The sequence below is a fragment of the Aythya fuligula genome, chromosome 14 (genome assembly GCF_009819795.1).
Source record: "Aythya fuligula isolate bAytFul2 chromosome 14, bAytFul2.pri, whole genome shotgun sequence".
NCBI lineage: Eukaryota > Metazoa > Chordata > Aves > Anseriformes > Anatidae > Aythya > Aythya fuligula.
Genome location: NC_045572.1, coordinates 4,618,424 through 5,642,762, shown reverse-complemented (window position 1 = coordinate 5,642,762; position 1,024,339 = coordinate 4,618,424). Strand labels below are relative to the sequence as shown.

Here is a 1,024,339-nt window from a genome sequence, read left to right as displayed (position 1 = left end):
CAGCAGGGCTGCACCCAGCAGAAGTCTCTTTCCATCGTACCAGTGTGAATGCTGCTCAGGTGGCTGCTCGCCCAGCAGCGGGGCTGGGCCACTTGGCCCCCAGGACCCTCACTTCGTGCACACCACCTCGGGTACCAGGTACGGGTGTCTGATGCTCGCAGGGCTCCTGCTGCCCGTGCAGGGAGCTCAGCCCCGAGCAGCAGCCGCAGTCCAGCTGCTTTCTGCCTGTTTGGAGTAAATAATTCCGGAGCGGGGACCTGACGGGTACAGCAGCCAGAGCGCAGCTGAGGGGGCTCAGATCAGCTGTCCCCCTCAGTCAGGCGTCTCTAGGCTGTAATTCGTGCTGAATTCCTCTCAGATGCCTAAAAGCAACCCCAAAACACAACGGATGCATGTCCCGGGGCGGGTTACGAGGCAGGTCGCCTCAAGGTTGTGCTCACTCCCCCCTCCCGATGACTTTAACAAAGCCACCTGGCGCCAGCTGGCACCTGTGGGCAGCAGCACCTGCACGCCGCGTCTTTCCCGAGAAAAAAAAAAAAAAAAAAAGAAAAAGAAAAAAAAAAAAAGCGCGAACGAACAGCTTTCCTCCTCAGGGAGCACACAGCTCCCAGCTCCAGGGATCGAACGGGATCTCCTTCGCCGGTCGGTGTCGCTGCCAGCCCCGGGGCAGAGCTCTGCCACCCCGGCCACCCGCTGTGAGGAGCCGGCCCCTGCCCGCCCAACGCCCGGCCCGGCCGTGCCCGCCCCCCCCCCCACCCCAGGCTTCGTGCCGCCCGATTTACCTCAGGAAAGCGGCCCGGGGGGCCGAGAAATGCGATTACAGAGCGAGTGACTTCGGTAACCGGCATCCCTGAGCCGACCCCTCATGCACAGGCTGCTTTGGCACCCGCTGACTTCCACGCAGTTGGCTCTAGTATTGACAAAAACACAACTTCGTTTATTTATTTGTTTAAGATTTAGCAGACCCAAGCCAAAATCTTCCACATGAACATCAAAGGAGGTTTCTGTGGAGAGTTGCCACAAGCTCACAAAGACATTTGACCCTTGCCCAGCTGGTGACATTGCCCACAGCTATGGACTCTGAGGGTTTTCCCCATGCACAAAGTTTCAGGTATTTTTTTATGTACTTTTCAAAAAAGGTCTTTCCTTTTTCCTTTATTATGCTCCGCAAGGTAAAAGCCAAAGGCAGCTGAGCACCCAGAGCTACGATTTGGAGACAGCGTGGAGAGCAGGTGCTTTCCCCAGGTGTTCCATGAGCAGAGCAGAGGAGCCCCCTCCCTGCTTCCTGCATAGCCCCAGCACCTCTGTCAGCTCGTCTGGTTCCTGCCACCATCACCTCCACACCATCCAAAGTCTTTATTATATAGAATATGGCTTCCTAGTTTCATAGTTACATACATGTGGGTCTCCAGCCCCAGGTCTCATAGTGGAAGCTGGGGCAGAGATAAAATACCTTCCTGAACACTGTTAGAAACATATCGTTAAATAGAGTAGCGCATAAGTTTCTAGTGTAAAAAAATAATCCTGCCCTCTACGCTGCAGATTTCCAAACAGTAATGTAAGCGGCACAGAGGAACACAAGGATAGAGGATGGGACAGAAGAATTAAAGTAAAAGGCAGCAGTAGCATGGGCTGAGTGAGAAAAGCTGAATGCCACTTCTCTGGACCTTGCTTGTCTCAATAACCTCAGCTGACTGCACAAAATGTGTGGTAGACTTGAGGAAAATAGAGAGCTAGATGGCTTCATGAAGCCATCTCCAAGCCTGCCCTTAATTCCCAGAAATCTAATTCAGAATTGGAAATGTGATTGTTCAAAAGAGAAAAAAAAAAAAAAAAAGACATTAAAAGTCAACTGGGAAATCAAGCAATCAGCAGGTTGTTAATTATTATATCTCTATTAAAGTTTTGCTACATGTTTAATTGCATTTATATATATGCAAAATAACTTGGGAGGGGAAAGTACAGCATAATGGACACATAGAAGCTATAGAAACAGAGTTCTTACATAGTGGGAGATGGGGGAAAGGAAAAGGTGTCATAACCCAGACAGCACTTTCAGCCTATCTGGCATCATAATTTACCACAAAGAAATGGATTTCATCTTAGAGATCTGTTTGCCACCTTTGGCCATACTACACAGGAAAATGGGTCAAAAGAAAACAAAACGTACATTAATAGGAGTGGGCCAACCTTAACCACAAGGTTGCATAAAAGCTGCTGCAGGTTCAGTAGGGTGGTAGAGTTTAGCAGCCCTATAGAGCTTAGGGAAAGCGGAGAGTTAACCACGCTTCCAGCAGAAGTTTCACTTGTTGAAAGGCCCTCTAAAAGTAGTTCCCAAAGCTGACAATCCTAAAAAATTCTCAAAGATATGCTGGACACATTACTCTCTGCCATAGACAGAATGGGTGAATGGGAATTCAAGGGCACCGAACTGCTCTGTCCAAACTGTAGTGTTTATTTCTGAAAGAAGTTAGTATTTTTAATACAGTGACTCCTGAAGTCCTAACAGACTTTCATGCTAGGTGCAGCACAAACATAAAGCAACAGGGATAGTCCTTTTTTAAAAATATTAGAGACAAAGCAGAAGAAAACAGATGCAGCCAGATGGATGAGGAAGGACAGGAAAATAAGACAAAGAGCTCATTATGTCCATGGTTAGCAGTGACACTTGCTACCTGCATTGTCCTGTGCCCAAAACAGAGAACAGTCTTGAAGACAGGAGGATAATGATGGGTTTTGATGTCTCAACTGCAAGGGCCAGTATAAGAGAAAGCACAGTTTACTTAAAAGTCAGTGTGTTAGAAAATGAAGTCTGGCTATAGTTGTTGTTTTGGAGCAGGAATCAAGGCATAATGAGTGCAAGGGAATGATCATGAAGGGCCTCAAATTCCTCACTGGTGTTTTGTGTGGGAGATCACAAAGACAGCTGATTCTGGTTCAAGGCAAATATAACAGCCTTTAGTGACTGGCTGAGAACTTGCATTTGAAACAAGGTGTTACATCCCTGATCAAGCTTTTTTTATAAGGGCTATTTCAGACTACAAATGGAATAGACAGATACCGCACATTTCTATATTTGACTAGGAGTCCACGGAGATTAAAGCTGGAAAAGCACAAAAAAGTAAGGTTACACAAAAGGAACATTGTATTGTAGGGGAAAGTATTTTTCCTTGAAGGCTTTCATGTAATCAGCCCCCAAATAACAGAGCATATATCCTCTAGATTATTTTATGTGGATTTTCAGCATGCCTAACAAGGAACGATGGTAGGTACAGAGTATTCAGGAATTTAACTGTAACTCACGCACTAGCTTAATTTTCTGTATGTAACTTCTAAGAGCACTGTATAAGTTAATTGTCATCCCAAAGGGATGCAAAAGCAAGTGCATTGTAGGAAGTTGTACTTTCCTAATTTGCTATTCAGGATCACAGCGTGGGTGGGTGAGAGGTGAAAGTATTCTGTGGATATATAAGACTCCCATGAACTCCATTCAACCAGGGGTTCAACCAATACAGTTTCTGCTATCAGAGGCAGTTAAACCTATTTACTTTAGGAGGTAGTTTGATCCATTAACTTGAAACCACACAGCACACACTTGAAAATAATTTCCAGGGTGGGTACAAACAAACGGTGAACTTGGATGCACTGATTTCTTACAGCCTTTCCCACAGAGGAAGTATCCCCATTTTTCTGTCAGTGCATGAGATTTGAAAAGAGCTGTTCCATGGCTATCTATTGCCAAGGGTGTCAGTGCAACGCATTCATATTACCCAGTTTATGCCACAGACACTCATCATGTCATGAAGGCCAAAAACAAAAAAGGGATGATGACTGGGATCCATCATAGATCCTGAGTACTGTCAGAGAATAAGGAGTTTTGCACTGAAGATAGAAAGCTCCCACCCTGAAAAGGAAAATCCAAGTCATTCATTTTCTCTACCTCCTTCCCATATTTTTTCTCCTCAAGTTTCTCCAAATGGATATGACACACTATTACATTAATCAGGTATAAAAGAGTAGAATCATGAGGCTGGTAGGTCCTGATGTGCAAATAAATGCTGGAGACTTGGCTGGAGCATGCCACAAACTCCTGACCACCTGTGCAGCCTTCACAGAAAAGAGGCTTGAGAACAGACTGTATGCACTGGGTCTCACCCAGGCATAGAAGTAGACAAGTGGCTGGGTGTGCTCTTAGTTCCAGAAACATCAGCACAAGAAGTACTGTATCACCTTCATTACACTCCCAAAGGCACAGCTGTCTCAGGATAGACCATGAATAATATTTTATTGATCTGCTTGGAAGCAAATCTAACAATTACAGGCAATTGTTTCTGCTAGCTACATCCTCGATTACCTCAAATCTAGAGGTAATTAGCAAAACAAGAATTTGAGTTTTATTGGCTCCTCAAACAGGGTGTTACAGCTTCAAGGAGTAGCTTGGAAAATTGATCTACTTGAAACGAGGAATTGACACTGTACTATAATTGTGTGTGGCCTGTGTGGGTAGAGCTCTCAGCATGCCTTCTTCAGTGTCATTGTGTGAGGAATGTTTTAACAATTCGTGTCCATAAAGAACAATTTTGTTTGAATCCTGTCTGCCTCTGGGCCCTGCACTGGCAATTCAATTCTTGAACCACAGCTGCAGTGTGTCCCAGTCTCCCCTTCATTCTAGTCAATTTATCACTCCTTAAATTTATGAACCTGTTTGCTTTTGTTATTCCGGACTTCTATTTCTAACACTGCTATAGATGTGTCTGTGAATGGCTGGGGAAGAATGTTTTAATTACTCGTGAAGCTGTTTGTGTTTGATGTCTGGGAGTTTCAGAACAACTGATAACAACTAGTGACTATTATGGGATACTATGCGGATCTTTGGTATCTGGTTAGGGGGGCCGAGAGATAAAGAGGAAGGAGAAAGAAACTTGAAGGACGGCTGGGAGACAAGACTTGAAGAGAATGTTCTATAAACTTGGTATGGTGCCAAGTAAGTACAAAGGGGGAGAGGAAGACTATGAGCCTTCAGCATGAAAGACCCCTAGAGACCCCCAGAAGAGACCCCCGGAGGAGACTGCACATGCTCCAGTAGGAGGGACTGGACCCCGGAAGCTAATTATAATAATCTATTTTTTTAGAAGTAGTAATGAATATGTATTAGTCTAGGAGCATAAAAATCAGCTGCTTGATGTAACTGGTGTGCGTCCTGGTGGAGCGGAGACTCCCGGTGCACCCAGCGCTGTTTCATACCTCTATTCCTTTATATTCTTTTAATAAATCCTATTTTTTTATTTAATCCTAATTTGAATCCTGAGCCATTTATAACAATTGTTTGCAACAATACCACCATTAATAGTGAAGTTTCACGTACAGAAATCCAAATACATTGGACTGCCAAGGAAGTTTGTACTACTACTATTATTACTACTACTACTACCTGTTTTTAGAATGTGGTAAGCTGACATACAACCAAATTAACTCACTTCCCTATTATTACCAAGAACAAAGCAGCAGCAAGATTAGAATCAACATCTCATTTGTACCAGTCTAGCACCACAGCAGCCACAGCCCAGCCCTGATATTATCTTCTCCACTGGTCTCTAGCATTGCTGCCAAGCAGATAATGGCCACACTGCATTTTCATTCACTCTATAATTCCAGTCAGTATTATCAACCAGGGCCTCAGGAACATTGCATGGAGATTTCCTCATCATTACAGAACTTTTTTTTTTTTTTTTTTTTTTTTTTTTTATGGCACAATAGTTATCTCTGGACTCGGGGAGCATTCTTCACTGGAGTGTATGCATAGCTACACATCAGTATTTTCCACACACTGTTCGCTCAATTGGATCATCTGTTTATTTAATATCCCGTCTGTCAGACCTGACTAATTTATACAAAAGTCTAGACAAAGAAACGGTGCTTATGAAAGAGCATGTACACTAAAATGGGCTTTTAAATGTTCATATAAGAAATTAAGAGAATGAAGATTTGGGTACAAAACCTTTTTTCTGAAGCACAGGCATACACATACAAAGTGCACATAAATTGAACTAACAATTCTGATTTTTCCAGGAGCAGCCTGGTATCTTGTTGGCCTCGGAAGGCACTTCAAGAAGGTAGTCTCCTCTGCCTGTGGAAAACCACACGGATTTCATTCAAGTTTCATGCAGACAGAGCTTTTTCCCTACAGAAGAGGCTGAGGCCAATGCCTAGATCTCTCTTTTCAAGCCAAGTTCAGTACTTGCCATGCACGCTTCCTGCAAAGAAATTGGCCAAAGTTCAAGTGTCCAGCACTATTGATATTCCAGTCCTGGACTTTCCTTGAGGTAAGCTTGTGAATCATACTAAAATGTTGATGGTAACATAACTTAGACTGGGATGAGACTAGGTACTTTTTCAGACATGTGAATAGATTTAAACACATACATGCTGAATGCAACTAAAAAGGTTACTACAGTATGCTTCTGAAAATTACAGAGCTTCTATCAAAAAAAAAAAAAAAAAAAAAAAAGCCAAACACTACTCAAAGCATCACAGCTTTTGGCTATGGGAGCTCAGAAAATACTCTAATAATTACTGTAGTAATGTCTTAGCTTTCGTTATGTCTGGCCTTAACACATGCATGTTTGTCAGTAGGAAATGAAAGACAGTAGGGCAAGCAGAACCATACAGACTAAATAAATATTCCACACAGAACTGAATTCTGCCTCGGTAGACAGAAACTCAGCTGTTTAACATATGAAATGTTAAACATGTTTCTATTGGTGAGGTGATGCCAGTATTTTTTGAGGTCCTGCTGAACTTTCACCTTAGCCCCATATTTTCAGAATAGTTGTTCTATGGAGAGGGTTTAGACACATTCTTCCTTTGTTCTGTTATTCAAACAAATCACATTTTGCTTAAATATAGTTAAGGACAGAGATGCTACTTGGCAAATACAAAGCTCTTCAGAAAGCAAATAATATACTGAACACACCTTTGGTCCATAGATAAGTCAGTCTTGGCAGAGATGACTACAGAGAACCAAGGTAGACAAAACAACAGCAAATAAACCCACAAAGCTATGCTTCCCTTCACTTCAGTGGCAATAGTTTGTCAAAGGGGTCTCCAGACTTGTGGACTGGGAGTATTTGTGCTGAATAAATGTTTGCTGTTAAGCCTCCTGGCTCCAATGATATGGAAGTATGCACACATTTTTAATTTATATCAACAGAACATGCATGACAGCTTAGCTGTCCCTGAGTGAAGGAGGAGGAAGGCTAATACATTAGCTGCGCTTCAATGGCTCAGTAGAATAGGTCAGAAAAATGAAAAAACTGAATATCAACTGTAAGAGCAACTGCAGCTATAAGGAGAGCATAGAGCCTTTCAGAGGCACTGTCATGGCATTTCCAAAATGAAAATTCCTCAACATTGCAATTCTAGGGAAAATGAGAACTGCTGTATCTACACCCCACCCTCTTCACTCCTCACACACTAGATATTCACTCAGCCTTTAGCTCACTGACACATTCATTGATCCAGACTCGGTATATACCTTGACTAGACAAAGCATTTTCTTCCCTTACATTGCAGTAAATATCGCAGACAATTGATTGAAAAGATTCTTTCCATTTCTTTTATCTTGTTATGAAATAGATCTAACAGCATTTACATATGTCATACTTATTCTTGCCATGTCAGGGATCTACTTGCCTCAAAATAAGTTTTAATGACTTGGTGAGTGGCTATTTTATGACAAGCTGTCTTTAGCTTGGTGCAGACATTATGATGAAGCAAAGCACCTCCAATCATCTGCTCTCTAAAGTCAATCTTGTCCTACTTTTGCATCCTCTCCATTCTTGAGGTGTAGGTAAATTAATTTATGGAGCATAGATTGAACTTCTCAAATAGGAGCAAGAGGGATTATGTACTTATTCATTTTTGAAAAGCTGTAATAACTTGTTCCAGTTCAGGAAAAAAAAAAAAAAAAAAAAAAAAAAAAGGTGAAGGCATTAAGACATAATTAAGATAGGGAGGCACGGGACATACTTGCTGACTGATGTCCTTTTGCTTTCACTTTTTTTTTTTTTTTTTAATCCTTTAGGCACAAAATAGAAGCTGAAACTTTTGAGCAAATAGTTAACTCATTTCCCGATCAAAGCACAGTTACCTACAATTTTGAAGTTATCATTCTTCAGTTAAATGCAGGGAATAGCTATGTAGCATTAATGTTCCAATTAGTTGGCTAAAAAAAAAAAAAAAAAAAAAAGCACAAATGAAGAAAGACTGTTAGACTGTTTACATCAACACAGAACAATTAACCCCAAATATTTGTTCCAACTCTTAAGCTTTCATTATTGTTTTCCTTTAAGAAACAACTTATTTTGGCAATTTAGCAAATAGTTTCAGAGTAAGAAATTGAAACATTTGATTTGAGCTAAAGAAGGATATCTGAACTCCTACAGAAATATTTTTTTCTATTTGAAAACTGCAGTATCCATGTTTTTGTGAATAGGTTTATACCCCTCTCAGTTTATTTTTAGCAGGTAAGCGTATGCACATGCACAAACATGTTTGTTAGCTGCCCGATTCTGAGACAGACTAAGGACAAATCTCTAATAAATGGAAAGCTATAAATGGCTTTCCAAAAACTTCATATTAATAGCCTGCCATTTGAAGAAGTGTCATAGATGTCCTGTGAAAAAGACTTATGAGATTTATGTTACAGTGTAATAAAATACAATATAAGATATAATAATTTGATTATAACATTGAATTTTTACATACCTGTAAGGTTTATTTTTTATTTTATTTTTAAGTTCCATTAGACTTGAAAATTCCACTAAAAATTACCTATATTCATGTTCAAAATCAATCAGTAGAACAGCGTAGACAAAATATTCCGGAATCAGCAGGTTAACCGTATGTGTACAACCACAGTACAATCAAAACGAAGTCTGTGTACTACTCTCAGGTGAAATCTCATCAGAAACATTCACAAGTGCTTACAGATAGTCAGCATTTGGAAGTTGAGAGACATTCTAAAATACAATCAAATTTAAAGTGTAGATTGATAATAAATATTAATTAATCTGCTTTACCCATGGTACTTTTGAACTATATGTTCTTAACTACATTTTCTAGGAAAATACAGCATCAAGGCAAGAAACCCCAGCTCAGCTAATGAAAAGGTAATCTGTTGTCTTGAGTGAACTTAAGGTTTTCTTTTTGGTATGTAAATAGTAAAATAGTAAGTGTGCTCTTTTCTACTTACTGAAATTCATTTTTCCACCTACATGATACAAAAGACCATCTAACCATCAGTAGCCTTCATTTATAAAGCCCACATAACAGGCACCCTGTGCTCATCTGACTTAGTTCATCAGCATTGCCACCTTTTTATTAAAAAAAAAAAAAAAAAAGTTGTTTTTTAAACCCATGAACTCTGATCATTGAATTGCAGACTAGTCTGGAAACAATAAGTGCCAGAAGAGATGGTGTGTTTTGCTAGTTGACAGATGAAGAGCACTGGTGCCAACAGGCTGCCTGACATGCTGTTTCTTGCAGCAGCAAGTGACAAGAACCTGTATCAGTCTGCTGCTCTATCTGCTAGATCTAGAAACTGGAAAACTGGTCAGGCAGTAGAAACAACTGGCTGAGATCCGGCATCCCTTCCACACAGCCCTGTAATGTGCTATGTCAGTTGGAGAATAATTTTCCTCCACTTATCTTTGTGCTACTTTGTTTTACATGTGCACTTTCAGGTACTCTAGCACATGTAGGTAGTTGGTAAGAGGTTGAAATTCATCTATACAGGAAAGTAACTACTTACTTCCATGAACTCCTGCATAATCTGCAAAATAGTTCTCCCCCAGTGGGAGCTAAAGCAAGAAAGGGAGAAGGATGCTTGGCTAGGTTTCTCTGAGGATGCTCAGCAAAAGTGATCTGAGTTAAGAGCTGTGCTCCTCCTCATAATTTGAATTTTGCACACTTGACCAAAGACAACTAAATTAGATTATAGTGGGTCAGGAATCAGAACAAGACAGCTTTTTTGCTTAAGGACATTGTGAATCAGAGCAGCATGCTGAGGAAAAGCTGTTAAGAATTCTGAACGTTGCTGTTCCTTGTGTGGATTTTTTTTTCTGCTGTTTTATTCGGTCTCAAAGCTAATCAAGGGAAGTTGTCTGAAATGAGGTATAAACTATGTTGCACAGGCTTATCAGCACTGTTTTGAACTACACCAGCAAAAGAGAGTTTAGCCAAAATAGTGAAAATACTTGGGGACCCGAAATAATACCTGTATCTCCCAGGATGTCCCAGATTTCTTCATTATTTTATTTATACAAAAGCTTGTGGTAATTTGGAAAAACAGGGAAAGTTTTCTGCAGAGTTTTACATTTCCGAGCCTTTACCAGGCCCCCAAAGTATACATGGAAAGTGAGGAATGTTTTCCTGAAGATTATTTCCATCTAATAACACATGACAGATACACTTTAATCATCCTCCATTTCTCACATATTACACTCGAAGTATTTATTTGCTGACATCTCAAGCAGGACTGTCCATCAGGTTAGATTTACTATGGGGCAAGACAAAGGTATAAGAAGTTAAGAAAAATGACTAGAAGGAGAGGGGGGGTACCTAAACTTAAAAGTGGTAGACCAGCAAACCAGAAATTTGTACCTGAGGCTGCTTTAACAATTGGGTCTCTTACCTCTCAGTCTAGTATCCTCTGCAGAAGACCACCTCATCTCATGAGTACTTGAGTCTTTTCCAACCCCACATTTGTTATTTGCAAGGCTTTCTGAGGCTAGTAAATTTAACATAATCTCTACTGATTCTCCTAGTTAATCATCACCTAAGAGAACGTGTTGGTCCAAGGTTATTTCTCAACACACCCAAAGCAGCAATTACCAGAGCAATAAAACACATCCTCCTGTGCCTAAGTGTTTTATTGATAAGCACAGCAACTTACCTAGACAATTAAAAGTGACATGACCAATGTTTTTCTTTGGCCTTCTTCCATTAAGACAAACTCAATCTTTCAGATTTGTTTATAGGTATTATGTGCTGCTCCCGTTGTGTCTCATGCCATCAAATCCAGTGTCCTGCAGTACCACTTCTCACGATGCATGTACCATCCAAGTGACCCATGCTAGAGAAAGGCTAGAAAGCCATTTATCAGCCATTTCTTTTGCTGATAGCAAAAAGGCTGTCCAATCTTAACCCTTAACCACGATTTTACATCACTTTTGGCTAGGGAACTCTGAAATTTAAAGTCCACCCACAGCCCCCTCAGACTAAAACACACTGATTTGTAAGGACTGCAGTAGTTTCAGCAGTTAAAAGAAGAAATGAAAATTGATCTTCCAGACCTTACCAACTGCAAACCTGTTTTCCTCACCAGGTCAAGCTCTTTGTGACTGAATAACAAAGAGCATCTCACCCCTTAGTAAACTGCTCATGCTGCAGAAGTGGGCTCCAACACAGAATGTGTTCTTGGAACTGCTTCTATCATCATTGGTGCTGGCTGCTCTGAAAGTCAATTATGATATGCTATACAGGAACAGTCATGGGGAATATGTTTGTTTTTATCCTATTTTTGTCACTTCTATTTTTAAAAATCAATTAAAGTTGTTAAGATTCATCAAAGAGGCAATAAAATGACACACTCTCTAGCAGCAGGAGAAGACTGATAGAAAACCTACTGCTATTACAGCTGTGCAATCAGCTTCAACATAGGCTAAAAGAACTGCCAGAGAACAGACCTGCTCGGCAGAACTTCTCTTACGCAATATGAAAAGAGCTCAGAAAGTTTTAGACACTGATGAAAAGGACAGGTTGAAAACAGGAAGGAAGTGGTTTTCTTTTTTTTGGTTCTAAAATGGGTGAACGAGCCTCTGCAGGTCTACTTATTTTAGTATCATCAGTCATCTGTAGTATTATCTTGTTATATTGTGTGTATTATTATTATTATTATTTTTAATTGTTCTCATTTGATTTTCTGTATCCTTTACAAATCCTTTCATGCCTTTGCACACTTTCTGAGTCTGCATTTACATCCTGGAGCTGGTCAGACTGCTGCTTCACAAAAGCATCTGTTTTCCCAGTTTGGCATTCTAATAGTGTCAATAAGGAGCATCTTCCACCTTCTTATGTCCTCTGTGCATGCAGCAGGTCCTTAGGCCCTGTTTGTTTCAGTATTGTCACTGCTACAGAATAGCACGGATGCATTCCCAGACAAGACCAGTAGAAGTAACTACAGCATAGTTTGCTATATAATGCATAACATTGTATGCAAATATACAACAGATCACTCCTTGCTCTTACACCTAACAGGATTAAGGAAAGTTTGATGGTTTATGGAGCCATTACATGCAAAAAAAAAAAAAAAAGTAATAGTGCTTTTCAAAATTCAGCAATGGGTGAAGCTCATGAATCACTGGGTGACTTTCAAACTCCAAAGCAAAAAGAAACCATAAAAAATCTCACCACTCAAAGATTTGCTTTGGTCTTTCTCACTAGCTAGTCAAAAATCCCATTGTATTATTTATACAGGTGACTGTGCAATGACAAATCAAAGGGTTTGCCTTAGTATTAATGACTTCTAGTATCTATACTGAGCCTGAGGCATCATACTGTCAGGAGCATACTTGAACAATGCATATGCTTACTATAAATTATATAGCAACCTGACTCTGATCTGTGTTGAGTCAGACAGATGTCTGCTATCCTTTCATTAAAAGGTATGGAAAATACATTAAGATGTCAATATTTCACTATAAAACCAAATTAGTTTGGATCCACAGACATTTGCATTTGTGGTCATCTTAATCCAATAACAAAGCTTTCAGGTCAGATGAATTTCTGACTGAATTTCCATGCAAGATTACAAGTTTACCAAGGCAGAGAAAGTGAGACTAGTGTGGGGAAGCTTAGTGTTTGTTAGCTCTAGCAAACCAGTTGACTATTGAGCAGAAAAACAGATGGCTGTATATTTGAAGAGCATTTTTGGTAGAAATCAAGCCATAAAAATACCATTCTGCAAGGGCAAGAGAGAAGAGTCAGAGAGTATAAACAGAGGAAGTCCTGCTCTTTTGTGATCCTGATATATTTTGAAATAAGGAAGCTAGCCAAAATATGTCATTTTAATCTGATGCAGGACAAACTTCTGTCCCAGAAATGGATGATTTTGAGCAAGCCTGATACAGGATATGGTACAAATACTTGTAAGAAAGGATTACGAATCAACTGTATGCTCTGGAACAGATTTTGAAGTATTCCTGAACACTCTCTCCTGTACATTCATAGAGTAGACAAGACCTTGAATTATATTTCTTCAGCCTGTGTGCCTACCTCATTAATCCTGTACTTACAGCAGCTAATTGCTTCACTTTCCCTATCCTATGGATCTCTCCATGATGTTTAAACCAAGACTGTAGTTTTCAAACTTCTTTACATACCTGCTTGAGCTCAGTAAAACATACCGGCCTGAAGTTGTTTTTTTTTTTTTTTTTCTTTGCCTTTTACTTTTTTTTTAATTAATTTTTTTTTTATTAAAAAAAAAACAACACACAACCAACTTCATGAAACAGAGCCTCCCGCTGTCAAGTCACTCCAACATTTCTTTTTTCATCCTTAAGTATATCTTTTGCCCAAAACCTGTTAGAACTCTACAAATCAGGCAAAGTATTTAATTTCAGAAAGGATTCTTATTTGTACACCAACAATACCCAGAAATACCATCCACTTCTCTGTACTGATACAAGTCAAAACCCAGCAATTCTTACCAGTTTCTGCTTCTGAAGCCTGTGTGAGACTCCCAGTGTGTACCAACACAAGGACTGCAATTAACTGCAGCTGCCAGGACTTCCAATTGGAAAATTCAGGTCAAATGATTAAAAAAGTAAAATTGTTTCCAATAGAATCAGAAGGAAATTTCCAATTAGCTTTAAATGCTCTAGTATTTAACTTCAGTTTTGCTACTTCAATTATTACAATACAATTACAGTGGCCGAGTGCGCTTAAGTGAAAGCACTGTATCCCAAGAAAACTTTACGAGTAAAGGAATTATTCATACCAGTGTAAATATATCAAATTATTCTAACTATCATCATTTGTTAAATATAAATGTCACCACAAATTAAATTGTCTGTAGTAATGAAACTCCTGTACTTTTATCCTGCTTCAGATCTCTTCAGAAGGAAAAATACCTCCTACATGATTAGTGTGCTAATCATGTAGGACGTTTTCATTTCTACTTAAAGAGCTCCTATTCTGATATATTATCTTCTGTATAGTCAGTACGTCAGCTTGTGAAGTCCTCTGCAGTCCTCTTGGATCGACATTATGCCTTAGACATACTAACTGCATTGGACATGCTTTGAAATACTTTGCTTTTTCCTAGCTGAAAATTGCAGGGAATGAGTGGCCTCCATGGCTGAACATGCAGTGCACTGTTAACTACAGCCTTAGATTTCAATGTGTCTGTAGCTGAACGTTTTTTGCATGGCACCTCACGAGTACTCCGTCCCAATGAAACACTGATGTGTTTGCTGACCCGCATCACTGAAACCCCATACTGAAGAGTAAGCACTAGCACAAGGACCTAAGAAAGTAACATCATAAACTTAGTGTATTACAGCTTGCAACTAACCAAACAGTCTAAAATAAAGATTTTGATGTGGGTATGTTGTTCGGACAGTTGTGGTTTAGGACATCTTGCAAATACAGCCTATATTACTTATCAGCTAAAACTGCTCTTGTTCAGGAAATGCATCTCATTGCCAACTGACAACACATAATATCGAGGCTGTAGGAACCACCTAATCTAGAACAAAATTTTAGAAGTACAGTCTAGAACAAAGGAATTATAAGTACAGTAAACACAGTGCAAGTCTCCTTAGAGTATAGTAGAAAACATTGCAGCATTCTGGTGTAAGCATGAAATAGTAGGAGTATCAACGTCAATGTATAGATACGGTTGTCTCTAAGGAAGGCTGTATTATTTCTTCCAAAATACCTATTGATTTCTAAACTTCAGATTACAAGGTTCTAACATGAATCTTGCACTGAAGCCAATAAAAGTATGTTTTTGTGCAAGCGATCTTATCAGAATTAAGTTTTAGAAGCTTCTGTTATTGCTAGGCTCCCCACTTGTGGCAGCAGGCAGTTTTCTGTAAGAGGACTCTTCTGCGTCAGGTTTTCCTCGGGATGAATCAGGACAGCTCAAAGCCCACAGACCTCCCTCTGCTTTCTGTACCACGATAAGGGACTGCCTGAACAATTCCAGGGCCTCCGTCCTCCACACAGAAAAATCAGTGGCAGATACTGGCATCAAATCCAAAGGTCTGAGAAAAGAATAATTTTCTCAGATAAATTTCTCAGATAAAAGAACAGATAAATTGCCAAAAAAACTGCAATGAAAGCATTAGAGAACTTGTCCCTAGGTTCGTGCCTGGTACACCACACCAATAAGCACACAGTTTGCCAGCTTTGGGACTACAGAACTATATTTTGGTCACCATTCCAGGTCTTAGGTCCTTTATAAAAGTGCAAGAATGGTCAAGTATTTTGGTCTGATTCACGTGTTCATTCTCAGAGTACAGCTCCATAACTGGAAGTTTCCCAAGAGTCTACCACGTCATTCTTTCTAATTTCAAAAGATCACTAGAAAATAGTGCTTGCAAAGCACAATATCACATTGGGATGTTATGCAAGAATTCTTGTCATTAGAGCAGTAGTCAGTACATCTGTGCTTCTCAGCCTTGCTCGCATCTTTCCAGTATGGCACTCAGCCGTGCATGGGGGCCTGTGAACTACACAAAACTGTCCCTGCCACAAGGAGCAAGGAATCTAAATAGGCAAGGCTACAACAGGATAAGAGAAAATTGTAAGAAAAGCAATCCCGATATCCTGTCTTTAAAAAATATACATTTCTTCAGTTACCTCTTCTGTTAATACAGACTGGAATCTGTAAATCCAGGACGATCTCTTGTTTATATTAGAAATAAGACAACATAGTCTCAATTTCAGGGGAAACTAAATGCTGCCCTTCTACAGAGTATGAAGTATTTAGAAACAAATGAAAAACATGAGGTGACTTTTACCCCTGTTATGTTCTTCCATACCCTCAGAAATGAATGTTTACTTACACTTACTGACAGCAAGTTCCTTATCTAAGGCTTCTGGTAAATCTGCTTTAAGCTTATTGCTTTACCCATTGAACCTGATTATATTTTCACTCAAGGCATTAAGATGTAGTTCCAGTTAAAAGTAAGTCACCTTTAGGTCAGGCTCACCAAACATTGAGTTTAAATTTCAAAACCTGGCAATATTTTTCAAACACTCATAACCCGATTTTGCAGTTCTTAGCACCTACCCTAGCGGGCAGATTTCACAAGTTCAGCTGTGATACATTAAGCATTACCTGTAAAGGCTTATCAATACAGCAGACATATCTAAATTATCACCCTAATCCTATACATTTAAATAAATGGGAGCTGCAGCATTTGAGTACATCACCCTATCTAATGCTGTATTTTTTAAATATTGAACTTCAGTTGTCTAAGAGAAGAGCTGTTCTTGGTTTTTCTTCTATAAATTGAAGCCTTTCATTAAAATGGATCACCTCTTCTACCATGATAGCTCTTAGACTATGTTATTAGAGCTGTATCTCATCATCATATATTGCAGTTTCTGCACTGAATTTTTATCCTCAACACTTCAAAGGATATACTCAGCTCTAAACACACTTTAGGCTGAAGTAGGCACAGCAATGACAATCTGCAAATGAATTCAGCTTTTCAAACCAAGTCAGCGGTTCCCTTCTGAGCTGTGGTTTAGAACAGCCTGTGTTTAGTCTGTGTTTATATGCATCTTAATACAAGCGGTGTTTGCAGATAATCCTGTGACAATCCTGTAAGAACCTAGAGCAGAACCCTAATACCAATGTCTTTATTAGAGGTCATGTAGGCAATTCACTTGTGTCAAATGCAATCCTTCTTTGTGGTGGTTTTACCTTGCTGGGCCACTAAACACTACAACCACTCTCTCGCTCATCCTCCTCCATCAAAGAGGGGAAGAAAAGAGTACTCTGGAAATAATAAAGGCTCACAGGTTGAGATAAGGATAATTTAATTAAAGGGAAAAAGGAAAGGCCATAAGGAAGCACAGAAAATAATTCTCTACTTCCCATCAACAACCAATGTTTGGCCACCTCCTAAGAAGCAGGGCCTCAATATGCATAGCAGTTTGGGAGGACAGATTCTTCCCAAAGAGATTCCTCTTCCTCCCCATCTTTTATTGTGGAGTGTGACACCACACAGCATGGGATATCCCTTTGGTTGATTTAGGTTAGCTGCCCTGATGATGTACCCTCCCCACCTATTGTCCATGCCCAGTCTGCTGGCTCTGAAGAGGATTAGAGGGGGGCTTGGTGCTGTGCCAGTACTGATACCACTGCTGTTCCACCTGCAAGTGCAGAGCACAGCGCTGTACGGGCTGCTGCAGGGAAAGTTCACTCCATTCCAGACAGACCATGTACATTATTGCACTCAATGTAGAAAATGTATCCTCTGTGTATGTTACAATGCATAGTCTGCTACAGCAAGGAACTGCAATGGAGAAAAGTGGATACATTTAGGATTTCTAATGCTGCTGGGTGATTTTCTTTCAAAGAGCTCATGTGCATCAGGAAAACATTGCATCTAAGAATTCTAGTAGATAGGGTTCTGATGCTTTCCTGCTGACATCCAATGGAAGACTATTCTCTGAGGAAGCCTTTTGAATTCAACCACAGCACTGAAAATATTCCTTGTGTTTTCAGATGATGCAGGAAAGGAGATAAGTACTGCCTTGAACTCATTGTCAGTCTCCTGTTCCAATGAAGAACTTTCTGCCCTTTTAAGCACTGCCAAGCATCCCCTTGTTTTGATACTAGAGCACATTCAACTTCAATTCACTACAGATAAGGTGATTTTCCATGTAAAGATAAGCATACCCATATCAAGTGTTGTAAACTTCAGATTTTCTCATTTTGTTTTCAGCTGTATATGCTTATGCAGGAGGTATAGAAGGGATTTGTCAAGTCTGTCCAAATGCATCTGGTTTTGTTTAACCTATGTATGAATTTATAATCTATCATTGTTTTCCAAGTGTCATGAATAAAATCAGAGTAACAGAAAAGCTACAAAGGCTTTTTAATAGTTCTACAGAGATTTATAAAAAGACAATTATTTCCTTTGTTCCATCTCCCATTTGGCTCTTAGACAACACAGCTCAATCACAACAGATCTGAGGGGGAAAATGTTTGAGGATGAACAGCGTATTTATATTCAAGAATCCAGTGCATATTCTGGAAATACCATGATATTGTCGTAAGAAGATTTCAAGCAATGCTAAAGTACTGGTATGATAAGTCCCAGAGGGTTGTCTAGAAAGAATTGATCTGCAGAGACAAAAACAGTTTTGGAATGTTATCACTTTGTTATGTGTCTCACCTTGATTTGTAGGTGTCACGAATAAATATAAAACTAAATCTAGCAGCTGTGATACCAGCTGGTCTTTACATACTCTGCTGCACATTCCCAAGTCATAACAATAATATGCACCAGTATTCAGGCAATCCCACATTCAGCTCACATGATCTGATTTTCTATTTATTCAGTTAAAAAGATAACACTGCATGAAAGAAGTTTCCCAGAACTAAGTGCAATATAAATCAAAAAGAATCAAATATATGAATGTTAGAATTTATATTAAAATAGTAAACAAAAAACTAAATGCCTTTGAAGGTTTCAGTAGTATGTACAGAGACAATAGAATTAGTGGCCAGGACAACTGAGACCAAACTATTTTACACTGTAAAATGTAGTAGTCCTATATGAAGGTTCTTCCAGCAATTCTTGAAAGTCGCATAATTTTAAAAAAAAATTGAAGCTAGACAGAAAAGTAAGCAGGGCATTGCTTTTCTTCCAGAATTTAACTGAGTTCTCAGCACATTTTGTGATGTTAATAAAAAAAAAAAAAAAAAAAAAAAAAAAAAAAAAAAAAAAGAGAGAGAGAGACCAGTGTGAGATAACTTACATTCTTTATGCAATTTCATTTGTAAACTATAACTGGCACTAATAAAAACAGGCAATGCGGTTAGAATTATCAATGTAAACGCTGTCTTATATTTTGGCTGTTACCTGCAGGAAAGAATTACACATCTCCACAAAATGGCATAGCAGAAACAGAAGGAAACCTAAGCATGGGTAAACGTGCCTGCCTTAGGCAAAAGGTACACAAGATGCTGGTTGTATTTAGAAGTTTGAATAAAGCTTGTCAGAAGTTGCAAGAGAGCCTCAAGAAGATAATGTATTACACGTGGTGTCACTCATCCTTAGAAGAGCAAAAGGGAAGGATCTCAAAGCAAAGTGCCAACTGCAGAGGGAGTATGGGAACGAGCACAGGGACATCATCTACTGCTGTCTGAGTCCTACAGTGTACCAGGAATTAAGTGTATCATAAAAATAATTGAGATTGCATCAGGGAACTGGTTCTAAAGCCAACTCTTCTGAAGTAGAGCAGTTTTTGCCAATTGGCAACAAAAAATAAATATCAGCATTGCAATTGGGAGCTGCAGGGAAGCTCACTCCCTAACCTGATAGAAAAGCAAGACTAATAATAATCTAATTAATCCTAATAATCACCAGATGTTTTGTAGGCATTAACAAATCCATTTTAACTACCAGATAAACTGAGCCAGAGAGTATCAGTTTGCTTGGAATTACAGTACATACTAAGCTTGAGAGGACTCTTGCCTAAACTTTCATGTCTGGTAAGGAAAACTACAACAGAAAATATGGGAATGCTTCAAGAGAATGGAAGGAAACTATTACAATTCTAGAGAAAGTCTTGGATGGTCCCTGTCAGCACAATCCTCTGCAATCACTGCAGGGCCAATCCTACTGTACTGTAAGAATCCCATGACTAACGGCTACGCAAAGCCCTTTGTCAGCAGTAATGAGAATACAAGAGATAGACTTGAACTCTTTCTCTGCTCTCTTTTGCTGACCCAGTCATGCTCTGGAATAACTTATCACATTTAATTCAGATCAAGGTGATCTAGACTACAGCTAAGAAGCGCAGGAAGCCAGGAAAACAGTAAGCAATGTGTCAATACAGTGGTGTAATAGCATCTGTGCTCATTCTTCACCCTCAAGTTACCTACACACCAGACCTGGAAAACTGAACTGCTGCTTTGCACCAGCCAGGACTCTTTCTTCCTGACTATTAATTAGGCAACTTGCACTATAAATAGGGTGCACGGATTCACCCCACAATACAAAACCAGTTCTGGATTTATCCATTAGTCAGAAAGAATTACCAATGAACCTATTGCCCCCAAACTCCCTTGAGAAGTTATATATTCACATGTATCATTGTAAGAGATATAACAGGGGGAGTTATACATTTCAATTGCTTTTGTCCTGTTTCTTTCATAAACAGGGCATGTGCATCTGTCAAGTACTACCATCCCTTAACTCACAGGCTCCCTAAAATCTATAGGGATTGTAGTTTGAAATATTTATTCTGAAGATCATCACCTTTTCATCAATTTTTGCCTTAGCAAGACTTTCCCTTGGCCTTCCTACTTCTTTCATAACTTTTATCCCTAGCTGTTTGAAATAGTGCCTTCCTTATAGGAGTACAACGTTTGATTTCTCTCCACTCCATGTTAGGATTCTATTCCTTAGTCATAACAATAACTACTATTTAAACAAATGGGTTCAGCACTGTAGTCTAAAATAAATGTTTGCCTACTCCCTCTTCTGTTTCCTTTACTCAGCAGTTGCTGTAGAATAAACAAGCAAAGATTATCACTACACACCACAACGCGTCATGCATTTGCATTCATAATGTCAAGGGAAAATGAACTTAGCTGTAAGCGGTACATAGCTGTCTTTTTACTATGGTATTACTGGCCAGAGACAGCCATAAGTCAGTCAGATAGGCTGACTTAACATATTTGTTTCAGAACCCCTTTGAAATTAATTGCAGTTTTACAGCTGACTTAAAAACCGAACCATACCTCTAAGTTAGAAGCAATTAAAATATTCACCTGTGATAATTGGGATCATTTCATGCAATAGAAAACATTATATTGTATAACAGACATTTAGATAATGCTAGATAATTCCTGGAAAAAGAGCCATTATATTTCAACCCTACTTTTAATACAAGTAATGGCTTATTCCAATAAAAGTGCAATTTGGACAAACTTGCCGACCATTTTCAAGTGCCAAAATGTACTTAACTACTTAATTTTGTTAGCAATATTTGAGTGAATAAAAAGCTTGTACAATTTTACCTTATATTCTATGTGAAATATAAATATTAAGTATTATTAAAGAAAAATATACAGGCTCAGTCCAGTTCTGAATTAAAGGTTCTCAGTATTTTCTGGTGACATGTAAGAACCAGGACAAAGGCAGAATTGTTCATTAATCAAAGACATACACTAGATGACAGATATTGTAATCAGCATTTTCAGCTTCAAAATAGCTGAAAATGAATTGAACAGTGATAAGAAATGCCTGGTACATATAAATTCAGAATCTCGCTAACATTAATTGTGATACTCACTATCTAATTAGTGGACTAATGGTGAACAAAAGAACAACCGTGGTATGATTGTTCTAATCCCCATTCAAAACACTGAGAGCCCTTGTACTGGATTCATTACAAGATAAATCATCCCCTGTTTATATTGCTTCCAGATCCTGGTAACAAGAAGGTATGTCCAAAAGTTATCTAGTGGGAGGATGAAGAACTAAGATGATATAGCATCATAATAGAGCTTACCTGCAGGAGGATTCAGTATTCTAATCCAGGAAAATGCACTGAAACTTGTTGCAATAATGAAAAGCCTTGAATCTTAGATAGATTTGTTAACTTTTTTTTTTGCTACCTGTAATTGCTCTACAAAAATATTACAATGGTAACAAATATTATTGAATAACGGAATCAAATATATATTTGAGTAGTAGTGTGCAAAGCCACTATGGAAGGCCAGTTTTTACATCTGACATCTTGAACCATGAAAACCAATTTCAAACACCTCCTTCACATATCCATTTTTTAATGTTTATAGATTGGTAGCTGCAGTAATCAAATAGATACTGAAGCAGCAAGCTTTGGGTTTTGTTTGAGTTGATATCACTACAATACATAGTACAACCCTAGAGAGGTTATTTCCTTTTTTACAAAAAGGTTAATATGCATATAAATGAAAGTCAACTGTGAGTTGCTCAGCATGTCTCCCATAGGCTATACAGGTAACACACATTGTAATTACCTCCACTACTGATATCAGACATATTAGTGATCTGAAGGATCAGCATATAAATCAAAAAATAGAAAAAAAAGTCCTGTAAAATCATGCAGTCCCACTGAGTCCTAGAACAAACAAATGAAAAAACAGGATTAGATAAATGCTTTGCCTATCTTAATTTGGAAAGACAAATTGCAAAGATTCACCTTCAGGAGAGACATTTAAAGATTGGCAGAAAAATACACACCATTGAAGTCAAGATTGGCTGACATATATTCACTTTTTTAGACTACATACTTGATAGAGTAGGTGATTTTTGATGATACTGTTACTGCTGGTAAATGTTTTAAATTCTTTTTCTATGATAGCTGGCATTTGTAACAAAACATACTTTGCACACTGCAAGTAATGTTTGGCATTGTCTCCAATTAAAAATCAAAAGCCTGAGCATTGTTAGTCGTCTCCCTATAGTCTATAGAGATTTACATGTATTTTTATCTCAATTTGATTTTTACTGAGTCTTTAATGACACAATAAACAACGATATTCAAGGCCTGAGCAGGAATAACAGAAGTAAACTGAGCAAGGATCCAAGGTCTAGTAATCATTTCTTTCTTAGAAAGAGCTTCAGTGTTAACAGTACAAAATATCTAATTTTTATAACTAGAGATTCTCTTAGTCTTAAACTAAGAAAATATTTAGCTCATCACAATCGGTTTGCAAGTAGCTAAGGATGAAGTGAATATAAACTTCTGCAAGTGACAAACTGCAGGGTTCACATTTCAGAAACCTCTAGCTATTATTCATAATTTGCTTCCACTGTTCTGAATGTCTCCATTGAAATGATTGTTATAAAATGTTCCATAGCTTTCAACAGCTTCAGTTCATACCTCCCAATAAAAGAGACACTGTAATAACTGAGGAAAACACTAAACATAGCATTTTTGGTGTTTTAAGCCAGAGGTTTTACACAGAAACAAGAGACTTTCCTGTTCTAAACACTAAGCACTCTGCACTTGCAAGCTCAATGTGGATTATACATACCATGACAGATTTTTGGCCTCAAGTCCCAAGTCCTGTAAGTGACTCTGCATTACTGGTACGATTTTAGTCCATCACAGTGTTAGCTACAAAAGTGTACTTATAAATGTAAAAACTCATTTCAAGTGTGCGCTCAGGTTCTGTCACGCAAGACCTTGCATCTCTACTGCAAAGAGTAGAAATTAATTTCTTATAAATAATTTAAACACTCCAAATAGTCCAAATAGTAGAGCTTTAAAGGATAAAACTTACCACAGTAAGGTTCATTAGAAAATTGCAACATTTTGACCATACAGTTTTTACCTCTTCAGGATACAACCCTATACACTGAGAGTTTAACCTTGATTTAGTGTTGACGGGAGGATGGAAAATAAACTTCCTACATTTAATTTATGAAAACTCCAAAGTTAGGAACATAGGTTCTACTGATGCATATTTGAAATCATCGTGTTCTTCTCTATGTGCAAAAACTGAACTTCTAATACAATACAACCAGCCATATTTCAGGGAATTCATAAATTAACTCATCCATAAATATAGTCATGGCCTATAGTTGCAGCAAACACATGTATGTTAATGTTTGCAAAATACCGGATAGGAACAGCGTGTTCTGTACATGCCTTCCTGGTGAAGATTGACTGAGGTCCTAGGCATCTCCCTTGAGTACTGTGTGCGGTTTTGGGCCCCTCGCTACAAGGACATCGAGGTGCTCGAGCGAGTCCAGAGAAGGGCGATGAAGCTGGTGAGGGGTCTGGAGAACAAGTCCTACGAGGAGCGGCTGAGGGAGCTGGGCTTGTTCAGCCTGGAGAAGAGGAGGCTCAGGGGCGACCTTATTGCTCTCTACAGGTACCTTAAAGGAGGCTGTAGCGAGGTGGGGGTTGGCCTGTTCTCCCACGTGCCTGGTGACAGGACGAGGGGGAATGGGCTTAAGTTGCGCCAGGGGAGGTTTAGGTTGGATGTTAGGAAGAACTTCTTTACCGAAAGGGTTGTTAGACATTGGAACAGGGAAGTGGTGGAGTCACCATCCCTGGAGGTCTTTAAAAGACGTTTAGATATAGAGCTTAGTGACATGGTTTAGTGGAGGATTGCTTCGTGTTAGGTCAGAGGTTGGACTAGGTGATCTTGGAGGTCTCCCAACCTAGGTGATTCTGTGATTCCTTGAGCAACCAAGTGTTTCAGAGTGAGGAAACTCAGCAGGAGCTGAAGAACTCAAGACCTGGCAGGGTCAGTCCTGGAAACTCCATCCTTCCATGATGAGGACACAGAAACCGTTTCACAGATCAGAGGCTCAACACATCTGTCTGATTTCATCCAAGATCCATAACAGCCCCTAGAAACTGTTTAATCTGCTGTTCTTATCACTAGAGTACCCAGCTTCCTGCTACAGTAAGTCTTCACACTTTTTTTGTAATAAGCCTGTGGCAGGCTTGAACAACAGACACTAATATGAGAAAACAATGATATCACTGCAAACATGAGATCACCATTGAAGTATTTGTTTCTTTAAAAATAACCCAATGTTTGAATTAAGAAAATGAGCAGGAAATCAAGCTTATAACTGCATACAGTTTGTGTCTGTATTGTATATACATCCACATTTTTAGAACTGTACTTAATTCTAATAGTTATTGAAAAATCTTTACTAGTGCAGGAGTGAGGAAAGTAGAGCTAGGCACAAGTCTTGTATGAAAACAAATGTGGTGTTTGCAACAGCAAGCATATGAATAGATAAAAAGCAAATGCTGGACCAAGTACAAAGCATAGACTGAAGCAACTCATTGCCTCTAGCGATCATATCAAATTCTTCTAAAAATACTGAAGAAAATAGGGAAGAATCAGAGTGGGCAAAGACTATTCTTCACTGCAATACATAATGAACTAAGAGAGGTTTCATCTAGGGCCCAGATAACAGCTAGCACATACTATGGATCTTCAGCAATTTTCAGCCTCTAGTAATCACAGCGTCAGTGCTCACCAGCTCCTTACAGAACTTACTAACAGCAGTATTAAAATTCTGTGATGCAAACCATCCATATGGCAGTCCATACTAAGCCTTTCAAATCTGTCTCAAAAATGAGTGTGGCAGCACAGCTGAAGCAGCACAGACAGGGAAAAGGCTCCCAAAGGTAACTGTATCCATTAGCTCACCTCCCAGCACAATCCATGACCTGTTCCCAGAGCTACGCACCTCAGCACTACTAGTGAAGTTATAACCAGTCAATGCAACCTCTGCAATCACTGAGGCTCAAAAACATTTAGAAGTCCCAACTTTTAGACATCTTTAAGAATTTCATGCCTGCAACCACTGATCACCCCAGAACATAATTCCTAAAAACTAAAGAATCTGGCACCTCACTGAGATTTTAGGGCCAAATCCCTCTACACATTTCATGCAGAACAAGAATGCCACTTGTCTCACAAGGGACACATTAAGATGACTAAATACAGGTAATTCATAAAGAAGCGTGATCTCCAAAAAATGGAGAAGACAAAACATTAGCATTACCTTTTTCTTCCGAATATTTTAAAGCGTAGGTTCCAGTAGCAACAAAGTAGTGCCTAGAACACAAATAAGCCCTCTTTGCAAGGGTAACTGCTTTTCAAAATAGAGAGTGCACTAGCTTATTTGACTACACTTCCAAGGAGACTTAACCTTTACACAGAACAACTGGATGATTAACAGCATTATTATGCTTGTTGCAAAAGTGACCATGTGTTATGCTAATAAGAAAAATGTTCAGCAGCATGAAAATAACCTCCCTCCTGAGATTATTCCATTAAAGTTTAATGCTTGCTCTATGCCTTCTTTTGAATACAGATCATTTGTTTGCAACACGAGCTGTCTCCGAATCATCTGTTTTTCCCCTTTAATGTCAAGGCCTCACTAACACCACACTCCATCCTCATTATCAGGCTTACTGCATTAGGCTGCTCTTCATAAGCTTTCAACAGTGGGAAACCTAATTCAATTTCTTAGCATCTTTTCAGGATAGTTCTTTTGTGAGAGGTGAAGTTAAATTTAGATCAACTATGTGTCATTTGCAGCTCTTTTTAGACACAGCTCAGATGATTTTGAACCTATAAAACAGGTCCAAAATACACCTGAAGCAGGCCTATCCTACTGCATTTAGCCTAACAAAGACTACTGGCTCAGAACCACCTAAGCTGACACTGAATTCACATCCACTCAAAGCAAGCTCTCCTTTGCAGATCTTAACAAAGTGCAAAACATAAGAATAGGAGTTAGAGGAAGATAAAGGTTCTCTCTTAAGCAAAAGAAAATCATGGCTATGCAAAGCTGGCTTTGAGTCATATTCATATTATCCAACTCCACTAGTTGCTCTGGGCACAACAGTACCTTCACACAAAGCAAAAGAGCCACTGTTGTTACTTGTGCCCTCATAAGTCAGGCACTAGAGGGGGCTAAAAGGATGCACAGCAACCATACAAGGAATTCTTCCTACTAAAGCATAAGCAAAAGGACTTTCTGATTTAATATGCTTTGGACAATATCACAGTGCAGGAAATAATAGGCTTAACTAAGTAACACCTCTGCATTGCAGAACAACTTCTGGGCTAATGTAAAGATAAAAAGATTGTTCAGATTTATGCCAAGGGATGACTAATATTGGACAACATTCAACAAAAACAGAGAAATTAACCTCGCTTCTCTTACTGTTGTACATAACAGTTTATTTTAATAATGAGTATAAGAGAAGGCCCAGAAAGCTGTGAAGCAGTGCTGAACCACATACCAGAATCAAGCAAATATCAGATGTCATTGTTCCGTGTTCTTATCCCTTCTTTAGTCCTGTATACATATGATCTTTAGGTATGGTAGGTATGGTGTTTTTTTGTTGTTTTTTTTTTTTTTAATTTCTTTTTAATTTTGACTCCACAAGCACTGGGATGTGCCTAGTCTCTCACAGAAGAGTTCAGCATATGTTAGAATGACAATTTCAAAACAAAATCAAAACAAAGTCAAAATTCCCATAAGGAATAACATGTTACCAGATGAAATTTCTTGCTAGTTGCAGATAAAAACAGTTTATGCTGTGCATCACTGCAGCACAGTAGAAGTAGTGACACTATACTAAAGCAATTTAGCTCTGTGGTAGAGCAATATACATTAATTTGGGCACAAAGCCATGATAAGGCATCTATTTCTGCCTAGCATGGATGTATTTGACTACAGAGCTTATTTGTTCCCTGAGAGAATGATGCTTTGCAGTCAATGCACAGGACTGGTACTCAGACTACATGGATTAAAGGTTCTGCCCTGCTATATACTGTGTGACCTTGGTGATACTCTGTGCTATACAGAGGCTCTTATGCCATGCTCATCCCTCTAGCATCCAAGTTCCTTCCAGCTCATCCACACCTGCACATTTCCATCAGCAAAGTGGAAAGGTCACAGGAGCAGATCTTGCACTCATACAGAAAGGTAGGATGAGGTGGTGGTTACACCCTGCTGGGCAGCTAAACTCCACCACAACTGCTCTCACTCCTCCTACTCAAAGGAAGAGGGGGAAAAATATGATGGAAAAGGGCTCAATGGCTGAGATAAGGACAGGGAGATCCCTCACTAATTACTATCATTGGCAAAACAGACTCAACATGGGGAGATTAATATAATTTATTGCCCATTACAAACAGACTAGAGCAGTGAGAAACTGAACAAGCTAAACACCTTCTTCCCATTCACTCTTTTCTACCTCCTCCCCTCAAGCAGCACAGGGTAGAGAAGGCTGCAGTCAGTCCATAACACTGCATCCCTGCTGCTCCTTCACAGTCACTGCTTTCCCCTGCTTCAGCGTGGGGTCCCTCCCATGCTGATCCTATGCAGGCTTCCCACAGGCTGCAGCAGTTCAGGAACTGCTCCCATATGGGTCCATCCTTAAGGAGCACATGGGTCCCCCACAGGTGACAGCTCCCACCAGATCACTTACTCCACTAGGGGCTCCTCCACAGGCTGCACCATGGAGATCTGCTCCTCTGTGGTACCCCACAGGCAGCAGGGGAACTTCTGCTCCAGTGCCTGGAGAACCTCCTGCCTCCCTTCTGCACTGACCTTGGGGGCTGCAGGGCTGGTTCCACCCCTCCAGCTGCTGTTGCACAGCGGTTCTCTCAAATATGCTCCCAGATGCACAGCCAGCATCACTCGCTGGCTCAGCTCCAGGCAGTGGCAGGTCCCTTTTGGAGCCAGCTGGAACTGGCTCTTCTCTAACATGGGGCAGTTTCTGAACTCGTCTCACAAAAGCCACCCCTGCAGGCGCTACCAAAACTTAGCCATGTATACCTCATACAGATGATAGCCAGTCATTCTTTGAAAGTTAATTTTTGGTGAAGTTTTGTCCCCTCATTTGTGAGGTATAAAGCCTCCTTTCTCTTCTCACTCTACATACTCATAATTATTACAAGGACTATCAAATGTAAGCCTGGCTAAGCAGGCTGAAACACCTAAATATTAGGTAGTAGCCTTTGTAGATCTTTGGATCCTGAGAAGATTCTATTGCTCTTGAACAATCTTTCCACAAGTTCCATGAGTGTAAGAACCATACCTTTAGGAAGTAGTTGGTACAATAATGCCCACATCTCAGTAGCAGCAAAACAGCACTGTCAGAAAAAGTTGTAAGGAAGATTCAAATGGTCATTGTGGTCTAGGTGGAAATATGCAGTTTTCTTTGCTGCTGCAGTTCAGACATCTGGCCTCCTCACGCACAGTTTGGAGGGGCAAAGTATAATGAAGAACATCAGTTAGACTGGCATTTACATTCCCCATGCAAAATTCCCCATCACCTGATCTCTGACCAGTAGCTTATTCAGTAAATTAGCTTTCTTCATTATAAACACCAGAGAATGTGACTTACTGCTTCTCAGAAAACAATCTTTAGAAATAATTAAGTTATGAAATGCTATACTACATATGCTTTATTTCCAACAGTTTGGTTTGGAAAATGGTGATATGACTAGTTGGGAGAGGGAGAACAATGATTCTGTCAAAAAAACTGTGTTCAGACCTGATCTAAACTCATGAATAATTCTGTTATAATAAACACTGGGAAATAGAAATACCACAGCTCATGACATGAATATAACTAACTCTGCCTCAGAAAGCACTGTGCTTAAAGCATGATTTGAATTCTTTCCCAGCCCTACCCACGGTTTTAGCTTGCCTACTATTTTTTCATAAATAAAAATATTTACCTTAAAACACATTGTAACCATGGTAAAATTGCTCCCATAGCTGAAATTACAGGATTAACAGCTACCAGTTGGGCTTTCTTTCCGGAAAAATCACAGGTTGTGTCTCATTGTAAGCAATACCTTCTCCCAGAGCCTGAACCCATTTGAAATATAACAAAATTGCCTTGCATCTCATCCAACAAGTACTGCAGTAAAATGAATGCCTATAATCTTTTTTTCCCTTCCCCTCCAGCCTTCCCTTTCTAGATTCCCACCTGGGACTGATTTGCACCACCTGAGAAAACAGTTAATGCTCATTTTTCTTTCTGCTCATGATTCTGCAGACATTTGTCTCAGAATTGCTTTGATTTTCTTATCCTTGCAACCTGTGACTCTGGCTACACTTCTGAATTTTTTCTGTTTTTATATTACCTTTAAGAAGCTTGCATGTAAAGTTTCACAGTGCTTTCTAAATCCAGTATTCCCAATGTTATCAAGGTTCCAACAAATTGCATTTTTCTGGACTTCACCCAACCTGCTGCTTTGCACTTGACTTTAGGCTGGACCATCTCATCCCACAGTAGATCTGAGGGGCAGACAAGAGAAGCCTTTCATGCCCCCATTTTTATTTAAGCCCAAATCTTAAATAACTAGAGAGCACTGATTTTTATTAATATATAATACATACTTTTCTCCAAACCAAATACAATTTTATGTGCAGCTTCATCAAAAAAGATGTAGTATTGATACAGCTCCAATTGGTGTTGAGCACCCAACAGGAACCTAAGGTACCTTTGTAGAAATTGCTTTTCTGGTTAACCAATCTAGCCACTAACACAAGCAGCCAAAGCTCGTTCTGGAGCTACACTGTCCATGAGATTCTCAACATCATCCAAAAGCAGGCAGCAACTGGCTGCTGCTTATTTGAGCAGTACAGTCACATAGCCTAACAAGTTGTTTACATGGGATACATGCCAGGGAAGTTATCCCCTCTTTCCTCCTATTTATAGATACATATCTCCACATAAATAGTAACAATTTTATTTTAGAAACGACATCTGAGCCAGATAAATTCAAGATTCCTATCCAGATCACCTCCAGGAGGCTTAGCAAAATGTTACTCTCCTTACAGAACTTGATGGTGATCAATAGCAATTTTACCTCACTTGGATTAGGATAAAAACTATCAGTTCACCAGATAACCTCTGGAGGGCTGCACCCATACCTCAGAATACATTAAAGCATAAAAGCAAGTCTGATGCCATGGAAGCACACAACGATGGGAAAAAAATAATCTCTATTAGCTACATAGAAAGTCAGAGAGGGCCCCAAATGCAGTCCGAGTTACACTTAACAGGACAGATGCACTTCAGAAGCTTTACTTATGTTTAAGGAAAGATTTTAGATTTATCCTTGGAGTACCACTGCCAGCATGTACCTGCACACAGCTAACTACATAAGATGCACAGTTCAACTTTGTTGTTGCTCTCCCATATAGTTTTTATGCATTTTGCACTGCAAAGAACCAAATTTATATGGCTTTGTAGCTATCTTCCCTCCATCTTCTTACCATATCTTATTTCCAAAGGAATTCATCACACCATTAAATTTTCTTCTGGAAAGAGTCTGGCAGAGGGCCACAAAGATGATACATGGCCTGGAGCATCTCCCCTGTGAGGAAAGGCTGAGAGACCTAGGTCTGTTCAGCCACGAGAAAAGAAGACTGAGAGGGGATCTCATCAATGTTTACAAATAGCTTAAGTGTAGGAGACAGCAGGACTTGTCCAACCTCTTCAGTGGTTTGTGGGGACAGGACAAGGGACAATGGCCACAAGATAAGGCCCAGGAAGTTCCACACCAACATGCAAAAGAACTTCTTCACGGTGAGGGTGACGGAGCACTAGGACAGGCTGCCCAGGGAGGCTGTGGAGCCTCCTTCTCTGGAGACATTCAAGATCTGTCTGGATGCCTACCTGGGTAGCCTGCCCTAGAGAACCTGCTTTGGCAGGGGGGCTGGACCCAATGATCTCTTGAGGTCCCTTCTAACCCCTACAATTCTGTGAAACAGAGCAAATTCTGAGGAAGAACAAGCACATGGTAGTCCCACATACAGTTAATAACAGCATCAGGGAACTTACCCTCAAGTTCATCCCCCAGAAGCCACCATTATTGGGAAAAGTCATTACTATTCAAGACTATCCTAAAGTAAAATGGTGACCTAAATAAGAGCACAGAGCACACTTTGTCTTTAAATGAAAATAAGTAAAGCAATCTCTGCATTCATCAACCCCACTTAAGCACCGTATTAAGCCTCTGACTTGGTACAATACAGAACAGAAAGCACAAATTGAATCTCAAAAACAAAATTTCCCTAAAAAGCAAAAATTACCTTATATAAAAAGACCTCTTTGAAGAGATCTTTAGAGAGACCCTTAGAAGCTTCAGTAACAAAAAACTTGAAAGGTTCCTGAGATGAGCTTAAATACAATCCCCAGCCATGGGCAGGGCATGAGTGGAGGCCCCAGGTGAAGCTGGTCAGGGCCAATAGTGCCTGTTACTGCCTGTCAGTGCCCTCAGCGCTCTGACACACGGGGACGTATGATGCAGACAACCATTTTTAAGTGATACCAGGACAGAACTTCTCTAAGTGAGAATCAGTTGAAAAGTAGGGCCAAGCCTTTTGTATAAAGTATACAAGAGAGATTTCTGCTAGCAGAGCAGGTGCTTGCAGTCTCCTGATATACTGATATACTCTACTTCCTCATCCAGACACGCTACCTCACAAGCAAGGTCAATTTGTGAGCGATATAATGGTCTGGAAGATCTACGTGCTCATGTATACTGTATCATAACAGCAGCTCCCTGTACAGAAGACTGCAAGCACATGGGGTTTGTTTGCCTTCTCTTTAACTTTTGTGCTAGTGGACAGTCTGAATACAGTAGCACAGAGTGAAAGCAGAAGACAATCAAACCTATATGATATAACCAGTAAGAAGGGCTTAGGATGAAGAGCTGCTACCACTGAAGGCAAAACAGCTTCTTGTGTCTGAACTCCTGCAAGCCAAGAGCACATAGGCCAGAAATAAATATGAGACTTTTGGAATCACAAGAACTTAATCACAGTCCATTTTGGTGAGCAGAATACCCAGCAGGATGGCAATATGGACACTAAGAAAGCAAATCTGTTCACATAATCTAAGATCAGTGACAAATTGCCTTTCTATAGCAAACAACGATAATAACAAATATATGTATAATAACGAGCAGTTCTAATATTTCATAGGCTTAGTATCATAGAGACAGTTCCAGCAGTCATGCAGAATGTTCTCTACTGAGTAGAATATTCTCTACTGAACCTGAATAACTTAAGAGTAAAAGTGATATGGAATGAGAAACACATGGGAGCTTGTTGAATAGTTAAAAATAGACAGTTGTATGAAACTTTCAGCACTTACTGTTAAAGTAGCAGACAGTTCAAACACTTTGGTGTCTGCCTTCAGCTCTCTTTCACTTTCACAGATCATATTATTTATAAGTCATTTATGATAAAACTACCTGAAAATAAAGTCTAAATTCTGCAACCTGTTAAACAGTGTTAAACAAAGGCTAACAGTGAAATAGTAAAACACACCTAAATAAGTGCTCAACTTTCTATGGAAAACAGGATTTTAATTCTGTAATTTTAAGCCCTACACAATAAATAGAGCTTGCCCCATCAGCCAGATGAAGATAGTGAAATGAGATTAACTATACAATTAAAATGAAGAAGTTTTCAATTTTTTTTTTTATTATTATTATTTTTTTCTGGATGATATGCTTTACTTATGTTGTAATTTAATGTACAGTTTGAACTGGCATTACTGCCTAAAGTTTCAGTCCAGACAACCCAAAGATCCACACCAAGCATTTTTCCTGCTATGCTACCCCTCCTACTCTGTGCAGGCATGAGTTGCATAGCCGTACAGCCAAGCCATATCAGAGAAGAGCTACAGTCTGAAACTAACCATTTAATGACTATTTTTGTTAGATTAGCTGACACAACCGAATCCTTGATCCTACTTCCACATGAGGTTGCAACAATGCTTATGCCAGCAAAAACAGAAGCAGCACAAATACGGAACCCAGAGGCCTGGGAGTGGACCATGTCTTGCAGCTGTAGCACCAGCTAATGCTGTCCTGAAGGGTGTGTGAAAGTTCAGCAGTCATGGGTCTTCCTTCTGAGGTTTAGAGCTTTACTTCAATGTAGCCTCAAAGTTTCAGTGAAAGAAACCCAAATCCCATCCCTATGCTGGTCTGGGCAATGGACAGTCCTGACCCCAGTGACAGTATGTATTTGCCTTGCACCAAAAAGCAGCAAGGTGAGATCTGAAAGAAACATTGCTGTTTCTTTATCCTGTATTTGGGATGAGAGACCTAACTGAGCAGGATTGCCCCAAATAATTACTTTTGATCTGTGCTGATTCTCCATCATAATGAGCCAGAGGATTATAAAGGACAGCTTCTAAGTCAATTCATAGTAACATATGTATTAGTACAGATTAGAATACATGCAAAATGATTCATCAGGAAAAAAAAAAAATCTCTTATTTTGAACATATCTTATTTTGAATATAAGGTGACACTCAAAAGCTGAAAAGCAAGGGGTGTTCAAGAATTCAGCTGTTTGGAAAGTCTGAGCCACTCATAGAAATGAATATTAATACTGAAAACGAAAGTAACACTAAATCCAAAATTATACACAAGACTATATTGGTTAGCAGCAGCTCTTTGTTTCTCCTAGGCATCTGTGCCTCCAGACCATGCTGGTCTAGATGCATCTAAACTTCTGGTTCAAAAGCCTTCAGGAAATCTGTAGAGGAAGAAATGTTCTGGCATCCATGGAATGGTGTCTTCTCAGCCTTGCAAGGAAAAAATGTGTGCAGCAAAGACCAGAATGATACACATCTCTTGTGAGTCCCAGCTTATTGCTCTGTCTGCTCAGGACACTGCAGGGGTGAAGGAATGTCTGAACAGCCCCATTGCATTGCAGATGTAACCAAGAAGCTGAAATATCATTTTCATCAAAATGGTCTCACAAGTACAGGTATGAAATCAACTTTCAGGAAACTTTTAGGTTTCACAAAAATGTTCCCTTAACAGTCTGAAATAAACACATACCAGCATATCAGCATGTGAATATTTTTTTTTTCAGCATTGCAAAATCACTACTTCAGTGAGCTGCTTCAATATTTATAGGATTTTACATATTCCAGGATTGCAATATACAGTTTTGAGTCTGTGTATGGACAGGATGTTCTGCAATTGCAACATTCACTTCAGATTTTGACTTTGACTGCAGTTCTTTGCTTCTTAATTGGGTTGTCAAGCCTTTCTTGTGATGGGTACAATGGCTGGGATTCAATACTAAATTGAGCTGAGCTGAGCTGAAAACAGTGGAAACTGCATGTTCTGTAAAGTTAGTTTTGTTTAGGGCAAGAAAATAACTTCTTGTCTGGAGCCAGTAATCTCTATTGGTGTCAATAGTTTATCTTATATAAATACCAAATAGGCCGAGTTAATCATCATATATTTAGCTGTTAGAATAATTGGATAAATTTAAATATATTTTAAAAAGTATTTGAGAAAATAAAATTTTTTTTTATACTGTACAGTCATCGTTGACAGAAAAGGTTTTTTCTATTTTTGAAAACAAGCATGTAATAAAAAGAAAGAAAGAAAGAAAGAAAGAAAGAAAGAAAGAAAGAAAGAAAGAAAGAAAGAAAGAAAGAAAGAAAGAAGACGAAGAAGAAAGAAAAAGAAAAAAAAAAAAAAGAAAAAAAGAAAAAGGAAGAAGGAAAGGAAAGGAGGAAGGATGGAAGAGTCTCCTACACAAGCGCTGAATGTGAATATCTCGGGCTTCGGCGCCACCTAAGGATAACCCCTGGATACAGATTTCCAGTCCCAGACAAATGTGAGTACCGCAGACAAACCCTTGTCGGGGTTTGTACAGGTCTTTTCCATTGCATTTGCACTGCTGGAATTTCTTCTCAAAGCCATAAACTAAAAAAAAAAAAAAAAAAAAAGCAATTGTGTAAGTGCAGTAGTAGGCAAAACTAAACTATCATCCTATAAGGCATGCTTTAGGAACTCATTTTTCCACCATTCTGAGTAGCTTCTGAGGTGGACACTTTTCATTCGCCATTCCACTGGTGGCCACTGCAACATCTTCTGTACACTGCTGCTCATGTCACAGCACCTTCCACTTTGCTTCAGCTCTGCAGGGGCATGCTGGCAAGTAACTCCAATGTCAATGTCAAACCTGCATCTTCAATTAGAAAACCTGTCTGTTTGCTGGTACAGGTCTGTACCCAAAAGACACATTGCTAAACTCATTTCCATTTATTCTACTGACCCACTTAATTTTCTTCTGAGTCCCAGTACAGCTGGTGTTGTTGGGCAGTTTATGAATTGTATTGTACAGTCCAAATACAGCGCAGGAGAGCTCTTCAATCTAGAACACCTACTTTTCAAGCTTACAAATGGTTTTCTTGTTAGCAGAACCTTTCATGTCCAAAGGTCATGAGGACAGCTGATTGCTATTGGCCAAAGTCCCTATGTTTGCCCCCTTTTCCTCCCCTTTTATCCAACTTTCCTTTCCCAGACTAAGTAAAAAATTATTTTTTTTTCCATCTTTTTTTTTTTTTTTTTTTCAATAGATATTTCCTAAGGTCTGTTAGTTGTTCTCCTCTGCATCTTTTTTTTTTTTTTTTTTAAATTAGATACATTATGCCACTTATGACCCTAACATAGTGGAACACAATATTTACCTGGAAAAAAAAAATAAAAAATGAAACAAAACACAGATTATTGCTGCCATATCTCAAATTACTTTTTTTTTTTTTTTTTTTTTTTTTCTTCCAGTACCTTAGTATGCATTTGTATGTATCTTTCTGTTTTCTGAATAGAGTTTAGCTGCACTCTAGTGGTTGTATTTTAGGATTTCAGGCATTTCTAAATTGCCTGAATGCAAATTTCCACCTACTCAAATTAACACAATTCACTGGCAATCTCAGACATTGTTTTATTCAAACCTTACACTTTCGATGCAAGCAGGTGGGTTAGTATGCCCCTAGACTGCCATCCCCACTGAGGTGTCATATTTATAACGCAAACATCACATTTGTACAGTGTCAGCAGTTCACTGTGCTTGAGAACTGCAGTCACTACTTACTCGTGTTTTGTGTTGGTCTGAGACTTAACCACTAGGTGGGGAGGAAGGCTCATCGTTCCATTCCTACAAAAGAAACGGGTTTTGTTAATTTGGAAAGACTTGGGTTGGGTCTCCTATTAATGCACAGATAGAGGGAACTCAAGGTTAAAACTTGACTCTAATATTTAAGGAAATAACGGATGAGGAGATTTGAGGAGTAAAAAGTGAAACTCGGTGATCATTAAGACAGCAGGGAATATATAGCAATACATGTACAGTGGTGAATTTTAAAGGGTATAAAACCAAAGCATTTTTACATGTTACAGCTTGGGTGTATGATTTTGCAATGTTAAAGAGGAAATTTAGGCTGGCAATGGTAAATATTCTTAGGATAAAAGAATGTAGTTTACAGAAAAGCTTTTTTTTTTTCTTTCTTTCTTTTTTTTTTCTTTTTTTTTTTTTTTCTTTTTAAGAAAGTATACTTTTAAAATCAAGATTGGGCAGGACAAAAGCAAAATGTTATAAAATCCACTTTGCTTTGGGAACATGAGGACCAAATCCATATGAAATTTTGCTTGATGAAAAATTTTATTTTGCTTGATGCTAGGAAGATTGACAAGTAAACTGAGTTTTTCTAGAAAAATAAACCATTCTGAAACCTGTTCAAAGTAAGCCCTTGATTCCACTTAAAGCAAGCTGCTGTGGGACAGAACACCACCAGAGATGAGAGAAATGGAAAATATTTAAGCTCTTTGAAGGCAGCAGAATGTGGGCAGTGTAAATTTCCCTCCTGCGCTGCCTGCAATGGTTAGATTCTCACATTTTCAAATGTAAGTTACCAGACTATCGCTACATCTGAAAGAAGTGTTCCATTGACAGCTCTTATTTGAAGAGGCACATTTTTTTTATGTGAAGGTTGTGTCACCGCAGGCGTTAACTATAAAAGACCTTATTCTTTAAAAAGAGTGAAAAAAGGTCAAAATGGAATAGGTATGCACCTGATAACAGCTGTAACAACAGTGTTTCTCAGCATTTGAAAATCTAAGAGCTTAAAATCCATTTCATGTAAGATTGCCATCTGAAACATACAACAAAGTATACAAATTATGGAACAGATGTATCTTTTGCTACCACTTAATTGTGTTTTCATTTCTGTCTTCGATTGCAATATAAGATTTAATGACTAAGATTCAAAAGTGATCATTTCCAGCAGACAGTGAAGATTGTGACCTCTGAAATGTAGTTAGTTATCAATCAAATTTCTGCATGTAGCCTGTAAAACATGAGATACTTTCCTAGGAGCTCTCTGTGGCCTTGCCTCTTGGTTATATGCTCAACAACCCTTATGCTATCTTTGCAGTCATTCTGTCTTCCTCTATAAAAATCAGATGTGGCTGCTTCCCTGACATCCTCCCTTGCACTCCTGCCCAGATCTGACTAGAGATTCTAGCATGTGCACTTCTACAAATGTGGACATTCAACTTTTTCTTTAAGTTTCCCCTCTTAGTGGCCACCAGTTTTGGAATTGCCTCCCTCTGTGCAGAGGACAATGGAGGCAACAGGGGCACTCTTAGAAAGTCCCAATTCTAAAGGTAACAGCTGTGACTCTGAAGAGAGAAAGAGAAATAATAAACAAGTGGAGAAATAGTAGAAAAGTAAATACAGGAAGAAATGAAAGGGTGAAGAAATGAAATATTTTTTTTCCAGGATCAAGATTTCACTTTGTGAAATGTGGGATTTGCTACGTTGCATTTCTGGGCCAAAGAGAAAGGCAATTAAGAGCATCCTTTAAAACAGCAACTCTCAGGCTCTTGGTTGGGATAGGGGGCCATGACTTACCCATGCTTATCTGGGAGTTGGGCAACGTTTTCCATTGAAATGTTCAAATACATACAAGCTGGAAATACAATTTAAAATTGTTACAGTAATCTAGCAATATATCTGAAAATTCAAATGCAAAAAATTCAAAGTTGTTTCCTCAGCAAGCCTGACATGGCCACCACATCCTATGTTTTTATCACGTTACAAAAAGAAGTTCTAGACAAAGAGAAAGCTCAGTTACGTGTACAGTTGGGTTTTGCAAAATGCATGAAATATGCATGCATAATGTACATACAACGACATACAAGCGATCCGAGCAAATAACAATGATGAGATAAATGTGGCTCTCTAAACTAGGAGTTTGACCTTAAAGACAACTGATTTTCTCTTCTCTCAGCATCGGAATAAATGATGCTGTGTTTCTTCAACAACATGAAATAAATTTTGACTGGGCTAGTTAGTTTTATAATAGTACAAATAAGGTATAACATAATTGATATTAGCTATTATGCTGGGTTTGGGATGGAAACTGGATTCCAGAACCACATGGAAGATAACAAAAAGCTGTAATAGAACAAATGGTTAGAAATTGTAACACTGTCTTCTTCCTGTCTCTGCAGTAAAAGAAACTTGTTTCTCTGTTAAAAGACATGGTGTGTGATACGGAGTCTGAGATGTATACTATTTAATCTTATCTTTACAACTGTTGAAGATACACCATCAAAACTACTTTTAGTTTGCAGATCTTTTGTCACATGTTAATTTAATCCTATTTCTTCCCCAGATCTAGATTTAAAATGAAGCGATGACGATATTTCTGTGACAATGTATGCATATGCCTCAGATGATTTATAATGGTCAGTTACTAAAGTAAGAATCAACAGAACAGAGTGGTTTACTTGTGGAGAATTTTAAATAACTTGCTTCCATAATTTCCCAAAATAATTGTCCTGAAAAAGGTAAGCTACTTTAAAGACAGACTATGAATTTCATACGAAAAAAAGCACTTAGTATAATACTGTAGAGACTTGAAGCTGTATGTAATGAACTTGCAAATTTTGGGTGCAATATTAGAAGGACTAGAAATAGCAGGAGTCATAATTTCATTAGAAAGAGAAATTTCCCTTTCCAGTGCTTATGAACTTCAGAACTATAAACATATTCTTTCCAATACAGAAAGTTCACTAAATACCATCTTTTGTCCAGTCTACTGGAGCAGCTGTGAATAGTGATCCCAAGCATTCACATCAGCACAACATTGGTAGGAAGCTCCACATCAAGAAAACGGGGAATGGACAGGCTGCTTTTTTTTTAAACAAACAAACAAACAAAAAGTACCACCTCAAACAAACAGGTACATTGGGAATTACTAAGTGAAGTCTCACCAACTTACTGAATAGATAATACATGAATTGGCTACACATTCAGTGTATATAATGTCCCTCTGGTGATTACGGTTTTGTGGATTCTTTTTCAGACACAAAGTACTCATCAGAGGTAGCTGAAAAACAGAGCTGGAGGGAGAAATGACGACAATGTAATAATTTTTCATCTAATTTTGTCCAATCTTTAGTTTCAATTAGAAATAATCATCCCAAATTTGAGGGACTGAAAAATGCTGACTCTAATTCCACTTCCAATTCATGGTCAACTCCAACAATAACCTTTTATGGTTGTACAAATCAGACAAAGCCAACAGAACACTTCAGGTACTGAGATACATTGAAGAAGTGAACATTTCCTTGTTTTGGGGGTCTTGCCAGGGCTAGGCTTGCACAGAAGCAGTGATGATCTGTGCAGCTATTTTGCCAACATTTTTATACTGTATAGAGTGTGTAAATATGCAAATATTTATGTATGCAATTACAAGCAAATAGGGTCTGTAGGAGCTTACTTATATGTAGGAGGCAAAGCATTTTCAACGTGTTGCTGCGCTTCCTTATTTACTTATTTATATTCAGACAAAGGAAGTGGTAAGGCTGTCTAGCTGACAACTTTTCTGAGAAGAGACCATTTTGTACTAGAGGAAGCAGTATCTCTCTTGGATGTGCTAGCAACATTGTTCTGAAATTAAAAAAAAAAAAAATAAGGAGAAAAATTAAAAACAGAACTTGGAAAGAGTTGGATATTAGGCAAGGACTTACTCGGCTTGCTGGAGGTGGTCACCCACACGGAATATATGGCTGCTTCATCGATAGCACTGGCATGAGCATTCTCTAACTGCCCGGAGGAGCACATTTACCATGGATCCACGAAACATTCCCTACCGTTCAGAGGTGGCCACGTGGAACCCAGATGAATTAGCAGAATATTTTAAGACGGTAAGTTTAACTGTGTTTCATCTGTGTATAATGGGGGAACAAACTACTGTGACAATGTTTGTTCAAAATTGACATGGCTTATGTTGGGCAAAGCTTGATGCAAAAATAAAAGCAAAACCACTGACAGTTAAAAAGCTGAGTGGGTGAAACTTGCAGATGAATCTTGAAAGTATATTTTAAATTGGGTATAAGAGAAAATGGTGGCTTTTCAGTGATAACATACACTTTACTACAACAATTGCTGATATAACATCTACTAAGAGCAGTGAAAAACAGTATTGTATAAAAACTACAAGCTTCCTAGGTTGTCTTCACTGATTTTTCAGAAACGAGATTTTTTTCAAATTCATCATTGTTTTCAAATGATCTTCTGAATGTCTTTGCTGATCAAGGCGTTCAAGAGAACCCATCCAGGAATATAACAGTAGTAGATAAATATGCTCCTAATTTTTTTAGGCTCTGTTGAAAAACCTTTTGCCTTCCCTGCTCTAAAACTTCCTGGACAAAGCTCTTGGCTCAAGATTATTAGACATCCCTTTCGTCCTGTCACTATTACTTTTTCCAAAGTTATTTTGTGTGACTAGCTAGGAACTACTGTTTATTTTGAAATCTCTTTCACTGGTGACCATCTATAAACTTCATTTTACAATGTGGAGAATTTTCCTCACTGATGAAATAGTTTGCAAGGCGTTACAGCAATTCCCTGATGATGTATAACCTCTGCACAGCGATGCTGACACGTTTATAATTGCCCAAGAATGTGTAACTGAGTCATTTTTAATGAAATTTCATTTCTATGTTTTCTCTGCAAATTCCTCATTTTTCAGTTCACCTGAGATAATGTAACATTCAGATCGAGCAAATGGAAAAATTTCAAGCAGTAGGAAACATAGCTTGAAAATGTTCAACCTTGGGAACATTTTCAAGCTATAGGAGCATACCTGGTTCATTTTCAAGTGTTCTGTCAGACCAGTCTTGTAAAAAGCTGGAGCAGTTTGGGGCTTGATTTTGAAATCATTCTTTGTTTCAGAACTTTTCATGTTTTTTTTTTTTTTTTTTTTTTTTTTTTTGAGGAGTTGAGGCAAGTTTGAAACTAGATTGCAAAACTAGCTAATAAAGACAAGCAGATCAAAAGCAAAGTCCATGTCTACAAAATCTCCAGAGAAGTGAAACTGCCAACTACCTGCAAACCTCTACTGCTAGGGTGCAGGGCTTGGTGGCACAGTCAAGTGAAACAGAATTGGAGACGAGCAGATGCGATCATTATCAATAGTCAGCTTCAGACAAGTAAGAAAAAGATTATGACACTGGTGCGTGGTGGTTTGGGACACCATTTCCAAGAGACTCAACAAGGGAAATGGCTTCCTGAAAGAGCTGATAATTTCTGAGTACCTCCCCTCTACTGATCCGGTTGTGTGTTGTGTCCCTCCTCCCCCCCCGACCCAGGACAGAGATAACGTTGGCATTCTGCTTTTGGAGAGGTGAGTCAGGGCAAATAGAGCTGCTTAAATTTGTCGAGCAAGTCTGTGTCAGACAGTGGTGTCAGCTAGCTCTGGGCTACTGCTATAAGTGACCAGATCCTTCTCCCGAAATTAACCCAAACAACTTCCCTTACACATATAATTGAAGGATCTAATGTTAGGAATGCTTTATTTTCATCCAAATATACTTGGTTTGCAGCCTTGTGTTAAAGTCCAAGTTCAAGTCCAAGAGGAATAAGCAATTTTTTTCTAATTAATCTGAGATAATTGAGGGATGGTTTTCAAAGGTGACAATCACATTCAAATTTCTCTCACCTGAAGTGATTGGTCATGACATAGGGCAATGCTAAAATTTTAGCCAATTCATTGTCAGCTTACATGTTTGTATTAGCAAAAGCTAGCCAGCACAAGTCAGTGATTTACGTATCAATACTACAATGTATTCCTGGTATGAAGGCCTCAGTTTCTGTCAAATAAGAATTTTTCATCCTTAATGGTAATAACATCTAATTTATGATTCTAGATGTGTTAACTTAGAGCAGATGTTAATGTAAATCGTGCATTCAAATTAGGAAGGGAACAGTAAAGAAACAAAACTTCAAATAATTTCTAAATACTTTTTTTTTTTTTTTTTGAGCAAAAGCAAAGACGTTCAAATTTGGAATATCCTGGGGGTTATATTTAACAGCTAAATGATGTCTTTCATCAGTTATTTTAAGAAAAAGAGATTAGGCTTCAAGCACACTGAATTGTACTACCAAGTGTAGCAGTTGCTCTCTACTGCATGCAAACTTTTTGTTAAAACAAAAACAAAAACAAAAACAACAAAAAAAAAAACCAAACAAAAACAAACAAAAACAACTTAAGGCCTTCACTGGAAATATTTAAGAATCATGTCTTATTAATAATGTCCATCCCCCTGTCCCTCACCTCGTGTCCCTCAGTTTACTGGAGGGGGTTATTTATCTTATATATAATCCTTATTTATCCTTAGTTATCAGGAGCTTTCTTGGGTATGTGATCAGCTTCTGAAATGCATGTCCTTGCCCCAGATGCTACTATAAAACATAATATCATAGAAAAGCTTTCCAAATATTATGGGTAATTTGCACGATTAACAAGCAATGTTTTAATCCACAAGAAGCAGCTTTTCAATAATGGGGACTGGGACTGGGATCAGGGCTTCATGATTCCAAGATATTAAGGCTTTGGTGTTTTTCACAACAGTTTTTCATTTCCGTTTTTTTTTTTTTTTTTTTTTTTTTTTCCCCACAACTGTTCATCCTAGCCAGTACCACTGTTATGCATTTTCCAAATATTTCTTTGGACCAGGAAACTGCAAGGTGGCTTTTCAATGTGAGGAACTGACTATTCCTAAAGGAATGAAAATACTCAAGTCCACTGAATGATCTTTGTCCAAAACAAAACAAAACAAAACAAAAAAACCACAGTAGTTACAGAAGAAAATGAGCCATTTGTACAGTACAGTACAGTTTTGAAAAAAAATAATTAAATCTAAGCAGGATCATGAGCTGCAGATTTTTTTTAATGGCTTTATACTGATAAAGAGTAAAAAGTATACTGTTAGCTACTGGGATTTCTAGGGCAGACAAGACATAATAGGCTGTAGCATACAAAAGGGTAACTTGAAGCATCTGTTCAAAGCTATTTGTATGTCTAAGTACCTTAATCCATTCTTATAATTAAGGGTGCAATAATCATCTTCTTTTTATTGACAGTTAAAGTATAAGGACTGTGAGAAAGTTGTGAGAAAGCACAGCATAAGTGGACAAAGGTTTTTGGTAAGTAGAGTTGTAAAATTCCTTGAATAAAATGATTGTTGGGACTCCTCCTTACTTTGCACTGACAATTAGCTTGCTTAGGTGTAAATATGAGAAGTAGACACCTTTGGTAAAATCAGCCAGACATTTTGTATTAAATATGGAACATTGGGAACCCAAACACGTTGTTTAATACGCAAGTACTTTAGCATATTTTAAACAGACAAGAAAGTTATAAAGCCACAATCTTGTCTTGAATTCATCTCTTCCTTTATAGGAAATGCTTGTTTTCAAATACTAACTACAGAAAACTCACAAGTATTAACTGTCTTTTCCTACTAAAGATGTGGACTCTACAGTCAAGATTTTTTTTCTTTTTCTTCTTTTTTTTCCTGCAGCAATATGGATAATCAATGAACTATAAGAGTGTCAAAACTAATAAGCAAAGTCCCACTGGGTCTATATCAGCATTGGTCCAGGCCGTACCAATGACTTGGCCCAACATTAGAAAAGCTGACAACTCCCACTTACATAGCTGTTGTTTTTCTGGTCTTAAATACACATCCATGAAGACGTGTAACAGCTTTTTATCATTCCTTCATTTCTATTTTATTTCCAAATATTATTTATTCTATTTTTCCCAAAGGTAGGCATTTTGATCACCTGTAGTCATAGTGAAGAAATCAATGTAGATTTATTTTAAAACCTTCTTATTTTTTATTTTCTTGTACTAACGTATCGACCTTTCTGACACTGCATTGAAATACAACATAAAAAATGTCAAACACCTCTTGTAGGAACAGGATATTACACCTCCCTCCTACTGGGTGGAGTCAGAATTATTCAGATGTATGGCAAAGGATTTATTCTACCAACCCCTAAGAGATTCTCCTTAGCTCAAGCACTGGAAAGGGAGTTCTTGCTCAAGAAACATTCTGAAATACTGGAAGTTTGAGTCAAAAATAACAAGAATTGTGCAGTTCCTAAAGTAGTTTTTGTAATGATGTATTATTTCCAAGGTGCTTCTGTAAGTAAATAGCTCAGACTGCAGCATTTCTTCAGAAGCTCCTCGTAGATTCAAGGGGTGTTTTTCTATTAAGTATCTACTGGTTACCACAAGAAAATTCCAGTTGAGATGTAGTAGGAATAAAACCACAGGGATTCCACATAACTCACTTTAATAAAATTCTCTAAGATTTAGAAGGGCAACGTGGCCCTTTATGAGATTTTTACCCCACAACATTTGTCAGGTTTATTGCCAGAAAAGAGTTCCAGAGAGAAACTTAAAAAGTCTTCAGAAAAATGAAGATGCTTCAGTAAATCCTGCAGGACATTTCCATAAAGGGAGTACATTTTTCCTGTGTTTTACTCCTGTGAATACACCCAGAGGCAAAATAGTTCTGGAAAGCACAGCTAGGATTTGTTGTGTCCTGTGAAGTGCAGATAGCATTGTAAACCAATGTGTAATTAGAAACCACTTATTGCCGCCAGTAAGAAAGAGAGAAAGAAGCAGTCTATCATCTATGTTCCAAAGAGGGTTTGCAAAGCTTTTCATTAATTAAGCAAAACACTTCCTCAAAAATTTTCATAGCGCACTGATCTGTCCTACACTTGGAGTGGCACAACATGATGAAAGAAGAGAGGGGCTAACTCTCTCTGCAGGAGCATCAGTAAAGCTGGCAGCACTTGGCACATCTCAGTTCAGGTCAGGAGTAACCTGCAATCTAATTGCTTCATTACAGCAGAAGGATGAATGCCCTCCACCACCCCACAGTTTTTAGAAAGACTTGATAAAAAGTAAATGTATGTGAGCTTTGTTAGGCTGTTAAGGCTGCTCTTAATTCCAAGCAGTCCTCCAGCTACGTCTCCACTACGATGTGATTTTATCTCCACTACAGCATGTGACTTTATATACACTGTGATGTTACAGATAGCTTCATAGCTCAAAGTTCTCATTTACTCTAGCAAATCATGCTCAATTTTAAAATGTAGAGTTTTACCCTCAAATTTTGCAATCATGCACAATTTTGTCTGATTTTACCATGCAGACATGAAGAAATTCAATGTCTAGCTTATGAAGTCACTTAAATTTCTCTGTATTATTTCAACATATTTTAGCTATACTAAAAAGATGTGAAGCAAAAGAGCCTAAAATCAGAATCTATGTTAGGAGTCTGCCTTCGCTATCAGAAACTGTTCTTCCTAAAGGTCAGTTTACTTGCATGTTGCTTTCAAACTACAAGTGTTTGAAGCCTTTGAAATGTGCTATGCTGAGGAATGTTTTAGTTCCAGTTCTTTTCAGAAGCAAAGAAAGGATGGATTTTAACCTGGCCTGTGAGTCAATGTTACCACAGAACACCCATAAAGGACTGGATCAGAACCCAAATCAGAAAAGCAAATTACTTGATTTTTAACTTTGGACAGTCCCCTTAATTTGAGATTGATCCCTAATAGAACAGCTCATCTGATAAGCACTGTTTTAAGATATTACTTCTCATTAGGAATATCTTTATTTCTTCTTCTTTTCCAGCTACCTTTAAAACATTCTAGATACAGAAACACTTCTTACTAGATATGTGATGAATTAGTTTATTGAAGTCATTTGTGTGCAAACAAATACATGTGGTGTTTATTAAATTCCTATCTAGTTTGATACAAGTGATAGCAACATAAAATAAAAAACAATATCCAGCAAAACTAAGAAAAAATATAGAGGGGAATTTTGATTAAAATGAATTCACTTTTCTTATTTAAACTTAATAGTGAGCTGTTGGGTTGGCAGACTGTTATCTTGCATTACTTTCCTATGTACTTTATTTATATATCAGTTGAAAATTCATGCCACATTTTTGAATATGCTAGCTTCTCTAAGTCACAGGGTGTTCTGCGGACAAGTTTGTGATATATACCATATGTTTCCTTTGCAGAACATGTCTGAAAATGATATTCAGAAATTTCCCAAACTCAGAGTGCCGTAAGTAAAACTACCATTTAACATTAAAAACCATCTTAACTGATGTGCAGTGAAAACACATAGCAAACATCAGGAAAGTGATTTGAAGTGATTAGTTAGAGCCTTGTAAATGTACTGTATGAGGAGAAAAAGAAGAATGTTCCAACATAAAAATAAAGGAGTGTTGTCATGATAGCTCAAGTGCAATGAAACAATATAAAAATTGTCTGTGGGATGTTCAAAAGAACTCATCCATTAATTATTTTTTTTTTGATAGCAGTTACACAGAATCTTTTTTTTTTTTTTTGAGTATTACCTTGAAAGTATGATTTAACTGTTCACTACTTAACTGTTGACTCTTAATCAAAGAAAAATAAAAAAGTCAGATATGTACACAAGATCTGAGGAGTTAAAGTATTTTTCATCACATCCTTTTTCCTTTTAGGTAGACATTAAAAATAAATCAGACTGGAACATTTAATTTAGTGTTATATAGTTTTCCTTTGCTCATGTGAAAAAAGTTTTGAAAAAGTTTGAAAAAAGTTTTTTTTTTTTTTTTTTTTGAAAAAGTTTGAAAAAGGCCTTGAAAAAGTTTTGAACTCATCTCAATAGCTTTCATAATTTCATAGAAGTTACTAAAGAACAATATTCCCGTTAAGTCAATACTGAGTAACAGAGATACTAACTTTTAGTATTTCATGATGGATGAAGGACATTATTTTGCTGTGAGTTCTCAAGCACGTATTTAATCTGGAAATTAGAAGGTTCCTAACAATGAGCTCGTCCTAACATGGAGCTCTTCATGGTGTTCTAAACAAAGAGAAAAGAAACCAAAGTCGTTCCAAAATGGCTATTTGTGCTTTGCTTATTTCCCAGACTCCCTCCCCTCTCTGCATATTTTAATCTTGTTAGGGGAGGCACAGCCTACTTCACTTTTTTCTGATGCATGACAGCTTGTGTAAAATGTTTTGGTGAAGCTAAAAATACTGAAATAATTTGAAAACCAATGTGGTCTGTCACATTCATGTGCTCACAGTTAATCTGGTTGCCAGATCTGACAGCAAAAAGTTACCTCTGTTCAGATCAGATATGCAAGGACTTGAACTTGAAAGCCTCCAACATGATGTGTTTCTTAAGACGGTATCTATGTTTTCACAGAATTAATTTCCTGATAATAGGGACTGGTGGGGCATGATGTGCTAGTAAGTGAGCCCTGATGTTATAAAAAAGATGCCCAGATGTTTTGGCATTTCTGAACTAACTGTCAACTCAGCAATATTTAACTATGGCTGGTGAGACTGAGGGAACAGAGTTAAACCAGATTGTCTGTGGGAAAACTCCCATCACTATACTGTAAAATACGTTGCATGTAATTCCCTGATAATTTCCCCCTCTTTCACAGTCCTTTGACAAAATATCCTTGTGTTCTCCTTGTTATAGCTTCTAATTTCGACAACTTTTGGTGATCTCCTTTCAAATTCATAAGTCTAAAGTGGTCAATGCATGTCTTACAAGGACGTGAGATATTTTAATGTCATGGATGAATAGTCAAATTTTAATAATATGGAGTTGCTCATAGCTCCTTTTCTAATCACTGATATATCAAAAGTGCTCCGCAAATTCTATTTTCACAGTCCTCATACTATGTAACACTCTAGCAGAAAGCCAACAGCCTTTCTAGTCAGATCTTTTGGGTTTCTCAACAAGAAGAGAACCTGAAACCAAGAGCTTTAGAAGAGCAGTGAAGCTCAGTTCACAACCTGAAAAAATGAATAAATAAGTAAAGTAATAAATCTGAACACACTTGTTCTCAGCTTTTTCCACACTTACCAACAGAGAAACAATTCACTAGAACATTGTGAATATACATGGAGAAAGGATAATTTGATATGCGATTCTCCATGTATGCCACTGTTTAAAACAAGAATTTAGAGCTTCAACAGGGAAAAGAAATGGTTGTAATTTGAAAGAAAGAAACAAACAAATAAACAAATAAAATTGATGTGTAGAAGATCTGGTTATTTCTTTTAATTCATTTCAGTACTTCAGAACATTAATTTAATTACTTCAGAACCTCCTTATTATTCTCACCAAAATGGAAAGTGCTTCCTATTGACTTCTAGACAACATTCACTCCTTACATTTAAACCATAATGGAAAAATCATCTAGTAGGAAAAGTTTTTATACAACCTGAAATGCAAATGAGCATATTTTAATTCCAGAACCTGATCTACTTAATGGCAGTGCTGAAATCCAAGCAAATTCTGCAGAAATGTCTCAATATAAATAGCAAGAGTTGAACTTACAGCTTGGGCCAGAGGTATAAATAAACAGCACGTATAAAAGAGAGATCGATCTCCGGTAACTTTACCAGTGTTATGCTGACCTACATGTACTGAGAATACAACAGCACTTGCAACTGTACAAGGTTTGCAAACCACAGCATATATTGATGCAGACCTCCTGAGCTGAGTATGTGGTTTTACAAAATAGATACATGTGATCAACTCTACTGATCAAGTTCTGAATGTAACTGTGCTATTACCTGGGGATGATTCTGTGACGTTTAGAGGAATCTTTCAGTGTCTAGGTAGATAACAATTGTCATTACAAACAAAGTATGATGGGCCATTTTCAGAAACTAATAAACTCCTCCACTATTTTTTCTTATTATTTAAAGAATTGTTATTTTAAACATTAAACTTCAGCAGTCACGTTACAGGCTTCTGTCTTATTTTTAAATACCAAAAAAAATGTAAATATTATTTTGAAAATTAAAATACTTCATAAAATCTTTAGAACTCTCCATTAAAAGGCCTGAACTCTTTGTTTAAAACTCTGCTAAATATATATATGCATTTAAATATACATGTACAGGCACATGTGTATGTGATGCATCCAGACAATTATGGTGGTTTAGCCAGGTTTTATTCTGGCTATTGTTTTGCAGGGAGAAAATTTTAATGGACAGTAAGTCTGCATGGGATTCTCTGCCCCTGTATAGGTCACACATGGATTTTTTGAGGGATCTTAACCAACTCCACAGTCCTTTTACCATAGTAATGATTCCCATTCTCATCTGTGGTCACCACCAAGCTTTTTGTATGTCTGCCAGAGATACTGAAGACTCCTGCACAAAGTGATCTTGACTGGCCTGGATAAGGAAACTATGCCAAGTGTCTATTTAAGTGTATTGGGGCATTAAATCTTGTGGAGGATGGAAAATTAAAACTGAAGACTGATTTTGTCAGAGACAAAACTTAGAGTTGTCCTCACATTTGAATGATGCATCCAGTTATGCCAAACAGAGCTTTATGCAACTGGAAACCTAAATGTGCTTCGTTCCTTGCAGTATCTGGGCCCTAAAAACAAAACAAAGCAAAACAAAACAGAACACACAAATCTGAAACTATTATTCCATTTGTGGCTTTTCTGATAAATATTGAGTTTTCACTCCCATTCAGAATATATAAAATGATGATGCTGTCACTGTTTGAACACTGTTGAAGTTCAGAAAATTAACTTTGCTTAATGGTATATTTTGATTTCATGTGCAAATCTATCTTTCATTCTCACTTACACAGTAGACCCAAAGGTCTAGCTCAGGCACAAGGTCCCTAGGTCCACAGCCAGAGTTCAGCTTCACTCATCATTTTATGTTTACCCTTTCCCTTAGGAGAGGGAGGTGGATAAAGCCACACGGTTCTTCCCAACTCAACGTTGTCATTGAATTGCTCTGAGTGGACATAGGGAAGAGGGAGTAAAGGGAGGTTCTTGGACTGGCTTAAGGCTCCAGTTCAAAAGGCAGCACTTGGACACATGCTGATCTTCAGGTGTCTGCTTCAAGTAGCTTGATGAGGTGGAGCCATAATGAAGATCTCATATGATCAGTTTGATACTGTAATTGCATAAACATTTGAAAAATCTCATGCAAAGAAATAGAATAAACAGTGACACTGTATATTGATAATATTTGTAACAGTGGTGTACAGACAAAAGGGTGATAAACGTGTTGTTTTTGTTGTTCTGTTTTAAATAATTAACCATTCTATTAACTTGATGTTCAGTTTTAAGAATTAATATAAACAAATCAGAAACCACATATTCAGATACGAAGTAGCCAGTTACAGCATCCAAGTGACCTTGATTGTACCTGAAATGATTTAACCCAAAGTCATGTTAGGATTATAAATTTTTAGGTACCTGATAAATGCTTTGAACTGATTTTAAGAAAAGCTTATGGTTTTCTACATGTCCCTTCCAGAGCAGGTGATACAAGAGAAATTAAAGGCTGTCTGGTAACTTTTCTATAGCTAATTGCTTATTTATAACAGTAATTCAGTTTTAAGATTCAGTTGACTTTTTTTTTTTTTTTTTTTTAATCATACTCAGTATTTAATCTCGATTTTGTAAATCTTTGTACAAAACTATACCATCATCCTTAAGGCTATCATAAGACATATTCTGTATGCAAATTATTTTAATTAAAAAAAAAAAAAGTTAATAAGAAAGTAGTGCTTGAACTCTAGCTCAGTAGAAAATGTCACCCCAGACTATTTCTATTTGAATATATATGTTTCTATTTTAAGATGCAGAATATCAGCTTTAAATTGCTTGGTAACCAAAAACAAACAAACAAAATAAAAACACAAAAACCTTTTAAGAAAGCCTAGAGGGGAAGACGCATGAGGAGCGGCTGAGGTCGCTTGGTTTGTTCAGCCTGGAAAAGAGGAGGCTGAGGGGAGACCTCACTGTGGTCTACAGTTTCCTCATGAGGGGGAGCGGAGTGGTAGGCACCAATCTATTCTCTTTAGTGACCAGTGATAGGACCCGAGGGAACGGTGTCAAGCTGCGATAGGGGAGGTTCAGGTTGGATATCAGGAAGAGGTTCTTCACCGAGAGGGTGGTCACACACTGGAACAGGCTCCCCAGTGAAGTAGTCACTGCACCAAGCCTGTCAGAGTTTAAGAAGCGTTTGGACTGTGCACTTAGGCACGTGGTCTGAAATTTTGGGTAGACCTGTGCTGTGCCAGGAGTTGGACACGATGATCCTTGTGGGTCCCTTCCAACTCAGGATATTCTGTGATTCTATTCTATGATTCTATGAATACAGGCCATATCATAACTGTTTAGGAGTAGTTGCTATTCTATCAAAAGACCTATGTATATCTATTCAGGGGATCTACGCAGATATGCAATAGCACTGATGAACTATCCTTAAAGACCTGATAGTGCATGATTACACATGGTAGAACCCAGTTTGCAGGTTCCAGACCACAGAGGATTTTCCCTATTTCAGTTCTCCACAGAACAGATTTAGTGGAAATCTATGCCCCAGGGTATGTCCATCCATTATCCCCAAAGCTGCCACACTGCTGCGAACATTTAAGCAGCAGCAAAATCTGGGCCAAGTAACTTACTGGTAAGAACACCTAACATACTTTTCTCTCCCTTTTCCCACTCAGAATCTGAAATAAATAATCATGACACGATCATTAGCTTTAGGAATTGGGTTATCATGAACGTAGCTGTCATCCTAAATAAGAAATAGCACAGCAATTAACCTAACAATTACTTAGGTTATTAGCATCTCAGCTCATTTGCAACCCATTTTCTTCAAATATACAGTATGATTAACAGTTGGCATTTTTGTAAACTGTAGTGTTGTTTCTTCTCGAGCTCATTCATACTACTCTTGTACTTTCTACATTTTACAAAAGACCCATTTAACTTAATTTTAATAGCGCTATGAACACCTGAAGCTTCACAAACAACACATTGCATCCTGAAAGAGTAAGTGGTACACTAGTAAAACAGGAAAGGGATATATTTCACATGGAGCAGACATTGACTAGCTGTCTTAAGCAATAAATGAAACTCAGACACTAAGTGAAACTCAGACCTAATTATGAGGGTGTAATCAACATTTTGATAATAAATCTAATGAAACAAAGGGCCAATATACAACTTAAGGGACACATGGAGCTTTCTTATTGCTTACTATCACTATTGGCAGTCACAGAAGGTCATTAAGTTTATAGTTTTGGATAACAAATATGACTCTTGACCGATATTTGAGCCTGATATTTTAGAGACAGAACATGCCTTACTTGATGTGATCACAATTAATAAGCAAGGAAAAGCAAAGATCTCACTCAAAGTAATGTTGGTGGTTGTTCAATACCTGAACCATGATCTATATACTGAAGTTAATCTTTGTCACTCTTATTGTTTACTACCTTGAGACAAAACACTTACAAATTTTCAGTAAGTCAAGGTATTCATGCAGGCTATTGGTCCATTTGGCTATTCACAGTGGCAGGCTGATGACAAACCTGGGATTGGAGATTTTTCAGCCTTGGTCAGAAAGCTTATGACATATCCTGTAGTACTTGTGGAAATGTCCAGTAACAAAAAAGAGCACCACTGCACTAAAGCATGTATTTGCATCTGCCAGTGCAAACATGGTAAGTGTGTGGAGTTCTGAATGAGACATATTCAGAGCCTACAAGTATGGCGCAGTCTGAAGGTTACACTGCTTTCAGGAGAGTAAAAGTTGCAATCCTAAACATTAAGAAATCTACACAATACTCTTTTAAAAAGGTACACCTGGTACACCTAGAGTAGAGGTGAATGTTTGTGCACACGCTCTCTCGGGCAGGACACTAAAGGCAGTTGAACGGTTTGCAAGTTAACTGGCACTCAGTCTGTTTGGAAGCCAACATAATAGTGCTGTATCTGCCCAACACACTTCACTCAAAGGCCAAAACAAAGACTTAATCACAAGCTACACTCTTGAGAGTGTTCGGTACATGCAACTTCCTGGTCTCAGAGGACTTTGCCCTCCTTCTGTCTCATCTGTCCTAAGTCACCGTCTTAATATAGGTAGGATGGTTTCTGCTCAGGGCAACAACATCTACACTATACAAACAAAAGCCTTTTTCGGAGTACTGTTATTTATTTATTTATTTAAATTTTATTTAATTTTTTTTAAACTTCCTGCCAGTTTTAAGCTAAGTGCCTGTTGGAGGAGGTAAAAAGAGAAAGAGAAGTCTGAGTAACATTTTCTGCAAGTACTGTTGCCTTATCCTGTCTTATCATCCACTCCCACAACTCAGAAAGCAGTGTGGTTTTGGTACTTCCTTCCTCACATGGCTACAGACTCAGCTGCTCAGTGCACGTATCTTCTGTAATAAAGCTGCTTTTAAAAAGTTACCATTCTAAACTTTTCTTTCTTTTCTTCTAGTAACCTCTCTGAGACATTGGTTTGAACTATTTTAAATAAACTTGAATTGAATACTACACGCTGTACTTTAAGTAGCAAATTATTTTAACAAGCAACTTTCCCTTTCAGTTCTTCCTCAGAACTGGTTGGTGTAAATCCTCATAGCAGCCAGCCTGGGTTCAGTCCAGAAAGCTTTCAAACATTCAAGTCTCATTCATACCTGTGGAAGTCTGAGCTAAAAGAACTACGAGTTCTAAAACCTGTAGTCTTTACTTCTTTAGCAGAAACTAAGCACTATATTATGAAAGATCCTTCCTCAACCTATCCTACAATAGCAAATTAGCCACACACAAGTTCTGTAATCCACTTCTCTACAAAAGTAGACGTCCACATAGCGCACAGTTCACACCAAAACATTTCCTGATGTTTCACCCGGAATCTATTATTCACATAGCAACTTCCTTATCATCTGCAGCAGCAGGAGATTACTTGTACAGAAGAGTGAGGACTGCATCTGCATAAGGAAAAAAAAAAAAAAAAAAAAAAAAAAAAGAGAGAGAGAGGAGCCTTGGCATAGGACTCGGCAATTTTAGTCCTCTATACAATTTGTTTGGGTATGAGATTAATAACCAATTTTTTTGGGTATCATATTTAGAAAGCTGTAATACTGTAATCATTCTTAGATTGTTAACATTTGTACATGTATTTATTTCAAAAGGAGCAAGTACGACAAATTTTGTTTAAAATCAGAAAACTGCAAAGTACTGTCTTAGAAAACCAAAAAATATTCTTCCTCTGCCTTCCTATTTTCATACTTATCCCCAAGTCCCTATCCCTAACATTGAATTGCTGATTTTTATTGTTTTCAGACAGTATAGTCATAATTATTGGAATTTGCTTGTTACCTGATACTTGTTGGCAGCTAGATCTGCCTTCACAGCACTTTCCACAACCTGAATTTCAGTAAGGTGCATATCAGGAAAGCAACAAAGGCAAGAGCACAGATATTCGAAATAAAAGAAAGAATTTTTGCATGGTTGAGGTTTAAAAGAATAGTATGTTTTTGCTGGCTTTTTAAAAAATCATTAGAGTGCTTGAAAGCTTGTTTTACTTAAGTGTCACTACAGAAAAGCAGTTAGACATGAGAGATGCACAAACGAGCTCATTTGGAAAAATGTAGGGGTCAAAGTTGGTAAGTAGCAGAAAAAAAAGATATGAAACAAGAAGAAAAACAAAATAGACTGTTAACTGCCTGGCAGTTGCAAACAAACAACAATTTTATAATACTAATATAAAGTTTGATCGTCAAGATCTAAGATCTACAGAAAAAAAAAAAATCTGTACTAGCAAACAATAAAGTTATGGTTTTACAGAATGTAGAATCTAACATAAACGGATACGTTTGTTTCCTGATTTTTTCACAATCTGATAGACTTGAATAATATCAGCTAGAAGTAAAATGGGGTATTTTCAACCAGATGTGTGTAACCCTTTTGCTTTGGCTGTGACAGGACTTTCTGAGTGGGACTTTCCTAAAAAAAATAATAATGAGATTACTATGACTCATTGTAAGCTTTCTTTGAAATAAAAACTTTCTTTGAAACAAAGTAATCAGCAAGGTAAACTTCATTACTAACAGAGCAGGGTTGTATTGCTCTCAGTGGCCTTGATTCTCTTTCTCATTAATGACAGAATCCTGTAACCCCAGAGTTGTTCTCAGGGACTCAGTGAGTACAAAAACCTTCGCTCCCAAGTGAAGGGATTGATGCCAGCAATAAGAGTGCATGTTCCTGACCAAAACGTCTTTGCAGACTGTATTTCACTGGTTGTTATTCACCTCACTGCTGTACACAAACTGTGCATGAGTTTCACACAAACACATCAACTTGGAAAAATCTCCCTAGACATAAAGCTGTACCCTTTATACGCTTCATAAATATTTCTGCCCTGCCCTGCAAATGTGTTATAACATGAAACTGAATCAGCCTTTTCACCTCCTTTCTTGAAGGGATTCCTTCTTAGGTACATCCTGGCTGTGCAGGGAGGGAGACGAAAAGAATAGTCACAGAACTGCATTTTATTTCTGCTTATGCAACCATAGGCTTAGAAGAAGCTGTTTCCTCAAACATTATCTACTTTTTCCATGCAAAATAATACAAATGCAATCACTACTATTTAAAGCAGTGTTCTAGTGTGTGATGTCTGCCACACCCAATGTTTCTATGGCTTGCTGAGTTTAATGTTGATTTTTAAATGTGACCCAACAACATGTGATTTTTTTTTTCTCTGTAAAAAAAGTTCAGCTTTTAGGTGGATCTGCTATAGCAAAACTTTGCAATAAGGAGAGAAATTAAGTATTCTTACCACATTCTAAATAATACGCAGGAATTAAAAGATTTCATTTTGTAAAAAATAAGGGGAAATGGGAGGAAAGCAGCCAAGAAAGTGACTGACAAGTTTCAAGGATTTTAAAACAAACAAACAAACAAACAAAAACAAACAAACAAACAAAAACACTGTTTTTGTGTCTCTTTTAAACAGAATTGTAAGTAAATTAAGTCAAGAAATAAACAGAAATGAAGGAAGGATGTCTTTCTTTCCAAAATGGTAAGTGAAAAGTCATAGGACTTTCTTTTTCAAAGTTTTCAGCCGTATCTTTTCTGTACTGTTTTCTGTTCAATCAATCATACCTGTGTGTTGGAGGAACCACCTGGAAAGTAGCAAAATAAAACTCAGTTTTGTTAATGTTATTTGTTAAAATTAACAAAGCCTGAGCTCACGAACAGTGTAGATACTTCTGCAATGTCTGAAACCAAGTAACATATAAATTTAATATAATTTTACATCTGAGTAAATTAATCTTTAGGAATCTATAAAGCTTGGGCACATATCATTACATTAATGAGTCATCATTAACACATGTCAAAGAATCATATATCATTGTACTGTAAAATGCTTTATGATTTACTGAATATGATATTCTGGCAATAGGAAAAGAGCAAAAAAAATGCAATGATGTTGATTCTTTGGGTGGAGGAGTCATGAGAAAAGAAGAATTTAATACCACGAAAATCTAAGTCTGGTCTGGTCTACGTGACATGGCTTTCAGTCATCTGATGGCATGACTTTGTACCTTTGCATTAGCTAGAGTTTAAAACTTGAATTGAAAACCATAAAAATACTTATCAGTGCTACAAGGATTTATGAACTTGACTTTCAGCAGCTCCAGTGGAATTATTTAAGTTTACATTTCAAGGACTGATGCCTCTAGTAAATTTATTTACTAAGTCCACTTCTTTCCAAACACTCCACCTCACTGACTTAAAACTTTTTCAAGACAGTTTAGCCAACACTAGGATCCTGTGTGTGAAACAGGTATTTTGTGCAGAGTTAAACTCACATATCTAAATTTAATTTTACTGTTAAACCTAACCATTAGCTTTATTAGGATATATTTCTGTATACTTAAAACATTTAAGAATTGCAATTGGAAAGAACTTATTTGTTTGCATCTTCGTTATAGGGGCCAAACACAAAAGTGTCCTGAAAATCCAGGTAAGTGTGATAACAGGTAGTCTGTCTACAAATATTGTATAAAAATATTGAAATATTAAGATAATCCTCGCAGAGCAGAATAAGTGAAACAAAACAGTACAAAACAAAAAAAAAGGAAAAGAGAGCATGAAGAAGCAGAAAATTGTTGGTGCACTCTGCCAACAAGGATAGCAATTGTAGAACAACTAAGAAAATATTTTTTAAGAGAAAAGGTGGTGATGAAAGAAGAGAGCAGAAAAATTTAGATGAACACTCCCAAATTGCCTTTCTGTAACCCAATGCATAACATCAGTGCTTATATATACATTTGTTCCAACACTTCTGTCCCCTGCACCCACTCCTAGAAGCATCCTACAGAAAAGGGGCAAGCTTTCAGATGTCTGCCATGCCATGCTCTGAATTTTCATTTAAATTATTTTCTTATAAACCAAAAGCACTTAATACTTCTGCAAGATACCATGCTCTCTAGTCCTACTGAAATTAAAACCAAAACCAAAACAAACAAACAAACAAAACTACCACACAACTTTTGATATGAAAGCTATAATGGTATTAAAGAGATAAGAAGTTTATGCTCATTCTGAAAGCATTCTACTTCAAAGAATGTTTACAGCAAGAAGAGTTCTACAAACTTGAAATGAAAGCACATATATCATCTCATACAAGGAAAACTGTACTCTTAGTTTTGAGTAAGAATGTTATCTGTAGTATCTTTCATGACATATGAGCTACACATGTATGCCTGCCTGCCCTTAAAATGTCTACCTTGTTCCTGTGACATAATATGTTATAATATGTTCAGAATGTATGTGGGATCTGTTGTGTCCTTTTTGTCAAGTTATGTCTTGATATTTTAAAATGGTACATGCTAAAAATCTGTGGTTATACTTACTTATGCAGGATACGGTCAAGAAGATGGTGGCTGGTCTTCATTTGTGAGTATCACACTAACAAAACCTACTGGTTCAACAGATTTCTATCTAACAGATTTCTATGTTCTATCATTCCTCGCATTACGTACTTCAGACAGCACGGATGGAGAGGATAATGGCAGGCTGGTATTATGCTAAGGAAGAAGGGAAGCAGGAACATGAATGATTGGAGGAGCTGCAAATTTCTTGACTGAGAAAAGGGCCTTTGACCAGTAATATAGGGCAGAGCTTCAGAACAGCAGACTTGTACCAGTCATTCAAGTAAAAGCTCACAGACTATGACCAGCTCCCCATAGAACCTTAGCTGCAGTTTATATTCCTCTTTCAAGCTCTTTACAGAGGTGGCTAGTAAGGGAAAGGTTGTTGTATTATTCAGTGGCAAAATCTTGCCATTTTGTTCTCTACAAAGTTTCCTTTTTGAAAAATCCAATTTTTTGCAGCCATCTGACTGCAAGAATATTTTTTGCCATTCAACATAGAAAATGCTTTGCTAAGTGTCTTTAGATGAAGCATATACAAACCAGCAAGCAAAATTAATAAGCTGACTGATCTACAGTCCATGTCTATGAAGACTGCTCATAAACCAGTGCCAACGTTTTTTTCTGGTAAACAGGAGATTTACTGATATTTTAGGAACATGAGAGATAAAACTAGCCACCTGTAATGCATTTGGGCTAAGCTGATGCGAGCTAGTCTGGAAATTTCAGCCTAGATATCAGCGAAAATTTAAATAAACGTTTTCTTGTAAGTCAGGGTAGATTGCACAGATGTGTGCAGTGACCACTACTATGTTTTCACTGTGATCTTGCTAGGTCTGGTCAGAGGAGAGGAGCAAGATCTGTATCATAGACCTCACTTTTTTCTGGTGTTTTTCAAGTTGAGTTCCAGGTTGTCGAATACATACTATTAAGTAAGAATGAGTATCAACAGACAAGAACTGCTGCTCCAGTGTTCCTCTAGGAAGCACTGAATTGTTTGCTGCTGCCTTAACTTGTATGCTATCTAAAACAAAGACATTCAAAATGGCTTTAAAAACTTGATATCTTCCTGGGTGAAAAGTATCTTACTGCAATTTCCTTGTGGCTTTTCACAGAAGTAATAATATACATCTTTTATATGCATTTTTCAGGAAGAAGATGATGACTATGAAAGCCCTGATGATGATCAGGAAAAGGAAGATGAGGCTGACTATGAATCACCAACAGAAGAGCCCGAGGACGCAGAACATGACAGTGATGGCTATGAGCCACCTCCATCCAATAATGATGAAGCACACCACAATGTCATATTTCCTGCCAAATCCCTAGCGAACAACACAGATTATATAGGTAATTACTAAAAAATAAGTGCTAATAATAAATCATAAGTGATGTTTCCACATATTATCAACCGCATTTTAAGTGGCTGGTAATGGAATACAGAAGGTTTTACATTAAAGTGGTACAGACTTACTGCAGGTTGGTGTCTTTCTGACTTTGGCCTATGGTTTGGAAGCTGCCTGAAGTTAAAAATAAATGCATACCAATTTAGCTTTAGTAGCAGTCCCTTGAATACAGCAAGCTATGATAATAGCAGCAAAAAAAATAGAGAGAAAATTGGGAAAAGAAAGAGATCAGCTTTCTTTGCTTGTCATTTTTTTTTTGTACCTGATTATTCAGTAGCCTGCAGCTGTGGAGTAAAATACAGGAGTACAAATCACTGTCATTTAGATGGGCTGGTGTTTCACATAGACACTGTATGCATGCAGGAAATACAAATAAACAGTGTGAGCCAACAGCCCAGCAGATGCAGTCACCACCACCAAAGGGCCAGATGAGCCTCTAACTCCCAAATGAACACTGATCATAAAGCAACTATTTTGCACTAAATTAATGGTTTTATGACATATTAACTTAAAGTATGCAAATTATTGCAAGGGTTCTTTTTCGTAAAGATCCAATAAGAATAAAATAACAGAACTGTTTGCATAGTTGTTCAGTTTGGGATTTTTTCTTTAGACAGACCTTCAACAGCCAGATCATCACATCAGCCTCCAGTACCACCCCAGCGACCTGGCCCGTCCACAGTACCAGCCTCATTTGGGGGAAGAGGTGCTTCTGTATGTTTCTCTCTTGGTATTTCATAGAAAATGAAATATTTCATATATTTTCTTTGCCGGTACCTAAGTAGAAATTTAAGTGTAATGCTATTGTTATTCAGAGAGTGTACGGAGAGGAAGAAGAAAGTCTTTTAGCTGTTAAAAAAGTTGAACTCTTACAGGGTCTTTTTTTTCAGGAAACAATAAAATTTGGTGGGTTAAATATTAAATTGATCCACATTACTTTGCTGTTTCTTACACTGGAAATTTGTATCAACTTGTGAATGCCTCTCCCATTTACATTGGAGATTCTTAATAGATCCTACTTTGTTTTTTAATGATATTTGTTAAAAAAAAAAAAAAAAAAAAAAAAGGATAACTCTTTCCAAATCTTTCTAATTGAATTAAGACTACATATAAGGGACTGTATATTGAGAACTCTGATGACATACATATATTTTTCCATTTTTTCTTCCTTTTAAACCCTTGAAATTGGAAGCTATTGTGCTGTTCAAAACATGCATTGCAGGGACAATGTATGCCAGCACAGATGTACATAACATCTACCGATGTACACATGTAAAGGTAATTTTAGGATGCGGTAGAGAGATCTTTGGTCTGACCCAGTGTTACAGTTCACGTATATGGCACACACAGGACTCATCTAAATGTCATGAATTCTCAAGACTGGTGTCCTAAATTGCTGCATTATTCATCAGAATAAGAAAGAAGATAGGCAGGTGTTTGTCTGAAGAAATCTAAGTTTAGATATCAAAACATCCTCACCATTTTTGCTGCTTCTGGCAACATAATTCTATTTGACCCAGATCTCACAATAAGAAAGCATAGTCCTTTCTGCCCTGCTTCACTCAGCAACAATCATTATCACAGGGTTCATACATACTTCTCAACTTCGAGTTTACATCCAGTAATTTCAACACCAGATTTCAAAATTAAAAACCTGCTGCACCAAGGGGGAAAGCTACAACAGCATCATTGAATCTCTCGTTTCCTTCCTTTGACATATCCATGTCCTCCCCAAAGTCAGCATCCCACTAAAATATTCTCTGTGAGACTAAACAGAAGTAATTCTGCATCTGGAAAACATACACACATGCAAAACACCACCATGCATGTAGGTAACTCTTCAGGACTATTAATGACTCCTATCCTTCCTATATTGTGCAGAGACCTATTCTTTGTGCTGCATCATATACAAAGATTGGCAGATGTGGTGTTGTGGGTTTAATACACTAAAATTAAAATAGAAAGAAGATGGTGACTTTAACCACATGTAAAATATTTTTCAGCTGCCACCTTTTCCTCCTCTTCCAAGCAACAATGACTTGACTAGAGACAGAAATATCAAACCTTCAAAACGTAAGTACAGCTGTTTTTCTCTTTGTAAAGCTTTTACCACTTCACTTTTGCCTGTATCTCCTATCACCCCAGCTCCACCTTCTACTATTTAGACAGAAGGCTCACTTGTTATTCTCAGAAGTAAAACAAATTCATGGCTATGCAAAATAAAATTATATTGACCTGTACCAGCACATTGTCTTACACAGTTTTTGTGTTTAGCCCCAGCTCCTTCTATAGACAGAAGCACGAAACCCCCGCTGGATCGCCTTGCTCCACCATTTGAAAGAGAAGCCCCAGTATCAGGTCAGTATTTCCTTATGGTAACACTGATGGCTGTTTTTTTTTATTATTCAAAATTATGAGATTGAATATTATTCATGCAAAAGAGCAAGGCTCAAGCAAACACCTCAATCCAGTCACGTATAAGGTAATTTGTTTAGAAAAAAATAACGTGGCCAGTACTTACAAAGAGAGAGAAATCGTATCTAGAAAGTAGATCAGGACTAACTGAACAGAAAGACATTATGAAATCATCATGGAAAAAAAAATAAATACAAAATTACAAAATTTAAGTGAGCAAACAAAGGAATATTTAGCAGGTTAAAAGAGGAAACAACTTTTGCATACTAAGCTAATGAAACTCTGCATACGCTATTGTATGTAATTTATTATCCAGACTTAAAAGAATGCTGAGAACTGAAAAAAAAAACAAAAAACCACAGAAAACAAAATGGCATTTCAGACCTGAAAACTGTATTTTACAACGAAGCTAAGGAGACTATGTGATTACTCTGATTTTTATTTACTAACTAACCTCTTTTATTTAGCACATACTGGCATAGATTTTTTTAGTAATTCAAAGCTGAATCATAGAAAATATTTTTGTAAAATGTGCCACTTTGAAAAAATTGCAATTTTGCCACCTCTTATACAGCCAAAATCTACTTCTGGCTTATATCTCAGGAGACCTAGTGATTCAATCTGCAAAATTTTCTTTCAGTAATATTCAAAACTGCATGTTTTATAGAAAGTTTAATTATCTACAGTTACATTTTTTGTACATGTATTTTCAGGGAGGAAGCCAAGCTATCCTGATAAGGTAAGGCCTTTCTGTTTTGGTGCTTATGAATGTTTTTCACCTGTTTTGATACCCTTAGCTCTTAACTATTCCTTCTTGTTTTACAGCCTCTGACTCCACAGCTAAGGTAAGAGTTTTGCCTCTTGAAATGGGATTCTTGATGCCAATATTAGTCAGTTATTTCACATTAAGCCATTTTTTGTCTTTATTTCGTCATCTTGCTCCTCCCTTAGATCCCTGGGAGAACAGCTAGCAATGATGCCAAAACCTCCTGTCCCACCAAGCGACAGATATGAAAGAGGCAATCCAACTCCTCTAAGGAAGCAAACTCCTGTCAAGTAAGAGTTCATTTAACTGAAATTTAGTAAAAGCATATAGTAAATTTAACAAAAATACGGATAAGCTACATGGGATGGGAAAATTATTGTGAACAGTGCCAACAGTAGCTGAAGACATCAAAGTTTTGTTTCAACAATATTTATGGAATGTGCTGCATGCTACAGAAAAGTGTGAATGTGGTAGAAACTGTCTATCAATTCCTATCTGAAAGGGACATTACATTTGGCACAGCTCACTTCTTAGTAGCACAAAGAAACCTATGATCCATGTTTTTTCCACCAGACCAAGTTCTCGCTCTAAGAAACATTCATTTATGAATCCCATATCTATTTCGTGTAGGACATAAGAAAAAGAAAGGCCTACTTTCCTATTACTGATTTTACTAGTCTGGAAAACTCACAGCAAATATTATCTATAGCATAAACAGTGTTTTCTAGACAACTTACAGGCTGAACAGTGTGACTGAATTTAAAACAAAATAAGGAAGTAATTGAGATCTGGTAGTCAGCCAAGATAATTCGTCAGAGAAAAAGACTGGAATGCTCTTGATATGCTCCAGCAATGTTGTTGAGTACTATAAAATGTGTTTCAGACTTGAAACACATTTCATCAGTGTAGCTTTAATCTTATTCATTCAGAATATCGCTTGTTCATATAATCAAGATTGGCTAAGGACTAGTATACCATCTTAGATTATGTCTGAAAATCAGAATTTTAGGTACTGTTACAAGGAGAAAAAATTGCTTCCGCAGTCATATAGGACTGTAGAATTTAGTACAAATTCATGTCTTAGTTGAATATATAGCCCTATGCACACCAAATGAATGGTTAATATTCTATCTGTGATTAATGCTTTGTCGTCTCTGTTTCATTTCAGGCAGGGTTGGCCACAACAAAAGAGACCTGAAGTAAGTATAGTATCAAAACAAATTTGTAAATTATATGTACTACAATAAAATGAAGTACCTGTATAAGCTAATAATTCTGGAAAAAGTAAACTTGTTTCTTCATGCTTTGTAGTGAATGAGGATGGATCTTTCATTGCACACAGTTTCTATTTAATAATTTCCTCTAGTTCAAGCTCAGCTTATTCCCTAAGTACTTTATCTTAGATGATAGGAAGAATAAGGCCAGCATTTTTTTAATGACGCGGGAGGAGTGATTTTGTTTACCTCAGGTTTGAGTTTTTGATTTGGGATTTTTTAATACATTATTATTTTTTATTTAGCATATGCTGACCTAAGAATTTGGGATTTTTACTTAATTGTAAATAATGGTTGTACCTTAACACAAAAACTGTAAACGTTATTTGGTGTTGCATGAAGACAGAAACCCCAGCATTTTAGATGAAAGTGACAGTCTACATATTAGATTCTTAGGATCCTTAGTATGCTCAAAATTCACAAACTTCCAGGTCTTTGTATTGTAAAAGATAAATATTACGAAGAACTCTGCTATAAGTTGCTAACATTTGTTTTCTCTTGGTTCCCCAGGAAGAAGAAGATGGTAAGTATTTCTACTGTGAAGTCTTTCTTTGTTTTAGCACTACAAAAATAGTTTCCAGAGCTCTTTCTTTAGAGCCATGTAAAAAACTTGGGTGGTATCTTGACAGGCTGTGGAATGCTTACAATGTACCTTGTGCAGATTTATATAGCAAAGCCACAAAACACAGGAAATCAATAGCTAATAGCTTTCCCCGGTCAGTCAGTTACAAGACAGCAGAATTTCTTACTTTGAAACATCGTATATTTGAGACTTGTAATCTGCACACAGCATCAAACAGCTAGGCATGTTTTCAGTTTTCAACAAAATGTTCAGTAAAACCCTGCTAGTACTAGTCTTCTGTGTAACGGTACTTACTCTAAGGAACAGAACCAGAACTTGTTTCATTTAATAGTACTATTCATGAATTTCTTAACAAGCCTGGTTCCTAAAATAAAATTTGTAAAGTGAATTCATAGCAGAAGCAGAACATTCGGCCAAGTCTTTACAGCCTACCATTTCCTCTAAGACTCCATTAAGAATAGGGCGAAGAGCACAGTTAACCTGTTCTCTTTTTACCAGTAGTGAAGATCTGAAGTGTAAAAAAATGTTTCAGTTTGATGATGTTATGATTATATGGGAGAAATGTTCATTAATATGGGAGAAATGTTCATTCATAAAGGAATGAAGTTTAAAGAGATGACCTCAAATCTGCTATTCAGAAGCAGCACAACAGAGAGGACACACTGTCACGCTTCACCTTCAGTTTTATTGCAGTTAAGCTGTTTGACTTGTAGCTTTAAAAAATAGAACTTAAAAAAACTAAATGCTTATGTCTACTCCAAATTATTTTCATTTAATTTTAAGCTCTCAGTTGACCATATGACGTTGCAACCCGTAACTAACATATCAAAGACTTTTTAGAAAACATTTTCCTCCATTATGTTTATCTAACTAGACAGCAGTAATGTGCCAGGATTTCTTTAACTCATTTAAGAATGTCTCAGATAGGTCTTAAGTTTTCTTCTCCTCTTCTCCACAGCTGCACCCCAAAGAGCAGTGCCACAGCTATCTTTGCCCCCATACAGCTCCAATACATTCCCATCAAAATCTATCAAGCCTCCACCTAAGCCAGGATCCAACAGCATGCCTGGTGCAGAAAGGTGTGTATCACTCATTGTATCATTCCTTTGGAATTTTAATCTATTTATATATATATATATATATATATATATATATATACATACATATATATGGCTACAGGGTGCTCTGGGGAACGCAAGGTAACTACTGTAAGAAGTCATTTTTGAAGCTGCCCCCTTGCCTCAACTACACGCTAATTTGTGGTGTTCCTACTACCAAGAAGAATCCTGAATAGAATTGAAGTTCTGTGTTCAGCAGAACAGTTTATACCAGACAACCAAGACATAACGCACACTCCCATTTTTAAGTCAAGGAATATTTCAGGGCCTACATAGTTTCCATTTGTAAGACATCACTCCTGCTACCTGCAGGACCCTTTCATTAAATGTTAGTTTAATTGTTAATTAAACTAACTTATTTAAAACTGTGGTCTTTGCTGCAAATACAACTTTTCCTACCTACAACATCCATGTATTAGACTATGTCTTCATTTCCAGAATGGAAGTTCCCTTAATTAAATTTTGATTTCTGATGAAGTATGCAACAGCCTTTGATGACTAAGAGTGGGCTCCTTGAGTCTAAGTGTGAAGTACATAGTTTAATCTCTGTTTTTTTTTGTAATGGTTCTTTGATGAATCCCTCCCATTTACCAACATCATCTGGAACTGCTGACACCCAAGTAGAAATAATATTGCAGTAGCAATAGCAAGGTCATATGAACTGTTTCCACAATGAACACTTCTGCTTATATTCAAACAGTGTTGTGTAGTTTTCTATAGCAGAAGCTCACATTCGGCTGATTCTTTCCCATGAATCACAAGTTGTGATAGGGTGCCCCTGTTCTGCAGCATTAATTAATATATTAATCCCAGAGCTTTTTGTGCAGTTCACTAAAACAGAATAGAAATATGGTTCGTAAAGGAAAAAACTACAGGTGATTTATAACCAGTTGGGTGAAGCAATTAAAAATAAAAATAAAGACCTCTGGATCATAAAAAAGGCCATAAAAAGGAATTGTAGGTTTTCTAACCAATAGCAGAAAAATGAAGCAGAAGAAGGAAAGTAAACCAAACACAGGCACATGGAAGTGTTATGATGCTCTGGGTATGAGCTCAGTGCCACTGTCAGATAATATCTTACACATTCACAGAGAGGCTGCAGTGGCCATCTGGAGCCCCTGGTCAAGCATGGCCACCTAGAGCTGGTTGCCCCCAACCATGCCCATCCAGCTTTTGAATATCTCCAAGGAGAGAGACCTCGCAAGCTCTTTGGACAACTTATTCCAGTGCCCAGCCACCCTCAGATTAAAGATGTGTTTCCTGATGCTCAGATGGAACCTCCTGTGTTTCAGTTTGTGCCCACTGCCTCTTGTCCTGTCTCTGGGCACTACTGAAAAGAGCCCAGCTCCATCCTCTTTGCATCCTCCCTTCAGGTTTTTATATGCATGGAGAAGATCCCCCCGAGCCTTCTCTTCTCTAGACAAACCAATCCCAGTTCCAACAGCCCTTCCTCACACGTGAGATGCTCCAGTTCCTTACCATGTTAGTGTGAAGGGTCCTTCACTGGACTCTCCAGTAGCTCCATACCCACAGCTGCAACATTAATGATGAGAAACTGCTCTTTCCTCCATAATGTTAAAAAACCTACAAAGTTACTCTGTAACTGGGACTCCAAAGAAACAAACATCTATCAAGCTGTTGCCTCTGCTTCCTGCTTTAGGGGAATAATGTAGCCAGTTCCTGTGAAAAGTCAACAAGATGAAGTAGTTTTCTTCATTAATCCTGACACAGAAATCTTGATAGCCTGCTAGTGACTCTGGCTACTTCATTCCCGGATACTGAGCTCCAAGTAATTTTAATGGTGGATATACTTACAAAAAAAAGAATGAAAGAAAAATGCAAAGAAGGAAGAGAAAGTTGTCCTCATCCTTCATAGGACTCAAGAGGATATCACATTCTGTAAAACAGGCTCACAGTTCAGATCAGTATTTTACAACACAGCAATCTTGTATATCCGTGTCATATTGTACTTACTATTTTTGTTGTTGTTTCTACACCAGTGCTAGAAGCCTGTCTGCAAGTGGCTCTCTACCACCTCGCTTCCCTCTAGGTTTGTATCCTGCATTCCTTGATTTTATGTACAATGACTGAAGGTTGCAAGGCAGTTTGAGTGCATTAATCTGAATCTAGGATGATCTTCTCCCATGAAGTTTGAGCTTACAGTCTAGTTAAATCATTGCCAAAACTTCATATAAGTACCTTTTTAAATATAACTAACACTGTTGAAAGCCAAATAACACTGCCTAGAAATCATCATAGTATACTAACAGTCTCGAAAAAGGGAGAAAATGCTTTCCATGTAAAATATACTGCATCTTGTAAAAGTAAGCCAAAAATAAAGGAAGCTTAGAAAGCAATTTTTTTTAGAAAAAATGATTTTTGCATATGGTAACACCTGCCAATGTCTTACAGTGACATTTTTTAGTTTCTTGCTAAGAAGGCAAGGAATCTGAAGAGGCAATATTAAATTTGTCCCTAAAGAAATTGGAGATGCTCTCAACTAAGTAACTAGTACAGAAGCTAAAAAGATGCAACCTATATCTCAAGTTCATCTGAGTTTAAGGTACTATGAACTACGAGAGTTCAGTTAGTGTCCCTGTGCACCAAGGAACAATTTATATAAGGAACTTAGATTTCATACATCAGCCTAAATCTGATTTCAAATCAATTCAAAATGCCTCAGTATCAGAGTGATACAAATTCTTCATGCCTCACAAAATCAAGATTCTATACCATATACCATTTCCCAGATGAAATTATTTCCTCATTTCAATATTTTTTCTATTCTTATCTGACAACTTCAAAGGCAACAACAGCAGATCTCCGTCAAGAGGGACAGCTGATATAAGACCTCCATTGCCCATTCCTAGCAGACAGACTGCTCAGCACACAAACACGGAGGAAGATGAGGTACAGAAACATCAGAAGTATTAACCATAACTGCTAAATACATCAAATAATCTGATTTCAAAAGCAAACTGTTTTCAAAGTAGTTTTTCTAGTTAGTAGCCATTGTCAGGATGTTAGTAGGTGTTTGCAGTTTCCTCTTCTGTGTCAATATTTAGTGCCTTTTTTTTCTGTCTCTGCCAAGTAAAACAATAGTAAAATGCAGTAGAACAAACTAAGAGAAATACTTGTTTGCTGGATAACTTGGTTTTAAACAATTGTCTTCAAATAGCATTACATATTAATTTCTCTTTCCACAAAACCTTGGTAAGTAGACAATTCATATACTTTAACCACTTTATGTGCATTTTTGTTTCACATTTCTTTAAACATGGCAAGTACAGCGCAAACCACTCCTGATGTGGCCACGTATGGTTGCCCAGTACTGTTAAGTTCACAGGAAGTCTGTGCTATTGTCTCAGATGATTGTTAAAAAAAAAAAAAAGGGGGGGGGGGGGGAAGGTGACAGGAGTGGGGGGAGAGAGAGAAAGACAGGATGTCAGCGCAGTAGCGTCCCAGGCAGAGGGGTTGTAACTAGATGATCTTTAATGTCCCTTCCAACTCACAACCATTCTATGATGCCATGATTTAAAATCTATTTTTTACTGAAAATATCTGGAAATACCAGTTTTCCTACCTTACTTGCAGATATTTAACAGGTAGGTCTGTAATACTTCCATAATTTTCGAAGTGATTAAATCACTTTAAAATCTTTCAGTGTCACTTACCATATACTACTATATGCTAGTATGATCCCTAAAGCTCATACATTCTGCACATAAGTTCCAATATCCCTCACATTCAATTTTCTCTCTACTTATTAGAATGTTGTTAACATCATAAATTAGTCCATTGACAGTTGACTTTCTGCTTTCTTCTCTCCCACAAAAAATACAGGATTCATTAAATGATGAATGGTATGTTGCTTATATTAGCCGGCCAGAAGCAGAAGCAGCTCTTCGAAAAATAAACAAGGTACTCTTTAAACTGTTGCGGGTTCTCAGCACCTCCTTAATAGCCTAGCTAGATGTCCCTGCAGTCATATAAGAAGAGTGAAAGTAAACTGCACCATAAGGTTAAGCTCCATTTAGACATAGACTTTTATACTGGGGGGTTCATCCTGCATATCTTTACCCACATAAAAGTTAGGCAGCTAGATTAAACCAGGCTGTTGTTGTTTTTCATAGCCCAAGGGAGCAGTTTCATCTTGCCTATCTTAGGAGGAATGACGTTCTCTGGAAAGAGTTCTTTGTCACTATTACAGAGTTTGTCACAAATTCCAATTTTAAGCTTGAATTAGATGAGTTGAGTCCTACCCTTTTCTAGGCCATATTTACCAGCAAAATGAAGTACAGATTCAAGCACGTGAAACCCAGGCTTAAGCAGAGATAAAACAAATGATATCTCATCTACAATTATGAGAAATCTGTTTAATCTGTGATGCCTCACAGCACATGCAATGGTTTGAAGTTGCCATGTACAGCATTTCAATGACTTGTGCTAAGGTCTAGCTTATAAGACCACATCCAGTGCCTTTCAGACAGGTTATTTTAAGGGAAGATTTTTAAAATCTGAAACCAAGAAAAGCAGAAGGAGAAAAAGAAAATATCCTTGGCTCTACCAAAATGACACAGCCACAATCACTATTTTAGGCTGCCTTTAAACAGATCACAGAGGAATCTTGATTTAAATTTACCAGGAGCTAAATTGTCTTCTGGCTGAAGCGGAGTTAGGCCTTTCATATTTTACGTCCTCCATTAGTGGCATCTCTCCCTCATACGACACTAGCCCTCTCTAAATATCTGCACTTTGCATCAGACAGTGAATATTTTAAATAGCAGATTTCACAAAGAAAAAATCCTTAAAAGCATGAGTGATCTATTTAAGGCTGTTGTGCAGATCAAAACCAGAAGCAGCATTTATTTGTCATCTTCCATTTTTTCATCTTTCAGGATGGAACCTTCTTGGTAAGAGACAGCTCAAGAAAAACTGCTACTCATCCATATGTACTGATGGTGTTGTACAGAGATAAAGTATACAACATCCAGATTCGTTACCAGGAGCAAAATCAGATATATTTGTTAGGAACTGGCTTAAAAGGAAAAGAGGTACTGTGCGTTTTTTCACACTACTTCCCTTCATCTTGAAGTGCCTCCTGTCTCATTCTCTAAGTGTCAGGCTACTTAATCTAGCAGCTATTTTAATCCATTGAAATTCTGCTTATTGTTTTACAGATATACCTACAATTGTTACTTCTGAAAGGAAAATCAGATTCTCCTGTTTGTACTCATGGAGTGAATTCATAGCCTTAGCATACAGCTATTAGAAATCAATACAATTTGTTAGGGAGTGTTTTCTTACCACTAAGACACCAGATAATGGAAATACACGACTGAGAGCAAATCCATATCTGCCAACTTGACTGCCTTGCTTCAGATGGTTAGCTTACTCACATCCTGTACTACTGCACGGGATTTGCTGGTGTCAGACACACTGGTCAGCACATATACTGATTGAGTCCAAACTCTCTGAATTTATGAGTCAACTTCATCATGTCAAATACACCACCACCGTGTATTAAACATGCTGAATCTGCATAAATTCATTATACAACACATCTTCAGTAGATCATACACATACATCAACATAACTACATATTAGGTCAGGAAGAAAGACAGCTGACCTGATGATATTTACTGGACCTTATAAGATACCTCTTGTAAAGAAAAAAGGTTTCTAAACTGAGTTAACTAATCGCTAAGAATTCTGACACTTTATCCATTACCTTCTTATTTTTCCATCCCACAGGATTTTTCATCGGTAGCAGACATCATTGATTACTTCCAAAGAACACCTCTTCTTCTGATTGACGGAAAAGACAGGGGTTCAAGGAACCAGTGCATGTTAACATATGCTGCAGGACATATTTAAACGAGACCCTAATGAAGATCACATGAAGGATCAAAGTCTACTAAAGTCTGTAAACCTAAGGATACTTCCTTTTTCAGTGAACTAAAACCATGAAGAAATCATTAAAAATACTTTTAATTTTAATGAAAAGGGACAATGTTGTTATTTTTAAGTCATGCTTTAAATGTAGTACTCTATAAATATGATTTTCCTACAATATATTTATTTCTGTCCAGCAACCATAGAGTACACAAGAATTCATTCAGTGAGGAAAACTATCTTCCAACAAATGTGTATCTTCCTGAAACGATTTCCAAACCACATTAGAGGACTCATGAAAGATACACCAATACAAGTCTCTGGTTTCAGAGGAGAAAAAAAAAAAGTAACCTATTTTTCAGATTAGAATTGCAGCAGCAATTCTATTATTTAAAGTGGTACATACCACAGAAGCAATAACCAAAACAAAGTTGAGAAGTAAACCAAAAGCAATAGTTTTTTGCTGTTGTTGTTTTTTTGTTTTGTTTTGTTTTGTTTTTCTTCCCCTGCAATCCACCTCCAAATAAATCAATAAATCATCCAACTATGGGCATTTCTGTGAAAACACTTGGACTCCAACCTGCCAACCTGGACCTTAAAGACAACTATCTTTCAGCAAGACACAAAAATTTTGTGTGTTGCTCGATTTTTCTCCTCAATTTTTCCCCTTGAATCCCCCTGCCTGTCAAGATCTGTGTTTGTGTTATTCAGCTATGAAACTGTACTTGTTCACAGTTTTCTAGAAAAATAAAATATCTACAGATAACATCTTCCACCTGCCATACAACTGATGATTCATGAATGGCACCTTAACCCATGAAGTGGAGTTATCTCCTACGATCATCTAAACTCAGCAACAAGATTTTCTCTACTAGCACAGACATCTCTTTAACTGTATCTCTTTGACTCTAAAATAAGCCACCATTCTTTTATAGGAGACACATCAACAAGATTATCATCATGTGATTATTAATTGCAAGACCACACCCAAGGCCCTTAGCATACAGATATAATTTGGATGAAGTTGGTTTCTCCTATACAAATGCTTTCTGTTTTTACTGTGTTCTTTCAAGAAAAAACAATATTCTCAGTTCTAAAATACAAGCTGCAGCTGAGAACCACTGAAGAATCATGATTTTTTTCCCTCTCCTTTGTTAAGTGGGATTTATCCTTTTTTTTTTTTTTAGGAACTTCTGTTTTATTAAAAAAAATTACCTTGGACATTGTCACATTTTCTCCTCTAAAGCCATTTCTGCGTTGAATCATAATTCAAGGGAGGATATCGTCCATATCATTTATATAGCTTCTATGATAAGAAAATCAGATTTCATAAAGAGTTTTACAACTTCAAATATGTATGTTGTAAATGTTATTTTTATTTACATTATATTTGTCTAGGAGCTGGAATTCGAAATTAGAGAATTTCATTTCCATGCAACTATGAGTAAATAAATATATAAATAAATAAAATCACTTCAGCTGACAAAGCCTATCTTTATTACTGTATTTTTTTAAAAAACCTGCCACAAGTCTTGTGAAAGAAAAGTCAGTTTTAATATGTCTTTCCAAAAATGCTAAAATTAAGATAAATCCCACAATGTTACCATTGAGTGTGTAAACTGGAGGTTGTAATTTTATTACACTGTCTTGAAAATTCTGACAACCCTGAAATGCCTCCTATGAAATTGTTTCATTTGTTTTTAAATCACCATTTTTTCCCACTTATGGAAAGAGCAATAAAATGTAAACCTACATAACAAATTATAGCTCTACATATTCTTTTTCTACAAAGTAAATCTGGATTTGATTATTCAGATAAACACATGTTTTGTATGACTAAAAACATATTTCAACATTCAAACATTTTCACAAGTGATGATAATTTTTACAAGTAAAGTATGATTGAATAGGAATTCTGCTTAAATATGAATTCTACTTATATGAATACACTGGCTACACAAATTTTTGGCTGAGAAAATTTCATAGTGGAGTATTTGAACTGCTAACTTTTGCTTTCTTTTGAATCTAAATGCATTAGAAAGTCACTATAGAAATACTTCTGGTTTTCCAGAAGTAATTTGCTCTGTGGCCTCCTTCCACAGCAACATTTTTAGAATAAGGAAGGCATATCAAATGATGACTTGCAGTTCCTCTTTTATTGAATATTTCTCGTCCCATTTTCCGGAACACAACTGAGACAAGAGCAATAACTTGACGTGAAGTAATTTTAAATCTTTTTGTTACTCTTCCACTATGTCTTCATTTTAAAGGAGACAAGCACGTGTGAAGAACTTCATGCCCCATTTCTTGACCTTTCTAGTTTATTTTGCTACTCTTTCCAAACCTAGTATATTTGAGAAATTTAGGTTAAAATCTCTGCCAAAATCAAAAACGTTTTCCAATTAAAAATAAAAATAATCCAAGTGCAGAAAACCATATTGTCACTTTTCAATTGAAACTCAATTGCTATTAATAGAAGACAATGTATGAAAATGGATGGTATTACTTAATCTGTCAAACTCCGAGTTTTTTCTTCAGCTTCTTTTAAATCTTTGGCCTTCAGGGGATGGTTGAAATTCAAAATAAGGTCACAAAGCAGCAGCTGGCTTTCCACTGAAAGACAAAGGGCAATGTAATTTCACAGCACTTACTGAATAGTAAATGCAAAGTGAAAGACAATTGAGCCAGATGCATGTTTTTGAAGTACAATTGTGAACTCTTTCAAAAAATGCAAAGGATTGCCTTGTTTTGTTTACCTCAAAGCAGTTAAATAAAGTTTGATATTAGCGTATTTGTAATATTTTCATTATCAAACTATTATTGTCCCTAAAAAGGAAAGCATTTGACTAAGTTTTTTTTCCATGCTTAGCTAACATAGTTCCATTTCTATGTAACCACTGTTATAAAGAGTAGTTCAAAACAAAACATTTTTTTCATTAGATTAAAAAAAAACAATTGTATGATACAGAAAACATGAGCCATTTTCAAACATGCTATCTAAAACAATGCCTTCAACAGCTTTCTGTATAGCTAGATGATGAACTCAGAATTACCATTTAGTTTCTTTAGCTCGTCGGACATTTTGTCAACATTTTTAATTGCAGCTTCAAGGTTAAACTGCTGATCAGCTGCATCATTTCTGAATACCTGTATGAAATAGAAACAAAACTCTAAGCGTATACATTACTACAAATGTGGTAATAGAGTTAATCATAATCTTTATGATTTTTTTTTATTTTTCTAAATAATAATTTCCCCCATCAGTATTTTATATATATATATATATATTTATGTACTTCTGTTTTCAAGCCTACTGTTCCTATGAAACATATACTGAAAGTTCATATACTCAGGTAATATTTAGTCAACCACGAGATGGAGCTATTGTGAAGTTAACATGCATGAAAGAAATTAGGGCTTAATTAAGCACTGAATGTTAATACTTGAACATAAAAACTTACATCTATAGGAGCAATTGTTTTATTATCAATATCTCAGAGCTTATTTTGGAGACTACAGTCCCTTCCTTTAAAACATAATTTAAAAAATCAGAAGTCTAGAGACAATTAAGACTATAAACTAATAGAAATGAAATATATTTTCAATTTCAAAATGTATACTATATTCTGCATATAGTTACACTTTTTTTTTAAGGAAAAATATAAAATAAATTGCATACATCTTTTATTTGGGATAGTTATCATCTCTAATTATTATTCAGAAATTCTAAAAAAAAAATATCTGGAAGAACTCTGAGCAATTCAAAATTAATATTCACTTCGTAGAACAACTCAACACATTGAGAAGTATGACAAAAAATGGAACATACATTTGACATAGATTCTTTAGATTCGTCTCTCTTCCCTTCAGATAGTGGCTTTGAATGAAGGTCGTCAGTCTGGGCCAAGGATCCTACAAAGACAAAACTAAAATTATTATGGAGTTATATCCATATTATATGTTGCTGTGTGCATGTATCTATTATGCATCAAATATACACATTTGACAAAAAATGACTAGACTGTTTTAAAGTAATATCATTTGAAAACAGAGTTTAATGAGTTAAGTGGTTTTATTTGTTACTGAGGAAATAATCTTTTTTGTTTAAATCATAGATTTTTAATATTTATATTATTTTAGAGGCATTTCATATTTTGAGTTACATGAGCGTATTTATAATAGTGACCAAAAAAAATCCACACACATACAAAAAAAAATCTAAAGCAGTGTCTTTGACTGAGACTTAATCAAAAATCTAATAAGGCATTGCAAACAATTTCTATGATGAAATTAAGGAAGGGAAATCTAAAGTACACGCATGCAAAACTTAAGTATCTGTTTGTCAGTAAAAGAGATGAGATTAAATACCAGATCCCTGGACTTTTTCTTCCCCCATTCCCTCTGCTCGTGTCTCTCTAGACATTAGGAAACACTCAGGAAAGTGTCATTGTATGACATCACTGGAAAGCTGTTTCAACACTGGGGGGCAAAAAAAAAAAAAAAAAAAAAAAAAAAAGAGAGGGAGAGAGAAGAAAAATAATAATGCTTATTTCACCCTAGTACTGCATGTGTTCAGAAGGAGTGCTATCAAAGGAAAAGAACCCTACCCTTACCTAAAATGGCAGCCAGAAAAAAGCATGCCCCTTTTAGTCTTCCCCCCCCCCCCCCCCCCCCCCCCAAACATCCCTTAGTGATAGCTAAACCTTTTCCTGAGCTGGCAAGTCTGAAGTGGCACCCATGGGTGCCTCACCTCTCATGTTCACATGGGCCACCATGAAATATGTGGTGAGGGGGCCCCACAAGGATTTCGCTGTCAGCAGAGGCTGCCCTGAAGGAGCAGAAGTACAGAAGGGGCCTGGTTTCCTCACAGAAAGGCAAAACCAAAGAAGCACAGTGCTGGCATCTCCCCCACTGAGAGGCTGTGGAAATGGCCATGGTGCCAGCACCTCCCTGTGCCAGGGGCACCTCAGGTTTTCATACTGACAGTCAGAAAGTTGCAAGACCTGTCCCTGGTTGAAACCTCCCAACTCCCAGAGTGCTGGTGCCCAAGGCCCAGCCTCCAGGTGGAGCCTCTGCTCTTAAAGGGCTGTGTGGCAGCACAGCCAGGCCTGCTGAACACCTCTTCCTTCAGCATGCGTCCTGTGGCTGCTAGTCACAAAACCCCCGCCTGCCAGACACCACAGGGTGATTTTTCTCTTCCTCCCCTGCTGCCACAAAGACAAGCAGGGCAGTTCCTGAGGAAACCATAGCCTGTCTGTGCCCCAGCACTGAAGGCAGGCCACAACATGGCCCTCTCCTCCAAGGGCAAGGAGCCAGCCATTACCATGGCCTGGCTGGGCCATGCCTTCCTCCCCACGCACGGCAGGGCGGCAAGCTGGGTCCTCTGAGCAGCCATGGGAGGCTGTGATCCCAGGGGCACTGCCAGCAGCTCCCTGCTGGGTGCAGGCAGCAGTGCCCATGCAGGCAGGACAGAGCTCAGCTGCCCTGTGCGCAGGCAGCCATTGGTAATTCGCTGCCGTCTGCTTTGCTCAGTAAGGAAAGCCCCAGCGTGTGAAATGTTGGTAGGTTGCAGCCCCAGGATTTGTGGTTTTGGGACTATGAGTTAAAAGCTAACCACAAATGGTGCAAGAGATGAAGAAGAAATGGGGAAGAGAGGCTGAGGTGGCATGGGGAGAATGGTGAATGGCGATTTCCTGTCAGCTTTTGCAGCCTTGCCTGTGGAGTGCTGAATCTTACTGCATGGTGCTGCAACTTGTTTATAAGCAATCCGTTTCGTTTTGTCATCAACTGTAATTCAGATAGACTAAAAATATTGTGAGTGCAGATCAAATAATGAACCTCAAGGAGAACAAGAAAGGCACTTTGCTATACCAATTCATCAATTTAGACTACAACAAATGGTCACTGCCCTTAGAGGTACATATCTGACTTTTGTTGAAATCAACAAAAACTGCTAAATAATGACCAGGAGTAGGGAACTGTTCATTTCTTCCTCAGTCTGTGCCCTGCAGTCCCTAAAGCCAGGGACACCAAGCAAGGCAATGGCCGTCAGCACCTTCATTTAATTTATTGTAACCACTTCTGCTGCATAGTGCCCAGGCTGTATTTCAGACTTCCTGTCTGGCACCACTGGAGGAGGGTGGCTGGTACCTCAGGGGAGGGTAGAATTGCTTCGATGTGCTGTAGAGGACATATGGACAGAGATGGCAGCTGCCTCACGTTTACTCTCTTCCATTCTCTGTCTCTTTCAGTGGTGTGCCTTCACAAAAATGTTCCTTAAAATAAAGCATTCAAAATTTATTCTTTTGTGACTGCAGGTAAAGCTAAAATGAAATTCAGAACAGCATATTCTGCTAAGGAGCAATTAAACTATGATTCAAAGAGAAAACATGATTTGCTGCTTAGATTGTGGGGCTTTCTGAAGATGAGAAATGCAGAGCAGGAAACACTTTACACCTGCACTAATTCCTGTACTACAGTCTTTCAGCTTACAAGGTCTTGCAAAGACCCCAGCGTAAACAAGTTAGCTGTACACCTCTAAGGAAAAGGTCCTCTGTGGTTTGCAGAAGCTGGTGGTTTTGCTGGCAGAATACTGGAGTGTGTTTGTGTACAGAGACGACGAACAACATGGTGTTTTTAGATATCTACTAACTATAAAAGAATATATAAAAGTGTATATAGAAATATACGTACAAAAATGTACTATAGTAGCTGAGCAAGTTCCTGAAAGCATGTGTGATAGTATAAGCAGAAGTTTTCTTCTTCAATAAAGGAGAACGCTCAAACTGCTGCAAGGAATGGGTTAGCAGATGAAGCTATAATAAACGTAAAAGCTACTTGCTTCACTGTAGAAACTGCTAGGAAAAACAGGTGTAGTATCCTAGTGCAGTAGCAGGGAAAGGGAGTGAGACAGCTGACCTCAGAAGAAGCGAACCATTGAGTAACAGGAAATTTTTTGAGATATGTTGTAGGCAGTTCCACACTGACTTCTGTTCAAAGAGTTTATTTTAATTTACTTTCTGAATCTGGTAAGAGTTCTCTTTTTCACATCATATAAATAAATAGTCACATTATACTTAAATTATTCTGTACTAACTGTAGAAAGAAAAATAAATACTGTAACCACCAGAAAACTTGGGTTCAAAACAAGAACAATATAGCAAGTTGACAGAACTAATTGGACAAATGAAGTAGAGTGATTCCTAAAGTCAAGGCTTTTTTAAAAGTAATCTTAAATAATTTGAGATGTTAACAAACAAGATGACCAACACTGCAGGAAGTTGAAGCATTTTCTTTTAAGAAGAAAAAGAGAGAGTAAGAAATAGTGAATTTGTGCAATTACATTTACTTAGAACTTTACTGAAATACTTTCTGGATTTCTTTTTAAGGTAATATTTCAAAGTGAAATTTTTAAATTAATAATTTGAATTATCAATTTCTGTTACACGTCTGTATAAGGAGTGTTTGCTCAAGTATTGCTAACAATTGAATATCAGCATGCCAGTTTATGAGCCACAGTTTCAATTTTGCCTGGAATAAACCTATAGATTTATGGGCAGAGATACAGGCAGTTGAAACTGACAGAAACTCTTTTTAATTATGGGTTGATTGGGCTGTGGATGCTACTTTAACACATGAAACAGCTGTTTCCCTGGAGTCTTTCTGAGAACATGTTCAGTTATAGAAGCTGAAAGCACTCAGCCAATCTCAGGTAAAGAGAGAATCACTGCCAAACCACTTTTCTAAGGAAGAAAAAAGATCAGGAAGACTAGAAATCTCTTTCAGGGAATGAATTTAGGATTATGATGTGAATCAGCAAGCAGTGCAGGCAAATAAAATATTGCAGATTACTTTACAGAATCACTGCCTTCCTCACCTCTGGAGTAAAATTACCTTGATTATCATTTCAGGAAGAAATGAAATAATTAAATACACAACCACTGAACAGGAGGATTTCAGAATAAAGGGTATGCAAAATTATTTTCCTGTATAATCATAGATTAAGGAGAAATAAAGAAAGAAACCAAGATCTCATGTTTTGTCTCATGGTTACAAAAAATATTTTAAATAAATTGTTCTAGTGTGGAGTAGAAGAAATCTATTCACTTCAACAACAATATTTTAGTGAGTGGCTTAGCAAACATTAACAGCATCTGTCTCTTAACGAAATATATTTCCAAACACTGCAATGCATAGGAGGTAAGATGCAAGGAGATAAACTTTTACTAAGAATACAACCATATTCTGTTACATTGAAAGCCTTAGTTCTCATACAAATTTCCTAGTGGATCTAATCAGGAAGCTGAAATTTAAATGTATGTCATTAAACTTTCACACAAAAAGCTCTAACAAAAGAGGAACTGCATTTTTTTACCACTGCATGAATATAAGAAATGTTGATCAAGATTTCATGGGAAGTCAAATAGAAACCAAACCAACACACACAGACCGAAAAAATCACGCCACCTGAACACATGACAGTTGTTTCTGATGAAATAATATGTTATTTCATAACGTTTAGAGCACGTGTGATTTTCACTGATGAAAACTGGTAAATGCTGAAGGCAAAAAATGCCTGACTAGATCATGGTACAAGACAGTGAAGCAAAAGCCAGGCTGTGTCCTGAAAAGTTTACAATTCAATTAGATGAAGCAGAGTGGCAGATAGAAGAATGCAAAGTGAACTGACTTGCCTTAATACATGCTCATGAACTGGGAGGAACTAAGGCCTGAGTTAAAATATACATTTGTGACAAAATATACTGAATTGTGAAACTTCTTTGCTTGTGGAGTTTTGGGCCAGAAAACTTCAACCAATTATATAACACATAATACAATTTTCTGAGAATGTTTTAAGATTCAGTTAAGAAAATACTAAAAATATTAAAAAAAAACACAGAACAAAAAACATTACAGCATTTCTTACAGCACTATAATTAAGTTTCTCTAAGAAATTGATTATATTAAATGCCATCATTTAAAACAACCAAAAAAAAAACCCCAAAAACCTCTCTGTTCAGTCCATACAAAATCCTGCATGAATTGGAAATGCATGTCTGCATTCTTAAGTCTGCTGACTGCTGTATGCATATCATTACCAGACTTAGAGGCATATGTCATTCCCTTGCATTTAAGATCTTAATTTTCATTTAAGGATACCCTGAATGGCAACAGATTATTGGAGGCAGTACATGAGGACGCCTACCTGAGCATCTACTTTATTACCTTCTTGACAGCAGGCAAGGCATTAATAAAATACACTTTGGCAGCCTGGTAAAAGATGGACATGACTATAGAGAGCCCTGTATCCTTCTATTGCTTGACCAGTACATTGTTGTTGTTGTTGTTATTATTATTATTATTATTATTTTGGCAAGTGCTATTTTATCTATTTATTTTTTAAAGCTTGTAGCATATCAGGTTTTAATATCTCAGAAATCCTTATCTTCAGTTTGCTTGCACAGACAGTTTATAACATAAAATCTACGAGGTGCTGCCTGTTGCTTCTTTTCGTGAAAACAAAAACAAACACACAAAAAAATAAACAGCATAAGGGTATGCTTTTTAGATATGCTGGAAGGTCCTGACTTGGTGTTTCGGACAGCTCATTATCTGGTAGTAATTTTTAAACAGTAGCTTATAAGTAGTTCATAAATTTAGTATTAAATTAATGATATGGAATGCTAAAGATGTAAATATTCAATGACTGAAGACAAGTCCATGTATGATGCTAATGCAGACAGAATCGTCTGCTGAAACATCTTAGTTGGTTTGAATAACTAATGTAAAAACAAAGGTGTATTTCCTGCCACTCTTTATATATAACAATTGTCCTATTCAGATTTTTATTAAAGTCAGAGAATTATTTGGTGAATGTTTCAACATATAAATGGTAAATATAAATTAAGGTCTGGAGGAATACTTTGGGGATTAATCATGCATGTTAATCATAAATGTTATGTTTAATGGAACTTTGGGAGATTCAAAAATACTATTGCTTTTCATGGACAATATAGTCCCCATATATAAAGAGACTAGACTTTGAAGCTATGGGTTGTATCAACTCAAGAAGTGTGTGGATCAGGCACAAGGAGATGGGCTTATCAAAATTCTCTGCCAAGTTTACAATGATTTCTATAAACACCAAATAGTTTTGCATATACAAATTAAAGCTGTAAGCCTCACTGTTGGTCATACTTAGGGTTCTGATTGTGAAATTACAACAAAAGTAACAGTTGTTGGCAGTTTCTCTGAATTCTTGTTCAGAGAATGACAATACTTTTTAAAGTTACAACCCTGCCTTGTCCCTTTTCTGTTACAAGCTGTAGCAGTAGACTTCTGAAAACAGAGCCTGAGCCAATAGAATCTGAAAGCAAAACTGTGGGGCTTTATAAAATAAAACTCAAGATATATTTGGGAGTTGGTTGGATGATAAACATTCTGAAGACGCATTAAGAAATTCATCATGTTTTTTTTCAATTTGGAAGTGATTTCTGATGTTGTCATGTATTTCTGTCATCTATAGTGAGATTTGAAATTGAAATGATGCAGGACTTTCCAGCAACTGTGAGTCTTTACTTATTATATGTAGCTATCAAGAAGTAGATCTGCTTCTAGTTCTCAAAAACACTCAACATGCATTTCTGTATATCCTTTCACATAACAAAATGCTGTTCAAGAAGATTTTCCCATCTACATGGTGAAATAAGTTTATATAGCAAGGAACTGTGAAAAAAACAATGATCCTGTGTTTTCTGTTGGAAAATGCTGAGCCCTTTTGACTGAGATGACTTCTCAAAGGCATAGTGCATTGCTTAATAGCTCAGTTGTTACAGATATCTTACCACAGTGCTATTTTACCTTCCCAGTTTGTTTGTTTTTTTTTTTTTTTTTTTTTGTAACAATAACAGCATTATGCCTGAAATAGTGCAGAGAAAAGCAAGCAACTGTGACAGTATCATCAAAAGAGATTTATTATTTGGTACATTGCAGATGATCCCTTTTTCACTTAAATGCATTTAATACTATAAATTGTAAAGGTTAGTGACATAAGGTAGATATTGCAGTTTCTGTTAGTTGTTTCTATTGTAATTCTCTTTTTTTTTCCTTTGCCAACCTGCATACATTTACTACCTGAAATCCTCTATAAGCATTAGAAGTATGAAAACAAGTATTAAGATGAACAAAAGCATAATAATCTGCTATGGGAGATTCTGGATTAATTTGAAATTACAGATTTGATTGCTTTAGTTCCTTTATCAGTTTTTTTGTTTGTTTGTTTGTTTTTTAAATTAACTTATGAAATGGCCAGTAGAAAGTACAGCAAAAGATCCTGAAACAACTCTTGCCTCACCTAGTTGACCATGACATCTCCCTTTAACTAAGGCTTTTCATAAAATGTCTTTCTGAAATAATAATGAAAACAAAACAAAACATGGGGGACTTAATTTTTTCACTGATGTCTGTGTTGTATAAACATAAATATGTCACAAAATCCACATAATGCACTCTTAGTAATACAACATCTGAACATTGGAATGGTAGAACTGCAGAGCAACAGAAGAGAAGCCACTAGAGGCCCTTCTTCCCACAGCTAAAATGCATTAAACAGTAAATTGAAAACAGCAATATGCTTGTCTGAATATTTCAGTGAAAATGTGAAATGACAAGTATGTAATAGATGTCAGATAATTAATAGCACTGTCTTAATAGTGTTATTGTATTGGCTTCCTACTCAGTGATTGTGATCCTAGGGGGAAGAATATACCAGGAGGAAGGAAGACACTCAAGGAAGCTACTCACTCTCCTTGAACCAACCAAGTAATTATCTTCCATGGTGCCATCTGGATTAGCTAATTCAGTCTTCTTCTAACAATCTGAAAGGGATTCTTTTTTCTATTGACTACAGTAGCAGTTGAGAGGGTCCGACATTCCCCTGCTGAACTTAGCTTCTACTGGAGAATAACTCTTCAAGGTCTAATCTCACATGCAAGTGTGGTTTGCTGTGGTTTACCTGCCGTTACACAGTAAAATAAATAAATAAATCATTGAGATTACTTTCTATATTGAACCCAGGAAATAGTACCAAATTTAGAAACAGAAGTGGTATTGAGGGGTGCAGATTCTAAAAAATTGTAAATTGACTTTGGCATTTGTCTTTATCTTGTGGAAAATCTCATATTTAAATATGCTGGCTGTGTCTGTCTGCATAGAAATCTACCCTTGGAGACAGACAACAATGTTGTTAAGCTTCATGAAGATTTAAATTCATTTGTAGGAGCCTTGGTGAGGTATATGTACATTGTGTGTCTCCTTGGATGAGCTGCCTGGTTCATGCTATACATGGAGACATGAGTGAGGCTGTATTATCTTCTGAAACAAATAACTAAACTGAAATACTAGTATTTTGTTCATGTCTTGAACTGGAGCAGATTAACAGTCTTTCAAATATGAACAAGACTGGTCTGAAATAAGTGTGACTGTAACTTAATAACTTGTTAACCATGGTCATTTTGTGACAACTACGTAGCATCAAGGGCTAAGACCTCATCTCACCACACTGTCTTGGATTTCTCACAGCATGCTAACAGCCACATTGTGTTAAATGATTTAGAACAGGTACAAATGTGAATGATAACTTGAAAACAGATACGCAAAACAGAGCATAAATAATAGAACTTATTAACAGAAATAAAAGTCAATATTTATGTTAAAAAAAAAAATCAGTGAGACAGAGGAATTGGATATGTGACAAGTGACGAAAAAAGTGTACAAATGCAGTACGTATAACTATCAACATTTTTCTGACCCAGTAAGGATCTGAAACTATAAGGTGAATCACATACTGCGGGGGTTGCACCTGCGCATCGGGTCATTTAGTAGAGGAAGGGACATGGAAAAGAAATACAACAATGGCCTCTGCCTCCCTCTTGCATTTGGCAGCTAGGATCATTAAGCAATAGAGAGATTGTGATTAATATTAGTGAGCTGCAGTTGCCACAGCAAGGGAGTGTGAGGTGGGGACCAACCAAGCGAACTTCACACAAAATGTGAAAGACTTGGCAAATCCAAATGGGAGTAAGGATGAACAACTTGACTTCTCTGCTGTACATATCATGAACAATGAAAGACGTCATACAGTTGTTTGGGTTCACAAGGAATTCAACGTGAAAATAAGATGAAATAAGACACAAAATAAACCTTTAAATATATGTCTAATCAAACATCAAGTCTGCAAAGGGTGAGTGGACTTGTTAACATCTCAGAATTAGCTGGCTCATAGGCCAACTAAGTGATGATAATACCATCCTCCAAGTATGCTAGACTCCACTGATGAGCACTAATTAACGGATAGTGTTTAACAAATAATTCTACATGTCAAAGTTAAGGTTTCTCTTGAGATTCCTGTGCAAACTGAACTGTAAAGACAACAATTACAGTACCTCTCTGCAATATTATTGATCGTGTTACCAAAAGTAGGTAATGAGGTCTTTCTCTCCATTTCTTCATGACACTTAGTTTATTACTAAGAAATAATTAGGTAAAAAAATAATGCTAGAGTTATGCTTTACTTCAGGGCTTTTTCTTTCAGATCATTATTACATAAATACTGTTGCTTTCATTTTTTTTTTTCTCTAACAAAGTAATTTCAAATGTACCAACAAAGTACATAAGAAGACAAAACAAAACAAAAAACAGCAACAACAATGAAAAAACATACATACAAGGTTTTGGAAGACCATTCCAGGAACCAGTCTGACAGTTGATAATTCTTCTTGTAAACTATAAATGGGTGCAATCTCTTACATTACTGGATTCTTTCAGAACCACAGACAAAGTATTTTATGATGAATCAGACATTTAATCACAGCACAGTATCTATAATTATACCTAATACCCTTTTCTGTGTGTTCTGATATGTTAGTGCTGACATTTAACTACAGAAACATCTCACAAACATTCTTTATTATGCTGATTTCTCAAGAATGTTGGAAGCTAGATAAATCATAAAAAGGATTAGTGTAATTTAGTACTGGATTGATGCATGCTAGACTCACACTTCAACAGCATTGCAGTCTAAAGAAGTGGTAGGTGCTTCCACTTCCTAGAAGTAACGCAGGAGCTGACTTTAGCTATAAATAAAAGAAGTCAGTCCTAACATTTGAAAATTGTATGAAAAAGAAATAGCACCATATATAAAGTGAGCGAAGTAGAATATGGAATGAGGCTGTCAAGAGCTACTGACAGGTGACTTGTCCTATAAATCCAGGCACACTGAGAGAGCTCTCACCTTAGTCTTTCCCTGCACCTGATAATGTGCACTGGATGATACACTTTTCCAGTAACACATCTGCCAAGATATAAGATTCATCAACAGTTAGAAATTTGATCGTTATTGTCTAAGCCTTAATGGTATAAGCAGCAAGTGGAAGCACTGTGGACTGAACTGTTTAAATGTTAACTTCCCTGCATCCGAAAGTGTATGCTCTAATATTCCAATGTGGGTAGCAATGCAAGCAATGAAATTTTGGGACAGAAACAGTAAGTATGGCAGTCTAGCTGTGCCATACTGCCACTGTGACCCTCACAGAGGAATGAAAGAGGGTTAATTTGGTTTTGGATTTAAACTATTTTCAGGGATTATACTCCTATGTAAGAAAGGGAATTCATTTATTCTAGTAGCCTGTATTTCTCAAAGCATGCTCACAATAGTGATTATTCCCTCCATGTCTTCAAGAAAGAAGACATCAGTGAATCCAAGCTACCAAAGCCAAAATGAAAGCTCTTTTAAAGCACGGCTACCATCCGAAAAGGAAATAAATAAATAGCACCCCTTCCTACCCAACAGTTTGTTCCTTGCCTTAAATTCAGAATTGTCAGACCACTTTATTCATTAATGTAGATTTTTTCCTACTTTTTCCTCTGCAAAACCAGCATGTAAACTGGATTCTGTCCCAGCTTGTGCATCATTAATAGGATTAATTACTTAAAGAAAACATTTGTACTGTAGTATCTCTGTTATTCATGTTTTATGAACTGAGAGGAACTCAGTCTAGCCCTTGTCTCAAACTGTCATGCACATGATGGTCTTCTTGTTTGAGAACTGGTGAAGCAAGCAGTCCAGATCCCCAGTGCACAGCTGAGGATACCCATACTGCTATTTGAGTATTAGTTTTACAGATGTACACTTTGAGAGATCTAACATACACATTTGTGAATAACAAAACCTCACGGGAAATGTTATTTCTTTTCATTCCCAATCTTATCCACCTCTTTCTTTAGCCAGTACTAAAGGTAATTCAGGACAAAAGGAGGACACTTTTTATTCTTAGGGGTAACGTATTAAATATTCCCTCCAGGAATGAACTCATTAAAAAGGGAAACTGAAATAAAATTTCTGCATGTGAGCTTTCAAAACCAATATAATCAGGAAAAAAAGCACAAAACTCCCTGCAAAGGGCACTGTTTTTCTAAGCATCCCTCACCATTTACATTATACTAATTGAAAATGTTTTTGTACAACTCATTCATTTAATATGAAACGTAATCACTCATACATCACAAAAAGGTCGACTGTTTTGTCGCTTTTATATGAAGGCAATTATTTTCATTAAAGTGTCTTCTATTCCTCAGTCACCACCTTACCAAGTTTAGGACTTAAAGTTTGACTAAATTAAGATACACTTTAAAAAAAAAAAAAAAAAAAGAGATGGAATTTACTTTTTATGTAAATGCTTGGATGCTTCAGAGAGAAATAGAAGCATATGCAAAGGAAGATCTGTAGAAAAGATTAACTGTCAAGAAATTTGCTGGGAACATTTGGAGGTGTTTAGAGACAAGATTCAATTTAAAGTAGAAGTGCAAGGAAATAAACTCTTTGTAAACTGAACAAAAATTAGGAGGTATTCATCTGCTTTGGGCAGTCAAAAAACAAGAGTAAGCACACTTCTGAAGCAGTATGCTGAAAAAAAAAAAAAAAAAGATTGATTTGAGGATTTTGGTGTTTTCCAGCACTGAGACTGGAAGAAGAAGGAAAACTCTGGTCATTAAAGTGACATATTACCCAAGCAAGCAGTTAAAGCAGTTACAAAGATGAGAAGCAAGACATATTTCAATCCAATCCATTCTCAAATACCATTACACGATTTGGTATGATTTGTCTAAAAAGTATATGACTACCAACACTCTTCAAACCTGTAAACATTATTTTCGAATTAGAATATATGATTCAAGGAGGACAACATAATTGAATTAAACAATATTACAGGTAGAAGAAAGTTGTTATCAGAAGCAAGCAATGAAAATGCTGTTGAGGAACTGAAGTCTTATGTCACATTTTGCTTACTTTATATTGTCTCTAGTGTTGTGGCTAGTACAGTCAGATCCAGCCCATTCTCCTTTACAGCAGTATTTGTTTCCAGATAAACATCCTCCAGAGGACTTGAGAAGTTTCTGGAAAATATGTTTGTCTTATTTTTATACTACGATTTCTTCTTTTCTTTATGATGTTTCATGGCTATTTTTCATATATTTTATTTTTCATATATTTTTATGAAGAAATTTGTAATATATCACTATATAAAGGCCTACTTCTCTATGGTTTTTTGTTTGTTTGTTTTTTAACGAATGAATTTGAGAAGTTGGGGTTTACTCTGAAGAAGAATAAATGAACATGTTAAACTAATCAGAGCGCTTCTTCAGTAGGCAAAGCAGACTTCAGAGGTACTTGCCCAGGCAGGAGTAGGGAAATGAACCCTGACCTTAGTTTGTGTTTCAAAATATTTTAGTATTTCTAAGCATTTTTACTTTAGAAACAAGAAAGGTGCAATAAGTAAAGCCATTGTCCTCTTACCTCTGCTAGTCTGAGCAGTCAACCAGGATCCTGCAGACCGTTTTGTTCTGGAAGACAAGAATGATGGAATCATTTAATCCTTTGCAAAGACATAATGCAGAAGCAATGTTAGATAGTTTCTTTGCTAACCAGTTATAATCTACCTCATAGTGTGCTCTAGAGCACTCTCTTCTCTAATCTGCTTTTGTTTTTACGTAGGGCCATACCACTACAGTTATCCCGCTGACTTTAAGACCTTTCCTGCTTCCTACGACCACTTTGTCCTACTGTTGGACAAACAAGATTGGCTAGGAAAGAAGGCCAAGTCTTAGATAGGTATGAAGCATAATGGTTCGTTTACTTCTGTCTAATGTTGTATTGTGTGCACAGGTGAAGTGACAACTCAGCAGTCTGGAGGGGCTACAAGAGGAAGTGGCTTTTAAAGCTTCTCGAATGGCCAGAATTTGGTCTGGTCTGGGCCTGAAAGACCTAGATCTGGGTGAGGAAACAAGACTGTGGCTATTTACACAAGAGAGAATTACATTTGTAAGAGGTTCTTTCTCTCTCTCTCTCTCTCTTTTTTTTTTTTTTCCTTTCTTTCCTTTCCCTTCCTTCCTTCTCTTCTTTCCTGTACATTTTTAGCATAATGGGAGAAGCAGTCTGGATTTCTCACATCCTCACAATTTAGGATGTTCAGACCAGAAGTTTCATCCACTTTAACAAGAAGCCTCCACAACATATGCAGTCAGAGAGTACTGTCCTGGTTTCAAAGTTATGGCAACCCATACAAACCTATTTGTGAGGTGTGTTCTAACGTAGAGTACGTTGCAGAAGTACTGCCACAAACCAGCATGACGGCATGCTATTAATGCAGTTAAGGCACACTACAGTGAGTGGTTGTTAAACTGAGGATTTTTATTCAGCTATGTCTACTTGAATGAACAAATGAAATAATATTATTTTTTGTTTGTTTATATAGCTCTATTTTCTACATAAATTCAGAAGAAAATATGCCATATATATATATATATATATATATATATATATTATTTAACGCTTAGCGACATCCAAATTCCAGAGTACATTCAAAAGACAACCTCAAAACTTGCAGGAGAAAATCTGTTGTTTCTCAATGCTTTCCTTACCTAATATGCTTAGAGACATGCCATGATGTTAATGTGTGACACACCAACTGAGCAATTGCTTTTCATCAGGACTTCTCATTGTACCTCAGTTTCTGTATGCATGTCTGTACCTTTTCAGGAAGAGTGTAATTTCTTTTTCATTGCAAACAGTTTGCCTGGAACAAATACGTGACTTTTACTTTGTAGGCAAAGAATTCTGAGAAGGTCAGTAACAGACAGAATCTCTCTATAAAATGTGACAATCAATAACAGTTTAACCTCTAATCTATATTAACAGACAACCTTTATTTACTGTTTGACTTGTGTAAAGACAAAGGCAGGTAATCCAAAAGGAGTAGTCACAATAGAGACGAATGACCTTCTTTTACAAGAATGTAGATACCACTGAGTGAAAACCATTTCAGCTTCAGCATCATGCAAAGGGCTATTTTGCAAAGAAACACTGTGTGTTAGTTGTTGAAACTTTTTTGTGCATTCCCCGAAACAAATGACACTATTCTGAATATATTTTTTTTCTGGGCAGTAAATAACGTCTTACATGTTGACAATGCTAATATTATATTTTAAAATATATTTGCATTTGCATTTTTTGTCATTTTTTATTGCATTGTATAAATCCCAGAGCAGGGATCCACTAAGCTCTCTTTGAGAAAGCCCTCTTTCTTGGGATAGCATCATGCAATGACACAGGTGATCATATAGCATTTCATTATGGTATACTGGCTGAATCTATGGGAAAGTATTTTCAAAAAGGTTTGTGGATATGTGTTGGGAGTAAAAGTCAGGAAGGTTAATTTTAAGTGACTTTTTAAGTGACTTTTAAAATTTGGATTATTCCATACAAATAGTTTTCAAGGGTGAATATTCCTAATGCAAAGTAATCTTAGGATATTCAGCCTAATTAGTGCTTTAAATCTACTAGATAAGCGGATCAATGGGAAGATCAATGGGAAAATAATTCTGTTGCTACTTGTAACTGTGGGATTTAGCAACCCCACTGTGGCATTGGAGGGACAGAATAAGAAATGATTAGGAAGCATTTATTTTTAGGAAGATTGTTGCACATCTTGTGCTCTAGCTAATCAATGTTTCCTAATGCATGAAGAGATGCATGTAATTAATTTTTTTTTTTACTGATGTTTAGATTTTAGTGATGCATAAGATAGATAGCTGGAAATTTGCTTTAATCTTAAGCCATGTATCTTTAATTGATAAGTTAATCATTACTTGCAGAAATACTGAACCATGTCTGCTGCAGTTATTTGAATTGTTGATAAAAGTACATTCCTTTAAGAATACCTTATGAGCTCATTCGCTTCATTCTTAGTCTCCTTCTCTAAATGAAAGAATCAATTTCTAGATAATTTTAAAATATTTTTCTTGCTCTTCATACTTCGTAAAGTCTATTTATAACACCAAAAGGCAAAAATCTTTTATACATGTAAGCAATTGTAAAGGCAGTCCCATCAGGTTTATTACAGCTGTATTTATGTGGGGGGCATTCCAAATGGTGATGGTACCAAAACATAAGTTCTAAGACACTTTGTCTTATCTTGGTGGAGACGGTATGAAAAGAAAACCACCACATTTCTGAGAATGGAAGATTTTCACTTTCTTTTCAACTAGGCAAGGAGGATGACACCACCTTTGTAAATGTACAATGCTATGTGTTTTTCAGAGTTAGCCTGCTTAGCAAGAAGTGATCATACATCTTCTTGGCACTGTGTGAAACTTTCTGAAAACAAGGCCTTGCATACACATTGGTCATCCAAAATTGAATCACCCCAAATTGCTGGTCTTTTACCTCCAATCTTGGATTTCCAATTTAACTTTGTCTCTCACTTTTTTATTACGTCCAGTATTGTGCATATCCATCCTAATCAACTCTTATTACTTGGAACAATGAGGTTGAGTGTAACTCAAAACCTGAATTAAATACAAATCTAGCATGAGAATATCATTAAGTATCATAGGATTTAGAATGCAAATACTGTGTCCTTAAAGTTAAAACTGACCATAAAGTTTAGTTAAGTAATGGTAATGCATACTTAGAAGGACAGAAAAATTCAAGATAGCATTTGTAGCTGAAGCAAGAGATTAATAGGGCATGTACACCATGAACACAACACAGAGTTCAAACACTTGTACCTTTGTAATCATTTTAACTCACTTTTGGCTAAACAGCATTTTGGAGGAAACTTATGAGAAGTGTGTCCTTTTCACAGGTCCAGTAGAGCTTTTAGTTTTTAAAATACATCAACACAAATACTCAAATGTTGTTTGTGACTCTAAAAATAGTGAAGCATAGATATGCCTAGATATCTGCTCATCAATTACTTTTAATTGTAGGGGGAAAAAATGGTTGTGCTGTTTTCATATTATGTTAATAGGAAGAGGGCTTATGGCAGAAAACACGGCTTTGTACCCAGACATGAGGATTGTACATACATCTCATAAATATGGAAAATGTATGCCAGGGAAATAAGTGTTCTATTTCAGTTATGCCAAACAACTGTCTCATTTATGAAGATGTTGGTAACATAATGCTGCATATAATCTTTATCAGGAAGCACAATATGAAGTAGTTACTTCTCTTAAATGAACCATTTCTAGCAACTAGGAAGTAAGAGAACATGAGGCAACGTGTCTCTTCTGTATTAATCCACATGCTTCATTGAAGGTAAATTAATGTAATTGGAAGCAGACAAGTTGGCTGTGAATGCATTCCTACAGCACAGATTTTGTCACAGTCTCATAACAATTGCAGACAAAAATTTAATTGTTCAGCATATTCAGAATACTCAGTAACAGGTCATGACTGAATTCTGCTCTCCTCCAACCTGAAGAGAACCACATATTTGCATTTAAGTGCAAATTCAATGACATTTTGTTTTGCTAAGAAAACTTCCAAGTTATGAAACAAAACTGAGTCAAAGGCATACTGAAAGTGCCGCTTGTGTTAATGCAAAAGTGTCTGAGGTACAGAGCACAGAAAGCAAAGCTAATTTTATCTTGCATTCTCAGCAAAGTAAAGTAGTCCTTACTTCCTTAGTGGGTTTTCAAGTAAGTTTCAGATAGTAAGAGCATTTAAGTTGTGTGCTATTTTCTCTGTCAAAAGCATAGGGGTCACTTTTCTTCATACCAAATATTCATCCTTTTTTGTTCCACCACTAGAAAAACTTTTGTAGCATGCTTGCTGGTTTGTTTTTTTTTCTGCCTGGCTATGTTAGTTCCCACAGACTCATCATTGGTCTAGACAGGGTCATGACAATACAATCTGACTTTACAGTCCATTGAAAATTAGCCTGAAGAGCTAAGGAATAATTTTAATACTTATGAACTTTTATGAGAATATCATTACCAATTCAAGTTACTTCTTTCTGAAAATGCAGGCAAGTGCTCTTGCCTAGTTTTATGTATTTAATTTTTCACATTCTTTTTACCCCTGCCTTCCTAATTAAGTGGACTCTTTCACTGCTTTCTCTAGTTTTTGCAAGCTTCCAAAACTTCGTGAAGCAATCTCTGAGAAGATGATGAACAGGACACAGAAAAACCCGAACAAGCTTCTACCTTATTTCTTGGAGTACTAAATCTACTATGTTTTTAGCTTCCAAAATTCAAGAAGATGCATCCTGTGCCATAACAAGAGAACCTATCTAAATATCAAAGCCCAGTTTTGCTGAATTCAAAATATACACATTATGTTGTCTGAAAAGACTGAAAGGTATGAATTTTGCACTTGTCAATATAATATTTCCTTAATAATAGATGAATTTTAAATGTCTTTATCATTAGCATACTGGTATTTTCCATTATTTGCATTTGCTAGCAACCTTTTTTGTCCTTCCAGCAGAGAATGCTAGTACTTATTTACACAAAATAAAGACAGCCTCACTTCATAAGTTCAATATTTTGGGCAAGCAGTAGTTTACCAGTCCACTATCCAGTCTTAGCAGGAAATAGTCCTAGTGCTGATCACAAGGAGATGACTTGTGGTATCAGCTCATTTTGAGAAGTTTAGCAAACATGTTATCTCTAGCAACAGGTCTGATGCAATGTTTATAAGTTCAATCTGTCCTGTTTTGCCATTGTTAGTGATATGCTTGATACCAAAACAACCTAAAAGTCTTTTTTTCACTGTGACCTTCAGAAGGTCACCTACAAATTATATTTCATCATAATCTAATATTTGAAAAATGTGTTTAAAATGTAAAAACATTATCCTAGATTTAAGACTTTAAATATTACTTACAGTGAAGCTTGAATGACTTTACACTGCAGAAAGCTTTTAACTGATAATCTGGTATTAATTTAAACAGGCTCTGTATTGTCCAAATAATGAATATGCCAAGTTGCATGGTGGATTATCTATGTGACTGCAAAGGCTTATTTAAAATTAAGATTAGATAGACATCTTTACTTGTTTACTTAAGGAAAATCTTACTCCAGCAAACCTGAGCCGAGGCTTACTCAAACAGAGAGGGAACATTATATGGACAGGCAATTAGAAGAAAAGAGGAAAAAAAAATACAAAATTTCCAAGACAGTTTTTCTGAGTTGTGCAGATATTTTTTTTGGTTCTTACTATTTTTGCTTGTGGTTAAGGCATGGTGTTAAAGTCCTTGGGTACTTCCTTCCTTACTTTACTATCAATATGTCCATAAACAATTAAGGGAGAACATAAGACAATTTCTATTCCCTATATATGTCATCTTTCATCATTTTTGTCTCAGCTATCTAAAAAGTAGATGGTCCAGGTCAATGTATAAACCAACAGAACTAAACGCCATATCTGGTATCTGAAGGAGTTGTGCCACTTCAGAAGAAAAAATATACAGCAGCAGAATGAAACCAAGATAAACAAAATGACCCACCGCCATAAAAAAGAATTTGAGATGACAAATTGTATACCTTAATATTCTTATTAATTACAGTTATCCAAGGATTGCTGTAGCACTGTAAAATATGTTATCTTAAAGCCATAAAAACATTTGCATAATAAATTTTACTGAAGTAATACTGGCTGCAAAAAAGCCCGTAATGTCTATGGACACCTGCTATTACTAAGACCTCCAAAACCTGTGACAAGCCCAAGTAATCTTTGTTAAATCTGCTTACTATGTTTCCATTTCAGCTGCACACAGCTTTGTAAATGTACACTTTTACAGGAACTGGTGCTGAAAGTGAATTTTGTTCTCAAAGAATCTCTGTAAAAGATTTCATCAAAAAATGTATTTGGCTCTGTTGAGATCAAATTTCTTCTCTCTAATTTTGAGACAGAAAAAAATTACTACTAGTTAATAATACAGTAATGCTTTATAATTGATTTGTTTCATATGCTGATCCATGTATCTAGTTTGGACATAAAGTGTGCAAAGATAGAAAGATATTATTTATAAAATATAACAAGAGAGAATATGCAAGTCTTGGATGAAATTTCACTTTGGCCATCATCTTTAATAATAAAACTGTGCCTCTCATCATATTCAGTACCAACTCAGGAGAAAGCGTGTCCTTACTGAATGATCATGTGTCCTCTCTGAACCACCTGCAAGTGTCCTTACTGAATCACCAAAGTCATTTCCCGTTTCTTTGCAATCTTCTAGACCTACCTTGTTTAGCCTGAAATCAGACAGTGTCAGAGTTCAAGGTCATGTGGCTTCAGGCAAAATAAACTTGAGCTAGTTGTTAAGCTGCATGTTATGTATAATTTCATTTTATTTTTTTTTTAAGAGTAGTATATTAAACAGGCTAGATTATAGATGCAGAGTTTACAGCTGCTGCTTTTATTTACTGATGCATATTTGTACCACATACAAAAGCTTGAGTGTTCCTGATAATAGTTAAGGCTATAACATGGTAGTCCGGGGAAATAAGACACTGACAGAGGTCAGCAGAAGATAATGGATGAAATGTAACACAAAAAAACACAGTTCCTCATTAAATACATGCAGGTGCTTAGGTTTCAGAACTCAGATGTTTTACGAGGATAACAGCAGAAATTAAAAACAAGCATCTACGAGCATTATCCCCATTTAATGTTAATTTCACAGCAATGAATGGAAAACTAGGAAATGTATGGTAGGATTTTCCATTTACTTCTAGAAGCTAAAAAAAAAAGAATGAAAAGTACTTGAATCTCAACATCAGCTCTACGATGTTTTTTGCATGTGAGATGTGTTAGCAAATTTACACTTGGAATATCTTGTGATCTGCAGAAAGGCCAAAAAACTCTGCTCTAGAGGTTATAAGAAAAATGTAATCAGGGGTATACTTGGTTTATAAAGTTATGCATTGATCTGTCTGTGTATACATTATCTCAAATAAACAAATTTATGAAGCACCAATCTGCGAAAGAGACAACCTATAAGATATTTTTGAAAAAAATGTCTACCCATTTCTTATCAGTTCTTATCATGTCCCTAGTTCTGAGAGTTCTTTCAGAAATTTTGCTCATAATGTAGCTATGTATGTTTGCAATAGCATTAAAATTTATCCCAGAACCGTGCATGTGTCACAGTCTATTCCTTTGAAAATAACTCATATATCTGTATTATGAAAAGCAGAATATTGCAGCTGGAAAGATCTCTGGCTCCTGAGTATTTACCTTAGATGTTAGGTATGTTTGTACAGTCTGGGCTGTGACAGCTATATTCTTCTAGATACCATATTTGCATACAAGGAGTGATGCTGTCCACATTTGTTTCTAATATAATTTAGAATAAAAAATAATGAAAATAAATAAGTAAAACATCATGTCCTCCTGCAGGACAGAAAGGAGTAAGCCCTAAAATCAGGTATAAAGACAAAGGGATCCAATTTTGTATCTTTGGTTTAAATGCTCCCTGTCAGGCACAGACCCTTACCACAACATTCCTACTACTTCTGCTCATAGTGTCTCACCAGCCCTATCCCTTTCCCCACCCACCTTTTTTTTTTTTTTAAGTGGCAGTTTCTACTGAAATTGTTTCAGATGATAGATATTATCCTATGAAAAGTACAATATTCTTTTTTGATAATTAGCAGCACAAATGTCATTGTGTTTGGATAAACTATGGTAGTACACAGTCTCTTTTGAGCTTTTTCTCTTCTGACAGACACTGAGGTCTCCAGGCCTGAAAGAGACTCTAATAATGGGTCAAGGAGTCCAGCTTCTGTGATATTATGCAACACCATTTTTTGTTTCAGGGAAGGACCTTTCATGAAAAATAGGTAACTATGTAGCTGTGATTCCAGTCATCCTCAGTCAATGTTGGGACAACAATAGAGAAGCACCACTAGGGAAAATTCTAATGAGCTGGAAGATATTTCCATGTTTAACCTGGCAAGCAAAGGTTGAAACAAACAGAAGTACATTTATATATCCAGCAGGCAGGAGGAAGAGACATATAAACCTAAGGAGAATGTTTGCTTAAAAGTAATAGGGCATAATAAGGTCATGCATTTAAACTGGAAATTAGAACAAGGTATGTGAAATTCAAACAAAGGGCTAAGGACATAAGGTGGGTGAAGACCTTACCAGCTTTAAGACGGAGCCTGAGCATGACATGGCTAGCTGCTGTAGACTGGGGCTAGACAGGGCCCATTAAAGTGATCTGACCCTGCTTGAATCTCAGAGGTAGGCAAGCTGTCCACCTGGAACTTCAGGACTGCAGGATGGCCTGTTAGGGCCTGGGACACCTCCTCTGCACCCCCATTTAACAGTTTGGGGCTTCTTTCCAGAACCCCCTCTGCTCAATTTGGCATCCTCATACAGGTACACAGCCTCACAGGTGCACTTTGGCCAGATGACTCAGCACCATTCACCACCATGCATTTGAATTTTCCATCTGTATCTAGACGAAAGCTGTGTGACATGCACAGTGTTTTACAACTCCTCATTGCCTTGGTCTTAAAGCATGCCAACACACACTTTATGAGCAATATTGTTACCTATCTAAGGTACCACTTGGTGCTCTACGTACCTCAGTACTGCTCCGTGCTCACAACTATGAATGCCCATCAGAAGACATGGAGGGTTTGTTTCTTGGTTTCTGTGTGACATTTTGCTTTTTGCCTTTTACTTATGTAGCAGTGGGAATTTAGTTGCAGGTTTTGATGTATCCTGTTGAGTATATTTTTAATAATATGTAGCAAGATGTGTTGAACATAATTTATGTAGCCCTAGTCTTATATTAAATGCTGCAGAATCAGACAAAGTCAAATCCTACTCCCAAAACTTCTGCAATTTACAGTGGGACAGATGTAGCCCAAATGTAATGGAGAAGGGTAGACCGTCCTGCTAAAATTATGCAACAGAAGTGGGACTAATAAAAGGTTCAGGGTGCATTTTTATGCCCACTGTGTCCCGTATTCTCCTCTGTTAAAGTGATGTCAGTGGTATAAAGAAAAAGGGACTAACAGCTCTAAAGCCCCTTAACTTCCTTTCCTTTTTATCTATTATTTCCCTCTCCAGCAAACAGACCTTTAAAAAGGGAACACAAGAAAACAACATCACAAAAGAGAATGTGAGGCAGCTGAACATAAGTCTTTTCCCTATTTAGTATTTTTTGGCTGTACTTGTGCATTGATATCCTAGGGCATGAGGACATGACAGTATTTTCAGTTTGTAAGTCTCTATGAAATAACATACAACACAAATGAAAAGGAATACTATATCAGGCAGGACAGAAGCTGAAGAGGCATAATGCCTTGAGGAAGAAAGTATATCTATTCTTCCTTACAGAAAGGAAAGGGATTATACTCAGTTAAGCTCTCTCCACATGAAGAAAGTTTCATTTGTCAGAAATGACAGTGTCAGTAAATAGGTTTCTTTTTGAAAATGAATCATCATCAGTCCTACTTCTCAAATTATTTCTAATTACATTATTCCATACATGAAATAAAACTTTTTTTTTCTTTTTTTTTTCCCCCTTTCATGGTTGCTAGCCATGGTATTCATGTATTTCCTGATCTGGAAGTACGTACTTAATCATTGGAAAAAGTGAATGTAAATGTTTGACTTTCAACCAGGCAAACTGTGAAAAAGGAACTTCTTTTTCATGGTCAACTGCAAACACTTCCAGCTCACTTTTTATTCAGATTCTTCTAATTTGTAGTGATGTTTATTCATTAAATGTGCCAATCATTACAGAGAGAATACAAGAATACTTGAAAATATGTATGAGGAAGCCTGGAAATTTTGCATATAAAAATACTGGCTTTGAAGTATCTGTATCTATCCTTGAACAAATAAGTACATTGACCGTTACCTATTTTCAGGGATTTTAGAAGAGACCAGAGAAGGACATTGGTTTTCCCATGTAAGACAGCAAAAGGAGCTTTATATGATATGAAGAATAAGTAGTTCTCCAATGTTTAGTAGCACTAGTGTCTGGGATGGTCATGGTTCTGAGGTGCACTGGCATTAGGCAAATACATATGGGTATTTGCTCAGTGAAGTACAACTACTAATTTCTAGGCAACACAGGTAGAATGGTGATGGAGTACAGGAATCTATGATTCCTTTTTGAGGAGCTGGAATGGAAATTTTATAATGCAAATTCATTTTGGCATGCTCTTACAACTGCCAGTAATTCCCACCCTCATTGCCAACAAATTGTCTGCCAGGCACGTCAGCCAGTCTGAAACAAGTTTCACCACACATTGCACTGACCAAGTCTCAGTCATATTAACTCAACTAAAGCTTGAAACGAACCTTTAGGGAGAGGCAGAAAATATTCTAAAACTTGATGGACAGAAGGAAACCTTTGCCTTCAGTTAAGGCAGTAGGAGTTCTATGAAATGTTCTGCCACTAGAAATTGCTGCCTACTTGCTTCTGCTTCTTCTAGCTGCTATCATTCATTTTCACTGGGAACCCCTTGGAATGGCATAGGCACTGTGGAGCAGAAGGAGAGAAGACAGATGGCTAAAACATCTCCTCATATCCTGCCAAATCCAAGCCTTTCAGTTGTGTAGGAACACGTGGGACCTTTTGTTCCAATCTGTTTGTCTCTGCTGAACACACTGTACTATAAATCGATTCTGAGAGCAATAAATGAAAAACAAGCAATTAGGCAACCTACTTCACTGCATGGCATTCCCGCCATTGTCCATCTAGTCTCACATTATGCAATTAAAGAGAGACTATTACATATTACACAGAACATCTGTAGCAGCTTTCCTTTTTTTGAAGTGTTAAAAAAGCCAACTATCAAAAGTGATTTCTGTCATAGTCTTCCCTCCTCTGTGCTTATACCTTGCAAATGCATTATAATGTTTCTTGTAACCATTTGCAGTCCTTATTCAGCCAATCTAGGCACATTTAGTTCTCTTTAGCAAAAATTTCTAATGAGACAACACAGTTGGAAGAAACTGTGGAAAAAAAAATAAATCAGGGTGCAAAACCTCTGCAGTAGTGGACGTTAGTCACTGTATGACAGTAACAAGACCAAATTCTTGCAGGAGTGCTGGACAATGCCAGAGTACTAGAAACATGATTCCTCCCATTTGTTGTTAATTCACTGTGTTCAAATCTAAATAGAAAAAAGTTTCTAACTGAACAACCCTATCAGGCTTTACTCCCAACCACTAGCACTTCTGCTCATGATCCTCTAAATATTCAAAGTTAGGGTGGAGAAATTAAGACAGACTTCTGCAAGGACTTTCATGCCCAGCTCATTTTGGACATCCAAAACACAGAAATGGCTTTGAAGTGGACATGTCTAATCTACTTATTTCCATAAGAAACAGATTTTCATTAAAATGTCTTTTTCTCCCCAGTAACAGAGTAAAACAAACAAACAAACAAAAAATTCAAAACATATATTATACAACCTCAAGAGGGCAGCATGGTATTTCAAGAATCATCTTAACACAAAGGTAGTGATGCCTTAATAGCAGGCTGTAATGACAGCATTGAATTAAGATTATTGTAAACTGTAATTATAAATAAATAAATAGGCACGAAAAGAGAGAAGCCCATGTATGATGTCCATGCATGATTCTCAGTAGCAGATGACACAGGGTTGCAGTTTGCAGATGTTTGTCCTCTATGCTGTACCAGATACAACAGCATAGCCTTCCCTGCCTCTCCTTGCTTAACCAATACCCTCTATAAGCAACCTGTTAAAAACTGTGATAGCACTGGTTTTAGTGCAAAGGATAGCCTGGTTCTGTGGTAATGAGATTCTTGTCCACAATTGGTAATAATTCTGCTCAGACTTTCAAATGGTACGTAAGAGTTTAGGATTATAGCAACACTGAGTGCAAGGTGATCTCATGATTATTTGAATACAGTTGCCTTTTATGGTACTGCATTATATCATCCTTTCCTAAAAGTATTATATTCCAACTTGAAATTAGATAGTCTTCTAAGAGAAGTAGTAAAAGGGAAGAAATATTTCAGAATTTCTAAGCTCTAATGAACCTTACGTGAAATTGCACTGCAGATTTATTCTTAGCCAATTTATGTTTTGGTTCCTGTGCCAACACTATCTGCTAGCTGCAACATTGCCTCTGTTTTGCTTAATTAAACATGTTTTTGTCTTTTTTGCTATGAGAAAAGCCTAAAATTCCTTGATCATCTTAGTAGCACTTTTCTCTGCCTGTTCACCTTTTAATGCCCCTCCTTGAACACTGATGTTACATAATAATTACAGTCCAAATGAAAAATCCCCAGATCACTGGCCTTAAAACTTCCACATGCCTACTGGAAATCCATCATGGCACCATGTGCCTTTTATTCACCGATGGGTTATGTATGGCATCATTAATGTGTATTTTGGAAACTTGGAGAAAGAATAAACTGAGCAGTTAGGTGCAAGTACAATCTCCAATTCTGTCATTGCAGTGCGACAATGGCCAAATCAAAAAGGACTCTGTCTTAGGTACCCCATTTTAGAATAAAATTATGGGTTATAATATTCACCCATGCAACTATATAATCCATACTTCAGCTACAAAATGATATAGAAGAGAAACCACATGCCATAATAGCATATTCTCCCGCTCACTGAAGTAGTCTCTCTGCTGTAAGTCTCACAGTGACACGTCCAAGGTTAACTAAGAGGTTTGGTTAAGAAAAATTACTTGAACAGACATTACTGGCAATATATTACCTGCTGCCAGGCAGATACTGCATTTTGACTTATCACAACTGTGAATACAAATGTATTATTAGAAAGAAAAATAAAAATAAATTATATATATATATATAAACAAACAAACAAACAAAAAAAAAAACAATAAAAAAGGTACGACTAACCTTGATCATCACTTATTTCATGCAACAAAGACTACCATCATCTCTGATCTTGACTTGGATTTTACATATTAAAAACACTGGGCTGTCCTAGAAACCACTGCATCATTTCCTTCATTTTCATTTTATGAAGTAACATTACTTTGCCACATCAAGTTCTACCTCCCTGTTTGGCCTCATTGGTGATATTGGTGATATTTCCATTCCAACTAATACTGTGTATATTAAATACCCATATTAATTATAAAACCAAACTGGGGTAAAAATAATAAATCATGAAGTTCCTATGAAATTCATTTTTCATAGAATGTGATTTTCAGAACATGCTTCTATTAGGAAGCATAAACTTCTTTCAACAATTAATGAATTTTAATGGTGATATTCTTATTGTGTTTTAACCATTTCCTTATATATTACTGGTATCACAGAATGGTTTAGGTTGGAAGGGAGCTCTGGAGGTCATCTAGTCCAGCTCCCCTGCTCAAGCAGGGCAACCTAGAGCAGGTTGCCAAGACCTGTATCCAGACAACTTCTGAATAGCTCCAGGGACAGAGATTCCATATACGTGTATACTGCTGTATAAATGTGCTTCATGTATTATGATAATTTATTCTTTCTATTACATTTTCTAAAATAAAACCTCTCTCAGTCCTGTCCTGGTTTTGGTTAAACCACAACAACTCCAAAAGAATTCCTTCTGGAACTGTTCTTGAAATCAGTATAATACATTTCATCATAAATCCTGTTTACTGAAGAGAACCTTTTCTAACAGCACGTTTATGACCTCTGCTTCTCAACCTCTTTCTCACAATCATAGTATATTGCAAAATAAAAACTCTTTTCTAACACCAATGTTGTTCTCAAAACAAAGAACACTTTCTTGCACCATCTAACATACGATACTTTAACCTGTCAAGTTGCTGTACCTGCAAAAATCAGAACTTCAAACAACTAAAAAGCTGAATTTCTACTCAGGTAAAAAACAAAAACACTATGTTTTAAAAAACAACCAAGCCCTTCATAATAATAATATAGCCGTCAATTTGGCCAAAATGCATAATTAGCTCTCTCACAATTAGGTATTACCAGCATCTGCAGGAGAAATGTAGAAAGAAACCACATGAGACATGCTGGATGGCTCTGTTCTGCAGGAATTAAATGCATTGTAAAGGCAGTATCTGCTCCTACATCCTTTTTGTTAATACAAGATTCACACTTCAGATGTGTTTTTAAATGTGGCCCAGGTGGGTTAACTGTGGATTCCTCATCCTGTTTCTGCTTCTTTTAATCTTGCCCTGGCACTCATTTAACACCACAGTGAGCCAGTTTGTGGAGTTAATCTGGCAAAAAATAATTTTGCCAGTTGGTTAAATAACCAGCTAGCTAGTTGGTGGGCTTTCTAAAGCTTCAGCTGTCTGGCTATACGTGGACTTAGACAAGCACTTTGCCAATGTGAGGAGGGAAGCATCTGGAGTGCTCAGCAGGAGGGCAGACACCTTCTTGCAGTGCATTAAAACTCCCCTCCCTCTGCGGGTGGTGCAAACAGCCATTGCAGGCTGCAGGCCTGAGGAATTCAGAAACATGTGGCTCCTATTGAACCCAACAGGTGTAGTGAATGAATACCCTTCACTTTAAACATGGCAGTCATAGACTACAGATTTTTATTTTTTAATTTTTTAATTATTTTTTTTTTGATCTGTAAGAATTCTAGCAAGACTATGTACTCAAGTAATCCAGCAAAAATTTAATAATGTTCCCCAGAATCAAAGGTGGGGAAAAGTATTGAACAGGTTTAAAATTCTTTTCACAAATTGCCTTCAGTGAGCAAGTAGAATGATAAATAGTATACACAAAAAACATTCTGCATTTATCTAACTCCTAATAATTTAGGATGTTTACCCCTGTGCCACTGCTGCATCATGTAAACCGATCAGTCAATGATTCAATGGATGAACAAATGCTGAAAACAACAGAAGACTTGTGGGATAGAAGAAAGTAGTGCCCTGTTATCCTCCTCAAGACTTGAGCAATTTGTCTTGCAAATAGAGTTAATTTTCATCTAATCCATTACGTACGCTTCAAATATGCCAGTTTTCAAGTGGTGAATGGGCAACTGGTGAATGGGCCACTTACTAGAGTTTTTGTTTATTTGTTTGTTTGTTTATATATATATTGCTTGTTTGTTTGTCTTGCTTTTTTGTTTGTTTGTTTTGTTTTGTTTTGTTTTGTTTTGTTTTGTTTTCTAGAGCCAATTTAATTGGGAAAATGTATTTCCCTTCAAACGAAAGGCAAGTCTGTGGATCTGGGTTCTGCCATTTGTCTTTCATTCTACCAGCTTGGAGAACAAGACAGCAAGCAAATAATAGATGATATTCTGTGATTATTTTGTTAAGGAACAATACAAAGGATTCTGTAGCCAGTTCTAGAACAGTCTCTGCTTAATCAGACTTCTTATTTGCTCTTTTCTTTTACTCTCATCATCTTCTGTGCACATAAACCAAATGCATATTTGTATATTGCACTGGCTGAAAAACGGTTTGAAATGGTACAATCTCAAAGAGATCATCTGAAAACCTTCACTATTCCTATCTTCACAGACATTTTTAAACCACATTTAAAAGTGATGTGGTTGTCACTATTTTTAAATATCCTTGTTTACATAACATAATGATCTTTAAAATCATCTAAATGAAAAAAGAAAAAGATTGTTTTCTTTGAGTTTCTGAAAGGAGAGAGATACTAGTCTGACTAAACTGGGTAAATTCTATATAACTTTGATTTTCCACACTGCTGCATGTGTATATATTTCAGAATAATGTGCATTACTCATTCAGAGCCATTTTGTGGCTGGGTTGGGGATGAGCTTTGCTCCAGGGGTAGGAGAGCTGCCACATTTGTTGGCCATATGCTCAGATCTAGCATTCAGTTTTCCTGCTGCCTGTGAACATGAAATAATACTTTGTGAAACAACACATTGTCAAGGTTATCTGGGATTGCACAGCATCCTAAACACAGTAAGTTTCATTCAGTCCTTGACCTTGGCACAGTGAAGCTGGATACCAATTCCATCAATAGTGAAACACAGGGAGTTCCACAAATGACAGAATATGAAAAAGGGTTCAATAAACTGGTGGCAGATACAATATCTCCTTCATCCTATATAATATAGCAGCTAGCCACAGTTAACCCAAAAGAAAATGGAATAGCAAGGGACTCTTCTGATGTACTTTGCTGAACAGATAGATGGATTGCAAACTCATTTTTTCTATCAGAACCTATCACTACCTCTTCCCTTTCTAAGTAGGAATTTGTCCTGCTTTCCTAAGGTTTATCGGGGGAATCTGTTATATGACTTCAGCATTTACAGTAACAGTCCTGATTAGATGCTCCTGATTTTACAAGGTTTCTACATTTAATAGATTGTTTGATGTGAAATTAAGCAAAGACAAAAACCAAACAAACAAACAAACAAAACCCTTCTAGACTGAATCACCTTGCAGGCAAAAAGAGAAAACATACCAATGACTGAAAATAGGAACTATACTTCAATGACTGACCTACACTGCTCTGTAATCTAAGGGGGCTCTGCAATGGCATAATTTCTATGAATTTAAAAGTAGGAAGTCTAGATGCTTGGATCACTGATTCTTTCTGATAATGTTTAATGTACTGCTTTTTCTAATGGGTGGCCTGTACATAAGCAACCTATAGCCTTGTAGTCATTTAGCACCCTGTCTTCTCAGAGTTCTGATTCAAAGATCCATTCTCTTTCAAAGACGACTGCAATTGCATCTAAGGATTAGCCCTGGCAACTTTTTTTCTTGTTGAGAAAGGAAAAGAGAAAAAGCAACAGACTGTGACTCTTGCGAATAAATCACTAGATCACACATTCAGTGCTAGAACAGCTCCTCTGGTATGACTACATGAAGCTGGGGAAGCTTCAACTGTAAAGAATGTTTCCACTAGCTTTTTTTTTTTCTTTTTTTTTTTTCTCTTTTCTTCTTTTGTCTGATTTGTGTATTTTGTTGTGGTGGTTTCACCCTGATAGACAGTTAAACTCCGCAACAATCACACTCTCACTCCCCTCTCCCAGCTGTTGTTGCATTTTTCCTTTCTTAAATGTGCTCTCCCAGAGGCCCAGTCAGTGTCACTCACCAGCTTGGCTCTGGCCAGTGGCAGGTCCCTTTGGAGCAGCTGGAGCTGGCTCTGCTCTGACATGGGGCTGTTGCTTGGCTCTGCTCACAGAGGCTACCCCTGCAGTCCCCCTGCTCCCAAAACCTTGCCACATAAACCCAATACATTCATCTGCTCAGGTACCTGACAATAGTCAATAACAAAAAGAAAGGACACAGACAGGATGCCTTTTGCACACATGCAATTATAAAAAATAGGTAGTAAAAAATTATAAAAAATAGGTAGTAAAGAGGCATAGGGGTGAGACACCCAGTACTGGATACTGTTTATATTTATCCTGTTGGGAAGTCTGCATACCGTGAGCTTAGTCCTGCTATTCTTTCACTCCCCCATCTCCTCTTCAGTCAGATTTAGGGTATATATCCACCTTCTGTTTGATGAGGCAGGGTTAGTGAGGTTCTCAAGAGGCAGGTTTTGGCTCCCTGAATTGCTTCCCTAAGACCCAACCTTAGAGAATGCTAAAGAAGATGGAGATCTGCTTTGACATTTGCCAGATGGCAAAGCTTATAACTGCATCCTCTGAAAAGAAATAGCAGAAAGACACAGCTCTAGTTACATTCTTCTCCATCCCCAATACATATGCTGCACCATGATTAGTTTTCTGGGGACTGGATACACATTGAGCCATCTCAGCTCCCTAAGTGAGAGCCCTAAGTGTTGTATGGTCAACTCGTACTGTTTCTAACCCACACTGGGAGCAGCGCAAAGCAAAATCAGCACCTTGTATTCATGCTTCATTCCAAGTGCCTGGAACGTACATCCCTCCCCCTAATCCCCTAACCCTGAGCTTTACATAACTGGAGTGTTCACTTTGTTAGCATTTAGTGGGTTTTCCGCTAAATCATTTATTACCTTCAGAAAAAGAAAAGGAGCATCACTGGGTCTTAAATTCACTGGAAAAGCATTATATAATTGACCCAATGAGAAAAAAATTTTTGCACTTACGTAGATATTACATTTCTTCCTTAATATATCCAAATATGCTCTGATCTGAGGGTTCAGCTTAGCCATTCCCTGGTGTCCACTAACTTCTGTTAAAATCCTTGTGGTAGAATTGGGTAAAATTAAGTCATGAACAGAAGATATATATGATGAACAACATATTTGTCTGGAAAAGATACCAAACAGCATTTGCACCCTGTCCTCCAAGGTCTGAAAATAATATCTCAGCCCCAAGCACTCAGGTTGTGAGAACACGTTGGAAAGGGAGATGGAGAAAGGTAGGCTGCAAAACAAAGATCACAGGGCAAAATAATAGAGTAAGAAAAATGATGTAGGAGTCCAGTTTCTTAACATGTGTTAAGATTTCTATCATCATTCTGATGTTAATAATTGACATGAAATCCAGTGAGAGTTAGATAACAGCAGAAATGCTCATGCCAGGAACCCATTTCATTTTCCAGTGGTGTGAGGCACTGGGTAATGGGGAAATGCATAACCGCATTTCAGAGATGATCTCGCTTCACTGCATTACATCTTGAGGAATTCTATACTGTCTAGAAAGAGATTTCTGTTTGTGGCAGGTAATAGGAGGCATTCTTTTTAAAGCAGAGAGTGGAAAAAGAACAGGATGTAAATTTTGTTTGTGGAAGTGAGGAATTAATAGCAAAGCATTGAGTCAGGTATAAGCTGGGTGGTTATTGTGCAAGCCTCATCACACAGTGCTGCCATCTCACCCCAATTTATGACCTGGAACATAGCAAATTTTACTGCTTTTAGCTGGGACTGCAAGTTGTACCAATGCGTACAACAATTTTATAAATCCAAGGGAAAGAGGTAAAAGCTCCAAATTTCTTTTGCTCTTTAAGCTAGCTCAGGTGTAAGCTGGACAAAATCTGATGACACACAGCACCACCTAAGCCTGCAAATCACATTGCCAACATTTGAGTACACGGTTTAAATCCAGTCATTCCATATTGCCTGAACTCAGAATGCACATGCAAGCCAAGTTCTCTACCACAAGCAAGTACAAGTAAGTGAGTAGGAACAGCTTTAGCATGGTTACAGTTTGTGCTTTCATGCGGATAGGCCACATTTTAATTTTTCACCATCACACCCGATAGGGATAGCATTTGTAATGACTCACAGAGAAACAGAAAGTCTCAGCCAGCACAGGCAGCTGAGATCAGTGGCCTCTATGTCCAGCTTCCCAACCCCAAGAATTCACGAGAGAGGGGGCATTCAGGCTTTCACTTCTCTTTACACTGCCAGAGTCCATGCTTTCTGGTTCATACCACCAAAAGCCAGCTTAAACCAGAGGTGAATCTACTACATGATATAACAAACGGCTGTTGCTCTTATTTGCCCTGTATGTTCTTATCTCACAGTTCACAATTAATCACCACCCTGGAAATCAAACACTAAAGTATTTGTACATTCTCTTTTAAAATACATTTCAATTTCCTTTTAGTTGAACTGCCCTGTCCTTCGCCACACCTGCTCAATGCATCATTCTGCACAGCACACTCTGTACATACCTGAGGAGTCTGATGACTCATGCTAGACAGGGAACATAATCACCATAGAAAGAATACAAGTTCAAAAGCTGTGATGCAATTGAAGTATAGAGGGGTGTCTGTTCATTAGCAAGTAATCACATTTGCATATCGATGATACGTTACGTCACGTAAGGACTAGATCCTGTGCTCGGTAACGTGAAATCCTCTTCAGTATGTGATCAAACGAGTAATATGAGTAATAAATTTGTACTAAGCACTAAAGTCCTGGGCTGGAAAACTGTAAAACCAATCCCAAGTATTTGGTAAGTATTTTTTTTGATGCATGTCAGCTTAGCCTTTGTGAAATCTAGCTTATTCTGTTCTATCTGGAGACATACTGCTCTTTGCAGAGAGAATAATTGGGAGAGGCTGATTTTATGGGAACAGCAATACAGATGAATTGGTCTCCTATCTAACATTTATAGGGAAGGTTTCCTTGGTTTCAGCATAGATCACAGGTACAGTTGAAGGTACAGCTAGTTTCTCTGAATTGTCATTAAGCTCAGAGTACTCACTAGTTTTTAGAACCAATACATTAATTCCCAAGCCATTGCTGTTCCTCATCACATAAGCTGCAACGGATTGCTCTATTACCTACTACTATCACTGTCAGTTTGTGACAGTTATGCATCTTTTGTTTGTAGTACTGAAATATTATTGCAACTCTGTGGTGTATTTTCTCTATGAATTAATAAGTCATATGTTTACGAATATGCAAGCACTTTTCTCTGGAGATTGTTAGCCTTCCATGTGTCTGAAGTATATTATTGCGGGAAATATTCCCTGCGTATTTTTTTTAAAAGAACACAACTTCATTAAAAAGGAGCCTAAAACTCTCTGGAAATGCTGGAAGCAATAATCCAATTGCTACAGATCTTGAGACTGATTCAGTTTAGATCTTGTCATAGATGCAAAGCCAGGCCCAGTCTGATATCCCCTTGAGTGACATCAAACTTCCAAGAAGGAAGACAGTTTGAGCGATATCAGAGCTGAGACAGATCAGCTTCTTACAGTTTCACAAAATGACCTCAGTCAGCAGCTATTGATCAAAACTTCCATGGGAATGGTGTCCTCACAAGGGTTCTGTGATGTCTCTTTGGAGGCACTGCGACCTTCCCCTATGTTGAGACACGGTTCCTTCTCCTGCTGGAGGTGGAACTGACCAATATGGTTAAAAAGTCATAAAGATAAAAGGTAGAAGAGAAAGACACCATGATCAAATAAACCCCATTTCCATAGGAAACAAGGCTAAAAATAAAGTGACACATTGTTTTTGGTTGTGAGGAAGCTAAAAAAGCAGACATTTTCAGCCTGATGTTTGTGTATTACCTGTAGTAATGTGGTGTGGAATACCGCATTTCCCCTGAACCAATATAGGGACTGAGCTCTGAGTCTGCTGAACTTGTATTATGAAGGAAGGAAAATGAACTAACTAATAACTTTATTCAAAGTTTTACTGGCAACTTGTCTGTCTGATGATTTAACTGTTATTTACACTGAAACCGACATGCAAGAAGATTATAGCCTGCGACTCCCAGGGGAGCAAGCTGTGGAATTTTTGCATTCTGCACAATGTTATGGGTTGGCAACCACTCCTGTGTGCTAACACAGATCGCTTCAATCCCTTGTGTTTATCCTATAAACAAGAAAGTGCTCCACACTGTTGTCCTAAAGAAAATAGCTGAAATCTAAAGCAGCTCAGTCCTGTTTAAGCTGTCCCCAGACACACTGCCTACCACGCGGGTTTGTTTTTCATTTATTTGTTAATGAAAACTGGCAGCAGATGCTACACTTTTATTGAGTACATTAATCATTGAAAGAAAACAATATTTCTGCTGCTCTGCAACTCCTGTACTACAAGTAATCAGGCCTGCTCTTTCCTGTTAACCCTGTACATAATGTAGAATCCCCTTGAGCATGGGGATTTTTTTGCTACAGTACATTTCTGCTGTGAGATTGGATGCTTAAGTGTGGATTGAAGTAAGATCTGAAACCATCCATTTGGCTTCTGATTCGAAATTCAACTTGTGGCAATAAGTACAAGAAATATGTGACAGGTGCTTGGATGCTTTTAAGAAATAAGAATGCAGTCTTGATCTGGTTGCTGGCTTTCAGAGAACAGTAGTAAGAACAGCAACACTATGAATTACTGTCACTCATAGCTCTATCACAGCACCAATGTAAACAGTATGCACTGAATGCCTGTAAGGCATTAGGGAATTCCAGGTGCATATGCTGTATATACTCTTCATAAATTTGTGGCCACTAGCACAAATATTTGCTCATCTTATTATAAGGTAACAATGGGTGTGTGTAAGTGCACAAGCTACCAGTGATATAATCAGCCCTTAAGCAGGCCTTTTCTTTTCCCCACTACTCATCTATGGGTTATATTATTAGTGGCTATCAGGGGGTAGCTTTCTCTCTTGAGAATAAGCAACCCTGCACATGCTGCTCTGATAAATATCTTACAGCTCAAGACTGAACCTACAGTTCCAAACATCTGGATTCGTTACCTTACCTTTTCTCTACCTTGTGCCATGCAGCGGTTACAGGACCCTGCCTGTGAGGACCTGTCCAGAAGGTAGGATGGCAAGAGTGGCACTATTTAGATGGGCTAACAGGTCTTAAACTGTTAACAAATATGGTTTGTTCTGTTTAGCAAAGCTGCACAACTGTAGATGACAATCATTACCTCCATATTCTCTCAACCTCCCATATAAAGCTTCAACCTGATTTTGAGGAAGGAAAGTAAATCAGAGAAGTGCAGTTCATACAGCTGTGGAGGTAACAATCCAAGACCAAATGAGCCTTAAAGTACAAGCTACTTCAAAAATATTTTACTGATAAAAATAAATACATAAAAACTATTCATATATAGTTTCTTTATCTCCTGGATTGGAGAAAAAAATAACCCCTGAGGTTGATCAGTGGAGGCACCAATGAAATATGTGATCATCCTTGTGCCACTCTTATTGTATACTCGGTTATACAGAAGCATCTACCCTTCTGTTGACCAAATCATTTGTGGTTCAGAATTACGGAAAATTATTCTAAGAGATGAGTATAACAAAAGAGATGACAAGTTGTCCCTGGGGTGGTCTGCGTGTACTCGTCTACAGAGAACAAATTGCCATGGAAAACACTGTAATACAGGATACTTTACAGAATACTTTATATGATTCACTCTAATGAATTAAGCATTACTTTTTCCTCTAAGCCTAGCTTCTGAATTCTTTTGTTAAATCAGCCCAAGGAGAGATGTACATGTCTCCATTTGTCTCTGTAATCAATTCAGTACAAGTTATAAATACACCAGGTACATGTAAATTCATTTTACTCTGCTCTATTTGGGAACAGGTCACTTTGCTATATGTAGTTTTGTTTGCATATCCTCCTATCCATGTCCACAGGTGAATACAGTAGCAGAGAATAGTATGGGCTGGAAAACCATGGTGGGATGTCACCGAAACAGAACAGTGCTAACAGGCACCCTGCAGTTCCTGCAGCACTTAGAGTGACGACATATTTCAGTTTCTCATTTTAGACATCCTGGCAACAGATTTCCTGATATATGGTAAATTCTTCAGGACTTGGTAATTGAGCCTGGTAAATAAGTTGGTATCTCTCCAGTGACTACTGCATTCTCCAGCCTGAAACAGGAGATTTCTAGGGAGAACTGGACTAGTCCAGCTTGGACAGGTGTTAACATGAATTTGTGTGCAGTCTCTACATTCATTATCCTTCCCGTTACATCTTTCAGCTTTTCTCCATCCTGCAGGTTCACCCAAAGGGTGTAAGTTTATTGTCAACAGTATTTACTAAATTAAAGACAGTGACAGCTGCAGCTGTTAGAATACTAGTAAATATTTTTTTATTTTTTTTTCTTCTTTCTATATGAATGAGTTAAGATCTGTATGGTTGCAAACAAAATATACCAGATGAATACAAATGACAGAACATGAATTCTCTTTGTTTTTCAGTTCTTACAGTCTCTAGCACAGGACAATAGTTGAGTGATTAGAAAGCAATCCCTTAACAATTTTAAAACTAATTTTGTGGCATTTCCCACTGAAACCGAACTATTCCAGGTGGATTTTTACCAAATAAATTCCTTCATATGAAGTCACAAAAATTCTACTATTCTGTTCCCAGTTTGTAACCTAAAAAAAAAAAAGCTTTAATATGCCTGTGGAAAAGGGTCAGTGAATTAGATCTTAGACTAACAAAAACATTGCAAAGCCCTAATGCAATTATATCACTATGCCTGCTGTAGCTTCAATTTGCTTGTCTAAAGGAGGTAAATCTATTTTCTCTGGTACTAGTGAATATTAGTGTACCTCTAAGTAGTAAAACTTAAAAATATTGGATTATTCTGCCCACATAAAGAATTTTGATGCACAATTTGACATGCTTTATGAGTTTGATAGTTGGAAAATCAATCACCAAATGCCTTAAGCAAGAAGTTAAAAATCATGGCATTTATCTTTCTCTGTAGTAATGTTGTATTTTTCAATATTCAAAGTTCTGACCTCAGTATTTTGCTGATTCTCACAATGTTTCTATACTATTGCCATAGCTCCTTGGGTAATTTGAGTTTTAAATTTTTATTTCTGTTTTTCAGATATCTGCAAAGACCATGAAATTCAGAATGGAGCTGAAAAGTATGTGATAAATAGGTAAACACTAAGTCCAGCTCACCTCCAAGCACTGCATCTTTAAATAATATTTTCTGAAGTAATAACTTGTTTTTCTCACCTAAATAGATATGAATTGTTGACACTGAAGAAGAAGAAATGTCAAATAAGAAGATAATGCTTTTTACAGCTGCTTTGTTTTTTAGTGCAAACTATTAACTTTTGGTTTTCCATCTACATTTTCTGGATACATCCCTGGAAAAACACACACTCATATATTGGGTGTATATAAAGGGGATACAAGATTCTTCTAAAACTTTACAATCTTTCAGAAAAAAAAACTTTTATCCAGAGAGGATGTGAATTATTTTATAACACAGCACTTCAACACAGTGGCGTGTATTTCCAATTGTATCTACCTATTACCACATATATTTAATATTACTACCTGTCTATATGGGAGCAATAGCGTTGCAGTACTTTTTAGTGTAAATGTTTCAATTCCAGTGATTTTGCAAGACATTAAACACCTGGTAGAGCAAAAGAACAACAGCAAACTATAGGGAAAGACGACAGAATGGAAACGATCATGATCAGACCAAAGGCCTGAATTTGCTGCCATTTACACTCACAGAAGTAGTCTCACTGTTTCTGGATATTTCCCTAAATATGGATGGTGGCAAGCACATCAGAGACTGTCTGTATGCGGATGGATTAAGAACAATGAGTCAGCCTCTCTGCTTTAATAAAAGGGAAAAAAAAAAAAGAAACAAACTTGTAAAAACACCCCAGTGATTTTTAGTAAATCAGGCAAGGTTATACAAATAAAATGCAATAGCCATGTGATCTCAGTAAAGCCAATTATATCTAAATAACCACAGTGCAGAGGTGTGAACTGTTCTTTGCTAGTTACTCATTAACTAATCTTCATTAATCATATAAAATGTTGTGTGTTTTTTTTTCACGATTCTGGATTCTATAACCATAATCTCCCAATCACTGTTTTGCTCAGGTGGCCTCATTCCACCTGCTATCCTTTCCTTCCTTGCTAAGGTATTTTGCAATAGCAGCCGATGAGTAGGAGTTACAAAAAGGGGCTCCAGGTTTACAGCACAGATGAAATCTCTTCCAGGCAAATATGGATTATTATTATTATTTTTTTAATCTTATATTTTATAATCAGTGAAAACAAATGAAAAAGCAATTAAGTATCTTTCATTTGTTTCATGGGCTGACAAACAAAACTGAGCAAATGCAAAAACCAAACACTACATAAAGCTTTTCCCCCACTTTTAAGATCTAGATAAAAGTCCTGTAGAACATACCCAGGAATACAGGGAAAACATGTTAAAAGAATGCAGGAATCAAAACTCAGTTAATCCCGTGACTGAAATACCCTTGTACGTGTAGCAGCTAACACTCCATCTCTGTGGTATGTTTTATGCCTCTTGGATGGATAATGCTATTCAAACCTCATTATACCTATGTTTCTTTGCAGAAACATATAAAAGCAAAAATCAAATGCAAAGAATAATTATAAGAGCATCTGCCAGATCTTCTTTCCTCAGTTTTATGTTCCTCCACCCACATAAATTAAGAGGATTCAGCCCCAGGAAAATAGAGATCTCAAGAGCACTGCTGAAGACAATCAGCATCAGGAACTTCATGTATCTGAACTACTTCCTTGCAGCTCCTTGGAAAAGTCATTCAAGTCACCATGACACCTGAAGAAACACTCTCTCAACGTGTTTCATCTTGAGACGAAACCATCTCAAAAATTATGTAGTCTAAACTTTGTCCTGCTACACAGATGAAAGATCTATGTAGGATAACTTATTAAGATTTTCACCAGTTTCTTTCAGAGGAGAACTTGAATCATTGACACAAACAACTTGCATCAGTCACTAATTACCTATCATTAACACTTTTAATCCAGTCATATTCAAGTATAGTTCAGGTGGTGGTTTACATTATAGTTTGAGGCACATAGTTATGACAACTATAACGGACAGGTAAAAGGTCTTCCTCAAATCCAACATCTTAGTATAAAAAAATTAAGGTGATTTTTCCCCCCAAACATCCACCCTCTTTTTTGTCCAAAGCAGGAATGCCAGCCTCAAATGCTGCTTTTTCCTCCATGGCCACAGCTTTTTGTCTGCTGCTCTTATTCTTGCAGACAGATAGGCAGACATAAAATGATGCCAATCTCATAGGGAGGAGGTCTGGCAATCTGCTTTCCAAAGCCCAAAACAAACAGTCCTCTGAGGACTAGCCAGCAGGGCACTGTGAAGCAGAAAGCTAGGTTGTCCCTTCCATGTGTCCCAGTATATCAAGGTTCAAGCTTCATTGACTCCAGTATAGAGACCTTAATCAAGATTTTTCATGCCTCAGAGAACAGTACAGCTGCTAAACTTTCTTTAATAAGCGTTTTATACCTGGGGAAGCTGAACTGGAATTAGCTGAAAAGAGATGAGTTATTTCTGCCTTTGTTAAGCAGCAATTTATTATAACACAAGTACTAACATTGTTTTGCTCTAACATGAAAGAGATACTGCTGTACATGATTTAGCTAAGTCATTGATTCTGTTCCAGTTGCTGCCTGCATTTTTTCTTGCAGTATGAGTTTGCTTAAAATTCAAGCCAAACGCACTGTGTTATGTCTGAGGAGAGACTTCCCTGTTTTTTTATTTCCCATCAAGTAAAGCAGATACAGTCATCTTCCCAGGACGTACTGACAATACTGTCTTTATAAAGCTCACCTTGAGGTTTCATAACAATTTCATTTTAAATGAAATTAATCTCCTCTTACCTTAATGAGCCAGTGTTGGCAATGTCAATGGAATATTCTTTTAAAGAAGACACAGGGACACAGGTATAAGGTAGGTCATCAAAAGTGGCCACACTGTAGAATTTCAGTGAAATAATACTGCAGATACTTTGCCTGAATATGTTTTGCATTGCAGACCAGTTTTTACCTCCTTAACTTACCACTGGAATATAGAATATAGAGGGAAACTACTGTTTCTTCTGGGGATTAGGTTTGTGGGGAGGTTCTAACTATAAAAGGAGCCCTTTCTTGATGAGAGATGGTAATATCATAGATAATCAGGGATTTGTTAAAGATTATGAAGAAACAGGATGACAGCCAAGCCAGACAGAAACATTGTTCAGTTTGAAGTACAGTAAACTCCTGAGAACCTGAAAGATAGAGACGCATCTAACAATACTTATTAGAAACTTGACTGTCTGACAACAGCAAGACACAAGCCAATAATTTTATAAATTTCTTATCCTTCCTGATTTCAGTCAATTCTTAGCTAGAATTCTGGGGAATTCAAGTATAAACACAAGCCTTATAGCTTCTTAGATACAGTACTGTGTCTTTGAGTGATCTGAAGCACAGCTGCTTCAAACTGGAAACTGTAGAGCACTGTGGCAGCCTTTGAAGAATTTAATGGGATCCTAGTTCCTGTCCTGCCTATCTCTGCATGCATTGCATGGCAAATAATCTGTTACTCCTCCCACTAGCAAGGACAATGAGTAGTCCCCACTGATCCACTGATGTAAAACAGAAAATGTATTCATCTGAACAAGATACCCACTCCATTATCATGTGATAAAGTTAAGCAGAGGAGGCATACCAATGTGTTAAATCACAGATAGCTATATACAAACATATTACCTGATGGCTGATGGAGGAGGACTTCCAAGCATGTTAACTTGATGTGGCTTGATGCTCTCAGCTTTTGTCCTTGGAGATTAGGACTCTGTAGAAGGTGTGCTCCATGAGAGCAGCAGAGCATTATGCCTTCTTTACATTCCCCTTCCTCCTTTTCCTATACAAAGACAGAACAGGGATCAAGCTAATTAGATGATTTCAAGCTGACACCCAGAGAAAGGGAAAAAACAAAAACAACAACAACAACAACAACACAAATAAATAAACAAACAGAAAAAGAAAAAAACAATGTACAATAAAAAAGTGTTTTGTAGCTTGGGACTGTGGAACTATGAAGATGAGTTAGAATATGTTGATTAGATATGATTGCCTGAATTTACAGCTTGCATGCAAGAACAACATGATAAGCCATTCAGAAGAAACTCAAAATTGAGACCTAGAATACAATCTTCATTCCTCTATGGTGAAATTCTTGCATACTGTAGCCTCTCTATTTTCTTAGTAACTTGCTCAAAGCTTCTATTCATACCACAAAATCTCATGTTATGAAATCTGCATATGATGAATGCATATAAATCTTTCTCTTGCAAACTTCTCATAAACACAATTCCCACAGTTAGTAGAATCTGTTATTGGTCAATACTGGGTTGAAAAGCTAATTCACTTATAGTCTTTGTACTACATTTAATAATTATTTAGAGTCTAGAAATGAGAATAAAAATGTTTTATTCTTTATTCAACATGAAATCACCTTCATTTATGTTCCTGGAAAATGAGTAAGAGACTGAGAAAGACTATTTATGTTGCCAGGCTTTCATAATGTACCAACTTAATATGCTGACCTGAGCAGAAATGTATTACAGAACAGTATTTTTGATTTCAGTGCTGCATTTACTGTAAATTTACATTCTTCCAGGAAAATTCTGACAGATATATATATAACATCACAGACCTGACTTCAACAGGGTCACTTAGATATTATTGGTTCCACTAATGTTTTTTTTGAAAGAAGACCTAGCAGTTGAATTTGATGCCAGGGCTGAAGAGGCAGAAAGAGAAAGGACCTATGCAAAACACTGGAAAAGCAGGAAAAAGATTTTCTTCCCTTAAACTGTAGAAGTTATCACCCTGCCATAGCTATTAAGCAGTCCCTGCTTCTGAGCTCACAACAGAAACAGTGCCCAAGATGTTCCTTCCATACCAGGGTTCCTATTTCCATTAATCACATATGTACTAAGTGGCAATAGCCCTTTGTCTCTTCTGCAAAGCTTAATCAAGTGTTGCCAGAATTATTCAATTCTGCCCAACCAACAGCATCTTAATTATCCTGTATTTTATGACATGCCACAAATATTCAATTAAAACTAGCCCAAGTAGTTTGTTATTCTTGCTGCTGATAACATAGATTTCACTGCTAGTCACAGCCTAAAAGGCATAGCTGATAGGGCCCTAACAAAGTTACCAGGAAAAAAAATGTCATTTTCAGACATTACAAATTAATGTAGGCTTTATTAGCAAAATATTCATTTATTGGCTGTTTTATCCTGTTTCCTTATGAACAAACTCTTCTCTCAAAAAGTTTGTCAAATTGTCAAAAATGCCGACATACACACAGTTTAAGAAGTAGATTTACATCTTACATCCAAGGTACTATTAACATGTGAAATCACCATGTTTCTAACAGGGCAGTAACTTAAAAGTATGAGGTTTGGTAGACTGGAGTTACTGCATAAATGAGAAAGCATCTCATGTCACCATCCTAACCACTCCTATCTTACGGATAATTGTGTTTAGATTTAGAGAAAATCTGTTTGCCAACTTTCAAATAACCACTGAATAATTTAATCAGCAGTCAGTAATAAGATACAGATTCCAGAATAAGACACTGACAGTGAAAAAGGAAGTCAAGCACACTATTGAAAATTCATTGCCATTTTCCTGACTTGACTGCTGCACTGTCTTTTGTACCCTTTCCTTTATAAAGTCTTAGACCTCAAAGCTCAAAACGTTACTTATTTGCTTTTTTTTTTTTTTTTTTTTTTTTCCCCCTGTAATGGCTATATTGTTGAATCAGAAACTTTTTTGCTAAGATCTCATTTATCTTCACATGCTGAAAATTGGAAACATAGCCAAAAAAAAAAAGGAAGAAATTCAATGAGCAATGAACTCCTCTTACTTTACTACAGAATTTGTGAAATGCTGTCCTTCCACTTGTTCACAAATCCTCATGAATACACATGCACAATGACACACATAAGTTCAGTCTGTGTTTGCATGTTTGCAAATCAGTTCAATACTACATGATCTTTATCAGTGTTATTACAAAATGTCTTTACAGACTAGTCTGTGACACTTCAGAAGCTGCTGAAATGGATTTCTGGTTGCCAAGAGGCTTATCTTTTATCTTTTACCTCTGAATAACAGAACAGACTGTCTATTGTTGGCATTTTTCACAGTTTGATTTTTTTTAAGTACCAAATTTTACAGCAAAGATATAAATTCAATTCGTCTGCCTTTTTCACCCCTCTAAAATCACTCTCTCCCTGGTGTTCATCTTGAAGCTTAAAATTGAAATAATGTACATCTCAGGGGGAAACACAAACTGTATCATAAAATATATATACAAAAGATCTGAGCATACTCATGTAATACTCATTTCAGACAAAGAAAATGAAATGAAAAGCTTTAACTCTTCCTTGCCTACCTGCACTAATAAACGCTGTACATGCATCAGTATCAGTATACCACGTGCCTGTGCATCAGGTACACCACTCAGATGAACAAATATTTCTCTAAGTAGAGAACTGATTTCAGAAAAAAAAAAAAAAAAAATCCAGCTCTTACACTCTGTAAGTTAGGGGGGGTTGTTACTAAGTGAAGGGGGACAGAAGTAGGGCCTAGCAGGATTCTCCAGGTAGAGTTTGCTACTGCACCTTGACTGGGCCCACACTGAGTGAGCAGCCAGGTGTTGTGTGAGCACCACCACTGTGGGCTTCTGCGTCCCACATGCTATAGGGCTTCAGAAAAGTTTCATTACATGTAGTGATCTCTAATGAGCAAGCATAGACATTTAACATTTCCAATGCCATACAACTTCAACCCTCTCTTACAAATTGCTTTCAACTTCACTCAGTATTTTCCTGTATTTTCATCATCCTACAGCAAATGATTCATGCTCCACTTGAAAAAGAAATACTGAGAGTTAAGTGGAAGATAACCTCATTTCCTGGGATGGTATCTATGATTTCCTGTTCTGAATAACAAGTTTTCTTCATTTCCAAGAAATTGACAGATATAAAGGGCAATGTTCAACAGAGCCAAATCAAAATAACAAATACTGGACCATTTACTCAGTCCATTGATCTTCAGAGGTGTGGGGTAGTTTGAAGGTTGTTCTGCCTGTCATGCTGCAAATTTCTTCTGTCTAAAATAGATGTTGTTCATTACAAGGAGGAAGAAGAAATGGAAGAGAACAGCAAGAAAAGTGAATATTATCAAGGCTGACAAAAAAGCTAAAAGGATTTTCTCCCACTACCTTGTTCAAGATCTAAGCATTTTAGTGATAATCCTATCACTATCTATTTTTTTTTATTATTTATCTATTGAAATCAAGTCTAGAGACTTTGTTCCTCAAGTGAAATACTTAAGTGAATAGCATTTCATCCTTCTAAAGACACTTTGAACAGAAAAGAAAGTAGTTGCCACAAGTTCTTAATTCTGAAAACCCCCTTAGGGAGGTTGAAAAAAACACATCCAAGTTCTTGGCATTTATTACCATATTCCTGTCAACAAAGGAACTAACTATTTAGTTATATTGCACACATTTTTCATGTAATAAACCTCTTTGCAACTGCTTTTGAGTCAAGAGTTTATTTCCAGAGCAGTGATACGATTTTGTAGGTAACTGTTTTAAAATAACTTTTCTCAGTAACACTTCAAAATGCATCTCAGTCAATAGATCGCTACATTAATCTGAGCTTCTTAGTTCTCCTTATACAAATATTGATCAATATTTAATGATTTCATTTGCTCTACGTAAAAGTGCCCATATTCTTGAGTTTCATATCAAGTTTCACTGTTGCTGTCATTCAGATTCCTCACAGCCTTCTGTTAGCACCTATAGCAGAGTATCATTTTTTTCCTTTAGCCATGCAGTAGAGCAGTGTTGTTTATTTTTAACTTTGTTTTGAAAAACATCTAAAAGCTGTGATACTCCCTCACTGAAGCAATGTAGAGCTGAAACCCCAACAAGAAACTAGTCAGTTTTCTAACTACGACCCAAGAAACACGACAAAGAGGAGTAAGGCTGTGACAGCCAGAAAAGAGTTCCATACATTTTAAGGTGTTTTTGTTTGTTTGTTTCTGGAACAAATATTTTTCCTTGTGCTCAATTGCTGACAAGAAAACAAAATGCTAAGAGGAAAATATGTTGTCTCCTAAGATGTTACCAGACAGATTTAGTAGAAAAAACACGTGTACTACCATATGCAAAAATACCCTGCTAGTGCCCAAGCATATTGACACCAGACATTAAACAGGTCTGTACAGCAAAATAGCCTTGGCATTCATGTGTGACTGTGGAGTGACTCCTGTCCACCCTGACTCTTGTGGTTCTTTGTCTCCTTTTGAGACCACTGCTAACCTTTATGCCAAATGAGTAAGTATGAAGTAAGTATGTTGAGTAACTATGTAGCTTATTCAGTAATCTTATTCTGAGAGAATGGAGGTGTATTTGTCTTATTTGACTAAAAAGTCTAACAGCTATCGTGATCTCTAATAAATGATAAATTTCTGGAGACAGGAAACATGCAGAACACAAGATGCAACTTGAAATCTTGTCTTGCTTCCACTGACATGAAAGAGTTCCCACTGGCTCTAACAAGAGTAGAGTAGGTTCCTAAAAGCCCTCTTTTAAAGCATGAATTTTCAGCCTACATTTCACAAGTTGAGAAAAAAAATCATTCCACCTGCTTCCTTTCAACTCCTAGAGAAAAGGGTGGCCAAGTACAGACACATGCTGATGATGGGTGCCAGCTGGGATTTGTCATACCAGCTGATGGTTTAATCATACAGTAAAGAAAAAACAATAATATAGCTCTTCCTGTCCCTAAAATATGACAAGTCTCCTATCAAGTTAAGAAGGATAGGAAGGGGTAGATTGGTTCACAACAAGCTGCAAAGAAGTTTAGAAAAAAATTATTCAAAGTCCCTAATTAACTTGCCATGATCTTGGTTGCCAGGAAACGGGGATAAAACTATTCATTTAAGCAGCACCAGATGGTTTTTACTCCCCAAACTTTAGTGCATGCTTACAGAATCATGAGTGTAAGTGATCACGGAACGTATGGATCTTAACTATAATTAAGCTACGGCAGCAAATACAAGGAAGTTTACATTCCTTATGTGCTTTTTCATTAAAGGTTTGTACATTTCCTAGTACAAAGGACTACAGTAAGAGTTTTTTCCTTTCTGTTCTCCACTATCATTTGTTAGTAACATCAACCTCATAATTATCCCTTATTGTTTTTGACCTTGTTCATTATCTCTTCTCTGCTCTTTTTAGAAACGTTATTTTAAAATGACTAATCTCATTGAAAGCCTTGATCTTGCCCTGTGTTCTCCTATCCTGAATCTATCCTGCAGTGTAACAGTTTAATCTCTAATGAGGATTTCACTTGTGTTAGTTTGCTTTACTGTCTGCCACTTTGACTAGCTGTAAGCACAGTGAACTCTCTGAACCTCACATGGAGCAGCCACGAACCTGTCAGGATTAATGGGCTTACAGGTTGCTGATTTTACTCCCTGTTCTCTCAACGGCAGGAGGAGAGTCCTGCAGCCTGACCTCCACAGCCGTGCTGCCTGCCAGGGAGTGGGAGGGTCGGAGGAGGTATGGCTAAGGGAGCCAGGCACGCTCCTGTGTTTTCAGTAAACACTGCCTGGAAAATGGGCCTGCATTATAGCACAGATTAGAGACCAAGATAGATAGCAGCTGTGTTGGAAAAGCCCTCTGAGGGGAACTGCAGGGTTTGCGTGGGGAAGAACATGCCAGAGAATCAGGCTGCAGTTGACACAGAGTGATGTAAAGCAATACTGGTCATGGTGTGGTAGCTGAGGGGTGTAGTAAGGGTAGAGAATTAAATTAGTGACCTCCTCTGCCACCATCACAGCTGTGGAACTGCCCAGTCACTGCACAAACCCTCCTTATCAATTTGTTGCACAGTTGATAATGCATCTAAGCCTCATTCACTACAGTTTCAGCTCCCTCCCTAAAAATTATTTTTGAGGGCATATACGTTATCATAACTGCAGTTCATTAACACAGGCACTACTAGGGGTGTATTTCAAAGCAGTCTCCATCCATTGGCATTCCATGGTAGTGTGGCTACATGGCTATGGGTGTTAGAACGAGCTAGTTAAAGACAGCTGGAGAAGCCTGCACAAATGGCCGCATGTAATACTTCCTACCTACATGTGGAAACAGCTTGACCTGAGCCAATTTGACTCCAAGGAGCAATGTGAAATACAGTTCCAGGAGGGTCAGTGAAAAGCCAGGGCAGGTCTAAGGCTGCCCTGAAGAGATGACCCAGCCTAAATGGAGACATGGGGGAAAGTGACACTGCAGGTGCAGGACATGTCCTGTACAGCACGTCCTCTTGCTGGAGGATGGTTTCAGATTGCCTGGATCAATTTTTGCCTTAAACCTAGATTTTCCTTCTGACTTCAGTCATTTAGGTCACATACTTTCTTAGTTCATCATTTGCAAAATGGAGATTATATTTTCTTACCTCACAGGAGGGTTGAGAAGATAAAATCAATTAATGTTTCTGAGAAATGCAACTATAGTAGTGCAGAGGGCCTTCTAAATAGCTAGACAGATTAAAAGATGTATGAATCTGGGGTATATTCCAGCAAATACCAATTCATACTTTTTACTGTGGTTATTATAGAACTTCATAAAAGTTATAGCCTCTCAAACCTGAAATAACTAGTGCTGCAATTTATATATTTCCTCTTTTCTTTCATTACCTGATGTTTCTGGTTCATGTACCAGCAAATATCAAGATATCTAAAATGAAGTACCTGCTTAATTCAGCCACAGACTCAGTGTTTTTGTTGCCCTTCTTGTGAAGGTTATTGTAAGTGTTTCAGAGAATAATGGGATATAGTTTTTCCTTTTTTTTTTTTTTTTTTTTTTTTTTCTGGATAAAATTGCCCAGCACTCATATTTTTCCTGCACTGTAAAATTTCTGAGTGAATTGGTTGTTGTATCTTGCAAGACTTGAAATACAAATTGTTTTTAAACTCATTTTCTTTGTATTTCATATGACACTTCAGACACAAGGCACTCTTTTCTTGAGTCTGTATATGTTGTCCCATCATAGTCATTTCCTCCAGGCATAAGGCTTTTGAAAGCAATTGAGTCACTCTGAGTTTAAATTCCTGTACAGCAATAACCCCAAACATGGTCTGATCTCAGTACAGGAGTGGCAAAGACAGGTCAACTTTCTTTTGCTTCATTTTGGCATTCCCATAACAAGAATTTTCTTTCATATCCTTAGATAGAATATACTGGTTAGTCAAGGCATACAAAATGAAATTCAGGTAAGAAATCGCTTAGATGGACACTGATAATTGGTTTTCACTTTGCAATAGCCACAACATTTGCTATAGGTCCTGACTTTCATACTTTTAAGAGTTGAGGCACTACCTACTATGGTTTAAGTCATAGTATTATACTAAGAATTGCCATCTTTTAATATTGTCTGCAGAAAGTATCTTACGTAAGGTTGGTGCTTGGAAGACAGCTGCTAGGTTAAAAAATGAAACGAGAGAGAGACAGAGAGGAAGAGAGAAGGAGAGAGAGATAGACAAAGAAAGGAAGAAAGGGTTTATGTTTTGTCTATAAATAATGAGTGAGATTTTCTGTGAGTGATTTCCAACCATAGCATAGTTCTCATTCTGTAGAACTAGACATTGCATAAAGAACTGCCTTTTTTTTTTTTTTTCTCTAGGAGATTACGGCTATACGTCTCTGGGGCATCATTATCTATCTTTAAGTCTATTTTATAATTACAGATTAAGGCTGTATTTGCACTAAGGAAATAAAGATTTCTGGGTATAATCTATTATGTTTAAGAGTCAGGTATCTCATCAGTTCACAGATCATGGTTAACATTCATTAAACATTCATTCTGTTTTGTGCAGGAAAGAAATGTGAATGTGAAGATTCTTTTGCTTTGAAAACAAAGCTTTGGAAAGCATACAAATGTTAAGCAAATACCATTACTCCATACCATGAAGCAAAACAATTTCCAATGTATTTAGGCACAACTGGACATACAGAGTCACAAAGGATGATGATATTCTTTCTGAATCCATTAAGACTTGACAGTTCACTGCAAAGAAAGGTCTGTCTATAGTGTGATTTGAAAGGAAATAGCCTTGAGCTTGCCCTAGTCCTTCCAAGGAGATTCAACACAATAAGACTCAGACTCTCACCACTTCATAAGATAGCTAAAGCAACTGTTCAGAAGGTTGGATCAGCGTGGAAGATGCAGCCTCCAGTGAACTAATGGCTCAGGTCCTCAGCTACTCTAAACAAATGAGCTCCAGTGCTTTATCTGCAAATATGATCCTTCTTTCCCTGGTTAAGACATTGTAAGTCTGTGAGAGAGCTAGCTATAACAACCCATTTCCCACAGCATTTGATTTCTTCATATTGCTTTTTTTCCCAGAAAGCTTTTTAGCATTTCTTACATCAAATGGTAGATTGAATCTCTGAGATGTCTCATTTTCCTTAATGTCTGTAGTTAACTGAAATATTAAACATACAAAGTGCAAGTCTGCTATTACTTAGAGCCTAAATTAACATAATTATCATAGTTAAGACAACTGCTTTTTTCAGTCTATTCTCATTTCTTGCTGAAAGCAGATTCATTATCTTCAGGGTAGCTTGTACCTATCACTGAATGAATTATTGAAATTGCTACAATTAAAGTTCGTCAAGACAAACACATCATCACTTACCTTAATATTACTATTTGCCCACTGATTGCCTAGGTGACCAGTTTTGTGGCATATTATTAGGACCAAGTGTTAATTAAAACAACTTATGTTCTTAAATGCAGTCATCAAGAGAAAAGGTGAAATAGAAAAGGTTGTACTGGGAACATTAAAAGAAAATTACAAAAATGTTTAACACAGATTGAAAATGCCAGTGACCAAAGTCGCGAAGTCAAAGAACAAATCTCACTAGGTTTCCAACTTGGAATTTACTTACACTATAAAAAAGTAACAAAAAGAACACACAGAGGTGTTTTAAAACTAGCCATGTGGATACCAACAAGAGACTTGCAGCACAGGCTTCCTTCCTGACTGTATTCAAGCCTACCTTGACATCCTCCATTGCCTTGCATCTTGACTAAGTCCCTTTCTAGGCACTTTTTCACCCATCAAGCTAAACAAAACTAATTCAAAGCATGAATTTCTGATGGCTTGCCCTCCACAGCATAGTAACTATGAAGACACATTGCATGTAATTAGAGGAGCTGCAGCACAATGCCTCACACCTACAGCCACTGCTTACTCTCAAGTAATCAGCTACCTGGAATGCCCTTGCAGCTGTCCATACACAACCTGACAGCTTTTATCCTTCAGAAGAAATTAAATCCAGTTAAATCCTTCCTTTTGGTTGTTAACTCATATCACAGCGTTCAATCATAAAAGTAGTGATATTTTATTTAAATATCATGCCTTAGTTATTGTAGCAGCAATATAAATTTTATTGAATGTTTTATTGTTACATAGCATTCCTTGCAATAAAGGCATCTTAGTCACTTCTAACTCTCCTGGAAAGAATTTCTTTCTTTTAAAATCAGTCTGGCAATAAGCATACCTCACTATGCCTTTTTCCTTAATATAAGAAAGTTATTTTATGTTCCACTAAGTATTTTCTTATTTGTAAAAAGCCTGAAGAACTTCTGAGAGGCTAAGGCAATGCATTGTAGTGTAAAGACAACAACAAAAAAACAACACAAAAGTATTTAATTGCAGATGTTAAATGCCTTTATGATCCAAAGCTGTACAGCAGAAACACTAATGGCTCTCTGGCATCACACCTCAGCTCTCCCTTCAATGAAGTCCATAAGAAGTGACTGAGAAGCCCATAAGAAAGCGATTAATTTCCTAAGACCCTCCTACACTTGTCTTTCCCAGTGAGAAAGCAGTACGTAGGAACATACCAACAGAATGAGGATGGATTCACTGCATTCCTTACTTTCTATAAACTGCATATTCTTTCCCCTACAGCATTACTACGAAGAACTCATGGGCATACAAATATTTGTGCAGAACAGAGTATTTCCACAGCAAATGGTGCTATCTACAGAAATTGTATTTTTTTCTGCTACAAATGATCAATCTGTCTGGCAGCCACTTTATTGGTCCTTAGAATTATGGCTGAGGGACAGGCCATTTCTGGAACCTGAAGAATTTGGTAAGTAATATAAAGGTCAGCAACTGTCCTGATGTTCTCTGAGGCAATTGCACTGTCTTGACTGCTGGATTAGCCAAAACCCTTGCATCTTTTCTAGAACATGAGAAACATATATCTTCAACAAAAATCACTACAGATGCAATGCTGGACTTGACAGACTTTATCATAAATTACATTAATTCTATATTGCATTTATATAGAGTCCCATACCCAAGCAGTAAATTGTTTGATTAATCTTTTTCTACTGTAAATGACCAAAACACCAGCTTTCCTAATTACACTACTTACATCAACAGGATCTACTCAGCAACAGCTGTTCAAACATTTGTTAAATCACTTCACAGCAAACAACAATATGGTGCTGCATGCCTGTTCCTCATCTCAATTTAACCATTGCAATATTTAACATACACTAAAAACATATGCTGCCTGCACAAGTATTTTCCAAAAAGATATTTTTTTTAACAACATCCTGCAAGTCTCAGACGATACTGGAAAGTCCCATTGGCAAGTAGAATCTAAAAACCTGAGATAAATGAATAGATTCATTCATCCTGAAACCTAATTCATAAGAGTGTGCACGCAGGAGTCTAAACAGCCTGACTTTATACTTTGGTGCCCAAAGTTTGGCCTGATTCTGGTTCTATTCATTTATTTCATATGTATTCACCATCTATGAAAAATACTAGGATCCTCTTGAGATAGACACTTAGCAAGCAGGTGATGAAAAGAGTGCCCAGCTCTAACAGAGACATGAAGTGACTTGCAGAAAAACATCAGCTAAAAAGTCAAGAAGCAGAGAGCAAATTTTCTGACTTTCCTGCTAATGCCCAAGCCTGTGAACCCTTCTATCTTCCCAAATGTGTTCTGATCTCCTAGAACGTTTTAGTGCTGTACCCCTGAAGTTTAGACAAGCAAATTTGAATTGGTGTCTTAATTACTGAGCTCTGAATAAGGAAAGCTTTCTTTCCCTGCATTTCTTCATTTCTTATAGGAAACTTAGTAAGAACGTTATTAATTAAAGCAACTTTCTGATGTCCATTTCTGTTTTCCTGTTCAAAACATCCAAGCCATAACACACCTTCCGGAATTTGACAAAAGAGCGATGTAATCAGCAGCAAACCGTTCTCAAAGCTGAGACCACAACACACGGGTCCTTCCAGACACATTGTTTTTTGGACATGTTGCTCCTTGAGTCATTAGCCCTCAGCAAAATGTCAGGCATCACAGTTGTTTTACACAGAGGTGAAAACTGAAGAATGCAGTAGCCTGTTTTTCTCGCAAAGCTGTCTTCTGCCTCAGTGAGAAAGATTTAATGCAGCCTTGCTACCAACATAAGGAAAAAGTGCAGAGGCCTTCATCTAGCAGGTGTGTTTCAACTACCCACTCAGTGCCTTTGGAGAGTCCATCCCTCCTCATTTCCCTCTTTAGATAAATTTTGTCTTCTCCTTATTCCCTTACTATCATCAAATTACAGAAGTTTCCAAATCTTCTCACCTTCCTGTTCTCCTCTCTGAGAAAAGCACACTGCACTGTATTCACAAATTTTAACACTGCAATAAATATCCTATACAAGACTGTATTTACTACCTACATTGATTGTATTTGTCATCATCAGAGGCACTCTTTGCAGGTGCTATGGCATACAAACTACATAAGCAGCACTGTCACTTAAGCAATAATAGAACAATAAGTAGCACCTCTAAAACAAGAAACATAATTCCCATAATTCACACAAGACCCCTCCTCTCCAAAAATCCAAAATTTGCATGGAGTTGGCAGTCAGTAGGGAAGGAGTCTAAGGTCTTCAGACAACAGATTCTGTTGAATTAATGCACCAGTCCAAAAGCAAAAATTACATGTGAGAGGGGTATTTTCAGCACCTTAATCATGATTTTGAATTACAGTGAAGAAAAAGAGATTCAAGTGCTACCCAAAGAATGGACAATAGCAAACAATGTTAGTATGAAAGTTACTTTCTCAGTGTTTAATGGCCCTTTAATCTTGCTGATCAGTAACTCTTGCTCTCAAAATCTGCAAGATAATTAGATGACAACATAAACCAAGCAACCAGAACAGACTTTACTCATGGAAGATGAGGTAGCTCAGGAACCCAGACCAGCGTGGGTTCTATTTAGCTACTGTAGCTTTAAATAGAATCAGTAAACTAACAAAACGACTAAAATCAAAAGGAACTCAAGTCTATGTTTTATATCACGATTTACTCACTGCATGCTTTCTCCCTGGCTGCCACACCACACCCATAGAGTTTTTTTAATGCCTTTCTCGTAAAAAAGAAGACTTCTGTAAAACCTCTGAGGTTGAATCACATTTAAAGACAGAGGCACAGGTATAAAGGAAAGCATTAACCCTACTAAGCCAAGGGTCATTCTCGCAGATTTTTACTGATGTGATATTGGAAAATTACTAGCAGAACTCACAAACTGAAACAGTTCCTCAATGGGCCTCATGAATGTAGCATTTTCAGGAGAAAAGCAGTATACCAGAGCTATCCATCCTAAAATACTAGAGAGCCTTGGCTCTCCTAGACAGCCATGTGACAAAAGAGCTCCTTTCATTGTTTGTACTTAGTCTAAATATAAAACCCTGTGCTGGTTTTTCCCCTAACAATGTTTTATTCTTGAGCTGGAGTATTCAGCATTCAGCACATCGTTCAGCATTTCCTGGATATTATCTCAACTTGTATGAAAAAAAAAAAAAAAAAAAAAAAAAAAAAAAAAAAAAAGTTAATGCTTTTGCAGAAGTTTTCTGGTGAAAGCACAACATACCTAAAGCACAGGTGCCTGAAAATAAGTAGCAGAACCATTGGATAGGAAATCAGAGAACATACACAAGACCCTGGAAACAGGGGGTTAACAGCTCCTGAAATGCAGTCATTTCCTGAGGGATGGACAGGACAAGGAAGTACAGTTACTGGGTTAGAGTCTTTCAGGAAGTAGATCTGCTAAGCTAGGTGCTCTGTCCAAAACAAAACAAAATAAAATCCCTTAGAGAAACAAAGGAAGCTAGTGAAACATCTGAGTGTCAGCAGAGGGAACCTTTCCCAGCAGTATTGTGGGAGTACCTTGCTCAAAGTCTAAATGTGTCAGATATTTCTGTGCTCTAAAACAGGAGATATTCATGTAATAGTAAGGAAATATTTTATATTGTGTTGAAAGAGGGCTGCAACAGTCAAATAACAGCTTCTTGGCTTTGCTGAGCTAATGCTCTGCAGTAACTGTTCAACACTTGTAAGTCTAGTCTAACAGTCATAAGGACTAAAAGAAGAAAGCACTTTTTGTTTGTTTGTTTTTGTTTTTGCTGTGTAGTGGTTAGAGCAAGAAATGATAATAAGAGAGCCCCTTCTCCTAAGGAGAGTATTCTGAAAATATCTGCCAGTGAGAATGGACTCTGGGATCAAAGAAAAGACAGATCTTCACACTAACAGTAAATGTATGAATTTACCCTGTTCAGAACTCTGAGTATCTTAAATCTAAAAGCATGTTTCAAATTCAGTCCACAAGAATTTAGACTATTTCAATAGGGTATAAATATCTTTTTAGTTTTCACTTAAAACACAACAATCAGATTTTAAATGTATTGTTTTCACAAAGTGCTATGGATTTTAAATAGTTGATGCATCTAAAATCCCAATTAGCTACAAGTTAGTTACCCCTAGGTCCTCATACAAAGAATCCATCCATAGCACAGAGTTGGCTTGATTTGGGTGTATAGAAGAACAAGATTTATTTGACTACAAGGATAAAGGAATTGTCTTTTTATTATTTATATATTTCATTATTTTGTACCTCCAGTTTTAAGATTCTATATGGATGATAATTAACCCATTGTTAAGTTTAAATAATTTTGTTAATTCACTGCTTTTGTAACTGCAAATATTTAAGGAAGTAGAGAAAGGGAGATGGGCAGTAGGAGAAGAGAGTGCTTATCAGGCTTACCTGTCTAGGTGGGGAGATATAAAGAAGCCTTTAGACATACAAGTTCAATTTATCTCTGTGTTTTTCTCTTTTTTATTTTTGTGTTTATGCTACGTTCCCCAATAGAAAGTACCACAGAGTTTTTCAAGTATTAAAATTCATTTTAAAAGTCTGTTTCTTGGACCAGAGTCCAAAAGGAGTATATTATAGGGACTTCTGACACAGTTGTGACAAACAGCACTGAAGGGGAAAAATGTAACTGTAAAATGGGTATTTTTAAGCATTGGGGCTGTCATGTCTCCCTGTAATTCACTGTGTCTAACTACTTTTGAAATGTCCTGAAATTATAAACTACAGAATATGATATTTATCTAACAAAAACTAACCAAACAAAAAAAACCCAACCATACACAAAACTGTAGACATGACCCCTTTTAAGACTGCAGTGCCATCTGTAACCACTTAGTTTATTATAGAGCTATTTATTCAGTTTACTATGTGTATTTTGAGTGTATACATAACATAAGAACTAGATCTGATGGGTGATACAAGTTTGTTTCTATTTCTGAGGACTACGGGAATGTGTTACTGGAAGTTCTCTTTGAACTGTCAGAAAAGTTTTCCTGATGGAATTATGGAAGCTCTAAACAGAAAAACATACATTTCAGCAAAGACCAAGTCTGTATCACCTTTTATATTTCAAGATCTCTATCTGTTCAGAAACTTGATTTCTCAACTTCTCGTTTGCATGACTTTGACAACCTTCATTCAAACCACATGCAAATACTAAATGTGTTACAGTTAGGGGTAACATGAGATGCTTTGTTATTCATTTAATCAAATTAATCTGTTAATTCCAGAAGACAGAAATTTTGAACCTAATATTGATATTTGCATTCGTGGGAATTGGGAGTAACTTAAGCATGTGGTTGCTTCAGCTTTATGGAGGGCTACCAAAGTGCTTAGTATTTTGCATATTGAATGTAGACTCCTTTAGGATCTCTAAGAAGACTACTGACTTTCTATTTTTCTCTTGGCTGCTTATGGCCACTCTTAGAGTCAGTATACTGAGCTATCTGGGCCACCAGTCTAAGTCACTGTAACTATTATACATTGTACACGTATTTCATGTATAAAGACCCTGCAAGGTATTTACACAATGTAGTAGCAGGTAGCATTCTTCCTTCTCTACAATAAGATTGAGGTCATACAAGTATTGCTAGGTAGCTACATTAGTTGAAAATAGGAGGTTTTCACTGTTGCACAGCACTATTTATGTTGGCTTAGAAGTATCTTCTAGCTATTTATTTGATAAACTCACAAAAGCATGAAGTAGTTCTAGCCAAGATATTTCTGTAAAAAGTACTCTCAGGTCAGCTGGGTACTGTGTGCAGGAGCTGCACCACTGTAACAAAGCTCAAAGCTCAGAGCAATGCTGGTTGCAGCATATCCACAACCTGAGAAGATGAGCTACACCCCTGAATGTGCCACTGCATTTCCATAAACATTCATTGTGTTCTTTCAATTAGCAATGTATTTTAAAGTTGAAAGCCATGAACATGTAGCTTACAACATTCAATTTAGGAAACAGGGAATGTATATTCATCTCCTGTGGCTCCTTTTTTTCCCCCTATGTTCTTCTTTAATAAGGCCTCAGCATTTCATGGCCACTGAAGAATTCAAAGAATGCCATTAACCAAGATACCACCCTGCTAATTAAAACTAAATACTTGTTCTGAAAGAATTCCATAGCAAATTTCAAGTCTTACACACAGAAACTCCTTTTAAAGCCACAATATTAAAGCTTTCTCTTTTCCAGCCTTTCTTTTGCTTTTGCATTCTATGTTGAATAATTACCCCACCAAAATCTTAAGGGTGGCTTCTCATTTATTATTATTCTTTCATAATTTATAAGTTCCAGTTTTCATGATTTCAGTTCTCAAGGATTTGTTCTTTTTTTTCTTGTCTGCTTTTAGTCTGTGGCTTTACCTGTCTTCACTACAGGGGACAGAAAAAGAAAAGGAAAGAAAGAAATAAAGGGTGTAGGGGAGGGAATAAATTGCTCAACTTTACTTTTGCTTGGAGCAAGGAAAGACAAAAGTGTCTGAAAAAATTAGAAAAAGCAGTGAAAAAAAATAAAATCAAACGTAGCCCCCAAACACTTCACCTTCTTGAAGTTTACATATTTTCTATTTCTGTAGTTTTCTATTTCTCTATTTCTATAATTTGCCATTTTTCTGGACAAACAGAGGGAAACTGCCACTCAGATTTGTTTCCCATAAGCTGTGGAAGTCTATCAAGACTCTGAATTCTGCTTAAAGCCCCAGGAGTGGCAGGAAGTTTTAAAAGTCTTTTGGCTATTTAAAATGCTGCTGCATTTTCCCTCAGAAAAAAATCATGGTTATCGCATCTATACTGTGAATATTTCTGGAATCCTGTCTCTTGGCTTCAGAAATGTAAGCCTTGCCTCATTGTTAACTCTGGCAGGAAAAATTTCTGTGTCATAAAGCCCCATTTCCCTGAACACAGAGAAATCAAATAGCTCAGAAGTCCACTGTGCTCATAAGCTGCTGCTTTTCTCATAGTCTACTGTCTCTTCCATCACATACAAATGTAGCTGTAAAGCAGTAAGCTTCAAAGCAACCCCCTAAGATCATGTGCTTTTCTTGTACTGAGTTTTGCTTTGAACATGCTTTTGAACAGCACTGCCTTATTATCTACATAATAGTTCTTCAAAATATTATTTCATAACTCTTACCTTTACACCTAAAGGAAGGAAGCTTGCCCGGCAGATCATCTGGAACTGGGTTTGTAATTGGAAAAGCTTGCCTCACAGCAGCTGTGACCATGCATAGCCTGCTGTCTGTGCGCGGTGTTATGGCAGCTACGCTACACGCCTGGTCCCTGAAAACAAAGAAACTGAGTTTAAAGGCAGGAGTGATTTGACATACGTAGAACATTTCCATCTCACTTCCAATATGCATGCGCAGTCCATTTACCCCCACCCAAATCAAATGAAATGTCAAAGTCCATTGATCTCTAAAACACAAATGTCTCCTGTAGTATTGTTCGGATACATGTATCACTGCCTTTTGGAGCAATACACAAATCTTAGGCCTAACTCAATATAAGGGAGAACTGTAAGGAAAATACAAATTGATGCTTAAGGATACCCCAAGCACGTTTAGCTTTAAGACTTCAGAGAAGGAAAAAACTTGGGAATTAACTAAACCTGCAGCTCAGCAACTGCACCTCATTTAAAAACCAATCTGAAATGAAACAGAGCAGGCTTCCAAGTTTTGGACATCATGTCCTAATTTGCAATGAAAAGATTTACAAAGGTTTGATTTATTTTTTATTTTTTATTTTTTAATCAGGGGATCATCCTTGCAGAGCCTCAGAAACTGCCCCTGGCAACAAATAACTAAGCTGAAATACCACAGTTGTGTTAGATATTATATCTCTGCTTGGTTTAAGACACAGAGGAACACATGAGCACTTGCTGCTTATTGTCACAGTAGAAGATGGTTTGCTGTACTGTCCTTATACAGGCACTGACATGATCTTTCCTATCTAAAAAAACCCTTTACGTTGTGATAGGATAGCATTTCAAGAAAAGTCAGTTGTTTCTCATATCAAACTGAGAAATGGCTAAGTGTAATGTACTAAACTTTTTCCAGTAGGTATAGTAAGATCTAATCACATAGCTGAGATAATGACTCTTATTGGGATGCTAGCAATTAATGTTGAAACAGACAAACTACACAAGAGACAAAAATGAAGTTTAAGATTTTTTACCATATTATAAAATACAAGACTCTATCATTTTCTGATCTTTCCCTTGCCATTACTGACTGTGCAGTTTTGGGACAAGCTACAGCTTCCACAGTGCTGTAGGTGTTGTTGTGGTAAAATATGAGTAATTGCTCCTTTTTTTCAGGGCAGCAAACATTCCTTACTAATATCTACAATATTTCAGAAACCTTAGGTGCAGTCAGATTTCCAACACCAAGTTTTCAAAAGGTCTGGCTTGTGCAGAGCAAGAGCGGTGAGATTCCTGTGTAATAATTGTTCAGTTATTTCTGGTTCCTCAGTGTTGAGAGCTGTCTCTGCAGCCTGTAAATCTAGCGTCACAAGATTTTCAATCTAAATTCAAACCTGGAGCTCTAAAAAGCTATAGATAGGCAGCTTTAAGAAGAGCCCAGCAGCAATAGCCACACCTGCAAAGCACAACTCAGGTCCACTTAAACACCCTTAAAGCCCATGTTTTGCTTGCACTTGCACTGTGAAAGTGAACAAGCAACAATTCAATTGTTCCATTAATTCCAGAAGCACAATGTAAAGTTGAAACAGGACGAGTCCATAGCCTAAAGCACGATGCAGGTGCAATACTGATTGGGCTTGGCTGAGGCTGAATTTCACCTCTCCAGCCTGGTTCCCTAAACCTGGGAGGACAGGAACTGCCAGGGCCCAGTTTTGGGATGGGGACGACAGCACCTGAAGGAAGCCTCCCTCCACCTGGGAGGAAACACCTGCAGCGAAGGCGCAGCCACAGAAGCAGGAAGATACAGCTCAGGGACATTCAGAACAATCTGCCCAGTGTTGTGCCACTCGTCACTCAGCCAGGGGCACAAATCCCATTTTCTTTTCCTTTCCCCAACTCGCGCTGTTCTCCCTCCAGCCAGATCCGCCATGTTACACAACCACACCGTGACACCCTGCACACAAGCTGTGCTCTCCAAGCATGGGCACCATGAGGGGCTCACGCCAGGCCCTGGTGAGGGGGCAGGGCTGGTTCTGTACCTCACCACGCGGAGCTGGCTTCGCTTCTGGACCAAAATGAGTGTTTGTGGGGCACAAAGGGGTTCTGGGGCAGGAGGGGGCATGGATGTGGTGCCTCCTGAAGTGCCGCTTGCATGGGGGCCTCCTGAGGGGACTGGGCACAGGGAACTGGCATAAGTGGACTGGCATGAGGGGAATGGTGTGAGGGGGTGTTGAGAGGCATTAATGCCCCCCCCAGGAGGCTATGGAGCTGTACCCAGAGCGGGCCCTGGCCTGGCCTCAGTTACCTCAGTGAGCCTCCTGCTCTGAGGGCAGGGTACTGTGCCAGGGTCACTACTGACAGACCTTGGTCTAACTTTTCCTGGAAACTACAGTGACAAAGATATTATAACCATCCTAGAAATCCATAATCCATTCTAGGTCTTCTTTCAAGCTAGATTTATTTTATTTTATTTTATTTTATTTTATTTTATTTTATTTTATTTTATTTTATTTTATTTATTTTATTTTATTTTATTTTATTTTATTTAGTGTGTGTGTGTGTGTGTGTGTGTGTGTATTCTTTCCCCTTCTACATCTCACTTTGTGGGTCTTTTTTTTTTTTTTTCTCTTCCCAGAGTTCTCCCACCTTGCAGCTTATGGCCATATATAAGGTCTTCCTGCAGGCTTCTCTTCCCTATTTTAAATATATATATTTTTTCCTTTCTTTCTTCCGTTGAATAAATAAACTTTCATTTTCTCCTTCTAGGTCACATTTTGAGGATTCAGCACTTCCTGTCACTGCTCTCTGCAGAGTAGGGGCTAAAGATTGTCATAGTGTTGAAGGTGAGGTCTTAACTCTCTGCTTTCATCCCCCTGACGATGGTACAGGGTACCCTGTCAAAAACAAACAAAACTGCAGTTAGCTTATTTAGCTCAAAAATGAGCTTTTTCATGGCAAATTCAGGCTGACTGTTATTGTTCTTGGTTGATCGCATGGTCAAGGGATTTTTCCTGGAATTTAGCTTAGCTAATATGAAAGATTTCTCCTTCCCTTCCCTCTTCAAAAATATATATTCAAAAAAAAAAAAAAAAAAAAAAAAGGAAAAATTGTGTACTTTTGAGCCTTTGCAGTGCTTCAGCCATTTTCTGTTGTAGCCTAGAATTAACTGCATCAGGTTTTATTAATTTAATGATTCATCTTAGTTAAACCTTGCTTGCTTTTTATTCAGTTTAGCTTGAGTTTTTCCTTTTCTGTAACCCAGATTTTATTAATGTCTTATGATTTTATTATTATTGGTTCACAATTATGGTATTTTTTACCTAAATAGTGACTGATCCAAAATCCCCTGAGGACTATAGGAAGTCTTATGTTTGAAATCAGCAGCTCTTGGGTCAAGCCGACATCAAGTATTTGGGCCTGTCTTTCTAGTCTTGTATGACTATACTGTTGTTGTGAACCTGTTCTTACCTGTATGGCCCTGGGCCTTTGCAGTGTTGTGCATGTCTGTTTATCTGCAGACTCGCTGATAACTTGCCATTTGCTGAATCTTTGATCTTGTCAGCTGATTCACCATCCTAAGGAAGCCACTTAACACCAAACTGAAAAACATACAGCCTGTATGTGTCCTTGACTTATATAGTAGGTAAACAGAGCTTCACAGTAGAATTTATACTGAAAAATAAAAAGTGTTTTGCCCTAAATTAATCCTTCCAGACCTATGATTTCAGAAGTTGATTAAGAGGTCAATATATTAAATAATTTCATGATGTGGCTTGACAACACAGGTAAGCTTAGATAATAGTGAATTGCTGCCAGAAGTGATGCTGACCCTTATCTCCCACCCCACCACAGGATGCATACTCCTGGTGTGTTCTTGTTTAAATGGCATTCCAGAACCATAGATTTGACTCTGTGCCTTATTGTAAATGGCGGTGGTGTAAATGGGAGTTCTGAAAATTAGCTGTGACAAAACAAATTAGCAGAAAGCAATCAATACTTTGGAAACTTGGATATATATTAGGCTAGTTTGGATTTGCCTTGAAGAAGTCAGCACTGCAGATACACGGTAAATCTAATACAAAAGCATGCATGCTGAACAGGATCAGAAAAAAATCAATCCTACAAACAAAAGCCTAATTTAAAAGAAAAAAAATATATATTTTTTTCACATCAAATTTAACATTATACTAAGCAACTGACATCATGACTTCATTTTAAGTAAAGCCATTGCTTTAAACAGTAAGTTCAGCAAACCTGTTTGTAAACCCAATTTGTGACCTGTTTCTTCTCTTCAGTACTGGTTTTGGGTAGAGGTCCCTTGTGGTATTATTGGAAAAAAAATAATTCTGGGCATAAAAAAAAAAAAAAAAAAAAAAAAAAGGAGACATCTTACATACTTGACAACTCATAGAGCCTTCCTTACACCAGCAAAGAGAGGCTTTAGGTATCTCATATAATTTTTATTTATTTATTTATTTTTTGATAAAGGCATAGGTTACTTTGGCCTGTCAGGTAACTTCTTTCAAAGGGCTAATTTTCACAACAAATATGGACTTTTAATCATAAAATCATAGAATGGCATGGGTTGGAAGGGACCTCAAAGATCATCTGGTTCTAACCCCCTGCCATAGGCAGGGATGCCACCCACTAGATCAGGTTGCTCAGGGACTCATCTAACCTGGTCTTGAACACCTCCAGGGAGGGGACATCCACAGCCTCTCTGGAGAACCTATTCCAGTCCCTCACCACCTTCTGAGTGAAGAAATTCCTTCTAATCTCTAATATAAATCTTCCCTTTTTTAGTTTACCCCCCAGGTAAAAAAAAAAAAAAAAAAAAAAAAAAAAAAAAACAACTTATAATAAGCCCACGTAAAAACTCCTTATAATAAATTTTCTGGGGCTTATTAGGTGCCTCCAGTGTGCAGAGTAAAGTCATAAGCCATTTTAATTTCTGCAGAGAACTAGTCCACTCTGCAAAAAGAATGCAACTTCATAGTTCTCTATTGTTGTGCTCCCTAGTGAAAGAAAGCCATTTTCTTACAGCTTGCTGTGTAGCAAAATTGACACCTGACCAACACGAATCTTAAAATTCATGTCAGAAAAACAGTTTTCTTTCCAGTGAAGACAAAACTGAACATGCTTAGAACTTGACAAGATTTAACAAACTGGCTTTCAAGGAATTGACAATTTGTTTGACTTAGTTTCCTCTGTTTATGGCTTGATGAGCCATATTAAGAAAAGCAGTCTGAATGCCAGTAAACATCTAAATTTCATTATCAAACTCACCAGCTGTGACTGGACGAGGTAACTGGAAGCATTACCTATTGCATTTAAAATGCAGATTGAGGATGCTATGTGCTGTATAAATTGTGTTCCATGTTTAAAGAACGACCTGAAACAATTGCCAGAAGAGTATGAGAAACACTGAACCTTCTACCACCCTCACTTTTCTGTATTATCCAGGAGATCCCAGAGCATTTTTCCTAGGCTAAATTAGCATGCCTGAAGAGGCATACTCTCCCCTAAAGACTGGGAATTGGTGCAAAAAAATCACTAAAAATAGCAAGACACCTGAAGAAGACACGTGGAGCAAGCATTGTTGTGCATTGACATGTTGGTGACAGGTCATGCAAGCATCATGCAGCTCTGCTGAAACAGAGTGCTCATGTAGAAGATTTGGACAAGATCAGATTTCTGCTTTACTTACTCCCTCAGCTCAGGTCTACGCCTACTCAACAGTTTGGTTATGTACATGAACTTTAGCTTTGACTGGAACTTCACCTTCCATTGCCTCCAGGTGGTTTAGACAAATTAACTTTCCCCTGTGCTGGCTGGCTTCTCTAAAGCCAAGGCTATCTCACTGGAGCTTTGTGTGCTATAACATTGCAATGCCCTAAGGCATGATTAGGCGATTTGTTTACATATAAACAGGTGGCACACTCCACCTGTACAAGTGTGTTTGTTTTTGCATAGCTACCAGATAACAGGACTATAAATTTTATTGCTAAATAATATAAACACAGATATATGATTCTTTTCCCCCTCTAATTGGGTTTTGGGCCTGATTCTGATCTTGCTTTTAGGTGGATGTAGCAGAAACTTGTGACTTACATATGCATGAAGTTAGAATAAAATTCTGGTTTGCTTTTCAATAACATTGATACTACTTATGTGTGTTACATATTTTTTTAAAACAAATTCTAAAAAACAGGTAATTTTTCAGCAAGATGAAAACATACATGATTCAAATATTATATTTATTTCTACAATGTTCCATTCAGTGCCTTATTATTTATCCATACTTTATAATGAACATGATATTTGTTTTGACAATGTTATAGGAACAACTTTTTCTGTATTTCTCTATTCTATACTGGTTTGTGTTTGTTTTTTGTTTTTTTTTTTTTTGAAAAAGTCTTTATCTAAATAGCTATCAGTACAGATATTTCTCCCCGTTATTTTTCCTTTTACAGATTCATAATTTATCACTGCAGAAAGCTGCTATTGCTGCATGGATCCTTTACAATGTCTGAAGGAGTCCTGTAATAATCCTCTGCAGCTGTATTTCTTTGGACATTCCTGGTATGTAAAACAGGATTTTATAAGATTATTTCAATATTGTTACATCAGACTTGAAAACTAAATAACCCAGATATGTGACTGTGTTTTCTTATTCATCACATTTTTTATCCATTTACATAATTTCTTAAATTGTAAAATGAAATAAATCATACACTAGAAGTTCTTCTTTTGGAATGAAAACTGAAAGTCTTGGGGGGAAATTTTTGACCTATTTAGCCAGAAAAAAATCATACCTGTTTTAACACAAGTTGGATTAATTGCTCCCAAAGTACCAATGAAGACTTGAATTTGAATGTCTTTGTGGTCTTTCTAGACAAAAAGATAAAAATCATATGCAAATGGAAATAGCAAGCTTACGAGACACATTTGGATTTGATTTCAACTTTAAATTGCATAAGAATCTGAACCATTATTGCACTGTTAAGTTTCATCTCTTTCCTGAGTGGCTTTCAATTTTTGTTTTCAGTTTATCTGCAAAATCTAACAATATTACAGTTGCAGTGGTGGGCAAGGATTTGCTCTTGTGTTTTTATCTCTGGACACTAAGAACCCCCTTTTCCCTTTTCATACATTTCCTTTACATTAATGCTACACAGGAGGATGGGATACTGTGCTTATTCATGTACTATTATGAACAGAAGGTCAGAGGTTTTAAGGCATACAATAATTTCAATTCAAATATGTCTTCTGAAGAATCCATTTCAAGAAAGGAAACAAACAGTAAATCTGAACACTAAAAATACTGACTTCATAATGGTTTTAGGTTGTTCAATCGATATTAAGCTAATAGAAATAATCTAAATAGAAATAAATTATTTCAGAAAACAGCTTTATAGATTTATAAAGACATTTTCATGATGAAAATCTTGCATAACTAAAAGTTTTTATTTCTGCATGCCTCACTAATTTTCTACATTCTAAGATGATTAATATGCACGATCATATCTTTCTGTGTTTTGTTTCTTAGGTTTCATGTGCTGTTTATGCTTATAGTGGCATAAAAAGTTATTTTATCTACTTGTACAGTGTCTTCACTTATTACTTAAGAGATCTTCTATTACAGAAGTGCCAAAAATTGCATGATAACAGAATTAATGCAGTCCACAACTATATGCCATAGGCACTAGGAAACTGCTAATGCATTTCAGTTTGTCTCACAAAGTCAAGCAGTGGAAAGCCTCTTTATAAATGTGCATCAACATGTAAGGAATGTCCTAGCAGCACTGAACTTTTCCATAGTTGTAAGATAAAAGGAAAACAGCTATCACGTGAAACATGCTGAATTAAGGACTACATTTCTTGCAAAATTCTGCATTCTTGAAAGGAAGGGTGGAATATTCTGAATTACATGAGAGATGGAGTGTGCACCTGTTTACCACTGCTAATCAAAAATAAATGCAGAATGATCAGTGCTGTTTAAATTCTGTTCCATTGTAAGACTGTTTTCTAACAAAATCATGACAGATACAGGGGGTTAAAGAAGAGAAAGCTCCTGCTAAATACAAGAATCTGTTTAGTGAGGTTAATATATATGTGTGTGAATATATATATAATTAGAGATCTAAGGTTGTAATTCTTTAAGGAGACAATTCAGTTTAAGTATATCTGTTCACTGGAAGTGTATTGACTCCTTTCTGCGAAAAATGAACGGAGGGATTACTGTTTCTCTAGGGGGCTGCACCAAGAAGATAATTACATGCCCTAAGATATAATAATGTGGATAAGGGGTCTAGGGCAAAGCACGATGATGACGCTTCTACTAGTACCTTTGACTGCAGTATAGGGAACTGCATTGTGTTACAATTTTTAGCTGAGCACGTAATAACCCAGTAAACCCAAACTGTTGATATGCTATGTCCTTCTTGTCCTATTTGTGACTGTCAGCTGTCATGGTAACCACATTGTACAGACTATAAGGGAAGGGATTTCAATGTCCCTAGAACAGGAGAAATAAGCAGGTAGGCCTTGCGAGCAGGAGCCTTTTTCTGATAAGGGAGTCTCACAATGAGACATGGGCATGGGAATGTTGACATCTCTTCAAGATTCCTAGCCACAGCTTTGGTGGCTAAATTGGAAAAATCATTGAGAATTTTTCTTACTTCTGCTTTGTTTGGATTCTGGGTTCCTATTAAAGCTAGTAGGCTTAAATAAATTAAATTATTTTTTTTAGAAGAATATGATTGTGTAAATTAATACATAGCCTCTATTATTCAGAAGTTAATGCTATTATTCCATAGCATTAGTGAATTGTTTTTGTTATATCTTTTGAAATTGAAATAATCCTTCAGAAGGATGTTAGTAAAATCACAGCATGTCTTTGCCTTTCCTATAAGGGAATGCTTACTATTTAGATGACTGATAACATTACACTTCAAATTTAGACATCTCTGTAAATTGCTTTCAGTCTTGTTTTTATTTAACACATATTTTGAGTCATCACGAGCAAAACAGAAACAGTACTTGCATATTAGCACATCATTCTCCTGAGATCCCACTGCTTCCAGTGATGCCTTAGAAAATCTGACATACCACCAATAGAGACCTCACTAAAGAAAATGATTTTGACCCAGAACTGTTCTGTTTTGAATTATGTGATATTCAGAACAAAATCTTGTATTTCGCTCCTCTTTTGCAATGGTTCTTATAACCTAGGCTGATGACTGTACAGCCTTAGCGTTCTGCTGTTGGTGACCCTGAATATTTCTAAAAGGAAAGCAACAGAAAAATGTTTTCCCCTGTGCTTTCCCATGCTGCTCCACTGAAGTGGCAAGAGAAGTTCAATCTGGATCTCTAAAAGGATGCCAATAGCACAAGAAAAAAAAAAAGAAAAAAAGTTAATTCCCACATTAAGTTTCAAAGAACTTCATCCATGCAGGCCTGGCCAACTTACTGTCTCACCTCAATAAGTGCATTCATTCCCAACCTCAGTTTTGGAATCAACGAAATGCAAATAAATGCACAGCTTACAGGAAAGTGATATTTTACGGGGAAGCCTAATGACAAAAATTCTATAAAGCATTTTCTTTCCTTTGGAAATAGACACATACACTGGACACACACAGGAAAATATGACTGCACTTAATACATATATAATTATTCTTTCACAGAAGTGTTCAAACGTAATAATAAACGAGACAAAGCACCAAGAAAGCCAATACAAGTAATTACATAATTGCTGTGAGAAATTGTTTGCATTGAAGTTTTTCAGGCAAATAGACTTCTGTGGATTCACTTACCGTAACTGAGCTGTGCTGCCAAGTTTAGGTCCATCTCCTTCTTCAGTCCCCTTCAATACCAGCTAGGCAGGTACCTCTAGAGAAGAAAAAATACAAAAAAAAAATGTAAGATATTCATGAAAAACTATTCATTTCCAAGCCCTTGCCTATTCAGTCCTTGCTTTCTCCACAAAGTACTGCTCCTGTCATTAAATCCCCAATTTATTATAGGAACCTAAGAAGTACTGTGTGGAGCCAGGGTAAAGTACACGCCAGCCTTGGTTTTTTGTTCTGTTTTGTTTTCCTTCTTCTTACCAGGAAAATACTGAAGTTGCCGTGCACAACTTGGACACAGTATACTGTTGCTTAAAAGTTAACTTTCCTATAATTTCAGGAGTACTTAAAGCTTAGACCTTACTTAACTGTTTTACCTGATGTATTCAAATCCGGCTTGTATATGAGTGTAGAATTTGTTGCATGTAGTTCACTGACCTGTGTATTTTGTATATATAATTGACCATTGAAATCTAATATTAAACCTTTCTATAAATTTTAGGTGAAAAATGTTCTTTTCTAATGTAGTCTGCAAATCTAAACAAATTAGCAGATGAATAATCTCAATAAATATACTGTAAAATGTAGTAATGCAATAAACATCTTTACCATTGATCACAGAGTTAAGAATAATGACACCACCCCCTGAAATCTCCCCAGCCAAACACATATGCATCTGAGAAACTCTACAAGACACTGTAACATTAACATTCAGTAACTACAGGAGGTAGTTAATACCTCTGCTGTCATTCATGTGTCTGTTTTGTGTGTCTGACATCAAACAGAAACTTGGAAAATTCACAAATTGCACGCTTTTTGCTTACAGTGCTCTGAATTCACATCCTAGGGTTTAGGTTGGTCCTTTGACTGTTGTGTTTGTTGCTATTATTTCTCCCCATAGCCGTTATTTGGAATAACAGGCCACTCCATCCATCATCTGTCCCACATGGCAACAAGGACATAACAGCTGTGTTAAAGGATTAATCTGACTGCAACTGACAGCTTCTGTTTCACTTATGTTCCAGAGAGTTTTCATGTGTCTGTCACTGTATTTCTTGCTTTGCTTTTGTTTAAGTAGATCTGGCCTCTGCTATCCACAGCCTGCTTGACTGCTTCATTTTCATATTATCAGTTATCATCAACAGGTTTTTCCACAGCTATGACCTTATTTTTTCCCCTGCTACTTAGGGTTAGGAATGTTAAATACACATTGATGGAGGAAAAAAAGCCTTGATTTAGAGTATTCTGTGGGCTTTCAACCTTTAAGGGCTGTTTAACCTCTTGTCAGGGGATAACAGACCATGCCTCTTTGCATGTTTATTTGCATAAATAAAATCAAAAAAAAATGCATACATTTTCAATAATTGCTTTAAATAACAAGCATTCTGTATGAAAAATAGAAATTGCATACTGCCAGGAAACCTGCAGATGACCTACACTGTCCTATCCTTGCTTAAGGGGTGAAGATTCTTAGGTTGTCATGCTATTTGACTGCATTCAAAATATCAAATATAAAAATATAAAAATGTTAAAAATACTGCAGGATAGATATGGTATAGCAGGAAAACAATGCCTGGTCTGCATACTTCCTTATCTTATCACATACCTCAGAATGGTACACGGAGTCAGAATTAGATAAATACAAATGCGAGAAGTATCTTTCTCTATAACTAGCCAGAGTTAGCTCATTTTTTGTGACCTCCAAGCAAAACAGTGGTTGTGGTCCTGGAAAACAGTGGTTTGTGGTCCTGGAAAAAATTTCAGGCTTTGTAAACTTTGTAAAATTTGGCATCAATAAAACTTAATGCATAGATCAAATAAGTGAAAGGAACATCACCTGTTTAGTTATGAGGTCGTATGTGAGCTGACATTTTAAAATAGTCTCAGTACACACTACTTTCAGAGCTCTAGCTCTGTACACTGTCAGGGAACTATGAACGGAGACAGCTGGCAGTGCAAAGTGAAAAAAATTTCCACAGAAACAGTTAAATAGGCACGCTAGTCTTTTCAAAGATCCTGGGATTTTAGAACATACAAGGTGAACACTTTAGCATCAACTGAGATTACAAAGAAAGTTTCAGATAAATCTTAATCTAAAGGTTTCCTGTTGTAGAGAGGGAGGCAGATTAAATAATTGATAGAGAATATTAAGGATCATGTAGCATCCCAGGAGCTGGTAGTTTTCATTATTTGCATGCAGGATAGGGGTTTGCTCACCATCTTTTACAAGTGTGATTCAGTCCATTTAAAGAGACATTTCTCCTTTAACATGGATGTTTGTAACTGTATTGCCAATTGATAGAATTGAATAAGAAAGAACCCAATAAAATTAAATGAAAAAAGTCTCCAGTATGTAGTACATGAAACACTATAGATGTATATGAATAAGCCAGATGTCAACCAATGTTGCTGATCTTTGTATGAGGAGTGAGACTACAAGTAATTTGGCTTTAAAGTTGAAAACAAAGCACCCTAGTTGCTTTGAAGCTTTACTTTTGAAGCACTGTCAGATAGTGAAGACTGGGCAGTTGAAGTATACTCGCAGTTTGTATACTGATGTATGCTGAAGTACACTAGCACTTTGAGAGAAATGTTATAGAAGCTTAAATGATCTGAGTGGCATACCATCATCCTGCGGATCCTGCAGGGGATCTAATGCCACCTTTTTTTTTTTTTTTTTTTTTGGTCCATTAAAGTAGGTTTACCCATTATACACAAAGTCAGATCTGTGATAAGGCCAGCTTATTAGTATTGATTTTAACTCACCCTAAAGAATTTTGTAGTCAAGATATGGTTTTCTATAACATCATGCGACATCATCTGAATACAAAAAAAAGACCCTAAGAACATTACCATTGTGGAAATATTACCTATTTCCCTGAAGAAGATAAAACATGTTACAACTAAAGGGTTATAGAGGTTTGAGCATCCAAATACATCCTCTATCTGGCTAATGAATGCTTGTTTACAGTGTTAAAATTAAAAATCAGGTCCAGGGAAATTACTCAGACCTGAGCCAAGCAGGGCTATTCACAGTTGTGGCCAGCCTAGGGTAGGGAAAGCTCTCACAACATCCTTGTTTTTAGGTGAAACCACGGTGTCACCAATAGAGCAATAGACAGGGAGCATGAGTAAACATCAAACCCCACATCCTTTCTCCTCTCCTTCCTTGTAAGAACTGTGCTAGATTTTTCTTTTGTTGTTATGATTTCTTAGAGTTGTAATAAAGTCTATAATTTGTGATCTGCCCACTTGTAGGAACAAGTGAAGTGCACATATACCTTATGGGTGAATGATGGTTTGAGTCTAGTTAGATGACGGCACTATTAATACTAAATTACCAGCTTCCCAGCTGACAGGGAAAAAAAAAGATAATGTGCCATTTTCTTTGAACTTCTTGCATTCTTAGCATTCTTTCCATAAATCATGTAGTAGCTGCTCTATTCATAGGAAAATGTATAGCTGAAGCTAAATGTGGTTTTGTTTTCTTTTTTTCCCTCCCTCCACTCTGCCATTGGAGGGAGACATAATAAATTAATCTGATTTGCATGTAAGTTTGCATACACAAAGCTCTTGGCATGAACTAGCAAACAATAGGCTTTTCACATCAGAACACATTGTTCAAACAACAGCATAAAAAATAACTACTGAGATACAAGGCACATCAGTATTACCCACTACCGTCTGGTACTGATCCTGTGCCATAACAAATCCACGCCTCCAAAGGCAACAAAGAAAAATAAACTCATTGGCTTTATACCTTTCATTGAGCTGGAGTCCAAATAACTCCATAGTTCTGTGGGACATCCTGACAAGAGGACAAGTCTGCATCCAAATCAGACTGTATGCAGAATGAATAAAAAGCCTTCCCTGATGATACAAATATTATTCCTCCCCTTCAATGTGCTTCCTGGGAACACACATCATTTCACTTATTATACGTGATATAATTAGCTACTCTCCATGTAATATTGCCATGAAAATGTTGGCAGTACATTGCCAAGCACATTCCTCCTGCATCTGGTGGCATGCAGGAGTACAAATGTATTACAAGTCCAACCAGACACACCGATATCATATGTTACCTAGGCAATATATTAACCATGGAGAAAAACCTCTCCTGACATGGCATGCAGTTACATCAGAGCTTCTGAAAACTTTTCATGGAAACTACCAGCATGCCTCTGTTTACCTCTTGGAACTACACATGCAGAGTTTGATGATAACACCTGAATAATGCTTGCTCACCTTACTTCTGGAATTTGTCAGAGGTCTAGAAGTGAAAGGAAAAAATTACTGGGAAGAGCTAGTAGCTAGGAAGTGGCAGGAGAGATTTGGGGCTGGAAAGGATTAAATGGGAGCAGTAGTAACAGCCTGGGGGCAGATTCCTAACTTAATGATGTCTAACATTTGAAGGATATTGCTGAGAGGCTTTGTCGTGTCTCATGTATTCCACAGTGAAAGCATATTAAAAAACAAACAACAAAATGATGTTAAGTGCAGAAAGTTTCTGTCATCCTAGGGTTAGAATGCTTCCTTCCAGTTGCCTCTAAAATATTTAGCAGGAACAAAGGCCTGCCTGCAGTATTAAGAAACTGCAGCAGACAGACTCCACCGTTTGTTTTGGTAACCATTTCCATATAAAAATGCACCCTGCTTACACTTAAATAAATAACTTATCAATTTTTTTTTTTTTTTTTTTTTTTTGGCTATGAGCAAAACGCACAAATGTAGAATTTCCTAGCCTCCCAGCTCTATGAGCTGAGGTAGCTGATTTTGCATTGTCTCCTCTACCTTCCTTTGTGACTTCCGGCTCTGGCTGCCGTGTGAATGTGCTGCCCACCTAAATGTAGGTCTCATCTGTTTCAGTCTGATCTGTTCAGCCTACTATGGCAATCCTGTGTGCCCATAGCAGCGCATAAATCATTCACACTCATCACTTTATCTGCCACTGGACTGCACTGCATCTGCATTCTGAAATGGCTGCTCAACAGGTGAAGACAATGCCACATTACATATTAAGGACATGATATTAATGAGCATATCTCCCCAGTTTAAATGTGGAAACCTGTCTAGGGAGCTAGAATGCAATTAGGTAAATTAAAATATGGCAAGAACAGTTTAGGGAATACTACTATATGGATTGTGAAGTTTTAACTGAGACCAAAATGGTAAGGATATTAATTACATGGCAGTCTAGTAGTTTAGGATTACACTACTGCCTCCTCACACCAACCTTTTTGACTCAGAAAAGCACAGTACACATAATAGCTCCTTTACTGTGGCTGTCCAAGAGATGTGTATCCATGAGACTGCAAGTAACACGGGTACATCTGTTCTAGCAGTGAAGTTATGACTGTGGTGCAGGACAGAAAGCACTCATTTCCTATATGCCACTTAGGAGCCAGCAACTACTTTGCTGCTTTCAATTAAGATGAGTAGGTTAGCACCTGTCTTCCATCCTATGCTAAACCTTAGACAAAAAATAAACAGTAAGAGAAGGAGAACAATTAGAGGAGGAGATGGGAGGAACATACAAGTTATTTTGGAAAAAGCATAACAATCACTGCATGAACCAGAAAGATTCTAATGTAATTTAGCATGTTGTCAACTGTATTTTTATTTCCTAGTGTGTTTATATTTACTCATGTGCTGATCTTAAAAATTGACTCAGTCTCATGCTATTCAGATGTGTTGTTGATTGTGCCAGTGATGATAACAGGTTAAAGAACTGGGTTTTATATATATATATATACTTTTTTTTTTTTTTTAAAAAGGACAAAAGACCAGATCAACTCTGGCTTGATTTTTGTGCTACTACTTTAAATTACAGCAGTTTATTGCCTGCTTGATTTGTTGGGCATGTTAAGCATATCAAATTCCTAACATCAGCTGTTAGGAAGGCATAAAATAGTGAGCTGAAAAGCTATAAAACTGCTGGTGTAAGAGCAGAAGGAGAGGCAAAAGATGTTGAAAATAAGATCTTAATAACATAAAACAGGATTATGAACACGCTCTGGTACAAATACCCAAACCCTTCAAGTGCTTTAGAGACCCGTAAAGATTCTTCATCTCTCCATTCATTTAGGTATCACCAGTACAAACAGAAAATGAAGTTTCTGTTTTCTGTATACCATTTCCAACTTGATTTTGGTAAGGACTTAGTAGGCAACAGGTTCATTTTTTGCTCATATGAAGGCCATTTCTGACAAAAAAACACTGTTTCTCACTCTGCATAGAGAAGAAAACCAGTGACTGGGGAAGCATCATAGAGTGGTATATAAAAGTGTCCTTGGAAAAGAAAAATCAGGAAAAAAAATAATCCAGTAATTAATCGCTTCCTTAGACCCAAATCCAGCAAACTACTGGGTATGTGCAGAGGCCATCTGAAGCCAAAGAGCATCTAGAGGGGTTTTTGGTTTACTTTGCAGGATGAGGTGTAGCAGTAAGTATTGGTTTAAACCAACAAGGAGCCGAGTTCTCTAGTTTCCATTTCAATGCCTCTGTTTCCATTTTCCTCTGCCTCTGTTTAAGTAGAGGTTCTTGCTACTTTGCAAGGCTACACCATGAGAGAGATCATTTCAGGAACAAATTCAAAGGAACATTTTCAAAGGAACAAATAATAGCTTTTTACAACTAACTTGAATAGGGAATGAGTAACATGCAGGTCAGAAATGAGGACTGCCTACTTCCAGAGTTTGCGTGATTGGCTGTCTTGCTTCCTAAAGAACAACAGATACCACAAGCTGGAAATCTGCACAGGACTATAACCACAGTTTACTGCAAAGAGATTTTGAAAGGAATGTTTTAGGATTTAAAAAGGCTCAAAAACAAGTTGAGGAGTAAAGCATAATTGGTATTGCAGTTCAGCAAGGACAAGACATGGAAAAATTGTTTTTGGAGAGGTATTCTGTAAATTAATAGTATCAGGTGACTGTTTATTGTGCAAATCCACTCAGGAAAGTTTCTTTGGGCAGATGAAAGTCCTTATCACCTTTCAAATAGGTCTACAACATAAATAAGAAAAACTTAAGTGTCTTTCTGCCCAGGTACTCACAGCCCTGCAGGCTTCTAGCACAGGACAAGTACCAGCTGTGACGTACTTAGCAGTAGTACTGCCAGGACTAGAGCAGTACTGTCTTGCAGTTGTCTGCACTTAAATCTGAGGAAGCTAAATGTTACTAGCAGCAAACAGCATGCTCTTGTTCAGACTTTACAGATCTTGAGATGTGGAGACTTAGGCAAAAAATCGCATAGCTCTGGGTCAGCTGCCTCCAAGTTCCATTGGAAAGAGTTGTAAGGATTGCTGTGAAGTGCTATTAGCTGGCAGTGTCATGAATTGGCAATGCTACTGGGAAGAAGTTTTACTCACCTGGGAATGTTTTCTCATGAAGCAACAAAGAAGCTATTGACTAAACTACTAAACAGTGAAGAATTTCATAATGTATCCCACCATGAGAAAACGGTTTGTTCATTGTAATTCGGAATATATCTGGCAAAGTCCCCACTGCTGTTTGCTGGAGAAGTAAATACTGGCAGCACTGGAATTTGACTTTCCTTTACAGATACCCACACATCACCTCTTGGTGTCATCTGGGAACAAGGAGTAGCATTTAATTTCTCTTTTGTTTAGCAATATTGAAATGTCCCAAGTCGTTTCTGAGTCCTAGAGTTATATACAAATCTGTAAGGCTTATGGAAATAGACATTTTCTTAAGCTGGTCTAGCTTTTCTTCTACTTTGTAAGAATAGTACAGTCTTAAATGCTTGTTTCATAAGACAGGCATAAGTGAAACATAAGGTATTTGCAAAAAAAATTAATGATATTTTGTGGAGTGTCCTGCAGTTTCTTTTTCTACTATTTTTGATACATGATCAAAGAACTAGGAAGCCATACTACATTTGGAAAACTAGGTAAACAGTAACCAGACATTTGTCTTGATAATTGTTTACCAAGCATTGAAAGAGTGTTCACTAGGCTGTAGCATTTCAGCTTTTTTTATTTATTATTTTTTTGACGTGTGCTTTAGAAGTCTCCCATTATTTACAGAAAGCAGTCATGGTTAGCAATTGTCATACCAAATTTTTCCCCTCTCGTACAGAATAGGGCAGTGTGAACTGGCTTTCACTTGCCACTGATGAAACAAGAAAGGTTCAATACACAAGCCCTGCAGTCAGTCACAAATATGATGCATCTGCCTGCTAAATTCTCTCATCATAATCACCTCAAACCTATTGCAGCACGAGTTATTTAGGTTAATGGTCCAATTATGGACCTGTTGGAGTGAGTCCAGAGAAGGGTCATGAGGACGACTGGAGGGCTGGAGCACCTCATCTGTGAAGACAGGCTGAGGGAGTTGGGGTCATTCAGGCTGGAGGAGAAAAGGCTCCAGGGAGACCTTACAGTGTCCTTCCAGTACCTGAAGGGGGGCCCTATAGGGGGAGGGACTTTTTACAAGAGCATGTAGTGATGGGACAAGGGGTAGTGACTTTAAACTGAAAGAGGGAAGTATTAGATTAGGTTTAAAGAAGAAATTATTCACTCAGAGGGCAGTGAGGCCTTGGCCCAGGCTGCCCAGAGAAGCAGTGGATGCCCCATCCCTGGCAGTGCACAAGGCCAGGTTGGATGGGGCCTTGGGCAGCCTGGCCTGGGGGAGGTGTCCCTGCCCATGGTGTGTGTGTGTGTAGAACTAGATGATCTTTAGGGTTCCTTCCAACCAAAACCAGCCTATGATTCTACGAATTATTAGTAGTATTCTTCTCAAGCCTGGTTAATTTTGACTGAACCAAAGGAAGGAATAATTACCTAAGCATTTGTGTAGACACAGTTACCAGCAGATGAAAGGCACCTACAGGAAGGGCTGATGAGTGGCTGAAAGTTCACATGCAGCCAGAAGAGCCTGTGTGCTAGCAGTTGCTTCAAACTGAATATTAAACTCCACATTCATCATCTATGCAAAACATTACCATTAATAAAGTAAATGCCAGTATAGAGTGATCTTTTACTATTTTGCCTAATCCAGCTGAAAGTTCCACAATAAACTCAGCCCTTAAAACAAATATGAAGTACAAAATAAATTGCCATGAAGATTAATCACATTTCCTACATGTTGACAGAAACAACAGATTTGGCTGCTCATACCGCTAACAGCTTTCCACTATACCCTCATCATTAGTGCAAACTTGCATCTAATGTTGCTCTTCTGTCCTCAGGAGTCTCCTTCCCTAAGCTGTCCACAGCTACCTGATTATCTGATCAATGACCTGGTTTGGATTTGGCAGATGAGTGAGCCTCTCATTTGCATTACTGTGGCTTGATTTTGCCACACAAAACATTTTGTCTGCTGCATACACTGTGTAGGTGGGGCTCTACCTGGAGTGCTGGGGCATGAAGGACCTCGAGCGCTCCATATTCTCAGCTATGGAAGCATCTTGTATTGCAGGACTTTAGGGTTTGTGGTTGAACCCATGACAAGGTGAAGAATCTGTGCCTGTCTGTGGTAGAGGGGACAGCTGGCTGTCCAGACCTCTGCTGTGAAATCTCAAATCTTTAACGTGATTTGGTCTCAAACCTACAATGAAAAGATAGAAAGTTTAGAACTAGTACTAGAGCCAGTGCTAAAGAGTCACAGATTCACCTGCTGCAGCTGCAGGACACAGAACCAGTAAACTGTGGGATAAGAAACCAGGGAATGTGTTTCTGCTGAGGTCAGTAACAGTGAAGCTGCCCCAGGGATTCAGTAGCTAATCTTTGGTATACCTCAAACATATTAAGGAACTCATTACTCATTTCTCATTACTCAACACATGCTGTCTGCCACTGGAGGCTTCTAATCTTTGCCGAAGATTTATTATGGCAGAGGAAGGGCAAGTAGTAGCCTATTCTAATCACTTTACTGCTGGTCATGTTTTTGGTGAGACGGGAATAGCCTTTAACATCTAACTTTACATGTAAACCCGGAACAAATAACTGCAGAGTCATGGAGCACAGTAACCACAGTGGTGTCTGAAGAAAGCTGCCTCTCAAAACAAAACACACTAAGTGACAATCAATAAGAATCTTCACAGACAGAACTAATGAGAATTGTTGGAGCTCTGATTCTCTTTTCAAGCAGCACTGATCAGTAAACGTTTGTAAACTAGACTATAGTTCTGTAAAGATCAGTAGTGTTTAAAGTACATGTATATAGCAGATTCAGCTCCTAGATTAGTGGTGTTTTTTTTTTTTTTTTTTAATAGCATAGTTAACAACAAAGCCAAAAAACAAAAACAAAAACCAACAAACAAACAAAAAACACTTAATAAACAGACAAACAGACACATCCACCAACAACAGAAAAGATAATTTTCATTCCAACACCCATGTATTTACCACACTGGCAAAGTACATGAATAGGAGCATTACCTACAACAGAGCAGTGGGGCCACTCACAGAAGCATAGTTGATAGTTCCCTTGCAGGTCCTAGACTGATGTGCAGTAGCTGCAGGAATGTATCAGTTATCAATGTCAATTCCCTCTGAAAAGAAAAAATAAAAATAAAGAAACTACTTGTAAATTATCTTGGCTTGTTGCAAAGCATTTCTCTTTATAGGAGCAATTGTTCAAGCATCCTATGCAGACATCTTTATCCTCCTCATTGAACAGCAGGTTCATCGACATAGTTTATGTGTGCCAAGCCAGCTAGAGAGCCACAGGGGAGCTAACTAACCCCTGCGGTCAGGGCACCTGCTGGAAACATACCTGTGCCTATGAAGAACTGGTGTGTTGGAAGCACTTCCTCATTACCTATAGGACAAAAGTGTAATTTGATTAATAGCATGTGGGAAGCAATCAGGCACAAACTCTTGTCCTTTGAGAACAAAAAGTCAAAACTCAGTGACAAAGGAGTTGCTTCCTTCTGTCTGCTATTGTTCAGCAGTGTCATTCTCCTTAGTATAATTATCATTTTATTTTTCCCTCTCTTTCCCTGGAAGTTCACAATGGAACATTTTCCATTTCAGCACTAAGAAATCATTTTCCTCTCAGTTTTGTGAACAGTATACTCCACAGGAGCTACATTTCTAGGTATTTTGTTGTATATTTGCTGAATCATAGACTTTACGAATTTCTGAGTTATCATATGAGCAAATCTCTGCACAACAAATGCTGTCAGCTGCTGACTTGCAGGGCATATTGTGGCCTGCCTTCTGGGCTGGGATTCTTGGAAAGGCTGTAAAATTCTGAGGGTGGAGACTGCAGCTCAGGTCTCCGTACACACCTGACTTCAGAGAAACTTACAACCATAGAAGAAGGACACCACCAGAAGGTCATTTTATTTTTTATTAAGCACCAATGTTAGAAGTGGAAGGAGGTTTCACCTTCTATGAGAACTTATCATACTGAATACAAAAACTGTGAATAGTCATGGCAGCTTCCATAGTAAAAATAAAAAATAAAATAATAATTTAGAATGTAGGAAAGATTGCAGTCATATTTTGGCCAACTAGCATGTGAAAATTTAGCCTGGTTTCTTAAATTTTAAATGACTGGCACCACTTTCCAACAGGGAAATCATAACGGTGATTTTTATTTAGTGATTGTATTTTGCATAATAGCAGCAATTACATTCCTTGGGCATGAAAATTTTGATTGCATAGACATACTATCTCACTCTCTGACCTTATTTGAATATTATACTGTGTTTTCCTCGGGCAAACTGCACAAGAACTATTAAGGAGGTTTTTAAAGGCATACGAAGTATAGTACACACACACACTCTCTTCTATACAAATTCTTTATTAAAAATGCTTCCAAGGTTGCCTGTAACAAAACTGTATCCACGTATAGTTTAAAAAAAAAAAAAAATCAAGACATAACAGTATCTATTACAATGCATTAGTATGTTTTCCATCATTCTGGAAGTCTGGTCAGTGCACAGCTATGAACAGTTAAACCACAGTTAAGCTCAGCGTCTATGCACGCTGCAGGCTCTACATTCTGAGATGTTACTCTACATAAACGTGGAACTTGATTCAACTCTTGGTTTGAAAAAAAAAATACATGTTTTGAAATTTTGTTTGTGGCTACAGTAGAATGTAAAACAAACAAACAAACAACATTATTCCTAATATTTACACAATAACAAGACAATTGCACAGACTTTTACAAAAAGACAAAAAACAAATATAGTACAGGGTCTTTTTTCACTACCTATAGCCAATTCTTCTGAAGATACAGCTTTTGGAATTGAAGCTCCGAGACAGTTAACCTTTCTGTCTCCCATTTCTCCACCCTGCTCCCCGCCCCAACCTTCACACCACATTCAAATTCTTTTCTTAGTAGAAATGATTTATGTAGAACTTGAAAATAGAACAAATATCCTTTCTTATAAGAGAACATGTATTAAAAATACAGGCAGATCCTGATTTCCTTCTGTGAATAGATTTGTATGGGTAAGGCAAACAAAATTTGACCCTGTACTTCTACTTTAAAACATGAATATCTGATTGCACCAGCAGAAGACAACTCCATTATATTTTGTTATGCTTCCCTTCAGTTTCAAAATGAACATTGTGTCCATGACACTAGCCTGCTTCACAGCCATATTCCCCTTGGCAGTGAAAGGGGATGAGAATTTAGCCAATGCATGCACTAGTATTAGAGAAACCCAGAAAGAGCACTCACCCTTCAAGTGTTGGTTGTTACTCACTGTATACTAGTTTTGGCTATAGATCCTTCAGTGTCTCAGAATAGCTTTGTCGAAATAAGAACTTGCCAAATGCATTTAGTACAGATGGACTATATCAGTGAGAAGTAATTTACAGATATAGCTACATTTACGTTAGTGCTTTAAAAGCATCGCAGCATTATTAGTACCATGCCTGAAAATGTTTCCTGCCTAAGGTAAACAGTAACTCCTTTCAAGGATGTCCATAGAGGACCATGGTTGGCAGCAGTGCAAGCATGGTCTCCCATATAACCTCTTCATTATTGCTGCTGTTTGATCCCTGCTTTTTTATGGGAAGCTGCCGAATGTGGAGTGCTTGGGATCTGAATAAGTATGATGGGTAAAAAGTTTGGGGCTGTCAGAAAGTAGGATGCAATATAGAGACAACAGGCTAACACTTATCCACTCACAGATCATTTCCTCTCATAAACAGCTATATTTTGATGTCTTATTTAAACCTCTGTTCCCTCCCTAGGAAACAGCATGTTATTTGTGCTGATACTGCTGTAAAAATGGGTGTTAAACTGGTTGAGCACTGAGTTACTATAGCCAAGGTGACTAGAAGGCATAGAATTGGACCACTCTCCCACACCATGACTGGCTATATTAGAGAGCGGAGAGTAGGAGTTAAAGCCTACCACGTTCTGTCCCATTTTGTCAATGGGTTCAGCGTTAAGTCCCAATGGCACTGAGCGGCCCACTGAGTTAGAGCCATTGACATAGGCAGTCATACTAGAAAGGAAGTTACTAAGGCATGGACTGCTGGAAGATGGAGGTGGAGATCCTTTATCAGGTGAATTGTCAGTCCCAGGTGAGGAGTTTTCCAAGATATCCTGATGCTCTACAGCTTTGGGGCTGCCAGTCAGGGCACTATCCTCAGATTTCTCAGATGCAAGAGAAGCAGCGCTAGCCCCAATGTCAGACTTCCTTTTTCTCTTTCTGCGGAAGTTTCCATTGTCAAACATCTTTTCACAGTTCGGGTCCAGAGTCCAGTAATTCCCTTTTCCTGTCAAGGGGGGACAAATGCACATTTTTAGTTTTAAAATAAACACATAGACAGCAAAGAGCAGTTTTCTTCGACTTCTCAATGTTTCTCTCACAGAAACAGAAAAATTACTTGAACAAAAAATACGCATATGTAACCACAAAAAGCAGAAGTCTCTTAAATTCAGGGGGGAAAAAAATGGTGTAAAGTGTTTCGCCTGTGTCCTGTAGCCCTTTCCCACACAGCAAAAACTACAACTGGAACCACTAAGAGGGCTTTTTTTTTTTTCCCCACTTTTTGTTTGTCTCAGTGTGAGAATGAGGTTTTCAGTGTATAGCTGTCCTCTACATTTACAGTACAGAGTAATCAAATCCCATAATGGGTTGCTCCTCCAGGTTCAGTGTGGTAGACTAAGTCACTAACAAGCTAGAACCAGATCTTTGACTCTCTCAGGCAGCATAATTGAACGACTTTTAAATGTTCCCAGTGGTTCTCAACAGCTATTGATAGAAAACAATAAATAAAGGAACAATCTGACAACATATCAGCCAAGTGTGATTCCAAGCAAAACACTATTTGAAGTGAACAAAACAAAAGCAGGCTGCTCTCCTCAAGAGAATTATTGTTGACTCCCTAAAGCCACTGGATTTCTTTAACCAATCTGAATTTTCTTTATCCTCTTTTCATTAGTTCTCGGTTAAGCTTGATATAAGTCAGATGTGTTACACCAAATGTTTTTTTCTGATGTGACTTGCTCAGTCTGCTCCTATGCTTGCTCAACTGCATGCTCTGCACATTGATCAGTTCTCAGGAGGCTTGGAGAGATAAAGAATCCCCTTCCCTGCAGAGATTTAGTAGCAACATTGATTCAGAATTCAGCTATGCATAGTTGCCTTCTAATACATCCCCATGAAAACAGAGAACTTACTGAATATATACCCCAAATCTAGGCTATTGGGTCTCTTTATGATTTATTTCACATTGTAATTGTAAGTTTTTTTTTTTTTTTTTTTTTTTTTTAAGTGGAAAATTTTCATTTTTAAATTAATCAAGTTTGGAGAGGAAAACGAACAAACAAACAGGGGGAACTGTACCTGGATCATCTTCATCTCTGGGCACCTTCTTGAAGCAATCATTGAGAGACAAGTTGTGCCGAATGGAGTTCTGCCAGCCAGCTTTGCTTTTGTTATAAAATGGGAAGTTGTCAGCCACGTACTGGTAGATTTGGCTGAGAGTCAGCCTCTTTTCTGGTGCTCCATGGATAGCCATGGCAATAAGTGCAGAGTAGGAATAAGGTGGTCTAACCAACTTCATGAGCTCTTCTTGGGATGGGAGAGGAAGCCAGCCGAGGTCGGTTCCTCCCAAGCCGTGCATATTAGGCAAGAGCTGCCGTTGCATCCCGTAAGACTGAGGAATGAAAGGACTGGCATTGGATCCAGGCAGGTATGGTGGTGGAGTAATGGAAGGTCCATTTAGCCAGAGGTAAGGATTGGGAGTTGCGTTGTAGTCCGTTGTCTCAAAAGTGCTTGGTCGCTGTGGACTAGGGATATTCTGTGGATGGAAAAAGTTCTCATAGTAGATATTCATCTCTGGAGGTTCTTGACCAATATTTGGAAATTGTGGGCTGCAGCGCGGTGGAGAGTGCGTCTGGGGATCGAAGGAGCTCATGCTCTAACACAGGCAGCTGATAAGCTATGACACACCTGTGCTAGTTCTCCTTTCCTGACACAGGTGCATCACCTATGCCCTTCCCTACCTACTTATGCACCTGTAAATGTTTTGGCTTGTATTGCAGGCTCCACCCCATGGCCCTGAGTGGCTGCAGATGAGGACGATATCCTTTTGGAATGCTGGCAGTCCCAGCCAGTCATTGATGTCACATCAACTGAACGTGAAAGTTACAACTGTTTATCTTCTTAAATGAATTGAAGGAATTTTCCACTAATATGATGCACGTAAAGACAGCCTAAGGTGCCTTGAAGTTAAAACCCCTCATTGGAGGTCCACCTCTTTCTACCTTTTACAAAGGAGTTTTAGCATGTAGTTTTTCTTTCTTTTAAAATAAAAGCAGTTTTGTTCCGCTGCTGCTTGCACCCCAGAATGCAAAAGCCATTGTCTTTTGTCAATGAAACAGTAGGCATACTTTAACATTAAAAAAAAGAAAAAGAAAGAAAGAAAAGGTCAGACCTCCTTTTCCTTCTGTAACTTTAATTGCAACTTGCTTGTACTTGCCCCTAGGCAATCACAGTACTACAGGCAAATTCTGCAATTGGTTACTCACGTGAGTAGTCTTACTGATGTAAAGGGAATTGCTTATTAAAGTAAGGTTTAATCTTATGAGGAAAAAAAACAAACAAAATAAACCCAACACGCTTAATCATCAAACCTTTCATTAGAGCTTAAGTAGGTGAACTAAAATGGGAAATCATTATTTGCTGCTTCCTCTTTGCTGCAGGATTGGTGCAAAGACGTCATAAAACCTCTTAGCAGAATTTCCAAGCAAGAAAGAGACAGGTTGCAGTACAGCTTTTCTCCAGCTTATTTCCAACTTCATTTGTAGCTATAAATACAAAAAAAAAACAAAAACAAAAAACAAAAACAAAACAAAAAAAACAGGTTCCTTAGAAATAACAACTGAGCAAAAGCTTCTAGCCATTTAATGACTTGCAAAAATACCTTCTGCCTTGCATGATACCCTGCACTTACAGATGTGAAAAAGCAAAGCTGCAACCTCATCAACACCTGTCTCAGGATGAGAAAACCCTTACATTGTACAACTGCATAAAAAACTCCACGGTAGTTAAAAGCATACCTGCAGTACAACAAAAATGATATTTGCAATTTATTTTTTCTTCATCAAAGGTACATACATATATTTGGAATTTCACTCAGCCTTAATAACTCATGCAATTAAAGAAAGTCCTAGTATGACAAGCATTGAAGATGGTGCTAGTCCCATAATTTCTGCAAAAACGTGGGCTTTGATCTGTAGATTTGAATCCCAGGCTGTAACAAACACTTTTCTGCTTTGTCATACGTTGATTAATTCACTTAGTCTTAAGTGCTGCAGCACCACCAAGATTCCCCCCCTCCACAGTATTGGAGTGAATCGCCTGTGTCATATTGTTACTTTGAAAGGTATGAAAAATATCACTAGAAATACAACTGGAATATTGAGTACAGAGTGACAAAGCTAGCTGATTTGCCACCTTGGGAATTCCTTTCTACATCTGTTATATAACAAATACATACTTTCACTGCACATAAAATCATTTGTACTACAAGTACGGATGAACATATGGATATTTTAATTTGAATGACCAGGAGTTCACAGCTTGTAAATGTTAACTAGGCTATGCATATACACGTTAAACAGACAAAAGTTTAGTAGAACATAGCAGGACTGGTTTATTTTTTATGTGGCATCCACTGAGCAAAAAGCATGGCATGACATAAAACCAAATAATGAGCCATTTTTCAGGAAATAATAATGCAAGTATATCCCTTCTCATGGAAACTATCTAAAACCAATTTTCTCTCTATAAGAATCTCAGTTACAAATATGAAAGGCTGAGCAACACTTCTTACAACTTGATAACTTACTAAAATATAGATAGCTTTTAGAAGTATATATGTAGTCCTGAAAATGCTATTATTATAAATATTGCTAATTAAAAACAAAACAACACAGTATTTACAGAGGAGTCGATGAAACAAAATGTTAAAGAAATGCTCAAATTAATAAAAACAGGACTTGCTTTTACAATGAAATAAAACTCATAATATAGTGTAAAAAGAAAACATAATAAATCTTCGGTCCTCTGAACAAATTATCTTTTTACCACCCACTACAGCTTCTCCACCCCCACAAAAAAACACAACCAACCAAAAAAAAAAACAAGACCCCCCCCACACACACACATTCCCACCTTGCTAATGTATTACTGCTTAAGGTTTGTTTATACCAAGAAATAAAATTCAGCTCACTGCAATGTGGACTTTGATGAGCATCATCTAAACACTTACTCCCCAAGGTGTTCTGCATGCTTATTTACAGTTCAAATACACCGAGCTGGGTGCTGGGTGAACACTTGCAGGCTTAACAAAAGAAAAAAATATCACTTCTGCAAACAGATGATGAAGTTTGTAAAGCTTCCTCTGAAAATTAATCTTTATGAAGATTTGATGCTGTGCATTTTAGCAAGGTCAGCCCCTAAATTGTGCTCTACTGCTGCTTGAGAATGCATGTTTCTGCCAGACCTATCTTGATGTGACATTTGAGAAATATATTGGACAGATCTAAGCAAAGCAAGCACTGAGATGAAGAATGGCAAGTACTACTTCTAAAGCAATGAAATACAAAGACAACCGCAAGCTTCTGCTTAGGTAGCTCTCCGAGTGCAAAGGTCTGATCCCTCCCTGGCATGTGCGTGCTGGCACGGCTTCTAGTGTAGACACGAGGTGATCACCAACATTTTTCTTCCAACTGACTGTGCCTGATTTACTCAGAAAGGCATATAAACAATGCCAGTAAAAATGGTACTTTGTCAGTACCATGGGCACACCTTACTGCCTGAGAATCACTGCAGCACTTGTTCCAGTATAGCACTTGAGGTGCAGATGCTCCTCAGGTACAGACAAAAGGCAACAAGGGAAGAATAAACGTTGCTCAAGTTGTGATTGCTCTGAGCAGGGCAACTAAGAAGTGGAGTTAATTGAGTCTGGCCAAGAATACTGCCTCGGGGTCTTCACCACTGAGACTGCTGTTTGTGGCAGGACTAGAAGGAGAAGATAGCAATTCCAGAAGTGGAGAAAGGAGAAGGAAAAATGGTGAGTCTTCAATACGGTGAGTCTGGGGACATGTGAAATGCTGGCAAGGGTGTGCTAACAGATTGTGCTTATGGCTGAAAAACTCTGAAAAGAAAATGGAAGCTGATGCTCGAGTCATAGCTTAGTGATCATGACTTTCAAAGATCACTGTGCATTGGATTTGGTGAGGTCTTTGTAGGCAGGATACATCATGTTTTTAACACTTCATTTACTTAACTTTTTTTTTTTTTTCCCCCCACTACAATACAGTACTGTACAGCCCTGAGTTGCACACGACTATCAATTATCAAGCCTCATCAACCACAGATTTTTGTCAACTTGTGTTATATGAAGATTTGCTCCTCTGGATTTCTTAAATGAAGCTCCAAAAAGCAAAACTTAGGCCAAGCCTCTGTGGAATAGTTCTTTTTGTGTGTGTTTTTAAAGTCAGCTCCTGCATATCCCTCTAGTCCTGCTAACTGTAATGTTTCTTCACACTGGGAAACAGTGCAATCCCTTTTACAAGGGAAACCATAATTGTCTGAAATCTTAGGTTATGAAGAGCTCAAAATACTTTCATTTAAACTGGGATTTCTCAGCATGATCACTTATGCTCCAAAGTAACCTATATATTCAGCATTTCTGAAATGTAGCAACCTGGTAGAAGAATGTACACGCTAGCACACAGTAGAAAGCCAAAGCACAGGGGTCACAAGGTAGAGGAAAGCACGGGGAACTCTGTAGGCTTCTCTGATAATTTTGGCTGCAATACTCCTAACTCTAGCTTCCTAACTGAATCATTTTAAACAATAAAGCCAAATAAAGAATGATGACTGCTAGTATCACAAGCACCTACCAGTCACCATGCTGTTCCACAGCGTGACAGTTTTAGAGAACTTAGATCAAAAGCACCAGGGCTACATGATGCAAAACATGTGCTTGTGCAAACCCACTCTCACTGCCCAATTAGGTTCAATTTTTTGGAGTAGTGACTTCATCCTGGCAAACCTTACAACATACTGTGTAACACTTGTCCCCCATTTTGCCAGTACAAAGCACCCTGTCTTATGTGCTTTTGCTAATCTTCCAGAAAATGTTTATACTTGATTCAGATCATAATACATACATTTGTGGACCACAGGATTATTTGGCTGTATTTTTAATTAATACGAAGCTTTAGGCTGTACTGTTAACATTGTGTATAACGTAATCCAGGTGTATTATCACAGTTTAACACCTTACTGAAGAAAAGTTCATTTAAGTTATTTACGTAGTCACAAAGAAGAGGGAAAACATTTTTTAAAAGAGAGTATATCTACAAGTCAGTAAACCAAGCAATGCAGCTTGTTTCAAACAATTCACACACTGAATTCAGAAATAATTCAGCATCCCTCAGTAAGACATTTTCATGTAAAGGCAAATCACCTATATTCTCAGTTACCTCAAAGTATTTGTAGAAGTCTTCATCCCTTATTCCAATAATCATCAGCACAGAGTATGCATAAAATAAACACCACTACCAGGAGAAATAAGATGTAGCAGACAAAAAGCTACATCAAGGTCACTGCAAAAGCACAGGAAATGTAGAACAGTATCACAAACCAAGGGAACTGAGCTTTATTTGTAGAAATGCAGGTTGAATACTAAATTAAAGGAAAAGGTAATACCATTTGGACCAGTGTCATTGATGTGGCAATGCTGGAATTACCTTAACATTTTTTAATCTTTCAGAGCAAATCCACTGTGGATTTTTCAAGCAATGTTTATAACAGGGATTTTAGAAGACTGTAAAACCTTACAGGTGCTAGTTGATGTTTTCTGACCATAAGAACTGTGATAGTAAGAGTAGTCATAGCTCCTGCTTCAAAAAAGACCTTCCATGATCTTGCCAACACATAATACGGTAGAGGGGATTAGGAGTACCCTGATTTAGGTATTAGTCATGACAAACAGTAGGCAGCAAGAAATTAGAAACTTCCATTTGGCTGCCTCTGGCTTTGCTGCATTTAGATACACAACTATGCTCAGCCCTGGGAGGGAGGGATACCTCAAGTATAAACCAGAGATGGACAGATTCTGCAACTAAATTCCTCTCATTATTATAATCTGTGGTGTTGCTCAGTTCTGGGAAACTGGTACAAATACAGACACTCCAATCAACCATATTTTAACAACCTCACTGCTCCTACCAGCTTCCAAACAGCCAAAATGCTTGCCAGTTTCAGATGATTTGCTTATTCTTCTGTGCCTGCCACTCTAAAAGTTTGCTTATACTAGAGATAAATAGTTCTAAAATCCAGTGAGGTATTGTATGGATATCAGCTGTGTTTATCTAGCAAATTAATCAGTACACTTTTCCAAAGGCCTTCAAAGTTAAAATTCTTGTACATTTCCAATAAGATACACACCAAAGAAAAATTAGTAACAGGCTAATACTTAAATTTGAGTCAGATTTCAGCATCAAGGTATTTGCTTATGCAAACAAATCAGCTTTAGGTCATTGAAAAGACATTTTAGAACAATGGATTTTTCAGAAAACATAATATTTTTTTTCCCCCCACTCTTTTATTCATGGTGCTCTCTATGCCCTTTGGTGCTTGCATAACACACACTTGGGGAAATTAATTAGCAACTAAAAGGGCTGAGTGAACTGGTACAAGTGTAAGTGCAGTGAACTACTCTATGGACACACCCAGTCATAGATAGACTTTAAGTTGTTTTAATTTAACCAAGATTTTACTGTTAATCCTTGCACTTCCAGTTGCTCCACTTTGGTTTTCCTGCTATCTGGGTAGGCACATCAGTAATTTGTTCTCATATATGGGTAAAGTACTGCAACCACTTACCTCCCCCTACTGGCAATTTTTGAAAATGTAAAATGTATTGAATTAAGATCTAGCCTAGTTAGCTTTGTCAGTTTCTAGACTAGCGTAATCACTGTCTGCTTAGCAATATTATATATAGATAATTAATTTCTGAGAACAGTAATTCTGATAGTAAAACTAACAATTGGTATATAGAAACAATTTTTAACTTTTTCCATATTAGAATAATTCATATACTTTAAAATTCTTTGCAGAAACACTGGTATGTTAAGAGACTTAAATCTTTCAAGTTCATTTCCTTTGCTCTTTTCTTTTCAAATACTGATCTCTAAGAGTACTGTTTTCTTGTCTTGTTAAAAGTCTAAAGGCAGTTGTTAAGAAAGACTCTACAAATTGAAGCTTTATGCATTAGTACTATAGCATGTGTCAAAGCACTACTAAGCGTGTCAAAACAACTAAAGTCATGTAGTAAAGACTTCACATTCCTAAATATTTGTAGAACCAGGGTATCCAACCATAACATGATTTATTGTGTGACAGTTTACAACTGTATTTGCAAAAAGAACTGCATCTGGAGCACCTCTATTCAGGGCTACTTTCTTATATATAAAAACATACTAGTGAACATCACAGGGAAAATCTTTCATCAAACTCTGTCATACATGGAGGTTTAAGTCTTATTTTAGTTACAATAAGAATGTAAGATGCCTACTTCATGTAAATAATCTCCTTTGGCTGCAGGCCTACCAGCTTGTGGTGTAGACACCTTAAATGATTGTCTTCTGATACCTGTAAGCTTTCCTGTACCTTTTCAATCAATCACCTCTTAAACCCGTTGTAACACCACCAACAGCCACCTACCTTCAGGTGAACTAGTTAAGTATTCAAGTTAATGGGCACGCCTATGAAGTGTTATCTGTGAATGCAAAAGGTTACTGTTAGAGTCATTAACAATCTGTTAGTAAACACCGGTTGAATACCCACATGCATAATGGGGCTGCAGCATGTACTAAATGTCATGAAAAAAATCTTTAACACAGAAACTATATTTGTTAAAGAATGGACACTCACGGTGACTGTTCAATTCTAGGCTCTGACATATGAAAGATCATTCAAGCCACAGTAGACTTTCTGCTATCCTGGAAGAACAAAACAGCATTGAAAACAGATAATTTGGTCCAATTTGGTCAGATGAAACTGTCCTACTTGCCTGAAAACCACATTCATATTTATATAATATTTTAAAGTTACCAAATCCACAGTCTACCTCAGGTTTGTTTGCAGAATAATTATTCCTTTACAGTGTTAATCTTTAGCACACACAGCATGATGATAGCAAATCAGAACAGAAAATTACAGACTGAGTCAATAAAGAACTACTCTCGTCACCCCATAGCAGTAAACATTGTGAATGCTGAAGTCCTTACATCTTGTGGGCAGCCCTGGGATGTTGCTCAATGTTCTCTCTTAAAAGGACCTTGAACACTCAAAAGCAAGTAGGAACTCAGTTCTGGAAGGAAAATACAAACGAATACTCTAATAATGCCAGTGCAATTTCAAGGCAACAAGGATGGGAGATGGCTGGTAAGCATTTTTAATGGAGGCTTCTCTATCCCTGGGAAAATACATAGTAAGATGGAGATATCCACCTCCAAAAATTAACAAGAGAACAGATCCTTGAACTATTTGTCCTCCTTGATCATTTATTTATTTATTTATTTATTTTATTTATTTATTTATAAAGGGATGACTCAAAAGAGAGTTTGGCTTTAAATTAGCTGAATTCTGTTGATTTCTGCATGGGAAGGACCCTGTGTTTGAATGGTAAGTCATCACTTTTATTCCCCTACAGTATGGAGAATCGATCTGGGATATGATTTTACAACAGAATGTCCTAGGCCTAGATGATTCCTATATTGATGTCAGAATACACAGAACTAGACTCTGGGACATTTTCTTTTTTTTCACCTGGATTATGCTGAAGCTGGAACAACAAGGAAAACAAAATAAATTGTTTTCCTGTTAGGTAAGTCAAAATCCTTAAAATGAAAGAGCAAGAAAATTACATGTTTAGATGGCTTTATGCACAAGTCCTGGACCACAGATGAATTAACAAAATAAATAAATAAATAAATAAATAAATAAATAAATCCATTTAATAAACAAAACTGCTCTCTTCCATCCTACCTTTATATTTTAGTAACATATTTAACAGCTTTTCTCATTTAGATGTGCTCTCATCCCATGATCATGGTGGAACAAACTTACTTGAGAGCTCGACTACCTTTAGATTGATTCAAGTTATATCTTGATTTCAAAGATGCTTCCACTTCTCTGACTGAGGTGGAAGTAAAAATCCATTGATAAGCAGACACGATAAAGCTGCTTCAATATTGTGACCTTAGTGACCAGCTTTGATTCAGATTCTGCAGAGTTGTAAGGATAATAAAATTGTTATATACTATCCCAAACACAATCAACAAGGAAAATGAAAGCAGAGATCCAATGATATCGAATGTATCTTTGGACTCCATAGTGAACAAGCAATGTGGTACCCATTACTTCACCCAAAATTCCACTCTTTTACAGGAAAGATTACAGACTGCAAATTATACAGGAAAAAAAAAAAAAGTCCACTGTCAAGCAGTACCTACAACATATACACAGATGTATCGCACATTAAGTCTTAGTTCAAGACCAAAATGCATTCCTGGGGTAAATAAAATTTTTATGAAAATTCTCCTTCCCACTGTGTTCAGAAACGTGACCCTACTGACTTCAGTCTGAACACTTCCCTCCAGGTTACCCCAGCTGATTTTTACTGAATTTTTAAGAGCACTAAGTTCAAAAGAGCCTGAATAATTGAGTTGTCATTTCATAATGAGAACTTGTACGGTTTGCTGTACATTATGTTGTGCAAACAAGGACAGATTGAACACCCAAGCTAGTGCCAAATCAATTCAAGAATGCTCCAGAATACCTTGATATAGCAGAATGCACACATTTGCCATCTAAGAGCAGACCTCATACTCCATTGACAGCGGCTCTTCTGGAGCTAGACCACTCCATCATAGATAAATCCCAGTGCCTGTGTCTAAAATTCAGACATCTAGTTAACTGAACATTATGGCATGCAGCTTAAATGCATATTACACTGTTGCAGCTTGACAGCTTTCTGCAAGTCAACACATACAACCGTAGCTGCATATGCAGCCTTTTCTATCCCATGCTAAACACAGATTATTACAGACCCAAGTTACTCAGTCCAAATCCTTACTGTCAAGCAATCCTGAAAGCCAGGCTGTTACTGTCCAGTCTATCTGAAATGTCCGTGAGAATTGGAATGAACTCTGTCAGAAAACACACATGAAAACGTTGTCTCCATAAATGTGTTTCTGACCCTGCATGTTGAGAGGTGGTGGAGCCATACAGATTACAGGTGAAGCTACACATGCTTCATTAATTCCCTGGGACAGCAGCCAAAGCCTAACCCTATCCTGAAGTAAATTTCTACCCTTTGTGATTCACTTATATATACCTATTAAAAAAAAAAAAAAAAAAAAAAAGTCAAATAAGGTTGGATGCCACCTGAGAATACCCTCTTCTGCATACATGAGCTAAAGGCCTGTTCAGCTTTTGACAGAAATTACAATAATTAGTGTTGAGATTTATGCTTTAAAATAGATGTTACCAGTTTGGCACACTTGTACTTCATTATTTCAGGGCATCACTTGCTGTTTATTTGGACTAAATGTCAACATGCACAGTTTCTGGAAACTTGTGAGTGGCTGTGGAGTTTGATGTTCAAACAACATCCTTTAAATCTCAGGTCCATGTATGCTTTGTTCTTGACAAATATTTTTTCTGAGTTATTTTTGTTTTTCTGATCAGAGTTGATTTACATGATTTCAAGCTTGAAATAGATCCAAGATCGGGCTGGCAAGAGTTTGAATCTGTGGTACTGGACAAACTAATATGATTTTTGTTGATATTTGGTAAGTTAAATGTGAATCTAAACCGTGCATTGAAAATTACACTAACCAAATCAAAACACAAGCCTGACCCTTGAACCTCAACAACAAAATACTCAACACAAAACTTCCTTTTGATGTTGTTTTCCTGGCATTTGTTTCTGGGCTCTTTTTATTTTTCCACTCTTCATACATTTTTATCTTAAATTTTAGTTCATATAACAGATTGAGCTAAAACTCCTCCATTCCAATCTCATGTAAAAGCATAGCTACAAGACAAAATAAGCAGAAAATGTTTAAGGTATCTTTACAAAATAAACAGATGTTAAATCATTTCTCCTCACTCATTACCCGTAAAACAAAACCTTTTCTTCAGAAAAAAAAAATATTTTGTGATATCAATATTTCTTCAATTAATCTGCAAATAATCGTGAAAGACAGCTTGAGTACTCTCCTCTTTCTTCCCCCAGGTTAGCAAGATGCAAAACATGTCCCCCTCAGCTTTTCACTGAGATACCTACCCAATTAAACTGAGTTGGTTTTTCTAGAAAAGTTTTGTTCTTCGTTTATGCTTCTTCAGAAGCATTTTCAAGTTGCTGTGAAAGGCAAATGAAGAAAGAAAAAAAAAAAAAAAAAGCGCCAATTTTCATGACAAAAATCCTATAGTTAGTGTTAAAACTGGACTTTTTTTCTCTCTCTCTCTCTCTCTCTCTCTCTCTCTCTCTCTACTGTTATTTTAGGCAAAAATTTGTTTTGGTGAAGTATTAGCTTCAATGGCAAATATTTCAAACTTCTCACTTGCTAATTATTTCTGTAGAAAACAGCCTCAAACTGACAACTAGCAATGAGTCTAAGCTAATTAGCTTATTTAAAGTTAAACGTAAGATTGTTTAGAGCAATAGTTAGGCTTAGAACAAACCGAAGTTGCCTTTCTGTTGATTCTATCACTCAGCAAGAATAATGTTAATCTCTTTCTCTTACCCAAACCCATTTAAATGGCAACTTTTAATTTTGGACAATATACTTGCCTTTAGAAATAACTGGCAGGTTTAAAGAAAAATGAGATGCTGACCTGTGCTGTCTATCTTCATGCTGATAAGGCATTATCTTCCAACTCTGCCTCTTAAGTTGTAGGGACACAGAAAACTTATTTGGAAAACAGAAGCCTTGGGCTTTTAGAGTTCATTTGATGACAGTAAGATGCTATTAAACACATATGTGATGACATCTAGAGATTCCAGTGAGAAAGGTTCAAGGCAAATAAAGTTTTATTATTTTATTGATGAACAGTAGAAAAATGCAGCTTGTATCTATCATACTGATGGATATAAAATCAACTTGTACATGTGTAAATAAACTTTTGCATGTGTTCAATACAGTACCCGCTACTCTGAAAATAACTTGGGCATATGGTGTCAGAATCATGGACATCACCCTGAGTAAGATTTGAGGATATAGAGCAGTGCGTTGGGAACAGCAGAGGGACCCAAGGAGTGTAAATCCAACTAGGGCCACAGAGCACACTCGAAGTGACTATTTCGTGCTGAGCCATCAGTTGCCTTGACAACCTTGCCAGCAGTAGTTTAAAGATAAGTGGAGTGTGCCTATACAAGCTGCACAAAAGGATAACTTCTGTGCTCTTTGAAAAGAACAGGATAGGACTTACATTATACGGCAAGCACTGCAGATGGCCTTTTAACATCTTTCTTCCCAGGAGTGAGTTTTATCACCAGGGAGCACACAATGATTTGTATAACCACAGGCTCAATAAACTTTCATTTTATATCCTAGTGAACCCATCCTGGAGTATTTGCTTGAAATATTATTCCTGTATTTATATCACATAACTGATCAGAACCCTGAATACTGTTTATATTCTCCCTCAGTCACCTGTTATCGGTGCCTTTCTTTACAGTAGACAGTTGTCTAAAGTAGGATATATACATACATGTATATATAATTATTTTTGGTTGAAAAGTGGTCATTTAATCATTTAATTACAGGAATTAATTACAGATCTGTAGATGGAGATTTGAAATGGTGCTCCACAGAGTACTTTCCATCTTCTAGAACTTTGGAAATACGCTGAAAAAAAAAAAAAAAAAAAAAAAGAGAGGAACTGAGTGCCATATGTTAATATGATTAATGTTTTTGCTTTCAGTAATATTTATATTAATTACTAGATTTTTTCCTTAACCTCTGACTAAAGAAAAAGGCATTGACCAAATCCTGGATATTTTAAACTTGTTTCCCTACTTTGCAAAACTATAAATCTGTATTTAAACCTGTCCACGTGATTTCAATGATACAGTGGCAGCACTATAGAAGGGAATTAAGTGGATTTATTCAATGCTTTTTCAGACTTCAAAAATGGGACATTTTTTCCATTTTATATTCTGTTTAGGTTTGAATGTGTGTGGATGAGATCATGCTGAAAAGCTGTTACTCCTCAGTCTTAAAAGAGCATTACCTGATAAATCAAACATAAGTGAAACCCTACAGGCTTCAAATTAAGAGTATTCTTGTTCTTACTAGGAAAATACAAGTATGAAAATACCCAAATGCTGATTAACCTTCCTAAAGGTATCTCTTTTTTTTTTTTTTTCTTTAAAGACTCCACTAACTAATTGATGAATATGAAAAGTTTGAAATATGAAATATCAGCACAGAGGTGATGTGTAAAATATTACAAGTGTCACAGAATGCTTAGATACTACACGTAAGTAGATAACAGCATCTGCATTGAATTTCATCCTTCCACTACCTGAAAAAATAGTAAAACTTTTGAATCTTGATAACTCCACTGAATAGTTAGATAGCAATAGATATATAGCTGTATTTTTGTTGTCGTTGTTTAAATTCAATGGTGTTTAATTTTTTTTTTTGAAATTTCCACATAAGCCAAAGAAAAGTTTACTACACAGAAAGAAGGTCAATTGTTTAAAGCAACACGATTTACACTCCAGTGTAAGCCAATTTCTACTTTCTCATGATCATCCCTAACACCAGAAACTAACTCACACTCTGAATGTTTTACTGTATATGCTATCCTTACCTTACTCTGATACTAGTGTAAACTGCCCAATGTAATTAAATTGAACAAGAAATAATTGCTTTCCTCTTTTGCTAATAAGTGTTACATAATTCAGAAAAAATCGGTAGGTCAAATGAGACCTCTTGTGGAACAGATGCAGAACTGCACATCTGTGCCTTTGTTAAACGTATGAAGTACATTCTTATTCCAGAAAGCACAGCCAGGGGCAAATGTTTCTTACGCACAGTTTCCACTCCTCTCTTTGATAAGAGAAGTAAGGAAAAAAAGATAAAAGTTTCACTTACAGTCTTATGGAATTTTAAATCGACTTGATTTTCATAGCTTAAAATATTTGAAGAGGTAACACTCCCCCCCCCCCCCCCCAACACACAGAATTTACCATTGTCAGAACTTACCATTGTTTTAAATAACTGGTTCACTTTCTTTTTTTTGACGGTTCTCTTGTCACCATCTGAGGTGGAAGGAAACACTGGCTGACTCAGCCTATGTGATGCAATTGTTTCATCAGGTGACACAGGGCTGACGGACAGAGTTAATCCTTAGAACAGAAACAGATTGGTTGAAAAGAAAAAAAAAACAACGATAGAGTGCAATACAAAGTAGAATTTGAAATAAACTACTGCAATTACTAGAGAGAAATGAGACTTTTACAATCTAATCTTATTCTCAGAATACAAAAATAAGCAAAAATTTCCCCATTTTAACACTAAACTTCATTACATTGAAAGTGAACAGTGAAAAAAAAATCAATACATTTGTTCAAAGAAGAAAAATACATGTAGATAAAAAGAAGAAGCAGCAGGCTATGACAATCTGGGCAGGAAATTACTGTTGCATTGTACTAAATGTCTGTTATAGGCATCTGGAAAGATAGGAACAATAACAGGGCTAGATGAAGGGCAGGCTGAGAACTGGATGTGCTATGGAAGTAGATGGGGGGAAAGGATACTGAAATCGTGCAACGTTTTCTCTGTATACCTTGACCTAGAAATGAGTTCCACCTTCACTTACAGTTTTCCCTTCTTTATCACACAGTTATCACGCTTTCTAGGGGGCAGTTGTGTTACTTCATTTCCCCTTCCTCTTGCTGTGAGCAAGGCTTACAAGATTCCTCTCTAATATTAACAGCATCAATTGAAATTCCTAATACTGGGCAACCTTTGGGGAAATTCATCTGCCAAAGCAAAAGGATTTGAAACAAAGAAATGCTCTGTATCTAACACACTGAGCTGTAACTGAAGACTACAGAACCCCTTCCTTCTGCAAGCGAGGCCCTTCAGATGAGGGAAGATAAAAAATCCTTGCCTCTTTCAAGGCATGTTGAATGTTCACACTATAAAAGGAAGCAAAATTAAGAGCTCCAGAAATAAGACTTTCAGTATGTTACTACTAGGCAGCACAGAGTTATCAAGCAATAGTAGCAGTCCAGCCTCACGTGTACAGCACACACTTAAATTGTAGTGTTTGTCTTAGAGCCACAGAACCACACAGAGACAGCTACCTGCTTCTGCTTGGAGCAAACACTTCAGTGCTACATTTTCTTAAGTAGCCAAGAAATGAAGAATGCTCATCATCTTACTATAAGCAGCTTACCCGGAATAGTTGGCATAGAACGACTGACAGAGCTCATCTGCTTGAGGACAGATGTCTTCTGAGGTGCCACTACATGCTCTGAGAGGTTGGTGTCACTCATGAACTCATACTTCCTTGACAGCTGTTTAATAACAATAACAATAATAATAAATAATAAGAAAAGCCCTTAATGATGAACTAAGATATGCAAAACAAATATCTAGGCAAAATAATGTTTTGTGAAAAGCATATAAAATAAATAAATAAATGAATGTGCCCAATCCTAGTTCTTTGTGGAATTTCTAGTTAGATTAATACTTCTCATTTGACATAGAAAAAACATTACTCTAAAAAAGGTAGCTAAAAGAGATTATGTAATCTGGAAGTGTAGAATGGTGTTCCTACCATCTTTGGTATGTCATCAGCCAGCTCTGACTGTGTTTTGCAAGGTAAAAATAAGTTTTGAAAATATTTTTCTCTATTAAATTAATGTAGTAGCAAGCTTGGCTGTTACAAGGCTTGTCACTACTTTCCTGAAGCAATAAATAAATAAATAAATAAATAAATCCTGCAACACTATACACAGTTAGGTGGATCTGTACGTAATGTAATCAAAGGGCAAAGATGCTACTTGGTTTTGTATACTACTGCTTCTCAAAACATGCCTGCATGCTTCCTGTCTCTCTTGTATGAGAGCATGAGACAATCACAATCCTCTACAAGTTTCACTACAATTCAAAGCTCAAAGACTAGGGACATGTGGCAGATTGCGGGATCTAGCTCAAAGTAATTCTTCCTTCATTTCTGAAAATGTGTTTGCTTTATTGTAGCTTCTCTCAGCTAAGACACATAAAATATTTCAACTCAAATACTACTTGGAGCACTGCTCTTCCACAAGTAATTAAGGTCTGTGCTCAGTGTTCAAAGATCAGTATTTTCTTCTGACATAGCTTTAAGTTTCTAGTGCTGCCTGTTTTCAGTAGGAGTATGTCACTCTGCTTTGTAGCAGCAAAAAATACGAAAAATTCCAACCTTCCTCGCCTCCTCACTATAGAATGAAAAAATTATGCATGTGTTTATATTACATAAACAAACAATTAAGAACCTAAACCTGTTACATTATATGTATTTACTATCATTTGTGAACATATATTTTGTCTTTTGAAACTAGTGACTACAGTCTGAACAAAATATACTTGCTGAATAGGGAAGCTGTGGGCATATTTAATGCAGGGCATTTTTCCTGCTGTAGTGTGCTTCCCAGAAAATGTCCAGACAGACCAATAAACTAGTTCAGAGGCTTTTCCTTCTCCATTCAAAGTTTTCTCAACTGTGAAATCACACAATTATGCAATGAATCAAATGTTTTTCTGAACTTAAGAAAAGGCAGGTGAACACACCCATTGGATAGTTTCTTTCTTCAATACACCCTCCCTTTATTCTTTTAAGGGTCATTGAAATCTTGGACCAAGAAAAAGAGAAAATACTTTATCAGGCATGAATTTAACTGCTTGCCAGTTTCAAGTTCATATGCAAAGATAAAGCAACATCTCTGGTAAGACTTTACTAGAACAGTTAGAAGAGTTATGACTTAAGATCTCCATCCTTTGAAAGAATCTTAGCTTTCTATTCAATTCACTTTGCCTTTGATGATTCTGCCAAAAATTTTTTGATCAAATGACTTGCACTCTTTTTCCATGTAATTCAGCAGTCTGGTAGTGCCTGACATTTTAATTCATGCAGGGCTTGCCTATCAAAAGTACATCTTTCAGATCGTATTATTTCTTTTTACACTTAAAGAAGAAAAGTCTCCTGAGGACTAAAGCATTAAAATAAATAAATAAATAAATGCACTGTGTAAGTTATGTAAGGCACTCAAGATGATCTACAAAGCAAGAGATGCCCGTGCTTCCAAACTTCATTCTGGCACCATTTAAGGAACTCTGTTTGCAATCTTGCAGTTTCCTAACAGCTGCATGTTCCGTAACAAGGTACAAAAAGTACAGGGCTCATCACTTTTGAAACAGCCCTGACTACAAGGAGCTGCCATGAAATGTCAGCACAGTGAATTGCCTCTCCACAGGAAAGCTACCTTAACCCTCCCAACGTTGTACTCCATTTTAAGTTAAGCAAGCTTCAGAACTGTGCAGCTTCAACACTGTGTTATCTCTCATTCTTAGCACATAGAAATGTTCTGATTTTTCCATTGATTTGTTCCCTTTTTAGTATCCTGCAAATTTCTTTTGTGGCAGGTCAGATCACTTTTGTATCCTGCATAATTCATTTTTTGATAGCTAGAGTTCTATGTGAAATATATATTTTTTGCTAAGTGAGTGATTAATGTCCTCTTTTTATGGATTATAAAATACAAGTCTAAACCAGTAACATACACATTTCATATCAGAGATAGAAATATCAGGTGCTGTCTTCTCATCAGCAAACACCACACTGCTTCTTTTTGTTCTTTTTTTGGACCTCCTCATCTTAACTTCAGGGTGAGGATTAATTTGTAGACCATTCTCCTCTGATTCTGATTTTACTGGCTTTGGTAGCACTACTTCCAGATCAAAGCTGCAGGAGCAAAAGAAAAGAAAAAAAAAAAGTTAAGTTGCTGAATAATATTTTAAAAGCCACTGGTATTCTGACATCATTTCCCCATTTTCCATACTCTTTTTTCTACAGTCTTTTGAACTTCTGATTCACCCTCAATTAATGCAGGTCATCCCTTTTGACTTTCAATGCAACCTTGCACACACTGGCAGAAAGTATATGATATGTTTCAGCTGGCAACTGTAGTTGCTAATAAGATCCCCTCAGGAGGTATTACAATGTCTTAAAATATTACAAAGATTGTTAAATATTAAGTGCAAATTTCTCTTTGAAGATGTGTGCATTAACTCAAGGACTCCTAAACTAAACAGGGTCAGAGCTCATACGGCAGCTTTATGTGGGGTGATGATGGTGCTGAAAGCGAGACATGCTATTTTGGATGTTGAACAGGAATAATACTATTTATACACACATTTTAAGTGCATCCTCTTATTTATTTCACCATATTGGACAGCAATACGCATACCTACTGATAAAACAGAATCTCCCTCCTCCATTCCTCTAATATTTAGGGTTTAAATATTGGGCTACTCTTTAATTAAGAAAAAACAAGTGGGAAATGGATGACAGCTTTACTCCCTCTCTGCTAATGAAATTATCCTATTGCACATAGGGTTCAAATTATTTTACAACTTACAAATCGATAAAACAAGGTAGTATGGTAAATTTGCTGACCCATCCTGGAAAATAATTAATATCATGTGAATTAACAATATGTGCATGATTTAGCTACTTAGATGTCGTTGAATGGTATCACAGGAAGTGCCCTGCTTTGTTAGGGACACGAGGTGGCAGAAATGACAAATCACATTTGTGTGCAACACCCTTGCTGAGTGGAAGTCAAAGGGTAGGAAGAACACCTGGGGAATTTCATAAGGTATTAGAAACCTCAAAACCTATGAGCATTTAAAATGTAATTAAGTAGTGTTAAACACTGAACTGGCAGTCAAATATGCAAGAAGATGGTGGTACCTTAAGCAGATACTCTTCCAAGTTAGCATCATACACCTTTGGACTTTTTACTTCTTAAAAAACAACTACTCGAAAAGATAGAACAGATTTTACAAAAATCATAATCAAGCACTGCTCAGCGGGATTAATTTTATATCTGCTTTGTTTCTGAAAAAGGCTTTATGTGCCCAAAGGATAATTTATTAAGCAGTTAGCTTTTAGATGAAAAAGCTAAATGAACACACCTACAACTGTTCTCTCAGTCTATAAAGCCCTCACCCTAGAGCTGCAGTTAAGAAAGCATATTAGGCAAAACATTTTAATGATGACAGGCTTTACTAAAAAGTTCTACCTCTTCACTTGTAAGCTTGTAAAGGCTTCCCTCTTCTCCAATTTTCACAAAAAGAAGATAGCAAGTTAAAAGCTGTACTGACTCAAAGAGGCAAAAGAACCCAGATATTTGTGTTTTTCAAATTGTCATTATAGAATCATAGAAGGGCTTGGGTTGGAAGGGACCTTAAAGATCACATAGTTCTAACCCCCATTTAAGTTATAAAATATTTGTTTCCTGAAAAAGAAATGTCTTTTTGAGTGAGAATCAAGTGTATTTTGTCTATTAAGGTTGAAATAATGTATCTTTAAAACCGGAGGAAATATTAGCCACAGTTAAATATCATTTTGGCATAGTCAGAAAAGACTACTAGTGGGATTTATACTTGAATGCTTTTTTAATTTTATGTTTCTTGTAAATCTTTTAAGTTTCATCCCCTAAAACTGGCTAAAAAACAGGACTGAAAGAAAAATAGTATTATGTTTGTAACCAACCTTTCTGAAGCAATTTTGTTTGGAGTACTGCAGTCTGAATTCATGGAAGTCAGTGAAATAACTGACAACTGACGATAGGATCTCAGCATTGATCTTGGACGTCCTACTCTCTTGTCATCAAAATCTGGCTATAAAATAGGAAGGATAAACATTTTATCAAACACGTTTGTGTGAACCATGTTCCATCCTTTTTCTCTAGGTTTTAAAGATAGCACAGATGTGTTGCAAACATTTGGCATAGTTGAAGTTATTGCGATTGTGATTATTCCCTCTCTCTGGATAAACTCTTACTCTTAGCCTAAAGACCTCTCAAATGCTATGATAAGTGATAAGCTAAGCTATGGTAAGTGATAAGCTAAATAATAATAAATAAGATATGATAAGCTAAATAAGCTACAATTTACATAATTAACTTTGTGTCTGAAAAAAAGTATTAAACAGTGTCTGCTGATCTACTTCTGAACAGACCTACAGCAAGCATTTGAGAGCACTTTAGAGCACTTGCTTGGCCAAATAGCTTTATTTTGTCCTTGCTTGAAGGACACTAATCATGCCAGAACATATTCTACTGCAATGTACCATGAATTAAAGAATATTCAAAGGGAGTGCAACAGGTACTGCACCCCTAGTGTTGTTCATAGACCACTTCAGGAAAAATCTCCAGGATTAAATTTAAAAGATATATTAAAAGAAAAAAAAAAAAAAAAAGCTAGAATGTTGAAAATGTTGGGGAATAGAAGTAGAGATTTTAATAAAAGAAAGATTCACAAAGAAAGTGTGTTCTCTGCTCCTGCAAAATTCTTTCCTAATTGATGATCCCAAAAAGAGTGATGAAGGGTACAAGCATTAAGCAAGATTGCTAATTGTGGATTACAACCTCTGTTGTTGGTGACATGAGACTGAAAATAACGAGAATGTACAGAAAAAATATTTGCAATTCACATCATATAGGTGTGTAACACAGCACAGTACCCATAATTTAGATTAGAAACTTGCTATTATTCTCCCCTTTAAAAGAATACATACATTCCCTTATGAAATAATCAATGTTAAAGACAACACTAAAATAATTTCCAATGCAAATGGTGTCACAGAAAAACAGCCAAAAATATCCTTTGTGCTAGCCTGCACAAGCTCAGGTAGATTTTTATTCAAAAATTGTCTAAAGGCTCTGTGAAGCTATCCTTCAATTCCCATACATTTCAGCTTGGTCTCAACTAATATTTTTAGTTTTATATACATCATAGATTTTACTTTACAATGCAGCTGGAAGTGGCTAACACAGCAAGACCAATTGCACATCAATGCTCTAAGCTTCTAACAAAAATGACGAAGTGGAGAAACATGAAAATTTGCTTTTATAAGAATTTATATAAGAATTTGCTTCCTTATAAGACAGAAAATAATTGCATTTTTAATGGAAATAATACAATACTCCAAATCTTCCAAACGAGGAATACTTGACAGGTTAGAGAATTAATCAACTCTCTGACTATGAAACTCAGGTCCAATTACTTTCAGATTACAAGTAAACCCACAAGCAACAAAAGTGTATGCGCATTTGGTTAGGAAAGAACAAGATACATATTAAGTAGAGAAAGCACAGGAGTAGGAAAAAATAAAAAATAAAAGGACAGCAATACCAATTCTCTTGCTCCATATTGTTTTTCCACTTTAACTTTTAAATGCTTGAAACATTCCTCCATTCGGTCATGGAAAGGGCGAAGATTATCGGAAACTCTTCTTTCGTGAATTTTAATTCCGGCCCCAAGGAAAGGTATCTTGAAGAGGTGAAAATAGAAGAAAACAAGAGAGAATATTAAACTGGCTCTGACAACCCCTGTAACTGCATTTTAAGTATCTGCTAAATCAACTACCAAACTGTTACTGTTATTGATGGATAGATTCGTCAGCTGAAAATGAGATGATCGGGAGCAAAAACATTCCACAGAATTTTTTACCAGCAAAGAGGCAAATCAGTACGAGCCGAAAAGTGGGCTTGCTCAGCTATAGTGATTGCTTTTTCTCTCCTATGCATTTTGTGTTAATTGTTTGAGATAAACACACCATGTGAATTTTAAAAAAGCAAAAAACCTGTAGACTACCTGCTTATGAAGATGCACGCCATAGTTTACTAGAAATATGGTAAGGATGCAAAATATCCAACTGGACTCCAGGCAAATCATTTCAAATTCTTCTCTTTAGAATAAAAGAGTGACTGGGTAAAATTTGAATCAATTTACTTGGGGCTTAAGCATATGATCACTTCTACAATTACTACAGCAATTTAGCATGTTAATGCATGGTTACTAAGAGATGACCTCTTCCTTTCTCTTTGAATTTACTCTGCAGACTTCCCTTCCATTCCCCACACATAAAGAAAAAAATCATTAAGATAATGCTTCAGTACAAAAAACGAACAACTCAAGCCATGACCAGAGGCAGTCATCACTAACCAAGCTGGCTTTTCTCCACTTTATGCCTGTGCCTTCCTTATTTCCAGGATGGGGTCAGTGAGAGGTCACCAGAGGGGTTAAGATCTCTGGCTCCTCCTACTAGATTCAAAAGAACAACTTACCAACTGCCTTGGAGGAAAATACATGACCAAAGACATTTAGAAAAAGGTATCTTTGTATCAGTTCATCAAATAATTCCTTGCACTTGAATTTCTTAAAAATCCTTCAACTTTGCCAGAAGGAATAGCTTTCTAACCAAATACAAAACAAACAAACAAACAAAAATTTACAATGAAGCAAATATGATAGCAATACTACTTTCTAGCCCCTCTTCCCTACAATTCCTTTCTTTGCTTTTATATTGCTACTATTATATTTGCTATTGTATTAGTGTAATAATATCAATTAAAAACAAACAAAACAAAACTTATCTCCAAAGATGATGACACACTTCTACAGGCTGTTTAAATAATAATGTGTGGTCACAAAGAGAAACTTCATGGTGTTTCTCTTTAAAATATAAAGGCATTTCATTATTCTTCAGTCTTTGAAGATGATGATTTATGAGATTTGTTCAACAGATGTGGCTACCCTTTTCTAACTGCTTTACTACAGACTTTTAGCTATTTCCCAGTAATGCTTTTTTTTTTTTTTTTAATCCACTTAGATTCTATACTTACTTTTTGTGTTCTGACCATATAAATACAATTAATATTGTATACATCACTTTCCATTGACATTATCATATTTTTTGGTAGTTCAATTCAATATACATTTTAAAAACATGGTATTAAAGCAGATCTATTACAGACAGATCTGTTTGTCCCCTTTAAAAGGATTTATGGGGACAGAACCAAATAACTATATTAGTTCTAATGCCACACATGGTACAGCATCCACTTAGTACTTCTGATGGTCAGAAAGTGACACTATACAGAGTCAGAGTTGGGCAACAATACAGAAAAAAGCTGTTAAGGTTGGTGACTCAAAGAAATTTCCAAGCTGAATCAAAATGAGACAGGAAGAAACACCACAAAACAGAAAAAAACTTTCAATTAAAACTATTTGAAAGCTTCATTTCTGAAAGAGGAATAAATTGTTAATTCTTGCTCATTTTGGTCCATGAAAACTGAGATAATGTACCCTTTTATTAAGATGGCATCAGATTAAAACAGCAAGAAGGATTTTTTTAAAATGAGTTTAGATAAGAAAGAGATATGGAAGATAGGTAAGTCCAGATTTAATTAATCTGTTGGACCAGACACTTCTGATAGCAAAATATCATATCAACTCATATTATTTCATTAAATGCCTCATGAAAGAGAGATCACTTTATTATACTTGGATAGAGCAGTTGCTGTACACATTAATTTAAACAGTAAACGATTCTTCTTTCTCATTTAAATCATTTACATTTCAGAAGACCTCATAGAGATTTCTTCACAAACTACAAATGTGCAAAAATTCAAGTCTCTAACAGTCATTTATTTTGCTATATATCGTTGCCAATAATTTCTGTTTGGACTAGATAATGCAAATAGAGCTGATGATTTCTGAGAGCAGGTTTTTCTACCCTGTCTTATCATAACAAATGTTTAGGACAATGAGAAGAGCCTTTTTCCTTTGAATCTCAGCAAAAAAAAAACATTTTTTTCCTGCTACTACCTCCTGTAGGTGCATTTTTCTCTTCAAGGATAAAAGGGCTCTGCAGGTTGGTTGGCTTATTGTATGTACACTAAAAATAAAACAAGAAACAACCTTGGTGCTGCTAGTATAGACAGAATATTCCACTTTCCTCTGGAGATATAGCTTAACAAATATTTACTAATGGTCTTCCATGCTGTGTGTCACATAAAAGATGTGTAGCATGAGTCGTGAACGGTCACTGAGTTTAAGTAAATCCTGTAAGCAACTAGCATTCCTTAAGATTCCTAATGTAAAACAAACAAACAAACTAATCCACAAACAAGCAACAACAACAAAAAACACAAAAGACACAGTCATCTCTAAGAAAGATATATTTACAAAGACAATTTATGATGTTTAAAAATCCTTGTTTTCCCATCAGTTCATGAAGTCCTTTTGACTTCAGTTGAATACACACCTGAGTTTTGAAATGTTGATTATTTTAAATCACTAATGTAGCCTGCTACACATGGCTTTTGGTAAACCGTTCTAAATAGTAAGTTCAAGTACTTTTCTGGCCTACTGCTTTCCCCAGGCCATAAGGAGATGTATGGATAATTTCTCTGATTCAGATGACATTTCAGTTAACTCCTAAAGGACGGTATAATGATAACAATCTTCAGGAAGTAAGATGTAATTTTGAAATTGAGCCATTCCTCCAGTTTAGGCACATATGAAAAAATAAAGATAAAAATAAAAAAAAAATGGGATTGCTTAGATCCCCAAGAACACTTCAGCAAATACATGCTACAGCAGACAGTAAGGAATTATGGTTAATGTTGTTTTGCCAGTGATCTTAGCAGGTTTGTAAAGGAATACACGCTTTCTGTTAGGCACATCAAAACTGATGGTTTAAATCCTTTGTCCTTCTTAAGGGAAATTATTCATACCTAAATAAGATTATAAATAGAAAGTCCTTTTACAACTACATATACTCTAAAAGAAAAGGAATAGAACAGGAAATTTCTAACCAGAATCTTATTTTTCTGTTCCTCCTCACTTTGGGGAAACTGAAAACAAACAAACAAACAAACAAGCAATAGAAAGTTTCCTCTGAGTATAGAAAAACAACACAATAATCTAAATGATGCTACAAGGGAACTGAAAAACAGAAAAGGAAAAAAAAAAAAAAGCTGAGGAAGCTTCAGATAACTGCTGCCAGTAAGATGTTACCTGCCAAGCAATTAGATCTTTAAGTCTATTCAGCTTTTCTTGATCCTCTGGATGGTCTCTGATATATTCTTCTGTAAAGAAAGCCTTAGAAAGAGAAAAAAGAATTCATTCCATCAGATAAAGAGATCAGTGATTGCTCCAGTGACTACAGCTGGTGCCCATAATATTGGTTATTAGATAAAGAGACATATCCATGCTCCTTAGCCCGGTAATGCTACTGATAATTTCATATATTAATTGAGAACTGGAGTGTTCTTTTTTGTTAAGATTTTCAGTCTTTATCCAACATTTCTCAGTCTGAGACACTTAATACAAGAAACCAAATTCTTGTTTGTTTTGTAAGCTTGCACTGAAACTAAAAAGCATAAATTTGGAGTGCCACATTTTACATTATCATTTTATTCAGGTGCCCTACACTAACATCAGCCAGTGTTAATACAATCAAGTATGAACTGTCATACATAAGCAGAGCTAGATGTTGCATACATGTAGTCATTTGTTTGTGTGTTTACAAAAGTGGTACTTTAGGACTAACAGCCTGTCATACTCCTCCAGAGCACATCATTTTTATTGCATATATATATTTGGTGTGTATACATACATACATATATACCATCCACTCAGCAAACCTGCAGTCTGTTTGACATGCCAAGCCTGCTGAACAAAGTGCATACTTTCCATCAAGAAATTAGAGGCAGAAATAATAACACTCTACAGCTTTGGAGTAGCCTTACATTCAAGTTCATCCCAAACCTTAGTAATTTAGAATGCAAACAAAATGAATATGAGTTTTTAAACATTCCTTTTTCTTTATTGTTTTTATATTATTATTATTTTTAAACCAAGTTGGCCTTAGGCACAAACTTGCTACAGTTCAGTTACTCTAGACATTGGCAGAGCAGTTTTTATTTGTGTTCTCATTTTTAACAAAAACTGCTCTGCAGAAAGGCTGCAATTGCTGAGAAACACTGATAACAACATAATAGATAACCTACATCTAAATCCTACAGACCTACTACAGGATGAACTTGATTTATTTACTCCAGAGCAAACCTTTTGATGTCTGATGTTTTTCATTACAAAATGTAATAAAAACCCTATATATATATTTATATATTAAATATATATGAAAGCCCTCATGACTGCTATTTATATTGAGCTTCAGTTACTCTCCCAATACCTTTATTGCATGTATGCTACTTTCTGATTTGAAAGACTACTGATCAGGTGTGATCAGCATAAAAGGGTCTTTGTGGATTTCATATTCCCAGCCTAGCTTCCACGGCCACTTCGGACAGAAGTGTATCATGATCAAGTAGAATTAGGATATAAAACATCTGAATATAACCTTTACATTGACTTAAAAACTCCTACCTTCTCATACTTAGCAAAACCACCCATTACAGCTGGATCAACAATTCCATTCAGAAGCATAGAAAGTGGATTAATAGGAAGGTTCTCATCACTCTGGTATTGGTTAATCATCATCAAAATTTTTTCATTTGTCATGGACATGGTCTCAATAGCATTCTCTAAAGGACTAATTGTAGTCTATAAAGAAATAAAAGATGAAAAATATTTAGTAAATCTTTATTTAAGGTAATAACTTGATCCAGATAAATTCAAATACACATTTAGACTTGTTAAATCATTTTTGAGAAAAAAAATATTTGTATACTTGAAACTTAAAATCTTTCATTTTTAAGAATTCATTTTCTCTGTAGTTTCTGTAACTTGGATTTTACCTGTATTCCATGAATGCATTACACAAAGAAACTTCAAGTCAGAGATTAGTATTTGCTACTTCATTCTGACAGATGATTCAAATCATCTCCTATTGTTTACGCCATTTACGTTGTAAACATTTTGTACACTTCAATGCATAGAAAGAGAACAAAAGCCTAATTCTCTTTATCTCAATGTCCTATGATAGAATTTGCATTAAAGGTATCTTAGCTATATTTATGTAATGATGATTCCTAGGTACTTTCTTAAATGGATCAGAAATCCAGTAATAGCGCTTGGTTTGACACCACCATTATCATATTCCATAATGAGATGTAAACAGTCTTTGTGCACATGGAAGCACACCCTCTCTGTAGTGTCTGTGGCTTGTGAAATGCTGCTTGACACGCAGGAGAGATGTTGTGAAGAGGCAAACCCACAGAATGCACCAGCTGAAGCCAGGGCAAGGAGTAGCAATCCATCCTTGGGTGTATCTGTATGCCATTCCCTGTTCTGATGAGTTAGGCACATTGTAGAACATGCAAATGAAGTGCCTGAGCCTTCGCTCATTCAGTGGCTGATTTAAACTCAGAGAATGATGTTGCATCTATAATGCTACAAGACACAACCCAGGCAAATGACAAAGTCTTTTGATCCAAGCAGCTTATTTGTAACATGCCATGACGTGTAATAACAAGAGGAAAAGAATAAAAGAGTATAATAGGAAAATTAAACTTTTCTTAAAAACAAAACAAAAGAAACCCTAACACTCATACCCTTCAAACTAGAATGGGGGTATGAACCTCTGATGCTAAACATAGCGGGGTTCAAGACCAGACGATGCAAGAGCATGAAATAAAGATAGAAAGCTAACAGTGTTTCAAATAAAAGTTCTGAGGAGAAAAGGGAGATTGTGCCATGCAGCAGATCATTCTGCATGGAAGTAGACAGCAACTGCATTGAAAAGTGCAGGTAAAAGAATAGAGAGAAAATAAGGAAATTAGAAGGAAAAAAAGTCAGCTGGTTAGCTTAAGTGAGAGAAGCAGGATTCTTTCTCTTTTATTTATTTTTTAATGAGGAACTTGGAAGAGGCAGGTCAACAAATTCTATCAGCTTTGTATGTTTAAAAATAAGTAATGTTTACTTTGTGTGATAAACTTGATAACTATTCTGTAGATGAGGATTCATATATATACACGTTTTACAGGTTCTTAGCATGCTAATACATACCTGTGACATGGAGATGACCTCAAACCATCGTAAAATACCAGGAAGTTTGTACGCTATAACAAATGATGTTCTCTCAATCCACATAGACTATTAAAAAAGATATAAAGGAGAAAATGATACTTCAGGATTTAAAACTTCAATCTTTTCTATCTTCTGAAATGTAAGGGTGAAGATGGAAAACATATGCATATTTATTTTTGCATAAAAAGACTGCAAAAATGAATCCAGCATAGGTATTTGAACAAATCATTTTCTGATTTCAGATAAGGTCATCCTCATGCACTACGCCTGCACAAAGCAGAGAAAATAGAAAATTACCCTTGAACATTGAATTTAGTATCCATTCCTTTGCCATTACAGGTTGAATGTCTGCGGCTAAATGACCAAATGACCTACTCTTACATTCTCTACCCAGATACTGTCTCCCTCTACTTTCAAAAAGTATTTCTGCAATTAAAAGCAGAAATTGCCCTATAACAATTTGCCAGCATTCTTACTCCTTACCATTCCTTCTGAACAAGACTACATGTTGGTATTTTAAAATGCCACTAGTTCATTTGTCCTACTGCTTCTTATTGTAGTGGTATCAGCTGATGTAATATATATACTTATATGATGTAATATATATACTTATATTTCAGCTGCCAGTAGTGAGAAGTGTAATAATGAATGCAATGAAAATGTACTCCAATTCCACATATTCTACCCAATTTCCATGTATCTGAAGGAAGTCTGAATACTATTTACCATCATTAACAATGAAGACAGTCACCATTTAATTATTTGTAAAACAATTTCAAGGACTACATATACTTGGTTTCTGAACTCTCCAATCCAGAAACAAAGCCAATGTGCATCATGAATCTTGATAATAAAGTGCAAAGGTCGGATGTCAGTGTAGATCTGGCATTTGAAACACTTAATGGTGCATAAGAAGCTTGTTATGTGAAATTTAGTCATTATTTTGCTGACATTATGGTCAGCATGATTTTTTTTTTCTTTTTTTTTCTTCTTTAAATACTTTTGAAATAAATCGCTGTTCCCATTGAGGACAGCCTTAGCCATGAAGATCAGATGGTATGTTTTCATGATGTAAACTACAAAATATCTGATTTCTTTTAAACACTTGCTAAACTAAAATACAGAAACATACCACATTTTTTATGCATGACACTGAAAAGTAATTTATGGTGTTGCAGAATTCCTAGACTATTTGAACAATAAAGACTATTTCTCAACATTACAACATTATGTGTGGGAATAAAAATGATATAGGCAGCACTCTGGTTTATAAAGATTTCACAGGACTAATGAAAGCAGACAACACACCACTTCGTGTCAAGTTGGGAGCTGACAAGCATTGTAAACTACAAGAGGCAAACCATTTGGTATTTACTTACATGTTATCTTGTTTCATAATGAAAATCAGTACCTGAAAATGTTACTGCTTAATGCAAATATGTTGAATATACATGATGCTTACTTGCACATGAAACAGTGATATACCACCAAGTACATAGGAATAGCACTGAAGCAGAGGAATCTGGTTTTTAATCATTTTTGAACCAGACCGTAAAGATACAGGTTCTGTAATGAGCAATCTCAGACTAAGAGAAGATCTAGATCAGAATTCAGTCAGTCATATCTAACAGAAATGTGTCATTTGCTTACTTACAGCAAATTCATTTTCAGGGTCAACAGATCCTTTTCTGACAGGTCTTGAATAGTGGAACCGGTGGACATTGTTGGACTTATAAAAACTGAAAGATTTAAAAAAGACTATTGTAAAATACAGAATTAATAAGTTTATGTCTCCTGTTATCACAGTGAAACATTTCATCTTGAATCAGTTGAGTTTTTAATTGAAAGGAAATTTAATGCTCCAGAAAATAAAAATAAATAAATAAATAAAACACTACTGAAAATTCAGGAGACACCACTTTGGTCTGTATCTATAAACCAGGGTCAGTACGCACACTTTTAAGTATGTTTCAACTTGTGACTGGGTGCAATTTCCAGGACAAAAAATGCTAAAACTTCCAGATCGGTATTAGACACAGTAGAAGAAGGTCTATAAAAGATTTTTACTTTCTTGTACTATTACTGTGGCAGGCTCACTGCTTGTCTGCTTTACAGTACCACTTAAAAGGAGTATACTTTTTAAAAAATAATTGAGTCAACAGAGACTCACTTGTACTGAAACACATGTTTTTTCAGCCATGTCCCATTTCCAATCAATTTAATCACTTCTAACATTTCAGCTATCAATGCAGAACAATAGCTATTCAATAAACTAAATACCTAAAGCCATAATTAATCATTTCTTGTGACAGATAAGAAAATGTATATAAACACTTGCAGAGGGAGAATCGATATAAAGAAATCTCTTGCAAATTCATGTTATGTTTTTTTCTATTAGTTAATGAATCATCTCAATCACTGTGAGCATCAATGGACTCATAACCACTCACTCTTCAGCACTGATACAGTTTTGACTAAGTATTCTGTTGCCCACATAAAGTAATCTCTCTCTGAATTTATAGTTTTTATGTTCTGTTTAAACCAATGTCAAATAAAAGTTAATTTTGCACAGCAAAAAAAATCTCAGAAACATTTTACAGCACAGCTAAGCCATGTTTTGGAAGCCTAAAGAAACGCATAAATGAAGGGACCCCAAACAGTTGTTATTCCACCTACTAAGACTATCTTTGTCAATGAAGAAACAAAACAAAACAAAACAAAACAAAAACAACAGTTAAATAGTGGCAAAATGGTGCCATATCTAGCTAGATCATTTTATATAGTTCCATCTGAAAGGACAGATGTTTTAAAGCTTTTTGATAGAACAAATGTATTGCCAGCAACTAATGTAACTAACAATTAAGTGCCCAATAAAGTACACTCATAAGAATAAATCCTTCCTCTAACACTAGATTAAATTCACAATTTGGCAGAATACTACAGCTGAGATGAGTAATTACTAAATCTCCTATGTAACAAAAGACTGTACTTTATATGGAGCACTTCCCTAAATAAATCCATTATGAGTCCAAAACGTGGCTGGCACTACACTGAAATCTAGTCTAACAGGACATTTTTACAAGGTGTCTTGTGAAATTCTGATTTTAAAATGAATAAACGTTGAAATTGGGACCACAGTTCATTTATTTATCTTACTGTATAAGATTTGTGTTTGCATCTGCTGTTTTTACTTTGGTGTGTGTGTGGGGAGGCAATTCATATTTTCCTACTCTAAACTTAGTGCAATTTCAGGAAAGATTCTAAAAAGAAGGCTGCACACAGTGGTGAAAGTTGGTTTGAATCGAAGTGTGGACCAGTTATGAATTAATTAATCTCTGCTGATAAAAACTTTCTATCTTCAGTCTCTTTTTGGGAAGTCACAATACAAATGTTATTAAATAAATTATTAATTTTTTTTTCTAACAGTGTAGGCATTGCAAAGCTTCCCTTTCATGAAAAAATGCAGCTGTATAAGATTATTGGGGGAGCATTAAACTCAAGATGCCTGTTTCAGTTCAGAAGATATAATCATAGCTTGCATTTTCACGAGGCAATTAAAAGAATAGAAAGAAAATATATGCTACCTTAAATGATAGTGCTTGTACTTTATGTTGTCCTTAAGGTACAAGCTTACAAATATTCTCTTGATTTTTTTCACTGACATGCTAGTGATAAGCAAAAGCTTTTATTAACCATGTTTGCAAACATAAAAGTCCATAGGTTTCTTCAATTACCCTACTAGGAATCGTCCTCTAGTCTAACAGCTTTTCTATCAAACTGCAAAAAAATCAGGCAGAATGGACTGGGAGTTAAAAATCTCACGTGTATCAGGTCAGCCAATATTCCAATATGTGCTGTGTTTTTGCATGATCTATTAGAAGGAAGCATTATTTTTCATATGTAATCAAAATGCTTAATCAGAATGTAACATGTTGAACCTATTCTGCAGTGGGTTAGGAGTCAGAAAGAGTTAGGCAGTCAGTTCTCCAAAATATTTTGGACAATTCACTTCCCATATTTCTCAACACAATCTTGATTGTGGTAACAGTGGGAACCATTTTGCCACCAAGTGCTTTGCACTTGGCAAGGTAAATTATAACAAGATTATATTGTACAAGAGCCTTCAATTCAAACTTGCTCATACTGCCCAGTAACCTCAAAGGACCCCCCTCTTCACCACTTGTTTCACAAGCTCTGTTGAAAACTGGAGACCTTGGACACAAAGCATGGATACCACCATACCTTGTAACCATGTGTTATTCCTTAAGTGGTAGTTGTTCTTTCATGAAATGTCTAAGGGATGCATAAGTCAATAAACTAAGACAATAGAAGTTCTAAGACTCCTTGGCAAATGTCTGAGTTCACAAAATAACCAGTTGTAAAATCAGGAGTACAGACTGACTTCCATTAGCTTATCTATTGCAGAAATTCACTTACTTTATAATTTGGTCAGGTACTGCCTTATTTTTGAACCTAGGTTGCTCCTCTAGGACTGGTTGCACTGTAAAACACTGTATGTCTTAAATTGTGAATGTTAAGGTTGTACTATTAACTATCATTATGAAATACTAGTTGCTGTGAAAGGAAAAATATATTTCTTGATGAAAAATCTGCAGGCTTTGGAGTTTCATTCGTGGAGCTTTCTTGGCCAAAAAGGGAAACAATGTTAATAGAAATAAGCAAAAATTTACTAACATGAATTTTAAACTGGGCATTTTTATTTTTCACTGAGCTCAAACACCTACAGCATAATTTATCACACCGAATCATCAATTAAGTTTTAAAGCAAAGCCAACTTATAACGTCAGCATCATCTGTTACCAATTTAACTACTTAGCTTTAAGCATTTATAACGTCATGCTGTTTTTTGAAATCTGTACTTGAGTAGCCCATCTACCTGGGAGTTGCTTTTCCTATGAAGTGTTATGATTTAATCTGACTAATACGTTTGTAAATAAATATATAGTATTCTTATGTGTTTCAGTATATTTAAATCTCATACTTTCCAGTTAGATTATATAACTTTTTCTCATTTAATATATCTTTTGAAACTTGCAAATATAACTGAAAAAAATCTACTTTAAGAAAGGATAGAATAATATCCTCAAGATAAAATAAAAATATTTAAGAGACAAAAGAAGTTTATGGAAATGTGGCTCTCAAACAATGTGCTATTGTGGACAAGCCTGTAATACTCTTTTAGTTCAGTCTGCATGTAAAAATAAAGTAGTGTTACTTCTCCAGCAGGTTGCATGAGAACAAACTTAAAAGAACATATGAACCATTATAATATTACCTTGAAAATCTATAAAGGAAAATCAACAAGTGAAAAAAGTTTCTGATATAATGAGGTGGTCTCATAATCTGCTCAGCCAGTAACACTTTAAACCAGAACATGAAGTAAAAATGTGTGCAAGCAGCTGTTACAGTACTTATAAACAACAATAATAATTTAGGGCATTCTGGAAGGTGGTTAATGATTAGCATGCATCAATATTCCTAGGAAATTTCTGAGAGTGACAAAAGACATATTTTATGTGGCCAAGATATACATGTGATATCCAAGTACAGTGCCTGTCAGAACAATATTCTAGGACGAAAAGAATTTAATATCAAGTCACAAAAGGTAGGAATATGAGATAATAAGACAAGTTGCTGCATTAACTTTAGCCAATTTGAATGTTTGTCTGTTTTTGCCTCTCAGAGACAGTAAAGGTAAACTAGACACGAACTTGAACAAAAAATTCTACACCTTAGAATTGTGTAAGAAACAGGAGCAAACACCTTAGAAACAATCCATAAGAGACATGCAGGACATAAGTACAATTGCAAACTGTGCTGCCACTGTAAGAACCTTTCACCCCTCCCAGGATATTATTGTTGCACACAGGTCAACCTCTGATAGAAACAAGTTTCCCCAAACCACTTTGAATCTCTAATCTCCCATATGTTTAAGGATACATTGGCCAGGAGAGTTTTTCACATCCTCTCCAGGTGCTGAAGTGGTGTTCATCTTCTCTGCATTGGGAAACTGACTCATCAGCTGTGCCTGGAAGTCCTCTCTCCTCTCATATTCCTTCCCACGATAGATGAATACTTTGTTCTGCAAGGAATAAAAGGAATAAATACCAGATTCCTTGACGCTGAGGCAGAAGTTGCAGGTGTGTGTTTATCAATACAAAGACACCATAGATGTAAGTAAAGTAAAGAAATTCCTTTTGTTCTTGTCTCTCAAGTAAAGGAGTCTCTCAAGAAAGTCTTTCAAACACATTCTATGTTTCAAGTTTCACAGTTTCTGAATAGTAATATATAAGTTTGTTCTGCATGCTCCTTCTCCTTGGTGTTATGGAATGCCCTCATTTACAGTCAAGTCTATCCTCAAATGTGCTCATTTGTGGTTTAGTTTGCTTCATTTAACAAAATACTTATATAAAACCAGAGCACAAGGTGCAGGCTTCCTTTGGTTAGCACATTTTCACAATTGTTTTCCAATGCTTTCAAGGCATCTTTGGCCTTTAAGACTGGGAAAAAGGGGTCTTTCATTGCTTTTCATGTATGAGAAAAGCTACCATATTCATTGTATTCATTCATTAGTATGTAAGAAAGGATTTTTTTTTTTTTCTAGAAGAAAACATCAAATATTCAGGCTACTTTTACTTGCATCCAAGCAAAAATAAATCCAGGTCAAATATCCCCAGCGACTCATTTGCAACAATATACCTATAATTTTAGAAGCATATGAAAATAGGTTAGAAATAAAAAAAATATTCAGGTTTACCCTTAGAAATGTAGGGAATCCTTGGCCATAATATCCAACAGCAAAATAGTCTGGTTTAGGCCTCAGAATTTTCATGATGTTTTCATAGAACTTCGCTTGTTGAATCTAAGGGCAAAACCAACCACAACAATTACATCTGGTTTGTTTTATTTTTATTTTTTACCCTCTACAATAGTATTATAGCTATCAGCTGATATGCAAGAGCAATCAATTATGAGTTGTTAAGCTACAGCAATAAACAGTTAATGTGCATAGGACACTGCGGTGGTACATTAAATATAATACCTAGCTTAATGAATATGGCTTCTATTTCAATTATTTGACCTCTGAATCAAGTCTACCCTTAATTTACTGGTGTGGAAAGAAAAAAAAAAAAAAGCAATTACTGAAGCCATTCTTTGCATATTTTGTAAGTGTAACAGATAACATCAGTGAAATAATGCATTTAGAAAAAATCCATGCCTCAAATGTTTTCTGAGGTAAGCATCAACTCAAGCTTTTGCTCTAGCATCATGCTATGGTACTAATGATGTAAACATGAATGATAGCTTTCATAAAAAAAATGTAATGTCATGTGATTTTACTGCTTTTATTTCCTGTGCTATACTGATGAGATGTGCAACACTGCAACTTAAATGGAATTGGCAAAAATATTATCACAAATGAAAAGGTAAAGACATAACATTTAGTGGAAGGAAAAAAAGCTTTCATTACACACTACGTTATTCAAGAACATCATGTTTTGACTCCCTTGTTTTTCTTGCAGAAAGATTCAGGGATGTCTACTGAATGAACTCTAAGCATATGGTAAAGATCGTGGAAGTGTGGAATCTTGAAGGTGGAAGAAAAGAAGGTATGTGGGCTGGGGTTTTCTTTTTGGATTATTTCACTTAAATGTTCAACTACTTTCATTAAATCTGCTTAAAAAAAATAAACATCAAAACCTTTCTTCCTTCTAGCCTTTGAACCTAGTTGTAATTCCTTGTGATGTATTTCTTCCCTCATACCTGATTTGGACAGATTTCTTTCCTAAAATTTAAACAAAAATTCCAAGGAAAAATACAGCCAAATGTTTTTTCTAACATAAAGTACCACAAAGGCCTCAAAAGCCTGTCCCATCACATCATCTTTTTGTTGCAGAAAAAGAGAACATGCTCATCTCCTTGATAGGAGTTTCAAAATACTGTAATAAGTACAATAATGTCCATGCAACTTGAATAAATAGTTCTTTATGAATGTCTTCCACTGGAATTTCACAATACAGCAACATGATTCCTTGACAAATTAATTAAAAATCAATGGTAGACTACAAGCTCATAAGCAGCTCTATCTTTCTGATAGCTCTAAACTACTAATTTCTGTGACTAAAATAATTGAAGATCTGTATGGAATCTTACCAGGTTTTGGCTTAGAAGCTCATAGTCAAAAACTTCCTTTTCATACTGCTCTGCAAGTTCTTTGCATAAAGATATGGCTTCTTCCCACATCTGCAACATAACCACATATTCAAAAAGTAAGTTCAGTAATAACAAACAAGTCTTTAACACATCACTGTTTAGCTTCAGTTGTATTGATTATGCTGTCTTTATATTGCAGTCATTTATTAACTGCATATTTAGAATGGAACACCCAAGGCAATCATAAACTTCAGGAAAGCAGATTAATGTAGAGAACGAAAGTATTTTATGGTTCATTATCGGAAGGAATAAGTAAACCTACTTTTTTTTTCTTACAGTGAGGTTACCAAAAGTCACCTGAACTTTCAGATACAATAAACAACAATCATAAATCACTAGGGTACATAATATATAGAATATACTCCAAGCACAGGAGCAGTTTATGAGGGGACCGATACACGCTTCTCTTTAAAACAAACATTGCATTTTACAAGGAATTCTGAGACATACATACTCATAGGTAGCCTGGCATATGACAGCTCCCTTAGGCAGCTAGAAAATTACAAGGTTTACACTTAAATTACCACTTGCTCAGAGCAACAGCTTGTTTCTTTGCACACTATTTAATAGCTACCTCTGAAAATTACTGTAAGGAATTACAGAACTACATGGGAAGACTAGGACAGTTGCTCTCATCTGCTAAAGGTATTTCTGGAATGTAGCACAAAAAATGGTCCTAAAGCAAACTGAAACTCTCTCTCCTGAGGATATTTCTCAAATTCTGCAAATCTTCTATTTGGAGTAAAGGAGACAAAACAGTTTTTCTGAGCCTAATTCTCTACTGATGTAAGGTTGCTGGTGGTCATATGCATTATGACCATTTTTATGTAGGGCTATATACCCCTAGGCAAGATAGTTCTGAGTCCGAGAGGTGCATTCAGCTGCTTGCAAACCTACTCTGGTGTATCTGAGGAGAACAGGAATGCTAGGTAGAATACAAATCGCAAGGATTTGGTTATTCTGACACTGTGGGTGGGGACCACTACATCATAGTTACTTCAGATGCCAGGAAAAAAAATAATGCATTAAATGGTACTAAATTTTCTGCATGTTGCTGAAGCACTGAAAAAATCTCTACCTGCTGAGTTAAAGGAGGGACTTTTGTGGGGGTGTTACAGTTCTATTTTGCAAGAACCAGTGATGAATTGACTACCCCCCTTCATACCCTTGATTACAGCTGAACAAGACATACTGATTTACAGGTTTGTAAGATTGGACTTTGCAGTGGTGCAGCATTTTTCCATGCTTTCTAATCTTTTGCTTTACGTGGTGGGGGTGGGGGACAGGTCCCTCTTCTACCAGTGATTTCACATGTATTAACAGATTTCAGAGAAACTGAACTAAACTCAGGTGTTGAACATCAAACAGATACATTTTAAGTTTGGGATGCAATAAACTGACTTCTCTGGAAAAAAAAAACAACAACCTCTGTCTGGTTTTTTTTTGGGGGGGGGATAATGACTGAGTAGTTTAGAAATGCAACCTGTATAGTCTGTATTCTTTCCCTATTAAAGGAAAGTATATTCAACAGTTACTATTACTGCCTGACAGCACCACTGTCAGGAACACTGACTTCTTTCTTTATAAATATGATTATTGAAAGAACATGTTCATATTGAACAGATGTACCATGTGAATAAGCCTTCAGGACACAACTTTTACTTGACCCACATTTCAAAAAGGATTTCATATGCAATAATGAAACAAACATTTTCTTCAGAGAATACTCATTAAATGTTACAACACAAAATAACACATCAAGAAAAATTTGTGGTGTGAAAGAACTCTACAGCTCTACCTTTCCTTTGTCAAAGTATTCTATGATCTTCTCATACAAATTCTCCTTCAAGTGTCGATAGGTCTGTGAACACTGGAACTCTGTTGACATGACTTGGGGTGCACACTGTTCATCTGACCACTGAGGATAAAAACACATTAAAAAAAAAAAAAAAACAGACAAAAACAAAAGGAAACAAAACAAAACAAAACAAACAAACAAACAAAACCAAACACAGATGTTGGAATTTAACATCTTTCCCCTCAAACCTTCACCAAATCTGGGATACTGCAAGTGCTTTATTTATTTATTTTTTTTTTTCCTGTCTTTTTTTTTTTTACCCTTCCACAAAGATACTGGGAAAGGCACTGACAACATTTTCAGCACCTCTTCAAAAATGCTGTATTTCATGTAATAAACAAGACTAGACATAACATTTTAAAAACCATATTCCTCTCCAGTCCCTGTGCCAATGAGCTGAATAAAAAACTAAGGGAGCAAGTTGGATCATTTTAAGTAATGTCATCTTGACTGATTTTTTTTTTTTTGTATAAAATACATGCACATCATCTTTATCTACACCAATACATTATATACACACCTTGTATTTTTGCATGATCAGAAAAGTCAAAAAGAAGTTTAATTAAAACAGTACTGTGGAATGCAAAATTTAGATGGTTCTGCACAAAAATAAATTCCACAAGAAATCTTAAATTAATGTTCAAAAAACTTTACATTTTGAATTTTCCCTTGAAATGGAAATGCTTCTTACTGATCATCTCTACTGAAAACATCAGTTACAATGAGAATAAATACTAGCTGTAGAGAAAATAATTAGCAACTATGAAAGAAAGGAGGCATAATTTGTCACTGTGGTACATACTATTTAAAATTGCAAGTCAGGTGTCCCCCTGTGATAACTTAAAAAAGTGTTTAATTCTTATAATTGCTATATTTGGAACAGCAAGAAAGTAGTAAAATGAAAAACACAAGGAAGCTAAATAGCTTCAGAACTTGCACACACTCTTTTCACTTTGAAAAATATTTTTGCCATAATATTTAGTTTTACCAACACGTGACATCGAATCATTTATTGAAAGTAAAATTTCAACAATTAACGTTATTTTTTTTTTTTGACCTATGACAGTATTTGAAAGTAGAAACTTGAGCACTCCTGAGGAAAGTAACTAAAATACAGTGTATTGGAAATTAAGACAAACACTTTTTTTATTTGTAAATTTTAAAAATGCAAAAGCTTAATTATATATTGACTTTAGAAAAATCTAACCTTCAAGAGCCATGTATGGAGCAGAAGGGTATAGGCAGCTTCTGTGTAATTCTCACAGTCTAAATGAAGATCTCGTAATTTATACAAATATCTGTTAGAGGAGAGAACAAGAGTTAGTCCAGATAGTAACCTGACTTGAATTCTAAGTATCAAAAATATTCTAGATAACTTCTAGATAATGGAAACCTGAAAGATGTCATGCAGTCACTACCCAAAGGGTCTTCAAGAGTGCTCCGAGAGAGGCTAATGTCTGCACATTTTTTTCAGGCTTTTTTGTCCTCTTTGTATACTGAAACATTGTGAAAAAAAGTAGGGGAAAGAGCTAACCTCTTTGTGAGAACTAAGAACTCCACTTCTGGGGGGAAGAAGTGTGCTTTGGCTTGAGGTCTACATCAGACCTCTGTGCCCATTATTTCTGGACTGTTATTGTTATTGTTAGTTTTGGACTCCTCACTACAAAAGGGCTGCTTTTGTGTATAAATATGTATAATAAAGTGCAAGAGGCTGGTGAAGGGACTAGAAAACAAAGACTTATGAGAAGCAGCTGAGGGAACTGGGGTTATTTAGGCTGGACAAAAGAAGGCTGAGGGAACACCTCACTGCTCTCTACAACCACCTGAAAGGAAGCTGTTGGTCTCTTTTTTGAGGTGACAAGTGATAGGACACGAGGCAACGTTGCCTCAAGCTGTGACAGAGGATGTTTAAACTGGATATCAGGATGAATTTCTTCACAAAAATGGTGATTAATCATTGGGAAAGGCCGCCCAGGGGAGTGGTGGAGACCCTATCCCTGGGGGTATTTAAGTGATGCCTGGATGTGGCACTAAGGGACATAGTTTAGTGATGGGAATTGGTATGTCAGGTTCATGGTTGGGTTTGATGATCTTCAAGGTCTTTTCCAACCTAGATGATTCTATGATTCAATAATAAAAAGAGCTGCCTTTCACTGTAGCAGTTTTTGATTGCATATAAATACATTGCACGTAAATAGATGAAAGCACAATGGTTAAAAAAATGGTAAAGAATAAAAAAGGAAAATGCATGTCGAGAAAGATAAAGCAGGTCCCTGTACAACTTGGCAAGGTGGTAAGGGCAGAATATCTGTTTTATATTGGCAATGTTCTTGATCCCTACAGCAGCATTGCTGCTATCATCCCAACCAATGCCTTCCACGGGACTTAAGACACACCTCTTCCACCAGCCAGATAGGAAAGAAAAAAAAAAAAATAATAATAACCTTCGCAATACAAGGTGTTACTATTCTCAGTTGTTGATGCCACTTAAAATGTGCCCCCCTCAGCAACGTCCCACAGGGAGCATTGTTTCGTTCCCATCCACTCCAGTTCATAGCTCCATATTTAGCACCTTCAATGCTCATCCCAGCTGGGATTCTGGTCTTTGCACTACAGTAGCTAAGGGGGAGGAGATTGTGCAGATTTTGTAGAATGAACAGAGAGGCAGGAAACTGAGCACTTAAACAGCAAGATTTGCTGTAGCTCATGTGCAAAACCCTTGGGGACAGTAAGAGGCTATGTCATGCAAAAAATAATTTGCCAGTATAGCTATAGCTCTTAGAGAAAAACGTTTTACCAGTAATTCTGCATTACATGTGGTGTTGCATATTTAAAGAGACTTGGCAGACTGCACAATTCTAGAGAACTTGTTTTTTCGTGCCATTCTAAATGTATGATACACCTTCCATCAAACCTCAGGTCTAACTACATTTTCTTTATTTAAAACAATAGACAATGAATGTTGAGTGACTTGGATCAGCTAGAAGTTCATGCCTGGAGAAAAAAATGCTGCCAATGAATACATTTAATGAACACCAAATTGCTGAGGGCCAGACAAAAAATAGATTAAAAATATAAATGAGACCAGGGCTACAACAAAGTCATTGTGGATAGTAAACTACCATTAAGTAACAGAAATTCAAGTACAGTGATAAAATAATAATAATAATATATAATAATAGTATAAGATAATATATAAGAGAACATTATTGCCATCTCCAAAGCAGACCAAACAGAGCAGCAACCATACCTGATATACATCCCTTCACGGTTAATGTCCTTGTAGAAGTTCTAGAGACACAAACATTTAAAAGTTATTTCCTAATCTCTTTTATTAAAGCACAAGATATGAATATTTTGCTGAGGTTTTGCTTTTCTTGCTAATATTAGAGTGCAAGAGACACATTACATACAAACTATCTTAAGCTTAAGCCTGGCACTACTGCTGCTTCAATTAATATTATAATTAGTTATTAGTACTTGTTTTTATTACAAATTAATAATATATGTACACTTCTTCCAGTTCATTAATGAAATCATCAGTGAATGTTTTCCTGTTGGAGAAGAAGATAATACCATTATCCAAAAGCATTAATATAACAAACTACATGCTCTGGCTACACTTGGTGGCCATGATAGAAGCTGGTATTTATTGATATTTATGCAAGCAACATTATTGTGCAATGTCTGTAAAGGGGCTCATTACAGGTGTAAGTCCGTTTTTATCAGCATAACACTTTAGCATGTATTTGAGGTGCTTGGCTGTGCAAAACATCACAAAGATTGCCTCCTTAAGAATTGCAGAAATGTATACCACCTTGCACAGTGATTATTAAGGAACTGTGAGTCTGTGCATGTATATATGCATCATGTTCTCTTTTCCACCTTTAAAGCTGATAAATGTTCATTTTCTGCTTAGAGTAAACTTCCTGGTGGAGGAATATCTGTATGTGATGTTCTCACTACGAAATAGTAATAGAACAAAAGATGGGGTGGCCTACAACTAGATAAGAGACTTAAATATCTTCAGCACCTTACTGCAGGTGTATCTTGCATGCTTCTTCCCCAGATTTAAAAAATAGAATTGCTGAGCTGCTAAAGCAGAAAGCAGGTAAATTCCTTGTGCTGTTCCAAAACTTTACTTTGCAAATACCCACTGTTACACTAAGCCTATCAACAGGTAAAGGTGTGTAAGTAGTGGACTTCATTATTTATTCACAGAATAAAAGTGGATAAAACATGCAATATTGAAGAACTGAATGGACATTGCATGTTTATGCATATATCCATGCAAATGAATAAAACAAGTTTGAATCATTATTTGAGCACTGTAGACCAGTCCCTTCTCCACAAAGATTTACTTTCACCTTTGGTGACTGGATTATGAAATTCTCATACAAGAATTACAAGAAAGAACATACCAGCAAGTTTACAGTGCAGCTCATGCGATTGTCCTTGCTTTCATCATTCATCACAGTTCGGTAATCCAGCAGCTTCTCCAGGAGACCTTTAACTAGGTTGACGAAGCTTTCAACCAAGTTAAAAATGCCAGGATACTGACTTGCACACTCTGTAAGACTGCAAACACAAACAAAATGATTTTAGAGTACTGTCAAAATCAGCAGCCCATCAGCTGAAACTATGTTTGGACATGAAGGCAAACATAGAATTAGAGCTACAGCAACTGCAGACTGCATTGTAAATTCCCTTTGCGGGCTGATAATTTAGGCATCCAGAGTCATACAAGATGACATATATGTATTCTTTTTTCCTGTCCAACAATTACTGCAAATTCAAGGCAATACTCACAATTCCAGAATCAAATAAAATTGCACCTGTGGTATAACATGAATTCAGTTCTCTTCAGTGCCATGCTATGGAAATAAACATTAGACTTCACTTTCCTTGGTTATCATGCACAATAAAATACAATCATTTTTTCCTTCTCTTGGTATGGTTATGTGTCAGTAGAAAGTTTGAATCAACAAATTTTAAGTCTAAAAAGACATTCACTAACCAGACCCTACCAAAGCAATTTGCCCTTTAGAAGTAAGCAAAAGCAAACAAAATTTCTGTGGGTTCAAAAATGCAGTTAGTCACCTTTTGATAAAAACTACAGGAAAGTCAGTTTTATACAATATCAGCAGATTCCTACTTACGTTAACAAAATATTAGCATATGCTGTTCCTATTAAGTATTGGACTGATTTAAGAGTATATACAATTACAAGTGTAGCTATTGTCCTATATGTGTGTGTGCATATATATATTTATGTATGCACAAAAGTAATTACTAGTATATCAGGCAAATATAATAATATATCAAAATCACCATGCACCTCATAGGAAAATGGTAGGAACAAGATAGCAATTGTAAAACCCACCCTGAAACTATTCTGTGTGCTAAAGTTGAGCAGTTTCAAGAATATATTATTCATAATTCCTGGCCTCTTAGTTTTTTCTCAATCTGTATGCAAATTCACTTAATAATTTATGATTAATTTTTAAAGAAATACTCAGTTTTTAACTTTCATTATACAATTTTTAGTTTTAATTAATCACAAAAATAAGTTTATACTCCTCAGAATCACATTAACTTTCTTCAGAAACTACATATTCATAATATCTTTGACTGCAAAGAAACCCTCCAAGCTTGGGCCTAGACTGGGGTCTCAGCAAAGTACTCAGTCTCAAAGTTCTCACTCAGAATAAAAACACATCTAATGTTTATTCCTATCCAAAGGAAAAGTCCAAAGGTTGAAAATAGAGTTGTTTTTTTTCCTGAAACAGAGTGTGTGGACATGTGCCTGAAAGAACATTTATATTGTACAAGATGTGAGAGACAACGGCTAACCGCTTGAAGAAATAACTGAAATAATTAAATTACCGAAACATGGCTTTTGATATTAAGCATACAGCAAACTTAACTGTGTTTAACTGGATGTTAAATATTAAATGATCGGAAGACTTGACAACCAATAAAATAGGCTGGAGCATGTTAAATGGTATTTGTGGAAAAGAAAGTAAGAAGGCCTCAGATTTATAGAGAAGACTGGAATACTACACAGGATGAATTATTTTATGTATGTACATATTAGAAATGGGATAAAATGCTAACAAGGGCAAGTACAGTCACCTACATTAGTAACTAAAACATGTCAGGATTCATTATCTGAGCCCGAGAAGAGGTTCAGCACAACTTGCATTCATAAAGCTTGATTTTGATTCTCCTCCATTTCCTGCAATGGGGTAGCCTTGTCTACTGTGCTAATTAACAATGCCTTCTCATCTGTTCCATATTATCCCAGCTCTTCCATGATGTTGTCTGAGACAGCAGAGGACATAATTCTGTCATAGTGCATGCTAGAATTTAGAACTATGTACAACAATAAGGATTGCTGTTTAGATTTCTGCTGACCCTGTTTAATTTGATAGGCACTGGCAAGTTCACAGCAACCAACTAGTGTGGGTAAGTGCTGGTTGCACAGGTAAGCACCAGAATACAGCTATTGGCTCACCTAAATATCTGCATTTAGGTGACAACTGGAACTGTGCACAGTTACAGGAAATTAGTTGATGAAAATGAGACCAAAGGAAAAAATCTGGAGTACAACTTAACTGTGTTAGTTTTAATAGTTAAAATTTTAATAGTTAAAATTTAACTATTCAGTCAGTCCTACAGCAGACAGGTCACCAGCCTCTGTTTCAACTATCCCTCTACATACATCATTAGAGAACTTCAAGGATGAAACAAAAAATCTGAAGATAATATGAAGTGACATCTTTAGAGTTGGAAATCTTTAAGTGTCTTGATGTATTGTAGAGTGTGAGAGAGTACAGAGAAAAAAATACAGTAAAAATGTTAAAAGGTAAGTCAAAGGGAAAGGAAGGTACCCTGGAAAACCAGGAAGATCAAACGTTATGTAGGATATCTGATGAGACAAATCAACTGCATTGCTGCAAGATGGGGTTTATCTGGATAGGTATTCTCTAGAAAAATAATCGAAAGCAAGAGTAAACTGAAAAGATTGCAAACAATGTTACACAGCTCAGAAAAAGGATCTAATTGTCAAATGTGTCTTATATATGAGAATGAAGGAATATTTTTCTCTTAGCGTGTCTTACATCTCAGTTTGAATACATTCTCCAGCTTTAAGGTAGCGTAGTATTTCAAAACAGCTGTAAAGATTGTAGGAATGTGCAGAAAACATGGTATATAATAAATTGAAATATTGGGGCTGTTAACCCTAAAGAGAAGAGTAAAGGAAACTTGACAGCAACCTTCCATTCTTTTAAAATCTTCTATGAAGAAAAACAGAATAAATGATTCGTTATGTGGATAAAACAAGAAATAACTGGCTTAAACTGAGGCAAGGAAGATTTAGTATACATGTTTGGAAGAAAACTTACTAGCTGCAAGGAAACCTAAGCACTGCAATAAATGCCCACTGTGTCTACTGAATCCCCAGTATTAGAGATGATGAATTGTACTGACAGTTTAGGCAGGCAGCATAGTTCAGCCTTTGTAGCAGTGCAACTGAGAAAACTATCTACTTTCAGGTCTCTTCTAGGTCATACCAAGAGCTAGTCTGAATATTTCCTAAGACTGGTAGCCAAACAGTAAACATTCAAAGATGAAACAACAGTTTATTGCTCTCAGTTTACATATGCATTGCATAATAGGAAGTGAAAATGACATTTTTAAGACTTCATCTTTCCTTGCTAACATATAAGTTTCAATGAAGTTTTCTGTAGCTTAAGAAGTGTTAGTACTGTTTTCAATCCTGCCTCTCTATACTTCATCTGTCTCATCATAGGAGGGAAGCTAAACTAATCAATATTTAAATGGTGTTTGACTCAAATGGTATTTGATTTAAATGGGGATTCTAATTAGAATATAATTAAATATTATTTACATAGTATTTACACATTAATTGTTCATATAATAGAGTATTTACAAGATTATGTTTTCCTTAAATACAGATTTTTTCTATTGTGGCATACACAGGGATTTCATGCTTCACATGAACTGGGATGCGATTTGCAAAGACGGCTACGCCCCCACACAAAAATACAATACATACAAAGTAGCAGGCTGTGAGAGCATCAAAAACACACAGTCAATGCTACAACGTCTATGTCTAGTTTCTGATGTAGCAGAAGTGCTATAGCGTTTTTAAACTTAATAACTAGTTAGGTCATTGGTGCTTGAAAAAGCATGTGAGGAGTTATATTTTTCTCACTGCTACAGTCTGTAAGTCACAAAGCCAAGAACAGTCTCAGAGGTAGGCACAAAGGTACCACCACTGTCCAGCAAATTGCACATGCCCCTGCCTCTAATGAAGACGCAGCTACAATGTGTGAGAATAAAAACGTAGATGGCCAAAACAATGAGGAGGTGCTATATCAGCTTTTAGAACTTCTTCAAAACATTTTTATTAAATCATATCCCTTTACAATACCTAGACATTGAGAAAGCAAGACAGACTGTTCAAAATGCTCTTTTCTTATTATTGTGACATAAAAACAAGGAAGGCTACAAGCAAAAATGGGGAAAGTAAAAAGTTTGGATTATCTTTGCTTTGAAGTTGGGTAGAGAAAGTAAAGTTAAGTATAATTTCTTCATAACATTGGTGGAATACAAAATACTGAAAAACAATTATGCAAACAGTTTCAATGGGCAAAACTACAATGCAAACCAGGTTTACTGAAACAGTATGCTATTTCTAGTCCCTTGACGGAAAAAAATCTTCTTAGTTTTGACTTCATTATAAAGAAATTCACCAATTTGAGAAGATAGAACAATAAGATAACAAATCCTGAAGACATTCGCTGTCATCCACTACTTACATTGACTCAAACAACTGCATGTAGTGTTCATCTCCACGTCCTCCTTCCACCTCATGGTCCAACTTCAAAATGATTTCATTTTCAAACTAAGAAAGAAAAAAAAAAAATCAAAACTGAGCAAGTATCTGGAGATGAAACACATTGCAAATTGGTATCAGAAGAATATATTTATGTAGCTATATCAGATATCTGGAAACTAATGGTAACTTGCAAAACTGTTGTTACAAGTATGTATTCAAGTTGTCAGTACTGATGGCTTGGCACCTCTTCAGTGTCATTAACTCCAACAAAATCTCTGGAGAATTTCTAGGTTAGCAATACTCCATTACCTCTTAAATAAACAGAAGTACATGTCAGATTATATTTCAACCCAGCACTTTGCAGGTTCACACTTGAATTACATAAAGGCTTAAAAATGCCATTGTGTTGTTACGATATGAATATAAAATGATGATTTGTCACTTCAAAGCACTTGCAATACTTTACACACAGGAAATTGCCTTACCATTTTGAAAGGGTTAATCCAATCTAACATGTTCAGATGATATTTGTAATTACTTTTTCAGGCTTTACCATATTTTATGCAGACTGTATTCAAGCCCAGGTAATGAAAACCATAGAAACTACATTACATTCATATAGTGTGTGTGTGTGTGTTTGTTTTTTCCCCTCTCCAAGTACATTACTAAAACATTAGGATATGCATGCTCAAAAATGTTATTGCAAAGTTATACAGAGATAAAAAAGATGATTTATTTGTTTATTACATATAAAATGAAAAACACCAAGGTATTTTTTATTTGTTTATTTAAAATAATTTATATCAATTGTCAATGTACTGGGAGATGGTTTCAAGAAAAATATACCCCCATTAATACACTCTGGTGTAGACCCATGCATTTTGGACCAAATTACTGGGTGTACTGGCCCACTGGTGTCCTTCAGACATGATCTAAAACAATTCAGAAAAACATGAAGTGCTCCAAAGAACTGATTTTAAAATAACATGTTAACTGTGGAAAACAGAAGACTAATTAAAAGTGATGTAATATAGAAATACTACATGGCAGAAGATAATTTAGTTCAATAAACTTAGCAAAAAGAAATACTGACATGAAAGTGTTGCAGGCTTTAAAATAATGATAATAAAAATAATGATAATAAAATAATGATAATAAAAATCACTAAAAGGCAGTCAGTCCATTTGCATAATTTCTCCCAAGCTTCAAATATTGTCCTGTAAAGAAACTGATATATTTTTGCACCTTCATGCTGGAAACCCAGCACAAATAATAACTATATCACCAAAGGAAATCCCCTTCAAGGCAGAACCACTCTTCTATTAACCAATTTCTAACTGGCTCTAACTACAAAGGGAATACCTTTTATACTCTCTGGTTACCTAAGTTGGTTTGACCTTGTTCTGTGCTTAGCCTTCACTGAATACCTTCATTGCTTCTAAGCCCCTTTTCTGACTTTTCTTTGACTCTTCATTCTTTGACATCTTTTTGGCTTGTTATATTCAAGCCTGAGAATTTATAAAAACATTTCAAGATTCATCACCTTGATTCATAGGCTGTACTTTCAGCACTGCTGAAAGTCTGCATATACCAATTCACTACACTGCCATTTCATTTGGGTATGCCCTCTGAAAGGAAGTGCAATAGATGGATCTCAACGTCTTACTGCAGCTAAGTCATTCCTTGTTCTTATCCAACTAATTGTATGTTCCGGTATAATATGAGAAATCAACTTGATATAGATTTGTAAAGGAATTGCACAACTGGAGAATAAAAAATTTATAATGTTTTTGAAACACTCCTAAAAACTTGATGTGGCTTTGATTGTCTGTTTTTGATCTTGACACAGTCACCACGTCTCATTCCACATCCCCATATTTTACCTAAAATTTTTGAATATCGTATGAATAGATTACTTAGATCTGGCAAATATTATATTCATTTTTTTGTTTCTAATATTTTGTGTAGGTATTGTACGTGTTGTATTGTTAAATACAGTGTGTTAAGACAGCAGAAAGGAAGACTGCTCATTTACATTGTCTGTTCTATTGCCCTATGAGTCAACTAGAGATAAAAAAACAAAGATAGCTAGTGCTCTGAGAGTAAACATGCAAGCTCAGATGTGAAATTTCTTCTAAAGATGTAGCACAGGAAAGACAAGAATGCAGAAGAGCACAGATTAGAAGATATTTGAGAGAAGCCATGAGCTCATTTGAAGCAGAAAGCACATCTGAAAAAGGCTTCTCTTGGTACTAAAGAAATTTTTGCGTTCTAGTAAAATTTAGCCTCGGATATAAGAAGCCTTTGGTGTCCTTTCACATAGCATTTTCAAGAAAAATGAGAAAAATCTACCACAAAGTTCTAGACAAGACATTAACCCATCAAGACGCACAGAAAAACAGACAAACAAAAAATTACAAAATTAGAGCTATGTTGAAATCAATCTCTATTGCTCTATGTGGATAAAGAGATAAAAAAAAAAGCATTGTGTCAGAGAAGTCACTACTGTGCTGACACAGAAAATTATTCAAGAACAAGATTTTTGGCATATAAATAATTCTGTTTTGTCCCAGTATTTCAGTGTAATTGAAAGCTTTGACAGATGAGGATCCAGATCATCCCTTAAGAGAACTGGCAGCTTTTCATGGTAGAGAGAAATGCTATAATGTTTTACATTTGATGCTATCAGATGACCACAATGCTAGGTATTTTTCCTCACTTAAATATATCATCATCAAAACATTCAATTCTTGCCAAAGTAGCTAAGCCCAAGGCTTAGCAATCATGATGGCCAAGTATTCCCAGTTTTTTCTCCATAATATTATGTGTCCTTCATTTTTTGTGTCCTGAGATTCGGTTGAATGGGACCAGCTAATAGCAAAGATCATTTATTTCAGAAAATAATCCAATCAAGTGATTTTGCCCTTAAAATCAAGATGTAAGAAAATGTTAAAATAACACCTTAAAAAAAGAAAGAGACATATAAGCTACATAATATGTAAAAATCTCTACTGGAACATCCTTAGAACTGCCCCTGAGGGCAACATAAGAAAATCCATTCTATTCACATTTATTTTAAAGCTAATGAAAAAGTATTACATGCTCACTACCTATTTACTGTAAAAAATTCTCAGGTTTCCTTTCCTCACAGTATAATCCCATACTGAGACCGTAGAACTAGCAGGATTACTCAACCTGTATTCATCAAAATGACAGCAAGAAGCCATGCATCCAGCCTGAGATCTGCTGGGTCATCCTGATTCTGCAAACTGCTGTGGGGACAGAAGACTGGTTGTTGCTTCTCTCAAGGAGCTTTGAAAGAATGTCTTGAGTAGCCTGACTTCTACATTCATTACACAAAAAGCAAAAAATGAAGAACAGAAAATTAGGCTACACTCCTTTTTCGCTAAGGGTAGTGTGGGGGAAGGAGCAATTTCAACCACTACATATTTATCAGACCAAAGAAAACCAACAAAGTCACAGCTGCAAACATGTGAATCCAAAATTGTGCATACAGTACCCAATGCAGCAACTGATAGATGTGCTTTAAATAGAAATATTTGAACACTTCACAAGGAGTTGATGTGATAACACAAGAACTTGGATACATGCTGTGTAGTACATGCTATATAATGCCACTGACAGACAACTTTGCCAACTCAGCACCACATGTAGCATATTTTGAGATGACTGAGTACAAAAGTAATGTACTTACAAAAGTAATCATGAAAATATGAATATCATCATTTTAAATGCACTGTTTTATGAAATAGTTAAAATAGTGTGGAAGTCTGAATGAAGAAAGTAGAGGAAGGGGAAAACAGGATATATATTTCTATTTTTTATCAGTGAGATGCTTACATATAAAAAAGGTCATTGCTGAATGTGAATGTATGCAAACCAAACATGCATACTACGCATATGACAAATAGAAATGTTAATAGCAGTATAGAACTAACTCCAGTAGAACTGAGCACCACATAGCCATCCAATATTTCAACAAAGTTTGCAGCAAATATTTAATCTCTGTGGCACACTGAAAAGGAGACAATGCTTCCCAAAATAGTTAATGACTTCAGATCTCAGAGGCTTACTTAAGAGAATTACTTATCATAAGTTTTTCAGAGAAAATTGAAAAATGTTTACTGGAAACAGCAGTATCCTATTCTGATTTTCTGATTTAATCTGATTTAAGTAGAAAAGTATTACTACATTAGTACTCTTTCTGCATTTTTTTTTAAATAGGTGTATCAAATAAGAGGGAATCTTATTTATTCTTGAGAGGCCATAAAGAATTCTGGTTTGCTAGGAGAGCTAATATGTCATGATCCAGAACAATTCTTTGTTCTCTCTGTCATTTGGAGGTTTTGCTACTCTAATAGTAGCTCTTTTCTGTAATTAGAATCCAAATTAAAGATTGCCAGAGAAACAGTACATACCATACCAATACGAGAAAATAAAGAACTATCATTGAAATATAGCAGAGGTATAAAGAAACAGCACAGAAAGAAAATTTGTTTGACTGGTCCAGGCTGAAAAAGTAGTTTAAAGGGCTCAGAATTCATTTGGATGTGCTAGTGCCTATTTGTCTATTAGTATGGGTAATGCAGATACACAGCAGTTTGAGGACAAGGCAGTATTAACACAAAACATCCAATCCCGTCATTTTGTAGAGCTCATGTCTGTGGACTTACTGCAGTAATGCAGAAACCCGTGAATACAGTGCAAGTCAAGCACTGGTTAAAAATTATCCACCTTTAAATCTTTCCTAGTACTTATTCAGCAGGCAGGGTATTGATGACTGCTGTAAGAGGCAATAATTTCACAGATTCGGGACCTGAACAAAAACCTCTTTCTAAGCATTTTTCCTGCAGTTTCTCAACAAGCTGGAGTAAAGGAGAAGAAAAAAAAAAAAAAAAAGCAAAAAAAAAAAAAAAAAAAAGCAAAAAAAGCAGCTTGTTTCTTGAACCAAAATAAATAAAGAAGCTGGCAGAAATGTAGGAGAAAATTTTAATGAACCTGTGCCATAAAGGGATATTTCTCTTCTAACTTAAGTAGTGTGCCTACTTGTAACTGGTATTAACTAGGTTTTAAAACCACCTCTTATCTACCTTGTAGACCAAAGAAATTCCTGCAGCTTTGAACACACTTCCAAATCAACTACACAACATCTCCATTTTTTCTACATAGATCTATCTGAAGCACCAAGCCATCTAAACTTGGTTTCTGATAGTGGAATGATCTCATATCCATCTGAAATCCTTGCATGTAATAAAATATCAAGAAACGAGAATAAGAAATATGGGTATTTAAAGCAATTATAAAGCACACGTCAGAGGAGCTTGTTGAAAACACGTTCACTAATTTATTAACATTTCACAGATTTTATCTCAGAAAATTACATGATTTCAACATGCCATGTTGCTAAGAATAAACACTTATCCAATAAACCTATCAAAAAGTACGTAAGCCCAAGTACACATCATTGGTCAATTGGTCAGCATTATTTGCTCTTTTCAACCAAGATCAGGAAGGAAAGTAATTACAGAATACTTACGCAGATGGCTTCAGCAATTGGTAGAAACCAAGGAAGGTATTAAAGTGAAAATACCAAACACAAACAGAATGATTTATTTGAACAGAAATATAAACACAGATGAATTAATCTTTCCTAAGCCAAGTTAAAATCCGTAACATAACTTGAATCCACATTTATTTCAATGATAATTTCATTTACTCCAAAAAGAGCAATTTTGCCCCCCTGCTTTTTTTTTTTTTTTTTTTTTTTTTTTTTAAGTAAGCTTCTTTTAGCTTCTAGCCTCAAATTATCAGTTAGATAGAATAGATGTAGTTTGCTTTATGATGTGCCTTGCTTTGGGAAGTCTTGATGAGCTGTACAACCTGGTCTATCAAGGAAAGATGGGTAAAAATAATTTGGAGGATGGAATTCTTTTAACATCATGTGTCCAACCAATAGGCAACTAACTTCCCTTTGTACATAAAAGAGATGATGTACCTGAAGGACTAATTCTATCCACTGACACCTAATACAAGCTGAATAAATCACCTTTCTAAGACTCTCTGATCTAATGACAGACAGTGCCTGGATGCCTACAATTAGATATTAATTTCTCCCTCCCTACATCTTTAAAAGTAAAACTGCAAGCTTAAATGATATATTAAATAAATTTGGGTGAACAGAAATTACGAAACCAAGAAGGATTGAGAAGAAAATGCCTTGGCATGCCATACGTCTACACATATGCTTAATTTAATGAAAGAGAGAGAGAGAGGAAGAGAGAGACAGAAGGAGGGAGAGATGGAGGAGGGAGAGAGAGTAGTATGCCATTCTTGAGATAACCAGATGTGGAATTTTGCTTTCTCTGGGATTAATTATTTTCTGAAAAGAGTGAAAATAAATGAAACTACTGATAAGTTTAAATAACTTTATATCTTTACCTCATTTGTTGTGAACTTTTTGGAAAGAGTCTGATCAATAAACACACATATACTGTATACATAAAACAGGACACAGTCTCTTGAGCTAGTACCAACCTGAAACATACATACACACAGAAAAGAGTGCTGCCACACACATCTCAGCACAGTACCACAACTAATGAAATCAATATTTTGGGGAAAGCTTATTAAATGATGTGGCAGATAGCAGACAAACTCTAGTTCCACTGCCAGTATAGACTACGAGTAAAGATGTCTGTGTTTTTTTCTCCTCTCTCTCATCAGCAAAAAAACTTCAACACAATTTTGTTTTAACTGAACTTCATCATACAGCAGAAATTTTAGAGAAATTGATCTTAACTACCTCATCAATATAGTGGAGAGAATTCAATTCTCTCAAACCACAATTCTTGACCAACTAAATCTGAAACAGGTTATAATCCAATGACACTCCACAGTTAAATTATGAAATCATTTTAGTGTCATCTGATAAAACTATTCTTACACTAATAAAATGAATGCTCCTGTTCCTCAGCACTGAAGAATTATCACTTGAAACTTATTTATATTAGCATTAGGAGCGATTTAAGTATCTAGCATCTGCCAGGCTCTTAAACTATTGTTCTTGCTAATCAGTCAGTTTGACTGATAAGTTTCCATGATTTTTGGTCTGTACAAACCTCTACATCCCTCCCAAGAGATGAAGTATAAGGCAAGAAGCAGTAAAATATTTTTGAGAAGTCAAATACAGAACTATTAGGACATGTATGGAACAGATGCAGAAATGCAAAGTAGTTTTTAATCTTGGCCCTGAATCAAAAGCTTTGCACTCTGGAATACAGACCAAAATGCAATTCCATCTGTTGGTTTGTTCCACACTTAACTGACACAGAAATGCCCCACATGATTTAGAGTATTAAACATTAGCTTGGTATAAGTGACATGTTTATATCTACTTTCCTACGAATGTCCAAAATTACGACTTTTTGTTTGTCGCTTACTGTTACACGGATTGTTCTGAATTCATTATTTGTGCAACTACGGAGCCTGAAGCTCCAAGTTAAAATTTACTGTGAAAGGCAGTGTGCAAACTCAGAAAAGAAAAAAAAAAAAAAAAGAAAAAAAAAAAAGAAATCCATGCCCAAAGAGTCTGCAGAGAATGGAAAAGTCAGCTAGGAGAGAAACTGACAGATGCTAACTGTCCAAATGCACATATTAAGCAGTGGAAAGAGATCTAGACCATGCTCCCAAGTGCCCTATTCCACCATCCTATTTCTTTTCTATCAAAAATATGCAATATTTGTGATTTTAAAATATTTTTTAAGTATTCTTTTTTTTTTTTTTTCTCCTAAAACTCCTTTAGAAAACATTTTTGGAATGTCAGATCTTCACAGGGGTTATTTTTCACAAAGTACGTATTTTAAAAAGTTTATTTGAAAATCTATTAATGTGCAATTCATTTAAAACTACTCACTGAAACTTCTGTCAAGACACTCCTTATTAAGAATTTAAAATTTTGTTTTGTAAAGATCTATGTTCCAAACAGGAATCATGAAAAATTTAAACGAGAAGGGACCCCTGGAAATCATTTAATTCTACCTATTATTTAACAACGGACTGACTTCAATGTAATGTCTTGCCACTCAGGACATTCTTCAGTAAAATTTTGAAATTTCTGATGAAGATTCTCTAAACTCTCTGGGCTCTTGTCTAGTGCCTTATTGTTGTCATTATGAAAGAAGTTTTTTTCAATTCAAACTAATCCACTTTGGAAAGCCTAAACTGGCTTGTGCAAGAGCTCTTTCTTTTATTCTCAATATTTTGAATTTTACTTTTTCAAAACAGAGAAACCCACACAACAAATATTTGCCAGATATAAACTGACTACATGACATTTAAAAATATATATATATTAAATTTGTAGTTACCTTTTTGAATTCTCCTGTCCTTTGATATTCACACAGCATCATGTCAAAGAAAATTGGGATCGTGGCTTTTCGTAGTTCAACCTCTGGAATAAGTGTCATTTCCAGGATGGGTCCAACCATCCCCGGAATAAAGCAAATTTTATTCTGGCCTAAAATAAAATTACACATTAGATATTTGAGAGGAGAGGGAAAAAATGTTTAGGAAAAAAACATTTAAGGGCATGCAATCATTTAAAGCATTTTTTTTTTCAACTGCGTATGGTAATAACAGACTCAGAACTTCAGAACTTCATCTGTACCCCTTTTCAAAAGATAAAAAAAAAATTAATAAATATACCCTCATTCCAAGATGCCAGAATTCAATGCCAGAAATATAAACGTATGCCAGCTGAGTTGAGATTTTGTATGAACGTTTTGTTTTTTTACCGGTAAACATCCTCTTTTAAATTATTTGAGTAGAAAGTAATAATAATAATAATAATAATAATAATAATAATAATAATAATAATAATAATAATAATAAACTAGGAATCCTTCAAATTCTCTCAGCAAGAGAGCTTCGAATGGAATGCCACATAGTGTTAAAAAAAAAAGAAAAAAAAAAAAAGAGAGAGAGATGGATTAGACCACCATCAAAATCCAATGACCTGTCTCAGAATATCTGCCTGAAGCTTATAAGGAAATTAAAATATTCAAATATTCTCACAAAAAGATATGACTGGACTTATTCCATAAATAAAAGTAACCTAATTCTTCCCTCACATGGGTGCCATGATGTTGTAACTTTAAGCATAACTGAACAATGATGTTAATAGTTAATAGTTTGCAACATTATTTTTCTTCCAGTCATGTTGATAAAAATTATTACTAATCCTAGTACAATCAGTAATGTCAAGATAGAAAAAAATCTTATGACAACTGAATCACTTTAATAGGGTAGGTATATCTACCCTATAAGACCTATAATAACAGGTATTTTGAAAACCACAGAAATTCATGTATTATGTATCATGTATCCTTCATGTATTATGCATCATGTATCATTCCTTTACCTGTAAAAATAATCTCCAACAAAATCCTCTTATATGAGTAAAAAAAAAAAAAAAAAAAAAGCAGAAATCTTAAGCTAAATTATAGCAATATCCATTGCCTGACCAAGGCTCAAAACCAAAAACCAAAAAAAGACCTTAGCACATGACTGTCTGGACAGGGAAAAAAAAATCTTTTGAAAGACTATGCTGCCATCAGCAACTGTTACTTCCTTTTCAGAGATCAAGAGTAACATCTCAAACATCACAACAACTTAAATGGACAAAGGAAGATCATCTGCCTCAAAGAACAAGACAATTTGTATCAATCTTGCCGTAAACCTCCAGCATGGTTTATACTCAAGACATTGTACTGCTTTTCAGATTGCAGACTCCTTTTTATTAAAGCTATAGAAAAAGCCTTTTTTTTTTTTTTTTTTTTTAATATCCCCTTGTTTTGAAATAACATTTCTTTGCAACAAATATGGTGTATCAGGCAGACAGATATGTGTACTGCCCAATACTGTATTTATGAATAAAATAATAAATTATATGGAAAAGGAAAACATACAATGCACTACCCACACGAATGCCATATGCTGATTTCTTTATGAAATTAGCTGTATACATGCTCCAACCTGAAGAGCTGTCTATCCATGGTAACACTGACACTACTAGACTGGACATTCCATTCTGGTATAAATTTCAGAATAATTTTTTACTCTCTAAAACAGTGTCTTCAAAATATTTTTTCCTTAATGCATCTTGAATATTTCTTGTTAGCACTGCTGTTCTTAGCACAATCAATAACAAACTTATTGCAAGAAAACAGGAAGTTAAATCTCCCCTGCCTGCCTGAGAGAAGATAAAGTTCAAGTTCATCCTAAAAATCAGTCAGAAACAGCATCTTCAACTTCCTATGTAATATCTTCAACTGTTGTGTTATTACCCATTTGGTGGAAATCATAAACTGGATACTTCATCAGCCTAAACCTCTTGCCAAAAGAGAATTTCCTGTTTAATGGAAATCAGGATTATTATTATTATTATTTGCCTAACAACTGAAATGGATGAGCCCTCAATCAATGTGCATACAGAAAGATTACCAGGTAAAAACACAGTTCACCTGTATACAGTTATCTGCTTAGTGGGTCCTTAAGATCTATAAATTAAGTAACACAGTTTTTAACATCCCTCATATTCTGCTTATGGTACTTTGTTCAGGATAAATCATGCCTTCCCTTTCACATCCAGTCAACCAGTTTAAATCTTGCCTTGTATTCATGAAGGTGACCCTTTGATGGGATGTAACAAGAGCTCTAATTGTTTGACATTTTAATTTCAAAGAACTTACTATATATTCAGCAACCAAAAAAGACTTTTGCCATGACTACCTTTAAGATACACACACTTAACATGAATCAGGAGCAACCTACTCTGGGAAAAGTTATTTGGTTCTAAATTTCAGCAAAATAAAGTCCAGCCATCTTTGAAATTTGAGAGAAGTTTGGGAGTTCTTGTAGTAATAAATAATAGATGATACTCAGACAGTATCTCGTGTCAGTACCAAGTTTAGTCACGAGAGTGAAAACATCTTACAGTGTCAAATTCCACAAATATTTACAAAAACATTTCACATCAGATATTTTTCAGCAAAACATGCAATATGTTACGCATTCGGTTGTAATTAAGTTCATTTGCCTACTCACCAAGTTTGTACCACATATCACGGATAGCAAAGCCAATTAAACGTCTCATATCTCCATATCTAGAAAAAAAAAAAAAAAAGTATCTCTACCATGATCTTTATCATCATTTTAATAAAAAAAATAAAGACATATGATGAAGTATATATTTTTGCTTACTTGTTCTGGATTTTGTTGTATTTTGCATGAGAAAAGTTTTCTAGTTGCAGTGAATCTTGGGTAATAAAAGCCACAGCCAAATGAAAATAGTTGTTCCACAGCTGTAAATTAAATATAAGGAAATTATAATGGTTTTGAGCAAAGCCAAGCAATACTAAACTACGCATAATACTGAATAATTTATGAAACCAAATGATGCAAACAATTTGAGATTTTTATATTATGCAAAGTTGTACATCATTAGTATTATGCAATTAGCAGAAATGCAAGAAAGTTGAAATTTAATAACCACTACTACACATTTCCTCTTGATAGTACAGCAGCTGAATGAATACTGCTAAAATACATTTATATGAGATTCATTAGCTAACAACACTAAACCATGAACCACAGCAGAAGTGAAATACATTACAAGCAAGTGAATCTTAACAGCTCGGACCTAAGGGCACCCAATGTAATTACACTTTGTTTGACACCTACTTCAGAAAGTATCTACCCTCTTCTCTGTGAGCTCTAATTCAACAATAATGTGTGTGAAATTCAAGTATATTTTGTTAAGAGCTGTCTACATGAAACAAGGACAAAATACTGCCCTGAATAAATACTGTTAGTACTGCGTCATGTACTGAGAAAGTAAGCCTATATTTCCATTGCAGAGCCTTTCATTTCTGAAGGCAGATTACTTGTTCTCCAGGCAATCAAAATAAAATACTTCTCTCATATGCTAGAGGTGGGAGGGAAAAAAGAAACTGCAGTAGGAAAAACAAATTCAAGGAAGTAAATAATGCTCTAAGAAGCTTCTAAATAGTCAACAATAGTTCTAGATACTAAATACTAATAGATCTAAATATTTCATTTACTTAAAGGTAAAAAGATATTTGCAACTAAAAATATGTGTAATAGGTATCAGGGAGAAAGTAGAAAGAAAACAGTAAGTGCAATCAACAGCAATTTGAAGGATGGAAAAAAAAAAAAAAAAAGAAAAAAAAAAGAAAAAGAAAAAGAAAAAGAAAAAGAAAAAGAAAAAGAAAAAGAAAAAGAAAAAGAAAAAGAAAAAGAAAAAGAAAAAGAAAAAGAAAAAAAAGAAAAAAAAGCCATAACTAAGAGCTTTTAAATGATTTTAAATGGTGAGATACAATCCTATGTTGGGAATCCACATTAAATACTCTAGGAATCTAATGTTTCATCAAAAACTTATGTGACCTTTGTCCTTTATTGCCTGGAAAACCCTCCTGTGCACAAGTAACCATATAGAATAGATACCAGCACACAAAACCACAGATTTTTCCTAAAATAAGTAAAACTTGAAAATATCCTCTCTGTAACATCAAAAAGATCATGTGTTACATTTATTCCTGGGAAGCCCACCTAAAGCTCTACTTAACAGACTTGTTTGTCCAAAAGTCTTTAGCTGTTTCTGTCTGTACATATTTGCAGTTCAGAAGACTTGGTATAGATGAGCAGATTCAAATGGCATTTGATTGGAGACATTTATACAATTCAAAGATGGTCTGAATTCATCCACACCAATCACAGCCTTATTAAAAATTACATTTGAATATTAGCACTAGGTAAAGCTGTAGATCTTTCCCCATTAATAAAAACATTTACATTATGTTCATGTCTAATGTTTGACAGTACACTAACATGCTAATTCAGAGCATTTTCCCCAGGAAAAACATTATTTATGCTCTTAAAAGCCTCTACATCCCCTTATCAAAGTTATTGAAGACTAATTTGATCAATTTAGAGTCTGTCAGATGTATTTATCAATATATAGGGAATACAGTTTGCATGCGTTAATTACACCTGTAAAATGAACATTTCTCCAATCACTCCTGTTTATGGGCAGAAAAACAATGTCTTATCACTGCATTTATTCACATAATAATTCCAAGTTCAATGCTACCTTTGTTAGAAATACACCCTAAAGACACAATATCCTTATTTATAAAATACTTTTAATTTTTTTCACAGAATATTCTGATGACTGAAAAAAAAATGCAGCGTTCTGAATTACAACAGTGTAACTTTCAAACTTTTGAATACCAAAAATAACATGAAAACCCAGCGGGGCAAGGTAATCTTTGAATAATAAAAAGTGGATAGGTGAAAAATGCAAAATGTTTATCTATGATACAAGTTTTGATTTCTCTTAAGCCCACAATAACATTCCAAGATGTTTTGCATTTGAGTATCAAGTTATCTAGCACATGATAGGGCTGAAATAAAGTAGGACAGTGACACAAAACGAGGATCAGAACTCTCTTGCTGAGCATGAATGCTCACACTTTGCTGCTTGTCGACATGAGCTCCAGTGATGAGCTGTTGGCTTGGGGACAGAGCCCTCAGAGACCAAGCTAGAGCTGAGAAGTGACCCTTTCCTATAATTAGTCAGCAGTTATTCACTACAATTCATACTGAGATGCAGTGTCTGACTGGAACAGTACAGAACAATGTGGGTATTTCACCACAAAGGGGACCAGAGCAGGGCCTTTGTTTGAGATAAACAGCTCTGTCAGATGAGTGGGTCAACTGACTGTATCCCAGTTGACTGGATGAACTGGTGGTATAAATGTTTCACCCCAAGTTAATTACAAAAGAGTGAATATCTCTGAGATATTTCTGAGATAGCCAGACCAGCATGGAGGGAATGCATATGTGGCTCAGCTCAACATAGAATATAAAAACTAAGCAATTAACAAAATATTTTTGAAAATAGCAGAAGTTTTGAGCTTCCATCAACCCACTTAATCCTTCCCAGAGACCAGGGACAACCAGCTTCATGACTGTGAGCATATTACAGAGATTGGTAACAGGAATCACATTGGTATTGTAACTGAACAGTGTATTGCAATTGTTAAAATTTACAAAGTCTAAGTTACACTTTTGTTGTGTTTTCTGTAAGACTCTGCTAAGTCAGAAACCTCATGTAACATAAGCTATCTTCATCTAAGTAAATTTGATATTCAACATTACAACCCACATGTGTGGAGCATCTAAAAGAACCTGGTTACAGAGTATCGGACTCTGACAATGACTTTATTAGCTTTACATAAGAAATCAATTTCCTTTGTAGGCTAACTCCCCATGAGCATGCAGCCAATGGCTTTGCATTGAAGAATATTAGTATGCAATACATTACCCAAGAGTTATTACACAGGCTAAAATGAGTGTTTACATCAATCATACAATCCTCTAATGCACTGAAATATGCATTCTAAAATAATAAAGCACAGAAAGAATAGATACTAATACTAATTTTATTTATGATTGAGCCTAATTTACAAGTAACTCCCTAAGAAATCACACCCAATCTTCATGGCACTCCTCTTTGTGGCAGCATGTTTAGTAAATACATAGAAGAAAAGGCAGGTCTGCACAACCAACTTGCCTAGAGTCACATAAAAGAATTTCAAAAGGTCTTTCAAGCATTGGTTTGCTTTCTGTATTGTATCTATTATTTCCAAGGAAAAGAGACACTTGGTAATAAAGCTACTAGACATTTGTCATATCTGATTTCTTAGGTGATTTGCAATTCTCTCTCTCTCTCTCTCAAAAACTGTTCAGCATTTTACTTCTTCAGTACCAATAATTTATTTTCACCAAGCTGGCCAGACATTTGCAAAATCTGACTAAATCCTTATCCACACTTTTAAAACAGTGCTTCAGTGACTGTGTAATAAAAATCAAAACTGCAATACTGAGAGCACATGCAGATAGTGAAGAGGGAAAAGAGAAAATATAAACAATTTATAAACTCACAGATAAGACTTTTAATTAACACAAAATGCAACAAAGAAATCAAAGAAGACACTGAACACCATTAAGACAGACCATCATGGTTTTAGGAAGAATGTCTAAACTTAGACTTGCTTTACTAATTTACTTTTTTTTTTTTTTTTTTTTTTTTTGAATTTTCCTTGTGTGCCATCAATACATCTCCTTACTATATTCATCCTGAATAAAATAGCTTAAACTATTACACTTTCTGTACTTGCAAACCTTCGGTGGTATGGTTTACCCTTCAGTGAATTTATTCTCATTGTAAATACAGAACACATCTGGAAGGAAACCTGACAGGTCACTTAATCCAGATTATGCCCAAAGTAAAATCAGCTAAATCCCTTCAGGCAGATGTCTGATGAGTCAGTTTTTTAGAATGTTTAAGTGAGAAACATTTCACAGACTTCCAGGATAGTCTGATTCAATACTCACAGTCATGGCACCAAGCCTGCCAGATTTCAAAAAGGATTTGGACCATGCTCTCAGACATATGGCTTCATTTTTAGGTAGTCCTGTATCAAGCCAAGAGTTGGACTTGATGATAATTGTTAGGCCCTTCCAACTCAGAATATTCTATGATTCTTTGTGTTTAACTTAAATCCAACAACGTATTTCAAATACAGAGACAAGAAGAGGATATAAACTGCTAAATATGGAAGTTTTTTTTACCTATTCCAGCAACTCCTATTAAACTTCAGATTTGCATGCATTGTCTATATTTTCCAGTTTAATTTCAGTACTGAGTAATGCCCATTAATGTATGATGCAAGATTCCTACCTTGTTTATACATGTACAGTATGCATTTATGAACTTAGAGTACCATGACAATTGCAAGCCTTCTTCCGTCTTTGCTTCATGGTCTATTTTTGGTCAAACACAATAGCAATACACTCTCTTCTCCCCAATAAAATTGTTTCTTCTGCAACTCTCAATTTTCTATTTCAACACAACTGTAAATATTCTGTACCAAATGCCTCTTAGTTATTCCTGTCTTTATTATACTAGGTTATGTTGATTATTACATTGAACAACACCTGCGATTTCTAAATCTGATTTGATTTCCAAGAGTGCCTGAAGCAGATCTGAATACATCTAGAATATAAAGTCTGCATGCAGCACTCAAAAAACAACAACTTCCCACCCTCACCCCCCAAAACAAACAAACAAACAAACAAAAACCAAAACACTAAAACAAACAAACAAACGACTTACTTGCCCTACAGGCATATAAATTCAGACATCATGCAACTTCTTTTAAGTTACCTGTAAGAATCTTTTATAATGACTCTCAAACCAAACAACAGCTATGGCACTTCCTGGCTGACCACTGCCAGTGACAGTCACAATATTCAGACCTATTGTAGATAACTAAGCACTGGAATTTTAAAAAGGGCTTTTCACATAAATGGACTCCATGTGCCCAGTTCATTACAGGCTAAGGCAGAAAATTTATGTAGAATGGCACATCACTGCTGTGCTGTGCAGCTCTGGTATTTGTCTCTGAGGTAAGTATTCATCACTGAACCTATGGCTTTAAGTTTGTGAACAGTTTTAAAGATTGCAGCCACATCCTTTTACAGGTCCTAAATGATACCTCTTCTTCACTGTCTGCCTGAATCACTTTGTGAGTAAAAAAGCAATTCTGCTTTGGAAGCAGGAAAAAGGCCAGGAACCTTTTATCCTCCATTTAACAACCTTCAACAGACTAGCACAAAATTCTGCATTGCTTTTGCTCTAGATGTATTATTTTTTATTTGCTCAATTACTTCACAGTCTACTTGTTTTGTTTGGCTGGGTTGTCTGCTACACAGTCACGTAACCACTCTGCCAAGTGAGAAATGCTCAGATCTACTTCACTGTGCTTTAAATGGCTTTCTTTTAATTACTTTTAATTAGAGTTTTTCTATAATTGTTTGTTAATAACTATTTGTTAATAACCATGCATAAGAAAACATGATCCTAAAACAGTATAAATCATTTGCTCATTTACAAAGAATTCATTCTTTGTAATATAATTTAACATAATTTTTCAACTTTGCCAGTATGCAACTCCAACATTTTCACCATGCTGACATACACTATTCCTATAGAATATAGTATATATTGCTCAATATATATTATAGTATATAATTATATTATATATATAGGATAGTATAGTATATATATTGTTCTATATAGAGAAATTCCAAACTGGTTAGAAGTTTTGAATCTATCTTTCTGATACCAAGCTTCCATCAACTGCCAATTTTTGCCTACTGATACTTTCACTGCATTGTAATATTTATAACGCAAGAGTTTGAACTAAATACTAAAGAGCAATATGCTGGCATTTGTTTCTATCTGCAGACTTTTGGCAATAAATACATTCCGTATGAAATGTAAATGTATTGTTTATTTTCATTAAAGTAAGTATTTATTTAAAAACCCTAAATTTCTTTTGAATACAGACACCTTAAAGACATCCCAAAGACTTGCTCTCCTATGCAGGAAAAGCATCTCAAACTTTGACTTGATTTTCTCATCACTGTTCTGTATCCAGAAAACCCATCAATGAGATAATGGTTAAATAAAAATGAAATTAAGCTTGATTTAGAATTTTCTTTTGCAAAACAGCAGTTAAAACAAAACCTACATTATACTAGACTCTTGGTACCTTAACAGGTAAAATAAAAATATGCAAGTACCACAGCAGCTACACAAAGAAGGATAGCTTGTTTGTTTTGAACTAAAAATACTTGAAAACAACAGTTGAAAGGCAAATATTAAATCTAAAAATAGTAACAGCCTTAGAGAGAAACTGTGAAGGAAACTATTTAATAAACAATGGAAGGAACCCATTTACCTGGAGTTAATGCTCATGCTTGCTTATGAACTTCATTAAACAAATTATATCTGTTTTTTTGTTCTCATTTCCTAGTAATGATTAAAAGTTTTCTTGAACTATATAGCTCAAGACAAAATTGATCCTCAGAAAATGAAGAAGATCGACTAAAGGATCTCTCAGGTTTCTCAATTCAAATATATATATATATATTTATTTTTTTTTTAATTTTTTTTTGCTTTAAGTGCTTTTCTGTACTCAAGTCTACACAGTCTGAGTAGTAGCAAAACTCTTATCTATGTATAGATTTTTTTCAAACCATGTAAACATGAAAAACAATAGCAATATTTAAGACATTAAATTTTGAGCTATGATCTGAATAAGTACAGATAACTGTGGGTGTCCAAATTTAGATTTTTAATTAAGAAAAGATTAGACAATATATTTTGCATTGTTCTGGCATTTTCAGTCCAACAGCAGCTTTTTAAAAAAGGTGTATTTAGGGTGCTGTTATAGATAGGGTGTCTTCAGAACTTTTATTCATGAAGAAAAAATAAATATCTGCTTGACTTCCACTTTTAAGTCTCTTGTGAAAACTACAATTCTTTAATGGCATTATTCATTTACCATAATGTTGTTCAGGTTACTCAAAGCCTTCAGATATTTGACAAGCCATGAGTAAAAGCACAAGCATTAATATATTCCCTTGAACTACAAGGTTCAGTGTTTAACTCCTATGTCCCTGGTTATGTTTGATAACATTCTGGAAAGTGCAGAAACACCACAGGAAGTTTATCTTAAATAAAAGTTCCAAGGTTAGACTGTTTCTTTAAAATTTTAAACAGGTATTGAGTGCCTTGGTAAAATTTTTACATATACACAATCTTTACAGTAGCTAGCATGGTTCTGGTAGCCATACTTATGTCCACCAAATACATTTTATTTGTTTTGTCGTGCATGGCAAAGTAGATATGTTAAAAAGAATGACAGTAAGCACACTAACAAAAGCCCATATTTAAATTATTTTTGAAAGCAAATGCTCAAAAAACAAGCAAGTAAAAAGTGAAGGAGAAAAATAAAGAAAGAAATATCAGGCAAGATAAAAATTAAAAATAAATTCTAACTGGCAAATAATCTAAGCATCAAACAAATTTCAACTCATTCTACCCTATGTACATATATGTGATATTGTAAAAGTTATATGCATTACATCTCAAAGGCTGCCTTTCTGAACACACTTTCCCCCCCCAAAAGAAAAGGGGGATAAAGGGGGGGAAAAGGGAAGGGGTTGTCTGCTTGCCTATTTTAAGTGAATTACAGTGCAAAATTCCTCAGTTTTGTCCCTTATCATGAACAACTGAAGTTAAATTTTCACATCATATCAAAGATAGTCTGATCCCACAGAACTCAAATTAATAGCATTTTTACTACCAACAAAATATCAGAAGGGCTCTGAGAGACCAGAATGACAGACTAGAATATATGTGCTACTTCTACTCAGCTAAAAACCTTAATACTTACTTGGACTTCAAAATTCATATTCTCCAGAAATTTTTGGTTCATCGTCTCTGCAAATTTGTTGATGGCTCTCAAGAACACCCTGAAGAAAAAAAAAAAAAAAAAAGAAAAAAGACACAGATCAATAAATATATTCTTTGGAATTCTACTCTAATCTTTTGTAGAATTCTGATTGATGAAAACACTTTTAAACACTGAAGACACTAAAGAATCCAGGTTCACACATACAAGAACACAACAGGTTCATTCTGTATGTGACATGTTACCTATGCATCACCAATTTTAAGCATAGCTGTCAAAAAGTTTATTGATTTTTCCTGAAAAATTCAGACATCTTTTCTTTCCTCTGCTGCATAAAACATTATATTCTTGAAAAAATATATTGTGTTTTCAGACACAATTTTACCTTCTGTGTGAAAGAGCAGTTCATTTACAAGATGTTATTGCATTATCCTCATAGGTTTGACAGCTGAAAGAGCTCCTGCACTCATTAGTTAGGAGCTGCCACTGCATTTCCCCAATTAAAAGAAAACTTTTTAGTTTTCTCATAGGTGACTGGAGATGAAGATGACACCTCTGTCCATCTTCCTCCTCAGGTGGATTATAAAACCACATTCAAAGCTGAGTTGATACATAGTATTCTCCAAGTAGAAGAGTGTAAATGTGATGCCTCTAGCTTGAAAAGCAACAACTATTTGTACTTATTATTAAAGCAGCAAGATTAAATGACATTTGTACAGCAGATTTCTTTGTTTAACTTTCCAGCACAATGTATTTGTAAAATAAAGATCAAGTGTATTGCAGTAAATTTATAAAGTGTAATAAATAGTTTCATTCAATTTAGAATTTGAAAAGCAAATCATCCTATTCCCTCTACTTCAAAGCTAAAATTATTAGTTTTAAGTTGAAATATTTTTGTTGCAAACACTGTGGGGACAAATGTACTGCAGCCTGAAAGTCCTGAACACAAGGGAAAAACAATCCTACTCAAGCGCAGTCACTCACTATCAACTAGCTATTACCAATCAGGAAAAAGATCTAATAGTTGTAAAAAGCAGGTCCACCAAAACAAAACAAAACAAAACAAACAAACAAACAAAAATAAAAATAACTGTTTAATGGCATCAGGAAAAAAACAAACAAACACAAAAAAAACAACAACAAAAAAAAAAAAAAAAAAACAAGAAACAAAAAAACAATAAATTAATTTGAATTAGTAGCAAATGTTAAGAGAACACAGGGTATCCATATGTTACTGTCAAAGGAAAGTTGCATCCTAGTGTTGGATACTGTGTGCTGTTCTAGGCTCTCATCAAAAGGATAAAGAAATACCAGAGAGAGAGAGAGTAGAAAAGCAAACAAATGTGACAAAAATGATTACATGATTACATTTAATGGACTGTGGCTAATACTTGGTTTCTTCAGTCAAGGGACACAATATGACTACAGAGGGTTATGGTAGAACCTATAAAATTTGAAGTACCACAGAAACAACAGAGACCTACTGTTTGCTGTTTTTCATGCAAGAAGTGCACAACACTGAGCAAAATCATGGTGTATATTCAAAATAAGAAATAAGCTGTGAAAATCATTTCTACAGGATGCTGTGAATACCTGTATTTTATATCAGCTATTAGATGCATCAAAGACAAAAATCAGAGGAGGACTACTAAATGTCATCAGTCACTGGAGGCTGGGAGAACACAGAAATCAGTGTTACTTTACTCCCAGCTCTGTTATACTGTTCCTAGGAATCTTTAACAAGCCACTGTCAGAAAAAAAATACCAGGTGAAATGGATGTAGGTCTTATCACTAAAAAATAAAAAAATAAAAATAAATAAATAAACTGTAAGGGCTAAAGCCTTCTGTCTATCCATCTAACATTACTCTGTAACATTGATGTGATCAAGGAAATGAAATAGTTTGTACACAGTGCTGTGTCTTCCTATTTCCTCTGATTTCTTTCTTATTTCATGTGATCAGATAGACAGTATAATTTGAACTACTACAGTAAGGGTGCCACTGGAAGGTACTGCATTTCTAAGGGTGCTGTGTTTCTCTGCCTCATTATCGCACGCTTTTGGATGAACTTGTGTCCAATGGTCTAGGAAGCAATTTGATCTAATCTTCACTAGCGCTAGTTCAGCTAATTTTGCCAGTTGAATTAAGGGTCTGATCTGTGAAATGCTGAGTGTCTTCAAATCACTTCAAGTTCAAGAGACCTCATTTTGCTCAACACTGTTCTTCCAGGCTATCACCACTCTCTATAAACAACCTCTACATGCTCATGGAACTGCCCTGTCTATCCACCACAATTTCAGCTTATGTTGGTCTGAATAGGCTATCGTACTTCGCTTTTGGCCTCTTCTGTGGCTTAGTCTTATTCTGGGAGATGAGATTTCCTCAGCACGCTGCCCCCCACTACCCACAACAAACTCAACATATTCTTTGCTAATGCTTTACTCTCATGGGTACCTTTATCTCTACAGAACTGCCTGATACTTGATAAAAAGAGTTTAAGATTTTGCTTAAAAAGGAATTCTAAAAAAAAATGGTCCACACACACAACAAAAAAATAAATACATGGTTAGACAGAACACAGACATAGTATCCTGGTCTTCCAGCATAAACAGAACAGTAGAGGTACTATTCCAAGTAGAAAATTTGGGTCAAGGCCCTTTTAGTGTCACATCTTTTCTCTAGAACTATATTGCTCTAGCTTCTCCTTTGATTTACAAAGTAAATTATTGCCAACTCACATAATCAAGTCCTTAAGCTGCAACTGCTCACAGTTTTCCCTTCACTCAAAGTTTTCTGTTGGGGTAGAAGGGAGTGTCCTCAGTCTTTGTGATTATTTTTCCCTTTCCCATCTTCTGTTTTTTTCACATCTTAACCCACCACCTAAATATCCTGTTTGGGCAGAACCTAGTATGGTGCTGATAATATGCCTTACAATTAAAAAAAAAAAAGACTTTGAAGTACTTTGCCTTTTAGCACAGAAATACAGTGCAAAATAGAGTAGAAATAATCATAATGACCCAAATGTGCATGAACTATACTGGTGTGAGTCTGCTTCATAATATGGATGTATTTTGTGTGTACCATATTTTAAAATTTTTGTGAAGAGCTTGCGGTTTAATGTTTGCCATACATAAAAAGCCCCAAGGACACTTTACAAAAAGTATAAGAATGTATTTAATGTCCAGAAAAAATTACTGAGCATATTAAAAATATTGATAGAGTTCTATACAATATAATCCTACGTATGCTATTTTGTGTGAATATCTCTTTCTTTCTCACAGATATCTTTTATCTGATATACTAGAATGACACATTTTCAAAAAGCATGCAATACTTCCATGCTGTCAAGTTCCAAATATTTTCATGCTTTTGTATTTTGCCTGGAGGATGAGTCTATTTCTGTCATTGTAAGGCAGTAGGTTTGAATTCTATTCCTGGCTCCTGCCAATGCCATGCTGTACCTACCTCAGTGACTTTATACATATATGCTTCAGTTTCCCCCTTCAGAAGAAGGGCATATTTATTGACTAGCCACAAGTGTGAAGTGAAACAGGTTCACTTCACATAAACACTGAGATTTTGATGAAAATGCAAAGTATAATTTTAATGAATATTGAAAAAAAATATTCCTCTTTAAAGAACTAAACATTGCTCCAAGAGGAGAAAGATAACTCATTTGATTGGAGAAATCATTCTCATTACATGATTATTCATAATGTTAGTCACATATTATAACTGACATAACAGAGAAGATACAGATAGAAAAAGATCATAAAAAGACTGGACCCTGGAACAGCTCAGGAAAATGTAGCACATACTATCCAACTTCAGAATAAATTATCTTGAAAAATGACTGAAAGTAATTATCTTGTCACAGTGCAACATAACTTACAGAATCACAGAATCATCTAGGTTGGAAGGGACCTCCAAGATCACCTAGTCCAACCTCTGACCTAACACTAACAAGTCCTCCACTAAACCATATCCCTAAGCTCTACATCTAAATATCTTTTAAAGACCTCCAGGGATAGTGATTCAACCACTTCCCTGGGCAGCCTATTACAATGCCTCACAACCCTTTCGGTAAAGAAGTTCTTCCTAGTATCCAACCTAAACCTCCCCTGGTGCAACTTTAGCCCATTCCCCCTTGTCCTGTCACCAGGCACGTGGGAGAACAGACCAACCCCCACCTCGCTACAGCCTCCTTGAGGTACCTGTAGAGAGCGATAAGGTCGCCCCTGAGCCTCCTCTTCTCCAGGCTGAACAAGCCCAGCTCCCTCAGCCGCTCCTCGTAGGACTTGTTCTCCAGGCCCCTCACCAGCTTCGTCGCCCTTCTCTGCACCCGCTCAAGCACCTCGATGTCCTTCTTGTAGCGAGGGGCCCAAAACTGAACACAGTACTCGAGGTGCGGCCTCACCAGAGCTGAGTACAGGGGGACAATCACTTCCCTAGCCCTGCTGGTCACACTGTTTCTTTTGCAAGCCAGGATGCCGTTGGCCTTCTTGGCCACCTGAGCACACTGCCGGCTCATATTCAGCCGACTACCAACCAATACTCCCAGGTCCTTCTCCGCCAGGCAGCTTTCCAATCACTCATCTCCCAGCCTGTAGTGCTGCTGGGGTTGTTGTGCCCCAGGTGCAGGACCCGGCACTTGGCCTTGTTGAACTTCATGCAGTTGACCTCAGCCCATCGGTGCAGCCTATCCAGATCCTCCTGCAGAGCCTTCCTGCCCTCGAGCAGATCGACACACGCACCTAACTTGGTGTCATCTGCGAACTTACTGAGGGTGCACTCGATCCCCTCATCCAGATCATCAATAAAGATGTTAAAGAAAACTGGCCCTAGTATTGAGCCCTGGGGGACTCCACTAGTGACCGGCCTCCAACTGGATTTAACTCCATTCACCACGACTCTTTGGGCCTGGTTACCCAGCTAGTTTCTAACCCAACGAAGCGTACACCAGTCCAAGCCAAGAGCATCCAGTTTCTTGAGGAGAATGCTGTGGGAAACAGTGTCAAAAGCCTTACTGAAGTCAAGGCAGACCACATCCACAGCATTTCCCTCATCCACCAAGCACGTCACTTTGTCCTAGAAGATCAGGTTTGTCAAGCAGGACCTGCCTTTCATAAACCCATGCTGACTGGGCCTGACCACCTGCTTGCCTGCAAGTGCCACGTGATAACACTCAAGATGACCTGCTCCATGAGCTTTCCTGTCACTGAGGCCTATAGTTTCCCAGGTCTACCTTCCAGCCCTTCTTGTAGATGGGCATCACGTTTGCTAGCCACCAGTTGACTGGGACCTCCTCTGATAGCCAGGACTGCTGATAAATTATGGAAAGTGTCTTGGCCAGTTCTTCCAACAGTTCTCTCAACACCCTTGGGTGGATCCCATCCGGCCCCATCGACTTGTGTACATCTAAGTGCTGTAGCAGGTTGCCAACAGTTTCCTCGTGGATTGTGAGGGCCACAATCTGCTCCCCATCCCTTTCCTTCCATAGTAGATCCTTCCTTGGAATGTGGAGAGATCTGCTCAGTTCTGCTTTCCAACTTTAGACTGATTAAAGGACGGGATTTTGGTTTCTCATACATGTAATTCAATTAGATGTTTTTTGTTATTAAACTTCTCTTGTTCACATTTGCCACTAACTTTAATCACTACAAGGGGCTATAAATATATTATTTCAAGTGTTCAATTATGAGAGATCTCTACGGTTACCTGAGTAATATGGAATTTATTTTCTCATTGATTGAAGCAATTTTGATCTAAAATAATTAAAATTCCTTTACCCACAGTCATTTCAATTATAATTTCTGAGTTTATAAGCATTTGTTATTCTCGTTTACCAGCCTCTTAGGCCTGGAGATTTATGGACGATCTTCAAGGCCAAAGTCTCTGCTCTTAATTTAAATATACAAAGGCAAGGCTTTGGCTTAGAAGAGCAAAAGGATCATCATGGTTCAGCTGCTGCTATGTCCTGTACCCTTCTCAGTGTCCTACTGCTTCTACTTTTATTTATTTTACTGGCAGATAAATTGATTTCAAATTCTGACAAGCACTATAAGAAGTCTTCATATTAAAGCCCAAAGAATAGAATCCTACACCACTGGATGTATATTCTAAATATGGCTCAAATAGCACTGTAAAATATACTAACAATCTAAGACCAAAAAAGCTGAAAATGTATGTCATGTTAAGACAAAGATTTTATTTCCAATTTTTTTCCAGACAAATTTAAATAGAGGGAGTGAAAAAGAGAAAAGATGTAGTCATAAGCAGTCATGTAGTCATGATGCTAATCAAAGTAGGGTTCCTAGGTTATTCCTTAGAAGTGATTATTTAATAGTAACATAGGTCTGCACATTGTCTCTGCTTTTGAAGTGCAAATAGGGGATAAACCTAAAAAATAGATCTGGAACTCCAAGTTATTTATAGCAAACAAGTTAGAACTAGTGCACCAGCTCCTTATAGCATAAATCAAAGAGATGATTACAGTTAAAAAATAATAATAATAAAAAAGTGAACTTTAGCAGACTTTATGCATGAAGGTAAAGCCAAAGGAAACTGCATTAAGAAATTATTTTTAAGTAATGGCTCTCCACTGCAATCTATCAACTTAAATAGGCATTGCTGTTCTTCAGTGGCTTTGCCAAAGACATCTTTCTCTGCATCTAGTTTCAGAACACTGTGGCCAAGATAATTACAAACAGTAGTCTAATATCCCTTTGTATTTAAAACCATGAATAGCCATGTAAATAAACGAGCTTGGTGTTGCAAAAAGGCTGAGCACTCAGTAGACTCAGCACTCCTCTTCTGCTCACAGTTCAAACAATGTTCTTCACTTAGCTCTGCACATACAATTTTCTGAGTAGCCAAACTAAATAAAAGAAATAAAATTCTGGGCCCACAAAATTTTATGAAAGACCAAAACCATGAGTGCACCATCCCTCTGACTCTCATACATGAATCCTTCCTAAATCAATAGTCTAAGAGCAGTGAGAGTGACTTGAGAGTCTTCTCAAGTTCACACAATACAGCATAAAATTTGGAAGTTCACGGTTTCAACTTTGATATAAGTAATCCAGATACTGAGGTGAAGACTGAATTCAGTCATCTAGTTATCTGTGAACCCAAACCCATGTTCACTACGTCTTCTAAAGGTATGAAGGTATGACTACACTGCAATATCTGCAAAGATGTAATCGAATATGGACTTTTACTGGATAATTGGAAAAAAGAAAAAAAAAAAAAAAAGCTTGAAAAGAACATTATTTCCCGTGTTGTGAAAAGTCTTACTCCAAGAAATCTTTAAAAATTTGCATTTTTAATACCATATCTGAAAAACAATGAAGACACAAAAACGCTTTAAAATTCAATTCTTCTTCCCAAATGCCCTATGCGCTTTTCCTTCAAAGAACATGGCCCACAATTAAAGACAGGAGGAGCTGCATTAACTTTAGTTTGGCAAGTTTGTGTTTGTAATCCCCAAAGGCCAATCAATCAGCACTTTCATTAGTGAACCCTCTACTTGATCATGAAAGAATATGAGAGTTCTTTCAAAGCCTAGGAGATGCATCAACTATTATTTTGAAGGTCTATACTGAGCTGTGACAGGCATGGTCTTGCTAGTTATGCCAATTAAATGAAGACTAGAGTAGGGAAAACAGAGCCAAAATAATGCTTCCATATCATTTATGTTGACTTGATAGGAGCATCCTCATGCCTTTGCAGAGGACACCTTTTTTTAACATGAAGCAGGCACAAAGGAGAAGCAGCTACTAAAGTCAATTCTCTTGTGGGCCTCTGTCATCTTTCCTCTTCTTTCTTACATGTAGAGCTACAAGACGGCATGTGAAATTAAGGAGACTTGCAAAGCAGGTCAGACACAATCACAAATGCTGATCATTATCAATGGCTGAAACAATAACCAGGAATTATAAACTACACCTGAAGATATTAAGTACACAGAGAGACCAGGCAATCAATCAATGTGACAGGCGAAATCAGAAACATACATTTACTATTTCAGTGACCAAAACAGCAGGGGAAAGACTGAGAAAACAGGTGAAGATAATGGCTAGATAACAAAAAATCTTTACAAGTTAACCACAGAAATAATCTGCTAACAAACTGGCAAACTATCATTAATTTAGAAATGAAGGGCAATGTAAAAAAGAAATACTACTTAAAAACCTTGCAGCCATGTGAAATCTTGTTATTAAGAGCATCATAATGTCAACACTTAAGAAGCAATTCACTTCCATTGTAACTGGAAAAATATGACCACTGGTGCAAAGAAAGTAGTATAATTTAATCATATTTCTTCCTTTGTTTCAATTCAGTATTACTACAGACTGAAGCAGAATTTTTGTACCATTCAGACCGAATGAAAATTGGTTTTTTATTAGAATTTTCCTAAACGCTTATGTCAATGTATGACAAGACTCTATGCAAACAGCATGGTCAGAAAACAACTGCTTAGAAGTAACTATTACCCAGCTTCTCCTGTCTCAGTTAAAACTTGTTTTGTACAATTCAATTTCTTTATTAGTAGAGTGCTTATTATTTGAAAAATTTACCTTGAATAGCTATGCCAAGCATACAAAACCACTACATGCTACAAAATATCAGAGGTATTTTGACAGTAGTACAAAAGCAACACCTAGACAAAGACAAGAATGAGCAATTGTTTTGCTGCTGTACAATCAAATGCAAAACATGACAGTTTCCATTAGAGATGTCTATTTTGCTAGCAATCTGTTTATACGCAGCTCTTAATTCAGCATCTACTTACAGCATGTTTTAAAAACTGCTTATCTCCCATTTTGGATACAAATTAATTTTTTGAAACTGTATATTAGGTACATGCAAATCTCTTTTGAAAATGTGATCTTTAGCATGCTTTCAAGAAACATCAAAGCTGGAGAACCAAGTGGATAAAAAGCTGGCATAATACTTCCTGATACAAGTAACATATTTGGAAAAGCATTCTCAGTAATTTTCTTTATACTATGAGTATCTTTTAACTTGAGTTTGCTCTCCTTTTTCATGTACTTCAGCTAATTGTTTTCAGAGTAGTAATATCTTGATTAAAAATAAAATAAAATAAAAATCACACGTCTTTGGTGCTAGATCAAGACTGGGAATAAAAGATACAAAGTCAGAACCATACGTGACTTAACATAGTTGCTTCAGAATGCCATACACTAATAAATACTGTCATATTTGTTTCCCCTCTGCTAACACTGATTTACCCTTACTGCAATATTTCTATATATCATTTAGTCCTCATTTTTATATATCTAATACTTGTGCAAAGGTGATAGTTTGATAAATAAATTTACAGAAAGAAATACTCCTATTATTCAAACGTCAAATGATTAAAATTGCACTATTACATTAAAGTAATGGATAACGCTGTGGATAGCCAGTGCATAATACTAAGTGGGCTTTTTTTTTTTTTTTTCTTTTTGTTGTCATTTAGTTGGTTTTTAAAGCTCTGCATTCAGGCTCTGTATTTTATTTATGATCTCAACAAAACATTTTAAAGGTTAAAAAAAAAAAAAAGTATTTGGGCTTTGCTTTTTCTTTTCCCCATTTAATAAATTTTCTGTATTTGAAATAAATTCTCTCTACTTGTATTATTTTATAACAGTATATGTACTTTCTATTTTTTCCAGACATTCTTATTGAAAATACTTAGCAAGTAAACACATTCAATATAGATTGTGTATTTTTTATTTTTTTTTAACTTCCAAGGAAGCCTGACTTTTTCTGAAGATAAGAATACAAACTGTAATTACAGACAAATATGCATTTCCCTTTTGTCTAAGTGTTACTTACTTGAGTTTACTACTTCACAACTGAAACTGTATCAATACAGTGGTAGTTGCACCGAACCAAAAGATTAGGTCTTAAAAAGATCATTATGCATTAAATTCATAGTACACCAACAGGGTTATTTTGTGATGTAGCTTTCAAAAATACAAGATAGCTGTTCAAAATAATGTTACATATATGCAGTTGTCTCATTTTTAATTTCCTAGAAATATCTTCAGATATGAAGCATTGATTGAAGTTACTTGTCAGAAAAGAGAGCATGGAAAGATTGCGGTATAGCTTCTACATCTGATGAAAATTATGGGTACTGAATTTTTCAGTACCCATACAACAGGTGTTTTCAGTACACATACAACAGTTTATATCTTGCCGAACTTCTGAAAACACCACATTAACAAGTTCTTCTGAGTTGGGTTGTTCTCCTCACTGAGATTTTCACTTGTAATTGAAGAACTTGTACTCTACGAGCATGAGCATCCTAGGAATCAGCCCCAAGAAAGATGAGCCACTTTGCAGTGGGAGGGGAAAAGGATGACTCACAGCATGTTTTCTCTCTACATTTTAGATGAAAGACTAAATGACTACCATCAAACGTAATACACACCTAATGTGTACTGTGACCATGATATGCAATAGCCTGTCTTGCTGCAGTCAAGATGGCCTTGGATGATCTGCTGCAGTCACCGCATAATTGTTTAGGTGCTCAGTAAGCAGACAATTGCATAACATGGCTAACAACGGGCAACATACAGTTAGTGTGAGTAAACATACTGTAGTACTAAGTATTAGGAAGAAGCGATTGATTGAAATGTAGGGTTACATCAGGCTGAACCAGATTTAATCGCGCATGGTTGTAAGAGATGTTCTGTTTATAAGACAGCAAAGCACTGAATGGCTCAGTCAGACATATCAGCTGCAGCTGGAATTTTAACTCTCCATGGAAGTAAGCTTACAATCCACAATGAAACAACTGCCTCTTCTCTTTATCTGCCTTATTCCATTTCCCAAGGCAAATCTTATTCCATTTGTTCTATTAAAGTACTGACTTTTGTGAGAACTTGGAAAGACAAGTAGGAAACAGAGTTCCCTAGATTTAATGGAAAGGAAATACAAATCCATCAATCTGGGGACACTGTGCACCAAATATCCAATGTAGAAGAACAATAAATTAATAAATAAAATGTTCTACCTCTGAAAGGACCATTACATATGCGTTATATATACACACACACAGAGGGAAATTTCATTTCAGCACATTTTTAGTCTCACAGCAGAAACAAACCCTCTAAGTGCACATCTTATCACTAATGATTAAAATGATGACTGAACAGTACAAGCCATCTGAAGCTGTTATGTTTCATATACCTTCTTGTGCATTCATACACTAAGGGATATTTTCATTAGACATTTACACTTGTTGCTTAGAATACTTTTTCATGTACTTAATTTACAAAGTTATGCTATATGCCATAAGCATGTGTGAAAATGCCTTCTGCCTGACCCCCTGAAAATTCAAGCACTTGATAAAGACAGATGCATTTCTGTCAAGCCTGCTTAGGCCAGCCAAATGTTTCCCAAGGAAAACGAGACCAAAAGAAAGAAGAAAAAAAAACTTGTACACAATAGATCAGCCTTTCAAATTCTGTCTTATTTGCTCAGGATAAACTGCAACGCTGTCATCCATATTTAGTTACATAAACCAATCTTAACTCCTAATGCATGCCTGAAAACAAGAGCAAAAACTAACTTGAAGTGTTTGCATTTTTTTCCTCCTAGGAATAAATAAATAAACACCCCTTTTTATTCTCTGCAAGACAAACAATGAGACAGGCAATGTTTTATGCCAACTGTTGAAACATATCTGTATAGAATAAATCAGAGTTTTCCTCTGAGAATAGAATCACTTCCTATTAATAATCAAGAAAGTAATATTAAGGATTTTTTTTTCCTATTTTGATATGTAATTTGATATTCACTATTTAAAAATCCCATCACAATTGTCAGAGACAGAACCAAGTCTCAGACTGAACTCCAGCACCAGCTGGAGTAAAGAATAAAGCACAGTCTTATTAACTGGATTTGTTTACCTTGTGTAGAGTCAGTTCCACTAGCACTTGTGCATAGTCACAATATCCACTGACATCAATACCAGTAACAGTAGCAAATATTTCTAAAATGTGAAAATAAAAGTTTCCATTTCCACCAACAGATAGATGGAAGACTGTGTTTTCAGCAGCAATATACAGTTTGCAGCATCCCTCCCATCTGTATTTAAATTAAACTTGTTTAAAAAAGGCATGTTCCCATACTTCCTGCAACTGCATTCAGTATCCCTTCTTTCCCAAACCATTCTGTCATTCTTGAAAAACGTTCTTAAATTGTTAATACCAGCCCAAGTTTTTTTATTCTTAATGTCTAAAAGAAAATGCAGTCCAACAGCTACTAAACTTGTTGCATGCACTTGTTAAAGGCTGTGCTTGCAACTTTATAAATGCCATCTCCTCATAAAGCACGAATCAACTTTTTTTTTTCTTTTTTTTTTTTGTAATTCACAGATCAATACTATAACCAGCTACTTGCTCTGAAAAGACTTTTTCTATTCAAAGATACTGTTGATGAGAAATATGCATATGTATAGTGTGGAATTTTATTTTATTTTACTTTTTCAGAAGTCATGTTTAACTAAGCCATTCACCAATGTTACCAAAAAAAAAAAAAAAAAAAAAAAGGTCTGAAATCCCTAAATCCCTACTTTCCATTTCTTCAAATGTTACCCTGTGCTAGGTGAAGAATTGGAACTTTTTCTGCCTCATTCTGCAGGTTGGCCAGGACCTAATGATACAACATACAGTTGCTGGTAGTCTGACGAATGGTGAGATATCTGGGGTTGCAGGTGGCACTGATTTGAAGCCATAATTAGATTTTCCTGAACTAATAGTGCCACTACAACATATGAGCTACATGAGATCTTGAGGTACCAGGTCTTGAGGGTGTTACCAAGCAGTTCATCTGCGAAAAAGCAGCTATTTTTAGTATGTATAATGAAAGAAAATCAGCAATATTTCCAGCTGTTTTGCCAAATACCGTCAGTGCTAAACTCTTCAAGTTAGACTTAAAACGGTCTAGGGATCACTTGACTCTGAATTATGTCTGAAAACAATCACAGACACAGGTAATGAAAACATATTTTATAAAAAGCTTAACTACTGGTGTTAGAAAATACCCTATGCTTATCTCACATGGACTTTTTCAGCAAATAGTGTCCAACCTTAAGATGCACTGGTGAAAAAGTCCTGTAGAATTTTATTTTTAGTTTACCTAAAGTAGACTAAAATACCTAAGTATAATGTTGACAAGATTCAAAAAACAAATCATATGGACACAGAAACAATGGATATGCTTATGAAACCACTTCAGACTGGACTCTAACCAAAACTGATTCAATGCACTAATTATGATATAATCAAGTGTTTTCAAACTCAGTCTGAGCAATTACCATTTCAAAGCCCAGAGGAACAGAAGGGATGTGAATGTTTCAATTGCTAACTGCCATAACCATTTCTTTTACTCAGTGAATCTCAGATCCTATGCAGTTCAGGAAGACAATGAGGTATGGGTATTTCTTGGGAGAAATGATGTGCCTCTAAATTAAAATTATGAATACCTGAGAGATGAAGTGGACCATACAGTTTTACCTAAACCAGAAAAAGCATTTCCCCACAAAGCCATGTACCTAGGAATTACTGCTTTTAATAAGCTGATAGCCAATCATCTATGTACCACAAGTGGAATAAAGTGCACTTACAAGCAGCAGCAACTAGGAAGAAGTGTGCAGTAAGCAACCCTCATTAACAAAAGTTAATTAAATTGACCATGAAGGATCACAAAAATAACTCAGCTATTATATCAGGTATTATGACCTCAGTGAGGATTTTACTATTTCCCAAAGTGTTCTGCCCCATCTAGCATGACATGAAAAAGAACATTCTTCCCAACTTACTGTTAATGGAAGGAAAGAGGAAAAGTAAATAAAAACAAACAAACAAACAAGAAAACATTCTGTTTCCTCTCTGTTAAAGTACTCTGTTGATTCTCAGTTGCTAATAAGAACACTCCCACATCAGTGAGCCTCTGCCTCACTTTGGGAATTGTCTTTGGCCAATTAAGAGGCTTTGGGAATAACGATATGCCTTAAAAGCAAACAGCACATCATCTTATATAATAATAATTTAAATGAATATGCAATAAACCATTCCAATGGGCAATACACAGGATCAAACAACATTCTCATGATCAACCAATGCTTGGCTTATCCCACTATCATTTATGACAACACCAAATCAGACAGATTATAGCCACAGGTTAAAGTGTACAATCTGCACGGTTTAAGATATTTTTCCTTTAGTTAATTTTATTATATTGGAGTTCTCAAAGATACCTTATTAATAGCAATTTCTCATAGAGTAAATAGCAGCAAGTATGATAAACTTGATTATACAAGCTTCTGCTTAGATGACAACTTGATCTACATAGGTAATGTAGATGTTTGAAGTAATCAATCTCAATGAATCCCCAGATGATACATAAGATAGCAATACACTTCCTCAAAAAGCATCCTGGACCCAGACTTCTCCTACAAATACAGAGATGCCCTCAAAGACCTGGTCTTTGTGATCTTTTCAGCAATCCAACAAAGCATATCAGCTTAGGAAAAAAAAAAAAAAAAATTGCTTTCTAGCTCGTGCATCACAGTTAACTCACTGAGGACATGCTGAAATGGTACAATTAAGATTTAACTGGCCTTTTACAGTTTGGCTTCTGTTGACTGTCACCGACCGTACAAACCAACTATCTACTTCCACTTCAATGTTACTTATTCTTTCCTTTGTTGTAACTGGATTTAGAGCACAGGCAGCTAGCTATTTAATGTATCGTCAGTAAATTATTTCAGATGTTGACCTCTTCTTGACATTCACCAAATTGGAATGGTATTATCTTAGTTGGAATGGCAAAACTTCACTTGTTTTCAGAAGATATAAAACAAGTTCACTTTTCAGAAGCACACAAAACACAAGCACTGAACTTCCAGCCCCACTTTACCTGTTCTGCACCATGCTCATTGCTATCCAGTCTGAAGGGTAAACATTTTTTCCAATGAGATCTTTGAACATTATGAATGTTTCCATCAAGAAGTCCTAGAACAGCAAAATACAGTAAATAAACTTTGTGTTACACAGTCACATAAGTGTTCCTGCTGCAATTAAAGAACTAAGAGGGAGGGCTCCACTCTGCTCCTAGTGAAGTTAATGGAAAAAAATCCCGCTGATACCAGTAAACCCAGGGTTGGAACTGAAGTCCTGCAAAAGAGCAGCCCCAGAATCAAAATGAAGAAAGTTGTTACGTTGAGCTCTTAAGAAAAGATATGCCATAAATGAATGGAAATAAAAAGTTTTAGTACTATATATAGGAAAGCTGCTGAATTGCATATTATTTAGCCAGTCTCATAATGCATAACAAATTAACAGATCTGAAAAACAATACACTTTTCTACTTAGTCGATTTAGTCTAATTTTAGTATTCTAAATAAAAAATTTAAGGCACAGACAGAAAATCCTCCAAAAAAATATATATTTTTCCAACAACTATTTAGAGATTCTGGTATACTGAACAAAAATAAAATGAACATCATAATTCAAGCTCTATTTCATGTATAGTGCATATGTGCAGTTTTACCCCTGAATTTCTGAGCAAGTCAGCTAAAAATCTGAGGCTAGCAAGATGAAATGTCATCATCTACATGTATTACCAAAACCTCACAAGCAGTTCTCTGCAACATTTGTACTTTGTCAAATTACTTAGAGAAAAAAGTGAACAATAGCTTTCAACACCATGGTTTGAAAAACAGTCTTTATCTTCACTGACATGCTTATGCTCAAGAAGACAACAAATTGATGCCTTTATAAATGGAGAAAAAAAAAAAAAGAGTTTGGTTTGTTTTGTTTTGTTTTTTAAATGTGCTCTTCAGATCTGTTCAAGCAGATGAAGTATTACTACACCTGATAGTCTTCATTAGAATTTCTAGATATTATCTAGGACCAAGTACCTGAAGTACATAAACTGCTTGGAAGCTGAAGTTATTTTAAAATACTCCTATGTTTTCAGGTAAATTCAGGCACATGAAGAATTGCAAAATTTAGCCATGATTTGATCTGCTAGAATTTCAGTTATGGCACAACACTGACTATAACAAAGAAAGGAAAGCGGACAAATCTTGCCAACTGAACGTATTACTTCCATGGAGAACCCATAGATCATGTAAACAAAACCTTAGCCAATACCTAGACTTATTTTGGACTTATGTCAGGAGTATAAATTAAGGGAAAAAGGTCTCCTGAAACCAGTGACCAATGGTACGAAACAGAAATGCACACCAAATATCATTAATTTATGCCAGGAACAACTGATATAAAAAGTTGCATTTAATTGCATTTAGCACACATTATCTTGACCAACAGTGGAACTAGATCACGATGTGCAAAATGTGGATGAAGGGTTGGAATAGTCAGGGATTGCTTTGCTGCTGTTTTTTGTTGGTGGTGGTGGTATGTTTTTTTGTTGTTGTTTCTCCTCAAAACAGAGTGAAACAAAGATCTCATTACTTAATGCTTGATTATTAAATTACTTCCTAAGTGCTATGGACAACAATAGTGACATTTATATCTTTCCAAATTTCTGATCTTAGTATTGTACAAAGACACCATTAGAAGAGGGAGGCAATAAAATGATGGAGAGGCAGAAAATGTACATAAACGGACTTCATGCTAAGAAGAATCAGGCAAGATAGTTCAAAACAACACTTTATTTTTCATAGCTAATAAAATAATTCTAATTATTTATCATCTATGTGTTTGTTTTGTACTCACCACTAGCTCTGAACTTGTCTGAAAAGTTTCAATGTAAACTGAGTAATGCTGGTTGTTCATCTGGTTTAAGATTGCTGTCATGCATGCAACAAAATGACTCTGAAAGAAAACGAGAAAAAATCAATTGAAACATAACACACATCTAGATTAATTTAGATATTGGACTTTATTCTTTCTAAATCAGACCTATTCCAAATGCCTAATAATTATTTTTAAAGGATATTAAAATAATATCAAATGACAACTTTCACAAGCCCATATGCGAAACATAGTAAGAACTCAGAGAGGGTAATTCAAAAGCTACCTTGGCAATAGGCTCTGGAGAAAAAATCTGCACCATTTATGAAAAGCACATGGAAGCACACAATCTGCAACCAGAAAACTTTATATATAAAATACAACTCAGTATTACTATAAGACTCTTAAAAGGCAAGTGATATTTCCTAGGATTCTTTCATTATGAATTCATAGGAAGAAAAAATATATTTGATCAAAACTTTCTAATCATCCTAGAAACAAAGGCTATGGTATTTTACAGGAAGAAATAGTGCAAGAAAGGATATATTTTACAGATGTTTAAGTAACTACTACAGAACTCTAAAGCTTCTATAAAATACTATTATTTTCATCTCTCAAAACTCCAAACTTCCTCAAAAGGAAATACTTTTTTTCTCAATTCCTTAAGATGAAGTGTTGCAAAATATAAAATTATCTATAAGCCTAGGTTTTCACTGCCTTTGACTGAGACTCAGAAAGATATTCCTCATATCTCAGTGGTAGCAGGCTTAACTATTGTTAGTATACCTGTAAGACAGAAAAGAATCCTCCTTATTGATGCATTCTAATTGCCTGAATTCTTGTTTTAAATTGAACCTGCCTTCACTATATTAAAAGAAGAGATTATGAAGGAGATGATACAAAATAACTTTCTAGCTTGGTTTGAACCTTTTCATCATGCTTGTTTAGGATAGCTAGAGGTGACTCCCCTGTCCCTCTGACCAGAAGCTTATTTCCCCTTGTTACTAACCAGATTCTCAGTTTAACTCAGATTCACTTTACACTTTTGTTACGCCAGAAAGGCAACACAGGCACACATTACCAAAGTATCAGCTGCAGTTTGCCATCCCCGACCATTTTGTGTACCACTTAAAGGGAAGCCCTCTTTAACTTCAGGTTGTGGCCACTAGAGGTCTTTCAGTTTCATATGTTAGCTGCTGTTCAGTTTGTACTGCCTTTTTATTTTTTTTATTTATTCCTACGTGAGCAGACCCACTACACTTCTGGCATACAAACAGTGAAAATTACAATATAAAGGACCTATTATACCTTCTTTTGGAGTGACACTAGTGCTAGTAACAGGCTTGTCTACTTTGTAAGCCTAGGAAGACACATTTTCTGCGGGTAAAGCCAAAGATTTCAGGTAAGGTATCGTGTTCTCGGGTAATGATGCTTTTTTAAAAAGAAATGCTGATTTTCCTGCTGTAGTAGTTCACTTTTACAGTTATGGGTTAGAAAAGTGTTTTCTGTGATGTTAAATATGAAGCTGGAAGTAATAATGAATGAATTTCAAATGATTCAATATTGAAACTGTGTTTTTCCTTCTGATGTCTTGATTTTGAAAAAAATTACTGACAGAAGTTAGAGAATATTATACATGAAAAACAGCTTGTGTTTTTAGTAGTTAAACATATGCCAGAAAATGCCTTTCTGCACTAATATTAAATAATCACTTCTTGAAATAAGTAGCATTTCTTTGCAAGCTTTAAATAGACCTTTTATGTTGCTTAAAGGCATAAAGACTTTAAGAAGGTTTTTTTTGTTGTTGTTGAAACCAACTTCTAAAATGTGTCTAGCTATATCTGTTCTTATTATATTGTCATTTTAAAATTGTATTGTCATTTTAAAATTACCAGATGATTGATTGATTACTGAAAAGAGCCATAAACAAAGATCACATATACCACCTTGCAACAAAACTATCAAATTCATATTAGTGTGACTGAATGATAAGTAGATAAATAAAGCTGTCAGTAAAGCTGGTGTGCTAAAAAAACTTCCTCCATCATTTCCATGCAGCTGTTAAGCAGGGAAATACACAAATACCATTTCATATCTAATAATTTTCTTGTCTGCAATCTCAACTATTAGAAATTAACTGCTAGCTCCTTCATAGGTTAAAAGCTTGCCCCTCCCCTCCTAATCCCCAAACACCAGCAATAAACATTCACTCCTCAAATGCAGCCTCAGATCATTCAAGTACCCATGCTGTCTCAGCATCACCATTATCACTTCTAGAACTTCAGTGTCATTTAGGACTGGGGAGAGCTGTGATCAAATCTGCAAATCTCTATGTATTCATTTAAATTCTCCCATGCTGTTTAATTCTCCTACTAGAATATGCAAAGAACATGAACTGCTTGAAAATACAGTAAGTTCTGCACAAGAACTACTTATTACACTTTGAATGCGGGCTGCATGCTCACTAGACAGACAGAGGAAATTCAGAACCAAGCACTACCTACAAATACAATAGTCTAATGCTTAGGATTCAAAAAAGTATTTCATTTAATCAAGCATTGCATATAGTGATTGAATAGTATGAAAAAGGTTGCAGCAAACAAGATGAACTTCAAGTAGAATCCCAACAAGTCATTTCAGCTGCGTTGAGGATTTATCTCATGAATTAGAACAGAGAGGCTGATTAAAACTAGGTCATATGTATATATATATATATATATATAAAGTATCTAAGTAAACATTCAACTGATGAGAGAATACTCACAGAAGAATTATCAGATATAACTTTGGAATACATTGGATCAATTCGAAGAGATGCAACAAAATGTATGCTTTCCAATTTTAAAACCTTCACACACATTTAAATACAAAAGAATCCAGGAACAGAAGCAGCACTGAATTATACTTCTTGAATTAACTGATTTGCTGATATTCTTTCAAAACTTGGGTAAAGAACAAACAAAATAGATGGTACGAACACTACAATTCTGTCAGGACCAGAAGCACAGAGAAAGTCAAATGAAAGTGAAACAGAAGGAAGTGTCTCAGAAACTATTCAAACTCCCCATCCATTTAAAAAAAAAAAAAAAAAAAAGCCAACCACATAATTTATATAAAATTTTAATGAACTATAATGCTGGCTTCCTTTAGTATAAGCATTGCAAAATATTGGCTAAAGCAAAAAGAAAAAAAAACATCTGTTATTCAAGTGCACATTAGCTGTGGATGCAACATATACAAGAAAAGAAGCAACTGAAAAATATTAGGGTCATATGGGTAAGACAACAAACTTCAACACCTAGCAACTAAATCCCAGCATACTTTATGATAGTAAATGGTGACAGGTTGCTGTAGTAACTTCAAATAATACCAGCACCACAAGAATAAATAAAGCAAATGCACTGGAAAACCAAACAGCAACAGAAATAATGTAGACTGAAGCTACACTTCAGTACTCATATCGTAGAAACATTTCAATGGCTGTTCTTTGAATAATTTTCATGCAGCAGTACTTCTGGAATGACTAAGAAGGATATTTATTTCATATAGTTACTTAAATAACATTTATTCTCATTAACAGAAAGCTTTACCAACACAGAGCCATAGTGTAAATATGTAACACTACGTACATCATTACAAAGGAAACAAAATGCAAACATCAATAATTTCTAATAATTCAAGCATTTCTGATGGCCAAAAACATTGTAATTATATTTAAATCTCCCTTTTTAACACAAAGACAGATGTTCTAAATGCCCATTTAGCTTGTTCTACTGTTTTCTTTTCATTCATATGCTCTAGCCAGAAGCATATGCATCTATATAAGTTAGTAGGTTACCACACTGAAAAACACAGGCCAATTTTGTAACTCAATGAAATCATAATAGCAGCTGCTGTATAAGATTTAAAGATAATCTGCAAGCCAGACAATCAAGGCAATTTCAAAATTATTTCATTTAAGACTTTCTTAAACATAGATAAAAGCGGTAAGACAAAGTTTTATGGTATGACATACAAGCAGCATGATGTTTTTCAGAATGTTTGGTGCCTTTTCTTTTTTTTTTTTTTTTTTTTTTTTTAATAAAATAGAACAAACCTTTATGCTCATTTCCCAACAATATTAAAAATTAAATTCTCTACAGTGCTTTTACTGCTGCTGAATTTTGTTGCCATAAATCCATCCCAGAATTTCTACAGTCCATGGCTAGGATGAAGACTGTGTATGACTGAATCTTTTCATACGTCTGTGCTCGAAAACAGTTGTGCAATTTCCTACTTTTCCCAGAACATTAACATTGTGTTCACCTTTGAGGTGTACATGCAAATAAATCATCAATAATATTATTTGGTACAGAGTGAGAAGTCAATTATTTCTAATGGACAATCATTCCATGAAAACTGTACTAGCTTTCGCAGAACACAAGGTACTAATAACATCAGCTATTTCACCTTCTTGCTTAAACACTACTGTCCACACTCCTAATCTCAGCTCCGCTGCATCAGGTAAAATCTTTCAACCTTACCTTCAGGGATCTATGCAGCTTCATGCTGCTTGTCTTTCCTTCCCTTCTGCTACCTGCTAATTCCTCTATCACAATTACTTCTAGCTAGTTTTCAGATTGCTCTTGCAGGCCAGAAAAACCTTCCTACTCTGGTACATAAGATATCCACTGACAATCCTGAAATTTCCTGTGCTGTCAACATTGCTAATTTCACTAATTTCTTATTCTAAGTGCTATTCTATTTCCTTGATTCCATTACTCCAGATGGTCAGTCAAGTTGGCAAAACAAGGCTTGTCCTGCCAACCATCCCAGTGCACTCATTCCCATGGTAAAGAGAATGCAGTCAGCATTCCACAGAAACATCTAAAGCATAGAGAGTAAGATTAAAAATATGATGCTTCCCCCCCCAATCATAACTTATTTATTTATTGTACTAAAGTTTGGACACTCTCTTACAGGTGAAAGCTCTGTAAACTGATATGGGAACTTTAAGGAAGTAAACCAACGGCTGGGATGAACAGGAGTTAGTCCCCTGATATAATACTTAACAGCAGGAAAAAAAAAAAAAAATGCCAGGTATATAGGACTACAAAACAAAACATACTGACTACAGTAGAGATTGACAACTGTGTCTAAAAGAAATGGCTTGAATTCAGCAATCTATTCCTGTACATATATATAGAGTGTGGTAGCTTCTTTTATTTCTAAGCTGTATATTTTAAATCTACGCATATCGGGAAGACACATGTCTTAACTGCTGATTCACATCTTTAAAACAAAATAGAGCCACCTCCTCTATTCCCAGAACTCAGTCACCCTTTAATTGATTTTGTTCCTTTTCAGCTGCACTTACTGAAGACAAGAACAGAAAAATTAAATTAAAAACTCAAACGCACAATCACAGATGAGTCTAATATAATACATTTCTGGATTGTCAAAACAAAGCTTTATCACAGAAGTTACACACAGAGCTTCAGAAACTTTCCTCTTGTTTAGAATTTGTTTTACAGCGAAAATCAAGCTCAATAAAAAAATTCTGCAACAACCCTCATCCATTAAACTTACAAATCTATCAGGGCCATACGTTTAAGATTAATAAATAGCAAATATCTGAGAAATCCACTAATACATATTTGTGTCATTTATATAAGATTTTTTAACCACCTCTATTTAAGCAACAACACAGCTGCAATTGAGCTTTCAAAACACAATGGGTTTTGTCAAAAGGCCATGAAAATCTCACCAATCCTGAAGACATTCATGGAAAAATCCTTAAGTCTGTTTAGCACCATACATGCCCTTTGAAGAATATTTTTTATTTTATCAAGGTACATGCAAACCAGTAATTAAGCATTTGCAGACACCAATATTCAGCCATCTCTTAGGCTGAGATTAAAACCAGCAACCTTGCCTGGTTGGATAACCCTTTTTCTAGGTCAGAGTCTGCCTTTGTAATGTCTAGTACTGTTATTTATTTACACAGCGCTAAGCCAGCCAATAAGATCCAAGTCATTGAGAAATTTAAATTAATTCTAAAAAATATTTTTTCCTTTTTTTTTCTTCTGTTCTTTTTTTTTTTTTTTTTTAGCAGCTGAAACACTCAGATAAACTCAGACTGTTTTTTGTGAGGAGCCTGGTACTTGTTTCTGATATTTTAAATGCACACTAATGCAAAAGTGATTTTAATTTGGCAGCTGGCAGCACCAATTGTAATTTGTCTCTTTCCAAATTATGAACATTGCACTGGTACTCTGGTAACTGGTTTAATTTTGTTAAATGAATAATAAAACTAGATTATAAATTGAAAGTTATAATACTATTTACAGTTTAATTTAAATAAGAAACATTTGTCTTTATCTCCATATTTAAACTCATTTTGACTGCTGTTCTTGTAGATTGAAAGCTGTCTAACTGTGGCCTATTCCACTTTGTGGTAAACAAAAGGTGAACAGAAGACATACCCAGTACACCCTGCAAATACACATTGACTAAAGACAGAGCTTTTAGTGCCTTTCTTTAAAGCTATCTTAAACATAGTGCCTGCCTTAAAAAATAAAATAAAATAAATCAAACAACCAAAACAAACAAACAAAAATAAACACACAATAGAAAAAAAAATGTTTGTTTTAACCTACACAGTGAATATATAAATGGGTCATATGTATATAACATGTCATATGTATATAAACACATAAAAAGTGCTCTCTTGCAGAAACATAGGACAGAAAACATGTAACATATTGACTGTGCTACACACTAAGTTAACAATGTAAATTTTACCAAGAACACAAACATCATTTTTCTTAAGACAAATGTTACATTTAACAAATGGTTGGAATTTATTTTTAATAAATTACTTTTTTCAACTCTGGTGTTGAGGGACCAAAGCTTAGTTCTCACTTCTAAAACTGTATCTGGGCAGTAAACTTCTAAATTTGCTTCAAAAGCAGCTCTCTGAAGCTGGAACAGAAATTTTGCCAGTAAATTCACAGAAAAGCAGACAGAATTCCAAGAAGCTACAGCTTATTGGTGCTTGGTTTTTTGCAACACATTACTGTACTCAGAGGCAACACCTCTGCTATCTTGGAAGGAAATCCTTCTGACAATAAATGATATCCTCACTCTGAAATTAATCTCTCAGAAAAAAAATATACATGTACAAATCCTAATCAGAATAAACGGTGAGTATAGATAGAGCAGCACTATGTTACAACAGGTCTTCCAAGCAGAAACTAGTTTTCAAACTTTACAGCATTTTAGCAGACATGCATATCAAAATTACTTGTTAGGTATCAAAACCTTGATACCCGACCCGTCTTCACGGAATGACAACTATACACCAGTGACACTTCTTTCTCTGGGTTGCTTTACAGTCAAAATATTCAAGGCTGTTTGTGGTGACTTTTTGATTTTTCCTAATCACTAAACTAGGATTTCACCTAAATAGACTCTCTTGCTGACAAACCAGGGCATTAACACTCCTGAGCCAATCAAAGAGAAAAGCTGGGAGTATAGATGTATACTGGGTAATACCAGCTGGCAAAGCTGATGGAATTGCATTCCCAGCAGAAAGCACAGTTAAAATCACACCCATATATAAGCAGTCTTATCAATGAGTCAGAGTGCCAAAGAAATGGGATATAAGAAAAATATCATTTGTTATGCCTCTGATATTTTCTGTATGTATCTCCTAAGCAGTTTTACAAGGCTCTTATATTTATGATTAGTTGCTGTAATACAGAAGGTGTGGAAACAACAGTGTATATATAACAAAACATACAAAAATAAAAGCATGATGATTTGAACTAATGCGATCTACTCCTCCACTAATGAGGTTTCTATATTAATTACTTATTAATTATTAATACTATTAGCTTTAACAGCAGTTTCAGAACTACAGAACTGAGACTGTTCATTAAAACTTACTAGGTCATGGTATATACAATCAGTATATACAAGTACTTTGAGATGATACAAAGGGACCTGCTTATGAAGCAAGTAATTTTGTGTCATTTTAATTCAGTAATGAATATAGAATACAAAAAACTCTTAGAATTATGAATGACAGAACATGTACTTGACAGATGCTATACCATCACATGTTCAGAAGAATTTGTGAGATACTTTAAGAGAACTTATCTCCTGAGGACATAATTATGGTATGCTTTATGAACTAAACCAGATTCTTTTCTCTTTTAAGTTAGCATAAACTCACTGTGCTGAATGCTACATTATATCTTCCTAAGCCTGTACTTTGTGATCTACTGCATGGCTCCAAGTCACACAAAGCCCTTTCAATTACAGTTGCAACTTTACAATAGGAAGAACTGAGTTTTGAAAGCTAGTGGTGAATCTTATGGTCTTAACTACAAAAGGGACCAGAATCAAATTTCTCATGGATTATCGATTTTCAAGGCATGTTTTATTATGAATAATAATAAAAAAATATTCTTCTGCTTTTATTTTAAAGGATACTGCTAATACTCTACAGCTTAAAACAGAGCTTGCTAGACTGCAAAGGTTAGCATCAGGAATTCAATATTGTAGAGGATTAAAAAAGGGGTGGGAAAAAACAACAAAACAATATGCTAAGGGGCATTTTCAATAGAATGTCCTGCAATTTCCTTCCCTTAACTACTACACCAAAGCCATTTTCTTTTTTCAAATTGTACTCTAGTCATGTGAGCTAATGCAACTTTTTTTGATTTCTTTTGGGTGCGATGTCCTGACATATGAGTGTGCTATATACTGCAAACATTTAAACAGTTATCTAAATTTTGGGCAAATAATTACAAATAATTTATACAAAATATAATGACAAAAAGCAATTTAGAAACAAACAGGAGAAAGAATATCATTTATATTTTGGACACCTAATGGATAAACCAGTAGGGACAAAGCAAATTTGAAACACAGGAACAGCACTGGAGCTCCCTTAGTCCTTCCAGATTATCACAGAATCATGGAATCATTCAGGTTGGAAAAGTCCTCTAAGATCATCTGGTATGGACTTTAGCATAGCACTGCCAAGTCCACCATTAAACCATGTCACTAAGCTCTACATCTACACAATTTCTGAAGACCTTTAGGGATGGTGACTCAACTGCTTCAGGGGCAGCCTGTCCCAACACTTTACAACGTTTTCAGTGAAGAAATTTTTCCTAACAGCCAACATAAACCTCTCCTGGCACAACTTAAGGCCATTTCCTTTTGCCTTATCATTTAGTGCTTGGGAGAAGAGACCAGAAAAAAAAAAATCATAAAATTCCAAATGAAAGTGCTGCAACTAGACAGTTCCAGGACATTAGTTTGGACTGCGTAGTTTGTTCCTCTGAAGTCACAGATGCTCTGGAAAAACAGAGTAATCAAGCATGAAAACAGGAATTCTATGTAATAGTCATCAAAGTTTTGGAGGAGAAAAAAAAAAGAACTTGCATTCTATTGAACTCAAGAACACATTATTCAGGATTTTAAAGAACTGGGTAGGGAAGAGATTCTGTAGTGGAAAGATGACTATGTTCTTGAAAACTGAAGAAAATAAATATGTAGCACACAGACAGTGAGCTAGCAGAGTAGTTTAGAATGGCTATTATTGGCAACTGCCAAAACCCCAAATTGTTTACAAGTGTTTTTCTGTTGCGAGCTCTCCCTCCTTGCTACTGGTGCTCACTGACTGGTTTGGGGCACATCAGCAATTCATGAAAAACTAAGTGAGGAAACAACCTAAATGTACAAGCATATTTAGTAAAATGGGGACATGCAAAATGTATGAGAAGTCTGCATGGTTTGATGACAGATAGATATTAATTATTGCACCAGACACAAATATGGGAATCCTACAGTTTTCTGAGAGCTACCCATGAAACAAATAGCACCTAGGAACACAGACATCTCTATCACGATATGAAATCAGAAAAAAACAAAAATGAGGGAACGTGTGAACACACAATTCCCACTGAACTGCGTCATTACCATTTATAAGGATATACATGCCTCTAGACTGCCAGTTAGACATTCCTACATTTTATATTTTTTCTGGACTTGTAGTTAGGAGAATAATGCAGCAATATTGACAGATTACACACAGCAACATTTTTGTGGGTTCTATCAAAAATTATTTTTTTCAAGTAAGTTTTTATTTTTAGTTTTATGATACATAAAGAACAAACTAAAGAAAACTGAAACGTGTACCTAACTATTTTTGCTAACAGTATAAGATAACCAAAACTTCTTTAACAGATTTTAGGTTGCCTGCCTTACCAAGCTTTGTGGCAATATATTAACTTGGTTTCTTGTTCAACATTGGAAAAACTGCATGCCCATTCATGTCTGAACTAAGACAAAACACACACTATGCACTGTTTCATTTTCTTGTTAATACTGCAGGAATACATTTTCAAAAAAAAATAAAAAATCACTTAATCAGACTTCTACTTATTCAAGTAACACCAGAAGCTATACCCACAGAGCCCTTTTAAAATAAAATTATAGTTTAAAATAAAAAACAGTACAATTTTGTGAAAATAACCTCACCACAGAGTCACTAAGGCAATGTACTGCTTGTAAGGCTGAAGTAAGAAAGGAAATAACTTCTATGAAATTATAGATGTCACAATAACAGGCCCCAGGAAGACATCCCAGGATACAAAATAGAAGAAAGGGTTCTTTGTTCCAGAGTCACCAAAGTAGGGCAGGCCATATTACACATGATGCAGCCACTTATGTGCACAGCCTGCTGTTTTATTTTCGAAATCACTACAGATGCTACAATCATGTAAAACACACATTGCCTGGGTCATTTTGTATTCTTGTGCTTAGAGAAACATTGGAAAGCACAGGGAAATTGGTTTTAAGGCAATTACTTGCGGTGATTAACTTACAGAATACATTTTTAAGGATTTCACACACTTCACAACATACAAGGAACGCATTTTCTGTTTGTTAAGTCTACTAGATCTATACTATCTGTCAGTATCCTTTGAAGTTTACAGCTTTCCCATGTGGAAAACAATCTTCAGGCTACAAGATGTTTTTGAGGATGCTTACTTCTGTATGGTTTTTGAGTATGTTTGTTTCAATTTCCACAACTACTAGACACCTTTAAAATGCCAGCTGAAAAAAGACTGAATTACAAAACAAACAATGAAAGACAAGCAAGTGCCACACAATTCAGGACAGCACAGATGTATTACAGAGATGAGTATCAATAATTAACTACTCCAATAATAACTTTGTTAGCTAAACCCAAAATTTGACTCCATACAAGTTAGAAAGGCTATCTGATAAAAGGCAAAGAAATAGCTTTGCTTTTTTTTTTTTTTTTTTTTCTTCAACATCACTGGGACATTTGCTTATGTTGCCCAGAGAAATGGCATGCTTATTTCTTCAGCAAGGTTCAGAACCCTTGCTGTGTTCATAGGTTTTAATTTTTTCCTGTAGTGACCACAACAGTAGATTATGAAAGGATGACCTATCATCCTTTCTGTTCTGACAACTCTAAATGACATCAAGGTTAACCATAAGCCAGAGGACAATGAAATGCTTATCTACACTTCCATGATTTTTAACCACATTGTTGCAGCTCTCCCTTCTGAAAGCCATTCAAAACAGACTAGGCATAAGGTCTGGTTGATTCCAAATGCCTTCACAAAATACATGCTAAAATATCATCTCACTTTTTTCCCTGTCATTGTACTGTTTTCCTCTTAAATATGATATGGAACTTGTTATCTCATTATATGTACCACAAACACCTCATGCTGCCCTTCATCCTCCTAAGATTATGCAACTGCGTAACATTTTCTTCCTTCTGTTTCTATATACATAGTGTGTGGCAGGCTGAAAAACCCATAGTTACTAAGCCTCTCCCTTTAACTTTACAACACCCAGACATCTCAATAAAATCCTCTAACCTCAGAGTCCCATTTTCTTTACATTGACATTTGAAAGCTAATACTGAGAGACTTAACAAAAACTATCAAGATTCAGAACTGAATGCACTAAAAGAATTAGTTCACAAATAGAAATGCAAAGCAGATAGAAAACCTATAAATTCATCCTCCTAGTATATATTTTAATATATTTTAACTTGGCACCTTCAGCACTTCAGTCCTTATGGGCATTTGGGTACCTATGTAACTTGGACTTTTCCAACAAAAATTTATTCACAAATAAACAAGCTTTGGATAAAGATAAGCTTATACTCCTTCTAAATATCAAGGGGAAAAGTAGTTATTTTTGAGCACTCCTAACATGTTACTACTGAGACAACTTTAAAATCTCATTACCTGAGTCAGCAATAATCAAAAAAAGATAAAAGAATAGTATTTGAATCAAGTATGAAAAACACATCATCCACTGGTTTGTTTTACCCCAGTGGGACCAAACTTGAGTGATTTGCCATCCTACGGCTTTGAAGAAAGAACAATTTTAAGCCTTAAATATATTAAAATAATGCTACAAATGGCAATAATGCTATAATTTAGAATTGCTACCTCTAGCAAACTGAGTTGCAGAGAAGCTTACATTCAGTGCCTGGGGCTCCTAACACTGGGAGAGCTGGAAAGCAAAGAGAGCAATTGTAAGGCTACAGTACTTCCAAGGCTGCAAATAATTAACTCAAGTATTTTATTTTCTAATCATCTCCTCACACATAGTGAAACATCTGGAAAACAACTTATCTCTACTTTTAGAAAAGGTAGCTAGGCAATAACTGCAATTTATTTTTAAATGCTACAATTTATTTTTAAAGGCATGTGCCCTGCATAATCTGTGCACCTCACAAGCAACATTGAACCATACACAGGACATTAAAATACACAGAACAAAAGTCAGTGATAAAATGACAGAATAAAATCACAGAAAACTGAGGATACCAGCTGTACAAAACAGAAAACATGACTGTAAAGCAAACGAACAAGCAAGCCCAAAGACTTTTCTTCATCACACACTTCTCATGTATTCAACTGGAATCTGTCAACATATATGTCACTGAACTTGCCAACATCAGCAGAGTGGTGTATCTTGAGGTAAAATGACTCATAGCAGATAGAAATAATCAACAAAGGTTTCACTCTTTCTCTACTCTTCTCAACAGTCCTTCTCACAAATGGATAATTCTGGTTTATGATAGCTTGGGGATGAAATGAAACAGAATTTATATAAGAATCTCAACTACCAGTCCAATTGACAATTATATCACTGCTTCATTTTGCAAAAATTGAAAGAAAAGGCATGCCAGTTCTTTAGGTTGTCTTAGCAGACTACACTACAGCAAGATAAAACTTGAGAAAAAGGTTGCTCTGGTATTGAAAAGCAGGCATGATTATAAATAACATTTTCTCAGGAGTTCCCAGCTCATTATATCTCAACCTAGATATTTTTCTCCACCTGCAGCTTTTTGCAACAAAACCAGGGAGCTTACAGGAAATGTCTCTTTCTCTGCATATACCCTGCCAAAGCCAATAAGCATAATTTCAATCTCTCCAGCAGTTACTGCCAGCCATTTTCTGGTAATCCAGTCTCTTAACTGCTATAATTCAATTCTCTCACATGGAAAATGTTTGTTGTGTGTTTTTTTTTTTTGTTGTTGTTGTTTGTTTGTTTGTTTTGTTTGTTTGTTTGTTTTTTCAGAACCAGAAGTTAGAAAGAGATAGAGGAAAGTATACTCAGCCTAGTACACACAAAAAAAATGCATTTCTTTAGAGCAAAATATGCTACCACTTGCATTTCTGACGTCATCCACTGGCTGGAAGGAGTACGGGTGACAAAGCTGTAAATTGCAGATTTTAAATTCCAGCCCTGCTACCATGATGAGATTTGGCACAAGCTTTCCATACCAGTTTCTCTATTTCTATAGAAAATCCAGAAGCCATGGAGAATGCATTTCGGCACAGTTTCTTCTCTTACCGTCTCCCAACACATGCTAGAAGGTTTGTGATATGAGAGCAACTGTTGACTCCTCCTTACATTCATTGAATACTCAACATCCTGAAGTGGCCAGAATTTAGTTACTTGTTTGTTTATTTTAAAGTTATGGACATCCTGGAGAATCACAACTGAAAATACAATGCTTGCAAGACTTGAACTAGAAATGCAGAACAGGAGATTGCTAAATATTTTTCTTTACTCGCTTGCCATGTTATTTTGCAAATTATCTGGAAAACAACAACAAACCCCACAGTAATACAGAAACCAACTGAAAGCTAAGGAACTGCACCAAGTTGACTGCCCAGAGTTGGTTTTCTGAAAGTAAGCAAATACTGCAATGATGGAAACAACTCAAGTGTAGAAGTCAGTCTTCAGCAACTTCTCTTTTTAAATGGCTTAGGTTAGAAATAGTCATTTTTCCTGGAATGTAAATCTCTTACATACATTCCACATATGCATAGTTGAAAAGGGAAACGGTGCTTAATGTACAAATACAGCGTTACCTCTGTACTCTTCCTTTTCACTATCCCCCAACAATTCTAATAGGAAGAACGTATCAAACACCCTCCAAATGGAAAGGAACTAAAGAAACATTCTTTCCAGTACTAAGACATGCATGGATATAAGACAATTATAATTAAAATTTCAAAAAGCACCTAATACAGTAACTTCTTACTTGAGGAATTCAGAACAATCTGCCTGGAAAATGAAAGTATGTACACCTAGAATACCCTTTTCTGAATAACAGCATCCCCTCTAATAAGTTTGCATATCCAGTTTAACAAGGAAACACGTCCATGATTTTCCCTTCGTTGCACATATAGCCCTAACATTAGACTTCTCTCTGTTCCTAGTATGTTCCAGTCTTCACTGCACAAAAGAAGACAAGTCACATTTCCTCTAGCTATACTCTCAACAGGTCTGTTAAGAGCCAATTCTGACCTAAAATCATATTATCAGATCCACTGGGAACTCTGCAGGAAGAAGTAAAGCTCAACCTCTCAGCCAGGCTTAACTTGCTTAACTTCACTTGTTCAAGTAGTGGCCCCCATTTTTAAAATTGAATCATAGTATTAAGTATTAGGAGTTAATCCAATATTCCTGTATTCCCATGTAGAGCCCTGTGCTATACCAAACAACCAAATTAAGAGAAAAAGCAGAATTGTCTTCAATTATCAAATGATATGTTATATTGACCAACATTATTCATAAATACACACAATGAAAAATTACACAACTTGGGGCAGAGAGTGTCATGTTACTACGTGATCCCAATATACACAGGTACTACAGATATAAGATAACATTATGACGTTTTCAAAACCCAGAAATACAGCAATGAAAACAGCAGTGTTCTGTAAAACTCCACAGACTTATTTATTTTATTTTATTATTTTTTTTACAGAAGATGGCATATTCTTTTGGTTACATACTTCTTCTTGCATACTGCATATGTTAATTTTCTCAAGGTCACACAAACATCCTCATAACATTTTACTAATTGAAATTTAACAAAGCATGCAATACTCTTTTCAATGCCAGTGTTACAGGAGCATATACATTCATATTTAAGGGTTCTACAGGTCACAAGGAGATAAAAATCATACTCAGTGTATGCAAGTCTAGGCAAAGATCATGTTTCTTTTTCAAAAAAGAAGCTTTATGCACAGGAGGGTAAAATAATGCCAACAGGGGAATAATGGTTTTTTGTTTGTCCAAATCAGTAGGATCAAAAAACAAAATATATCTATTTTCAGTATGCAATGAAATAGAATTGAAATTTGAATAAAACTTTGTCCAAGTTAAACTGAATGGATGGATATACTTCAAAATCACAAACTTAGTCCTTATTGTTAATCTCTATGCAAATGGGGCCTCAGTTGAATGTTTACCTTACCAACTACATCTTGAAAACTGAAATAAAAGCTGAAACCTAATGCTGCATGCTACAGCCAACATATAAAGAATATAGATCTCTGCATAACACAAGATTCTCATATGGAAGAAATCCCTGAAAGCATCCATGTGAGCCAAGCACTCAAAAGAAAAAAAATAGTTTTCTAATGAAAATATTTGTGTAGCATAAGAACAAACTCCATCACTTTTTGTTGCTCTGGTACTAAACAAGATCCAGTGTGATGACAGGAAGAGATTACATTACAAAATCATCATAAGACACTTGAGATAGATTAGGCTTCTTCTCCTGTCTAGAAAAGATGTAGACTACCTTCAGAAATAAACAAGTGTTAAACACTGTAAAGGAAGAAGTTCAGCACAGACATGAAGCAAGTGTAACCTTCCAGAAACTGGAAGGAGTAAATACACACTCCCGGTCTCTTTTTCCTCGCCAGCACTAAGATTTTGAATAAACAAACCCAAAACTTCAGACAAGAACATATAACATTTTATGATGTTGCTATCTTTAGTTTGGTGCTCTGCTAGTTGAACCAACACAGGACATGAAATAAGACTGAAGTATGTGTTATGTCCATCCTGCCCCCCCCCCAAGAATAATAATCAAGAGATATGGAAATAGATAATAATAATCAAGAGATACGGAAAAAGGTAATAATCGTGTAATCAAGAGATATGGAAAAGAATTTTTTGGTAATATACGAACAGCTGACATCTGAAGGAAGAACAGACAGAACTCAAAAGTTTCAGTTAACATATCAGTTATCATACCAGGAGAAGTGTGCCAAAACCATATATTCAACACACAATATAAACTTTCCACAGCAGTCTTAAAGACACACAGAGAAAAAGTAGGGAAAAGAGAAACCGTCACTCCAGAAACCATGTAAATCTAGATTTTAGTTTGCTACTCAGCAAATACATTGTTTGGTTGTTGGCCTACTTGTTATAACTACACAACTAAAGAAAAAAATCAAAAGATAAATTTCATTAACTAGTATGGCTAGAATCAAACAGCAGAGGCCTGCAAAGCAGCGTACTCTCAGAGCTGCATGTCTGCCTATGCACAGACTATCTATATATCTACATCTACCTACAGATATAGATAATGTTAACTTTTTATAAAGGCTGTATGCAAATTTACAATAATTTAAGGTGTAGTATGTATGCACACACTTCTACACTGAAATCAAGTACTTCCAAATATTTTTTTCAATGAACAAGAAAATAGTAGAATACCAGACTTATATGAGAAAGAGCAGTGAAATTTTATGCTATGAGACAGCTATTTGGGCACTTTCCAACCCACCAACCTGTCACATTGGATAACTTCCATTTCCCTTTAAGCACTCACGCATTTTTTCAAGAAAAATTTCTCAGTTATAAGTACACTTATCTTTGCAAACTAACACTGCCAAAAAAGAGTGGGGGAAAAGCCTTTTATGCTATATATGTAGGAAGGAATTTATTCACTTACTATCAGAAAAATGTGTTGTTTCTTATCTCCTCAAAATAAACCTTGAATTAGCATCCCCTAAATACAGTCTCCAAAATAAAATCTCATTTTATCATCTCTTCATTTATCATCTCTATTTTTCAGTGCATCTTCTACACTTTGTGCAGAATGGCACTGCATCATCTCAAGACATATCACATATAGACATATCACAGTCAATTTTCATTCCTAAAAGTTGCCCAGCTTAGATCATTTTTTGCTAAAGTAAATACCACAGTATCTCCTCTACTCAGTCTCACCAACCTGAAGTAATTTTTATATCTTGATGTAACACTAAAACAAAATCCTATAATCTCTTCCTCTGCTGAAATCCTTTTCTTTTTCAAGATAGACGATAACATACTACCCTGTATTACTGATCTATGTTAGATCCTTCTCTCCATTCACCTTCATCCCACCTTCACGTGGGTCACAAAACCTGCTAGAACTACTTGAATATATATATAGTTAAAAAAAATAAATAAATCTTATGCTCTTCTTAGATTCTTCTTTCTTAGGTGCTAAGCAAGGTTCATTCAACATTACCAAAAACCACTGCAGCAGGGAACAAGGGAACATTTGAGCACATACAGGAACACAAACATAGACAGAAATCTTCTGTGGCAATGCTCACAATCAGAACAGAATATTCTATGTACTGGCCAATGAGAATAAATAATCAAAGATACTATCCAAGACAACCTGTTCACTGAAGAAATCTCCAGATACCAGACTATGCTACACAAATTATTCTCTCTCACAAAAATAAATGCACTCACTTTCATAAACAGCATTTTGCTTTACTCTGTGAAACTCAAGGCAGTAAGACATCTTACTAACTGATGATCAGCCCTGTACACGTAGAGGTCATTTAAAAGATTTCTCTCTGCTGTTTCATGTTTCCTTCTTTCTGTCAGCTTTTTCCATTGTATCATTGCAGTCTGCAAATTTGCACTTTGGGAGAATTGTTTTAAGTATGTAGGCTCTGCACCTTACATGCATTTTCAGCTAAAAATATTTCCTTCAAAAGCTTGCTTGCAGCTTATCTATACTTTCAGTTCATTTTCATCCATGCCCTTACACAAGAAACTATGTAAAATACTTCCTAAAACTTCTTCCTTCTCATCTTCAAGATTTCTTTTTTAAGAGAAAATATAAGTATTCTTCAAGAGAATACTTATATTTTTGTATCAAAAAGACACGAAGCAAATTTTGCGAAAACGTCAAGATTTGCATACCGTCACTCACTGTATGACAGACTGCTCTTGCCATATCTCTTTTTTGCCAACAACAAATACTTGTTTGCCATATGTCACCTTTGAATACAAATGTCATGAAGGAGGCACTTGAGTCTCACTTGAGTCTGACATCCTGAGCAAGTTTTGGACATTTGCATGTTGAAAAAAAAAAATTGTGATTGGAAAATAATGAGGTGAGAATATTTCATGTTAACATCAGAGCATAAAGGTGATGATTGCCTCTTTTCAATATATGCTGAAGGAACTCTTTAAATAGGTACTACTTATTTCGTATGTTCAAAAGGTAGGGAAAAAGAAATGCAGATTATTAGAGTGTCTAGCTAAGCTGTAAAAATGATACAAGTCTCCTGAAAGTTAAAAATTTATCATTTCAGAATTTTGCCATTTTGGACTTAAATCTACATCTCAAACAGAATAAATATGCCTACCTATTTAAATATTAAATTAATCGAGATACTGTGCTTAAAATCAGTGCAGAAACGTAAAACTTGAGTGTTATATTTAGAGAGGCTACATCAAGAAAAGCAAAGCTGCTTTTCATCAGATTTTGCAGGGGGGTGGAGGGGAGAGGGAGGATAATTTTTCCATTTCTGAAAAGATGATGTACTGGTTTTTCATGCATAATTTCCAAAGATGAAGCTTTCATGCAGAGCAACACAAAAGGAGGCCAGAAGTGTTCTCTCCAACTTTGCCTGATATTCCTTTTCATACTCTCTTAATATGTTTTACAAGCTCCGAGAAACTCACCCAGTTTGTTAGAGACACCTCCTGGAAACAGAGCTTTCCCAACCATTCCCTCTGTCTTTCAGACTAGAGAGGAATAAATTCAAATCAGGAGTAGTCTGTGGCTGCATCTGCAGACAGGACCCTCAATCATCCAGTGGCAGCTCACCACTGCTTCCTCTTTGACTGGGTGCCAGGCATAAAACCAGGGTACACAGATGAAAAGGGAAGACTGAGATTGTGTCAAAACATTGGACAGTAATGTAGAGGATATTTGGCAGCATATATATAAATAGTGAAATAAAAGATAACCTAAAGGGGAATTAGCTAAAGGGCTCTCAAAATAATCTGTACTTAGAGCGGCATTATTAACAGGGCAACCTACACAACTCAATTTTAACAGTTAATTCTGAGAAGCAAAACAAAGCACATCATAAAAACAGTTGTACTTAAGCAACGTCATTGTGAGTAAAATAAAAGAAATGAGACATCTATGGCTTTTTCAAGATAGTCCTTTGCAGACCCTAATAAAAATTTGGGAGCCAAAGTTCAGTTTGCTTATCACAAGATATAGATGATACTTTTCATATTGTTTTGATGACAGAGACTTGTTGTAAAATAATCTTTCTGGATTTTAGTAAAAAAGGAGCTGTGAAACAGAGGAGCAACCCAAACCATTGGAAGTATAAATTATAAAAGCAAAATAGTGTTAAATCAAACATACTTTGGCTAAAGGAGAGCAGATGGGAAATGCTTGAAAGCTATGACTACTTCAAAGAGAGAAACCCAAAAAGTCAGTATTATGCAAAACAGAAAAACATTAAAGAATGACACGATAGACCTATCTGACAGTCAAGTATTCTAGGAAATTTATTCATGAAAGAATAAATCTCCCTATGGAAGTAATGGAAAAAATCATATTAAGACCCTCTTTGTTCTATGCAATTCCCTTCTGTCAATACACAACAGTAATTAAGTTGCTTCGGATCTGCCTAACTTCTTAAAATGTGTTATATCATGAAGTAAAATACCTTAGATGACCTAACAGTGTCTGTAGGCTACCTTCTGATTGTGCAAACAAATTGTCCTCTTACAGAATGAAATCAGGCAGTTTGTTTAAATAGCATAAAGCTAGAAGATCCTTGAAGCTCCTGAAAGCACCACTGAAGTCTATCAGAAAATTAGACAAAATAATGAAAAGAAGAAACCAAAGATGCTCCTATCTAGAAAGTATTGCTCAGCAATGTAGTATCGCTAAGAATTTCACTGCAGAATGCAAACAAATTAAAGCAGCTGTAATTTGTGACACTTTTAGACTTAACTATGGCCATTAAATTTAATAACCATTAAATATAATTGACTGCCAATTATATCTCTGTCCTAAGGTCCTAATTGGTTAATAGGTAACTGCAAAGTGTGATATGTTTTCATCTCTATTTTGACAAAAAACAATTAAAAAAAAATAATCTTAGATATGACAGAAACTGTCTAATAGTAAATTCCCAGCAAATTCTGGAGTAAAGCTTTCCAACAGAGTTGTTGTACCAGACCTGAACAGCACCCTATGTAGCTCAGAGGCTAAGAGCTTATATCTGAAGATATATCTAAAGATATCTTATATCTTTATATATTTCAGCTTGATTACTGGACCAAGATCCATGAAAAGTCATTTAGGAAAGCAAACAAACAAAAAAACACCTAGTTTAAATTACTAAAATATATTTAATTCGTTAGTAGCAAGAAATCCCAATCAGTTTGCATCCCCTTTTACTACACTGTGTGCAAATTAGGGTACTGCTCTTTGCTTAAAAAGATCAAAAGTCATTATTTGACTATAATCATCATGTAAGCTGTATGATGCAATTGGTTGTATAGGAAACTTAAAACTATTTTTTCCCTGCTTACTTTTCCCCAAGTAAAAGCACTGCATATTTAATGAGAATCAGCACTGTCACATAGTTGCAGCTGCAGCTTTACGTCAGTATCCTAATATGACAGGGTCAATTAAATATTAACAAGCCCCTTAAACAAAGCGTTACATAGAAAAGATTGCCTCTGTGACTTCATACACTTTCAAAAAGTTTTAGTATTCATGTGGGTACATTTTGTACAAAATGCAGTACTATAGACTGTTGATGTGCTACGTCTGTTGTGGTCTGAATTCTGCATGGAACAACTGGATGGAAACATCTCCTTTTTAAACCTTAAATGGGTCTAAGCAGAAACATGACAATGAGGCGCTTACCTGAGCCAACAGGTCCCTTCACCACACCATGTGCAAGTCACAGCTCCAGCTGTATATACACAAGAACTTTCTGACATTTAGCAAATAAGCAAATCTCTAAGTGCTCTGTAAAAACACTATCTCCTCAAAGCCTATACAATGCCTCTTCTAACAGATGATGAGATTCAGACAGGCAGAGAGGATGAAAATGAACACATCAAGCCTAAGCCAAACCACATTTCCCATATTTCCAGAATGCATGTGGTGCAAGGAGGGATACTCCAAACACAGAAAAAATATCAAAAGCATTAGTATTTCTGAGTGCTTGTCCCAGGGACTGAGATAAATGAAATCACACTTCTTTATGGCTACAAAATCTTGTATCATTCATAATTGGGAAAAATTATGCTTAAATATCTGATGATGGTGTCTATTTTCAAATTAATTGCCTTTTTTTTTTTCTCCAGTATGATTTCCAGAGAATGATATAAGAGGCCTACATAATGTCTCTCTATTATTCTATTCCAGACTCTCAAAATCCCCTAGTAACCTCATGCTACTATAAAAGAGGCTGCTATAAACATGAAGGCTACCTTAAATTAAAGGTGAAGCTATCAAAAATAATTCTGCAGGCTGCTGGACTGTGATGAATTTGTTTCTGGCCTTACTGAATACAAAAATGCTGTTAAAAACAAACAGGACTAAAAACTCCATTGGGGTTTCTTATGTTATAAAAAATTAAATTGTTCATTAAAAATCATCCTAGAATGACTTAACAACAATGGTTGCTTTAGATGTTACCTTTGAGAGAACACTGAACAAGGAAAAAATTGAACAACAGTAAGAATTTTGAAAGGTAAATAACCAATAAATTACATTACACTTTTAGATTTTAAAAATTACTTCCTTTTGGATAGAGTATTTTTCATCCAGCCTTAAGTTTTACATTTCAAAAAGAAAAACATGTAGCAAGCTGTCTTGTATTTTTTCCCAACATATATCTTTTAAAACTTACTGTGCACTGAAAAGAAGAGAGAAAAAGCATCTAAACATGACTCAGCTTTGAGGAAGGAGCGGAAAACAAAGTCAACTTCACACCACTGTTAATGATTATGCTTAGGCATAAGGGGAAACCAATGCAGTTCAGCTTAGGATATATTATGACAAAAGGGCAATAAAAGGGGAGAGATTGTTAGAATCATCCAACCCCCAAAATTTTAAATCCATCTCTAGCTCCTCATACTATCTGCTGCTATGTGTTTCAACTTAATCTGCAGAGATTTCAGAAATACTATCTGGCTTATCCTCAACATCTCTCACATCTCTCATGATTTTGGAGAAAAAGACAAACACAAATATATATATATATATATAGAGAGAGAGAGAGAGAGAGAGAGAGACTAAATTAAACCACTTGGCCAATACCTATTGTTGAAGTTCACAAAACAACAAAATGGAAAGTGAGCATGATGCCAACTGACATCCAAATCAATGTACAAAAATTGTGAATTCATATTTGTCACTGAAAAAAATTCCACTTCAGACACTGATTTTTATTTTTTTTTTTCCAAAAAGAAAAAAGACCACAAACCAACAAACCAACAAAGTATCTTTCTTCCAAGATGTGGAACTGTGATAAAGTCAGCACTAGATTATTTTTTTGAAATTTCTTGTGATGGAATACAGCATTAGCATATTTAGAGTTAGGGCCAAGTTTTGCTATGACTAGTAAAATTAGTCATCAGAATTCTCTCTAATCTCTGAGCTCTTCACTATTTTCAGAAATCTCAAAGATGTAAGAAAGTTGCATTTGAAAAAAATCCTCCATCTTGTTGAGTTGTGAATCCAGGTATTAACGAGCAAGTTCGGATCTGGCCAAAACACAAGTACAACAACATTCTGATGCTCAGAAGTAAAAGGTAAACTACACTGATCGTGTTCTTGCTGAAAGCCCTCACAAAATGCTATTAGCCTAGCGTTTTGGTTATTTTTAAGCGCTTGGCCAGAATTATTTTCTGGCACACAGGAAAAGCAGAACACTACAACTACAACACACTGTCACTACAAAGAAAAAACATTTTTTATAAAGCAGACTAGTAAAATGGAAAATCAAGATGTCAAACTACAACTAAATGAATCTGAAAACCAGATCAAATATTCAACTTTTTCATCAAACTGCAGCTGCACTTCAGTCAGAAGAAGGGCAGAACCACCACAAATACACCTATACTCCTACAAAATCACTACTGCCCTTCACTACATGCTTTTTCAATTTACGCAGTTTCCTACAATCTCCACTCATCCTTAAAAACTGCATCCCTCTACACATAGCTTCAGTCATTAACCTAAAATACAAACCAAAATAATGTTTGACTCTTTCAAAGAGAGAGAGGAAAGGAAAGATTGAAGAAAAATTATAAGAAAAATATACTATTTCTTCTGGTCATTCTCTGCCTGGCTGACTAACTAAGCTGTCTGTGCACTTCTAAATACTCAGAAATGATTCTGAGATTAGAAAAGTAGTTTAACAATCACTGTTCAGAAGTACCTGCACAAAGCAGACTTCAAAAATCAAAATTTGCTTTAATGGTATAAAATAACCATAAAGAGTAATTAATGGAATTAATGATATCTATAGTCAGATTCACATACTCGAGTCATGAAGAGCATGAAATATGCACCATATTAGTAGCAGTGTTTAATCATAAGCATTAACCATCAAACAGTTAGTAGGTCACTTGCTTCAGCAACCACTGAATGAAGAGACTGGAACAAATCCACTGTGCTAATTAAGCAAAATAACCATGGCAAAAGGCTCTTCCTCAAGATTGATGAGCAGCTGCCCACAGAAGGAAAGGGAAGGAAGAGGCTGGATGCAAGGTCATGGAACCTTGGCAGAAATTCAAGTCCAGTAAATTTCTCCTACCAAAACTGTTACTAGTATTACAACAGATAAATTTAAGACTGGCATTTTTATATATATGTGTGTGTGTATATATATATATATATATATATATATTCATTTTTAGGAGTGACATAATTAATATATTAGAGGAATTTCTATAAAATAGATCATTAGAATTCTTCATACTTCAGTCAATGCAAAATAATGAGCAAAACAAAACCCATAAATATTTGTACTAGAAAAGTACAAGAGATTATATGCTGGATTTGGGACAATGCTATTTAAACATTTTAACTGGAAATGTTACGTTGACTTAGGAGACAAAGACACCTGTAAATTACTGAATTTCGTGAATTTGGGTTTTAAACACAAATATTTTAGCATTGCTATCTATATATATATATTTCAACTTTTTAATATGAACAACGGCATTGAAACTCTCATTATAACAATCCATACTAACCCCAGATCAGTGGATAATAAAGGTAACAGAAATGGTACAGAATTAAATATGCAATTTACAGATTAAGAAGTCAATAATCTATCTCACTTGCCTTCTATAGCCAAAGTAGAGAGCTCTTATAAAAACCTTACAGGCTTTCTACTTGTATTTAGAGTAGGGTTAGCTCCTATCTGAATTTAATTGGGTAACTATAACTTTAAAGTAGTCCATCTGCCTGGAGCATAGCAGCTGTGATGGGAAGTGGGGAATATTACTGCATTATTTGGATAAATTCTCAAATAAAACTGTAAAAAGCCTCCAGTAATTACTGGACAATATGAGAATTCATAACTTGGCACTGGAACTTAATTTGTAAAAACTATTTGACTTGTTTATTGTGTGCATTTGTTTAGAGTGAACAAGCATTACAGTGATTTAAGCTACTTGACAATTAATGTACATATTTGTTTCCTGTTACTTTATGGAACATTTTTCTCTGCATTGAAATCACATGATATTCTCATTTTTTTCTAAAGCTTAATAATAGAATAGCGTATTATTACTTTGCTAAAATTACTTTGCCAGAAAGTTACATAAGACTATATAAGCTTGCTATACCCCGTAATAAAGTATCTTTCCCACTACACTCATTACATCAATTCCTCTAAGTTAAATATAGTAAAGTTTGTGCAATGCTTAAAAAAAAAAAAAAAAAAAAAAAAAGTATACTAAGGTAATACAAGCAGTCATGGTAATTAAATCAGCAGTTGAACAGTGCCTTAAATTAAGACCATGCTAGGAAATTAGCCCCAATCTTAAGAATCTTTGTAATTCTGTAATCATAAAAGCAAATCCTATCAGATTATTAAAAATCCTAAATATATTTCCCATACTTAGCACAAATTTCTCCTCTTAACCCTATTCTATTCTATCAGACAGTTTTAGATTTAGCAGTCTAGCACTATTTGTTGCATAGTCTGAATGCGGGCCCAAACTATTGTAATGTAGGTAGGAGAAATCACATTTGAAGCGAAATCTATAACAGATTATTTGGGTGAGGAACAGAAACTACATCTGGAGTGAAAAAGTCTTGACTAAAACACATGCAATTTAAATGTACATAACTTGAACAAAACTACATACAGTATATACTCACCTCTGTTCTAACTCAGAAAGTCATGAGTCTAAATGTGTAACAAGGATTGCCAACAAAATTCTATAAAAGTAACAAATTTTAAGATGAAAATCTTAAAATGAAAATCTTAAGATAAAAATCTTGAAGTAACAAGATTACTTTTGGCCTATGTGATTCCTAGTTATATGTGAAGCAGTCTTCTTTTTTTCCTACTCTCTTGCCTTTATATTTTCTTACTTCAACCCTAATACATTGTAAGTGAATTAGTGATGCACTGTGATGCCTTTCCCATGCCATGTTGTGCCACGTATTAGCTGCTCAAGGCTTCATATTCCGAGAAGTAAACAATACTGTGTAACCCTCGAGTCACTGGAACATGCCACTGTTCAGCCTGCTACAGGGTGACTGCCTAGTTTAAAGGAATCTTCTATGTTACACCTAAGCACAAACTTATGAAAAAACCATCATCAACGCAGGAGATTTGGTCATAATCTGCATTTGCAGTGACAATTCACTATCACTTCAAGTTTCACTAATAATACCATTTTTATGTAACAGATACATAGAATTTGAAAGTAGTCAGTGCTCACTACACCTTAACCTATGAATGCTGTGTCTTTGTGGCAAACGAAGCTTCATAATTGAAATGGCAGCTGTGACAATTGGGTCAAAGCTTTATTTTTGGGACACAGAAACAATTAGTGGTTGTATTACAATTGGGAAAGGCTAAAACATTTGCAAGTAAAATTTTGATAACAGTCAGCTCATAATAAAATGTTCAATTTGACTTCTGTGCTTCCTAATTCTATTTTGTATGCAATACATCGTCATTATGAATATATAATTGATCTTATTTTTTTCTCAGAGCCATAAGTCTAAATGGTCACTCAAAATATTTAACATTTGCTTTTTTATGAGCTCTGGAGAAGTGACAAACCACAGTTTTAGAGTCCTGTTTCTTGCATGCAAATTGAGTGAAATGCTTTATATGCCTGTGCAGCCGATTTCAGTCCTGATCACCACAAATTGGATACTGTGAGGAAAAGATTTCATGTCCCAACAGGAAGTTCCATTTGCATTAATCTCATTTTAAAACATCAGAGTAACTTATTTTCTCTTAAGCAAGAATCATGCTCAGATATGAACACAAAAAATTAACAACTAAAAAAAAAAAAATTTAAATGCTGAGTTTAAAACTTGTCACCAAATTAAGTACTCAAATTTTTATTTTGCACTTCTTGTATACTTCATACATAACAAGACTTACTAGCCATTTGTTAAATCTGAAACAAGACTTAAATCTTAAAATCTAGATTTGGCCCCTGATTCAAACCTACACATGAGTACTGTTCACAACAAAATAAAATTATTACTCTGAATGTTTTCTTTCCATTTTTAGTTGTTTTGTGACATTTCATGTGAGGAAAACTTCAGGTGCTCCAAAAATTATAGGAAAAAAACAATCATTTTTTATACCAGGATCTCACTGCCAAAGTTATAAAACCATTGGAAATTAAGTGTTGTTAGAGGTAGCAGAAGAAAATTACATTTGGTAGTTTGTTCATCTACAACTGTTGTCTTCTTACTTTCAGGCAACATTTCGTATTAATGTGCATTTGCTGGTTATTCACACTGGACCACTCTTCAGATGTCAAAGTACTTACAGAACTTGACCAAATGACACAGTCCCTTGGATACAGTTGGCCTCATACTTACATGAATGGAAGTATCAACCACACAAAATAATGTCTCTCAGTGAACCCTACTGGATATTAGTTTTGCCTGCTCAGAAGTGGTTACATTTTGCTTAACTATACGGAAAGATGAGTTGCATCTGCAACATTAACAAATTTTCTGAAGAAAAATTCTTTCTAAAGAAAGCAATTCTGTTTGGTATTAATGGATGTAATTCCATCAGTAAAACTATGCATCAGAAATGAAAGTGCCCCAAAAAGTTATAAAGCCTGTTGTTTAGACAATATGCATGTAAGACATATGTAACAGACATAAAAAAGCTGCATCACTGATGGAGAGCTGACTGTCAAGTAAGAGCCATCAGGAAAGCCATAGACTCAAGCTGACCTTTACATTAGTTACCTATAAGCATAACTGTCTGCTTTGCTTCACAACACAAGGATTTCTGGATTCTCCAGCTACAAAAAAATCTTTCCTTAAATTTGATATTTAATATCTTTTTCTACTGTTTGGATTGATCAGCAATTAAACTTGAAAGAGTATCCCTAAAGAGAACATGTCAGCTAAATGGATATACAATAACAAGAAGAAGAACGAAAGGCTTAGTTTCTTCATTAGTAAGGTATTCGTTTCCATCTAAGGAATACAACCATAAAACAGAGCTCAAATGACAAATGAAATGGGTCGCAAAGAAACACATTATTTGCAGACTTTAAACTGTGATTTGGTGGCCCAGCAAAACATGAAAATGCGTCCAGTGCTGCTGAAGAGAAACAGTCTGGATTCAGTCGATTTTATGAGACAGCCACACCACCGCAGAAGCAAATCTCAGCAAGTTCGTTTCAAAGATGATGGGATGAACATGAAGACAGCAGGTGTCACTGAACTGGGTACTAATCCAGCCCAAGATATTGCATTAGTGACCAGAAATAAAGAAGTAGCTAGGCACCACAATTTTTTGCTACAGTCTCCATCTTTTCCCAAGGCTCAGAAAGGGCTTCAAAATATTGCCATACAAACATCTCCTAGCCTCAGGAAACACTTCCCTGTTTTTAGAAGAAAAAAACTGGCAGTAAGCAAATCATTAACAGAAATGCCAACCGAGGCTGAAAATTGCATCCAAGCAAATGGCAATCTTTCTGAGCAAGACATTATGTCTTCAGACCTCTGTTATTTAAGAATAACTAATCATTTGGAAGATGGATTTAGGAACAGTAAGGTAAATGGTCAGTTAAGTCAAAGACCATCAGAAGCACAAAGAAATGGACCTATCCATACAGATGATTTCTCTGTAACAGAAAAGACAACTGTTTCTACACAGGTGCCTGAATACATTTATGTGAATTTTCCACAAAACAGCAATACTTCCACGGATGCACCAGATACAACCGTGAATTTAAGTAATTCACTACATTCTTCTACTATCATAAATAGCAATGAGAACAACGAAAAGAGCATGCTGTCATCTGATTGTGAAAAAATAAACGCTTGCCTAAACCATTCTGCTAATTACAGTGAATGTAATCCTCATTCTGACTCTTTTGAAGGAGATAAAAGTGACTCTGAGCTGCTTGTAGTCAGCACAGATGCAAGCAGTCAGGAAACTACGCCATTATCACTTCCATCAAATCACAGCATATCTCCTTGTTCCCTCAGAGACCATCAACAAGCAGGAGAGCACAAAACAGGTTCCAGCTGTGTGACACTAACAAATGATGATCACGCAGTAATGTCATTGACCAGCAGTAATGCATCAAAATCTGTTTCTTCATGCAATACTGAAATTGAGAAAAATTCTCCCCCGTCTGACGTTTCCCAGTGTAACAGCTGTTTAGAAGGATTTCACATAAAGTCTTATCTGCCAAGGAATGAAACAGACCCACAAACCAACAAAGAGATTAGTGAAATAAATCAAATTCATCTGGCACATGGTGAACTATGTGCCCTACAAGGCAGGCTACAGTCTGTAGAGGAATCCTTGCTGTCGAACCAGGAGAAGATTAAAGTCCTTCTGAATGTAATTCAAGACCTTGAAAAATCCAGAGCCCTCAGTGAAGGGTACGGTGCATTTTAATATCGGTAATATATCAAAAATCTGAAGTAGATATTATCATTCTTTTAACCTTTTTTACTGAAACATCTTTCCCTGAAATATTCAAAGATGAGTTTACAAAGATGATCTCATTCAGTTTTTCCAATATTTAGGCCCCTACAGAAAAGCAAGTCTCTTTACAGCTTGGCTTTAATTAACACTGCCTTTAGTAAACTCAGTGTGAGAGACAGTTTATTAACTCTCTTTGTTATTTAGATTTATGGTGTCAGATACAATGCTACCTACACATGAAAGCTGGCAGCTTCCATCTAGCTAAACTCTCTACCTTGTGGAACAAAACCCAACAGTCTAATATACTAATGCAATACAACAAAACTACAGCAAGCCAGCTTTCTCTATCAAGGTCAGATATGCATTTAGTGCCAAGAGTCTTATTGCTAAAATAGTTTATATCAGCAAAAACATGTTCTGTTCAATAAATTAGTCCTATCTTCAAGAGCAAGCAAATATACTAGTGGCCAAAGCACAACATCTGCAGCCTGTTTTTGTTGGGGACTGCGTTGTTGGTTACATTTCATGATAGCACACACAAAATAGCTGCTTAAGGGGAATGTCTTTACAAGAAGAAAAGGCACAATGCCAGGTTACTTTCAAGATATTCAACGTGTAAGGAAAGTTTTGCAGGAGGTGGAGATTAGTGCTTAAAAGGGGTTAAAACTATGAATATACAGCATGAAGATTCTGAGCAAGAAATCTTTTAGGAATCTTAGATTTTAGAAAGACCACTTTCTGTACTGTCATTAAGAATGCACAATCTGTATTTATTTTTAGTAAACAGTGCCATGTCTATTAGCCAAAGCTGCAATGATTACATATGTAACTTACTTATGCATTATAAATAATAATCATACTACCCATGTAATTCACATCAGAAGACTGAAGAACTGAACTTTCATATGACAAAGTATAATTTTTGATATTTTTATGCTCAAAAAAGATTTTACAATGTCCTAATAATGCTTTACAAAGCATTACCAGCAGTTCCAACTTGCAATAAATATAGCTTTAAAACGTATCCTAGATATCTTTTATGATAATGTAGTACTTTCATCAAGTACTTTTAATCTTTGGGGAAAACAGCAAATAAACCTTTCAAAGAATCAAGAAAATCAAAGAATTCCTTTTTTTTTCCCCTTTAAAAACAAAACAAGACAAAACACTTTGAGGTCTAGGTTACCACACATTTACTTTCATACACAGCACAACTGGCTGAGTGTACTGGGTCTGGCTGGGAAGGTGTTTACTTTCCCCCCAGCAGCCCCTATACTGCACAAACTACAACACTCAGGCACCCAGATTTAATCATCTATGCATAATTGGTTTGTGCATAAAACAAAAACCTTCATTTTAGCATCAAATCATGTGTATCAATACTATTAACTGACTACAGTTAAGGAATACATGTGGTAATCTTCACTCCATTTTCTTGCACCAAGTTTGTAATAGCCTAGACACAGCTGACAGAATCCACAAACACACTGATAACAGGGAAAAAAAAAAAAAAAAAAAAAAAAAAGTTTACTTTAGAAGAACCACAAAGGGGGAAAAATATTCAAGTAGGTTCAAGTGCAAGCAGTCTAGTTTAAGCAGTCTAAACTACTTTTTTACTACTGCCACACAAATAGAGATCTTCAGGGATCACAGAATCATCTAAGTTGGAAGAGACCTCCAAGATCAGCTAGTCCAACCTCTGCCCTAACACTACCAAGTCCTCCTATTCCTACCCCTATGTATACATGATATATCATGTATGACAGAGTGGACAAGCTTCAATTAAGTTTGTGTGTCTAACCATTAAAAAGAATAGCCTGCTGTAAAGCATACATTCAGCATTCTGTTTTTTTCTGTTACCACATGGCTGAAAACAAATTTTTTGCCAAGTGTCCTGAAGTTTTTCAGAGATTCCATGATCAAGATCCATCCATTTTGCTAGAATCATCTAGCAAATACAGCAGCAAAACTCAACAAAGCAAGTGTTTCTGGAGGTAGCACAACAACCTATGTGAAAAGTCTCCCCTTTAACTCCAGGAAGAACCAGAAAATTATCTTGGTACCACCTCATTTGTTTTAATTCAAATAAAATGTATTTAATATAAACATTATTGCATTCTTGAGATGTAAGGAGACTTCAGATTGTTCCTAATACAAATCTCCCCACCTTACAACTTATTCACCTCTAGTCACTGTTAAGTCACTTACTTGTTTTCTTAACACTCTTCATTTGTTAGCTGTTAATGTTAAAAATCTGAACTGTTTATACTAAAGTGAGATGACATGAAAAGGGGAAAGAATGGAAAGCATATGGGTAGAAATCAAATTAATTCACTAAAAGCATAGATATACAAATATTTCAAAGTGAGTTTATAAGCAGCAACAGTATGATTAAGTGTGGGGGGTGGGTTTTGTAAAGGAACCTTGAATTACAGAATTTGGCACTGAAATTTTTAATAAGAACAATAGAAATGATTAACATAACTTTCTTCATGAGAGAATCATAGAACTATGTTAATATATTTACAAGTACGCATTACATGAAACTACTGTCTATTACAGGCGCAACTTTTTTCACACTGGTCAAGACCTCAACAACTGCAGCACCTGTCAGAACACCGCATGTATCATTTACAGGTACCGCACTTCTCTGCACAATTTCCTGTTGTCCGATTATCTCTCACAAATTTACAATACTGTGTTCTGTTCACAGATATAAAAGGTCTGTTTTTTACTATAAATAGAATTTTTAACCAAAGACCAAGGGGAATATGTGAAGGGTTGTTGTTTTAACCATTTCTCCCCCTCAAATACAGAATAATTAGGATTGGTGTTATCTGAAGTACTATACATCTGAGGCCTCAAATAGGAATTTCCACCAAAGTTTCACAGTGTTACTATTACCACCATGCTTTGAAAACCTTTGAAGCAGCTCCTGATGATGAAATGCCCTGTGTTACATTTTTCAAGCTGAGATTTCTGTAATAAATTTGGATTTTGGAAAAGATTAACACTGAGTTCTACAAATGCCAGTAAGCTACAGCTACAGTTCATGTTTATGTGCAAAATACAATAACCACCCCCACACTTCTCACTTCAGCAGATCAGCAGATGCTTATTTGTTTCTTTCTTCCTCCCTCACAATAAAAACAAAACCAAAAAACTTTGCTATACATACCACATTTTTATATGCTGTATTATTTCAACATTTATTAAAAGGAACAAAACAAACAAACCAAAAAAAAAAAAAAAAGGAGAAAAAAAAATCAAAACCTTAGTGGAAAATGAACTTGACAGAAACAAGTGTTGGAGTCATTAATTATGACCCAGCATAATTAATGAATAAACTTGACTTGAAAGATCTCCTAGAAAATTTGGATCCCTTCAAAGATATTAATATGTTCCTGAGATTTTACATATATACATCTTTACATTTACAAGAATAATAATAAAAAAAAAAGGGTAGGAGACTCTTTTACAGAGAAAAGTTTCTCTTCATTTCGAAGAGTATGGCAGACCATTAGCTTTGCCAGCTTGTAAGTACTATGCCTTTAAAATATTCTTTTAAAAATGGAAATAAGACATAGACTATACCCATAGGAATGTGGTTTTCACACCACATTTTCTACTTATGCCAAATATATTAAACAGATTTATGTACTTGTTCTGTAAAGTCAGGGTTGGACAAAGCATTGGAAATTATCGCCCAACATATAACTCAATTGAGAACTGATGTCCTAAACCTCTCGTAATGAATTGAATATTTATCCTTCTGAAAGCACTTGACATCACAAATTAAATCACACATCTCCTCTGAGATAAAAATTGCTAGTCTTCTCCACAGTACATTGGTTACTGCAGGAAGTTACATGAATTATGCAAAACCATGGACTCAGTCTCTACAAAAAGGAAAACCTGGAACCATAAAGATTTCCTTTACATAGTCACCGCCTCTGAACAACCACTGAACAATCTCTGACCCTTTACCACAGGATATCTTCTCTCTTTGGAAGAAGAAACTAAGATGCTTACCCTCCCTTTCAGTTTACCTAGTTCTAATACAGGAGAGATTGTGAGCAAAAAGCACAAGTATTTGAAATAAAGGACAGAAGAAACAGATAAACATTGATGTGCCTTTTGGTTTACTAGGTAGTTCTCGATGTTAAGGTTGCCTAGAGGTTTACACTGCAATAGTTAGCAGAATACATACAAGAATACAGTTCCTGTTCTGAACAATTACTAGCGTTAAGAGACAAAACAGAAGACAGCAAGGAAACTTAATTGTTTCCACTCTTACAGAGATATCCCACAAGAGGCCATTATAAAAGGACTTCTGAGTAACTAGTATTCATTGTAAGTTCATTACAGATCCATTGGAAAACATTCTGAAGGAAGCAACTGTGCTCGTCAGTTTTTGTTCTAGACAGACCCATGTAATTCCTGTTTCATGTAGCCAAAAAGATCGGTGCATGTATTTTTTCTATCCATGTAGCATCACTATTGTCATTAAATATGGAACTGTTTCACCTTCCTCCCTTTTCCTGCTTTTCAAGAACCTAAGTCAGTAGTGAGTCAAACACAGCAGAGTGATGTGTTAGTGTCACTGAATCATCTTCATCACTTATCCTTTATCACCTAATCAGCAGGGTTATGTGAAGTGACTTGGGAATTGCATTCTAGACTCTATGACACATATTTGTATTATAATAAACAAATAAATATAGCAAATTAAAACAAGTAGTTATATCAGAATACAAGGACTAAGTATTAAATTGAGACCGAATTGATCTCTTGCCTCTAGAGACTTACCCCTCCAACATTAAATTTGAAACTTTGAAGAAGGGAAGAGAAAAGAAACATGAACAGAGGCACTCCTTAAGTATAAAAGGAGTACATCTCCAGTGTTCCTGATTTACGACTGAGGAGTACTAACTTGCAGTTTTAGCCCTAAGAGGATAAAATGGAAGACATGTCAAATTTGTTGTTTACATCACTTTCTTCTATACCTTATATTTATTATGTATTACTCTTTGTCCAAGAGATCCTTAGCCAATTCTGCTAAATTAGAATAATGATATTGCTTTGTTTGACAACTGAGTTACTTTATTTCATTAAAAAGAAAAAAAAAAAAAAAAAGAAAGAAAAAAAAAACCAACAGAAACAAACAAAAAAACATTAATTGTAAGAGCAACAAGCTTCTAGTTAAATTTAACTTACAATTCAGCACTGTTTATACATTTAGATGCACATACACACACTTACAATTAATAGTGTGTTTTAAAAATATGCATGTTAACAAATTTTAGACATTTCTCCTACTCAGTACCCAAAGCAGGATCAGAGCCTACATGTGACATCCCAGCATTCCTCAGATAGTAATTTTTTCCTCAAAAAAATGCTTGTTTTATGGAAAAAAAAAAAGCAAACAGCTTCTTCCTGCACTCCATTCCTCCTGCAAAAGCCTCCACTTCAGATAGTGCCAATACAAATCCCATTTACCTGACAAGAAAAGGTGTTTGAAATAAGGGATAGACATGCAGCATCGCTTCTTCTCATTTCTTTGTTTTTGCTTAACTGTACTGGTTGCATCAGACTCATAATTTTCCACACTGATTCTTTTGAATCTTACCTTTATTTCTGTGCACAGAGTTACTCTTATCATCTTAGCTCTTATTTGACATCAATAAATTATGACATTTCATACAGAAAATGAGAGTTGCCTTCTACTATCTACTTCCCTGTTAACTCATACCACCTATCTCAAAGGCATGTCTTTTCTTTTTTGGTCCCAAGTGGAGAAAAACTTCTCACGTTCAGCAAGTTAATTATATGAGAGTTTTGAATTCATGCCAAATATATGAGTGAATTAGATCACAGAATCAAAATCTAACCATTGAATAAAATGCATTGAAAGGTCATCCAAGTACATTTCACTTCTTCTCCCTTGATTTTTGGCCCATTTTTTTTTCACAATGCTGGAGTTCTTATATCATGTAAAGAAAGGGAATTCCCTTAGAAAAGGTAAATAAATCAACTTATTTTCAAGGCTGCAACCTCTACTGCCTTTTAACCAGGCTCTGATATTGAATAATGCCAAGTTATTCTAACAAAGTAAGCACCTTTTCCACACATTTTTTAAAGAGGGAATTTCTCATCTCTCTTCATTTTCTTATAGCGTAGAATATGACTTCAGACAACAAGAAGGAAGATTTCATCAGATTTTGCAAAGACTGGAACATGAAGAGCAAAATCCAGCTTCAGCTTCACCTCAAAAACTATCATCTGATCATCCAGTTCCCGAGAAAAAGGAGTTAAGAAGAAAAACAAAAAAGGTGAAGAAAAAATGTTTCTGGTGGATTTGACTTCCTTACAGACCTTATATGGAAAAACTATTTTTATTTATTTATTTATTTTTACATTTCAAAAAGCACTAGAACAGAAGGAAGTTTGACAGCACACATCTGAAAACATGGCTTTATGAATTCACAACACTACAGAACATTTGTTTGATAAATAAGAACTGAATTTACTTATTAAACCATCTCGCTGAATAAAGACGCATGAAGAGACTATTTTTTGAAAAGGAATTGTAAGATTTTCTTTTTTTCCCCAATGACACTTTCATATGCTATAACAAAGACTTTTTTTTTTTTAAATAAGGTTTAAATTTCAACTTTAAAAAGACAATGTTAGTCAAACGTACAATCTTCATTTCCTATTTATAAGCAACATGAACTAAATGGAAAGAACTTTATGGATCTTTAAACAAACTGCATAATCAAGAGCAAGTACAGGGGAATTTACATTGTTCAAAAAAAAAAAAATCTTCTCCCCAAAGGGGATAATTATAGTCATTTCACATCCTCACTGACATGTATTTATTGTTTTGTCCTTTTATCGGTTCATTTTAAAGAGCAATCATTTAGAAGTTTGTCATTTAATAGACTTCTCTGGAAAGAATCTTAAAAACATACATTAAAAAAAAGGGGGAATACCTTACTAATTCTAGTCTTAATTCCCTTCTCAAAGGAGGTCTAATTAGATGCATTTAAATTTCAGGTATCGTCAAAGACAGAGAATTCAAAACATCCAAGGGCGACCTTTTCCAAAATTTGACCACCTCCACAATGAAAAAGTTTTCCCTAACATCTGATCAGAATTTGAAATGACTTGTAATTGTTATGTCTTGCCCTATCCCAACACACTTTTACTTCGGCAAGAATTAGACAGACTATAAGACCTTTCTCCTAAGCTTTCACTTCCTGAAGACTGAACAAACCCAATTTTTACAGCCTGTCTCCATGTGCCATACACTGCAGCACTGCAGCCCACAGTCTGGGCACCCTGGTGGTCTCCCTCTGGACCATGCTCCAGTATGTTCATGCTGTACAGCAACACTGACCCTGTGCCACTACACATTTAAGATCTATACCACTATATCAAAATATCTTTTTTTTTTTTTTTTTTTTCCCCTCATTAAGAAGAGTAAATGAGTTCATACTGGCCTACAGAATACAAAATCAGTTATAAAAAATAACATTTAACAAAATAATCTGTACTGCATAAATTTTCTTAAAAGTTACTCCGGTTGATTAGTTCAAATGGTGCCATGATATTGCAAGAGTTGGACTTGATGATCCTTAAGGGTCCCTTCCAACTCAGGATATTCTATGATTCTATGATTCTACGATATTAAATACATTAACCCTTAGATCCTCATTTTTTAAAACAAAATGTATTTGTAATGTATTATTATACTTCTGTGTTCCACCAGTTCTTAGGGTTAGCTATACATCTGAAGACACCTTAAAAACAATTTTGTACTGATGTCAGAAAAGACCAGAAATGACAAAAACTGGTCATCATTTACAAGTCAGTAGGCTATGTTGCTGGTCTTAATTTCCCAAGGTTATAAAGGGTGACAGTTTTAAAAAACATGATACGTACAGTCAGTATGGAAATGACAGGTAGAAAATTATCATTACTTCAAAGGCTTTTAAGAAGAAAAGCTGTACATGAAATTTTACTAGCAACAAGTATTCCTTTAGTGAGCCAGGATAGCTCTTCAATAACAATTTGTGAATATAATAGAGATTAGAATTAAATTACATAAGAGCATGTCCTTACATCACACTCAAATACACATACTGCTTATGCTGGCATTCCAACAGCATTCCTATTTTGCATTAGTGTAATTGATATACTGAAGGATCTATTAGTGTGCAAAGGTTTCTTGTGTATTAAAATATCATCTTAAGATGAATATCATTCTGGGGCAAAGGCATAATAATAAGTAATACCAGCAGGAGTAATACTAACAAAATCAGTACTGTTTTTTTTCTGTAGTGAGCTAATTTTCAATAACATGTTACTGTATGAAACATCTTATTGTCTTTCTCCTTGCCAAATAATAAGCACCAAACAAAGCTCATTTTAAGCTGCCTGATTTTGTTTTGGCTTGCAGAAATATGAGGCCTTTAATAAAGGCATCAAGAAATCCAAATTAGTGAATTTAAACAAACCATGGTATTTTGGTTTGCTACATAACAAAAATCAATTCTTGTAGTCAGTAAAACTATAGAAGTATGAAAATATCCTATTTACTTCGAGAAAGTCTATCCAAAAAAAGTTCTAGTAAGGCTCTACGTCTTTCTTATGATCTGAACAAACATCAATACTTCTAAAAAACTGAAATATACTTATTTAAATGGTTACTACTTTTTGTACTTTAGTGTCTGATCTTGGAATTCAGAACTGTACACAATTGTTAATCCTTAATGAAAAGAATGTGAACAGGACTCCTCCATCATCTGGCTTGCAGAAGCTCTGACTACCAGGAACAAAAAAATACAACTTAACCAAAAATGAAGTAAAAGTATGCCAGAAGTTACTCATACAACAGAATAAGTATCAAATTTTCACAATAAAACCAAACATACCAAATAAATTTTTATAGCCAGTCTTCTCCACAGTATGTTACAAAAACAGGCTTTCTATTTAAAATTTTGAAGACATTGGAGCAAAAGGATATTTGTTATATTAAAAAGTAACAATATAAGACATCAGCCACAGTATGTATCAGCCACTGTAAGAAGGTAAGATTGCTTAGTTGGTTTATGTTTTGTTTAAATTTAACATAGATATGTTTGTCCTAGCCCCACAAAATATGTAAAAAATTATATATTCACAAGACATAACTGGAGCATCTGAACTACGTGAAAATGTAATGTCAATTTTTATTTAAAATATTTCAATAATGAATTATTAATTGATATACATAATAAAGTTAGATACACACTACACAACTGTATGATGTAAGGATTAGAAAACCAATTTAAATGGACAGATAATTAGCAAATAATGGTACCAGCTAAAATAATTTTTCTGAATTAGAAAATTATATTGCAATGCCTGAAACTCCTTAGCTCCCTAAGTAAGAATTAAATGTTAAAAAACACATATGAATGCTCTTAAAAACAGAACAACAACAACAACAAAAAAAACCACCACAGCTACTTGATAGCTCTTACACATAAAATGCTGTAGGCTTCTCTGAAAAACATGTATTTGACAACTACAGTGTGCTATTTATAAAATATTGTACAGCAAATAGGCTGACTCCATTAAAAAGGAATTTCAAATAAAGTAATTTCAGAATATGCTAACTTTCTTTAAAAGTACAGAATGTATGAAAAGAGTAATGATTGCTGTCATGTATCAGCAGGTCATACAAGGTTCACTGTAGCTCTTCTGAAAAAGTCACAATACTTAGCAATTATGCTATCTTAGATACAGATTATCTTCATAAAGAAATGTATATAAAATATAAATTGTATACATTTTAAAGTTATTTAGTTTTTATTTTTCAATAAAATTAGATTTTTCTTAAGTTTCAGAAGTTGATTAACAACGAACAGTATTTAGATTACAATGGAAGTGAATAATTAATTGTTCTTTAGAAAGGAAAAATAACTGTGAAATGAGTGAATGGTTCTTTCGTGAGATCATTCTGCAGTTTTTATGGTAGAGAAAGTTTCTCAATCTAAAAACTGAATAAAAAAAGTTTTTAGCTAGTCTATCTGGACACGATGAATTTTCCAACCATGTCAACTCCTCAGAATGGTTCCTCTAGTCATTATTTCCCCAAATAGTATAGTTTTCGCAAGAGTGTCCTATCTAGAGTAGCTCTGGTTAACAGCTACAGGCTTTTCACTTTTTCCTTTTTCTTTTTTTTTTTTTTTTTTGAAGAGATACTAATTTTCCCTCAAAATATTAGTTGTCCTTTATGTCCAGAAAGATAACTTCTAATCTTGCCTATCACTGAAAAATAATAATTAAGAATCTCCACCTGGTGTCTTTACAGCAAAGTCATGATTTGTAGAATATTTTATACTGATACTGTCAAAAAACTTTTCTATACAGAAAAGTCGTTATACACAGAAAAGTTGTTTGACAGTATCAGTATAGTAAAGTCGTTTTCTACATCCTCTTGACCATGTTAAACTGACAACGTGAACAAAAGTCCAGTTTGGGAGTACCTAAGGAGACCTTTAAAAAGTGTACTGTGCATTTACAGTATTTTTGGTTACATAAACCAAATGGTACAGAAAACAACTAATTTCCTATTCTACATACTACTATACATTTTACTTGCATAATTACTGAAGTAGAACTTGATTGAAACACTATGTCTTTTAACAGCCTAAATCCGTGTAGAGACTCAGATCATGAAGAACTAATCTCACAACAATAATCTTGTCCTTCCTTATTACAAGTTTAGAAGCACTTCAAGAACAAACACTCGAGAGTTTTATTTATTTGTTTGTTTTACTAGTGGAAATAACCAAGACAGTGTTAAGGCCTTTAGTTGCCAAACATCACAATGAAACCTTCAGTGGCATTTGTCTTCTCTGCCATAGCTACAGATAGCCAAATTACTTTTCCATTCCCACCAACTTCTCCTGAAGAGATCTTGTCCTTTTTAGCCTGACCCTTTCCAGTAATTACACCAACAAAGCTTGCAGCATGTTGTTACCAGCTGAGCACAAGGCAGAGTCTTCCCCTAGGTTCAAATGGCATTGTAGCAAGCAAAGATCAAGGCAAGCTCTAAGCCAAAACCCCTTAACTCCCTGTCTGCTAACAACCTAGAAGATTATGAAAACCTTATCCCTGCCAGAAGACAGAACACTCAGGCAAATTGAATCCAGTACTCTAATCAGCTGCAGAGCATTTAAACTCCCGAAGAATCTGAGGTCTTTTATACTGTAACCATTATTCTCAATATTAGCAAGATGGTATTGGCATTGTTTTTCACACAATAAGCGCTATTTTCAAATTGTGGAAAATTACACAGCAGAAAATTAAAACACTTGCAATATTCAGAAACACAGCAACAGATCAAAGAATCTGGAGCAGCCTTCTGTTCCCTAAGAGTTGTAGTCCAATTTGAAACATCACTCTGATCCATAAAACATCAGGTGCAAATTAATACTAAAACCAGAAGACTGACTGCAGCTATCCCACATCCCACCTTTATTTGCAGAGCTCATCATACTTTTAGAAACTTGAGCTCACCTAAGCATTCTGCAGAAAGCCACACTTCCTGACTATTTCATTTAAGTTTTGCCATTTCAAGAGCTTTTAAAGCTTATGTGCAAAATTAAGAGACTGCACTAGAAGTACTACACAGAATATGACATGAGCTTGTTTTGCTCATTTTTGTTTATGAATGTAGAAGAATAATTTGTTCATTACAATTTCTTCATATGTAAAACATTGTCCTGTTGAGAGGTCTTGCCTCAGCTCCAGAAAACTACTTGAAATTTTGCTTCAAAAAATCTCTAAAATGCCCAGTACACACATACACACAGATGATGAGCATTATTAACATTCAGACATCCAAATTTCAAAAGTCACGATTGATTTGATCTTTTTAAATAAAATATATGAACAAATCACAGGAGAAAAAACAACAACAACAACAGCAAAAAAACAGATTTAATCTGACTGTAAGCAGCTTGTTTCCTACTGTTTCATGACAATTAAGATACTTATTATAGGATAATGAGAAGTTTCATTTTACTTCCTCATCTACTATTCACAGTATCCAGAAATACTCCTTAGTAGATTGTTTATATCATCCATATAACTCTTATGACACTTTCTTTGTAAGTACAGAAAGCGTTTTCAAACACTGTAGATAACTGACAAGCTCATTGCGCCTTCATTCAAAACCTCTTCCAGTTATGACCACACATACTTACTAGAGAATTGCACACACACCAGAACAGAAGTCTGATGCACAGGTAATAATATTTCTGAAATTTTCAGATCTACTACTAGAATATTTGAAGCAACCACTGGCAAGACCATTCAAACCATTCAAATTGTCTTCTGAAGAATGAGGTTATTAGGAGGCTGATTATTTGGAGACAACCATGCTCTAACTGGATCAAAAACTTATTTTAATTTTCCAGAACAAGGCAATACAGTACCCTTCCAAAGACATGCAATGTACTTCTTGTGGTTGAAACAATCAAATAAATGTTGTTCATGATTTTACAGAATAATGTAGTTCTCTAAGACTAAAAAATAATACACATTTTCTCTTAAGTGCATAGTCTGAAGGACAAGTTCCATAGTTCCTTCTGAACACAAATGACTTGCATTCTCAGAAAGAGTCCAAGTCCAGAGAAGAGTCTGTGAGATAGCATACTTAAATCTGAATAAATTGCAGAATCTGTCCTTGAATTCAACTTTTAAGCCACAGCATAACCACAAAAATCTTGGGCATGTGCTTGTTTCAAGCATATGCCCAGATATTTCCCCTGTGCGCATAAGGCATCAACTTCCTCCTACAGAAACAGCCAAGAATGGCAATCGTTTCACAAGCAACTCAAGCTCACCAAAAAAGTAAACGATGTGGAAAAACTAGAAGAAACAGAGCAACCAATTAGATTATTTACATAAGACAGCAATTAACTTTAGATGTAGGGGATTTTGTTTGCTTGCATTTTGTTTTTATTAGTTGTTGTTTTAAAAAGCACAAATCTCACTTGCTGTGTTCAACTAAACATTGAAAAACACTATGGCAGCACAGTCGAATGAAATAAAAAGAGTAAAGCTCTTAATTTTCAATCTATAAATGTGCACAAGCAAGGTCTCTGAAAATATTGTATTTGCATTTTTACAGGATAACGATGAAATGAGTTTCAAAGCACTAAAAATACTTTAAAATATTACTCACAATTAAGGGATCATCTCGTCTCATTGTAATAACAGTTCTGTTCACTGTGCGTAATAACTGTACCATTATTTCTTGAATATGGTGATAAGTTGATGCCTGTAAATGAAAAAATGTATATTTTGTATTAAATCTATACCTCTTGTAAAAGACAAAAAAAAAAATTGATTTCCATGTTGAAAACTGTTTAATTTAACCACCCTGTTGAAAGAACAATACTAATTCTTCTTGCTTGCACTGCTCAATTATTCCAGTAATTTCCACTTGGCAGACACCAGTAATAGTTCTATGCATCCCATACCTGTTTTTTTGTTTCAGATCGACACTGCCCATCTCTTAGTCAAGGAACTTGTTTCTTTTCCCAATAAGTAGACTATAATTTAATAGCAACACACTGGCAGCAGATGACTGAGGTGAATTGAATCACAGCTCTCCACATCTGTCAGTGGTCCTCGGCATTGTTTGGACATGAAAAATATTCTTAGCTTAAGGTCAGAAAGTATGTAATTATTAGTGGAAAATGTTATCTTCACTTCACTTTGCAGCTCTGTGAGGACAGAAAGTGGTCTGCTCTTTGTCCCTACTGCCAAATTACTGGTTTAGTTGAGTCAACTGAGAGTACATTAGAGACCCATCAGGTGTCAGCACCATGGTGTGAGTGAACTTTGAAGCCCAATGGCAAATAATCACCGACTTGGTTCAAATGATCAGTACTACCCACATGTTGCTTGGAAAAGGATATTAGGTGATTTACTTTAAAACATTGAGTAGGGGAGTACAGCCTTATACCTACCAACTTCACCGTGCTTACTCTGCTCACTAGACAACTTTAGAAATTAGCATGTGATATAACTGAGGAAAGAAAAGCTCTAAAGAAATTTCTGCTCAGACGAATAAAAAGTTAGTATACACCAAACAAGGCGCCTCTTTTAACATCATGTGTAGCCCAGATGGACAGCCACAGACACCACTGGGGTACAATATGTAAAGTGTCTGAGCTCCAATACCACCCCAGAAGAAGCTGCTTCTGAATTCATGCAATATGACTTTCCTCATACCTGGAAGTAAGACTAAATGGGGACAGTGTGTCCTTTCACTTATATTGTATATTGTATTTTGTGTCCTTTCACTGTGACACATTCAAGCCTGTCACAGCATTTAAAAAGTTTCTAGATAGTACCTACAATGTATTCACATAAAAAAAAAAAAAGTATTATATCATACAGTATGTTGGGGCTATGTATTTTAAAACACTGGAAATATCAGAGTGAAATTAAAACCTGCAGTGTATTTCTCCCCAAATCAACTCTAAAAATTAATCAAACATTGTTCTTGTTTCTGTTGCCTTTAATATTATTATTTACCAGAAGAAAAAAAAAAAAAAGAGATAAAATTGCATTTTTGCCCAGTAAAACATAGCTGCTGGCTGTTAGAGAAAAGAAATGTATATATATATATATATATATATATATATATATATATATATACATAAAAGACTTTGGTTGATATATATATATATAGAGAGAGAGAGACTTTATATATAAACTTTTATATATCAACCGAAGTCTTTTATCCTCCGTGTTGCACAAAAATGGTCTTGGTCATCTCAGAGTCTTGGGCTCATGAGTAATTAGATACTATCAGGTATAAAACCAAGTTATTTACAGTGTTTCCAACATGAAACTACCTTCTTTTTCTGTAAGATCTCACATTGAGGTGTCCCACACTGATCTTGTATAGTTATGTATTACATACACTAAAACAGGAACCAGCATATGTCAACAGATTTTGAAAATGAAGTAGGAGGGTGCTAGGAGCCACAATATTATTTCAAGACAAGCATCTACAACATGCAGTGAGCTCTAACTTAAAATTCACTGAAGCAACATAGCTTAGTCCTCCTGATGAAATGTATCAGCACAATTGATCTCTAAATAGCAAAAGGAAAATCCAGCCTTGAGGCTGGGTTATTGAACAGTTGGAAGCCCTTGGCATCAGAGTATCTTCAAAAGCATTTCACTATTTCACTTTTTGGATTTATTTTTTTTATACAGTTAAAAAGCAGTTTGAAATATTCTCTGTATAACAGTACAAGTTGTATTGGACTAACATGCCACACAAGCTACTTTTACCATCTCAAGTATTTCTGTTTCTGAAGACTGTATTAATGCATTACAAATGCATTTAGCTGGATCACAGATTCTTCACTACCATTTCACATTATGACGATGCAACTGAGAATTAGGGGCAGAGCATAAAGGACAAGAAAAATAAAGGATATCAACTCACGAGAAGCTGGAAAAAGGAAAAAAGCAGACAGACCATAACAAGAGTGAGGAAGAAAAGAAAAAAAAAAAAAAAAGAAAAAAGAAAAAACAGGAAAGAAAAATGCCACCAAGGTGCATGAAATAGTGTAATTTCTTGGACGGGGAAACATATAGATAAGGTTTGACCTTACCGCTGCCTTTAGAGCCTAAACACCACCACCTCATCAAATCCTGCTCTTCCACTGGAAACGTTAATGAAAACTACTGAAAAAAATACCCTATTCCAATCAAGTATGGTCATTATCAGAATTTATACGTTGTCTACTTAACAAATATAACTTACGCTTAGTGAGAAAAATGGAGGAAATTAGCAAAAAAATGGAGGAAACAGCCAACTTTAGTACACAGACATGGAGATGTTTGAGAGCTGTGCAGTGAAAACCATTTTCTTGCTACAAGTACTTGCTGTTTTCAGTGATATTTCATGTTTCTGTCAACAGCATCCTGTTTGTTCTTTGAACTTGAATGCTTTCCATACTCGCTAGCACTGTTGTGATATAAAACATAATTTCCAGGAAATAATTAGGATGTGTTTAACTACACTCTGAATAAGTTTCTGACGCATCATCAAAGCCTACTCCTGATGAATGCAGTTTTACTTACGAAGGTCTAAACAGTTTTTCTGTTTTGTTTTCAAACCTTTTTGTTGTACATTTTTCTTGAACTCTAACAATAATGACAGATTTTGTGTACTTCACTCCAAAAGCAGTTTGCCACCCTTTCTTTCAGTATTGTATTTATTAAATAATTCCAAGGTTTGCTTTGAAGTGTAGAACATTTGTTACCCTTGTGCATGGGGGTACCAGTTAAAAGTTAGCATATTGTTTCAAATGTTCTCAATGGTTGAAGAAAGGCATCCTAGTACAGCGGGAGATTGGGGGGGGGGGGGGGCTATGGCTCGTCACCCGTCATAAAACGTATAACAGTAGAGGAAAGGCAAAGCAACCTGGAGTACAACACAGGTTTATATAATTATACACCCTGCACCTGCATGTTTGTTTCCTAAATCAATTGGAACCCTGCTAAAAATGAAGACATAATGTTAAGACCATATATAACTCAACCTAACTCCCGTACAGTAGTCATCAGGAGCTGCAGGAGGAACCACATCAATCTAGAGGCTCACTCCTCTTGTGAAGCATTCCTTGCTAATGCAGACATCACCTTAATAGCCTACACAGCCAAGTGGCTGGCTGAATATTATCAGTACATAAAAAATATTAATAAAATAAAAATGCAGGCTTGCAAAAATCCTAACTTAAACCACAGCACCTTTTCATGTAAAAAAAAATAACTTCAATGCAAAGATTTTATAATCTAGCTTCACTTTCTTCCACATTTCAGCATATGCTGTACCATTATTATTAATAATAATTCAGAACATTACATAATGGTTTTAACATTTAGCCTTGACTCCATTGTTAAAGATAAGTTCTATTCTGAATTCAGAAGTAGTGTATCACATATCTTTCCTGGAAAGAAAATACAACATATGCTCAAGCATGCAAAAGTCTTTGAATTTTCAGAGAAATGTAAGGACATAAATTAGAATGGTTTCTTTTTGAAACAGAGTATGCCTTTCCTCTTGATCATCTAAGAAACAATTAAGGATTCAATATTGACATTTCATATATTGCCTAAGTGCAAGATTTCAGCTTTTATTTTAACTAAGATTTTCTAGTTTGAGAAGACAGTTTAGTAACTCACTATAGACAACGTGTTTCCACAGATCAGATTTCACTTCACATGGGTGACATACTTTCCAGGGAAACCTGGAAAACTCACCATTTGACTGCAGTCTATTTGGTTAAATCCAAATTCAGAAGCCAAATTAACATACTTGTACCTTACATAAATGTTGCTTTAGAAAACAAGAATTGTATTATTCCATTTAATGGTCATCAAAAACGTGCTTGACTTATGTGTTGAAAAGGATTTGCTGAGTGCCCAAGGAATAAAACAGTCAAAGCTCATTCAGGTTATTCCAGGCAGCAGCAGGAAGTTTTCTTACAGAGTTCAACTACCTTCAGATGCATTGATAGGATGGGTGATGGTACACTCAAGTTGGTTAATAGAAAATCCAAACCAAACAAAATCTCACTTTCTAAAAACATCTGTGCAGGGTAATAACAGTTATTGTTGGAAATAACTTTCATGTTCTATTTAAACTTCCACAGGGTGGGACAAAAATTAGAACAAGTCTGTTGTCTCAGAGTCAACTGTGTACCTTAGAGTACAATAGAGATACCAGTTATTTGGACAGGGAAAAAAATGAACTAACTGAGCAACTCCTCCAGAATTATAAAACTAAACAATCTCTGTTTGAGACACCCACTTGAGTTCTCTCTTTGGTCAATTTGTTTCAGCTGTACCAGCTGCGTCCCCTCCCAAACTGTTGCCCAACCCTAACCTACTCTCCCTTACAATAATGACAAACAGAGAAGGCCTTAACACTGTGCAAGCACTATTAAAGAAAAAAACAACAATGAAAATTTTAGTTATCAACACTGTTTTGGTATCAAATCTAAAACATAGTGCATCATATGAGCTGTCATAAAGAAAATGAACTCTACCCCAGCCAGACCCTATGTACTGTCTTAAGCATCCAGTTCTGTGACGTCTATACAATTCTGAGGTGTTTCCAGACTTGTTTGCTAACATAATCAACAGCTTAAAATGCAGCTGACAATTACTGACTTTGTGAACAAAATAGGAAACAATGATGCATCTCACTTCAACCTGTAGCCTCAACCAAGATTTTACCTCAGATTCCAAGAGAAGTTTACATTTAATCATGTAATCATTAAAAAAAAAAATAAGGTTCTGATGCAGTAAATATTAAACTATAGGATACATGTCAGATTAAAGACAAAGTCACCTTTTGAAAGACTGTCAGACTGCACACATTGAAGTTGTTGGAAAGGGGGAAAATACACTATTTTAATTAAATTAGAAGCAAGAAGTCACAGATTTCACCATGATCTTTAGCAGTGGTTCATGTCCTGCAGTTCTGAGCCACAACTGTATTTTACAGGTGATGAAAGCACTTGCACACTGAAGCTATGAAGCTGATTTTAGAAATGATTCAGTCAAAACAATGTCATCTATGTCCAAAAACTGTTTACTATAGAGACAATTGAAAACCAAACTTAAGTATCTCACCCAGATCCCTAACACTGTCTATTCAGAAAAATATAGATCTTACCATAAACCAATGTTCTTAAAAATGCACTTGTTACCCACAAAACCCAGCAGCTAGACAGCTGATGAGAACAGTGTTTGAAGATAAGGACCTAACAATTCCAACTTACCCATTCCCCTAACTACACAGGGCAAAACAGGAGAGCAGAGCTGCTAATATCACAGAACCCTTAACAAGGGGAAATATATGTTTAAAAACTTATATCAAGTCTAAAGAGCATGTCAAAATATAGATTTTGACTACACAGAACTACTGTGGCTTCTTTGAGACCTTTGTCTGTCTTCTGCTTCTGGTGATTTTCACATTATAAAGATGTTTCCTTCCTTTAGTCATTTTTTTTCCTCCTTCAGATAAGATACCTCAAAATTTTTTTTTATTATATTTTATTTTTTAAATAAAGACAAGTGTTCACCACAGCTTAAGAAAATCATGATCTGTGGATTCTGTCAAGGAAAGGAAAAAGTGCTACTAATAGTCACCCATTTCCTGTTGTAGTTACAAAAAAGCAGTCTCATACTTGGTGACAGTTACCTAAACTCATTCTAACATCCTTGCTGCCTCTGATCAGTAATTACATTGCCAGAAGGCAAGCCAGAGTATGTATTTTCCTCAGCAGAAGAATCTGATTCTTTTGTTGATTTCCCAGCTGTTCTACAATGTTTCTTATAAACTTGAACACAATTCCTCCAGAGGGGTTGTCATATGCTGATAATACTATTAGATTTAAACCCATTCCAAGAGTCTTTTCTCCTTATATTAGAAATTCACGATTATTTATTGCAAACTCAGTCTGTACATAACTTCCACCCAAACATCTCACAGAACATCTCCAGTTATATAGGCTACCTTCCTTAAAAGAAGTGATTGAAGAAATGTGTAAATTTATTTATTTTAAAGATACATACTTCAATTTTGTCATAATAGCTGCAAATTTAGTGACGTTGCCTAAAAAGCTGTTGTTTGTCATAATGCAACAAGCTTGCATGGCTACCTCCTTGAATAGAAATAAAAGGACAGTACTCATATTATGCTTTTAAACAACATCATTCTATACAAATAATTATATAAATTTAATTGGACTGGAGTCCAAATATGTACAGAGTACAATTAGCCACAAAACCTCTGTTGCCCATCTGCTTAAGCATATGTATCATATTGATGGGTTAAAAAAAAAAAATCAACAAAGGAACTATTAGTAAAGTTAATATTCTCCCCAATAACAAAAGTGTATTTGATTTTAAATGCAGCTAAGCATCTGTCTAATATCAAGGGAGAATATCAGCAAGAAAAAAAAGTAAGAGCTTTCAGAAGTTCTCAGCAGTATCACACTAACAAAGCAGTTTTTAACTAAAATGATCACAAATAAAAAATGAATATTTTTCTATTTTTTTTTTTAAATCCTCGAGGCATACGCTGCTTAATTCATTCATGCAATTGTCGTAAACCAGAAGTAACAAACCTCTCAAACACAGAATTTACTAAAACACTTTTATGTGGTACACATGCAGTGAGCACAAATCTATCTCACTTTGTGGCTGTGTTTTACCTGTTCAAGCATAAGGTAAATAACTGGTTTACTTTACATTATAGCCCAATAAACTTAAAACTTCACACTCTACCCTATCGTACTTTCACCTCTTTTGAATTCCATTTGAAATCCAAGCTTTCCAATACCTCTCAAAAATCACCTCATATCAATCCATCCTATGGTACTTAAATGAAAAACAAAAAGTTCATAATATACACTATAAGATCACTCTGTCCAGATTTTCCTGCACAGACAAGCCTCTTGTTATGAATACCCCAAAAATTATGAAATCACGATGCATGTTGTAATGATTTCATTACTAGAAAATGACCCAAGGATCCACAGTGAACACCAGACTAAAAAGACAACTTGCCTTTATCCAAGGCCTGTAAAATTTGGAGATGTATCAGAAAAGTATAGCTCGGGATAAAACAAGCACCTGTTCAAGGGAAGAATTACAGCTTTCCTAATGCAGTTATGAGCTCTTCCTAGAAGAAATTCCTCAAATGATGGTGAAACTTGATTGAATAACCTACTACTCATTAAAAGGCTGGGGACTAAAAAGTCAATGAGATATTCACTCAAATGAGGACAGTAACCACCCAGACCATGATTTCTAAATTGCTCCAAATTACAGGTGCCCAAGTGATAAATGACAGTCTCAAAATGTACAGTAATGTTCTCAGCGCACGTTGCTGAAAGCAGAAAGCATAAGCTACAGTATTTGTGCATTAAAAATGATACCTTTCAGAAACTGAAGATTTTCATAAAATGGTATTAAATTTGAAAATTATTCCAAATACTTAGAAACACATTCTAATTAATTTCAGTAGTTACAACATAGAACTTCAGTGGTCAAAACTAGCCAGAAACTCTGTTAGGATAAAATCAATGCCACCTTAGCACTTTTAATAACACTATGGTGATTTGCAGCAGCTGACTTTCTAAGGAACATAAAACTGAGAAATAAAAGAAAGACACAGCACAGATTTCAGCATTTCACCTTTAAAACATCAACTGCTCTAAATAAAGTTTATGAAAAATAAGAAAAAAGTTCAATTTGACACTAACTCATATTAAAAATTTAAATGAGATTCATCAGCATCAATAATTTATTACTTAATCAGCTCAGGCTTACTACAGACTTGGGCCATCTTCATCATCATCAATACTTACAGGGTCTTGACAGCTCAGAACCTCCAGGATACTGTTGAGTAATTCAACACAGTACTTCTTCTCTTGGACCTGCTGATCATCTTTCTGTTCCAGTAATTCCTTCAGCTCTTTGGTAATCACAGGGAGCAGAATGTCCCTACATTCTGAAAGAAAAAAAAAAATGTCTTAAGAGCAAATATACATGAAACACTATTTGCAAGTAAATACTACTTCAAACAGTGAAACATAACACCCTTTAAAACAGCTACAGTCTCTTCCAATGTGGAATTGTTGATTTTGCAATCATGCCTCAGGGATACGCATAAATTATTACTGTGTAATATTTTTGTAAGTCTACAGTATTTCTCATATATATATAATAACTAAAAATAAAAATAAAAATTAACTCCCTGAAAAAAAAAAATGTTTCAGCTAAATACTGAGTGCTGTTTAATTTGTCTCAAACACCTAGGGAAAAAATATTCAATTTACACACAAAGCATCTAGAAATACTCCCTGTTTAAATAATGAAAGGATTTTAACGTAAGAAGAAATACTCTTAGAAGTAATATTTATAATATTGTAATATTCTATTGTAAACAACAGAATTTTTCTACTTGCATTGTTTTGAAACATACTTTCTAAGAACATATACAAAAATGCAGACAGGAAAAGGACACTAATGAAAACTTTTTAGGCCTCAGACGAGTGAGAGCTACGCATATATCCATTCTTGATTAAATCTAAGGAAGGTGACAGAAACTATAATAAATTACATTAGGGTCTCACATACACATTGACATTTTGGGACAGAGGTGCTTTCTGAAATGCTCTAGGGATAAGATGCACAAATTTGAAATAACTTCAGTGAAAGTACTGACTAAATAGGGATAAAAGGTACAAAAGTTGTGTGTTTTTTTTGTTTTTGTTTTTGTTTTTTGTTTTTTCCTAATTTATTGACACATCACGGAGTGATTTAAGTAGCAACTTACTTGTACAATGCTACATAAACAGAGTACAGTGCCACATTGTGAATAATACTAAGCACATGCTTCAAAGACTTAATATATTAAAATAACCTGGGAAGAAAACGGGAGTAAATGTAGATTCAAAGGTTCTACCTCAGAATAAAAGAAATTTGCAGCAGTCTATAAGACACTAAAGAAACATTCTACTAACTGGAAGAGAGATGAAGTTCTTACTTGTTTCACTTGAGTGAATTCTTATTGCTTATATATTTATATATCATATATTTATATCATCATTTGGAAATATATTTATATCATCATTTGGATACTATTTTCTGTCAATAAGAGATCTCAGTGTTTCTGAAAAAATAATTGAACGTAACTAGAAAATTCAGTTTTTACAAGCAAAAATGAAAATGGGACTTTTTTTTCCTTTTAAGACTTATTTAGAAAACCTTTACCTGTATATAAACTATTCGAACTCAGTGATAAACCCAGTGTGAACCACAGCAAAACTATACTATGTGATCTAAAACCAAGCCAGGGACTAGGAATCCCCCCAGTAAGGCTACTAATACCAGATGGCAGGAGGGGAAGAAAGTAAAGGATGAGAAGAATGGGAAGATTATAAATTCCTGAATTTTACAGATGAAGCAAGAGAGGCCACCAGTGCAGATTATTTTTATTTCAAGTAACAGCTCCTAGTCATATAAGCCAGCAGCTTCTAATCATGTCTTAAGGGCAGAATCATTTTTTTCCTCAGAAAGTACCTCTACTCTTAGTAATGCCACAAAATCTTTTTTTTTTTTTTTTTTGGTAGCCCTTCTTCCAAGTTACAAGAGAAATCTTATTCAGCAACTAAATTACAAACCCAGTAATAAAACCACAATTATAGACTATATACCAACACTGCATTTCCTGTTCAAGGAACAAGACAGAAAGGAATTTCACACAGCTTACGGCTTGTGTACATGCAAACCCACAACTTTCCTGCACTGAATGCAGGGCACAGACTATCCATCTCCAATTCAACAAGAAAATAGCTGTATTTGTAAAGCACTTAGTGGATCATACTGTAGAGCACAGTAACACTCCTAAAGCACTTCAGTGTGGATTTGCATCCAGGGAGACAGAGAACTCCTCTCCAAAAGTTACCAATACTGATAATGTAATCAGCAGCTCCAGACATCAGACATTATACAGCTATCTCAAACAGATTTAATATGCAAATTAGCAAATTCATTCCTTTCTTGATCTCCTCATTTGAAGCACCTCTAATAACCAGTTATAAATGTAACAAATGTAGTCCATTAGCTTCTTGACCAAAATCTAATACAGAAACATCATTAGCAAAGTTAAAAGGTATATGCAATACCTTTAAAACTTTCGAGAATTTCATTCTACATTTTTCTGGATAAATAATATCCAGCTCAACTCTTAAACCACTGAAATCACCCTTGAAATGACTGACAGTAGCAAATATAAAAAACGTCTTTAGATAGTTTTTTAAAGTTACAGGAAGCAATTTCATTATAAATCATAATAAAAATCTGTACTTACTGAACTTCATTTCAAAAGTGAATTAAGAGAGTGTATGAAGTCCTGTATTTTAGTTAATATTTATTATTATTTTAGTTGATGTGCATTTTGTATCTGTAATTATACATAGAAATTGTCAGGACTGCATGGTAGATATTATGGCTGTACTAATCACTAAACTACACCTCACTCCACATGCCAGCAATACCACATGCCAGTGAGACCAATAACTGGAAAGTATAAAGGAGACCATGCACTGCCCACCTTAAGGAAGTATGGAAGTAAAGTTCTTTGTTGGAAGGAATTTAGAACTCCTTAATACCAGTGTTTTCAGAGGCCATTTAAAACTTTTCCAACCAGAATCCAACTGTCCAAATCATCTAAACCAAACATACACACACCTTTTTGTAAAAAAAATAAGTCTTGGGCATAATTCCTCTTACGTATGAAGCCATCCAGACTTGTTAAATGTCAAGAAAGCAGAGCTTCTTGCTAAGGAAAAAAAATCATCTTTAGAGGACAGCTGAAGCAGAAAGTATAATTGATTTCCTCCTGTTTCAAAAGCTAATTTATCTGTGAGCTTCATGACTCCCATTACATTTTCATTATAAATGAAAGAAGTCCATAGCTGATACATATAGAATCCATTAAAAGGACTTAACATATGCAGCCGATCAATTATTTACTGTGAAGTTTCTGATGTGAACAAATTTGAAGGGTTGACCTATAAGGAAATTCAAAATTTGTTGAACTAGCCTTATCTATATTATTTCATTAAAAAAAAAAAAATCAAAAACTGTTCAATACATTTTTAAAAGCAAATTGAATGGATTGTGGTAATTATCTTTGCTTAGATTAAGGTTATATACTTCTGTTTTGTGACTGGTGCCTACATAAACTCAGCTTGTTATTTAACACAATACAGGAAAATTACATCATTTTCTGTGTAGGGAACAATTAAGATAATATACTTTTAATGTATTAAATAGAAATAAAAGACAATATTCTTAGAAAAGGAAAAAAAAAATGAGTGTTGTAAGAGCCTTATAAGTTGAAGTCATCCTATATTAGGATGCAATTCCAAGATACTCATATAATCTAAATAACTGAAAAGGTCTAGTATTTGTAGCAAATGACCCCTGATCTCAATCAGAGCTTGCAAATGGATTAATATTAACAGAAAACTACAGTCATGACTTCTTTTTTTTTTCCCCCTTCCCTCCAACAGGATATTTACATTAAAACTATACCACTATTTCACCAGCCTTTTATATAAAACATGTAGTAATCCTATTACCATGGGACAAAAATTTCTATTGAATGGCTATATAAATTCCAGCTTATAATATTAAGATATGAACACACAAGTTAAGTAGCAAAATGAACAAAGTATTCATTTGAACATCAACAAATCATTGGCTAGAAAAAAGCTGAGTAGGAATTAAGAAACCTATGGAAGGAAAGTTTACAGCTATAAGAAAGAAATAGCCAAAGTAAAGTTTTCTGTTATGGTATTTGATAACTTGTGTTCATCAAGCAATCTTCCCCCACTACACCCACACACCCTTTCAAGAAAGCTCAACACAGATGGGAGGGACACGGAAAGGGGAAGGTACTAGCTGCTTTTTTTGCTTCATAAATTTAAGTGCTAGTTGCTTTTTTTCTGTTTGATAAATGATGTAAGAAGAAAGATGGCCAGCAAAGACATACACACTTTTTAAACTTTAAAATCCATGAAAAAATAACTGATCAATGTTTTACTGGCCTTTCCTGGAAACTAGAATAAAACATATTGCCTCAAACTGTATTTGAACACAGAAAACATTTGTTCCATCAATGTCCCTCAAAAGAAATACTGTTCTTTAGAATACGTTTTAATCAGTCCCAAATTCTAACACTTCTCAGAGCAAAGTTCCCTGGTAATAGCTTCATTAAGGTTCAGATAGATTCATTCTGGTAAAGGATTAAACATAGCTGTGTGTAATTGTGTTACTCCCCTATTTAGAACTCTTTAGAAAATAGCTAATGATTTCTTCTGTACCAGGTAAGTGAAACTCAAACTTAATGTCATTAATGCAATAATGTCATTAGAAAAGACACTTGGGGTCTCCTTCGGCAAAAATCACAGGTGTGCTTCATTCCTGACTGCCTCATATGTGCAGCCAAAACAGTAATAAAGATTTAACACCACTTTTATCTCCCTTAGGAAACACTACCCTTGATTACCTGGCAAGACTGCAGTCAGAGCCATCTGTTAGGATGGTTTCATGCCCACTTGAACTGGCATGCCAAATTAATAAGGACATAGGTGTCATTTGAATACAGATTTAGAGCAAAGCCTTAAAAATAAAATCAGTGAACAACATCCTTTCAACAAGGAGAGACTTCTGATGGCAGTCAGTGCACAATTACAGTGCCATGCTTCTTCACAAAGGACATCTGTTCACAACAGCAGGCATCCTTCTCCTGAAAGTCTTCCCTCTGTTATTTACCATGTAACTCTTTGTTGGGAGCACAAAAGTCATGAAGTTAAAATTAAAGCCAAAGATGGAGAGAGACTGTAGATTACCTATAGACTGACAGCACTGTAAGCAGTGAGTTCTGTGTGTCCCGGAATCCAGTACTGAGGCAGAAAGTCAGCACACAGTGCTGGAGCTGACAATTCCGGGCAAGCATCAGCAAGGTTAGACAGCAGAATAGGTACTGGCCTAACGGTCACAGAACACCACCACCAAGCTTCAAGTACTGCAGAATGCATCCAATTCCCAGCTTTAAGTTTCTTGAACTCTGGCTGGGAGCTGAGTTCTGTCATTTACTGGAAGGCTGCCAAAACAACATCTAATGCCACCTTTGCTATAGCCAAAGCAACACTGAGCATTCAGTGCATTTTCCAGCTTGTCCGCAATCATTGCAGTCCGCCAGCCAGCCACAAATGCTTGTCAGCATGTCCTCTCCAACAGATTTAAAAGTTTGCCTTGTGTTTGGACAATGGAGTATCGATGAATTCCAACTTTCATCTTTCCACATTTTGTTTAATTGATACACTAAACTAAAATAAGCAAGAGATTTGTATCAACTCTTGTAATACAGCTGTTCTCTTTTCCACTTGACAGAGTTATAAGCAGACTGTTTTACATTTAGAAGTTCACTGTTAAAGTTAGTTTACCTAGCTAGATTTGTATTTCCCTCCAAAAAGCAAAGATCTTGATGTATTTATTTAAAAAACTTACCATAATGGGTCAAGACCAAGAAAATGTTACAAGTAGCAGATAATTATCAAAATGTCTAGCATGTTACTTACTTCTCCATAAACACAAGAAAATAATGGCTTTAACCCGCAATGTGTCACTATAAATTCATGAAAACAAATACTTGTAGATATGCATATGCCCTCCATATCCATGTCAAACAACTGCATGAATAAAAGTATGCAATACAGGATTTGAGATGTGATACTTTAAGGATAAAGAAGTGTTTCTTAGAAGAATCTTTTTAAAGCTAAGTACAAAATTCAAGAGCAGATCCACATGAGAGATTATTTTTCAGTGTAGAGATATTTTTAAGGGACTTTATGAACAGTGTTTTGGGGTTTTCCCAGTAGCTAAAAAAGGGAGAGTAAAATTCATTAACAATTTCCTACTTTTAAACGTATTGAAATGCTGGAAAATTGTGTCGAACACAGTGCAGGAAAACAATCCCAGAAAATGAAAAACAAATTACTTCAGCTTAAGTACTCATATCACAACTTATTATGAAACTAGGTTCTTCTTCTTATTATTTTATCTGTAACTCGTTTCTGGCAGTAATAAAATTGAAAGATGCTTCATCAAATTACTAGCATTCATTCAACTTTTTTTTTCAACTTAGTTCTTATCAGTCCTGAAGACAAAAGCAAAACACAGATTTCCACATCTTTAATTGGATGAAACAGCAGAGAAAAATCAAATAATTCTAATTAGGTGTCATAATTTTAACTTTAATATTTCCCTAAGTAGACCCTTACTTGCACTTATCTGAACTTACAGCATTGATTTTTCAGGTAGATGCTTACAAGAAGAAAAGATCAGAAGTTATCTTCCTTGTGCAAGTTAGGCATTATACAGCTATGCAAACCTACATGTATGTTATCTAAGAGGTCATAGTCCATGTATCAAATTCAAATTGTGAGAAACAAGGATTCTAAAGAACATGAAAGTAAGAGTCATTTTCCTTTTTGCTCTAACACAAAAGCGTATGTCGGTATCTAACAGGAAAATCTTAGATTCCTGAGGCTCTACTGTACAAAAACATTATTACCAAACACACTGTACAAAACAAACATTGCCAAACCCACTGGTATTCACTTTGTCCTTTATTACACAAAGCAATGTCTTCTCCTCCTACAAGTTGTCACTAGTTTATTATTAAAAGTCATGAAAATATTTTGATTTCTGGACAAGCTTTACAGAGCATACACTTTGTGGCTTGAATTTCACAACTCGCTTTCATTTACTACAGGAATACATGTATACGTACTGGACAAAGTTTTCTATCACTCAGATTTGTTATTTATAATACATTACATTTTGCTGTTAGCAGTTTCAAGAATCATACTATACAACGAAACAAACTGACTAGGTAAGGTTTTAACAAACATATGTGATTCTAACAAATGTGACAGAGGATATTCATTACACAGAATGAAGAGTGTATAACCTATAAAATGATGCAGGAATTAATGCTTCTGCCAACAGTATTATATGTGAATCAGCTGTTGCATCATTTATTGTGTTAATCCCTGTTACTAAGTTAAAATTACTTTTTATTAGTGGCAATGTAGCTTTTTATAACTCCAATCTACTGAGCTATATTAAATCCAGTCCCCAGTTTCTTCATAAAGAGCTGACCAACAGCTACTGAAGCATAACTTGAAATTAAACAAAAATATAAATCAATATATACTGTGTATTAGATATATGCATAATTTATGGTTCTATCTGCCAATTAAAATTAGAGGCACAGAAATGCACCTCTAATCTAACAAATTTCAGTTTACCTATTTTATATGGGACTGACTAAATTGAATATTATAGAATTGAAAATCATACTGCAATTAAAATGTTATCATTTTAACCTGTAACAACACACAATATACATAGCATAGGACCAACCAACTGCAAACAGACAGACAGTTTCACTCAACTACATCTTAACAATATAGGACATATATAAATATGTACTAAGGGATAAATCTCAGATCTGACCTAAACGTTTGTTCTTCTAGATCACCAACATGGACTATTGATACCTTTCAAGCAGCGAAACTGAAGAATCAGGGCATTCCACAGATACCTGAAGTTGGTAACATATACATGAATATTAGGAAACTAGTCTAATTGCAGACAAATACAAATAAAACTTTTGTTTAAATAAAATTTTGTTTAAATAAAATTTTGTTTAAATAAAATAGGAGTTCTTCCTTTAGAAAAACAATTACTATAGTTTCAGCATTTCTTCTAGCATTTGGCAAATTAACCCCTACTGCTAACATATGTCTCTTGATGCTGCTGCCTCCAGAAATCAGCAAGAGCTTTGCATATGCTGAACATGCAGGAGCTATGTCTGCAGCTAGTGATCAGAGGCTCTGGATTTTGAGCCAAGAGACTGAAGCTCTATTCCCAACCCTGCCAATGACCATCTGTGTGACCTACTTGTACTTTATATTCTTTGAAGCAGATCTCAGTGTTTTGCTACTGCACAAACTCCTAGTCGGGAGTGGACCTTTAGAGAATACCAAGTGAAAAGCAGCAATGTGAACATATACACTTTATTTATATTCACATACATGTACAATTAAGAATTTGATATTCATTTCACACCAATAAAAAACAATTTTCCAAAGGCTAACTTATTTACAAATTTCAATATAATGTCAGTGAATATTCCATGTTCATCTTAAATAAAAATCTAGTTCCAAACACTGTAAGCTTGGAAACAATAACAGCAGCAAAAATTTCATGCAATTGGTAAACACTTATGTCTAAAAACGGTTATTTGTCAAAAACAGAGAGGTAGTTGTGAAATTTTGGCAATAGGTTTCCTAAAAACTAAGTGTGCATCAATACACATGCTTTTTACAGAAATTAAGAAATTCTACCAAAACTTTTTTCAGCAGGTCCAAAAGAGACTTTCCAGAGAGACAGAGATGAATCCATTAAATACAGTTATGCAAAGGGAAAAATATCTTCCAGGAGATCATTCCTTACATCAAATGATACTGAAATCCCAGTAAGGGTGTTTATGAAGGACAAGACAACCATTTCTTTCCCTCAGATATATTTACAAAAGGAATCATCTACAGATCTACAAGGAAAATGTCAAAATTAAGTTCAAGATTTCTTGTCCTTTAATGAGGGACACAACACTATCTGAAGGCAAAAACTGGATAAAGTGTCTGCGTATGTGCTTAAACATCACATAAGAATATTCAAAAACTTAATGGTTAAAGTGCACAAGCAGTTCCCAGTACATTCAGCCCCTGAAACATATTAACCACCATACCCATCTGTAAGAAGTTTTTTTATGTCTTTTTTTTTTTTTTTGAAAACAAACAAACAAACAAAACAACATTTTTTCCTGTTATCTCAACTCTACTTCCTTAGAAAAAGTGGTGAACATTAATGGGTAAAGGAAGAGAACTACCAGTATATGAAATCTAATTATATTGTAGGATCTATAGACAATACCACTGGGTATTGACCTTGCTATTGGTGAATGAGCTCAACTGGTACTCTAATGAACTACTTAGGAAGAGACTAAGTGTTAAAGCTGGAGGAAAAATGGATAATCTGAAAAATGCAAATGAATAGACTTCATCATAATTAGCACTTTAGTTAAGTATATTCCATATTCTCAGCAAAATAAAAAAACACTACCTCTTCTAGATAAACGTGAACTTTAGTTAATGATATTGTAAATTATCATGCTGCATAGTATTTTGTAATACACTACATGTGCTTCCATTCTTGTTAATTACTTCCACCTCATTGCTTCAAGTAATGAATCAGGCATTGTCCACACCCTACAAACACAGTGCTAAATGTGATGTATTTTACAATCAATTGTATTTGATGTAGAACATTAAAAGCTGGGTTTTGGAGTTTTATTTCTATTTTAAACTATGGTCATGTACAATAAGGACTTGTTTTCTCTTCACTGTGCTCAATATTAAAATAGCACAGTACAGATTTTTATTTTTTTTTCATACCACTATAGTATCAGTCAGATAAATAACTGTATATTGTTTTTTTTTTCACATTACACAGTGCCAGAAATTAAACATGTTGTGGACTTTCCCCTGCAATACTTACAACTTCCAGGTTAAATCTAAACAATATGAAAATACAACATAAAAGCAAATTATCTTAAAATATCAGTTACAAGTAAAAACACCCTGTAGTTATCCCAAGACTGATTTTCTGCCATTAGTGATGTAGAGACAGTTTAGGTGAAAGGAAAATACTAAGATCATCACCCAAAAGACAAGCTCTATGATTAAATGGCATAACACATATTAAGGGAATACTACCGAAGCAATAGTAACTTTGTTACGTAGCCACAGTAAGTGTCAGAGGGATGACAACTTCTTCATGGAATGGTCTCATGAAAAGGAAAACATACTTGGAAGAGTCTACTTGACCCTCACTGGGTTGCACTGATGATAGGAAAAGGTAAATTCCCTGCACCCCAGCAAAAAAATGCATCCCAGTGAATGGAAATTGTCAAGTACAGATATGTGTAAGCTTAAAACTCTTAAAAAAAAAAAAAAAAAAAAAAGAAGAAGAAAAAAAAAGACATCATTCCCTCACTTCATCAAAACATTGAAATACAAAATCTTTCAATGAATATTCTCTAGTTAGCATAAATATTCTCTGATGAGCAAGAAAATGACTTACACAGCATACATTTTAGCTTTATTTTAAAAAGATATCCACCTGAATTCTTTGTTTTGGAAAACTGCTTCTTCAGAGGATCATCTTTAATTTTAAACTAATAATTAAAAACATCAGCTGGTATTTCCCCAGGCTCGTCTAAAAACACTATCATCTCAGCATTGTTATATAATTATATATTTCATATTAATAAGATCATCTTAAAGTAGATCTTGTGCATATAATCACCATATACATATAAACACACTGTGATTTGTATATATTAAAAAAGTGCATAGATTTTCACTCTCAGTTACTAGAGCAAGTTTGGATCACAATGACCTATTCAGATAAGCAGGATTTTAATACCCAGTGTGAGACAGCTAGGGCGGTAAAGGTTTTAAATAAGTATTATATTCTGCATTTACAGTCCTCACCGCATGGTTTTGCTGTCAAGTGTTTGATATTAGCCAAAATTGCACAAGGAGGTTTTGTACACTTCTAGAATTTATAACTAAGATTAAATGAATCTACTAACTACTCGTCTGGGAAAAATTAAAACGTGCTGATTATCTGGTCAGCAGTACACAAAAGCTCCACTTTGTTTTTTTACAAAAGCTCCTCAGAATTAAAAATATTTTTAGCAAAACTTTTAACACATTATTACCCTAAAAACTTCAAAATTGAAAATATATACCCTTCATATAACTTGCACCATATTCTGAGGTAGACATTTTCTATGATATACCAGCTACGTATTTCTTGACTTCAGACAACCTGCATTTACAAGCAAGCAGCAATCCATTACTATTATTTATCTGCAAGCAATAAAAGCTTTACAGAGCATTATGCATTAACAGACTGCAGCTAAAGCAAAGGCCTGTTAGAGTAATAAAAGAAAAACCATGCTAAGCAGACTATAATGGTAACTGGATTTGAATCTCACTAACTTTTGATTAATAACCACTGAATAAAGACAACCTTTAGAACTGGGAAAAGACTGCTTTTGCTTCTGGAAAATTTGCAGCAGATCAGCAGCAAAAAGCACTAAAAACAGACAAGCATCAAATTAAGGTACTTGCCATGTCATGGGAAAGCAAACCTCTGACTCCTCCTTTGGGAACCTTATAGAATGGAAGTTGAATAGAAACAAAACCATCTTATACAAAAGTAAGTTCCAGATCTGGAGCTGACAGGGAGAAACCACAAATATAGCTTGGGAAAAGATTAAGACCGCAGGTTTGGGGCGGGAGTTGCAGAGACCAAGAGCAAAGCAACACACTTAAGCTCTGATGACTATTTCTTAACTGTTCTTCTAAACTATAACCCTCTGTTATCTTTGCAAAATCAACTTTGTTTTATTACACACAGCTCCTTTACGGACTGTTATAGATTGTTTAAATATATGACAGCAATGGTTAACTACATGCAAAACCCAACCATTTGCCCAAAGCATGTTGTTAAATATCAGACCAGGAAATTTATGCTTTTAAGTTACGAGTGTTAAATACTCAGAGATCTTAATATGTCTAACAAATATACAGACACATATTCACTAGCAACAAGACATTACCATTGCTTCATTATCATCTGCAGAAGCCTCTTTAAAGTGACCTGATTTTCAGCTAATGTGATGACTTCATACTGTGGACAGTTGCCAAACAACATTTTACACAGAATTTAAACTAAATTCTAAAGAAATACTTACAATGAAATGATTTTCAGATAGCTGTCAAATAGATAAATCCAAAGTAAGCATAGGAAATATGGGAAAAAAATACATGTATTTTAGATAAAACAAAAAGGAAAGAAAGCCTGCCCATCTCTATTCCCTTCTCCTACCAGCAATTAGTTCAATATTTAAGTCACAAATACAGTGGTTGCACAAGACAGAATAAATATAGAAATGACCTTTCATTTACTATTAGAATATCAACTAGGGTGAATGACTCCCATAACATGAAAAATAAAAAATCGAAAGTTTGTAGAATGGCTAGATTCCCCAGAGAAACACATTTGCCACATACGAACATATTCTTCAGTAAAGAGCTGAAAGAAAATATCCTTCAGTGCAATTGGGTAAAAGTTACAGGCTCTTTACAGTGGGATACCATTTCACAACTAAGTAATACATCTAAGAAAGAAGGGCAAGTGCATCTTAGGACAAACTGCAGATTTGAAGGGAGGACACACAACAAGCACACAGACTGATGAGAAAAGCATGATATAAACAATGCAAGCAACAGCAAAAATTGCCAAGGGTGGCTGAAACAAAGTCTCCTACCTAGAAAAGGAACTGTAAGTTGCCCTAAGCATTGATTAAGGGATACTTTAGCCATTATGTACTGCAACAAATAAAGCAAATTGTTTGGTTTTATTTAGCCAAAATTGTGTTTTCCTCTATAATTCTTTCCCTATCTCCCTTACCTTTTATTTGCCTTTCTCCCCCTCCAGCAGATGACCACTGTCTGAACACAGGATTTGAGATGTACTTGTGCACTGGTTCTACAGTTTATTTCTTGTTTAAATCTCATTTTACAAAACCAGTACAGTCAGAAAATGCCATATACCCATATACTCAGTGGATCCTGGATTCAAGGCTTGTTGGCACTAAACTGTACATGAAAACATGGAAGTTATTTATTACTTTAAAAAAGGTGTTTTTTTGTTTTGTTTTGTTTCTTTTTTTCAGCTTTTTTTTCAGCTACATCTAACATAAAGCTCCGGTTGACAACAAGCAGCAAAATACTTGGAAAGCATTAAGTATAGAGCTGTTATTAGGAAAACAGAAATAATATTTATATGGCAGCCTCAAACCTAGTCAATACTGAAGGTGCCTACATTACACTACTGCCCAATGGAAGTAGTCTGTCTCAACAGGCTGATGCCCCAAGAACTTGCCCTCTGACAGTTTGCATCAGCTTACAGAATACTTCAAATTTCACGTAATACTTCAGATATTGTTTTATTTCTATATTTGTCAATAAAACTGTTTCTCAAATACTACATATATATGTTGAGATTACCACTTTACCATGCATTTTTGATGCATTTGGTCATTATTATACACATGCTTGTTACCTGACTCAAATGCCCCACCATAAAAACATTAATTTATTGAAAACAAGTGAATACTTTTGAGCGTGCGACACTATCTTCAAATCTGTAACTTATGCATTTGTGGAGCATTCAGAGAACAACGCCGAAAATCATGTTCTAAATACTGGATCGGACTCTAAGCTTTAGTGCTTTAACAAATATGTAAAATAAATAAATAAATAAATAAAAACTATTATGAGAAAAAATTATGATGCTGCATGATCTCCATAATAAATGTAAATATGATCTTAACATGTTGTAAATGAAGTTAAGACAACATATTCTTCTGGGGTAAATTAAGCATCTTACATTACCATATAACATGAATAATAAAGAGACAGATAACTTCACCCTGCAGAAATCTGTGGGAGCACAAACACTTAAAGAGACTGTATAAGACTAAGGCAAACAGACACATCTGTCTTCAAGTACTATAAAGGAAATCCTAAACTCTCTAATTCAAATCCAGACATCCAGCTTCAAGGGTTAATATTACTTGACATGAACATTACTCTTGCTAGCAAAGTTTGATTTTCAGTAGTTGACTTGTATTGATGCATATGTATAGTTGACACATATTTCTACCAAATGCAAGATATAGGTGTTCCCATATATCAATAAGGAAACTGACTGACCTAAATAACCAAACTAAGAATCATCAGCTCCCACGTTTTCCAGTAAGAGCAGAGTCTGCAGACAAGTAACAGTGTACAGGTCACAATAATTTATGGCATCCTTCAATGTAACTATATATATTGCAGAATTTGGACAGTTTAAGAAAAGCTGTAAAGAACTAACTACACTTGGACAGCTCTGTGTCCCCCAGCAGAAATGCAGCAAAGACAACTACTACGCTGCTGGTGCACTGACGTGCAGTGTTACACTGTTTAGTTCCTTTTACTGAGCCTGCAAGCTCCTCCTATCAAGCTGCTTTTTCTTCTGATTTTGTACAGCACTCAGCACAAAGTCCTACTCCTGAACAGTCATAAACAATGTGGTGAAAAAAACACTTGTTTTCTTCTGGAGCATACATAGATATGGAAAGAAGGAACTAATTGTGTAGTGTACACCAGGAGGAGGAAGGTGCAAGTCAACAGAACTGTGAAGTACACAGCTTATTTTATGTTCAGCTACTTGTTTCTGGATCTTTCTTAGGGATTTATTTCTTATTATAAAGGGTGCTGTTTTTCTGACCAGGACTCCTGATATATGAACCAATAAAAATGCATTTCAATGACAAGCTTCTTTAAAGAAAAATATCCAGCTATTGTTATTCCACAGCAGTACCTGCCCTTATTCTCTGGCTTGTAAGATTCACAGACAGAATGATAAAAATCTGAATTTTTCTTTCAGCAAAACAACTATTTGGCTGGAAGTTAACGTATCAACACTAAAAGCAGAAACTTTAGCAAAATACAGACAAAAACAAGTAGTATCCTCAGTACTATTAGAACTAGAGTTACTCTGCTCCTTTAAATCTGTAACTATTGAGGCAGATAGTTAGTTTACTGGAAATTGAATAAAATTGTCATTATCTGAGGAGCTGAGGCTGGTATCTTACATACATATATGTTGCAAACATCATTAGTATTGTACATGCACACAAAAAGGACATTACTGCTTACAGTTAATTTCTCCATGTTAAACATAGTCAAGGTATCTAGCTGAATTCTAATGAGATAAAGACTTCAAGAGATTGGCTTATTTTCACAGAATCACAGAATCACAGAATTTCTAGGTTGGAAGAGACCTCAAGATCATCGAGTCCAACCTCTGACCTAACGCTAACAGTCCCCACTAAACCATATCCCTAAGCTCTACATCTAAACGTCTTTTGAAGACTTCCAGGGATGGTGACTCCACCACTTCCCTGGGCAGCCTGTTCCAATGCCTCACAACCCTTTCAGTAAAGAAGTTCTTCCTAACATCTAACCTAAACCTCCCCTGGCTCAACTTAAGCCCATTCCCCCTCGTCCTGTCACCAGGCACGTGGGAGAACAGACCAACCCCCACCTCGCTACAGCCTCCCTTGAGGTACCTGTAGAGAGCGATAACGTCGCCCCTGAGCCTCCTCTTCTCCAGGCTGAACAAGCCCAGCTCCCTCAGCCGCTCCTCGTAGGACTTGTTCTCCAGGCCCCTCACCAGCTTCGTCGCCCTTCTCTGCACCCGCTCGAGCACCTCGATGTCCTTCTTGTAGCGAGAGGCCCAAAACTGAACACAGTACTCGAGGTGCGGCCTCACCAGAGCCGAGTACAGGGGGACGATCACCTCCCTAGCCCTGCTGGTCACACTGTTCCTGATACAAGCCAGGTTGCCGTTGGCCTTCTTGGCCACCTGAGCGCACTGCTGGCTCATATTCAGCCGACTATCCACCATCACTCCCAGGTCCTTCTCTGCCTGGCAGCTCTCCAACCATTCCTCTCCCAGCCTGTAGCTCTGCTTGGGGTTATTGCGCCCCAGGTGCAGGACCCGGCACTTGGCCTTGTTGAACTTCATGCAGTTGACCTCAGCCCATCGGTGCAGCCTATCCAGATCCTCCTGCAGAGCTTTCCTACCCTCGAGCAGATCGACACACGCACCTAACTTGGTGTCATCTGCGAACTTACTGAGGGTGCACTCGATGCCCTCATCCAGATCATCGATGAAGATATTAAAGAGGACCAGCCCCAGCACTGAGCCCTGGGAGACAGACTGGCCTCCAACTGGACTTGACTCCATTCACCACGACTCTTTGGGCCCGGCTATCCAGCCAGTTTCTAACCCAACGAAGCATGCGCCAGTCCAAGGCAAGAGCAGTCAGTTTCTTGAGGAGACCCAAATTTAACCCATTTAACCCATTTTAACCCAAATGTCTTTCAGTTTTGGAAGAGGTTGTCTTTCTTTCTGGTCTTAAATGCTACTTCCTACAAGAAGCAGAAACAAAAGCTAAGACTTATACTTCTGATCTTAGCAGATGTAAATGTAACCAGTAGTGCAATAATATCTCAGTAACTACTTGGAAAATAGAAATACAGTAAACTGTCTGAAAAAAAAAATGAATACAGTTTTAGATCTGTTTGAAAGTTAACTTGTTTGATCTGCTCTTAATAGCTGTAAAATAAAGTCAAATTTCCATCTATCCTTGCTAGTTCAAACTGCATCACTCTTCTGGCAATATAGAGCAATGAGAATGAGATGAGCAGAGCTGCCCACCCATGCTCAGTACTACTTGCCACTAACTGCAAAGTTCCCAGAATCATTATCTACAAATTGTCAGAAACAAATTACGAGAGAATGGCCAACCATTTGAGCAGAACTTTTGCCTTTCAAAGCTCTTGTGGTCTTTTTACACACCAGTACAATGCTAAGATAGAAGTAAGCCATCCAGTCCACAAAAGTGGAGGCAGAACCCTTAAATGTCAAGATGAAGTCAACCAGGTAAAATCCAGGCTTCTCTGCTAGGACTCCTTGAGAAAAAATTCCCCATCTGCAGCAGAACAAAGGAAAACTAAGCACAAACTAGGCATAAACATGTTGGTATCATTTTTTACTCCTGTTCTGAGAATGAAAAAAGACACTAAGATCTGATAAAAGTCAAGAAAAATACTGATTCCTATAAACAGAGGAACTGCATTGCAGCTAAGCTATATTACAGCACAGTCAGGATTTTTCTTCGACTGAAGCAAAAGCCTTATATAACATACTATAAGCCGTCTTCACAAGGTTTCATTTCATGTTCCTATTTCAATATAGAGTTTACAAATGGGTTCAAAGGATAGATATAAAGCTCTATCCATCTAACCATTATATCAGAGGAAAAATACAAAACTCTTCCTCTGAGATCTACCTGTTCAGTGTTTTCTGCTAGCAACTATGCTTTGCACAACAGCAATCTGAGAAAGCTTAATCCTCTCCAGAGGTCAGACTTCTAGAATTCACACTTTCTCAGTATCAGTTCTACTCAATTTCAAACATGAATTGCACAAAACAGAAGTCAGTCAACATTTCCACACCTACTTATTTAAAGCCTTAAAGGCATTTTATATTTACCTTGTTTTTTAAAAAGGTTGCTGCGCACTATTTCCTTCATGGACTGCACTTTCTGCTTCTGTAGTTTCACTGGCGGAATGCAAGTGTAAAATTCATATAACAGTTGGCTGCATGTAAAGGGAGAGTGTCATAAATACAGTACAGATTAATTCATCACGTGTTAATAAGAAACACAGCAAAAGCAAAGTACTATATATTTCTAAAAATTTATTTATTTATTTTAAGATTTAGATTTATTTCCTGTATCACAGGTTACAAAGATAATTTTCTCAAGAGTAACAAGATGAGAATGATCTAGATGTTGGCCATGTTTACAAATGTTTATTTCCTTTTTCTTTTAAGGCAGTAAAACTATTCTTGTACAGTGGAGGCAATTCTTCTTTGACAAATAAACATACTTATTTCTAACTGCAAAAATCAGATTTGGTTTTCTTGAATAGCACTTATTCAAGGGGGAAAAAATGATAGCATCCACTTGTTCATTTCATTCATGGAGTTACTGCTTAAGAATTGGGCCTCAATATTCAATTCTGTCAAATCAAATGAGAACAACACATGTCCAGAGTTCTATCACTGTCTCAGTCAGCAGAAACAACCATGGCTTTGTTCACATAAACCAATTAATAATTAATTCCAGGTACAAATTAGTTTTAAATTGTACACATCATGTGATAGATACATCTATAAAATGTTCAAAATCAGCTCACCTCAGTAACTTGGCATCAAAGACCATTTCAACATCATGAAGAACTGATGGTATATACTTCAAAGCAGCAACCTGAATTGAAATACAAATCGTGTTACTTTTGTACGTTTATCTGTGCATATGTCGTACAAACACAACACAGAGCACTGAATACAAACACTGAAACAGAAACATGCAAAACAAAGTGATAAATTTGGGCTTCTTCTCTCAACTAAAACTTCACATGATATTTTAATACCATTTCATCACAAAGCAGTACTTACACAAGGGGTCTTATGCTGAAGATATGCAGAAGAACTTCAATACAATAGCATGAATTGAATCATATTCTGCTTGCAAACCACCGGCACTATGACCATCTTTATTATGCACATATGTAAACTGAGCACTGTTTACAGGAGCAATTTGATCATAACCTATATCAGTCTGTCCCAGACATGTGCCAAGCAGAGGGCAGAAAGGATAACAGTCACCTAACCACCCCAAAGGCTACGCTTTCTGTGGAAGATGAAATGGAGCATCATGTCCCTAACCAATCCTCTGCAGCTAAACTATCTGAAGTTATCATTTTTCCTAGTCATTTCTGAGATGTATTTTGATAATGTTGTGGAATCAGCAAACCTTAAAAGAAGACAAGGATCATGGACAAGAATACTCAAGAGGTAATCCTCAAATTCAAAATCATCACTAACATTTAAACACAAACATTCTCAACGACTAGCTTGCACTACTCACTGTCATAAAATTGTTTTTGAGATGAAAGATTTTAGATTTCACTGAATTTACTATTGAAGAAAACACTTGGAAATCATGAATTACATTAGCATGCTGCTATAAATCCAACTACAATAAAGAGAATAAATTATATAAATTTTTAATTTGACTAACCTCTTCATGGTCCAGATAATGAGAATTACAAAATTAATAGCTGCTTTACCTTATTATGCAACTTTAGGGTGTAACTTGCTACTAACATTTTGCTGGGAACTAAGTTACTGCAAAGTCTTCTATTTCTGATATAGCTCTGATTTTCCATCATAGGTATGTTCCATCTATTATACTTCCTGAGCTACTAAAAGAAATCCCAAAACTACAGGTTACACAAAGACTGTGTCTTTTCTTCTAGGTGATACGATGTACACTGCAGGACTGATTAAGCCCTTTATCCAATAAATGCATGCTGAAATTAGACACTTTTTTTCCACTCATAATAGTGGAGTTTACTGCTCACCTTTCAAATCAGCATAGTTCTTGCTTTATGTCACTTGCTTATATGAATTGTAATAAGTAAAGAATGCACTTCCAGCTTTACAGTGGCAAAACACGAAACGCAAATTAACTTTAAAAAGCCCAAAAAGGAGTTTTGCCATTAGCCCCTGAAGTCCATACATACTTAAATTACAATAAATGACGAACTGGATTAACTATAAGTACTTGTGCTTTTTAATTATGAGCTACTGATACACATCAGGGGAAGTCTCAGAACACTTTATAGTTCCTGTAAACAAGGTAAAACAAATGATTTAAATGTAGAGTAAGTCATTAATTCAAAAAAAAATATTACAAAGGGCTCCACAGCGCTCTCATCTATACAAATTCTTTAATCCTTATGCTTGCCTATACACAGGCCAAGCATTTTCAAGTGGTAACACTGAGTTTTGACAATTATATGCTTCCAAAACAACACTATAAAAGCATGTTCCATCTCTCAATGTGTGTTTCAGAAATGACTGCTGATATCAAATTGCTGTTAAGTGATTTGATAGCTTCTAGGAAGAAACAGCAAAAGTCAATGATTTTAGTATGATGGGGCAAAAAGCTCTGTCTTGCTAATACTTAGAGCTATGTGCCACACGAGATTCTCCCGTCATTTCAATAAAACTCAATACAACCTCTATGTTAACCCACTCAGCTAAAATTCTTCTCTTCTGCAGAAGAGACTGAAAAGGAAATTTTGAAGTAAAATCCCCAAAATGTACTTGAACCATGAGACCCAAGTTTTTGTCCTACATAAACTTACACAACAGAGAAAAAACTAGAAAACAGTCTCAAGCCCACAAAAACTCATGAAGGGAATTCTCCCAACAGCAGAAGCCCTATCAAGAGGTGTAACAACCATAAAACAGGAACTGCAAAAGAATACTGATACTCCATGGATTACTACATAACTTGGTGTCTATCTGATGCAGAGCCACATTGGGTGTACATTCCTATAAAATGGAATAAATGAGGAAAAAAAAAAAATCATACTACTGTATGCATGCTATCCTTTTAAAAAAATTTACAATTTTTTGTACTGCTTATATCACTTTGGTGGCTGAAGAGAAAAGGGTAAGCTGCACTCAAATGATGTCAGAGCAGAAGTAATATCTGATTTTTGGCTACTATGGAGAGAATTCTAACTCATTGAATAAAAAAGTATCAGAATGATATTGCATACAGTCAACAGGTCACAGAATCTCAGCCACAAAACATTTACTTTTCCTGAGTTTCTAGATCTTGGTTTCATATAACCAGAAAAATATTTAAACTATCAGACAAAGATTAGTCCAAACAAGTATTTATGAATGGACCCTTCACATGCATAAACTGAGTGTTTGAAATATACAGCAATCCCACCACTGTATCAATATTTCAGTTTGTTCACAAGAAATTTAGGTACATGAATAAGACAACAGTTATGATAGGTGGACTAAGATGTGCAAAGTAAAAGTAGAGCTTACTGAAATATTCCCAGTGAGCAGCAGGAGTGTAAGTAACAAGGCAATGCCAACAGTAAAGTGAAAAGCACATGAAAACACAATCAGCAGTAGGAGAATGTTAGCAGGAATATCCCATTTTACTGAAAAAGACCAAGGAAAAAGTGTTTTTCTTTCCAGTTATCAATTTGAAATTTTAATATGCCAATAGCTAGACAAGCTTTTTGTTTTGTCACTAAATAAGAACCTGTCTCCTGTTTCCTGATTAGCTATCAACATTACAGTGCTTCTGTACTAAACCTTGCAAAGATGAAAGAGCTGCTCAAAAAAAAGTCTTAAAATCAAACCTATGTAGACTCAGTAAGTCTCTACACTGTAAATTCCTTTTTAAAAACTTAGTCTCTTCTTTATTGGGGATAGGTAGATTAAAATAAATACAATCAGGGTGTTGCTTTCTTTGGCTCCTTTTTAGATATTTTAAAAAGGATAAAGCTATTGTATTAATTTATTCCTATGAGAGTCTACTGCAGTATATTAGCCAGCTCTTACTTGTTTGTTTTGTTTTTGTTTGTTTGTTTGTTGTTTTACATAGAAATAATTCAGGTCTTGATTCAACAAGAAAGAATTTGGGCTGGGGCAAAGATGCATATACAGTACATCAAGCTGGCTTAAAATGCCTTCAGATAAAACCGTTCCTCTGCATACATCATCCCCACTCATACACAACTCCAGGAAGGTCAAAGGAGTATTTCAATGCTGCTGCCACCTGAACAAGATTACATCTTCTTCTGCTACTATCCACTAGTACCTCCTTGAAATAGGTGAACAAAATGTATTCTCTACAGGACTGCGAAATAATGGGGCTATTTAAAACACCTGTACAGATACCTGTAAATTTGTAGACTAGAAACTAGTCCTAGGTCCAGTTTTACTTCAGTAATATGTCGGTGAAAATACTGTACAATTAGGATTTTCTGAATTTTGTTTTATACTAATTCACAGTTGCTCTGAAAAATGTTTGACAAAGGATAGTGCCACCAGTGACCATGAAATAATTCAAGCAATACTGCAGAGACACTAGGAATTATTAAGCTGTTTGCCTTCCCATATAGTACCTATTTTGTATCTGTACAAGGAGGGAAAAGGGAAGGATGTAGCTACCATTATACTCAGATCTGTAGTACCATCTGAAGTACAATAGTAAGTATATCCATTCTTTTAAACTGTTAAGTTTCATTTGCAGTAATTGCTTTAAATGATGCACTATGGACACAACTGAGCACTGCCCTTAATGAAGTCATAAAAATCTCCTAGTAAGCAGTACAAAATGTTCTGCATTGTTCAGACCTCAGAGATTAATTTTTAAGCGGGACACAGAAACTCCACAGCCTTGTAGAGAATTATTTCATATATATATAATATAATGTTAAATTTATTTTAACCTTTACTCCTGACTAAGCTTAATTTTTTAGATGCCCTCATTTACAATGTTACATTATACATATTCAAGTATGCATGAGATGAAAAGAACATTCTCAGAAGCTACTGATGCCTTGCTTCCTAGTCTAATTTTATTTGCTATCAAGGCAACACTGCAACTTACACCTCAACCTAAGCATCACTGTCAGCACCTTTCCAGCCTTCTTCTCTCAAAAATTACCTATGTATTTCTGTACCATTTTAAACTCGTAGTACCTACTGCAGCATCATTCAACAGCAGTATGGATGGATCAAAAACGTGTGGTAAACATTGAGAGTAATAAGATAGCAACTTCATACTACACTGTTTTCAGGCTGTTCAGTGCCATAAACAATTTCGTCTTTTTTTTGATTCTATGACCTTGAGAATGTGTCATATGAGGTTTCTGAAAGCATGCGTGGAATTGAGAGTACTACTTACTAAAATCAGGGCCTAACAGCAAGCTGGGCATGGCCAATATTAGCAAAAGACAAAACTATCTGTAGGTCAAATCTGATGCATCCACCCAAGAGACAGCACAACTTTTGGAAAGAAGCAGGGCTTACACTTGTAATTTCAGGTTCAGAGCATAGGCTTGTCAGAGAAAAGGCATAGGCACAGAGCACAGATCAAATATCAAGAGTTTGACCTTATAAAAACACATCACCTGAAATTCAAAAATACATGTAATTGATCAGATTTTATTCAAAATAAAAAAGATATGATATACACAGAGATACTTTATAGAAATCGTATCTTCAGAAGGGAAAGTTACTGAAAACTTCAGTTTTCATAGTACCTCCTCCCCCCCCCGGCCCCTGAATTCTCCTTTGAACTATTTGCAGGTTCTGGAAATCTATTTCTAGCTTTCCAGATTTCACAAGGTTTATCCTCAGAAGTATAAACTTTCTGAAAAACCCTATCTAAAGAATTCATCAGCAATGGCTACAAAGAGGCAACTGGTAAATGCAAGAGTTGTAATACCATCCTGTTGAGACAAATTTAAAAACAAACAAACAAACAGGTTACATATTGAAGAAGACCTGGACTACTTCTGTATCATCAGCAGTGAACTACTTAAGTTCTGAACTTATCATTTTAAAGAATTACAAGTAAATATGTACTAAGTCTCCTTAAAGGAGAAGTCCTTAATTCTGCACATCCACATAGAATCTCTTACTTGTGAATTAATAGCAATCTCTTTACAAATCAACATTCTAAAAATTGAAAACAGGCCACTTCACACTTCATACAAGTGCTTTCAAACATCAGAAAATGCTCTGCATCAGCAAAGTTAGGATACTGAAATGATGATCCTAATTGTAGTAAATTTGAGAAATGCATTGTCTGCATCTTTAAGCAAAAGAGGTAACTTCATCGATTCCATTAGTATCAAAAAAGGCTAATTTGGATTTACATATGAATTTTTAGTTTACCTACAACAAACTAACAATTTAACCTTTTGGTTGTTCAAAGCTTACATAAATAACACTGGAAAAGATGACCACATATTTTGCTTCTTGAGCTTTGAGAAAGACAGATAAATCAAAGTATCTATTCACTTCAGCTAATTTTAGAACAGAAGATTGAAAAGCTAGATTTTTATTTTTATTTTTAAGCTTTTCATAAATTTATACAGCATGTTACAGATTAGAAAGTAAGATATCACTCTGAAGATAAAATTAGTTAAATTGAAACAATAAAGTGCTTCCGGCACTGACTAGGCTGTTCCATATGACATGTAGTTTTACGAACAATCTTCTCCTGACTGAATTAATATTCGACACAAGTCTGAGTATGACTGGTATCAATAAAAGTGACTCAGAAATTATTACATACTAAAATACTGAGTTCCAAGTTTCTGAGTCTAAAAAAATAAAATAATCAGCAGAGACCAAAAGACACTTTAGGTTTCAGAATAATTCTTTACATCTTCCCAAATAAACTTCACAGGTATTTGGGGAGTTTATAAGGTATAACACCTATGAAATCATGGGCTTTTGCAGTATCTCTGAAAAATAACCTGTCCCTTACCCTGCAAATTTAAATAAGTACTAGTACAATGTTTAAAGTCCCAAAATTAAATGGGAAAAATCAGTATTGGTTTTAGGCAGAGGCAGATTTATAAATTTATTTCCACCCCTTTCCGGTCCATTTCACCCAACGCAGAAATGATCTCCAATTTTCTGGCCAGTTACAGACAATTCTCATCTACCTGCCAAAGGAGAAGGCTCAAGTACCATAACTGAAGTCTCCTCCAAATAGTCACTGAGATATGTATCATCCTTTGTGAAAGCTACTGTGACCAACATGCCTATTGAGTTAACGACAGTTTGTTTGTTTGTTTGTTTGTTTCATTTTGTTTTTCCAAGAAACTTATTTCCAGCAGCAGGTCCTTAACTACAATGGGATACTTCACATTCCATTCATGCACTGACATGACATGCCTCTCCTGAGTAGCATAAAAGCCACCAAGATCTATTTGGTAGATGATTAACATACTAATACAGTATAACTACCATAAGAACAAACATTGTTATAAAAACAATCTCTTCCAGTATTACTTTTGGTTAGAAATCTTTTTTCTTCTGAAGTTTTCTGATTCTGATGCTATGTCTTTCAAATGTATAAAATTTTCCCCGGAACATTTGTACATAAGTGTCAAATAACCACAGATAGAATCTGAATTGTTTTCAAATGCTTTTAAAGCATTACTATAATCATGGTATTATACAATTGAAGTAGTACGGATGTTTAGCTCTTTTGCAGGCATGCATCATTCCAGGCAGTGTCAGAGAATACCAATCTCAAGACCATCAGTCACCTGGGAACATTTATTCAAGATAGAAAATTTATCCAGTCTTCCACTAAACCTCAAAGCAAAAGGAATCAAAACACAGAACCAAAGGAAAACTCAAGCTTAATAAAACAGTGAGTTCAGGGAAAGAATGTATGAAGCATTAATAATGCAGTAATCCAGTAAAATCTTCTGTTTCCTACTTCAAGCACAGAGCACTGGTAACATTCTATTTCAATATGGAACTATATACCAATTGTTTGATATTAATAGCCCTAATAGTTCCTGCTTTTCTAGTTTTCTTAAAGCATGGGGTTCTAAAACATAAGAATGATTAACACTGACACGTATGGGAAACACTGACACTATTTTCAGTTAAGTAACTCACCTCCAAAATGCTGATACTATCAAGTTTACTTTTCAAACTAAGATGGCAGAATACCTGTTTAGCACAACCTGAAGAAACTCAAGAAATGCTCAGCTCTCACTGGAGGCTTCACTTCCCTATATTCCTTGAGAAATTCTAGCATCCATATTTTAGTTCTTTCAGTCACTCATTGCATGTTTGAAGTTATATAAATTTATCTTCTCCTGACCTTTTCTACTTCAACTTTACTAAGCAACATGATCTTGAATAAAGGACAGTTACAAAAGAGAAACAAAAGATGAACTACCTAAGAGTGTCTTACCCTCTATTTCAAAACCAAAATGAAAGAAAACAATAAAATGCCAAAACAAAACCACATACAAGAACAAATTAAAAAATAAAAATAAAATAAAATTTCCAAGAACACACCAACCTGCAACAAAATGGTAGTTTTATGTTGGCTTTTCATCAGGTTGTTGATGGATTCAAAGAGTCTCCTCATAGATTCTTCAAATTCTGTTTGCTCTTTGCCTTCGTATAATCTATTGAGACATGCACTGTGTTATCATTTCAGAATCAGGAAACTTTCATCATTCTAAGTGTACCAAGTTTCAAAAACAATTTAAAAATAGATTTTAAAAGTTGATCCGATATTACATACATAGATATTTCCCCCAATTGTTATATCTGTTATTCACTCTAGTAAGTATTCTTCAGCTTGAGCACAATGTAACAAAGTTTTCAGATTTTTTTTTGAAAAAAGCCTCTAAATAATAAAATCTCATATATTTTAAGTTATTTAAAAAAAAAAAAAAAAAAAAAAAAAAAAAAAAAAAAAGAAAAGAAAGTTCCCTTTCCAAGTGAGGATCTGTCTCAGCTCTATTAATACAAAAGATTCGTCTCAGAGAAGGCTATTTTAAACCTTCAAAAAATAATCCTAAATCCCAACTTCTTTCAAGGGAATAAAATATACAAATCCATTTTTTCCACATTTCCTCCTTTTTCATAGACCAGTCTGACAGTCTTGACTGTGACAAGTTAGATCAGAAAAACTTGAGACAGATATTCAGTATCAGAATATACTGTTGTTAACTGATTCCTTATTTTTTTCAGCAGGTATATTCTTACAAGAACAATTACAGTCTATAATAATAATTGTCCAACTGAATATAGTTTCAGACCTTTGGTTAACTTTGGTTAAGGTCGTTGTAAGGAAAACTAAAACAAATAGATAAGTACAGGTAATCGCTTGAATATGCATCGTATTGCAACAACTCCATTTATAATAGACTGTCAGATGTACACACTTAAACAAACAAGCAACAAAAAATCCCTGGCTTCTCTGACCATCAGCCTTACAACAAATTTTCCATAATGCTCTACACAATGCTTCCTCCAACAAGGCTCACAATATCCCCTTTTGCCATGACACCTATTAAAAAAATTAAAACTAAGCTTTTGCACTGCTAGCTATATTCTATCCCCATGAGTGCCATCCCCTTTGTTTTTACAGCTTCTCATCTTGTTTGTCTGTATCTATCTATAAATAGCAAGTTCTTAGAGACAAAACTATTTCTAAGGGACTATTTACCAGTAGCCAACCACTTCTGAATTTACTCTTATTTCAGTCAGAATTTCATAATTCAACAAATAATATACTTAATTTAACAAAACTATATATCCATGTGGAGTTTTTGAAAAACTGGGCAGAGTAACAGAGAAAAGTTGTATGAGTGCTCTTACTTACCAAAAAGCAGATAAAACCAGAACACTTCCCTGTTCTGTTGGCTGCCAACCCTCAAGTTTTACAGCCAACAATTGGGTGTACCCACAGTCCTGAATCTGTCACTACCTATCTTCTGGCACTGCATCTCCAGGGGAACAACGGAACAAGTACTATGGGGGAAATAGCTGGGGATAAATGAGAGAGCAGGAATGAAGAGCAAAAAGAGGATGTGGATGGGATCGTTGGGATGCAGGGAGAATACTTAAAGGCCAGTGGAGGAAGTGGGGGCCACAGTCATTACAATATAGTTTTCTTCCTTCCAACTCCTTTCTCCTTCTCTCCCTTTTCCCTATACCTGAATACCACTCATAAACAACACACCTCATCTGTTTGGCTGAGCTATACATATCTAGTCCTTTTAGAATTTCTTATAAGCTCCTGCTTGTCTGTAACTCTACATTCAGTTGGACAATGATTACTGAAAATTACCTTGTTCCTTGCAGTCTGAACTTCTGAACACAGCTATCTCAAGGACAAACACACGGCTTCATGCCATCTGTCACAATGTTTGGGCATACACTGGTCTTAGGCCAAGCCATCTGATACAAGAAATAATCATCCTTTGAAATTGGCTGCTATTACTAAATACATCTCTGGAGCCTACACTGTAAATCACATAGCAATTATTTGAGGATTCCCTCTCAAAAAATGTTATCTTAGCACAGTCTGTATTTTAGGCCAGTTGCAGTATAAGAAAATGTTTGTGTTTTATTTACAAAAAATAATTAAAAAAAAAAAAAAGAACAACTGTTCTGGAATCAAATTCTTCTGTTTCACAGGTCTACTACTCTTTGTGGTATTGCACTGATAGTTAAGTGGCTATAGCATGGGCACTTACTGTGAAAATAACGTCCTTGATCTCACAATGAACTTGAAAACATATTCCAGTGCTTTCAGAGTTCTTAGGATAGGTTCACATTGCTCTCCTCGGCTGGAGGTATCCAAGTAAGTCTTCAGAACACTCATTAGCTTCCTGTAGTTAAAAAAGACATTTTTAAAATAACCTTTTCTAAAATTAATTTCTCTAACTCATTTGCCAACTCTAAGAGAATATTTATTCTTAATCAAGTATTCACACAACAAAACATACAGCATTTACTTTTGTGTTAATGCCACACAAACTCTATCAGAATAAAAGAAATGAGCAAATTCTTAACTGCACAAACAAGAAACCAATCTGAAATCTCAAACTAGCAGCATAATTTCACACAATCCTGGAAGTGTTTTAAGAAATGGTTATTAAATATATGTGCAAGCTAGCACAAATGTTATTTCTGCCTACCTACCTGCATTAAGTAGCAATCCAGTGATTCAATAGCACCACATGCTTTAAATTAACTAATTGTAAATGTTTCAACTCTCCTGTACACTGCAATATCTGCTTAAGGTATGTTTTTTTTTTTTTTTAAATACCTCCTGGTTTTGTATCCAAAGGTAGTTTTTGCTAAACCAACACATAGCCTGTTATCAAAGTGCAAAAGCTCATCTATAAATAAATGCCCTATATTTACAGTTTTAGTTTTATCCTAAATGATTGAAGTAATATTAAGGATGTAATCTTAATCATAACAAGGCCATAAAAAAAACTCAAATCAGTGTGTTTTATTTTTTCCCTGCAGATCAATACAACGATAGGAACCTACTATCCCCTACCCCAAACAAACTCAAACTAGTACTTGGTTGTTGATGAAATTTAACAGTTCACCAGCTGGAATGATGAAACATTATGAAGTAATTATTCTATCTGGGACATACTCACACGGAAATAATAGTTCCAAGAACCTCTAGCTACTGCACAAAATATAAACATTGTCAGCCCCACAGCACCAGCCTTCAGATTTCAGAACCAAAATATCATACTTTCAGCCTCTCAGCCTTCTGGGGCACTATATCCTTTTTTTTTTTTTTTTTTAAATTTATCTAACTTATATGCAGTGTCAGTCCACTCAAGGTCCCTCAACTCTCAATGTTAAGTCCTCTCGTAACTCTACATAAGAACTACATACAAATGGATGACTAATCAGAAACTGAGTGAAGACCTCACAGTTTGACCAAAAGACCGTATCATTAAATGGAGTCAAAACATCTATTTAGGAATGACTTTCAACAAATCTTCCTTGCTTGACTGACCTACAAATTCAATTGGCCTAATCAGTGGCACCTGACAATGGGAATCTAGGCATTGCAGTCTAAGTACAGGCTATTACAAAAACTCTTCACATTACACTGGAGCAAGGATAATTAGCAATGCATCATTGCTAGCATCAGAAAATGCTTCTAATAACACAATGACAACTAACTGCAGGAAAGTTACTGACCAAAGTTAATCTGCTGCTGACCTGGCAACTTATTTCCATGTACTATAAATTGTCACGCCTCCAATCCAAAGCTTTTGAGTATCTGCTCAACTCTCCAGAGGTGTATAAGAACTTGTGTTTAACTTGGACACTGGGTATAAAGGAGCAGTGAAGAAAAGAAAAAAGTGAAGAAAAAAAGTGAAGAAAAGAGGCAAGGAGAGGTAATATTTTGCTGATAATACCCAACATTAAAAATATGCTCCTATGAAAAATATCAGACTCATGTTTGATCACAAAACTATTAGTTTAATGTGTCTTACTACTTTATATCAAGTGAAGGAAACAAAAAAAGGTTTTTTTGTTTTGTTTTGTTTTTTTCTTTAAACCTCTCATGTATCATGGATATTGTTTGAAATGTGAATCAGCAGAAGTGATGCATGGAACTCCAAGATCACCCTCCTGTCCACCTCCAAGGAACTGCAGCCATCAAGTATGATGAAATGTCAGAAATGAAAGCAGATGCTACAGTCAATTCTCCTTTTCCACAAACCTAGGGGCACCTTCATGTGAAAGGAAAAGTGGTCGTAGTACGTCTGAGACACAGTATCTCCTTCCTGACTATGAATTAGGCCATATACAGTTATCTGTATTTCATAAATGATTCTTGAAACAGACTGTATCATCCATGGGATGATACATGACTAGGAATGAATGGCTCCAAGAAAATGCAAGATTTTGAGAACAACCTTAACCATGATTTTGCCTCTGTAGCCTTGATTAAATCATTAGAAAATGCTAGTCAGGTAAGTCTTCGAAAGACTTCAAACAAATTAGGCAGTCCTAAGAGGTTCTGTACCAGATCTTCTCTACTTTCACAATACCAATGCATTAAATTGCATGTGCTAATTACATATGGAATGAAGGAGAATTAAAGACCACATAGTTAGTTGCTTGAGGTTTCTGGGCTCAATAAAGCTGACTTCAGCTTCCCTAGAACATGAGAAAGGATTGACTGTGCACTGCAAGCAAGCGTATCTTCTAATACAACATCTGGGGAACTTTTTCTGTTGAACTGGAACTGGTGCATATTCATCACAGAACAGTACAATATATTCTCACCTATTCCAAAATTTCAGCTAAGGTCTTTTATCTATTATTTAAATCTCCAATTAAAGTCTTGTTTCAATCAGTTGAACTGCCAGGACAAGACTGAATGATATATATATATTTACAAAAAAAAATATATATATATACATTTATATATATTTCATACATCAATTATATATATATATATATATATATATAAATGTAAATGAAATATATATATCCTATTGGCACTTCCCAGAGACGTGCAGAAACTGATTAACATCATAGTTCTTCATAAGCCAAAGCAATTTTATCCTATTGTCACCTCCAAAAGTATGTTTAGAATAAGGAACAAATCCAGTATAAAATTTATTGCATAATGTGTCTATGTGTCCCCACAGTTTTTGTTCTTTTCTATTAAAGCATATCTTCCCATTTGGGCATTATATGAAAGATCCAACCACTCTACCTTCCCACTGGAAGGACCATGTAGTAAATAGTAAGATTCCAGTTCACAACAGACCGTGTAACAAAATTGAAAATTTGATTTAAATGCACCTAAACCTTTCAGGTACAGTACCAGATAGTGAACTGCATACAAAGATTATTTTTATTTTTTTTTCCCCCGTGAATTTGTTTGCTCTAAGAGAATATGTGGAAACCTACATAAATAAATGGGTTAATGACATCCTCAGGTCCCCACTTAAAGCATTTCAAATTAAGATCAGGAATGTAAACAAAGAGGATTTATAGCAGATTTTTGACAAATTTGACAGGATACAGATGATGTGTAGACACAGCAACATAATTCAGATGAGAAAAATGAATGTCAAAGAATTGTTTAACCACAAATCAATTACTATTTGTCAGTTAACTCTACCTATGGTCACATCTGTTTCTCACAAGCAGGTCTGTTTCCAGATAAGCAAAAGCAGCGTCAGAACAATTTTAATAACTACATCAGAAAATAACGCTATTTCCTTTATTTAATTTGATTGCAGAGGCTTTAGAATAAAGAAAAAAGAGAAAAAAAAGAAAAAGACTTACTTGTATGCCAAGGTTGCACTAAAATGCTGTTGGATATACGCTTCCAAAACAGTGTTAAAATGCTGAAATTTACGGTCTGCAATGAGTCCTATGATATATATCTGAACAGAGATGGACATAATTAGCCTTTTTTTAAAGTCACACTTCAAATGAAAACATTACTCTCCTGAAACATTTGTGATAAACCACTATTTTTAAAGTGTCTTTTTTTTTTTAATAGTTTTGGAAATAGTAATATCCTATCTTCTCTGCAGAGATTTTGAGTCTACTTTCTTGAGATAAACAATGTGATAGTTCATTCACATTCATAGGATTCTTGACATTGACAGATTAAATCACCCATTGCCCATTCTTACCAGTGCATCAAAGACAAGGATATCATATTCATTACTGTGGGAATGTTCCATCATGATGTTAAACAGGGCATCCAGCGTATCTTGGAGAAACTATACAAAAACATGAAAAGACAAACTGACAACCAATTCAGCTTGAAAACCACACAATTCAATTTTCAGATAGGAGACTTTTTCTCAAGAAGGGATTTTTAGAGGCCTTTACTGAAGTATCAGCCAAATTTAGAACACATTTCTGAGGATTTAGGCTCTAGTTTCTTTAATTTATGAAATTAAATCCTCAGACATCAGCAATCAATAATATATACATAGCTCAAAGCTTATGGAATTAAGCTAAAAATGTTACATAAACTAATGATAGTTATCTAAAAGTGCATTCCTAGTTCCTTAGTGATACATATTGTAGTTGCTATTGTTACCTACATATGGTGATTAAAAACATGCTTCCAACTTCTGTGTTCATATTCAAATCTCTTTAAATCAAAGGATAGCTCCCCAGTGACTTGGAAACCAAGTCACAGAATCATTTAGGTTGGAAAAAAACTCTAAGTTCATCCAGTCCAACCCTTAACCTAGCACTGCCAAGTCCACTATTAAAGCATGTCACAAAGCTATACATCTAAATGAATTTATGAATTTTGACCTCCAGGGATGGTAACTCAACCAATTCCCTTCTTTCATTGAAGAATTCTTCCCTAATATCCAACCTACTTTCCCGCCCTCTCCTCCCCCCCCCCCCCCCCCCCCCCCCCCCCCAACTTAGGGCTCTTTCCTCTTGTCTTAGCACTTGGTACTTATGAGAAGAGACTCATCCCCATTCTGCTATAGACTTCTTTAAGGTAATTGTAGAGTGTGGTAAGGTCTCCCCAAACCTCCTTTTCTCCATGCTAAAAAAAACCATCAACTCCATCAGCCACTCCTCATAAGACCTGAGCCACTCATAAGTCTCTATTGTTTTATTGTTTTTTTGTTTGTTTTTTTTTTTAATAAATTTTCCCTCCTCCAAAAGAAACAGGAGAGGTGTCAAAGAAACAGGAGAGGTGTCTACTGCTTTAGTTTAAAAAAACAACAAAAAATGTAAGAGACTCCTAATCTGAATAATGGAGTCACACTTAATTTGATTAAATCTAACAGCAAGAACCACTTATTTGTTCTTTCATCATTTCAGACTTCACAGCAAAATACTCCTTTCAATCTTATAATTAATTTTGGTCATTTTGGAGACTATTACTTCTACTTCTTTGTGCATCAAAATAGAGAATCTATCTTAAATAAGATTACAAACTCTTACTTCAGAAAGATTTTCCAAAGATATTTAGCATGTGTCACAGCACAATACAACTAAAGATCTCTCACACAAAGTTTAGACTAGTTGACAACCCGTAACAGATGAATCAACTGAATCTTGAAAGACAAAGACAAAATGGAAAGCCTGTTCTCTGGGTAGAATCAGGCACTAAGAAGAAAAAAGTATAGTTCTAGACAGAAAGAGGTGTTCTTGCTTTGTTAATTTCAAGATCAGTTCTATGTATGTCTGTCCTTATCAGCATTATTTTAAACTTGTGATCATGTGTGTTTCTACATACACATCCATATATATTGCATAAAATATTAGTAAAAGGCAAAGTAGAAATCTGATAAAAGCATCCAGAAAGGAATCCAGTATTGCATTCTTATGCACTATTTCCAGAACACCAACAAAAGATATACTTTCACAACTTCCTCTCCATCCACAATCTTCAGTTTTTCCAGGTTTTCCTGTAGCAGCTCTGGCTTCATACGCCACTTCAAGAGACCTAGTAAGCCCACTAATAGAAAATAAATTAAACAAAAATTAGACAAACATTAAAATTTAATATGTGATTTCTCATTTGTGCAGAAGTCTTCCTTCTAAAATGTCTACCTGTTTAAAAGATACATACCATTCTGAGTTAACTTTGTAGAACAAACCAGAGTTGAAATATAAAATGCATCTCGTGAGCTTACTGAAAGGCCGCCTACAATACTTGAGTTCCTGCCTATGGTCGCTCCTTTATTTTCTATGTGTTGACGTGTAGAAGGTAATGTCAAATACGCACTAGAATCCTCCATTTTTTTACTGTCACCCTGAAAAAAATAATGTATTTATCATTTATCACTTACTTCACAACACTGGATTTAAAAGTAGAGTTATTTTGTAAAAGTAAATAAAAAGATATGTTTCTATGGACTTAAATGAATGCAATTAAATTAACACAATAAAAATAATAAAGAAAACAAAAGCCCCAGCAGCAAATGGGCTTCACAAGACTACAATGAACATACTGTGAAAATTCAAAAATTGAAAAGATATGTGTTTTAAGGGTTCAGGAAGGAATTATGATATCACTAGCAGAATAAAAGCAAGATCAGACTTCTCATTAAGATGTGACTAGAGATAGAAGATGAGACTACTGAGCATCACCTTGAAGACTGTACACAGGATACAGGTCATATGGTAATGATGTCTGCACACAATTTAAGAACAGAAAAATTGATTGATAGGGTAAGAATAGCAACTCTATTTTGATATGTTTATTACAGCTTCATACCTGGACCTTCAACATAAAATTTCAGGACAGACAAGGACATGGTGAGATTATATTTTACGTTTGCCAATATGCTGTAGTGAATAAGCAACACAGATGATGGAACTCATGGTTTTCAATAGCAGGAACACCACAAAGACCCAAGATGTATTTCCTGATCTATGTCCCCTCTCTCCCTACTACACCATTTCATCAAGCTGCATGCCATAGCTCTCACTGAGATTTGTTACATCTCAACTTTAGATTCCAACTCAGGACTGGGAGGCAATGAAAACTGCATTCTTAACTGTACAGAGTACATCATTTTTCTTTAACACAATTGGTAAAGAAAGTTCCCCCCATGCATTTATGAACTCTGTCACTTGAAGCTATAACACCTCAACAGATTTGATTCAATCAATTGTATCATATTCTTAGACTACAATTGCATGTATACAAAGATTTGCAAAAAACAATCTAGAATGATTTTCTAATGTTTTAGTTTATATCTGCTTCAATGACTATAGTCATTGTCCTACTAAACAAGAAAGTTTCAAAAAACTGATTATAAATATATGTAAAATGACAAAACACGTAATCCTTAAGCTGCAAAAAAGACAGTATTACTGACTTTCATGGTTGTATCAATCTTGCCAAGTAATTACTTCTCAGAATTTCTGGAACCAGAAGGGTTCTGACTTCCATTTTTTTTGAGACAAGTTAGACGTTTTGAAAAGACCTGAAAACGTGTTCCAAAAGTCAGAAAGATTCCATGTCTGAAGGCAGTGAAAATCAAGTACAACTTGATTTAGTTGTATGTGTATCGCTTGCCATTTGTTATAGCAAACTAGTTTACTGAAAATAACACTAAGAAATAGAAGAAACAAGTAAATATTCTAGTGAATTGGCAATGCTTCCTGGTTCATAGTTCCTACTTGTTCTCCAACATAAGAAATAATACAAGCAAAACAAAAAACAATCTCAAGACATACGTTCCCTGCTTCAAGTCACAAAGTCATAAATCCAACCTATGTCCAATCAGGGTGAGTAAAAACAATGTTCTTTATGTCCAAAATCAAATTCCTGGAACTTTCAGTTTGGTATCTGAGAAACTATAAAATTGAATCAACAACTCTCTAAGATTACATTCTGTGATTGTTCATGTAATAAAGACTCTAAGTGAACAAAAAAACACTTCTCTTCAGCCAGCACAATGGTACATATCCAAGTACTTAGCTCTCACATTACTTCCTTTGTAATAGGAAAAGCCAAAATCACAATACCCAATAAAAATATGAGGAAGAGTAAGTGTCTCTCATTGTTCTTAAATCATCTAACTATAATTAAAATGTAAGATTATGTTTACCAGCCAAGGAAGAAGTTGCACCTTTTTTTTTCCTCAGATGAAAATATAATTCTTGTCTTCAATGTATTAATAAAATTAATTTAGCACAAGGACAATAAACAATGCAGTCAAAGACGATAGTGTGAAACAAAGGTCTCTTAGGGAGGAAAAAAGAAAAAAAAAATCCAATACCTTTAGGACTAACAAATCATGGATGCCATCTTGAAGAGTTGTTCCATCCTCCTTCATAAGCCTTATGTAGGCCATTGCAAAATTCTTCTCTCCTTTATCTTTAGCTGCAAAACAAAAGATTTGCAGTTGGCTACTGATCGAGGAATTAAAATTCACTGAAGTAAAAATTCTCTACTCACACTCTTGAGATGACCTGTGTCTGAACATAAAGCGCAGATGTATCCTTTGCATGTCTTCAATAGGAACTGCTACCTTTAGTAAAATCAGAAAATACATATATTTTTATAATTAAATTCCTCTTCAAATCCTTGAGTAGTATCCAAAAATAATGACTGCTTTATTTTTAAAGTAGCATATGTAATTGTGACACGCATGCAACAGAAGACCAATTGTTAACAAAAAAAAATTAATAGCAACATGTTTATAATTCTAAATTTAGATCTGTATTGCATCAAGTTGACTCACAACTCAACTTTCCTTTAAATTTTTTACTGCATAACACACTTCATAGTAACTACACTTTTATTAACAAAAGGATCTACTGTTAATAATTCTATTAAAATGTTTCCATACAGACATCTGAAATACATATGAATTTTAAAAAACAAAATAGTACACAAACCAAAACACAGGAATAGTCAATGTTTTCCAAACAACAAATACATTTAAAAACACATTAATATTTCAAATGACACAAATGACATTCATTCCCTGCCCTGCGCTATCTTGGGGACACACCACCCCTTACTAACTGTGGGCTTGCCATACATGACAGTAGATGTCTTCATAAAAAATAAATTTAAAAAAAATCACACTATCAAGCCAGAGACATGCTTTATAAGAACTACTTCTAGAAGCTTCTAGGTATTTTTTATTCAAATACATTAAAGCCAGATTTAGTAGTTAGTAGTGTATATCTGAAGTAATTTAGAACAGCTTTTTTCTGTCTAAAAGAATATTTTTTAATGCCTCTTTCTGATTTTTTCAGGCAATTGAAGTTCTTCATCTCTAATATTTCGCAGCAATAAAACAAATGCAGTATATCATCTTTCATGAAGCTTATTAGGACGTGAGGTTTTCTAAGATGATCTCATTTGTTTTGCTAGATAAGATCTTAACATCATTTTTCTAAGCCAAATTTCAAACCTCAGTAAACACATAGTCCTAATAACTGATATCTGACTAAGACACTACCCTTCTTGTTTTATTCGGGGTGAAGGTATTTTAAACCTATTTTATAAAAAGCTGATGCTGTGCAACATTACCTGAGGTACCAACAAGCAATGAGGAAATAGAGCTAGCGAAAAGTTTCTGCAGCCTACCTTTAATGTTTCCATCCAGCGTGGCTGTTTGACCTGGTAGTAGAGAACTGATCTGTATTCACTCACGGGTTTGTCTCCTGCTCCCAGGCAAACAGCATTCTTACAGAAAGGAGGAAAGAAACAGTTCACAGCGGCTCACTCATTTCTGTCAGTTATTGTCACTTGTGTAAAACCAACCAAACCGGCTGACCTGACGATCAAGAGCCTCCTCTGCCATCCCGCCCCCTAGTTTACCTCAGCGCCTGATGGGACGGGTGCAGGACTACATGCCCTCACTGTGCCATGCTGAGGCCATGCTCACTGAGGGCCAAAGTCCCTGGAGCCCACGGCAGCCCTGGACTGAAGGAATGAATGCTTCACAACTCAAGTACCATTCCCTGAGGGCCCAGCAATCAGGGCAACAGGAAGGCAAAGCCACTGCCATGGCCCTCAGGCCTCTCTCAGGCCTGGGAGCCTGGAGATGCAGTCCTGAAATGATACAAGTGTGGGACTGGCACATACCATGGGGCAGGAAGACCTGTCTGATAACAAAAGAACAAACAGAAAGGAAGCTTTGACAGGAGATGCTGTTTCCAACCCTCTGAACACAAGGAAAATGAACATTTTTCCAGAATTATACTGGGCCTAGAAGTAGATGGCCTTTTACAGGCCCACAGCGGGCTGTGAGGAAAGCTAGGTAACCAACAGAGAGGCTCCCTTTCTCTTCCAAATGAGGAACTGAAGTAACAAAGGCATCAATCACCTCAATTAGTGGGAAAGAAACACAATGCAACAATTATTTCACTTTATTATTTCTTTGACTTTTCCCCTGACTTTAAAATACTCTATTTTAGCACAGTCTCATAAGTATTGTTTATGTACCAAAAGTTACTTCTGAACAAAATGATACAGATGCACCAATATAACACTCTCCTGGATTTTTTTCCCAATGAGGATTTCTGATTTTTTCTTGTTTTTACATTTTCTGCCCCTTGTGCTAAATTTAATTTCTGCATTTCTTTTTTCAATAACCTGTACTTACTAATCACTTTAAGGACTTTCTCCCTCTGTGTTTTAACTTGCAATTCACCTGTTTCTCCATGAATTTTAGCTATTTACTTCTTACCTTGTTACACTTGACAGCCTAAGTTACTACACTATGCTGACTGTCAGAACTAGTATGGCTCTAACTTGACTTTTGGTCAAGTTAAATTTGTTGTAACAGAGAAATTCAGTCTTAGTGAATCTGGAAAGAGTCTCAACCTACTTCCCCCATTCCTGTCTGACTGCTGTTGAGGTTTGTACATGCAGGATAACTGCTAACGATGATAGCGGATGAAGCAAAATTGCTGACACCTCATAAAGCATCGATGTGAAACTGCAATGCATGAAAGAAGCAAATATACTAAGTTCTCTACTGATGGCACAGATGAAGCTAGCCTCATAGAAACTGCACTAACTACTACGACTTTCCTGTTAAAAATCCAGTGACAGAAATCTTCTTCAAACACCAGGAAGGACATCTGGTGACAAGTAAGGTATGATGCTGATACCTGATTTCTAAGGCCTGGTCTCTGTGACTTAACTACATAAAGGTATACCCGATTTGCACAAAGGGATTATTTCAAGGTTTGTACACCAACATGTTTGAATGCATTCTGTGACATTTAGTTAGAAAAGAAAAGGCCTTTAATTTGCAACAAAATGTAGTGCCAGCCCTTTCACCTGAAACTAATTTGATACCTCAACAGGAACAGCAAGTTCCATGTTAATAAACATGTGTTTAATCTGAATTATAGGGTACGATAATTAGAAACTTCCAAGTTTTTTAAAAAAATCATAGGTTTAGAAGTTTAGTGATATTTGATTATTTTTGAAAGCTAAAATTGAAAAACATTTGCTTTTGTTATTACTTGTCTTCAACAGTGTTTTAATCAGTTCCTGAAAAATTGTCATTTAAGCATGTGTAAGGCATATTGCCCCCAGAAAGCAGGCATTATTTGAACATCTATGTCAGATCATAGACAAAGGGACAACCCAATTTTCTGCTAGTATTTGGAGAAAAGGTGCATCCATGGAACTGAAAATATATAACATTGGAATGAATGCAAGATTTAATGCATTACACTGGGTTCATTTCTTTAGTGAATACTTTGGCATATATTTTAAGCATATTATCTGTAACTGCAACCAACAGAGTAGAAGCCAGTGAAGTCTATATTACAACAGTTATTTCCTATACACACCAGTCATATGGTCAGGTGTTTTCTGATCAGGGTTATAATTTGTTTTGTGGACCCTAGGCATTACATGAGTTTAGGGTTTTCTTCACTCAAGCTTTAAATCAATATTGTAGGTCAAATATTTAGTTGTAATTCATCAACACACTGACATTGCAGCAACTCATGAAGCACACTGCATTTCTCCAGTTTTATTTTATCTCAGTAATTATCATAATGATTTCACCCTCATGATCACAGTAGAGTTTCAGAGAACAGTATAAAGCTCAAAAAAGGAAAGACCAAAAATCCCACTGAATATTGAACTAATGTTAAGAAATCCAAAGGAAAAGACAAGTATTCATAAAATCATAAATAGACGAGACAAAAGATACTGTAAATATTTGTTGTATAAGTGCAGTGTCCACACTCCACTGTTTTCACTAATAATGTAGTTATTTGCCATGTACTTTATTCACAGAACAGACAGTCCTTCTGGCACAAATCAGAGGCTCACATAAGTGAAAGAAATAGAATGTAAATGCACATTTAAATGCACAAATGTGTTCCTCCAAGAATTCTCCACCTCCCCCTCCGTTCTCTCCCTCCCCCCCCTCCCCCCCCAAAAAAAATGGGGGGGGGGGGGGGATGATAAACAATGTAATAATTGTCAGGAACAGCATTTAATCTTTGTTCCTTAGTCACAGCTAAAATGGGTCAGTGTCATTTCTCTTTTCCAGTAGTTTTACAGTTGTATGCAAGACCTGTGCAAGAATTGAATAGATTTGTCACAGTAAACATAAAATTCATCTGTCAAAAGATGACATAAGTGAGAGAACTGATGTTTTCTATTGTGTTATTTTATAAGAATTTTAAATAAGTTTAAGGGTTACTTCTGTAACATACTTCATTTTTGTATTTCTGTCTTTCTGTTATGCAGTGAAAAAAAACTTACTGGCAGAGTTTTTCCTTCTTCATCACAAACACACATTATTACTTCCACATTTCTTTGAGTTGTTTTATTGTATTTGTCAAAGTCTCCATACAGTAGTGTAATATAAATGTCATTTCTTATATCTCCTAAAAAAGAAATGAAAAGGTTAAAAATGAATGAAAATGCTGTGAGAACAAAGGGTCGGATTACCTTCACAAGAGTTTTTCTACAGTGGAACACATTAACATAGAAAACGTCTCATTTTCCATCTGAACTTAAAATTTTCAGCTCTTTTATTGTTAGCGAAGATCTCAGTGAGCCGTGTGAAACGAACCAAACAAGGTTCCTGAAAGTGCCTTCAACCGATTCTCATCCTGCACTGACACCTGCTGGTGAGGTGACAGCAGGATGCCATTACTGAATTTTGTCCACATTAAGAGCTGCCTTTCTAGAAGGAACTATTTTAATTGTCTTCTGTGAACAAAATTACAGTTCTCCTGTGAATTAAGCTTAAAAGTAGTGAGATTTGAATTGATTTTTATTTTTTTTAAAGAAGAATTGTTGACAGTGAGTGAATTTAGTTGGCAAATACATAATCATAAATCCAAAATCAAGAGAGGGTAAAAACATTTATGTATTTACTATTTATTATTATAATTAAAGGACAATGATAAGTTACAATAAAAATAAGGTTAAGTTAAACTTTTAGTAAGCAACTTAAAATTTTTAGTAAGCATTTCCTTAGCAAGGAAAGAAGCTATGTATCAGGACCTCAGATTATCCCTCACTGTCTTGATTTTATTTTTTCTGTTTTAGTACTATGTAATACTTTCTAGGGACTTCACTATTTTATATAAACCTGTAATTTTGGAACAGAGTTTAACATGAAGAGTAAATTCTAGATTCTCTGAGTTACTCCTTACTGAAATCAGTAATTAAGGTCATAGCTGATGGTCATTAACTCAGGAATGACCACAAAAATCAGCTGCTGATAGAGAACAAAGCACCTCCTACCTGGCATGATTATTTCAGGAAATCCTAGTTTTCTAGCAACAACTGTTGTTCTGTCTACAAGGTGTGGATAGTCCTTCCTAGTTTGAATCACATCTCCAACAAGCATTTTGACAGTTACCCAGAGACCTATTAAAAGGAGGAGGAAAGAAAAAATAAAAGAAAAAAATCACACTTTTTCTAAAGAGAGGAAAGAAAAAAACACACAACAAAAACACACCTCTCTCCTTGGATGGTGTTCTCATTTCCTGACCAAAATAATTACAAGAGTTCATTTCTCCCACTTGCTTTAGTTGGAAATAAATGCTTAACATCCAATACTTTTAAATACTAATTTAAATAGCCTCCTACATTCTGCAACTAAGTCATGATTCTTCGCTTCCAGCTTCAAAGTTGTACACATGTCCATGGTGGTGTTACAGGTATAACATAAAAGTGTTTCTCTAAAATGTAAACAATATGAAATTAAACTCCACTGAAATTCCTTGTTATCTGATTTTAGAAAATAATGTACTTCACCTTGTCCACCACTGTCTCCTTTTGATGCTGTGATTTTGCTTAGGAGACTGTGTAAAAAGTCATTCTCTGCCACTACCCTGCAGGAGAAAAAACAATGACTACTAGGAATTAAGCACTAACTATTTTAAATACCATTCAGAACATAGATAACAAACAGCCTCAGTTCTCTTTGCCATACTTGGACTTATTATAATAAATTGTGTAATTTCATCATCTCTTGCTCTGATTTGCAGACTTTTTGTGCTAAACCCATGTGTAGACTGAAGTGAAGAAAAAGATTAATTCAGCAACTTAAGGAACTGTGCTCTGTAACAGACTGACCACAATGCATAAGCCTGTCATTTTGCACAACCTGAAAGCATTCACCAACATGCCTGTGCAGTCCAGGTTTTCCTGATGAACAGCCTGACTAATGAACTTGAATTTCAGCTCCTCTTGAAATTATGACCAAATTCTCAAATAACAGACAAGTTGGATAAAATTGTAAATAAGTAAAATAGGCCAAAGTCTGATACATTGGTTTATTTCCAGAATTATATTAGTTCTCCATACTACATAATGGTAGTGCTATGTAGAATGCACAAATATATTTCCAGTGAACATTGACATTTGACTTTTGAGTGTTGCATTTTTAGGCAGCTGGTCTGGTTGCCTAAAACCTCTAAAAATTACTTTCAAGATAGTTAACGTGTGACAATTCAACTACTTTCAAACCTAAACCCAGTTCTTACTCAGATTTTTCTCAAGTTCAAAGTAAATTCAAGCACATCAATTACTAGTCATTCATGGCTGTAAAACTTATTGCATTAAAGGTATGATGATTTAACTAGCTTTTTCTTAAATAGGACATGGGACCAGATGACAGAAAGAGAATATTTCTAGACGTATACATTTATGTATACGTCTGTAACCTCTATCAAGTCTTAAATGCCTTTTAAAGTGATAATTAAATAATTAACACTACCACAAAGTAAAAGGATAAAAAGGAAAAAGTATTTTTTCTTGAATCATTTCATGGGTCATTTTGCCACCCAGCAGATGTAGAAACGTGTACAGAAATAGGATACTTATGATTGTCTTACGGATGGAAAGGTATGAAGTGCTGCTTTTCTTCATCACTTTCAGCTTTTCCTTTTATGATATCAGTAATATCCATAACTACAAAAATAAAAGAAAATTATCAAAACATAAAATGGCATTGCTAAATATCTCCTCCTATCCATTAATACTGTGTATTATATATTCTTGTTCCTCGAGGTAAATATAGATTCTCATTAGCAGGCGGCGTAGCCCAGTAGGAGTAAATCTGTGGATGAGAACTTTCAGTGCAAAGAGCGCACAACAGACGTGAGGCTATGTGAGGAGTGAATGGCTTCAGACTAGTTTTGATCTGATCTTGCAAATAACGTGTGTGCACTGGTGGTCTTCCTGGCACATAATCAGTGTTTTTATTTCATCCACAGTGAATTTTGTTATTAATACTGTGGTACTGTGTTTTGGTTTGCACTTTGTAGCAGTAAGCATGAATAATTAGGAAATGGAATTCAAAAGCACATTTCTGACATAACTAAAATGCTAATCTAGGTGCAGTCTTTATGGACTTCAAATGTTAAGTACAAAAGTACTATCAACTATCAAGATAGTTGATATGTCTATTTTAGATTCTGGCATGTCTTCATAGAGATTTTATTGTCCAAGGTTGGCAATTATCACTTAACACCTGCTTCAGATAGAGTACAGGAGACATCAGTTACCTGCCACTCCAAAAGGCCGCCTTAGTCCTTGTGTGTATTTCTTTGAGTTACTGTCTTTGAGATCCATCCTTCCAACTCGGACTATTTGACAAACTAAATAAATTTTGTCTCTGCTAAGGTCTTTATTTCCAAGATCCTAAAAGAAAAAGAAAAAAGATAGTTAAAGTATTATTTGGGGAAGAACTTGGTCATGAAATTTAAGGAGGCTCTCCAGTAAGAAAATAAGCCTCAACAACCAGTGAAAAACTAGTGAAAGGGAAAAAAAAAAAAAAAGTCAACAGAAAATTAGAAATAGTGTAAGACTTTCAAATTTGAGGAAAACATAAGCTAAGATAAAAAGAAGAAAGTAGCAATCAATAGCTACAACAGATAAAATATCAAAGTCATCATTAAACTGATGAAGCAGACATTAGAAAAAAGGTGCAAATTGATTTGAAGAAAGGACATCAAAAGCTCTGTCCTAAAGCATCCAATGACTGATCATCTTGCTGATCACAAGATGACTACTTCTTCCTTCCTCATTCTCAGAAATTCTGATAGCGGCCACAGAAAAGAGAGAATCTGATTTGAAAGATACAAGGAAAACTGAAAACACTTACTGTGAACACTACTTTCAGATTATTGAGCATATCAATTTCCTTTGGAAAGCCTTTACTCCCCCATCTCACCAAGTAGTTCTCACTGTTTTGAAGATAAATTTCTTATTACCATGTGATTTAATAATTCTTCTGTTTCACAGTATATCAAGAAAACATAGAAAACAGGTTGCAAAACAGAAGACAGTCTGTGACTGAAGTTAATACCAGACTAAAAGACAAGCGCTATACAACACACCATCAGTAAACGCTGAAAAGTAACTTACACATTAGACAGAATGGCAATTTTTTGGAGAAAACATTGTTATCATAATAATCTCACAGGAATCGTCAGCAGAACCTTATTCCACCTGTGAGTTTAGAAGTTCCTCACATTTTCTCTCTCCCTCCCCCTCACTTTGCAGCACTTCATTCCAGATCCCACAACACCCACAAAACCCATCAAGAAAGTCATGTAGTCGATCCACTGACATTGCAAGTCATTCTTCCAGGCACCCAATTTTACCAGATGGCAAGAATAAAAATAATGTTAATTACATCTGTACGTATTGCCTGGTAAAACAAATCAAGACTTCAGATTCAGGCCTGGAGCTGACCAAAGATAGATGCAATCTAATACTACTTTTTCCTTATGCAACTAAGAATGATCATACATGGAGCGATTAGAGCACTTGCAAAGTACAGAGAAGATCTTGACTATCTATCCTTGATAATCAGACCATGACTGGACAAGGCTTTGAACTATCTGATTTAACTAAGCCAGCTCTGCTTTGATAGGCAGGTTTGACTATGCAACTTCCAGAGTTCAGTATAATTCATTCTACTTCATAAAGCTGTATAATAGGGAAGACAATGCTTAATTTCCAGTTTTGTATTCTGGCACTCCAGTATCCTCTTCATCTAAAATAAAGTAATAAATGAGCAGTCAAATCATATGAGAGGTATGTTTCCACAAAAGAAGGATCTCCATCAATTTCTGAAGACAATCTCAAGGTTACCTTTGGATAAGCAACAAGAACAGTTACCTCTAGAATTTGCATGTTTCTCTCTTCCTTTTCGTCCTTTTAAAACCCATTTTAACAACTGCCTCAGACTCTACCTAATATGACTGAGTTGATTGGCTGGATTGACAGTCTTATAAACATCAATATATGATGTCTCAGTTACTACCACATGAAGTTTCTTTCTCCTGAAGTCTGTAAAAGCTCTAAAGTTAAAGACAACTATATCGTCTTTATCTAAAACACAAGTCCCTCCAACAGTACTGTCATCTCTAACTTTGAAGTGGTCTTGAGATTCTCCAAAACTCTCAAATGCTCACTCTAGAAGTTATCTGTCAAAATATTCAGGATCCATTATCCAAGAATGCTTTAATAGCCAGCAATTAAATCTATCCACACTTTCCTTTTTTTTGGTTGTCTTCCATTTATTTATATATTCTCTGCATTACTAGCATGTTGGCAACTACTGTAGTTCATTATGGCCAGCTCCTCTCATTAGATTTTTTTCTCTTAAATAAATAAATAAACTTACCTTATAATTGTTAATTTCTGTGGATCATATAGTGACATAAAGAGTTCTGCATCCTCTCCAATTCGGCAAACAAAATTGCGCACAAAGACATATAGGCTATGGGTGGGGGATGAAGACATTCGGGAGTATGATGCATAATCTGGTTGATCCTTTGACTATTCAGAAGAAGGAAAATCATAAGCTACATCCAGGAATTAAAGTGGTAGGATAACAGAAGCAATTTCAATTGTTATTACATATTGTAGTTGATCTTGAAAAATCAGTACATTCTGCTCACTTAAAGAACCATCAAACAGCAAGATTTGTGTTTTTTTGTTGTTGTTGTTTGTTGTGTGTTTTTTTTTTTTTTTTAAAAAAGGCTTGCTTTCTACCAAAAGCTTTTACCCTGTATGTTACTCAGAGAGAGATTGTCTAGCAATACGAAAATGACCAGAGAGTAAGTTTCTGATGCTTCCCGATATGTCTCCAGTGTATCGACATCCTTTTCTATGATGAAGCAAGAAAGCTCGCAGGTTAGTTAGAAGATGCAGAAGTGACATAGGTATGGAAGATCCCTTGCCAGACCCTTCAATGTATGTAAGAAGATTAAAAACTCAGACTGGATTCTTCCAAACACTGTACCTGGCCTCGGGAGCTACCTCACTGTGCAAATAATGAAAAAGCTGATGACAGAGGTGCCTTAAATCCAGCTTTTGCAGGACTTAGGGGACTTATTCAGTATGATCAGTAAGAATTTCCTTTCCATGTGATTCTAAACATATTATCCTTTCCCGATTGGCGTCTCCTTTCAGAAATGGAACAGGGTTTACTTTATTTAACAAATATTTTCAAGGAACACAATAGTTATGCTGTTTCTCTTCCCTTCACCTCCAGAAATCTTCTTGTCTTTAATATCTTATACTTAATTTCACTGGGGAGATAAAAGCCAGGTTAATATCCCCTCCACACATTGAATCAATGTATTCAAAACCTTAACTACCAAGAAAATTGAACTGCTTTCAGTGGAACTGTTCTGACATCCTTTATTAAAATTTTGATAAAGAACCATGCCTAGAAGATTTCAGAATATTTTTCCAGTGGTGTAAGAACCTAAAGCCCTTTAGAAAAAGAGATTAACTTGACTTCCATACTCCAGGCCAGTTCTTTAGCCACAGGACAATTATAATGAAGGGTGAGACATAACTGTCACTTTTAAAGAGCAGAAGAAAAAATGTCAAGCTGCCACTATAGAGCCAAACCTACAAATCTGCACCATATAATTTTTCGAACACAGTAGCATATAGGAGGAAGCCTACTATCTGCATTGTAATGAGGTTTCACCATGCCAGCAACATAAATAAGAAAAATACAACTTTCTGAAGACAAATAACAAAAAAATGGTATGCTGGGGAAAGGACACAGCTGAGCAGAATCACCATCTCAAAAATAGACACCCAAATTCTACCCACATCTTATTTTAAACACCTAGAAACAGCCACTTAACAGATGATGTCCTAAAGTTCTTCTTATCCATTGTTTTGCTGTGTTTTTAAAACAAGCCAATGTAGTCTGTTGCAGACAAACAAGTTTTAGTTTCCTTGTATTGTCAGTTAATTACATGCTGATGTCTGGGAAGCAAGATTTATTTAGTGACACTGATGAGAACAACTCAAAAGGTGTTTTCCAGCAGTTTGACATGGGCATTATTGATGTGTCATGATGGCACTTTTTTTTTTTTTTTTTTGCCAGATATTGTATTTGCTTTATCACTATTTTCTCATGAATGAAGAAAAGAACTAAAGTATCTTCTAAGTCTCTGAACAGACTTAATATGAAGAGATCAAGGAAGTACGAAGTACAGTCACTTGTTTAGTATTTTAGAAGATTAAATGTATATGCCCTCAGTAGCTTTGGTTAGTTGTGGTTAATACTGGTACTGGTCCACAAGATTATTCTGAGTTCACCAAACTCCTTGTTAGCAAGCTTAAATTCTTTAACTCCTTCAGACCAACTAATAAGCAGCAACTTACAGCAAACAACCAGCATTTTCACAAGATTCTTTTAAAAAGAACTTAGATTAGTGAGAAGGTACAACCTAAACTCCAAGTATGTAACTACTCAATACACAAAGCAGCCTACTGAGTAAGCCCACAGATGGATTTAGGAGACCTTTTTGCATTTAGAAAGCAAAGAATGTGTTTAGAACCAGCTTTATGGACAGGCTTTCAGCCCAGCCCACAGACTGAATCCAGTGCACAAATACAACTCAATTTGAGGCTTCTCCATATTTATAAAACATGAATGCGAATCTACTCTAAGGTAAGTTAGAGGCAAGCATTTCTAGCAATTTTAAGGTAGAAGTTTGCACCCTTCAAGCCTTGCACTGAATTTTCATTTTGATTTTTAGTAAAGGAAGCTTTAAGTTTTGCCCATTATTCCTACCATTTCCTCTTTAATTCGCTCAGTGATTTTATTAGTTGCTTCTTCATGTGCATGAAATAGGCTGATGACACTGGTTTTATCTGGATCCAAGATATTTCCATCTTCATCTCTAACTATTAGATCTAGCTCAAGTATCCTGCAAAAACAGACAGATCAATATGGCATTTTCATCAATCATTTCCTTCTATAAAAATAAAGCATGGAAATGCAATGCACAAGGATTTACAACAAATTTTAAAGCAGTAAAATAAGTTTAAATAAATATAACAATATTTTACTGAACTACCATTTCCTTTTCAAGCTGTTGTCCAATATTTATTCTTTTTGGGAACTGATGGTAATGTCAAAGCATTTAAATGCTTAGCATTTAAAATAGATTCACTATGTTCAATGAGTTCAAGCAGTCTTAATCTTTTTTTTTGTTTGTTTTTAATGCATAATTTTGTAATCAATATGCACAGGTTTTTCCTGTTACCTTCTGCTTTTTTGTTGCTCTTTTTCTCATGTTGCCCTGTTGCTTGACTAACAACTACACTCTCTTCTCCTCTGCTCTTATACAAGTCATGCCTTTTTCTTTTCCTTTACTTCATTTTTTTTCAGTGTTCGTAACTTTCAAGTCCAACCTCCCTACGTCCTACGTGTTCTTACCGATGGTGCTATGGTGTCACCTCAGTCGTCAGATATACTTTCTTGTCTATCCAGGATCTTACTCCTCCATCCCTCTCTAAAACTGGTCTACTTCATGTCAGACTGTACTTATCAGTTTCTAAAATGTATTGTCTACCATTATGTTGTTTGAAGAAGTCTGTAACACCTGATGACCCTCTTCATCTTGCATCATTTTCTTTCTGCCACCTCTCCTGACTTGGCGTTCAATCTCCTCTCCCACAATGACCACTCAATTTCCACTTTCATTCCCTTTATTCCTTCTCCAGAGTTCAGCAAGTTTCCTTCACATATCTCAACTTTTAACCCCACACTCTCAGCCACTTGCAAACACTATCCACTTTGCACTCTTGTTCTATCCAATCCCAAGCCATTTTAAACATCACCTTTACTCTTGCTCCTTTCAAGAAAGCAGCTTACTGCCTCCTCGTCTGATGGATGATGATAATAATAATAATAATAATAATAATAATAATAATAATAATAATAATAATAATAATAATAATAGTAATAATAATGTTGATGTTCTCTTGGACAGAAATAAGATTCTTTGATTGGAACATTTCAAAGCAAAAATGTGTCCTGGACTGACCATTCAGCTCCACATAGCATAACAGGATATGTATATTCCCATAGGATGTTCTGTAAAAATACAATTTATCATAAATCTGTAGATCCAAACCTCAGTGAACAAGATAAGAATTTCATAACATCAGGTCATTGCTTGTGTCTAAGCCACAAGTAGCTAAATACTTTCAACTGCATATGGGCTGTCAGGCCACAATAACCACAGTCATTTGCAGTAGCATTTACAGTTTATGAACAGATTCTACTGCCTATGAAATGCCTATTATGCAGTGGTTTACTTTCTTCACCTTTTATCAGATGGTGGATGCTCAACCCCACATAACAAAATTTTTGCCAAAAATATGTTGTGCTACAATGACTTTCCTCAGCGAGTAACATACAAGGCATTTTGTCAAACACTATCCAATCTACAGTAGTTTCACTTCTATTACCAGAACCAGATTTCTGTCTGGAAATTCCCTAGCATATCTGGGGACAGTTGCCTTTAACAAAGGCTCTGTACACTTCAGACTTCTGCTATTTATGTACAACTAAGGTCTCTCGACACCACTGCTCAAGGTGTTGCATAACACTAGCAGAGGTAGGTTGTGTTTGTGAAGGGATAGATGAGTTTGGGGGCTTAGAATACACTGATGTTATATTGATATAAAGGCCAGTCATCTGACCTCAAATGCTTACAACTGACAAGTTCATGTTTCTATAATTAACAAATAAATTAATAGTAAAAAAATTAATAATAATGCATGTGGGATGAGGACCCTCAACATATTATTACCTCAAGAGTAACAGAAGTTTGAAAAGAATGATTTACTAGGTCCACATCTCATATTAATGACCTACAAAACTGCAACCAGGAAAAGTTTATCATCATCATCTCTGTTCTAGCTGGGTACTTTAAAATAAGACATAGTTTTCAGAAGCAATATAGCCCACTTACTTGTTACCGTAGTCAATTTTGGAAGTAACCTTCTGTTTGAGCTCTTTAAGCTCATCTTTTGGCAGAGTCCCGGAGAGAAGCTGTGACCTCCACTCCATTAAGTCATACATCATAGACTGCACCTGCTGGAACCGCTCTTTCTTATTTGTCTAGGACACAGAAGAAAACAATAATTTTCAAGGTTTTTAGAAAGCTGAAGTGACACATTAACCTTGATAATTCAAGGATGCATCATATTTAATACTAAATGATTGCAGGATCAAGAATTAAAATACCCAATTAATCCAAGTCCAGTTTTGCAACTTTACATCTGTTAAGTACTCCACAAATCCTATTAGACAATATGAAATTGTCTGAAGCCTGACTTCCTTCCTCCACAGTTTTTTAAGGACAGAACGTCCCATGGAATTTCTAGTATGTTGTATGAGGATAGACACATTATTTTGTTTTTATTTAACTGTTTGTGGACTGAAAGTCATTAACTAGGTCTCATCCAGGGACACCAGTAGAGAAGCAATTCATTTCTGTATAAGACACTGATAAGTGCATGCTGGAAACATTTGACTGTGATATTAATACATTTAAGACAGAAGTGAGAAAACACTTAGAAGTCGCTAAAGAAGTTCCAATGTCATCCACTGAAACAAGAAGTGTTCTATTTCCCGACTTTAACTAGAGGAAGACTGGGAAGTGACTGGCTTCAGAAAATGAATATATTAATGAGGGAAAACTACAAAGTAATCTATCTATCTATCTATATTTTTTTTTTGTAAGAGCACTACAATGTGGGAATTACAATCACATACAAAAGACAGATGCAAAACTCTGCAAAAAAGATGCAAAAAAGACACATGCAAAAATCATTTTACTTTTTATTTTATGTATTAACCAAAGTGTTCACAAGAAAAAAAAAATGGTTTTCTCCAAGCTGGAAAAAAATAGGTCTCTATCTCTTTAAGAAATGTAAAACTACGATATTGAAAGTGAAAGAGACTGAATTCTAGAAATTGATCATTGTTAATAGCTACATACTACCACTTGAGTTCTAGCACCCCAACATGTTGAAGATTTTTCAAATGCAACTTAGTTATGTTTAACACACTTATCCTGAAACTTGTCAACTCCCCAGAGAACAACTATGAAAAAATCATCAGGTACATGATACTAAAGGTTGAAATTAAAAGCAGGAAGTTACACCAAAGTCATACCACATAGAGCTGTTTCCAGATACTTCCCCATTCCCAGAGTGTAGTGGTAACTTCTTGAACTAAAGGAATTTCAGCAGGTACTACATTTTCTGTGTGTCTATGAAAGGAAAGAAAATTTAGCACAATGAAAAAAAATAAATCATAGTTTAATAAGTTTATTAGAGTTGTGTTTAAGGCATATAAAGTATGTAAAGACTCGTTATTTAGCAGACAAAATACTTAATGTAAAACAATAGTTAAACTCAGTACCTTTTCTTTTCAACATTAACTTCCTTGATGTGGATGAAAGATTTAGGAAATATTCCCTGTTGAGAGAGGGGAAAAATTACAATCCACTTTGTTATCATTCTCCAACATTTAACAAATGAGAGCTTTCCAAAACACACTTCTACCAACTGTTCTTCATAAAACCATGATCATTAGCATAACATGTAGTCTTCAAATTAACTGTTGTCTCTTTGGTTTTCTGCACACGTAGATGCCTGTCTGCTTGACAGACAAATATTAGCAGCATTGTCATATCCTTTTGTACAAAAATAGAATGCATAGGACTACATTTTCTCATTAAGGACATCTTCTGCCATCACCTCACTTCCCCATCTCCTGACATAATCTTCTACTCTCCTAGAAAACAGCACATACACTGTAAATATGGTTAAGAAACATTTTTGTCTATGATCAGCTTGATTATCAAAGGAGAGATGCTGATACAGGATCAGCACATCTAGTAAAAGAAATATTGATAGACTGCAGAAATTGCTCAGGGCAAATAGACAAATGCCCACTGGCAGGAAGGTTAGCTAACTCAGACTCAAAACTTACTTCCAAGCATAATAGTCAAGATCATTCTGCACAGCACTAATATTATTCTAAGAAAAAATAACAGGCTTCATTTGCAATGCACAAATAGAGATATTTAATGAAGCCATAAACTCTCAAGCCCTCCTAGGCATGAATGGCACCAGATCAATCGAGGTCATGGGCTCATTTTGTAATACCTAGGCCATGCAGTAAGATGATCAGCAATATGCAGCAGAAAAGTATTCTCAAAATTGATATGCAATTGACCTGTGTAGAAAAAAGGTGACCAGACAAAATGATCTGATGATTCCTAGCTCTATGACAGTGAAAACATTTTATACAGCCTAAAGGAATGTTTGATCATCAATGCACACATGACAACCTTCATGTTAACTAGCAAATCTAGTCTTGGTAATTGAGCTAGGGATTTGTAAGATTTTTCTGTATGCAATAACTGACATGCATACATGGTACTTGACAAAGCCTGAGATTGCATGTAGCCTTTAATACCTTTAAGGGGGGGGGTGGGAAGGGGTAATATGCAGAAATATTTTGCAGCAAATTAATTCCAGAGAGTTATTTCAACTGATACCTTGATAAGCTTGTTAACCTGAAAGCACAGTAATTTTTTCATTACTTTCCTTCTCCCAGAGCTTACTTTTAATATTTACCAACATTATCCAGAACAAACACTGCTCTTTACATCTTGAAAAGAATGAAGATGGAAATTGCTGGCTTCAGTGATCAGAATAGAATAAGACATTCTAAAAAGAAGTCTCACTTCATCAACTGATTCTTTAAAAATAGCGTCATATAGGAGTGAATAGTGTGATCTTACCTCTGATCCTTTATGTCTCACTAGATAACCCTTGTACCAATCTAAAAGGAAGAAAGAGTGCACTCAGAAGCTTAGAATAAAAACATGTACTTCAAGAAACATACAAAGTTTTCATTGTTGTTTATTTGTTTTCATTTTGTTTTTCCTCCCCTCCATATAAGAACCATCTGGCACAGGATGTTTAAAAAACCAGTTATTTCATAAAAAACGTAGATTAAAGCCAAGTGAGTAGCAGGAAATGGCACTACTTTTACATTGGCAAGTATGATTCTGTGATCTGTTTTCAAGTCTTGCACAGTAAGAACATATCTTATGCAGAATATAACACTCCCACACTTGCATATAAAAGATAGGATAAGCTGTTTCGTTACCTTTTATATACGTATCAACTAAGATCACTCACGATACTGCAAAGCCTGTGAAGCATTTCTGATTGCGTTCTAAGGGTAGTATTGAACTGAGGCAGTATACAGCTTAGACATACAGTTTCCCAGTGTTAGAAGAGAAACCTGTCACTCTGCCATGAGAAACTATAGCTTTTAGACCTTACTCAAGTAAGCAGCTTTAACTGTAAAGTTCAAGGCAGAAAGTCAAAAAATAAATGAAGGGCTATTGTAAGACTCCTGCTCCATTCATCAACTAGAAACCCCTTCTGAAAGAAACAGATGTTCAATACTGCAGCAGTACTAATTAGGACACAAATTCAGACTGTTCTATTTGTGCCCCAGTTAAATTGCAATAAAATTCTACAAAGAACACAGAATCATGTTCAACCTTACTAAATTAAAGCAGAAACCATGTCCACTGTACACACATTCCATCATCATGAAACATTACCTGCACAGCAGCATTACTGGACTTTGCATTGGCTTCTAGTTCATTCCCAAGGAAGCATTTTATGACTTGAAGCTTACTTATTCTGACTGTAATTTCATGAAGAGACATACTTCTTCCCTACCACCTTTTTTCCTCAAAATTTCAAACACAGCACTAGTATGTCAGCCATACAACTAAAGCATTAAAAAACTCAAATGTTAACAAGCAGAATTGTGAGAAAGGCAAAATTAAAAGAGTCAGGGAAATTATTGACCTAGAAGAAAGAAAGAATATTTTTTTTGTGTGTTTTCTTAACACAAGGATCCTTGTGTTTTCTTAACACAAGGATTTTTTTCCCCAGTATCTTCTCAGCAAGAAAAGTTCCAAATCTTTTAAAGCTGAATGATTTTCACATAGCCTCCAATTTACAAAAAAAAATGTTTAAAACCCATTTCATCCTATGTGCTGTGACTACACACACAAGTTGTGCATGCATATTTTGCACATTTAAAACAAACAAAAATAGCACAAAATGTGCACAGAGAAGAAACTGTTACTCTTGGTTACCCTTCAGCTGCAGCTGACAGCATCTTTTTAAGGTATCTGATAGAAGATCTACTTCCTCATGTGCACAACGTGAAAGATGGCACTTCTTCATTGACAAACATATTTCTTAAAAACAAGCTATGACATGGCGTTAGGGCAGAGGATTCAGAACAGATTTTTAGATAAAAAAATAACCCCATAAGATCACCACTTCAGTTGCCAGGCTATCCTCACAAACTTGACTATGAATTTAGCACGTTTCAGGTCAGAAACCTGACATGATTGTTGTTTCTGCCATTAACAGAGGCAATGCAAGTATAAGGAGGTTCTGGTTTGCAAGTATATTTTCTCCCTTCAGCAAAAAAAAATAAAGAATTATGCAGACTTCTTTTCTTCTTCTTCCTTTAGGGGAGGACATGAATTGTTACTCATGGCTTTAAATATGCAATCCGTTGACTAGTAGTCTAATGACTTACATCAATTTTTTTCAGTGATGTTTATAGTGAATATAGTGATTAGTGAATTACTCTTAAGAATACACACACACACACACACAAAAAAAAAAAGCTCTGAAACACTGGAAATGTGGTTTCTCAGATGCTCCTTTCTTAAAGACCTTGCCATTTCCAAACAGCTTAGAGACCTGTGCAGTGGAATAGACTGGGCACAGCTAGCCTCAGATTCTTAGCAGTCTTATGACCAAAGTGGCTTACAACTCTGAACTGTCTCTCAGAATGCACAATGCAGCAATTGCTCTCTAACATGCACTGCATTTAAGATGATACAGATAACAGACACTGGAAGTAGGATGAAGATAATTTATAGTTGTTTTGCAAAGTTTGAAGAACTTTTAAAATCTAATTTTTAATTCTTAACCTGGTCAACTATATCACTGCAGATTGTGAACAACAACAAAAAATCTATTACAGTGACTTTTGCAAAGACACCCAAATGTTGAGTTGATATAATTCTGATGTCTTTGCTTTATACTAATAAAAACTTAAGCACTTTAGTGGACTTGGGAGGTAATTCAGTAAATATATGAAGGTATAAGAAGGAATACACTATCACTCTGGTATCAACAATGAGTTCAGCTTCACACATCTACAAAGTTTTATGCTCTCTTATTATTCTGCTGCTTGTCCTTATTTTACATTTAGGCCAGTTGGTCAGCTGTCTCCACATGCCAACTCCACATACCCAAGCTCGGGTCAGCATATTGAGTATTTGTTATGCATTACTTGATGTGGACTCGTGTTGTTTAGTACATTTAATATGTCAAGTGGTTTTCAGAAGTGTTTTTATCATGCTGACCTACAGAATACTTTAAAAATACTTGTTTTCCTTCTTATAATATAGGAATACTATGGTGCTGAATAGCAACAAATATTTAGCAACAATAAGAAATATCTAGCAACAAATATTTAGTTTAGAGGCAAAAATGTGCTCCATTAATGCTTGCATCAAATCTAATGCATCTTCCGTCAGGTATAGTACAATCTGGCATGAATGTCACGAACTACCTTGATGACTTCCTCATTTGATAATGGCATCCCAAGAAAACCACATGTACTGTAACATTTCTGGTTGTGGCTCTCCAAAAATGATTAAGTCGTTACTCAAAATAGAACACTGGCAGCAATAATACAAATACATACCAACACCATTTGGACAACTACTTATGTAACACAGGCAATTGGTGTGAAATAAAAAGACTAAATTATTTAAATAAAGAAAACTATAGCCTTAAGTCCACTGGCTTACCTTCACAGGACTCCGAGATGTGGACCACATCACCAATTTGTAGAGCTAGCTGTTGTGCTCCTGTCCCTTTGAAATTGTATATAGCTGAAAAATTAGAGGGCAAAAATACTGGTTTTCAATATAGCCATACATTACAATTGAACTGACAAGCACATGTTTATTAAGATTCTGATACTAGCATGAATAGACTAGGATAAATAAATAAGTGGAACTGTAATTCTATCATCAAGCTTCATTTGCTATCATTACTTTTATCTCTTTTCTTCTGAAAATGTAAATGTTACGAAGGTCATTGTTGCAAGAAAACAAAGCCATTTATAGCAACTACTCTATATGCTTTAGAGCACATATTTAGATGCATATCTTCAATATATACATGTTCATTGTGATGCAAATCTATTTGTCTACTGCTCTGACGAAGAATTTAAAGCACAGTTTCAGAAATGTACAGTGATTCTGGGGATAATGGGGACAGAGAAACACATGCAAACTGTCTTCATCTTAACATGAAACTATTTCATTTGGAAGCAGCAGAAAGTTTCTTCATTTTCTGTATTTAATCACTCCAATAGGAACAAAGAAGAGGCAGATTTAAAAAGTCTTCCAATTATAACCTTATCTGCATGGGTTTAAAAAACAACTTAGTTTCAGACAGAATTCAAGAAAAATGAGTTTCTTTGCTAGTTGTTACATTCTAAGACTGCAGGATGTGGGCTGCTATGGTAAGCCTTTTTTTCTGTACGTTTTTTTCTTCAGGGGCTTGTTTATAGACAATAGCATTACAGATTAGAAGTGGTTATTGAATCTAGTATCAACCAGAGAAACTATTTAAAGTACGTGAATCTACAACCACAATTAAACTGTGCAAGTAGTGATAGAACACTAACTGCTAACCATGACGTCTATTGTGCCATAAAGATACTAGTGTGCAGGGCTTTTCTTCCTTTTCTCATGACAGTCTCCCAGTCCATCCATCCATACAGAGAATCCAAACATGCAATATTTTGAACTATTTTGAACCTCATCTAGAAAGATCTGCCTCCATTCAGCCTATTCCAACATATTTTTTGCTTCCCTCTCTCTCTCTGAGGCTTCTGAACAAAGCATGCTGATTTCTCTAGGCCAAAATGTATGTTAGTGACATATTTTACTTAAACATTTTACTTAAAACTATGTTTAAAATATCTAATGAAATTGCCTTTCAAGTAAACACCCAAAGTAGAAACATAGAGCTAAATCAGTTCATTCCTTTCACTTTTATATGTTCCATTAATGATGTTATGATCTGAATTTTTGAGTAGACCTGAGTGGTGCTAGGAGTTGATCCTTATGGGTCCCTTCCAGCTTGGGATATTCTTTTTTTTTTTTTTTTGGCCATGATTTCATTATATTTCTGGAACAAGTTAGAAGGAATTTCATATTTAATTAAGAGCCTTATCTGAACAAAAATAAGTTCTTACTTTTGTCAACACTTCTCCTGGTTGGGTAGAACAGGGATTGAATATAAAATAAAATAAAATAAAATAAAATAAAATAAAATAAAATAAAATAAAATAAAATAAAATAAAATAAAATAAAATAAAATAAAATAAAATAAAATAAAATAAAAACTTGGAGAGGGCCTGCTTTACAGATTACGCCATTTATTCAAGATAATCTTATGATGATTTCTGAGCCATTCTCAGAGAACTGGCGTAGCTCAACACAAAATTAAATTTAGGTAGTAGGTATGTAATTACGTTCAGACTGGCTTTAGTCTTAAAATAGATTTCAGTAAATGAAGATAGTTAACGACCCTTATAAGTACTATTACATTTACAGATATTTGCAACTTGTTTCCAGAGTTTATGTGTAGATTGTGGAGCTGAGGCTGTTACTGTTTTCCTGAAAGGTCCATGTAGATTAAGACTACTGTTGACTAATATACTCTAAATTTCAAAATATGCAACTTCCAGATGCATCTGTCTCAAAATATAGATACAAATTACTGAGTCATATTTACATTGCATATTGGTTTAGCCCTCTGTTAATAACTTCACCTAATAGCAATTGATATATTGAAAAGTGTGGTAACTAACTGACTACGGAAGTGGTTTTACCAACTAAGACTTTTCTAAATGAGTAAGTGGAAACATAATTAGAGAGATATTACTGTAGTATTGGGATTTTTCAGTAGGAAGAGTTTAACTAATTCCTTTAAAACATCTTAACTGTAGACATATCCAGACATTTTATGACAAGAAATCATTTCCCCTATACAGTTGCAAAAAACGCTACAACCAACCAACCTAATGCCATCAGCTACATCCAGATGTATTTTTTACAGCACTGGACAGCTGGACAGTCAATGAAAGGTTGACCATTAAATCCAAATGTATCTTCTGTTAACTGCAACTTCACAAATATATGGATTCATATGTTATCTGATAGGATAATCACAACAGGATTTATAAAAACAAACTCTCCAGACAGTTGAAATAAAGGCCCCTTCAAATTACTGTGAAGAAAGTTGTCAATTTACTTTGAAGAACGCTGTCTCAGGGCATTCACTGATTAGCCTCAGTGCGATCTGTTTGAAGATGCCAATATTCATTCTAAAACCCAATAGCAAGTCTAGAAAACAACAGGTCAAACTGTTGACATAAAAGATTTTCCAAGAAGAACTCCACTAAAGCACAAAAAGGTGTTGAATTGTATGGAAGACGGAAGGGATTCCCATCAGTCCCATGGAGCATGCCCAGCATATCAGTTCTTGTTCGTCTGAAAGTGACACATGCTGACATGCTGTAAAGACAGTCTAAGAAGCTTCAGAATCTAACTCTGCCATCACTCTCAGACATTCAGGCACCTGTAGCATAAGACATCTAACAGTAACCACCCCAGTAGCAAAAAAAAAATAAATAAATAAAAATAAAAGAGTATGAAGGCTAAAAAAAAATAAATCCTGTGCTTCCATCTCATTCCTACATATTGATTACAGTGAGAGCACATACATAGGAGTGTGTAACATATGATCATCCCTCCAACTAGATATATGTAAAACTTATATATGCTACTGGATAGATATATGACTGTGAAGCCTCTTTCATTAAATGTCGTAGGTATGCATATGTTTGCCAAAGCAAAATAATGATGAAAACATGTACAAGATGTTTATAGACTTCCCAAGAAACCAATTGCTTTTTGTTCAGAGTAGGATTCCTGTTAAAATATAGATTTCAAGAACTGCTTATTGGGACAAACACACAATTAACTTATTGTTTGAATTAGATCACATCCTCAATTTAGAAGATGACAAGCCATAAAACAAACAAGCAAACAAACAAACAAACAAACAAATAAATAAATCATACTTTGTAGCTTGTTTGGGAATATTCAAAAGACAAAGCACTCCAGGATCCCTTCACTAATCCAGCCAAAAGTATTCTGTCATGAAAACCAGCTAAATTCCCTCAGGCTTCAAGTACTTAAAAAGCCCAGATTCTCGGTATTTATCAAAAATACCAGACTGTAAACTAATGCAAGACAGGAATGGTGAGCAAGGAAAATCTCACAAACTGGCAACACTGAAGCCATTCATTAACCTAATCTTCCTACCTGTCTTTCCTGCTTATTTTACTTCCTGTGAAGTCCTTGCCCTCCTTATTAAGAAAAGTGTGATCATTACCTTTTTCACTTTTTACTCACAGCTTTCTTACTAGTTGGTTTCCTTGCCTAATTTCCACCGTTCCACTTAAAAAGAATTTGAAAATGACTTCTGAGGTACAGGTTTGCTCAATCAGCTCTTCCTGTGTGACGTGTTGCTGTGTGAGCTGATCTAGGTGTTCCTGCTCTGGCAGGGGGATAGGACTAGATGATCTTTCAAGGTCCCTTCCAATCCCTAACATTCTGTGATTCTGTAGACTCTTAATTTCACTTGACAATGGTAGGATAATTATCTGGCATGATATCCATGTGATAACTCATGGAGCAATATTGAATATTCAAAGAGTCCTAATGAAGAGCTTCAGCAAGAATCCTGTTCTATTTTATTTTGAAACATTATAACTCTACTTTTATGAGTAGTAATATAAAAATTTCACCTTCTCTCTTGACATATCAATTCCTTGTGTTCAGCTACCGTTTTCTTCTCATAAAAAATAGTGTGAAATTACTCAGCAAGGACACTGACATATCTCATCTGAAAATACTATGCAGTCCTAACAGTATTCCTTGATTTCTCAAAAACAAACAAACAAACAAAAACTATAAAATTTGTGGATATCAGTGAACACCAAACTGGAAGGTGTTCGGTACTCCGTTAATTGAAAGCTCACAAATTCAATATGAGAATCATTCATCAGAAACTTGAAGACAAAAACGTAGAAAACAAAATAGTCCAAAGAGGTCAAAGAGCTTCCAGTCTTGAGGAGACTGTCAATTTGAATGCACTTCCTCTCAGTAGACTCAGTTTGCCCATATTGTTTGATTTTACTGAGACAAAAGTGTGCTTTCAGCATAGCTGTTCTATTTTCCAGGCTTCATCATTCCTTGAGTTTCCTACAGGTAAAATTAAGTAGTTACGCTATTTTCCCTCCTATTAATAAGAGCACAAAAATACTGAATTTCCAAAAACCTCTTTGAACACCTTTCCAAAAAAAAACTGTAACTAAATCCTCAGTGTGACTATATCCCTGATTACTTTTTGGTTTGTTATCTGGTTGGTTTTTAAGCCTATTCTGGGTCAAAGATTCTCCTGCTATTCTCACCTAGCTATGTAATTAAAGAACAAATACATTTAGTTTCCAATATAAATTAAGGAAAACAAAACAGGGTGTGAGCCAACTCTTGGCATGGCTAAGAAAAGGAACTCCTGTATATAAGCTGCAGCTTTTCTTTCAGCCTTGCTGACCTTCCTTAAATTTGTAGTTATCTATTAACTTCAAGTGATTATGCAATAGCAGATATTGAATGCTCCCTAGTGAAGAAGGCCTACAAGGAAAGATTACATGTGTGAGTACTCATTTAAGTGGTATTTTATTATTGCTGGAAAGTCCATTTGACTATTGTTATTTTCTCTACTCCCCTTTGTAAAGAATAAGCTTCACACACTGATATCATTGTTTCTGACATACAAGTATGAAGTGACTTTTAATAGAGTTTAATAGAAAAACTTTACATAACCCAGGAAACAGACTTGGGGTGGGTATATAAACTGTGAGTAAAGTCATAGTATTATTACCCTACGTGATGACACAACTTGCACAGATTCTCTTTTACATCAAAATCACCCTAGAACAGCATGGGAGCAAGCATGGGGTGAAGGAAATACCACCAAGTCTGCAGTGTCACAAGCAACCTACTCTAGAGCTTTAATTATAAGATTCTGGTTTGGACTTCCTATTGGAAACCACAGTTATACCTGCCATTCTTTGAGAAACAGTTGGAATGCGTGGAGGAGACATCTAGAACACTTAGTAGAGCATTGCAATAATCAGTTATGGCTGTGGTAACTACATTAGAGGAAATCTATGTTCAATGTGCACACGACCTCAATCTTAAACAGCAGCTATTATTTTCCAGCTTTGAAATGGGTCATGTCATGGATTCTTTAAGATCTGATATCTGCCAGCTGCAAACGTTACAGACTAATGCTAAGCCCCCACAAACATAAAACTTGATTATTTTATTATTTTTTTTAACAGTTCTCATCTGGTTCATTACTAGTCTGGCTCAGCCAAAGTCATAGTCTTTGCTTTAGAGCAAGTTATTCTGTGGCTAACTGGGTTTACTTTTTTCTTGTTGTTTTTAATAAATGCAGAGGAAAAGGTACCGTGTTTGAGAATTATCATAGTGTTAACCATAATTCCATCTGCTCCCTCACAAAGTGGATACATCATTTCCATTACATACATAAAAGAAACTTATCAAAGCTATAAATCCCATCTAGGTTTGAACACAAGTGAATTTCCTTAAGAACACAGATAATCCATTGCACCTTTTCCCATTTTATGCACTTAATCTTATTTCATTATTCAAGCAATTTGCTGATATCTCTTTGTCAAGTGGTGCCTGTTGGCTTCTTTGAACTACTCAACAGTAGTTCAAGTGCTAAGTCACGTCTTAATTCGCAGCAGGAAATGATTTCGAAATAACTTGCAAATAAAAAAGATAAAATTTTAGTTTGCCGCCATCTTCTGTCTTTTTGACACTAAACTACCACTGATGTCCTAAATGCTTGTATGAGAGCAGTTAGTGTTTCCTTAGTTCTGACCCCCAGTCCACAAGGTACAGTTCTCTGTGTTGGCACCTGAAAATTTCCCAAGTGCCAGGCCCCCCTATTCCCCCATGATACAAAAATTGCAATATTCAGTGAAGTGACTGACTTGAGTAACACAAATGTGTCTTTAACACATGAGGAGCTGAAATAGACTTGTTATACTAACAGACCATTTTCAAGACTTCCAGGTTGTCATAAATAACCAGATTTGAGGAGACAAGTCTTATTGGGGAGACGGGTGGAGACGGGTGGGAGGAGGAGCAGCAGTATTCTAGAAGGCCATGTTTCAGGAACTGGTATCTGCACATAATCACAATTGCAATTGTAAGGTCTTATGAGCTACTGTGAAATGAATGCCATAGTCAGAGCTGACAGTGTTTGGGAAAGCAGCAAGAGCACTGTTTCATTGCCAGAAGTAAATCCTACTCCTTTTGAGTTTTTGATAATTCCCCATCGTGTTAACTGTATTGCAGTTTAAACAATGTTAAAACACACCCATCAGATGTTTGCTAGTATTTGATTGCTTCTTATGTGCTAAAATTAAAGTGTTCACGATAAGTGATTCTAGTTAAACTCCTGTTTTTTTGAATTAAATATTCTTAGATCAGAGGTAGACAAAATTACTACTATGTAAAATTGCATGTCCTGAGTAGGCTATTTTAAGTAGAACAGTGAAGTGAACTGTTCAATCAAGATGCATTTTTCGCCTTCATGAAACAAACATCACTGGACTGTATTACCCTTATTTTTGAATATATTTCACAGAATCACAGAATGTTAGGGATTGGAAGTAACCTTTAAAGACCATCTAGACCAATCCCCCTGCCAGAGCAGGGGGATTTCACAAGACTGTTTTTAGTATACATGGTTTGCTGCAGCTTTCAGATACCATAAGGACTACAAGATCATAACAGCCTTTTACTGGCTATGAAGTTACATGTTGTCAAATTCCACTGTCAACAAACCACAGCAGGCCTTCTCAGGGGAAATGCATTGGTCATACCCCCAAGGCTGCTCCACTGGAGGGGTATGCACAAAAATTCACTAGCATGCATCACACGGAACATCAAGTCAGAACACATAATGGTCTCCCATGATAAAAACTAGTGCAGGAGGAATAAGACTTCAGTTGTTATTATGTCCAATACACTCCAATCATAACGTTCCCTGTAAGAAGCCTCTAGAAGTGAAATTTGTTTTTTATTATTCTTGTGAATATGATCTATCACTGGTATGTCAATACAGACACCACATCCAACAAATCCAGTCATAGTCCCCCAGACCAGTAGCTTCCAGGAAAAAAAATATGTTAAAATTAAGTGAAGTACTTTCTACTATTTGTAAAAATGAAAATCTTTACACCTTTCATTTTGTAATATAAACTGCCACCAGAGCAAGGCACTTCCATTTCACAATTCTGTCCCTGCTACACATGGAAGTTGAACAGGAAGACATTCTTTTCCTCTTATTAATTCCCTGATTCATTTTTTCATGAAGCCAGTTTGGTGGTTTTTTAATGTTTTTTTAATATTGCTTTTAGTGTTTTTAATGAAAATGTTACACCCTCCTTAACATAACAGTCATTTAAAATAATTTGGGGATGTCAGATTAATAACTACACACTAGTATGTAAAATAAACTACAAGAAATATAACATTAACTATGTTCTGTACTGGAAGCCCACAGTTAACTTCAGCAGAGTATTTGTTTCAAGTGCTTCAGTGCTGCTTCCTAATTTTAAAATGCTGTTTATTTATTTTAACTGTAATTCAGACCTTTATGGAAATTAACATTATTAATTTTAAGGAAAATTGATGTTGGAAGGTGGCATTCTTTTCAAAAAAGAAATTTACTACCACTACTCATATACAACTTTTTCAGTAACACTAACTTCAAGTGAACATCTTCATGATCTCTCAGAAGCGACTATAGGATTCCCCTTCTCCAGCATTTGTTTCACCATAACTTCTAGCTACTGCTTACTAAACAATATGCTACTTATTCAATGTGTTTCTAAAATACAGAGGTGGGAAAAGCTGTGTTACTGTTAGAGTTCAAGATCCAAGAGGGGTGGGAGCACGGAGGGGTGGAAGGGTTACATCTCCCAAGCTGGCATTCACACACTAGTTGCCATTCTCTTTGAAAAATTAAAACTTTGTATGAAATTGATCATTTCAGTTAAACTACTGTGATAAAGTTGAGGATGTTATCATACTAGAGAAAACACCTGCCCACATCCTGTTCAGAAGTTATGAGGACAAAATTCAAACAGCAGTTTACTGAGTTACATACCCACGCCAGTCTTCTTGTCTGTCTTGCGCCATGTCGCCATCGTACATGAGTCTGCGAGGCTCCAACGGATGCCCACCACTGAGGCAGACAAGATTTAAAGGATGCGAAGTTTGAGATGGGCAACCAGCAAAAGGAGCTGGAAGCAAAATCTGTCTCCCAGCTGTTGTTACTGATGCCTAGGAGGAGCCTGAAGCTGGCTGAGGCAGCTGTGAGGGTTCTGTGAGATTTGCTGCTCTTCTGAGCTGTGAGCTTCCTTCCTCTTTTCTCAGTTCGAGATATTGTACCCAAGTGTCATGGGGGAGGGGAAACCCAAACTGGGTGTTTCTGTTGCATGATACTGGCTGTAACACAACAGCAGGCGAAAAGAAGCAAAACCACTACACTGCTCTCCTGCACTACTCTTCAACTTGCACCTACATGGAAGGCATGTAGCATGTGCAAAGCCCAGCCACTGTGACCACCTCTACACGCTGAACACTTCAGTTTCGAAATGCCCTTCATTTCTTAAACTTACAACATAAACAGATTTTAGATGATTTGGCTTTTTCAAGACATGAACTTGCTTTTAACCTGCCCTGGAAAAGGGATTTGTTTTTCATAATAGAAATTCTCTCAGAGAAATGAGGTGAAGAAAAAGCCACATTTCAAACTCCGCCCATTCCTCTTTATTTCTCTCATGTTACATTTGGAGAGAAAAGGGGAGTTTCTCTTCATTTTCTAAACAAATCAGCACTTAAAAGCTCATTATCTAGACAAAATTTCAAGAACTGGATTACTAAATATTTACAGCCCTTACCTTTACACAGATAGGTGTGTGAGAACTTAAATAGTGATGTTTTGGGTAAGCAAAGATCAAGCAAAGTTGTTCACCGTTTGGATGAAGGACAATGCACGGGATTGAAAACAAGTATGTCACCTGAGTTCACATTCTTTACTTGTGAGTTTAAAACATTAAGAAATAGAAAATATATAGAAAGATTTATTCTTATCTCCAGCTCAGTACAACAAATCCATATAACAGTCCTTTCCTCAGGATATTACTTTCTATCTTAGCAATCATGGCTTCTGAAAACAGTTTAACAGTGCTGTGCTGCATCTGTGAGGATAGACTTTCATGACACGTGACTTGTCAGTTCTTGATTTTAACAAGCAGTTAAGAGAAGTCCAGACTGCCAGTCTTTCTCTTGTTGCACATTGTGTTCCAAAACCTATTCTGGAGGCAAAACAAACAAATAAAACTTTAGCTAACCTTAGTGGAAGGATTTGGTTAATTATTTCATAGGGAAAAATTAACTTGCTTAAAAGTAACACTGTAGCTCCGTATTGTTTATTAACATGAGCTAGATTCAGAGCAACTCAGAACATCTCCATCTAAGGACAACCAATTTCAGCTATGGTGTCCTAACTGTTCTTTTCCATTGAACACCCATTTTATACTCTTCTCAAAAGTAGATTTTGAGACTGAACCAATTCATCTTTCTTTTTACTATGGATTTTGAGTTGTAACTTCCTTTCAATGACTGTTTTCCTTACTCTGAATCCTTACTGCAGCAAATCACCCTTTCCCATAAAATACTTGGCCTAAAGGGCATTCTCACATTTAATGTCTTGTTCTATATTTGTCTTCCTCGTTATGTTTCCCTCTAATACAAAAGTCCTGAAGAAAATTGTTCCAATATAGTACTTACTCACTTAAAAACATGCTTCATCCTTTAAGTCTCATAAGACTACTTTATTTATTTGCTTTAAAGTACCCATCATTTACAGAGCAGGCACAACACAGGACTACTATATTTTGAAAAGAAACGATATACAGAAATTTCATCTCCAAAGACTTAAAAAGCAATACTGTAAGTACGCTGTGGCAACAGAAGCCTCAATTCTGGCCATGTTCTGCCAGGTGGTAAATCAAATTCTTTAAGAGAGTTGTAAACATGCATTTATTATGTGAAACCCACAGACTCAAGAAACTACAGTAATGCAGGCAAAGCAATAGTGGTTTTTTTTTTGTTTGTTTGTTTGTTTTTCCTTCTTTTTTGGGGGGGGCTGAGGGATAAATAGATAACTCTAAGCAGCTTCATTCATTTGTTGAAGTGATATTGTTTTCCTCTAATTCAAACTGTTACGTACTTTAGCAGTGTTAGTTGCATCACCATGTGCAGTAAACAAAATTAACTATTTCACTATTGGTGGAAAATAATAAAAGGGTTTCTTCTAATGTTTTGCCCTATGGAAAGCATTTCTTTCATTTGGTATGTACATGTGAAATCAGTGGCAAGACGAAAAAGAACTAGGCCATGGGTAGTTGCTAGCTTACTCTAATATCGTGGAATATTATAAACCAGAAATGAGAGATTCTCAGTTTACTAAATTCATAAATAAGACTGAAGGATATGGAGAGAGATTAAGTTTCTCATTTTGAGGAAGTGATACAATTGAATTCTATTATATATTCACTTATGATTATGCAAGAGATAGACGTCCTCCAACTTGCAGCAAAAGCTTTTTTTTTTTCCTATACAAACAGTATCTAGAGGTTCTTCTGGGAGTGGTGAAGAAATGGCAGTCAGCATCACTGCTATAGTGCCAGCTACCAAATGGAACAGGAATTTCACCAAAACTAGAATATAACAAACATTACACAGCAAGTTGACTTTTATCAACTCCGTTATCTCCTGATGCTGACCATGAGCATCTGGCATGGGCTTAAAATTACACCTCTGGAGTAAAGAAGGTATGCCAGGGGTCTTAGATTCAGACATACCGACAGAAGTGTTGTGGATCAACCTTTAAAAACTAAAAGCTTTGGGCTGTAAGATTATTCCAATAGATCTTCCTCATAGATCTTCCTCATTTTCTTTAAAAAGAAGAAGAAAAAAAAAGTTTTTTCATCTTAATCTTTTACTTGGAAAATGGCTAAACCATTCACTAGAGGGAGCTTAAACTACAGCATGAAGGCTCAATCTTGTATTGCCAATATAAATACAGGAACTTTAGAGGCACTAGCTTAGATGTGCTCCCCTCAAAATTATTCTGCATGAAATATCAGAAAGGCATGATTAATCTAAGAATAAGACACAGCACATGCATTACAATATCTTAGCTTTTATTGAGTTGTACTTTTTAAACAAAATACTTCCAAGAAAACATCTGTCAATCAAAAAGTGGCAATTTTAAAAAAATGTTTTGTCTCAAACACAACAGACTAATTTTATGAAGGTATAAAAAGCAAAGTTGATTTTATTTATTCATACAAATACAAGACTGTAAAGTTTCAAACGTATACCAACCCACAAAATGCATAAAAAATTGAACATACATCTTGACAATCAGGTCAGCCTGCAAGCTGAACAACTACATATTAGGGGAAAAAATCATTAAGAATTCTGAATCCAGGAATTGAAAGAAATTCAGGAGCAATTGCTCATGACTTAGTTTCCTTCTGCATCAACATTAACCCCTGTTTCTATAGCAAGTACTTATCATTCAGAATAGCACTATGCTTCCAACAAGTGATGACTAACAAGCATGTAGAATCTTAGCTAAGATTCAAGACAAGGCAATGCTTCAGGTCCCATTGCCAGGGTACTTAACAGGTGCTCTCTGGGAAGTTAAGACATCAAAAGTGCAGCTTTCATTAATGTAGTCATACTGTTCAGAAAACAAGGCAGATCAATATTTATTTATTTTTTTTTTTTTTAGCAACCTGTGTATTTACATGCAACATAAGTTTACTCAGCATTTCCTGCTGAAGCAGGACTCCAAACTATCCAGCTTCCTTTCAGGAAATTAGTTTTACTGCTGAGCACATTGTGTTTCAGGAGTTGGTTTAGAAGACACATACAATGTAGTATATTTTTTCTTTTTTGTTTTCTTCTCAGTCGTGATTATATTTTCCTTCTTATCTTCATTTTCCGTAGTTTCAAGTCTGGATTCAGTTGTTAACCTACAGGCAAAGCAACCATTCTAAATACATATTTAGTTATTACAAAACAGAGCTAATATAAAAGTTAAGCAATACTGAGCAAGCCAACTGGCTTAAGAGCATCCATGTGCAAAGAGAGCAAGAAGTATTAAGAATAAATTAAGGTGAAAATTGTCTTTGTATCATTCCTCCTTACATTTCATCACTTCACGTATTGTCTTTTTTTGCCTCTTATCTACTGCAGTCTAGCAAAAAAGCTTACTGAAATTGGTAACTGGTCGGGATCAGCCTTTAAAAAAACCACATTGATTGTGCCATGTATGCAAAGATCACATCACTATAAAGCTCCAAGTGAAGTCTCAGCAACATTATACGGGTGTGATCAAGTTGAGCTTTTGCATTAACAATACAAAAGATGACTAGATAAAACAAGATACTAGTTTCCAACCACATTTTTGCATTATTACTGCTTTATCTTAGTTCCTGAAGATCTGAAAACAAGAAATGGGAAGAACTTGATCTTCAGGCTTGAAATTACGTAATTTGTCCAGTGACAAGTTTTAATTCTGATATGAATGTAAACAGGAATACAGTGTTAGCTACTGCAAAGCTGTTAAAGTGTTAAGTTAAAAAACAATTATTAGACCTCTCAGCACAGTTGGATGCTTTAATTAAGAATCACTTAATAAGCATACAAATGTCATTAAAACTAATTAATAGTAGCATCTCCAGATCTCCTACAAATAATTAACTATTATACATAATTGTTTCAACAGCAAAACAAGTTATGGAAAATGAAGTTGCAAATTACACATTGCTTGACATACCAACACAAGTTTTACACTGACTTATCAACACATCTCCACTAAAACAGTTCTCTAATAACTTGAATAATTTGTAGCAGTCTGAAGAGCCACTAGTGAGCAGTCCACAACAATCTACAGCTGCTTTCAGTAATAATTTTCCAAACAAAAAGGACTGCTAAAGTCATTAGAGATTTATTTGTAATAGAGAAATGCCTAAAGACAAAAAACATGAAAGCAACTGGAATAGGAGTATTTTGGGAGCCTCAACTTAGATGTTCCCCCAATCCTCCTAACTTGATCTTTACACACACATATATCAAATAAAGCACTTAACCATTTTAAGTATTCTGCACATTGTTTTCTATAAGCACTGCCTCAAAACACTAAATAGCAAGTATAGTTTGCTGTGCATCTCCCCTTTGTAGGGCTGTTTGCATTCCAGCATTCATTTGGTAACAAGTCCACACCTGTCATTCTGATGGGTAACCATTTTTTGTCCATAATCTGCTTGCCACCAGGTGCACTCCATTTTAGATGTGCTGCAACTTGCAAGTAATTACACAATTACAACAAGAACCCCTAATTCAGGGAAGAAGAGAATTCTTAGTAATCATTTTCTGGTTAGTGTTTAATCTGCAGTTCACCCTGTGTTTCCCTAGCATCGGTAAGAAAGGACTGCTCGTGCCTAAGCATCTGTTTCTGCGGTCCCTCTCTTCCACCTTAAACAATACCTGTCCAACCCCCCTGCCCATCCAAAGAGTCTAGCGGCCAAAATTTCCAGCAAGTCCCTATTTTAAAAAACAAAAAAAACAACAACAACAACAAAAAAAAAACAAACAGAACCAAGAAAAATTTCAAACAAACCAAAAAGACCAAACAAAAACAGAATTAACTTGAAATATGTTCCAAAGCAGCACGATTTGATTTATACAGAACGCTCTCCTTGAAGGGAATCACCTAATACTATACTGTAGATGTAGCAAAGTAACTCTCGAAATCACATTTTTATAAGAAACATCACACTATCTCAAAGTTAAGAGCTATTAAAACAACTTAATTTTATGCTTCAAAAGTACAGCAAAATGTGTATACAAGTCAACAGAAAGTAACCCAAGTTCCTGAGACTATGTTAACAATATCAGAAGACTGATATTGACTTATGAGAATAAAGTGAGATATTTCATAGTGGTAAACTCCTTAAGTTGGTTACATTTTTTTCTATCTGGGTCAGCAATAGATAACCATAATTTACTTCCACTTACAAAAATTTTGGCTTACAGTAAATACACACTGAGAAGTGACAAAAAAGCTTTAAGGTGATAATGAACAGGTAAGGCTCCCGCTAACCATCCAAACAAATAAATACCAGCAACCCACATCAGGGCTCCACCCACCAGACCTCTTTCACTTCAGTGTATTATAGTTGGCCTGGAAATACTTCAGGGTACTACATGCAACAAGAGAAGGGACAAAATCCATTTTTAGTTAAATTCCAAAATTATTTTGTAACAAAATGCTCACCTGCTCTTTGCTGTCTACAGCAAAGAATAACTATAGCCTCCATGCACCAGCTGAACCATCTTGCCATCTGCTGAACAACTGGAGTTCTAACCCAGAGACCAAGGCCTTAAGTTTTGGAAGACCTAAACAAAGTGGCTTGACCAGTTCCACTCCTGGGTTCACCACAACGCCAATACAACACAAAGCCATTCAAGTGTCTCAAGCAATGACTACCTGGATGGACGAAGTTGGAAAGGGTAGTTTTTCAATCACAAATCAAAGTTGGAGACAATACCACTATGTATCTCGAGCATCCTGGAAAAGCTCTCCTACCTTTTTAATATACTCAGCCATGACTATTACAGAAATAATTTCACTGCTGTTAGTGGGAACCTCAAACATGTTTCAACTCCGCATTTACTACCTCTGCAGCCACCCTATAAATACAATTGTAATTTCAAATGTTCGCATAAATGTTCACATCAATTTAACTCTAAAAAGGATGTACGTGTTAGTACAGTCCACTGCACTTTGATGAGCAGTATTATTAAAAAGTGACATTAGTTTATGCTCACCTGCACTTCTTACCCATACTGCCTTGACGACTGCTTATGTGCATGTTTGATTTTGAGATTCAGCCCCAGAAGTGTCACACTTTAAACTACCTTTTCTGTTTAATCATATAGTCCAATTCATGTGCTTGAGTGCTGAATTCAGCAACACTCACCTCCTCCCATAAGAAAGCTTAAACAATATTCTAAGACAACCCATTTTGCACCACAGAAACCTAGCTGTGAGTTTAGCAACTCTGAATTCATAAAAGTCAAAGGCAAAGTAATTGAGTAAGTATCTATTGACTATTCTAAGTTTAAAGTCAAGGTCTGCTTAAAGTATTTTAGTGTAAAAGTTTGAGAACTGCTATGTGACAGACAGTTCTCTCTGAAGAAGTATTGTTAATTTCAAAATGAATCTATAGTTGACCAGCAAGAGGTAACAGTAATTTTATGGACTCTTCTCTTGACTGTACAGTTTTCCTAAGAAGCTACTAACTTCCTGTTCCTTGACTCCTAACTGTACCTTGCTGTTGTTGCCAGTACAACGCTGCACAGCCACAAAGCAAAACTAACTAATCGATTTTTTTAATTTATTAAAAAAAAAAAAAAAAAGCAAGCTAGCCACCAGCAGTTTTATAAAGACAGATAAGCCATGCATTAGGTTTATGTAGAAAGGTGCTGGTGGGGGAAGTGAGTGCAGTAGTGGCCTCCAAGAAGCACCAGGGTCTGCCCCTGTGCCAGCCAGAGCCATCTCTAGAGACCTGCTGCTGGCCCAGGCTCAGCTCATGGCAACACTGGGGACCACCCCTGTGATAACATATTTAAGAAAGGATTAAAGAAAAAAACTGCACAGCAACAGTGAGGAAAAAACACATGAGCAACAACCCTGTAGACACCCAGGTCAGTAAAGAAGGATGGGCAGATTTTCCTGGCACCCAAGCAGAGACTGCCCTGCACTCCAGCAAGATGACCCCAGTGAAGCAGGTTGTTCTCCTGCAGCCCATGGAGAACCAAATCGGAGCAGATCTCCAGGCCATACCCCATGGAAGGGAACGAAGCTGGAGCAGAGCAAAAGCATGAGGAAGGAGCAGCAGAGCATGCCATGAACCAACTACAAGCTGCCACTCCTCATCTACCTGGTGCTGCTCAGAAGGGACAAGGTAAAAATTGGGATTAAGGAGTAAAGTTGAGCCTGGGAAGCAGTGGCGGGAGTTGTTCACTGTGTTATTTTTTTATTTTTATGATTGTGATTTTTTACATCTTTGTTTTGTCTTCATTTTTCACTATTACTCTATTATTTAATTGGCATTAATCTTCAAGTTGCCTACGGGGCAAATTACTGGGCAAAAATAAACTCGATCTCCGTGTATCTCCACCATGACCTTTTTCATCTTATTCTCTCTCCATCCTGTTGGGAAGGGGGACTGAAGGAATGGCTTGGGGGGCATCTCGCAGCCAGCCCAGGCTATCCCAGCAACCCTCATACCAAGCCAGCTCCTAGAACAAACCCCACACCATCTGGGAATCCCATCCAGTGTCAGCACAGGGAAATAACGCAGAGAGAAGACCATTAAACACTTACTCTGAAATAAATCCTTTTTCAACTATGACATGATTCCACCATGTTTTATCTCTGTACACTCCATAAGCATGACATAGTTCTTCTGCCCACTTAAGGAAGCTTGACTGGTCTCATCAGATGCCACTTTACCTTCTGAGGATGGGTGTCACGCTTAAAACCTTGAAGGGAGTATTAGTTATCTGAATCTCTTGCTCAGCCAAATGGCCACAGGCATTCTGTTAAAAGATTCTTGTTTAACCCAAGTCCAGATGAGGTTAAGTTTGCCATACTCTACCCATCTAAATAACTTATAAGAACAGGTAAGCTTTTAGGCACACGAGTCCTTCCTTAGTTCAAACTGAAACAAACAACCTTTAATAAAGGCAAACTAAACTGAGTAGCAAGGGCTGAAACTTGCTATTTGAGTTTCAGAAGTGAAGAAAAGCATTTTTGTACAGATCTCTATCTTTTTACAGACAGTTGGCCCAAGAAGATATCACTACCTATAACCTCTCAATTATAATAGCAGTAACAATTGAAAATAATCACAAAAATATCTAAGCCTTTAGTCTCAACTACCACATTTTCAGCAATCACAATTCCTATGTTTCATTTGCTACCTTAAAACTTTTCTAAGTCAACACATCTGCAATGTGTACTTATACTAATAGTTCAGTTATCTATTTTTATCTTGCTAAGTATTACATTAGCAAGCAAGACTTCCACAAGCAAAGAAATCTGCCACCATTAAGTACATACAGATCATCTCTGACTACTTCCCAATCACTCCAAAGCTAGAATAACAACACTTATTAATACCATGTGCTAGAAATGAGGTTTGCAACCCACTCACACTTTTTATGGCTCTTTCTAGTGCCACATTTCATGCAACTCTAACAACTTAACTAGACAGATCATTGCACAAATACCACTCCAGTGACAAAAAACACCCTCCAATGACCACATTAGCCTTCTTGGCTCAAGCATCCCATTTTCCTCCACACAAGATAGAGGAAATACTGGCAATACTGGCAATTACCTACCACACCAATGCCAAATATTTTCTTCTTCCCCCAAACTCTCCATTTTCAGGTCCACATTTGTGCTCAACTTGGCCACAATTTTTGTGCCTCTGCATTTAGCAGTATTTCTGTGTAGGGTTTTTACCCATGTCCATCACAGAACAGTCTGTGCTTTGTTTAAAAAGCCAGTTTCTCAAAAGCTCAGATTTTACCAAAACTTCCTACTTCATAATAAGTCATAACAGATTAGGGTTAAGGGAATCCTCAGTGTTACCTTAACAAGATCATTCATTGGGGATTTAATAGACCATTAATGTAACTTCAAATACAAATAGAACCTTCGGTCTGGATTTACCCTTTACTGGTTCTTCACACCATTTTGAACACCTTAAAAGTGGATATGGTGCTGTTATTTGTGTGTCTGTGTGTGGTTTTGTGGGGGTGTCCCTCCTTCCCCTGCTAATGATTTATATTTTATTTTTCTTGTGTACCAAGGGCAATGGGTACAAAGTTACAACACCGAACACCCACCTGAACTACGACTGTTTTCTTTCACTTCTTTTCCCTCTACTTTCAACACATCAATCCCAAAACATATTTTTCCCTCCTCAACCCCTTCAGCTCGCAAGAGGATTACCTCTTCAATTCACATAAACTGTTTCTAATAGCTTTCTCTTTGCAGACATTTTACCTTCTTTTCCAAATAAATAAGAGGAAATGAAGATAAATATTCACACCCAGGTTACATGATAGCTATTCCTTTATGTGCACAGAACACCATCATTAAACAACAACATCACTCCTCTCAACTTTCACCACCCAAGCTTGACTTCCCTGCTCCTTCCTCCTCAGGAACAGTCCCTGCATACACTGACATAGCTATTTAAACAGCTCTTTCTACCAGACCATTTCAGAAGCTTGCACTGTCTGCTTACTTTAAAACTGTTAATTGTATCTAATGCAACCGTGAACAATTGATCTGATAGTCAAAATACCAATCCAATTACATCTGAATGCAGCTTTGGATCTACTGAACAGACTTCCACATAGCTGGGCCTCCTCCAGCCTTGAAGCTTCTGCCATTCTAGATGCAATAAAAACAGTCTGAAAAGTATTTGTTACTGACAGGACTTGAAATACTGTTCTAATTATCATATTCTTTCCTATGCATTAGGTATAGTATTGCCATATTAACTTAGAGTATCTTTAAGCTTTCTTCGTTTTTATTCCAGAACAGGCTGAGACTTGGTTTGAAACACATATGCCCTCTGGGATGTTGGATATCAAGATACAGCATTTCCCCTCAACCAAAGCATTTAAATCCCAGCTCAGGTTACACTGCTAATTTTAACAGTGTCAGTGAACAGTTCCTTGTTGATATCATCAAGAATCTGCACTTCATCCTGTAACAAGTTACATACAAAAAGTTCTGTATACTCAACTAAATTCAAGTTTGTGTTATTTTAGCGCACCCTTTCCTCATTGGATGGTTCATAAAATCTGTTGAATACAAAGCTACTGCTATGGAGAACATAGCAAGTAGCCCTGCAGGCAACAACAAATTAAAGCGGTGTGTGTACTGGACATGGGGAAAAATATGGAAGCTTGATTGTGGGGGGACAGACGAAATAAAACTTTCTAGACAGGGAAGGTTTAAGCTTCAAGTCACTTCAGATCCCCAAGCCATTCTTTTCTCTCCAGCCTTATATCACTACATGAAAAGCCAAAGAGAATGGCTTCCATGTGGGAGGTTTCACAAAATGGAAAAAAAAATTCCCTCAACTTCATTGTATTTCTGACAAATGTTCTGTTGTTTTCTCTTTGAAAGTTATTTGATCATGTGATTGAAACTATCAGACATATGCACAGAATCACACCTTAAATATTGAAGAAAGCTCAGAGGGAAGGGGGGTGGGTGATGGGAAGCTAGGAAGAAGTGGTATTTTTACTAGCAAATATCATTGATATATAAGCTTGTATCATTTAAGCTATCCCCAAAATACTACGTTTATTGTAATAATGAATATGAACAGCAGACAAAAGCACCACCTTGGGGTTGGTGGGTGGAAAACAACATTCCTTTTACCAGGGTGAAAAAAAAGTTATAATTACTGTGCCAAATTACTATCTAACAAAAAGTAACTAAAATTCTCAGTTCTTTTCCTCAGGAAAAGATTGATCTTAATTTTAACAGCTATATTTCAAGTTACCAGGTTAGTGAAGTCAGTGGCCTGCCAATATGAATTCGTGGCATGATTAAACATGATTTTGTATACTGCAAGTGATGCTAACCCAAGTGGGACTAATAATTACTAAAATATTCAGTAATTCTTAGGCTTTTAGCCACATCATTCCTCATTCCAGCTGTCCTCAAATTTCAGAGACTGAAGCATGATACCTACTGACTGTTACCTTAAGATGCAATCCAACTATATAGCAGCTTTGAAGGACCAAGAAACAGTCCTGTTTCTGAAGGAAGAGCAAACTGAGTGAGCTGTCACAGTATCTGCACACCTTAAACTTTTTCAAGTAATGGGAAAGTTATTTCAAAGGTTGTTAGAGTTTCAAGAGTCTTTTCCATGAGCCATGATTTTAGTCTTTCTAAAAGGCTTTAAGAGGTTGAACGCAGGCAGCCGGAGCTGAGGAATTACTCTGCATGCAACACTGAGGAAACAGATAAAGAAGTGGATAGCATAGTTCATGCAGCGAAAGAAAAGAGATGCAGGTCTGTGCTGATTGCCTTGACCATACACAGAAGTTGACACTGACCTGGGGGCAGTCGAAGTCAAAGAATTATTTCCACTGCTGCTATGTGAAGTGTAGTTGTCATGACTCTCATCTTCAGTTTTAACTCTCTTTCTTTCTCTGTCAGGTTCAATTACTTTGTGCATCATTTGAAGAGCTATGTTTATTGGTGGTGCTTCAAGAACTTGTTTTTTGGGAGAAGAGTCACTTTGCTCCAAGTTCTTGCAAGTGACTTTATCTTCCTCCTTACTTGGCAAATGAGTGAGAGCAGCTTCTTTTACTGAAGTATTTTTGCTGTCCAGATATTCACAGGTAGTGTCCACTGGAATCTTCTCCCTCTTCTTTTTAATTTTAGTGACTTTAAGTAACTCTAAGGAAAGAAAGCAATATACTTTTTATACACAAGTAAAAAGCTGGGATTAGCTTTTCCACCGTTCTTAATAGCCATCAAAACTAGTAAAGAGCATTTTACGTGACTAAAGACCTCAGAATAATTCTTAATAGGTTACTTAGATTGCTTAAAGAGCACCCATTCACATAACTAATTATTGGTAACTATGGACCAGATGTACTTCCCTCTATACATTCTACTTTTTTTTTTTTGTTGTTCCTAACAAATCATTTGGGTCTGGACAAGTACCAAAACAAATTTGCCTCAGAACACTATATTTGTATTGTTCAGTCTCCTAAAATTAACGTTACTATACATACTGAAGTAAGATCCTTCAGCAAGGTAGGGTTTTTTTTTTTTGTTACTGTTTCAGTTCAACAGGTTTTGGACCAGGTTATTATCAAAAGACCACCATTTAAACATTAATTTGTATCTTGAACGAAGGCAGTAGCTTAAGTTGAACAGCACTGAACAGGCTGTTTGAGAAATCCATGTATTTTCTTTTTGCATATGGAAAAGCAGTATTTTTACCTTCAGGTTCATATTTCATTTTTAACTCATCCAGCATAACTCGCAAATTCATATTCTCACTCTGACAAGCTTGCAAATGCCTCTCATTTGTGAAAAGCTTCCTTTCAACTTCCAGAACCCTTTGGCTTTCATACAAAGCTTTCATCCTCTGCAAGGACAGTTCATTTTTCAAGGTTTCAGTTTCCTTACTGTTTTGGAAGAAAACAACAGTCAGTTTCTTTTTAAGGCAGTATGTACAAAGTTAACTAAACATTCAACTACTCCACATAAAATTCACATTTATAAAATAGTAGGAAGAGAAAGCCACCTTCCAGCAGAAGGAGAGTTTCCTACTTGAAATTAACAAAGAACAGTGAGTTACCAGAGACACAGTGTGTGTTAAAAACTGCATTAAAAAGCTGTATTACAAGAATGCAGACATGATTATGTAACTGGTTCAAGAAGCTCTCCCTGACTTACAAATTCACTAGGGTTTATTTTTTGTTGTTGTTTTTAAGTCCATGTATGTTTACATAACTACTTCTGTAATTGATAATACAATCTTTACATAAAGAAAAGGTATTACTCTAAGTAACCAACACAAAAAATTATGTTAAGATAGTGCATGTCCTTGCCTCTGTTTCATATGTCACTAATTTCCACATCACAAGTGCAGAACCATCTTTCTTCAGTTACCCTATAGTACTTAGATCATGCTAGTTTCTCATAACAGCAACAATCAGGTAATAAACTTCTCTATGTCCAGATGATAAGACAAGGGCCAATGGGCGTAAGCTGGAACATAGGAGGTTCCACTTAAATATGAGACAAAACTTTTTTACAGTGAGGGTGACAGAACACTGCAACAGGTTGCCCAGGGGGGTCATGGAGTCTCCTCCTCTGGAGACTTTCAAAACCCATCTGGATATGTTCCTGTGCCAGCAGGGGGATTGGACTAGATGGTATTTCAAGGTCCCTTCCAATCCCTAATATTCTGTGATTCTCTAAAATTTCCACAGCAGACCATCGTCTCCTCCAGGAAGCACAAGACTTCCATTTGAAGGCTTCACAACAGTCCTGAATCCAGACGTGATAGAATTTCTAATGAATAGATATGGAATTCACTAACTAAAGAGCACAGCTCAACTAAGTAGAGCCATAAGGCATTTTATGTATTATCTGGCTCTTTTTACAGAGAAATACAGCCTATAGAATTGAAGAAGCTTCATACAGTTGCCACACAGCTTAAAAGACTTGTACTTTTAAGAAATGTGAATACATACATATTTGAGTTATCACCTAAGTAATAGAGTATTAACAATGTTTCTAAAAGGAAGCAGCACTAATACAAACTGGTTCTGCTGCCATTTGTTACAACAATAAGTATAATGGAAAAGAGAGCATCTTGGAGCTCTTGTAACAAACACAGGATGGTTCCACAGCATTAAGCAATGAGCATATTTACATATGCAGTGAACATCACAGAGAACAGAAAACATGGAGAAGGGAAATAGATAGCTAGAAGACATTCACACTGCAACCAACTTCTAGGCCTAGGACCATTAGGTACTTACTTCGAGTTGTCAAGTTTCATTTGCAGCAAATCTGCATAGTAACCATCTTCGGACTCTCCTTTCGAGCTAGTACTAGCTCTGCATTCTTCCACATTCTCATATAAAGTCTGTCGGAAGAAGAAGTGTCAAGCTGTTAACTACTGAACTTTCACAAGCACATAAGCTCAGATGAAGCTTTCACTGTGCTTCTATACAGAAGCTTCACGGTACGCTTAAACATACTAGAGAACTGAGCTGCTCTGAGCACTTCCTGACTTGCTACAAACATGCAAGTGGCCAGTCCTCTGTTATTCAACAGATGGACCTGCAAAGGTAGAGAATAGAAGCCACGTTGGTCAATAGCCCAAATTTAATTGCCAAAAATCTGAAAATCAATTAAATTTAAGATAAGAAAATCGGTTCACATTGAAGATGCCACAGATGTACCAAGTGTTTCATAAAATACTTGAGTCTCATGTGACATTCTGGTCACAATTTTTGGTTTGGAAAAAAAAAAAAAAAAAAAAAAAAATACTACTCAGATTTAAAAAACTGTCAGACAGGTCTCAGAACCTCCTGTCAGTCACTGAATACAGGAAATTTTGATGGCTATTTGAATCTATTATTTCACCTGCTGACACTACAGATTTGGTGCATAGAGACAAGGAAAAAAAAAGTCTCTCTCAAGCTTACATGTGACAAAACTGGTAAAGTAACCAAGCTGTCTTGACTGCTTATTAAAATGGGTTAAGCCTAGCTTTATGCTGCTTCGGTTAAATGCAGAATAGAGGACACTATCCTGGAAAACTTAATCCCACAGCATAAGCTAATAAACCTCAGTTCGCATTCCAAAGCTATGATAAGAAAGTGCTAATTAAGTAAGCAAGGCTACAGTTTTAGACTTTGAATACACACAAACATCAATAACATTGGAATAGTGCATACATGTGTTGTCCTGTATTTCTCCCTTTCCAAAATAGAGAAGATGCTGTCAAGTTGCATAAAAATACTGAAAAAGTTGCTTTGCTAGAATCATTTAGCAATTCAGATATAAAAAAAAAAAAAAAGAGCACTTCAGCTACTGAGTCAAGGTATCATAATATCAGCAAATATCATATATATCAGAACTCTTGGAGAGACTAAAAACTGATGCATTGTCGTGGTTTAACCCGGCTGGCAGCTAAACACCACGCAGCTGTTGGCTCACCCTCCCCCTCCCTCTCTGGGACGGGGGAGAGAAATGGAAAGTGAAGCCCGTGAGTTGAGATAAAGACAGTTTAATAAGACAGGAAAAACAACAACAACAATAATAACAACAACAACAATAATAACAACAACAACAATAATAACAACAACAACAATAATAACAACAATGGTGATAATAGTACTACTACTAATAATATGTACAAACAAGTGATGCACAATGCAATTGCTCACCACCCACAGACCGATGCCCAGCCTAACCCCGAGCAGTCCGGCCCCCTCCCCCCGGCTAGCCACCCCTATATATTGTTTAGCATGACGTCAGATGCTATGGAATACCCCTTTGGCTAGTTTGGGTCACCTGTCCTGGGTCTGTCCCCTCCCAGCTCTTACTGCACCCCCAGCCTGCCCGCTGGCAGGACAGAGTGAAAGGCTGACATGTCCTTGGCTTGGTATAAGCACAGCTCTGCAACAATTAAAACATTGGGGTGTTATCAGCACTCTTCTCATCCCAAGCCAAAACACAGCATTCCACCAGCTACTAGGAAGAAAATTCTGTTCTAACTGAAACCAGGACATGCATACATCTTCCAAAAAAAAAAAAAAAAAAAAAAAAAAAAAAAAAAACCACAAAAAACGTATTGCTCAGTGAACTTTGACCAAGTAATTAAACACTACAGGTAACTATCTAAAATATGAAGACATTAAACAGGAATGGGGAAGGAGGGGAACAGAAAATGGGTTTCTTGCTTATGTGAACTTCAGAACTGTGTGTTCTTCAGTTCTAAAAAAGAACTTCAGTCATATCAAGGAATGAGAAGCCTTTGGATCCCTTTTAAACCTAAGCATAGACCTTAGTTTTAATCGTTCCTTCTCCTCATGCGTTACCTTCTGAGTTTTCCGCTTAGAGATGACATACCTTAAATTTTTCTAATTGTCTCACTTTCATAAGAAGATCTTCTATTTCACCATTCTTTTGCTCCAACATTGACTGTAAGCGTTCCAGCTGCTCAAATTCTGCCTGAGAGCCTTTCATCTGTAGCAGTGTAGCCATTTGCAGCTAGGAAAAAAAAAAAAAAAGGAAAAAACTTTTATAACAAGCACTGAGTTAAGCAACAGAACATGTCTTCCTCTTACTCAGAAAGCTCAGGATACCCAAACCTCTTGCTTCTATTTGTAAATATAGAAAACCACTGGGTGTTTAAACTCAATACTGACAACTAAACATAGTGTCAACTTATAATTGTTAATACTAAAACTCTCCAGAACGGCCAAAACCTTCCTGAACACAACATGGTCCTAAGGTGTCATCTCTCCTCATTGACTAAAGAGCCTATAACCATGCTGTCAAGGAGGTGCACAAAACATTTCGCATTTGAAGCTTAAACACCAAGTTAACTAGAACTCAGCTACATTGCAGGCTCATTCAGAGCTAAAATGCATCTATGAAGAACTTCTCAGTTCAAAAAAAAACAAACAAAAAAAAACCAAACCTAGTTCCCCAACAAGTTTAAAAACCAACCAAACAAAAACACTTTCTTTTGCAGTTCTGATTCAGAGGTATATAGCACTTTAGTTTATGCTCAGTAACACTTATCCAAGAATTTCAGCTTCTTTTACATCTTCCATAGAAGGCACCCTTCCAAGCACAGGAAAATCCTTTTTCATTATAAAAGTAGAAATAAATCAAGATCTAGCATTTAGAGCAGATTTTTCTCACATTTAGCATAACATCATGCTACAAGGTTTTTAACCCATCCATTTACAAGGGACACAACAGATATTCCAACAACTAAAGAAAGAATATGAAATGCAGTTATGTAAACACGTAATGGAGTGTTAAAAATGTCTGGTGAAAGTTTCACAGTTAAGTCAGCATGGATGAAGTAACACCATAAGACACTTGGAGAAGTGGCAGAGAAAGGATCAACTGAAACAAGCTAAGACTACAGATTAACAGAGCAAGCTAGCGAAGAACATTTGCCCTATTTCATCTTGTATATCAAATAGAAGAGATTGATGATTCTGTACCCAAATCAGATCTAAAACAGATTCAGTCATCTCCTCCTCCTCCTCACTTCCAATGGATGTAGGGGGAAATAAAATTTTACCTGCCAATGGCTGACTAAAACTATACTTGCACTCCCCACTGGTGTAGACATATAGCCTTTCTCCCTCACTTAAGAGCCTACTTGCTAACTGTCAAAGTTGCAAAGTGCAGTGCAAGTACATAAAAACAACAGCAACAAAAAAGAAGAAACTGGAAGGGCTACTACAAGCTGCGGTAAATACTCCAGCCATGGCAAAACCTTTAGAGGAGTATTCTTTACACTGTGTCCAGAAGTCAGATGCTCAGAAGTCCTCAGTCAATACCCCAATTCAAATACGCTGACAACTGATGTTGCAACAATGTGAACTACACTACTGGAGTCAGGTGAACTGATGGCTAGTCAGTACTATACACACAGTTTTAGCACAGCTACACAATGCAAGGCAAAACAGAAGAGATCCCACCAGAGACCTAAGATACCAACTTGAACAAAACAGTGGTCATAACAAATGACATCTCCCTAACATTGGTACTAGCAGATATTTTATTAGGATAAAGTAGCACAAACTGGAATTCCAAATACTAACTTTAAAAAAAGGGATACCTACTTGCCTTAGTCCTGAATGACAACTTTAAATGTAACCATTCGGCCAATATAATCACTGACTTGCACTCAATACAAGGAGATAAAAGGAATCTAAGAAACTGATTCTATTCAACCATTTTACTCTCATCTTCAGCTCTCAATGAGAAATTCCAATGAACATTCCTTGGCTATATAGTGCTTCTTCCATTGTCCTTCGTGGTGTTTTAGTTATTTTCAACTTGCTTCTCCACAAAAGCTAAGTCACAGCTCTATATATTCAGTGCTACTCTTTATCACCACTTAAGTTTCAGTACTCGTCTCAGACAAACTGCATGATCCAACTGGAATGATCCCTTCTCATATAAGGCAACCATAAGGCCAACATGAAAACAGTTGACAATCTTGCAGCAGGCCCTTGACATTGTCTTATAGAGCAGCTTCGGCCAACTATGGTTCTCAACAGTATTTTACTAACCTACAAGTTGCCAACCTAAGGAAGTCTAGATGAAATAGTTATGATGAAAGTTATGATCATAGAATGCTTTTGGTTGGAAGGGACCTTAACAACAACCTAATTCCACCGCCCCTGCTAGGGGCAGGGACATACTCCAGTAGAGGTGTTAACTACAGTTCGTTTATAACTTCTATTCTTGCATTAAATATAGGGAGAAGGAAGAAAAATAGGAACAAAAAAAGAAACAACAAAAAAGCAACTCAGAGGAAGAAAAACTGTGATAAAATGACAGAGTGAAAGCTTTCTCTGTTGCTTACAAAGGCATTAACTCCTGAGAACCTCTGTTAAAACACAAGTTATTTATGTAGTATGAGAATTAGAAAAAGAAAAAGCAACTGCCAAAAAAAAATAGTTAGACTGGCAGAAGCTGTTTTACCCATTTAAGAACTACTATCAGCATAAGCAGACAGTGCCTTCAGCTTAACTTAGCATTCTAGAATTAAACAGTAGCATTAGAAAAAGTGTTGATATACTACTGAAGCTAAGTAGCACAATGACATACCACTTGTCTTCTCTCCCATTCCTCCCCACCCACACAACAGCACTAATGTACCACAGTTCAAAGAGAATCAGATCCCCTAGCCTGTGTTTTACAGCATTACTTTATCAGACCCCAAGGAAACCCTGGAGTATTACAATAACGGTCATACCTTCATTCTTTGCAACTGTTCTCTAGTGAATGCATGCTGTTTTTGTAGTGACTGATATTTTATTTTCACACTGATCAGCTGTCGTTCCATTTCTGCCCTACGGTCCTCCACCTATAGAACATTTTTAACAATTATTACTATGAAAATAACACTTGTCACTTGGATTCTGAGTGTTAAAAAAAGTTAACTAGCAATTGCTGTTGGTTCTGAAAACACTGCTTTTCCAACAACAGCGTGCTACTGTCTAAACTTCCAAGATAAATACTGAGTAGACAGTCCTGTAAGCAGCTGAACTCTAGTCAATCAAGTACAAGAGATTTCTTTTGTTCTTTTGATATTGGAATAACTAACAGTTAGACAAAACTATTCTGTACCAGTATTGATTCTTACTATCTGTATCAGAACAAATAGTTTAAAATAGATATGAACTGCGTATCAAATGAAGCCATTCAGTGAGGGTGGTCAGAAAACAAAATGCCAGCATATAGGCCAGCATTTAATACCACCTAAACTCTTATTCAAAAACCCTCCTGAATGTTCAAATATCCAACCATTTTTCAACATGCTCTTTAAAAGTAGCATTTAACATTATCTTTCAAAATTTCATTCATTATCTTCTGCATTAAAGAAAGGTCACCAGCTGAACAAGACTCCTTAGAGCAAAGTTTCAGACAGAACTGTTATTATGAACCCTCAGTTTCATCTTTCATCTTGATAACCAGGCAACTTTAAGTCATTTCATTAAGGTCATTATCTTCCCAGCTTTAGATTGTGCATGCAAATTGTTTTCCTGAGGTGTCCCTTGACAGTTCAACACTGAAGGAATAGAAGAATTTGAGGAATAGAGATTTGTGCCAGATAGATCAGGTACTTTTATGTTTTCAATATAACATAAGTCTGATTTCTTATGGTAAAAGATCTCTTCTCTGCATATTCTCAGACATCTGTTGCATAGTTGTACCTCAGCAAAGAGAGAATTGCCTTTACTTGTAGGGTCCAAAGATTGCTGCACTGCATGATCCAGCTGAACCTGAAGCTCTTGATTAGCTTCACGAGCTTTCTAGATTTAAGCAAAGAGAAAGCTAGTTTAAAAATGTGACGTATTGCATATTCATTTAATCAAACACTTTTATCTTTTTTGTTCCTCATACATTTTGCACAAATTACCTTGTACAGTAGTATTTAACTGTACATACAGTACTAGCCAGAAAGACAATGAAAATCATTTTACTAGGAGGCCCAGTATCCCACTTGCTCTTACAGATAATATCATAACTAAACCCTTTAAAGAAAAATTTGGACATTTATCAGTTGGATTGACAACACTGATGCTATCATCCTTGCTATGGTGGTAGTCACAGGCACTCCACTCCCCAACAGCACTCTGCAAGGCATTCAAAAGGACCTTGAAATAAAAATGGGAATCATGTAAGGTGACCTGTTACAAGTTCCTGCTACAAAACAGGATATTGCAATGCAAAGGATCTCCATGTGCAGCCTTCCACAAGGAAATGCCAATACAGAGACAAACTGTCAACAGCTAACACAGATCTGGAGTTGTGGACTCGAATGAGGGTGGAAAGGCCTTGCACAGGGATCTGGATAGGTTGGAGAGCTGGGCGATCACCAACCGCATGAAGTTCAATAAGAGCAAGTGCCGGGTCCTGCACCTGGGACAGGGAAACCCTGGCTGCACGTACAGACTGGGCGATGAGACGCCGGAGAGCAGCCTAGAAGAGAGGGATCTGGGGGTCGTGGTAGACAGCAAGTTGAATATGAGCCAGCAGTGTGCCCTGGCAGCCAGGAGGGCCAACCGTGTCCTGAGGTGCATCAAGCACGGCATCGCTAGTAGGTCAAGGGAGGTGATTGTCCCGCTCTACTCTGCGCTGGTGCGGCCTCACCTCGAGTACTGTGTGCAGTTCTGGGCACCACAGTGTAAAAAGGACATGAAACTGTTGGAGAGTGTCCAGAGGAGGGCTACGAAGATGGTGAAAGGCCTGGAGGGGAAGACGTACGAAGAACGGCTGAGGTCACTGGGCCTGTTCAGCCTGGAGAAGAGGAGGCTGAGGGGAGACCTCATCACAGTCTACAACTTCCTCGTAAGGGGGTGTCGAGAGGCAGGAGACCTTTTCTCCATTAACACCAGTGACAGGACCTGCGGGAACGGGGTTAAGCTGAGGCAGGGGAAATTTAGGCTTGACATCAGGAGGGGGTTCTTCACAGAGAGGGTGGTTGCACACTGGAACAGGCTCCCCAGGGAAGTGGTCACTGCACCGAGCCTGTCTGAATTTAAGAAGAGATTGGACTGTGCACTTAGCCACATGGTCTGAACTTTTGGGTAGACCTGTGCGGTGTCAAGAGTTGGACTTGATGATCCTTAAGGGTCCCTTCCAACTCAGGATATTCTATGATTCTATGATCTACTAAATATGATTTAGCCTTTATTTCTTCTGCATTCTCTTCCTCCCTCCTGAAAACAAACTCCCCTTAAAGCTCTTCTCCTTACTTCATTGAAAATCTAGCAACAACCACTTGTGGAATTCAGGGATTAGCTAGCACTGTTGCATAAAATTAAGAGAATACCTCTAAAGCGTTACAGTAAGAAACAACTTCTTTTTCCCTCTCTTCTTTCTCTCCCTGTAGACGCTCCAGCTGATTACGTAAGTTGCTGTTTATGAGTTCCAATTGTTCTTTACTGTACTGCAGTTCATTCAGCTTTTCTTCAACATTGGCCTAAATACAGAAGTCAAGTATGAAATAAAAAGCTTATGAAGCAAATTCAAGAAAAGCAGACCCAAATGAGACAAACACGCTTGTTACTGACAAATGACTTTTTAAGACAAAATATAATCTTGAAGAGGTTGAATTAAAATCTAGTTGTTAAGGCTATTGCTATATTTTTTCCTGTGATTATTTTTTCCTACTAAGCCAAACTAGCAAAACACACAAAGCACCTAAAACTGCAGCGAGCAAAAAAAAAACACAATACTCAAGTGCTAACCACACACCTTCACACTTTCTAGTTCAGTGAGCTCCATCTGAAGATTGAGCATTTCTGAAGACATGGTTTCATGTACACGTTCAGACATCATGTGTAGCTCTTCTGATTTAGCAGCAATTATTTCTTTCTGATGATCCACTTTGTGTCTCAATTGTTTTTCTGAGAGTCGGGTTTCATCTAGTTCTGCTTTCAGGTTCTCCAACTTAAAAGACATTTGACAATTAAGTAGTACCACTTTAAAGTAAATTATTAGAAGCACAATATTTCAGCCTCATGTTCAAATCAAAGAAGTGTCTCAGAAATATAAAATAAATTGTAACCTTTTAAAAATAAGCTTTGGAATTGTATGCAATTTACAATGTAGCTATGCAGATTTTTGTTAAACATCAACTAAACAAGCTCGTTCCCTTTTTAACAACAATAATTTAGGCCTGTGACATCTTTTATGATCTCAATAATTCATTTCTTGTTGGCAAGCTGTAGAATATTTACTTGGATTCTTTTAATCAACAAATCCGGCCTTATTGTCTTGACCTTTTTACTCTAGTTCTTGTTTTAATAAAAGCCATCATGATAGTTTTAATACTTCCGTGACAGTAGTTGGAAAAAAAGTGAGCCCAGTTCCAAATCAAACTGCTGAATATGGCAAAGAAAGATAAGGCTACATATTACAACTATTCATTAGATTTGTTTTGGTTACAACTACACAGTTAAAAGTTCAAAACATTTTTAAACGCTATTAGTAACATTTTAGCTGTATATTAGGTGCAAACCTTGTTTTTAAGGTCACTGATTTCTTGTCCATGAACTCTGGCAAGTTGTTCTTTCTGTTTCTCCAGTTGCATATTTTGCTGTTGCTTAAGGGCATCACATTCAAAACTCAAGCTTTCCAGCATTCTATTCTTAAGTTCAATTTCTCTTTGAAGAGAGTATTTATCTTGTTCAAATTTCTGCAAGAAATAACATCGTGATAAATCTAGACATAATGGTCATTGCACTGAATAAAGGCTCTGCACCAAGGCACCAACTGCTTAAAGCCTGTAGCTCACTCAACCTTTGTCGTGGTTTAACCCGGCCGGCAGCTAAACACCACGCAGCCGTTCGCTCACCCTCCCCCCTCCCTCTCTGGGACAGGGGAGAGAAATGGAAAGTGAAGCCCGTGAGTTGAGATAAAGACAGTTTAATAAGACAAGAAAATAATAATAACAAAATAATAATAACAATAATAATAATAATGATACAATGGTGATAATAGGAAAGTAATAATAATATGTACAAACAAGTGATGCACAATGCAATTGCTCACCACCCGCTGACCGATGCCCAGCCTAACCCCGAGCAGTCCGGCCCCCTCCCCCCGGCTAGCCACCCCTATATATTGTTTAGCATGACGTCAGATGGTATGGAATACCCCTTTGGCTAGTTTGGGTCACCTGTCCTGGGTCTGTCCCCTCCCAGCTCTTACTGCACCCCCAGCCTGCCTATTGGCAGGACAGGGCAAAAGGCTGAGATGTCCTTGGCTTGGTATAAGCACTGCTCTGCAACAATTAAAACATCGGGGTGTTATCAGCACTCTTCTCATCCTAAGCCAAAACACAGCATTCCACCAGCTACTAGGAAGAAAATTAATTCTGTGCTAACTGAAACCAGGACAACCTTTTGTTGATGTTCCAAGTAGGGAATTGTCACACCCAAGAACAAAAAAAACCTACATCGTTGCTCTCAATTTTTATGAGTGAGTTGGTTGTGGGTTGTGTAGTATTCTGTCCTCCATGGAAATGGCATTTCCCATTCAAAATAAAGCATTGGCACCTCTTTTTTTTTTTTTTTTTTTTTTTTTGCAAGTTTAACAGTGAGAGTGTATGTGTCATTTCTACCACAGACGGAACTCAATCGTATTAAGAGTTAGTAACAGTGTATTGAGTGTTCCCCTACCACAGAACAGTTGGGTTCTATGCCTGGTAAAGACAAACTTGCCTAGTGTTCTGTTATAAAACCTGTCAGCCTTTCCAGACTTATGAAGGGCTTTTTAATCTGTTTCTCTGTATGCCAGATCATACACATACACTACCAATAGAGAGGAGCATAATTTTACTTTTCCATTCAGCCAGCAATTAAGGAAAAGGAAGAAAATAAACAAGGAAACTAATGCAAAAAAATGCCAAAATGTAGTTACTCTGAAGTTGTAGGAGTATTTTTCTTTAAAATCAATCTTAGAAGACAAACCAGAACGCAAAAGAAACAACAAAATTAAGATCTGTCGAGTAGGAAATCTACCTCTGCTGCCTAGACATCAGCTTATCAGGGACAGGCTTAAGTTAAACATACAGAATGGACTTTAACAATGATGAAGACCTGGCAATGCACTGTCGGCCATACCCACGTAAAGCAAGTCTACCATCAAATATCTACGCGGACTTTCACAAAAGCGCACAGAGACTTCTGTGTTTTGAAAGATTTTGGCAACTACTATTGGAATTAATGTGTCCACAATAACTACTTTGGAAGTCAGATTCCAACGAGAAGTATGGAAATCAAGTTCTTAAGAAGCTGTTGAATAACTGCAGTTTTCACAAAGGATGTTATTCTACTCGATGAAAGCACACAATTCTTTCCCCCAGCTCTTGAACTCTAAGTTGGACTGGTTCACAGAAGTTTAACTCATAACTTTGCTCCAGTCTACAGCAGTGGAACGTAACTTGTGTGTGCAGGTTCACACCACAGGCTGCCTGCAGAGAAGGATGATCCTGCTCTGCCTTCTTCATTACTTGTGCTTTCCAACTGCCCCTCTTGCACTAAGCCTACTAGCGGCACACCAATCAAATAAGTTATTAGTGTTCATTCACAACAGCAGGGTGCTGCCAACACTCCAGCTGGCCACAAGGAAACACATTTTAGCTTTATCACAACGGAATGGATAGCAATGTACTGCCAGGAAAAGACCAGATTAAGAGAAACAGAAAATCTGAAGGATGGGCTGACTGAGAAAAAACAAAGTCAAAATTAAATTGTTTAGGAAAAGTGGAAGGGATGTCCTAGGCTGGAATTTTCTTGTGCAACTATCAAGAAGATGACTGGAAGACTAAATAATATCTCTATACTGTAACACTACACTACTTTCTTTTCTAAACTGTAAAGAAATGTACTAATGATTTCAGAGTGCCTTAGCATTTAAAAATTGTAAAGAGTATACAGCCCAAGAAACCCATTTTGTAGTCTCGCTGGTAACATGTTTTTTTTTTACAGTTTAAGTGATACCAACTTTACAGGCAGAGCATAACAAATTGTTAAACATATTCAATACATATATTCTAAAGCAAATTGACTTAAGCAACTATTATTCATTCCACAATAGAGACAATTAATCCTATGCGGTACTGAGCATTTGATGCAGAATAAAATATGAAACCCTGACCCAGTTAGAAAACAAGAGCGTGCTCAACATCTTACAGAAGTGACAAAAAACCCTCTCAACAAATACTTAAAGTAAAAAAGTTCATTAAAATTAATCTGGACATTTAGGCATTTAAACCTAAATGCCTTTAAAACTTGTGACTTTCAGAAAACAGAAGAAATATCTTGTTTTTTTTTCAAGTTTAAAACATCACCTCAGTTTTCTCCGTCAATTCACGACGTGTTTGATCCAACTGATTTTGAATTTCACTTTGAGACTCCAGTAAATGTAAGCCATATTGCGCTGCCTTCCTTCGCTCATTCTCTGCTTCCTTGAGTTGTTGTCTAAGACTTAACACGGTCTCTGTCTCCATTCTTCCTCCTTTTGTTACTTCAAGATTGAAAACAAATTATTAAAGAAAGTATTGCAGTAAGTTACAGTAATTAATCTTAAAGAAGTTACTGAATTTCCTTGCTTAAACAAAACAGAGGAGTATATCTTTCATCAATACAAGACAGAAAAGAGAGCTCTCTTAAGATGCCACCCTGTGAATAGTTGCTTCTCTACAAATTCAGTCAGCTGATTCCTGACTATATAGCATGCATAGATAGCATGCAGTGGAACAACTACATAGAGCTATCTTGAGATGCGTAACTGAAGGCCAGGAAACAACCTTCTAAAAACACCATTATGCATGTGACGGATGTTTTCTGTGTTATTAAAACAAAACCACACAAACTATATATAACATTACTTGCGCACACAAATTACACTTAATTCATGCAAAGTCATCCAAAGCCAATGTTCCTAATTTATATTACTTCAATATTCAAGTCATTCCTCATTCAATATCTTGGTTTTGTATATACAAATTAATTGTTGCCACTTCTTACTACCACATCTGAACATACCCTTCTGAACATTACCAAGATACTTGTTTTAATCATAAGTAAATTTGACTCTTTGATTCAGAAAAGAGTATTGCTAAGAGTCATGATTTTAAGTGCAATGCCTTAATTTCATTTTTTTTTTTTTTTTTTTTTTTTTTTTTAAGTTTTATGTAACAAAGGTTTTTTCCCCACATCTACCTAGTGAAGTGCTTGAAACACTAGTTTTGCAACTTTAAACTAAAATAAACCAGTGGAAGACACACAGTTGGTATGCCTATAATCTCTAAGAATAATCAGTAACATTATTAGTACTACAAGTACACCTACACTATGAGAATTTAATATTTAAACATTTAATAGCAAGACATAGTAACATAAACAAAACTAAGCTACAACTCCTGGTATGACTTTACATCAAAGGGGATTACTTCCTCCTCACTTCAAAAACACACTAATATTTAAGATACAGTAATTTAATTGCTCCTAACTTACTAAATTAAATTTGAATAGTATTTTTAACTCACCTTCAGAATTCCATTTAAATCTTGCTTGATCTTATTTTCTCACCTCACCTACAAAGAAAGCAACAGTTGTCTAGTCCAGAAGAGTACAAGCTGCTGTCCTTCATGGCAATCCTTTTCTGTACAGCCTCCACGCTGTCTCATGAAAATTCAGATTACCAACTAAAACCCCACAAAAATGCAAGTCTTATTCAAGTCTCTGGAGGCAGCTGTCAGATAGTTGAGGAACCGCCAGACCAGGCAGCGCTGCCAAGGAGGGCTGCAGTGTGGGGGGCCTGGGGAGCAGGGAGGGGGCTGCACCAGCACTGCAGGGGTGCTGAGGGTTGGCTGGGGTCTCACCCTGCTTCTCCAGGCTCTTCTGCGTGCTCTGCTCCAGTTCCACAGACAAGATCTTTTAGCTCTAAACAAATCGTTCACTGGATAAAACCAAGAGAATTTTAGGCTTTCAATTTTATGATAGAAACATAGAAGAAAAAAAAGAAAAAGAAAAGAAATAATTTCCCTATTGACACACTGCTTGTTAGGGAGAAGCTGAAACGTGCCTTTAGGATCACAAAGAAGCGCTGCTCTCCATTGTCCGCTTGGGATCAGCGCACTGAGAGCGGGCAGCTTCGGTCTTAGGGCGACGCTGCTACACGGGGCACAGCCGCCCATGGCCAATCCTACGGGGGCTGATCCTGAGAACAGGGCTTTAAGGGGAACAAACAGCTAACGAGGTGGGCAGATAAGAGGGAATGACAATGAAACAACCCGTCTCCTTTCATCCTACAGCGGAACAGTTTCGCCAGTTACTTACTCGGGGCCAGGCACCCTCCCACACCCGCTGTCAGGCTGCGCGCGGCAGGCTCCAGCCCTCGCCTACCCGCCGCCCAACCGCCGCTCCACGCAGAAAACTTCAGCCGCGCCCAGGCTGCGGCGCCCCCCGTGCAGGAGGGAACCCCCCGAGCCCAGAGGGGCCGCCCCCCGCCCCTCGCCGTGCCGTGAGGGGCGGCGGCTGCCGGCGGCCTCCTCCTGTTGCTGCCACCGCCGCCCCCCCCCCTCCTCCCATTACCTCCGCCCCGCGCCGCTCCCGGGTTCAAACTCGCCTCCGCGCCGCCGCCCCAACTCTCGCGAGAGCCGCCACCGCCTGCCCGCTGAGGTGGGCGGGGCGCGCGCCCGCCGCGACCGTTACGTGAGGCGGGCGGGCGGTGCTGAGGGGGCGTAGAGCAGCCTTGCCCTCAGCCCTGGGGAGGTTCCCTAAAGCCTCTCCAAGGGTCGTGCAGTGCTGGTAACACTGATTCCAGAACTTCTTCCCACCGTTTGGCTGCCTCCCGATGTTGTTTAGTACCTGCTCAGCTTGCTTTTCTCCACCAGGGAGGGATCTCCTGGTGTTAGGTACTCCAAAATGCACAGATGTGAATAACATCCACCCTGAGCAAACCTCATCGACAAGTAACCACTTGTTGATGTCCAGCCCTGAGTGTTTCTTGGGACCCGCACACTGACAGGGAAGCACACTTCTCTCTGCTGTTCTTCCCCACCTTAAAAGGAAGCCTGAGTATTTTTAAATTTAACCTCTACAGGAAAAGGTTAACTTACTCATCTGTGTTTGCACCTTCAATCTGTGACTATAGTAGGCTTATTCTTGCACCTGACATAACATCCACACCAAAAGTCACTGCACAGAAACATACTAATACAAATTCTACCATGACAGAAATAAAACCTTTTTAATGCAAAGTTACATTCAAGCAATGGGCTTTAAGTGGATGCACGGGTAACAATCCTATTTGCAACAACGAGGACAGAAATAGATGTCTTAAGATAACCAGGGCTTGGAAAATGAGCACATGGCATGAAATACTATAGAGGAAGACGACAAGAATAAAACAGCCCAAACCATAGATTATTATATATGCTGCTATTTAATCGAGATGTGTGGGTCTAGCTTTTGTCAACAGAAATGGGATTAATTAATAGTTATACAAAGTGGTCTAGACAGGCAAGAATGCCAAGTTGATTAAAACATGGGCAGGAAACAAGAGAATCCTCTGTTCTAATCCTGATTCTGCTGCATTCCCTGGGTGATTAGCCATGCCAAATACCCACAGCTCAACTCCCTGGTTTAAAAACACAGATAACAGCGACTTAATTAACACATCCATGTAGTTCTCCTGACAGTTACTGAGTACAGCTTCAAAACAAGCAAAATGCATTGTGAATACTTTATATTAACACCATGACTCCACCAGGTCGGTTATCCATCACTTCATGCTAAGCCACAGACTAGTTAAAATAGCTGCTTGCTTCTCCCCCACTTCAGTTCCACCGTTGTGTATCGTAGGTGATATTTAATACGTGAAATGCATTAACAAGCTCCTTGATATTTTCCCCGGCCAGATTTTTCATTTATGCTTTTCAGACTTCAGAGCCTACATACAAAATTACAAATTCATTATTTAAACCATTCCATTATTTTCAGAATTTGTTCTCTTTTCCTTCCTGAATTGGCACCAACAAAGACACTGTTTTACAGATCACATATACTACTTGTGAATATAAAATATGTGCATCTTTTAGTTGCTCATAAGTTACTTGCAATGCACATTTGTCAAGTAGCATGACTGTTTTGTCAGAGTGCTACATGATTATTCAACAGAGTGATAAAAAATTTAATAGCTACATAATAGTAGTATTTGCAGCTCAGCTATATACCAGGATGCATTGAAATGTACTTAGCTTGTAGGAAAGTAGATTTTAATTTAAGTGGTTGCAGACGAGCATAGAAATACAAGGTCATTGAGTTAATCTTCTGTAGTAAATTTGGCTTTACAGAGAAAAATGCTTTTCCCCCACTTAGCTCTGAAAAGACAGTTTCCATGTTTCACATCAGCTTAGGTTGTCTTTAGTTTGCCAGTTAGCTTGCCAGTGGAACTATATATTTGGTTGTAGAAACTTTTCTCCTGCTTATGACTGCAACAGCAGCTATTTTCCCATAGAGATTCTGCAAATCCAGGGGTTACTAATGCATTAATGTTTTGTGAGCAAGGAGCTTATGTGGTTTTGTTCATTGACATTTGGATAGATGAATTTAATTAAATCTGTACACTGGTGACTGTATGAAATGTAAATGCATGCCTTCTAAGTCTTATCTCTGTTAGCAGGCAAGCATTCTGTGTTAAGCAATGGAGTAATTACAACAATTATATGGCTTTATTCTGTAGAGGAGGCTTGTTTTCTTTATCTATGTTAAAACAAATCACATTCAAAACAACTCTTAATCTTTACCTGCTAATTGCTCAGTGGATCTTGACAGTGTAACATGGGAGCTGACGATTGTTTTGCTACTGTACTTACCGTCCCAAATACTACAGGAAGCAAGCGAGTTACAGCAGCCTACCGACAAGCTGATTACTTGCTGCTTAAGTCATTTTGGCTAAACAGATCAAGGGTTAAGTAACTTGTTGGAACACTACAGTTGATTTTTTGTTTATTTGCCGACATTTACCTATACTTCATTGTTTCAGAACTCAATTTTGTACTAAAGCCATGTTAATATACTTGCTGGAGCAACCTTTAAAAGCCAAATTTTATTCCCTTCCACATTTTTTAGTTGGTATATCTGTTCTGCTTTCTTTGACAGGAGGCACTTTCACCTACAACTAAACAGAATTCATGATCTGTAGATTATTACTGTGAATTCCAAGTACACTAATACTTAGGTTCTCTTGCAAAGAACTCACTCAGTTCAGTAATTACAGCAACAGATTGAGGGCCAGTAACATACTGTTTCTAATCCTCTCTAACCTATTAGTGGTTGACCTCATCCAAATCACTTCATCTCACTGTTTCAAGCATGTTAGCTAAACAAAGAGACCTTTTGCATTTTTCTTGCTAATTTCATATTAACTAGCCTTCTGACACTTCACATGATTGCTTAGGGGGAAAAAAAAATCCATTCGGGGTAAGAGTCTCTTCTAAATACAGACTTTCAGCTACTCTGCTATAAAAAAAAGTTTTTTTTGTTTGTTTGTTTGTTTGTTTTTTCCCCTCCATTATAAATTTATCATGTTTTCTGCTATTGCTTAAACGGGCTAGGAGCCTTACCAATAAACTTCTTAGATGTATGTAGTAGATGGGTCCAGTTATAGAAGTGCGTGTACTTCAGTGGATATATACTTCAGTGGACAAATTCAGAGCCAAGCTGTGGTGGAAATTTACATTATAACTAAACTAGTACCTTATATAACTATTTTATATTTTTCATCCTTCCGTAAAAAAACAAGGCCAAATTAGATGTTTATTCAAAGCTTACTAAACATTTATGGTTAAAATAACAGTTGTAAAATATTGAATCACAAAGCTGTTACAATTTGTAAAAGATAACAAAATAAGTTTCGCAATATGGTTGTTTAAACCTAGGAGCTCTAGAAATCAGTCTCATAACAAATTAAATTAATAGAATCATTAAGATTGGAAAAGCCATCCACGATCATCTGGTCCAACTGTCCCTGCCATCAATATCACCCACTAAACTATGTCCTTAAGCACTAGGTCCAACCTTTCCTTTAACACCCCCCAATGATGGGTGCTCTACCACCTCCCTGGGCAAACCCTTCTAACATTTAACTACTCTATCCAAAAATAAATTTCTCCTAATTTCTAACCTGAAATTGTTTTCAAAAACCATGTTTAACAGCACATGGAGTGCATTGCAACTCAAATGAATTTTAAACTTCCTTTTTGAAGTGGTACTTAAAGAGGTCTCTTAAACTTTACATCCAATATCAGTTTAGATACCCATTATGATCGATCCATAATTTAACACTGATCCAAAATTTTCATTATTTTTTCCATGTTATTAACATTAGTTGATGTAATTTAGTGTTTAAATCATTTAAATCATTACAATGATATTTAGCTAACTCAGTATTTAGGTATTATTCTGCTCGTCACCAAAAATGCAGTTTGATAACAGCATCACGCAAGCATCAAAATTCACATTTCACATATAAGAATATACATATATCATCATTAGCATTATTAATAATGTATTTATAAAATAGCCAAAATTATAGTTTACCCGTCTTTGAAATGTCTTCCAGAATTCACAAGAAACAGAAGATGCATATCGCCTTGGCTTGTTACCCAGCTGTTGCGTATCACCAGCACCACCTTGTGGGTATCTCACTTAATTACTGTTTGCTTGTACAACTTGCAGTCCCCGCGCAGGTGGGACAGCACTCAGTTGTTGCTACTTAGAAGCCTTCTTTGTGATAATAAAGACCGAGTATAATGAGAAACAGGTGATACCTATTAATTGTTAAGACAATTTTATTTAATGAAACTTCAATTTCATTAAAATGAGTTTAATTCAAATTAAATTACATGATCACATTTTTTCAATACATTTTGGACAGGATTTATAGCACTGTTACTGTGCATTTCGAATGAAATGGAATATAACATTTAATCAGCTTTCCAAGCTGGAACTCATTAGATTTTTAGCTATCAAAACCAATTTAGCTTTCACCTGAACCCCTTTTCAGGCTTACTATAAAATGCCTTCATTTTTCCCAAATGTATGTCAGATTAGGAGTTTTGTATAAGTGCAGGGAGAGAACAAACATGCACTAACCAACTTGTTGTGGTGTTGTTTTTTTTTTTTTTCCTCCATTTTTGTCTAACTATTGTTGTTAATTATAGGTAATGTTAATTTAGGTTAATCTTCAACTGTAGTTTACTGTTTTAATTTTCTTGTTTCATAAGATTTTTCACTGTTGTTAGGTAGCATTTGAAAATTTTAGAAGACTATGATGAGTTTCCTGTTAAGGAATACTATAATACTATACATCTATTTGCTGTTTAGTGTGTACTTTCTAAAAGTGCTAATTGAGAGATATATGACTGACAAACATGGTAAAAATAAAAAGCTAGTGGTAAGCTTTAAGAGCTATATTTCAATGCTTAAAGGTATTGTTGTGAAAAAGTAAAATTGAGTTGTTTCTTGAAGGAGTTCCTTAAGGTTCAAAACACAACCACATGTTATGCATAAAAGCAATATTATAAACAACATGATATAGGAATAGTTTGTGGTCATTTTACATAGGTATGCACAAACCATAATCAGTAATATTACCGGTGATCGAGTTTCATTGCTCTATAACCAGCTGAAACTTGAAATTCTAGAATCTTAAGTTAGTATCAGCACTGTTCACTATTCCTATTTTGGTAAGCTTAAGTGTGTTTATCCTAGGCTGTAATAAGGAAGACAAATGAATTGAACTGTACTTTATTTCACTTCAATTTTTCCCACTTTTATGATTGCTTTTGATTTAAAGTAATTTCTTGTGATTTTACTTTCAATGCTTATCCCTGTGCCAGCCCCTCTTAAAAAGTAAAAGCAGTTAAACGCTTTTAAGGTGGAACTGATGAATGTGTTTTTATACTATTTAGGATCAAGCGGTCTTGTTCTCAGCGTGGAAGTGTATAATGCTATGTGAGACTGCATGAACTGGATAAAACCCGATGTTCTTAAAGTTAATGAGTCTAATAACATCTGATACCTGACAGCTCCCATTCAGAATTATCAGACTGAAAAGCTACTAGTTTTAAGGGGCTTTAAGGTATGTCATACAATATCTAAATTTCTTTTCAGCTGCCTGCTTCCCTGCCAGTTTACAAGCATGTCATCAACCACAGCAACTCAATAGCTTCATTCTGTGATTGGCAGGCTCAAAATGACTGGACCTGTAAAAGTCTTGACAGCAAACAGCTAAAAGATCTCTTTAAGACTTTAGAAGGTTTGTAAAAAAAAAAAAAAATAATAAAATAAATAAATAAATACATAAAAAAAATTGTGATCCAACACCCCACCCATCCCCACTCACAGAATTGTTTTCTTAGCTTATTTGTTTTTGAAAACAGAGGAGAAGTAGAAGTAGGGGAATGAGTAGTATTGAATAAGATATGATAATTTAGAAAGATAAAATGGAAGGTTCTAATCATTTGAATGTGTCCTTTGTATACATGCTTAGCCCGGCAAAATTCTGGGACTTTTAGTCCTAACTTCTTTACTATGTAATGACAGTAATTGATAGCTTTAATGGAAAATCAGCAGCATAATCCTAGTTCAATTTCAAAATCCTAAGTAATGTTTATGATGTACCTTCATGTACAGAACTGTTTAATCTTGTAAGTTTAGAGTGCAAAAGTTCAAAAAATGTTTCAGTGAACATGGACTGTAGTAATATTTTCTGCTTTGTATTTATGATTATAGTGTCTTTAACAATATAATAGATCTTCTTACCCAAATTCCATGAATAGCTTGAAAGGTTAGCACAAAGGGAAAGACTTCCTGTGTCGTGCAGTGTGAAGCAGTGCATCTGCTTTTATGAAGTTTTACTTCAGCCAAAATTAGTCTAGATGTGCTATTCAGACTCAAGTAAATTCACATTCTTTAGGGCCAAACATACCTCTTCAGAAAACTAATATCACTTTATATAGCAATTACATGCTAAAATACTAATTTATATATATAAATTATATGTAAATTGGTTAATTTATAAATATATACAAATTGGTGCGTGTGTGTGTTTTTGGCACAAGTCACAACTCGGGCTCTGTTTCCTAAAAGTACTAGTTTGAAATTGGGCAGAAGATAGAATATCTCAGCAGTAATAACACATGCTTTCTTCAGCTAAAAGTAGAAATGCAAGCATTTGTCAGCACTGAGACACTTTTTATTCAAACTATGTAGCCTTCCTTTTGGTGATTGCCTCAGTATTAGGAAAGGAGGAAAACAGTCGCATTATTCAGCCCTCAATCAGTACTAAGGAGTCTGCCTCATTGTAGAATGTCGTAAGATATAACTACATAATACAAACTGTGGGGGTGCTATTCTCTTTAAGTTCAGTATGATGGTTAGCAGTTCTACTTGAAAGACTCTCAGTAATGAAGATTAAGGTGGTAGGGAAGCTAAAATGTAACTTAGATCAGCTTTCTTATTTTTTTTTTCCCTATTGCATTCATTTAACTTAGTGATTCACCTGGGTTCTCCTGTACTCTTCATCAGGATATTGTACTTTGTGTAGCTAAACTATATTCATATGCTATTCGTATAATATATACATATACTTAAGATAAAGTATGAATTAGCAGATATTGTTATGTTTGTGTTCATTAAATAGCCATTTCTTCATGATTGTAGCAGTGGAAACAGCTAACCTCTGTTAAGAATTTGAGGTACAGTGATCTGTTGTTAAGTGTTAACAGTTCATGGGTTTTTTGTTTTTTTCACACTGATCATATCAAGGAATAGTAAACCATGTTTGCTTTTTTTTTTTTTTTTTTTTTTCTTAAACCTGTGGTATGTTAAATGTCTGTAATGTCTTGGGACCTTTTAAGTTGTGTGCTGACCTTAGCAGCTGAGATCCAGCTTTGGTGTAAATGATACTATCTAATAGGACTTTAACAAAATCTCCAAAATTAGCTAAAGAAGATGGTCCTGATTAACTAATGTACCACTGGATGTCACTGTCTTTCTCCAAATGCAAAGCTTTTTTTTTTTTTTTTTTTTTTTTTTTTTAAGTACTATGATAAAGTACTAAGGTGGACTTACTTGTTTTGATTCTTTGGGTAAGCCAGGCCCCTGAACTGGAGCTTACCTGTCTCCATTTCTTATATGGGTAATTTAGCTAGAATGCGAGTACCACTTGGTTTCAATGTCTGCTGAAAAATTATTTGTGTTTTATCATGAATGTATTTTTGTGTGTGTTGAGTTCACAATGAGGTTTGCATTCATCCTGTTTACCTAAAATTTTAGTATCTCTTAGTAATCTCTTAGTATCTTCTTATTCATCACCTGTTTTGGACTATTTAAATAAGCTGCTTTTATGGCAGGTCTGCCTCTACCATTAATTTTATTCTGTTATTCAAGGTTGAATGGTGGAAATACTGTCTTCTGCCCATGTGCTGTTGTGCTGTTCAGTTTTCTATTCCTTTAGAGGAAAGTTTCTCTTAGTAAAATCCTGCATAGACAGTTTATAAATAGAAATGAAGTTAAATCTTTCTTGTTCTGCTAATTCAAATACGTAGCTTACTGGGTCATAAGACAGAATTACAATCTGATATCAAGTTTAAATGTTATAGAAACAGCAGTAATCATGAAGGAAGCAGTGAAAATGCCCTTATTTTGCTGCACAGTGTATTATGTGATAGATACCGAAACAGATGTGCTTTCCTCAACTTAGAGTGAAGCTGGGACATGGGACTTCAAGCAGAAGATAGTTTGTCCTCCCATCCTCCTCAGCTATGAAAATACAATGTGAATTAGTAGAACTGGTACCATTTCTTGAACCCCTTTAATTCCATTTGACTCTCTAGTAGGTTTCACAATTGTTTTAGTTGCAGTTTCCCTTCTGTGTAATTCTTTAATCTTGTAAGCTTTCTTGAACCCCCCCTTAGCACCTAACCAGCTTTTAACCTGTGTTTTGAATGCATATATTTAAAAAAAAAAAAAAAAAAAAAAGAGAGAGAAAAAAATGATGAAGGCACTTCAGATGATCACAGAATCACAGAATTTCTAGGTTGGAAGAGACCTCAAGATCATCGAGTCCAACCTCTGATCTAACACTAACAGTCCCCACTAAACCATATCCCTAAGCTCTACATCTAAATGTCTTTTAAAGACCTCCAGGGATGGTGACTCCACCACTTCCCTGGGCAGCCTGTTCCAGTGTCTAACAACCCTTTCAGTAAAGAAGTTCTTCCTAACATCTAACCTAAAACTCCCCTGGCGCAACTTTAGGCCATTCCCCCTCGTCCTGTCACCAGGCACGTGGGAGAACAGACCAACCCCCACCTCGCTACAGCCTCCCTTGAGGTACCTAAAAAGAGCGATAAGGTCGCCCCTGAGCCTCCTCTTCTCCAGGCTGAACAAGCCCAGCTCCCTCAGCCGCTCCTCGTAGGACTTGTTCTCCAGGCCCCTCACCAGCTTCGTCGCCCTTCTCTGCACCCGCTCAAGCACCTCCATGTCCTTCTTGTAGTGAGGGGCCCAAAACTGAACACAGTACTCGAGGTGCGGCCTCACCAGAGCTGAGTACAGGGGGACGATCACCTCCCTAGCCCTGCTGGCCACACTGTTTCTGATACAAGCCAGGATGCCGTTGGCCTCCTTGGCCACCTGAGCACACTGCTGGCTCACATTCAGCTGACTATCCACCATCACTCCCAGGTCCTTCTCTGCCTGGCAGCTCTCCAACCATTCCTCTCCCAGCCTGTAGCTCTGCTTGGGGTTATTGTGCCCCAGGTGCAGGACCCGGCACTTGGCCTTGTTGAACTTCATGCAGTTGACCTCAGCCCATCGGTGCAGCCTATCCATATGATGTTCATATTCTGATGTTCATATTCTCTGGTCTATAGCCAAGATGTTCCATTTGTCCACAGGGTTGGTTTTTGATTTTTCTTTTGGATGCTTTTAAATGCTGACAGCCACAGATGCGAAGTCATGTGACTTACATGTGCAACAAAATTAATCAGTCTGCGTTTCCTCTATCTTTATTTTATGTGTCTTATAAGCTTTCTCTCTTGTTCAGCTCTTGAGCTAACTGCTGGTTTTCTCCAGCAATGCCAGGTGCTTTTTCTTCCAACTCTTGGCTTGTTATCATGGTACATGCAGACTTTTTTCCACTGGTCTGCCAGCTGTGGTTATATACTGTAGTTAGAGTCAATAGATTTGGTGAGGAAAGTACAGATACTAGTGCTGTGGTTGTGAACTATTTAATTGGATGTAAATCAGTGCTGCAATTGAAGAACTTGGTTGTTTTTTTTCCTGTCCCTGATTGCTTGATTCTTTGATAACACTAATAAAAGCATTTCTGTAACTCTTCAGTGAAATGATTTACAATGATTTTAAAACTAATCCAGCCTGAAGTGATAATCTTAAGTGTCATGTTCTGTGCAACTCTGACTTCTGCTTTGTGATTAAATGACTCATTGCAAAGGTTACAGTTTTTCTTGTTAAGGCCTTTTTAAACTCTACCTTCACTGCTCTATCATTTAGACTTAATTGTAGGAATTTAGGACAGCATAGTGAAGGTGGTGGTACTTCACATGACATAATTCCATATTAACTTAATGGACTATTTTCCTTTTGATTTTTTTTATATTCTAATCATGTTTTGAGTGAATTCAGGCTTCAGAAATGGAAGCTTAAAGGTTTTCCATATAGGGTTTGTATTCTCTGTCAATCCATGATGTGTGGAATAACTTCTCTGAGCCATTATGCTGTGTTTTATGAATTGACTTGCAAGTATTTTGTGTGAGCTGAGTAATGTTATATTTAGTGTGGCATAGTAGAAAGCTACTTCATGCTATGACTTTGAAGTTGTTATGAAATCAAACTACATCTTATCAGTTGAGGAGATTTGTTCACCTTTAAGTTTTTGCCATTCCAATATACTTGCTTGCTCATTCAAAGAGCAACAGATGTGGAAGAGGGTTTAACTCAACCAAAGTTGTTTTTTGCATGAGTAAATTTCTCTATAGACCAGATGCTTTAAATTTGTGTGAGATTAATTTGTTGAGCTGTATAGACCTCCATTTTGTTCAGAGTTTTTGGAAGATAAGCCCTTCACTTTTCCTATAAAGGCAGGAATCTGCAGAGTGGGGAGAAAAAAAGAAAAAAAAAAACCAACAGTAAGTGTAGTCATACTCTTAAGCACTTTTCAAATATTATTTGCTCATTAGGAGGCACTTTTATAAGCAAGCCACCTATATTATAACTAAGTTCCATGTCAAATTTGATGTGTCCAACCAATCAAGTAGACTGATTCCACTGGTCTATCTTAAATGTTTGCTTTAGCTGATCAGTATAACACATTATTCAGTGAGATTTTTCCATATCTTCTGGGAGAAGGGTATTAGTCATCTAGTATAATTTGCTTGCCTAAGTCAAACCACTGAATATTGCTTGGATCCATCCAGCAATGTGTTATAGTAGAGATGGAAATAACTACTATAAACTTCGTCAAAAAAAGGAAACGAGTGCTACATTAGTTTTCTCCCATATATAGGATAACAAACTCTACAGTCTTCTCTTTTAAAGCATAATAAGTTGCCCTGGGGCCTTTATCTTGTCTCATAAAAGCTAATAGATTTTTGCTTTAAGCTTTTTTCTGCAAGTATGATTAGTTTTAGAGTGACTATGACAAGGAAGGTACACTTCTACTTTCATGTACATGTAGTACCTTCACTAAATAGTTCATACTTGCACCACGCAGTTGGGCTGGCTTCACCTCATTGAGTGCAGCTTCCTCCAAGATGATCCTGACAGACCTCAGGATGGGTCTTTAGCATGCATCTTCTGTGAAATTTTCTACTGTTTTTAGAGGTTTTCTCAACACAAAATAGTTTTCTCTGAAACCAGACAGCCTGGTGTGGAACTTGAACCAAGTTAATATTGGATGTATTACTTCTTCTGTCCTGTTGTGTCACACAAGTGCAATACACTACCAAATAAAAGAAAAACATTAATTACTTAACTTTTAAGTATCACTTAAGCCCTTAAATTTTACAGATTGCATTATCTCAGGTTACTTCTAAAAAGTACTTTTATATATTTTATATATATAAAATTAAAATCTAGCACAAACTGTTTTGGCAGTCACTTCCCAGTTAGACAATGCAAGTCCCAATTAAGGCTTTTCCTTAGGCAAACTTTAAATGTGATGGGAGGAGTAGGAAGAATCATCCACTGACTCAGTTGTTTACCACAGGTTTTATTTTGAGAGAGCTTATGCTGACTCCTTATGCACCTTTGTAATAGCTTCTTTACTCCTACTTTTCCTTCAGGGGGAATAGAATCAAATGTGTTTAATTTTTAGGCACAAAACTGGCAAAAGGTTGTGTAATTAATACTCCTTCCAATAGAATATGAGTTAAAAGAATTGGAGCACATTTGGTTTAGTATTTTTGGCTGGCATCTTCAAACAAGTAGTGTTTGAGGTACTTAAATGTTGAGCACATGCCTCTCCTCAAGAGTTCTGAAGATGCCTTCAGTGTAGACATTACAGGTCTTCACATATTTTGGCTTCTAGATAATTTGTTCCTTTCTGATCTTTAGCCTGTTACGTGCAAATAATCCAGACCCTAGAACTCATTAGCTGTCAGAGCTGCTTCCTCCTTTTTTAACTTCTTTTTATTTAGGCATCTTGTCTCTGGAATTACAGGTGAGTGAAGAAAATTTAAAAAAAAAAAAAAAAAAAAATACAATGTGGAAAGCAGTCATTTGTAGTAGACTAGCTTTATTAGAAACAGATGTATTTTTTTTTTTCCTTTGGAATAGAACTGTTAAAGAATTATTTTGATTATTTTTAATATAGCAGTCTTGTAAAAGGCATTTTGATTATTAACATAATTTATAGTTGAGAATGAAGGAGAAAATAATTTGTTTTTAAATTACCATTCATAATTTGCTATACTGTTTTTTCAGGTACAGAAATTTTGGTTGCATTATCGCAAGAGAAAGTTGTATGAAATAACCAAGATCTGCTTTATTTTGTAGGCATTTGGGATATTACTCAGAATGATCAGAATGCATATATAGATGTGGTGTAACTTTAATAGAATAGCAAGCTGGAAAACAATGTGTTGAAACAGTGTATAAAACCTGCACTGGCAAATCTAGATCTTAATTATATTTTTAATAATTACATTTTTGTTTGGTATTTGTGTCTTTCCTCTAGCATATTATGGTACCAAAACATAATGGATAGTTGCAGTTAAAAAGGAAAGTGTAGATATTTGCACGGAGCTATTTACCTATGGTGGTGCTATCTGCTTTTCAAACTGGGGTCTGAAGTGTTTGGCTTTAGCATGAATTTCTTAAAGTTTGCTGGAGTCCTCCATTATGTTACTTTTAAACAAGCTATTTATACAACTATCCAAATACTAGGCATCAGTTCGTAGTAGCAGTCTGTATCCAGTCCAGATTTCAGGACAAGAATTGAAATAACCTGAATCAGCAGCCCAACTGCCTTCAGTCAGTCTGTAATTGACTGTCTATTCTGCAGAAAGTGCTATTGTTCTAATAACTAATATTAAATTGAAATGTTTGTGAAACTTCATATTTTGATCAGATGTTCACAAAGATTATTTAAAATCATTTATCAGCATCAAATGTGCAAGCAAGGCAATTTTTCTAAGTAGACAGAAAAAACTATTTTGTCTGGTAGCACTGTGTTACTGTTTTTTGCCTTAGTTTATTGTTTAATTCTTTACCTCTGGTTGACATGTCTGTTGGTTATTTGTGTTCTCTCCTTGCCTTTATTGTGTAGTTAAGGAAAGTAGAAAACTAAATCTTAAAGTGAATATCAGATCTTCTGTTATATGTGATCTCATTTGCTCATCACATACTGAATATGCAGATTGTACTAAAGTATTTTTAGTGTATGAATTATTTTTTCTTGGTAAATGAGCTGAATAAAAAATACAGAAGTTTAAGTTTGTAGCAGTGTGTTGTGGGGTTACTCCAGTGCACTGCACTGAGGGATGTCTTCTCCAGTACTGTCAAAGGTTGATTCACAAATGTTTTGACCTGACATGACTTTTTGGCCTGTGCCTTTTAAACCATGAAAATAATGTAAGCTGAACATTTTCTTATAAATAAACTGCCAACTAACTTTGTTAGCTTTTGGGGTGCACAAGAGCAGTGCTTAGTCCATGGTATTGTTCATACTGTGTCATGAACCAGCTCACTTCTGTGCTGTGAACTCACAGTACCCTTACACACCCTGTGCTCTCATATGCAGCACAGTGGCTGCAGATTTTCACTATTCCACTGAAGTTTTCTTGCTGTTGAGATGTTTTTGTTAAATAGTATAAAATCATTCTTGAATTGCTGCTTTTCAGCCATTCTTTCACAATGCGTTCAACTACTTTGTCCTGTCCCACACGTGTAAACTCACAGATATTTAGAATATGTTATGAAGAATGGATGATCATTAGGGATTTAGGGAACCATCCCATAAAGGTACTGTTTGATATTTTTAACTTTTTTTTCTGAGCTAAACAGGAACAAAATGTTTCACTAGTGAAGTGTTCTAAATATTTCTATGGCTTGATCCTCTCATCCTTTTGGGATGTGCACAGAACGTAGCTAGCTTTGTCAAAGGAAGCTCCTAGGAGGGAGTATTCATTAGGGATGTTAGTCTCTCTAGGTTCCACCTAAGAACAATAGGTAAAAGAGCTCCTCCAGAGACTGATCTAGAGAAATATCCCAAGTTTATGTGAGGGTTTCAGTTTATAAGTAACACTTGTTTTCCAAATAAGTCTCTGGAGGTGTCTTTCTGTCCACTGGTTATGGAAATAACTTTTTTTTTTTTTTTTTTTTTTTTTTTTTTACAGATCATTTCAGTTGATTTTTTTTTTTTTTTTTTTTTTTTTTAAATGTAACTTGGAAGGAGTTAAACCTGTCTTTCATCTTGGACATTGTAATAGTATGGACAGTGTAATAGTATGGAGTTACCTGACAGCATTACCTGACTGCTGTTAGGAGAAATGGGCTACATTGAGTGTAACTGGTATGATTTACAGTATAATTCTTAATCCTTCAGCAATGTACTTCCACTTCTACGTGGAGCAGCTCACTATCAATTAATCCTCTGTTTATTCTTCCACTAATTGCTAATAAATAAGGTCAAATATTCTTCTCAGTAGTTATATATTGGAACCATGCCACTTAAATGTTAAAGCTAAGGCTGTTCATACAAAAAAAACGTAATCTGGCAATGAAGAAAACTACTGAGGTGTTTTATTTATAGTGTGGGTAGATGCATTGTTATTACAGTTGAACTGCTTGAAAAGGACTCTCTTTTTCCCATTTTTTTTAATAGAAGGCCAAGTAAACAAATGGTGATGGATCACATTGGACCAGGGTTTCTTAAACTCCAGTCTATGAAGCCATCTTTGGCTTAAGCTTTAACTCAGAACAGGAACAATGAGGAACTGAATGCATATGGCCTAAGACTGACAGTAGCAGTCTACTGCAAAAATGAGCTCAATACATCTTGCTGGCTTGAAATGAAAATATTTTTAACATTCAGTATCTCTCATGTATATCTAACATTAATTTAGCATTTTGTGAGGAGTTGGACTTGGCTTGGGTATTAAACTTTCTCATGTATATAGGTTTCATCTGCAGCTCATTATGTTTGGACAGCTTTTCTTGAATATCTGCTCAGTTCTAAATATCTCCAAATGTGGTAATCAAGTCTGTTTACCCCAGGCTCATGTTCTGCTTTAACCTTTGTGATCAAGTTAAGGAAAACAAAACCAAAAAAGGCAGTTCACTGATGCTTGTTAGAGTACTGGTGTTTCTCAATGATTTATTATTATTAATACCAGGTGCAAATTAGGTGCATCCTAGTTGAATCTAATTTATAAGGTTATAAGTAATGTAAGCTTGGCTATGTGTAGCTGCCCACTCTGTAAGCCACTTATTTGTACAGTTAATTTCATAGACTTCTCTGCCATCCTCAGCTTGTGGTTTTTCCTCATTGCTTATTTGATGCACTGGAACGTATTAGAAGTGGATACTGTTAAATTTTCTGTGGCAGGTAATGAATGTTAACAATTCATGTTCTGAATGAATGTGTGTCATATAATTCATCTTGAGGATGAACTGGAAATTCTTCCTGTGCTTTGATCCTGGGAAAGAATCAAAACAATCCATCTTAGAGATGCTGGGAATGACAAGCTTAATACAATGATGCATACACGCAAAAGTACTGAGCCCAAGTTTTGTTTTTACTACTTGGAAATTTACTCCTAATTTATTAACTCTTCACACATGTCACAGCTGAATACTTGGTTTATGTATATTCATAATGGCAATCAAAAGAAATCTACTTTTTAAAAAATGAAGGGACATAGAATCTAAGACTTATAATCGCAGTGTTATTTCCTACTCGGAACAAGTTAACAGGAGTTCAGAAGTACATGAGAAAGCAGCCCAAGTCATTTCACTTCAAGTCTTGATAATATCTTAGTAGCCTTGATGCTATCTAGACAAGCCCTGATAGTTCAAGCAGTAGAAGCAAGAAGCTGTATATTAGTCTCTGGCCCAAAGCATCTAAGTAAGAAAGAAACACAAAATACCTTAGGGTCAGATGGTTCATTAAGTAAATACGTTGATTGTAATTTTGACCTAATAAACATACTTTTCAACTCAGAAATAGTTGAATAAGAAGTAACAATTATATCCAATGAAGGAATACTGTCAGGAAAGGAGGTGATGAAACCCAGGGTATGTTGACATATTGCCTATCATTCCACAGTTGACTAGCATGCACTGAGTTTTATGCTGTTGCTAATTTAAATAAACCAATTTAAAGCTGTCTTGGAAATATCTGCATTTGTTTATGTACATGAATACTCTCATTTGATGTATTCTAGTTTTCTCCTGTTGTCTATGGTTAGAAGATACAGGGTTTGATATACTTTGGTGTGATATGGGACAGCTGTAAGCTGTTGCCAGGCCTGAATGAGGCACTTTTTTTTTTTTTTTAATAATAATAAAAACAACACTCTCCTACTCCCCGTGGTTCCATGCTGATATTTCTTTAGCAGCAAGGCTTGCACTCCACTAGTGTGGGATCACTAGAGTTGAGAGAAAAAGCAAGCGGTGTTTTTCATAGATTATGTAAAGTGGCCTGTGTTGGAGTTCTCATCAACCCTAAAAGACTTTCAGTTTTATAAGTCTTGAAGTCTAAAAACTTCAGAGAAAAACACTGTATTTGTCCAGTGAGAGCAGCAAATGCTGTTTTTCTGATGTCCTGATGGATTTGGGGATTTGTGCAACACTGACCAACATCTAGCCTTCCACATTGCAAGAATCCTAGAATGGCTTAAGTTAGATGGTAGCTTAAAGACCACCAACTCCCAATCTGCCCCTGCCGTGGCCCCAACACCTCATCCAGGCTGCCCAAGGCCCCCCCAGCCAGGCCTTGAGCACTTCCAGGGGTGGGGTATCCACAGCTTCCCTGCACAGCCTGGGCCAGGGCCTCACCCCCCTCATAGTAAAGAATTTCTTCTTTGTACCTAATCTAAATCTACCCTTTTTTAGTTAATTACCCCTTGTCAGGGAATGAAGTGGTAGGACAAAGAGTCCCTCTCCAGCTTTCCTGTAGGCCCCATTTAGGTACTGGCAGACCTCTGTAAGCTCTCCCTGGAGCCTTCTCTTCTTCAGGCTGAACAGGCGCAGCTCCCTCATCCTCTCTTCACCGGAGCGTTGCTCCAGCCCCTTGATCATGTTTGTGGTCCTCTTGCGGACTCACTCTAATATGCTCACATCCTTCTTGGGCTGGGGGCCTTAAAGCTGAGCGCAGGCTGCAGGTGCGATCCTACAAGAGAAGGGCAGAATCCCCCTCCCTTGCCTGCTGCTCTGATCTGCTTTTAGTGCAGACCAGGGTATGGTTGGCTTTGTGGGCTGCGAGTACGCACTGCTGGCTTGTGTCGAGCTTCTCATCAACCAACACACTCAGATTCTTTTCCTCAAGGCTGTTCTCGATGTGTTTTTGGCCCAGCCCTTGTTCTTAGGATTGCCCCGGCCCAGCTGCAGGACCTTGCAATTGGCCTTGCTGAACCCTGTGAGGTTTGCACAGCCCCACCACTCAGGCCTGCACAGGCCCCTCTGGATGCCATCCCTTCCCTCCAGTGTGCTGACTGCATTGCTCTGTGTCATTGGCAAATGTGCTGAGCATGTGCTCAGTTTTACTGTCCATGTTATGAATAAAGATGTTAAACAGTGCCAGTACCAGTCACTGAGGAATGCCACTTGTCACTGGTCTCTGACTGTAACTCTTTGAGCACAACTATCCAGCCCGTTCCTTACCCACTGAGCAGTCCATCCATTAAATCCATGTTTCTCCAATTTATAGACAAGTTTATCATGGGGGACAGTGTCAAATGCTTTGCATAATTCCACATAGATGATGTCAGTTGTTCTTCCCTCACTAGTGCTATAATCCCCTCATAGAAGGCTGACAGATTTGCAAGGCATGACTTGCCCTGAGTGAAGAAGCCATCTTGGCTGTCGCCAATTACCAGTGTTTTCCATATGCCTTTGTACAGCTTCTAGGGGGATCTGCACCGTGATCTTGATGGGCACAAAGTGAGACTGACTGGCCTGTATTTCCACGGGTCTGCTACAATATTGGTCTTATATTTATAAAATTCAGGGTAATTAGGTTTCTTCTTAACTCATCACACTTAAATGGCTTTGCAAGTTAATGATGCATTTAGAGAATGGTTACTTTTGTCTGTCAGTGCCTTCTTTTACAGCACAATCTCAAGTTCAGTATCAGTAAAGTGACTTATCTGAATTTCTGATATTGCTGGGTACAGCTGACCTATTGCAGTCCATTTAGACATGAGAATGCACATCAGTAATGTTTATGAATGGGTAACTAGGTGTAGGTGCCTGGAAAAATGTCCTGCTGGTTATGGAGAAATTAGCTATTTTCACTTATATTTTTGAGGAAAAATAAAAATATTCAAACCTGTTGTGTGCATATGTGATACATTATTTTTCAAATGTACCATGTGCTACTTTTTTTTTTTTTTTTTTTCTACCCAAATGGTTATATAATATCACAATTGAGGTATCCAATACATTCATTCACTAGTAGGTTATATCTTCCGAATGCCTGATATAGCAGTGTTAATGTAATTAGCTGGGACTTGTTAATGTTTTATGTTTTTGTCTGGAGGTTAACCCGGGGGAAGGAAAGTGAGAGGAACAAATAATGAATTGGGCCTACCCTGTTAATGGTGGACATGGCTTATGACTTGGCAGCTGTTGGCCACAGGAGAATATGTAGCTATCGAACTTTTTCCAGACATAACTCTTTTAACAGATTTATTTTTTTTTCCTTCATAAAATCATCTTTGGATCAAAAACTCTACAGCTTAGAAGACCACCTCCTTGATTTAAACAGGATGCTGCTTCACGTTCTTGGATGATTTGTTATTTTGGAGCCAGTGTAACCAAAAGCCAGATCTTAATTATTTCACACTTTTTGTAGTATTATATTGATATTCTGACAAAAAATCTTTGGATGAGGGGATGAGGAATTCTGGTTACCAGCATCTGCAATGCAAGCTGCCCTTAACAAGGGATGGGGCAGCCGTAAGGCTTATTGTTCTTACTCGAGTGTTGTAGGTTACTATTATGATTGCTGGTCTTAATTCCCTGTGATAGATCTTCTTACTTACAGTTAGCAGATAACTTTGAATTATGTATTCATTCAAATAAATTCTAAGTGAAAACTATGTTTTCAGAAACTCTGTTCAGTTTAGATTGTTTTCACTTGAACAGTTCTCAACAGGCCATCAATTCTAGTGCTCACTTAAAATAATCATTTTCAAACTGACTTTGCTCATCAACCAATTTGCAATCTAAGTTCCCTCCTCTCCTTCCCCCCCCCCCCCCGAAAAGTTAAATGTAAAGCTGATTTCTTTTCTTTTTAGAATAAAATTTAATGTAGGACATTTATATGTTGACATCATCTTTGTGCATCTGATAAAATATTGACCATAAACCAAGAAGGAAGAGAATATTCTAGATTGTTCCTGACAACATTCTGGTTAAAGTGATTTCTGAGATATGTTTAACTATCACGTATTGAGAAGAAAGTCAGGAGTAGGTGGTAAAGCCATAGATGTGTTCTGTCATAACTGTAGATAAAAATGGGAAAAGCTTTTATTTTGTTTTAGACCATGAGGTAATTATTCCTTGATCACATGATTTGTAGTTTCCAAGGTAAAACATAATTAGAATGTGGACCACCATGTGGTATAATTGAAAAATATGTTTAAAAAATAAATCACTAGCAGCTAGTGTTTTTAGCTGTTGCTTTGAAATTCTGTAATTGAATTATTAGCAGATGGTGCCATTTCTATTGTCTTGCCTCACAGCAGTGACTTCTGAAAAAGAAACAAAAAAACACTCTTTATGTCTAATTAGAGGACTGTTTCATTTGGAAATCCTTGCCTTTAGTAATATGCTGCATAGCTATTGTCAAATAGTTGTAGATGAGTTAATTCCACTGATTCATAGATCTTTCCTAGAGAGCATGGATTGTAACTTTGTTCCAGTGAGAAGTAGAACTGCTACCTTGTTGTATTTTTCCCCCTGATAAGAGGCAACATTAGGAAATTATTATTATTAATAAAAATAATAATTAAAATCCTAAACTAGGAAATTATGTCTATTGAACTTGTATTTGTGTTGAAAACCCTTTGACTTCTTCCTTTGGAAGCTGAAATGTAGTATTCATTTTCTTTAATTTTAGTGGAAATGTATTGTCATTATATGGTTTCTATAACTTATTTTTTTCCTTTTATTTACTTCATTAACAGGCAAAATACTTACTCTTTTGGCTGGGACATAAGCTGTGTGTCAAATCCAGTCAGTAAATAGCTTAAATAATTTCTATTCTATTTTCTGTGCAGGCAAAAACTCTGCTTATTACTGTTAAACTATTTACCTTGTTCAGCTTGTGAATCTTCCTGAATGCTTTATAACTACTCAGTTGTTTCACTATAAATAATAGTTCTAGCAAGTAGATCATAATTTAGCAACAGGACTTGGTTATATCCTGAGGTGTAAAAGAACATAGTTTTGATATGATGGGAGCAAACAAGTGAAAATTTAGTCCTAAAGCAGTTGAGTTAATTTCAACAAATGTGTTGAAATACTACTAACTGATCAACACTGAGTTACTTTGCCCTGTAAAGCTTGATTATTAAATGGGTATTTTAAATCCATCTTTACTGTAAATATTTATACTCCAAGACTCCTGTTAGAGAGAGATCATCTTAAGTGTCAATTCTGAGAAGAAAATTGTCCTCTCCTTGGATAAACCTGTTGTAGAGTTTAGGAGAACATCACATTTGCGAAAAAAAAAACATTCCCTAAAACTTCCTCAGTGTAGTAGGAGACTACTGTTAACTAAGATTTACAAGAGTAAAGAGGGCTCATAGTTGCCACCTAAGGACATAAAGTACAGACTTCAGGTTTCCCCAGATATAAAGCTCTTAAATTACCTAAGTTGTCTAAATATCAACATCTCTAACAGTAAAAATTGCTAGTGGAGTGAGTGTCTGTCTAGTAGCATACATGGATGGGGCCTTTGGAGTCTTGATAGCAGTTAGCAATTTACAATCTGTATTGTCTAAGCCACAGTAGAAATTATCAATTTTGTGTGCCTTTGCCAGCATTGACTATACGCATACAGTATGACCTTACTGTATCCAAAAGTTGTGATTGCTCCTTTTGCTAATTGAAAAGTGTCTTGGAAAATGAATACAGATTTTTAGACAGTTCACCTGTAGTTGTTGCTTACTAATTTGGGGAGATTTAACACAGCTGTTTACTGAAGGGAATTGTTTTTAAGTTTTTCATGTTAAGGCATTGACCACTTCTGATTACATTTACTCACCAAATCGACCAACCCCCAAAACTGTTGTCATTAAATGCAAATACTTGCACCTAGCTCTATTTCTGAAATCTAACCACTTGTAGCTACTCTTGAATGGTTACGCTATACAACGGGTTAAGTGTTTTGCACTAAAACAGATGCACATACAAACTTGTGCATGGCTTGAACTTTCTGTAATAAGACAGGCATCTCTAAATCAAGTATATATTTTTGATATCATCTACTCAAGTAGATGTATTTTGCATTGAAAAAGGCAATACTTCAAGCTGCAGTTTTTTACTGAAGTAATAAGAATATCTGTGATAGATGGAAGAGGTGTAGGAGGAAGAGGAAGAGTTGTGGTAAAATTACCCTAATAGGAACATAAGCAGTTAACCACCATTTGTGGTATTTGACCAATAAGTAATTAAGCAATTAAATGTCTTTTTTTTTTTTTTTTTTTTGGTCTTAGTTATAACTTCACAAAATTTCTGTCTGGGAATGCTCTTAAAAGGAAACATTATTATTCCTTTACCTTTATTTTAATTGATTTCCTGTGGACCATGAATTCTGTAGTTCCAATGTCAGTGATTAAATGATGGTCACTGTCTATATTTTGTTTGGCTTTCATTGTAGAAAGATAGTGCTGCCGTGTAACTTTTCTGATTCGTCTTCTACAGTGAGTTCTAAGAGAAAGTTTCTCATAAACTTTCTTATATCCATTCTTCAGAACTAGCTGCATGGTGGGCCTGATCTGTGCAACATACGCACTATTCTGAATGCTCTTGGTTGCCAGTCAGTTAGCAACAGTACTGAAAGTGAGACAAAGTAGTGCTCAGAATCATCAAGGCTGAGTGATGAAATGACACAATGTTGCTTAAAGAAGGCCACTGGACTTTGAGACCCAAGACTTAGAACTCAGATAAAATTTATTTAGGTGGTTGTACATTTGTGAGGTTTTTACTGTTTGGACTTAAGAGTTACGTTAGTTTTGTGGTATCATCTGGTCACTTCTGAGGGATGCATTTATATTTGCTTTGGACAGCTGTAGTGGTGACATCATTGCTACACCATGTGTTTATAGAAATTGTCAGGCCTGAAACCCTTTATAAGGTTTTTATGCCTCGGTTAACTATGTCTGGTTTTAGATTTCAAGGTATGTGGTGGGTTTTCTCTAAGGGTGATGCTGCTTGAAGCTAGAAAACTGGCTGTGTCTTGGTATTGAATCTGTGTTGTAGATGCTGATGGTTTGGAATGTTTCCTGGTGTAATGGAATAGTAAGCAAAGTATAATGAAATCTTCGACTTCTATTGAGTTTTTAAATACAGGGGCTGCTTAATGCATTTCTTGAGAAAAGGGAAAAAAAAAAAAAAAAGGCAAAACAAAACACCGTTCAATCTCAGGTTTTTCAAGTTATCCAGCAAAACAACAATTAGGAGTTTACAGTTAATCTGTAGGGGGAAAAAAAAAAAAAAAAAAAAAAAAAAAAAAAAAAAAAAAAAAAAAAAAGCTTCATCCTATGTAGTGTATTACCTCCTCCTTGCAAAGCGATCAAAGTTAACTCACCCATAGCTTGTCCTGTTTAGGTAAGTTTTTCTTGAGACTCTCTGCATCTGAGAATTTTATTGTTTCTAAATCTGAGTTTTAGTCAAACATATTTGAGCATGTTACAGCTAATGCTCCTCAACAGACTGTTTAACTTGTATATAAGTGGGTATGTTATATTAAAATACTTCACTCTTAATGAGCTGTCTAGAAATCAATGTATTATGACTAGTAGTCATTATGAAGCATCAATATATATGTGCTGTAAGTTGAAGGCTTCTCATCATCTCAGTTCCTGCTAGTAGAGCTGTATCTCGTAACAAAAACCATTTAAAGAAATAGTTCTATCTTTGTGAAGCCCATTAACTTTATTTTGGCAATGAAGAAGCGCAAACACAAAGACAAAAAAAAAAAAAAAAAATCTTTATGCCCTTCTCAAGTACATTTAATTTTTTATTATTATTTTTTTATTATTTTTTTTTTTTCTGAATAACTACTGGTTTAAGAGCCATCTGCACAATTTTTCCTCTGTGTACAAATAGAATGTTTATTTGTGTTGGCACTTAAAAGCGTATAAGACCTTTTGCCAAAAAAAAAAAAAAAAGAAAAGAACACAGACTGAGTCATTAAAACAATTGGAGGAGTAAAGGTAGTGGTTTGAGATTATCAAACATGGTAGTTTCTAAAGTTTTATCATGAACAGACTGTCTAGGAAGTTTTCAGCTTTTCCTTGAACACCCCCAGGAACAGTGACTTCCCTGGGCAACCCCTTCCAATGCCTGACCACTCTTTCAGAGAATAAATTTCTGCTAATTTTCCACCTAAACCTCCCCTGGCACAACATGAAGCCATTCACTCTAGCCCTATTGCTAGTTACCTGTGAGAAGAGGCCAAAACCCAGCTCCCCACACCTTCGTCTCAGATAGCTGTAGACAGCAATAAGGTCTCCCCTGAGCCTTCTCTTCTCCAGACTAAACAATCCCAGTTCGTTCAGCTGCTCCTTGTAGGACTTGTGTTCCAGGCCCTTCACTAGCTTCATAGCCCTGCTCTGGACACATTCCAGGGCCTCGATTACCCAGGCTAGCCTTAGTACTCCTGTGAAGGGTAATTAGCTAACACACAATGAAGACTGAAGTTACTATGTTTGCATAGCTGTTCATGGGCCAGGTATATGTACCAGTTCATGTGAATCTTCTTTGTAGAATCATTACACATCTTCTAAGGATACAACAGTCCTGATGTGACCCAATAGACTTGCTGTCTATTCCTGACAGTTCACTTTGTTATTTTTGGTATCCTTTTCTGACTCTGATACAGATCTTGTGTAGATCTTAAGGGGTTGAAGTCTTTTCACCTAGGGTTTTTTCAATTATTTGAGTGCTTAATGGGATGGATTTTTTTCAAGCAATCCATACTAGAAAATCTGGTAGGTGAATCACAGACAAGCTGCAATTTCTAAAAAGACAGATAAAGATATGGATATGTGCCTGAATGGAAAACTTTACTGAAAGCTTATCTTTTACCTTCTATACTATGAAATTCTGCCAGTGACTTTTAAACAATGATAGCTTATCTTCCAACAATGAAGTCATAGTATTATCCTCTGGCAAAAATTACCTCTTCCAGGTTCTGAAAGCAATACTCAATAGCATGCTGCTAAGTTACTGGAAAGCTGTCACTGCAAAATTAAGGTGGAATGACTGATCAAGCAGCTTACCACATCCTGAATGGAATATAAATCTTCATGTCAGCTGTTTCAGTTGTCCTCTTTGCAAGCATATGCAATCACAGAGAAGAGGTTAGGGTAGAAAAACATGAAGGCAACTTTGCTATTAGCAAAATTCCTTATAACTGTTCATCTGATGTATTTGTATGGGATACCAAATAAGTAGCTTTATTTTTAAAGAAAAGCTAAGGTTGAATTACGAATCAGTGGTATTTCATCAGCAAACATCCCTACATTTGTCCTGCTTCCATTTTAATTTTTATAAATGGGTCTTTTTTCATTCGAGTGAAATTCAGGGAAAGTAGTATACTAGTTAACAAGTCAGAGTTTATGCTGCTGTTATACTCAAGTATTATTTTTCAGCTGGCAAAGTCAAAGTTCTGCTTTTCACGTAGTTCTGCGTTTCTTTTCACGTAGTGTCCTTGCTTCCTGATCCCTCTGTAAGGCAATCAACTCCAATGTGATTGAAACAATTCTTATGTAGTAGGTTAAGGCAAGCTAGAGACATGGGGTCTTAGGTGCATCTGAACAGTTGTTCTAAAGCAAGGCCTGATACTTATGCTTTTGTGATACTTATGCTTTTGAAGGTTTATCTTTCCTAATTTTATTTTTCCTAATTTTGATTAGGCAAGATAAACATTTTTTTTTTTTTTAATGCCAGAGATACGCTGTCTGGCAGATGCCTCTTCATCCTCCAGGGGCTTAAGAGTCTTTTTTTTATACTTTGTTTTGTTTTCTTTCAGACTCTTTAATCATAGCAAATGAGACTGGGGTCTTGAACATGACGTAGATGTGTTCCAGTGCTTATGAAGTTTTTAAGATCTTATCCATGTTATGAAAACGCAGTTAGGTCTATCATCTCCTGAATTTTAAATCATCCACTTTTCCCTTTACTGTTAGTGGGGGGTCCAAATCCAGTTGTTCTTTAATTTCTGTGGAATGATGCTCCCGTATAGGTTGGTAGCTCCCACTTACGTTGTGTGAGACTGAAGCCTTGACCATGTGCAAAATTAGTGCCATACTTATGGGCAGGACAGTGACATGAAGAAGAGATACCAAGAGATAACAGAATATGGAAAGTTAGCTGCTCTTAACTATGAGGATTAAAAATAACAAGATCATCTGTGTTAACATGATAACAAGTCCTTTGTTTCAGAGCTGTACTAGGAATTTATCTTCAATACTTCAATTTCTGCTGTTCCAAACTGGGTACATGCAACTCTGTCAAAACACTGTGTACCTCAAAGCAATTACTTAAAAAACAAACAACCCCCCCTTATCTTCTGATCATGTTTATTAATGGCAAGCTTTTTATTTTGTGTTCCGTGTTTATCAGGAGTAGATTTGTGTACAGTGAAAGTAGCTCTACAAATAGACAATTGGATGAGGGAATAATTCGGTGCATTGTAGCTGTCCTTATAAGAATGGAAAGCTTTGCTAGTGTGACAAGAGCTTTAAGGATAACTACTTAAGGAAAATATAAAGAGCAACATAATCTGTCAAAGTTCTCTTTTTCCACAGTTCCCCCATTTCAGGCAATGAACTGGATATCTGTAGTTCTTTTGCAAATATTGAACCCCATGAGGGAACAATAACCACTCCTTACCTGTATCATAAGCTTGAAATCTTGCTAGTATTTAATCTGCCAGTTTTGCAAATGTTCAGGCTCTCAGCTACTATGTATAGCTCTTTTAACAGGTGTAGATCATTAGCATGATGGATGAGGTTAATATACATAGGTTGAATTTGTAAAGGCTTACTGTTAAGATAATCAGTTAGAATCTTGTCATGTTGTTAAGAGTCAGTAATTTGAACATAGTGTAGGAATATATTATAAGAAACAGCAGATGATTCAGAAATGAGGGAAAGAAAACAAGGACATTTTGTTTTCCGCTGGATATTATCAAAGATGAATTATTGATATGTATGGTACCATTATGATTAATGCTGATTGCATTGTTCTTACATTTCCTTGCAAAAATTTGTCCTCGTGTTAGGACTAATGAAAACAGCCAATGTATGCAGAGTTCAAGCCAAGTACTTAACAATTCTTCTCTGTTACAGATGTGAAGGCAGTACATAAGTCCTCTCTTTCTTTCAAATTTACATGTTTCACGACCTGTCTGTGACCCAACGGTTATTCATGTTTATTTGTAGTGAGAAAACTGGTGGTGAGGGACTGGAGAAATTAACCTTTTTTGAAGGATGGAAGTGCTAAAACTGTTTGTTTTAATTAACATCTTGCTTCCATTCAAAATCTCCTCTTTAGCTTCACGTGCTCTTTCCCCTTGTACTTTATAGGTGTGTTTTGCAGGCAAGGTAACCCATTGCCACAAAAGCTTGTTACTGTTTTTATAAGCAGAATAAACTGAAGCCTGATCAGTAAGAGCCAAATGCTGCTGTCTACAAGTACTTGAGGGGAATAAAGGAAGAGGTGTATTAATTTTACATCACATGGATATAAACTATCCATAGATAAACCTGGACATAACATTAGGAGAAGATTTGGACTAGTCAATTCTTTGAACATCCTCCAGTGAGACTGTTGGAGGCCAGACAAAGGATGAATGAATTTGAAATAACTCTATGCTTTGTTGGTTATCTTCAGTCTTAGGATAAATGACTGTATATAAAGAAAAATGATGGAATTTCATTTAAACTCAGCTTTGTGGCTAGTTTCTTTACTATGGTTGTTTCACAAAACCTTCTTTCAGCTGTATTGATTAGCTGTTTATAAGTTTGCTTTTATATTTCAAAGGTTTTTTTTCTGGTTCTGCCAACCTTTCCTGCATTGGGTATAGATATAAAATGAGTGTTGTGGCTTAAATACCTATGACTGAATCATGACAAAAGCTCAGTTTATATTTGATGGATTGGACTCTTCTTGCAGCATATCTATACTATGCTCTTGGTGCTGAGGAGGGGATGGGTGAGTCACTGGCAGTGAGTCACATCAGCCAACTGATTAAAACTAAGTTGCTTTGTTAAAATTTGTAGTGTTACTTTGATCTAAAGATAAGCCATATTTCTAAATGGTCATATTTCTGAATGAAATGGCTTTATGCAGACACTTTGTTAAACACAGGCTGATGTATCGTCTTTATTGCTTTTTTTTTTATATATATATATACATATATATATAAAAAGAGGTAGATTTCTCATTTAAAAGAGAAAGTTCAGTCATGGGTGATGGGGAGCAGTGCTTATAGCCTTTTGCCATACATGTTGCTGACATTAATAACTTGAGCTTTCCTCTTATCTTGGCACACTGGTGTGAACATTATTCAAAAGTCATTTAAGAATAAAACTGGGAAATCACACACAAGTCTGGAAAAATTAGAACTGCTTCATGAATTACCATGCAGTGGTTTGACTGAAGGGTAATCAATACATAAGAATGTTCAACTGAACTTAATAGTCAGCTAATAGCTTAGGTTTAAAGAAGGAGACATACACAAAACCAAAATTCCCTCCAGTGATATCCAAGCAAATCAGTTTAATGAACCTGTTCATAACAAATGCCACCACTTAATGATATTTTCAAGTCTGATCATGATCGCTTAAAAATGATCAGGCCTCAAACATTCATATGAAGAGACAAAGAAAAACTTCTTGGTGTGTTGTTGGCTTTTTTACAGAGGAGGCTAATCCCATCACAGCCAAAGTCATTTACAGATTAGGTTCTTATATCACTTTTCTCATTTGAATTTGAATATGTTGTTGCTTTCAAATCACTTGTTTCTTTGTTGCTGTTTTTATTGTTATTTTTTTTCTCATTGAAAGTCAGCAATAATGAGACTCTGAAAGCAGCTTCCCGCTGAAGTTTTGCCTAATAATTTCAAAACAAAATGTGAGGGGAAAAGCAGAGCTCATATCCACCTACAAACATTTCTACAAACTCATCTGCAGGTGATAATCCACCAATTTACCACTTACCAAAAAAGTAGCCTTTGAGCTGATCTTGGGTCTCCTACATCTCATCTTTGCAGTCAACATACTTACTTCCATGATCCTTTTTCTCTGTGCAACTTACATACATTTGGAAAACTTACCAGTGTCACAATGAAAGGCATACTACAGGTATTTGACATACAGCTAGGAAATGCTAGTGCTAGTTCTGGGCACCACAGTATAAAAAGGACATGAAACTGTTGGAAAGTGTCCAGAGGAGGGCTACGAAGATGGTGAAAGGCCTGGAGGGGAAGACGTACGAAGAACGGCTGAGGTCACTGGGCCTGTTCAGCCTGGAGAAGAGGAGGCTGAGGGGAGACCTCATCACAGTCTACAACTTCCTCGTAAGGGGGTGTCGAGAGGCAGGAGACCTTTTCTCCATTAACACCAGTGACAGGACCCGCGGGAACGGGGTTAAGCTGAGGCAGGGGAAATTTAGGCTGGACGTCAGGAGGGGGTTCTTCACAGAGAGGGTGGTTGCACACTGGAACAGGCTCCCCAGGGAAGTGGTCACTGCACCGAGCCTGTCTGAATTTAAGAAGAGATTGGACTGTGCACTTAGTCACATGGTCTGAACTTTTGGGTAGACCTGTGCGGTGTCAAGAGTTGGACTTGATGATCCTTAAGGGTCCCTTCCAACTCAGGATATTCTATGATTCTATGATTCTATAATCTGAATGCAATTTAGATTATATGCTGCAATTGCAGCAAAAATCTGCAAGCAACATGCTGCAATTTCTCTCCAAGATATCTTGTCCTGAGAGGATAATTCTGATGGTGCAAGTTAGTAAGTATCAATATTGTAAGAAGTATCGATAATGTGCAAGATGAGCTTGTCACATATGACGTTCCTACATCTCCATAGCAGTTTGGTGTGCACTGGCTGATATTTCAAAGTGAATGCCTTTGGAATAGTAAAATATGTTTAAGGAGGGCAGTTCCCACCTACTCAAAATGTTAACCTCTTATGACAGCATTGGTTTCATAATGAGAGTCAGGGTCATAATGACATCACATTACTACTGAAGAAACATGTTTTTCAAAATAATGAAGCTGGCATAAAGCCTGTCATCTTTACTGTGCAGAACATGTTGACAATGAATGAGATTTTAAAGCATGGGCTACCTCAGATCGGGATCTGCAAGGAACTGTTTTTGAGTTATCCTTTATGAATTATCCTTTATGAAAGAGTTTTTTTGTTTGTTTGTTTGTTTGTTTTTTCCAAATACCAACTAAATTGAACAATCCAGACTATTTAATAAAAAATAGTAGATATGAGCTTCAAATATGAAGGGCTGAGCTCTTATTTGTTGTTGTTGTTTGTTGTAGTTAACATCTGCAAATCTATATCTGGAAAATAATCATAAAAGTTCATGTACACATTTAGCTAGACTCTGAAGAGTTTTGATATGGATCAATGTTATCTAATATACAAAACTACCTTAGCTGAAACTGTCATATATTTTACTCCCCACTTCATAGGCAAACGTGGTATAGTCAATAGCTAATTGCTTTGGTTCTGCTCTTTTAACTTTAATTTTTAACCACCTGTCACCCCTCCCACTCCATCTGTGTCTCTCCTGCCAAAAAATGTATAGCACTTTAAACTGCTTGTTGGTTATTTCCAGAAGAGGAGGATTGATCCCAAATTATTTGTAAACATGACTTAATCAAAGGTTGAACTTGCTTAAGGTCAAAACAAAACTTAGGGCGTAGTGTTTCATCTGCATTGCTAAGGGGACTTTGCGATTCAGAGGAATGTTTTTCTTTAATCTTTCTTGCCTCAACATGTGCCTCATTCTCTTCGCCCCCATCCCTGCCATCAGTTTTTGTAACCCTGATATACTTTTACATGTAATACAGTAAGCTGTTAATGTGTTGGAGTTCTGATGAAAGGAACTTGTACACGTAACAATTTGTTTTGGCAAGTGTGTGTGCCAGAAGTAGGCCCTCCTTGCTTGATGTGTCAATGCAGAAATAAACACAGGGGTAGGGAAAACACTGAAAAAACAAATACAAATAGAGGTTAGACATAGCAACACTGAGTTTATGAATAGATTCTTACCATTTTCTTGATAGAAACTAAGCTTAAACAAACATGAAGTTCCCCAGATACTTGAAAGCCTTCTCTAATAAAACAGGAGAGAGGGAACTGAAGTGATGAGGTGATTGCTTCTCTTCCCAATCTACTTTCTTGAAAGGCTCTAATGCACATGAGAATTCTTCACACAGCAGTGGCAGCTTCAGGAATCCCATTTAGTTTTCAGCCCCTGTAGTAACTGGAATCACTGCCAGTGATTGTAATTTTTCTGTCTTGACCAGGTACGAAGAAGCCTTTTGCTTTGTGGAGTACTTGGAGGACATGTTTTGGCTACTTCATATCACATGAATGTGTTTGCAAATCAAGCTTTGACCTGATATGTATGTGGTTTCCTAATACTTAGTTTTACTTACTTAGCGGGAGTGTCTGGTCATATAAAGAGAAAGTTTCCAGGAAAGAGAATGTCTCAGATCACATCAGGCTCCCGGCCACCAGAACAATTTGTTTGCCTGTAGCAATCTTAGAGCAGGAGGTTGGCAGAAAGCTGATCGCCGACTGAATTACTCTGCAGTGAGCCAGATTGGACCATGCTCTGAATGGGCTTGTCTGCTTTATGCTTCACAGTTTTCATCTATATGGAGATTTCTCTTCAGAGCTATGAAGCATTCTACAAGCAAAAGCTGTTGCAGAAAACAATGTGTCAGACCATCACCCATCTTGGGTTATAAAGTGCCATATAGAAGCTATCAGGGCAGTTGAGCAGGTGAAATGCTAATAAAAAGTTTTCACTATTTAGGGCAAAAGCAAATGTAAGTGAAATTTTGTGCCTTATCTTCCAGCAATGTTGAAAAACTGTTTGTTCATTAACCTTGCTAGGTGTAGATTCCTTGTATATAGAACTCTTTTGATCTATAAGAATTGTACCATTAAAAATCTGAGTAACTACTCTAGTTCTTTAGGTGCTTACTAATTTGCTGTTCAGTAACGCAAACTGTGAAAAATACAGAAATGACCTGTAACGTAAGCACTATTGATATATGGATTACATCAATAACTAGAAAGTAGGTCTGTTGGATCAACATGTTTTATTGCCTTGTTTATTGGATGGGTAGTCATGGAAAATAGTGTGTGACTGCTTCATGGCCATCATCCATGAGAGCTTAGGTCTCTTCCTTTGCAGATAATTTTTTAGTAACTAATTGCAGATGTCTTGTAGGGATTTCTTCACTTTTTTAGTTTTGGGATTTGACAGAATTGACACAGTTTCTTCCCTTGGACCACCTGTGGTGTTGATGTTTGTTTTTTTGGGGGGAAGAGCGGGTAAGGGGTGGGGTGGAAGGGTAGTGGAAACGCTTTGCCTTTTGTCCTACATATCTATTGTTAAGATCCTATTTAAGTCACCACTCATTTACGCTTGTAAGGAATGTCTAAGATGTTCTCACCTGTATTGCTTCTAGGGTAATTACATTTCTAGGAAATGAATCAGGTTGTTTAGCTAATTTAGATGCGTGGCTCCGCGGGTTACTTCCCTTTGAAAGTGACTGTTGGCTTAGGTGCTGTTTTACAGGAGCAGCACAAGTGAATTTGTTGTCTCCCTTTCCAAAGGGTCTGTAGAACGTGCCGGAAAGTCCAGCAACAAGAGCTTCATCAGTGTATAAATGCGTGCATGTATCTACCCTTCCTCCTCCTCCCCCCCAAAAAAAATAAAAAAGAAACAAAAAAACACCACCACAACAAAACGTGTCCTGTTTTTATCCTGAGTAAGAGGGAAACTGATACTTTATGTTCTTGTATGAATTAATATATAACAAATAAAAAAGCAGTTAGTGTCCTTCTCTCCCTGAAGAAAACAGAGTTAATATGCTTCAATTAGGAGAATGTAACTGCAACAGTGGAGCCCTCAAGGAACTTCCTTCTGGGAGGTAATATGTCAACAAAAGAGATGTGAGATAAACAGGAAGAACTGCTGCAGAAAAGGGCCCCAAGGATGGATCAAGCAACCCAAAATCACACCTCAAGCAAAGCTTTTCAATGTGACCTTCCATCCCCACCCTCTCACCAGTCCTTGCTGCCAAAAATAAAAGTAAGAGTTTTCTGGCCTTATTAGAATTGGTTTGGAACTATAAAGAAAGATTGCCCTTTTGATTTCTGCTCTGTTGAGGGAAATACAATAGTACGCTATAATTATAAAGAAAGAGGGTGGCATCAAAGATGCCAGACTCCATTATCTTCAGAGTTGGAACAATGTGTAGGCCCCACAGTTTTTTGGCTTACTGGATTGAAAGTGTGATGACTCATATGAAATTTTAGCCTTAGGAGGCTTGTTCATTCTGATAATCAGTTATTTAATTAACTCAAATCTCTGAAAACTGATGAAAACCAAAGAGATTTATTTGATTTACCACTCCTGTAACTGACTCTAATTGAATAGGAGCATATTGCAAGTTCCATTGCAAGATGAAACAAGTTGGCTTGGGCTTGTAGAAAGGTGGTCATGATTTTAGATTAATGAGGATCTTTTAGCAGGCTAACTGTCCGAAGATTTATCCAGTGATGACAGTGAGCAAAAGAAATAGTACAGCTGTTAAAGTATCTGTTTTTTCTTTCTCTTTCTTTTCTTTTTATAATCTAGAGTAAATCTGATTCTGGGGCTTTTATTGCATTTAAAATCCCTATTGATCTAAAAACTATCAACAACTGGTTGAATAGATTTATAGCAGAATGGATTTTCCTGTAATGGCTGGCATCTCCAACACACTGGGCGTTGGCTTATTATTAAATGTTGATTTACTCAGTTCCTAGAGTTTTCAGTTACTGATGAAACCTGTTGTGGTAGATAGAGGTATGAGATTTTGGATAGGGAGAGCAGGCTTGAATTACCCCAGTCATCAACTTGCAGAAAAGTCAGGTGGGTTTTTGTTTATTTTTGGTTTTATTTTGAAAGCCACTATAATAAAAGTTCCTGATGCTTCCCTATTCTATACTTGCAAAGTTAGCTTTCAGCCATGGTGGAAAGAATTTGTCACTGATGAGAGAGGATATCTTTGCTTTAAACAGTGCATCTCTTTGCACTGTTAAAAAATTACCTAATCTACAGAATTATAGTGCAGTAAATTTCTGATGTTAACTGCAATAAAAATGGAGCTCTATTGACTACTTCCATTGTGTTCACATCATTGAAGCTTCTGTATGGGAGGCACAGGGAGATATGTCTATCTCTCATAACCTACCTTCTTGACATGTGTGCTGGAAGATGTTCCTTTCCATTTCTTCCTTTCAACCTAAACACTATCTGCATATGTCTTTGTTACACTTTTAGGCGTTGACAAGCTATTTAACACTGGAACTTTGTTTACCTATGTATCCCATAACAAAAAAAAAAAAAAAAATAATAATAATAAAATAAATCTGTGAAAAAGATGCAGACCTAGGAGCATTTTAGGTTTAGTCAATGTGAACTGGAGCTTTAAAAAATGTTATCACAGGAAGTTCTTGTGCGTAACTAGCAGTACAATTTATGAACTACTAAGCCTAGCTTTTCATATTGAAAGGAATGAGAAACTTGAAATCTCAACAGCAGCTGCATTTAAACAGTCATGTGAAATGTAAAAGATAATTTTTAATGCATACTCTGTGGGCAAATTATCACCATATATCCCTCAAATACATTTTCCTGAAATTGATTTTTCTCTCACTGACCAGAACCCAAACAGTTCAGTCAGTTTTCAAAGTATTTATGAACTGTCTACCAAATGTTTTGTAATGGGGATTACAGTGTTGGCAACTCCTGTTTAATAGAAGTTTCTGATAAAGTGATCCTCCAAGGAGTCTGCTGCTGCTGGCTCCTGGCAGCATCCATGAATTCCAGCACTGAGCTCCAGCTATGCTGCTCTGTGGAAGAAGGGTTGTTTTCAGTCCTGTCCTCCTTCATCACCTTTGACAAACTTGTCAGTGTTCCAGAATTCTGGCTGCACTTCATAGTTGTGTCTATTTGTTTTTTTGCAATCTGCCACTTAAATTCATAGAACTTAATGAATTAATGAAATTGTTGGGAAGAAAAATACTGTATGAGGGGTAGGTAGACTTAGAAAAAATTGAAAAACTGACTTGGGTAGATTCTAAAACAAACATATATAATGGCCAGCAGTGAGTTGAACAAATACGGGGGAATCTGGCTATTATTGCTAGCTGAACTTTCTCTTTGGACAATATTTAGAAAGTGTTTTTGAAGCACAGTCACATGAGATAAAAACAGAGGCATTCTCTTTCTCCAGCCCACATGTGGGTGTTGCTGCAACATCAAGGCAATCAAGAAAGCTGCGAAGATCTTAATTTTTAATGACCTCTGTACAAGCTATGGTTCCTTACAGATGAAGGAAGAGATGAATCTTTGCAGATTTGAGTACTTAGCAGAGAGATTTTCACTTAATACACTATTTTTAGCATGTTTAAATCACATTTGCCACATATTGCTTATTGCTCTCTACAGATACCTTAAAGGAGGCTGTAGTGAGGTGGGGGTTGGCCTGTTCTCCCACGTGCCTGGTGACAGGACGAGGGGGAATGGGCTAAAGTTGCACCAGGGGAGTTTTAGGTTGGATGTTAGGAAGAACTTCTTTACCGAAAGGGTTGTTAGGCATTGGAACAGGCTGCCCAGGGAAGTGGTGGAGTCACCATCCCTGGAAGTCTTTAAAAGACGTTTAGATGTAGAGCTTAGGGATATGGTTTAGTGGGGATTGTTAGTGTTAGGTAGAGGTTGGACTCGATGATCTTGAGGTCTCTTCCAACCTAGAAATTCTGTGATTCTGTGATTCTGTGATCTTAAAGCATATGAACAAAACAAAGAAGTGCTTTAAGCAACTTTGCTCTAGTTTAATGTAAAAATTACAGGAATCTTGAAATTTTAAGAAAAACTCAAGACTGTTTCAAATTTAATACAAACCAGAATGAATTCTATCATTCTAATTACAGATCAACAACTTTCAGGGTAAGCTAGTGTTTTCTACAGATCCATGTTTTTTTCCTGGTAGGTTAATTTGTTAGATTTTATACAGGGGTTATACTTCACTGGTGCAATTTGTGCTAATTTGTATCATTATAATTACAAATGAATTTGCAAACTCACTAGGAGGTGCACGTCATTATAGTGTTTATATTATTTTTGTGCAAATAAAGATAATATGCTTCTGCAAAAGTAACCAAATAATTGGGCTAAAGGGTTTAGGAAGTATGATAGCATTTAAGTGTATTACTATTTTATAGTAAATGGGGAAAATAACTTTCAATAATAAACATCAATAAGAAGACTTGGGACTTAGTGACAGAGGATCACTGCTGAGGACAGGTTGAAGCAAACAAGTGTAGCTGTGTTTTTTAAATGTGTGTTAAGATACCAGCTATCACAATGCCTAATCCTTTTTGGTAGCTGAGTTCCTGTTTCTAAGCAACACTTCTGTCATGGGTATTTCTTTTAGTGAGGGACATTCTTAGATTTCTCTCCCACCCTTATAAATACTTGAATAGAAATCTTCATGTTGTTGAGTGAATCCAGCATTTTCAGGCTTTAATCTGTATCAGAGCTCTTAATCATTCTTATATTCATCTGAGCATTGGTACTATTATAAAGGTAAAGGCTCTGTGGTTCTACGTGGTGAGGTTGAAATTCATCTTTATTTTACCCTTTGAGAAATAATATTGCCAGTAAATAGAAAAGCATGGAAACAGTGACTTAAGTGAAACAGAGAAACATAGGTTAAAAAATTAGTGCAAGATAACCTATATGTCAAGAACAGTCCAAAATGTTCATAGGATCAGAAATCATAATCAGGATTATTTATATCAGGATATAAACAGATCTAGTTCAGTTTTGTTGAGGTCTTGCTGTATTATGATAACTGGGAATAGTTGTAGTAACATGATAACATGTTAAATGTGTGTCTGAACACACAGCCAAAGTCTGAAAGAGGAAGGCTGCTGTTCAGACATCATCATAGTTGAGATTTCTTATCATAGCTGTGATTAGCATCTGTTTAAGACCTCAGATGAAGCTATTAATTCCTTGGATTTCCAGCTAGTTGAGTTGGTTAAAAAGGATGTCTGTTTTTGATGCCTTTGAGCAGCAGTACTGTTGAACGTGTGCGGGATTTGCTACTCCACCTGGATCCCTACAAGTCCATGGGTCCGGATGGGATTCATCCCCGGGTGCTGAAAGAGCTGGCGGACATCATCGCGGAACCTCTCTCAATTATTTTTCAACAATCCTGGGAATTTGGAGAGGTCCCAGTAGACTGGAAGCTGGCAAATGTTGTGCCGATTTTCAAGAAGGGTCAGAAAGAAGACCCTAGCAATTACAGGCCTGTCAGTCTCACGTCAGTGCCTGGTAAAATCATGGAGAAGATGGTTCTCGAACTTATTGAGGCGCACCTGGGGGACAAAGCAGTCATTGGTCCCAGCCAGCATGGGTTTGTGAAGGGTAGGTCCTGCCTAACTAACCTGATTTCCTTTTATGATAAGATCACCCGTATGGTGGACCAAGGGAAACCAGCTGCTGTGATCTTTTTGGACTTCAGCAAGGCTTTTGACACGGCTTCCCATAGGATCCTACTGGACAAAATGTCCACCATACAGCTAAATAAAAACATCATACGATGGGTGAGCAATTGGCTAACGGGCAGGGCCCAAAGGGTTATGGTAAATGGGGCTGCGTCAGGCTGGCGGGCGGTCACCAGTGGGGTCCCTCAAGGCTCCATTTTAGGGCCGCTACTTTTCAATATTTTTATAAACAATCTGGATGTAGGAATAGAGGGTATTTTGAGCAAGTTTGCTGATGGCACCAAACTTGGAGGAGTTGTGGACTCGAATGAGGGTGGAAAGGCCTTGCAGAGGGATCTGGATAGGTTGGAGAGCTGGGCGATCACCAACCGCATGAAGTTCAATAAGAGCAAGTGCCGGGTCCTGCACCTGGGACAGGGAAACCCTGGCTGCATGTACAGACTGGGCGATGAGACGCTGGAGAGCAGCCTAGAAGAGAGGGATCTGGGGGTCGTGGTAGACAGCAAGTTGAATATGAGCCAGCAGTGTGCCCTGGCAGCCAGGAGGGCCAACCGTGTCCTGGGGTGCATCAAGCACGGCATCGCTAGTAGGTCAAGGGAGGTGATTGTCCCGCTCTACTCTGCGCTGGTGCGGCCTCACCTCGAGTACTGTGTGCAGTTCTGGGCACCACAGTATAAAAAGGACATGAAACTGTTGGAGAGTGTCCAGAGGAGGGCTATGAAGATGGTGAAAGGCCTGGAGGGGAAGACGTACGAAGAACGGCTGAGGTCACTGGGCCTGTTCAGCCTGGAGAAGAGGAGGCTGAGGGGAGACCTCATCACAGTCTACAACTTCCTCGTAAGGGGGTGTCGAGAGGCAGGAGACCTTTTCTCCATTAACACCAGTGACAGGACCCGCGGGAACGGGGTTAAGCTGAGGCAGGGGAAATTTAGGCTTGACATCAGGAGGGGGTTCTTCACAGAGAGGGTGGTTGCACACTGGAACAGGCTCCCCAGGGAAGTGGTCACTGCACCGAGCCTTTCTGAATTTAAGAAGAGATTGGACTGTGCACTTAGTCACATGGTCTGAACTTTTGGGTAGACCTGTGCGGTGTCAAGAGTTGGACTTGATGATCCTTAAGGGTCCCTTCCAACTCAGGATATTCTATGATTCTATGATTCTATTCTAACTCTCCTTAAATCAATGTCAAATCATCCTGTGTACTGAGAAAAAGGAATTTCAGGTAGCACGTACGTGCTGTCTGCTGCTGCTGCATGTACCTCTGGAACTGCTGGTGCCTGGTTATTACTTAAATAAGGCCATCTAGTGGGGAAATCCGAGCAGTAGCTCTCCTGCAGTGACTAGCCCCGTGTGGATATTTCAGGTCACAAGAAGAAATGTGGGTTTTTACACTGGTTGTTCTTGGATTTCTAGATGAGCAGGTTTAAGTGATTTGGTTCTTGAAAAGTTTCTGTATGTAAATGGCCTTAAGTGTTCAGGCTGAGGGAAAAATGAGTGTTGCAGGTCACTACAGCTTTCAGTAGAGTTCACCTTGAAAAGTCCACATGCAGAAGGCAAAAACTGCCATAAATCATGTCAGACAGAATAACTATGCAATGGGGTGATTGAACCAAAGGAATTTCCTGGAGCAAGGAAGAATGATGTGTTTTTTCCAACTCAAAATAAAATTTAATCATATCAAAGAAAGGAGAATTGAACTGGGGAGAGGGGGAGCTGCAGTTGGTGTGGATTCGGGATTTTGCTCCACCCCATTCCTTCCAACAGTCTCCAGGGAGCACATGTGGGAGATGCTAGTACTCTGTTCTGGGTGACCATCTTGTACTAAACCATCTGGGGCAGTACTGCTGGAAAAGGTTTTTATTAGGCACAGTATGGAGTGCTACTAAGCTTCCCAGCACCCAGGTCACTCTGCAGCTGAGAATTGAAAAGTACCCTTGGTGAATAAACTAAATGAAGCCTACATTACTAAGAGATGTAGGTGATATTTTTTGTGACGATGGTGACATTTTTTAAAATTAACATGAACCGAATTTCCTTAGAAGTACCTGGATATCTTCATGCAGGAACTGAAGGGGAAAAAAAACTGCTTTTCCCTGCATTCCTCATTTTGTTGTTGTTGCTTTTGTTTTTGTCACAAAATTATTTACCTTTTTTTCTTTTAATCTTTTATATACCTAAGTAATTTGGAGTAATTTGTTTGGCTCATGAGTAGCTTATTTCAACTTAAATATTATTTCTTTGAACTCTCAGACCATTGTGCAACAGAATTGTAGAAGTATGAATGCCACCCTAAAGATGAGCAGAAATACCTGAGAGGAATATGATGCCTTTGTAAATGTCATGAAGTTAGAGTGAAAACCAGAGACAGAAACAGAGTTTATTTGGCAGTGCTGTACTATTCTAATGGGTTTTTCATTTCTTCTTATTAAATATCTAAGCCTTATAAACTGCTAAGAAGCCAACATGATTTTTGTAGAATGACAGTTTTTTATGTTTGTTTTTTTTTGTTTGTTTGTTTGTTTGTTTTTTCTGATGTGTATAATTTTCTAGCTTTTATTTTCTCATTTTTGTGGAAAAAAAATCAGTTCTCTAATTTAAATTCACTATTTCATTCTGCTATGTCAGAGTTGCTGCAGTATGTACAGGAAAAAAGCTTTGCTTAACTGCATAATGAAATTTTCTGTACACTTGCCTATAGAAATTGTGCAAAAATCATGGAGAATTGAGTTATGATAGTCTCTTTGTTTGACTGCATTCTCTTTTGGCCCTCTTAATATAACTGCATTTTCTTCTGGCCCTTTTATAAATAGCACTTGATAAAGATACTGAACCTTTTCTTCATGGGTCCAATATTCTGAACAATTATCCTGTTGATAATACCCCTGTGAAAGGCTGTCTGTTCATGGTCTCCTGTTCAACACAGTGGTAGCTATTAATAAAGATATTAATAAAGATTTCTGTACTTGTTTGAGGGGTTGTGTCATTCCATCAAAGATGTAGATATGATACTTGAAATCTATGAGATCAATCCCTTTTGGCAGCACAAAATGACCTCAAGTTAGTTATTAGGGTAATAGAATAGATTACAATGTGTAGTATACATGAAAGTTTCAAAATATTACCAAAATTCTTATATTGGGATTTGGTAGGCAAAGTGAGTAAGCGGCTAGCAATTTCACTGAGTGTAACAAAGTACTTAAAACAAACAAACAAACAAACAAAAAGTTCACTTCTAAAAATACATTAAAATAAGTCTGTATTCTTTATCCAAAGGTTTCACTCATTTACTTATTTTGCTCATGCGAAAAAAAAAGGAAATCTTGCCCCTGGGTGTTGACAGAGCATTATGGTGATACTCTGATATTCCAAGCCTTGAAACTTTGAACGAACAGTGAGCCAAGCTTCCATTTTTTCACTTTCTGTGGGGGATTTTTAAAGTTTATTTATTTTTTCCCTCTGCCCTCCATATCAAAAAGATTTCAGTGTAATTAACATTGATATTAATGGTACACTAAGACTTTGGAATGAATGTTGCAATCAAAAAGTTAAAGCATCTCTAAAGAATAACCAAACCCAACTATTTCTTATGGCAAAACCAGGCCCCACTTAAGAGACAGCAGATGTTTTTTTCATCTACCATAATTTCAATGTATAGTATGACTCCAGGAGGAACAAACTACATGTCTAAGTTGTTGCTATCTGCCAGAGATGAAAAATTACTTTGAAACTGTGCCAAGAAAATTCAAAACTAGTTTGTATAACACATGGATTCTATAGGTAAAAACTACATGGGGCAGCTGTGGTTTTGGATTTTGTTTTATTCAGCTTTGATTCTAATTATTCAGCTGTGCATAAATGCATATGATACCACTTGGGAGGTCTGGTTTCACCTTTTATCTCAAAGAATTGGTAGGTTTTTTTGAACTCAAAACGCAAACACACACACACACAGAGAAATGTTAAAAAAATACTTGGCTACTTCAAATGCCAGCCAATCTTTCTCATTTTCTCTCTTTGATGTTATATTCCGGATGCTAGAGGAGGACAAAGAATGAATTGAACATTAATTACCACATTAATAGTAAATAAAAATGTGTTGTCAAGCTAGGCAAATCAGTATTTCAAATACTAGATAGCCTAAGTAAGCTGAAGTGGGTATGTTTAGAAAATTCTTTAGTAAATTCATATTTATAAGGATTAAACCTTTAAACCTGTGATCTTTAATTTCCAAATAGCTTTTAGTGACTTCATAATATCTAGGAAAAAATAAAGTACATTTTAAAAAAGTATTTAAAGGTGACCATCAGGTAAAGGTAACCACAAGTTAGGATGTTGTCATTGCCATTTTGTGTAAATTAGTCATAAGTAAATTAGATTCATAATTGGTACTATCTAACATTTAATCATTAATTTCATGAGAAAAAAAAAGCCAGCAATCTCTCACAGTAAACATCAAATGGATGGCCTAACACATTTTTAGATCTTCCTGGTGATGAGGATGACAAATAATTTTTAATCTTTTTATCATGCTTAGAGCTTGCTTGTAAGCTTGCTTACAATTTTCCCCCCTTGCTGTATCTGTTTCCCATGACACTGCAGGTTTAGTGCTCTTCTGTTTTTCATTAGCATGACCTTTTCAGCTATATGTTCTTCAAGACAGGGAAAAAAACAGATACTGGGTCTTCAGAATAGCAAATATAGTCCATCGTAAGTAACTGATGCTTTTCTGCAAGCCTGTTCAGAAATGATCTGTTTTCCTACTGCATCTTTTGGCTGCTCTTTGCAACCAGTGCAAAGAGTTGTCCATCTAGGATGCTGTAGTGTTATTTTTGCTATCTAAATCAAACAGGTATAAGCTAATGAGTTCTTTGGTTGAAAGGACAATGCTGTGGTGTTAGCTTTATTAAGCTGCCTACTGTGACTAAAGAAGTGCTGTCTGATGTATCAATCTGACAGTGCAAATCTGATAGGGGCTCCCTAAAGAAAAAGTCTCCAAGTGATTTTGGATAGCTGCAGTTCAGGAAAGGTCTGTGCTTCATGATCACTTTTCTGCATCTTCCTTACGAGATATTAAGCTTGTTTTCATGTGGGCATTTTCATGGTCTGACATGAAATCACTTTCTATGGAGCAAACTGTCAATGCTGGCAACAGTCTAGTTTCTTTGCTGTTTTTTCTAGAGCTGTGGTTCTCCCACAGGGCTATAATATTCCCTGTTGCCTCTAACTATTGTGCCCCTACTTTGCCTAAATAGTTCCTGATAGTTCCTGATTAATGGTCGGCAGGAATCTGGACTAATTTCTGAACAGCTATTATACTTTTCTGGGTTGCATGATTAATTTTGAATTTTAGTTCTATTCTCCAGCATTCTTTTGCCAGCTTTTTTTTTTTTTTTTTTTTTTTTTTTTTTTTTTTTTTTTCCCAGCTGCATTCTTGTGATGTTTGGTTACATAATATTGGAATTATATAAAGCTTTAAAAACAAACAAACAAAAAAAAAAAAAAACAGTTTTGTTCAAGCAATAGGTAGCTAAGTGAGTTTTAGGGACTACAGATTTAATCACAGAAGATCAAATCCTGAAACTGGAAAAAGAATCAGTGTCCCAGAAAAGTATAATGGAGGGATATTTTGTACCTTTGTGGTCTGCAGTCAGAGGTCTGTGCTGCAATGGGGTACATCCTCTCCTACTTTCATTTAATTCCTTTATCTCTAAAATATTCTCTCTAGGGATGAAATAGAAAAGAAAGCTAAATTCTTTGAGTTAGAGTTATGTTTCTGAAGGTCTAGTCCACATAGTCTTGCTAAAGAACGGGTAATAGACATTCCCCAGTATTAAGCAGTGATCTCAGTCTTTTTTTCTAAGTTATCCACAATCTGTGAAAGGTGAATTGTCACCATAAAGTGTAGTAGTTGGAGGGCAGAAGTATGATACACTGACAAGATGATTTGGCAAGACAGACATAAAATAAATATTTTTTAAATTCATCTGTGTTTTGAAACTTTAAACTGTCCCCATTGCATTTTTACTCCAAAATTCTAAGTATCTGAAACAGTCTATGAGAGTAAGCATAAACATCCTGTCAGTTTGGAATTCCTGGGATTTTGATGAACCTGTTTGGAGTGGAATGGAATTGGCTACTGAGGCAATTAGTAACTGCTGAGTTTAGATCAGCTGAGCAAAAAAAAAAATTATGTAGTTCTCACTGCCTTGAACAGAGACCATAAGAGAGAGCTATCTAGGCAAACCTTCAGTTGTTTATTGAAAAAAATAAATTCTGTTAATCTTCATATGTAACTATACCAGTTGATAGAAATCCTATATCCTAAGAGAGCCAATACAGGGAAAGGTAACTCATGACTGCCCTAATCTTATTTATTTATTTTTTTTTTAATTAGTGTCAGTATGTTAATTTAATATTTCCTGGTAAAATTTAATGTTTTCAGATCTCTAAATTATTTCCAAGTCAACCTGTGACTCCATAGGATGGTGTTGCTCAATGCAGTAAAAAGACATCTGGTTATGCTCTGTATATCAAAAGCAAGTAATTTTCAGGATGAAAAGAAGAAGAAATGGCAAAGTTGTAAGTCCATAATGAATGAAAGAATAGAGTAACTAAATAAAATGTAGCTAGATAGTTTTGTCATAGAGTGAGAATATAAGCAAAGCTATGTGTGTGTGTGCATGCATATGTTCATCCCTAAGCAAGTATTAAACTAAAAAGGGGAGGAAGTTAAGAGGAAGCGTTGGGAGACCAAGAAACCTGCTGCAGAAAGCTGTCAGAAGCAAAGGGAACAATTGCCAAGGGATCAAAGGTTCTGAGAAACTGATAGTCAAGCTCACAGAGCCACAGAAGAATTAATGCATGTGAATAGTGTCAGGATTTAATATTTTGTTTTTCTCAACCATGTAAAATTATTATCCTGGAATATGTGTATTCTGTTTGGCAGCTATTTTTGGACTTGCTCTATTTTTGTTACTGGAAGAAGTCTCCCAGAATTGTGAGAATGTCCTGGAATATGGGTGTATATCAGTTAAAATATGCTGTATTCGAGCTGGGTATACCTTAGTAGAAAAATATATTTTGTTAACATCTTATGTTTTAAAAAGTGATTGTTTTTTCATCCCTATGGAACATAAGCTTCCTGCAGGTGGCTTGCAAGTTTATCAGCTTCTCAGTTCAGAGCTGAATGAGAGATGAGTCTCAAAATTAAACTCCCAGTTGTAGTAAAAGATAGGGTAGTACAAACCTTTACAACCTTAGGTGATGGTAACTTTGTGCTTATTATGAAAAACCAAAAGCCTACATCCATTAGAATGAGAAGCTGATTGTTCACAATGCTAGATCCCACACAGAATCAGTACTGGGTGTTATCTAGCTGTGATATAGCGGTTGATTTCTTAATCAATCAACATGGAAACTTCATTTTTTTTTCTCAGTGAAATCTAAGATGCTAACAAAGAAAAAATAAATAACAGCTCAATTCTAGACTTTCTTACTTTGTCTGATATCTTTGTGTTTCAAAATTAGGTACTGACTGTTTTAATCAAGGCTATTTTTGTGATTTCCATAGGAAATTGCTTTCAGTTCTGATATTAAGCTGTCATTGATGTGCTATTTTAGCACTCCATAAAGGAAGTAAACATTTGTCTTGAAACAACTAGTGAGAGTTTGTGAATGCCATCTGGCTCTTCTGGGGGTTCCTCTGAAAGGAAAGGAAACCTAAAAGAAACAAGATGATTTTATTATTATTATTATTATTATTATTATTATTATTATTATTATTATTATTATTATTATTATTATTATTATTATTATTATTATTATTATTATTATTATTATTTAATCCAAGATGTACCAGTAATAAGAGGGATGTAATGATCTGCAAACTGCACTACATCCCATTATCACTGAAGGTGCTGAGAATGCTAGGTATGTTGAAGTTATTTCCTGTTTATGACAGAGGTAGTGTATTGACCAGTTATATTTAAATGTACTTGAGAAACAAGAAACGAAAAACAACAACAAATGGAATACTAACAACACACTGTGAAAGTTGGTGGTCCAAGAAATGCTCAATTGTCTAATGAAAACTCCAGACTTAACTGTTTGGGATTATTGACCAAGCTGTTACCAAATGAGCACACTGAGGAATTAGTGCTAACTGGGGTAGAAGAGGGGTTTGGAGGGGCTATCAATACCTAATGCCACCTATAGCTTCTGAATTCTTACTACCTTCTGCATTTATTTCTGGTAACAAAGTAAAATCAGTTCATCTTTTTTTTTTTTTTTTTTTTTTCATCTTTTCCTTTGTGCAGATTGTTATTTCATACTAAAAATGAGGGAAGTTATACTCTACTGTAAACACCATAAAGCTGATAGGCCACAAAAAGCAGATAAGAGCATGAGTGCACTTAAAACTTATGTCATGAATTATGAGCTAAAACCATGCTTTGCTCTGCCTTGTAAAAACTTGCTTAGGGCATGCATTGTTAAAGAAGGTGCTCCAATTTTCTCTAACAGACTGCATGATGTGAGAGTGACGTACAGTCCCAACATCAAACTGTGATTGTTGGGGGCAATGTAGGGGCAAACCTAAACAGTAATCTGGCAAGTACATCTTAGTCTCTCTTATAGTAGCATTAAAGAGGAATGATCATTCCATGACAGTAAGGATTGGGGTACAGGGAATTTAACTTATTTTTTCTTGGAATTCCTTTTAGGAAATTCAAATGTAGTGCTGCTTCAACTGTAGAAAAAGGGGAGAAGCAGGCAGTGGCTGCTTCTCCATGTTGGTATTAACAGGTGTGAAATACTAGCCTAAGATGTAAGAGCAACACCTATATGGCCGTTGCTTCTAATTCAGGAGCCGTTTTACAAGAGTCATGGTTCTGGGAAGTTAGCCAGTCCATGAAGCTATTTGCAGACCTGTTGGACATGATGTGAAGCAGGAGTTTGTCCCTCTGGCAGCTGCTAAGCTATACAGGCTTAGTCTGGAGACAGAATAAAGTCTGAGTCAAGTGACAAGTGGAGACATACCTCTGAAGTGACTGTGCCAGTCAGCAATCAACTTCACAGGCAGGAGGTTGTTTGGATGTACTTTGTTAACACCAAGTTTGGATTCTGCTGAATAAAACTCATTTTATTATTATTATTATTATTATTATTATTATTATTATTATTATTATTATTACAAATTAAAGACTTCCAGGCATACAGATGCACAGAAATAGGACTTATTTATGAAGCAGGTTGTCAAGTGTCTGAATTAGGTACAGACATAATAAAGATATAAAATACATATATAGATACTTTATATCTTTATAACATGCAAAACATATCAGCACACAGGTTTCATGTTTGTACCACTGTCACCGGCTGCTGTGATCCCCGACTCTTAGTTCCAGCATCTCTGGTGTGAAACCAAATGAAGTTTAGGCCCACAATTCCTGGGGCTTCTTTCACACTGTACTTTCATTACAGGTACATATTTTCAGGCATTGCTTACAGATGGAATAGCTAGTAATTAGTTATGTTACTAGTAAGAGCTGAATGACTGTTCTCAGTCTTGGAGTAATAGCTCTTGCTGTCAATTTCCTCTACAATTTTTGGGGGGATAATTTCTCTTAATCAGATTATTGTATAAATGTTGTTGATGAAAATACCCATAACTGATCACTTATTTAGGTATTACTAGACATTTAGAAAAAAAAAGTAGCTATTTTCACTACTAATTAATTAGAATCTATTTAAATCTTAAAACACTGGAGGTTTATTAAGATCACAGAATCACAGAATTTCTAGGTTGGAAGAGACCTCAAGATAATCGATTCCAACCTCTACCTAACGCTAACAGTCCCCACTAAACCATATCCCTAAGCTCTACGTCTAAACGTCTTTTAAAGACTTCCAGGGATGGTGACTCCACCACTTCCCTGGGCAGCCTTTTCCAGTGCCTCACAACCCTTTCAGTAAAGAAGTTCTTCCTAACATCTAACCTAAAACTCCCCTGGTGCAACTTTAGGCCATTCCCCCTCGTCCTGTCACCAGGCACGTGGGAGAACAGACCAACCCCCACCTCGCTACAGCCTCCTTTGAGGTACCTGTAGAGAGCGATAAGATTGCCCCTGAGCCTCCTTTTCTCCAGGGATGGATGCATGTCCTGCAGTGTGGTTATTACTGACACTGCAAGCATTTTGCAGTCTAGAATAATCCAGTTGCTTTTAATTTGAAGCTGAAATTTCAATATATTAACCCTCGAAAATATAATGAAGGCCTCATAAAGACATACTTCACAGTTCATGTAGGTATATTTCCATAAACAATATATATGTCTCCATGAATATGACATCAGAGATACTATGGGTATGATTGTTAAGCATACCCAGTCTCTTTTTTTGGTGCAGGAAGGGCCAGATTTTCAGTGAGCACCTAGCACAATCTTACATTAAGCATATTCCCAGTGGTGTTTCAGCAAACATTTTGGTATTTTTTTCAGTAACACAAGAAGTGTTGTGTTAACAAGAAAGCATGAGAGTAGCATTGTGTTTTTCTTCAAAATGAGAATGATCAATTACCACTTAAGTGTATGTTGCAAAGAGTTTCAGATAATTATTTTGACTTGGTGTGATTGTAGAAGTAGTTTAAGCCAGGACATGCAAGATAAGAAATTCCTTAGCTCTTTAATAACTAAACCAAAGGCAATGCAAGCACCTTCCTATTTAAACATACTTCATGATGACTAGTTTTGAATGAGCTGTTTTAAGCGATGAAGTCTGATACCTTAGTGGCTTAAGAACTGGCTTCAAAAGGAAAGTCAAAATATTCTGACAAGTTTGTCCTCTCTGTAGCAAATGTGTGTACCCTGTTCTTCCTGTCAATGTATATTTTCTGTCTACTTCATGGGGATGTTCCTGGAATGCTTCCCAGTCTTGTCTTTCTGATATGTCTGTGGGTTGTCAGTAACAATTGTTTTAGATTTCATGTATGTAGTTAAGTCTCATCAGAATTGCAAGTCTTGTTTTGATTATGTCAAACGTTCATTTATGACTACAAAGAAAAAAAAATCACATCTGAAACTAGAGAAAAGAGGAATGGAAAAAATGGTATGTCAGGAAGCTCATGAAGTATAATAATGACAGAACTGATATTTGGCGGCCAGCTGCTGGCCAATATAACAATGATTTAGCAGGTCCAATTTCTGGTTGCCAAAATCTGTGTGAAAGGGTCCTGTGTACCAGAAGAGAAGCAGGACTCTTGCAGCTACAGCTAGCAGCTTTGATCTAAGTCAAAGCCAGAACTGGTATTCCTCCTAATACTGGCTGCTTTAATGGCAATAACACTGTCTCATAAAAAGGTGACAGGTTGCTATAAAGTGTTTTGAAAATACAAAGTTCTTTCCTGTAGAAGTGCACAATCTTACACATTGTTGAACTAAAAAAGCCTCTTGTGGGCTTATCACACCTGCAAGTCTTTCTTCTGCTTGCATAATACAAATTTGAGTTTTGTAGAGATTTGTTAATACAGCGTCCAGAGCAATGCAAAGAATCATAGGAGCTTTCAATGCTTTCTTTGGTTAAATGAACTTGACTCGAAGCCAGGTAGATAGAGGAGTTTTAAAAAAAAAAAAAAAAAAAAAGATCCCCCCCTCCAGATTAATTTTTCTTCCTGTATAAAAATCAGACAGTTTTTAATTCAAGTGCCTGCAAATATTCGGGTTATTTTCCACATTTGCACATTACTGATTTACTGATGGCTCTGTGCAGAAAGGTTCTCGATGGTCTAGCATGTAACTTCTGGTGGAATATTTAGCTGTGCTGTAACTAAAACTAGCTTTGTGCTACCACTTGTACCTCTTGAACTGCACTTGAGTGAGCTATTACATCTGCTCTGAAGGATTCCTCAAATCCAACAATTTGATCAAATTCCTAATAAGTGAACAAAGATGGGGGAGGAGGGCAAAGTCCAACTTTTAAGCTGGTGTTGATGTTCCAGTGATGGTGCAGGAGACCTGCTAATGCCTTTGATCCAAAACAAAGGTGAAATTTTTCCAGGGCAATCAAATGCTCTCCTTTGAATGGAAATCTGTGTGCTTTAGTTGTTGATGCCAAACCATGAACAGCATGCAGTTGAAACTTTCACAGTGGAGAAAAATACATAGTTTTTTTTTATTTTAATATTAAATATTTATTCTGAAATGACCTATATTTTAATTATACTGGGCTTACCAAATTCTGGCAGTAAGATGGAAAGGAATACATGTACAACTTAGTAGACATACAGCTCTGGAAGAACTTGTCACTTCACCGATAGCTCTGCTTTCACAATAATTTCTAGAGGAACACTTAAAAAGTGTTTTTAATAAGCAGTGTTTAACATTTTAAAGGAGAAGCTCAGGAACAGTTATGGCATATATCTGTTTCACTGAGAAATGTAGTCTTGTCTTAGCTTTGTTGTTCTTACACAAAATGTTAAATGTAAACCCAATATTTTCGAAGTTGAAGTAAAGCACTACATGTGTCTGAAAAATGGCTTCCATGCTGTGTAAGTAGGATGTGTTTTTCTCCTTTTCTCTCTAGTTCTTGAAAGGTAAGCAGATAAGCAACTTTTGATATATTTCTATTAGCATTCAACTTTGGCATCTGACTTGTAAGGATCTTCAAGATCCCCACTTCCTATATGTATCGCTTGGCAGCCACTGAAAACAATGGCAGACAGTAAGCTGTTGGGATAGCTTTTTCAGGTGTGATAACCACTGACAAATAAGTACAGGTGGATAAATCCTATGCTTGATATCCTTTCACGCTAGCTAGCTCAAGCTGTCCTATGTCTTTGGAGTTCAGTGTGAGCAACCTTATTATCTTGCAGTTAAATTCAGGGTGACAAGGCCAGTTCTAAATGAAGAAAGCAAAGCTCTATCTGTATGTCTCTGGAGACTTCATTATATATATTCTGAAAGTCATCATAATGCATTTAAGCAAATATTCAAACAATCATGTCTTAGTTTGGCAGGAGTGTAAATGGACTACTAATAATCACAAGATAAAGAGCTTTTGTTACCTTGAAATTTCTAACACCTACTCTGCCAAGTTTAATGTCATTAAATGAAGGTCTGTGAATATCTAGCTACTTCTGGTACACTTTGTCTTGTAGGGATAAGTAAATACGTCTGTAGGCATCAGAGCATAAGCTGAAAGATATGTGTGAATAATGAATGTGTAGCATGTATCTAATATATTTTGAATCAAGCATTTTGGAGAGAAAAAAAACAAAACAAAACCCACCAACCCACACCTTACTGTACATGTTTATTTTGCCTAAGAGAGGTTACCTATCAGCAATAGTCAGCCAGTATGAATGTTCTCTTTCTGAATGATTTTACCATCATTAGATTTTGGTAGAGTTATTAGAAAAGACGCAGTCTTTATTAGTATATGTAGTTAATTTCATTTGGAGTTGAGTTTTAGAGTTAAAGCTGATCCCTTCTGTAACTGTTTTTGGTTATTTACTGTAAGAATCATAGAAACATAGAATATCCCGAGTTAGAAGGGACCCATAAGGATCATCAAGTCCAACTCCTGGCACCGCACAGGTCTGCCCAAAAGCTTAGACCAAGTGCACAGTCCAATAGCTTTCTAAATTCATACAGGCTTGGTGCAGTGACTATGTCCCTGGGGAGTCTGTTCCAGTGTGCAACCATGCCATCCAGGAGATCTTTCCTTGTAGAATGTTTTTTTCTTTCAATGTTAGTCATAGTCATTCAATGGTAGAATCAATGTACAAAATGCCTGCTGTATGTTTCTCTTGATTGTATCATTCCACATGCTATTACTCCACTTCTTTATCTGAAGACGTCTCTGTCCATTCTAGGAGTCTTTAATGTTTTTGGTGTACTACCCAGGTAAGAACTGAATGAGTATTTAGAGATTTCATTTTGGTTTACATGGCATTTACACAGTAAAACAGTTTAGCCTTTCTCTCTCTCTCCCTTTTTTTTTTTTTTTTTTTTACCTGTTCCAGTTGTATCCTGAGCATGAAAGCATGCAAAGCTATTTAAAAGAACTCTGTTATTGAAGCATGTGTTGCTCTTCAAGGAGATGCTGCAGTAATATAACAAGATATCAGCCAAGCAGCTTGTGCTTGTGGAGTTGTAACATTCTTCTGATGATGGGTCAAAGCTTTATGGATGTTCACAGTGGCACAAACAACTCGTCTTTGCTTGGTGATAGTAGGATATTGAGTTGGTTACATCTGAAAGGTACTTTGCCTGTGCATTTCAGCATACTGAGCTGTGATATCTAACTTACATAAATTTTCTCTTCCAGAAGCAGATTTGTAAAATTTGAATTCATGACATTGCCTAAGCACTTTGGGTCCAAAGTGCATTAATGCTTGTGCAGATGTGGATAATCTGCAAATGTTTAATGATTAAAGAGCTTTGAGACACAGACGGGCATATGTGCGCATCCTCACATTCCATGAGCAATAGGAGCATAGTGTATCATGAACTGTTAGTAACAGTGCTTTAGTGGATGATGACTAACCTTGTAATTCCTGAATTCTGAATGGAGAGTCATGTATAGTGAACTGAGTCTCAAAAAGGCTTGTGACAGTAAACTTAAAGCATTAACAAAGTTAGGCAGAGAAGAGAAATACACTTTTAGTAGCATAGCAAATGATACACTTATTCCTGGGGTTTGTGCTAATAAAATGCTAAAAATGGAACAAGACTGAGCTGGGGAAAGGGGGTGGGGGGGCAGGACACCTCTGTGATGGTGAGAACAGCTGTTCATCTCGGGATTTGATAGAGGCTTTGAGGAATTAATTTTTCTTGAGGAATTATTTTTTCAGTTCAGTGTACATTAATAACCTGTAATTGCTGATATCTGTGGAGAAGTATGGTGATGTTAGTCTTGTCATTGCTTTCCATAAGCCCTGAGAAGCCAACTACAATCTGCTTTTAGTCCATCCAATTTACTGAATGTTTTGTGTCTCCTAGTTTGAAGAAGAATTATCCTGATCTTTTTATATTACATTGTTGTTGATGAACAGTACCCATAGTCAGTACTGAACATAACAAAATAGATTAAAATTATCATTGCAGTGAGTGCATATGCTACCTAAATTGAGAAAACAGTCAATACTTTTAGTTTGTTTCCTCATTGTATTGTGCACAACTTGTAAAAAAAAAAAAAAAAAAGTTAGCAAGTTCTTGCTACATTAATGAATTTGCCAGGCCCTTGTGTTCATTTGTTACAGTGGGAGAAAAAGTTGAAACCATATTAATTTCACCCACTGAAGTGAATTCAGTATGTTACCATAAGGGTTTTGTGGTATTAGCTGGAACCAAACATATAAGCACTATAGGTCCTAATATAAAACATTCCGCAATGCAAACAAATATTTGGACTCTTTGTTGGTGGAAGGGACTTGCATTGTCATAGCTCACAACTGCTGTTTTGACTTTCTTTCTGTGGGAACGTGGCCTTACTGGATTTGTTGATATCATCTTGTATCTGACACTTGTCATAATATTTTTTTTCTAAGTTTCTGTTGAACTTGGTTCTATCATGTTACTTATGTGCTTGTGTGCTCAGCTGTTTTGCTCTTGTCCTCTGATGGGGAATGAGGTATCTTCTCAGAATCAGCAGAAAAGATCATTCTTTCCATGTGGCCATGCTCTTCCTTGTAAAACTTAGCAATTCATGCAATGAACACTGATTTGATTTTTCCTTATGGGAATGTTTTGGTGGTTATCTTGTGTCATAAGCCTTCTAAAACCTTTGTATCTGTACTCTATAAATAATAGAAAAAAAAATGGTTTTTGTTTTTTGTTTTTTTTGCCCTGACCTAAATTTGTAAGATATCCATTGTCAGGGCATAGATTTGTTCCTGAAACTGTTTTTTGACCTTAAGATTACTGAGAAATCTGTAGTTTATTTCATTTTTTTTTTTTTCCTGATGAGAAATCGTTCATATAGTTATTAAAGAAAATGAATTAATTCGAGATCATGAATCACTCGGTATTTATTTTTTTCAACAACATAGGGTAAGTCACAGAAGTTACCTTTAGAGGTTGAAGTTGTAGCTTTTCTTTAACATTGAATTCTATCTTGCCTATTATGTCTTGGAAATTGGCATCTCAAGATGGCTATCAGGAAGCTGTTGAAAAAGCTGCACAGATGGGTTCAGAGCAGCAACCCTTATTGATGTTAAAAATTCCTGGTGGTTCTTTGTTCTATTGTGAGTCACTATTTTCAATAAGTTCTCAATCTAGGTTGCAGTTGGCAAAGTGTGAAAATGACTCAGATGTTAAGACATTTAAAGCCTGTTCTGGAGGTCAGATGAAAAGATTACCAACTGTACTATGCTGAATAGCTTAAGGAAAACTGATTTTCAAATATGTAAAAATGGCTTTGGGGTAGCAATGCTGCTTGATTCCTATCAGCATGGAAACATTTTTGAAAATTCTTAATGAAGACAATAGTTCTAGCTAACGTAGAGGTTTAAACAGACATGAGAATTACTGCTGTGAGCTTTCCCTTATTTCTACCTGCATATGTACCTTAAGTACACCAATATTTTGCTCTCTAATTTGAGAGATTTGATGTCTTGAAAGGAAAAGCATGAAGTGGAAAGTGGAGCAGGGCACTATGTTCCTCTCATTTGAGTTTTCAGAAGTATTTTTTTTTCTTTTCCCCACTTAGCCCAGCTTTTTTTTTTTTTTTTTTTAATTTAATTTTTTGTTCTATAATCAATCCAACTGCAAATTATGGAATGAAACAATGCATTGGTGGAAACCCAGAATTAAAGACCAGCTCTTTTTGTCAGGCACTCATAAATGTCTGTTAAGGGAAACTGCAGATGAGCCCTGACTATCTAGGCTGAATCTTTTACTTGATATTGGCTTTAAATATACAGCTTGAAAAGTAGATACTAGCAGTGATAATGCTGGTTGACACAGCTACATGACAGCTGACCAGGTAACTGGTAAATGAGCACTGCTTGGAGTACCCTTCTGAAACAGCACCACAGCAAGCACTTTCCAGCAGCAGTGACGCTATGGGAAACCAGGAGTGAAACCTTCCTGTGAGACTTGCCCGAGCACTGCCTGCAAGGATATGTGCCTACAAAAGGCACGTTTCCTGTTGTCTCTATATGGATGTGGCAAATTTGACACAGCAAAAATATGATAGTATTAAAATATAGTAGTGGATGTTGAGTCCTACAGTAAGGTTTGTTACCTTAATGGATCACAGGTTTGCTTGTGACTAACACCATGCTTAAAAGAATGTTGTTGCCGTAATGCTAATTACCAGATTGTGAAGTGATTTGAACATGTCTAGCCTAAAGCGTATAATTCTGAAATTGTCATGTATTCTGCACATATTTCAGGTGAGAGTTTGTTAGCTGATAACTTGAAAGTAACATGGGATAGGTAAGTGAAGATGATGTTAAGATTTAATAATGGAAGTTGACAACGTGACATGGAAAAATAATAGCCACAGTTCTTGGCCTTTTTTAGTTGGGCACTAATGACTTAAGTTTTAAAGAACAGAGTAAGGTGTATATAGCCAGTAATGTCAATCATAACTACAGTAAAGATAAATATTCTAGCAGGCTAAGTTACTTTGTGGGGAAAAACAAAATAAAACAAAAAACACTTCTGTTCTGTGACTTAGCCTTTTCTCCTGCATGTTTATGCTGATTAAGTATGGTAAAAAATAAAATTCAAATTCAAAATCCAGTGTCAAAAACCACAACAAGAAGCTATTATGTTCATGTGAAAATGCGAAGTGAAAATTTTGACTTCCAACCGATGTTTTAAAAGCCTTTATCTGGCAATTGGCTAGATCTGTCGCTTGCCTGTTTTGATTTATAAAATGCTACTTTAATTAGCTTGTCAGAAAATTTCACAGAAATCAGCTAAAATTACATTTGATGGCCTTGGCAGTCAAAGGTGCATATTTGCAGAAAATGAATTCTGTAATAATTTCTGATACCACTTTTTTGTGGCACAAGAAAGCAGTTGTTTCAGCTAAATGGTGGATAAATCATAAACTCAGTCTGATGAGGATGAGTAGGAATCCAGGCTTCTTATTGCATTTTCTTTTTCCTCAGTTGACCCTATAATTCAGTAGCAGAATAGTTTATTGCTTTCTTTTTGTGGTCTTACACCATCTTTTGATGTTTCGACACAGATGAGATACTAGCTTACTATTTTTTCTCAAATATTAAACTGGTTAATGATGGTTTAGCCACTTGTTATCTTGATCACTGGTCCCTGCTCAACCTACTTCAGATAGTTAAATATCAAGAAAAAGTGGACCAGCTGGTATTTTGTACTCACCACCTGGTACAGAATACAGGCAAAGCTGTTATGGCACAAACAACCCTAAACCTGGAGATGCTTAATATCCTACTTTTTTTTTTTTTTTTAAGAGAACTTTTATTTCGTGGCTGTTTATCAGTGTTGAGCTGTGGCTCTTAGAACATGGAACAGTTGTGAATAACAGTATGGGAGGCACGTGCAATGAATCCTGCAATGTGTAATCAAAATTCCTATTTGCTGAGAGAAAATGAGAAAGAATAATAATTAAAAATCAGACTAACAGTGCAAAAGAAAATAATGGCTGATGATAAAATTGTGAATATTGGCTTACATTTGACAGTGATTATAGAGGAGTAAGGATGTTGCCAGACATTCAGCAATTACAATCAAAAGAAACTATAAATTCAATACCTCACTTACCAGCACAAGAACATATATAGATATGTATATATATAGGATAAAATGCAGTTAATGCTTAAATGATTCCATAGTATCAAGGTTGCCCTCAGTGGAAGTATTGTCTGCAGTGTGATAAACAACCTTATAATGAACCCAGAAAATGACTGGGAATTTACTTGGATTAAATAGATATTTAATCTTCCACTTCAAACGCTTTGTATGGAAGATGTTCAAATCCCTCATTCTTTGACTTGCTGTCCCTTTTCTACTCACTAGGCAGCGTATATACTGAGGAGTGCTGTTACAAATACTGACCTAGATTACTGTAGAATAGTGTACATCCACTATGGAAAATTCAAAATTATTTTCTCTAGTTCTTTGCTTTCAAATACCACACGCACTAAAAACATCCAAAAGGCTGAGAAAAAAAAAAATAAATAAAAAAATAGAATGTCAGAAACAAGATGTCAGAAGGTTCACATTAGGAAAAATACTTCCTATTTACAAAATACTTCTGGTACCTCATATTTAATGTAGACTTAAATGTAGACTGAAAATAATGCTTGAAACATGGTTTGTAAAGCTCAGATTGTGGTATAACCTTGTGTGTGTTATAAATCTTTATGAACGAGTTAAGTGGAGGCCAAAAGGCTGACTTGCCAAGGTCAGAGCCCACAGAAACACAGTAACACAGAAACAAAACTAACAAGAACTAACACGGAAACAAAACTCAGGTTTTCTGGTTCCTGCTTTAAGCACTAGATATTTCCTTTCTGTAGTCAAAAGAATTTTGTCATGTTAGTGTGCTGACATGATGGGGATTTAGCTGTCTAAGCTATGCATTGAACATTATTAAGCTTTGGAAATGTTGTTGAAAACTTTTAATCGTCAAAGGTGGGGAACTACTATGCAATCTATAGATGGAGATGTGACCCATGATGTCAGCATGTGCTAAACGATACTTCACTTCTATGGCAGCATCTTTGAAGGAAAAGGTCTAGGAAGCTATGTAGGCTTCAAAGCAAGAGAGTTCTGTTTTGGTGTGTTGAGCTATGTTAACCATCCAGAACTGAGATAATGAAATGTTTTGCATAGTGGCAATAGCATAATTCATTCAACGTGGCAATCTCAACAGAGCTTAAGCAAAATCTCAAAATCTAAAGATTATTAATAGAAGCTTTGAAAGCTTTATTTTCTCTCTGCTGCAAAGACTTTGAGATTAGCTTCTTCTCCCAAGACAATGTAAGCTAATACATGTTTTTTTTCCATGTGAAAATGCCTTATTTTAGTTAATAGTGTGGAACTAGTCAAAACAAGGAGATTTGAAACATCTCTTTTAGGTTATGAAGTTGATGGTCTCTCCAAAGGATAGCTTTGTCTCAAAGTATGGAGTTGTTACCTCTTGTGCAAGAGAAGTATTCAACTGTGAGCCTATTGCTTTGAAAAACTTTGCATGTCATACTCTCCAAAGGCTGAGTGAAGAAGCCTGTGTTGGATCCTGTTGGATTTTTTTCCCTTTCCCCTTTCCTTTCCTCTTCCCAGCACCTTCTCTTTACTTCTGAAATACTTTCTGGGGTGAGAAAATGGACATGACTTATTTCCAAATGAAAATTTTCAACAGGAGGGTTTTTGTTGTTGTTGTTTTGGTTCTATGTGAAAGTAACCTCTAAATATAAGAAAAGATTTTTTTGTTTGTTTTGTGTTTGTTTGTTTGTTTTTTAATGTGGCGAGCTTTTACTGTTATGAACAGTGAAATTTCAGCTTGTTCATCCAATAATCTCTCCTGTAAATTGTACTGTTTTTTTTTGTTTGTTTTTGTTTTATTCGGTTCCACCACCAACAGTGTGTCATTTCATGTGTGTAGAGACTTAGTTTTCCTGTATGCTTAAGTACAAAGTATGCTTATGCCAGAAACTCGCAATACCTAGTGTATGAAACCAGTTTGTCTAGACTGTCCTACCTCTTGAAGGTAAGGTGTAGCCATGTACCTACTAACTCATGTTTTTAAAATATTTATTTATTTATTCTTTGCAGCACTGTCTGCACTGCTGGTGTAGACAGACATGAATTATGAATGATTATGCTCTGAATAAAAGAAAGCCAAATTTCCTCTAATGCACAATCTCTTAATTTTTTTTTCTGGCTGAAGCAAACCAAATGCAAGCTAAAGAAATATCATTTAATTGTTTTATAAACCAGTGAAGGCCATGGATTATATGTTTTAACACTCTAATCTGTCCTGGCAACCCATGCTGATATCTGCTGTGCCTTGCATCAAAAGTAACACTCTGAAAGGATGCTCTGCTGTTGCTTCCTTAGGTTTTCACATATTATAGAATTTATTTAAATGATTCAGATTTTCTAGCTAGTTCAGGATTCTCACATAAGCATATATACATTGGAAACAGAATGAAATGTATTAAAGATTGCTGCTATGTGCAAGCTGTGTTTGTATTGATTATTGATCTCAATTTAAGAACAAAATGCTCTTTTAGGTAGCTTTTATGCACTAAAAGTATGTAATAATAGGCATTGCTTTGCATTTTCCCCTCCTTTTCTCTAATGTTTACTTAAATACTTAGTGTGAAGCAGAAAAACCTGTAGAAAGCTGTATGTGGATGTGAACTATGTAACACAAAAGTAACTTAATAATTAATGCTTGATACTTGATGGAATATATGGCACAATAGCAGAGTGAATATAATGTGGATGATTTCTAGGTTATTTCTGTTGTATGAAAAAAATCTAATACAGCAGAACCTAATTTGATTTTCAGAGCTTTTAGTGAAACTTTTTTTTTTTTTTTTTTTTTTTTTTTTTTTTTATTAATAAGCTATAATTTAAAATGCTTTAACACATTTAAAATGGTGAAGGGCGTGATCCATTTTCAATGTTAGTCATTTAGCTTGCTCCTATTTCCCAGTTGGACTTCATCTAGCAGAGCGATGGGGTATTAGGAACCAGCCTAAGGATCAGGGAAATTCTATACCGTCCATTATTAGAATTAAATTAACAGAATAAACTAATTCTAAATTTCAAGGACAATTGCAATGCCATCCCTGAATCTTAGCAGGAGAGCAAATATATGGCTTATTAAGTTTCATTCACAATCTTCTGCATAATTACTATGAATGGGAACCCCAATGTAGGTGGTAGAAATCCTGTTTAAGTTCTTTGCTGCTCTTTTTGCATATTTGCAGTGAATTACATTGTGACAGGTGAAATAGTGACATAAGTGTTCTTACATGGAATGATCTTCCTTATTCCCACATCTCAAAACAGGAATAGGTTTGTGAGGGAAGTCATGCAGATTGATAATCTTGAGGTTTTTATTCTGTCTGAGGGGAACACAAGACTGGCTTCAGTTGCTGGACTTCCTAATCCATCTTTTGTTTCATACCTAGTAGTAGTTGGTGTCTATAAACCCAATGGTTGCTTTTATTTTGTAGTTCAGCTTTTTTAAAAGCAGCTAATATTTATTCAACAAGCATGATATTTCAAAATAAAAGCACAGGTGAAAACATGTTTTGCTCAGCCTGACATGTTTTTAACAAGGAAAGTGAAACTTTGTTTTTGTAGTTATTAAAAAAATAATAATAATTAAAAAAAAAAAGTGAATTTACATATGTCTATATCTGTATCTCAAAGCCAATGTTTAGTATTAATTGGTTATGAACTTTTCCACCAAAATGGACATTGAAAGTCCTACTATCTTTACAGAACTTCAGGCATGAAACCCCTCAGGGCTCAGACAACTTATAGTGAAAACCAGTTTGATTTGGCATCAATTGAATCTATCTTCTCTGTGTTGAGATCTTGCTACCGTTTTTGACTGTAGTTTAACATCTTTTGCATATGTGTTTTAAAACATCGCAGGTTCGAAAAGGATTTAACCTCATGAAATGGGCGGCGTGCAGTAGGCAAGGAAGCCTTCAGGTTAAGATTTATTCTGCAGACCTTTACAAGGCGGCAGAATACCTGTTCGGGACCCTGGGGGAGCTCAGCAGCCACAAGAGGGCATCGTGGCACAATTTAGGCTCCGACTTTGGGATAGCAGCGCTCAAGTCCTGCTCTTGCTTTTAAAATAGGCATCTTGTAGTTCGTGCGGTGGTTATGGAAAGCGTAACCGAATGCTTAGATGTTATGTGCTCTGAAATAATGTGGCAGTATTGACATCTGTCATGTTAAACCTATGCTCTATTTCTAGCTTCTAGTAAAAATCAAGTTCAAATTCCTCAGCATTGACAGGGTTGTCAAGTGTTAGCTTTATGTCCTTTTTAGGTAATGTACTGAGATACTTTATATAACTTTGTATATGTCACTGCTTCCCAAATGACTGCATCAGTGACTTGAAAATTAAGTGGAATTTGAACTTAGCATCTTTAAAATGCACACATCAACTCAGTCATGTGGCAAAGCATTAACCTCTGTGGTGGATGTGCTTAAGAGCTCCTCTTAGAGCTGTTCATGGAGCCTTGTCAGTTAAGTGGTAAGGTTCAGGCCTTGATTCTTTGGAAGTGATCAAAATGAGTCATTTCCCCCCCACACCCTTCTAGTTTACTGCTGGTGATGGTAGAGACTCTTCTCTGTCATGCAAACAGTCCTGCAGGATGAGGTTCTGTGATGGTCTCTTGTTGCCTGGACCAGGGCACTGTATATTTGGATTTCTTAATCCAGTCTTTTTTTTTTTTTTACCCATAAATTATCAGATTTCAGGACTTCATCCAGCTGATCAGACCTTGCTACAGTTCCCATCAGACCTCTAGACAACTCACTATTGTCCATGCAAAAAATGGAAGCATTTGGGAGCCGTTGGATTTACTGCACACGTGCAAGCCACATGTACAACATAAGTGAAGTGAGTGCCATGTTTCTCAGAAATGTCACACTTGCTACATAGCGTGTGCACTTGCATATCTACCCAGAAAGTGCCTGACAAGAAATATGGTGACGTTATTCATAGTACACCATGTAATGTGTCTTGAAATTAACTCTAAAACACTTTTAGTGCTTGCGTGTTTTGTGAAGAAGCTGTTGGAAGGTCAAAACTGTTTAGAGAAGTGATTTTAGTTCCTTCTCCCCAAGTCATTGTCATGATCTTCTGTTTTTGTTCACCCCATCTTTCCACTGATTCCTGGACTTGGTGTTCTTCCAGTATTTAGTAAATATTTTTATTGAATCTGTTTGTTTTCTTGTGTTAAATAGACAATTTCCAAATTGATGCAAAGATGTTCTAAATGCACTGAACCAGTCATTTCTAAGAGAGAGGACTGTGTTTCTTATCACAGAAGCAGCAGGCAAGATTTAAATTCCTGCTGGGTAGAGAGTACACCTTTGATAAACTTGTCTGTAAGGAGTGTAACATATTGAAATGTTGGTCACTTCTAATACTTGAGGAGACAATATGGATAAAAGCTGTTCATCTTTAGATACCTTCATAAAATAGCTTATATGTGTTTAACTGAGTATAAATACAAAACACTGTCAAATAAGAAGCCTTTTATAGATTCATATTCCATAGATATTCCATGATCTGTGTCATTTTGTGGTTTTGTGTGACACATGCTCTACCCTGTGCTAACCATATACTATAAGATGAACAGGGACTGGTTTGCCAGCTTCTAGTAAGTGCCAGGAGCAGGAAGCCATAGTGGGTATCTAAAAGGAAAACAGCAGAGCCAATGCTACTTTTCTGTGGTGTGCCTTGATAAAACATAACCAGATCCGTTAAATGCTGTTTTAACTGGAATATAGGACAACATGACTCAGTTTTTATAATGTTGAAGTGTGTTTGAAGGGTAGGCTTGACTTTTGGCTCAGCTTTCTTTCTGCTTTTTTGTCTGATTTACCTGTGCTCTTTTAAACAAATTTTTGGGGAGAGAAACAGGGAAACATGGCATGTGGGGGCTGCTATGGATGATCATATCAAGAGGTTGAGGGAATCTTTTCAGCGTTTCTTAGAATTGGAAGCTCTGCAGAGCTGAATATTAGTAGCTTCAAAAATAATTATAGCATAGGGTGGTCACATATGCATTACCTATAGTTTAATTTACTTAGTATTCAACACTTTCTGTATCTCTGTCCTGAGGGGGGAATATGTGTCTCTCCATAGGGCCATCTTTGAAGTGGGAGGAGGCTTGCTAGTAGACCAGAACCAGAAGAAATCTTTCTTTGGACTGTTGTCGCCTGGCTGCTGAGGCAAGCTAAGTTCTGACAAAAGTATTTTCACTGCTTGAATGGGCTAAGGATGTCTACCTTTGTAGACATCCTTTGTGTGTGGAGGAGACTTCAGAGCTTTCAGAGTACTTTGTCTTGCTAAGCAGTGTAATTTCTGTCATCTGGCTGAACCAGCTGTTCCTTGTTCAAGAGCTGATCTCTTGTAGACTAACACTTGACTGAGGGCGCTTGCCTCAGAATAGATAGTGATGAGTGTCAGTGACATGCTTGGGGCTGGCTGTGCTTTTGCCCTCTCAAGAGGGTAAAGGGGTGGGATATGGATTAGGCTGCTGCAGTTAGCAGTGCTGCCTTGGGTACTGTAAGAGCAGAGTGCGGTTTGTTACGGCTGGCTCTGCCCCTCAGTTTGTTAATGCGGGAGCTTGAAGTGATCTTCCTCGGCCCTTTGCTCCAGAAAAGGAGAGGCTTATCTGGGGATCCAGACAGAATTACGCCCACCTTCTCCAACCTCAGCCTCCTGAAGATTAGGGAGAGGTGGAAGAAAAGTATTTTTTAATCTTTTCTGAAGCAGCTTAAAGTGACTGCTTAAAGGGGTGACAGTTGAGTCTCTCTGTGCACTTTCAGACCTTGTGGGACTTGTCACCGAGCCTTTTTGCATTGGATGCAGTCTAAGGGCCACTTAAATGAGCTTTGAGTCTAGGCAGGTAAGCAGTTCAATCTTAAGCCTTGATCCAAATGGCTTCTATTTAAAAAAGAAAAATTGTCATGGAAATAATTCCCTATAAAATGAGAAAATCTCTTAATGACTTTTTATAACTGCTTTTTTCAAAGACCAGAACAGGAGAGGTGAAGGTTCATCAGCAGTCTTACATATGCTGTTTGGCCAATTCCTTTTCACTGGGAAATGCTCCATAGTGTCAGATCTTTCCTTGCTGGAGAGGGCAGCAGCAAGTGGCTGCACAGATGGCTGTACTGGTGGACATAGCATGGTTTGGGGCAAAGCCAACTCTCAAGGTAGGCAGGAACGCCTTAGATGATTACAAATGTCAGTCATCAAGGTGAGGTAAATGGAGCCAGAAATGAACAGGTATTTAAGGTGTGCTACTGCACAGTGGAATGCCACGTCCATATCTTATAGTGAACATCTTTGCGTTTTTTTCCTAGAAGCCCTCACCTAGAATACTAAACTTCTATGTTCATAGAAAAACACATTTTGAGCAGAGCCTGAGAACTTGAATCCAAACGTAACTGAACCCTGTAACATCTTTGTTGGAGGTGGCTGTGGGAGCTTCAAGGGACTGCTGGTCTGGTTCTTTGTGGGACCGGGGAAATGTGTGCTATCCCTATCTGCATGAGCAAAGCCTTGCTTCCACTGTCATGGGCCACTCCTTGGTGATGTAGAGGCAGAACAACTGTTGTCCATGCAGTATCTTTATTAGCAATGTGTTATGCATAAGTTTGCCTTTGAAACTGTCTTTAGGTGTGCAAAGTAAGGAACTGAGTATTTTGAGAGGGTTTTTGTGACTTGTATACAGCAGCTTTACTTTTTTCATCCTGTTAATGGTCTTACGACTTGGCTTGGGAAAATGCTGATTTGCGTGTCTCCCATGACTCCAGTTCTTCCAATCCATCTCTAAATGTCTATGGACTTTTAGGGCACCCTGTTTTTGCGTGTTTTTTTTTTTAACACACTTTGGCTACAAGGTAATGAGCAGCGCCGTCGGTCAACCCCCTGCCGGACCTATGGGGTGACTGCGTTCCGCCTGCCCTCCTTTCCCAAACCTCGCTTGCCTTCGGCCTCTGATGAAGGGATGAAGGTGTGGAGAGGTGAAGGGGGCCACCTGCGCGGGGGCAGCGCGGGGCCGGGCGGTGAGCGTCCGCCCGCGGCCGCCAGAGGGAACTCGGGGAGTGCGGACGGGGCGAACAAAAGGCGGAGGAAGCCCCGAGCCCCCCGCAGCCCAACTCGGGGCCGCGGCGTGGGGGCGCCGAGGGCCGGCTCGGGGCCGCGGGCTCCGGCCCCAAACACGGAGCTTGTTGGAAGGGGGGGAAAAGAGGCGGGGGGGTGGGGGTCACCCACACACCGGTGGGACCCCCCGGCTCCAGCGCAGCCCCGCACTCCCCCCTCCCTCCTCTCCGAAACTTCAGCCGCCGCCTGACGTCAAGGTCCCCGCAGCCAATGGGCGCCGCGGGTGCGATTTTGGGAGGGGGTGTGTGTGTGTGCAAGGGGGCCCCCCCTCGCCGCGGGCGCTCGCCCGGCTGCCGTCCGTGCCCGGTGCGGGGGAGCGGGCGGGCGGGAGGCAGGCAGCGAGCGCCGCCCCCTCCGCCCCCCGGCCGCCCCTCGCCGCCTCCCGGTCCCGGCTCCGCCAGCGCGGGGCTGCGGGGGAGCGGCGGCGGCAGCAGCGAGCGCTGCAGGCAGCGCCCCGGGGGCTTTTACCTGCTGTGCCCGGCTCTCACCTGCCTGCTGCCCGGCTCGTACCTGCTGCCCCCGGCGATGCGGAGCGGGGGAGGCTGCCCGGCACGCCGCCGCCGCTGAGGGATGGTCGGCGGGTGGGCACCGCCGCTTCCCCTTCATCCGAGGACGCGTCTGGCTCCAGCCGGGTTGAAGTCGCTGCCTTCTGGTACCGCTCGTAAATAACAGGAGGAAACCTGAGCCCGACAGGCGGTTCCCCACCTTCTTCCACCTAACGTAACCCTCGCAGCCGCCTTTGAAGGTTTGCTGGTGCTCCGGCGATGATGGCAGTGGTGGGTTCCCTTGGGCTGTACTAAGAGCCTCTTGTTTTCTTTTCCCTTCCTTCAGAGAGGCATTTCATCTTTAAGGGCCGGGTGTTCGCGCACACTTTTGTACCCGCTGAAGTGCTCAAGAAACCATGTTGGCTGGTGGAAGAAGCGCGTTTTTGTGCCTTGGAACGATCTTGAGCTTTTGGAGCTCCGCAAGTTGGATGCCTGTTGGAGGATGCCCACATAAATGTACGTGCATTGCTTCCAACGTGGATTGCCACGGACTAGGACTCAAAACTGTACCGAGGGATATTCCCAGGAATGCAGAGAGACTGTAAGTAATAAACGTTAGGGGCTCCTCGAGTACTTGTTCAAACACCTGGGATGAATTTCTCAACACCTGCCTATCAGCGCGGAGTACATAGTTACAGCAGTTTAACTAATGAAACACGGATTAATGTTTTCAGGAGGGAAGGGGAGGAGCTTTTCAGAAGTTACAGGTATCCTGCTGCTGCTCTTGCTTTAAAACAAAACCAAACACTAAACCCAGCATTTTTTGGAGCTTCATAGTATTTTTTATTTTATTTTTTTTTTTCTCCTCAGTTTAATAACCGCTGATTGGGATCTTGTTGATTGGGTTTTGCAGTGACTTGCATGTAATGGAGCTTAGACCTCTACCTGGAATGCTCCCAGCAATAATCATTGTCAATGCAAACACCAATTTCATATGCAATTAGAAACCTGGATGTTTTCACCTGGTGGCTGGTAGCAGTTTCTCCTTGCATACTTTCACAGCATGGTGACTTCATCACCATGGAAAAATCGACTACTGCTATAAACTAATTCAAATGGATAAGAGGTCACATTAAAGCAGTCTCTAGTTTCTGTCTTAAACTGCCAAAGTCACTGTTATGAGGAAGCTGGTTATTTACTTTTTAATCTACTTTGGAGTTTATGCTAGCAGTGTAATATTGTGCGGTGCTTCAGACCTCAGCACAGGAGAATGTAATCAGTGTGTGCAGACAAAATTTGTATTATTATTTTATTTTGTTTTTTAGTGGACTGAAAGCAAACTTTTGAGATCCATGATACTGTTCTGGCACTCATTTGGCACAGAGGACAGCATCTCTGGCTTTGCTTAATGCACAGCATATGGCATACTTCAGAGAATGCCCAGTGCTAGATATGAAGATGTCCAAAGTGGAATCTTAAACAGAGCTTCAGCGTGACTCTGCGCTGGGCTCCACTGATGGTCTACGAGAAGTGCAGTTAATCGTGCCTTATGTAGATTAATGGATAACTTAAAATGTTTTAAAACTTGCTGGCAACAACTGCTTATTCTATGGCCTGATTTCCTGTTTTATTTCCTTCTGGGCCATAGACATGGGGGAACTTCAAGCGTATTTTCCTGAAGTAAGAAAGCTAAACTAGGTTACAAAGCTTTCATATATAGATGCCTTTCAAAGGCTAAGTTCTGTTCCAGAGGGAAATTTTATAGCATCCTTGAAGGTTTCTAAATTACTTTTATAGTGCTGAGAGATCTTAAACGATAGCAATGTGCAGATTTCTTCCTAGGTTGTTCTACCATATTTAATGTTTTGTGGCCATATCAGCCTTCTTTTCCACCCCAGCCATGTGAACAACAGCTTTCAGATAACTGTTACAGAAAGCTTAACTTCTATGCACAAAACTCTGTACTTTCTAAAACTGATGGGTAGCAACTTGGCAGTTTGGAGACCAACAAAACCCCAAAGCCAAACAAACACCACCCCTCCCAGGCTGGTAGTATACCAAGCCAGTGAGAGTAAGTGTAGCTGTGTGATAACACAAACATTTTGTATGCTTCATTGGTGGGGTGTGTTTGTTTGGCTTAAGAGTCAAGGGCTGGGATAAAACATTTAGATTTCAGGTTAGAATAATCCACAATACAAGGTTAGTTGGCCACCTGAGAACTATTTAAAGAGCAATACAGTAATTTGTAATTGTCTGTGTTTTACCAAGGCTGAATTCATTGTGTAACTAGGTTTCCTTTGTGAGAACGTACTTAATAGAGATGTTAACTTTCCTTGCCTTTTGTGAGAAGCCAAGCTGAAAGAGGAAGTTTTTTGGCCTTGGCATGTTAAGTGTTAAAAAGAATGAAAGAACGTGTAATTACTGTGCTCTTGGTCCTGATAATTTTTGGTATAGTTTACAGATTTAAGTTTTAGATTAATGTCTGCATGATGAACAATTCTATTTCACAATATTCAGTTTAAATCTTTAACCTCAGAGATAATCTACTGATGAGCGATATATATATATCTATGCTCCGTTTTTTTGGTTTTTTTTTGGTTGGTTGTTTTTTTTTTTTCCCTTTTTTTAGGAAATAGTGTATTATTGGAGCATTCAGTGGCTGAAACCTTGTGGAAATAACATACAGAGGATCATGCAGTATTTAAAAATACAGAACATGTTACTAACTTCACTTTTTATTCTCTTAGCCTGCCATGAGCATTGCACTGTTTTTGTAAAGTTCACTGTCGTCTTCAATACAGCAGTGGTTTAAAGCTTGTATAAATTCTTTTAAATATAGATTGCTGCTAATTGCACTAACTTGAATTTTCTACTGTGATCTTTAGAGGGAAAGACCTTATATTCTCTTGAGTCTAAGTTCTGCTCTTAGGTAAAACATCAGTCAGCCACTGGATATATCCAAGTATCTCATTTTCTCTGTGGTCCATGGACTCCTCTATCTGTGACATGACAGTGGGTTGGTATGCAGTCTTAGCTAGTTTAACTCAAATGAAAACAAATTGATTGCATCTGAAATGGCAAAGATACTTTTGATCTCAGAAAAAGTGTTTGAATGCTGGGAAAATAATTCAGACAAGTTTCTTGAGGGCCACACAGCAAGTGACTTTTTAGACTCATGTTGTCTTCTGTCTGCACTCTTTTGAGGTAAAAAACCCACCTACCAGTTCAAGTTGGAAACTTTTGGCTTTAATTAATAAGAGATCTAACAGCACCACTTAAAATATTTTGCCACCAAACTTTTAGAGTTATGTTTGTACAAATGTTACAGAATGTTTTGGATACAGGAGCCAAGTTAAATATTATTTAAATTTGCATTAATATGAAACCCAAGAAAGCTAAAAGTATAACATGAAAAAAAAATGATAAAAAGTCTTAAGGGGGGAAACGTGTCTTCTTGAGAAGTTCTATTAAATAAATTAGTGAACATCTGATATTGCAAGAAATGAACATCACCAGAGCTTTGATTACTCCTTCTTCATAATAAATGTGATGTGTGTTTTTCTTTTCTTTTTTTTTTTTTTTTTTCAGTGCTTTGAAGATGCAGTTTTTATAAATAGTTGTGCCTGTGATTTATATCTTGAAGGGAATTCACAGATTAACCAGTGATCACAGATCATACAACTAACCTAAAATTTTCTTTATACAGTTTCATCTTTAATAGTAGCTTTACAAATATAGCAAGTAGTATTAGGTTTGTGCTGCAGTTTACCTTGTTATTACGTTCTGTGGCAGTATCCTATTTGTCTGGTGTAGACTGTAGTTTTTAAGAAGTTAAGTCTCATGAAGACCTAAAAAGCGCAATGAATGTTGTATGCTACTGGTTCAGAGATGATTCAGTCTGGAGAAAATAAATGAGTGGGGAAACAAATGTGAGTAAGTTCCAGGAATCCCTGGAATAACCTATGTCTCACACATATGCATCTTGGACCTGCTTTCATGTCTATCTCTTCCTGTGTAAGTGCAAGAGTAATATAGCTGACCTTCCAGTTTGTTAGTAGTTACTGATCCATTCCACATTTGCTGAGTAACTTAAAATCCTACCAACAGGGTTAGAGTTAACTGTTAGGGGTGCATGCAATGATTGTTACATCCAAGTTCTGCAACCGAGAAAATGTTCTGCACAAATAATGGAGGCAGAAATCACAGTTTTGAAATTAAGATTATGTAAATGCATCCATAAACATCTTGAATGTTTTACCTTTCTGAAACGTTCCTTAGGACTGCTTCCTCAGACTTCTGTCATCAGAGTTTGTTTCGCAGTGCTTCAGTTCTTATATGTGCTCTGTATTTGTATAATTTTCTTCTGTAGATGTTTTCTATAGATGTGAAGTATTATACATGTGTGTTTTTATAACACTTAGTGCTGATAGTCAAGTTTAGTTTGAAATGGTGTAAATGTAATGAGCAGATCAAAGCCACTTGATTAATGGTTGCTGTGTTCAACAGCTCTGAAAGGAACAAGTGAAATGGACAAACTGCTTAGGGGTGTTGGGTCAGTGTGTGTTTTCTGGTTGAATATGAAGGATGAGTCTCTGCATTTTTCCTCCCACTCATGTCTAGTTCTCTCTCTATTATAAGCACATTGTGTGTGTGTGTATGTATGTAAGAGTATACATATATACATACATTTCTTTGAAGAATTTAGCCATGTTGAGTTCTTCAATTTATACTTCTGGCTTGGAATCTGTTTTAATTGATAGCTCTTGTATTAATTTTGGTCTTCGTTTTGTCTTTTACTTTGGAGGATTCTTTACCTTTCTAAATTGATAAAGTTTGCAGGACTAATCTGTTCTGTGCTTTGCCTGAGTAGCTAAATTGAGTATGTCCACATTTAGGTGCAATTTAGAAGCTTAGTCATCTGCTTACTCTGGAGTTTTCATGTGGTCTGGGGTTTGTTATACAAATATATTATTATGGTGGTTTTGGCCTAGGTGCATGTAGCTGCTAAAATTGCACTGTCTTATGTCTTCAACTTCCTCATTTTTTCTTTGAATTAAATCTAAACTCCTGTCTTGGATGTTTCCATATTATAGTGGAATACAGTGTTAAACACATGCAAATATTATATTGACTTGTACATTGACTTTCTGTTTTTCTAGGATTCTTCCCACTAGGGAGTAGCACTTGTTTGTGTAGTAATAATCTCCAAAATCCTGCATGGGGCCTTTTTTTCCTCCCTCTAGGGAATGTGTCAATGAGTAGACATGCATGGCTTTGGCTTCGAAGAGCTTGCTGTCAAAGGTAATGATCTTGGGAAAACTTGACTGAGTTGCTTAATTTAATTTGGCTAATTTCCCTTTACTAACTTAATGCTGACTGCTTGTGCTTCACTGAATGTGGAAATGAATTTACAGGGGATCAGAGTCTTGTGCTATTAAATTTGTTACCTTGTTTTGAAGTGATCGAAACAGGAAGAATGATGAAATTAGCTATTATAATTCTGGTAGCTACATAAGGAAATAATGGCCAATGTCATGCTGTCTGTAGTCCCCACAGATTTGGCTAGGATTCTGAAATCCAAGGAATCAGATTTAGTGCACATTTCTTAATGAATGAGGCCACTCACTTTTTTTATGATCTTACCTTTGTGGCTGAGTTATTGATTCATGCAAAAGAATTAGAGGAATGGCAAATAACCCCTCTAAAGAACATCTATCTTGTTTTATGTAGTCCTAAAGTACAGACAAGATGTAATTTTTTCTTTCTGGAATTTGTGTGTGTTCTTGGCAGGGGAGTGTGTACCAAAGTCAGTGTAACTCACCTGTATAAATGGATAATGATACAGAAAATAAATAAATCCTACTCTTGTGTTCTTACAGATATCTGTATAAAAAAATCCTTGATTTTAGTTGATTGTTATGAAGTCATTTAAACTTCATAGGGAGTACTGTCAGTAGTTTTTTGGAACATAACTGCCATGCCTGTTTTATGTATGTTTCTTTATAGCTCAAGCATTGCCATTTAGGTTTAAAACAAAGATAACCTGTTCTTCATGGACATTAACATGTGATATGACTTGCTGTCTGTGTTTTAGTAATATCTATGCTACTCTTTAGCTTCCATAGATCAGAAAGAAGATAGTTTTCCCACATAATCTCACAAGATGATTGGGGTAGCCATGTGGATTTAGCACAACATCCTGGCACAAGATTCTAATAAGGATATGCAGTGAATGAGTTTAGGCAATTTTACAGTAAGAATTGGGCTTTTTTACTGGGAAGACAGTTCAGGAGACTTAAATCAGGATACGCTCTATACCACAAGCTAATAGCTCAAATGACTCAAAACTTCATTGTTATAACACTTTTTGATATTGTTCCTGTGGTGTCCACAGTGCTTGCTTTTTTTCCTTTGTCTGCCTGTTGCTGCAGCTAATCTTTAAAAATGAATAGCTTTTTGCCTGGTGGTGGTCTAGTAGGATCCATTTGTCCTTGATTAGAAGATTGAATCATCCCTGAAGTACTATGGAGAATGGAAGCCATTCCTTAAATATTGCAGTTATGTTGGCTTACACTTGATCCACCAGGAAAACAGTTCTGCTCTGGGTTCAAAGTTAAAAACTGTCAGGATTCTTTCCTATTCACAACTGTACATCTGTTTGTTTTTCTCATGTATCGTCTGCTAAAGTCAGTGTAAATTTCTAATAAGTTTTCTGAAGACTGAGCTTGAAGTGAGCTTTCTTTCACCATGGCTGAGTGCTGCAGAGACCATTCAAGTAATGTTTCAAGCAAAGAAAGTAATTTCATTTGTGTTTAATGTAATTAAAAAGTAAATCACTCTTCCCCCTCAGTAAATTTGAATCTTTTTTTTTTTTTTTTTGTTATTTACCTATTTCTCTAAATTTGAACCTACGAAATCTAAATCTTTCTACTGAAGTAGCATAACTAAATGCAATTCTGAATGAATGTGAACTGCAAGTTGTGCAGCCACTTACCTTCAAAAGTGCCTGCAGCCTCATGAGAAAATAAGTTTTAAGAAACTCTGTGATTAAAGAGATGATCCCTCTTTCCTAAGTAACCCTGAAACACTCAAAGGAGTTAGGAAGAGCACGTCTGATACGGGACTTCAATTCTGACATAAGCTTCACAGTGTCTTGTAATACTGCAACTACTGAATTATCTCAGATGTTGTGTTAACCTTTGGAAGAGGTTGTGGAATGTTCTTCATAAGTAACCTAGTGCCTCTTAGTTCTTTTACCTGTTTGCTCTCTGCAAGTACAGATACTGGATCAGGTCAAGAATTTCTGTGGCACAAAGTTGAAACACCTTTCAGCAGCTGGGGACAAACTGAGCCCGTGTGCCAGTATGCTTCTCCAATGCTAGCAGAGTTTGTATTAAATTTAAGTAGAGGCAACTTTTGTCTTGAAGCTGTAGGAACAAACGTGAATCCTCCGTCTTGCTGTTCAACAGCTCCCTGAAGGGGAGCTCTCTTTTCCTCTTTAGGTTGTTTTTCCACCCCTGCAAAGACAAAACAATGTTTTATACTCATCGAGTAGAGAAAAAGCAAGCTTCTAGCTTCAAGTGAGGAAGGAAGGTGTCAAGATAACTGGGGGAAAAACTCATGTAAACATCAAATGACAAAGCTACCTGAAGAAAAATTATATTGGCAATGGCACTAGAATGAATGTGACATTCATTTAGGTGATTGTCTATCTGTTTGTTCATGTTCCAAGGAGGTGTAGATGAGCAAGCAGTCTTGTTCAGAAAACATTGTATAAAGGTAAATATTGTGCCCCATGGTCTTGTGAAGTCTTTGATAAGTCTGTAGAACATGCCTTGTCTCCTTTCTGCTCCTTGGATAACAGGAAGTTCCTTCTCATTCTTGTTGATTCAGCTATATTATTGTAGTTTAGTATGGATTTAAGTTTAGGGTCTGCTGTTATCATTCCTCTCCCTTTTAAGTTCAGTAACAGTGGTGTTTTTTTTTTTTTTTTTTTTTTTTTTTTTTTTTGACATTGTATGGCTGTATCTATTTGACTGTATTGGTTTATTTTTTTAAGTAATTCTCAGGATAAGGAAGGGCTGGGCTCTAGTAATTTTCTATTTGTGACATGGACCAAGAAGTTTTGTTTTCAATATTTTTCAATTCTTTACTCAAGAGACCCATAATGTTTTATTTTCAGATCTTCTTTTGGTGTTGTCCAGTCAGATGTATCATTTAATATGTTGAATGGCTTTCAGGAATGGAAAGAACTTGTTCTTTTCCACTGGGAAATGGCCTTGTAAGCAACTGGCATTTTTTGTAATGGCACTAAATACATAATAGATCTACTCTCCCCCTATTATAAGGGGGATAGGTCTGTTGTCTTGTACTAGCAGAGTAAGTTTTGGATGAGTTCTGAGATCCATATCTGTAAAAAGCTGATCCATATCAGCTTTATCAGCTTTTTTTTTTTTTTTTTTTTTTTTTTTTTTTTTTTTTTACCCCAACTGAATCAGTTGTCTCTGTCAGAATAAATTTGTCCTGTGTTTCAGTTTTACACCATCTGTTTGGTGGCTGCAATATGTGTTTTTAATCCTGTGATTGATAGATTTCTGGAGCTTTTAATTAGATTTTTACCTTTCTATCTTGGAGTTGCTTCTTTTTCTGAGACCTTAATCTAATTTTGTCCCTCACAGGGGGAAATCATTTGAACTGATGTTTACGTTCTTTCCTTCCCTGTCACTGATGTAGAGAGCATTTTCAATAAAAAACAGTTATATTAAAATGAAGAAAATACCTTGCTGTTTTAAAACTGGTTTTGACTTGATTTTTCCATCACATTTTTATTAAGATAAATCTGCAAAAACTATGTTGAACTTCTAAATTGATTTCAGAATTTGTCTTGCTTGCAAACGCACATTTCCCTGTGTTTTCCTGAAAATTTGTGATACTGTTGCAGAAGCAATTCTTAATTTATGTCAGTAGGACTTTTTTTGGAGAATCCTCAGTGCCTCCTGCAGAGAGAGGTCAGTAAGATTACCTGACTATTGAACTGTATGGTGAATGATCAGCCTTGTGGAAGTAGTATCAGGTTACTAATGAAGTTCCTCAAACACCTAATATATGTATTTAAAGCCTGAGTAATTCAGACAATTTTGGCAGATAGCATTCTCATTAGGCCAATACCTTACTGGCTGCTACATGTACCTCTGCTCACTTGCATTTGAGGTACGAGGCTGTTAGCAGTGATGCTATCTTTAGGAGTTTAACAGATATGCTTCAAGCCTCTTCTGCTGTGTGGGGGTACTCTAGTCACCTTACGGTGTGACTGTATATGTAGGCAATCACCCAAAAGAACAAGACAAATCGGCTGCCTGTAATTTTTTCAGAATGTTTTCTCTGTACTGTCACAATCGTACCTGTCTGTGCAGACAGATCAGCTCTTCTATCTTAATCAAGGCTCCATGTGAGAGGGAGGGAGAAACTTCTCTGGAGATTAACACTTTGAAAATCAGTAACTTATTTTAATAGTCTGTGGATGTGGTTGAAGAGGGTGGTGGGTGTTGTTGGCTGGTGACAAACTCTTTCTAGATGTATTTCTTTATTTGGTTTTCCATTTTCATGTTCTTCCATTAGAGGAACTGCCCCCTTTAAAAAGAGAAAAAAAAAAAAAAAAAAGAAAAATTAAAAGGTAGTTTTGCAATTTTTTCTCTTTTTTGTGATGGCAAATGTAAAATTTTAATGCAAGTTGGGCTACTGTAGAGTTGAGGTCAGTATCTGTACTGATCAATACTGTTTAATTTCTTTGTCTCCATCTCTTTACTTTTTTTTTTTTTTTTTTTTTTGGTCTTTGCTGAAAGGCCTTTGGGGCCACCTTTGTTTGTACAATGCTTGATGTGAAGAAATCTTGAATGGTCATAAGGGTCCTTCTAGGCATGATGAAAATGGCAACAGTAATAAATTTCATACTACTGAATTTAAGGTTCCCATATCCAAAATCACAGTCTGTAAAATGCAGGGTTTAATAGCTGGCTCCAAACTGCTTTTCCAAGAGCTGCATTCTGTTAAGGCTGGTGGCTGCTTGATTTGCAGGGAGGAAAGGGGAAAGTATGCTGTCCTGTGAATGAACATTCTCATGAAATGTTTCAAAAGATAGGCACTTCACTACTATGGAAATAATATGCAGAAAGCAGAGTCATAGGTGCATTCTTGTGCATACTAATAGTTAAGGAAATATTTCTCAATCCCTGTTCTTTCGGTTGGTCTTTTCCTTTGTTCCTGTGGCTGGTAAGGAATGTGTTAGTTAACCTGTATAAAATAAACTGATTACTAGATTGCAAGGTATTACTGCCATATGTTTCTATAGGGACACTATAAATAACCTTAATAGTTACAAAAGATACAAATGGTGATCTTGTGAGCCTTACTGACTTTTGCAGGTTGTAATAAAAATAAATGCTTTAAGGTAGTTGAACCTACTCTATTAATGTTTTCACTGAAATCTTTCTTTTGGTATGCACTGGTGAATGATGAGCACTTTCGGTATTTTAACAGCTTTTAAACTCGGAAGTAAAAAGTTTTGTTTGGCAAAATGGCTATTAGCAGTGATAGAGTAGCTAGTTTTGCATAGTATGTAATATCAGCCTAATGCAAAAAACTTGGAAAGGTCTTTTCCACAAACAACTTTCCCCAAAGTAGAATAGATTCTAATTCCTACTTTCAGTTTTTCTTCAGAGATTCCAAAAAGGTTATTTGAAAGTGGAAGAAATTACCCTGGAATTTAGTAGTTGAGTTCCTTGGAACATGCAGTTCTTTTAAGGATGGATGACCAAAAACCTCCAACTGTTACACAGAGGTGTCTGTAAGAACATAGTTTCACTTTATATTAGTATTTTTCTCTTACAGTAAGGGAATAGTAAAGAACACAGGATACTTTTCTGCCAAAGATTTCATTGCCCAATCTGTTTGCTTTAGAGTATAATCTGCAAAAGAAATCTCATGTAGCAGATGTAGTCACATCAAGCCCATTAAAATTACCACTGCTTTTGCGTTGGTCATCCACAGATATGGAGACACTGAAGTGTAATACAGTTGTGTTGTTCAAGGATCACTTAGATCACTTTTTAGCAAGGAAAAGGTGCACCCTGAAAGCAGTTCAAATGTATTGTATCTTCCTGTTAGTCATGAGACATGCTTTGTGTTGGACTTGAATAGAGTTTTAGGGATTTAGGGATTTTTCCCCTGAAATTTATTTTGTCTGTATAGTGGTATTGTTTTGATTAGAACAGGCATTATATTAAACGTGTTTTGAAATGCTGATTTCAGAAAATGCTGGATGAAACATGTTGTCTTGGTGATGGTGGTAGTGGTTACAACATCACTTAGTGAAGTGAGAACTGGGTTACAGGCTTCACTGAAATAGCTGTAGAGTGACGAGAAGAGGCTAGCAGTCTCCTCTTGAAGTTGTAGAGCTGGTTAGAGATGGTGTTTTAATAATATAGCTGGGGAGGAAAAGAGAATTCATTAGAAGGAAATAGTACAGGGAAGTAATGGTGCATTTCTGAAATGCCTAACTGCAGTAGGGTGGTAAACTGGAGACAAGAATACAGTGGTGACACAAAGCCCAGAAGTCAAGCTCTTGAGCAAAGAAAGTTTGTTTTCCAGAAATGGCAGTGGATATTGTGAAGCAAAGCCATAAGGCAGAGGCTGGTTCTTGAGGCTGAGAAACACATCTGGATATAAGTTTCTCAGATAAGAATGTGAAAGTATAAGAAACAGGCCTGCAATCCTTTGGAGTAGTGATTTTTAATAGCTAACATATGAAAACGCAGCAAAAGATGAGGAGCAATCGTGTGTGTGTATTTTTCCTGGGAAGTTCTCTAGTTTAATTGCTCATGAAGATTGTTAGAAGTTGGAAATGAATTATTCCCAGTTGAAGTTAATTTCATTTTACAAAATAATTGTTTTCCAAGGTTATTCTTTCATTGTTCTTAAGTATGTAAGAGTCTTAGTGCAAAATGGTTTTCATAATCATGAGTAGTTTCAGCAAGTCAAAATGTCAAATACATGTGCTTGGTCTTTTTCAGAAACAAATGAATTTTGTGTCCATTTAGCAAACACGGTAGAATCTATTTAATTTCACTCTAGAAAATATAGTTGGATGAGGATGGGGGATAGGGAAAGGGGGAATATACTTGAAAATGAAGAAAATTGTTTGTGGTTGTAACATCTGAATGCTAACTTTGTCAAGCAAAACATCCTTCAAAATTGCATTTTATTTACTAAAACTGTTCTACATCTTTTACTGCCACTCCTTGGCTTAATCTTCTCCTTAATGGCTACAGGAGATGTGTATATTCGGCATGGTACTTCTTAGAAGGGATAGAGTTGGTGAAACAGGATGTTTCTGAATTTAAAAGTAAAGGAAAAAAAATCCAACCTCTTTTACACTTCCATGAAAAGATCTCCTAAGAAGAGTTTCTGATCTGTGCATATCTGAAAGTGAACAAGGAGTTGAAGTCAGTTCTGTTTTCTTTTCAGACTTCACTAAGATCATTGATGTTTGTTGGTAGAACACTTTTCTCAGGCCATCAAATGTTACAGTAGCCATCATAATAGATGCAGGTGTGAAATATCTGAAGTCCTAAACATCTAATTGTATTGGTGAAGAGCAGCTAAACAGATGATCAGATTGTTTACCAAATTATATTCAGTAATATACAATGTAGTTAAATGAAATACATACTTGTATATAAACATGAGATATTGCCTCTGAAATAAATTAATGTGAGTTTTCCTGAAATTTACATGCAGGTTTTTTTTTGTTGTTGTTGTTTTTTTTTCCCCAAATGAGCATGCAATACTTGACAGTATATAGATTTCAGAATATAAAATGAATGAAAAGGCCAAGAAGTCAGGGAGAAGAACAATCTTGTGAAGAATAGTAACCTTTGTCAATCCTGGTTTCTTGCTTTGTCTACCATTTTTTAAGTCCCTAATTAACATTAAAGTAGCATTAAACAACTGGAGAAATTCTTAAAAAAAAAAAAAAAAAAAAAAAAAATTGGAGAAATATTCAAGTTAGCCATAAGTTGTAGTGAAGATTTTGATGCCAAATGGGATGAAGATTGAAGTGCAGGCACTTATTTATGTTCTGAAAAGACCATTTGGGCCATGCTTTTATTTAACTATCAAATGGGCGAAGTTTGACATTCTCTGGCTTCTACCTGTGTAACTGTTTAGTCTTTGCAATAGCAAAGGACTGATGTAACAGCCTTTCATATCCAACCAGCTGGTATGTTTTGGTTATGAAAGATGAGACAGTTACAGTAGTTAAGTAGGAATGGTTAGTTATACGAATTCAAGAACTGAAAAGAAATAACATGAAAAAATGTTTTTGTGTCTGTGACTGTTAACCTTAATTGTGTGGTATTTTTTTACTTTGGGTGAATGAAAATAATACTTAAACTAAAATGACACAGTACTTGTTGCTCTTTATAACGTATAAACATCCTGTTTTCTGCATATTAAATAACGTTTCTGTACCAACTGTTTTGAAGTATTTTCCATGTTTTATTTTGTGCTTTACTTTTAAAGCTTTCTGCTAAACCCCATCTCACCCCAATGGTAAATCAACAAACCAGTGTTTTAATCCCTTCTGTGTGGAAAAGATAGACTCATAGAATCATTAGGGTTTGAAGGCACTTCAGGAGATCTCTTAGTCCAGCCTCCACTCAAAGCAAGGTCTCCATGAAATTCAGACTAGGCTTCTCAAGGCTTTGCCCAGCTGAGTCTTGAATATCACAGGGCCTTTGTGCAACTCATTCTCCAGCTTAGCTGTCCTTATAGTAACAGATTTTTGTTTATTTTTTTATATAAACAGGTGGAATTTTCCTTGTTCCAGTTTACAGTCATTGTGTCTTCCTCATCCTGTACCTTCATAAAGACCCTTGCTCCATCTTCTGAGAAACCTCTCCTTAGTTATTGGAAGACTGGTATTCAGTCACCCCAATGCCTGCCCTTCTTCAAGATAAACAAATTAAGCTTCCTTAGACTCATTGTGCGTAGTCAAGTCTTGATCATTTCAGTGGTCTTCTGTTGGGCTTGGTGAAGTTTATTAGCATCTTTCTTGGACTGAGGAGTTCCAAAATGGACACAGTATTCCAGATGCACTTAGGACAGACAATATCCACTGTTTTCCCTCAGTCCATAGAAGTTGCTTCAGCATAGAAGGCAGTTAGGTTGTTCAAATCTGATTTAACCTTGGTAAATCTGTTGGCTATTTTCAGTCACCTTCTCTGTGCCCAGAAATTGCTTTCAGTAGTATTTGCTCTATGATTTTTTCAGGGACCAAAGAGAGGCTGATGCTGACCATCCTGTACTTCACCGTACTGTTCTTTTTTTTTTTTCCATTTTTTGAAGACAAATTGAGTATTTGCCTGTATTAAAGATGGCACTTCAAGGTGGCACTTCATGAGACAGATCTCTCTGCACACCCGGATAGAAGCTACCTGTTCCCACTGGTCAGGATTTCTGAGGAGAGACTGAACTCAATCCTCTGCCACTACTGTTTATTCCACTCCTTCTTGAAACTTGTGTTTCACCACTAAGACTTAAGAGTCTGTGTCCATGAAGACTGTCCTCTACCATCTCATTTACACTGGAGCTCAGTTGTGAGATGTGTTAAGCCAAGGTTGGCTTCTGATACACCTGCTCATTTTTCCCCATTAGCTGGATGGAGTGTTGTTGTGCTGTTATTTCAGGTTGTTTTGCACAGCATGTCCCCTGCGATTCCCTTGAATTCTGAAAAATTGATTTCTGCTCTTCTGAATGCCAGTGCCTATGCACTTCTACTTATCTTCCTCACACACCTCACTGTTTTGAACATCATTTTTCTGTGGTCACTCAAGCCAGAGATGCTACAGACTTATCACACCCCCAAACACCTCATCATTTGTGAGTGGTAGATCAGGAAAGCTTCACCCCTGGTTGGCCCATCTAGCATCTATGTTGAGAAATTGTCTGACGCTATCAAGAAAGCATCCTGACTTGTTTGCCTACTCTGTGCTGCCTTTCCAGCACATGTCACAGAGATTCAAGTCCCTTATAAGAACCAAGGTGTGCGACCTGGAGGCTCCCTGTCATTGCTTAAAGAAGAGCGTTCTCTTATTCACCCTGTGTGGGTGGTTGGTAATGAAGTTCCGCCATGATGTGTCTTTCACTACCTGTCCCCTGATCCAGGCTGGCACATCTCAGCGAGCTTCTCAACAAGTCTGTAGAGCACCTCCAGACAATTGAGCTGATCCTCCTCACAAAGAGGAACCTCTCTTTCTGCTCTTCCTTGCTTCTCTTTGAGAACCCTTTATCATCAAACACAGGTGTGACGGCATGAGCTATTCCACCACATGCTGGTTATTCTGATGATGTATATCTGCATCTGTGACAAAAACTTTAGTTCTTCCTGCTTGTTTCACAAGGTTTGTATTTCTGTAGTACTGCTTGAGGTTGGCCCTCTTTCAAGCTGTTTCATCCTTCCTGCAGACTGTCTGTCATGTACAGATGATGTGACCATGTGATGTTTGGACTGGAAAGTAACGACAGAACTTTGGGGGAAAAGCGGAAGGACATGCGAGTATAAAACTTACTCTCAGAATGTTATTCTGCCAGCATAATATTTTCTTTTTATATAATAAAATCTGCAAGCTATTATAATCAGTCAGGAGTTCCTGCAGTGTGGAACAAATGTATTTTCTTGAAGAAACTACTGAACTTAGCCCATTGTGGTGCTTTATGCACGTCTCAGTTATGGCTTTAAATAGTAATCTACTCAATGGGGAATTTAGCCACTGCAGGAGTTTCAAAAAGGAATTATTCCTGAGTGTTTTTTAGCACCTATAGTTTGCCAAGTCCATTTGTTTATTTTTATAAAGATGAGGACAGAAGTGTGTTGCCTGCAAGCAGTTTCAGATCGTTTGGACTCTTAATGTGGGCTTTTAACCAAACACTACTGTAAAGGGCTTGATAATGGATAGTTTATGCCCAAGATCAGAGCACTTAACCTCTAAGATCAGTTTTCTCATTCCTTCAGACAGAAAGAAAACACTGTTTGAGTCATACCTGAGAGCCTTCTCTAATCTGAAGGAATCATCTCTTATTTTTATTTTTTTTGAATTAAAAGCTGTGTTGTGTAGGTGTGTTAAAGTAGGGTGAGCTGCAGCAGAATTTGTACTTCTCAGGTGTTGTGTGGCTATTCAATTAACATTTAAAACTTTGTGGAGACTGAAACTATCCAATATCATACCTGTGGTACTACCCAACAAGAGCAATAAAATTATTAAATGTTGGATTGTAAAATTACAGTTATTCTGACTTTACATGACTATCAAAGTGACTGGACCTCACTACTGCTGTGTTAACATACTCTGCATGATACTGGTAGTACTGAAGCTATGTGGAATGTTTCTGAATCCTTTCAGGAACTGGTGGTTCTGGCAGGACTTGTTTTTTCTCTACTAATGTTCATCCACATATTACCTGCTCTTACTGTGGAGCAGAGAAGAGGGTCTCTATTCTCCTATCCTGTTACTTTCTTTGTAGTTACTTCTGTAAGATCTCCCCATAACCCTTTATTGAAGTTGAACAAGTGCAGCTCCTTTAGCATGTGTTCATATGCCTTTATACTACTACCTCCTGATCATCGCAATGGCCCCTTGCTTTACTCACTCCAACGTGTTATTGCCTTTTTTTGTGCTGGAGAGCCTGCAACTGGATACAGTATGGCAGATTAACTTCCATAAATCCTGAATACAAGAGGTTAGTCAACTATTTCACCCTGCTGGCTATGATCTTACTATGACAGACTGGTGTAGGGTGGCCTTCATTGCTGCAAGGGCACACTGCATACTCTTGTGTGGCCCACTGAGACTTTGAGATGCTTTATTTATTTATTTATTTATTTTTTTGCAAAGCAGTTCCCTGGTCAGTCAGTGACTAGCCTCTAAGTGTTGCAGGGACCAGGGACTTGTTTCCTCCTATGTATGTGACTTTTTTCCCCCTTATGAACTTAATGAGGATTCTGTCAGCCTAACTTTCTGACCTGTACACCTGAATTGAAGGCCTGTCTTTCAGTGCCCTGACTGCTCCCCTTTATTTGATGCTGTCTGTGAACTTGTATGTACTCTGTTCCCCATAACGTCTTTATTAAAGATTACTAAACAACATTGGCCCTACTATTGATTTCAAAGGGACACTACTAGGAACCAGCTGTTAAAAACCTTTTGCCCCAATGGTCTAGCTAATTTACATGCAGTTTATTATTCATTTATCTGATCAATTTAGATCTAAAAAAGAGTATGGGTGGCAGTCTCTCTGAAATCAAGGTAAAAACATCCTCTGTTCAATCATAGTTTGTGGAGCTAGTCATCTCGTCACATGAGGCAATTGAACATGTTTTAGATGGCTCTGAGAATCCGTGCTGGCTCTTGCCCATGACCTTGTTCTTCATGTCTTTGAGTACGAAAAATATGAAGGAAAGAGTTGGTGACATAAAATGGAGTTCTTATGCTTCTTGAATTTGTACAGTGGAAACAACTAGCAAGAGAGCTAGCTATCTCTAGCTATTTCAACTGTGCAGGATGTTTCTCAAGTAAAATGAAAAGTATGTGTATCACGCTTATTTTAGAAGTGTAGAATGCCTTTAAACTTAATTGTAGAGGGAAATATTTAGAGAATATATCAGTCTTCCCAGAAGTCAGTCAATAAATATTTTTCTCATGCACATTTAAGAAGTGAACTGTTTCTGTTTTAGGAAGAAAAAATAGCTTAATTCTATTTATATAGAAGTGGACTGTATTATCTTCTCTTTAGTAACAACAAGAAAAGATAGCAGCTGAATAGGATTTTGATTTTTTTTTTTTTTTTTTTTTGTCTTTCTCTTCACAAGTGAAGTTCATACTTGCCCAAGTGTTTTGGGAATTAATGGATTTTGTAGATTTCATAAAATCTGGTCCTAGGTCTTTATTTCCTGCATTGCATAAGTTGAGATGGAAATATGCTAAATCAGAAGATATGCAGATTTTGCTGCCAGAGGGCTTCAGGGTAATGTTATAATTGAGTCGTTTATCATAGTAACTTTGAAGTTCTTGGACTGAAGGCATGAGAAAATTGCCAAGTGCTTTCCATAGGGAATTGTAGTCATTTAAGGTTAAGAGGCTAGTGGCAGTCCATATGCATTAAAGACAAATTAACTCTATAGCAGGAATTCTGGACACTAGGGTGAAAACAAAACAAACAAACAAAAATCATAACGGGTGTGTAAAGACTGAAAAGGATAGCCAGAAACACATGTAGAAGAAATGGATACATCTACACATGGGAAAGAGTTTTTCTCTTTTTATTGTGTATGGTGCTAGTGTGTTCCCAAATTAAGAACGAAAGTACTCATAGAGAGAGAAGGGCTTTACTAAAGAGCCTTTTGCCTCCAACCCCACAGGTAGCTTTGATTAAAAAATAATAATAATAATAAAAAAAATAATAATCAAGAACTCCTCCTGGTTTTAAGCTTCTAGAATGCAGTAGGCATCCAAGTGAATGGTTAACTTACCTGTGAAACTGCAAGTTTCCTCTACTTCAGGTGGTGTGTGTTTGTGTTCACAGTTACCTTGCAAAGTGAATGGGGGTTGGGAAAACAAATCAAACAGGAAAATTTTCAAGGGATGACTCAGCTGTCATTCTAGCAGGTGTTTTGGATTGACCAATTCCTTTAGCAATGTAATGGCAAAACAATGAAGGCCTTGTTTCCATAGATTGTGTGATGCTTGAGTTATTTGCAAGTATTGGGCTAATGTAAGATATCAGTAACTCTTGAGATTCAGGAATATGGATTGAATTGTTATCACTAGAATTTTACTTTCCACATTTTGAATATCTTATTGCCAAGTTGATTTACCATTTGAAGTGCATCCCTTGGACTACGTTACAAATGGAAAAAAAATAATAAGGACTATGGGCTATACCCTTAATAGTGTCACTCTTAAATTCAAAGATAAATTATTTTTCTTCTGTTAACAGAAGTTCCAGAAGTTCATGAATTATGTTCTAGTTGAAGTTTGTTTTGATGTGAGTGCTAGATGGCATGTTAACTCCTTTCCTTTCTGGTTCTTAGGAAAATTCATTTAATGCTTTTTGGATCACATGGAGAATTGGTTTAATGACTTTTTTTTTTTTGAGAGTATTGGGTTTCTTGGTGATTTGTGTATCACAAATATGACACAAGTATCTATATATTTGAGCTGATATGTGGAAGCCACGTTGAATACTTTTCAGGAACAGAACTAGATTTTGGATTAGAGGTTCTATGAGTAGAAATTACTTACCTATATTTGAAGAAGCTGGATAGCAATGAATCCTAGTGCTGTGTAACTTGGTTGAGAGCAGTCTTCTGAAGTGTGTGGCAATTTTTCTAAAATACAGTATGCAGTATCTCTACTGCTTTTATTGAATTCTTTATTAATATAAACAGGAAAACATCTGAGGGCTTGAATGAAGTTGCAGCTGTTGCTCTAGCTTCCCTTCTCTTTGGATAGCAAGTTATTTTCACTTTGTTGTGTATTTTTATTTTATGCCAAATCTTCCCAGGTTAAAGGCAAATGGATTAATAAATATTTTTCAAAAAAATTCCCATATAGGACTTGTAGTATTTAACACTAAGATGCAAAATCAGGTATTGACGTGAAGTTATCTAATATCAGAGATGATCTTCAGTTTTGTTGTTAAGAATATCACTGTGTTTGCCAGTCTGGTACCTCAGAGTTCTCTGAAAGAGAGGATAACTCTGTTGTGCTGGTAACTTTATGGACAACGAATAGCTTTCACCAAATGAAATAATTGGTTTTCTTCTGGAAAGATAATTAAATTTTAAGCAACTTCTTTTCTGACCAAGAGTGAACAGGATTAGGCCTGGCAACTGGTTGTTTTCTATATCAGAAGAAATAGTACCTTAGAAAAATTCTTTGAGTAGAAGCTAGTCTTAAAGCAAATGTTCCACTTGCAGCAAGACCATCAGGTCAAGAGGCTTTCATGTACCTGTTGTGGTAGTTTTACTCGGTTGGACAGCCGAGTTCCGCCATGGCAGCTCTCACTCCTTGGCTGCAGCCTCTGTCAGTGCAGGTCCACCTGCTCCACCGTGGTACCCCATGGGCTGCAGGGGGACAGCCTGCTTCACCATGGTACTCACCACAGGCCACACGGGACTTCTTCTCCAGCGCCTGGAGCACCTCTCCTCCTTTTTCACTGATCTTGGCACCTGCAAGGCTGTTTCTTACTCCTCTCTCTCTCCCAGCTGCTGTGTAGCAAAGTGTTGTTTTTTTTTTTTTCCCCTATCTTAAATACTCTCTCACAGAGGTGCAAACAACATCACTTATTGGCCTGGCTCTGGTCAGGAGTGGGGCCCTTATTCCTTATTTAACGTGGGACATATCACAGAATTTCTAGGTTGGAAGAGACCTCAAGATCATCGAGTCCAACCTCTGACCTAACGCTAGCAGTTCCCACTAAACCATATTCCTAAGCTCTACATCTAAACATCTTTTAAAGACCTCCAGGGATGGTGACTCCACCACTTCCCTGGGCAGCCTGTTCCAATGTCTAACAACCCTTTCAGTAAAGAAGTTCTTCCTAACATCTAACCTAAAACTCCCCTGACTCAACTTTAGGCCATTCCCCCTCGTCCTGTCACCAGGCACGTGGGAGAACAGACCAACCCCCACCTCGCTACAGCCTCCTTTAAGGTACCTGTAGAGAGCGATAAGGTCGCCCCTGAGCCTCCTCTTCTCCAGGCTGAACAAGCCCAGCTCCCTCAGCTGCTCCTCATAGGACTTGTTCTCCAGACCCTCACCAGCTTCGTCGCCCTTCTCTGCACCCGCTCAAGCACCTCGATGTCCTTCTTGTAGCGAGGGGCCCAAAACTGAACACAGTACTCGAGGTGCGGCCTCACCAGAGCCGAGTACAGGGGGCCGATCACCTCCCTAGCCCTGCTGGTCACACTGTTCCTGATACAAGCCAAGATGCCGTTGGCCTTCTTGGCCACCTGAGCACACTGCTGGCTCATATCCAGCCGACTATCCACCATCACTCCCAGGTCCTTCTCTGCCAGGCAGCTCTTCAACCACTCGTCTCCCAGCCTGTAGCTGTGCTTGGGGTTGTTGTACCCCAGGTGCAGGACCCGGCACTTGGCCTTGTTGAACTTCATGCAGTTGACCTCAGCCCATCGGTGCAGCCTATCCAGATCCTCCTGCAGAGCTTTCCTACCCTTGAGCAGATCGACACACGCACCTAACTTGGTGTCATCTGCGAACTTACTGAGGGTGCACTCGATGCCCTCGTCCAGATCATCGATGAAGATATTAAAGAGGACCGGCCCCAGCACCGAGCCCTGGGAGACACCACTAGTGACCAGCCTCCAGCTGGACTTTACTCCATTTACCACGACTCTTTGGGCCCGGCTATCCAGCCAGTTTCTAACCCAACGAAGCGTGCGCCAGTCCAAGCCAAGAGCAGCCAGTTTCTTGAGGAGAATGCTGTGGGAGATGGTGTCAAAAGCCTTGCTGAAGTCAAAGTAGACCACATCCACAGCCTTTCCCTCATCCACCCAGCGCGTCACTTTGTCATAGAAGGAGATCAGGTTCGTCAAGCAGGACCTGCCTTTCATAAACCCATGCTGACTGGGCCTGATTGCCTGCTTGCCCTGCAAGTGCTGCGTGATGACTCTCAAGAGGGTCTGCTCCATGAGCTTCCCTGGTACTGAGGTCAAACTGACAGGCCTGTAGTTTCCCGGGTCTGCCCTCCGGCCCTTCTTGTAGATGGGCGTCACATTTGCTAGCTGCCAGTCAACTGGGACCTCCCCCGATCGCCAGGACTGCTGATAAATGATGGACAGTGGCTTGGCCAGCTCCTCTGCCAGTTCTCTCAGTACCCTTGGGTGGATCCCATCCGGCCCCATCGACTTGTGCACATCCAAGTGCCGTACCAGGTCACCAAACAGTTCTTCGTGGATAGTGAGGGCCACATTCTGCTCCCCATCCCCTTCCACCAGCTCGGGGTACTGGGTATCCAGAGAACAACCGGTATTGCCGCTAAAGGCTGAGGCAAAGAAGGCATTGAGCACCTCCGCCTTTTCCTCATCTCTTGTAACTAAGTTTCCCCCCGCATCCAGTAAAGGATGGAGATTCTCCTTAGTCCTCCTTTTTGTGTTGATGTATTTATAAAAACATTTTTTTGTTATATTTTTTTATCTCTGAATTCTTGCAGAAGCTACCCCTGTGGCCCCACTGCTACCAAAACCTTGCCACACCTGTGAACTTGTACAGTGCCCATAGCTGTAGCTCACAGGCTTAATAAAAAGAAGAGAAAAACAACAACAACAACAATAAAAAAAAAAGGTTACAAGTTGCACTGAGAACTAACCATTTCTTACCATTTAATAAGACTTGATTTTGGCATTGGGATCTCTGTTTTTTATTCTGTGTACCTAGAAGGCATAGGTCAGCAACCAGAACTAGCTTCAAAATCAACAATTTAATTAAAAATAATAATTATATATATATATATATATATATATATATATATATATATATATATATATGCTACATAAACATAGTCTAGGAAGAAATGAGAAGGAATTAAGTTGGGGATTCACCTGGATATATTCAAGATACACAACTATGATGAGAGATGAAATTTTGGATTACTTCAGAGACTAAAATCAAGAAGCAAATTGACAGTTGAGCAATAGGAACTTGCTAAAATATGCAAGTGTTTATTGAATTTTTGCATCCTTGTGTATATAAGGATTTTGTATGTATAAGGTCAAGGGTAGGTGTTGGGAAGACAAACATCTAGGCATTTTGGAAGTGTTGGGTGGCTCAGAAGAATAATTGTCAATTGAAATTGAAGTGATGTATCAAGAGGAAGTCTGTCTAGCACTTCTAGTGCTGTTGGAAGCCACATAATGGCACGCTCCAGAGAGTTTTGGAGACTCCTGAAAATATTTAAATGTCTGGCTAAATTCATCAGATTGTCTTGAGAGAAGAATGAAAGATGAAGCAATTCAGAGGAATTCCTGCTATGTAGAGGGATGTGCTCCAGTTGCTCCAAACGTCCCTGTTTGTAATAAGTATATACATTGTGTAACTTAGTCGTCATCATCTACAAAATATGTATTGAATTAAATTGTTATTAGAACATAGCAGGACATGTTTATGAGTAAGGCTTCCTTTAATAGTTCAGTCTGAACTCACTTTCAGTAAGTGAAGCCTTGTACAATTCTAGTCCAATTCATATTTCTACTCCCACTGAAATAATTGCTTCCATATCTGTTTTCTTAAAGCTGCCACTACACCTGCATTGTCTTTAGCATACTTTATGCTAAAAGAAAAATAGTTTGACAACAGAGACTTAATATCAAAAGCTCCAGGCTCTTTTCATTTTAATGAGTGCCGTCAACTGATCTGATGCCAGACCAGAAGAGATCTATCTTTCATAATGGTGTTTTCTTAGATTTGTTTGGAACGATATTATATGAATGTGAAATGACAAAGAGTTGCAGCTGGGCTGGTATATGCATGGGGCAAGATCGAGATTTTGAGTAAGATCTAAGATCCACTTGGCCCCACAGAATATTCAAAATTTAGGAATTTTGCACAATAAGCATTTAATTTAGAATGAATGTATCTGCAGATAGGTACTTGTTTAAGCTAAATATAAATCAAATTCACCTTTGCATTATAATTTTTTTCCATGTCTTTGATCCAAACCATTTCTTTTCAAAGCTGGTTGTGTGTTTGCTTCCAACAATTCCTATCAACCATGGTGTATTTGAAAGTCAACCAAGGCTAGATGTTAAGGTTTAGCTTTTTGTAGTTGAAACCCACTAGTGGTCTCATAATCAGCTGGCAAACTTTTATAAAGGAAATATAAAATATTAAGTTGCCCACAAATACCAGCTGTAAACCACTGAAGTCTGCAATAGTTCAATAACTTCATAGTAACAAAGTTTAATTGACTAATACAGTAACTTGTGGCAATGGTCTTTTTTTTTTTTTTTTTTTTTTTTTTTTTTTTTTTTTTCCTCAGCAGTGCTAGACCTACTCTGAACAGGAGGAGGAAGTGTTACATAGTAGTACATCAGGGCTTTAGCCTGTTTTTCCTCAAATGGCGGACAAGCCTCGAGGGAGAGCTTACTGGAACAGGTAAATGCTCAGATGGCAAATACAGCTTTTTAAAGCAGAGGAGGCAGTTATCAATAAAATCCAAATTGGCTTAAGGAAAGTGAACTTAATGAAGAAGCATTCTGTTAAAATTAGAGAATTGTCCAAGTAACTTTACTTACAGAAACGGATACTATATCTTAGCTGCTGATGTTCAGAAGGCTTTAATGGAACGGTTGTTTTTATGTGTATGGTATAGGCTGTGTCAGTCTGAAGGAGTGGAATAAACAGTAATCTCAATATATCTATATTGATCAAAGAATATTTAAGAAAGTCTTTCTCAGCATAGAGGGGTGCAGAACTCACTGGGAGGAGCATGCTGAGTAGCAGGAGTGCTCTTGGGGCTGAAAAAAGAGAGGGATGGATCTCTTGTGGGGTATCAGGCTCAGACTTGAAGGGGAAAAAACTGCTTTGTATGTGTGACAGGAATGACACTCTGCGTACAGGTGTTCAGGCTGAGTAAATGTGCTATGCTGAGAAATGAGGCTTACCAAAATAGGCAAAAAAGTGGGTCGCTGACCTTGTTGATGTGTGTACCTCTTAGCTGGCAATTGGAGAATTCTGAGCAGCTGCATGCTGTGTTTTGGTAGAATGTTTCCGAGACACAGGCAAGGAAAAACTTCTGAGGGAATGACATAAAAAGCAGAGGGGAAACAACATGCAAATAAACCATGAAGCTATTTATGTGTTGCTTACTCCAGAGTTGATTCTTCTCAGTGATTTTTGTTGTCAGGTCACCCTGGTGCACCAGTGAGTAGTTAATGATGCACCAGGGTAGAGGAATTGAGCTGGGAGCCCAGAGGAAATCAAGCTGGAAAATCTGAAAAATGTAGGCAGTGACTGAAAGGTATTACTCATGAAAAGAGTGATTCAGTGGTTCTTACATACAGTGAAAGTGTCCTGTAATTGTGTTTTTTTTTTTTTTTTTTTTTTCCCCCTCCCCAAAACAGGTATTTTCTTAAATATGATCAACCTAGGTCTGTCAAAGGTAATGTTTCTTTTATTTTTTTCTTGCAGTTAAAATATAGGGATTCTCCCCATACCCACATTGGTTTGCATCTGAGATTTAGGGAAAACATGAGGAAAACAATCATGTATGTTTACAAATATGAGGCGTTATTTTCTCTAACAAACAAGTACAATTACCTCTGCTAATCTAAATATTTAAGTTTTTGATAAACGAAGGATAGCATTCATATTAGAAGAAACTTTGTTTTCATGGTTAGGAGGAGTTGGGAAACATGGTAGGTATACTAAGAAATCAGTTCTGTTTCTTCTCTGAATGTTGAAAATGTACCTTTCAATGAGCTTAAATTTATAAATTTGTAACTTGCCTTTTCTTTGAGTTTCACAGCAGAAAAAAATGGCATTAGTTACCATGACAATTACCTTTCATTTAATGGCTTAATGCTTAATGTCAGTGGAGGAAAAAAAAAAAAAAAAAAAAAGATTGATTCAAGGTACATAATTTTATTATTTTTTTCTTGAACACTCACATATTTCTTATTAGTATTGCATCTATCCCACTAATAGGGTCTGATGTGAGGTGAAAGAGGACTGGGTTAGGTAGCAGCCATGTTGGAGGGCTTGTATGGAATTGTATGTGTGCTGGAAAATTACTGGAAGTTGTGCCAGGCAGGAGGCAGGAATTTTTTTTCCTTTTTTTTTTTTTTTTTTTAGTACCTGTAGGAGGGTATATGAAAGATTGCAAATCATTTAGCTCTCCTCAACACTTTGAGAGCTTTCTTATTTTGTCTGTAGTACTACTTGTCAGGCACTTAAAAGCCATCCAAGGACAGCTATCTAGGCAGCCTCTTTCAGAATACAAAGGTGACGGTTGAGGCATTCATGGGAGTTCTGAGTTCTGCCCCTTCCTTGGACTCTTTTTTGTACCTACAGAACTAATAACTTGAAATAGTACTTAAGAACATCTACCTATGTTTCAGAAAATATTTCATGGTCGAGGTTTGAGATGATTGTGAAATGTACTTAAAAATAGTAGTTACCTTCTTGTTGAATCTTATTAGAAATTGAAAAGAAGAAATTTAAATGTAAGAAATTTAAAATTCAAGAAGAAAAATAATGCAAATTAATGCAGGAACTATGGTAAAATTGAATTTCTTAAGACAAGTCCCTACTTCCTGTTGTGAACTTGTGACGTCATTGTCTTTTAACAAATCAACATCTAGCCCCATGACTAGTTTTTCATCTTAGACTATTTTCATGCAGTGGCACTAGACAACAAAATTTGTTGGAATGTTATTGCTTACCATCTCATGGTCTTTAGAAAGCTACCCAGTGCATTATTGGCCTGAGAAGTGTTAACCCAAATGCTTGCTTTTTAAAATATATTTAGCAGCTTTTTACTAGGCATAAAATGTGACTCAGAAGAAGAAAAAAAATACTCCAGTATTAAAAAAAATAATAATACTTTTAAAGAAGGCTTCTTTTATCTAGGAAAATCTGACTATAAATTTGTGTTGTTACGCTGGAGAAGTATACCTGTTTTAGTTCTAAGTTTGCTGAATACTGCTTATTTTAAAATATACATGGTTGAATATGAGGAAAAAAGGCTAGCTGTTTGTCTTGTCCCTGGTGGTTATCACTAGATTGATTTACTCAATCTGTACAGGGGAAAAAAAAAAAGGCAAAACAACTGAAAGTGTTTTTTTGTTGTTGTTGTTTGTTTGTTTGTTTGTTTTTTGGGGGGTGGGAGAAGGGGGTAGGTTCCTGGTCAAGGCAAATCCAAGAGTCAAGACAACATATGATATAGTGCACCAATATCAGCAGGTGCTGTTTTGAAGAAAAAGAAGACACCTAACCAGTCCTCTGAAATGACAGAAAGATTTTATATTGGGAAATGAGGAGTTAGACTCAGTTGTTATGATTGTCAGAAAAAATGGCTGATAGTGTAGTGAGACTTAGCCTTAAGCACAGAACTAATCTTGCAAGAAGGATTGATTTATGAATTCCTTTATCTTCACTTTGATTCAATTTTGATTTAAGTAGAATTTGTCTTAGAAGCAAACACTATTTTATTTGGATATTTAGTCTATCAAGATACAAGTTTAAGTGTGAAATTCTTTTGTATTTTGGGTGTGCTCACTCCAAAGAAAAGCAGACAGCTCAAGGTCTGCTTACAATGGTTTTTCCTGTTGCGGAAAAAATACCGGTTACTTATTAATTTGGAATCTAGAGCATAAATTAGCACACATTGAAACAGTGCAGGAGGTAATACTTGGTTAAGTGACTACATGAGGAAAATGTGTTGTCGCATAGCATGTGTGTCATAAAATTGAAAGTTCAAGTAAAGACAGAAGACACAAATTGGCAAGTTCTGATTAACATAGGAAACAGGTCAGTGTGATTAACGCTTTTTCAAACAGTGATAACATTTCACTGGTTATCTTCTGATAACCAGCATTTCCAAAAAAATGAGGTGAAGAGCTGCCTAATGCTGCGTTTGGCAGGGAGCTATTCTAAAACTTGGCAAATCTTCCAGTCATTTGGGTGACACCACGCCTCCACTAACCAAAGCTGGTAGTTCTGTGCTCAGGCTCTACAGCAGCTTCTGCAGCAGGCTAGACTCAAGCAGGCTTAGTACAACTCCAGAGCCCAATTTTAATTTTTAGGGCAGAGTGCTGCATTTCAGCTGTGTTGTACAGATTGGGTCTTGAATTTTAGCCTCTTAAAAGATTGTAGTCTTGAGGAATAAGTAGATGATGAGCAGATCATATACTTATCATCAGATCATAATGGAAGCATGAGTTTGTACAATTTGAACAGCTGATAGATGGTGCACTGATGGAGATAATTTCTCCTAACAGAATTTGGATGTTGGTTACTGTGTCTGAATGTTGTGTTTGTTTTTTTCCCCCTCCAGTGATCTAGAAAAAAATAATATCACAAGAATCACAAAGATGGACTTCGCAGGGCTGAAGAATCTCCGTGTCTTGTGAGTATAACAGAAAACTTAACTTTCTTGAAAAGACTATTTTGGGTTGCTAGTACTAAGGATGATCATATGTTAGTAATTTCTGTACATTATTCAGTTAGTGGTATTTTAAACCAGGCAACTGGAACAGTTTGTGATGTGAAAAAAAATTTAGTTCCACGTTGAAGTCCAAATGCCATTTCAGAGCTGTTTAATTGTGTTTCTTACTAGCTTTTAACAAGTACTGTGAAGTGGACTAAAATTCTTACCACTTATGTATGAATAAATTGTATTGGAACACCAGCAAGTAGGACTTGCAGATTTTGTTGACTTTAATAGTGCTTTCGCAGAAGATTAAGCATAAAATATTTGATAGCTGTAAAAGTTGTACATGAGGAAACCCATGAATTCTTTTAGTCCAGTATGAAGTAACAAATGCAAAAAAACTAGGTAGTCCTGTCTCTTGTTCTAGAATTATCATTCAAGAGCTCAAGTGTGCTTCTAAATAGGCCTTGAAAATCAAAAGGCAAAAACATGAATCTACATATTGCCCCTTACCTAGTAGTGACTACATTCTGTGCAGTTGTTATCTAGTGCACTGGAAGTATTTTACTAAACTGTTGCAAATTCCAGGTTGTAGTAATCAAGGCAAAAACCTAATCTTGAGTTAGTTCCAGCACTGTGAGTCAGGTTGGTTTTATTGTTCTATTGACCCCTTTACTGAAATAGCTATCAGAAGATCAAGACACAAATCTGTCTGCACTCCCTGAAAATTTCTATTTATGTTTCTTGAGATTGCCTTCTGCAGCTAGTATTTTCCTTTAAGTATCTTTTTGTAAAATAAGTCCTTAAAACTGTAATGATGAATTGTTACATTAATTTAGTGAAAATTCAATTAATAAATTCCCTGAATCCTGTCAGGGATAAGACAAGTCTTTTCTGCTGCTACCTAAGCACTTTTGAACCAAGAAAGCATTTCTAACCTTTTATTCTAATCTTCTGGTCTTGCATCATTCTAATCTATTGGAAGATTCCTCTTTTTCATAACATTTCCCTCACCTCTATCAGTGGAATCATTTAGATTTCTTTGGCTCCAATCCCAGCTGCCAATACCATTTTAGAAGTCTGTATTATAATTCTGTTTAGAAGTACTATCATTATTGTCGGTAGTTGGTTTGGTAGTGTTTTTTTCTACTATCTTTACTGTCAGCCATTGCCTAATGTCACTGCAGTCATTTACCCTGGATGTCCTTAACAAGAAGCGAAATATGCAACTTCAGTTATTTGAATTTTTTGCTCTGTGCTCATTTCAGATTTATGTAGCATGTTCAACCATTATGAATGGTGTCCGGTGTTTGCCACACAGGTCATTAGGAATAAAAGCAGAACTTGCCTATAAGAAAATCTGTATTTGTATTGTTTTTGTCTTGTGATATATGAAGACTACCTGAAACCTAAGATGTGCCGTTTCAGCATTTGTTTGCAGAAATATTTTTGATCATTGTCAATGTATTTTCCTTTTCCATGTTCCCGTTGTATCTGGAACATGTATGTGGGTGTTTTTTGTTTTGTTTTGTTTGTTTGTTTTTCTCCTTGCAGTTTGTGCAGCTTAACATCTGGTCTCTGTAAATCCTTCAGATTTTTAATAATTTTTCTGAACTTTCTCTATGGTCCCCTAGTAACTCTGGCTATTCTACATTACTCACCCCTCCTTTTTCCCCTCCCTATTTTCCCCCCATATGTGATGGGGGGGTAGTGGGAAGAGCAGAAATGTGTGACCTGTCCCAGAGCTCCCAAACAGGTGGTCTGGTCTTGTCTTCAGACATCACAGTGAGGAGAACTATTTATATGATGAATGAACTAGATGCTGGCACAGTGGTCCAACTGAAAAAAGCTTCCCATCTCAAACTGACAACATAAATGCAAAGTACTCCATTGCATACTTTGTTCTTTCATACCTTATAACTGCATATTTTTCCCTCTCTTACTTTGAGGAACACAGTATGTTTGCATGTTTTTTCATTTTTATTTTTTGGTTTTCGTAGTTGTAGATTCTCGCTGTCTGTCCTCACAACTGCAATCCAGTTGAATGACTCTGAGAATCCTCATAGGATTGGATGCAGAGGAGTGGCTGCTGGAGAGGAGTGCTTTTTCACTAGTCATCACTCAAACCAGACTTATTGTATATTGTTATTTATGTGTTTTTAGCTAAAACCACCTAAAAGTGGTCACTGCACCGAGCCTGTCTGAATTTAAGAAGAGATTGGACTGTGAACTTAGGCACATGGTCTGAACTTTTGGGTAGACCTGTGCGGTGTCAAGAGTTGGACTTGATGATCCTTAAGGGTCCCTTCCAACTCAGGATATTCTATGATTCTATGAAAATATTCAGAAGGCTAAGAGATTTAGTCCATTCTGTTATCTGAGTGCTCTCACAGAAGTAGAGAATGGGTGTGTGCTGGAAGGCAGCACTGAGAGAGAAAAAAGTTGGCTTAAATGGAAATATTGGTGTATCTGTGCCCTTTTACTTACGAAGAGCACTTCTGCTGTGTGAATGAGTAGTCATTTCCTCCACAGTGTAAATCAAAGAGAAGTCAGTCGCCATTGTTTATTACTTATCCTTGCCTCAGCCTTAGAGGGTGAAGAAAAGCAGATTTCCACACAGTGGGAGCCTGGGAGCTTTCTGTTACATTATTACACCTGTTGTACAATGGGACTGTATACAGCTGTCACACGTAGCTGGTACGGCTGTATTTCTGGTGAGGCTGAACTGCTTTGGTTTGTTTACAAGTGGTTTACTCTAAAGCAGACCTGAAGTCTTGGCAGAACATAAAGACTGGACAAAAAATATTTACGTTGATTTTTCTGCTATTGACTACCTACAGGTAGTCAGTCATTTCTCCTCAATTACAAAAGCCAAGAGTAGGGGACTGAGGATGTAACAATCAGTCCCTAAACCAACATCTTTCTGAGCATTGTGGTTACAAAAGTTTTTGAACAAAATGCGTATCAAATCTGGGAGTCAGGAGGCAATTTTTAATTAGCTTGCTGTTAGTGACCAAGAGAGTGCTTTTCGGTCTAGAATTTTCACAATCTCTAATTAAAAGTTTTACTATTGCATCCATGAAAACCACCTTTATAACATATGTGTGAAGTGAGAAAACTTTTATTCTTTTGTCTTAAAATTTACTTGTGTTTCTGGAATTGCAGACACTTGGAAGAAAATCAGATCAGTGTGATAGAACGTGGAGCATTTCAAGATTTAAAGCAACTCGAGCGACTGTAAGTATCTCAATTTAAATACTTAAACAAAAATGCCATGTTTTTCTACCTCGCTTTAAATGATTATTATATTTAATGATGAAAAACTGGACTTGCTTAAAAAAAAAAAAGTCAAAAGCAAAAAAAAAAAACAAAAAAAAAACGGAGGGGGTACTTACCTGAATTTGAAAATGCTCTTAAACACAGTTGGCTTTATATTGAATCATAGCTCATGCTTGAAATAAAATGTGCAACTGCTCACCAAGAAAACAGAACCATCATTGATACTAGAATGTTATTTTAATAGCGTTGTTAAGATTATTTGAGCGACTTTTATAACTGATATATAGGTGAAGAAAAGTTTGTTCATAATAATGATTATTTGTACAGTTAATTAAAATATAAAAATCATCACGAATGAAAGTTACAATTGTCCTCAAGGTTTAAGAACCAGAGTATTTGTAGAATTGACTTTGAACTTAATTTTTTTATTATCTTGATTTAATTTCAAGTTGCACAATGCCACTGATACCAGTAGGTTCCAGGATATCATACTAGACTGAGAAAATTAGAGTGTAGATATCTTCTACTTTTGATAGCAATCAAAAGTAAACACTAGTGAATATAAAAGCTCTCTTAATGCAAAATCCAACTCATAGAAAACTACTAGTCTTGTAAGAGTGCAATCATTAATATCAGTAATATCAGCAAAAGTAATGCTATATCAAATTGCTACTCTTTGTCGGAGTATAATGTTCAGCATTGTCATGAAGCTAGGTTAATTTTGCCAGCTTATAGTGAGAGCTGAACAATGTTTCTGTAATGCTGAAATACTTTGGGGAATTACTCTTTGTTAGGTGACTAGAAAGAAATCACATGCTGGTTTGGAATGCTTTTTTGTTAAAACAGAGAACCAGATTTGTTTTTATGCTTGATTATCTGCAAGGCATTTATTGTAGAACTTGGCATTTTTAAACTTTTTTTTTTTTTTTTTTTTTTCCCAAAGTAGCTTTTAAGAGTGAAGTTCCCATTAACAATTGTGCAAGACAACTTTGGGGTATGGAGCATATGTTATACTAAAACTGTTTCAGATGATCTCAAGATTAAACTTGCATTTAAGTTGTTAATCAACTAGTGTTCTGATCTTTTAAAATGGTTTAAAATGGTAAATGGCTTTTAAAATGGTAAAGATCATTTTTAAAATATCTTTAAAATTCAGGATTCTTTTTTTTTTTTTTTTTTCTTAAATTAAAAAGCTCACTTTATACAATAAGGGGGCTGAGTTTTAAATTCTGATTATAAGTTACTCATCCAGTTTCTGATACCTATATTCCATTTAGAAGGCACTTTCAGGTCTAGAGTTATGCCATGGCTGACTTATTTCACAGTTCTTGGGAACAATAAAACAAAACTCATGTTGTAGTTTTCCCAAATTAAGCATTTTGTGATGCTGTAGAAAACATTTTTTTTAATTTTTTTTTTTTCAGATTTAGGTCATCTTAGATAAAGATAGATTTAGTGAAACTAAAAAATGTGTTTTGAAAAATATCTGTGAGACAAACTAGCTATCTGTAACCAGAAATTATGAACACTCAAGACTTCTCTTAATGTGTTGCGTTTCTTTAGAGCCTTCTCTGTTAGCAAATGAGCATAATGTATCTTGTGAAACCAGAAGTTAGGAAATATGATACCTTTAATAGCATCTGCTCAAGTATGTGATGTTTGAAAGTCTCTCTCTCTCTCTCTTTTTTTTTTTCCTCTTTTTTTCCTGTGCAAACTCTTAACTTGGCCAGTTAAACATACTGCATTTCTGCTTCTCTTTTTGGATTGCCTGTCATTAAAATATTTCCTAAATGAATGTTGTATGAAAGGGAGGGCTGGAAACATACAACTTTTTGGTATTTTAGCTTAAATCATTTTTAGGACATAACTATAAATCTGTTTTTTTCTTTCTTTCCTTTTTTTTTTTTTTTTTTTTTTTTTTTTTTTGCTATGAGTCAGTAGGCTTTGGAGAATGAACTGTGGAAAGTTTGGCATAACTTATAACAGCTAAATTGCAACATTTTAGGTAATATTAAAGCTATTTTATTAAGTATTGTCAAACATTACAAAACATTAATGAAGAAAGTATGATGGTTGAATAAAAAACTGGCATTTTTCCATTTAATTTCTTTCAAATAACAAATAAAAATTGCATATATTGCTTCAATTTTGGAATAACATTCGTTTTTGATCTGTTGAAGTGGATGCAAAAGTAATCACTAAGTTTTTTTTAAAACAAAGCAGCTGTATTGGGCCAGACTTTAAAAAACAGGAGTAATTTCTCTTTTTGGCACATATATATATATATATATATATATATATATATATATACACACACACATGTATATATATATATTACTTTTATTCAAAATAACAGTGAAAGTATATTATTCTTCCACTCCCACACAGTAATCCTTCAAAGGGCATGGACCATAACCTTATGTAAATACTATTTTAGCTTACTGTAGTCTCACTTGTGTGGACGTCAAAACAAACTCATCAATATTATCTAAGTGAATTAGCAGAATTTTCATTGTGAAATGTGTTTTTTGGTACTGTCCTGCATAACAGTAAGTAAATTTTGTATAAAATGTCTCTACAGCTGTTTGCTATTGCTCCCCAAAACACCATAATGATGTCTCTCCAGTTATTGGGATTTTACTGTTTACAACTGTTTTTTAAATTATTTTTTATTTTTGTTTCTTTATGGGACATTAATGCTTACAATACCAATGGAGCATCTTAAAGACGTTATTTAAATAAAGGTCAAGGTATTGTCAAAAGCTTAATAAAGTCTGTCAATATCAGTTGAAGGAAGCACATAATGCAGGGTATGACAAAAGGACAGAAAATGCGAAATTGAGAAATAAAGTGATGAGTAGAAGGTGTGCCACTTCATTCTTTGACATGTTTTTTCTTAGCTTTACTAGATAAAACTGAGTAATACATGGGATTTTAACCATTTCTTTTCTTATAATAATTGTTTTATTTATTTATTTATTTATTTTGTCTGTGTGTATGTTTTTCGGTTTAGTCCTAAAATTCAGGGTTCTTGAGAATATCCAATGGTATCAATGCAGTGGGAAACCAGGAATGCTTTATTCAAAGAAGTGTCTATGATTTTACTCCAAAACCCACAGATAAGTAGTGAAGTAGCTGACCACAAAAAGTTGATCAGTTGGGATGAAATATTAATGTTTAATTGGTCCATACAGCTTCTACTACCTTCTACTTGATGTGCTGTTGTCAAATGTCAAGCTGTTCTTCTGCAGTGTAATGCCGATGCAGAGAAACTCTAAAGCTTGTAGATCCTATGTGCCAATGTAAGCCTGCATGTCTGAGGTGCTAGAATGATTTCAGGATGCCTCCTCCCAGACTTGTTAGTTGCTTTTCTAGCTATCAGCTTTTCTTTGGCTCCAAAGTGCTACTTTACAAGAAATACTACTAACTAATATTGACTGATATACTTTGCATATGTTCAATAAGCATTTAAATGATGGAGATAAGTTGTTCAAAATTGGAAGTGCCAGCTGTAGATCTTGAGTGTGCCTTCCTTGCCAGTAGACAGTTTTAGAGCAACACCTGTGTCTGTTGTTGTAGGGAAGGTTTCAGGAATTAATTCTTTTTTCTAGTTCCATTCTGCATTTCTGTTCTAAAAGTTAACTGTTAAAGTTCTGACTTGAATTTTTCTTTCTGTTTTTGTGTTTTAAAGTAGTGAGCATGTGTCTATACACACATGGACAGTGCATTATACACAAATTTATATTGAATTTTGACAATTCAGCTCTATGCTTTGCTGTTAACATGATGTAGGATTTCAAGATAAAATTATTACAAAATTTCGTATACAAAGAAGATCAAGAGTAAAGATGCATACTAGTGGACTGAAAAGATGAACTGAAATTTCTTCCAGAGCCAGATGTCGCACATTTATGTGAAAAATGAGGCAGGATATAAGACACCAGCTGATTCTGACTTTTCCACGTCCAACTGCCAGAAATTGTCATGTAGCTGTATTATCTTCAAAAGGCTGGACTTTGGCTGGTGGCTGGTTCTTTCTAGTCAAATTAGCGTCTTTAGCTAGCATAAAGGCTTTCAACATCTGAAAACACTCAAAATGTGTTTTTGTTGTCTAAAGAAGGGTGGGGGGTGTGTGTGGGGGGAGAGAATGTATAAGCGTGGCCAAATCAAATATCTTTTCAAAGTTGAGAAAAATAATTAGTTTTTCTTTTCTTAAATCCAAAAGTTTAACCCTAGCATATACATGTATGGTTTTGGTTTTCTATGCGTTAAGACAGAGGTCCAAATAGAAATTGGCAGACCCTTAACTGTAGAGATGCTACTGTGCTTTGGATCTTTGTAAGCTGCTTCCTAAATGCTTGATTAAGGTATTAAAGTATATTTATTTGGCATAGTGTACTGTAAAATCTGCATTAGTACCAAGGATGCTAAGGAGAAGAAATTATGACATGCTTCACAATCTGGATTTCATAAATTGAGATTGAGCAGGCTTTAAATAAATCATGTAATACAAAAAGCATCTTCCATAATTAACAGGCTAAGTGGAAGGATTGCTAAGTGCTTCAGAGTAGTGGGCAAAACAATAAAAGCATTGGACAGTTCTCCGCTGTTGTAAACAAAAGCTTATTGAGAATCTTTGGCAGCGTGGACAAATCCATAGTGTTTATACAGGGTTTGCAGTGTGTGCAGTTTAGAGGTATTTCTGGAACTGCGTGTGCTACACTTATTTCATTTATGAAGCCATATGGATTTGCAAATATGGAAGACAGTTTGAATGTAACCTTTCAGAATGAAGCTTTGTTGTTTAATGTCTCCGTTTTCGTATGGCATTATGGATAATATCTAGTTTGAGATCAGTGATCATAAAATGCTCATTTTGAAATGCAGGAGAATAAAGACACTCAAATAAACTTAGCACTGCAGTATGGTATTTCATCAATTTTATTACTTGCATACTTCCCTCTTCCTTCTCAAACTGCTGTGCCTAAGTTGGAGTAGTACCTGGCTCACTAGCGAACTCCTCAGGAGCTTGTGGTGCTTCAGGAGCGAGCCCTTCTGTCTATATCCTGCTCCCAGGACAGCCCTTCATCTGGGCCTTTCCCCTCAGGGGTGGGTGTGAATGGTAAATTGAGGCTAGTAGAGCCATCTGGAACTTAAGGTCTTTGTATTTGGGAGGAATGGATTTTTGTTCTTGTCATGCATATAATGCCTAAGATGGTAGCTTCCCCCTGTTTTGTGAGGGAGTGCATGCAGCAAATGTCAAAACCTGATCTAATCTGTCACACTGGGCAGAACTGCTGCTGCAACAATGCATCATCAATTGGGTGAAATGAAACTATATTGTTTAATCCCAGGCCACAGGCTGTGTATCAGTAAAGTAATCTTTAGTAAATGGCAGAAATCAGTTTCTGAGACCAGTTGCAAGCTTAACCACTGCTTGATGGAGCCAGCGAAGAATACAAAAATGAAATTCAGTTTCTGTTATCTTCAAATATGTTCCTGTTCTCCTGAAGAATATCTAGTACTTAAGTTTTGTGTTGCCTGCATTTAGGAGCTAGTAATGTGTAGCTCCTTGGCTGCATTGGCTCCTGACTGCAGGTTCAAGAAATAGTTTTTGATGTTTGATCATGATTTGGTCCATGCGCTTTGAAAAAAAAAAAAATAATTCTGGTTTGGGAAAGGAAAAAAAGGAATCTTGTAACTGACATCTGAAAAAGCAATCACTTTTACCTCATGTTTTCAAGAGAAGTCTGTAACTGCCTTTTAAAAGAGTGTCATTCTGACAGTTGACACTGTGAACAGTCCAAAGTGATTAGATAGAATGCTTGGGGTACCAGTATCTGAGAGGATGTTGTTGGTCATATTCTTGGATGCCCTTGGCACAGCCATCGAGGCTGCATGCAAGTTCATCAGCGATGTGCTATCTCTTCATGTGGCACCATGAAGTTCTTTGAGCAACTGCAGGTGAGGTGCCTTGGTTTTCTTTTCTGAGCTTGGATTACTACAGGTTTTACTTGTCTTTGTCATTATCTCTCTCTCATTATTCCACCATACTTATTGCACCACACAGTGCTGGTCTGTATGCTACAATCTCCTACCTTGTGCCATCTTTTCTTGTAGTGAAAAAAGAATGATCTGCTTTTCCTCAATCAGTTTGACTTACAGTTCCTCAAAGCTCTTCTGCATCTTTTGTGTGTAGCTAAATCGCATTCGATCTTCAGCAATACTTTTCCTTTCTTCTAAGGGGAAAGAGTTGTTTCTGTGTGCTTGTGGGATGAGTAACACCCTCAGTTTAAACTAGGGATGATTATGACTCATTCTTGGAGCTAATGGTCACTTCTCTAAATGTAATATTGGAGCCTCCATGGAATTTTTCTATATCTACGGGTAGATTTCATCAGTTCCCTAAACCACAGGTATCATTTCCAGCCAGACAAAACTTTCTGGAACTGGCTCGACTAATTTGACTGGCTGAACTAGGAGCCAAGTCCTCGAGTCCTCCCTTCCCTCTTAAACTTGCATCAGTTTACCACTCATACTGTTTACAGTGCAGGTTGTTTTTACCAGTACTTTCAAGAGGAACTTGGTTAGCAGAATTGCTGAGACCCAGTCATATATGTCCATCGCATTTATATAGTCTTCCTGAAAACTGCTTCATGGGCAGTTTTAATCAAGTGCCCACACTGAGGAATTGTAGAAGGACCTTATGAGGTTGACTGACTGTGAAATGATATAGTAGATGTAATTCAGGGTTGAAGAACAAGGAACTGGAGGGAGAAAAAAACAAAACAAACAAACAAAAAAAAAAAAAAACAAACAAAAAAACATCCTGAAATGTTGAAGCTTGTGAAAGAGTAAAATGGAAGTTCACAGATGGTCATCAGAAGGCTGGCTAGGTTTGTGCAACAGAGATCCATTGAGGTGTCCTACATATGCAAAACCTCTATCAGCTAACTGTAGATGAAAAAAGATTGAAAAGCAAAGCTGTTGGGGGATTAGTATAATAGACAACCTCTGTTTATGCCTCTGCATGCATCTACATATTACCACTGCTGGAAACGGGATACAAATCTGGATGGACTATGTCTGACTCAGGCAAGCTGTTCCATTACTGTGTGCTTTCTGATTTTCATCTACTGCAAAAAACTGAACTGGTCATAATCTTTTCCAAATTTAATTTGCTTCTACTCAACTAGCTGCCTACAACTGAGATATTAAGGATGTTCAGTTCTTTCAGTGGTGAGATAGTCCAGAAAGTTCTACTGTTTTTTCATGTCTAGCACAGGGATATTTATCAGCTGCCCCTCATCCCCACCAATAAGTTCGTACTGGATATCTGACTTTAAAGGAATGCTGTAAAGTCACAAGTAAGGAAATCCTGTTTCCTATAAGACTTGCTTAACAAAAACATGGACAGAATTGGTAGTTTCCCGATAAAAGTGTTAGTAGAGGATAAAAATAACAGGTATAAATTTTGTCAATGAGATGACAGGAACTGACTTTCAAGATTTAAGTGGTGAAATACTTAACTGTGTAATTCAGCCTTCACTTACACTTAACATCACAGAAGACAAAAACTTGGTATGGTAGTTATCAATAAATCTATGGAGTGTGTGTATAAATAAAAAAGCAAAATAGGTAGATATTGACAGCTGAAGTGTGATTTGTACACTTCAGTAAATATTTTTGGGGGGGAAATATAAGTACTGTTTTTTTATCAGATGACATCTTGGCTCATGTTGATAACATACCTTTATTAATTCTTGGGATGAAAGAAGGAAATTCATTACTTCTGTATTGCTTTTGATTCAGCATTATGTGCTAGTCTTGGCTCAAATAGACAAAATAAATGTTCCCAAGGTATGGCCCACATACTTCATTTATCTGTCAATGCTGTATGCTGGGTACCCTGGAAGATTTCACTGTGATGTATTCTTCTTACAGTACTCAAGTGATAATTCAGAGAAATGCTAGTCATTTGTGTAAATGAAATACCAGATATGGTCAGGAAAGTTATTATTTTATTTATTTACATTATTTTTATTTTTTAAAAGAACTTTCTCTTTTCTGTTCCCACAATTCAAATATACAGTCAATATTAAAATTATGGTGGGGGCAGGGGAATTTGCAACTGTTAGTCCAAAAGTTGTTCTTGTAGGAAAGGAATGTTATAAGATCTCCAGTACATACATTTCCATATACAGTCAAGTTTCTCACAACAGTTAAATGCTACATAAAATACTTAAGTACAGCCTATTTAATGCAGATACTCAGTTCATATAGTAATAATGTAACATAAACTATTATTTATATTAAGTTTGCAAGCACTTTATTTTGACTAGAGTAGAATGATACTGTCCAGAAATGATAAATAACTTATAATTTGTAACCTGAATAGTAAATAGACATCCCCAAATTAAAAGTATGTAGAGCTTTTTGAAACATCTTAAAAATTTGGAAGTCCAAAACACAATTTCCTTGTTTATGATGACTTCTCATTATTTCCTTTTGAATTTTGATGACTTGATATTTAGCACAACTTCTAGTTTTAGTCTTTCCTTGAGAATCTTCAGCTGTTAATCATGTTTTGAGTCCAGCTGTGCATGGTGTTGGTTACTATGGTCCTATTCCATTAAAGCTTTCTGATAACCAGTAGTTAGCCCCTCTAAATGCCAGTGCCATTCCTTGCAACTCTAAAAAGATATCTGGTCCCAAGTGCAAGACAGGACAATGCACGTTCAAACACATTCATTTGTGTAGCAGCAATGGAGACATAAATTTGTCCGATAGCTGAAGTTTCATAAAAACTCCTTAATTTTCTTCATATGTACTGTAGAGATGAAGTATTGCTAAAACTTAGAAACTGAAGGAATCAAACTGTATTTCCAAAAGGCAAAATAGAAGGCATTTTTGGGGTAAGCTAGTAAAATCCTAGATATACATAAGGGTCAAGGATAGAACTTGATATTACATAATTGTACAACATAGTGAGCACACCATACCTGCACTTTTGTCATGTCTTTTTTTTTTTTTACAGTGACACGATGTAAGCACAGATCTCTAGTGTAGGAAGACTGTGCTGGGGGGGGGGGGGGAACAAACAAACAAACAAACAAAAAACAACAAACAAACAACAACAACAAAACTAAGTATGAAGTAACCTGTAGAAGCCAAACCTGGCAATTCTGATATGTATCCAGTCTCCATCTTGCTTATACAGAAGGTCAGTGTCCTGCTCAGTGTCTTAGTACAGCTGGCAGCATTTGTATTTCAAAGTATTTAAGTAGTTTAAACCACATTCTGAAAAGGTCAGATAATTTTAGAAATGTCACTGGGAAAGCATAAGAAAGTGTAAGAAAGGTTTTAGCATGAAAAAAATCTTTGTCTGGAGCTTTTTTGGAGGCACACTTGAAAAACCACAGTATTTCTTAGCCACATAAAGTACTCTGACCCTGGTGTTACCTAAGGGATAAGGGGCTTCTGCAATTTGGATCTTGATGCTTGTAATATTTTTCTAATTTTAAAGCATATAACTTATATTTGTTTTTCTTGGTATTAGTCAAGCGTAATTTCAACCATTGGTATTTGTAGTTGTCTGTACACAAATGAACAATGTCTGACATGCATACAGGTTATATGTTTGGAAGTAATTTAGATTTCTCATGGTCATTTGAGAGAAGTAAAAATTGCCCTGCCCTTTCCTACTACCCTATCAAAAATATGACAAGATGTTACTTTGCCACAAGATCCTGTGATTGCTGTGCTTAAAGTTCTGGGACTGAAAAAATAGTTGCAGATTAATTGAGGAAAGAAGTCCAGCAAAATCTTGGCAAAACTTGCTCCTATCTATCCATCAATGGTAGGTTTAGTAATGTGTGTTTCCTTGAACATCAGAAAACCATCTTTTTGCTGTTGGTATCTTTTAAATAATATAGTAGGTTTCACTTTCCTACCCTGGACTATTGGTGGGGACTATTCACTGAATAAAATACATTTCTTTGAACCGATAAATCTTACAAGAAACCACTTATTCTTTGAAGAAATGTAGATTTGCCTCCTTAGCAGTTTTCTCTTTTAATTGGGTATATACATTTGGGAAAACGATTGTGCCCAATAACTACATATTGTAGGGTCTTAGAGGGCACTAATATCCTCAAATTTCAGTGTTGTATGTCTGTCTGTAGCATATAATTGCATAATTACATGCTACTCAACCATTACTGGGCAGGCAAACTTTTTGTTGTTATTGCGGATGTGAGGCTGACTTTTTTTTTTTTTTTTTTGTAAACATTAAAAAATATATATCTATTTAAGAAAAAATAAAAGACGCCTCTTCTCTGAAGGAAGCTATTAGCAGCTCTGTCAACAGATCTGCACAGGAGGAATCCAAACATAGGAAGAGTGCAAGAGAGGCAAAGGGCAGCTACCAAGAAAGCAGGATGCATGCTTCAGTGAATTGGGCTTGGTTTGAATTAGTACATCTGACCAGGGTTGCAAAACAAAGAGGTTTATTTTAATAATATGATAATAAACGAGCCTGGTTTCATCAAAAACATTTTCATAGTAGGTCACTGACCCATAAGAACTCATGGAAAAACAAATTTGGGTCTCATTTATGTATACAGGAGGTTCTGTAACCACAGAATTCTTAAGCTTCTGAAAGCAATGGTTAAAAATGTAATGGAATCATGACGTTTCCACTACAGTGTAACCATAATTTGGTTGGAATAGATGATTAGTGTTTAACATTACATCAGAGGTTTTAAACATTGTTTTCTGTGGCTTGTTTGTTTGATTTTAGCACTTTTTTTTTTTTTAAATTCTTGATGACGATTTATGAGAGTATTTGCTTAAGGAAAACACTTAGGGATTTAGAAGTCATTTCTCCAGGGACTGTAGGAAATACTTCAAGGTTTGTGTTACTGTAGGGTAAGAACTGCTGCGTCAGTGGTCTGTAATAATTTGGATGAACTTTGTTTAGCTTAAATAATTTTAGCAGAAAGGTTTTACTTTTGTGAGCTTCCTCATATTTGAATGATGCTACATCAATGCTACAGGCTAAACTTCCTGCTGTCAAGCACAGTAGACATCAAATAGTCCTGTTTGTGAGTGAAATGCTGATGATGAATTCAAAGTACTTAACACACACACACAGACACACAGACACACACACACAGACACACAGACACACACAGACACACAGACACACAGACACACACACACACACAGACACACACACCCACCCACCCACCCACCCACCCACCCCCTTGGAAAATATATGAATATGTAGGTCTTGCAGCCACTCTGTCATCAAACTTGCTTTTCCTCTGGAACTCATCTGAAGCTGCAGCCTTACATATAGAACAGAACAACTTAGTATTGGTTATAGTTAACTATTGTTATCTTTTATGCTCGTGTTATGTGTTCAGTTTTGTAGAGACAATCTCTTCTCCAGATTTTCCTCTTTATCTATAGTTAGAGGATCACATGGAGAAGAGAAAGTTCTGTGGTTCATGCAGATGTTCTGGATATTACGTATACATTTAATTTTTGTCTTTGATCATTGAGTGGGATAGATGTGATGCAATACATTAGGAATACAAGAGATAAACACAAACTTCTCTAGGTACTGAGGCATGTCAGGAAAACTGACCCCCTACATTTGATAACTTGCTGGGAAAATGAAAGGGGATCAGAGGTAATTATCAGAGAAAGGGGGTGTTCTCAGTTTTTAGATAAGAGCTTTGGTAACGATAGCAGATTTTTGTGGTTGGTTACCCCTTGTGGCTTGGTAGTGCTGAAAATGTCCTTTGAATAAATTGTGATAAGTAATTCCCACAGGCTTGTGATAAAGTAGTCAAAAGCTGGTCTTTGGTTCTCAAATTTATGTCTAGTGTACAGTGTGTTCTTTGTTCCACTTAATTATTTCCTTGTCTTCATTCTGTTAGCTTTGGAAAAAGTATCCTTTGTTAAGCATCCAGTTTGATTTGAAGCAAAAGATGATTCTGTTTGTCTTCCTATTTTAATAGTACTGCTTGGCATATAGCCCCAGGGAGGAAGGAGCAACACATTGCCACAGAAGCATTCTTTACTATATATGGAGAGGCGTGGTGAGCTGTGCTGGTATCGAGTTATTAAAACAGATCAATTAGGAACACTGTTCTATTTCTTCTGGTAAAAATTGCAACAGTAGTTCTACTTGCAAGTTTTGCTAATTATTCACAGCTATTTCTGACTTCTGGAAATGGTTAGTTTGATTAATATAAACTTTTAGGACTTGTCAGCAGGGGCAACACAGCTTGGAGATGTTGATGCTAAAATTTACTTTTTGTTTTCTTCATAGAGTTTCAGCCCTGACCTGGAGAGATTACACTCAGATGTAAGAAATAGATTCACCATGTTTATCTTACTGGCCTCACAGAAATTGGTGGACTGTCTACAGTGGTGGATGTTTAGGGATGTTGCAATAGATTCCTTAGGTTCTTTGGATAAAGGCCAATTATCTTCACATAGGCTGTGGAAGAATAATTAGGAAGTAACTACTCTTTTTTATTTTATTTTTTTTTCATTCAGTGTTAGAGATTGGAAGACAAAAATTCAAACGTTCTGTGTGAATTCTCTTTTTTTTTTTTAATTTGAAATAAGAGAGCATTGGTATTAAACTTAAAACATAGCAGAAACTGAAATACATCTTGCTTCAGGGTGTATTGATCAAGTTTTTTTTTGATTTATTTGAATGATAATTAAAATGTGAATTGTTATATGTTAAGGGCTGGGACAGGCAGATATAAACTACCAGCCAGAATGCATGTAGTTGATTGCTTTTATAAATATATGGTAGTGAGTTAAGAGGTTGTGCATAAACTGTTGCCCTTTTTCTGGGTTAAGGGGATTTTCTTGCTGTTGACGTAGTCGTTAGTAAGTGTTCTTTGTTACTTAAGATTCGCTATTCCTTACTTCGGTTCAGTTGGTACTAACACTTCTGTCCCTTTCTGTATGATGTAAATTGTTGACTGAAGTCCTTAATGCACATGTGAAAGGTGTTAGACCTTTTTTGTTTATTCATGTTGGCTTTGTGAAATGTTGAAATTTAAACCTGTTCTTCGTACTTATTTTTGCCTGTGTTACTAGTTTGTTCCCAGTTAGGGGAAGTCTGTATATGATGTTTACACAATGGCTCTATCCTCCATCTTGATAAGAGATTTTTTCATATGCAAAGATCCTGAAGAAAAAGAGAGATTCTTATACTGAGATCTGAAAACTGTTGTGTTGCTACGAGTTTCTATGCTGCTTCTTCATGCGAAGAGAAATGTAGTCTGCTTCCGATAGAGGGTAGATAATCTTTTCCAGTCTAATGAAAAGTTACTAGTAGAGGTTATTACTTCTGACAGCTTTGAAAATGTGAACCAGGACCACCCAGTCTGCTATGTTTGTAATAAGGGATCTCAGACTTGTAACTGTTGTAAACAGTTTTCTTTCAAAAAAATGTTCCTTAGCAGCATACAGTGCTATCTTTCACAGTTTTTGGAAAAGCTTCTGTACTTACATGTCATGTAAATAACATTCATTTATCTCACACCATAACCTTGTAAAATGGTTGCACTGGACTTCCTCATAGCAACCTTATTGAAATTGTGTTATATATCATCTTGCTTTATTTTCTAGTTTAGTAATATAACAAGATGCTGACAGAAAGTGAAGTTGACTTTTTTTTTTCCCCTGTTGAAGCTGCATCCTTACTGTTTTCCCCTATGAGAAGAACTGATACAAAGCAAGGGAAGAAGTTACATTAATGACCACAGCATATTTCTTGATGATGATAGGATTTTCTGATGAAACCATTGAATGAAATTGGCCATGCTCTGACTTTACTGTTTCCTGAGTCAGTACTGCTTGAAAGAGAAAACTTAGTAACTCCTTAGAGTTCAATAACTCCTGTCTTTCTGTCTGAGTCTGCTGTTATGCATTATTTCATTTTTATTGCTTCTTGGTTACACCCAAGCTTGTGATGTAACCGATTCTCTCTTAAAGTAACTCTCAGAAACTACTTCAACTGCATCATGTTCCCTGAGGCTGTTCTCCAAGGACAATGCCATAGAGCTCTTAATAACAAAGGAGAAAAATTTAGCTTGTTTATTACCAAAATGAGATCCAGATGTTTTGAGTGTGAAATAGAATAAATGATCAAGCTGGGGAGTGAACCCAGTTACTTGGATAATTAATGGGTGTTAAAGGCTGGACTACCAAGACTGCTCCCTTGAAAAAATACCCATTTTAAAAATTCAAAAGCACTGTAATTTTGACTTTCTTTTGAAGAATGAATTGTAGAATAGACAGCATTTTGTGTGTAGATGTTGAATCAAGTTTGAAAGGTGTTGAACTTGTGAGGAAAAGAGTGGAGTACCACTAATTTCATGACAAATATGCAGTTGTTTGATTTGGCAGTAAAGCCATCAATGTTCGGTAGAAAAGCAGACGTGTAATTCAGAGGCCAGTAGGTATCATATTTTTCCATAGGTTAAAAATAGGTAATTGTTATATTAAAAAAAAAAAAAAAAAAGTGATCATGCACAAAATATCTAGGCAATTACTGTGTTCAATGAGAAAATAATAAAGCTGACAGTTTATTTCATAGCTTCTGTGTCATCTTCAGTTTCTAAGTAGAACGTATTCAGTAATATCCAAAACAATGGTATTAGTAAAAATAATTCTGCAAGATATTTTGATTGGAAAACAAAGGTATGTATAAGACCTTTATACTATGAGATCTTCTAGGAGAGGGAAACCATAGCCATGTAAGCTTGGTGATTCCTGCTCATATTTTGAGTATTTGCAGTTTGTGTAAAGCATGTTTTACTGACAATATTCTCAATCTTCACAGAATTTCGGTAGCTTAATGAGAAATAAAATTGCCACGGAAAATTGTACAATCTCCTAAATTTGAGTAATACTTGTCTCTTTAACGTCAGGCTTCCATGCAAACAGTATTCTCCATGGGAAGGATGTGAGTGTCTATTGGGTGCTATGGAGAGAGCATGGAGGAAATTTCTCATGTAGATAGTGTACCTCATGAAGGGCGTACCTTCACTGTATATTTACAGAAAAGGCTTTGCTTTTTACTCAGTTCACAGCAGAATAATTTTACTCTGAGCATGAAGCTGAAAGTGCTCCTTCCCAAACTACTGAATACAGTTGTTTGCAGTATGATCTGACTGACGCTGCTCAGACCTACATGAAGTGTATGTTTGTACACCTTGTGAGAAAATAAATGAGGTCACTGTAATGATAGTAAAAGTAAAAACCCATCTTTGTCGAAAATCTGCAGATTTTCGATAGTTTTATCACCTACAGAGAAATAATGGTGCATGAACATTAAATACATAAAATAATCAAGGATTGTCATTCATTTAAACTTGATAGCTGCAGGATATACTCTTTAATAAGAGTCCAACTCTTCTCCTCAAGGATCAACTAGAGCAAGCTGCTCAGGCCTCTGTCCATTTCAAGGATGGAGTTGCCACTCCATCTTGGCAGTGTGTTATTGACAGTACACTAACTTTCTAGTGGTTTGTTCACTGTTAATCAAGAAACTTTTGCTGACTGGCAAAAACCCTTTTAATTTTGAACTTTGCAAATTAATTGTATGTTGTATAATGAATGCACAGCCATCTGAGATTTAAAATGTACTTTTACCCGTTTCTTTGACTTCTGAACCTTGAAATTCTATCTGAACTTTCTGACATCTTTGGTTGTACAGGTTTTGAGAAGGAAAGGATATTCAACAAGCAAATGGCAATAAAAAGAGTGTTGAAATTAGATTCTTCTTCCTAATTTGTAATAGGGAAGGATGTGGTTTAGATTCTTCTTGAAAAAAAAAAAAAGACTGCAATGGTAGCAAACTGAGCAAGTTAAAAGTAGCAATGCGTGGCTGAAGTGGCAGATTAACCTAGTCATTTTACCATGTTGAAAACTGTTTCCCATGATGGAAAGGTTGCAGACCTAGGAATTTGTTAGCTGTCTTGATCAGTATAGGAGTGTTTCTGTATTCAACTTCTTCTCTTCCATTGCCACTATCATGCCTTTCATTTACATTAGATGTAGCTGCTGTTTGCTTTAGTTGTGAAAGTATCTCCAGAAGACAGCAGTGCCTGATCTGGTAGTGACTCTTCCGATTTTGTAAGGATGAGAGATCCAGCTAAGTCAATAGCCTAAAGAAGCCTTCTCCTCCAAGAAACATGACCTCTAGCTTGAAAACAATGGGAAAAATGTCTTATCAAGATTGAGGTTCTGTATTCATTCAGAATTTATCTAGAAGCTAATAAAAGGAATAAAAGAAAAAAAAAAGATAATATAGATTAAAAACAACCCATGTAAAGTGTAGGTCTTTTCTTCTATGCCTATCTCATAGAATGGTCCTGAAAAACATTTTCTATCTTACCTCTGGGCTGGTAGCATTCTCTGTTTCCAAGCTCCACTGGCTATTTCTTTTTTAATAGTCAGGGGAATCTTAATAGTTAAGTTTCTCTCCTATCCCAGCTTCAGACAGAGGAAGAAATATTATTAGCCTGGTTGGAGCCAGGAAGGTGGGAATTTCTCAGTTAATAACTTCTCCTTTGTTTTTTTGAGGGCCCTTGATACTCTGTGATTGACGTTGACACTACCATTGTTTCCCTCCTTTCCATTGCCTTCAGGACAAGGGAACCCCCAAATGGGCAGTAGGCTGAGGGAGGAAGGGGCACTGGCACTTGTTAAGTATATAACCAAAATATTTTTGAGAGGGGAGAGGATGTTTGCCTGTTGTTGAAACACTGTGTTGCTGGATGTGGCCCCTCCAAAAACAAAACAAATAAACACACCGAAGGATAACAGATGTATATGGGTCACTTTTAAAAGTCACAAATTCTGTAAATATTTATTTTAATATATCTGAATCATAAAACAAGAACATGCAGCTTGTAACATAAGCAAGCTGTGAAGTATACACATTTATGTATTTGCATTATTTGAGAACAGAAGTCTGTATCCAGTATGTCTAGGAGGAGCAAAAGTGCTTGCTTGGAGGCATGTGAGGATGTCCATTGTTTGGACAGAAGAAAATTGGCTGAAGTAAATCAAAATGAAAAGAAAATACTGGTCACAGAAATACATGCATAGATAAATGGGTGAACGTACATATGCCTATGTATCCATGTACAGACATAACCCTCTCTCAATTGCACTTTTAGCTATGAATCCTTTACTTCTTGCTGTTCAAAAAGTTTTTAGGTCTCATGTTGGGAACATAGCTCAATTTGTGTAGCAGACGAAGTTTGTCTAAAGAGGCAAACTTTGCCTGGCAGAAGTGCTTTAAATGTAGAGATATAAAACCCACACTTGTAACGCTTAGTATATATTTACAATTTTTTGTGTTGAGTTTTAATTCTTTCCTGATAAACTGAACGGAAAATAGAAAATGTACCAAAAGCCAGAATATAATGACCATACCAGCTCAGACCCAGTGTGCCAGTAGGGCAGTATCATGTCTCCAGTTGAAACATTAAGGAAGAACAAATGGAAGGAAAAGCAAACACATAAATGATACTTGTAGAGAAAACACTCTGAGCCTCAAGTGGTATAGAGAATTATCAGTTGGGCTTGGTTATTAATATTATTTATTATTTTTCTCTTAGTTGTTTGTATAGTCACTTTATACTCACGTAAACTTACAACTAATGATATACAATCAATTGTTAGGCAATTTAACTGCTTGTTGAACAGAAAAAAATAATTCCTTTTGTTTTTTGAAGCTACCATAAACAGTATTGGATACTTCCAAGCATTTTTTTTATTATTACAAAATATGAGGACAACTGTTTATCACCTTCCCTTGATTCATAATTGCACAGATCCTTACCATACTTTACTCCGCTGTTTTCCTTGTGGGAAGTCTCTGTCTTAGGAGTCATTTCACTATGAATCTGCTCTGTCACTGATCATCTTTCTTATCTTTCTCCAAACCTTGTGGGATCTTCTCTGAAGTGGAAATTCCAAAAGTTTTTGGTCTTCAATATGTGGATACACCATGAATTTATACAAAGAATGAATATGTTATCTAGTAGTCTTCTGATAATTTGTAATGTTTACCTTAGGAATTGTGACACAGCAGTAAGTTGATATTTTCATGGGTCTGCTTCCCAAGAAGTGTTTTTTGATTTGGAGACTGTTGTTGTGTGTGTCAACTTAAAAGTGTGCTTCCTTACACGTTTATTAAATTTCACCTGCAATTAATTACATGTTACTTTGCCATTCAGGCATTAAATAGTGCTAGTTCTTTTTAGAGTTTGTAATCAGCCTTCACTTTGTGTCACTAATACATTGTCACACATACAGCCTCCCATTCTCACATTTTTGGGTCACATATGAGTATGCTGAACTGTTTCGGTCCTCATGGAGGTTCTTCTTTGGCTTCAGTGGTGACCTTATTACCTCTACTTTTGCACAGATAAATATTTGGATAAAACAAGGATTATTTCACAGTGGTGTGTTGGATTATTCAATTATTTCACAGTGGTGTATTCATTCTGTGGTGCCTCCAAGTATTTTAACCTTTTAAATACTTTTAATTTTTTTCTTTCAGTTATTCATTGAGGCCTGTTTATCAAAGTTAAAACAATAAATCCAATACAGTTGCGTTTCTATTCTCATAGTCCTGGTTAAAATGTATAATTTGAGAACCAGATCCTTTGCACTTCCTGATAGTTAATTTTTGTGGATTCCTTTCTTATGGCTCTGCAAAGTAGTCATGAGTAGTCATTTTTGGTATCTTTTTGTTCAGTTTTGGCACTATATCTTGATGAAACAAACCATTTTACATCTCAATGGAAGTGGGTTGCAATGCACAAAATACATTATGTTTTTTGTAAATTTATTTTTATGTCGTGCTTACAAGCATGATATAATTTTCTTTTAAATTTAAAGATAAGACAAGTTTTCCATCAGGAATAAACTTCAGCCTTGTGATACCTGACTTTAAAGCATGAGAAGTTTTATTTTAAGAACTTGAGAGCCATCTAAAATTAAGTATGATATTCTGGGAGGAAAGCTGGGGAAAAAACCACTATGGTATTGTTGCTTTCTTTGTGTTTGTTGGTATTGTTTTGCCTTAAGCATCACACCTGTTTTCAATTAACAGTGTAACAGGTGATGGCTCAAGCAGTTGGACCCGAGTTCTTCCCAAATATGCTTTTCTGTTTGTTTGTTTTCTGAGGCGGATACCTTCTTGGTAGCTATGGCTGAATCAGGATCACCAAACTGTTGCCACTGTCAGGCAGTGTTTATGGAGGATAAGCCTATTTTGATACCTATTTGCATGACTGTGTTGACAAGGTCTGTGACTACTTCTGAGGAAAGCCTAACATTTTTAATTTTCGTATACCTACACAACTCAGTGTATCACTATAGCTCTATTTGCAGCTGATCTCTGTAACACAGTCTTTGACATATCTCAGTATTGACTGCGTAACAAGCTCAGATAGCTTCCATCAAGTAGAGTTAAGAAGTTAAAAAGCTGAGGAAGGGTTAAAAATGATTGGTAGTTATATGCCTGAGTGCAACTTGGAGCCCAGCACCTGTAAAAAGCTTGAGTGACTTCAGCTGCAGCAAACGGTCCCTGACAATGCAGTGGACGACTGTCTGTCTGTGGGGGAAGAATAAGCAAGTCTTTCTGAAATTTCTTTATTATTTTATTATGTTTCCTGATTTGTAGCTTGTGCAGCTTTTCTCTCTAAGCATATTATGTTGTTTGGCTATTATTAAGTAACTTAGTACTCTGTGTAAGAAAAGTAGATTTATTTTCTCCACTGCTAAGAGTGAGTCTTTCTCAGAGCATAGCTCACCAGTTTTTTCTAAAGGTTTATTTGGTTATGTCCTTGGAGGTGCACTATCATTGTAATTGGCTTGTTCCTTGCTTGTCTTATTTTATATCTGCCTTGAAAATAATTTCTTGCAATATCCAGAAAAAGTCAACAAGTAACCTGAGGTGTATGTATATTAGGAAGTAATAGCAACATGTCTTGCTGGCTGAAGGAAGGAGTTTTTCTTCTTGTATTAAAAATGCATGGGCACATGTGATAAGAGGCTGAAGTTTTATTATGTAAAGCTATCATCCAAAACTATTGTGGTGGACTGAGATATGCATATATCATGTGCTATGAACATTATTATATGTCAAGTGTTATGCATTTTATATAAATAGGTACTCCTGAAATACCCCAGTACTGCATACACTGAAAGTGTAAGTCTATTCCCATGTAAGGTGATTAGAAGAGTTGATGGCTTATGTGTCTGGCAGTATGTGAGGGATTTTAAGAGAAAAAAAAACACACCCAAGCATAGTTGAACTTCAGGTAGACCGAGTTTTCCAGTTTAGTAACCAATCCTTTTTTGTTTTTCTAATTATTTTTTTCTAATAAAAAAAAAAAAAAAGTGCTGATGCCTTAGAATCATTTCATAAGAAACAATAGATCACTTCTGTAGCAAACAACTGTGTAAAGAAATATAGGTTTAACCTTTACTATTTACAACTCCCCAAACATATTCCAGCAGAAACATAGGTGAACATACTTTTGAGACTAGGGGAGGATGTTGTGCTAATGTGGTGGTCTTAGATGAATGCATTGGAGGTGATGTATGGACTCCTGGAGGCCCAGTGATTACATGTTGAGAACTGTTGTGTGAAGTTGGCGATTGGTTGGCTCTTATGGGGACTTCAGGAGCAGAATAACAGAACAATATGTGCAAAGTTCAATTTCCCATGTGCAGCAGTGGTTAAAGTAACTTGGATGATGGAGGGGGTTGCAGTGTACAGAGATTGCAGACTATACAGTCAGCATGTGTTTAATCAGATTTACGGTTTGACTCAGTGCAGGTATTGCCAGAGCTGGTAAGACTCCTGGAGAGCCTCTCTGCACAGTTCTTCAGTTTTCAGGAGACTTTATTAGTCTGGGCTCCATGCTGTGCACATCCACAAAGTTGTTTCTGGTCCAGCACTGGAGCTAATCTATTCTGTGGCATTAGATGATTATGCACCATTCTCCCCAGTGCTTAGGATTCCCAGAATACTTTTCAGGTCTTACTAGCTCTAAAACATCCAGTTGAAAATACTTCAGAGACTGAGCAGTTGCATTCTCATCCAGCAGTATTAGGTGAAATAAACCGGACCAGATCTTGTCAGGCTTGGAACCCATGATTGCTTCTTCCCTCTGGATATGGTGACAGTTGGTGGCATGTATGCATACATGTGCTAGTTGCGTGGCGGCTGTGTTTCTAACATGAGACAAGAGGACAGATCGAAGATTTTATTTGTAGTGTGCTGTGAGTTGTTCTTGCTTGGAACAATGCAAAGGTGTTGGTGTGACAGTCAGAATTTGACTACTTTTGCTCAGAAAATGTTAATGATTTTTTTGTCAATTCAGATCTACTGAATTGAAAAAAATTCAACTGACAAAGCTGAAATGCCATTACCTCATGATGTAGATAGTTAAGCGCAGCTGCAAAAATGGCTTGGCTTTAAAATCCAAATTCCAGCTATCATATTTTCACATTATTTTTATTTTAAATGAACAGCAGATTAAAAAACAGAATTACCTATGTTTGTTAATAGTGCAGTCCCAAGAACAGTGCCCACAAAATCTTTAAAAATTTTAGCACATTTTCTTCATATCTTTTTTTTTTTCCTATCCATTTTTATTTTGCCATAATAATAAATGGCTTCATGTTTTCCAGTGTATTTGTTACAAAATCAGAAATGCTGTTAAAATTAGAATTAACCATCTCACAGAACTGAGATTTACAGTGACATGGTGATGACAGACTGTCCAAGGTCAAAGGACCAGGTGAACATAGGGAATTTCTGTACTGCTCTTCTGTTTTCTTTTTTTGTGAAGGTGCTGCTGCCCAACTGATTCTTTAAAGTGTGCTCAGCGGTGCTTTGAAGGTCTGCTTAGGAACAGCTACGTTAGAGCTTGCCCTGCTCTGTGCTGGCATTCCTAATGTTTGGTTCACCTTGTGCTTGAAGTTGCTTTCATTGTCATATGGCTTGCTGATAGATGAGGATAAAGTCAAGCTCGCACACAATGGTGTGTTAGGAACTATTCCATTAAATTTCATTCATGTTTGGCACTTCTCTTTCAAACCAGAGGAAACAAGTCTTATTAATGACCATGCAAAGTGTTTGCTATTTTCATCAAATAGTTTTCAAGCACTTCTATTTTTCTTTTATAGGGTTTAGAAACATCCTGTTTTGCAGTTTGATACTTCTCTATTAAGAATAATCTCTCAAGCTCTCTCAGTCTTATACTGAGATGACTATTGCACTAGGAGCTATTTACATACAGTAGGTGTTGTTCAAGAGAAACAATGCCCTGGTAATTCCCTGAGTTCCCCTGAGAATCAAACCATGAATAAAATGACTTTGGGTGGAAATTGCAACTTGAAGTGATGGAAATGTTTGGAGAGTTCCATAGCTTGAACCAAATCATCAGTAACCATGGACTTTGAAAATGTTTGTTGTTACCTCAGGTTCTTTTCATAATCAATTACTTGTGTTGCATTGTCTTACTAACTGCAGACATTCCTGTTTGACAGAATGTTGTACTCTTGCAGTGTGTTGAGGACAGTATCACATGCCATACAGTGCAGAAGCACTAGCACGTACTGATGAGTTATTTCAAAAATTAAGCTTATGCATGAGTTGAGGCAAAAGGGCAATGGCATTGTAGTATTGGTCTAGACAGGAGGATTCAGCTAGCTTACTGGTGCTGTATAAGAAGACTGACACTTAATTTATAACAGTACCATGGTAAAATTTTATGATAAATTTGGACCAATATGCCATGTTTATTGCCAGTGAGCTGTGGATTGTGGATGGAGTGTGGATGTGAGCTTTTAGATTTTTAATTAATTCATTAATTATTTTGTGGACCTCCCTTCATATGATTTTTCTTTTTAAGTAAAATCAATACTAAGACAATATCAGGCTGGAATCTTAAAATGCTTAGGAAGAGGACAACATGCAAAAGCAGCTTAGAACTTAGTGGTTTTGGAAAAACAAGTGGAGAAAAATATTGTTAAATTTTCTAAGTAATTTCTCATTTAGGTATATTTTTCCCTTGTTCAAAAAATCATCATCTGTTCTTTTAACCTTCAATACTCTCAATCTTGCTATTGAATAAATTAATTTCCATTGCTTATCATAAAATCCTGTAGTTCTGGGAGAATACCAGGAGAGCATTCTGGGAGAAAACCAGAACACACAGTACCCTTAACTTTGCATAGGTGTGACAGAAGATGATTTAGGCATATGTGAGAAGTGCAGTATACAAACGAGCATCTTTACAAACTGTTTAGTGCTGCAACCATTCCCCAAGTGAATGTGACAATTTGCAATGCATGCCCTATCTGCTCTGTATCCTCTTTCAGTTCCTCTTCATTGTCTGTTTTTGCTCCTTCAGCCATTGCAGGTAGGGCAGTGTTGGCTTATACAGTGATATTGTTTAACATACTTGATTGTCCAGATTATATTGATAAGGGGAAAAAAAAATCACATTTGACTTCACGGGTTGCAATGACAAAGTGACGCGCTGGGTGGATGAGGGAAAGGCTGTGGATGTGGTCTACCTTGACTTCAGCAAGGCTTTTGACACCGTTTCCCACAGCATTCTCCTCAAGAAACTGGCTGCTCTTGGCTTGGACTGGTGCACGCTTCGTTGGGTTAGAAACTGGCTGGATAGCCGGGCCCAAAGAGTCGTGGTGAATGGAGTCAAGTCCAATTGGAGGCCAGTCACTAGCGGCGTCCCCCAGGGCTCGGTGCTGGGGCCCGTCCTCTTTAATATCTTCATCAATGATCTGGATGAGGGGATCGAGTGCACCCTCAGTAAGTTCGCAGATGACACCAAGTTAGGTGCGTGTGTCGATCTGCTCGAGGGTAGGAAAGCTCTGCAGGAGGATCTGGATAGGCTGCACCGATGGGCTGAGGTCAACTGCATGAAGTTCAACAAGGCCAAGTGCCGGGTCCTGCACCTGGGGTACAACAACCCCAAGCAGAGCTACAGGCTGGGAGAGGAGTGGTTGGAGAGCTGCCAGGCAGAGAAGGACCTGGGAGTGATGGTGGATAGTCAGCTGAATGTGAGCCAGCAGTGTGCTCAGGTGGCCAAGAAGGCCAGCAGCATCCTGGCTTGTATCAGGAACAGTGTGACCAGCAGGGCTAGGGAGGTGATCGTCCCCCTGTACTCAGCTCTGGTGAGGCCGCACCTCGAGTACTGTGTTCAGTTTTGGGCCCCTCGCTACAAGAAGGACATCGAGGTGCTTGAGCGGGTGCAGAGAAGGGCGACGAAGCTGGTGAGGGGCCTGGAGAACAAGTCCTACGAGGAGCGGCTGAGGGAGCTGGGCTTGTTCAGCCTGGAGAAGAGGAGGCTCAGGGGCGACCTTATCGCTCTCTATAGGTACCTCAAGGGAGGCTGTAGCGAGGTGGGGGTTGGTCTGTTCTCCCACGTGCCTGGTGACAGGATGAGGGGGAATGGGCTAAAGTTGCACTAGGGGAGTTTTAGGTTGGATGTTAGGAAGAACTTCTTCACCGAAAGGGTTGTGAGGCATTGGAACAGGCTGCCCAGGGAAGTGGTGGAGTCACCATCCCTGGAGGTCTTTAAAAGACATTTAGATGTAGAGCTTAGGGATATGGTTTAGTGGGGACTGTTAGAGTTAGGTCAGTGGTTGGACTCGATGCTCTTGAGGTCTCTTCCAACCTAGAAATTCTGTGATTCCGTGATATATATTCTTGTGTTTGCTGGTGTAACACATCCTATTCTAGAAATTCAGTCTCATTTTGCTTAGTTTCTGTTGCTGAAAACTGCAAGCACAAGTTCAAATCCTTGCAAATAGAGTTAAGAATATTCAAAAAACATATTCCTTGGACGTGGCTTTGAGAAGTCAGATAACTCAGGATTGACAGAGGATAGTTGTGTACATGATTAGAGCTGAAATAACAATTAGAGTAATAACCATTAGAATGCATCTGTACATTTCTCTGGCAGTCTTTTTTCATTGTGATAGATTAAATAAATTCAACACAATATTAGTCAAGAGCTAGCAATTGTGCTGAGTGCGAGTTAAACTAAGAAATGGTTTAATCCTGGATAGATTGGAGAGATGGGCAGTCACCAACCACATGAAGTTTAACAAAAGCAAGTGCTGGGTCCTGCACCTAGGACAGGGCAACCCTGGCTGTACGTACAGACTGGGCGACAAGATGCTGGCGAGCAGCCCCACAGAGAGGGATCTGGGGGTTGTGGTTGACACCAAGTTGAATATGAGCCAGCTGTGTGCCCTGGTAGCCAGGAGGACCAACCATATCCTAGGGTGCATCAAGCACGGCATTGCTAGTCAGTCGAGGGAGGTGATTGTCCCACTGTACTCTGCGTTGGTGCAGCCTCACCTCAAGTACTGTGTGCAGTTCTGGGCACCACAGCACAAGAAAGACATTGAACTGTTGGAGAGTGTTCAGAGGGGGTGACAAAGATGGTTAGGGGCCTAGAGGGGAAGACGTATGAGGAGCAGCTGAGGCACTGGGCATGTTCAGCCTGGAGAAGAGGAGGCTGAGGGGGGACCTCATCGAGGTCTACAGCTTCCTCGCAAGGGGGAGTGGAGAGGCAGGTGACCTATTCTCTGTAATCACCAGTGATAGGACCAGTGGGAATGATGTTAAGCTGAGGCAGGGGAGGTTTAGGCTGGGCATCAGGAAGAGCTTCTTCACCGAGAGGGTGGTTGCACACTGGAACAGGCTCCCCAGGGACGTAGTCACTGCACCAAGCCTGTCTGAATTTAAGAAGCGATTGGACTGTGCACTTAGTCACATGGTCTAAACTTTTGGGCAGACCTGTGTGGTGCCAGGAGTTGGACTCGATGATCCTTATGTGTCCCTTCCAACTCAGGATATTCTATGATTCTGAATGTAATGAAAATTGTCAGTAATTTTGGGAAGGTTACGTTCTAGACTCATCACACTTTTTTCATTGTATTTCATCCTGTTAAGATTTTTTTTTCTAAAATATATTAATGCTTAACTGAAAATATGAAATTAATGAGGATTAATTAAGTTGTACGCTATCAACCTTAAAAAAAAATGCAATAGTAAGGCTAGCTTAATTCAATATAAAAGTGTGAGATTTCACCTGTGGAAAAAGAATTCAGTTTAAAAGCTCCTATATACTTCCCTAAATGCAAACTAGTGCTTAGTATCTCCCATGTTCTAATTGAGTGTTTCATTTTCTGGTTTGTTCATTAATTTCAGAAATGGAATTGAGTAATTGGTAAAAGTACTGTGAAATAACCAATTTTAATATCTGCTTCTGCTAGCAAGTAGCATGCCTAATGTGTAATATTTAGGCTCTGTAAATAAGGTTGGAAATCCAACCTTTGATCTATTATAGGTGTCAGAAAGAGAAGGAAATATTTCCTTCTCTCCCCTTCTTCCCCCTCCCCTCCCCTTTTTTTCCACAAGACATGTTCATATGGTAGCCATGTGAAAACTCTGCATTTCTCACCCTACAGTCTAAGTGTGATATTTGAAAAGGCTTTTCAATTCAAAAAGAATTTTGAATTCTGGTAGTGATATAACTCAGTGTGTAAGGAAACTGGAAAACAGATATTGAGTGCTAAACACCAGTGGGTTTCTACAAACTCCTGGTGTCTTCTGTGATCTAGATTCTAGGAAATATGCATCCATTATCAAAGTGAAATTTAAGGTAGACTAGAAGAAGGGAGGCAAAAATATGGTCATATATAAGCATACGCAAGAAGTTATCTTCCTATTTAGAGTAATGTAGCTGTATAGATTTAGTTTAGGTTAACTTCAATACGTAAGTAACGTTAATTAGGACTCTGAAAGCTAGTGACATTTTATTGTCAGTGAAAAAGACTTAGAGGGAAAAGAAGTTTCTTATCAATAGCTCTGTTTTTCAATATTGCAGGGCTGTTTTATGCATTTTACCAAGGACTACCAAGTAAAATGGACTAATGTACAAACATGAAGATTCTTGCAGTTTATAGAACATCTTAAAAATAGTATTTCAAAGCACCATGTATTTTGTTATCTGTATTTTCATACGTTCTACAACACTGTGCATATTTTGAAAGCAGAAATTTAAGAAAATTCTTAATATATATAAATATATACATATATATATTGTGTGTGTGTACTGTAGAAATAATAGCTAATCTGGAAATAATCTCAGTTGATCAGGTTATTTAATTTTCTGTGCCTAGATGTTTAGAAAGTGGAAGAGAAAATCCAGATACATACTGGTAACTGTTACTCAGAGCAGTGAAAGCTGGATATGGGGGCCATATGATTCACTGTTAGTAGGCATCCAGAGCAAAATTCAAGATAAATAAATGTGTACTCATCCATATTAAAACATTCAAACTTCCTGGTGACTGTCACTTGACTCCCCTACCTCAAGAATGTGGGCAGGTGGTCTACAGATGGCATGGTCTGTTTGGCTTGTCTATGAGTAATGTACACAATGCAGTCTATGCTGAGTTCATAGGAAGAGGAACTTCACGTGTTGATGCATAATATAATAAGCTTTTTACATTGGAAGATAATCTTATTTATTTATTTATTTATTTATTTATTTTTATTTACCTGTTTAGGCGTCTGAACAAGAATAAATTGCAAGTTCTTCCAGAGCTGCTTTTTCAGAACACCCAGAAGTTAACCAGATTGTAAGTACTATCTGATTTATATTGCTATTGTAAGTTCCTTATTGTTATATGGATTTGCATGTATGTGTTTTGACTGAGGTGAGAGCTTTAATTTTCATGATTTTAGAACTGCTAGATAATAAGGGTTTTTAAGGTGTTGTGTTGTCTTTATGTGTACTGGTAATGCCATAGAGCATAAATAGGAAAGAGAAGAGAAACTGTGAAATGCTCCTGTTGTTTGTATCTTCACCATGATGACTTCAAGGTGAATTACTCTCAACTCTCTAAGTAGGGATACAGAAATCACTAAAAGTGGCAACATCTCATCCCTTATAGTCTAGATGTCCTTAAAGAGATTGCATACTCTCAGTATTGAAAATTTACCATATTGACATAACACAGTTTTTTTTAATTTAATTTTATTTATTTATTTTAAACTAAGCCAAATCATTGCCAGGCAAAGCAATGTGCTTATGGCTGTTGCCCTTCCAGTCAGGAAGATGAAAAATTCTTTTTTTCCCCTTATTTCCTCATTTAATTGAAATGGAAAAAGAAAAACAAACAAAAAGTTACATGTTTAGAAGGCATCCCAACCAGTATGAACACCCAGCTAACATGAGCTTCAAATCATGTTTTTCTTGGTGCGGTGGGAGCTACAAAAAAGCTGGACTCATCAAAAACAAGTTCTGCCAAAGTTTAACTCATGATCCGGCCTGTATTTTTGAAGGATATGGTTGAACTTTTTTTTTTTTTTTTTTTTTTTTTAAGCTTGACTTCATTTCTAGAAGATTTCATATAAGATTTATGATTTGGTTAGAGATACTGAAAAGCTACAGTAGGATGGCTGAAAAGTTGATACAATCCATGTGGAAGTTTTATAATTGTTTTTATACCTATGTATGTAACCAAACAAAGCAGTGACATAGTTTTCTTACTTCCTGTGGAAATGCAAAACACATGGTGATGATGAAGATTAATTTCGGAATTGGTTGAATATTTTAAAAAAATAGTCTTTTTGTTGAGGTTGGTGTCAGAACTTGCCAATGAAAAACTTACTGTGCAAGTAAAGGACCACATTGTTCTGGAGATAATAAATAAACAAAAAATGACAAACCATAGCTGTTCTTTGGTGTCAAAATGCACTTTTGACTACTTCAGCTTTTTCATAGCTTTTAAGTGCACTGGAAAATATTTGCTTAATGGGTTTGTTAGGGCTTAGTGATTTGTTTGTGTTTCCTAATGTTGTTTGCTTATTTCTGAAATTCTGTATCTTGAAACTTCTCTTGAGTATAAAGCTTGAGCAGGTACTTGTGGATACCATTATCTGCTCTCCAGAAGATGCTAGTTGTATTTATTTCTTAGAAGACTTGCTTCATGGAGATTTCCTAAAGTGATGGTGATGCCTTTTAAGACTAAAAATAAAGGAAGAAGAATTATAGAGTTTTTATCTATTCATATTGAGCATGCTGTAGCTTTCTCTGTGTGTGGTAGCACTGTACATGTAGTATTATAGGTTTGAAATAAGCTTTCTGGTCATTTGTGGTTTCACAGGAAGGTTGGTTGTTGATCACTTGTGTGTGTTTATCTTAAAGAACATTGCACAAAGAAGCTATATGAAAGTAATTGAGATTTTTCAATACCAGAGTGGTTTGTTTGTTTTTTTTGTTTTTTTTTTTTTTTAGTAGATCATATAATCATGATGCATTATAGTCCTTAACAGTAAGGGTAATAATTTTGCTTTTAGAATATAAAGATTGTAACAAAATTACATTAAATACACTGATTAATATGAGTGCTGTATTCTCTAATGCCTCCCAATGGATGCTGTCGAAACATTTGTCTTTATTCACTGACATTCATTCAAAGTCTCGTTACCATTTAATAGTGATTTAGATAGATCACTGTAGCACTGTTTATCAGTAAATATGTGCTTTTTCTTTTGAGTATTATACATACTGTATATTTTAAGTGAAATAAATCTTAGCGAAATGAGCAGTTATGGTTCCAAATGCAGTTGGCTTGTTTTTCAATGATGGGGTAAGAATGAGAACTTTGTTACCTATTGGGATATATGTACATATCTGTATATAGTTAAATTTTGAAGAAAAATAGAAGTATATATCAAAGATAATTACTTTGTTTGTATTACTACTTTTGTTCCTACTGTAGCTTTCAGAGTTGTTCTTTCTCACTTCTCTTAAAACTACTTTTAAATATAACAGTACCAGTCTACTTAGTTCACAACTGGCTTTCTGGGTAAATCACATCAATGAAGAAGCATGATGCATGCATTCCTCTACTGCAGCTGCTCTGACCTAGCCTTTCAAGAAGAAAGCATAGCTGAGAAGGTGATGAAAGGGAGTAAAAAGCGAAGCAAAAATGTGTGAGTGAGTGATACATGGGTGATGCAGATCCTGTGGAATTTATGATAAGAGAATTAAAATGGAGATAAAAGGTGTAGCTATTTTTTTTCCCCATAATAGTAGTATATTGCTTTTACAGACATACTTTCAAACTACGTTAACTCTAGGCTAGTAAGTTATGTATCGGTTAGTTTATTCTTTTTAAATGGTTATGCTTCTGATAAGCTTGTAAGTGCAAAATGGAGTTTTTAATAGTTGAACTCAATACAGCTCAAATGGTGCCAGGTGTGAAGAACTAATTATTGCTATACATCATGCCCAGCATGGAAAAATTGATCATATTGGGTGGAAATGAGGAGCTTGTAGCGATGGCCACATAGCAAATGCAAAATCAGCAGTAATTCTTACAGCTGTTCTCTTTAGCAGGCATACAGGGAACCATAGCAAACTACAACTGTCAATAAAAGCCCAGACTTTATTTTTAAAAATATAAAAATAAAAACCTTAATGACATTTTAAGTTTGATAACTTGATAGTAGCATAAAATTTAAGCATATTTATTAGCTTTAATAGATTTTTGTGTAGATGGGGTGAGTGACCTGCTTAAATATGCAGAAATTCTGCTTGCCAGAGAGTTTCAGGAAGAAATGGTTAATTTCTTCCTGAATAATGAATATAAATAATGGTTAATGGTTAAAACTTCTAAAACAAATACTAAGATTTCTCTCACTCTTTTGTCAGCTGGACTGAAATGGGCCTGTGAGTTTACTGAAGGAATAGCCTTGATGTAGTTCCATACCAGCAGTGTATCTTATGTCTTGCTGCTGGAAATGGAGGTACAGATCACGATGTTTCTCGGTCAGTGATGTGCTTGAAAATCTAGAGAAGAAACCTCTTTGGTGACGTGTTCTCCTCTTGTTCTGCGTACACACAGTCTCTGTAGTTTGGGACATCTGTCCAGGTGTCCCACGTGCTTTCCTTGTTTGTCTCCATAGCGTACTTGTGTCAGGGCACTGTGTGTTTTCACTAAAAATTCATCTTTAAGATAACTAAGAAATTTGAGTGAGGAAATAGATACTGTCTGAGAAGCCTTCTAAATGAACCATTTAACTCCAGGTACATTGGCTTTTTTCTCCAACTTTCTCCCAGAGTTCTGAGCTACAGGATATCCTGCATCTTTTACAGCATTGCTTAGACTTCTTTGTCACATCTGGTGAATATTAGAAGCAGGAAAAAAATATCTATAGGGGGAATAAACCTTAAGTGGAATGTGAAACATCCCACCAAATTAGTTTCTCATAAGGTTTTGAGCCTTTTCTTCTAGAAAGAACAGTTATGAGACTTGTGGATTTTGTTTGCTTTAGTTTAAAATGAGACTTTTAAGTTAGTTAGCTGGTGAATGAGCCCTTCAGATTGGATTCTCTGGTGGAAATGTTTACCATTGCTCTGATGCCTTGACTTCCTAGGCTTTCAGCTTCTTGAATGTTTTATCTAGGATAAATAATTGAGTATCTAATAATTCAAACTGCAGGCACTTTTAATGAGAAAACTGAATCATGAAAAATACATTTTTAATATTTCCAGAAATGAAAACTAGAAAAAAATGTTGTATAGTTTCAGATATTTATTAATATTGAGCCATTGAGGAAAAAAGTAATTGACATAATATACATGGTAAAAGTGAAAAAGAATTATAGTAAATGAAAACATGCAAGATAGAAGTTATAAAAACAGGCTTTGATTCTGAGGTTAGTATTTTTAATATTTAAAATAAATTGGGAAATTTATTTATGAAGTTTATAAACATAGCTTTGTGTGTACTGAAATCATGAGTTTCTTCCATATGCACAGCTGGTTTATAAAATGGTCATACTGTATCTGTTTTTTCACTGAAGGCCAGGTGTGCTAATGGTCCATGATGAGATATTTAAATATTTAAAAACAAAACAACAACAGCAAAAAAAAAAACAACTCAAGCCAGCTCCTGAATTGTAAAAGGAAAGCAGCGTTCCTTAGTTCAGATGAAAATAACCTGTAAGTGCTCTGAGTCTTGCTGTGGATCAGCTGCTCTTAGAAGAATGAAAGAGGATATGTGGAACTTCATTAACCTGCGCTCATCCCTTGTCATTTGTAATGAAACTTAAGGTGTTTTATCTGATTGCTTCTGCATGCCATTTACTTTCAAAATGTTTTCTTCCTGAAATAAGAAAAGTGTAATGATCATTGTGTTTACAATTAATTTAAAATAACAGTATGAACCTGATGTGCTACTTACAACCATGATTTTGACAAGTGTAGTGTAAATTAGATTTTACCAATTTCTGCTTTATTTTGAGGGCTTTTATGGCTAAGATGCTTAATGTAGCTTGGAAATTCATATGTTTGCTTCACCAAAAATTTGTTCCTGATTTTTTAGAGCTGTCATTTGTAAACCATCCTTTCCAGTCTGATCCTTAGCAAGCAAAGCATAAAATCATGCTTTCTGATCAAATTCTGAAGCTTTTATCTAACAATTGTCATCAGAAGACCTGTTTGGAAAAGGGACAGTTCATAATTTTTCTTAGTGTCCCCTTAATTTTTCTTTGTGTTCTCTTCCTAGAAAGAGAGATCTTGCAGATATGGCTTACAGCTCCATTATCATTTCATATTAAAGCAGGATCCTGACAATTTAGATACTACACGAGTTTGAGTTATGGTGTTGCCATGACAAAATAGCAAGGGCTGTAAAAGCATGGTTTTGTGGTTTTTCCACATCCAATAACTGTAGTTTTACTGTGCATAGATCGCAGCAGGTCTTTTTAGAAGACAGTAAATAATTATAGTAAGTGTTTGCTGGTCTCCAGGGAGCACTTCTGCTTGAGAAAGATGTGCATTAGGTCAGAGGTTTGTGCTGCAGATAGCTGGATGACATTTACACCGTTTATCAAGCCGAAGTCATTTTATATCTTCTTTTTGTCTCTGGTTGCAAATAATATATTATATTTAGTTTTTTCATATAAATACACCAGTTTTATATGGGAAGTCTAAGGATTCTTTCTCCTGTTTAAATTAGTGCAGAAGATAACTTGAATTTTCAAGAATATGATTTTTTTTTAAAAAGAAAATTAAAAGTATAAAATAAGTGAGGACAAAAGACTTTGGCTTCAGTGTTGCTTTTACCCTTCTGTGAAACTGGTTATTCAAAATGATACTGAGCAAAAGTCTTGTTTGTCTTCCTAGGGCAAATAGACATGACTGGAGTAGAATGGGTGCTCTTGGTAAAAGTTACTTATGGTTTTTAGTGGCTTCTTTCTGCTAAGAAGACATCTATTGCCAACTTCTGTGATCGGTTATTCTATTACGTAGCTATTTAAGGTAGTTTGTGGCAAAGGTACATATATTTCCAGAATAAATATCACACATGCCAATTAAGTACAAGTCTGCATTGGAAATAAGCTGTATTACTGTTATCTGAGTAACTGAAATATTACCTTTCATTTTCAGTATTTACTAGAAATAATGTATTTTCCCATGCTTGTAAAATGAGACATACTATTTTGGTTGGTGTTCAGTCAAAGAATTCAGGAGGTTCACAATTTGTAAGATTATTTTGATACTACCTTATTTGGTAGCTTTAAACATGTTGCTGGGTGTCTGTTTTCCTAAATGTATATTTTTTAAAAGCACTCTTACCAGTGTGTTCTAGTTGCATATCATGTAGACATAAGATAACATTAAGTAAGAGAAATAACATTCAATAGGATTATACTGTTATTGCCCACTTAAGCATTTTACAGTTTAGGATTGTATTAGTTTATTTTACTAACACCCAGAATACCCTTGTGAACTTCCTAAGTCCAACCCCAGAACTTTATGTTAACAGGGCTGTTGTAAATAGTTTCTGATACATTCTAAAATTCTTCTTACTCTTAATATCAAGAAGAAGAAATATCAGTAAAATTTAATATTTAGTCATTTAATTCAATTAGACATTAATTCCCATCAGAATTATTTCTTACCTCCATAATATTTAATATCCTATGTTGTTCAGCCAAACATATCTTTTCTGAACTTCTGCAGGCTATTGATATTTGTTTTCCTTGCTTTGGAGGTCTTTTTTTTTTTTTTTTTTTTTTTTTTTTTTTTAAACAGTTGCAAAGCCATTGTCTTTTTAAGCTCAGGAATTTGATAGATGACTTTTGCTTCTGGAGAGAATGAGACTTCTGTGTTAGCATGGAAATCCTGATGTCAACAACTTCTGGCACTGAGTAACTGCTGATTCAGTTCTGGATCTGTGTGTGAAGGTGGGATTGAATGTCTTTATAGATATGCAGTTGCATGAAATAATATAAAAGTGATTAGTGCCAAAATATGTATATTAGATATAATTCTTTTAAACAGATGAAGAGGGTGCTTGTGTTCACATTTTAATGTGAAATGATCAAACTTTGTGGATAACTAGATTTTGCTTTTAAAGAGAGATCCCTAAGTTTCAATTTCTGTGTCATGAGTGAATTGAATACTGCAACCATGGAAATAGGCTCGTTAGAGGAGTTTCTGAGAAAAATTGCAAATTCAGTCTGTTAATTCAGCTGTTTCTTCTTCTTCTTTTCCCTCTACTTTTTATCCAGTGTATTATTCCACTTTCTTACTCAGTGCATCTCTCAGGGTATGGCTTCTTTGTCAAGTGGTAGAGACCAAAATGTGATCAGCGCAGAAAGCAAGCTACATCACTTTTAAGGCTTTGTAGATGCACCGACTGCATTGAGTTGTTCTGGGTGAATATCCTGCATGATTTGTAAAATGGGGAAATTTATGATTTTTGTATTTTGCTCAGCTAATCAGTATTACAAGGCCCTTTTATAAATGGTGTCAAAGGTGTTGTCTTGCAGTAATTTCACATGAAAATGATAGAATTTGTATCAATAAAATCTTTTAAGATCTGTTGGTGAAACAGACTGTTTTGCTGCTTTTATGTGAGTTGCTACAAAGACAGCTCGATCAGAACTCCTTGGTTACTCATCACCTGGGTAGATGGAGACATGGTTTGTGAAGGTGTTCGTGTATGCTCTGCCAATTTTGAAATGCATCAGCTTCAGCTTCTGGTTTTGGAGTGACAAGTTAGAACTGGGGGGGAAGCACAGTGACTCAGCTGCTTGTTATGATGGTTTCACATGACTAACAGCTATTGCAGAGTTCTTGACATACAGTAGTTGTGGGTGGGCATATTGGCTTACCATTTTCTTACATTAGTGTTTGGAACTTCAGTCTTTTGCTCTTGTTAGCACCAGTTCAAGTGTAGCTCCCTTTGAAGTAGGAGTGAGCTTTGGGAGACAGTTGTCAGAGTGGGTGCTTCTGTTGAAGTCATGGGTGACTTTGCTCAATTCAAGGGGACTGAATAGCTGCGGAGGTTGCTGGGTGGTCAGAGAACAGTTAGGTCCTATCTGCAAGTATATTATCTCTGTAGGTATTCTGACCTGATGGTTTGTAGGCCACTTCTTTTCCAGAAGTTGACTAACCATGTTGGTCTGACTGCATGCTGGAAGAAGTTTGTTGCAGTCAGATTTACTGCATTTGCTTTGGTAACTTGTTGTTTTGGTCCCTTTACTAGAGCTAGCCTGCAAATGTCAGCACATCATGGTATCACAAAATTGTCTAGGTTGGAAGAGACCTCAAGATCATCGAGTCCAACCTCTGACCTAACGCTAACAAGTATCCTTGCATATAATTAACTAACATTGCTTCTCTTGTTTAAAATTTTCCTTTTAGTTAATTCATGCATGAATATCTTTAGTGATTTCCCTATTGATTTTGCATTGAGAGAAGCTGAACTGCATTTTGCTGAATGCTCTACTAGTGGTTCCTGCCCATGGTTTAAATGAACGGTTGCAAATTTCCTTTTAAATTTTCATGATTGCAACTTGGAGAAAGTGCAGAATAGTTACAACTTTGTTGGTTAACAGGAGATTAGAATAGGAGTGCTTAACATTATTTTTGTATTTGAGGCTATTTCCCTGAGGTGAATGTAGGAACAGATTGAATGGGTGACTTGAAACACAGACATCTCATCGGCTTAACAGGGAAAAATATAATAGTGATAATGTAAATATTTCCATTCCTTGCCATAACAGGTTGTCATACTTCAAGATGAATTCATCCTTCAAGATGAATTTATATCCAGTGTCTTGTAAAAGTCCTTTGAAATGCTCTGGAAATACCTTGGAAATAATGAGAGCTGGTTTTGGTGTGCACAGGGATAGTAGAAGCAGGTGATGCAGTCATTGTTGAGGTGGCAAAGAGAGGGTTCTATTCTGCTTCCACAGCAAGTCTGGATTTTAATCAGTGACTTAAAAAGTGAAAGGCCATTTTCTATCACTGGCTTTCTGGCACCCACCTCTGCACTTTGCTGTTTTGTAGCAGTCGAACGCAGCTTTATCTGTGAAGATTCATTGTGTATTCAGAGTGCCCTGAGTGTAAAGGTTATTGTGAGGAAAATGATGCAAGACCAAACACTTCGTTGTTTTAATTCTCATTTTATTCTAGAAAGCTGTAATGTGTACAATAGGAAGCTTAAGTCAGGCTTTCTGGAACTTTTCAATATGTTTCAATATGGGAGCAATAGGCCATGCCTATTTAAAGTATTTCAGACATTTAGAGATCATCAAAATGAATACTGCTATACCTTGTAAATGCACCATAGTTGCATTTGAAATAAAATCATAAATGTTCCAGGATTTCATTACTATTTAGATCTCCGTCAGCTGAGAGAAATGATGGGATTGGAGCCTGAGGCATGTGTCTGTGTGATGTTGCCCTTCACAAGGGTCAGCGTGGAGCTGTGCTGGGAGGGATGGGATCAGGACTGAGGTGATTTCATGTCCCAAATGTAGTCTGCATTGTAAAACTTGTAAGAGTAGCAACTATTTATGAAACAAAATTTAAATAACCTGTGCAAGTCATGCAATGTTATGTTACTACAGAAATAGATCAGCAAGGGAGGTTTATTAACTTCTCAGTCTTATGACTAAGAGGAGGATGTGATACAAGGTGTGCCTTAGAGCTGCTCTTATTTCTTAGCTCCCTGTAACATATTGAAAGCCAAGGCTTATGACACCTTGTGTAAAAAGATTCTAAGAGCTGTTTTTCAGCGTGTTTCTTCTTATATAATGCTTTGGAAAGTAGATAATTCAAAGATGCAGTAATTCCACTGTTGAAGTTTGAGATTTTTACAATAAAAATTCAAATACTATTCAGAAATGTCATTAAGCATTTTTGGAATTAAATATACATCTTTTGATTTGCTTTTTTAAAACTTGCTGGTGGGCTGTTAATAAGGACAGACACATCCATGAAAAGTTGTGTTTTTTTTAGGAAACAGTTGATAAGGATTTACTTAACATCCCTTCATATAACAATAGCAATTAAGTTATATTTTGGAGTGGTTTAAATGAAAAATGCAATGACAGTTCTTACTGAACTCTGAATGGAAAAAATGTTGAAAAATAAGGTAGCCAGTATCACAGCATCTAAATTTTATGTTTCCATGCTTAGTGTCTTGTGTGAAGTGTGTAATCTTGTGCCCTATCATACAGTCATGTGAAGAGAACTCATTATTTTGTCAGTTCTGATAATATCACTGTGCCAGTCCTGCTTGCAACATGGTTCCTGTACCACTGCAAGTGCAGAAGGTCGCTGAGTGCACTAGAACATTATCAGTCTCCAAGAGCTAGGCTGATTTTTCTATGACTGATGTGCATGTACACGGTAACCATATCTTTGAAAGTATTATGAATAGAATATTTGCTTTTTTCCTTGATTCACTTGTATTCACACTTTCCTGTTCCGCTCTTTCCCAATAATTGCTTTATTAATCCCATACTTGACATTCCCTTCCTGGGAGCAGAGTTGACTTAACCTTCTGCTTAGTTTCTGTTAGCACCTGAGCTTTTTCTGCAGAACTGGCAGCTGTTCTGATGTCTGATCTTAGTTTATTTTGGGCTTAGTCTATTTGGGTACTTGGTCAGTAGGAGGTACTTCACTTAACTTGCCTTGCTTTGCTCTAGAGGCCTGATATTTCTTCTGCTATAGAAGAAATATTTTCTTTATTTCTATTGCTGCAAAAGACTACCCTTGAAATACCAGTTCCAGGATTTTGCAATGCGATAATATTAGCTGCCATAAAACATGTCTGTCAGTCATTTTAATATACAGAGGATGTGGTGGCACATCCTCACCTGAGCAAGGGTATTGCTCCAGAAGGCAGTGACTCACATAACGGAGTTATCTACTGAAGCCCCACGCATTTTGTTGTGTTTTCTTCTATTAGCTATGGTAGTGGGAAGTGCTTGGTACAGTGTTGCTATTTCTATCAGTCCTTCATGTAATGAGGACAGAATTAGACTACCATTGCTCAGTTAGTCTGCTTAGTTTTGACTTGCAAGGCAACATTTGTCAAGTATTTTGATAAAGTGTACTTCATATGCATCAATAATTACATGCTCCAGAGGGACCACAGTGAGAGTGGCATTGTTCCTGACATGAGAGCATGAAAATTTTCCATAAGCCTTGGGAATGCAGCATGCCACTTGAGCCAGTTGGTGGTGAACTTCAAAAGAAAACAATTGATGTTGCTTTTTTATTGGCCTTGAGGTTTTCACTGTTTTATCTTCAAAACTTGTATTTCAGTTGCTTGAAAGGAATTATTTTCCTTCACTGCTTGTTAGTTGTTTTTCCAAATGGCATTACTACTTTTTAGAAATGAGGACTACCTCACTCTCTTGCAGCTGCAACTTATTGTGGCTCCTATTTAATTAGATGATCCAATTTCATTGTATTTAAATACGTATGTGTACAGAGAACCCATCATGAGATTGGTCTGTGGATAGTAGTGGCTTACAAAAGACGTGGATCTGATGTCAAACTTTGCAAAATAATAATGTTATTTTAAAAAGGAAATTGGAAAAAGATCATGAGCTAGATTTTTTTTTCAACTTCAGAGTTGAAGCTTCAGATACTCATACTGAAACAAGCTCCTTCAGTTACCAGTGGATATTAAATGCTAGATATATGCTACAAATGCTGGAGGTATTGATGTCTACACTGAATTTCCGCTGAGTTGGATACCCAGTGACACTATTTCTGTGTAACTTTAAACTGCACTTTTTGAATTATGCAACAGTTAGATACTTGAGAAACTAAAGTTGAGTAAATAACTTAGAAACCAGAGTTAGAGTAACTTTCCACCATTTCACTTGTTTCAACTGTTTTCCTCTGTACAGGTTATGTGGGGATTTGTTTTTTCATTTTTTCCCCAACTAATGTGTCTCACTTTTGGGGTATCATATTATGTTGTCAAAGTCATTTGTCCCTTTCTACAGAAGAAAGAGATTCTTCTGGTTTTCTTCCTGTCACTTAAGGAAGAATGGAGCATCGTAACCTCATCTGACTGAGGCTGGCCATGCTTTGAGTGGGAATTTGAACCAGATGGCCTCCACAGGACCCCTACAACCTGAGCTGTTATGTGGTTAAATATATTACTTGCAGTAGTTAATGCAACAGTTTGGAAGCTTTCAGCTAGTTTAAGGTTTGGCACGTTTTGTGGATTGTGCATTTTTTCCTTTTTCTTTTTTCTATTTTTTGAGGATTCCGTATGAAAGATTAGATGTAGTAGACAGGATTTTTGTGGGTGCTGGAAGATGCTGTGCCTAAGAGGTGCAAGATTGTGCTTATCACCAGTATCTTGCTTGAGTGTGAGATGAAGGTTCTCAACTCCCACAAAATTTGAAAGTTAGCAAAGTTTGAGGAGCTGCTGCTAAAGCAAATCATTTTTGTCTGTTTGCTGCCCTAGATTATGCTGTTCAGATCTGCTTGTAATGTTGACTTTAGTATCCTATTCAGAAGTAGATGTGCCTTGGTGCTAAGTGTTTTTACTTTCCATGTTGTTACAACTCATTGTGGGAGAAAGGTACTTGCTCCATCCCTTTCCTGAATGTGACCCAATTCTGCTCTACTTAAAACCATCTTGTGAAAGCCGAATGACTTGCATAGTAGGCCTTGTTAAGATTATTATGTACTTAAAGTTGCTTCCTTGTCTATTCTAGAAAAGAAAATAACAAACGTCCTCTTGGCCTTAGAGGTTTCCTTCCCATAAGCCTTTCCAGAGAGGGCTTCTATCTTTTTATTTTAACCTGTTTTTTTTTTTTTTTTTTCCTGGAAGACCCATGTTTTCCTACATTGGATGAGTCATAAAGATGCTATTTGGGACATGTGCTATGGTCAGTACTGCTCATACAACTTGTAGCCTCTTGTGGGTACTGCAGTAATGATGACAGCTGCGAGTTAGCTACCAGCCCACTTTCATTTTTTGGCCACATGGCAACCATGGCTATATCAATAATGCGAGTATAGAGTTTTTCCAATAAAATAAGATTTTCATTATTCAAAGTGGAATAGTTTCAATATTTCTACACACACGTATTTCTGAGTCTGCCAAAATTTTTATTTCTGCCCTGTGTCGTTTTTGTAAAAGTGTTGAATGGTTAAAATTTGGAAGAAGGGCAAATTAGTCTGAATCTTGCAGTATCAAAGAACATAGCTTTTGAATTTAAATGATGCTACCTTCACTGAACGTTGCAACTATAGAAATGCAGTTGTTCCAATTCTGATTATCAATCTGTTGAATTTGGTTTAATTTTTAAACTTATTTCCAAATGGCCTCTAATATAATTGTATTATCACGTCAGCAATCTGTTTCAATTCCGTAAAATTCCCAGCTATTTTAAAGAATGATTAAAAAAGACTTTAAGGTAAAGTTGACTGGAATGTATACTGAAAGTCAGGCATGGTTTAAGCTACTCCAAAATTGAGCTCATGTCAGAAGTGGAATTGCTAAGTGAAGTGAAAGATGAGCCCAAACAATATATAAAATGGGATGGTGAAGTGGCAGAACTGGTGTGACCCTGTGGAGGCAACTGCTGAGTCTTTATTCTGTTTTATTGCATGCATTTATTTAAAAATATAAGCATGTATTCTTCAGTGTCTTGGAGACATGCACATTATTTCCTGTGTGTCTATGTGTTTTGAGAATCATGGATTTCGTTTCCTTTTTCTAACCTTCTTTCAGATTTCATTGCATTTGTATTTGGATGGTGGATTTTGGGGAGGGGTATACCTATCTTTAATTGTAATATTTTCAATCACTGTAGATTTCACTTCTGTGATAGAAAGTATGAATTTCATGATTGTATATGTGAGAGAATATTCTGTTATTTTCATTTTGTTGGGTTTAGGTTCTGCAATTAATGTAGATTCTTTTACAGATCAAGCAACTTTAAATAGAGACCAAGGAAAAAAAAAAAAAAGTAACTGAGCAGGTGATAGAAAGATTTATCTTGCCAAAGAGAAGATATTTAAAGATGATGCATGACATTGTTATTCGATATGCATCATTTTTGAATACTTGAATGTATTGGAACTATGTTTGTCCAGTTTAATTTTCCTGTGTGCATTTCCTGTGATATATATTTTTCACCACAATCACTGAATTACTTACTTTGACATAGATGTGTACATCGACATAGATGTGTACATCAAAACTTTTTTTTTTCCCGAGAAGTATTGTCTTTTCTCCCCCTCAAGTTCTGGGAGTATATATGGGGGGCTGTGTGTGTAAAATCATCTAATATATTCCAAAATCCTAACATTTTGTTCTGACATGCAGATTAACTAATGAGTTTGGAGTTTTCACATAGCCAGCACAGAAATGGGGTATATTGCTTAGACTGGTATGTCAATAATAGGTGATGCGTGAAGTAACTGTTAATTATGTAAATGCTAGAAGCACTTGAATTCTAGGAGGACTTATCTTTGAAGAAAAGAACATCTGAAATGATGTTCTTTATGTGTGTGCATGTGTGTGTGTATATATATATATATATATATAAAAGAAGTAATAGAAGACTAAGTCAGTTTGAAATTGCTCCCAACAAAGAATAATGGTTAATGGTCGAGATGGTTGAGCACTGTGTTTGTTACTTGGCTTTTCTTCAGGGCATATGTGTGATTTATTTTGTTTAAAAATAATAATGAAGACATTTCATTTGAACTGGTCTACTCCACTGACAAAATTTTTGCCTTGTCCTTGTATCTCCTTGTATTTTGTGTTTCTGTTAAAGGCACGGATTGGAACTTAGGGCAGTGTTTTTAGTCAGTATGTGAGGTGCTAACTATAGAAAATAAACGTTGCTTATTTTAGAAATTTGAGACAATGCTGATTTTATATTAAATAATTCTAGATAATTATTACCTTTAATTCTTAAATTGCTTTTTATTTGGTTACTTTGAAGGTGTTCCAAATAATTCCTGGAGTGTTTATTTTATCAAGCAACTTCTGTTCATGATTCTGTGCATTGCAGTTTTATGCATGTAGCTATGATGCTTATTGGAAATATTATATTTAATTATCACTTAACACGCTAACGAAGGAACTTGTTTACTTGCATTGCAGAGTTAATGCAGCTCATAGGGTCATACTTTTATAATTCTTAAGGGAAAATATAGAAACTGCTTTTGAGGTTCAATGCCTTTCTTTCCTTTGAGTTATTCTCAGTGCTCTTCAGTATGTGAATAGGGAAAAAAAAAAAAACAAACAGGAAATTTATTTTGGCTTACTGTCAGCTGTCATCACTTAATAAAAATACAGCTAGAAACTACTTCTGGGAATTGAAGCTTTTTAAAATTATTTTTATTTTTTAACGCCCCTCCTCATAATTTTATGCTGGTATCAACTAATTGGTTGCTTTTAGTTCACTTGTGCCTGGACATAAAACTCTGAGAGGACGGAAGAAGAGAGGCAGAGGGATCTCTGCACTGTCTGGCAGCGTGGAAGAGACAGTTGTGTAGGAAGCTCTTACAGCAAAGGTTTCATTCCAGTTTTGCTGTTCTAGTGTCTTTAAACTAAATAATAGCTAGCAGGAGCCAGGCCCACTGGGTATTTGTATAGGAGGCTCTCTGTAGTGCGAATTTGCGTGATTACCTCTGGGGTAGTGCCTGCTGATTTACTGCAGTTCCACACATGTGGGTCATGCTGTAAGCTAACATGTAAGCATGCATTACTTAAATACCTGATATCAGAAATAGAAGTAAGTGGTGACACTGTATGACTTCTGAAACTTTTACTATGAGACCACTAAAAAAAAAAAAATTAAATTGTCATATATGTTGTTGTATAGTACAGCCTGCAGTCCACATTCTAAATATCCGTAGTTATAGACTAACTGGGACCTGAAGGCTGCCATTGTGTAGAGGTGCATTTATATGTGCCTATTAGGTTACATGTCACTGCACTGAATATGATTTAGGTGTCTGCACAGTCCTTCTACTGTAAATCTGCACATTGTTCTGCTCAGTATTTCTTACTACACTATGTCATAGCTTGTGAAAACAAAAATCTTACGTGGAAAATCTTTCTTCATAAACTACCTGTGACAGCTGAATGGCTCAGACAAATATTTAGAGTCATGTAGGCAAATATTAATTATTAGGCATGGAGAGGGACAAAAGAATTATGAATGTGGTGAGCAAGACTCAGTGCTGTGATAGGAACTTTTAGCTGCTGAAGAAGTGGAGGATATTTTTAATTGAGCGACTGTGTGTATACTGGTGCTAAGAGGTTTTTTTGTTGTTTGTTTTTCTTAAAGATGACCAAACATCTTTGATGGTTTCACATATGCCAGTATTTTACTGACTTAGTTACTTGTTTTCATCACTGAAGTTGCACTGATTGAGTTGCTCTTAAAAAGGATTTCTTAGTATGGACTTCCTGACTTGCTTGAGAAAATATAGTTCCTTATGAAAATAGTGTGCAGTACAACAGACAAAGCATGTTATAAATATGCACACTACTGTAGATTTTTTGTTTTAAATATTACAATAATGTCACTATTAATTTTGGAATGATTGTATTTTGGGGATGTTACATAAATAGCTAACTGCTGAGATGCAGTTTTTAATGAAAACCTTCACAGGCTTCAGATTTGCTTTTTCTGTTTTTCAATTAAAACATTTAGAAAATCAGACACTTTGAGTTGTCTTAAATTTTTGAAAAATAAGTAAATTTTTTAAAAGATTCATTTCTTACCATTCCTGTTCCTGAAGTACAGATGTATTTTCATTAGTTGTAAATCTTAATTTTATACAGTGCTTAAATACTCTCTTGGTATATAGACAGGAAACTGTGTTTAGCTGTGCCTTGCCTTGAAAGTCACAGAATTTCTTGGCTGAACTTTGTGAACTTAAAATGGTCCAACGTGAATGAGTGCTCTAAGTGACACTCATTTTTGTTGCCATTTTCTTCAAAGCTACTAGTTCTGCTGACTTTTTGCAGTGTAATAGAAAGACATGGACAGATTGGAAATTGGATTGTCTTTCCCATGCTTCCTGATACTAATAGGGAAGAATAAAATAAATCAGAGCTGTTAGTATACACTGCTGAAGAGAATAAGTGTTAGGTGAGCCTGCAGCAGCAACCAGCATGCAGAACAGAAACAGGCCTTTAGTTTGTTGACTTGAGATAGAGATATAAAAAGATAATCAAAGTGTGTGAACCAAGAGTATATTTTCCATATTTAATCTTCAGTATTAAATGTGTAATTTCCTTTTAGAATGTGCATTAGATAGGAGCACCTGCTGCTTCTGCTGTGATGTTGCTGTTTGAGAAGCAGCTCTGTAGAAGGAGCTGCTTCCCTGAGGGAGTTTTGACTTCTCATTGGGGTCAACGAGAAGTGTGAAGGTTCACAGCCGGGCCACTACAGGCTGTAGGAGGCTGAGCTGCAGCGGAGGGTCTGGCCTGTGGATGCTATGACTGACAGCCCAAGGATACAGCAAATAGTTTCAGCATGGCTTGGCGAGTTTTGGAGAATTTCAGCTATGTCATGGGAAATGGCCACAGCCAGACTTGAGATTAGCAGTAGAGTGCAAATCCTCTGGGTCATTGCCAGGGTTCAGGAGGGCAAAACACTGCCGGGCTATCCAATTGTTGCCATACTTCAGTGTGCTTTTCTTTTTTGGTATCAAGCATACTACCAGTTTAACGCTGTGAATGAGCACATCCCAAACAATGCATAGGTACAAATGGGGACTTGAATCAGTGTATTTAAATACTCAAGACATTGAGGAAATCTGAAAAGTCAGTTACTACTCGGCTTTATTTTCTTCATATTAAAAGAATTCTCCCATGGATCTGCCTTGATTGCTGCTTTATAAAATTTACATACAGCAAGGGGACCTTTCATGTGCAAGTGATTCCAGTATGGTTTTAATTATTTTTTTCTGAATCATAAAGTAAAAGAAATGTGGCATCTTGTGGCACAGGCTATAACTAGGTAAAAACAAAATAGAAAAGTGAATGTTAATACACTAAAATGCCTTTTTAAATTTTTTTTTAACCTTTTTCCCCTCCTGTGAAGCAATCTTTTGTAAATACTGGCTGTATTAGTCAGACCTGCTTGTGGATGTGATTTGTGGGTGTACTCAGGTCGAATTTTTCCAAGTCCAACTTCTTTATTCATTCATGTCAGTTAAGTAAAGAGGCATTTTGTTTTGCATGTGTGTGGTTGCTTCCCGGACTGCAGGGCCCTGTGACTTGGCACAGCAAATCACAAGTAGAGTGGGGTTGTGTTACCGATCTCTAAGAGGAGATCCAGCAGCCAGGTCCTTGCTACAATCAAAACATGTTGCTTCTCTGATGCTTCTGAATTCCTCTGGTAGAAGGCTATAGGTTAGATTAATTGTACCAGCCTGTTTCACCATAAGAGCCCCCAGTCTGAGTTAGGCCCTTTCTGGATCACTTTCCTGAAAAATGACAACATGTGGGTCCTTTCTGTTGAGCAGTCCCAAAGTGATGCAGAGCTCTGGACTGGCTGGTGTTCTTTGCTATCCGAAACTGTAGTGTAAATGCCAAGGTTCATGCTGCCCTTGCTCTCAGTGAGCCTGCTGTGTTATGCAGTATCGCAGTGGCTGTGTACTGGGTGTTGTGATGCCAGTGATCTGGTGATGGAACTTGCTCCTCAGCATGGCAACTGGAGGGAATTGACTGGGGTAAAAAATAAATTCAAGAAATAAAAAAATGCGCTTTTACCTGGGTGAGCTGTTAAGTCATCCAGTATTGTTCCTGTTCAAGTACACGTGCACTTCTACTATCACAGCCAAGGCAGGGGCACTTGAAATGGTGAGGGCTGGTCAAGCCAGAACTTCAACTGAAAGACATGGCTATCTAACTGCACAGAGAGCCTGTGCACTGGGCCTTACATAGCACTGGGATTTATTTTCTTTTGGCTGGACTGCTTTTATTTATTTCTTGCTTCTTCCCCTCACAATACTAATGATATTTCCAGTTGATTTTCCTGATTTTTCATTTCCTTACACATTTCAACTTATATGTTTCAGTACATGTAATTCCACATTCTTTACTAATGTGAAAGTTATAGAAAACCTAACCTAAAAGCAAGCCCTTGCAATTTCCCCAATTGTAGTTGTTTTGTTGCATTAATCTGTATGAATTAATCTATCCAGCCTATTCATTTAGTAATTGCAGAGCTCTTACTGTTTCAGGATTAATACTGTAAATTAGCAGGGGTTTGTAGGCTTCTGTGCAAAATGTTGTTTAGATCTTGGAGTTCTTCCCTGTGTGGAGCAGTCCCTCCCTGCTTCTCTGTACGGAGCCATGGGAAGCTGCAGTACGATACCTGACTTGCTACACTGAATTTGATACCTGCTGTGGAAGCTCACAGTTTGTTTGCCACAGGCCCCCTTTTAAACAAGAGAACACTGAACACCTGCTTTCATGAAGCAGGAAGCACTTTCCAGGAGTATCCCCTTGAGAAGTCTACACAGTAATAATACTTTTATACTTGCGTTGCTTGGAAAAAAAATAAATATATATATATATATATGTATATAATGTAAGTAACATATAAAAAAAATACAAAAAGTATTCTGACTAAATCCATGTTGATCATCATTCTATGTTTTTTGCAGGGTTATGATGAAGTAATGGCAGCAGTGTAGTAGTAGTTTGGCCGAGGCAGCTTTGTTAAAGGTTGAAATTGTCTTGTAAAATCTATTTCAAAAAGAAGAATTTTTAAACTAAGAAGTATTTTCTGATGGTCTGCAGCTGTAGAGAAATAAATCTGTTCAGCTGTAGTGACATGTCTCTCTGCTTTGAAGGTGACTTTCCCTTACTTGGATTGAGGGATGTCTCTTTCCTAAAGGATGAGTTAAATTGGTGAGCATAAAATGCTATCTGTTCTGTGCTCTCAGCAGCATTCTCCACTGCAGACTCTGTTTGCATAGAGTGGTGTGTAGCAGGATCTGAAAGATGTTCAGGAGGTATCTTGATATCTCAGTGAAGGGACTAAGAGGTCACCACAAGACCTAGCCACGTGATACTGGAGTCTGCATTTTGTACCAGTGACAAAACATACTGGTGCTTCTGGCAGATGGTTGGGAGGTGAAGGGAAGATCAGGTAGGAACTGCAAGCCAACCTTCAAATGGTAGGGAGGTAACAGAGCCACCTGGAAATATATAGTTATAGCTCCAAGTTTTCTGCATTCTTAAAACAAGATGAAAGCCTAAAAATACCCAGATGTATGCAAGAGATTTATAGTTTAAATGTATGAATACCATAATGATTGGCACATAATGACTTTGAAGTATGTTTTTAATTACACTGTTTTTACAGTGTGTGGAATATTTTGATCTCACATAGGAAGAAGAGTTAGGTCTATAATAGCTGAGTTAATAGTGTGGGAGTGCTTTTTTTTTTTTTTTTTTTATTTCTGTGCCTGGAGAAACTGGCATGTACCCTGTCATCAACTCAGATGAGAAAAGGAAACATACAACTCCTGAAAGTTGTGCGAAGAATATGATAGGAAATCTTCTGTCTTTGAAGACCTCCATATGTAAAATACTCATGTGCATGTTTTGGAGATTACGTAGTTCTCAGGATCCCTGAAGGTATTTAGGAGGAATGAGAAGATGTATGCAGCAGACATGTATTTGGCAGCAGCTTAACAGCACAAAACAATTCACAAAGCAAATGCATAAATATGGTAACTTATTGTCTCTGTCAAAATGTAGTGCAGTTATTAAACTCTGTCCAATTGCATTTTGTGATCTGTGTGGTCTGTCTTCTGGCAACTAACATACTGGAAGTGCAGAAGCTAATGTTCCAGCAACGTATCTGTAAAGAACTGTCTTGAATCCTGATGTGTAAGGCTCATGTTGTCTGCGATCAGATCATGTTTTACCAACAGCAAAGCATGCACGTTTTTACTATTGGCTGCCTTTTTTAAGCAAGACTGAACTTTCAGATTAATTTTTTCAAAGTAATGAGCTTAGTGAAATTCAGTTGCTAGAGGGAGAGGTGTGCTTTAGGAACTATTTGATGTGAAAATGGCTCAAAACCAATGGAAAGTTTAAAAAGGAAGAATCGGAAGAAGAGACTGTTGTTCACAGAGGGAGATGGGCTATAAATTGCACCTTTAATGAAACTGCATGCTGGGATCAGAGCTAGACCTACAGAAAACAGAGAGTGTTCCACTTAAATCTTCAGCATAGCTACCTTGATGTAATTGCAGCTATGCCATGCAGCGCTGCCCAGGCTGTCTTCTCAGCAGGCTTGTTGTGTGTGCATGTTGGAGACTCTTCATGTAAACCCTGCAGTTCTATGGCATATTCATTCCAAATACACCAAGTTTCTAATCTACAGTTCTGGAAATATATGCAGCATCTTCTTGCAGTTCATGATCTACTTCCACATCAGATGTGATAAAGATAAATAATTTTCAATAGCAGCTGCTGCTGCTGCAAACCATGGGAACTTCTTTGTGTGTAGAGCTTCAAGTACATGATCACTGTTAGATGAAATGAAGATGATTCCACAAACCCCACCTCCAAACCAAACCAAAAAAAAAACAACAACGAAAACAAACAAAACAACAACAACATTACAGAAGAGTCTTAAAAAGAGAAACGCTAGAGTCAGCTTCCCTTTTGATATTAGTGGCACAGGACTGTTGAATGAGCATGGAGACCCAAGTAAAGATGACTGTGTTTTGCACTGGGATGTTTTTCTAAAGTTCGGGACAAATTAAATTGTTAGACAAGGAATTGAGTGTGCTTCTTTAAACAAAATAGATATGTTTTTCATACCTTTAATTGTTTTCTAACCTTTTTTTTTTTTTTTTATGGGACTGGTTTGTTGCTGTTTGTATTTTTCACCTTATTCTTTAGGGCACAGTTGTTTTGATTACTATGTATGGTTTCTGCACTGTTACTACAGCAGGGCAGCTAAGGCTGACAAATCTGAGCTGCCAGCCAAGTAAAGCCAGCCCACACACAGGGTGAGCCAATGGTAAGCAGTAAACTTTCTGGCTTTCATATCTAGGTGCATTTGGCCACACCTTTATATCGCAAACTACAAGGTAGTTGTGCTGCTTTTCAGTGGCTGTATTCAACAAGAATGTCAGGTGTTGGTCATGCAGGTTACAGCCAGAATGGTAGTTAATTCAAGTGCTTCCGCTTTATACTCCTAGAATGGCTTGGGTTGGAAAGAACCCTAAAGATTAACTCATACCGACCCCCTGCCATGGACAGGGACACTTCCATGGTTGTCCTGGGCCTCATCCAGCCTGACCTTGAATACCTCTAGGGATGGGGCATCCACAGCTTCTCTGGATAGCCTGTGCTAGTGCCTCTGTGTGAAGAATTTCCTCCTCACTTCTCATCTAAATCTCCCCTCTTTTAATTTTAAAGTGTTCCCCCTTGTTCTGTCATTACCAGCTCATATAAAAAGTTTTACTCCATCTCTTTTATAAGCCCCCTTTACATACTGAAAAGCTGACATAAGGTCTTCCAGAGCATTCTCTCCTCCAGGCTTGAACAATCCCAGCTCTCTCAGCCCATTTCCACAGGAGAGCTGCTCCAGCCCTCTGATCATCTTTGTGGCCACCTCTGGACCTGCTGTAACAGCCCCATGTCCTTCTTGTGCTGGGGGCCCCAGCCCTGGATGCATCGCTGCAGGTTGGGGCTCATGAGAGCAGAGCAGAGGGGCACAATCCCCTCCTTCCCCTGCTGGCCTCACCTCTGGTGATGCAGCCCAGGATGCAGTTGCCCTTCTGGTATTTAAGCATGCTCTGCTGACTCACTCGAGTTTTTGATCTACCATGAAACAGATGGAGCTTTACTCCAAGGTGCTCATAAAAGTTCAGGGAAGACTTTGACAGACAAAATCAGGAGAATTTAGCACTCAGGTGGCTTTAAGCTTTTCCAGTATGTTCTAAGCACAGCTTTCTAGTGATTAAAACCTCTCCCAAGAATGAGGACTGTGAGCGTTGAATTCAGAGAGAAGCCTGCTGCTTTTATAACAAGACATAAACTGAACATAGGAAATACACATGTGAATTCAATACTGAGTGGCACCTGAGCTGGAGAGAGAAGCAGACTGTACTGATCCAAGCAGACATTTTCAGTGGACTAAATTTGAATCTTCCTTTGATGTAAAGCATTACTTAGGCCTCGTGGTGAAAAGTACTTAAGGTTTTAGTCTTGTTTTTAGAGAAGCAGGGAATTTAGTAACAATAATAAGCACTTGCAAAGAACTGAATAGAATAATATTGAATTTCATCAAGTGATCTGGTTTCTGTAGGAAAGGTTTGAAATATATTTTTAATAAGATTGTTGACTTGGTATTGGGAAATAGAGTAGCCTCTCTATTAATTCTAGGTTTGATTTTATTGATGTAGCCTGCTAAATCTTGTGCTGATTTGTTTTAAACGTTTTACTCTTTGAAAATCACATTTGTTTTCAGGCAGGAGTTCAAAGTTATTTTGGTCTTTATGGGGTACATTTCTTGCAGTAGGATGCATACAATTGAAGTACAATTGAACATAAGTTAAGCAACAAAGCAAAAAACATGCTTGGTTTAAAAACAAGTTCATATTATTGCAAGTTAGACTCACTTTCTGAGCCAAACATGCTATACTTGCATCCACATCATACAGACCATAGTACTTTGCACTCCTCCAGGTGGTTGTACGGTGGTCTACTGCTGACATTTGTTACTGAAGTATCTCGCTTCTTGCTTGGGGGGTTTGCAACTTTTATTTTAACTGCTTAATTTTGAGGTAATCTGCAGCCATATGAAATTACCCTTTTCCTTCATATGTGTATAACATGTAAACTCTGTGTTAATTCTACAGAATATATATACATCAGATTCTGATCTATAGATCAGATTCTGATCAGATTCTATATAGAATGTCACTTGCTTTGTCTGATTTTTTTTTTTTTTCAAATGTGTTTTTATTGTATTTGCAACCAACGGAAGACTATGTTGGAAATGACTGCAGTTTTAGGTGCAGACTTCAATGATAAAATTAACTTAGCTTTCTGCAGAAAGACATAATGGAGAGACAAGTAAAACAAACATAAGAAGGAGATGGGGTTACAACTGTCTTATACTTAGTCATTTTAGGTGGAAGACTGCTCGTCAGCTTTACCTCATACCTCAGAATGGATTTGCACTATCAGTGAACTTGTGATGCAGAAAGCTTCATCTGGTCTTGAAATAGAAAGGAGCATATAGCTGTCTGTTTTTCCTTATCCCCAAAAGCAGACAAACTTTAAAGCCTGGTTCTTCATCTTTCTTGTTTGCACAAGTATGAGAGGGATAGATAAGAACTGGTGTTGTCTGTGTGAGCTATCAGTGACTCTCACTTCATTTTTTTTAAATAGGTAATCTAAAATTAAAATTGTAATTATTACAGTAGGGGTATACAAGCTGTATAAAAAGAAATATTTCTGCAAGTGCTTATAGGCAATGAAACCTGTGTAAGCTGAACAAAGAGGACCAATTAGCTTGTCCTATTAAGTATAGAACAAATGCCTACAGTTGTGCAGAAAAATGACTAGTGTTCAAAGCCAGCAAAGTGCAGAGATGAGAGTAAAATAGTGGCATCCAGGGGTAAAGCAGAGCATGGTAAGTTAATGACCATTTCTGAAAGGTGACTAGAGATGTGGAGCCATGTAATGTAAATATTCTGAATACTTGCAGTTGGAAAACCTACGTATGTTTTTCTTCTGGGTTTTTAAAAATCCTGTTAGCCAAATAACCCAAACAGCTTTCTGTACTTATTTAGGCAGGAAGCCATCTGTTACATCTGTCTGTATTAACTATCTGAGAATATAGAAGAATAAATATTCTACATACTTGCCTTTTGAAGTGCAAATTATGTTAAAAACTAATTCTCTGTAACTGCTAAATCGGTCTTTTGTCTACAGATTGACAATTCCTAATTGAAAAACTGCCTCATCACAGGACATTAATTTAGCAGCTTAGAGCAAATCAGTGATAATGATAACCTTAGGACAGAATTGTCTGATTAAATGTAATTATTTTGTGTGTGAAGATGCATAAACTTCTGTTGATAATAGAAAAAAATAGTAGGGCCTAGAGTATTTCTTCAAAGCTGTTAGTTCCATGTATCTTCCTCTCATGTATAAAAGCTCCCACTTCTGCCACCTTTTGACTTTTACACAAATCTTTCCCAAATACAAACATAATTATTTGTTTGGGTGGTCATGTGCTACTCACATTGTTTATTTCTGTGTGCTGCAGAGTCTGCTTAAGGACAGGATCTGTTTTGTTCCTGCCCTTTACATTTCGGAGGGGATGTGAGGGGTGAAGTCTTGAAGCCTGACTCGGCATTTGACAAGGTGTCCTGATGTTTCCATCTTAACACATTTGCTAGAACAACGGTAGCTGATCAGTTGCAGTGAAGTTGTACTTTCGGCTGCCAAATAGCAGGCAGTAACTACTGCTGCCTACTTAATTTCTGTTCCACAGGGTCCTTACCTGTAACCATGTAGTCAAGAATGCTCTGCCACTTATAAACTGCAAATTACAGAAACATCAGAAAAATTGTTTTGAATAGAAGAAATAACAGAATATAGAATAGGTAAATAACAAATGCAATAGATCTTAATTCTCAAAGATGTATTAGGTGAACAGGAATGTAGTTGAAAAGAGTTTGTAAAATAATGCTTGTTAAGCTAAACATTCTTGGCGTAGATATAGCCAAATTCTCCAAATAAAGAGCTGTTTTGGTTGTCAGCAGAAGGTGCAATTATTTAAATAATTAAATCTCTTTTGCTATGGAGGATTCCTCCTGCTGCTTGTTTGGGACTTTAATGGGTATATCACAGTTGTGAGAAAATTGCAAAATTCCTTAATCAATTAGGAGAAACAGCACCAGCTTAGTAGTGTCAGCTCTCCTTTATAGCAAGCAGAGGAGAAGCTGTATGTGACTTCTGACATTCAAGATTTGAGAAGATCGTAAATCGCCTAACAAATGAAATGAATACATGGAGAGGATGGAGTGGGTTGCATGGTGGTCTGCTTGCTTGTTTCCTAATATCAGAGTTAGAAGCTTGTGGTATGTTTAACTGTTCTAATTTTGGGGCTTTCTCTGAATCTTCAAAACTTGCATTACCTGCATAAACAGAGGCAAGTATAGTTTTAATGGTGAATTTTGGGACATCATAATTCATTATATCATTTTCTATAATAAACAGCTAGTTCCTCTGCCTCCTCCCCCTCTCCCCAAGTCTGTGTTTATTTTTTTTGCTTAGAGGAATTCACTTTACTCTTTGCCGTCTTAACAGCTTCTAGCCAGCGTTTTAGTTGCTGGTGCACTTAGCTATGCACCCAAGTCCCATTAAGAAGATTGGGACCTTTCAGTATAACCTCAGAGAAGATGAAATGAAAATCAGCCACTTCAGTTGATTGTGTTCAATTTACATTAGTTCTTGGGATAAATGACACCTGAAGCATTTATGTGTAAACCTCGTTGCCCTTGGATAAATCGCTGGTGCGGGAAGAACAATCTGTAGGGTATAAGTGCTTCAACAAACATTATTTACTATTATCAGGTAATGGGTATATTTTTTTGAATTTACTGTTTGTTACTACTATTATTATTATTATTATTATTATTATTGGCCAGGGTTTTGCAAATATTTCAAGAACTGTTTCTGTGTTACGTGACAGATATGAATTGTAAACTCAGATATAGATTTTAAATAGAACATAATTAATTTTCCCATTTGAAAATGTTGTTAGTATTTATACAAAGCCCACTGTCTTTGTTTCTGTAGGTACAGTTTCATAAATACAATCAGAAAATTAATTTTAATATCTTCCAAAAGATTTTGCAGAGTTAGTTCAGCCGTAGTGAAACATCATCTTTTCATACAAGTTACTAGTGAAATTTAAGAATTGACAATAATTCCAAGAGGAACCCATATATAGGTAAGAGTTGAAAGTCATCTTGCAGTGAGAATTTGGCTGTCAGTGATACTAGTTCTTGCATTTAAGGATGTAGGTAGGACTGGCCACGAGGCTGATGTTATTGTTTGTAATTATTATTTTTTTTTTTTTCACATTTCAGAAATGGAATAATTTGTTAATCCTACCTTTTTTTTTTTCTTATGCTGCCTTACAGAATGCTTATTGAAACTGCCGTGTAAATCAGAAGCTTAGTTTTAACTCTGTAGATAAACCAAATCTTTTTTTTTTTTTTTTTTTTAATATCAGTCATGATTGAATATTTTAGATCTCTAAGATACAGGCTCGCCTTTTCAGGTAATGAAGTATAGAAATACAGCATAAAATTTAGGAAGTTTGGATATGCAGAAGTGGTGCTTTGCTATGACAGCAGATAACGTAATGATATTCAGAATAGGACTTGAATTTAAGTCATTTCTGTGTTTCGAACTATTGCTCAGCTTCTTGCTGAGTTAAGTGATATTCTGCACTTGTGCATGACTAGTTTCAGTAACTTCCTTTTCGTTGCTCAGAGTACTGTCAATATAATACTGTCGCTTGATATCTTTGAAATTTAAATTCTAATGGAATGAATGAAAATGCAGAAGTAGCAGGAACTTTATTCCTGCTCTATAGGTTATATATAAACCTATATATATAAACCTACATATATATATATATATATATATATATATATATGTATATATAGGTTTAGAGTTGTATATAACTCTATAGGTTATGGGTACGAGTACAGGGGAGCAAAAGGAGTAGGAGAAAATGATACATAAATGACTTAGGTTATTTCCATCCTTCTGACATGAGACTAAGTAATTTACAAAAGGCTGTTCTTAAATAATCATTGGAAGTAATGGAATAGGAACAGCAGTGGCTTACAAAATGACTACTCTTACCCAGTTCTGTTTACAACAATCAAATTAAAAACAACAACAAAAAACACCCACAATGGAAAATAAAGTCTGCGTGACTCTCTCATCTAAGCCCCATGCTGCATACTTGTTCCTAATATTTTTCTAATCTATTCTAGTTATGGATGCTGCAATTTATGAACACTTTTAAGAATCTGTGTACTAGTTTGTTTTTAAATATCCAAAAAAACAAGATTTTCAGTGAACTCTGAGCTACAAGAGGATGGTATGCACTGCCAAGTTTAATCTTTCTTTATTCTCCTCCCTTTTCAAAGAGTCACACAATTAACAACAAAGATTCTGATTCTTGATGAGGTTTTAAACTGACTGGAAATTCAGTGTTTATGACTTCTTGTAAACGAATCTCACAGATGTGAAATTTCTGCATGTGGATTTTGCCAAGTGCAAATTCCCGTTAGCAATTTACTTGAACTCAACTACTTAGAACATTATAAACCTATTCTAGTATAAACTTTAAAATAAAATAATGATAATAATAATAAAAAACCACTTTGTAGGAGTCATGGAATTCTTCAAAAGGATGTATTTTTCTTATCTTTTTTTTATGGCTGACTGAAACTTCTGTGATTTTTTTTCTAAGTAGAGGAGAGAGAGAAAAGGGAAGAGCAGCTGGTAACAGTAAGTCAACAGAATGCAGGAATATGATGTCCCTTTTGTATTGCTTAAACATGCGTTGGAATCGGGAAACCTAAGAATACACCAGGCCCTTAATATACCAGTTGTTCTAGAATAAGTTGTCCCTAAAACAAGGTGTTCTATTAACATGTTGACAGTTCTGAGATCTCTCTTGGTCTCTCCTAAGTTGTATTGTACAGTACATGATGGTTCAGCTTTCTTGCCAGGTATTACATGTGATTCTCGAAAGGTACTGTCCTATAGAAAAAGATGAAATAAATAGATAATAGATAAAATAAGAATAAATCAAAAGATAAATACAAAAAGATGGATACTTGAGTAATTAGAATGAATGCAAGGGAGTGAATGCAAGTCTTGCATCTGTATCAGAGACATAGCCAAACTGCAAGAATAATTTCTCTCCTATCCAGAGTTCAGTCTGCTCTTCAAGATGCTGCTATTTGTAATGTTTGCCATAGGAATTACTTCTGACATATCTTTGTCATCCAATTCTAACACTAAAAAGCAGAATAAAAGAACATCTGAAACATGTTAGAAATCATCTTTAAAGTAATAATATCAAACTCCTTAACTTTTAAGTACTTATAACATTTAAATATGAGGTACTGTATTGGGTTCTCCAAAGGAAAAAATGATACTTTCAGGCATTCTAATGTTAATGTGTAATAACAGCTACAGAAGAATAACAGCCCTTCAAGGTTTTACTAACAGCTGTTGTGATTGTCTTGGCATCACCACAACTTGCTTCTAGCCCTGACCTCCTTGATTTCTTCGCTGATGCATTGCTAAGATGTCACTTCAGAGGAGTTCTGATTGTATTTGAAAGTTTTCTTAAAATCTGAATTATTGGAGATGAAATGATTACATTGGCATCACAGTTTGCATTCAGTGAGTAAAGCTGGCATACCCTTGTTCACAGAAAAAGGAATACAAACGGTGTTTTCAAAAATGGACAATGCATCTTTTATTTCTAATCCAGCTGTATTCATAGTATAGGCTAATCAGATTTAATTTGTCAGCTTTTAAAGAAAACATTTGAGTTGGGAAGTAAGATACTACAAAGAATCCCAGAGGCTGCCTGCATATGAGGGTACCATACAGGCTATACATAGAATCCTGTAATGGTTTGGGTTGGAAGGGACCATTAAAGATCATCCACGTTCAACCTCCAGATGACCTAGTCCAGCCCCCAGCAATTGCATGACATTGGCAGAAGGGCATATCTATATTCTTGAAATTATGGTAAGGAAATAATGAAATTATTTATAAATGGTAACATAGTTTTGATATAAAGCTTCATGATATACAAGAAACAAGTCACTTCGTTCAGCGTTGTAAAAATCAGTGGCGTGATGCATTTCATGCACTGAAGCATGACATCAAATAATTACCTGACATGATCAGCTTCTTAGTAATTCTGTAGAGAAGAATTAAAGTCTAAATTCAAGAACATGGAGAAAAAATAGTTAAAATAAAATATAAATAGAATAAAATAAATAAAATAAAATAAATAAATAAAATAAAATAAATAGAATAAAATAAAAAAATAAAAATAAAAAATCCCTGGAGATGAGAAGTAATTGTTGTAAAGTAAATTCAAATGTTTAATTTGTAGATGAGTATTTTCTGTGTATAGTTCAATAAGTTAATGTTTTCTATGTCCTATGTTTATGTTTTCCTTCTTTTTTTTTTTTTTTTTTTTTTTTTAACATGTTCTTAAGCAGTGTCTTGACAAGGGCTAGTCCCGTTTCTGTCATTAACGAAGGATAATATCTGGAGTGGCAAATGTCCAGAAAAAGCAATCCACTATAAAGGCATATTTACTTCAGTCAGAGAATTTGAGCTGTGGTTAAAATATCAATATTAGCTTAAGAAAGTATTTGGCAGAGAGAGGGTCCAAAACACAAATGGTTACTTTACTTTGCTTGTGTGTGTTCAGGCATTTTTCACTGGTCATCACAAAGTCACTTTTAAACATATGGATATATATCTTAACCTCTTCAGCCTGCAAGTATTATGTGCAGCTCTAAAGAAGAGGTCTCTTGACCGTTATTTTTGCATAGCTCTGGTGTTCACAATCCAGATTTTACAGAGCTAGAATGAATAGTTTTGTGCTGTTGCAGCGATTGGTTTACAGGAGAAGCTCGGTGCATGAGGAGGAAGCTGACTCCCATGCATTAACAGTACGTAGTTTACCAGTTCCTTCCTGTAATATGAAGTCATCTGAGCAAGCAGTATTGCTGGTGGTATACAGTTTCAGATCCTGACTATTGGTGTCTCTTTGTATTGCTCCTCTTCAGTGATTGTAGGTTTCTTGTAAATTCAAGGCTGTGACTTCTCTGTGTGAACCCTTGTTTCATTTCTGGAAGAATTCCTTCGGTTTTGTTAAGATGGTGGTGTAACCAGTTTCAAACTACCAATGCTCATCTCCCCTTCCTACCATGTGTATCAATAAAACAAAACAACAGTAGCAGCACCCTCGATCTTGAAGTAGGAAGCTTAAGAAACTTTGAGGGTTATTCAAATAATATATATATGTATGTATATATATGGGACCTAAGTACTTGTCAGATAGAAAGCCTAATTTCAAATGTTACCTTTGGGAATATCATTCTGGAGGGGAACAGGATTCTTCTTGATTCAGCTAAGCCATGTTCACTGTCAGCATTGCTCATTTTTTATAGATGTGTTTTTTGTTGTTCCAATATTTTAACCAGATTTTACGTTGTTAGCTACAACAGTGGTTATGCATCTTCCATCACTGGAAAGTTGAAAAAAATCCTTTGTGATTTGCAATCGAAAACATTTTCTGTCTTAGACACTGTTCTGACAGATCCTTTGATATTTTATAATTAGAAAATCATGAGATACAGGAAATTTCTCTTGTAAATAGTTTATATAGTCTAATACAGATGATGTGAGAATAATTGGAATTGTGCTTTAGCAACACAGGATGCATGAACATCACGTGTCCATCCTCAGAATGTAATTCTCAAGAGTTGATTCTGTGGTGAAAAGTCAAGAAAGGTTAATCTTTGCTTAAATGAGATTAAGACTAGGCGGTAATGTGATTCAGTTTCTGAACATAATTAGTGGTAAATGCACAAAATTCAGGAATACTGGCTTTGAGTGAGAAGAGTAAGACTTTCATGTTAGTTTAAAAAATAAAATAATGCAAATTTTGGAATGTATTCTGATGCAGAAATGTTCTGGGTATAGTTAGGACCAAGTGAGTGCTAACTTGATCACCTTTTGCAATAATTAGCTACATTTTCATTTCCACATGGAAAGGGATGGATCTTCAGTTTTCAGTGTGGGGGTTTACTTCTCTGAATCTTTGCCCCTGAAGACTATTTTTTTCTTGAGTAAGGTATCGACAAATTAGAAGATCGTAATTACTATTATGTGAACATAAAGATGTTTATAGATTTACTTCCCATTAATTGCAGGTATTGGTGTGAAATACTTTAGACTTAGATATTTTAAATATGTTCAGTCCTTGAGTGGCTTGAAGGATCGGATACTTTAATAATGCAGAAGGGCTTTATCTGGAACAATATCAAGACCAACAGACATACCTTATATTTTCCACTCCCATTTACGTTGATACGCAAATCTCATTTCAGCATAGAGCATTGTGATGTAATCTAATTAAATTACTAATTTCAGGATTTTTTTTTTTTTCATACAGTGTTAGCTCTCTTTAAGTGGTCTGTTAACTCCTAATAAGTGGAAACACATTGTAGTGTTATCTTGAAATGATTATTTTTTTTGGTAAACCACTCATACGTTTTCTATATTCTTCCTTCACAAAGTATTTTCAATGATTTCTTTATTCGTAATAAACATTGTATCTCAGAAACTGATGATAAAGGTCTGTTATAAGTAGGAAATAAAATGTCAATTTGTTTGAACAGCTTGTGTTGTTTCAGTACAAATTGTTTGGTGAGTACACAAGGCTCCAGTTCCATCTGAATGGCATTAAATTATGCTTAACTAATTATATTCTTGCTTTTTGTAATCTGACATTTAATTACAGAAATAAAATTCTGTGTGCACACCTTGCCCTGTGATTACATGACATGTAACTCTATTTCCTTTAGCTATTTTTCACCTGCTTTATCTTCTTGCCAATTTCTTATTTGCAGTGAAAATGTGTTTCCATGACAGCTTTTACCTGACATGTTGCCTTCAAGTTGCAGTTGATAAGCAATGTAAACAATTAACATCGATGCCAGGTTTTTATTATTTTTTAAAGTGTGTGTGTGTCAGTCTTGACTGATGCAGAGTTTAATTCTTTTCAATAAATTGTGATTTGACCTTTTTTTTTTCTCCATGGAAACCATAATTTTACTAACACTACTGTTTTCCAGCAGCTATTAACAATGCTTCTTGATCTATGGGGAGATATCAAATTAAAACCATGAAACACTACCTTTCCCTCAAAAGAATATCATTTATATCTTCTGTTCTAAATTGTGTTTTCAAGTTTGAAATATCTGGATAAATCATTTGATGAAATGGTCAATATGTGAGCTGAAGCCCTTGTCTAAAGCATGAACAAGCTATAATAGACTGGAGCAGTCAGCTAGTAAAGGATTGTTGCACCTGTAAAACTTCCCAGGGCTTTGGCATCTAAAGCTGTGAGATGCAGTGTGCTATATTGAATAAAGTAGTTTGAGCACCAACTGCTTGAACTAAACATTGCAAGGCATGGTTTCTTATACCTTGACACTAGTAGCTCTGGTGGTGTTTGCTGGATCTTGACCTGGCACAGGTTCACGTGCAAATAGTGCCTCTTGGCCTGACTGGCACCTGGGGGGAGGCGGTCAAAGAGTGAATTCTGCTGGACATCCCTGCAGTCAGACTTAAGCCACAACTGTGTATACATTGTTTTGATTGTTTTTTTCTAAAGGCTAAAATAGAAGATATTGCTGAGAAATTTGTCATTTGTCCAAGTAGCTGCTGTGTTCAAAGTATCTCTGGGTCTGGTTCGTGACACGTTTGTAGGGTTTACTATCCCTGCAGAGAGCGCAGCTTACCTGGGTCTGCAATGGGAGGCAGGGCAGAGGCTCTGCTGAAAGGCACCTTTATGGAATTCTAACACGTAGATGGGTTTTATTTCTTAGTCATTTTCCTTAAGAGTTAAATACAATATTTTTAAAGCTTCAAATTGGCACCGCATAGAAAAAAAAAAAGTCATTTACAAAATGAAATACATAACACTCTTAAGAGTGCTGAAATATAACCAGATCAGCAGAAGACAAGTTTAGGTGTTCATAATATTACTGGTTACATATAATTTCAACTGTGGTAATCTATCTACTCTAAAATCTCTCAGAAGATTAAAGCTCTTAATCTTTGCTTTAATGCTTCATTTTCCTTTGTGCTATTAAATTATAGATTAAATATTTTAGCTAGAATGAAACTGCAAAGTTTATCTGGAGATCTGTGCAGCATGTGACCATGTCCTCTGTTTCTGCCTGGAAACATTTTACAGTATTATTTTACCCTTGTCTGGGTGGTCTTACCTGACCTCACTTTGTTTTTCTGATTGCTGTGTCCTTCTTGGAGCTGTCACAGACTCTTGCATTCATTCAACTGCTCCCATGTATAGTTATGTGAAAAACATTATTTGTTGTTTTATGATTGTAAAGCTAGTTAGGTTATAAATATGACTTTTACTAGGTACTGATGCTTAAAAACCTACTGATGTTCTCTAGCTTTGTGCTGAAGTTACAAATGACGATTGATGAGCAGGTATATATATTTTCCAATGGAATTCTCCCTTAATGGCTACAGATGAGCTAACTGTTGAAGTGCCATGCAAATCAGGTAAATCAAATGTCTGATTTTCATTTGGTCTGTTACTCTGCCATTTAAAGAGTATATGTTTTCTTCTTTGTTGTGATTATTTTGGATCAATGTCAAAGGAATTCTAAAACAGGCATTCACAAGAAACTAGCACTGCTCTAGGTTTCTGCTGTTTGAGCTTAGGGGGAGAAGAAGAGATTTTTTTTTTTTTTCTAAGTGGTAGTCATTGCAGAGTGAAAAACACAGAATGAGGACCAAGCTGTGGTCTGATTGACCAGCCTGTTCATTTGTGCATAAAGAGGTAGTAAAATTGTCACAGCATCGTGAGCTTTTTGTTTGTCAGTCAACGTATCAGCACATCATTAGTTACAAAATGATGCCCCAAAGCAGAGCTGCTCACACTATAGCTGCTGCTATAGGGCATTAGCTATTGGTTGCAAATAAATGAAAACAGTACCTGCCATTGGGATAAAGGCTGAAGCATTTTAGTCTATTTAAGTGTTCTTTTGGTTTGGAGAGAAGCTTTTGAGACACAAACTATTTTATTCAAAATCATTCTAATTAAGGTTGCTGGTGTAGAGGGTAGGGGGGAACAAGATTTTTTTAAATGGTCCTGTAGGATAACAATTTTTTCTTCAAAGTCCACAGTTAGACAAGAAGAAAATGAAGTATTCCATGACTTCACATATTCTATTGCCAATTAAAAAAAAAAAAAAAAAAAAAAAAAAAAAAAACTCTATATTATGTTACTGAGTACTTAAGACAATCATAGTTTTAAAAGACTGTACCATATTGTGTCAAAACCATGCGTGTATGAAGTAGTTGAGTGGTTTTTAAGCCTTATCTTTTTGTAGACTCAAAATCTTTTACTTTTTGGAAGGAAGATTGTGTTCTCAAAAGCGAGAAGCCTGGAAAGGACTAATGTCAAAACTCTGTTGTCATTAGGCTTTAGTAAGTTAGAGAATAACCTGAAATAGAGAGACAACAAAAAAAGAGTCAAGTAATTATGTGTGTGATGAGTTTAATTTGTAACACTTTGACTACAACATCTCAATGTGATGCACTGTGGTCTTTCAGCTGAGTGGCTCTCTTCATTTTCAATTGATTTGACACAGGTGTAAATGACCATGAAACCTTTTAGTACTTTGACTAGATTGAAGTTCTTTTGACAGTAGTTTGTTGTGCAACACAAAATTTGCAACAGAGAACATCAAGAGGTCCTTGAGGTACTGGGATGTGTCTGTGAAAGTGGAATGTCAAAAGGTGATGATGTTTGAATAGATGTGTTTGCATTATGTATTGAATGTGTTGAGAAAGGCAGCTAAAGCAAGGGAAAGTTTGCAAAGGGGAAACTTGAATATAATTAGCCACCCATCAGAATAACTTGATGGTTACAGAAGGCCAGCTGTAGAGTGCTTTGAGAGTAGTAGACTAACACAGGTTTATTGTGGGTGTATCTTGTTGAACTGAAGGAAAAAATGAAAAAAATGGTGAGGCGTGTTCGTGAGGAGCTTGACTTTAAACTGAAATATACCTTCCTTGAAAAGTATCCATTTGGCTATTAAGGAGTTGGTACAGTCAGCAAGGTACTTGCTGGCATGAAACTTGACTTCATAGCCCAATTTCTTTTAGATGTTACAAAGGCCTGTTTCCTGTGGCTGCTGAAAGGCCAGAGGTCATACCTGCTAAGACTAAGTCAAAGCTTACTATCTATTTAAGTGATATTTCACAGGCAAGTATGCATTGAGTTGCCTGTGTTCTAAGGGTGGCATTTTGATTGTCCTGAGCATCACGCTGGCTGCACAATTTGTAATGGACCTCTTGTGTAAGTAGTGACCATTCTTTACTGAGGTGTAATTGCATCTGGTTTGAAACAGCATGTGCCTTTATAATGCTCTCTACTAAATATTATATGCTTGCTGATTAATCCCCTTTATGGTAACTAGTTAATGTTTAAGTTGAAGCTTAGTGTTCTTTCTTATCATATTGCTAGGAAAACCTTGGTGATGTTGTCTCCAGTTTATTTTCTTCCTGTGCCTGATTCTCAGTATTCCAAGTATGGACCATCTTCTTACATCATAGAGAATGGTAAATAATGAGAGAAATATTAACCAGCAGGGAGATGATAGAAGTTGTTCAGTGAACTAGTATAGTTCTGCTTTGAAGGATTATAAATTTCAGAGGCCTATTAAAAATAAACCACAACAAAACCAAAACCCACAAAATTTGAAAACAATGTGCTGTAACTATAATCAAACTCAGCATCTATGCGGTCCTGTTTCTGTTGTGAGGTCTACCTTTTAATAAGAGACTCTTCCTTTTTTTGGTGGCTCCAATTAGAGGGTTTTCTTGTTCTGAAGATTGGTTGGGCAGAATATAGAAGACTAGAGCTCTTCAGTTCAAGTTACAAAACATACAAGTCTGTTCGATAATTACATTTAGCTGTAGTCTGCAGTGAACGAAGAGGTTGATGTAGAATGAGAAGTACTCTTGAAAACCAATATCCTTAAAACATAGAAATTCTGTGTTTCATGGGGGCTAGCAGAGAATTAAATTTACTGTAGAGATAAGATACTTCCACAGTATTTCTTTTTATAAGAAAAAAAGTACCTATGCAGTTCCCAGCTCTGAATCTTGACCTGTGAGTATCATAACCTTCCTATGTCAGAGACTTCAGTTAACATTACAAAATCATGCAAAATGATGCAAAAAACTGCTCACAAAGATGCTATGGTACTCAAAAGAGAGATTGAAGTTATGGCAGAGCACTGAGGTTGTTGAAGTAGAGGAGAAGGGTTTCTGTTTAATATAATGTAGAACATTCCTTTTATGCAGTGTATCTCAGTTCTGAAGTTAATATTTTTGGAAGGTTCTGCCAGAAGGCCTTATAGGCCTTATTTTAAATATTTCCAGCAATTTCAAAATAAACAAAGTTTTTGAAATTTTAGTGTTTGTGGTTTTTTTTTGTTTGTTTGTTTGTTTGTTTGTTTTTCTGTGACAAGTTTTTCAAGCAATTTGTAGAATTTACAAAGATATTATAGATATGTTTTGGCAATGACTGTTCCCTAATTTAAAAGTGAAATCAAGTTCTTCAGATATGTACCAGTTAATAGGAATCTTTTCATATTTCCAATCATAGTGAGAAATCCCAATTATAGTTTGGATAGAAGAAAAAAAATTAATCTTTTAACAGAAGGATTTTAAGCAAGTATCTATATACGTGATTATAACATCAAGAACGTGTGGGCTAAATATTTTAGTAGAAGAACCTGTTGCTTAAATTTAAAAGTGCGTGATATTATGTAGTACTAGGCATGAATACCAAATCCTGTGCTCAATTTGAATGGCAAGTGAGAGTGAGGCAGAAGTTAAAGGAACCAAGTTCTTGATACTGTAGTCTAGAGAGAAGTTAGTTCGAAGGTCAGAAAAGGTGATGGATGCCTAGGTGTAAATAATTAAGGCCATTGGTAGCAACTGATGGTTAGGGGGGAGGAAAAAAGCATAAGCTGGGGAGGCAGAGGTTGTGTGTCAGCTAAGTCTGTTTAGAACCAAGTAATTCAATTTAAAAACTAAAAGGAAAAAAAAGTCTCTATTAAAGCTATTTTTGTGCTTCACTTGCTTACAGCTTTTTCAAATGTTATGTTCAGTATCTAGAGACTTGCTGTAATCCAAGGCAGAATGGCACACCTTGTTCTCCGTAGCCATTTGTTAGAACACACCTTGTCCAGTGGCTGGATTTAAAGTTAAGTGGTGAGACAAAATAGAAAGCATGCAGTGATACAGAAGCTGAAGATCTCTCTTTTTGTTGTTGTTGTTTAGTTTGGAGATTTGCAATGTAATGTCATCCATCTATTTTTTCTGGCTACAAAATCATTTTTGTGAACCAAATGGTGTTTATTTTTCTGTTAGTTATTTGGAATTGTAAATGACATGCATACAGCTCAGGTTGATTTGGAGAATACATAAACTGCAAGGCACTCTGCTGCTTTTCTAGCTTCCACTTCAAAAAGTCTACAACTCTATCTTTAGTAAACTGAGACTGTCAACTCATTCAATTTGGTATCTTTAAAATATATAATTTCTAAAGTATTTTGACTAAATGCAAGATATGTCCTTTATGTGCGTTTCTTGAGTTTATTATTTCTTGAGTTTCAGAAACTTAAGAATACTGCACTGAATGAGAAAATGCGTTTTCAAATGATGTTGGAAAGAGATGTTAATGATGAAAATAAACAGTGATACTTTGTGCTGAAGTAGATCTTACTTTAGGTGATTAAGATTATGTTATTAATATGTGCCAGAGTGTCTGACAAATGTATTTGACAACTGAAGGTAACATCATCAAAACATAGGTACAGAATTTAAAGGACACCTTTGTGCATAGGCAGTAGCTTGTAAAGAAGAGAGTGCAAGTTTCAGGCTGACTTTTAAGAACTCAGATGATAAAAAGTAGGAGATAAGAAATGTAATGATACAAATCTAACCTTCCATGACAATGGTCATCTCTTAAGAGATATCCTTCTGTGTCTGAATGTTTTGTAGTTTTATGGTTAATAAAACTACAGATACTATTTAACTATAGTCAGATACTATTTAACTATATTTCAATTCATGTGAATGCCATACGTACCATTACAATTCTCTTAGATCGCACTTAACTAAGCCTACATCTTTGTCAGGTTTAGCTAAATGTTTTAGCAACTGGGGAAAGCAGGTTTATGACACTGGCAGAGATGAGCCCACTACCAGTTTGTATGTTTGTGGAGACTTCCATGAAAAGTGCTAAATGGTCCTTGAATCAGTTATGTCTTTAGTTACAGAAAGCTAGAATGAAGAATAGTCCAATCCTTATGTTACAGGCAGTTGTGTTTTACCTTTCCCCAAAACCATGTCTGCTGTCTTCATGGGAGGAAGTTTACTCTGATCACCTGAAAAAAAAAACCAGTATTGCTCACATTATCTCAAAGTAATGATCAATATCATCTGGTATCCTGTCAACAGTGGTGACACAAATCTGTAATTGTTAAGAAAAAAAGAATTTGCATCTAATTGGGCTTCAGAAGGAGGAAAAAAATACCGCTTCTCTTCCAGATGACCCACCAAAGCTTTAGACCATGCAATTTGTTTATAGCCATTATGTGAATGATTGTGAGCAAATGTTGACAATTAACAATAATATTGAGCACTTAATTATATCACGCTTCCCCACAGGGCTGTTTTATGTTAAATAATTGTCTCTGAGTGCTTCAAACAAACTTATATTCATAAGAAGTTCATTAGCAATCTTTTATTGTTTGTATGACCTGTTTCTCTTTTTGGCTAAATGGAAGAATTTACATCAAATCCTTGGCTGATTTTTGCGCTGGGAGAAATCAATGCTACAAGTCCTCCTGGATGCAATTTGCTTGCATGAATCCATCTCAAAGCTCCTTTTTAATTTTTATTATTCCTTGAAAACATGTGTGTTTTTATTGAAATAAGTAACTTTAGATAACACTTCCTGTGCAGTTGTTAAGGAAAAACATAAGAATAAATTCAATTTCTATGTTAAGTTCTTTCATTCTATTCAGAGTCTTTTCCTACTAGATGTATTGGTGCACTGATGAACGTTAACATTCTTCATAATATTTAAGGTCGAGAGGCTTTTTGAGTGTTTTCTCTGGATGCTCGTTCGAGGCTTCTGGGTGTGAAGTGGTGGAAGAAAACATATATATACAAATTCAATTTGTAGGAGGACAGATATTCGGCAGACATTGATAAATATTCTTTCTGTGCCATAGATGTAACTGTGACAATTTTGGGGAATATTTCATCCTTTGTAGCTGTACATCTTTTATTTAATTTAATTTTTTTTTTTTGGCATTTTATATACCAGTCATCAGGTCATATTCTAGATTCTGGTTTTACTTTCATTACATGGCAAAGTGCTTTCTCCATTTATCTTGCTAAGGACTGTTCCAGACTGTGAGGAAAGGTTGCTCATGCAAAAAGTATGTTGAAGTGCAAATCTGGACATATTCAGAAAGCTGCTGGATTCATTTTGCTGAAGCTTTCAATTGATTTTAAGGTATGAAAACCTGGGCTTTTATCCAACTGGCCAGACCTATTACACCATCTGCTTTTGCAGATATTACACCTTTTTTTGAATCTGTTGGTGATATATTTAAGGTATTCACAGACACTGTGGTGATAGGCACAGTTTCAGATGTCATCAGTGATGAGGCGGTGGGAAAGCTGACTTCAGTCAAGTTGCCTCTGGTTAGGTGAGGTGTGACTGACATTTTTCATGAAGCCAAAGCCTAAAGAAAAAGATGGCTTAGTTCCTGTTAAGGGTAAAAAGTGATATTAATACAAACACCTAAATGTGTTTTTGTTTGTTTGTCTTTTTGAAGAATATAAGTATTTTTGTCACATTAGGTAAACTGACGCTGTTTTATAGAAAACAAGCAGTGTTTACCAACAAATATATAGGAATAACGTTTTATGATAAAAACCAGGAAGACGGAACAATTCTTTATTTTATCAGATGGAACAATTCTTTATTTGGGATCTGAGGTGAAAATTAAGTCTGATTTTGGGTGTTTAGGTTTCTTCCTGTAGGGCTTGAGTGTGGTGCCTTCAAATTGTGGATCTGTGTGTACGGCTGTGCCCCTTGTGTGTGACTTGACAAGGAAGTTCTGCTGACTATCACCTCGTTTCTTTTCGTTTGCCACAATCTCTGCACCTAGCTGATGTCTGTTGTCAAGTATTCTTACATTTCAAGGAGTATTCATTCAGACTGAGCTTTCTGTACATGGACATGTGATTCACATCGTTACATAAGAAAATGTTTTCTTCCAGGGAGTTTTACATCCTGTAATATAAAACTACCTTCAAAACAAATCTTTGGCATACTTGCGTGGGAAATCCTTGTGGAATGGGCCCGTGCACAGCGCAGACGGGAAGCACGCAAGCTGTACAGGAGAAGGTCAGAGATTAGATTCTTGAGATTTTAAGTCATTCAGTGAGCAGCAGGAGCAAGAGTACTGATTTCCTTAAGGTTTACTTTGTGACTGACTTATGTCCAAGGATGCTATGATTTCTTGAGATGCTGGCTTAAAATTGAAAAACGTGCTTTCACACATCATCACCCTTCCTTTGATTTCTCATTTCTGGTATGTTGGTGCTTTGTCAATTTTTATAGATATACTTGTATGTGTGCCTCACCAAAGTGATCTCCATTATTGATTTTTTTTTTTTTTTTTTTTTTTTTTTTGGTTCTGGAAATTGGATTTTCTTATCACTGTTTATCTGAATTCAAGCTGGATCTTGCCTTCGTCCCCCAGTCATACCGGTGCAGTGAAGGCAGTGCTGAGTTGTGACACACTGGCAGGAAGAAGGCAAGGAAGGCATCAGGGTTTCCTGAATTGTGTGCTTACGCCATGGTTTTGCTACATAACTTTTTGACAATAGGGCCACTATCCTACCTGTACTGTGCCAGTGCAATATCTGTAGGAGTACATGATGCATTGTAGTGGGAAACTGACTTCATATGTTTTCTTAAAAATAATAAATAATCTACTATACACATGATCTAGTTTGCAGAAGGAGTTCCATGAATGTCCATGCTGGTACAAGAGCTCTGTGCCATCCTACAAGGTCTGAAACAAGCAACAGAACGAGAAAAAAAAGTAAGAACATAGGAGCAACAGCTTCTGTAGTGTTGGCCAATTGAATAAAATACACTGAAGGAATGAATTTGTAGGGAACTTCTAAAATACATTTATGAAAAACTTGACGTGCTGTCTATATGAATTAATATTTCAAGAAATGTGTGTGTTTGTGTTTTTTTTTCCTGAAACTTTAAACAACATACTTTAAAATTAAAGAAGTTGGAAATGCAGACTTCCAGATGTATGAAGGCAAACGCGGTGTTGAGTAGTCTTAGCTGAAGGATCAGTCCTGAGTCAATGTGAAGCAAGTGCTTCATTGGTGAACTCTGACACTAAGCAGTAATATGTAGATGCTTATGAAGAAACAAACATGATCTGTGGCAACTTTGAGACAGATATAAGAGGGATAGGTCTATTAACTGTGCTTAACTGGGCAAACTAAATTCTATATTCTTTTGAGACTAAATAGTAATATCTAAATAGCAGCTAGTATTTAATATAGGCATCAGGACAGGCCCGAGATCACCAATGCTTTGCTCATCTATAGCCTTTAACCTCAAATGTCTGAACAAGTCTTATGCATCTGCAACACCAGCATGCATTTTTGTGTGTATATTATAAAGTATGATATGTTGTCTTCCTTAAGTGCATGAAGACACTAGAAAAAGGGGAGTCAAGACTTCAGACCATGCACATACGCATCTAAATCACTCCCAGATACGACGAGCTGCTTTTGATTTTTGAGAAGAGAGCATGTGGCAAAATGCAGGTCACTTTTAAGCTCAGGCCTCAACTAGATCTGAAAATGACTGCTATGAATGGATGGGTAATAATTGTACCTAGACTAATTTTTCAGATATGACAAAATGAAATATTTGATGAAATGGGTTTTATCTCACCAACATTTTTCTCCTTCAGAAAGGAATGTTGATGGACACTTCAGTATCACCGCATGCCCATGTTTTGACATTCTTATCAGCTAAGTGCTGTTTGGATGGTTGGTTGTTTTTAAATGGTGCTGTTCTTGAAGGGTTGTTTCATTTAAATGTACTAGTGTTTTAAAATTTTGGATTGTAGGGAATTCGGAAGATCTCAAAGTACAGGTTTCACTTACGTTTAAACAGGTTCATTTCAAAATATTGAAATCATTTGCTATCATTGAATTTCCTTTTGCCACAGAATGTTACAATACATTTTTCCCCATATAATATGGTTAGCCACTATGCTTTTCCTCTGTAACTGATAACAGCATACTGCATGTGGTTATGGGTAAAATGTGTCCTAGGATTGTAACTCCTGTCTTTGGGATGCATTTTATTTGTGCACATTTATGCTTTTCAATCTAAATCACTATGAACCCTTTTATAGTTAATGACTTCTAAAAATAAGTTCTTTTAGTATTTTCCATGTGAAATTATCATGGTTTAACATCTACAAAGACTTTAGAACTTGTTTCAAAATAGGAAAAGATTAAAACTTTTTGAGGGAGTGACTGATTAATTAGAAGCATCCACTGTTTCTCATATGTGCAAGTTTCTTTGTATTTTAGTCTATTCTCTAAACTAAAGGGAAAGCAGGTCTGTTAAATGAGATGCAGAAACTGATTCCAGGCCTGATTTCTTCAAGCAAGAGATCGGTATGGAAGGAATGCAGTTATCCTACATTCTGTGGCCTGGAAGACTCATGAGGATTATACAGTCAGAGGATGCTTTCTGTTTTCTTTTCCTTTTTTTTTTTTTTTTTAAAAATCCCACCCCCCTTCCCCCCCCCACACACACTTGTTCCTTTTCCTTTTTTCCCCCTTGCTCCCTTTCCTTTTTTTTTCTCTTGTTCCCTTTCTTTTGTGCTCTTTTCATTTGGCTTTATGATTAATACCCAACAAAGTTATTTACTTGCACTCTATTTATTTATTTATTTACTGGCACAATGACTGTGTTACTTGATGCCTGATGTATGTGGTTTGCTGTATTAACTGCATGCCCATGTGAATTCTAATAGCCTTAACTTTCCTGGTTTGTCTTGTTCATCTTCAGTTACAATAATGAACAAAATTTCATCGTAAGATACAAAATCTAGAGGAATCTCTAGAAATTCTGGTATATTTGTGACAATGAAACATTACTCAGTGCTATAGTATTTTGCAAAGATTACTTATCAAACAAAAGAAGGCGGGGTTTGTGTGCTTGAGATTTGAGTCTGGAAAAAAAAAGTTTCCAAAAATACTGCACTAAATTCCAAAGCAGTCTTGTTTTAATTTCAGTGGTTGGAATAATAACCAAGAGCATAAAATAGGCAGTCTGACTTGAACAGGGACGATTGTGGGGTTAGACCTCCACTTCTGTAATCAAAGCATGTAAAAGAACTCAAGTGTACACAAATTTATATTTATGACAGCCTTCATTTTACATTCTATTGAAGAGAATCTCTATATCTGAAAATGAGTAACAGTCTAGCCCCCCAAAAAGCAAACATCAGATGTAGTGCTGTTTACAGTGAATTCCACAACCGGCCTAATCAGGAACTATAAATCAACAGGAAAACAGGATACGCCACTAATCAGTTAGTCAAAAATTCTACCAATCATCACAGACCTATAACAGAAAATCCCCAAACTTGTTGAAGGCATCTTTTCAACTTCAATGTTTAAGAGAGAGATCCATTTTAAAGAAGAAGATTTATGTAAATGCATGAAATTTGTTTCTAACTTGATTAAACTGACGTATCGCTAACTGAAATCAAATGTTTGTAAAAGTGTCTCTGGGATAAATCTAATCCAGTCTGATTTCTATTAATTGATTTTTTTTGCAATTTAATGGCTGTCACATCAGTTCCCATTGCCAAATCATACTTAGCTCATGTTGTAGCCAAGGCAATCAAACAAGCAGTGTTCTTGGTAAATGATATTTGGCAGAATGTTCACTTATGCATGTCATGGCTTAAACCAACTCCAGTCCACATTTCATGCATATGTGTGAATTCTTTAATGCATATTACCTTTTATGAAGTAACCATATTTTAATTCATGATTACCAAGTTTTATGAGAATTGAAATGCCACCTAGAGTTCAGTTCTGTAGCATTTAGGATGGAGTCCCAAGTACCTGCTTTAATTTTATACCTGAAAGCATTAATGGGCTTATTAGTTGCCAAATATAAATCTAGTATTGAAGAAGCTACAAAGTAAACCTACATTTTATTTCCCAACTAGTATTTAATTTGTCTATTTTTATGGTGTTTTAGTATCTACATCCAGCTGTTAATTAGGACTTTTGACGTTTACTGCTGCAGGGATGATCCCTTGAAGAAAATATTTTCAAGTCTTTTCACTTTCTAAACACAATTTATGTCTTCCCAGTTTAGATATTTGCATATAAACTGCTATTCTGATCTACATTCTTGCTGAGTTGCTTCATAAGTCTTTGAGGTTGTTCCACAAGAACTAATATATGTAAACTAAATAAGGAAAGTGAAAAGAATCAGCTAAATGAATGATTTCTCTGTAAAAAGAGAAAGCCCTATGAGTAGAAGTACAAAGTTCTATGAGGTGTTGTGACTTACGGTGTAGTTCTCTAATTTACTTTTAAGTTCAAGTATGAACATCTCTGATATTCTTCTTTTACACTGTACTGGTGGATTTTTGTGTTTGGAAGAAAGGGGACAATGCATACATACTTGTTTTGGCAAGATAACAACACCATGTGATACAGTGGACTGTCTGAAGCTGAGTTTTTTCTTTACTGATGCTGAGTATCTGGTGTATCACAGTGGAAGATGCATAGGGCAGTTAAGTCCTCCAAGAATTTAGCTGAATAGGTGCATTCATAATTACACAGGTGTTAAAAGCAGTCTAAAGAGTTTCTGATCTGAGAGATGTCAAGTTCAGGCTGCAGTGTAGAAAGCCTTGAGCACAATAATGTTCTAATAAAATACAGAATTTTAACTCTGCCTTTTCAACTAACTGAGCAGAAGTTTCATCTAAAAATCCGTGATTATGCCATTTATTTTCTTTCTGCCTCCCTCATTGAAGGGTGATGAGCCTGAGGTCTTTTGTGAGTGGTGGGTGAAAAGCTTTAGATGAGTATTGGTCTGTTGTAGTTACAGAGTTCCTTTAGTGAGAGAGCATTTTTTTCAATACTGTGTCTGCATGTGCTTAGTGAAAGCACTTGACTTGCTAGAATCTCTGTCCCATGTCTAAGTATGCTGTTACTTCCAGAAGTTTTTTTCTGGCCTGTGTGCTTCAGCAAATAGTGAATGCAGTACTGACTGCCATGGGCAGTTTGGTCAATTTACTGACGCAGAAAATGTTACCTGCCTCTTGGATCAGGGGGGCTTATTCAGGGACAAAGGTGTGATTCAGTAAGTATTGTACATGTATTTTCATGGAATCATAGAATGGCTTAGGTTGGAAGGAACCTTAGAGATTATCTCATTCCAACCCACTGCTATTGGCAGGGATCCCACCCACTAGATCAGGTTGCCCAAAGCCCCATCCAACCTGGCCTTGAACACCTCCAGGGATGGGGTATTCACAACTTCTCTGGGCAACCTGTTCCAGTGCCTCGCCACCCTCTGAGTGAGGAATTTTTTCCTTATATCCAATTTATCTCTCCACACTCAATTTAAAAAACATTCATCCTTTCCCTATCACTTTCTGTGTTAAAAAAAAAAGTCACTTTCCATCTTTATTATAACTCCCCTCCCGCCCCCGCCCCCCTGCTTTAATTATTGAAAGGCCCCAAGGAGTTCTCCTTGAAGCCTTCTCTTCTCCAGGCTGAAAAACCCCCAACCCTCTCAGCCAATCTTCATCGGAGAGCTGTTCCAGCCCTTTGATCATCCTCATGGTCTCCTCTGGACCTGCTCTAACAGACCTATCTTCTTTTGCTGGTGGCCCCAGCCCCAGATGCAGTACTGCAGATGGGGTCTCATGAGGGCAGAGCAGAGGGGCACAATCCCCTCCTTCAACCTGCTGCCCACTCCTCTGTTGATGCAGCCTAGGATGCAGTTGTGCTTTTCTTCCATCAAGAACCCCCCAAGTCCTCTGTAGGGCTGCTCTCAGTGAGTTCTTCTCCCAGTCAGTGCTTCTGTCTGGGATTGCCCTGACAGAGGTGCAGCACCTTGCACTTATTGAACTTTATTAAGTTCACATGGGCCCACTTCAAACTTGTCCAGGTGCATATAGATGGCATCCTTTCCTTCTATTCTATCAAATGCACCACTCAGCATGGTGTCATCTGCAAACTCGCTGAGGGTGCATTTGATCCCATTATCTATTGCATTGATAAGGTTATTAAACATTTTACTTGCACAGAATCATTTTTCCTTGAATTAGACAGATTCTGTTGGTGGACACAAGTGTAGCACTCTAAAGTGTGACATACTAAAATCATGACTTATTTTTGAAAATGGATAGTTCTATGGTCTTTCAACTCTACGAAGAGAAGAAACTGGCTCTTTTAGGCTTTTTACTTGTTCCTTTTTATTCCACTTGTGCTGCGTTCCCTGACATTAGAAGTGAGAGATACTTTCTCTTCTCATGAGTTAGCCACATGATGCTAACTAGCTCATTGTATCCAGTGTTCTGGATTACTTGTGTTATTTTTAGAAGTTTTATTTAAAAGATGTAAAATACCATGTATTATGCATAATATGTTGCCTGAGTCAGTATGTGTTTGTCAAAGTATCCTAGTAGGATGGTGCATGACATCAAGCATGCCATGTAAAATGCCATGGTGGGATATTACAAGATGATGGAGCCCCCAGTGTGCAGTCTGGCTTACTTGTACTGAGCAAGCCTCAGTTCTGTGCCAGCTTGTTAAGTAAAAAGCTTGTGCAAGCTGTGTCAAAACCTGGAATCTTTGTGCTTTTTTCCCTTAATGTAAGGATTCTTTGAGTGTTTCCTCCTTCTGCTTTTGATAAAATGATTCTTCAGTTTGTGTAACCATTATGCGACCCAGGCTTTTGTAAATGGATTTTGTTTATTAAGAGCAAGGAGACAGATGTTTCTTGTAAGAACTTTTCTCAGTGCTATGTAAAGTAAAAACACTAAGTATGTTACTTAGTACTGTAATCCATGAGCAGTCATACTCTTTATAACTTTGTGCTGTGGTAACTTTATCAGTTGCTTGGACTCTTCATTGAGAAAATTAAGAAATAGATCATCTTGCCACTATGAGTGGTGCTCAGGAGTTAGCACAGTGCTGTTAGGAACACCTACAGTGTATCCTGAAGAACATGCCAAAGGATTTTGAAATGCCACCTTGGCTACACTATTGTGTAGCAAAGTAGTACTAACTACTCCCCGTGTGCCCCCTGCACATAATTATATTGTCCTGGAAAATTTAGGAATAGTGAATTATGAGTTGCAAATCAAAAATGAATAAGTTCTGCATCTGATTTTAGGAAGAAGAAGAAACAAAATGGCTCTTATACTTGACACCACTGTCTCCAAGAGAATGATGAGGGTATTTGTAATACAACCTTCAAGTGCTGTTGCAGGCTTCTTATCTACTTCCAATGAACCTGTTCTGCTGTCCAGCCTGTTGCACAGACAGGGAGTAGATAAGTAGCTAAATGTCTACTCGAAGCTGCTTTGGACAGGACTAAGACACTCCTAAGCTAATAATCTCTGCATTTATTTTAGCACTGGTGTTTTAGGGTGGATGAAATTGTCCCAACTGCTTAATTGGGAGAATTGGACTGGAAAATTGCCATATTGCTCTTTAAAAGAGTGCCAGGAGTCATGGTTGCCAGTTGTCATGTCCGTGGCTTAATCAGGGCTTTGCATCTCTATGCATCTGGGAGACATTCGTTTGTTTTTAGTCTTCTTTCCAGGTGGTTAGGCGAGGAACCAAGCTGCCTGTGATCAGAAACCGCACATACAAAAATGGCTGCAAACACTGATAGTTTGTTCCCTATATTGTTCAGTCACCAAGCAAGGGTAGTTAGAGGCAAAGTCTATTTCTGGCATATCAAGGGTATAATTTGGAGGAATAAACTTTCACTGTATGTTCTAGCCATTTTCCTCCCAAAAATTTCTTCTTAGCAAGCCAGTGTACAGAGTAGGAAGTGAAAATAATCTTCCTGTGAAAGATTCCTGATATCCTTTTTGCTACTACTGCAAAAAAAAAAATGAATGATCTTCAGTTGGTGCATTTCTTGCTCATACTGTAGCCAACTTTTAAGTCAGTGATGCTTAAACTTATAGGCATATACATTTAAAAACAAAACAAAAACTTTTATACATTGCCGTGAAAAAAAAGGCCTAAGAAGATAGCATTGCAAGATGAGGCCAGAGATGTATTTGTGACTATGAATATAAATTTAAAATATAAAAATAAATTAAATACTTAAAAGTGAAGTGAGAATACAGATGGTTTCACAGTTTATCAATCTCCTTATTTTTCACTTCTGTAATTGCCCAGAATATAGTGAGTATATTGAAAATATGCTGCAGAACAGATTGATTCATAATGGTAGTTATTTCTAGTTTTATAGTATTAATTTTAGGTGATTTATTTTCTCTACATTTTGTTTTCTTTGTGGTTGTTTCACTGTTGTGAATTACTATATTCTGTGCAGTAGCAACTCAGCAAAAGACGCAAATCAAAAGAAGAAATTGTCACTCTGTCGGTCAAATGAGGCATCTCTTACCTTTCCATCTCTGTTCATCTTTTTCTTATTTTACTTCATTTCCATTTTGTAGACTTCAAGTGGAATGAAAGTTGAAATTTAGTTTTGAAAACTACTATATTCAATTGAATGTAAAAACAGGAAAAAATACCTGTGTGTAAAAGTTCTGTTGGGAATGAGTATTCCAGTTTTATGGACCACCTGCAGAAATGAAGAATAAATTTGGCCCATAGGTTAAATCATTAAAAAATAACATGATTACAGAGAAATAGCTATAAAGCAGAGTGAACAGGAAGGCCAAATGTATTCTGTTGCTTCAAGCTGGTTGCTCTAAGCTTGAACGAAATATGCTTCAAAGACAGAAGTACCAGCAGCAAGTGGCTGACTTTGGTAGTATATCTAATCATATGGATTTAGATCTAATCCCCCAAATTCAGTTGAGGGAAATAATTTATGGACTTTGGGACAGCTGTTTATATGCATTTGATGAACCAAGTCTTCCTCTAGAACCACAAATGGCAATTTAACAACAACAAAAAATGTTCTGAGGGGTAACTTTTCTGAATTTGTAAAATACCTACTGCTATTAAAAATACTTGATTTCACGTGCAGGATGAAAAAAAATATTAAAATAATTATAAAAACTGTTCATTATATATTGTTTCCCTCATATCGTGTTCAGTGCTAAAGACAAACTCTTATGTATAAAACAGTAAATCAACAGATTGGATGTTAAAGGCTGTAAAATGAATGATTTGAATGAAAAGCAGCACATATATCTGAATTAAGCACAATGCAGTGTTATATAATAAGACTAATAGTATTTTTGGAAAAGGATCTGGGAGAAACGGGATATGTGATGATATCAAAGTCTGTCATTTCAAAATTCAGACTTAACTCTGCAATATCATAAAAAATACTCAAGTGTTGGTTGTGTCCTGTTCTGAAGGCTGTGTACATGGGCTCGTAGAAGAAAACTGCCTTTTCCCTCAACTTTCTTTTTCTGTTTACATCTGTCAGAACTAAACTGGTTCAGCAAAAATACATGGAATGTCTTTTGTTGGTGTAACTGAGCACTCTTCTAAAATAAATCTGAACAGAGCTTGTCTCCTGCAGAAAAGGAGGAAATGTGTGTGCACCTGGATTGTGCTTGAATTGCATGGTTTGCTTTCAAATTTTCCATCTGAAGAGAAAAGCAAAACACAACAGCCACTCTACACTGTGCAAATAGCTTCAGAGGTTTAGAAGGAAAAAGACTCAACTGAGATGTCATGTGTGTTGATTTTTCCTTGAAAAACGGGATAGAGAAGGGTACCAAACCACTAAGTACATTGCAATCTTCCTCTCAACTTTTTGGTAGGTGGAATAGGGAGAGGAGAACAGATTTCATCTGTATTTCAGATGTATTTATATATTAATATATTTAAATATTTTTATTTTCACAGCTGCGGACCCTAGGAAGATTTATTTACTACAAAATTAAGGAATAGTCATCTTTAAAAATTAGCAGTTCATTGGCAATGTACTCTTTAGTAGAGAACCAGGAACACAAGAGACAGGTCTGGGGAACATGCTGATGAATTGTGAGTGTCTTTGGTTTCTGTTGGATTTACAAGGAAGGATTTTGAACTGCCTGCTGTCAGAAGCCTGTAGTTTTATAATGGATCAAAACCAAGCCAACCACCCCCACCCCACCCCACCAATTAAAATAAATAAATAAATAAAAATTTCTTTTGAACAAAATTACAAGGTCTAGATGGGAAATGGAGTCTATGATCTCTCCATGCTAGCCACTTGGTCTACTTGCACTGTGTAGGTAGCTGTTTCCATGGAGGAGCTTTATTCCAAGTGCTCCTTTTATAACCCTGATGCTTTCCTGTTGTGTCAGTTCAGTAACTAATCTAGATGATGGATCACCCTGCAGAATTTTTTTTTTTTTTTTCTAAAAATTACTCTGTAATGCCAATATTCCTCCTGCAATTTCACCATTTCCTACGTTGCTTGTGTGTATAACAGAATTGTTTCAGCTTGGCAAAATTTAAGTTGCCGTATTGCCGCAGGAGTTTTTATACCTGGATTAAGTAAATAAGGTGATGCTGTAAAATGCTTTTCTCCTTCGGAAACAACAATGAAAAGTTAGCCATACATTGAATAACAATTCTTTAGCAAATCAGTTAATAGTTATAATATGAAAGATATGTAAATGTTCTTAGAAATTTCCAGGTGTAAACGTAGTGGTGATAAAGTGAAATTGTAAGTTATACTTCACAATATCTTTCAATCTCTTTTTCTGCTTTGCTTGGGCAGTAGCAGGGTTTTTTATTTTTTTCCAAAGGTGCTTAGTTTATAAATTGGAGATCTGTGAAGAAAGAATGCTATCTGCACTGACTCACTCTGGCATCTGGTCTTTATTCCAGGCCTTACTGATGACAAAGTATGCTATGAATTTAGAAAATCTACAATCCTGTGAAAGTGGCAAATTGCTTTCTGGTTTACCTCCAGTGTTTGTATGCATGTCAAGCTTGCTTCTTGACCCTTTCTGCACTGAGTTTCTCTGGAGTTGCAGAGCAGTGGCACAGGTGTGCACATTCAGGCAGGAATGCAGGCTGTCAAGGATATGATTTTTTGCAATTCTCCTGTTTTTCATCCATTTTCATCCAGAAGTATGAATTACTGATAATTTATTCTTGTTCACAAAGGTACTCTTAGATCTGAGAGCTTATGCACTTGATAAACTTTAAAATACCATCTGCAGAGTAAAAAAATAAAATAAAATAATATAGGTATGGTTGTGATTTTTTGTATATATTCTTTTTTAATGTAAATACTGTTTGTTAATAGGAAATCACATTTGTTTAAACATGACTGAAAATATACTAGATTTGTTTCAACTTGTGCATAATCAGTGCAGTTCAACAGGGTAGTAAAGCAGGGTATAAATTATGAGTCTGGTGCATATTTGCTATGCATTGCTGGCTAGACCTCCCAAACTTATATCCTAAAGGCAGTTCAATGGCTGTTGAATAATTATTGTTAATTTACCTTGTGATCATCAGTGGTTATCAGACCTGTGAGGTGGTATTCATCTGTGGGTTATGCAAATCGGATGCATCAGTGGACTGATTCATTTAAATATAATTAAAACAGGAAATAAAATATTTCCATGGTCTTTAATCTTAAAATTGGAGTTCACTGGAAGGAGAAATTAGATGAGAAGTCATCTCTCCTGCTGCATCAGACCTAACACTTCCCTTTTCTTCCTTTGAAACTGATCCATTCCCTTCTGCATGATGTACATCAGTGCCCAGTGTGTGTCATCACATCTTGGGGTTCACGCATGACTGCAAAAACTGGCTTTTCTTTCCACTGGGTAGCTAACAGGCACCATGCTGACTCAGAATTCAAGCAGCTCCTCAGGTAGGGCATCCCAAAGCCTGACACCACTTTGTGGGTGGAGTGAGAGGGCATGCTACATTTGGCCCTTGATGCATAACCAAGTGTGCAGACACTCTCTGGTAAGAAAGCTTCCTGCCCTACTTGCAAGTTTTGTTTTTTCCTGTTTGTCCAAGGAGCTGTTACCCAGCTCCAGAATCAGTGACTTGTGTGTTAAAGTCCCAGTAGCCATTGAAAAAATCCTTGCTTTGTTGTGCACAATGATGTGCATAACTGCTTTATGAATGGTCTGTGGCTATGCTAGGAGTGTGCTAAGTGCCTCCAGAGCTCTGTAGTTCAGTTGTTTACTTCTTCTTGGTTGACTAAGGCAACTAGATAGCAATTGCTTTGCTGTCAGTAGTGAGACTCAGTACAAAATGAAGCTTTCACCTATTATGTATCTGAACCAGCAAATGATTTCTGCAGTCCTCTACTGATTTTTTACAGAAGGCAGGTAATGAGTGTAAGAGAGGGAAGTATCACTATGAAGAAACTGCTGGTAGTCTTGATGTCCTTCTGCAGTTTTAGAATAAATTAACTCTCAAATCGTGATCTAAATATATATATATATGTGTGTGTGTGTGTGTGTGTATATCACCACGTAATACAGGCTTGGTTTGGAGTTGTCATCTTTGCTCTGGGTAATTGTCTACATATCCATCCAAATCATAAAAATAGCAGCTGGTAAGATACAGGACATGCACGTCTTCATTTTGTATTCATCTGAAGTGATGCCATCAAAATAGTAATTGCTTTTCTCTCGGCTAATTCTATGGAACCTGAGCCTGGATGTTTTTTTTTTCGTCATCTTTCACCCTCAGTCATTTGTATGCAGTAAACACATTCTGAAGCATTATTAGTATGTTTGTTTATCTTTGCTGCTACATTCAGATTAATTCCTCTATGGATTTGAAAACATTCATTTCTCATTTGTAACATGTTTGTTTTTTGACTTCCCAAAAGCTTGGGAAAAACTTTTAGGATTGTACTCGATTCCCATTCCCCCAGACTTGTGTATATTTTTATCCGCTAAAAGACATTTGTGGTATTGGAGTGATGTTGTCATACTACTAAATTAATCTGTAACCTTTTTTTTTTTTTGCTAGACCAGCACAATTATTTTAAGTTCATACTTTCTCTTAGTGACATGAAATTATGCTGTTACTTTATCAACTAATTCTGAACTGAAGGTCTCATTCCACTGCTGAGAAAAGAAATCTGATTCACAGCTTTACAAAGTCTTCCAGGTAGAGATGCCTCGTGTTGTTTTCCTTTGGTGTGCATTGGTAAGAATTCTGATGGAATTCTAACGGACATCTTACAGCACAATAACAAGGAGCATGATATGTGGATTGGAGGAGTATGTATGTGTCGATGGAGCGGTGTGAGCCTGCCCAGCTAAGGAGCAGATCCCCCAGATGGGCTTTGTGCTCTCTGATTGCCTGTGATATTTGAATGCAGTCTTGACAGTGTTTTGTCTTCCCTGCTGTGCCCAGGTTGAGTGTGTATAGCTGGGTAATTAAACTTTGAACCAATAAACAGATTTGAGAGTCTGCTGCTTTGAAGAACAGGAGATCACAAGAACAATTTCCTGTTAGTTGCTTTGCTCAGATACAACTTAATGTGAAGGTGCAACAGCTTTCTGTGTTAAGTAAAACTAGTCCCCCTCCTTTTATCCAGCAGCAGCACCTTGGAACCTTGGTTGGTGCGTGATGGGCAAATATAACATGTAAAAATACAGATTTATCCCTATTTTTACCTAGGGTATAATTTATTAAAGAGTGGGGTGATTTCCACTACAATAGTGTACTTTCTTTTCAATCCCAGTAATGAGATCTTGAGATTTTTTTGTTTTAGTGAAGTATCTTTTTGATACCCGTATCGCTAATTTAAATCATACAAATTAAGTTTTATGTATGAAAATGTTCCCTGACAGTCACTTAGCAGGTAACATCATGACCTCTGTCAAAGTAGATAGTCTGCCACCCAGAGCTCATTACCTCCAGTATATTTCTCCAGTATTGTCGTATTAGCGGAGTAATTATTCCCAAGTAATTCTCTGTATAGGCAGTAAAGTACATTTGTAAACAAATGTCTACATATTCTGTATGCATATGTATATTTATACATATATACATGCACAAATATATGTACACACTTTGTGATAATTCTGAACTGAAAATGCCAATATTGAAAGTTAGTCTGTGTTCAGTCAAAATTATTTTTGGATCCAAATGGAGGTGTTTGTTGTTGTTTTTGTTTACTATGGTGAAGTTTAAGGTAATTCTAAGCTTTTATATTATTCAATATCGGGAAAGTAGTTCTCCAAATAATAAATAGACCTGTCAGAATTTTTTCATCTCCCTTAGAAATATATTATATAAAGAAATGCCTTTTTATTGATTAACACATGCTTCCTGCTGACTTTGTAAAGAAATATGAAGGTACATAGTAAACTTTTATTAAGAATTAATAGTTTCCTGGCTCACATTTACTGTGTATCACCAAGAATTTATTTCTTTTAACAAAGCTCTATTGGCTTGTATTCTTTTTTCTCCTACCTTCCAGTGATTTTTTTTTTTCATTGAATCAAAAAGAAACTGAATCCCTGGAGAGGACTCCAGAGTAGAAGGTAAAGTTCAGAACCAAGAAAATTGTTTTCTTGTATGGGACAACACCTGGCTGACCCTTTGTTGTTTGAATGTGGCCTGAAATTCTTTGCGGTTTGAGTGTAAAACCTATGCCCTTGGGCAATTAGCAAGTCAGCACGGAGCTTGAGATTTTTTATTTCAGAAAATGAGCAAGAGGGTGGTGTTGACTGCACATGTCCGTAGCAGTATCCATCTGGGAAGGAGCAGATCAGCATGACAGGACTAGCAGGCTGAAGATAGCAGTGCGGAAGGTATTGTGCTCCCAGTAACTGCAGCAATGACCCCATGGCATACTGCACCTCCTGAATGGTTCACTGAAAGAATTGCTTCAGCTGCAAATACCGTTTGCTTACTGCGTGGTGGAGATAATTGTCTGAAACCTGAGTGGGAGAATTTCATGGGCCAACTGAGTGACTTATTTCTTTTCTCTTTTTAACTTAAAAGCACAATATGACCTCTTAATATCTGAACAGGTTTTGAATCTTGTGGAGCATTTTTTCAGAATAAAAGGCAATTTACTTGCAAACAGTAATTAACCTGAAGAGAAACAGCATCCTTAAGTTTCATTGTATCTCAATATATTGGCCAAATTATGAATACTGCGGAGGTGTCATCAACAGTATTTGAAAATGCCAGTAGGAAAAAAATCAGCAGGCTTATTTTAAAACAATATTTTCAAGGATCTATGTGAGAAAGCTCACTTAATACAGCAACAGGATCTTGGATGCTTAAACATTTTGGAGTTCTTGTTAATACAATGTTCTTCTGTTGAGATGCAGTGGGCACTCAGATGAAGGTTTGGAGTTCTTTAGATTTTTGTTTATGTGGTCAGTATGTGGCTTCAGTTACAATTCCTCTGTAATTTTCCAGAGATGGATTGTTATTGTAAAGTCAGTTTCTTCTTTCATAATATGAATGGAGGACAAAAATACTGTTACTTGCCAAGGATCAGAAATGCAAAAAAGTGAATCACTAAGCATCTAAAATGTAAGATTTTAAGAGGTTGGTACTGAGTCCTCAGAGGACTACTCTCCAGCTTGCTCTGTTTATAAGAAGGTTGTCCTAGAAGGAAAACCATTTTGTGAGTCAGAACATAGAGATTTAGAGAGGCATCCTCTTATCTTTTTAACATCATCTGTTTCATAGCTTAACATCAGGGACAAAATTTGTAAGACACAGAATTCTCCCCTCTTCCTAGGGGCTTGCCTCATGTATCTATTCTATTCTTGGTTTCTACTCTTTAAAGTTATTTGAAATCATCTCTGGTGCACAAGAAGGATGTATGAAGATACTAATGAAATAACAGGTCTTTTTAACGACTGATCACATTTTAAATACAGCAAGAGTAACATGGTGATGGGAGAGAAGAAAGAACTTAAATTTTACTCGGTGGTTTTTACTACTTGAAAACCTTCCTCTCCCAAGCTATTTATAAAATATTAGGTTTGTATTACACAGCTGAAGGAATTCACAAAACATTAAAACTTTGACTGGAACTAGTCAGGGTTTTTCCTTTGGTGCTCAGGAGAAATGGGATTTGAGGGAGTTGACAATGAAACATTGCGAGTTTTCTGCAGGGATATAGCTAAGAATTGATACTTTAAATGAGGCAAAGGGGCATGAAATCCAAACTATAGTGCCATTACATAAGTAAAATGTATGAAATGCATTACTTGGGGATACTCTTTCCTTCTTGCCCCATCTCATTCTCCAGTTCTGGCTAAGCTGCAGCTCTTCAGAGGTGAACTGAGCAGAGCTGGGAAAGATGGTAGGAAAAAGCCAGAGCTGGAAACTCTGAAGAAAGGCCTTTGAAAGTGGATCTGGTTAGTTCTCAAGGCCACACAGAATTAGGTATTTCCATAACAGTAAAAGAATTTACAATGTGCAGTCTGTGCATAACTAGCTCTTGTAGCCTGTAAAACTCTGCGTGTTTTTCCAGTAGTGTGTCGGGCACCCACTCCTCCCGCAGGTATCCCTGCTCGCCTTTGTGAGCAGCTGAGATGTTGCACTGCTGAAAGCCTGGTGATTGCAGTGCCAGGACTGTAAAACCCTGAAGGGCTGTACTCTGGCAGGAGCCCCTGTGTTGGTGCAGAAATTTGAACGATTTATTTTGTGAACTCTAACATATGAGCAAGAATGGTATGAAATTCTGACCAAGTTCTTTGGCTGTGCACGTATGTTACCATGCTTCACTATAACATAGGCCTCCTTTTGAACCCAAGCATGTTGACCATGCTTACTGTTAAATGCAAAATTTTATTCTTTTAACACATGGGTACGTTTTGAAAACTGAGGAATATGTTCAATAGAAAACAACAATCAAGCCAATACTGAGACATCCAAGCAACTATAGTAGACAAAAGGATAATAAATTATCCCTCTTTTCCAGTGCTGTTTCCAACAATGAGTTAAAGGTAGAAAATACTTAAGGTAAATTTAAGACCTTGATTTAATGGAAATCAAAATCTGATTTCAGATCTACTCTTTGCCCCTGTGCACTTGATGATAATGGTGGTGTCAGCTGCTCAGGAGATCTGCACGTTTGGTCTGAAACGTTGTAAAGGTCACACTAAGATTCACTGACAAAACCAGCTATATATCCTGGAATCTTATTTCCAGAGCTCCATTTAACTTGGAAGCTAAGGCATTTTCCAACTGTTACTCTTATTACTCTTCTGTGCATAACCAAGGGTCAGTCCTATGTCTTCAGATGTTTCAGGTTGGCTAGAGATGGAAAGAACCAACTGGGGTCTGAGCAGCAGAGAACCTCTGGTTCAGAATATCTGCTGCACAGGTCAGAGTAATACTGGTCCTGCTTGACGAACCTGATCTCCTTCTATGACCAAGTGACGCGCTGGGTGGATCAGGGAAAGGCTGTGGATGTGGTCTACCTTGACTTCAGCAAGGCTTTTGACACCGTTTCCCACAGCATTCTCCTCAAGAAACTGGCTGCTTGTGGCTTGGAGTGGCGTACACTTTGTTGGGTTAGAAACTGGCTGGATAGCCGGGCCCAAAGAGTCGTGGTGAATGGAGCCAAGTCCAGTTGGAGGCCAGTCACTAGTGGCGTCCCCCAGGGCTCGGTGCTGGGGCCGGTCCTCTTTAATATCTTCATCGATGATCTGGACGAGGGCATCGAGTGCACCCTCAGTAAGTTCGCAGATGACACCAAGTTAGGTGTGTGTGTCAATCTGCTCGAGGGTAGGAAAGCTCTGCAGGAGGATCTGGATAGGCTGCACCGATGGGCTGAGGTCAACTGCATGAAGTTCAACAAGGCCAAGTGCCGGGTCCTGCACCTGGGGTACAACAACCCCAAGCACAGCTACAGGCTGGGAGACGAGTGGCTGGAGAGCTGCCAGGCAGAGAAGGACCTGGGAGTATTGGTGGATAGTCGGCTGGATATAAGCCAGCAGTGTGCTCAGGTGGCCAAGAAGGCCAACGGCAACCTTGGTTTGTATAAGAAGCAGTGTGGCCAGCAGGGCTAGGGAGGTGATCGTTCCCCTGTACTCGGCTCTGGTGAGGCCGCACCTCGAGTACTGTGTTCAGTTTTGGGCCCCTCGCTACAAGAAGGACATTGAGGTGCTCGGGCGAGTCCAGAGAAGGGCAACGAAGCTGGTGAGGCGTCTGGAGAACAAGTCCTACGAGGAGCGGCTGAGGGAGCTGGGCTTGTTCAGCCTTGAGAAAAGGAGGCTCAGGGGCGACCTTATTGCTCTCTACAGGTACTTAAAGGAGGCTGTAGCGAGGTGGGGGTTGGTCTGTTCTCCCACGTGCCTGGTGACAGAACGAGGGGGAATGGGCTTAAGTTGCTACAGGGGAGGTTTAGGTTGGATATTAAGAAGAACTTCTTTACTGAAAAGGTTGTTAGACTTTTTGTTGTTGTTGTTGTTAGAGGTCTTTAAAAGACGTTTAGATGTAGAGCTTAGAGATGTGGTTTAGTGGAGGACTTGTTAGTGTTAGGTCAGAGGTTGGACTCGATGATCTTCCAACCTAGAAATTCTGTGATTCTGTGTGACTCTGTGGTACATATTTAAAGTGTACCTTAATATCTTTGTAAGAAGCTCAGGTTAGTTGCAATTTTCCTGAGTGTGAGCATGACCCCAAGCTATAAGAGTTCTTCTGTCTATGACCTGACCCCAACCTGTAGGAGGTCTTCTGTCCATGACCATGAGCTGGATGTTGAGAAGAGATTGGCAGTGCTAGGCGAGGTGTCTCTGTAAATCGGAAGCTGGTTCTGGAGTGTAGAGCATGCACAGGAAAACTGAACTCAGACCTGTGCTCTCTACCTGGGACTAGCCAAATGCTCCTTCTCAGATGTACTTTTAGCTCCTGGTTTCTACCAAATGTCATGAACCTTGCTCTTACTTTAACAAGTTTCTTCCTCTTTATCTACTTTAGTAGTTGATATTCAGCTTACTCTTTGCAGTCTGTTAGAAAGGATTTAGAAGCCGTTTCAGGATTGTTTGGCTCTGTACTTGTGCTCCAGCTTGCCTCCTTGCTGTGCCATTCTTTGCCTGCAGAAGGCTCGGCTGTTTCCCTGCCCATCCCGGAGGGGTCCAGCTGAACCACAATATGACAGCCAAGAAGAGGTATACAAGAGCTTGTGTTTTCTGCTGGCCAGGCCCAGCTTTCCCCTCCCTACTTATTATTACACAAGTAAATAAATAAAAGGACATGCACTAACTATTTGAGGATGGCAAAAGGAATTTTACTTAATAACTAACTATATGTTGGAGATGCAAGTATACTGAGGAATTGTCCTTCCATGTTTGTTTTGGCAAAAAGAAGAAATATGACCCTTGCAGGTAAGTGTTCGCTGGTCACCTTTTGATTAAGTAGACCAAAGTATTATCCTTTTAGATACACTACATAATATGGAGAGATACAAAAGAAATGTGCTGATGATTCAACTCAATGAAATAGAAAGGTCAGAATATTTTTGAGCTGTTCAGTTACTTAACTGCTTTGTAGTGAACTATAAATCTGCAGTTTCAGAACAGAGCAGTTATTCAGGTTTAGTAACATGAAAAGAGTTTTATGAGGTTGAGTAGAAGGAAGTATTTCCAAATTATGCTAGGAAGGCATATATAATTACTTTTGAGAGTGTTCTCAAAAAATTCATTTGGAATACCAGATTGATAGACAGATACAACTTTTTTTTTTTTTTTCTAAACACCACCCTTCTGAAATAAAAGTGCAGTCAGTTGTTTCAGTGATTAAATCTCTGAAACTGCTCAAGGGCTCTGAAATGATTTTCTATTAGGAAAAATAATAGTCATGCATGGGTAAATTCCTGCCTGTTCACAAAGCTTGTTTTGGATTGCTCATATTGATAGCTTCATTAGCTTTACTGTTGGTAGTAACTTGACTACAGCAAATACCAATTTGAATGATGTTGAAACTCAATCCTGTAGAGGATATAAACTACTGAAAGCATTGAGTCAGTTTACAGGATTGAGGTGTTGGTTGTTCAGAACGTGAAAATCTTTGCTATGCTTAAGAGCACTTGATGAATTGGGAAGACACCAGTATGATGGCTGTTGTAGGTGAATATCTAATCACGTGAATTTTAATTCAGAGATGATGATGATAATTTCAAAATGTAGGTTTGATTCTTGGTCTTGGATAGGGGGAGGAAGGTGGTTGGGATTCTAATTGCAGAAAGACTTCTTGCAAATATTAATATTTTCCAGTAGTTTTAAATAGATCCACAGGAATTTGACTTCAGATATATGACTTCTCATGTAGTAAGATTAAGAACACAATCTTGAGTTTTCCCATGCTCTAATGAATTTTTCAGTGGAGCTAGAAGCTAAAAATGGGTAATGTCCTGTCACATTTCCTTTGGTGCATACAAGTGTGTAAAAGTTCTAGGACATGTAAAAATTGTATATGTAATTGCACTTCAGCTTTTGGCATTTAATTACATAAGAGAAATTACAAACACTGCCTTGGCATTATCAGTCTGTCTGATTTGGATCAAAGTAGACTTATATGCAGATAAAGTGTGCTGTGAAGAAAAAGGGAGATAAATCTCAGTTAAGAAAAATTATGATATCTGATCCTGCCATTAAATGTGCTTAAATGGTGTATTCATCTTAAGCATGATCTTGCTTCTGATGTTTTTTTGTCTTGTGGTTTATTTTAAAACACTAAAGCTATTCCAGATGCTCTAAGTGTAAAACAGACAAAGCAGTGATTCAAATTGACTTAAATTCAGGTTATTGATTTAAGGGGTCAGTAGCAGTGTAAGAGTACATTGCTTGTTTAATGTGTGAACTGACATCTAAAGTCTTTGAGTTGCGTTATTTTTGTGATGGGCAAACTATTTATCACAGTTTGAATTGAAAAGTCCATCAGTTTGTAACTAGAAATAGGTAGGAGTGTTTGTGAATACCAGCTGGAAATAACGGAGATGAGTTGTTATTATCAGATTTTGTTTCAAGGATTTGGACTCCTAAGAACCTGTGTGTGTCCAAAAAACTTATCTTTTCAAATGTCACTCTGTTGTTTCCAAATAAGAGAAAAGATGACTCATCTTGTGACTTAGGATGATCTGTATTTGTATTCAAAAAGTAAAATCCATATTCAACTAATCACAATAAGTTGCACAATAGTGCCTACACCATAATTGCACATGCTATCTGCATAGAACACGCATGGAACTCAGGAACATCTAAAATGTTTCACTCTGATTTTTATTTTTTTATTTTTTTCAGTGAAGCTTAACTTCTGTATTCTGAATGTAACCTTTTAATTTTAATGAAGTTCTAGCCTTCTAAAAGCAGGGTATTATCATGGGGAATGCCTGGTACGTACTACAACTTCCAATAACAATGTCAGAAATGTTTAGTCATGGATTTTAAAACACAAGGTAGGAAACAACTTGAATCAGTACAAAGCACAGTACTGGTGTTCAGAAGACTTGCTTTAATGATTTTTTGGCATTTAGTTGTATGTTGACAGGCAAACATTTATTACTAAATCATTGTTGCCTCATTTTATTTTCTTCTGTTGAATACTTCAACATAGAGCATCTCTTTGGTTAACACACATTTTTGTTGCAATGTCTACTGTTGGTATAATAATCGTGACCACTGGCAGCAAATTCTGAGTATGAAATACTGCAAGTTGCTGAAAGATGCAGCTTTTTTGTTGGAATATGGGGGCATAACTGGAAGCAAGTATTTGCTTGTGTGAATAGCACAGAATTCTCTGTACAATGCTGCCTAGAATTCAAAATAAAATGTTGATGTCTTTGTTGCAAAGATGCAGTGCTTACTCAATTCTTTTTTTATTAGGAGTTAAGGAAAAGCTACATTAACTTCTGCATTACAGCTTTTAATCTAGTGTAATTAACATTTGAGGTGATTAAACACATGTAGGTTTTTTTTTTTTTGAGCATATCTGACAGTTACTTATTTGTCAAGTGCAGTAGAATGGCAAAACGTTGAACATTCCAGTTGGATATTATAACTTTGATAAGTGCAGAAAGATTTCTATTTATTTCACTTTAAAGAAGGGGTGCGTAAAGTGTTTATTGCACCCCAAAACTGTTTTTTTTTTTTTTTTTTTTTTTTTGCATTAGTGATGCTATACTGAACTTACTTTTTACTCTGTGACTACAGTTGTAATAAAATCTTTAAATAAATCCTTTCAGTAAGTGTGTGTTTTTGTGTAGCACAGTTGTATTCTTCAGCTCCTTGGCCATGTTGTAGCTAAAGGAGCAGGGGGGGATGTTTTAGAATATGATGAATATTTCCTGAGTAAAAATGAGATGTTGGGAATGTATAGAAAAGACAGCCTAAATCTTTTCTGTTTCCATCATACTGTCGACTGGATTGAGTAATAAATTCTTCAGTCAACAGTAATTCTACGAATGCTGGGAACAGAAATGTTAAAGTCTTGTACAGAGGGTAAAGAAGCTGAGAGTTGTAAGTGAACTGAAAGGACTATGATTCATTAAAATCTGAGTGAAGTAGAGGTCCACAGGTGAGAACAATATCCTCTTGTCATGTGCCCTTTCAGCACAGCATAGTCATTCATCACTCTGTTCATTGCTGTAGCCAATGTGTTAGGATCTGTGTTTTCCTTCAAGGCATCTTTCTTTTTCTTTTTTTTTTTTTCTTCTTCTTCCTCTAACCAAAAATAGTAATGCAGCTTTGCTCAGGTATTTGCTTCTACTTTTCTCGTTGAATCTTTCATAAATCTTTATCTGCCAGGTCAATTACAAGTCATTACTGAAGTAATTCATTATATGCTTCAGTAAGGTTAATATTGTTAAATTGTGAACTGTACATTTTTTGTCTTGAAATTTTCCTTTTAGATGCTAAAGCAGCATGAATGGGCCACTGGGGATAGAAGAAGAGCAGCACTGAAATGGTGAAAGTGTTGGCAAGCTTCTAACTTAGCCACTTGTTCAGCATTTTTTTTCTTCATTGCTAGGACAGGATTAGATGTTCATCAAGTAAGCATGAGTGCGGTGTGTATTTTTACCTGCTCTTATTTACATCTCTTTATTTTCTTCACACGTAAAATATTTTTCTGTCCCTTGTTGAAGTAGAAGGTTCCCTTAAAGCAAAATTTATTGTGGTTTTACAGGCACAAGGGGAACAGGGCTTCCCAGCTTTGCTGGCAGAAATTTTTCAAGTGCACAGTTCACTGGTTGATCTGACCTAACAGAGAAATAAACCATGACTCTTCTTGAGGACTGTTTTTTAATTAGCTTTAAAATGGATTCCCATTGACTTCCTCTGCATGAGCACTACTCCATTAGCTCATTACCGTGATTTAAAAGCAGCTAATCATGATCATAGTTAGAAAATGACCTTCAGGTATTTCAGCACGTTTTGCTTCTCATATTAGCAGTTTCCCGATGAGGCCTCTCACTTGTTTCTCCTTTATAGCATTTTTACATATGAGGTGATAGTAACTGAAATGTCTTCCTCTTTATAAAACAGAAGTGAAAATCTATAATGTCATTGATAAAGAATATAAGTGTAGTGGCACCGAGAATGATGTAATGAATATGAAATTTGTTCTTGTCTGTTTCTGAATGACAATGTAACAGTTTTCCATGGCAATTTATATATCTGGATTTACTGAAATGAAAACCAAAAAACAAAATTATTTGGCAGAATTGTTAGTTTCTCATCTCCCCAAGTCTATCTGTTACAGAATGGCCAATCAAGGCAGAGAACAAATGGCTGCATTTTCATATAACATGCCATAAATTAACCAGCGTTCTTTCAAAAGTGGAGCTGACAGTGTTTTTTCTTGCTGTGGTTGTTACTCACACCAAGTTAAGTAATAGATTGGCATGGCTGTAAAAGAAACTTGGTAACTGAGCAAGGAATCATTTGCTGGCAGGTGGAAAAGAGAAGTGTGAAGTTGCAGGGAAGTTTTTTTGGTATAGGGAGGAAACCAATCTTTCACAAGTAAATTGCATAGAAGGAAAAAGGCTGTGAACTCAGTTGTGGAAGCATTGCTCCTGCAGCTTCCCCACCCTCCTGTAAGCGTTGTTCCTTTGGGGCTGTGTGTGCATGCCCTTGTGCAGACTTGCTACCTGGAGGCTGAGGCTGGGGCTTGTATACACGTTGCTGCTGAATTTGTGTAGTCTGCAGATTTTCTGAGAATAATTGCCTTGTGAGTTTGTGTAGTTTCAAGATCTAGCTGGATGGAAATATATTGCTGGTTACTTGAGGTTAATAAGCCCCTCCCTGTTCCAGCTTCCTCGATGTGCCTAGAGATAGCATTATCTGGTGGATATTGAGTGCTGGTGTTGACATATTTTTTTAAGCATATAATTCTTTATTATAGGAGATACGGCGATTTAAATTAGACTGTCTCAAGTCTATTTTGTATTTGCTGTAATTTTGGTATGGGAACTTTTCCAACACACGTGTAAGGGGAAAACTCAAACGGCCTAACTTGGAAAAACCCAAACCATTGCAAACTGTGATTTGGGCCAGTTAATGTCAGAACTGTAACATTAAATACTCATTGACAGTACAACTTTTTGTTCCATTAGTTTAAGGCTGTGTTCCTGAGAAGCCATACTGAGTGCAGTGTAGCTTTAGTAGTGTGAAGTAGGTTCATAAATCTTAAACCACTTGTAGGTTGCAAATGTGTCTTCAGATCATTTTCAATTTCTGAAGAAATAACAGTTGTAACTGGGATATGGTGTGTATCCTAATACCGTACTGAAAATCACTTAGGTTTTTGTACAAATTTTATGGATGACAGAGTGATAGCAAAGGTTTATAAAGTGCCTTGTCTCCTGGGTTGCTAGAATTAGTCCGCACCTGCAGCCTGTTGCCCCTGCTGTCCCCCCACGCTGCCCAGGAATGTGTTGGTGCTCCAGTGGGAGTGGTGTGATCCTCACCCCTCTCACCTCAGCCTTCTAAGTCATGATTTACGTGGTTTACTCCATGTTTAGAATCTCTAAGTAAAACACAGAAAGAACAGAACAGGTTTTTGTTTTCAAGAAAGACATTGCTTGCTATCATCAGCTGCAAATTCTCCCTTCAGTTCAAGCATGTAGTGTGATGATTTCAGGTAAGGGATGAGTGGTTTGGGTTCCCTGGTGGTCAGTGCTCCTAACAAGCTTCCAGCAAAGATTGATTGTTGTTTTTTCCCCCTCAAAAGCATGCTCTAACAGAGCTGGTGAGTAAGAGATACTGGAGGGAAAAGGAATTGAAGTATTCCACTGCAAGTGCTCAGGATAGTGGAGGACTTAGCCTGATTAGAGTGGTAAAAAACAAGTGTATAGCAAGTATTAGAACTTGAACTTTCATATTCATTTCAGTAAAATCTCAGTGAGTAGCAGTACAGTGTTTTACAGTGTTTGCACATGAGTTTTCACCATTTTTTTAATGCTGTAGGATATGCCATTGTGGGTTGCAATCGTAGTACAAATGTGCACATCTTTGATCTGTAGTGTATGCTTTTCTAATATGGTTGTGGTTGTATTTTGTTTTCATTGTGTGCAAAACGTAACTCCTTCACTCCTTGTGACTCCTTGTGACTTCACTCCTTGTGAAGGGGTCATCTTGAAAATGTCATCTTGAAACCTGTTCAATATTTTTTAAGAATGAAGGCAATTGTTTGTGAGACTTGGATAAGTTATGCCTAACTTACTGAATTCATAGAGCTTTCTTTTAGGGTTTTTACACTTTGTACACTTCTGTACACTTTTACAGTTTTAACACTTTTTCTTGTAGCTTTTCAAAAAACTAAAAATCTTGCCAGCTTACTAAAACGTTGTCTAAGTCTTCAAATATTTAAGTCCTTGTACACCTTTTCTGATTTAACAGAACAAGGTGAAATTAAACCATGATTTTTTATTACTATACATCATTATTTATAGTTCTTTTTCACACTGTACATTCACAGTGGATTTTTTTCTATGCCCTTTAGCGGCATATACATCAGGCACTGAAATAATGAATGTGTTACCTTTTCGTGGTAGATAATAATTAAGAAGGTGCCTCAGAGTATTTCTGGAGCTGAATTTCATGAGATTTCCTTAAATTTAGCATGTGATTTTCTATTTTTGGTTGAGCTATATATCCCTGTTCTACTTACAGCACTTGAAGAATGTGGTCTGCTAGGAACAGATGGTGTCATTTAAGTTTTATACTGATTCTACTTAAACTTTTAAATGAAGTCCTTATGCTTTTAAATGTTTAGTTAAGACTTACTGATTGTTAGCAAATTGAGAAAAGTTGGTCACAACTGATTACCTGTTTAGAGACTGAAAGAGGTAATTGTCTCAATTTTTAAAACTTTGTAGTCATTAACATCATTAGTGGATTCCTGTCATCTTCCAAAGGAAATAGTGAAGTTGGTTCATAAACTTGGAATCATAGGTAGATTTAGGCTTTTCCAAAAGGCAGGAAGTGGTAAAACATGCATGTGGTTTTCTTTAGTTAGGAAATTAACTCTGATTCTCCATCAGTGGAGCTGATACAAATGAGGAATCATTAATGTATGTGTTCTACTCTGACACTGTAAAAACTGATTATTTGAAGGTACAAAAATGATACATTTTTGTCAGCTGTTTCATTTTCTTTATGCAGCTACAGAAGCTGTTGTTTGTATAAACTGCCTTTCACACATTTCCAGGGTTTCAAAGTTATTAAAGAATATTGTTTGTGGTTTGCACTTGCTTTTTTGCCTGACAACTGAGTTACTGAAAATACTTAAGTTACTAATTATTGAAAATAATTCAGTTAGTTTCTTTAATTTAAATATGTATGAAAAGACTTAAAAAAAAAAAAAAAAAAAAAAAAAACACAAAACAAAACACACAAACCTCAGAAATACCAAGTACAAAATTCTAGGTAAAAAATTGCCTTTGAAATTTTTACAAATCAAATCTGCAAGGGAATGAATGAATAAGCACGATATAGTACTCCATACTATCTACACATTCTCCAAAGCAATGCAGTATGTGTCCTATTGCTTTCTCTGGGAGGTTGCTGGTAGTAAATCTTGTGAGTAAAGGGAAAAGAGGACTGCTTGCCAACACTACTAGTTCGTGTTCTTCAGATACAGCATAGAGAGAGAGTTGTGTTGCTGTTGTTCCCCCTGAAAAAAAAAAAAAAAAAAATGTAGCCGCCATGATTAAGACATTGTCATTTGCTTTCCATGCCAGGCTTAGCAGAAGCAGGACTTTGTTTGATCCCTACCGTGCTTCAGTGGAAAGTCAGCCAATAGGTCAGGCTTGAACAAACCCAGTTGTCTTTGTAGCAGCAGGGATTATGGAGAGCTCACGTGATTGTGTTTGCTGTCAGGGCTGTGATCTCTGGCAGAGGAAAAAGGACAGTCTAACTAACTTACCAAAGGGATCAGGTGCTCAATCCCTCCCGTCATTGTGAATTTGCATTGCAGTTCCTTTCCTAACTTGTAGAACTGCAGAGGAATTTCGGGGTAGCCTGGAAGTCTCCTTTGTCAATGAAACATATCTGTAAGCCCAGTTCTGTGTGCCCATGGCAGTAAAGCTGCTGCTCAGAGGCTTTCTGTCTGCAAAATGTCCAAAATATCCCTGTTATTTTTGGATGATAACAATTGAATGCTGGTAAGGAACACTGCTGCCAGTCTCTTGTCCCTCGTCCTCCCAGTCATGATAGTTTTGATAATTCTGGATTTGGATGAAAAATGTTTTAACAGCCCTGCAGTTACACTGTCATGAAGTGTGAAGCTGTATGTTTTGATGTGTTACCTGAGAGGCTTGCAAATTCATCTGCTACTTAATGTTACCAAAGACTTCACAACCATGGAAAATTTGCATTTCTAGTATGTGCAGAGTTTTTCAGAGAAAAAAAAAAAAATCAGGAAGAAACTATTTCATTGCATTGCCACTGTGTGTTTTTTGCTAATAAATGGTCTTCAGTTACATGGGTGTACTTTACCCAACAGTATGGTGAATTGCTGTGGAACAAACTTGGTTCAGCCTGGTAGATGTGAACTGAAGGCTTTCCTGCTAACAAAGTGATTCCACTTAAAGAGATGCAGATGTGCAATGAAGTCTCTGTGAAGGAGAACACTCGACGTTGTATGTTTGTTTAAATAGAAATTAGTCTTCTTTTGACGTATCTGAAAAAACTTAATCAGCTTCAGGAAACTAATGAGTTGACTGTATAAAATGGGGTAGAAATATTGATTCAATCACTTATAAGAAAAAATTAATAATGACTAAATTTCATCTTTTAATGTGTAAATTAAAAGCAGATGCTATAGATGAATGAATGCATGGATTAATATTGTTTTTTTTTGTTGTCAGAATTTATGTTGATGGGAAATGGAGGAAATGTACCCTTACAGAAATATTTTGTAGTGGTTGTTAACACCTTATATTCTTTCTGGCGCCTCACTGTTTCTTGTACTGTAGTATAAATGTGTAAGCTGTTAACAGCAGGATGAACATTCAAGTTGAACAACCACCTGCTCCCATAACTGAATCATTATTTAAATTCCCTTTGCTTTTCACAGGTTTAAACTCTGTCAGGGATTCAGATTTACACTGCAGAATATCACATGCAAAACTTTCAGTGCCATGCTCTCACTAGTTCTTGCATACACTGTGTATCCAGTTTGGCTTTCAGTGGACTTTAGTGTAAAACAGAGTGTCCAAGGCAGTATGTAGCAGGACTGGACATCACATGAAGCAGGCAGTAACAATCCTACAATCCTGACAATCTGAAGTCATCAATACTTACAAAGCGGGAGGAAATCCACCCCTTACCCCACTGCCTAGGAAAGTGCTTGTGGGAGCAAGAAAGCTATCCAAAGAACATCAAGTGGTGCTGAGACTTTGTTTTTCCAACTTGAATTGTCTCCTGAACTTGTCAGTTAATACTGTGCTTCCTCCCTACCCCCACCCCCCCAATGAAGTGCTTGTTACTCTTAAGCAGATATATTCTGCATGTAAATGTAATTAGTTTTAACTTACAAACCATCAAATATGTGAGGTACTGGAATAAAAATTAAATGCAGACTGAAGCAAATAATAAAAATAACAAATTCAACTGATTTTTGCTTGATGTTAAGGTTATATAAAGCTTCAAAGTACTGGGGTTAACAACAATCTTTGTCAGTCTTCTGGATACAACTGTGGTTTAATGTCATTTGTGATGCATACCCACTTGTGCAGTGAGTGACACTTTTTCAAGAGTCTAGCTACTGAAGACTTCTGTGAATTTAGCTGTTGAGCATTGTCTCTATTTAATAGAGCCAAATTTGCTAGTTTTAACAGAGAGGATTTATGTTACATATTTTTCAGACAAATTTCTCTACTTTGAGCTGTAATCTGCCCATTATCTTCTGTTAGTTCGGAAATATTCCCATGTTATGATTTCCAAGTGGTGTAAATTGCTGTTCTGTGTCCAGCTCAGCCTGCTGCATCTTGTTTTTAACGTGTCCTCGTTAAATTGGCAGGAGCTGACTACAAAAATGAAAGTTGGCTATTAGTAAATAATTAGTTGCGTGTTGCCATGAATGATCGGGTAGAGACATGAGTAGTTAACACTGTGGTTGAGGTGTAGCTAATAAAATAACACAGTGTGCACAAAAGAACTTCGTGATTACTTAAGCTGCACTGTGAAAACTTTTTGTTTAACTTTCTTTTAAGCCTGTTCGTATATGTAAGGAGAAGGCATCTCACTGATGAGTGCATCAGTAATCTGATAGCATCATTTTTCTCTCTTAGTTCCCTTTTTAAGCACAAAGTGCAATTATTGTGTTTTCGGCCAAGCAGCTTCTTTCTACATGACATTCATATCTTGGCTGTAAGGGATCTTAATCCAATATCAGAGTTAAACGCTGTTTAGCAGTAGTCCCAGAATGCTAGTCTAGGTCCCAGATTTTGCCATTAATCTCTTTCATGGAGAAAATGTTCATGTCAAAGGGAACGCAGCCCTTATGTATTTAATTTCAGGCTGACTGGACTTGGGGAATATTTAGAGATAACAAAACCAGATCTCATTGTGCATAGGGTAAACATTTGTCTGATTTGCTAATACAGAAGAGAAGAAAACAGTATCTAGGCCAGGATTTGTCAGACCAAAAGCATGTAGAAATTGGATTTGCCAAATGAATGGGATTCTTCTTTCCTGATGGTTCTTCAGCCTGTTTCCAGAAGTTGGCTTCTTTCTTTCATACCAGTCATTCTCTGCACAAACCCTCCCAGTATCAGCAGGAAAACCTCAGGTTGTTGGAGACTGGAGCTCCACACTCTTTGTGTTGGCTCAGCATCATTGTGGGAGCTGAAACCTCGTGATGTGTGATGAAGCTGTGCTGTCCTGCAGGCATGAAGAAGCTAGCCTGCAACTTGTTGAGGGTGCAGGAAGGTGATTGACTCATGTTATCATGCAAGCAGATTTTCTTATTTTTTCTGTCCTCAATAAGAATTGTTCCATGAGTTTAGGATTGGCATACTAAACGTTTATGCCTTGAATTTGTGGACTTATTTAGTATGATCAGAGCAAACTGCTTCTTCAGTGCTTTTCTTTGCAGTTCATCTCCCTCCTGCCGGTTCTTAATGCAGCCCCAGCTAGCGTTTTACAAGTGATACTGCTGTTGCTCATCACATCTTCCTGCTGAAATCCCTGCTTGAGGAATGTGTCTAACTTTAACTTCAGAGGTATGTTACCTTTCCCTGAAGACTGTGTATTGTCTCATGCTTGTATTTACCTACCTGACTGAGGAAATTGCCATATACTCTTTCTAGGCCACCATCCCTTACAGTTGTCTTTCTGTAAAGCTTTGTTTTTAATCTTGATAGAAGAGATGAAGATATAGGGAGACTGATACTGGTGTGGTGTTGCTGAGTCTGATATATCCTGGACTGTCAGTTATTGTTGTTTCTGTTTAGCTTCAGTTAACATGGAAGAAGGCAAGTATACTTGAGAGAAACTTTATCCCAAAAGAAGAAAAAAGGATGGAGCTTAATGAGAAGACAACAGACAGGCCCTGAAATCCTGACAATACTTAAGTGTTGATTGATTTACTTTGTATGCTTCAAAAACACATAGCTGGCATATTAACACTGAGATAAAAAGAACGTTTAAGAGGAACAATTTAGGGCACATGAGCTTTATAATGTTGATACACTCTAATCTATAAGAATGTAAATTGTATATGCTTGAATCCCATGTAATCATGCATTCTTGAGCTGATTTCTCATATATTTCAGAAGAACTTCAAAAATAATCTTAATACAAAGAATATAACTAAACCAAAACATAATATTTAGAGACTGCAATGAAGTATGGAATACCATATGTATTCAATAAAAATAAGGGTTGTGCCTCAAGGAAATAACTTAAGAAAAAAGCCCAAAGTTCTCACATAAGCCAGTTGCTTCAATGAGAAAGATCTTCATATTTAGACATGACTCCTGCAATTATCCCGTTCATTAAAATGGTAACATAATGATTTTTCGATCTGTAGAGCTTCAATTCAAAGTAGTCTTCTAGGTAGAAGCCCTGAAGAAACTCTACCTGGTAATAGTGTTTATTAGCAGCAGCACTTTGACTAAATTGTGTTTGGCAGTTTGCTCACATGGTGCTAGGACCAGCCTTCTTAATGCCCTTGCAGGAAATATCACATTCAGATATATTCTTCTAGGAGATTGTGCACATACTCATGTTTACAAAGTTTTTGATTATATGAAGTGACTTAAGCACTTGTTCCAATTCTGAAATGTTTAACATACTTTGATACTGTGGATTCTTTTAATAAGAAACATGGCTCATCTAATTGGGTGCTTTTCAAGGTTTTTCTTGAAAACAGGAATTTCTCAGTTAACTGCTTTTGTGTGATTCCTTATGTCAGTAACAACTCAGTTCCTCCAGAATGAAACACCAATGCAATTATAGGCCAGAGGTGCAAATGCCTCTTGCCTTGGGAGAAACAGGCTTCATCCATCAATTAGAGGCATTTAACAGTTCCCAAGGTAATTTAAATGTTTGCAACCAGTAATGACAGCTAATTCTCACTCTTTCAGTCTGAAGGAGCTATGGTACTGCTTACCACGGAAGTCTCTTCACATCTCTCCAGGTGGCCAAGACCCATAATGCTGACCTAGGCAGTTGCAGTTCTATGCCAAGATGTATTCAGTTATAGTTAAACGATACTTTGGAACTAGCTTGTCTTCATTGTGTGTAAAACATTCATACTTCCACTTGCTGTAATAATAAAACACTTCATATTAATCCTTTGCAGTTAATGGAAACCAACTATAGAAATAGTTCTAAGTTTCTATCTAAAACAGTAGGTATGATACAGCTAATTCAAAAATGTCTATGCTGTTAAGATGCTAGTTTTGATTGAAACCATTTGTAACATTAAAATGGCCTTACTGTTTTTATAAGTTGACTTGTATCCATTAAGTTCAAATATCTCTTCCAGAAATATCTTTTCTATAAAGCTTTTTGGATTATTGGAGTATAGAAAAAAAAAAGTGCCCTATGCTCATAACATAGAAATGTTATGATGTTGTTTTTTTTTTAATGTACCTATACTTTTAATAAATGATTCCAAGTTGAGGACTAAAATGACAGAACACTCCCTTAGTCTTGATTTGGTGTAAGAGAGTAATTTATTGCTTACTTAGAAGCAATATTTCTTTTTTGAAGCTATTAAATTGACAGTGTATCACATTCAGTATATTTATACTGATCTGCTACCTCAAGATGACTTTCATCTCTCTCCTATTATTAGTTAAGCTTATATTGTTTGAAACTGTTAATGTGAAATCATTGGGGAAAAACAAACAAACAAACAAACAACTATTTTCTTGTATATTTTTTTGTTAACCTGAAGCTTGAACTGCTGGTTTAATCCACTATCATATAGATAGTCTCAACTTTCTCAGTTTATGTTAAGTTGGTGTGTGTTGTGCTTTCAGTGGTTGTTCTTTGGAAGTGAGTGAGCATCAGTCAGCATGACCAGTGCGTATGAATAACAACCAAGAAATCATAGAAGCTATGCCAGTGCTTAACAACAATCTTGAGAAGTGTCCAAATATCTGCTTCATTGGCTGGAAGTTTAAGCCTAGTGAGGTGATGAAATCCATTCAGTGTTATTACATACCTTGCACATTCAGTGCTATTATATATCCTGTATAGGCAAGTCTCTTGGTTTGACATCTGAGTCTTCTCTTGGCAAGTGATAATTCTGTGTGTTGTTGAAGCAGTTGATGTGGGAATGTGAACAAAAATTAAACTAGATGCCCAAAGAAATACAATGCTCTAATGTCTGGTTCGCATTCAGATATTACTGTTATGTAGACTGACTTTTTTTTTTTTTTTTCCAAGATAAGTGTTAAGCACAGCACCTCTTTTGAAGATCATAGACTTTAAAAAAAGCATTCAGATGGGTGTGGTAATTTTAGTATTTTATATACAAAGAAACTGAAAGTCAAGAGAGGTTATGGACTTCTACTAGACCATCTAATGGGTTATTCTGGCCGGAGCACTCAAAAGTTTAACATCAGGCCAGACACCATGTAATACAGGAGTGGAAACCCTTTCTAAGAAAGATGTACTGTAACTCCTCATGTGTTCTGGGACTGTGTAAGCTCTGCCACACTTCACATTCATGATGTTATTGAAAATAAAAACCATTTGCAAAATGGCTCACTATCACATTAAATTAAGAAAATAGTTAAAAAATAATAATAATAATAATAAAAAAAATCAATAACAGATCTGTTGAATGAAGTGGTAAGAAAAGATGGATTCCTAAGAAAAGCTTCAAGAACCCTAACCAGCCCAATATTTGCACTGGTTTTAGCTCCTAAGGCAACTGTTCTAATACATAGATGTAGAGAAACAGAAGATATGTCTGTTGATATATAACCCCTGCAAACTGGGAAATTATACTTTTAAACAGAATTCTCAAAGTGTAGAGTAACATCAGTAATCTTTCTTTAAATTAATTTTAAGGTTTCATTGAAATGGGCATGTGGCTCAGATCCTGCTAGATGGAAAAAGACACTTCTGCTTTTGCTAAGCGAATGCCTCTCCTTAACTTTGATATCCAGGCATGCTTTTGGTGGATGGAATGACACTATCATGTGTCCATCGAGCTGACCTGCTCGATGATGGGGTTGGTGTTTTAGCACTGGCAGGTAGACAAATGTCAGAAAGCAGAGCTGTGGTTTTGAAGAGGAAATTGTTGCTTTCTCTTCATTTAAAAGTTCTTTTAACAACCGTGGGCTCTGTAAGATACGTTTGTTTGTAGAAGGGGTGACCAGTTGATATTGACAATAATGAATAGGATGCCTTTATTTCCTTTCCTTTTATTACCCTGTGACTTTTATTTCTGTGACTAAAGAGGTTAACAGAAAGCTTCCCACCTTAAAGGACTTAACCAGATTTCACAAAGTTTTTGTGTTGATCTGAGCTGGAAAAAAAGAAACAAAAAAAAACAATGATTTTCATCTGTCCATTTAATTGCTTAGGTTAAGTTTAAAGGGAAGAATAATAGTTTGTAGATGGCTACAGATTTTATATAAATCTGTTAAATCTGATCTGACTCCTTAGTAAGAAGAAAGAAAAACATTGGTGCTGTCTTAAAGATATTTGCTGTAGTTCAGAATATGAAGACATTGCAATAAAACATCTGGCATTCATTTCACTCCCTGAAGGAGTGAAGGAAAGATACAAAAGCCTTTGGCCAAAGGTTAATTTACTCCCTTTTGTATTGTATTGGCTTTAACAGGCTAAGAAAAAAATGTTTTGCGAGGCTTAAATTCGTTGGTATTTTGTATTCTTAAAGAAGCTAAGATACCTGCTCTTATAGGTGCATTATTCTCTTACTATTTTATTGAAACAGATTTCTCAACTTCAGATATAAGGTTATGCAGAAGGGATTGACATCTGGAATATCATATCTATGTGCCAATATGGGCAATGTTACCAGAAAGGATAACAGTGCTAAGGACAGGGCTGACTTTTTTTTCAGGATTTTTTTTTAGTGGGATCTATCCAAGAGACATTTCTGTGTACAGTGTAACGCCTAGATGTCTCGTGTGCCAATACGTTATTCCACGAAACTGCAAATCTTGGCCTCATAGATCGAGATAGCCTGCTGGGTTTTGAAGTGGAAGGAAGAGGCCATGGTGTTTGACTGTAGATCTAAGAGAAAGGGATGCTTAAGACATGACTGTGCCCCAAGTGATTTCTCATTTAAAGAGTAGGAAATCTTTGTGGCGTTATTCCTTTTTCATCTTATAGTGTATTACTACTTTTGAATCTGTGCTTTGGATTTCAGCCTTAGTTGTACAATAAAATTGCAGCTGGGCATAATTAAAGTTATCTCTGGCAGGATTTTAGGACTTACTTTTTCTTTTTATTCTGTGTAATAGTCAGATGAAGGATTTTGTATAAGCTGTGGTGGAAGCCTATTTTCTCATTTTACTACTTAGATCAGTTTAACATTGATTTAATTTGTAATGGCTGTTTCCTTTATTGTAGATTGTAGGCTAAGTGTTGACCAATTATCTTTATTTGTGTGTTAAATTGGAGTTTTAGAGATGCTTTGCATTCCTTTGCAAGGAAGATTTGTCACATGCCACTGTAAGTTGTTAACAGATAGCTTATTTTAAGAACTGATGGACCTGTCACCCTGCCCTGCCTGATTATCCCTGTGCCCCCTTAACTGCTCTGTATTGATTCCAATTAACGTGACTGACATCCACTGCTGAGGGTGAAGTTAATCAACTTGAGGATCCCCTGTTGTGAATTCATTTCCTCCTCTGAGCTTGTCCTGCTCAGTTGAGCATTTAAAGAGACTAACACAGACACTGCACAGGCATGTCCAGTCTGTATGGCAAATCTAAGCCCAATGCCTTGGAAACACAAGTACCTTTTTACAAGCAGTCCTGGCCAAGCTAAATTGATAGACTTTTCAAAGGTCAAGCAACCTACCTTTTCCTTCTACCTTGATCACTGACTGCTGGAAGAGGTCATCAAACTTCAAATTTCAGCGAAGATATTTTTCAGCTAAGAAATAACTCATATGAAACAAGGGGGGAGGAGTTAGTGATAGTTGCATCCCTTTTTGGTTTTGTGATTTGGATGTGAAGCATGGATTTCTTAGAAAAATATTTTTAGAGTAGTAGAAGTGTAAAGATGACATAGGAAATTCTCCATTCAGGTAATTACTAAGTATAATAGACAAAATGTTTGCATTTATCATCTGTAGTTGGTGACTGTAATTGAAATGAATATCCCATTGAGTTCAAAACAGTTACTTCTGGCAGCAGTTGCACATTGAGCATGTGGTCAGATTATCTGAAACCTCAGCTGTCCCTTAAGTTACAATATTTGACCCTAGCTTTAGCTATAAAAATTTGCAACCATGTGCTAAAATAAAATGTCTGGCTAGGTTGGCTTAAATAGTTAAGACAGAAATAGAGAAGGAATAGGAGAGCTGGAATAATAATACTGAATTGATAACTATCTTGATTTCCCATGCCAATTTAGCAATTTGGAGCTGTTAGAATGTGAGTTACCATCTGGCTTCATAGATCTTTATCTCATACTAAATTACCATGACCTGTACAGTTCTTTACTGAAAATTTATAATTGTGACAAGCAGCAAATAAAGAGAAGACACTGCTGAGCCCCCAGATAAGGCTGCTACTCCCCTCTGAAGGTTAAAATCATCACGTTTTAATAATTTCCTAGGTAAATGCTTATGAAGCTAAGCTCCTTGTATAAACTATGCATCTGCACTGCTTTTCTAACTGCATAGCTCCAGTGTACTCATGTAGGAAAGATGGTCACTGGTGTAGGACCAGCTCTGTCAACAGAAATGCTGTTTTCAAGTGATTTTCCTTCACCTTACTTGACTACTTCCATAAATCTTGCATTGTGAGGTGTTGTGTGGAAAACCCCAGAATGTACTCACAGCCTTGTTACCATTGCTCTGACTTTATGCTTTTTAGTTTGCTATGTCTGCTACATTTTTGGGTTTCTACTGCATCATGATATCCACAACATCAATGGGAGCAGTAATTGTGCACTCTTGTTTTCCTTTCTTGACCATACGGAGTATAACCAGTATACAAAGAGGTATTGTTCAAGTAATATCAGAACCACTTTACACAATCTGTCTTCAAACTCCAACTGAGTCTTGCTAACCAGTTCCTCTGTTCTGTCTCCCAGCTGCTTACAAAGTTGCTATAAATTACAAAAGATTTATTACCTACAAGGCCATTTGTTTCTAACTTCCATGTGAAAACTTCTGTCTGCAAAATAGAAGGGCTATGGAATGGTCACTTGTGTTTCAAGACCTGCTAAAATTCAAGGTGAATTGTTTACTTGAACTAAGTGCAGTCTCGCATAAATTTTAGATTTTGTTAGTCCTGGTTTAGAGCTGAAGTTAAATTGAACAAAGACCTCATTTACCTTGAAATCAGATTTATGTCTAAACTTTAATAGTTGTTACATCAACATTTATGAATTAAATGCTGTGTTTGGAGATAAAAGGCTTTGCTCTTCCTGAATGTTGAACTTGACACCTGACTATTCACGCACAATCCAACTGAAAATATTACTGGAACTACGGTTGCAATTGTTGCTCTTAGTGACTGAGAGAAGGCGTGAATCGTGAAGGATGCTTACCTCAAAATTCCATATAGTCCAGCTGCTTATTTCAGTTTTTAGCTTGTGTCCTGGTATTTCACAGTATAACATAAGAGACTGCACTCTCTGTAGTAGCTTATCCAAGTAATGTATTTCATTGTAGCAGCAAAATGAGGGTGGAGAGTTAGACTTTAATTGCTCTTATCCTTATTGTTTTTGGAACATGCCTGCAGGTATGAAGGTTAGCAAACTTTGATAACAGACGTTAAAATGAAGTCAGCCTTTATTGGAGATTTTCAATTCAGACAGTAGCTCCCAGAGAAATAGTCTTGGAAAACTGGGATTTTGTGCTCTTGTTTAGTACAAACATTAAAAAATTATTATAGTGAATATTTATACACTTGTAACTTACATCTTTATCTCTGTGTACTTATAGAAGGCCTGTATTTAAATTAAAACCATATTCCCTAAAAACTGTTCAGTCTTCTGTCATGTTGCATTCCTAGCATTACTTCTGTGGTTAATTATTAGGAAATGAAATCACCTAAGTAAACAGATCTGTGCACACATCTTCAAATTAGTAAGCCTAATAATAATTTGTCAAATGAGTTGTCAATCTGAGTATATGCCTGTTCTTTTTTAAAGTTAGATTATTGCTTGGTACTAACCGATTGTATTGTATTGGAAACTTCAGCTTAATAGATGCTTGCCATTAAACAACATATATATATATATATCAGGAATTGTCATGGTGAATAGTTGTTCTGTTTCAGAGATAAAAATACCTGTATTATTATTGTCATTGTTTGGCCAGCTTTTTTTTTTTTTCCTACTTCTTTTTGATATATTGTCAGCAGGTGTAATAAATTCTTTAACATTGTGGCACTGGGTAAGAATGTTGGATACTGACTTAGATACCGCAAGTATAATCTCTCTAATTTAAAAGATATTTTCTGTTTTTTGATGAATGGGTTCAGATTTCATCTGGTTTCCCATAGTTACTGGGAAGTGCAGGATAGTGCAGGAAGCGAAACAGCAAGGTTGGGTCTTGTGTTATTTATAGGTCCAAAGCCTCATATTAAAGCTTTATATCAGAGAATTTTACAATGGGTAGCCTTTGAGAATTACAGCCTTTAAGAAGAAGCAAATAAACAGGGTAGGACATTGAAGAAGCTGGGCTATCATAAATCAACTTGAGCAATGAAATCATAAATCAACTTGAGCAATGAAATTTTTGAGGGGAGTCAGAAAGTGCAGTTGATAGTGTGAGTCTGTATGGGCTTATAAAGCAAGGCTGCATTATTTGGTCATATCAATTATATTTAAGCAGAATCCATAGGCCAGATGTCTTAGTTAAACTTACGGTCCTGCCAGGAAAAAAATAAAATAAAAACAATAAAGACTGTTATTTCCTTTAGTGATTCCTGTATTTCTTCCTACACATGGATATATGTTTAAATTTCATTTAAAAAAAAAAAAAAAAAAAAAATTGACCTCTTATCAGCTGAACATAAGAAGCAGGTGTGAAAAGAAATGTGGTATGGAGACACAAGGCTCTTGCATCTTCTTTGATTCTCTCTAGGCTTTCTGAGTAGGGGCTTTGGGATCAGCTGTATTCCTTAATTATTCTCATTCTTACATGAGCATCATGCAGGGTGCATGGCATACGTAGCATAGTGAGGGGAGAAATCAGTGCTGGCAGCGGGGGAGGTGTATTTGCTTTTTCAGAGTTACCTTTGTGTTCAGTATTCATCTTCTGTAATTGATCCAAATCATTGAAGAGTGTATTGATTAATTCTGTTGGGAATGTAAAGTTTATATAGTGTGTTCAGGCTATTGGCTTGGAATGGGAACTGAATAGGATGTAATGGTTTGTATCTAAAATTTAAGAAATGGGAAACATACATGTAGTTACAATTCAGCAAATCATAGGTACAGTTTGGTTCGTATTATTTTCTATCTTCAACAGGCTTTTTGCAGCCATCCTATGTCTACATTTGGATAAAAATAAAATGGAAAATATCTAAAATGATCATAAGCCTTATGATTATAATAGTTGCAATTATAGCAGATGGGCACTGTTCATGATAGGAAATCTTCTTTTAGCTCATGTGCCTTTGATAACGTCTAATGTAGGGAGTCAACCTTGTGAAATAAATTGATCTTTCAAGCAATGATTTTAATAATGCAACTGAAAACTTTTTTTTGTTATGTAGAACAGTTCTTCCTGGTCTTAACTTTGACAAATTCATTTTTCATGAATTCACAGTGCCTACAGCTCCTGTGAAACCTCCCTTGGCTTCTGAGGGTTTTTGTATGTGTGTGGGGAGGGCTGAATTGTGTAAAGTCTTTCCATAATCAGGAAGGTAATTTGGGTCTTTTCTGACCCTTTTTTTTCCCCCCTTCCTCTGAAGAGGGAAGTTTCAATAGGGTTGGAAAATCTCCAAAGACTCTTATACAACTCGTACATTCTGCTTTAACATAATGCAATCTTTCCACATTTTCTTTTTCCTTAATTAACGGGTGGATGGAAGGGGTGTTAGATTCAGTTTCACAGAAGGATTTTATGCAACCGCACAAGACAGTGTGAAAAAAACAGAACAAACTTCGTAGGCAATAATATTTTGAAAAGTTGACTGCATTCTAGCACAGTAGTGTACTGCTGCAAGTTACAGAGTATTGCTCGAGGCACTTGTGATTCAGTGATCCTGCTGTCTCTGTTAAGGATCGCCTAAAATAAAAATTCAAATTAAAAAAAAAAAAAAAAGAAAAAATTTTGTGCCTTATTAACTAAGGCCATTCTCTGCTACATAGTGGAATTAAGGCTGTGCTAATCTCCATTACTGAACTTAGGTGTGGCTGCAATATTGCTGTACTGCGGCTTTGGACACATGCTTATTTAAGGAAGAAAACTTCCAGCTTGTGAATTGTAGACCCTTTAGCAGACAGGAGCAAGTGGGAAATTTTTTTTTGTGTGTAAAGTTCTATATATGTATAGCAATGCAGAGCTATGAACACTAGCAAAATGACTGGAGATTACACAGTAGGAGTTTGTGAAGTTAGGAAGCATCAGGAAAAAGGACAACTTTAATAAATGCAATAGATTGAGAAAAAGCAAGGGGGAGGGAAAATTAAGACAGGATGGGTGCAGTTGTAGGTTGTTTTATCTTTAAGGGAATGGGTGGTTTGAAGAGCTTAACTGGTGAATAGAAATGTATGTCTAACAGTCTTTGTGTTCTGCAAAGAATAAACTGTGGTCAGTGATGCAATAAATGTTACCTAGATTACCACTAACCTTTTTTCTCTGCAAAGCAGGAGTCTGTTATTTGAATAACTGGGTGTTTCTAGATGTAGTTCTTCTGTGTCTGTAACAGATATTCTCTCTGCAGACAACTGGAAAATGTAAAACAAAAATCCCAGATGGAAGCTGGACCAAAAGTGAGGCATCTCGGCATAATCTTATTCAAGTGATTACGCTGAAGTTGAGTGGATATGAGTGAATATATGATTAAGGAAATCTTTCATTTCTGTGAAAGACTCTCTGGTGGTGTGGAAGGGAAATATGTTGAACCGTAGACTACAGATTTGCTTTTCTTTAACAGAATTTCCCCCCTACTTTGTGCATCTAATTTTGCTCTAGTCTCCAAATTCAGAAGGTGAAAATTTGAGCTACAGAACTGAGAGGAGTGTTGATACTCCAGATGGTTTTGCTACTGTTCAGAGGGACCTTGATAGCAGCCAATGTGTTCATATTCATAAAGCTCAGCAACGCCTAGCACCTGGAGAGGAATAACCCCTGCATCGGAGCACACTGGGGGCTGAGCAGTTGGAAAGCAGCTTTGCAGAGAAGAACCTGGGGACCCTTGGGGGGGAAAGATACCCTTAAGACAGTGTGCCTTTGCAGCCACCGGCCTCTTAGGCTGCAGTAGGCAGAGCACGGCCAGCAGTTTGAGGCAGGTGAGCCTCCCCCTCTCTCGAGCTGTGGTGAGACACAGCTGGAGTGCTGTGTCCAGTGCCGAGCATCCCAGTACAAGAGAGACATGAACTTACTGGATCAAGTCCAGCAAAGAGCCATGAAGATGACAGAAGGCTTGGAGTATGGAAGGGAAGTTATGAGACCTTGTACCATCAGAGAAAGCTTGGGGTATTTTATCTGTGTGAACTTTTATGTGATGAAATTGAGTAAAGAAGATAGAGCCAGGTTCCTCTCAGTGGTGCCCAGTGACAGAACAAGAGGTGATGGGCACAAATTGAATCACAGGGAAATCCATTTAAATGTACAAGGCATTTCTACTCTGAGAGTAGGTGGCCCACTGGTGCAGACTGCCCAGAGAGGTGATGGAGATGTTAAAAACCTGACTGGAAATGGTCCTGAGCCATGTGCTGCTGCTGCTTCCCTTGCTTGAGCCAGGTACGGGCACCTTCCAATGTCACCCACCCTGTGAGTCTGGAAATTTGCAACGATGCTGAGCTGACAAGAGAAGGAGGAGATATTTGGGGATGTTTTTGAGAAATGACTTCAATTTTTGCCTTGGCATGGAGAGACAGAAAAGCTGCTTTGCATTTGGGTACCCTTGCTATCAGTGTGGACAGCTGTGTAGATAGTTGGTAACTTGGATGTGGAACATGCGATTTGGGCAGGCCAAGTTAAAAAAAAAAAAAAAAAAAAAAAAAAAAAGCAAACATACAGCTTTTGAAAACTGATGCTTTAATATAATTGCTAATTACATATATGAGTGTAAAAGGCTTGTAGTTCTGGGAGTTAGGATGAGTTAATTTCTGGTTGAGAGCTTTAAATGAGAGTGTGCTTCTTAAGATAATAGAAATAGGTTCACCCTGTTTTCAGTACTCCTTACTGCCACCCTGTGATGGGTAGATGGGGGCAGTGAGTGCTGCTAGTTCATAAAAGTCGTTCTCCCATTTGTGGTGTGGTAGGACAAATACTGCCACAAAACACAACAGAGCTTCCTTGTGCTTTGCTGTGTTACTTCTGAGTACTTGGAGGGTGAGCGGGTGTGCCTGTGGTGCCAGGCTCAGATGATTTTAGTAAGAAGCAGTGAAAACATGGGCATTATTATCTTCAATAAAAACAACAACAACAAACAAAAAACCACAGTAGTAACAACAAAACCCACATATTCTACTGTTTCACAAAGTTCAGAGGAAACAGTTCACTTTATGAATTCAATATCAAAACATAAGAGGTTAAAACTCAATTCACTTTTAATGTATTTTTCTGTAATATATAACACTTGAGGTTGTGCAGAACCATAACCCTTTTCATTTAAAAGAGAACTTATGGAGGTTTTGAAGGGTCTTTGGAGATTTTCTTTTTAAATCCAACACCTTTGTGTAAAGCTCAATACATCAATTAGAGACTTCTCCCATAGGGGAGATAGGAGTGGTGGAGATGCTCAGTACAGATGAAGGAGCTGCAGTACAGATGAAGAATGTGCTGGGAACTTAATTGCAGTCATGTTCTACCCTAAATATTCATCTTCTGTCTCTAAGCATGCAGGAATGACAGCATTAAGGGAAGGGAAGTTTTTCATGGAGAGTCTGCGTATGCCTACCAAAACAGACTGTAGCTACGCGAGAAGAATCAAGCAGCTCAGTTGCAAAGTATTTTTTCCAGTTTAATTTATTTTTAAACTTGTAAATATTTGTGCCATTCATCATCTGTATAGGTTCCAAAATTAAGTGTTGTGAAATTTGGGTGTGTTACTTTGGGATGGAAGGCTAACTTTCTTATTTAGATAACTACTGTTTTATTAAACAGTATACAGAGATGGTGGAGGTATACACAAACTAAAAGAAATGTCTATTTTGTTAAACCAAGCTGACAGGCCATGATTACAGATCATCTATTTTTGTGATGCAAACTGGAAATTAATATAAACAGTGTGGACCAAACCAGGCTTATGTTTTGCTTGTTTTTGATAGCTTTGTGAAGGGGAATCTCTGTAGATCTGATTCAAGATTTATTCAGTGATGTCCTGTGAAAATGGTCCAAGTCAAGTCAGTATTCACTTCTGAAAGTGTTACATTTTGGTCTTCTTTATGCTTTCATATGAAAGAGAATACTACAGAAGCTCGTGTTAATTGCTGAATGTGATGCACTCTACACTGTGTATAAAAGTGTTCCCTGAACATCATATCAGATAACAAATAAAATTCCTTCCAAATATGTAAAGAGTGGGCAAACTCTTTGACAACAGCATGATGCGTTCTCTAGTAGTTACAGCTATAACAGGTTGCTAATATGCATCTGAGCTCAGGAGATATTAAACTATATATAGATTTTGCTATTCCTAACAGATTGTTGTTGAGATACCTGACACATTTTTTGATGTTACATGCATTCAGAAGAGCTGAGCTTTACATAATTTCTTGTTAGTGTTAGGTATGTGAAAACATATTAAAATGAGCGGCCTAGTTAGGAAACTCTACTTTGTCACATATGCAAAAAGGCAGGTTTGAATATTTCTGCCACAGATGCATAAACTTTCTTGATGCACGGCATTCTTTTCTTTAAATTTCTTTTGAATTCAGTGTGGTTGCAAACTGCATTAAGAGGTAATCCGCTGTAGTTGTGTGGCCATCAATGGAGCAAGAGCAGCTGAAGATTGTTCCCTGTTTGCAGACATCACCTGTCCAGCCAGTGCTGCCACAGCAGGAGGACCAGGGTCCCAGTCACTAAATATCAGTCACACGAGACATTTTATTCATTTTAGCAGCCTTTGGTTAAAGGCTGCCCAGTGCAAACAAAGCCTTCAGAGGATTCCTCTGGTAAACTCCAAACAGATGAGTGAACATGTGTATGCTGGCATATTTTTGAGCTCAGCTATTTCTTGTGTTTGCTAAGAGAAAACAGTGCTGAGGCAGGGATTCTCTCAGATTTTGTGTTCTGTATTCCAACACGAAGCATAAGATAGATGTGGGATGGGATGCAACTGTGCCCTATTCATATGACTGATGGAGTATCTGTTCTTTCTTCATATGGTTCTGTTACTGCTGGAGATGCACAGGTCTTCTGCCTGCATGGGTCCAACTGGTTCATGGCAAAAAACTTGCAGGAGAACACATCATACAGACAAAATATTTGTAGCAGCCTTCTATGAAACTGTAGAATCACTTTTGCTGAAGCTTTTAGCTTACGTTGCAAAAAGATAAGCAACTGTAAGTAGGATTATTTTATTCAAAATACTGGACATTGTCCCTTGTCTGCATTGTCAACATCATCTATAATTTCCAGTATTTCAAAAGGCATGGCTAGTAAATCAGAAGGTTATTTTTAATATAGTTACAGAAGGTTATTTTAATATATTAATATTATATTAATATACAATAAAACAATAATATTTTAATATTTGTATACTAATATTTTTAATATGCTGTTTAGAACAGCATATTAGGACTACTGTGCTTACAGCCCAAAGGATTACTTTGGATTTTCAGCACCTGAAATGTGCCTACTTAATTGACCTTCCTTTTCTCTTGGGATATTTAGTTGTTAATATGTGTTGTAGTAGGTCATATGCTATTCAACTATTTGTAGGCCTCTATGTATTACCTTTTAAATGCTAGTTTGTTTCTTTTGTCCTCTTTATGAGGGGGCAATTAATCATAGCAGTTTAAATTTCATCACAGAGACTCAATTGTTCCATATTTTCCTTACTTGCAGAGGAACAGAGGCAAGAGCTCCTGGCATTAGAGAAGACATTACTGGAGGAAACAGAGCTTTGTTCTGTTTTGTTTAGTTTCTTCTAGGTATTGATGTATGATAGAAATGCATTCAGAGAACTGTTGTGACCCGTTTCTTGTTTGCGTTGACTTTCCCTTTTGTACATTCTTTTACAATTTTAGGATGCCTAGGTTTTCTGGTTCCTTACTTAGACTTTGCTCAGATTAACTGCTTCTGTGTCCGACATACCCCGTCTTTCACTCTGTAGAGTGAAATCGGTCAGTTAACACTTGAAGAACAGCCTGACTTTTGGTTACAAAATTGTGTGTTCGTGGTGATGTCACTGTGGCTGTAATTTGCTCTTAAGCATTTCCACTGTTGATGTCTTACAACTGCACAAAGCAGTGAGGCATGGGCATTGCAAGGCAAGGAAACAAGACAAGTCTTCCAGATAAAACAGTTCTGAGAAAAAAGGGAACCAAGCTGAAGCTACACACACACTTCTGTGGAAAAAAAAAGGGAAAAAAAAACCAAACAAACAACAACAACAACAAAAAAAAACAAACCTTGGCTTTTAGCTGAAAGTAAACTAAATTTTTCTAATACAAAACAACCTAATTACCACCATTCCTGCTGTTATGATTTGTCTTTTAGTTGGGTAAGCCCTTTATTTGTGGTATTAGATCAGTTTCAGAGTATTCTTAATTTTTATTTCCACATCCTCGGAGGAAAGACAGACTTGATAGTGAAAAGAAGTGCTTGAAAGGAGAGAACAGACACTTCATTATGCAAAACACATCTTCAGAATTGTGACTGGCTTGGCTTTGAGTACTTTGCATCTAAAAAGAGTTTTTCTCTATTTAATTTTTTATTGTGTAAGACCACCACTGATTATCACACCAAATTCCAGAGCTGACACTGGAAAAGCTTTTGGGCTGGATCTCTGTCTAGTTTGATGGTTTAAGATGCATTTCCAGTGAAAAGCATCTGCAAATAATGGAATGTAATTATGAAGCCGCCGTGTAGAAGCATATGCTGCCAAACAGCTCCAATCCTTTTGTAGGATTTTACAGGAGACTTGTTCAATTTTAGCCACCACAATAACTGAAGTGCCAGAAAACAGGAATGGTACAAGGTATTTTTAACAGAGAATGCCTTTGATTTGCTAACAGGGCTTTTAAGCCAAGAAGCAGTAACTGCAAACCTTGACTTTAGGAAACCGTTTAATTCACAACTTGTTCACAAATGTGTCACATTTGGGAGCAGATGATGCTGACATTGGGACAATTCAGTTTGATGTTTGTTTTTTTTTTTCTTTGTTTGTTTTAATCTGAGTTGAAGATGGCTGCTTAAGGCAGGCAATGGTAAGCAGAAGTCTTTAAGATTAACTGTGGAAGCTATTAGAGAGCTGCTGTGTGCAGGGGCAGGCAGGGCAAGGTGGGCCTCCGTGCTGACTCCTAGGTTAGGATTGTCCCTCTTTTGCATACAGCATGTCTACTTTGTGGTATTGAGCTCAGCAAAAAAAAGGCTTAAGCTTGCCCAGAGACATTCTCTCAGTGTTCTGGTGCAGCCGCTTTCAGGTCAGCAATGTCTTACCATGGTTTTTCTGTATCTCCTTAAGGCTGGTGTGTGATACAGGAGGCAGAGGGTATCTGCAGAGGTCTGTGTGAGGGATGCTGAGGGCCCCTTCACCTGCCTGATAGTTCCTCTCCTCCAGGGAACATATCTCAGTGCTCCAAAGAGCCTCTTGTTACAGGAAGAGATGGTGGCAGGTTGTTGGTGGACGATGTTGAAGATCCTAAACTTGTCTTGTTTGCTGGACTGATGGAGCTTTTGTGAAGCTGCCATTCTTAACAGAAATGGTGTTTGCCATGTCCTGCCACTGAACAGAGGATGGTTGGTTTGAGGGGAAAAAAATAAAATAGCTTTGCCTTCACTGACTCTGGGTTGCCATCACTAATCTAGAGCCTTTCTCTAGTCTACATGTACATTTCTCATTGAACCACAATGCAGTTGTGTGAGTTCCAGTTTCGGAGAGGTGGAATTCCCTGATGGGTAGAGGTTTTCCAGGTGCCAATTTAAAGGGTTGTTGACAAAGTGATGAAATAAAAACACACCTACATGCAGATGCATACACACTCACCACAAGGATCCAACTGTGGCAGAGACTTGGGGGAGCCAGTGTCCAATCCTGACTGGGGTCAAGAGCAGTTTGGCCTTCCAAATCGTGTTTTGCCCTGGGCACAACAGCAGGGAAGCTTAGTAAATTGTGAGCCCACTTCTGAGTGGGATGCAAGGAGGCATAGAAATGCCTTCATCCACTTGTGTGGAGCCCAGATAAAACTGCCTGCGGAGCGTCTCTCTGCAGGCTGTGTACACAGCTGATAGCACAAGGATTGAGGATGGGAGCCTGAGCCTGGGACACAGTACGCTGCCATGTGTCAGAACAGCACCTTTATTCTTAGTGTAGCAAGTTAATTGAAGTGTCCCACTCAAATTCCTGCTCCAGTCTTTTGCCTGGCCTGAATATGCTCGTGAAATGTTGCACAGTCTGTTTTACATGACCACTTTAACAGGGGGAAAAAAAGTTGCTCTGGCAGCTTGCCGCTTGCAGTTAGCAGTATTTTGTTTGATGTTCTGTGGTACCAGCACACTCCTTGCAACCATTTTCTGCTCAGGGTGTTAATGTGGTTGCTTGGGTTGGAGGCATACAGATGGTTTGCCATACCATTTGTTGGGATCAGCCAGAAGACCAATGCATGCTCAGTGCAGGCATTAATTCCTGCTCAGATGCACAGGCTTTTTTATGGAAAAGGTTCATTTTATATTTGATGTTGCATAGGGTATAACTCTCCTTTCTCTGAGAAATTATTCTCAAAAGGAAAGGAAGCCATGCAAACACTCACAGGTCTAGGATACCTATCTTTAACATTAGGACTTGGAAAGCGTGGCCTCTGGCACCCTCAGATCTTTTGTGAGAATGTGCCAGTTAGCAATTCAGTGCTCAGATTTTTTGCTGTTCCTGAGCCTTGTTCAACTGTACTTGAAGTAGCATTAAAAAGATAGTAATAAAATGAATTTATTTTGAATGACAAAAACTCTGTAGAAGTAAAGGAATATTATTTGAAGGAGGTAACTGGGGGGGGGGGGGGGGGGGGGGGGGGGGGGGGGGGGGGGGGGGGGGGGGGGGGGGGAGGGACGGAGACGGAAAAAAGAAAAGCTCATGCCAAAATATCCCATGATTTTTTTCGGATTTAAGAAAATGAAATGTAACTAAGAATTGAGTTATAATCTATTGTGTCTTTAATCCCTGCTTAACATTTCAATAAAAAGAACATTGCCCTGTTGAGAAATTAAATGCTCTATATTTACATTTTCTTTAGCAAATGAGAATGAATGAAGTCATTCCACTGCGTTCTCTCTTGCTTGACTGACATTTGATTTCACACTCTTTGGTCAACTCTCGAGTTGTATTTTCCATAATAAAAAGAGATTTGTTTTCCCTTGCATGTTTAAAACCTGTTGCTTCCCTTGGATCTTCAGCCAAGGGTGGTGGTGTCGGTGGTTTTTGTTTTTTTTTTTTTGCTTTTTAATATCTGTTTTTTGTTTGTTTGTTGACGGTGATTCTTCAGACAAGCTTTTTTTTTTTTTTTTTTAGGTAGTACTTTCATAGAATCTTGTGTCAAAACTGCACATTAGATGGACTTATGTGAAAGATTTAAACTGCCATTTTATAATTATCAGAGCACAAAGCAATCATAAGCAGATGTTCTAAAGCACTTTGATCTCTATCATGCCAAGAGGTTTGTTAGTGGTGATCCAGGCAGGGTCTCTGAGAGGCCTGCAATTCAGTTTTGAAATAGTTTGGAGTCCAGTTCAGCGTTCACAGCATCAGAATCTGGGAGGCAACTGCATTTTGGGCTGGGAAACCCCACCCAATTCTTTTTAGCTTTTTTTCTTCCGTTCCAAGGAAGTGTTTTCAGTCAGTTCTTATGCTGTAGAGATCTTTCACCTACTGTTGTAGATTGCAACTGTCAGAACTGGGGCAGGCACGACAGTACACTGCCAAAACTTTCTTCATCAGAGGGTTTTTGGTTTTTTGTATGTGCGAAATAGTATACTGCTGAACATCAGATGAGCATGTTAGTTCTTAGGGTGTACCAAATATACCATCTGCAAGATCCTTAATTTGATATTTGAATGGTAAAGAGGCCAGAAGTGAAAGCCCTTAATCCTACTCTAAGAACTGTTAATGCCTGTTGACATAAACGAGCATGGAGGGTTCTCAGCAGCACGAAGCAGAACAACACCGTAGCCAGAGGCCAACTTTAAGCAACTTTATTCTATCCCTACTTACGTACCAATCCTGGAATTTGGGTAGAAGCTTTGTTGTTGTGATTTCATAAAACCTACTTAAGGAGGAGGCTTCCTTGCTTCTGACTGATTTAATCTTCATGCCTACCATCATCAAGGGGCTTCAGCAAGCTGTTCCCGTAACTGAGCTTGGGTTTTCAGAACATTTTATTGTTGTTTCCTCTGGTGAACCAGGGCCACTATATTCTTAGCCTCTTTGGAGGAACTTCACACAGAGTAAATAATTCATCATTGCAGAATCATTTAATTTGTGTGTTTTTGTTTTTGTTTTCCTCTGACAGAAAGTTACATTTGTCCTATTCTTAGAAATTACATGAAGAAGCAAATTTGAGAAGATTTTAATAGAAGCATAAAAAGGAAGGAATAGGTCTGAAAACCAGTATTCACACTCTAGAAGAGCGGTGGTACTTTTTACGTTTCCTGAAGTTAGATGCTGTAAAGTGTATTGAGAATTGAGTACAAAATGTCTTCCTCCGTGTTCATTTGTTTTAGACTATAACAATCCATCCCTTTGTATTAATTTGTGTAGTGTAAACTAAAATATGCTGATACCATTGTCAAGTACCATAAATAGATTTCCTTCAATGAATCAATATTTTTACGTAGTAGGAGGGATTATATGATGTGGGTCCTGTTTTCGTGGTGAAAGTTCATGCAGTCATACATTTTTATAGACCTCACATGCAGAAATATAAGAACAGAAAATGAAATGTTAGTGCTAGTCTTTGGATAGAGTCCTCAGTGCAACAGAGAAACAAAAGTGTAATATAATAAGCTTAAGGCCAACCAGCTGAACTGTTCTGTTTTTTCAGAGCCCATTGGAAAATCTGGAAGGACTGGGAGGAGATGCCCAAAGTACACTCAACATCAAAACAGCTGTAAACTGCTTATACTTAAAGCAGTCAAAGAGCAGCTGAAAAAGCACCTGCTTGGTGGATGTGGACTTTTTGGGCTTATTTCAGTAGTGTTTGGCCAGATCGGTGTCTTCTTGTCTGATATATATAAATATTTACATTTAAATATTATTTTTTAAAATATTATGTGTATAATATCCAGGACTCTAACTGAATAGCAGTGGTGTCTTAGCACAGATGAAAATATCTGTGCAGTGCAGAAGTACTCTTGTGACAAATACTGATTGAAATTATCACGGTGCTTTTCTTTTATTATTATTTTTCTGACCTCTTCCTGGTATCATGGTTTAAATGGAATGAGTAGGGGATATAAATATGAGGTACTGTGTTTAAGTAGGAAGTCTTTCTGTGAGATGTTTTTTTCAAAACAAGAAGCCCTGCTTCCTTGGCTCATTCTCTCTAAATCCAAAGTAGGAGACTGGAAGCATGGGCATTCATGTGCAAAGTAAAGCTGCGAGCAGTTGGTCACCAGAAGATGACAGAGGAGGAGGGTTTGGCAGAGCTGGTATAGCTGCAGTTTGCAAGGCAGTAGCATTAGGGCATGCTCACTATTTCAGCAGGCTTTCAAATGAGTTCTGCCTTTTCTTTCCTTGCTTTTTTCCTTTGATCATTCCCTGGAATTTGGGATCCATATTCTGATCTCTAGACAGAAACCCTTTGCTCTTCTTGCGTTGCATGAAATGGCTGTTTAATTCACGTAACCCCAGTCATTCAGTCAAGGCAATCTGTTTTTGTTTTCCATTCTTAAACACACCCTGCATTCTCTAACAGACCGTGTCCACCCTTTAGTGAGCAGTGGTGACAAGGATTGTAAGCGGTGTTTCGTAGGAGGTCTCATCAGTGTCTGTACAACAGTACTCAAGTTCTTGCCTCCACTTGGGAGGATCAGTGCTGATGCTGGAGTCACCAGCTACAGAGAACTGGGTGGGTTCACACGGTTTCTGTGGTGGGATACAGCAATATCAACAACCACACTTTGGTTGAAACTTCTGCTTAAGTGTTGAAGCAATCTGAAATCCAAATTACACTGCTTATTAGCAAGAGTCTGTAAACAGCAATTCTCTTCTGAAGCAGTCTAATATTGTAGGTCTGAGTTGCTTCAGTATCCTTAACCATATTATTGCTCTTGATTATTAGATGTTGTGCTGATTTTATCTTTAAGCAAGCAAGATTTTTTTAAAGAAAAGTAACAAAGAAGTATTATCTAGATTCTATTTAGTTCAGAAGAAAAAGTAAGCTTCTGAAATTGAACCTTACCTGAACGCCTTCTGTTCAGAAAGCACAGGATATCCAGCAGTATTTCTTACTGGCCCACAGTCAGAGCACTCGTAATGAAATGAAGATAAATTATTCACTTGGAGCCCTTATGCAGGGGAAACAGTAATGTGGTACAGTAGCACACATCCAGGAAGGGCCATTTTGAATGTGCGTGGTGCTGGCTGGGTTGGCGGTGAAGGCTGAAGGCAGCAGTGACTATTAGTAATAATATCAGGAGTTTGGTGTTCTCACAGGTTTATGGAGCTCACTTAATGGCATGTTTCGTTTCTGAGATGCTCACCAGTGTGAGTGGGGTTTTCAGACAAAAGATGAGAGAAGTTTTTTAGGGAGGGGTTTTAAAATGTTTTTAGCTTCAGGCTACCAAGTGCTGGAAGTGCTGCAGAATTTTTTGTTTTAATTTTTATTTTTATCTGAGCACCAGGCACTCGTCCATGCTCTCTGCCCTGCCAAAAAGGCTTCAGTGTTCATGTGACAGACCACCCTGCCCGTGGGTGAGGTGTGTAATTCTTTCTCAGAGCAAAGATCCTGAGCAGAGACTGCTTATTATGTTGAAGTGCATGTGGTTTTCTGACAGGAGTTACTTGGCAGTCCAGAGAAAATATTAAACTCCACTTAACTTGGAAAGATCAGGAGGACTTAAACGCATAGTAAAAAATGTCTGTGTTTCATTTCTTCCCCTTGGTCTCTGTATTGGAAAGTCTTGATGATGGTGAAGAAAGTTCTTGCCGTGCTCTGCAGTTTGTCCTCTTGTTTGAGTATACCAACCTGTGTCAGGAACAGCTGCTGGCATTTGTAGAAGGATTTTTATTTCTTGATTGCCTGTTGAATTTATAAATGGGGATTCAAATGACTGGTAGTGAAAAGAAAAGAAAACCAGAAACCCAGCAATTTGGAGCTGGGAATTTCTGCAGTCCGTTCTCTATTTTTGCTGATGGCTCTTGGGCATTGCTTATGCCACACAATTTTTAAAACACTCCTGAATTTAGAAATACGGATTTTTTCAGCATAACTATTAGAATTTGACATTATTAGAGGACTATTCTTTCATTTTGTAACCTCTATTTAAGGTCATAAGTTAAGGTTTTAAAGCCTTTTTCCTATGAAAAACAAAACTTTTGGACTTTAAAACAAATTTTTAATTATTGGAAATCATTAGACCCTATCTCTTAATGATTTAATTCCGTTTAGAGTGCAGTCTTTAATCAAGCTTGCTACTGACAAAATGTCCATAGCAGGAAAACTTTATTCTTTCCTGGATAACATGTATAGCAATTTATGTCAAAATTAAATGCTGAATTACTTTTTTCTGTCTTTTTTGCTTTTTCTTAAGTATATCAAAACAGTGTTCAACTGAGCAGGTTTTCAGCAGTAAGTTGAATTATACCCTTATGCTTTGAGTACTTGTGAGGAAGCAATGACTGTTTACGTTCCCATTTCTGCCCCATCACTGTGCTGCAAACTGATAAGAAAGAAATTGGGGTTTGCACCTGTGTACACGCCTGCACATTGCCAGGAGGTGCCAATTAGACACAACTGTGATGGGATGTTTGTGCGATGGATGGAGGGGGAGATAAATTCACTTCACATGGGTGTAAAAAAAAACAACATGAAAGCAAAGGAAGGTCCAGGGAAGGTGTCACAGGGGTCTTCTGGTTTAAATACCCCGGCAACATCCAAGGAGTTCACAACTACGAAGTTAAACACCAAGTAATTACAGAAGCAATGCCTTCACATTCTTGATAGTGTTGCATTAGTAGCTTGTTATTCAGCAGCTGTCTTCTGTGTTACCTTTCCCTGTGTGCCTGGAAAGAAGTCCTAATCTCTATCTGTAAATGTTTAGAACAAAATTGCTATTTGGTGCATCTGCAAAACAAATAAACAAAACCCCTTTGAATTACGGGATATCAGGTTTCTCAGGAATTAGGCTGCTACTGAGTTTCTGTTGAAATGAAATAATTGCTGCATGCCCTGATTAGTTGGGTTTTATTTTTACTATTTTTGTTGCTAATGCATTTGTTTAGAAATTTCTCTTCTTGCCAGCTCTGTGTTGCAATGCTTTCCCCTTTCAGATGAATAGCTGCCACAGAAAGGGCTCTCTTGAAACTTGCTGCTGGGGCTTGGAGTTTGCAGCTGCACTGCTGATCTGCATAGCAGCTGCCTTTGTAGCAGGTATGGTTACACGACACGGAAGGTTTAAGAAGAGAGAGAGCACTCATGACCAAAGTGCTGGTGGATTTCAAAGCTCTTTAGAGGCAAACTAAGCAAGGAACTGAATTCTGAATCCGAAGGAGAACGATAGGAAAAACAGCTGCAGAATTTCCTAACAAGTTGTGTATGTGCACTCTTTTTAAAATGAAAAATTACCATTTCATTGAAGTGACATAAAATTGGCTCATTAAGTACTGAAAATAAAATGTGTTTTTCTTTTCATTTTTATTCATTTTTTTATGATTTAGTTCAATTTTTAGCTTTAATATGTTAAAAAAAAAAAAACTAAAACAACAACAACAAAACACACACACACACACAAGAATTTCTCTGAAAATAAAAGCCAACAATTTTGCGTGAATGCACAACTCCTGAAATTGAAATTTTAAGCCATCAAACGCTGTGAGATTGCAGTAGAATTGCGGTATGTAACCAGGTCTCAGTGCATGCAGTCTAGCTGAGTGCTGTTCCTACTCCAGATGAATCAATCCTAATTCATTTGAACTGTTAAAAAGCAAACAGCTTCAAGATACATTATGAAGCCAACACTACATAGCACAGGAATTGAATTGAGTAAATAGCAAGCAATTCAGCTTTGATGTATCTAGATATGCCTCTAGGAATTTACAACTGCCTCTGAATTCTGTTTAATCTACTCTAGGTATTTGAACTTATGGAACAGCTTAAATATTTGGGTCTTGTTTTCGCTGGATTTTGGAATATACATTTTCCTATAAAGTGTTTGACTATAAAGGGCAGTCATATTCTTGCCATGTCGATTGCCAAATTAATTTATAATCTGGCATAGAAATAATGATGTGTCCAGGTGTGGATATCAAATACTGTTGAACTTGGGCTATATTGTACAAGCTCAAAGCTCAAGTGCCATAATGGAAATGAGAAGCATCATGTTTGCAAACAAGTTATCCCTCCCTCTTTGCCTGCCTGGGGCCATATGTTTGGTGCATGTGTCGCATCCCACAACAGCCTCAACATCCTCATGTGCCGCTGAGCTGTCCTGGCAATGCGCAGAGGCTGCTGCAGCTATGGGAAGGTCCTCAGGATGCTGAGCAGCACTCTCGCAGCTAGAGATAAGGTGTGCTGGAGGCTGTACTGCTGTGTGGCAGAGATGGCAGTTTACATCACCTGTGCACTTGAACTCATGTCTTGGGTTGTGCTTGATTCCTGACCCCCTCCTCCAAGCAAACAAAACCCTCTGGGCAGCTTTGGAGCACGCCTGTGTGGAAAAATCTTTAGTAAATAGACCCCATTATAGGGAGTGTTAGTAGGTCCTGTTTTGGGGAGGCTTTACACTTGTTAGGAAGGAGACAGGTTTTTCTGTCACTGTTGGAGATGACCGAATGATGGTGGGGGGGAATGTTAACCTGTGTGGATTCCCTCATGGCCATAACAGCCATGGGCTGCTCGTGTCCTCATCTTGGCACATACCTGGGAAAATCATTCCCAATCTGTTGCCATCAAAATTAATTCATAAGGACCTGTTTGCTTTATTCTTCATATTAGTATTCATGGGATTTTATGAAAGCACTTCCTCAAAATAGGGTGTTGTATAATGTGGGTGGTCTGACACCAAGGCATACGGGTTTTAACTCTTCTTGGGTCTATTGGAATTGAAGGTGGTGCTTTTTGCCTTCAAGAAATGTTGCTTGTCTTTGACTAAGGTGTTGAATTTGGTATGGTTATACTGCTCAACAGTGTTAAAGGATTCCAGCCAACTGCTGTGTTTGCAAAGGTGTTTTTTTTTGTTTTTTTTTTTTTGAGTAGTACTGTATTAAATTTACAGAATAAATGTAATTAAAGGCCTGTAATTTCTAACATTTTATTTATATTGTGTACAGATTCCAGGCATTGATAGCCTTGCATATTTACTTGGCAATTTGTTAAAGTAATTTACTCTGTAATTATTTCATGATTACTAATGCTTTGGTGCCATGCCACTTTCTGTTAAGTTAAAATACCGTTGTTGGCTTTGTGACTCTCTGATCTCTGCAGTCTTTGTACCACTTTGTGTATGTTATTTTTTTCATACCAATTCTCTAGTCTTTGACTTCATTCGAACTTACTTTGCTCCACTTTTGTCTTTTCCTGCTGAGTGTGTGTGTGGCCAGTGTAAACGTTTTGTAAGATGCCTTTTTGGTCCGCCAGTGTGGCTGACCTTATATACCTTTCTACATAGAAACTGTCTTCACTGTGCAGTAGGTGCTTTCCAGCCATATATACAGAGAAAGCTCTGGTTCCCAGTGTTCTTAGTCTATAAGATTAACAAAAGTAGCAAGGATGTCCACCACAGCAAGGCACCTGAGTGAATGAAGGCACATGTTAGATCTGTGTTGTACCTCCTTTTCCTTGTGACAAACCCTGTTCTTCAGCCCCTAATGGTTATTCTCCTCCTCTTAGTTCTATGTGGGTTTTCTGCTTAATTCTGGATCTCTTTGTACAGCAGCTTCCTCTGACTTAAACCGCAGTTGTGGCAGATACTGGATTAGTCATTTTTTGTGCATCAAGGGAGAGAAGCGGTGGAAAGGATTACACATGTACTCTTACAGTGAAATGAAGCCTCGATGAAAACTGAAGTAAGGCCAGATGGAAGTGCTGTTAAATATCCCTAGTAGCCCGAGTCTTAAAAGCTCTGTTTTCTTTGTAAAGCTTTCCTGCTATTCATTCAGATTGGGGAATGTATCCCACAGTGTTATTTAGTGCAGTCACAGTAACAAATGATGTGTTTGCAGCGAGACCCTGGTGTGGTGCGCAGGGTTGTGCTCTGCTCCTCTACAGTGAAATGTTTGTACGCGCTTTTGATGAAGAAGTGTTTTCCCGTTTTAGACAAATGAAGACTGTCATTTGGGCAACCCTGGGACTTTTCAGTGCCTCTTACCTCAGATAGCATGCGTGCTCCGAACCTGGGCTGGGTTATGTTTATCTGTTAGCTCGCAGGGTGCTTTTAACTACTGTGCCTGCTGCTTGTCTTTGAAAGAATACTTGAAGTGCCGCTTGGTTTTTCTTTGGCTCTCACTTCCTTCTTAGCTTTGTTATTCTTAAAAGTACTTCAGAAAACTGCTAGAAGGAAGCCTTCTACAATTCTGAAATGTTTTGTGGGATTATCTGGGATGTATACTTCAGTTAAGTATGTGAGATTTCTTCCTGCCCATTCTTCCCTAGATGTAAAAGTTTAAGCCTGAAAAACGACTGCTGGTAATGGCAATTTATAACAGCCTGTGTCCTGGAGCATAATTTATGATGAAGAAAGCAGAGGATTTAGCAAGTCTAAAGCCTCCCTGTCTGTTGCTCTGTTTTAAGCATTGTGGGATAATCTAGCATATGTGTAGTTAGTCACTGCTTCAAAACGTACAAGTCTGTTAACTTTGATACCTAATGTCTTTTGCAGACCGATTAGATAGTGTGGCAATGTGAGAGGTGTGGTGTGTGCTTACATTTGCCATGGCTGGTAATTTTTTGCTATCAAATGTAGGTTGGTTGGTTTTCTTGGAAATATGTGCAAGGGTGGCATTTGGTCCTGTCCCCTGCCTGTCGTTTTGGTCTCTGTGGGCCGGTGGGGCAGGCTGGGCATGGTAGGGCTCATGCACTACAGTGTCCTGGGCCCCACTCCTTTCTGCTCTGGCAAAACCAAGACTGGGATGGTTCAATGCTTGGCCTGGGTCCTGCCTGCATATGCTGGGTGCCCGGCTTTTTGCTGTGTGGCTGCCTCTGGCTCTGGAGCCAGAGGAGCCCCCCAGCTACAGGTCAGAGACCAGCACCACTGCAGGAGACAGCAGCTCTGTCACCTCCCCTGCATGTCCTTTCTTACCTGCCTTCAGGCCTCCTCTATGTCCCTGCCCCATCTCACTGCAATCTGTACACTTGGCATCTTTGCAATGATGCACAGGGTCAGCCTCATGTGGCTGCTGACTGCTGGCGGGGAACTGGAGGGGCTTTGCCCCAGTTGTTCCTTTCCTACAGTCGGAGAGGAAAATCAAATGCATTTGCATCTCCTTAGTGGTCGCTGCTGCCGAGAGCTGTTGACCTCTACATTAGCCCAGTTTACAATATTGAAATCTCATTCCATGGGTTATTGCTTTCCTATTAATAGTGTTGTAATATATTAAAAATAGAGTTGCTATTGTGGTGATTTATGTTAAGGTAAATTGCTGGTGCGATACATGGGGATTTAGTTTCCCAGTTTATGAATCTGCTTATTCCCTGCACGTTAAATTACTGCTTTCTCTGAATAGAAGCGTCTGAAATTCAGTGTGTTTTATTATTTCTTGCACCATTTTGACAGACTTGTCAATGTAGTTCAAAGAACGAAGTTTTCATTTAAATAATACAGATGTGTTTGTTCAACTTTACATTTAATAGTCCTGGTTTCTTTCAAGTTCATTACCAGCTTTGCCTCGGATTTAAATATTTTGTTTTCCAGACACGAGGAGAGTAAGAGAAAGGATAAGGGTTTCTGCACTTATAGAGGTCATAGGACAGACAGGCCCTGCAGGAGCAGACACCCCACAGAGCCTTGCAGAGCAGTGCCCACGCCAGAGTACCCCGGCTGGGGTTGCTCAGGGAGGCAGCTGGGCTTTCCTTGGTGCCTGTGCTTGCTCATCCACCCAGCGGCTGCAGGCACCTGGCTAGTGAAAGGAATAAAAGTTCAATAAATATTAAAGCTAGAAAATGGATAGATAAATGTTCTCTCTCTCTCTCTCTCTCTCTCTCTCTCTCTCTCTCTCTCTCTCTATATATATATATATATATATATATATTCTTTTGAGATATTCTTTTGGGTTTTCCAACACAAACCATTGAGTCTTTGATAGTTTCATTTTTTTCCCCTTGCCCATTTTTACTGGATTTCTTGTTAGTATGGTTTGTTATATTCCTAATCTTGCTTCAGAATTCACATGGCATGTGACTTCCTTGGAAAGTCAGATGTTAGTTAATTAAATTTAGTCAATATGAAATGTGATGCATCAGGAACACAGAACCCAGCAGGTCTCTGACTGGAGCTGGGAAATTTCTTGAAGAGATTTGGGACACTGTACCAAGTAGATACTTAATGGTTTTCTGGGAGGTGCTGTCACACGAGTTACCTGATGCTGGTGATCCATTTTTCAGTTCATTTAGTTAGCATGCATGCACTTTGTTTTATTATCTTTTAGTTTGTTCTATTCCTTGTTTTTGCCATGTGTCTATGTTATAAGTAAAGCCTCTGATGAGTGCAAGCTAGCTTGAAATTTGATTTGGAGAAAGGAACTAGGCATGTTAACTTGGCAAACAACTTCAAGTAAAGCTTTCCTACTCATGAGGTTGAAATGCTTACAAACCAGAAGACAGAATAGTTTACTTTGATCTGAGGGTATACAATTATGTAGTACCAAGACTATCAGAAGGCTCTTGGCCTACACGGAGAATAGAGGACCTAACTTATGTCAGCTCATAGCTCGTTGTCAGCTGCCAAAATAGATGCTGTGGTCTGGGATTTTGGTCCACTTCTGAAACACCATCTTTGATGTAGTTGCCGGTGCATTTCAATGGCAATTCAGGAATGGATATGGGTATGGTAGGGTGACAGCATTTGCATTTGAGACAAGTGCCAGTCTGGGAGTAAAAAAGAGTGACTGAAGTAACACATTTCATTTGATGGTGTATAGAATAAAGAAGAAATGACAATGTGAATGAAATAATAAAGGAAGAATGTTCCCAAAATGTACTTCTGGTACAGCTTTTGAGGTCTGCTACAAGTGGTCCTGGATATAGAGCAGTGTCCCACCTTGTTCGATAAGCTTTGCCAGAAGCACACAGATTTGTAGGAGAACTCATGTGCCCTGTTATGTATAATGGAGAACAGCAAAGGGTAACTAAAGGTATGGCCCAATCATTTTTGAATGCAGCAACTAGTGGGGATCTTACAAACAGCAATATGAATCCAAGCAAAAGGAAGCTCTCTGGACTTCGGTTTTGCTGAGCAGTGAACACTGTCACAGAAAGCAACTCTTCACCTTACTCGTGCCACTGTGAGTTAATTCAGCCTATGGGAAGGAAGTGTAGCTGATATTCTCTCTTGATTTATTTATATATTATTTAAAGGTGTAGATATAGATGGAATGAGGCAAATTAGCTGGTGAACTTAAGAATTCAGATTTCTCAGAGCTGGTATTTCTTCATTTGAAAGGTTGAAAGGAAAGCAGAATGCCTGTAGCAGTAGACTCGAGACTTAAATCTTAACTATATAAAATGCTAGTACGTGGTCAGAGCCATTTTAATAGGAACAGGTTAAGTAAAGATGCTGATACATTTGGGGAGGTTTGCTATTGACGTTGTGGAAACATCTGTATTGAAAACTGCTAATATAACTTGAAAATAACACTTAGCAAGCTAGTTAATTAAGGTCTAAGAGAAGCTGTTAATCTTCTCAGAAGTAGTTTTACTTCTGTTTATTCTGCCATGAATTTGGCATATCGTTTTATATTTCTTACAGCCAAACTACCTGCTGTATAAAGAAAACTGAATTCCTTATTTGCCAGTCACCAACAACTGCCTTCATAACATGAGGCTCAGAACTGGTGTAGATTTTTGCCCTGAGTCACATATTTAGTAAACATTTAATTCAATTTGGGTATTCACCTAGGGAGGAGATTAAATGAGAGAGGTCAAGCAGCTGCTGAGTGTTGAGTAATTCAATACTTTGGACATGTTGAGATTTTAATAAACATCAAGGTAAATGGTTTGAAATTGGAGCTGGGAGTCGAGACTGCACAAAGAAGGGTTCGTCTTTCAGTTTTAATTACAAAACCAAACAGACCTCTATCCTAGAGTTTTGCACACTGTAGGAAGGTATAATGAGCTGTGTTCAGCTTTGATTCTGTATGTGAGAATATCCTTCAGGTACAGATTAAAAAGACAAGTATCTAAAAATATATGTATATATGAAATGTGCTGTTTTTGAGGCCACTGACCTACTTCTATAAAAAGTATGCAGCATAAGTAGTACACGTTCAGGATTTGTAGACTCTGTTCGTTACCAAGCCAAAAGAAAAGAGCAAACAAGACTTGCACCATGCATGGCTTATCTTTGTCTGCTTATTTCTGTATGATATTTTTAAATTCAACCTTTTATTTAGGTTCACATTGATAAATACTGCTTGGGACTGATCATTTCTTGTCTTTATTATTGAGGCATTTTTCTGGGGTTGAAGGATACAGTTTTGCTTTCTGGTGGTGATTCAGAATGCCACTGCAAAGGTCATTTCCAAGATCTGTTGCTTCACATGTGACAATTTATTTGCTGCAACAGGGAGATGGAGTCCCTGGAAGCATGCGATGCCAAAGCTGTTTGTTTTCATCTTCAGATCCCATCCTCAGACCTGAGGGAACAATCCCCCCAACTCATCAGCTTAGCTTGTGGTGATACAAGATGTCATCTCCTGCATTTCTGAGAATTTTTAACACCCCTGTTTTTTAACACACTGCTCTTGTATTGGGGAAGAATCCCCTGTAAATACCAACAGAGTCCCTTCGTTTTGCTCCTCCATATCCATCCTTTAAATTCTTTCTTGCAGTGTTTCCTGACAACAATATCTCTGCGGCTGTCAGTTAATATGCTAAAAACACTTCTTGTCACACTGACCAGTATTTGTTGCTTCCTTAAGTCCATTAACTGCCTTCATGTATGTATTTGATCTGTCGTCTTGTTCACTTGCATGGCAAGCCTTTTACGGTTTGAATAGTGCCTCCATCTCTCTTTTTATCTTTAGCTGCTTGGTGTGTAATTTACAATTTTTAAGTTATGGTGATGATGGATAACTTTGCAGCTCCAAGAGATCAGAATGGTGCTGTAATAAAGACTGATAGGAAAATCATTTATTCTCATTTTCGCTCACATCATGAGATTTATGGGCATTGCTAAGGTTTACAGCATCTGTCCCCTATGACCTTCAAGTGGAAAGTGAGTCTCTTTTGGTTCACAGTTCAACCTTGAGCCAGAACTTTAATTCTATTCTAGAGTATTTAAGAAAAACAACAACAAAAAAAACACTAATTTTTAAGCAAGGTTCCCTTTGCTATGTGTTTCTTCCCATGCCCAATGTGTAGGTGATTTGCAAATAAGTTTGGTTGGTGAAATATCTCAATCTTTTTGGGTTCTTAATAAAAATATTAGGGCATATCAAGAATACCCGTTTCAATGAATAAAGGATTCAAACATATTTTCCTAAACTTACAACATCTTTTACAAGCGCTGACTTTGAAACATAATTGTGGTTAATACTTCAAAGTATGCCACAATCAGCAAGTGATTCAAATGTTATTTTGTTTTGCTTAATTGGCCCATTAATATATTGCGATCAGGGATGATTTGTGTGGCTAAGTCTTTATTGAGCAAACAAAACTGTAAGAATTGTCTAAGCGGTCAGACCAGAGATCGTTCTGGTCCAGTGAGCTGTGTGTCAAATGGGGCAAGTGAGCAATGTGTTTACCTGGCTGGTAGCTTTTCTGGCATCCCCATACTGAAGAGATTCCATGCAGCTAGTACCTGCAGGTTGTTTTGTTTTAATAATTAGGATTTTTCCCAGAAATGTTTGCCTTCCTGTTTTTGAGAAGTATTATATATTGCAATTTTCACAAGGTTCTCTGGCAGGAACTTGCATGTTATTGTATGATATAGGAACTTTTGCTTTTACAACATCTACAAACGTTGCTTAATATGCTTTTTTTTTAAATAAAATAAAAAAATCATTTTACGAATAGTTTAGCTTGCACAGGTCCAAGCACCCTCCATCTGGAACCACACTGTGAACTCCCTGTTATGAAAGTTGCCCATTTATTCCCATCTTCTCTGTCTTGCCTTTTTAATATTCCTCATCTATACAGAGAACCTTTCCTTTTATCCCATGGCAACGTAGTCCTTGTAAGTGCCTTTGGTCAAGGACCTTGCAAAAAGCTTTTCAGAAATTAAAATGTGTCATGACAGCAAGGTCACCCTGAATAATATGCTTGTTGGCTTCTTCAAATAATTCTTATAGTTTGAGATAACACTGAACTTGAAAGAAACCACAGTAAAAGGTCTGCAGTGTATTGGATGTATATGAGTCTGTTCATCCCAATTGATAATACCAGTCTCAAATAAACACAAAGATTTTAGGGGTCCATCTTTTGTTCTCTAAGGTGCTTTTGAGTATTGCCTCCACATTTACTGCCTTCTGTTTGGTTCCTATTGTAGTCAGTTTTGCTCTGCAGGTGTTAATGGATAAATGTTATGCCAGTTATAAAGAAATGAACACAGCTGGGAAGATTCATGTGTGAATCTTATCCTGAGGCAGATTAAGAAAAAGGGATGATATTTGTCACCTTGTATCAGAGCAGTTCTTCAGATGACAGCTGTTCCAGGTGTTTTTTTCTGTGAATTTTATGAATTGTTTTAAGGCCCCTTCCTCTGCCTATCATTCCTGGCAGTTCCTCTGGTTCTCACCTACTTTAAGCAAAGGGTCTAGAGTGGGAATTTCCTCAGCTCCAATGTAATCATTTAACTTAACTTTTCTGCTGTGGCCTTAAGTCTTAGCAGCACTGTATCTATGGCATCTTTATTATCTTTCTGCCCTTAGTTGTCTTTGGTAGTTCCTGCTTTCAAAGGCTATGAAAATAGATATAATACTGCTTTGTATATCTTTCACAAGTTGCTCCTCAGTCTGTATTGGCCTTTCTCATTTTTTAGGTATTATTGAAAAGATAGTATTTATTTTCTCTGAGATTTTTATCTTAATCCTTTTATTATTTGAAAAATCATTTTTTTTAATTTGATATCTAAAAAAATTTAGCATCACAAAATGTGACTGGTCTATATTAGGGTGGTTTATACATGTACAATACATAGAAATATGAACGTGCTTTTGATTTAGGTCTGGTTGTGTGTGGTAAGCTTTCTCTTAAATGAATGATTAACCGGTATTTTCCTCTGGTCTCCTCTGTTGCTTCTTCATTTTGGCTATACTTTAAATTAGGATGGTGCAGCATTACTGGTGTAGCAATACTAGATATTAAGTGTCAATTGAAGAGTGTATAGTTACTTGTTTAGATCATTTTGTTATCAAATTGTTATTTCACTAAACAGAATTATCTTTAAAATATCATCATGCAATCTAATGGTGTGCATAAATAAATACCCATATGGGCTCTATCAGTATAGTACATGCAGATTTGAGGCTTGCGTGCGCATAAGTGCATAGACCATGCTATGTGCAATGTTCAAAGCTTCTGGAAAATGTCTGTAAGGACATCTGGGCTTTGGGCTATATTGCTGCTGACCAAGTTAAACCGTTCTACAGTAAATCTGAAGCAAGTGTCACTGCTTGGTTCAGTGCATTCTGTAGATACTGCAGAATAAACTGCAGAAAAATATTTTCAGCTGTTTTTAACTTCCTCTTTAAATAGCTGATGTAAATTTTAATGAAACTCTTAATGAAACCCAAGTATCTATTTAGTAATGGGTCTTCATTTAAAAGTTAGTTGGTTGTTCCCTCATCTTCAAGCTACAGCTTCTCATCATTTGAGTGCTATGTTATTACCTGTTGACCTTTGCTAAGGTCAGATTAGTTTGATCTTTATAACCCCTAGCTGGAGGTTAGGCTTGTGTAATAATTCTAGCTCAGGTAAAATTCATTCCTGTGTCAACATTTATTTTCAACTGGAAAAAAAAGTAGTTGTTTACCTATCAGATAAATAAGGTCAACAGCTGAGTTTCATAAATAGCATACTTACTGTTTTCTTTTTTACTAACTGAGCTTAGTGTGTTCTTCCATTTGATGCTCTAACCATCTCCAAGCAACGTTTGAAAACAGAAGCCCATGTCCTCCTGTACTTCAACGTTTCTGTTGACTGGTAACTCAAGTATCAAAAGCTGGAGATGTCTAAGAGCAAGTCTTTTCCTTCAAAATCGCAGGTGGGCGCCGGCTGTAATGAGACGTGAAACTGTTGTGTTGTTTTTACAGTGGTTATCTTCTTGCACAGAGTGTCTGAAATGCCTTTAACACAGATTTCTGTTTTCGTTATGGAGAGGAAAGGTGTTTTCTGCCTCTGACAGGATTACAAATTTCTCTGTGTGATCCCCTCATGTGCGTACAGCAAGTGTCTGCCATGATTACTATAACAGTTGCATTGAGATTATTAATTGCATAATTAGAATGTATAAACAAAACTTGCCATTAAACTTTGATTCTCTTGCTGAAATTCTAACATATGATGATGTGCTAAGGTAGCATGCCATAATAAAAGCAATAATTGAACCATCAGACCACGGTTTCCTACTAACATCTATTCCTTACAATTATATTTTTCCATGGCTTAAGAGAAAATTCACAAGGGGACAGCCTCTGCACAGCTTGCTGCTTCATAAATCACAGTCAGCATTTTAACTTGGGCTTAGCAATCAAGTGAGCTCATTGTCTCTTCGCGGGTGTCCAATGTAAGAAAAGTTGATGAACCAAAAAAAGTAGTAGTCAACACGTTATGCTTTTTCCAGAAACCACAAGCGATGAAGATTTTCTAGGGATCTTAGGGCTTTGAGGTTTGTTTATGTTTCTGGTTGATTCACCAAAGTTGCACTGTGGAACACTGGTAGAACATTAAGCTTTGTGTAGCATCCCTTGATAGTTCAGGTTTGGTAAGTAATTTATAAATGTGCTGGTTTCAAGCTTACACGTGCAACATGACTTACCAAGAAGATTTTAAATGGATACAGGAACTCAGTTATTCTCAGCCTATGTGGGATGTAAGATTAGTACTGCTTTCTCCTTCAGAATGAAGTCTGTCAGTGGAGGCAGAACTCTTAACACCACAGGGGTAACTAAGATGCGGGATAGCTCATGTGGTCATACCTGTGTCTGGAGGGATGGAAAGAGGATTCTCTGTAAAGATAAGGGAAGAAGAGGAGGAGGAGAGGCTGCTTTTCCTGTGAAGGGAGAGCTCAGGTGCCTGGAGCACCTCCATGGACTGGGTGAGAAACTCACTGGGAGTGTGCTGGTGTGGGTAAGGGAAGAGGTCATTTCTCTTGGAAACCATTTCTGGGTGTGTGAATGAGGAAAGGGTGATTGGCAGCAGCCAGAATGTGTTCTCCAAGGGTAAATCACTCTTGACCAACCTGACCACCTTCTGTGATGAAGTTACTGGATCTGTGGATGTGAAGAGGGCAGTGGACACTGTCCACCTCGATTTTTAGCAAGTTCACCCCCCCCACCCCCCTGCCCCTGTCCCCAGGATAGCATAACAGCCTGCACGGGCTGGTGCTGACCGCTCAGGGGAGTTCTGCTGCAGAGTACCCGGAGTCCCAGTGGTCACAAGGCTGGATGTGAATCACATGTAGACCACATGTGAAAGTGGGTCTCGTTTTGCCCTCCCACTCCAAGGAAGGCATTACTAAAGCAGAGCGAGGCCACTGGAGGCCCCCAAGATGGCTGGAGCTGAAGTGCTCGCCCAGGAAGGAGATGCTAAGGGAGCTGGGCTTGTCCAGCCTGGAGAAGAGACAACTTTGGGGCCAAACAGCAGCCTGCTGGCTCTGTGTGGGCCAGAGCCAGGGGCTTTGTGGAGGGGCATGCGAGGGGAATGAGATGCTGTGAAACCTTCAATTTGTGACCACTGTTTATATATGGGAGGAGACAAGGGACCTACTGCACAGTAAAACAAAACTAAAAACAATACCCCTAAACCAACAAATGAACAGAACTAGGGGAAACATAACTAAGCAAAGGACAGAAGCCCCAGCAATAATATACCTGTAGAAAACAGCAAAAATCATTTTTTATTGTGACACAAATATCTAACGGCAAGTATTGGATCTGTCAATGAAAACGTTTCTTATCTAGTCACTAATAAAAATGCCTTTCACTGTGATTCAGCTTTCAAGTCTCTTAGAAGACCAATAATAAATATTTAATAATAAAGGAGTGTTATTTCTCTAAGTGGTGAATGTTCATTTTTCCATCCTTCCACTTATGGGAATAGGTGAGCTATATTGATCTTTCTCCAGCTTTAAAGGTAAATATTATTTTGGATTGAAAATCAATTTAGTAATTTTCTGTGTGTATAAATGCATTGGAGGTGATTAGGAAAAGGGAATGCTAAGTGGAAAGGGAAATCGTGATCAAAATCCATGTACATTGTTACCTAAAGCAGTCGTTTTATTTGATGGAAAATCGTTGATATCTGTGATTTCATTTACAAATGTATCCTGTAAACTGTAGTTCATTTTCTGAATAATTCAGTTTGAAACTGAAATCTGAAGACTTATTTTTCTCCCTTGTCAAATCAACAGAAAAAATAATATGGTGAATGAAGTCATGCTTATTATGGTTTTGTATTTATTAAATATTTAGACTAGAGACCTTTGTTTTGGCCATTTGCACCTGTGCCTGCAGGGAAATATTTTTCTAAATATCTCCTTAGAGCTGCTTGCCACAGCTAAACAATTCAGATGGTTCAGTGGATGTACTTATAGAACAAATAAAGGGAATAACAGTTAGTGGGCAAAGCAATTTTTTTAACTGACATGATTTTTAAGTCACCTCAAAAAAAAAAAAAAAAAAATCTGCTGAGGCAAAAAAGACGATCGTTTTCAGAATTGTTACACAGAAGTTCTGGGAAATAAATGAAGCTTTCAGAGCTTAAGTGAGGATATGCACTGTAAAGTGGTTAGAAACAAGTTTGTATTCTGCCTTAAATGAATTCAGGAAGGGATGCCTGAAATTGCAGTAATGGCGAGTAACGCCTTAGCTCTTATGCCATTAAAACAGTTCAATGCCAGAATATTCCCTCTGAGTCAATGGGCAGGTTGTGATTTATGGGCCTGCTTTGGTGTTCAGTGGCTTCCAAGAGGCAGAGCATACTCGGGCCCAGCAATACGTTTTGGTGTTGCAGCCTGCAAGGGGTAACACCTAGTCCTGGGTGGGTCACAACTGACCCAGTTCCTCCTATTTTGCCAGCTGTCACAGCTGTGTGAAGATCTAATTTTTCAGCATCTCATTTCATGTGTTGTACCGTTGTATTTTTAAAATGTTTTTTTCTACCTAATCTGGCCTGCATAGCACCTTACCCAGCTCAAGTGTGAAGGCCATGCTCCCAGCAGTACCTGTAGAGATTTCAATACTATGCACTGCCATAGCCCATAGCTGAATGTCTGCCTATAAAATAATGTGGGACTTAGAAACTTCTGGTAGCTTTGTTACACAGTTACACACTTCTGGAGAGGGCAGTTTTACAGACCTTTTTTTTTTTTTTTTTTTATGAGGCTTGAAGGCTGAAAGCTTATAGCTAATGGTAGGTTAGATTTGGGCCATACACTACTTGTTATGTAAGGGCCTTTGTGAGTTTGTACAGCATTAGTTTTTTCAGTTATCAAATTCAAAGAAAAATAGAATTATTATGAGAAAGTTATGTTTAGTTCTAGCAAAAGACACTCATTATTCAATCTGAAACCACAGGTTTATGCACACACAGACAAAATGATAATGCTTGGAATGTGAATTTAGAGAATTTAAATGTACATTTACAAGTACATTTCCTCTTTCCTTCCTTCCCTGCTTCCAGTAGGTCCTTTGCCTTATTAAAGAGATCAGTGATTCACTCAGCATATGGCAACAAATCTGTTGAATTGGTATTCTGTGGTAAAGCAGCATCAATTTCCAAAAGTTAGGTGTTGATTTAGGAGAAAAATTTCTCCCTTTCTCCAGATATCAAACTGTATCTATACAAGAATGTTTCACTTCATCTGCAACATTCTGAGTCTGTCTCTGTGCAGTGCTAGGGCAATATATTTAACAGAAATCAACTCTGGGAACGTGTGCTTTGCTTGTAGATGGGTGATAAGTTCACATTTTGGACATTTGTTCCAGTAGAAACCTGTTATCACCCACAGTAGCCAAAGGTCAGGAATGGCGTTGAGCTGCTCCTCCTCGGTCCAAGGCTTTTTTCCTTCCTATTTCCTGACCAGGTCGCTCCCTTGGATGGTGGGAAAGACAGGCAGCCTTGCTCCTTCAAATTCAAGACAAGCTTATAATTTTATAATTATAGTAATTATAATCTGCTTATAATTTTGTTTTGAAGGCTGCCCACACAAACTGTTTGTTAACTCAGTCTGATGAACAGGGGTGAGCAGTGCCTGTGATGCAGGTACTTCTTGATATTGTTAGTGCAGCAGTGAATATGCATTGCTCAGTAACTGTGTTACGCTATCATAGCTGAAGCAGAGATGTCCTCCAGCCTCCAGGCTGCCACATTTATTGTTCATTTGGTTTGTCTTTGCAACACTGCATCAGCCTCATCATTTCCTGCGCAGCCTGCTCTTTAGGTCATCAGCTGGCAAATGCTGTTTATGCAAAACAGCAGTTTAATTTTGTTTCTAGGATATGGATTTTGGAGTGATAGAATAAAAGTTTTTTATTAAATAAATTAACTATTACTAGCAGTATGTAGTCTCTCAGAACTGAAGTACTCCAATTTTTTTTTGCTATTGTTTTTATAAACACTTATTGCAGCTTTTAATGGTAAGCCATAAGTGCTAAATTGCAAGACATGGTTTGTGCTCTGATAATCCCATTAATGAGCCTTTAGAATTGCAGAATCCAATGTTAACATCATGTGTTTGTGTGCAGTTGAAACAGTGTTTTACTTAGAGTTGTAAAGTTGTAATTATTTCCAAGTAAAAATAAAGAAGAGTATCTGTGATACTGGGTAACAAAGCCAGAGTCAGCAGAAAGCTCCTGATGTGAACACTCCCACAGTTAAGGCAGATGTGACAAGGTTACCTCAGTCCCATTTCCCTGATTTCAGAAACAATCCCTGCTATCTTGCCAGGAATACAGCTAGGAAACAGGTCAGTTTCTACTCCTGGCCACAGAAGAAAGGAAGAGCAAAAGCCAGCCAGGTGCTTGATTGTGTTGCCAAGGGGGCCGCTGTCTCTTCGCGTCCCAAGCCCATCCTGCCACTGGCCATGGCCATGAGACGTGTTTCAGCTCAAGGAGATTCTCACAGAACTCTGATGTCTGCTTTAGATAGAGTGGAGAAGGAAAGTTAATGCTGAAAGCCATTTGGTGATCTTCTAATCTCACAGAAGTGTTTTTCATAAAACTCTTGTTGCTGGAATCAAATCATTACTTACAAATAAAGCTTTCACTTTAAAGCTCTAATGGATGTGAGAACTTCAAAAACCTGGAGGCTTATGTGTGCCAAGATTGAAAAATAATTTGGTGAATAAGATATGCATTGAAAATCAATACTAAGGCTTTTTCTGAGAGGTCTAGCTAATAACTTTTTGGTCCTGGGTCTGATACGGTACAACTGTGAGGTGATTATTATTGTTTCTGATAAACAATGCACAAAGCAAGTCCCCCTTTGTGGGAATTTGAGGATTCCTAGACCATGATGTCATACCATTGGCAAGATGGAACTGGAAAAGCATCTAGGAGAAATGTTTGCTAGCCATGAACATACAGTTATCAGAACTTTCAAATATGTTTTTAATGCGTTATTGAAATTTCTTCTGCACTTTTTCTTCTCTATTTCATTCATAAAGCTTTCTCTGAAATATTGATTGCTTGGCTTTCTGTGCTAATTTTGGTTTTATTTTTCCTGTGTGGAATTAAGTCTAAAAGTGACTTAATCCTCAAAGGCTGCAAGGAATGTTGGATCTGGCACCAAGAAAGGAAAATAGTTGGTTTGCAGTGGGAATGGTATGGAAACCAAATACTTCTAATACTTCCTAAGAGAAGAAAAATGAGCAGCTGATGCTGATGACTTGCAACTTAACTTTCAAATTTTTATCATAAATAGCTTAATAAAAGTGCTTATGTATTCTTGTCAGCCATTTTGCCACAATTTTTGGCTATTACTGCTATAGTGCATCACCAGATTAGTGATTGCAGAGAAAACAGAGTTTGTCAGGCAATTAAAGCACAGACAAAATTGGGCAATATGTTGCCTCATGATCATGAGTGTGTAAGTGGGCAGCATGTCTGTGTAAACCTATGATGCCGCGTTATGCTCTGGATTCACAGCTGCTGCTCTTCCCCTATGGCTGAGCATCGCCATAATGTGCATACAGGTCTCAGTGCAAAAACCTGCCCAGAGCAATGCAGCAGCACCCCCAGACCTTAGGGATCTGTCTGAGAAAACTGAAGTCCCTAAATTCAAGGAGAGGAAGCTTCATGAAAGGCTCAGCTTTTTGTAATGAGAGCACCAAACTCTTCTAGGCTTCAGCGTAGTTTTTGGCAAGATCCTATCCTGTAAGGATCAGCTACTTTAAAGCTAGGTTGGGGGGAATGTGCTATATTTTCATTTAATTTTCTGCAAAATATAAATGTTGCTTTAGAGAGCTCCTTTAGACAGCATCACAAGTCTTGTGAATTAACGGTTTTATATAAAATTGGACTGGTTGGCTCCCATGTTTTATACAGTTATGATAGGATTTGGTTTGGCTTAAGCATATGTTTGACATTTGTGGTAAATCCAATTGATTGTTACCATTTTTATGGTAGATATTTCAACATATTTTAGACCAAAATTTAATGCTAGTCTGTATACATCCTTTCTAATCTCACTCATATGATATTCTGTGGGTTATGATTAGGGCACTTCCTGAAGATGGAATGCTTAAAGCCTGTGTGGAAAGAGACTGGTCCCTGCTGTTCTTGTATTATTATTTGGGTTTCTGCACCACTGACTGCATAACGTATTAAGACTTTTTCTTCCAGAGTTACATACAGTGTTTTGTATTCCTACCAGAAAAGTAATGGAAAGATTTATTTTTTTTTCTAAATACGTGAGAAAAATTATTAATATTTTCTTAGTTAAGTATTGTTATGTTATAACTGTCATAGCCTAAAAATGCAGGCAGGGAAGCTAGTACAGATGGGAATAGCAGTTTTTGCTTCAGATATTTTGAACAATAAAAGGTTTGTGTTTGTTTTTGTTTTTGTTTTTTTTTTCTTTTCCCATTTGTGTCAGTTACTAAGTGAAATATTGTATTTTCCTGTAGACATGAACTCAATGAAATGTTGTTATAGACCATAATTAAACCTAAAATGTAACAAGCAGGAGCTTGCAGGGTAGTCACTGCACAGCGCAACATGTGATATGTAGGAAGCCTTGTGAGAGACAGCAGGCGGGGGTTTGGGTAGCTCGTTCCCAGCCAGAGAAGGTCTGTTAGGAGGAAGGGAAAGACGTGCATTTCCTGAATTAAAGGTAGGGAAGAGCAATCAAAAAACAAACAAAAAAAATAGATGTAAAATATGTTTAAAAATAAGATATATGTAAAATAAAATATATGTAAAATATATAAAACCTTGTTTTTTTTTTTTAGGAGATGCAGTGCTTACATAAGTGGCTGAACTAGAATGTATATTATGAAGAAATAACTATGAAACACTTCATTTTTTTAAGTAGATAACATTGCAATTTTCTTACACTTTGGTGATAAACTGCTGTCACTTCTGCCAGCTCCTTCTGCTTTTTTGTATAAATTAAGTTATGACATATCCTTCGCCCTAGTCTAGTGACTATTATCCCTACATATTATCTGTTCTTTTATTGAAAACTGTAGCAGAGGTGCTGGGAATAGGTTGTGCACTGATATAGTGTGTCATTTGTGGTTGAATGGTAAATGGCTTCACTGTTAAGAAAATCTTCCTAGTTCTTTGATGTTGAGTGATTAAAATCATTAAACAACTACTTACTCTAAGGTCTTTATTTGGGACTTGAGTATTTGAAAGAGACTGTAATTTAATTCAAATGAAAGAGAAGTTCAGATTTTAGATCCTAAGAATAGGCTATGAACAAGGAGGGAAGACTGTCTTACAACTGCTCAGATACATAGTACTTCTATCCCTACATGGCTATCATTCCACTTTTACGTTACCCTCTACCTGGCTTGAGTCCTTTTGCTTTTTTTTTTGTAGAACTACATCGGTGTTATATTTTTCAAAACTGTGTTTTTCTAAAGCTTTATTCTGTTTCTTTCTCATAATATATTTGTGTGTATATTTATATATTTCTAGTTGTCAAAGCTCATACTTAGAGCATTATTACAGGCAAAAGCTTAGAAATGAAGAAATTATCATGTGATGTCCGCTAAACTCTTTGTTACATATAGGTTTAACCTGGTAATGTTCCCTGACTATAATTTACGGAAGTAACAGTAAGATGGTTCTTTGGATTGGTATGAGAGCAGGTAAACATAGGTGTTCAAGGGACTCTGAAGGGCAGCTGAAAAATAATTCATTTGTTAACTGGAATGAGGTAACAAAATATAGATGTCATTGCCAAAAACAAAGATATCAGTCATTCAAATTGGAGACAACTGTGGGGAGGTCATTGGGACCAGCCCTGTTTCCCCGTTCTTTCTTGTATTGGTGACAGTGTCAATACCAAGATTAGGCCTGAAGTAGAACAATAGCCACAGCGAGAAACAGAAAAACATATAAGGAAATATAATTTCACAGTACAAAATCAAGTCTGTCCTTAACTAGGTTTGTAACCTAGCAGTGTTAACACACGGAGTAGTTAGGGACTGCAATGGCTTTTTGATTGAGAAACCTTTCCCCAAGAGCAAGATGCAGTAACTCCAAGAGAAGCAGGGACAGGGAAGGCTCCGGGGGCCCTGCAGAAAGGCTGAGGTACTGGGCATTTGTTGGTTGCAAATCTGACACTAGTTTGTTCCTGGAAAAGTAATATTTTTGTATTGACCCTTGTTATATCTGGCTAGAAGCCTTAAGAAGTCCCCTGTTGATGCTGCTCGACTCCAGTATCTTTATGGATCCTTTGATTGATTTGACAGAGAGTTCATAAGCCACAGGCCTAAAGCCAGCAGCAAAACACAAGAGTAGGGGAAAAAAAGAAAAAAAGGAGGCGGGGTGCAGTCAGCATTTCAGTTGCTTGCTTTTTTTCTAGTTGCTGTATGTTCGTGTGTAAATTAACACGCACTATACACACGATGATGTTGTAAGTCCCAACTGAATGTAAATTCAAGAAGTGATCTTTTTCAAAATTTCCTAAATCATTGTAAAGTGGAACAAAAATTACACCTTTGCTATGGAATGAAATGGTTTCAAGATGATCTGTAGAAAATATTGGATTATGGTTTGGACATTTAATAATTTCTGTAGAAAAATATATGTTATCATTATTTTTCCATCTCCCTTGCCTAGAAGGTGGGTAAGGTTTCCAGCATTTCTCTTCAAGCATTTTATACAATTTAGGAAATTAAATTGCAGAAGAAGAGAGGATTGAAAACTTATGGCCCAGTTCAGTTGGCAGCTCTGTATTTTCATGTGTACGTCACAGTACTAAGCTAATGCTGTCACCCAGGAGTCACTTTTTGTGCATATTGATTTTTAAAGCATTGCTGATCGATTTGCACCAGAATCGCCAGCTGCAAGAATGTTTGCAAAGAACTGGTGTCATCTCTACTGTATGTTATGGCTTGAGAAGAGACTGGTTGCAAGGAAGTGAGTAGGAGCACAGAGCTGGTTAATGTGGGGGAAGAAATGATCCAAAACTCACTCATGATGGGAAAGTATTCCTGTGGTGTCACTTCATTTTTCCATTGATTTTTGGGCAGTGAAACTCAGCTATTACTAGTTTAGGTTGGGAAGTAAAGTAATTTTGCAAACCTGGGTTATAAAATCTGTGTCCTTCAAAGAGTATTATCAGTCAAAATCCAGCCAGTTGAGTTGACTGAGGTCAATTTCTCTATGTAAGAACAAAGTTCTCTTTCTCTTCTTTTCTTTAGTAAGTTAAAATGTGTTCATTAAGCTTTTAATTCAGTTTTTACCTCATTCTTTGAATTTTTGGGGTACAAGTATTTTCTCAAGACAAATAAAAAACAACAGATACTTTTCAGTTAATTCTCATGTGAAGTGCCAGATGTTTTAATTAAGTGCAGCCAAGCTGAATCTCTTTTACTTGAGCTTCAAATCTGTTTTACTTGGCCCAAGTTGATTTTTGGTTTCTTCTTCTCCCAGATCTCCCAGTTTCATCTATGTGCCTGTCTTGCGTATTCTTCCTGGATGGGAGTTTCAGAAGTAACATAGGAACACAGATGGTATTAAAAAATAATGGGACTTGGCTATCAAATCATACAAGGGTCTCTGCCAGTCCTGCCATCTTGCGTTCACTGCATTTGGATGTATTCTCCTCTATGAAATACTGCACTTCTCTGCAACTTAGTGAAACTTTCTTCATCTACTGTCACTTTGTATGGACCTCCCTGTTCCCTCCCTTTAAAAGTGGTGTGAAGAGACTGCTGAGGGCATTGGAGGGACTGCAAATGCAAGTCCATTTTGTACTATCTTAGCTATGCTAAGGTTTCTTATCATTAATGTAATATGTGTGAACTCTGACTTGTATCACCATGTCTAAAACTGTAGTGACAGTGAGGATGTTATGTGGTAATGCCTGGAATTCTGAGTGAGACTTGATTTTTGAGTCCTTTTTAATCTGAATCTCCTTTCAGTATTTGTTTGTGTTTTTTTTTTTTTTTTTTTTTTTTTGTTTGTTTGTTTGTTTGTTTGTTTTAAGAGCTAGAGAATAAGATCATGTGTCTCTGCAAATAAAAACTAACTTTCTCTAGACTTTTTTTTCCATTTACTTCCTGTGTAATGCTACCAGACCACAGGAGCATTGAACTGATGGTTCTGTCCAGCTCTGATGGAGCAGTTAATGTGGGACAGTCGTTGCTAATACTGCTTCTCTAACTAGGTCTCCAGCATGAGACATGTTTCAGAGTGGAAAAGTAAGGTCATAGAATCATAGAATATCCTGAGTTGGAAGGGACACATAAGGATCATCAAGTCCAACTCCTGGCACCGCACAGGTCTGCCCAAAAGTTTAGACCATGTGACTAAGTGCACAGTCCAATCTCTTCTTAAATTCAGACAGGCTTGGTGCAGTGACTAAGTCCCTGGGGAGCCTGTTCCAGTGTGCGACCACCCTCTCGGTGAAGAACCTCTTCCTGATGTCCAGCCTAAACCTCCCCTGCCTCAGCTTAACACCGTTCCCGTGGGTCCTATCGCTGGTGATTACAGAGAATAGGTCACCTGCCTCTCCACTCCCCCTCGCGAGGAAGCTGTAGACCTCGATGAGGTCCCCCCTCAGCCTCCTCCAGGCTGAACAAGCCCCGTGCCCTCAGTCACTCCTACGTCTAAGGTGTCAGATGCTTTAAGATTTTTTGTTTATACTTTTCAGAGTGTGCCCGGTGATATATGTAAAGCAGGAGCAACCACTCCACTCTAATTTTAATGACTGTTATGCAAGAATAGATCAGATCAGAGCAGTGGTTTGTCAAGCCCAATACCATGATTCTGGTTGTGGTTGTGGCAGATGCCTGGAGATAAACATAAAGGGAGAGCAAGAATGCAGAGCCTACAGTCGTGGCCATACCCTGCCTGTCTCCAGCCCCTTGCATGCCAGGCTCCCGGAGATAACAAGTGTTTTTATAGCTGTGAGTAGTTCCAAGAGAATTTTGTTCCATTAGTTTGACTGGTGTTTGTTTGAATTCATGTGAACTTGTGGCATCTATACCTTTCAGCAAGAAGTTCTCACAGCTTTGCTGTGTTTGAGGAACTTTCTGCAGTGTTCATTTTTGCTCTGGCTGCATTTATCTCATCCCACAGCAGCTACTTTATGAATAGGAAAAAGTAGATGTTCACAGCCCCTCAGTCTTTGTGTATCTCCATCTTCGTTTTCATCTAGAATAGTCCTGGTTGTCTTCATCATTCACTGCAGAAGCTCTTTCTTCCCCATCACCCTTCTCTGAACCTTTCCCAGTTCTACCAGTAGGTTCTTTTCTACTTGTTTTTCAGCTCTTTCTAGGTGTGCCAGTACTGAAGGCTGCATTGAAAATCACAGAATCACAGAATTTCTAGGTTGGAAGAGACCTCAAGATCATTGAGTCCAACCTCTGACCTAATGCTAACAGTCCCCACTAAACCATACCCCTAAGCTCTACATCTAAACGTCTTTTGAAGACTTCCAGGGATGGTGACTCCACCACTTCCCTGGGCAGCCTGTTCCAATGTCTAACAACCCTTTCAGTAAAGAAGTTCTTCCTAACATCCAACCTAAAACTCCCCTGGCTCAACTTAAGCCCATTCCCCCTCGTCCTGTCACCAGGCACGTGGGAGAACAGACCAACCCCCACCTCGCTACAGCCTCCCTTGAGGTACCTGTAGAGAGCGATAAGGTCGCCCCTGAACCTCCTCTTCTCCAGGCTGAACAAGCCCAGCTCCCTCAGCCGCTCCTCGTAGGACTTGTTCTCCAGGCCCCTCACCAGCTTCGTCGCCCTTCTCTGCACCCGCTCAAGCACCTCGATGTCCTTCGTGTAGCGAGAGGCCCAAAACTGAACACAGTACTCGAGGTGTTCAGTATGGAGAGCATGTTTTGGATCTCGAGAGTAATATAATGACTTGTTGCTTTTGTTCTGTTTCACTCCTAATAAAATCCAACTAATTTTTTTACCTTTTTTTTTTTTTTTTTTTTTGGAAGTGCTGTTGAGCTGATGTTTCCATGGCTTTGACTGTTTAATCCTAGAAACCCTCTAGAATTTTAGGTAGATAACCTCCCATCTTGTCAGTATCTTGCTGTTTACTTCATTGACGTTTTCCATAGTCTGATACTGCTTTCGTTTTAGAAAGGTCTTGAACATTCACCCAGCAGAGCGGTGCTGGTCTGACACCTTCCCTGCAGGGGGAGCACGGATGCACAGAAAGTTTTTTTTTTCCCTGTAGTAGTAGTTTTGGCTTTATCTCTGAATGATCCTTGTATGCTTTGATCCTCCTGTGGTCCTTTAGGCTTCCTGGCAGTGTACTTACTTCTGATACAGGAGTGCATTACTAGCTTTAAGGATTTTTTTTGAGTTCTTTATACTTGTTTTTTTAATTCACCTAATCATGTTTTCACACTTAACCTGTTGGAGTTCATGATCCTTCTTATGTCATTTGAACTTTTTGATGTTTTCATAAGATGCTTGCTTTTTTGTTATTATTATTTGTGGTGTCCTTCACCGTATTTTTCAGATGTGTAGGCTTTGCTTTGGTCCTTCTAACTTTTTAAGCGACATTTTCTCTGAATCCTCAGTCTTTAAGTAGTTTCCATGCTGCTCCTTAGTCTTTTGACTGCCTCTTTGAAATGTTTTTAACAAATTTTCTTACTTTCTTTCATATTGGTTTTGAAGTTAAACCAAAAATCCACTGTTCTAGGTTCTTGCTGTTCCTACATTAAAAAGGGATTTGAGTATGCTGCGGTCAATATTGCAGAGCAGTTGTTTGATGCTAGCCCTTCAGCAGGTACCACATGCTGCTCAGCATTAAGTGAAGTGCCGTTTTTCTGTTTGACTGTCTGCTCTGTGAAGCTGTTGCTAATCCTACCCTTAGATGTACGCTTTGCAACACCTCCTGACATGACGTTATCTAGTTTCCATGGAGGTAATGGAAGGCTCCTGTTACTGTTGTGTTTTCATCCTTTGCAACATTTCTGTTTTCTTCCTGTATCTACTTACGTGCTTCTATTTATGTGCTTGCTGTTGCTGCCACTGGTTCAGCAATGTCAAATTTATTTATTTATTAATTTTGTGTGGTTTTTTTTTGGTTTTGTTTTTGCGTGTGTGTGGATTTTTTTTTTTAAGTATCCAGAGAAAGCTATATAAGATGAACCCCAGCTGCAACTTCTGGCTGCGTGTTGAGTCAGATATGCTGCATATTAATTGAAGTTAAATTATAGGACACGTTCATAGAGGGCTACTTTGTAATCTGTACAGTGTTTAGTCAAAAGTATCTATTTTCTCCTCTCCCTAACACAGGAAATAGCAGATATATTCAATTCGTTTCTCAATAGTGATTGCTGCTGTGCTTCTCCGATCTAATTCTACTTTTGTTACATGTCCATGTATGCCAAACTTTGAAAAGTGCTGTCATTGCTTGTCAATCAGCATTATCCAACACTGCAACTGCCTGTAAGTGTTTCCTGTAACAGTACTCCTCAGAGGTGTCCCGGAGCACAGGAGGGTTTGGGGGCGTCGAATCTCCTTCCTTTTAGGTCTTGTGGGCTGTGGGTGGTGTGGCAGCAGGCTGGGTGTGAGCCATTAGGATGTGTAAGAACACTACAGAGAAAGTAATAGAAGAGTGATGTGGGGAAAAATGAGGGTAGGGAGGGAGATGAATGGAGGGGGGGATAATTTTCCCAGTGTAGGGCTGCCTGTGGTCTGCAGTGCCCCATGTGTGCATTGCGCACGGCAGAGCTCATCCCCAGCATTGGGGAGGCAGAGGTGATTGTCTACCCCATGATATTGTTTAATTGGCACATTATTTGTTGATGCTTCCCCTGGTAATTAATGAAAATATTACATATGTGTAATACTGTGCATGGATTTTGCTTTTGCTTTGGTAACTTTTTTTTTTTTTTTTATGAAAGCCCAGTTTTTGTGGTCCTCTTTAATATCTTCATCGATGATCTGGACGAGGGCATCGAGTGCACCCTCAGTAAGTTCGCAGATGACACCAAGTTAGGTGCTTGTGTCGATCTGCTTGAGGGTGTAGTGGGTTTACGTGGCAAGGTTTTGGTAGCAGGGGGCTATAGGGATGGTTTCTGTGAGAAAGATCTAGAAGCTGCCCCATGTTTGGGAAGGGCCCCATTGTTTTCCAGATCTGAGCCAATAAGCGATGTTGTTTTGCGCCTCTGTGAGAGCATATTTAAGACAGGGAAAAAAAAACGCTGCGCCAGACAGCAGCCGGAAGAGTCAAGGGAGTGAGAAACAGCCTGCAGGTGCCAAGGTCAGTGTAGAGGGAGGGGGAGAGGTGCTCCAGGCGCCGGAGCAGAAGTCCCCTGCGGCCTGTGGTGAGGACCATGGTGAAGCAGGATGTCACCCTGCAGCCCATGGAGTACCATGGTGGAGCAGGGTTCTGCGCTGCAGCCCGTGGAGGAGACCACGGTGGAGCAGGTGGCCCTGCACCGACGGAGGCTGCCGCCTGTGGAAGACCCCTGCCGGAGCAGATTCCGGGCCGGACCTGTAGCCCGTGGAGAGGAGACCACGCAGGAGCAGGTGATCTGGCAGGAGCTGCTGCCCGTAGGGGAGCCAGGTTGGAGCAGTTTTCTCCTGAGGGATGGACCCCATGGTACGGACCCATATCTGGAGCAGTTCTGGAAGAGCTGCTGCCTGTGGGAAGCCCACGCCGGATCAGTTCATCAAGGACTGCATCCCGTGGGTGGGACCCCACAGCACAGGGGACGAGAGGGGACCAAGAAGGAGTGGCAGAGAAGAAGTGCTGTAGACTGACCATAACCCCCATTCCCCGTTCCCCTGCGCCGCTCGGGGGGAGGAGGTGGAAGAGGGTGGATGGGGGGGGAAGGTGGTTTGGTTTGTTTTTTTTTTCTTTGTTTTCTCACTTCTCTCGCTTGTTAGTAATAGGCAATAAATCTTACTATCTCCTTATGCCGAGTCTGTTTTGCCCGTTACAATAATTATTGCGTGATTTTCTCGTCCTTATCTCAATCCTTGAGCCCTTTTCACATATTTTCTCCCCATTCCTCTTTGAGGAGGGGGAGTGAGAGAGCGGCTGTGGTGGAGCTCGGCTGCCCACTCGAGCAGAACCACGACAGAGGGTAGGAAAGCTCTGCAGGAGGATCTGGATAGGCTGCACCGATGGGCTGAGGTCAACTGCATGAAGTTCAACAAGGCCAAGTGCCGGGTCCTGCACCTGGGGCACAATAACCCCAAGCAGAGCTACAGGCTGGGAGAGGAATGGTTGGAGAGCTGCCAGGCAGAGAAGGACCTGGGAGTGATGGTGGATAGTCGGCTGAATATGAGCCAGCAGTGTGCTCAGGTGGCCAAGAAGGCCAACGGCAACCTTGGTTTGTATCAGGAACAGTGTGGCCAGCAGGGCTAGGGAGGTGATCGTCCCCCTGTACTCGGCTCTGGTGAGGCCACACCTCGAGTACTGTGTTCAGTTTTGGGCCCCTCGCTACAAGAAGGACATGGAGGTGCTTGAGCGGGTGCAGAGAAGGGCGACGAAGCTGGTGAGGGGCCTGGAGAACAAGTCCTACGAGGAGCAGCTGAGGGAGCTGGGCTTGTTCAGCCTGGAGAAGAGGAGGCTCAGGGGCGACCTTATCGCTCTCTACAGGTACCTCAAGGGAGGCTGTAGCGAGGTGGGGGTTGGTCTGTTCTCCCACGTGCCTGGTGACAGGACAAGGGGGAATGGGCTTAAGTTGCGCCAGGGGAGTTTTAGGTTAGATGTTAGGAAGAACTTCTTTACTGAAAGGGTTGTTAGGCATTGGAACAGGCTGCCCAGGGAAGTGGTGGAGTCACCATCCCTGGAAGTCTTCAAAAGACATTTAGATGTAGAGCTTAGGGATATGGTTTAGTGGGGACTGTTAGCGTTAGGTCAGAGGTTGGACTCGATGCTCTTGAGGTCTCTTCCAACCTAGAAATTCTGTGATTCTGTGATTCTGTGATATTCTCACTCATGTGGGAGAGCAGTACTTCACTCAGATCAGCTCCCAGAGGAACCAATACCTCCAGTATTTAATAAATAAATAAATAAATAAAAATAGGAAGAAAAAAAAAGTCCTGAGAATATGTCAATAGCTGGAAGACAGGCTTCAGGACTAGCCAGGATAAGAATAAGGCTACTTATATAAAGAGCTTTGTTTTCTTAAGCAACAGGGGATCATCTTTATAAATGTTATACCTTGCTGGAAAAAAAGGTTATTTGAAGACATTATTTGTAACATGATGAAACATTCATGGCAAAGAGGTGTTTTTGCTTCTGTTACAGAAATGTTCTGCCTTTGATTCCACTTTTCCTTTTCTTTCCCATTAAGAAGAGAGGAATGATAATTTACTTGTTTTATTTTTCTCTGCTGCCTACAACTCTTCCTAAAGTTGTAGAAACTTCAAGAGGGACAAACTAGGCAACACAGAATCTGAACAGGTTTTCTTCCTTGAACAGATTAAGAAACTGAGGAATGTAATTTGCAATTAAAACCAAAACAAATTTGTACTTGTTGTTCCGTATGAGCTCAGCTTTGTATTTTGTCTTGAAATGTTTACTTAATAAGAAAATCTACAATTATATTTTCTTATAAAATTAATTTAACTTATTTTATAAGCAGACGTTTCAGTCCTGTGGTGTAGCCTGGACAACCTGACTGGTTACTACCATTGCACTTGCCTGTATTCAGTAACAATATGAATAGGAGGGAGCAGAACTCTTAGATTGTTTTGCTGATTAATAAAATCCATATCATAAATCTCAAGCACAAGATCAAAGTTGTGTAAGGGGAAAAATAAAATAAAAGACAAGCAAGAAAGAAGCCTAAGAAATGAAACTCATGCTGAAGATGTCTGTACATCTCATTAGTTTTTATAAGATGGAACCATGTTTTATATTTTTGATTTCTTTGCATCAAATTTGTTGCATAAATTATTTTTCTTAACCCCAATAATATGGAGAACTGCTAAGCTGTTCTCTAAATGTAAAATATTTTTCTTAGTGATGTGTTTTTTTGGGCTTTTTTTGATGGGTAATTTCATAAGGCTGGTAATATAATTTATTTGATCTGCAGAGGTAAAAGCAAGATGAAAAATGTGAAAGAAGAGTTGGTATTTTAGTCTTCTTTGCTGCTAGATGCAATTTGCCCTAACTGTGTTTTTATTAAGAACACCTCCAGAAAAGCTATGCTTGGAAAAACTAAATAAATTAATAAAAATCCTAGTAACACATAGTTCCTGGAAGCTCTTCTACTTCCTTAAGCTTCTTTATTCTCATTACTTTTTTTTTAAAAACAGTTAATTTATTAATTATGTGTAAACTTCAGCACTTTTTGTTCCACCCATCTAGAGATTTGTATTACTTTTTTTTTTCCCCACATACACGTATAACAGCTCTTTCTTACCTCACCATCTGAGATCTTTTTCTGAAAAGATATTAGTAAATTTGAAGAGAAGTGCTATTTCTAAAAGAGCTGTATTCACTTATTTTTAATGGGTTTTGGAAATAGGAGCAAATTGTTCATGAGGGCATAGAGGAGCAGTTGGCTGGAGGGAAGGGTATCAGAGGAGAAAAAAAGAAAGAAAGGTAGAATTAAATGTGACTTTTTCTTGAGCTGCATGTACCTATTCCTTGGAAATAATTTGTGTTTTCAATCTTATTAGAATGTCTAATTGATTTAAGAATGAGAAGTATTTAATTAGGGATTAATGAAAGGCCCTTTTATATTACAAATGAATGTGCCTTCAAGCTAATTTCCTCTGCTTTAAGTCCAACAATGCTGAACTTCTAATTAAAAGTTTGAAATAAGTAAAATAAGTAAATGAATGTCTTCATGACAAAATGTATATCTAAATATGAAACTGTAGACTCTGTACCTTGACCATCCCATTTTAGCAGAGTTAATCTGCTTGTTCTTTAGTGAATTTATGTTGCATCTGGCTTTTCTTTTAACTCCCTGGAGTCAAAAGAAGCGACCTCTTATCTTAGTGATGAAATGTTTGTCTTGTTTTGTGGGTATCTTTCCGTAAGTCCAGTTCCCAGTTTAAAAGTTTTACACTGTAGTTTTGCTTCACGTTGTCCTCATTGACCTCCATGCTTATCTCAGAGGGCCATTTGGGAGAACCAAAAATGCTAGCTGTTCCCTCAAACTCTTACACTTCCTTGGACCCAAGAAAGAGCAACATATGAATCCAATCAACAACACTTACTAACCCTTCATTGATTTCCATTTTGCCAGCCTTTACTTGAGATAGATACTGCCAATTGCTTTTATCATCTCATTTACTCTACTGGGCCAGCTCAAGTCAGATTTTCAATCACACATCTCTTCTGTTGTCTCCCACCTGTCTTTCTCTTTATTTGACATTGAACAGCAGTGGGAATTTGAGTTCCAGTGAATCCTATATCACCAAGAAGGAATTTCAAAAGATTTTTTTTTTTTATAGTTGAAGGAGCATTCCTCAGCATGTGAGCTATCATTGTATATATGCGTAAGCACTGTTTGCAGCCTTGGTCTTCATAGGTCCCTGGAGGAATATAAGTAAACCTCAGCAAGCTCATTAGTTAATTCTCTCCATACTAGCATTTATTTCCCTGCCCCCTTCTCTCCCTCTGGTTGGTAGGGAAACCCCTAAGATCTGACAGTGAACTTTTGGTCTCAATAAAGCAGTTATACAGGGTTAGGGTGGAATTTCTATGAACTTCACTAAGAGGGGGAAAATGTGGAAAATGCTTCCTCCAAGCAAAATATGAACAAAATGTTGTGATTCATTAAGCTCCTTCCTATTTGCCTGCAAGCAAGAGCCTTACAGTTATTCAGCTGAATAGTGCGTGGCCCTGAGGGGGCAGAGCCAACAGAAAAAGAGATGGCAATGGTCCAAAGAGCAAAATGCGTGTTTTCAGGAAAATTAGGAAATTTTGCTCCAGGCACATCCCAACTTGAACAGTGAGTTTGTTATACTGGGATTTTATATTACTGTTTACTTTAGTTTTAAATGCGAAACAAACTGCTTTCTAATGCTGCTTGATATCTGGAGGGTGTTCCATAGAGTAAACCATCTGCTTTATTGTTTCATATGTATTTAAGTTTTGTAGATAAGTGTTTCAAGTTAGGTTGCATGGTCTAAGGACCAGGTACTTTGACTGGTCTTGGTCTAAGTTTGTATCAGCTTCCTGGTATTGTTATTTCTTTGTCTGTCTCTGAAATACAAAATAACATTGTTTAATGTTAGACATTTGATTTTTTTTTGTTATCATGTTTGTGTAAATTTGCTAGGAAAATTCAAATACTTAGCTACACCAAGGAGAAAAATTACCGAAAGCCAATGGTGGGAAAACAAGGACGTGCAGTTGAGGTGCTTGCAGGAGAGGGCAGTCATGTCATGCACAGCATCGCTGGGCGCCTTCCAGCACGGCCCACGTGGTGCGGCATCTGAGTCCCAGAGCCTGTGCTGCCCTCCGCCTACAGGAGTGGTCTTCATAGGGTTGTGTCCATAACATGCAAGTGGAAACAGAAGCCTAGCAGTTCTCTCTTTTAGCACAAATAAAACCCTTTTCAGGGCAAGATCTACCTGAGGACTTCATAATTTTACGGAAGTGAGTGGATGTTTTGTCTGTGCTACATGAGTAAATAACTTTAATCCTCGTTAGTATGCTGGACTGATGTTGCATGTTCCTCTTTATTGTAACTTGTGTAAAAGCCCTCACTGACAGAACCTTGTACTTGCTGTTAGCTGGGATCTGGAGCTACCCACAGCTGGGAGTGTTTGGCCTGGGGACATGGCCATTCACAGCCCAGAATAATTCCTGCTCTCTCTTTCCTTGCATTTACTGCATGTATACTGCTGTGTGGAATGTGTTGTTTACAGTGCATTTTTAGACAGGATTTTCTTTCTAATTTACTATATTGCATTTACAAATGCAAATCTTATTTTGTAATTGAATTTCTGGTCACTTCTGACATAGTATGTTCAGCTGTCCATGTAGTTGTGCAAATCATGTTATTTCTTCCAGACTTATCTTCCAAAAGAAAAGGTTGTGGAAATGTCTGCCTACTCCCAGCAAACAGGAAGGTTCGTGTTGGCATGTCACTGCCAACCTAAACATCCTGCAGACTCTTAACTACCTCACTTTATCTGTGTGTATGGTAAATGTTGCTGAGCTGTAGCTTGTTTTCCTGGCACATAGTACTTGATTCCTTGTGCTCAGTGACATTCAAAGTATTTAAGAGCTGAATATCTGGAATAGTTTACACAATTTCACATCTTAATACATCATTAGTTATTCCGTCTGTGTTATCTATCAAACAAATAGTGGAAATGACAAAATCATTTCTTTTTCCTTTCCTTTAGCTGTGGTCATGACTGCCTGAATGCAGCTGCAGACTGCAGTGGTAAGAGAGTACTGGGGAAAGTGACAAAGAGTAGAGATAAGTGATTAAAAGGATGAACTGTGAGCTTAATACCCTGAAGTAATGAACAAAATCCAGGGCTATACTCACCCTTTTAGTTTTCAGCTTGTCCTGGTCTTGTGTGGGGTCTTGGCACAGCTCCTGGGGAGCCAGCTGAAGACAGTCCACATGAATCATGGTGCCTGATGTGGGACACTATATATCCTAAGACATTCATTAACTTCTTGTTCTTAGCTTTGCCTTTGTGCCACTGCATTTGCAAGTGAGGTGACGCAGAGTAGAGCTGTGGCACTTCTATCTCCAGGGCCCTCCTGATGCATCAGCAGCAGGAGGTCCCCCCTCCTGGACACCCACCGAAAGACTTTCTTCTTCATGATGACTTATATCATGACTTGTATCAGTGTTATCTTATAAGACTTTCTTCTTCTTTCTTTCTGATTCATGAGGCGCAGAGCTGTATTGGAGTAAAGCTCAAACAAACAAACATAACAACCAAGACCAGCTTTACTTCTGTGAGGAAAGGCTGTTTCTTGAGACTACTCTCTATTTGTTTTATATAAAGTTCTCAGCTGTTTTAGAAATTCATCTGACTGCCTCCAGATGAAAGTGGTAAATTGCAAGAGACCCCAAAGAGCTCTTGCAGATACCACCACACAGATTTTACACAAAATGTTAGAAAACCAATGCTACTGGCAGCTGAGAGGAAATGGAAAAAGAAATACAGATGCCACATGGATCGTCTCTGCTTTGTGGGAAAAATGTTGTTTTAGCCCCAGATTGTGAGGAGAAAAAGTTGTGAGCACTGCAGGAGCTGTGGTGCCGAAGAAAGGAGCTTACAACAACTCCAGGGAGAGGGACCAGGGAAATCTGAGCAGCGCACGGCACAGGAGCAGCTCATGTGCTGTAGCTGGGCTCATGGCTGTTAGGTATGGGACAGTAATTCAAGCCTCCAGGAGCCTGCTAGTGGTGTGAAGAAAGAACCTGGCCAACCTGTAGCTATGCACAGGTTTCTGTTGTCTCTTTCTACCAGGAGATATGTGGTGGAAGCTGTTTGTCTTCTGGGGCTTTAAGAAGCAAATACAAAAATCAGCATGTCTTTATGGGAAGTGTCATCAGATCACTCATGCCAGGTCATTCATAGTCCAAGGCAGATAGGAGCTCTTAAATTATTTTAAGCTTTTGTTTTCCTAGACAAAAATAAGTGTTCAGTGAGTTGAGCTCAGAGCTTCAGAATTACTTGTCTTGAGTACATTACAGCACCCACATCCTATTGAATCACACTGTGTGTAGGCTCTTGGCAGGAGCAACTTCACATCTGTTTTAAAATTTTTGAATCTCTCTTAATATAATAAAGATAAAGTTTATGAGTCTTTAAAACTGTGGTGTGGGAAAGGGTCGGCTGACTGCTGAAAAGCTGGTGTGATGATCAAAATGAAATAACAAGAATTGACATGGTCTATATTATAAAAACATGTCTGACATGAAAACAATGGCTTCTTCTAATCCTTTAAGGCTGTGTGACTACGGTTTGTCCTATAGATGCTGCCTTCAACTTCATTTAACTTTGGCTTGGAACGGGGAAGACTATAAAAATACAATAAGTTGATCTGTATTGGGATGGCTTGTGGTGCCATGCTACTATCAAAAGTAACAAGCCACCAGAGCATAGCTGTAGGGCAGCTTCTCAGCACAACAACTGGAACTACTGAGTGTGTGTCTAGACATGGCTGGTTCAGCAGTTAATCCAGTAGAGGAGATGAGGGCAGTAACCTAGAGATTCAGTGAAGAGTGAAATGATAATTGTCAGATAATTTCAGTAAAGATTTTTGAACGTCTTGGATGAAGTATTACAAATCTATGGCCTGCTAGGCTGATGTGAATGATGAAAATGTTAAAAGGGTAATGCAAAACAGATGGGTATAATTAGCATGCAACTAGATGCTGCTAACATATGTGAAGTAGTTATTTAGCTTAGTAAACCAGAACAGTTGTTTGTCCAATAACTAACTAATCCTTCTTCTCCTTAATAATAAAGTCTCTTTACACCCTGGGTTATACTCTCAAGAAACCATGTTGGGAAAATCTAATTTACATTGATTGTCCTCTATCGATGTGCCTATTTGCTGTATTTCAGTTGTCAAACACTGCAAGGTGTCGGTAGTGCTTGCTTTCTAGTGGGCTAATTAAGTAAAGTTGCACCTATGCAAAAGGAAAAGACTTTTGATTAAAGGCAGTACTTTGTAAAACAAAAATTACTACATTAAAAAGATTCAAGATCTTTTTTTTTTTTTTTTTTTTTTTAAAAAAAAGGGATCAAAAAAAGCTATTTTGCCATAATGGTTTGTCTGAAGAATACATTTATTTATTTATTTATTTATTTATTTATTTATTTTCCTAAAGGAAAAACAAAATGTGGCGCTGACTATATGAAGTGGTTCTCATAAACCACAAAAGTTATTCTGACCCTGTGATTTCACATTCAGTGGCATTGGTGCTTGTGATGCATTTTGCTCAGTGTGGCGCTGTTTGTGTAACAACATACTGGTGTGTATCAAGGGATGCATCTGGCATGCAAAAAAAAAAAAAAAACACAGAGGTTTTGTTCTCATACAACACTTGTGGAACCAAGAGCTGAGCGAGGTTTATATTCAGTGTTTTCTATAAATATGGTCCACACTTGGATGCTATTTTCTTATCCCTTTGATAAGTTAAGATAGAAAACTGTAATTATTATAGTTTTGAAATTATTATTGAGTACGGTAATTATTATAGACTATAAGGGGTCAAGATTCTGTTGTAAACACTGCAATTGGAAAAAGAATTTGTTTATAGCAGTATCATGAGAAGGATCTTAGATGTCTTTAAGGTAAACAAACAAAATGAATCTCTGAGGTTAGCTTGTGGCTTGGAGTCATCACTTTTCCACAGGATTGCCCCAGTGGTTTGGTAAATTTAATGTCCTTTCATGTTACTGGCTCAACTGAAACAATAAGAAATGTGAAACTAGTACGATGTTGATGTTCTTGACATAGTAAATGCTACATCTCTAAGTCCAAGCCAAGCGTAGGTGGCAAGTCTGCACATGTAATTACTAATAGCTCTCTGCCCTATCAGCAAGCAGTTACTTGGTACTTCCACACGCCAGTGTCCAATGCTGTGTTCAGATTTACATCTGTTTTTGTCTGAGTTTCAATGCCTCACTACTGCTGTTTCCAGAATTTTTGGAGAAGTATTCTCTGTAGAAATTATTCTTTCAAATGTGTATACTCTTGCTACACACACGGTGTAAGTCTCAGAATTAGCTGTCATCAGGTCCTAGTGGTAAGTTAGTAACACTGTGTTTGAAATACAGAATAAGCAGAGCTAAAGATTCATCAGTTTCTGATTCTGATAGAAACGACACCATCTGTGTTTGCCCTGCAAAACATTGCATGTATCTGGAGCAAGCTTGCTCTTTCCAGAGTGGCTTCAGTAAAGAGAGATCCAGAGCTGTCAAATAATAAATGTTACTAATTAACAGGTGGCCTCCAACATTTGTAGTCCTTGCTGTTCAGATGGTATATTGCCCACGTTGAGTCATGGACCACTGTGTGCTAGAACAAGGAGGTAAAACCAGCAGATATGTATATTTATTTTTTTTCCACTGATGGTAATAGCGTCATTAAATAAATATTGAAAGAAACTAGACACTGATACTTCTCTGCATAAAGACCAAAAGCTAATGTTTGGTTGGTTGGTTCAGTTCAGCTAATAAATAATTCTCGATCAGCTTTGAAAAGTAATTCTTTCACGTGTTTGTGATTGAAGTTTCTCTATAGATCTATATCACAGTCGCTGACCAGAAATTTTCATTGTTTGTGGAAGTTACTCATTTTCAGGCTCAAGACAAGTATCTCCTTCAGAATATGACAGATGGTGTTGGGGGGGAAGGATTGAAGCATTTTCCTCAGGACACCAGGGCTCTGGAGCAGCAGGGCGCTCCTCTTGGCCTGGCCGCGGAGCAGGGCAACGCAGCTGGGTGGGTGCTGCTGGCTTGAAAGGGCTGAACACAGGAACTGGCGGCTTCAGTGTTTTATTAACTTGTCACAAACACTTAGGCTCCTGTAGAGTTCGGTAAAGATGAGGCTTTCAGTGCAGAAATCTCAGTTAGAAATGAATGATTGTAGCATCACCTCGAGTACTGTGTTCAGTTTTGGGCCCCTCGCTACAAGAAGGACATGGAGGTGCTTGAGCGGGTGCAGAGAAGGGCGACGAAGCTGGTGAGGGGCCTGGAGAACAAGTCCTACGAGGAGCGGCTGAGGGAGCTGGGCTTGTTCAGCCTGGAGAAGAGGAGGCTCAGGGGCGACCTTATCGCTCTCTACAGGTACCTCAAGGGAGGCTGTAGCGAGGTGGGGGTTGGTCTGTTCTCCCACGTGCCTGGTGACAGGACAAGGGGGAATGGGCTAAAGTTGTGCCAGGGGAGGTTTAGGTTGGGTGTTAGGAAGAACTTCTTCACTGAAAGGGTTGTGAGGCATTGTAACAGGCTGCCCAGGGAAGTGGTGGAGTCACCATCCCTGGAAGTCTTCAAAAGACGTTTAGATGTAGAGCTTAGGGATATGGTTTAGTGGGGACTGTTAGCATTAGGTCAGAGGTTGGACTCGATGATCTTGAGGTCTCTTCCAACCTAGAAATTCTGTGATTCTGTGATCAGTTGGCTTTTCTTAGAAGAGAAATAAAATGGATGGATGGTCATGCTAAACATGCCTGCGTCATCAAGGAAAAATTCTCTTGAAACCAAAACGAAAGTGCATATCCAGAAAGTGTTTTGAACCTATCCACTATTTGATTTCTACTGCTTGTAGAAATTTTAGTGAGGTAAGAGTGCCATCTAAAATAAAAAAGATGATTTAGAAAACCATTTTGCTACTTGTATTATTAGTGCATATTAGTGTGTTTTAGTGCATTTTTCTGTCGTATGCTTTCTGATCTGTGGCATACATTGTTTAGCTTTAAATAATTTATTTTTTTCAAACGTACACAGTAAATATCACTACTGGAACATTTATGTGATATTTGAAGTTAAACCAAACAATTACTGTACGACTATTTGTAAATTATAGTAGTGGCAGAAAAATCAATTAGATGCTTGTTGCAAAAATCATTATATCAATTGTTTTTTTTTGTTTTTTTGTTTGTTTGTTTGTTTGTTTGTTTTGCTTTTGCTTAATGCAGAACTGGGATGACAAAAAAATCAAGTTATCACTCTAATAGCTTCCTCTTGGAATAGTAATTATATTTGGTACCAAATTCATGATAACATTCACAGTTTCATTACTTTACATTGCAGTGCATGCAGCCAAATGATACAGCTATGAGAACTGAGAATTTATGGTCATGGCTTCATAAAGTCTTGCTGTACTTTAATTGTTTTATTTATTCATTCTAAAATGGTGAATGTTTCCATACTTACTATTGTTAGCTACCAATGGGAGGGGAAAAAAAAAAAAAAGAATCTGCTTTATAGTTCTTTGGGTATCAGATGTTTTAGTATCTCAAAAAAAGCTTGAAAGGAAGCTGTAATGCTGTTTAATCATACTGATAATACCTGTGAATATATTGTATATGTGTCTGTAAATAAATGTGTAAAATAGATGATAAATATAATAATATAATATATATTTTATATATATTATATTTATATTATATATTGTATTTATATATATTATATTTATATATAATAGTGATAAAATATAATAGATAATAGGATGGCAGTAACTATATACTTCTGAATTTCCTTCCCCTTCCTTCCCCTCAGTGCTAGTACAGAGTGTATTCTTTGGCAGAACCACTGATAAGGATATGACACTCATAAGGGAACTGCTGTTCCTAATGTCATTAAAGTCTCTTGAGTACTTGGTTGATATTTCTTGTTCACTTGATCAGAGACAGAGTTAACAGTTCTGGTCTTTTTGTCTTTCATAAAGCCATGTGAAGAGGTTAAATAGACCCAAATTGCTTGTACTTAGATATGGCACCTGAATCTTTTCTTAGTTATCTTCAACTGAGAGATAACAATGACTTTCTGAAAGCAACATAGTATAGGTACAGGCAGATGTTAAGAAGAGGTCTTGAATTTAAAATCAAATTCTGAATTTTGCTACAAAAATAGGCTCATCTTCAGGATGTTTCTGTTGCTCTGTGTGTATCTGGATATCTGAATTAAGAAAAAGCTTCTTCTCCATGTGGACAGCTGAGCAGTGGGCCCCAGTGTGCCCACAGAGGTTGTGCTGTCTTCAGCCATGGAGGTTTTGAAAACTGGGCTGGATAAAGCCATGGAAAAACAAGTCTGACCTCAGAGCTGACCCAGTGTTGGACTATGGACATCCAGGCTTCCTTTCCAACCTGAATTATTCGGTGACTGTAAGGTCTCAGGTGAAGATCAGGAGAAGATAGATATCTTATTTCTTTTTTTGTTGGCTCCAGTATGCACAAGAAGATAATACTCTTCAGACCGAGGCATTTGTTCTGGTAAAATGTTTTTACTGGTTCAAAATAATTTCCCGTATTCTCCTTGTCATTTAGTATTATTTCTTTCTCAGTGAATACTCTTAGTAGAAAGTCATGCAATTAACTGAGTCATCCACGTTAGTCACTCCATTTTTATTCTATGAAAAGACTTCCGTACATTTTCCGTGGCTTATTTTGTTGTGATTTTCCTGAAATAACACAGATTCATTGTGAGAGAAATGTGGAAATGGCCAGTGAATCTGTTTTTATAATGCAACGTTTTTTGAGGTAGTTTCTGAACTCAGATACTAATTTCTAAAGAAATCCATCTCAATAGTAAGGATTTCTGTCTTGCTTTCCCAGTACATTTGGCTTTCATTATGAAACTAGAGCTCTAATTTTTTAATCTAAACCTAGTAGGATGATAAGTTCATTTTTTTGACATATACTTTCCAAAATAGATTTCATTGCTTCCATGAGTTGTCTGCATCTGTTTTGTGAAACTTAGTTTAAAGAAATTACTCAAGTACATGATGATTATCTATTATGACTGATTGAGTCAGTATATCAAAAGCACAGGCACACAATTAGAAGCTTGAGATTACAACATCTGAATGGCATGTTTGAATGCTCACATATAGCATGCAAACTTTGTTCTTAATACTGCGATCGTTATCCACAGCGGTACAGTATGTATCATATAAAACATATCAGTCATTTGGAATTCAAACAAGTATCTAATTTAGTGATAGATTGTGTTTAAGTATAGGGAAATAACTGCAGGAATTACAACTTTGACTAATTTCTTGTTCATACACTCATCTTTTCCAGTGGGATTTAATGGAAGAGAGATGTGTGAATTTGTCATATTCAGGTCAAATTCTTGCATGTTAATGAGTCAGCTTAAAAATTTCTTCTGTAATTGCACTCACTTTTAAAGTATTTTGTTATTTGGTATGCTGCAATCTGTTACATTAGGTGAAGACCAAGATGAAAGAGTACAATTTTTATTTTTTATTTTTGTAAAGGAAAGGAAAGATTTAAAAATGAATAGAGGTTTGGCTGGTAGAGGTTTTTTTCTTTTTTTCTTCTCAGAATGATGCAGGTAGATCTGCAGAAACTCTTCTTTGAGTTTTATTAATGTTCACAAGGCATCAAGGTTTTGGCTTTCTGTCAAGCTGCAAGGTTGAATGATAGTGTTATACTACTGCTATAAATATCAGCTGTGAAAGCAACCAGTCACAATGAGCAAGTCCTTTCAAGCTGTGTAGACTCAAGCTTTCCATAGTGCAGATGTAGTTAGATTTCTGTCCCCCTCTGAACCATGGTGGAATGCTCATTTGAAGGTGGAATTTAATATGGCATTAAAAATATCAGCGATCAGGTACTGTGTATGCTGCATGTGTGAATGACCGTTTAATATAGAATGTATACCCGTTTAAAAGGCTCGGAATAGATACATCATAGTAGTATAAATTAACAGTAGATAAATCTAGTCTGTTCAACAAGGGATCAGACTTCATGACCACGGTAGTCCATCTGGTCTAAAAATCTACAGAGAGACTGTCATTTGGTTTCTGTCATTTTTTTTGTTTTGTGTCAGGCATCTGAATTTTGACTTAAGTAGCGTTTAGCATTTATTCTCCTTTCTCCTGCCCCTTGTAACCAGAGGATTCTTGCATTTAGTATTCAGCTTAGCCAACTATTTATAATACAGGGAAAAATTAGTTTCGTTTCCTCATGTCTAATGGAAACAATCATTCATTTCACAGATCCTGCCATGAAGGACAGGGGGACTTGAGTTTGAGAGCTGCAGAGGTAGTCAGGCGGGCAGGAGGACATCTGTCCTGATGTGTCCTTTAATTTCTCCTTTGGCTTGAGGGCGCATTTTCAACTGAGGCTAGAAAGGCACGGCACGTCATATTGCAAATGGACTGATTAGTAGTCTGCTCAGTACTCAAAATTTCTTCTCTTCCCTTTATTTTCTGTATTCTTGGTACAACTTTAAAGTCTCTTCTATCCTGACCTGAAAATACCTGACAATACCATTGACTTGAAATTGGACAGTTTTGCATCCCTGGGCCAGAGGCTGTGCAGTGGCTGCTACCATGCTACAGGGATGTGGTGGATGAAGTTTATCAATTTCCAAGTTGTTTTTCAAAGCTGCACATTTAAAACTTTTCATTTATAATTTCATTTTTTTTTCCCAACACAAACTCCTGAATTATGTAGTGTTTTACATGTATGTTGTGCTTTGCCTACAAACTAATATTATTTTGTAGATGCTTCTTAAAATACTCATTAAAAAAAATAAATTAAAAGTCAATAATTTGGCCTTTTTCTAGTCAGTCAGAACTATGTGGGGCTGAGGGATACATCTGGATAGGGATACACCAAGTCCTTAGCATGCTTCCACCAGAAGTCTCAATTGGGTAGCTTGATTTAGATTTGTATTAATGTCCTCTTAGTTACATTACAAGTAGAATTGTCAAGTTCTTCCTGTGCTCTGATTACCCCTGTATTTCTTTGGATGGAGGGCCTGTGGTTTATTCCACTGAGCATGAGGCTTATCGGAGGAAATTAGAAATGTGCTAAGAGGATCTTGATGAAGTTGCTTGGCCAGTCACCTTGTCAGCCTTGCTGTGTGTGTGCATGTGTGTTTGTATGTCCCCATAAATATTTCTATGCAGATGTAAGCGTCTCACGTATATTGCATTGGGAGTAATTTACGGATGTCTGGTAGATCCATTTAGTTCATAGCCCCATACACTCTTTCACCACATGACTTAAAGCCTGTTTTCAAAGTGATTCTTGAGTACACAAAACAGGGAAACTGCTTGCTGCATGACTTGTATCAATAGAAAGAAACAAATGTCTTTTTGGTTACTTACAAATGCATAACTATTTGAAGAGAGAATTTACAAGGAAAGGCAAGCTGTGTATGGGTGTAATGGGTTATGCAAGCTTCTGGCTGGAGACCTTTAGGCTTTGCTATCTGTATGTATTCTTCTTTTCATTCAGGTGCAATGAGATGAATGCAGAGCTTTATTTTATGCATTTCTTTTTCCGGAGAGTGCTGTAAGGAGTTAATTGGAAATGAATCTGAGTAGTGCTTTCTATGTCTGCCACTGAGATAAGATAATATGAAATCTATCATAGATCAGAGCAAACATCAAAAAGAAGTTATGGACTAAAACAAAAACAAAGCTATAAAGAAAATTCATAAGGTTTCCTTCCTTGAATTAAAAAATATTTTTAACTGAACTTATTCCACAGTGATTTTTCAAAAATAAATTTCAGTAATAAAAATTAGGATATTATACATTGTGAAAATGCAGTGAATTTAAATGAGAGAGGGGCAAGTTGAGGGAGTAAAAATCCTAGAATTAATTAAGTAGAGGAAAAAAGTCCAGGCAAAGCATCACGTTATTGATAGGAATGGTAATCTTAACCATTGCTGGAGTGAAGTCTTGCCAAATGTGTTGTTTGCTATTCCCATGCCTTCTCCACCCAGAGTCTAAAAAGAAACATAAAAAACCCAAAGTAAATTAGAAGAGGGTTTGGGGGAAAAAAAAAAAAAAAAAAAAGAGCAGCTCAGGACATCAGCAATGCATGCTGTAGCCAAGAATGGCATTCTGTAGCAGATGTGTTGAAAATAACTGCTTTCAGCGTAGATAGCTTTTCAAACATCTTAGTTTAGAATCGGGTATTTGTACCAGAAGATCTCCAGATAAAAACAATACAAAAATCTCTTAATGATGTTGCCCTCAATTTAATAACGAACGGACAGCACACTCTGTTGGTGAAACCAAGCTCTTTGCAATTTATCTGTACATAAAGACGGTACATCACAGCTCTGCTACATGAAAACACGCAAAGGGCTGGGATGCAATACCAGGCAGGGATATTTTATAACTTTAATATTAGATTAAGAAAGCGCAAGCAGTCTTACATGTGAATTAGTGAATGATTTTAGGGTTATTGCATATTGAATTTGTGATCTTTGTGAAATATTTGTCCTCTTTGGCTACAGAACCATCTTAGAGCTCATATAGAAAGCAATATCGATAGCTGCACCACTCTCGTTAGTATTTTTATTTTGACATCAGCTCTCTTTATATCATGCAAGTAAATTTTCGTACAATTAAAGGAATGGTAAAGGGAAGGTGAGGGCAGGACTGCCATTTTCTAATGACGTTTTTTGGGAATCCCTGTCTTTGCAAATAATTTCATGGAGTCTAAAGTTAGACTAAACAGTGTATTGGAAATGTGTCATATGGAAGATTGCTTCTGCCCTGGTAAACAAAAAGGGCATTAAGTTGCTCTTTGTTTGATGTTCCTTCTAGCTTCACATAGTACATTTAATTCTTCCTAGAAATTACTCTTACTAATACAGCTCATTTGAAGGTTTTCTTCAACGTCTGTATCCAAATTACAAAGTGGTTACTAGGCACACAAATACACAAAAGGAGCTCAACACCAGACTTTCTGCTGTTGTTTAAAGTAAGCAAAACATTTATACTTTTTTTTTTTTTTTCTCTTCTGCCTAACAGTTCAGAGCACATCATGGTTTTATTAGTTGGTTGACTGCAGTTGTAAGTCCTTTCCCTTCCACTCCCATCACTTCTTGTTTTTCTATGAGGTTCATAGACCATCAAAGTACTAGTGGGAATGAGACCAGAGAGCAATGTTGTCAGGGGCTCTGGGGTAGGGTAGTGGAGGGAAGGAAAGGGGCTTTATATTGATAGGGAAGAGGATCTTGGGCAGCAGTTTGGGGGAGAGTTAAAAGATTAGACAATAAATTTACTTAACAGAGACTAATCTACTGGGACTGAACTTCATATCCTGTTTTGGGATCATATATTTCCTTCTGTGCTCTGGAATGAATCTGTCATCTCAAGTCTAATAATGAGAGGCAGAGGATTTTTAATCTCTGACCCCCTTCCATGTAATTTAATAAAGGCTGGTTTCTTTATCATATTTGGAAAGTAACTGTTATTGAACTGTCTCTTACTGCTATTCTGAAAGCACAATTCAGAATTTTGCATTGTTAAGTTTAAAAAAATTGAATTGGATTTTTATTTAATTAGGGCTGACAATGTACTTGCAGACTATTTGTTGTATTCCTCATTTTCAGAGCGCAGTTGTTTATCTCAGCATCTCTGTTGAAACAGAGAGATGAGAAGCAGAGTCAGGCATGCTGTTTGCACATTCTTGGCTGTGCATCATCACCAGATTCCATCTGACTGGGGTAGACAGAGGCGGGAGACCTAAAGCTGGCGTGTGACTTTCTGTAGCAGGGAATGATTGTTATGTGGGAAGCTGAGTGGGGTTTGAAATGTGGTAACCACATGCATAATTAGGTCTAAAATCACAAAAGTTGTCCTCCTCCCTCCAAATGACTGCTTCTCATGTGGCAGTGATTACGGCAGCCATGGAAGAGCGGTACCACTGGCCTGACACGCTGAGTTTGCCAAGCCACACAGTTCTTTGCAATTCATTGGAAAAAGCCTTCCTCAACTCTTGGGAGTCCTAAACATGCTTTGACTGTGGGCCTGAACATCAGTGTGAAAAGTGCTTACTCCCAAGGAAAATCATGGCAGGTCATGCTGAGATCTCTCTTCTTGCTGTACCCAATTAAGGAAGAGTCAGTGAGGTAGGGCAAAATATAAAGCTGGGCTTCTGACTGCAAAATTAAGAACCAAAAACACACATTCAGAAAAACAACAAAAAAGCCCTTCTTTCCTTAAACTCGGTCTGAAATTTAGGTCTGTGTTAAGACAGTTTTAAGGACTGACATCTCCAAAGGACATCTGCAGCAGTAGTCCAGCTCCTTCAGTACAAAATGACCAGTCTGAGCATCTCAGATGTGTTATCTGTAATATTCAAAGCATCTTTGAGATCCTTCTAGGTACATAAGCCTGTTTACCATTCACTTTCTGTAAATAGCCATTTAATATAATTTATTTTAGTTACTTTTTCATTACAAAAGGACCAAATATAACCGGGGGTGAACTTCAGAACTGCAGCAGTGAATTTTACAGACGCAATTACAAGCAGTAATGCAAGTTTGTAAATAACCATGCAATCATATTCTTGGATACTTGTGAAAAAAACTGTAATCTTGACAGTGATTAAGGAATTTTCACACCTCCCTGAAACTCAGCTCTAAGCAGGCATCTGTGGTTACTTTCCCTTCAGTCGTCTAGGTTGCTGCATCTAATGTTCAGTTCCTGTTCTGGTCACTTATGCTCATTTTGCGGATAATACCAAGGTATGGGAATTGGAGTAGCCTGTGGTGTGATCGCACAAGACTTCTGTCACAGTTTATGCAGTAAGTTATTTAGTCAATTTGAAAGAGGTTCCTTAGAAAACTCACGCGTAGCTAATAGCGTATGTAAGTAATGTGACGGACAATTACTGGTATTAACATAGAGGGCAGTCTTTTCTCTTTGAGAAGATGGAAGTGAAAGTGTGACCTACTTGTACGCTAGAGTCCAGATGCTCAGCAAAGCCAGTGGAGATGTTGTGCAAGGAGCTGAAGCAGAACTGTGCTGCTTGCCACTGGCCGCTCGGTCCGAGTTTTGTACATCAGACATGCATGAGCAAGCATGCCTCTCAGTGACTTGGTCACTTTGTGGTGAGTGTTGGATTAGTAGGGTAATAAAATCTTGAATATAAAAATAGAACTAGTTTAGGGATGTCAGTCCTCGAGAAAACACTGTTTAAACATGAATATTTTGTTATGATCATTCATTTCCATAGTAACAGCCAGTCAGACTCATCAGATTCCCCACTCTCTTGTACATCCTACTGTTACCTTGTTGAACAGCTTTTCTCTTCACAGCAAAACCCAGTAACTCTTATTTTCCATTAGCTGTAACAGGTCCAGTAATTAGAACAGTAAATTTTTTTCTGGTAAATAGAGCATGTACTTAGCTGTTTTTACAGCAGAAGAAAAATGGTGACAATGGTAGTTTTAGAACTGAGTCTGATAGAGTATCTTCTTAAAAAGTAAACAGCAATTATGAAACAAATATTGCTTTGCTTCATCTTGATAAATTACATTACATTACCCTACTTTATAGGTTTTGGCTTCAGAGCGACTTCTATTAAATATTTTATATACTGAATATGTTTGGTCCTTCATTTTGGTTGTTTAAGTGGAAGAAAAAAGGATAGATGAAAATGGGCTATTCACGAGTGGTAATGGGAACAAAAGTGCAGATTGAAAGGAAGATGGAGTTGTTTTCATTGGGAGAGGTGATTTTCTGTAGCGTAGAGACAGGAACACTGGGTTAGAACATCTGGAATGTTTGGCTTATCCACATTAATCTTGAAAGTCAATCTTGTGACTTCTGTGGATTTATTTTTCCCCCATTTTAGCACTCCGAGTCATTAAATTGTCTGCTTCATTATATGCATTAGTACATCACACTCCATAAATCTAAATATTAACTACTGTTCTCATGAATGTAGCTATTATTTCTGTCTCTGTGTGTGAATTTATGTTTTATTTTTTAATTTTTTTGAAGGTTCCTAAGCTGTTATCTATTTGCTTAGTAATAAAGACCTAAAGCCTCATCAGCAACCTCATGGACATCTGATAGTCCATTGAAAATGGGCAGACTTTCAAATTCCATTTCTGAAGAGTTCTTTGAACTGCTAACTGATGCTATATGGTAAACTTACTTTCTTCCCACGTGTGCTCTCCCTCTCTCTTATTTTATATTAAAATTCACAGGTGAAATGGGGATGGAAAATGAGGCACCCTCTGTGACTTGTCTCTACTGGTCAGGACCAAGGTGTCTTACGCTTGTTGTATGAGTAAATATGTGACTTCAGTGCCTTTCACCACCACCATAAGTGCTTATTACCCAGACACAATCAAAATCTATTTCTGAGAGAAAAGCAGGGGGGTTGTTTCCTTTTTTATTCTTTCTTCTTTAAAAAAAATAAATAAATAAATAAATGTCTAAAGTCTAGCTAGATTGCCTAAAACCTTAAAAGTTTCAAGAAGGTTTTATTCTGCTCTCCTGTTCGGTCTTCTGTAAATAATTGGGTACCACACTGAAGCACACGTTTTGTTTTAAGAAACAAATGCAAGTGACTCAGCATTCCTGATGTATCCTACAAATACTATGAAGGGCTGAAGTTTGTAGTGTATTTTCAGAAGCTAGGATGTAATTTTAGCATTAAGAGGGTTTATTTGACTGATTTTAGAGCAGGAGTGGCTTATGGAGCCAACCAAAGTGGCTTATGATTTATGGTTTTCCCTTTGCTAGGAAGTAGAACTGGGGTATTCTGATGTCTTCCTGATGCTAGAGGTCAGTTTGCTGTAAATGTTTCCTCTGCAAGAGACATTTTTAGGCTATTCTTTTCTAAATTTTCTAGTTAGCAAAACTGTTTAAATAGAAATGAATCATTTCTAAGCCTGGCCAGAATTAAAAGAGGCTAAATTGTGAGTACTGGAATGGTAAACTATTTTGAATATATTTACAAATATTTTCCTTCCAAAGTTTATATTTGTTGTATTTTGGGTGTGTTACAGCTGAAGAGTTTTTAACATTTTGATCTCTAAATCCAGCGTTTTAAATAAATCTAAAAGCCTGAGAAATACTGTTACTCATTTCAGTAGTGCCATTGGGAAAGGATTTTTCTTGCAGTATTTAAGATCTACATGATGCAAAATAGTATCTGCAGAACAAAAGCTCCTGATGACCTGATGGTTACCTAAAAGGAAGAGTTTTGCCACCAACCCCCTTTTCTTATTCTCTGGTAATGTGGACTAATATTAAATTAGTTGTCCAGATTACGGTGTGTGTATGTGTTTTGTTCTTTTTTTTTTTTTACACCGTATGAAATTGCCAAATTTGAACAGACAGCTGCTGATTATTCACTTTCTAGAAATCAAAGAAAAAAAGAGAAGGTGATAATCTCTTCTACAGAAATGCCTTTATTCAGCAAGTCTCTAAGTGTCAAGGTACTTGTTCATAACATTTTAGAGAAAAGCTGGCCACCTTTTGAGGGTCTTTCATCTTCATCAGGGCAATGTGTAGTGCATGATCTGAAAATATATTAAATGCTTGGTTAATTTGCTTTGTGTCAGTTCACATGTGTTTGTGACAGACGTAGTTAAAATTCAGATTATTAAAATGGAGTATTTATAGTGCCTGTCACATCTTGAGTGCTGTAAACATGATTGAATTCAAAGCATAATATTTAGTGTGTAACTTATTTTTTTTAGTTGTGGAATAAATGTATTGTGGCTTTGTTCGATAGATGAATAGGGACCATCATTTTTGTGAGCAAGTAAGTGTTGCCTGCAACAGGCTTTCTAATCCTCATGCTCTTCCCCATCTTTCTTGTGTTTCTCATCCCAAGCTGAAAAGCCTTCTTGAGAGCTGGGAGGGAAGAGGGTAACTGCAGGTTTTTAATGTACAGGGACTCCAATCTTATTTTTTGCTAGTATTCTTAGCTTGGTAACAGTCTCAGCTTTTATTTATTTATCTATTCATCTAATCAGTCTTAGCTTTCTTCACTGAATTTATCTTTCAAATCCTACATAGGACTTCTGTGTGGAATTGTTTTAAGTTACTGTTATTAAAACAGTATTCCGTGTTTATACTAATAGTGGGAAAAATACTGCAGGCTGTAAGTGACAACCTAGGTAAGGGAATGAAAATGCATGAAAAAGTTATGGCCAAGAGTGCCTGGCAGGCAGAGAACAAACATAATTTTGGTCAAAATAAATAAATAAATAAGAATGAGAGAAACAGAGACATGAACACAAGTAGCATGTAACTTAAATTAGTTGCTGTAGATCTTACATTATTCAACAGTGATCATGTATTGAACAGTGAATCTATGTTCCCTGTGAGAATTATCTGAAAAATATTTCAATTTTAATGTGCATTTGAATTACTAGTATGAAAAAGATGTTCTAAGTTGTTTTAACAAGGGGAAAATATGCATTTGTTTCATATTTTAACAGCTACTGAAGTTGATAAACCATCCTGAAATAACACAGCTGAAAAACCTGATATAAAGTTTCATGTTGTAGTTCACCTTCAATTATGTAAAATACAAATTATGACCGAAGTGGTACTTTTCAGCAAATTTGGAGCATGTCATATCTGTGTGTCATAGGGAAAGTTGCAACGTCTATCCTTGTAACTCAGACTTCTCCATGTAGCTTTATACAGTCACAGATGATCTATTAAAAACTGTGGATGCTGAAAAAGTTATGAAAACATTGGGTAATATTTTACAGGCTTGAGTTTATTTTTCCAAGGATTTCACCTTTCATTTATCCCAGAGCCTTTCTTGCAGAAACCGGGTGGTGAAAGTATCATGTTACCTTTGAATGAAGGTACATTGGACCCAGCTTTTTCCGAAATGTGGGACATAAAAAATTGAAATTTGTGAGCACTGACTCATAAAATAAATAGAGATGTTGTTTGGCATGAGCTGTGTAGTGTCTTCTCAGTGTTGATGTCCAAACAGGTACATTGAGGCTGAGTCTCTGTCAGTGCTGGAGTTTTTTGGTTGTGTTTTTTTTTGTTTTTTGTTTTTTGTTTTTTTAATAGTTGACATGACAAAGGATATACTGTGGCCAGCAGGGGAGGGAAAGGGATTGTTCCCCTCTGATCTGTTCTCGTAAGGCCCCACCTGCAGTGCTGCATCCAGGGATAGGACCCCCAGCAAAAGAAGGACATGGGGCTGTTAGGGTGGGTCCAGAGGAGGTCAGGAGAACGATCAAGGGACTGGAGAAGCTCTCCTATAAAGATGGGCTGATGGAGTTGGGGTTGTGCAGCCAGAAGAGAAAGCTCTGCGGTGACCTTATTGCAGCTTTTTAATACTGCAAGGTGACTTATAAAAAAAAAAGATGGACAGCAATCTTTTGCTTCGGCAGATAGTAATAGGTCAAAGCGGAATAGTTTTAAACTAAAAGAGGGGCGATTTAGAGGTGTTAGAAGGAAATTCTTTGCTCTGAGGGTAGTGAGGCCCTGGCCCAGCCTGCTCAGAGAAGCTGTGGATGCCTCATCCCTGGAAGAGCTCAAAGGCAGGCTGGATGGGGCTATGTTGTGCCTAGGGCAGGGGATTGGGACTTGGTGGACTTAAGGGTCCCTTTCAGCCCAAGCTATTCTGTGATTCTGTGAATACCTCTCTTAACTATAACCAAGATGGTGTGGAAGCCTCAATTTAGCAGCTAGAAAAAGAACGCTCCAATTTATGCAAATATTCTTAGACTAAAATTTTTACTGTGAATATTTGTGTGAAGAGCAGCTGTTAATCCAAATTAGAAAAAGCTCCCAGACAAATACTACAGAATTTATAAAAGTGATTTTTCATACTCAGAACCTAAGTTCAAAGGAGGTGTTCAATTTTTTTTTTTTTTTTTTTTTAATGCCATGGAACAATTATCTGTCCTTAGGCTCCAGCCAGAACTACAAATGGATCAGTTTTTTAATATTTGAATCGCTTGATAAAATAGTTACAACATTTAATAATGTCAGTGTCAAAATCATTATTTATGGAACATAAACAGTATTATTTTTTTTCCTGTTCAATAGTCTGCACATATAAATTGAAATACAGCAGAAAATTTATGTCATCAGTGATGATGGCGACCTTTATAATGAACTGCAATGGAACCTCTTATTTGTGAGGCTGGAGGAGTCCGGTCATTGTAGATCAGGAGGTCTGAAGAACTAGTGTGAGTACTATGGGTTTGGGTTGTTTAACTTCAGGAAGCAGAATTATCTGTGGAGTAGAATAAGAGCTAAAATAAGTTGTTTCATGGCTTTCGGATTGTGTTAGCTTTAATTCACACTGTGGTTGCTGGTAGTGGCTGTGAGTCATGAGTCTGGCCAGATTTCGGCAGTGAATGAGAACTGTGAGACCTGCACTTGAGCTTTCCTCAGCAGCCTGCAGGGCTCTACTTTAACGAGACTTTATGTCATTAGCAGGGTAGGAGTCCCACCATTTTGCTGGCAGAAAGGAAGTGGCAGTGCAGCAGCAAGTGAGGGGCTGTCTGTCTGTCTGTCAGTAGCTGCGGGAGGCCCGTGCTGCTCCAGGACTAGGCTGCACTGACCCAGTGGCTGGACATAGGCTGCTTTAATCTGCTTTTGCTCAGCAGCATGCAAAAGTGAGGGCAGGGTGACTGGCGATGGCTCGCTGGACAGTTGATGCCTGCTGTCTCTGTTGTTCTTGTTTTCTTGCTGTGAAAGCAGCAGCGTGCAGAAGGCTCTGTAGCTGCTGGCTGATGCAGCAGCATGGCTCTGGAGCATCCCAGCTTGGCTTATGAAGGGCACCAGCTCATGGCCATTGTGCTTGGAGCAAGCAGAATGACAATTCCTGGAGTGGGCACCATTGCAATACTACCAGGCTGAGATACTCTGTGAGCAGCAGAGGGCACCATAACCCACCAACACAGCTACCTGTGTGAAAGCAAGGAGGAATTAATGTTTGCTTTGCCACATTTTAAGAATTGCTTTACCCCTTTCATCTTCAGCAGAGATTGAAGTTCAGTAATGTTAATGCTTTCTTCATGCTTTCCTTTAAGGCTTTGGGACAGTAAAGGGAAATAATTTCAATCTTTCACTATATTGTTAAAATGAATATATCAGGTGAAATGTTTCCTTTTCAATTTCTGTGGGATTCCTAGCTCTGTATTTATAGCACTTGAAAGCTCAGGTAGCCTGCTCTGTGCTTTCAGAGGGAATGAGATTATTCCATTATGACTTAAAATCCTAACTCTGAGGGAAAAAAACAAAAACAAAACACTCCTCTTTTCCATCGCTCTTGCTCTCACAGAGAAAGGCCAAAATACGTCAGCAGGAGATGATTGTTTCGATGGTGCAAGTGGTATTCATTTCATATTGCCAGAGTTGTTGCATGGAGAAAGATATCAGAAAATCAATAAGCAGCTTTTCTAAAACACCAACATCTGGCTTGCTTTTCTATATTAAGTGAAAAGAAATGTGTTTATTGACTTTATCTCTGAAAAGGCCAGAAAAAAAAAATGAATGAAAGCAAGTGGTTTGATAAGGAAGAAAGTTTTTAAATGGAGAAACACCAACAGGTTTTACTGGGCTGTGTCAGCCCTGCAGTGGCACGGCTCTTCATTCCCTCCCACCTTGTAGCAAAATGTCCTCAGCTTCTTACGCCTGTTGTCCATACAGGTGCTTAATTGAAATAAATGATTACTTTGGTGGAACAAAATGCTGATTATTTTAATGTGAAAGAAGGAAAGGAAATGTAGGCAGTGAAGCTATGGATATACTATTTTTCAAGCTATAAAAGTTGGCATTAATGTTAATACCAGAGTGTATCACCCCGCATAATTTCTCAAGCTTTTTATAGCTTTCCTAATGATGCTCTTCTTTCTTTTATAATCTGTTGCAGTCCTACACATTAGATTCAATGATGACATTGCAGAAAACATAAAATATAATGTTGGCTGGGATTCCCTTCCCAGGAGGTACAAGACATTTGAGTTAGGTGAGAGAGGGCAAGCAGTTTGCAGTTTTTCCTGGCAGTGGTTCAGTGCGTTTTTACATTTGTTGTGACTGAAGAACAGGAGAAGAAAAAGAGGAAAAAGAAGAAGAAAAAAACGCCTTTTATTTGGTCTTTGCATGAAACACCTTTTCTTTTCTTTTTGTAATTGGTGAAATTTGAGAGCACTTTATATCTTTAGAGACTTTACATTTTTAGCTAGTATATGTCAACATGGCAGAAAACTTTGATTAATAATACCTGTGATGGAGGGAATAGTGGCTCTGGGAGATTTGCAGCTCATTCTGGGAGAGCAAGATTAGAGTATCGGTTGCTAATCTGGCTACTGCTACAGGAACAGAGCAATCTGTATTTAATTCACTTTTTCTGAGGATGAGGGGAAAAAAAAAAAGGAAGGAAGGAAGAAATTATTTTATATGCCAGACAAATGTGAGTGTTTTATTTTGATATGTTGTCATGGAAATGTTATGCGAGACCAAACTTAATTAATAATACATAACATTGTAGATAATGCAGTAGGTAAATCATAGAGTTACACAGATCAGTGAACTGAGACTGGTGTTAGAACAGAAAATTAATAATTTAAGCTGCACTGTTAGCCTTTTTTAACGCTGAAGATAGGCAGAAGAAGAGATGGATAAATACAGTATTATAGGTAAAAGGAAATGGAGAGAGACAGATGATTTGTGTAATTTATCCAGCTGTCACTTGCAGTGAATATGAAAATCTGTTTTCTGTCCTCTTCTGCTTATAGGTTGTCTTCATTATCTGGTCTGCCTTTTATTCCTCACAAAAGATTTTGAGAAGTTTAAAGCTTCTTTAAGCTTTTTAAAGAATGTAAAAATCTCCATGTTAACTAGGAGTTTTTAAATAACTTTTGTGTTCAGTTGCAGGAAGTACACATTGTCAGCCTCCCTTCCTTCACTACTGCCACTTCAGGAAATATTTTTCAGCAGAGAGGCATGGGCTGATACCTGCTTTGTTGAGCATCATATTTCGTAATGCTTGTGGAGAAAACTGAAGAGCCAACTGACTCACGGCTTTGCAGGGCATTCTTAAGATGAAGAGCTTGTGCTTTTGACATTGGAGTGGGAATTTTATGGCAAGTTGTAGACTGCAGAATCTTATATTGTGTAACGCTGGTCAGGAAGCCACTGAGAACTTTGTATCAGTAGAGTTTCTAGATTTATCCAGAAACAATTTTAATCATTCTTCCCTTGCTGATGGGAGCAGAAATAAGTCAGTGACTGAAATAAGAAAACTGCATAATGTACAGGTACATAACACCCCCACCCCCGCATACGCAGATTACATAAATAATTTTTTAAATTATGTAGGTATACCTATTACATAGGTATTTGCCTACCTATGACAGCCAGGCCATTTAAGTCTTGCCCAATGAAATTAATGATTCAAGTAACTGGTGGACCACAATATCCTTCAGGCTTTCTCATGAAGTATCAGTAGAGCCACGTGGAGCAGATCAGGTGGTAAAAGTTACTCTTCAAAAGGGTTCTGTGGAGTAGCTTTATAGCATTAAGTCTTGCAGACATTATTTTATGAACTAGTGGTTTAAGTAAGCACTGAGATATTTTCTGCTGTAGTCTGCACACCACCTCTGAATGCCAGAGATCAAATTAAGAATGACTTCCTGCATTCCCAAAGGCCTTGTGTTACCTATAAACCTTGTTTACCTTTGGGCTATGATTAACATTTCCCCCAGAAGAAAGTATTTCTGATAGCCTGGAAAGGAAATGCATAGCATATCTTTACTTTGTTAACCCATGTCCTGGTTCATGTGCCAGCAGGGAAAATCTATGTAGAATTTAGGCTTTCTTTCAATGTCAGAGCATCTGAATTTTATGTATGGTATTGCTGAGCTTTTATGTATGGTGGTAATACAGAAGGAAAACTCAAATCAATGAGCGAGGTGGAGAAAATCGTTTGTTCAGAGACATTCACGTAGTGTAGGTGTGTATGTCCTAGACTTGACGAGAAGGCAATTATTCTTCAAACCTCCTCTATTTCATGTCACACTAATTCACACCACTGCTGCTTGAGTGAAGGGGTTTTCATGAAGATCATCTGCTCCATGTTTTCAGCTGCTGCTTGTGCTCTCTTTCAATAATGGACTGCATTGTGGCACAAACCTCACCATGACATTACAACTTCACTGTCTTTTCTTTCAGAGTCCTGTCTATCTCTGTATTAGAGTATTCAGATCTTTACAGATTTAGACTCTCAAAAATAGCAGATACCTCAGTGTTGTGGTAAAAAAGTGGTACAAAAAGGAGTTTGTTTGTTTGTTTGCTTGTTTTTGCTTGGGATCCCCCAAACTGGTATTATTTACTAAATGCCCATAATGTAGGTAGCTGAGATGAGATTAGTCATATATTTCTCTACTGAAGTCCAATGACTCACTTAGGAAGAAAACTCATTGACAGCTTACAAACATGAACATAACAGTTTAGGATCTGTTCTTGCTTTTGCTTCCCAATAAATAGCAAAAAATCTACCAATAAATAGCAAAAAATCTACCAAAAAAAATCCAGTTCAAAGGGCAGATAGGAGTGGTGAAAACTAAAGGCAATGCTAAAGGCAAACATTTTAGATTTTGTCAGCAAGCTTGCACAAATGGCATTAATTATTAAGAAGAGCATGACTTGGATATGTTTTATGGCATTTATGAACTTGAAAACTAATAGACGTGGAACTTAATTTTATAAGAAATCAACGCCAGTGTTTCAGGTGTATTGGCTAGTTTAGGTGTTCTTCAGCAATAGCATTTCTACCCTTCCCTCTGTTACAGCGAGCCCACATAAAATGAGAAAAACATGTGAATTAGATGCTGGTGAGCACAGAATGATAAACAGGATGGTGTGGTTTTCCTCATAACCAGGTGCCAGAAAATGGAAGAGACTTGATTATTTGGCAATTGTAACTTAACACTGTGTTCAAATTTATGTTCTAGAAACTTCCCACAGGTGTTGCTTGTAAGTAGTGTGTTTTGTAAGTAAACCTACAAGTAGTTCTAAGTGCTTTTTTCCTCACTTGTGATTCTTGTGTATTTGAATAACATAAAAATATCCTGTGTAAATTGATAGGCCATTATTAGAACATCACTGCTTGGAATCCAAAGTCGACAGACAAGCAGATCAGTTTCTGCATGTGTTTTTGGAAAGGTTTAAGGAACTTGAGAGTTAGTGGAAACAGCATCTGTCAACTATTATTGTAGTGTTGTTCTTCCTTATTTAGCAAGCTGTCAAACAACAAGTTGTCAGAAGTTCAGGCAAATATATTTTTGTATATAGGCCTTGTCAAGTGGTAGAGGCCCATTTGTTTCTTGGCAATGACGTCGTAGGTTCATATAAATAAAAATAAAAATCTAAGCAACCTATTATTTCATTTTTTCATTAGCCTGAAAGACACCGAATTAGGACAACTTAAAATACTTGCTTTCTGCTATAATAAATATTTAATAACTTGAATGTAAATAAGGAACAGTTGGAAAGCAGAATTAAGTAGCAGTATACTTCACATTTACTTCACATTTCTCTGAAGTTAGCTAAATGCTCCTTTTAACAGTCAAGCTTTTACAGATGTCAGCTGAAGAGAACAAACATCTTTGTAATTTCTCAGAAGTGAAAGTTGATTCACGACTTGTTCACATGTGCATTATTTTTATTTAACTCTCCATTATGTCCACTTCAAAGAAAATATTTCGAGACTCTGAAATAACATTTTTTCACAGATGCTTTTCCTCCTTGAAGGTACACTTTGTGGAAGAAAGCAAAGACCATCTTACCAAGTTTTCCTGGAAATACTCACTTTTTCATTAACTGGCGCATCATTTTGTTAGTTACAAAAAAATACAGTAGGAAGTTATGGTTGTAATCTTCTCCTTCAGAGATAACACAACCTCTCTTTTAGAACTAGATGGGTGCAAGAAATTTTTTCAGACTTACTGAGGAGGGGGAGTTTGGCACCAATCTTTTAGATCAACTGTTTTACTACATCATTGAAGGCCTTTTCCATCATGTGTAACCAAAAAGTAGTTGTAAATTCTGTGATTTTGAGAGTGAGTAAAGATTTTCTTCTACCTACAAGAAAGGTCATGGAAAGATCTCTTAAAAATGAAAGAGAAAGTGGGGAGGACAAACTCCAAACACTTCCACATTCTTTTGTCCCATGTCAAGATTGAGTTTGATTGATTGATACTGCAATGAAGTTCCTCTTCTGAATGTAATGTTTACTTGAGGAAGGTGGTGTTGAATAAAAAGCCTCCCTCTTCCTCCTCCCCGTGCTATTTATTTTAATGTTCTTAAGATCATTCGGCTGCTAGATTGTGCTGTGCACTGCTTGAAAATAAGCAGAAAATGCAAGATAAGATCAACTGCTCACCTGGGGAAACTTAGAAAAGTTTCATATTTGAAGCACATGTTCCAAATGCTAGTCAGGGATGGATAGCATTAAACTCTTACATCTGGTGCAGAACTGCTTGCTTTTATGTTGGTTTCTTTTCTTGTTTTATTGTTTAGAAGGATAATAAAACCTCACAATAATATCTCATAATCAGTATAGCATATCTCCAGGCACCTTTTGTATGTTATATTTGCCAAGAAGAACATACGTCGTAGTTTATTTTGCCTACAGAAATGTTGAAGGTTTACATCTGGATCCCTTTCAAAATAAATTTATGATTTGTACCAGTGCAAAGAAGGGAGAAGAAAGTATTCTACACTGGATGAATATATGGTAATTTATTATGACTAGGTGGTAAACTGAATTATCTAAGCAAAAATACACCTTTTGGTATGGCTTTAGTTACTGCATATTGCCGTAAATGTTTCAAAGCTGAGGTTCTAGCCATTTTCTATTAGCAGTGGTGTTCTTTCACTGACCTAAGTTAGTTCTGAATAACTGAAGATGATATAAAGAATAAATCCAAAATTTACCTTAAAATGAGCTGTAACTCCAACTCTTAAAGCTTTTCAGTGCCTTTTAAAGAATTTTTGCTCTGCTTTACACATACTGATTTTTACTGCTTGTTTTTAGGGTTGTAGGGACCGTACTAAGAACATGAAAAAGATGTGAATAAGAGTGTTCAGGTGTCTTCACAAGAGCTTCCTCTTCAGAATCCTTTCCAAATAAATCCACTTTGTTTCCCCTAATTCCATTTTATTCTTCAGTCTAATTACATCATACTGACATTCACAGGCAATAATGTTGTGCTTGTTTCTCACCAGCAACTGTGTATTAGCTGGGTATGTATCACTGCATGCATGCCCTGTTCATGGTCTTCTCTAGACATCTACTGTGGGCCACTATTACACCTGTGGGACAGATGTTTCAGCTACCTAAAGCTTTTTCCAAATGAATACTTCCCTCACTGTTTTTTGTACTCCTCTGGCTTCGGGTCTAGATTTTTTTCATCTGTTCGAGTTCCTTCATAATTTTCCAAAGCAGTTGTTTCCACAGGAATCTGAAGGACTAAATATCCTTGTGCCTCTGCAAAATACCAGTCAGAATGCTTCCTGTTTGTGATTTTAGGGTCTTGTTTTTTCTCCACATATATTAAGACAGCTGAGGTTAGTCTTTCCTACAGATATTCTGTAATACCAATAGTATGGTGTGGCTCAATTTAGCCATATCTAAGGAAAAGGTCTTCTGAAGCTGTTAGAACAGTTTCCCATAAAATCTAGATGTTGTTTTCAGTAGAAGGAAAGCCATGTTTGAATAGTGGTATTGGTCACATTTACATTTTCTAATCTCCTCCTTCACTGAAGTAATAAATTGGACAGTGATTATGTGGACATTGCATCCCCTGTGTACTGCATCTTTTTAGGCCTATTCAGTATGTGGATAATGTTAGTGATTTATGTGATTTGTTTTCTGCAGGCTTGCAGCTTCCATCAGTTTGATGTATTCTTACATGTTTTGGTCTAACCTCCTGAAACAGTTACATGCTCTTTGATTTTTATTACTGAATTGTAAACTTGTCCATGTTACTAAGCTTTTTTCATTCTCATAGATATATTATCTGCAAAACATGCTATGAATATTCTGCTTTTCCTAACAGAATTCTGAGTACTAGGCAGTTTATTTTTGACATCAGTAAATGCTTGTTTGCTTACTAATATAATGAACTGTTTTAAGAGGGTGTAAGTCCTGTTTGTCTTCTGTTACTATTAGTTATAATTAGTTGTCTTAGTCTCGTAACTCCATGTAAATGGTTCGCTTCAAATTATGTTTTTAAAACTATTGAAATGCTAAATCCAGTTAATTGTTTGATGCTAAATCCAGTTCACGTTTACTGACTGCTCCGTAGTACAGAGACAATCTTGATGAATCAGGTAGCTATAACTAATGCACACAGATATTTTACTGCATCTATATCTTTTATAAATCATTAGTGTCACTTTGAAAAGCATAAGTCTCAGTTAAAGACATCAGCAAATTTAAGGGGAAAACAAAAATATTCTTACTCTTGCTTTAATTTACAAGTTAATACTTTAAAGTGTACAGTTGAAACAAACTTATTTTCTTTATATTACATCCACTGATGACTGTCATGAGAGCAATAGGCTAGACAGAGGATTAAAATTGTGTTAGTAACGTAATTTACCTACTACTATACTGCAAATCTACTCTTTCTTTAGATCACTGACTTAAACCATAGAGTTGAGAATTCTTACACCTTGAAGACATTTTGTTAAACAAATATTTATTTAACATTAGAAGTTGCAGAATGGAAACTATCGGCTATACGGTACTTACAGTATTTCAAGGACTGAATTTAATATAAAATGCAGTCTTTCATAGAAACACATAAATTGAATCTTTAAATAAAAACTTTCATACTAAATCTTACGATACAGACATTTTCATCAAACTTGCTCTGAAGAGATATTGTGAACGTCAAGGTGTGAATATGGATCTTGAAACAAGCTTTAATTTGCCATGGAAAGCTGTTGGGTTTACTATAACTTAGGTGACTTGTTCATGCTAAATAAATCTAAAGTTAAATCTAGACAGGTCACTATGAAAATTAGCCACTAGTGTAATTCCATTTTATTCCATTGTGAATAGACACGTCTTGAAACTGGAATAGAGTGAAACATTTTAGACGTAATGTGTTGACAGACAAATAGAATTCAACGTATGTTGAATCCAATGTATGTTGCCTTTCCCTGATGTGGTCACCTCAAGACCACTGGAGAAATACAATTGGTCCTGTTTGTGTTGATAATGAGCTCTACTAGCGCCTAAAGTACTTGCTTAATGAGATCATGCTTTGCAAGGTCTCGTGTCAGCCATCGTATTCTTGTACACTGATTTGGTGAATGTAAATTCAGAACTTGCACAATGTTTCATTCAACAGAAAAGGTGTCTAATACCAGTATTTTTTTTTTATTGTTTTGATTCTGTTCTCCTACTTCATATGTTATCTGATTTCTTTACCTAACTCTTAATTGTGCTGGATCAAACAAACATGATTATTTTTAAAAATTTACATTGAGATTATTCCATAGACTCACACTAAAAAATATTTGACTTCGAGATGTCATTTATCTCCTAAATACTGTGCTGTCTAGAGCATCAATTAGCTTCCTTAAAGTTTGCAAGTTATGACTACCGGGTGTGAGAAGAGTCTGTGAAGAAGTAGAAGCCCTATTTTTATTTCACAGCATACCTTTGTCTTCTGAGCTTGTTCAGCAACAGTAGCAAGCTGCAGTTCTGTTTTGAAAAAGCTCATATCTGGACATTCCAGTCCTAGCCTGTGTATCTCTGACTTACAAATCACATACAGGAAAAGGAAAAACCCTTTCAGTTACCCAATAAGTTACTTCTGTTTGATTTTTTTTTTTCAGGTGGAATTTTCTTGGTGATTGACCAAAAAAAAGTTAGAATCATTAATTTAAATCAGAAAACTCTCTTGCCTTGAGATGCATGTAATTCTGTGTCTGAACAACAGAAAGGAAACTCCCATGCTTTGTATAAATGAGCTTGCTAGAATATGTCTAGGTTGTTATGAGTTAAAATGACCTGGCAATTTTGATAAATAGTTACTGTATAAAAAAGAGGCTCCTCAATGCTTTATTGGCTATGGTTAACAAGGGCTATACCATCTGTCATAAAGAAATTTTTAAGAGAAATTGAGCAGATCTTATACCTCTGTCTGTCCATTAGGAACCAATGTCAATCGATTCAGGAAGAGTATCCACAGTCATTACCTTCTGATATGGCTGCACTGATGTGTGCCTCATGCATCAGAGTTAATGATGCATTTCTGTGTTTGCATGCAAAGTATCTTCAAAAGTTGGATTCCTCTTTTCTTCTGTGAAACTGTCTGATAAAATAAGAAATTTCATGTGGTCTAATTATCTTTCTCAGATATTTAGGAACTAAGAATGATCTTAGTCTTTCTCATTCAAAAAAAAAAAAAAAGTTTTCTCAAAACCTCATCTTATCAAACTCAGCTGAAGGAAAGTGATTTGTTCTGAGTTGGTATTTTTATCTTGCTGCTAGACATTTGTGATTACTAAAGTATATATTTTACTTGATTTTCTATGACTGCTAAGAGTAGAAAGCCCTGAAGTATGTTTTTTCTTGTATTTGTTTGTTTGTTGTCAGATATGACCAACCAAAGCAAGGGTTAAACATTCCTTGAAAAATATCAGGTTATATAAAACCACATGCCTATTTTTTCAAAAATGAAAGCTAAGTGAGAAAACAGGTCACAAATCTCTGTCTCTAGAAGATGAAATCTCTGCCATTTATTATTTACACACTATTTTGATTCACCAGTAAGAAAGCTCCTTGTAGAGATTAATACTGTGATACATGTGGTAACGTACTTGGAGCTGCAGCATCCACCAATGGGGCACAGCTACAAGAAGTGTTCTGTTAATGTATTTCCACATATCAAGGCAAGCATCTGTTTCATACCAATTTATTTCTTATGGATAACCATATATAAACCATGGAAAGAAACGGAAGAGGAAAAAAAAGGGGAGGGGGGGGAAGAGCTGTTGGAGTTCAAGGAAAAATACTTTTTTCTTGTGTATTCCTTAATAACAAGGAAGAACAAAGTTTTTTGTTTTTTAATAAATTTTCACTTTTAAAACCATCTTTTTCCATAAATCTCTACAAGACATTTTGTACTTTTTGACATATGTACTTTTTGGTTTGTGTATATATGTATACATATTTCCATCTAAGTGTCTTATGGAACTGGCGGTAGCCACACAATTGGAGGCAGACACAATGGGAGGTTTTACACTGTACCTCTGTCTAGACACACACACATTCTTGCCCGGTCCTCCACATCCTTTGAGCAGAGGCTGCCAGATGGACCAAAGTGACTCCATACATACACATCTCAATATGTAAAAAGTACAGGTTTGATACATATCTATAAGGTTTCTGAGTGATCTGAGAATGTTTTAAAGGTTTTCATGAGATCACCTATTTGATTTTAATTTGTTGCAGATACCAGCTTTTTCATTGTGGGCTGCTGATACTGCAGATTAGCTCACCATGCCAGCTAGTTCTGGTTTAGTCCTCTCTTGTGCTGTACATTTCAGGCACTGAAAATAAATTTGGTATTCGGGATCGTTGTAGTCACTGAAGAAGAGGCCTTCATTTCATGACATGAAAATATGTGTATCTGCAAAGCATGTTCACCAATTGGGAAATAGTGACTGTGTTTTCAGCGTGTCTGGACCTTCTATAGAAGGTGACATATGGGCAGCCAAAATTTCATAACACATTTTTTAAATTAGAGGGACTATTCTGAGATACACTGGCTGTGTGATTTTTCAGGTTTTGACTTTCATTTTGTTTGCAAGTTTTTAATAAAGGGAGCTTTTATTTAGTATGATGTAGTATGATACTTCATATGCAAGTACTTAATACAAGTTTAACCACTTGCAGATAAGCTACAAGTAAAACTTGTAGTTTTTCCTTCTTTGTTAAAGAAAAGCTGAAATAGTGTGGAGAATTTAGCTTCTCTTCTTTTTTTCAATCATGTTTCTTTCTTTATTCCTTGTGATCAATAAGGTGTTGGACCTGGGGGCAGCACACTGAACCAATACTCTGACAGCTTGGCTTTAATTCTTTGTCCATCTTTTTCTGTGTTTTTCCTAAATAAGTCATTTCATCTGTCCACCTTTCTGTTTGTCTCGTGTAAAGTGGGAATAATGATTCTGTGTCTTCCATTTAAAGAAAGTAAAAATTTCTTCATGAAAATCAGTACATGAAATCTATATGTTAGTGAACTAGGTGTGTTCCCTGATTTCTTTCTCTAAATCAGTTGTCTTGAGAAGTTTCTTTTTAACTTGGATAAAATGCCTGTGGAAGTATCAGATCTCTTGTTGCCAAGATAGTAAACAATGCTGTCTGAACTGAAAGGATTTTGTAAATTTCATAGACAAAAATTGTCTTTACAAACTTTCTGAGAGGCTTGTGATTTCTCTCAGTAGGAGGGGAAGAAAGAATTATATTGTTTGACCACGTTCACTGAAGTTTTTTGCTATACATAATAAAGATTTTGCCAGCAAGAACTTGTTTTTTCCCATGTCCTCTAACCCTGTATCTCATAAACATGGATGGTTTTCTTAGAGTAAGCTTTTCCGAAACATGATGAAGCAAACTCTTGGTACAGAAAGTTTGGCGTTATGAATTCATTCTCTGGAATTTCAAATACATCTCCATTTCCATCTCATATGGCTCCCTACTGACAGCACAATTCCAGTAAACTCTGTCAAAGATGAATGTGAAAGCATATGAACTGCAACAAATATGAGTAGCAGAAGACACGATGAATAGCTCCTGAGGGTGTACAACACACAGGAAGACAAAGGAGATAGCACTTCAGCTCACTGGGAGGAGGCATCATTTCTCAGCATGATTAAGTGCTTCCATGGATCTGTAGCAGCTACAATAGCACTTACATCTGGTAACTTCACTTTTAGAGAATGCTTTGCCAGATTTTTCGTTGTTTCAATGAACGTGTATATTTATATTGGAGAAAGGAGTTTGTTTTAATGTCAACCATTCCGAGGCATGCTTGGTAATAAACAACTCCATATCATGTATTACATTTTTGTGTCACCACTGAACTCCAAATCCTATGCTGAATTTCAGACTAGCACTATTTAGAGGTTGGGAATACACCTGTGTTTTTTTTAAATGCATCTATCAAAGTGCAGGATTAGTGTGTAAAATTCAGGCACCTGGAGTTCTTGTTTTCTTAATTTTAGAGCCTGACTTTCTGATTTTGTCACTGAAGTGATCAGAGTTGAATGAAGCTTCATGTGTACAGGTTAGGGAATGTAAGGAATTGGGGCCATATGTTTTCCATTGTGGGGACCTTTATGATATCATTGTCGGAGAACATGCTCAATATGCCTTCCAGACTTGGCATGCTCTTTAGATTGCATGATTGGTTGTGACTGTGTCAGTACAATATTCATGTTCCCCTGGGTGCACAAATATTAAGATATTTAAAACATCTTATCAGTAATATGAAAGTTTTTTTCTTATAAAAAAAAAAAAAGCCTTTATATCCCTGATTAAAATATATATATAGCATATAATTTAACAGCTTAACTTCCTTTTTCTATGGGGTCTGTAAGAAACTTTTTATTCAGTGAGCCAATTATTATTGCCTGTCTATCCTTAGGCACTCACAGAAAAAAAAAAATATATATATATATATGTGTATATAAAAAAATTTGGTCCCAGTTGCTAGAAACTAAGTCCTCCTTCTGTCAGCATATGGATAACAGCTGTCATTACCACTAGCCAGTTATATTGTCTGCTGTCCTGGTTCTTTATCTGTCCAACTCCAGACACTAATTCAGAAAATAAGAATAAATAATCAAGGCATGTGGAACTGAGGCCAAGCTTTTTTTTTTTTTTATTCGCAACACCTGTTGCCTTTTATACGTTTGGCTTGATTTAGTCCAAGCGACAATGGTTTTCTCGATTTCTTGATAACTGGACACTTTTCAGAAAGTGTCTTTGCAGTTTTTGGGGGTAACTCTTCTTCCATTAAAAGGCTAAAAGTAAATAAATAAAAAAAAAACACCGTTTATCAACTACAAAGCAGAGACGGGGGAGGTGGGTTTGACGAGGTCAGAACTGTGAACATTTTTATGTTGCAAGTTGAATGATTGCATTCAAATGCAATGCTCAAGTTTCCTCAACTCTGCTGATGCCTGTGCCAAGGCAGGGGACATTAAACACCTCATAGAACTGTCCTAGCTGTCCTCCTCTTTATTCTTCTCTCTCACTGATCTGTGTGCTCACTGCAATTCTGTTTAAATACACCTGGATTTTCTTTCTAAATTTTCTACATGTAGTGTTCATAGATGTAAATAAAAATGCTTGTCTTCATATTGCCTCAGCTATTTGAAAAGTTTCAGATGATTTCTACCTTGTGAAGCCATATATATCAATTTAAGATGAAATTTTTTGACATTCCAAACCAAGTGGAGCTGCGTGCTCAGTGTTTGCATGAAGGCAGCTCAGGAGAGCCTGGGGTGCCTCACAGTAACGAGCCAGTGGCTCCTTCCCCAGTATTTTGAGGCATCTGGTCTTTGGTGTGTTGAGATTGCACTGACTGTATGGAGCTCAACAGCCAGGTACAGCTGTGCTTCCTTACGTGTGATCTTGGCAGTAAATCTCTTAAATGATTTTTTTTTTTTTTTTGGGGGGGGTGGGGCATGCCTAGGTTTGTTACTTTTAGATTAAGTGGTAGAGGTGGAAGAAGTAGACAGGCTTTTGAGAACCTAGAACCTTCTTTGTGTTAGACAAATCATCATCCATTCCCGACTATACTGCTTGGTTTAAATAATAATACTTTGTTTAGAAACCTTGTCTTACCTTTACATATATTATATTGTGTATATAGTGTGTATGTTATAACTATCTACAAGTATATATTATTTAAAAAAGAAATCTATTGAAGAGACCTTTGGATATCCAATTTTCTGGTCAAGTATCCTACTTAAAAAGGAGTACAGCTATACATGAGGTGAGTTCCACACAGCCTGAACATGCGCCCATTATGGTGGTGTCAAACTGGAAGGTATGTGGGTGCGAGGAGGAAAATGGGGAGCTGAATATGTTATAGGAGCTTGCAAACACTGTTGACCCAGAAAGCAAAAAGCTGAACATCCTGTTCCATTGTAATTTTTTAATGCTTGCACTGTTGCTATTTTCTTCAAACATACATATATGTATATATATTTAACATTGATGATAGAAAGTGAAGTGGCCACTATGCTTTTTATACCTTCTTTTTCAATATATTGTGTGAAAAATGCTATTTATTCATAGGTAACAAAAAGAGACATAATAATTTTGCAGAGAGGAAAGAAAAATGGTTGGAGCTGAGTACTCAGCAAATAAGCATAATTATATTGTATATAAAGAAGAAAAATCAACATTCTCTTGAGGTCTCTTCCAACCTAGAAATTCTGTGATTCTGTGATTCTGTGATTCTCTAAAATCTGCTGTTTTGGCAGCACAAGTACAGCTTTTGAAGCCATAGCTTCCACCAGAGACCATGACATTCTTGTCATTTCTTCTTCTTTAAACCTGCATGTCAAAGTGAAATAGAAAACACCTGCATGTCTTTTCAAAGACCATGAGTGGTCTAAGTGGCAGGAGTAAACAAAGTGTCAGAGCTAGAACTTCATCTAGTGCACTCCAAATGGGACTAAATTTTAAAAGTCTGTGCTGAAAAAATCTCTCAATTTGTAATTTACTGCACTGGAATTACCACCTTTTGGATTAAAAAGTAAATAAATGTGAACATTGGCAGAGACACGAACACAAGGAGATGCTGCAGCTTCTGCAGCTGGAGTCTTGTTGACCCTCTGTATTTCAAGGCTCCCTCAAACTTTGCCTTTTTTAGCAAGTCCATGTAAGGAATCATATCTGTATAAATATTCAGATAAGTTGACCTTTAAACTCTAGTAGATCGAAGCAAAATCTATTAGCAAAACTATTAATCTTTCAGATGTTAAAATGTTTCTTAATTTATGGTCTTACTCTTCATTCAACATGTTTTCTGTAATGGGCAGTTCATGTGGGCAGTTGCCAGTGAACTCAGGTCCTCAAAAATATTAGTGGGCTAAATAATTGCTACCTTACCAGGGTATATCTTCATATGAGGATGGTTTTGCATCAGGGCCCTTTTGCTTGGTATGTACATGTATAGCACAGCAGAGTCTTTCCCCTTTACCGAGGCTCAAAAATGCCAACATGATATAAATATGTAGTTTGGTGATAGGATTACTGATTTCGTGTGCTAATGCTATGATTTCATCTGTTACTGCCACCAAACCCAGCCTCATTCAGCAGTCACAAGTCCACCCCAAAGCGATAGTTCTCTTTAGAGACACAACCAGTCCAGAATAGTGTCCTGCTTTCTGTAGTTTCGCTAGAGAATAGGTTTCTCCTATGTAGTACATTTAAATAGATGTATTTTTTCTTAAAAGAAAATGTATTAGATATGTCCAATGTAGAAGAATAAAAATTTCCAAATTCAGATTTCTTGTCTTCTTGATGGGGTAGCATTCCCCATGCTCTGTCCCTGACTTTCTTTTTTGGCCTCTTAAGAACATCCTATTGATTTATTCCAGCTATGTACTTTTCCTTTTGCTCTCTAATATTTCATTTCATTTTGCTGTTTAAATGCTAGAGTGATACAAGTATTTTCTGATTCAATGAGACAGTTTAAAGTATTTTATTTATTTTTAGTCAGTAAGTAAGCTGTATTCTATTTAATGACAAATTTGACTCTTCCAACCCTAAAAATATCTTGAACTTTGGTTTTTGTTAATAACAGGAGCAGAAGATTCCCACAGGTTTTAAAACTGCATTTAAGATAAAATATTTTGTATGTTATCAATTAGTGTGAAAATGTGCAAGTGTCACAGGTAGTTAATTACTCAAAGCTAGAAACATGGAAGAAAGGAGCCCACGTTACTTTTCGTTGATGTCAACTGTGCTTCAGAGCAAGGCAGCTTCCCATAACTCAGTGCTGAATGGAGGTGGGGGTGTCTCCCAGGTGATAAATTTGTATTCTGAAGCCTGAAATTTATTTTAAGCTGTGGAAGCTGAGATATTGACCATAAGGTCAGTTTAGGAAAACGCTGCCAGGAAAACAGTTATCTGGGCCTGGTACTACCAGCATGATATAATTAAATATATTGTTTGGCTAGCGTATCAGAGTGGGAGTTGGAATTAGGTTTATGAGAGTGGAGCTAGCACAGCCAAACAGTCAGGCTGTCAAATCAGCCCTTCTATTTGCATTCTTCCTTATTTGAAAAGAATGAAAAGGATCTGTTCATGTTGTCATTACCTCTTGAATAAAGGTCTTAGAAAGTATGACACTTAAAGGAGAAAGTAGGAGGGCAAGGCAGGGCAAAATGGCAAGGGAAGATTGATCCTTGAGAGGCTCAGGGAGTGGGGGGAAACACTTTACAAATGGTAATAAGGCGAGTTAAGAAAAATGATACCAGATGTGGCTGTAATGCCAACAATCAGCAAAAAATGTAAACATATATAAAGCTGTAGTAATAAAGCTGTTACAGCTGTAATGTTCAGGATGGAAAGAAAAATGAGGTCTCTCTTTTTAACTTAAGCTATATCAGGCTCTGGCCTCTGCTTATATTTATTTTTCCCCTTGTCCATTTCATCCTTTTAGAATAGTGATCCATCTTCCATAAAATTTGCCATTTCCAACATTTTGTATAAAAATAAAATATAATACTGCCAACATCTTTCACAATAAATGATTTTATTTATAACAAAAAGCACTTTTGAACTCTTCAGCGTATTTCACAACCAATTAAATTTCTAAGCACATAGAAGTATTTGAAAATTCATCCCATTTAATTAGAGAAAATGTAAGACTAAACCTGTCTTCTTGTGCACCACTGCAAACACATGTGCATGCAAGTGCTGTCTCTTCTCCACTGTATAACAATTTCTTCTGCAGTGTCCACTGATGCTGGTGAAGTATATGCAGGCCACCCAGGAGGCCTTGTGCCTGCCAATTAATCTAATGGATTTGTGGTTCCTGTTGTCTACCTGGCCAAGACTTTAAACCTCTTGTCTTCTATTGAAGATATGCAGTACTCTGCTCTGACAGTAGTATAAAATGAAGGGCAAACTTTATTCTCTGATCAGCTGTAGGAATGAGGAGATGAGGAGCCCTTACACATCTATGTTTTTATATTTTTATATGCAGTTCTACCTTACAATTGTAATTTTTCAAAAGGTCATCAGAATAGTGTATTCCTACAGTTAATGGAGTGGTCCATGCTTGCAGAAAGCTGTGCTTTTTACTGGTTATAAATTTAGTTATTCAGTAATTGGTTGTTCATATTTGGTTTTTAATAATCCCATGGCTATTCCTCGCTTTATTTATGTAAAAACACCTAGACTGTTTATTATTAGTGATGAAAATTTTCAGGAGCAGTTGCTCCCTGACCAACAGCTTTTCAGCATTCTGTGATAATTTCAACATATCGAGCCTAGTGAGTTAGTGCAATCTAATACATCTGGAATGTGAATGACTGAAAAGTGATTTATTTGGCTGTTGTAAAATCTGCAAATTGTGCATTCAACTGGGGGGGGGAGTGGGGAAGTACTCTTTTCTGTTTTGGGGGCTTGATTTAATAAGTTTACATCACATGTCTCCTACTGTATGGGCTCTTTTATATATGATTAAAGGGAAATATCTTGTAATCAGATGTTTTGCAAAACTATACTATGAACATACAGAGAGTGGGTATATTGCAATAGTACATGGAATTTCTAGTCCCAATTATTATATTGTGTTGTTCAGTCCTTGCCTTTTTTAGTAAGGAAGCTCATAACTTCTGTCAGGTAACAATCTTACTCCAGTCAGCTTCAACATTTCATTCATATGTATTCTTCCAGTCCTTATCATGCCATAAATAGTTCCTATCTTCTCTTGGTCTGATTTATTGACTGTGTTCTTTATTTGCATTCAAGTGGGAAATATCTTAATATACAGGCAAAATATTATAATTATTTCCATCAGAAAGAATTGAGATTTACTTCTTACTAAATTAGCTGAGATGGCAGTATACTGTTAGCATGACTGTGGATTGCATCCTTGTTGTACACGAGAATTGTTGTCATCAAGAAGAGATGCACACAGCAGCAAATTTGTCTGCTTACGTAGAGGTGTGTGCATCTGTTAAGTCTTTTTCCAATGACAATTTGATTTGCTGTTATGAGTCACCATGCAGTCACCATTTCTAAGATGTGCTCTTCCCCAAAGATGAAATAAGATCTGAAATGTGTGACTTCCACAGGTACATTAGTTCAAGTAGGTTTCTTTCTTTCTAACTCCTCTACATTGATTACATGAAACACATTCAATTATTCACATTTTTGAATCACACTTCAGAAACAATTGCTTTTCTTACAAGTGATTTGAGATTCCTTACTATTACTCCTTCATGCATAATAAAAACACCAACTCTGCCTGGGAAACTTTCCAACCACCTGTACTGGTTTCTGGTTCCCAAAGTATATAGGAGAGGCAGCCTAAAACAAGCAAGATGATCTTCCGGAGAAACAAAGGCACATTGCTGCTACAGCAATAAGTACAATCTGTCATGTAGTTCCTCCTGTTTGTAAGCGTCGATCTTTCAGTATAATCCACAGCACACTTACTTCGTGAAGGGTGAGAGCTGCAGCACTGTCCAGTAGTTGCTTTTTGGTGCTCTTGGGTGGGGTGCTCTGCTCAAATCCCATCTACAGACATGTAAAGCAGCAACATAGAAGTGGCCTAAAATGTTGATTACATGGGTTCTTCTAGAAAAAGCCAGTAGTCTGAAGTTGTAGAATAGTGTATTTCTATAGACAGAATAGTAGAATAATTATATAAGGGAGAGGAAATAAGGGTTGGAGGGGGAAAAAAAATAAAAAAAGATACAGGATTGTAATGAGCCACTTCTCTCAAGTGCTTTTACAATAAATAAATAAATACATTTCCAGAACAGTTTGTGAGTTGAAAGAAGTAATGGCTCCTGAGAGCCATTTTGTACTCAGCTGAAAATAGAAGAAAAAATATAAAATTCTTTATGCATAGTACCAGAAACATCATGGCTTTGAGCTATTGACAGCAAATGAAGTCAGAGAGAAGGAAACTGCTGTTGTCAAGTTAGCTTAGTACTGAGCAAGTCTCTGTTTGTTTGTTAATCAGATTAACAGTAATTCAAGATAAACATTTGAGATGACAATGTGTTATCGCAGGTATTTCAGCAATTCATTGGAATGCCAAAATACTTGTTCAATATCTACAGTTTATTTTCAGAAAATTAGACGTTATCATTAGGACCACCCACTGAGCAAAGCACCTCCTTGCAACTAAGTGCTCATCCACTCTTATTTCTAATGTGTGGAAGGCTGTGGAAGCTGCTGTTACCCAGCCGGGCCTGTCCCAATTACAACACCCCACAGGGAGTGGAGGCTGCAGAGATGCCCATCTCCATGTCTGGTGGAGCAGCTTTGCTTCCTCCGTCACAGCAGAGGAAATGAGGGATAATTCAGGGCAGGCAGGAACACTCTCCAGCACTTTGCCCTGAAGATAAGAATGAATAAATAAATAGTGATGCTGTGGTCTGGGAGGCAGGTTGTTCAGAAGGGAGCGAGAAGTCAAATGTGGGAGTTGAGAAGCCAGTGCAGATGGGGAGGAGGCAAGGAGAATGTGTGGGAGGCCATTTCTTCCTTTGCTGAGTGCAAAACTAAGTTCGCATTTTCACTCTGTAGTTAACAGAAAACACAGCGATCTGTAAGGAGAGTTTTTAATCAAATAGAAAAAACTTTTTGAAAGATTTTTTTTCATAACATTATTTTAGTCAAAAATAATACTTTAATTCCTCTGGTGGCACTGTATTTCTTTTTAAGCAAATATAAGTGTTTTTATGAAAATAATTACACCTGCAAGAAGTGATGTTGGAAATTTTCATATACCAATTATTCGTATATCAATCATAAGAATATAAATATCTATATGCTTTTCTTCTTCTGGGTGTAAAACAGTGCTGGGTGACCTCAGTGGCTCCTTAAGGCAAGACAGCACCACTCCTCAGTTGAGCACAAGATTCTCAGGTCCACTGGCAATAAATGGATAGCCAGAACTTCAATTTTAAGAAGTAAGTTATTTTTGAAGAGTGAATTAGAATTCATCCAAGGGTAAAAGGCCAGGTGTGTAGGGTGGGGAGCTGGTTACAGCTGATCTCTTTGCTGTTTCTGATTGCTTGAGGAAACACAATAACCTCTGCTCATCCTGCCTCTCCCCCAGATGTCACTGTTGGTCCACACGACTGAGGATCAGGGACTACTCATCTGGCTTTATCTTCTCTGGTGTACCTGTGCCTGTGGCATGGATACAGGTGTTTGTAGAGATTTTAGGACACTTTGTGTTTAAATATTTTGGTCAATATTAAGTGATTTCTGTGGAAATATTGTGGTCTATTTTGTTCTACATTTGAAACAACATCCTTCTCCTCAATAAAATGTTTTCTGTTCTGAATTACTCCTACTATCTGTCAATGCTAGAGCTGATTTTGTTGACAATACTGGTAGCCCATAGGCTACCAATCAAGGAGCCATAGGAAAGCGTCCAAGCCTGAGGTGGGACCCTCGTTACATGGTTCTGCCCAGGCTGCCATTATGTTTGTCTTCCAAGCTCATCAGAGGCCTGGTGGCAGTACCACGCTAACCAGTGTGCTGCCCTCTGTAAGTGGCTGGCTGAGGTAAAGTGGAGCTCCCGAGGGTGTCCCTGCTGTTGTGGCAGTGTCCCCATGGGTGACAAGGCTGCTCCTCACCTCCAGGCATCAGACAACATCCCCGCTGAGGGACAGGGGGTGAAAAGGAGGGAATGATCCCCATGTGTCCCTCAGCTATCAGTCAAGGAGCTGGAGTGACTGCAGAAAACATGAGGGAAAGATAGCCCTATTGGGATATTTTCTGGAATCTCAATGCTGGTAAGGCAGCCACTTGGTTTGTAGTTGACAAAAAACATAACATGGGTTAAATTTGTCCTAAATCCCGTTCTAATTTCTGTCAGGTTGCCAGTGCCATTAAGCCCCACCCCCTCAGGAGTGGCTGAGGGCTGCTGAATCCCCTCAGTGCTTGTGGGCGTTCCCTGCTTAAACCTTGCCTGCTGCCCTAATGGAATAATTACAGAATTGGAGGCTGTTATCCAATTACTCTGACGTTTTACCATTCTTTGTCGTTAACTGGATTAAGTTCATTGTAAAAAGATTAGTCGTGGAACAGGGCTGAGCGTAACGGAGCAAGGCGGCTGTGCCACAAGGGCTGGTGGGGACGGCGGCGTGTGGCCCCCTCTGACGGCTGGCTGCTGAAGTAATTCATTGCACGGAATAACACAAAGTAATTAAAACATGTGTCAGTGCTATGGAGCTCTTTCACATTCTCAGGATAGGTTTTTCTAGTAAGTAATTCAGGGCAGTGGAAAAGAGAAGTGTTTGGTCATTTCCTCTTCATAAGTACCGTGTGTTGCAGTCTGTGTTGTCACCATAGTTAATGTCCATTTTTAGAGGAACAAGATATCCTGAATCTTTCAGTATTTTCAGTGTTCACGTTCTTTTTACCTGTAATATTTGCTGCGATGCTATGCCTTTCTGAAATATCTGTGGTTTAAAAAATATTAGACTGGTTAGGAATTGTTCGGTTTTACCTTATAGCAGATTTGATACTTCTGTAACGCATTTCTTCTTCTGGATTTTTCCTCTCTCTGTTTTTTTTCTTTCTGATTTGGATGGGCATAGACGTTACACGTAATGGCTGTGATCAGCCAGTCAGGCAGTGCAGATTTCCATTCCCTGTTTTGTACTTTTCTCACATTAACCACCCTGCTACTAAACACTTTTTACTTGAATTTCTGTGGTCTTTCACGTGTGAAGGGCCTTGATGCCTGCTCTCTGCACAGAATCCAGTGATTTGGGAGCTGCTAAAGAAACCTTGTCTCTGTTGAAGTAAAGGAACTGCAATAGCAACAACAACAACAAAAAAAGGAAATAAGTTGTCAGAGTTGAGAAACGAAAGCAGTGTATTAAAATTGTCTGGAAAATATTTAATTCTGCTCGTTTCTTTCCTGCCAACCGGTGTTCTCATTGAAGTCAATGGGATCTTCACTACAGAATTAAATAAGGGCATAATGGAACATTGCAAAACACCACAAAGGGAGGGCTTTTCCCCTCCCCTTCCTAAAATGCTTTTCTTCCCTTGCCTCCACCTCCTTTTTCTTTCTTTTGTTTTTGTTGGGTGGGTTAGTGCTTTTTTTTTTTTTTTTTTTTTTTTTTTTCTTTTGTTTTTTTCTTTTTTTTTTTTTTAATTTAAAACAACTTCTTCCCAATGAAAGCCAGCATAATAATTATCTGGAGCCATGTTTAGTGACTGCAATTATAGTATCTTTTTTCATGTTTCGGGTTATTTATTCTAAACCGTTAAATTTGATTTATTTTAGTTCTGGTCAAGATTTACCATTGTGTAGGAAATACTGGATGATTTTAATTACATTAGTTGTTTCAGCATCTTATGAAGTATTGTACTTTGTAAAAGAAAAGTAAATAGCTGCATAAGAGTCTTTTGCATCTATATCAGAGCCTGGTTTGCCACCCCACAACTCTCATTCCCAGACCTGTGCTCTAACTGGCATTATTTCAAAACACTGTTAGTTAAATGTGAAGTCTGGGTGGGGACAAAATGTACTTGTCGCATGGGTTTCCCTGATGGTGGTATTTGGATTTGATTCACTAGCAAAAATGGCTTGTAAGCTGCGTATTGTATGGAATTTAGACGTATTGAAATCTTTTTTCTTTGCATATAATCTTCTGGGAAAAGTCCTAAATAAGTTTCAACAGTGTCTCAATGCTTATTTTATTCTTTTATATGTATATTTAAAGCCAAAATGAAGCCATTCTTTTTGTATTTTAATTAGGAAGCTTATCCTATAAGGAAGATCTCAGATCTTCATTTCAGTTTTCTCATTTCTTCGATGGAAACAGGTTTCAAACTTAACTGTGTATATAACCCTTTTGTCTCTCAAAATGGAGCTTAGTTCAGATTTGAGAATTTATAAAATTTACCGTGAAAACTGCAGCTCTTGCTTACAACTTAGTCAAATGAGTTCATTTCCTGACCAAAGCCAGTCATCACTGAATATTTATGCACTTATTTTTATACCAGGTGAACTGCTAAAGGACTAGAAGTTTATTTCCTTTTTACCACACTAATAGATTAGGTATAGTAAATAAGACATGCAGAAAGCTTTCAGCTGAAATTCTCCTAGATGGAACGCAATTTTAAAGTACACAATTATCTGCTGCATTTTTTCCACTTCATGCAAAGTAATCCTGAATTAAATCAGGTTTTCCTGAATTCCTCCCCACACTGCCAACCAATGGCCAACAACTGTAGCCTTCCTGAGCAGGTTACACTTGACCCTTTTTTAACTGCATTCCTCCCTTTTTTTTCTACCTTTTCTCTGCCATCATCTCATGAGTTTATGGGTCCTGTCTTCCCTATTTCCTAATTATATCCGTGGAACTTGATCATTATATGAGCAATTGGAGTTCTGATAGAGGCTTACAGCATGCATTACAATGTAATATGAAATGTAGACACTTCTGCTCTAAGTGGAAGTGACAGATCAGAGCTTACAAATTGCATTCATTCACTTAAGAACCGCCTGGGACCTCTAAATTGATCACATGTGTTGTATGGATTATGTAATATTAATTAGGGTAGTATCCAATAGTGCAGCTGCGGTCCTTTTGTGGTTCTATTAAATCTCTGTTTTCAGGGGGTTGTAATTCAGTTCTGCAAGTCTTTTTGCAATGAAGGAAAACGAAGCACAATTATTAACTGAAGCTGAGAAGGGTTAGCATAGGTATATGCAAATGTGAGTGAATCAAAGAAAAACAGTATTCGGGAGGTCTCAGAATTCCAGGTACTTTTGCACCTATCCTCAACTTTTGTATGTTTACAATGAACATTTTTCATCTGCAAACTGAGTATTTTCTGGTTTTATTAAAAAATAGTAGTGTATTTTACTACCATACTACTATAGCATTATTTTTTTGCATAAGATACTGATATTTTTTTTCTTGAAGTATGACAGTTGTTATTCTGTGTTTATGGTATTTATATATATAACATACAGTATTCTTGATCAACATACGTGATTATTATTAGAAAAGTATTAAAAAGGCATAGGTGGAGCATGGTTTCTCTAAGACGATATTAAAAAAAAAAAAAAAAAAAAAAAAAAAAAGATTTAAGAGTAAGGCCAGATCTCATTCTTGTTCTTGTGGTCAGTCTTCTTAGCTTCAAATTTCCAGCCGTACTGATTTGATGATACAATATTTTTGAGGATGGGAAGATGCTGCAATTACTTTGTGTAGTATTTGTAGCTGCTGCTGTGTTGGATGCTTATTCTGAACCATTTTTTTTTTTTAATGTTAATATTTTGAAATTAATTGGATTTACTCACTATCTTTGCTCTAAGAGTTACTTTCTAGTAAAACTCAGAAGCAGCATTCCAGGGCTGATTTAATTCACGGTATGAGTACCATATCTTCTGATTTCACACCATTAAGCTCTAGTCTTTCTCACATGAATAAATACTGAATATTCACAAAACAAAAATGGTAGAGGACCGTATTCACTTCCTAGAAATTATATTAAGAATTAAAAAATGACATGAGAGCTCTGTAGGCTAGTGAGCCCAACTGGGTGTTGGTGATTTCATCTGCAGTGTGACTAATGCTAGCAAATTAATGGATGTGACCTTTTTCCCTTCATATATAATCTTCAGTACAGAGCAACAACAAACTGCATCAGGCAGGGTGCTTATAGCATTCCCAGGCTGTTGGAGTATTAAGACTCAGGCAGTGTAGTCTTGCAGCATGATTGATTTGTATTTTCCCCAAAGACACTACATGAAAACCTTATTATTTAAGGCATGTATAAATGGAGTTTATGCATTAAGTTTCCTATCTTTGTATATAAAGGGAAAAACCTGTCATTATGGAGATATTTTAGGATTCCTTGTATATATTTTTCTCAAATGTATTAAGATGTTGAAAATGTACTAAGATGTTGAAAATGTACAAGTAGGATGTCTGCCTTTGTAACCTGTTTTAAAGGAGCAGTAACCACCATTCTCTCTTATTTGTCCTTTTCTGTTTTTATTCAATGTTGTGTTTGCTTTCAAGTTGAGAACAACTTGCTGGAAAGTGGTTGTGTTCCTTCTTTGTACTTTCAGTGCTGAAGAGCTACACTGCAAAGTGTAATGTCCATGTGGACATTTCTTATCTTCCACGTGCAGTATGGTTATTTTTTAAAAGCCATAATGCTTTTTAAGTTTACAATAGCATTGCAAAGCAAGATTCAAAATTAGCTGTATTAAACTTACTGTAGAGGTATAAAAATATATTTTCTTCTATTTGTATATGACTGTAGTTTCAGTATATATCATATTGTTTCAATAGATACAATATCATGAATAATAGTGTTTTTTTGTTTGTTTTTAAAATATACAAGAACTTTCTGGAATGATCCACTGGAGTAAAGTAAGAGTTTTCCACTGGTATCACTTAATTTGTATTATGTTCAAAGATACTTGATCACAGAATATACGAGATGTTGGCTGGTGGTGTTGTTGCTTGATAATCAAATCTACTGATAGCTGCAAAATCAAAAATACACAGTATGGATGCATATGCCTTTTTCAGGGAATTTTTGTTATTGTGAGAACTGTCTTGGTTCATTGAGGCACATATTTATGTTGTCAATTGTTATAGCTGATACAGAGAATGAATTCTGTTTTACACTTCTGATGAATGTAGCTAATCATGTTAAAAGGAGCTTCTTGATTCTGAAGTGCAAATCATATTGCCTGCCAAATTAAATGTTAGCTGTATCACAAAAAGTAATCGGAAGTAGAATGAATTAATTCCGTCCTTTAGTCTTCATATTTTGTCTCATTTATTTTGACTTAATTTTCTTTTAAATGGAAACAAACACATCCTTTGGCTTTTAGTTAGTAAATAAATAAATAAATAATAATTTTAAAAAAACACTTTGACAGTCCATTAAAAATCATTTAAAAACTTTACAGTAACATAGTTAGCAATAGCAAAATACCTCTTTTCTGCACATGAACAGAAAATTTTGCCCTTTGCTTGTTTGAGAGCAATGTTTCTAGGGATGTTTTTGTTTGAGGATATACTTAATGGATTTTATTTAATAGTCACTACATCTTGCTACTTAACCAGGCAGCTGAAAGTCTGAATTCTATTTGTTATGTCCTGAATGTAAAATGTGATTTTTTTGATAATCCTCTCTTCTGAAAAGTAGATAATAGCTTTTATTATTCCTAAAATAAATTACAAAATGCTGTCTTGGATAACAGTATTTGGATGTTTCAAGGCTGTAGATTACGAACCAATTAGAGCAGGATCTTTTCACCTTAATAGTAGCACGTGGTATTGTGCTTGTTTAAGAAACTGTGACGAGGCAGCTGCAGGGTGGCTGTTGTTCTGGCTCCAGGGTCAGGTGTTGATAAAGGCCTCCTCCATCCCCGCCCCAGTCACCTAATTTTCTGGCTGTTTTATGCAGTGTCATCTTGCTGCTATCATCTCACACCAGTGTTACAGGACAGTCGAGGGGAATGTGGCAGCCTTGCAGCTGGGCTGAGGAGGTGGTGGGTAAAGATTTCAGGCTGGTGGGAGACCTGCTCCTTGCTTCTCACGTGGCTTTCCCCAGGCCAACAGGACTTGGTGAAGGACAGGTGGTCATCTTTGGTAAATATTGGTGCAGAATTTCCACTACTATGTATCGGTCCGTTTCCTTCCTACTTTGGGGAAAATCTTCCATCTCCACAAGGAATTTTCATTTGTTTGAGGAAACTGGTCTTTTTTTAAGCTGTTAGATGGACAAGCTGGATGGCAGCATTTTGCTGCTATCAGTTTGCTGTGTGTTCTGTTAATGTACAGAAAACACTTGTTCCACCCGGAAGGCTCCAGTGAACAGGCCCCTTTGTCTAATGTGATGCTTGACCTTGCCAGCTCCTAACATAATGTTACTGCAGTATTTTCCACTGCTATTGTATATGCTCTTCCTGTTAACTTCGCTTTCAAGTTCTGTGTCTGACACAGGAGTATAATTGTGTGCACTTAATTTTTTAATTTTTTTTAATTTAAATTAACAATGCAGTCATTTTGTGTTTAGCATTTTGTATTTAATCCCTAATTTATCCAAATTTCCAAGTAAGGGGTAGGGAAGATGCCTGTTCCCAGAACAGCTATTGCTGTCTTCTGTTTCACTGACAGTGGTGTCACAGCCCTGCCAGCAGGTATCCTCTCATGCTGCCCAGCCTCAGCCGGTGGTATAGAGAAGGTTACTGTCCTAGCAGTCCCTAAAGGTAGCGTTACGAAGGAAAAACATCCTAACTTGTTCTAAGATTCACTCCCTTGCTGATTTTGCTGCAGGTCTTAAAGCAGACTTGCCATAAAATCTGGTGGGTAGGTACATGTTTTAATAATCTATTTTGATAGGGTGGCTCTTGTATTAAATACAATTCATGGCTGAATGTTTGAACTGAATTGTACTGCTGGAAAATCCATCTCTAATAGAGTTTGATTGAAAGTTAGCAGATGATATAAATAAATGAAGGGATAGGGTAATTTAACAATGTACTGTTTATAGGAAAACAAACCTTTTTGGAAGAGCAAAGGCTTTTAACTTGAAATGCTCAAATCAGATAAATGGATCAAGTAATCTGTTATTACCAATAATTTTACTTAATCCTTTTGGTATCTCAGCAGTGTTTCATTCTCATAAAGCTTTTCCTTTATTGTTGAACACTGGATTAAGGCATTCCATGATTTTTCTATATGAGGGATTTCTGGTATATTTTTGGAAAAAGAAAACCATTGATTGTGAGATGTCAGTGGGATTGGCAATCTATTTACCTTGGTTGTAGGGATTCACCTTCAGAATCACAAATTTAGAAGTATCCAGAAGCTTCTAGTTACTTTAGGAGATACATCTTTATTTTCCTTAAAATAACAAAGAAAAGTTGATGGATTTGGTCAAGACCAAGGTTTACTTCTTTGTCATTTTTATTTTTTATATCAACAGCTTCCTTTCAATATGGAATATTGAATATCAATACAGTAGAAATAGTCTTCACCAGACTTTTGTTAAAGTGCATTTTTGAACAATTAAAACAAAAAATAACACATTGACTCTGGCCAATAGTTATAGTATTTATACTAAGTGATACAAAATAATTATATTATGGTAAAAGTATAAATGAAAATGTTCGTGTTGAAAGGTGACATCTTTTGCAAGCAGAGGTTTCCCTGTTTATTTCAGTAAAATATATATGTATATATCAGAGACTCTTCTGTTAGAATGATACGTAGGCTTCTTGTGCAAATGAAAACTTAGGCTGAAAGTCAATTCTCCAAATCATTTCTTCTGCTTAATAGCCCAAGAAGAGCACTACAATATAGCATTCCTGAAACATCTGAGCTTTCCTTCCAGTGCACATGTTAGCATTCAATATCATCAATTAAATTGATGAAGACTAATAGATTTCAGTTCTGAGTAAGAAAAAGAATGTAGCATCTGAACTCTTACTTGTATCCCCAGTTGTCCAGGTTAAGGAATGTTAAGAGTACTGCATGGATTCCACTGCTATAAATGTGCGTAGCTGTAGTAAGGATAATTCTGTGTGTCTTTGGTTTCCTGAGCAGCACTGACCCCTTTAGATAACAGAAGTGACTGTGAAGGGCAGGCTATTAACCAGGGTATTAAAAGCAAAGGAACTGCTTATGCAAACTTGATTCTTCCAAAGGGCAGTTTTTTCGTCTTTAAAAACATGTCCTCTTCTTTTTTAGCAAGCTATCAAATGTCTCGTCATATAAGTCCTTCGTAGTGTTAGGGAGAGCAGAAATTTGGGCAGGTCCAAGGTTTATTCTTCACTTTTTAACTAAAATGTATCCTTTACCATGATCTGAAAACTTTGCAGGTTGTGACATTAAATTTCTAGGAAATGTCACAAGTGGAAGGAAGGTGACAGAAAAGCATGGTGGTATTAAATGGGATTTTTAGTTAATAAATGCTAAGTTATTTCAGAAAACAGTGTTATTTTTGAAACACTTCTGTAGATACTGTATGTGCATGTTAATATACTGTATGTGTATGTTAATACTAGTGTACAAGTTGCTCTGGTGCGGTTGCATCTGGTTCTTGGTGCTGCTCCTCCCAGGAGGGGAGCTGTGCTGTGCTTGGCACAGCCCGGCAGGTAGCATGTGGTGTAAGAGGGCCCCAGTAGCAATGGCAGCTAGCACACATTCAGGCTCCTGGATTTTTGAAAATAGGGCTCCTTTCAAGTTAGTGGAAGTGGAAGAAAAAGAGCTGAAGACAACTATAAACAGGGTACTTTTTTTCCATAGGGAGCTCACAGAGCGGTTTCTGAGTTTCTGAGAGGTGAGCATAAAATAATGATTATTCTCACAGAAGAGTTTGGGAATGTTTTCACAGTGTTATATGAAGGATGTTTTGCCACATAAGATTTAAAATAACCATCTAAGTGTTGCGTATGATTTGCCCTGTTGGGTTTTAGCAGCAAATCCAAACTCTAGCAGTGGCAGGCAGAGAGCTTGTCTGCTCCAAGGGTTATGTTCTGGTATCCAGAAGGTGGCAGGTGATGCTCGGAGTGTGCAGAACTGGTCAGAGAGCTGTTGGGACCAGTGCACTCATAAAACGTGTTTCTTGTACTCATCACGTCTCCCAGGCTTGCCCCAGGTGAGGAGCCCTCTCTGCCACGTGTTTCAGAGAGCCCCCAAGAAACTGCTTGTCAGGCCCCAAAGGCATAGTGGTGGTAAGGCACCTGCAGGCTCACTCTCTTCACCAAGCTCAGAAAGCAGAGCCCCTCTTTTATTATAACCAAGTGTTCATGCGTTTTAAAGCTCTGGGAAAACAGCTTTTGTTCCAGAGTGGAGCGTTTCCTCCAAGGGGAGCTGTAGTTTGTGCAACATCTCCACTATACGAGGCACTGCGGGAAAGAAATTAAGAGAAGTAGTAAAGTGATGATAACTGAACTAGTTATTGGGCCCTGTACATATTTTTGTCACATGCACAGACTATTGCAAACTCAGTTTAGATAGAAAAGTAAGCACATATCCAACTAGTACTTTGTTGAGAGAAAATAACTATATTTCTGTGTGTTGGTGCTGCTTGCACGCCATTTTCCTTCCCCCTTTTGCCATGGCACAGTGGTATTGCAGGGATGGAGGCTCATTCAAGGCAGTAGGGTGTGTGTGAAATGAATTATTTTTCCAGTGTTCATTTCAGCTCACTCTTTGGATCACATCAGTACTGTATAGACTTAAGCTTTTCTATCCTGTTGTCATACTTCATAGTTAAACTGTACTGAATCAAAAGAAAAAACCTGCATTGCATTGCAAAGGGATATTAAATGATTTTAACATACAGAGGGGATTTTTTGCCTGGTATTCCTGCCTTGTGGGAATAGGTCACTGTAAAATCTGTTCTTGGTATCCCAGAAAACGAAGCAGTTCTAGTAGCTGTATGTACTTATATGGACTCCTGAAGCGAGATCTTTCAATGTAGGCGTTCTGTTTTTATTCATGTGAAGGGGAAAAACAGCTGAGAAAATCGGTGTTGGATTTTGGGGAGCCAAGACTGCTATTTATTTTATATGTACTTTTGTATGCCAGCATATTGGTATGCTGTAACTGATAATAGGAGAAAGAATTCCCATGAATTTCATAAAGTTTATTTTCATATTATTATAGTATTTGAACTCCTTAAATGAGTTGCCTAGGAAGGCAAGGCATTATAATGATGATATTTTGATTCCTGCATGTCCATACACTGGAAAAATCCCTATTAGCAGGCACAGCCTTGTAGTAAATAGCACCGGAGAACTGCGGAAAAAGCAGATGCAATAGCAGGAGTGCCAGTGTAATTATATTTTGTTCTTCTGTACGGTTACTCCTAGGGGAGAAGGAAGTCGGTAATTGAAATGATTAGCTACCAATATTATTGTGGTGTTAGCTGGCACACGGGCAGAACTCAAAGCTTTGTCACTTTATAGTGGAGCTTTCTATGTGATTCACTCAAGGTAGAAGTATCTAGAGCAATTTAGGGAAATAAGAGCTTAGCTGTTTAGGACTAATACTTAATGTAGAATAAGTAGCAATATCAATGATAATTTGAGACAACCGGTGACAACCTGGCCCTCTATTTCTACAAAGTTATAGTTACAGCCCTTGCTAGTTTTGAAAGCAACTGTATTATTTCTCTAAGAGACGCATTTTATGCAGTCAAGTACCTTATGCTTAACCTCTGGCTGTATTTGCCCTTATTTTTTAATGACCTTGAGTAAATGATTGTCATTTTATGTTCTAGCCAAAGTCCTTGAAACGTTCCTCTCCAGAAAAGGACTCAATATTGCTGTTCTGTTCCCAGAAGATTGCTGGGTACTGTGAGGGTGGAAACCATTTGCTATTACTTAATGAAAAAATGTCCTCCATAAATCACCTCTTCAAGTGGAGCCCACAGTGAAACAGCATGAGTCTTTAGCACTGCCAGCACTCTAATAGACTTATATATCCTGGGTACTCATTATTTGCTGGTTGTTAATTATAGAGTGTGTTTAAGACAGGAAATCTGGTGTGCTTCTTAAGGAAAAAGCAGCATGCCCTATGCCACTCTTTAAAGGGAGAGGGAACTGACAAAGGAGGGGAAGGAAATGTCTTTTGCTTTAATTTAAAGGAATGGACTATGTACTTCACCTACAATGAAGCACATCTGATGTTTTAATGCATGTAACTGGATGTGGTTTTTTTATTCTTTCCCCCTGAAAATTGATGCTAAAGGATTTTAAGACTACTAGAGAAGTTATTGCTGAGGTGATTTGGGTGCATCTTGCAGAGTTGTTGTTTGTCATGATTAGTAACAAGTCCCTTTGGGAAGACATTTGAAGGATTTCCCTGGGGGAAGAAAACTGGAGCTTTAAGATCTTCGTGCAGCTCCCAGCTTATTAGATCAGTTAATCTAATTAAGTGGTTTACTCTGACTTCACGCAGGCATGCATCAGAGTAATTCATCTTGAAAGTCAGTTGTATGAAATCATTATATTGGTAGTGGGAGTCGAAGGCTAAACGCAGTGCCCGTGAGACCACCGGCTGCTGCTCTGCTCCTAGAGCCCACTTTTGTGTGCACGTCATTGGATAAAGTATATAATAGCTTTACAGCCAGGATCAGCAACCCAGCTTTTCCTGTGCTGTTTTTTGTTTGTTTGTTTCATGCTGCACTCTAGCCCTGCTTCTTTCTGATGGAAAGCCCTGATTCTTTATCCTTATGGAAATTTTATTTTTCTTTCTGTCAATAGCATGGCTTCAAGATGGAGGCTAAAAGGGACAAACTGCACCAGCAGAGCCCCTAGGTTGATGCCAGTGGCCCTCTCCTGGTGCAGGAGGAAGGGTTTTGAACCCACTCAAACAGAAGATAGTGTCTGATGTTAGCGGTCTGCCTTCCAAGTGGTTTTATAGGAGAGTACAAAACTTCTTCATTTTCCTTTGGCTGAAAGCATGCTCACTCCTATTTGAAAGGGAAGACATGCAGGGTAAACGTAGAAGGAAAAGACAGGAAAAGTGGTGACCAACTGGAATTTTTAACCAGGCTTCATTATTCACATCTCTTTATTCAAATGTTAGCAATAAACTATAAAAATGCCTTGGGTTGGTTATAGATAAGTTCTGGAGTGATTTTTGAAGTGGTGTTACATTTAGATATCAAGGAATGGAAAAGTGACTCCTACATTTAATATAGTATGACACTAACATACCCGTGGGAGGAAAGAAAACAGTTGTAGCAACAGAGATTTCTCTTATTTGTCTCCTGGTTAATGAGCCCTATTTGTCAAAATGTGGGAGGGAGAAACAGCATTCCTTTATTCACTAAAAAAATCCTTTTTTATCTTGATTTCTGATAATGTATACACAAATTATCCAGTGCATATTAACTCATTTTAATTCTTTATGTTTTTGGCTGCTCTGAGATATCTTAAAGCATGGAAGATGATGCTTAAAGCCTAACTTTATTTTGCAGCAGTAGTCTTTGCATCCTGTCCAGTACATGTGTTTTGCCTTAGAGCAGGAAGGAGCTGGTATACAACTGATGACATACTGTCTTTGTGGACAGATTCTTGCCTTTTCTTGCAAAACAAGCACTGCACATGGTCAAATTGTTGAATTGTTGAAGAGCTGGAAGTCAACTACAAAATGTGGGTTATGACTTAAGTGCTAAAGACAACATAGTAAGTTCCCCCATATAACAGCTTTATTGTACTGTAGGTTTTAATAATGCTAGTTACATGTAGTTTATATCAGTAATCTGTCAAACTTTGAAATTAACAGTATTAGATGACCCGTATTAAAAGGTTCTGTTTCCTTAAGAATAGTTGGTGCTTTTGAAGACATTTCTGTTTTACATTAATTGATGTAATCAAGCCATTATATCATTTTACTGAAGTATAAATATATATTGATATTACATAATTGTTATTGATAATTTAGCAATGTGAGTGACTTTCCAAAGTCCCTTTTGTAGAAGCATTGGCAGATTTGGGGATTTCAAATTACTGAGACAAAAATCTTACTAAGACAGAATCGGGCTAAAATGAAAAATCTGACATCCTGCCTCAGATTCAGCATCTCTGAATTTCTGCAGATGTTTAAGTACAGCCTTGAGCAACGTTAGTAGCACACAATACCATACACAGACTGTGCTTGCGTCATGTGGTGTGTTGTGCATGACGTGGTTTGAAGAGGGTATATTTCCTTCAGCCATACAAAGTAGAAATTCGGGTCTGAAATGTATCTGGCTTTTTGAGAATAGGATTCCCAAAGAACAGGCTCCACGCAGTAGTGGTCATGGCCCCAAGCCTGTCAGAGTTCAAGAAGCATTTGGACAATGCCTTCACACATAGGGTCTGATTTTTGGGTAGTCCTGTGTGGAGCCAGGAGTTGGACTCAATGATCATTGTGGGTCCATTCCAACTCGGGATATTCTGTGATTCTAAGAGCCAGAGTCTCCGACGGAATGTTTCTGAGTGTCAGTACTCTGCTGCTTTCTATAGGGTTGGATTTCTACATCCACACATGCAGGAAATGTGATTAGAGGACAGTAAAGTTATCTTGGCCCATAGTTGCTTGGAAACTGGAACCTCCAGCTCCATTTAGGAATGCTCATCCGCGTACAGGATTGGTTCAGAGAGCTGGCCCTTTCCTTTCTCATGGCTTTTGAACCTGTGCCCCAAGTTCTTAGAAGTTCCCATGTTCTTTTCCCCAAGGTCCTAGCACAGGAAAATTAAGTGACGCTCTTACCAGTAGAAGGAGAAAACTTTCTCCCATGCCATACTTCATCTAATAAAATACAGGCTAGAGAGGTGGACATTGAGGTGGTTTGAAAACTCACAAAACTGCCAGGCTCTCAGAGGGTTGTGACCAGCAGTGGCCAGTCAGTCAGCCTGTGGTTGGCACTGGATCCAGTGCTGTTACACATCCCTGTTAATGACCTAGAAGTTGGGACAGGGTGTACCCTCAGCATGTCTGCAGGTGTTGCAAACACTGGTGTGATGCGTCAGGAGTGCTAGGTCTGATTCTGGGCTACTCAGGAGAGAGTTCAGCAAAGGGGCCACCAAGATGATGCATCTGGCATTGGAGTAAAGGCTGAGAGAGCTGGGGCTGCTCAGCTTGGTAAACAGAAGCCTGGGGAGCATGGGGGTAGGAGTAGATTTTACCAGTGTATATGAATAACCAATGCAGGGGAGTAAAGCAAGGTTCTTTGTAGTGGTGCCCAGTGAAAAGACAAGAGGCAATGGGCACAAATGGGAATAATATATAGCTATCTGGAAACTCTACAGCCTATTCTTGCTGACTCTACTTTGAGGAGGGAGGTAGTACTAGATGATCTTCAGAAGTCTCTTCCAAACTCAACTGTTTGGAAAGCTTTGTCTTACAGTGCTATTTTAAGGCAGAAAAATGTGTTGAAGTCATATTCTGGCTTAAGGCTATAGAACATGGTGCTAGTCTGAGTTCATTCACATCTGCCTTGGAGGTTTGTTTTTCAAAGGAGTCCTTCTCTAAGTGCTTGCATTGTGTTCTGGCCTTGACCAAGAGTGGGAAAGCTTGGCCTGCCCATTCAGGAACGGTCCTTCTGTACTCAGACAGCCACCAGCTGTGTAACTACAGCTGACTGCTAAGATTTCTGCAAAATATAAATCTTAATTTTGTAACAATTTTATGCCCCTTGCTTAGTCTTCACTTTAATGTCTTTTACCAGATGCCCATTAGGGTGCGTTCAGTTCGCTGGTTAAGTCGCCCATGGGACTTGTCTGTTGCAGCAATGTTAGCATAACCTGGATAAATAACAGCAGTGCTTACTTGGCTCCTTTCAATGGATGCAGGTCTGGGAGAGCTTACCCAAAGCAGCCAGGTGTCATTCGGGTAATGCCGGGAGCAGTAATCTCTGGTGGGAGGGCAATGGCGAGCAGCACAGCTGCTGTCGAAAACAAACCTTGCCCTGGGTCCATCTTTAGCACACCTGTAAGTCACTGCAGCACAACATATGCTTGCCTGTCTCAGAACAAGCCACACTGGTGATGGTAAATTTATGAAGGTCTGAATTGTGGTAAATCAAGTTGCAAATGTTGGCAACAGCAAAGAAAAGATCGTAATGCTGAGGCTGGCAGTAGGGCTACATTGTGCATGCTATTAATTGATACATCTGTATTTGTTGTTTCAGTGGGAGTTATTTAGACCTATGCCTTCGCAATGATCTTTCATATGATTAAAAGACATTGCTCAAAAAAAATGCATCACTATGGTTTCTCTGGGACATCATTATGCTGTGCAAAGAAGGCTGCTAAACCTGTGAACTCCAGCTGTGACTTCAGCACATTAGTTACAGGCGGGAGGTGGTGACAGCCCTGCAAGGTTGTTGTGCGGCCAGAGCTGTCAGGGTCAGGGGCCACCTGTGTTTGGAAAGCTATGTCTAATAGTTGGCAATCCATAATTGTCTCGTAAAGCAATCCTTCTTGCAGTGTTTGTGAAGGGGCTGTTATTTACAGTCTGATTTCTTGAAGGCATGCTGAAGATAAGGAGGCTTGAATAATCAGATGGCATAGGGAGCAGCGAGGAATAAAATTCTGTCTCCATTGAAGTCAAAATATGGCAAGGACAGCCACGTCAGGATTTGAAAACACACTGCAGAGAGAGAAGAGGTAGAGGAGCCCTGTGGCCTGCAAACCCTGCTGGAGTGAAACTTCTTATTTACGTTGACTGTGGCTCCACTCTGTTTCCATCCTTCCAACCAGAGGGGAGCTAGCTTACCTTCCTGAAGTACTGTGTTACCAAGTCCAAGTGTTTGAGTGATTTGGTTTTCAACATATTTTCTGTCTACAAAAATAGCACTTATGTAAGGACTCAGACAATATAATGTATCTTCTTCCACTGCACTCCCAATAAAATAAATTAAAGGTTGGTATTGCTTGCAGTGCTCAGGATCCAGGCAGTGAAATACTTTGCAATCACCACAAGGAGGCCGAGGATCCTCCCTTTCTCCTGGGGGCTTTGTATCTGTCACAGTGTTTGGATTAGGAGCAGGTACTGCTACATCTGGTGTGGCATATAATCTCTCTCTGCAAACGTTATTTTTATCAAAGAAGTTGTTTTTCATTTCAAGCCTGTCCAGGCAGACTTGCAACAAGAAAATAAGAAATGTGCATTTTCTATCATATCGAACATCAGCTAAAGTCCAGTAGGCTCAAATACTGATTCTCCTTTTAAAATTTTCATTAGAACAAAAACATATCAATAATACTTCTTTTCTCTCTCTCAGTGAAGCAGAGATTAGAAAAAAGCCCTATCTTTCTTTTTCCATAAACTCTTCCTGAAACATGCTTGAAGCACTGGAAAAATTGGTAGGCACATGATAAATTGGCACAAGCTGCAGATGCAGTAATCTGTGTGCCTTTCTACAATAACTCTCTTAAGGGAACTTTTATGTCCTTATATCTTAGCTACTCTGGTTATCAGAATAGCTTTGTACAGTGGCATATATCACCCTTTTATTTAATTAAAACATCTCTAAGAAGAGATTGTAAAAATGTAGCTAGAGGGATTTTATAGGGTTTGAACTTGGGGTCACTTCGTTCTATCCATCTCATCTGCACTCAGTAGCTTCTTCACAATCCCTCTGAGCAAAGGGTACTAGGGCAAGGATGTCGGTGTGGGTAAAGATCGTGAGTTTTGCAAGGTAGCTGTTTCTCTTTCAGTAGATTTCTTTGTAATGTTGCTTCTGTATAATACTTGTGTATTCTTTTACATGGGGAAAGTGGGCATTTCTTTTAGGAACTTTGCTCCTTCTTTTTCTAAAACATTCATTTCCCGCACATCTTTGGTCTACAAGATGTGTCCATGTTTCCCCTCATGGCTATCCTAGGTGGAGTTCTCAAACACCAAAGGGTACAGTTCTGATTATGCTTAAGTCTTAGTATTTCACCTTTCAAAAATGTTTTATATTTTTTTCCATAGTAGCAAAGAGGCAGATGAGTGAAGGGTCCAGTTCCTAAGTTGTCTTGAAGGCAGAGCTGGGGGCAGTAGTTTCAATACAAGGTAATATTAAGTAGATTGGCATAATGGCTTTTTAGTGGAAGGAGCATACATGAGGAGATATTTGAGAGAATATATTAAATGGACTTGTGTCAGGATTCATTTGTTATATTTACTAGGGATTTGTCTGCTTGCTTCACAAGCATCCTTTATTACTGTATTGAATTTAAATATCATCTACTCCTGGGGAAGATATCTTTCTTCCTTCTGTGTGCTGCAATTTACTTTTTATTATCTTCCATCTAATATCAAAACCACAAATGAAATAACTCATTATCAGTATAGTGGTACTGCAGATTAAGAAGGTATTGTCAGTGCAGTGGGTTCTGAATGTTATATTAGTAATTCGGCTGCCTTTATCAGAGAAAACCAAGTAATGTTTTATGGTAAGATTGTTGGCTGACATTTGTGGTATGGATTTACTAGGACTGTAAAGAGTTACTCCACGGGAATTTTCAAATGAATCTTCTAAACCATCTCTACCATGCTGATATGTAGGGCAAAGCTATTTATGTTGCTAAATTATGTAATCTTTAATAGAGAAACTTCCTACACAACCCATATTAGCTTTTAAAGTATATTTTTAAAAGCAATTATTGCAAAAGACTCCAAGTGGTTAATGTTGAGGTGTGAGCTTTACATTGTCCATGAGTTCTCTTGCCTGTGTTTAAGTGAACTTAGAGATACAGTTTCTTCAAACAACAGCACTGCAGTGCCGCAGCTTAACTTCATGGGGCTTTTATGATCATGTCAGAGGCTGTGAGATCAGCTACTTGATGGAAAAGAAGCCTCTTTCTGATACATATATTTTAATAGCTTTCTAAATGTGCAAGTTACAAAATGCGTATACATTTTAAAAGCTTTTGCAGTTTTGGATATATTTGTACAATACATAAGCCAAACTGATATGCATTTTGTCCCACTACAACTGCAGATATCTTTACAACCCATATGATTTTAGTTGTTTAGTATTATATAATCCAAGAGAAATCCAGAAAAGCATGAATGATTCATTATTCTTATGCATGAAGCCCAGTTACAAAGGGATGAATAAGGAACCAACAATCTGAATAACACAATGCTTCCTGTCTAATTTTTACTGAATCTGTTTAGTCATGTCTATTCTGAAATATTATAATCATGTGGTATGATTGTTCTTAATTTAAATAATTATTCCCTGATGATATTAGAAATGTAAACTTTCATAACGTCTTTGGGTTTGGACCCATGGCTAGTAACAACCTGTTATCTTTTCTAAATAATTAGTACTCCTTCACAAAATGTAGCTGTTCCTGAGCTGAATTTTAATCATCTTGCCGCCATCCAATAATTTTATAACATACAGGAAAGGGCTCATACTGCTGCGTTTGGCGATTTTGGGGCAGTTTAAATTCTCCTTCTACCTTGTAGAGCTGGAGCAAGCTATATGTTAATGGTATGATCTATCCTGCTGCTGAGCACTTTATTCTAAGCATTGGTTTGTGCAATGGTAATGATGGTCTCATATAGATTTGCAACCCTATCAGTGGGGCTGTTGACTCAAGAGACCTCACATGGGAGCAGCCCAAGCTAGAAGCATCCACATAACATTCAGAAGAGCCACCTTTCTATATGTAAAGTGAAGCACAACTGTAGCTGTATGTTCAGTGTTTGAAAAAAAAATAAATGTATGTTGTGCCTTGCAGTGCATGCAGTATATGTTGTTTCAGTAGCGTTTTCTTTCAGATACTTAGTCATTTCTAACTAACTTGTATGAAAAGGGATTGAAAATACAAATAATTTCTGATAGCACAAGCTGATAAATAATGAGTTTTCCTGAACCACTAGTACTTTTTGTGGTATAGGCTTATCTTGCATAGGGTTAATAATGCACATCACAACACTTCAATCATTCTGCGGTTAATTTAGCTTCTGTTAGCAACACGGTTGGACTGCTATATCACTTGTCTTGTTATAAAAAATAAATCAATAAATTGGTCATTAAAGTGCATTTGCATCTATAATGAGCCCAGGCATCCCTTTTCTGCTCTTTTCTTTCCTGTAATCAAGAAGCCTCTGTAGGCCAGTTGGGTACAAGCATTAACCACACAGCAATGTCGTTAAATGCAAAATTTTGTTCTAAGAAATGGTATGATAAATTTTTCATTAATCTTGTCATTCATTGCAATCCCTCAGCAGAAATAGAATCCCTTGTCTGGAATATTTACTGGTGTATGGATTTATTAAAGACCCAGTGCTTCCATGGGAAAGGGAAGAATTTTTGACTTACTAGGCATGCATAGGTAGCAGTACACCAGCTCTCATGTTTAGAATCTCTCTCTGACTTGACTATGGAACTGTTTTATGTACTTTAACATATCTTAATTTTTCTTTCCTCTCATTACCTGTTTTCATGTGAAAATTTCTTCACGTGGTTCTCTTATTCTTAATTCATTAGATTTGGCATGGCTGCTTATTGTATCAGCTTAGCATCTGGCTAATGTAGCTCATTTGAAGAAAACAATATGCTTGAACAAACCCCTGTAAAATTAACCCTTATGGTCTTGTATGGACTTGTACATACACAGTATGCTTGTGGTTCTTGCTCTGTAAAAAAATATTTAGCCAGCTGAAAACATATTTCCCTGTTAATCTATTTCCATCAAATGTATGAAATATTAAACACCATTTTCAAAACATTTTTAAAAGCAGTAATTTTACGTTCTCCAATACATGCTGATGTTGAAAGAAGTTTCTTTCTTATACGGGAGAAGAAAAAAAAAAAGAAACACTAAAAAGAACTTTGCAGATCTGCAATATAAATAAAGCAGTTTCAGTCTTCTGTGTTGGGGAAGTTGTAAATCCCTGTGCTATAACTTATGTTCTAGGGGAAGTTATAAATCCTTACGCAATTGCTGACGCTCTAAGTATAGCCCAAACAGGTCAAACTCCTGAATATAATGTAAAGGAATGTAACATGTTCATGCAGAAATTAAGTATTTAGTGCTATCATCAAAGGCCAGGAGCAAAAATGTGCTAGGCCCTCTATTTCCCAATTGCTCTATCTTCTGGAACTGAACCTTCATTATTCTCTCTGAATTAACAGACTTTGGGGTAAAAAAGTATGGATAGTAAAGATAATTTTATTTGGTTATAGCTTCCTTCAGAAGGGCTGGATTTTAATAGATGAGCAGTCAGGAATAACTCTAGATTATAATTTAATTCAATGCCCAGTGTTATCACACCTTGTGTTGTAATCTCTGCTTGCAGATTGCTATTTGGCCTTCAAATGGGTGAAAAGAACTATGCCAGAAGTATCGTATGGCCAAAGCATACAAAGTACTACATGTGCCATCTGATGCCCGCTTGATGACTATTTTAAATAACACATTGGCATGAGAATGGTCTACAGCTAGGCTGACCAACCAGTCAGAAATGATAACATTGATTCTCTTTCCCCACCCAATTGTAGGACCTACCTTATTTTCTTTTGTAGTCCAGTCTTTTTCCTGATCTGTTTTTCTGCCATCGGTAAGATTTCCCTTCCTTATTTGTTCTTGAGCTGCCAGGGTCTGCTGTAGTGGCCTTGTGCTCCATAGAGAATTGTCTTAGTTCTTTTCTACTCCTCTGCTTCCCTTTTCAAGCATTTAAAGTGAAGTTTTTATTAAAAGTCACTTCCTTTTGAAGAAAAGATCATTTTAGTTAGTTGCTTCTGATAGCTACTCAATATCACTTTTTGTTTGGAACCAACATTTATTTTCATATTACTTATTTTCCATGGAGAAAGTCAGCATATAGTTCTGTTCTTGCAACCTGTAGTTTTGTTCAGTTTTTCCTCTTCTCCATCTTCCAGAAAATCAGTTCCTCTCTATGGTAACGAGAAGTTATGAAATACCTAAGACAGTGGTTCATTTTATATATCATCAGAATCAGCACTCGCTAGGACCTTGGGTTGAGCTCCCATGTTAGAGCAGAAGACGCATTGATCTGTTACCCTTAGTCAGTCCAGTGCAGCAGCTGAGCAGAAATGTTAGGGCTTTTGTTTTGTTTTGTTTTGTTTCCTTTTTACTTTCTATGTCAGTCCGTCCTTTTCCTTCTAGCTGAATTCAAACATTATTTATTCTGCTTGAGGAGGACTGGGTTTTATTCTTAATGACTTACAACTCTTCTGTATGAGAAGCACAAGAAATGCTAACTAAACGTACAAAATGCATTTTTATTAATAATAAAATCCTAAAGAATGTTAGAGCACTGTTATAATACCAGTACTCCTGCCGGAGTCTTCATACATATGCATGATAGGAGACCAGTACATGGGAGAAGTCCTATGAACATGGGAGAGAGAAAATGAATATTGGTAAAACCTGTCACATATTATGAAGTGTACCCACAGGAAATACATAATTCCAGTGGGTACACTTAATTGAAACAGATTAAAACCTAAATCTATGCAGCTGATTAGCTGATTTTTTTAATTATTATTTTATTTTTTTAGTCTGGAAAGGTCAGCTGGGTTTTTGACACTCATAGTCTCACCAGAAATCTGTGTAAAAGATACTGGGCAGGGTGTCTTCAATACATTTTGTTTAGAATAGACATTTATGACTGGTTGTTGACCTTGAGATTCCATTAGCAGTAATGAAGGACGGGCAGTAATGCTTTTGCAGAGTACAGTAAATGAGGCATGTACACAGAAGAGAACAGGTCCACTGCTCCATGCTGTGTTGGGATGTGCCACGGCACTGTCACTGCAGTTGTAGTTCCTGTAGCATGAAAGGAAACAGTGGTACTAACAGCAGTGAGACTGCTTTGGAAATATTTTTAATTTACAGTGTGTTGGAGTTCCACTTCTTTCTCTGCTTCCCTTCTTCCTTCCTCCCCCCTTTTCCTCTCTTCTTATTGGTACGATACAAGCCAAAATTTATAACTCTCTATAGGAAAGAGGACAAAACTTGCTTGCCTAATTGCGTAAGGAGTTCAGCTGACTACTGTCCTGAGGAGGTATCACCAAGAAATAAAATGCCATAAAATGTTTCTGGAGAGCCCTTACATGAAAATGTTTTCAACACAAATTAATCAAAAGATTTCAGACTGGCCTTGGGTGACATTTAGTGTACCCAGGAGCACAATGTGTTGACTCCAGAATCATCTTCTCCAAGCTCAGGTGGCCCTTCCCAGAGCTGGGATGCAAGCAAAAGGAGTGAGTAGGAACATATTGCTTGTGACACAGCTTAAACGTGAGAAAAAAGCATCCCAGAGTTGGAAGCAGGGAAAGGTGACCAGTGAGGAATTTAGAGGTACTGTCTGAGTGTGCAGGGATGGGAGTAAGAGAGCAAGGGCCCACCCTGGAAGGACAAGAAGATATTTTACAGATGAAGCAGAAGCAAAAAGAATTTTTAAGAAAATGTGGAGCTGCTGCTAAATAGGTGGCAAATTAATAATAATAAAAAGAAAAAGCAGTGACCACTTAGATTTCTTTGAGCACTAGCAGTCTTGGTAAAAGGATGGAGGTTTTAAGGGTTATTTTGGATAAATCTTATTTTTAAATATGAATTCACCTGAAAATCATTCATTTCCATGAGAAAAGCAAGTTTGCTTTTGGAAATGAGGCTTGACATCTTTTGCTGTTATATCAAGCTGAAAAAGCAAGTTTGAACCCCCTACATACACATGATTTTCTTTCAAAACAAAAGGAAGAGAGAAAAGAGAAGTTGTCCCCACCCAAGCAGCAAACGTTACTCTCTGTTCCCTGCAGCAACCACCTTCGTGGCCTTCTCCTGAGACATGGGGATCATTCCTGCTTTCTTTGGGAGGCTTTGTAGCATTCCTTATGTGCGGTGCTTCTGCTTAAAGCACAATGCTCATGTGCAGCAGCAGCTCCTGAAGCTGCTTAGCCTAAACTGCTTGTAAGACAGTAAAGCTCAAGACTTTCAAGAATACCATCTTTAGGCTAGCATATGGAGGGTTCTAATGTTATGGCTAAGGTGCAGGAGACAGCCTTGCTTGTAGAAAATGTTCAGCTTGCTTTAGAGTTAATAAATAAGTGTTGTGAAGGAAAGAGTGAGGAGACAAAGGGGTACAAATGCTGACCTCATCTTCCCCACCAAAATGGAAGGTGCCAGGCCAACCTGCTATGAAGATGGCTCCTTACTGAGGTGCACGTTTTTATGCCCTCTCTCATGAAAGGAGTGGAAACTTCTGTTTCAGAAGGCCTGCTGGGGTTATTTTCTTCTTATTCATAGGAGTTCATGAAGGAATTACTCTAGATATATATCTAGTGGTTACTAGTGTTTTTGCAACTTCTTTTGTAAGTTTTTTTGAAAAATTGGCAAGTGAAAATTTAAGGCACATTGATATATACCAAGTTAAATGTATACTCAGTGCACAAGGTGATACTGTGCTTACGCTACTGACTCTGGTTTAAATGCTCAAAGGTCCTGTCTGAATTGGGAAGTAAGGAGTGCTATCCAGGTTTTAGATATGCCATGCTAATGGTGCGACAGTAAGATGGGGCAGACATCTTTAAACATTATTCATTTTGGCACAGGTGGGCAAGAATTATGCTAGTGTTGTAGAAAGAGAAAATCTTTGACAAATACTGTGACCAGACCCACCAGAAAGGTGGAGCTTATTGTATAATCATCATCTTCCTTCTTACATTAGTAAGCATTAAGTCAATCCCTTACCTGATACACGTTGACTGTATGCATCCTTGGCTCATTTAGCATTACCTAATCTGATTAAAAATAACACATTTATATTACTCTTACGTATTAAGTATATTTTCTTGTTTCTCAACAATATTTGTAATGTTTTCTCTTTCAGCCTAAGAATCTCTAGTTAAAGTGAAAGAATAATAGTGTTATATGCTAACATCCCATATATTAGAGGCTTTCCTTCTGTATAATAAGACAGCTTTGAAGAAACACCTTTGTTTTAAATAGATAAACATTCATAAGATATGCATTCTCTAATCATTCTCCCTTGCCAAATATGTTTTAAAAAAATATTTTGGCATTTAACTAAAATACACATCTTCATCTTGTTAAACTGAAAGTAATAACCAAAACAGTGATTCCGTTTCATTTAAAGACCAGTTTGTTTTGTTTTGTTTTTTAATTTGTTTGAGTACATTATAAGCCTAATTTTAAAGTAAGCTTTCATTGGCCTTTGGTTATAAAATTAAAATTCTTCTTTCTAAAGTCTTAATTTAGAGTTTACTGCAGCAGAGTTGTTGAGAGACAGAAACACCAGTTTACTGGGAAGCCAGTGAGACCTGGCAAGGAAACTTTCAAACTGAGTATCATCTTCTTTTTCCAGATATGTTTTAATAGCAGTAGATTAGTACTTTTTAATCTATTGCTTATGCTTGCAGTTGCAAGCTAGAGTGCTGTGAAGTGTTGAAAGACTGGAAGAGGTTTTTTCCAAACAGAATTTTCAGGCATTTTTGCAATAAGGACAGTAGAGTATTTTAGTGTAACAGCAAAATTGGTTTCCCTGCAACTTGCCATTTGTAGACAAAACTGTCCTTGAGATACCGGCATAAACTATTATGAAATCTAAGTAATTGAGTTTCGTGGTGCAGCCATGTCCACCACTTGAGTTGCCCCTCAAAAGTTAAAACTTCAAAAGTTAAAACTTCATTTAAAAAAAGTAAAATCTAAAGCAACTGCCTATTAGGGTATTCCAGCTTTGACTGTGTGGTTTCTGTGATTTGGAGCTAGCTACCCAGATCTTAGGTCTCATTAGTATTGAGGGTAAAATAAATAAATAAATCCTTCTCTGCGAGTAAGTATAATCAGTAAAACACTGAAATAGACTAATATGACTTTGTTATTAAGGATGACTGATGGTTTGGTTCTGCATAAGATCTTTTGATTAGATGGTTTGCTTTGTTTTGAAAACATGTACCTGTTTGTTCATCCTTTTCCAAGAACACAGCATATTTCATAACAAAGTAGTACAGTTGGCTTGGACCAAATACTATGAAGAAAAAAGGAATTTTAGTCTTCAATAACATATCAAATCCTCCCCTTATCCTCTAAATTTGGAACACAGGGGGGTTCAGCTTTACATCATATTACTGTTTAAGCTGAAAACAATGCTATTTTTCATGTTTAGTGGATTGAAAACCTAGGAAATAAATGATTGTTTAAAAGTTACACGTAGCCTATGTCACTTTGTTATATTCTGTTTTTCTGTTTCCTTAGATCAGACTTTCTCAAGTAAAGCTAAAAATTAAAGCAAGTTCTGATAATCATATAGATTCTGTTGTCTCCTAATAGAAATATATCGAGAAGTCATACCTATCAGCCATCTTTACATGAGATATTTAGTTTTTATTTAATTTAAAAATTCCACCCTTGTATCTGCAGTTTCAAGAATGACTATGAGAATAAAATTGATGTAGAAATGAGAGAGATTTCAAGAATATGCCATGGGATAACAAACCAATTCAATGTCATGAGTGCAGATGAAGAAAAAAAAAATCAGAATATTGAGAAAAGAACACATTCATCATGGTCTGAGTTTGGGAATCAGTTTTTAAAATGATATGTTAGAGCTTAAAGTCAACCATTACACTAGAGAATTAACTTTTTTTTTTTTTTTTTTAAATTTATAAAGCAAGAATTGCAATACATACAACAAATGGTTTGTGAGAGCATGGAGAGAGTTTTGCCTTTTTTTTTTTTTTTTTCATTCCTAGCCCCAAACCTCCAGCAATAGCATCACACGCAAATTCTAATTATTATTGACAGATTTTACGGCATTTCATTCATCTGTCAAATTTTACATTTAAATAGTCAGGTAGTGTATCAGGAGATGCTCCTCATTTATAAAGAAAAAAATCACCTTACAAGTAAGCAAAGGTGTACGACATCAGTTCTGACTGTGGGCTCTGGTTTCTGGTAAGGTGTAAAACACTTGTGGACATATTTACACACACGTTCTGTTATGAAGAGACACTGCTTATGGAGATGTCCCAGCAGATAAATGTAAAAGCTTTAGCTTTTTTTCTGTTCTAAGATCTCATTTAGGCCACTAGCTGACTGTATTTTTCTTTCCTGAAATTAAATTTATTTGATATAAAAATTGGAAATGTATTCCAATGGTCAGTATGGTTAGTATTCTTTAGCTTTGCCTGTTGACTACTGCAATAAGAGGGTAAAAAGCTACACCAAAATGATTAGCTGTGATGTTCAGAAGGTAGCAGAACAATCTAACTGGAATAATGCAATTTAAACACAAAACAGTTGTTTGTAGTTCAACGATATAAAGAAAACAGTGGGTACTCTAATTAAATAAGAAATTATTTTCTATTTTACTTAAATAATGGTACTGCAATATGTCACAACTGTCACTATAAAAAAGAGAAAATTAGCTTGTGTTAACCAGCAGAAAATCAGTTTACATTGTAATACTGGAGAGAGAGGTAGGATGAGGCCTGTACAAATTAGTCCTCTTCTCCTTTCTTGACATTTTAGCCATCATTCTTCAGACTTTTTTTTAGCCTAAAAATTGATTTATATCAAGGAGTTTATCCTTCACTGTCACAGAAGATGATACCATGGAATTCAGCTAAAGAAATTGATTTAATGGTTTGACAAAGGAGAAAAATTAGATTGGCATTACAGAGACATTTAATAAGGATAAGAAATAAAGTCAAAGCACTTGTAATGCATGTCTCTTACTGTTGTTCAAGTGTATCATTTAAAATACTGTTGGTAACGGCTGAGTGGGGAAAGAATGGGGAAGTCAGCCATAAGCAGGGTTGATTGACATTTAAACATTTAAAATAATGCTACATTTATTAGTTCTGAATGAAAATTATCAAGTCATACTTGACTTGTGATTGTAGTTCTGTACAGGTGTTTGCAAAGCCCAGCACAGGTGATGGAATATTTTAAATAAATAATTTTTAAAAGTGTTTCCAAGCAGAATCTGCCAGACCCAGTACACAGTGTAACATACATAAACCTGAAATTTGAATTATTGTAAAATTCAGTTTATTATTTAACTGAAAGTAAAGATGAAGGAATGATAAATGCAGCTATTTTACATGGTGTTTTGTACACGTAGCTCCCCAGAAATGATTTTTGTTATCTTCAGTTTTTCTGCAGTTTTTCTTCAGTTATGAGGCATTGACAGAATCAGGCACAAACAGAACTTTTTCCTTAGCCTGTTCTTAGCAAAGGAAGGGGCGCTTGGTGTTGTCTGGTCACCTGCAGTTCTGCTAGTAATTCCAAGCAAGGCATTTTTATAGCACTTCACTTGAAAGCGCACATAATTTTACATTTGAGTTAACCATGTCTCCCTGTAAAGGTAAACGCTTGTGTCCCTTGTCATATATCAGAGAACTGTGTCACGGAGACATATGAAGACTTTATTAAGGTTGCAAAAGTGCTTTTAGGACATAGCCAGAAATTATTCCGGGAAATGTAGCATCCTACACTTTGGTTTGTTCCCTAGATGAGAATACATTTTCTTTCTGGAGATACATTTTAATAGCAGAGGGTTTTTATATATATATATATATATATATATATTTTTTTTTTTTTTTAAATATATATATACGTATTTTATTGATACTTGCCATCACAAATAAGAGCATGGTGAAAAGTCAAAGGACTGGAAGAGATTCTCCAAAATGAATTTTCTGATGCTTCAGTACCACTTCTTCAGGTATGGATGTGATTTTAGAAAGTTATGTTTGGTCAGAGAAGGTGGGTACAAAATTAAAGCAAGCCCAAGGTAAAGTAGAGGTCCCTATTGCTTGTGGGGTAGGATCCATGCACCTCCAGGCATTATACTACCATAGCCTGATAAAGAAGTCTTTACAGTAACTGCATGCCTGGATAGAAAAGTTTTACTTATTTTTAACTTGGAGGAAAAGAATAATTGTGAGCTTCAAAGGAGAAAAAGGCCTACGATCATTTAGGTTGAAGTGCTTCTTAATTCAAATGGTGTGCTACTTAGAGAATTTGATAAGAAGGATTAGAACTGGAAAAGAAAGACATTTTTAAAAGCAAAGCTATTACAGGGTTCATTACTTTATTTATATGTTCTCCAAAATCACATGAATGAAGGAAAAAAATGAGAGAAAAAAATACTGGCTTCACTTCAGAATGTCAATTACTACTTTTTTAATCCTCTTTTCACAATTTATTTGACATCTTGAACGGTAGCCAAAAAAGCTATTATAACTATAAAACATATTCATTGGTATAAATCTCATTAAGTTGAGCAATTTAATTAAGGTATTGACATGCTTAATTGATACGTGCAAGGAGAGACCATTTTCATATCTAATTTCCATACGCTTTCTGCTTTTAAAAAAACTAGCTCCGTAAAAATGTTATAGATTCAGCTAAGCCCTGTCATCCCAAAGGAGCACTTGCTACCATTTACCTTGATTTAGAGCCAACTACTCTTCTAAGTGGAGCTCCATTAAATGGATCTGATGTATGCCTGACTCAAACATGCGTCAGCTTCTCTTATGATCAATAGTGGAATATTTATATTAATAAAGCACCAAGTTAATTAAATAAAATAGTCTTCTGGGTAAACTTAAGATACTAGGGGATGGGCAGAGAATCAATATATTCTGCCATTTGAACATTAACTATGTGCTCTGCAATTTTATGTTACCTTACCAAAGATGCTTGCAGTGTAGAAGTCTCTGATACACAGAAGCTCCCAATGCAGAAAGCTTTCAAGCATCCGGTAAAGGATTTGCTTACTGAGTTAAAGAAAAACAAACAAGGAAAAAAAAATAAAAAAAAAAAAAATTAAAAAAAAAAACCTGTTATCTGCATGGCAAAACTACTGAACCACCCTCTTTATTCCTACAAACCCACTGGAAATCCTTTTTTTTTTTTTTTTTTTTTTTTTTTTTTTTGGGGGGGGGGGTGGTTGGAGTCATGTAGGTGTTTTCCCAGTTGCCTGTACTATTACAGCCCTGCTGAAGAAGCAGTGTGCATGCAGAACTGCCACTTCACATTTGTTTTTATCATTGAGTTACAGGCCATCTGTTTCGGTTTTGAATGAAATATCCTAAGGAAACTTGAAAAAAATGCTTTTAAATTTGCTGGCCACTCGTGAGTACATGTAGTGTAAGTGTGGAGCAGGGACTGTGTTCATGTGCCTGTGCTGAAACCCTCTCAGACACAGCTGGGGGAGAGATTTCTGCATGAGTGGGTCTCTCCTGAGCTCTATGGAAATCTACCCCTGTTCAAAATATAATCAGAAGACTCAGTCCCAGATTCACGTCATTATTTTGTTATGAAAAGACAAACTCTGCTGTTCTTGTATTGATGTAATTTCTATAGCATGCAGGTGGCCTTTGAAGGAAGCAGGTCTCCTCAGGTACCATTGTAATGCACTGATACTACTTCATCCTGCCTTTTATCTATACTTTAGGGTTTCAATTCTGTACAATAAAGTAAAAAATGTAACTAACACTGCTGCTCTAAAAGAATGTCTGAATTTGACAACCAAAAGAGATATGTGAGTGGTAGGGGAAAAATTGTATTTCCATGTTAATAGGTTAGTAATCAACTTGGATTTTGTTCTGAGTAAAAATGTTAGCATCTATTTGGTCAGGGGCACCGTGGCATTGCCACAAGCAGTCCCCCCTGGTCCAGAGGGGAGCAGCTGCATGCCCCAGCCCTCCATGAAATTGGCCAACAGTGCACAATCCTCACCAGTGCCGGGCTCCTTCTCGCTCTCCTCATGCATCTCGGAGTCATTTGGAAGGTAATGAGTTGAACAGAGAGAGTTAGAATATATCCCTACAAGTTCCTTCAGGCCTCCTTTCTCAATTTTAAAAACCTAGAGGAGCCAAACTGACAAGCAGTCCCTGCCGAGCAGGCAGCATTTTCTGCATGTCGCTTGGCTGTAACGTGGGGCCAGCATCTGACTGGAGACCCCTTGTCAGTGAGACCCCTTGCCTTGACTTCTCTGAGAGATGCTGTCTGCCGTGTGAACTGCACAAAATCATCATGTAAACCCAGAGGAGGGTAACATGGATTAACGCACAGAAATTATTGAAATAATAAGTAAGAGTAGTTCTGGTAGAGCAGAAAATGGCACTGAAGATTTCCTGTCATGTATGATTTCTCACTTCGTCGCAGTAGAAAAGCTGAAGGAATAGTCTCCTCTCTCTTATAGTGAATTTTGTCTTTCAGTAGCTAATTTCAGCTTTTACTGAAAATATTTGACTTTGTTTCTATTCTTGTATCGATATGGAACTCTCAGAAGAAGACATATATATTTTGTGTGGTTAATACTTCCAACTGTGCTTCATATATTGAGAAAATTTCTGGCTCTTATGTAATATTGCTAATCAAAGCATGCATGTTACACATGAAAATTCAAATTATTTAAAGGATGTAAAACTGTGCTTCTGCTATATTATCATTTTTGGTCAAGTGTTGGTAATACATCCCAACCCAACCATTTAATGTTGGCTTGCTTTTCTTTTTTCATATCGTTCTTATGTTATATGATTTAGAAAGACTGAACAAAGAGTGCAAGCTAGAAACCATATTGGAACCATATGTGCTATAGTTGGATATAATCTATATCATAATCATATAAATTTAACAGGGTGGGATAGGTTTAGGTAGAAAATCACTTTCTGGGTTAGACGTAGTTCCCTGGTATTTAGGTTGTCTTTCCAGAAATCAGCTTTTCAAAGAAAGGGTGAGTGATTGCATCTGAGCTTGGGTAAAAACAGATTCTGCCATGAACCAAACAAAAACCTTTGCATATGGAACTGCAATGCAGAAATGATTGTATTTTTTGTCTGACTTTTAGATTCTGCCTCCTGTTTTATTTATTTTATATGTATATTTATTTTATCTAGGTGTCTGAAAGTAACGATGCAAATAAAAAAAATCAGGATGTAAACTTTCTGAGCTTTATAATGTAGGGGTTTTTTTTTGTTTTTGTTTTTTGATAAGATAGAGCTATTAGTGTCATGTGAAAATGTTTCAAGTATTATAGTATCAAATACAAGACTTAAGGTGATATGAGTTCTTTAAAATATGTATATTTAATGTGGAACAAGCATGCCTCCATGTTCAGTGTTAGATACAGCTGTGATGTTTAATTTTAGTGTTTCTTGGGCAATCAGTTTATTTCTGAGTTGTTAATTGATTTTCTTATTTTTGTTTTCATTTTGGCAGTATGCATTGATTTTATTCAGAATAATAATAATTGAGGATGCCGTCCTCCTGGTCAGAAGCTTAGACAAATCCCTGCAAGAAATAACAAAAAAGAAAAGTAAAAATAATGTAAAAATGCCCCAAGCTCTCATTATCACTTGCATTGATTGTCTGTTGGTAACAATTTGAATGCAATACGTCATCTAAAGCAGCAAGTGGAGGGGCTGCTGCTGTCTAGGCGATGCAAGTTCTGTCTGTGTTTGAATGTGATTTTTTCCAAGTGCAAAGATCTGCTTTGACAGTAAAGTAAAACACATTTACCATCAAAAACAGTCCTGCCAATCAGTTTGTACTTAGTGTTAGGGTATACGTGTTGCCCTTTAGCTAACTGTTTTTCCAAAAGCTTTTTGAAGTAGTTTATAGCACAACAGCTGTGTTGCAAATTGAAGAAACTTTAGTTTGGGTTAATTAAAAGCCAAGTGTTATTGTCAGGTAGAGTTTCTTCTGCAGACTCACATAGCTGTAGTGGACTTTAGAGGAAGTTGTCATACTTCCCAGCAGGGTTGAAGTCAAATCACTCTTGAATTTGATGTTCTTTGATTTGAGAGTACTTCAAAGGTAGAACAGTGATGTGTAGACTTTTTGTTGCTTCTCTTTGGAGTCTGTTATGCAGGAGGCCCTCTCCCCAGTCTATCAGCTTTTTTTTTTTTCTTTTTTTTTTTTCCCCCATTTAATTTAATTTTCTGAGCTGACATTGTCAATCTGAAATTCAGTAACATGCTTGACAGTGACTCAGAGGAAAGCCAAGTTCATTTTTGGAAGTGGCTTTATGCAAATAAATCCTTTTGCAGATCACTGAAGCAAGGCATTTGCTGATCAATCAGAGTAGTGCCCTTGTTTCCTTGTCTTCTTCAGGAATAAAGCTCACAATATGCCACAAGGATCTTTCTGACTTATTTTAAAGGGTTCACATGTGTACACATCTCCTTATGAGTATTTTTATGTCTTTGGGGGTATGAAGTGAATCTGTTTCCCAGGTAGAATCTGGAGTTTTCAGAAAGCAGACTTGAAGAACTTACTTGTAACTTATAAGCAAGCCTGGCCTGAATAAGTGGTGATGAAGTTCTAGGGAGACTTAATTCTTATGAATTGTCTTGGTTTTAACTTCATCTTTAAAAAAACCTTTAACTCCTTGGTAGGTGTTCTACCAAAACTTTTAAGAGACAAAACATTCAATAGGATGAGTGACATGATTAGAAGTTGAGTTTTCTTTTGGAGGAATTTATTCTTTTACATGTACATGTTAGCAGAAAAGTAGTTTGTATTAATTTCTCTGTTATGCTAATTAGCATGTTCATTCTACTAGTAAACTTTGATTTTATTTTTTGTATTTAAAACACCTTTTATTTAGATTATTATTTTTTTTAAATCTAGCAGTATTGAATGATACAATTTCTGTTCATGGAGTTTAGCTTTCTAGATAGTCGTTTAAGAAAATAAATGATTTGGTTATGCTTCAGTGAATCTTTTCTTGTATGTGTGGATCAAGTTGTGGAATGAGGTTTGGAGGTATCATTCAGCTGTAATGGTCAGGGCTGACTTGCTGTGAAATAATTGAATAGCTTGTGGGTTCATGGAGCTTACTGTAAAAGGGGATGATAGTATTACTTAAACAGTTGCGTCTTACATGAATATCCCCAATAGAGTTAACTACTTTATGGTATTACATATTGGTCTAATAAATCTAAATATCATACCCACATAGAAAAATGAATTAAGGATACAGACCAGTCTGAAGAGTATCTTCTTACATCTGCAGTGTTTCACAGAGGTTTTCAGGGATTAAACTATTCATGGTAGGAAAGATATATAAATGTGAAGTCATAAAGTCAAAATAGAAGCTAAAATATTGTGAAAGAAGGGACAGGATGCATAAAACTGTTTTGTCCATTGTCTAGAGCTTCTGTAGTTGTTAATGGAGTACAGACCACTGAGTGTCTCCACAATAGATGTTACTGGTACAATATTATAATTTATTTTTAAAAGCTCAGTTATGGCTAAAGCAGTAGTGTGTTCCTTTTACATTGTTATACTTTCTACCCCAGAATAATAACCTCATGATAACAAGGGCTTAGCTATAACCAAAATGTTGCTTTCCTCACTGAAGTGTATTCAGATAGTTTGCAATTCATTTCTATCTCACCAATGTGAATGAAATGTCACTTTAGTTGGTTTTACTATCCATGGATTCTGTATAATTTCTATTACCTCTATAGTCACAGAAATGCTTATGGTGATTGTGCAAACAAATTATTGGCCTCTTTCTGGAGAAGTTCATTAAAAATAAAACCTAGACTTTTACACGTTATTCCTCTTTACTCCTATTAAAATAGTCTATTTTTATAGCTGAAACATGGGATCACAGCCTGGATTAAACAAATACTATTATGACTGTGATTTTTATTCTGTGTGTTGTTTCAGTGAACTGGATTATAACTGGTCGGGGAGGTATTTTTCTTAAGATATCAGTAAAGTGCAAAAAGTTCTTTGCTATAAAAATGCTAATCATTTAACGAAGGTAGGACTAGGTCAAGAAAGACCATTGAAGAGCAAGTCTCCCTCCAGATGTTGATCGGTTATTCAGTGATGGCACAGTTTATTAGCTCATGTTTTATATTTATGATTTCATATACTTATCCCCTAAAAGTAAAGACTCACCATATTTTTAAGAAGATGTGACCAATAAACTGCAGATATCTTGTTGCTAAGCAATCACACTGTGCTTAACCAAAGCTAAGGATCTAATCTGTGGAGATCAGAAGAGGGTCATATTACCTTCTGATTTTTATTTACTATTTACAAATATACAGGATGTCTTTCCAGCACAGCATAACAAATGAAAGTGTAAAACACAACAGGTCAACGGTGCAAAAGCTATGTTTTGAACTAGTTTGAAAGAGAGAAGCCTTCATATTTCTGGATTTCTACTTTCAAAATTAATAACATTAAAAAGCAGCAAAAGAGGTGTTTGCATTCATACTCTTTTAACAGCAAGTGAATATTTAAAAAAAATAATGGAGGATCACTTAGAATCATTGCCTTCTGTTGATGTCAGTGCTTGCTGCTAACTCTTCAAGGTGCATGATGTTCCTGCTAAATCATTTTAGTGTCTCTGTGTTGTGATCTCACTGGGGTGGAGGATGGGGTAATAGAAGTGCCTTAGTAGAATTTGGTACTGCGTAGGAACATCATCACAGTGGGTCACTGTAGTGTCTGTGATCCAGTTGCAAATGTGTAGTGGTACTGGATAATTCCACATTAAAAATAAAATTATCTTTCAAACAGAATCCCTTTTAAATTCATTGTCAGCCAACGTTGCCACCTGTGGTAAGCCTCAGGGTACAAATTGCATAGAATGGAATACCCAGTGTATCACCCAGTGACTTGCAGGTATTTTTTCCTGTCTCCTCCCATACCCTGATAGAGTACCTTGCTCCAGTCACTGTCTCTGGGTCTTACTGTCTCATCTATTAGAGGAAGAATTAATTTTCTTGATAATCCTTGGTGAAGCACTAAAGACCTAGATTAAATGCCACTTAAAAAGAAGTGTTATTGTCATTTATTTGTCAGAAGCTTTATCATATTTCTAGAGGAGTGCTTCTCTTCCTTAAGTGCTTCCTCTGAGTCCACTGGCCATCATTTGCCAGTTCCTGCTCCTGAGCATACTGAAAGTTGAATGTAAAGACACAGAGATACAATTTGATTTTTCTGGTTACATTCCAAAGGATAAAATAGGTGCTGCTTTCTAAAACAAAAATCTGATTTGTCTCAAGATGAGTGGTTTCAGAATAAAGGTCTCCTAAATACTGTCTGATCAGTATTTAGTCAGCATTTTAGAAATGGCAAGAGGCAAGAGAAAATATTTGCCCTTAAGAGATCACTGAGACACAGATCATTTAGAATTATAAAAATATTTGTTAACTTTATAAGGAATAATCTGGTAGATTTAATTTTCTGGGTTTGTTTTGGGTGCGTTGACTGCCAAATGTAGTACTGTGTCTAATTTAGTGAAACTGAGGGCTTTTGTTCATCTGAAGTGACTGGGCTTTTTTAAAACCTCTTGCAAAGAGTACACAAATGTGTGTTCTCTGTTCTCATAAGCATTTAGAAAAAAAAAAAAAAACAAAACAACAACAACACTTTACTGAGAGACTCCTGTAATCTCATTAAGACAGAAGTCATGAACCTGTCCAAGTCCATGCAGGTTGGAGCTATTGAAGAGTTTTTATTAACAGATGGCTTTTAATTTGGTCTTGGAGAAGGAGAAAGATTTTGCTAAAATAATTATCTACCACTGAGGTCTTTTTCTTCCTTGATTGCTTATCTAACACACTTTCCCTGTCTTCAAGCTCAGGCTCAACACATATTCAGTGTTCCAGTGTGAATGTCTGTGCACATCTATGTGACTTGGGTTAATGAGACTTTGTGAAGCTCTGAGTGCACATTGCAGTACCAAAGGGTAGAGTTACCATCTATCACCTCTCAGTAAAACCTGATCAACAAAGAAATCATGGTGTTTGTCTTCTGCAAGCTTAGCAGTAGTGCATGACTGTGTGAAAGTGCTGAGTACTGGTTTAATTGGAGTCTGTGAGCTAAATTCCCTCCCTTAAAACAAACAAAACGAAGCCAGAAAGAGTTCCTCAACAGTTTCCCAGAGCATGAATTGATATTTAGCTGTATTATGTAGCAAAAGCACAATCACCTTGAATAGCTCAGGGTGCAAAATATCTGTAGGACCTGCTCTTGTTTTGCAGAACTTGGATGCTGTCAACATCTACACTTTTACTGCAATAGTAGCAGCAAGATATTTCTTCCCTTTACAAAATCAGCAGCAATGCCACGTTTCCAGCAAGTAATTCTGTACAATACTGCTGTTCTTAAGCTCTTGCCTTGTAGCCCATCGGCAACAAAGCTTATCCATTTTTCCTTTTAGACAGAGAGCTATAACTGCTACTTTATGATAGGTAAATACCATCTTTTGCAGTGAACATCCTGAATGAGAGAAGTTGTGGCTTCATGGAGTGCGTGAGGCCCCTCCTGAGGATGGAGGTGCTGTTGTAAGCGTCAGGCTTGCCACAGCTTGTCCCTATTGCTGTTGGAGAGAGGCATTTTGTCTATGCTTTTCCCACCTGGAAGATGATAAATATCTTGAATATGTCTTGCATATGTCTTACAAGGCTCAAAGTAATTCAATTGTCCTCAGCAACAGAGTCAGTTATTTGTTAATCCAGCTATAGAACAGGAAAAACCCTAATATTGAACAGCTTTGCAAATACTAGGACAATAGCTCCAAGACAGGAATAGCAGTTAGCTGTTGAAAGTATTAGATAGTATCTTAACCATTAAAAAGCTGCCACACAACTTTGGCTGAGCAGAAAAAAAAAATATTTTTCTCTTTTTCACTGTAAGTGAAATACCGATTTAACGCGATACAGAGGCTTATTAAAAGTTGTGGTTGAACAGATGTGCAGATCTTATTTCCAAGTCTGCACCCTTGAGCTCATGCGTGCTGGTACTTATACCTCTAGGCACATTTGCCACACAAGGAGTTCACGCCCATTGCTTGTGTACCTGGTGATCACTCTTGTGTCTCTGTCTTCTTAACACACACTTTAAAAGCACGACAGCCTTGCAAGTGCATGCTTATTACAAAGAACACAAATCTGCATCCTTTTCCACTGTTTCCTGAGAATGAGTGACTGGAGCTGGGTAGGAGGATGTCACCAGATTAGCTGTAAGATTGCTCACATCTTTGAAGGGACATTTTATCAATGGGCAAGAAGAAACTAGCAAGTAGAAGGGCATTTGTACTACAGCCATTCTGCTGCTGGTTTTATGGTGTTGGTCATGCTGAGCTAGAGGCTGAGCAAGGATTGAGGCATTGCAGGTTGTTGTGGATTGTAATAGGAAATTTGGGAGAAGACAAATCTTCCCTGGGAATGGTGCACCTTTAGCCAAAAGAAAAAATCTCTGCCCATATCCATGTTCTGGGCTGGCATTGTTACAGCAACGTTGTTTCCCCTATGGATTTCGCCTTTGATTTCATGTGTTACCCCGTTTTGTCTTGCAGACTCTTGCCTTAGTATGCACTTTGCCCTCTCTTTTCACCTTCTGGAAGTTACCTTCCATCTGACTCTTGCTATATGAAAAAGCTGACTTGCTTATCTCTTATTACGGGTTATTGAAGAGATACCTATTCTCTTTAGATTATGATCTCTAATTTTCCCTGTCTGTGGCTCTTTAACTCTGTAATTGGGTTATTTAATTCAGAAAAATGTAGGATAGAGTTGGTCTATAACATGCTGTATGATTTATTTTTTTTTTAACAAGACAAATTGCAGTCACCAGTTTGTATTAAGAACGTGCCCTTTTGCAGAGTAATTCTGCCTGCCTTTAGCCTGGTTGAAGGTAGGCTGAAGAATAGTCCATAGCCTTTAATACTGCAAAAAATCTCAAGAGTATTTATTTTATTTTACTTTGGTAAATGCATAAGACTGAAACACTTTTAGCCCAGAAATGCAGTTTGGTGGAAGGGTGTGAGCAAGCTACCGGTATGAATTAACTGATTCTCATTCTTCTCAGCCATGTGTGCTGTAACTGGAGTGAACCTAGTGTGCAAAGTATCTATTTCTTAGCACTGGTGGTAGCCATCACATTTTCTTAAAACCAGCACCCAGACCTTTCCATTGTTTGCTTAGCAAAATAAAACTGAACATAAACTTCCCAGTAGTAACATGTCAGGAAGTGATTGCGGGAAGCAACGGGTTACTTTGCACTCCAGCTGTATACAGTTGAATCAATCATTGCTTGTCATATGTTTTTCCATCAGCCACTGTAAGAGTTGTGTGAGAGTTCTCTGTGGTTATTCCAAAGGCACAGTAGAATTGTGGATAAGCTAGAAGGTACTTGAAGGAATCGTGTTAGACTAGATTTTCCCTTCTCTTTAGGGAAGTTTGTGTTCCCTAAAACTTTGTGAACTTTGGTTCCACATGTAATGGTTAATTCTGTGAGTTTCCTGTTGTATTCTGCAATCAACATACAGTGATATGCTGGGAAAGATACACGGTAGGCTGTGAGCCATTTGCTCACAGTTTTTTTTTTATGTCTTATTCAACTCCTGTGACATTCAGGGGAAGTCCCATTCTTGAATGGATAACAGCGGACAATGATTTCTCCTTCAGCCTTTTTGAGCAGGAGAAATAATAGGAGTGGCATTCAAGCACAAGAAGTATTTCCCAGACAAGCTGCTTTTCAGGCTGTCCTTCATTTAAAAAAGGGTTTTGAACTTCAGAATCTGTATACCAAAAAAGATGTGGAAAATAACTGGTAAATACACAAACACATATATACATTTTTTCCTCCTTTAAAAGGTAGATAACCTAAGCAAAATGCCATCAATTTTGATTTCCATATGCTACATCTAATTTTCAGTACCATTGTAGCTTTGGAAGCTGTATTGAAGTAGCTATTTTAATGTTTCAGATCAGTAGTCACAGTGAAGACTCCGTGTTCCAATTAACTGATTTAAGTTCTGTCACCGGCAAATTAAAAAGCTAAGGGGAGGGGAGTGTAATGTATTGTATGGTTGTGTTAAACAGTTGATGTTTCACTTAGGATGCAACAGATAGCAGTAAAGCAGGAAGCTAAAAAAACATCTGTAGCAAAGACTACAGAGGCACTTAGAAATCAGCAGTTTGGGTGTTTTTCCTTTCCAGTCCTTTTACCAATAAGGCTCTTGTAAGTCACATCTGAAGATCAGTGAAACAACATTATACTTGCAGGGGGAGATAATCTCTGTCCAAAGCATTTTAGTTGAATTAAAATAAAAACCAAAATATCCATTGACTTGCGCCAACTCCTGCCTGAGTCTGGTTTAGATTAATGTGTGATGTGCCGTGCAGTGAGGGCAGGAGAGCTACAGCTGCTGGGCTATGGACACTTGCAGTCAGATCTTGAAAGTCTCCATGGCCCCATTTGCCCACCTGTGCACTGCGAGCCCTGTTCCTTGGGGGCCGTCGCTGCACCCTCCTGACTGTGCAAGCTGCTGGCTGCTCCAGGCCAGCATCATCCCCTGCTGGGTTCTCACAGTGGCTTCCTCTGTGATCTGTTACCGCGGCCTTGGCCAGCAGTGTCTGTCAGACAGGACAGCTGTGGGAGGGAGCAGGGGCTGCTTCCCCAAAGAGCCCGGGCCATAGTGAGGAGTGGCTGCTTTCAGAACCTCTCAGCCGTCCACACCTCTTGACAGTTGTGTGGCAGGTTGAACTGGATGAAACTTGCCTCAGGTTATTAAAATCCCCAGAAGAATAATTAAATTTGAACACATTTGTTTGGCTCAACATCGTCTGTACTTACCAGGAAGCAAACGCAGGTGTGTCTGTTGTGGCTGAAGGGAAGTAACAATGTCCAAGGAGGGATTTTTATGAATCAAGGGCAAGTTTTCTTTCCCAAACCACCTGACCATCAACACTTTTGGAGAACTGTTTGGAGAACACTCAGACAAGTCTTTAGCTGAGGACAGTAACCATACATCACTAAATAGCTCTATTTTTTTCCCCTTGGTTTCCTACAAATTCATCACAAGGTGTTGGGCTTGCTGCTTCCTGTATAAGCAGGACCTTTATGAACAACAATATGCTAACACAGCATAGTGCTTAGGTCATCTGCTTTTGTTCAGTGCTCTCTCTATTATTGTCTGTTAAAACAAGGATTTGGGAAATTGAATGTTTCTCTAAAGCTTTTTCAATACATTTTCTCCTCAAGGATCCATCGTGGATCAGGGCATGGAATTCATCTTCTGTTATGAATACATGCGGCTTAAAACCTTTGCCTAAGAAATAGGAAGTACATCAGCTATCATTTATTTGTCTTCAGGTTCATTGTTTATTTTTTCTAGAATATCACAATTCTTTATTGTCTGTCTGTTTGTGTAGTGGTTTGTTTTGTTTTGCTTTGGGGTTTGTGGCCTCACGTTAGTTTATCTGTTTTTCTGTAGTTACTATTAATAACCAATGCTTATTTTACATACTGTCAGGGACAGTTTCCCGTTATGTCTGTAATGAGAAGCAGGGAATGAAAAGCTGGAGCTCTCTGATAAACTGTGTGGACAAGTTGCTCATTACAGCCCTCTACTCCTAGCAAATTTTGTGAAGTGCATGGGCTGAGCCTGGTGGAGTTTGTTTGCTTATGAAAAATGCTCAACAGGAGTTCGGCACATGGTTAGGAAGCAAGGAACGCTTTTCCTAACCATCCCAAAAAGGTGTGATCGTAATGGTGAGAAGGCAGTTATGGAAAATGAAGCATGCAGTTGTGAATTTTCTTCCGTGCTGCAGCGCTAATACCATGCAGGTTGTCAGTTGTTCAGACCGCTAGAGATATTTATGAAATCGGTACACGATACTGGAGATTTAGAGAGGCGGTATTGTTAGCTAGAGAGTGCCTAAATGGAAAATAAAATTAATGCAATTTATGAGAAGATTGTCAGAGAAAATCAATCAATTTCCTACAATCTCCTGTTTTTGCCTTACTGCAGGGGAGATTGGAGCATAAGGAGAAAGCAGTGATATAAATTGGCCCTTTCAGACCATAATAATATTAGAAAAAATACTTTATTTTTATTTTTTTAAATTTATTTTTAAACCTGATTTAAAATAATGCACAATAAATACTGGACAAATGTAACTTGAGGTGTTGGTGGGTTTGATTTATTTTGTTTCATCTTGCACTTCTACTTTTTCAATCCCTTTCTCCTTGAGGTAGTGTAGCTTTTTTGCCATCAGTTCTTGCTATTTTATTTTTTTTTTGACTTCCTGAGCAATTTTGTCACACTTTCACCATTGGCTCAAGTTCTGCTGTGCCTCACTGTCACACGTAAGTGACTTCTTGTCCCAAAATCCATCTTCAGCATAAGATTTTCTTCTTACGTGTCTGAAAAGCACTTTTCTTTCTACTCCTCTGCCTTCGGGTTGCCTGATCATTTGTCTGGGTTGAAGGTCTCTCTTTAAAGAACTAATATTTTGTTGCTAGCAAAAGAAAGGGGAGGTGAAGGAAGGGTCAGGGTGTGGATCAGTGTTAAACAAATTGTGAAGGTCACAAAGAATTTTAATCTGGCTTGAAAAAGAGACTTGTATCCAGCAGCACATTTTTGTTTGTGATAGTCTGAATGAACAATTGTGGCTACTTTGAGAATTTGGTGTAGACTGCATGACTGGTATAAATTGAATTAGTCTCATGACAAGGACATAGTCCCCTTTTTTTCTATCTGCCTGATGGAAAACAGAAGAAAGCCCTGCGTGACACGTCTTGACCTGCAGTGTCAATGTGGGCTTTTGTGACAGGCTCTGATTTCTGGCCTTTCATTTGATCAAGCCAATTTGGTGGAGGCTAGAAAGGAGGCTTGCTTCAACACAAAATGTACTTACAGCAAAGAGTATCTGGTGGCCAGTACAGATGACTGCCTTTCAGTCTTAATAACCATCAGAAAGCCAGGCTTTTTCTGAAATTGGGGCGAAGTCTTGGGTTTGTATGACAAAGTGACACAATCACACCAATTAAAGTGCTCTGTAATGCCCTGTACTGAGGTATCACCTTTCTCTCTCCTTTCTTCCAGCCATCCCTGTGCCCTCCGTTTCCTCCTTTTGCTTATTTCTTCCATTTTTCTCTCCTCACCTGCTGCCTTCCTTTCATCTTTCTACCCTTAGTGCTTCCCCCCACTTTGTACCCAGAACCAGAGTGAAATCTCTCCCTGTCTTCCATGCCGATGGTGCTCCAGCAGACAAATCACTGGGAGCACTCCTTTTCCTTAGCATGATGACATCCCAGCTCTCTGGTTCTGTGCCTGGTTCCTTCCCACTCCCAGTGCCTGTTCACCTCCCCCTGTTGTCTCTGGCAGGGGTTGCATGATGGGAAAATTGCGGATGAAATATTTATAGTGCATCAAAGAAAGGGAAACACAACTGAATGCAGCTTAAGTAACAGAACCTCACAACTTGCGGGGCTTCTTGCTCCACCTGCACTCACCGTGTAGATGTAATGGTTGAACCTGAAATGTTTTCTAGCATTTAAAGTACCACAAAGACATTCTGAATTGCTTTTTTTTAATCAAAGTTTAAAATTCTGCTCTTCCCACTGACACAATGCAGTGTTTGTTCATTTTTAATGCATTGTACCTAGATCTTTTTTTTTTTTTTTCCCCATAAATTTACAAAACAATCTAGGTAATAATTGCCATGGTTTTCTGGAATATTAATTTCAATTAATCTGAAAATGTGTAACCCAGTGTTTTTACAGCTCATAAACAGTAGTGTGGTGAGAAACATTTGCATTTACGCTATGGGGTTGCAATTTTGAGGCATAAAATTTATCTGCAGGTACTGTGACAGTGTGTCACAGCATTGTGCCTGTTTCATGCCCACATTTCAATTATGTTTTCTGAAAGGTCTCAATTTGTCTCAGACTCCGGTGGTTTTGGTTGGACAGTCATTTCAGCTCATGCCACAGACCTCTATGGAGACAACAAAAATTTAACGTACGTGTGGTGTAACAAATTCAGAAACATCTACTTTTCTAAGAATGTTTTGTTCCATTACATCACGTACATTTGAGAAATGTGTTCTTTTCATTAACATAATTCATTTTTTTCTCTTCCCTTATCCAGAGACCTCAGTGAAAACCAGATAAAAGGAATTCCTAGAAAGGCCTTTCGAGGAATCATAGATGTGAAGAACTTGTAAGTAACCACTTCATTAATATATGTGGTAAAGAAAATTATCCGTTTGTGGTGAAGAAAATTACCCCTAGGTTACCTCTGGCAGTTACTATTCAAGTACAATGTGGTCAACTCTGCAACACAAAAGGGAGCAGTGGACCCTGCTGTGAACAGCAGGCTGTCATCAAGGGCCCCACGCGCTACTTTAGTCCACACGCACACTGTGAAACACACCTGGGGAAGTTTTGAGCAAATAAAAAGGTACACTTAAAGGCTTTACCTCTCCCTGTAGTGTTGCTTCAAAATCCAGTGAAATCATGATCCAAACCTTAAAGCATAGCCTTTTGGGAGGTGAGATTGAGATATTTTGCTTAACTAAAATTTGACAGTCTTTTGAAAATTAATGGTTTTTTACAAGCAACTAAAGGAAGAAAAATTGCTTTTGCTGTTTGTGTTAATGAAGCTTGTCTGTCTTAGATTGGCCTTTGCCATTTTATAAAATCTAGTTATAAAATTGTGTATAGAAAGACAGTTGGTTCTGTATTTCCAGGGCTGTTTATTTTGTGTAATAGAAATGCACATCCATGCACAAACACACCGTTGCGTTTCACCAGTGAATACAATGTGGATTGCAAAAGGAGATAACAGCCAGCAAGCTGGCAGAAAAAAAGCAGAATTTCCTGAGCAAGCTGTCAGCCATGCTCAGAGCCATTGGTATTAGCAGAGTTACCTCACCAATAGCTCAGGTGGAATCTCAAACATAAAATGCAGTAAGGGTAGCATAAATAGTGTGGATTTTTTTACTTTACTTAGCATAAAAATCAGCTGAAGGGGATATAAAAAGAAACACATCTATGAACAGCCTGGCAACATACTTGTCCTCTCCCCTCCTCATTGAACCTCCTAAGTTCCCAAACTAAACTTTTTCTACAGGCAGCATGGAAACTGTTAAGGGTGGTCAGCATGAGTCAGAGCACCACCACATCTGCATCCCAGGGCCAAGCCTTTCTCTGTAATAATGCTGTATTGCAAGTGTTGTCACATCACTGAGTAGTGCAAGGGAAATGGTGCTACAAGACAAAAGCTGCATCTTACCTCCCCCAGGCTGGGAAAAATAGGCACAGGAGCAATGCTGTGAGATGCTCCCTGTTTTCTCTGAGCCCTCTGCAAGGTTCCCTTGGACTATTTGGCATAAGGAGAATGTGAAGACTTCTACATGTCATGTAGCATTAACAGCTGTTTCTGCAGGCATTTGGCATGCTAAGCTTGTGATTCTTCAATGGTTTGCTACTTTCTTCTATTCAACAGTGAGTTCAGATTTTCAGGCATGGTGGCTTTTTTCCTGAATGCCATACTGAGAAAGCACCTCTTAAGGAAGTACGTTACATTCATCTAAACCTGGGCTTTTATGTTTCCCTTCAGTGGAAGAGTGTTAGAGGACCTGTGTGAACAGGTCTAGTTCTTAAGACAGGAAGAAAGAGTGAAAACTCCGGAGAATATAGCTTATCGAGGGGAAGAGTTTGTGGATTTTAGACAAAAGCACAATGCTTTTGTCATGTTAGAGTGAACTTTACTTACTCTGTGTAATCTAGAGGAACAATAGATGGTGTTTTGTTTCAGAAAATCTAACTTTCCCAGCCATAATTCACTGTTAGTTGTCTAACTTCATTTAAAATAGCAAAGTTTGCATTCAGAGTTGATTTACGCCTCTCTGGTGAGCTGTCAGAAAAATCACAGGTGTTCTTTGATTTATGCAGCCAGCCTCAGCACAGAAGGAATCGGGGTCTCACCTTTGCGTGAGCTGATATCAAGGGATGGCTGGCTGGAGTACTTACACAGACTCTATAAATGTCAGGATCTAAAGCTTTAATAAAAATCGTGACTGTCAAGTTAGGCAGTATCTATTATTTTGCTGTAAAAGGCACAGTATCAGAAGGGCTTCCTTGCAGTCACTCTTTCCACCTTTCAGCAATACTGATGTTATCCCAGAGACAAAATAATTCTGGCTGGAAGCCACCTCTGGAGGTCATCTAGTTCAACCTCAAGCTCTGTAGGAGCACAGAGCCCAGTGCTCTAATTAACAGATCTGCTTATTTCAGCCACAAGTCCTGATTATTGTTTAGACACGTAGCAGGAGAAGCAGACTTTTCACTAAGATCTGCGTTTACTTCTTGCTAATGAATGCTTGAATTTTATGTCCCGAGTGGTTCATTATGATGACCATTACTTCCAGTCAAAGACCAGTGGCCTACAAGTTGCTGAGAAAAAATGAGACAAAGTCTTGCTGTTGGAAACATTAAAATTTCTGCAGCGTTAACTGAGGGTGTGATGCAAGTTGAACAAAGTTAATATTTAAAACCTTAAGCAGAAAGCTTAAACATGCCAGTTCCCATTCTCAGCCTGGCTTTGGCAGCCAACACGCTCCCTTCAGAGTCACAGAAATGACCATGCCAATGAGCACGAGTGTTTGAGCACCTAGAGGAAGAAAATGAGTCTCTGCTTTTCAGTGCCATTCAGCTGTTCGAACACCTGCACTGCTAATCTCCTGGTGGCTCTCTGTCTTATATGCACTAATGTGATAGCAGCAGGCTTGGCTGTTTCTATGGTTATAAATTTGCAGATTTATTGTACTGGTTCAGAGTTCTTTCAGCCTATAAAGCACGTTTTTAAGGGATCTTTGAGACTTAGACAAGAAGCAGCTACATATTCCCCCATACTCCTCAACCTTTTCTAATTTATCCTTAGAACTTACGTAGGAAAAGGCTGGCATTGAATTATCTCTGTTTTCATGGCATAACATTTACCATGGCCTCAAATTCTAAGTTTCATGGAAACAAAAAAAAAATACCTCTGTAGGTATTATAATAGGAACGCACAACTGGTAGATCATATTAAGGGCTCCAAATTAACACTGTTTTTAACATCAGCTTGGAAAGGTTCCCTTCATAAAAATTGTACAACAGTTGATGCAGGAGACTAAGGCAGGGCACAAATTCCCTTTGGATACAGGAAATACACAGTGCAGGGGCTTAGTAAGAATTAGAGCAGGTGCTGTGGGCAAACTCAGCAAGAACAGCCCTACCTCAGCATGGCCATAGCAGCGAGCCCCACAAAAGGAGTATAGTGGTGTAAACTGACTGACTGCGTGCTGCTGCATTGCTGGGGAAGGACAGCAAGATGTTAGGGATCACTGTCTAGCAGCAGGACTGCAGAACTGGAAAATACAGTTTTGGCCATTTAGAAAAATTAAACATTAAGATGATAGGAAAGGAAAAAAGTAAGAGTTAGAGAAAGCAGTGTTTTAGGATATTTTTCACCATGCCTTTCTTTTTGAACGGTGAAAGCTTTTCATCTGTTATTCTCTTAGCAAAGCAGGGAGCTCAGGAAAATGGTCTCACATTAGGGCTATGCTAAATAAGAGCTTTTAAATGTCATGGAGGCCAATGTTTTGCACAAGACAGAGACAAAGCTGAGGCTGGTGAAATGAGGATTTAAAACTCCCAAGGGGGAGACATTTAGTTGTGTGAATTATTTTCATATGAAGAGTTTTCTGCCATTTGACTGTGAAATGCAGAGCAAGAATCTGCTCGGAGAAAGAAAAATCTAGTGAGTTTATTTCTAATTAAAATGTAGAAACAATTATATGGCTTTTAGAAAGTCTCAGGAAATGTCCATTATGAATAATGCATTTATATAGAAATCTGGCATGAATTGACACTTTGCAAGTATTGTAGAATAGATGCCGAAATGCTGCTCACTGGTCGGATAAAGGGTTGAACAAGCAAGGGCAAGAGAGAGCCAGTTTGCAGTGCACACCTGTACTCAATTTCTCTTACAGAACAGGAAATGTTTCTTGCAGGAATCTAGCCCCAAGTAAAAACGCTTATTTCAAGAATTAAAGAATATAGATTTGGGTCTTGTTGAGCTTTGGGCTAACTCAGCACTGTCAGCAGTGGTCTTCCATCATAAAAATATATAGAGTCGCTGCTTGGATTTCTGCACGTTTCCCCTGCTTGTTTCACATCTTGGCATCCAGCTGAGTGTTTCTCTGCTGAAGCATTCCTGCAATTTGTGTTGAATTCAGCCTGCCCAGTCCACTTTGCTGAGGGTAGGCCAATTCCCAGAACAGGAATATGCAGAAGTTGAGTCAAACAAAGATCCTGTACTAGCAGAAGCCATTCTGTGAAGATGCTGCCTGTGCATACTGGCGGTGAGCTCCCAGCTTTTCCTCTCATTGTGCTCTCTTCAGCGCGGTGAAGCTGACAGTAAGCAGTCGAGCTGCATGGGGATCACAAAGCATTGCAGAAACAATCATCTTGGAGCCATGATGATGTCAGGGCTAGTGGTTTTGTAGGGATCACTCCTCCATAAGAAATGCACAGGACAGATTTAAAAGATCTGGGCACCTTGCTGCCCTGTGTCCTTTTGCTGTCTCCTGGCAGAATTTTGGTCCTTTCTTTTTGCAGCATTGCAGTAAGGAAAATCAATAGGTTACCAGCAAGCAGAGAACTGTCTGAATTAAAATGGCAACACTCTGGCTGTGTTTCTCCAAGCCTTTGCTCTTTTGCCACTCATTCTGATCTTGCACCTTCCAGACTGAAGGAAAAGCTACTTCTGTAAACAGTGCGAGTGCAGGCGAACATCTGGGACAGGCAGAGTGCCCTGACGTGCTGTCAGCACCTCTGCCTGCGCAGCCTCCAAGACTCACACCAAGGAGCAAATGCTGATGGCAGGGCCAGGTGGTAGGAGCTGGCCCGTATCTGTACTGGTACAGGACCATGGAAACGGACTGATTGAGTGAAAGGAAAACACGCATAGGTGCGCAGTGTGGTTGCAGGGAGAGCAACAGTGCAGCGGGGTGAAGGGGGAGTCAGGCTGACGGTGAATGCCACACAGAGCTAGAGCCACCTTCAGTTACAGTTACTGATACATATGCCTTGGGGTTTGTTTGTGTCATTTCTTGTTCTTGAGTCACTAGAACGCAGTGCTGTGTATATCCATCTTCTGTCTTTTTCCTTTTATAGGCTTTTACTAAAAGATAGAATTCTGTAGCATTAGGATGCAGAAAAACACAAGCTGACAGGTTTATCTGCTATGATAATGTGGGCCCATTGCACGTGTCCAAATATTTTGCAGCCATACATAGGATAATAGCTCATATTACTGCATCCATATGCCACTTTCCATATATCCTGGGGCCATTTGGGAAATTGTGGGTAATGTTCTGCTCTATAGCCCTAAAGATTCCCTTGGAGGAAGAAATTCAACGTTTAGTGTGTTTAAAATATGCAGATATATGTCAGTACATATGTAACATTTACCACTTCAGTAAGTCAGTACACGTTTATCTTCTGAGTAGTTACATTATCTGTCCAACATAAAAAATTAGAGCTATATAAGTAGTACTAAATATATTTGTGACTATTGGTTTCAGTTTCTTATTTGCTAAATGGCTTTTCTTGGAAGATACCCTCGCTTTTTCTGCATGCACCTACTATTAGCATTGATCCACATGAGTTTTACAGAAATTAAACATCTAGATTGCACATTCAGGTTTTGGAAAAAGCTGATTTTGCCCTTTACATTGAAAGGTATCTTGCATTCACCTACACAAAACAAAAATGTTCCTATGTCATTTTTTTTATCCATTGCAACTCATCACTGCAGAGTGTATTTTTAATATTCACCATTCAGCTATAGAATAGGAATAATAAAATATACCTGTCAAATTAATTAAAATGATGAATAAGCTCAAGAAAATGATGATTGATACGTGTGCAGCCATTTCACTAGCAGAAAGAAAATGATTGTGAATTATTTACTGTATGTAAATATTTAGTATATCTCCATGAAAGGTTGTACTAGAAACTAGTAATAGGAACTACAGGCTGGATTCTCGAAGGAAACTATTATTCTGAGCCCTCTGAAATTTCTGGCTTAGATTTCTTGACATTTACGTACAGCCTTCATTTCTACTGTTGCTTTTGCAATAAATAAATAAATAAATAAATTTTTTTTAAAAAAAAAAGGAAGACAAAAGTTGGTGAGATTTTCCACTTGTTTGGTGTAAGATCTGGAATAAATCTACTGAAGTCCACGCTTGACCTTAAGTAAAAGCAATGAATGGCTGGAGGAAAATCAGTTACTGCATGGTGGCTTGTGCATATGCTTATGTATCTTTCAGTAGCCTGAACAATAGGTGTCAGTACATGATGATGTGCATAAAAGGCACAGTATATTTTTAATATCAATACATTCAAATTTTAATAGCATCAACGTGAAATCTGTCCCATACTACAAATTTCTTTGATCTCAGCTGGTGTTTTAAAGTGTTTTCAGAGCTGGCAAAAGAGTTCAGAGGTAATGAAACCAAGTCAGATATTTGGAAATACTTGCTAGAGACAAACATCTTGCAGTCTTTAGCAGGTGAAAAGATGAAGAAAAAATACGTTAATAATTAAAAAAAATTGTTAATGATTTTCCCTTCTGTTTGTAAATTCACACTGTACTCCTTCACAGCATACTCCTTTCTATCTCCTGTATTAGTATTCACTGTGATAGTGACTGTAAAGAATTGAAGAGATACCTCTGTGGCCTTCACGTTTGCTTTCCTGAAAATTCTATTGTAATGCAGCATTATTGTAACTTTAACATGTTACTAGCTTTCCTCTTTCCATGGAGAAACATCACCTGCGGTGTAAGTTAATTTTATAAATATATTAGTTTGAGCTTTTGCCATCTGTTCTACCTCTTATAAACGCAAAATGCATGTATTCCACAATTACCCCATTAAAAAGACATGATTGATTGAAATGCACATGCCTGTTCCCAACACAATGCAGAATGCATCTAAGGTGAGATTTACAAAACCAAGCACAAAGTCTTACTCGTAAGTGGACAATTTGCAATAGTGGTGTTTATTTCCTTACGTCTTTGCTTGGTCTCATGCAGAGGGCCAGCACGCCAAGCACACAGAACTTCATTGCCTTATTGGCCTCTGAAGAGTCATGCCCCGCTGTTGCAGGGACTGACTATGGCTGCATATCATAATTTTGCTTGGGGAACTGCTGCTAGCTATACAGCCTGAGGACAGTTTGGCACAGATGCTGCTTTCTTTCTGCTTTTCTAGTTCATTCAGTTCTGAATCATTAACATTTAAAATCTACCTTTCTAAATAACCTGTCTTCTCCTATTTTTTAGTAAAACTTGGAGGCAAAATGCAAGAAAATCTGAAGGCTGTGCAGCCTGACTTCTGGCAGGCAGGGAGATGTAGGGAGGAATTGCATTTTTGCATCAGTCCCCAGCTGAAGGTGCCTTACTGCTTGCCCTGTCCCTTTTACAGCAGGAACATCACAGCTGCCTTGGAATAGTGCCTCCTGAATAGCCGTGTTCTCTACCAGGTTATCATGATAGTCAAGCAATGTTACGTTTTCCAAATGTCATTACAATCCCGACACTTCTGCATGTATCTGTTTTTGCATCGTAAGGAGACATCATTATTCAAATTTGGGAATAAAGTTTAGAGGAATTTTTGCACTGTCTGCTGGTGCTAAAAGGTCCCAGTTCAGCAGTAATCTTGCTAGCTAGTGAGCCAATTTCAAACTTCATAGAAAACTTTTTTGAATGCTCTGCAGCAGTGTTGTGTCAGCTCTTCACCTGGCGAGCTGCAGGGATTGGTCCCAACCTGCAGCATCGTCCTGTTTTACGAGAGGGGCTGCCAAAGAGAACACTGCTGGCTTTCTGTGTTCCTGAACAACCCGGGATGGTCCCAAGTGCATAAGGGCAAAATAGCAGAACTGTACACAGACTAATAAGCTGCAAATTCTGCAACACGTGATAAATACTGGAAAACTCCAGAACTATTTAGTGAAGTATTTAAATGTTTGCTGTATTTGCTAGTACGATTAGGCCATGCTCACATTTTTTAGAACACATCTTGGTTTATGTAATCCCCTTTCCCATGTCCCTAGCTAATAAATAAAACACCAGGTGGATTAGCCAGCACAGAATGATCTTAAATCTGTTGAATGTGCTAAACTACCATTTGTATCTCACTTGAGATTGATTTCACAGGTTTGAAAACACACCACTGATGTGTTTTAAATGAAAACACCTGCATTAAGTAGAGTGGCTGTCTGCTCTGTTTTTCTGTCCCATTGCGTTTCAGGGCGTATTTGTTTTGTGGGTGCCCGTGGTTGTGGGCTCGGCCAGCCACGAGGGACCTGTCACCAACAACTCGTTAAAAGCCAAACCATCACTGCCAAGAAACACATTTCTTCACTGCAAAGGTTGCTTTATCCTAAATAAAATGCCAGATAAATAAAAGCAGAAATACCTCTTAAGTGTGCTCTACCAATAAAATAGAAGTACATAATCCAACAGTATGTAGTAGTCTAGAATATCTGTGTTGGTAGCATTTAGTATGGTGACATTTAATATTTTTTAAATCTTTAATATTTTGATGAGAATCAGAGCGGAATACCTCCATGATAACGCTATACATAATTTTGATTCACTCAATTTTTTATTCATATGTCCACTATAATTTTCAGTATCAGTTTTCAGACAAACCACAGATTTTAAAATATTTACTGCAGGCTTAAGATAAGCATAAATACCAATTTTATATTCTTATTTTCAGGAAATGCATTTGAAACATCATTTAGAGGCTGCACTTTCCTTGTTCGCGTGGTAAAAGCCTAACACTGCTGACAAGAAAGACAAAGTGTACCACACAAGCCTAAGCTGCCCCTTCCATCTCCTTCATATTCTGTTCTGATCTTTCCTATGCTTTTCATTTTGCATAATTTATTGCCTTCGCCTGCCTAAGAGGGCTTCTTCTGCAAATTAGTAACGCAGCTCTCTAAGGTGATCGTCAGTGGGGGCTTGAGAGCAAGCCAGAGACCTGCCAGGAAACCAGCGCCTCTGCCCAGCGATGGGAGCAGATCGCACAGGAGGCTGGAAAGGTTTAGCAGTTGTGTCTGAGAAGTCCAGGCTTGACAGTTATTTTTAAAATTTGTAGTGAGCTTTCTGTTTGATTAAGGGGAAAACAGTTTAAAAAAAAAAAAAAAAAATTAAAAAAAATATATCAGGAATCTAGAGATAGAAGCTGTATGCAATTATTTTGCTTAAATGTCACATCTGCGTGAATTTTTAAATGAGGCCACAAGCTCCATGTCCCCAGCTTGGTGAGGGAAGACCTCACCGCTGGGTTTGAGTGAGGTCCCTTATCTGGTGTTTGAGATCAACTATAAAAAGTTACTATGATTGCTGATATTTCCAGGGATTACTTACCTGCTTACATATTTTGCTGAGATCTGCTCAGTGCTTTCTGGGTTCATTATTCGTTATCCTAATGAAGCATAGATAAATTTGATGCAGCACCCATGCTGCAGCAATGCTTTTGTATAGAGAATAATGAATAGCAGATTTGGCCCTTTTCTGGTTTAATAGTCTTACAAAAGTCTCTTTGACAGAAATGTGTTCCAGAAAATACCATGATTTAAAAACGGGCTATGTGGTATTCTTACTGTCCTTTTGATATAAAACTTGATTAAAATGGGATGTGACATCAGCTGAAAAAAGTATGAAAATCAAATTTTCTTTATTTTGTACTTTTTTAGGTGAACCTATGCCTACAGTTTATCTTTAGATAATTTATGCTGTCTTTGTGCCATACCTTAATTTTGAATACATTTGTTGAAAATTTCCTGTAGCATTCATCTAGGATTGTCAAAGGAGCTTTTATTCTGAAAGAAAAAAAAAAAAAAGTACTGGTTTTAATTATAATTCTAAATAGCTTCATAACCACTGTGAACTCTGAATTTACATCATTTTTATGATAGCCACACCATTCCAGGTTTATTGATTTTGTCATTTGCTTCATTACATTTAATGCAAACCTTTTGTATGGAATTATTCTGGTGCTGAGCTGGGCACGGAGGGGTCAGCATGTGTAGTCTCTAGCCAAAACAGCACAGCAATATTATTTCAGTGCAGACTCCACAAATAAACATGGGTTGTAAATACCAGCAGAATAAAGTTTGCCTTCTCCCCTCGACCTTTCCAGTTGGACAAAGTTAAACCAAAACTTGAGGCATCTTTCCCCTCCACACACCCTGCTGGGTTTCAGCAGGACTGCAGCAGTACAGGGCATGTCCCCAGTGCTGAGGGTCCAGAGGGGGCTTGTGGCAGGGTGCAGGCACCGCGCAGCCCCTCCAGTACCACCATCTGCTGGGACTTGTCTGGCACGAGCAGCCCTGAGCAAAATGGGGAATTTGCCTCCAGCAAAGGGGCCTACAGGGAGTGCTGACCTGCTGCCTCCAAGAAGGTTTGAAGAGCCAGTATGCGTTTTGGGTTTCAAGGCTGAGATACCACAGGTTTCTGCCATCTCAAGCTGTTTTACCATTTCATTGGGATTAAGTTTTGTGTTTTTTTTTTTCATCTTGTAAATAGACAGCAGTGTTTTTGGATTTGTTGTTGGATTTTATTCACCTTTTAAAGTGAATAAAACAACTTTAATTCTTAATGCTGCGTCACTTTTCTGTTTAACGCAATTGTTATTTTTAAAAATTATTTCTTTTTTAAAAAAATGTGATGAATAAAGCAGTCCAAAACAGGTAGATGAATTAGTAGATGAAGTAGGACTTTTTTTTTTTTCCATGAGGCGATGAGTTAGGTGCAAAAGTTAATTTCAGTAATTGATCAGGGAACTAGATTTCTTGCCCTGTTCTTCCTTAACCACAGAATAAGATGGATGTTCCCCCCTTCCTGACCCCACCTTAGAAAGGCTGCTCCTTGCCTATTGTCAGCGCTCAGTTCAGCTGCAGCTTTCTGTGTGAGAGCAGAACTGGACATTCAAAACAACAGCAGAGCCCATCTAGTTTCTTGCCACATTCAAAGCCCAGAAGGGAATGATTATGTTGCTCATTCAGTGATTCCGTCTGTTGTATGGCTTCACTGTAGTGCAGTTGGGTGGCTCCATGAGATAAAGTGACCACAGGAAAATAAAGCTACTTGCTATTCAGTTCAGGCTGAAATTGTTATGTCTTGAAAACATTTTGGAGGGGGAAAAAATGTAATGGCATAATTGTATTTTACAGTCTTTTAATCATAAATGGGGTTTATATGAACATATGTTCACCATGTTTATACAGCAAGTGGTATTATACAGTTCTTTTATGCAACTAACGTGCTGCATCACTCAAAAATTTACTCTAAAGAAGTTGAGATCATGTAAATCACACAAGGATATTAAGAAGATCCAGTGAAGCATTCTTCTTTTCTTTTATTTAAAAGAATAATGTTTGTGTTTGCGATCTGCAATGTTTACTTCAAATGTAAAAGGAGGATCTAACTCTAAGTGAAGCACAGAGGGAGTCCTCAGACACTCAAATATTTGTTATGAGATTAATAAAAATAATGTAATGGTGATGATCTAGGTGTAAATCTGATAGTAGCATTAACAAAATACATCTGAGGTTGGCAATGATAAAAATCCTTTTGTTTAAGACCAGATGACAGAAGGTGAAAGCAAGATAGAGGCATTGGAAAGGGCTGTTAGATGACCATCTCATTTGTACAGCTGATTTCTGCTACAGAATATCATTTTCCTCCTCTTTTTTTTTTTCCTACCAAAAGCCTGTGGGATCTAATTTTGCTTTTGTTTACCCTTTGGTAGTCCCATAAATGTCAAAGAAACAAACGAGAGAATCCTATCTTCATGTAGAAGTAAGCTCTGCTTCAGTCCTTTGTAGTTTTTAAAGCTCTTTTTTCGAGGTACTTTTTCCAAATCATTGAACAAAGGTACAGTAACGCTCTGATAATATTTGTGCACAGCTTGTCCCAGGTGCTATTTTCACACTTAGAATTCTTCTTCCTTTCTCTTGTTTTACCGGAAAAGGTGAGGATTTCTTAATCCTTCTTTTGAAGGAACATGACTTTCACTAGTGGTCAAGATTATTTCACAGTGTAATTTTGGCTCAATATCCTGTGAGTCAAAAGTTGCTTAGAATACAGTTGTGATATGATACTAGAATACGACATTATTACTTTCCCCTAAAAAAAGAAGCCATAAATTAATTCTCATTTAAATAGCTAACCTGATGTGCCTGGATAGAGCTGTGACATGGTGCCCAAGACTTGCTAACGCAAATGGGTTGCAGAGATTCCTATAAGCTGTTCTTGCTGCATTTCCAGGTGTATGACACATCCAATGTACTGCTCAGCACAGCAAAGCATTGCTTTTTGCTAATGTTAAAAACTACTTGCCCTGATGTGGGAAACGGACCCTTCTGCTTTTGAACATTTGTATTTGAACAAAGTTGAATTCTGCTTTCTGCTTTCTTTTTTAGCCCCATAGACAAGTTTTACCCTCAAAACTGCTTTACTTTGTATTTAATTGATATGGTTAAGCTCAGCTGTTATGCAGCAGCACCTATGGGTTATGTCCTGCTTTTAAAACTGGACTTGCAAGGAAGATAACTGCAGCAAGGAGGTTGAGTTGGTTGTCTGGACTGGTCCCTGAAGAACAGGGCTAGCAGTTGTCTGAACTGTTTTGCTGGGGATTTACTGGGGGTGGGGTGTTGGGTTGGGTTGGTTTTTTTGTTTTCTGTTTTGTTTTTTAGCTCTTTGCTCTGAACTCTTGGCTTTTCAAAGATGTGGCTCTCATGCTTCTCATGGAGCAGCTGGAAAGCATAATTAAGGGTTAATGCTCAGGCGCAGGGAAGTGGGGGGGTAAGCAGCGAGCTCTTGTCAATGAGTTAGGCAAGCTGCACTCTCAGCAGAATGACTGAGAAGGATGGGAGAAATGTGCTGTGAAGCCAAGGTTGTGCAGGTATCCTCTTTGCCTACTTACAAAAGATTTGTTGCTTTGATTGCAAGGGAGAAAACTTGGGCTTTTCTCTGCCCATTTTATTTAAGTGCTTTCACATTTCAATATGTTAGACATTTGAGATTTTGTTTAAAGGGTCAGCTAAGGTAACTGGTATGCTCTTTTCATCCAAAACTGCTGCCTAATCTTACTTGGGAGTAAAAGTTTTCTTGCACAAGACTTCCTTTTTGTTATGGCAATCCTGGCAGAGGAAGCAGCTGTCTATGCTATGAATAGATTTATGGATTAATGTCAGGAAAAAAAAATAATAATAAAAAAACCACCACTTAGCAAGAAAGTTTCAAAGCCATATGGATTAAGTTGAGTTTTAAGAGTCTCTGCTAATGGCTTCAGTTTTGTTAGGATTGTAGAATCATTATTCAGAGGCTGATAAGTAAATGTGAATGAACAGTTTAGACATGTAGCCATTTATTTTTAAGAAATCACAATGTCTAAAATGACCTGGAGGTTGGTGTTATTATTTTTCAAATGACATATTTTTATTCAGAAAATGAAAACTAAGATACCTGCAAACAAAAATATTGAAGTCTGTATCTTCTAGGGATTCTATTTAAAACCTGCAATATTTCCTGTTGAAGTAAGGTATAAGTAAGTTATAAAAATTAGTTGACCATATTTCTAATAATAAACCTCTCTTTCTCTCTCTCTCTCTTTTTTTTTTTCTCAAATTAAGAATATAGTTAGTTATTTCATTATGCTGTTTTTACCAGTTTTGAATGGAATGGATTAATTCTTTCACATTTGTGCTCATTAAAAATCCTGCTTTTATATTTAAATTCTGACTTTTAAGTTACCTTACTAGAGCCTCCTGCAAGACAGAATAAAGCCCTTTGGAGGCGACCTATCGTCCTGTTTTGGCAGTGCATGCTGTCTTGGAGATCGTGGTTATCCCTTGGTACTGGGATTTCAAAACCACGAAGTTTCAGATCCCGGGTCAAGTTATTCCAACAGTTAATCTCATCTTGCTAATAATGATCCAGAAGGAAAGATAAAAGAAAGACTTCGTTACCCAGCTATTTTTAAGTTCCATCCAAGAACCAAGCTTACATGTTGATATTGGGTACCAATAGGGTTTTTGATGATATTTTTACTTCCAAGTACTGCAATTCAGTAAAGCATTACTACTGTTATACATTTTACCTATTTGTTTATAAATTTACTGTGTGACAGTAGTCACATTATCAATAATTATCCATTGCAGTAAGTGACATTCAGTATGTCTGTGATATAAACTCACCCTATTCTATCCTTTGTGTTAGTACCTTACATGTCCTGAGGCCAGAGAGGCATATTTTAATTTAGAAATGATGTAGGTAAGTGGAACTGGAAGCAGTGCATTCAGTTCCTGAAATTTTATAAAACCTCATTGTGCTGCTGACAGCTGTGCATCTGCAGGGTGGATGAATAAATGTATTAAAGAGTGAGGCACTCCAATACTACAGCGATCATATAAGTGCCAAAAATAGATGAATACCATTTGCTTTTGTGAATTAAATAAAGTAGTCCTACAGTTTCACGTAGGAGGAAAGCAACAGTCCGTGGTGAATATGTGGAAGATTTGTCACATATGCTCTGTGCCCTGTTCCTGCAGGATATATGGTAGTTCCACACTGATTTGGTAAAACATTGTTCAGAAAGTTAAAGATCTGCTTATAAAAACTGCACGTAGTGATCCAAACATATTGGATGCTTATGGTTTGTATGGATGTTCAAATAGGAACATTTGTTCCAAAATGCTTGTAAACATAAATCTGCAGGATGGATTGCTGTCCTTACTCTGGGTGATACACATTTCACAGATGACATAAATTTGGCTGGCTTGAAAACAATAAAACAAAATGGCTTTATTTTTGGCAACTGTGATACAGTTTGTTGTGTATTTCCGTAGCACTTTTCAAAGTATTTCAAACTTGATGTGATTGCTAGGTCCCGAAATGAGCAAGAGCAACAATATTTTTGGTTTCCATTTAATATATCAGGTCCCTTATTTGTTTTCCTTTCCTAACATCTTCTTTGGGTTTCCTTTTGATTTACTTTTCTTTAAAATTCTTTTTTTTTTTTTTTTTTTCTTTCTAGAAATTAGTTATTTTTTCCTAACTCTTCTTGTTCTGTATATGCCCTGTTAACTCTTTGAGGCTATTGTAATGTGCAGGCAAAGGCGTTGTGGTGACTGTGTAGGTGAGTTTCACTAGTGCTCCAACTTTAGTGTAGATTTGGGCAGAGGGGTGGGTGGCAGAGGAATACAAGCCACAGAGGAATAGGCTGTGTGACACCTTCTTAAAAAGTGTCATGGGATGACTAACTTGAGCCTGGATAACTACCAGAGGAAGGTGGATGGATCTTCAAATGCTCATGTAACTGCACAATGAACATTTCATTTCTGTGGGTGAGCTTGGTCAGTGCTGATAAGGAGGAGTCACATTTAGATTGGCCTGTTCAGGACTCATGCAGACAGAAATGAGGTCTCCTCCCCCACAGGCTTCACCATGTAACAGACAGGGCAAGACAACACAATGCTCACATCTGAATCAAAAAGTTCTGCATTTGGGGAAGAAAGTTCAGCAGTTAAAGCTGAGTGAATTAGAATTTCTCACCTAAACTTGCCCATATGTTTATCCAGTATTGATTACAAGTCAGCCGCAGGTCTGACTTGCAAAATGAGGTACAGTGCTAAGAAATGACAATTAGGAAAGCACTTAAAAAACAAGGTTAAGGAAGTTGCATGTACAGCAAAGCAAATGCCAGAGAAAAAATCTCATATATTTTTCTAGTATCCATTGCTGGCAGTGCTTTATACCTTAAGAGTAGAGTTATATGATGTACTTGGATCTTCTTCCTCTTTTTCAGCAGGCATGAGATGTCCCAGAGTAAGGAGTCAGAATTTGGAGCTCCATGTGGACCTCAGCCATTTAGGAGCACTTGCAAGTAGCAACCCAAATCTCTGACTTTGCTAATGCCCAGACAGGTAGACAGTGAACAAGAGAAAGCTGTAGCTAAGCCAGGAGGCTGCTTGTCTTAATGTAATTAAAAACTTATTTTTCATTGGTTATTTTTAGTGGCCTACAACACTGGTTATTTTTAGTGGCCTTTATTTATTAGAATAAAGTTCATGTCTCAAAAGCAGACGTGCTGCTGTCTGGTTAATGTAAAAGGGAAGACTGTTAGGTGGAGGCATAAAGAAGTGGTAAAAACCAACCTGGAAGCAGACTACCCCACATGCTCTTCATCATAAGTACCACTTACTTACCCTAAAATCAAAGCCCACGCCTGTATTAAAGGTGAAATGGCCTGCCCTTTGTAGCTCTGTAGGAAAGCTTCTGAGCCTATGCTAAGCAGAATCAGTACTGGAAGCCTCTACAAGAGTGTTTTAAAGCTAATGCAGCATCTTGAAATATGTAGTGTTCATTGACCATGCTCCAGTGAGTACGAGATTAGTTATTATTCTGGCACTTCTTAAATGTTGAAGAACTGAGTACAACCATGACTAAATTAATAAATAGATAACAAGGCACCCAAAACTCAAAATAAGGCACTGAGACACTCAAAGCTCTTCATCCCCCTCTAGTATTAAATGGCCATTTTTGTTTTAAAGCATTGTGATGAACCAACATCTCTTACCAAAATGTTTTGTAACAGTAGTCTGGAGGTTTATTACAAAAGATCTGATTTAAAGATTTGTTGATGTGTTATTCTAAGATACTACAGTTCATAGATGTGAGATGTTCGTTGTTTGGGTATTCATCCAGCTGTTAATATTCATTTCCAAATTTAAATTAAGCCATTAAAACACAAGAATCTCTACTGTTTTGCCCAAATTTAGCAGCCACGTAACACTGTCAACACATTGCTGTGACTTCATTCACATCCCTTACTATTATTTACTCCTAATTTTGTCTGAAGATCTGGAAAACATTTTTCAAGTTATTGTATAACCGTAGGTGATAGAATTAATTTAACATAATATGTGATATTAAAGGGGCCAGATGTCTGGAGATCAAATGTCAAGATTCTTTTTTGCTCTGTCATCTCCCTAACTGTGTACAAGAGGTGCTTCTGGTGTCTGGCCCTCGAGTGAATTTACCTTCTCTTAATTGCTAAGGTCTATCACATTTGCTCTCTGCCATAGCCTCTGTCTCATCATGTAATTTTCATGTTTGCTAAAAAAAGTCTAAGCCTCTTAAAGACACGAGAGCCCTAGTTTTCTTCTCAAAGCTGCATTTAGTAAATTATTAATGATGAGGATGTGTAAACACTCAAACATCAGATTTAACAAGATTTTTGCTAAGCACTCCTGTCAAATAGCACCTTGCTGTTACACCCACCCGTTATCCTAGCAATATATGACATACGTGGGCATTTTTAGCCCCCCTCCCTGTGCAGCTGTAGCTCTCCCAGAAGGCAGCCAGGCAGGAGGCTGGGAAGCCCTCAGTGGTGTCCAGAGCGTGGTGAGCAGCAGCCTTGTCCCTTGCATCCAGGACATCCCCTCTCCTGCACTGTGGAGTGACCCTTCCTTGCTGCTTCACTTTTTAGAATTTCCTGCAGTCCTCTGAAGCTGAGTCCTGCTGAAGCTGAGTTTTTAGAAATATTGATAGTCCTAAACAAGTTTTGTCTCTCTGACAAATGACAGCTGATATCGCATTAAAGGATGAAGCACCCTGTGTCTCTCATTTTTAAAAGTTTTGGTTCTGTAATGGATTTGTTGCTATATGGAACACACGCACAGAGTCTTTTTCAAGGAAATAAACCCCAAACCCCAGCTGCATGCTGCTATATTGATCTGCTCTAACAACTAGCCTGTGGAGGCTTGTTTTTCCTTCGAAATGAGCATGACTTATGCACTATCAGCTCCATAGAAGTAAAACCATGATGTACACGAGCCTATGTAAAGCTCGAGCCTGTGTATAATGCACATCGTGGCAGGTGCCCCAGGCAGCAGGGCCATCAGGGCTGCCTGTGGTGGCACTGTGGCGGTGTCCCTGTCCTCAGGAAGGAAGCATGGAAGCCTTTGTGTTCCCCCAGCACTGCTGGCTCACGGAAGGGAAGAGGTTTTGAGGTCTGGTCGTGAGTGATGGCCACCATCAGAGGTAACTTCCAGCCCTTATTGCAGGCCAGGGGCAGAAGGCAGCAGCTACTTATTGATCCTATTTCACCTGCAGCATTTAGGTGGATGCTTACCTTCCGCATCCCCTCTACGCCATGCTCTTACGTTTCAAAGTTCTGATTATTTAAATTAAATTTCCCCATATTTTTTTCTCTATAAGTGTCTTGGTTTCAGATTTTCCAGAGTTTCATATTAACATTTTAATGATGTGATTTCTGACTAATATTCCTAATACAATTCCCTAGTTTAGTTTGTTATCAATAGGGTGAATGATCAGTAACACCTTGGGATTAGAGCTTTTCTTTATGTGTGGTATTTGATCCTCATGAACCTGAAAATAACAACGAATAAAACAAAGGTGTAAGTAAGTGGTAACCTTCCAATAATGTAAAAACTACTACAGTAAATAACTTTCATATTCTCTAACACCCATTTTATCTTCCATTTCATTCTTCCCCTTTTCCCCTTTGGGGCGATGGCAGAGGAGAACAACAGATGGTTATCAGTCAAGAGTAACTAGGGAAACCGCAAAACCTGCCCCAATTGCTATGGAGACAGCCATTTATGTGTTTGGTATGCACTATTTGTTACATCAGCAACCAGAAATAGGTTTTTTTGTTTTAATTGTTCTAAAGCCCCTGATATTGAAAGGAAATCTTGGTTCTGTGTGTATTTATACTTGCGGCAAGAGGCAGGGCTCAACATGTTCATTTGGTACCTCAATTTTACATTAAGTTAATATCATCTCTGTTCTTTTGACAACAACATTTTGAATTGAGTTAAATTATTAAACTTATACCAAGTACTTAATACTTTCAAACAGTCTGCAGAGTAATTGTTTGTTTATAAGGAATTCCCCTCCCCGATATTCCTCCCTCCTTATTTAACAGCCTGGCAGCATGGCTCTGGGTATGACCAAAGGCTGGGAACATGACTGTGCCCGATTATTTCATGCAGACGAGTTGTTTTTGCCCAGTGCTTCCACAACAGCTTCTGGTAAAACCACGTCTCTCTTTTTTTCTTTTATTTTTCTTTCGTTTGTTCTTTTGCTCTTTCTTTCGTTCTTTTTTCGTTCTTTTTTTTTTTTTTTTTTTAATGGAATTTTGGAACACATAAAAATCCCAGAGGGAGATTTCAGCTGGATCACTGCAGCTCTGTCATCTGTGTTTCACACCACCAATTTACTCCACTTGGGAATTATTTTAACATTGAATTTAATGTATCAATTCCTCATATTTTGTAATACAAGAAAGCTTTTATAAAATGTTTTTAGTAATGCTTCAATAAAGAGTACAAATTGTAAATGGAAAATGCATTAAAAGCTACTTTGAAATAACTTTATATTATTTCAATTTAATTGAATTTAGTATTGGTACAGACTACCATCTACTACCACTTACAGTGCATTCATTATCAACTTAAGGATAAGTTCTTTAGCTTGGTATGTGGGGAATTCTACAGAGATGTATCGAGTGACTTTTTTATTATTATTTTTATTTTTAACATTCTCAAAGGTATGTAAGGAATGGCTTGGAGACTGGGTAATCAATGTTGTAGAGTGCCCTTCTAATTCTTACAATTTATTGAACAGCCTCTTTAATACTAGGGTATAAATATTATGGGACAGTGATTGCACAGACCCAGCAGTTTTTATTGGAATAAAAAAAAAAAAAAAAAAAGGAAAAGGTTTAAGGAAAATGTTATTTCCAAAGGAAATTGAGCTTCCTTTGGATACTTAATTAACAAAATCAATTTTCTTCTAACAACAGTTCAATAAGTATTTACCTTCCCTTGTATTGGCTATTGAAAAATCATCTATTTTAAATATTTTTTGTAAGGTAATGCATTTAATACGGACACTTAAATGTGCGGTAGAGGATTTTATTAACCAGGAAACACTCAATCTCAGATCTATAACAGTAGTAATCTGTGATCTGTAACAGTGGAACTTCCTTAAATACACAAGTAGTCAATGAGCATTTAATGTTAAATGTCTAAAATATAAGAACTCTGACAGGTATTTATCATGGTACCTGTCAAGGCAGGCTTTTATTTCAATATTTAACTAGGTTCTGAACAAAATATATAAAGAAGTTATTCTAATTAAACTACTATGACTGTGTAATTAAAAACTAGCTTAACATTTGATCTCTGCAGTGGCCTCAGTATTGTTTGTAACTGAAAGCAAGAAAAACAAAAATACAACCCTCTCTGCAGCAAAGTACAAATCACTGATCATAACGCTTGGTGTTGTGAAGTGCTCGGTGTTCGATACTTGGAGGATGTCTTCATGTATCTGTGTGTGGCAAATTGCAGAAAAGGCAGTGTAAGCTCTTATATATGGCATCAGGTTACTTGGTGTTATATGAATAACGATTGCCAGTAATATATAAATATAGGTTTCTAAACATTTGCTAACTTTTAATGTTAGATAATTTCAGGTTTGGAAATTTTCATTCTGAATGAATTCAATTCATTCATTATTTTATATTTATATTTTATATTCATATATTATAACAGTTTTGGATTTGGTTTAATCTTAAACCCAATATCATGATAAAAGTTACATTAGTTGTATTATTGATTTTTCTCTCTCAAATGTATTTGAAAACAAAAGTATCGTTGTGAAAAAAAAAAAAAATCCAAATCATTTTATTTAAAGGCTTATTTGAAATGGCAAACCAATATCAACATTTTAAAATCTTATTCCTTCCAAATGTTCTTTGAAATTTAACTCTTCGGTATGATAGATAACATAGAAATCTAAATGGATAAGCCAGAGTTATAGTCTGTCAGAGGGAACTGTCTTTTAAACAGTTAACGTAGTGTCTTGACTAAGCCATAGAATTTCTTGTGATGTAAATTGGTTACGATGCAGCATTAGTTTTCATTTCATAGAAAGGTGATGTCTCCATTTTTAGCTTTAATTTTTTTTTCTTTATAACATAAATTTTAAAGACTGATGATGATCTGTTGCGTGCAATTTAGTTACATAATCTTCATGTTTTTAATAAAAACTGAGAATGGCAATGGAGTCACAGGGCAATACGTGTGGCATTATGCATTATAACTATCATAGGAAAGCTGTCTTTTTCTCCAAACAGTTTGGTACATGCTAGCATTATTTGCAAGCATTTGTCACACTTCACCTAAATCCCATATACCCACTAAATATTTTCCTTGCTCATGTGTTTTGCTCTGCTCTCTGAGGTTTTCTGGTGTTACTCTTTGTAGCTGTTAGCATTGTCTAGTTGCTAATTGCCTGTCACAGAGATCTTGGATCCCTGGAGCCTCCTGGGTGAGGTCAGAGGAGGTAATTCAATCACGCGTGTGCTGCTGGCTTTCCCAGGCGGGGATCTCAGCTCACTGACGTTGGAGCAAGAGCCCTTTTGACAACGTCACCGAGCCCAAGTCTGGTGCTTTGTGTCTAACGCATGAGGGATTCGGCACTGAAATCCAAACACGTGCTGTCACCCAAATAAAGGCCAGTGTCCATCTAACCTGGCAAAAACTTTGAAAGTTTGGTGGCATTTTTTTGTTCACACCTTTCTTATAGCTCTTATAATATGTCATTCCTACTATGCGACTATCACACAGCTCCATCTTTGCGGTTTCACTCATTGTAGAAGCCTCTCTGAACACTTTTTCAGCATGAGAACATGTATTTTCTTCAGAGGCAATTGAAACATTTGATAGTTATAGATAAAGCCTGAGATTAATGCTTTATTCTTGCAAAAGGCAGGAGCAAGCAGAGGAATAAAAGGTGACTTTGTCCATTGCAAAATTGTGTCTAAAATGTGAGTGAGTGTCATCTTAACTTTTTTTTTTTTTCTTTTCAACAATTGCATTACACCATTAAATGCATAACAAATTGTAATGTTGAGGAGAAAAAGATCTTTTAGAAAAAGGGTGAACATAGAAATAGAGGTGATGTTTAAATCTGAATAAATGCTTCTGTTGGCTGAGGCCAGTTTTGAAGTCAACCTGAGACCAGTGTAGCTGACCTGATCTCAGGTAATGGTGCTCATGGGGTGTGGATGCCCTGTGCAGAAGGCAGCAGGGAAAAGAAACTAGAGGAGTATAGCATGTTCTTCAAGGAAATGTACGTGCTAGCTGTTCTTGAACACTGATTTTTAAATTTTTCTAAAGTTGAATTTTTACACTCTCTGCATAGGATTAGTGTTACTCAGATAAGATGTTTTCCAAGGGGTGGTGGGTGTGTCTCTTCTGTATTGAAGAGCTGCACGCACACCATGTCTGCTTTGAGTATATGGTCTGTCTGCTAGCCCACGTCATGGGCTTTTTATTTTGTCTTCACAGATACAAAAGGATCTGTTCAACACCTATCTATGGCTTTCTGTAAGGCTGTACCTGAAGTTTCCCAAAACTTTAAACTAACACATTGTCTTGTAAGGAAGACACTGTTTAGACTTTGAATTCTCAAATTTCCAGTCTCTGCTTAACCACTCACTGGGCTTCTATGTGAATGCAAAGAAATAGAATTTCCATTTTTGCACATAGAGGAGGAGGTGAAGGGTCTTAAACACTGTCATGCTTAATTTTAAGACAACTAATAGTTGCGTTCCTTTTGGGAAGAAATTCTCATGCTCAGAGTTAAACACAGATGTGAATGTCGGGGCATGATAGATATTGGGAGACAGAAGCTGTCTGCTATCAAGAAGTGCTAAGCATGTGGAGGCCTCCCAGAGACTGTGCAGATTTAGTTTATGGGGCATGCAGAATTCAGCTGTATTGAATGTAAAGTGACATCTCTAACGAATATTTTCCAAGTTTACTGAACATCCTAAGTGCATGTCTTCTGTCGTGTCTAGAGGTTTCCCTTACAGTGGTCCTGTGCATTAATCACATGGGCTGAACTTCGTTGTTAGTGTTAGTATGACGGGACCTATGGAAATATGATTAAGATTGTCATGCTTTTTCAACAAAAATCAATCTGTGAGAGTAGCATTTTATTAAAGAAAGCAACACACCACATATGAAGCTTTTTAATAGAAGGCTTTGTGACTAGCGTGCTGGGTTTATTTGCTTGCTTTAGTGTATCTGGCAGAAAAATCAATATTATAGTGTAACTCAGATAAAAATAGGCAATATATAGTACTTCCCATAGAAGAAAAGAGAGAGGTGGTTCTCAAGTTGCTCCTGCTTTCTCTTCATCTTGCTAGTACATGCCAACTTTATGCTTAATAAAGTATGCTTAATAAAGCCAACTGAAGTGTGAAGTACTTAGTCATGCAACCGGCATTATATTTAACTCATTTGAAGCTTATTCCTCCTGAATCCACCATCTTTTTCATTTGAGCAACAAATTTTTAACAACCCACACAATTAAACATTGATCTCATAAAAAGTCACTCTACAGCCACTTTGTTTTCCCAGCAGTCAAAATTATATAGATAGTAGCATCTTTGCAGGATGGTGGGAGAGGCAGAGAGGACATAAAGAAATGTGTGTATATAGTTGTATAAATACATATATATGATACACATGAGCTGTCATGCTACAAAATATCCCTCTGGGGGATTTTAAATTCTGGTATCGGTCAGTGTAGGCAACATTGCTGGAAGTTTTGCTAAATTCAGCATCTTCTCTGAAGTTATGAGAGCTATGAGAAACCTTAGCTGCCTTTATGCTTGCTAAGCTTTTTAGTAGACCTTATAGTCTGTATGTACTTTCATGTACTTAAAATGGTAAAGAAAATGATGTTCATTGACAGCAGACCAAGGATAACTTTCCTGTAGTCTTCAGACACAACCATATCTTATATATTCAGTGTTAGTAGATTAAATTCAATCTGTATAGGGATGTGTAAAGATTATATCCAACATGGCTATTTTTAAACCTTTAGATTGCCTTGTGCTTTTTACCCCAAAAGAGATTTCTGTTTATTTTCATTGTTTTGTAATTATACTGTAGGGCTCTGCCTGTGCTTTGCTGTTGTGCAGCAAGAAAGTTGTTGTGATGAATGTTTATGTAGTCCAAAGTTAACGTACAGCAAATTGGAAGAAGTTGGCAAAACTATGGAGATATGTTATGTATATGTGTAATATAGTTGCTACCTGCGTATGTATAGTTATTATTTTGTAACAGCAACTAGAAACTGCAGTGCAATCTCTGTATCTTTGTTCATGATACTTTACACAAACAGGACAAATGATCCCAGCCTCACCAATCTGAAGTTTATACTAAGCAAATCACAGATACGGAATCAGGAGCTTGCATAATGTGTATGTGTATGTGTGTGTATATGTGTATATATATATATATATATATATATATGTATATACTATGAAGTGCAGACATTGTACTTATACATTAGTAGGTATGTAATTGTATTTCTTTAAGTGTAAAATTTAAGGGATCACATGTTAAAAAAATGTAATTGCTGAATTTTAAATTACAACTTACAATTTTAATTTTCTAAGCAAGAAAGGCAGATGTAGCTGTACTGCTGTATCCACATATATTGTGAAATATATTTAAATTGTGTGTACGTAGGGAAACAAATGAGAGAACTCCACATTCCAAATATTAAATTACACATTTTGAAGCAGAATAGTGTTTTAAGTGTATGTGCGTATAATGCTTCCTGTCGCTGGGCTGCTCTCCCTGATGGAGTTAGACAGACCCTGCATTTAGTCAGAAATCTTTCAATAGAATGGGCTACCAGATGGGACCAGTAACAATGCAGAGAGGCATCGAACCACCACAGACATTTGGTGCTTAGAATAATAAAAAGACTATAAAATTAGATTAGTTGAGTCTAATTTGGAATTGGTATATTCCCTATGCACTCTCACAGCTCTCAGGCAGATAAAGCCTGGAGATTTAGTACTGTCAGGACAGAGGACTCCAACTTCCAGTAAAAGAAGAAAAGGCATTCTGGGAGGTCACGGAGGGCAGCGCAGTGACCTCCAATGATTTACAGGCCTTTAGCTTAATGAAATTGTTTCAGTGACATGACGGTAAAAGCTCATAATGGATTGGATGCCCTAATGTAATGAAATTACTCCCTTCTGCCTTTAAAAAAAAAAAAAAAAAAAAAAAAAAAAAAAGGCGCAATTAATATTTACTGAGACCTGACAGGCTTCAGTGTGCGGTAGCGTGCAGCGCTGTCAGCCAGCAGTGCCAGAGCCGGAGCAGCGTGGCAGGCTAAGCAGCCCTGCGCCGGGGCGGTGAGCAGGCAACGCGAGGGGGTGGAGGGACCCCTCGGGGCCGGGGAAGCCCCCCACCTGCTCTCCAAGGCAGCTCTGCCCGCACCAGCCAGCCTTCATCCTCTCCCTTCCTTTCTGCAGGCAACTGGACAACAACCAGATCAGCTGCATCGAAGATGGAGCCTTCCGAGCCCTGCGCGACCTGGAGATCCTGTGAGTTGACTTGGCGCTTTGCTGGGGTGGCGGGGGGTGCTTCTCCCCGGGCTGCAGTGCCGGGGGGATCCGGGGGCTTAATCCGCTGCCCTCCCGCTGGTGGGATAGGTAGCGGAGTGAAATGTCACGCTAATTAAACCACAGTAGACGACTTGTCTGTTACCGCTCCCGAGGAGCGGGGAAATCGCTGCTCTCGCTGCTGCATGGAGCAGATGGGGTTCGGCAGTATGCAAAGAGCGTGCGATGGGCACTCGGCAGCCAACAGCAGCCCGGCTCTGCGCAATGTCGGGTAGCGGACGGGTAACAGGTTTGGAGGGAGCAACGTTACGAGGTATCTGACAACTGACCTAGACAAAAAGCTGTTTAAAAGGTGTTTGGTATGTAAGAGGGAGGAGAGACGGGGGCTTGGCAGGATTGTTCAGTGCAATCATTGGCTTTTGGGGAGGATCCTGCTCCGAGGGCTGAAATAACACCACGTTGTACTCTTCCAGTGCCACAAACTTTACACATTGGCTGTTAAAGCTGCAGCACAGGTGATTAAAAAAAAAAAAAAAAAAAAAAGACAGTGGAATCTGACTGTAACAGAGAAAAACTGCTTTAGATATAGAGCACTGCTGTTGTAATGTAAAATCCGGTATTACCTAGAACTCAGTATCAGAGCAAATAATTTCCTTATTACTAACAGGTACTTGTTCACATAAAGAGACCTCTTCTGGAACATAGTTTGACCATATGAACTGGTATAAAGCTTTTCCTGTTACTTGAAAGTTAATACTGCAGAGCTGCAAGCATTAATACATCTGAAAGCACTCGGTCCTATGTCAGAAAGGAATGGTGGCAGCGGATTCAGGGGACAGGAACACTCCTGAATTCAGACTCTTCACATCTGGAGTGAAGTTAATGTGGATGGAGCACTGCAGGTCTACACCTAAATACAGTAGTGAAGGCCCGCTCAGACTGCTGACAAGGTTGCCCTCGAGTTCAGTGGTATGAAACAGCAAATGGTAGGTGGTTAAAGGCTGCACCTGCCTCGTGCAGCCCTGGCAGCTGCAGATTCATCAGACTCAATGCATTGCCTTCAGCGTCTGAGAACGGGCGATACAACAGGCTTTACAAATGGCAATGTGCCATAAACCAAAGTTGTGGGGTTTTTTTTAACATGCATGTGATAATACTGTGAAGTTTTCCCCAAGGGCTGTAGCCACCTTGGACTGATGCTCAAAGGATTTTTGCCGTTGGAGGCAGCAGAAGCAAGTTCTGTCTGCTGAGAGACCTAGGAGTAGTGTCTGTGCATGTCTGTCTGTCATAATCATCCAAAACAGCCGTGGTCCCTCTCCCTCCCAAGCTGGGACGTTGTTATTGATCATACACTGTGTGTTGCTCACATTGAGCTAACAGAGGTATCTGAAGAGTTTCTTACATCAGAGCTTACATTATCAAGTATTGTTTGAATTCTATGTAAATAGTCCTTTCAAGGAAAAGCAGTGAGTTGCCACTATAAAGTTTTACTTGTCTGTGTGGTGAAAGAGTCCACTGTGTGGTGGAAAAAAAGGAAGAAAGGGGAAAAAAAAAAAACAGAACTATATGTTCTCTGCAGTGGGAGAATCAGTCCTTCACTGACACTAGACTGTGCTATAGCTTCTGATACAGTAGACTGGACATAAATGAAACCTTTTTTTTTTTTTTTTTTTTTGTAATATACCAAGTTCTGCAGGCTCTGAAAAAACTGCTGAATATGCATTCCTTTTCCCCAGGATGTTGAATTAGTTTAGTGGTTAATTCTACACTAGGTATTTGTGGGTGGGAGAAGAGGAAAATTTCTTTCCACTGTATAAAGTACATCTTATTAAATTCTTTAATGCATTTTTAATTTTCATCACAGACATACTGCTACAAGACATATCAATCCTAATTCTAAAAAAAAAATAGAAAATAGGATTGATAATATCTATTTCTAAAGTTAGTTTTCTCTCACTCATGAAATTTGAGTTGTATACTTCAAACTTCATTTGATTTTTTTTCTTCAAAGAATGTTTTAGCATTTAAATATCTAACAAAATACATTTGCTAAATGCCCCATGGGATATCATAGCTTTAGTTGTAAAACAGTCATAAATGTAAAAAAGAAAAAAAAAAAAGTTAAATCAATTTTAACCATCAAAGAATATTATCAAGTAAAACCAAAGGACTTCAAGATAACATTTCAGAGCGGAGTTCGCCACTGTATATTTTATGCAGATAGATATACTTATATATTTTAACTCATAGTGCAATATGTAGAAAATATTTAATGATTCTGGGGGAAAAAAAAAAAAAAAAAAAAAAAAAAAAAACCAACAAGAAGTAATTGTCTGTTTGAACAGATTGCAAATGAACCAGATTATTTACTTCTTTAACTTACTGATATCTTGTGACCTCTTTTACATTTACATTTCTGCATCTTTTCTCTACCTACCTGTCTGTCTACAGAATTGTAAATTTCTGTAGATTTCTTGGGGCAGAGACAAAATGCTTAGTGGTACCATAAAAACATTTTGGTTTCTGGATTGCATTCTTCATTCAACCTGAATTCATCAAAAAATATGACTGTAAGGAGTTTGGTGATTTGGTAGATGTAGGAATGGAAGGAAATTGTGCAATTATCCTCCAAATCACAGAGCACTCCATGGTCCGTGTTATTTATTTCTGCTTGTCAAGCAAGCTGTCTTCATTTACTGCTTTTATTTTATTTTTAAAAGTGATAAGTTTCTATTCCAACAAACAGCACTGAAGCAGAGATGAAAATATTACTGGAATTCATTACTAATGTCAGTCCTTTAAACAGCGCACTGAGCTGCTAACTTCATATGGAGCTTCAATCAGACCCAGGCACTGACTGTGGCTCCCAGTACCAGCAGTCTTTTGATCACATCTCTGTGTATGAGCTTCAGTGTTTCAGGGGCCCCAAAAGGTGCCCCTGATCCTGTGATCTGACCTCTGTAGACCATAATACAGATGCACAGTGCTGCTGGTGACTGCGAGTTTGGATTAAAAAGCTGTGATAATGTTGCAAACTCAGTGCTTTGGTGCCTTCTGTTGATTGTCTTTGCCCCTGCAGCAAGGTGAAGATAATGTCTGAGAAATGATGCACGACTGACAGCTTACTTAAGCATCGTTTCTTTGTAGCTTTGGATTGAAGCTGCTTTTGTTCATTTTTGCATCAGACTTTCTGTACTGCTTCCCCTAAAGATTTGTTTCTGTTGACAAGGTAGGGTTTTTCTTGTTGATGTCCCTCTTTTCCCTCCTTTTGTAAGATGGTAAAACATACTTTCTTGGGTTTGTTCTTGCATTCCAAGAGATAGAAAGGTGTGTGCAACCACTAATATAGCAATAGCATGTAGCAGTGTCATGTATTTTTAAAGGAGCGACTCAAGTTATTAATTAACTTATTACCTGTTGGAATAGCAATGTGCAGAAAAGTTGAAATAATTGGTGAGAAACTTTCACGAACTGTTGTTTTTAGTAGAAGGTTTTCTGCTCTGTTTAATTTTTAGTTGTGTCCTCTGGCAATACCTGGCAATAACAGTGTTATTGAGAAATATTTATTACTGTAGCTGTAAGCGAGTTACGATAATTTACCAAAAAAAAAAAAAAAAAAAAGATAAAACCTTCAAAATAATTGTCCACTATTCCCTATGGGGTGTGGCAATAAGACATACCCGTTATAGATTACAAATGTGTTACACCATAGCTTCATATCCAAATGTTCAACCGTGCAATGCATTGGAGATAAAACTAATTCAGAGCTCAGAATTTCACCCTCAGTCTCATTGGATATATAAATAAAAGGAATTAATTTCAAGATGATTCGAAAAGCCCAGTCGAACTGGATAAACCATTATGATTGAGCAAATGATCATGCTGCTGTCATTAGTCTGTTAAGTGTTGAACAATACTTAATTCTTAGGATCCATTTCTCAGCAAGATACAGAACTCAATGTAGCAAATATATGTATTTATTTATTTGTTTGTTTGTTTGTTTGTTTCTAATGGAATAGGTTGGAAACAGTGTGGTGACATGGTAGTAGTGCCATGTGGACAGGATAGAAAGAATTATGAGTCATTGTTGGCAACTTACCTGGAGCATTTTCCTTGTTTAACATTGAAAAGCTGCTTTTCCTCCTACTTTAAGATGATAGCTAATAGAGACGGGAGCTTGAACATCTTTTATTCATTGCTTTTTTTTTTTTTCTGAGGAAAAAAATAATTCTAAACCAAAAAATATTATTGAATCAAGAGCTAATATGAAGACGATTGTTGATATAATTTTATTAAAGAAGATAAATGTGTTCTTGCTTTACAGATCTAGTACTGAAAATCTAGTATTAGGGTTTGCTTGTTAATTGTGTTAGTTGTAGGTCTTACAAATCTCACAGCCTTAAAAAAATCCTCTTTCCTGAGCTTCACCTGCTTTTTGATATGAATGAGCACTGACTGCCATTAAGAGTCTAGCACCAAAATATGCATGCAGGAATCCGCCATTCAACTCTGAGCACTCTAGTGTGAAAAATCATGATAATTCATGCACAAGTAATACTGAAGAAGTACAAGCACAGTCACCCAAATATCCTCAACAGTTTGAAATCATAACTTTAATTCCAAATGAGCCCTAAATATTTTATCTTAAAAAAGAAAAAAAAGTAAGAATAAATGAAAACACTCCACCCTTCCATCTCTGAAATCTTAACATAAAAATAATAATAGTTGAAACCAGAAACTGCAATTGCTATATCAGCATTTGAGTATATCCTTTTTTCCACAAAGTGCTTCTGTCTTGTTTGTTGAATGCTTCCGCGATAAATGTCCAGGAGCATGCAGTGCTACGTGCTGTTTTCTTTCAAACTCTGATGCAGCACCAAATTGTGTTGTGCGAGATACATCTGATCTGCCAGGCCAGTGGCAGTCTGCATCCCCCAGTTCTTCTGCATGTTGGGTAAAGCATCCGTTCCTAGCAAGTATTTTACAAATGCACTATGGTTACTCATGCTTTAATTTTTCAATCCCATGCATTCGTCTTATAAAGGATTGAGTTTCATAAAAATTTTAGTAATATTTGGAATTTCACACAGAGTTGCCATGGATGCATGAGCTTATAATACACTGTTTTTTTTTTTTGTCCTAACAAACTTTTAAGAACTTTTATGAAAATTAATTGTTATTTTCTGTTACAGACGGGATATAATTGTTTCCTATGGTTGTCATCTGTATGCTGAACATCCAGTTACATGATCAGTTTTGCTTATTTGCAAAATGCTAGTCTGGGCATGTCTTCACTAGATAGAAGATTTTTATTTGCCTTCCCAACCTGGAGAGTCAGGGAGCTAAAGTCATGACATAATTTTAAATATATGAGATGTCATAGCTTAATGAAAGCCTGAAAATGCCACACAAATGTGATTTCCTCCTCTATTTTGCTGGAAATTATGATAGGTTGAGGGCAATCAGGATCAAATTTGAACTCCGTAAATTCCTATAACTGATACCAAAATACCTAAATACAATAATGAAAATGAGATTTCTACTAAAAACGTTGTACATAGCTGCTTAAATATGTATTATTACTTATTTACATAAGTATTAACTTGAGTACATTAAAATTAGAATGATTAACCTTTTTATTTTTTAATCCTGAGGTTATATGTTAGTTTAAATGTATGTAAATTAATAAAAAATAGTTAAAAATCTTTAGTTATTTCATCAGTCAGCATGTGCATAGTGTGTGTGCGATAAAAACAAAACTGGAGTAGTTATTGGCAGCGTATGAGTAATTGAATTGTCTACCCAGTAGTTGAAATCCCCAAAACAGGGAACACAGCTTGGATTTTCTAAAAGTATCCCCATTTTCTGTGCACATTTTCTGTGCTCCCAAATACTGCTGTTACTCTTTTAAGTTTTCTGTTATATAAATCAGTTGGTGATGAGAAAGGCCTTTTTTCTGGAGAACTTTTTAGAGAGCTACTGCACCCCAATGGACCCTGATGAAATTAAATAAATAGCTTGAATAGACAGAGGAAAGATGGGGTACTCACACAGTTGCTTGATAAGGAATGTTTTTATTTGCTGACATATTTCCGTGGGAGATCTGGCATCACTGCTCAAGATAGGGAAATGAAATCCGAGATAACCTCTGTTCTACAACTTATTACAAAATGTGAGGTTGGAAGTACAGCATGGTGAAAGGAACACTATCCAGATGGCACCATGGTGACAGGCTTTATATCAAAGACCAGCTGAGATAAAATAAGAGCAGGCAATTGAGGCCCTCTGAAAATCACTGATGCCTGTTACAGATGTAATGTAACTCTGTCTTTATGGGGGGGGGGGAATATATTTGCATAAATTCATTGATCAATGATTTTTCTAATTCTGCAGTGTTCCAGGCATGTCCCAGCAAATTGATGAACATTTCTATCAGTCCTCAGTGTGGGTGCCATATTATATATTGAGAAAATGTTTTTTTCTCTCCTGGAACATATGCAGTATTTGAATCCTGTGCTCATTTTCCTCTCTAGCTCCCATTAGGTTGGAGTTGTTTTGTTTTTTTTTTCCTTTAAGAATAGCCTGGAGCCCTGCAGGCTGCAGAACTTATCAAGATAAGAGCAGCGCCAGGTTAGAATTATTAGTTTCATGAATCACTGACCAATGTGCTTTTTGAGAAAGCCCAGGTTTACAGCTTGCATAGTGCAAGTCCTTTACTGGTGCTGCAGTCACTGCACTGAGAGCCTCCGAAGTCAAAACTCCCTGAGACACAGGGATTTCTGGCAAACATTTTTTCCATGGTATTAATTGTTTCATTTGTATGCTCTGCTCATCTTGTGACCTGGCCTACCTCCCCTTTGACTAATATAGTTTCTTTGTCAGTAATATAGAAGATGTAGAACAAGCATTTTGCCTGTTGAAAGTCAAATGAATGTGAATGACTTGATCCTGGGGACACTCAACTGTATATTTAATGCAGACATACAGCTGAACACCTTATCCAAAAGCTAAGCTGAAGGCTGAGATGGGAATAAAGCTCCTTGCAGATGAAGTTGAGCTGATGATGGAGTTACGAGGGGAAGTAATACGTTCAAAGTAGATGAGTAGTCACTTTATGCCATAATTCACAATTTACTGTGTGACTCCCCAGACAAGCTGGATGTAATCCCACTGGCATTAATAAAGTCTTTTTTGGTTGGGAGAGGAGGCTGCATGATTGTGTGGAAGAGGCTTTGGTGTTATCAACACCCAATACGCCAGGAAGTCCTCAGCCCTACTGTGACACCAAGTCCAAAGCTGGCAGTGAATGCAGCAACTGCCGCTGACTCTGGGGTCAATCACCACAATGCCAATTTAAAACAAAAATTCAAAGCATATAGATTGCCACTTTTCCTTTGCATGCAGTTAAAGGTATTGTTTATGGTCTATAGGCGTATCAATAGTTTGCCTTTTTCAGAGGCTGCATTCACCTCTCCGTTGTGCTGGTAGAACAACAGAGAGGCTCGGAGCTGTAGTCAATCCTTACAGAAGGGAGAGCTCAAACACCTGGTTTCTCTGGAAATAAAAGTTACAATTGGCATGAGAGCTCTGTGTATGAGAATTGTTGGTGTGCCACATCAAGCATTGTGTCAGATATTTAACCTTGATCTGTAGTTGCTGGGATCAGGGTACTATTATCAGCATTTTCCAACATTTTTAGCTTGGACAATAATATTGTATCTGTGATGAATTTGAAATCAAAACAGTATGATGTAGATATTTGGCTTGAAAATGAAGTAGATAATTACATTTACACCTAAACAAATGCATATGCAGAAGCTTCTTATCTAAAATCCAATAGTGTATTTTTTCTGCTATTCACAAGGTTATGCATAAAATACAAGAATATATTTTGGGTGCCTAACACAGACATGTTAAAAGAACGTATGTTTTAATTAGACCTTTATGCTATGACGAAACACATGAAAAATAATTACAAAGACTTTAAAAAGAAAGGTATATGATTAGTGTAAATTACACTTTCTTTACATACCATATCCAGTTCTGTTTAACAAACAAGAACATTTAAGAGCTGCATTAAGGAAAGAAATGTAGAATGATTTTAAAGTAATTTCAAGTCAAATAATCACAATTTCTATGTTAATTTTGTTATCATAAATGAAGCAATTTCATGTTAACTGGTCTGATGCTTTTAAACCTGAATTGTATTTCTTGAGGGGGTGGATAGGCTGAAGGCTTCGTTTCAGTATGCGCAGATGATGGCTGGCCATGTTGTGGTCATCTGCAGATCCTTAGTAGCAAGATATTTTAAAAGGTTGTATGTTTGGTTATCCAGAAACCTTTGTTGTAATGTAGCATGTTGCTCTTGCATATGTTAGAGATATCACAGAAAATAGCTTGAAAGAGCATCAAATGAAGCGGCCAAATAAAGCCACTGAAGGAAATAAAGAACACTACTGCCAGTAATTTTTAAAAAATTGCACATATCCCTCGTCTTCATGGTGCTAGAGGGTGGGAGAAATCTGTGGTTTGCAGATGCCAGACAGGCTGAGATGGGGATTTGCTTGAGGGTAAAACAATAGAGAATGTTGTGGAAGACAGGTCGATGGCTGCGATGAAGGGATATAAGAGCATGCACTGAACAAGGTCTTTGTTCACCAGATTGGTAATTTAGATTTGTTTTCGCCTCTTTTGCCATTAGAATCTTAGATTGTGTGTGTCACCGAAAGTGCTTTTTTGGTGGTGGTCTAGGGAAAAAGGAGGGTGGAAAGGCAGATCTTGTTCGTGGCTTTCAGCTTTGGACTTGGCTACTGCGATCGATAAATTGCCGCATTGCAGCATCTCTGCGACGATGCCTGAAGGCCGTTGAGAAGCCCCCGTTGGTGCAAGAGGAGGCTGTAGGCTGGGCGGGCTCTGGGAGGGGGTAGTCCGCTCCGCACACCCGAGCTTCTGACTGGCTCCTTGGGCAATTTCAGCGGTGTCTTAAAAGGGTTGGGTCCATTTCATCTGCGAGACACCCTGTCTTCCCATCCACGGCTAGGGCGTTAGAAAGCAGGTGAGGTGCTTCAGCTAATACTTAGTGTGAAGCAGTTAGGACAGACCATCCACAATGGCAGTTATATTTTATTTGCTAGGGGTACAGATATTACAGGTGAACAGTCAAATATGGAGAACAATTGACTCCTTTTATGTAGCTGCTTCTTGCGCTCATAGAATATTCCTGAACAAACCGTGAGTGCTTCAAATTTTTCTTCGTGTATATTTTATCTGGCACGTTTTCACTCTGGACTGAACACAAATGAAACACTGTGAGTATTTGATATTCAAATGGTTATGATTTTTTAGCTTTATTGCATATGCATGCATGAATATAAGCAGGTATCGCTGCTTCTCATGGGCAAGTGGTGTTTGGGAGAAATTTAAAAATGGGAAAGGAAGGTGTTTTTAAACATATTGACTATTTTCCTGTGCGATCCATGCAAGTGCTGTCTAATGTATTATTAAAATAAAACTTGATGTTTAATTCCTGATGGAAAGCAGATCCCTTTCCAGCTTCAGCAAGAAACACGTAATTGCCCTTGTCCAGGAACTATGTGTTGGCTTTCTTTTTTTCAAAATAATTATTTTTTCTATAAAAGGTAATTTTTCTTGAAAAATGTTCATACATGCCGGTCTAAGTTCACAGAATGCGTATATCACACGTTCCCTATCATTCATGCAGATTTATATTAGACTGTGCATTAACCTTGACTTAGAACATGTATGAATTGCAAGTAGGGGCATCATGTACTTTTAGAATCTAAAATTATTTTGCAAATATTTGTCTGCATCTCTTGTGCTTTGGGGAGGGCTTTTTGGTGATAGAGGCTCAACTTCCCTCTTTACAAGGTTTGCTTCTTTTCTTCTTCTGTCTGCTGTCCAAAGTGGAGATTGCCTTTGCAGATCCTTGCTGTGCCGTGCCCTTTGCCATATTACCAGTGCTATTAAAAATGTCCTCCTGCTGCACTCTCAGTGGGAATCCCAATGGTATTGGGAACTGAGGGGCAGCCAAGGTGCTGGGCTCCTGAAATTAGGGGGGCTGCTCTGGCAAGGGGAATGATGGGTGTAATTTTGCCTGCAGTACCTGTTAGATTTGCCATTGGAGGGAAACAGAAACAAGGGGTTCTGGCAGCCCACGCTCCACGTATTCCAGTCGCCTGCTTTCTAAAAGGCTTTTATTAAACCTTTTGCACTGACACCCAGACACTGGCTAAACTGCTAACAGGGCCATTTCTGTTCATTGTTATGTTTCTGCCTCACAAGCAGCTGCCATGCTTCACACCTGAGTTTGCCAGCTCGTCCCTCCTTTGGTCCTAGCGGTCACTGTGGGACTTGCAGGAATCTGCAGTCCCGCAGGCAGTGTCGCATTGCGGCAGTCGATGAAGTGGCACCAGGCTGGCACAGGGTGAGTGCCACTTCATCCAATGTTGTAACACAGCCCCTTTCAATGAATACAGAAGTCCTTTTTTAATTTGTTATTCTTTTTCTTTCTTTCTTTTTTTTTTTTTTGTCACTTTTTCTACATCTGAAAAGACAGCCAACTTAGGTGCATCACTTGGAATGTCTTTTCAGGTCTGGGTATGCCAGAAAATGATATGTTAATTATAGTAGTTTATAAGTTCTTTATTTAATTTCAGAAGAATTATACTGTTCCTTTCTAATTCATATTTAATAAGTTTATTTAGAATTTATTTTGGTGGAGGTCCTGAAAGGAAACCACAGCACTCAGCTAACTCAGCGCTGAAACCTTTTACCTTGATCTTGGAAATCTGTATCATGAAAGGCATTTCATCTTGAGCAAATGGCAGAAGTTGCTTGCTCCTTTCAAATTATAGGGTTGAACAGTGTTAGTTTGAATTGGACTGTTTCTATAAGGCTTCTCTAGCATCAGAAAGGACTAAACAGAAGCAACTGTTCAGGCAGGAAGCTACAAAATCCATTTTATTTTGCTAAAGTGCTGATGCATAAAATTCTGCCTTGTTGATTCTTTTTCATCCTTTCCATAAATACACTCCAGTGGGCTTTCAAACCTCCGTATACATAGAAAACCCAATCCAGTTTCCATCGATTTTGACACTGAATCTACAAACTATAGTATCTGAGAAGCAGCCAGTTATGTAACAGCAAGATCCATATTTACTAAAAGAGATCTCTATATAACCCAAAAAAGTGTATTTATTTAATAAATGAATTATATTAAAGACATATATTTCTAATATTATTTTAAGTATACTAATTCATCAGACAAAGGACTTTCAAATGAATCTGCAAATTCTCAGTGAAATTGAACACCATTGTATTTTTGATCCCTCTGCCTCCACTGAAAATCTGTGCCTAAATAAGCAGACTGCAGGAACTAGATTCATTGCCTGTTAAAATCAGCAGCGGTATTTGCACTGACTTCAGTTGTCATTGATCTCAGTATTATGATAATTGTACTTGTTTCCCATAGTTCTAGGCAGTAACATCAGTTGTGGAAATCAAAACCACCCTGATGCTGTAGAACATTTACTCAGTGTTTGCATAAATATTTTTTTTTTTATTCTCTGAGTCCAAATACTTATAAAAAAAATTGTGGATGTAGTTGGGGCTTAGAGCCATAGCAGTCATTCCCAATATGGTGTACCAAAAAATGTGTAGGCTTTGGGAAAACACTTGAGAGAATATTTTTGGTTCGAAAATAAGTAAAGGCAGTACTTCTTATGCCATTTTTGACTTTAGAAAAACAGCCCATTGGAGTATCCTCAATTTTAAAATAAAATGGTTGCAGAGGAATTTTGACCCGTGTTCTTTTGATTTTGTCTTGATGTTTTTATACCTAAATTTCCGTTCAGACCCTGTTGAATATGTATTTTCTGCCTAGAATTATAAGATCTTGTAAAAGATTTAAAAGCTGATTGAAATTTCTTTGAAAAGCTTCTTTAACCCTCACCAGACATGGAAATTAGATGGAAACAGAAGATTCAACTGGTATCTGCATTTTATACAGCTGATAGAGGTGATTTGATTATTTGGGAAAATGGATACGTCCTATTTTCCCCAAAAAAAAAAGAAAAAAGAAAAAAAGAGAAACCTCATTAAGGAGAAGTGAGAAGACATCTCATGTAAGACCACGTGAGTGACAGTTCTTGACTTGACATGTAGCAAAGCTCACAATCAAATGAACAGTGTACAGTTATCCTCTGTATAATCTCACTTTAACTTACTGTGGTTTAGCTCAGCTTATTTTACCTTATTCTATTCTATTATTCTATTTTCTACTTTATCTAGTTTTAGCATATTTTATTAATTTGCTTGTTAGTGTAAGCGAGTAAATTCCAGCACAATTGTGTGTGTGCGCACATGCAACACAAATGCAGAACTTAAAATAATATGAGAAAGGTTTCAGCATTAGTGACCAGACATCAGTTACAAGAATCCTCAATTTCGCTCCCAGTTGTATTTGTACAACAATAGGATCTTTAATTGTACAGACCCAGATGATTTGTTTCTCACTTCTTTTATCCATTCACACTGATTTCTGGTCCCAGGCTCCTTACCCAGATGGTTTGCCCACCGGTTGTTCAGCTGCAGCCCTGTCTTCCTTCTCCTCTGCTCGTAACCCTGGTTCTTGACATTGCCAGTCCCAGAGACTCCAGCCAAGGCACAGCCAAGTCTCTGGGGAGGACAGAGGGACGTTCATTGCTTGGGGATGCAACAGGAATAATTAAAAATAAATAAATAAATAAATAAAGTAAATAATAATTTAAAAAAAAATATTTATTATTTATTTCTTAAAAAAAAAAAAAGAAAGGAAAGAAAAGAAAAAGAACTTCCTATTACAACAACCCAATTGCCCCAAAGCCTGATGTGTTTAGAAGTAATATCATTCCTTCAAGGGAAAAAAAAATCGATATGCCTCAAACATCTGGCCTTTATAATAAGCTCAAATAGCTAAAATCTGAAAGTTAAATGCAAATTAAAATCAGTCATAGAATGGGAAGAATCAGGGAGTTGTAGCAGTAAATGTTTCTGGCTGTTCTGTCTGTAATTCCATACTAAGCTTATTTATTGTATTTTACTTTTTCATACATTTCTAAAAAGAATATTTTATTTTCTCTGTATCCTCAAGACTCATCAGATGTCTGACATCAGCTTCCCAAGCTAATGATGCTAGAGCCTCTCATGTTGCGGTGATGAGAACATTTGTGAGCATATCAGCAAAGACTAATACTAGAACAGAAACCACAAATTGGCAACTAGTTACTTTTATTTATTTCTGTGGATCTTACATGTCACCTGGAGACTATTTAGAAGATTATTTGCCTGGGATAACATTGTGTTTAAAAATAGCACTTGCATAGTGCCAACTCATTTTAGAGCTGGGTACAAATATTGAGACAAAATCCCAGCTGTTATTGCTTTTGCTGCTAATTTGAGGTGTCAGATCAGAGCTCTACTGCTGTATGTCAGTGAATAAGGCCCCTTGTGAGATCATTATGTTTTCTAACAGTTGAGAGTAATGGATTCATCAGTGCAGCATCAGTTGCTTTCATTACATGCCCGCACAGTAGTTGTGGGCTTTAATTTAACCAGGCCATGGGGAGATCAGAGGATTGAATAGAAGAGGGGCTCAGGGCTCATCAGAACTCAGAGATCTGGTCAGGTTTTGTGCCTTGCCTAAAAAGAGCAAATCTTGGATGCCTTGAAAGTCAAGGGTGAGGACAACTGCTCAGTGCTGAGGGATCAAGTGAGTGCCAAAGCCATTTTGCTTTTCCATCAGAGGCCATACAAAGTAGTAAATATTTAATTTAATGCAAATTCTCTCCAATCTCTGTGAAAAATAGCACTTTAAGGCTGTTGAAAATACAGCTCCTTTCTCTCTACAATCTCTAAGTTAAGTACAAACATTAATCAAGTCTTGGTTTTATTACTAAAAATAGCTTTAGATTCAGTCTTTGGAACTGGTACACTGCCCATGCTGTTAGTTATATTAGGTGGTGCTTCAGGGCTGGAAGGGGTCTACAGCTGTCATCTCCTGTCCAACCCCTGTTGGGAGCATCCAGCTCCAGCTCCATGCCGGTCCAGACCTCCGCCCCCCTCCCTCCCCCTCAAGGCTCTGGGCTCTGAGAAGTTGTCCTTTTGTCCCAGCAAGGCTGCTGGGCTCCCTTCTAGCTCCACTGGCCATCTGGGGTGAGCTGCTCAGAGGGAATTTTTGCATCAATTCACCCACTTTTAAACAGAAACAACGTTCTCAAGAAAACTATTTACATGAGAGCTTTAATTATGCTTGGAGATGCCTTGGTTAAGTCGTAATAAACTTTCCAGTCTCATCTACTGAATGTATAGTTGCACTGGGGATAGGAAGCAGGGAAACCATGGCAGTTAGGGGAGAAGCAGTAATCGGAGATTATAACAGCAATTCACTCTTGGGAATGCTACCAGCCTGCAGATAACACCATTTGTAGCTATCCATTGCATGCACATAGATAATAATCTTGCATTACGCCCAATTACATGGTGTTACGGACACACAACACACGGATTACATATACAGCCAACGAGCATACTGTGATAAAGCAGCGGTGTAATTGAAGGAGACAGAAGGAAATGTTAGACTTGTTAGTGCTACCGGTGCTGCAGGGCCTGAGATGGCTGTTCCCAAGCAGCCGTGCTGTTTCGCTTCTCTGCTGCAGGGTACAGCCACGCGTTTCAAAGTCTCTTTCAAAATACGGGTTTATCACACCATGAGGGAACTCAGCACCTTGTTCTTTCTGCAGCATGTTGAGAGAGTTTTGAGCAGGAAAAAACAAACAACAACAACAAAAACGTTGTGAAGCCCAAAGACACACCAAAGTATGTACTGCCAAATGAAATGTTTGCAGGATTCCCGCTATTAAATGATGTATTTTAGAAGCCGCTAAAGAATCTCTAGTTTATAAGGGTAGAAGACATTCAAAACCAAAAATACATCTAACTCTTTTTCAGATCTCTTTCCTTTTACTTACCAGTAGTTGTCAGTATATAGCACAATGTTAAGCTTGTTTGTATGCTTATTTTTTTGTGTACATTCAGATTTTCTTTCTCTGGTGGGTATGAATGTGTGTGGGTCTAAATATTTGTGGCTGAAAATTTTGAATATATTGCAAAACGTGACACAAAAGAAGCCTGGTGCATGTCAAAAACCTGCATGGCCAACACAGCAGACCTCTGGTAATGGTGGAAGACGACTATTACGGCTTGGACAAAAGTGTTAATCAGAAATTTAATCTACCATATAATTTCTCAATTTAATTAGCTGTTTGTGCTAATCAGCTGCAGAAATGGAATGTGAGAGAAATTCAGTCCCTGTTGCAGTCAAAGAACATAGGATGTCTTTAGCTGTGCCCTAAAAAGACAGGTTTTCCCCATCTCTTTTAACCTAATCCATTCAGACTGTAAACGAGAAGCATCACTGTGGGTATTGTACCGATGTACAGCTCATGATGTGTGTCCATTACAAATATGTCTTGTACTTAGGAAAATGGATATTCGTATAGTGGTTTTACCATTTGCCAATGATAAAATTTATCTTTTTTTTTTTTTTTTAGTTTGGGATGTAGTAGGTATTTTTACTGTCATCAGTGTTATGTGCTTAACAAAAACAAACAACCCTCCTACATGTTTTCCCACATGAAATGTGACCGTAAAATGTTAAGATGGTTGCTAACTTACATTGTACTTAACGAAGTACTAATTGAAGAAATGAAATAGTTAATATTTCAAATAATTCTGTTATGTTGTTTAACTATTTTCTGACATCATTGCCAGAAGATCCTTTTCTAGTATTTAAGTGGAACAGAGCGGGTAGATGTATTGTAATGAAAGTATTATTATTCCAGATGAATAAGTCAGCAGTCATTCTGATATTCATTATATGCTCTTAATTATATCACTAATTTAATTCCAAGTAAGAGAAACAAAATCTCTGTGTACTCTGTAATTTAAAGAATTGAGAGTGTTTAACTATTGATCTGACAGCTTCTTTGAATTACTCCAAGGAACATGAAGGGATGCTTACAGTTCCTGAGATTTTTAAATATAGCACTTGTATAATTAGGGGGATTCAAAATTTAAATCCATTCCTTTTTTTATTTTTTCCAAAAGTATCTTCCATAAAATCTGTGTGATTTCCTCTAGTATTAGGAGTAAGTTTTTTCTCTAATGTAGGCCTGTTCAAGAGTGTGAAGAAAGGACTAAAAACTAATGCATAAATATTATTTAAAAGCAAAACAAAGAAAAATAATAAATCATATACGGGAGTGATTTCTGCAGGTTAATGATTTTAATTTAATTAAATTTAGTGTAGAATTAACAACTCTCTCAGTGAACTGCAGTGGTGAATTTGGAGCAAGGCAGAAGAGAAAAAATGCAACTGTACGCGGTTAAATTTGCACAAGAACTTTGAGGAGGGAGGCAAATAATTGTTTCCAAGTTGTGGCAGGATTGCAGAGTGAACATTTTTTCCTTTACAAAAATCTGATTAGTCAGGGCTATAAATCAGCATTTTTCTTCAAATGGAACAATGAGGCACCATGCGTGCTTCTAGCCAGTTTGGGCTACTGGCAGAAAAGCAGAGCAGTTCCTCTGGGGTTGTAAATTGAAGTCAGTAGGACCGTGACAGTTCATACTGGTGGAGGATGTACCACCTCGAAGGTTGCTGATCCCACGTTATGCTTCTTCCAAGTAGTCCTTTGAGGATCCTTAGGACTGCTGCAGTCTGCTTCTGCTTAGCTTGCAAGATCTTACAAGGATCATGGCCCAAGGTGGGAAGTTTGCTGGCATAAATAATATTGTCTATAACCTCAATTTCCTGATTCAGCATTTTGGATGTGAATAGTTTACAGGGAGAGGACTTCTATATGTAGTGCTTTTTCAAAGGACAGGGCTCTGGAAGAGGTGGAAGGCGTAAGGCTGCGGAGAACTCAGCATCACACAAGTTTCCCCCATACAACATTGAAGGAGTTTGGAGATTCTGCAAGTTTTATGTTTCTCACAGCTTCCTGATGTTTGTACATCTTTTTCAATGGATTTGAATTGTAGAGGGATAGAAATGAGAACAGGGCATTGCAGCTGCCAGGGAGTGACTGGAGCAGAAGTTATTCTTACTTTCACATGTTAAAAATGCTATTATGTTGTGTGCCTTCCCCTGTCAGGACTCATACTCTTAAAAATCATTGCTGGGATAACTTCATGTGTGTAACAGAAAGTTTTGCAAAGTGCTTCTAGGGCAGTTCTCTACCTGAAATGTCACTATTTAAAAACTAGCTGCACTGGAGCTGTGCGTGCTGCACACAGAGCAGCAGGGTTAAATTGCTTCAGCTACAACCAGGCTGTGTGCAGGTAGCTCACTGCCAATTAGTGCCCTTTGCAGCATTTGGCCTTCTTTGTCCTGAAATAATTGCTGTTATCATAGATGTTTTATTGACTTCATTATGGTTAACATTTAAATATCAATGAAATAATATATTACTAAGTCATCTGTGTAATAGTTACCAGTTAGAGTTATCCCTGAAATTTTTGTTTAAGTAATATATTAATTCAGCTTGGCCATAGGATTCTTAGAAGGAGGGTTATTTATTTGTTAATGAATTACAGGAAGCTTTTGTTTGCTGGGAGCAAAAACTAAGCTGCCATCATCTTATATTTTGCAAGTAGAAATACTGTGTGTGATTAGAATAACATTTTGTCTATTAAACATAAATATTTTAAGAAATGTAAAAATATTTTGCATTCATAAAAACACAGTAAATGCTGACCTTTCCACATACAGATGAAAAAGTACACTGGAGGACAGGGATATGTTCTGTACCCTCAGTGCAGAGGGAAGCTTGCTGCCATATTCTGTTCTGCCTGAATCCAATCCGCACCCTTCTGAAATTAATAGAAAGTCTCCTTTGAATTCCTTTGGCTTCCATTGAATCCTGTAGTGCCCTGCGTGACCTATTCAGACATCAGCTATGTGTATGTGATTTAATTATTGTGAGCTGACTTTACACGCAGCTGCGGTTTATCAGTGTACCTAAAATCTTACGACCAGGTGCATAGCTCCTATTTATGTAGCAGGTAACTGAGGCAGGGGATGAATTACACTGTTAAGTTTGCAGAAAAAAATACTGGTGCGATTAGAAAATCGATTTGTGAGTCCCATTTGAACTTCCAAACATGCATGCGATGCAAATAGCAAATAAATATACCTACTGAGCTGTGGGTGTGTTGATGTGAACAGAAACGTGCCCTTATAAGAGGTTTTGTTCACTTTTTAAAATTTTGTTGTACATGCTTGTTTTGGCTGACTGTTGACAAAAGACTTTGGTCTTGCACCATTAAGGTAATCAAGTAGTAGCAAAGGTAGTATGATATAATCTAATTTAACTTTAATCCGTTACTGTTGTGGATGATGGTTTTGCCGAGTGATTTTTAGGCAGAACTGTAAAATGTTTTTAGACTGGTAGATGACCAGAAAGACTAGTTACCTTCAGTAAATCATTTCAAGTGTTTTCGACTAAATGTCCTTTGAAAATGTGTAGCATCAAAACAACTGAATAGTTCAGGAAAGGTAATGTGCCTTCAGCAGTTACTTTCTTCACCTCATACACAGATACAGGACTGTCTTCTACCAAAGTGGTCCTGTAGAGTGCTGTGGCCTTCTGTAAAGCAGGGTTTGCTCAGTGCAGTGGTGCTATGGGCACCACGCATTTTAAATAGGCAGCTGTAGTCAGCGGCAGGAGCTGCCATGCGAGGACAGGGAGAGAGTCCACCATCAGCCCGATCAGTTCTCATGACAAATGGGGCTTCTGTATTTACAGATTTGGAGCACTCTGAGCATGGCAATTATGCCCTGTTGGAGTGCTTTCCATTTCCTGTGCCATCTTGATCAACTTTATAGCTCCTAATTTGCTAGAGAGTCATTGATATAATTAGGAGCGACATAAATGGGAGCAGCACACGCAGCTGATGATCATCTAGTCAGTTCATTTTTCATAAGAAGCATTAAGAGAAGGGGGGGCTATCCCTACCAGCAGCTGAGATCACTTTTCTTTAAGCTCTTTCTCCTTAAGCTCTGCTTTGATAGAGTAGCAGAAATCCTTATATGCCTGGGTCACGACATACTTTATTATGTCCATGGTCCATCCCACTATCCAGATATTTTTTTCATAAGGAAACCAAAGAAATAGAACCCATCCATCTGTGTTGTTTTCAAAAAGTCTGTTTGAGCTGGCTGTGTTAACAAACCTATGGGAGTCAACAGCTCTCCTCTGGAGTCAGAGAGTACTTTGAGTCCAAAGCTTTCATCTTGTAGTATACAAGTCTGATGTTTCTCCACTCAAGTTGCACCACGTTTTCAAGCAAAGTGGCAGCTTAACCAATAAGTCTGGATCTTTTTTCATAGTGAGTAAAAATTCATTTAGCACGCTCCTTGGTACTTGGACATGGTAAACAGTAACTCTCCTCTGTTTTTATGCAGCTATTTGTTATTTGCCCTGAAAATATCTTTCCTGACATGTCACAAATTGTTTTAGATACTGGTCAGCATGTGTTACTGCTGGCAGCCTGGCAGATTTATTATAAGAGTTGAAGCAGCTTGTTTCTGTAAATGGTGTGTTGATGAAGAAATGTAAATAATTGATCATTGTTATTCTTTTTTCTCTCTCTCTCTCTTTTTTTTTTTTTTTTTTTTAACAGTACTCTCAACAATAACAACATCACCCGCATTCCTGTTACCAGTTTCAATCATATGCCAAAGATCAGGACTCTGTAAGTATTATCTTTGAATATAGTAATAATGGGAGTATGCCAACCCTTTGAATTTTTGTCATCTTGTGATAATCTTATTCCAGTCCCTTCTAGATTTGACCAATTCAGTGCACTTTTGAGGAGTAGGTTCGCTGAACAAACCTGACCCTGTGAGAGCTGGGGTAGGCCGGGCAGGCTGGGCCATCCCAAGGAGACGCCTCAGTGGGGCAGCCTCAGCCACCTCAGGGACAGGCTGAGGCTAGGCCAGGCCAGGCCATCACCCCATGGCTGGGGACAAGCTCAAACCAGGCCCATGGCCGGGCAGGGTGGGGTGAGGCAAGGGCCCTGGTGCAGCCCCAGGCTCACCGAAGTGGGGCCCTGGACTGTGGCATGGCTAGGGAGCACTCTCACAAAACTGTGAAAACTGATCAGTTGGATCAAATTGCTTAATTGTGTTAATATCCCGTGTTTAAATCCTATTTCTTCATTTCAAATTCAAATATTAATTTCTAAAACAATAAAATTTTTGAAAGAACTTGAAAAAAGTTTCTTTTCAGATGTGTTCTGAAACAAAATGTCACTGTTTCTGATACTTTCTTTTTTTTAATAAAAACTTCTCTTACATCAAATCAATTTTTCTACAGCTGGGCATTATTCCATTGGAAAAGCTCTGATTGGCTTTAATAGAACAAAATACAAAGACCATGAAATTAGACTGTGCATCTGTGCAGTTTAGCCATAGCCTACCAAAAGGATTTTCTTTAAATAAAATATTCCCATCATTTCCTTTAGGATATATACAGCTTCAGAACAAGTCATGTGTAAAGAAAGTCTCTTTGTTTTGTATTCCAAAATATGAAACCAAGGTATATTTACTCTTACAAGCAAAGAAAGGGAAATAGTAACCAGCCTGCTTTATTTTTTTTCATGCCAAAACATGAAATGAGGCAGGGATACTGCATATGTACATGTAAAATCATATTAAGTAAATTAGCAGAACTGAAGAAAATGCCTCTTACGCATGGTAGTCTATGTAAGATAACCTCTGATTTATTGATTAAATGGTGACATTCATAAATCTCAATGTAACAAATTAAAAGAAAACGAGATGTTTTTCTTTTAAAAGAGAATGGATAAAGGAGATAAAGGTAGGGTTATGGTTCTTGGAGTTTTGCTTTTTCTCATTCAGCCATAGTCCAGAAAAGGCCTCTTCAGATCAATCAGTCTTGTCTGTTACCAGAGCTCAATGCATTCTGCCATTTTCCTTGTAGTTTAATTTCGGAGATGGCTTTGTATATAGCTCCCTGGAGGCTTACACTGACTAATCCCCCTCTGCTGTAATTAAGGGAAGAAAATTTAAAGAAAAAATAACAAAAATAAACAAAAAAATAAAAAGGAAGGAAGTCATAAATAGGATTTATAAAGGGAAGCTTTTATATTGAATTCTGAGAGCCACATTTTATAGGACATGAATGCTGACTGACTCTAAAAGGATTTGCTGAAAATTTAATTTAAGGTCTGTGGCTAAAAGGGCACCTTTACAAACTTGCATTTGTATTCATTCAACTTATGTTCTGTAAAGGTAGTTTCATCAATATTAAGTGGCATGTTTTAGTCTCCAAAGATTACCAAATAACTTGTAGTACCCTCTTTAGCAGTGCAATATAAGGATTAAACAACGTACATAGGCAGGTGGAAATACAGTAAAATGTTTTATTATTTCCTTCCTTTCTGTATTTTCTTCCATCGGTTTCAACAGAGGCAGAAAAGTCATCAAAATAGCAATTAATATAGGATAAACAAAGGATTCAAATAGTATTTATTAATTTCTTCAGCTTCTTCATATTTAAAATTCTTTCTCTCTCCCTGAATCATCATTTTTCACAAATAATAATTTATTAATTATAATTATTAGTAAAGCAAGTTTGGATAGCTAGATATTAGCACTTTCTGAATATCTTCTGTTCAGAGTTATGCTAATAATGTTTAGATTTAACCATGTTTTGTTGAAATGCATAGTAATACTGGAACAGCTAGCATACATAAAACTGATGAGCTTTTGTTTACCCATGTAAAATATTTATATGAGGATATTTTTCAGGTGATACTGTAATACTTCCTCTAGAGAATTCTGTTTCCTCTCTGGGCTCTATTTCACATGTTAACCTGTTACACTTGCATTAGTACCCAACCTCAGTGAAAAGTTTGCATGAAAGGAGAAAGCTCTCTGAGGCACAGTGGCTGAATAACACCTACTATTTAATTTATTGGTTGTTGATGCAAATTCAGATCAAATGGATAATCAGTAACATTCATTACAGTTTGGTGACTCCACAATTTTCTTTAAAAATGATCATCAGTTTGTCTACCTTCTCAGAAAGCCTCACGTTTAGACGTGCTTTTAGAAGGCCTTGTAGAGAATCCCTCGTCTGAATGTTACTCAAGCAGGGTCAAGCTCCTTTTCCCATCTAGTTGTGTGGACAATTTTCCCTCTTTACACACTATCGAGATCCATTAGCAGGATATTTGGGGCTGCCTGTGCTGCAGCTGCCTCTGCTGTGTTGGCTCTGTGGATAAATAGCTTTTTCGTCGTGGCTCTCAAAACAATCTGCTTGTTTAAGAAGAACAGAGAAGGAAAAATAAAAAGCACATTCAACTTGAACATGACCTCTTGCAGGTGGAAGTGCTAGTAAGATTTGAAGCACTTTAAGAATTCTTTATAAGAATCAGCCCTTCTGTGGTAACCTTCTTTATTTAACCGTCGTTTCTGGTGCTAAGTTTCATTGATCTTTTAACCTTGATTGGAAGTGACAGGAGTTAGTTTTCATTGATCTGCTTTCCTTTCTTGAAACAGCTTTATTTATGTTAAAACATGTCCCTCATACTTATTTGCTTAATGGTAAGTGTCCTGTTGTCTCTGCACTTGTGAGTGACTGCTGAAATTAGTAATTGCATCACTTATTTTTTTATTATTATTATTTTTATTTAAGCGTAAACTGAAAATGGAGTGAATCACTTCAGTGCTTTTCATGTTCATAGAGAATTGGAGCTTTTGAAGTACTGTGAAAAGTCTTTTTGTGTCTGTATTCATTAATATAATTATCAGAAACAAATTCTAGTAAGCTGCCTTGTTAAGCTGGGCAGGCTAAATGGACTCCTCTCTAAAGCAGGCTAGAATACCAGCACACACAAAAAAATTGAACGAATGAAAAGGTAGGGGTCTGCTGAGGCAGATGAGCTGGCGAAGAGGTAACAATTCACACTACTAAAATGGGAAAAAAAATGAATCTAGTTATATGAATTTATGAAGGGGGAAGCCTCACAGAAGTGGAAAGATTCCCCTTTTGCAAAATTGCAATTTTATTACTGCTGCCTGCCTACATCCATGCCTGGGATGCAGGGAGCTGCATGGGATGAGCATGGTTTCAGTTCCAGAAGGAAGATGACTCTGAATGTCATTGTTGACTGCTGGGATGGGATGGGATAATAATTTGAGGATTTAAATGAAATGCTTACGAGAAAATTAGAACATCACTGGCTAGATGATCACTGGCTAGATGATACTTGTTGTCCTTTCTTTGTAAATGTATTTATTTGCTTTCATTTGACACAAAGTGTTCCAGGCAGCTTAATGAGTCACAATAACAAAACATTTCACTAGAAATCTAACTTACTGCAGTGTCAATTAAATAGCTTTAGAATCTCTTAAAATAAATAAATAAATATATATTTTTTTAGCCAGCCTTCTGAAACAGTTACATTTTGCGATGCTCCTGGCAGTCTAGAGCTTTCCATCTCCACAGAATAAGCTCAGTTCTAGATTTGTGGCCTTCTACGGCACCTCCCACCCCAGCCACGCAAATCTGAGGCCTGTCAGCTGGGGCGCCGTGGCGACTTGTGCTGAGGCCTTGCCGTATGGAGATCTCACAGATAGACAGCTAATTCCTTTGGTGGATGGATAAAGCTCAATCCTGTGCACAGCAATTGTGTTTTTGTTTTGTTTTGTTTTGTTTTTAATGTAATGCCTGTAATATGAGTGAATAATGCTTTGTCTAACCATTTCTGACAGGATTTTCCATCTGTTTTATCATTTCAGCTTTGCTATAATGGTGCAAATGCATGACTCATTACAAGCAATGAAATAATTAATGTCCTGGGCTTTTGTTTTGACCTAAAGTTTGGTAGCTATTAAAAGTACCAGATTCATTCATGATTTTGCAGATTTATTTTTTTTTCCAATGTGATAAGGCTTCTGGAAGTCTCCAGTGCCAGGCGTGAAGCTGGGAAGGGAGCCACAGGTCCATGCACGTCCGTGTGCCATGACCCTGTCATGGGCCCCTTCTTCATCAGGAGATGAAAGTTCCTGTCTGGAATCTGAATGCTTGACTTAAATTGCCACACTAAAAGGGGCATCGCTGAATTTTTACAGGCAACAAAAGATCATGCAACATCTCAATAGCCTCTGGGGAGAAGACAGAAAAATTACCTATCTCCGGTTTTTCAGCCTGGCCTTCTTGTTTATTCAAGTCATCCTTTTAATTCACCCAGAGCTATCTCATTCATGTAGTTATTTCTGATATGAAATCACAGGCAAAGTGATTACTTGTAAGCTTCCTAAATTCAGTTTGTTCTTTTCTCTAGAATGGTCAAGATTATATGATTATAAAAAATAGTTCCAATTTTTATGTGGGCATTTTCTTGTATATTATATGGCAAAGTAGACATTGGACACCTGAGTGAGCTGGAACCAGTAACCTGCAATGACCTTTTTTACACTGTAGAGAAGAACAGACAGATTTCTACTTGTTATGTGCCTTCTGTTAAAGCATTGCTGGTAATTTTGGGGTGCTTCCCTCTGTTGCAGGCGGCTCCATTCCAACTTCCTGCACTGCGACTGCCACCTGGCATGGCTGTCTGACTGGCTGCGGCAGCGGCGCACCATCGGGCAGTTCACGTTCTGCTTGGCGCCTGTCAACCTGCGGGGTTTTCTTGTGGCGGAGGTTCAGAAGAAGGACTTTGTCTGCTCTGGTAATGATACCAATTATTCATTTATCTATCAGCTGATGCTTTTATATTCATATTCACATAAAAACAGTGAATGGAAAATTATTATGTTGCATTTGAATGCCATTCTGTAGTAATGCTGCTTTGTTTTAATCATAGGTAAACTGTATGATAATAGATCAAGTTGTTATTTTTTTTCAGCTTTATGTGAATTATTGGATTCCAGTTAATAATTCATTTCTCAAATTATTTTTTACTTCTGTATTGGCAATAATATCAACATGAGAAATCAGCTAAGTGGAGATAATTTAGTATTTCTCAAGGGAAGAGCTCGAAAGCTGAATAAAAAAAAGAAAAGGAAATAAAAAATTCTAATCAGAGTCTGTTGATATATGAATGCATTATGGAGTAGCAGGGGCAGATTTTATACCAGGGGCTGAAGGAGGAAGGTTCTTCAGCAGCCAAAGCATTTCACAGTTCTACAAGTTTCCTTGTAGATAAACACGGCCAACTCACAAACCATGTGTCTATATATTGGGCCTATTCATCAATTCTCTGGATCTGCAGTTGGCTTTGTGATAGAAATGCATTTTCTTATATAAGGAAAAAAAATATATAAAATTGGAAAAAGAAATATTGAAATTTGGCTGAAAGGAAGAGATCTGGCAGAGAAAACGCATGCCAGTATGTATGCTGTAAAAAAGAAGGGAAGATATTGGACACAAGCTTAGAGACAGTTTTGCAGGCAAAATGGTAAAATTTGCAAGCCTACAGCCTGTGAGTGAGATAGAGACATTACAAGATGCACAGAAGCATGCACCATTTGTCTGCTATCCAGAGCTACTGGTGGTGACAGCAGTCAGGCTAGCCGAGCACTTTGTGGGCTTAAGAGATAAGCCTAATGCATGAAAGCAGTATGAAATAGGGAAGAAAGAGATACAGTTATGGTCACTTCTGTCACTAAAAATTACAACTGCAAACACTGACCTGGATCAAACAGAAGATGAGCATGGAGGTTTACCACATGAACACTCAGCAGCTGTATTGGTGTCAAGCCTGTGTAAGCGTCTGTAGAGGATAGATACCTCCTAATGTATATTTTAAATTAATTCCCTATAGATTAGTCAATCAAAATAAATAACAACTTAGCAAGTAGTAAGCTTTGGCATAATAAGCCTGAAAACCCCTCGGCTCATCTTGGATACTTGAGTTAAAGACAAAATAATTTAGTTTGTAGGGAAGTTTTGTTGTACTTAAATGTACTATACCTGATATTAAAGAACCTACAAAAAGATATACTGACTGACTTGACTTACCATTTCTTTTTAGGTATATATGTAAACATGTAACTCTTTCAAAAGTTAGTAAATATAAGAACTATGTGACAGGCTTCTTAATTTGTTTTGCTCTTGTATGCTTGTTTTTGTTTACTTGTATGTTGCCATCTAAGTGTCTGCTCCCTAAAGCAGTATCCTCTTGATGCAGAGGTTGGCTGTCTTTTGTGAATAGTTTCACTTACATGTGAAGTCTTTTCACTTACATGATTGTCTTCACTTACAAAGAAAGAGAGAATTGGTGGCACTTTGAGAAGCTTTGATCTCGAGCTTAATTATATCATAGATGCTAAATTAATGTCCAGCCCTGGACATTTGCAGGAAGTGCTATGGACATGTGGAAAATGAAGTTGTGCACCAGTGATTTTTGTGGCATGATTTTCAAGAGTGCTGAGCAAATTCTGTGTATTTATGGACATTTGAAGATGCCCAGAATATCTGAAAAATATATTAAAAACCAAAAACAAATGAAAAAAACAACACATTGAGAGCTGAACTAAAAGAAAAGTTGAGAAAGTTAGCAATCTGAGGAGAGGAAGGATAAAAATAAATGGATAAATGAATTGAGCTATTAGTAGACTCTCATTTTACCAAAGGGGTAACCATAGCATGTCTGTCTTATGAAATGAAGTTTCAGATGGGGCATGCGTTCAGTTATTTGGATTTATGATATAGTGATCTGAAAGAAAAAAAATGGTTTAAATCAAGAGGAGATAATAACTGCTGAATGAGAAATGTAACATAGACAGAACTGATCTAAATGGACTTTTCTAGGCAGACTATGACTTCCAAAAGAGAAGAGGTTGTTTAACAGTTCAGTTGCCTGTTCAACCAGGAATGTAAAAAAAGATCTCTGAAAATTGCCCTGCTTTTTTATTAAAACATAAATTAATAAAAATTAAAGGAAAGAAGCTTCCAGTGAGACAGTTCATCAGCTGTATCCCTTAGCCTTCATCTGGGAAATTACATATACTGAAAAAGCAATACTTTCGAAGAGCTCATTTTAGTATAGGATTTAGTAGGGAACTCAGCTTAGTAACTGCTACTTGCACAAAATCCTACATGGATAACCAGTTTAAAGAGAATATAAATCTTTCCTGCTCCTTATTATGGGTCTTATTCCTGATTTTACAGCTTAATTTGTTCGTGTTTGACTATGAAGTTAGACTAGGACAGGAGGTGAATGGTGAACTGAAATTGTCCCTCTGCAAAGGATTTTTATACAATTTAAGATTATATGAATGACCATAACTAGCCTCAAGCTGGCAGTGAAAGCTTCTTTGCATCATACTTATGAAGTGCTGAAATACAGTGTGGTGAACTACTCTGTTTTAGTACAGGCTCAGCATTTCAAGTGCTTGTATTTTTTATGGCAGTGGAAATATCATCATAGGAAAAGAAAAGTCTCATTTTTTCCTCCATTGTAAAATGGGGTTCATCAGAGCATTCCAGTTCAAAGTTTGTACTGTTGCAGTCTTCAAAGGAGAAAGAGAAGAATGAAATAATGTAGGGAAAGAAATATGTGTGTGTGTGTGTGTGTATATATCTTCCGGTTTTTCAGCCTGGCCATATATGTGTGTGTGTGTGTATATATATATATATATATACACACATATATCCTTTAAAAACTGATTTGTGATTGTTCTCTGAACACTATGTAAAAAATATTTTTTTTACATACTTTTACAACAAATATTGCTTAAAAAAAAAAAAAAAAGTAAAAAGTTTAAATGCTACATACCAAAGAATAATTTAAGTTGGAAAAGAAAATGTGAAACACTGATAGAGCTGTGCTACAACTGGAAACCAAGTTTTTTGATTCCTTCTGGACACAATGCTACTGGTCCTGTATGGAGATGTTTATAAGCATTAGGTACAAGGTCTCTCAGGAGAACATTGCTGAAATCAGAGTTACGTGCCAATACGCTGTGAATTCAAAGTCTTTTTTTTTTTTTTCAAATAATATTCTTCAGCTCTGCACATAAATTATAGAAATGTTAATTCAAATGGCACTTATAGGCAAATTGTGAGCAGTGGAACAGCTATTCACTTGGTCATGCCCATGAGCATTTGGCTCAGAACTGTAGGTAAATGTGTAGGATTAAATAGTGTTCAGTTGCCTGGAGAAAGGTTTGCAAATATGGCTAACTGTATTTGCGTTGCATAGGAGGCAGGTAAAAAGGTCATTAACAGAACTGAGCAGGGTTGGGACTAGGCAGCCCCTCACCACTGGGAAGAGCACAGGGTGCTTCTGGCAGTGCCAGAGCCGCTGGCTGGATTTTTCAGCAAGTTGCCTCTCCTTGTAGGAGTCTCTCTCCTCTAGAGCCACCCTAGACAGAGCAGCCTTCCTGGGCCTTTGTCTTAAAGCCATCTGCTCCCAAAGAAATCTCCACACATATGCTTTCCCCTGCACAGGTGGTTATTGAACTCTGGGAAGTGTTGGTGAGCCAGTCTCCTACAAGTGGCAACTTATGATGCATGTGGCACCATGTGATGAATGCCCCAGCTGATGAACTGCAGATAGCATGGTATATTTCTGTTCTCTTTCACTGCCCTAACATTGCAATTGCATCATTGCTGTTGCAAGAAAAAGGGTATGCTAGGCAGAGACTTGATGCCAGTCAGAATACTTACTGCATTGTGATGCTTGAGAACTGTTTGCTTTTATATTCCCTTAATTAGCAGAGAAGCATCTGAGCTTGCTGATCTGAGCTTGCTGGCTTATTCTTAGTACCTCTTAGAGCCTTCCATTTTTTTGCTCAGATGAAAGTCATGCTTCTTTGCCATGTTCAGATGTTTCACTGCTGAACTGGTCTCTCTGTCTCTTTGTCCTATTCTGCTTCCTCTCTCCCAGCCCCCTTAGGATAGTAATTTTATTTCACTTTCCTCTCTCATGAGTTTGGCACAATCAAAGAGCCAAGCAAATTATGGCTCCCTCATTTTTCTTTGACCTGCTCTTTACTTATTGATGTTGAAATTAATTTACATATTGATCAGTTACGTAAGCGATTAAGTGTTTTCTCACTTGCATTTGTGCATCTGTAAAGCTTTGCAAACTGAAGCAGTGCGTTCATGAAGTAACAACATCAGCAGCACCTTGATCTTTTCAGTGCTCTGTGCAGGACCAACTGATTGACCCATCTGAGTTTTCTTAGTGTTCAATCACTTTGGTTTTCTTGAGTATATGCATGAGAAAATAAATATGCACCTGAACTGCATATCCAAGAATAAAGCAGATGCATTCAGAAAGCATTATAACTCACCCTGTAGAGTTACAACGTGTAGATGGGTAGCATGTTTCAACCACTGCTCTCCTCGGCTAGATGCATCCAGAATAGCTCATTTGAATGGAGTCAGTACTCAACTGGTTGCTTGCAGGAGGGACTGTCTGGTAAATAAGCAGAAAGATTGTGGGTTGATTTGGTGGCTGTTGGGAAGAAGCTGATTTTTCCACCATACTGTTACTGCCAGTTCTGAGGCAGTATGTTCGTGTTGGTGTTGGCCCTGAAGGAGTATGTTGGTACAGATTTGTTTTACTTCTGCCAGTACCTTCAGGTATTTTGCAGTGGGCAGCATTTACAGTGGAGTATGAGGACTGGATAAGATTTCCTAGAACAGACCAGAAATGTTTATTTCCAACAATTAATGAAATCATGCTTTTCTGGTATAGGAATCACCAGGTTATCATCAGGTTCTAAAATTTTGAAATTAATGGGGAAGTGATCTGTCCTATATATCTTGCAGTATGGAATTTAGCAAAATTTATGTTTAAAATGTATAATTTCAAGTATTTTTCTAATATAGTTTTCTTCATTAATGAAGCAAAGAAGGAAGTTGAATCCATACACCATTCTCTTTTTCATTGTAAATCATTTTATTTGGTTCATGAACCTTAGTTCCCATTCAGAGAATCTAAAATAAACTGATGAAAATCAAGATGCTTAATTCTGAATTAAATCAGTTCAAGTTCATTAAGAATTACATTCTGAAGCTGGTGCAAGAGAGAAATAATTACCAGAGCCAAGTGTATGGTGATTTCTGATTCTGAATTTAAGAAAATCCTGGATTGATTGAAATCTCAGTTGAAGATCTAGAGTTTCTGATCCGTGCAGTGGAACTGCAGCTGAGGTATAAAAAAGAGGAAAATATGTTAGCTTCCTGCTGCTTAATGCAGACTGGAAGCTGTAATGAGGAAGCAGATTTATTTGTTTAGGTGAGGTCAAACGGTCTTAAAATATAGCTGTTACTCTCTGGCCCAGACCACAAAACTCAGTAGCTTGTCTTGCTCCCGTTTTCTCATAATAACTTCATAGCAGATTGTTGAGGAGAAAACCAACAATGAGCAACTAATAAAATAGCACTCCTCAAGCTTAGTATCTTAATGAGAACATTCAGAAAATGCCAAAGGAAAAGTGTGTGGAGAGGGGAACTCCCCTCCATCTGTTCCTATTTAAAAGACTGTGCAATGGTGTATCTGCATAATTAGCAGCGGGTCTGCTCCTTTCAACATGGGACACAGAGGCACTGCCAGCGTGGAAGATTGGTGCTCCCTGGAAACTAAAAAGGGGGCAGGAATACTTCCTAATGATGCAGATTTTGCAAGTGCTGGCCAGAGGTGATTGCCCCGGAGGGAGTGGGGTGGTTTCTCTCCAAGCAGCCTGCCCCAGCTCATGCAGAGACTAATGGCCCTTAGACGTGGTGGTCACAGGAAGCTGCATAAGCAAAGTGGGAAGCGGAGGCCTTTTCCCTCTGTGTGTGTGAACGGTCACCTTTGCCGTGTGGGACATCCCCATTGTACAATTTATTTTATTGCTTTTAGAAATGAGCTTAAGCATTTTGTCTAGCTTTGACCTCATTCCCAAAGAGTGACCCATGAGTCATAATAGCCAACTGACATCTTTTTTCTCACTGTTATTTCATGCTTTTTTTGTGACCATCAGAAGATTCAATAAGGGCTTTTACAGTGCAGTCTATGCAGAACTTTCAGTATTGTTTGACTTTTAAAGACTTTCATGGGAAAAAAAAGTGCTTTGAATCTGTTCATAGAACCTTTTTGTGGAACTCTGACAGAATTTTTATCTGCTCTTATAATTTTGTACCACAAACTAACATTGAGACCTAATGTAAGGAAACATTTCAATACTATGCATTTGTTAGCTGCTCCTGAAATGAAATCATCTAGGGGTTTTCCCAATATACTCATTGCTATTTACCTGAATTTGGTGTCTTGTTTCTATTAAGTTTTGTATTAATGATTTAAATTTACTGTAGCATTAGCAGTTAAATTGTCTTGTGCTTTAAGAATCTACTTCTTGGATTGTTTCATATGAAGATGCTACATATGGTATTATTTACTTGGGGGACCATTCTTCAAATCTAAGGGTTAAAAAAACATTTATTCAGGCACTTAAAATTGCTTTGAAGGGCAAAGCTGAAAATTGGCTATATGTTTACAGTAAATTTAGTTTTACTGCCGCGCAATTTTGTGTCCATCTTGTAAGTATGATGACCTTTGGTCTGGAATTCTCTTTCCCCAGAGCAGTATGTGTAGTTCTTAGATCCTTGTTTAAAGATAGCAGATTTAGGTACAGTTACTCATTCATTTGGCTTTTGCACTGTTGCTCTAAAAATAAAAATGTGAATGTTAATGTCCAAAACCAGTGGCTTGATTTATTACCAGTGTGATAATAGTATTTTGCTATACAATGGAAATGCATCGTGTGCTGAGTGATGTACCCACAGATGGGTACTGCTGGACTGCTCAGATGTCATTTTTAGGAGCAGTGTCACATTCAGCCTGATGTCCCCAGTCTAGCTGTGTCAGTCTGTCATGCTCCTGATGAAAGTGAATCCCATCTTTCTCCTGTTCCTGAAGAGAACAGTTTTAGTGTTGAGGCAGGGAAAGTGCACTATTACCTGTGGCAGTACACTGGGGCCCAGGAAGCAAAGACAAATACATGGTCAAACAAAATCAAGTCTTCTTTTAAACTCCTTTTCAAATACCTGCAAATCAAGCCACAGGACCTCAAAATGCAGTCTTAAACTCTTCATATCCATTCAATAACTTTGTCAAACTTCAACACGAAGTAGTTCAGGTTCTCTAATGCTGATAACCTATCACCATTAGGCTATTCGAGAACAGTATTCCCTTTATAGACTTACATTTGATCATGAACATTATCTATCATTTGACCTTGCTATTATCCTTTTGCTTAAATAATTTCTCGTCCTCTTCCTTTTTATGCCTGAATATATTTATAAGGTCACTGTATCATTTCCGGACCTATTTTTAAATGTCACTTTGTATGCACCTTCCAGACTGCTGACACAAGTTGCGGAATACGTTTAAATGAGATTACTGTGCATGTATGCCTTTTGGACTGCAGAAGCACTACATCTTTTAAGACTTTGTTGTAGCAGTATTTCTTTTGCCTTTAGTTTTCTTTGGAAGACCAAATAGTGTGTATATAAACCTAGAGAGCAAAATACATGCTAGCAGCTTTCCTCAGGGTGCAAGAATCAGAAAGTTGAGTAATGGCTGCTTTTAGGAAAAAATGCCTGTGTTACCTGACTGGAGAAAGATATTCAAAGAAAGGCTCAGAGAGGCTCAGTGAGTAGGAGACATTTAGGACTTCAACTTTTGAGTCTCCTCTGTAGAAAACTTAAACAGAATAAACTTCCCTGGGAGAAAAATAACTTTTGTCATAGTTCGGAAATTACTTAAGTTGTCTCATAGATTCTGTTGCAGTTTTACTAATTCTTCAGAAGGAACAAATCACATTTTAGACCTCAGTTGTTACAGGTCAGGCTACTTCTTTGTCCTACATTTTTCCATTTCGTTTAGAAATAATTGATGCAATCCTGGGGCCATCAATGTTAATAAAATAATTGCAAATATTAGTAGTGCAGGGTAAGATACTATGATGTAAGGTCTGATTTTCAGTGGTGTTAATTTACCAATGCATCTTGAAACCTGCAAAATAAGTTTGGTTGTGGGTGTTTTTTTTTTTGGTTTTTTTTTTTTTGGTAGAATAAAATAGACTTCATTCATTACACCAGACCCTCCTTTTGCAACAGTTGGATATTTTCTTTTGTATTCTTCAGTATTTGTTTGTAAACCAATTGGCGTTGACTGCGCCTATGGAACAGTTGCTGTTTATGTGCTATGATTTTTTAACAGATAAATGTACTCTTTGGGAATGTTCAGCAAAACGGTGAACTTGAATCAGATGATGAATATTCATGACAAGTGCATTTTTGCATACCATGAACTTGACAGTATTTAACATCGTCAATCAGGGGCCTAAGTCACTAATCATAAATAATTAACGTTATGCTCAGTGAAAAGCTGTTGAACAACCATGGATGGAAACATCTGCATAAACCGTTTACTGCATATTCCTGTAGAATAAACACATTTGTACATTTATTTTTTTCTCTGTTGTTGGAGTATTTGCGATGGAGCAATACAATGAATGTTAAATTTACAGATAGTTAGTTGTGATTGACTTCCCAGTATTTCTCTGCAGGACATTAAATTGTATTTTAATGCTGGGATGTAAGTACTATTCAGGAGCAATGTATCTGGTTTAGGTATCTTTTTGAGGATGTATTACTAGAGTCTAGTAAAAGCTCATGTAGTATTAATTGATTTCAAATGTCCCAGCATTGCAAGAAGTTCCAGAGGGTTATTTAATTAAACCACAAAAGGTCATAATATATCCATGGAGCTGCAGTACTTGTACTGTTTTGTTTGATGATCAATAATTTCATGTCTTCCATACTTAAAAGGATTTAAAGTCACCACAGACTTCTAACCAGTAAATCCTATCAGACCTATCAGCCTATTTTTCTTGAAATCCATCAATACTGTTTTACAAATAACTAGCATTTACCAAATAGAAAGGAAGTGCTACAAAGGCAATTGGACAGGTAAGAAGGTAATGAAGCACACTACTTAGTGTGCCATAATTGGGTGTCAGTGCAAATGAGATTATTTAGTTTATTTAGTCATCGTTTAAAATTTATTTTAAATGGTTGTGACATTTAAACTTTCTTTATTTATGCTCCATAACCATTCTATTCTAATTATAATATCAATCTATTTGCTGCTCTTAAAGGCTAGAGGCCAATGAGATGCTTATTTGAAAAGAGCACTTAATTCCTCTGTAAACTGCTGGGTTCTAAGTCTCTCCCCCATCCCTCTCTCCCCCTAACCCACAGTCTGAAACTGTACTGTAAAATGGTGCAGGCTAATGGCATGCCAGATATTAACTACCATAATCATTGAAGCTATCATTCCATTACATCAGGCTCAAAGAACATAGTAATTTTTTTTAATGGGGATCTTATCTGAGCTTCCACATTCTGTTAGTGTTTTTTTCTTTTAACAAAAGGTGTAATTGAGTTGGTGGTTGTTAAGTATTAGAGAAAAATATAAAAAAGTTGAACTTTGTAACTGAGAAAAAATCTGAAAAATCTTTAAGATGACAGATAGTAAGAACTTCAGAAAGGAAAATGGATAAATGCAGCTGGCTTGTCCATCACTGTTTCTTTTTTTTTTTTCTTTGCATAGGGAGTTTACTACAATTGTGAGGGACACCAACAGGAATCCTAAAATATTTATGCTTTTTCCAGGCCTTTTCTTTTAAGGAAGTATTGGCAGCAAAAGTAAAGTGCATTTTTAGATTTCAGATATTCTTACCGGTGCCCTTGATCTGTCATTATTCTTATCCTCTGTATAATTATGGAAACCATATCCAAAGTTTAATTTTCTATACTTCAAACTCCGTAGCTTACATAAGACTTGTTTTTTGACCATCTCTCCACATCTATACAAACATAAAACTGATAACACTCTTGTGGAGTTTTTGGTGCTTTAATTCTGTAGATCTGTTGTGGAGCTAAGCCTAGATCCTAATTTAATGGAAGTAGTTAAACCCAAATCAAAATTTGAATACCATTTACAGCATTATTGAAGAAATCTTTACCTTAACAGTTTACTGTTTTTGTAAGATCTGATGGAGTAGGGGCTAGATGCCTGCTGAGTGTTCATCTGTAATATGTATTTTGTCCTTTGCAAAAGAAAAATATTACAAAACATAACAAAACCATTTGATGGTAATGATTGGCAATTTATTTACAAAGTCTTTTTATTCCACTGAAGTTTTTGGAAATTTACAGTCTACATCATCTTTTGTTCATGAAGAAGAAAGAGTTTCACCAAATATGTAGGGCTGCATTCAGTATGGAATCAGAAGTATTTTTACACTAAACATAAAATGTCAGTCAACAGTGACAGGAGTACTGAACTTTTTGGAGCACTCAGAGAATTCAAGCTTATAATAACAAATTAATTTTATAAAAATATTCCTTTTTCCATGCTAATTTAAGTGAAATGAAAAAAAAAATCACTCGTTATGTGTGGAAGTAGAGGGTCCACATAAGGACAGCCTCTTTCTTTACTTTTTGCTTTAGTTTTTCCTTCAGCAGAGGGTTAGATCCTATAGCATTGCACATCTTCAATGCTATTTTTTCATCTAATTTTAGTTCCACCTGCACTAATATATATATATAAATATATATTTATATATAATATATCATAAATATATTATGTGTATATATATATATTTATATATATACACACACACACATATATATATATACAGCTTTTTCTCTCTGTTTTAATTCTATGTACCTCCATGGTTAACTAATTAGTGATTTTTGTTTGTTTGTTTCTTTGTTTTGATTTGTTTTGTTTTATTTTTTTCTCAGTAGCCATAAATCAGAATTCTGTTTACAAGGAAGTTCCTCTTTCGTAATGGAAAAGCAGAAGTAAATGGTCTTGGCTTCAAATTTGAAATGGTCTTGGCTTTGTTAGGCATTGGAACAGGCTGCCCAGGGAAGTGGTGGAGTCACCATCCCTGGAGGTCTTTAAAAGATGTTTAGGTGTAGAGCTTAATGATATGTTTTAGTGGAGGACTTGTTAGTGTTAGGTCAGAGGTTGGACTCGATGATCTAGAGGTCTCTTCCAACCTAGAAATTTTGTGATTCTGTGAAATTCAGGATAAATAGAAGGCCTCCTATTGGCTTTATTCAATAATATATCAGGTATGTGTTTGGAGAGGATGTGAAAAGTTTAGTGACCAGCACAAATAATGTTCTGACCTAACTTTTGACCTTTCCATTCAAAAAATAGCTGGAAAGTTCCGTGATACTTAACGGTAGAAGGACATTAATTACCACCTTGTCATTGTTGGTATGTGTTTTCTGTGAAAGGAAGACTGGTGCTTCTGTCTTTTGTCGTGCTTTTTAGAGTGCCTAATACAATCTCCTTTCAAAGTGTTCCATTAATATAGAGCACTCTGCAACACTGTGTCACACGAACTGTGGAGGTGATGAGCTGAGCTCCACTGGATTTTCTATTAGATGTTGAGTTAGATACAGTAGAGTGAGGAACAGACTCTTAAAACTCCAACTGGCAGTATTTCAGGAGATTTTGTTTGTTTTTGATGTTGTGCCCTAATGAAAAAGTAGTATATTACTACGTTAACCCACAGTGATATGTTGTAGTGGTCTAACTGCAAGATGCATTTTAACCTCATTACAAAGCCTCCTCAGAAAGCATATCTATCATGTATGATAAAGGTTGGGTGCCAACTTTCTTTTTGCCTGCCAGGGCTCAAAGATTGCTCTGAAGAGTTCCTTCCCACTTGGAGCGTTTGGCCCAGTCCATGAAAGCTTGCAAAAGCTAGTTTGCACTTCCCTCATTATTTCTGGTTTGGACATCACACTGCAGTGCAGACAGACAGAGAGGATAAGTAAAATATGTGTGATCACGTTGTAAAAACAAATCTTTTGTTCTTACGCAAAGATAACAGAGGCCTGTGCTCATTTGGAGGCAATATAAACTATTTCTAGAAGCATTCACATTTAAAATCTTGTAGAAACCTTGGACCGAGTGAAAGGCAGATCTGGCAGTGCTTTTGGTGATATGCAGTAGAGCTCTTCTAATTTTAAAGGAATTCTGTTAATTCACGATGATGATATGTCTGCTCTGCATTTTATGGCCAGAAGAGAGACCCAAGACTCATGATGAAAGAAGCTGCACTTTTTCATGACAGATGAATTGGACTCTTACCCATGCCATAAATGTCCTCTGAGATCCATTTTTTTTTTTTTTTTTTTTTTTTTTTTTTTTTTTTTTTTGAAGGTGGTTGCCACCTTTGGAAATAGAATCTCTAGAACCTGAATCAGAGTAGTTCTGAGGTCTGGTCTGCCAAAATAGAGTCACTCATGGCTCTGATTAGTAATAATAAAAGCTATATTTAAAACATACAATGCTTTGAAACCCACATTTTTCTTTTACTGTCCTGACAGAAAGTCTGATTATGACCAAAGAAAAAAAAAATCAAACCCAGTACTATAACTTGACAACATTTCATACATAGTTGAAATCACACAATGGTTGGGGTTGGAAGGGATCCTAAACCCCACCCAGTCCCAACCCCCTGTCAGGGGACACTTCCTACCACACCATGTTGCCCAAAGCCACATCCAGCCTGGTCTTGAGCTCTTCCAGGGATGGGGCATCCACAGCTTCTCTGGGCAGCCTGTGCCAGTGCCTGACCACCCTCACAGTTAAAAATGGTTATCCTATACTGAAACTCAATAGCATATTTTAATATAAACCAACCCTGTCATCCCTGGCTACAAAATAATATTTAAAGGGATAATCGCTTGCTTGAACTAAGGGAAATGCAGACAGACAAATGGAAACAAATCTACAAAAGAATTTATTGTTTCAAACAGAAGGCATGATTTTGCAGTAATTGTCTTTTGCTTTCAAGGAGGGCTCCGTCTGCAAGTATAAAGTTAGCCTTTAGAAGTTTTCAGTTGACATCTTTTCAAACTGTACCTGCATTTCAAAGTCATGATAGTTATAAGTGCAACTAAATGACTTCCTGATGTTGACTTCTGATGTTGACAAATAGGAACATTTAAGTAGCACAATCTTTCAGGTACTAGTTTACAACAACACACATTGGAACTAACTTTGCTGGACTTATGGTGTTCCATAAAATGTTGGACAGTCTGCCAGCAACATTTGAACCATCTATGTTAAGATCTTATTCTTCCCAAAATATTTCCCAAATATCTTTGCTACCTATCAGTTGTTTGTATTATATTCAGATTTTTTATGAATATATGCATATGTAGGTTTGCTGTATAATGAGTTGACTTAGATGTGCACTGGGCTAAACCAGTGTGCATATATGTAATATTGTCATAATGATATTGGATTTTTAATCAATGTAAACAGATATTTTTTTGACTTTGCCACCTCCAGTTGTAAGTTATGAAAGTATCAATTGTGGGTCTTTTCCAAAATAGAGCCCAGGCTTTATGCTTAGCTTCCCATGTTTTCACATGTATTTGTTATTTGACAACTGAAAGCATTTTGTTCTAGCTGAAAGACGGATTATGTTTTGTGATTATAATCTATGTGATCTAGAAAAGAACCTTTTTTTTTTCCTGTTTCTGTTAGGTTTTTAGGCCACTTCTTTCCAACACAAGCATTCACACTCAGTCCTCTGTGTCTGGTCATAGGTCAAAAACATGCCTAAGGTTTCTTGTCTTACATAATTTGAAAGTGTGATTCACCATAAATAGGTCAATAACTTCCACATCTCAATAGCATTAACCAGTGTGGCAAAATACCTTCTCTTTGTGTTTAAGTGGGTATGTATCGGTATGTCGGGAGCTGTCTTGGGCAGAGTGACCACGAAATGGTGGAGTTCACTATTCTTGGCGAGGCCAGGAAGGGGACCAGTAAAACCGCTGTATTGGACTTTCGGAGGGCTGACTTTGAGCTGCTCAGGACACTGGTTGGTGGAGTCCCTTGGGAGGCAGTTCTGAAGGGCAGAGGGGTCCAGGAAGGCTGGGCGCTCTTCAAGAGGGAAGTCTTAATGGCGCAGGAACGGTCTGTCCCCACGTGCCCAAAGACGAGCTGGCAGGGAAGAAGACCGGCCTGGCTCAACAGAGAATTGTGGCTTGATCTTAGGAGAAAAAAGAGGGTTTATAAGCTTTGGAAAAGTGGGCAGGCCACTAGGGAGGACTTTAAGGATGTAGCGAGGCTGTGCAGGGACAAAATTAGGAAGGCCAAAGCTCATCTGGAGCTCAATCTGGCTACTGCCGTTAAAGATATCAAAAAACGTTTCTATAAATACATCAACACAAAAAGGAGGACTAAGGAGAATCTCCATCCTTTACTGGATGCGGGGGGAAACTTAGTTACAAGAGATGAGGAAAAGGCGGAGGTGCTCAATGCCTTCTTTGCCTCAGTCTTTAGCGGCAATACCGGTTGTTCTCTGGATACTCAGTACCCTGAGCTGGTGGAAGGGGATGGGGAGCAGGATGTGGCCCTCACTATCCATGAGGAACTGGTTGGTGACCTGCTACGGCACTTAGATGTGCACAAGTCGATGGGGCCGGATGGGATCCACCCAAGGGTACTGAGAGAACTGGCAGAGGAGCTGGCCAAGCCACTGTCCATCATTTATCAGCAGTCCTGGCTATCGGGGGAGGTCCCAGTTGACTGGCGGCTAGCAAATGTGACGCCCATCTACAAGAAGGGCCGGAGGGCAGACCCGGGAAACTACAGGCCTGTCAGTTTGACCTCAGTGCCAGGGAAGCTCATGGAGCAGATCCTCCTGAGAGTCATCACGCAGCACTTGCAGGGCAAGCAGGCGATCAGGCCCAGTCAGCATGGGTTTATGAAAGGCAGGTCCTGCTTGACGAACCTGATCTCCTTCTATGACAAAGTGACGCGCTGAACAGGCTGCCCAGGGAAGTGGTGGAGTCACCATCCCTGGAAGTCTTCAAAAGACATTTAGATGTAGAGCTTAGGGATACGGTTTAGTGGGGACTGTTAGTGTTAGGTCAGAGGTTGGACTCGATGATCTTGAGGTCTCTTCCAACCTAGAAATTCTGTGATTCTGTATATCAAAATTCTAAACATAAGAGTCATAACTATTTAAGTAAAATTGATAAAAGTGCTACAGTTTTGAAAAACTTATTCACAATTAAACTTTGGTCTAATGGATGGAATAGAACATATATAGAGCAACATTTTTATGCTAAGCATTTGTTCTCTAGTTTCTTGTCTTTCAGTAGTTACTAGGTTAAACAAGGATATGAAGTGTTGAACTTAATTTTTTATAACATTTTTTTGTGTTTCCATTAACTGCATTGTGTAATCTTGAAAAAAAATAGCTTTCTATTTCCAGTTATTAATTACCATAACAGGTTACATCATTTCAAAAACAGAAGTCATTATTGATGACAGTCTTCTCTCAGTATGTAAAAGTACTCAAGGAGTATTAGTGTAATGGCAACTTCAAGTCAAAGACAACTTTTGGAAATACCCCTTGATCTTTAGGCTTATTTTCTAAATCTGAATAAATTGATATGGTTGATCATGGAGGAGACCAAAGAAGTGTCCATGATGGAGAAATATTGATTGAGTGGAAACTGAGGAAGAATAAGAACACAGTAATCTTTTATACATTTTCTTTGCAGTTGATTTATGACACATTATATTCACTGAATCCAAATAAATTATTACTTAGTATAGTGGAAAGATCTGGAAAACTTGGAGCCTGATGTATTTTATTGTTAAAATTTCAGGCGATCATTTTTCAAAACTAACATTTAATGTTTTCATTATGTCTCAGGTTCCCAGGCTGAACCTCCATCATGCAGTGCCAGTTCCATCACTTGCCCATCTGCCTGCACCTGCAGCAACAATGTAGTGGATTGTCGAGGAAGGGGCTTAACAGAAATTCCAGCTAACCTACCAGAGGACATTTGGGAAATGTAAGTGCCAGTGTAATGCACCATTCTTTGTCATGTCTCTCAGTTTTTAGTCCATGATGTGAAAGAAATGCATGTTTTGAGAACTGTGTTGTAAGCAGTTATCAGATACATTGTAGTTGTCCTCTTTGCCTTCACTTTTTTTTTTTTTTTTTTTTTTTTATTAAAGGGCTCAAATCAGTATTTAATGTATATTAAGATACTGTTGAAAATTGTCCTACCTCAAAACAAGATGAAGATCTTGGCATGTTATGTACAGATTGTGTTTATATCTCAGAAGTCTGGGATTACAGTTCTATACTCAGGAAAGAAAAATAGACAGTCCCCTTTTTGTTTTTGTGAAGTGAGATTGTTTTATCTTTGGTTGGTGAATTGGCAGTTCTCATTTGCAATGAAGTATGACATTGAATCAGATTGTCCCTGCTGATTTTATCTTTGATTTCTTGTATGCCATATTTTGTTATTTCTAATTCTTTAATGTTTTTCTGACTTTTTTGTGTGTTGAAAGATATGAAGCTTGTTTTACAGACTTGTTTCTTTTTAGTGCCTTTAGGAATTGCAATAATCTATTTTTGTGTCCATAGCATCATACTACGGTGGTTCTGAAGTACTGTTGCCCGTAACCAAATTGCTTTTGGTTAGTCCATAAGGAATGCAAATCTGTTCTTTTTCTGTTTAGGTGCTTGTAGTGCAGAGGTTACCAACATCCAGCATGCTTTTACAGGCTACATAGTATGGATTCAAATATGTTTATAGTCAGTGCACTCATTCAGCTTTTAGTTGTGGTAGAAATACTGCTTTTTCAGTGACATTAAAGCACAAGTTGAATTGCTTATGTGAAGCGTGGCCCACTATGTTATGACTAACAGGAATGTAAGGGTTGTGGACAATGAAGGCAACATGCTATGTTCATTGCTGGTGATCTGCTCTACACCATAATTCCTCTAAATGACTTTATCAATTGATTTTATCATTTAAGATTCTCCTCAAAATTGTTTGGATTTTTATCTTAGTGTAACAGAGGTAACTTCTTATTCCTGACTGTGTACTTCAATAGAAAATACATATTAAATATTAGCACAGTAATGCAGGAAACAAATAGCATCTTAAAATTCATATTGTTGAGGATGTATCTAGAGCATGTAAAACATTTACGGGAAGTATAAACTCATACACAAGCTGTTCTGAATGCCTATTTGCTTGCCTCCTGACAAAGTTCAGAATCTATTGGTTGTGTTGGTGTCCAGTATATGGTTGCACATAAAATGTGCATGTGCATGTAATACTTGATTTTCTATCCCTGAAAGTTAGCTTAAAATTATCCTAAAAATATAAATATAAGTTGTATTTGACATGCTAAGAACATTCAATGTGTGGTCCTGCTTTCAATTTAAGTCAAAGTACAAGTTTGAAGGAGTGGCTGCAGTGGTTCATAATAAGAGGCAGAGAAGAGACTGTCTTTAGATTTGCTCCCAAATTAGTGCTGATTTAGAAGAACTGTAAAATTTTATTTGGTAGCATTAAAAATGATAGCAGAGGTCAGATCATCTTTGTGGCTCCATGCCAGAGTCACATGGAGAGCAGTCTCTGCAGGAAGAGTGAAATTGGTGTGCTCCAGCAGTCTGCTGTCAGCAACACTCCTCTGTGTGAGAAAGCAGGTGAAAATGCCAGTCTGTATTGTGGTTATAATAGCAACGAGTATCGCCATCCTGTCTCCTTTCTAGTTCCTCTAGTTTCCTCTAAACCCTGTAACTTGTGAAAACAACTTAGGAGAGCTCCTTAGGAGAACAGAAGGTGAAGGAAAACTCAGAGAGCCTTTAAGGTAGACGATGAGACAGCTAGTCAAGATGCGTATAACATTCTGAGAAACTTTAATAACCTGGAGGTTACAGATCTTCTAGTTCCATTGAACATCACATGAAGTACTTTAAAGATACAGATCTGGCAGATTTCTTGTATTTTAGGTAGTACTTATTTGAGTCTCTGCCCATATGTAGACCTCTTATATCACTCTAATCCTGCACATATCCTTTACAAATACACAGCATTTCAGGTGGGAGTAGTTCTGCAGAAGGAATATTGGTGACTGCTATGTTCAAAGTGTAATGAGAGCTAACCCTCGTGTAAACTTCTGTTGCTTACTTTCTGATGGAGTCAATCATGAGAAGATTTCATTTTTGTGGAATATATGCTAAGAATTTCAAGTAGTTCTATCAGAATGAGTGACATCAGTGACATTGATCACATACCATTTTTTTTCTACCGGTAAAACAGTTAATTCATTTTGTAAAAGTACTGGTAAATAAATAAATAAATAAAAAGGCAATCAATTAACCTTAAATACAAGGGCAGGGTATTACTCATTCTTGCATCTAGTTTGAGTAAAGGATATTCTCACAGGGAAAAATGTTTCAGGAAAGATGGAAGATGCTGCCACAGTGTTTTCTCAGAAAAATCCTGGCATAAATTCCTTTGACCAAGAAAGCTGTTCTGTTTTATGCAGACGTCTGTCATACTGCTTAGAAATTCAGTTTGTCTGAGTCTTCTCTGTGCTTATTCAATATATAATGCATTCAGAGGTCAGATTCCAGCTACACATGGAAAAATGACTGTCTTTTGGTTTGATGTGATAGGCAGGATAATACTCTCTCACTGTAATGTTGTAGCTGTGAGGCCAAGTAAATTTTCCCTATATGCTGTGACTCATATCTCTTACTCTCAGACAGTTGAGAGGCTGTGGCTTGTGTGTTTTTCCCTTGGGATTTATCCCCTACGATTGATTTTCAGTCAGACACTTTGTGTAAGAGGTGTCTGTGTAGTGGCACTGCCTGAACAGTTCTTTCTGGACCCTGTAATCCCATGATCCGATCCCAATAATCTTTTAGAGATCTGACTCTTACTAGAGACAAGATTCCTCTTTTGGTGTATGTGTGGTACTGACAAACTGTTGCTGGGTTGCTATTGCATAGATCACACCTCAGAAGTCCTATGGGATATTATTTGAGATGGTATATTTTTAATTTACCTGTTTCTTTCTAGCATTGCAAATAGTCATTCCACGTAAGAAACATTTCCCCTATAGACCATAGTCCATCCAGAATATTTATGTTAGTATTAAAGTGCTGTGCCTACTCTGCTCCCCATGGGGCCTTTCCAAGTTCCCTTGCTTGTTAGTTACTTTCAGTTACAGCTTTCTACTTGTATTTCCACATAACTCAATATTTCTTTGCAAGCCAAACTGTTTCAGATAAGCACCCTTGACTGACAAACTGTCCCACAAAATTGAAACACACGGCTGTTACTCTAACACGGTCATTAACAACGGCATACGTTTTACTCTGTGTTTCAATATTAATTAAAGATCTTTTACTCTGCGTTCTTCCTTTCTTTTTTCATTAATATGGGTAGGCAGAGCCTTCTCCAGCAAAGCTGCCAAGTCCTAAATTTGTTTTTGTTTTTAAAAAGCTATCACAAAACAGGCAACCCGCTTGTCATGGGACATAAAGCAAGCATCGTATGACGCTAATCTTCCCTTGCTGCTGACCTCTGCCACACGTGACTCTGAAGTTTGTTGCATTACACTATTCCACCTTCCCCTGAGGTGCATTATCCTGAAGGCCTTTATTACAAGCATGTTTATTATTAAATAAAGGAAAGTAGGAAAGCTAGAAAGCTGTATGCCAAGCATGATTTTTCATAATTTCATAAAATAGGTAGTCAGAACATACAGAATGCAGTTCCTTTTTTTGTAAAGCTTCGTGTTCAGTTGGGAGCTGATGGCATCAGCCAAATTGACTGAGGAAAAATGAGTTACAAGAAACAAAAGATATGGATCTGAGACTGTGTATGATACAAAAGATTCCCCGCTTACAAAGTGATTCTCTTGTGTTTTTCTGGGGGGCGGGGGGGGAAGCAGCATATGTTATAGAGAAGCAGGGGGGAATAAGCACAGACAAGTTTTGCACATATACCTTCATGAAAACAAGTCATTAAGTACCAGGAGGCATTTACTAAAAAGAAATACCAAAACATATGACTTCATGGTTTGCTGGTAAGTGAATGATATAATCATTTCACCGCATTATGTGTAATGGACAGGGAACGTGCAGAATGGACTTGACCTTGAAGGCAAGGGATGACCTAGAAACTGGGGAATTGTTTAAATCCAAAGCTACCAGCCACACCTCCGAGAATCACTGCCTTGTGGCTTGTGGGAGCTTGGAAGCACATTGTCGGAAAAACACTTGTCACAGCAGCAGGTTTGGGTCAGGGCAGTTTTGGCTCTTGCTGACTCAGGACATGGGGCTGGAGGGACCTGAGCTCTGGCCCTGTCTGCCAGCTCTCACCTGATAGTGTTTGGCTCGTTTTATGCGTGGGAAAGGACAGCTGTCCTGCACATTCAAATATGAGGGACTGGGAGCAAGGGCAGTGTCAGCCCTGTCTGTAGCACTTCAAACAGTAAGCTTGCTTCAACAAGTTGCCTACCAGGTTTGTTTGATGTCCTCCAGTACTGGAGAGTGATCAGTAACTCCCCACCTCACTACACTTTTCACTGTCCCTTCTTTAGTTTGACGTTTCCCTGTTGATTGTCCATCTCAAAACCAGTCTCCTTCAATTTGTATTTTAGGGTCAACATTTGCTGTGACCCAGGCTACATTTTAGGATATTAGTTCCAGACAGGTTCTGTCTGAGAATTTCATACACCTTAAAGCAGTTGTGCAGGGACTACTACTGCTACCTTTTTGTTTCTTAAAAGCTTGTTGTGCAACACCTTCCTGAGTGAAAGCCAATTACATGACCCTCCAAGTGGTGGCTCTCCAAAGAAGGAATTGATTTATTGATAGAGCCAAGGACTGACACTTGAGACAACAAAGACTAGCCGGGCCCAATAGGGAAACTGTTGGGTAGAGAAGACTGAACTCAAGGGAAGAAACAGCAAAGCATATGATGAGAAAGGCCAGGAACAAAGGAACTTGAAACAGGTTGATGAAAGTGTTGAGACTGAGAAAGTGAGGAATGTGTGGGGGTAAAGCCTGGGGTTGCTGGCAGTGAGTCTGGGACACAAACGCTGCAGGGCTGGCTGTGGGGATGTGGCAGGAGGACTGGGATGCCAGGCAGCACAGACGGGGCCAGGGCAGGGCAACACAGTGAGGATGGAGCCAAGCAGTCTCACCAGAAACCACGCAACTTCAGAGCCCTCCTGACATGTCAGCATGCACTTCTGAGACCCAACACCAATTTACCTATTTGTCCCTGTGCACTGGTAACCATCCACACAGAGCTTAACTATTAGAGTGCACAGGCACTGACTATTTTACCTGCTGTTATTTCTTCCAGTCAGGCATTAATTCCGAGGTCTGGGTGCTGCACTTCTGTTGTGTCTGAGTTTCCTTGTGATGGAATTGGTTATGTCAACTTTTGGTTTTGAATCCACTAAATAGGTAAAAATATTAAAATACTAAAGAATTCAAATTGAATCAGAAAAAAAAAATATATAAAAAAGGCAAGTTAATGTTGTTGTTGCCGTCTTCTTGCAGTGCTTTCATATCTGTTTGTTGTGGTATGCACTTTAATTGCAGCATAGTCTCATGTTTCTGTTGCAAGCTTGGACTCATTTCTTACTGTCTAGGAATGGATCAGTGTGCTGTGCAGTGAGGGAGCCTGCATACATAGGATTTGTGTTGCAGAAACGGGAAAATTTGAAAATAGGGACATTGCGGAAGATGAACTCATGAATGTTCTTCAGAAAACTGGCTTGTTTTTACCACTGGTTTTATTAAATGATTCTGAGCAAGTGACTTGTGCAAACTTGTCATGGGTGGTCACTAATGATGTGATTCTACTTTTCTGGCTGACTCAGCTGAGATATTCAGAAGCAGTTTTGAGGACTCAAAGGTGCAGTAAAAGTCAATAGGAACTGTGCTTTGAACATACAGTGCTGTGAGACACTGAGTACATTTGAAAAGACAAGTCCCAATCACCTGCAGACTTGAGTCTGCAAAATCCTGAATCTAAAATACACATGTATATCTTTAGATATTCAAACTCTTCTTAGATTTCAAACCAGTTACGTGTATTTTCCATATTGAGCTTGCTGTATCACTCTTGCTTAACCTTCACAATGCTCTCTTGTCTGGTACAATTAAGAAAAATATAATTGCATAAACCAAAAGTAATGCTGGATGGGATGTATCTAAATTAAAAATGAGGACATTTTGTTTAAATGTTGGTGTAATTGTTCCAGACAAAGTAAAGAGACTGACAGTCCCTCAAGGAGAAGTGCTGCTTAGGCCCCCATATCTGGTGAGGTTATAACCACAGCTTCCAGTCCAGCTTCTGAGCAGAGAACAAAATATGATGGTAGCCCTTGTACCAGCATCTAGCTTTGGCTTAAGGTCAGTTTTAAGGCACTTCTCAGTGTTGGTTTCATTTATCATTCTCACTATTGATAGATGAATTGATGAGTAAGATTTTTGTAGGTATGGGTAGTGCTTGATTTTGCTGCCTGATTTCTACTCTTAGGAAGAATGATAGAATTTGAGCTCTAAGGAAAAATCTAACACATTTAGCTGTTATTTGCATAGTTCTGTCAAAATGAAAATGAACCTACTTTTCTGTGCAAGAATTGCTTTGAAATGTGATGTAGTACTTGTTCCACCTTTAATTAACACTTTTCTGACAAATTTATTATTTAGAGAATTTCTGCCATGAGAGTACCACAGTGTTGGGCAGTGCTGGTGCATGGGCAGACAGACCTGTAGGTAAACAAGTTGGATGGTTTTGTTACTTCAGTGATTGTGCTGGGAAGAAATTACCCTCTCTGTTCTTCAGTACCCGTATGGTTATTTATTACAATAGAGCTGGGACTTAGTCATGAATCTTCATGAAACGTTTGTGATTGTGAGGAAGGTGATACACAAAATTCTCTTTGATGGTCTTTTAAGAGTAAATTACTGGTATATTCAAAATCAATTTTCCACCAATTAAAGTTGGAAAAGCTATAAAAAGATTGATTGAAGATATTCTATTTATTTATTATAATAAAAGTAACGTTGTATAAATTATAAATTAACTGCAGCATAACAATGTCATGTGAATTAACTATTCCTTTTCAAGTTCTCAGCTTCAGAAAGATGAGACTTTTTTTATTTTCTCAAGAATATAGGTGTATGGAGACTATAAATTTGGGGGTAGAGGAAAGACAGTACTGCATTTAAAATTATTCTTCCTTCTAAATGAAAATTACAATAATTTTCCCAGGCTTCCAGTAAATACTGCAGCTGAAGCCAGCACAGTATTTCTGAACACTGTAATAAATGTTCCATAATTGCCTCTGGTGGCAAGTTCTCTGGCTAGGGAATCAGGTTGGCTCCTGTAGTTGAATCATATAATATGATTTTAATTCACTGCTGTAAATTGGCTCTGGACAGCTTCACATGTCAAATTTGACTACTATTTTCTGAATCTCACTAGGCAAACTGTGTCAGTGGCTCCTTATTTTCAATATCAAAATGAGGTTTCTACTGACAGGACAAGAATACGTTGAAGATCTTCTATTCAATGAGGGCAAGACACAAAAATAATGATGGAATAATAAAGAAAATATTTTAGATTGAGAGTCAGTAGAGAAAATATTTATGTGGAATGTCAAGAACAAAGGTGTATCGTTTGCTGAGACAGATTGAGGAAGCTCTTTTTCAGAGTTACAGAAACAAGCAGTAACTGCAGGGAGTTTCTGCCGTAAGACTAAGGTAGGATTTACTTCTAATGTTTGCTTTTATTTGTAAAAGTAAGTGTAACTAATGTCATCTATAGGCATAATAAGGTGGTTTTGGCTTAATAAATACAGTTTTTGTACACTGATAATAATATCCATTCTTTTGGCTGACTCATTTTTTATCTTGTTCTTCCTTCTTACTATTGTGAGATAGATTTCTAAAGGAAAAAATAAAAAAGTTTTGTGCAGGTGAAATTTATGCAGGCATGCCCTGTAGGAGTTAGTATTCTTACAAGGCTTGTAGGTTTGGGTGTGTTGATATTTTTGTTGATTTTTTTTTTCTTCAGAGACTTCACTTCAGCAGGAAGACATGGTTAGCCTTGTTAATAAAAACGTATGGGGCCCCAGCGAGGGTCATAAATAGTTACACCACGTAATCAAATTTGTTAACTGAGTATCACCCAACAAAGAGTAAGAGATTTACATCAACAAAAAGCCCTAAGTCTTTTTTATCTAATACAAATGTCACTCAAAACCTTCTGTTTTGCCAAGCAAAGTGGGGAAATTGAACTGCATAATGAGCACATACATCCTGACATCTGATTATGGAAGTGTGGAAGAAATCACAGAAAACAAAATAGAGAGCATAAAATCACTTTGAAATATAATGTACGAATCCAACTTTTACTGTAAAAAGTGCTAATCATTCTTAGGTTTACATGTGTTCTCCTGTTTGTTTTGTTAAAAAATATTGGGTAAAGAACAAAGGGTATGAGGAATGTTTATTTGCAAATGTTAGAATCTGGTTTGTTGACAAAATATTGTGGGTGACAGCCTTTCAACTGCCATGATTTGCAAATGTGTAGTAAAATCAGATGTTACTGAGTGTATGGAGCTTTCCACAAGATATTAGATTATGGATTAAATTATGGCTTTTTTTTTTTTTTCTCCTTTCCATCAGTTTATTTTTTCCTCTGCACCTTAAGTGTAAAAATATAATTTTAAGTTACAACTTGACAAATATAATAGAAGCCAATTTGAAGGAATCTTCAGATTCCTGAACTAGTTATACCATTGTTAGAAAATTTAGAAAAATGATCTGTGCTGGAAATATCTTAAGGTAATTGGAAGTTGATAGAGGATAGGCTGGATCAACCTACAAAATTAATGTTGATACAGCAACATGACTGGTTTAAGAATTTAGTCTTTCTGGGACCTAATGGAACAAAAGCACTTTCAGTAAAGCAACCATTATGAGTCTGGTGCATTAAAAAACATTACAACTTGTTTACATTTATGACATGTATCTGTAGGCCAGGGATTGATTGCTAGTAGGCACTGGAGAAACCAGGTGTGTCCCAAGTATGAGCTTGAAGCTTCAGATTTAAAATCAAAACAAGCAACAACAACAACAAACACAGCAAACATGTTCAGCAGAGATCTGAGGCCCAGAGCAGATGCTGCATTGTTGAAAAAAGAAGTGACTGCCAGAACCTCATCCTCTGTGTAATACTCCCTGGAGCTATCTGAACAGTCAGTCACCAGGTGTCACAAAAATCAAGAAGTGGGAGCCATGTTTCTGGTGTGTTTCCTATGTCAAAACATCTTGGAAACACAAATCTGAATGAATACTTGCATGGTGGTTGAATGAAGTATGTGACTAGGCTGTGTTTCAGTAGTAGGAAAGCTGTAGTTGTAACTACAACTTTATACTTACAAGTTGAAAATTGTAGTTGGAAATTGCCAAATCTCTCCAGGATAGGGACTCTTTTTTTCCCAGCTTTCTACTCACAGCCTTGTGCCTGTAGGCAGATGCCATAGAGGCAGACATCTTCCTGCAAACTCTAATCCCAAATCCATGGGAGCCAGTGAAGTCTACTGAGAAGGGAAATTCTGTCCTCCTAATCCCAGTTCAGATCCTCCTGATGTACAGGGGTGATACTAAACATCAGATGAGGGAAGCAGCAAAAGAAGAGTGAGAAGGCATTATTTGGTATTCTACCCCAAAAAAGAGCTTCTGTTGTACCTTTAACATCCTCACTGATCTTACCCCCATGGATGGTGGCTCGCAGGGGAGGAACACTCACTTGAAGGCTCTGCAAAGAGGTCACACAGATGTGGTGTTGCAGTGAGAGGGAGCTCGGGTACTGGTAGAATGCTGAGTGGATGCCTGCGCCCTAACTCCAAGGATGAAGCAGGGAAAAGAAGTCAGTGAGACTAGAGGGAGAAGGTAACAATGAAATGTGATGAGAAGGGACAAAAATTCTGCCTGTGAATGTGGAGTATCACAGTGGTAGGTGGAGGGGCCCTGAGATTTGGTAATATATTACTGCATTCTGTAGTTATATGGCTATGGACATCAGTGTTATGTCAAAAACTGTTTTGCAGAATAACAGACCACAGATTTATCTGATGTCATCCTGTTTGTCTGTACAGTGCTTGGCAAAAAATTAAAATACAGCAGAGTTGGTGGATTTGTAGTTAGTGTGACCGACTGCTCAACTAGTGACTGGTGTCAGCTTAAACTAAACTACTAAAAGCTGTAGTAGGAGAGAAAATCCAATATGACCAGCACCACTTTTAAATGGACACCATGGTATCAGGGAACACATCAAAACATCTGGTTTCACTCTGAAAGACGTCTTTTGGTGAGCGTTATCAATGTAACTTCCTAGATATATTTATTTTGAGAAGTCACTTCATTCTTAATAGGATTTTGTCCTTTGCAGATCTGCCCTGAGTTAGGTGAATAGTTAAGAAGCAGTCCTTTTAAAACTACAGGATGAGCTTGACAGCTAGGCCCTGAAAATCAACCCCAAATATCAGAATGTGAAGGGAAACTCTAGTTGTCACCTTGTATTAATATAGGCAGACAGTTTACTGGCTCTCAGTTCTCCAGTTCCTAAGGCAGAGAGGCAGGCTCAGTGAGAGAAGGAGTTATAATACATATTATTAATTTTATTTGGAAGTCATTCAGGCACTATGATGAAAGGTAGCAGTGTAAAAGTCTTGGAGAACCACATGTGTTTAGGGTTTTTATAGTGGTGGTAGAGTCTTTGGCTAGGGTACAGACTAAAGGTTTTAACTGTCTGTTAGTTAAAACGAGCAGTAAGTGTTGAGATATTTAAAATGCTGAATGTCCTTCCCTCCCAAAGCACTATGTCTTCTACCTGTCAGAGAACTGAGGGGTGAGACAGAGCCACAAAAAAAGCTGTTTCTTGGTAGTGTAGGTCCATAAACACTTTGTAAAGCAATGGGTCTACAGGTCTTCTGCCTCTTGCTTTGCAGGAAGTGCCCTGCACAGTGCTGCAGTGTAAAGGGCAGTGTGACTTCTGCATTCTTCATTGCAGGATAAGCCACAGGTGCTGACAGTGCCACTGCAGTACAGGATTCCTTCCTACCCAGCGAGGCTCTCTCCTGTGCAGTGCTGCCTTTGGGTAAATACCACAGTGCAGCTACCTGAACCTGCTGTGGATGGAGAGGCAAGAAAAGATTCAGGGCAGAATTTGGCTCTAGCCCCAAGACAACCAGATTTAAGAGTGATCTTTTTCTCTTAAATACTGAAAATACATTTGTGAAATTTTCGTCATTAGAGTGCAAAATGTATGATAAGATATGTAAGTCAAAAATATGAGATAAATGGAAAGTAACAGTCCAAGCAGCTTCTATAATCCAGTTGTTCTCCCTCCCTGGCAAGGACAAACAGGCTCTTTTCTGATTGTTGCATGCTCGAGAAGTTTCATCCTTTCTAAAGGAAGCCTGTCCTTGGGCTGTGATGTACATGTGGGTTACTTCCCCCCAGTGGTCCTTTACTGGCTCCCTGAAAATCCCTGCTTATAGGCAGGAGCAAAGCAAGTGTCCCATCCTTCCCAGAGGTTGCGTGCATCCTGCCAGAAGTGTGTGCTACAGGTTACTGCTGCACTAACCTGACCTTAGGCTTTCTCTCTCCTGGCGACTGCTTTCAGTTATTGGCTGCCCGAGTGATGCCGGCCTGAAGAGCCCCAGCACGGGGAGCGGAGCGACGTGATCCAGGGAGCAGTCTGGCTCATTCACTCATGCTCTGTCTCCCAGCAGGGAAGCTCATGACTGCCCAGTGCAGAGGGACTTCTCTGACACATCTCAGGCAAGAGCTCGGTGGCACTGTTAATAGAGCATGGACGTCTCATTTGTAGGCTCTATTCATGTGACAGCTAAGAATTATCAGTACTGATGCTTCACTCCCTCTCTCCTTTTCTCCAAGCTAGTGATTTGTCTATGTTATGGGTAGGCAAGCTTGACAAAACATTACACATTAGCAGCTGAGACGGTGTTTGAAATGGGAAAATTGCTAGCAAACTGCTCCATTAGAGACCCAAGTAACAAATTCTTTCTTTCCCTCATTGAAAGAGAGATAGTTAAGGCCCCAAATTAATACGGCTGTCTCCCCCACTCTGCAGGGGGAATCACTCTTCAAGACAAATGGCTCCGTCATCCCCCAGAGCGTGAGCCGGCTCTGCAAAGGCTGCCTAGGGAGAATTTTTTAACCTTTGTGTTTTGCCATCCTGGGTGTGAGCAGTACAGGCGCCAGATGAGGAGGTGATGAAAAGATTTGCACCTTAGTGAACTCTGAGATGGATTAGCATGGGAATTTGAGTGCTTATTCTTTGCTCTGGGATCATTTGTCATATTTAACTGCATAGTTCCCCCTCTTCCCCCCTTTTTTTCCGATGTGTTTACTTTTTGCTCTCATTGCTGCGAAGTTATTTAAAAAGAGTGGGAAGAAGGAATACTTTATCCTGTCTAGCATCATGTTATTACAAGAAAAATGTATCTGAATCCACTGGGTCCGCATACTTTCCAATCTCTGATAATATATTAGAGAGGAGAAAGGAAATTGTTCTTGTCCTTTGACGTTGTTGTCAAAGCCAATAAAATAAAGCATCGAGAGTCAGACAGCATTGCAGTATGTCAGAAGGGGGGAGATATGCTTCAATTCATTGAAACGATACAGCTGCCAGCAGGCAACATGGCACAGTGAAATGGGTAACTGGAAGGAGGAACAAAAGCCCAAGAGGTTTGAACATGGCCCATTTATTTTATCAGTTTTGTGAATTCTACTCTTGGAGTGTTTTAAATGAATCTTATTATGAAATACCAGAGGAAAATCAAGGAAAATTTTTATTGAGTTGTAAGAAATCTTTAATGTGGCAGACAGTAGTTCAAATGATCAAAGTTTACACTTTTAGGACTTGATCTCCTGTACAAAGCTCTCAAATGTGTTGTAAACCTAATTTATAGTATTACAAGTTATAGTATTTATAGTATTCCAGTGATGCACACAAAAAATCAGCTTGCTGCTTTGCACTAGCACAGGTTGTTTTTGTATGACAGCACTTCATAACATGTAGGTGTAGACAATGAAAAATGAAGTTTGCACAGCTCTTTTTGTAGGTAAACTAGATAGTTCTCTCTGAAATAAAATGTAGCTGTGAAATTTGGACTAGCCTTTCACTTTAAAAAAATGACAAGACTTGGTAAGAAGTCTGTTTTTACTTTATTTGAAAGATGGCACCTCTAGCAGCAATGTTACCCATTACAGCATGAATAACGTTGGTTTATAATTAAGTCTTCATCAACTTGAAATTGCCAACACCCCTTCAGGCAAAACCTAGTGTTTCCTAGAGGTTGTTAATCCTGTACTGGCCTTCACATGTCATTTATGAGCACAGACAGCTCCAAGTATTAATACAAAAAATGTGTTTTCTACTGTATTATTTGTGTAACTGCGTCGTGTTTTTCAGCTTATGTGTTTCAGTCTATACATGCATTTATGAAAAAATAAACTGAAGTCAGACTAGTGATTCATACTTTTTAAGTACCTGTTTATGTAATGCTGCACTTTATTTAAGGCTTCAAGGTCAGCTGCATTTTGTTCCCAGTGGGAATCCACCTGAGAACATGCCCTGATGACAGAAGCTCTGTCCAACTTCTTGTTGCCCTTGCGGTAGCAGCTGCAAAATGTAGTGCCCTAAAATCATGTATTATGTGGAGTCTTTAGTTCTTCTTTTATGAAGAACTTCATACAAAAAAAAAAAAAAAATAAGGCGATAAGGTGAAAATCTAGCAGCAGAAGACGAGTATGTCTATTTGTATACAGGCCATCTGCTGCAAATGGTATAGGAAAGGATGAAGAAGTCATCCAGGGAGCTCTGTGAAACAGCACTTCTTCAGTATTCCTCTCCACTATTTCTAGAAATCTCCTTTATTGCTTGGGCTGTGACTATTCCGATTTTGACTTTTTTGCCCATCATGGGGTTATTTCTGGGTGTATTTCTACTTCTGAGTGACTGAAATTTCCTTGGAATTTTGAGCAGTGATAAAATGGAGCCATGTTTCCCTCTGCCACTGTACTTTGTCACTGCAAGGACTGCTCTGCGCCTGTATGCAGTGTGTGAACCCCCAGTTTCCATCCATGAGGCAAGGAATCTGACGAGCTGGGCCCTCTTTTGTTCCTAGAAGTGTCTACATAGAAAGACTTGGGAGGAGTTAAACACCAAACTGGCAGGCTGACAAAAAGCCTTTATGGGAAGAGTATGTGTACTGCTAATTCTGGTGACAAACACCCAATAATAGTAGTGTGCTGAAGCTTTCAGCAATTTGCATTTCACTGTGGACTTGCCAGGAATGATGCATGTTATATTTAGACCAACTGGTAGGGAAGTCTCAGAAACTAATTCGAATCGCAAAACAAGGAATAGAATTAACCCTGCTCACAACCTTTGCAGTAGAGTACTACAGAAATAAAAAGAAAAAGAAAAAAGGCTGTGCAAATTGACTGTATGAGTATCACTATATTCATGATTTAAGTAGCTTCTTGGAGTATAACTGAGCTGGTAAAGTATCTTATTTTCAAGGGGACTTTTCTTTTGCCTATTGAAAGCACAGATCAACTGAAGGATACGCTGTGCAGTAGAGGGCTGATGGGCTGTGCACATTTTCCCTGCATTCTTCCGAAGTCCTTTAAAAACCATGATTTACTTCTTTCTGCATCTCATTTTATCTCCATTCCTGTTTTTTAACATTTTTCTCTCCTCTGCACTGCTGCAGCAGCTCTAAATGCGTAGAGTGATTCATTCCTTCATTCCAGTCTGTTTTTGCATTTCAATTCTAAACCATTTCCAACCACAGATTTTTGTTATTGTAACTGTTTGTTTGTATCACATTTTTGGAAAAGAAAAATACACAACTTTTAGTAAGAGCTAGGTAAAATCAAATTTTCCTTTCAATTCCAAGTGTGATTGTAGAATTTTAGCTGCCATAGACATTAGAATTTGTTGTAGGGGGGTCCAGTTTTACATTTCTAATTGAGATGAATATTTAGGGTTCATTTGAGGAGAAGACAGACTTTTGAGCAGGTATTTGGGGATCTCGCTGTCAAAGGCTTGAAAATGTTTTTGTGAAGGCACAGAAATGAATCTCAGTGGTTACTGGATGTGGTATCTTAAAGCTGCTTACATTTTGTTACTGATATCAGTATTTATGCTACTCTGTAAAGAATATTTCTTTCAAATCATATCTCAGAAATGAGAATAGTAGCATTTTCATTTAGGCTGGGCTATATTTTAGAACACTTCCAGTATTTGTTAGTTAAAATCGGAAGACACGGTCCTTTTTCCTCTGTCCCTCTCAAAATTAAAAATCTGCATTTATACCGCTGTGCATTCCACATTGTCTTGCAGAAGTATTATTAATGCAAGTGGTGGATACAGGGAAGGAATTTCAGCATGTTCCCACAGATTGTTGCTCCTGAGTCACTCTGGTAGTATTATTAATCTGCTCATTAAGCTGTCACAAATAGCATAGCTTGCAGTTTGGATAGCTGCCTACTATTTGCAGTAGCTGGTCAGGGGAAGCTTCTGTATTTTCTACCTTAATTTTGACTAAGTAGTAATACAATACACCTAAGTTTGTTTGTTTGTTTGTTTGTTTTTTTAATTTCATGAACTTTAAAGATGCAATTTCTATAGCTTGTGGCTTTTTTATGTACAGGTTTAATGTAATCAATGAAATGAATTTCTTTTCTAAGGAAAGTTATTTCCTCAGTATTTTTCCTATTTAGTGCCTTTCAAAAGAAAAATCTCTTTCACATATAAACCTCTATAAATAGCTTTATACTTGTACAAAAAGAAAAAAAAAAAAAGTTGTAATTTTTAATGTAATTCCTGTCCTACATTTGTGCATTTAACATGTATATTACTTTTTTGTTTGTTTGTTTTCAGACGTTTGGAACAAAACCTCATCAAAATCATCCCCCCTGGAGCTTTTACCCAGTACAAGAAACTAAAGAGAATGTAAGTCTTACTGATAAGGCCAACATACAAGAGCAATCTTGAATCTTCTAGCTTCAAGTTCAGCATTTAGAAACATATTGGCAATTTCTATGTTGAAATCACTGGGGATTGCACAAATAATCTCTTCAAAGTGTAAGCAACAATGGAATTTGGTTCAGGATGCCTACCAGTGCATGAAATCCTTTATAATGGTTAAATTCACTTTCTGTTATAAATTATGTGAGCTAATTAGCTGTTAGTCTGTTCAGAGAAATCTGCTTCCTCAGAAAAGATTTTAAGTTCTTTATTTTTCTCTCATTCATTCTGGTTTCTGTTCAGAACACTCCATTTAGCTGACCCAAGTTTTAGCAGGAGTACGTGTTCTTGCAGAGTGGTTAGGACTTTTGTAGTGCATTCAATTGCTTGATTGTTTACAAGAAAACAGTGAAGCTTGCTGGAGCTCGTTTTTTTCATTTCTTAATTACCAGTAGATATACAGACAATTCTTCCCTTATTAGTTCTTGTGTTGTCTGATTGGATTTAAAAAAAAAAAAAAAAAGATAATCTTGATTTGTAGCAGCACTCTCATGCAGATAACCTGGGTATTCTCTTTGGTCTTGCTTTTTGTTTTTAAGTGATATATAAGAAGCATTGTGACAGTAGAACTATAACATGAGAGATATTGTGACAGCAGAACTATAATACAGACAATGGTAAAACAAGTTACTCCTGCTTCACCGTCCTATCAAGATTTTGATGGGTACCAGTGGATCATTAACTTCCAGAAGTCATTCAGACAGTGTACTCAGTGCTGAGGCTGAAATAAAAAAAAAAAAAAAAAAAAAAAAAAAAAAAAAGGTTCCTTTTACAGTTGTTGTTTTCCAATGTGTACAATACTTACTGGAATTAAGAAACTGTCAACTCATTTGACAAAAGGCTACTGAATCATCAGATAGGTAATGCTTTTGGAAACTGAAATGAGCCTGCGCTGTAACATTGTATTTGAGAGTGAAATTATTGTGTTTGCCAGTCCAGAGTTATCAAATTCCTAAAGCTGAAGAGCTGTAAAAATGGATCTTAATATTTAACTGGTCAAATCATCAATCTTAGAGTCTCTATTCTTCTGTCTTACTTTCAATATAGCTGTATGTATTTTTAAAGAAGTACTGTATTAGATAGCAAGATAGTAATTTCATTGAAAAATGATGGATCCCTTTTCAGTGACCTAACTTGTAATTTTTCCATAATTAAAGTCACTATTTGAGTTCTTTCTGAGGTATAACTAATTTTAGATTTCAGCAATGTTTTACTGTTGTTTCATTTTTCATGATTTGTGGACTCTAGCTTTATGGGACTTGACAAAAAAAAAAAAAAAAAAAAGTTTAATTTGACTTGCTTCTCCAAACCAGTGTGCCAGTTATGTGAAATGATTAATATTGGAATATAAGAGTAGGATTCTGTTAGCAAGTTGTGTTAACAGCTTTCCAAATTATTATTGGCATAATCAATGAGATCTGAACTCATAGTTAAATAAGAAGTTATCATTCCAGATGATCTCTATCAACGCTTAATTAACATAGCAGTGTTTTCCGGAAGAACTTGGGATAGATAGTTAGGCTGCAGAATGTCCCATAACAGACATGGTGTTTTGCCACTTGGTTATTGACCTGTCTCCTTGTTGAACTTTTATTGCTGCTGGACACAGGCTCTAAACCAGGCATTACATTGTACATGAAGTTTAATTAAATACGGTTGATCAGTGATTCGAAGAGATAACGGACATTATCTTTTCTGTGTGCAAGAATCCCAGCATTATTAACACAAGACCATCCTTTGGTCAAGAAATTACCCCTTAAAAGAAAAGAATTATTCATTCTTTCCCATTTAGGTAATAGCAAGACATGCTTGGTATCACTGAAGTCTTTATGCTTTCTTAATTTCTTTCACGGTAATTTCAATGAGTGGTGTAATAGCAAGAAGTTTATTGATTTTGTTTGTACCCAGAGTGCAAATGAATAACTTTGTTTTTCTTCTTATTATAGATAATATTTTGATAGAACTCAGAGGGTAATATTAACACAACATTGTGAATCATATTATTGTGTTCTACTCCTTCTTGTGAGTACATATGGTAGAATGGTAGGGATACAGACTGCTCACTTGCAGCAGTCTCAGTATTTTGATTATTCACCGAGTATTTCCTGCAAGATGATGCCATTTCTTTTTCTTAAATAATTAGATAACTGGCACTGGTTTATAGGTAAGAGTCACTTGTCCAGTATAATCTTCACATGACTTAATAAATCGAGATGGTTGTAGATGTGTGTATATTAATTTAACTTTATATTTGCAGCTAGCTATAGTTATTTAGAATGTCTCTTTAGGAACTTCCAGGGTGAAGAGTTGAAATCTTTTGTGTGTCGTGGACTTCTCATAATTTCTCACATCTTCTCACACAATAAATTTAATGAAGCTAAATGTACCAGTCTCAGAATGCAGATGTGGCACCTGTAGGATTCAAACACACAGTTGAATTGCATAATCCAGAATGATGGTTCCCCTGATTTGAAGGGAACGTTACAACTCCTGCTCTCTGCTCAATAACCCAGGGCCTCTAGTAGAGGTTTTGTGGGCTTGATTGAGGTGCATCCCAACCTAGCCCAGACATGCCTTCTAAAATATATTTGCATATCACCTGTTGTGCTTGTACTGTAGTTCAGTAACTTCTAACCTAACAGTACCAAAGTTTATGTCATTCCCTCACATTTTGTCTTTGCTTTTCTGAGGCTTTAAACGAACGAGTTTGTAGCACAAGACTAACACACATTGAAAGATGTGTCTGTACCTCTCTAACTCTAGTGCTTGTAATGACATTTTGTGTTGTCACATTCATTTTACTATATCTTAGCCAAAAACACACTGAGATTTCAGTCTTCTCAGTAGCTCTGTGGTGTTGATACTTCTGTTAAGCAGCTTTTAAAAGCTAAAACATTACATGACGTGGATTTTTACTGAGTACTCTTGTCAAATAAGAATAGTCCACTTTAAAATATTAAAGATTATCAACTAATGTGTTTCTAATAATGCTAGTCAACAAAGAGGTTGTTCATCCAGTGTTATTAATAGTTTTGCATTTGGCTGCATCTAAAAATAAATGTTTTGTTTCAAAACCTTTTAAAGTAAAGACATTTAAGCCAATGTATTTTGCCATACAGTCATATGTTATACAGTGACTCATAGGGTATCCTTCCTTCCTTGCTGCAAAGTTAAAAAACAATTTATATCCCTAACTGGTAACAGAGCACAGCCATGCTCCAAGGTGTGTTAAACAACCTTTTGAAAGAAAATCATCTTCACTGCACTGTCAGAGCTGCAGGGAGACGAGTGTGATGTGACTAATGTATTCCCTGCCTGGGTGGAATCCTGATAAGTTCATTACATTTCCAGCTAAAGAGCCACAATTCCTCTGAGTGATTCAGTAATACCGTAAACTATGGAAATGAGCCCTGTAAGGCTTAAATTGACTTAGTTGTGCAGGTTAGAAGAACCCTTATCTCTTTGTCGTGATGTAAATCAAGCACAGACTAGGAAGATCTTACCGGCCAGCAGCGGACTAAAGGAAGGGAACAAAAGTACAACATAATTGAATCCCTTTGCCTTAGTCAAGTCAGAAGGAGATGGAGCTTCCTTTTCCAACAGCAGTGGAGCTTGGGCTCTAATGGAAAGGAAATAATGTGCCTAATTATCTTCTAATGCTGATTGTAGTGCATCTGCATGAAGTAGGTAAGAGTCATCACACAGCATGGCATTTATGCATGTTCAGACACCATTAGTTATACACTCATTAGCATCCAGACACAGGAGAGAAAAAGGATGGAAATGTTGAAATGTAGCAAATCAATAAAATAGTGCTGAAATACTTGTTTCCAAAAACTAGATGACCCCTTTCAGATCGTCATTGGTCAGCAAGCTCATGATTTCATTTCTTTGTGATAAGTTTTACTATTCCCTAATACACAGATAGCACAAATTCCCTCCAGACTTCTGCTTACATATGAATTACTAGACCAAAACCATCAAATGCTAGCAGACAGTCTAAACAGATTTAACAAAAGGTATAAAAATACACATACCTATTTTCACTGCCACAGACTTGGCTGCTGTGAGCTGAGCTGAAGAACAAGCAACCTTCACCAAATGTTCTCCTTGTAGGCAGGATGCTCAGACAGAAAACACCAGTAAGTTGCAGAACAGTTGTTTCATGAGCCTTAAAAAAGAACCAAAGAAAATCCCCCTTTATGCAGCTAGATTTGAAAACAGAGGAATTAAATGATTTTTTTTTTCCAGCAGAATTTATGCCTCAAAACATGTGTAAAGTCTACTGACTTTCTGATTACCAAGTTCTTTGAGGAATGTTTATTTAGTGTCAATCTGGGATTGTCAGCATTTAACCCAGCAGACAAAAAAAAAAAAAAAAAAAAAAAAAGATGTATACTATGAAATATTGCATTACTACAGCCACAGCCATCAATGAAAAGATTTGATACTACTGATACCAACTGTCAGTGAATGCAGCCAGGTGGCTGAAAGTTATGCCCCCAGCTAAGCACCTAGCTGTACTGATTGACAGACCGATTGGTTTGCAGTGACAGTCGTGATAAGGCACCCAATTCTGAACGGTGTCCCAAGCATTAGTAAATTTGGTTCCATATATAAAAAAAATAAAAAAGTGCAGTCTGTATTTGATCTCTATATACATGGTTGGTTGTGATTAAAATTGAAAGTTGTTTTGATTTGTTTTGGTTTTTCAAACCAGGAACTCACTTTCCCTAGCAAATTACAGCATTGTATAACTGAATTCCACTTCCATCATAGCTAGAATATTGGTGGAGTCTCACTGGGGCTCCCAGCAGCAGGCAGCAACATGTTGACTGCCCCCCACAATGCCACTGGCTTCAGAGGTTCATGGGTCCTTTCAAATGCTCTAGTGTTCTCCTTTGCATCTGAAAATCTGGGCAGCACTGCCATTGCTGCATTAGTCCTCTTCTCTCCTACTGCACCAGATCATGGTCATGGCAGATTTTTGTACTGCTTCTTTTCTCCAGGCCATTACAACCCAAACATCACTGGTACAGGGCTGAGCTCTGTGACACGGGCACCTGCCTCTGTGTCTGTGCCTCTCCTCATCTTATCTATGATTTCACTTAAAATCAAAATACAGTCATCTATGTTTTTAAGTTAGACTTTCATCCCCACATTTAAACGTTCAAACATTCTTTGAACTTTGGTACAGCCTGCCCCTCATGCCTGAGGGAGAGCTTGCAAAGAGTCGCAATGTTATTAATAGTTCTTAAGATGGTTTTACCAATAGGTTTTATTCATTCGGCTACCTCACTGTTGTTGTTCAAAGTTTTTCATAAAACTTTTATTTGTTTGACTGTTCATAACGTTATCAACAGGAGAGCTGCAACATGTTGAGGCTTCAGCCTGTCATACTGACTGATGTTTTCTGATTGTTCCTGGAACTTGCATATCTGTGTTCTTACGTGGTTTGTAATTTCTCTGAGGTAGTATAGTCTTTTAGTTCCATTTTTGTACCAAGTATATTCTTCCAAAACACCACAGTTATAAAAGTATTCAAGCAAAACTATTTTCATCAAATTTGAATTTACAAATATTCTTTTAATCCCCTCTTCTCTTTACAGAGACATCAGCAAGAATCAAATATCTGACATTGCACCTGATGCATTCAAAGGCTTGAAATCTCTCATTTCATTGTAAGTAGAAAATAGAGCTGAATGAGTATTTGGGGAGAGCTTGCATGTAAGAGAAATAAAAATGATAATGTGCTGTCTGGGAGAACTTATGTTTCTGTGAGCAAATGCCAACTTGCATGAAGAATCTAATCTTTTGAAAATGAAAAACTGATCATGAAGGCTAGGAGAAGGAACTGTTTGCACATCTCTATGATTTTTTTTTAATAGTTGAACACCCCCAAGGTGCATTAATTCATCTACTGTACTTGTGTACCTGCAGGCTAATCCATGCCCCCCCAACTCGTCATGGCACAGAAAAAAGCGTATCACAGCTCAAATGTGTTTGATGATATTAATCAGGGTACAGAACCAAGATTGCACTTTTGTGTTTTTTCTGTTACAGTTTTTTTTCAAACTAGCTAGGGAAAAACCTGAGCTCTTAAGAAAAAAGGTTATATTTCTTAGCTGTAATTACTACTTTATTAAGCTGGAAAGGGACTAAAATATTACTTCATACAGAAGCTAAAATGAAGGTAGGATCTCTTGACAACCACTCGTTTCTCTTTATAGAGCACAGAAACTGTTTGTAATACCAAGCTGAATTCAAATGCAGTGATATTTCAACCTAGCTATTCACAGCACTATTAAAACAGTGAAGCTTTTAGTTGGTGAAACAGAGCAATACAAGGTCAGAAGCTGCATATGGAGAACGAACAAGAACAGAGTGTTGGAAAAGAGGCCTAGGTGGAGACAAGAGGGTAAACTCAATTGTGCTGATATTTAACTCCATTAATTTTAAAGACAGTTTTAAAACGTTTGGCTCATTCATATAACAGACCATCGTTTTTAAGGCTGTAGTTTATTTCTAAAAGCTACCGTAGTGTTATTCTCTGAATGCTGGGTAGTTCTGACAACCTATATAACTTGTTGTCTAGATCTACTATTAGAAGGCTGCTTGGTATTAAACTTGTATTGCAGGAAACTTTGAGGCAGGATGCAGAAGGATGGGCGTTTCATTGTGCCCGGAATCCAGCTGGGAGAATGCCAGAAATATATATTAAGTGTTGCTAGCCTTTGTCAAAGAGTTAGAGCACTTTTATTCAACCTACTGTGGAAATGATCAAATCCCTCAATGCTGTCTGGAAATGATTCAGTAAGAGAATGACATTTACTGAACACTACAGTTTTGGCATTGGATGAAACTACTGCTGGTGCTGCAATGCTACAGCTTTCTCATCTTGGCAAAGCCAGGTAGGAGCAAGCTGGACAGGCAAGACACTTCCACTGGGGTTGACTTCCCAAATCAGAAGTTCTTCAGGTTTAGCTACAAGTAATTCAGATACCCCCAGGTGGCCCCAAGAGTGGGACAGAATACATTAGATTGGAGAGAGAGGAAATGAGAGTATAAAATGGGCAGGAAGTTATAAACTTACAACTTGCACACAGAAGCAAGTGAAATGACTATATTCTCTGTCTGGTCATCCAAAACTGTGTTTTCATTAAATGAGGTCAAACTGGTTTAAGTGTTTATACCCTGGTGGTTAGAGGAGTGCTGAAGTCAATTACAAGGAGGTTACAAGGAGGAAGAGGGAGGGCAGAGAGATGAGATGCAGCAGAGTAAGGACTAAAGTAAGGAAACTGCATCTGAATAGTCTTGCCTTTGTTCAGTGTTTGTCTCTGCTTCAGTTTCCTTCTACCTCAGCAAAACAGAGCTGTTGTAACAAGCAGTCCATTTCTATTCTCTTTGGCAGGCTGGTTTCTAGGATAGTATTAACTCCAGCCTTGAATTTGTTAACCTCTTTCAGTAGGCATGCTGTAGGCATGCTGACATTGTGCTTGCCATTGGCTTTTACTTTCTTTTGGAAGGCTTCACTCTCGCTGTTCATTGCAGGTAGGTCTTACAAATGTTCTCCTTGTGGCTGATAGGAAAGAGGTAGTTTAGTTCCCTGCTCTTTCACATAGGCTTCTGGCAGGTTCTTCCCCGACAGTCACTTTACTAGTTGTTTCAGTTTCTGAGCTGTAGATATGTTCATGGAGGAAGGTAATTTGCTGTTCTGCAGGATCTGGGCTTCTCTGGAGAAAGCTCCCCTAAGTCTGTCATAGCCCTTCACAGAACTAGAGGATCTAGTTGCATTTTCATCTGATCTCTGCTATAGCCACCAGTCCAGTTCTGTCAGCTACTGGAAGACAATTGCAAGAGTAGATGACTCCTTTGAAGTGCCAGCCCTCCAAGTGAAACTGCCAAAGGGGAAAGAACAAGGAGGTAGAAGTGAAGAAAGACAGTTTGCTTACTAGAGTTTTCTCTTTTAAGTGGTGTTTTTGAGCCTGAGGCCCCAATAACTTTAGTCAGCTGCATGCCCTGAAGGAATGATGCTCTGCATACAATGCTTTAGCTCAGCTGAGAGTAACTTTTTTTGTTTTTTTTTGTGTATGTAAGTCAAATGTGATCGGTGGCATACATTTTAATGAGACACCATTGAGGTTTTATTCATGCACAGAGCAACTGGATTTTTCAGCTTGCTGAGTTAAAAGCAAGATTTTTCAGCTTGCTGAGTAAAGGAGGGGAAAATATTAATTGACAAATGAAAGTAACCAACTTTGTTACATTAAAAATAAGGTAATGCTGTACTGCCTATAATCAATCCTTGCTTTTTTTTTTTTTTCCTGCATTATTCCCATTTTCAGCTCCTCCCTTTAGTCCCTGCTTGCGTGCAATTGCAATGCTCCCTATGGGTCCAGGAGAGTGAAAGTGCTTGTCTGGAAGATGGCCAAAATTTTTAGTCTAGCTGACTAGTGGAGGCTTGTATATAGTGGGTTCTTGCTCTACTTTCTGAAGTTAACTTCGTTTAGTGTTTCCAAGCAGAATTGTTTCTTGGAGTACTCTGCCTATTGTTCTTAGGCAGAGATGAAAGAAAAAAAAAAAGGCATATTATAGTTTCAATAATTGTAATATATTATTACAGAAGTGGCTTCCTCCAAAATATATATATAACTTAAATCTTTTAAATATGCTAAATGATCCATGTTCTAGTAAGTCCTAGAAGGTCATAAGTTCTTATTTTAAATCCATATATTTTCTCTATCAGGAAGTCCAACTATGGGAGTCAAACAGGTCACAAAATATTAACATTTTTAAAAGCCATTTCTACCTTGGGTTTTCTCTGCACTTAACAAAAGAAAGTCAAGCTTATTCTTGTAAGGAACCAGGACCTCTCTGTGTCCACTTTTCATTGGGTTTTGTTCCCTTATATGTACAACAGTTCTCTGGAATTATAAATTTCTACTCCATATTTCTTCTTAGAAACATTTGGAGATGTATTTTTTTTCTTCTTCTTTAAGAATGTTTTAATTCTTCCTAGAGTCTTCTGTCTTTTTACTCCTTCCCTCCCACCCCCGCCCCGTTGTGTCCCATGTTGGCTGTGCTCTGAGGTCAGCCATGCATCTTTTCTGCAGATTTAATTCTGTTACCATGTCTGAAGTTCTCTTCCAATAGTTAGACACTAGGGTTTTTATCCTTAGCATATTTTTGGTATGAACTAAACTTCAAACCTGTTTCTGGACAAAACCGAAGGCACAGGAAGATCCAGACTCTGATGGGGTCTAGTTTTGAGAGAACAGAGCTGTGGTGCTTGCTGTAAGGCTATTGAGATCCAGACATAGAAAAGAATGTCTTCCATCTTCAAGATGCTACTGTGTGATTCAGGAGAAAAAATTTCTCTTGTGTGGCTCCTATGGCAGCTGTTAGAAAAATATCCTTTGTTTCTTCTATACCAAAATCCCCCTTCTTGAAAAAGTGAAAATATTTATCCATCTCAAAGAGAAGATGCAAGGAGGTATACATTGAAGGCCGTAAGCTGTAGTGATACTGCAGTATTTTGAACCATATGAAATATGCAAGATGAGAACCAAATCATTGGAAAAATTCAAATCTTAAAAACAGTAAGCAGCACAGCTGCAAGTGAGCCATGCTAATATTACACAGCTTTTGTGTTGTAAGACTTGTGTGTTGCTGTCTAATACTTCTTTCCATACAAACATGGGAGCAAATAGTATCATTGCACTGAGGAGCATGACAGAATCAACTAATTGCAAAAGAATGCATTATCTTAATTTTAAGCAAAAGATTGAGAAATGCTCTATTTGTATTGCATTTGATTTGCAGGTTACATGGTTAAGAATTCCACTTTGCTGGAGTGGAGGTAGTTAATAACTCAGTGCAGGACATGGAGCTGAGTTATAGATAGTTTCATGTTTCAAGACTGCTGCACGAAGTAAACTAATTTTTCATTTAATCAACTCCAAATCAGTCTGCAATATCAGCAAGAGGATAGTATCTGCATTTGGTTATTGTTAATGGCATCAAAGATAAACGTTATTCTCAGGGTCAGTAAACTTCCCACAAGTATACATTTGGAAGGCCATATCCAGACTATCTGGGGACATTTTATGTGATATGACAAAATAGTCTAAGCCTTCGGTGTGTTAAACTGTGAATGAATAAATTTCAGATCACCGCAGAGGGAGAATTCCGTTGCTTTAGTTCATGTACTGAATTAAGCTTGTGAACGATTTAAAAGCTGAGATCAGTCTGGGCACAAAGACAAGAGACTGCTTAGATTTTGATACAGCAGCCCCGTTCAGACAATCATCTCCTGGGTGATGTATGTGGTGTCATTCATAGTGATTTGAAATCTGCAATAAAATACTGTCTATTGCGATAACTGCCAAACTTATTTTAAGGTAACAAATTGCTTTGGATAGTTTTACTGTGATTTATTTAGCCTAACTTGTTATGAAGAAATATGAAATAGTGCAGGAAAAAAAATCATGTCTAAGTTTCTTTCAGATATTAGAAATTTATTGCTGTTTTTTACCCCTATCAATTCCTCCTCTTTTGAAAACGTGAATTCTTATTGAGCCTGTGCCATTGGATGCAGCTTGGGAAATATAATTCTTCCTAGCAAGGATTGTTTTCACAGTCTGAAGGAAAGTTAAAAGCATTTTGAGGACTGAAAAAGACATTGCATAAAGTCAAAATTTGACACTTCAGTAAGAATGTGTGAGCCAAGCCAAAATAAAGGAACAGTTAGCTGGAAACCATATGGTTTAGAGTAAGGGATTCTGTCTTGGGCTTTCATACCCCAAAACAGCTCTGAGTTAACTTCCAGGGAAAGAGCTCCGTATTCTGGAGTCGGACTTAACCAAGCAGCTAAGTCACAACTACCTTTGCAAGTATGATATGCCAAGGAACTGTAAAATAAGGACAGCACAGCAATAACTGTTTCAGACACTTAGAAGAAGGTATGCTAAGCTTAAGTGCATATGAAAGGCTGTGTGTTTGTAAAGCCTGCAAATTCCTTAAGTTCAAAACTGTCCAAGAGGTCAGAATGTCTAGGGACTGTGAAGAATGACTGAGACTTTTACGTTTCAAGACCCTGAGGCTGAAGGGCTCTCAGATACTTTCTCACACAAGATAACGTACTTGTTGCTAGGTATGAAGCAATGCCTCCTTTGTCTGATGTAGTCCAAGCTTTTAGATGAAGCAATGCAGTGACAGTTCCTACTGTTTAATCTTCATATTTAACTACTTAGAACATCAGTTGGATTAATCTGCAAAACTTGAAATTTAATTGTAACAATTAATTTTGAATTGGAAATTTCATAGTTAGTGGTATATTGGAATAGATACAATTTATATTGGGATATAAAAGTGCAATGCCACAATTGGGGTGAATAATCATAATGGCTTGTTATGGTTTTAATATGCTTATATCCTTTCTTACTGCAGATCCATAGTAACTTTATAGAGGGGATGGGTGAGTTTTTTGAAAATGCAGTAGGTGTTGTACTTCAGCTTTCTGAGTAAACATGTATCTGCCAGCACAATTTCCTACCAAATCCTAATCTCCCCTCCTCTTTCCTGGCATAAAATGTGAACCTTTTGGCCAATTGCAGCTGAAATTGTTGCGGAGGAGCTCTCAGTGATGATAAACTCCCACAGGCTCTGTCCAAGTAGGCAGCTGGGGGAGGAAAAGTCTTAGTGTAATCCTTGGGGAAGCTGTGAGTGTTTGGGCACTACAGATTCCAGATAGGAACTCAAGCATCATAACTTATCTTACACACAGAACTGCACATTTTAATTTAATGAGGGGTAAAAGAAAGGTTTACAAGTCATTCCTTGTCCCAGTTCTCTTAATTGAAAGCAACTAGTTGAACTGGAAAAAAAAAAAAAAAAAAAAAAAAAAAAAAGAAGTCCCATTTTTAGAGCACTTTTTGTAAAAAGCTGAATATAACTGGATTTTCAGCAAACACAGCCTCTTCAGCTAACTAGGGTGCTTCTTCCAGGCACCCACTCTGATGCTTGCAGTGCAGCCGGGGGGCTGCACTCCATCTGCTTTGGCCTTCCCAGGGTTTGGAAGGTTGATGGCAGCCTGAAAACTGCTGTGAGTTGCGAGCCAATCTGCCAGGTGCTTTTGAAGAACAGCAGTTTGTGGTTTGGGGCCATGCTGAAAGCATTTAGCTGTGAAGTGACAAGCTGATGGCTCTGCATGCTACTGAGAATACGACCCCCTCATGGCTCAGCTGCACCTATGCCGTAACGGCAACCTGCTGATGTTAGAAAAGCCACCTGCAAAAAAACTGAGCGAAGTTTGCTTGAGTTAAACATGCAGTGAGGGATCCCCCATGCTGGTCGTTAAGTATTAAATGTACCTGCCTTGTGGAAAAGACAAGAATAACATTTATGCACTGGCGAGTCTGATGTGTTTACACATTTTTGTGACTGTTTTCCCCCTTCAGACTGGTTTCCACCATTGTAAAGGATGCTTCCAGGTGGACTGCGAAAAGATAGAAAGGAATGATAAGAAAAAGGAGATCTCACAGTCTCTCAATTTATTTTGGCTCAGCCTTTGTTTCCTACTTTCAAGTTTAGCATTGTGAATATAGAATTAAGGAATAGCTGACTTTTTTCCCCAAAGAGCACATCATGTTTAGAGCTTTATCTTCTCCACCTGATAGTAAATGACATTTGTCAGAGCTGTGGCTAATTTGATCTTCCACCAAAGTTGAGAAGGCAATCAACAATCAGGAGCACAGAATGAACATTTTAGTATTTTTTTAACATTCTGATAAATGTCATTCTGATTCACTGATTGTCTGTCGACAGCAGTTACTAAACTGATTTCTGTTACATATTAACTTTATTCATGCAGCTTTAATAAAAATATTTTGCGTCTAAATTTCAGATGCTCGAGGATAGGAGAGTTACGTTTCCATGCCAAGCTTGCGCAACAGCTGATAAACCTGCATATCCTGCTAAATATAACCAAAATGCACAAGGAATGCAAGTGTATGTGCATTTTCAGAACTCATAATAACCTAAACAAATCTTCTAAAATTTATCTCTGGTGGTAAGAGCACTGGAGATTTAAATAGAAGTTCTTAACTGACTGGATTAGTTCCCTGCTATATGCCCTTATCAAGTTAGTGTTTTGTCTGGTTTGGTTTGGTTGGTTTGGTTTGTGCTGTTTTTTTTGTTTGTTTTTGTTTTTTGCAGCCCCCCTCTTTTCCCTCTCATGTCCCCTCCCAAAGCTGCTGTTCCAGAAACATTGCAGTGTTTGCCTCTGAGATAGGCAGAAGGACAGGACACAGAGGACAGTGGCTGCACTAATGGGGTGTACCTAACCTGGCCGATCTTTTTGGTAGGCTGACTCACTGCATAGCACAATCTTGGAGTGCTGCAGTTGGTACATTCAGAACAAAAGCATCTTGAATCAAGGACCTGCCCGTTGTTCACAACTGTGGGGACGAGTATGTTTTCCTATCTTAAATAGAAATAATGAGAGCTCTGAGTAGAGTAAAAGTTTATATGCTTTCTATTAGAGTAAATAGAAATAAGTAACTCAACAACTGAGATGCAAGCTATTATGCATCTCCCCTCCTCTTTGCTTCTTTCTGTAGGACCAAACGTTTGACTTCAGCTCTGGCATGGCAGGCAGACAGTGGCATTAGCTAATTTGGCTCTGTGTAGTGCTGAACATGAATATGAATTAGAGACAAGTGCCTGAGCTCTCATACTGACTTTTGTTTAGCTGTTAATTTGTTCGAATGCTAATGTGCCACAAGCACAGAAGACCAATTAGGTTTGAAACTGCTTATTTTCTTTTCATAGCTTCTAAAATTTGAAGCTTTATTTCATTTTAGAAGTTCATTTAATGAGTTTTATTTAGTTCAAAATAATAAACAGGCTGTATAAACACATCCAAGGTTTCAAATTCAGTGGAACTCAGCATTATGACCTCCCTACTTTTAACTAAGTAAATGAAAAATTGCACCAACCGGAGTTAGAGTTTGATATTTGTATTTAGTAGTACCATAACTAACAACTAGGTACAAATATTGAGATTTCTCTAAGGTTTTATTTTACATCAGTGTTTACTATCTCTACTGCCATAATAACCCTTAGTGTGGTGGTGGGATTTTTTCCTTCTTTCCACAGGCATTCGTAAAGGTTAGGTTCGGAAATCTTCCTTCTATTCTGTAGTATTATGCATTACCGATCAGCTGTGATTATCCTGCTACTTCACAGAACTGAAATGTTCGCGCAGCCTCAGGAAGCTTGTCATCTAAACTTTGTGTGTAGGTGATGCACTCGCTAAACAAATACTGTTTGTAAAAAATGGAAACTGAAATAGAAGTATGCTAGATTCTGTAGGCACTAACTTCATGTTTTAACTTTATTTATTATTATTATTGTTATCGTTATTGTTATTGTTATTATTATTATTATTATTTATGTACTTATTATTTATGTATTTTATTTATTATTGTTACATACTTTATTTTCAAATGAAATTAGGAAAAATAATTTAATGGTACTGGCGTTCATTACTCACAAAACCCATTAACTGTAACAGTACATTAAAAACCAGCTTCCTGATTCTGCAATAGACAGAAATTATCTTGTTTGTTTAGAGAAAATACAATGCTATGATCATTAGTTTCTTGGGTAGAAGTTCAGATCCTTCTAAACTGCAAAAAACATGAAAAATGAAGTTTCAAGTTTAGAATTTCATATCTAAGTTGTGTTGTTTTATTTAGATTCATTGTATTTATGCTCAGGAATGAGCTGATCTGGGAACTCTCCCACAGAGGTGATATACTTCCAATGACTGATGAAGAGCAAACTGAAGTGGCCATATTCTGGGAAGGCCAGAGAGTATTGTAAATGGCCCATCATGCTAAGTGTTTGTTTTTCAGTGTGTTCAACTCGCCATAATAATTTAAATGTTGAAAGATGGGGTAAACCAGGATTTCAGCCAGCATACAAGCCTCACATGGTTGTTTGATTCATTGCATGTTATTCCACATTAAAAAGTCAGGGAATGAACCACTTCAGCACATGAGCAGCACAGCTTTCGTTTATGACTAGGCTGGTTTATAACCATTTACCGTGTCCAATACAGAGCTCAGAATTAAATAAATATTGTTTACCCCAGTTTGAAGTCTATTAAAATGTTTAGGTACGGGATAAAATTTTCAGAGGGAGCCTAGTCATCTTCTCTCTTACCAGCTCCTAACTCAAATTCTGGTTTTCACAAATTTTACCAGCTTATAGAAATCACATGAGTAAATGATTGAAATTAAAGTGTTCTGGTCGTACATGATTTTGTTTTGATCCCTAGGTAGCGCATTTTATTATACTGCCAGTTTTGTCTGTTTTACTTCGAGTTCAGTTTCTGATGATAGTATATCTGCTATTTTCCATTTTAAAAGATGAAATACTTTGAATTTTAAAACTGAATTGTAGGTATCAGTATATATTTATGGTTGAATAAATGGAAGCTTTTACAGTGACTCCTTCTTGTGTTAGTAGTTCTTTATTAATTTTTTTATAAGCAACCTATACCTAAAATTATTTTTGAGTTTCCAAAATCTATCATTATTCCCAGTTCAGGCTATTTTTATTTTTTATGTATATTAGCTAGCTGAAGTTGTAGTAGCAGCTGGTGAAGCCATAATATTTTACCCAGTGATGCCTCTGTCACATTTCATGCAAATTGTTGTATCTTAAGAGGGACAGTTACATGGAATTTTATCTACAACTAGCTTGTGCTTCTTGGCTTTTAAATTCACTATCACTGAGCTGTTTTTGCGTCAGGCAATGTGCCTTTCAATGGTTAAAATACTTCTAAAAAAGGTGAAAAAAAACCTTGACAGAATGAAAAATATTTTAGATACAATTTTTGGATGATGTCCAGTTTCTACATTAGAAATGCTTTCCAACACCAGACGAAGCCTGAATCATAACGACTCATTTAATACCATGTGCTCTCTGAAAAGAAAATGAGATCAGTAGTTAAATGAAATGCCCACAGATCCTGGGCATGGTGCACAAGATCAATAAAGGTGATAATGCAGAGACGGGAGGACACTAAACTGGTCTGTTATTTAAGATTTATTTTGTCTTCCCATATCTTTCAGAGTGCTCTATGGAAACAAGATCACAGAGATTCCCCAGGGACTTTTTGATGATCTTGTGTCTCTGCAGCTGCTGTAAGTATGATCCTTTCCTCTTCTTTATTTTACATACTAACTAGATTTACTGATTTTTCAGCTTCTGACATTAATATAATCATCTTTTCCACTGAAAACTCACTGAGATGTGCTTGTCTGTTGTTTCTGTGTCAGGCAAGAGGGAGGCAAGGGCTGAAATAAAGGTAAGATGCCAACAGTTTTATAGCGCAGTGCATGTAACAGATAATAGACACAGAGAATTTAAGTGTGTGGAGGAAATGAAAGATTCAGCAAAGTCCAAGAAAGGAAATTTGGTCAGTGACTGATGTGAGGGTGGAGTTGCCATATGATTGTTTTTACACATTTAGCATTTGTGGTTGAATATCTAGATCCTTCAGGGCTACTGTGTTGCAAGTATCTGCACATGCAAGCAAAATGGCAATATGAAAGATCTATCTTATTGTTACCAGCCATGCTCAGTATTGTATCCTTTTCATGCCAACTGTGGTTTAGTTGGAGGGAGAAACCATTTCAGAATCTATTGTGTATTCAAGTATTTTGTGCCATGTGTGATTTAATACACTGTCATGATCAGGGATAAGATATACTCGTCAGTATTTATTAATGTACCATAAAAATATTTCCTAAGCCAAATGTGAAATTCCAAATTCCACTCACTCGTCTCCGTAATCACACTGGGAACCCTTAACTCCTTCAGAGAAGGAAATCAGTTACTATTTCAGCCAGTCAGCAGAGGGAGCAGATGTGAAGAACTTCTATTCCTAGCATTCTGAATATCATCTTGGGTTATGTACTCAGAGAATGTGATATATAAAACTAAGTGATTCTGGCTCATATCTCATGTCCCCCCACCCCACTCCACAAAACTCCCAAATAATAAATGAAATAAAATGTAAAATAAAAAATGTAGCTTTTTAACATGTTATTGTAAGCCTTTCGTTCTTGACACAACTAGAAATGAAAGTCCAAAATGTCATGATTAATCTTTAATGTGTGCCATTGTCTTTGAAGTACATGTAGCTGTATGCTATACAAAAATAGGTGTGGATTTTGATTATAAATCCATGAGCAAAGAGAAAGAGCTAATTTGTAAAATAGTTCAAAATTGCTCTATGTTAAGCAGAGGATTATTCAGGTGTGTAATTTAGCCATAAGATCTCAATTGCAAACATAGGCCATCTTATTCTAGAGAAGGACAAGCAAGAGCACATATGGTTTGGCTATGACAAACCTTGAGCTGCGATGGTAGCAAGCTGTTCATCTCCTCCTGCAGACAGCCAATTATTTTGTCTTGGCCTTTTGCACATACTTTTTCTGGCAGCTCCTTTCCTCTCCCATACCTCCCAAGTTTGTTAGTACTTCAGTGCCTTTGCGATCAGTCTGTGCACTAGGAGAAGACTGCATATTTAGGAGGGTGGTAGTTTAACATCAGTGAGAGTAATAAGCACGAAAGTGCTTAGAAGCTGGGACCTGGTGCATGTTGATAGAGCTGGCATGTTTGTCGCTGTTAAATTCATGTTGTGTTTGGTACAACAAAGATGCTGTGGGTAAAAGGAAAGCTAAAACTTTACCCGTTATTTTGATCCCTGCAAAAGAAACTATTAAAATCCAAGCTTTATCAAACTCTTGGGTTTTTGTTGTTGGTTGGTTGGTTGTGTATGTTTTTTTTCTATCTAGAAAGTATATTATGTTTACTAGTTTGAAGCAATACACAATTGCTGTTTCTAACCCAGGACTCTTTACAGATGCTGTTTCTCCAAGTAGAAAAAAAAGAAAATACCACTCAACACATGGCTCACACGTTGCCCTATAAAAATGGGGGTCTAGAGTTCTTGAATAAAGCATTAAACATGTTTCAGCCCCTTTTTCCTATAGTTCTTTTGTGCGTGTAGTGCAGGCTTTCAGTGAGTTACTTGCTGGAGCCCAGATGCAGTAATTTTCCAGTGTGAATTAGCTGACAGCTTTCTGTTATGGGGACAAAATCTATATGCCAGAGAACAGTTAAAAAGATTAACCATTTAAATATTCTCAAGCTGAGAAGATGTAAGTATGTAAATCTTGAGAGGTTGCCCTGTTTATGGGATTCCCAGAGTCCTGTGACTCCAGTGGCTTTCAGGGACTTTTGAAAGAATTTAAATATAAAGTAGCTGTTGGCAAGGTGAACATTGGGTGATTATGCACACTATTCTGATCATGACTTTGAAGCAAGTATTGTGGGATTGCTTGTAGTATTTTAACGGATACCTAAAAAATAAACAGCATTTGCTGTTTTTAGACCTGCTGTTGAACAGTTGGAAAAGTGCCCTATGATTAGATCTAATTTAGTGTTCAGTGGGCTCTAGATTGGATTTCTTCCTATTAGTCTGGAGACATACTGATAAGAAGGCTATGATTAAAGTATCCTGGTAGCCAGTATAATTTCCTAAGCTTGAGCTGGAACATTTTTGAAAATATATTGGTCTTATGGTACGGCAGCACACCCTCAGAAAAAGGGGAATGGTGGTGGGTCCTGTGTAAAAGTGTTGAGATGTTATTTAGAAGGAAAAAATACTGTGAAATTGCAGAGCAGATAATATTGTTGTTTACTGTTTTGGGTAAGACTCATCATGACCTCTCAGAAATGTCCTTATCCTTCTGTTTAAATACACTATGACACTACAGGCCCAGATGACTCCACCTTTATTCAGGCAGAATTGTTTTGTGTAAGTGCCCTACACCTACAGGCACTACCACTAATGTCAAAAATGCTGTAGCTGGGTAAAGTAATACTCAACTCAGGCATGTCAGCATCTTAAACTGTCCAATCTGTCTTTGGTGTGTGGAAAAAGAAGAATTCAGAACAAGTTTTATATTACCTGGCTAGCATTAGAATTCCGTATTTCTGTCACACAAGACAAAGGTAAGTCAATAACATATTTAGCAGAAAAGAAACCAGGCACATCTAGATATTATTTTTTGTTTTTAGTAGTATTTTTTAGTTCGAACCCTATTGGGTTATTTTAAATATTGTTTTTGAAGTCTTCATTGTTAAATAGTTAACATTCCCCATGTAAATAATCACATTATTGGATTTCTGTTAAATTGCTGATTTCACAAATCTTAATGTTTTCCCAAATACGCAATTTTAACCAACTCAAGAGCAAAGGTTACTGTGCAAGTCCAACTATACATCTGTTCTGTGGAAAAGAAGCTTTTCTTGGACCATGCCATTTTCCTTAACCTGTTTGAAGTTTCCAGGAGAGAGGATACTAGAAAGCTACTGTAGCCTGTCCTTCATACATGCTTCTTTTCAGCAGACTGGATCAAATGTCTTCTGAGAGTTTTAGGTCAATCTGGATTTGGCAAAGGGGGGAAAATGGAATCTGATTTTTTTTTTTTTTATAGTAAACTTTAACTTTCATTTCACTGTGCCATTAATCAGCCCAAAGTATGGAATAGAATTTGCTTAATTATCAATGCTTGTGTAAATTGTTGAATATCAGAAGGGTGGAAAGGGTTTCACCTAAAGGTGGTTTCAGCTTAAGTTTTCAAGTAAGTGCTAGGTATGGGCAATTTGAATGCCTGTTCAGGAGGCCTTAAGCTGAACTGAATCTGTCTAGAAAGTGGAATACATTTGAATGTCCTTCTCACCTGTCTTTCAGCTTTCCTGGAATGTGGACAAGCTCTTTCATGAGCCCTTGAGTTTGCCAAGCAGTCTGCCAGTCACTGCACAGGGGGCACAACATAATGCTGTGCAGTTCTTTCTTTTTCAGCAGCGCTGTGACAGATAAACTTGACGGTTGCTCTGCTTGCTCCTAAAGGAGCAAATGTGCAGAGCCAGCCTGCAGTGAAACAGAGTCAAGTGGCTCAAGGCAGTGAGCTGTGGATAATGGGCACCAAGTTTGTTAACCAGTATTTTTCATACCTAAGTAATACACTTTCTTTTCTCCAGCCATATTAAAACAAACATTCTGGGAGCCTTTTTATTAGTTTTACATTTAATGCTTCAGAGTGCTGTGTTTTCTGGAACCGAAAGATATAAAATCTCTACTGTTTAAAGAGATTATATAGCAAAATAATATGAGTGGATGAAATCTCATTTTTCATGTCTGGCAAGTATCAGTTTTCAATAAATCCTCCTTCTTCAGGGAGCTTACTTTGCATAGTTACTAATCATACAAATGCTCAGGTCTGTTGATCCTAAATCTCATGGCTGAGATCCCCATGGTTTGCTGGACAAGCTCTGTGGGCAAGAAGAAATCCCATAGTCAACTCTGTATTGATGTTGGTTCAAGCAGATACACTGCTGATGTACATATATATTGAAAGCAGAGGTTTGTTGATGATACCTAGATTTTGACATATTGACAGATAAAATAAATTCAAAAATGGTGAAAAAATAAACTTCCAGATCCAATCACCTAACCTGAGTTAAATTTGGAACTAGATCTGATTGGTACAACTCAGACTGACCTTTATTTAGAACAGGTTTGTTCAAAGTGGCTAGTTGTTTATATGCTTCTAAAAACTGCTACTATCAACCTTCCCCAAACTCAACAAGTCATACTTTCTTTGAGTTATTGGACCTCTTACTGTGCTTTTTATGCTGTTTCTCCTCAGATGCGTGGTATGATATTTGGTACTGTCATAGCTTTTCTGGTGAGGTTGCTTGGAAAATAGCTCCATAGTAAACTTGCCAAGTCTAAAGTACTTGCCTTGTTTGTAATTGTAAAGAGAATCCCAGTACTTAAGAGCTTAAAATAGGATCTATGATCTACCAAATATTTATTGTGCACTTTTAGAGCTTGTTAGACGCTCAAAGAAAATCCAGTGAAGCACAAACCCATATGAAGTATTAAATATATATATATATATATAAAAACTCTAAAGAATGCATATCAGTTCCAATACTTTGTATTGTATACATTGAACTGTTGTGTCATTAAATGGAGATGCAAAGAGCATATAAATGCCAGAATAAAGGAATGACAGTTCTCCATTTCCAAGTCCTTTGTAACACAGTAGTCTCTCCTTCACATAACAATATTCTGAGCTATAAGTAATGTTAGTAAGTAAGATTTCTTCATTTTTCTCATGGCAAAGAGAGAATAGGCATAAAATGAGAGCTTCTGACTGGATATAAGGGAAAACATTTTCACAATGATGAGTCAAGCAGTGGAGCAGAAGTCGTGCATCTCTGTTCCTGAAGGTTTTAAAGACAAGACTGAAAAAAAACTCTGAGCAAACTGGTCTGACCTCACAGCTCACCCTGTTTTGGGCAGTCTACAAGGACAAGAAACCTTTTGAGCTTACTGCCATCACGAATTACCCTGTGGGCCAACAAAATAATTATTTCTCAGATAAGGCTAGTTGAATTAAATTGGTCCTGCTTTTAGTGGGTTTCAGACCAGATGACCTCCCAAGGTCCTTTGCAACCTATGTCATTTCTGGATTTTGTGATTCTAATTTCTTAGCAAAATGGCATGGGGACTTTTTCTTTGATACTCAGAACAGCTACAGCAGAGCTACTGTGCAGCCCTCATCCTTCTAGTCCAGGACAAAATGCTCTCTGCACAGACCTGTTTAATAGCTTTAGAATTGTTTTCAAGCCTTTTGCCTCAAGCTTTTTTTCTTTAGATTTCTGCATTTAGGCTGCTGTTGTGATAATATTACTAAACTCAATAACTGCTGTTAAAGTGAGGGAGCAGCATCTGCCAGACACAGAAATACAATTACAGTCAAGCACTAATGAAAGACTGCAACAGCATCTGCTTTTTCTGTGTCACTTCTGTAATCTGTCTGCATGCAGCTTCCCAAAACAACCGCTAGTTCATACGTCAGCTTGTAATTTATTAGCTCTTCTGACGCCAGTGCTCCAAGCTGGACTCACCTGACAGAAACTCTCCTAGCAATTATTATACAAGAAACTATCTCCCTGATAGTGCAGGAAGTTGAGAAAATGTGTTCATTCCCCTGTGTATCTGAATTATCATATGGTTATCTGTAGGTGTAAAATGGACAATATCAAATTTTGAATAGCAGATGTGTAGATGCTACAATGACACATGCTTATAATACTCCAGGTAGTAACATGCATATGACGCAATTGTTTTACAGATTTTATTCTTCAAAACAATAAGTTGTTTGCAACTTCAAATAGAGTTGCAGTCTGTTGGATGAGGAATGAAATGAGGCCTTTAAAATCTCTCCAAACTAGGACTATCAGACTATGCTCTGCACTTCCTTTTTGACTCATTATAAGCTCATTTTCCATTTTAATTTACTTTGAATAAATTTGTCATCACCATCATACAGCTCCCTGAATGGGGAGAAACACTTCAAGCTGGTTCAAGCAAGCGTGATGATGAGTTGACACTGAGTATTATCAATTGAGGCACTGACAGACTCTTTGGTGGTCAGTCATCACATTAGAAAATGTAAATTTTAGTAGATGTCAAAATATCTTTACACAGGGAGGCAGTCGGATTGCTCCTCTATGCTCCAGGCCATTCTGAAACATTTCTGGAACCTAATGTGACTATTTTGCCAATAAGTAAGCAGGGACACACAACTACATCATTAGGTGCAGCTCATCAGTGACTGCTCAGATGGCTGTTGTAGCTCATCTGACACAGCCCTTGACTGGATACTTGCATATTGGCACTTCAGCTGTTCTCCCATAATAAACTGCGTTAAATGCAAAAAAGGTCTCAATACCCTACAGATTTCAAACCAAAATGCTGGAAAAACCTTGCTGAAAAAAATATCTTGACTTTTGGTAACAGGTATTTTATATACTAAGGAGTGTTTTCTGCCAGGAGTCCTTTCCTTGCTGCCATGTAGTACCTTTGAAAGTAGGTGAAGCCTTTGATTATTGATATTCTATAAAAGGCACATGTATTCAATTTGTATGCTGCTTTTACTTGTGCAAATGACTTCATTTCTCCTCTCCTATGCATTTTGCATCTGCCTTTCTCTGGTGAGTTCTCATTTCCCCAGCAGAGTTTGGCATGTAGGATGTGCCAGACACTTCATGGGATTCTTTTTCATTGTGTTGCCATCATTGTTAAAACAAAATGATAGTAAAAGGAAAGATAAGAATTTTTCTAGTGGTTCTGCGCAGCTTTTTTCCCCTACTACTTTCCTTTGGCTCATTACTCTACCTAGGATGATTTCTGGTCCGTTCTATAGCAACAGAAATCAACCTGCAGTCTCCAGTATGTGTTAAGGTTGCTAGGCTGCTATTGCGGTCTCTGAGTTACGTAGTTATTTGTTGATAGTTTGATTACTTGACTTCACTGAGCTGAGAATGCAAACACTGCTAAGGGTAAAAGCCATATCAACATCCCCATTTGCTCTTAAAAAGCAATTTCTTCGATCATTTTGGTTTTGGAGTTCAAAATGTTATTTAAATGTTAATCACTTGAAACTGTGCTTGGGCATATAATTCAATTATGAGACCATCTTAATTATGCAGATGGTGCTTATGAGCATCTGATACAATTACAGTGCCAATTCAGTACACATTTGTTCAAAGGGCTTAGCTGAAACATGTTATTATTTCAATGAGTGTGGACACACATCCCTCTTTCAGGAAAGGGATCGTGGAATTGTGATACTGCTTACTGTTTCAGTGGTCTGCAGAGCACAGTGTCCTTAACCATCATCCCGTATTCTGGGGTGGTCCTAGACTTGCAAGAGGATTTCTTCATGTTTTTAACATATCCAGTGGGATGAAAATGGAGACTTGAGTTAATAATCTTTCCTTCCTCTGGGTAGCATGCAGTTTTATTTCTACTTGAATTTTTAACCTACATTTGAGTGGTGCACCACATCTGGAAGCCATGTGTAAATCTCAATCCAATCAAGCTGATAACAAAATGGGAAAATTAGTGGAGTTTACTTTCATAATAAATCGGTGCAAAACAAATAGCATGCAATTCTTGATAAAAGATGACTCAGCTTTTAATATTGTCCCTTCTTTTGGTGCAAGTCCAATGAAAATAAACTCATAGTCTCTTTTACATCATAGCTCGGTGTTTAGGCAAGATCAGCATTTCTGTTTGCTACAGTATATCTGTTTTTCTAGTTTGCCTTTGTGTTAAAAAAAAAAAAAATCATATTTAACTATATGTGAGGCCAGTCACATTTACCTAATTAATAATTAAAAGCCTGGGGGGCTGTGACATTTAAGAAGGAATCAAAAAAGAATTGGAATAATATCCATAATGGATATTTTAAAATAGTTGAGTGTTTTGAAAGAAGATACATAAACCTTAATGCTTATGGCCAAAAGTCATCCTCTAATTCACAGCAAGTAGGAGGTAAAAAAAAAAAAAAAAAAAAGAGGGTCTGATTTATTTTGTTTTCTCATGGTTTTCCACTTTCGTTTCCCTTTCTCGCTGATTCTGGTCAGAAATAGGACATTAATCTATGTTATGATTTTATGATTCACCCGGTATGGCTACATCTGGATTAGTATTAAGCACACCATCTGCCCTCTTTAGATTTAGGTACTGCACATATATTGTGTAGACGGTATAAGGAATAGGTGTTGTCACCCTGGAAGAGCTTTGTAGTACTTGAATTCCCTCTTCTAAACAGTCTGCAGAAGCACTTTCCTTTTACAAATTACTTTCTCTGATGCTTAAAGCAGAGGGTGTGCCTCTGTACTCTGTATTTGTGACTACGCATAGGATAAGTTTTGCTCATTTTTAGTGTTTGGCTCATACAGAAATGTCACTGATTATATGACCATGAATCTAGTCACCAAACATTTATGCTAGGAAACCTTGTCACATTGTACATTCTAATTGCCAGCATTGGGTTTATTCATGTTTTGTTGAAAGACAGAATGAATTTAAATCCTGTGTTTGACTGCAGTTCCAGGTCAACTTTGCTCTGAGGGCTTATTAAGTGGGATCAATGACCGTTAAACTTCTAGCCCATTCTTCAAAGGGGGTGAGCAGCATCTGTAGAGCTTTGCACTGCTATGTGTGCACTTCTTAAAGCAGACACGATGGTTGTCCATATATAAGAATCCAAGAGTAGTTCAGTTGTAAATTCTCTTATTCCTGAGATTATCTTCAATTTGCGTAATGGTTTATTAGAAGTGCTACTTGCAATATAAACTAGAAGTATAATAATAGAAGAAAATAACATCTAGTAAAATATATCAAAGTACATTCTTGCTTCCAGTTTCCTTCCTGTATAACTAGGTACCAAGCCAAGGTATAACAAGGTACCAAGCCATGGAGCAACCAATCTAAGTTTATGTGCATTACCTAAAAACAACGTGAGACCAATACCCAAGGATGGGGAGTAGATACGGGAGTGTTTGCAACATTTAGTGTATGTCTGTGGCTATTGTTCAAAACTCAGTAAATGATTATGCTTTCTAATGACTTGTTAACCTGTTCTTTATATAAAAGATAAAGTACAAGTATAAAAGAGAAATGCATAATGCATGAGAACTGAGCTGTAGAAGGCTGCTTTGGCTTAGACATATGAATGGCTATTAGAAGCAAGTAGTAAGAGATGACATTGATGTTTGTTGTTGAAGCAAAATCTCAGAAGTCTAATAAACAGGAGGAACTATTCTGGAACTTTATTGTGAAAATTACAGTTATTTCTAATGGAGTCAATGGAAGTATGGATTAGGAGTCATGTAATTATCAGACAAAAATACTGGCAACAGAGAGGTCATAGTAATGCTGCTCATGATACCATAAAATGATTTGCATTATTAGTTCGTGCAAAAATATGACCTAATTTGTCTGTTGCCTTCAATGGGACTTTCTCTTACCTTACATCAAAATTCTTTTTCCAAGACTCATGGAGAAGAAAATTTAGGTGAGTTGGTATTGACTTTTCTGTTGGCTGGAGTGGTGAGTTCTGCTCTAACACCCTCTCACTGCCTTCCTTGAGAAAAGGACTCTGCCCAAGTATATATCCATCTTCTGCACAGCACAGTTACTGTATGCTGTTAATACAGTAATGAGGCTCTGCCAAATTGATGGTGGGAGCACAGAGCTGTAGAGTGCAAAATGTTCCAAAGGTTTCAGCAATGGAAAGGCATGGTGCTATGCAGAAGAAGCGCTTTTTGAACTTATATTTTGGAGCAAAAGAAAAGCATCATATGCAGCTAACAAGTGTGCATTTGTTGCCTGTTAGGTTGGCCTGTTGTCTAGAGTGCTCTATGTGCAGTTTCTCAAAAACAGACAATCCCTGTGAGTTTTAAAGCGTGTTTAATGGAAAATGTCTTTTCCTTTCTACCTATAAATACATTTGCCTTCTGATTTGATATGAGCATGGAATCTCATGGAGAGTCACACTAACATAATATTAAACCTTTCAAACTCAACAGCAAAGTAGCGAGAACTTTCTGATGAAGTGAGATGGGTTAATACCATACCCTGTTTGCGATGTACCATTTTTTTAATACTTATAGTAGTTGAAAAATGTGGATTTTAGCTCATCTAAGGATAGGTCATTTCTTGTCTATTTTCCTTCTATGTGTGAAATATCACGTATGTAGATGACAGTGGCAATTTAAGTGCTCCTCTGTTTGACTGTCTCATAAAGCAATCCAGCTTGTTGTTGAGATGGTATATACTATATAGTTGCCAGGACTCTGGCTAGATAACATAAGAGAACTTGCACAAGCCCTGTCATAGATTTTCTGGCTGAACTGATGAGTTTTACTAACTGGTTGCTGTGTAGATCTGCAAACTAAAGTATAAACAAATAAATAAAAGCATGACAAAATATCTTTGTGCTGCTTTTCCAAAGCTGCAAAGTCATCTGACGTAAATTGAATGAAATATCTTCACAGAATTGTAGGACAATTGAAGTTGGAGGGAACATCAGGTGGTTACTAGCCAAAAAGACCTAAGAACCTTTACTCAAAGCAGTCAGCTTACTAGATTGGAGAAGGTTGCTAATGATGTTATCCGGTCTTGTCTTGAAATCTCCAATGGTGGAGGTGGTGCAACTTCTTTGAGTAACCTGTCCCACTTCTTGGCTATCCTTAGGCATGAAGTGAGTTGGATTTCAGTAAGTTTTAGTCCAGACCCTACATTGCTTTCTTCTTGTCTCTGAGGCGAATCACATTTTCTGTTCTTCCATGATCCAATTTACCCTGCATTGCTTATCACAAGATGTCAACCTTCAGAAATTTCAGTTAGACTTAAGACAGCTGCCAACTATAGAAAACTGAAAAAGGAAAAGAAAAAAAAAAAAAGGTTTTGTCATTGTGGACTTCGTATGTGTGTGTGTATGGAATAGCAAGGTGGGAAGTGTTTGCCGTTTCCATGCATATTAAGCTGAAGTCTTTAAATATTTGTTTGGAATTTTGAACAAATGGGGAAGGTGAGGCATTAAAAAAAAATTAAGTATTTGAATCTAGCTAGCACTGTTATATGTCTATATGTTTCTCTAGCTATGAGAGTACTAATATTGTCTGTGTTTTTTTCACCTTTTTAATGTAACAAGCAAATGGAGATGTGTAAATATGGAGTGGCTTTGGTGACTGGGTTAATATGTTTTAGATTTAACCCCAAAGTTCAGTCTATCTTTATTTGATTATAATAAGATTAATGAATTATAAACCTTTCCTCTATTTTCAGGCTTCTCAATGCCAATAAGATCAACTGCCTGAGGGTAAACACGTTCCAAGGTCTGCATAATCTCAAACTGCTATCTCTTTACGACAACAAACTGCAGACCATCAGCAAGGGGCTCTTTGCGCCACTTCGATCGATCCAGACTCTGTGAGTATGCAGGCATATCAGAAATGACAAGCTCTCCTTTTTTCCCAAAAGACGTTGCCTGTCTTTGCAAAGGATGTGCATCTGACATTAAGAAAATTTGAAAGAGACACCAAGGTAGCAGCCCCTCCTTTTCTGAAAGAAACAAAAGGAGCAAGATAAAGAGAACTGTTGCGTAAATTCAGCACAGCTACCTATAGTAATGTAGTTACGTAAACATCATAAGTGAATTAAGCTACCCAATTAATTCATTCATACTGTTTGTTGGAAGGTGATATGCACAAATTTGACTCTGCACAATATATGAACAGGGGATTCTATTTAAAAAATTGCCTAACAGTTTTTAACGAGCTAGTGAGATGGTGTAGCTCCTCACTGGGGCTGAGTTATGCTGTACCAGTCATTGCTTCTGAAATCATATTTCAGTTAACATTCCACTTTAAGGGAAATGATGCACTGTATTACTTCATCCATTAAGAAAATTCACTAAATATTTTTTGAATGTCTTTGAATTGGAGGCATTAGGAGAAGCATTAGCTTCAGAAGCAAAACTGGGAGCAAAAGTATGGAAATGACTTGATACTTTACAGAAGAAGGTTTCATCCTAAAGCTGTGAGTAGGAAGATAATAAGGTAATAGGACTTCTTCAGAACTGGAGTTGGCAGCCTGATATAAATGAAAAATAAGAAACAACCCCCTCATACACAATATTGTCTGTTTATATACATTTGTATGTGCATTTATAGGTATAAGCCTCTGTATATTTGTGTATATAAATATATGCACATATATTTTTAATACTGGAAATGCATTACACAAATTAATTTTATAATTGTTTTAATTCCCAAGTAAATGAATTAATATGGATGATTCCTAGCTGCAGGGTATCTGCTACCTCCTCAGTCAGCCAGAAGCACAACCTTAATTTCCAACAGATATCTGGCCAGTACTTATCGTTGTGAACCATTAAGACATTAGAATAATCAGGTAGAAATCCCAGCCCACCTCATCCGTGCACACCATCTGCTACAACCGTAATTTTCAGACTATGTATGTGTGAGCATAGATACATATGTAAACAAGTGCGACAGAAGATTCAATTACAAGGGTACATGTGATTTGTCAATTTAAACAGGCAACACCCTATAAGATTTTTTAAAAAAATCAATCTCTTTGGTTTTTATGAGTTTTTATTAGCACTGCTGTTGGCCGTTACTTAGAATGGCCTTGCTGCATCCATTAGGATGCTTTTCCAAGAAATCTTTTGATTCATTCTCCCATTTTTGTTACTCCAAGTGATTGCAATTTTCTGCTTTTTTTTTTTTTGTAGAACAACAAAACTAGGCCATGTCCTGTGTCATATGCTTACTTGTTTGCTCTCTGGACCTTTCATAGCAGGAATGGCATGGTTTTACTACAACAGCAATCTTTAGTTTCTTTAGGCACTTTCTGCTATGCTTGCTTTCATTTCCCACTTCTTGACAGCCATTGCCCTGTTGTATTTTGCACTTATTCTGTTAAGTGTCAGTTCATAAATATAAATCCAGACAGAAGAGAGTAGTTTCTGCAGGTGGGAAAAATACACTAGCAATAACAGAGCAGCGTTCTTGTGAGGATATAACTTTACACCTCTGTCCAAATCCAAATTTAAGCATGTCTTTTACTGTTTTCCCTGTTACTGAAGTGTCCTGTTCTGCTCCCTTGGAAATTAGAGGGGTGGGTGTGAGTTAATTTAACTGACATCACAATCAAGTCCTAAGACCTGACAAACTCCTGATATACTGCTCAACTTTGATAAGTGAAAAGAATCATAACAAAAGCAGAGAAAAGCTCTTTCTCTACGAGGAACTTCAGGGGGTTTCTATTAACAAAGTCTAACTCTCCAGTTAAAAAGTATGCTATAGTGCCTATCTCCAGCTGTGTGGGAAATGTGTTGTGGAAATTTTGGTGAAGGATAGCATCAAGTTTTACTTTGCATAAACAGTTCACTCTCAAAACTAATTTTTTTTTTGTTGTTTCAGGAAGAAAGAGATGTAAGGGGAATACTATTAGGCGTGTTGATATGTGCAAGTATCAATTTCACTCTTGAGAAAAGACCCCTGGCTTGCTTCTGGCTTTGCCCACTGATCTCAGGCACTTCACTTACTCATATTTTGATCTCAGGAAACTGAGCTGCCAATAAAATTTCTTTTGAACCAGGGTACAAAATGATCTTGGGTCAGGTGCATCGAGAAGGCAGCATTTCTCTCATAATGCATCATTTCAAGCTTTCAGGAAAAAATGCTGGCTGCTGTAGACAGTAGGTCTGTGTCCTTTAAAGCAGGCTTTGCTGTATTAATTTTTGTTTCCTCCATGAAAGAACTTGCAAGAGCCTTAATGAGCTACAAAATGTGATAGCTCACAGAATTCTTCCATTCATGTGAAGCTCTGTGGTTTCCGCCAGGCCTGGGTTTTTGGAAGCTTATTCAATTACTCTACTCTTCAGGTTTGCATTTGTGAAAAACAGTGATGGAGTACAGTGTCACAGGTCACTTCTGATTAAACATCCCATCCTTCTCTCAGACATTTAGCTCAGAATCCATTTGTGTGCGACTGCCATTTGAAGTGGCTGGCTGATTACCTGCAGGATAATCCGATAGAAACCAGTGGCGCTCGATGCAGCAATCCGCGTCGCCTTGCCAACAAACGAATCAGCCAGATCAAGAGCAAGAAGTTCCGCTGCTCAGGTAATTCATTTATCCAGGCTGTACTGCACTTTCAATTCAGAAATAAGCAGGTCCAGAGAGCCTACTAATCGAATCTGCAGGACAGTGTTTGCTATAATGGATATTATGGAGCATCTTTTAAAATTAAATTTGGAAAATTCAGTTAGTTCTTCAAAAAACCAATTACCTTATGGATTTAAAAAATAAAAAATAAAAGAAAAGAAAAAAAAAATAAAAGAAAAGATGGTAGTCTATAGCTGCCTTAAAAAAAAAAAAAAAAAAAAAAAAAAAAAGAAAGAAAGAAAAAGCTTGTGGCATTTAATTTCAAAAAATTGCTAAGTTATAAAATGTCTAAGGAAAACAATGAAGATATATATGAATTTGTGGCGAACTACATATTTTGGAGGGGTGGAAGCTGTGTAGATTTTCATTTCTATTCAGGCAGAACTCTCAATGACCTTAATATAGCTGAGCTCAAGTAAGTTCTCAGACCTGAAAGGCTGACAACATTATGGGTGAAATTTTTATATAACTGGCAGTGGGCTCTGCTGACCTAGGATGTGAGTGAAGCTGGAGGTGAGGGGATGATGTCAATTCATATACTTTCACAGATGTTTTATATCCAGAAGTAACATGCATTAATTTGAGTAAAACTCATCAAAGTTGGTAAGATTTTTGTGTTCAGTAAGCTAGTAAGCTTTGAATCAGTTTGTATCATAGCTTGGACAAAGATTTTGTATTGTGAGCTAGATGGAGTTTTATTTTCCACCTGAAAATAAAGTCCAAAGTAACATAAACACCCTCTACTCAGCCCTAGCTATCCTTTATTTATGGTACAGCTATCAGTAAAAGTATTGCCTAATGCAGCACAACTGAGCAGACTGCTTTTTTTATGTTTTGATATATATGTGTTTTAGATTACTGCTTTTTATTTTGCTTTTTTTTTTTTTTTCGTATACAGTAAAGGCAAGCAGGTTTCAGTGAGATAATCTATTAGTGTGTACTGAGAAGAAAAATGACTGTTATTTGGTGAAGTACTTTGCAGTGTTTTCTATAAAAATTACTACGATTTTTGTCTTTTCCCTATGAGAAAAAAAAAAAAAAAAGCCATGATTAATTGTGCTCCTGGTAGTAAAACATTAACAACTGTAGATGGAGATGCAGCACGAAACTGAATGGCAGGAGCCCAAAACAAGCCATGGTGTTTTATGCATATCTGCAAGCAATATGCTGAGCAAAACTGTCTCTTTATGGGGAAAATAAAATAAAGATAACTTCATTTGCAGTCAGGTTGTCTTGGGTATGCATGTTAAAGTCTTCCATCATTTGTGACTCTAGCCACAAAATTTATAACTAGAATTGAAATTATGACATACTTTCCTCCAGGTTTTTGGGTTGTGTCCATCATAGTAACAAGTTAATTAGCCAGTAATATTCATCTTTAAAGAAACTTGAAATGAAAATGCATACATATAATTCAGAAAAGGAAGTAGACTGCAGAAACAGATTTGAATAAATCTGTACCCTATTTGCCATGGTTACTTTCTTCTGCTTTTATTAATAGGCTAGAGAAATTAACGTTATGTATGTGCACGCATGCCTTGAACAATGGTACAGGCTATTGGATAAGGCAAACACCATCTGATATCATTTATGAAAGGTCATAGCTAAGAAGAGCAACAATGCAGAACGCTGTGGCTGGTGATGTTGATAAAATAATATTTTGTATGAGTTCTTATCTTGGGGGTCTTTTCCGTAAGGCATTAAGCTGTTTTTTTCCTTGCTCTCCAGTTCTATGAGAACATCAAAACCACATGGAAAAGGCATAAACCTGACTTATGAAGGAGGAGGGCAGGGAATGTACAGATTCAGAACAAAGATTTCAGCTGGATGAAAACTAATTCTATTGAAAAGCTCAACAGAGGAGCTATCCTTGCCTGTAGACTTTCCAGATGGTGTTGAGATTCACTGAACTCGACTCACTCTCTACTCACATTGAGCAGAGGGAACATCTAATGGTTTATAAGAATCTTAGTTTGTAAATCAGTCCAGAGAGCATACATCCTTGGCACCTGTTCTGCTCAAGTTGTCCCTTTGAATCATGGCTGTTTCAGACTTGGCATTTAGCAGGAATTTTCCATGTATTCTTTATGAGGAATATATTTGATCCCAGGATTTAACACAGCATGTCTTCGTGCAGAAAAGTCCATGAGGTATGAATCTTGGTCATTCAAAGCCAGGCTCATGAGCAGTGCTTTGTGTTACCCAGGAATGAGTCTCCATGATCCCACTGGGATAGGAACACTTAGTAACTTGTCAGTGACCTTGCTGAGTGTGGGATTCTCCATGTCATTTGCATGTCTTTAACTTAGTGTATAGGAAAATAATTTTTATTTTAAATCCTTTTGTCAATGTTCATCTCTTTGCTCAGAGGGTTCACGCTTCAGGGTTCTGATATTTTCACGTAGTTTAATACATTTAACAAACACCAATAATTAGAAGTTAGTTCTGTGAAGAAAAAACAGTGAATATGGGGGTTAGTGTAGGAAGCAATGTGAAGGGTGTTATCCCAAACTGGTCTTTGACCTTTGGGAGGTGGTGATGATGCACAGAAAGTATGAGCTTTGTAGAGGTACTCATCCAGAGTCAGGATCATACCCATGCTTAATACTTCGATGTTAGGGCGAGTTATATACTTGTACAAATACTTCGAAGTTAGGGCATTTTGTCTGAGGTTTTCCTGAAGCACTCTGTGTTTGCCATGTCTGTTTGGATTCTGCAAGATATCTTGAAGGACACTGTCAGGAAGAACATGGAATGAGAAAAAAATGTGTTTGTTGAGTAAATTAAGAGAAGACAGGGAAGTCCTTTTTGTACACAAATAGGAGAGAGGAATGGTTAGAGGAATGGGGAAGAAAAGCTGAGATGTTTGGAGTTTTGTCAGTTTGAAATGGTAGAGACTTTAAGAAGGTAGTGTCAAGAGAACACATTCAGCAGTGCAGACAGGCTAAACAGAACTGTCTTCCATTAATTAAATGTGACTGTGAGGACAAAACTATGTAACACAGAAAAAAAATACTGAGATAACTTTGTTCTGCATATTGGTTCCTTTAGGATTTATTCCATCTCCCCATTATCCTTTTAGATAGTCTTTAGCAAGAAGAACATGCCTTCTTTTTTAATTCATCATCAAGGCACTTTTCCCAGATGCTATTTCCTTCCTGAACAAAATGACTCAAGCTTTTACTGATAATGATGGAGCAACATCTGCAAAGGTTATGAGTAGCCATAGGAAGTAGATTCTGTGCAACAGGTAGATAATGTACATAATTCCTTTTAAAATGAGAATTGGAAGCATTATAGCATGAAATGGAGGAACAGCAGGGAAAGGGACATGTTTTTGCCCAGGGCTGTGAGACAGGCAAAGCTGTTGGATACACTATCTAATACGTTTAAGCCTCAAATGGCAATAGATACTATGTCTTGTGTTTTTCTGCCTTCCATTTAATGTAATGCACCAAAATATAATAAAGCTCCCCCTCGTTCAGCTCTTTCCCCACAATTCTTTATAGAATTTGAGACTAAAAGAAAGGAGTTTCTATGAAAGAGATAGCAGAGAAATGGTCTGAAACAAATTCTGTCTTCTATTTGGAAAAAGGAAATGCTGTCATTTTTCAGTGGCAGCAATAAAATTCTGATTGTTTTCTTTTTGGCTGCATCTGCCCACTGTGACTTAAAGATCCAACGGGACTTGCTAGCCTTAGGTCACTGGAGGCTCCCATTTTTAGTCAGAATAGGGGGGGAAAGAACAACAAAAATCTTCCGCCCAGTAGGATTTGATTGAGTTCACTACACAGCAGTTTTGTTTCCTCAAGCAGCACTGGGCTTTAGGAGGAAGGGAGATGAATCTATGAGCAGATTGTGTTGTCTCTGTGGTAGCTTCTTGTCACTTCAAGAGTTGGCAGGATTCTTGATTGCTGTGTGACACTGTACGAAATAGATTTCGCAGAGGGCAGCTCTTGTATTCAGCTGTATATCTTTTTTGCCCTGCGATAATGTTTGTGTTTATCAGTGTATTTTGTATTTAAAAAGTGATTAAAGTTCCACCTGCTGTACCTACACAGACCATTTCTGATAATGATTAAATAATATGCATATCTACAAGCATAACATCACCAAAACTTTCATCTTCTAATTATTAGAAATATTAGCAATAAGATTCCTTTCAGAAATAGTAAGAAGTAAACCTGTCTTTCTGCTTCCTATTGCATTAAGACATACATCATATCTAACTGACTTTAATTAATTACTTCAGTTCCAAATAGTGCTGTACAAGTCAAAAGCACAGGGAATAATAGGAAGAGGACAATGAACCATCTGCCAGCACAATTCTCTCTCTTTTTTTTTTTTTTTTTTGGTGCTGCCTCTTGTTAAATCAAAGTCAGCCTCTGCTATACATATGGATCTAGAGCTTGCATGTTTAGGGCTAGTGTCATCCTGTGTTATCCTCTGTTACTAGAAAGCAGTATGTAGTTGCTATTTGCTCACTCATAATTTTCAAAGGTGTTTGATAAACTCTCTTCTTAGAAATTGTAGTTTTCCTCCTAGTTCCTTATGTGTCTTTTGCAGTCTCTGTGTTCATACATATTCATATTTCTTGAGTTAACTGTCTACATTGGAACAAAGTTCTTACTCCTTGCGATCATGTGGAATTTCATTCTCTTTTTTCTGCGTTGTTTCAGCCTTAGAAGTATAGAACTACAGTGGACAGAGATTTCCCAGTCAGAAGAAGACAGGCTGCACGTCAGGGTGTTTTGTCGAGTCCCTATGGCAGTTCACATGTTTTCTGTCCCTTGCTCTCCCAAGGTTATCCTGTTCCCTATGGTTAGCAACATGTAAACATTTAAGCTCGTTGGACTTTCAAAATGAAAGGTGTAATATATCATCAGTCCTCAACCACTGTTTAAGAGTCATGAAAGTCAAGTGAGTTTAATCCAGTTCTTACAAAATAATGTGTCTGATTTAAACACTCTCAGTTGTTCCCATAATTTGCCGATCACTCCAATGACAGATTTGCAAATTCCTTCCATTTTTAGTAAACAGTCATTTACAGACTCTGTAGTCATATTGCTGTCCTTAGTATTTTCTGTCTGATGAAAAGCACTGATATCCACTTGCTTGTCTGCTTTGCTGCAATGCTGCAGTGACACATGCACAGGGATTCACGATTTGGCCTGCCCCTAGCATACTGGTCTCCAGCAGCTCCTGCCTGAGCACGCACCAAATGTGACAGCTCTCTGGTGTGTCCGTGCTGGAGGTGACAGTGGTGGGCACTGGCAGTCCTACACAGGATGCTCTAGGCCTGGGCATGTTCACAGGAAATCTTGTCTGAGGCCAGGCTCTAGCACTCTTCCTCTCCTGGGCTTTTGCTTGAGCATGAGTGAAAGGAATGTGAAGCACTTGCCTCTGATCTGGACAACTGGAAAATTAACAGCATTCAGATTTTACTTTTATAATATTTGTTTTAATTCAGTTAAATGGTGTGTTGAGTTTTTGTGTGTTTTGTTTTTTGTTTTGTTTTTACTGGAAAGCCACAAAGACTCAGCAGAACTATCTTCAGAGACTGACTATAGCAAAACTGAGGACATGTCTTTGTTGTGCCTAATAATTCTATCTGAATGAAAGGTTGTTTAGCAGCAACAAATTACCTGCGGATTGAATCCTAGATTGATTTCATAATTATGAACATGAAGTCTTCACTGTACGCTGTGAGTATATCTGAGCTTTGCCTTGCATGACATTTTTCTGAAGTTAAAGTCATTAGGGAGTACAACATGACTGCTATGACTAATGGTAATGGAGCTGAATTCCCTTGTACTGTAGAAATGTTCTTGTTGAAAAAGAAATTTGTCTGTACTGTATGCTGATTATAGCCCTCCATTTTCTGTAAACCTTTGATAGCAATTCAGATCTTTATAATATTAGTCATGCCAGTCATCCTAACCCTTCACTAGCTTCTGATGAACAATATGGTGAAGGCTTCCTGACTGCAGTAAAGGGGGAAGCAGGAAGAGTAGAAGGTGTTTCACTTGGGGAAGTATAAGTTTAGTATGCAGTAGATGCGTCTGTTTGGCAGAGAGCGTGATTCCTAGTGGGTAAAACGAAAGGTCTTAGTTAAAAAGTGTATTTTAAGGATCTTTCTCATTTTATTTTTAAGTTGGAGTAGTCTTCAAAAATAATAAAAAAATAATATCTGAACTACTTTGTTACCAACCAACATCCTTATTTGCAATTATAGTAAAGAGACGATAAAGGGCGGGAGAATTAATGTTGAGTGACAGATGCATCCATATCGTTGAGGCATGCAGATAATACAATCGGCCTAGGTTCCCCGTGCATGTGGCATCATAGGTTCCTCATCTGAGATTTGGGTTGTCCTCTGGAGGTGTCATTATTAGCAGAAAGATGGGTGATTGCTTCTGTAACTCGGGTACCTCACGAGCTAAGCTGGGGCACGGCTTGTTCTCTTCTTCTGTGTACAGGTGGTCCCTTCTAGTGGCTTTGGGTAGCAAGGGGTGGGGCTGAAATCATATCACCATCACCTGTTTGGAGATTAAGCTGCACAACACTCACCAAAGATGCAAGTGTAGCACCTTTTTGTATGCATTATGGCGACTTGAATTGCATAAAGAAAATTATGGTGGTGTCTGTGGCATGAAGGTAGCCAGTCACCTAAAACTGGTGCAGGAATATTCAAGCCTTCAATTGAACAATACATTTTTTTCTGACTGTTTGGAGACTACAGCAGGCTCCTGAAGTATTACAGCTTGGTGGGACAGTAAAATAGGGTCCCAGATGCAATTTCTTTGCAAACTGAGGATTCAGTGACTGATAGGCACATCTCAGATTACCAGAGCTCAATTAACATTAAGAGCAAACCATACGATCTTGCTTGGATGCAGAGCACTTCTACTTGGATCTTTCTGGGTCTTTCTTTATTAGTTTGCTGTTGTTGTTGTTTGGGTTTGTTTTATTTGTTTTAATGAGAAATGGCAAATATCTGGGGATACAGTCATTCCTTTTTCAACGTTTTTGTTGCAAACCTGTATGCAGAATGACCTTATGCACATCCAAGGGCTTATGGATATTTTTTAAACACAATTTACTGTGCCTAACACAAAATAGTGTGCCTTCCTGCTTTCTACTCTATTTGCCAAAGAACGAAAGAGGTGCAAAGCAGTAGACTATTAATTCCTAAGCATTTTTTACAGTAGCCTGCAAAGAGCACAAAAGCCAAAATATGCTTGTGGATTATTTTGCCTCTGATGTATTTTGGGACATAAATTAGGGTTTTGTCAGGTTTCTTTATGTGCTGGTACTTCTTGTTCATTGCACCTGATGATTAGCTTAGGCAGTTACTGAGAGCAGTGTTTAATTAGTGCAGCAGAGGAACAGAGACTTGTTCAAAATATCCTCTAGGGGGTTCTCAGGAAGATGTTTGCAGGGCTTTGACCACGTTTTTTTCCAGTAGGACTGAAAGAGTTCATGGATGCTGAAATTACAGTTTATTACAAATATTCCTCTTAATACTGAAAATCTGCATGTGATACACAAGTCTTTGGAAGATGTGAACCGTTACTTCTTGTTGCTTAACAGAATTCCGTGGATAAATTCACTTGAAGAATGCCAGAATTGCTGCATTATTAAACAGGTGTAGGAATAAGGATATGAAACTCTGAACCCTCCTTTGCTAAAGCCCTACAAAATTACTGGCAGAAATGCCAATTACGTGTAATTTGTGAATAAATGAGGTATGGATTTTCCAGGGTTACGGATATTTAGAATGAATCATGGGAAAAAATTAATAATGCCTATTGTGCCATTTTGCGTGAGTAACAAAAGAAAATTAATAATCTAATTTTTGTACCCTTTAGGACTGTGGCTAGTTTGTCAGCTTGTGGGGAATGAAGGTTAATTGTGTTGCATTCCCCCAAAAGCTGCTTGTCTTACCATTAGTATAGTTAAGGAAACAAACCCAGCAGAAGGTGACTAAGGTAACACTGTGCATAGTTTTTGGAGTTTGCAAGTAATTGTGTGTTGGCTTTCTGCACGGTAATGCTGGTTCACAGCAAAATGTACAAAATGAAGTCGAGCCCTTTGCTCTATTATCTGTCATCTCTGCCTGAGTACTCACATTGTTCTCTATGTAGGCAATGAATAATCCGCTTGATGCTGACTTTGTTCTTTAAGCAACGCAAACCCCTTACTAAGGATAGCAGCGTTTTATTATTTTTTTAAGGCACAAGCATTGACCTTCACTGAAGTCCAGCAAAATGTTCTGAGCAGTTGCAGAGGACAGTCTTTTCCTCTCATTCGTGAAGCCTGCAAGAACATTTGAGATGTGACTTTCAAAAGCACCCTCCATCAGCATAGCTCTGCAGACATTAAAGTCAATGGGAGTTTTATTTCAGTGGGAGCAGTCAAGCCAAAACAGAATGCCCTACTTTATATGTCAGAGCTTCAGGAATGAGTTATAGTAAGAAAAGCTCTTTGAAATAATCAGGAAAGAAAGAAAGAATGAATTTTATGCCAGAAAACCAAATAACAAAATACTTCTGTTTGCCTTCATATGTCTTGAGTCGCATGTATGTGCCACGATGTTAAAAAGTACAGTTGAAAAAACAACAGCAGGGCAAAGCGGTGGCATTACAGATTGTCAATGTAAGCGCCACTGGCACGAAAGGCTACTGGGAACTGAAAGCTGGCTCACAGGGAGCTTGGGGAGCGTTTAGTGCCAGAGGTTGGCCATCAGCTCAGAATCCACTATTATTAATACTAGCTGTGGTATTTCTAAGATTGGATTTAAATAAATGGGACAAACCAAAATGGAATTTATTCTGAAAGGAGACACCATGAGAGTGTAAGTAGCTAATAAATAGCAGCATACATCAGGCATTCAGTATGTGGTGGAAGTTGCACATCCTTCCTGGAGGGAGCTATTTGCAGTCCTTTGGCAGTGTTTTCTATCATACTAGTTCTGTCTCTGAATTTGCCCGGGCTCTGTTCTTGTACACTAACCCCAATTGTGCTCCAGGGTGTTCCTGCAGTGGTAGCGTAAAGGATGACCTCTTGTATCCAGCACCTTTTTGCATGGGTGGAGTGGAGAGCAGCTCTCAGTGAACCTTCAGCTTGTGCTTCTCCATGCTGCTTCCTCTCAACGCTCTTCTCTCTTTGGCGCTGCCTAACTCTGACTCTGGCTGTTCATGGGGTTTTCCTTTGTGCTTGATCTAACCATGTGGTAGAACAATACAAATTGAACATGGTTCTGTCAAGCACCATGGAAGGCTGCATACTCCCTGCCGCATGGCATGCTGGGATACTTCTGCTGTTTTCAGAAGCATCAAAAGGTGAGAGATTCCCCTTTTCTCGCAGGAAAAGTCAAAAAGGTGATGTGTGTTGTTTAACCAAACTCCCAGGCACCTGTTGGACTGCAAGGGGAAACCCTAGTGACAATTGGGTCAGACTTTCCAAAGGGTTTGCATGCAGAATAACCATTTCCAAGTAATTCATCTGTTTAATTGTTCTTAGAATGAAAAAGTTAGGCATCCTGTTAATGAATTTGATTCAAAGGTGATTCCAGCCATACCTACAGAGATTAAAAATATTTTTGTCTACTTACCTTATAAATAATGTAAATACATCTCTCTGTTTGAGCTGCCCTTTAAGTCCTTCAGCTTCAGGTACGTTTGGATGCCATTTTGTGTAATGAGATGCCTGATGCTTAACGTAACCTTGGATCTGATTTGAGTAATCTTAATGTGCTGGCATTTTGTTATGAAGAAGTATACTGCAAAAGAACTTCAGAAGAGTCTGCAAAGCATTATCTTCTGTCTTGTGAAATGACACCAGTAATGTGGCCTGTGTGAAAGCGGTGTTATTGAATAGTTACATAGCACAAGGCTGAGTCAACATTCTCAAATAAGCCTTTTTGGATCAGACAGCGTAGGTAAGATCTTTAATGTACTTCTGCATAACTTTTCCACCATGTAAAGTAGATATAATTACAGCTATTTCATAAAGTACTTTGAGGGCCTCACACAGAAATTTTCTTATATGGAAATATTGCCTCATCTTGTGGAGCTGCTACATATCTATTGTGGAGCCATCAAATGGAGGATATCTGTGATTTTTTAGGTTTTCTCTGTAAAACTGATACAAATTAATACTACTGATGGGAAATTATATAAAGTAATCTATGTCCTGTGTTGTTGTTTTGTGCTTGCTTGTGTGTTTGTTTCCTAAAAACCTATGGGAATTGTGGTCTAGTGGTTAAGTGATAGAGTGAGTGTCAGGATTCCTGGGATTTTGGCCAAGTGTTAAACCCAGTGACGTCCATGATACTATTTTTGCCAAATTTCAGACAGTTGGATCCATTTTTTCTAGAAGGAAAATATCAGGTCAATCTTCAAGCCCTGAAAAAATAGCTTGATTTTTTTCCAGAAGAGATCATCCAGCACTCCTTTTGAGTCCTTTGGGAATTGTTTGGTTTTAAAAACTGAAATCAGGTTTGCTAAGCAATTAAAATAGGACAAAAAGCTATTCGTCTTTGCTGCTTTATTACTTTGCGTGAGTACTAGAAAAGCATCTAATATTTGCAAGCACTTGGAAATGTGGTATTCCTTTATCACAATACTGCTGTTCTATAAAAAGGCACGTGGTCTTGCTTTATGATACTTAGGAATTACAATGCACTGGTACCTTGTAGTGGTGTCACATAGATTGCGAAATGAAAATGTTATCAGTGTAACTAGCAATTCAGATAAACACATTCAGTCAAACACAAGCCTTTCAGTTGCCTTGGCTACTCATGTTACTCATGTTAAAAAATGCTTTAGTTTTGGAAATTTCTGGAAACTCCCAGGTTGTGTTTTGCATTCAGCCAAGCTTCACAGAGTTCTCATCTACAATGCATACATGCCTTCAGGTATACTAAAATGACCAAATGGCTTGTCTGGAATAGTAAAATGAAGTCAGGTGTGTGTTCTGTGTGTGTCTGACATCTCTTTCTACAGGTGATTTTGGAAGTACAAGAAGTACTGAATGCTTGCGATGTCTAATTGCGCTTCCTGAATCCTGTTATATCCACTCAGAGCCCTGTAGTAGTGCAGTGATAAAGCCCTGTGTGTAGAAATGGGTGTATGTACGTAACTAGTTCTGCAAGTAGATGGCTCAATTTCACATTAGTATCACAGATGGGAATACCTTCATAGAGCAGCCACCAGTCCAAGTGATCTCAAGGCTTAGGTCAAATAGTAAATTTTATCTATTTATCTTTTTCTAATGGATGACTGAGTGCTTGCTGAGCATATGCATGCTATTGATTGCTTTTGACTGTGCTTATCCAGGTAATTCTTATTTGAACCCTTATTATATTTTACTAAAAACTAAAAATTCATTTTATTTTAATAAAATAAAAAATAATATGTATGAAGGTGTTGGTTGGTGGCTTCCTCTCCTGCTGAGCGGGGAGGGTCTTACCCTACCACGAGCATGGAGGTCATGGACAGGTGCCCACATCACAACAGCTTCTCATGGCTGATGCACTGTGGGAAGTTGTACACCACCAGGAGAATGAATCCGCTAAGTCAAAATGTGGTAAATATTCTTTATTTACTCTGCCAGAAAGCTTCAGGAAAAAAAAAAAAAAAAAAAAAAAAAAAAAAGACAGTTTTTACTCTCTGATGATGATACTCCATTTTATCCTTCAGAAAACATTCCACTTACTTTCCCATCCTTCTTTTTGATGTAGGAAAATGAATCCTGTATCCATAAGTTGACAAAAAATTATACTTAATAAAATCTTACCCTGTGAAACTTCATGATGTTTGTGATTATTCTTTCAAATAATGTTTTTACAATGAAAATTAGATTACTTGTTCAAGGGTTAATTTGAAGATTTCAAAGACACTTTTCACTGAAAAATTTTGCTTTTATTTTTCAAGTTGTACTGTAATTGTAGCAGTTTTAATAAATCCTCATCCTGATAGCTGTTCACTTTGGCATTATTTCTAGGAATCATAAACAACCAAAACAACCGTTTCATGGACCTAAGGAAAAATAGCAGTATGTTCTTGTAATCAAAGCATAATATGTTCATCACTTGACATTTTATCCTGGCTGCCAAGCCTGGAATTTTTAGGACCAGAAAAAATGCTTGGTTTTTGTTTTTCCCCAAAAATATAGAGTTTAAATGATGGTGGTATGAAGAAGGCTTAGTAGTTTTTGAAATACTTCAAAATGCCCGGTGGTCCTAATATTTAAGTGCTGTGCCATCAAGCTAAAAAAAACAGTAGTCAAATTTCACTTCAGATATGTAATTTACAAGAACCATGATAAATCGCAAATTATTTAGCAGCACAGAAGCAGTGCTGCTGTGTACAGAGTTTCTATGGACAAAGCTATATGTAATGTTTCTCATAATCTAGTTTGGAATTACAAAACTAAACCCAAGTGTGTCTGTGGAATCAAAATGTTAGATTGCCTGCAGAATTGCTTGCTTTCACTGCATCACCCTGTGAAGGTAATGTGCAACATAAATTAAAAGAATAGTGATTAAAAAAAAAATAGTATGCAGCCATAAAATGAGCAGTGGTGTATTTATCAGTCTAGAAGAGGGAAGCAGGTGGAGAATGTTGTCAAGTCTCTAAAACCAAATTTCAGCTCAAGTTTAAGTTTTTGTTGATGTTTTCAGGTTCTTTTTAAAATCTGAACTTGCTCAAATCATTCCTGAGAAAGCCCTGAAGTTGACTTTTAAGACTCTGGAAAAATTAAAAATACCTTTCAGTAGTTATGATCACTGGACATAGCACAAAGTTCCTGAGACAATTCTGGTGTTTCCATTGTGAAATATGAAGTGAGTGGGCAGGTAATGCATGGCAGGGCCTGTCTTGGCAACACTTTGATTACGTACACATTTATTAATGCTCCTGGTTCCTTGAAACACAGAGATCAGGTTTCAAACCTGCTGTTATTAAAAGAGAAAAACCAAACCAGAAAAGGACAGATTAGTTCACTGAGCCTAATTGGAAAAGCATTTCATTAGAATGGGTCAAAAACCTAGTCAAAGAGGTCTGGCATTCATGGTATAATGGTACATGAGGGAGTGCTTCTCACTAAGTACGGTCTACCCGTTCCTTAATTAAAATGAAAATGATTTAAAGTGCTATTACTTTCCTCCGCTGTTTGTTTAACATAGTTAATAAAGGTATCTAATTGTTGGAAAATTGGCAAGGTTCTCTTATACAAGGTTACTCTCAAAAATAGCTCTAGTAGCTGAGGTCTGAAAATTTTGCTTTTTAATTATTATTATTTTGTAATATATCATTTGAATGCATCAAGATAACATCTGCTTTCATGAGATTCTTAGTCCTACTTGTTGGTATAAGTGCAAAGCATGAAAAAGTGACTTTGCTGGAGCTCCTTTGAAGCAGACCCCAGCAGCTAATTAAGACATGCTTATAAAAAAGATGCCTTAACAGGAATAAGATAAGATGTAGCAAGGGAAGACTGACAAAACAGAGGCTAGTCTTGGGAATCATTTAAAAAACTGCTGGGAAAAAAAAAAATGCTTTAGCAAGTATTGAAATTGTGTGCAGGAGCTGGTAGCTGACAGGAGACAGTGTTGAAAACTGATTCCATAAAATCTTTGATTGCTGCAGTTATCAGGAGCTGTTTGCTGGAATATATTTTCTCTTTATTGCAGGGTCTGAGGATTACAGAAGTAAATTCACCGGGAAGTGTTTCATGGATCTTGTCTGTCCTGAGAAGTGTCGCTGCGAGGGAACAGTTGTAGACTGCTCAAACCAAAAACTCACCCGATTACCCAGCCACCTTCCTGAATATACTACTGATCTGTAAGTGCCACCTCTCCAAGATGTGCTCAGACAAGCATATTGGTTTTCCTAGTTTTTAAAGTTTGTATAAGATACTTGGCAATTCAAGGCACCTTGAATTTTTGATCCCCATGGGAAACACAGGGTGAGTTGATTTTATTTCAGAGAAGCACCAGAGCTCTCTTACTTTCTCAGCTCTCATACGAAGTGTGGGTGCAAGAAAGGAGACGTGGCCCTGTGCATCAACTGCCTGTGTGCATCTTCTTGCAATGCTGGCCTGTCACATCGCTCAAGCAGAGCCATTACATCTGGACATTTTTATTTAAAAATTGAATTAAGTCTTTTGAGTTAAACCTCTGATCAGGAATTCATTCCAACTCAGCGGTGCTTGTTACCTGGGTGAAATGGCTCTGTCTAAAACCAATATATTGTTAAGCTGATTGAAATTTTATGAAATACATCTGCTTTTAGAGATTCTTAGGAACTATAAACGTAATATACAGCTAAGGACATAATATCCAGCTAAGGAGTATATAAAAATATTTATGACTTAGTAATTTAAGAATCTGTTTCTCTTGTTTTGTTAGCAGTCCCTTCAAACACAATTCTGTTTTTTTGGTAGTATGTTCTTCATTGTAGTTACTCTATAGTACATAGATACTCTATGTGAACCACAGTAATTGTTGTTCTGAAGTTAAGATAGAAGAATACAGGAGAGAGATATCCAGAAACACAGCAAGTTATCTATGTAGAAAATTTGAGCTACATGTAATCAGAGAGAGAATTTGCATCCAAAGCATGCCAAGATGGTAGCTTTTGCATTATTTGAGAAGACCAATAGATTTTGATGAGGAAGAACTTGAAATCAAATCCCTTCAATTTATGTGGATCAGATCTCCAGCTGCATGACTCCTGTATGCAAGATGGACGTTTAGTCAAGCAAAAACAAGGCTTTGTGATGGTTATAGTTAATAATCTCTTCTCATTGAAAGAAGGCATTCTGACATTGTCCTTTGGCATTATGCTTTTAAGGCATCCTAAGCTTTTATAACTTTTCACTCTAGGAGCCTCAGACACATGGCAGATAGTATCTTGTTTAACAAAGGTCATAAGTCTCTGTGTGGCAGTCCTGTATGCCACAGAGATATATCTATAGAGATCTTTGAAGCATTAAATGTCTTTTTGTTTGTTCCTCTCAGGCGTTTGAATGACAATGATATTTCTGTTTTGGAAGCTATCGGACTCTTCAAGAAATTACCCAACCTTAGAAAAATGTAAGTTCAAGTTATTTGCTTGTTAGAATACATCCTTGGATTGTAAGGAAGGAGGAGAGGATAAAGTTTTTATAGTTCAGTACTGCAGTAGCAGAATTTGTTATTTGTAATGTTAATTTAAGGAAACTGACTTACGTGTTAGATGGACAGGCCCAGTTAAAGCACAGTGACAGGTGAAGACCCCTAGACTGACCTCTCAGTATTCTTTACGCTATATTTCTTAAAGTCATCAACTCGTAGAGACTGAAGGGAATTCCATTCCAGAATTCATTTAGATATATGCCTATTGTTAGAGATGGCCACCAATTTTAGCTTTCCTTTTTTTCTTTTGAATGTGTTATCTTACATGACAGCAGAGGCAACCATTACGTTTCAAGTATGACTCCAAATAGTGCGATTTTGTCAAACAGTTGAAGGGAAGTAGTATTACAAGAAATAGGTGATGACAGTTTCTTTTGATCACTATGGTTTTAGAGAAGAGAATCAAGTAGCTACTTAGAGATCAGTGATTCAAAGAGATCTGTATAATTCTGGTAGCAATCAGAGTATCGGCACTATTCAGGAAGTATATTTAATAAGATAGTGTGTGTTTTGCAAAGAGAAAAATATATTAGATACCTTTTGATCTTCTAAATGGATCTTCCTGATATTTTTCAGTTTTAACTCTATAATGCCATTGCTAATATCTTATTTGTTTACTTTTAGTAAGATTTTGTTGTTAGATTCAAGGTAATTGTGGAAAACCAAGCAATTGACTTTCTGTTCAGTGTTTCTTTCATGTGGTTTCAGCCACCTGGAGATTCCTAGCCATTTGAAGCTGTGTAAGGTCATAGGGGCTTTGGAGACAACTGCAGTGTGATTCGTACACCACTATTATTTCTTCAAGAATGTCAGATGCAGCACTGCAGATTTGAGAGTGTGGGGTATGCTTGTGCAAGTACAGACCACCAGACTTGGGGAATCAATCATAAGCTTTAGCCTAGTATTTTATGAATGATCTCTAAGTTGTAGCTAAAGTGCATTTAGAAACTAACTTATTGATATTGTTGACTATTCTGTTTTCTATATAAGTGGACAGGAAATGAGTAAAAAATGCACAGCATATAAAAGTACACATAATTAGGACAGAATCTGTCCTTATCAGACCTTCAGGATTTGTTTTGAAAGTTGGTAAGATGGCATAGCTGGAGTAATTTCTCTCCTTTTATTTAAAACTTACTGTAGGTCAGTTACAGTGCTGTCCTTCATGTTCCCATCAATCACTCAGGTGGAGGGATGCCTCAACAGGTCTGTGTCGTTATGCATAACAGCAACGTGAATTGGCTTTGAGTGGGTTTTTTAAGAGTTTGTTTCCTGTGAAACAAAACATCTTTCTGGTCTGTTCTTAACATGACCAGATGCGAACAAAGGGGTACAGGTGCAGTTCACATGGATGGCAAAGAGCAGTAGTTGTGCCCCACACTTCATAAAAAGTCTGTGTCATGCATTTTTTAGTGGCAGCCCCTATGCAGAGCCTGTTTAAGGTACTCTTTATAATTGAGCTGATTTCTTCTACTGGATGTTGTGAAGAAACATCTCAATTTGAATACACAGATTTTCTGAAAAGGATATTGCTCCATCAAAGAAGCTACATGTCAACCATAGCCTTACTCAGTAACTTGATTCTTAGTAAGCCAGATTAGTCATCTATTTTCTAATTCTCCTAATTATATTTTGTGAAGAGACTGGGTAGCCAGGAAAAACATACATCCCTTTCGTTTGGCTAATTCATAGTCCTCTTTCCATCAGGTAAGAAGGATTTAGTGACCATATAGGGAAATATCAATGGATAGGACTGCAACAGTTAGTAGTACTAATGCACTGGCTCTGTGTGTGTGGCAGGTTAGAAAAACTCTTCATTAAGCCTTACTTAAGCTGCTGTTAATTTAAGGAAGAAGAGTATTGATCAAATACCCATTTTCCATTGTGTATAAAGAACAAGAATTTTTACTGTTATTTAATTTGGCAATATTTACTTGGTCTCATCATATTCCTTGTCTGTTCAAGTGTTAAAGGAGAACAACAGGTAGAGGAATGTAGCTAGAAATTGTATTGCTTCCTAGGCTTAAGGAAAGAGTTCAAAGCTTTGCACTGGAAAGCCATTGGCCAAATTCACCTTTGGTCAGCAGGTATCGATATAAGACCTTTTATTTTACTTTAAAAAAAAAAAAAAATTCATCTCTGCAATTCTTTTTTTTTTTTTTTTCTGAAATAAAAAGTGCTGAGATAGCCAACTTAATTGCCTTTTCATGGTTAGCCCAAGTTGAGAGGATAGTTTTTTAAAGGGACATTTGAATAATTGCCCTCTGGTTTTTCTTCACCTCAGTTTATGACTCAGTGACAGAGGTGTGTCAAGGAAATTTGCAGAGAAGCTACTCTAACAGTTCTGCTCTGGCTAGAAGAGCTCCAGTGTGATTCCAGAGACAGAGGAATTAGCCCTTGATTCCTCTTGACTAGTGTTCTTGGTGCCTCCTTGATTTATATTATGCTGATGTGTAGCTTTGGTCTATAACATACACACTTTGAGGTTGACTGCAAATTGGAACTTAAGGAGGATTCAAATTATATTTACATTCTAGGTATATGTTCATGATTGTTCTTTCGTCACTTAAGCTCTGTCAGTTGTGCATGTCTATATGTGTCCAGTTGCATATCACAATCTCTTGGTTTTTTTTAGTAAGATTCCGAAGGGGTGTACACACAGATTTGATGATGGCATATTAGGGTTGCCCCAGTGATTATGTGTGGTAATGGTATTTAATTTTATTTAAACTGTGTCTTGTACTCTCCTTGGATTTTAGTAGGAATCTTAAATATCTGTGTTCAAGACTTAGAGTTCAGCTAATTCCTAAAAGATTTCCACAGGGAAGATGTATCATTTGAATAAGACAACTACGTTGTATTCACAAATTCACAAATATGAAATCAGATTTTATTGGAGTATGAGGATCTTTTCATGAAAAGACAGTATTTCAGTATTTTGGCTAGCTTTATTTCCTGGCATAGGTGAAGTTCCTTCTTCTTTCTTTTTCTATTTTTTTTTTTTTCAGAGAAAGGAAACTGAAATCATCTATCTCTAATCCTGAAAAGGATATCTGACAATTCATTCTGTTTTTTGTTGTTGTTGTTTTTTGTTTTTGTTTTTTTTTAGGATTTAATTTGTCAGTAAATATTCCTCCTAAGCTGAATCTTATTGTATGTTGTATCAGCCCAGGACTTAATACATGTTAATGCAAAACAGAACTGAATTCTTGATACAGAAATTTAAAGGTCAGAGAGCCATAATGCTAAGTTCTGCCTCGTTTTTCTAGAATTTAAATTGCTAAGATTACTGTGTTGTTTTTTAAAAGGTTAACATGTCTGCATATGCCTTTAAAAAAATCAACTTTAATAATTAGCTGCAAAATCCTGTATACATAGTACTATTTTCATAGCCAAAAAATAAATCTATTTTTGTTTAATGCTTTTTACAGTGCAATAAAGAGGTTGATGTGGATTACTGTAAGTAGATCCAACCCCACCCAGATATAATTTACTGGGTTCTTCAGTGGCTTTTGCTGAATGCCCTGAACTCTCTTTTGCTGTCAGTGACTTATTACCATAGCACCTCACTTGCTTTTGCAAGTTTAAAAGCATGACTTGAAAGCAAAAGTCACATTGCACTGCCTTCCAGCTTGAAGAACTGCATTGCTAGTGTTTTGCACTGGGACCACCTCCAGCTGTTAATCAGTGAAAGAAAAACTCCAGAGCTTGAGGACTAATATGACAGCAGGAGTGTGGAGGTGTCTTCTGGCCATGGGAGACAGGTTCAAGCATCCAATCCCCTCAGTACCCAACTCAGTGGGAGCAAGGAGATGCACTCAGTTGCAGAGATGGGATACTGACCTGCAGGGAGAGGCTGCAGCTCCTTGGTATCAGCCCCAGCCCTCTCCCTGGAAATCAGTGGGACCAGCTGTCCCAACTGGGGGCCCCGAAGCTGTTTCTGCAGAAGAAGAATTGGCTCCAAGCTCACATTCAAAATAAAAAGGTTAAGTGCCGTATTTCATGCACTGCTGCAGAAAAAGGGCACTGACCTCTTTTATTCTGCTAAAGAACAAGAACAATAAAAAAATACTTACCTCAAAACCTGGAAGGGACATCTGACAGTTCATTCTGTATTTCTTGCCAAAGTTACAAAGTGAATATAAAATGCAGCCTTATAACAGGAAAAATCAGAGTGTCTTGGCAATAGCTAGTACTGCCAACCCCACCTTTAGTATATAATTAACTTTGGAGGCTTAATTTGTCTGTAGGTATTTCTCTTACATTAAACCTTACTGTACAACATGCCACCCCAGGATTTAATACACTCTACATGCAAAATAAAACTGAATCACGATAAAGTTTGCAGACAACAAGTCCATTTAATAAACATAAACTGAAGTTTTTTGGAGAGGTAAAAGTAGTTTCTGGCTGTAGAAACAGCTGTTACCTGCTGTTCTTTCCCCTAAGCATAAATTTTACCATGGCAATTGAGGTCACAGTCATCTGTCACTTTTTATACAGAAACAGACTGTATTTTGTGGAAATGAAATTGTGGAGAGTGTTGTGATATGTGGCATTTGGGCTTATCACATGCCTCCTTTTTTTCAGTGATACCATCAATCTGCTCTGCTGCATGAAATGTACGAATGTCACTGAGTATAATTCTGTGTCTGTCTGTAGTATTTAAGACTTTCAGTGTCATCCTGCTCCTGAGAACAACTCACTTTGTAAAAGACAGCCAGACTGTTGGTAAGAGCTGTAAAATATTCTCAGCAAACATCCTTCCTCCACAAGAATGGGGTTTTCCTCCCAAAATACACTTAAAGACTCCACACGCACCACCAACAGCCTGAAATATTCTTGGGAAAACCCCACTCAGAACAGGCTGTTTGTATGTTAAAACAATAAAATGCAAGTTGAGACCAAGCAGAGTCTTTGCAGTTGGACTGCACTCTGGTGGTTGTGCTCGTGGTAGTTCAGCAGCATGTGCTGGTAATTCAGTGATGAATATCATGATGAAATGTTGAAACTGACCCAGCAGGTACAGCAGCACGAATGGTTCTGTTAAGACTGAATAGAATCCAGCTTGTTCTGTGTTGAAGTTAGAAGATCAACAGAAATAATATTATCATAAACTTTAGCCATAAGGTAAATAAAATCTGACTGAAAAGTGAGCTGTGTGAACAATCTCACCTTGAGAGCTTCCTAAATCTGTTCATTTCCTATTCACAGCCACATATAAAGTAAACCCAGGCTTTCTGAAAATTTCTTTTGACCTCTTACCCAAAATACAAGTCTGGAAATAGGATTAAAATTTATCACCGTGGTAGATCAGGGTCCTTCTGGAAACAATAGCCCTCTTGAGTGACCAGGTTGACTATAGGTTCCTATCTGGGTCGCGCCAGAGGCCATAGGTCTCTTGGTAAATACTCAAGGTTCATTTTCTTTTCCACTGTCTTCCATTATTTCAAGAACACTTCCTGATAGAAACTTAACACTGTGAGAGGATGAGGCATTTCTGTAATTGGAGTTTGCTATAAACTCTGTCAGAAGTTTTCTGATAGAAAAAAATGTTTCTTGCCAAGTGCAATGGTCACCATATATGAAAGATTATTTTCATGCTGGGAAGGATAGACTAAAGCTCTCTGAGTTCGAAAGCAGGCAAAGTTTTACCAATTTATTTTTTAAGGTTTTGATCAACAGTTGACTGTTTTTTCCTGGTAATTCTAGACTAAAAAGTATGTAATTTCTCACGTCTGTTATTCTAGAGGGTCAGACATTCAGGATGATGCATCTTCTGAGTGAATAAGTGCTGACATCTAACAATTTCTTTTTTGCATTCTGATAAGGAAAACTTTAATTTAGGAAAACAAATTAAGAAATCGGGATTGGCAGAACATCTGCTTTGACAGTACTCCAAGTGGGATTGCAGGACAGTATTTTCCTTACCTTTTTGTTATTGTAAAGCTCATCTTTTCGCTGCCTTGCAACTTTGATTTTGTCATAGCATTTAATCTTGGAGTTTCAAGTCTCTTGCATGGGAAAGGTACATATAATTGGCTTTTTCTGCAACTGCTAGCATATTTTTGGATAATTTTATGCTGTTGAAACTCAAATGGGTGAAGTTGCCTATCTACAGAAGTTCTTTGGCAGCAAAGAAAAGTCAGATGGTTTGGATTGTTTGAAGGTGCCAGTTCCTTGTCAAATTATGGCCAGCCTTCCTCTCCAATATTTGCTTTTTTGCCTGGAGTATCCAATCATCCATTAAAATTGCACCCATTTTAATGTGACTAAATATCTTTTAGACGGTAAAAACTAATAAAACTTTAACAACAAGTATAGGTCAGTCTGCAATCTGTGAATTGAAAGTCAAAATCTTTGTATTATACTAACTCACCCTCCCTTCCCGCCACAAACGTTTACTTATTTATTCATTTATTTTTGTGCAAATAAGCATCATGGGGTAATCTTTTCCAAGAAAGGGCTTATTGGGAGCAATTACTTATGCCAGCATTCAAAAGAGATGCTGAGGTATAAACATTTCCATTAGAGAAATAGCTGAGCACCCAAATTAAATGCATATGTCAGCATATCTGTCCTTGACTTGCTTTAACTCACATAAACTCTTCATGTGAACGTTAGACAAAGTACAAAACCCCTGGAAAGCAAAACCTGTGAGTATTTCTATATACTTTTATATCATTTTTGGCTGATTGCTGCCATACTGCTATTCTTTCTGATCACAGAGAGCACAAGAGGTGATGGACCACATGCTGTAGGACCCAATGTCTGACAGTTGTTCAGCAGACATAAACCAGCATACTCATATCCCACATAAAGCATATCTCCAAGACTCAACATTTTTTTTATTAAGTGATGACTGCTGCAAAGAGCAAGACCCACATTATTTGTGTCTGAGGCCAGGCTGTCCTGTTGCCATGTCTTCCGTCAGCTTTTATCCCAACAAGATTGCCTGTTCTTATGAGCAGTGTAGCCCAGGTGCTAATCTGATACTTTGTCATTTGTTTTATATCACCTGGAATTGGGTTTTGAAACTATTACTCATGCTGTGTGTGTAGTGGGATCATTTCTGGAATGAGATGCTATTCAGTATGAGTAATAGTGTTGGAATTTGGCATCTTCTTGGGAACAAGAGAGTATCTTTTACTTTCTCTTTTTTATTGTAGACATTAAAACAATAAATAGTTTTTCCTGTCAAAGGCCTACACAAATAGGATTACATACTGTAATCTCTACAGGGCTTCATGAGGACATGCTTGAAGGACTGATGCCCAAGGTCTTACAGTGCTTAAGGCCTTTTATATAAGTGTTTTAAATAATTAAAAAACATTTATTTTTATGCATCTCTAAGGTCATTTTATCATTCAGAAGTTTTCTATTCACTGGGTTTTTCACAAATATGAAATATTCAGAAGATTCACTTTGCATTTCATCAGAACTTCATTTAACTTTCTAGATTGAAGTTCTCCAAAGTTGATCTATAAGCAAACATCTTGAGACTGTATAGGCAGAGTAAATATTTGGAAAATAATGTTGTATATTGCAGTAGATGTGAACTGAGAATTAAGTAATAGGCATTTCATTTTGAATGATGGTGTTAAATTTAAATGCCTGGGAGTTCATGATTGTACATATAAAAATTTTTTATCAGATACATGCAGTCACACAGTTATTTATCTTACAGAAGCATTGGGTTTAAAAAGAGTAAAGGTCCTGGTACACTAAATGAATGGGCTCCATATTTCAATATGTGGTGGTAGCTGTTTTAATGGTAGCTGATTTAATTGCAGAGCACCCAATCTCAGCAGTCTCCAAAAGTTCAAGAACATAAATCAGATGTTAGAAAACCATTTACAAGGGTCAGAGACCCTTATAAGCAACAATGAGATGAGGTATGAGAGCTGGTAAATCTGTGGATTTAAATACTCTTGATTATCTGTTCTGTGTTGGTTTTTTGTTTGGTTGTTTTTTGTTTGGTTGTTTGTCTGTTTTTTTGCGAGCAGAGTAAGAAGGTTAGGTGTACTTCTGAACTTCTGTATTCTCTCCTTGCTGACTGAGTGTTTTCCTAGATAACCACTGAGATGCATATAACCTACCTCCCTTCTGTCCTTCCTTCCATCATCCTTCCAGTGTGATGATGTATGTTTTGAACAAAACACGAATGCTTTTCTTATTGTTTCTGGTTGTCTTCTTCCAGAAATCTGAGCAACAATAAGATCAAGGAGATTCGAGAAGGCACATTTGATGGAGCTTCAGGAGTGCAGGAACTGATTCTGACAGAGAATCAACTGGAATCAGTACATGGACGAATGTTTAGAGGCCTTACAGGGCTGAAGACATTGTAAGTGCAATGATCTGTCTTTCTCTATTCCTCTGTAACTGGAGTGGTCATGCTCAAGTTCAGCAGCACTTGTTAAAATCTGTTACTAGACAGCAAACTCTAAAGCAATGCCTTGTTTCAATGTTATGAAACCTTCGGTAAATTTCTGGTCTTGGGTAGGATGTGAGATTTGTCTTCTACTTCTGTAGAAGAAGACTGATTTTCAAAAGTTTCAGGAGCAACTTGATGGTGAAACTGTCATCAGTCGTATTTGGTCATTTTTGGGCATACTTCTATTATTTCCATGGAAACAAGGTGTTTAGAAACATACTTGCTATCTATTAGTCCATCCTCACACCCCTGTCCTCTACCTAAATTGGAATCGTTGGTCTGCTCAAACCAAACCTCAGAGGAGGAAAGAAACATAAAAGATTTTAATATCGTACAAATCATATGAAATCACTAGCTAGCAAAAGAAGGCTCAAGTTATTGTTACCACCAAATACAGATGTAGCTAAGCAACTTTTAGGCAGGCATAATCGTAATGTTATAGTCCTGCTGGTAGAAGGTAGCTGGCCATTCACTCTGTACCAGATGAATCAGCCCATGAGCACATGCATGACTTTGGGCTAGCTACAGTCTTGATTGCCATAGAAATTACCTGCGGATATAGTATTAATGTGGTTGTGGTTGGGGAGAGCATGTATAAGACAGCGAACATAAACGCATAAGAAATTGTTTTGGTATTACTTAGTTGCTCTTAGAACAACTTTGTAATTTACTTCTTAGAACTAACACTGGTACATAAACTCACAGCAAGTAGCACTAATTTATTTTCAAGCTAAAAAATGTATTGAAAGAAGGATCACAGAGAGGATTTCAAGATGGCATCTAATCTATTCCTTTTCCCCATCCTGAAAAACAGTCAGGTTTCTGATGACAGCAGAGACTCAAGCCAGATGATGTGTATGATGTGTACGTGAAGAATTTCCACTTTTACAGTCTCCCTGCTGTAGAAAGAAAGCACTTGACTAGGTGGCTGCTGTCACTAAATAGACTACAGGAATCAATATGGAATTTAAAATCTGCAATTTATTCATTAGAAGCAAATGCTTCTTATGTTGCACAAAATCATCACACAATCCTTTCAGCCCTTACTCAAATACAAAAAGAAAAAAAAAAATTCCAGGCTTCACTTGGAGGCCTTTGCCCTGTAATGACAAATAGGGAACTTTTCTCTTGCTATTCCTTAGCATTATTTTTCTGTGGTTACAGCCATCTGTTCTTTAATGTATGCATTTTACTAAGGGAATTTAAAATACTGTCCATAGATACTAAATTAATTTTCATAATGTAAAGCAGCCTGTGGCAGTGCTCCTAAGCAGTATTCAGCATTTTTTTAATAAAAAGATACTTAACATTCAAGCTATCCTGCTGACCTGACCTAAATTTCTCCCTAGCTGATAAAGCAGTCTAAATATACACAGCATGAAATGATGTTCTGTAAGTATAAGTTTCCCTTCAGGAAGGGCACACAGTGCATAGTATGCTGTGGTATAAAACCAAAGGTTTTGGCTTGAAGGACATATGCAATAATTGACTTTGAGCACTGAAATTGTGGCCTTTTATAAAGAGGTCACGCTGGACAGTCATTCTTAAAAGACTTTGTTTTCTAAAAGGCAGTAAATCACTGTGGAATTGATGTATTGACATCCCAGTTCAGTCATCCCACCTTGCAGAACGACTGCCCGATACGTACAGAATTGAGAAAATGCTTCTGTATATGAATTTTCAAGAGTGACCTGAGCTGCATTATTTCTTTTATTTACTCTTACCTTTTAGAGGTCATGGTTTTGACCTGGCTTTCAAGCAGCTTTGTACTCAACATGTAAGGCATGTGCCTCTCTGCCTCCTGACTCTTTTCTGACATAGTTTCACCCTAGTTGCAACACCAAAACCATTGCAACTGTAGTGGCTGTGGTGGTAACTCTGTGTAGAGACCAGTAATGCTAAAGCAGCATAATGTCCAGGTCTTAAATGCTGAGCGTTTGTGATTGCACAGTTAATCTCTCTTTGTTTTTTTTTAAGTATGTAAATGCCCAACTGTTGGATACAAATAGATTTAAATCCAGACTTCTAAGGGAGTCTGAATTGTCCTTGTTCACTGCATGAATTTGATACCAAAGAATGAACGCTCCTTAATTGAGAGGATCAATTCACTGGAACAGCAGCATGAGCTGCTTATATTGTCTGGATTTCTGGTAGTATGCTTTAATTATGGAACAATTTTTCACCTAAGTAGAAATATTACAACTGTGTGGTTATGTTTACAGATCCAGATGTTGATTGGCATGAAGTGTAACATACTCATAAGCCTCTTTTTGCTGTGCAGAGATACAAAACACTGCAGTCTTTCAAATTAATTAGGTTGTATCATCGAGTTCATTGTTACCATAACAACTCAGAGAGATGTATCTTCCAAAACACAGCATTGATTCATCTAGTACAAACACTGAGCAAAGAACAATTTATAGATTGGTTACTGCTTTCTGTCTTGTCAATTAATTATTATAATGAGATTTGAGAGCTTGCTTTAGGTCTGGAAATCTTTCCTAAGCTACTCTTTGATTTCTGCTAAGGGCACTGTTTCCTTCTGTATTTCTGCAATGTGGATTACAAAAAACATCCATGATAGAAGCAGAAATAATGCAGTTAGTATTATTGTCACATAACCTCTGACAGTCTTTCTCAGTTGGTCTCTGAAATACGTATTGACTTGCTCTCAGATACTTACTAAATGGAGAGACTTGAGTGTTTATTTCAAGTTTGCCACTAGTTGTAATTTAGATTGCATACTAATTTCAGATATGGAGTTCCCATCAGCCTCTAATGCTGTGTGGAAGAAACGCATTTTAAATTCACAAGACAATGTTCATATGAGTTTAGCCCTCTTTTAGCTGTGTTGTACTTCAGCAATCAATAAAAATAGAGCACAGTACTTGCGAAAACATCTGTTGATGCCCTAGAAACAGGGCCTCCTGACCTGAAATTATATTCCCTCCCAGTATTTCCTAATTTCTTGTTTTAATCTTCACAGGATGCTGAGGAGCAACTCTATCAGCTGTATAAACAATGACACCTTTGCTGGACTGAGCTCAGTGAGACTTCTTTCTCTGTATGATAATCATATCAGCACCATCACACCTGGAGCCTTCAGCACATTAGTCTCTTTGTCTACAATGTAAGTTATCTTCTTACAATAAGAACATATTGTGATTCCATGCTTTCTTTTTGAGGAGACAGTGTTTGAGTTTCAAAATCAAAATGCTTACTTATTCATATTTGGAAAACCTCATTTAGAGAAAGAAAACCCTATCCTACTGAAGTCACAGGTTGTCTTTGAAAGATTCAGGGTATGATTCAGAAAAACATTTGAACTGCTTCAGCTAGAGTAGCTGAAAAAGCTCAGATGTTGCCAGCCTCAGGCAGGATGACTGCATGTTTTGCTATGTTATAGCCTAGTGCAGTACACAGAAGGGGTTCAAGGAAAACAACCTCTACAGATTCAGAATTGCATTAATTTCACTACAGTCTAGTTTTGTAAGGACAGCATTCTTGGATTTCAGTTAAATTAGTTAGATATCAGAAAAAATCTAATAGCTAATGCTTAGATTTTCAGATGAACTTAAGAGGGCAAAACATTCCAGTCCTACTGAACAGGAATTTAAAAATTCCAGTCTAAGCTTTTCTGGTAATTCTCTTATATTCCTGTGTACTTCTTTGAAGTAGTTCCTTTCCTTTTCAAGTATTTTTACATACCTTTTGTGAGGTGTCCATTTTAATAAAAGACAGACTGATAAATATGGAGAGAAAGTCCGCTCTTTGTTTCCAGCTGTGAATATGGACCCTGATGTTGCTGTTAGTGTAAGTTGTCTGATTAATTCCCTTCACACTGCCCTGAAAATACACTTTAATTGTCCAGCCAAAACAAACTATTGTAGCTATTGCATTTCAGGTTTTGAACCTGGACTTTTCTTCCATTACTTTCTGTAACCCCCAAAGCCCCATGAAACTGATGGACAAGAAACAAACACAACCAGATTATTTCTGTTGATCATTTTCAAGTCACAGGTCAAATCAAGTGGTACTTGCTGAAATCTTGTTCTCACTATGCTGCAAGCAGTGCCTACTTGCTTGTTGCACAATTGCTTCTGTACTTCCGTCTGCGACTAGGTGTGACTCTCTGAATCAGTCTATAAAGTCCCTGCCCTGTTTGAATGGAAACATTTTTGTCATATTTTGTTAGAAGATGCCCAATTTTCTTCTTTTTTTTTTCAGCTGCAGATAAAGAATATTATAATTTAGAGGATCAGCAGTTAAAGCTGCTGCTAGTAAGACTGCACTGCTTTGGCACGGACTTAAAACCACATGCTCTCATGGCAGGTTCCTACCTGTTTCTTGAAGAAAAATTATGTTCTTTGACACATTTTCACTTCGTGTTTGATCCACAGACAGTTAAGGCAAGAGGAGGTTTGCTTTTGACTTCTTTAGACATTGTGGCCTAGACAAGCCATAGTGATATTTCACATATAAATGCAAAATGCAAATGTGTTAATTTCCTAGCAGCACTCCATTGTAGGTTGTTATATGAAATGACAACACAGCTGAAGATCCACGCTATGCTTGCTTTTCCCTTTCAACCCACACTTTGTAAGTTAATCAGGGTTTGCAATGACTCACTTTTGCATCTATTACTGTGAGCCAGAAATTAATACAAAATTTAACATTTCTTTCCTTTTTTGTCTTGCCATATTTACAGCACTTAAAAAAAAAAATAAATGCTCCTTTTGTTATTGGTCATTGAGTCAGCCTCACTGGTATTATCAAAACATGGACAGCTCTGAAAATAGTGCACTAATGGTTTTCAATAGATGAAGAACATTTATTTTATAAGTTATTGGTGAAAAAATATCAGTTTTTATTATGTGTTAGTAGTCAAAATAAGTATTTAGCATGCTAATTTGAAAAGTACTTTTACTTTTGCACACATGGTGTTCAATGATGTCTGTCAGTCCTCACACAGTCAGCTGGGCAGATTTGTAAGAAGAGCTGGTTTTCCATAAATTAAACATGCAGCTATTCTCATATAAACTTACCCTGAATTCCAGGATGTATTTTCAGCCTAATTTCAACAATATCCAGATGCGTTTCAGCATGTTTTTCTAACAGGTCACTAGAATTCATTTAAATAGTTAATATTCCGTAGCTACTTTGCAATTTTTAACAGAGATGTTTCTAATAGGATAGGAATATTTCATCCCTCAAGACTTCTATTCACCCTTGATTTTAAAAATATGTCTATGTCCTTGAGGAAGCACTTATGAATTTAATGTTAGTAAGACATCTTTGCTAAAAGCTTGATTGCTTTGTTTCTGTTTGAGTAGTTAAATCACTATCTTACATGTAGGAATTCTGATTACTAATTATGAATTTTTAAAACAATCTGCCTGTCCAATATTTCTGTTTGTGATTTGAGAGCTCCACTTGAACAGCCGGTTTCCAAGATAAAGCTTCTGAAAATTATTGTCTGTTCTATATTTTCAAGTGTTTTTTGTAGAGGATCTCTTGTCCCACATGGCACTCTAGAGACCCTCTATCTTAAATTTTTTCCAAAAGCTGCATCACAGCATTGCCATGGAAAGAGTATATATGTGGGCATGTCACCTTCATATGAAGTTAAAATAGAAAGTCGATTCTCTTCAGCTGGACCAAGAATTAAATTTACATGCCACTGAAGTGGTAGGAGGACATGTGTAAATTGTGACAAGATGAATTTTTCTTTTCTTTTTTCTTTTTTTTTTTTTTTTTTTACCCAGAGTTATTTAAGTTTCAGAACAACAGATTTATTTCTCTATCGTATTTATATGTAACAACTTCTCGATTAGTTCTTAGGGAAAGTATAAACCAAATGTATTCCAAGGGTTTAATATTTTTTATTGATATGTTACCCTTTGTCAGCTAATGAGGAGTAGCACATTAAGTTAAAGCAACCTCTGTAGAATGGTCATACTTATTAATTTTGATGGGAGCATCCTGCAGATTGACCATATGAATGTTTCTGAAAGTTTTTCCTTATGTTCAGAGTTGCTGGTTCTCCAGAAACCTGATTATATACACCTGCTGTTTGTTTCTAACAGTGGATTACTTCCTTGTAAGGATTTGTTTCATGGAAGTTGTTCTGCGAATATGATCTCACTCCCTTCCACCAGTGGAACAAATGACCTTTGGAACATTGGTTCACTAAGCTTTGGAGATTTAAATGCTTGGTTTAAACACTCTATTCATGCCAAAGTATGTCAGTATGGAAAATATACAAGGCATCCTGCATGTGCTCCCATTATGGATTAAAGAAAATGGAAAGCAATTCAGAAATGAAGTAACCGAAAGCAGAGTAATACTTTCAGCACTTTTCTGCTTCTTTCTGACTGAAAGCTCCTATGTAACTTGTTCACTTACTCACCTTTATACAGCAACTTAGTCGTGCCACTGAAACCTAGTCAGCATAAAGTAGGTTGATTATTTTTTATTATGGAACATTACACTGAGTTTACTACTCCTCCCCATTTCTCCCTTTACACCAATACAATAGGCTCAACAAGATCCACGTGTAATTACACACCCAGAGGTCCTGGCTAGTGCAGTGATTAAAGTGTGCATTGACTGAAGTAAGCCTTTTTACTACATGCTGTAAATCATATTGTGGTTATGTAGTATTGACCTAGAACCTATATAATTTAGAAATTCTTTTGGGTTTGTTTTCTTGCTGCCACACCTTAACTGTGCCAGATGTTTTCATCTTCAGCACTGTTGTGTTCTGAAGGAACTGCTTGGCTGAAAACTTTGTGATACTGACTACGTGGTTAGGTTTGTAAAAGTATGTTGCAAGTGAAGATTTCCAAGGTCTTCAGCTACTACACCTGTATTTGAAGCATGTGTTTCTTTAGGAAACTTTTTCATTTTTAAGATACCTTGTGCTTTAGAGGATTTCATTAACTTTTTTTTTTTTTTTTTTTTTCTCTACTACCATAATAATAATCCTTGGACATATTTACATATGATGTGGGAATTCCATCAGTGTTCATTTGGATACTTCGTTTTCCATATGTGGAGCTCTGACAGTTCATTTTCTTCAATGGAGCAACCCTAGAGGCTATTATTCTTTCTGTATTTGTACAAAAGATAGTCAACTTTTTTTTTTTTTTTTCACCAGAAATACCAGCCTCTTGTTTTCATTTGAAATTTATTCATAAAACTCTTACACACAAATAATGTATAGGAGTTTCAGTACAGGACTCCAGTAAAAAAGATTTTTCCAAGATTTTCAGCTCTAATTCAAGCTAGGTTAGAAAGATTGTTGCTTAAAACAAACATCACCTTATAGTCCTCTCATTTAAAGAATCACAAGCTAATAAGGAATACAAATGGGTAATAGCTTTATTTTATATAGATATCTATGTTACAGGTGTTCAACAGAGACTGCTGTAGCGTTTATGTTTTCGTGCCTTGACAAGAGAATGGATAAAGCTTTCTTTTTTTTTTTTTAAATGTTGCTAACACAAGCTACACTAAGAATCCTTTTCTCTTAGAAGGCTGTAAAGTGGTTGCTTTGGGTATCACGCACTACAGTGCTGCAGCTAGGCTGCAGCAGTATTTTAAGTGTATTCTGGGAGCTGTACCAAGATTTGATGCAGACCTCACAAAGTTCACAAGGCAGTAAAGCACATGCTTTTAACTACAGATAATACTGACCTTAGAAAGAAAGCTTGATAAGGAGTGGCTCAAGCTCACAGTGCTGCATAGTTTATGTATGTGTGTATACATGTATGTACATGCAGAATACTGTGCTTGTTGTTTCTGTATTTCTGTAGGCAGCCCAAATCCAGGTTGCCAGAAGCTCCCACCTGGCACTGATTTGTAACACAGGCAGGTGGAAAGATGAGTGTGTTGTGGCCAGGATCAATGTGCTAAGCTAGCGTGGGTGTACACGTGCAAAGTAGTACACGTAGGTCTTTGTTAATGGCTAGCCATGCTAAGCTTTTCCATGTTATTGCCTGAAGTAATCAGACTGAAGATCACCCATACGTGTGTCAGTGTGTGATGTGAGTTTAGACCTGGGTGTCAGCTGTCACTTGGGGTGAAATACACTGAAAATAAAGCCCTATTGGCAATGCAAGTGTGTCTTAATAATAGCTATAGCGGTAAGTACTTCAGTTCATATACATACATATGTGTACATAAATGTATTTTATAATTACAACCCTAGACTTACTATAAAACCTGCGTAGAACATGCCCGATGTGTAGAACAGAACAGGATCTCAAAGAAACAGATGGCAGGAAAGAGCTTCAACTTGGAATCTGTCTTCTTTCTGCAGTTATTTAAGTATTTCTGTATGTTCTTATTTGATGCAATTATGTCTTGTTCCATTTCAGTAATTTGCTGGCTAACTCCTTTAATTGTAACTGCCATTTGGCCTGGCTGGGAAAATGGTTAAGAAAGAAGAGAATCGTCAGTGGAAATCCCCGATGCTTGAAGCCCTTTTTCTTAAAGGATATTCCAATTCAAGATGTGGATGCCCAGGATTTCACCTGTGATGGTAAGAAAATCCAGTTCAATTTGTCATTTATGTTGACATCTGTATGAGAGCCTCCCTGCCTATCGAGCAATGATTCATGGTGAACATTTCAGTTTAGAGATAAGGAAGACAGCCATTTAGAGCTGAAGATTATTGTTCCCTATCAGGAATTTATTGTTGTTCTCATTTTCCACTTTCTAAAATTCTACCATCTGCACCTAAATATAAGAATAAATTTATGAAAGACAGATGCTCTGCTTTGTATAATACTAGTATAATCCTGGCTCTTCCTCCCAATTCCTTATTCATGCAGCTAGTTAAAACTCATTGAAACGTGTGGGAATGGTCTTTGCTTGGAAGGTCTCATATTTGGGAACTGTTCCGTTTTGCCTATAAAGGAGATGAATATAGGGAAATAAAAAAATTAAAAATAATTAGAAAATAATTAGATGCTACTGGAAATGACTCAGTGATGCTTAATGCTTTGCCGGGACAACATAGGTTATAAATAATTAATTAAATAAAAATCCTTAAATTTAATTATTTTTTCAGATAGTCTCTGTCTTCTGATCAAGCAGATTTTAGAAAAAATAGAGAGGAGAAAAACTGATTGATGAATGCACTGCTAACTTGACTTGGAGGCTGTGGTTGCCTGTCAAGCCCAGATATGCTGGAGCTGCAGGTAGTCATACCTCTAAAGAAGGTATGACTAAAGAAGTCATAAGAAGTTTCCCGTTTGGAGAAGAAATGAACTCTGTCCTAGTCAAGCTATGTGGCAGCAAGGCAACATGTTTTGGGCTCTGAGGTCAAGGGAACTGAGTGTAGTCTTTAAAGAATAATTGGCTTTTAGTTTGAAAATAAAAAATCTTGGTAAAGAAAATGACATTCCATACTTCAGAGCTTTCTCTATGATAGATTCAGTCAGACAGCCATGGTGAATGACAAGTATGTGGTGGCAGGATATAAAAAACAGAACATTGGGAAAAACTGAATATGCTGCAGAAACATAATTTTTCTGCAGGTTTGTGAAAGGCTTTGAATTTTGCTTCTAACTGTAAAACATGTTAGAAAAAATATTTCCTGTTTTGTTTTGGTTTTTTGGTTGTTTTTTTTTTTTTTTTTTTTTTTTTTTTTTTTTGTAGGCCAGTCAGGTTTCTTCATCCCTTTGACTACAAATAATTCCCTACCCATATATTTATGAGTAATTTTGTTATCTTGTAGCAGGTATTTCAGTTTTATTCTTTAATCTCAATGCTCATGCTACATCCAACACAGAAGGAAAAATCAGATCAGTCTCAAATAGTCCTTGCATCTTTTTTTTCTTTTTTTTTTTTTTAAGAAGGCACATAATGATGGCTGGCTGCGTTCTCTTGGATTGCAGCCCTGTGTGTCAGTGCTGGTCCACTCAGGCTGCTTGTACTCACAAACAGTTGCATGGTTCCTCTAGCTGTCATCTAGAGAATGTGCCACTAATTGTTTCTTTTCATATACATTGTGATACTGTACTGTGCATTTGCCTTATGTTTTGCAAAGCCTGTTGGTTTTGGGGAAAATCCATGCCTTAATGTTCTTAACTTCAAAGAGTTAGTTTGTTCCACAGAAACTCTATTGTTCTTCAATTATGAGATTTAATCTGCTGTTTATGGAACTTTAAATCCATTTTTAGAAAAAGTAGATATTTTAATGTGTGCACAGATGGATTGCCAGCAGTTGGAAGTATGCTGCTCAGTTTGTTGTTTGCCTTGTTATCCTTGTCAAAAACAATGAGCTTTTTTAATTCAAATGATAAATGAAATGCCAGGCTGACATTAAAAAAATACAAAATTAACATCTAAAAGTTGAATTTAAAAGCAAACAAACAAACAAACAAAAATCTCATAAAGCAGATTGTACATAGTGAATCTTAGAATGGTTTGGATTGGAAAGGTCCTTAAAGCTCATCTAATTCCATCCCTCTGCTGTGGGCATGGACACCTCCCACCACACCAGGTTGCCCAAAGCCCCATCCAGCCTGGCCATGCACACTGCCAGGCATCAACAGCTTCTCTGGGCAACCCATTCCAGTGTTCCACCACCCTCATAGTAAAGAATTTCCTCCTAACAGTTGCTCCAAAAGCTTTGAGAACTACTTTAAAATTCTGTGATGGTTACCCAGGATTCAGGGATGTCCCTCCTTGGTCCTTGTAAGAAGTTGCCTTCAAAGTGCGTCAGTCTGGGCTAAAAGCTGATTTCCCTTCTGAATACTCAATTTCTCCTCCTCTGCAGGTAACGATGAAAGCAGCTGCTTGCTTTCTCCTCCTTGTCCTTCCCAGTGTACCTGTGTGGACTCGGTGGTACGTTGCAGCAACAAAGGTCTGCGGATAATGCCCAAAGGAATTCCCAAAGATGTGACTGAGCTGTAAGTTACATTTTACATAGCTCCTTTCATGAGAAGTTCATGACATTACATTGTGGGGAAGCTTTGTGAGTCTGTTGGGGTTTTGCCTTTGACTTCAGTGACTGACTGGTATTTTGTGCTTTGGTGCTTTCTGTATGTTTTGACCGTTGTTATTTTTAAACTTATTTGTCCCTTGACTGAATGTGTTGCAGTGCAGTGGGAACAGAGTTTATCTATCCTTGCACCCATTACTTCTTTGTGGGGAACAAATGCATATATTGGTATCAAACGATCCTGTAGAGCTTCTGAACAGCCTGAGCTCATAATAGGCAGTTTGTAAGGATGTTGAAAATACATTCCTGACTTAGACAGCTGTGAGCTAATTTTCCTCTAAAGAGATTGAGAAGAGGAAAAAAAAAAATGCCAGTAGTGGAAACAAACAATCAATTTTCTCCAGGCTTCATGGAATGTCTAAAATAACAGATAATTAGATTAAATAGTAAAGTAAATTCATCCTAGTTGATAACTGCCTTCCTAGTCTTCTTTTCATCTACCTCTTTTTTATGAATTTATAGTGGATTTTGGTTCTTTGCTTGGAAAGAAAATACACTGCTTGGTGGAACTGCTTGGCTTAAACAATTGGCAATAGAAATACAGAGCTTTTCCTCGTTAGATCCTTATTCAAATCTATACCAGGTGAATTTTTCCTGAAACTTATTACAATTTCTGTATGAAAGTAGTTGGTTGAGTTAGTTGGTGTGTTCAGTGAATTTTCTAATGAATGAAAATCTGCTTCTGCTTTACCCTATTTAGTAATGAGGCAACTGATGAACGAGATGCACATCCTTTTACTCCCTTTGAAGTGGAAGGGAGTTTGTGTTGTTTTATACAAAGCTTAAATGAGGAATAGACTGAGAGGGTATGTGAGAACACAAATTAACATGGATATTTTGCATTAATGAATACATCTGTATGGACACTGGGCATATTTAATAGCGGTTTGAAGCAAAAGTCGAGTCCAAGCCTTTGTATTACTTTATATATTGCCATCAGTAATGAAGAGTCTGTAAGGTGGTTTCTGCTCTGTTCTTGTTCAGGTCCCATTGAATTCAAATATTCAAATATGACTTGCCAACAGTAAGATATCACAGATGTTACTCCTATTTCCACTGCCACACTGAGGAATTTTTATCTTTAGATTTTGCATATCGAGTTTTACTGATACTCTCTCCGATACACTGACGACATAGCTTTCACAAAAAGAGTGAAATTAATCTCACATTTTTTGAAAACTGCTACATTTCTTAAGCTATTTCTTGGCAAATGAGGCAGTAGCCTGGAACTGAGCAGTTTGAGTTCATAGGAGTTTACGTGACTGTCTTCTTCAGTAGGAGCCTCTTGGCTGTGCAAGCTTCTAGTTCAGTTTTCTGCGTTCAGTCCAGAAACGTGTCAGGAGAATACTGTCAGCCATGGACTGGCTGGCTCTGAATTTTTTCATGTTCTGCAAATATAACCTTGAATCTGTCCCAACTGTCTCAAACTCAGTTCCTGATCTCACTTTCCTCTCAAGCAATATAGACTAGCTCCTTATATGTATCTTTACAAAACGATGAGCTGCAGGTACTGAAAGAAAAAAAAAAAAAAAAAAGTGTTTCTGAAAACAGTGAAAAGAAGGAAATTAAAAAGAAGAAGAAGAAAAAAATAAAAAGTCTTACTTGTCTTTCTTCTGCTTACAAACTGAGATAAACATTGCCCATGATTTAGAAGACACTGTACCATCTACATCTATTGTAAAATGTATTTTTACTGTCCTGTATTTGATAAATCTTACCACTGTTGTGGCAAACAGCATCTCCTGTGGGAGCCCACCTTTTGCCTCATTTTGAGGACCAGTAAAATTTGACAGACATGGCCCAGTAACTTTCTGCACACAGGGTGAAAGAGATTATTCCTCTTCAGTGTATTTATACTCCTCACCCCAAAATGCCCTCCTTTCCCTAGGGCAGTCCCAGATCCCATGAACTCTGTCCTAAGGCTGGAGTATTTTGTCAAAGCTGCTTAGTCCTCTGTGGTAGCAGCAGATGTCTTTCAGCTCTTGGAACTGGAAAGCATGTAAATTACCTGCTGCAGAAGACATCACAGCTTTTATATGGCTAGACAGAGCCCCAGCAGTCTCCAGGGCAGGGATCCTTCACCTTTCTCACCAGTATAGCAGCCAAAGGTGCTCAGGGAAAATCCTTAGTTTGTGTTCCTGCAACCCATGCAGCTCTTCTCCCTTTCCCCACCCTCACCTCCATGTCAGTAACCCCCAGGTGGTGCATGGGGGTCTCCTTGCCACCCCCACAACAGGCACTTGCAAAAAGCCACAGTCACTGAGGGCAGAGGTTGTGCCATGGGAGGGACCAAGGGCGTAAAGAGCCTGCAGCCCCCTCCCCGTGGGAGGCCCAAAAGGTGCTGTGATGCAGGGGGGCGTTTTAGTGGGATTTTTATGAATGCGCCAGTCTGCATTTATAAACTTCCATTATTGATGCATTCATTTACAAGGCACATTAGCTACAAAGCTTTTTATTAAACTGCAGTGTGTTTTTATATAATATGGTTTGAGAAAAAGCACTGCCATGTATCTGGGTAAACCAGTCTGTTAGGGCTGTTTTCTCAGATATTCTTTTAAATTCTTTTAGAGGTATTAAAATAGCCTTGAAATGGGAATTCTTTCATTGTAGCAGGTATTAAATATCAATGTGAAAAATTGACCACCTTACACAGGTAGGGATAAGGTTCACCTTTGTTGGGTCAAATTTCACTGTGCCTAAGCTCAGCCAAAAGATCACCAGCTATGTTTTATTATATGGTGTACCAGAGACTTAGGCTCGCTCCTTCCAACTTTCTTTCTGAGTTTCTGTTCTGGACAACAAATGGGAAATCTGTGACATCCTTAACATTTAAAGCTGGGAAAGACGGGAGACAGACCCGTGTTTGGTTTGCACCACCCCTGGAAGGAAGAATTACCTTGGCAGGGAATGCCTCCACATAGAACAGAGTTGAAAAAATCACTAAGTCTCCTGTTTTCAGAGGGGTGATAATACAAGCGATTTCTGTTTTCCAGCAGTTCTTTCACAGAACCCTGTCATCATGGGCAAGCCTTCTTTCAGCTTCCTGTGAACAGGGAAATACTATGTTGTTTCTTGCAAATTCCTTTGCTGTATATTTATATGCTGCCCACATTTTTACCCCACTGTTTACTTGCTCTGAAGAGAAGCCTTGGTTCTTTGAACACAGTCATTTATCTCGTCCAGAAATTCAGAAGTAAAATGTTGATGCAATGAGCTAGTTTGGAACTTCACCTGACTCTCACTTTGTGTTTTAGGTTTCCTTTTCTTCTTCTTCTTCCTCCATTTTTTCTTTTCTTAATGTATATCTGAACAAGCTTCCCATGCTCTTTTTCCTTTTATATATTACCATCAGTGTATGAGTGCTAGTATTTTCTTTTTTTTTTTTTTTTTCCACAAAACTATAGTCTATTTCTAAAAGTCTTATCTGACAAAATCCAGCTGCTGTTATGGACCTACAGCATATAATAATTTGCACTGAGGGAAAAAGCTGAAGGCAATTATGTGGGCACTGCATGCATAAGCTGTAACATAATGAGCATGGTGTGTTTCAGAATAAATCATAGAACCATGGAATCAAAGAACAGCTTGGGTTGGAAGGATCCTTAGAGATCATCTCAGTCCAACCCCCCTGCCATGGGCAGGGACACCTCCTACCACACCAGCACTGCTGGTTCACGTCGAGCTTTTTGTCCACCAGAACCCCCTCTCTGCAGGGCTGCTCTCAATGAGTCCTTCTCCCAGCCTGTGCTCATGTCTGGGGTTGTCACAACCCAAGTGCAGAGCCTTGCACTTCGACTCACTGAACCTCATTAGATTCTCATGGGCCCCCTTTTCTAGCTTGTCCAGGTACTAATATGCACTAGCCATGTAATCTCTAGACTCAAATGTTGTCATGACACTGACCTATATGATAGCAGTGATGGGGTTGTTAGAAACCAACCATACATCGTTGTTAGTGATTCATTTTCTTTCCATTTTTATTAATGCATATTAATATTTGAATTTGCTTTGGCCATTCCTCTCCTCACAAGCCTTCTTTCTCCTTGTCGTGTTTTTTGCTCTGCATGTTTTGTTCTTTCAGCCTCCAAGCTTGTTCAGTCCTTTTCTATACAGCAGTTTTCACAAGTGGCTGACCTGCTTACCAGCAGAGGAATCCTGTCCAGATGCCTTCCAGCTGTTTATTCCCTGCCCCTGGGGTGCTGCCTGTTCCAGCGAAGGAGAGCTCTCCCCTTTGAGAGAAAGGATAATTCTACAGGATATTCTAGTCACAGATAAAATAAAGAACTTTAATCTGCATTTCAAATATGATAGATAAGAAAAGATAAATAGATCGGATGTGTGATGACTGAGGAGGTTTGAGTACGTATTAGAAAGTTATTTTAGCACTAACTGAGAATAAGGGTAAGTTAAGCTTCAGGGCGTTCACTTTTCTCCCAGTCACGCTTCAGTGTGTCAAGCCAGTAGGTTGTGGTCTGACATATGAGTGCACAAAATCCAGGCTCCAGATCTGCCAGAGCTTTCTTAAGTTCAAGTTCCAAATTTGTACCTGGATCTATGCTTGAATTGTGTATCTTCTCAAGAAACAGTAATTGAAACTCAAAAATTCATGTTTTGTGGATATGGTTCATCTTTCACATCAATGCTCTTCTAGACCTCCTTTTTCAGGAAATGAAACTTGCATCAAAATGTTAGGATATTGAATATCCGCATTAAAAGGTTTTGACTATAACTTAATTTTAAAGCTGCATAAAATTGGCAAGTATCATCTTTTTTTTTAATGTAGCATTCTATATGAAATATTCAAAGAAATTAAAGAAAAGGCTTTGTGCCTTTCCATTTTCTGCGTGAGAACTGATGTTTCTCTCCAGTTTCTTCTCTTAGCACAGATTGCAACTATGAGCTTGACTTTATGGCTGAATAGACATTTCAGTACAAAGAAGGCTCCAAGTAATTCACATGGTTATATGATGCCTTGGCACCTTGTGCTGGTTGTATCACCTCAAATCCAAGTAGTTTCAGTATAAAAATAGACAAGTTGGAAAAAGAACAGCTGTCATCTTTTATGCATCGTTTTAAAATTTTTATGTGTGATGTCAGTGCATGTGGAAGGTGCTGCTGGATGAGCCCCTGGGTTGCTGCAAGCACTGGGCTCCAAGGGCTGGAGTGGTTGGTGCAGGTGCAGAGCAAGGCTTGGCCATGCCTTGGAGCACCAGCCATCCTGGCCAAGCAGGTATCCATCTCCAAAGCTCCTTCAGGTTTTCAGACGAAGTCTTTTCTGGCACAGGATTGGTGGCATTTTATGAGAACATGAGCACTTTATTTATTTTTTTCCCCTATTTTGACTCTGGAAATTATTTGTTGGCTACAGGTCATTATTCAGACTTCAGGATTCCCAGCAGCATTCACAGGGTAGAAAATAATTTCCAGTCTGATATATTAAACTACAGAGTCATGAGACTGTAGGAAGCAAAGGAGTTGTTTTGAATACTAGTCAGCATGTCTATATTAAGGCAGCTGACACCCACTCTTGACTCTGACTGTCTGTGTATTAATAACTTGACTCTGAACATTAAAATTAGACATGTATTTTTTCATTCATGCCAGAATTTCTTTGCATGCCAGATGCCATGTACATCATCTCGCTTTGGCTAAGCATTAGAAAGAATTAAAAATACAGTCTTCCCTCCACATTCTTCTGTAGGGTTTTGTTGTGGGATTGTTTTTGTTTGTTTGTTTGTTTTTGGGGGGGGGTGTAACTTCCTCCTTGGTTAGATGTGTATACACAGTTGTAACTGGTTTCTACCCTTACAACCTCAGGAATAATTCTGTTATGCACTGGGTCCAGTTTCCAGCCCTCTTGCAGCCCCTGTACATCATCTGCAGCCCAGCAAGGTGCAGAACTGCTGCTGCTGTGTTCTCTCTGTTTTGACGGAGTCCTGGCCCATGGCAGTCAACAGTTCACCTGCAGCAGTTGTGTTCTTCAAATGCAACTCAGATCCTCCTCGTTCTTGGCATGTTCTTATGTCCTAAAGGCTCTGGTTATTTCAAATTCATTGCACATTCAGAATTAATGCCTATTACTTAGAAAATATTGCTGTTCTTTGTATAATGTGGTGAATGGTTTAACAGTGGTCAATTGCTCTTGCGTGCATGAAAAGTATATGATCAGTCATTTTTCATTGTAAAATTGTGTTTGTTCAGAAGTTATACCACTAGAATAAATGCTGCAGCCTTTTTCATGCACATTTATATAGCCAGTAAATTGTTTTGCAGTACAATCCAATTCTATTCAAAGGAGATCTTCTGTAGGAGTTTAAACTCTAGGAGCCTGTGTGTCTATGTTAGTCTGAGTAGTGAAGCACTGGATGAAAATGTACTCCCTTGACTTTTGGTTGCACCAAAAGGCAAAACACGGAAGAAGAAGAAAAAAAAAAAAACTTGGCTAGCTATCATCATTTTGTTCAAATTGGAGGCCATTTCATATTGGGATCAACAAGAGAATATCATGAAAATCTATTTCTGAGGATTTCAACACATTGCAAGAGCTGAGTCTCTTCCTAAATGAAAATCACATATTGCCTCCAAATATATAATACATGACCTGCTTTTGATTTCCTTTGGAAATCCTTTGGATTTTACATGTGGAATAAACATTGGAGCCTTAACCTACCCTCATGCATGACTTTAGGATTTGCAGACTTTGTGGGATGAAAGAGAAGGCACAGACTCTCAGCAGCTTGCTGCATCCATAGCAGACCACAACTGGGGAAATGAGACATGATTTGCCATATTTAAATAGTAACATATGCAGTTGAATTCTGAGGATCTTCTACAATTTATGGTGTGAATTTGCACTATAGCAAGGCACTCAATTTTCAAAATAATTTTCACCAAATTTAGACAAAATGAAGCAAGTGACTGTGAATGTGGCGTAATTAATCCATATCCTGGTTCGTCTATAACCTGTGTCAGCAGAGCAGCCCTCACTCCTTTCAAGGGTTAACTGTTTACTGTATAATGCTATCAGCTGATGCTTGTGATCCTTGTGAATGGAGAATTAATCTGTTCAACGGATTTTCATTAAGGAAGGATTGTGCTTTTGGTTAGAAATTCAAAGCCTGTAGTTCTGCTTGTCCAGCTTAATCCTAGCAGGAACAAGGTCATCTTCACGACATGGTCCCAGACAGCTCTTACTTCACAGGATCCTGGCACAGGCAGAACAGATAACTGAGGCTGGGGAGGAGGAAAGTAAGCATTTCTCTGTACTCATCCCTTAGTGAGGATTTTCACTTGTATCACTACTAGGCTCCAGTATTTAACAAGTTACAAGAAATTCTTCTCGAAGTAGTTTCAGTTGAAGAGTGCTCAAGCAGCAGAAAATGATGAGAGGCCATTATATAGAAATCGAAGGGGGAAGAAAAAAAAAAAGAATGTGACAGTTACGTATTATGTAAGAAATTCTGTTAGTGTTTACAGTTTTTATTTTTAAATGAAGTAAAAATAAAAATAAAACTTGTGGGATAAAAAAAATTCTTGGATTTTGTTTACCCAATATCTCAGTGTTGTTACAGTTGGTATAGAGGGAGAATGTATAGCACAGCAATAATCTATTATTATTGTTGTTTATTATAGTAAATGCAGACTAAGGAGATTTGTTGCCAAAGAAAATGAAATTGTATGTGTGAGATGCAAATTCTTACCATGATTATTGGATTATATCCTCAGCAGCGGAGGCAGCACAACAAGTGTTCTGGTGTCTATGGGCTGCATTTCCTGACACTCGATAACCTCTCCGAACATATCACGTCAATTGCAGTGGTCTGTCTACCGTAGGAAAAATCCCTCACAAGGAGGCCTATGAGGAGAGAAATGGCCAAAGTGGCCAAAAAATGGGAAATGTTTTTTCATCTTTATCCTCACCTGTGGGGGAAGGATTTGTTTCCCTGGTTGATGTGCCCTCTGGTAAACATCTGATGGACCACCCAGCCAGCGCCATGGCACTGCAGTGGCATGTTTCTGTTGAGAGCCTTGTTACTTTGATATCTTCCAAGGGTGCAGGTTCAGCCCCCCAAAAAACAAGGTTAAGGATAAACTCCAGCTCTGTCTTTATCATTTAGTAACAAACAAGAAAAGGCCCACGCCCCGGTTGCTACCACAGGAAGCAATGTTAAGTCTTCAGTATCCACGCTCTCTTCAGAGCAAACTTTTGGAAAGTATTGTATTTGGTCAGGGTTTTTACCTTCCTTACTGTATGTTTACATGTCTTCAGTGGAGCAAACCTACCAAATCCAGGCACTTTATTCCAGGAACATGAGGACATAGGGTTATCCTAAAAAACTTCAGCCCTACTGTGCACGTGTCTGAACAGAGACACGTATAATGGTGCCTCAAAGTACTGCCATCCTGGAAACACAAGCTTTTATTAAGTTCACTTAGTTCTTCTGGGAGAAGCCTTTATTCAAAAAAAAAAAAAAAAAAAAAAAAAAAACATGGTCTTTCATCTTCAATTTGTCTCAAGTTTTCCTCCTGTACCAGTGTACTTTGAAAAGGCAAGGTGAGGAGGGTGTATATGCCAGGGTAGGAACTGCTGTAATAAATGTGGCATCAAAGCCATGATGTTTGTGTTGACACTGGAATAAGTGAAACTTCTTACAGCACAGAGACCTACAGTACAGCTCCTTCTGGCTGTACAAGGGATTTACAGGCACAAGACAAAACCTTTTTCAATAGTTTTGGTCAGCAGTCTATGTTCTTGAGAAACTTGTTAAAGGTAACTTCAAGTAAGGGAAACAACCCCTACAAGTGCTTCTCTCCTTACTTCTTCAGCTGCAGTCTTAGAAGAACTGAATGTTGGTGGTCACCCTTTGCTGTAGGCCAGAGATTTTTTTATTCACTTCCAAGTCTTGAACAAAACCATCAGTAAGCTACTGTCACGCTTTGCATGTGGGATAATTCATTTACAAAGGACAAACTCTTGCAGTTTCAAAGCAATGAATCAAAGACAATTTCCTTAGTGACTGAATTTAATTTGTATTTTCTTCATGATGCAGATTGAGTGACAGGAGTTCTTGTTAACATGTTTATGTAATTGTCAAATGTGCTTTTTTTCAGATACCTGGAAGGAAACCATTTGACTGCTGTGCCGAAGGGGCTCTCTACCTTCAAGCACCTGACTCTGATGTAAGAAACACATGGTTTCAATGCCAAGAAAATTAGATGACTTTTTCTACACTGTGTTGTAGGAGGAACATAAATAATTAGTATTTGGGGAAAAACTCACCACACAAAACAAAAACCTTCTGTAATTTGAATTTGGAAAGAATTTCATAGTAGCCACTGCTGCCAGTAGTGTTCCTAAACAGTGGAGAAAGAGTGAGGTGACTAAGAGCACCAAAAACACTTCCTCTGCAGGAGCTTCCAGCATCTGTGAGAGGACTAACCTCTCATTCAGGGTGCTACTGTTTCACTTGGCAGATTTATCTGTACAACACTGTAAAGGTCATTAACAGAGGAGACAGCGTTAATTTGTTCTAGTTGAGGCAGCATTTATAATGCTAAGGTAATGAAAATTTGCATAGCTGTTTCTGCTATGAGCAGTCATACTTACAAAGACAGCTAGACTCTGTTCAGTAAATTGCTCCCTGAAATACACCAGAGTGAAATTTCTTGGCTGAAATGTTTAGCAGAAATTTTCAAATGCTCTTTGAATCAGCTGTAGATGCTCAAGTTGAATGGGCAGAACAACAACAGGTTAAAAAAAAAAAAAAAAGAAAAGAAAAGGAAAAAAAAATATATATATATATGCAGGAGAAAACTGGAATCCTCTATTTTAAATAAAAGGTTTTTTTTGGAAAAACCTCTAATTTTATTTTTCAAGGGAGAGCAACAACAAAGTAAAAAGTTCTGTTTGAGCCTAAAAGACTCTTTTGAAATTTAAAAAGAAAAAAAAAAAAAAAGAAATATCTTTTATTTCTAGATGAACCAAAGTAAATAAATGCCTTTCCTGTCTTTTATTTATTCAGTTTATACCAGTGACCATTCTTTTTGTAGTTCCAGTCCATGTGAAGAGCATACAGAAATGGCATACCTGAAATAAATTGGAAAGCAAGCTGGTATAGCAAATATTCACCCATACTTACACTCATCTATTAATTTACCTTTGTTCTCTGAATTTTTTGCTTGTATTCACTCTTTTTTTTGAAAAGCTATGTACAGGAAATTTGCCTTGCTGAAAAGTCCAAGGCCTATTTTCGTGAAAATAACCTCATGTGGTTTGCAGTTAAGAGTTTTTTTTAGAGCTGGTTAGAAAACATTATATCAATTGATAATATTTGACTTTTCAATAGCCTCAATCATTTTACTGTGCAGACATTATGAAGCCTTTAAAAAAGACTTTTTTCTAAAGTCATATATATAAATGATGTTTTCTTTGTGTATTTTTTCAGTGATTTGAGCAACAACAGCATAAGTGTATTGGCCAATTATACCTTCAGCAACATGACTCAGTTATCAACACTGTAAGTAGTCCAAAGTTCTGATGAGTCTTAATTGCTTTTCAGACACTATCTTAGGTGTTAAACAGTTAGTAGATATCTTGTTACTTAAGCGTATGGCTTTCGGTACTTCTTCATGGTTGAATTAGTAGTGAAATGATCAAAGAAAATAGTGTTGTAACTGTGTTCTCATATTCTACCAGCATCTTGAGTTACAATAGACTTCGGTGCATTCCAGTCCACGCGTTCAATGGGCTCAGGTCTCTTCGAGTGCTGTAAGTACCACTTTTTCAATGCAGCTGAGTTGCAGCTTATTAGAATGCTGTTGATGGCAGGGAGGTTTTTAATGAGCAGATGGCTTTCGCTTGATTCAGTAGTCATAAATATTTTCACACAATTAGCTTCAATGTACTTGTACTTAGGTGCAATACATCCAGTAATGACTAGAGCAGGTGAACACTAAACTTTGAAAAGAAGCAATTATATATTTGCAGGATGAATGACTTTTTCTTTGATAGTTCAGGGACAAGAACTACCAGAAAACAGGCCTCCAAGAGTCTGCATAGGGCCTTTCTCTCCTGCTTGAAAAAATTTTGGGTATCCCACAGGAAAGGACTTCTTGCCTGTGAAAACTGTTCATGTTTTAGAGTGTAAGTTTCCATTGGATGCTTCAGCAAGAGCGTGTCTTTACTGAAAACTTGAACTTTAGAATATTTTCAGTTTGCTTAGATTTCTATAGGCAAGTTTTTATAAGAGAATGCAGTCTGAACAGGGTAAGTCAGAAGTCCCCACACTAAACCAATGAGTAAGCCAAGCCAGTGGCTGGCTGGGCAGCAGTGATGCTGATGTGCCCATCTTAAATTTCGTTATGCTGTGAAGGAAATTTCTCCTCACAGTGACAGGAGTGTGGGCACGCTCAGAAGCAAGCAGCCTCCCCTCTCCACATGCTTTTCTTAGGCATCTGCTAGAATGACTCCTGCTTCAGTCTCATTTTCACTGCATTCTCCATCTGACCATCAGAAGCTCACCCTGAGTTCACTTTGCTTGGTTCTTGGTGTGGATGTGTGACCCCATGGGCAGTTGTTTGGACACTCATTACTTGTATGGTAACCTGAGAGCAAACACATTAAATAGCTCATCTGTGATGAGATTATTTGGCTTGGTGCACGTGGCCAGAACAGAGGAGTTGAGTAAGATGTCCTGAGTGCTTTGAAACTTCAAATTAATTTTTGCTATTTTTTTAAGAAGTTAGGTGTCATTTTCATTCAGAAGTTTCTGTGAATATAAAGAGCAGTGATTATTGTGTACTGACTCCCGAAGTGTGGAATCCAGTTGTCAACGTGGGCAACAGTGGAAGCTATAGGGCAATGCTATTCAACAGAGCTGTTACACTGCAGTATGGGTGGTAAAATAGATAATCTACATTTCAACCTCCTAACTTACAAGACAGATTTAGACCCTCAGTTTTCATTATTAAAAACACGGAAGATACGTGATTTGGATTTGTTTTTTGAAGTTTGGCTTGGGATTCTGATTTCTAGTGCACTAGGATGGTCACATTTGAGCTGTTACATGAGTCCTGAAACTCAGCCACAGATGAATATATGCGGTTTCATGGCCAAATAAATTATTCCATGTGGAGCTGTCTTCTGGCCTGCTTCTGATATGCAAGATAGCTTGATTAAAGCTAGTTTGGGACTCTCTACACTGAATTATAGGGTAGATATACCCTGTCTCACTCTTTCCAATAGCTACAATTTTTCTTTTTCCTCCTATTCTTGCAGAACCACATATGTACAGAAACAAAGGGCAGTATTTTGAGTATCAGCTGTAATCTTTAGGCTTTATTAAATGATCTGTTAATCAAATTGAAAATATCTTCCTTCTTCAAGGGAGAAGCCCTCCCTGTCTTGTGCAGAGCAGCATGAGTGAAATGAAGCCTGAATGGGAATCTCTTTCTCTGCTCTGTGCACTTGGAAACCTCCAGATTGATTTGATTTATTATGGCCCACAAAACTCTGGTATCAGCTACAACTTTTGCCACATGTCATCTACGTTGTTATTAAAAATCAATTCTCCAGAGGGAAAATGGGCTTCCGAGTGACAGCATGCAATCTGTTATTGTCGGTTATGTATTTTCCATATTCTCAGGAGAATTTAAAAGAGAAAGCATCAGCAAAACAATTTCCACTTTATTTTTTTTTTTTTTTTTAGTAAAAGAATATAGATATCTCATTACCTTTGGCAGTGCTTGCCTTTGAAAGTAACAGACTCTTCTCATACAAACTTCCGTGTCTTCCAAATTCTGTTTTCTTTTCTTTTTGTCTCTGTGCAGTAAATAAAATAAATATGCATTTAAAAATCAGAATAATCATAGATGTATGATGAAATTGATCTCTGACAGATATCTGGTTCTCTCCTCTGTCTCTTACCCTCTTATCCTTTTTTTGTACTTCAGCACAAGCCCAACTGAGAAAAGGGCTGAGTCAAAATGTTTAAGTCTGAATATACATCAATGTTTACATAATTAGACCTTTAATCTTTGCATGGCTTATCCATAATGGCAACCAAAGTGTGCTTTGGAGCAATTTCAACATAAAATTGTAAGATTTTTTTTTTCAGCAAGCAAAAGTCTATATCAGTAGTTTTTTCCACCAAAAATATTGCAATGAAAAATTATGATTTTCTTATTCAAAGCTAGTGTTTTTAGAAGCTAAATATAGTTTTAAAAAGCTCAGAGATTGAGACAAAGTAATTAAAAATGTTAGAACTCTCCGGTTGACCTGAATTGATTATTTTAAAGATTATTTTTATTGTGTGACAGTGTTACATCTTATGACATTTCATCCTGATTTAATTAGGAGGGAAAGTCTAGAAATAAAAATATTTTATGAGATCACTAAAGAAATTTCCATGTTATATTCATGGAAAAACTGCTAAATGAGCTACAGAATATTCTACTAGCATGGGATATTCTAGTTATACTGAAAACCAATGGATGTTTAACTGCAGTTCAGGAGCTCACATTTATGTAGAGAAGTGCAGTGGTGATTTAGAGCTCACACAGAGTAACATGTGTGATAATAAATCTGCTGCATATACTATACAGACACCACCTTGGAACCACTTTTTGCAATATACTTTCATTGTTATATGTGCACTGAATTGACCTAAGAGAAATATTAATTGCCTTAGTTTCTTTTCTTTTTGTTTGCATCACAGAATGACTCCATGTAGTTATCCTGCAAGCCCAGCCAAGCTTTTAGCCACGTTTCTGTCGTTACAGAGAAGATTGATCTTTACTGGAAAAGCCCCCACTTTGTGTTCATAGTTACCTAATGTTAGGAGACAACAGGTTAGGAGGCAGGACTTGGGAACATTTAGGTTTAGTTCATGTCTTTATATGTAAAGTATATAAAAAAAAAAAAAAAAAAAAAAGTAAAACAAAGTAAAAGTAGGAATACATGAGGAAGAAAGTTTTTGCTTGAGAAATTCAAATGTCCTATTATGGGCTCAAAGCAGAGATCCCCATCACCTTAAATTCAGCCTCTTGCTGTTTACCAGTATTTGGACAAAGAGATACCCAGAAGCTGTGCTCCTGAAGGAGATAATAAAGCATGCGTAGGCATTATCTGTCCAAATGCTCAAGAGTTAAACCAAGCACTTGCTTTCAAAGTTTTTTGTTATAAATGTGTTCTTATTGTTGATCCAAGAGGAAAAAGATTTCACTGCACTGCTGAATTCTTCTATTGCCATTTTATACTGTAACTCTTCTGGTTTTTAGCATTTATCAGTTAATTTTAGTTGCGCGGGTGGAGATATTGCTAACATAATCTTTTCATTAACATGCAGTCACTTGTATCCATGAAACATATCTCAGTGCTTGAGATATGTAGTGAAGTCATTAATTAAATATGGGTTTATTTTTTTGGTGTTTCTTACCTTCTTAGAGGTGAATCGCTTTGTTATTCTTCAGTTTCTCTTGGAAAAAAGTTTCCAAGACATTTTCTGTAGGAAAGCAATTGTACACCTTCACAAAATAGAGAACTGATATGATGATAAATACAAGTTCTGCTTCCTGTTGAAAGAGAAATCATCTCATACATCTCTAAGTAGTTTATAATATCAGCTCATAGGCTCATTCTGAGTTTCTGTTCATTTAAATATGTTCACTTCATTAAAGGAAGGAATATTTTGCTGATAATTTTTTTGATCAGGCATGATCTTGCATCCTGACACCAATATAGGCATTCCTTATCTTACAGCTGTTTGGGTATGGCCCTGTCAGTTGGTCATTCCGTATAGAATCAGTGTGTTTTATCTGGAGTTACCGTGTGGGACTTCACATCCTTCCTGTTTGTGTTTGGATTAATCACTTGAAGATCCATCCTTCCTTATACATGACAAATATTAATAGCCCAAACTTAGGTATGCTCAAAAGAAAATATCAGAGTCTGGATGGTACAAAGGGAAGTTTTTGGTTTACAGTGACAAGAACTGTAAGAACAATCCCATCAGGACAGTTCTGCTGTAGTTTTTGGTGTCTCATACTCTGTAGAAGAATTTTGCTTTATAGTAAGATAGAAACTGTACCTGCCATAAGACACTGGGAAACTTGATCATGGTAACATTGCTTATGCTCACATATCTCGCAGCCCCACAGCAGATCCCTGGCTTCCAGGATACAGGATAAGGGGCCTTGGGGACCCTTGGGGACCTTGGTTTTCCTCGTTGTGTGTTTCTTGGTGTAAGGCACTGTGTAAAAGTTAAATTCGTAAGAAGTATAAGGCATCACAGAGATCCTGGTGAGGCTGAGAGTGGTGTTAGGGTGGAGAAAGGATGGAAAAAGAGATGCTTTTACTTTCATTTGGGGCTGTTTTGTATTTCCATCCGCCCAGATATTTGACTTTTTCACCATTTCAAGCACCTTTAACGGTCACAAAACTCAAAAAGATGAGATTGCTTTGTTCCATAAGTCACCAGGTGAATTAGAAAATAAATGACTCAAGCGAAATTGCTGCTACAAACCCAATACACAGTGGGCTTCTGTTTTGCACCTCCTCTGCCCCATCTAGAGCCCTTACAGTACTTGATGGAGCTGGGAAAGTGGACATAAACACTACGGGATTCTTATATAACTGAAGCAGCTCAGGGGAGAAGTGCAAAACAAAATAACACTAAATTATATCATTTTCCTTTACAACTTCTCTATGACCTTTTGTTTGAGAAGGGGTTAGTGGGGTCCAACGGAATTGACTCTTAAAGAGTTCTTTCTATCTGTTACTGTGTGAAGTATTAAGCTGGCAGGCAGTGACACAGAAACTAGAAAAGTTACATAAATATTTTTCTCCATGCCATATTTTGCTAGATAGTTATCCAGTGAGGCAGAGGATGCTGCAGATGAATAGTTTATTTTATTTTTATTAAAAATAAAAAATTACGCAATTGTATATCTTCTCTGGTGCACTTTTTAGATAGTTTTTATGTAGTTGACACCTCATCATCTCCCCTCCTGCAGACCATCACACTCATTTGCTGCTGTATGTTGTTAACAATACCCTAAAACAAGTATTTTCACTGGTAACAGAAATTTATTTATCAAACAGATTTGTAAAATACCACACAAAGAGTTATTTCCTACTGTAAGAATGGAAAACTGCAATGTCAAAGTGCAGATATATTTGCCTTCATGGACCCTTGCTCTCTCCTAGGGTCTCTCTGAAGTCAATATTTAATTTAACTCTCACATTTCTTATTTTCCCTCTTCTGTTTTCTTTGTGTTTTCAGCTAATGGGATTCTGTAAAAGAATTACAGGTCTGTATGTGAGGGTCTGCTTGTCATCAATACACTTTTAATAGCATAAATAGTATGTCACCTTTTTAATTTAAAACATTAGTCACCAACAGTTCTGATTGTATCATTATTTTAAATGTCAACATCTAGAAGTAGCATGGAAGTTTGTGAGTTGTGAAGCTTGTAGAAACTCACAAAGAAGGAAAATTAAATATCATTCTTCAGCACTAATTCCCTCACTTCTGAGCAGCTGGCAATACCATGGTTTGATACCTTCCTACTTCCCCCCTCTTCTAGGACGCTCCATGGAAATGATATTTCCAGTGTTCCCGAAGGTTCATTCAACGACCTGGTATCCCTGTCCCATCTGTAAGTACTTCTGTCTGGTTCATCAGTTTCAGATTTATAAAACAGTACAGATTACTGCAAATTTAAGATTGTATATCTCTTCTGTTTTTTCTGCTTACTTTCCGTATTCTGCTGTGGATATTCACAGTTCAAAGGAAATAAACTAAATACTAGAACCTGTTGTTATTAGTTACCAAAATATTTTCTTAAGGAAAACCAAATGAGCAAATGTGATGGTTTCCTCTTCTGAGCACTTTGTGTTTAATGCTTTCTTTCAGCATTGTCTATGTGAAATGCAGAGTGTGTTATGGTGTGAGAGGGAGACAGGAAACCTCCCACAAAGAACAAATATTAAGCAAATGTGAATTCTGTGCTTAATAAGTGTCATATGTTTTTCATACAGAAATGTTGTCAGTATATGAACTTGATGAATTGCTGCTTCAGACTATGTATTTTCAATCATAGCGAAATCGGTTATACCGCAGTATTAATTCTTCATAATTTTTAAAAAAATTATTAAAAGTTTCACGTATTTCAAGAAATGACTGTCATATTGGGTCCAGGATAAATGCAATTTTTTAAATGCAATGCAATTGATGAAAGAACTTTAAAGACAAATAGCTGCAATTTTTACAAAACACAGTCTGTTAGTGCCAAAATAGTGAACAGAATATCCTTGTTCACTGAAATAATGTGTGATACTGCACATTATAAGACAATAGATGTAAAGGAAAAGTAATTTTGTATGCCATGTTTCTTGGTTACTGTCCTTAAGTAATCAAGAGGTTGTGTATGTCTTGGTTGTTTTGTGATATGATTAGTTTCACAAGTGTATATGGATATTCTGCTGTAATGCTGCCCTCATGCATATGAGTTGATTATGGTGTATACATATATCAAGACATAAAAATGTATGTGTGTGCATATGCACATTTAACATAGCTTTTATATCTCTGTTTCTGTCTTTGCAACCTTAAACATGCTCTCTGGAACACGTGTCTGAACATATTTTCTGTTCTGTTTTGGAGTGAAACTCTGACAGAGCTGAAGTCCTGTATCTCCTTTTGGAAGTGCACCTTCCATACTGGGAATCTGGCTTCTGAGGATATTTTTAGAACACAAGAGATAAACATATCATGCCCCATTTGTTTGGATTTTCCTCGGGGTTCACTTTAAATGAAGTGCAGACACAATTTTGCTGGGTAAACTGTTCACCTTAGGGAGTGATAAAAACCCCTTTGGCCCAATACAGTCACTGCAGTCTATCTGTTTAGATGTATGTGCTGCCAGAAATGTAAAATACACAAAGCTCAAATGAACAGTAATAAATAGGATCCATAAAATAAATAAGACCTGTCTGGGGTGTAATTTGCAATGCTGAACAATTGAATTTTACAGTACAGTTGTGGTCTCCAGTTTCTTAAAGAGGATACAGCATGATCATCTGAAACTTTTAGCAAACACAATGATCTTGCTAGTTTTTAAGCTCTTCACAAGCCAGAAAAAGCTGGGCTGATTCAAACACAGTCATACATAATTGAAAATAAATTAATCTTGTGTTGCCCTAATACATAGATCTTTGATAAGAAAGCATGTGTTTTAAGTAAATTTGAAAATGGTACAAGAGGTTGCTACTCATCAAACTCATAACTCGGGGGAACAAAACTTTCTGTTGAATTTACAGGCTCCGCGTGGCTACGGGTAAGATAGATATTAGGACTGGAGGAAGCTGACTACCAAGGTGCTGAGCAGTATGATCAGCCTTCTGCTTCAGTACAATTTAGAGGGGTCAAATGAACTACCAGAATTGCAAAGAAAGATGTTTCTAGTATAGACAAAACAACTGTTTTTAGTCAAGTCTTTTATAACAGATTTAAAATGGCTTGCATTTGGCGGAACAAAACTGACATCTATATACTTTAATCACTTTTTCCAGCATTGTTTAAAGCTTAGGAGAAGATACTGAATTTCCTTTACATTGTAAATATATTGTCTGGCTGTACCTGATCAGTTTAATTGTCCTTATTCTAAGAGTTACCTAAAAAATACATTAATTTCTTTTTTTAAAAAAAAGGCTTAACAGAAATATCTGCAGCATGTTTTGGAAATGTTGTTGGTTGTATTTCATTATAGCAGAAGGTATTTGTACCTTCTCAAAATAGTTTGCTATAATGGGCAAAGAAATAGAATATGTTAGAGCACATGAATGAGAACACAAGAATTCACAAAATTCACAATAGTTCCTAGAAATGGGGGGATGGCAGGAGAAGGGAAAAAAAAAAAAGATACAGAGATATGTGTTATAATTTCTGTAGTTATACAACAGTGTCATCGGTAATCATTTCTAGTGACTGTGGGGCATCTTCATTTCCAATGTACTTTATGAAGATTAATTAACATGGGTAACTGGCCTTCCGTTGTCCTCCCACTCCCATTTTATGTATTACAATTGCTTGATGCTAAAGTTAATTTCTGGGTCCAAAATTCACTGCTGCATTTTGTTTGACCTTGGACAAGTGAGCCGGTTGATCACAGTTACAGGGTTAAAAAGTCAACTGAATAGTTTTCTATTGTTAGCAATGGATTTACAGAAGGAATGGATGGATTTTTTTAATGCTGTGCTGCCGTACACATATAATTTTGATGAATGAGCTCTAGACGGGATTTGAACCTATGAACCCTCATTATGAATCTGTCTAGGGCACAGTGGGTTCATTAGTCACTCCAATAGAAATGTATCAACAAATTTACTGAGATTTCTATTGCAATATCCTGTCTGATATTTTTATTTGAAAGAAGATTGAGTTTAAAATACCATCTTAAAAATAGTTTTTAACAAATGTAGTGATCTCTTCCCTATCTGTAACTATTTGGTTAATTTCCTTCCCACTGCAGTTGAGGTGTTGCACAGTTAAAGCCTTACATTGACTTTCAGCAAAATAAATACTGACATCCAGCATCTTTACACTTCCAAAAGTTAATTGTTTATAGACTTACTTTTCTGAAGTCCGAGCTTTGTCTATGATTGAATCATTGCCTAAAAAGACACTTTTGAATGAGGAAAAAGAAAGAGTCAAGATGGCACCTAAACTTAGAGTAAAAAGTTTTTTTGTTTGTTTGTTTGTTTCCCAGATAGATCTGCATTAATAATGAAAAAGTCAGGTGAATTATTATTACGCTATTTGAACACATCTACTTCAACCATGTGACCTCATTCAAGAGATGGGTTAACCTTCAAATATGTTTTCAAAGCCATAAACAAACTTTATACCAGGTTGCAGTTTTGAAAATAAGGATATACTTTTAGTGCATGATTTATCCAGTGAGGCAACATTAACGTGACTCATCAGATCCAAACTAAATAACACAATTCGCTGTTAGAATATGCTCACCATGGCCAAAGACTTGAATTTTCCAGGTTGGTTTCTTTTATTTAATGAAAGCAATGCATGTCTGTTGACATTCCTGAAGCAAAAATGCTTGGTTGTTAGGTATTTATGAAACCTCTGTTACTAATGATGGGAAGAAAAGGAGCAGGAATACTGGAGGAGATAATTCTAGAAGACTTTCTGAATATTCAGAAGATTTTTTTTCCCACAATTTGAAATAAAGCTTTCCTATGTGAGAGTAAAATGTGCCTTAATGAGATTCAGGGATGTTATCTTTGCTTGCAAGCCAAAATAACTGATGTTAATTTTTTTACATACTACTAGGGCACTAGGTACTAACCCTTTGCACTGTGATTGCAACCTCCGCTGGCTTTCTGAGTGGGTGAAAGCAGGGTACAAAGAGCCGGGAATAGCGCGCTGCAGTGGGCCCGACACCATGGTGGACAGGCTGCTGCTCACAACGCCGACTCACCACTTCCAGTGCAAAGGTGGGAGACTATTCTTTCCTATTGCTTTTCTTTGTCTGCACCACTTTCTTTCTATACTCTTACAAGCTGGTTTAAAGTGAGTATAGACGGAGTTGGATTTGGTTTTCATTTTCTGAACATCAGATTACATTCAAGTTGCATTTTCAAGTGCTCTTCCACAAAGTGCAGTTACCTCTACCACTGGAATGAAAAACAGCAGACCTCGGAATTAAACTTCATGAAGTTTGCACCAGATTATGTGATAGCAAGTTAGCATATAGGATGTTGTTATAATTTAGTTGAGCAAATAAATTGGTTTTGGCCTTCTAGCTACCCCAGATAACTTTGGTAAAAATAAGGGTTATTTTAAAATATAGTTATCTAGTTATTTTTTACATATTATTGAAAACCAATAAACTGAGAATTCTCATGGAAAACAGATATTTACCAACATTACGTTTATTTTTTTTTTTGAAGATCCACAAACAACTTCATGCCCTCATCAGCTCTGTATCAGAAACTATATGTTAAGGAAAATCTTTCATGTCTGAATATAGTCTGCATTCAGGAGAGGGTTGAAGTGCAGCTGTTAACAATTAAGTATAGTCATGGACAGGAATATGCTACATTAGAGAGCAGTCAGACAAAAGATAAGGAGCACATCTTCTTGTGGATAAAGTATGTAGTGTGTTGTTGAATGTAGCTTAGGTTATACCCAAATATTCTTATTGGAAAAGGAGTTTTGGAGGTTTGCTCAGATTGCCAGTAAGTATATGCAGATCATAGAATCAGAGAATATCCCAAGTTGGAAGGCACCCACAAGGATCATCAAGTCTAATTCCTGGCTTCACACAGGACCACCCCAAAACCAGACTGTGTGAGAGCGTTGTCCCAGTGCTTCATGAGCTCTGACAGGCCTGGGCCATGACCACATCCCTGGGCAGCCTGTCCCAGTGCCCGACCACCTCTGGGTGCAGAACCTTTCCCTCACACCCAGCCTGACCCTCCCCTGTCCCAGCTCCATGCCATTCCCTCAGGTCCTGTCGCTGTCCCCAGAGAGCAGAGCTCAGCGCCTGCCCCTCCGCTCCCCTCATGAGGGAGCTGCAGGCCGCCCCTCAGCTGGAGATAGAGATATATTTATAGGAGAAAAGATGGATCAGTAGTCTGTTTTGAAAATGAGGGCAGAAAGTCTGTTTTTATGTCTCTCTCAGTGCCATGAACACTTACAATATTGCTTGGCACCACAATTTTATAGAGGCTGAGATTAAACTGCTGAACAAACAAATGATGGTGTTGAGGTAGGTTTAGAGCACAGGTTTCCAAGCCTGAGGTGAATTTTATGGCCTTTCAAATATATTTTTAATAACTGCAACCTTATAATTTAATTGCTTTGAAATGTCAGTCTCAAAACTATCAGAACTTTGACTAGTTATCAGAACTACAGGTGTTATAATAGTCTCAAATGTGAAGTGCAAATATTCCTAAATACTAAAAAAAATCAAGAATTCACTTGTTCACAGTAAGTGAAATAAGGAAAGTGGTCATTCTTATGTATTAAACAGAGACTGAAAATTAATCCAACAGGAGAAGCCAGATGACTTCTGTTTTGAAGCTGTTATGTATCAATAACTAAGCTCATTTTCAAAACTAAACAGGCATCTCTCAGGCAAGAGTTAAGTAAGCCTGTGATTCTGACTATTGAAAAAAATTGTATGTTTTTATGTAGGTATCAGTTAGGTCCACTAGGAAGCTGGTGGGCTTTCTGTTGTCCTAGCTGTCCATGTGGCTGTCTTTATCTGAATGGAAACGGAGAAAAGCAGTGATGCAAAGTCTTTGGACAAGTAGAAGTTATTGGTGGTCTGAACAAATGTCAGGACACTCCAAGAAGCTCCAGACCCTAGTAAAATTCACCCTTTCTCATCACAATTTATATATATACATTGAAAAACAGTGCGTGATCTGGTAATCTAATAGTAACTGAACCCAATTCTCATGTGCACATTTAACATCCAGTGCATTGTACTGTTTCACCAGGACATCAGTGATACTCTTTAATGGCAAAGTGACAGAATTTTTTGCAGTGCCAAGTGCAGTTTTACCTTTGGGATGGAGCCACCTATGTGGCCTGTGGTAGGGAGTGTTGTGGCTGTGCCATGAGCCAGCAGAACAACACTGTCTGTGGGATGACACAGTGACCAGGAATATGTCACTACTTCTGCACATGTAGGTTCAACCCTTTCTCCAATATTGCTCGCAAAGAGCTCAGGGTGTGCTGAAGTGCCCCCTGCCTCAAAAAAGCCTGGATCATTGCTGCAGATGTCAGCCCACACCAAGCTCAGGACCTTGAGATGCTTGTATAAAGGTTGTGCAGATATCCTCTGTGGCCTCCCGTAACTTTTACATTAAAAAAAATAAAATAAAATAAAATAAAATAAAATAAAATAAAATAAAATAAAATAAAATAAAATAAAATAAAATAAAATAAAATAAAATAAAATAAAATAAAATAAAATAAAATAAAAAGTAGTTTAACTTACTCTTGTTAAAATTACGTTTTTAGTGTGTGTCTGAGCAGAAGGTTATGTCTCAGCAGAGCCAAGAAAATAAAAGTATGTAATGTGCAAGTCATGCAAACTCAGATCTGCTTTTTATTAAATTGCCCTCCTAGTTATGTAGTAGAGGAAAGGAATGTGCTGGGCTGAGGGCATTTTGCTATATGGATTTATAAATCAAATCCCCATGGACCAACTAATGAACTACTTAAGTGCTAGGAACTAACACTGTTCTTATTAGCTCCTACATTGATTAGCTTTGATCTGTGCCATAGGAATAAATGGAAAATGTATGTTTGTATATTAGAAAATAAATAATGAATTCTGGTTTAGTGACCTCAAAATCAAATAGAAGAGCAGCACTGCTGTCTGTCTTGTGAGCTCACCAAGCAGCCACCTTTGCCTGTTCTGAGAGGAGCAAGCGAAAAGCAGCTCACATGTGTTGCACTCCACCCCTGTCAGTGCCAGAAATACAAATGTTATTTCCTCTTGCTATCCTAACTCTAAGTTAAAAACATGTCTGGTATTTAGACAGACATAAAACCCAAAGATAGAAGAGGAAACAGTCTTTTTTTTTTGGGGGGGGATTTGTTACTTGTATATTTTTCACCATTACTGTGTGTCTCATTCTGCAATCAACTGTGCTGCACTCATCAGTCATGTTAACACTACCATCAGTACAGGATCAGGATAAAGCCTTTATATTGTAAGCACTTTTCAGCTCAGATTGTTGATACCTGTTCCCGTGATGTTCTTTACCCCCTGTTGGTGCTGTGCAAGTATTCAAAGTTAATAATGAGAGCTTATATCTCATAGAGGACACTCCAAAGCAAATTCTTGGCTACAAGGGATCTTTCATCTCTAGTTTTTGTAGCACTCTACAGCTCCACCTGCTCTCTAGTATAAGCTATTCTTCACTTTCAGGATGTATCACAATTCATTCTTGCTTATCATTTATCATTCAGGAACAGAAGGTCAGTGTCTACTTCTGATCATCACAGTATCAACTTTAAGATATTTTAAAATGCATTACCTTAAAAACGAGATAAAAATATTTTAGATTCATTACTGCTTGGTATAATTTAAGACTTTTTGAAGTGTTGTGCTTTAATTTTTACATGTAAAAGCTGTCAGGGCATTAATAGCTGAAATTTGGCCACTTCACGATCACCATTTTCTTAATTGTAAATGGAGTGGTCTTAATTAGCTTTCTGAAACATCTCTAATTAAATGCCGATTGATTCAATACGTGAAATATAGTTAGTATTGATTTGGTTTTTGTTCTGTTTCTTACTTGCCCACAAATTTCACTACTTTTCTGGATGGGTTATGTTCAAAAATGTCATTTATTAAATGCTATTTAAATACAGATGTGCGTATTTACCTGCATATATTTACATATTTGCGTGTTTATCTTTGTTACATTTTGCCAAGGTATCTGAATGTTGATGGTCTTTTGTCTGGGCAGAACCTGAGGAAAATAAATTTTAAACTCTGGTAAAACTAAGGATGGTAGAACACTTTGCACCTAAACATTCCCATAAGCTTCTAACTAAATCTTTCTTATGCATGTTTTTCATTTCTGCTGTTGAATCTGCACTTTCATTCTTGTTACCAGCCATAGAAATGTCATGTTATAGTTCCCATGTGGTTGCTGTTGCAGAACTTCCAGCACTGAGAGAAGGACAAATTGCTATAAGCTATATATATATATACATATATATATATATATAAGCCCTTTCTCTGGAGATCCCAACACATTTTTTCAGAGCTGATGTTCGCATGTGCAGAATATAAGCATCACTGAGACTTCCCCAGCACTTGATTTAAGTACTTAAAATCCCCATAATCCCTGTGAATCCCTCAGTGTTGTGTAAAGTTGCACCCACAGAATGCGCATTTTTGCCAACACAGGGTAAATACTGCATTAAGAAAAAATGTATATGAGAGTATTCATTTCGTATTGTATTCATATTGTATAAGGAAGTATTAATTTCATAATGCAGTTCTCTATTAATACACTGTGTTTTGCCTTTCCAGAGCCAGTAGATATCAATGTTGTGTCCAAGTGTAACCCCTGCCTCTCCAATCCGTGTAAGAACAATGGGACATGCAACAATGATCCAGTGGAGTTTTATCAATGCACTTGCCCTTTTGGCTTCAAGGTACGCCTACAAATGAACTACATGAAAAGCAATAAAGTATTCTCCATCCCTTCTATTTTCTTAATTGTTATACCATGAGAAGTCAATTTTACAGGCAACCGAGCTCAACAGATCATTTCCTTAAGCAGATTGTATGCGACTGTGCTCTACTTTCAACTGTGCTCTACTGCAAAATTTTATCCTATGTAATAGGATATGACTATACAGATGCGTCCTGAGCAATCTGCTCTAGTTGACCCTGCTTTGAGGAGGGGGGCTGGACTAGACAATTTTCAGAGGTTGCCTCCAACCTTGCGTGTTCTCTGATTCTGTGATACATAGACATAGACATCTATATGAAATGGCGAGTTGATTTTATCTTCATTTTCATTTCTTCTGCCAACATCGAGATAACCGTTTCATGGGCTGCCATGCCAAAGGAAAGGCAGTTCAGATGAAAATCAAGTACTTGTCTCATCTACTGTCACAGAATGTGCTACCTGCTAGCTTTCATCCATCTCACATAGACTGATTAGCAAAAAGGTGATAATTGATAACCACTAGCTCAGCTGTCTCTGACTTCTGAGTACTGTCTGTGTAGTGATCTGAAAATGTGAAATTCTGTAGATGCTAAGTGTTATGAGCATGCAATGGCAGTTTCTAGATAACAGATTTAAAAATTGGAAAATTGTGTCATTGAGTAATGTTATTTCTTCATTAGTGATGTATAAATCCCTTGATAAACATTGCATCATTAGAGCTTAAGGCTACCAAGACTTTTTTTCAGAGTTGATATAACTGGAAACCTAGCTCCGTAGTCAGTAGCTGAGGGATCAAATATAAGTAATAAATGAGGCATATGATCTGTTCACAGGCTGGCGGAGAGGATGTTAGGACCAAAGAAGTAGGTTGCATCTTTTAAATTGTGGTTTTATTTGCCTCATTGGGTATTTCTTACAGAGTCTTGGTCAGTTAAAGCAGATGCTTATAAAACAGAGTAATGAGAGCTATAGACAAAAAAAAGTCATAGCCAGACATACATGTAGGACGTAAGCACAAATATCCATGTCTTACATTCCAAGTAGGATTTACGAATTAGTTGGAGAAGATGATATCACCATTTCCCTTCTGTATTTACCTGGGGTACATCCTAGATGGTAAGAGAGTAATCATGGTGGATCCCTGAAAGACTGGAAGAGGAAAGATGTGAAGCTCATTGCTGTTTCACCCTTGTGCCCCCTTACCTAGTACTCAGGAATAATACAGGAATAATCTCTGTTCTCTTAAATCATTTAAAATCACTTAAAAAAATCATTGGAAATTTCCTCTCATTATAAATCCTTCTACCTATTGATATATCAACCTGAAACTTCCAGGATGTTAAAAGACCACATTGTCAAAAATTCATTCTACTGAAACTAGCTACTTGGTGACAACTGATTTGTAACAAGGGAAGCTCTGTCTATTTATCTCCTTAGGTTAATAGACTAATGGTCATTTTAATTTGATATTTAACATAATCTAGATTGAATTTTTCATATGGGCTTGGGTGACTGTTAGGATAACCTCAAAAATAAAAGCTTTCTGAACTAGCAGGAAAATACTAGGTATCTTTGTATGCCCTTCTCTGTAAAGCATGCTTGCTGGAACAGGGAACAGATATCCAGGTTATATTCAGAGTAGAAATACGGCAGTTATTGAGCTTATCTTTCTTTTCCTTTTTTTTTTTTTTTTTTTACAATATACATATATCAGATGCATTTATACTATTAGAAGACATGTTTACAAATAATCAAGAATAATCCTCTAGTTAGATTATGCTTTTGAATATATGTTAGACCTTAGTGTGCATCTTTTTACTTAGAAAGGCTTTGATAAACTCTTGAACTGACTCAGTTTAAATATCTCATAGGGCATCCAGACTTTCTGCTCTCTCACAAACTTTCTTAGGTAACATCCAGTGAATACAAAACCCAAAACCACTTGTGTGCTTCTAAGCACCAAGATGTCATCCAAGCATGGCAAAGAGCAAACAGACCCAGGCATAGCACTTAAAGCAGAGTTTAAAAATACTGACTGGATAACAGTATGGGGAGAATTGGGGGAAATTTAATAAGAAAAAAAGAACTCTGTGTCTTTACCACAGGTTTTTGAGTAAAAATGAAATTTGACAGGTCCAAATACAAACCATATGAAAGGAGCACTCTATCTACCACGCAGTTCTCCACCAGAGATTCATGCTAATTCAATAACAATACCTTGCTTCCTTCTCACCAGCCAGCAGCAAACAACTCTATCCATCTGGAAGCTATTTCCCAGACCTTGATAAATTGCCCTAAATCTGCCCTCTCAGCATTTGTTTTTCCTTGTTTGATGTAGATTTTTTTTAAATCCTGTGTAGAGGAGTGTATAAATAATGTGAAAAACCCGCCTTTTTTTTTTTTTTTTCTCGCCCAAATGTAAGCTCATTCAAATGAGATAAAGTCTTTATAATGTTCCCTGGAAAGGGATATACAGTTACTGACCATTCTCTGGGGTTCCTATTGCTCAGCCTTCAGAAAAAAAAAAACAGTAGGCCAGCTAGCAGAAAGCTGCTTAAGTGACCAGTTGCCAGACCGGTGCTTGATGGAATCAGGAACTTCAACCATAACCATGATAGCAGAAGTGTATAATCTTATTTTTTATTATTGCATTGAAGATGGTCCAATCTCTTATTTTTTTGTGATCACAAAAATATTTTTCCTATTGAATGCATACTTACTGGGCTTTTGGCACTGTGTAATGCTTCCTATGATGGATTTGAGTAAACTGATGGGCCACCTGAGCTGAAAGGCCAGTGGGCCAGGTGGTTGTGTATGATGACAGCAGAAATAATAGTTTGCTCACTTATGAGTGGGGATGGCTAGGTCCTGATAGCTTATCCTTGCTGCAGCTCTTTCCTTAAGATGAGTGTTGAATATGTTTGCTATAGGTAAGTCATGGTGGAAGCAGTTCTTTTGGGGTTCTCCTTTGGGGACAAAGCCCCAAAGACGCTGGGAGATGGTGTGAGAGTGCCACCTAAGGCAGCTGGAAAGCAGTGACACCAAGAGCTCCAGGGTGCCACCAACGCTGGCAAGAAATGTCTGGTAATGTTATGAAACTTGTGTTTTCATATAAAACACAGACATAGGTGTAATTATCCTGCAATTCTTTTTCTTCTCCATAGCATTCTTTGAAAGATTATTTAAATAATATGTGTGGCTTAGATAGTGCCGTATGATTACAAGTAGAGAAATGAAGCTTTCTTCTGGTTTGAATGCTGCTGGCCACCTGCACCGTGAGTCTGTACGTGCACAGCTGGTGGCTGCTGAATAGATAACGGAACGGTACTGTGCTAATTCATTTATCCAACAGTGTGTGTAGTCCTATTGATACTGTTAAATCAAGTCTGTGGGTGTCAGAATTCAATGGAGCAATCAAACTTGCAATCGATAAGCCATTGAGAAAGGATTTACTTGAATAGCTACAGGAAAAACTAAAGTGAGTGAAAGAAATGCTGTATTTTGCCACTGCTCTATTCAGAAAATGTCCTTTGGGGAATACTTATTTTTTTTGCTGATTTTTGTGTATTTCATACTCTTCTCCTTAAAACTGAGGCAACAGGAAACGAAAGAGAATTATTTTCATTCTCCAAAATACAGTTGTTTGGAGAACTAGGGAAAGAGAGTTAAAAATACATCCATGTTCAGTCTGAAATGAAAGAGCATTGCCAGCCTGGAACAGGAAATACATTACCTGCCCAGGCATTGCCACAGCCTCTTTGGCTGTTCAGGAGCCTGAGCTGTTGGGGTGCAGATAAGTTTGTCATCTCTGGGTTCGGGTATTACCAACAGCTGTCTGAAATGGAAAGTGATGATGAGTAGAATCAATATTGCACATGGTCTACACTTCAGGCAACACGTGCTGATGTGTCTGTGGTGGAGTTGCTCTGTAAATTTTATCCAGTTCCCCTCACTTCCCTCTTGAGTTCAGCCAGTGTCCTGACTTTTCTAGGAGCACTACAGTATCCTGAGGGTTCAAGCAATTTCACCAGTCATCCAGAATAACAAATACAATTGGAAAAATCATGGGGAAAGCTCTTGGGCTTTGGAGATACGGTATGCTTTGCAGCCAGGCTCTTGTGGTGGGAGGCATTATAGTGAAGCCAGAAGGATACTCAGTGAGAAAGCTGGCTCCAAACTTCTGCTAGGAATTTGGCTGTTCTTCACCCCTACCCCCTGTGCCAGGTTTTTGTCCCTGGAAGCAGGGTTAGAAACAGAGAATCTCAGAGCAGAAGAGTGTCTGTGGGATATAGGAGATTCGTGTCTATCACGTGTTGTACACGGGTACGACTAATGTGCCTGCAGATGGATGTAGCCAAGCAGAAGCTGGGAGTGCTCAGCACAGGCTTGACAGTCAGGATACATCCGTACAGACCCCATGCCATTAGATGGACTCAGTGCTGCACTGACTGTATCATTCACTCATGAGGGTGCACCAGGCCCTGCATTTGCTTGGAGCATGGGCAAACAAAATTTGTTGCACCTGCATTTTACCCTGTTGATGTAATTCTGTAGTATTACATGAATAATCTGTTGGAGCCCTAGAATAATGGTTGTTTTAGGAATATTAACATAGAACAGGTTTTAAAATGTAGGTATCACAGTGTTTGCTCATGTACAGCTATTCTGGACAGCTCTGAGGCTGAGGCCATGCAAGTGTTTTCCAGTGGGCCAGTTTCTGTTATGCTGATTTGGGAGGGGTTATAAGAGTTTAACCAAGTGTAGGGTTTGGCTACTGATGCCTGCCAGCTGTAGGAGAGTCCATGTTGGCTTTAGTTTGTTAGGCTAATCCTGTTTGGAAATGCAACTCCTTGCTTTTGTTTCTTTGGATCTGTTAACATACGCATATAAGTCCCTGAATACATCACTCACTGCACTGATAAAACCATGAGTTGCAATTGCAGAAGGAGGAAAAATTGGAAGGCACTCATAAGCCAGCCTGCCCTCATCCACGTGGGACAGGAGAGCAAACATCTCTGCCTTCACATGTTACACAGTCCCGGTCTCTCTCCTTTCCCAGTGTCAGGGTTGGGAAGACAGCGGAATGTGAGCGCAATGCCAAGTTTTCACATGAAGAAATCAGTGCAGCAAAATGCTGCTTGTGTGAGGTGATTTTGCCTTGAACTCTCACTGTGATAATTTCTGTTGGAGCATGTGTTTATGTAAGCTGGGGTGTTTTAGTTTGTGTTTGTTTGTTCTAACTGTACTTAAAATACTTATTAATGAGTGTTAAAGAAGCATTTTTCATTCGTAGTAAAATAATGCAGAAAGCCCTTAGGGATGCGAGGCAATGGGTGGCCATGTAAAATGAGTAGACCTGTATTTATGTATGGATTTTTAGGGCAAAGACCAGTGTCAGCAGTGGGTGGTTATAATTTCATATAATGTTCCTAGTGTAAAAGAAAACAGCAGAAATCACAGTATTTTCCTGTGTGCTTGTCCCTTAAAACTTACCATGCACCAGTCAGATTTGTGTTTCGTTCTTTTTGCCCATTCTATTATGGTGGGTTTAAACAAAATGGAGATTTACATCCAGAAGAGCATAAAAATGAAAGGCTTAAGGAGGGATTACTGCCACAGTTGCTGGCTGAAGGTGGTGAAGCATGCATACACCCACCGCAAGCCCTGTAAAAAACATAGTAATGTATTGTGGCATGCCCTAATGAGGGCTCTTAATAATAAAGCCAGTTCTGAAGAAGTATTTCCATTTTGCTAGGGTAGCAAGAAAGCAGATGTTGAGCAGCTTCAGGCATTTGCTATGTTTGTTCAGAGCTGCATCAGGAGGAACTATGCAGCAAGGTTAAGGTGAATAGTGAGCCATACCCACTGGTGGGCGCCACCATCTTCATTCTCTTGTTAGGGTGGATCATTCCTCCCATTTTTATTTTTATTTTTATTTTATATTTTTATTTATTTATTTATTTATTTTACTTCTGTTTTTCTGGTCTAGTGTGAAATGCCGTAAGAGACAAGGCTTCCAATCATTCTTTTCCCAGGGTACGAGAGAAGTTTTTATTGGCTTTTAGTCTGAATTTCAGGCTCTTGTTCTTATGTTTGCCTGGTCCTATTACACTTAATAATAATTTCTCTTCCTCTGTGGTTTATCTGTCTTTCAGGTGATTACTGGTTGCTGTAACTCTGCTTAATCAAGCTCTCTTTAACCAGCTCTTAATTTTCAGCATCCCACAATTTCCACATAATTGAATCAGTTGAAGTAGTTGATCACAGCTGAAAATCCTTATTGTTAAGATTTTCTAGTGATTGTCTGTCATCTGTTATCCTTGAGGCTTTCTTGGCACTGACTGTACTAAGGATATGGCCTTTGGGTTTCTTTGGTTGTCTGAGAACATGAACAGAGGTTGTCCTGGGAGGTTGGTTGACTTATTTTCCCCCCTTCTTTGGGGATGATGGAATAGGAGAAGTTGCTGTAAGCAGGCTAAGCTGAAAAGTCATTTTATAACGTAAGAGTAAACTCTCTCCTATTAATAGAAACAATAGATGAGCTACAGAATGAGTAGATCACTGTGTATGTGCACGTACACTGCTGGTAAAGTACCAAAGCTGTCTGCTCTCGGCTGCTTCTGGTGTCAGGCTCCAACACAGCTGGTGCAGGGCAGGTGCTGTCCTCCACAGCCCCCTGGGGATCTCTTCCTTGTACTTCTGAAAGCCTCTGAAATAAATGTAGTGCCCTTGTTCATTATCATGGTGGGCATGTTTGATTTCTGTAGTAGTCTGAGAAATAATTGTGCTTGTTTGTTTGTGTCAGAAAACAAAGCTGCCTTCCCTGTGTTACCTGTCACAGTTCAATCCCCTATCAAATTAGGCTTGGCTTATTCCAGAAAGGATTGCTGGTATCTCTGAATGGGCAAGCCCTGTACAGGAAGCTTCACACAGCTTCCCCAAGCAAAACAGATTACAAAGGCATTTTTGTTGATACAGCATATATTTCAGTAAGAGACCTCTTAACAGTACAGAGCTGTCCCACGCCAAAACTCTGCATCTTTAACAGACAGCGATGTGCCAGCAAAGGCTTATTCTGAGAGATTCTTTCAGCATCTTTAACTCTATTTCAGAAATGTAATGTGTGCTTTGGAGAGGTTTTCTTATCACGTAAGCCCTGCTTTGTAGCAGCTATTATTAGGTCTTGCATGTGATGTGTCCCTCCTTTCTCATGCAGACTGTTCAATTACTTAAGTGTTAAGAATAGATACATTGCCTGAAGTAATAAGTTTAAAATACAGTTACTGTATTTGCTTTAATTTCCTATTTCTTATTATTAGGAATTGTGATTTCTGTACCAACGTCCAGTCTTTATAACTCTCTCTGCAATGTTCATGTTAATAAAGAGTCACCAGCTTTTGATAGCCTGAGGGGGAAGATTTTGTTGTCATTGCAGCATGTATTTTAAAAGAAATAGGCCCCTTAGTGTTTGGAGGGTACTGAAAACATTGTTCTTGTTCATGAGCATTGGCTGAATTAGAGACTAAATATAAAACATTCAATGTTTTATATTTATCAAATATGTTTGATTGGATTTTATGTACAGGGCATGACCCTGGGCAAAATCAACTATTTTCAATGTCACTCATTTTCTTCTCCATCTCCCTGTGCATTCACACAGTGATCTGCATCAGCCAGTTGATCTAGTGTCCATGGAAACTTTAGAGCATGTGCCTCATCCAGTTTTAGACCTCTGGACTAAGTTCACTTATGTACAATGCAAATCAACTCAGTGATAGATCACTGACATATCTTTTGTCATCGATTAAAAGCCCAAAAGACCATTGAAAGTGTTCATGAACACCCAGTGTTTATGTAAGGAGAGGTTTAGAAGGACTATCAGAATTTACAGCATAATGAATATAATTGCAAAATAAACCTCTGATATCCATAGAGAATTAATTTTGTAGTCATCAGAGAAGAACCAGGGTTTTTAAAAAATAATATGATGAATCCTTGCACTTTGACTTTGACAGGCATATTCTTGATTACTAGCTACGGAGGTAATGGAAGGTATATTATACTCTGGAGGATCATAAATCTTTGTGATTTAAATAAAATGAGGCTTAAGAGAGCAGAGTTCTCCTAATTTGCTATAAATTGACAATTGTGATTTATTAACAAGGACAAGGAAGTCACTAAGAAGTGCTGCTGCCATGCCCAATTATTGTTTAATCAGGTGCCAGATGTAGCTAGACTGACACAGAAGACAACTAGCTATACAGTGCTGAAGATGATGGGATATAAATAACTCTTATCTGTGTTTTTACTTCAGACACTAATGCTGTGAAAGTTTTCAGAGACAGTTAAATCAGCCAAATGGTAGGAGGAGAGGTGCAGCAACAAAACCAATAACAGTTTATCTTCTTTCATAATCCAACATCAATGCCATTTAGCAAATAGTATTTCTCACAATGTTCGTGAGCAGTAGGTGGATTTTCTTGTTCTGCTTCTGTGTCAAAGTATAAGTACAGCTGTATAAAAGCAAAGTTGCCTAAGTAAATTCATATTTATTTTAAATCTTTTTTTTTTTTTTTTTCCAAAACCAGAAATGGATTAAATGAATTATTTTTTCAAGTTAAATTAATTGGCTTGTAAGCAGCAGTCATCAGAAGGTGCTCTTTTATTACCCTGTTGGGACAGATGACAGATGAAAGAGAAATAGTTAATTCATAACCTAACCACTGAGTATCCTCACCTAGAGGCATCCAAGGCGTGGATGTCTGTAGCAAGGTGTGTGTTCAGAAGAGGGAGTCACGACCTCTTTGCAAACAACAGATGATCAAAACCTTTCTGCTTCCACCTGGCAATCTAAAAGCAGTCTGATCCAAAATTACTGTGATATTATCCTTGCCTTGCCAAATAATTTGTATATATGCCTAAGCAGATGGATCTAGCATACACCCTGCCAGCTCTTGTAGTTGTTTGACCTTGCCAATGAGCGTCATCTGCATCTTTTCCAGATTGAGGCTTAGCCATTGCATCCATGGCTAGAAAGAGCATAAATAAGGAAACAGTACCACCTGTATCTACTGAAGAGCTTTAGACTACTGTGTACCAGTTGTAAGCAGTCTACTTATATCTTTGTATCAGTGCAATCAATTAGGAAATCGGTTTCAAATGGTTTCATTGGTAAAATGACGGTAGGCTGATTCCCAGTAATATATTTCTTAGTCCTTCCTGTAAGAGATTTTAGATTAATTTTTATTTTTTAAAGTTAGCTTAATCCTTCACTCAGTTTGCAGCATCTCTAATTATTTGATATCTAAGTATTCCCTTCACAGAGCTGAGTAGCTTTGTTTGCAACGATTGCTGAGGTGTCCAAGTCCTTCATGCTGCATTTAGCATAAGATGACACGTTAGCATTCATAACTTGCTTTATGATTTGTAGTACACTTAAAACTTTTCCTTTTAAAAATCTTGACGTATTAAATACTGAGTTTCTTTACAATGAAAGGCTCTGAAATACACAATCATGAACAGAACTTAATGAGAGAATTTTTCCTATGAAGCTCGTAGCAGGGTGTATTTGCTGTGTAGCTGAATTCATGGCATCATGTTTCCTTGGTTAATTACACAATTCATTCTGTTTCTCCTTTGCATTTATAGTTTGTCAATATATTTATTACAGGGAAACCTCTGAGTACTTAGTCTTATTTCCTAGCTTAATTTTCTAGTGGAATTGAGATTTACAAGATCGAACTTTGTGTAAAACATCTCTTTCCCTTCCTGCCCTGGGAATATTTCAGTTTACTGTCCAATTCTGACCATTTATGACAGGGGGATAAAGGTCTCAAATGGAGAAAGAAGATGCTGTTAAAAATACCACTAGGTAAAAGACAGTAACATCAGTTTATACCTTATATAGCTGAATGCCATAACTTGAGGAAAACCTTGGATCATAGTTCTCACTTTCCTAAGCACAAAAGAAGCAAAATTCATGTCAAAAAGCCATTGAGGATTTTAAACTGAATTGTATTATTTCTGTGTATTCTTTTGTTTCTGGATGTTTTTCCCCCTCTCCTCTCACCCCATCTTTTCTCATTCTTTTATATAAAGCACCAGGAATCATGACTTGTTTACACACCACATTTAGCTCCTTACTCTGCTTATTAGACCTTTGTAGGTCTGAATGTATGAACAAATCCCACTGGCACATGCAGATATAGTTTTAACACTCAAGCAATCAGTCTAAGTCAATAAATTGTTTAATAAAACACTTCTAAAGCTCTGTGGAAGCAGAATGAAGCTACATCTGTGTTTGTAAGAGTTTCTTAATTTCACAATATTAGGATTTTAAAAATGTAAAGCTGGCAGATACTTTAAGCTTGAATAGCATTCCTGAGTGCAGTCATAGAACACACTGTACATGTGTTTATCTTTCTGTGAATTTTCTTTCATGCATCTCATGAAGTACATTTACTTGGTCTTTTCCCTTTAATTAATGGTTGTTTATTATCTTCTCTCCAGGACACTAATAAGACTAGTATATTAATGTTGGGTGTGGATGCATTACTTCCACTATTAGGAATGTCAAGGACTAGGTTTGCAATACAGTATCTTTGTAGCCGGTAACTTTTTTCTGATTTTCCTAAAATATTTAGCTGTATTTAGAGCATGGTAATTAAGTTGTTTATGAAAATTTCCTACTTCTTAATTTAAAATTTCTATCAGCTTTATTTGTCTTGGTCTCGTATTTTTACTAAACACATGAACACTACCATCTGTTCTCTGCATATATTATCTAAATAAAATTTATTATGAACACATTACATATAGTTAACAACTTAAATAAACGTTAGTGTTTTTTTCTTCTATAGTTCATTTTCCAGCATGATTTAAAACCCTGAAGTCATTGAACAAGGCTGTAATCAGCTGGAAGGTCTTCCTGTTTGCAGACCACTGAAGTTAGAGAGATTTCTGCTGTTTGCAGGTGTCTCCATCAGTGGCTGCCTTGTGTTCGTGCAGCAGCCAGCGGTGAGAGCTTTCTGTTCCAGGTTGCTGCCTTGTGGCTGTGGTATGCTCCATGCTGCCATCTCTTAGCTGTGCCTGCAGCTGCTAGAAACCAGGGAAGGATCACAATAAAGTGAACGCAGGTCAGCTCTCTGCCATGTGATCCTGAATGCAATCTCCACAGACAATGTTGTTATTTGTGAAAATTAATTTAAAAAAAGAAAAATTGTGTTGGCTGAAATAGTATCAAAGCAAATGAGCTCTTTTTAATCACATTATTCTTTGTTCTTCCTGCTGAGGTCCATAATAGTTTTTGTTGCTTGTTCTTGTGTGTTTTGCTAATTATGATGTCATGTTTTCCAGTGCTGGGTACTTGTAAAGGCCAGCATTTGGCACAGCAGTAGTGAGCAACAGCTTGTATACACACTAGTGCCCGGTGTGGTTAACTGCTGTTAAGTATAAAGGAAGAACTGACACTTTCCAAGCATGGTGGACAGTTTCTGTTCTCATTCACTGAAAATCTGGAGTTGGATTAGCTCAGCTAAAATCTGGACCAGTTGAGGTACTTCAAATTTAAAGAGTCAGCTGGAATCTGAACTTATAAGTCTCCTGATTAGTTGCAGAAATTCTGTGTTTCAACACCTAATCCTTTCCTCTTCTCCAGAAAATGAGAGAAATTATATAAACATATTTTGGATCTGATGCTTTCTTATCAGACTAAAGAAAAATTTATTACAGCTTAATAGAAATAAAATATTGCACACAGAGGGACCTTCATGCTCTTTCTGTGAATTGCTGAGACAGTCATGTTTTCTTGCCTGTCCTTGAAACGAAGTCTGCACCTCTTCTGATTCAGACTTCATTAAAAGGCTCTTTAGTCTTGAAGCAAATATACAATATTCTCCTTTGTAAGAATAGTTCTTTCTGGGGAATGCAATTCAAAGAGTTTTTCCCAATCCATGGATAAATTAATTTTACTGATGTTTGACAGCAATTCCATTTTTCCAGTAAGAATAGTCTTTCTGTAAATTGAGACTAGAAAATTGCATTATTCATTTGAAAGATGTTTCTAGAATGTCTTTAGGCTTTTCTGGGTAGTGGCATTCTTATACGGGAATAAAATGGCCTTGCTTTGCTATAGATTTATTAGTAGCAATATTTTCTGCAGCTTCTCTGGTCTCAGAATTCTTTGGTTTTCAGTCTTCTGTGCTAGAGAAATCGTACGTGTTGTATGGACTCTCCATGTGCTACTGATAATGTCAACTGAGAGAAGATAATCCCTAGAGAGGGAATATGTGGTGTTTGCCCATTTATTAAAATGAGTAAACTGAGTCAGAGAGACTCTGGTTTTCCTAAAGCCACATAGCAACTTAGTGTTGTAATTGTCTGATTCAGCAGCACGTACCCTTTGGTTTCCATGGTGCCTGAGGCCCAAGAAGCCAATAATTCAGCCACATTCAGCAAAGAAATGAAAGCTAAGTCTAAGTCATGAGCAATTGCATGTGCCAGTGAGAGACTGAAAATGTCTTGCTCTCATTTGAACATTTATCTTTATTAAATTTTTACAAGAACATTCAAAATAATCTGAATAATTAGCATAGAAGTAATGGGACTGTTTATAGTGTTCAACTGTGATAAAAACTTTCAGGAAAAAAAATGCTGTGGTTTCTGCTTTGTATCTTGCTCTGCTTGGCTTCGGAGAATTTTATATGCTAATGCTACAGGGATGAGGAGTTTGTATGAAATAGAAGTAACTGATGTTAGTGAAGTATCTATAAAATGGTTGTTCTTCAGGGACACGGGAAAAGTACTTGTGATCTGAGAAATATAAGAGGTGGCATCTTCCAGCTCCGCTAGGATAACGTGCTAGGCACACAGGTTTCACAACACAGATGGATAAAGCCCAGGCAGCGTTGCAGAAGGGTAGCGGCAGATTAGAGTTAATGCTGTGTAACTTGCGTCTGCAAAGTGCTGCAGACCGCATGGTGCCAAAATAAAACCTGCATGAGCTTCCCTCGGCAGTTTCCCAATTCTTCCCAGAGACATTAGGGGGCTCAGGATTTCAAGTGGAGAAGCACGGGCTGTTTGGCAAATGCAGTGTGGATGAAACACAAACTGTCTCTGCCAGGTCTTGGGTGAGGACCTTGCATGCTGTCTGCACTGCTGTGCTGGGGGAATGAACTCACAGTGAGCCAGGTATTTCTGTTGTTGTTTGGAAATGTTTCCCTTCTTGTTGAACCAGGGAAAAAGGATGTCCGTGTTGCCTTGTATTTGCACAAATCTAAAAATACAAAGCTTCTGCCTCTCTCTGGGGAGTGCTGGGAGGCAGTGGTGGCTGCCACAGCCTCAGGAAATAGCATTTCTTCTCCTATTTCTGTAACAAAGCTCCTCTGCTGTATTGGATGAACGTATAATTACTGTGTGTCTCAGTTTTTCTCACAGTACGATGGCACTATGTCCTGTCCAACAAAATACTGGAGACTTTGGTAGTATCTGGGGGACTGAAATGTATGATGTGAAGGTGAGAGCCTAGCATCATGAGTGGGCAGACCTGGTCAAATGAACTCTGTAGGAAGATCCCACGTACAGGCTGCTGAGGGCTGGTGGTGTTTCTGTTGTTGTTGCATTTGATAAGGCTTATTGAGACTGCACCAATTTCAAGATGAGCACTCCAGAGACAAATTAAGAGTGCTTCTATTATTTATACAGTACTAAAAGTATGCACGGAGCTTGAGCAGTCGCAGAACCAGCACAGTCCTCTTCCTACTGGCTTGCCACCTCTGGGCTGGGCGTGTCATCAGAAATGGGGACACCTGTGAAGAGCTGAGCAAGAATTTCTTCTGTTCAATGTAGGATGTAAGCGAGAAGTGGCCAGTGTTGAACCATTTGAACGACGTGACCAGCCTATTTGTTCTACAAAAGAAGTAAGCAAGATTTCTCAAACAGATATGCAGCCATTGACAAATTGAGCAAATTTATCCTAGTGTGGTTTTCATGAGAGATCTATTTCCTGATAATGCACAAAATCAAGTACTTTTGGTTCAGGGACTTTTGAAACAAGCTAAAGAACATTTTCCTTGTTGAGAGCCAAGTAAGCCTTTCAAGTAACTTTGACATAAAAGCATGAGAAAAGCCATGCAAGGTCTGTAGTGCATTTACCACAGCACTCCTTCTGTACTGCAGGCAGCAAGTGTTTACTTTTAAAGGAAAGGATGCAAGCCTGGTCAGCACTCCTCTCTGGTTCTCCCAGCACCCACCATCATCCAGTTAGGAATGCTGATGTCTGCCTTTTGCCTTTCATATCTGTCTTGACTCTGTTGTCCATGAATTTGCCTAATGGCTCCTAAACTATCTGACTATCTGACATAAACTATCAGTCACTGTTCCTCTTCTGCTAAGGGAAATGATGAGTAACAAATTCTGCATTTACCACCTCCATGATTTTGTAAACACCAATTATAGCACTCCCCCCCCACCTTAGCTCCCTTTTCTCCAGACTATTAAGTCTTAGTCTTTGTAATATATTCTTCTAAAGTAGTTGCTCCATCCTTTTCTATACCCCACTGTATAACCATCCTGAGACCTCACTGTACATGTAGCCATCCTGAGACAAGCTAATCACTGTCAGTTATCTGCCAAGTACAGTGTTAGGCTTCTCAAAGCCCATTCTTAATTCTAATGTAACGTATCTTAAGTGAGAGCAACAAAGCCTCAAAGCTAGATGGAAAAACAACTAACAGGTGATGCTCTCAGGTGCAGTATATAGCTGAAGCATCAAGATGCTCCATTTCCCCAACACAGCAATCTTAGAAAAATGAGGCTACGTAAATGTCTGTTGAGTGTTCCCCGCTCTGGTACATCACACCAGCTATCTAAAGTGTTGCAAAGCCAGTGGAGAAAGGAATGACTTCTGATGAGTGTTGTCAGCAAGGAGAGCTGGCAGAGGTAGGACAATGTTCAAAACTAATACACAAAGATTACCGCTGTTATGAATTGGTGTCATGGGCTGGAATCTGCCCTCTTTGTTTAGGGATTTCCAAATAGATGCACTTGTTATTCTTCTCAAGTACAATAATAATGTTTTTTAAACCAAAGCCAAAAATCCCATCAACTTTGACTGAATTAATGTTTCTCCTGAGATATTTTTCTCATCTTGATTGCAGTCATGTATCAGCTTTCCAGTAGATGAGCTGGCAGAAGGCCACTGCTAACAGGATCTTTGATAGGAAGAGTAAAGAAATCTCTTGAACTTGTTTTGATTGCACAGATCCCTTGACTACTGTCAGACTTTCAGTTGTCTTTATTCCACCTTACTGTGACAGTAACTGAAGGGAAAGAACAACCTCTTTAGTGCTTTTGCCAATTTTACAAATAGCTTTTTCTAATCAGTAGAATATAATGATCAGAGAAAGATGTCTATGCCTTGAAGAGTCAATAAAAAGTCAGTTGGTAACAGTGAAGGTTGTCCAAGCTAGTGAAGTTCAGTTGGAACTGATGTATATTTTAGGGTGATCTTTAAAAAGGAACTGATTGAAAGACGATATCAAACAGGATTCGGTGTGATCCATAGAGAAACTCAAACTCAGCTCCCAGGATAAAATGGATTTTCTCCTTTAAGTTTTGACAACGTCTAGTAATGAATATGGTGCATTGTTACTTTTTTTTTTTAACTGAGTACCTGGTAAATGCAGTTGAATGAGTGCTGACTCTGTGGTCTTGAGCTGACTGTGCATGGCCTTCTGCCTATCTTTGGTCATGATTCATTCTTTTCAGTGTAACTATCACTGGGGGTTAAAGTGTGCTAAAGTACCGATAAAACCAGCTGTTTCCTTAAAACAATAAAATGGGAGAGTTAACCAATATCTTGAAACTCAAATGACACCAAGATACCCACCCGTCCCATTGATTAGAATAATCGCCCTGTCCAAATTCTCACTTAAGTGATGAATGTATCTGCCATCAATAAAAAACATTAGGTGATGTGATGCTTCTGAAGACCATAGCCCTACTGTAAGTAGCCTCACAAATAGGGTGAGGGAGCTATAGGTATTGATTCAGATGGAATCTTACTAACCTTTCTTTCTTCTGAATTTTCCCAAACAGGGTCGGGACTGCAGTGTGCCCATTAATTCTTGCATTCAAAATCCATGTCAGAATGGAGGGACCTGCCACCTCACCGAGGCAAATAAGGATGGATTCAGGTAATAACACAAAGTTCATTTAAAATGAGATGATAAAATAAATGTTTCTACTTTACATTAACGAACTATAATTACTACTTTGTAAAAGCTGCTGTACATTACAATTCTATCTGCCAGACAAAAAATTTAATCTGGTTTCAGTGGTGACATATTGTTTCCTTTGAAACAGGCCTCCTTATTTTCTCATAATGGGACATGCTCTAAGAGCTATTTTGAGTGGTCTCCCTGATCTGCATTGTGTTATCTGTATGCTAATTTTCCTTGGGGCATTTCAAATGCACGCATACCCTTTTTTGTATTTGTAAAATAAGCATCTGTTGCTTGACAACCAGATGCAAAATGTTTTCATACTGAATCTTGTAGACAAACAGGCTTTAAAGAAACAATTAAAAAATGTGGAGAGATTGCCACATCTTTTTAGGCATAATGCTTGCAAAGAGAATAACCTTTACAGCTGGCTATTATGGGTTTCAGTTTTCCCACATAAGAAAGATGTAACATAGATGGGGAGACTCCAAGAGGAATTTAGATTTTTTTTCATGCAGCTGTTGGGAGATTAGTGCTCCTACAAGTCCTATTTTACAACTAAGAAAATACGAGTTCAAGGCTTTGGCCACTAGTTGTCATTAAAAAGTTGCTAGAAATTTTTTTAGAAAATCGTTCCTCAAATTTTCACTGATTAGGTCCTCAGAATTCATGCTATTTCTTGCACAAAATATGTGTAAGCGCACACCATGATGATGTTTCAGTTACACATATGAAAGCCTCACTTCTAAGAGCATGTCTGTATTAATCAGGCTGTCGCCGTGTATTCTCCTATATATAACTTCTCTCAGCAAAAGACAGAGGGAGAGACAGCGGGAGGGAGACCCACAAGTGCACAGTTTATAAATGGGATAAGAAGAGAGTCAAGACAGTACATTTTTGCAGTTCAGTTCCAGTTTGGTTTCAGCCGTGATTAGGATTATTCCAGCTGAGGTTGACTGTTAACCAGATCAGCAAACCCATATCATCTTATATCAGAAAATACAATTTCTTCAAAACAGAAAGAGCCAGGTGAAAATTTGGGTGACTGACAGGACTTCAGGTGCAGTCAGAGACTGCACTAACCCCATCCTCCTCCCCAGCCAAAGGCACAACACCTTTATATTTCCAGCAGAGCACTGTAGCTTCTTCTTGACTCCCCAAACCCTTCATCAGGGAATGAGGCACAGAATAGCTTCCCTCTTGCCCTGTGGGTGGGGGTGGGATGAATGGTGAAGAAGAAAAAGGGAGAAGTACCCCACAGCTTCTCTGTCTCTGGGCTTGCCAACCCTCAAGAAAATTCTCCCTCCTACTCCCCCCCCCCCACACATACACACTCTCCAGAAGCAGTTCCAGCACACGCTAGAAGCAGAAGCGAACTGATGATACTACAGTGGAAAAGTGTGCATTGATGGTGGTGAAAGGGACACTGCTGGGCTCTGTTACAAACAACAGCCCGAGGCTTTCCACCATACCACTGGAACACAAGACGTGGCCGCATGTTTCCATGAGGCCATCTGGAGCTCTGTTTGGGCAGCTGCAATGAGACCCAGAGCAGAGCAGTAGAGGATGTCCTCCGGGTACAGACATGTGCGTGGGTCACATTAGTGCATGGGGGTGGGATGCAGAGGTTCTGCAGACCGTAGCGCGTGCAAATGGTCATGGTCATGGCACTCTAGATTTTGGTGAGACCACCGCTCAGCACTGGTGATCTGATAGTCCTCTTCTTGATTCAGGTCATAACAAGCCCAGCAATTTTTGGAGTAAAAGTTCAGGTTTTGTTCAAGAGGTTTGTTCAATGTTCTATTGCTCTATAGTTCAGTTTCCCTTTATGTCACCCTCATGTAATACTGGTTAGATGGCTTTGGCCAGCTTGTACCAAAGCAAAACTGTATTGTATTATCTGTCACTCAGTACTCATTTTGCAAAACCTGGCTGACACTAAAAACGTGCTAGTAAAACATTTCATAATATCTGTAATACTGGAATAAAAGGCTTCAGTTTTTATTTTGGTTCAGGTTTTTATTCATCATTTTTTTTCTTCTTCCATGGTAGAAAGTTTTTTTAAAAAAATGCTTTGAATGAGCTGAAATAAAAGCTACTGTTGAATTTTTCTCGTGAAGTTCACATTTTCAGGGGCTTTACTTTGGTTCCAAATGGATGTAGTTTTTGAGATCCTTTACAAAACAGCAGGAGTGGTTATGTTGCTTAACAACGTTTGGGGCTTTTTAGGGAAGATTTCTGCTTTTATAGTTATTTATATAGCTTGGGTTGGTCTAATAAAATACCCATAAAACCATATCTCATCAAAATCTTTATTCATAAAATTGAATGTTCAGCTTATGCACTGCTCTAGTTCCTCACCGTGTTTCAATACAGACAGTCCACTAAGGCATCCTTGTCCCTCCCTGTTCTGCAGAACAGGAGTGTGAGGCTTTACCTTTTTTTAGAGAAGTGTGGAGTGGGGATGGAACAGTCCAGGAAGGGAAAAAAAAAAAAAAAAATATTTTTTTTTTTTTTTTTTTTTTTTTTATTGTGGGAAATCTCTTCTCCAGTGGATGGCAGCAGTCAGAGTTGCAAGAGTTGCATGCATGTAAGTTGTGCTCCTCAAGATGGGAAAACGTTGCATTAGATTATAAGCTGTGAGGAAGTAGATGTCAAAAACATTTTCATGAGAGGCCTCCTTAGATTTTTCTGTTGTGTGGCCTGTAAAAGAAATTATATCTTCTGTATATTCTCTTCTCAAGGGAAATATATTCATATACAAACTCTGCTGCCAAACTTGTCAAATCTTTACTCTTTTAAAAAAAGAAACTTAAGCCAAAACTCCCTGCATATGAAATGCCAGGCAGTTTAACTCTCAAGTTTCTGTAGCCTTAGACAAGAAAATTACCTTTTAAATAATGCTAAGGTGGTGATGTTCACCAGGCAAAGACAGGAAATTCATAGTTATGACTGAGATTCCAGCCTGACTTGCCTGCTGTGTCTGGTACCTGCGAGGGTTCGCAGCAGCAGGGGACTGAATCGCTCAGATTTGTTATAGCAGTAGGTCCTGGAGGGGCATTCTAAGGGCACAGGTTCAGCTGGAGTTCTTCAGTCTTTCTTTATTCTTGCAGGCTTTTTTTTTAATCTAAATTATTTTCACATACTCTCTTTATTTTTTCTTTTTTCTTTTTTTCTAGGGAGGGACATTTTCTGCATTACAGAATAGTTAAGTGTCACTGTGTGACTCAGAGGATTAGAAACATGAAGTTCTTCCTCCCGTTAAGTTCTAATCTAATCTGTGTCTGCTATGACAAAAGGTTGCCAAAAAAAGGTGCTTATTGAAACTGATAAAACGAGATGGTCAATCAGACATGTCTTGCTCATTTAGCATGCCTGTAAGTGAGACTTTGATGAAAGAGGCAGAGCTGTCAGCTCTGCTTCAGAGTTAGCCACAGGCAACCAGCTTATCTTTGATAGCCTACGGTGTTGGGAAACAGTTTGCACATTACTTTAACTTTTCCCCATATACAAAGATCTCCATTGTCCAGAGCATTTTCTTTAGTGTTTTCCACAAACTTTAAGTTCCTTCATAAATGAAAAACTCTGGACTCCCTACTGTTAATTCAGCCTAGTTTAAGGAGAAGTGTTGCACTTCCAGGCTTACAGACTACTCTGTTGGAATACAGATGTAGAAAGCTCCTCTACCAAGAAAAAGTAATATTCTTCAAAGAATTTATCATCAGTATTTAGAAGTTGTTTTTTGAAACATAATGTACTGTATGTATGCCTATTTTAATAAACAGATTTTTAACTGTTTCATTGCACTTTGAAAAAAAATGACTATAGTGAACTTACAAAATTGTTAGTACACTGCAGCTCCAAAAGTTTTCCCCCAAAATGTTGTAATTAAATTCTGTGTTCCATCCTATCTTCAAGAGAATAATGATGACTTTGAGCGTTATTTATTTATTTATAGGAAAGTACAACACTAATGCAAAATCCCTAAACAAGAATAAGGAATTGGACCTGTATTAGTTTAGATCACAGTGTCTTAGGAAATGGTTCTTTCCTGCATGGCTCCATTGTTTCTCAGGTCCAAATGAAAAGCTGTCTCTCGCTGCCTCACTATTTATTCAGAACACAGTTTTCATCATTGTCTCTGGAATTAATTTTCTCTCTCGGTCAGCTGGAACCCAAAAGTTTGATGACCTTCCAGTCACTCTGCAAACTTCATTTTTTTTCTAAGCTTTTTCTGGAGAAATACATACAAACAGTCCCAAACTGCAACTCTTTCAACATATGGTTCAATCCAGGTCCCACATTGTATGTTTTATCATTTAATTTCAGTCCTCATATTTGGCACATTTGAATGCAAATCAAAATAAAGAATTATACATAAGCAATAATTTAAAGACTCTCTATAATACATAGGGACCAGTAGCCAAATGTCATTAATTATGCTGACATTTCCTTCAGTATGGAATGTGTCCTAATACTGAGCAATTGTATGCTAACAATCCCACATGTATTATTACTAATGGTAACTCTACTGAGTTGAGTCATTACTGTGATAGTATTTAATAATGTCATTTTTAATTGCATACATGCAAGCTATCCCAGTCCTTTTGTGGAAGGAAAATGGTGTTATAGTCACATAAAAATAACCAGCACAAAGCCACTCTTGTTGCTTTTCTTTAAATGGAGAGAAAAAAATTGTGCTCCCAAACTGAGACCTTGGATGCCAAGATGCAGCCTGGAGCATATTTTTATGGCTGAGTTATAAGCCCCTGAAAATGGGGTTTTGTAATCGAAAAGGGTGACATGATGAATGTGCCACTGTATTTAATTAGATGTCTTTACCCCTTCCCCTACAGTCCTGTTCCCACAAAAGATGCTGTGCCAGCTCTTCTTTCATATCTGCTTCTTATAATCCTCAGCATCATTGCAGGGTCAGCAAGAGGAGATATTTTATTGGCAACAATGTGATAGAAATGGGAAAAGAAAATATTTCTTGATTTGTTGGGTCCTAAGTTGGACTGATTTGAGCCATTTGGTTTTGGGTATTCATGGTGAGGAGTTTCTAAGTCTCATGACCTGTGAATGATCACGGCAGAACTGAAGGAAGGCTGGCCTGTCCTCTACCCCTCTAGGAGGTCCTAATATTGTGGTTACTCAGGACACATTCCCTACTCTTTTTTTCTTCCTCTTTGTTATTCCCTTATTTTCTGAGGTTGCCCAGAATCCAGGCTCATCCTCAAAGCCCAACCTACCACCTTTCCGAAGGGCAATGAGCACTGTACCATCCCAACCCTTGGAGCCCCTGCACTCCACTCAGTCTGTGGCACTCAGCAGGAAGAGAAACATACGCCGTGCTGAGAGCAACCAGCACAACAGTGCTGCAGGTTTTCTTCACAGACTCTGAAGCTTCCTATTTCTCCAGGGCATTCCCCAACTCAGCTCCCTGGCACTCACATACAACAGAATAACCACTCCATGAGTACTCTGGCCATCTGAATTGAAAAAGTACATTGCAGTCATCTCTGCATTGGAAATTCTCCTGCTTTCAGGAAGCAGTGGCTGGCAATTAGTGTGACTGCTCTGGTGCTTTCTGTTTTTCATCCTCATCAATCAGCAGTGTTTTACATTTATTCAGTTCCTTTTCTGCCACCAGAACTCACATGGGAACGGAAATGAACAGCTCAGTAAATGTGTAGTTTGGACTGGGACTTGAAACAACCCTTCCCTTCTGCATACATGCTTTCTGTGACTCGCGAACAGCAATACTGACACTTCAAATATCATTGCTGGCTTCTTGGAAGCCACTGAAATGACTGAAGCACTTAACACATGTTTTTAGACTCTCTTTTAGGAAACCATGGCCACCACCTATCCACCACTTACAGTTAGTTTAAAATATAAAGGTTCTCTTGGCAAACCCAACTTTTAGATCTAGAAAAGAAACTGAGATTGAAAAAAAAAAATAAAGTCATTTGTCAGCCACTTAGCTTCTTATGCTCCCTCCAGGGACCGTACATCACAGTTTTGTGAGATAAAATATTTACTGCAATTATTCTTCAATAATGTCCACATCCTCACAGAACCGTTACTAGCTCTGCTATTGTTTGTTTGTGTTTAGCTTTAGTTAAATCATCTAGACATCATCAGCTCTTCTACAAATAGACATTGGAGGAGCTGTGGAAGTACTGAAACCTCATCGTACTCATAAAAGCAACCATTCCCAAACATTTCTTGTTTGGACAAGTGACAAAGTGGTAATGAGAAGAAAATGTTCATGTCTGTAAATTTAGTTCAAGCTGTTGTTCTTTCAAGAGAGCAAGCCATCTGAAAGCTGCCAAGTTGCCCTACGATTATGCAGTCCTCAATAAGCAAGTATGCACGTATTTGCAAAATCATTAGCAGAGGAGCCAAGGACTTGAATATTCTGATGAGTGTTCACTCTCCTGCCCTGAGGCTGTTTCCTTCAGTTCTAGGGTTATCAACAAAGAAAGCAAAGGGCAACACAACAAAAGGTGTCTACAGCTGATGCTTTTATATCTCATGTAAATAATTGCATGACCTCATGAACCATCAGATTGCATCCTTCACCAAACACGTAGTGTTAAAGTGCTTCACAGTGGACATGATTTTGGCTCCAGCAACTCTCTTGTATATCTTTTAATTTCAGTTTTATACCCAAAACCTCCCACCTCTTCAAATCCATGCTAACTTGTATTATGTTTTGTCTTTCTCCAAAGCTGTTCGTGTGCCCTTGGGTATGAGGGAGAGAGGTGTGAAATAAACCCAGATGACTGTGAAGATAATGACTGCGAGAATAACTCTACATGTGTGGATGGGATCAACAACTATGTCTGTCTGTGCCCTCCTAATTACACAGGTAAGGTGTGCAATTAAAGAACAGGAATCTGTGAGGAGTCTCTGTAGTGCCTGAGAGGAAATGTCCAAATACATGTTTATTTTGTCCATAAGTGCATAATTAACCAAAAAAGGTAGTCCCATTTTCAAGTAACGTGGATGTCCAACTGGTGAGTTACTGGAGAGATGTCAGTTCTGCCAATATTGCAATACACTTGTAGTCACAAACACAACCACTATTCTGAGACAAAATTTTGATACTTCATTATAAAATACACTTAAAAAATACTAAAGTTTAAAGGGTCAGAAAAATTTGTTCTTCTTCACATTCATTCTCTACATTTACTACAGAAATATTCTCAGTACTGAGATGAGTCTGATATGAATCGGATATGAATCTTGTAAAATTAAAATAGTTCCAGTTTAAATTATGGTAGCTTTTGGGGCATGGCTTTCACCTGAGATCTTAAAGGTCTGCATATATTAAATAAGCTGAGCCTGACAATTTGCTGTTTAAATTCATTATCTCCATTTCACAGGTGTCAAAGCAAAGGCTGAGAAACCTTAGACTCATAGTTTTAAGAAAGCACCCATGTAAACTAGCCCAGTTAGCAGATGTGCAGCCACTTGTGAAGCCCACAGTGACAGAAGTTGGTAACTGAGTTTGCAGCAGAATGACTGCCTCTAGTGCCCATGTTACATTTCAGATAAATTTCTTCCTAAAACTTCTGCAAGGGTAGAAACTAACTGCAATCTGAAAATGCTTTTTCTCAAGTCATTACTGGAGTATACTGTTGACTCATTCAAACCGCGTTAGCATGACCTTCCTGGCTCAGCATGGAGTGGTAAGGAAACACCTGCAACAGTTCCTAGTTCCATCCTTTGAAATGGGTTTATTACCTTCTAAGCATGGAGAAGTAATGAAGGGCTTCTTGTACACTGGAATATATTACATGTCAAGGGATTTAATGAGGATCAAGCTTGAGTGGCTGAGTAAGGCAGGGGGAAAGCTTCTAGAATTTCCAAACTCTTAAAATACTTTTGTGGCTGATACAAAGGAGGCCCATGTAAATCTTTAGCTGAGAAAAGCCTTATGACTTGAATGTACATTTATTGGAGTTCTAAAATGATCTTTCTGCCAAAAACTGAAAAATTTAGCTTAGCAGAGTAAAGAGTTTTGCTTATAGCATGTTGAGCCCATTGTGCTTACTTGTGCACTATTTATGTGAGCTATTCTTGGGTGGTTTCAAACAAAACTCTATACAAGGCAGCAGAGCCTGTACATTTACAAGAGGAAATATATTTGCCTAGCCAAGGAAAGATCTATCAAGTAACAACTGAATCCAGTATATATGTAAATGCTGTTTCCTTTTCACAGGCTTATTGCAGATTACTTTTTTTTTTTTAGTTTTCAAAGAAAGGCAGGAAAGAACTAGATTGGGATTTCTTCTCAAATGGCAGTCTGGCTAGGGGTCAGAGAGTTCACAGATACTTCAGAAACAATTTTGAAACATTTCTAGTCAACTTCCAGGTTGGTTTTTTTTTTACACCTGCATATTGTCTGTGCTGTGCCTATGGTTCTTCACAGGAATTTGTCAAATACTTGAGTATTTCAGATCCCAGTCTTGCATGTTCTACACACACAATTGCATATACCACCCAGTAAGCTTTTGTTGCTGGAGTGCAGGCAGTAACTTTGACTGCAACAGAAAGAGACTGAGCCTTTGAAGAATAGCAGGAAATACCTCTGGAAAAATATAGTATAGATAGTAAGTGAAGAAGGGCTGAAAAAATGGGGGTTAGCTTAAATTAGAAATCTGAAGAGTTTTCAATAGTTCGTGCTGGTTAAAAATAGGAAGAATTTAGTGAAGCACAGTAAAAGAATTGCCTTAACCGGCTTCACCTCCATTTTGGAGGTGGGTATTTCATCAAACGTGATCAGTCACCTGGAAGGACTCACTGCAGTGCAGCTGGCTGGGCTGAAATATCCCTCGGAGATACACCTGGCCCTCTCCGAGCAGAAAGGCAGAGAAAGCATAAAGTAGCTGCAAGAACTAAAACCATCAGCCAAACAAAAGTTACAAATGAGCCAAGTGAATCTGAGCCATGATTTTAAGGGTTCTCTAAGAGCTGAATTCAAACACAAGAAACTGGACGTCATCTGAAGTTGCTTGATTGAACAGCAGCTGGGGAAATGCCATGGAAGTACACAGGCAAGTCATGGAGAAACACTTTAAAATTACTTGAGTGTGTGACCTGAAGAGAGAAGGATCTATAACCACAGAGTTTGACTGCTGAAGTCTCCTGTGACAGCCAGGACATCTCTGTGTATATTCTCTTTAAATAAGCCATTGTGTAGTGAAGCAATATCTGAAGTTACTTTGGCAGTATCTTTAAAGATAGATAGATAGATAGATGGATGCAGACAACATTAATATTGTGGTTGAATATGCTAAGATTAGAGAATGTTAATATTTCAGATAGAAAGCAGGTGACTGAAGGAGTCAGGAATACTTATTCCTGTGCTCAGAATTGTGCTTTGAGCTTCCTGCCTCTCTCTCAGGTGCTGACTTTGTTAACCATTGAGATAGAAAACTGTATGTGCTTCAGAGTTAAGTGTGTGGAATTTATATATATTTATATGAGCAAAGATTGAATGATGGAGGATAGTTTCCATGACAAAAGTAGGTTTTCTGTGAAGTAGTTTGGGTTATAATGAACTCTCAATGTGATGCTTTGCCAAAAGGAACAGCAATACTATAGGCTGGGTGTTTCTAGTAGGACAGGAAAACATAGGTTATATCAGGAGGTGGACTCAATGATTCTCATGGGTCCCTTCCAACTCAGGATATTCTATGATATCTCTTTTTGTTGTGACCAAATATTATACTTAACATTGTTGTTCAGAATTCAAGGAGCAAATTGAGAGATGAGAAAGATTAGAGATGAAGCATGAAAATCATTGGGGGATTGAGATCATATCTTGAAGATCTCAAGAAAAATCTTAATTAGCTTTATAAAGTAGGCAGAGAAAGATTTTCATACTTTACAAATGGTTCTATGGAGAATAGAAATTTCTTTAAGAAATTCAGTGGCTGGTCTCGGTGACTGAACAATCCAGACCATGCAATTTTATCCAAGAGTTGTTGGTTCTAGATAGAAAATGGATTTCTCAGCACACACTGTAATAAAAACATGAGTTAAATTAAGAACAATCTAAATTACACTGAAGTTCAGACTAGATGTTTCTGTTTTGATAATCTGTGATGTTTTCAGTAGCATTCAGGCTGTTCATTATAGATGCTCAGCTATTGCAGATGTCTTCTTTTCTTGGCTGTAGAGGGAGGCAAGCTCTGGTAGCACTGCATGGCAGGTAGTCTGAATCCTTCATTGCTCATGTGGTCTTGGACACCATAATACTGCTACAAGTAACCATACTACAGTAAACACTGCAAGTATGAAATAAATGCATGTTGTATTATAAAGAATAGTGTCAATAGCGAGAGAAAGAAGATCCAAGAATATGTTTGTTTTGTAAGAAATATTTGGGATCTCCCCCTGTCTGGCAGACTAATGGTTAAATAACGATAGTAAATCTTATGTTCCGAAGTGAAACACAAACTAAAAATGCGTGTTTTGGAAATGTTGACTAATGACAGATTCACAGTATCCAGGGTTTATTTTTTTCCGTATCTTAATATTTTTCTGCTTTATCTTCTGTCTGTCTAGTTTTACTTGTTATAGCCTTTTTAGGAGAAAATATCCCAAATGATGATGCATAAATTTTGCTTTCATTGGTTGAAATAATGAAGGCCAGAAATCTTTCTTCAATTAATAGCTTTTTACAGTGTTTTCCTTTAAAATTCTTCGACTGTTTTTCCCCCAGTCAAAGTAGGTTGTAGACAAAAAATGACCAATTTGTTAAGTGACAGCTGAGGGAAGGAATTTCCCACACTCCAGCCCCTTTTCACTTTTGTTTAAAAAAAAAACAAAAAACAAAACAACAACAACAACAAAAAACCTCATGCAATAACCTTCTTCCTATTTCCTTTCCATCAAATCACTTTAAAAATGTGCTAGTACAAATGGGTTGTATGAAAGAGGAAAATATAAGTTAAAGAGAGCAAGACTGAGAGGAAAGGTAGGCAGATAGCTGACTGCAGTAAAAAAAAAAAAAAATCTGTGGCAGAAACATTAGACTCGATTCTCCTTAGTCAAGCCCTTACCCAGACCACCACATTCCCTCACTGTTCTTCCAAGTCAACATTTTCAACGTTTGTTTGTGTTTATATAACTGAACCAATATTCGTGCAGTGTAGCTGAGTCCTGATGGCCTTTGCTTGTCAGCTGATATCTTGTTTTTCCTCTCCCCAGCTTGCTATTTTATTCCTGAAGCTAAATTAAAAACATGTACTTGCTCCAGGATAATCATGTAGCCTATGTCCTGCCAGCTCTAATGCTTGAGCAGTTCATGGGCTGTTTTTTAACCTGATCTGACCACTTGATGGATTACAGCTCCACCTTACATTTTTGTAGTGTTTCCTCCTCTTCAAAAATATTTATAAGAACATCAAAAGAAGCAGCTATGAATTTTTCCCTTCCCTTCCCTTCCCTTCCCTTCCCTTCCCTTCCCTTCCCTTCCCTTCCCTTCCCTTCCCTTCCCTTCCCTTCCCTTCCCTTCCCTTCCCTTCCCTTCCCTTCCCTTCCCTTCCCTTCCCTTCCCTTCCCTTCCCTTCCCTTCCCTTCCCTTCCCTTCCCTTCCCTTCCCTTCCCTTCCCTTCCCTTCCCTTCCCTTCCCTTCCCTTCCCTTCCCTTCCCTTCCATCCTTTTTCATCATCATCCTGATCTCTTAAATCTTCATCATTCTCCCCATCTCTTAGCTTCCTTATCTATTTCTGAATCTGTTGCTGTAACATGCCTCATCTCTGACTAATATTAACACTATCTCCCTTGCTTTGTGTTTTAGAAATGTAGGACAAAATTCATACATCTTTGTCCCTTCCATTCCATTTTTCTGTTCATTACTGTCATAGACCTTCTTGAAAGACATCACTGATTTCCTCATAGCTCTAGATCCAAATATAGCATTTTATAACTCCAAAAAGAGTTCCTTTCCTCAGTCTCACTGTCCTCTGCACTCTCACTTGAAGAGGTATTCACACCTGCATAAAGGACTGATCTGTACCAAACAGGTACTATGTACTTCAGGTTGTTTTATGCTTAACTTGCTACTTTACTTAGTTTTGTTTGTGATTGCCATGACTTTTCCTTTATTCTATCTGTCAGAAGCAGAAATATTTAGTTCTCATAGAAGAATAAAAATAAGGAAATATTTCAATTTTTGCTAAGAATCCTAAAAAGCCTCAGCAAACGGACACACCTCTTTGTTCTGAAACCTAACAGTAGCTTCTAATACAGAATATAGGTTTTTTTTTTTTTTTCTAAAATACATGGCATCCACTGGAGATGGTAGGAAAAAAAAAAAAAAAAAAAAGCAAATGTTTTAAAATAGTTTGTTTCCCTGGAAAATAAAATAAAATCAACTGCAAGCAGTTTGTATCACAGGAAAAAAAAAAAATCTCAAAAATGAAGCTAGAAACTATTTTTGGTTTTATGTGTTTGGAAGACAAGACCAAGATGTATTTTACCTTAGGGGACCTTGCGGTGTCCTGCGGTAGATGGTATCTGAGATTTTTGCAGTTATGCTACTTTTAGACTATTCACTGTTAGTAATTATGGTCCCTTTTTCTGGCATATCTTATTGTGGTAATGTTGTACAGCCAAAGCCAAGCACTTAGTCAAGCCAAACAACTCTGGAAGAAAGCAGTTTTGTGGGTGACTTGTGGCTGACACTCACTTCTGGAGCTCTCCAGCTTGTTTCCCATAGCTTAGCCTGATTTGCTAGAATCCCTGAGGCGGGCATCAGAGGCAGCTGAAGTGAATCATTGCACTCTAGGTTGGTTTTGCCATCTTTCATGTTTTAACTATCTGTTGGACATAAACAGCAGAAGGTTTTTAGATAGCCTGATGTGGTTCTGCAAGGATACAGACTGCCTAATGAACACTGAAGGCTTTAAACAAGTATCTAATGATCAGCCTCTTTTAAAATTTCCTTGAGACAAACAGAAAATTATGGTCAAAGTTTGGTGTATTTTCTTCGTTCCTGAAGGAGTTTTGTCTTACATGAAGTTTCTCAACATTAGTTGCTTGGCAAACGTGGTGTGTTCCTTACAGTGCAGAAAATAAACAGGCACCTACACTCACTATGTGTATAATCATAAATGAGAGGAGTTGGAAAGCTGGAAGTTCTCCCTCTGTGGAGATACTCAGAAGCCATCTGGATGTAGTCCTGGGTAACCTGCTGTAGGTTGCCCTGCTTGAGGAGGGGAGTTGGACCAGATGACCTCCAGAGGTCCCTTCCAACTTCAGCTATTCTGTGATTCTTTGCATTGTACAAAAGCCTATGTGTACTTCCAGCCTGGTTTTATTAGAGGAGAGCCATGTCTCTACTATGAGTTTGAACCCCCCTTACTTCACTGTACTGCGACCAAAGAGTAAGAAGCGGTACTGCAGCCTTAGTTGTTGGTCTCAGTATGGGTGTCCTGCCATGCTGGAGCTCTCAGCTGCAGGATTTCTACAAATGAGATTCCTTGCTGTAAAATGTAATGTTTTGGGAACCAGGTGTGCTGGAGAATTTCCTTGTTAATCAGGACCTCAGCATGTCTCTAAGAAAATGTAATCTCAGCTTCCATATATTCAACTACCCATACATTTAGCTACTGCTTTCTTAAAGGATGGATGAAGTGAATACCATCCACAAATGGGCTTCATGATTCATTAAATCCGATCTGTGAGGAAACACAGCAGAGGACTAGAAATTAACCACCCGTCCATTACTTACCCACTTACCTGCAGGTGGTGCGTACTGTGTAGTTAATAAAGCTGGGAGGAGCAGAGTCCACCTATGGGTAGTGAATTCAGCACTCTGACACTGAAAAGACGGCCGTGTTAGATTTGCCAGTAGGAAATAAGTAGATGTTTCTGCATGTAAAGTATTCTTCAAAGACCTCTGTATTTAAAGTTGCATTCTGAAAGACCAAAGACCATCTGCAGTTCATTATCTTTTTGTTAGGCCTGTTAGAGTTCTGATTAGAAACAAAAATGTGTGACTTCAATGTCTCTATGACTTATGCTTATTAGTTGGGGTTTGGTTTTTGCTTTTTTTGTTGTTGTTGTTGGTTGGTTGGTTTGTTTTATGTTTGGTGGTGATGGTGGTGGTTGCTGTGTTGGTTGGTTGGTTGGTTTTGGGTTTGTTTATTGTTGTTTTTTTTTGTTGTTGTTGTTTTTGGTGTTTTGTTTTTTTTTTTTTTTTTTTTTTTTATAAAAATCACGATAGAAAAGATGCCACTAGGTGAACTAGATTGTGTAAACAACTGAATTGATCCTTAACAGATTCCAGACAAATCACGTCATTGGAAAGCATTCCTATAAGGTAGTACAGCTCCAAAATATAGAGGGTCTAGCAAAATTAGGATATATTCCAGACGTAGTGGTTCTGAGGGGTAACACTATACGCAGGTTACCACCTTATAAGAGCACTGGAAAATTTTCTGTTTTATTTAATGTTTTGCTTGCTGTGTTGCTGTGGCCTTTGTGATGTTGAATGTGATTTTTTCTTTCTTTGGCAGTGCATAGAACTGGAGCACGTTCTTTGTTCAAGATTCAGAACTGGGGAAAAGATCATTAGTTCGCTATCTAGATCTTGCTACTTAATCAGTTATCCCTTTGTTGAACATTAAGATTAGAGGTAATTGCTCCTTAATTCGGAACAAGCCATTTTCTTGAAATCTCAGTGTGGAGTCCAACTTCAAGCTACTATTTAATAGGCCAAAACCTGCTATGTGAACACTCAGATTAAAGCTGATGCTTTAATATTTTTACAGCATTAGCACAGAATAAGAAGCATAAACTATCTTTTAATTCTTTGTCTGCTAAATATTGTGGGCAGTTCATCAAGCCAGAGCAAACTTCTTCATTAACAATCCAGACAGAGAACTCTGTTACAGTGCTTTACAGGTAATTTCTTTTGTGTTTAGTAGATTGTTGGTGTCTAACATAGCAGACCAAGTGTATTTACAACTGAAGGATTTTGACAGTGTTTCTGTTTTCTTCATTGCACGTTTAAACATTTGGAAGGGAAAAAAAATCTAAGATAAGCTTTATTTTTTTGCATCAAATAATATAATTTGATTATTATAAATATAAATATATATAAATATAATTTTTGCCAAATTATTTTCATGGCAATCTCTCTACTAGCGTATTGTATGGACATCCAATGTCTCTCCAACCAACCATTTTTAGGTTCTGTGTTCTCCTGAATTTTCCAGTTGGCTCTGACCTCTTTTTAATAACTGAAAAGAGAGAAGGGAAAAAATAAAATGCAAAAAACATTTCTAGCGATACAAGTTATTAGATACCAAATGAGTAGTCTCTTATGAGAATAACAGTGCAGTGCATTTTATTACCAGTAAAAGGAAGAGTTCCATCCCAACTTACCTGGCAATGTTCAGAAAAATTGCAACATATTATTTAATGACTCAAATACATATTGTCTCCCTGTGCAGGCTGTAAAAGTTTGCTCTGTGTGGATAAAGGCCAGGTTTCTCCATTGTTCCTTCACTGCAAGTTCTTTCCGTTTCTCAAATATTATTGTGAAATACTCAACAGCTTTTTTGCTCTTAGTCCTCCAGGCCCTACAAAAACTCCTCTCATGTGATGGTGAGAATATGTTCTGTGTTGCTTTATCAATTATTTCTTGAATAACAGGAATGAGGGAACAGAGGATCATCCAAATAACACAGAAGGCAAAAGAAAATCATAGAACTCATCAGTTGTGTATTGGAGGTTTTGATGGTCTTTTCAGAACTGTGGTTTTACTTACAGATAAATAAACAAAATACTATTGCCATCCAAATTTCTCTTACTGATTAAGGAGAAGAGTGTAACTGGGATCCTAGTTTTAAAAGTCTAGTGTGGCATGAAATAAATAGCTATCTTGACAGCTCAGAATGGGGGGAGGAAAAAAAAAAAAAAAAGATGATTGTTAAACTGTGTGTAAAAGTCGTCTTTATTGCTCTATTGTTGTCTTGGCTTTGTTCTGAGACGCGTGAAAGGCTACAGAAAAGCCTAAGCAAGTTTCTTGGCAGTTTTTCATAAGCAGTGAGCCTTGTGAAAAGTGAATGTGGAAAGCCCCATGAAAATCAGGATTTTGCTGAAAAACAGAGAAATGTTATATAAGATAATAAATGTTTTGATGTGGCTTTTTAAAAAGCAATGAGCAATGCTAGTGAAGAAGACAGAGAAATAGTTTCAAAGGGGAAAAATACCTTTTCTATTGTGTGGGGATTTTTTTTCCTTCCTTTTTATTTCTTTTAATGCCTGAAACAGCAGCAGTGGGAGATGCACCTGCTAGTGTTCCACTTGTCAGTACTACTTGGTTCGAATCTGAAAGTTGCATTTTTGTGGCAGATCACATTGCTTGCTTCTCCTAAACAAGCACTAATTAACAGCACATTACCACTGGCCTTCAGAAGTTTGAAATGTAGTGTCCACAGAGCTGATGGGCCTATCTTTATAAAGATACCCTCTTCATTATCATGCGACAGTTCTGCTGACCACAGAGCATCATTGTGCTCATACCTTCAGCTGCTATGATAAGCAACATCAAAGTGGTTTTCTTCTTGTACGTTTGACATAGTCTTAACCCACTCTTCATTGTGGTGTACTACATGTTGACCTATATTCTTAGGCTCCGATGGAAGAATGCGCATATGCCTTGATGAAACAAAAAAACATGTTTGGGGATAAAAAAAAAAAAATCGCTTAGCTGATTAGAAAAGAAATATATTGTTTTGTTTTCTTATCTTTTATATGAGCACTTCAGAAACACTTGTGTAACCAGATCAGAGTTCTGATTTGAGTAGACATTGAATAGAAAGTTGGGTGGGTTTGCTACATTTGGGAAAGCGTTACACTGAAGTTTTCTGTTGTTTAGCGTGATCAACTACCTTCCACTAATAGAGTTAATGATGCTAGAAGTTTGCCTAAGATTGTTTTCCAGTTCATTTTCAATTCACATAGCTATCCAGTGAGAAACTTGGACTAGACCTTCAGTTGCCGCACAGAGAAGCAGTCCTGTGTTACTCCAAAGAAGGGAGATAATAGGAGTTTTCCTCTGATACTAACATTCACGTGGTCAGTGAAAATTGCACTCTCAGGTCTGATGGCAGATTTTTGACTCAAATATTTTCCGAGTGAATGAAATACGAGAAAGTCCTTGTGTAGTGGGTGCCTTGGGTTTTGCTTTTCAGAGAATGTTTTATTTCCCTGGCATGTTTTCTGCAACATCTAATGAACATTGGTGGAGCTTGAAATAATGTATCAAGAATTTTCTTCCTGAGATGAGGCTGCTCTAGTTGCAAGGCATTCCCAAGTGAGCTCTCTAATGACTGATAGATGGGAAAAATAACAGGAAGGATCCTTAAACATTCCAAGTTTTGCAAGAAAAATGATGAATTTTTTGGATGCGGTGTTTGGTACTAAGCCTGGAATTCTCCTAAATTTTGATAGTGGAGCCTTCAGAATGACATGGTTAGTCATAATATTTGACATTTGGGGAGATTTTTACTGGATCTCTAAGTACTTGTCAAAACTTTTGAGAAGAATATTTTAAGAAGAATTATGTTTTCCTTTGAGAGTTTATGAAACTGTTCTTATTTGTTAAAGCCTGTTTCCTCTTCTTCAAAGCAAAAAGAGATGCAGAAACTTGAAAAGTCTGTACTGAATGTTTTTAGTGAAAGGATAGTTGAAGGCATCTATCCACACTGTATTCAGTTATTAAATGGTCTTCAGAAAATATTTCCAGCTTTAGATCAGCGCATTCTTTTAATGTCACCAGCCAGTTACATTTTTTTCATGTTTATTTTCACATAAGATTTGTAGTATGCGGGTAAGGGACAGGAGATACACCAAGAAGGCAAACTGGCAATTGTCCAGACATCACAGCAAGTTCTGCCCAGTTCATGTTCATGTCTGCCCAAAGGCCGAGGCCGTCACTTTGGTGGTTAGTATTTGTGAGGGTCTGTGGGCTGTGAGCTTTGGGATTGCTAAATAAACAGACCTATCTCCAGTCTTGGGACCTCAAAAATGTGTTAATGGGTGTCCCCAGATGGCAGCAATGTTCAGATTGATAAGAATTGAACGTCCCTAGTTGCTGTTAAGGAGTAACAAAGTATAATGGCAAACCTCAAGTTCAGGGAATTATCTGTTTCCCTGGTTCCCATGGATTTGCAGTATTCAGTTTTATTGGTGTGTCACACTTCCTGAGCTGCATATATTCATTACATTTGCCCAAGATTTGTCCAGGACTGCTAAAAGACTTGGTAATATTTAATAATGGTAGCTTCCTGGGATTCTCTGGCTCCAGAATGAATTGTTTGTCTTGCAACTGCTATTACAAACAACAAACTGTCCACTGTGGATTGCCATGTTAGACCTCTCCAGTGTTGCCAAACCCAACCCACTAAAAGTCATGAGGGTATTTATGGCATGCTAATACAGGGCTTACACTGCTGGTACCCCTTCTCATGCCTCCAGGGATTGTATTGCCGCTTCTCTTTCTCTTTTGTGCTTGACCACTCTCAAAAGCAGGTATCTTGGATGTTCTATGTTTGAAACAAATTTTTATTAAGTAATTTGTGCAAGTATGCATTATTCTTCCATTCTAATAGGAAGAATCAAATGAAGAGCTGTCTAGGTTGTACTGTAGGGAGGCTGGATATGTGGGAGAAATAACCTGAAGGAGGGAGCTGGGGGTGTTAACAGCTCAAACCATTCCTGTCACCACCAGAGCCCTCCTCAAAATTTTATTCTCAGTCATCCCTGCCAGATCACAGGACTGGTAAAAAAGTGTTTTTGATTTGTGTTTGCCATCTGAATTTTGATTTTTATGCTTCTATTGGGTTGTATTTTCGTGTATTTCTCTGTAGCCACTACAGTTAGAAATGTAATTATTTTTGAAAAAAGAGATTCTCCTAAGACAGGTGGAGCTGCAGGTTCATGACAGTTCTGCTAAAACATTGCCAGCCCACCCGTGCCTCCCATGCTATCTTTTTTCCCACACTATCCACGTGACTTGTTGCTCACATAATGATATGTATTGTGTATGGGCACACAAAATATGCATAACCTTGAAACCCTGCAGATGTGGTCTTTGATATAGCTGCACAGGGGACTATGGTTTTGAGGGTTTCTATGTTGAGAGTACCTGACCTTTGCTTTTCCTGCAAGGCTTTGGGAGATGTGGGGTAGGTTTCTGTTGGTTTCATGGGAAGCCAAAGATTTCTGTAGTCTTTGGCTGGATCTCAAATCCTGAGGTACTGAAGTGTGACCTAATAATTTAGGACTCAGAGAAGGGTGGTGTTTAAATAAACTATCTGGTTTTGAACATTCTAGAGCTATTAATTATTAAAATCTAAACAAATCCAGGGTGTGGCATGTAACACACAATACCTAGAAACAGCTGGGCTGAGCTTACATGTGATGTTTTTTTTTCTAAAAAGACATCATCTCCTCCGAGCACAATAGAGCTAGTACTTCTCTTATAAATAGTGAATGTTTTATAATTATATGCAGTCCTAAAGCTGGTTCCTATTATTGAGAGTCACAGAGTTTGGGGGGAAGGGTTTGTGGGTTGTTGTTCTTTTCCAGAAAGATGTCCAATCAGCCTCTTTGGCAGAGTATTGACTATGGCTAAAGTATGCTTTGGTGTGAAAAATGTTACAGTCCAAAGAGTAACTTCACTTTTGTCTCACTTTCCTGCTTTAATGTAGGATGTTCTGTGTCAGGAACTGACCGTTCTGTCCTTACTCAGTCTCCAAGCAGAGTTCTGATGTCAGTACTTTTCATACCAGTCCCTTAAATTTGTGTGATACAAACAGTACAGTCATAACAGGTCAAAGGAACCCAATTTAATGAAGTCCCAGAGGCTGTCACAAGTAATATTGTCACTGCTGAACTACTGAGCTGTCTCTGTTCAGGGAGATCCACCATCCCTGAACATCATGGTTGGAGCTCTTTAGGATCATCCAAGTTGTGTTACAGTTGTATTGCTTTTCTTTTGTCTTAGGTGAACTGTGCGATGAGGTGATTAACCACTGTGTTCCTGAGCTAAATCCATGCCAACATGAGTCCAAATGTCTTCCACTTGACAAAGGATCCAGGTGAGCATGTGTCCCACTGATCTCCAAACACTGGGTAGATCCATTGGCTTGACTAGGGTTGAGCTGTCTGTGAGCTTGGGTAGAAAATATTGAAATAAATAATGCAATACTATATATACTTCAGATCGTATCACCTTTTAGTGCAACCTTACATACTTGTTTGTTTTTTTGTTTGTTTGTTTTATCTTTCTGTGGTTAGCTTGCAAATAACGGATCTAACCCCAAAGCAAAGAAATTATTCTGTAATGAAGCGTGACAAAAGATGCACTTCTGGAATAGTTACTTCAAAGTATCTTACACTGCATCAGAAACTGAGGATGGTTTCCTTATGTGTTCCTTAGGCTATCCATCAGTTCAAACAGCGTAAGTTTGAGGAGCTTTAACAGAGGTAACTCAGCTCTCCTCAGGCCACACTGGCTCAGTACTTAAAATCCAGTTCCAAAAGTACTGAAAAGGGAGAGAGAAATGGGTGGGTAGAGCATAATGTGGGAGGCAGAAGCTTCCTTTTTTATTCCCATTTCAGCTGTTGACTTCTGGTACGGCCGGTGGTCTTGGGGTGTACTAGCAAAAGCTGGCCTGGACTGCAGTGGGGCTCAGCTCCCTGCACTCCCTCAACTGGGCGACAGCAGAAAACAGCTGAATGGGATGGCTCACACGTGGGAGCCACCTTCTTCTACTGGCTGTAGGGAAGTGAGCTTTGCTTGGCTCATGTTAGATTTTTTAACATCTCCTGTGTTTGTATTTGCACAGCAGGAATGACACTGACTGCTTCACAGCAACAAAACATCTGGAGGTTTGGGTGTTTGGGTGTTTTGAGAGGTGCATAGTAGCAGCACTCATCACTTCTCTGAAGAGGGAATTTCAGAGCAATTTAGCAAATAGCTCAACTTTTCGATTGACTTTCTCTCTGTGGAGAGCTTTCTGAGGAAAGATCTTTGAATCAAAGCAGTAAGAAAAGAGAACGAATTCAGGAGGGCTCAGTGCAGCTGTGAGCTGTGTTGTGTGCTTTCTACTTTTTTTTTTTTTTAGCTTAGGGATATGGTTTAGTGGGGATTCTTAGCGTTAGGTAGAGGTTGGACTCGATGATCTTGAGGTCTCTTCCAACCTAGAAATTCTGTGATTCTGTGATACTAAGGCTGTTTTCACAGTCGCAATGCTCTCCTGGTGGCTACCCTTTCCCTCCTGGGGAGGGCTCACCCAGCACACCCAATTTGTCTGGGGAGAGACAGGAGCACTCTTTGGTCCTCTTGGTAACCTGCAGTTTGGGTCAGACAGACTACGTCCTGTGAAGCAACTAGCATACCAGAGTAGCATACCGACTAGCATACCAACTAATACACAGAACATTGCAGAGTAGGTGAAGGAAGCAAAATAAAGTTTTAGTGATGCTGACTGTCTAGAGGGCAGCTGAACCTGTGCTAGACAGTCTCTACCGCTCAAACCACGCTTTTGGGTGGAAAACCTCCAGACAGACACATTTCCAACTATCAAGGAAGATGAAACTGTCAAATGATTAGGATGGTTCTTGAAATGATGCACAGGGAATGGAAAAGGTGGCGTGTGCTTGATACATAGATAGTCCTGATGCTCTTTCTAGCTATCATTCTCAGTTAATCCATCATTCAGCTAATCCGGTAGCTACAGCATGTTACAAGGCAAAGGTTTGTAACTCGGCTTGCCTTATGTCATTAGGTATATGAAAGGATGCAGACAACAGTGATCCAGAATGGTTTTACTCTTTCTGGAAGCATTTTCATACCTGCCACCTAAATACTTTGAGTAAATCTGATGCTTGCTTGCTAGAAAAGTGTTCTTCACAGTGAGGCCATTAACCCTTGGGAGGAGCCTAAATAAATACTCATAAGTATTTTCTACTACTGTTTGTGAGTTATTCTTCCCATTATTGTTGAGTTAATCTTCCTACTATTCAGAGAATGATAAACCAAATTACTGGTTCCATCCCATTTTGCTTTCTCGCAGACCAGACTTGAAACATGAAGGAGCCTTTCCAGTCCTGAAAGTAGACTTGTCCCGCTATTGCTTTTTCTTGCATACCTGAATTGTACCAAACCATTCAGAAATAGGCTAAAAGCCTTCAGCAGCTCTTGCGGGGACATGTGGCTGCTGATGGGTCTCATGCAAAACAAGGGCCAGTCCTGTGCAATCACTGATCCCTTGAGCAGTTTGGTGCCCTGACCTGTGATGCACCATGTCCTTAGCATCTAATGGGGCAGTGTAAATCTGCATGCACAATGAGTCAGGGTCAGGCATCATTCCCCTGCTCTTTTTATCAGAGGCAGGGGATGTCAAAAGCAGGATTCAGGCTTGTTCCTGAGCAGACTGTCCACTTGGCAGCTTTGGGCCATGGGCACACAAGTGGGATGCACCACTAAAGAGAATGATAGCAGCACAGACTCCAGTCTGTCTGTCTGTCCTGCCTTCAGCTTTAGTCAGCCTGCAAGTCTGCAGAGGGAGGAAAAGATGATAAAGAGAGGAAAAAATAGAAAGCCAAGTTACATATTCATATGGAGAAGGAAATTCCGTTCTGGCCCTGCAATAGAAGCCATGAATCATGGCTTTAATACAATAGACATTGAGTGCATGCAGATGCAAATCTCCTTGGATAGGCCAACATTTTGAATACCACAAGACATGTTTTTCGACTATCCAGTACTGGGAATGTTGCCATCACTACAGGGCTGTAGCAGAAAACAGGATTTCAACTGTACTGGTGTCATACGGTCATTGGGAAATCAGATAACTGGTCTACTCATGTAGAATACTCTCTTACCAGGGCTTCAGTACAAAAATTTCTTTGCCTCCATCTTTAGTGCATCTGACTTTTACTGATACTGAGTCACTTGCTAGTGCTGTGTGGGAGAGGGACAGAGCTCAAGTGCCACCATTCCCTGAGGGCAGGGCCTTGAGTTTCCACAATGATGCTGGGTGAGGCACTCATGTGGCTGAGTGTCTCACCTGCTCTGTGCTAGGCACACATTTTTTGATAGCTTCAGCCTAGATTTTACACCATGAGAGCTCAATGATGACAGACCCAAAATGAATTTTATGTTTCTAAAGGGAAAGCCAAGGCTGGAAGCAAACTGGGTTATTTCAGTGCGTGTTTAGCTGCACAGAGCTCTTTGCTTTTTAAGCTAAAATTGCAGGTGGCTTTCCTCACTTCCAGCCTCCACATATTTACTGTGCTGTTACTAGAGAAGAAGAGGAGCTTCCTCTGTGCCAGAAAAGTTAAAAAAAAAAAAAAAAAAAAAAAAAAAAAGGCAAAACATTTAACACAATGAATTGACTTCTAAAAAAAATAACTTCAGTGAGGGAGCATGTTTTTCCATTCACTGTAGTGATGTTGGAGCACGGTATAAATATACTTTATTTTTCTAAAGCTTGGAATTATTACCTGACAGCTTAAAATGCTGATTTAATGCAGCCCTGCAGAGAAAAGTGGTGGTTCTGTCATTACTGAGATAGCCAATACACATCATAAAATTGATGCATGGCAGCCCTGAATAAGGCACTGCACATCGTTCATTATTACATCACTTTATATTAGGACTGCGGGGATCAATAAAAAGCAACAGGATTAAATGCTGCCAGTTTCCCCCCAACCCCACCCCAAAAGTCTTTTGATTGACATTATTTGCATGCAGGTGTGACTGAAGTGGTGCCGAAAAATACTGCACACCTCTTATGGTTTGGGGAAGGAACACTTTTTACTTCTTTCTCTGTTTTGTCATTCCCGTTAAGTTAATCACAGTATTCCGTGAGCCACCACGGTGTAAAGAAAGCAATTCAGACATGCGGAGCTGGAACATCAACCACTCTGTGTCTGTGGAAGGTCATGATGGGGGCACCTCCCAGAGGAAGGATGGAGAAACAAAGTCCATGCATCTACATAGCTTTATCCCTCCTACAGCCCGCGAGTTAATAGGCTTTGCCTTATTTCCCCCTGTTTTAACCAGTCATTATGAGCTGTGGTTCAGAATGGAGCCTGGGGGGCACATCACTCTCAGTGCTGGAGGTAGGTGGCTGCTGAAGCCCAATGCTGCAGCAGCCATTCGTCTGTCATTAGCCACGTGGAGCTCACTGGCTGCGTGTCCTGGGGGCTGGGGAAGGCTGGGAGCCAAAACACGCTGCCACTCGGAACCAGCTTCAACACGGAGATGGTTGCCTGGAAAGTGGGAGTATCTTTTCTTGTCGGCTCCCATGCGTCCAAGTCCTTTGAAGGGGTTTTCCATGAGGAGCTGTCTCTACCCTGCCAGGCTGCTGGCAATGAGGAGAAGGGCAGCAGAAGAGGGCAGTGGGGCAGATTCTCTCCTGATGCCACCTTCCTTGACTTTATGAGGTTTGTCCTCTTCCAGCTCTCAGTGGCAAGCACACGGATCCAAACAAGGGGCTCTGGCAAGAGCACAGACCTCTCTTTTATTGGTGAAGAGTAGCTCTTCCCGTGTTTTGGTTTAAGCAATATGCCGTTTGTTTTCCAGATGTGCAGTAAAATCCAGCTGGGAGGAGTGAAATGTGCTTTATGGACTAAATCATGACTAAATATTGTCTACGCTGTAGGCTCAAAAAGAGGCTGTTCAGCAATCCCCAAAGTCTGTTCCAAGTCAGAGACTTTGGGACACATTTTTTATTGTTAGGTTATAAATATCTGCAGGGCTTATAACAGAAATATTGATGCTACCTTCATACAACAAGCCAGATTTTGAAAAAAAGGCAATGTTTTCAGGTTTGGGTGCATCCCATTGCGTTGCTCCTGAGAGTGGCGTTACCCCATAGGAGCAGATACGTGCCTTACCTGAGCGTCCCCATGGGAAGGGACAGGCTTCAGAGATAACTTTCCCTAGCTGAAGCAACATTTACCATGCCTTGAAAGTGAATGACAAACAGGTGGTGGGCTCCAAACTAATGGTGCTTTTCTTTACATTTGCTGAGTTTTATGGTTTGCTTGCAGATTGCTTCCATTTGGGAGGTGGAAGTTTACTGTGCTCCGTGTGGCTGCACAGAGCCAACCTCACACATTCAGCAGCGCAGAGACACAGGCAAAAGCTTTTTGTGCTCTTGCATTGTCTGAGACATCAGAGCAACTGCCCTCGAGTCTGTAAGGTTAGGGAAGATGTCATCTTTAATATCATAGGAAGACCACTATCTGATCACCTTTCTCCACCTGGCTGTGAAATAAAAAATAATAATAATAATAAAAAAAAAACACAGTAGTGTGTGATTACTTTGCTTGGCTTGAATTTAAGCAGCTTGCAGAAGTTCAGAAGGAGACAGACAGGAAGCCCTTGAGCGTTTCTGAGTGCAGGAACTATGCTTGATGCTTCCAGGAACAACAGTTAACACCTTCCCATCTCAGATCAGATTGGTGCTACGTTGCCTGTGTGTTCTATCATTGATGAAACAAGCTATTAACAGCAGTCTTCTTGTATTTCAGATGTGAATGCTTGCCTGGTTACAGCGGCAAACACTGTGAAATAGATGACGATGACTGTGTGGGCCATAAGTGTCGCCATGGAGCCGTCTGCGTAGATGCAGTCAATGGCTACACCTGCGTCTGTCCTCAGGGTTTCAGGTACGTGACAGTCAGCTCCCCATACGGACTCTTCCGTACATGTTGTTGGGGCACTTTCTTTACTTACCTTCATCCTCAGGGCTGACCGCCCTCTGGATATGGTATTGATCTGTCATTCCTGTGTGGATGGATGGCTCGGTGCTTCCTATCTTGTAGCTGACGTAGGTCTGAAAGGCTGAACTGAATACAGAGGGTTGTGGATTCTTGCTTTGAAAATAGTTTGGCTTTTGTGCAGTGCTGTGGCAATTTGCCTGCCTGCCTGCCTGCCCCAGCCTTTTCTGGTGAAACACTAGGTGGTAATACACTCAAATCAATTATATGGAGATAAACTCTATGTATGCGAGAGAGAGCAAACAATAATAAAACTATATATATGAACCCACAGACCTGGCTGTAAGAAAATAAGATTCTGAAGATTTTGTGCCTGTGTCTCAGTGCCTGCTGGTGGGCAGGCTCAGTACAGTTGGGGCTGTAAATTTTCAGTCTCTGATTCTGACATATGCCAATAAATCTGACTCCTGGAAATCTCGCTGTCTGTCAAAGATAAGTGTGCTACTCCAAATGGATTCACTAATCATTGCCTGAGGCTGGATACTGGCTTCCTTCCAGGTAAACCTTTTCTCTGTTTGAAATACACACATGAGACAAAGAGGAATACCTGAAAAGATCAGTCTTGACAAAGCAGAAATTGCATGAACACTTACAGATCCTTTTCCCTGCCTTGTATCTACAATTGTTTTCATTCTTCTTGCTTTCATCCTTGCTGGGTGTTTTTTTCCCCTTATCAACACAAGTTTTTATTGCAAAGCAGACAGACTTCCCTGAATAGGCATTGATATATAACATGATGTCAACCCATGGTTTCACTGAATCAGACTTGTTATTTATAGGATATCAGATACCCTTTCAATTTCATATTCATACCATTTTCAGTACGTTTCATTCTCTGCTTCAATCCTTTTGATGGCTTATGGGATCTTCCAAGTTGCTGACTGGCTACGTAACAAGTGGCTGCCCCACAGAGGAATTGTAAATGCTCTGTGTTATCTAATTGTTAGAAATTGTGAGAAATGGGATTGCAAAGTCACACCACGAGGCAAGGCTACCTCAACCCTGTCATCAGACAGTAGTGACCGGGAGATCTCTGCTGCAGTTGCCTTGATTTTTGAGGCATGTTGGGACTTGGCAATGATGAACACAAGGGTTTTTTTTTGTCATGTTTTGTTTTTGTGGTTGGTTTTGTTGCTGGTTGGTTGGGTTAGGTTGGGTTTTGTGTTTTTCTCTCCACTAAGACAGGATCACAATGTTTGATAGGGATATTTTGAGTTGTGACACAGCTGAGCTGAACAGCAGGGTTAGGTGGGGGACTGGTCTGGGTCCCTGCCTGTGCCCATGCAGCCCCTTGGGCAGTTTGAGCAGCATCCCTTGTTGGCTGTTCTCACAACAGGGACCTCAGGAGCAGGAGCAGGAGCAACTGTCTGTTAATTCTCTTAAATGAGGGGTTTTCATTAAAATACAAGTGCTTCAAGCAGTTCCAAAACTCTCCTACTAGCTCCTACAGCACTTCACAGCCTGAGGTAGACTTACACGAGCAAAGTACGGGTAATCCCCCTGCCTGATAACTACAGAGCCAGGAATAGCATGAGGTATCATGCTTGTTTTCATTTTTTTGCACTGCTCCTTGCCATCTCTCTAAATTTGCTGTACAAGGCACAAGAGAGTGCGGGTGTTTTAAGAGAAAAACATCGCAGTGGGCAGTAACAGGATCTGCCAAAGCAGAGAGCAAGCTGAAGCCCCTAGAGTTCTCCACACAGAGCAGTTCCTGGTCTTGCTTGATTTCAGGTTTAAAATTCTGCTAACAGAATATGGTCTGCTCATTTGTTCATTATTCTTTCCATGACTCTAGCCTTTTATAGTTTAAAGGCCTGCTGCTCTGAAGGGGTTTCTGTTTTTTTTTATTTATTTATTTTTTTAAGATTGCAATTGCCAAGGTAGTGATTGACAGAATTCAGGCTTCAGATGTACAGGGTTATAGATTCAGTTCACGAAGTGTGCTTCAGCTGCTGACTGTACAGCGAGGAGATAACTTTGTAAGTACTTGAAGGCTGCAAGTGTTGATGAGAAGGAGAGAACACAAGTGGGTGGTCTGAAAAGGTAACTAGGAGACCTATTATTATGATTAATAAAGTTTTTTTTGGCTAAATTTCAGGAATCATTTCCCAGCAGTTAGTTTACAGTGACCTCCCAGTCATCTGGAGCTTATGCTGTTGTAATAAATGCATAGACCTCTAACAATTTTATGGCTGTTGCTATGCTATACATCAAAGCCACTTGCACTCACCAAGTAATAAGGTTGTTAAAACTTAACATCCTCATACAGTTGAACAAATGGCAGTCTCTGGTAATTCTTAACAGTGGTGAGCCTCGCATGCACAATTACACCCCTCTGATCACAGCCCCAGAAAAGCAGTAGTACCAACGTGCACGCACCTGGTTTTCCATGTTGGCATTTGCTGTTCACTGTTCCTTTGTAGCTGTGCTCCATACCTTAGCTTATCATTCAGCAGCCTTTTGCAATTACATTTTCTTTCTGTAAAGTTTTCTGTTTTCTATCCAAAGTTGTTTTTTTTGTTGTTGTTTTGTTTTTGGTGTTGTTTTTTTTTTTTTTTTTACCTCCTGGAGATGAAAACATTTTCAAGAATTTGTGACCCCCTGCTGGATGAAAGCTAACTTATCAAACCTTCCCTCCAGCAATCAGCCTCACAGTAGTGTTGTCCTGACAAATGTTGCTCTAGTAGGGAATCACATATTAGGGCTGCTGAGCTTGGTACATAGCACTATTCCTTCATTGTGGAGAATGAGTTCCCCACTGGGATGGTTTGTTGCAAGAAACTCAACAATGATTATTTAAATAAATGAGATTCTACCAGGCAGGAAGGAGTTGGCCAGGCTATGCCTCTCTGGCTGTGCTCCAGATTCCTCTGCTAAGGAAATAAGTTGTATTAATGATTTCTAAAAATGTATTTTTTAAAGTTAAAATTAAAAAAAGTAAACGCTTGACAGACACTTGCTGCAAATGTAATGTCTAGATGCCGTCAACACAACAGCCCCATTTGTGGGGCTGCCTGCTGAAAGGGTTTCATGGCAAGGAAAGGTTGCAGAGGAGCTGGATGGAGGGCTTGGGAAATCTTTCTGAGCAACACCACGCAGAGACTCAGTGGCTTCTCACAACATTTGCTTTCTGTTAGTGCAGGCTGTTGCGGGCTGCATGTATTTTTTTATTATTATTTTTAACTTCCATGAAACGAGAGTTATATATACTGTCTTCCTTTCTGCTTTCTGGTTGTTTCTCACAGACAAAACAAAATGCTCAGCGTTAGGTAGAGCAAAGCTAATTGGCTGGCATAGCAGTGCTCCCTTCCACTGCGCCTCTCGGTAGAACAAATCACGCCTCACATCAGGTCGGTGGTGGCAGCACTTCTGTGGGATCAGCCCAAGCTTGTTCCCCTTGCTGGCTGTCCTGACCTGCTTACCAACTAGCTGCAAAGCCCTGCACTGGAGAGAGACATCACACGCTTAATGAAGCCAGGCTTTGGAGAGGAAAGTGCTCCAACCCGTGCACTTCAGTGCCTGGCTAGCACTGGGGACACAGCACTGACGTGTCCTGAGCTCAACCACTCTGGCTGCCGTGCTGATAGGCAGCTACTACAGGAACCAGCTTAAATTGGCAGGAACTGCTTTCTGTGCATGTCTTCCCATGAGGCTGTTGCTATTTTTTTCATGTTCCCTTGTTTTCTCAGGAAGTAGAACGTGAACCACACCTTGGTGAGCGGGGCTGTGCCGCCGAGGTGCTGCAGTGCCCTCCAGGAGCGGGGTGGCCATGAGGCTCTGCCAAGCTGCTGTGGCCAAGGGGTCCAATCAGGAAGGGAAAGGCTCCCAGTCTATAAATAATTCATAGTTTAGGTGTGTTCACAAAGAGGTGTTCCTAAGACTGAGCAAAGAGTCAGTCCCACGTGCAGTCATTCCCCCAACCCACGCTGCCTTCCATGCTCATTTCCACCACTGCCCCAGCAGGCTGAGCTCTGCACCGACACCGTGAACCTCTCCAAATACTCCTTGGAGCAAAGTGAGTAGGGTTTATTGATTGCCAACAGCATTGCCTGCCAAATTACCCTTTGGAGATATGTTTGTCTAAATTAATAGATTGGCTTGTTCCTGTGCAAGATGATGTTTTTCTGGTAGAGACTATTTACCACTGGCTGATGAGGTGGGGTATGGTGTAGTGGTGTTTTTTGTTTTTTTCCCCAATCCCTTCCCGAGAGCATTAGCAACTTACAGCTGCGCACTCACAGCACCAAGTGTCACAGCACGGAGCGAGCTGCCCGCATGGTGCTGCGCCTCAGGAAATCCTCCTGCAGAGGTTTTTGCCTTCCTCGTGCGTGTTCCTCTGTAACGGGTTTTTATTTGCCCTACACATGTCTCCACAGGCAAGGCCAAGAGATTTGGGCGATGACAGGGAGCTGGTTAGGATGTTCCTTGCTTTACAGAGGCTGTGGGGAAAGGAGAGCTTTTCTCTTCTTCTCCCAGGTGCCAAGTCCAACTGTTTTCATCTTTCAAGGCGTTTTTTGGGTTTGTTTGCCTGAGGAAAAGGAAGAAAACTTCCTCTACAAAACAGAAAGGAAATCCCTTGTTCCTCTGTAACGTGTAGCTGTCCCAAAGCAGGGATGCCATGACAACTACAGAGCATTGTGAAACAAGTTGAGATGAAGAAACCCAAAGCAATTAATGCTTTACTCTGCCCTCCTGGTGTTTCCTCTGTTTGTAAAAAAACAGTAATGCAATGCCCTGGGTCTTTTCTGTCAGACATGATATAAATGCAGAGCAGCTCCACTGATGTTGATGCAGTTCAGGATTCATCCCACCCATATTTCATTGTGAATCTGTCTTTCTTTTGTCTGATACAAAGAGTTTCCCAGAGGCAGACCAGGGAGCAGCATGTGTTGTGAGACCAGGGCCAGGGAGAGGTTTGGGCTCTCACACTGTGCCACACAGCTCTTAGGGCAGGGCCATGGGACTGTGCAACACTGCACATCAGGAACTGTGAAAAGGAAAGCAGGCACCCCCAGTTCCTTCTCTTTCACAAGCAGCAGGTCCCTATGGCTGAGCAAGATTGTTCCTGACTATGCTGTGGCTCTTTTGTTTGCTATTCCTGCACGTCTACTATTGGTACTATTTGCTGCAGGGTAATGGCTTCGTTTCCAGTTCTAATTGTATCTAGGAAGATAGCCTAGAAATTCACTGAGCTTCCAAGTCTCACCTGCGTTACCGGAGAGGAGTGAGGTTTGGGGCATTTTTTGCTTTGTTTTTATACTAGCACTGTTATTCCACAAAGCGCTCCCCAAAGGCAGGAAATTCCTAGCGGGACAAGTGGGATTTCACTGCTGCAAGGCTGTGCTGAGGGGTTATTCACTGCATGACTGACTGCTGCAATCCTCTCCTGGAAAGCCGTCTGTCCCCACGCTGACACCGAGAGGCAGCGCGGGAGAGCCTGAACCCGCAGCCACCCCACCTGACACACGCTCCCTCCTCTCCAGCCACCCATTTTTCACCATTTTGTTGTCTACACATTTTCAAGCAGTCCCAGTACGCGTTTGTTGGGTTTGGACAGTGCCTTGCACTGAGAAATCTGAGGTATGGTGCAGGGCTTGCTGTGTGCAGCCAGCAGGACCCAGAGCCCAGCCCAGCCCTTTGCAGCACCCACAGGCTGCAGCAGCCCAGGAGGTGCACAGGGCAGAGATTTTTCCATTTACTTCTTGCAGTTTAGTCTGACACATGGTATCACTGTGAAAGATGACTGCAGCTTTTTGCACTTTCTCCCTTTCCTCTGCTCCTTCGATGCCAGTGTCAATATTTCAGTGTCGCTGAGTCGTTCTGCTCTGTTGTACAAAGCAAAAAGCCTGGGAGGTGTGCAGCCCTGCTGCACCCGGGCTAGCAGCCTGGGGACTGAGCCCTCACTGCTCCTGGAAGCCATGGCCCAAGCCTCAAAGCTCAGAAGCTCCTATAATGTTGCTTTTTTTCTCAGCCTCTTACGTCATTGAGACCAAACCGTAGCACTTTCCTACAGATCCAAATATAACTTGGGTTCACAAGTACTCAGACTGAGCATTTGCTTTGCAGCTACCTCGGACTCTGGGAGGTCTTCCTCTCCTTTGCATGTTTCTGCTCTGTGACGTAGCCAACCACAAACTCAGCCTAAATAAAGTTGATGATCCCATTGCTGTCAGAAACACCCAATGCAGGGAAGCTGCATGGCATTTGCACATTGCTTCTGAGAATTGTTAGCAGTTCCCACGTATTGATTATATGCTCTCTGATCTGCAGTACAGCAAGTGAGGAGACTGTAAGAGACACTAACAATAGAGGATTTTTCCCCCATGTGCGGCACCAGAGGTAGACTCAGGTCACAAAGCCTAGGACGGGGATTTTTGGCTGAGGAGTGCTGCACATTTCTGGATGGCAGGGAGAGCAGGTGGCCAAGACTCAGGTTTGGGCTTAAATGGTCCCAGATTTTTCTGGGAATGTCTGCATGGCATGGTGTGGGATGGAAGCTGTTTTAGACAGACTGCCATACCTTGCAGAGCTAAATAACCAGTGCAAAGTGCAGAACAAATTGTTTTCAGTATTTTAATTGGCTCATTCAAACCCAGCATGGGGATTTCTGTGCAGCATTATGCTGTATAGCTTTCACGCAGCAAAGCTGGCACGTGGTAGATGAATCTCAGAGTGACTGTACTGCAGTAGTAGTACATCAGCATCTAAAAATGCTTCCTTCCTTACAAAAACTGTGACAAATGAGGCTGCTATTTTCTTTACTTTCTACAGTGGACTTTTCTGTGAAACTCCTCCGCCGATGGTTCTGCTGCAGACGAGCCCCTGCGATAACTACGAGTGCCAGAACGGCGCCCAGTGCATCGTGGCACACCAGGAGCCCGTCTGCCGCTGCCTCGCCGGCTTTGCTGGACAGAAGTGCGAGAAGCTCATCACAGTCAACTTCGTCGGGAAGGATTCCTACGTGGAGCTGCCATCAGCCAAAATTCGCCCTCAGGCAAACATTTCCCTCCAGGTATGTCGTGCAGAGAACATCCATTGCCAACCCTGTACTTTTCTACATCTGCATCTACACATACATACGTGTTTTCATCCTGAAGGAACAGGGCCTGTCAGCCAAGATGCTGACAAAGAGTCAGTTTAGAGCCAGTTGGCTTCTCTAAAAGTATTGAAACATTTAGGAGCAGCTAAGGCACCACTGTGCCTTTGTGGACACACAGCCTGCCTCCAGCATCCCACCACTCTTTTTTTCCCAGGACTGGCAATATAACTAGAGATGTTTCAGCAAACTTCCCTGTCCTCTTACTGATTTACAGCATTGTCTTTCATCCTGTAGAAAGTGAGGAAGTTGCATCTAAAAAAAAAATAAAAAAGACTTTTTTTTCTTTTGTACTATAGCAGTTTTTGAGAGCTGGAGACTGAAAGTGGAGTCCTCGTTTTTTGATTGTCTTCACGATTATTTTTTTCTTGACGTGTATGAAAGCCAGAGGGAGGAGGGCTACTCTGTTTTCTGCAGACTCTCTAAATGTCAGCATGACTTGCTATTTAACTTGAGTTGAGTGGATTAAACATGGATAAACCAGATGTGGGTCCCTCTTTCCATCTTCATGTTCACAGAAGAATATGTGAACAGATCAGCGCTTGCTGAAATTCATTTGCTTGTAATTGTGGCATGCTTCTTCCACTGCCAGAGTTGATTTTCAAAAACTCCAGTTTATTGAGAAATACATTCATGAGTCGCCAAAAATACATTCAGAGTGTATTTACAGGAACCAAATATATTGCAGCTTTCTCCTCCTGAAGACTAATTCTCACTTGAAACAAGAGAGCCATGTTAGTGCAAAGCTAACATGTTTCTGTATGAACCTACTCAATGTCACCGAGACCTTTTTGTGTCTCGTGGCTCTTGCTCTCATTGTTGCTCATATATATGATTTATTAAATCATATTTCAATTTCATATATGATTTCGGCATGATTTTTAATATAAATTTATTGCTTCCATTTTAATCATTCTCAAGCAACCTTACCTGGTTATTAATGTTTCACAGGTAGCAACAGACAAGGACAATGGCATCTTGTTATACAAAGGAGACAATGATCCTTTGGCTCTGGAGTTATACCAAGGACACGTGAGGCTCATCTATGACACACTGAATTCTCCACCTACCACAGTATATAGGTAAATATCTAAGCTTTACGAGACAGTTTGTTTCAAAAAAAGATGGAGAGGTAGGATTTTTCTAAGAAATATGCATGGAAGAAGAAACTTTTATTTCACATCACTGCATCTTTTATGTATGCAATTAGGTAAGAAAATCAGAATAAAGTCTTAGTTGGAGGCTGCATGATTAAAAGTTGTCATTTATAGGTAATGCCAACGATACTGTGTCCTATGCTGGTTTCAGAAAAAATGTTGTGCTTTCTCATTTACTGCAGAGATTTAAGTGAATGTTGTCCTTGAAGCAATGGGTCCTTCCAAGCAATCAGTTTCTCTGATGTTGATATTGAGCATTAACTTACAGTACTGGGACAGAACAGTGACTGTGCAAGTGCAGGATTAGACCATTTCCAAAATAGGAGGAGAAGGGTTGAATTCCTCTAAGAGTGAATGTTTTTTGATCATCTTGTACATATATCAGTAGTAACTACACAAACCATGAGAAAACACAAATTACACAGGTAGATTGTAGGGCAATCTGACTTTCAGACACTTGACTGTTGGGGATACCAAACCAATTTTTTTTTATTAGTCACAAGAAAGAAAAGCGATGTAAAATGTAGAAGTGAAGTCCATGCAGAAGGGAATTTCCTTGGGAAAGAGAGGCATGCTGCTCATGTTTTCCACTGCCTTTCAGCCACCCTCTCCCCTGGGAGAGGAATTCTCTGATTATTTTTAAGCTGTGATGCCCCAGTTTGTTCTTTGTAAGCATGCAGTTGTGTCCACAAGGAGCCCTTCTGGGTTCAGTGCAGCTTCATTGCATTGTATATGCAGGCAAGGTGGATTTCCAGTCCACCCCACTCTTTTAGGAAGAGACTTCCTTTAAAGTAAGTACAAGGATGCCACAAACTCTGACTAACCGTGATGTGCCCTGTACTTGTGCTGGAGAGTTCTTTCAACACTTGTTAAAACCACAGTCTTCCAAAAATGTGGTAGTTCTTCAGAGTTTTCTTTAAGGGGAACAGTGATATATTTAAGAAAATGAGAAAATTATTTCTGTATAAAGACAAATTGGATAATATCAGTGCAGAGATGTCCTCAGAAAGAAAAATGGTTTGTCCACTGTAGGAATGAAGAAAGTGGTTTGTTAGTGACTTTGACCAGCTGGGTAGGTGTGAAAAATTCCCCCGTGTGTGGCTGCTAATCCTAATTGATTTCATGTTAGAGCAAAGCTGAGGTTGTTAAACATTTTTACACCACTAATTAGAACATAGGGAAGCTTATTATGTGTGGGCAGCACACGAGGTGACAGATCGGCGTGGATGCTTGCTTTCTGTTGTCGAGGGCAGAGAGGTGTGGTGACAAGAGCTGTTGCCACCATTAGCAACACTTTATAGATCTGCTGCCTTCTGGTGAAGCTGCCAGAGATGGCAAGCAGCAGTGTCCTCATTATTCCTGCGCCCTTCATATTGATCAAGGAGGAGGTCTCCATTCAGACTGACACCTCATTAACATAAGATTAATGGTCCGTTCACTACATTTTGTACCGTGTGATCTGTTGAGATGGGAAAGTAGCTGCCTAATACGATGCCCTTTCTGAAATGTCACTCTAATCTTTTATTAGTTTAAGGAGTGGAGCAAAATGGGATTAGCATGGAGCTTGATGGGAAAAGATTAGGTTGATTGAGAAAAACTACAGCTAAAGAATGTCAAAAAGGGCTTCTAAATAGATTAAGAGACTTGTTTTCCTTAAGGGCTGAGAAAGAGGGAGGAACCCTGCCTCTCCCCTTACAACCATAGGATTTAAGGGTAGGAGGCATGAGTGGGTCTGGTCTGACCTCCCTGTGTATCCTGTTCGACTTCCAGCTAAGGCGTAAGCTGTGTTTGGCTAACATATAACTTCCAGCTAGGCCCCGAGTTTTCACAGGAAAGCACCAAATAATGGAAAATCCCCTATTTCCTTTAGTAGCTTGGACAATGGTCAATCATTTCCATTATTCAGGCGCTGGCCATCATTCCTAAGTTGAGTTTTGCTAATACCTTCTTGATGTTTCAGAGGCTAAAACATCTGGTACTGGCTCCCATGAGTTTATCTGTACTTTTAATTGCATTGTGCCCTACATTGCATTGTATTGAAAAGAGTAGTTGGTTCAGTGTGGTGTATTTTATCTAAACCTTTAGAATTGGTGACTTCTGTGCAACTTACACTATTTTTCATTTTTCATTAAAAATAAAGTTACTAGGAGAACCAGAAACATTCAAATGATAGTGCCACCGCTGGAAAAACTGTTCACCATCTCAATTACTTCCTCCTTGCTCTCTTGTTTGGATGCCTTATTTAAATATCAATCCATAGCAAAAGTGGACTGATTGACTTTGAGGGGCTCTGCTGTAAGACAGATTCATTTTCAGAGGCAGTATCAGGAGCTCCTGTCCTCCGAAGCGGTTCACTTCTCAGAATAGATGAGCAACACCTTGGCTATTGCTTTGGCTCAAAAGTGTGTGCCAAAAGAGGAGAGGGCCTTAAAATACTGCCTGGTGGGTAGTGCACCAGTTACAGCTGCAGGAAATCTACAGCTGACCGTGTCCTGTGCTGTAACTGAGATGTTTTACTATTTCAGGTACTCCAGTGATGGGATGTGGGAAGTCCATGGCAAGCCACATTATCTGTAATTCTTCATCAGGGTCTCCACAATGGGTTTTATTAATAGTGTTTAAGAACAGTAAAATTAGCAAAATACTTGGCTAATATATGTAATGTCCTGTAGGGATAAGATAACAGCCTGTTACCAGACAGGTTTTGAAGCTAGCAGCGAGTATGGTATATGTGGTGGTAGTTTTTAGTAGGCAAAGGGTGCTGGAAGAACAAAGTACACAACACGTTATGTTGTAAAACTCTTCCCCCAGGCCCTTAGGATTTAGCCAGGGTGAAGGTTTGTACCAGGCAAATTGCATGCATGTTCTGGAGTTACCAGTTGTAGCATATTCTGCGGATGGCCTTGCCTTGCAAACTTATTGTCAGAAATTGTTTGAGGACAGGGATGTGACATAATATTGGATTGCAGGCATGTCGGGATACAGCAGTTCATTTTATCTGCTCTGTGAGGGCAAGTTGTCTCTGGCTTTTGAAGCACACCTGTTCCTGTATCTCAGTAGCAATTTTGAGCAGATTTAAGTAGATCTAAGGACAAAGTTAGCCTGGAAAAGCCCAAGATCAATTTGTTCACTCAGCTTTACTTCATATATTCGTTCCTGTGCTGTGTTTGGATGGAAAGGTTCAAGTTGATGTTGGACTTTTAGTGAAGAAGTATAAAGAACTGAGTAGTTCATTTGGAAGAGACCTTCAAAGGTCATCTAGTGCAGCTGTCTGACCTCTTCATGGCCAACCAAAAGTTAAACATATTCATGAGGGCCTTGTCCAAATGCCTCTTGAACACTGACAGGCATTGGGCATCAACCACCTCCCTAGGAAGCCTGTTCCAGTGTTTGACCACCCTCACGGTAAGGATATTTTTCCTAATAATCTAGTCTGAACCTGCCCTGGCACAGATTTGTGCTATTCCTGGGTGTCCTGTCATCAACAGTCATTCTTTCATTCTAGTCAGAAGAGAGGTCAGCAAAAGTCCAGTGGAAAGGATTACATGAAGTACATTTTCATTTCTCATCAAATTAGAAAGAAATACAAGTTAATTCACAACTATGAAGTGATTAAAATTGTCCTTTTGAAAGAAGACCTGACTGGTTTGTTACAGGAAATCTTCACTTGTAGGCTGCATGATAAAGGCTTCCTGAAGCTCATAACAACTATGCTATAGAAGATTTATTTTTAAAGTAAGATTCCCACTTGGGTCTTTTATTCAATTTAATTATGCCATATATCACAGAATCACAGAATTGTAGGGGTTGGAAGGGACCTCGAAAGATCATCAGGTCCAACACCCCTGCCAAAGCAGGTTCCTTAGAGCAGGCTGCCCAGGTAGGCGTCCAGATGGGCCTTAAATATCTCCAGAGATATCTCTTAAATATCTTAAATAACTCCACAACCTCCCTGGGCAGCCTGTCCCAGTGCTTCATCACCCTCACCGTGAAGAAGTTCTTTCACATGCTGGTGCGGAACTGCCTGGGCTCCATCTTGTGGCCATTGCCCCTTGTCCTGTCCCCACAAACCACTGAAAAGAGGTTGGCCAAATCCCTCTTGTCTCCCACACCTCAGGTATTTATACACATTGATGAGATCAATATTCATATATATATGTACAAATGAGAACAGAAACCTGTTCTGAGCACTTTATCAACCTCCTGGCTTCTACACGGGTGGAAGTTACTCTTCCATACCATGACAGTACCTAGCATTCAGCCAACAGTTAGTTGCTGAAATAAAGTAAATCTTTTACACAGATACCCTTCCTTAACTTAGAGATACCAACTGATGAGGAATTCACTGCTTTTATTTATGACCATGCTCCAATTGTTAAAAGCTTGAATTAACAAAAAAAAAAAAAAAAAAAAGAAAAAGAAAAAGAATAATTTAGGTCTCAGTCATTGGAATTAGTGTCTGTTTAACTGTTTTCTATCAGGAGAGATTCTTACTTTCAGTCTCTTTTCCTACATTTGTTCTTTTTTTTTTTCCTGATAGATTTTATGCTACTACACAACCATATTGATTTGAATGCTAAATTAATCCTTTGCAGTAGAAATAGAAATTTGACACAAACTGCTGGTGTAATTTCCTCCAGAGTTCCTGGATTGTTCTGTTGCGTACAGACTGTCATAAATGGTAAAGTGTGATATGCAGACGTCATTGGTGTAAAATCATATGTTTTCATGCAGGCTTCCTGACAGCAGTGAAAAGGAGGCAGTCAGGAAAATACCAGAATTAATTGTGTTTGTCCTTCTGCAGAGTCTACGCCCAAATTACGTTATAGTTCTCTATAAAAGTATCCTTGTGTAATCCATTTTCAAAAATGCTACGTCATTAAAAATACTTCTTACAGATTGTATCATGCAGTTCTTGCAGTCTGCCTAATTCTTACATAGCATAGATGGATGTTCTTGTGGTTAAAGCACAAAGCCTGAAGTCAGAAGAGCTTAAGGTCTTCCTGTATCTGCCTCATTTGTGATAACTATGACATGACAAATTAAATCTGGCTCTTTATGCACAAAAACTACAGAAATGCACAAATCCATGTCTCCAGGAGATGAGATTCCTTCTTCCACCAGGCTGTGAAGCAGGACAAGGCTCCTACCCCAGTGGCATTTGCCAGCTGCCTGCATTATTCTGTTGCTTGGCCTCTGACCACAGCATGCCACTCTGAAGAGCTGAATTTAGGTTTTAACTCAAGGATTTTGACCCTCTACTCAGTTTTCATAGACCTCTCTTCCACTCTTTTGGTGCTGAGATTGAACAGTTACTTCGATGATGGAAGAACTTCTACATCTGCCAAAGGAGGGAGATGGGATTCTTCTGTAATCACCTCTCCGTAGCTGCAGTCACTTATCTGTAAAGAAGCCTGGGAGGTTTCCTCATTAATACAGTGCCTTCTAGGGAAGAATGTGCTGGAGGAGTGAAAGCATTAATTCTTAGGATCATTATTAGAGCTTGTCAAACCCAGTTTTTACCAAAACTTTCTTTGCAGATCTTACTGCATGCAGATCTTTTTCTTCCTAAAACCTTCAGATTATACCTTCTGAAGCTTGTGCTGTGCCTTTGCCTCACAGGACTCCTTTTTGATACTTCTGGATGGTCTCTAAATAGACTGGTTTTCACAGATTTCTATGAGACATCACTGAGCTCTTTATAATTCTAGGTATTTGCAATTCATTTTATTCTTTCTATCCTACGCCTTATTTTACTCAGGTAATCCTTAGGGATTTTTCATCAAATATAATGAGCAAAACCAGCATTAATTTCTGACCTGCACAGCAAATGTTGTAAAATTTGAATGTACATATACATCTTGCATGAGACAAGGCAAAGGACAGATGAATTATTTTTTGCCTTTATAAAGGGCTCTGGTGTATTTGAAGAGAACAAAGAAGACAAGTGTTTTTCTTAGTGGATTTCTGTAGTTTTCCACATATATATATATTTTTTTTTTGTAGTAGGACAATGAAAATGTAAGGCCACGACCTTTAAATATCATCCAACTTTTGTCATTTGGTTCAGAATCAAATATTTGCTTTCATGAAATTCAGAAGCTTTCTTCTGCAGAGATGAACCTCAGAAAGAGTAAAGTTTTGTCCTTCAGGCTGCCTGATGACTTAGCAGTCAAAATCTCTTTTAGTTGAATTATTTTTTTCCTTGTATGTCTCTTTAGTATCTCTTGCAAAAATGATAGCATTTCTCTTCTCTCTCTCCTTCTGTTCCCTTGAGATCATTCTCTTCAGTCTAGTACCTGAATACCCAGAAACAGTGTGCTGTGGACCCACGGCTTCCTTTCTAGCTGTATACATATGGGCAGGGGGATGCTTTATGAGGTGGCAAAACCTTCTCATAAAAAACAAAGCAAGTCAGTGTTAGCATGTCCATGTACCAGACATGGGAAATCAGGAATAGGTTGCCTAAAACCACTTGCCCTGTGCTGGTGACAAATAGAAGCTGCACCAAAACCCAGGACGCCTTCGGCAGGGCCCTGAGCTTGGGCCTGCTGGTCTGAGTCACACCCGTAGGCCGGGGCAGAGCTGTGCCTGAGGCAGAGCCACGGGTGTTTTTGTCTTCCCCTCAGCACACTGTTGAACTCTGGAGAACTTAAGCCACAGTTTCTGAAGGTAATAAACACACAAGCCTTCATGTCATTTTACCTAATAATTTTAATTCACTCATATTACAACTAATTGAAGTCAAAGCAGAGATGTTAGTTGTATCCTTTTGATTAGGAATATGGACATCTACACCAGTGCTGTCTACTTTATCAAAGTTTTTTAACAATTCTGCTGCAAGCCCAAATCTACTTAAAATAGCTGTCAGGAAGCAGTCCTCCTCCTCCTCCCCAATCACGTTCTTTTTCAGCAGCTCTAAGAACTGGCTGGCTGTAATGCATAGATTACATATACGCAAATTGTCAGTAGTCTATTTTGTTAAGCAATTTGATTTTTTTTTTTTTTTTTTTTTTTTTAAAGAGGTGTTCATAAGCTCTGTGTACAGCTGCTTTAGTCACCATTTACCTGTCCTCTGCACCACTCCACCTGTATCTCCCAGGAGCTCTCACTCAGCCGAAGGGGACCAGAGGGAAGCAGGAGCTGGCGGGCCATGTTCATCCCCACTGGCTGCTTCATTGATCAGCGGCCTTTTAGGAAGGTCTGTGCAAAACAGGACTGCAGCACACACATGTACATAAAAGTTTCCCATTATAATGCTGATTTCTTTCAGCTAATAATAATAATAATAATGTAATGCAGTCAGGAGGATACCAGTATTAATTCCAGGAAGAAATAAGAGTGACAGGATAAAGATAGTTCAGAACTAAGCAAAAAGTAGGGAGAACGATCCAAAAGGAATCAAAGTGTCAAAATACCCTCTAGTTAGATCGTAACTCTACAGCATACTGGCCTCATACAACCTCTTTCACCTCACTGTAATGGACACTTCAGAAAGATGGAAAGTAAATTCTTCCCAGTTATGACATTTTACTCAGCAGTAGAGAGTTGACCATTCCAAAGTACTTTCAAGAGCATCAAGAAGAAAGGTGTTTGTTCTTGGAATCATGCTGAGCTCTATGAGGAGCTCAGTGCCTTGGTACTTGGTTTTCATACTGGAAGAGTTCTGGTTTATTTAAAAATGATCAGTGATGCTAAAAGTTGTTCTCTACAGTGAGTTGAATGTGTCTAAAAATAACAGTATAGCTTATAACCAAAGGAAAACTGCTGCTGAAAATGTGGAAATGTACATTACAAATGTAGATTTTCCCTGTTAAAGTGAGTAGCTGGGTTGAGTTTAGTCAGTTCTATTCAGGCATTAAAACTGCTCAGCCAAATTAAAGCTAATTGTGAACTAGTTCTTCCAATTCAGTAGATAACTTCATTTAGCCAGTGGTCTGTCTGTAACATATATCTTCTAGTGAGAGCATCAGAGAAACCATGACAGTGGTCTTGCCAACTCCTAAGCCCTTACAAACCAATGCTGATAGCAGTCCACCTTCTGAGCAGCCACTTTGTTTTCCACATGTTGGAAACCTGCTCTTGTGCTGAACTGTTTCCAGTGAGTAGGCAGTAGGAGAAAGGCATGCAAAGGTATTTTAAAAGAGTCATAGAAACAGAATATCCTGAGTTGGAAGGGACACCCAAGGATCATCAAGTCCAACTCCTGGATCCACACAGCACCACCCAAAAATCAGACCGTGTGTCTGAGAGCATTGTCCAAAGGCTTCTTGAGCTCTGACAGGCCCAGGCCATGACCACGTCCCTGGGCAGCCTGTCCCAGTGCCCAACCACCTCTGGGTGCAGAACCTTTCCCTAACCCCCAGCCTGACCCTCCCCTGTCCCAGCTCCATGCTGTTCCCTCGGGTCCTGTCGCTGTCCCCAGAGAGCAGAGCTCAGCGCCTGCCCCTCCGCTCCCCTGTGCAGGTCGCCATGAGGCCTCCCCTCGGCCTGCTCTGCTCTGGGCCAAATAAACCCAGGGACCTCAGCTGCTCCTCATATGTCTTGTCCTCCAGACCTTTCACTACCTTTTTAGCTCTCCTTTGGACACTCTCTGATAGTTTTAAATTCTTTTATTGTGGTGCCCAAAGCTGCCCATAGTACTGGAGCTGAGGCCGCAGCAATGCAGAGTAGAGCAGGAAGGTGTTTTCTTAGTGTACCACAAGCTGTTAGTCCAGTAGTATATTGCCAGAGTTGGTTAATATTTATTACTTCAAAGGAAGGCTGAAGAATACACAAAATACACAATGCTGGAATAAGCCTAGTCATAGTAACTTTAGAAATTTCCTATCTGCTAATAGCTGGCTTGTGTCTTGAACTGTGAGGTTTTTGCCTTACAACAAAAATGTAGCAAGCCAGTAGAAGAAGTTTGGCTTTTTCTGCCTATAAATTTCTTGTAAACATGATGACTAACACAAAGTATAGATGTGTACCAAGTGTGATAGATGTATATAGCCTGTTTATACCAAGTGCCTCTGGATTCAATAGACACACTCTCTGCTGGAGGACGTGCATGCAGAACTGGCACTGAGGTTGATCATGGAGGTGCAGCAGAGAAATTCTGTGCACAAGAATTTCTGTGCTTCTTCCCAGTGCAGAAATGTGGCCCACCACTCTGTATTTGCTAGCATGCTCCAATGCTGCTAGAAAAAGTAGGTAAGGCAACTGCTATTTTGGTTGTCAGACAGCAATACATTGTGTCTTGTGGAAGGAGAGACATACAATTGTAGGTACACAGCCACAGATAAGGTGGTAACAATTTCATTTCCTAAACATGTGTCAGGTTTCTGAATAGACACAGATTTTTTTTACTTGGGGCTTAGCCTCCAATTGCAGGTTTGGTTTGGTTTGTTTTTTTAAAGGAAAAAAAAAAGTTTATCATTCAAATTTGAAGCACATTTTTACATGTATTCTGTAATGGCCCTGTTCTCTGACATTAAATGGCAGGTACTTAGATATTTTTCAGAGCTAAAAAGATGATAGATGGTGTAAAGTGTCCTTTCTGACAAACTGACTTTGTGAAGACTCTTGATAGCTTTCCTCATCAGAAACTGACACTTGATAACCAGCCGAACATAAGAGCTGTTTTCACTAGCGTGTGCTCCTGGTGCTAAGAAGCAAACCCAAGCACCCTGTTTTGTTCCGAGTGCTGGCAGAGCAGCTGGGGCTGTGCTGCAGCACATCCTGGCATGTGCCACAACCAGAAATGTGCAGTGATGGCTCTCGCTGCAGAGGATGTTAAAAAAAACTCTCGCCAGGGGAGTTTTAGGTTAGATGTTAGGAAGAACTTCTTTACTGAAAGGGTTGTTAGGCATTGGAACAGGCTGCCCAGGGAAGTGGTGGAGTCACCATCCCTGGAAGTCTTTAAAAGACGTTTAGATGTAGAGCTTAGGGATACGGTTTAGTGGGGACTGTTAGCGTTAGGTCAGAGGTTGGACTCGATGATCTTGAGGTCTCTTCCAACCTAGAAATTCTGTGATTCTGTGATTCTGTGATGTGTAGCACTCAGTGCTGTGACTGGCCCTGCTGCTGTGCTAGCACCTGCCCTCCTCTGTGCTGTCTGCAGTCTTTTTATTTATTTTATTTTTTTTTGAAGGGTGTATGATTTAGTGAGTCCTGCTAGCATTGCAGAATCTATATGTGATCATTTTTACACTCTGTATTTACTGTATTTTTTATTTTATATAATGCATGTTCAGTGAATATATCAGTGAAACAATAGCTCATTGCACTGCAGTACACTGTGTGCCGTGACGTGTAAACTTCTTCTGGTGAAGTCAGATGTGAAGGCATCAGTACTGTGACCCCTCATTCAGGAGGGCCTCAGACTTGAAGAGCTCAGGCTATTTTTATTGCTATTATGCTTGTGTTTACCAAATTCTTGGTTAGCAGAATGAAGTATTCAGCTCTGCAGGGACATCGTGATACTGCAGGAGACTGGCACAGGCTTCAGCTCCCCAGCAGAAGGGCTGGAGGGATGTGTCAGCCCTTTTGTCCATATCAGGGGCACTGTGAGAATTTACTGCAAACAGTGTTTACACTGGCCATGAATCTGCCCCTTTTATGAATAATCTACAGAAAGGGGTCAGGATTGTGTTAATTGCATGTTGCAGGGGTATAAAAAAGGTCCTTGCTTTTCCGTTAGAAGGTCTGTAATACAATAACTTCCACAGTTGGCAGGGGTGCTGCAGGAATTGAGTTATGACTGGGAATTAGATATGCATAGGCCGGCCAAACGATCATTAAGGGAGATACGGTAATCAGCTGCCAGTGTTTAAGGGCTGTAAACACCAAGAAGAGAAAGATGGCTTATTTGGGTGGTCTACAGAGTAGTAAGAGAAAAGGTATAAAAACCAAGCAAATGAAAATGGAGGTAGCAAGGAAGAAAAATCTTACTATTGAGTGCTCTCAGCCTAGGAGACCTACCACTGAAGTCATGTAAAACAGGACTGAACATAACAAGAGAGTGTATTTTAAGCTGAAAGTGAACTTGAGTGCTTTAATATATCTTTTTCACCTCTTATTTCCCTAGTCTTGTGTTTCGTTAGCATTTTTCATGCTTTTTTTCTCAACATGTGGTTTTTATTTGGCTTCTGAAGATGATAGTGCTTGAAGTGATGTGTTATTACAAAAGTAGCACAAACACTACTCCAGTTATGATTTTGCCTTTGTTGCCATGGAGTTTAAATCTGTTTTAGGCCGAGGACTGATTACAACTGGAACTAAGGGCAGGAGGTAACCGTAGCTTGGAAAGGTAAAAAATCATCACCACTGATACATGAAAAAGTTTTGCAACTCCCAAATCGCTAACATCTCACTGCCTTTCCCTGCAGCTCTACCTTGTGTTTCTTGATTTTTAGTACCTCTTCTCTAGTGCCTGCTCTTCCTAAGTGTTGTGTGCTCATTAAGCTCTTTTGGACAGGTATTTCTGGTTATTCCCTTCTACTCTGAATGCTTTCAGAGACTGCCTAAGTTCAGTGTCCCCAGTCACATACCTTTTTTGTGTTGCTTTGTTCTGTGCTTCACATGAGGCATGTCCCCATTAAGACTGAGGTCAGGAAAATCTGGAGGCTGTAGCTAATGAATTGATGTCCTCATCTGCATAATTGATGGTTATGCATTTCCGCAGTGACATGGTTTGCTGTGATAGTTAAAGCTATTTTTGTTTTTGACTTCTCTGCCCTGCTGTTTCCTGCTGCCTACACTAAAGGTATATTACATGTCAGTGAAAAAAAAACTAACCCCAAAGCCCAAATTTTACAAGTTAAAATGGAATGCTTTAATCCTTTAATGCATTTCTATTCGCTGGCATATTTACAGTGGCTCAGCTCTAAATCTCCCGTGTGTATTAGAGCAAGGGGAGTCAGTGTTTATAACATCTGTGTGTGCTTGGGGCTGGAGTAGAAGGGAAAGAAAATACAAGAGGAAGAAGGGAAACAGATCAAAAATGAGAGTGGAAGTCAGGTCTTTCATACATTCCTTGGGGATTTTTGTTTAATACACATCCTTTTCCCTTCATTTCGTCATATTCTGGAGTCTAAGCCCTGGTGGAGGCCATGTCTTTGGCCTGTGTATGCAGTGCCCTTATCATGGGACCTTTTGTTCATCTTGCTGGAATTGCTCTGACAAATGAGGCCAACTCCAAGCAATATAAAATGTTAACAGCTCTTTTATATACCTCTCTCTAGTGCCCCTCTCCCCACAAGGGCAGCTCCAAGCTTTGTGCCTGGGCACAGAGGCAGCAGGAGGTGCTGGACCCAGAGGTGTTCTCCTGAGTTTTGGAAGCTGTGCTCTCCCTGAATGCTCAGTTTAGCCGCACTGCTCATTTGGATTGCTTTAGTTGTCGACCATTTGCAGGAATCTTACCCAGATAACAAAAACTAAAAGCAATATCCAGGTGGTTGAAATTTCACAGAGGTCCACATGTCTAACTTTCTCTTGTGTGCTCTTTCTCACCGATTCTTTTGTCAGTACAGGATTTAGACCATCTGAATCAATTTTCAGAGGTTTTCAGAAGTGTTTGCTTCCCTCCAGTGACTAGGCACAGGCACCTGCATAGTGCTTCTCTGTACCTGATCACATATCTGAAGTGCTGTGGGACAGCAGCTGAACAAGGTGATTCAGTACCCATGAGGAAAAGAAGAAATCAGGGGTCCCCAGAGAAAGTAACAGGCTACACAGATCTGAACAGGACATCACAGCATACAGCCTGAGTGTATCTGGAAAAGCTGTAATTTCCATAGCCTTATGAGTTAAGCCATCAGGATCAATAAGCAGTTGAAAGTGATACTTTCCAGGATTTTCTCATATGAGGTTCAGCAATGATGGGTAATAAAAGGCACGATGTTCATATTAACTCAATATGCAGACTTCACTGCAATGCGAAGAAACGCTGTTTGTTGCTTGAAGATTGTAGTAACACTGAAACCCATTCCTGAGTATACTGTTGCTGCTTTTGTGGTGCCTTTGTCAAGGAGCAACAAGCTGATCCTGTCAGTATTTTCCTCTTCTTTTGGCCAAATCCGATCAGATGTCATGGCCAGTGTCGGTTAGTGAGTGTAACAAAAGGTTAGGATAACCGTAACAAAAGCAGCATAAGGGATTGTGCAAGACATGACCAGGGTTATGAGAGGAGGATGCCAAAGAAGAGAGAGGTGTGGGGTGCTGGGGGCAGCTTGGGCTGCCCTCAGCGTTCGGCTGCACGTTAATTGCTTATCCTCAAGGTAGGCGTTTTAAGGCACCAGAAGCGATTATGTATGGAAGGGAACTGAAATGGTTTCTCACCGTCAGATTTGTAACAAGACTCAAGTGAAGTCCTGTAAAAACTGTGAGTATGGTCTAGAAAATGTTTGTGACAAGGTGGGCCCCTCACCAGACTGTTTACTGCGGTAAGAGAAGCAGTTCCTGGGTCCTGAAAAATCTTTTCATTGTACATAGAACATGTGGTTCCTTTTTTATATATTATTTATGTATTTATTTATTTTATTATTTTTAGCAAGTTTCATTGTTAAATTACTGGAAATCCTTGCTGACCCTTCAAATGTTTACACTTAAAATGTAATCCCTTCCTTTTTACAACAGTAATGTATTATAATGTATTATAAACTATCTAATATCCAGTAGTGGTGGCCCAGAATGCTGCAGTTGGAAGTCAGCTAAAAATTCACGACTGTCTTCTTTAATTGCTTGGAAAATATCAAAACCTAGGACTTGGTTTGTTAGTGCCCCCGAGAAAAGCAGCTGGCTCGAGTCTAGCAGTTGTTTGGCTTCTTCCTGTGGGCCCTTTCCCCTCTCCCTTGCTTTGCTCAGACATATTATTTTAATTTAATCATGAAGCACAAAAGCCCTTGCAAAAGGGAAGGAGTTGGGTAACGTCAAGTCAGCTGCCAGGTATGCGATGTTGCGAGATCTCAGCAAATACACTTTGAGCAGGGAGCCAAGGTAAAGCTGCCGTATGTATCAGCCTGTGAACGTTCCCCCGGCTCGGTACCAGGGTGGGTGCGGTGCTGAGCTGTGGCCGGAGCTGTGAGGGACGACTGCGGGGCCGAGGGGAAGCAGCGGCGGCCCCCTCAGCGCGGCCGCCTCAGCGCCACCCCCTCAGCGCGGCCGCCCCGGGCCCGTTGCGCGGTACCGCGGCTCCCTCTGGCGGTCGTTGGCCGCCGGTTTAGCCCTCGCCGCGGGGCTCGGCGGAGCCCCGGCGTGTTTCTTCCCCCCGTGTCCCCGCTGCAGCCCCGTGCTCGCCACCCGCTGCCGGCCCCGAGCCGAAGGGCCCGGGAGCGCTCGGCCCGTGCCCTCGGCACCGCGAGGGCTGAGGAAGCTCAGCAAATGGCGGGGGCCGGGGCGAGATTTATGTACCACAGGGTGCGTGCCCCGAGCCCACCTGATCCCCAGAAAGAATTCAATTAAGATTTTAATAAAGCCCGTGCCGAGAGCTGGGTCAGGAAGAGGCCCCTTGAAAAAAAAAAAAAAAGGCCGAGCACAGCAAGTCTGTGCTGGGAGCTGCGTCGTGATGCACTGTTCAGCGTCTGTGGCTTTCTTCCCTTCATCTCCAGCCAAGCCACTGTCTCCAACTGTCTCAGACGATTGCTGAGTCTCCTAAAGGCCCAGCTATATAAGAGGCTCTGAGGAGAGTTCGTGTAGCATTTCCCTCAGCACTGGTTTCTCCCCCAGTGTTGTCTCTGTCTCTCTCAAAATCCAAAGACTTCATAACATCTTTCTGTCAGCAACAGCAATGTGCTTTAACACAGATATCCCCTGGTGGGATTTTCTACCATCCTGGCTGTCTGCATCCGGCTTTTCTATCATGTGTTAGCATCTTTTCAAAAAGCAAACCAGTGCTTTGCCTGTTCTGACTTCATCTGCTTTACAAAATTGCAGTGTTGAATGATGGCTGTAAGTTGCACAGTTTCTCACGGTCCAGGCACAGACTATTTTTATTCAGAGTTAAAAAGTGAAAAAGTCAGAACCGAGTAATTTTCATCCACACATACACACAGACGGGGACACCTCACTCCCTTTCCAGTGAAAATACCAGGCCTGGGTATGCTGACAGGCACGAGCACCGCATGGGGTGGCTGCTTCCATTGCCAGGACACACAGACTTTTGTTTGCCTCATAGTCAAGGCTCTCCTGCATAATCTGGAAAAAGCACACACTGTGGAGGAGTAGGTGATTAATGCCTGTGAAATCCTGGCCCAGGGAAGAGCCAGCGCTGCCAGATGTGATAATGTTGTCCTCTGACAAATGGCCATAGCTTGGCCTTCCTCAGATAACAGTGTAGTTTTGTGCACTAGCTTTGGATATTGATCCCACCAGGGAAGGGTTCCCTGTCGTGCAGCCATCCATCCCACCTCCTCAGTGCTCAGCTGTCAGAGCCAATGGGTTTTGGCTATTCTTCTTCCTTTCATTGGCACTTCTGCGTAGCCTAACCATTACAAATGTGCATTTCCATTTGTCTAGCACCTTTCAGCTGAATGTCTAAGTACTTTCTACATATGAATTAAGCATTGCAACACAGCAGTTAGATATGCAGGGAGTGCATCGGGATCATCCAGTTGGTACATTGCTTTTGCACAGCTGTTTCTTGTAATGTGGCAGATACTTAGCAGAATTCAAGAATATCTAAACAGCAAGCTTGGACCAGCTGTTTTCAAACTTACTAGAGTTGTCAATCCATAAAGTAGTCTGCTAGAGGTGTGGGCCCCAGTACAGGCAAACTCAGGCTTGTTTTTCTGAAGTGCATGCAAAGTATATGCAACCTTGGGCAATAAATCTTGTGTAAGTCCTTGTTCCTTATCTCTACCCATGCAATTCACTGCCCTTGCATTAGTCCTGATATAACTGTATTGTGAGCCAGACTGTCTACTGGATCAGCCGGAGCTGGATTTTTGTACAATGTCAAGCCTTTTTTTTCACCCCTAAAAAGTACTTAAATCAGTATTATGAGCTCCAGGTTCTTGAGCCCTGCCTCTTCAGGATGCTCTCACACGTCTGAGGATGGACAGCAGCTGTGGCCCAGGCGATTTTGTGCGGGTCACAGACAGGCAGCTCAGTCAGCAGAGCTCCCTGCCTGCCACTTTGTGGCAGAACTAACTTACCTCACGTTTATGTAAACCCAGCCAGTAAAGATGCTCGTACTGCATCTACGTATTTTGCACATCTGTGTAATAGTATGTGAACTTTTAACGGCATATGTGTTTGTGATTCATCCCCAAAACCTGTGCGGACCCCAGCACTGTCATGGGATGTTAGTCCAGCTCTGAAACAGCCGTGCTCTCTTCTCAGACAAGCAGGTCCTCAGAAATACCTCACTGCTGACCTGCCTGACATTACTTATGTATAACTGGTTATGTCAGGTCCCTTGTAAAAAACACTGCAAAATTAAACTTATTTCAGGGAAAAAAAAAAAAAAATCTGGTCATTTCCAAGCTATTTAATTTGTTTCTGAAGTTGAGAGCATATTTCCATGTCACAGCTCCTTAATGTATTGGTTGGGCAGGACCGGGCAGTACAGATGGGTAGCATGTCACATAGTTTGATAGGTGAGTCCATCTAAAAGGTCATTCCTCTTTAGAGATGAGTTACTCCTAAGTGTGCCTGTTATTTTCCAGTGATAGTAAAGAAAATCTGGCTAAATAGCTCTCAGACCTCCACATCTGCATTGCAGGTTTACAAAATACCTGAAAGGAATCTGACATTTGAACTTGTAACTTACTGAGAGAGGATGCAGAGCATATGGGCCATTTGAATGAGCAAAACCCATCCTTTAAACCTACCTTTTACATTTTGAAATGACATTTACCACTTATGTCACCATCCCAAACGCAGGCTGTTAGCTCAGCAGTGTCTCAGGATGTCTAAATCCCACTGCTGGTGTGTTGTGTCTCTATCCTTAGGTGACAGAACCAGCAAGTGAGCTGCCAGGGCGAGTCTGGGCAAGAGGCTCACAGGCCAAGCATAAGGCGGGTTGGCAACACTGTACATGTGGGCAGTTTACATAGCTCATAATTTAATTTCTGCTGCTATAGTCTCATTATGCACTAGTGTTTGCGTGTGTGTGAAACAGAGGTTGGGCAATTTACTTACATGTAGTACATGTAGAGCAGCGGAAAAGTCATATTGCTTCTGTAACTATCTGCTTAAATTGAAACCCTCTTTTACTCAAGCAGGTAATCACAACCTCTCTCCCTGTTTTTAGAAGTACAACGAAGTATCAAGTTGTTTCAGAGAATTAGCGTGCTTGAAAGCTGAAGCTGCCCAGAAAATAAAAAATGATAGAGCAATACAAACTGAATTGTACTGCTGCACCTGTTAATTTCTGTGAGACTGAACTGAAGATGAGGATTGTTTGTGGCACAGACTAGCAAACAGCTGTTGAGTTACCTGACTCATTGTGAGCCTAATGCATTCAAAAATCAATGTTCAAAATACCTGAGCAATAAACACGCAGTACCTTTAATATCTTGCTTGCTCAGATGACTGCCTGGTCCCTGCCTCCCCCCTGCCCCAGATTTCCTGCTTATTCTCAAGCCTCATTCTACACCTAAATGTTTCTCAAAGAGCAGGAGCAATTTGTCAGTTTTCCTTGCATTCAGGTAGGACTGTATTGTATTGAACAAAGCATCCCAGTCCTTTACAAGCCCGGAAGTCCTGAATTCCTTCTCTGGCTTTAAGTAACTGGTCCTGTCCTTCTGCCTCAGATTTTAGTTACAAGACACTTTGGCTTTGTAAGGAAACACTGGTTTCAGAAACCCCTGCTGTCTCTTGCCCTACACTGCCATCTCTCACAGGCACTGTGAAAAAAAAAAAATTAGTTTAAACTAACCATACAAAACTAAACCTTTTAAGTGATTGGGCTTGTTACGTAGGCACCAAGCAGAGTGACACAGGAGCAGCAATCTAAGAGCAGAAAACGGGATGTTTTCATTAGCTTTGTTGCCAAAGCCAGTAGATCATGTGGCTAAATCTCTGTTCTTATGCCTTTGGAAACACAACTACAATAGTTACTATTCTGACTTTGTGGGACAGTTGTGAGGATTAACTGGCAGATAAGTTGAACATGTGCGTAAGCACAAGCTTTTAATCAGCTTCCTGGACAGATACAACCCTCAATTGCTGTGAGGAGCTCTTCTCTGCGGTGTTACATATCTATAGATACTGTCTTCTCAAGTCAGACACCAGTGATGTTTAAATTTGTACCTTGGAAGCTCATGCTGGAAGAAATGTTGGGAACACAGCGACCATAAAGGAGCACGGAATAGGAGTTCTACTTTGCAAGCTGTAATATAAGGAGATAGGATGTCACAGGAGCACAGGCAGTTCATTGTTAACATCATCCATTTCTCTCTTTCTTTTATTTTTAGTGTGGAAACGGTAAATGATGGGCAATTTCACAGTGTGGAACTCGTGATGCTGAATCAAACTCTGAACCTGGTGGTGGACAAGGGGACTCCCAAGAGTCTAGGAAAACTCCAGAAACAGTCTTCTGTCAGCCTCAATACACCCCTCTACATTGGAGGTACAGTGAGTTGCTCTGGACTTTGAGATGTTGTTTGTAATCTTTAAAACCAAAAAACACAGAGATTCTTTTTTTTTTTTTAAAAAAAATGAAAGTATTGCAAACAGTCACTGCAGAAAAGCAAATCAATTGTCAGTAGGTTTAAATGTACTATAAATGAGGCATATTTCTCCTGGAAATTTTACAGAGGTTTAATAGATGGGGGGGATTAAATCCTCCAAACAGTGGTAGCACACCAGCTGACTAAACACTTTTTGGCTAATAGTTTTCTCATTGGAAACTGAAGCCAGAACAATGCTTGAAAGATTTTGGAATTGACTAAACTTCTTTTAATAATTTTTTTTTTACGGTCAGGGGAATTTCTGGGGAGGAAGGAGCCAAGTGGGGCAGGGAGCAGATGCCCAGAATAATGAGTATCCCACTGATTAGGTGTCTGGAAATGAAAGACAGGATGAAGTCTGTGCTTTGCCTGATTGATTTTGTTTTTGCCAGACCTCCGCCAATTCCATTCTGGACTGAATGTTGGAATCTCTTCTTTTATGTGACATGGAGTTCTTGTGTTGTGTTGTTTTGTTTTTCTCTAGACGGCCTATTCTAAACACAAAACTCAGCAGAGCAAAAATAGACTCAGAAAGTCTATTCTGTAAGTGTTCTTCTAACCAGATCAACAAAGCCAATAGTAGAAACCACTTGACCATTTGGAGCTGGTCAAGTCTTTCATAAACAAGTCCTTTTAATAACCCTTCTCTAAAAGAACCCTGAATATTGCCCTCGTAAATGAGAAAAGTGGCTAATCTTGCTTTGTACAGAGCTGAATTTTTATAATTGGCTTCTGTTAAGAATGCCATAGGCTATTAAAGAGCACTGTGCATCGATGATAATCTGCTGGTGAGGCCATGACAATTTGTCCTTCTAACTCAGAAAAAAAAAAAAAAGATATCAACCCTGTGGCAAATTATACACAGGGAACATAGGAATTAATTTTGTGGAAAAAGTTTTGTTAATGGATGGGCACTGTGGATCAATGTTAATTGGTTATTAGTTTATTAAGCAAAAGGTACCTACTAAGGACAAGTCTGAGACTTGAAATGAAGGACTTTATTTGATACCAGAAGTTGTGGGGCTCAGATGAGACATTTTTATTGCCCGTTACAATTCTTCTCAAGTCTTTTTAAACCCCCACTCTTCTGCATGTGCCACCTCTCTGCATCCTGCATTGCTACAAATGCCAGCTGCCCTTCCACTTCAGACCATTTAATTTAAGTCATTAAATTGCCCCCAGAGCAATTGTAGCTAAACTACACTTACACTAACCTTTAAAACAGATCTGAGGCTCCATGTGCCCAGAATCTGGCCCACCTTTCCACTTGGTCTAGCAACCTTTCCTCTAAAGCACACTTAAACAAAAATGCTGTTTTGGTTTTAAGACTTCAACAGTGGAGTCACTTATGGATAACATATGGAGGCCGTATACAGTTGCACACTTGCCTGTGAAAGCAGCTCAAGTAGGCATGACATGCAAAAGAATCTGCTGGCCATCTGAGCTTGTGAACATTTCCAAGAGCTTGAGCAAGACAGAAGTACTCACCCCAAAGACGTGGCCTGGCCTCCTGAGGTGCTGTTCTCTGTCTCTGGATTTCTCCCACGCTAGGTTTGATGGTTTTCACTCCTTGCCTTAACCTGGTGATTGAGTACAGGTAACTTGCTGTACCACAAAGGCAGTAGCTACTTCCTGGCAAGTAAAAACACTCAAATCTTTCTGAAGGGTAATTTCTATTCAACTGTAGGCAGAATGAGCATTATCTAAGGTCATGAACATGTGTCTGTTACCCAAAAATCTGGGCTTTTTTTATTTTTTATTTTTTATTTTTTATTTTTTTCCCTCTTTTTGTAATATACTTCTTACATAAAGTGGGCAAGTTATTTTATTTTTCCTCCTCTGCATTTCCAGACTGATGACAGTACAGCTGTGCTACCTCCAAAGGTCCCATGCAAATCAATTCTTTAAAGATTACAAGGGGCTGTGGCAAAAGAAATGTTAGCTATTATAACTTATCATTGTAACTGCGAGCAAGTTGTCCATTTTTTTCTTTTTTATCTCAAGGGATCCCGACCTCTACTGGATTATCTTCACTGCGCCAGGGTGCAGATAAGACACCAAATGGTTTCCACGGATGTATTCATGATGTCCGCATCAATAATGAGCTGCAGGATTTCAAGGATTTACCGCAGCAGTCACTAGGAGTCCTTCCTGGCTGCAAATCCTGTAACATCTGCAAGCATGGCATTTGCCGGTCCCTAGAGAAAACAAGTGTGATTTGTGAATGTCACCCAGGCTGGACGGGCCCCCTGTGTGACCAGGAAATTGGAGATCCATGTCTTAACCACAAGTAAGCTTGAATGAATGCTGATGGCAGGGCAGAAGCTTTACACCTAACGCATATTTCACATCTCATCTTGTAAAAACACACGTGACTATTTTTGGAGGTGCTGGGTTCCTACATATATTATTGGTAGCTGTGAGTCAGCATCCATGGCAACTTTCAATTTGCATTTCTTGTTTTGATGCTGTTCACTCTGAATGGCCTCCTGCTCCTGGAGGAGCTAAGATGTTAATACTGCTGGTTATACTTTCAGAGGGTGTATACTTTACACATTAAAATAGGAAAGCTTCTGTTAGTAGCTATATATTACCTCTGAAGTAGGGGGTGTGTGCATTTATGCAGAGGAGAGCTAGCTACGAGATGGAGGTACACGTTTTAGTGATATGCTTGTAACAGCACTGGACGCGGTATTAACTCCCTGAAGACCACTATGCAGCCCAGTGTGAACATTTTCAAATTTCTCAAATAGCTGACTTTAATATTGCACTCTGAAACGCCCTCTAAAGCGCAAGTTTAAAGGATAGCATGGAGTCACATGCAAAGGGAATATAAAGCATTCATAGTTCAAAGGCTCAATAACCACGTCTCCATCAGAAACGCTGGATGAATAGCTTGCTTATGGCAAGTACGCAAGGAAACAGTCCCAGACCAGCAGTCTGCATAGTTCAGTGCTGTTTCATAAGCAGATGGAAGTACTTTGGTTTTAGGCATCATTTTCGTTGCACTATCCAGAAGGGGCTTTTCACAAGCACATACTTTTGACAGGTAAATTAACGTAATGAATAATCTCTCTGGTCAGTGAGGGAACAAACTTAACTTCCAAAAGTACCATTTTAAACTTGCTTCTGGATCTAATTCTGCAAAGCACCGAACCCTGGAAGGTGTTGAGAAGCACCTGACAGATTACAGACCAAAGGTACAAAGACACAAATAAAGAAACACTCAGAGACCCAGATAATTCCTTGAACTGCCAACTTCAATGTGAAGCAGTTCTGGTTGGACAGAGAAAAATGATGGAGTTCCAGATGTTTACACAATAAGAAATTGCTTCTCCTGTAATCCAAGGAGGGTTATGCAATAATGAATGTAGCCCCCTTGCTAAAGAAAGTAACTGTGCATATTTGTAATACAGTCTTACTGCCCTACCTTTCATTAAGTCACCTTTGGAGTTGTCTCCTTAGAGACAAGCCCTTTGTGTCCAGGGCAGTACCCCGCTGACAGGTGTCTGCTCCAACATTCACAGATTCATCTCAGTGAGGTGATGCAGCCATAAGGAACAGGTGTTGATGGTAACACGAGTTAGTTTCCAAGCACATCTTTAGTTAGTGGGGCAGAAAATACTGCTTCACAGACCATGACCCCCTTTGTTCCAGTATTTTGCATGTCTTGACCTGCTTTTGCTTTTACTGTTGACTTGATGTTGCTTCTACTATTTGTGCTTTCTGGTTGCATAGATTAAAAATGACAGGTACAAGGGTTCAACATAAACAGGAGAGAATTTTAAAGGACCAAGAACAAAATAAATAAAGGACAAGCATTGGTTAATGTCCAGTAGGACCTGATGGCTTATAAGCCCTGAGCAGTTTTCCCTTAACTGGCTTGTGTTTCCTTCCTCCTGTCCTCAGCCCGTTCCAGGTCTGTCCTTCTCCCAGAAGTGGGGATGGTGTCAGAGAGCCTGCTGAGGATCAGCACCCCTCCCTGTGGTACTGCTCAGATATAGCACAGCTCATTGCAAATCCTATGAGCCAGGGAGCCCTTCAGCTAGAACTGCCTGATTAAGTCTGTGCTTTTCCATGAGGACCTTTATTTATCGCACTGTTTTTCATCACCTGATAATATTTGTAGAGTAATTCTGCTAAGGAAGCCTGGGCATGCAGCTTGATTGTTGGCACGTTGTTCCACGTGGTGATCCTGTAAACCTGAGCTGTCTTGTGTGGATGCCAAGTATTGGCCCATGCTCACAGAGGAGTTTTCCAAGAGATCACTTAGGATCACAAATTCCATTCTCTGAATATTACCCAGTATTCACTGAAAACTCACAATTCCTTCACTGTGTTTGACACAACGGCTGTTTCTTGGATCCCTGTCCTGGTATTAAATGGGCAGAAATGCCAAAATCCAAAATTAAATATCCCTGAGAGGAGGAACTTCCACATCTAGCACAGGCCAGCTCTAAATATTTCTCTTTCTCCAGGTGTCTGCATGGTAAGTGCATGGTGGCCAATGTTGCTTACACCTGTAAGTGCATGGAGGGCTACACAGGCATGTACTGTGACAAGAAGAACAATTCCTCAAACCCCTGCAGGATTTTGAAATGCAACCATGGGCAATGTAAAATTTCTGAGCACGGGGAACCCTACTGCGAATGCGACCCTAACTATAGTGGAGAACATTGTGACAGAGGTATGCTTGGCCACAGGGACCAGGAGGTTGGTCTGCTGTATTTCTGGTTTACATCTTTGTTTTCACCTCTCTCCCCTGTAAAGATTCCCAGCTTCCTCCCTCTGATGTGGCTGGGCAGGTTTCTTAGAGGCATCCCACAGATCACGCTGCACTTTCCTTCTAGGGCTGGGGCTCAAATCTTCTGCCCTGACCTGAAAAGGCTCACTGGAACTCAGTGAGGTCTAGCTTCATCACTTCTGCCCTCGTACCTTCCTGCACAGAAGGAAGGAGCTGACTTGCATGATTGCTATTTAGGCTGTGCCTTTTCTGTGAACGAACCACAGGCTTTCCAAATTATAATGCACAGTCTCACCCAAATGTCTCTGGCTGTGACAAAGTACCTGCGCAACAGCACACACATTTTCAGGTATTCCAGATTGCTGATGTCATGCAGAGCAGGCTGACCTTTGACCCTGAGAAGCAGATGTAAAACTAATTCATATTTTGTAGGAATGTTGCAGGATTCAACACTCAGCATTCATTAAGGCATTTCCAGAACTGCTGATCAAAGCCAGCAGGCCCGCATGGCCTCTGCCTTGTGCCGGATATTGCACATTTGTGTAACACAAGCTCTGTTTTGATGGCAGGTACAAAGCAGTAAAAGATTAGTCCTGCTCCTAGCATCTGTTTGCCTTGAGTATCATTACGTGCGCGGGGCTGCTTGCTGATGTGCGGGGAATATCTGGCAAAATAGTTACACGTTTTTCCTTGACATCTCTGTTGTCTTATCAGAGAATCTCTGCCAAGGAGAGATAATTCGAGAAGTAGTCCGTAAGCAGCAGGGCTACACGTCGTGCGTCACTGCCTCCAAAGTACCCCGCATGGAATGCCGTGGCGGCTGCAGCAACGGGCAGTGCTGCGTTCCCCTCCGAAGCAAACGGCGGAAATACTTCTTCCAGTGCGTGGATGGCTCCACCTTCACAGAAGAACTGGAGAGACATGTGGAATGTGGCTGCTCAAAATGCTCGTAAGCCCTTCTCCAGTCTCTCGCCACTTTAATCAGCTCAGAAGCGCTATCAAAATGGGACCTATTTACTTTCAGAGTGAAGAAGAAGAAAAAGAATTATTAAGTATATTGTAAAATAAACAAAAAATAGAACTTATTTTTATTATGGAAAGTGACTATTTTCATCTTTTATTATATAAAGTATCACACCACTTTGGGTATATGTATCATATAGTGAGTTATTTTTACCATGAAACTTTTTTAACGGTTGTAAGAAAAAAAAATAAAAAGTTAAAATTTTAAAAAACTATATATAAAGAAAACATAGCCTAACAGGAGAAATGTGGGGGGGGACTTTATATGTATGCACAATGGACAAATGTAAAGGTGTTCCAAGGACCTGCCACGGCATTGATACGGGCTGAAGAAATCTCCAAGGTTCTGGGTTGGGTCTCGTAAGAAAGTGGATCCCCGTAAGTGACAGCCATTTCGCCTACCCAGGCACCCTGAAAAAGGCTCCCCCTTGGTCCCTTGCTCTGCCTAACACTGCCGATGCTGTTTTGTTCCTGTACAGTGGCTCTGCTCGATATTCCTGAACTGGTTCCCTATAGCACGTAGGCACTGCCGTAGCTTAAGGCTAACTACATTATTTGACTATTGTAATACTGTAATACATTTTTGCTGTGTATGTTGTATTTATCTGTGTTCACAATATATTCTTCAACAATTGTATCTATAGAGCACAGGCAGCTTTATCCAAAAGATGGGGACAAAGAGAAAGAAAATGGGGAAATATATGTTGCTTTGGGAAATTTGGGGGCAAAATGTGACATAAGTGCTACGTAATGCCTAATAAATGACATAGTAGTTTTGTGTTAACTCCTAAGCTATGTTATTTCCCAGGTTTGTGCCTTCTTGCTCCTGGCCTTGAGCCCTTTTTTTTTTTTTGTATATGAAATATAAGGAATGCACTGCTACATAATTTGTCACGCCTTGACACTTTAACTTGCAAAAGTCATAAAGAGCATGAAAATATTGCAGGTGCCAGAATGCCCCTGCAACATAATGGCTTTTGCCCTCGCTGTCGCTTCAGCCATGGATGTAAACTGGGCAGTGGCTGCCTGTTCATCAACACAGGTGCCAAGCAGTTGGCTGCATTTCCACAGCTGTTTTAATGAGCAGAAGTTGCACTATAGCCATGAGAAGGTATTCAGCCAATATTTGTTGATCTTAGCAGCATTCTTCTCTGCACAGGGAGAGACATTTACAGCTACATCCCTTTCCGTTCTCACATTTGGTGCAGACTGACCAATTCAGCCAAAGCTTTTCCATCTGCACTATTTTATATCCTGCACTTGTTTCTCCCAAAGGGCTCCCATTAACTTTAGGTGTGTTCAGAACAAATGCTGAATAGGAAGCAGAAGTCATTGCAGGGATAAATTCTCACTGTGAATGTGAGACAAAAATTGACTCTTTGGGAGTGAGTTTGAGTTTTTGAAGGTTTTTGGCAGCGCTACATTTCAGGGTCAGTAATATGTGCAAAGAGTACCATGAATACCTTGAAGTTTCTCTTACTATAAATTTTAAACATCCCTATTGATAACTGTTCCATTATCAGTGTAATTTCCTTCATCCCCACGTATAACAAGTATTACAGTCCTTTCTTCAATTTCTGATTAATGAAATCAGATGATATTTCTAGCAGCCAAAAGCCCCCTTCAGGAATGCTCACTGGTCTCACTGAGAGATCATGGGCTCCAGCAGAGGACAAGTAGGAAAGCTGAATCAAGTAAATGCATACATTTTGTTTGAATGAGGCTTCAGAAAGATCCACAGACTGGAATCCTGCCATGAAAAGTACAAATGATCCGCATTTGTACTTTTTCCCCACTAAAGAAAAGTGGTCGTGTAGCCATCGCACAACCAAAAAGCTCCAATGTGCTTGTTGTTCTTCTATTTCTTAAATCTCTCCTTAACTGCAGCAGTTCATTCATATTTCTTTGCTACTACCAGAGCAACTTGAGTAGAAGGGACATAATCAATAGCACAGCCTCCTCTCAAAATAAGTTTCAGTACATGGAGCCTGCAGTTGGTGAAACAAAAAACAATCTCTAGTCTGGGCTGAATTCTGATTGAAACAGGAGAGTTCAAGAGCCAGGAGAAAACTAACCCTAGTTGCAAATGCTATGGACTTCTTTTTATTTTGAATATAGCGTCAGAATCTCAGAGCAGCTGGAGTTTGTGGTATACAACAAAAACCACCCAAACCCACAGATTTAAAAATTCATGCAAGTAACTGTAGGCACCTGCACAAAGATGTGCCTGGCACACCACTACCATGAATGTTTCATTCTTGCTTAATGCATTTTAATTCCTAAAGAAGCAGCTGCTGTTATGCCAGGCAGAAGAAATCCAGAGTAAACACCGGCTCACAAGCCCACTGTGTGCTCTGCTGCACAACTCGTGGCCACTGAACTGCCAAGGCCTGCAGAAATGCTGCCCCTCTTGAGCACTAACCAAAATCCCATTCGCTTTGTCCCTTGAGCAGCAACATGCACCAGAAGGAAGTAACAGTTACTTGTGGCCTCACACCTGCTTGAGGGTGCTTTAAAAGGAATAACCTTGACTGGCAAGGCAAAAGCCATCAACATCTTGTTAACAGATCACTCTGGGATTTATTTAACCAAGGCCTTGCGGCAAAGTGACCAGCAACAACTCAGCAAGGCTGGCCCTGTTCCTGGCCCCTTTCTGTCCTGGCATTTCAATGCTAAGTGCTGGGACAAAGAAATAAGACTATCTATTTTGTAACCAAATGATGCAATTTTTGTATGCTTTTAGGCAGCACTTGCCATTGGATAGTGATGCTTTATGTCAATGATTCTATGACTTGATATAGAATTATTTTATGTTAAGAAGAAAATAAAAAGCATTCAGATGTGCCAAAAAATGTGAGGTTAACTAAAGTGTAATTAGCTCTGAAAGCTTCTCTGTAACCTGCCTAATGTTACAATAGATTTCAACTACTGTGGGTACAGTGCAGTAGTTTTTACCTCTATAAAGTTTTAATATAAAGTGAAGAAAGATGCTAACCCTTAAAAAATGGCAATGCAGACTGGTGTGAACTGATGTATTTTATTAATAGATTCTCATTGTGATATAAGTTTAAATAAATTGTTGGGTTATGGAAGATTGTAACATACCTTACGTTGTGACGCAGATTATTTCTCTCTATATGTATTTAAGGTGTTGAGTAACCATTTACAGTATCTGAGTTTAGCACCAGTGCAGTAGCTCAGAGAAAGCGCTGGGGGACAACACAAGTTCATCTGGGACAGCTCCTGTCTGAGAATGGCTGCAGTTAACTCAAACACACTCTCAACAGGGGTAACGTACTTTGATGGCATCCAAACTTAATTCTTTAGCAGTCTTACATGTGCAGATGAATAAAGCCACATAGTTTTTGACCCTAGGCATTTTCTTCAACGAAATGCTTTTATTTGCTGCTTTTTTTAAACTCTTTTTAAAAAAAAAGGCCTGCAGCAAAAGTGCACTCATTAACTAATGGTAGAATAAATGGAGAAATATTGGGAATTCAGGGTCACAGAAGGTCTGACTGAGGAAAAGGAAGTCACTCAGCCAACAGAGGATGACAGGATCTTGTGATGTCCTGACATACTTAAATTCCAATTTGCTGCTATATTTCTGTAGCTGACTATTATTAGTGCCCCAGATGTAACAGACCACTTCTGTTCATTACATTCCAATCTCAGGATAGAATAAAATGAATCTCCCACCCAGCACTCAGCCTTCCCTGGCCCATATCCCTACTTAACACTTGTATATTGCCAATTATGTTTCAAACTACAGCATTTATGGTTGTCTTTGCCACTCCATGAAAAACTGGTGACAGCATTCAGCCAATAAAAACACTCCAGCTTAATGAGTATCATTAAGCCTGAACTGTGAAGGTTAATTATGTAATTGTAGCAGATGGTAGCATTTTCACCTAAAGCAAACCCAGCTGAGCCCACTAAAAAAACTAGCTGGAACTATTCAAAATGTCCAGGTACTGGCTGAAGTAGCTGGTGTACACCATAATTATTTGGGGTTGCTCATGGCTTTGTGGTGTGCAGGTTCCTCATATGGCACGCAGGCAACTATGGCCTAAGGACTGAAAGCACTTTGTTTATGCTCCTGCTTGCAGTGCCTCTAGGTATCACTTTTTGTCTATTGGTCTGTGGCAAATAATGCAGAGAGAAAGTTAATCTTATCTTACTTTGTCCTTGTTTGTTGTTGTTGTTGTTTGTTTACTTGGCAAGGACTAGCCAGATTGTGTTCCTGTTTGTGGGGTGTTTTGCTGTGGGTTTTGCATTAGTCTCTGTGGGTCCTATGACTTCTGGTCTGTAATTTTTTAAGTTAGCACCCAATTATTTGTGTAAGGCTATGAGATGTCTACAAGACAGCCTCTTAGTTTCGTGGGCTAGGCAGCAGGAATTGGTTTGGTTTTGCCAAGCTTAGGGTGGTCTTGAGAAATCCCATTAGCTTAAGGCCAATTAGTTGTTGAACTGGATCAAGTGCCTTGCAAGTCCTGTATCATTTTGTCCAAGAGCCAAGCCAGAGTGCTTTTCCAGGACACGCCGTACAGCTTTTGAGTGCAATTGAAGAGATGTTGAAAACAAGATGTTCCAAAACAGCAGCTGGGCCCCACCCTTGAAACCTGATGGGTGCCAGGAGACTGTACTGCCAGCCACTGGTAGAGGCCTTCAGGCCTTACGGTGCACGATTCAGCTTTGTGAGCCAAGCCCCAGCCCTGATTCACCTCACACCATCTCCATGCATCTCTGCCCTGTGCAGGGGCCTGGCTTTAACCTGCCCTGGAACCACTGGACCCTGCCCTGGGACCGCTGGGGCCAGCTGCTGCCACCTGTGCTGGGGTCCCTGGGAAGGCTGTGGGATGCAGGCAAGCAGCAGCCCAGGAGCACCCCACTTAGGTGGCTCTGTGTGTTCCCTACACCCTGCTGAGGGGCTCGTGGCCGTGCATTTCTTCATTTGTAGGTCCGTGTGCCTACTTCAAACATGGACACTGCAGGGCCGCTGTGCCCAGCCTGGCGCAGCCCAACTGCTGGGAGGCCAAGGCCATGGCAGCGATGCCCAGCATAGCCTGTTCTGTCCCGGCTGGGACAACAGGCAAGAAGCGGGGGTCAGCAGCTGCTCTGGTTTCATTAAATCATTTTTGTTTTTAAATGATAAAATAGGCATTGATTCTGTGCTGTGAGCTGGCTAGTGTTGTTCATATTGCTCCCGTTAGGAAGAAGCACCTGCAGTTCCCACTGACTATGACAGGCCTTGGGGTGGCTGTGCCCAGGAGATTGCAGTTTCATCCCGGGAGTCCAAAGGAACCAGCAGTGCCAGTGTGACCCTGCCAAGCCCTGGAAGGGCGTGTGTGGGACCCGGGATGTCCAGTGCCTTCCTGTGGCGCTTGCCTGGCACCATCGCTCCTGCAGCAGGGTGCGTGGATGGATGGCTTCCCCTGCTGCCTGCATGCTGCAGGGGCCTCAGCACCATGTCATGATGGCAGCGTCACAAGGCAGCTGCTGTTGAAGGTACCACCACTTACTTATGTGCTAGCACCTTGTGGAATACCAACTAATTCTGCTATTTCTACCCTAATTCTTATGTAGTTTGCTCACACGTGTTTAGATGTAACTGCTGTGTGTCTGTAGAGTTTCTTACCCAGCAGTGCTGTACTCTGTGGCAGCAGCAGCACAAGTGCTACCTGTTTTCTGTGCAAGAAAGCCCAGCTGTTCCTCTGAGCACATCCAGCCCTCAGAGGGCCCTGCAGGCAGTGAGTAGCTCCTCGGGCTAGCAGCTGAGCACATGTGCTGTACAAGCGGAACTTAGTAGTATGGGGAAGTTTAAACCTACACCATTGCAGATAGGGACATCCCATAATCTCATGGGCAGGGGGAACAGACGTTGCTGCAAGATTTGCATAGCTTTGCATCTTGTTCCTACATGATCTCTTGACCTCTTCCTTTCTCGGGGCTTTTCTGCTTTCAAAGTAAAGTGATCCTCAGGGTAGTCTGTGGATGACACTGCCTTCTCCTACTGTTTCTGACTTGTCCCTATGGCACAAGGACCACTCCTTTTCCCTAAGAATAATCCTTTACAAATGCACATTTTATGTGGGGAGGAAGAGTACAAATCCTATGTCTGAGACACATGGAAGGGAGGAAAGAGGGTTATATGAGTCCCACAAGATCAATGGCTTTTGTGTTCAGGGGAAAGCTCAAAACTCAGGGAGAAGTTACATTACATTTTCAGTGTTCCTCACAGTCTTTCAGCAGCATTGACCCAAGCAGCTCCCCCTCACCTACTGCCACTGTGTAGGACAGGGGAGCCCAGCATGCCACACAAGGCTGCCAGGCCGTGCACTGCCATCCCCACCCTGCTCCTGCACTGGGCACCCTCAGCCTTTGCCACCACCTTGTCTCCAGTGCAGAGACCCAGAGCCTGCTGATCCTGGCCTGGATAGGCAGAGGAATTTCTACAATCCAGCAGGAAAAGGCAGAATTTAGGTACATATTCAATCACCCTGACAAAATGCCAGGAGGTGCTAGTCCAGAGTAGGTCTGTTCTTCCCTAGACTCATCCTTGGAAACTGATCTGAAACTTAAAAATGTGGAAGAAATATCACAAAGCAGATAATAGTCATGAAACTTAAGAAACCTGAAATTTTGTGAGGTGACAAGCAACCGAAACCATGGTCTTCCACTGGGAAGTGCCATTAAAGGCAGACAAATTACTTAGCCCTGCCTCAGATACTTTGCGTGCAGAGCCAGGTTACAGGAACCTCATACCACAAAGTAATTTACATTGGGACTTTGAAGCATGCGAGATGCTATCGTGCTTTCGCCTACTGTGAGATAAGAGCGTGCACAGCAGGCGGTACATATGAGGAGCTTAAGCTTTCTTAATCACACTGATCGCTTAAACTGTCATAGTTTATTCCGGGTAAAGCAGTCATTAAATTACCAGGATGGTGGTTTTGTTTATTTAAATTTATATATTTTACTGTGCTGAGATAAAAGGCAAAATATGGTTTAAGTCACAAAGATCCAGATATATTAAGTTGGTCATAGCAAGATAAAATTAGATTCTAATATAATACAGTGATGAAACAATTGTTGTTTAGCCCTGAAACATCTATGTAAGTAATGCTTGGTTTTTTGTTTTTTGTTTTTTTTTTTAAAAAAAAAAAAGGGTCCCTGACTTCAGGTGTGTCTTTCATATAAAATCCTCTCAAGTGGTTTCATCCTACCTGGGCACTGTATAATTTTTAGCATGGTTGTAAACAACAAACACTTGGAATTAGCTATACAAATGCACATATATTTATATATACACATGCAAGAACTACATTTCTTGTATTTCTAGATGACCATCAATTCACTTTCAGATGTATTTATGAGCTAGTCAAGGCAATGTAGTGACTAATGTACAGGTAACTCCAGTCTAAAAGTGCTCATAACCTACAGCTCGATTTGACTTGCAAATTAATAAATGTTTGGAGCCTGTCACAGGCTGTGTTAAACTTCCAGTTTGTGCTAAGCCTCTACTCTGAGGCAGACAAAGATAGATGCAAGTGGAGCTTGGCTTGTTTTTTCATATATTTTGTCACACTTGATGATGTTTAGACCAAGTATTTTGTGTTCTTATGAAGCAATTCTTAAACTAAACTTTCAGATTTGTTGATCTTGTTTTTAATTGAACAGCACTTGGTTTATTACCACAGAGCCCTTTACTTATTCCCTTTTTTTTTACATGGGAAAAATTAAGAAGATTTGCTACATAAAATAGCTTAAGGTGGTCACCCACGATATTCATGTGCATATATATTCAGAACTTGCTCCTCCGAAACCCATGCAAAAAATACCTTTTTTTTCTCTTTCTCTGAAATCAGAGACAAAAACTAGGAAATCAGTCACTGAGTCTGCAGTGCTGGAAATTGAGAATTATAAATGTTCATTTCCTCAGCACAAGGCTGGGTCTGGGTGTTTTCTGCCTGTTACAAGACAGCAGGAATTGGGCATCTGTCAGTCTGTAGACTTTTCTTTTCTTGATTTTCGAGGTGGTATGTGTATGTTTATTGCTGACGCTTCCCAGAGACGGTAGGTCATTTCTGTTAAAGTTAAAAGGTATGTAGGAAACATAGTCAAGAGTGCAAGCCCTGGAAAAAAATATCTCAGGATTAAGGTACTTAAAAATCTCATTGCAGATCTGTTTTTCCCAACCCTTCCAGAGATCCCAGTGAGACACTGCATAGATCACTTTACAAAGAACGTTCCACACTGCATGGTCTGGTACGGGCAGGAAATTAAAGCCTGTATCTTACAATCAGAGTGAGTATTTCTGAAAGGGCACAATTCACTTCCAGGTAGCAGCTAAATTTTTGTATTCCCTATCACGTATGTAAATGCCTGTGTTTAACATTTCAGTCGCAAGTTACAGTGCAACCGAAAACTGCAAAGCCACATCAAAATTTCCCCAGAACACCCTGGTGGACTTTCCACAATTACATACAATTTACAGGAAGACACGAACTATGTAGCTTTGTTTATACATTTGTAACTTCCTCTAAAGAGCAAGAAGTAAACATTAAAAAGACTTACGTTTTCAGGTGCAGACATTTGAGAAATGAAACATGATAAATGGGCAATTGTATCCACAGGAGAACTTTAGCTTCATTTTTTTATATATATGTGTGTGTGTGTGTGTGTGTGCGCGCAGATATATATAGAAAGATATATACCCTTTTATGACGTGCTTTAGAATGAGACCTAACAAAATACCAGGCACTCAAAGCAGACCACAGGACCCTTAGCAAGGCAACTGGGCTGCCTTATAGTGCACAAAGAGGTTGTCAGCATGTGGAACGAAGCCCTGCCTGGCCCTAACGAGCAGGAACTGAGGGCAGGTCTACATATGAAATCTTCCTTTAGTAGGGCTATAAAATAATAATAATAATCCTCTCCTGGAGAAGGTGCATGTGACCAGGACTAAGCTAAGGTGGTAAAAGGGTTTTCTTGGTATGTGTGGAGAGCAGAGGTAGCTCCTGTTGCCAGGCAGTAACAGCGAGCACAGCTCTTGTCCAGGAAGCTGCTCTAGTCTCAAATCATTTTGTCAAGGGTTGCTTCAGCAAACGCTTCTGCTGGTGCAGCTCCAGGAACATCGATGGGGAAACTTCAGCTTTCAGGAAGGAGCCGATAGCCAAATCCTCCTTCTGGACCACAGCTCTTAGAGCCATCCTAGATCTGAGTAGCTGATGTAGCTGTGTGGCATTCTATCACAGATTGGGGAAATGGATGCCTGCTCTGAGCTTTTGATGTAAAACTTCTAAGTTGTGAGCAGCAGGCAAGCCCTAGCCAGGTTGACTGCTGGCAGTGGGGCATGCAGTGGCAGCCTTGGCACAAAACCTTCCTCATGATGAGCGGGAGCTTTTGGGGTCCAGGCCCCAGCAAACAGCATCCTAAAGTTGTGTGAGCACTTCCAGCCCCTCTCAGGAAAAGACAGCACAACGTTTTTGAGCTCCCATCTTTATTTACCAATAAAGCACACCCCCGCGCCCTCCCCACGTAGGAGGCTTCTTAGGCCAGTGGCACCCTGGCTTGCATCAGGAGCAGCGCAGCCAGCAGCAGCGGGGAGGTGATGGTTCCCCTGTGCTCTGCGCTGGTGAGGCCGCACCTCGAGTGCTGGGTTCAGTTCTGGGCCCCTCACTACAAGGACATTAATTGGTCTTTCTTTCTCTCAATTCCTCCTTTTTAATCTAGCAGCTTCTTGACAGATTATTCCATTTCTATCTAGAAAATCCTTCCCTTCTCCTGCCCTTTGCCTCAGCCTGTGCTTCTTCCATTCCTCACAGGTACGCCCAGTTTGATGATATAGGAAAAGGAAACAGTATAAAATACAGAATATAAAAATCTCAAGAAATAACATAGCAATGCAAGCGAGGGAAAGCTGCTTGATCCTGAAATTAGGTAACCACCTGGTAAGTTTATCCCAAATGTCTGTAAAACCCCACATGGTATCATCCATTGGTGCTAGATGGAAGAGTTTTGATTGTTCCCAAACTTTCTCACGATCTGTCTTGATTCTTTTGTCTTGTTTTATGTACGAGCAACTTTGATTACAGTGCATGCTCTGCCTTCTTTGGCCATCAACAAGTCTAATGCCATTCGATTTTGCAGTCCTACAGTACTTAGAGAGCTCACTTCAACCTGCAGTGATCTCAGTCTATGGTAAAGTTGTCTTTTTTTCTCCAATGTGGCGGAAGTATTTACTAATGACTTTTCTAATTCTCTCACTCCTGGAGACAGCATGAGCCAACGCAGAAAGCTGTGATAACCCGTCGGCCTATCGACTGTGGGTTGGAAGGTGTCACTTACTCCTTTTCCACAATGTCCTCAATAATCCTGCTGGTGGCCTTGTCTGATTAAACACTCTGCCCTGAGGGATAACATACCCCAAGGTACAGGTCCCATCCCAGTGGTCTGGCAAGGATTTTCTGGCATGGCCATCCCCACATAACCACCATAATCCATCCGGGACACAACTGTAGGAGTAATTGAGCTGTAGTCCTGCCATGATTGGTGCCGGGCATCCTGATGAGTTTGACTGGGCATCCTTGCTGCATATGGTTGCTCCATTAAGAGCACTTAATTTAAAGTGTCCCACCCTTGGGGCAGTGTCATTCTTCCTTTGTATAAAGATTGTTTTTCCCAGTTCCTGCAACTCAAATTTAAGAGCATGAATGCTGTTGTTTCCGCAAGTGTAAGACGGCAGCGGGGTTCCTCTAGCTGGTAAGGGCGACGAGAAGCCCCAACAAAGGGTCTCCCCATTTGGAAGTTTGCTTAGTTGCTGTCCTGGAGGGCAGGATTCCCCCACCCTCCAGAGCAGGCTTTCCCCAGAAGGCAGGGTAGCATTTTTTAGGTTGTCATATGGCCAACTCCAGTTTGCGTAGGACACCGGAACTCCGAAAAGGGGAGATTCCATGTTCCCTCTGGGGAGGGCTGTGCATGTCCAGCACGAGGACAGATTTAAGGCATTCCCCATTCCCTCAGTGTTGTTAAAATGTAGATTTCCTTCCCATGCCCCGGCAACCCCTAAACCCCATACTACAAACAAAACATTAATCATCCTGTTTCTTGAGCGATAGTCAGAGCAGTCCTGTTTGCTTAACCATCCAGGATGGCTTCTGCACCTTCTTAACCCGGGTGTGATGAATCCAGGGAGCTTGTTCTTTTATCTTGATAGCAGCGTGAGAAGTCAGCAGCACTTGGAACAGGCCCTCCCACTCCGGTTCCAATGGTGAATCTGAGAAGGATTTAACGTACACATAATCTGCAGGCAATATGTTATGTACAGGACCACCTAGCCCCCTTGCCCTCGTCCCTAGGATCAGCTTCTCAGCTTCTCATAGTTGTTTCTGTAAACTTATCAAGTACCCTGTTAATACTTCACATCTCACTTGACTAGAAACTCCCTTCTGCACCAGATATGGTCTCCCTTATAAAACTTCAAATGGGCTGACCCCTTCCTTTGCTCTAGGAAGTGTGGATTCTTAAAAGTGCCCATGGCAGGGCCTGTGGCCAGGGCATCCCAGCCTCTTGTCCTAACTTAACAATTTGGAGCTTGATTAAATGGGTCATCTTTTCCACCTGACCACTGTCATACTATCTTGGCGATAAAGTGGGGTCTTCTATCCGATGACATTACTGCTGGGACTCCAAATTGTGGTATAATCTCCTGCAGCAATATTTTAGTTACTTCCTTGGCTTTACTTGTTCTGCAAGGGAATGCTTCTGGACAGCCCAAAAAGGTGTCTGTCAAAACCAACAGATACCGAAACCCTCCTTTTCTTGGCAGTTCTGAAAAGAACATCTGCCATTGCTGCCCAGGGTAATTTCCTCTCCCTATCACAGAATCACAGAATTTCTAGGTTGGAAGAGACCTCAAGATCATCAAGTCCAACCTCTGACCTAACGCTAACAGTCCCTACTAAACCATATCCCTAAGCTCTACATCTAAACGTCTTTTGAAGACTTCCAGGGATGGTGACTCCACCACTTCCCTGGGCAGCCTGTTCCAATGCCTAACAACCTTTTCGGTAAAGAAGTTCTTCCTAACATCCAACCTACGGAGCCCTAACACCTGTCTGAGGGTTATTTTGTAAGCAGATCTGGCACCATTGCATTACTTGTCTAACAGTGGTGTACAAATTCCGTGCAACTGTCCATTGGTTTAGGTATTTATACAAGGCTTCTGCACCCCAACGGGTCTTTCTATGTTCAGACATTACTACTGACCGTAGAAGAGCTAAGGGAACCACAGTTTTAGTCTGTGTGGTGGCTCATTTCCCTTTTTCTACCTTCCCTTCTAAATCCTCTATCAATTTCAGATCCTCCTTAGAACATTTAGGCTTGCATTCTGTTTGGATTTTACCATCTGGGATCAGAGGCTGTATGTCTGCCTCCCCTTCCTCCGCCGCCCTTTTGGCCTCTTTGTCTGCCAGAGCAATGCCGACTGCCTCTTTCTTTCCATGCAGCCCCGTGGGCTTGCACTACTCCGAAAGCATTTTTTGAGTCTGTCCATATGTTAATTTTCTTTCCTTTTGCTAGTTCAAAATCTCGGGTCAAGGCTATTATTTCTGCCTTTTGTGCTGAGGTGTTGGAGCCAAGGCTTCCTGACTCGACTACCTGGTCAGCAGTTGTTACCCTGCTTTACGTGTGCCCTGTCGCACAAAGCTGCTGCCGTTGGTGTACCAGGTGTCCTCAGCATTCTCCAACAGTTCTTCTTTCAGCTCTGGATGGCTCGAATACACAGCCTCAATCATTTCCAAGCAGCCATGTGATACTGGTTCTCCAAAATTTCCACCAAGAACGTGTGGAGCTCCTTAACTCAGGAGTGTGGCAAATGGCTCCTTTCCTTGCTGTTCCAAGTTCACAGCCTGGCAGTGATTTCATATCCCAAATAGGTCACTGGCTGCAAGGCAGTCTGGGCTTTCTGTGGAGAGACTCGATATCCATTAAGACCGAGGAAGTTCAACAAACTCACTGTCCAGTTTTCTCAATGTTCCTTCTCACTGGTGGCTATCAGCAAGTCGTCCACATACTGCAGTAGCACCCCTTTCCCGGGTGGGTGCTCCCACTGTTCAAGATCTTTCGCAAGCTGATTCCCAAGAAGAGTGGGACTATTTTTAAACCCCTGGGAGGGTACAGTCCATGATAGTTGTGTTTTTCTTTGTGAATCAGAGTTTTCCCATTCAAATGCAAAAATAGACTGACTGAGGCAAGGGACAGGCAGAAGAAGGCATCCTTCAGATCCAACACGGTAAACCAAGCCAATTCATCTATTCATTTTAAGAGCAAAGCATACAGATTTCTCACCAATGGGTGCAAATCTTCAGCGATTTTATTTACATCCCTCAAATCTTGTACAATCCGATAGTTCCCATCTGGTTTCTTTACAGGCAGGATAGGGGTATTACACTGTGATTCACATTTTTTTAGCAGCCTGGTTTTGATAAATTGATCAATTATCAGCTGAATTCCCTTTCTGTCTTCAGTCCTGAAGGGATATTGCTTTGTCCTTACAGGATGAACCCCTGACTTTAACCTAATTACTATAGGGGGTGGTGGTTTGGGCTCGTCTGGGCATTTCAGTAGCCCACACCCTTGGATAAACCTGGTTTTTAATCCCCTTTGGTACCCCTGTCTGAGCTGGGACGCTGACAAGAGCTGAACTTATTATCTCTATTAAGTGGCCATCTTTTACCTTAAACTCATTTTTTCCTGATTCAAATTTCACTTCTGCCCCCAATTGCTCTCGCAAGTCCCATCCCAGCAGAGGTTTTGGAGAGTTCAGCATGTAGAAGAATTTGTGTATTCTCCCTTGTTTTCCCAATGTGTATTTTAGGGGTTTAAGGAAATATGCCTTTTCGCTCTGGCCAGCTGCCCCTTTTACAGTAACAAACTCATCATCAAGGGGGGTTAGGGAAGTGACAGTGTCCGAGTGCCCCTAGGTTGATACAATCTGGCAGTCGCATCTTCTACAATTTCCGAAGGGTATCTCTTGCTGACCAACCTACGAACAATGAAACCAACTGCTGTATTCCCACTTCGGGTCTGGGGTCTGGAGGGCTGTGTCTCCTCACAGTGTCCTGCAATTGCCTTCGCAACCCAGTCCCTATAGACACCTAACGTCCCTCGCTCTGCCATTCTGTTTGGATCCCAATGGCTGTAAGGGAAAAGGTTCCTTAACACCGCCTCCTCCCATCTTATCTTGGGCCAGACCCAGGGATGTTTTAAGAACTGTCTGTTTCTTGTTTCGGTCATACGGTGCACTAGTGATTGGATGGCACCGCAGCCAGGGCCGTGCTGTTTGATTAGAACTGGACGTGGCGGGCTGCTCCCAGAGGGTCACTACGATACCCTTGGTAGAGATAATCCCTAATATTATCTCTATTAAGAGATTATCTCTTAGCTTAGGGATATGGTCTAGTGGGGGCTGTTAGCGTTAGGTCAGAGGTTGGACTCGATGATCTTGAGGTCTCTTCCAACCTAGAAATCCTGTGATTCTGTGATCTCCGTTGTGCCCCCCTTTCCAAGTTTCCAAGTCAAAGGAGGAAAACGGCGCTTTGACAGGAACCGGCCCCCTCCCGGTCCCACCGCCTCCCTCAGCGCAGCCCGAATCCCCCCCTGCTGTTCTCTGGTTCCTGCTGCCCTGGGGCTGCCGGGCGGCGTTGGGGCTCATCTCCCAGTTCTCTGGCTTAGGGAGGTTTAGGGGCGTAGGAATCAGCCGGCTCCTCCAAGTCCCTCCCTGGTCCCTGCACGCCGCCCCGTACTGCAGCACCTACCGGGCCGGGAGCACCCAGGAGCCCCCCCCCGGCCTCGCCCGCACCCCCGGGGCGCCTCCACCGCCCGCCCCCCCCCGCCCCTACCTGAGCCGCTCCTCGCCCCCGCGCCAGGCCCCGCCCCCTCGCTCCCTCCAAGCCCCGCCCCCTACCTCCAAGCCCCGCCCCCCCCGCGCGGCGGCGCCTTCCCTCAGGCGACTCTCGCCCCGCCCCCCCGCGTGGCGGCGGCGCCTCCCGATTGGCGGCGGGGCCGTGGGGTGACGGGGCGGGGCGGGGCGGGGGGCGCTGCCGCGGGGGCCGCCGGGAGCTGTAGGCGGAGCGCGGCTCCCCGCGGACTGCGGCTCCCGGCGCGCAGCGCGGGGCGGGGCGGGGCGCGCGCTGCCCGGGCCCCATTGTGTGGCGCGGCCGCGGCTCCCCGGCGCCCGCCGCCATCTTGTGCCCCAGGCGCCGCCGCCGCCGCCTCCGCCCGGGCCGGGGCCGCCTCAGGGGGCGGCCTCAGGGGGCAGCCGCCGCCGCCGCGCCCGGGGCCGGGCTCACCCGCGCTGCCTCCAGCCCAGCCCATGGCGCCGCCGGGACAGCGGCCGCGCGGGGCCCGGCCCGGCCGCCCCTGAGCTCAGCGGCCGCCCCCGGCTCGGCTCGGGCCGCCCGCCTGCCCCCACAGCGCCGCCCGGGCCGGCCCGTAGCGCTGCGCCATGAAGATCAAGGACGCCAAGAAGCCGTGTAAGGGCTGCGGGGCACGGCATGGGGCTGAGGGGGCTCAAAAGGGCCCGGGGGCTGCGCTCGGGCAGGGGAGGGGGGCTCGGGCCGGGCTGGCCGCTGGGGAGGCGCCGCGGGGCCCGGCCCGGAGCTCGCTGTGGCGGCCGAAACGCCCGGGCTGGCCTCGCTGAGGAAATGAGCGCGCAGTGAGCCGCCGCCTCTCGGTAATGCCGGCGTGTGGAGGTCGCTGAGCTGGCTGTGTTCGCCGAAAGGGCGGCTCGGGTGGATCTAATTTTTCTCTCTTAACGTAATTTTTAATGTCAGTGAACGGTGTCGTGACTTTGAGGCAGGCGCGCTCCGTAAGATGTTATAGTGGCTTGGTAATTCAAAGCAGTCCGAGGTTGCTTCTGAGGCAAAAACTGCTGATTTCGGGGATGGCTGCTGGGCCTCGGCTGTTCTCTCTGGTAGTGGATGTAAATTTCATCAAACGACGATGCTGAACGTCAACAAGAAATGTTAATGGCTTAAAACGAGCAGTGGGTTTGGAGCTGCAGGCATCTGGCTCTTGAAAGTGAACTTTGATGGTGGTTTTGGGTGATGGAAATTGGAAACAATTGGGCCAAAGAGCAGTGCAGGAAAGAGTGCAGCATCAAGCGGTTTGTTTCATCCTGTCATTTTAATGTCACCTATTTTAAAGCTGGTGGTTTTTTATAGTAGCAATTAATTTATTAGGCAGTGGACGTTGGATTTACTCTGCAGATCTTTGCTCCTGATCATCACGCTGACTGCACGGGCAGGGCAGCTGGGTGTTTGAAAAGGAGCGGGGCCACAAGGGCTGCAGAAGAGATCGGAAAGGCCCATTGGTATATGGGGGTCCTGTGCCTCCAAGTGACAGATACTGCAGTGGATTTGGCTTATACGCCCAAATGGACCATGACACTGGGCTGGGCTCCTTGTACTGCTCTTAGCCCAATGGTTTGTAGCTCGGCGGTGAAAGACAGAGACACTTTTCAGGAGAATTGTTGTTGAGGCAGTACAAAGTTCTCAGAGGAAGTGTGTATTTAATCATGGGTGCTGGAGCCCAATTTCGGGGGGGAAAGTGGTTAACCATTGTACGGGAAGAGGCCATTAGCCTGTTGATAAGAGCCTACAAAGTCAAGTTGAGAAGGTCAGCCTGCCACAACTTTTATCCGTGACGTGTAGCATCAAGAAAACAAGCACGACTGAGCGACTGGTAGGGGAGGGTGAGGCTGGATGGAGGCACCTGCTGAACTTACGGCTTCTGAGGCGGGTCCGCTGCCTGGGTGTGGTGCTGTGAGCCTCCCCTTGAAGGGCATTTAAACTCCCTTTGGATGTGATGGGAAGTGACAGGCATTTTAACGGAGGTAACAAATTCCGATTGGGAAGAACTTAGACCAAGTGGTTGGTGTAAGAGGGGAGGCAGGAGAGGTTCTGAGAGCTCCATCCTTGAAAGCCTGTGGAGGCTGTCAGTCTTGGCTACCCAGAGCTGTAGTTCACCCCATCTAGCACAGGCAGCACTCCTGCTAGCACGGACCTCTAGAGGTCCTTTCCAACAACCAGTTGTGTGACAGCTCCTCTAAGATGATCCTTGTGGGGAAGAATGACCAGGGCCTGTAAGATAAACTTCCAAAGGTTATTTGGGGGTGGAGATGACAAATGTGAGCAGAGCGTCCTTTGGAGCTGCCGTTGCGTAAGGTCTGTCTAGAGGGAAGACGAGGGGAGTCAGCCCACGAAAGTGATGCAGGCAAAATGCTGGTGTGTTTCTTACAGAAATTCCCCCGTCCTACCTGAGGTGTAGAAGAGGGAAGTGGAACTTGGATTCAGTAACTCTGTCTTGCTTGCACTTCTTAATAATGCTTTTTGCGTTATTTATATAATCAATAGTAATTTCTAAATTATAAGCCATTTGTGACTGCAGTGGGATATATGAACAGTTCATTTTCATAAATGGGACTTCCTCTGTCAGTTTTTAAAATACGTGTGAATACGTTAATGCTTTCCTATCAAACAAATCAACGTGTTGCATGAGCAAGACAAAATAACTGTTGGACAATGACTGCTCGTCCCGCTGCTGTCGTCAGCTACTACGTGCAGCTTGTTTTTCCACCAGTGTGCACTGCAGTCTTTTGCTGAACTGTGTCAGAACTGTAACTTGAGGAAGGAAGCTTACCTTAGTGCTTTGGTCTCAAAAAAAAAAAAAAAAAAAAAAAAAAAAAAAAAAAAAAAAAAGGAAAAAAAAAGAGGTAGTTGAATTTCTTATAGAAAGATAAAGTGTGGCCTGGTGGGGGCTTAGCTGAGTTTTCTGAGCACGTGACAGCGTTTCAAGGTGTAAATAGTTGCTCGTTGTTCCATTTTTAGCTGTGGTCAGAGGTGTATTTCAGACAGTTTAGTAGAAACGAGTGCTCATTCTTTGCTCTCGGGAGGATTTCTGTTCCATGCCTTCATTCTGAAAGCTATAGCGTTGGTTTAGTCTTAGGCTTAGGCGCGTTGCTTTTGCTGTTTGCCAAAGCTAATCAAGCACTTCTTATCTCCACAGCTTTCCCATGGTTTGGCATGGACATTGGGGGAACTTTGGTGAAACTTGCATATTTTGAACCTATCGATATCACTGCAGAGGAGGAGCAGGAGGAAGTGGAAAGCTTGAAGAGCATCCGCAAATACCTGACATCCAACGTAGCCTATGGATCCACTGGCATTCGAGATGTCCACCTTGAGCTGAAAGACTTAACCATTTTTGGTCGCAGAGGAAACTTGCACTTTATTAGATTTCCAACTCACGATTTGCCTACTTTTATCCAAATGGGAAGAAATAAAAACTTTTCAACACTACACACGGTGCTCTGTGCCACGGGAGGTGGCGCTTATAAGTTTGAAGAAGACTTTCGCACAGTAGGTAGCCCACCTTTCCTCGTGCTGATGCTGGAAGCATTGCTGGTGATGGGTTGAGACGAGCAGTGTTTAGAAAAATAGCAGAGTGCTCAAAGGTTCCTAGCTATTAACTCCTTTTGCAGTCATAGGCATGATAATCTAGAAACTTGCTTTCTGATGTAAAGATGCAGGATGGTGTTACGGAGAATAACTGTCTTCTGATCTGCCCTTTTCCCAGTGAGAGAATGTACTTAAAGTGCTGAGGGGCTTGACTTGCTTTGGATTTTCTTTCTTTTTGTGGTTCTTGATGACAGGTGTTCAGTGTTCGTGGGTGGTTTTTGTTGGATTTGGTCCAGTACATTGTTTCTGGGTGTGTGACAGAATGGGTATCTCTAAGGCAGTCTTTCTCAACAGCAGGCAGGTTTGGGACTTTCCTGAGGTCTTTTGACTCTTCCCTTGGTGTTCAAAATGGATCGTTTGTTTAGGAACAGTTTCAGAAGGTTAATAGCTGAGAATCTTGTCACAGGATCCACTGCACGCACGGCCTAGCTTCAAAGTGGCTGCAGGTCTGCTTCTAGAGACCAGACTAGCAATAGCACAAAAAATCTCTTCCTGTTTCCAGTCCTGTGCCAGTCTTGCATTGAGCTGGTACAACAACTGTTTAGGGGATAGGGTAACAAGCTGTACAGCTTCATTATCTAAAACCTCACAGAAATGGTTTGTGTTGGACCGGTTCCCTGCTCTGCTCAGCAGTGAAGTTTCACCTCCCCTGCCCAGGAGGGGGGTTGGACCAGATGAATCTTCAGAGGGCCCTTCCAACCTCAGCCACTCTGTGATTCACAGACAGCTGCGAACAGGGCAAGAGATGCTGAAATGAGCTGGGGGCAGGGGAGGGGACTGGCAGTGTTGTGATCCGGTAATGAGGCTGGTCAGTAGCATGTGACACAGTCTGCTTTGTGCAGCTTCGTGGTCTAAACCCAGGCTGCTCTCTAAAAGTGAGCTCGTCTGATTCAGAGAGACGCTTTGTGGCTTTTTTCTTGGATTAGCTGCTCAGTTGGACTCGCTATAACTGTTGGAATGCCCTGCTGCGGGTAAGGGAGAGAGTGTGATCATTCTTTGGGGAGCCCGGAGTGAAATTGGATTAAGTAAAATAGGAGATGGGAGCCTTCCTGAAATCCACAGAACTTTTTAAATTGTCTTGGTGCTTTATGAGGAAACAACAGCTGAAGTGTCATGTGCAAGACCAAGGAAGAGCCTGGTGTGTAAGGAGCCTAGTGTCCTACGGCATTTCTGACCTGTGGCTTTCTTGTAATCCTTGGAGTACTAATAAAGCTGCAGCACTGATAGGATGCTGGTCAGGTGTTTATCTTTGGTTTTCATCTGCTGCTGTTGTAGCAGTAACTCTTTCCTTCTGAGATGGGAGGGAACCCACAGACCTTGAGGTTGTGCACATTTGTCAGTTTGACCAGCATCACATGAGGGGGCCTCTAGGGTATTTGCTGGTTTTTTTTTCTTTGATGAAAATGCTACCGATTTTTCAGTGGATTAATGTCTGAATATCTCAAAAGATATCTGCGAGCTTCCTAAAGCAGCTATTTATAATGCCTGGCTGTGATGCGACTGCTATCTGCGTTTATAGACAGCCTGATTTGCGAATGGAGCTATTCAGAACTGAGCTCTGAGCTGGCACTGTGGTGAGATTGAAGCTGCTGAATTGGAAATCTGAGATAGCTTCTGGGAGTTAGGCAGGATGAATATCCTCACAAATGTGAAGCATGTTTAAGCAATGTTAGAACACACGGACACTGTCTTTTTTTTTTTTTTTTTTTTTTTTTTAACACAGATTGGAGACCTCCAGCTGCACAAACTGGATGAGCTTGACTGCCTTGTCAAAGGCTTATTGTATATAGACTCTGTCAGCTTCAACGGCCAGGCAGAGTGCTACTACTTTGGAAATGCCTCAGAGCCTGAGAGATGCCAAAAGATGCCTTTTAACCTGGACGACCCGTACCCATTGCTGGTTGTTAACATTGGTTCAGGAGTCAGTATTTTATCAGTCCATTCCAAAGACAACTACAAGAGAGTAACTGGAACAAGGTAACTTGAAAACCTACGTTGGGGTTGTTACCTTATGGAACAGGGAACCTTCAGCTTCTGCAGTGTTTCTTCTCTCCCTGACTCAGCCCATGTATTCTCTTCCTCTCTTTAGTATGGAAAAGGTGTTTTTAACCTTTAATTTACAGCTGCATTTTTTGAAGCCCATTGCCATGTTGTTGTTATTGAGATGTAGCAAATATTTATCAATAGGTAGAAGCTTGCAGTGCTCCGTAGTGAGTCGTATAGTTTTTGTCTTAAGTTTTGATAATGTGTCCAGTGAACCTGTGCTTCTGGTGCTCTGTCAGCATAAATATGTCCACATGTGTTTTGCTGAAAATCATCAAGGCTCAGAGTCAGTGGCACAGTGTCATTTCAGGGTATTTCAGGCTCTGATGAAGTCTTCCAGTTGACATATTGGTAGTTTATTATTATTTATTAGCTATTTATTATCTGATTTTACAGTTAGCTTCTTTGAAATTACTTGTAACAGTTGTTAATCAATGGTTACTGTAGTGAACCTTAGTAAGAAAGCAGACATCTTGCATCTGTCATCTCAGATGGCTTTGTTTGCTTTCCTAAGTCAGATGTAAAAATCTCTGGTGAGGAAATAGCGTTTAAAAGGAGCTGCTTTTCTTCATTAGTCTAGGTGGAGGAACCTTTCTTGGTTTATGCAGTTTGTTGACGGGATGTGAAAGTTTTGAAGAAGCTCTGGAGATGGCATCTAAAGGAGACAGCACCCATGCTGACAAGCTGGTTCGAGATATTTATGGAGGAGACTATGAAAGATTTGGCTTGCCAGGATGGGCTGTAGCATCCAGGTAAGCAAGGATTCTTTGTTGCTGCGTGTCTTCTTCTGTTGTTCTTTTTTTTCTCTTTGTAAGACTGAGGTAGTATGGCTTCAAAAACAAGACCTAAAGTATTAGAACTTGCAAAAAGAAATTCTCTTTGTGTTACTCTAATCAAGTTACAGTTTTGTTCTAGAAGTGTATGTGCTGGGTTATCCTAAAATTCTAAAGCTGCATGCAACCACGTGTGCCTTGCTAGCTAGATACTGAAGAAACCTGATGTGGTGTCATGTATAGCTGAGCATTTTTCTTTACGGCAGTTTGAAGAACATGAGCTGATCATAGGAGTGGCAAGAACAAAGTGCAGAGGAAAAACTAATGCCAATTACTTTTTGACTTCCTAGAATCTTTTAGTGCGGCTGTTGTCCAGGGAGAAGGTGAGTGGAAGAGGAGGAAGGCATTTTTTGTTGCTCTTTCAGTAGTAGTATCCCCTCGTGTCTTTTTTTCAATATGTGGTGCACTCTTTTGATATATGTAGTGGTCAGTACAGGCACGTGGCATGTTATTTTAACTATTTGTCTCACTTGTGAAGGCTGTTGAGCAGTTTGCACTATAGGAGTTAATGTATTTGACAGAGAGTTTTTGTCACAGCTGCTGGTTTTATTTCCACTGGGGAAGATTACTCATGATGTTACAGCTTCTCTACCCTTAAATGTAAGAATAAAAAACTTTGGGAATGAAGCTAATGTATACACAACAATTCATTCAGTCCTTTGGCTTTTATTTGGTAGTAAGGAGGTTTTAATTCACAGTAGCTCATTTCTTCTCCCTCTCTAGCCAGCTGAGTACAAGTCTTTACAGAGAGGTTTTAAAATATGTAAACTTTACACTTTAGTCAATTCATCTTAACTACCTCTTTGTATCGGTACTCTCTGTTCTCATGTGGTTTTTAAGGCCCTTAGAAACCTCTGATTTTTTGAGTCTTAGAAAAATCAGGATTCTGGCTCTGAAGTGTCTTAGATCTGACACACAGAGTCCTTAGTTGTAAAAAATGGTGCGTAGCTATGGAGCCATGTCTTGTTTCTTTTTTTGGTGATTCATGAGAAATGATTTACTGTGGATAGTAATGAGCGTGTCCTTCCAATCTAGAACTCTGTTTATACAACCTAAATAGCGTTCTGTCAGCTGTTTATTTTGTTTCAGAGCTTTGTGTCCCATCATAAAATAATTAACTTCATCTGTTTTACTTCTGCTGCTTTTAGGAGAGAGGATAGGATAAATATTGTGAGTGAGGAAATGAGCACAAGGAGTTGTAGGATCCGCCTGTCACTTAAGCACTGACTTCATTTACAGTGACCAGGTTTGTAAAGTAATCTGGCCTAAGAATAAGACTACTTCTTGTCATAGGTACTTCTTCATGAAAATCAGCAATCTAAACAACAAGATTTTGTTGGGAGTCTTTATTGTAACAGGGTCAACCCTTTCCTGTAAACAGACAAATAGCCATGGTGTAGTATTAGTTGTGAGGTCATCAATTAAACTGTATTTAGTATGGACTTGAAAAGGCAGCACCTCATGAACAAGTACATGACAAGTTCTGTTACAGCATAAAAGCTACGTTCTGAAGTTCGTTCGAATGCATGGGGGCCACTTGATACTTACTGGATTTTTTTTTTCCTGTTCTAGTTTTGGAAATATGATTTACAAGGAGAAGAGAGAGTCTGTTAGTAAAGAAGATCTTGCAAGAGCCATCTTGGTCACCATCACAAATAACATCGGGTCTATTGCCCGGATGTGTGCAGTAAATGAGGTAAATCTTTAGAAGTTCTTATTACATAGTTTGATTATTTGGTTTTGGATTACATGGCTGCAAAAATGACGCATCATTTTGAATCTTTTAGTGTGTTCTCAAATGAAACTCGTGTAGTAATAAAGAACTAAGAATTGGTGTATAATGTCTTGATTGTCTCTGGAGGCTTACATGACTTAAACTGACATCTAGTAGCAGTTGGAAAGCTTATGCACCTTAAAGCAGCAAAGGTGACTGCAGGACTATGAAAGCACTCATTATTTTCTCCCCCTTGATAGGTAGGTAAGAGGCTGGGGGGACAGGTAAATGCGTGCTACAGATAATGCCTGGGTGCACAGCTGGTGCCACCAGCAGGGATTTGGCATCTTAAAGCCCTGGACGTTTGGGGGGAACACAGACTGCAGAGGAGAATTGAGATCCACCTGATGAACTGGGGTAAGGGTTTCTCTGCCAGTGGGGAATGTAACCTGCTGAGGAGGGCTTTAAGCTAGCTCCGTTAGGGAGTGGAGCCCAAAGCCTGCAGATAACTGAAGGACCAGGGGAACACAGAGTCTTGCGCTGAAAGGACTTGCAGTGCCCTCGTGAGAAGAGGATGACTGTGGGCCCCTCAACCCTCTGTACACCAGCACATGCAGCATGGGATCCGAGAGGATCTGGAAACAGGTGTGTAGATTTGAAGCGATAGCAGTGGGATCGCAGAGACACGGTGGGATAGCTTCTGTAATGGGGCAGCTGCAGCCGTCGGGCTCTCCAGCAGGAACGGGCAGGAAGGAGAAGCAGGGAGGTCACACTGCGTGGGAATGGCTCCGTGCTCCGAGCCTTGGTGTGGGACAGCAGCATTTGGCCAGAAGCTTACGAGTGAGAATTGGGGGAGGCTCGCAATGGAGGTGTGTGAGCCTGCTGCAGACTGCTCTGGTGGCAGGAGAAGGCAGACTGCCCTTCAGCTAGCTGCGGTAGGTGCTGTGGTTGCAGGTCCTAGTTTAAGGAGGGACTGCCTTACTTACCAGTGTATTGGGAATGATTTTCTGACACACGTGCCTGGCAGGCTGACTAGGCAAGTGTGGTGGACCTGCTAGTTGTGAGTGAAAAAGAACCTGCTGGGGATGTCAGTAACAGCCTAGAAATAGCAGAATTTAGAATACTGAGGGAAGTGAAGAAGGCAAGAAGCAGAATACAGACTTTAGATGGACTTGAGTAGGACAAGCTTCTGTTTCTGGGGGAGGAATTAGGAAGCAAGATCATGTGGGAGGTTGCTCTGATGGGGAAAAAAGCTCAGAATAGCTCATTAATTTTCCAGGATAACATCCTCAAAGCAAAAAGCAAAGCTGAGGTACAGACTGGCTAGAAGGTAGCTAAAGAGAGAAGCGTACAGGCAGACAAGCTGACCTGACCGTGAGGCACCCACGTACCTTTGCAGCTGTCTAGGCTGCCCTTGTACCAAGATGCGTGTGCAAGAGCATAGCCAGCAGGTGGTATGTCAGGCATGACCCCCTGTCCTGCCCCAGCCTGGACAAACAGCAACAGGATGGACAGAGGGCTCTTGAAGCAGAGCTTTGCCCTGTAGCACCTAACACATGATCAGGTGCTCAGAATGTGGGGCAAGCCTGAAGAAGAGCCTGTGGTGGTTGTCACCATGTAGAGAGGGTTACAGGAAGGATGGGGCAAGGTACAGCCAAGCACAGTAGGAGGGTGGGAAGAAATGGATGGAGTTTGCAGCAAAGGAAAATCTGATTGGTGTAAGGCAAAAAAAGACGACCACAGTGAGATCAGTTGAATACGGACTTGGAGAGACTGGAGTCCAAGGAGAGTTTCAAAATGTGCCTTGAGTGGGTTGGAAGGTTGAAGTCTGAAGTTAGTCCTGCTTCAAGCAGTGAGTAGTAGCTGATGGCCTCCAGTGGCTTCTTCAAGCTGAAATTATTCTCTGATTAAAGCTCATAGGAAGCCTTGCTTCTACTGAAATGTTGTTTTTAATTTTTACTAACTCTTGATTTTGGATTACTCTGACACCTGTCATCTTAGTACGGAGATGGTTTCCTGCCATCCTTAGTTTCTTACAGCTCTGAACACAATCAGTGCATTCAGCTTCAGCGTCACTGGCATTGAATCAAGATCCTGTGGAACACTGAATTTAAGCATACAATGTACATAAGATGGCTAAGCACCAGGGATTTCCTCACTAAGTATCAACAAATTTTGTATGAGATGAGGTTTAGTAACAGCTTGCTTTGAAAAGTCCAAGGGCAACTGCATTTAAAGCTCTACTTAAATCTGCGGAGGTGATAGTCTTATATCTCAGAGGCCTTGTTAGCTGCTGTAACCATTTTACATAGGAGCTGGAGGAATAGGACATATTTCTGGTTTTAATATTGTGACTTCTCCCTCTGTTTCCTTTTCTGTTCTTTCATGTCTGTCTTAAAGAAGAAAGTTAATCTTGTAGGTATTGAGTTAATTATGGTTTGGAAGTTTTTTTTGTCCTTTATGGCATAACCTGGTAACAAAAGAGGTAAAATAAGAGTGAAGGTGAAAACACATGGTCTGAGTGTGAGCCAAATGTATGCGACTTATCTTTAAGGATGGGGTAAATGAGTACAAATCCGAAATCATAAACTGCACAAAGCTTTAGTCCAAGGTTTTTTGGCTTCATTCCAACTATATCACCAAACTACAAGTCATAAGAACCGATTAATGCAAATCCACAAACTGATATCTTGAACAGATCCATAAAGATTAAAATGGATTTAATTACTTCAATTCCAGCAATAAGCAGAATTGTGTTTGGGTGCCCTCACGGGAGGTTTGTTTTGTCTTTCTTGTGAATAAGGATAGCAAAAAATGGTTGCATGTTAGTGCTTTGACTACAGGTTGAATTGTCATACTAGTTTTTGTAACACCATCTATACAAGCATGCATTTAACACCCTTAACGCAATTAAATCTCCTTTGGTTCTTGCTCTCGTATCATTAAATCAGTGTTCAATGTTGCTTCCATTTAACGTCAGATTTATTTCAGTGAATTGGGAAAATTTAATGATTTTTACTTCTTTGCATTTAACTTGATTAAAATTCACAGCTCAATTTCAGTCTGTGCTTAAGTCTTAGTCTGATCTTACACTGATGTATATTGAGGTCTGGAGATGAAACGAGCATCTGTCTTACTGTCTTCGGCTTCTTTACAGTGCTGCCTTGTTGCATATGGATCAAGCAGCATTGTACAGGGCTATGAAGGCATTGAGTCTTCTCTACCAAATACAAGGTTTTGTTTTCCATTTAATTTTGCTTTTAGCGTGGCTGGTTCTTTGGCTTAGTTATAGAAAACGCTCACTTAATTTGAAATGCAAATGCTACTCTATAAATTTAAGAGCTTTAATTCTTGAGTGTTAGAGTATTCTTCTCCACAGGTGTTCTAAATATTGGGATTATATTTTAATTTTTTTTTTTTGCTTGGGATGGTGGTGTTTCATAGCTTAATTTGTCAAAGCTGTGTTAAGCAGTGAAAAGACTTAATCCTTTACTGTTTTTCTGTTTTTTAGAAAATAAATAGAGTTGTGTTTGTTGGCAACTTTTTGCGTGTGAATACTTTGTCAATGAAGCTTCTTGCGTATGCACTGGATTACTGGTCAAAAGGCCAGCTGAAGGCCTTGTTCCTAGAACATGAGGTATGCTGTGGTGCCTTTATGTGATGTGTTGTTTTACCACTGATAAAAGTGCATGTCCTGAGTAGTTGTCCTACATGTGCTATCCTCAGACACCGAGTACTCAGTAGGTGCTGAAAGTCAGAGGTGTTTCTCGTGCTGCACTGCTTCTCTGGGGACAGTTCTGTCAGGGAGGGAGGGAAGTACTGCAGCCTGTTTGGAGTGTCTTAGATCAGGCTGTGGATTTTGTTGGAGAGGTACAAGAAATGTTGAGCTTCCTGCTAGGGTTCAACAGCCCTTCCTTGTTTGGTGTTTTTTGTTGGAAACAAGACTATTACCTATTAACATACAGGTAATCAGTGTTAGTGACAGGTCTTACAGCTGGGAGACATTTAGCTTCTTGGCAAGGGGCTGGCAATCTTTGTCCTCAGTTTGCTAGTCTGCAAATATTCCAGTAGTAGATCTCTTAGCCTTCAGTCAATTCTCACATTTTTTTTCATTTATAGTTTATTGCGAGACTGACAGTAGTCTGTCTTCATGCAAGTGTCTGCAGTAATAGAACAGTTCCTTGTTAGTCCTACCCCTTCAGATTTTTCTTCAATCTGTTTAAAACTCTTGCATTTTGTCAAGTGAAGATTCAAAATGCTTCGATGTTTTATTGCGGTAGGAAGGGAGAGAACCTCTTAATTTCCGTGGGGGAAAAGTAATCCAACAGGAGAACGCTGTTTTTTGTGTCTGGCCAAGTATATATTCCATAAGAAGGTTTTGAAGCTTGGAAATGCTGCTTTAACTGTTTTACAAATGTGAGGTGCAGTTAGTTTAATACATCCCATCCTTGTACTGTGGGAATAATGTAGCTGTGGATATTGAAGAGCCTTTGGCAACCAAAATACGCAGCTCCTCTATTTAACAAAACAAAAAATCTGTGCTTTAAGTCAGTGCCATGTCTTAGAATTCCTGCAATGTATGGGGAGGCTTAGGGTAGAATCTAGAGTTAAGTTCAATAATAAAGATATTTTTCTTTTTGTTTCATAAAGCTTAAAAAATAATATGAAAGATGATGTATTAAGTGCATGTTGTTTCTGTAGCATTGGTCTGCCAGATGCTTTGTTGTTACTGAAATATATGATTCAAAGAAATTCATGTCCACCTTGAACCTGAAATACTCATTTCTTTTGAACAGGGATACTTTGGAGCTGTTGGTGCTCTTCTCGGGCTGCCAAACTTCAGCTGAGATGTGAGATGTCACTGCACTGAACTGTTTTCCACCTGGATGACACTTGTTTATGGCAACGGGAACTAAGTCTGGGGATGGGAAAAGAAAATGGTAGATTTTCTGTAACTTTTTAAATTCAAGAAGTGATGAGCTACTGAATATTGCCATTATAGGGAAGGTGTTTGTTTTTTTTTTTTTTACTCTGTTGGGCATTCAAAAGTGAAATGTTTGGGGATATCATTTATGTTCTTTAATACATGTAGCCAATATTGAACTTTTAATATGCAATACATCCTCTGAAAACAAGCTTTCAGAAGAAGGAATGCCAGTCCTTTAGGTGCTCAGCACTAAATTATTGGAAGTTCATTCCTGAGGTCTTAGGTCTATTGGGTTTGTATATAACTGATGAAAGAAACATTATTTTTATTGGTTATACTACAGTATGAGCACAATTTCCCTCATGCACATAACTGTAAAAACAGTAAGGTACTATCAACAAGATGAGGAAACCATAGGCAGTGGTTTCCCATGGTAACAATAGTAATTATTTTATTTTCTTGTGTAATGGAAATACTATTAATGCTTTAGTTTTCAGTGGAAAGAATAAAAACACAAAAAATCAGCCAAAGCAGAAGAATAAGCAGTTGATGTGATGAAGATTTTGTGGATACCTCTACTTGCCCTCTTTGCTTACTTGAAGATCCACCTGTGATTTTTGGGAAGACCCTCTCTCTTTGGTTAGATTTAGAAAATAATTTAATGAAACTGTTCTTTTCTTAATTTCAGGATGTGACTTCCAAAAATAGCTTTAGGTTGGGGGGAGGGAGGGTCCTCAAATTCTGACATCATAAATCATTATTTGTGAAGACACCACAAAGCCTGTGAGAGTTGAAGAAATCCTCCTCCTAACAAACTAAAAATGGAACATTGAAATTCTAATGCTTTGGCTAACTTATATGGAGGCTTAGAAAACTTTTGTCCCATCCTATGATTTTGAAAATCTGATTTCTCTAATTTTATGTGAGGTAATCAGACTCTAAATGTTGAAAATGAAAGATGGCTAGCTTGCTTTTACATTTGGAAGCTTGATTTCTGGAAGTTGAGGACAGCATCAGAGTTTGTATTGCAGTACTAAAAGGACCAATATGCAGTGCACTTGCAATATGGAACCAGTTATCAAACTGTGGCCTTGGGATAAAATCCGTACTCTCGAACTGATCATTTTTTCCTATATACGTCAGAAATTTGCAGTTGGGATTATTGTTAAAAGCTTAGTCCTGAAGCAGGGCATGAGATCTGAAATTTATAAGGACATTATACAGTTGTTAGCTATATGAATCTTTGTGGACTAAAGAAATACCCATTTTTATGATAACTTATTTTAATGTTATTTCCTATAAGTGCACAAAGAACAACCGAACTAGAACACATTAGTGTTGGGTTTTAATGTGCTTTATAATGGAGGATTCCACAGCGTGGCCGCATTGTATTCACAGACACATCCACCTGGTACACTGGAAAGCTGTGTGCAATTTTTTTTTCCTTTATTTAAATTCAAAGCCCCGTATTAACATCTTTAAAAAATAAATACATTTGTGATCCTTTAAGAGTGCAGTAACTTAGAGTAGCCACTTCACTGAGCCCAATGCCAATCTCAACTACAGTTCATCTACCAGTGCTTTTCCTAGGACTCCTACTGAATTTTCTGTGCTTGCTTTGATGTTTCAGTCTACATATTAAAAGATGAACTCACAGTTCAGCTGATGTAATGCTAATCAGAGCACTTCAGAAACTTCACAAAATAGGTGAATATGGCTTTTATAGTGTCTTACAAGTACTGTACACTGTTCCTTTCAAGATTGACTATAGGAAGTAACCTGTATTTGGTTATAGAACTTCAAGAGAACGTTTTCTGAATGTTTTGACAGCTTCCTGAAAATGTTGTGAACCAACTGTATGTTTTTCTTGCAAAGTGGAGTATTTTAAGACACTACAGCCTAATTAGAAACAGTTCCTTTAGTCCGTATTTATTGCTATTCATCTCTCATTGTGGTACTGAGAGCTGCTTTTGAAGCAGTAGTTGGTATGTATTTAACCAGAAGCGCACATAGGAGATGGTTACCTAATGACCGTGACCATGGTTAATTTAAACCATTTGAAGTTGATATGACCTAAAAGACCTTTTTAAGGTAAATTGTACAGTTACAGAATAAAGTAATGCAGTAATTCTTGAATAGCTGTATTGTGTAGATAGAAACTACTGTGAGAATCAAAGTATGCCCTACCTCTTTTTTTCTTTCCTAGAGCTTGCAGAAAAAAGGCTTCCTTTCACTTGTTTTATCAGCACAATTGTTACTTCGTTACAGGAAGAAAAAAAGTTTTTAAGCCTGGCTTTAAAACCAGATCTTTGCATTTTGTCTCATTTTCTCCCAACTCAGAACTAGTTCCTAGAGTCTCCAAAATTGGCTCTACCACACCTAGAAATACTAGGCGTCACAAATAGTTGCAAGATAAGCCTTAAAGTCTTCTAATCTAAATTCTCTTCTGAATAATTTGAACAGGCTTGTATCTTCTATGTGCATAACTGAAGTAACTTGCTTTTTTCCTGATCTCTATTTTCTTGCCATCTCTGTTCCCCAAAGCTAACCGGTTGAAGCTGCTTTATGGTGAACTGATTCAGTGTACTACAGTAGAGGGCATTTGGGGTTTTCTCAGGGCTACTCTTGTCTTCTCAAGTAGGACTGCTTTAAAGGAAAGTTGTCTGGTACTTGTAAAGTAAAGCATAAAGCTCATTTTGAATGTGTAGTTGCTTTCAGCTCAGTCAGCCATGCGAGTGCCTTTAAGTTTTTCATGTAATGCCAATTTTAATGGTACTGGGACTTGATTCATGAGACTTCTTGACCAGTGTTGCTTATCAGATAACTTCATTGGCTGTGGAGATCCTTTCCATCCAGTTTAGTTAGAGATGCCAGGAGAACAGCACAAGGTTTTGGGCTGCCTATCCCCATGTCCATTATCTTTGGAGGTAATGCCTACGCACTTTTGTCTCTTTCCAGCTCGATCTTTTTAAGCATGACGCACAGTTTTATTCTATCAGTATCTCCCTAAAAATCCTACTAGCTCTTATTCGGGTGAGCACAGATCACTTTTGGCCAAAGACGTTCATTTTATATGAAGCTCTCCCAAGTTGTTACAGCTGTTAACCTTTACCACCTTTCTACTTCTACATAGGGTAACAGCATTTTTAACAGGAGGAGAACCTTTTTTTATAATATGTTTTGAATATTTAGCAATATGAGGTGAACACACCTTCAGTGTTCTTTACTGAGGCATGCAGAGGTTAAGGCTAAACACTTGAATTTTTTAACAAAACCTGAATAAAGATAACAGTTTAGAGAGAAGCAACATTGGTATAATTTATTTTTGTCTTAGTTTGGTCCAGATTTTAAAACAGTGTTCAGATCTCTACCTTTTGAAGATCTTTGCCTCTCTTTCTCTAGAGTTCTGCAAGCAAGCACCTATGTGATTCTCTCAGCACATCACAGAATACTTCCTTGCGTAGACTGGAAGTTTTGGCCTAGAAAGAATATGAGATCCTGCTGTTCCCCTCTATTCTTAGCCTGCGTGTTCAGAATAAAAGTTAAATTCTGGCTTCTCGTAATAGATTAAATATTCCTTCAGTAGTACTGTCAGATTCCTGCTTGCATCTGAGTTGTTGGTAGTATATATGCAAGCTGATGATACTGCCTTTAAAGACTGAAATATTGTCTTTCTCTATCCAGTATAGGTCTTCAGGAAATACGTACTTTCAGATAAGTCACAATAACTTTTCATTCCTGAATATTTCAGTATAACAGATTTTAGCATTTGAAACTAGTTAGTGTCTTTTTTCTGTAGTAAGTCTGTGCTTCCTAAGGACTAGATGGTGTCTTACGCATTCAGTCTGTAACTAACATTAATGCCTAAATTCACATTCGAACTGTTTTAAACATCACTTTTGCTATTCACATTCTGGAAACTGGACAGGTGTAATCCCAAGGGAACAGTTTGCTTAAGATCAAGATCAGTGCAGTTCAGATCAGCTACATGTGGTCATCCTTTTATCGTGAATTCATTTTCCACGTGTCATGAGGTTAGTTCTTTCCCTTGTTGGTGGTGTTTTGGTTTTTTTTGAGTACATGGGCTTAAAAGATACGCAGTATGTAATAGACCTTTTAGGTTAAAAAGCAAACAAAACTGTTGTGGGTCAGACTGGGAGTGTTTGACCAGGAACTGTAGATTACCATGCAGAGCTAGGAAAACACTTGGCATGTGCAATTACTGTTTTGGTTTTACTGATCTATTTCCCCTTAATGCACAGTGAGAGGGAGTATGATTAAGGTCACTGTGGGTAAAATGGATGAATTATTTTAAGTCGTCATAAATTAAGTCATCAGACGTAACGATGGGAGACAAAAAAATGCCTTATCACACAGACAGAGGGGCAGTTGTCCACTTGTGTTCTTGAAGTTTTATTAATGTATTTCAAAGTACATTGCCAGTATTCTGTCATCTGCGAATATTACTAATTCTTTGAGTTAAAGTCTGTAAAGACGCTTTTACTTTTGTTTAATTCACATGTGCAAAATAATAAACTTTTTAAAAGCATTTTTTCACACTTTGTGAAAACATCTAAAAAGAGGCTGTAATATGTTTGTAATTACTAATGTGCTAACAGAAGTATGTTTGAGCGGTCCAGGTCTGCATAACTGAGTGCCAAATCCTGCTCACTTCAGCTAGTTGAGTAGATCTCTTAAATGGGTGCAAGATTTGGCCTCGAGGCCTTCTGCCTAGGGAACACAGTAATGCTACATTGCATATTCCTGCTGGTGCTAGATCATTTGTTGAGAATAAACATTCTAAACAGAAACTGTAAATAAAATATTTATAGTCTGGTCCTTCTGACAGGCCTAAAATCTATGACTTACAAATAACTTTTTGCCATATTTTGAGTTTCCCTTTTCCTTTTTTTTTTTTTTTTTTAACATACGTGGACTGTTTGTTAGGGTGGCAAGTCATTGACAGGTTTTAGCTTCCTGTGCTGCTTTCTGTAAGGCCCGTGACATTCCGGTTGTACGCTATGAGACGGATCACTTCTCATTGCAGGCTTTCAGTGTTATCCTTAGGTTTGTTTTGTCATCATAGCTGCTCAAGCAATTAGCGTCAGCTAGAACAATATCAGCATTTGTTCTTTGCTAAAACTTCAAGAAATCAGACATTCCTTTTAGCATGTGGGGAAGCTGTTGGAAAAAAATGGAAAAATGCCACTTAAAATTATTTTTAAAGGAAATATGTTAATTAGTCTACAAAACAAACTGGAATAAGGTATATCAATTGCTAATCTGTGCTATAAACTGCTAGCATGTCACAATTCTAGCATCGAATTAAGAACATTGTAAATACATGCTTTAGGAGGAGGTATATTAGTTTCAGATTGTGCATCACAGGAGATCATTATAAGACTAGTGAAATATTTTGAGAAGTACTAAATGACAGCATCTAGAACATGAAAATCAGTGTTTTGATGTTACAGGTTATGGATGGCTTTTTATTATCTGCACTCTTCTATGTTTATGAGTTTTGGCAAATTTTAACAAATGAGTATTTGATTTTTCCATCTACTGACTTGTCATGTGCAGGCCTGCTAATGACCAACTCCCGTCTTGAGATGTTTTAGATGCTAAGCAAAATGAACAGGCAAATTAATAATTGTAAACCCTTGTAGGATGGAAGTTCTCTAAAGAGCCATTTGGTTAAGTTGCCTTATTCTATTCCATTGCACTCATGTTACGTCTCCACTTCCTTGTTTACTGTTCTGACACTGAAGATGTGATGTAAAAATATGTGCTACAAACTTGTATTCAGAAATTCCTGATTAATACCTTTGTGTCACCTGTTAATACAACTCTTGTAAATGATACCTTTATGCCATCTGTAATACAGCTCTTGTAAATTGTTTAAATTATTTTTCTTTTTGTAGCCTTGTTACTGAATGTACAGATTAGATCCCTTTATTATCTCACTAACTTCATTGGGGCCTAAATGTGGCCGATGCTGTAACTCATCCCATTGAAACTGTAAATAATACTTTATTGCTTGTTTGCATGAATGAAGTTTGCATTTCATTTACTTTATCATAAGCCAACTCTGCTGTGATGGGCCTACTTTTTACAGTTTATTTTCCTGGTTTTATTAGCATTTGTTCTGTATGAATGTTCAAACAGTACTTTGTCTTTTCCTAATAAATAATTTGAGATTGTTCATTGTCTGTTTTTGTGGGCTTTGGTGTCAGGTTTCTGGGAGGTGGTGGTTTTTTCCTCTAGCACCATAAGTTGTTGATATTTAATAGTACTGCTGATATATAATAACCTCACGGTATTAATTAACATTTTACAGTAAGGAAGTATGACTGGTATAGTTTTCATGCTATTTTAATACAGAAGAAGAATTTACTTTATATTTCTTAGATTCAGCTTGTTTTTAAAAACATGTCCTAAATTTTAGCTTTGTCTTCCAGGCTAACTTGGGAATGTGTACTGATTCATGCTCTCAAAAGACTCAGCTATGTTTTCCTATTACGCTGTGTATTTATGAGTTACAACTTATCCCCTTTTGGAATTGCCCTTTGCCTATGCTTTAGTAAAGCCAGATTTCATTGTCCTGGAGTTGTTCTGAGTGTGTAACAGGTAAGTTTTCAGGAATGAAGTCTGTGCCACGGTAGCACATCAGTAATTAATGTTGTGATGATCTTGGTGTGTCAAGGACTGGGCTTCAGGATTCACTTTACAGATATTTTGGCTATCCAAACTATGGGTTTTAGTTCTAAATTACCTAAAGCGAAATCTGACAATGCCATTGAGGCCTGTCTCCATCGAGTCTGGCAAAGAACTCGTCACCAAAGTGGTGCAGACAGAAGCATGCAAGAAATACACAGGTTCTTTTAAAAGTTTGTGGGGTGACGATTAGTTTGGATTGGAATTGTTTAATGCAGAAACGTGACTTGTTTCTTTGAGTGTACTATGCTAGCTTGTACTGGGAGCTAGCTTGCATTTCAGCTGGGCTCCTGAACTGCTTTCTGGTGCAGTTGTGTGAGAGCTCCACGAAATGCTGTGTGTAGGGAGGCGCATTTAAGTGCTTCTACACAAACGCACACAGTATGAGGAATAAAATGGATGAGCTAGAAGTCTTGGCCCAGTCCCACAGCTACGACATCATCGGCATAAGAGAAACCTGGTGGGATGAGTCCTGTGGCTGGTGTGCTGCAATAGATGGTTGCAGGCTCTTCAGGAGGGACAGGCAGGGTAGGCGAGGTGGTGGGGTGGCGATGTATGTGAAGCAGGGGCTGGACTGGGTGGAACTTCAGGTTGGCAATGGCAAAGTTGAGAGCCGCTGGGTAAGGACTAAGGGATGAACAAATAAAGGGGATGTCGTAGTGGGAGTCTATTACAGACCACCCAGCCAGGACGACAAAGCCGATGAATTATTATTTGCAGAACTAAGAGATGCCTCGAGATCAACTCCCCTTTTCCTTATGGGGGATTTCAACTTGCCAGATGTCAACTGGGATCACCACACGGCTGACACGAGCAAGTCCAGGAGGTTTGTAAAGCACCTAGATGATAACTTCTTGGTGCAGGTGCTAAGGGAGCCAACTAGGAAAGGTGCCCTCCTAGATCTGTTGCTGGAGAACAGAGAGAGGGTCTTGTGGGAGACGTGGCAATTGGCAGCCGTCTCAGTCATAGTGACCATGAAGTGGTTGAGTTTAGAATTTATGGCGACAGAAGGAAAACTGCCACCAAAACTTCAGCCCTGGATATGGGGAAAGCAGACTCCAGGCTGCTTAGGGAACTAGTCAGCAAGGTCCCCTGGGAAACTGCTTTTGAAGGCGTTGGTGTCCATCAGTGCTGGTCAATCTTTAAGCACTGCATCCTAAAAGCACAAGATCAGGCAATTCCAAAATATCAGAAGTCAGGCAGCACTGTGAGCTTTCTGTAGGTAAAAAATCCCTTTTTAAAGGGCACAGTACTGAAGTGCCTTTCCTGTGAAGGACATAAATGTTATGCCATGCAGAAAGGAAGTGTTGCTCTGAGAGGCCTCAGCTCCTCAAGTTTTGATGTGTGGGGCAGATGCCTCTCTGGTATACGAGCACCTCACCCTCTCTACCCTTTGATTCTGGTGCAAGCAGTGTTGGTTGAGAAAAACTTTTGGCCATGGCTTATTGCAGCATTCTGCATTAGGTGGCTTTGCTTTTTTTTTCTTTTTGCATAGTGATAAAGGAGACATATCACTTCTCTGCCCTAAAATAGCTTACGCAATGCCCAGGGGAAGTGTTCCAGCCTGCCTTTGCACAATGAGACCCCAGTGAAAGAGGATCCAAGCTGACAAAGGGCATGTTTCAAGCAGCTGATGAAATAAGTTCCATCTACTGACAGGGAAGAAATACCAGGTGTGAAGCTTGAGAGCCAATCTCCAGACTCTGCAAGACCTGGAAGGTAAATGGCCTGCGGACCGTGTCGTACTGAGGCAGAGTAAGCACTTAGGATTCATACTTGCAAATCAAACTGAGTTGTTTCTGTGCTGCAAGTCACAGCTGTTTGAGTGCCAGTTCTGCCAGTTTGCCCCCTTGTTGAGCACCTATTCACTGTATTTCACCAGATTGGTTATAAGCAGACCAGAGATGATGTCGAAGGCCCTTCGAAAGCCAAGGTAAACAACAGGCCCTGCTCTTTTTCCAGGGTAGGCCCCGAGGTTGGTCAGGCAGAGTTTGCCCCTCGTAAAGGCGTGCTGCTCCCCATCGCTCCCGTGTCCTTTGTGTGTGGGGATGCCTCCTCCAGGAGGATTTACTCCACAGCCTTCCCGGGTCAGTGCTGAGGCTGACCAACGTGTAATGCCCCACGTGCACCTTCTTGAGGTTGGCCCTGACATCTGCCTTCCTTCCATCACCAGGATGCCTTCCTTTTGGGCCGTGACCTGCCAGCGGCCATGGTCGGCTCCGTCCTTGCTCTCAGAGCCTGTCTGCTCCCACACCTCACGCGTACCCGGCCAGCTCGGTGCCCCTCAGCTGCCTCCCTGGGCTGTGGGGAGCGCCTCACTACTGTGGGGTCCTGCTGAAGACCCGCGTGCTGGGGTGAGCGGTGTCGGGGCAAATGGCCCTGAGCTCTGGCCAGAGGCTGGCTTTCAGGACCGGTTGGCAGCAGAGGAATACGAGGTGGGAAGCAGCAGGGGAGCAGGTGGTATTGGCACAGAAGTGGAAGGAGAAGAGCTCTGCACTGTGTGCAGACCTAGTACCAAACTCTGTGGCATTGGAGATGTAAGAGAGAGGTGTTACCACGGAAACTGGTTGCAGCAAATTGCTCGCTGTTTTTGTAAATGCACCCTAGGTCAGTGTCCCTGACCTGGACCCAGTGCTGGCTGTTAACACTAGAGCTGATGTCACGTGTAGTGTTTGACTTTGTTTTGAGTTTATGGTCCCTTATCGGTTTTATATCACAATCAATGACGGGCAGGCATTCGCATGAATTTCCCAGCAAGGTCCCGCCAGGGCTCGTGCTTCCCTAGCAGTCACCTGGCTCATGAGAGCAGGAACCACAGCATCCAGCGCCCTCTCATTTTGAGGGGTAGACCTCTTTCTGGGACAATCGCATGTCTGCAACACTGATACTCACGAAGTTACATTTCACGTAAGGAACAATTTCATTTAAAATCTTACCCAAGATCTACAGCTTTATGGCTGATTAGCTTGGAGATCAGCCCGCTGTCTGTGAGGGGCTCTCCTCACCTTCCTGCACGGGCCCCAGGCGGTGCGGGGAAGGCTGCCCGCCCGTCGCAGGGCCCCGCCGTGCCCAGAGATGCAAACCGCCCTGTTGTCCCTGCTGTAATCTAGCTGTGTGCTTGTATAGCAGGCTTTTTTCTGTTTCACTGTCTGTGGGGAGTTACTGATGTCCTTTCTTATTAGATAAGATTTCCCAGGGAACGTGTAGGAAGTGTTTACACCAGTGAATACAAGTGTTTACATCAGTACCTTATGGTTAAGAGGGAAAGGCGTTTCTGATTGTGCTGACTCCGTAACAAAGACTTCTCAGGTCACTGCTGGAGAGTTGCAGGCGAGGCGTGGGGAATGCTGACCTGTTCCAAGTGAGCCCTTGGACTTGTGACGTGGCCAGTGCTGGGCTCACAAACCTGCCCCTTTCCACCAGATACATTGCTGTTACCTTTTGTCCCAGGTTAAAGAGAAGCTCCAGCATAGGATTTACCTTTCATGAAAAGCAAGCCATTGAGCTAACAGCGTGCAAAAATATTCCAAGAGTAGGGTGTGCCTGTTCTTATGGGGAAGGATACGGAAAAACAACAAACAAACAAAACTGTCAGGAGCTGTAAGGCTCCATGCTGTTTGTTGGTACCATAGGATTTGCAGGTGTTCAACATCTAATAACCTGGTCTCTTTTGGCCATTGGAGTTATTTATTTTAAAATTGCAATTGATTCATCTCTCAGTTTGGGATATTTGATGGAAACCAGTTTTAAGGGAAGCTGCCACTCACTCTGGAGATGTCACCCCACTTCAGGAACTCAGGGGCCGTTGGAAGTGAGCTGACCACGCTGAGGCCTGTGCAGCTGCCCCGGCGTTCACAGCAACGCCCGTCTCGTGTGTGTTCACTGCTGGCAGAAAATCTGCAGAAGCTGCTGCCAAAGTCCCGGTGATGACGCTTGTTTTAGAGCTGGATCCCAGAGGGAGAAACTTGGTCAAACAGCGACTGCCTCTGTTGTGAAATGCAGAGCTTCTGGTGCAAGCCTGCTGGTTTGAGTTTGAGAGCTTTTTTGTTTGTTTTTCTTTGAATTTTCATCACCTGTGCAGGTGGTAACTAGTACTGATGTCTGGACTGAAGCTGTGAGATTCTGGAACAGGAATGGTGAATCCAGGTGGGATCAGCCCTGGGTGCTTTTGTGTATGGAGATGTCTCCTGGAGCCCACGCTGTTTGGTTGCAGGCCTCTTGGCAGATCTAATAGTTCTCTCCAGAAGTTACTAAACAACTCAAGGAACAGATTTTTATTTTTTTCTATTTCCAAGCAACACATTTGCAATTGAGGTCACAGCTATAGCCCCAGTTTTAGAGCTTTTCCCTGAAAGTTTGCTCATCTCTCATTTCTAGTGGCAGAGGTAGATCCAGCTGTTCCCGAGCAAGGAAATCCAAACCTGCTGCAGCCATCGTAGGTGGGATCTGCTGCTTTGTGCTGGCTTCTGGGGCTCTCCCCTTGCCACCAGCTAGATGCAGTTCAGCTCCTTCGGCAGCGGCGGTGCTTCCAGGTGGGCTTCCTTGGGGTTCTGACCCCACTGAAGAAGTGAAACCATCTCAGCCTGGTTCTAAGCTCAGTTCCCAATAGGCTGGTGCAGTTCCATTGAACCACAGTTCATCCAACCCCTGGGAGCGCTTCTGCAGGCACTGGGGCTTGGGGCAGGTGAGTGCATGGGGTGCTGTGACCTCGCTTGTGGGGACGGCAGCATGTGCTCATTAATGAGCCTGCTCATGAGCATCAGATCTGCAATGTGAAACGACTTAAACATGTTTCATTTCTCTTCAGTGCTGGCAGGCTCGTACAGCTGCTGCGGGACTTGTTGGAGCAGTTTGTAGGGCTTCTCGTGTTCCTGCTGCCGCAAGAAGTGAGCGCAAACTGCTGAGGCTGCTCCGAAGGGAAAGTTACAGATCTGCTTCTTGGAAGGTGAAGCACTGAAGCAGGGATTACCTGAACTAGCAGAGCCAATGCTGCAGGTGAAGTCGTGCTTCAGTTTGTGGGCTCTGTGTTTAGGACGTGCTGCTCAACATCAGAAAAAATTGTGTTAGAAAGCCCTCTGATGGCACAGTGAGGCTTTTGGTCACCTGGAGTGATATTTGATTAACACTCCACTACCTTTAGTTACTAGATTTGGGGATTTGGAACACACTTCTCTGAATCAGAAGGCAAAACAATATATCAAAAACAAATTGTGCCCAGAAGGCCTCTTGCCCAGACACTGCGGCTGGCCCTGAAAAGTTGCCAGAGGAAAAAAAGATAAAAATAAAAAAAAATCCAGCACTCTTGAAGAGACTTCTTAATAGTTCTTTCAACAGGTCTGAAAACAGGCATGTTGAAATAACACTTGCCACTTAAACTAGAATCGTATTTCAAATAATCATAGTATCATTCATGATTTCATTCAGATATCTGCCTTGTCTGAAGAACTCTGAGTTTGCTGTCTTCCCTTGTCCTACTCCCACATGTACGACAGCGCTGTAATCAAAGGCCGCATCTGTTTGCAGGCTCCAAGAGTGTTCTTCTTGGCTTTTCATTCTCTGTTTTCAGAGATGTGGTGGTCCTCCTCAGCTGTCATTTTTTAGCCTGATATAAGATTACAGATCACTTATTTGACTATGAAAACTAAAGCTATATCTTGGTACAATATTGTCCTTGTTTCTCAGTCTCTTGGGAAACGAGAGCGTCTTATTCAATAAATCATAAATAAATCATTACTTCAGCTCTGGACTCTGCTTTCCCTGCTACTTAGCTATGGAGAATCTTTGGATACCTTGCTGGAAAACGTGCCTTCAGTTTTTAAACTTTCTTTTAATAAATAGGAATTGGAAAATGTCTATTTTAATCTGATAACTTGCAGCCTGTTCTGCATGACCTACCTGGTAGCATTCTGCGTTCTGCTGGTTTTTAGCTTTCGTGAGGCAATGGCCTGCTTGTGATGCTCAGTTTGTTGAAGCTTTGAGATGTCATCCAGAGATCTCCACGCAGAAGTGGGCTGAGATGCTTCACAAACTTTGCTTCTCCCGTCACTCAGAAGGCTGCAGCACGCTGCAGGTGGCTGGGCAGCCTGGGCAGCCAAGTGCCGAGCTTCTGCTGTAACTGCTCCTGTTCTCCCAGGTCAGCGCCACGAGAGCTCAGCCTCCCTCGTACCTCGTGGAGCAGCTCTGCAGATCAGAAAGACTTTCCCTGACCTTGTGTATCACGGTGCCCTGGGTGCCTTCTACCGCATGGTAAACAACAAACATGCAAAGGTCATCCAGCTCTAGGGCAGCTCAGCTTGGACTGCTGGGCATTGCTGTTTATTGGATTACTTGGATTGCTGCTTATCTCTGAAATGTTTGTGGAAATCTTACAATGAATTTGTCCCATTGTCATCCAAAACATCAGTCTGCCCTCATCCAGCAACAGCAAAGGTCTGACCTGGGGTGTGAGCCCCAGGCTGATTGCATGAGCTCTGTAGTCTCCAGAGTTACTTAACACCTTTTTAAACCACTCTATTTTATCTTGTTTGTTTAGCTGCTCAACAGGAAGCTAGTTTGGGCTCTGGTGCAATCTCCTAATGTGCAGCCTTTGAAGATGTGACTTTAACGACATTGACATGTGTCAGGTGGGTTTAACACAACTTCTCTAAATAGCTACTGCATCAGAAATAGCTGGGGCTCTTAGCAGCCACACTGCTTCATACTCAGCTGCTGCTGTACGAAGTCATGAATGGCCTTCTGCATTCTGAGTTAAATGGGACTTTTTTCTGTAATTAAATGAAATTCTGCTGGCAACTGATTTTAGAAAAATCATAAGCTTTATTCTTCAGACTAGAATCACTTAATGCTTAGACCCTGTTGTTGATTTAAAGTTGAGATTTATTACAGTAACCTGATATTTGGCTTCACTGTATGTTCACTAATATACAAATGCACAAAGTTTACACTTCACTGAAAATTCTGAATCTTGTCCCCTTTATTTGTTATGAGTAGAAGTACCTGGGTCCTGGTTCCTGATGGGAAACAGGCTGTGTCCTCATGTGGATGATTTTGTAGCTGTGACTGGGGATGTTCCCAGGGTTGATGGGTATTGGGGTATGTAACTGGTACAGCCAAAATCTCTTCTATTTTCCTGTCAAAACACTTTGGGTAGGGGAAGGAGGAGGTGGCTTTCTCCAACGCAGCTATTTCTAGGGAAACACTGCCCTTAAGACACTTTTCCAGAATTATCAGAACAAAATTACTTGGCTTTTCTCTCCCCTTTTTGAAGTTCTTACTGGTTTTCTGTGTCTCCGACCAGAGTGGACAGCTTTGCAAGAGTAACTTGCTGCTGGGACGTGGTCTGTGCAGCACGTGCTTGAAACCCACCACAAGCACGTGAAGGCTTTCCAGCCTCGTTGCTGGCCCCTGCTGCTAGCAGGCAGCACCACTAAATTCCTTCCAAGCCACCTCTGTGTGACGCTACTGGGGCAGCGCTGTGTTGCAGGAGTCCTGTGCCTCTGCTGCAAAGCCGCGTAGCCGTCAGGTGGATTTAGTGCCTGCAGCGCTGTGTTTTTTCCACTTGGCCCTGGCCGTGAGCACAAGCCGGCACTCATCAGGCCCCTGAGCATTTCTCTGGGTTTGGTCTCGCCCAGCCCAAGCTCACTGCTTCTTGTGGTCCCGGGCTGCAGCCAGGCGCGGGGGGGATGAGGGGCTGAGGTGGGAGCGTGTTTTGTAGGAGGTGAGCGGTACCACCCAGGGCCAGCACAGGGACTGAACGCCCTTCGGTGCCCTGTGTGATTGGCGTGGCAAGTGTTTCAGAGCATCCTGTACTAATTATTTGTCTAACAGTGCCTGTAAAAGCACTTGCTAGCCTGTTGTGATACGTGGTGCTGAAAGTGTGGCCGGGAGGTGTTACAGCAACACAAAGGGCTCTGCCGTGACCCTGGGCAGCGCTTTTTTCTCCTCCCCATGGTCCTGGTCCTTGGCAGAGTGATGAAGTGAATTATTGAAGTGAAACTGCTTGAAGAATTGTTTTTTAATGATTTAGGCCAAACAAAACCTTCCTTAGCCCTCTAAATTGTTTCAGTAAAACCTGTCATTGGTTCTTCAGAGTTATCTGTTGTCACCTTCGGTCTTGGTTCTGTTACTGAAGCAGATCTGCGTTCCTTCATCATAAAGACGCCCTGTCTGCAGCTAATACCTTTCCTTCTAGGGCAGCAGCTCTTTGGTCTCGCCTTCGTACAAATACAGCGGTTCTGGTTAACACCCAGTTAATGCCTCATGGCAGCAGCTGAAGGAAATGCCTCCAGCTGGTGCTTTTATTTAAATATTTGCACTATCATGTTCCCGCTAGACTGGCTGAACAGCAAAATATTGAGTTCAGTGCACTCTCACTGCTTGATGTTTTTATCGTTTAAGGCTTGAGACAACTTGTAAATGCTTAAAATAGCGTGAAAATCCCTGTGCTGGCACAGGCTCCCAGCCTTACGGGAAGGCTGTCTGCTCTTATCCTGATGTAAAGCTTTCATATGTTCCACAGAACAAGCACGGTAAAGTAAAAGGTTAAATAACCTATACGACAAGTTATTGTTTAAAGATAAACCCCTAGCTTGAGTGACAAAATAACGAGTTGATTAAAAAATGAGCAATCAGTTGTCCATCAACCAAGGGCCATGGCTTCAGTGAGCTACTGTAATTCCATCAATTTCAACAACTTCTCACAACAGTTGTTAAATGAAGCTTTGTAGTACAAACAACAAACAGTTAAGCTCTTGCAGGGGTTGATACTTGAAAGGTACGCTCCCTGGAAATGGGCCAGATGTTTGCTGCCTTGCTCTCCTATCAGCTGCCAGAGAGGGAAAATTGCATCTTGCCTATATGTAATGTCTGGGTTAGCATTTCTTACAGGAGCCTGGCTTGGTTTGGCTCTTAGTGAGAGCTGTCACCTCTGCATTGTCACCTCTCTCGTACTCTGGTGATGTTTTCTTTCTGTTCATCCTTACCAATGGACGTCCTGAAGTCTCCTGTGTGGCAGAGACTTTACCACCAGGCCCATGTCTGATCCAAAGAAATGCTCCAGCTCTCCAGTTCTTGCAGCATTTTAGAAACTCCTGTGACTTTTTGTTTCCTCCTGTAGCCATATCCTATATGCTGGCTGCCTGGAGACTTTCTTCCATAAGAGGACTGTATTTTTTCCCCAGGACTAATAGATAGGATAATCTGAGATACTCTTTAAGCTGCATTGTCAGCAGCCCCACCTGAATCATAACTTCTTGCTGTGCCATTCTGTGGGCACGTCCTTGTGCAGTTCTGATTGTTGGTGCTGTACAGAAATACTTGCAGCTTCATGGCCGAAGGAGGATCCGAAAATGTGGAGGGTGCTCCTGAAGGACGTACAAGTCTGTGAAAGTATTCTCCAAATGCATGAGCCTTGCTTTGAGCTTAATACTTGAAGCCACTCTTTAATTCATACTGTGTGCAGCTTCTGGGGGTGTCAGGATAGATGCTGCGAGGTGTCCACAGCCCTGCTTTGGCCAGCAAGGGCCAGAAGGATCCCTAGCACCTCTGCTACCTTTGGCTTTTTTGTCTTCCAGTACTCTGAGTGCAAATAGATGCTTAAATAAAGCTAATTTGAAAGTAATGTGGATATGGGGACAGATGAGCGGCTGCTAATTTGAAAACACTAATTGATTATTTTTGTAAATCAGTAATTACAAGTGCAGCAAAGGCTCCCAAGAGTCCCAATGTATATGTCCCGATGGTGGGACAGGCCACGTCTGTCGCGCCATACAATGCACGTTCACAGGTAACTGCAACCTTGCCACAGTGCCCTGTTCACTGGAGACAACTCATAGCATGCTCCAGTCCCACCTGACAGCCCTTTCCCAGCAGGGCCAGAGCGCGGTGAGGTGCTGTAAAGTGCAACTCTTCCCCCCAGGGGACTTGCTTCGTCTCCAATTGTTGGTAGGTGGGAGCAGCGACACAGAAAGGTGAATAGCCCCGCGCCTTTCAGCGAGCTCTGAGGAGAGGAGGAGCGTGTGGTGCCGTCTGCTCCTTCTGATTTTGCAGGGGGAACAGCAGCGGTGGTGGCGATGTGAGGGGTGACCAGGGCACGGCTCGGGCCCTACCTGGGCTGTCCCTGGGGTGCATGGCAAAGCACGCCCACAGTCCCTGCCTTGCTCTCATTTTTCTCAGACTGACCATTGCTGTACAGGGTGAGGAATCACAAGCTGTGGCTGGGACTCCAGCTGATTTGAATACACTCACTAAAATAAGCAGGGATTTTCTGCACAGCGGTGTAAAACAAACCACAAATTATTTAAATGCTCGTTTTCATCTTTTTCTCAGCACATCTCACGGTCAAGGTGCCTTGTTACCTGCTTGGCAGAACGTAAGCGTTACCTGAGGGGGGATGGCTCCCATGATAAGGGACAAGGGAGTCCAGCTGGCCCCAGCTGAGCCGGGGGTTGTCGCTGTCCTGAGATCTGAACCTGGAGCACTGCAAACCAAAGGAGGTGTCTTTGTCTTACAGAATCAGGAGATTAAACAGCAAGATGAAAGCCTAACGTGGCATGGTCCTGTCAACCCGTCAGCAGCTGGGGACAAACACCACCTCCAAAGATATGATTTACCTGGGCTTTGGACTGATGGCTTCTGCAGCAGCAACGTACAATGGAACTGCTTCGTCTGTCCCCTCCTGCCACAGGGACACTCAGTGTCTTTGTTTTCTTCCCTTGATGTGCTGCATGCATGGGAGATTTGCTGGGTTAAAAGGGGCAGCCTCGGTGCTGAAATCCTCCAAGAGCTCGTTAGCCTTCCACAGAAACAGAGCGAGTAACCAGGCAGGGAAGTGCTGCAACCTTCTGGCCCCTTTCCTGGGGTTGGGTCCCGCAAGAGGAAGGAAGGAAAGGCTGAGGCTGGTATTCTTGGAAGCCCGGTTTCATTAAGAGGAATTTGGTTTTTGTACCAAACCCAGGTACGCTTTGCACCTGGTTCCTTACGTAATTAATCCTAAAATCTTAGTTGAACTCTTCTCAAGGAGGAAAGTGGTGCTGTCCATTTTGCTGTCTGGGACAGAGGAACAGGACTGTTAGGAGGGGTAGAGGCTCTCCCACCACTGGCATGGGCTATGGGTGGTGGGTTTGCTCTGCAGTCTGAATACTGACCAGGGATATCTGACCGGGTGAGAAACTCCCCCTGGGAGGGAGACTACTCCCCTGGCATGCTCTGCTGTGGGAAACGACAGCCTGAGCTGTTAGACACAGGCCAGGGATAGAAAATCTTACATTGGTGTTTAATGTTTGAGAGAGCTGAACTTTGCAGGCAAGGAAGCATTAAACATCCCAACTCCTTGAAACTGCTGCCCTGCTCAGGTCCTGATGCTCGGCGCTGCTCAGCCCCCTCCCCGCTGCTGGGGGCACCCGCGGCCCCGCTGTGCCCCTGTCTCGCCCCGCTGCGACTGCCCCCAGGCCACTTCTGGGAAGACAGGGGCACGCACAGCTCTCCGGGTTCAAAAACCTCTCTACAGCTACGAAGCGCTGAGTTCTGCTAGTGCTGTGGGACACCTCACAGCAGTTTATAGTGCACTGTGAACAAATAAAGATGTTTGTTGGTAACGAACAATATCTGACAAGTTTGGAAATCTGCTTGGATGACCTCAGCTCAGAAGAGCTCCATTGGGAACAGATTCTTTTGGCATGAAGAAAGGGGAAATGGTGAGAAAATCCCATTTCAAGCATATCTCTAAACAAAACCCAGAAGACTTGAATTGCATTAAGGGCTTCTAAGTCGGAAATAAGTTGGGAAGAAGAAACACTGCTTAAACCCGACACTGAAATGGGCTTATTCAAAATACACTAATGACTGAAATTAGTACAAGCTGGGAAATTTGTTATTTTTAAGATCCAGGATTTGAGATCAAGGATGTACTTGCTTTCTTGGAATAGAGGGGGCTGTCAGCAATATTCAGCTCCTCTCTGCTGTTGGAAGCTTTTTGTCAGAAGCTGGGCTGCTCTTTCTGGGATTTTCATCTTGAGGTCTGAAATATCGGTCTCAATTCTAAAACTCAACAAGCACGAGCCTAAGAGATGTCAGCGATTCTGCAGTACTTGTCCAAACACACGTGCAGAAATGAATCCCACATGGACCACGGCCTCCCTGAGAGCATCCCCAGGCTGGCAGCTGCTGCCCTGGGGGCAGCTCTCTGCTGATGGGAGGGCACAGAGGGGCTGAGGCCCTGCTCAGCTTCGGGAGGGACACGGAGGGTCTCTGGGCCCCTTGTGGCAGATGGGTGGCCAGGTGGGATGCTCTCACCTGGCTTTGGGGTTTCTCCAGGCAGCAAAACGGCATCAGCTGGCCGGAGGGCACGGGGCTGGTCTGGCTGCAGGTGCAGGCACTGGCGGTGCAGGCACAGGATGTGTCTTGGCTGGCTCTGACAGCATGCCCTGAGTGCTGCAGGAGGCTGCTGCCTGAACGATAAGCTGCTTATCTTCAACCTGTGTGTTTTTTACTCAACAGTGAATAAATACTCTTCGGTGCTGGCTAATAAAGCTGTCTCTTTGGGAAAAAAAAATCACTCGAGTTTAAACTTCACCGTTACGTCATTAATTATCTTTTCTAACAGTATGCACATGCTCACACACCCCTGAAAATATTTGTGAGATAATGCAGACCAGCAGTATCAAAATACATCATTACCAGCTGCAGCCAGCTCAGGCTTAAGAAATCACCCACCCACAGTCTCGCTTGGATGCAGATGAAATCCAGATGCACAAATGCTCAAGGTCTCCACGAGGGAAATGCTAAATGGTACGTGAGAATAGCTGTGTGTTGGCCTTCAGTACCACGGCCGTGTTCAGATTATTTTCGCAGTGGCTGTAATGACTGGTTCTTGGCTTGCTGGTGTTGTTCAAATCTGATATTTTAATGTTCTGGGAAATGTAAAAAGGCCAAAATTTCCTAACTGCATCTGCTGACAAAGGATGTTTGCTTCATCTCGAGATGGTCTGGTGCTTCCAGAAATGTTTCAGCCCTTGCAGCAGTCCCAAGACAGAGATGTGAGTGTGAGCAGCTTCTAAGAAAGTGGAACAGCTTTGCTTTTTCCTGGCTGTAGCTTTATTTTTAGCATACATCCTGTTTTAGCCTAGGGTCACGTCTGAGATAACAGGAAGCACTTCAGTTCCTTTATATGAATAGCCTCACTGTTCATTCTTCATTTTTTCATTTTATTGAACAGATTTTCTTCTTTATATCACCATGAAATTGCAAGTGACTACCAAAGACTTGATCATTTCTGTGGAGCCACCTTCTTGTCGGTGGCTTCCAGCTGTTTCCTCTTCCCTTCTCCCTGCCCCAACCCCAAACTTCCTCTCCCTTAGCCTCTGTGGTCTCCTATTCTCTGAGACCCATCCAAATTTCTTTAGGGAAAGAAAAGTACAGCATCACCCTTGGTAGGCCCAATTTAATTCTGGACAGGACACAAAGGAACTAACATTTCTTCCTGCTAAGCAATATCGGGGAGCACGCTGGCAACAAGTGTTTGGTTTGTGTGGAAGCGTTAACCCAAGGGTTTGGTTTGTAAGAATCAAGGCACGAAAACACCTGGGGTGATTTGGCAGGAAAACACCTGGGGTGATTTGGCAGGCAGGTGCTTGTGCCTCCCAGCCAGGACATGTGGCTGCTCTGTGCTCTCACGTGGTTCATTTTCTAGGGAAGCAGTGCTCCGGGGAAGAGGCCGTCACGGCGTGGCTGCGGCTTTGTGCAGGAGATGGAAGCAGAAAGCGCAGGGCTGCAAGGCAGCAGGAGCAGCCCTGCTTCACAGCTTCCACGTGGTGGCCGTGCCCCTCGTCAGCTCCAGTCCTCAGGTTGCCATCTGCTGAGGGACGTTAATTAAGTTATCTCAATCAGTTGTCTCGCCAACAAATACCATCACAGCTTATTCCTCTGAGACACCAGGCCCAAAGCTGCTGTCAGAAAGAGGAATGGGGAGGTGCAAAGCACACATGTAGCACTAGCAATCATTTGTAGTCAAGTTGTGTTCTTTCCCCATTAATTTATATTCTTGTTTGGGTTGGATTTTGCCAAGGAGCTGCACTGATACAGAGCTATGTGCTGGGTGTTTGTGTCTGTCACAAAGCTGCTTCAGTCTCCCTCCCCAGAGGGGGAGCAAACCTAAATTGGCCCCTGCTTGTCCAAAAACATTTCTGTGAGTACCGTTCCCAGGCACATACCTGACAGAGCAGGTGACTGAGGTTTTCATGTGCCTTCCCTCTACCCCCACTGCTTCCCAGCCCCGTGTTGGTGCCCGGCGGGGTCAGCCCTGGTCTGGAGTTTGTCCTGAAGGCGGAGAGCAGGGCGCCCTGAAGGGGGGAGCTGGCAGGGACCTGTGGTTTCTGGGAAGATGGGCTTCCCGTGTCTTGCTGCTTCGCATCCAGCCTGTGCTTGTGTAAATAAATAAGGCAGTGAGGCCCCAGCATTAACCAATCCCCCCTTTATAGAGGCAGCAAGTGCATCAGTGAATGGGTAACGCAGGACAGCCTGGAGACTTCTTTCTTTGAACAGGCTCTACATAAAAACTTCCTGCAGGTTATTCCCATGCCACAGGAGAAGCATCCAAATCCACCTCTAGACCAGGCTGTTCTGTGAAAATAATTATATATTTAAAAAAAAAAAAAAAAAGACATCCCAAATAAAATAAGCAACTGCCTGCTGGTAAAGGAGATGGCAGGCACGCGCCTGAGCATGCAGAGCTCAGAGGACACGGCGGTGAGGAAGCTGTTACCCACTCAGCGGGGAATGCAGAGTTACAGCCTTGTCTGAAATCCTGTCCCCGCTCCAGGAGATGCTGCGTAGCCTCACTCTGTGTTTACTGCCCTGCGTGGCAGGGAGCTGGCTGTTTATAAGGCACAGGGGTGGAGCTGCAGAGCCATGCAGTGCTCTGGGGTGGGTGCCACGGCCCCCCAGTGCAGCCAGCCCGGGGTGGCAGGGGGTGCTTGTCCCCCTCCCCGCAGGAGGGACGCTCATCACGTTAACTGCTGGCTTCTCCTGCACAGAAACGTTTCTAGGCCAGCTGAAGAGGCAAAAGCCAGGAGAACAGCAGGGCTTTGGTCCTAACCTGCTGCAATTTCTTCTGGAGTCTGCTGATCTGTGCAGGTTGGAGCCCCCCAGGCATGGCAGAGCCGGGGAGGCAGCGCCTGCGGCGAGCCCTCAGCGACCACGGCAGGGACTCAGCCAGCAGAGCGTGGGACGTCTTCTGGAGGAGCACCAGAGAAAAACGCCTCGCAGGTCAGTCAGTCTGAAGGGGTTTGAATCCTGTGCTGGTGGGAATGAAGCATCTGGGCTGCGGTCTTCATAGAACCACAGGAATTTCCATTTCCATAGGAATGGAAATAGGTCTACTTTTTTTTTGTCAAGGGTGCTCCTCTTAAATGCTGCTACCTTGAGCGCTGTGCTGGTGTGTTGCATTAGGGTGTTTGCCTGACATTTTTTTCAGTGGGAACAAGGAGGAGTTTTGGACTGATGGTTTGTACATAGAGCTGCAAATGTTCACATCTACCTAGAATTTGATTTCTATCTTTCAGTGTTTAAGTTTGTGCTTTGGCTGAAGTTTCATAGACTTTTAAAATATGAAGGTGTCTGTACCCTACAGCAAATACGAACTGTTATATCGTGAGTATAACTGCTTGGCAGTGATCTGTGCAGTGACACTCATTTGGAGCAGCCCCAGCCCTATCCGTGACACTTGGTGTGTCCGTATGTTGGGCATGTGTGCAACAAGAGAAGCTTTGCAGTGCCCTGCAGCCTCTTCTCAAGGTGCACGAGTAATTATTGAAGCCATATGACCACGAGCAGTTGCAAAGAGAAGCTTAGAAGTAAGCCTGAGTAAAGGAAGGAATATTCTCTGAGATAGCAACTTTTGGATAATGATACATAAAAAGCTCAGGAGAACAGAGCAGTAACTCACATTCTGAGAAATTAGTTGTCAGTGTGCAGACAAACACTCTGCTAGCCCGTCGCTTGGGGAAGGAAGTGTGAGAGTTGTGGGGCAGGACGAAGTCAGTGCATGCTAAACAAAACCCCTGTAGGGAACAGCTGTGTTGCTGGAAGCCCGTGTTGCTCTGGGGATTTTAAACCCAGTAATTGTGACAAAAATACATATGCTCTTGGGGGCAATGAAGAACATGTGGTAGGTATATGCATGAAGCTTCTTGCAGAGCTTTGCTTTCAGGTGTGGCAGAGTTTCAGAGTGAAGTCAGTGCAGAAGTTCTGGAGAAACCCAGATACAGTGGAGCAAAACCTTTCTAGAGCACCTCTGGGTGTGAGGAGCACTGCTGTGTCCTGCAAGCCATTACTGCAGGCAGCCCAGCATTGGAAGGCAATGCTTAGGTTATCTTTAAGTTGAACTCTGAAGATTTTAGTGGCAGTTTGTAGCTGATAGAACAATAGCAGGTTAACAAAGGACAACTGCAGGATGCAGGAGGGCCCAAGGATGGGTGTGAAGGCAGAGCAAAGCTGTGACCAGGCTCGTTCTGCTGACGCTCCCTAAGGAGTATTAGTGGATTTGTTACAACCAAGAGGCTAAACCAAAGCTTGGGGCAAGCCAACCCCTTTTTGAGAAAGGTCATCTTTCAACTGTAGATCCACACTTAGCCACTGTTCTGTCTGCTTTCACAAAACCTGCAGCTGCTCTGATCGCACCACAAAGAGCTAGATCAAGACCTAACCTTTGTGATTCCAAAGAGCAAGGACCTTGCACCCTGTGATGCTCGCTAGGGCTGGCTCTGTGCCTCGCAGGGCAGGTGTTAGCTGTGTGCACAGCAGGAGCAGCGCTGCGGGCGGCGGCTCGGCCACGCTCCATCAGCTGCCGGCAAGAGGGCACATCCTAGCAGGAATGGGCAGGTGGGATGGGTGCCAGGGATTGCTTTGCGGGAAGCATTCTGATACACTGCCTCATAAAATCATAAGGAAACAGGTGACCCTAAAAAAGCATAATGTTTTCTTTGGCTGGAACTGAGAACTTGACCTCAACAGGCACAAGTGATGGGGCGAGCAGAGCCCTGGGCATCCCCAGCCCTTGCCGGGGGCAGCAGCTTGCTGGGGCCTCCTCAGCATGGTGTGAAAGGGGGGTGGAAGGGTGAGACCCCCAGCCTGTGGGGACATGCCAGTGCAGCTGGGCAGCTGGTGATCACTCACAGCTATCTCCTTGGTCTGTGACAGCTCATGACTGATCCCCAGCCTTCTCGTGTTTCCCTTCTCGTGTGCCACAACACGGGGCATTTGCAGTGAGGGCATCCTGGTTGCTAAAGCTGTCCCTGTCCTTTCTGAGCCCCAGGCCCTCTGAGCTCCTCCATCCCTCGGAGCCTGGCTGCTGCCGTAAGTCCTACTTGTGATGTTGCCCTTGAGTTGTCTCTGCTGGGAGACGGCCAGCAGGAGCTGGTCATCTGCCACCAGCAGATGGTCTTGGTTTCACCCAGGGGGTTTGGGCCTGAACCATGGCTTGTGGAACTAACATGAGTCTTGTTCTGAGCTGGAGGGGTACAGCTCATGGTTTGAGCTGGATTTTTGTTGCCTCAGCCCCTTCTGAGACGCCTTTTACCTGCCTGTACATATCGCCCCCTGCTGGGCTTGCATCTGAACGCTCAGCGCTGTGCCGGGCCTGCTTTGGGATGAACCATCCATCTTGTGTTGGCTCCTCACCTGGGTGGCCTTCCAGAACTGAGTTGCACCCGAGTTGTGCTGGTCTGTGAGAAGACAGCGTGGACATATTTTTGCTAAATATAAGGGGCAAAGCCACAGATCGTACTTATTATTCTGCACCACATGTAAGAACTCCAGTACAGCTGCTTCTCCTCTTGCCAAGGGCTCCATGAAGAAGAGCAAGCAATGGCCTGAGGGGGCCTGGCTGCAGAGTGGAGCAGGTCTGGTGTGTACATGCCTGGAAAGCCTGAAGGCACCTTCATTAGCTTTAGGGAGAAAGACAGGATCAGGCTGGGAGGATGCAGGCAGCAGGGAAGAGTGCTGAACACCAGCTACTGCTCTGCCATGCAACAGAGCAGGTGTCATGGGGCTGAAGTGGCATTTGGGGAAGAAACTATAATGTTGTCCACACCAGAACCTGCCGTCTGGAACTTCTTAGTCACCAAACCCTAAGTATAATGAGAAAAGCAGATAGCATTGACTAGTCTTCCTGTGTGAGCTTTGGTATGTCGGTGCCAACGCAGGCCAGGAGGCACCTACCTGGTGTCCTCTCCCAGCTCTGGTGCCCTCCTGATTCCCCTTCCTCCCCCAGTGCCAGCACCTCCCCAGTCACACCGCTGTGATGCTGCTGCCTGGGCACTGGCAGCTTCTCCCCTGGCTATGGCCACTCATGCTAGCACTGCTGGCTGCGAGCTGCACCAAAATGTACTGCTCTGTCGCTGTAAACAGGCTAAAAATATCCCGCTGCTGTTCCTGTGAGGGCCCAGAGCGCAGAGAGGCTGGGAAGGAGCCCGGGGTCAGGCAGCCTCTGGGGACAAGGCGCAGGCAGGGTGTGTGGGGACGGTCCCCAGGGCTCTGTGGGGACAGGGCGGGTGGGAAGAGTCCCAGGGCTTCGGCCCAGCCAGGTGTTAGCCTCATGCCATGTTCTGGCCGACTGGGCCAGCGTTTGGGGGCACAGCTCGGGACGTTGAGCATGGGTACGGCCCAGCAGTGTGCACTGTGCCCATGCCTCCCAGCCTGCCCCAACATCGCAAGGAAAAGCTGAGGATTTGGGTTTTAAAACAACTCGTTGGGTAATTCTGAGCTAGCAGAAGTGTGAGGAGAGGGGAGCTGAGTGTTGAGCCCAGGGAGGACCCAGAACTAGCAGCAGCCCCAGCTGCTGTGCCCCCGAGCAGGGCTGGCTGGCCACACGTGGCCACTGCTCCCACCAGGCTGGCCCCAGGCATGGAGGGCAGCAGACCCCAGCTGGAGGGTGTTTTGTGGCTTCCCGGGACGCTGAGCTCTCGCTGCTCACTAGGAAATTGGGAACCGTAGGGAGTTTTGCACGGGAGGGCTATATCAGCTGGATGGGAGGAATTTTTCCTGAAGTACATTGAGGAATGGGAGGAGACGGTTGGAGGACGGACTGGCTTCCCTTGGAGCACAGGGCACAGCCCTTTCTGGCTGAGCATAAGAGGAGAGAGAGTTCCCAAGCAATATTTTCATCCTCACACTCTTCTGTTTGTGCTGCTGGACAGACTAGTAGAAGGCAATGATGAAGGTCAATGTTTTTCCATCTCTCTGCAGAGCATTTCTGATTTGAAGAAGGGCAGTAGAAGGTTACCACGGGTGGTTACAATAGGTGTCTGACTGCTAGGCTGAGCCATTGCTCTGTTCAGATACCACTGAAGTTATTCAGACCTACAAGATGACAGGAAAGAAAGGATCACAAAACACAAAGTGATTGAGGTTGGAAGGGACCTCTGGAGACCATCTGGTCCAACCCCCCCTCCCTAAGCAGGGTCACCTGCAGCACATTACACGGGACCACATTCAGGTGTGTTTTGAATAGCTCTAGAGAAGAAGACTCCGCAGCCTCTCTGGGCAACTTGTTCCAGTGTCCTGTCACCCTCACAGTAAGTTTTTTCCTTGTATTCGGTTTGTGGTTCTGTATAAACAGGCCCAGCTGGCTGAGCCTTTCCTCATAAGAGGTGCTGCAGTCCCCTAATCATCTTCGCAGCTCTCTACTGGACTCTCTCCAGGAGCTTCATGTCCCTCTGGTACTGGGGAAACAAAACTGGACACAGTGCTCCAGAAGAAAGAACCTATTTGACAGCTTCAGAACAGGACAAGGGCCAGGGTCCCTCTCCTTTTGCAGGCAGCTACTTAGCTGGCCTTTCCTGGAGCATCAGGTTGGGTTGAGAGAGGTGGAGGCAGAAGGGACTCTCTGGGGGTGAGACACAGGTCTGTGCAGCCTGGCTCTGAGCAGCAGCCCCAGCTGCTGCCAGCTTTTTACGGCTTTTAGAAGAGTGATGTTGCCCAGCATAGGAATGTTAGAAGCTGAAGTCATTGTTAACTGGGGTCCTGCAGGCAATACCCTCTGAAGGGCTGTAGGAGATGCTGGGTTTTTCTGGGTGCTAAGTGCCCTGGAAGGTGGGACAAAAATCTGAGCACCACAGAGCACGAGAGCTGGAGGCTTAAACAGCCTGAGGGAGGGCATCGAGGCAGGGAGTCAGCTTCATTTTGCGTCTTATCTTTCTCTCATAGTTCAAAAAATGGCTGAGTTATCATACTTTGATATTATCTTTCTTTAAATTGATTTTTAATGAAAATCATGCCTAGCCTTATGGCTTAACATAGAAAATCTCAAAGGAAGAGGGAATAGGTCCAAAACTGTGAGTAAATGCACATGGAAGGCAATAATCTCATTAAAGCCCAAATGTCCTCATAGCATCCTCTGGTCTTCCCCCCCCCAAAAAAAAAAAAAAATCCAATGAAGCCCAAACCAGCCAGCACTCCAGGTGGGCAGCTGTGGGACCCAGCCCTGCACTCTGACCACTTTGTGTCTGTGTCTCTGCAGCCAGAGCCCTCTCTGCAAGTGTGCAACAGTGCCTGCTCAAATACACCAGGCAGCAAGACGTTTTATTGCAAAATAAATTCAAACCATGATCAGCTGCCTGCTCTCTCCAGAATAAATTTGGTGTGGCGGTGGTCTAAAAGAAAATATATTTTTGCTGCTTGAAACAGTTTCAGTGTAAGAGCACTACATTTAGCATATTTTTCCCATTGCCTATGGTAAAAATACAGCTGAGTGTTGGGGGTCATGCCTACATTAACAGCACTCAGCAATGTGCTTTGCACTGAGCTCATTCACTTGGGCAGTTCTCCAGTTAATTGAGGATTTCTCACTGTCATAACTCTAGTGCTTCAAGTACCTCTATGCGTTTCATGACTCTCCATCCTGCATCTGATTTAAACTATACGTTTCCTGTACTTATTTCCTGACAGTATTTCTTGCCAGGGCCCACACCACCCACACGTTTGGCACTGTCACTTTCAATCCCCATTGCAAGCGTGTTTGCTGAGCCTGCTGCGGGATGGCAGTCA

At 37.8% G+C, this 1,024,339-nt stretch overlaps 7 protein-coding genes across 16 annotated transcripts; 4 read left to right on the top strand and 3 right to left on the bottom strand.

Annotated features, from left to right (window-relative positions):
• Positions 1–35,383: 35,383 nt before the first annotated feature.
• Positions 35,384–72,726, top strand: LCP2 (lymphocyte cytosolic protein 2). 3 transcript variants are annotated; one of them, XM_032197252.1, is made up of 23 exons: positions 35,384–35,474; positions 39,319–39,493; positions 40,733–40,855; positions 44,076–44,138; positions 47,045–47,091; positions 56,838–56,903; positions 57,820–57,851; positions 58,752–58,786; positions 59,913–60,111; positions 60,781–60,881; positions 62,171–62,240; positions 62,442–62,525; positions 63,296–63,321; positions 63,408–63,427; positions 63,534–63,638; positions 64,517–64,547; positions 65,133–65,145; positions 66,164–66,284; positions 68,324–68,373; positions 69,130–69,233; positions 70,167–70,244; positions 71,222–71,377; positions 72,078–72,726. In XM_032197252.1, the coding sequence occupies exons 3-23, from the start codon at positions 40,778–40,780 to the stop codon at positions 72,198–72,200; spliced, it is 1,602 nt and encodes a 533-aa protein (XP_032053143.1). In that variant the 5' UTR covers positions 35,384–35,474; positions 39,319–39,493; positions 40,733–40,777; the 3' UTR covers positions 72,201–72,726. The 3 variants fall into 3 exon arrangements, with proteins under 3 accessions (XP_032053143.1, XP_032053144.1, XP_032053142.1); XM_032197253.1 differs by lacking the exons at positions 35,384–35,474; positions 39,319–39,493 and having other exon boundaries at positions 40,480–40,855; positions 71,222–71,236; XM_032197251.1 differs by lacking the exons at positions 35,384–35,474; positions 39,319–39,493 and having other exon boundaries at positions 40,480–40,855.
• Positions 72,727–157,652: 84,926 nt separating this feature from the next.
• FOXI1 (forkhead box I1) lies at positions 157,653–159,853 on the bottom strand. Of its 2 annotated transcripts, none has more exons than XM_032197226.1 (2): positions 159,280–159,853; positions 157,653–158,206 (listed from the first exon to the last, which is right to left on the bottom strand). In XM_032197226.1, the coding sequence occupies exons 1-2, from the start codon at positions 159,851–159,853 to the stop codon at positions 157,653–157,655; spliced, it is 1,128 nt and encodes a 375-aa protein (XP_032053117.1). The 2 variants fall into 2 exon arrangements, with proteins under 2 accessions (XP_032053117.1, XP_032053118.1); XM_032197227.1 differs by having other exon boundaries at positions 157,653–157,927; positions 159,283–159,853.
• Positions 159,854–171,099: 11,246 nt separating this feature from the next.
• Positions 171,100–358,828, bottom strand: DOCK2 (dedicator of cytokinesis 2). The gene is made up of 52 exons (XM_032196787.1): positions 358,777–358,828; positions 350,226–350,309; positions 347,100–347,140; positions 345,710–345,765; positions 345,461–345,557; positions 344,253–344,401; positions 342,062–342,197; positions 339,641–339,795; positions 338,111–338,192; positions 337,512–337,647; positions 336,840–336,915; positions 335,758–335,834; positions 335,242–335,367; positions 334,249–334,373; positions 331,096–331,194; positions 329,953–330,025; positions 329,774–329,877; positions 327,613–327,796; positions 327,401–327,498; positions 325,694–325,783; positions 325,338–325,438; positions 321,746–321,880; positions 319,555–319,663; positions 311,801–311,871; positions 311,094–311,200; positions 293,570–293,712; positions 285,340–285,435; positions 242,248–242,346; positions 240,425–240,519; positions 225,466–225,544; positions 217,337–217,437; positions 217,181–217,239; positions 214,444–214,592; positions 206,037–206,122; positions 201,609–201,765; positions 200,438–200,478; positions 198,395–198,485; positions 197,128–197,247; positions 195,270–195,359; positions 193,873–193,977; positions 193,056–193,197; positions 191,532–191,613; positions 188,749–188,833; positions 187,074–187,160; positions 185,493–185,669; positions 184,119–184,202; positions 180,447–180,584; positions 178,804–178,931; positions 176,808–176,988; positions 174,439–174,559; positions 173,241–173,383; positions 171,100–171,875 (listed from the first exon to the last, which is right to left on the bottom strand). Exons 1-52 carry the CDS (start codon positions 358,814–358,816, stop codon positions 171,801–171,803), a joined length of 5,505 nt encoding a protein of 1,834 aa, XP_032052678.1. The 5' UTR covers positions 358,817–358,828; the 3' UTR covers positions 171,100–171,800.
• Positions 243,512–278,718, top strand: INSYN2B (inhibitory synaptic factor family member 2B). 2 transcript variants are annotated; one of them, XM_032196785.1, is made up of 4 exons: positions 243,512–243,667; positions 269,887–272,047; positions 274,656–274,730; positions 278,269–278,718. In XM_032196785.1, the coding sequence occupies exons 2-4, from the start codon at positions 270,657–270,659 to the stop codon at positions 278,453–278,455; spliced, it is 1,653 nt and encodes a 550-aa protein (XP_032052676.1). In that variant the 5' UTR covers positions 243,512–243,667; positions 269,887–270,656; the 3' UTR covers positions 278,456–278,718. The 2 variants fall into 2 exon arrangements, with proteins under 2 accessions (XP_032052676.1, XP_032052677.1); XM_032196786.1 differs by lacking the exon at positions 278,269–278,718 and having other exon boundaries at positions 269,887–272,068; positions 274,656–274,710.
• Positions 358,829–362,477: 3,649 nt separating the features above from the next.
• On the bottom strand, positions 362,478–387,257 carry SPDL1 (spindle apparatus coiled-coil protein 1). 5 transcript variants are annotated; one of them, XM_032196692.1, is made up of 13 exons: positions 387,015–387,033; positions 386,492–386,568; positions 386,156–386,203; positions 384,956–385,131; positions 382,121–382,297; positions 381,355–381,549; positions 380,930–381,079; positions 379,308–379,406; positions 378,347–378,457; positions 375,466–375,606; positions 373,365–373,471; positions 371,812–371,999; positions 366,216–371,259 (listed from the first exon to the last, which is right to left on the bottom strand). In XM_032196692.1, exons 4-13 carry the CDS (start codon positions 385,112–385,114, stop codon positions 370,709–370,711), a joined length of 1,878 nt encoding a protein of 625 aa, XP_032052583.1. In that variant the 5' UTR covers positions 385,115–385,131; positions 386,156–386,203; positions 386,492–386,568; positions 387,015–387,033; the 3' UTR covers positions 366,216–370,708. The 5 variants fall into 5 exon arrangements, with proteins under 5 accessions (XP_032052587.1, XP_032052583.1, XP_032052584.1 ...); XM_032196696.1 differs by lacking the exons at positions 386,492–386,568; positions 387,015–387,033 and adding an exon at positions 362,478–362,722 and having other exon boundaries at positions 370,914–371,259; positions 386,156–386,402; XM_032196693.1 differs by lacking the exons at positions 386,492–386,568; positions 387,015–387,033 and adding an exon at positions 387,204–387,257.
• Positions 387,258–451,725: 64,468 nt separating this feature from the next.
• Positions 451,726–968,602, top strand: SLIT3 (slit guidance ligand 3). 2 transcript variants are annotated; one of them, XM_032196646.1, is made up of 37 exons: positions 451,727–452,039; positions 452,126–452,380; positions 479,908–479,979; positions 483,169–483,240; positions 510,970–511,041; positions 720,671–720,742; positions 746,028–746,099; positions 765,861–765,932; positions 770,776–770,939; positions 786,985–787,126; positions 803,099–803,170; positions 808,855–808,926; positions 819,388–819,459; positions 831,048–831,191; positions 833,751–833,914; positions 847,656–847,806; positions 848,985–849,059; positions 857,341–857,484; positions 860,561–860,704; positions 865,956–866,119; positions 868,364–868,496; positions 877,700–877,768; positions 879,034–879,105; positions 879,285–879,356; positions 885,173–885,244; positions 888,937–889,100; positions 893,672–893,796; positions 909,912–910,009; positions 916,774–916,913; positions 930,081–930,174; positions 935,624–935,761; positions 942,644–942,884; positions 943,920–944,050; positions 962,527–962,681; positions 964,786–965,071; positions 967,260–967,468; positions 968,240–968,602. In XM_032196646.1, the coding sequence occupies exons 2-37, from the start codon at positions 452,196–452,198 to the stop codon at positions 968,476–968,478; spliced, it is 4,563 nt and encodes a 1,520-aa protein (XP_032052537.1). In that variant the 5' UTR covers positions 451,727–452,039; positions 452,126–452,195; the 3' UTR covers positions 968,479–968,602. The 2 variants fall into 2 exon arrangements, with proteins under 2 accessions (XP_032052538.1, XP_032052537.1); XM_032196647.1 differs by lacking the exon at positions 967,260–967,468 and having other exon boundaries at positions 451,726–452,039; positions 968,240–968,355.
• Positions 968,603–984,000: 15,398 nt separating this feature from the next.
• On the top strand, positions 984,001–1,002,790 carry PANK3 (pantothenate kinase 3). Its single transcript, XM_032196633.1, has 7 exons — positions 984,001–984,084; positions 986,618–986,970; positions 988,793–989,046; positions 989,688–989,864; positions 991,518–991,641; positions 995,171–995,296; positions 996,456–1,002,790. The coding sequence occupies exons 1-7, from the start codon at positions 984,057–984,059 to the stop codon at positions 996,504–996,506; spliced, it is 1,113 nt and encodes a 370-aa protein (XP_032052524.1). The 5' UTR covers positions 984,001–984,056; the 3' UTR covers positions 996,507–1,002,790.
• Positions 1,002,791–1,024,339: the final 21,549 nt, after the last annotated feature.

Excerpts from the sequence above, each read along its gene's own strand:
- SLIT3 (XM_032196646.1), top strand. The coding sequence starts at position 452,196 with ATGTTGGCTGGTGGAAGAAGCGCGTTTTTGTGCCTTGGAACGATCTTG. Across the intron at positions 511,042-720,670 it reads ACCCAGAAGTTAACCAGATT|AGACCTCAGTGAAAACCAGA; the intron begins GTAAGTACTATC and ends TCCCTTATCCAG. Across the intron at positions 879,357-885,172 it reads CTCAGGTCTCTTCGAGTGCT|GACGCTCCATGGAAATGATA; the intron begins GTAAGTACCACT and ends CCCCTCTTCTAG.
- PANK3 (XM_032196633.1), top strand. The coding sequence starts at position 984,057 with ATGAAGATCAAGGACGCCAAGAAGCCGT. Across the intron at positions 984,085-986,617 it reads CAAGGACGCCAAGAAGCCGT|CTTTCCCATGGTTTGGCATG; the intron begins GTAAGGGCTGCG and ends TTATCTCCACAG. Across the intron at positions 991,642-995,170 it reads GGATGTGTGCAGTAAATGAG|AAAATAAATAGAGTTGTGTT; the intron begins GTAAATCTTTAG and ends TCTGTTTTTTAG.
- SPDL1 (XM_032196693.1), bottom strand. The coding sequence starts at position 385,114 with ATGGAGACAGAGACCGTGTTAAGTCTTAGACAACAACTCAAGGAAGCA. Across the intron at positions 373,472-375,465 it reads GACAATTAGAAAAATTTAAG|ACTTTATATGAGAATGTGGA; the intron begins GTATGTCATCTC and ends TTCTTCCGACAG. Across the intron at positions 371,260-371,811 it reads AATGAAATATGAACCTGAAG|AGTTACTTAAAGTCACTAAA; the intron begins GTAAAAATACTG and ends TTCTTTCCTTAG.
- DOCK2 (XM_032196787.1), bottom strand. The coding sequence starts at position 358,816 with ATGGCGACATGGCGCAAGACAGACAAGAAGACTGGCGTGG. Across the intron at positions 242,347-285,339 it reads GACGAGATGATCCCTTAATT|AGTCATTTTGTTGCATGCAT; the intron begins GTGAGTAATATT and ends GTTTTCTTTCAG. Across the intron at positions 180,585-184,118 it reads AAGATCTAATTGCTTGGCAG|ATACCTTTCCTTGGGGCCGG; the intron begins GTAACATCTTAC and ends CACCTCTTCAAG.
- FOXI1 (XM_032197226.1), bottom strand. The coding sequence starts at position 159,853 with ATGAGCTCCTTCGATCCCCAGACGCACTCTCCACCGCGCTGCAGCCCA. Across the intron at positions 158,207-159,279 it reads CAGAGATGAAGATGATCCAG|GAAAAGGGAATTACTGGACT; the intron begins GTACAGTTCCCC and ends CCCCCTTGACAG.
- INSYN2B (XM_032196785.1), top strand. The coding sequence starts at position 270,657 with ATGACAAATGAAATGGGTCGCAAAGAAACACATTATTTGCAGACTTTA. Across the intron at positions 272,048-274,655 it reads TCCAGAGCCCTCAGTGAAGG|GCGCAACTTTTTTCACACTG; the intron begins GTACGGTGCATT and ends TGTCTATTACAG. Across the intron at positions 274,731-278,268 it reads ACCGCATGTATCATTTACAG|CGTAGAATATGACTTCAGAC; the intron begins GTACCGCACTTC and ends ATTTTCTTATAG.
- LCP2 (XM_032197252.1), top strand. The coding sequence starts at position 40,778 with ATGGATCCACGAAACATTCCCTACCGTTCAGAGGTGGCCACGTGGAAC. Across the intron at positions 40,856-44,075 it reads TAGCAGAATATTTTAAGACG|TTAAAGTATAAGGACTGTGA; the intron begins GTAAGTTTAACT and ends TTTTATTGACAG. Across the intron at positions 60,882-62,170 it reads TTGGGGGAAGAGGTGCTTCT|CTGCCACCTTTTCCTCCTCT; the intron begins GTATGTTTCTCT and ends AATATTTTTCAG.